This window comes from Balaenoptera physalus, assembly GCF_965194825.1.
Source record: "Balaenoptera physalus genome assembly, chromosome: 2".
NCBI classification, from domain to species: domain Eukaryota; kingdom Metazoa; phylum Chordata; class Mammalia; order Artiodactyla; family Balaenopteridae; genus Balaenoptera; species Balaenoptera physalus.
The window spans coordinates 132,898,368-133,986,330 of NC_138883.1; the positions used below are offsets into that span (position 1 = coordinate 132,898,368).

General features: G+C 38.4%; 2 protein-coding genes and 5 long non-coding RNA genes across 18 annotated transcripts; 3 read left to right on the top strand and 4 right to left on the bottom strand.

The window, feature by feature from the left end:
• Nucleotides 1–64,349: 64,349 nt before the first annotated feature.
• Nucleotides 64,350–105,871, bottom strand: LOC309654933. Of its 2 annotated transcripts, XR_014260517.1 has the most exons (5): nt 105,666–105,871; nt 74,321–74,513; nt 73,390–73,500; nt 69,917–70,064; nt 64,350–66,754 (listed from the first exon to the last, which is right to left on the bottom strand). It is a non-coding gene; the product is annotated as an uncharacterized lncRNA (long non-coding RNA). The 2 variants fall into 2 exon arrangements; XR_014260518.1 differs by lacking the exons at nt 73,390–73,500; nt 74,321–74,513 and having other exon boundaries at nt 105,666–105,848.
• A 14,220-nt stretch (nt 105,872–120,091) lies between these two features.
• Nucleotides 120,092–134,715, bottom strand: NR2F2 (nuclear receptor subfamily 2 group F member 2; the record flags this gene model as incomplete). 3 transcript variants are annotated; one of them, XM_082448455.1, is made up of 3 exons in its annotated part: nt 120,092–122,967; nt 125,695–126,222; nt 134,078–134,715. In XM_082448455.1, the coding sequence occupies 3 exons, from the start codon at nt 134,118–134,120 to the stop codon at nt 122,693–122,695; spliced, it is 846 nt and encodes a 281-aa protein (XP_082304581.1). In that variant the 3' UTR covers nt 120,092–122,692. The 3 variants fall into 3 exon arrangements, with proteins under 3 accessions (XP_082304581.1, XP_082304580.1, XP_082304582.1); XM_082448454.1 differs by lacking the exon at nt 134,078–134,715 and adding an exon at nt 127,813–128,254; XM_082448456.1 differs by lacking the exon at nt 134,078–134,715 and adding an exon at nt 126,383–126,511.
• Nucleotides 128,972–175,681, top strand: LOC309654474 (uncharacterized protein; the record flags this gene model as incomplete). Of its 8 annotated transcripts, XR_014260271.1 has the most annotated exons (5): nt 129,869–133,484; nt 154,132–154,322; nt 170,230–170,311; nt 170,683–170,867; nt 173,561–175,681. XR_014260271.1 is itself a non-coding variant. In XM_082448483.1 (2 exons), one exon carries the CDS (start codon nt 128,972–128,974, stop codon nt 129,329–129,331), a length of 360 nt encoding a protein of 119 aa, XP_082304609.1. In that variant the 3' UTR covers nt 129,332–133,484; nt 154,132–154,322. The 8 variants fall into 8 exon arrangements, 1 of the variants encoding a protein (XP_082304609.1); XR_014260270.1 differs by lacking the exons at nt 170,230–170,311; nt 170,683–170,867; nt 173,561–175,681 and adding exons at nt 154,448–154,584; nt 159,626–160,561 and having other exon boundaries at nt 129,866–133,484; XR_014260272.1 differs by lacking the exon at nt 173,561–175,681 and having other exon boundaries at nt 129,869–133,236; nt 170,683–172,364.
• Nucleotides 175,682–289,923: 114,242 nt separating this feature from the next.
• LOC309654481 lies at nt 289,924–785,026 on the top strand. Its single transcript, XR_014260284.1, has 2 exons — nt 289,924–304,225; nt 772,580–785,026. It is a non-coding gene; the product is annotated as an uncharacterized lncRNA (long non-coding RNA).
• On the bottom strand, nt 357,855–654,190 carry LOC309654485. Its single transcript, XR_014260288.1, has 2 exons — nt 653,896–654,190; nt 357,855–367,478 (listed from the first exon to the last, which is right to left on the bottom strand). It is a non-coding gene; the product is annotated as an uncharacterized lncRNA (long non-coding RNA).
• A 60,513-nt stretch (nt 785,027–845,539) lies between the features above and the next one.
• On the bottom strand, nt 845,540–872,659 carry LOC309655597. The gene is made up of 2 exons (XR_014260905.1): nt 848,422–872,659; nt 845,540–848,316 (listed from the first exon to the last, which is right to left on the bottom strand). It is a non-coding gene; the product is annotated as an uncharacterized lncRNA (long non-coding RNA).
• A 125,516-nt stretch (nt 872,660–998,175) lies between these two features.
• Nucleotides 998,176–1,050,066, top strand: LOC309650689. 2 transcript variants are annotated; one of them, XR_014257684.1, is made up of 5 exons: nt 998,176–1,009,258; nt 1,012,869–1,013,054; nt 1,014,511–1,014,637; nt 1,029,691–1,030,492; nt 1,030,600–1,050,066. It is a non-coding gene; the product is annotated as an uncharacterized lncRNA (long non-coding RNA). The 2 variants fall into 2 exon arrangements; XR_014257685.1 differs by having other exon boundaries at nt 998,183–1,009,258; nt 1,030,265–1,030,492.
• Nucleotides 1,050,067–1,087,963: the final 37,897 nt, after the last annotated feature.

The window sequence follows — 1,087,963 nt, forward strand, 5'->3', positions numbered from 1 at the left end:
TGCTCCATGAGCAATTTTAATGGCAACGGAACCTTGACTTTTGCTTATTATATAATTTCAACTAAAACTGACCTTCATCATATGAAGATTTCATTTTCACAAATAAATGGTTGGACTGATGTCTTTTAGATTCACAAACAGTAATCAGCATAGATGCTTTCAAGGCTACAATCTTTCTTTTAATTCAAACTACACATAACAGAACGGAAGTCACGGGAGGCACTAAAAGCTAAAGTAATCTTTGTTTCTTAAGAACACATAGCTATTTACTTAGGGATCTCATTCTGCCACTTTCCAACATTATCAACAGTTATCATATTTATCCTGTTAATGGGATGGATTTATTGTTTGTGTATAATAATTTGGGCCCAAGCTGCGTTGATGTGTTTTATGGCGTGTAGTCAACGCCGATATATTGTGGGTCTATAACCGCTCCATAAACTGCAGATGCCATCATTGAAATGAATGAGCCCAAGTATCTACTGAGCTGTTTTTAATTATATGTTTATCTTTCCTCATTCCTTTGACTCACATTTTGTTTATACCACATGTGGTTACATGTGGTTACATGTGGTATAGAAGCAATTTTAGAGGGTTTTGGAAACCCTAAGCAATCATCTTATTTTACTCAGCAAAGCCACATTACTTACATTGACAGCAATTATGTCTCTATATATCATAACATTCATACAATTTCTGGTCCCTTCCAACCACACTATTTCCATTTGATTTCTCATAAAGACAGAAGACTTTAAATGAAGCTTATTCATTGTTCTTGAAATTCCTAATGATTCATTCCATTGTGTTTGTAGTTATAACCATGCCATAATGCCTAAGCCTAATTAATTATTGAATTATTCTATGATATCCTACACTAAAAAAAAATTACAAAATATACTGAAAATTTTAAATTGTCAGAGGAAATAATTACTTGTAGGTCCAATTTAAACTATTTTGATTCATAGAGTTTATCTAGGCATGCATTACCTTTGTTTTGAATTAACAGTTAACAGGGTCTCAACAGACTAAAATTATCCTGCTGCCCAGAGCCCAGGTTTACCATGAGCCAGACATTTTCATTTTCTACCTGTGTAGCTTCAGCTCACACTTTCCAACCTCACCCCACACTAATTGCAGTGATATGTGAATAACTTCTGGCCTTTGACTTGCTGTCCATAAAATGAGAGTGGTGACTAGAGCCCTTCCTGACCTCTGCCCTGAAGGCCAGAACTCATGCCCTTCAGATATTTTGCATTTATGCCTATGTTCCCTACTGCCTGGTCCAAACTTCCTACTTCTCCAAGAGTACTTTGCATTCAAGTCCACTCAGATTATGACAGTGGCTTTGAAATATTAAACTGCATTTTCCTTTTTCTATGGGCTGTTAATTTCTGCATATAATTACTGTTTGAATTTTTTTTCCATGCTTCTTCTGCTGCTTAGTAGCATGAATAAAATCTCACTGGGATGACTTTATTAAGGGGAGAAGGAATGTTCTCTCACTCTATAACTCAGCTTCATCTAACTGGTCAGATTATCTGATTCAACAGAACTTTGAGACTGTGAGTTTTATCATCAGGATTGGGCTCTTAGAAAAAGTTGACAGGTTGTCTAGAGATAGCAGAGATTGGAAAAGAGTATTGAGATGTTCAGAATAATTACCATTACAAACCCACTTACATACTTGCCACTTTGGACAGGTGAAGGGTCAAGGGCTTATCAAACAACTGTATTCAGTGCATCCAGACAGCCAGTTAGAGCTAGGCTCACATGCACAATTTAATCTCCATCAGACTGACTGTCACTTACACTTACAACATTGGCTCAAGATCTGTCTACTTCAGCTAACTTGCTATAAACCAGATATACACACCCAGCAAAGCACAAGGGGAGGTAGGCTCCTCCTGGGACATATTTCATCACAAAGTAGAAGCCATACATGCCTTCTGATAAACATCCTTGACTCTTTAGAGAAGGAAGCTCAAAAGGCCAATGGTTTGTTTCAAAGCAGGGAAAGCAGCCAGTTGAAGGCATTAGTTTTGTTCCATTTTTTTTTTTAAGAGTTTAGTCTGTGCCTAAATCTGAATTTATACTTCAAGGGGGTGAGTTTTTAAACTTAGAAGCATGTGTAGGACCTTTTGCTGCCTAGAGCATTTCTGAGAGCTCATTTTAACCTTATAAAAGATTGCAATATTTAGGCTTTGAAGTTGATTAATTCATTGGTTTGTTCATTGAACAACTATCTAATTGCTGCATCAGACACTGTCCTAGGTGTTGGGGATATGCAGGGAGAAAAACATAAAATACTGTCCTCATGGACCTTCCGTTCTGGTCAGGAAGACTGACAGTAAAACAAAGAATTAACATGTGGCTGAACTCCAGGCAATAATAAGTATCATGAAGAAATAAAAAGAGAGTACAGTCTAAACACAGAAGAGGGGAGACAAATTTATAGGTGGAACAGTCAGGAAAGGTCCCCCTGAGGAGCTAAGACCCTACATGTCTGAGAAGTGAGACCCAGATCAATATCTGGCAGAGGAGTCAGAGGAGTCTTCCAGCAAAAGGAAGAGAAAGTCCAAAGTCCCTGAGGCAGAGAAAAATAGCCTTGGTCTGTTCAAGGAGCAGCAAGAGGCCAATGTGCCTGGAGCTACGGAAGCAAGGAAGACAGGTTAATATTCTCCAGCTTGGTCATTTCATATCATGTTAAATATTTTTCTCCGTAGCGTGCCAAGTAAACACTGCTTTAAATCAAGAATTTTTTTTTCCTGACCCCAACCTGACTCAGAAGTCACCTTTGTTTGAATTAATTATTTAATCACTTTCATCACACATGACTTCAAGAACCGTCTTGTGTTCAATTCAAGACAGTTGGCTTTCTCTTTGAAGATAGATTAAAAATGGAGTGGCAGAATGGAGAGGTGGTGTCTTAAGCTTAGGGTTGATTCAGAGAAGAGCCAGGCGGGGGGTGTCCATAGTACTTTTCTTTGATTCACAAGAGCCATTTAGATTCTGGCAGTAACAACCTACAAATTTATCCAAACGACAATGTTCACAGAATAGGGAGCTAATATAATAAATAAACCCAGTGTAGGAGCCACACCTGCCTGACGCCCGTCATTACGTAACCAAGGGGTTCTGAAAACAAGAGAATGGATGGGGGTTAAGCGGAGTTAGAAAGAGGGCAGAACCCCATCACGCCAAGCCTCCTACACTGGCCGGTGTGTGATCTTCTGGCAGCAACACTGTCTGCTCTATCTGATTTTTTTTTTTTTTTTTTTTAGACAGCTGTGATCTTCTCCCTTCAAACCCTTGTCACTGCCATTCGCAGGAATGTAAGTGATATGATTAGGGAACATGGCATCTTGTGTAATCGGTCATAATCACCATCTGAAGGTTTCAGGAACATGACACACACTTCTAGGGCTGCCTGAGAGCAGGCGCACAGGATGACAGGAGACACACTCGTGTCCCCACCCCATACGTGCACACTTCCTTTTGGCCAATGCATGGAACTCCTCACCCTCCCACGCATTGGGGAACCCTTTCTTGTTTTTATTTGTTAGACGAAAAATTTGTACTTCCTCTGTCAACGTGTTCTGCCTAAGAGGATTTTCCAGATAAATGAAGGATTTGCCTTTAAGTGTGCAAATAATTCATCTTTCAATGCAATTTTTAAAATTCTTTTAAAACAGGTTTTAATTCTGTTACTTAAAAATTATATGGCAAACCTCCCTCTTTTCTCTAAAATAAATATTATTTAGCAGTACCTTGAGGTCAAAGGAGCCTCATTTTTATTGTCTGAAATGATATAATGAAGTCCTTAGGATTTGTAAAAGTTTATGGCTGTTCATTCCTTATATGATGTCTTATGTGAAAAACTCCTGGTGGGGGACCCTAGCTCTGCTACTCTCTAGCTCTGTGATCTTGGGCAAGTTGCTTACTCTCTCTGAATTTGTTTCCTCATTTCTAAGAAGAGACATAAGCCTCACTGAGCTGTCCTGAGCATTTGTGCTAGTTAGGGCTCTTAGTTGCAAAAAAGAGAATGGGACTCTGGCTCATTTACATGGAAAGTAAACATTTGGAAAGATATCAGGTAACTCATGGAACTGAAGGAAAATATGGAAAACTAGGCCAAGAAAATGAGTGGGAACCAAGAAGCCAGGCAGCAGAAAACACAGGAGAAGTCATGCTCCAGGCTATACAGTTAGATGACCTCACAGGACACACCACCACACATTTTGCTACCACAACTGGGGCATCAACATAAACAGTCTCTGGTTGCCTCTCTGCCATCTCATTACTCCTTCCACAGCTGAAAACCACCTGTTGATGGAGAATGGGGAAAAGGGACCTCTTCTTCTTGGCGTTCTTAGGGGGAGGCAGGGTCCTACCACCTCAAAACCCACACCCCAGTGATCTCCCAAAGGAAGACTGGGTTCAGAAGTTGAAGTGTGCTATTAGTAAAATCTGGACATGTGAGCTATCAATTTTTATTCTTCTCTTTTATTCCCTTAAAAACAATGATTGGAGAGTCAGAGCTTGCAAAACTTCTTGCGTCCCCCCTTCTTTCAGAATCTCGATCTGGAGTTAGTGAGTCCTTCCCCCAGAGAACAGTTGTGAGTATTGCACAAGATAATATTGATACAAACCCCCCACCCAGTAATAAGCAGGTAATAGGTTAATGTTTATCAGAGGCTTCCCACTCTTCAGAGTGTATGGAGATCTTCATCTTTTCTTTGCTCTCTATACCCATGGGAGTCTAGAAATCCCCATGACCAGACTGCACCCCAGACCAATTATATCAGAACCATACAGGGAAGAAACTAAGCATCAGTATTTTCAACACTACTCAGGGGACTGTCACATGCAGCCAGGTTGGGGAGCACAGCTCTCTACTTTTACCCCTTCTTACAGCTTCACTGACATCTGCATAGAGAGACCCAAGTCCTCCCTCTCTAGCTTTCACAATCAATGGAATTAATCAGTTTCATATTTTTAGCTACTTGTAGGCAATCGATATGCCATCCATTACCTGAAATTCTGTAGTTTCACATCTAAGTTTGCTTCCTCCCCGGTCCTACCTTAGATAACATCGGTTCATCTCCAAACCTCCCCTTTCTATGCTTGCCGCCACCAATCTCCTGGCCACCAGAGCTCAGAATCATGAGTATACAGTTTCTCTCCATCATCTAAGGAGTCCTCAAGTTCTCTCTTTGTCATCTCTCTCTGATTAAACCTTGCTTTCAATACTATATCCCACCTCTAGTATATCACACTTAGAGTTTCCCTACAGCTTAATTTTTCCCTAGCTCGAATCCATGAATCCTGCCTCCAGATTAATCTTCCTAAAACTTCACTTCCTTTTTCACACCTCCTACTGTTAATCTGTCATGAGCCTTCATTTCCCATTGGATAAATTCCAAATTACCAGTCCTGGTCTTTGTAATTTACAAAAAACCCTATCTTACTCAACCTATGAGTACTCAATCAATTAATCAATCAGTGGTCATTGATTAGTAGATACTAACCAATAATCCCCAATTATGTACCAGCATAGTGAGAGGGTTCAGAGATTCTTGGCAGCCAAAATAGGAATATAATCCTACCGTGAGTGGATTGACCTGTATATGTGAGCTGCTCACCCAGCTGAGGGGAATCAGCTCTCCAGGGACACTAACTCCCTTCTAGAAATAATCTCTAGCACCCTACAATGGAATTCCAAAGTTAACTGAATGCATCTTACCCTGGTTTGCTACTGAATCAGATATCCTTTGGGGGGAAAAAAAATCATTCTTCACAGAATTTGCAAACTCACTAACTTGTTCTAGGCACCTACTATATGCCAAGGATATTTACTTTTTTCATCCTCTGTCATTCCATTGTTGTCCCCATTGTATAGATAAGTTAACTGAGAATTTCAGTGTTTAAAAAACTAGTTCTCACACTTAGTTAAAGCCAGAACTAGAACTCAGTTCTCTCTGACTCCAGACCCCAAATCAGAACCACTTAGCATCAAGGCCCACTGAGTTTTAGAGCTGGGAAGAACCTTGGTGATGCTGCTCTGATGCTCTCATTTTACTGATAAAAGAAATACATTAATTAAATGTTTCATGTTCTTGCAGGATGGCCGTGTCAGTGCCAGGACAGGAACTGGGGTCTCCTGCCTTCCATGTTATTTTGCTTACTAAGCTCATGAAATCTTGAACAAAACCAGGCCCATTGCCCCCCTTGATCTCATGTTTTCTTGCCACCTAAAATGCCCTTGTCTTCTTTCTTTTCTTACCCATATCCTACCCTTTCCTCCAAAGCCATCCTAGAGGTTCATTCCCCAAGGACATTGAGCTCCACCAATTCTTCCCAGTTTTGATCTGTAGCGTGTCTGCCTGTATTTGCCACTTCATCATTTAATCATGAGTCTTCTGGTATTGTTTCCTACTTGTTTCTCATGAAGACGTTGTATCCCTAATGAGATTTTACAGGCTTTCAGCACAAGTTATCTGATTCTTCTTGAGGTTATCCCCAACATCAGTAATCCCAGAAACCTTGTGAGGGACAGGGCAGGTGCTCAATAAATGTATGATTGAATTAAATTTCTGTAATACAAACAGCCCCTGATCATCAATAATAGATGCTTCAACCCCCTGCATTTATTTTTTGAATTGTATTTTCATCTGGGTGTTTCTCAGCATATTCAATGAAGACAGAAGACTAAAGTTAAGACTTTGTGTTCTCAGTGGTGTTGGGTGACCAGAAGGCCAGGGATAGCTGACAGGTCTGTTTTCTTAAGTCCTCTTCTTACAATTGCCTTAAATTATTAATGTTGTTTTATTTTCAAATATAAGTGAGCCAATGTTTTTGTATCAATTCCAAGATGGATGGTTTAAAATGTACTTTTCTGAATTGGGTTGATTCAGGTCAAGGCTTAAAAGAAAAATGTGTGTATGGATAAGTAGTTAGAGATTAAATCTGTAAACAGCCTTCTATTTGCTAAGGCTCTTTTGTCCTTCTTGTTTTCTATTTTGCAACAAAATAACTTGAAGAATGTGTTGACATCTAAATATACAAATGCAACCTATAAAATTGATTTAAGTGAAAAATATGTTTCAGGGTAAGAATTAGAGTAAGAGTCAACAGATAATGTAGAAAACACAAGGGAAAAGACTCAAACTTAACAGCAAAACTCTGCACATACCAGCGTCTACATTTTTTTTCTATTAGAAACTTGACATGCTTCATCTTTCTGTTTAGACAACAGCTTGTATATTCTCCCTGTGTGTGTCTCTAGCTCTTCACAAAAAGTATTAACTACCTGCCTCAAGCTTGTACTAGGAAATTAACATAAGATATTTTCATTTGACGGTGATCGCATGAAGCCCTCTCTAATCTCATTTGGCACATTAACCATCAGATTTATGGAAATTCTCAATGAACTCTGACACTGAAGTGTAACTGTTGCATAAACTGTATGTGAGATGCAGCTGTGATGTTCACAAGGTATACCCTTGACCTTGGCTACTGGCTAAGTCTTCACCTAGAATCCACAGTGAAATGTGCAATAAAACTAGGCTTCCAAATACATGACACTGGGGCTGATTAAGAGGAGTGGGGTAAGAGGAACTTATAATGAGGGGGATAAAGATAGCCAGAAACTGCAAACAGCGGGGATCCTATTTCCACAGAACTTCAAAATAAAGTAACAATAGAAAGGATAGTCATCTAATTAAATTTTTTTTTCCTCTTTAATGGTGCTTATGTTATTTAATGTCTTGATTTCTTTAATTGTTGGAACCATAATTTCAGTATAATTATCAAAAGGAAAGTTGTCAAACTTAACAAGCTCATGATCAACCATAGTGAGTAACACGTCACAGATGGAAAGAAAAAGTTTTAAGCCATTTGGCAGCAAGGTGCGCTATAAAAAGACTGATACTTGAAACAAAGTTGGTAAACTTCAAACAAGGCATGGCTTTCAAACCTTATCATCTCCCAGAGTTCTGAAGTATTAAAAAGGGGGTGGGGAGAGGAGAAATTCAGAAAAAATAATTATGTATTTCCTTCAAAATAAGCAGTATCACCTTCTGAAGGGAGCATAAGGCAGTGTCTCTAGTTATCTGTTGAATCCAATCTACAATGTCAAATGTATGTATTTTTGATGCCAAAAGATAATGTGGATCAGAGCACAGTGTCATCCTTCCTGGTTTGAATTCCCACTCTGTCACTCATTAGCATGTGTCCTTAGGAACACAGATTAACCTTACTACACCTTGGTTTTCTCATTTTATAGATCCACCTAATCTCATAGGGTCTGCATGGAGATTAAAATTAATTTAAGTAAGGTGCTTACTACTGGACCTGGCATATAGTTAGTGCTCAATACACTGTTAGCATACTCCTCTTTCTCTCCTCTTCTTCTTTCTCCTCCTTCTCCTCCTCCTCCTTCACCTCTCCCTCTTCCTTCTTCTTCTTCTTAAGGCATTTTCTCTTCAAAATTGGAACGTCTTCTTCCAATCGCCTGGGTAAATTCAGCCACTATTTTACATTTTTCCATCATTAAAAAAGTATGTTATCGTCAACCCCTAGAATCATTGTTGGTTAGTGTCAGAAGAAGACCAACCTCCTCCCAATAGATGAGGAAACTGAAACTCAGGGGAAAAAATGGCATACCCAAGCAGTAACCCGACAACTTACTGCTTTCTAAATTAACAAACAACTCATGTCACTCACACCTAGATATCATACCAAGCGTAATTTCACTGGTCACTATAAATAACTACTTTGCTATTCTGAGGATCTCTTGAAATAGATTTTCCAAGCTTCATGAAGTCCTTTGTTAAACAAATATAACCACCTAATTTTCTTATTGAACAACCTTGCTTAGATTGACTTTGTTTTTGAATTTTTTGGTGGCAAGAGGCAAGACCCAGAATTGTTGAGCCCAACTGTATATCAGAACCATCATTTTTAGAACTTTCTAAAAACATGCCCATTTCCCAATCTCATCCCATCTACTGAGTCAGGATTTCCAAGACATGTGGTGCCCGTGACTCTGAATCTTTAGAGCAGTCTCTGGTGATTCCAGATCTTGGGCAATCTTTGGAAATGTTGGTATTATAAAACATCATCTTTTAACCCTGGTGGAGTACCATTGTGTAATTCAATGGAAGGTAGGAAATCTTATAGGCTCTGAGTAGTTTTCCTTTGTTATTATTAACTCCTCTTAATAAATATTCTAAAGATGTGTCTTATTTTTTCATAGCATAAAAATATATGCATATATGTTTAAATAGTATTTTTCCACTCACAGTATTTTTAATTCCATTTCACACTTCTGAAGCCATAGTGAAACCAAACAGGTGTTTTTAGCATGAGCTACCTTCTCTCCTTACTTGGTCCTGCAATAAACCTTTCTCCGCTCCAAATTCTGACGTTTCGGTTTGTTTAACCTCACTGTGTGCCAGGCACACAAATTTGCATTCGGTAACAATAGCACCATTGAAATCTGTAATTGCCTACTGCAGTCCTGGTTTTATCACCATTTCAATAATCTCTCTATATCAGAACTACTTGTTATGCAGTTTTTATGATGCCACCATGACTTATCAGTCTTAGATGGCTTTAAAAGAACAGCTCCTTCTAGAATATGATTAAGAGCACACAGGGATATATATACATTATATAGATAATGTATTAAGGAATTTTAATTTACTTTAAGAATTTCACAACATGCTTGCAATAAAATAAAGACAATTTTTAGGATGTCACAAAGCCAGAGTCTCTGAACCAGAAATCATAGAAGCTTAAAATAATAAATGTGGCAATTTCCAAAAATGCGCTTCTACAGAGATGTTTAGAGCGTGGAAGAGTCTGTGGACATACCTCCTATGGCTTGTAACCCCTTGAACTACCATGCACCTTTTTCCCTTTTCATCTTCATTATAATCTCTTTTCTACCGAGTCTCCATATAACTTAAGAAAAACCCCCCTTATGCACCAGCGTAGCAAGATGGTTCAGAGAGTCTTGGCAGCCAAAATAGAAACCTAATCCTACTGTGAGTGAATTGACCTGTATTTGTGAGCTGCTCACCCTGCTGAGGGGAATCAGATCTCCAAGGACCCTAAGACCCTTCTAGAATTAATCTCTTGCACCTCTCAACAGAATTCCAGAGTTAACTGAATGCATCTTACCCAGGTTTGTTACTGAAGTATCAGCCCAATGTAGCTCTACAGGCAAGACAGCCTCCTCCCTACTGTTGAAATCATTGATTAGAAAAATAGTTGCACATATCAATGCTAAATATTACCCACATGGAAACAAGAAAGTTTCCTCTTTGATTGTCGAAGGGAAATATTAAATGAAGACTTTGTCCTGTACTTTGTGTTAGCCATTTACTATTACTTTTTAATACAATGAAACAAAGAAACATGGATGGAACATTGTAATGGAGTTTGAGTGAGTATCCTGGGAATGCAGGGTTTCTTTTCTGCTATAATTGCATTACTGGTGCTGCTCCATTCTGCATAAATGTGGCTACTAGTATTCATCTAAAAGATGCCCTAAGGCTTAAACCTTCCCCAAGTGGTGAGTAAGGATGGTGGGAATGTGGTTAGGGGAATTTAAAACCCACTAAAACATCATTAATTAGAAATTCCCTGATGAAATTAAACCTTTGTATTTTGTTGGGATCATTTCTCAGCATTCTGAGTGATTCTGGGGTTTTTTTGTTTGTTCGTTTATTTTAATTTCAGTATACTCAGAGCCATGTTTTAAGTGTACTGATTTTCTAAGAAAACTTGCCAAGTTTGCAATGTTTTTCCAAACATCCAAAACGAATGGATAAGTAAGTTGAAAGATTTAAGAATTTCATACTCAAGTGACTTCAGTGTATCTAGCTCCAAGGCCTGAGGCAAGATTTTCAACCTCCAAATCCAATGTCATCACTGAATACTTTTATCAGGCAAATGGGTGGAAGTGTGCGCTGTGAGCACTCACGGATGTCCGGGCCATTAGTGATCTGAAAGCATAGCAGAGTAGAGGGCCACCATGCCTAGAAAAGAAAAAGAATTATTTCAGCAACTTTAATTATAATTTAGCTTCTGTAAATTTCAAACACAAAAAAAATGGAGGGAGAGAATAGAGCCTGGAAGTTTCAGTATTCCATACCAAAAAGGGCAGCAACAACCCATTAATCCCACAGATGATAGAATCAATGGGAATTTGGTCCCTATGATCAGTTTTCAGTCTAAAACATTTTTCCACCGGTGTCTCCATAGTAAGTTGCAGTCTGGAGCTGTCTCATATATCCTAATACTTAATGGTATTAATACTAGTTATTGGCTATCCTGAGCCACCCATTGTTATTTATTAGTAGCTACTGTGAATTGAGTGAAAAATATATGGAAGGAGCTGTACTGAGCATCTTATACACCATATCTCACTTAATCTTCACCATAACTCTCTGACTTGGGTATCATTAATCTCCCACTTTGCAGGTGAGGAACCTGAGACTTAGGGAATCTGAGTAACCCTCTCAGGTCACACATCTAGTATGAGAAAAAGCTAGGAGGTCCAACCCAGGACCATCACATAGACTCATTCAGCAACTCCCGAAATAGTTTGTTCAGAACCAGGCTTAACACATTAGAGTAAAGTGATTCCTTTTGAACTGAATTTTTTATTTGAGTCTACAAATCCAGATTAATACATTATAGAATATTATAAATGACTCACTCAAATATTATGGAATTGTGGGGGGGGTGTGGTCACAGGGAAGTTGATGAGGCTAAGGTGATAAAAAGATGTTCATCTCATTGCACAACTGATAAACTACAGCTACTGATGACAAAAGTAGTCCAATCTGTTGGGTTTTGACACACACACAAAATTGTAGAATTTACTTAATAAAACGAATATCTTTTTAACAGCATTAAACTTGTCAGCCAGTTTAATCCTGTTCTCAAATGGGTTCATGAGGATACGTAGCTTGGGACCACAGCCTACGTTAGAGAACCTGATGATGGATCCAGGAATTTTCAAGGCTTAGTTAACAACCATTACCTATGCAACTAGTCCAGTGGTGGAGTCAAAAGTGCAATTGTCTGGGAGCCAGGAAAGTTGGGTCCTAATCTTGGTTGGGTGACCTTAGACAAATCACTTAGCCTCTTGAAGTTCTAGACGATTGTACGGTTTTATTTTCCAGGTAGATATTTCCTTGTGTGGCAAATTTAAAACCTTTTTTTTTTCAAGCAACTGCTCATTCAATAAAATAGTAATTAGAAAATGTTTTTCTATATTGACCTCTGACACTATAGTTTGAGAATAAGGATTGCTGTCTTTATTAGATAACTAACTAAAGAAACAAGCTAATTTTAAGTGTCAAAGTGTTATACATATGTGTTCTAGTTTGCATAACATAGAGAGATCTTCGGTATAACATCTACCACAAAAACTACTTATTTCATTTAACAAAACTAAAAAGAGAATTTATTGTACCAATATCAAATCCAAGATCCACCAAAGTGATTATATCAATTGGATTTCATATCTTTTTTAATTATTAGTTTTATTATTCAGTGTTCTTTCCAGAGAAGCACATTGATTGAAAAATAATGTTTTTTTCTTTAGTAGAAAAAGAGTATTTGTACAAATGAAATATTAGGGTCAGAAAAAGCAAGTGAGGAGCCTGAGGTTTGTGTCCAGGCCAAGCAACTGGGCCAAAAGTTTCCTAGGTGCTTTGGCAGTGATCTATTCTCTGACCCAAAAAACCTGAGATGAGATGTCGAAGCCAGTGGGTTCATGCAAAAGTCCTACTGGTGAACTTGGGTAGCCATGGCTACCCAGATGCTCAGAGCTAAAAATGTGTGGCTCTTAGGGACACCTCTTTTAGTTAGTGGAAAAAATTAAAAGAAATGAAACAAAAGCATTCACAATGATTCAGCTTTACAGGTATTTTCACCTTCTGAGTTAATATGTTTGTACTGTTTGAAATTTGGCAATCAATATACTTCAATATTACCATTAAAAAGAGGATAATAAAGATATCAACAGCACTTTACAAATGATGTTTTATTTGACTCATTCATTTCAATAAATATATATCGAGCCAGGTTTCACCTAAGTCCTGGGAATACAAAAGTGAAAATGACCAGTTGTTGCCTTAAAGAACATTGTAGATTTTTTTTTAATTTTAAAAAATATAATACATCTTATAATTTTCTCAAAAAAAAAATCTATGTCTAAAAAAAAAAAAAACCACAATCCAATAATGACTCAACAGCTTGATGAAAGGTGCTAAGAGAATCATTAGACAAAAAAAAAAAAAAATCCCAATCACGAAAAAGAATTACCTTGAGGATAGACTGTCTAATTTAACTGCCAAAGAATGTGAGTCATGATTTACTGCAGTTTTAAGCCTCATATTGTATAGCCATTTCATTAGTTTTTTTTTAATTGAAAAGATAAATAAACTACCTGTTGGAAATATTTCTGTCATTTAGCCCTTCTTCATGTCATCTCTGAGTAGGACTCATGAATTTTGCTGTACAAATGATGCTTAAACATTTCTATGTAAGGTGTGTTCTCCTTTACAGCTCAAATAATTTATATATATGTACACATATGTATATATATGTAAATATACACAACACAAAATGTCTGTAATGGCATATATAAAATGTAAATAATAATTACTATGTTGAGTGGAATTCAAGATGACTTTTATGTTTGTTTTTATAAAATATTCCAATATCTATAATGATTATGTGCAACTTTTATAACTAAAAACATGGATTTATAAGTTCTTTCACTTATTTTCCAAATTTTATATAATAATTATGTATTATTTTTATAATCAGAAAAAGTAAATGTTATTTTCTCTTCTCTTATATATGTCTCATAAGATCACAATTATGTTTCAAATACATAGCAAAAATAAGAATCAGAAATATACATCTTAATTAATAGTGATTATCTACATATAGTGAGACTAAATGGAACTAATCCTTCTATTTTCTGATTTTTGGCTTTTTTTCTAAAATGAGCATGTATTGAATTTCATAGTGAAACATGAACTTTATTTTTTAAATGCAAGTCAAAAGAGAAGTACCAAGATGAACCAACTGAAATACATTGGTCTCTGAATTTTTAAAGTCCCTGGAAAACTATGATCTTTCATTTACAATCAAAATATACTTTAATGTTTATGGACAAACTTTTAGAGTGAAAACAAGTAATAGTATATTTTATGATAGATTTAGAGCAAGAATCTGCCCAAATATGCACTAATAAAGAAAAATTGAGTGCTAAACATTGTACATGGATGCCATACCATGACTGCCTCAATCGAGGCTAACATTGGAACCCTATAAGGGAGGTTAAAAATCCAAGTGTATTTTCATATTTCTCTAACTGGATGGAAGTGAGATCCATCAATGTAAAAGTCTAACCATATGGAAACATAAAGCCAGGTAGAGAGACACACAAACAACTAAGGCTAACAAGTCTGAACTGCTCTACTGGGCTGGAGTGTGAGAAGCTGATCTGCTCAGTTCATAGAGCAAGTCTATTGCCCATCTGACCAGACAGAAAAGAGAATCCAGGTTCACAGCATCACAAATTCAAGAGGGTTTGAAATCAAGGGGCAGGAGGCAGAGCCTGAGTGGTTTTCAAGGCTGTGAAGCCAGAGTAGCTACAGGGGCTCTTTCCAGGGTATTCAGAGCCTCAGTTCCTGTGTCAGGGCTTAGATTGAGCCCATCAAGGCAGAAGAGGTAAGTGCATAGTAAGCTTTTCTGTAATACAAAAACTTCAGGGAGGTTTCAACCACTGTGTATAGTAATTTCTTCTCCTCTAACTTGGCAATCGTTCAGTTATTCATTTAACGTATATTTATTTAGCACATACTACATTCCAGACACTGTTCTAGGTACTAGAGTTGTAAGAATAGACAAAAAAGTAACATAGTGATAAATATCATAAAGAAAATGAAGCACAGTAAGAGGATGGACTAAAGAGGGAATGGTCTGGCCTTGTGCACTGTTTCTGGGAATGTAAATTGGTGCAGCCACTATGGAAAAGAGTATGAAGGTTCTTCAAAAAACTAAAAATAGAACTACTATATGTTCTGGCAATCCCACTTTTGGGTATATATCCAAAGGAAATGAAAACAAGATCTCAAAGAGTTATCTACACTCCCATGTTCATTGCAGTGTTATTCACAATAGCCAAGATATGGAAACAACTTAAGTCAGCCAGTGGATGAATGGACAAAGAAAATGGAAAACACAGATTAACCTTGAGGTCACTAAGTGAAATAAGTCAGACAGACAAAGACAAACACTATATGATTCCACTGTATCACTTACATGTGGAATCTAAAAAAATTGAACTCAGAGAACCAGAGAGTAGAGTGGTAATTACCAGAGGCTGGGGTGGGAGAAATGGGGAGATGTTGTTCAAAGTGTACAAAATTCCAGTTATAACATGAGTAAGTTCTTGGCTTCTAATGTACAACGTGATTATAGTTAATAATACTGTACCATATATTTGAAAGTTGCTAAGAGAACAGATCTTAAATGTTTTCACCACAAAAAAGAAATGGTAGGGCTTCCCTGGTGGCACAGTGGTTGAGAATCTGCCTGCCAATGCAGGGGACACGGGTTCGAGCCCTGGTCTGGGAAGATCCCACATGCCGTGGAGCAACTGGGCCTGTGAACCACAATTACTGAGCCTGAACGTCTGGAGCCTGTGCTCCGCAACAAGAGAGGCCGCGATAGTGCGAGGCCCGTGCACCGCGATGAAGAGTGGCCCCCGCTTGCCACAACTAGAGAAAGCCCTGGCACAGAAACGAAGACGCAACACAGCCATAAGTAAATAAATAAATTAATTTTTTTTAAAAAAAGCACATATATTTTTTTTTTAAAAAAAGAAATGGTAATTATATGCAGTGAGGAAGGTGTTAGCTAATGCTAAGGCGGTAATCATTTTGCAATATATCAGCATATCAAATCAATGTGTTGTACACCTTAAACTTACACAGTGTTATATGTCAATTATATCTCAATAAAGCTTGAGGTGGAGAGGAAATAGTCTGGGGACTCCCTGGGGAAATGAGCAGATTTCTGAACGGTAGGAAAGAGTGGGCAAGAAGAAAGACTACAAGAGTCGCCTGAGCAGAGGTTGGTAAGTTTGACCAACACACAGAAATAATGTCACAAAGCTAGAGTACAGCAATCACTGGGCAAGTGGTGGGAGAAATTGGAGGGGTCAAGAAGGGATGCTCCGCAGGTGATAGGAAGCCATCGGAGAAGAAGCTGAAACCTGAACTAATTTGCATCTTTAAGAGTTAATTCTTTTATATGAAGAAAAGATTATAGAATGACAAAAGTGGAAGCTGGAAATTAAGGCCAAAGAGGCACTGTAGTTGCTTGCTTCTGGTCCAGGTTGGGAAGCTAGTAGTTAGCGTGGCAAGAAGTGGTCCAATTCTGGGTGAATTTTGAAGGTAGAGGGGATAGGGCTTGCTGGACAGATCGAATATGGAGAAAAGTGAAGGAGAGGAGAGAATCAAGGATGATATAATTTTTGTCTAATCCATTCAGTGGATGGTGGTACCATTTATTAACACAGGGAAGATTGGAGAAGGATAGGGTGGGGGCTGTCAAGGATGGAGGCAGAAAGTCAAGATTTGTGTTTTAGACACATTAATTTTGAGATCCCTATTAGACAGCCGGGAGAAGATTTGTAATCCAAGCATCTAGATAATGCACCTGGAGCTCAGAAGACAGGTCAAGGCTGGAGAGAAAAACCTGGAAATAATAATGGTTTAGATAGTACCTAGTGACATGGCAGTAAATGAGATCACCTAAGGAAAGTGTATATAAAAAGAAAGAGGGCTAAGGACTGAGCCCTTACTGGGCACACCAACATTTAGAGGTGAGGAAGAGAAAAAGAGAACCAACAGAGAGTGGTGGCCTGGAAGCCAAAGAAAGTGTTTCAAGGAGAGAGAATGATTAGTTGTGTCAAACACTGCCAAGAGGTCAAGAAAAACAAAGGCAGGGAGAGACACAGAGAGTCAGACATTGTCCTGTGGAGTTCATCAGTGATCCTAAGAAGAGCAGTTGAATAGAATGGTAGGAATGGAGAGAAAAAAGAAGAGAGGAAAATTAATTAGCTAAAGTTGTTTTAGGGTGATCATTGATAGAGGCTGCCAGCAGGAAGGAAATACACTAAGGTAACCACCCGAAACTGAACTCTACAAAAGGGCAATGGACCAGATGCCCACTTTGAACCATATGCTTTCTTCTCATTCAAGCTACTCATTTTAGATTTTATAAAGTCAAATAGAAAACATTATAAGATTGGGACATAGGATTTCAGAATAGTCATTTCTCCTCTTATGATTGCAAAAAATAAATAAATAAATCCTACTTCAAAATAAATAAAATAAAAATACCTTTTGTCCTTTAGAAAAAGACATGATATGTCGCTTATGAAGTTTTACCTGTTAAGTTTAAAAGGAGTTGGTGGTTTATATCAGGACCCTCTTGAAACAGTAGTAGAAAAATCTGTATCCCGTCTTTTTTGCACCACCAATATCAACATTTTTTAAAAATTGAGATCTATACTAGGGTGCCTTTTTCTTGGGTCTTTTGAAATGTGTCCCTCCGTTGAAGCTTTCATCAATTATTGATAGTTTCTTAACCCATTTTGTGGTTTCTATATTTGTTTTTGTAAGAAATATAAATAGGTATCTTAGAGTCTGAAGACATTTTGTTCCTGCCTGAAATATTTATCATGATATTAGACATATATTTTATCCCATAAGATGTAAAAAACAATAATTTTATGTTTTAGCCAAAATATTTGGAGGAGAAAATCTCTCTTGACATAGTATACCTACCCATTTATAGTGACATAAAATTTGTACATATTTTGTGATCTTTAAGCTTCAGATTTTTAGATTTTTGATATTCATAGATCATAAATTTAGATATCTCAAATTCTTCTATTTACAGAACATATTGATTTATTGATTAGTTTTAGTTGTTATTTTCCTATTTCTTGTCATAAACTGATTTAAGAATGATGAGGTTTAAAACATGACTCATGGTTAGTTGTAGGCTATTCTGAACACTTGCTTCTGCTCAGAACATCAGTGAATTCTTTTTCTGGATGCATATGGAAAGCTGTACGTAGTGCAATGAACATGGACTTTAAAACTCAGAGCTGGGTCTAAGTGATCTCAGACACTTCACCTAAACTCCCTGAGCCTCCATTTTTGTGTGTACGGTAGTGATGCATATATTCCCTCTTCACAGGATAGCTGGCAGACTAAGGAGTTGATATGTGTGAAGTGTGAGGCACATGGCAGGCACTCAGGAAACGGACTGTATTTCTATGATGCTCATCTATGTGAATGCAGATGTTTGTGTTGTGATTAATCCGATGATGGTATTTAGGCTCTATAAAATATAGCCAGAGTTTAGAAACAGTTTCTGGACTTTATTAACACATAAAACCTTTCGTTAAATCTACACTAGGTAATATTAACTTTTACTTAATTAAAAACCTGGCTGGGTATTAAAATGTCTTACTGTTTGATTAATGGAAATAGATTAGAAGGCAATGTTTTGTCATACTAAAGGTGCATTTGATTGCACAACCAGAGAGAGAGCAAATGACATGGGACACCATCTAAACAAAAATCAGCAGCTACTAATGAGGCTTGTTAGTGATGCTAATCTATGTAAATGTTATTAATTGAGAACATCTATCTTTTATCTCCAACATTTGGTAATCAGGCAATTAAAAAACAATGACATTCCCGGTGGTTGTTCTTCCTGGGTTTTTTTCTTTTTTTCTTTTTTTAAGTGATCAAAGAGTTCAGAATAAGAAAAAAGAAAGTCCCTTATCAAGAGGTAGGCCTTGCCTTGGGCTACTAGGCCTCATTAAAGGCAGAAAAGCTCTGTTGATCACCAATTAACCTGATTTGTAGGAACTCTGATAAAGACCTCGAATAACAGGAGTTTTCTTACTATGGTAAATGACACAGTTTGTTGACAAAAATAAAAGCAATGCATTGAAGAAAATAAAAGAAGACTATAAAGGAGTCATTGGAATTGAAAATCATTCTACATACAGGGAGAGAGGAGGTTTTGCCCCTCTGGTGGCTTAATACCACATCAAGGGAATCACTCCCACTTTTAGTCAGGTAGAACCAGAGCCCAAAGTTGCCTTTCCCTTTCCACCATCTTGTAAAATCTCTGCCTGCTCCTCCAGTTATAGCAGACAACAGACTCAATTTTTTTAAGAGTGGGTGGGCACCCCATTCCTGCAACAATGGAGCTCAAATCCAGGGTTGCCTTGAGAGCCAATAGTTGAAGTTTTCAGGTATTCAGTTTTGAAATTCAACACAGTTGTAAATTACACTAGACAATTGATACTGTGTTTTTGTACATTGAAGATGTAGTTAATAGTAGAAATAGCAGTAAAGACGGCAATAATAGGAACTGTTGTCTGTTGGTCACTACATACCATGTACAGTGCTAAGCACTTTGCACTGGATTATCCCTATTGATATTGACAATATAACCTCATGATGTGTATACCATTCCAAAGACAGGTAAGTAGGGAGCTAGATAGATATCCTGCATTTGGCACTTCACTCAAAAAGTTCATAATTCATCAAATATACTTTAAAACCATTTATTTTAAGCAGCTGTATTTGGCTCTGCCTTTCTCTTTCTCCAAGGCCTTAAAGGTCTTTGAGAAACCCTTAAATAGACAGAGTTAAACTTCAGTAAATTCAGTAGCAAACTGAATTTCCCAGTTGGGTGATCAACATGCAATGTAAATGCCCAATAAGCGTGTCAGCTCTCCAGGGAGGGGTTAGGCAGCCAAAGCATAGGATGGCTGTGTCACATGTAGGCTACAGGACTCTCTAAGGGGTATAAAGCTTTAGTGAAGTCATTGACATGGTGTTAAGAGGAAATATGTGTGACTGTGGTGTTTTGGGCTTCTTTTTCTTTCCCAACTGATTCTCCCAGTGGTACCTCCACTATGTGGAATGGTCCCAGGTGGCCCAACATAGGCCAGAAAGCAAACAAGATAAGCACTGCCCCCTATGGGTATAAAGATGGTACATTTGCTCTATCATGATCCACTTAGAACAACATAAAAATGAGCATTTTATCAGAACAATCAGAATCCTTATTCTCATCCTTAATATTAATGCTTATTGTATTGTAGTTGTTGGTAGTTGTTACTTCAAATCAGTATACCTTTGAATGTATTGTCATTTATATATATTGTTTTTTAAAATATGAAGTCTCTATGAACTAAAAATTGTTTAAAATACTTGGTATTGTATGCTGTTTGATTTCTTTCACTTGATGGTCAAGGATAGGATGTCAGGATTGAAGGAGAACCAAAGATACAAGTTAGCTCACTAACAGTCTGGACCACACTGAAAATGACTCTGATTTTATTCCTGAATGTAATTACATTACATTTCTGTAATGTAATCAGTGACTCTGATTTTATTCCTATAATGTGATGAATGGTGAAGATTTAGGTACAAGATTAATTTCTCAGAGTCTTAGTAACTGCATATTATAGGATGTCGGTGGAGATGCAAAACGTAGGAAAAGGCTTTAATTAGATACCCATTTTATCTAAGTTGATAAATTATGAATACAATTTATAACAGGGTATATCTGAATATTATCCTAAAGCAGTGGTTTTCAAACATTAGTGTACATAAAAATTCCTCAGCAGATGTTAAAATTCAGTAAATCTCGTGTGAAGCCCCATAGCCTGAGCTTTAACAGATATGCCCTACACACACACACACACACACACACACACACAAACACACACACACACAAACACACACACACACAAACACACACACACACAAACACACACACACACACACAAACACACACACACAATCCTTAACCAGTGATCCTGCTACTAGTAGTCCAAGGGACAAAAAGAGTTTAAAGGATGGTTCTACTTCATCCCCAAAAAATGTATTAAATGCTTACTATGTGTAAGGAAAGATGTCCAGAGGCTACTTGACATGTAAGATGAATTTCTTTCTTCCCCTTTTATCTAAGGGACAATTTGGAAGCAAACTCAAAACAGGAGATGTGGTGACCCATTGTCAATTGCATTTGGAAACTAGAAAATCCATCTCAGGAGATTTGAATTCATGTTACAATAACAATTTGGTTCTTGGATCCCTTTTTGACATATCTTGCAACAAGAAATTAATCACATTAGACCCAAACCTAGGGCATTGGATTCTATTTCCATTTTAAAGACTTACTGAGTAGTGGTAAGGAAACATATGCAGGAGGAGAGTGAGGACAATTGATTTATTGATTAATGATTTGGGGGAACCACCAAGTGACCTGGATAGAGTTCAGAGAATACAAATGACACCATTTGTGCTTTTTAAATCCCTTTCTCTGTTTGGTCACCTCTACATGTTTTGAGTTTGACGGGTCCCTGAACAATTGCCCACTGACTTTCTGACTTTCCTCACACCAGCAAAACCCAGTCATATGATTATAAAGCACCAGTAGGTAGCTGAGGTTTTCCAGAAGAGTGAAACACTAGGATGATGGAAAGGATGGCTGAAGACAGGTGGGCATAACCTGGAGAGTTTTCTCCAATAGGCTGAAGCAAGCAGTTGTTCAGAAGAGAGAAAGTAACAAGGATTGCTTGTTGAAGATGGTTCTGACGGCCACAAAAGGAGCAGGAAGGGGAGAGATTAAAAGTAACATGCAAGGGCTTCCCTGGTGGCGCAGTGGTTGAGAATCTGCCTGCCAATGCAGGGGACATGGGTTCGAGCCCTGGTCTGGGAAGATCCCACATGCCGCGGAGCGACTAGGCCGTGAGCCACAACTACTGAGCCTGCGTGTCTGGAGCCTATGCTCCGCAACAAAAGAGGCCGCGATAGTGAGAGGCCCGCGCACCGCGATGAAGAGTGGCCCCGGCTTGCCGCAACTATAGAAAGCCCTCGCACAGAAACGAAGACCCAACACAGCCAAAAATAAATAAATTAATTAATTAATTAATTTAAAAAAAAAGAAAAGAAAAAAAAAAACTGCTCAGAAAATGCTAACTTGCAGCTAGGGTTAAAAACCAGCTTTCCAAAGGCAGCAAAAGAAACAAATGCTCTCACACCCTTGAAGGGCTCAGCATGGATGACTAATTAGAGACAGCTTCCTGGTAGCTGAGGTCCAACAGGACATGCACTGGCCAAACCGTTTTCCTTTTCTGCTAAAAGAAAGGGTAAGCATCAATTTTCAGTGGCAAAACTTCTTCTGGAAACGAAACTCGTCAGAAAGTAGTGCAGGTTCTTTTTAAATGGTCTTTGTGAAAAAGTCACTATCCATTACAGTTTTAAAAAAGCAGTACACACACTTTGTCCAAATGTTCCCCTGTAGATATGCATACATGACTAGGTTCACACCATTAATGGGCAACTCAGGGAAGGTGTGACTCTAGGAAGATGGACAAAATGGCCTGGCTAATTTTATTTTTTAATTCTAACATTCTAGAGGAATGTGAGATGTTTGAACAAACCTCTAGCGGATGCTGAATTGCCAACATCTCATGAAATAATTCTCTAACAAGAACCTAGAGTGAGGATATTTTATGATCTTATTTAAGCTAAGAACTGTATGCTTTAAACACCAGACACAAAGAAGGAAAGATTATTAATCCATTGCTTGTGTTTGAAGGGTAAGATTTTTTCTTCAAGTTCAGCAAGAGGCCAACCCTATTCGGACAAAGACCAAGGGCTCTTTCTTCAGGGAGATTCAATATTTTCATCTGCAAGTAGGTCTAGTTCTTTTTGAGAAAAGCAGATACCTGGTTGAGATCTAAAGTAGTATGTCCCACAGCATAAAGACACAACTAACTAGAAACCCAGCCAGAACCACCACTCTGCTCAGAGCTCATTCCCACAATGGTGCGTCCCATTCTGCCCCTCCCTGCCTTCCATCCCACAATTTCATAGTAGATGTTAGGATTGGAAGTGCAACACGAACACAGAGAAGAAGAAGGGGAAGAAAAACAAAGAGACTGAAAGATTGGATAACAGAGTGGAAAACAGGACAGAGGGGCAGAAGTTGGAAATTGAATGGGTTGCCTAATGCCAAACACCCTGATGAAAAATAATTGCGTTTAAGTCAGTGATCTGGATGCTTTGCCTACATGCTACTAACATCTGATCATCTGGGACGTCTGTAAGGTTGTCCAAATTCTTCATTTTCCATCTGAATGTTTGGTGTCACTTGGACACAACCAGACACCATTTATGGAGAGCATAGCTGAGAAGATGTCTAGAAAAAGGAAAGAGGAGACAGCTTCCTTTGTCAGAATCAAATTAATCTTATGAATAAGGTAGTAAAGTTGAAATCCAAATAAGGGTCTATCTGGTTAAATCTGGATCAACGGAAAATATGCCACGAAAAACCCTAAACAAAGAACAGCAGTAATTATGCCCACATGAAAGAGAGGCATGAATTAGAATTACACCAGCAGACCAGAAAGCATGGCTCGCAATATGGCGAGATTGCTATAGTTGTATTAAGACGTCTTAATTATATGATTGATGTGGGCTTCAAAAGAAAACTCAGAAGCCACATTGACTCTGAGGGCATGAGTATTATCGAAAGGATAAAGACAGCTTCCCCAGAAGAAAACCACTCTACGAGGAAGCCTGGGAGGTTTCCATGGCAGAACTAATCAATAATGTCTTGGTTTTATCTATATTAAGTTTAATAAAATTTGATGACATCCGTGATTGAAGATCACACACACAATTATGGCAACATCAAAGGTATTCAGTAGCATACGTTCAGCCTGAGAAGTATAGCAAATCAGAGCCTGAATGTATATGACACTGCACACCCCGGGGACACGCAGACAAGGGGACAAGGACTGGCTGAGTGACTTCTCTTTCCATGTTTACCAAAAGCAGCATAAGCTTTCTCACCAGCCAAAACCAAGCACACTTGCCTCTCATTCTGCAGGCTTTCTGATCTCAGGATTTTTTTAAAACAATACGTGAAAGAGCATGCCTTCCAGGGTAGTTCCTAAATCTGCCAAGTAAACAAAAGTCTACACTGGATTGGTTTTCCCTTTATCTCATTTCATGAGCCAAAGGAAACCAGAGCATTTCAAAGGAGACACAGCAGAGAGGAAAGGGGGAAATCTGGTGAAATTTCCACCTAGTCTCCTGCAAAAAAAAAAAAAAAAAGTGGGAGGGAGAGAAGACTTTCTTGTCAAATTTCAAATGCGGCTCTGCAGAACAAAAGAGGAAAATGAGACCTGCAATTACCTCAGCTTTAAGAGATCAGTACAAATCACCTTAATCCCCCAGACTCTGTACCACTGTCATATTTTATCTTCTTTTCAACAGGTGTACAAATTGTTTGGACTGGAGCTGGAAAACACTATTCAGACTCTATCGGCTGAAACAAAAGTAGAGTATTTCATCACTTTAGTTGTTGTTGGTCATCTGGTATTTCCTCCAGCAAAGAGGACTTTATTTGTGTCACCCTGATTTATTTTAATCAGATTGGCAGCAGAAAATACTCTGACTTTCCTTACAAAAGTGATTCAATTAGCTGAGCATTCCCTGAGTTTAGATCTGAGAGGTAAAGCAACTGTTGCTAGCTCTAATTTGACTTTAACAGTTCGACTGAGGAAAATAATAAAGTTCAGCACAGTCTGTCCTATACCCGTGTTGGATGCTGTTTTATACTTGAGGACCTCTTTATAAACTGGATACCTGACATGATGCATGATGGAAGCTGGGTTTTTCTTTTTTTACTTTGCTTTTTAAAAAGCAACAAGTTTCAGACAAAAAAAAAAAGTAATAGTCATAAGAAGCTATTAACAAATCAAAAAGTAACTTTGCTTCTGAAAGTAATTATTTTCCTAAAACTCTGATTTGATTCCATTTTCCTCTCCTAACTTACAGCAGATGAAAATTTTCTACACAAATGTGAAGTGGTCTGTTTTTACCAAGTACTACAGCCTCATTTCCCTATCAAATAAGTAGAAGGTCCAGAACTCTGAAAATAGGGCTTTTGACTCAAAAGCTGTGTTGTTTCTGTCATACCACACTACCTTTAGTTGAAGAAATCAACACAATATCATATTTGAAATACCTTCATTTTACTAGATTTATCTGTGGTATTTCCTACAGCTATTTAACAGAAACTTTCTGAGGTCGTTAAGAGACCAAGGGGAAAGGGGACCCTCTCCTACACCACAGCCATTGCCCACACTGAGAGCCAATATTCACAGTAGTAAAAAGAATCTGCATCAGATTCTGCATCAGATCAGGTCCTCTGAGAAGCAGAAACTGAGACGAGATTAGCCATACAAGAGACTTGAATGGTTAAGTTTGCCAAGTCAGGGGCTACTTCAGTAGAAGCAGGTCAGATCCTGAGAAGGTCACCACCAATCTGAGTGTTGCTTCACCGAGAAGACTTGCATCTCTCTGTCCCCAAAAGAAGTCGGCTGCATATTGCATTTCCTTGGCATGTTTGAAAACTATATTTTGAACTCGCTGGAGCCGCATCCCCAGTGAAGAGGGATATGATTACCTCTGATTGACCAGGTCTGACGGTAAGAGAGTGAGAGTTAGTGCTCCATGAATTACACAGAGTGTGTATCAAGATGAAAATAAAAGCTGCAATGTGCAGACAGGAGGGGTGAAGGGTCCATTGAAAATCAGAGAGATTAGCAACTCATCACATTATTTGTGGGTTATCAGGAGGCAGAGGTAATGAAAGTGAGACCTATATTCTTGATCAATAAGAGTTTGACTGCATTTTGAGTTCATTTTCCCCTGCCGAGAGAGACAGCAGGCTTTACTATCGATCACCATGTTAATCCATAACCAGACTGGGCCTTAGCCTGGTGGAGCAAGCAGGAAAAATAAGATAATAAGCAGGAACTCTTGATCTTTTATTATGGTGCGCTAGATAAAGAGAGTGTGGGAGTTCAAGGTGGAATACTTTATAGTTAACCCTTACATTCCCTCTTAATTTGGAATGCATGAGAAGAAAAATTGCAGCCCGCCTTACTCTGACTTTTATTTGACGTTATTTTGCCTGCTTCCTAACTAACAGGCACCAAGGACCCTTTTTAAAGATTGGAGGCAGATAGTAACAGGGCCAAGGGACATTTGCAACCATTTTAGGCCCTTAGTAAGGAGGATGCATGCCCAGACCCCACTCACAAAAGTCAAATCAGATGAAATGTTAATTGTACCTTTTACATTTTGGGTTATATTTTCTATATTTATCGTGATATTTCAGAGTCACTGAATCTCAGCATCCTTATATAAGTGAATTGGCAATAATATGTTTCACTCTGCTAACTCAAGAGTGAGCATAATTTAGCTTGTGTTTAAGGAAACAAGAAAAATGAAGACATTAGAGTTCTGTTGCCGTGACTCCGTGACCTCAAAGAAGTCTGCTGGGTCCCTAAAACCAGCATTATAGAGGATCTAGAACCATCTTGGAAAGATAGCAGTCCACCTTTTCTTTCAAAACCTCCGGATACACCTCCTTGATCTAACTTAAACCCCTGCTATAATTTAGGTATTTCCTGCCCTGCTTAATCTACAGCAAAAATCAACTTTTTGTCAGTGACTCAATATTTACTCACAGTTGTTTTTGCTGAAATGTAGACTAGCTCTACCACTAACCCATCTGATACCTTTGTACAAATTAGGAAAATGTGACCCCTCTCACAAGCACAGGCACAAGCAAAGGGGTAGATTTCAGCCTTCCTTCCTCTCCTCTCTTCCCAGGATCCTTGCACACAATCCTAAGAGGTGGCCTTGATATGCACACAACAGCAAAGAAAGCAGGCTGATGATGTGAATTTAACCAATCCTCTTGAACCTTACACAGACACCATTTAGTTTTCACTCTGTGTTCTTGTCCCAACTCGGCTGTTTCTCATTTTGATATTTCCTGTGCTTTTCCAACTGAGTTTCCATCTGGTTCTTAAAAGATGCTCATCCTTCCACCTAATATGCACCTATTAAGAATGGCAGCATGTCACCCTAGAGTTAAGTACGTATTCATAACAAGAGGAGGAGTGGTGTGTGTCAGCGTGTCAGTATGTGAGAAAGAGGGCAAAGGAAACAAAGTGTTCTACTTCAGAAGCATAATACTTAAGCTGCTCTAATTAAAATAACTGGGAGATCCATTTGAAAATAACAAATTTAAGTATAAAACTTTTTTAAAATGAAATGCCTTGTGATTATTTAGCCCTTTACTGTTGGATAACCAGGGAAGTTAAGCAACTTGAACAAGTTCATACCATTATTATGTGGGGAAAATGGACCCTAACCCAGGACTTCTGAAGCTGGAACCGGAGTTATCTTTATAAGAGTAAATTAGGTGGGATAGGGAGGGGGAGGAAGTTGCAAGAGGAAGGAGATATGGGGATATATGTTTATGTATAGCTGATTCACTTTGTTATACAGCAGAAACTAACATGTCATTGTAAAGCAATTATACTCCAATAAAGATGTTAAAAAAAATAGAATAAAATAAAATAGCAAGAGCTGGTCCTGGAAAGAAAAAAAAAATTTTTTTTAACTGAAACAGCATAGGTTACTAAGGAGCTCATTTTCAGAATTAAAAACACTGGCTTTGAACTACCATACTCACTGCTTATGATAAATAAGTAGGTAACTCCCTCTGAAGTGGACAAGACACTGAAAATTCTCCTCCTGTCTGAGAGTTAGTATTAATTTACATTTCGTATGAAAAAAAAGATCGTTGAGGAAAGATTTCCCTTCATCTTAAAATGACAAAAGTCAGCCACTATTTACCTGAAACCTCAACTAAACAAGTCCTTCAAGTCATGTCACATGATTTGGGGATGTAGAAATAGAGTAAATGGTTTGTGGAGTCAGTTTGGTATAACAGACGCTGGAATAGCTCAGGTAGGTCAGCTGATGACTAGTCATGAGGCCTTGGGCAACTTTTCTAAGCTTTTCTCTCTTCTGGAACGATTCACATGATCATTCTAGCTTTAATATTCCATCATCTCCCACAATAAAATAATCCTAGCCGGCTCTTCAGCACCATGTGTAACCACAGCACTGGTTCTTAGTCTTTGCAGCAACATGATCAAAATCATTTTGACTGCCACCAAAATAAGAAAATGAAGTTTGTTTTCTGATCCAATGGGATGTTCCCATGGGATTGAGTTGACTCTTGTTTTTTGGGTTTTTTAAAAAATTTGTTTATTTATTTATTTTTTGGCTGCATTGGGTCCTCGTTGCTGTGCACGGGCTTTCTCTAGTTGTGGCGAGTAGGGGCTACTCTTCATTGCAGTGCTTGGGCTTCTCACTGAGGTGGCTTCTCTTGTTGTAGAGCATGGACTCTAGGCATGCAGGTTTCAGTAGTTATGGAGCATGGGCTCAGTCATTGTGGCTCGCGGGTTCTACAGCACAGGCTCAGTAGTTGTGGCGAATGGGCTTAGCTGCTCCGCGGCATGTGGGATCTTCCCGGACCAGGGGTGGAACCCATGTCTCCTGCACTGGCAGGCAGATTCTTAACCACTGCACCACCATGGAAGTCCTGGCTCTTATTTTAAGAAATCAAGAATAATTTAACAGAGTAGATGTCACCCAAAGGAGAATTTATGAAAGCAAGGGACAACTTATAATGGCTTTATGAAAATCTTTGTTTCTAATTTAATAAAAATCAGGACCCAACTTACAATGGAAAAATAATGTGTTTGAAGATGGATGCAGAAACTGAGAGAGAAAATTCTCTTATAAACAACATTTTTCCTGGTTATAAAGAAAAAATATGTTCCTTATAGAAAATATGACAAATACAAAAAAAATTGTATTCATCAAAGCCATGTACACATTTTGTAGCACAAACTCTCAGCTTTTCCCTCTATGCTCATATGTAAATGCAGATTCTTGACAAAATTGGAATCATATTCTATATAATAATTAAGTTGATTTTTCCCTTAACTTATATGCTTACTTCTCCACATTCTTAAATATTGTTTAAAAACTAAAGAATAGAGTCCTCTAAAATATAGTCTCTCTCTCCTCTAAATCAAAGATAAAATCTACTTTCCTTATTTGTAAACAGGCTAGTGTCACTGGACCAAATTCTGAAAGACAAAGAAGATTAATTGTCATGTAGCCAGCATCACTTTAGTAATTAGAACATTCATTTCTTTAAACTTAGCAATGAAATGATAATTTCCAATTTTTTAATCTAATAATAATTTCAAGTGATTCAGAATATAAAAAATATATATTCAGGCTGGAAATATTGCTATATGCTCTACCTTTGGGTATTGTCTTTGTCCATTCAGAGTGATATAACAGAATTCCATAGACTTATAAACAACAGAAATTTATTTCACACAGTTCTGGAGGCTGAGAAGTAAAAGATCAAGGCACTGGCAAATTCAGTGTCTGGTGAGAGCCTGATTCCTGATTCATATTGTATCTTTACATGGTGGAAGGGGTGAGGGAGCTCTCTGAGGTCTCTTTTATAAGGGCACTAATCCCGTTCATGAGGATCCCACCCTCACAACCGAATTACCTCCCAAAGGCTCCACCTCCTAATACCATCACATTGGGGGTGAATATTTCAACATCTGAATTTTGGGAGGACAAAAACATTCAATCTAGTACAGGTGTAATAACACACTCTCTTATTCATTCCATGTAAATGTGCAGAGACACCTCCAGAGCAAATAAAATAACCCATCTGATGGATTTTTGGCTTCTCTTTTTACTTAGCAGTCTTTCCCGGATATATAACAACCTGATTTCAAGTGCCTAATTTATTTTATTGTTTTTCCTATACCTGTAAAAAGACAGACTCAAGATTGATTAAAATGTTCACCTTTGCATTTGATCATCCAAGCCTGGACCTGACCTTCACCTTGTGGTACTCTTCTCCACCAGGATTCCACGATTCCTATGATGAAAAGATGTTTTATTCCACTAAGCTGATTAATAAATACACATTTTCAAGAGTAGCCCAGGAATCCTGAAGTATATTTAAGGCTCATATCAATTGAGGCATCAAAATTTTGATTGGTAATTTTCTTTTTACAGTCTAGGGTAGCTTAGCAAGCAAGCAGAAACCCTTGTAGCAGGTTCATGAGCAAGCAGGTAGACCTCTGCCACAAAATTTCTCCCTTAAGGATAGTGTCAGCTACCACACGCTGTGCTAAGCGTTTTTTATTCACTCCAACTCTTTAAGCAACTCTTCACTAGCTCCATTTGACAGATGAGAAAGTGAAGCCTCAGGGATCTGGAAGTCATAACTAAAATTCATGTAACCCACAAAATGGTACAACTGACACTTAGAAGTCTCAATTGAGTCAAAGAGCAAGCCCACTGCTTAGGGTGTCAGGAGAGAGAATGGCAGCCTGGAAAGGGAAATCTGTGGTTCTCACAGAAAACTTTCACCTGACTATATTCAGGAATGTATTTTCACTGGAAGTCTTCAATCTCCACCCACAAAATGTCTTGGCATTCACGTGATGGATATTACCACAGCATTTGATGGCAGCTAGGTTGGACATCTTCTAAAAGCTCCTCCACCCTGAAATTCTAGAACCCCTAAACCATCCCACAAATGCATTTGTCACCAAGATGGCTGATCATCCCAAATACTGGGAAAACCACATACAGCCTGTGCCCTGTGATGTTCCAAACACTTTGGAGAAGGCACATTGGCTCCTGAAGAGAAAGAAAGAGTGCTGTTGGGTCTGCAGTTCATTATTTCAGTAGAAAAGTTAGCATTACTTCTGAGATCAGACTTTTCACCATGGTATTTCTAGTTCTATTTCACTTGGTTCCACAATCCAGGACAGCAACCCCAATCCCATCTATTTTTGCATATTCATATGCCATGATCAGAAGAGAGAGGATGAAAGAGAGAATGGTGTGACCTGTTCCAATGCATCACACAACCAAAACAGTACTCCTCAGGACTGGAAGAATAAAATATCGTTCTTCATAAAACCCAAGATCCCTGATTTCAGTGATGTAACAGTTCTCAAAGTTCTTTTTTCTCAACCAGAAATTGGAAAGAGGGAAATAGAACATGAGCTGAAAAGTTTATACATTTAAACGGTTTTGTTTTTTCGTTAAGAAAATAGTTTTTGAATATGCTTTTAATACTACAGTTTGAACAATAAAATATTTACAATTATAATGCAGCAAAAATCTAGCAGTAAGAAAATGAGGAATCATTCCAAATTCTTAGGTAAATCTTATCACATGAGCATATACATATACTTTCACTCACTCCCCTAACCAACCAAATGTTAGAAAAGAATTTTTTCAAGATGTAAGCCTACAAAGACAGGGAGAATGGAAGATAATATTAGAGCAGTTAAACTTTTGAACCTAGAAAGCAGGTGGAAGACTGATAACTGAATTAGCAGATCCTAGAAAACTGAATCATAAGTCAAGCATGTGAACCAAATATGAATTATATGGCAGGATCTCCAAGAATGCAAATATGGGTCACATCAAGTATTTCTGAAAGTAAAAGAGAGGAAAGGAGAGGAGATTAAAACAGTAAAATAACAGAAATTGGTTGAAAAAACGCCTTAAGAATAAGTCAGTTTTCTAGATCTTCTCCCCAGATCACATAACCAAAAATATCCCACACTAACCCTAGGAAAAAAAGGACTAGAAGTTTATTCTCTGGAGTAGTTTTCAAAAATTTTAAGGCAACTGATTTCTAACTTAGACTTCTATACCCAGCCAAACTAAATAAGTTAAAGGCTAGAATAAAGACATTTTTAGATATGTCTCTAAAACTTTCCTCCTGCACTCTTTCTCAGAAAGCTATCAGAGAATGTGTTCCATTGAAACGAAGGAGTAAACAAATGTAAAAGATGTGAGATACAGGAAGCAAGAAATACTCCAAACTGCAATGACTTAAAGAATGAAGATTTTTATTTATCTTTTCCATAACAATATTGAGTGCGGGGGAGGGCTGTTGAGCTCCATTTGGCCATTTGGAGACCCAAATTCCTTTCCCCTTTCATAGTTATTATTTCAAGTCCAAAGCTCAGTCACAGCTACATCAGTTTTTCAGCCCCTGGGAAGAGAAAAGAAAAATAAGAGGAGTGTAGGTACAGTGTTTTAAGGCCCCAGCATGGAAGTGGCATAATATCACTTCTGTCCTACTCTGTTACTCACATGGGCATATCTACCTGCAAAGGACCACTGGAAAATTAAGTCCCCTCTGGGCAGCCACATGCCTAACATGCTTACTAGCAAAGAAGAGGAAAATGAATTGGGGTCACATTTTGAGGCCAAGAGCAAATACCTAAGACTAAATATTCCAACAGAGAACACAGGAATACTACTCCAAAAGAACCAAATGGGAACAAAGACCACCAAGGATATAGAGGATGTCATGTAAAGCCCCCCTCCCATCCCTGGCCACCACAAAGTCATCCTAGATGCTATGTTGGAAAGGAGCTGAAAGAAAGGAAAGAAACTCAAAAGACTTGCCATTGGCCCAAAAGAGGCAGAGTTTTCCAGACAGTTCAAAAAAGCGGATAAGACTGTAAGTCCATTCAATGGTACATTGAAAGTCCAATCACCCACCACTAACCCCACTACTACCTTTGCCCTACAATAAGTTAGGGCCTCATGAAAACATCCAATTAGCTACCAAGAAATTAAAAGGCTGCATTTTCTTTGCCTATCAGTGGTAAGTGTATATCAGAACCAGTACCCGTTGATGGACATTCAGTATGCTTCCAATTTATTGCTGTTTTAAACAATGCTATGATAAATACACGTGTGTGTATATGTGTGTGTACCTGTGTGTGTGCATTTCTCAGGAGTTTTTTTCCCCCTTTGAATAGCATCCTAGAAATGGAGCTACTGGATTGAAGGGAATGAATTTTTTAAGATTGTTGATAACTCATACTAAACCCTCTCCAGTAAGGTTGTACCAGCTTATAATTCTGCAGCAGTATATGAGAGAACTGAGCTCTCCTCATCCTGAGTGTTGGAAATGCCTCATATATTTCATAGGATTCTTATCCTAAAAGAATCTACTAGATAATTTTGTTTTCATTATGCATTCTATACATTGAATCAGGGTCTAAATTGAGAAAGTAGTCAGGGAGTGTTAAACTCAATAATGAGTAATACTTCTTTTCTAACCATTTAATACGTTCTGTGGTAGATGCAGTAGAAGGAATACTGAACTGAGTCCCAGAGTCACTACATTCAATAGCCACTTCAAGCAGTAGCTAGCTGTGTGATATTAGTAAATGACTCAACCTCTCTGGGTTTTGATTTCTTTGTCCTTACAAAAATAGAAGATAGAGTTAAATTTATTAATTTCTTGCCCCATAAAATAACAGAAATCTTAATGAGAAAAAATTCTATACTTTTCATTTGCATCAAAGACACTTGCCTAAAGACTGAGCCATGCATGACTGAAACAGGAAACTCAAAGGAGAAGGAATATTTCATTTTGTACTGTCACCAAAATAATCTCACGAAAAACATTATTAATGATTCCCCTGTGCAAGATAGCAACTGCTGGCTAAAATTCAGATGAATGTCTACAGCTAATGTAGAATTTTCAGCATCATTTCACCTAAATTCAAAGTCAACATACATTCATTGTGCCAGGAGCTATTCCACATGAAGATTATAAAACAATGACCCTGTCCTAAAGAAGCTGACAACATAGTTAAGTCATTTTCTCCCAGTAGGTTTTCAACCTAGAATCATTTCTGCTTACACAAAAGGACCAAGACTAAGACCAAGAAATGCTAAAATAAAATAACAAACTTTCCAAACTTATCTCAAAATTGAGGCTCACTTTTAGAAGTTATTTTCAGGTTTTTCTTAATATTTAATATATTTTGCATATATTGTAAATAAATGTTTTAAGAGATATGAGCTATGTGTGTTGTGTGTATAATCTTACTAATAACCTATACTAATTTTAGTATTAAAATTAACTAATTATACATTTAATAATGCTTGAGTCAAAGTTTCAAAATTAGCAAAGAAATATGATTGACATCAGAACTGTAACATGTTATAAAATACAATTACTTAATTTTAAAAATTAACTCCATATAATTAACTAATACACCAATTAAGCAACATGTAATTAAGTAAGCTATAGTCCCTGCCACTTAGTCATTTAATCATAAAAGCGAAGCATATTTTTATAAACAAATGAAATAAATATGAAATCTATTAATTAAATGTGTGGTTGGAGCTAAGAATAAACATTAAGAATAAAATTATTTCCACAACCTGTATAATCAGAAAACAGGTCTTATGATCCAGTGCATAATTATTATATTAGTGTAGCGTAGTTGGTGTATAAAGTGTGGCTTGGTACCTTACTTTGGATGCTGGCTCCGCCACATACCAGCAACTCACTTAACCTCTCTGAGTATATTTCTTCATCAGTAAAATGAAGATAATAATAGTACTTCACTGTGTTGTTTTCAGAATTAAATGAGATAATGAACGGATAGTGTTTACCATAACACTGGTTATGACACCTGGAAAATCCTAGCTACGATTATTATCTAGACGATTTGGGAAATGGTCAGTTTCATGCATTATTTGATATTAAATCAGAATTCTGGGATATCCTGTATATATACAACCTAGTTCTTTTTTATGATTGGTAGGGAAACTTTAAGAATGGAAGTGGGGCTTCCCTGGTGGCGCCATGGTTAAGAATCCACCTGCCAATGCAGGGGACATGGGTTTGATCCCGGAAGATCCCACATACTGCAGAGCAACTAAGCCCGTGCACCACAACTACTGAGCCTGCACTCTAGAGCCCATGAGCCACAACTACTGAGCCCATGTGCCACAACTACTGAAGCCCGCACGCCTAGAGCCCATGCTCCGCAACAAGAGAAGTCACTGCAGTGAGAAGCGCGTGCACCGCAACGAAGAGTAGACCCCGCTCACCACAGCTAGAGAAAGCCCACATGCAGCAACGAAGATCCAACTCAGCCAAAAATAAATAAATAAATAAAATTTAAAAAAAAAAAAAAAGAATGGAAGTGAAAATATCATTACTTTAGTAAAAATCTTAGACTCCTCTCCTCCAACAAATTACCCCTTTCTCCTCAGGGGAATCAGGGTATTGTTATGAAAGTTCCTCTCAGTCCAACTAGCAAACTACTTCAACAAACTTGGTCTGGTGACTGTGGGTTCATGTTTCTAAAAGAGAACTTACATAGATGGGTCCTTTGAGGGAGACAACAAAAAAATTACTCTGGCTAATGTCAAGTGAAAAAAAATCTGTTGGAAGGAGATTAGGAGCACAGGATATTTTCAGGAGGGCTGTAGAACCAGGTTCGGAAGCAGACGGGAGCAGAGGTAGCTCTGGACAGTAGAAGCAGGCCCACGAGGACCACCCTCACTGTAGGAATCACCTGGCCAGAGGCAGCCTCTGGGGAGGAAGAAGTCTTACTTCTTCTTCCATCTGTCTGCAAGACTTGGGACACATGCCCAAGCCTGTCTGTCCTGGGACAGAGAAAAGGAAGATCTGTCCCTTTGGACTTCTCTGGTAGGATACCAGTTCCAGAACACTGCCTAGGATGGATACTTGAGGTCTGTGAATGGATTCTGGACAACCTCAGACATGGGGTGGTCGCAGTCAAATACATGAAGAATCCACAGAGCTTCATGAAGCTAAAGTATAATTGCATCAATGTTACTGGGGGGAAAATCAGAATAAGCTCCCACTTGGGGGGCTTTAGCAATCACAATACTTTGAAGGATTTACATGGGAAGAAGGTACATAAAACCAGAAGATAATTATAAACTAGCAGAATTCTAACATTTTTATAGGATTGAATAATGCCATGTTTGTGAAAATCCTTCATAAAACACAGCCCACCATGAGGATGCAAAGTGATAGCAGTGTCAGCAAATTCCTGTTAGAAAAGCAGATGCTATACCTACCTACCATCGGTGGGAGACAAGACATTCTCTTTCCTCACCTATTATTCCCTTATCTGCTAGCTCTCTTTCCTTTTAACATTATTATGTTTTAATCACAGCAAAGGTAGAATTTTAAGAAATTTTAAGAATTTTTTTTAATTTTAAGAAATTTTATTTGGAAAGAATATGTATCTTCTGGCTGTGCTAAATACAGGCCCCATTTCTTAAAGCTATTCATAAAGTATCCTCCTACAGGTTTAATTGGCAATGTTCAGGTATTGCAAAGAAAGAACCTAAGGACAGAAAATACTTTCCAATGAGGCCTGTCTCGGAAGCAGCAATCAAATAGGAATTCAGAGGATGTTCTGATATCAAGATTAGAAGGACTAGTTTGTTTGCATCTGTTAAATTTATGGTGCTTAACTTTTCAACACCAAGACTGTCAGATTTCCAGGAAGTGTTTTATTCTCTCAGGTTCCTTTGTCTGCAAAATGAAGCCATCACTGAAATATTTCCAAGGAAATCCCAGTGGAGATCTTTACAGACAGAGAGGTAATTGCATAGATGGAATGAACTGGCTCTGAGTCTTCTTACATGTAGAAAGGAAAATAATATTCTGATGATACTGAAGTTAGCAAATCTGGGGTTTTAGAGGTAAAAGCCACAGAGTAATGTTTATGCTTAATAGTGAAAAAGAAAGCAAAAGAGAGAAAGCAAGTTAACGTACACCTTTTTGAAGCAAGGTTCAAAAGCTTCTACATTTTGCTAAATATTAAAGAGTCCAAATTATGCCAAAGTTTTGTAAAATGGAGACCAAAAAATTCTATTCATTTTCCTAGAAATGTCTCTTGATATACAGGCCTTATATTTTGATGAAGTAATTTATTTTTTATAATTAATTTTTATCTTTTTTTAAAAGCCTTTATAGTCTAAGAAAATTTGCCTACCCCATATTCTTAAAGATAGTCTCTTTTTCTCTGGAAGTTCATACTTTTTGCTTTTACTGTAGATTTACAATCCATCTGGAATTATTGTTTGTATATGATGTATTACCATATTTTTACTTGGATATCCAATTGTTCCAGAACTATTCACGGAAAACACTTTCCTTTTTTTTTCTTTTTTTTCTACTGAATTGTTTTGTGTCCTTGTGTAAAATTTACTGACTTCATAAGTGTGGGACTCTTTCTGGACTCTACTTTGTCTCATTGGTCTATTGGTCCCATTGGTTTATCCCACACAACACTGCTTAATTATTGTGATTTTATAGTAAGTCTTGAAGACAGTAAAAATTGGTAGTATAAGCCCTCCATCTTTATTCTTCTTCCACAAAATGTTCTTGGCTATTCTAGGCTTTTTGCATTGTCATATAAATTTTAGAATCAGTATGCCAATTTCTTTTTTAAAACAATCTGGAGCAGAGCTTGCATATCAGCCCTAAACAGTCTACCTCAGGACTTTTCCATGAGGGAGAAATAAACTGTATCTTGCTGAAGCCACTATCATTTTGGATGTCTTTCACTGAAAAACAAACAATCTAACTGATAAAAGCGTTTGTTGGCTCTGATGGACCACTTGCCAAGCCCTGGACCAACTGCCATGGACAGGAATTATGATGGAGGCAGCTCCACCAGAGCCCCAAGAACCGATTGTGGAGAAGAGATGGATCTCCAGGGAAATCAGGGTGTAAGCTAGAATTAAAAGTGCCTGGAAGGGGCTTCCCTGGTGGCGCAGCGGTTGAGAATCTGCCTGCCAATGCAGGGGACACGGGTTCGAGCCCTGGTCTGGGAAGATCCCACATGCCGCAGAGAACTAGGCCCGTGAGCCACAACTACTGAGCCTGCGCGTCTGGAGCCTGTGCTCCGCAACAAGAGAGGCCGCGATAATGGGAGGCCCGCGCACCGCGATGAAGAGTGGCCCCCGTTCGTCGCAACTAGAGAGAGCCCTCTCACAGAAACGGAGACCCAACACAGCCAAAAATAAATAAATAAGTAAAATTAAAAAAAAAAAAAAAAAAGTGGCTGGAAGATTAAGGGGTGGGTACCACAGGGTATATCTACCACCCACCAAGACAGCCCCCAGACTAAACAGGCTGGAGGATACATATATGCCTTGATTGGTTTTGTGTTTGATACCATCTCTTTTTGAAAAGACTCATTTTGTTTTTGTTTTTGAAAAAACTCATTTGGTTAAAATGTGCTTCTAGTTATTGAGTTGCTTATACATTCTGAAATACAAACAATAGCACCCAGAACAAAGTATGTGGAAGAGCCCTAACTGCGTAGTGTTCCCAGAGATCCCAAAGCACGTTCTGCTGAAGAATTGGCAAGCTGCTGAGCTAGCCTATCGGAGAAGCCAGAAGTCAATCTTGTGAGAACTATGGCACCCACCAAATGAGGAAGCCTCAAAAGGTACTTCGTTTGTTTGTTTCTTTGCCTGTTTTTACTTGATTTGCACTAGCCAAACAAGTTTCAACAAAAATCTGAAGGGACATATTTTCAGATTGGGAAGTTACTCTTGCAATCTTAATTTAAAAAGCAAGTGCTGATGGGATGGCCTCTGCCAAATATTTTCTAAAACCCAGAAGAAGTTAGGAAACATGGACGTGGCAGATGTACAAAGCCCAGAGCAAAACCGAGGCCAGTCTCCTTATTAATGCCTGACAACACTGCATGAACATTATAACTGGAATGTGCTGTTGAGAGATGACTCACGTAATCCAGTTGGCAGAAGATCTAAATTCCTTGGAAATGCCTTCCAGCCTGGGTTGAACTCCTTGCTAGAAGCTAGCTGGCTGGGCTTCGCGGTGTACATCTACAGGATGAGAACGAGAGATGTCGCCAACCTATGGAATGCAAGGCTGCTGCGGAAGATGCTTGGCTACCTCGGGTGGATGCTTGGCGATAGCATTCTGAGGATCATGCCCTCCTCTTTCTCCTTTGCCCATCTCTATTCCTTCAAACACCAGTAGTACACCAAACCCCTCACTTTCAGATAAGGAAACTTGCAAATAAACCCTCTGGGAATTTTTTTAAGTGTGAGATAACTTCCTTGCCCTTGAACAAAAAAAAACTTCTTGTTTTGTGTTTATTTTGTTTCTTTCCCATGGCTCTTTTTATTTCTTCCTCTTCTGAAATCATCCACCCTAAAGCCCTCCCTATGTTTCAACCAACCAAATTTAATGAACCTTAAAACAAACGAAAAATCAAAGAAGGACTTTCAGTGTTGAAGTGTGTGATGGACGTGATCGTACATTTGATTTAAAGCAATTAACCTGAAGCACTATCATCAATTTGATGACACGGTTTTAACTAAAAATCTGTCTATAGTGCTGTGCCAGATAAATTATAAATGGAGTCAAATAGACAAGATCCCAGGCTTCAGATTATAATCCCATGCAGGTTGCTTTAGGTTACTAGCAAAAAATGTTCTTCTTAGGTATCACCCATCACTTCTCCATGTCTCAGGTGCAGATAGATCTGTTAACACCTCAGCATTCAGGAGTCACAAACCCAAAAGGACATCCTGTAGTAAGGATAGAGACAAGGTCAGAGCCTCATTTCGGAAATGAGACCGTTTCATCCACTTTGCTTCCTTTCTGCCTTCACATGGCCCATGTCACCCTGTAACATGGTACCCTTAGAGCCTAAGGGACTACCTTTCCTTTATGAGCTCAGAGTCAAGTTCATAACCCAACACTAGTAAGGGAATAGGACTTTATGGAATGCTATTTTGTACTCCATCTGCCTTTCCTTCTTGCTTTATTGTATTTGCTTCTAATTTGTTTTACTTAGCAATATAATGTGTATTTTTGCTAATCCCTTTGAATCCTTTATGGAGCAAGGTATGATTTATATTATATTATATTATATTATATTATATTATATTATATTATGTGTGTGCATATTAATTTGGGAGTATCACCAAAAGAGGCTTTGGAATCATACCTTCCTGCTTTAAATTTCTCTTCTGCCACTTAGTGCCTGTGTGACCTAGGATGAGTTATTTAACCTCTTTGAGATTCAATTTCTTTACTTGTGAATTAGGACTGAGAATATCTACCTCAGAAAAGGTTGTCAGGACTGAAGGTAGCATAGGTAAAATGCCTTGCACATTGCCTGGCACCCAGTATTCACCCATGTATCATTAGATAAACTTATTTATGAAACAAGTTATCTAAAAAATATTTAGAGATGAATCTATCTTCTAAACAGGACTGAGTACAAGCAAGAAAAGCAAAAAACAAGTGGGACTACATCAAACTAAAAAGCTTCTGCACAGCAAAAGAAACAACAAAATGAAAAGACAACCTATGGAATGGGAGAAAATATTTGCACACTACATATCTGATAAAGGGTTACTACCCAAAATATATAAAGAATTCATACAACTCAATAACCAAAAAAAAAGTCCCACAAATAATCCTATTTAAAAATGGGCAGAGGAACTGAGTTGACATTTTTCCAAATAAGATAACTAAACGGCTAACAGGTAGATGAAAAGATGCTCAATATCACTAATCATCAGGGAAATGCACACCTGTTAGAATAGCTATCATCAAGAAGACAAGAGATAACAAGTATTTGTGAGGATGTGGAGAAAGTGAAATCTTGTATACTGTTGGTAGGAATATAAATTTGTTCAGCCACTATGGAAATCAGTATGGAAGTCCCTCAAAAAATTAAAAATACAACTACCATTTAATCCAGCAATCCCACTTTTGGATATTTATCCACAGAAAATGAAAACACTAATTCAAAAAGATATATGTACTCCTATGTTCATTGCAGCCTTATGTACAATAGCCAAGATATAGAAACAACCTAAGTGTCTACCGATAGATGAATGGATAAAGATATAGTATATGTATATACAATGGAATATTACTCAACCATTAGAAAAAGTGAAATCTTGCCATTTGTGACAATGAGGATGGACCTAAAGGGTATTATACTATGTGAAATGTCAGACAGAGAAAGGCAAATAACTGTATGATTTCACTTTTTGTGAAAACTAAAACAAACAAACAAACAAAACAAACAGAATCAGACTCATAGCTACTGAGAACAAACTGGTGGTTGCCAGAGGGGAGAGGGGGTGGGGAGGATGGGCAATATAGGTAAAGGAGATTAAGAGGTGCAAACTTTCAGTTCTGAAATAAATGTCACAAGAATATAATGTACAGTGTATAGAATTTAGTCAATAATCTTGTAATAACTTTGTATGGTGACAGATGGTAACTAGACTTATTATGGTGATTATTTTACAATGAATAAAAGTACTGAATTACTATGTTGTATGCCTGAAACTAACATATTATGTCAATTATAATTTTTTAAAAAGTTAAAAACAGAACTACCATGTGACCTAGCAATCTCACTTCTAGGTGTATATACAAAGGGAATGAAATCGTGATCTCAAAGAGATGTCCACACTCCCATGTTTACTGTGGTCAATGACCAGGGTATGGAAACAACCTAAGTGTCTGCCAACAGATGAATAGATAAGACATGATATATGTATGTGTATCTGTGTGTGTTTGTGTGTGTGTATAAAATTCCATTGTGTGCATGTACATATAGACACATATATATATATTTATGAATATTATTCAGCCATGAGAAAGAAGGAAATCCTGCCATTTGTGACAACATGGATGGGTCTTGAGGACATTGCTCTGAGATAAATCAGACAGCAAAGGACAAATACTGTATGATTTCACTTATATGTGAAATCTAAAAAAGCCTAACTTGTAGAGACAGAGAGAAGAATAGTGGTTACCAGGGTCTGGGGATGGTGAGGAGTGGGGGGGTGTGAGAGAATTGAGGAGATGTTGGCAAAAGGGTACAAACTTGCAGTTAAAATATGAACAAATTCTGGAGAGTTAATCTGATTATAGTTAACAATACTGTATTCTATACTTCAAAGCCGCTGAGAGACTAGATCTTAAATGTTCTCTCCACAATAAAGAAATGATAACTATGTGCCGTGATAGAGGTGTTAGCTAATGCTATGGTGGTAACCATATTGCAACATATAAGTGTTGTACACCTTAAACTTATACAATGTTATATGTCAATTATATATCAATCTTAAAATAATTGATGATTGATCAATAGGATTGAGCATTTCCTACCAAGATAGCAAGGCTGAATCCAACAATATCAATACTGCCCTGCTTCCTCTGTCCCACTGCAGAAGTGTCAGCTACGTCCATCCCTAAGATCTCATGTTGATACAGGGAGGGAGGGAAATAAAAGAAACAGAGGAAGAGGAGTCAGGGAGACTCCTTGAATTAATCCACAAGTGAATACCCAACAATTACTAAGCCAGTGGGGGCAGCACTATGACCGGCTCCCCACTTGCACGTTCACTGGCCAAAGTCAGTCTCAGTATCAGCTGGGAACTTGTAAGAAGTGCCGATCAGAATCTCTTACTGTGGAGGCCAGAAGTCTGTGATGTAACATGTTCTCCAGGTGATTCTTAAACATGGTAAGTTTGAGAGGCACTGCTGGAGAATATAATGATAGAAGGTACCTGTAGCTATCAGCCAGTCCAAATGGAACAAGCCAGTGACCCACAGGCCAGATCTAGCCTCCAGGATTATTTGTTTGGAACTGCAAAATAATTTTTTAAATGGCTGCTTTCGCATTTTGAAATTTTGAATTTCCACGTCACCTTGAAAATCAAAAACTGTTGTAAAACTGAATCCTGCATTTCCACAAGGCCACATTTAACAAGTGTCAAATAGCGGTGCCACTCTTTAGAACCTCTCTCTCCATTTTACCATGGTCCCCACCACTCCCAATTATCGCACCTGGTCCATATTATCCATCTATAGTCCCCATCAGGTCCCTATGGGCATTTGGTTTGACCAATCCTGATCTAGTTCAACTCCTCCACCCCCTGTTCAGAAAAGTAAACTTAGTGTCAGAGAGTTTAAGCAAATTCAGTTTGCAATTTAGGAACAGAATACTGTATTATATAAATGGTAGCCATTATTACAATATCACTCGTTAAAAGAAAAAAAATAATTTGGTCCAGGATGCTAGTTTTGAGATGGTATCTGTATTATGGTTCTGCATATTTTTCTTCTGTGACTTTCCTTGATATTCACTTTTATCAGATTCCTCCCATATCAGAGTGCTATTTGGAAAAGTATACACAATGTGATTTGCTGAGTTTCACAGGGAACAATCAAAAAGGCCAACAATTTTGCTCTCATACTGACTGCATTTCATCTTGGTATTAGACAAAGTGTCTCATTTCTGACAAATACCATGAAATTACACGTGTAAATGCTGTGCTTATGTCTGTGCAAAAAGACGAGACATTTCTAATATATTTGTAACGTGGATATTTAAAGTGTCCCAGGTGATTCCATTTTATGCAACCAGTTTTAGGAAGCACTGATTTGTGCGGCCCCAACATAATCCAATTATCCTCCCTCTGCCACCCCTGATGGATGACATGGTCATTTTTTTAACGTTTTTAAACTGATGTAATTATTGGAGAGTCCTTCCTTATGAAGCCAAAATCCACTACCTGCAATGCCTGTTTTCTACCCATTTCCCTTTGAAAGCTCTTTGGGGACATTTTGCACATCCCACCCAATAGTACCTGAACTGATCTTTAAATCATTTTGTTTCTGAACTGAGATCTATTTTGGCCATCATCCTTAGGAGTCATAATGAGATTTGTCATTTATGAAAACCTTATTCTGTGTCAGGTATAGGACTAGGAACTTTGGATCCCTTCTCTCACATTCTCAACAAGACAGAAAAGTGGATTCTATCACCCATTTTTCAACTGGCAAAGCCAGAACTGGGACTGAGGCAGTCCCACTAGTAAAAACTTTACTGGCCTGGAACAATTTGGTGGCCAGATCTGGACACAATATTTTTTAAATTGGGAGATTCCTGGTCTAGAACACTGTATTTTCAGGTTTAAAGTTAATAAGCAAAGCATTGCATAATTTGGTTTAGACTCAGTCTCATATCTGACTGATTGGAAGATGAACCTTGGGAGATGTCAGGAGCAGCTTGCTAAATGCATAATCCATCGCACGCATCCACCTGAAAATGTGGGGGTTGGGAGATTAGCTTGTTAGATCCTTAAACACAAGACAAGAGTCCTGACAGAATAGGGGGAAGGACAGCTAAGTATTCATTGGTGAGAAGCCTTCATGAGGGGCTGGGTAGCAGACACTATACATGACCTTTGACCATTAAAATGTGGGCTGTATTTGGGAATGTAAAAACAAAAAACAAACAAACAAAAAAAAGTGGGGGAAGGGAAAAGAGCCTGGATTGTTTTGTTTGTTTTTTGGTTTGGGCTTTGATTTTGTTTTGTTTTTGCCAGTCCCTGTACTCCCTGCATTCCTCCTCCATCTTCATTTTAAAAATAGCTATAACTAAATGCAATTTTAATTTAAAAAAGAACATAGCCTATACTTCCAATGAGTACCCCCCAAAATAAAGAATAAGAACTACAAGGTGGTCTGGCATGTTCAACTAATCTTCATCTTCTTTTGACATCTTATCTTATATGGGAGGTGTCATGAGACCTTATACACTCCAGGTATGTGCTTGGAGTTTTATGTCTCTTTGTTAATGTAGTGACGAGTTAATCCCAGAGACCTCATAGATTTCTGCTAGAATTTTACTTTATGGTACTGCATCTTTGGGGACAGTAATTTTATTGGAAATGCAGTTCTGAGATGTGAATTTTCACTGTTTAGAGAAAAGAGTCAAGCCTGTTGAACATTTACCTTCCATCGTAGATATTATTTCAAATTCTGTCCAACGACTGTTTCAAGAGAAAATTAAATATGAACTCCAATTTATGTTTTTATTTTTAAATGGCTTACACAAATTGATTCCTTTTTAATTGAAAGTTATTTGGCTTGATTATGCAACTTCCATAACAATAACAAAGTCAGTTCGCAATCACTTGATTTAATTCATGTTTTGCCACTCTGCCATTATTAAATTAATTCATCTTCTAATAAAAATAATTCCTAATGTTGAGAAAATACAGACAAGTAGAGAGAGCTTTATTAAGATCATCTGAATTAAAACTAAATCCTTTTTTCTCATTAAAGAAGACACTGTCAATTTAATTAATTCACATTAATCCCCAGTTGACATTAAATTCATCTAAAAATCTACACTTATATAGATTATTAACACTAAGGCACAAAAATGTTTTAAATGATTAATATATAGAAGAAACACATTTCTAAAGATTCAAGTGATTATATTTTAAAATGTTCTACAGATGAACTAACCTTTTGAGGCCATTTTTTCAGTTTTTCAAATACTTTCAATTTAGAAATATAAGAAATCAGAAACATATCTTTCCTAGAGAAAAAAATTAGAAAAATTTTACTAGGATATGATTTAGAGCTTATATTTCCTCCTAAATTAACTTACAGTAATCACAGCATAAAAATTGAGCCCCAAATTATCTTTATATTCACATCATTAAAATTCTTATTTTGAGAGACAGCTCTATTTTGTGAAATTTCTTGATATTTTTTTCCTTTACTTTTCTAGAAAAGGGAAATTATTATAAGGCAGTCAATAGTTCACCTCCAGCATTCTTTAATCATTCTAGATTGTAAAGCTATTTTATTTTAAAACATCTTTATGTATGAACTTATTTTAATTGGGCTTTTAGAACTGAGCCTAATTATAAGTACTGGATGTCAGGCGGCATATTTTCATTCTGGCTTTATCAATCTGTTTTCAGGCTATAGGTCACTTCACAAAGAATGTCATCATGTATGTTAACACTAATTTCAAACTGAGTTCTCATCTCAAGTCTATGCAAATCAGCCTTCTAAAAGTTGAACTTCAATTAATCAGCTCCTTTATACAGGGCTCAAAACTTCTACCAGGGCAAGACAAGCCAAACAAAATAACTGTCCTTCCAAAGTACACTGACTTAAAGAACTGAACTTTCACATCAAATAACAGCAAGAAATAGACTTGTATTTTATCCAGCTTTTCAATTTAATGATAAGCTCTAGACCTAATTAATAGACTACAAGATGCCAATTTTCTTTATTTACCATTTTTGTCTCGATAAACATGAGTGTGCTTGAATGGACACCTCTATTTTCCTTGGGGTTTTAAAGCTTCCTTTCATGTGTGTGAAAAATAGCTAAATATGTCAGGGTTTATCAAACAGAGCCTTGCTTTTTTGGCTGGTCCCTTTCACCTTATCTAGCAAACACATTACCCTCTCCATCAAAATGTGGCAGTGCAAACACTGCAGTAGGCCCGCACACATAACCAGAGCTACCTTTAAACAGCCTCCAGACTCTTTAAACTCAGCTAGAAAGCTGATTAGGTCCCAGATCTTGGGCATTATCTTATTTTTGATAGCTGTGCTATGAAAAGGCAGTAAAGAAAAAGCTGTCTAATAGGAAGGCAAGTTAAAGTGTCTGCTTACTTAAGAGCTGCACTTGAAAGGAACGCTAAAAAAGAGAACTGTGTAAACTAGTTTAACTATTTGCAAATCTCAAAGGGAGCAATGTTTAAAAAAGAATGTATATATGAGTTAAAGGAGAGCCATGATATTCCCTTAAATGTCAGCATTCACATACAGGAAACAACAGATCACCACGTTGTGTTTTCCTTTCTGGGGACATTCTAATATCTTTGTTTGACCTTTTAGGCAACTTTGAAGCTATTATTAGTCCAAATATGAGAAATTCACAGGATCTATCTAGATCTATGGAACAATCATGAAAAGACATATAGGAAGCTGTGTTTATTTCACTAAAGTTATCTTTCTCTGATCTAAGAGTAAATTAATTAAAATGTGAAAAGATATTTAACACTGAAGCTGAGTTTAAACAACTGAGATTTACTTTTTTTTAATCAAATAGATCAATGACACATGATATTTAAGAGGAAATATTTTACGCAAATCAAAACTACAATGTGATATCATCTCACACCGGTCAGAATGGCCATCATCAAAAAATCTACAAACAATAAATGCTGGAGAGGGTGTGGAGAAAAGGGAACCCTCATACACTGTTGGTGGGAATTTAAATTGATACAGCCACTATGGAGAACAGTATGGAGGTTCCTTAAAAAACTAAAAATAGAACCACCATATGACCCAGCAATCCCACCACTGGGCATATACCCTGAGAAAACCATAATTCAAAAAGAGTCATGTACCAAAATGTTCATTGCAGCTCTATTTACAATAGTCAGGACATGGAAGCAACCTAAGTGTCCATCAACAGATGAATGGATAAAGAAGATGTGGCACATATATACAATGGAATATTACTCAGCCATAAAAAGAAACAAAATTGAGTTATTTGTAGTGAGGTGGATGGACCTAGAGTCTGTCATACAGAGTGAAGTAAGTCAGAAGGAGAAAATCAAATACTGTATGCTAACACATATATATGGAATCTAAGAAAAAAAAAACAGTCATGAAGAACGTAGGGGCAAGATGGGAATAAAGATGCAGACCTACTAGAGAATGGACTTGAGGACAGGGGAGGGGGAAGGGTAAGCTGGGACAAAGTGAGAGAGTGGTAGTGTATATATGGACATATATACACTACCAAATGTAAAATAGATAGCTAGTGGGAAGCAGTCGCATAGCACAGGGAGATCAGCTCGGTGCTTTGTGACCAGCTAGAAGGGTGGGATAGGGAGGGTGGGAGGGAGGGAGTTGCAAGAGGGAAGAGATAAGGGGATATATGTATATGTATAACTGATTCACTTTGTTATAAAGCAGAAACTAACACACCATTGTAAAGCAATTATACTCCAATAAAAATGTTAAGAAAAAAAAAAAGAGGAAATATTTTAGTGGATGAGCAAAAACATGCCTGTTCTGGGGGATCTTAACCTTACAAAAAGTTCAGCTGCCATAAGTTCATGGATTTTTGGTGTATGTACAAAGTGGAAACAGACTGTCTTACACCACGGAGCAGGTTGAAAAGAAAAGATGAGAAAGGGATATGGAATTCTGATTTAAAGAAATGAGGGGTGTGGTTCTAAGTGGCAAGGTCAATGTTAACATGTGTAAGAAAACACCAGCTCCTGTCCGGCCTTGTTTGCATGATTTAGTTTGGGGAGTGACATAAAATGAAAACTATTCATACCTGAGGTTCTGTGATCTAATTGTAACAAAAGCAAGTCGTATTCTGTATCCATGTCGGATAACCTAAAGGGAAGGGGGAAGTGCTGTTAGCAGCCTTTCAAGCGCTCTGGTTTCACTTTAGCTCTGATCTCAAGTTACTCTCTGAAGTGGCAACAGATCAGCTCAAAAACAAAAAGATATTCCAAAGTCAAGGTAAGGCTGATCCTATTCCCAATTGAAATTGGTTTTGTCTAAATTTCAAAAGTCAACATGTGGACAAATCCAACCCCCCCTCAAACTTGATTATTTAATTCCATTCATTTTCACATCAAGAGTCTAAGTTTTAATTGATATTCTAACCTATTATCAGGAAACATGGCTTTCTGTTCGGCTTCAACAGTCTAACAGAGGACAGTGCCTGGCATATAAAAAAAGCATATCATAAAACCCATAGGATGTTAACATATGCTATGAGGGACTTAGATACGTAAGACAAAAATGAGGAAGGGCGTGCTGGCATCCTTAGGAGCTGTTTGCCTTTTTACAGACTTTTGGTGGAGTCTTCCTGTGATTTGATGTACAAACACTTCAGTAGCATACCCACCATTCCCTGGAGTGGTATTTTAGCTTGGCATTTACATAGAAGGCTACTTAGTGTGTCTGGGGCCTAGGGAGACAGGGAGAAAGATAGTAATTGCTTTGCCCGTTTAGGGACAATTTTGCATTTCAGTACAATGCAGATTTGAGCACAATGCCTTAAAAGAATCACTTCAAATTTACAGTTTAAGTTTTGAGGTCTAGTCATAATATTCCAGGTGACCAGAATTAAAACTATTGTTGTCAATAGTGATATTAGTAAGACACTAATGCATACTATGGGCTATAATAATAGCAGATGCAAATCTAGATATAAGTACGTGGTGGGTACTGCTTTAAGAGCTTTGCACGTGTTAACATACTCCTTATGGCAACCCCTGAGGCAGGTACTATTATAATTTCACTAGATGAGGAAACTGAGGGAAGGAGAAATGAAGTAACTTGTCCAGGGCTGCACAGTTAAGAAGTGACTAAACTTCAAAGAAGTTCATTTGTATATGTGTCTGTGTGTGAGCATGTATTAATTATGGTAAAAAAGGGTCCCCTGGAAAGGAAATAGGACCCAATTTATTTGTCTCCTCAGAAGACAGGCAACATGTGAAAGTATTTTCTTCCTTATTAGGGGTAATGTACATTTTATTAAAGAAACCTGGTGGTGGATGGCTTTAAAAGGTTTATTTTCAATGCAAACCAGTGCAAAACTAAAACATTTTGGAAAAATGGTTGCAAGTTGATTCACAAGGTATCTCAAAACTCCTTAGCTCAAGCGATTAAAATGTGTAGATTTGTTTCATCACAAACAAATTGGCCTTTTCTTCGCCTTGCTTGATCTGCCTTACTACACCGTGCTGACCACTGAGTCACAGATAAATATTTCCTTTGTCGGCCTGCCCTTTCTCTTTCTCTCTGGGTATTGTGTCTGTACTGACTTTTGATAACGGCTGTTTTTCTCAGTAGAAAGATGCATCTTCTAGAGTTTTGCAAATATTTTGGTTTTTTATCATCGAACACCATCTAAGGGTAAATAGCAACATCTAGGGATAAAAATAAGTTGCTGAATATGATATTATTAGCAATGAAGGTTTACCATCAGGGTCTCCAAAGCTGCTCCAAATATAAGGGGCATTTGATATAAGGAAATATTAACTGGAATGGGAGGTGTTGATCACACTGGTTAATTTCTTTACCATCATTATAAAGTGCACAATCAAGCCAAAAGGTACACTTTTGTGAATAAAAATATGCAAGAATGAGGAAAAATGAATGATGGATGGATGGATGGATGGAGAAGAAAGTCTTAATTATAAATGTTGGAATCCCTGCCATCACCGGATATATAATTTTCCCCCAATATTAACCTGAGCTGAAGGGGAAAAAAACACTTTAAATGTGTTCAGTTATTGGGGGGCAACTATTCACTTAACAGCTCTTTTTTTAAATGCTGTTAATCCCCACCACCACCCCCTTAGTGTAGCATTTTATATATATATGTAATTAACCACTTTGGTAAGGATCTTCCCATCTAATTTAGAATGACAAAATGAAACTCTGATGGACAAAGAGATACATAATAGTGCTAAGATTGCCTTTCCAGGCTTCAGGAGTCATTCCAAGAGTTTCTAAAGGACAAATGTAAAAATAGCAAGCACAATAAATAGCATCTCTATTACTGGAAAATAGCACACCTGTGAAACTTCACTTTTACACACACATACATACAGAAAAACCATTGCTAACCAGAATAATAATAATCCAAGAAGATGAACAAAAAATATATCCCATTTTTATTATAGCAAAAAATATATATTATTTTTCAAGCATAGTTTAGTTAGTACACATATATGTGTACTCTCTTGTTGTTAGTTTAAAAAAAAGTCAAGGGGAAGTCTCCTTTTTTAAAGAAATCTCATAGGAAGTAATTATTCATTGGTCCTTCAGTAGGTAATTCTAATTTCAGATCACAAATTTCAGAACCACAAGGATGTTCCCAGATCATTGAGATTATTTACTTGAAAAGACACAAATATTAAGAAGTTTATTCCACACACTGAACAGTGTATCACTTATTAAAAAAAACCTTTCCTCACCCACAGGGGTACGGTGAGGGGGGTGGGACAGAGAGGTAGTAAAAGTCTAGTCTACTGCCAAAGGACATTATGAACTAATTCCCAAAGCAACCTCAGGAGAGTGCAAAAGAGCCACTTCGTCTGCCTTTCTACTGCTTCCACATTTCAAACCTGTTATTGAAGGAGAGAGAGCAAAAGAGAAGAAAAGAAAAGCCCACACTATTTGATATTTTCACCACTGCCATCCCACCCCCGTGCCATCCTCAGTTAAGGAAATGTTGGTCCAGCCACAAATTAAAATGAATAATCTAATCACATTTAGGGAATCGGGGCAAATAAAGGTCGTGTGCCCTGTAATTATACAAACTGAACCATCTCAGGAGGTATTTAAAATATTTGGGAGTTGCAGGTTTCTTGGCAGTAGTTGTTCATTGAAATCTCTTACAGGAATTTTTTTTTTTTTTTTTTGAAACCTAGTCTGTGATGCAAAACCTGCTGTGCTAAATTATGAACCAAAGGCTTTGGGGTGGGAACAATCAATCAAAATACCTGGGGTAGTGTGTAATGTGCATGCTCTTGTCAGCATGAACAGGCTGCCCCTGAACACAGTCCCCCAGCAGGTTAAATAAATATGATACTATAGACAAACCGACAGGATCACACGGCTGCATCAATCAGCTGTTGATAAAATACAATCTTCCTTTAATACACGCTGAGAAAGTTATTTAACACTTACAAAACCTATATCCATTTCTTGTCCTTTTTTTTTTTTTTTTTTTTTTAATCTTCTTTGAAAGTGCAACTCTTAAAGGGCAAGGGGGAAGAAGATGCACGATCCCAGAGGAAGGAAGAAGACTTAATGGCACCAAAGAAACAGTGAGGCACAGCTATTAACTTGGGGGGATGGGGGCTACAAGTAACAGCGGTTGGGGGTGGGAGAACTGGCCAGAGGGTCGGTGAGAATGCAAACCTCACTTGAAGCTTTTCCACGGATTTCGAAAAGGTGGATGCCTTGTTGAAACTATTCCCGCAGTGAAACCCCTGATGCAAAGCAAACCCATGTTATGGCAATTCTGTTCTTATTTCAGCTCATTTCAGCTCTGCAGTTTGCTGCATCTGGAGCACATGAGGAACTATTCTGGATTAATTGGGGAAAAAAATAACTGGGGAGGAAATCATTTAAAAGTGGGGAGCCCCCAGTGAACGGAAGAGAAAAGTGATCCCGTAGAGCTGGTGATAATGGGGAGGTGGTGGGTGACTCCACAGCGGTGACAGTTGGGGGGTCAGTCAAAGGGAAATAGACAGTTGCCCGGAGTTCGCAGCCGGGGGGGTCGCCTGCGTGCTTTGTGGCTTAACAAGCTCCCCACTCTGATCAAGTACTCCCCTCTCTCCACCTGCAAACAGGCAAAAATGACAGGGGGTGGTGCCAGGACCCAGGCTGGGCTGTCATTTCAGTCGATTTTGACTTTAACCTTCCTCGGGCGTCTCGCCCTGCCCCAGTTTAACCCCGGCTCGTCCCCTTGTCGCGAGTGGACCTGAGACACTGCGCGCCCGTGTCGGGCCAGGCGGGGAGTGGCAGGGTGCTGGGCATGGGGATGGCGTCGTCAGAGAGTGGGAAAGCCCCGGGCCCACGCTGACAAGCTATCTCTTAACAAGTGAAGATTAATGTCCCATCTAAAACTAAGCTCTCCTAAGTGCTGTCGGTACAACATAAATACTGAAAGTGAGGAAAGGCGTCGCCTGCCACTCAAAATACCGATCTTTCCCAGCCTGTTGAAATAACTCGCCCGGGCAGCTGGAGGTGTTGACTGCCACGTTTGTCAGCGCGTCGCGCCTCCCCGGACCCTCCTCGGCGGCGACCGCAGCTCGGAAGTGATCCAACCTTGGCGGCGGCGGCCCGGGTCGCGCCACTCCTCCCGCGTCCACGCGCTCCCTCCCCTCCGGTTTTCCCAAGACCCACGCCCGGGCAGGGGCTGCACTGGCGATCCAGGGCCTGGAGTCCGAGCGACCTTAGATCACTGCAAACTGCCCCCTACGCCCCCAGCCCCACCTCGTCGCTGGACCGCCCGGGCGGCCTTTGCCACTTGAGTGCACGAGGGTACAAATCCAGACCCGAAACGCGCTGGGACGCGGCCAACCCGCCTGGGCCGGCCTCCCGAGTCCCCTCCCAGACGCCCTACCCAGCCCCAGGTCCAAGGCTGAGGCCGGTCTTTTGGGCAGGGGGCGGGGAGGGATGGAGGTGAGGACGGAAGGTACGGATCCGGCCGCCCTTGACAGTGATTTCAATCCCCAAAACTTGCTTGGGGTTCCCTCTATCCCCGGGCGAAGACCCCCTCCTCCGGTGGCTGCACCGGGGCTGCGGGGACTTGAGGAGGCGCTGGAATCCTTGTAACCTTTTTGGAGACTTCGCGCTTTCAAGAGCTCTTTACCTGAAACTGACACCCGCAAGCAGTCTCCCGGGGCCTGCTGGGCAGACGGAGTGGCAGGGCCAGGCGGGGCCTGTTGGCGAGACACGGAGACATTTGTCATGGGTGACCCGAAACCTCGGCTTCTGAGCCCACGCCGGCGCGGGGAGGCCCGCGCTAATGTAATAAAGCGAGAGAGACAAGAGGAAAGGCCTTTCTCGCCCCGGGGCCGCCACTTGCCCACTCGGTTTTACTGTCAGGGTTGGTCGAGGCTGTGGCTTCATTTCATATTCCATTAATATTTACAGCAGCTATTGAATTTCCTATTACAAAGTTCACCATACGCACAGCTAATATGAAATTTTAATAGTATTGTGCCCATGATGAAAAGTCCCACCATTAAGAAGGGATGTGGGAGGGTCCTAGGGAGAAGTTGCCCTGGGAAGTTATCTGCCACTGAATGCTGGAAACGCCCCCCGAGTAGTTAAATGTATTCATTTGCAACTATTACCATAAAGATGTGAACTGGTGGGCATTTTATCAATATTGAAATCAAAAGTGAGGGAGGGAATGGAGTGGGTAAAAAAGCTCGCTGGTTAAATTGAGTTTGCAAAGTTGTGTGTGTTGGTGCTCTGCCCTCAGTTAGAGATGCTTCTCCTCTTCCGCAGCTGGCGGCCTCGGGAGAAGGGAGGCAGGAACCCGCAGAACTTTGCAGGTGGTACTGGGTTCTGGCTGCAGCCAGTCCTAGGTGGAGGCTGCCAGGGCTGCAGGGCTGGCAGGGGTGTGTCTAGAGGGCCTCTCCTCCCAGCTTTCCCAACCCCCAGCCCGAAGTCCCCGGAGTTCCCAAAGCTGCAGTCTGGGGGGGGGGGGGGGGGGGGCGGGGCGGGGAGGGAGGATGGCCCCAGGGGAACAAAGTCCGGCGAAGAGCTGTGAGAATCGCCTGTTTGAAACTTTTCAGGATTGCCATCCCTAAGGTCAGGTGGTTTTCCTGGGAGACAGATTGTCCTGGGAAACGAGGTTCCTTTTCCCTGTTAGGTGTGACCCAGCCGAGGGGGAGAAATGCTAATTTGGAGTGAAAAGGGGAGGAGGGAAAGGAAGATGGAGAGAGAGAGAGTTTGGCCTGGACAGTTGGAAGTGCTGGTGCACAAACCTGACCCCAAAGTCCAGCCGCCTAAAGTGGTCCAGAGAATAGCAAACCCAGAGGCTCCAGGGCGACCCACACTGATTCGTGGGGCCGGGTTTCTCTCACCGGCCTCTCAAGGGCCGCGCAGTGGAGCGGAGCGGCGGGGTCAGGCGTGTGACAAAAGCCGGCTTTGGCTGGAGGCGCGCCTTCCAACACCGACACAGAGGGAGAGCATCTTCCCCTGCAGCAGCTCACAGTCACGCCTCGTCGGGGGCGCGTGGGGCGGGGCGTGGCGTGGTATACATGCCCACCTACCTGCCTGTCCAGTCCAGGACCCACCCGTGGCCCTTCCACCGCAGGTACCCCAGTGACGCCCGCGGAGGTGTGTCGGGCCTTCCGCCTTCATATAACTATAAGGATAGTCAACTTCCTGGGAGAACCAACTGGTCTCCAAGCCTCTCACCTTATGCACTTAACCTTGTCCTAGGGTGGATAGTTAAAATGAAAGGAAAGGCATACTTACTTTATTAGTTGGGGAGGGGGCATGTGATGTAATTTGTCCAGTCTGCACCAGGCTTTCACACCCCCTGCCCACCCCCGTCACACCATCCCCTCCCCACACCCCTGGGGTGTAAATTAAGACACTATTTTGAGAGCCACGGTGGTGTCTTAATAAGCTTCATTTCTGCAACAAGAAGACAATTTCTGAATCTTTAGGTCACTTTTCAGCTAAAGGAAAATGACAGTGTCAGAAGGTAAAGATGGGTGACATTTCCACAGAAAGATCTGGTGTTGATTTTTCTCCCTGGTTTTTAAAAATTATGACTATTATTATTGTTCCCCCCATTTTGTCTGCATGTCTGTGTGTGTTTTTACAGCCTCTAAATGTGTCATGCTTTGTCACATCCTCTGTGTGTGTTTTTAGAGAACATTTGAATAAAAGGCTCAATGCCAGGTATTGGTGACACAGGGGGTGGAATTTTCAGCCGTTCCACAAAGCGTTGGCCGCCTCTATTTGCATAAGGTCAGAGTAGTGCTTCTGATAGAACTTTAGCAGCATCCCTGTCTCTTAGCAACACCCTTGCACTCTTGGTCCCTGCATTAAATTGACTGGTCCCTTCCTTTTCTTCCTTTCATTGGGAGGCTTACAATAAAATGTCACCCTTCCAACCTGTGCCTGTCACCCAGTAGGTCATCTGTATCTTCCCCTCCCCCTCCCCTTGCCTTCCCCTCCCCTCCTCCTCCCCTTTCTCTCCAGCTCCAATTAGACGATGAGAAGATTTATTTGGTGGATTCTCCACACTGTTTCATTTTATTGTGTTAATTAATATTAATACCATTTCTCCCTTTGTTATTAATAAAAAGCCCTCATAAACAGAGGTGCGATAAGGAGCAAATTGCCAGCACCTGTCCAACAATGGGCCTGGAGAGGGGTAATAAGGCGAGTGGAGATAGAGGGAGCAAGGTTTGGGTCAGCCTCCCCATCCATTTAGTTGATGCAGGGTTGAGCGCAGCCTGGAAGCCCTTGAAGTGCTTGGAATATGCCAGGCAGCCCTCTTGGCTCTGGGATGGGACACAGTGACAGGATCCAGATGCTGATAGGTGGTGTTAATGGAGGGTCACGTTTGGACAATAGTATCCATCACTTGCCTCCTGGCTCTTCTGTCACATGGAGTCGTTTATGACTACTCCATCACTCAGATTTGGGATAGATTCAATTATTGCCTTCACCCTGGCAACAGGATATACAAGTGTATGCCCAAAGCACTAAATAATAATAATCATTATTATTATCATTACTATTATTATTATTATTTTGACAGCAACTTTCCTCTTTTTCATTTTAAAAGAAGAAGAAACCCCTAAGTGTTCAAAAATCCCTTCCTATTTTAGCCTAACAACAGCTGCCGAGTTACTCAAGCCCCCCAGGATAATGGCTGCCCAATTAGCACAAAGAAACTTTGTTTGAATGCCTGAATGATTACTGCTGATTTTTATAATGTTATCAGTTACCTATATTAAATAGTCCCTGGATGTTTTCAAAGTTTTGAAAGAGTTCCAACTTAGAGAGGGTCTTTGAGCTATCTTTAAAAGTACATGGAAAACGTTTCTTCCCTTTTGATAAGTGTTTGCAACAGAGTAAAAACAGGAGTTGTATCAAAAAAAAAAAAAAAAGGGGAAGTGGAGGAGGAAGAGGAGGCAGAGAAGAGCCGTTTATATGATTATTGTTCATAAAGTTAAAAATCCATTTAAATCGGATTGAAGATGACAAGAATTAAAATCCTGAGACGCTCTGCCGGAAGGAACTGGGAATCAGAGGGATATAAGGAGGAGCGATGCTGAAGGTCCCTGAAATTCTGTCTGCTTTCTGGTACAGAGAAACTGACCCCCTTCTTAGACTAGGAGTGGTTTGTTTTCTGCAACATATTACTCATCCCCTTAAGTGGCACAAATAGGAAGGTAAAACATTCTGCTTTTCCCTGATATTTTCACAAAATCCCGGCTTTGCTTTCTCCTCCCTTCCTCCTCACTGGCACGCCCTGTAATTCTGGTAATATATTGCTAGATAAATTTGCAGGTAATGGGGTCTGAGAAAGGCAGTCAGGGTTAAAAGTCAACTAGCTCCTCTTTAATAAGTCACTTGTCATATTTCTTCCACTATGTCAAGTTTGCTAAAGAAGATGGACAGGAACTGACGGGCAGCCACTTGAGTTTATTATTCCAAACTTCAGAAGTGAGGAAAACCGTAAAAAGAGATGCCCCTGCGCTTCTCACAAAGGGGCTGAAGCAGCCCCAGCCTTCCTCAGAGTTCCTCATTTCCTCTTCCTCGCCTCACTTTCTAGTTCTTCTCCAAGCTGCCTGGAAGATTTGTAAAGATAGGGGCGCAAAAATATTTCTAGGGACTTTGCCGAGTTTTACTTAAACTCTCCTTACAAATTTGTCCCCCTTTCCCCGCTCATCAGTACCTTCCTTCTTATTCACTGCCAAGTGGTGATTCCTTTCGCTTTTTTTTTTTTTTTCTTCTTTTTTCTTTTCTCCTCCCCCCGTCCCCCGTCACAATACAGAACACCTCTGCAGGGCAATTTCACTTACAGGTGACGGTTCTGGTTTTAACTTTCTTAGAGATGACCTTTCTTATTTTTACAATTTTTTTTTTCTGGGGTATTGCTGGTGACAGCTTCACATACCTTCTCCTTAAATCTCTCTATTCTCTTTCTTTTCGGAAGGATGTACAGGAAAGTTTGAGATGTGCGGTTTTTCTTTGCTCTCGACAATTTGCTATTTTCACCACAGATAGAAAGGACAAGAACATGTAAAATCCATGAAGTTTTAAGCATATTTGAGTTTGATTCTGGAAGACAAATTGATATATAACCCAATTCTAGAAAGGGAGAGAGAAGAAAAAAAGAAATAAAGATTGATTCTTACCTGTTAAGACTTTGCCAAAGGCAAGAATGGGCACTGAGCTCAGTTCAGTTTGTGTTTTCCTATCACCCCAGCAGATTTGTAAGGATTCCCAATTTACACAGACCAAGCCAGGGGGGTGATTTCGTTTACAATTTCTCTCTCCCAATTTTTTCAAAAACAAAACATTAGAGGAAGGTTTTCCATCCTGAAGGCTAAAAGTTTTTTATATGTTAATATTTTATGAAAAGAGTCCTATAATTCCACAAAATTTCTAGCTGATGTCTTGCCAATGGACAGGCATTTGAAGAACAATAATTTTGCTTTTTTAAAGTTCTGAGGCAGTTTAAAACAAAAATAACACAAATAAATGGATCTCTGGGGAAATATGGTTTTATCTTCAAGGTACTATTATCACAAATGACCCATCATGACAGAAAAATAAATAACATCTCTCATTCTATTCATCTTGTGACTTCATGCCACACAAATTTTCTATTTTCCAGGGGCCTATCCCACTCATTGTCACAGCTCTTTACATTTGATGTAAGTTTTGCAGGAGTTGCTCTGCATACGGTGAGCACTCAGGACTTGCTTTTCAAGCTCAGTTGTTTTTCTGTGAACTTTCTCCAACTTCTGTCACAAATTTGCAGTAAAGGTCTGTTTATACATCTGAAACAAGTTGTTGGGGGGAGGGGAGGGTTAACTGAGAGTTCCAGAGGGAGAGCAATTAAAGTTTATAAAAATCAGGCACATTTTGACATGAGGGGATACATAGTTCTGCAAGAAACTTCTAGTAAGAGATTGGATTGAGGTTGGGAAAACAAAATTGGGTTTGCACTAGTCTGTGGCACGGGGTGGCGGTGGAGGGGAAGGGGTCATATATGTTCAAGACCGTCACTCCAAGAAACTGCCTCTCTATGAGTTTGGGGAGTTGTTACATTCATCGGATTCAACCATCAGGCAAGCACTTGAGCAACTTTTCATACACCTGGAAGGACCCAGCCCTCCTTCAAAGGATGGAAATAGTGAGTGACGAACACCAGCTATATATCTGCAGTTTATCTGCTCTGTCTACCTCCTCAGTAATAGAGGTCCAGAGAGTTGTTTGCTTTTTATTTCCATAGATTTTTTTTTTTTTTTTACCAGGAGGGGGAAGAGGGAAGAGAAAGATCTGTAGGTTTGTTTGTTTGATAGTTTTAAGTATTCGCCATAGTGTGCAAAGTATTACTGTTAGAAAGATTCTTGTTTCTGGCTTTGATTGAGCTCAAAACCTGCAAATTAATGAACTTTGTAGGGAGGCTTGCTTCTGAAACTAGTAAGGATGTCTTCTCTAGATCTGAGCGATAGGAATGGAATTTGGATAAACATCTCTCCGTTTTGGGAATCCATTGCCCCCCTCTCTTTTCCTCCTGCATTTCTCCAGATAACTGCCCCCCCCCGGAACTCAACCGGCATCCTCAGACCAAGCTCCACTTCCATTTGGGGCGCTGGTTTTGTGTCTCTTGGGGGTCCTCCATCTCACTGCGAGTTCAGAGCAGGGCAAGGCTCTGCAGGTCTGAGCACTCACGGAGACAGAACTATTTTCCACTGGCGATGGGTGATGAAAAACATCTGAAAGGCTGCCAGGGAGAAGGGGGATGTGTTCCCCACTCTGCAAAATCAGCTCGTCAGCGGGACCCTGAGCAGCTGTTAAGACTGCGGGGCTGACTTAGCAGAAACCCCAAAAGGCGCATCTCCCACCTGGTGGAAAATAGAACTCTCTGCTTGATTTCCTTTTTCTTTTCGGTTTTAACTAGGTGAGAAGATGTAAACTCAGAAAAACTGAAAGTGGGAGTGTGTATGGGGCACAACACAGATTATAGGAGGAACATCCCTATTCTCACAGAGGTCCGGAGAGGAGAGGAAGGTGCAGATTTCCTGCAGATAATCAAAAAACGCAAAGTAGCAAATTTGGGCGGAGGGGGCTGGCGCGAATCTTCTGGGACGATCGGTTGCAGCAGTGGCTTGACTCTTGGAGGAGATGGAGGGAAGGTCGGAAGTGGGCGCGGGCGGCGCGGGGGGCGGGGGCCTGGGCATCTCCATCCCCACGCGGCCGCTCCCACCCGGCCGAGCCCGCACATTCCATCCCGAGTCCGGCTAACACCTATCATTTGAAGCCGTCTTCGCTCTGTCTCCCAAACATCTCGAGCATTTTTTATTCCGCTCGCAGCTCTTTCTTATTGAGTTCTCCGTGTCTCTCGGCAACTTGTCATAACCTGTAATAAAATGCCCTTTCTGGCGGGAGTTAAAGTCCAGAGGGCAGCCGTTCTATTTCCAACTGATAGCCGAGAAAAGGAGACGCGGCCGCCTCCCTTTTGCCTGCCTCCGGGTTTAACTCCTGCGGGGCCGGCCAGGGACACGCGCGGCCTCCTCTGGCCTCGGGTTCCGGGTCTCCGGTCGGGGGATCCGCCTCCCCAGCTCCCGGGCTCGGCCCCGCGGCTCTGGGAGAAGGTTCTGGGTCTGGAGGCTGAGCGCATACGTGCTACTAAGGTGTGTTCCTCAAAATGAGAAGAGCCTCTTTGCACTTTTTGGTTATTTTTTTAATGGGTGGGGGGCTTGGCCAAGAGGAACAGAACAGGATGGGGACAGATAGAAGAAGGGTACCCAGGTCACTCCCGCCAGCATCCCATGAGCTTTTCACTAGGCTGGTTATTTAACTGGTTCAAACAATCTTTAATTAGTCAGTACCATCATATAATTGTTTTCATAAGCCTGAAATCAAAATAGGAAGATTTATTCGAGATTTCCTACCCTGCATGTGAACGTTAAGGGTTCACACGAACTGCCACTTCATCTCACCAGGAATGAGGGAGAGCAACAGGACCGGGTTCAGCATCCCACCCCCGCAAAAAGCAGGGAGTTGGCATGTCCCGTATCCGCAAGGCTACCCAGGTGGCCAGGTACAGGTCTTCCTAGCAAGAGTGAGTGCCCCTGAACATGACCTCCGGCTTCACATCCTTCTGAGGGATCCCTGATCCCCAGATCTCTGGAACACCCCTCTTTGCCACCATTATGTATTTAGAAAGAGCTGCCCCATTTCTTCTTACCTGACTACCCCCACCCAGAGAAGTCACCTTGGAATACCCCAAGGTGGCTGAGGGGAGCCAGGGTGTCTCCAGCTATTTTTCAATTTGTCTTCCTCCATTTGTGACAGAGGAGAATCAATGTCTGCGATGTCACCCAGTTGGAAAGAGGGGTTAGGAAAGAAGGTAAGGGGGAAAATGTAACTGGGAAAGGGGAACCAAAAACTCGGCAGCTGTCTCCCTGGTGTATTATTTTGTCCTGGGTTTATTTGTTTAAACAAGGAAGTAGGGAGTTCCCTCATGAAGATGGTGTCCGGTGTCCTCATGGAGATGGTCTCCTCCCTGACCTCTAGGGCCCCATGTCCAATCCCAGAACTCCTCTTCAAAGACCCACAAAGGAAGAGTGGCTGTGAGATTGTTCTCATCCAGCTGTAAGGCAGAAACATCCTATTCTTAACTTACCCTTAGGCATGCTACCCTACCTCCTCAGAGCAACCCCAAGAGACAGGTGCCCTGACTCTGGCCTGTGTGATTGAGGTTCCAGACTTCCTGCACCCTTCCCTCTCCAATTCACACACTCTCTGCTAATTTCCTTCTACACTAGGAAGTTAGTAAAACCTTAGAAACAATGTTTTTAAAACTCAAAGTACATTTTGTTCCTTAAAAGAAACCTGCAGAAATTGACCAGCTGAAATCTGTAAGTGATTTCCTTTTTTGGGGGGAGGGGGGCAGCGGTAGAGAGTTTGTGTCATAAACTGTGATAAGAGAGGGAAAGTAGAAAGATTTGATTTGAGAGTCAGGGTTATCTGATATTCCTCCACATAAAAGTCCATTCTGTTCAGTTAAGGAAGAAAATGTATTTCTGTCTTCTGCATCAGAAAGCACTGGTGGGACATAGTGGGGAGAAGTTTAATACATCTAGGAAAACGTAAGCAGTGGAGACTCTTTATCCCCCAAAGAATAAAAATTAAGAAAAAATTAGCAAGAATATAGACAAAAATGCTTGTTTGAGCAATCATTTTAGGAATACTCTACTGCATTGTTTATTGCAATCTCCCATTTCTCTTTGTTTATTTCTCAAGGTTGATCTGTGGGTCTCTAGTATAACCTTTGATGTGGGCATCTTCAAGTGATAGTTTGCCATCAGCCGTTCAGGAGCTGCTGCCTTTATGAAGGTGAAGATTATTGTCCCTTTTAATCTCTGGACAAAGCCAGAATCCTTTTCCCCGTGTGTCCTACTTTTATAGAGACTATGAGGCTGTAGATCCTAGAAACAGTATTCGTTTAAACCCCTGTTCTGAAATCCTCAGGACATATTTAAGGATCCTGACAATTATAGCCCCATTCTCCCCAGTTAGCTCATAGACTCTATTCAGAAGGAAGCTATTTGGGAGCATGTAAAAGCCAGTAAATTTCCTGATGCACAAAAGAAAATGGTGCTTTCTGCCCACTGCCTATTTCCACTCGAAAGTGAATAATGCCCCAGTTACCACCAGGCCTGACTTGATTTATCTTGGTTAATAGGATTAACGTGTCAACCCCTCTCAAGAATTTCCAAATGCAATCCGGAGTGTCACTGACTCGCTGGTGTCTTTTTTCCTCTCTGATGGGCATAATGACGCACCTACAAGCAGAGGGACTTTGTCCAGTGAGAGCAGACAGATTATCTGTCTCCAGTGAAATAAGGCATGTTGCGAGGCCACCTTTGCCAAGACTCAAAGCCAGAACCCAGTCACTATAAAATAATTGTGTCACTACCTCACCAGTGCAGTGTTCGTGTTTCATTTATCTTTTGACTGTAATTGAATGGTTGAAAAGCAAAAATGTAGACAAATTCCAGCTGTATTCAGATATGTTTCTTCCTCCACTACCTCGACCCATCATTAGATACTTTCCCTCTCTGCGCAGGAGGTCAGAGTGTATAAATATAAATTGCATTTTGCATTACTTCTAGATGAGTGAAGCTGTCAAAGCAATAATATGAGCTTTCAGTTCCACATTCTACCACTTCTTTCCCATTTTTTGGCCAAGAGGTCATGTGCAAATTGAACGTGACAACCCAGAAGACATGTCCAACAGACTCATATTGTTACCCCGCTCAGCCGCCTGGCTCATAACAACATTAAACCCACATTAGTCTCCAGCCTCTGCCAGGGAGGAGCTCTTAAACTTGGGACCCAGCCTTCTCAAAAATTTCACTTCAATGGTGACATTTCATCTGAAAGTCGTAGGCAGCACTAACCTAAAATATTTTGCACCCAGGATTCATGAGGATGTCATACTTAGAAACACCAAGCCAGTGTCTTGCAAGACAAAGGACAATGAACAAGATAAAGAGCTAAGAGCCCTCCAACACACACACACACACACACACACACACACACACAGGAAAATGTACATGCTTCTATTTGAAATTATGCAAAATTTCCAGAATCCAATAGCCATGTGGTTAAAATCATTTTTGTTGTTGTTTAAACAATGAAGATGTCATTCAGGGAGTCACCTTAAAATATGGCTTGGCCTTATACCCTTACTTGCAAGTTCTGCTTAGCATTGTTTTAAAAATCCAATTGCTCAACAAAAATTAAAGTTTTAGCAGGTTATGATCACCATGATTAAAAGATAACCCTCCTCAAACTATATTGTAATGAAAGAATCAGGAACTTTCATCAATCTGAAGGAAGCCGAATGGCTCAGAGGATTGGTAATTGGCTATCGATGTGACCCGTTCATGTCTTGCCCAGATTGCAGTTAATGGAGAGCTGTTGTTCTCTGACAGGGTGTTTGATGGTTTCTAGGAAATGAGTGGCTGTTTTCATTCCTGTTCCAAATGGACAGGTGTCTACATCAGAATTGGCAACCTGGTTGACACGCTCAAAGAGTGGCCAAAGAGGGAATTGTTTGCGGAGAATAAACTTCCCTCCCTCCTGCAATGCCTGTGCACACGTGTGCGTAGGGAGGGGGCAAAATGGAGATGCTGGAGGAAGAAAGATTGATTCAAGTCCATGAAATGTAAGCAGGCTGAAGTCCTTTGGTTCTGAGTGGTGCGCTGTGCAGCTGCATCTCTCCTGCAGCTTTTTCTTGCACTTTACCGCATTGTGCTCTAAATGCACAAATAAAAATCCATGAAGGACTCTTAAACTTATCAGTCTCAACAAATAAAATGAACCAAGAGTTTTTTTACACTTTGTTAAGTAAGCATTATTTTCATATATCTTTCTTTTCTCAATAAAATGGATCTTTTTTTGTTTTTCATCCCCTCCTCTATAGGTCAGATGAATTGCATGTGTTTAGTTCTGAATGTGAGGTAATAGAAACTCCAAGAATCATACCTGGTAATACCTGGTCCAAAGTAGGAAGTATTGCTCTTCTCCTTAGTGGATAATATTATATTTTATTATATTATACCTAAGAGAAGACCATCACACCTCTAAAAGTATTTATCTCTCCTTTCACTTTACACACAATCCCTACAACCCCAAGTTATTGTTCATGCAAATGATTTTTACTTCCTGAGTGTTATTATAAAGCAGCACATGAGTCATATTCTTAAGAAAAAAAAGTCATTGTAATACTCCAAAACTCTGATGTCCTTTTATTGTTTAACATTTTCTTTCACAAATATTAAAGTTGTTTTAAGTTTTGGAAAAAGATTTTTTTTTTTTAAAGAAAAAAAAGATAAAAGGCCTCTGACTATAAGACTAAAGCAGTCACTGTTGTTGACACTGAAGAGATTTGCATTTAATGTGGTATAACGTTTATTAGTAAGAATGTTTAATTGTTCCAAACTTTAAAATTTAAGTTTCCAGTTGCAAGATTTTTTAATTCTTCTCTTTTGTCCTAACTTTTCCCTTTTCTTCTTAATGAAATATTTCTGTAATTAATTTTTAGTTCATTTTTACTCCACTGCATAGCCAGAAATTGTAGCAATGAAAGTCAAAAGCTTTGGAGTGAAGCTAACTGTTACACTTCTATGTGATGCATTCTATGACCCTGGGCACATCAGTTAATTTCCTGAGCCTCAGTTTCTTCATCTGTGATATGGGGGTATTAACAGTCCTTAATTTACAAACTTGTTTGAGGATTCAGGAAATAACATGGCTCTCCACGTTTCTGAAAAAGAGTTCATCAGTGTAAATCACCGTTATTGCTATTTATGATGATGATGATGATGATGATGATGATGATGATGATATAACACCTCTAAGTGTTAGAATCTTCATCTGTGGAACAGAAATAATAGTACCAGTAAGATTGTAGACAAAGTTTGTAGAGCATTTGGCATGGTGGCTGAATCAGAGCAGGCCTTCAGTAAATGGATGGTGGTTTATTGTTGCTTGAGAGCTTTGGAAATGTGTGAAATATTCACTTTTGGAAAGAAATCCATTGTTCAAGAGTTCCTTGGTAGTACTTCATGTCTGGATCTAGAGGCTACGTTAGTAGAGGATGGCACGAACAAAGCCAACTCTGAGAACGATGCCCAGTTAGTTTCCTTTGTCTTGTGACCATAACTCATGCCCATTGCTCTCATGATTTCATCCCACTGGGTGGAGGTGAGAAACCCCAACAAGAGTGGGTAGGGGTAGACAGCCCAAGTCCACCTCTTCTGATGAAGAAAATGGATGAAATAAAACTCAGGGAAGGTGCTTCACTATCCAAAATGAGTCTCGAAATCTGAAGGAGACTGTAGAGAGCTGGAATGTATGGTTTCCTTCCTGATATTATTAATTCACTTCTAGAAATAGAATCAAACCTTTCTGGAGTTTGCTTTTAAGGATAGACTGAGGTGCCATTTAAAGATTCATCCTGAAAGAACCCAAAGGAACCCTGAAGCCAGCCTCAAGCAGCAACAGAAAGAGTCAAGCAGTTCTCAGAAAATTGCCTGGGAAGGAGCTGTTAAGTCCTGGTTTTCTGGGAACATCACATCGAGTCAATAATTCAACTTTATTGGAGCTTTTGGGGGTCCATATATTGAAATAAAATTTCATGTTGAAAATAATATTCCATAACTTGGGAGATTCCCTTACATATTAGAGTTAATGGGTATAACCTCCCTGGAAGATGGGGAGTCGGTAAGAACTGGAAATTTCCAGTCTTAAGTCATTTATGTGTAACACAACTAAATAAAATGCTTGTCCTAGATGATTCTGTATATAAAACCAAACATTCCTTGAATGACTATATAGAAAACTAGTTTGTTCAGATAACCCCTATTCTTGATTCATTGTATGAGGTTTGGTGTGTGTGTGTGTTTCTACTATATCAACTGCCCAGAGATATGTAAAACCTCTCATGTCCTCAGTTCAGCAAGGAAGCCAAATGGAGTTGGGTTCATTCCATTCTCTCTAAACATAACTGCCTCATTCTGCAGAGTAAATTAGAAAATTTAATGAGTAATGAAAATTAAAATGTAAGCAGGGAGAAGTAACTTCTCTACCCAGAGTCACCACTGAAGACCCACACAACCAAGAGTTTGGCATTTGCCTGTCATCTGCTTTTCTGACCACAGGGAGCAGCTCAGGTGACAGGCACACAGATGGACACATTGTATGATTAATGGCATCAACCAGGCCTGGTGGTGAATATGCAGGAAATGGCGACAGACATGAGCTAGTCCCCTTTTTGGTTTAATGCTCTTTCCAAGGTTTGAAGTTGAGAGGGATTAGGAAAAATTCCAGCCTTCTTTGCTAGAAAATCTGAAGACACCCTTCCTTCTTTCTCCAGCATCACTTGCCAAGACCAAACCTTTAGTGGGAAGCTATATCAGCCTTCGGATTGGTCCACCGAAATTATTCTCCTTCCCTCCCTCCCTCCCTCCGTCCCTCCTTCTCTTCCTTCCTTCCTTTGTCTCTTTCTTTGTTCTTTTTTCCCCCTTGCCTTCTTCTTTTCTCTTCTTTCTCCCAAGCATTGTCTCATCTCAGCAAGCTCAGGGTGCAAACTGGTCCACCAGAATGGGCTCTCCGAAGAATCTCTGAGGAAGAGATGAATGTGCAGATTTGAGCAGGGTCAGAGCAGGCAGCACGAAGACCTATAGCAATTCCCAACCTAACACCCTTTGGCTCTACTCCAGCCACCTTCTGACCAAATAGATTGTTCCTGAGCATGGCTCCTCTATTGCATCAAGAACACAGGAGATCAAGACTCCATCATTTAAAATGGACCAAACTTGGGAATTCCCTGGTGGCCTAGTGGTTAGGATTCCAGGCTTTCACTGCAGTGGCCCAAGTTCAATCCCTCGTTGGGGAACTGAGATCCCGCAAGCCACACAGCACAGCCAAAAAAATAAATTAAAAAATAAAACAGTATTTAAGAAAAAAAAAAAGAATTGGTTTACACTAAAAAAAAAAAAAAAAAAAAAGAACAAAACTTGAAGCCATAGCCTCAGGATCATGCCCAAAGTTGAGAATTCTTTCCTTTACTGGTTTTTAAATTTTAATTTATTTTAAATCGACATGTAAAAGGTAGGAAAGGGTAAAAACTCTTCCTCCAGTCCTATCTCCCAGCCCCTCCCATCCAAACTCACCAACATCCTTTCTTTAAATCAATAGACTTTTTTTTGGAGGAATTTTAGATTTATAGGAAATTTGAGTTTCTGTATATCCCCTCACACCCCTCCCCACCTTGCCCACCTAATACCATCTTGCATTGGTGTGGTACATTTGTTACAATTGATGATCCAATACTGATACATTATTATTAGCTAAAGTTCATGGTTTACATTAGGGTTCATTTGGTGTTGTATATTCTGTGGGTTTTCGCAAATATATAATGACATGTATCCACCATTAGGGTATCATATGAAATAGTTTCACTGTCCTAAAAATCCCCTGTGTTCTATCTATTCATCCCTCTCTCCCTATGAAGCCTCTGGCAACAGCTAATCTTTTTACTGTCTCTATAGTTTTGCCTTTTCCATAATGTCATATAGTTGGAATTATATGCAGTGTATGTAAGTTTCCTCCATGTCTGTTCATGGCTCACTTCTTTTTATTTTCACATAATATTCCACTGTCTGGTTGTACCAAGGTTTGTTTATCCATTCACCTACTGAAGGACATCTTGACAAGTACTAAGTTTTGCCAATTATGAATAAGGCTGCTATATACACCCATGTACAAAGTTTTGTGTGTACATAAATCTTCATGTCATATGAATACATATCAAGGAATGTGTGATTGCTAGATGATAAGGGAAGAGTGTTTAGTTTTGTAAGAAATTGCCTAACTGTCTTCTAATCCAATGTGTTTCTTGGAGTTTTAAAGTACATATTAGTTAACACAATCGGTCCCTAGCAAATATGGAGAACCAGAACAAATCCTGGGGGACACCAAGGCAAGAGCTGGGGCCATTTGGAGGAACAAAGAGTCCCTCTTAAGAACATGAACTTGATCAAGCTACAGAGGTTCACGCCTTGCCTTCGTGACTTACTTGCTCTGTGACCTCAGGCAACTTACTTAACCTTCCCATGCTTCTATTTCCTCAACTGAAATTAACTTGGTAATAGTACCCAGACTCTAGGGTTCTGAGCATTACCTGAGATATCTCATGCATGTCTTAGCACATCACTTGGTAAAAGTGCTCAGTAAAAGTTCATTATTATTATATCTTATAACAAAAACCAGCATCTCTTCCACCACCACCCCCCCCCACACACACACATATAGCCAATATATTCTTTAGGGATGAATTTGTGTAACAATTCACTCAGGTACAGAATGATTTCATACGTTGTGAAATCTGGTGAGAAAAAAATGTGCAGCAGCTAAAATAAAAAGAAACCTAAACTAGAAAGGAAATGTCTTTAAGTGCGGAGGTTTTGGTCCACAGGATAAATTCTCTCACTCTGCTCTAGCCCTTGACCCTCAACAGTGTCTTTTTGGCTCAGAATCCGCTGGGGTAAGTCCTGGATTGTGAAATGCCCTCCCTCTGGTAGCCTGCCAAAGCCTGCTCCACAGACACCCAGGCTAACCCGGCACTGCTCACAGCGAGAATTCTCCTCACCCCGAGGGCCTGACTCACGCTCCTGTATTTTCCTTTCTCAGACAGTTCCACAGGCAGGCAGGAGAGGGCCATTAAGCAATCCATATGGTAATTTTTTTTTTCTATTTCTTTGGGCAATTCTTCTAGGATGACATAATTATATGCGTTAACAATGAAAAATAAGAGCGCTGTAGCTGTATGTTTGTATTGGGTTTATTCTGGAAATTAACCAACAAACAAACAAAAATTCTCTCCTATGCTTTCCTGACTAATAATCTATGACTCCCACAGTGCCCTCACACCAGTGGAAAAGGAAACATTTGAGTGTTTCTACCAGCTGATTTACCTTCATGATATCAGATAACTATAGTTTTCCTGTTTTAACTGCATGAGCGGGGTTTAGGTGTCATAAGGTCAGAGCATATGGAATTTTTTTTAAACTAAGGGTAAACAATGAAACCCGATCAGTTATTCAGGGCATATGGCTCAAAAGCAAGCAGTCACTAATATGAGTCATATCGCATTAATAAAGCACGACATTAAGGGCACATTTGGATCAAAATATTTTGGAGTAACTGTAAAACTGAAATATGACAACAGAGCTCAGAATTCTACTTAGGAATTACAAAGAGGTAGGTTTGAAAAGTTGAACTGTAGGACATGTGGGTCTGCTGGAGTCTTCCAAAGGGATGGTGACAGCCAGGTATTAAGACTGTTTAGCCCATCAGTCCTGTGGGAAGAACAGGAAGAGGGCAGAGGGTCAGAATGAGCAGGGTCTTTCTCGTTCCGCTCTCCCACACCGACACAAGTGTCTTGCAGTTCCTGGCACAGCTTAATAGAGTTGTGAGAAAAAGAAAGGAAAGACAAAGGAAAGAAGGAAAGAATCGGCCCCAAGGGGAGGTCTCCCACTCTAAATTTGCTTTGGATGTGCTAGGGCCCAGGAAAATCTATCTAGATTTACTAGAACCTTCTGGGCTTTAAGGTCCAGACTGCTGAGTTTGGATAATGATTAACAGCACAGTATCAAGAATCAGACAATAGTAACCAACTTGGACTTCTGGCTCCACCCTTTCCTAGTCCTATGAAACTGAGCAGTTCCTCTCTAAGCCTGAGCTCCCTTGGTTGTAAAACAGAAATAATAATAGCAACATACCTCCTCCAGCTGCTGTAAGGATCACAGAAAATCAGTGCTTGGCACAGTCTCTGATGCACAGTAAGTGCTCAGTCTAGGTCGTTACTGCACTATTGTCGTCATCATTGCTATTTTGAGTTGACTACCCCAGTTATGGATATTCTTCCATCTGGAACAGGAAATAGGCAGCAAAGAAATTAGTAGTATCAGGGTTCAGGCATGGACCCTGGAGTTGAGTGTTTCAGCATCCTTAGATGCTACCAGCTGTGCTGCTCCGTTATTTAATTCAGTTCAACAAGTGTGTTTTGAGTCCCTTCTTTGTAGAAAACTCAGGAAAGGGTTCTGAGGAGTGTTCCAGGATCCAGGGGACATGGTGATATCCCTGCCTGACAAGCACTTTGCCTGCACAAAGGGATTCCACAAATGTGGCTATTCAGTTAGTGGTGTCACGTGAAGTTGGAGATAGCCTCTCAAAATATCAGATTGGCCTCTTTGAATCTGAATTAGCACACACATTATCCTGACCCCTATTCTCCTTCTCCCCCAAATATAGATGATAGATAGACAGATAGATAAATAGATAGTATTTTAATAAAACAATTTCAGTTTAGAATCTCTTTTAAGTTAAAAATTTAATTATTAATACAAACTGTGTTAAAATATGTCTAAGCAAAAGAGTTTTGTCCTATATATCCCTTGAGGAAAACACGGTTTCAAATGTTTAAGCAACATATCAACCTAAAGCATGAAGACACTGGTTCCATGCTGTTTGTCTCTGCACCCAAAGCATTTCCCTGCCTCTGTGAGAACGTGGGTGAGTCATGGCTCTGTAATGCATTGGCATATAACTTCTGCTTCAACTTTAATTTTTTCTGGTATAAAAGAATATTAAGGCCAGAAACTGAATGATGGTCTAGGACTCTACACTGACTCCCCAACCAAGCTTCAGAATACATTCTTACATTTGCAAAAGAGCACCTATATCTTAGATATCTCTTCTGACCACTTGCTTTCGTTAGGCCAAACAAAAATAAAATTAGGGGATCAAATAAGATATATAAGCAGATAGACTAGTAAACTGAGATGTTAAACTCATTCATCAAGAATATTTGGAAGAAGGATGTGGGCTCAAATTGCCTTCTTGATGTCCAGTAAATCATGACTCCATGAGGCAGAAATATGCTGGGCTCCAAGGAGCCCTATTCTAGCAAATTTTCTTCTCAACTTGAAGCTGAATGTCCCTTGGTCTCCTGTCAGTCATGGAGACATGGAGAGATGAATGGAGGGGCCCTGGGGCTTTTGTCTTCAGGTGCAGTCAGAGCCCTGCAATTATTTTTCTGTACCAGTGGGAGGATGGCCAGGGGGATCTTGACTCTGACCTTTAATTTCCACTCATTGTCAACAGTGATCCTCCCCCTGCAATGGGAAAGCTAAAACGTTGTTTAATTTTTATGATTTTCATGGTTTTGACTAAAAAAAAAAAAAAGTTTTGAGAGCTAGTATTAAAAGTACTACATATCTGGGACTTCCCTGGCAGTCCAGTGGTTAAGACTTCGCCGTCCATTGCAGGGTGGGTAGGTTCAATCAGGGAACTAAGATCCCACATGCCTTGTGGCCAAAAAAACCCCAAAATATAAAACAGAAGCAATATTGTAACAAATTCAATAAAGACTTTAGTAATGATCCACATCAAAAAAAATCCTTAAAAAATAATAGTACTACATATCAGGAAAGGAGTTTTCTATGGTATCTCTAAGTTGTATGTGCCTGATGCTGAAAGGAGTACCCTTAAAGAAAAAAATCTCTCCACACCAGGTGAGCCTCTGCCAGTTTACAGATACAGTAACCGCCATTATACCCAGTTAGTTCCCCAGGGCTGCCCATATCCCATATTCTGGTCCCCATATAGGGAGGAGGATCCAGGGATGGGGAGGTTTGGTGCATTCTTGAATTTCTTATGGTCCTCTTTTTTGAAGTTCTGAAGCTACTTCAAAGTATTTTATTGTAATGATTTCAACTCTATCTAATCTTTACTAGATTTAGGGAAAAGAACATCAAATACTGTCCTTGGTTGTGTTTTCAAAGCAATAACTGGCACTCCAAGCCCTGATGTCCTCACTAGTGAACTCTTCCCTAGAATCCTGCCCTTCAACCTTCCACCCCTCCCCTGCCTTCCAGCCCTCCACCCCTCCTGCCCTCCTGGATTTCCTTCAGCTTGTCTGCCACAAGCTCTGCTTGCTTTATGGATGACTTTTTCTCTTCCTAACTCCTTCTTCTCCTGGCTGAGTTCCACCCATCCCTCATGCATCAGTTTGAACATGGTTTCCCACAGGAAATCTTCACAGCCCCCTCAACAAAGACGTGGGCTCTTTACCCACGCTCCGCTGGTTCCTATACAATGACTTCTAAGGCACTTCATGCAATTGCTTTTTGATTGCATGTTTCTTGCTCTGAGTTCAGAGACTATTTCTGTCTTTACACATGGTAGGTGCTCGATAATCTTTGATGGAAGTAAAAGAGAGAGAAGATATGGAGAAAGAGAGAGAGGAAGGAAGGGAAGGAGGGAGGGAGGGAAGAACATGAGAAAAAGGGCAAAAAAAAATCACTGCAGAGGCATTCCTAATTTGTCATACCCCCCACCACGTGGCCTCTCCCGTCCTCTTTTTCTCTCCCTCCTCTATCATCTCCTCTTCATGGAAACACCATAATTAAACAAAATTAAAATCATCCTTGCCTCAGTGTGTACCCCAATTTGATGTGTCTTTTTTTTCTTTTTTTGGTCCTTCTGAGTCCTGCCTCCACAATTTAAATATACAATTCCAAAGCCAATTTACTCAACAAGCACAAAGCATCATATCTCTCTCACATACATCTCAATAAATAAATCACAAAATATGTTTTGTTAAAATATAATTTTTTCACTTAAGGTTTGAAAATCTTACACAAGTTTTGTCACCAAATAAGTCCAAATTGACAGTGACATTCCATAACTAAGAAAGACACTAGAAATAATATTATTTGGGGGTGCAGATGGAGATGAGGTATATCTTGGCAAAAATCTAGAGAAAAATGTGGTGTTTGTATAGTTGGACATTTTATATATAATTTGATTTCATTAGTAACTAATGCTTGAGATCTCCATTTATTTAATGAAATAGATGTCTATTCTATTAAATAAAAAGAAGGCTTCACCCCACCCCCAGGGGATGTCAAAATTAGAACAATTAATGTCAAAGCCCCTTTAGGTCATTTTCTAAAGGATAAAAAATCCCCAACTGTATAATGCTGTAAAAGGGAACATTGCACTGTATGTGAATATGAACTAGATAAAAACTTTTCAAAGCAACTTTCCATTGTCTTCCATGAATTTTCCTTTTTTTTCTTCAGAGAAATCAAGAAGATAAAAAAATAAGAGCGAGCATAGTACCATAGCATTATAGAGGAGAATAATCCCTGTTCATCTGCATTATTGTCTCCATTTTTCACTTTCTCACCTTAAAGAATGTAGTTCAGAGATTGCAGAGCTCCAGAGCAGGGCAAGAAATCGAGTAGTGTAGATTCACTCATGACGAGAGATTTCAAAAGTTAAAATTACTAAGTCAGGGCTGGAAAAAAAGAGATTTACTTAGGCATTAAAGATAGGTACTGGGCAGTTAAACTGATAGATCCTCATTACATTGTCCCATAAGAGACTGAGCCACTCGGAGAAGTTAATGTTAAGGAAATTTAAAGCAAGTTATAGGAAATACTTCATCACCTGGTAGAATTCATTCTGAGGAATTTGCTGCTACAGACAGTCATAAAATCAATCACTGAGTTGCATTTTTCAAAAGGGCAGAATAATGTATGACCCACTCTTCTGACTAGTTGGGGAAGATAAAAGCAATCAATTCACCTGCTTCTAGAAGATCACAGTTGATTACAAGTGGGATCAGCAAAAATATGTCCCCACCCTTGATCAGGATAATTAAAAAGTGTTTGCCCACACTCATATGTCCTGGAAGGAAAGTGGAAATAGGATGTAAAGCTCAAATGACCTGATCTAATATGGCAAACATTAGTTGACAGGGACAAAAAATTAAACAATACAAAAAAAAAAAAAAACTATTCCAGGAACTATAGATGTTCCTAAGATATTTTTCATAAAAACATTTTTTCTGATAATATAAATATTACATGATGTTTTTGTTTTTGAACGTGATTTTGGCCAGTATTCTTAGAGTAAATCTGCCAAACTTGAAAACAATTAACAAGCATGACTTTTTCCCAATGGAAAGTAGAGTTTAGTCAGAAGTTATGCATGCACTGGAAATGTTAGCAAGGCAATGTTAATTCGGAGGTTGTCAGGTAGAAGGTCAGTAACAAACTCCCTGGATAAAGGCATCACAGTTTAAAATAAGCTTCTTTTTATTTAATCTGCCTCACCTCTTTAACTTTTTTTCTTGAAAATGTAGTGTATTCTCTAGAATTTCACTTTATGCTACTACACGTGCATCAAAAGCCATATTGCACCTTCAACATCCTAGTGTATGAGCTTCTGAAAGAGACACTCAAAAAGGCATTTCAGGGATGGTTGGAGCCTGCATTTTCATTTGGGGACAAAAGAATGTCACACCACCTACAAAAAAGAGAAATTTTGCTTTAAAAAATTACAAAGTAAAATAAAATCCTGAATAAGTCATAATAAAACCTAGTCCTTGAAGTTCAACAAAGTGTAGCAGCACTGAAAAGGCAAAGAAAAGTCATCATTGTCACCTCCTGGAAACCAGGAAGTGTTACTGACTTTAACGGACAGTGACCTGTCTAGTTTCCTTACTCATGTTAAAGAAAAAGCAAAAGTAAAGATAAAAGGTGTCTGGAAGTTCTTTCATGGTAAACCTCCATAACTTGCAATAGTAGTTATAAGTTGAGCTTAAGGACATCTTTATTTTCATAAACACATTTTATTAAAACGTTGTCTTGCCCCAAAATTTTAAAAACAAAAGAGTAAATGTCTTATATTAATATATTAATTTCAGGAGAGTTTTCTATAGTTGCTATGGCACTGTTGGAAGCCCTACAGGCATTCCTGAATCAGCTCATGGGACACCTCACTGCTACAAGCACTCCTTGTGGAAGGGATATTCCCTGGAGCCAGGCTCCCCGGGTTTCAGTCCCGGGAAGGCATCCGCTGAGTTCATTGGGCAGATCATTTCACTCTCCTTGCCTCAATATCCTCATCTATAAAATGGGTAGAACAATAGTGCCTATACCACAGGATTGTTTAAATCAATATAAAGTAACTAAAACTGTGCCAGGTATATAGTAGTGCTCAGGCATTGTTATTTTCCTTCAATATCCAGAAAGTCTGGGTTTTAAAGGCAATCATCTTTCCTCTAGGACAGAATGGGACAGCGGATGTCATTTCCCCTTTCGTGGAGTTGGGTGTAGGAATGGGAGAAGTTTCCATTGTTACGCTCTCTCCCCATTCTCGTCCCTACCCTTTCTTCTGCCTTCTCTCCTGCCAGGTTTCTCCTTAAATTCTGTGCTCCACAATCCAGCTAAGTTTGCTCACTCCTCACCGTCCTTGCATCTGCTCTTCCCTTGGCCTGGAATAGTTGCCTCCTCTCTCCCCACACCAAACCCTGCGTGGCTAATTCACAATCATCCATCAGCCCTCTCCCTGGATGTCATCATTTCTGAGAAACCCCCACACCAAATCTGTACTAGGTGCTCCCCGTACACGTGCTCACAGCCTCCATCCTTCAGTTACCGTCTTTCATTTCCGGCTCTCTGTCTCTACCATTAGACCGCAAGCTCCTCTTGGCAGGGATTTGGATCTGCCCATGGGCCACTTCTCCCTATCGCTGAGCATCAATTCTGACACACTGAGATGAAAGAAACCCTCAAGACCAACAGGAAAGCCTGCCTTTTCTCAGGAACATGCTTTCTATTTCCATTTGCCTTTACTCTACAAAATCACCTGCTGATGAGGGTCTGTTCAAAAGAAATGGATGTTTTGGCTATTATATGCGAAGTCAGTGTTATAGAAGAACCATGCTGGGGCTGTGTGGAAATAATCGGTTTACTTTTTATAAAACAAACACTAAGAAAATCTATAATGCAGGCTGAATTGGCAAAAGTTCAAAACAAAGTAAAATGGAAGAAATACTTTCTTTGAGACTTATTTAGTCTAAAAAAAAAAAGACTCCAATAGGTGGTGGTGATATTTATATAAGTCTAAACTTAATTGTTTAATCATATTGCAGAGTTTACACTTATCTCCTAGAATATGCAAAATAGTATTAACCTTATAATCTTTTGAGTACAAATAATGTATACTTGGCTTTATGGTGGATGATCAGAAAGGAAAAAAAAAATAGATCATTGGGATTGACATATATACACTAATATGTGTAAAATAGATAACTAATAAGAACCTGCTGTATTCAAAAAATAAAATTAAATTAAAAAAATAGATCAAGCAATTAGACGCAAGCATAGTGAGGTAGAAGACTGATTCAGGCAATTCACTCTCACATTTTACTCATACCTGAAAAATGCAGTTAATAGAGGCAGAAGCATGGAACAATCCAGATGAATGATTCAGTTCTTTATTTCTCTTTGTGAATGCAGGTTAAATATACACTTAGAGATATATGATAACAACAATATCTAGACTACTGAAGCACGGTCTACATACAGAGCTTTTGCTAAGCATTGTCCATGAATTATTTCATTTAATCATCACAAGACTCCTATGAGGTACGGAATGATTAAAACAATACAGTTGAGTAATTTGAGGTTAAATGATTAAGAAATTTGCCCAAGGTCATACAACTAACAATCAGCAGTCAGTATTCAAACGCTTGTTCATTCATTCCTGAGTTTTTCCTCTTACATTCTAGCCTACACTACAGCCCTCACCCAAACTCAGATAACAGGATGTAGTTGGAAAAACCTGAGGTCTGGACTCCAAAAACTCACATTAGTTATCAGTTTGAGTAGATCGCTCCATCTCTGCTTCATCATTTTTGATAGGAGAATAATAATATTCTTATCTGCCTCGCCTGACTTCCAAAGTTCCCATGACGATCAGGTGAGATGGTTTACATGCAAGAACTTAGGAAGCAGGAATGTGCTATACAAATATCAGTTGGCAGGGTTTATTTACAATCATAATCTGTTGATGGATCTGCGTGAATTTAATTGGTATTTAGGGAATATTTTATATATGATGGTTGATATGGTAAATGGATATGATGAATGGATGAAAATGATGGACCAGATATGATAAATGGATGAAAATGATGGACTTCGCCCACACAGATAAACGGATGTGATTTGAAGAAGGAAGTGGCTGTCCCATAACTGCACTCCAGGCTTGAGGAAACAGTAATTGGCATCTATAGAAAATTAGAATATCAGAAACAAGGTTCCTCTTCTGAATGCAGTTGTGCTTAGGACCAGCACTGCTTACAAATTAAGCAAAGGTAAATCCATTTGAATAACAGGGATTTATGGGGGATTGAAAAGTGATCTTATCTAAAGAATAGACCAACATCTCCATGTTTATTTACTTGGAGAAAACTGATCACTTACAAGGTTTTAAAATCTTGTTTTATGGCTTATACACCTTCCCCCCAGTACATTTTTCTATAAGAAATGAAAATGTAAAAGATGTTTTTTACCTCTATTATGCGTGCAAAGCTCTGGGAAAAAGTAGTGTTAAAGAGAGGAAGGTAACTTGAGATCCAATTTCATCTATCAGATTTTTCCACCTGTCCTTAACATCATAAATCTCTTTGTTTTCAACATAAAATAACACCCTTGCCTATAATAATCTATTTTCTCTCCTGCATTTGTTGAGTACTCGAGGATATAGTTGAGTACTAGAATAGATATCTGTAATTTTTCTCTGCCCAGCATCCATTCCCTCTTTATGTAATAGAAGCTTGATTTTCTGTTAAGATACCACCCCCTTTCTGTATTCTCAGTCCTTAAGGTTTAAATAGAGCTGACTCCACCCATTGGGTCCAGCAGTTGGCAGGTAACTGAGGCCTGACCAATCAAAATGATGGTGATGTTTCCAAGGCTGGGCAAGTGACCCAATCAAGACCTATGGATGTTAACCCGGAAATGTTTGATGCAACTACTGAGAAAAAACCCTAAACTATGAAGCTATAATCTTTGAGGTACGAGTAGCCATCTTTGCTGTCACTTGAAGAGAATCTACTTGAGAATGAAGCCAACACAAAGAAAAGCAGAGCCAAAAGATAAAAAAATAATTTCCTAAGGGCGTCTTTACACATTTAGCTCTTCCCTGTTCTTTTCCACTGCCTGAAGCAATACATTCTTTTTTTGATCAAGCCAGCTTCTACTCAGGTTCTGTTAGTGGCAACTGAAAGCAACCTCACTAACCCGAGGAGATGTATCAGTTGTGCAAAGTTTCTGTGTATTACTTATATTGTCTATCAGTACTCTGATGGCTTCTCAGGAATAGAAAGTAGATATAGAAAGAGAATTTGTAGAGCTGGATTTACTCCTTTTGTTTCATTTTCCTCCTCTGTTCTTGATTATTCCAGAATATTGAGTAATAGTAAGAGCAAACATGCATATAGCACACGCAATATAAGAGGCACTCTTTTAAACCCATGTCTTAGTTATAATTATTATTCCTAACTAAGGAAACCAAAAGGACCAAAAATTTTTTTGTATTTCAAAAGAGCACTTGAGTTTTAAGCTGAGGCTCAATGTAACACCTTCCAGATGTCAATGTGTGTTGTATTTTTCTTAACATAAGAATCTAGCAAAAGCATCCTAGATTAAGAGTCAAATTAGGTTCCTCATTCTGCCACTGAAAAGCTGTTGAAGCTTGGAGAAAGTAACCTAATTATTTCTGTCACACCAGGAAATCCACAATGCCAGGAAAAAGATGGACGCAAACTAGCTTGTGCTCTAGTACTGGTTTTGAAAATCAAAGCTTTGAATTTCAGTCCCAAGGTCACCATTAACGGGTTATATGAGCTTGGACATATCATGTCATTGCCCTGGGTATATGTAAAATTAAGTCAGTGACACCCAACCTCCTTATTTCTGGTACATTATGTGTAAAGCACATGAGAAAAGATACTTGAAAATGATTTGTGAAGTTTGTGTCTAAGTATCAATACATGCAGGATATCGTTACTACTTCTAGTGTAAAAAATTCCCATTTGCTTGAGTAAGAGAGGGAAAACTCCCTTCATCATGGTACTAGAAGATATGGCCTGGAAATCCTCTAAGCCACAACCAGAAAATAAACTTTTCCTGAGGTAGGATAGAAAAAGATAATTTAAAATCACAGCAAGGTCATCATTCTTCATTCACACTTGACGATTTATTCTACGTGTCCTGTAGCTCTGCAATATTCTTGTGCCATTAATTCCCACAGAGGAAAGAGTTAACTACTGTCAAAATAACAGCAGAAATAATACTTGGTATCAAAAGAGCTAAGTTCTAGTATTGACTCTGCCACTAGCTTATTTTGTGACCTAGGACAAAGCCCCTTCTAGTCCTTGGTTTTCTTGAAGGGATTGAATTATGTAATGTGGTAGACATCACTGGCACTCACCAATATCTGGCTTTCCTCTCCCTTCCAAACACATAGAAGACTATATTTCCCACGTTCCTTGTAGTTATGCTTGGCCAGGTGACTAGCTCTGGTCAACAGGATATAAGAAGAAAGATTACACGTTACTTCTGGTCATGAGACCTTCCAGTACTCTGTTCCCCTGCTATGGCCACAGAAGATGCCATTAATTCAAGATTATAGATGGTAGAGCCTCCATCATCTTGGGCCTATGAGTAGGTACATGGCATAGAATCCCCTTGCCAACCTGCAACTGAAATAAGCCTTTGTTCAGTTAAACCACTAATACTTTAGTGCTAATGTGTTACAGCTGCAGAACCTAGCTTATCCTGACTAATAAATAATTTCCACATTTTCTCTCAACTCTCACTGCTACAATTGCCATGCATTTATGTTTGTTTTCTATGCCAAAATAATGGATTTAGAGCAAAAAGAAGCTATGAACCCCCCAGATCTTCTAGGATATTTTTCTTTATAAGTTGCAAGGAGAGATAGAGATAAGGAGAGGCTCAATGGAGTTTCTCTACTCCCAGGAGGGGGCATGTTACAGAATTGTCTTGACTATATCTTCCAATTCCTCCCACCAGGACTTTTTAAAAAAAAAATTAAAAGATGTGTTTTATCTTACTAAATATCAAAAACAAATGGAAGTCAAACATGAAAGACACATGTTAATGTAAAAGTGAACAGAATAGAAATGTAGGTTTAATATAATTAATGTTACATTTAATTGTTGGTCATATTTATTTGCAGATGTGTCCTAAAGGGCTTGAAAAATGAGATATTTTAATAAATCTAATAAATAATTTCATATTCTTGGCTCTGCTCATTATATTTTTACTCTCATAATAAAGGAATATGTTCAAACTGGTTGATGAATGGTAAATTTTACGTATTCATGTTTTGTTTTGTTTTGTTTTGTTTTGTTAGCCAGAAGGTCAGAAGACCCATTCAAGGAAAATACTAAAATGTTGAGAATAGGAATAATGGTGTGTTTCTAGCCAAGGAGTAAGCCAAATGAGAAAGATCATTTTGTCCACTGTCTTAAAAGTCTTAAACATGTTTAATTGACCCTCACACAGCCCTAGATTTCTATCTAAAATATAACTGGGATCTACCTAGAAACTCACTTGCTTGACAAATTCCAAAGTGCCTCTGCAGCAGAAGCACACAGCATGAATAAGGAGAAGAGAGGAAAGAAAGGAACCAGAATGACTCCAGCCTCACTCCTGGTTTTCTTCTCTCCTACCTCACTGTAAGTGGGAGGTGGATAGAAGGGAAAGAGAGAGGGGAAAAATGAGGGAGATTATGGGGGTGGGTGAGAGTAGAAGAAGAAACTGGCCAAGTGAGAAGGGTGAACAAGATAAAAAGAAAAAAGAAGAGAATATGAAGAGATATACAATTTCAAGTATGGCCAAATCAAGGTGAAGCAGCTAAGTGATGAGTGAGAGAACCACTTCTTGACTTGTCTGCCACTAAACAACCTTGAAATCTTCTGGCTGAACTACTTCTGCAATGGTCCAGGTAGCTCAAACCTCAGAATTGCAGCTTAGAGGTATGCAGGCAGGACCAACCATCAAGGCTACCTTAATGGTGCAAGAGGAGCCTCTAAATGCATTTTGTCTCTTTGAAAGACCAGTCAAAAGTTAGAACCACACCTACAGAAAGCCACATGGACTAGAAAGAACAGTAGCATGCGTGTTCAGCATCTTCTCCAGAGTCCAGCCTTAAAGACTGTAAATGTGTCCATGCTACCTTTATTTCTTCTTACCAGGCTCCTCCTAGGGCAGCAGAGAAGTCCAACCATGTTCTAATTATTCTCCTTGACTCCAGATTTTCAGACAATCTTAACATATTGCACGTGGGTACTGACAGGGAGGTTCATGTGAGCAGGAAAGTGGTCTAATCATGTAGGAAACATGACAACTCATCTTAAGAAAAGGAACTAACAATTTTTGAAGTGCTTTACTTCAAAAATTTAACCAGGGAGTAGCCTAAACCTTTTACAGGCCTTATCTGTTTAAAAATCCTATATCATACTATTTGCTTGCTTAATGTGTAGATGAAGAAAAAGAGGCTTCAAAGGATTAAATGAGTTCCTTAAGTTCTCACAGTTCATAAGTGAAAGAGGGGAGATTCTGAGCCAGATTATCTGACCCAAAAGCCAGCTCCAGTCACACGTCACACCACAGAGAGAACGAGAGAGCCACATTCCCCCACACTGTTCACATTCACTGTTGAATGTCTTGCACTATTTATATCCCTCAGTTCAGTGTTTGGTCTCATTCTCACCTATGAATACCTTGAGTATGTCAGTGTAGAGATAACTTCTGTCCTTCCACTAATCCTTCACTTTTCTTGGTCAGTTGTGTCTACCTAACCCCAAATATGGTTTTTAACTTCTTTAAACAGAGAGAGCTTCCAAAACTACTTCCTTATGAAAGCTTGGCAGATGCTCAAATGGGCTCACAAGTATTTCACAGTGGAAGAGTGGTTCATTGACAAATAATAACAGCAATAAATATTTGTTGCATGACAGAACTTTTAATAATTAAAGAGATCCTCTCCCAGAAACACTCTTCTGTGAAGCTAGTTTTTAAAAGGTTATAAAAAAATATGGAATGATATGGAAGGACATAAATTAAACTTTTCGGGGCTTCCCTGGTGGCGCAGTGGTTGAGAGTCTGCCTGCCAATGCAGGGGACACGGGTTCAAGCCCTGGTTTGGGAAGATCCCACATGCCGCGGAGCAACTGGGCCCGTGAGCCACAACTACTGAGCCTGTGCGTCTGGAGCCTGTGCTCCGCAACAAGAGAGGCCGCGATAGTGAGAAGGCCCGCACACCGCGATGAAGAGTGGCCCCCGCTCGCCGCAACTGGAGAAAGCCCTCGCACAGAAACGAAGACCCAATACAACTATAAATAAATTTTAAAAAAAGAAAAGAAAAGTAAAACCTTTAAAAAAAAAAAAACTTTTCATTTATTCATTTTAATTCATTCACTCAACAAATATTTATTAGGCTTCTAGCCAATGCCGACACTGTGCAAGTTACTTCTTAGTGATGTACAAGTTATCTATTGTTGTATAAAATTAACCCTAAACTGGGCAAGTTAAAACAACAAACACTTGTGATCTCACAGTTTCTGAGGCTCAGGAATCTGAGAACAGCTTAGTAAATGCTTTTGCTTCTGGATCTCTCGTGAGGTTGCAGTCAAGCTATTGGCTGGAGCTGAGGTCATCTTAAGACTGACTGGGCTGCAGAATCTGGTTCCAAGTTCACTCTCCTACTTGTTGGCAGACCTCCATTCCTCACTGGTTCTTGGCAGAGACTTCAGTTCCTTGCCATGTGGACCTTTCTGTAAGGCTTCCCAGAGCCAGAGGTCCAAGAGAGAGAAAAAGAGAGCCTGCACCTAAATCAGAAGCCACAATTGCTTTTTATTACCTAGTCTCCAAAGTAATTCTATGTCATTTCTGGGAATTAGACTCCACCCCTTAAAGAGAGAAGCATCAGAGAATCCATGTATACAATCTGAGAACCATGGAGGAGAGTTGATTAGAAAGGAAACTGTTAAAAGTTTTTTTCATACACTTTAATTGTTTGGCTTATTACAATTAACGTGCTATTTTGTAACTTAATTTTCTGTTAATAAACTAGATATAGCCATGTAGTTTTGACCTCCCCATAGGAGACCCAGAAAGCATCAACCCCTTATCACGATATTTTGTATCTTTAGATGAGGAATGCCATTTTCCATTCATGTGTCAGGTATTATGTCGACCCAAAGTTCTAGTTAGGTACCTTAGTAGCTTAAAGAGAATGAGGAAAACTTAAGATGACATGGAAAAGGCTATCAAAAAACATTATCAGGGAACCCAGAAGCTGCCACCTAAATGCATTTCCCAATGATTTTCCACGTTGCAATTCATTTAACTTTTAATGGTCAGACTGTATTTTGACCCATTGCACTCTTTTGAAGATTCAAATTTTCACCATTGTCCTTCACATCGAATAATGAATTCTGAAGCAGAATTTCCATCTGTCAGTTTAGAGAATGCAGCATCTCATCTCCACGTTGAAATCAAGTTCCCCTCACCTTTCAACAGCCAAAGCACCACTTCATCATCAGCAATGTGGAAAGCCGCAAATCAATTAAACTTACCTTGCATTTATGAGTACCCATGAATTGCACTTACAATGGTCGTACAAAAAAAGATGGTAGCACAAGGTTCTCAACAAAAGCATGCAAGTCGGGTAATGGCACATTTGGGGTCAGTGACACCTTCCCTGTTTGTCCTGTCTGTGACTCAAACGTAGTTCTTCATTTTTTTCCTCGGGCCCGCAATATTCCTTGTCACTTTATTTAAATCTAAGAAGCAAACCACGTGCAGGTTTCTGAAGAGCCTCGTGTGGCTAGGAATGCCTCAGGTTGGAAGGCACCCCCTGTAATCCCCTCACAGAGGTAGAGAGGAAACAACTTCAGAGAGGGTTCCAAACACAATAAATACCCCTTCAAGTTAAATTTTGCATTTTGTTTTCTGCTTTAAAATCTCTATTGGCTGCACATCTGAGAAGGCTTAAGAACATAATTTATTCTATATAAAGTTCCCAGTAATTTATGCTCACTAAATTGGCTACCATGGAAGATTATTACAGGCCATCTCGAGTGAGTAAAGATGGCACAGGCAGCCATGCTTTATTATTTTTTAAATTTATTTTATTGAAGTATAATTGATTTACAATGTTCCATTAATTTCTGCTGTACAGCAAAGTAACTCAGTTACACACATATATACTTTCTTTTTTATATTCTTTTCCATTATGGTTTATCCCAGGATATTGAATATAGTTTCCTGTGCTACAAAGTAGGACCATTCTATATGTAATAGTTTTCATCTACTAATCCCAAACCCCCAGTGCCTCTTCCCCCGACTCTCCCCTTGGCAACCACAAGTCTGCTCTCTATGTCTGTGAGCCTGTGTCTGTTTCATAGATAGGTTCATTTGAGGCAGCCGTACTTTAAACAAAAGGAAATGTACTAGCATCCCAAGTTTTAAATTCAAATAATTTTTACCTTTTTAGTCTATAAATGTATAATTTCCTTTCTTAATATTTCTCAGAAATATATGCATTGAGAATAATAAATTGATACATTAGTTGTAATAATATTTAGATTCCTAGTGAAGCAGGAGATAGATGGGCCCCTGGGGCAAACAGTTGGAGTTCATTCACTATGGGCCAATACTCCAAGACCAGAATAACAGGTTGGGCCCTGCCCAGATAGAAGATAAAAGACCACATATCCCTCATTCTCAAAGTCAGGAGACACCCCCAACTACACGTGCACAGAAAGGCTCCTTGGAAGTCAAAAGGGGAGTGATGCTAAGTGGCTAAGTCTACCCATAGGCCTCTTCAGTAGACTCCATCTTGGTTAAGAGATGCGCATGCACACATGGGAAGTTCCCAAGATATACCAAGTATGGACTTTGAAGCAGACAAATTAAAATGATTGGCTAAAGGAAACCCAGAAGAAACGCACCATATAAGTGATTTAAACTGCCATGAGGGCGCGACTCTCTCTCTGAGCCCGCCCATGTGTCTATCCACACGTACTGTACTCTTTTTTTCTCTTAATAAATAACGTTACTTGTTTCACTACTTTCTGTCTTTGTGGGAATTCTTTTTCTGCAAAGCCATAGGGCCAGGTCCTTGTCACTGACCACTGGTCTAGTGGCTAGGATTTGGTGCTCTCACCGCTGGGACCCGACCTCAATCACTGGCCGGGAACTGAAACCCTGCTTCAACATCACTAGGTGTAGGAACGTGGGCATGAGTACAATTCTCCAAGATGGGAGAGGTTACTATATTGGTTTCCTATCAGAATCCCAAAAGTGAAGTCTCTACTTTTTATAGTCTTCACAGAGCCACTGGAACGCAATAGGGCTGGCAATTGACTTAAAGCTGAATTTCCCATCTTTTGCATTTGTATCATCCAATCCCATTTGAATCTCTCATCATGGGCTCTCTGGAATCATATTTTGATATTGCTATAGAAGAGTTTGACTCTGTCCTTGCCCCAAGAGGCCCACAGCCCTCAAAGTTTTGCCTTTTTTTGAGTCATGTACTTATGGCTAGATGATACTTATACAATACCTCAGCTGTCTGGATACCAAGAAACAGTATCTCTGAGATGATTATCAAGGCTAACATGCCCTCCTCAACTCAAAGCAAACAAAAACTATAAACTTCTTTACTGAAAAATTCTACTGCTCCCTAGAGCTAGGAACAATGAACACAGGGTTCCAAAATGTATTCTATTTCACTTGTGAATTTCTTTGCAATTTGAATTCTAAAAAGAGAATTCACAAGAGAGAGAAGGTGGTGGGCAGGAATTTTTTTTTAAGGAAGAGTGTTTTTAGAAAAGAATGAGAAGTTGTCTTGCCACTAAGCCAGTGGGAATTTGAAATTACTCCAAGCCAAGGAGCCAATAGACTTGCTAAAACATAAGGTAGAATTCAGAGGGAGCTGATCATGTTTTGATCTCATTTTATGCTTTTCTTCATGCTTGTTTCCAAGATCTAATTGGTGCCTATGTTGGAAAATGTTAACACCGAGCAGCGGTGCAAAAGAAGGGCATCAAAACAGCTTAGATTAATCCCTCTTCTGACATAGATCTTGTCCTCTCCCTGGGTAAGTGGCCATAAGATATTGACTTTTTTTTTTTTTTTTTTTTTTTTTTTTTTTTTTTTTTTTTTTTTTTAGATATTGACTTTTAAGAACCCAGATTGTTGCTATTCCTTAGGTCATCCAAAAGTTATATAGAAGTCTTAGGAAGAAGAAGGTATCTTCTTAACCTCTCTTTAGCCCAACTAAGAAAGTATCTTGGCCAATGTCTAAATTATACATAAAATGACAACAACAACAGCAAAACGTATGCAAAAAGTGAGTTTTGGTTGCATGAAATTTTACTATGGTTCTGAATGGTAGGAAGACTACGACAGAGAGCACAGCTAAGCCTAACAATCATGCTGAGAATAACTAGAGCAACGAATTGGACAACATTGATTTGAAGCCTCTAGTACAATGGTTTTCAAACTTGTGGCTCTTGAGTGCCTTGGATGTGACTGCCCAAGGTCAAGGCAGCAGATACAGTTTAAAAACTATTGTGCTCATGCCTTTCACTTAAACAGGCTAGTCGCACCATGAATAAGAACTAGTTTTTATCAGAACTAGTTGTAACTGTGATTACTCTATGCCATCACAATTAAAAACCCAAAATGATAAACATAAAAAGATATTCTCTAACTATCATGAACACAAACTAAAAACCAACATTCTTACACTTGCAGCATTCATTCATTGAGAATGGACTGAGCTCTTATTATGTGCCTGGCACTGTGCCAGGAACTGGGAACATAAATGATACAGTTCTACTCCCAGCCTCTGAGGGGCTTCCAGCCCCAAGGGAGAGAGAGACACATAGCACTAACCAAAACAGCATGTTTCATCTGTTCTGAGAGAAGCATAAGCACTGAAGAGGAAGCCGATGGTACCCATACTTCTGGCACTCATGCAAAGTTAAGAATACATTCTGGCAGGATTTTTTTTGGTTTTTTTTGGCCACAGTGCTCCTTATACTAATCTCCTCTGATATTTCCATGACCTTGTCCACTTTTATGTGTTCTTCTCTCTGTCTTAAACCTTCAGGTAAATGCCCAAGACACAAGGAGCTCAATTTATTCACTCTAAAAGGAAATCCAAATGTGGCTCATCAGTTAGACTAAAAAGAAGCTCCATTCTCTTGGAAATCATTTCAAATCTACTCCTCCCCCGGCCCCATGAAAACGACAGGGAGGCAGAAGACACACTCTAATTAAGAACTATGTGAGTAACCTCTGGCTTCTTTACACAGCCCCAATAATCCAGGGAACAATGAACATGATTGTCCCCCCAGAGGAATAAGAACCTGGTCTGACCTTCCCTACCTTTACTCTGTGCCTCCCTCCAGCTGGAGTTCCCATTTCTCTCTCCTCCCCATCCTTACTCTGCCCCACCTTCCACACCTTCTGAGTCCCAGATCAAATCACCTTCACTCTGACATCTTTCCCAAGCAGTTCTCTGAGGCAGAAAGAACCACCCTCTTTCAAGCTTCCAAAGCTCCTTGTACCCGTTATCAGAGAGTATTATGTCATGTTTGCTTGCCTCTCTCCCACAAACTTAAAAACTCTTAGAGGCCAGGGCCCATGACTTACTAATCTTTGTGTCCACAAGTGCCTTGTACCATGCTGGGAACATCCTACCTACTCAATAAGTGGGTGTTAAATAAATGCATAAGTGAGAAAGTTTCCATGGAGAGCAGGAAAATAATCACTCTTCCCCCTCCTACTAGATTCCTGTATTCCCCACGCTATACCCACAGCCTCACCCACGCTTCCACCTCTTCCCAACATGCATGACCCAGCTCCCAAGCTAGGAAGCTCTAAATGCAGAATAGGCTTGGGGTGTCACCAGGTAGGCGCAGCTGATCTTGACTTATAATATTCTCCTAGGACTGGCTGACCCAAACTGACCACCTCCTTCCAAATGAGTAACACACACAGGTGGTTCCTTCCTATGAGTTGAAGACTTGAATACTATCTGCCATTCCGCTGTTTTGAACTTTTAAAAAATGGCTAACTAGGTACACTGATTTTTTTTCTACATCAGCCTTAAAACTATTAGATGCTTAGACTCATGGAGATGTAACTTGTGTATGTATATTGAAAGAGAGAGAGAGAGATTCTAAGGAGAGTATTTTCTTAAATTCACTTCACCCTCATGAGAAAATTGAAAAAAAGAAAAACTAATAAAGAAAAGAAAAAAGGTTAGGTCAAATACTACCCACACCAATTTGGTAGGAAAATTAATGATTCTCTATAATCACTATGACATAAGTCTGCTGCGGTTATGCTTAAGGCATAATCTGCTTTCCTAGTTGAAAAAAAAAGCAGTGCTAAAGTTTGAGTCCTCATGAACTCCATGAAAAGACCATGGAAATAGATTAAAAGGAAAAAGCGGGGAGATGCCCTCCTTGTGTCCCTTAGCACCTGCAAACAGGTACTTCTGGTGATGTAAATGGATGACTCTCTGCTCTACCCTGAGAACATTTTCCTAGGGTCCTGTGGGGAATGGGACTTCTTAGTAAAAGGGAAGTTCTCTTGACTGGTTTGCATCAGTGTCTTTCCCCATCAGAACAGGGAGCATGTCAGAATGTTTGAAATGGAACTGTTTATTCTGTTGTGGCAAATCTCATTGTTTGCCGCCGCCAGTCTGTGCTCATCTCCCAGGATAAATATGCCCCAGTGTCACAGGTGCTTTCTTTCCTTTCTCCCTCTCCCCCACCCCCCTTACAAATCGAAGTGCTCTTTTAATGGGCTCTTAAAAAGGAATAATTATCCCATGCTTCTTTTGTGGGCGACACATGACACAGCAAGCATCTCTGGTTCATTTCTTTTTTTTTTTTTTTGATAAATTTATTTATTATTTTTGGCTGTTGGGTCTTTGTTGCTGTGCACGGGCTTTCTCTAGATGCAGAGAGCGGGGGCTTCTCTTCGTTGCAGTGCATGGGCTTCTCATTGCGGTGGCATCTTCTGTTGCGGAGCACATGCTCTAGAGCGTGTGGGTTTCAGTAGATGCGGCACGTGGGCTCAGTAGTTGTGGCTCGCAGACTCTAGAGCACAGGCTCAGTAGTTGTGGCGCACAGGCTTGGTTGCTCTGCGGCATGTGTGATCTTCCCAGACCAGGGCTTGAACCCGTGTCCCCTGCATTGGCAGGCAGACTCCCAACCACTGCGCCACCAGGGAAGCCCTCACCTCTGGTTCATTTCTGAAATACAGAAAGTGCAGCGTCATACTGACTCCCAGCCCTGGAAGCAGCAGGCTGTGCCGTGGAGGGGAATTGCTGGCCCATTCGCTTGCTACTTCTCAGCTGAGTGGTACACTGGCTGGCGCCTGCTAGAAAACACTTTTCTGGCTCCCTACGGGCTGAGACAGATCTCCAGGGAAAAGGACCACTTTGTCCCTTTGTTCCATTTAGACCTGCAAGTGAGCAGGTTTCTCTCCTGAGTCCAGTCTGGGATGGAAGCTGGCTTCCAGAAAAGTTGGCCTGGTTCCATCCAGGCCTGGCCTGTTGCTAGCTGGCTAAACTTAGTAAGGGTTCTTAACTTCCCTGAAGCTCAGTTACTTCAGCAGCAAAAAGGAGACAAGGGTAGCACCTATGTCTGGCGGTGGGGGGGGGGGGAGGGCAGCGTTGCGAGGATGTAAAGAGATAACGCAGTAAGGTTCTTAGCCTCAAGCAGGGCTCATGGCTCACTTCAGTCTTCTTATTTCTATTTTTGTCCATGTCTTTTCCTAAAGAATCTTTCTAGCTGTTGGCAATCAACTTTGTTGCGCAAAGGTTAATACCCGGCGAAAATCACTACTGAGCAAGGTCTAGTGATGGGAACTTCAAAACTGCAAGGATACGGATTTTGTCAGGGCTGCGGGAGTACATGGAGCCCGGCAACGGAGCGGGAGACGAGTCGCTCACAAGCCCAGCCTTGGCTGCAGTCCCAAGTGAAGGGGAGTCTCATACCAGCCAGACCACCACACCCCAAGCCTCGCTACTAACACTGGGTGAGCGGAATGAGCTTTTGCCCTTGACTCCTTAACGCGCTCTATAGTCCTGTCTCCCTGGGGCGACCTCCTCGCCCTCGCCAAGAAGCTGAGCGAGGCAGGCGCGAACCTGTTCTGTCTCCAAGACTCCGAGGCGCAAACCGAAGAGCCCGCGGTTCCCGTCAAAGAAAACTGGGTCCAGATACTGGAGGATGGGACCTGCTTTTTTTCTCCTGTTCTCAACTGAGCCTTGAGGCAATTTACCCCCAACATTCCCGAGGCCTCCCCATTAAAGTCACTTTCCCGAGTTCTTGCAGATTTTATCGCCCTCCCGAACTCCACCCCTAATTGTTCAGGAGGCCATGGGAGACCAGGGGCAAGGTATCCTCCCCATCCCGTCTCCTGGCCACACCGGAAAGGCAAAGAACTTGGTTTTGCAGAAAAGCAGACGTAGGCGGCGAGGTGTTGTGCGTGGGTGGGGGAAGGGGTGAATGCACCCCAGCTCTCAGGACCGCAGAGCACATGCTTGCTCTCATTGCTGGATGCCTCCCAGAGCAATAGACTTTTTGGTTCTGAAGAAAACTTTATGTCTAGCAAGCCCCGGAGGAAGCTGAAGATTCCCCAGGAAAAGAGAAGGTCAACTGGAGTCACATTGATGTGCGTGCATGGCAAGCCACCCCTTCCCTCTCCCCCCCCAATGTGTCCCTCTCACCACCACCACCTCGCGTATGCAGTGACACACACACACACACACACACACACCGGTTAGGTGTATCCCAAACTAAGGTCATAAGGCTTCCCCACTCTGTCGCTGAGGGCCAAACCCCAGGACGTTCCTTCTCCCCTCGAGCGGTTGCTCCTTCAACCCTGTTCTGCCCTCTGGTTTCCGTCCCAATCCCCCTTGGACAGTTCTTTCTAGCCTCACTGACCCTCGCCCTGCGCACGGCACTGGGCGACTGAGGGAGCCCAGCGTGGCCACCGGTGCCTCAGCTTCTCTGGCTGACCTGCGTAGATAAGACTGAGGATGCTCAGATCCGCGGGTTATTCTCGCCGCCGAGCGCTCTGGTCCCAGAAGTTCTCTGCTCACCTCCCAGGGCCTGTGAAGCACAGTCTAGCCTCTAGTTGTCGCCTTTCTCTTTTCCTAGCCTCTCTAAACTAGCCATAGAGATCTTACTCGGGGCCATAGGGTGGGGAGATCCCCTTGCTCTCCCCTTACACACACACACTCACATACACTTCTCTCAACCTGCTACTCTCCTGGAGACCAAGCCAAAGGCTGCGCTGAAGGCTGGGAGACCTTGACTGTCCTGGGGCTGGGGTGTGGCAGGAGGGATACGCATATGAATAAAGTTTGCTCTCTGTGCCTAGAAAGCTGTGTGGAGCCCAAGAGGGGAGCCAGCGGGGCGTGAGGGGTACCAGAGAAAAGAGTTGGCTGGCCCTGAGGTCTCAGCGAGGACACTGCTGAGGGGTAGGGGAGACGAGGAAGGAAGCCAGAGGCTGTTGCCGAGAGACCGAGGTGATGAATCCTGCTGCCTTCGAGGCTTTGCCCGGGCCTGCATGGCCAAAATCCGAGGCTGGGGAGGTCTATCAGAGTCGGAGTGGGGGTGGGGGGAACACACGACAGGGCATCTCAGCACCCGGCCCCAACCTCTGGTTCCTAGCCCCGGGCAGGAAACTTTCCTCTTTCCTCAGGGCAAGCAGGTCCCCAGAGAGGCCAGGCCAAGTCTGGGGGATGGGGGAGGGGAAGGTAGTGCCGTCTAAGCACCCGGGTCAGCGCCGGAGAATCCAAATCCAATGGAAGAGTGAGGGCAGAGGCCTTGGTGGCTCGGAGATTACCCCCGACGCATACTGATTTCCCCAGTTTCTGCAATTCCAGGTCCTAGTCTCATCCCTTATTCAGTTTAGGCTTTGGGTTCCGGCCCTCTCGGGGTCCCCGGCATCCCCAGAGTCCCAGAGTATCCGCCGGACTAGGGACGCCCTGGGCTGGATTCACCAGGGGCCGGGTTCCTCCAGCTCCGCCCGGGGGCACATCGAGCCCTGTGTCCCCAGTCCCCGAGGGGCAGCTCTGCCCGGCGGGCGGGCGGCGACGGCAGGAGTAGGACAGGCAGCCGCAGGCCGCGCGCGCAACTTTTTTGAATCGCATTGCTGTCCCTCTGAAAGGTGTTATAACAGCAATTCAATTACAGTAAATGGCGCACAGCGTCCTCGCGGCTGGAAAGTCGGTAACTAACTGTGGCCGACCGGTATAAAGGAATGCTGCTAAAGGCACGCTACTTATTTCCTTCTCCTCTTTCTAATTCCCCCTCTTTCCGTCTTTTCTTCGCTCTATATTAATCGTAGCTGGACCACAGGTTAATTAACTCCAAAGAGCTTAGTCTATCTGGACAGAAACACACTGAGAAATTGGCACGAGATCCTAAAAACTGGACGTGGTGTCAAAAAGATCGCCTGAAGTCCCCCGCGTTTCCCTCCACGTCTACAGACCTTGCCTTCAAGGAGCAGAGGTTTAGTCCCAAGTGGCAAACCACCTGGGAGTGTGGTCACCTGGGCGTGCTTGGCGTAAAAATATTCATGCCTGGGCTTAGATCAAGGAACCATGGGCACCAGGAGATCGTGCCCACGAAATCCCACATGGCATGGTCTGCAGGAGCAGACCATGGAGACCCAAGGAGACGTCGGGTCTGCTCCTAGTGTGTCGCCACTTAGAGGTCATTGGAGATAACCGACACACTCGCCATTTGTGTCCTGGCACGTGCATTTCAGGCTAAACTTTAAAGAGCGTTCCATGAAATTAACAATATCAACAAAAGTGATATTAATTAATGATATCAACAAAAAAGCTGCCTGCTTTCCAGAGTGGTGCTGAATCATTACAATACTCCATATGTTAAAATCTAGAGGGAGGGCTGGAGGAGGGGGAGAACCCCTCACAAGTCAGCCTGGCAATCATTTAAATAAAGGTAAAATTAACACGTGTTCCTTTGAAGTTGGAGTATAAACGGCTTAAGAGCGGATTTTATTTAGTGGATGTCGTATCAAAACGGGAAGAAAGGAGTTGCCTCGCCTGGAGTTTTTAGTTTCATAATTTAAAAAAAAAAAAAACATCATTTTAGAAAAGGCCAAGATGGCAATGAGGGAATTCGAGTGCTTTCTCGCCGCCCCGAGAGGCCGGCCTCTCCCAGCAGCCACGGGAGGTTTCCAACGTTGGAAACGCTCAGTTTTCTGCGCCAGTGGTAACACAGCCGGAACATGTCTCTGGTCGCTCCACTTTTCCCCTCTCCAGCACTCGGCTAGGCCCGGGAATGTTTGCATGTCTCACTCCTGGAGAGGGCAGAGCGCGCGGCTTAGGGGTTGGAATGGGGCCCCGGCCGTGGGCGCCCAGCCTCCAGCGCCGCGGAGCTCTCCACCTGAGCCCCGCGCCCTCCCTGCCCTGGGCAGCGCCCCCCACAGCCACCCTGTCCGGAGGGATCCAGCAGCTGCGAAGAGGGGTGCACTCAGGGTCTCCTGACTCGAGGCCGGACAGGCAGAGGCGCGCGGGGCCCAGCCCAGCCCAGCCCTAGACATACCGAGCTCTGGTCCATGGGCTGCCAGAGGCGCTTGGGCTGTTTTTGGCTTAGTTTGCTTTAAAACCTAGAGGCGCGGGTTCCTTTCAAGCTCCCTGAAGCCTCTGACCTCCACTTTGCCATTCTCCCCTGTGCCCTCACTTTTTTTTTTTTTTTTTCCAAGGCGAGAATAAGATGGCGAGAGGAAGGTTACTCGTGTCCTCAGCTCCCAGGACTGGAGATGGTAGAACATGAGGACCGGGAGGTCACCCGCAGCCCGTCACTTGGAGTTGTCGCCCTCTTCCCCCCCCCGCTGGAGTTCCTGGTTAATAGGTTGCAGAAGGGGCATTCCTCGCGGGTCCCAGGCGGGATCCGAGTTGCATGAGTTTCACCTCCCCTTCAGTCCCGAGAAAACCCCTCTGTTGTGGGCAAAGCAGGCGGCCCTCAAGACCGCATCTTCATGGTGTTTTTTTATGGAGCCTCCTGCCAGCTCTGCATTCTGCAGGGAAGGTTACCCCAACAACTCCCACGTCCCACCGGAGGAGCCTCGAACCCTCTCCAGTCTGGTGCAGGGGTTATCGCGGGCACTCGGCGTGCCCACGGTGCCGTTGATCTCCGCCGAACCCTCGCTCCGCTGTGCCTCCTCCCCGCTGGGGCCTGCGCGCGGCTCCGGCTCGGAGGCGGCACAGTTTCCATTCGGCCAAGGATCCCCTCCTGCCTCCCCTGCTTTCTGCTCGTTATCCCGCCGGCCCTTTTTCACTCTAAGCGATTTTCCTGGAAGCCAGGACAGGCCCCACTGTATTCACTGCGCAAAACCCCGCTTTTAAAGCCCAGCTGGGGGCCTTGGTCCCTCGTAGAAGACAGAGAAAGAGCGAGATTGAGAGCCCAGTGGGTGGCCCTCTTGCAAAGAGAAGGCTCCCCTTCGTTTGCATCTCTGCTCAAGTTTTTAAAAGTTATACTTAGGACCTGCTGTCTATTCCTTTACTGTGGGTCTGGAAAATATATATATTGGAGAAGCTGATCTGAGGGTAGCGGCCGCCCTGTAGACACGCGGCCGCTCCCTCCTTAAACCTCCCGGGCGGGACGTTCTGCCCTGGCAACTTGGGTGTCTGCGAAGGCTCTAAATGTGAGATTTGAGGGGCAGTCTACTTTTCCCCACCTTCCTTCTGTAATCACTAAATCCAGGGCGCCAGAAGCCAAGTTCTCCCCCTCGGCCTGGCATAGGAGAGAAAGCTTCCGCAGCTGAGGCCTGTCCCACCGGCCCAGCGGCCACCCGGGTCCTGCCGCCGCTCCCCAACTCCAAGGCGCTGGCAGCGGCTGCTCCAATTGACAGAAACTAGAGGAATCAAGGATTTGAACTTGTAAAACCAGTTAGAGCAACTCTTACAGTTTTCCCTGTCTGCCCACCTGTTAAAGAACACACATTCTTAAGTGGTTTGACTCCATAATTCAGGGATGAGGAGACATTCTTTATTCCGGTCTCTTCCTCCACTGTGGGATCACTGCTCTTAATACAAGCACTTCAGAGAAGTTCTCAGGAATCTAATTTCTGCTCATCCTGGTCTCAGACTTAATGAAACCCAACTATAATTTAGATTATTTCCCAAAAGTACATTGTCGTTTGTCTAACATAGCTAGGTAAAAATTAAAATTGGCAAGTTGATGATTAATTAGTCCTTGTTTTTTTCTTCTCTTCTTAAAGTCTGCCAAACTAATAGAAATTGATTTTAGATGACTCCAATTTTAGCATAATTGGCATTATTTATGCTTGTTCGCAAAGTCTTCTACAGCCCTGTCAAACCAGCTTCTTTGCATCTACTCAGCCTGGTCCCATTTCAGAGTTCCTTAGAACTGTTCTCATAGAACCCACCCTCCCCAGTTCTTTTATTTTTCTCCCCCTGCCCGCCATGGATCAATTACAGAGACAATTGATTTTCCTGTGTCCTGTTTGAACCAGAAAGTGCTGACATCTTGAGGGGTGGACGAAATATGAGTGAGCACAAAATCCCACAAAATATGAAGTAGCCAGGCCAATCTCCAGGTTTAACGATTAAAGTTGTGTGTGCATATACATATGTATGTGTAAGTATATACTTTTGTTTATCCACCCGAACTTGCCTAAGATTGACAGTGGTAAGAAATTTTAATGTAACGTAGGAACACAAGCTGAATGAGATCATCTTAATACTCTGGATAAATGAAGAAGAGACCCCAGACCTAAACGTCTAGTAGTAAATCACTAATCATGAAATCCAAAACTCTTCTGAGCTAGAGTCCTACGCTTGCCAGAAAATAATCATTTTTCTCTTTTATTGGAAATAAGATCCTAAATTCCTTTGACTGAAGGGAAGTTACGAGACAAGATGCAATTTTCTCTTTCTTTTCTGACAACTCTGTCATCCAAAGGATCACAGCCATGTCAGGGTGTCTGTCTTGGAAAGAAAAAAAAAAAAAAAAAGGAGAGAGAGAGTGAGCTAGTGAGCGAAACGCTGCAGCCCATGGCCATCTTTGCATCAAAATTTTCCAGACCTCTATTTTTGATTGTGATCCCACTGATCTGAGTTTGAAATGCAAGCACAGTGAAGCCCCTAAGCCTTCAATCGTGTGAAATTTTCAAAAGATCTCTAGCAGCAATCTCAGGCTGCCTGACCCCTGACAGGCGCCGATCTCTTTATTCCTCTCTCTGCCAGCACTTCATTTGTTGGAATATCTTTCAGATTTGCACCTCCAGATGACAAACCTGAGTGTTTATTATGTGTACATGAATCGGAAATCTTCAAGCCCGCACAAAAGCACCATCTTAAACATAATATTTAATTTCCCAGCCTAAGTGCCTGCTTCTTTATTTGCTTTTCAATAGCTTAAATATTTTTTCCAGGTCTCCCCATATGTCACTTTGATATTTAGATGATTCTCTCTTTTAATCATCATTTCCCCCTTGAAAAAATCCCGTTGCCTGCCTCTGCAGGGCTCACACTGCAACGTCACTGCGCGGCGGGCAGCAAGGCTGCCGAGCTGGACGCAGAGCCGATCCGAGCGCGGGGGTTCCTCTCCAGGCAGGGTGGGGGCCCGTGGAGTTACAGAGAAACACTTGCTTTTTAGCCGGCGGCCAGGGCTGGGTCGGGACCGGTGACTACCCTCCCATCTCATTCCACCTCTGCTCCTTCAAGCCCTTTTTAATTCCTTCTATTATTAAAAAACAACAACAACAACAACAACAAAACCCCTCAGGTGGCTTGGAAAGGTTTCGCTTTAGCTGCTGGAAGTCGGTCCCCGAGCTGACGTCTCTGAGCTTGGACACCGCGTTTAGACATCTTACCCAAATCAGCCGGGCACCCCTGCCTGCCCCGGCATCCCCTCCCACCAGCCTTTCCGTGGGCCCCTAAATCCTGGGGACTTGAGGGCACTAGAGGCAAAGGGAATGTGGGGGAGGGCTTCTTGGGAGAGGACTGCTTTATTAAAATGCCCTCTGTCAAATAATTCCGCGGAAAAGATTTGGGGGTGGGGACTTTGCCCACCCCTCCCCCAGTCTCAGCCCCAGACTGAGCTTTAGATCCCAGCCAGTCGCCCAGGTGGACTGAGCTGGGACAGAGACGCACACCACCCTGCATGAGCGGGAGGTGAATCGCCACCCACAAGCCCAGTCCCAGGTTGGGGAGGTGGTGGGCTGAAGCCTGAACGACCCTCCCTCTGTGTTTGGATGGGCCGTGTTGCTATGATTAAGTTATTAAACCCCCTCGTAATTATTTTAATTTGACTCGAAAAAATACTTTGGGCGGCGTTGCGATGTGTTTGTTTTTATCCATCCCCCCCATAAAACCTGTGTTAAAACAAATGTTACTTTTCTCTCTCTGTACATAGACCCTCCCTTTTTGAAATAGACCGCAGGGACTGCCATTAGATCGAATGGCAAGTCTTTATGGAAAGTGTTTTGCATAATTACATACCAAAGCCAGAACAGTCACCTCCACATTTTATGGGTCACAAACCATCAACAATTGCCACATTATTGTCCACGAAACCTTAGTCCCTTCATTGATGGAGGGACTCCACTGCTAATCTAGAACGGGAAAGGATGGAAATTTCTTCTAATAAGAACCTGAGATTATGTCCCCACTGACAACGTGTTTACATATAGTTATAAAGTTCAGAGGACCGACGGGGAGAGGAGAGGAAATCGGACTAGGCCTGATTAAGAGCGGCGCATCGGTCTAATATAGATAGCGCATCAAAAGGAGTGGCTGAATGCCTCTCCCCTTTTCAGATCCGACCCTTTCCTACCTTTGTCATGCAGTAATTAAGATATTCTTATTTAGACTGACAGCTTCTCTAGTAACTGAATAATATTAGCTCTTTTGATGTCAAACTTTTGACAGTTATCACACCAGCACTGGGCAATTTAGCACAAATGCCCTCCTTTTAAAAAAAAAAAAAAAAAAGATAGAAAACCTCCATCGACTTTGAAGAAATCTAATAAGTGTGATCCTTATCACCAAATGATCTAAATCGCCGCCGACTGGCCGCCCAGTTATAAACTACAGTTGGTGTTACATAATGAAGCCGAATTTGGGTTTTAGCTCATTGAAGCAGTATTGGTGGGAACTGGGGCGGGGACCCCCAAATTCCTGCGTCCCCATTCCCGACCCCCAGAGCCTCTGTCCACTGTGGAAGGAAAACTTCACAAAATCTGTGGGGTCAGGGCAGGGATGGGGGATCCAGCCGAGGTACGGGCAGGTGCAGGCGCAGACCTCAGCGCCCTCGTCCCAGCTCCGGAGAGCCGGGCAGGACTAGGCACCTACTCCCGGGATGACACTTCGCCGTGGCTTTCGGAGCTTGGTCGCCAAATTTGGGATTTGCCAGATGGCAGGATTATCTTCGCGTCTGTTATATTATGTGTGTGTGTGTCGGGGTGGGGGAAAGGATGGAGAGCGAAGGCAGGGAAGTCCAGAGACTGCTCTGGTTCCTTTAAAATACACGCACGTTCCCTCTTTGCCCACTCGGGCTATCGCCGCCTGGCCCCTTACTGATGGCCTTGGCATCTCCCAGCCGCCCCGCGGCAGGCAGCAGGCAGAGACCCCGCCACCCCTGCCCGCATCTCCAGACCCGGGCCCCGTTACCCAGATGCGAGGAGCTAGGGGAGGGGGATGAGAGGGCTTCCCTCTGAGGAGAAATAGAGGGGCAGGAGAGTTGGAAGTGAAGGGGGCAGAGACGGCAGGTTGAGAGGGCTGAGACTGTGATGGTGACACCTGGAAGGCATTGTCCTTGCGAGCGACACCTGTCAATCTCCGCTCTGGGGTCCCGGGGCCGGGGGCGGGGAGGCCACGGGTCTCCGCGGTGATGTCATCGCAGAGTCCCTTCCCGGCGGAGGGCGGGGAGGACTGAGGGGAGAGGGGGGACCGGAGCCAGGCGGACTGGGAGAAGGGTAGGGGAGGAAAAGAGAGAAAATAAACAGTAATTGCTCTCACTCGCCGCGTCCTCTGCTCTGGATTTACATGGAAATCAATAATCCAACTTTACTGTTATTTCTAATCTTGAATGACCCGTCGGTTGCCTTTTCATTGGGGGAGGAGGAACAGCTTTACAACGTCCTATCCCCACACCATCCTCCATCCCTGGGAGAACCCCGTTATTCCAAAAGCCTTGAGGTGACTGACCCTCCTTCCAGACCCAGCTCCCTCTTTCCTGGCGGCCGTTCCAAGCCGGAGGCTTCAGGCTTAAGGAGGAAACATTCGGGGATGAGTTGTGAAAGTCCTGTGATATTGCAGGGGGTGAGGGGAGAGTTAATTAACGCGGGGCTGGCTCAGCGAGTGGGAGAGGGGGAATCGGCGTGGGTGGGCGGGCCGGGTCGAACATCGGGGTGCGCTCAGTGCTGGGGGCTGGTGATCTGGAGGCCCAGCTTGGAGGCCTTGGCTGGGGGGGGCGGGGCGGAGGGAGTGACCTGCCGTGGCCTCCGCGGGGGCTGCTGGCGTGCCCCAAGGACTCTCCTGTTGGTCCCCGGGAAATTCTGATCTCCCACCTACTGAGCTCCCACCCCACCCCACCGAGCGCTACTGGACTCTCCCTCTTCCTATTCTTTTCGGCCTGAGCTAATTAGCAGCCTGCCAGCAGCCTGATTTATGGAAACGCTCGGGCGGGCGGAGACGCGCTGCTCGCCGCGTCCGGCTGCCTCGGGGCGGAGTGGAGGAGGAGTCTCCACCTGCCCCCTCCGACGAGTTTCCCTCCGCCCGGCCGGAAACTGGAAGTTGCCGTCCCCGCTCTCCACCCTCCACCCCGGCGGGTCCGGACGCGCCCTGCGCCCCTCATGCCCCAGCCTGGGACACTGGGAACCCTGGCGCCAGCGGGGCGGGTGGGGGGTGGTGGCCGCGCAGCCGACGGCGGAGTCCCAGCCGCCGGGTTCCAGCCCGGCTGACCCGGAGGGCGGGCTGGGAGCGGGAAGTGCGGGAGCCCTGTGCGCCCGGGTGGGGCGCCTCCTTCCCCGCGTCGCGGTCTGTAGAGAAGGGAAATCGACCTGAAGGGGGAGAGGACGCTGCACGAGGTCGGCAGCAGGCCCCCAGGCCGCGAGGTGGCGTCGCAGGCCACGGTGGGCCGAGTGGAGCCACCAGCCCAACTTGCCCCCACGTCGCTAGTGACTGTCCCCGGGGAGGGTGTGGTCCTCTTCACTCTCTCTCCCCATCACTTTCTCCTGGGTCTCATCCTCAGAGTCCTCTGAGTCACAGCCTCCAGCCTAGAGTCAGAATTTCGAGCAGGGCTAAGGCAGGGGCAACAGAACGTCTCTAAGAGCCAACCGGCCTGGCACTTGCCCCCAAACTCGGGCGCTGTCTCCTCACTTTCCTTGGGTTGCACTCGGTGGTCCCAGGACAGAGGAAAAGAGAGTTACTCCCTCTCTTCTCAGTTGACCCAAGAAGTGAGGATGGAGAGGGAAAGGGGTGGAGGGCTCAGGGGATAAAGTGCATAGGACCTGTTGCTGGTGCTCCAGCAGAGCGGCGCCTCTCCCGGGAGGATATCGAATGCCGACTTCTCCAAGAAACAACGTCGGAGAGGGGCAAAGGAAAAGGGCGGAAACCTCTGTGCCCTTCTCGCCTGGGAGAAGTGTTGGAGGAAAGAGACCCTAGCCGACCCAGAGGGCAAGAAGCTCCGGGCATGCTCCTTCAGACTTGGGGTGGGATAGGGACCTGGGGGTGAAGTCACTGGGAAGAGGACTGTCCCCCCAAGCCTGGCTTTGACTAAAGTTGCAGTTGTGGGGAACTTAAGCTCTCCAAGAAAATGTGTCAAGTTTATTTTAAAACACCCCACCAGTTCACCTTCCTTAGAAGCCATATCTGAACCCCTTGCCTGGGGCAGGTGCAGAACTAAGACCGTTCTCCCCATCACAAGACCTCCGGATGCCTGTCCCGGTCCCTTTCTTTTCCGGGTTCCCTTGTAGATAAGGCCATTTGATGTCCCTGAGAACCCGAAGCACCTCCCTCCCCTCCCCTCCCCACCCCACACCACCCCACCCCACCCCACCCCCAGGATCCCTGGGCCCCTGGGAAATTTAGTTTCCTGATCTTCTTCCCCACCTTCCTCCCTGCCTCTGCCGCCATTTTCGAAGGGTTAGTTAAGGCAGGCCGGGGGTCGGGGGTCAGGCAGGCCCGGGTCTTTCTCCGCTCGGCTGGAGGAAGTTGGCACCCTCAGCTGGGTGAGGCATATATCATGGCATTTACCGTGGGTGGCGGCCCCTCTGAATTTCCAGCTGTTCTGAGGGCTAGGGTCGCCTGCCCAAGACACACTGCGGTGGCCCAAATCTGCCCAAGTCCAAGCGGAAATGGAGACCCACCCCTGCCAAAATATCACCTTCAGGCAGCACAAGTCCCAGGACTGCTCAGTCACCCAAGGGCCAAGCTCCAATCTCAGAGCCTTGCGGGGCCGCCGCTCCCAGGGCAATCGCAAGCAGATTTCAGGGTCTGCAGCCCGCACAGCAAATGCTGGCGGTTAGGCGCCCAAGTAATATTCTTCATTCGTCTTTTTCAAAGTTGATTTATAGCAATCGACAGGTTAAAGCCTCATCTGACTTCATTACTTTTAAAAGCTGTCTATTTCACAACTGTCACTTTTCATCGCTTAACTCAAATAAATACTTGAAGAAATGAATTGGAAGAGACTTTTAGATCATGTTTGTAATCCTTGGTCGCCACGTTAACATTCCTCGTGACCTGACCCTCTGAGTTTCTGCAGACTCCTAATGCCGAAATTTCCTGCGTTTATACCAGAAAACTTCAAGGAAGGTGAGGTGGCCAAAAGTATGGACTAAAAGAAGAAGTGCAGCTGGTGACAAGTCAGCGACCGGGTGCAGCCTCAGGAAAGCTTCCCGGTGGCGGCCAGGGCCCAGGCCAGGCACCCAAAGCCTCTGCGTAAGGGGGCAGCTCTTGGGGCAGGGCGCTCCAGTGGATCGAACTGTTGAAAAGAGGGCCCAGCCTAAACGGCTGCGCGTGTCGCCCGGGTCCCAGAGATCCGGGCGCAGAGCTACGTAGGAGGAAGTTCATGCAGGATGGAAATGCTGTTCATTGTTACTATTTATTAGTATTATTATTTCTAGCATTGTTTCCAAACTGGTCGTGATGGGCCCAACAACCGCAAGTTGAGAGTGGCAGGGTGAAAGGCATTCCCTCCCGGTCGTCTTTGACTTAGAGCTTGTGAGATACCCACGGAAGGCAATTGTGAAAACGAAATCGCATGTGTGGAAGTAGTTCAATAAATGGAAATAGTTTCTTCTTCAATTTCGCTGCCATTTGCCCAATGCTGGGTCTTCCAGGGCTGGTGTTAATCTCTCTCTCTCTCTCTTCCTCTCTCTCACCCACCCACCCACAAGGAACCAGCTCTCAGAAGTAGGTTGAAGAAAGAAAGAAAAGAAAGAAAAACGGGGGGGGGGGGGGAGCGGGGACGAAAGGGAAAAATGTAAAGAACGAGAAGGAAAGGAAAAAGAAAATCCTATCAAACTGTAAACTACCTAGTTTGGGGACAAACCAATAACGAATGCATTAGATTTTCTTTCCTTTATTTTATCTTAAAAAAAAAAAAAGGAGAAAAAGAAAAAAGAAGCGAAGTCTCCCGAGCCCGGGGAGAAGGAGCTGGGCGACTCCCTCGGTGTGTTTGGGTTCGGCCTTCCACGACTGGACCGAGGCTGACCCCGCGTGCGGTCCCCGGGCCTTGCGGGTCCCGCACCCTCGCACCGGCCCCGCCCGGGTCCCATCGCGAATACGGACGTCACAGATTCCCCGGAGCCAAGGTGCCCGGAATGTGCCCCGGCCTGGGTCCCGCCGCGTTCCCTGCCGCCGCCAGCTTCCCCGTCGTGGCCTCGGGCCTTCGCCCACCCCGAGAACTGGTCGGCCTAGCGGGTCTGAGGGCTCCCCGACTTTTGACGCCGAGGCGAAAGGAAGCCGGCGTGAACGATGCTCGGTGGCCGCCGCCTCACTGCGGGAACGCGGCCGCGGCGCTCGGCGCCGGACAGCCCGGCGCGCTGCCGTACCCTGGAGCGCCACCTCGCTGCGGAAACTGGAATTACGCGGCCATGCCGCCCAGCCTCCTGCCTAACTTGACCGTCACCAGAGTTTTTCCTTCATCTAAACCTTGAGAAGCCGAAACGCGCAGGCCTTCTTCCCACCAATTAAAACCCGTGATCTGTGACCGACATATCCCGTGATGTCTGCACTGGGATAAAGGGCAAATAACAGGAGAAAGAGGAACAAATATATAGGTACAATATCTCCAAGTCTAAATTGTGATGCTGCTTTCATAGAACAGATAAAATAAATGAGCGATGTCCTCTCGGAGGCCACGGGTTGCCACGGGTTCGGGCCGCCGTGTGTTTCGGGCCACTCAGCTGTGGCCAATGCAGATATCTCCCATGAGGCGGGTGCTTATGAAGTCATCCCTTCCCAATTACGAGTTCCACCGAAATCCACTCATTCTGATCAGACGGACATCAGAGGGGCTGCGCCATGCCAGTCGCCAGCCTACTGGGACTTGTTCCCTGCAGCCCTTGGCTCTGCTGACAAAATAACCACAAAATGCAGCCCCTAACTTGTACACCTGTGGGCCAGTGAAAACAGGAACGGCAAGAGTTACAAATCACACAGCATTTCTCTCTAAGGTGCAAGTTTGACCCTATTTTATCCAGTTGGTAACTTAAGAGTTTTGCCCTACTCTTAAGCCCACAAGACTAAAAATATACAGAAAATTTAACTCATATGTGAATTTGTTCAATTTGTTTTCAAAGTGCACTGCCCCAGAGATAGGGTTATAAGTAAAATATTTTCACACACAAAAAAGATTTTTCCTGTTAAAAATAGAGTGTATACCTTATGTTAATAAGATTTGTGTGTTTTCTTTGTTTTCAGGCAGGTACAGAAACTTTTTCTAATTTAGTTTTGACTGCAAGTTTGTTTTTGTTTAAAGGAACTCGGTGGATCCCACATGGAATGATGGCTGAACTGGGAACTATGGGGTGGGGGGAGAGTGTGCACGTGGTGGTGTGTAAGCCCCTGCATTTCCCTGCCTGAGCAAACCCAACATAGAGACCCTTTCTCTGAAACTCTGCCCTCCCTGAGTTGGCAGGGTGAGTTCCCAAAGGGCCAGCAGGCAAAGGAGGGAGTACTCCTCACTGAAGATTAGGAGGCTCTCAGAGAGCCCTTGCTCAGAAATTATAGGGCTGCACCAGGAAAATAGCCAAGTTGGCTTGCTGGGTGGTTTGCCCCTTCTCCATCAGGCTAGGAAACATTCCTGAGATACCGTACAGGAAAGAGGCCCCAATTTCTTAGCAGGATTTGAATAAGGATTCCTCACCCCAGACAGCTGAGAAGGGGTGGCCCAGCCCCTGGGAGTCCTGGGGCTTTCTCGCCCAAAGGGATGCTATGCTGGGGGAGAAGGGAGTTGCTGAGACATCCTGGGAACTAAGAGGCAATTCCTGAGAGGTTCCAGGGGTCCACTGAGGGACAGCCATGGGGACCAGGGACAAAACCAGAGAAAAGGAAAGCAGAGAAAATAATATGCTTGAATCGATGTGCCTCTAGTTTTGAGCAGTCTAAATTGGAAAGGTTTTTCTTCTCTCTCTCTCTTTCTCCCTCTCTCCTTCTCTTCCCTCCCTTCATTTCTCTCTTCTCCACCCCCTCCGCTTCTCACATTAAGATTTTCTGGGGTTTGTTTTCTCCACCGAATAATGCCTGGAGATGAAAAATGATTTTTATTGCTATTACACTTCCTACCACAAGATGCAGTGCAAGGCGACAGAGTTTGTATTACAACTATGTCACAATGTTTCACTGATGCAAAACATGTAGCCAGAGGGTGTTGCTAATGACTCCTGGATTAGAGCGAGATTGAGACTGGGAGAAGGAGAAAGAGAGAGAGAGAACAAGAGAGAGAGAGAGGAAAGGAGAAGAGAGAGGAATTTCATTAGAAGAAGGGGGGGGGTCACCGTATAATCAAGTCTAATAATCTAATCAGAATATTTTCACATTTCAAGGTTCTTTCCACGCTTGAGAGTATGAGCTAGAGAGAGAGCAATATCCTTTTAAACACCACAGAGGCTGCCCTTTTTTTTTTTTTGCATGTTAATAACTATTAATTATGTTTACAGTCAGTTAAGTGAAGAACTCTCCTTTTGGAAAGAATCTAACTTCGGAAAACGCTTACTATCAGATTAAAGGCATTTCCAGGAGCCGCCCCGCTTGGAGGGAGGTGGGGACCCGGTAATCACCCCGGGGTGTGCGGAGCGCCACGCGGCCTGCAGGGGGTCACCGCCCCCGCCCGTGGTCGTGCACACACTTGCACACCTGCCTGGGAACGCCTGCTGGGGCTCAGGGTACGCGCCGGGGCAGCCCAGGCCCAGCCTGGGCCCGGGGATCGGCCTCCGCTCGGTCTTGGCGAAAAGGTCCCTCCGGGCTCCGAACTCCCCGGCGCCCTCCCGCGGGACCAGCTCTATTTAGGGAAGCGGGAGGTTTCGCGGTTCCTACCGTGGCCCGGGCCGGTCCCACCGCCCTGCAGTCCGCTTCTGCCCCCCGGGGCACAGCGAGAAGGGCATCCCCCTCAGGGCCGGGGCCCTTTGAACCCGGGAGCCCTGGGCTCCCGGCCCGCCGCGCGGAGCTCGCTCGGGGCCCGGCTGCGGAGCGGAGTGTGGGTGGCGGGTGGGGTGGAAGGGGAGTGGGGGAGGCGGAGGGGGGCGGGGGCGGGGGCGGGAGCCGGGCGTTAAGCCTGGAAGCTTGGCTGTTTACCCAAACGATTTTCCTTTCAGGCCCGAGACACCAATGAGACAAGATCAAGCTCCCCTCTTCGCTGTGTGCTTGTGTGTGTCGCCTCCTCCAAGCGGGGCTTTGTGAATGGGGGCTCCGGGACGCCGGCTGGGAGGGATCAGAGGCCGACCCGGGCGCCAGCGCCTCCTCTCGGGGGCTGGGAGAAGCCAGGCGGAGGGCGCGGGGTCTGAGCGCACCGAAGGGCGCCCCAGACGCACAGCGGTCCCGACCGAGGGAAGCGAGCGACAGGGACACAGGCCGCGGAGAGCTAAGGGCTGCATCCCCAAAAGCCGAGCCGGGAGACGCCTGGTCCCGTGTGGGAGGGGGAGGGGGGAGAGAATAATATGAATCACATCCTCCTTCCAGTCCCTTAATTTCTGATCCTTCCAAAGCTTAAATCAGCTCCTTGGGCCACTGATTTCTTCCCGACTCCCTCGCTCGAGATCTATTAGCTGTAAATTAGGCCAAGGTTTTGGTGATTACAGGACAACGCAGGCCGCGTAACACGCGCCGCTGGGCCTGCGCCTGGGTCCCTCCTCGCTCCGAAACACGATTAGAAAGCAAGAGGGGATGGATGGTCTGTATTGACAAGACATTTGTCCTTTTAAAAGGGGTACACATCCAAGAATATCTATCAGCCTAAGGGGAGTGGGGAGGAGGGAAGGGACGATGATGGGGGCAAAGTCCCAGCCCCAGCGCTGCAGGTGATCGCCGTCCTGGGCGTGGCTCCTGCTGAGGCTCCAGGGGCTGTCCGGGACCGAAACGTCGTTTGCAAAACAATAACAACAATATTAGGAGTATTACTGATAATAAGAAGAATCTGGAAGGCGGGGTGATATTTATTTGAGGTCGTAAGATAAAATCCGGCCTCAAGGCGTCGTATGTATATTTAGTGGCCTGTCTCTGACAACTTATTCCCCTCGGCCTAGGCCGATTAAAGGCTTACCCAAGAACTTGTTTCTGGAAGGAAAAGGTGTCATTCCGATGCTTCTGACCCAGCTACTATTGCTCCCCCTGTCTCGGCCTGCCCCTGCTCCTCCCAAACCCCACACTGAAGGGTCTTTTCTTTTTTCTTGTTTGCTTTTAAAAAACAAACCACCACCCCCTTTCCCAGGAAGTTCTTATTTAACAGAAATTCCCTTCCCTTGGTGCTGACCGGGGCAGGGCGTATTAGAAACCTGCTAACACTTGCTTCAGGCCTCAGTGTCTTCCGTTCACGGTGGTCCAGGCCTGAACAAACACGCTGGGGGAGGAAGGGCAGGGGCCTCGGGTTTTCTCCCAGTATGTTGGGGGTGGAGGGCTGTGCATTTGGGGCTTAGAGGGGGCAGAAGCAGCTGGTGGACACCTAGGCACGAGTTGGGGGCTTGGGGACCGCAGCTATGCTGTGGTTGATCCCGGATCAACGTGTAGGAGAGAGGAGATGCTCACGGAGGAAACCGGACGTGCCTCATAATAATAAGAACCACAGCTAACATTTATTGAGTGCTTACTATGTACCAGACATCGTGTCCATCCCCCCAGGGAGGCCTACCCTTGGCCGAGGATACACCATGGTGGCCAAGGGTAGGCCTCAGAGCAGGGAAGCCGGGAGGGAGCAGGCAGGTAGCCAGGTAGGTGGGATCCCATGGCTGAGGATAGAGGTTTCTGCCCCGCAATGTGTTTTCTGCCCGGTGAGGAGGGGGCGCTGCGGGCAGCCAGGAGCCGGGTCATGGCATCCTTCCTCCCTGTCTGTGGTCTTTTTCCCACATCCGGCCTGCCCCGCGTGGCCACGCACGGTGTGGGCCCCAAATCTCTGGCCGGGGAAAAGGAAGACCAACAGTTTCAGTGATGTGCTCATTTCTTCCCGCTGGAACTCTGGAGGCAAGTCGACTGGGCCGTGAGGACGGCGAAGGCCAGGCGAGGGTCAGGGCGAGTGCTGGGCGCGCCGAGACCAGGCCCACAGCCAAGCCCGAGGCCCCGTGTTCCGCGCCTCCTCCGCCCTCCCAGGCCCAGGGCGCGGCGGCGCTGCTCCAGGCGAGGTGCGCCTCCCTCTCGGGGCCGGGGACACTGCACCGGCTCCGGGGCCTCCGCAGTCCTCGCGGCCCGGTGCGGGCCCCAGGGTAGGAGCGGGGCGCAGGCCGTGCCGCCCCCTGGCCGCGCTCGGGCTGCTCTCCACGCCCCACCCCGCAGGGGTGCTCCAGCCTCCGCTCCGAGGCCTCTCCGGGAACCGGACTTTGGCGCCATGCATGGCCTCTCCCTCCCATCCCCCTAAAACAGGGGCTGAGACTCGCCGATGACCCCGTGCCGTGCCCCGCGAGGGTGGAAAAAAGCAGGCGCTGCTCTCTGTCTGGAGACAAAAGGCCTCCGCGCTCAGGCTCCTTCGGGCTCAGCCGCTGCGCGTTTCGCACCCGCCTCCACCTATGCAGAGCATCCGGGAGCAGGTGGAAGTGTCGTGGTAGGGGTGGCTCGTAGTAGAGGGCCTTGATTGATCCCAGAAATTGAACACCTCCGAGTCCAAGGGCATAGGCACGACCCGGGTATCTGCCCTAGCCCACCCCGCCAGCCCCCATCCAGCCATCCTCCTATAAAGGGGCTCCCTCGTCGCTGTTTTTTTGCTTCCGGTCTCATTGCAAATCACCTGGCAGCTCGGAAATGCTCGCTCCTGATATCGACCTGCAGAGGTTATTTCTTTCCCTAAAAACGACCCTGGCTTTCCTTCTTCTACTACGCGCCCAAAGGAGAATTCACTGGTCTTCACATTAAGAAAGAAAAAAAAAATCTTAAAACTCTCCCTGGGTGAGAGAAGTGGTGGGCCGCGCGGAGTTTCCTGTCTCCCCACGCTGACTCCCCGCCGCACCTGGAAAGCTAGTCCTGCGAAGAAGAAATAGCCTTATCCTGCAGTCTATCATTTCGGTATTACAAATAACAACCGTGGAGCGAGAAATACCCCCGGCCTAAGAATATTGACAGATGATAGTAGCGATATTCATAATCGATCCTTTAATAGGCAGACGTCATAAATCATGTTCAATTCCTTGACAGAACAGTACTTTACTTAATAATATAATTAAGATTAAAACTCCAGAGGTATTGGAGGCAGCAGGTATTGATAGCTTCAAAAATTGCGTTCTGGATATGATGGTGGAAGGGGAAAAGACCTTTGGAATATATAAACCCCCTTCCCAAAAGGTGGGGTTTTCAGGGTGTTCCTGTCTCGGGAGCCCTTTTGACCTTTTCTGCCCCCCACTCCCAACATACGCCTTTTTTCCCCATCAGTAATTCCCATCTCTGATTAGGTGAGCTAGGAGTAGACCAGCTCTTTCTTAGAAATGGTATGGAGGAGAATAAGGAGAAATAGGTCTTGGCTTGGGTGAAGGTCCCGGGTTTAGGAATCCTTTAAAAACCCATTCCTTCAGCCTTGAATCTGGAGGGAAAAAAATGTTTAGGAGACCTAGGAAATGAAGTTTTTTGGCTCTTTCAATACAATTAATTTCCTCAACAATGTTTTCAAAATTACATATAAATCACTGAACATATGCAGGTACCCCATCCACTCAATTTCTGCAATTTAACTACCCGTGAGCCTTTCCAGCACTGCTTTGCAGTCAGAATCATGGACCTCAGGATGAAAACCAACACTTCACTTGAAAAGTAAAACCAGAGGGACAGGGTCCTGTGCAGGGGTGATGGTCTGCTCAGTGCTTCATGAGTAGAGCTGATTGTAAGTGCGGCTAAAATTATTTCAAAGAACAGAATATTAATCAAATCAATCAGAGCTGACAAATGAGAAATATTTGAAAGTCAGGGGTAATTTACAACTTTGTTATTAGTTAAGAATCGCCTGCCTTGTAACAGTAATTAATAACACTTAGAGAGGAACGATTTGGAAATCCCCCTCCCATGGATTTTATTTTCCTCTGTCTCTTGAGGAAGGAAAGAAAGGAAGCAAATGAGTGATCAGTAGAAACAGGAAAAACACTGAGTCGTTTGTGGGGAGAACAAAACTGGAAATATAAAAGAAAGGAAAAAAAATTAGCCTCATGGGAGGCCATCAGGAAATAAAGAAAATATAGGAGGAGGGGTAGTAAATCAGAAAATGAATTCTGTAACCATACCCCATGAGCAGGCTGGCTAAAGGTTGAATTTCAAATGGCCCAGAAACCCCATCAAAATGAACAGTGCTGCTAAAAAATCTTGAAAGTAGCTCAGCTCTGAATCAAGGCAGAGCTCAGGGCATTGTCTGTTTTGTTGTTGTTAACAATGTATTTCTTTATAGCCCAGGAGCAGACGTGTGCAGGCTCTTTCCCAAATTCCATCCCTGGAGACCGGACTGGCTTTCATGTTTCTGGTGTTAACTCTCCTCTTGGTCACAGACAATCCCCTCCCCCCAGCCTTACATTGATTATTAGATTGTCTCCGCCCCACCTAAACAGCACACCAAAATAATGACGTTGAAAAACTATAAATCATTTCAGCGTCTGAGCTTGGAAAACCACTTCAGTCAACAGGCTTGCTGTGAAAAGGTAAAGAAATCCCCAGCCTTCTGTTCACTGAGGAAAAGCTGCTACTTCCTCGAACTTTTGTTAGATGGGGGAATTTTTTAGATTAGTTAAAAAAGGATGGAGGGGAAAAAATAACTTTGGCAAACTTTATCTGGTCTTTATTATAAGCCCCAGTCTTGTCTCCTTGAGCTCAGGCTGGGTCTACACAGCGTAGCTAGAGATTGAGATTTATTGGTCTCTAAATGAAAAGATTCATTTGATATAAGAGGTTAACTCAAAGTTCCTATACTGTGACTAGCTTCGGCAAACGCCTCTGTCAAGTCAGCACAAAAGCAGTTTAAAAAAATCTTAAAAACACACACAGATATAGACACACAAACACACTCGCCCACTTAAGCTGCAAATGCAATTCTCTTTTCTTTGTTGTTTCTTCTGTCATTACAAACCTCCAGCTTCACTCTAGGTGGCTGGGATGGTTGGCTCCCCCCACGCACATGCAGCTGAACTTTGCCATTTTGTATCTTTTGCTTTTACTAGCAGTGAATGAAAGGATAAGGGGAGGGGGGGAGAGAAAGTAAAAGAGGAGAAGTGAACTAATTCAAATAAAGCAGAATACTTTGTAAATGAAGTGCATGGAGGAGAGAGAGAGAGGTGGATGGAGGAAAGTGCCTCTAGAATAAAAATAGACAAACTGTTTGAAAATTGATGAAACGGGTTTTCAGTGATTAGAGTCTATGAACCCAGTAGGAACCTGGCAGAATGTAAGGTTGTGAAGAAGGGTCCAGGAGAGAGAGAGAATATACCAGAGACTTTGAGAGGGGAGCAGGGAGGTGACACAGCGAGGACCTGAGATCCTGGGCTAGAAGCAAACTATGGACATGCTAATGAGGGAAAATTAACCTTCGGGTTGGGTCTGTGACATGGGCCCTCCGCTGAATGCCTGACCCAGGGGCTGCAAGCCGCTTCACTCTGCACCAGCGAAATGAGATAATCGCCCTGAAACTCACCAGCCTTGGTGCACACAGGCTCCGAAACACTGCTGTGGAGAGTGCAGAGTAGCTAGCAGCTCTTCCAAAGAAAAGGAAAACAGATGAGAGGCAACCAGAAGCACAACCAGGCACAGAAAGCAAACCCATAGACCCTGGGCGCATTTGCTTAACTCCCAAGCCCCTCCAGGCTGGCACGTTAAAGACAGGATCAGGGCCTGCAAAATAAAAAATATTTTCATCTCTTTTGCTCCAGTCTGTCACCAAATGCCCCGGATAACTGGGCGTTGGTGAGGCAACACAAGGGATAAATGGATTTTATCTCCAGGAACGTGGTCACTGGGCCAGGGGATTATTGCTTAGGCAAAGAAAATATATAGGGGGGGGTAAAGAACAGAGAGAGGTTGAAGAGGACAGTCACAAAAACAAACAGGCAGAAAAGAAATTTGAAGGGAAATTTTTAAAGTGGAGTGGCTATGGTTACACATCACAGACACTGAGACATTAAAACACACACACACACACACACACACACACACACACACAGGGATTTTATTAAACAAACAAGCCAACAACCAAACGCACATCAAAAACACATTGGCCCCTGCTGTCATAGGGAAAGGGGATTTGAAATGATTGTGGGGTTCTGGTAGGGACCCTTCTGGCCTTTGTTGCAGTTCTCTCTCTCTCTCTCTCAGGGTTTTCCAGAAACCCTGAAGTCCCGGATGGAGAAGGGGCCTCCCAGAAGCTGCACAGGGAGGACTCCCTGTTGGAGGCGAAGGGGTCGTGTTTCCAAGTAGAGACATCAACAAACCGCAATCTTAGTGACAGTGACAGCGCAAAATTATGTTTAATGTTGCAAGGGGGAAAGGGGAAATATAAAATTAGCAGAGAAAATGTTTCCCAGACCTTCCTTACAATTAGGGCCACAGCATAGGGATGGATGGGCACAAGACGGCGTGGAAACTCGAGGACCAGAACCTGCAAGGCCACAGCACTGGTGGAGGCAAAGTTCCTTCCCACCCGGGAGTCCTCATCCCCTGGGAGGAAAAGGAAGGCTTCTGGAGAGAGGCTAATGACATTCCGCCCAATCACTTCACTCGGTTCAGAACCTTTCTTTTGGAGAAGAGAAGAGGTTCTGGATGTTCTAACGTGGTGGAGATGACAGTTCAATGACTGGCCTGCTCAGTCCCAAAGCCACAGGGTATTAAAATCAGTGATGAAGCTGGTGAAAGGGCAACCCAGCCTGGAAAATGGAGAAGGAAGTGGGGAGACAGATATGAGACCTCAGACCCCTCCCCCTCATTTTGAAAACCTGGGTGTCTATAGGGAGAAGATGCTGAGGGGAAGTAAGAATTATGTAATAAATTAGCAAGCCCCTCTTTGGAACTTGCTAGCAACCCTGCCTCAGCGGCCCAGTACAGGCGAACTGGACCCCACCGCTTTCTCGTGATGCTCTGTGTCTCCATAGGCGCCCCCCTGCCAGCCCCTGCTCAGGCCAAGGACAGGCAGACTGCCACTAGGCAGTCAAGGGGATTGGCCCAGAGAGAGTCAGGGAGGTGGGAACGGTGACATTTTCAAGGAGGAAGCAGTTTCTGTTCAATGCAGATTATTTCCTAAACTGCTTATTGAAAGAGACAGAGATGAGAGAAAGCGGGGGTGGGGGGGATGGAGAATGAATCCCCGATTCTCGTCCTGTTGTGGTTATAAGGAATTTAATTTTGCCTTTGTCTGGAAACCACTGTATTACTGTGGTTATTAAACAACCTGGCTTCCCTTCTTACTGTCAGGCAAGGAGAGGAGGGATGAGAGAGAGGGTGAATGGAAAATTCATTTTCAAATAATACAAATTAAAAGTAAATGTATTTTTAAAAACTAAATCGGGCTGATAAAGGCAGGAGATGAGAAATTGCAGTAAGAGAGAGAAATGGGGGGAAAACATAGAAAATAGTATGATTTTTTAAAAGACTAATCTGTGCAGAATTATCAGGAAAAACAACCCGGGGTGGAAAAAAGCCACTGCCATTTCTTATGTGGTAGCTCCACGACCTTAGGAAACATGGGGAAGCAGCTCTACGTTGGGGTTGTAGTTTCACACTTTGATTTTAGCAACAAGTATCAAAAGATCTAAACTAATTGACTGTAGAGTTCCTTGGCCCTTCTCCAAAGAGCAATATAGATTTAATTGTATGTTGTTTAAAACTCCATTTCTCGAACAGTGTGAAACATGTAATAAAAGTCATAAACCGTATCGGAGATTTCCCCCCCGCCCCCGACACACACACACACACACACACACAAGCATAAATACCCAAATAACACTTGGAGATCTTAGCTAATACTTTTAATGGGTTTGAAAAAAAAAAAAAAAAGGCATCTGAGAGGGGTAGCCACATAATAAAATCTAAACTGTTAATCCATTCTAACTCATTCAAACAGAACCTGCGGTTGCAGGTAGGATGTTTTGCAGAGAAGGGGTTGGGGTGAGGAGACCCCACGTCAGACCTCTGATTTGTTCAAACTTGGTCCAACTAAACTACACTCCCCTAAAGCAAAGCAAGTTGTGGCCTTCCAGAAGACGGAGCTGAAAGTTGCAACCGAACTGCCTGGCCCGAGCTCTCCTCTCGCTCACCCAGGCTGGGAAGCCAGTTGGCGGCTGTGACTCTCCGCAGGCCTCGGCCCGGCTTCCCCGAGGGAGACAGCGGGGCTGGAGGCGGGTAGGAGCGCTCCAAAGCGGCGTGGCCAAGTCCCCCCCCCCGGCCCCTCCCTGGTAGCCTCACCCCCCCCATTGTCCACCGTTATCCCCGACCCCCAGCGGCTGTTCGGGTCTAAAAGCAGCCCCGGCGCTCCCCTTCCCGGCCCGGGGCATCTCTGAGAAGGGAAGAGTCCCAGCCACGCCTGTGATGTGGTCCGGGATCAGCCGCAGCCGCCAAGTTCGCGGCCGCCATCAAGCCGGCGGCTGCGCGCGTTGCTGGCCGTGCCCTGCCGTGGCCACGCGGGCCGACTGCAGGCGGAGATCTGTAAAAAATCCACGTGAGCCACCCCCTCCTCCTGCCGCCCGCGGCCCCTGACACCGCTGCATTGAAGCCGGCCCGGAGGTCCCCGAGGTCTCCGAGTGTGACAGTACTCAGCATAGCGGGTAGATGGCACAATTTTCTAACATTTAGAGAGAGGAACCCACGCTGGGAGCAATAAGTCCATTTAAAAGCCCTTTATTTAAAAGGAACAAAGATAACTGACAAGCGAAGTACAGAGACATCTCAATGAAATTTCCAAAGAAGAAAGAAATCAGAGGCCAAAGCAAATGCGAACTGGGCTTGATGGAACAGGCCAGCACTTTCCTCCCCCTCGCAAAGAAAGATAAAAGACAAAAAGAAAGAGGTGGTGGTCACTGGGGTTTGTGCGCGTTAATAATCACAGTCCGCACCAAATTCTATAAAATCCACAGCCACAGAAACTTTAAAATGGCCGGTGGGCCCTGCCAGGGCAGGTGGGAGAGAGGCCAGATCTGTTTAGGGGAAGAGACTTGGAAGTTTTGCCCTCTGCCTTGGGGGCTACACCCTAACCTTGGCAAATAGCAGCCTCTGGTTTGGTTTGGCCGGGTCCGGGGAGCCTGGAGAATGTGGGCACTAGAGGCACCCACTCTGGACACACTTGGGGCCCTCGGAGGGCCTGGGGGCCGAGGCCTCTGTCCTCGAGCCGTCTCACCTAGAATGCTACCCAGGGATGGGCTGGGGGCCCAGCGAGGATCCCACGACCTAAGATTTGGTCAAAGCCTGAGTGCTCAAGAGCCCACTCTCAGGAACAATTGCTACCCCTTAAAAACCAAGAGGAGCGCGAAGGCGTCCACTGATGTGAGTCGGCAACACCAAGACAGCCCACGCTTCGTCGTGTGCTCTAATATTGCTGTCACCCACTCCCCACGTCCAAACCTGCAAGCCAGGTCCCCCACTCGCCAGAAGAGGAGACCCGAAGGCCGAGAGGAGGCAGAGGAGGGGCCGAGAGGCCAGGAGAGGGGCGGTGCCCCTCTGGTCCTCGGGCCGTCGCTGGCCCCGGGCAACCCTGGCCCAGCAGGCTGGTGGCGGAAGGGGTGAGGTGGCTAACGCCCGCAGGGGGTCAAATGATTGTATTTGGGTGGGTGCTCAACGACATATTTGCTGCGTAAACCTCCCTTGCTGTGCTGAAGGCGAATCCCCGTTGATAAATCCATCATTACCGTTCGGATTCAGGGAGGCAGCCGCGCCACTAAATTCATCTTACATTTGTAGCGCTTTAATAGACATTTATTAAATGCTTTTAGAGAGAGGCATGGGGCGCGTGATTACATCCTAGTTATAGACAGAACATAAAGACCTACGTTAACACCCATTTGCAGGAAGGAAGGAAGAGGTGGGGAGGGGGCTAGTAAGGCAGAGGGATGGAGCTAGGAGAGATGGGGCGGTCGGGGGCACAGAGCCTGGGCGTTATTAGCCAGGGCTGCCTGGCGGGGAGCAAGGCGGGAGCCTCGGGAAGTCTCCGACTGCTGCGGAGAGGAGAAGTCCTGGCTCGCCTCGCAGTTCCCTGGGCTTCCCCTTTCCCTGCACCCCACCCCCCCTTCTGCGTGGGGGGCTCGTATTCTCTGCCACAGCACAAGGGATATTCGTGCTGCCTCCGCTGACTCTTTTCGGTCCCCACCCCCCAACTCCTCTTTTACTTTATTTCAGCCCTCTCCAACTGAGACTCTTTGGAGCAAACTAGGGAGAGAGGGAAGGGAAGCCCCCGCACTTCAGGACCCCTCGAGCTCCTTTAAAGCATCCTCTCCCCCACCCACCCCCAAACCAGTTAACCAGAGAGCTGAGCCAGGCCTCCCTCAACACAAAGCAGACAGACGCTTTGGCCTCGGGGTGGGATAGTCCCGCTCGCTCCAAGGGTTCTTTGACCCGACACGCTCTGCTTGTGGATCCCTCCTCCGCCCGGCGCCAGGAGGGAGCAAGCCACCTTTGCACCTCCGACGATCATCCTGCCTGGGGACCTGCCCTAGGCTAGCCCCGCGCCCCTCGACGACCTCAACCTCAGGGAGCTGGGCCTGCGGGAATGCCTGGGCCTACAAAGGGCCTAACCCCTTCCTGAGCGCCCCAGGGCCTCACCTAAAGGCCCAGTCCCCGGGCTCCGTCAGTTCTTCGCAGGTCCTCGCCGCGCCCTCGCTCCCCGGGGACGCAGTCACCAACCCCGGCCGGGGACAGCCTGAGTCAGGACTCCGGGCCCTCTCTGGCTCCTGGTAAGGAACACTTCCGCTATCTCAAAGTTGCCATAAGAAAATAAATACAAGTGACACTGTGCTGGGCCAAAGCTCATTAGTTCGTTGTCCAGGCCTAATAAAGAAACAGAGGCGCAAATTATAGAGTTCAGCTTCAACACACGCTCTGTCACCCGATATCAGCGGACGGCGAGCCTGATTCCAATTGCTCCAAACTTGCTGCGTAGTTCGCCCCCCCCCCACCCCCTCCTCGCGAGCAGGAGGTTGGGTGGAAAAATATAGTTCCAAAGGGGGTAATGATCAAGCTTTTCCTCTCGGAAGCCTGCGCCACCTCATTTCCCATCAGTAATCCCAATAAAATTAACGTCGTGGCTGCAATTGAAAAGAGGAGGGCCCGCGACACTCCTGAAATAACACCCTCTCCCCCAGCAAAAGGTAAAAAGCAAAACGGCCCTTTGTTCAGCTAATTAACGAAGGCCCAACTCCGAAAGCAGATGTGTTTGCTTAGCTAATCACAAGCATGTTTCTTTCAAGGAACGTCATTTAGAAGGGGCTGCTCCGGGGGATGGGAAAGGGGGACACAGCACCCACCCCCCTCGCCAGGCCCTCTCTGCCTCAGGGGTCTCTCACCCCAGACTAAGATCCACAGGCTAAATCCGGGTAGCCCATCTCTTACACCTCTCTCTCCCTTGGTCCTACCCCAGAGGCCCACTAGGCACCTAGGCGCTTGCTCGAATGCCAAGCCTGCAAGACGCAAGGGGGTGGGGGGATGAAAAGTTTTAATGACACAGATGCCATATTAAATGAGGCAGTTTTACAATTCACTTTGAATAAGACGCTAACTTATTACAAGTGTGTTATCAGAAGGACGATAAGATTTATAACTCCAAGAGTCAGCTTTTTCGCCTTAATGACAATGGATGTTAAGGAGAGGAAATCTGTTCTCTATTAGAAGAGATGAGAGTCCCTTCCCTGTTTTCGGGCATTTACAGATGCGTCCAAGAGGGCAGATACCAAGTCCCTTTGTGTCTCCTTATGAAAAATTATCTTTCCCCTTTGGCTATGAAACCGGGTCCCCTGTCTGGGTTAGCACCTCGCTCAGTTTTTGAGCGTGAGTTTGAGAGAGGGGGAAAAAAAAGAGAGAGAGAGAAGGGAAGGGAGATAGAAGTGGGGATGGAAATGGAGGGGGTGGGGGCCGTTCTCAGCCCTCCAGTTCACGCAGTAAAACTATTTCCACGTCTTTCTTTGCCTTACAAAAGATAACTTTCCCCTAAACCAACAGAGTAAGCAAACTTTAAAAAACTGGGGTCCTATTACAAACCAACGCCCAGCACTAACTGCTTTAAAATTACTGCATAATTAGATTTAGTTGAATTTCACCATTAATTAGGCAGCCGCACTGCAGGGAGCCTTTGAAATCTGAGAAAATGGGAAAAATCATCTGAAGCACGTTTTTTAAACCTAACTTCAATAAATCTTGACGCGGCCCAGAATTCAGAGTACCTCACTCCCCTCCCAGGCGGCTGAGGGTAAGGGTCTCCAGGCCTGGGCTGGAGTTGCAGTTGGACGTAAGGGGCGATTCCCCCGTCGGCTGAAGGCTCAGCCCGGGCCAAGCCACTGTCTCTCCAGAGGCTCTCAGAAGACCCTCTCTGGGCGGCCAGGTCTGTCCCACGGCCGACCTCGCCTCCTCTCAAACCTATTAGATAAAGGGGATACCCCGCTGTGAAGTGCTCCTGTCAGGGGCGCCGTCCACGCCGGCTCACACATTTCTAGCGCCTGCGACCGCCCGCCCGGAACCAGCCCTCGGCCCCTGCGCACCCCCAGTCAGCCCTCCGCCCAGAAAGCCAGCTTTCCTCTAAGTTTGCCATGCAAGCAGCAAGTTGTGCCCACGTCCGGCGGGGATCGCAGCCCGGTCCCCACCCCCCAGCTCGGAGGAGGCCCCGGCACAACCCCCCGGCGCAGCCCCTGCATTAATGAGCGCGAGAACTGACCGAGGTCTGTTAATACTGGCCTCTCCCCCTCCCCCTATACCATTCAAACATTTAAGATCACGGTTGAGGATACAGACTTTTTCTCATTTGGTTCTTGTTGGGAGGGGAGGCCTGAAATAAACTCTCCGGATTATAAGGGGGAGGGGGCGAACAGAGAAGGGGACACTGTGTCACCAATATGTTCCCCAGTAATTCTGCTGCTTTAATTACAGAATAATCGAGGACCGCACTCACTCCACTCACTCGCCAGAGAGTTTAAAAGAGGGTTTTCTGCCTGCAGATGGAATGGCCTTTAGCCGCCCCCCCCCCTTTTTTTTCTTTTTGGTAACCAATGTGTTTTCTATTACCCGGCCCTGCCGTGCCTGGCAGCCCGGCGCTCGCGGTGCAATGGGAGACGCCATGTTGGCTCAGCTCATAGGACCAAGTCAAAAGCGAGCTTCGAGGCAGAGTTTCACACGCTCGAGCTCCCCCTGACCGCCCCCCGCACCCGCCCCCCGCCCGTCGCCGCTTAATGCACATCCCAGGAGTGCAGCTCCGCGCGCCCGGCACCCCGGACTTTCCGGGGGCGCGGGCGGAATTCCGCCGCACGTAAGTGGGGGGCGGGGGCTGGGGGGGGCAGGCACTTCTCCGCAGCTGCTGCCAACTCCAGGCTCCCGTCCCCGCAGCCTGCCGGATGCTAACCCAGCGGTCTCCGCGGAACCAGCCCCGGACGTCGCCCGCTAACTTTGAGCCCCAGCCCCTGGCGGCCCAGAGAGAACTCTTGGTAAAAGGCCGAGGCAGGGTGACCGCGAGCCAAGCGAACAGGCTAGAATTCACCGTCCCGTACCCCCCACCCCAGCTTAGGCTTCCCCCAGGTTTGTTTCAAAGTGTCGAGAAGCAGCGACCGACCCTCTCCCTCTCTCTCTCTCTCTCCCTCTCCCTCTCTCTCCCTCCTCAGACTATTGTTGCATCTCGCCTCTAACTGGGTTCTCTCACTCCCCCGAGCACCAACAGGAGGAGGGGGAGCGGGGTTGGGAAAAAAAGCGAGCTCAGATCAGATGGAGAAAAAAAAAAAAAAAAACAGCAAGGAAAAAGAGACACTTAAAGGGAAAGAGTCGCCATGTTTAGCAGCTTTTTTAAAGATCTCGTCAATTTCACACAGAACGCACTCGCTGGGTCCCAGCCCTCGTCTTTTGTCCAATTCAGTCGCAGCAAAGATCTTTTGTTCTAACTCAGCGTGAAAAGAAAAACTTTCTTTAAATGCAATAAACTTAAACCAAACTCAAGACTCTAAACAGATCCTCCTCCGGCCACTCTAAACATATACAAGGGGTTTTGTTTTAACCGTTTGAAAAAATTTTGGTCCTGTTTTTCTGCTTCGCAGACCCCAAGCTCACTGCTGAAACTCAGAGAGAGTGAGAGAGAGATTTCCAACGTCTAGAACACATGCTTAAAGCATAATAAAACAGGGACTGTCTTTTGCTTTGAAAATCATAAATTATAATTTAATGCCAATAATAATTTACAACAAATGGCTGTTTACAATAAACTAACACAAAACAAACAAGGAAAAGGGCCTGTGTTTTACTTATTAGAGAAACTTCACACACTCACATGGATAGCACTTGCAAGAGAAAAAAAACAACCTACAAAACCTCGATCTAGAGGTCAGCGATGTTCTGCCATAAGAACATAGTTATATTTATGTATGTATATATCTACAGAAAGAAGCTGAGGGTCAGATGGAGAACTCCGCTCAAATGCACAAATCAGACAGATTTTTCTGGTCTACATGTATTGACTGGAACTGAGTATCAAAGTTTAATACACTTTACAAAATGATCCCTTTTTTTTCACATCCCCTTACCCACCACCCCCTTTTAAAATCAAACCACGGCACGGGATAGTGGTGGGGCTACTGCAAAGCCTCAATAGGAACAAAAATTGCAAAAGCTCCCACACACCGAGCTTCCTCCGAACCAGGAAAAGAGAAAGAGGAAAAGACTCCAAAACAAGATACTTCCAAATCCACACACCCTGTAAAGTTTCCTTCTTTCTTTCTCTTTTTCTTTCTTTCTCTTCCTTTTCTTAATTTGGCTTTTAAGGACAAAGGATCCCAAGAGCAGTACAGACTGCATCTACACAATCTGAAATGTCAAAATGTCGATGTGTTTTTATGTACAGAACTCCAATGGAAAAGATTCCCTTGACCTGTGGTCATGCTCTCACAGAATGAACGTACGGGGGGAGGGGGGAGGAAGGCCAACTGCAAGTTATCATATATACATTAAAAATAAACCCTTCAGCCGCTCTAAGCTATATCACTGAATTTGAAATCCTCTCAACAACCACACTAGATGAGAACCACAGAATATTTTTAAAAATCACACCTACTTAAGGAAAAACTCATTGCAAACAACTGCCTTCTATTTACAAGGCTGTGATAGCTTGCTTGAACGGTCTTCTGCGTAACTGTCAGAAATGTACAAAACAGTATTTTTTCCTGATCATAAAATAGATACTGATCTCAAGATTTCTAATACTTTTCACAATACCTTCCCTAAGCAGGCACTTAAGTGTGACAAATATAAGGGCCTTTTTTTTTTTCCTGGAAAATCCATTTTTAATTAAAAGAAGGATTAGGTGAATGGGGGTGGTTTACTATATCAGTATGGCACTTCCTAAACCATAGATAAACCATTAACTTCAGCTCCCCACACACACACACTCAAATTAAACAGGCAAATACACTAGTCTACCTTTGAACAAACTGGCTGAGGGGAGTAGACAAATAGAGCCCCCGGCCCAGCTCAGTGAGAGCTCACAGGGGCTTCTCGAAGGAAAGACAGTGAGTGGGGACAGCCAAACAGGTTTCAGATATCAAATAATATTTTAATTTCTGAATACTTTCAATTTTCCTTGGAATATAACACACAAAGACTCGACCAAACAGTTCAGTTATTATAACTTTTACAGTATACAGAAATGTTGCACTTAAAAAAAAACCTTCAGTTTTTTTAAAACACAAACTGTAAACTCTAAGATACTGAATCAATCACGTTACCTATAAGTGCCAACAGTGTTATTTTGTCATGCTGATTTCAATGGTATTTTTTAAAAAGGGAAAATATCAACAATTATAATACAAAGGGTTTGCAAATATACAAACAGATATAGGATTTTCATAACAATTCAAGAACTAAGCGGGACCCAATTCAAATTACAAAAGTTCACTTTTTATTCAAAACCTCAGCATGTGTCTTGGACACATTCCTTGGCTGCCAATAAATTCCACAGTTCATTCTCTTTCTTAAAATATTTTTAAAAAGCTAGGTTTGTCATGGTATCTTTTTTGGGGGGGGGGGCAGGGAAGGGGAAGTTAAGTGTTGTATGTGGTTCCTCCAGTTCTCAAATTAGAGTGCTCAACTTCACCTAAAATTTTTGGTCACCACTTGTAAGTGCGTTTCCATCATCTTTGAGTTGCCTTTTAAAGTTTTATGTCTTCCTATGATATTTTCATGGACTGAGTTTTAATTCTTGCAGAACATATATTTTAAGGATACACAGTTTTTAAGAAGCCAAGATTATATCAAAACTTATTATAGAACCACAGAATAAACTGGTTTGGAACCAGAAAAGTACAAAAAAGAACAGCTAGAGGTACATAGACACAGGACAATTAATAATTTGGAAAAAAAAAGACTTACTTTCTCCATTCTGCTAATTTTCTCCCAATCTCCTTAAATGCACTTTTAGCAATATTTTTCCAAAATTTACCAAAAAAAGAAAAAGACTAATTTCCTTTTTATACAAAAATGATAAGTAGCAAGTTGTTCTGACCGACACAGGAGTTTTTGTTTTTTTGTTTTTTTTTTAATGCATTCTGTAAAAGTTCATTTGACAGTCTTTTTTTTTTTGGAAATTCACAGTCCATTAAATTCTTCCCCTCTCTTCTTTTAGCAAACTTGTAACATCCTTTTATATCCTTTCTTAATAGAAAGAATTTAAGCAAACAAACCAGTCTTTTGCCTTTTCTTTCTCTCTGTTTCACTCCCCCTTCTTATCTTGATTTATTTATTTATTGAATTGCCATATACGGCCAGTTAAAACTGCTGCCGGACAGTAACATATCCCGGATGAGGGTTTCGATGGGGGTTTTACCTACCAAACGGACGAAAAACAATTGCTCTATGACTGAGGAGGAGACCGTGCGGAGGGAAGGGAGGCGAAGCAAAAGCTTTCCGAATCGCGTTGGTTGGTTGGGGTACTGGCTCCTAACGTATTCTTCCAAAGCACATTGGGACTTTTCCTGCAAGCTTTCCACATGGGCTACATCAGAGAGACCACAGGCATCTGGAAGAAAGTTTAAAAAAAAAAAAAAAGAAGAAGACGAAGAATTCAGTCATCAGATTAAGAGGTCTGAAATGGGTCACATGAGGTGTGTGTACAGTGCTCTGTCAAACTGCCCCAACCGGAGTTGGAGCAAATGCCTACATACTGAAAACTGGGGTGGGGGGGGTTTGGGGAGGCGGGGACCGCAAGAGATGGTCCTGGGGTATTTGCTTTAAAATAAAACACAGCTCAATGCGTTGCAGGCTTTCCCTGTCCGAGTCCTCAGGCTTGGTCACTGGGAGGCCCAAGCAAAGTGCATTGGGTAAATCTGGCCCAGGTCAGTAAACAGACAGACAAACAGATGAAACCAAAACTGCCAGTGCTCCTCCCCCTCCTCCTCTGTAAATAATAGTTTGGTTTATAATTATATAGTGGGGGGGGGCAACAACCTGGCCCAACCCCGGGTAATGGCGCCCACGACCCAGCCTCAGATTCTCCCCAAAGAGGGCGACTCATTTTTCTCCAGTCTTTGAAACTGATTTAAGTGGCCCTTTAAAACTGATCTTGTCAGTTTAGCCTATTGAAGGGCAGCCATGCAAACTGTGATCTCTCTGTTCATTTGAGCTGTTTCTTTTCCCTCCTTTTCTTCTCTCTCCCTTTTTCTCCTACCACCCCCCCCCCTATTTTTTTTTTTAAACCCAGGTCCCTCCAAGAAGAGACCCCTCCCCGTTATCTTCAGGAAAACACTTTTCTTTTTCGGATACGTGAAAATACAATAAGTGCCTTTGAAATGAGAGGCTTCTCAGTGAAGGCGGTGCAGGTTGTGACCTGACCTTTGGGGGCTCCCCAGGCAAGACGAGGGCTAACACATGCATACTGTGAGTTCTTAAAGCAGATATTCAAAAAGAGCTGCCACCACGTCCACCCCAAGAAACAGAACACACATACAATCTCCTCATGTGTGGATCTGGGACTTTGCATGTATACAGAATGCATTGGTGTCTGTGATCAGGAATTAACAGATCTGTTTGCATAGGACTCCTTCTTACAGCGGACTGTCTCAGAATCAGATAACAGGAACCTTTATCTCTTTGTGAGGTGATTTGCATTCTCCACACAGGCCTTTACATTTTGCAAACAGTAATACATTAAACTGTTAAGACAGTATCAGGCATTTCTTTCCTTGGAAGACCAAGGGTAAGTCTAAGAGCTAACAAGCATATCAAGAAATGAACCACCACCCAGATGGTCTGGGAACTTGGGCTGGGTTAGGGTTTTGGGAAGGGGTGAAGGTGGCTATAGGCTAGGGGAAGATCCTGCCTGTACCTCTGCATCAGGCAAATGTTCTAGTTATGACAGGTCCCCCGAGAAAAATAATCCAGATCCAAGCCTCTGCATACAGCTCTTCCTTGCCCAGACACTGTCCTTTAATTGACTACCTAAGGACTTTCAAAGGCAGAATTTGGGGTGGCAGTGGAGGCGGTGGATTTTATGTGAAGAGCAGCAATATGTAAAAGACAGTGGGTTAAGGACTCAGAACCTGCAATAGATTCAGCTAATGACTTGGGCCCCTAGAATTCCTTGGAACAGTAAGGAAGAGACTGTGGATCTTTTTGTCTGCCACAGGAATTCCACAGCTCTCCTCGTGTCCTGATTACAAGCTGCAAAACCTGCAGTGGGTGACTAGGTTCCAAGCCCTACCCAGGTCCAGATGTTTGTTATCCTGAACTGGGAACCCCTTCCCCTCTCAGCCGTGACAAAGGGATCAGCTGACAACTTAGAACAGGAATGTGGAAAGGGTGATTCCAACCCACCTGGGCTCTGCTGAACTCAGCCTGGAGGCAGCCAAAAGGCTCAGGTGTGGCCCAAAGTGGTAAGCCAGACACCTTCAACAATCGTTTGGCCTCAAGAGTTAATTAATATTAGGTCTATTACTCACACAGGTTAAACTACCTGCAAACTAATTAGATTTCATAATGCAGTCAATGATGGTTTTATAGCCCCAGCAATACTCATACCCAGCCCAAGTTGGCATACACTTTGGGTTGTTTGAAAATTGCCTTAACTGTTTGCCTGGGCAGAGGAAGCGAGAGGCCAGAGTCTTCAACCCCCTACAGGCATTCTGAAGAGTTATGATGGCCCCTTTCTTCCTCTTGCCCCTTTCTGACAGCTCTTTCCCCTCTCCTGGCAGTCTGCACTGTTTTAATAAAAATATGATTTTGAAAATTGCTGCCCTCAGGTTGGATGTGCCTGGAGCTCCAACTCCTACTGAATTAGCAGGCAAACTTTTCCCCTGCAGGGGCAAACTTTCCCCTGCAGGGATGATACCAGGACTGCTCCAGTGCCTAGGGGCATCTTCTAGAGGCTCAGCCAGGGTGACAGAGAAAGCCATGGGGTAGAGGAGATTCCACAGGCTCAGCTGGCCCAGAGGGCCTAAGCTAAGGGAGGGAGCAGAAGCATGCATCCTAGTCTGGTGGGAGGGGAACAGGCCTGAGAGGCTTCCCCATGGCCTATTTTGAGTCTGTGTCTGAAGCATCCTTCTTGCAACCCAGCCTTCCTATCCTCTCCCCTCTCCCCAGGACAGGCCTGGTGGGGCCCCAACAGCTATGCAAAGTTCCCATTCTAAGTTGCACAGACAGTTTGCCTTTTTAAGGGGGAGGCTGGGCTAGTTCTGGGGGCTCCGAAGAGTTTAGGCCCTAACTCTGAGCTAGGAGCGCTTGGGCATGAGAGGGCAGGGCTCCTTCCTACCTGAGGTGAACAGGACTATGGCCTTGAGGCAGCTGTACTCGGCGGAGTCGACGTGCAGCGCTTTGAGCTTCTCCACTTGCTCTTGGAAGATCCGTATGTGGTCCATAAAGGCGACCACCCGGTCGGCGGACATGGGCGAGGCGTGTAGGCCGGCGGCGGCCAGTAGCGGGGCGACATGGAGGGGCATGGAGCACTGTGCCGCGTTCAGCACGAACAGCTCGCTCCAGGTGAGGCGAAGCAGGGCCACCTGGTCGGTGATCTGCAGGTCAGGGAAGAAGGGGATGTTCCGGGCCCACTCGACGGCGCTGAAGAGCATCCGCGCGGCCAGTTCGCAAATGTTCTCGATGCCCATGATGTTGTTGGGCTGCATGCACTGGCTGCCGAAGCGCGACGTGGGATAGGGTTCGGCGCGCAGCAGCAGAGAAATATATCCGGACAGGTACGAGTGGCAGTTGAGGGGGTCCCCGTTGGTCAGCGCAAACTGCCCGTGGGTCGGCTGGGTGGGCGGCATCCTGCCCCTCTGCACCGCTGCAGGGAGGAAAGGAGACACTCCGCAGTTAATGACCAGCTTCGTTCCGCTGCTCCCCCGGCAGGGTCTGCCCCAGCCCGACCCCCACCTGACCCAGACCCTGCGGGGCGCAGGAACAGGCAGGCCTGCCCCTCTCACCAGCGCGCTAGGGCCACAGACCTGGGAGTCGCCGGGAGCCCGGCTGCACTCCTCTCAAATCACCACCCAGGCAAGCTCTGGCGGCCAGGGCGGCACACTGGCCTCGGAGGCCCACTCCGGGCTGGGCGGCCGAGGACCCAGAATTGGCCGCTTTGCCTCGCGGTCCCCGGCACGATGGGAGGGATGGAGCATTCTGGGGGCATCTTTCTTCCTTACTGCTAAACGGCTGATATTTTTTATTGATTGGAGGAGAGGGAGCGGGAGGGGCGAGGCGGGGGGAAGGGTGAGACGCTTTTGCAAAAGACACCAGGCTTCACCCCGGACGGCCTGTGGCCACCCCGGAACCGCTTTCCCCCCAACCCCGCAACCCCGCAACCCCAGCCCCGCGGGCCACCCCCGGTGAGAGACAAGCTGAGAGCCGAGGTCTGGCGGCAGCCTAATCGGTGTGCTCGGAGGAAGAGAGACGGAGGGAGAGGGCGGAGAGACAGGCCGGCCGAGGCGAGAGGAAGCCGGGGAGAGACGGGGAGCGGGCGGCCGGCGCAGCCCGGGGAGGGCCCGGGAGGGCCGGGGAAAGCCGGCCAGGCTCGGGCACGAGCTGTTATCTGACGCCGGACGGGGAGAGTCGCTCTCGCAGAAACACAAAGAAACCGCGGCGTTCGCTCGCCCCAACCCGGAGCCCCCGCCCGGCGCCGAGCGCGCCATTGGCCGAGCACGGCTTGCGGCGCTCGGCGAATTTCATATCACAAAGACCCAACTCGCGCAGAGCGAAAGCAGCCGCCCAGAGCCCCTCGCCCACCCTTCCCCTACTCCCTATCGCGCTCTCCTCCTTTCAAAAGTGAAAGGAAAAAAGAAAACAGAGGGTTTTTTTTTTTTTTTTCCAGCCGAATGTTAATCCACGGAGGGTCACATGAGTGCTGCCCGGGCGGCAGCGTTAATACGGCGAAGTGCGTAAAATTGCCATTTGTAATTTGAACCTCCTGTACAAAAGTACAATCTCAGGTTGTTGGGTGTTTTTTTTTTTTTTTTTTTTTGAGCGGGTGGGTGTTGGGGAGAGGGGTGGGGAGGAAGGACATGTGTTGAACATGCAGGAAAAACAAGGAGAGAGAAAAAAACTGAGAGGAAAGAGAGAGAAGTAAACCAGGCTTTAAAACAACAACAACAAACAACACCCCAGCACTTGCAGAAAGGCGAACTCGAATGAACTGGCAGTCAATGCAAAGAAAATGAAAAGAGCCCGAAGAGAGAGTAGAAGAGGAAATCAGTCGGCCAAAGCATGCGGATTTGGGGATCTGGGTTCCAATGCAGAACTTGATTCTAGTATAAAACCCCTTTCAGCTGCAATACGAAGAGAAGAGCTTGGGGCTTCCGTGTCCTTACCCAGAGCAGGCTAGCCAAACGCACCCAGGGCCCCGGGACCCCAGGCGAGGGGGGTAGAAATGAGAGGCCGATACCTTCCCGTCTCATGCCCACTTTGAGGCACTTTTTGAGGCGGCAGTACTGGCACTGGTTGCGGTGGTGCTGGTCGATGGGACAGTTCCGGTTGGCGCGGCACGTGTAGCTCAGGTTCCTCCGCACGCTGCGCTTGAAGAAGCTCTTGCAGCCCTCGCACGTGAACTGGCCGTAGTGCTTGCCGCTTGACTTGTCCCCGCACACCACGCACTCGATGTGCTGCTGCTGCTGCTGCTTGTCGCCGCCCGGACCGCCAGGGCCGCCCTGGCCGCCGGCCGCCGTCTGGGCCGGCGTGCTGGCCGGGCCCCCTTGGCCGGGCGTCTGTGGCGTGTGCGGGGCGCCGGGCGGCGGGCCGGGCACGGGCGGCGCCTGCGAGGCCTGGCTGCCCTGAGAGCCGGGCACCTCGTCCTGGGGGTCGCGCCACGTGCTGACTACCATTGCCATATCTATGGGGGCCGCGTCCGGACTTCCTGCTCCCCTGGCTGCGGGCGGCGGCGGCTCCCGGGTCTCGGGCTCCGGCGCGCCGCCTTTTGTGTGTGCAAGGGTGCGAGAGGGCGCCCCGGGTGGCTCGGGGTCTGGTTGGTTGAGGTTGGTTAGTTTTTCCTTTTTTGTTTCTGCTTTGCAAAGTTTTGTCGATTGCTTGTCTGGCCCGGTGTGTTTGTTTTGTTTGTTTCTCTCGGCTCAGCTTTGTTGCTTTCGGGGGGCTTTCCGCCGGGAGGGGAGGGGATGGGGCCGGGGGAGAGCAAGTGGGCGCAGAACGTGGAGAGAGAGGGAGGGGAGGGAGAGCTGCAAGTCGATTGTCTGGCTTCAAGACAGAAGTAGGAGGCAAAAAAAAAAAAAAAAAATCTCTCCAAAGATCTCCCTCGCTCTCACTCTCTCCCTCCCTCTCTTGTTCACTCTCTCGCTCTCAGAGCTGGTGTGCAGCCGAGGAGTTGGAGGAGGAGGAGGAAGAGGAGGAGGAGGAGGAGGAGGATAGGCGACTGTCCGGGGGCCAAGTCCAGGGCAGCCCACAGTCAGCCATTCAGGAAAGCCATCGAAATCAGGAGGACTAGGAGAGCAGAGGCGCCGGTCTCAGGCGCGCCCAGAGAGCCAGGCAGGCCGGGGCGGAGGCCGGCGGCCCGCGGAGTGGCCGGAGCGCTGCCCGGGTCCGGGGGAATCAGCATGAAAGTGGTCCGCGTCGGGCGCTGCGCGGCGTCGTCCTGGCGCTGGGCCGCCGCCGCCGCCTGCCACAGGCGCCCGGCGCGCGCCTCGCTTGCTCCGGCCGCCGCCGCCCGCTTTCGCCGGATAGAGGCCGCTCGCCGCTCCCTGCGGGCCGCCTGGGCCGCCGCCGCCGCTGGAGCCGCCGCCGCCGCCGCCGAAGCCGCCGGGTCAGGCCCGGAGCCGCCGCGTCTAGCGCCGCCGCCGCCGCTGAAGCCGCTGCTGCCGCTGCTGCCGCCGCCGGAGCCGCTGCTGCTGCTGCCGCCGCCGCCGCCTCACACACATAGGGAAAGAGTCAACTCGCCGGCGGCGGGGGAGAAATGATAAAAGAGAGAGAGGAGGGCAGATCACCACCTAGAAGCACATCCTTCGTGCGCAGAGGGGGGAGGAAAAGACGGAGAGAAAGAATGAAAGAGGGGAAAAAAGGCAGCACGGCACCCGGAGAAAGAAGACAACTCGGGGAGAGGAGGAGGAGGAGAAGAAAACACACACGCGCGCACGCACACACACACCGCGGAGAGAAAAGAACAGAGAATCAAAGTGATCAAATATGCTAAAAAGGGGGGCGCGGGAGGGAATGCGATTTATAGGCGCCGGGGCTGGCAGAAGTGGCTTCTCCGCGATCAGCTCACTGAGCTCTCTATATAGTGAACTTTGACACGACTGCTGCAACTTAGCGCACGTTGCCATGGCGACGGCGCGCCTTATAAGGCAGCAGCCGGGGTTGGCCTGGCCAGGCGCGCGCGCACCGCCCCCTCGCCGTCATTGGCCGGAGCGCGGCGGCCCCGCCATGGCGGCCGCGGGCTCAGCCCGGTCCTAGCGCGAGCGGTGTCGCGGCCCGGGCGCGGGGGGCGAAGGGGGGCGGGGAGGGGGCGACTGTGTCGCTGCCACTGCCAAGCGGGGGATGGGCCCACACCGGCCCCGGGCGCGCGGCCACGGCTCTCTCCGCACCCCGCACCCGAGGTTTCCGCCCCAGAGGGGAGAGGACCGCGGCGCGCACACACAACGCCTCTTAAAGGCTCCGCGAGAGGCTTTGGATGGAATCGAGGAGTTCGACTCTCGCAACTTGGCAATGCCACCAAATCCGTCGCTCGCGCACCACCCGGGACTCCCAGCGCATCTTTATGCCCACAGTGCCAGAGAAAGAGAAAAGTTCCCTGGTTGCTTTGCAGAGGGGTAGTGGGTGAGGATGGGAAGGTGCCTCGAGCCGAGCTTGCAGGCATTTTCCAAACGAAACATTTGGTCAAATCCGGGTGATGGTAGACCCTTCCCTTAGTCTACTCTGATCACTTGCTTGGTTTGGTGGCTATTTTTTTCTTCCTTCCTTCCTTCCTTTCTTCCTTCCTTTCTTTCTTCCTTCCTTTCTTTCTTCCTTCCTTTCTTTCTCTTTCTTTCTTTCTTTCTCTTTCTCTCTCTTTCGTTTTTTTTTAGAGAAAAGGAACCTTTCAGTGGCTGTGTTTTCCTTGTAGGGTTAACATTTCACAGGAATGTGGCCTGACATTTTAATTGCTCAAATAAAGCATCTCGGATGCTGAGAAGCAGAAATAGACTTCATCTCATTGTCATGATGCAATTAAAATCAATTTTCTTCAACTTTATCCTCTCTCGTTAGTTTCAGCTAACTCCCAATCCCACGTCCTGCCACACACCCAGTCTTGGTGAGAGGTGAAAAGACCTTTCTGCCCGCTGATGGACAAGCGGAGGCAGCCTCCCAGCGTCCTCTGTGCATACCCTCTGTACACACATGTAAGCGTACATATATCAGATGCGCATTTGTCAATGTACACAGACAAAGGCTTCAGCGACTATGCTTCTAGGTAATAGAACAGTTGAGTACGACTTCATTGTTCCTCAAGTTCCTTTTAAGCATTCATACAGTCATTAAAACACACCCAGAGATTCTGCCCCAAATTGGGAATAATAACAAGTACAACTCACAGGAATCACGCACAAGCCATATTCTTCCTCGAGAGATTCACTGCAATGAGAACAACTTCATCTCCTGTGCCATTCTGCTCAATGTGCTAAAATCATCAAGCCAGTTATGTCTCTGAATTCCAGGGCTTTTGGTTTTAAACATCAAACATCTAGAATTGCCCCCCAGAACACACTGTATTCCAAATCAGTAACCTGTCTGTTGGATTTTGACCAGTTAGTGGATTATGATTATTCAAAATTTATAGAACAGAATTGTGACTCCATCATACACTCTTTGCACCAAGAAAAAACTGTAGACTGGTAATCCAACCAGGTTTATGAACAATTAAGATATTTTACACAAAACATGTTAAGCTTCCAGAAACATGAACACACATAAAGAGTAAATTAATGACCATAGGAAAGCATCCTTGATAGTTTAAAAAATCGGAGTGATGAAGGATTAAAAAAAATAAACCATACATATAACTGACATGTGTAGATTGTACTTTGCATTCAATACCCTTTACACACATGGGGAGAATACGAGGTAGGAACTAAATGAAGATGTAGGCAGATAGGCGCTAGTTTATAGGGAAGGAAAGATTCTCCTTATGCTTCATTCTTGAAACCTCCTTAGCCCTCACCCTTCCTCCGCTGAAATCACATATTTCACTAAAGCTGCAGGTGCTGGGATTATTTGGAAGTTGTTTTAAAAAAAAAAAGAACTATAGTGGACACTGAGCTATCATAAACCTGGCATGTAATGAGATTGCCATAGAGCAAAGCCAGGCAGAAAATTTCAGGTTGATTAGAGACACAATATAACTTTCTCCTAAAGAGGACAAGAAGGATGGAAAAGAAATCATTTCGGAGAAGGCTGTGCTTTTTTTTTTTTTTTTTTTTTTTACTCTTTTTCTTTTCAACCTCTATGATTTGAGGAATTTCCTAATGCTACAAATGTCAGTAGATTAGGGGCAAACTCAGCAGAGATGTGGTAGGGCTGGGGTTGAGACAGAAAATCTAATGGGCATCCCCATCTCAATTTAATAGAAGATAAAAATAATTGATTATAAGGAAATCCTAAACTCGCCTCTTGGGTGCAGACACTTCCATGGCAAGATCACCTTTTACAAACATGCAGTCGGAAATTTTTGAGGAAGAAGAGCTTCTCCAGGACACTTTGAGATTTTTGGTATTTGAAGTACGCTCTGATGGCTTCAGATTTAAAATGAAGGATTTCCCAACCATCTCCTACAGCTCTGGATCCTGCTAGGCATACAACCACAGGGCTGCCAATAAGTCAGAGGTGTTTTACTCTGTATTTTAGGACTCATTCAGTTATGGGGGTGCTATTAAAAAGCCAAAAAACAAAAACAAAAAAAAAATGACCATTTCAATTGTAGTCAATTTATTGTATAGAAGAAGGGAGAAGACTGCAGACTGAGAAGAAAAACAAGGAGAAAATATTTAAAATGTCTTATTCTGAGATGCTTATATTCCTTGATTAAAACAGCTCTAAGGCTAAAAGATAAATATCAATATGTTGTTGCCGGTTTTTTTTTTTTTTTTAGACAATCCAGCCCAGCCTTTTATTGCAGATGTAAATTTATTTTAATGAGAAGAATGGCAAGCTTTAATTTGGCCGGAGAAAGTTGAAAAAACATTTGTTTTACTGTAGGGGGAAAAAAAGCCACCCAGGAATATGATTTTCTTCCAGAAAGTGGCTGTAATTCTCCACAAATTAAATCATAATATGAATACAGACCCCAGCAAATGTCGAGATTAACTCTGAACTCAGTAGAAACCAGTTCTGTCCACCAGGATTCATTGAATTCCTCCTTCCCCTCAATCTAGTCCGTGTGTGTTTTTCTCTTCCACCACACTGGAGCTCCATGAATAGAGAAAGGGGCTTCCATTGTGTCTCTCTGAACTTCCAAGTCAATGCAATTTTTAACCACTGGCTTGTGGTACTTTGAAAATCACCAGGGGCTGTCAGAGTTGGGTCCTCTGAAAAATTTACAGTGCTAAATCAGAGCATATGCTGGGAGGGAAAAAATTGCTTAAGATTGGAGCAAGTACAGTATCTGTCTGCCCCCTAGTGTAAGAGTCCTCGCTGCCTAAAACGCAACTTTAAAAGAAAAGAGCTCTTAAAGGGAAACGACTTTGAGCTCACGTAGGCATAGCAGAATGAAACTTCTGTACATTTTAATCTGAATAATTCTTCAGGGTTTAAAATTAATTGGCTCTGGCTTGGTTGGACCGAACTCCGATCTCGCCACCTCTGCGTTTCCTGAGTCACTGGCGGAGAGGTGATGATTTTTTTTTTTTTTTTTTTCTGAACTGGGTTTATGTGCGTCCCCCTCACCCCCTCCTCTCTTTTTTCTTTCTCTGTCTCTGTCGTCTCTCTCGCTGGCTTTTTAAAAATGAGGAACCGTTCCTTGAACGTTCTGGACAGAGAACAGAATTGCTTAAGTCAGCCCGACACGGTTGTAATAGACAGCAAAAAGGTAAACGTTTGCCTGAAATCCGCACGCCAGCTCCACCACCCCGCCCGATGGTGAGTACCCTTCTCGTTGCGATTCTCCTAGCTTAACCGAGCGCTCTCCTCCCGGAGCCGCGGCCGAGGGCGCCGGGCAGAGCTTTCCTCCCTCCCTGCCTGGCTGGATGTCAGTTGCACAAGGTTGCAAAATACAGCGCAGAGGCAGATCGAACAGTAAATTCTGACGCTTAGTGAGAGCCTAGCAGCTCCTTTGCTAGAAAACCGAGTCGTCTATTGCTTGGAAAAACACGTTTATAGGACTGGTTTTTAGTTTGCTCTAGCGAAGGAAATGAGTTTGAGGAGATGGGAGGCACCGCAGTCTTTACGCTTCGGTTTAATCATATTTTGGCAGCTTCGCAATTGTATTTTCCCCTTCTCCCCGCCCCCCACCACCTCTCCTACCGCACACATGTAATAAAATATGGCAAGGCATTGAATTGACTGTCCCCCCTTCCCCGAACACCTTAAACCACAGTCCTAGGCATTTCATACACGTTAGCAATCCGATTTTTTGAAAAACCCCAAGTCATCCCCAACCCCACACAGCACAAGGAGGAAAGTGAGAAAGGAGAGAGAGAGAGAGAGAAAAAAAATACTGTAAGTAAACATACCAAAACCATATTTGCCTTGTTCAAGGTCCCAAACCGCTTGCATCTTCCTTCTAAACTGGAATAACTCTCCTTTAGTTTGGCGGGTGAAATAAATGCTTTGTTGGCCCCCTGAAAAGATGTGTCTTTGATAATTAAAGAGAATCTCCTCCTCGGTGTTTATCTAAGCGATTGTGCAAACTGATAAAAAGTAGGCACTAGCCTGCAGGGAAAAAGAGGAAAGGTGAAGGGAGAGATCTTCCACCTCAGGGAAGTGCTTCCCCTTGTATTAGGCGCTCTCAGCCTTGGAAAGCCCTGCACAGTAACTTTAGAGAGACGAGGTTTCAGGGAGCTTTGTACATAGCTGCTGAGGAATGCAAGCCTCGCCTTTAAGAAAAAAACCCCCAAACCGTAGGTAGGAGATGTCTGGAGTGATCCTTGTCTCTCATCTCATTCCTTAGAAGGAAGAGTGCGTTGTTACACCTTGTTTGGGGCTGGAAAGACGAGACTTTAAAAACACCCGTCCAATTGAAAAAAATCTCCCAACTTAATGAGTTTAGTCGGAGGCTGGAGCTAACGGCTCAGCCTCAGCAGAAAACCGCCAACAACTATAGGCGATATTGCAGAGCAAAGACGACCCAAGGCACAGCCAAATTCCACTGTTTGGGGTCGAGAGGGATGGAGGCTAATCCTAAAGCAAGTTGGAAAAAAACAGAGGTGGGAGAGGAGGGGAAAAAAGCAGCAGCCTCACAGACTGGCAGACAGGCTCCCCTCACCCTAGATCAAAGATAGAACTTGAAACAGGAGGGCAACATTTTTCCTAGGAATCCGTTGAAATCCTCATTTTCTACTTTTAACTCAACCCCCCCCAAGTGATTTTTCCCTCTCCCCTGAAGATTCATGCCCCCCCTTCCCAGTTCCCCTTCTAGAACTTTCCTGAAGAGGAAACCTATTTCTTTTGGGGGAGGGGTTCCCCACTTTCTGTCTTCAGATAATGTATGCTTAATTCACCCCCTCCCTTCATCCACCTCCCAAAATGAATAAAGGAAGCAGGAATACAGTAACTAGCAAAAATTGAGAATAAACTATGCTTCCCCTCACAGTTTAATACAGTTTTAACTAATGGATTTTTTTTGTTTTGTTTTAAGAGAAGAATAATGGGGAAACACGGATCTTTTATTTTAGGAAACTGTTATGGTAAGATGTATGTCAGACTTGACAAATGGAACTAACCCTCTTCGGCTGCTTCTTGTCCTTGTCTTAAACAGGAATTAAGTTAAACACAGTGCTGAATGTTAATTACATGTTTACTGGCTAATGAAAATTACAAATGGTTTTGCCACCTCAAACAATGATGAAAACTCTGAAGACACTGTAATTATATACTTTGAGGGAAATAACTCAGAATATTGATCATAAGAAGTGTAAATCTTTTTTTAACTATTCATTAATACCATAAATATGGGCTACAGAAGTTTTTCCTTGTGGTTTGTCTCATTAGTTATACGAGTGGATGGATGGTGAGGCTTCTCTGGGGAGGTGATGAACTCATTCTCTTATAGAAGGAGGCCACTTGTCTAACTGGGGGTGCCCCCCTCCCTTTCACCCCCACCCCCTTTAACCCCAGCAGAAGGTCGAGGGATAGTTGAACAGGGGGGCCGGGCTCAGGGCAGGTGAAGGTGATCACAGCTCAGCCTCTTTCCTCCCCTCCCCTTGTCCTCCTCTCTCCTCCTCTCCCTCCTCCCTTTCCTGCCAGGTCTGATCGATGACTGCCTTCCCCAGCCAGGGCGCCTGTCGGATAACCTGGCGTTTGGGTTCCTAATGGAGGACAACTCACCGCAACCCAGCGATGCAGCCCTGACAACCCAAGTTCCCTCCTTTAGAGGTGGCTAGGGCAGTTCATTGCAAAAGAAGAAGAAAAAAAAAGGTTGAGTGAGGTATTACTGGGTAAGGTGGCTCAGGCGGCCGAACCAGAACTAGTTTCCCTGGGTTTGGGAGTAGAGAAATATTTTGCTGTTTTGTTTTAACTCTGGCCTGAGTTGTAGCTTTGCACTCTGCAGTGTGGCAGCCACTTCGATCTTGGGGGTCAAAGGTGAGGGCTGCACTAACCCTAAAAGCCTGGTCTGGCCTGGCCAGAAGGCCGAGCCCGCAGAGGAGTGGGGGGTTGTCAGCCACGCCGCCTGACGCTTCGGAGGGGGTGTCAGTGAAACCCGCACGCGGGGGGCACAGAACCGAGAGCGGGTTTTAAGTGCAATATTGAAGGTTTTTAAAAAGTGCCCTAGGCTTGTGGGACTGGAGTCCTCTTTTTCCCTGAGAATTCCCAAGGCGCTGGTCTTTGTCTTAGAAGGAATGGAGTTTCTGAATGGTGTGAAAGGGACAGAGAGGGTCGCTTCAAATCGATTTTACTTGTCCTTTCTGTCTTTTCGGATCAACGCCCTTCAATGGGCACAGAGGTGCTCTTTCAACCAAAAACTTGTGCTACATTTTCTGCCTGTATTGGTGCTAAATACAATAAGCACTGGGCAGATTTTTTTCTTTGCTTTCCAAAGCAAGAAAGCACCCTAATTAAATTGTTTTATATGGACAGTCAAGACGGACCAATTAAGTATGCATTAGTATAAAGATATAGTCTGCAGATAAAGCGGTTTAGAAAATCACGTGTGCGACAAAGGAGAGGGTGCTAGCGCTGGGGAGGGGTGCGTGAACCAGCGAGGTGGCTCACCTCCCTCCCTGGACCCGGGGGGAATTGCAGAAGCCCCGGCCTCAGGTGAGAGGGGATCAGGGCCACTAACAGGTGGGCGACAGTGTTGGAGTTTTTCAGGCCCGCGCCCCCGACTGGAGAGCGGTGGAGCCCAGGGGGTTAGTATCTCTCACATCCTCCTACTCTGACAAGGCAGCGGCCCGAGGTGGTGGGTCCGTAGGAGGGGGCGAGAGCGTGCCATGCCTTACTCCAGGTCGGGCCCATTGCCTGGTGTCTAGATTCAGGGCGCGGCCCTGAAGTAAGGAAGGAGTGTGCGCCTCGGGGAGGCCAGGGGTGGCGCGGACACTGTCACTGCCGCGGCCGCAACCCTCTGGCAGCCAAGATCAGGGTAGGAGGCCCCCTTCCAACTCCTCCAAGCTAAGCGCTTTTTCCGCTTCTAAGGAAACGGGAGCGTCTCTGCGAGGAAAGTAAAGTTCCCGCCCGACGCCATCCGGCCCAAGGGGCGTCGAGGACCAGCCACAGAAGTGGGGAAAAGACTGAGGGTCTGAGAAAGGGTAGCGAGGACAGTGGCTCCCCGTCCGGGCCACCGCAGCTCTCGGCTTCTCCACAACCCCTCGACCCTCTGAGGTGTGGGCGGGCAGAGTGCATTTCACCCCGAAGGCGACGACTCCCAGGGCAGTGGCCTGGGCCTCCCCGCGTCGAGGCGTAGGCTTGTGATAGGTGGTCCCCGGGCCGCGAGGGCGCGAGCGCAGCGCGCTGCCGCAGGAAGGGCGCGCGGGGCGCACTGGGCGCCCTTGGTTGGGGTGGGGAGGGGGGAGTAGGGCGAGAATTAGAGCCTGGGGAGGCAGCTGAATGTCAAAAGTAAAAAGGTTGAAAAGCCAATTTTCCCGGCGCGCTTTCGCCCCCCCTTTGCTGGTTGCAGAGGCAGTAAATCAGCGGCCAGCGGCGAGGGCGGGAGGAGCCCCCTCGGCGGGCTCGGCGCGGCCCCGCCCTGACCGTGCGCACCTCCCGGTGGGCCCCGAATCGATCAGGAGCCTAGCTGAGGATGTCACCGCACTAAATATTTACTGATCACACACAAATAGCCGGGGCTCGAACGATTTTCCTCTGTGAGGAGAGCGCAGAGAGAAGGGTAAATCATTTTATTAGTGTGGATAAAGCCCAGAGCACACTCCGGGCTGGAGTGTTTTAAGATGTGTCTTCAACTGGATGAAAAGAGTTAGGGAAATCGATACGGAGTGATTAGAAGCCCCCGGGGTGACGAAGGGGGCCGGGGCTTTCAGGGATTTGGCGAGGCTGAGAGGGGGGAGCGAGCCTCGAGGGGGGCGGCCCGACCACCGCCAGGGAACTCCCGGGGGCAGGCCTGTGTCCCTCCCGCCTCGACGGGAGACGCGAGGGCGCAGCCAGCGGCAGGGAGTCCGCCGCGTCCCGGCGCGGCTGGGCTGGCGCTGGGTGAAAGCTGCGCGGGCCGCCGCGGGACAGAGGGCTTGGGTGCCACGGGGCTCCACATCGCGAGTGCCAGTGGTCAGGTGGCCACGGAAGGGGATCGCAGGCCCGGCGTGGAGATGCTGGCAGGTTCCCGCACAGCGCGGGCTCTCCAGGCAGCTTCCTGGAGTAACGACGTGGCCCAAACGGGTTGCATTTTCCCCCGCCGCGCCACGCAGCATCCCCGAACTTTCTCCCGGATGCACCTCTGCCCCCTCGTCTCCCCTAGTGTTCCAGAGAGGACGCAGCGGCCCAGCCCAGCGGGCTGCCTCTCCATCCCACCCACCCAGTGTCAAGGGCAGCCGCCGGGTGGCGGAACCCGCTGCGGACCGCAGGGCCAGTGGATTCCAGGTTCGGGGCTCCTAGGCAGGTGGGAGGAAGTCTGAGGTGGAGCAGGAAGGCAGAGGCAGGGTGACACACACCAACGACGCCCCCAGGATGTCCCCGTCCTCTCCAGGGCGGGAAATCAGCTTTTGGGGGGTCTCAAGCGACAGTCCAGCGAGAGAAATGGTTCTGTGGCCCCAAGGCTGGGTGCAGAAGCCTAAAGTGCGAGGGCGCAAAGGCTTGCGGGGCTCGCTGAAGTTAGCAAGGCTTTGGGTGGAGTTTGCTGGGAAGGAGAAGAAAACCTTCTCCCCAAACTCAAGCAGCAAAGTCCTGGCGCGAAAATGGCTTTTCACTTCTGGAAGCGGAAGGCATCGGTCGCTGCTGTGAACAAACCTTGAGGTTCGAAACAGCTGCAAATAATCAAGAAGGCACTAATTTCGGGGGGAAAAGGGGAGACGGAAGGTGAGGAAAGGAAAGATTTTTTTTCGTTTCTTCTTCCCTTTCTCTCTCTTAACCTTTACCTAAAAATCTGCCCTTCCTGAAGAAACCGATAGCTTGCTGGCTTTATTATTTATTTATTTATTTATTTATTTATTTTCCTTCTCTCCAAATTGCTCGATTTCCTTGGCAGATTGAGGAATTCAGTTCAGGCTGCCCTACTTGGCTCCTCGGTGCAACAGGAAATATAACTGCAGATCTAATTAACCGTTTTGCAGAAGGGAGAATTTTTTTTTTTTTTTTTTAATATGAATCCCAATGGCTTGGAGTGATGTGTTCAGGTGTGAGGCGATTGGTGCCTCGAATTCATTCCTCGGTAATCTTCTAATTCCTGCGATGGAAGCTCGAGAGCATCGCTGACCTGGAGGCTGTCAGAAGCCGGGTCTCCATTAACCCTTCTTGGTCTCGGCCAGAGCGAAGGTTAACTACACTAATGTACCAAAGGGGCTGTAGCAAAAAAGGAAGGAAGGGTGAAAGGGAAGAAGGGGGAGGGAGGGAAGGTAAATTCACTCTAGTTGCAAGGATTATAGAGCTCTGTCTTTCACTGGTCCTCCCCCACCCCCACCCTTCCTACGAAAGCGGGTTTCCATTCTGAGAGACAAGAGTCTCATCCATCAAGGCAGCTCACTCCACGGAGATGGACTTCAGGGAATAAGAAAACACAATGTAGTGAAATATTTTCTTCTATTTAACTGACCACCCAGTTCACTTTAAAAACAATTCTAACATGTATGCAACAATTAATTATTGTGGGAGAGGTTTTTAAAAAAACCCCAATCCTAATACATGTTTTACCTTCTTTCATTTAAGTAAAAGCTAATTTAGAATCTTGTCAGTAGCCAAATTATAGCCATAAAATCTAGATGAGATTAGGAAAATCCATTCTGCTGGTTTCACACCTGGTGGCATTTTTAATGAGTAGTTATATAATAGTTATGTGCATGAAGGTATATGCACATGGGTGTGTATATATTCTTATGGTGGTAGAAGTTCCATGATAGATTAAAGGTTTATATACTCAAGCACTAGATAGAGGCTGTCACTCATGTGTACATGCTGGGGGTCTGGCAGAAAACAGTGCAAAAAAGAGTTTTGAATGAGTTCCTTGGAATCTCTATTGTTGAAATACAAGCTGAAGCAACTTAGTAATGGTAAAGCTGTTGTGCCTTGCAGAATCATGGAAAGATACTTCAAGGTAAAAATGTCAGTTTTCAGTTTGGTAGCTTTGGCAGGGCATTTAAACAAGAGGTGAACATCTTTTGCCTAATATATTTATTTTAAAATTCAACAATATGCTACTCTGTTTATTTTACTTTTTAATGAATTGAAGAATTAAAAGAGAATAGGCTCTAGCTATCGATGCTAGCATAAGGGATTTGTTGCCCATTTAACTAAGTCTGAGGTGGTCTGTATATGCTTTTAATATTATATTGCAAGGCAACTCCAGCTGAGAAAGTTTTAAAGACACCTAAAGCCATGTGGACATCAGTTCTTATTTAGAAGTGGACAGAGTGAGGAAAGGTTGTCTGATTCTGTATTTTTTTCTCTTAGGAGACTGGTAATGAAATCTTTAAAATGACAGTTCATTTTTGGTTTGTCAAAAAAGGCATTAATCAAATGGTTTCAAGTGCCAGTCATTTAAATGTGAAGGTGTTAGTAAGGCAAATATCCAGATAACTTTATATTGTTAATTAGCTGCATCAGTGTACTTAAAGAAAATACAAACAGAACAACAAAGGGGATTTATCTTGTTTAATTTTCTTTAGCCACAAACTCAAGGTGAATTTCAGAAGGAGAAAATAAGGGCTAATTTCCATTCTATTGGTTTTTAGAAGGCTGAAAAACCCCAGTTTCAATATAAAGCGTATAATTAGAGAAGTAAGTAAATGGACAAAGACAGATATACTGCCATAATAGAAAAGCATAATGTATGAATTTAGAAAACATAATTAATTAATTAACTATCAACTGCACTTCTCTTCTTAAATGGATGGTTTCTTGAAATGTTGAACGGACACATTAAAAATAAAGGACTTCTGTGCAAAAGTGAGAGGAGGCTAACATAATATTCAGTTTTTTTGACCATAGGAAGTATCAACTTGAGGCTTTACAAAGTATAATGTTTAAATAAAATTTACACTGATTTTTTTTTTTGAATACAGGACACAGAAAGTTACCTTTCTTATCCCTACATTACAATTTATAATAAATTAATCAACCTTATCAAAGGGATTACAGTGTGCTTGACTGAGGTAAATTGACTGAGATGATATCACTTAAAATAGTTTAAAGCAAAAGTGAAAATGTAAAAGGAAGAAAATATTGACTTCAGTGATAAATGTCACATTGGGTATTTATTGACAGGACCACATTACATCACATGTCAGGGAGAAGTTAAAAATTTAGGCAACCCTATTTCTTGCAGAATGCATGTTAATAATGTATTTACTGACTCCAAAAGTTATGGTGGAAATTTTTATTTTGCATATACTTTGTTGCCATATTGCCATCCAAATAGAAAGAAGTGAAATTTAAGCGAGGGGGGATGGGGTTTAAAAAATATTAAACAATGTTTTTCCTTATAGTCTTCAAGAATTATGCTTAGTTACACATTGACTTTTTTCATATGATTTTGATTAATTTAATAGCTTTTAAAATCATATATATTGTGTTGAAGTCTACATTGTTTATACATTGAAAACAAATTCAAAGGCATCAGATCTTTCTCAGAAAGTGCAATTGAATGTTCAGTTATTGAAGAGCTACTATTTAAATTTCCCAGGTTCCATTATAAACAAACACACTTACAAACACCTGAATCTATTCTTTCCGAACAACTTGTAAAATTGCAACTGGCATGGCTGTGGATGAATATTTTGTATAAGAGTCTTTTGTTCTCTTCTTGTTTAGCAGGGAAATGCCTCTAATTTGTCTTTTATGCTTAAATACTTTAAAAAAGCATTAGTCCATATGCAAGAATTATTCATCCTTTTTAAAAAAAAGTGAATAAAATTCTAATTATAGAGAAAAGGTGTGATGTTTACTCTGAAGTTTCAGGAACATGTAAAGTTTTCTTAATAAACTAGAAGAAACTCTATCCTAGATAAATTTAAATAGGGCAGATATTGGGTATGGTTTACATTCGTGTCCTTCTGCCTTCTTGCCTTTGGCATTAAGGTATCTGGGTTTTTGTCTTCACACACTGTCTATTGTTAGCAGATTTTGAGATTAAAAAATATTTTCAAATTGTCTTGCCTTTATAGCTTAATGCATTATTAAATTGGAAAATAATATTCACTTCTGTGTTCAAATTTCTATGTCCAGACGATAGTAAAGAGGTGAGGTTCTGCATTACCCCCCCAAAAAAACCCAATAACAAAAAAGAAAACATCATTACATACACAAGCTAAAGAGGAAAACAAAAGCAAAAACAAAAACCTTAGGCTTCAGTGTGTTGGAAATACAGAATCATTGTTTTTACAATGGAGCCCTTTACAAGGCTTTTTTCATCTTAACTATCTACCAAGATGGGACACTTGAGTTTTGTATAATTTTTGAATTTTGAGCAAGTTTTAACAACATATCACAGGCTTTTTGAAGTGAAGAAAATTTGAAAAATAAGCCTCCAGAATAAAAAAACACAGATAAGTGACAGGGCATGATGGCTTGCCTCCGTTTTTAGGGATGTTACAGAAGTTTTACTTTAAAAATTACAATAACATGCTTTTTCATTGGGTGCAAAACAAGATAATTATAGGAGAAAAGAGAAGAAAAGATTCCCTCCCACTCTTGGCCACCAAAAAACAAAACAACAGCAAAACCCCAAAGAAACCCCAATCCTAACCCCCACCCTTGCCACTTTAGGGAAGTTTCTGTGTAACTGTGGGTCCTGCAGTGGTTAGACTCTAGTCCGTAGGCTGGCAGCCTCAAGAAGGAGGCAGATTCTCTGAGCTCAACTGCAGATGACCTACCACTTCGAGGTAAAGTTTGGAAAACAACTGTTGAACGTTAACCTCTCCTTTCCAAAGAAGGTTTTCAGAGGCGGGACAGTGAGAGCTGATATAACCAATTTTATTATTTTCTAAGGCATCCCTAACTTTTATGATCCCCCCCTTTCCTTTACTATCCATCTTTGTGCCTCCAGGGCTAGTGAGAGAGCAGGGCAGATTCTAGATTGCTTTCAGAGTTTGCCTTCTCTGATGATGGATTACCACGTCAATTTAAACGGCATAGGATTAATTTGTTTCAATGATTTCTCTTTAGGCTGAATGCCAGCAGTTTTTCTATCTCTCCCCTTGCTCTTCAGAACAACAACCAAAAAAACCAAAAAACCAAAAAACCAAAAAAAAAGCCTTCTTTCCATATTCTAAGTTAGGAGACAATAATAGAAATAGACAAGTTAGGTGTAATGTTGCAACACAGTTATGGGTCTGAGTGTTTTTATCTCTGTCTAAGAGGCTGAAACATACAGTCAGTCACATTAAAATGAAATTGGACTCAACATTTATTCAATAAATACTTGTCTTGTAGATAATACAGTGCCAAGTGCTTTTGACATATAAGGACTTAATTTGTCTTGGGTAACAAGTTATTAATATGGCACATTTAAACTTGCCACCTACAATAAGGTTTTTGAGATCTATAACAAACTCAGATGATTATTGTGAAAAATAATTTGTGTGAGGGCGGGAGATCTTTCTGAGAATGAATATCTTTATTACATATATATATATATATATATACACACACACACACACACACACACACACACATACATATGCATATATACATACATACATACACCCATACTAGTAACACACATACATGTCAGATCACATGCAAACAAAAAAGTTCAATAAAGTTAAAAATATCCATTCATTATGCAGGTAGATCTAACCTTTCCAAACTAAGAATATGTAAGCCAGTTTTCTCTTTTGAATGATTTCTAAAGTGCACAAGAAAAATGCTGTTCAAATCCACTTTCCTTGCAAGACCAAATCCATTATAAGGATGAAATGGCACAAAAAAGCACTTAGGTGCAATCCAAAATCAAACACCCCCTCCAGATTTTTCACCTAGACTAACCTTGCAGCCAGATAGAGCATGTTGCTTGTAGATAAAGGCAATTTAAGTGAAATAAGCTATCCCTAAAGTGATTATTGTATTTCTTTCTTAACTGGAGGTCCTCCAGCAGATGCAAAGGAACAAGAGAGGGGTTTTATCTTATAGACTGACTATGTTGAGTACATGTGGCTGTTTTGAACACTTGGCTGCTGTTTCATTTTTTTTTTCAGTTTTCCTAATTGCTTCTCCTTTTCCCAGCATTCCCCTGCACTGAAATTAAGCATCATAGTTCAGGATAATAAATTGCATTCTGAATATGAACACAATGGATTTTCTAGCCTTCCTCTTTTCCTTAGGCTTCTCAATGCTGTTTTTGAGCAGGTTCTACTTTCTAAGGACGTATGCAATCTGAGGCCAGTGACTGCCAGAACTGGAATCTATGCAATTTTAATTTGTAAAAAAGTTGTTAGTTGTTAACCTTGGGGGAGATTGTGCATCTCTGAGAAACCAAATCTTTGAGAGCTCTCCCTGGGAAATGATGTTACACATGAGCAGAAAATCTAGGCAAGAAAGGCTAATTGAATGAGGAGAGAGAATTAGGTTAAAAAATAGAGTACAATCTAGTATCACATTTTCACGAGTGTATCTTGAAATGAAGGTGTCTTCAAGTCGCCAGTGATGCCAGAATGTTTAGATGCTGGCCACAGATGGGAACACCTATTGAAATGTGTCTGAAGAAGATTAATAGGGCTTGTCACTGTTGGGAAAGCACTGCTTTGCTGTAAATTTCTACCAGCACAAGATGAATTACCGATGAATGCTCACTTATCAACCCCATCACTATCGTTCGACACTAAATCAAATTGAGAAGTTATCTGCAATCAGAAAATTTCTTTTTAAAATAGACATACACCTTTAGGCCCCGACTCTTTACTAATCCTACTCAGAAAACAATTCCCGTCCCATGATGCTTCTTTAGCTTAAACAAAATTGTATCTCAATAATGTATATATTTTTAAGTTCACGTGCAATGGACAGCTGGTCAATGGCAAAGTCTGACAGTATTTTAACAAGGTATGAAGGCTTCTTGGAAGCTGTCATTGAATATTTCATAAAGTGTGTTTTCTTTACTTTGAGATATTTCTTTCTCTAATTACTTGGAAGGCAAAGAAGAGAGTGCTGTTTTCCTGTTCTAAACCCTGTCCCTGCAACCTAATCATCTTCTAATTCCCTGGTAAGATAAAATTATGAGAGAATTGCAAGTTTAGGTAGAGAACAGTAGAATAGGATTAAATGGATAACAGTGATAACTGAGGAAATGCATTTATTCTTTTATGATTACATGGTGTTGCATGTATCTCATTTCTAAGGTGATTTATTTGTGGCATTATCTCTTTTGTCATCAGTGGCATTATCTCTTTTGTCATCTGTTAACCAGTTCTAAGCATCCAGAGGCTTTCTGACCTAGGAATAATAATGTTTAATAAAACCATCAACCCTTGTATTTTTATAGGACTCTACCTATTTAGGAAAGTTATTCTCACATGCATAACTCATTTGGTTTTTTACCAAAATCCTGCAATGTTGATATTTTAAATTCCCATTTTGCTGATGAGTAAACTGAGGCTCAGAGACTTATCTGAGGCCATGGAACAAATAGGAGCACAGTCAGAATTCATACCTAGGTCTCCTAGGATCCTTTCAGGGTTTTTCACTATGTAAATGAAGAAGAAAAGGACGGTGATATTAACATCAGCCAACATTGACTATATACCAGAACTATGGTAAACATACACATGTATTTTATTTAATCTCTTATACAACTCTGAGGTAGATATTGGTGTTATTTTCCATTATCCAAGAGAAAAATAAAAAGCAAACCAAGGCTTATGGAGGTTAGGGACTTGCCTGAAACTCACATTGCTAGTAAGTTGGTGACATGTTATTCAAATCCAGGAAGTCTACATTCAAAGCCACTTCCCTATCCTATGTTCCCGTTTCCAATTGCAAGGAGTCTTCAACTGCATTGAGTGGTCGCAAGAAACCCACTTATCTGTGGAATATAAAAATCCCTCACACTCTGAGGCAGTGTGTCATAGCAGAATAGATCCTGGTTTGGAAATAGACCTGGATTTAAATTCTAGCTTTACCAGTTACTAAGTATGTGACCTCCACTTCTTTGGCCTTTATTTTCTTCATCTCTAAAATGGGGTGGTTGGGTCAAATGAAACTATGGGCATTGCTTTTGGGTACTTCCTTCTGTCATGGTCTCTAAGAGAGAAGAAGTAAGGAACAGAAAAATGACAGCCATGTCTGAGAAGGCGAGCAGGGACAAGTGACAAATGAGGTACTTTGAGAAGTTGTGACTGCCATCTCTCAGAGACTGGCACTGGGGACACTCAGCATTGGATGAAGTCTCTTTTCTTCCTCTCTGCTTTCAGAGAGCACGGAATGCTTAAGGACAAGGATAGTTCTTTACAAAACCATAGAATTTAAAACTTACAAGGAGAACTTTACCTCCCTTATTTCCCAGATGAAAGCAAGAAGAAAAACCTGAGGTCTGGAGAGGTTGGGTGACTTCTGTAAGTTCTCCCAGCTGATTGGTGACAGGGTTGAAATTAGACCCCTTTTCTCTTGGCCCCAAAACCAGGAATCCACCCTCCCTCCCACAATATCTTCCAAACTATGCTCCTTATTCATCAAAAAAAAAAAAAAAAAGTTTAGATGATCTCGTCGTGTCCCTATTATAACTATTTTGCTGCTTTAATTATTTTGATATGATAATTTGTGTGGGTTATTATTGGTTGTAATATGAAATCTTCCTAAATCTCTCCCACAATAATTTTTCATAAAATCTGTTAAGCTAACCAGCCGAAGAGTTTAAGCTGCAATGAAGAATCACACAATAATAAAAATATTCTGTAATCTCCATTAGGTCACTGTAATATTCCAATCTGTATTTATTACAACCCTCCTCTTATGCTTACATAACCAAAATTGCTAGATTTATATTCTCTAATGGTTCCCCAATGGGAAAAACCTGTGTTTTTTATCTCCCTTTTCCTGTCCCAAATCACCCTTCCATACGTTGGCTGCTTTGGGAAACCCCGTCTGGGTTTAATCAGAAGTTGCAAGACAAAATGTGCATTATTAAGAAATATAAATATTTTCAGAAGCAATCAAAGGGATGAAAGATTGATTCAGCATGTAGATTGGACCTAATTCGAAGCAGCTTTTTTCTAGTGAAGGCTACCGAGATACAGAGGCAGGAGTTATTGTGGCCACCAGTTGGAAATGCCCACTCATTAGAATGTCAGGCTTTCTCTTGCTAGGTATGTTGAAATACTTTTTGCAAGGTGTATTCTCTAGTCTCTGGGCTGAACCACCTTTCTTGCCACCCTTAGGGACTTGGAGTAGTTATCTTTGAGAAATTTAGACTAATTCCTTCTTCTCTTTAGAGTTTAGATCAGCGAGTACCTCCATTTTCACAACTCGGAAGTTGGCTTAGCATTAACTTCATAAGAACATTTTGGCCTGGAGGCATCTGTATTACAATTTCTTTCTTGGCTTTATAAAAGGTATCACATTATCTACCTGGTCAATCTCTATTGGCTTTCAAAATAGAGACATGGAAAAACCTAATAAGCTTCATTAAGATACCTGCTTTAAAAACAACAGGCTGCCTCATTTAGCATGTTGCTTTGAAATGTCCCAGCAAAGCTGGGTGGTCATTGCTTGAATACAGGTATTGCTAATTTGGGATCTTTGTCAGTCTGGTAGCTCTGGAAAAAAAAATAAAGTCTAATGTGTAGGTGGAATTTTAATACACAAGGGATCAAACCCTGATTGTTGTATTTTGTTTCTGTTTTCTTTCTTTCCTTTAATCCCACTTTTTGTCCACATGGCTACGTGTGAGAGATGGCTTGATTTTCTTGATATGGTTCACCCATCCACAGATGGAATCCAAAGAGGACTGAAAATGTCTTTAAAATCAACACAACTCAGGGAGTTTGAGTGAACCAGTTTTCCTTTGTTGTAGGGTATAGTATTATTGGCTGTAGGTTTTTTGATATACATTCTAAATTAGGCCTGCAAAGGCATGCTTCATCTTTAATTCATCACTCTCAGCTGAAAGAGATTAGCAATGTCTAGCACGCACCCCTCGTATGGTGCTGACCTCATCAAGTATGGCCTGAAATTAATTAGCCTCATTCATTCCAAATGGAAAAGGATAATGGAGCAGCATTTTAGAGATGACCATCACAAATTGTATGCAGCATATTTAAAAGCCTCCTATTTTCAAACCATGTAGATTAAAATTCTTTCCTGGGTTTACAATATGCCAGAGTTTTCAAGGACCCAGAGGGAAGCCTGGGCAGGTTTCGGATGTATATGTTTGTGTGTGCGCATGCGTATGCCAGAGTGCGTGCATGCCCAGTTGTTTGTTGTATGAGTCTTAGAACCTGTGTATGGATGTGTCCATATTTAGCTGACTTGCTGTCTAGGGTGATACCTGGAATACGTGACCGACAAAAATATGTTTCATGCTGATTTAAATGATCCGGTAATAGAATACGTTAAGAGTATTTTTCTTTTTTTCTTTTTTTTTTTGGTTGCCATGAATACCATGAAGCGGGCACGCTAGCACAAACTTGCTGCTATTTTCCAGTTAGACGCTATTCATCCTCTAATTTAGAAACCGAAAGCCTCTTAAAGAAATGCTTGGTGTTTCTATTTGGAGTTACTTTTGGAACTTTCTATGTCTTTTCCCAGTCCTTACCGTTTCATCATATTTCAAAACATGATTGAGGACTAACTTGGATTACAGAATCACTTAAATTTACCACCTTTCTAAGATTAGCTGATTTTTTCCCTTTTGGGAATTGACTAAGGAAGGCCACATTTGTTTTTTGTTTTTTTTTTAAACATCTTTATTGGAGTATAATTGCTCTACAATGGTGTGTTAGTTTTTGTGTTATAACAAAGTGAATCAGTTATACATATACATACATACCCATATCTCTTCCCTCTTGTGTCTCCCTCCCTCCACCCTCCCTATCCCACCCCTCTAGGTGGTCACAAAGCACCAAGCTGATCTCCCTGTGCTATGTGGCTGCTTCCCACTAGCTATCTATTTTACATTTGGTAGTGTATATATGTCCGAAGGCCAAATTTTTGAATATCAAAATTGCTTTCTTTTCTAGCCAAAATAATCTTGACTGGGGTTCTTTGGTATTCTCAAAGATGTTGTAAAGTTTATTTTTATTACCAGTCATTTGGGGACTACAGATTAGAAGAAAAAAAGTGTGACTTTTTTTGTGTGTGTTTTCAGGTTTTAATTTTTTAAATAATATAAAGTGTGGTTAACTTATGAAAAAGTATCAGTAGTATTTGGGAGAAATTTTATCTAATGCACATTTCTTAAGAGAAATTTTTTTTTTTTTAAATCCCAGAGTAACTTTGTTTAGTTCCATTTAAAAAGTAGGTATTCAAAGTAATGTAACTGCAAAGCTTCTACTTAACTATTGGAGTGAAAAATGCACTTCTAGGCAAATAATCTTTTTAATCTCATTGATATATTAGTCTCAATATATAAGTTATTTAAGATTATTTTGCCTTATAATAAAACAGAAACTGTAAGCATGTTGCTCATATCTCTGCAAATGTAGGATTTGGAAATTTCCCTAAACTCACTTTTGCCTAATCTTCTCATCCCAAAGGCCTCTTTATTTAATGGGCATATATCATTTATATGTCCAAGATCATCAGTCACAAACTGTGAACCTATCATTTTGACATAAAAGATCTATCCTTAAATCTCCTCAAACCTCTAGCATATAATTTGAGGAAATTAGCTAAAGTCTGGGCTTCTGACTTCTGGGGGTAAGAAATGTAAAAATGGAGAAAGCTTATATAATACAAATTTGATTTTAAAATCATGGTTTACCTGAGCCAGGGATTAAAAATTGATGCAGCTGCAGATCTTTAAATGTTGACAGAAATAGATAATCTTGTTAATTATTGTCTGGTCAACTTGGAATTTTGTGGCTAATAAACACAGTATGAAGTAAAGGAGAATATTTGCAAAAATAGCATGACTCATTAAAGCATATATTACCAAAACTGTATTTTCCTCATAGTTATATATTGAGACAAAGAAATGTATATGCTCTAAAATATTGCAATTTGCTGAAATATTGAACAGCATGTCTCAATTTTTATTTAAAAATGTTTTTTATCAACTGAGGTGAAAATGGCAGGAAAACCATAAATATAAGGATTAAGGCTGCATGAAATTTGAGTTCATTCAAATGACAAACCCCAAGTAAAACTCAGATGAACTTACCAAATTTCATTTGGTATCCACCTGAAACTGTAAATCCTCTTTTGGCATTTGAGAGTAAAAAGGAGGTTCACCTAAAATTCAAACCAGGTTTTCCTAAAGCTAACCCAGATTCACTCACTTTGGGTAAACTACAGTTGTGTTTTGGGTTCATAATAAAACTTTCATCCCACTTTAGCTAATGATGAAGAGATGATGGGCTGGGGAAGAGAGCTAGATGTTTTGGGAATTGCTGTTTTGTCCTGTTTTACTTCGTATTTCCTGTAACATTCTGAAGTAGGGAAGAACAGTATCTGAAGCCCATTTTCAATGATATATGTGGAAATGTGACCACATATGAGAGACCAGAGGGGAAACTGACAGTCAAATATGCATACAATTTTTTAAAAAAGGAGAATCTAAATGAAATGTCGGTAACCAACATTTCTTGAGTGCTTACTGTAACCAGGCACAATTTTAAGTACTTTGCATGTATTAACTCAACTTAGTTGACCATAACAGTACCAAACAAACACAATTATCTCCATTTTGCAGATAAGAAAGACTAGGCACAGGGAAATTACATAACTTGCCCAAGGTTACACTGCTCCTAAAAGGGATTTGAACCCCAGGATGTCTGGTTCTGGAATCTCTGTACTTAAGCACAATGCTATACTGCCTCCCTAGAGAAAATATAATTGCAATGTTGTTTGGAAAACAAACTGCTACAGACTATACATAGGAGAAGTATTTTCCCATTTTTAACTGCTAAGAACAGAAGTAAATGTAATGGCAGAAACCAAGGTCGAGAAAGCTCATTCTTGTCTAATCTTCTTAACCCAGAAGTAGGAAGGGAGTCGAAGTCCCAAATCTCCCTGAAGTCTTTGCTGAGTGTCTACTTGGAATGCTACATATGTAGACTACCTTAATGCCAAAGAGATAGAGATAAATGGACTGGAATTCAAAGAAAAAAAGTACAAAAATGACAGGGTGAGAGATTGACTTGGGAGGAAAGATCAAAAGAACTAAATAAGGAAAACTTGGAGAAGCAATAGTTAATATAGAACTCAATAGCACTCTAGAAATATTTAGAAGAAAAATGAAGGCCTACAAATGTCACCAGGGAGATTGGAAATAGGTAAAGAGGAAGGTCTAAGAGAAAAACAAATTAAGGGAACTCAGTTAGATTTTGTCATTTTCTTGCAAGAGCAGTAATGAAAGCTATATTTTCTTGGAATACTGAAGCCTAAGTCAGAGATTTCACAGGAAAACAAAAATATGTTCCCTGCCTTGTGTAGGTTGAAGCAGAAAGATAGGCATATATATATATATATATATATAATACATATACTATTACATATATTACTATATGATAGTAATATATATATATATACTATACTATTATTAATATATGTACTATTATGATGTAAAGTATTTTTTAAGCCATATGGCTTTAAAATTGCTTTACATCATAATGGTATGTGGAATGTCCCCATAACCTTTATATTCACTTTCTCATTTAATTCTCATGATGAGTTTGTGAAGTTTATATTATTAGCTCCATTTTGCAGATATGAAAACCGAGGCTCAGGGAGGTTGTTGTTACCTGCCCAGGGTCATGCAGCCTGTGGACCCCCTGCATCATCCCAAGCCTCGTCTCCTCCCAGAACACCACACACTGTCTTCTCTCCCACGGCATCCCCAGGACTTCTCCCAGAAGATGATGTCACAGAACAACTGGTTTTAGGCCAAATTCACTGCGGTGCATCACCCTTGAGGCATGTACTGATAAGAACACGTTCGGCTGGAATGGGACATAACCTGGCTTCTGATAACTGGGGGCACCCTCTAGGAGGTGGCCTGTCTGCTCAGCTCTTGCAGAAGCTGTGTATGTTAAGTAAACACTCTGAAGTTGGCTTGGATGGGGGAGCAAACGATAGATGGATGAACATTCAAACATGAACTGGAACTCTCCAAGCGGGCCCCCAGTCTCCTGTGTTTACAGGCCCCCAAATGAAATCACACGGCTGTTTATAGGCGTCTTAGTGCTGATGAAAAGACTGAGTTAACGCTCCAAACTTTTCCCTGCCAAAGGAGAAAAGTTCCAGGTTCTTTAAAAAGTATGTAAAGCATCTGATCTGAAAAGTGGCAACAGCATTTGGGACCAATTACCCAGATTAAGAGGCAACAATGCTCTGTTTACACTTTGTAGCCAAGAGCCCTTTGGCTCTGGCCCACAAGCTGGAGATTGTAAATTACGGAAATTTCAGCCTAACATTGCCTTCTCTTTTGACCTGTGTGTCTTAGGGTAGAGAAAAGCAGCTAGAAAAACCCTGTTGTTACTTGCCTTAAAATGTCAGTGAATGGGGAACTGAATGTTGTCTTCCAGGTAAGATGTTTAACACAGATCCTCTGCAAGGAAAGCGTGCATTTTCTCACTCAGGGAAGGGGCTGTGGATGCTGTGTCAGGATGTGGTTTTTCAGTTTGCCATTCCTCAAAAATGATTTTTGCAAAAGAAGTTAAAAGTAAAGGCTCTCTGACATCTTTTGCTTAATTACCATTGCATTCCACTTTAACTCCGTTTTCCAATATGCTGTGGATTAATCAGTAACAAATGGGAGTTAGTGGCATCATTACCCTGAGGACTGTACTGCTGAGAATGGAGAGACACAGATTATGGTAAATACAGCCACGTGGGCAAAAAAGAGGCATCATTTGGCCAAAACTTGGAGGCCAATACGGGTCAGAATCATTTGGGAATGAGATTTCGTTTTCTCCCTTTACTAAGGAGGCCAGCCCCCACTTTATGTAACGCTGATAATTCCAGAAGTTTGGGGAAAATATTCGTCTTTCTTTCAACATAATCCTGATGTTAAGGGCTTGACCTTGCCGGGGGAGAAAGGAACCACAGAGGTCAGAAGGCAAGAAGAATGGGAGGCATATCTATTCCTGAAGCACAGACCTGCCAAACCCAGTGGTGTGGAAAAGACGAGTCATTATTTTACCAATAGCCGTAATGCACGTGTTCAGAGGTTTAGAATTTAACCACTTTCAATACCACATTTAGACCATCAAACTGGATGTATCCAGAGGCAGAGACTGAGCTCTTTTTAAAGTTCTATAGGTTAGATAGTCATTTAGATGAAAACGTGATTGGCATTGTGATTGTGGAGTATTATGGGAATCTTAGGATCGGAAACTATTTTGTTTTGTTTTGGAAAACATTTTTTACCCCGTAATCCAGGGTCCACTTCATGGAGGGGCTGTCTTCTGAGGCAACTCATATTTGAGGGCATTCCAGTCCCCTTGGATGTCAATATACTTTTTTGATAAAAACTGATCAACAACCAAATTTATTCAATTTTGGATTCTTCTGACCCTGGTCTATCTCAATAATTTACCATTTTTGGCAGTGTCAGAGCTTCCTGACATTTACAATTAACTCACAAATTAACTTAGAAATGATAGTAAGCTCTCAGCTAAATGATACAGTGGCCACTGGGGACCAGACCAATTTTCTAGAATAAGGTTAGGGCTAAGTTGCTCTGTAACAATGCTAAGGTTGGTTGTGTAGAAGTAGTTATTCAAGTGTGAGCAGGAATCTATGTGTGAGGGGGAGATGTTATCTGCCTCTAATTCTGCTGTTTACTAAGCCCTCTGATATTTCTTCATCTATACAACAGGGATAACCGGTTTCTAAAACATTGTGGAATTCAAGGCTCCATAATGGAATCAAGAAGTCATGAACGGTTCCCTTGGAAGGAAGCTTGGAAGACACTGGTCCAACTTCCCACTGAAGCCAGAGGTCTGGAAATGGGCAGATGGTCAGGCAGACACCGATTCAGCATTTTCAAGAGTTGTAAATTCAAGACAGGTAATGTAAATATGTGAAGGTCTGGGTGAAGGTTGCCAGTTAGCCCTGGCCAACCACCTAAGACAGATGGGAGGGATAGGGTTCCCTTTCCCCCAGGCTACCACTATTGGGACCTTTGTTTTTAGAAAGTTTTGTTCCTTCTATGGGAACCAAAACCGTGTCCCTGGAGCATCTTTCTACAGAGTTGGAGTCTGTCCTCAGAAGCAATACAGTTGAACCACTGCATCCCTACACCATATGACAGACTTTCAAACCCTTGAAGGTAACTTTCATTCTCCCCCATCCCTTCAAGCCACTGCTTTTGTTTTATTGGCTAAATTCCCCAGTGCCCCATATGACATGGACTCAGAAGTTTTGTCTTCCTGAGTTGGCCTTAGTTTGCCAGAGTCTCTTAAGAAGCATCCAGAAAAAAATAAAATATTCAGAAGTCTCATGACCAGTGCTATCTATCATGTCATGTGACTTTAATCAGAGCCCTAGTCAGGAAGGAGCCCCCATACTGTGGAGTCAGACTTCAGTCATCTAGGGCTTGTATGGGGGATTTATTGCATTTAAGAATGTCTCATGTTTATCCCCATTAAACTGCATTTTGTTTTGGCTTTTGGTGGCTTTTAGAGTCTATCTCTCTCATCTTTTGTTCCTTTACAAATTGCATTAGCATGTCTCTTACAGTTTTGCCCAATCATTGATCTGAATACTGCAGAAGCCAGGGTTTCTGGGGTTTCTAGGCTCTTTGATGTCACTAGTAGTTATGCTGAAAATAGTTAAAGCTTTATTTCTTTAATTAGTTCCTAAGCAGCCATTAACAGAAGGTCTCTGGGAACTAGATTTGCCTGGATTTAAATCCTGGGTCCACTGACATACCAGGTGTGTGGCCTTGGGCCTGCTGATTTACTACCTCAGTATCCTCATCTGTAAAATGGGGGATAATAATATAACTATACCTATGGTTGTTTTGATGATTAAATGAGTTAATATATGTAAAGCACTTAGACTAGTGACAGGTACATAGCATACACTATTTATTATACAATGAAAATAAATCAAGACAGGGTCCCTAAGGACAAGGACAGTCTCTCATTTGTATCTGTGTCTCCAGAGACTAGCACTGTGCCTGGAATATATTTAGGGCTAGTAAATTGAGTATATGGATGAGTGAGTTTCCATAGTGTTCTAGACACTAGATGCAGACAGATAATATAATCAATGCTATGATTTCCAATGCTAACAGATTTTCAATACTATTATAAAAAAAGAGGTTGTCCACATTCAATCTCAGGCCATCATCAGGGTGGTTATTTTGCCCCTAATTTTTCTAGGAATGATCGTCATGGTCACCAGTGTCTTTATTGATGCTAATCTGTTATGTCTCAGTTTAGCTTGGAAGACCAGAAAAATCACACAATGAAGTTTAGTCTCAGCTCAGAAAAAGAGCAAGGATACAGCTTAGTTTGCCTGCCCCAATCTGAGAGGTGACGCTGTCTATTTTTAGCATGAAAAGTCTCTTAACCCAAGAATGCTAGTGTTCCTTAGTCAGATCTTCATGTTTAAACTTTTGTAGATTCCCCAGCCATCGGCAGACTCATGCAAAAAGACATGATAAAGAATTTAAATGTTTTAAACATCATCCACAGCGTGGAAGTTTCCGCATCTCTGTACCTTTCCATTAACACCCCAAATGAAGCGCTGACATCAGGGTAGGTCTTGATTTAAGTGCATAGCAACATAATGCCCCCCTTGGTTCAGTTTCTGTATGTGAAATCAAGTTCTCCTCGGGTTGCTAATTTAAATCTTTCAGAGATATCTTTTACATGGAATTCCCTTTGAACTTCCGTCCAGGCTCATTCAAACACGTTCCGTATTTTCCTCCTCTATTAATACAGTGGAGCTCAAAGAAGAAAATCCACCCGTGTTTTCTCCTTTGTATATGTTCAATAGGTACCCCTGCAGCAATTACCTACTGGAAGGTGGAGGAGGAGCCGGTCTGTGAGCGCAGGGCCCACCGGTAATAGGATCCGTGGTTGTTGTGTGTGTAAAGTGCTAACACTTTTGACAGCCACCATCCTAAAGGGGTGTAGCAAGTCATTGGAAATTTGTACACAGACTGCCCCATCCATTACGCATCACCCATATCATACCCATAATCTCCCAAGGCAGAGATGCTATTACACTCAGCGGGCCAAGGGCTGCCCGCGCTTGTATACACACAACTCCCACTGACTCTGTGCTACCGACGCACTTCAATGCGAGTTGTCAGCAGCATAAATTTAGCTCAGTACAGACACAACCACAGCAGGCGCAGCAAACAGAGATGTGGCTGTGTGTTAAAAAGGCTGAGGAAGAACAAAAAAGCTGCCCGTTTTCATAAGAAATCTTATCCCTAGAGCATGAAGAACTGTAGCCTGACACCTGCCACACCACCCTCATCCCACAGCCTGCGGATCCCAGCCTGGGACTTGGAAGCAGCCGAAACAGAGAGATCATGAAAAAAAAAAAAAAATGGCCTGTTACAGGGCATAAAACTGTGCTTTGCATCCAACCTGATTATGTGAGGGAAAAATTCCCCATACATAGATGATCCTCAGAACATTTATTTATCAAAATTTCGAGGAACGGCTTGGAACCAGTGACCCTCTTTAAATAGAGAATATTTAAAATACATACAACAAGGGCACATAGATGCCCACCTCTTGAAAGCCACTAGTCTGAGTCAGATGGTGTCATGGGTGTTATAATATATATATTTCATACTAATATGAGAATTTCTTTTTAGTCCTTTCATAATGTTTTTGCCATGTTAACTAATGTAATTCTTTGGGAGGTCTTTCTTGGCTTTTCAGACAACCCCAAGTCATACCTTATAAGTGATCAGGTGTCATTGACCTCAAGCCCAGCCTACAATAAACTCCAGGGTTTAATCTATCTGTACTCTGAGCCCTTGCCACTGCAGACAATGAAGTCTATTCATAATCACTGAAAGTGCCATAGTTTGGCGAGCAGGGCCTGGGTGCCAATCCATGCTTCATGTCACACTAATTGTGTGTCTTAGACATGTTGCTTAACATCTCTAGGCCCCAATTTTCTCATCTGTATACTGAGGTTAACAATTTCTTCTTCACTGTCATGCTGTGCAGACAATACCAGAAAAGATGTGTGAAACACTTAGCACAACATAAAAGCTCCATCGAATGGATGGCTGCACATGTCATACTGTACGGTACATAGTAGGCACTCAAGAAAATCTTCCTCCTCCTTCTTCTTTTTCCTCTCTTCTTCCCCAAGACAGTCTAATAAGTTACTGCTCATGCAAACCTAGGTCTATTAAGAAAAATACTGCGTTTAAAGAAAATAAATATTATCCCGTGTGTGACAAATGGCCACACATGTAACAGAGCACATTTAAAGCTATTCTCATCCTTTGATAGTTGTTAAAGAACAGATAAGAATAATCTATTCAAAAGGAAAATCAAAAACTGAAGAGTAAGCAAGGAACCAAATTAGACATTTATTCAAGTCTGATTAATGGCTACTTCCAATGGTGATTTGAACTGAGTTCAGGATCCCTGCCTGTCTGACTGTTAATGTACAGTGGTGAAGGGTGACCATATTAAGAAGCGGAATGCATAATTCATTCAAAGTTCACATAGATTGTCTTAGTTTGTGAAAGACCAAACTCAGGTGCAATTCTGGTAATGCAACAAAACTAGTATGTTTCATGATAATAAGTTTAGGTATAGAAAACTATCTTCCTTCTGGATAAATTTAGCTTCCTTGCCATTTCTTCATTTTTTTTTTCCTTCAGTTTTTTCAATATGAGGACCCTAGTTTAGAGTAGAATTAATCATGTTAATAATGTGTTAAAAAATTATATCATTCTAAAAGACTTCCATTCATTCTAAAAAGGGTAGTGTAGGTCACATTTTAAAAAGAAGGCATTCTTGAAAAGGAAAAAGTGCAATACGTAAATTTGAAAAGTATGAGTAATTCAGTAAAGAATCATACATTTCTTTTTATATGTTTTCTGGTAAAAAATTTTGCTCTATCATTGTTAAGTAACTCCCATTGGCACATTTAACTCTGAACTCTGATGGGAGATGCGATATTATGTTTATTAGAAGAAAATAACAACTGAAGTTTAATAAATTTGGAAAGAGTACCTGCAAATTTGTGTGTGTGTAGGAATTGACTTTTTTCAGTTGACAAAGGAATCTTGTCTGGTTTGAAGTTGCAGTTAGAAAATGTTGAAAGTAAAAACAAAAATAGAATTTGTACCAAATTCAGGGGCTTTGAAGAACTGGTGTGTAAAAATTTGGTAGTCGTGATGACCATGCAGCCACTTCTATTTGTGTAATAAAATCAGCAAAAATACAACAAGATTTACTCTAAATATACGCTGAGGTCATAAATCAAGCTCTAAAACGGAAAATAAAATGGGTGTACATACATCCAAATATACATGATAAATTCTTTAAATTCTTTTTGTCTCATCAAAGATAATAGAAAAAAAATAATAATAAAATTAAGCTGCCTTCTGCCTTCCAGCTCTCTTCCTTTTGTGTAGAGCTGATCGTAGTAGTGGCCTCTTAAATCTGGCTAATTCTGTGGTTGGTGAATATTGTTTAACAAAAATTATTTTTCAAAAACAAGGTCCTTCCCCTGCTCATCCACATTTGCCTCAATTTGACTTATCCCCCCATCTCCCAGGCATGTCAGATCAGAGAATCATATCAGCCCATGTCAAATCGATTTAGGACACGTAATCTTTCCTCAAAAATGAAATTCCCTATGAACACTTAACAGGACCAACAAATACATCAGAAAAGTGTTACGGTAAAAGTGCCAGAAGTCGAGCTAAAATGAAGGCCGAATCTTTGAGATCAGGGAGAAGGGGAAAAGGGTCAGACAGAAAGAGATGTGAAAGGAAAAGCAGGGCAGGAGGAGAGACAAGAAGGAGAGAAGGGACCCAAATTAGAACAAGAGGCGATGTTTATTAATAACCTTGCTGACCCACGGGCCCCTGACCCAAAATACATTAAGTATTGTTGGGACACTGCTCTGTCACTCACAGCAGGAGCATGTAAAATGGTGTTGGAAGCTGCAAACTTTCCGAGAACTGACAAAAAAGAGCAAAAAAAACCAAACAAAAAAAACACCAGGATAAGGTAAAGGCATAGACTCACGGAGTTGAGAAGTTCCCTTTATACTTCTGCAGCATCCTCTCCAGGCAGCCTACCTCACACTTCCACGCTTCCAGCCAGCTAGGGTTTAAAACAAACATGAAACAATGTTTTTCTTGATTGCAGAAATAATACACGTTCATCGCAGAGTATTTGGAAATTATGGAAAAGCACAAAGAAGTCAATACAAATTGCCTCTAGTCCCACCGCTTGTGTATAATCATTGTCAACGTGTTGATATACATTTTCTCATCTTTTTCCTCTCCTTTTTTACATGCATATATTTGTATGCTGGAAAAGTAAGACTGACGCCCTGCTGTCATCCACTATGTTGGAATCTGGTTTTCTCATCTGACAAATCCTTATATATATTTGCTCATGTTGTTAAAACTATTATAAAACATGATTTTTATGTTGGCATCATATTTCCTTATTTGAAGGTATCATAATTCATTTGACCTCTAGTTAGATATTCGTGTAACTTTGTAACTTTTTGCCTTTTGAAAATGTTTGCGTGGATCTCTGTTCCCTCTGGAAATTACTGTGAGCGAAATTCCTGGGTCAAAGGCTTTTTGGGGCTAAAATTTGCAGAGTTGCCCTCCAAAGTATTTACGCCAGTTTATATTCCCACCTGCAGTGAATGAGAATACAGAATTCACAAACCATCATTAATTCTTTCCAAACTAAAATAAGAAACTTAGAACCTACTGTGATTCGTATTTCCTTGGTTATTTGTGATGCTAACTTCTTCATGTTTCTTGGCTGTCTTGTTTTGTGTGTACGTTATTTGTCTGTTATTTTAATTTCTATTTATTTAAAGTTGTAGAAGTTCTATTAAGTTTTTCAATTGTGGTAGTTCTTTGCATATAAAGTTGTAAAAGTTCTTTGCATATTAAATTTGTTAACCCTTTCACTATTGCCCATTGCAAGCATTTCTTCATTTTGTCACTTGATTTTTAATTGTTAATGGATTTTTAATGTATATGTTTATGAATTGAAATACATGCCTATTTTCATTTAGTCTTTCTTCCTCTACTTTTATGTTCAGAAAGGCTTCTACTTTTCTTCCTCTACTTTTATGTTCAGAAAGGCACATCTCAGGGTCAGAGAAATATTAACCTATATTTTCTACTAGTGCTTTTGTGGCTCTTTTTAAAAGATTTAAATCTGTCACGTATTTGGTCTGTGTGGTAAGAATCTATTTCCTCACTGATCTAAATGTTGTATGTTATTGGGCCTATTTCTCTATTTTAAAATTTTATTCATTATCTTTCTGTCTTCATCACTTTTTTTGCCAAAACCCTCCATTTTTATTATCACAATTTAAGAATATGCTTATATTATATCCAGTAATGCAAGTTTTTTTTTTTTCTCATTACAATTAGTTTTCTGGGTTATGCCTCCTTATTTGTTATCCCATAAGAACTCATCAAGTTCAAAATGTAAGAGAAGACAATTGATACATTAATGTGTGAGGATTTGAGGTCTTTAATACTGAGTTTTCTCATTTAGAAGGAAAGCATGCCTTCTCATTTATTTTTTCACGTGAACTCCTATTAAAGTTGTAGTTTCTTCATGTATTTTTCAATGTGCATGGTGTCAAATTTATTCATTGCTATTGTGAATACAGTTTCTCTATTAAATCTTATAACTGTTTTCTGAGGGAAGTGATTTTTATTTTGTATTTTTGCTTTTTTATTTTCTATTGTCCCACTTTACTGGTTTCTTATTCAAAGAGTTTGCCAGTGGATTCTTTTGAGCCATCTAATTAAATCTTATCATCTGCAGATAATGATAATTTTGTCCCTTTCCTTCAAATTATATAATTTCTTCATTTTTTTCCCTGTCTTATTACCAAAGAGTAAACTTCCACATTATTTAAAATATTCTTTATTTGGAATGACTCCAATATTTTACTACCACGTGTGGTGGCCTGAATACAATGCATTTTTGAAGGGCTGCAGCTTTTAGAATGTGTTCAAGGCTTCAAATTTCAACCTCCCTTCCTGAACCTTCTGTTCACTGGTTCCCTTGTATACCTCCCAGCCCCTCTCTGTCCAGTATTGAACAAGTCTTCCCCTTTTAATGGAGAGTGGTCTATCTCCATACAGACAACCCCATCACTTACCTACCGACGCTTCTTTTCTAGTCTAAACACCCACATTTCACTGTGGTAAAGCTCACCTTCAATTCTCAGACCAACACATTTAAACCACTATTGTTTTACTTAGTGTATCCCACGAAACCACCAGACTATTTTCTGCCAAATTAAAAGTTAGAGTCTTGTGTAAGACTTTTTTTTTTAAGTTTGCATTTTAAGAAAATGCTAAACTATTTTTCTCACATAGAAATTATCATTTCATTTGAATTTGCTGACTTTTTGCCAGTGAAAAGTAAAAATAACCTGGGATTTTGCAAATGCCATGCAAAAAAGGATTGGCTCCATGGGTTCAGCTGGTTAGAACAATATGTGAAGACAGAGTGAGGAAAAGAGTAACAGCGACACTTAGGGATCCTGCCGGGGTTACCTATGGGAAGGAAGAAGGGTGAGTGTCTACAAGATGGGAAATGGAACTAGTCTCTGGATCACCCTGACCCTTCATTTCTTCAACTCTGATTGTGGATCATTACCTGCCTTGCAAGCGTAATACAGGAATGAGAGACAACATGTGTAAGGCATATTGGAGGACACTTGGCAACTTGCAGGCACTTACAAAGACGAACTGTTAGCTTCCGGCTAGGTTTGAAGGTAGGGATATGGGCCATGTTATAGGTAACAAAATGGAAAGAAGAGACCCTTCTCTACTATAAATTTCTACATAGAGTTAACCCCGAGCACACTCAAGGATTTTAGGATTTAGCCAACAGGCACTGCTGTACCTGGGGCGGGGGTGTGTGTGTGTGTGCAGTTCTTAAACTACACATCCCCCTGACCACCTCCCAAGGAGATGGGACCCAGAGTTTAGCATGCAGTGACTGGCACAGTACACATGGGTGCTGTGTACTTATTCCTCTTTCTTCTCCTCTGTGTGGTGTGGCCTTTGCTGTGAATGCCAAGTATCATTGGAACCGACTTTTCGTCCTACCGTGACGGACCATGAGCTCCAAATGTTTAGATTTCCTCTTCTGCTGAAGGGGACCGGAAGGGCTCCTCATTTTGATATTACAGTAAATAGTCCTTGTGGCCATGTGCCTGGCATTTAAGAACTTCCTTGTCAGCACGTCTTCATTTTTCCAATTTGTTAGCCTGGAGAACACGCTTATTAGTATCAAACTTAAGTCTTACCAAGGCAGAGTGAAAATTTCTTTCTATCTTTCCCAAAGTGAAGCTAGAGATCTGATTTTTTTATTTTTTTTAACGTGGTGGGAGGTTTCTGTATTATTATTGTTTAAAATCAATTTCCTTTACTCCATATTCTTTTCCTGTTGTTTATTTTATCTGTCCTTCTCTCCCAGAGGGGCAGCATTAAGGCCCCCATTTGGTTTTTATTAGTGTAATCTGTTAATAGCTGTTCTATAATGCTTTACTTATTGTGTTAATTTTCTGTACTTATGTCCAGAGGCAGCTTCCTGGAAGACCATATTTAAAAAAATAGAAGATCTAACTTACTTCTTCTTTAATGGGTCCAGCAGCCATTTATAGTTTCAGCTAAGATTACTGAATACTGTTGATTTACAAGGTCATTGAAAATATATATAAACTGCAGCTACTATTTTAAATATATCTATGGGAAGCCTAAAAAGCCCATTAGTCTGGTAAAGGTACAAACACTAACCCCAGGGTCTCGGTGGACATTGGCTTATCACTCCACTTCTCTGGGTTTGTCTTGAATATGTCAGAGCTATGGGTACATGCTGTTTTGTGTACTGTCCAGTTTTCACGTTTAAGCCCAGAGCTTGGCAGAACCCAAGAGCCCCTAGCTGGGAATGGAGGCTCTATTCATGATCTGCCCCTCTTTACTGAGATGTCCCCAATCTCTGCCCCTTGGGACCCATGTGTACTGTGCCAGTCACTGCATGCTAAACTCTGGGTCCCAGGAACCACTGTCCAATTGTTGGGGATTTTGATGGAATGTACCTTACATGAACTTTAGTATTCATGGGACTAGTTCTCAAATTAAAAAGGAGCTTTGGGGCTTCCCTGGTGGTGCAGTGGTTGAGAATCTGCCTGCCAATGCAGGGGACAGGGGTTCGAGCCCTGGTCTGGGAAGATCCCACATGCCGCGGAGCAACTAGGCCCGTGAGCCACAATTACTGAGCCTGTGCGTCTGGAGCCTGTGCTCCGCAACAAGAGAGGCCGCGATAGTGAGAGGCCCGCGCACCGCGATGAAGAGTGGCCCCCGCTTGCCGCAACTAGAGAAAGCCCTTGCACAGAAACGAAGACCCAACACAGCCATAAATAGATAAATAATTAATTAAAAAAAAAAAAAAAAGGAGCTTCAAAGCAGAGCACTTGACAAACTAACTTACCTGAAGGATAACAAAGGAGATATCTGTGATCCATGTGATAGGTTGGGCCCCCAAGTTAGGTTGCATTCGGAATTAGATGGATGCATGGAAGTGAAGAGAACATGGCTCAGTGATCAGCATCATGGGTTCTAGCCCTGCCTCTGGTGTGAATTAGCTCTTAAGGTTTTTGGGGGCCTCAGTTTCCTCCTCTGTAAAACAAAAGTTGGGAAGAAAGTTCTAAGGTTCCTCCTTTTACAGTCTAGGCAGTGTTCAGTCAATGATCGCTCTGTGCATCAATTCAGGGGGGACGAATCATCAGCAGGTGATTGAATCAGGATTAAGCTGCTTCCCATTCATTGTTGAGTCTCTGGCGATGGGCAGGCTCTTGGCGCAAAGCAGGAGCCCATCTGTGCTTTTATCATACATTAGTTTTTATTGTGAAGCCTAAGTAAAATTCTGTTTGAGACGAGGTTTGTACAGTACCATGGCCATGAGTGGCAGCAGGGAGAGCACTAGACGGAAGTCACTGTGGCCAGCTGTGTGACCCCAGGCAAGTCACCTCCTTTCTCTCAGTCTCTTATCCTTCATCTGTCAAATAATGGGTTTGGCGATGAATCAGCAAAGTAGCTTCAACTAAGAAAGTCAGTGACCTTGTAAAAATTGCCTGCTGTGTTAAGCAAATGAGAAGGGTCAGATGTGCCCCAACGTCCAGTACCCACAGCAGTCAGAGCATGTTACCCATGATTCAATGCTCCCTGAGAAGCCGTACATGAGCTTGCTATGGGGATGGTCTGGGAAAAAGAGAATGGGAAGGGGATCTGTATGCGAAGGGTTGACTGGGAATTCTACGCAAAGAAGGAAATGAGACCACCCGTAATTGCCTGTTTTTGAGCTGCAGTCTGTATCAAATGCTGTTTTTAAATTGGTGCAATGCCTGGCTCTTAGCCCCGCGCCCCACCTGTTTTGTCTGTTTCTATACCATGCAAGTGATGGTGATGTTTGAGGACTTTCCTTTCAGGTCGTGCCATCAAAGAGGGCAATGAAAAGCGACCCAGCAAAGTCAAGACATATTTAAAAGAAAGAGAGGAAAAAGTCCATATACATTTCAATGGAAGTACTTTAAGGCATTTCAAGTAGGAGTCTGAGAAATAATTACAGAGTTTAAGAAGAAAAAATCTTAACTTTGATCTGATTTTCTTCTGTAAAGCAATTAGGTGCATCATTTTTCAAGTGCTAAACTGAATATTCTAATGGCTGGACCCAAACACTTTCATTTGTGTCTTGGGACTTCTATAATTACCCCCCAGAAGTTAAAAAAGTTATTAAGGTGATTTTCCAGAGGGATTAATACATAAAGCATTTGCTGATCAGCTCTCGTAAAAACTACAGCAGCATAGAATAGCTAGATTCAAATCATGCAAGAGTCTAGTTAATAGCACCAAACTAAGAAATCTGTAAAGTTGATTTGATGGAGATAAACTGTCAAGGTACAAATGGAATTTTCCCTTCCAATTGCTGTTGGGGGTTTTAATGGGAATGTGCGTGACGTAGACTTTACTATTCATGGGAGTAGTCCTGAAATTAAAAGAGAGCTTCAAAGCAGAACATAGTGACAAACTAACTTACCTGAAGGATAACAAAGGAGCTATGTACAAAAAAGGAATGTGATAGATTGAGCCCCAATGTTAGATTGCTTTTCCTCTTAAGATTTTAAACCCCAAGTCCTTCATAGTTCATATACATGAAAGCTAGATTGTCAGTTCCTTGATGGCAGATACTAGGTGTTACTTTCTTTTTGCTTTCCCAGTGCCCAGCATGTAGTTCTTAGCACATAATATATTTCCATTAAATGTTTGTGAAATAGTGGAATAAAAATACTTTGTTAATTTAAAAAATGTGTGGCATATCTTCTCCCCAATAACTAGATGGATTGACCACTTGTGCACCAACTAGGAAGCAGAGCAGAGGTGGCCTACAGGCTAAATTTGGCCAGTCCTTGTCTAACCTTTAGAAACTGAGAAACTTCAACTTCACACAACAATATGGATTTCTGGATTCTTTTGAAAAATCTAAAGATGTGGGACCATTTGGGCCACAGCTGGTGACAATTAGCTGGGGCCCAGGAGCAGCTGCCCCCATTATACAGGGTTCCTTCCAAGTTGCCACTATTCCCTAACATATGACTCCAGGCCAATTTCACTTTTTTATTTACCAGCCTGGTCCACAGGACAGGCTCTCAGATCAGGAGAGAATATCTGGTCTGCATTATATCAGTGCTAATTTCGAACTGAGTTAAAGATCTGAGTGCGAGCTTAACTGTTTTCTCCAGGTCCATGAAAAGAGAAGGCAAGATTCTAAGTACTAGGCTTCAAGGGGTCATCTTTAGTATGTACATTCCTATGACTTCTCTGTGCTCCAGGGAGAATAGAGCAGGCTTGGAGCTCTGAATAATCCAAATGATATTGGGTAGGAGCCCATCAGGGACTTGTTCAAGTTTGTCAGAGCATATTAAAACACAATACCCTCACATCATCAAAAAGGGTACAGCGGTCCATCTGTCTATATCTTTCTTTCTCATGTTACATTTGTACAGGAATTTTTCAAAATTATGTCACCTACCGTATTGTCTTATAGTGAATCAAAATGGGGAAAGAATGGAGAGCAAGCCAGAATAATGCACATTGGTGAAAGTCCAATAATTGAAATAATTATTGCTTAAGATACCATTGCTTTAATCAACCCATCATAAATCAATGCTTTTCACAAATGAAGGTTTAAAATAAAGTGCTGTTAAATAAATCGGGCCTCTTAAAAGGCATGATGCAATCGGGAAGCTCTGGAAAATGGCTTAAAAAGTGGTTTCTGAATGGATCCACTGGTTCTAGCGTTTTATCTTCCACTTAATTAAAAAAAAATATTACCTGGTCCTTTCTTAGAAATTACATATCGGAGGTCTATAATGGCCAAGCCTTTAACCCATTAAAAAAATTTACTCCCAGGAACAGTTCATATTTGACGTTTAATTGCTTTTTCTTGTTGGAAAGGAAAATCTGTTTCTTTCCTTCCTTTCCTGATTGACTTTTCAAAACTCACCTTGTGAGCTATAAAAATGGAGAGGTGTAATTGATTTTCAAAAACTCAAGTGCACGCACACATATTCACATATGTGTGTGTGTGCGCTCATGTGTGTAGACATAAAAATCTCCCCTGTACTGGGAGCTGGCGCTTTCCTCACGTGACTCTGCAAGGCAGGTGTTACTATCTCCATTTAACAGAGTAGCAGCAAAGGCCCAGAGAGGTTCATTGCTTGATTAGGGTCACACAGGTAATAGCAATAGGAGGCTGAGTCTTTATCCCTTCTACCCTGTTGCCTGCTTTTAGGTGTGCTTCATACCCAGGTGTGCAGACATCCATGGAGCCAGGATAAAATGTCATGCCAATGGTCTCCATCTTTGGAGTCACTAATCATTTTAGCCTATTTAACCAACACCAGATTCTGGAATTTAATAAATAACGCTACACCATCCATAAATGTAGAAAGAGCCCAACTGTGATGTGCGCCTTTTATGTGAATACTGCATTGTAACTGAGCCAGGAGAAGCCATTGAACTAGTCTTCTAAGTGACAGCATCTTAAAAGAGATTTCTCATCGGAGAGTTTGGTGTGGAGGGTGGTCAGATGCTTTCTTATTAGAACAATGCCCACATAGATTTCAAATGAAATTCTGGGGCTTCTCAAGATTTGGTTAAAGAGAAAGAGGGGGTCAGCAGGACATTGATGTGGAAAGGGAAGAAAAAGCCTCTACTTGGTCACCTCGAGTTAGAAAATTTCCATTTTAACATTGTCAATCCCTCACCTCTCACGTGTAGTAAATTCACTACCAAAGGCCAAAGTATTCTCTTTCTTTCTTTTCTTTTCTTTCCTTTTTTTTTTTCTCTCTTGCCACAAAACCAGCTATTATTTAGGTCTCTTGCAAAGCGGCACAAACCAACTGTTCCTCCTCAGATTATCCCTTTCAGGGCTCAGGTGATATGCCTCCTTGGGTTATACCTTCCATGTTTTGTGGTCAGATGTGGGCTGTGTCATTCTACAGTATTCCACTTTGCAAGAAAATATTTATGTATGAGTCTCACTAGGTCCCATTTCCTCTGGGAATGGTCCTGCGTGCAGTGTTTTCATGCCAGTGGCAGGCAGTGAATCGCTGGTCTTCATGGGACAACTGGACAGCTGGCAGGAAACCAGGAAACTGCTCCTTCCCCTCTGTGACTTCACTCAGCCAGAAAACTACAAGGTGTGTGACTGTAGGATGAAAAGTTCCTGAGAGGTTGAATATAACACTTTGAGAAAACACTTGGACGGAAACTTGCTGATGTTGAAGGAATGGAAATTTGTACCATTCAGAGAATGTTTTTTTTCCTAGATCTGGAAACACAATGGCTTACTTGTACAGAGTCTTGTCATTATTTTAATTTTTTTTATTTTTATTACTGGTAAATAGTAATTCCCATTATTCACCAAAGAGCAGTGAAACTGATACTCTATATAGCTGAGATGAGGGTACGTTGGCAAAACCCTTTTGGAAAATCATTTGACCATGTGTATCAAGAGCCATGAGGTTTTTTATAACCCAGGACCAATTAATTTTTACTTCTAGGAATCCATTCTCAGTACCAAAAAGATTATGCTCGAAAATGTTCATCAAACTATTGCTTATAATAGTTAGAACAGGAAATGGAAGTATAAAATATTTTCTTGATATTCATTGTTATGCAGCTGCTGTAATAATATTGAAATAGGATATGCACTCTTAATGATTACAAATACACAGGCAAGATATGCAGAATTATAATAATAGATAAAATTTATTGTCTGCTTAATATATAAAAGGCAATGTGTCAAATGCTTTGTAGTCATGTCTCCTTTAATCTGCTCCCCAGATTAAGCCAAATTTATTATATCTCCATTTTACAGATGAGGAAAGAGAGTCACAGGAATTGGTTTATCTAAAGTAACACTGCTAAGGTGAAATTTGAACCCCATCCTGGTTGATGACAGACCTTATAGAACATGCAATTCCTCATGCTATGTGGTTAATTTTGAGTAAAAAACAATCATCAACCACAAAAGAAAGAAAGAAAGAAAAAAGCACCCCAACCTAAAAGAAACCCAACACCAATAAACAAAAATCTGACAAGCTCTATTCTTATGATAATCACATGAAAAAGTAAACAGGAAAGCTTAAGCCAAGAGAAAACAGCCAAACTTGAAAAGACTCATCTTCCACCAGTTAAGAAAATGACAGGTAGCTATCTGAAACAACACTTAAATGTGTAAGGTCTTTCCTCTGGATGGGCATTAGATCTTACTTTTTTTTTTTTTTTTTTTTTTAACATCTTTGTTGGAGTATGATTGCTTTACAATGGTGTGTTAGTTTCTGCTGTATAACAAAGTGAATCAGCTATTCCTATACATATATCCCCATATCCCCTCAACATGTCTGATCTTTTACTAAGAGAATCTAAGTAATATTATTCTGCCAACTTAAGGAAGCAAATCTTAATGAGAGCAATTCTTGTACGTAGATGGAAAAGACTCTGTCTAGCGTGACTTGAGAATTTTCTGGTGGACTGGGCCCTAGACCGGTGGTTCTTAACTTATTTTGTGTGAGAACATATTTGAAAATATTAATGATAACTATGGTCTGTCTCTGTTTCTCTCTCTCCAGTCGTTTCTCAGTATCCATCTGGGATTGGTTCCTGGACCTCCGAGGTTACCAAAATCCGCGGATGCTCATGTCCCTTGTATAAATGATGTAGTACAATTGGACTTCCCTAGCGGCAGGTTCCGCATCCACAGATTCATCTAACTGTGGATCAAATTTTGCTTGGTTGAACATGCAGATGAGGAATCCGCGGATAACAAGAACCCATCGTATTAATATTTATACAACATTTTATTGCATATCTATCTACTTTTATTCTACTTTGAAATCTTTTGGGTTCACTGATGGTTTGAGGATTTAAATTAAAATTCCCCTTTATGTTTTGGCTTGCATAGTGTTCTTTGTCCCACAATTTGGGGGATATTCTTTCTTAAATCGTTCAAACACTGATACAGTTTCCTTAGAGTCTTATCTACACTTGGATAACTAAGGTTTGTAAAGTAAGTTAGTATAATGAATAATTTAGTTTTGATGTTTTCTTTAATATGTTCACATGTTATTATGGATGCTTGTATTCCAATGTGCGGCTAACAACTGCCTTTTTGGTTTTCCGTGTTAGGATGAAGAAAAAAAGGAGGATATGCATTACTAAGAATCAAAGGAAGTGCCTGACTCTATAACAAAGAGAAAAGCTTCAAAATGTGAGTGGACTGCATTATGAACAGCTTTGCTTACCACACCTGCAAAAATGCACTTTCATTAAACACGTATTTGTTAAGTGCACATGCAGAAGGCATAGTGTTAGATTGACTTGAAAGATGGATGGATGATGCCCTTATATAAGCTTTTCCCAGGACTCTAGCATGCTGAGGTTTGGAATTGCACAGGTAGCTTCCTGGAACTATTGGCTATGCTGCTAATAAGATTACAGCTAGAGTATGATTTTATTCTGTGAAATACTTTCATCATCAGGAAGAAGAAAATTATTTTTACCCTTTCTGCTTTCTGCAGTTGAATAATTTTCAGGTACAAATCCCCCAAAATGTATGTGTCCTCTCTACCTTCTATTTAGGATTGTACAACACGAAGACAGAAATAACCATGTTAAGAGGTCATTGGTCCGACTTCTCCAGAAACTTCCCCTGGGCAGCGGTCTCTACCTCTGTTACAGAAGACTGCAAAAATACCAGCCATTGTGCATCTGGCCAATTATGCAATGTTCTATCACAAGGGGAAATTCCTTCCTCACTCCAGCTGGTGAGCAGTTATGCCCTGGAGCCCAGGACGGACATGGCTTGTAACTTTTTAACCTAGTTAGTGTAACTGCCAATATTATTCCTATTCATATAAATGTCTAATCCTTTCTTGAATCTTGCTAGACTATTTGCCTCAATAATATCCTGCGGCAGTGAATTCCACAGGTAGATTATATGCTGTTTTAAAAAGTATTTCCTTTTATTCATTTTAAATTTGTTACCTTTTAATGTCACAAGAGGCCCTTGTTCTTGCATTAAGTGGTACAGGGTACAGGCATTTCAAACTGAGCTTTAATTCTTCCAAGCACTTTCTCTGCCATTATTAAAACCCTATCTTCTTCACATATTTTCTATTTTGGCACGTGTAATCTTGAATAAATGGGATGATTGATGCAAACAGTCTCATACTGCTTTGGACATATAGTAGGCACTGGAAAAAGCTCTCCTTGATTTTCAATGTCATTTATTGGAGACATATTTATTGAGCATCTATTATGGGCAGGAATTGTTCAAAGCATTGGAGAGACAGCTTTGAATAAGAGAAGGTCCTTGCTCTGAAGGACCTGGTTTTCTAGAGAGAAGACAAGCAGTAAAATAGTGGATAAAGACAGGACTTACATTGTTTCAGGTGTCTTATGTATTATGGGAAAATTAGACAAGAGTCACTAGGAAAGGATGCCAGGGGCCACTTGAAGTGGCCTGGTCAACTGTCCCCCTGCAAAGGGGACAGTTGAGATTGACTATCAAGGAGTCGTTTATGTGACATAGATGGAAGGAGAACCCTTCACCCATGAAGGTGAACTCCAGCTCCTAGAACAATGCCCGGAGCTAGCTGAAACTCAATCGTTGCTGCGTGAATGAATGAATAAAGGTTAAGAAGGGAAATCTTAGTTACAGAAATCATCAGTACGTTACTCACAGACCCAGGAGGAACATTTCTTGAATCCCTGGGTTTGGTAATTCCAAAGACTATTAGAGTAGAAGGAACAGGGGATTTACTTAGATAGACTCAGCTTTCAAGACCTGCCCATGTCCCCAAATACCCAGCTGTATGACCTTGGGCAAGTCAGCGAATTTCTCTCATCCAAAGTGTTCTCATTCATAAAAATGGGAGTAAAACTTCCTTCCTTCATGGAGTGTGGAGGACTGGAGGTAAAGTTAAGTGGCAGCTCTTTAGAAACAGCCAAACAGTGTGAACATGTTGCTCATTCTTTCAGGAACCTGTCCTTCTCAGCACTCTGTTCTCTTTCCTTGCCTTTCACTCTTTTCCTTCTTCTGTTCCCTATTTGTATCCTTGCCTCTGCCTAAAGCTCATCCCTGTCAGCCATGTACTTAGCTTTCTGCTCAAGAGGTGGCTTAAGAAAGGGGGGGTGGGTTACCATTCTGACATTTTGGTCTATTTCTTAAGGACTTTAAAGATAGAATAGGATGGAGGTGGTAGTTGTTGGAACAGTGGACTGCAAGTGTATTTCCAATAGTGATTATTTGTTTTTATTTTGTTTACTGCTTACTCTTCTAGGGTAAGGTTAACCAAACTTCTCTATATAGAAACAGAGGCCTTGCCTGAATTTCTGAGGACATCTTCCCCCAGAAGTGGAGACTTTGGTTGAGGATGATCTGATTACCTGTCTGTAGCTTCCTTTTGTGTTCTAGCCTGATAGGCAGATACCATTTCCTCATGTTCCCTCTTGTTATACTTTTTAATTGCTCTTTCATTTACTCCTCCGCCACCCCACCCCCACCCCTGCTTTAGGCAATTTGAAGTAGAAGCATGTGCAACTCTGCATAATAATATATTATAAAGGCATTTCAAGGAATAAATGATTAGAGTTGTTTACATGCATGGTTCAGATTTACTGGCAAATTGCTCAGGCCTTTGTTTTATGATGTAGCTTCCAGCTAGGTTCCTTCTGGGTAAAACTCTGAAATAGGAGAAGTTTCCTTTTGGTATTCCTCACCAACACTTCCTTTGCCTTGTTCCTCTCCTTTCAACACCTCCCTTCCTTTCCCACCTCCACGTAACTCCATGGAGCTGTCAGGCGTTTTACACCTTAATGTGAAGACATATGGGTGCATGGGTCTCTGCCCTCACCCAGACTGGCCCCCAGGGAAAGTGAGGTGTGCAAAGGAATAAATCTTCAATGGTATAATTTTAGACCCAGCGGCAACTGGGAAGGGTGGCTATTTTGGGCTGTGGGTTTTCTCCTTGACCTGAGATGATATTACTTTGCCTGCTGCTAGTGTGCTGGGCCAACCCTGCACGTGGTCCTTTTAGCAGCGTGTTTGGCGTTCCTGGGGGTTGCTTCTTCATTCCTCTGCTGAACAGCTCCGTGCTCCTCCAGAATTCCATGAATTTGTGCAGGGGCATCACTCTGTCCATGTGCGCCCACCTAGGCTTGTCACAGGTGATCTCTCAAGGCAGGGGCGCAGGCTACTCCCAAGGGGCAGCACAGATGGAATGCACGCCCTTCCACATAGGGGGTGGGGGGATTTTCTGGTCTAGTTTTTGCCTATCCCTCAGCCTCCATGCTTTATCAGCTGCTGCGTGACCTCACTCCCTCTTCGTGCAAGGTGAGCCGGGCCGGTCTCCAGGTTCCAGGGTCTGAGCATCCCTCCTATGAGACCTCCTTTGAAGCTGCACTAAGCATCCTCACAGCCATTTTGACCACCCTGCTTGCTGTCTTCCCACTCAAGCTCCTGATGCAGCTGCTGCCTGCGGACCCCCTGTACTGCCTGGGGAAGTGAGTCAGGACTCCTGCAGCGGATGGGTGGGGCAGCTGCAAGATGATCTGAAGGTGGCCCAAACAACAGTGCTTTCCAGATGTGGGTGAGGTTATAGCCAAGATCATCACTGGTAGAGTATCTTGTTCTTAATTTTTACAACCTAAAAAGAACACACAAGACTCAAAGGTCATTGGGGAAGGAGGAATAAAGTCAGTAAAGAACAGGAAAATGGGAAGAGGTTTTGTTTTGTTTTGTTTTTAATAAAGAACTTGAGCTCTTTTACACCAAAAGAGAGAGAGGAAAAAAAGCAGGCTTTTATAGGTATGAAGAGAGCCCTGGCTCTCTCTCTCTCTTCTACAGGGAAAATTCTGGATTTGCAGAGAGAGAGAGAGAGAGATTGAGGATATAAGGAGAGCCTGACTAAGGAACAGAAAATAATGGAGAGTAAGACAAAAAGGGAGAAAAAGATCAAAAGACATTGTTGCCTTCCCTTATCTGCTGTTGAAGTAAATGTGATGCTTGTTGAGAACCAACCAGGCCTGCTCCAGTTATTTATTTCTGTATGACAGATTCAGCCTGACACTTAACTCACGTAAAACCACAACCAACATTTTATTATGATCCGTCATGGTTCTGAGTGTTGACTGGGCTCAGCTGGGTGGTTCTCAAGCAGCCTTTCACGAGAACGAGGTTTGATGGTGGCAGAGGCTGGAGTGACTTCTGAGGCTTCCTCACTCACACATGTGATGGTTGATGCTGGTCCTTCCTTGCTGCATCCTCAGCTGGGGCTATGAGCTGGAACACCTGGTCATTCCACGTGGCTTGAGCTTCCTTAACAGCATCTTTCTTGTACTCCTTTCCTGGCCACTCAGGGCTCCAAAGATGAGCATCCCAAGAAAACAAAGCAAAAGCTAAAGCATCCATTTTGTCCTAGCCCAGGCACACACATTATTGGTCCACCAGTCACTAAGGTCAGCTCAGATACAAGGGGAGAGCACATAGCCCCCTCCTCTGGATTTGAGGAGTGTTAGAAAACTTGTGGACACATCTTAAAACTGCTGATGTCCAATCACAATGTCAGCTGTTCCCAACCTCCCTATCTCCAAGAACTTCTTGTCTAGTTGGAGTTATAAAAAATTGATGAAGCAATTAGTGAAAAGTAATGAAATATCTATTCTTCAGCCGAGCAAGGTGATAGGGGAACTTGTACCAAGTGATATACAAGATGAACACATGCCTCCAGAGAGGCCACAGGCAGTGTGTGGTTAGGAAGGCCCACGGCAGCTTATGATTTGGGGAGAATCGGAGGCAAATAAGATGGCAGTGGGTAACATTCCCTAACTCTGGACTGGGTGTTCTTGCTAGCTTTATTCAAGTCCAAATGTTTGTCCTCAATATCTCATTTTCCTGTTACTTGTCTTTTCTTCTTCTGCCCTACCTTGGTTCCACCACCATCCTTCTTTCAGCTCCTTTACTCTTCTATGTACTATACCTTCTATGGACCTAAAAAAATCTCTCCATTCCTTCATCTCCCTTGGCATCACTTTATCTTTCTGTGCATGGAAAATCTTACCTCCCACTCCCCTTCATCACCTATCTGCAACTCCACTGCCATTTTTCAGACCAAAGCAATATCCCTGCTTTTCCTTGTCCCATTCCTCACTTGAGTGCTTGAAACACGTATTTTCATTTTGGTTTCCCCTTTTATGGTCACTGTCTCTTGCCTTCTATAACCATACGTTATATTCCGTGTAGCTCATGCCTTTCTTCTCTGCTCTGACTTGCCTTATCCTAGGAGCCATTCGTCCAGCACAGTGTCACGGGGCACTCAATGCCTAGCATCTCCATCAATACAGCTTTGACAGCCTCAAGGCGAGGTCTTGCTCCACACCTGGCGACTTTCAGGTGGGGTCTGCTGTTCAGCTGCTAACCTTTCTTTGGTAAGAGTTTCCTATACCTTAGCATCACTAAGGACACTTTTTTCTCTTCCTAGTCTCCAAATATCACCCACTCTAGACCTACATGGTTTGGCCTCTTTTCTCCCCTTAGTACAGAAATAATTTATATACACTGTAGAAAACTTAGAACACATAGAGAAACAAACATAAGAAGACAAATGTTGTACGTTTAAACACTGCTAATACCTTGTTGTGAGTCTTTCCCATCTTTTTTCTCCATATTTATGGTTTTTAGTTACAAAAAATAGAATTACTACTTAGATGGGCAGTGCTTTCCTGTAAGCCATTTGCTGTTTTGTAGAATCAGCTGTTATAGAACTCTAGCCCCTGACCCCAGCTAAGTGGACCAGGGTGAAGCTCAGGCCTCAGCTGGGTTACAGTGAAGCGGGGTTACTGAAGAAGGTGTTTTGCAAGAGACAGGTAAAAGAGACACAGGGTGAGAAGCAGAGGAATGGATGGCAGGATGCTAGAGATACTCCTTGTATCTGGCACTAATCCTGCAGTGGCTTTTGTGGGATAACATTTCTTCTCAGTTCAAACCGTTCTTTAGTGGTGGAGCAGCGTCTGAAGGGTTCTGATATTTTCCTCTAACGATGCCCCAGCAAGATGACACTTTTTTTTTGTAACCTGCTTTTTTCACTTCATAAGTTTTTTCTGTACCATCCTATATCCTCCCAGATTATAATTTTGGTGACTGCACAATGACCACAGTGGATGTCAAATATTTATGAGAGAAGTGGAAGGTCTGGCATTAAATGAGTAGTGAGTTCAAATGCCTGTGCTGACACTTGTTTGCTACGTGATTTGGACCGATTATTTAAGCACTCTGTGTCTCAGATTCCTCATCTGTAAGATGGATAGAACAATATGGTTAAGTGATATAATGAATCCAACATTCCCAGTACACAGTCTGCCTTATAAGTGTTCAGTAGATTTCATCTATTGTTATTAATAATCATAATCATAAGTCCTCTATTACTGCTCATGTAATAGCCCGTATATTTTTCAACATTATAAACAAAGCTGCAATGAACATACTTATAGCCAAATATTTATGCATGATTTTTCCTTGAAATAAGTGCCTCATCAGATCAAAGACTGTGGGCATTCAAAAAGATTAAAAAAATTTATTGTCATTGCTTTCACTGAATCTTCTATGTTGTCCACATCCCAACCTTTACCATTTTCTTCTTCTTGTTCACAGTTTCAGAGACAACATGTCTCTTTCTGATCCAGCATTTGCTCTCTGGTCACCTTCCAACAAAATTAAGACAGTGTTATATTTGACACTTGAGTTGGGGCTCTGTCAGGAAGATTTAACTCATTCATTGAATTATTCACTTACATGCCAGGTGCAGATTAAGTTTATATATAGACTATGTTTACAGACTAGGTTTATAGTTTCAGGACTGATTCCAGTGTTGCTAACCGTGAAGTGGGCTTTGGAGCTTTGTAGGAAGAGTTCCAGACACTTCTAAAGAAGTCAGATATTGACCAAGGCTTATGATATCTATGAAATCTTTCCTCTTTAGAGAGAGGGACATTTGGAATAGGGACACCTTGATTCTTTGACCTGCTTGGAATGATCTCCCACCTGCAGACCCTACCCTGGCTTTCAGGCTCAGGAAATATCAATGTAACATTCACTGAGATGCTTTTTGTGAGCCACCCACTGTGCTGGGCACTGGAAAGACAAAGAAAACCCAACATTCTCCTTATCCTTATTGGAGAAGTAGGTGTGCTAACAATTATTGGACCAAGAATGGAGGGGTGCACCTGTAAGGAAATCTCTGAGTCAGGTGACCCAAGAGCCAAGGTCTGCACACAGTTAGCCATTTGGTCCCCAGAGGGTTTTGTTCGGCTCAAAGTTATAGCATTAAAAATCTTTTTAGGTGTCAACAATTAACAACTGGAGGCTTCAGGTAAAAATGCAGATTTCTTTCTTACCTTGAAGAAATGGAAGTTTTGGCAATACTGTATGCTTATTTTGTCATGGCCACAGTGAGGAGTGGCTGACCCTTTAGCCAGGGCATGGGTTCTCCTTTTTGCCACAGTCCCCACCACTCCCTACTGCATTACCTTGTCCTCCTTCACTTAGCTATGCTATCTGTGTGGGCCATGAGTTTGCGACCGTTGACTTAGTAAAGGAAGCACTTATTTTTTTTCACAAGATATCAGGGAAGACACAGAGAGATCTGCTAGAGAGGAGACCTGCAGGGTCAGCAAGGATTTGCCATGTAGATAGGTGGAAGGTGAAGCATCCATGGCAGGCAGAATAGCACGTGCAAGGGTACAGGGGCTGGAGCCCAGAAGGCCTCCTTGGATGATGACAAGCAGACAAGGATGGTAGGAGAGTTGGGTATTTGAGGGAAGGGATTGAGAGAAAGAATTGGAGAAGCAGGCAAGCACCAGCTCCTGAGCAGCCTGGCACCCCAAAAGAAGGACATTAGATTCTGTCCTTTAAAAACTGGATCTGATGACTGATAGGAGAACAGCTAGCTAAAAGAGTCTCAACCAACAGTGCCCTGACTTCATGGCGGCATCTAGCAAAGCACATTCTGTGCAGACCTCATTAAATCCTGACACCAAGTCCACGAGACTTGGACTTTGATTATCCTCACCCTACAGATGAAAAAATTCAGGTAGAAGGAGGTTGGTTAAGTGAATTCCCCAGGTCACAACCAGTAAATGGCAAGGCAAGATGTGGACCCAGGCCTAACTAGAGAGCTTGCAACTTAACCAGCTTCCTTGATAGCACCAACAACTTCAGAACAACTACCCCAGCAGCAAAATCAGGGTTGTATTGGGAGTGGGTGGAGAGAGGCTGAGAGAGCAGAGCTGCTGGGAGACCACTGCAGTGGCCAGCAAGAGAGCAGGAGGCCTTCACCAGGGCAACACTGGTGCGTGCAGAGGAGGCTACGGGAGGCCCAGAGGAGGATGAGTCACCGGGCTCCTCCTTCATGGAACCCGCCAGCCATAGGAGTTTTCTCTCCCTCCTTTGAATTCTCGGAACACTCTGTGTCTCTTTCCCAGGACCTGCTTTGGCCACATCCCCGTAACAGCTGTATGCATCTTATCACATCTTGTATATTTTAAGTTGCTAAAGGGCAGGAAGAATTATGCTTTATTTGCCTTAATAATTTTTTTTTTTTTTTGGATTGCTGAGCACAGGGCTTTCGTAAATTCCAAAATTATCTTTTTCAGATCATTTCTCCTTATTATGTATGCATTTTAGAAGTTCGTGGCAAGTTAAACACTTTTCCTTTAAAAATGTGAAAATAATTTCTTTCCATGATCTACTTTAAAATACATGAGGAAAAGGAAGACTGGGAAGCTGTTTAAAAGCAGCAAACCCTTTAAGAGTCAATGTCACATTTATTGCTATAAAATATTTTTCTCTCTCTGTTAGACATCTGGTTCCCATTACATACAGTATTGGGTACTTGAGTTCACCAGCCATTTTGCATACCAAGCAGTGTGTCTGTGAAATCCCCGCTGACATCCACCAGTACGTATGTGCAGTGTGCAATTCTTAACTTTACATTTACAGGCAGCGCTTCTATCACCAACTTCATTCTTACCTATATGCTTTCGAGGTTATTTTGTTCACACTTAACTTAAGGACCAAATTGCCTACAACTGAGAAATGAAGAACTTCAAAACCATGGAGCCTTTGCTTTATACTCTCGTATGGTCCAACTATCTGTAATCTAGTGCTGAAGTCAGTGAAACAGCTAAATCTTAAGTCTATATTTCCTTATAACATTGACCCAGAAATGAGAAACACAATATGGAATGTTTGCTAATGAGTCATGAATTTCATGATAATTGTTTCCACATTCAGGAGAGCTCCCTTAAACCATCTAATCTTGACATATCCTGCAACAATCCCATGTGTTGTAAATGATTTTGTTTTATTTCTTAGGTTACTGTTAAGGGCTTATTTTATGGTTCATTTCATTTTCTTAAAGAAAACCACACACACGTGTACACACACACACGTTCACACACACACACACATCATAGGGGATTTTTGTCTCAATCTGTACTTTTTGAAATAAAATAATTACAAAACCAAAGGAGCCCTTATCATTTGGTTTGGAAATAAAAATAAACACAGTTAGGAAGAAAGTTGAAATATGGTCTGTTTTAGAGTTTTAATTCAGATCTCAGAATTAAAGCCAGGATAGAGCAATGCCCTGGCAAGTGGCAGTCTGTCTGTCCCTGTCCTCTCTGGACTTGAGAATCTCTAACTGACTGTATGGACACAACTAGCATTCAGTACAGTAATAATGGAAAATTAAATATGACTTTTAAAAACTGCTCATATTATAAAGTGATCTATTAGCATTATACGACTTCAGCACTTAAAGTGACTGATTCTAATTGCACGATTTGGCCTATGGCAAGCATTAAAGAGCTGCAGAATCTTGCGGGTATTTTATCTCTTTGGGGATATTTTAAAGTGAATTTTCTTTGGAATAAAGCTTTGTTCCTGCCATACAAAAGATTGTGTGGAAGAAATCTCTCAGTTCCGACAGAACCAGAGATAATTATAGTTTCTTCTTCTTTGATTCATGAATTAATAAGCCAAATATTAAAAACATTCTTGCATTTTCCCTCCCTTTCTTTTATTAAGTGAAACTCTGTCTTTACAGCTTGTGGCTGTTATCCTGAAGAAGTAAAGACGGATGCCCTTGTCTAATGAGATTTTCTAGCCATCAGAGAGGCATTCTTTTTCTGCACCTGGTTATCATACACAGTCCTTCTGCATCTTTTCTGTGCAAGCCTGTGGATTGCTAAGATGATGTCACAGTGCCATACCTGGAGCTGAACTTGATTTAAACAGGTTATCACAAAACCACAGGAACTTCCGAGAAGGTAGTCTTCTTAAATGTACCTATCCAAGGTTTTCAGTTTTCAGAAAAAAAAAAAGGATGAATATGGGGGAATGTCATTCATCTTTGAATTTGACTTTATGTTTATGATATCTACAGGGTTTTTCATGATTTTCATCATATGGCCTCCAGGAAGTTTATTAATCGAATAGTATTGGAAATTGAAGCTTTTCATGCTGAGGAAGTTCTTGTCGACCTTCCATGTTTAAGCAGTTTAAGATAAACTGCAATTTCACCTTAATCTACATACATATGCATTTCTTGTTGGTGGTTTTCAGATCTCCCAATAGTAGAAAAATTGCCTACTATGCTTCAGACTTTTGATGTCATGACACACATTGCTATCCATGTAACCACGAGTGGACACTTGCACATGTAATTTAAAAACTCCAGGAGCACCATTGGAGCGTACACAATAACCATATTGGTTTAAAACATCTTTTTTTAAAAATTGACATTTTTTTAAAAGGACGGTGCTAAGTAGAAGGAAGTTTAAAGGCACTCTGGCTTCCTGTGAGTTTTTCACTAATAGTTCCCTGTAGCCTGTAATTGCTCTCTATCTTCCAAAACCTGGGCTCTGCAGAAGAGACAGAGATATTTGTTATTGACCTGACAGGATAAAAGGAAAATAGGAGAGAAGATCATAGCCATCGGCAGTTTGTTTATGAAAATACCATTTCGAGGATATACTTGAATCAGGCAAAAGTAATGCATCTTGTTCCTCTCCCAGCGTATTTTAAATGCCAGCCTGGCTGGACCAAAAGAACAGTGCCCAGAATTATGGCATTACCTTTCCTGCATGCTGGTGTGGTGTATGACAGCATTATTTAATCATTACATTTTTCTCAGCTATTCTAAAAATAGATATGAAAATTAAAAGTACAAATATAAAAATATATAAAGATGTATAAAAACAAAAAATTAAAATTTGTTTTTAAGCCATTATAATCTTTTATTTTAAAACTGTTTTAAACTCACAAGAAGTTGTAAAAAGAATTCAGAGACATCCCCTGTTCCCTTCACTCAGTTTTCCCAAAGATAACATCTTACATAACTACAGTACCTTGTCAACATTAGGAAATTGATTCAGTACTGTTAACCTAGTTATAGACCTTATTTGGAGTTCAGCAGTTTCTACATACATTCTCTTTTTAGTTGTGTATTAATATGTAGAAATACATTAACCATCAGTGTTAAGGGATCATCTTTCACCAATGAATATTGATGGTATGCAAGATTCTCAGGTGATGTGGTTTTATATATCCTGTGGCTGCCTAAAGAGAAGGTGGAGTCATTGGCATTCATGAAGATCCTTTATATTAATTACTTTGTCCATACATTACTTAACTAAACAATTAATCAATCCTATATCAAGTGCCAACTGGAGATACAGAGATGGTGACATTGCTCTCAAAGAACTCACAGAGGGAGATTGAAAAAAAAAAAATCCACAATGACAGCACAGTGTTGCAGACCATAGTACAAATGAAACAAACCAACATTACTAGGCACCTACAAGTGTCCGGCACTGTACCAGGCATTAGCGATTAAGTGGTCACTAAGATGCATGCCTCTCCTGCTCTGTGAATCTTACTGCTGCGTGGAGGAGACAGGCCATTAAGAAGTACTGACAGCAGAGGGTTCTAACAGGGGGTTCAGAGTCGGTAGGTCCTGACCGGGTCAAAGGGTGCAGGACAATGACTCAGGAGCGTGTCATGTAGTCCAGTCAGCACTCCAAGATATTGAAACTGACTACTTGTGGGATCTTTGGACCAGCTCCTACTCCATTTCATTCAGAGCCTATGTATCATCTAGCTTTGCTGCATCATTTGAGCAGATGTCTTGGTCTCACAAGAACAGTCATTGTTTCTTAGAACTGACTCAAAAGTCAGTCTTTGGTGTCCTACCTGCTATGCCAGATCCCCCCCATCAGCACTGGTGGGCCTGGTGCTGGGCTCACACAGGAAACAGGTTGGAGAGAGCTCTGTTTTCTAGCAGTAAAGGGGAAAATGTTCCCTAGGGCATGGTTGGTAGCCAGTGCTAGAGAAACAAAACCATTCTATGTTTCTTTCTTAACAAATTGAGGCTCTTTACTCAAACTGTGACAACATTGTCACCAGAAAACTCACTGCAAATATGATCAGGGGCCCCTCCTGCTTAGAAACCCTCAGTTGCTTTGCATTAGATTGAAGGTACTGTGGTCTACAAGCCCCTACATGGACTACCTACCTATGTCCTCAGTTTCAACACATTATACTTTACTTCCAGTTCCTAGAGGTCCAGTCACACTGGCCTGTTTAATGGTCCTTTAACTTGCTAAGCTGTGTTCTACTCCTGGGCCTTTGCACATTCTGCTTCCAGAAAGGCTTTCCCCCCATTCTCTAAACATTCATCTATAACCTCATTCTTCAGGCTTCTGTTATAAGACTTTCTATATTGAAGAACTTGTCTATATCAAGATCCCACTATGAGTCCCATTTTATCCTCACTTATACTCCCCACTTGTATTATATAGTATGCAATCTTGTCTTCAATGGTGTGATTATATATGTGTCTCCCCCACTAAATTGTGAGTTCCGTGAGGGTAGCGATGATGTCTATTCAAGACTCAAAAGTATTTGTTGGGACTTCCCTGGTGGCGCAGTGGTTAAGAATCCGCCCTGCCAACGCAGGGGACATGGGTTCGATCCCTGGTCCAGGAAGATCCCACATGCCGCGGAGCAACTAAGCCCGTGCACCACAACTACTGAGCCTGCGCTCTAGAGCCCGCGAGCCACAACTACTGAGCCCGTGTGCCACAACTGCTGAAGCCCGTGCCCAACAACTGCAGAAGCCAGTGTGCCTAGAGCCCAAACTCCACAACAAGAGAAGCCACCGCAATGAGAATCCCGCGCACCGCAACAAAGAGCAACCCCTGCTCACCACAACTAGAGTAAGCCCACGTGCAGTAACGAAGACCCAATGCAGCCAAAAATAAATAAATAAAATAAAAATAAATAAATAAACTTATAAAAAAAAGTATTTGTTGAATGAATTGTTGAATGGACGGATGAGTGACTAAATGAAATAATGACATATCCCCTTATTTCTCCTATAACTTTAGGTATTGTCACATCTGGGATTTGGACATACTTTTACACTGTTTCCGGATCCTTTGTTTTGGGCTCATTTCTGGTGTCTTCTCTTTCTCCAGTTCAGGCAGGAATAGTTTTTCATAGGAAATCATGGCTGATGTGATTTTTATCTTTGATTTTTGCCTACTCCCATAGGCTTCTGCTTTGGATATTTTATTTGATAGAGTTGTCATTTCAAGGCCACTTCTACAAGTGGCATACCATGGGTCAGCTGCCTATCTCTCATCAAAGTGGTGGCCCTTCCTTTGCAAGAACAGCCCAGAACTGCTTTGCTAATCTCAGGGCTCTGAGTCATGAGCATGGCACTTTAGTATGCTGGGGATCTGCGGCAGATAGGTCCAGCACACCCTTGAAAGAGTTTGTATTTTCTGGATTCTGGATCCAAATCCTGTCTTCACTGGCTTCGGGATGGGAGAGGCCATTACTGGGATGAAGGAGGCTCATTTGTGGAGATCAAATCAAGGAGGTATTTGGAACAGGGGTAGAGATACAAGTCAGGGACTATTTCTAAAGAGAAGTGATCTTTGATCTGATTCTAGATTGATGGTCAGGGTTGAGTTAGTTCTATGGGAATGTGTGACAAGGGCTAAGAGTGGGGCAGAGGGCATGTGCAAAGGTCTTGGAGAGATGTTTGGTGAAAAGACTCAACCGAATCTCTGGAAAATTTGGATACAAACCCGTATCTCTTAAAAAGAGTGGTCCTTGCCCTATACCTCAAATTTGAATTATCTAGATAATTGCTTCAATTTTGTGGCTGATATCTCTCCAGTCTAAGCATATGTTTGTAATCAAATATAGATTATTTATCTTAAATTTAGGTAGGGAGGTAACAATGCAGTGTGAATTCTATCCCTTTCTTAGTTGGTGTTTATAAAGGGGTGTGTGTGTATGTGTGTGTGTGTCTTTACACTCATTTGTCAGTCTTGCCCAGGTACAAATAAAGATTGAAAGGACTGTTTATGGTAAGAGCTGTAGATTCTGGAGAGTTACTGCTAATGGTGACTTTGCAGCTAGTAAAGAGGCAGCATGGCCTGACAGAAGGAGCTCAGATTTTGGAGTTCAAGGCCTGGGGACAAAGATCAATTTTGCATTTACTGACTTGTGACTTTAGGCAAGTGACTTAACCTCTCTGAGCCTCAATTATCTGCCCTCTAATTTTGGGGTGATAATAAAATTATTTGCCTCATTTATCTCATAGGATTATTTATATGATGTAATTTATATGAAAGAACTGCAAAAACTATGAAGCATGGTAAATGTAAGTCATCACTGTTATAGAATAAATGCACTCAAAAAAATGTGACAAGTTTCAGCAAGGAAGTGCTGTAAGAGTGGAGGATACATTCCCAGACCTAATGTCACTTGAAAGTTTAGTATATTTCCAATACGGCAGCAATGTGGCAGCTAGACAGTCAACCATTTCAAAGAGCAATGAAAATGTACATTTATTATGTTGTAGGTTTATAATTTACACAGCAGTTTAATGTTGTAAAAGTTAAGGAGAAAGCCCCAGATAAGGACTGGTAAGAACTTTTGATTTTTAGCAAGAAAGGTATCAAGTAAATTTTCCTGAAATATTTCTGAGTAGCTCATTTTGTGGTACTATTGGAAATTACGTAACATTAGTATTGCTTTATAGGGTATAGTGATAAACTTTCCCAAAAGGTTTTATTTAACCAGGAACTGGGAGAAAATGCAAACACATTTTATATGTAACAAAAGACTATCACAAACATTAATTTTAAAATATAGCAAATCTAAACATGCATGTTCAATTCAGCATTAAGAAACTAGTGAGATCCTTTTGCTAATAAAAGTGATTTTTTGAGAAAAGCAAATAGGGTTCACAGTAAAGAAGAGAGAGTTGGATTTATTCAGATTACACAAGCCCAGGAAGTGTCTGGTGGGTCATACAAACTGGGTTATACATGAGTGGCAGGGAATTTTCGACCAAGCTAGATTTTTTTGCTTTGTTTTCTTTCTCCTTCTTTTCTATTTCCATCTTGCCAGTTGGGACACATTTCTTCCTTTACTCTTGAGACTCTCATGAATGAAACTAAAACAAATATTAAAATATTGCACATGGAGAGCAGAAATGGCTTTGGAAATGCACCAATATCAAGTGATTGCATTCATTGGCTCACTGGTCAAAACCTTAATCAGCTGGCTTGTGTAGGAAGCTGAAGAATATTTTCTTGACAACTTATGAGATCAGAGTTTTAGATCTTGAAAAGACAATAATTTTTTTGGAGGGGGGCTGCAATCCACTTAAAAGATGGCTATATAATTTATACATTGTGTAGGGCTAGCTAACTTCAGCCACCCAAGAGTAGAGACTGAATTGGTGTTCTAGAACCAACTGGGGAAATAAAACATACATTATGGTCACCTGGAGTCTCACTGGACATAAGGTCACCACAGAACATTTTGCCAAAGTGTGCCGGTGTCTTCACTGATTCTGAGTGCTGCCCAAGTATTATCACCTCATCCACCCCAGAGCCACCCAGCAGCTAGATGGCTCTTGAATATCAGAATCCTGCTCTCACCACTACCTGGGAAATTTTTCTCCTCTTTTAGTAGAGAGTCCTTTCCACGGAAGTTAACCCGCAGTTAGGGGTTGCTTACCTCAAGCCTCAGAATGCACACACTGCATCTTTAAGAAATAGTTTACTTCTGAATCAGTAAACGCACCAGACAAAACAGCCATTACTTATGCATTCCTGCATACCCAGCAAGGTGAAAATAATAGAATAAACATCATATACTTCATTATGATATCGGTTTACACTTCCAGGGTACACAAAAAGAGGCCATTTCATCAAGCTAATTGCCTGAAAGTAAAAGAGAGAGAACTTTAGCTATTAGTCTATTATGGGGCTTTTTTCTTAATCACAAATAGGGGCCATGTGTCCCTGGGGGGATGTGTATTCTAATTTACAATTGAACTACAGATCAGAGCAATCAATCTTGGGCAGCACTTTTACAGTGTAATTGCTGCAACATAACAAATAAGAAAAAAAAAAAAAAAGGGAAGAAGAAGAAGGCCTGAGCTTCAGCTTGAGGTGGAGATATTTCCAGGCACTAGTTCAGGGTGGGAGGGAGAGAAGAAACGCCTCAGACATGAATATGCAATGAGGGCTCATTAGCGGCCTAGTGTTGCCATGACGAATGGCATTATCCCCGGCCTGGTGCTGCCTAAACATGAATTTTATAACGACCCATTTATCATGACTTGTCATGGGCTTCGGTACTGTACTTTCTTCCAGCTCACACACCTTTCCCTATTCTGATGGTGGAAATCTTCCTTTTTATTATTATTGTTTCCTTTTGTATTTATTTCTGGCTCTTCACAGCAAGTGTTCACACAGAGCCACATGCTAGTGAGTGATCGTGACTTCAGAAAGTTGAGGAGCTACAACCTGGTTACTCATTCCATCTTCTCTATAGTCACATCATTGAGAAAAAAGTCAGACTCAACTTTTAAAGAAATTTCTTAATGTGGGAGCTTTTTTGTACTGTAGTGTCCCGACACTGCAGACTTTTTTTTAAACTTAAAATTAACCAGGTTTGTCTTCTGTTCGGTTATTTCCTTCCCTTTTTTTTTGTACTTCAAGGACCTTTTCATATCTTAAAAGTAGAACTCAAAAGTTTTGGGGTTTTTCTTCCCCCAAATCTTGGAGTCATGACAAAAAAGTCTAAGATGAAAATGCTTGAAAGGTTTTTAGTGCTTAGTGTTTTACAAATGCATGAGTTGATTTCTCACTTAGAAACACTCTTATCTTGTGGGAGGAAGGTTGGCCTGTTCTTTGATGAAAATTTCTCAGGACGTATGTTTTGCTAATAGCACAAAACCATAAAATCCATCTCCCTTGATAGAAACCACGAGGTCTGTTTGAATATTTATCAGCCACAAAATTCCTATATGCAAACTTTTGAGTCTTTGCCATTGGCCAGGAGGGTGGGTGAGTCCATCAAAGTGAAGTGCACCAGTGGGTCAAGAATATGGTTCTAGATTGGCAGAAGTGCCCTATTGTAATACAGACCCAATCAATGGGACCTATGATTAGTCTATTTAGTTACCAAAGAGTGTATCCCTAAAATTATTTCTCCATTCAACCAGATGAAGTGCAGGAAGGGCATAAGTGCGCAGAGGAGTATAATCTGGTGTTGTTTTGCACACGCAGGAATTATAGTCATTCCTGTATACAATTTGTAAACAGTAAATAGTTGACCAGATCTTTTTGAGTGTGGTAATCTCTATTGTGCCCCTGGATTCCATATGAACAGTAACAATACTTTTACCTATTAATACTTAAACATTAATAATACATTAAATAATTGTAAAATGTTTTATAATTAATGAAATTTTGTATCTGCAAAGCATTTTGAAGTTCCAAATTTCTTTCATTAGATCCTTAGGTTGACTGGGGACAGGATTATTAGTCCCATTTTGAAGAAGAGAAAATTGAGGCTCAGAGCTTAAGCGATGAGCTCAAGGTCACACAGTTAAAATGGAAGTGCTGGGGCTCAATGTCAAGTCTTTCAATTCCTAGGTCAGAGCTTCTACATACCCAAAGTCACCAGGGCAGAAATTGTTCCTAAAATGTCAAGTCATCTCTTTTGGGATTTAGTAAGTTGGGAAAGGAACCCATTGAAAAGGTGGCCATCATTTACACTAGAGAGCCTGTGATTCTCCTATACTATGTACTAGAATTGAAATTATCACATGCATGTCAATTAAGTTGCCATTCCAGCCATTTAAGTCAAATTATCTTTCATCATTTAAAAATGCAGATAGGAAATGTTTTGTAACAGAAAGACTTGAGCACCATTCTAGCTGGTGGTCTTGTGTTATGAGTCGGCTGGGCGTTATATTTTTTGCTTCTTTGTGTTTTCCCCCATGAATGAATTAAACAAAATTTTTAGAAAAAATTTGGTGAAGAAAGGATTCAAATATTGGCAAACGATATTAAAGAACACTGTGATTACGACTGAACAGATTAAAACTGTGTCTGTATGACACCAAACATCTGGATGAAAATGGAAAAAAATAGTAAAAAACCTTGATGTTTTGTTTACTTGACACCATACATCTGGATCTTTAAAAACATCTGGGCTTTTGACTCTTTTTCTCCCAGGTTCTATCTGGGTGTTTGACATCACGTACAGAAAGGTGAAAAATTAAAAAAAAATTAATATCGTTATTACTGAATTAGATAAAATTATTGTATTTAATTAATCTGCAAATATTAACTAATTATTCTGTTTAACATAACATATAATGACTACAATTCTCCACCGGGGCAAATAAATACAGAAAGAAAGATATAATTAGGTGATTTAAGAATAAAACTTGGCTTCAGGCATATTGAAATCTTGGTCATAGTTTACTGACAGCAATTTCCTTGGGCAGAAATCTTTTTAGGTGCTCAGACAACAATTTTCTCTCCTGGTGAGTAGTTTCCATGTGTTATGAGGATCTGTTAATTTACAATGTGTTTTGACAATAGTAAAATTTCGTAAACACTTAATAACATATGAGATACATCTAGTAATAGACGTTTGCTTTGCCAAGTGATTATCCAGCCTGATAAAATCAGTGTAAACCCACTCTCTAAGTAGCCTTCTGATATGCCCCAGGCTGAACCCCAAAGAGGAATCAACTGAAAAGAACTTCAAAGACTTCACTGCAATGAAAAGCACCTTATGTGACTGACATTTTTTTGTGATCTCATCTAAAAAAAGTTATCATAATTATTGAACATTTCCTCTGCAGCTTATTCTCAATCCAATCAGTTATAATGAAAATAGTCTGCTTGCTTTTTAGATTCTCAAGTTTTCGAAATGATTAGTGCTTCCTTGAGATATCCCATTAATTGCACACACAACCCAGATGAAAAGCCTGAAACCCAAGAGTATATAAAAAAACATAAGGTTGTTGCAATTTAAGTGCCTTCAAAAGATCTAATTTGATTTTTAAAAGCAATTCTGCAGATGTGAAAATTAAAGGCAGGCAGAAACAGATACGGTTTAATGAATGTGCAGGTTAAGAAACATTTAGAGGTTTCAGTAGCCTTCCTATGAATTTTTTCTTTTTTTTAATTTAGCTGTTAGGTTGGAAAGATTGGTCCCACAACACAATAGAAACTGCTGAATTTTATGGGTTGCTATTTCCTTACCAAATTGCTCCGTTTTTCTTGCCCAACCTATTTCTGAAGCAACACGGTATTTCTGTGTGCAGACGTTCAATCCTAATACCTGTCAATCAGATTTCAAGTTCTAATAAAGTTAAAGGGTCTCTCCACTTGATTTGTCTTAGCCGCTTCATCTGTAAGCCCATTCCCCCTCTCACCAGGAGCAAATTGTGCACTTATTCTCACTTAAAGAAAGAAAGAATGAAAGAAAAGAAAAATTTTAAAAACCCCTTCTACTGGTTCTAATGACATCTTCAGTCATTAATGAGTTAATAAAAATCTCAAAGTCATCTGGGGCTAGATAAGGAGGAAGAAAGAAAAGTATTGTACTGTAATGACAGGCTCCCTGGCTGCCCTCTGAGATGTCATGAGTCAGTCATGTTAAGAATGTGTGTGTCCAATCATCTACTGATTTTTATCAGCAAGCCCTCCAGCGGGAACTGACAAGGGGCAGTTTGGGAGTCACAATGAATAAACAATGACTTTTTGGATTGTTGGGGGCTGTGTAATAGAGTGAGGGGTTTATATATACTAAAACATGATGACATTAGCAATCAATATACCAATTACCGTACAAGTTATTGGATGAGGCATTCACGGGTCTTCAGCCTCCTTGCACTTTGAAGACACCTTGAGCATGGAAGAGACTCCCTATGCACAGAGGCAGGCAGGGGTCCAAGACCTGAGGCCCCAGTCTAAAAGGTGAGCCCTGCTCCTCTGGCTGAGGTAGTCCAGACCTGGATGTTTCGAATGGCTTGGGGAGTTTATTAAAAATAGATTCCCGAGTCTCTTTCCTAGAGACGCCATCACAGGAGTCTGGGACGGGGCTGCCACTTGGTGTTTATAACAAAGGCTCCAGGTAACTCTGATCAGGCAAGTTCAGGAGCAAATTCTCAGGCCCCTGCCCAGTCCCACTGAAACAGAAACTCTGGAGGTGTGGCTCAAGATCTGTTTTTTTTTTAACATAGCCTCTGGGTGGTTCTGATGCTCCCTACTGTTTGAGAACCAAGGCTGTAGAGCAAAGATCCTTGCCAGGGGGTTGTCACCCAACGCTATCATTCATGTCCTCTCAGGCACCTCATGGGTAATTTTCTACTCATACTAGTTAAGAGGCTGAAGTGTGCAAATGATTTACTTAAAAAATTAAATGAGGGTAGATCCAAGCTTATCTCCATAATCACGTCACTCTCATTCACTTGCACACACCACTAGGTTTTCTTGCATGACATTGATCTCTGAGTGATTTTGATTACAGAAGGGGAAGGAGAAACTTGGCTTGTGCCTTATTATTTAAAATAGAGGACTTCCCTGGTGGTGCAGTGGTTAAGAATTTGCCTGCCAATGCAGGGGACAGGGGTTCGACCCTTGGTCTGGGAAGATCCCACATGCAGCGGAGCAACTAAGCCCGTGCGCCACAACTACTGAACCTGCGCTCTAGAGCCCGAGAACCACAACTACTGAAGTCTGTGTGCCTAGAGCCCGTGCTCCGCAACAAGAGAAGCCACCGCAATGAGAAGCCTGCGCGCCGCAACGAAGGGTAACCCCTGCTTGCTGCAACTAGAAAAAGCCTGCGCACAGCGACAAAGACCCAACGCAGCCAAAAATAAATAAATAAATTTATAAATAAAATAAAATAAAATAGAAAGGGAAAGTGGGTTTGTAAGTAATCTTACACAAAAAGGAATCTGTAAGAAAAATCAAGGTATGTGAAGCATTTATTTACTAATAAATACAACTGATATTCATCTGTGCATTCAACGCCCACAGGTGCTTGTGTAGATTAGTGAAATCTACTTAAAAAAAGAAATATCTATATATATGTATATATATCTATATCCATAGAACATGCAGCTACCCCAATTAGGAGAGGAAAGTGTGCACGATTCAAGGCTGGTGTATTGCAAGGAGGAGGCCTTCTTGCAGTGAGGTTAGGGATTTCTCTTATTTTGGCAGAGTGTCTTACTGAAGGGGCAGTCCAGAGCTTGCTAGACTTTTGAAAGAGGTGGACTGGTCTGCCAGATGTGCAGTAAGTTTAAATCAGTGTTTCCCAGAGTATGTTTCAAAGAACGATTTCCAGGTTCTAAACGTTAATACAAAAAATAAAAAAAAATGTCCGGGGTCAAGCGAGAAACGCTAGGTACACTGGATTAGAGGGATTGTTTGCAGCAAGGGCCTCTAACACATTTCTATGTGCTGTGATTCTCCAAAAGAGTGTTGTTGCCTAATGGATGTGATCAGCAAAACCCTTTTATAAAGGATAATCTTGTAGAATTAGTGTTTAGGGGAGTAACCTTTAGGAAACATGCATTCACATCTTCTAAGATGGCAAACACCTGTGGGTAGAAGCTAGTTATTCTCTGTGTTGTGTAATAAGGAATCTCTTTGTTATAATTTATTAAACCCTGTATGTCTGGTGTCCACATTAATTATGTGGTGGCTTGAAGCCAACAAGCAGGTTCCTGTAGTCATCACCAAAGAGTTAAGTAAGCTGTCCAGCTGCTGATGGTCTGGTTAAATCATCCCTGAATTGTTGGCATATGTCCCAGAACAGGTACTCATTAAAAACAAAAACAAAAACAAAACAACAAACCTGGATTTTACTACTGAGATTACATTGTGTTTTCACAAATGAGGGATAATTCCATCACAGTTCCTTGCATGTACCCAGAAATGTCATACAAAAGCAGATGTGTACCTGGGCTGGTGTTGGAAAGGCCTTCTGCCCTTCCCCCTCTCCCCCCCATGCCCCATTGACAGCATCGCCCTGTTTCCACTATACTGGGGTCCAGATGGTGGCGGCTGTGGCAGCATCTTGGCTCCTACACTGGCTATTCCTGAAGGTGACAGGAGGTTGGGGATGTGTACCACGAAGGTCAGGCCAGTAGGGATCTTAAGCACATCCTTGGTTATAAACATCTCCTCTTGAAGCTCTTGCCAGAGCTGGCCGTTAATGCCAAATGTTAATTCTTGCTGGGGACATGATGTCTTATAAATGTTATGAAAGAATATCATTTTTCCTGTAGAAGTGAAGGTACTCTTAAGGCCATGTTAAGCAAAGGATTAGTTTCCCAAGTCACATCTGTAGGTCACGTGCTTGCCTATAAATCGCTTCTTTGCTAAAATCTCACCCCATCCCCCCATGGTGACACAAGAGTTGGAAGGAATTCTCACATGGAAGAAAGAAGAGAACTGACATTTGAAAGATGGGGAAAGATGAAAAATAAACAAACAAAAAACCTAAACATAAAACAATCCTATCACCCGTGCTAACATTTGTCAGCTTTTCTTCATAGTCCTACAAGTCTATGCAAGACCCAGAACCCATTAGGATGTGTCTCTGAACTAAAAATAATAGAGCAGATTCAACTTTGGGAGGTCTCAAAGCCCTTTTTTCTCATCTCCTTTGTAAATATATCCTTGTTGGCACAACATGGGCTTCCCAGCTTTGGAGCTATAAGGCGTTGGTGGGAGGGGCTTCACTTTCCACTCTTGGAGGAAAGAGCAGAAGTTCAGCAAAGTTAACCGAGGTCTACCCACCACTTGTCTGGTTTGTTATGGAGTTGAATATTTCTCCCCTCTCTATTCTTTGAAATGTTTTGAATTAAAATAGCTTACTCAAGGTCACTGAAGGCATATGGTCCTGCTCAAAACTTTAAACAAAACATTAGTTTTTACAACCTTTTGTAATTTGGTATTGTATACAACATGGTTATATGCAGAGTTTCTGTAATCTTTTCAGTGGGTGACAGAAATATGAGAAGCAAATTTATAAGCCATTTAGTGAAGCATTTAATCAATTTCATGCATAGGAAATAACTCCAACGGCTTTGCTTTATCAATCTTTCTCTCCAGGAGAACTCCAATCCATATGATCTCCAAACACTGGCTGGGGGTGGAGGTGGGGCAGTGGGGGATGATGGAGAGCAGGGACAGGGCTGGGGAGGGGTGAGAGTTTTCACAAACCTTGCAATGCTCTTCAAATATCAGGGACTTCTGAAGTCTGCCTAACTGGGTTGCCAGCAACTCTGAGCCTTCTGGAGGCTGTTAATGTATTTCAGAAAGCAAGCACGGGTCTAATGTTTAGAGGAAGTTTTCAAGGCCTTTTACTGCAAAGTTATTCATTAAACACCCTTTTTCCAGAGTGACTCTCATGTGCTCAGCATGACAGACTGTTCAACTTTTAGGTTCAAAGAAATATTCAGTGGTGATTACTTTCAAACACATGAAAAATAAAACGACTTACATGAAAACTTACTTCTGAGAATTAAGGAGTCAAAGCAAGGTGACCAAAATAACTGAAAATCCACCAAAGTGGACTGTTACAAGTAGATATATTTGAGCATTTTTCAGAATATTTGAACTGTCTTTTAGGGTTCATGTTCTGATTGTCTTTTGAATTGCTGAAAAGATAAATCCAGCTCTTGGCTACGTAGTAGGTTAATATTTTCTTTTCTGTCATGTGCTAGAATCCCTCTTATAACACTTTACCCCAACACCATCAAGTTTTTAAGTGAAAAAGTCCTAAGGGATCAAAAGAAGATCTTGCGATAATCACTACCTGCTAAGCTATATTAAAATTGCATCAGTTCTACCTTGTCCTCGAAAATTAGACCTGATAGAAAGGTACGATAGACATAGTTTCTAATTTGGAAGATAATTTGCTTCCACTTATTTCTAAACAAAGAAAAATATTTGAGTGAATAAATTCCAATCTAGATTATTTGGAGTTGATGTGAAATCAGCGCCACTGATGAATTTCATCTCAGGAGGATATAATGTTTCACGTTCCCTTTTAAATATGACATAAATGAGGATTTTCCTGCGTTGGTAATGCAGTAGCATGCGCTTGGATATTTATTTTGCCAAATTATTTAAGCTGTGAGGGCTGCACCATTATATTGAACAGAGTGGCTTTGGTAATCATACCTAAAATTGGTAGCTCTAATGGAGATTGCCAATGGAGGTTTGCTTGTCTGTCTATCATCTATTACTATTCAACCACTAACTCCTGGATTAAAGCTCACTTGACTTTAAAAAAAATGAATTATTTTAGAGGAAAGATGTCTTTGGTATAAAACATGTGTCATATTGTAAATATCATTATGCAGTTGATATTTTCACTCATCAGTGTCTTGGAGAGCTTACCTTGTTAGTGAACAGATACACATCATTCTTTCTGTTTCTAGACTGCCATGTTATGGCTAGTAACATAGCCATATTATTCCTGTACAATCAATATACAGGAAGATTCTTTTCACCTTTTTGCTATTATAAACAGCACTGCAGTGAATATCCCTGTACTTACTTCCTTATGTGCCCAAATATTTCTCATGTGCTCATATGCACAATACTCATTTGCTATGAGTATTTTTCTAGCATGGCTACTTAGAGTGAAATTGCTGGATATGCATATTTTGTGTTTTAATAGTTACTGCCAAATTATTTACCAATTTTAATTTTCAGTGAGTCCTACCAGAATCTCTGACACAACTTTTCTCAACTCTACTTAAACCCACACGTCACTCTCATTTTTTCTTTTCTTTTTTTTTTTTAACATCTTTATTAGAGTATAATTGCTTTACAATGGTGTGTTAGTTTCTGCTTTATAACAAAGTAAATCAGCTATACATATACATATATCCCCACATCTCCTCCCTCTTGTATCTTCTCATTTTTTCTTTAACATTGCCTTTGTTTCTCCAAGAAGATGGAGAACATCCATAGTGACTTTCTTGCTGAATTTTCCTTCTTCCAGGGCAGGCGGGGCCAGGCAGCCTAATCACTTGCCAGATATTGAGAAATTGGGTGGCTCATGTCCGCTGAGGTAGTCAACCATTCAGAGATTGGGCAGCATTAGTCAAAAAACCAGACCAAACCACACCTATTGGTCCTTTTCAAATGTGGTCAGAAAGTCAATGACACATTTCCATTTCAATCGCAACACTGGTGCCCAGGTGCAAACAATTGTTTCAGCCAGTTTGATACCTGAGGCCTATAGATTTTTACTATTTTAGAAGATGGCCTTGTAACAAAGTGGTGTTTGCTTAGGACTTAGGGCCTATGAAGGAGATTGTCCTGAGAACATATTGCTAAGAACAACTTTCTTGTCCCCTTCACCCAATGATTTCTGTTCCTCTCTTACACACATGTCCTCCTCTCCCTTCTTACTCCTGCCTCTTCAACCAGCCCCTTCTCACCAGCTCTTAACCATTTGTGGCTCCCTAGTTACTTAGCCTTGTCAGGCCCTTCTCTCTTCCATCCATTTCACCGAGCTAAACCTTTACAAAGCGCAATCTGGTTTTGATTTACTCTTGCTTAAAATACTTTCTTATTATCCAGACTCTTTCTCCTGTCATTCAAAGCCCTCCATGATTTGTCCCCAAACCATCTTTTAAAACTTATTTTTTCCTTCTCCTTTGTTGATCATCTACTTAGCAAAACAACAACAACAACAAAAAGTTGCTTCCCTCAACTTTTCTGCCTCTCCACCCTTCTCATGGCCTGAAATGCCAGAGGAGCGCTTGTCCTCAAAGGTGGGCTACTCCATGAGGCTTCTACTGTCATCCTCATGTTGCACCAAAATAAGTGTCACCATTACTGAGGGGACAATGACAGGTCGTAGAACAGAAAAGGGAAAACAGAAGTCAGATGTTGGGCTAGTTCGCAGTGCAATGGCTGGATTGAGTGTAATCTAAATAAAGGTTAAACAGATTCTATGTGAGGGAGAGTAAAGTGTTTTCAGTTCTACAGTCTAAAACAGAAAGTGAGAATGTAATCAAATTACAGCTGTATTAAAATGTTAGGCTATAGCACATCTCTAGTCGGCTCTACCCAAGTGCAGGCATCTAATCAGGAAATGGCCTACTATGTAACCCATGAATTGTTTGTAACTCAGAACCTTTCAGTGCAATGAAGCTAACCCCATATGTATTAATAACTAATATATTTAGTCTATTTATTTATAGTAATTCATACATGAAAATGATACTTTTGGGTCTCAATAGAACATGTACATTCAGCTGATTTTTTAAGATAAAAAGGATAAATTTTATATAGTTTTCTTTATACTTTTCTGCCTGGTCCCTCTTGTGACTAATGATATACACTTATGGGTAGGCTAATGGAAGTTAACAAAGTAATCCTGGCTACTTTGGGCCAGCTTTTTCTTTTCTTCAAGGATAATTGTTCAATATTGGGATTGAATCTCTAAAATTAGCTTTTAGAATTTATTTCTCATAATGAAAAATTGGAAGCCAACTCAATGTCCAAGAGTAGTAGATTTATTCCATACACATAGCATATCAAGATTGCAATAAAAGGCTATGAAGTCTATAGCAATATCGAAAAATGTTTGTGATGTACTCTTAAGGAAAGTTAAAAAGCAAACACATACATAAACTTAACTTTATATATATATGGACCATGAACTTGTCAGGATGGTAGACTTGCAAGTAATTTTATTTATTTAAAATTTCTTTTAATGTTACAGTAATGAGTTATACTAGCTGTACTGCCCCTAGCTGAGTAGTGAGAATTAGACCAGAGGAGGATAATTCCTTCTTCTCTTATCCCAGGATGGAGGCTGGAGGGGTTCCCCAAGCAGAGAAGAGAACAATTGCAAACAAGGAGAAACTGCCCCAGCTGCTCTCAAGGAGCCTGGTTTAAACAAACACTTGTAAGAGAAACCTGAAGCTTCAGCACAGGGTAGAATTCATCATAGCTTCCCCAGCCACTGTAAACACACCTGGGTCTCTGCATCTTGATGGATTGATTATCTTATAAGGGGGCAAAGAAAACCAGCAGATGGGATTGGAAATGCGGGAAATGGGAGAATTACTGGGAATTTAGAGATGTGCAAATGGTGATTTACTTTCCAAATATTTTAAAGGTGAATTTTGGAAATGCTTGAAACACTTGATAGCCCGTGAGTTAGATGTTGAATTTCAACAAAATTTATGAGAAAATTTTAATTGGGTATTTTGTAATCCTTGATCAGAGGGTGATGTACAGCGAGAACACTAGACTGGGAAGGAAGTTGGAGATAGAAGTCTAGCTGGCTTGGAATCCTCATGGGTTCGCTAAGAACAGTCTATGTCAAGTTGCCTGAGTTTTTCTGATAGGATTAAGGTATAATAGGAGAGGGATGTTGTAGACCAGTGCTCTTCAGACTTGAATGTGGAGAGGAAATCACTTGGGGGAATCTCCAAAGTTTCTGATTCAGTAAGCATAAGACTATTTTTTCCAAGATTCCCAGGTAATTTTCTTGTGCAATCTCATAAAAAACAACAGCTTTAGACACTGCATCACCAGTCACAAGATCATTAGAGTTTTGATTACAACACAGATATATTTGCAACTAGTTGGATCTTTATTCACTCCTAGATGAAGTTAATTACTTCCACCTCTGTACAACTTCCATACCTTGCACATACTTCTATTATTGCATTTTCTATTTTTGTGTGCCTTAGCTTCTCCTACCCATGCCCTCCTCACCCACACACCCTCGCTGGACTTTGTATGCCTAGTTACTTGCTTTTGAACTGAATTAAACACTGACTTGTTCTGAGTTTCTGAGCTTCGGGCTCTCATTTGTCCATGGACATGATAATACCTTCTCTATCTCCTTTGGCGAGGATCAAATAAGAAGCCTGAAGGAGTGTCCAGAGCCTGATGTAAACCGGTAAGCTTAGGTTCTAGGCTGTTCTCTGCTAAACCTGATGTGACCTCAGACAAGTCATCTGAAGTCTCTGACCCTCTCTCACTTTTACCAATAGCAAAAAGGTTTTAAAAATATGAAATGCAGGGGTAGTGTGGGAGGGGTAAATTAAGAGTTTGGGATTAACATATATACACTACTATATATAAAATAGGCAAACAACAAGGACCTACTTTATTGCACAGGGAACTCTACTCAATCTCTTGTAATAACCTATAAGGGTAAAGGACGTGAAAAAGAATATATATATATATATATATATATATAACTGAATCACTTTGCTGTATACTTGAAACTAATACAACATTGTAAATTAACTATACTTCAATTAAGAAAAATATGAAGTGCTAAATAAACTTGAGAGTTTCATTATTAATGATAAGAAAATACATTACCATTTAATTTTGCAAAATTAACACCCAAAATTAATTGAACAGCATTCATTAATATGTCAATAATTTTTCCATGAATTCTCCCCATTGGTCATGTTTCTTATGAATGTCTGAGAGGGGTCCAATATATAAGCATTGCTCACTGGTAGATGATTTGCACCTGGTATATATGCTAAATTTCCATCCTGTGGTATGATTCTAGTTGGGAACCATAATTCTGCAGCCTTAGTTGCTGCTGAGGTATGTGGGAATTGCTCTTTTCCATGTTGCGCAAACCCGTTGTGAAAGCAGAGTGCCATCAGTACTGCCTATTTGTCCCTCTCGAGAATTATAGTTTTTAACCCTCTTTGGCTTTGGCCAGAGAAAGAAGCCAATGAAAGAAACATGTTGACTTTGCCTGCTGCCTCCAGGGCCACCTTATCCCACTGGGCTGTGAAATCAACATTCCCGTGATGACTATCTCCTTTGTACCATTCTTTGCCTAAACATTCTTTTCAAAAGTGAATTTCAGAGAGAATAGATACAGACAACTTTTTTTTTTTTTTAGGGTTAATCTGCCTAACTGAAGACTTTTACTGAAGAAAGTCTAGCTAACAACATATAAGTATTCATGTCTCAAGGGACCCAGAGAAATGTGAGTTGGAAATAGTAAGGGCATGAGAGGGCTGGTGGGTTAAGAACATGGACTCTGACCACCTGGGCTCTTATTCTGTCTTGACTATCTTTTTGCTGAGTGACCTTAGGTAAGTTAGCTCAGCTGTCTGAGGATTGGAGGCAATCAGTTCTCTTAGAATCTATACTGGTAGGAGCAGAAATCTTTGCTTTGTCCCTCGAATGTACTCCAAATGCCTAGAGAAGTTCCCTGCACATAGTAGGTGCTCAGTTGATGTTTCTTGAATGAATAGTTTCCTCCCAGAGTGACAGAAAATGCCTAGGTTTTTCTCTAAGTTCCTTCAAAGTGTTTCTCCACATTCTCTGAAGGTGCTTCTTCGTTGGAATGTTGTTACTGTTCTCCAACTGTTAACTGACCCCAGCATTTTGTTTACGAAGCCAGACAAAAACTAGCAACCCATTTAAGAGTCTAAACACTCGGTGGACTTTCCCATCATCTGAAGTGTTTATGGACTTGAACTAAAGTAGATGCAACAATTTGAAACTTCAACCAAGTTTAGTCTTTTTTTTTTTTAATTTTACTGTTTACAAAACAAGATATTTTATGGATGTAATTTATACATCGAATAGAAGAGGGCTATTCCCAAAGAAGAGCATTATCTTTATCTTCTAGACATAAATAACAAACAACTCCAGTAATCAAAATTTACTATAATTGTAATAGATTTTGACAGAGTTTATGTATGTATTGTATGCAATGCTAACATAATGCTGCCTTCCAAGGACAGAGGCCAGGATTTCTAGTCTGGCTTTGTTAAATGGAAAAAAAAAAAAAAAATGCACTACTGTATATGTAGTTTGTACTACATTCAAGAGATTAATTTTTATAAATAAAATTGTTTATAACGGCTTCTAATCAGAAAACTGAAATTATCTGTGGCAATGTAACCACTAACAACTTATATACTATGAAAATATTTCAATAATTAATGCATGCTCCATCTAGAGTAATTGACAGGAGGTCATAAATGTAATGGGCCATCTGTGTTTGATTTGTACATGAAAATGCTTAAAGGGATAGGCAGGTAGTTCAAGCTTCTCTGACAAAAAAAATCTGTTCCAGTTTCTCCAAGTAGCACAGCCATTTACTATAGGGTGTTTTTTTCTTTCCTTCTTTTTTCTTAAAGTCTTTTCCAGATTTCTACTTGAGCTCTGCATTTCTCCCTGCTTCTCATTCTGATGCAACAATCTCTTTTAGAGTTTTGATGCGTATGTGGATCACAGCCATCCTCAGCAATCATACTTGGCTCTCCTAACCATTTCAATAACAACTTAAAAGCCACACATGTGATTAAAAAAATATCAGAGGCTCACTCCAGTGCTGTGACTTAATCATTCATTCTGCTCCCTCTGTTCACTTCAAAAATTTATTTTGCAAATTTGTCTTCTTCTGTCAGTAAACAAACAACCCTTCTTATATCTGTTAAAGAGTAATAGGACCATTAGGAATCTCAGTAAGATTTCTGTAATTCACTCCTTTTGGAGTGGACCAGAATTGTCCTATTTCTGGAACTAAAATGGTCTTGGTGGACATCAGAAGAGGTTCTAGAATTTTCTGTGTAGGGAAACCAAAGAGCATTAATAATTGCCTAGAACATTGTCCTGAGATCCAGACCCAATTCATACAAAACCACATATTCAACTGGAATTTACTAACCATTTATCATCTGCCAGATAATGTGCTAAACAATGATTACGTTGAACTAAACGAACAGGGTGGCGGGGAGGTGGTGGTGGGATGAATTGGGAGGTTGGGATTGACATATATACACTAATATGCATAAAATAGATAACTAATAAGAACCTGCTGTATAGCACAGGGAACTCCACTTCTCTGTACAGTAGAAACTAACACAACATTGCAAAACAACTATAACCCAATTTAAAAAAAAAAGAAAAAGAAAAATACATATCATTTTAACCTTTTTAAAATAAAATAATAAATAAATAAATAAATAAATAAATAAACCAACAAAGTCGCTACCCTCAGGAATCTCACATTCTAGTAAATGCAACTTCTTCCTTTGATATCTTATAGGCACCATAAACTCTATACCTAGAAAACTAAATGTGCTATCTCTCCTGACCACCCCACCCCTTTCTTTCTGTATTGCCTATTTTGGGAAAATGTGCCACCGTCTACCCAGTTACCCAAGGCAAGAACCTACGATTCTCCTAGACTCTTCCCTTCCTCTTTCTCCTTCACCAAAGCAATTCATAATTTCTGTCAGTGCCAGCTCTTGACCACTGCTTGACTCTGCTTCCGTCTCACCATCCCTACAGCCATACCCTCAATTCACTTCTTAATACTTTTTGCCTGAAACATCGCAACAGTCTCCAAAATTACATTCTTTCCATCTATATTTCATACTATTTCCAGAATGATATTTTAAACATTAAAATGCTAATACAATGATGTCATTTCCCTGTAAAAATCCTTGCGGTAAGAGCTTCAATTGTCTTGAAGACGAAACCCGAACTTCTTAACATGGCAGAAAGGAAGACTTTTGCTAACGTGCACTGGGCCTGATTCTACAGGACCACTTCTTGCCATCTGTCCTGCTCTTTAGTCACACAGAAGTGTATTCCCTGAGCACATCGTGATACCTCAGTGTCTTTGAACATGCAGTTTCCTCTCCCTGGAATCCTTGGAATTCTTTTTTTTTTAACAACTTTGTTGGAGTATAATTGCTTTACAATGTTGTGTTAGTTTCCGCTGTATAACAAAGTCAATCAACTATACATATACATATATCCCCATATCTCCTCCCTCTTGCATCTCCCTCCCACTCTCCCTATCCCACCCCTCTAGGTGGTCACAAAGCACCCAGCTGATCTCCCTGTGCTATGCAGCTGCTTCCCACTAGCTATCTATTTTACATTTGGTGGTATATATTATATAAGTCCATGTCACTCTCTCACTTCGTCCCAGCTTACCCTTCCCCCTCCCCGTGTCCTTAAGTCCATTCTCTACATCTGTGTCTTTATTCCTGTCCTGCCCCTAGGTTCTTCAGAACCATTTTTTTATTTAGATTCCATATGTGTGAGCATACAGTATTTGTTTTTCTCTTTCTGACTTATTTCACTCTGTATGACAGACTCTAGGTCCATCCACCTCACTACAAATAACAATTTTGTTTCTTTTTATGGCTGAGTAATATTTCGTTGTATATATGTGCCACATCTTCTTTATCCATTCATCTGTCCATGGACACTTAGGTTGCTTCCATGTCCTGGTTATTGTAAATAGAGCTGCAATGAACATTGTGGTACATGATTCTTTTTAAATTATGGTTTTCTCAGGGCATATGCCTAGTAGTGGGATTGCTGGGTCGTATGGTAGTTCTATTTTTAGTTTTTTAAGGAACCTCCATATTGTTCTCCATAGTGGCTGTATCAATTTACATTCCCACCAACAGTGCAAGAGGGTTCCCTTTTCTCCACACCCTCTCCAGCATTTATTGTTCGTAGATTTTTTGATTATGGCCATTCTAACTGGTGTGAGGTGATACCTCATTGTAGTTTTGATTTGCATTTCTCTAAGGATGAGCGATGTTGAACATTCTTTCATGTGTTTGTTGGCAATCTGTATATCTTCTTGGGAGAAATATGTCTATTTAGGTCTTCCACCCATTTTTGGATTGGATTGTCTGTTTTTTTGATATTGAGTTGCAATGAGCTGCTTGTAAATTTTGGAGGTTAATCCTTTGTCAGTTGCTTCATTTGCAAATATTTTCTCCCATTCTGAGGGTTGTCTTTTCATCTTGTTTATGGTTTCCTTTGCTGTGCAAAAGCTTTTAAGTTTCATTAGATCCCATTTGTTTATTTTTGTTTTTATTTCCGTTTCTCTAGCAGGTGGGTCAAAAAGGATCTTGCTGTGATTTATGTCATAGAGTGTTCTGCCTATGTTTTCCTCTAAGAATTTTATAGTGTCTGGCTTTATATTTAGGTCTTCAATCAATTTTGAGTTTATTTTTGTGTATGGTGTTAGGGAGTGTTCTAATTTCATTCTTTTATATTTGGCTGTCCAGTTTTCCCAGCACCACTTATTAAAGAGGCTGTCTTTTCTCCATTGTATATTCTTGCCTCCTTTATCAAAAATAAGATGACCATATGTGCATGGGTTTATCTCTGAGCTTTCTATCCTGTTCCATTGATCTATATTTCTGTTTTTGTGCCAGTACCATACTGTTTGTTTACGGTAGCTTTGTAGTATAGTCTGAAGTCAGGGAACCTGATTCCTCCAGCTCCGTTTTTCTTTCTCAATATTGCTTTGGCTATTCAGGGTCTTTTGTGTTTCCATACAAATTGTGAAATTTTTTGTTCTGGTTCTGTGAAAAATGCCATTGGTAGTTTGATAGGGATTGCATTGAATCTGTACATTGCTTTGGGTAGTATAGTCATTTTCACAATGTTTATGCTTCCAATCCAAGAACATGGTATATCTCTACATCTGCTTGTATCATCATTAGTTTATTTCATCAGTGTCTTATAGTTTTCTGCATACAGGTCTTTTTTGTCTCCTTAGGTAGGTTTATTCCTAGGTATATTATTCTTTTTTTTGCAGTGGTAAATGGGAGTGTTTCCTTGATTTCTCTTTCAGATTTTTCATCATTAGTGTATAGGAATGCAAGAGATTTCTGTGCATTAATTTTGTATCCTGCTACTCTACCAAATTTGTTGATTAGCTCTAGTAGTTTTTTGGTAGCATCTTTAGGATTCCCTGCAAACAGTGACAGCTTTACTTCTTCTTTTCCGATTTGGATTCCTTTTATTTCTTTTTCTTCTCTGATTACTGTAGCTAAAACTTCCAGAACTATGTTGAATAATTTTGGTGAGAGTGGACAACCTTGTCTTGTTCCTATTCTTAGTGGAGATGGTTTCAGGTTTTCACCATTGAGAATGATATTGGCTGTGGGTTTGTCATATATGGCCTTTATTATGTTGAGGTAAGTTCCCTCTATGCCTACTTTCTGGAGGGTTTTTATCATAAATGGGTGTTGTATTTTGTTGAAAGCTTTTTCTGCATCTATTGGTTTTCCTCCTTCAATTGCTTAATATGGTGTATCACATTGATTGATTTGTGTATATTGAAGAATCCTTGCATTCCTGTGATAAACCCCACTTGATCATGGTGTATGATACTTTTAATGTGCTGTCGGATTCTGTTTGCCAGTATTTTGTTGAGGATTTTTGCATCTATGTTCATCAGTGATATTGGCCTGTAGTTTTCTTTCTTTGTGACAGCTTTGTCTGGTTTTGGTATCAGGGTGATGATGGCCTTGTAGAATGAGGTTGGTAGTGTTCCTCCCTCTGCTATATTTTGGAAGAGTTTGAGAAGGATAGGTGCTAGCTCTTCTCTAAATGTTTGAAAGAATTCCCCTGTGAAGCCGTCTGGTCCTGGGCTTTTGTTTGTTGGAAGATTTTTAATCAAAGTCTCAATTTCAGTGCTTGTGATTGGTCTGTTCATATTTTCTATTTTTTCCTGGTTCAGTCTTGGAAGGTTGTGCATTTCTAAGAATTTGTCCATTTCTTCCATGTTGTCCATTTTATTGGCATATAGTTGCTTGTAGTAATCTCTCATGATTCTTTGTATGTCTGTAGTGTCAGTTGTTACTTCTCCTTTTTCATTTCTAATTCTATTGATTTGAGTCTTCTCCCTTTTTTTCTTGATGAGCCTGGCTAATTGTTTATCAATTTTGTTTATCTTCTCAAGAACCAGCTTTTAGTTTTATTGATCTTTGCTATTGTTTCCTTCATTTCTTTTTCATTTATTTCAGATCTGATCTTTATGATTTCTTTCCTTCTGCTAACTTTGGGGTTTTTTTGTTCTTCTTTCTCTATTTACTTTAGGTGTAAATTTATGTTGTTTATTTGAGATGTTTCTTGTCTCTTGAGGTAGGATTTTATTGCTATAAACTTCCCTCTTAGAACTGCTGTGCTGCATCCCATAGGTTTTGGGTCATCGTGTTTTCACTGTCATTTGTTTCTAGGTATTTTTTGATTTCCTCTTTGATTTCTTCAGTGATCTCTTGGTTATTTAGTAGTGTATTGTTTAGCCTCCATGTGTTTGTACTTTTTGCAGATTTTTTCCTGCAATTGATATCTAGTCTCATAGCGTTGTGCTCAGAAGAGATACTTGATATGATTTAAATTTTCTTAAATTTACCAAGGCTTGATTTGTGACCCAAGATATGATCTATCGTGGAGAATGTTCCATGAGCACTTGAGAAGAAAGTGTATTCAGTTGTTTTTGGATGGAATGTCCTATAAATATCAATTAAGTCCATCTTGTTTAATGTATCATTTAAAGCTTGTGTTTCCTTATTTATTTTCATTTTGGATGATCTGTCCATTGGTGAAAGTGGGGTGTTAAAGTCCCCTACTATGATTGTTACTGTCAATTTCCCCTCTTATGGCTGTTAGCATTTGCCTTTTGAATTGAGGTGCTCATATGTTGGGTGCATATATATTTACAATTGTTATATGTTCTTCTTGGATTGATCCCTTGATCATTATGTAGTGTCCTTTTTGTCTCTTGTAATAGTCTTTATTTTAAAGTCTATTTTGTCTGATGTGAGAATTGTTACTCCAGCTTTCTTTTGATTTCCATTTGCATGGAATATATTTTTCCATCCCTCACTTTCAGTCTGTATGTGTCCCTAGGTCTGAAATGGGTCTCTTGTAGACAGCATATATACAGGTCTTGTTTTTGTGTCCATTCAACCAGTCTATATCTTTTGGTTGGAGCATTTGGAATTCTTTCTTTTATTCATTTAGGTAAGCTCTCTCCATCCATCAAACTCATCTCAGACAGATGATGCCTTTTGTCTACACAGCTTCTCTTTCCTGATGCTTGCCTAGGTTATCAATGGCGTTTTTTGGGGAAAATTCCAGGTCCCTCTATGGCACCATGGCTCAGATCTGTGTCCCTGCCTCAGGTGGCCACCAGTCCCTGTATGTGGCATATGTGTTGAATAGGAGGTGTTGAAGGACATTCACCATTTGCCCAGCATGAGAAGTCTGGTCCAAGACATGACAGTTTAAAGGCAGTTCTCATGAGTCATTGTCTTTTTTTTTTTTTTTCTGTTTTAGAATTACTTTATCTTTTTTTTTCTCACACACACACACACACACACACACACACACACACACACAGTATTTTAGTTTTACAAGAGATAAATAGACTGATGAGTCATTGTCTTTAAGTGGAGTTGGCAACAATGTGGTTACTCTCTTTTTTCTTCCATCCTGTTATTTATCTAGAACCTATTCTTCTCTTTTAGACATGATTTCTTTCTTTTGGACATGATTCAATATTTCAGCAAGTAGACCGTATTCTTCTCTTTTCCAGGCTAATGTTTCTTAAATGTTTTTCATTTTTAAATACTTCTTAATATTCAGTTATGTCAGTTCTTATAACCCTTATTTACAAATATACACCTTTTAATAGCCTTCACTTGTGCTTTTCATGTTTTCCAAAAGCCTCTGATAAAGGTACAAGAAACAAATTCCTTTTGTTGTAACTTTTGTATATTTTTATCCACCCATAGTTTAATTTTTTAAAGTTTACACTTAAAACTTCTTAAGTTATCACTTAAGTGATACGAAAAGCTAGCCAAATATCTCAATGTCATCTATGTAAAAACCTATGCTTTTGACCCAGCTCCTAGAGAAATGGAAATAAAAACAAAAATAAACAAATGGGATCTAATGAAACTTAAAAGCTTTTGCCCAGCAAAGGAAACCATAAACAAGATGAAAAGACAACCCTCAGAATGGGAGAAAATATTTGCAAATGAAGCAACTGACAAAGGATTAATCTCCAAAATATACAAGCAGCTCATGCAGCTCCATATTAAAAAAACAAACAACCGAATCCAAAAATGGGTATAAGACCTAAATAGACATTTCTCCCAAGATATACAGATTGCCAACAAACACATGAAAGGGTGCTCAACTCACTAATCTTTAGAGAAATGCAAATCAAAGCCACAGTGATGTATCACCTCACACTTGTCAGAATGGCCATCATCAAAAAATCTATGAACAATAAATGCTGGAGAGGGTGTGGAGAAAAGGGAACCCTCTAGCACTGTTGGTGGGAATGTAAATTGATACAGCCACTATGGAGAACAATATGACGTTTCCTTAAAAAACTAAAAATAGAACTACCATACGACCCAGCAGTCCCACTACTGGGCATACACCTGGAGAAAACCATAATTCAAAAAGAGTCATGTACCACAATGTTCATTGCAGCTCTATTTACAATAGCCAGGACATGGAAGCAACCTAAGTGTCCATCGACAGATGAATGGATAAAGAAGATGTGGCACATATATACAATGGAATATTACTCAGCCATAAAAAGAAACGAAATTGAGTTATCTGTAGTGAGGTTGATGGACCTAGAGACTGTCATACAGAGTGAAGTAAGTCAGAAAGAGAAAAACAAATACCGTATGCTAACACGTATATATAGAATCTAAAAAAAAAAAAAATGGTTCTGAAGAATCTAAGAGCAGGACAGGAACAAAGACACAGACATAGAGAATGGACTTGAGGAATGGGGAGGGGGAATGGTAAGCTGGGATGAAGTGAGAGTGTGGCATTGACATATATACACTACCAAATGTAAAATAGATAGCTAGTGGGAAGCAGCCACATAGCACAGGGAGATCAGCTGGGTACTTTGTGACCACCGAGAGAGGAGGGTTAGGGACGGTGGGAGGGAGACGCAAGAGGGAGGGGATATGAGGATATATGTATACGTATAGCTGATTCACTTTGTTATACAGCAGAAACTATCACAACATTGTAAAGCAATTATACTCCAATAAAAATGTTAGAAGAAACCCCAAAATCTATGCCTTCTCCATGTTTAGTATACAGCACATTTATGTGTAGCTAATTCTTATCATTACACTTTTAAAAAATTAAAAAAATAGAAATAGTCTAAGTATATATATATATATATATATATTTTTTTTTTTTTGGCTGTGTTGGGTCTTCGTTTCTGTGCAAGGGCTTTCTCTAGTTGCAGCAAGCGGGGGCCACTCTTCATCGCGGTGCACGGGCCTCTCACTATCGCGGCCTCTCTTGTTGCGGAGCACAGGCTCCAGACGCGCAGGCTCAGTAGTTGCGGCTCACGGGCCCAGTTGCTCCGTGGCATGTGGGATCTTCCCAGACCAGGGCTCGAACCCGTGTTGCCTGCATTGGCAGGCGGATTCTTAACCACTGCGCCACCAGGGAAGCCCCTAAGTATATTTTTGTTGGTGTTACATTGGATTCATAGATCACTGTAGAATAATTGTTTTATCATTTAGGTCTTTCTATAGGTTTTTTAAAAATGTCTGGGATTGTTTGCTTGGTTTTGTTTAATTATGTCCGTTTGGTTTTTTTAAATTAATTTTTATTGGCTATCCTAATTTTTGAAGGAAAGTTCATCAGTTCCACTGTGGCATTCTACATAATGCCAACTGACCAAATAAAAATAAAAATAAAAAATAAAAAATAACACTACCACCCAATTATTCATGTATTTGACATTGTAAAGATATAATATGGTTTCTTAAGATAAATTTTTATTTTTTTCAGATACATTTTTGTTTCTGAAGAGGTGCGGCCCCTGTCTTTCTCTCCTGTAGAAGTGAAGGAAGCACCAGTTACCCTTCTGATTTTAATCAGAAAATATAAATGTAAAATATGAATTCGATAAAAATGTAAGCTTGGCTTTTACTATTTCCTGAACATGTGCTCATTATCTTTTAATAAATAAAGTGTACTTTAAGAGTGATAAGAAGAAGGAGAACTTTAAAAATTGTTAATGAATGTGGTTAACATATGTAGTGAAGCAAAGGCGTAGTTTAAGATAAATCCCAGTAATACCAGGAAGAAAATGCAGTCAGTGGTTAAGCAGTCTGCGTTTGTGGTTGTTTTAAAGGTGGCTGAGTGTGCCGTACTCTGCAGAAGTGACTAGAAGGGGACAGAGGACCGTGACATGGGTCACCCTTTGTTTCTCTTTATGCTCCAAGCTTAGAAGGTTGATTTTACCTTCAACATATTGGAATAGTGGTTCTTGATTCATCCTAATGATTAGAAGAATTTTAATGCATTTTTCTGTATATCCAAACACTAAAAAAACAATATTAGACAGCTAGTCCTTGCCACCCAGATGTTCAGAGTTCAAAGCAAATAACAACATGACAGGCCAGAGGCAACTGAGCCATCTATCAAACAAATGCATGGCCTGATGAGACAGCAGATTAAAAGGCTTAACTGAGGCTACTTTCAGCTGGTGGAGATAAGTGCCCAACTGTGTTTTCCACCAAAATGCAGTTTTTTCTATTGTTTTTGATACTATAAAAGCAATGTACACTCATTACAGAGAAAAATTAGAGTTTACACAGCAAAACTAAGAGCACCCCCAAAATGAATTTTCCCTTTCACCACAAATCAGCCATTGTGATTGCGCTGCTATATATTCTTGTAAGTAAATAAAATTGCATCTTATTCTACATAATACATCGTAACCAGCTTTTTCCATTTAATGTAGCATCAAATACATCCTTATCACTAGACTTATTTCCTTAGAATCATTTTTATGGCTTCAAGTTATTCCATTTCTGGATTTGCTAATGCGTATTTAAACAATTCACATTTATGACACCATCTGGTGGTTTCTAACTTTTCTCTATTTGAAGATATTGCTTTAAAATATGTAGAGTAAGATGTTGATTGGTGTAATCATCTCAAAGGTTTATGTGCTAGAATGAGAAACTATTTTTTGTCAAGAAAGCATATTACATGCTGCAAAACAGTTCCTCACCGTAAAAAAATTAAAACATATGGAAAACTGAGAATAAGATGTAAACACATCAAGTTAGCATGACTCTTTATTTTAAAAATTTGGATGTTATGTTTTATAAACAAACCAGTCCAGTGTTTGAGAGTCATGGTAAAAAAGTTTGGAAGGTGAGGTGGAGATTTTAAGGATATTAAGGTAAGAGTGGGCTTTACGTATACATATATCCCCTCTTTTTTGGATGTTCTTCTCATTTAGGTCACCACAAAGCATTGAGTAGATTTCCCTGTGTTATACAGTAAGTTCTTATTAGTTATCTATTTTATACATAGTATCAATAGTGTATATATAGCTGATTCACTTTGCTGTATGGTATAAACTAACACAATATTGTAAAGCAACTATACTCCAATTTAAAAAAAAAAAAAAAGAGTGGGCTTTAGAGGCAAATAGACAGCTGATTGAATCATAGCTTTCTGACTGGGTCTGGTCACAGACCTCTGTGTGTAGGTGAGAATACCTAACGCTATACTTGGTACCCTGTAGGCCTGGGAGAGTTGGTACTCATCTAAATGAGATGGAAGAACTAGAGTCTCAGAACATGCGGAAGGGGAATGTAGACAGTGGAGGGGGAGATGGTAAGAATGTGAAGGAAATACTCAAATGACTCTTCGCGCCTGAGAAATGGGGAGAACTTGGTGATGGAATGAGGAGAGAGAAAATGCCACCAAGTGCCGTACTGCAACAGAACAGAAAGATGTGATGATAATGAGGAGGACAGCAGCTAACATATGACATTTACAATAATAATGATAACAGCAGCTCATACATAGTAGTCACTATATGCCAAACAACAAGGTCTGAAGCACTTTAAGTACTTATACTTTTAAGTATATTCACCCTTTAATTCTCACCGCACCCTATCTGACCTACCTCCTATACTTGTTGTAAGGATTTAATAGGTTAATATTTGTAAAGCGCGTAAAATAACTCTATTTAAATGTTTGTAAATAAAGTCCTCCTTTTACTGAGGCATAGAGAGGTCAAACGTCTTGTCTGAGGCCGCACAGCTACTCAATGGCAGGAGTGGGATTAGAACCTGGCCGTCTGGCACCAGAGCCCATTCTGCCTTGGAGAGATCTCTGGCCGTGCAAGACAGTGATGAGGTACAGCTGCCTCTGCCCTGACTTTGCTTCACCCAGAAAAGAATGCAAAAGGGCTCTACCTCTCTCCACACTAATGACCCTCCAAGCTGAAGTACTCACCAAAAATGGGCACTCACTGGACAGCTACATTACTGCTGCCCCATCTTGCCTCCTCCCATCCACTCCCATCCCTGCAGCCCTCTTTGGGGTGAACTTAGGCACTCTCTTGAGAGGTTTGGTGTAACATTATTTAGCAAAGTGGAAATGAAATATAGAACCAGCTTGTAGAAATGTCACATTACAGGGAAAGGATTTAAAATTTCTTTACCTAATCAGTGTTTCCAAGATCACTGGGTCAAGAATGGGCTAAGGTTCTCCCTTTCTTGTCCTTTTCCCAGCGCCTTTTCCTCTTCCCTGGCTTCTGCCTCTCAATTATTTCCCAACCCATCACCCTGTCCCTACTGTAACAATAATGGTAATAACAATAATACTGTGAGCTCATGGCTGTGGAGCTCTTATTATGTGTCAGGCATATTCATGCATTATCTTATTTAATCCTCATAATAGCTTTGTGAAGAAAGAACTTTTTTTTTTAACCTGCTTTATATGTGAATAAATTGAGGTTTGGAAAAGGTAAATCATTTGATTGGTAAGTGGAAAAGTTGGAATTGGAGCCCAGCTCTATCTTGTTTAAATCTGATGCTCTCTTCTAATAGCATTATCCCCTGAGCATTAAGTTTTCAAGCATCACCTAATTCTTGGAGATAAATGGGTAGATGTGCATAGGCTTTGGCAAGTTTTATGCCTTCCATAATTAAAAAAAAATCCTACACGTATTTAATGAGGTTCTACATGGGCAAAAAGCTGTGCTCAGTATTTCGGGAATACAAAGAATTATTTAAAGAGGAAGAGATTCTCATTTTGTGACATAATATATACATAAAAGATTATAATACAAATATGGCAACTATGGAGGTGTGATGCTTATTCAGCTACAAGAGTGTAGTTATAATACGGTAAAGTATATACTATATGAGACATTCAAGCAAACTTTGTACTCAAAAAATTATATCCTGAGATTATCTTTACTGTTTAAAAAAATAAGGATTGAAAGTAAATTTTAAAGTACTCAAACTAAAAAGTAAAAGAAAAATTGGACTAAAGAAGGAGGTAGTTAATAAAGATAAAAACTAAAACTTATGAAGTAGAAAACAAACATGAAAAGGGATAGGTAAAATCAAAATTAGGTACTTTGCAAGATTAATGAACTAGATACATCCCTGTAAAGACTGGTTAGAAAGAAAGTGAAATAAATTCAGCATTGTAAAGGAAACATAAGCACAGATATGGAGAAGATGAGAAAACTCACTGGTAGATATTATGTGCAACTCTATAGAAATAAATTTGGAAACCTGGAGTCCGGTTTTCCTAGTAAAAATACAAACTCTTCAAATGATCATTTAAAGAACCATGAACAGATCAATTATTATTGAGACTGGAAAGTAAAAGATCTATTACTAAAAAAGGCACCAGACCTAGATAGTTTTACAGATAAATTCCTTACAGTCTTTAAAAATCAATTCCAGGGTTATAGAAAATCTATTCAACCATAAAAAGGAAAGGTACTAAAATCACTTTGTGAATATAGCTTCTAAAGATAGTACAGAATTTGAAGACCAATTTGTACCAAGAATTATAAACAAAATATTAGCAAATCCAATCCATCAGTGTATCAGAAGCATATGACACCATTACTAGAGTCTATTATCAGAATGCAAGAATGTATCTTAATCATTTCAATTTTATATAAATTGTGGGAAGGCTTCTAATCATTTATAGTGGATGTGATGGTGACCAATGAATTCTTAATGTGTAATTCTTAAACGCTGATTCTTGAATAGCTTGGGGATTGTGACGTAAGGGTGGAAAGTGAACGTTAGGGGAAAAGGAAAAGAGTCATTTAGCTTTGAGCAAATGCATTAGTTATTTGTGCTTATTTATTTAATTTGTAGGATATGCAAGTTGAAGAGAGGTGTGATAAATAAGGAATGGACCTGTGAAGAATATCTACCATGTTCCAAATCCTCCCTAGGTGCTCTGCATATAATGTCATTTAATGGTTTAATCAGGCCTGTCTTAATATGCAGAGCATACATGTGCACACTCATATCAATAAAATGCCTTCTAAAAACACTTATTAGGGAACACAAACCAACAAAGCATTTTTAAAAAGTTGGTTAGGAGAGGGGCTTATACATAGAGCATTGTTATAGAAATTGGCCACAAACACTTCAAATACTTTACTGACAGATGTCATTCATGAGGCAAGAGAGAGTAATTTTAGCTGACATGTGAGTTCATAGATCCTGACATTCCTTTACAAGCTCATTAGGATGGTTTTGCTGGTGTAGCCACAGAGACACTAATTCTCATGCTGAAAAGAAATCTCTGCTCACCGTGACTTTCTCAGGCAGTCTTAATAGGGTAAGTGTCTGCTGGTTGTAGCACCTCTGAATGGAGAAACTTACAACCTCACAATGTCAGGGCAGAAGTTTCTTTTCTATCCAGCACAGCTCCATCTGAAGCTCTATCTACCCTTGGGGTCCTGGGGAGGTGCATGGGTCTCAACAGGATGGAGATCTCTGGACATATTTTTGCCATGAAGCAGTCTCCCATTATGTCCCCTGAAGGATGTTTTCTGCTTCATGTGTCTCTGTCATAGCCTGGGAGCTGGTTTCTGTTTTCTGTTTGTCTTGAGAAAGGAGATTCTGTGCTACAGTTATCTGCCCTTGCAGACCTGGTGCCTTCCTATGGGGAGGGGAGAACTCTTTCTCTGAAGGGCAACAGAGTAGAGCTCTGGCTCAAAGATATTGCTAAGAAAATTTAAACAAAGTAAACTGTGGACACCTTAGACGCCAGACTTTGTAACTTAACAAGTTGGAGTAATAACTGTTAGGTCAGTGACTGTAAGTCTATCCTATAAACAACGATTATAAGATTTAAACAGGGCTTTGCCTCCCAACAGTTATGTCGGCAGCGGGTTGGTGATAGCTGTGGAGCTACCCTGTCTTTCTGCTTCATCACTTAAAGTGACAGTATCCAGCCTTCCACTCTGCATCTATCATAAAGACACATTGATTTCCTTTCTGGAGAAACACATATTTCTTTTCTCCTGCTAAAAAGATAAATCTGACAGATTTTAATCAAATGTAGTTGTTCACAACTACAGAAATGCATTCAGTGCCACATATGTAAACAAAATACACCAGCAACTAAAGAAAGAGTTTGGTGGCCAAATTTATTTGTAGAAAACACTTGTATTAAAACACACACACCCACAAACACACACACACACACTCTCACAAGGAATTGAAGCCTAAGAGTTGGTTATTTTAAACTTCTTCACGATAGTGTGTTTGTAGTGACATCAGTAAATGTCAGTCTCAGTGAAAATTTTCACTAAAGCTATGCTCTTCAGATTCTCTGTTTAACACTGAGATTCTAGAATATTGGGCTTTGGTCTTTAAAATGAAGTCTTTCCCAAGATGAAACTTGGCTTTTGGAGGAAACATCATTTGAGATGTGATATGGAAGCATGAAGCATCTTCAGGTCCTTATCCCATAGGCTCTCATAATAGTACTTTTTGTTCCGTATTTGGCTATGATTTGGTTAAATGTACTGTGGAGCATTTGTATTATTTCATAAATCTATATACTGATTCTGAGTAGCTCATATTATTCTTTTCAATATATCTAAGGGAGCCAAGATTTTATACATACATGTATATGTATATTTTTTTTCTTTTGAATTAAGACATTTAAACTTATTTTTCTTAATTTTTGATATAAAAAAGTCTGTGAGAGAGAGACAAAGTCTACAAGGCTTGATGCTTTTTTACATCTTATTCATTGATTAGGTCAGGCCCTCTCATTACGGGTTGCACAGAGCTGATTTTTAATGGTACTTTTCTAAATTTTTGAGTCTTTGTCATATTTTGTCTTTTCTTCTCAGTACAGGTGTGACTGATCACATTTTTATTAGAATGGAGAGATTGGATGTCTCTTGTTCACACCTAGTGGCAATTTCCTGCCCAGATATCTTGGCATAATATATCTTATTTCAACTACTTTACAGAGGTAAAGAAAAAAAAAGAATCCACATCATGAATGAAAGTGTGGAGATACAGTTTTAATTGACCATCAATCCAATCCTGCCTTAAATGGTCCATCTTTTCAATAAAGATTTTTCTCTCTGTCTTCATAATTTTGAATATTATATTAAGATACATGATTCAATAATTGTACTTGGAAAAAAAATCATTGAAAGGAAAGTTCTTTTGATAATCCTACATAGTGATTCATAGTGTATATACATATATGATTTCATTGCATTTAAATGGGTAAAAATAGAAAACTATTTCTCTTTTAAATGTGAGCTTTAAAATTTCCTTCTAGTGTGCTTTCACTGTCATTTCTAAGCTTGCAAGAAATTAAAAACATTATTATCTATAAGATAATGTGCCCTATAAGTGAATTGCCCTGCAATGCATTATTGGGTTAATTTTGACAACTACTCTGGTTTAAAAATGATCTCCAATTCTGATATTTGTTTCTGATGTGCCATTTAGAGATATTTTTTCTTAAAAGCATAGGGTGATATGGGAAAGAAGGAAGATGAAGAGTGGCCAAATCCAAAGTTACCTTGCAAGAATAATGTTAGAAGAGGTTGGCATTTAAATTGTAAGAGGAATAAATTAGCTTCTTAAAGTAGAAAGTAAAAAAAGGAAGCCAATAAAAGTGGGTGAATTCATTCACTTGAAAATCATGGTGTCCTCATTAAGTGTCAGCCAAGAAATTGGTGGTTAAAGATATGTCCCAATTTCTATCAGCTGTCACTGGAAAGTTTAACCCAAAATGAAAGGCTATCATTACACAGGAAATATGCAATTCTTTCCTGAAAGTATATTTGTGATGCTCCAAACTACAGCCACTAGAAGATATGAAGGCAAGCACAAAATATTACCTGGATCATGATTTATATATGCTGAACAAACAATAAACTCTCTACCCTCTTTTGCCCCTACAGAAAGTGCTACCAGCTAGCTATAACTCCAGCACAGTATTTCAAAACAATATTTCCCGAAGTTTTTTCTTATTTACAAAAGAAGCAATTCATTTTGTAGGACATTTCAAATGGGCAAATGGCGAAAAACAATTTTGACCAAAGCGAGTGCAAAAGGTATTGCAAAACACAAAGCGTAAGAATATTTAGGAAAGATGGAAACAAAAAGGAAGATTATTCATCCTTCCATATGGCTTTTTAAAGCCATTTACAATTATGTATCATTTATGGTAGTTTCTATAAAATTTCTTCCATTGAACAGGCAGAAGACTGAGTAAGTTTGTGAATGCATCACAAAAGAAAGAGAAGAAATTCAGAATGACAATGGAATTTAGCTGATTGTTTGAGGAACTGTACGTAATAATGACACTGTTAACCAGGAGAATGCAGAATATGATCTCATTTGTCTTTCCAGAAAGGGATTTCAAGAGTTTAACAAAAAATTAAAGTTGCTAATGATCCTGTGAAACATAAGCAATGAGTCCTACCACAATTATGCATCTGATTAAAAAGGTACAGTATATCAGAAGTCTTAGAGTCAATGATTGTTTAGCTATCTGGTGTGCATGTAAATGCACTTTAAGGGAAAAGGAAAAATGTGGGGTTTTCTCAAGATATCTTTAGATAACTTTGTACATCACACAATTTAGACCACGTGCTGTGCCACCAATTCATGTCCTTGGCCTCTTATGGAAACTGTAAGGAAGTTTACAGACATTTGTGGCTAAATGGGATTCTTGGAGGTGTCATAGTCTATTCCATAGCTGCCAAGTAAAGTCTTTGTTACAGAATTCCAGCTAAATTGAAAGACATTTTATGTGTCAAATTATTCACAGATCTTCACACACAACCCCACTTCTCCAATATACCACCACTTGATGAGTCCCAATTTTCTGTCCTAAAGGTGAAATGTTCAAAGCCTCTCTACTGGGGCTGGCTTTCCATTTGTTTTGGAAATAATTCTTGGAACCCTCTCAAAATTCTCTGTAACTCCCTAAAATTGGGATGTCAAACCATGGCATTTCCTTAAGAGGACACTCACTTTGGGCATGGAAAGACCCAAGGCTGAGTTGCAGCTTGGCCAAATACTCGATGTTTGACTTCAGCCAAGTTATTAACACTTTTAAGCCTTAACATTCTCAGAAGGAAAAAAGGAACGACAATGCCTACCTCATAGAAATGACATGCGTTAAGGTAGCTCACATATAGCTACCTTAACTAGCATAGAAAAACTTACTAGATAATAGTGAGCTAAAGACAGAAATGGAAAGAGCTTCTGCTCTGCATGAAGGCTTTTATCTCATTCAATAACACCTTTTCATTGTGCAACAAAGTATTTGTTGAGTACCTACTATGTATACTGTGCTATGTGTTAGGGATGTGGGAAGCAAAGCAGAGTCCCTGATCTCAAGAAGAACACAGTCTAGTGGAAGAATGACAGAAACAGGTTATGATGGAAATGCAAGAAGAAGAACCCAACCCAGACTACTGAGCATTTGAACTGTGGCAAGTCCTTATTACGGTGTACTAAAACTGTAAAATATACACCAAATTTCAGACTTAGTCCTGGAAAAGAATATACAATACCTCATTAATTATTATATTGAATTCATGTTGAAATGATAGCAGTTTTTGGTATACTGAGTTAAATAAAACTACTATTAAAATTTTTAAAAAAAGGAAAGCAGGAGAGACTTGTGGCTTTTACTTTCCTCTCTATCATTCCTATCCTGTTGTTTCTGCTAATTTTATCAACAATGCTGTAGACACGAACATTTGCTAGATTCTTGTGTTTGTTCCTCGTTTTTTCCTGACATACTCCCTGCTCATCTTGTTACAGACCACTCTGAATTTGAAACCTCAGAACTTCAAGAAATTAAATCTTCTCTGTAAAAGAGGGAGTTCTGAGGTGTTCCATTTAGTAAAGTACTACTTTGATGCAATAAAAAACACCCAGGAGGCAAGAAGTAGTGTCTCCTGCATCCAAAGCACCCAGCCTTCTCCAGGATTAGTCACTTGGCTGTCTCACTATGCAGCTAGTAATTCAGAGATAATCATGTTACCAAGATGCCATTTGATCTGTATTTGGCGTATCTCAAGTTTTCATCTTCATTAATAGAGCCATCAAAGTTTTATTGGCCCTGACTGGTATTGGACACACTAGTGATTCACCCACAGGGGAGGTTTGCAGTTTGCATGGAAAGACTCTGCTTGCCAGATGGCAGCTGTTAATCTGCCTGCATCAGGGGTGCGAGGCGGGGCTAAGCTTGCCTGGCCCCCAGCCAGTGGGGCTCTCCCGCACCTTTGATTACACAGTGCTGCAGGCCAGGCTGGGGAACCCAGGCCCTTGTGGCACGGTTAGCTCTCCCTGCAGGTTTGAAGGCCCCTGGGGGAATGGATGCCTGGTGAAAGGAAGGGATACTTTTTCCTGGCCTGTTTACTGTGTCCTGCTGCCTCTAGTATAGGTCATTGAATCAAAAGATCCCTGTGGAAGGCAGTGTGGTACAGTGGAAGGGAGCAAGCCTGGGAGTCAGAGAAACTTGGCTTTGAATCCTGACTCTGTAGCACTGAACCAGCTCTGTGGAGTTAGGCATATCACTTAACCTCTCTAAGCCTCAGGTTCTCCCATTTACATGATATGAACCTGGTACTGTCACCATGGTAGGTGCTCCATAGAGTAGTCAGGACAGAACAGCCAGATGGAAACCATCCCTCAGTCCCACTCCCAGATGTAGAGCCCAGAGAAGCTGTCATACAGGTCCCTGAGGGGGCTGCACCAGGATATTTATCAAAGTGTTGTTTGTGGTAGTGAGGATGGTGGTGACCTAGGGGTTCATCCCCAGGGGAATAGATAATGAGGCTTACCATGCAATACCATGCAAAACAGCTTGAAGTATCTAGATAAATCTTAAAAACTGTGCTGGGCAATCCCACTACTGGGCATATACCCTGAGAAAACCATAATTCAAAAAGAGTCATGTACCAAAATGTTCACTGCAGCTCTATTTACAATAGCCAGAACATGGAAGCAACCTAAGTGTCCATCATCAGATGAATGGATAAAGAAGATGTGGCACATATATACAATGGAATATTACTCAGCCATAAAAAGAAACGAAATGGAGGTATTTGTAGTGAGGTAGATGGAGTTAGAGTCTGTCATACAGAGTGAAGTAAGTCAGAAAGAGAAAAACAAATACAGTATGCTAACACATATATATGGAATCTAAGGGAAAAAAAAAAAAGGTCATGAAGAACCTAGAGGCAAGACAGGAATAAAGACACAGACCTACTAGAGAATGGACTTGAGGATATGGGGAGGGGGAGGGGTGAGATGTGACAGGGTGAGAGAGTGTCATGGACATATATACACTACCAAATGTAAAATAGATAGCTAGTGGGAAGCAGCCGCATAGCACAGGGAGATCAGCTCGATGCTTTGTGACCACCTAGAGGGGTGGGATAGGGAGGGTGGGAGGGAGGGAGACGCAAGAGGGAAGAGATATGGGAACATATGTATATGTATAACTGATTCACTTTGTTATAAAGCAGAAATTAACACACCATTGTAAAGCAATTATACTCCAATAAAGATGTTAAAAAACAAACAAACAAACAAAAAAAACCTGTGCTGGGTGGGCAAAAAAGAAAAATAAACAGAACTAAGTCTGTGGACATAATCTGTAAAAGTTAAGAATATATATACACACAGCACAAGGACATACCACGTGTTTCATGAGGATACATGGAAATTCAAGGAGATCATCAAATCTACTAGTGCTGTGGTGATGGGTTGGGGAGGAAAATGGGGAAGGGAAATGGGATAAAAGGCAATAAACAATGAGGGAAGGGTCTGGTACAAACTTATAATGATAGTGTGTTATCAGTAGAGGAGTATGACTTATTCAATGTTCTGCTTCTCGATCTAAAAGAAAATGGAAAGATCAAGAAAAAAGTCAAGATATTACTGACCAGAGTTCTTGGCCTCCTTAATCAATAGAAACTGATCAGAGGCCAGACGACAAATTCAGGCAAGGCTTTGTTGGAGCCCCTGCTGCAGCAGGGGGGGAGCAAGAATAGGTAACAGGTTTCTTTGCTAGCTTGCTCCCTGAGGGGGGCAGGCGAGCTGGTTCCTGATATGGGGTGAGGGTAGGGGTGTGTCCAGGGGTCGGGCCAGAGGGGTGGCTTAGGTGTTTTGCCCACCCCTTTGGTGGTGTTGTGTGCAGGGGGCATGCGCAGTACCCTGCTTTTTTTCCTGGCTCTTCAGAAGTGGCAGTTGGGCTTTTTGGTCTCTTTGTATCTTGTCCAGAATTTGCCCCAACTGCACATGCACACAGTTATTTTTAGTCCCTTATCGTTTCTTTGTATTTTGTTGCTTGAGGAGACATTTGTCCAAATGCAAGCACTGCAGCAGAGGGTCCCAGTTCCCAGCCTGTCTCAAAGGGAAGGGAGAGGGTCTAATAAGAGTCGTGCTGTGGGGGATTTAGGATCAGGGCATGAGGATGGGCACCTATGTGGTTGTGGAATGGCTCTCCATTTCTCTCTTCACTTCCCCCCACCCCCTTGGGTGAGAAGAAGTCTTAGGACAAATGCAAGACTAGAATGAAGCAGAGTAGCCTGAGATACTCATTTGCCCTTCTCGGAACTCTCAATCTCCACAGACCCTTGTTGCCTGAAGGCACTTCCCTGATTTTTCCCAATTCTCATGGTGGACCCAATTTTTGTGACTTGGTCACTGTAGAGCTTCAAGAAGGTATGGTGCCCATTCCTGTTAAACCAGTTGAAAATTTCCTGGATCCTTAACCCTTTGGCCCTGCACATCAGTGTAGCTGCCCTTCCAATCAATGAGACCTTTGTGTGCAATAGGGCAGAAGGATATGTGTGAGAAAGGATCACAGGGAAACTCCCATCATGTTCTTAGAGTCTGAGATAAAAAGATTATAAACGTGTAACAGGTCACACTCTCTAGTGTCCTCTTGTTAATTTATGAATTGGAAGACGAATGTGGATTTATTGGAATGGTATAATTAAGTGTCACCGTGGTACAGATCATAATGATCACCAAGTATAATGAAGCAGGGAAAGAAACAATTTCCCTCCTGAATGGCATCATCCATATAAGCCTTGCCCTCTTCAAAGCTCTGTGCCCATTTCCTTTAAATATAATAAATAAGACAGCACAAATACAGAATGTAATCTAACAAAGAGGATGGAATGACCTATCATTCACTTCCTTTCTTGGAAGCTAAATGTTTTAGATAATATTGAAACTAAAAATCAGCAAGATATCTCCGGACTAAGAAAGGCTACTCTTGTGCCACGCTTCAGTTTATCACCAACTTCTCCTTCTCTTATTCTTTCTCCTCCTTTCCTCTGTTCCTCCTCCTCCTTCTTGGTTAGCCAATCAGATGCCTTATTTCTCTGAAGGCAGTGATTATTTCCAGGGTGGGTGTATGATGCAGGCTATGCCAACTCAAGGCTTCCTTGGGACTTTGGTTGGTGATATAAAGAGAGAAGTGCTGACATTTCTAGAACAGCCATATATAATCCAATAACTGCTGGTGAAGAGAAGCTGACTGAGAAGGAAGCCAAGGAAGAGAAAGGCAGAGTAGAGCAAGAGCAGAAGTGAGATGGACAAGACATGCCCAAGCGCTAACATCCAGCCGCTCTGGGAACCAGAGCTCTCTAGACTCTCCACTTACATGAGCTAGTCAGTTCCTCTTTTGCTTTTAGCTGGTTTGAGTTGACTTTTTGTCATTTGCAAACCAAAGATTTCTGAATAACGTGCCAGGCAAGTAAGGCAAATACTGCCACGCTGGGGAACACATGCTTATTTATCAAACATTTAGTACATGCTTACTTTATGCTAGAAAGAGCCTTTGCAGAACAAAATCACATGACTCATTTGAATCATTGTCAAATCAAGAGAACACACCTATGTGTTAGTTCAAGGATACTTGACATCTCTCTGAATCTGAATAAGTTTGCATGTATGTGTACACGTGTATGTGTCCTTTTTCTTCAATAACTAAAAAGTAATATGACCATATGCAGGGTTACCTGGATCACATAACATAACTAGACCTAATTCATGAATTCTTTACCAACACTTGTATTTGCAAGAGGGCGTGAAGAACTACTTTAATGTCATAGGCTGATGAGCTGTGTGACCTAAGGCAATTTACTTAACTTCTCTGAGCTTTTAGTGTTCCTCTGTAAAATGGAGATAATGATAGTCTGACATTAACCAATTGTTGTGAGTAATAAATAAGCAAATACATGGAAAGTGCTTAGCATAGTTGCTGCTATATAATAAAAATCACTCAATCGGTGGTAGCTATTATTATTATTGTTACCATCACCATCATCATCATGAAGGAAGCTTCACAGGTAGTTGAATAATTTGCATGCTTGTAGTGCTTTATTTATCATTTACAAAGTACTTTCACATGCCTCATCCAATGTGATATCATGAGTCTACAGGGTGTCACAATATCCATTTCACATTTTGGCTTCTTGCAAGTTGATAAGAGCAGTGTTTTAGAAGATTTCCATATTTGGCAAGATCCACTGATTCTATTGTAGTATCACATATAGTGACTGAGAAATGCATTTGGTTTGGCAGAAGAGTTAAAAAAATAAAAAAAGGAAAACATTTTTACCACAAATGTGGCCTGGTCCAATATCTTTCATCAAAATCGGAATTTTTAACTGCGTAATAAGACTTTGGTTACAGCTGTTACACTTGTGAACAGACCTAATCAGCGGACATGAAATACTGTATTACTTTGACAAGAGTGTCTTTCTTTTTCCTTTCCTTACTATGTCACGGCTACCAAAAAGAAAGGTCTAAAGTAAACTCATTTTTTATGTCATTGGTCACTTAAAATATTCTCAAAGTTGGAGCTCCTGGAAGAGGAGCTTGTGTTTCATGTTACCAATGTAAGCATATTGTTGAATTTGACACAAGTAAATGTTTTCTTTGTTTAGGGAATTTTTTCACAAAGGCATGCTTTCAGAAATGCTAAAATATGAATCCATAGTAAATACTTTTTTTTCTTTTGCACAGGAATATACTTCTGAATTAACAACTGGATAAAAATCCTCAGTTGTATCGTTTAAGGGAATGTCACATTTTTGATCTTATACAAAGAATAAGAAAAGGCCTTGATTTACTAATTTAGCAAAGTTTGCTAGTAATTCCATCTTTTTATTTTGAATCTGGATATTGTTTTATCTAATTCAGGGAAAACACAGCTTCCTTATTAACTGCTAAGGGGAAAATGATGATGTGAAAGGGAAGATTCATACAATTTTACAAGAGTAAATTTTAACAATCTCTTGCATAAAAAAAAAACAAACCAGCAAGCTTATAAAACAAAACTTTCTATTTAGATTTAGATTATTTAGATTATTTCCCCTTTGTCAGAGCTCCTGCAAGAAGCTGGAAGAAATATTGAGTTCTGGATTTTTCTCCTTTGTTTAAGTTACTCATGCAGTTCTGTTTCTAAGTGACTTCTGACATTGCAACACTAAAAAAATTTCAAGAAGTGCTCTTTGCTTTGTATCATTGATTTACTGATCTATTCTGTACCTAGATTCTTAGAGTAGCTTATCAAGAGTACTTAATTCTATATTATCAATATTTATTGTACATCACAAAGTGAACACCAAATTCTAGACTTAGATATTGACACATAATTGTGTATGCCAATCATTATAAGAAGATGAACCATAATATTTAGGTTTTATGAAAACTGAATGTATTTTAAAAGACAGGGAGCTGGATTCTCCTAATTCTTAAGCAATTTCTTACTAGTAAATTAGACACCCTTAGAAGCTATATTAATCTAGATGTCCATCGACAGATGAATGGATATTACAATGGAATATTACTCTGCCATAAAAAAGAATGAAATAATGCCATTTGCAGCAACATGGATGGATCTAGACATTATCATACTAAGTGAAATAAGCCAGACAGAGAAAGACAAATATCATGTGATATCGCTTATGTATGGATATAAAAATAATGATACAAATGAACTTATATACAAAACAGAAATAGACACAGACATAGAAAACAAACTTATGGTTACCAAAAGAGAAAGGGGTGGGGAAAGGGATAAATTAGGAGTTTAGGATTAACATACACACACTACTATATAAAAAATAGATAACCAGCAAGGACCTACTGTATAGCACAGGGAACTATACTCAGTATTTTGTAAAGAAGGGAAAAGAAGCTGAAAAAAATAGATATATATGTATATATGTATAACTGAATCACTTTACTGTACACCTGAAACTAACACAGTATTGCAAATTAACTATACTTCTATAAAAGATAAATATTTAAAAAGATATGCAGCAGAATTATTTGGTAATACATAGAAGAGGTGTATTAGTGTTGGTGGAGAGTCTATATTAGAGAAAGAACCACAGGGACACGCTTCATATTATCAATGAACATTTTAGGTAACTTTCTGCTAAGTATTCCAGACTTAACAAATACTGCTTATAGGTTTCAGGTGGGTAATGCATGTTCAACTCAATATTCCATACAGGAAGGGAAATTGGATGTTCCTAGGTCTCAATTAACTGGCACACAGGAGGTCAAATTAACATTAATAGTTCTTGAGGCCCTCGCCTGGCCACCAGCAGGACCTCCTGTGCATGCCTGGTCCCTTCCATAGCTCCATCTGGGCTCTGCTGGGCTCAGCCGTTATCCGGGGCTGAGAGTCAGAGCTGCTGCGAGGTCTGAGGTAGGCTGTGTGTGGGAGGTTCCTCGATCTGTGTCGCACTTCATCACTTCAGCTTGGAGGCAACACATCTTGGACCTGAGTCTCACAATGGCTTTCGTCAAATCAGCCCCTTTAGCCTCATCCTGCAGTGTCTCGATAGAAGGTAAGACTGAGTTTCCGGCACTGCCTGGGAAATACACAGCATCTTGCTCCATCTACCTGGCCTCCAGTGTCATCATGGATGTCTGTGCTCCAAAGTTCTTCTCTTTCAGTTCAGACTCCCAACCAATGCTGGACATGAACTCATGCAAATAAAAAGTTCAAATAAATGGGGTAGCAAGATAGGGAGTTTGTGGTCTCATGAGTTTCAATATTTATTTTGCTACTGTTAGTGTATTTCATTTTTTAATTAAAATTATTCGATTTATTTAAACCCCCCCCCAAAAAAAACCCATTCATTCATTTCTCTTATCCCCCACCCGCCGCCTCTGGCACCACTAATCTCTTCTCTGTATCTGTGAGCTTGTTGCTGTTCTTTTTGTTGTTTAGATTCCACATATAAGAGAGATCATAACAGTATTTGTCTTTCTCTGTCTGACTTATTTCACTTAGCATAATACCTTCAAAGTCCATCCATGTTGTCATAAATGGCAATATATCTATATAGAGAGGTTGTTTCCATATTTTGGCTATTGTAAACAATGCTGCAATGAATATGGTGGTTCATCAATCTTTTTGAGTTAGTGTTTTCAGTTTCTTTGGAAAAATTCCCAGAAGTGAGATTGCTGGATCACAGGGTAGTTCTATTTATAATTTTTTTGAGGAGCCTCCATACTGTTTTCTATAGTGGTTCCACCAATTTACATTCCCACCAACAGTGCACAAGGATTCCCTTTTCTCCACATCCTTGCCAACACTTTTTATTTCTTGTCTTTTTGATGATAGCCATTCTAACAGGTGTGAGGTGACATGTCATTGTGGTTTTGATTTGCATTTCCCTGATGATTAATGATGATGAGCATCTTTTCACGTACCTGTTGGCCATCTGTATGTCTTCTTTGGAAACTCTGTTCAGATCTTCTGCCCATTTTTAAATCAAATTGTTGGGTTTTTTTTTTTTGCTATTAAATTGTATTTGCTCTTTATATATTTTGAATGTATATTTCATTTAAATAGATCATTTTAGAAGATGACTTGATCATAGAGTGAGTATTCAAAGATAAATAGCCCCAGAAGCTTTATAAAAAAGCTTTTTTTCTGATTTTGTAGTTATGCCTGTATGGGACTCTTAAGAAATGTACTATTAATAGATGATGATTGTAGGTACACAGACCATCACAGAAAGTGAATAGGAATTTAAAGAAATCTGTGAAAGATCAAAATAACAAGCTTGCCATGATGATTTTTCAGGGTGGTTCCGATATTGAAGAGATGTGCAGTTTTCAGTAGTCAGTGACTTCTGCATGATATTTGCATAGAGAGAACTTTAAAAAGGTTACATTTCTTTTCTACTTTCATATTTACTTTGTGTTAAGGTTATAGGATCTTGTTGGCAGTGTTGCTGATGCTATTTTGGTAAACTCCAACTCTGTACATGTAGTAGGACGGAAAATTTGAGCTACAGCAACAATAAATATATTTTATGTCCCTGTAACATTCAAGCTGTAGTATGAGATACAGTGCAAGTTGTTTTTTGCCTCGAACTCTGAAGGAAGAGAGAAACTTTTGTTTATAAATTTTAGAGATTTTTGTCTCTGCACTTAACACAAAGTCAGATGTAGATATAATCCACTTTAAGCACTTTTGGCAAAATATCAAATATGCCTGTTTTTTGATAAGGGAAAAAAATAAACTTTTCATCAGTACAAGTCCTCTGCTCTGTGTATAACTTCTGTCGGTCAAGCTGTGATCTTGTGGACTTATGGAATACTGATGTTGTACAGGAAGTAAGAGGCAGATATGTAATTGGACACATCTTCCTATTCCATTTTAGTTATGTCTGTTTCTGAGTTGACTTATATAGAATTTCGCATAAAGGGCCCTGTTTATATATTCTTTATTCCTCTTTCCTAAAAGTGTACAATTTTATATGCTTATTTGACTGAAATGGTCTGAGGCTATTCAAAATCAATCAAACAAAGATTATTTAATTTGTGCTTCTGTGTTCTATAATGGATTCCTTTACAGAGATATTTGATAACATAACAACTGTCTGTGTGTGTATAAATTTTTTTTAACTCACCATGCTTGCATGTGTGTACTAGACTGTAAGTGCCTTGAAGAGCAGGGCTGTGTGGTTTCATTCATTTTGTTAACCCTGTAACACCTAGTGGAAGGCTTTCGAGAAAGAAACACCAGCTTATACTTGTATAGACTTTACCTTCCTGAAGACGTCTCTCCGTGGTGCTTTAAACCATCTAGTGAGGTGGATTGGGCAAGTCTTAGAATCCTTTGTTTCACAGATGATTAAACCTCAGAGAGAGAGCGAGTGATTTTTGATTCTCTCCATGTCTAACTGCATCCATTTTTTTGTGTCCCACAGCTGGACACTTTGAGTGGAAGGAGCCTTACCATGAAAGGCAGTGGGAAAAGAGTTGCTGACAAATTTTATATTTTAATTCAGGTGTCAGGCTAGTGACAGTTGATAGAAGCTTTCCTACAAAGACACAGGACTTCTTCCTCACCTCTGTCATGTCACTTCCAGGACTAGAGGGAGTATCCAACTACATTTAAGATAGCCATGAGCAAAACCTCAGTGTGACTGGCAATGGAAATGCACTGGATGCATGGATGGCAGTGGAAATGCATCTCTGCCTACAAGTGGTCTCCAGTGTGTAGTCATTTTTCCTTAAGCTTCAGGTTCAGCCCTTGAGTTGCTGGACCATCTTTACCTTACTTTTACCTGGTCTCATTCACTATAGACTGAGTTATCTCTCAGATAGACAGGAATTTGTATTGAGAATGAGTCAGTCACAATAAGCATGGCTCATTGGGCACATGCCACCTTGTATCTTTGGGTGACAAACACTTATCTAACAAAATGTTCTTATCTCTCAGAGTCTTAGTGAGGAGGCTTAACATTTAGCTAAGTCCAGCACATAATTCTGGGATGGACAATGCAGCAATTTGGCTTGACCTTTGGCATTGTGCTACATGCTGATATGTTTCTATCCAATTCCACAAATAGTATATTGAACCTACTACCTGCCACGTGACTGTGTTGATGCTGGGAATAGTGTGGAAAATGACATATACACAGTTCTTGCCTTCATGAAACATATAACCTAGTAGGGACAGATGAGAAGAAAGGAATGACAGTTGGCTTAGTGTGATGAAAGAAGAGTCCCATAAGATGGGAACAACTTTTTCAGAGGGCTAAGTATGCTGGAAGAACTTTCTGGTTATCTCAGATCTTAGATTGCCTTAACTTCTTCATGTCCTAACAGGTATAGACTCTGGTCTTAGTAGAGGTGAAATATTTTGGAAGTTCTATGACCTATTGAGACTGTAGTTTCATTATCTGTGAACACATAGGAATTAAACTAGATGGTTTTAAAAGTCTTTTTGGTGAAACATTGAAGTCTTTCTTCTAAGACTGAGAATAAGACAAGGGTGCCCACTTTTACCACTTCTATTCAACATAGTTCTAGAAGTCCTAGCCAGAGCAGTTAGGCAAGAAAAAGAAATAAGTTAACTAAACTGGAAAGAAAAAAATAAAACTGTTTCTGTTTGCAGATGATATATAATCTTATGTACTGAAAATCTTAAAGATTCCACCAAAAAACTCATAGAACTAATAAATGTATTCAGTAAAGTTTCAGGATAAAAAATTAGCATACATAAATCAGTTGTGTTTTTATATATTAACAACAAAATATCTGAAGAAGAAATAAAGAAAACAATCCCATTTATAATAGCATCAAAAACAATAGGAATAAATGTATTCAAGGAGGTGAAAAATCTGTACACAGAAAACTGTAAGATTTGGATGAAAAAACTGAAGAAGTCACAAATAAATGGAAAGATATCTCTTATTCATGGATTGGAAGAAATAATATTGTTAAAATGTCCATACTACCCAAAGCCATTCAATGCAGTTATCAAAATTCCAATAACACTTTTCACAAAAATAGAAAAATCCTAAAATTCGTATGGAGTCACAGAAGACTTTGAATAGCCAAAGCAATTTTGAGAAAGAACAAAGTGGGAGGCATCACATTTACTTATTTCAAATTATATTACAAAGCTATAGTAATCAAAACAATATGGTACTAATATAAAAATGAACACATAGACTAATGCAACAGAATCAAGAGCCCAGAAATAAACCTTTGCATATATGGTCAACTAATATTTGACAAAGGAACCAAGAATACTCAACAGGGAAAGGCTAATCTCTTCAATAAATTGTGCTGGGAAAACTGGATAATCATGTGCAAAAGAATAAAATTAGAACCCTATCTCACACCACCCACAAAAATTAACTCAGAATAACTCAAAATGGATTAAATACTTAAACATAAGACCAAAAGCCATAACACTTAAAAGAAAACATAGGGATAAGTCTACTTGACACTGGCCTTGGCAATAAATTTTTGGAAAAGACATTAAAAGTACAAATAACAAAGGCAAAATTAAACATGTGGGGCTACATCAAACTAAAAAGCTTCTGCACAGTAAAAGAAACAATCAACAAAATGAAAATGGAATGGCAGAAAATATTTGCAAACCATATATCTGATAAGGAGTTAATATCAAAAATATTTAAGAAACTCTTGCAACTCAATAGCAAAAAACCCCAAACAATATAATTAAGAAACGGTCAGAATACCTAAATAGATATTTTCCCATGGAAAACATAAAAATGGCCAACAGGTACATGAAAAGGTGTTCAACATCACTAATCATCAAGAAAATGCAAATCAAAAACCACGATGAGTTATCACCTCACACTTGTTAGGACGGCTATTATCAAAAAGACAAGCGATAACAAATGTTGGTGAGGATGTGAAGAAAAGGGAACACTTTTGCACTGTTGGTGGAAGTGTGAATTGGTGCAACCACTATGGAAAAGAGTATGGAGTCTCTTCAAAAAATTAAAAATAGAACTACTCTATGATTTAGCAATTCCACTTCTGGGTATTTATCCAAAGGAAATGAAATCAGGATCTTGAGGAGGTGTCTGCACTCCTATGTTCCTTGCAGCATTATCCACAATAGTCAAGATACGGAAGCAACGAGGTGTCCATCAATGGATGAACGGATAAAGAAGATGTGAGATATATTATATATATAATATTCCCCAATAGAATATTATTCAGCTATGAGAAAGAAGGAAATCCTGCCATTTGCAACAACATGGATAAACCGTGAGAACTATGCTAAGTGAAATAAGTCAGACAGAGAAAGACAAATACTGTAAGGACCCCACTTATATGTGGAACCTAAAAAAGTCAAACTCAGAAACAGAGTAGAATGCTGGTGCCAGGGGCTGAGGGCTTGGAGAAATGGGGAGATGTTAGTCAAAGGATACAAACTTCCAGTTATAAGATGAATAATTTCCAAGGATCTAATGTATGGCATGGTTATTATAGCTAACAATACTGCATTATATACTTGAAAATTGCTAAGAGAGTAGATCTCAAATAATCTTACCATGCACATGTATTTTTGCTGTATACACGTGTATCAAATCATCACCAGTACACTTTAAACTTGCACAGTGTTATAGGTCAATCATATCTCAATAAAATTAGAAAAAGCAAAAAACTTTTTAACCTGAATTTTTTTTTTTTTTGTATTATTGCAATAGCTAACATTGATCAAAGGTTGAATATGTACCAAGCACTGGACAGGAGGCTCTTACAGGCATCGTTTCATTTAATAGTAAGTAATTTTTGTGGATCTGCTGTGTAAATTTATCTATAACTAACACCAAGAATAGTGTGTTGGGACTTCCCTGGTGGCGCAGTGGTTAAGAACCTGCCTGCTAATGCAGAGGACACGAGTTTGATCCCTGGTCCAGGAAGATCCCATATGCTGTGGAGCAACTAAGCCTGCAAGCCACAACTACTGAAGCCTGCATGCTTTAGGGCCCACGTGCCGCAACTACTGAGCCCGTGTGCTGCAATTACTGAAGCCCACGTGCCTAGAGCCCATGCTCCACAGCAAGAGAAGCCACCGCAATGAGAAGCCCACACACCCAACAAAGAGTAGCCGCCGCTCACTGCAACTAGAGAAAGCCCACGCGCAGCAATGAAGACCCAACGCGGCCAAAAAAAAAAAAAAAGAAAGAATAGTGTGGTGGGTGTTAGATAACCATCAAGAGAGCAGATAGATGGTCCTGCCCAGATATCTTCCTGGATTTAGATATTTGATATCCTTTTGGGAGGAATTTGCGTCACCTATACCTATAAACATCTATGTTCAATTTATATAATATTTGTACATAAACTTTTGTTCATGTGAAAGCCAATCCATTTGATTCCTTATATAATTAAAACAAAAAAAACTATCGAGACAAAAAAAGCAGTTTTCAAAGCAAAACAGGTTCCTTTCATCTGTTATAACTACTTATTTAAAAGGGGAATTACATTTAAAATGCTTCATAGCCACTCATCTCCATCAAGTATCTTCTTCTGCACAGTTAAGTCTTTTTGGAATTACTTTGTGCTGCTTTCAAATGTTCTTGGATTTATTTGATGCCTGACTTATTAGGCATTCTTGGTTTTCAGCTACCTGCCAGGGATTAGTGCACATTCCTTTCTATAATGTGAGAGCTGGAAAATGAGCAATGCACTTGCAGTAGACTAAAAAGCACACGCTAGGAGAAAGAGGTGGGGTGTTTAATGTCCCACTAACCTAGCAGGTTAGTTAAGTAACCATGATGATGATGCTATGACGATAATAATGATGATGAAGATGATGATGGCAGTGCCGGTGGTGTTAGTGACAAATGTGTATTGGGGGGTCTCAGAAAGTTAGAAAAGTGCTTTGCATAACTATTCATTTAATCCTCACAACCACCAAGTGAGCTCGGTGTTCACATATCCATTTATAGAGAATGAAACTGAGCATCTGCCTCCATGTCCCCCTGCTCTCGATCACACCATCAGGAACTGGACAAGCTGAGATTTGAACCCAAGTCAATCTAATTCCAGATCTTGGGCTTTTAGCTTCTACATGGCACAAATTTAATACCTTTGTGCCAAGATTCCTTTCTAAGGGACAAGGTAAGTCAGCTCTACTATCTTTAGTTCTCTTATGATTTAAATGGAGCTATCATCATTTGAACATTATCAATCAATAAATTGTAAATTCTCCTAAAGTGTCATAAAGTTGGAAAAAGTAATGTTACATAAATGTCACAAATGCTTAGCAGGTTAAGAGTCAGTCTGTGTGTGGGGTTGGCCTGGCCAGGACCTGGTCCCGCACTGCCAGCTGTGTGATCTGGTGTGATCTTACCCTCATTCAGCCTCAGTGTCCTCTCACCTCAAAGGAATGCTGGAACCATTGGAGATCATAAATTACAAATCTGTACAGTGCCTGGCAAGGGAAGTGCAACTTTGCCACTACTCAAAAATGGTAGTAAGGTTCTATCGTGGTAATGACCATTTCACTTTCCTGCTTACAAACCACTGGTTCCAATCAAACTTTTGGGATAAAATTCTAACTCCTTAACTCAGCCTAAAGTAGCCCTGCTTGATCTGATCCCCGCCCACGTTGTCAGTCCTGTTTTTTAGCCACTCTCGCTCTCACTGGGTTTTTGATTGCTTGGATGATTTAAACATTACCTTTCCACCCCAGGACCTTTGAACATGCTGTGCCTGGTGGCTTTCTATGAACTCACAACTCGATCTTGTCTTTGAGGTCTCAGCTTAAATGTCACTTCCCCGGGGAGTCTTCCCGGAACTCCAGAAAACATCAGTCCCCCTCTTATATATTCCCAGAGTCCTTTATTATTTGGGATACTCCTCACAGTGGTAATTAAGTACTTAACTCATCATTACTTGTTTAATGTCTGTCTCTTCACTAGGATGTAACCTCCAGGGGGCCATGTCCATGCTCTAGCTCTAGTTCCTGGCACAGGGCTCCATTCATAGCTGGTGTCTGATGAGTGTTTATGAAATGAATGAATAAAAGAATCAATGAGTTGATGAACAAAGGATTGGCTTATTTAAAAGATTCCTCTTGTCATTTCCCAACCTGTTTTGCTTAAAAGAAGACCATGGGCTGTGAGCCATGGAGACTTTTACCAAAGTCACAGATTTTTACCCAAAGTTGTGTCTTTTCACCCCTGATGAGAACAAGACTTCCTGAGGGAACATTTGTTACCTGTGGCACGGGAGGCAGCCTTGTGTACCAAATGAGCTGCATCCACTCTGACCAGAGTGATATACCGGATGATAAAAAGATACCACCTTCCCGAAACAGATGCTTCATTTTATGATGGAAGTGGAGAAGCCGAAGCCTGCAGGTGCGGGCTGGGCTGACACAGGCTCTGTGGAGGATCATTAGAGCCTCCTTAGGATTTACTCTGTGTTTAATCAGCCACAGGCAGAAGAAATGACTTCATTTCAGCTCGATGAGAGCCAGATCACAAAAGGAAGATAGATGGGCAATACGGTTCATCACTTCAAGCATATTGTCTTAATTTGAAGGAACAGCCTGGCACCCGTGCTAGTCAAGGAGGAAAGTACAATATGGCTAGCATGGAGGGCCAACCAGTTTAACTCTTACTGCGCCCCTTAAAGAAAAGCTCTCATTTGTTTCCTTAACTAATATTTTAAGGAAAGTGAGAGACATAAAACACATGACTCAATCACTTAAGAAGTTCCCCAGCTTGGAATTCAAGATGTTTAAGGAAGGACTTTTTATACCCGAAATGTCTAAACCTCTACCTATAAAGAAGTATTGCAACCAATGAAGGAAGTGCCTAAGGAAGGACAATCCATTTTCTGGCTGCTTTACATACCTGGTCATATTTGGGGAATAGCTACAAACAGAGACGATGTCCTATCTATTGTGTGGTTACCTGCTGGTCGCTTGGAGGCTCTTGTTGTCGGTGGCTCGGTCCTCTGCTCACTTTGGGGAGGCATGCGAAATGAGATTCAGCTCAGCTCAGCCGCAGTTTGCTTCTCGATTGCCTAAAAATGCCAGAAAAGGGATTTGAAGCTTGTGTGGGAGCCATAACACAGATCTGAACTCAGCGTCCTTGTCAAACTCCTCTTATTTGAAGTCAGAGCAGATAATGAGTAGTTTGGGTACTTACAAACAAGTTGATGTTTTAGAATCATTTGGTGTGTGTCACATCCGTGTTTTCCTGAGATCCCCGGAGCCCCAGCACAAAAAGCTTTTACAGCCCTCCACACCCCAATGACTATTTTCCAGATGTTCTGAAACAACATCAAGTGACCCAGTTTACCCCTGAGAGGTTTATAAAGGTGCATTTATGGAGAGACCAGCTGAGGGGAGCTGAGATATTCGCTCAGCAGCTTAGTCCTAGATAATCTCCCATGAACGTGGTATTGAATCGTACTTTACCTAAGGCACACCGAGGATGGTTTTTAGAAAACGATATGCTAAACACTCCTAAAGTGAAGAAGAAACTTAAGAAGCTTAACATTGGATGTAGAAATATTATCATCAGCTATCAGGGTAATAGTATCCAGTCATTCCCCACCTACAGGCACAGATTTAGGCTTAAGAAGATGAAGACAACATGGGAGAAGCGTGTGGTCTTAGAGTGCTTAAATATCAGCCAGTCAAGGGGAAGAACTTTGTTAACATAAAATCTGAACACGTGTCTTTTGCTTTTTGTGCTGAATATGATGAATTACAGAATCACAATTGCAGAAATGAAAATAGCATACCGAGGTGAGGAGGGAAAAATTAGGAGTTTGGGATTAACAGATACTCACTACTATGTATAAAATAGATAAATGACAAGGACCTACTCAAGAGCACAGGAAACTACATTCAATATCTTGTAATAACCTACAATGGAAAAGCATCTTAAAAAAGAATATTTTATATATATATAAAATATTATATATATATATATATATATATATATATATATATATATATGAATCACTTTGCTGGACACCTGAAAGTAACACAACATTGTAAATCCACTATACTTCAATAAAAAAATAGCATACCAAGAGGCATGCTGAGGCTTTGTACAGACCTTTATGGGGAAGCAATAACATTGAAACAGGAGAAGGCATCATTTGCAGATAGGAAATTGTTTCATTCTCTGCACATGGGCAGCATATGCCGGAGCAGTCCCTGGGATCAGAACCCAGCTCTTTGCCCACATGATGGAGGTGAGCCATTTTCTCAAGGAGAAACAGTATATTGCCTTATACTCAGTCTTATTAAAAAAGCCACCAATTCCCTCCTAACATGGACCTCAGACAATATGTCAAAATCTGGCATGAAGGTGGGATATTTCTTCCACAGTACATCTGCTACATGTAGACGACATTCAGTGGAATCGATCTCCCCAACTACCCAAAGTAAGCAACGTGCCAAAGCCTTGATGTGAAAAGTACTTAATGTTCTATAGTGTGTCAATCTCCCAGTGGCTGCTAGTGCAAAATGAACAACCTTCCTGGCACGACATCCATGATCACTGGCACTGAACTCAGGGCATTCATCCTGTGGAGGTCCTTTACACGTGAAAGGGAAAGGAAGCACGTGTGAGAGGCTCCTAGTCTCTGAAGATCTCAGAATGCCTGCTGGTGGCCCTGATGTTTAGCAACCATTTACACCGGAGGCTGTTAGGCTACAACACGTCACCAACTCAAGGATGACAGTCCTTTCCCAGAGTTCAGAAATAGATGCCCCTCATCTATTAGAAGGCTGGGAATCTTGGCGAACGTTGACATGTTTGTCTGACTCCAACTCTGGTAAAGAAGTGGAACTCCACCTTTTGTGAAGACATGGATGCCCACTTGAGATGAGATGGCTACTTGTTGCTTTGCAAACATGTGGTCTGGGACATTAAAGACTGATCCTTTTGAGTCAATTGTCACTGCTGGTGCTTTTTTGATTCCTGCAAATGACCTACCCATAGTTAGAAGCGTGACTTACATTACCTTTATCTTAACAACCTGAACGGTCAATGTTGTTATTGATCATCAAGTTAGCCACTTCCTCTCATTTAAAATCCACTGACAGTTTTGGATGGTTTGAGTTTAGTGGGTTGGGCAAGGGGAAATAGACGATTTCCTCTGCCTCTTGTAGAGTTAATCTCTCATCCACGTACTGCTAAAGCATCTCTTTCAACAGAGGTCTTTATTCCTAGTTTAGCAGCATAACTGTAGGAACAAGTTTCCTCTTTACAATGCTGCAACTCAAAGGCCAAATGATAGATGATTTCCCAGTCCTGAAGAAGACACTTAAGCACTTATATTTCTTTCAACAATTTATTCCAGTTTGAACAAGACAGTCTACTTCTCATGTAAGCATGCAGCAAGCAGGTTATGTGTGTGCAAACAAAAATGTCTGGCATTCATTCAAGTGTTGGGTGAGAAGAAGGACTTAGAAAGAATGCTGCTAACTAGAAATAGTGTTTTTTGAGTGTCCACCATTCAATATGTGGGGGCCTCTCTCCTGTCTGCATGGATTTTCTCTGTTCTTAAACATCCTGTTTAGGTCTGCTGAGAGAACAAACTTTCTTACCATGGATCTTTGGATATTTTCTTGGTTCTCTCTGGGGGCCTCAATAAAGGAAACTTCTAGTCCTTCATCTTCACATTCTTTATTATGTATCAACCCTCCCCCTCACCCCCACCCTGTCTACCCACCAAACAGCTACTTGGGCTGCTCAGATAGTCAGGCTGGCCCAGAATCTAGAGCTAGAAAGTACCCACAGCTTCATCCAGCTGGATAAGTTTTTCTTTCCCCTTAAGTAGAAATATTTGTTTCAACTAACATGTTTTGTTAGGTGTGCTAATATCACTTCTGTTGCAATTATTGCCACAAGGAAACATTTGTAAATATCTTTGAAAAGGAGTCCTCCTTTTTTACCCCAACAAAAATATAGCTAAATTAGCATATGTCTTTCTAAAGTCCTTTTTCCTTTATAAAAGTCATCCCTTTCCTTCCTTCCTGATCTGCTGGAAGAGGTACATATGCCCACGTTCTCTACCCAAGGGTGAAGCATTATATATTTTGCCATATGTACTTGGCCCACAGAGGCTCAAAGGAGCTATAACAGCTCTGAGCATAGTAGTGATTTTGGTAATCTTGTGAAAGATTTTCCAACTGGCAGGTCTTTGGGGAACTGAGACAGGCTTCTTCCATGGGTGCCTCTCAAGGGATCAATTAGGATCAGAAATGATTGCTGCTTCTCTCCTATATTCACAGTATGTAATGAGAGTCCAAGTGTCCAGGATTCTCACCCACCTGAAACCTCCCTTGAAGGCTGAGCCATCCTATTTCTAAAGAGGAATCACTGCCACTCAGAAAAACTTCATCAACTTCCTTCTGTGCTGTGTGAACCTAAGACTCATCTGAATAAAGTGTTCTGAGAAAATTCATGCCCCATCTCAGAGAAACAGCTGTGTTGCCACAGTCAATAACTTTTGAAAGATGTTAAAGGAAGGTATTTGTTTCAAGCCAGTCGTTTCAGCTACAGCTTCCCCTTCAGGTTTTCATATCATGGTGTCTCCTTCTGGTCCCATAAGTGTTACTCTCATTTCTCTGATAGGGAAACCACTCTTATTAATAGGGCTGGTAGACATGCAGACAATATGTCAATAATTATTTCTGGTGGGGCCCAAACAGCAGAGGAAATGCCTTTGTAGAATGGCTTATTTTAACAGAAGACAGATATGCCTCACCTGGGTTTTATGACAAATGTCAAATATATCGAAGTGTATTGTGAAGCAGACCACCTTATTGGCAAAGGAATGGAAGACCACCAAGAAGATGGATGGGAAGCTTTCCTCAAGGGCTTTCCTGTCTCTTTGTGCAGGTACGGTAGTGAACCTGATGGAGGGCCAATGGGCAGGGGAGAGTGGAGACTTCAGTGAGCTGTCTGAATTTCGGCCTTGTCCACCAGGCTTGGCAATGAAAGTCCCCAAACCATGGAGGGTTGATAGCAGAGTGCAGGGAGGGATGGAGGAGCAGGGTGAGGGACTAGGGAGATGGGAGAGGGGACACCCTGAGAGCAAGCACCTTTTACATGTGGCATCTTAGGAATTTCCTGGACCTGCTCAAGAAATGTTGGGTCTCCAGGTTTCCTTACTGAGTTCAGTTCAGTAAATACTTCTTGAGGGTCCACCATGTGCCAAGCATAGTGCTGGGCATTGGAGATTAGTGCTGATACCACTGGGTTTCAGCTCCAACCCCACACCAATCACAGAGCTCTCTGTCCTACTTCTTCTGGGTCCCTCTACCTTGGGAGGACATGGAGTCTTGGAGTCACTTATTAGCTGCTGAGTGGCCTGGGGTAAGTTAATTTACTTCTCCGAGCCTTGTTTTCCTCAGTTGCAAAAGGGACACTTGGACTCCTGCCTCATGGGGTTGAGAAGATTGAACATAACCGCGTGATTGTGCTTTGCTAAAAGGACCAGATAGAGAAACTATAAAAGGGGAAGTGATGATTACCTCACTGTTTACCTTTTATCTCATCAAGACTGCTTTTCAGGTAATTTATACCACCCTTCACTGAAATTATCTGCCATTAGATTACAAGCTCCTGGCTCCCCTAGACCTGAGCTCGTTTAGTCAAATACGGTTATCAGAAAACTGTACCCGTTGGGACAAATAAATTATAAAAAGGCCACCTTTCCTTAAGGTCGGTGTAGCCAGCACCCGGGTGTTCTGCTTGGTTAGAGAACAAGCTGGGTATCAGCTGCCCCTTCAGCTGGGCACCCTTGTACTGTGCACTACCCACACAACCGTCCATGGTGACCCTGCTAGCACTTCACATGGTGCTTGGCCCAACATACATACTCAGTAAATGTTTGCAAACTAAATTTATTACAGTCACTGTTGTGTCTAGAATGATGGCATTACATTTTCAATAAGATTACTTTAGTCATTGGATAGACTTAATGGATAAATTATGGATAAAATGTTAAAAGTCATCACAACAGGATTATTTTCTCCCCTTAAAGTGTTTCTTCCTCTAAGTCAATCATGGAAAGAATATATATTTCATTCCTTCTGTGTTGGCTGGACATAAACTGCTACATTTTTTTGCTTGTTTGCTTTTTAGGTTTTGTGACCATGAACTATGGGGAATCAACACTGACATGGATTAGGAGAAAAGCATGGAACAACTGAGGCGACACAAATTATTAAAGAGGGAGAGATATGTCTTTATACGTATGGGATTCCCCATGATTAGGGAATGGAGATGAAATAGAGAAGTTGAGAATAGCTTGCAGGGAAAGTTAGTTGTGATACAGAATATTTGTTGGTTTAACTATTTTCCTTTTGCTTATTCTGTAAAGATAGTTTAGTTGCTAAAAGTAAAATCCTTAAAAGATGGAAGAGCCGCACGGTTTTGCATTTATCTATCCCATTTTGTAGTAGTAACATGGGGAGAAATCTCAAGAATGCAGATCGGCATAGGTTTCATCCTCCAGACCAGCTACCAACGTGGTCAGATGCTTTCTCTATGGAGCAGAAAATGCAAGTCTCTCTAGAAGGAAAAATAAGCAGGATCTAGTTTCACGTAAACGACAAGGGAACGGGGTAAAAACAGAACTGAAAAAGGAATTGCTTTGTATGTGGGGCAGTTAACTTTAGTGAGACCCTAACGATTAGATTTTTGGCTCCTAAGGAGAGAGTGTGATGCTGTAGATGTCTGTCTCTTAGGTGGTCTTGAGATATCAAAGGAAAAATGATTTTTCGTTTGAACCTAGAAAATGTAGAATCTGTCACTGGCTGAAGGAGGAGCAAATGGCTCTTCAACCACAGGAGGATTCCTCAAATTCATATACTTTTCACTTCTTCATTCTGATCCCCCAGCCCCCACCCTGCCTGGCTTCTTTTATTTCCCTTTGAATTTGTATTAAATTCATTATAGGCTCTTAAAGGAGAAAGGTTCTCAAGGGTTTAATAGAGATGTCAGATGCTATGAATAAAAAAAGGGGGGTGGGGGAGAGGAATTCACCATTGCTTCTTTGAACTAAACTGTAGTTCATCTCAAGTGCTTTTCCCCCTTTTGGAGAAAAATATACCCTTCTCCTCCAGGAAGTTCTAAGTCTCTAAGGCCTATATTAACTTTATCTTTGGGAATAGTGTTTTAATTTTTTCCATAATCATCATGCAAATTGATCATGATAATCTCTGGGAAGGAAAATAAGTGAACCAATGGCCTCATTAACTCCAATGCTAGGGGGACCCACGTTCCTAAGAGCTGGTGCCCTTACCCCGCACTGGCCCAGGCCTTCTTTGTGTGTGACTTGGTCCAGTCCCCAGTGTAAGCTGTGGCTTCTTCCCTCCCTGGCCTATTTAAATTGGCTCATTCATTTTACTCCCCTACAAAATAATGAGGGAATAATTTGAAAGGTCCCAACCTTACAAAAGAAATGTTCGTGCTCTGCTAGGTTCCAACCAACATCTCTTAACTGCCCTATGACAGGACTGTACCATTGATGCACGTGTTTTATCTGGACCTTACCTTAAAGACATTGAGGTCTCAAAATGCTAAACTTCGGACAATAAACGGAGTCAGTGTTAAAATGTGTGGCTCAGGTGCCTAATTCTAAATGCTATTCTGCTGAATTAGGAGGGCTTTTTTAAAGAGCGTGTTTTAATTTTAATTTAACATGGAAAATGGCAGAGACAAATAGATCTGTCCAAAATATACTGAGTAACAAATTTTTGAGTTGGTTATTAATTTCATGTAAGCGGTTCCTCTATTTTTATAAACTGTAAAATTCAGGAGAAAACAGAACCAAATGTAATATACTTTTATTGATTGCCTGCTAGGTGCCAAGCAAGGTGTTAAATGCTTTCAAATGCTGCCTCATTTATCTTTGTCTTACAGATGAGGAAACGTGGGTGGTAAGAGGTGAAATAGATTGCCCAGCTGGAAAACAACACCATCATTTACAGATCTGCCTCATCGTTAAAAAATATTTGACACAACTCTTTGAAAATTAACTTCCTCAGACAAGGGTAGACCTACACTGTTTCTCAGTGGAGCTTGTCCTACCAGTGAGTAGTGAGGAAGTAACTAGAACTCTTGGAGCCACTGGGTACCATGTGTCTGGTTGAGGACAGTTACTCAATGGGTGTCCAGCACTGTACCTTGTGCACGCTAATGCCTTCCACTGATTAACTGTATCCGTGGCTGAAAAATTGATATACGATTGATATATGTATATGTATAACTAAATTACTTTGCTGTATACCTGAAACTGACAAAACATTGTGAATCAACTATCCTCCAATATAAAATAAAAATCTCAAAAAAAGAAAGAAAAACATCAAAGCTAAGGAAAAAGGAAAAAGTATAGCATTGAGCATATAGGAATACAAATAAATAATTAGCATGAAAAATAAATTTTCATAAACAATTTAAAAATATATCTCTTCCTCTTTGGGAAGATTGTCCCCTTTTAGTGAGGTACAGACACAGGAGGTGCTCATGAATTTGGGGGTGGGGAGGAATAACCAGATTGCTAGATGGATTAGCTGATTGAATCTAGCCTCTCAAGACAGAGCAGAGCTAAAGGTGCCTCTTCTTTTGGAAAATCCCTTTATCTCAGCTGCAGCCATCCAGGTGACATTTCTTTAAAGTTAATTTGACCTCTCTCAAGAAATTCTATAATAAATATTCATTGACACCTACTCTCTGTAAGGTACTGAATTAGAATAGAATAAAATACACCTTTAATCTACATTTGTTGAGTTTCTGCTACACGCTGGAAATTGTGCTACGAGCTACAGATACAAAGATAAAAGTGCCTAACGGTCTGGTAGGGAAGGTGGATTATGAACATATGCAGGCAGTGTTAGAATGATGACAAACAGCAGGGTGACTTGAGGACTTGAAGAAAGCTTTAGAGAGATAGTAACACTTGAGTTGGGTCTTGAAGTTGTTAGTAAGAGTCCTTCAGATTAAGAAGTTGGGGAAAACACTTGCTATTTTGAAGGAACTTCATGTTTCACTTGACAAAATGAGAGTACGTTATTGCATTGGGAATAGCTATAAACATGGCTGTAATTGGTGTGTCATGGAACAGGGCTGGCACTACAATTCATTTATCTGGTAGGATGGTATTTTCTCAGACTATGCTTAGAAGAACGCTGGCTCCTTGAGATGTGAATTGGTATTGTCTGGGAAAACAGGGGGTATTAAGGCCAAAGAAAATGTAGGGAACACTAGGTTAGGCTGTATCGTCGGGTTTTTTTCCTGAAAGACCTCAGAATCTTTAATATGATGCTCTGCATTATTGATTTCTAAGAACTTGCCCTATACTTCTTTGTCTTTCCCTTTTCACAGTGCTCTCAGGGTTCCATGGGTCCCATAGTGGAAAATACTGCTTTAAGGTAGAGGCAGCTGTCAGCAGTCTTTAAGAAGTGAATGGTTTCTATTTCAGAAAGGAACTTTGGGCACCTGGGAGGAAGAATGCCAATGATGAGAGACTGGATGCAAGGCAACTTATGACCAAATTGTTAAAATCATCTGGGCAAAAGAAAATAAGAGTCAGAAATAAAGCACTTAAGGACTAAAGGTGGGGATAGAATTGAAAGATACTTAGCAGGTAGAATGGATACTCTAAGACGATATGGGGGGGTGGTGAATGAGAAAAAATATTTGAGGGTGACACCCTAGTGTCTAGTTGGGACACTTGGGCAGTGAAGAGAAATGGTGAGTAGAAGGTGAAAAGATTCATTCAATTTGGGAGAGGACATAACTGAGGGTCTATAAGACCTCTCGATAGAGCTGGTCAACTCAGCCAAAAGCTGGGGACAGTAATCCACAGCTCAAGGTACACACGAACATAATTTTATCTTTCTATGCTGTTTCAGATGACTCTTTATTATCCAGCAGTGTTTTAGGGGTCACAGTAATTAACATTAAGTGTTGCTTGACCATAAATATAAAGAAATGCAGGTAATAGAGAGTTGTGTTTAATAGAAAGTGGAATGTAAATCATTCATTGACTGTATTTATTGAGCTACTAATATGTGCTTAGTCTAGCAACAGTGCATAAGGGAAAAGCAAGCAAACAAAAATTAAAAATAAGTAAATATGTAAAGAAAGAAAGAAAAGAAAAAGAAAAAGACACGACCTTTGCTCAAGGATCTAACTGTCTAAAGCCTACAGAAGATGTTACAAGTGGTTGGATTTCTCTGTTGGGATCTTTGGACCTTCCACTTGCTAGATGAGCTAGGGCAAGTTATATAACTTTTTTAAAGCCTAGGTGTTGTCATTTGTAAAATTTTATCTGTAGAATATTTGTATCTCCCTCATTAAGGAGTTGTGAGGATTAGCTAGGGTTAAACTAAAATTTATTTACCATATTTTGAATGGATAGAATAAATTTCTTTAGGAAATAATGTATGCATTGTGATCTATTAATACATTTCACTATTTTTTATTTGATTTCCAGTTAATATCAAATAATAACCTGTGTATTTGAATTGCAAAAATCAAGCTGGTTTGAATTAAAGAAGTGTGAAAAATTCTTGGGTTGGCAAGATACAGAACACTTTCGTCAATTAAAAATAAGTAAAATGTGTTAAAAATAATGAAAAGTTCATGTTTTAATTGAACTGGCCTTTTCATAAGCCTATATTTTTATGAAGCTTAATGAAACAAAAATTGAAATGGTGTCCATTATGAAATCTGTGTTAATTGTTATGATTCCCATAAAGTTCACATGATTCCAAAAAGTTTTGTAGTTATTCCAACTCAAAATGTACAGTACCTGCCTTTCATTCTCTCTGGACTTATTTTTGGTAATAAAGACCAATATTCACCTTGGCAAACAGAGCATTTGCTTAATTGAAAACTTCCTTAAAAACACTAGAAACTTTGGACATGAGATTGCCAAAACTGCAGGGTGCTTTTGTCAGTCTGACAAAACTTTCTTTGTTCTTCCTGGCTTCATCAGGAGCAAGGCTGTTTCTTCACTTTACTGTTACTCCAATACTATCATCATCTTAAATATCCTTGTGCTGGAAGGCACTGCAATATTAATTAAAAATATAGTCTAATTATTTACCCTAGTTGGTTCATACAAACCTCTACAGTATAATCAGTGCACTCCCTTATGGGGTTTCAAAGCATTTTGGAGTGAAATAGGAAGGTTTGTTACTGACTTATACTTTGCTCATAAGTGTAATTAAGTATAACCTACAATTCACCTTTAGGTCACTAGATCAAACATAACTTATCTGGGCAATGTCCAAAGGTATGTGCCGTGTTGACTGGTGGGTGGCATACATAAATGAGTAGAACTTTTAATTTTACCTCCAGGCCTCTCAGAGAACATTTCAAGTGTTTCTAAAGACAGAGGGAAAGCAGAGGGTGACCAAATCAGTCACTGACTTTAGACAATTTTCAACACAAAGCACCATAAACCAAGCCTGAGAATAGCTCAGCTGGCTGATGGTGTTCAGTGACCAATGCTAGCCTAGAGTTGCAGACAAATACTTTCTAGCAGTTAGAGGTGTGGTGTGAAGACTCTGGGTGTGCCTGGGCCTGACTCATCAGGGGAGCTTGTCCTTTGGAAGCATAGAAGAGAAATGTTGCCAGGCCCAGCAGAGTGGTCAGATCTGTCTTTAAAATCTTATATCCTTGGGCTTATCTGGCATTATTTAATAAGGGAGAAATTTCTTCCAGAAGGAGATGCAAAGGGTTCACTGGTCTCCTCCACAAATATGTCTTAGAAAGAGTGACAGTGACAAAACTGACTTAATGGCATAAAATGTCCAAATGTTACCCAGACTCCCTTAAAATTCAAATTGGTGTCTAAGAGTCCTATTCAGTTTGAAACATCGAATTGGCTGGTCTGAGGAAGAAACAACGGCACAAGCAACCACATTAAAATGTTTGGGCAGTGAGAAACAGTAGTAAAAATAAAATCATATTTGATTTTAGTTATTGAAACTCATTAGAACTCAGGGTGATTGAACTGTACATTCATTGAGAGACATGGTGGAAAATGAGATTCTTTTTTTAAAGGTTGTTTGGGCTAGATATGGAAGACTTTGAGTATCTTGACATGTAAAAAAAAAAAATGGTGTCATTTTACCTACGTAAGCAATTCAATAGGAAGATCTTCAGTCACTCAGAGTCTGAAATGGGGGCAGGAATTTACTATGACTTTCCTGATTAAATTCAACCTGACATTTTGGCTGAGGAAAGTTAAGAGTTCAGGGTAGAAATGGGCTAACTCTCTTCATCCCAACTTCCCCCCACCCCGTTCCCCCAAGTCCGTTCTCTACATCTGCGTCTTTATTCCTGTCCTGCCACTAGGTTCATCAGAACCATTTTTTTTTAGATTCCATATATATGTGTTAGCATATGGTATTTGTTTTTCTCTTTCTGACTTACTTCACTCTGTATGACAGACTCTAGGTCCACCCACCTCACTACAAATAACTCAATTTAGTTTCTTTTTATGCTGAATAATATTCCATTATATATATGTGCCACATCTTCTTTATCCATTCATCTGTCGATGGACATTTAGGCTGCTTCCATGTCCTGGCTATTGTAAATAGTGCTGCAATGAACATTTGAATTATGGTTTTCTCAGGGAATATGCCCAGTAGTGGAAACAGCTGTATAACACAGGGAGATCAGCTTGGTGCTTTGTGACCACCTAGAGGGGTGGGATAGGGAGGATGGGAGGGAGGCGCAAGAGGGAGGGGATATGGGGATATATGTATACACATATACTTTGTTGTACAGCAGAAAGTAACACAACATTGTAAAGCAATTATACTCCAGTAAAAATGTAAAAAAAAAAAAAGAAAAAAGAAAGAAAGAAATGGGCTAATTCTGTTTTACAATTCAACCGGCATTAGCATTTAGAAAGGTAATCAAGATGCCAAAGGCGTCCATGAGGAAGATAGTACATGATGCCTCTCCCGGCATGCTCTGTGAATAGGAAAAAGGACAGAGTAACCAGGGATGGCGGTATTCTCGTTCTGCCCGCAAAGAAGTGACTGCCAGCTGGAGGCTCTGACTCACAGAAACATAAGAGGTCACATGAGATATAAAGTCAAACAGAAAGAGATATATCAATATATGCACCCGAAAGATTTTATTTTATAATGAGTTGATTTTGGGGAGTTGGTCTGGAAGTTGGTTGAATCCACTGGAAAGCATTCCAAAACCCACCACTTCTGTTCCAGTAGATATGCCGTCCACCCATCCATTCACTCAACAGTATTTATGCAGCACTTACTACCAGTCGGTCACTGGGATATGCAAAAACAGAAGCCCCTGACCTCACAGAACTTAAACTCAAATGAAGTGCCTGAGAAGAGAAGGCTCTTGCTGTCCACTGGGGATGTGGGCAAAGGGGATGACCATGTGATGTGTGAAGGGGAGGTGGACAGGGCCCCATCATACAGGCCCTTGTAGGCAATATTGTATTTTTAATATTAAGAGAAATGAGGAGCCATTGAAGGTTTTTAAGTAGGGAAAGAAAATGATCAGATTAGCTTCTGTGTCCTCTTTCAGCGTCCTCAAAGTGTTCTGTAGATGTTCCATTTCTCCCTGCTGCCCATGTATACAGAGTTTTCTAACAACCTAAGAAGACAAGAAGAGCACAAGAGCTTTTGTGATGAGAAACTGGAGAAATGGAAATGGATGAAGAGATTATATTTTTCAGTTGAGTTTGGACACTCAAGACCTTACAACTGGACCACACAGTAGCTCTCCATGGTTGTCCTGGGTCTGATGCTCTCCTCTGCTGCCTGACCAGTCTTCTCAAACAATTGATCACATCATGTCCCAACATGGAAGCCTCAACCAGCTGCCTAGGACTACGACCACAGAGCCCAGTCTCTGCAGAATGGTCCCGTCAGTCTGCCCTGTGCTATTATCCATGATATTTAATTCACAGTAGCACTTCCCAAACTGGTTCCACAGAATGCAAGTTTAGTGAGATGTTAAAAGGTGTTCTGTAAAAAAATGGGGGGGGGGCATCTACGAGTCAAGTAAATTGATAAAACAAACCCAAGGTATGATAACATCCTCTCTTTGAGATTCATAAGGCAGTTAACCTTGCTAAAGTCTCTGAGAAGTCCTGCAAAACGTTGTTCAACCTACCACTTCTCAAGCACAATTAACATCAAATTCTTTCCTCTAAGGGGTGCCTTCAAGATGACAGAGGAGTAAGATGTGGAGATCACCTTCCACCCCACAAATACATCAAAACTACATCTACATATGGAACACCTCCTACAGAACACCTACTGAATGCTGGCAGAAAACGTCAGACTTCCCAAAAGACACCCTCAGGCAACCTACACACAGAGGCTGGGCCAAATCCAAAGCTGAAACACAGGAGCTGTGTGAACAAAGAAGAGAAAGGGAAATTTCTCCCAGCAGCCTCAGGAGCAGTGGATGAAATCTCCACAATCAACTTGATGTATCCTGCATCTGTGGAATACCTGAATAGACAACGAATTATACCAAAATTGAGATGGTGGACTTTGGGAGCACCTGTAGACTTGGGGTTTGCTTCTGCATCTAATTTGTTTCTGGTTTTATGTTTATCTTAGTTTAGTATTTAGAGCTGATTATCATTGGTAGATTTGTTTATTGGTTTGGTTGCTCTCTTCCTTTTTTGATTTTTTATATATATATATATCTTTCCTTTTTCTCTTTTTGTGAGTGTGTATATGTATGTTTCTTTGTGTTATTTTGTCTGTATAGCTTTGCTTTTGCCCTTTGTCATAGGGTTCTGACTGTCCTTTTTTTTTTTAGTATAGTTTTTAGCTCTTGTTATCATTGGTGGATTTGTTTATTGGTTTGTTTGCTCTCTTCTTTCTTTCTCTATTTTTTATTACTTTTTTATTTTTCATTTTGAATAATATTTTTGTATTTTAATAACTTTATTTTATTTTATTTATTTTTTCTTTCTTTCCTTCTTTCTTTCTTTCTTTCTTTTTCTTCCCTCCCTTTTCTTCTGAGCCGTGTGGCTGACAGGGTCTTGGTGCTCTGGCCGGGTGTCAGGCCTGAGCCTCTGATGTGGGAGATCCGAGTTTAGGACACTAGCCCACCAAAGACCTCCCAGCCCCATGTAATATCAACCAGCAAAAGCTCTCCCAGAGATGTCCATCTCAATGCTAAGACCCAGCTCCACTAAACGACCAGCAAGCTACAGTGCTGGACACCCTATCCCAAACAACTACCAAGACAGGAACACAAACCCACCCATTAGCAGAGAAGCTGCCTAAAATCATAATAAGTTCACAGACACCCCAAACCACACCACCAGATGTGGTCCTGCCCACCAGAAAGACAAGATCCAGCCTCATCCACTAGAATACAGGCACCAGTCCCCTCCACCAGGAAGCCTACACAACCCACTGAACCAACATTACCCACTGGGACCAGACACCAAAAGAAACGGGAACTACAAACCTGCAGCCTGTGAAACGGAGACCCCAAACACAGAAAGTTAAGCAAAATGAGAAGATAGAGAAATACACAGCAGATGAAGGAGCAAGGTAAAAACCCACCAGAACAAACAAATGGAGAGGAAACAGGCAGTCTACCTGAAAAAGAATCCAGAGTAATGATAGTAAAGATGATCCAAAATCTTAGAAATAGAATGGAGAAAATACAAGAAATGTTGAACAAGGACTTAGAGGAACTAAATAGCAAACAAACAATGATGAAAAACACAATAAGTGAAATTAAAAATTCTCTAGAAAGAATCAATAGCAGAATAACTGAAGCAGAAGAACAGATAAGTGACCTGGAAGATAAAACAGTGGAAATAACTTCCACAGAGCAGAATAAAGAAAAAAGAATGAAAAGAATTGAGGACAATCTGAGAGACATCTGGGGCAACAGTAAATGCACCAACATTCGAATTACAGGGTTCCCAAAGAAGAATAGAAAAAAAAAAAGGGACTGAGGAAATATTTCAAGAGATTATAGTTGAAAACTTCCCTAATATGGGTAAGGAAATAGTCAATCAAGATCAGGAAGATCAGAGAACCCATAAAGGATACATCCAAGGAGAAACACACCAAGACACATATTAATCAAACTATAAAAAATTAAATACAAAGAAAAAATATTAAAAGCAGCAAGGGAAAAGCAACAATGAACATACAAGGGAATCTCCATAAGGTTAACAGCTAATCTATCAGCAGAAACTCTGCAAGCCAGAAGGGAGTGGCAGGACATATTTAAAGTGATGAAAGGGAAAAACCTACAACCAAGATTACTCCCCAGCAAGGATATCATTCAGGTTTGATGGAGAAATTAAAACCTTTACAGATAAGCCAAAGCTAAGAGAATTCAGCACAACCAAACCAGCTTTACAACAAATACTAAAGGAACTTCTCTAGGCAGGAAACACAAGAGAAGGAAAAGACTTAAAATAACAAACCCAAAACAATTAAGAAAATGGTAATAGGAACATACATGTCGATAACTACTGTAAATGTAAATGGCTTAAATGCTCCAACCAAAAGACATAGACAGGCTGAATGGATACAAAAACAAGACCTATACATATGCTGTCTACAAGAGACCCATTTCAGACCTAGGGACACATACAGACTGAAAGTGAGGGGATAGAAAAAGATATTCTATGCAAATGGAAATCAAAAGAAAGCTGGAGTAACAATTCTCATATGAGACAAAATAGTCTTTAAAATAAAGACACTTACAAGAGACAAAAAAAGACACTACATAATGATCAAGGGACCAATCCAAGAAGAAGATATAACAATTGTAAATATTTATGCACCCAACATAGGAGCACCTCAATACATAAGGCAAATGTTAACAGCCATAAAAGGGGAAATTGACAGTAACACAATCTTAGTAGGAGACTTTAACACCCCACTTTCACCAATGGACAGATCATCCAAAATGAAAATAAATAAAGAAACACAAGCTTTAAGTGATACATTAAACAAGATGGACTTAATTGATATATATAGGGCATTCCATCCAAAAAGAGCAGATTACACCTTCTTCTCAAGTGCTCATGGAACATTCTCCAGGATAGATCATATCTTAGGTCACAAATCAAGCCTTGGTAAATTTAATAAAATTATATCAGATCAAGTATCTTTTCCAACCACCACACTATGAAACTAGATATCAATTACAGAAAAAAATCTGTAAAAATTACAAACACATGGAGGCTAAACAATACACTACTAAATAACCAAGAGATCACTGAAGAAATCAAAGAGGAAATCAAAAAATACCTAGAAACAAATGACAATGAAAACACGATGACCCAAAACCTCGGAAATGCAGCAAAAGCAGTTGTAAGAGGGAAGTTTATAGCAATACAACCTACTTCAAGAAACAAGAAACATCTCAAATAAACAACCTAATGTTACAGCTAAAGCAATTAGAGAAAGAAGAACAAAAAACCTCCAAAGTTAGCAGAAGGAAAGAAATCATAAAGATCAAATCAGAAATAAATGAAAAAGAAATGAAGGAAGCTATAGCAAAAATCAATAAAACTAAAAGCTTGTTCTTTGAGAAGATAAACTAAATTGATAAACCATTAGCCAGACTCATCAAGAGAAAAAGAGAGAAGACTCAAATCAATAGAATTAGAAATGAAAAAGGAGAAGTAACAACTGACACTACAGAAATACGAAGGCTACTACACGCAACTATATGCCAATAAAATGGACAACCTGGAAGAAATGGACAAATTCTTAGAAATGCACAACCTTCCAAGACTGAACCAGTAAGAAATAGAAAATATGAACGGACCAATCACAAGCACTGAAATTGAAACTGTGATTAAAAGTCTTGCAACAAACAAAAGCCCAGGACCAGATGGCTTCACAGGGGAATTCTATCAAACATTTAGAGAAGAGCTCACACCTATCCTTCTCAAACTCTTCCAAAATATAGCAGAAAGAGGAACACTCCCAAACTCATTCTACAAGGCCACCATCACCCTGATATCAAAACCAGACAAAGCTGTCACAAAGAAAAAATACTACAGGCCAATATCACTGATGAACATAGATGCAAAAATTCTTGACAAAATACTGGCAAACAGAATCCGACAGCACATTAAAAGGATCATACACCATGATCAGGTGGGGTTTATCCCAGGAATGGATTCTTCCGTATACACAAATCAATTAATGTGATACACCATATTAACAAATCGAAGGATAAAAACCATATGATCATCTCAATAGATGTAGAAAATGTTTTGACAAAATTCAACACCCATTTATGATAAAAACACTCCAGAATGTAGGCATAGAGGGAACCTACGTGAACATAATAAAGGCCATATGTGACAAACCCACAGATAACATCGTTCTCAATGGTGAAAAACTGAAACCATTTCCACTAAGATTAGGAACAAGACAAGGTTGTCCACTCCCACCACTATTATTCAACATAGTTCTGGAAGTTTTAGCCACAGCAATCAGAGAAGAAAAAGAAATAAAAGGAATCCAAATCAGAAAAGAAGAAGTAAAACTGTCACTGTTTGCAGATGACATGATACTATGCATAGAGAATCCAAAAGATGCTACCAGAAAACTATTAGAGCTGACCAATGAATTTGGTTAAGTAGCAGGATACAAACTTGATGCACAGAAATCTCTTGCATTCCTACACACTAATGATGACAAATCTGAAAGAGAAATTAAGGAAACACTCCCATTTATCACTGCAACAAAAAGAATAAAATACCTAGGAATGAACCTATCTAAGCAGACAAAAGACCTGTATGCAGAAAACTATGAGACACTGATGAAAGAAATTAAAGATGTTACAAACAGATGGAGAGATATACCATGTTCTTGGATTGGAAGAATCAACATTGTGAAAATGACTATACTACCCAAAGCAATCTACAGATTCAGTGTAATCCCTATCAAGCTACCAATGGCATTTTTCACACAACTAGAACAAAAAATGTCACAATTTCTATGGAAACACAAAATACCCCAAATAGCGAAAGCAATCTTGAGAAAGAAAAACAGAGCTGGAGGAATCAGGCTCCTGGACTTCAGACTATACTACAAAGCTACAGTAATCAAGACAGTATAGTACTGGCACAAAAACAGAAATATAGATCAATGGAATAGGATAGAAAGCCCAGAGATAACCACGCACATATGATCACCTTATCTTTGTTAAAGGAGGCAAGAATATAAATGGAGAAAAGACAGCCTCTTCAATAAGTGGTGGTGGGAAAACTGGACAACTACATATAAAAGAATGGAATTAGAACACTCCTTAACACCGTACACAAAAATAAACTCAAAATGGATCAAAGACCTAAATGTAAGGCCAGACACTATAAAACTCGTAGAGGAAAACATAGGCAGAACAGTCCATGACATAAATCACAGCAAGATCTTTTTTGACCCACCCCCTAGAGAAATGGAAATAAATACAAAAATAAACAAATGGGACCTAATGAAACTTAAAAGCTTTTGCACAGCAAAGGAAGCCATAAACAAGATGAAAAGACAACCCTCAGAATGGGAGAAAATATTTGCAAATGAAGCAACTGACAAAGGATTAATCTCCAAAATATACAAGCAGCTCATGCAGCTCAATATCAAAAAAACAAACAACCCAATCCAAAAATGGGCAGAAGACCTAAATAGACATTTCTCCCAAGAAGATATACAGATCGCCAACAAATACATGAAAGGATGCTCAACATCACTAATCATTAGAGAAATGCAAATCAAAACCACAATGAGGTATCACCTCACACAGTCAGAATGGCCATCATCAAAAAATCTACAAACAATAAATGCTGGAGAGGGTGTGGAGAAAAGGGAAACCTCTTGAACTGTTGGTGGGAATGTAAATTGATACAGCCACTATGGAGAACAGTATGGAGGTTCCTTAAAAAACTAAAACTAGAACTACCATATGACCCAGCAATCCCACTACTGGGAATATACCCTGAGAAAACCATAATTCAAAAAGAGTCATGTACCGCAATGTTCATTTCAGCTCTATTTACAATAGCAAGGACATGGAAGCAACCTAAGTGTCCATCGACAGATGAATGGATAAAGAAGATGCGGCACATACATAGAATGGAATATTACTAGGCCATAAAAATAAATGAAATTGAGTTATTTGTACTGAGGTGGATGGACCTAGAGACTGTCATACAAAGTGAAGTAAGTCAGAAAGAGAAAACCAAATACCGTATGCTAACACATATATATGGAATCTAAAAAAACGAGAAAATGGTCCAAAGAACCTAGGGGTCGGACAAGAATAAAGATGCAGACATAGAGAATGGGCTTGAGGACATGGGGAGGGGGAAGGGTAAGCTGTGACAAAGTGAGAGAGTGGCATGGACATATATACACTACCAAATATAAAATAGATAGCTAGTGGGAAGCAGTTGCATAGCACAGGGAGATCAGCTCGGTGTTTTGTGTCCACCTAGAGGGGTGGGATAGGGAGGGTGGGAGGCAGACGCAAGAGGAAGGAGATATGGGGAAGTATGTATGTATAGCTGATTCACTTTCTTATACAGCAGAAACTAACACACCAGTGTAAAGCAATTATACTCTAATAAAGATGTTAAAAAAAAAAAAATATATATATATACTAGTACAAACCATTAGAAAATTCAGGAGAACTTTTAAGTAGTAAAATATAAAATTAATAAATAATGACAAGTCTTCTGCAAAAAAAGAAAAAAAAATTATTTCCTCTACATGACAGCTATGGTCACCCCGTTGAACAGTTTGGGAAACACTGCTCAAGCTAACCCTCTACTTTTGCCACATTGGTCTATTTAACCCCAAATGAGCCTTTGAACTTCACCTGCCATGGCTTTCCTCATCTGTTCCCCTATTTTGGAAAATTCTTCATTATTCACTCTATCCTTCTAAGCTCATCCAAATCAAATGCCACCTCCTTCATGAAGCCCACCTTGATCATCTCACCTCGGAATGATGTTGCCGTTCTCCTGACTTTTAAAGCATTTTAGTTACTGCCTCATATTGTTCCTTTTACCATTTATGTTTACAATATTACTCTTTCCATCTTTAGACTTATGAAATGAGCTGATAAGTCTCTTGAAGGCATTGATCATTTTACTTTTTACACTGAAAGGCAGAATTATGAAAGAACATGAGCTTTGTAATAAGACTAGTAGTTATTCCAGTCACATTTCAGCTAACCAACTGCCTGGCTTTGGGCGAGTTACCCAGCCTCAGTAAGCCTCAGTTTTCTCATCTGTAAAATAGGGATAATAAAGTACCTCCTTGTTAGAAGTGTCATGAAAATCAAATGAGACCATGGTCAGTATCTGACATGTTGTAAGCAATTAATACATGTCAGCTGGTATTATTATTATAATTTCTGTTACTACTACTACTACAAGAAAACAATCGCCTTTTTCTGTTATAGTGACCGTACATGTCCAATATTTCAGGACATCAAAATTTCTGAATAGTTTGATATTTTGGCATCCGAAGAGACTGCTTCTCTCTTTGCAAAGAGAGGTATATTGGATAAACCCATCACCTAGCAAGAAATGGTTTTCTTTCCAGAGAGGGAAGGCCTGTGGCTGTAATAGCCATGCTTCCTGGATTTTCTGGTCCACACAGATTTTAAGAGTAAATCTCATCAGCAAACAAGAAATGAGTCCAACACATCTGATTTCTGGTTCACTGTGAATTCTGTGTGTTGTGTGAAGAGGTGCTTGGTTCCTGCTAGTGATTGACTTGCCTGGTCTACGTGGCCTGGACGTCAGGGGCCACACAGCTAGAGTCAGTGTCTGGGCAGAATCAGCATTTGATTGCTTTAGTCTATGTTTCACTTGAATCTTGACATATTGTCTGATATTAAAGTTCATCAAAAGAAAATGCCAAGTGTTCTTTTATCTCATACATAGTAGTTATATGTGAATTAAGATAAAAGAGCAACATATATGGATACATATTTTTCATGTTTCTATTCATTCAGTACTGTAAATGTTTATTGAGTACACACTATGCGCTAGGCATGGTTACAGGCATTTGTGATATAACAGTAAGCAAAAGACAGACATCTTTATTATAATGGCGTTTAATTCTGGCTGGAGAAGACAGAAAACAAACAAGTAAACAAATGAAGATATAACATACAAAGTGGTGGGAAGTGCTATGAGAAAAATCAAAGCAAGGGTATGAGGGATGCAGAGTTGGGGAGGTCAGGGAAGGTCTCTGGGTTAAGATGACATTTGAGTAAAGGTGTGAAGGAAATGTGAGAAGCAGGTAGGTTAAGGAACTCTGGAAAGGAAAAGGACCCTGTCACCTAATAGGTGAGAGAAGAAAGCTGAGATAAAGGGAAAGAATGGCTTGAAGCTAGATAAAGAAACACACCCGATTTTCAGGCCAAGTTTGTATTTTATCTGATGTAAAGGAATTGGGAAGCCATGGGTGGGTGTTAAGGGGAAGCACTGCATTTGCCTTCTTAAAAGATCCTTCTGGCAGCGTGGAGTGGAGAGTGGGCTGGAGAGAGTCAGGTGGGTATGGAGAGAGGGGTGGGGGGATATGACAGTAGCTCAGGTGGGGAGATGATGCTGGCTTGGACTGGACCAGGGTTTGTTAACCTCAGCACTAGTGGTATTTTGAGCTGTATAATCTTTGCCGTTGGGGGCTGTCCTGGGCAGTACAGGATGTTTAGAAGTTGCTCTAGTCTCTGCCAACTGTATGTCAGTAACATCCTCTCTCCCCAGTTGTGACAACTCCAGATAAATATCCCCTGAGAGGTAAAGTTGCCCCAGATTGAGAATCACTGGATTGCGCAGTTGGTAGAGATAGATGGAAGAGGATGGATGTGAGAGGTCCGAGGAGGTAGAGTCAATGAGACGTGGTGTACATGGGCTGGTGATGAAGAAAAAGAAGAAGGAGAGAGAGGAGCTGGGAGCCTGGCCTGGATGGATGGGCTGTTACTGCCATATTGGAGGAGGGGCAGGCTTGCTGCCAAAGACACACAGGTCAGTTCTGGAAGGGCAGCTCTGGGGCAGCCCACGAGACTCCTATCCCCCTCCCTTCCAGGTGGAGATGCGAGCAGCAAGGCCTGGAGTACAGCAGAGGGACCTGGGTGGAGAGGCAGGTTTTTACACTGGTGTCTGGTGGCTGGTGATGGGAGTAGATGGGACCAAATTAAGGGGCTATTTAGAGGGAGAAAGGAAAGATGAGGGCTGAGGGTAAAGCCACAGAAACCGAAAGGGCTAAGGCCTTCATGAGCAGCCAGCAAGAAGGCCAGAAAACTCCCTGGAGTTTGTGATTAACCTGGACACTGCATAGGAAATAGCGTGGTGATCAAGATAGGGGGCTCTGGAGTTCAACCACCTGGCTTTGCATCCTGATTCCACCCCTTAAATTTACACGCTCGTGGACACATTACTTAGCCTTTCCAAGCCTTGCAGTGATGCTGGGAGGGATTAGATGTAATGTTGTATTTTAAATCTTTAACTCAGTGCCTGGCTTGTAGGAGGTGCTCAGTTAATGTTAAATGTAGGAAGAGGTGTGGAGAGGAGCAAAGCTGTGGATGCTGCGTATACATGGAGATGGAGATGGAGATGGAGATGGAGATGGTGATGGAGATGGAGATGGAGATATTCTCTGCAGATGTTCAACTTGAGGCCCCTGGCAGCGTGCACAGAAGAAGCAGCAGCATCTCAGCTAGCGTGCCTGAATAGGATCTGCTGAAACCCTACACAGCCTGAAGCCGACGTGCTGGTGTGTAATGTAATGAAAGGTGTTTCCCTCCCTACAGGGCTCAACTGATACAATTTAGAGTCTCAAATTCCAGAGCTTAATTGTTTGTTCTACATGCAAGTTAGCCCAGCTCAGCACACCTGTGGACTAAGATCTTTTGATGCATCAAAGCCTGTCTTTTATTAAGCTCTTTGCAAGCAGTCAAAATAAGACCAAACGTCCATGTGTCACTAAGTATGCATGAGGACGTAAAACAAGCCAGCGCAGTGAGGACTGCACAGTAAATGTGCAAAATAGCAAGTGAATCCCGGGGCTCTGGAAAATACAGTTGCATGATTAATGTAACCAGGGTTAGATATAAAATAAAATTAAATATTTTATATGTAGAGAAGCACCTACACAGACATAAAATTCCCTATTAGTTGTATTTGAGGTTTAGCCATGTTGAATCGATAAAAAATGATTTAGAACGGATGGTTTCCAGCAGCTGGTTGTGCTTTCAGTCTTCCATAAAGAAGTTAAAATTAATTTTAATATGTTGATGGTGCTTATTGATGATAATATTCATAATAAATATCCATTGGAAAAATTCTCTGGCACATCTATGTGACTGGGAGGTCAAAAATGTTCATGACAATCACAACTACAAAATGCAATTCAGTCAATTACTTTAATTAAATCTAAAACTACTTTATGTCCTCTCATTTATATAGTAAACTAATAGTGGGGAAAGGGCATCATCTTTATCTGGCTCATTTTAGAGTCCAAAGATGTGGTCTCAGATTGTGTTTTCACATTGGTAGCTCTGACAAGTTTGTGGAACATTTAAGGTAATTATGGGTCTTACAAGTAATGCTGCTGCTTCTATAAGGGGGAAAAAGGTGGAGATTTCCTTTTGAATGCAGTTTTGTAGAAGGAGAATTTTCCCTTCACAGATGCTAATCTTGTATTTACAGACTGGGTTATGTTGGATGGAGCCAACATTCCAGGGTAAACGTAGAAACGTCTACATTTCAGTGAATCCTTTTTAATTATATTGTTTGGTATCAGAAGAAAAGGAACACAGCTGTCTGAAGTTCTCACCGCCACACAGGTTCAAGTGCTTATAACTCACTCAGTCATTAGAACCCTAAGAAATGTTTTCTTTTTTTTTTTTAATTGTGGTGTCATATGAAACTTTATATTCCTTATGCCTTAATGTTGTGGAACTTGGAAAGCAGAAAGGTGAGCATTTTAAAGAATGAGTCAATTAATCAACAGTTTATTCAGTCCTTCTACAGATATTTAATGCCTTCTATAGGCCAAGTAGTGTTGTGGGCATCTAAATACAGCTGTGAACCACACAGACGAAATCCTGACCCTCCCCTCAAGGGGCTTACCTTTAGTTTGAGTGAAATGAGAAAACAAACAAGTGAATTGAGTAATATTAGAGAGTGGCAAAGATCATGGGAAAAGTGCAGGATGATGGTAGGGTGACTGACTTTTCAAGTATGCCCAGAACTGTTCTGCTTTTAGCACAGAAAGTCCTGCATCCCAGGAAACCCCTCTGGTCAAGGCAAACTGGGATGATTGGCCACCCTTGTAATGGGAAAGAGAGTGACTAAGAGAAAGCCATCTTTTGGATGAGGGGTCAGGGAAGGCCTCCCTGGGGAAGTGACCTTTGACTTGAGACAAGAATGATACAAAAGAGCTGTCTTCACATATCTGTCGAGCCATCAGGATGAGGCTCATCCCCTCCTAGAGATGTTCCAAAAAGGAATTTGTGCTTTGAAAATATGAATAAACATTTATGGAGTATTTTCCATGGGTCAGACAATGTAAATATTTTATATTATTCAATTCTTCAACCCAAGTGACAGGCATTATTATTCCCATTTTACAAGTCAGACATAAAGTGACAGATATTATCTGAAGTCTTGAGGCTAATAAGTAGAGAGTTGGGATAAAATTTTGCTCTGCCTGAGTTCAAAGTTCACCCCAAGGAGAGTGAGTTTGACCTATTTTTAGGAGAAAGAATCACTTCCTGCTTGGAGGGGAGATATAAACAGACCTTTTATTTCATGGAGCCCAGACTATTGCTATATAGCCCATTAAAACTCCACTAAACTGGATTAGCTTGGACATTATTCTTTATTTAATCTAGACCTGACAGCATCTGCATTAAGCAGCCTCTAAAGAGTAAGCTGTCTCCTAAAGAGCTCAGGATTCCTTGGGGAAATATGTTGGGATACAAAGGTAGGACTTAGAGTTTCTGCAAATCACAGATGAGGTAAAAAGCAAAAAATATACCTTTTTTTTTTTTTAAGCATAACTGTGATCCTATTTATCTCTGGGCTAGTGTTGCCTGTGGACAAATTAGGAGGCATATATTTTTGTCTTATTATTTAGCTTCTGGCATGTGTGCATTCCTTAAGTCTTTTCAGAGCAGACCTTGTGTATTATATCTTTGGATTTTCCACTGCAACTAACATAGGTCCTTGCATGCAGTATGAAATCCATAAATATATGCTGAAATTCAAATATTTGTAGGATCAGCATTGGTATCCTAATAGAGTGAAGATTATAAATTTAAGTAACTTTCTACAAGATAACTTCTGAAGTGACTCACTTCTGGGTTTGGCTAACAACCATTTAGACCCCAAAAGGAACACTATCCCTTGCCATAGTTATATTTTAACCCAACTCATGCCATGATGACAAACTTTGAATATATACATTTATTTACATTAAAATGCAAATAAAGAAAGCAATTCTAGAATTGCTTGGTAGAATTGGTAGTGTGAGGCCATTAAAAAAAACAAACAAAAAAAAAACCCTCCACCATAAAAGCAATGAGAACACTGGCAAAAATCATCAAAAACAACTTTATCAGAACTCTGGAAATTAACCAAAGATTTACAGTAACTCAAAAAGTGTTTATTCAAGGAAGATGACTAAAGGATGGTAAGAAGAGTGAGTGCTGTGACATTTTTAACTTGCCCATGTCCCATCCCACTCTCCCCAGTTCTGTAGTAGCCTTGAACACCAACAGCCTCATAAGTATGGTAGGTATGAAAATGAGTAGCCTAGAAGCCATTGAAGGGGGTAGAATGGTATTAAAGCTCCCCACAGGCCCCATCCCCAGAAAGCTGTCACTATTTGACCTGTCTCACAACTTGTCTTTATTTGATCTGACTCAGAGCTCACTCTGTACAAAATGCCTTTTCTCTAGGGTATTGGTTAAAAACAATCAGTGGCACTGTTTAACTTAGCAGCTGTCTCAGTTGCTGATAACATTTGGAGCTACCACGAGACTAAGCAAAACATTAAAAAGGAAAAACTGGGGAGTAAGATGTCTACAGAGGGCTTTGAAAAGTTCCAACATATTCCAGGGAACCTAGAAGCCCACATGTGACTGCAGGGCTATGCACATGCCCAGGAAAGACCTGAGAAGGTTCTAATCTCTCACCTGTGGCTGATCTTGTGTAAGCAGGAAGTAAGGCTAAAGTGGAGTTCTCAACTGCCTGGCTGAGCATTGAAAGTACCTCTTCTCCCTTTCAGAGCTTCTTGGCAAATGCTGTGAGATTTATTGATTCAAATTATTTAATGAAATCTTTGACTAATCATGAGCTGACAATATCTATATTGAGATTTCAGTGGCTGCACATGACAAAGATAATAGACTTTACTGAATTAGTTCAAGCCAATAACAAAAAAAGCAGCAACAAAAATAAAAACTTCTACAGCAATGAATCCTGGGCTGGGGGGATCTTATTTACAGAGCAACCACATCATATTTTTTAAAGAGTTTAGTTTTCAAAGAAACAGGAAAGTATGGCTCACTCCCAGGGAAAAAGCAGTGAAAAGAAACTGTTCCTGAAGTAGCTCAGGTGTTGGACTTACAAGACAAATACTTTAAAAGAACAAAGGGAAAATATATCTAAATAATTAAAGGAAAATATGAGAATAATATTTCATCAAGTAGATGATATCAATAAAAAGTTAGAAATTTAAAGAAAAAGAACCAAATAGAATTTTTGGAGTTGAAAAGTACAAAAATTGAAATGAAGAATTTGCTAGAGGGGCTCAAAAGCAGATTTGAACTGACAGAGGAAAGAATCAGTGAGCTTGAAGATAGTTTATTGAGATTATCGAAGGCTGAGAAACAGAAAGAAAAAAAATGAGTTAAAATAAATGGCACCTCAGATACCTATGGAACACTATCCAATGTATACGTATAATGGGAGTCACAGAAGAAAAGGAGAGAGAAAAGAGTTGGAAAAGCATTTGAGGGAATAATAGCTGATATCTTCCAAAATTTGATGAAAAACATTAATCTGAACATTCAAGAATCTCAAAAAACTCCAATAAGATAAACTTAGAGAGATCCACACCTAGCTACATCATGAAATTATTCCCAGATAAACAAAACTGAGAGATTGTGGCTAGCACACCTGCCCTACAAGAAATACTAAAGGGAGTTCTTCAGGCTGAAATAGAATGATGCTAGACAGTAGCTCATAAATGTATGAGTATCTACATAGGTCCTACATAGGTACCTACATAGGTAAGTATAGAAGATGGTATAAATGTGTTTTTTGCTTTTAAAACTTTTCTTGTCTTATTTTATTTAAAAGTCAACTGCATGAAGCCAGAATTATAAAACTGTGTTGATGTCCTTACAATGTTTAAAGCTAATGACAATAATAATTGCACGAAAGTGGGGGCGAAAATGGAGGTATATTGGTACCTCCAATACTATACAAAGTTTTGGTATGGTATTGAAATTAAGTTGGTATTAATCCAAACTAGATTATTGTAAATTAGGATGTTGATTATAATACCCTGGGCAACTACTAAGAAAATAACAAAAAATATTAAAACAAATAGCAAGGACATTAAAATAGTATACTATAAAATATCTAGCTAACACAAAAGAAAGCAGTTGTGGATGAATAGTGAAACAAAAAAAGACATAAGCTATATAGAGAACAAATAGCAAAATGGCAGATATATATCCTATCTTATCAGTAATTACCTAATGTAGATGGACTAACCACTTCAATCAAAGGCAGAGATTGGCAAAATGGATATAAAACATGATTTAACTATATGCTGTCTATAAGAGACACACTTGAGATCAAAGACACAAGTAGGACAAAAGTAAAAGAATAGGAAAACCTATACCAGTTAAACAGTAACCAAAAGAGAGCTGGAGTGGCTATACTAAGTCATATTAAATAGGCTTTAAGACAAGTTGTTACTAGATATAAGGAATGGCATTTTATAATAGTAAAAGGATCAGTCCATCAGGAAGACTTAACAATGATATACATATATGTACCCCCAAACAGAGTACCAAAATATACTAAACAAAACCTGACATAACTGAAGTGAGACATAGAGAATCCCACAGTAATTGTTGGAGACTTCAGTACTCCACTTTCAAAAATGGATAGACCAACTAAACAGAAAATCAAAAAGAAAACAGAAAACTCAAACAACAGTGTAAACCCACAAGACCTGACAGACATCCAGAGAACTCTCCACCCAACAACTACAGAATACAAATTCTTCTCAAGTACATGTGGAACATTCTCCAGGAAAGACCAGAATAAGTTTAAAAGGATTGAAATCACACAAAGTATATAAGTATATTCTTTGACTACCATGGAATGAAATTAGAGATCAATAACAAGAATTTTTGGAAGATTTACCAATATATGGAAATTAAACTACATACTTCTAATTAATCAATGAGCCAAAGAGTAAATCACAAAGGCAAATTCTTAAATACTTTGAGATGAATGAAAAGGAAAACAAAACCTGCAAAACTTATGGGATGCAGCTAAAGCAGTGCCTATAGGAAAATTTTATGATGGTAAGCACCTATGTTAAAAGGAAGAAAGATCTCAAATCAATAGCCAAAACTTCTACCTTAAGAAACTAGAGAAAGAAGAGCCTATTAAAGCCAAAGCACGCAAGGGAATAATAAAGAATAGAGCAGCAATAAATGAGATAGAGGTTAAAAAGCAATAGAAAAAATTAACCCCCAAAGTTGGTTATTTGAAAAGATCAACAAAATTGACAAATCTTGGGAATTCTCTGGTGGTTCAGTGGTTAGGACTCAAAGCTTCCACTGCAGGGGGCACGTGTTCAATCCCTGGTCTGGGAACTAAGATCCTGCAAGCCGCACAGCACGGCCAAAAAATAAAAAAAAAGAATAAAATGGAATTCCCTGGCGGTCCAGTGGTTAAGACTTCGCCTTCCACTGCAGGGGGCACGTGTTCAATCCCTGGTCAGGGAACTAAGATCCCACATGTCTCGCAGCCAAAAAACAAAACATAAAGCAGAAGCAGTATTGTAACAAATTTAATAAAGACTTTAAAAATGGTCCACATCAAAAAAAAAAAATCTTTAAAAAAAAAGAAAAAAAAAAGAAAAATTTTTAACTAGATCGATCAAGAAAAAAAGAGAGAAGACTCAGATTACTAACAATTAGGAATAAAACAGGGGCATCTCTAGTCACCTTAATAAAATAAAAAAGGATTGTAAGGGAAAACTATGACCAATCATTGCTAACAAATTATATAACCTAGATGGAAACAAACAAATGGCTAGAAACACACAAACTACTGAAACTGATTTGAGAAGAAATACAATATGCGAATAGACCAATAAAAAGTAAAGAGATTGAATTAGAAATCAAAACAATTTCCACAACAAAAAGCCAAGGCTTGATGCCTTCACTGAGTCTTTCAAATATTTAAAAAATACACAATGAGACCAGAATTACCCAGATATTACCCTGATATCAAAAACAGACAATGACATCACAAGAAAAGAGCTACAGACTATTATCCTCTAATAACATAGCCATAAATATCCTCAACAAAATACTAACAAACCAAGTCCTGCAAACATATAAAAAGGATCATTTACCATGATTAATTTAGCACATGAAAGTTTAGCAAGATTAGTTTAGCATATAAAAATCAGTCTATTTGATACAATATACAAAAAGAATAAAAAACACATACCACATACTCATCTTAACAGAAGTAGAAAAAGCATTTGAAAATATTTAACACCCATTTATGATAAAAACACAGAACAAACCAGGAATAGAAGGGAACTTTCTTAAGCTGCACAAATCACCCATGAAAGATATATAGCTAATTGCATACTTAATGGTGAAAGATCAAGATCAAAAACAAGATCAGGAACAAGAGAAAGATGTCTGCTCTTTCCACTTCAATTCTACATTATACTGGCCATTCAAGCCAGGGCAATTGGACAAGAAAAGGAAATAAAAGTCATCTAGACTGAAAAGAAAGAAATAAAACCTCTATTTGAAGATGACTAATCCTGTTTATAGAAAATCCTAAGAAATCCACTAAAAAATTGTTAGAGCTAATAGGTTAAGTTTATCAAGGTTGCATAATACAAGATCAATATAAAAAAATCAATTGTATTTCTATACACTAGTAATGAAAAACTGGAAATAAAATTAAGAAAACAATTCCGTTTTTTCTTGTTTTATTCATTTTTCTTTCACTTTTATTGAGATATAATTGACATACAGCACTATATGAGTTTAAAGTGTACAGCATAATATTTTACTTACATACATCATGAAATGATTACCACAATAAGTTTAGTGAACATCCATCATCTAATATAGATACAAGATAAAAGAAAAAGATAAAAACTTAGTTTTTCCTTGGGATAACTCTTAGGATTTACTCTTTTAACTTTCACATATAACATCCATCAGTGTTAACTATATTAACCATGTTGTACATAACATCCCTATTATTATTTACCTTATAACTGGAAGTTTGTACTTTTGACTGCCTTCACTCAATTCCCTCTTCCCCCAATCCCACCTCCGGTAACCGCAAGTCTGATCTCTTTTTCTCCCAGTTTGTTTGTTTTTCGAAGTATAATTGACCTACGACATTATGTTAGTTCCTAGTGCTCAACATAGTGATTTGTTATTTCTGTACATTATAGAATAATCACCATGATAAGTCTAGTTATCATACCATCTGTCTCCATATAAAGATACTATATTATTACTGACTCTATCTCCTATACTGTACATTTCATCCCCATGACTCACTTATTTTGTAACTAGAAGTTTGTCACTCTTAATTTCCCTCACCTATTTCACTCATTCCCCCATAACCCTCCCCTCTGACAACCACTAATTTGTTTTCTGTATCTGTGAGTCTGTTTCTGCTTTGTTATGTCCATTTGTTTTGTTTTTTAGATTCAACATATAAGTGAAATCATACGGTATTTGTCTTTCACTGTCTGACTTATTTCAGTTAGCATAATACCCTCTAGGTCCATGCAGGTTGCTGCAAATGGCAATATTTAATTCTTTTTAATGGCTGAGTAATATTTCATTATATTATTACCACATCTTCATTGGTTCATTGGGCGTTTAGGTTGCGTCCATATCTTGGCTATTGTGAATAAGGCTGCAATAAACACAGAGCTGCATATATCTTTTCGAATTACTGTTTTTGTTTTCTTTGGAAAAATACCCAGAAATGGAATTGTTGGATTGTATGGTAGTTCTATTTTAAATTTTTTTCTTATTTTAAGTTTTTGTTTTGTTTTTTTCTTTCTATTTTTAATATTTTGAGGAACCACCATACTGTTCTCCATAGTGGCTGTACCAATTTACATTCCTACCAACAGTGCAGGAGGGATTCCTTTTCTCTACATCCCCACTAGCACTTGTTAGTTGTTGTCTTTTTGATAATAGCCATTCTGACAGGTGTGAGATGATATCTCATTGTTGTTTTGATTTACATTTCCCTAATGATTAGTGATGTTGAGAATCTTTTCATATGTCTGTTGGCCATCTGTTATGTCTTATTTGGAAAAATGTCTATTCAGCTCCTCTGCCCATTTTTCAATTGTTTGTTTGTTTGAAGTTGAGTTGTATGTGTTCTTTGTATATTTTAGATATTAATCTCTTATCAGATATATTGTTTGCAAATATTTTCTCCCATTCCATAGGTGGCCTTTTCATTCTGTTGATGATTTCCTTTGCTGTGCAAGAGCTTTTTAATTTGATGTATTCCCATTTATTTATTTTTGCTTTTGTTTCCATTGCCTGAGGAGACATCTAAAAACATACTGCTAAGACCAATGTCAAAGAGTGTACTATCTATGGTTTCCTCCAGGAGTTTTATGGTTTCAGGCCTTACATTTAAGTCTTTAATCCATTTTAAGTTTATTTTTGTAAATAGTTGAGAAAGCAGTCCAGTTTGATTCTTTTGCATGTAACTATTCAGTTTTCCCAGCATCATTTATTCAAGAGGCTATCTTTTCCTCATTGTATATTCTTGCCTCTTTTGTTTCAAATTAATTGACCATGTAAGTGTGGGTTCATTTCTGGGTTCTCTGTTCCACTGATCTATGTGTCTGGTTTTTTTTGTCCAGTGTCATACTGTTTTGATAACTGTAGCTTTTTGTAATATAGTTTGAAATCAAGGAATGTGATACCTTCAGCTTTGTTCTTCTTTATCAAGATTGTTTTGGTTATTCAGGGTCTTTTGTGTTTCCATACAAATTTTAGAATTATTTATTCTAGTTCTGTAAAACATGCCACCAGTATTTTGATAGGGGTTGCATCAAATCTGTAGATTGCCTTGGTTAGTATGGTCATTTCAACAATATTAATTCTTCCAATTCCTGAGCATGGTATATCTTTCCATGTGCTTTTGTTGTCTTCAATTTCTTTCATCAGTGTCTTATAGTTTTCTGAGTATAGGTATTTTACCTACTTAGTGAGTTTTATTCCAAGATATTTTATTCTTTTTGATGCAGTTGTTCATGGGATTGTTTTCTTAATTTCTCTTTCTGATAGTTTGTTGTTAGTGTATAGAAACAAAACAGATTTTTGTATGTTAATTTTGTATCCTGAAATTTGCTGAATTCATTTATTAGTTCTAATAGTTTTTTGGTGGTGGTGTCTTTAGGATTTTCTTTGTATAGTATCATGTCATCTGCAAACAGTGGCAGTTTTACTTCTTCCTTGCAATTTGGATTCCTTTTATTTCTTTTTCTTGTTTGATTTCTGTTGTTAGGAAAAGTGCAATACTGATGCACTAAAAACTACCAAACATCAGTGAAAGAAATTGAAGAAGACCTAAATAAAGAGAAAGATGTCTCATGTTCATGGATTGGAGGAAAATATTGTTCAAACGGCAACAATTCCCCAAATGATCTGCAGATTCAAGCCAATCCCATTCAAAATCTCACCTGATTTTTTTCTTTACATTGACAAACTGATCCTAAAATTTAAATGTAAATGAAAACAACCCAGAATAGACGATCTTGAAAAACAACAAAGTGGGAGGACTCACATTTTTCAATTTGATGCTTACTATAAACGTATAATAATCAAGACAGTATGGTTCTGACATAAGGATAGACATTTAGATCAATGGAATAGAATTAATAATCCAGAAACAAACCCACACTTGTACAATCAATTGATTTTTTGACAAGGGTGACAAGAGAATTCACTGTAGTAAAGAATAATCTTCCTAAAAATGATGCTAGGACAACAGGAAATCCACCTGCAAAATGATTAATTTGGATCCCTACCCCACAGCATATCCAACAATTAACTGAAAATGGATCATAGTCCTAAAGGTACCCAGATAAATCTACAAGAATGAATTAGGCAATGGTTTCCTAGATAACACCAAAAGCAAAAGCAGCAAAAGCAAAAATAGGTAAATTGGGCTTTATTGAAATTATATTAAAATTTTTGTGCTTCAAAAAACATCATCAAGAAAGTAAAAACACAACCCACACAATATGGGAAAATATTTTCAAATCATATATCCCATAAGGGACTTATATCCATAATACACCAAATATAATTGAACAATAAAAAGAAATGATCCAATTAAAAATGGACAAAGAATTTGAATAGACAGTTTTCTAAAGGAGATATACAAAGGGCCAATAAGCACATGAAAAGATGCTCATTATCATTAGTCGTTAGGGAAATGCAAATCAAAACCACAGTGAGATTCCACTTCACACCCGCTGGCCTGGCTAAAATAAAAAAGACAACAAAAAGTGTTGATGAGGATGTAGAGAAATTGGAACCCTTATGCATTGTTAGTAAGACTGTGAAATGATGCAGCCACCTTGGAAAACAGTTTGGCAGTTTCTTAAAATGTTAAACATAGAGTTACCATATGACCCAGCAATTCTACACTTAGATATATTCCCAGGAGAATTAAAAATATATGTCCCCACAAAACTTCTTCAGGAATGTTCTGAGCAGCATTATTTATAATGGCCCCAAAATGAAAGCAACCCAAATGTTCTTCAAGTGATGATTAGAAAAACAAAATGTGGTATAGCCATACAACGGATTTTATTTAGTCATAAAAAGGAATGAAGTGTTAATACAACACAGATGAACCTTAAAATATCATACTAAATGTAAGAAGCCAGACACAAAAGGCCACATATTATATGATTCCATTTATACAAAATATCCAAAACAAGCAAATGCATAGAGACAGGAATTAGATTAGTGGTCAGCAGGGGTTGGGAGAGGGGGATACAGGGAGTAACTGCTATAGAATGCAGGGTTTACTTTTGGAGTGATGAAAATGTTCTGAAATTAGGTAGTGGTGATGGTTGCACAACTCTGGGAACATACTAAATCCATTGAACTGTGCATTTATATAAAAAGGGTACATTGTATAGTATGTAAATTTTATTTCAATAATGCTATCATAGAAAATACTTTGTAAGTCAACTTCTATGAGAAAAAATAGACATCTTAATAGATAAATTTCTATAAGATAAAATAAGTGCGGCAAGGATTCAGAATTGTCCTCTAACATCCAACTTTCTCCTGTTTTAGGTGATTATAAGGCTATTTAGCTGGATTGTATTTCCCAGCTGCCCTTGCAGGTAGGAGTAACCATTTGACTAAATGTTGGCCTACAGTGTAAGAATAAAAGGTTTTGTGAAATTGCTCTTTTGTTCTTTTAGAGGGAAGTTGCTGGCCCTCTACTTCCTCCTTCCCATTCTAGGCAGGCTGAAGCCCGGACTTGGGGGTAGTGAGCCATCTTTGTACAGGCCGTCAAGAGCAACCCCTTAAGGCATGCCATACAGCAAGATGAAAGGAAGCTGGGTCGCTTGAGGAGGAGAACCTTGTGAATCACTCTGATGTGATGGAGGAATAAACTCTCTGCCATATATTAGCCATTGTTATTTTGGACACTTTCAAAGCAGTCAAATCAATTTTCCAACATCTTTGGGATCATGATAATTCTTATAAAAGATTGTTTTTCTTTCTATGGATTTATGCTCAGATGGTTTCAAATGAACAGCACTGTGGGTACGACGAGGATAAACGGGGCGTCGTCCTTTTCCTCTGTGAGTTCAAAGTAAAGGGGAAGCATTTGTCATGTGCATAAATAGTGAATGTAAAAAAACAACAGAAACCAGAGATTCAGGTAGAATTTTGTGGGGAGTAAAGGAGGGCTGGGGAAGATTGAGCGGATAGGGTAGGCACGAATTAGAAAAACCATTTGCTAGCAGAGGCAGGTAATATCATTTCTCATTCCATTTTATACGTTTTTGTTATATAATGTATTTTTGTGTTTTGATAATGTGGAGTTGTTATTATTGTCAAAAACTTTTTATTTTGAAATGATCTTAGAGTAACGGAAGAATTCAAAGGTAGTGCAGAAAATTCCTATATACCCTTCACCCAGTTTGCCCTAATGCTAACCTCTGATACTAAGAAATTAACTACAGTTAAGTACAGTACTATTAACGGAAGTCCAGACTATCAGATTTCACCAGTTTTTCCTTGAATGTTTTTTTACTTCTGTTCCAGGATCCAATCCAGGATCCAGAGTCGCATTTAATCTTTAACTTGTAAATTCCTCCTCAGCCAGCCTTAGAACACAGGCCATTCACAGACCATCTCTCCAGTCCATCTGAAGTCAAAAAGATTAGAATGGGAGCCCCGAAGTGCCAGTTCCAGGCCTAGATCAGTCATTAATGAAACTCTAGGCCTGTCAAGTGGATGGCTGTGGGAATCAAACCTGAAAGCGCTCTGTAAATGATGGAGAACTATCCTCCCGTGAGATCATTTATTCATTCATCAATCACCCAGAAAATTTTTCCCGAGTGCCAGCCACCTCTGAGACACTGTGTTAGGCATAGGGCCACATAGCCCATGACTCGCATTCGTTGCTTGCCAGCAGCTCTAGTCCTGTAAGGCCGATCATTAAATATTTATGGAACGCCTACCACAGGCCCTATGACACCCTTTATGAAATTTCCATTAGCGTGCACTCCATGAATATTCCATTACAGGCCTGAAAGAGTTAATGCGCTGCCAATGCCTCCCCCCACCGGGGCCTGGGGAGTCCCGCACCACTCAGGGAAGGCTATAGATGCATTAGGCTCCAAGTATGTATTTTCTTTTCCCCTCTGTTTATGTCTCTGTTTTCTGTAAAGTCTCCTAAACTGCAGCCCTATCTACCAAGTTCTCTGACAATGCTATAAATTTCATTAAGAAGATGAAGCCTTATGGGGCAATTAACTCCAAAAGTGGTACAAAGCAATAGCGAGGAGATACTGGCCTGTAGTACTTAGCACTTAGCTCTGAAATTGAGATAAGCCCTATCAACTCGGGGTTGTGTTTAATGTTCGCTGCCGCTTCCAGACCACAGCTACAACCCAGCGGTCACCGTGTTAACACTCCCCAATATCTATTACAATTAGTTTTTGATTAAGAGGCCTAACATGGCTTTTGAAGCCTTTTATGTTGTGTCAAATGGCTAGTGATGGAGTGAGATGGTCGGACACCTCCCAGTAACAAAGCATCTTGTAAAAGGTTTCAAGTGAACTATTTTATCATCCTAATGGAAACCAGATGACTCTAACTCCCCCCTTAATTTCAACTATTTACTGAAGAGTCCTTGTTTTGAATTACTTAAAGATTTATTCTTAAACGACTACCTCATGCATCAAGAATCACTAATAACAGAGCCATTTGGAATTTGGGAAAGCTTTTAAAGATGATGGAGGCGATTTCCACAGAAGGTTTATTTTATTTTATTATTTCTTTCAATTTTTAAAGGAGCAAATGCCTTTGCCCTTTTCTGGTATTTAATTATTACTTTAATGATTGTTTAGGAGGCCTCTCTCTGAGTTATGCTTTCTCTGCTGGGGTTTCAGTCGATAGTCTTGGCCTATTTTCCAAGAGAGAGGTCGCTGGCATTTTGTGAGGAAAAACAAATTTCTGTAGTTATGTAAGATTTAATTTTGTGTGAATGGAAAATATATGTCATTTTTATAAAGGTACATTGGATCAAAGTAGAATTATTTAAAAGCTTTTTATGAACTATAAAATATACTTGTAAATTTAATCAAAATAGTACATAAATAAGATGTAACATGTGAATGTGAAACATACTAGCCTTTTTGACAACCTTTTTATTCTTTTTACTGTCTTGGTAGCCTTGGCCATGTCCCTGCTTTGAACCTGTTTTGTCATCTGTGATCTGGGGGTTGGACTAGATGCGCCCTGAGTCTTTGTTTACCACTAGGAGTCATTGATTCTGTGCTATCAGATGTGCTGGAAACTATTAGCCCCTGGAGTACAAAAGCTGCATTACAAGAGGCAGTGTGGCGTATGGGTTTAAGCCTTCTTAGTAGCTGTGTGTCCTTTGGTGTGATACCTGACTCACAGAGACTCAGGGTCCTTCCATGTAAAATAAGGACGATGTTATCTATGTCACAGGGTTACAACTAATAAATAAAATCAGGTATATAGAGTGCCCAGTAAATGGTAGTCTTTCAATAATTTCTATTTCCCTTTTTTTTCTTTCATATTCTGTCCTGTTTAGTGGTGTCTGGTACAATTGGAATGAATTTTGTTCCATGATATTTGTCACCTATATCATTATATTACAAATATCTAGTGAGCACTTGCTAAGTGCTGGGTGTCCTACCAGGTCTGGGAATCCTGAGATTACAGGAAGAGGCTTTGTGCAGACATAAATTGGGTCAGTAGGCAGAGAATTTTAATAGAGTCTAACAGATAGAAATGAGCAGAGGAGGGGCGACTCCCCAGTCCAGATTGCATTTGGGGCTTTATCATTTGTAGGGTAACTCTTTTCATATATGGTCACATACATCATATGAGGGAGTCTTTCCAACCACACCCTGAGCCTAGCAGGGCAGGTACTATCACCTCCACTTTACAGATGAGGAAGCCAAAGAACTGAACTGTTACTGTGTTTAATAAGATTCATAAGATTTTTAAAAATAGGACTTGCTATCACAAATGTCATTGCAGTTGAACATATGAAAGATTTAAACCAAAAAATGCTACAACAGATTCATTCACGGGTATTTTACTTGTCAGAGTTTCTTTTCTAAGCATTATTGCTGAGAGGCCCATTCATTTTATTCATTTGGACATTCGCTCAACATTAGTGTGCTGTTTTCCAAGTACAGGGCTAGGTGATGGAGGCTCAAAGGTGAAAAGAGTAGCCTCTACCTTCAACAAGGAGTTCAAGGTCCTGTGGGCAGATAGCTATGTGCACCCATGGTCCCCATGACTGTAGAGCAGAGGTGGGGCTAAGACAGAGGTTGGCAGAGGTGCTTGAGGGAACACAGAGGAGAGGCACCCTGATCACCTGGACAGGAGTTAGGTGAGGCTTTCTGTAAAAGGAGGCACTTGAACTTAGGTGAATTTTATAGGACAAATAAGGAATTGCCCAGGTCAAGTGTAAGGGTGATGTGGAAAAGGCTTTAAGTTCAGAGAAGCCAGGAGAGATGAGAAAGCACGGCGAGCCAGGCCAGCTGCCAATGGTGAGCAGAAAGCATGGGGTGGGGATGTAACTGTGGAGAAGGGGAGATGGACCAGACAACGAGGCCATTAGACCACTCCAGCCCTCCCACACCACACTCAGAAACAAGATCTCACACATCCTCTGCAGTTTATCTTAACATCGACCCCACATTTAACTAGTAAACCAGCCCTGTACCTTGTTTTCTTTCTACTTCCTCTCTAACCCATCCCATTTACTGCCTTTGGCTAGTCTGGTTTTATAGTTCACCTTAGCAGTTGGTTAGACGCTGTTATTAGTATAACCAACCTTAAATAATTTGATTTTCAGGTTGGGTATGTCACAATATCTCCTGTGGGCTTGATAGTCAAACTACACATTTATTTAAAAATTGGTTTCCTCACATTATATTTGAAAGCATTGCTACTCACTCATCTGTAAACCATTAGGCCACATATAAAAAAGTATCTCATCTGACTTTTATTCACATGGTTCTGAAAGTAAACTTTAGGTTCTTACTGATAGTCCACTTCTCTATTAAGTCTGTTGTCTTATTTTATTAGTTTTTCTTTTTCTGAATATTCCTACAGAGAACTGCGTGTTTAAAAGAGAAGACAGTCTGTATAATACATTTTAAAGATACACTCAGACTCTCTTCCTCCTCAGTACATTTTCAGGGACTTTTGTTTGTTTGTTTATTTATTTTTAATTTAGACAAGCAATTCAACTGGGCTGATGTAGCCTGCAGTTAAATACATATCATTTGGACTGAGCAAAGTGTCAATGAGCTGTCAACATTTAAAAGTCCAGGAATCTAGTGATTTTACAAAAAATCTGGCTTCTTTAAAAAAATCAAAAGATGTGATGCCCTGGGCTTACAGGGGAACATTCTGAAAGGCTCAGGTGCATATATTCTCAGTTCCCCACGGTCCTGGGGTGGGCTAGGGGTGGGGAATGAAGGTGGTGAGAGTGAGTGGGCATCTCACTCACCAAGGTTCTTTGCCTGGAGCCCCATGCCTTTGCTTTTGTAACCACAGATCTGGCTTTGACTTTTCCCAGTGAAAAACAGGGATGAAACTACGTCCCCACAAAAACCCGCTCACGGATGTTTATAGCAGCTTTATTCATAATTGCCCAAATTTGGAAGTGATCAAGTTGTCCTTCAGTAGGTGAATGGATAAATAAACTGTGGTACATCCAGACAATGGAATAGCCTTCAGCGCTAAAAAGTAATGAGCTATCAAGCCATAGGAAGACATACAGGAGACTTAAGTACATACTACTAAGTGAAAGGAGCCAATCTGAAAAGGCTACATATTGTATGATTCTAATTATATGACATTCTGGAGAAGGCAAAACTACAGTGACAATAAAAAGATCAGTGGTTACCAGGGGCTGGGGGGTGAGGGGGTGAATGAATAGGGGGAGCACAGAGAATTTTTAGGCAGTGAAAATACTCTGTGATACTATAATGATCATTATACATTTGCCCAAACCTAGAGAAAGTGCAACACCGAGAATGTACACTAAGGTGAACTATGGACTTTGTGTGATTATGATGTGTCAATGTAGGTTCATCAGTTCTAACAAACGCACCACCCTAGTGGTGGGATGTTGATAATGGCAGAGGCTATGCATGTGTGTGATGCAGGAGATATATGGAAATCTCTACACCTTCCTCTCAATTTTGCTGTGAACCTAGTACTGCTTTAAAAAATAGTCTTTAAAAAACAACAACAACAAAAAATGGGGGTGAGTGCCAATCAGCACATGCAAAATTTAACCCTCTCAGCTCACAAGTTTTAATACAACACAGGGTCAAAATAGCAAAATGAAGGAGCTAATACTTTTAGAAAGACTTTCTAGGTTAGTAATAAAAAATTTCTTGAGCACTTTTACACACTGCCATGGAAGGAAAACAAAGACATAAGCAGTGTTCGGCTGAGTATCACTTTTCAAATAAATAGTCACCGAAAAGTTTTTCTTCCATGATCCCACTTACTTCTTATCATTTCCATCTCAAAACTGATTTTTGGTGAGTATGTGAGAAGTGTAAAAATGAACCAGTAATTTTTCACTCTCTAGCAACCAGAAATCAGCACGGCTTTCTCATCCACTTCTGGGGAATTTCCTCGGCACCTATTTTCCTGAGGTTGGTTGAAAGTGCTAAGTCTTTCCTGGTGTTAATTATTAAAGTGACCTGTTTATGTACCAGTTATCCGGCTAACCATTAATATCTGTTTACTCATTGATGACCTTTGCAATTCCGTACCTCTCTCCTGGCTGTAAATGTCAACCTTTTTTTTTTTTTTTTTTCCATATGCACAATGTTTTCGTCATATCTTCTGGCTGCCTGAAACAATTCCTTCACAAAGTAAAATAATATCAGGCAACACAAACATAATCTTTATGTATACGAAAAAGAAGACAAGTGATATTGGTTTAAAAGGATTACGACCCAGAACTTTCTGTTTTGGAGTGAGCAAGAGATATACACAAATGGCAAAAGCAAGACTCACTGGGAGGGAAACAAAACATGACCAGAAAAAAAGTTCTTTTGCTTCTGTGCTTAGGTGGAGGGGAAAGCAATGACAGGTTCTGGGGAAGGGAACCCACTTTTCCTTTGGTAAAATGTCAGAGTTAAGTGCTTGTACACTGGAGGAAGTCTGCGGGATTTATTTCTAGTTACACAGTCAGCCTACATTAACCCCCAAACTAGCAAGCATTACCATTCCGCTCACTTGTAGTGGCTAAAGCCAAGATTAAACAATGCAGCTGGATTAGGGATACAACTGGTGACCTTAATTTTACCCATCATTGGAGCCTGTGTATATTTGACTCGTCTTAATTGCATTTACCTAATTTAAACAGACAATAGCAACCCAAGACATTTTTTCCCCCCAAATAATAAAAAAAGGATGAAGAGCTATTTCTTAGAACTTAAGCACAGGACCATCTTGCTATAGCTGTTACCCAGATGACAAAAGCAGCCGTTTTTCTTTTCTTTGCTCCATTAATATACCAGCACAGGGAAGGACCCATTGAAATAGTATTATCTTTGCATAATACCATTTTAAAGTCTCATGGTGCTTCTTTATTGAAATATTTGAAAATATTAATATCATCCCGGCCATAAATAACCATTATGGCATTCATAGAGATTAAAGTTTTGAGATATGCCCTAGGTGTACATTCACATTTTCTCATTCATTGAGTTCTAACTTCAGTAAAATTAGTTTTTTTAGATACAGCTCTGAACACTTGCTGTGACTGTCACTTCGCGTTGAATTTATCATATAGAATTAAACGTGGAAGACAGCGGAGCAATCTGTCGCAAGCGATTGTATTTGTAATCTTTGAGGGTTGGGATGGGGGCTGGGGAGAAGATAAGCCTTCTAGAGCCTTGGACCACTCATTTGGCTCCAGTGGCCGCCGTGTTGAGGGGATTTGCATGGACTGTGTAATGTGTTTCCTGCCAGCCTGACTCTGTGTCGACAGTGATGCTGTACTTTATACTCATAAATGCCGCTCAGATTTTCTCGGCTAAATGATAACTCAGCTTGTCTCTCCCAGTGAGTTTGGTAAAACATAGATATATGCGTGAGCCGTGGGGTGTTCCGACTTAGTGAGATCCGCTAGTGTCCTAGAATAAAGTGGACTTAATCATTGTGCCAGCAACAGAACGCAGACTTTCCAAGGAAACACAGGGACTGGGGGTTTATGTTAAGTTTCCAACGACATGAGATGAGAAGCAATTTCAAGTCAAGGTTAGTATCACAATTTCATGTCAGTCCCATGCTTCTAAAGGGGAAAAGTGGTCAAAAACCACATCATTTTCTTTGAAAACTGAACATCTATTAGGGGAATTTGAAATTATAGGTAAGTATAACAGTCGAGTTGATTCTTGATCTCACTGAATGTGTATGTTTTGCTGTGGGAACCAAGCAGGGTATTTTCCCAAGACCGCTCTTCATGGCTGTACTTTTTTCCCTCTGATGTGCAAAGCAGGCATTCCTTCACAGCCTCTGGAGTTTGGAAGCCGAGTAAGCTTAATAGCTTGCAGATCTGTCTCTGCGTATCGAAATCAGAGGCCTTGAACTGTGCCAATCAGAATCCCACATTTACATTTCCTCTTTATGTCACGTGGTCAATGAGCTTAATTGACACATGGAAAATGTTCCTTTACACATCTTATTCAAGGCAGCTCTGGAAATTTGGGTTTATGGAATGTGCCAGCAGCTCTGAGCTGTCTTGGCTTTTCCTCTGCAGGCTTGGTCCATGGCCCAGTGTGATGCAAGTTCTGCATTGCTCAGAACACTCAAATTAACTGCTGGAGCAGTGTCAGGAGTGTGCTTAGGCCCAGGAGCCTTTCCTGAGGGCCGGAAGCGGGTGTGGGGAGGCCTCCTAGCTCACTTCCCACTGTGAGGCAGAGGTTACTGTCATTTGTAAAGACTCGGGCCATTAACTTCTGTAGGAAACCTGACATCATTCCCACCCTGCAGTCTCCTTTGGGGCCCCTGACCTGGGCCCCCATGGGATACTGGGATTATCCCATTTGTAGCCCTTACCACGTTGCACTAAAAGATGCCTCATGGGTCTCTTCTACAGCCAGAACTTGGATGCTGAGGGCTCCTTAGCACCCAGCACAGTGACTGACATACAGAGATACTCAATAAAAGCAGTCAAGGCAGCTGGGTAGGCAGTAGGACTAAGCAGGACGGACCACTGGGATAATAATGACAATGATAATAAAGATGATAATAATAATAACTTCTAATTATTGGGCAGTTATCCAATGAGTCTAACTACTGAGCTAGGTGATTTCTTTATCTTGACTTTACCGACAACCAGACTTGGCAAGGTCAAGTCGTGTAGAGAAGTTAGGAAACAGGCAAAATAAAAGGGGGAGAACTGGAATTCCAGGAACCTGTGCTTGACTCTTTACACTCTGAGCATATGCACCTCTGCTTCCTCTGAATCAAGACAGTATTTCCATCATCAAAATACAACTCAGCAGGAGTCGCAGAGCTGGTGATGTCTAGAAAGAGGCTCCTCAACGGAAAGGTAGCAGGTCTGCTAACAGTCCCCGTTTTGGTGGTACTCAGAGGGCTGGATATTTTCAGTTTCGGGGTTGCTATTGTTTGTCTCATGAAGCATTTCATTCTTTTTTTTAATATAAATTTATTTATTTTATTTATTTATTGTTGGTTGCGTTGGGTCTTTGTTGCTTGCGCAGGCTTTCTCTAGTGGTGAGCAGGGGCTACTCCTCGTTGCAGTGTGCGGGCTTCTCTTTGTGGTGGCTTCTTTTATTTCAGAGCATGGGCTCTAGGCTTGCGGGCTTCAGTAGTTGTGGCACACAGGCTCAGTAGTTGTAGCTCACGGGCTCTAGAGAACAGGCTCAGTAGTTGTTGTGCACGGGCTTAGTTGCTCCGTGGCATGTGGGATCTTCCCAGACCAGGGCTCGAACCTCTGTCGCCGGCATTGGAAGGTGGATTCTTAACCACTGCATCACCAGGGAAGACCCAGCATTTCATTCTTAATGTTCTACAATAAATTGGTGACCTCTTTTAATATTTCTACTTGAATTGGACCCCCAGCTTCACTGCGTCCTACCTGTGTGATACGGAATAAGTTGCTTGCCTTCTCTGAGCCTATTTCTTTGTCTATGTATGTGGAAATATAAGGTTGTCTTGGGAAGCAACTGTTCTTACACTTGTAAAGATCCTAGAATAGTACTTGGCACAGTCTGAGTGGGCAGCAGACGTTAGGTGTTATGATTTACTGTTTTGCTCTGTCCCTGTCTCCTCTGGTTACTGCTGTCCTGGCAGGCGTGAGTTTTACTACTTCTGTGGCTCTGCTGCCCACGGGGGCATCAGTGTAGGGAATGGCTGGTGGGATGTTTGCTGAGCCCAGTGGCCTGGGGCTAGGGGCTAGTTATTTAGACATGCTTTAAAGACATTTCTTTGTGGTCCAGCCACTAGCCAGGGGTAGCCATGGGTGGGAGCCAAGGCTTGCTGGTAGCCTGGTCTTCTGGCACTTACCCCCTTCCCATCTATCAAAATCTCCCCACCACCCCCCACCGCCGCTTTCCTTCCCTCTGTCTCTTTGCTCTCAAAGGCCCCAGCTTCTCTCTTCCTCCTGGCTGGCATTCTCTCCTCCCAGAACATGGGGCTTTGGGGAAACAAAAGCCAGGTGTCTCAGCTTTGGCCTCTTAACACAAACCTCCCCTGAGGCAGGGGAACAGAAAGGCCTGGCTTCCTTTATATAACGGAGAGCTGGCAAACCCTGAGATAAAAACACAAATTATTATATCAGTAAATTATCCTGCCACGCTGACATACGCTCTAATCAGGAAGGCAGTGAAAACATAGGGAGGACGCCAGAAAGGAATCTGTAGGAGGAGGGGGGAGTTGCCAAGATAAGAGCTGAAGGGGGAGCAGAACTTTGGGATGCTTCAAGGTCTGAACTTTTCCCCTGAGATTGCACTGGGTGTGCAGGGAGCACCAGCTACCGCTGCCCATGGGGTGACAGGAGGAGATGGGAGACAGAAGGAAAAGGAGAATGGAGGAAACTAAGAAGGAAAAGGAGGCAGGGGCAGAAAAGACAGGTAATCGCAGAGAAGTGAGAGGCAAACATTACTGAGAGCTTACCACGTGCCAGGCACTGCCTGTGCTAAGATTGAACACCCTCTGACGTCCTGTAATCATCACAACCACCTCGTGCAGTGAATGCTTCCTATTATCCCCATTTTAAAGATGAGACAACTGAGGAAGTCAAGGCTGAGTGGACATTTCCAATTTCTACATCAAGTAAGTGATGAAGCTAGGCTTTCAGCCCCCAGATTTGAGGCTGCACTTAACCACTTTCCTATCTGGCTCCCCACTGACAAGTCCATGTTCTGATAAACAGCAGTAGCGGAAATTAATTTATTCTCAGCTGGGGAATTTGGTAGCGGTATGTGGAGAATGAGCTAATCCCTGTTAGAACGAGAAGAAATTAAGAATGTAAAAGAGAATGAAGGTCTACTCCCAGGATTTCAATATGAACAAAGCTTTCAAAGTGGAGGGAGAAAGCTGTCACATCCTACAGCTGATGAAGAGCTTGCTCAAGCAGGACCCCATCAGCTCCACCCAACCCTGTAGGATAGATCAGACCCCAAGTATTTTTGCCATTTTTATAGATGTGGAAACTGAGGCTCAGAGAAGTTAAATGACCAGGCAAAATAGTGAGTAAGAGGCAGAATTCAAGATTGAACACAGATCTACCGGCTCAAAATCCAATGCTGATTAGATGACAGACATTATCTGTCAAGGTGACCCTGAGCCTCACACTTGGGCTGACCAGAGAAGGGGAATAAAGCAATATCCCTTGACCCCATGCAGGCTGGTGGGCTCCCTCAGGAAAAATGCATGTTGAAGTCAAGTGGTGAGGGCTGTACAAATGGGAAGGGAATGAGGATTTTTAGGTGGGTCTCAGCTGAAGCATTCAATTTAAGCAAAAGCAGAAAAACAGTGCAAAGCTATGAGATGAACAGGAAATGCAGGAGGGGCTTAAAAGGGATGTCTGAGCGTAGACTGATTGTCACGTTGCTTGGAGAGGAAAAAGATGGGAAAAGAAAGGCAGAAGTGAGAAGGGAGGGAAGTGAACATGTGGATGATTTGGAAGGTGTCCTCAGAAACTAGAAATGTTGCCTGGAATTTGTAAACAACAGATTGCTGTGCAGGGAATAGAAATTTGGGGGCGGGAGAGGAAACACCTGTGTAAAGGAGGGTGTGGGAGAAGTTCAGAGCCACGCCTAGACCAGAAGATTCAGGCAGACTGACGGACATCGTTATGACGAGAAAAGAAAATAGCATCAATAAACTTCAGCCAAAATAAAAGAAAAAAAGGGGAATGGGAAAAAGAAGGGTGAAAAAAACGATGTTCTTTTAGAGGTCCCTGGAGTCATAACAGATATGTTGCGGCATTAACGTTGAGACCGATATTTCCTGAGGATGTCTGATAATAGTCCTCCTCTTTTTTATTTTTAAGGACTGTCTTTAATATCTTGTGGAACTGTTCCTTCATTGGTAGTATTAAGGTGGACACATTTTTTGGCCATAAATTTGTCCTCCCAAATTATAGTGCATTTTGAGTTTTGAACGGTGGCTAATAATTCTTCCCATTCTTGCCACTTTCACTGTGCCGACCTCTGTGCAATCTTTCCTAAAGTATGAGCTGGAAATCCAGGCTTGTTAGAATTTTCCCTGTGGAAGGATGATAGGATTTTGAGTGTCAGCTTTAGAGACTCTTCCAGGAGTGACTACAGGAGCTTGGAGCCCTGATGCTCTCACAGTTAGTCTGACTGCCTTCGGGATTTTTCTTGCTTCCTTCCTTGGTTCTTAGCTTCCATTCGGAAACAGCAGAATTTTCCAGCTAATTGACCTCCAAATAGTTGAAGCATGATTGTATTATTGCTTCTAATATTGGCATTGCATAAAAGCAACAGAATCAGACTGCAGATTATACACTGCAGAGGCCCTTAAAGAAACAGTTAATCCAGAGATTAGGCTGCATCTTTTGAGAACTTTTTCAAATTTTTATCACACACACATGCTCATCTGATGTTTGTAACAGTGCTGAGCATATTGTTTGTCAAATGATAGTGAACCGTAGTATGAGAAGTACATGACAACCTACTGGTGAGGTTAAAGAGGCCAGGAATTCAACCATGATCAAACGCATTCCTCTTCTTTCTACAAGTCCATGAAGCAAGAGTGTAAACTCACTTGAGGAATTTACACTGTTTTCCACAAAAGAGTTTGATGGAAACATCTCATTGGGGCTGTTTCTGTGTCTTTCATTTTGTACATTTTCTTAAATAATAAACTACAGACCCAGAATTTAAACAGTGAAGAAATTAAAGTTGGCCTCTTGCAGTGAAGTTAGCTTCTGTCATTGAATACATCCTTATCACTAGTCCCAGTAGTTATACATAACCAAGATATCTCTTTGGGTAAGTCTAAGAAAGGGCACTTCAGGATCCAAACAGATGTATTAAAGGAAAATAAAAAGTAACAGTAAAATGGCTTCCAAGTGAAGGGAGATAACAATGTCGCTTTGTGCAACATTTAGGGTAGTTTGCTTCATACTAAGCATTACTTTATCCCTTCCTTCCCATTTTATTATGAAAATTTTATTTTGAAGAATAAAATTTTCTATGAAAAATTTCAACCATAGAAGTCAGAAGAATTAGAGAATGCCCATATACCTGAATCTAGAATCCACAATGAATATTTTACTCTTCTTCTTTCATCCTCTATCTTGCTATCTGTCCATACCGCTATCCAATCATCCAATCATGTTGATTTCTGGACTCATTTCAAAATAAGTTGCAGGTATTGACACCCTTCACTCCTAAACATTTCAGGACCCAGATCATTAACTAAAGTTCAATATTTGTTTTTGGAGGTGGATACAGTGTCATGTACAAATTGTAAGTGTATCTTTAGATTTAATTTGGCAAACGTATGCAACTACGTAACTGAAACAATTGTCAAGATTTGGAATATTTCCAAAATCTCGGAGAGTTTAATTCCCATCCTAGCTAATTCTTCCTCCATTCTCCTATAGACAACCATTGTTCTGATGTCCTTTTCACCATAGGTGAGTTCTGCCTGCTTTAGAATTTTATATACATACCATCCTACCATAAGAGTGCTTTGGGTAAGGCTTAGGCATTCAGCATAATGCTTTGGAGATTCTTCCGTGTTGTTGGGGTCTGGGTAGTTTATTCCTTTTTATTGCTGAGTAGTATTCCATAGTATGAATATGCCACTAGGCACTATTTTAAGAGGGATGGGATATGTGGTACCCAAGAAACTCCAGAGAGGAGTTTCCAGGATGATGTGAGGTTGGGAGAGGGAGGAGGATTTGAGAGAGTTACCATAAAAAAGAGCACATTTAGGAAAGGATGCGAGAACTACCCTCAACTATTAAAAGTAGGGGTCAGCAAACATTTTCTGTAATGGGCCAGCTAGTAAATGTTTTAGGGTTTGCTGGGCCAGATGGTCTTTGTCACAAGTGCTCATTTCTGACCTTGCTGTAGAGTGAATGCAGCCACAGACGTAAATGAAGAAGTGTAGTTGTGTTCCAATAAAATTTTATTTATGGACACAGAGATCTGAATTTCAGATGATTTTCATGTGTCTTGACATATTACTCTTCTTTTGATTTTTTTAACTGTCTGAAAGTTTAAAATCTACTCTTAGCTCATGACCCACACAAAAACAAACCATAGTTTCCCAACCCCTGATATAAGAAGGCATATTTGGCCTAGGAAACTAAAGATCTTTCTACTAAGTAGTGTTGAAACAAACTCTATGTTCTCACCCTGGCTGTTCCCCAGCCCCGCAACTGGTAGCATAGGGTTAAAGAGACAGGCTCCAGACCTTGTCTGTTTAGTTCAATCCCCCAGCACCTAGCTAGCTGTGTGACTTCATGCAAGTTATTTAACCCTTTCATGTTTCTATTGACTCATGGATAAAATTAGAGGCATTGTAAAGATTCAGTAAGTTAGTGCTAAGAACCATGATGATTTATAATCAGTGTTCAATATACGTGCACAGTATCTGGCAACATAGTAACTGTGGAATAAGTGCTTTCATTATTATCATTATAGTTATCATCATATTATTGTTGTTATTGTTATTATCACGGAGAAGCTAGATAGGAATTCTGACTTTTCATGGTAGGCTGAACTAATAGATGCTTAGATGCTTTCTTGTACTAACCATCAGTGTTCTCTGCTATTTAGTGCCTGAGGCTTCAACCATAAGATTTGACTGTTGCTGAAGTCTGAGAAGAAACAGCACAATATTTTAATCATTAAAGTCAGCTAGCCTACACAATAAGGTAAAAGAGTGTTTTCTTTCTACTTGATCTCTCTTGACCTTGGATCTTAGGTTTACCTCTAAGCGTACTTTATTAACTGTAACTCGTGTAGGTAATGACTGGTAGAAAGGTTACTTTAATTTTTTCCCCATATGAGAAAGTGAGAAGAGGAAAGATCTTTGCTTTGCCATGGGAAATGGGTCACACCAAAAGGATAAGCAAGGACATGATTCTTCCTGTGAGCTGTGGTCACCTATCAGGCAATGCTGGATAGCAGGATAGCTGTGAGAGTATTTTACGACTGGATCTGTGTGTGATGGGATGCTCTATGACTGTGCTCCAAGTCCATCGTGACTGCTGCTGCATGCTGAGAAAAGAGGCATGAAAGTAGACCTCCATGTGCACCTCCGCATCCCCCAGGTATAACTCTTGTCCTATATTGTTGTCTCTGACATTTGTGTTCCCAAGCCAGTTTATCTTTAGAAGTGTCTGCTTACTTCACCTTGTTTTTCTCTGCTAGCTAGCTAGAAATGATGTCTTGGAGTGCTAAGCACAATATGAAGTCACAAAAGAGCACTAGAAGAGAATTCTGGCACCATTTATGGCAACATCTTCATTCTCCAGATGAGGAAACCAAGGTTCAGATAAGATGGAACCTAATAACATCCTCACAGCTTCCAATCCAGTGCTCTTTTAATTTCACCACATTAATCTTTGCCAATAAGCAGGATCTGATATATGGATGTTTTTGGTCATGGGGGCTGGGGGCAGGAGGGTCAGAAGGACATGAGCTCCACATTCATGCCTGAAATGCAGAATTTGGGCATTAGTTCCACATAAAGCTAGACTATAACTGGAATAATATCCTCTATTCTATTGAACATTTTCAGATGACATGAATGACTATTAAATATAAAAACCAAATCCATTTTTAAACTTATTTGGAGGTGTCTTTATTATTTCATATACTGGAGTCTCAAAATGTGGCATTGGTCTCAGCCTTTCTGTAACTCCAGAAAGTCTTACTGATGAGAAAGTGAAACTAGAGTATTTAAGTGGATATGGGCATGAGAAGAGATGATTACAGAAAAAAGAGCTGGTAGAGGCACAGAGCAATATCAAAACAGACTTCACTGACATTAGATGAGGAGTTAAAAAACTGTCAACATGGAAGAGAAGGAAGAATAATAGAGAGGAAGAAATGCCAGCTAGTGGGAAAGAGGGGAGGTGGTGGACCACAGTGATTTCCAAGAAGTTAAGGTGGAGGGAGAAATGCATAGCTCCCTGGTGGAGTGAGGCTTCTAGCCTTTTGGCAAAAATAGGAATAGGGGTATCCCCATTACCTCCCTTAGTTCCACAGCACTTAATAAAAACTTTCAATCATCTGAAGCTTTTTTGGAAGCACGAAAGGATTTGAATTGACTCTTACTATTTTCCACCTTGACCCAAGATGGTTTACAGAGCATGAAGTTCCAAGGTTGCATGTAAACAATGTCATGAGAGTTATTAATTTTAGGGGTAAAGATTATTGCTTTCTGACTGACTTTCTGAGCTTTTAGGATTTAGTAACTATTGTTTGGAATGCAATCGGATTTTGCTCTCTATAGTATAATGTAAAATCATACACTGACATGAGCTAAATGAACTAAATTGATGATTGACCCAAACTCCTTTTTTAAAAAAAAAATTGTATCTATAAAATTGGAAAACTACCTTAGCTTCCCCGTTATATAACATAGTTATGCTAGTGCCTTATTCATTTAAAGTATACCTATGCTAATGACTTATTCATTAAAAAAAACCCTGTTTGAGGAAAATGAAGAATTCTTCTGCAAAAACAAGTTGAAGTTCGAAAATTTGTTTATCACAGTAGAGGCTCTGAGATCACACATGTCCATTAAAGGTATTCAGCACAGGGTCACTGAGGGTCAGCAAGAGACAGCCAATTAGACGTCTGTTTTTCCTTTCAAAGTCCTGTCTGTTTCTTTCACCCTCTTCAAACCACCCTTAAGGAGACATATATATCCTAAGGTCAAAGTAAAAGAAAAAAGAAAAAGAAAGTAAAAAAAAAAAAAAAAGAAAGGCTTAGAGGCTTAGAACAATGAGAGTTCTTCCTTTATTATCCAATAGTCATGTGTATTTTAAATACCCATCATTATCAAGAGAAAAATGAAGCCAAGTGTCTGATAAGATGTGCTGCAAAGTAGAATAAGATTCCATTTTGTCCAGACTTCTGACTTAGGCAGCAAAAGTGACTGAATGAAATCATTGAGTTTCCCACCGTGGACAAGGGCTTCAAAGTTGTAGGAGAAGTATTTGTTTAGAGTAGGGAGGATCAAGACGCTCCGGTATTTACAGAGGAAAAAACAACAACAAGCAGCCTATCTTTTGGAAAAGGAATGCATGGCTAAATTGGCTCAGCCTGTCCTTAGCAACCTGAACTCAGAGGGCACATTTTTTCCTCTCTAGGAAGCAAGTGGGAACTTGAAAAGTATGTAGCATGTCGTGAAAAGGGAGCAGTGAACTTTGCCCAGGTCTGCAGCCAGCGCTGAAATCTGAACCTTTAGAAGTTTCAGAACCGGTGGATCTCGCCCCCCACCCCCACACCACCCCCCCACCGCCCCACACCGCCAACCCCTTTTAAATCTCTGTACAGCTCGTGCCTTTACAAAGTATCTTGGTCTGGAAGCAGAGTCCCTCTCCGAAGAGAAAACCTGTTCTCTACGTGTTTCTGGTGTCATTAAAAAGGAAGTCCTCAAAACAAAAATAAAACATTAAATCCAACTTTATAATTATTATATTTAACCTAGATTTATAGAGCTGGGGAACGGGAAGATTTTGTTTTGTATTCATTTTAAAACTAGCTTTCAAAAGTTTTGAGAGTCCCTATGTAGAGATGATCACGGGCTGGAAAGATTTCCCTTATATTGTGGGGGGAGAAAAAAGAAATGACGAAAAGTCCCTGCATTCAGGCTGCTTGCAGTCTGAATCTTTTCACAACAGCCAGTTACTTGGTAACTTGAGCTGTGTTCGTTCCTGAAATTCTTTCACATAATTGAAGATTAATTTGATTCCCTAGATTGTTGAGGGTTGTTGACAGTGGGGAGCTGGGGTGGGTGGAAATAGATTATTCAAATCACAAAGAAGGAGGTGTGCCCTAAGTGACTGTTCCATTACTGCTCAGAAATGTTTGCCTTCCTAAGTGTTCATCAGACTCGGTGTGGCAGGATCCTGCCGGGAGGGAGGAGAGGGCCCTGCCCATGTTCAGAAAGCAGGTGAACCTCAGAGAAACCGAAATATTTTGTCAAGCGCGTTCTATGTATTAATGGCTCCTCCAGAATCCATTAACGCCGACTCAAGGGCCCTGGCTTTCTCAAGTGTGTAATGTAAACAATATGAAAGTCAATAGTGGGGGACATTCCAAGATAGTATTAGCACAATTGATTTATTGATGGTTGCACAATGGGAGGTTATCTTTTGTTAATTGACTCAGTAAATAAGCTGGAAGGCGTCAGGGGATGGGGAAAAAGTAGCTGGTGGAGGTAAAGGGGAGGCACCTGGATTATAATTTGTTCAACTGCTAGCCTGTCTTGGTAAATTCCAAAGACCACTTCCGCTGCCAACCTCAAACACTGTCGAGCAAAATTAATTCTGCCTGGAACTCGGCATCCGTCTCCCAGGAGGGGAAGACTCAGAGACCATGGATTCCTATCGAACAGTATATTTTTTAAACTTTTGCTTCAGGAAGGTTCAAGACCTAGTAAGTGTAAAGTGTTAAAGTAAGAGCTAGAGAGAGAGAACTCGATCTACTCGACTTCTTTACAGATCTAGAAACAGTGGGGAAGACTTGTGTACAATGCGTGTGATACTCGTAACTTCTGAGCAGTGAGCAATTGAACTAACGATGGAAAACAATCCACCTTTTCCTGTTTGCAGTCCATACGCAGCACTTCTCCACAAAAGCTACTATAAGCTGGTAGCTCCTCCTGGGAGAAAAAAGGGTGAGGGGAAAAACCCAACAACAATAAACCCTGCATAAATTCTGGGCAATTCCTAGTACTGTATCAACTGAAGTGGGACCTCTTGGATGGATATGTAACCTTTTGGACTTGTTTAAATGGATTCTTTTTGAGACTTTTAAACTTTTATCAGAGATAGTTTAAAAATTAAAATTCTTACTGTCTTAAGGAATATCAATTTCTTTTAAGCTAGTTTTTCCCTTGGTCTCCTTAAGGCCTATACTCTCTGCAGAGGAGTCCAGAGTTCAGGTCAAGGATGTATCAACACCTGTACCAACTCTACCTGTGAACCTGCCCCAGCTGCCCCTTCAACCATCTCCCTTCCTAATTTCCCTACTTCTGTACCTCCCTACCCCATCACACCCCTTCTCCCATTATCTTTGGCCCCAAAACTTGAAGTCCACTTTACTTCTCCACTTCCCTCATTGTCCTCAGTAAGTTCTTCAGTCCTATAGATCCTGTTCCTTTTATCTATTTCTTTTATGTAAGGTTCATATAATATGAATTTTGCCTCCCAACTGGAATAAATTAACCCAGGGGTTGGCACATGGTAAGTGTTCACTTAACATCTGTTAAATGAAGAACTGAATGAGTGCATATCTTTGCCTACGACTGTATTTTTCTTCATGAAAATCATCTCTGACCACAGTATTTCAGGGCTCAGAAACTATCAGTTACTAGTTAACTCTCAAATTAAGTGTAAACTATTCTTTCCAAGATACCCACAATCTATTTTTTCCCCTGTTTTCTCTTCCACCAAACTCATAAACATCCTATTCTCAATCCAAAATATTGCTCAATTTCCCAGAAACTCTTCGTATCTGTCTACCTCCATATCTTTTCTTATCTTCATTTCTTCAATCAGAATGTTCAGTCATCTTTCCAAGATCAATTTTTGCCAGTTTCTTAAAGCCCAACTCAAATGCTACCCCCTCCCTGGAGCTATTTTTGGTTCTGTATGCCTCTCTCTGTCAAGCTGGATATGCTCTCTTCCTTTTGGGGCATTTATTGTATTTAGTCCATGTTACAGATATTTCTACACTTGATTTATTCTTTCCTGGTAGAAGGTAAATGCTTGGGAGACAGTGATTAAACCTTACTTCTTTTTCTATGTCTGTATTCTCAATGCCTCATAAACAGTAAGTGCATAGTATACTGTCATTGAATTACATTGATTTTTATTTCTTCCTTATTGTTGCAAGATTTTTTCTTTCTCTTTTGACTGCATGTTGTTCAGCATTGTGTGTGTGTGTGCGTGTGTGTGTCTGTGGTTTCACTATTTGCTAGCCCAATTAACATCTTTTGTCTGGAAATACACATTTGTTAACCATTATTTTAAAGCTGTCTTCAAGATGAACAGAGGTATGGGAGAAAAACTCCTTCAGTTTGGACTCATGCAGATCACTTTGGGTTTACCCAACTTTATGCTCTTTCCCTGCCTCTTTTAACATCTGGTAATTTGTCACACTAAAGTTCCACTGCGCACAGAGCTGCCTGCGACTTGAGAGGCAAGCTCCAACTCTGTGGGCCACTTTTTAGAAGCCTGTGGTCATTCGGGAAACAAAGGCACTCCTGTTGCCTCTTCTCAATAACAATTAAGACATCAGATTAATAGAATCTTTAAATTCTTGAATGATGCTTGCAGAATAGTTTGTGTTTGTGTTAAGACAAAGGAATACTTTCCAAGCCATAAAGGTCACCCAAGAAATAAGAGCGAGACAGCTTATGCATTGGGTATGCTGGTAGATTTTTGGAGAATGGCATGTGTCCTTCTCAGTGTGTTCTGGCTTTGGAACTACTTGGCCTGTGATTTACTCTGGAGAGGGATTTCCTGGGCAAGGAGTCCCTTGTGTTGTAGGAGCCTGCCTTCAGGAGGAGGAGAGAAAATGGGGAGGGGAGGGGAGGGGGAGGGGGAGGGGGAAGTTTTTCTGTTCACATCTAGGGTTCCCTTAATGAGTGTAATGTTGTTGCTAATGGGATTTAACCACAATACCTATCCCTAACCCTGTCACCAGAACGGTAGTCTACATGCCCCTTTTTTCAATACCGTCTGCCTGGTAACTATGCAGAAGTCTGTTCTCCCAATTTTCTAAGTGGTAATCCTAGAATTATCTTGGCTCAGAAATAAATGAAGAACTCGTGTAGAGGACTCAAATTTCCCTACAGGGGTTGTAACTGAAACAAGGATTAAGTACCAGTACACAAAACCTCTCAAGCAATGGACAACGCGTCAATTGCTGAACATTCCATCCTAGAAGGCCCTCAGTGTTTCTCTTTTATAAAGCTTGAGATCAAGTTTGGGTAGGGAGTAAAAAAGCAAGGCAATTTAGCTCCTTTAAAGGCTTGCTCATTGGGAAGGACAGAGCTATATTTAGCTCTGTGAGGTCGCTCAGGGAAGCTAAAACGACAGGCAATTAAATGGTAAGTACGCGCGCGTGAGTGTGTGTGTAGGGGAGTGTGCAGGAGGAGGGACGGTTTGGGGAGATGACAATGTGGGCCGTAGGAAAGAGCCTGTTCAGGAAAAATTTCATAACAGTGCAGAGTAACATGAGGATGAAACAGACTACTGGTTGACCATGTTGCAAATGTTTATTCTGATTGTGATGCCCTCAGGGCCTGAATGATTCTGAATTAGCTAGTTTCTTATGCCCCAGCTCCCCTCCCCCATAGAGTAATAATACTTATAAACCATCTGCCATTTATTGAGTACCTATTATGTACTAAACACAGTGCTTTACTTCTAGAAATGTCATTTTGTTGTTTTATTTTTTAAATTGAAGTGTAGTTGATTTACAATGTTGTGCTAGTTTCAGGTGTACAGCACAGTGCTTCAGTTTTACTTGCATACGTACATATATATACACACATATATCAGATATATATACACATATGTACACTCTTTTTCAGATTCTTTTCCATTATGGGTTATTACAAAATAATGAATATAGTTCCCTGTGCTATACAGTAGGTCCTTGTTTTCTATCTGCTTTATATATAGTAGTGTGTATATATTAATCCCAAACTCCTAATTTATCCCTCTCCCCTCCATTTCCTTTTTGGAAATCATAAGTTTGTTTTCTATGTCTGTGAGTCTATTTCTGTTTTGTAAATAAGTTCATTTGCATCTTTTTTTTAGATTCCACATATAAGTGATATATGATATTTGTCTTTCTCTGTCTGGCTTACTTTACTTAGTATTATAATCTCTAGGTCTCTCCATGTTGCTGCAAATGGCATTATTTCATTCTTTTTTAGGGCTGAGTAATATTCCAATGTGTATATATGTACCACACCTTCTTTATCTATTTATCTGCAGATGGATATTTAGGTTGCTTCCATGTCATGGCTACTGTAAATAGTGCTGCTATGAACATAGGGGTGCATGTATTTTTTGAATTAGAATTTTCTCTAGATAGATGCCCAGGAGTGGGATTGGTGGCTCATATGGTAACTCTATTTTTAGTTTTTTAAGGAACCTCTGAACTAGTCTCCATAGTGGCTGCACCAATTTACATTTACAGTAGTTTTGACAACTGTGCTCTGAGAAGCAGATAATGGGAGGGTTTTGCCCCAAATCATATAGCTGCCAAGTGGTTGAGGTAGATTTGAATCTAGTTCTGTTTCTGGCTCTGCTTTATGGTGCTTCTATATCCTGCCTCCTCTACAATTCCCTGCTGCACTGGCATTTCATGGTTTTAAATTCATATATGAGAGCACTTTGACCTTCTTAGAGAAGGGCATTGAAACGCATATATATATATATATATGTATATAAAATTTACAGCTAAATCTACATTTTAAGGGGACTGGTATTCTTAAAAAAGGAGTCATGAGTGACTCGTATTTATATTTTAATTTACACTCAAATCTCCTGGAACTGTAAATTATACTCCTCTTAATAAAAAAAAAAAAAAAAAAAGCTCTTTTCCTTCTTTTATTTATAGTGATCCTTGGAGACTGTGCTCTGCCCTTGTTCCTAGATATGGGATCATGGGGGTGGGACAGAGATTAGCCAGATAGAAATATGCCAGGAAAGGAAACAGCAGGGTAGAACTGAGTGAACTATAACCATCTCTCTGTGGTCCTTTCTTCCATTTTGTTTGGCAACCCTCAGGCCTGTTCAGTCTGGCATCTTTGGATTCAAACCCTGGGCAAGTCAGGTCGATGACAGTGAATAATTCCAAGTGGAAAGCTGATTTACAGGAGGGTTCATATAAACAGAGGATTCTTCTTTCAAGAGTTGAGTTTAAAATCCCAGGGCATTTTAGTGCAAGAGTATTTTCTTTTTTCATACCTACCTACTCTCTTACTGAGATAGGTTAGAATCAAGGATTGTATCTTTTGGAAGATTAGTTAATGTTCTTTCATAAACAAACATCATATGAAAAAGAAGTATATTTCCTTGAGTGATATATTAGTTTTAATGTAGAAGGGATTCAATAATTATTTGGAAAATCACATTTAGAAACAAACCTTTAGCTATAGAGGGCTTATCAAGGTTCTGCTCAAAGTAGACAGAGGAATACTTTCAATCTGATAGAACCTCTTTGAGCCTCATTGGACAAGATCACCTCTCAGGCCCTGTTGAGCCCAAATAGTCTATGAATCTATAATAGCCAAACTTGCTTTCACTTCTGGGTTCATTCCTTGAGGGATGGGGATGAAGTTGCCAAGGGGGCAGAAACCAGCTGTAAGCCTAGATGTAACTGTAGATATAAAACAGAATCTTCCCCCCATTGTCCCAGATAATAGAGAAAGGGACCTTAGAGGCGCTCAAGTTTGAAGCAGATAAAGACGAAAAAGAACACTGAACATTAAAAATTGTGGTGAACATAAAAAAAAAATCTAGGCTTGTCACTGAGACCTAGGAAGCAACTCTTAGGGGTCAGTCCTGCTGCCATTTACCTGGGCCAATTTAACTACAGGCACTTGGTGATGACCTGTGAAAGAGGGAGGTGGAAGGAAAACTCAAACAGTAGATGTGGCAAAATCACATTGATGGGCTTGGGGATCTTTCCTATGATTCTCCCCTCAGAAATTTGCCTTCCTAATTATGTTTGGCTTAGCCCAATATTGAAAATTAGTTGTTCTCCCCAGAGTCGCTCTGAAGTTAAACTGCAGAGGGAGTTGGTTGAGGAGCATGCCCTTTGGAATATGGAGGATAAAACATTTTCTGGCACAAATGTAGTAAAAAAATCCCAAAGTTGTCTTAATTTTAAAGAAAAGCATAATTTGAGCACCTTACCAGCCTTCAAGTATTTATTGCATTTATAACAACTACATAAATGAGATTATTTTTACTTACGTATATATGTTTTTACCTAGAGAATGTTATGTCTTCACCCCCAGCCTTCTTGGAAGCTATAATAATGAACCAAATCTCTCAGACTCAAGCACAGTGCCCTGCATATAATATAATCAGAAATCTTTGTTGAATAAATAAATGTTCCTGATCGGGAAGGGCCTCATTCCGTAGCACTGAAGCAATAGATTAGGATGGATTTGAAATGTTCCAGCTAGGGATGGCTTGGCAATCTTGGATCCTCAGGCTACGCAGTTGTTGTCATAGGGGTTCTTGAAGGAGCTCCCTTCCTTCCTTCCTTTTCTTTCTTTAAATTGAAATTATTTCAAATTCGGATCTTACTTATATACAAATTTGAAAGTAGGTACAGTCCTTGAGTTTATTGCTTTGAAACAACTGCATATGCACAACAAATTTACAGATAGAATTTAAACAAAATGACAAAACACAACATTCAAATTAACAGCGTTGGTTTAACATGATGGATGATGGTTTGCTAACATTGAGTCTCCACTCATGGCATTAATATTGTGCCAACTAGTAAGATGAAGATGTTTTGATTTTGGCATGCTTATATTTCCATGCAGAGTATATCAGATGATTCTTCTAGCACTTTCCTCTGCTTAAACTACTGCTTTGGTAACCAGCAAAGCTTTGGTCCACACAGCATACTGGAACATCCTTTGACCTTCACTTGACATAAATCTATAATTTACTTACTGAGACAGATACAGGTTTTGTGGGGCCTGAATAGCATACAATTCTGAGGGCTTTCTTTAGTAAAAAGAATGAAAACAGAACTGCTAGTACCCCTCCCAGGGCCTTGGAATGGATCTGTATATATGAGGAGTTCTGAATCTCAAACTCCATTACCTTCTTGCTAAATCCATCTGTGTTCATGCATCAAATCCTTCTCCACTGTTTTTTCCCTTGTTGCCAATAAAACAGTACAATCCTGCAACAATTAGGAGTGGCATTTTTTTTTAATATTAAGAAAATCAACTTTAAATGACACATTAGTGCTTTTCAGATTATTCTCAAAATAAAAACAGAGAATTAAACATTATCATTGATAACACAGAGAAAGTTGAGAAATATGTTTCTATTAAATTCTCTTCCCCTGATACATTTCCCTAGAGGAGAGATACCGGGGTGAAGTTTTGGGGCTCTTGCTATACTTTGCTATGTTGGATTTACAGTGGTCAAAACTTGGGAACAGAGAGTTTAGCAGTCCCCTGGAAAATCTTTTTCCAACCTGCCTGACTTCTCAGGGTTTGAGTTTCGGGCACAGCCACTGTGCGTTGACAACCCCTGGGCTCCATATTTTGCTTGGTTTCTGACCTGATGTCAAGGTTGAGAAGACCTGTGGGCACGCAGTGCCAAAGCAAACCTTAGGCCAGTATTTCTCTGGGGACCAGAGGGACAAACAGAATGCAGACGTCAGGATCTGTTTCAGGGATGGTGTCTTAGAGTCCAACAGGTGTGATTAGGTGTGCTATGAGTCACAACTCTGGAGGCGGGCAAACAGTGGGCACAGATGGTAATGGAAGGGTCAGACAGGCAAAGGAAACCAGGGTCAGGAAGAACTTGGAGCCAAGACATTGGTTGACATGATGGAGCAGGTATTAATATCATGATCAAGCAAGTCCCATGCTTTGGGCCTGAGGTCTTCCTCCCTTCCTTCCCCTGGGGAACTCACGTCTACAGGACTGTTCTTGGGATCATAAACATTAGGTCTGAAACCACATATAAGGACAGGAAATGAATGTGTCTCTTTCTTACTGGGGAGATTCTGGAATTGAGACAGGCTGGGACCTGGAACCCTTTACTGTGGTGCTTGCACATGGACAAACGTCTGCTCAAGCAACAAAATACGAAGAAACTATATGGGACTAAAAATAACTGTGTGCCTGTGCAGTTGGGGCAAATTATGGACAACAAGATACAAAGAGACCAAAAAAACCCAACCGCCACTTCTGAAGAGCAGGGAGAACAAACAGGGTGTCGGGAGCAAAGGTAGGGTACTGCGCATGCCTCCTGCACTCAACACCACCAAAGCGGTGGGCCATCCACCTAAGCCAGCCCTCCAGCCCAACCCTGGACACACCCCTACCCTCACCCCATACAAGGAACCAGCTTGATCCCCTTGGGAAGTGAGCAAGCACGGGAACCTGCTACTTGTTTTTGCTCCCCTCTGCTGCAGCAGGGACACCAATAAAGCCTTTCCTGAATTTCTTGTCTGGCCTCTAATCAATTTCTATTGATTAAGGAGGCCTAGAACTCTGGTAGGTAACAGAATTATCCTTACTAGAGCTGATTGGAGAATGAACTATATGATAGTCAAGATCTGCCCTCCTCCCTCAGGCTCTCTTCCTTCTAAGACAGGAGAATCTTCCAAGAAACTCCCATAGAAGACAGCCTCCAGGTTGCCAGTATCCAGGATGCAAATTCTGATTTGAGCTTAGTTTCAAGAAAATGTTTATTTTGGAAAAATTTGAGGCTTGTCATCAAAGACCCTAACTTTCTATCTCCCTATCTTATGGGGTTACTGTGAAGTTCAAGTGTGAATATATATATATGTGTGTGTGTGTGTGTGTGTGTGTGTGTGTGTGTGTGTGTGTGTGTGTGTGTTGTAATTGGTGAAGATCCATGCTGTACTAGGTTATGGTAATCCCATTTCTTTCCACTGGATATGCTGATTTTTATCTCACCTGGTAATTGTTTTCAGATGAGATTATCTCACCTGATAATAATACATTTTTACTGAGATATAATTGACATAGAACACTATATTAATCTCAGATGTACAACACAATGTTTAGATATTTATATATGTTGCATAATGATAGCCACAATCAGTCTAATTAATGTCCATTACCATACATAGTTACAATTTTTTTTTCTTGTGACTCTAAATCCTTTTTTCTTTTTTCTTTTTCCTTTATGTTTTTGTTTCCTTTCTATTTCTGGTGAAAAATTATTCCATTGGAAATTTTGTATTGGAAGAAATATTTTTAGAGAAGGGAGAGTTCCTCAGATTTAAAAGAGAACTTTTTTTTTTTTTTTTTTTTTAACTCCTAGCTGTTTAAGGTACTAAATAAACCTCTTTATCTAATCAATTAGGCCTTTCACACAATACACTCAACTGATGCTGGGGTAGAATACATATTCATTCCCAGTCACATGAGGTCTTATCAGTTATAAGACAGAAAAAGAATTAGCCACTCTTGCATTGTAAGAGGATACCTGTGGGCTGGTTCATTTTTCTTGAAATATTTGCGGGGGGTGTGCGGGGGGATCTGAAAGCTTATGAAGTAAACAGGTTATTTTGTTCAGGAAACCTTCTCTGAAGTAGTTAGTAGGGTCATCTGATGACATTAACTTTGGTGGTAATTTCCATGATGTCAAGGGCATGCTGGAGATTGAAGAGGGATTAAAGCCAACTTGAACAATCAAAGCATTACAGTACATTGACTTGACTTGGCAGGCTACACCGCAAGTTGACACCTTTTCCACCTAATCCTATACAATCCAAGTCTGTGGTGGTAGGTAGACTACTTTCAAATGGCCAGAAGAGGTGAAGCAGGCGAGGTGGGAAATTTAAGATTCTGTACAAGTGTGCGTAGACCTCCTGGAGAGTACGCTCAAGACCAATTTGCCATCCAGAGCTGCCTGAGGATTAAAACCAAGGATTAAGGACCAAGTTTTTTGTTCAGTTTTTTTTTTTTTTTGAACGTTTCAAAAATAAACTTAGTTTCTATTTACCCTTCCTCCGCCCACTCCCAAAATTTTCCAGATATGCCTTTCTCCTAAAACCTTTTTAATCCCTCATGTGATTATCAACTCTTCTGTGAAAAGAGTCAGGTTTGCCCAGGAACTTTACTGAATAAAGATGAGTGTATATTTTAAAAAGGAAACAGCTGGATGGCAAAAGCCAGGGAGGGAGGCAGCTCTTGTTTCATTAGCGAAGGGAAGTTTGAGGGCTCAGAGGGAACTGGACGGCAGCCATGGCGGGGAGAAGAAAAGGAAACACACGATCATAAAGAACTAATCATGAAAAATGGAAAGTGAGGACGGCCAAGAACAACAAGCAATGAATAGATTTGGAATGGGGAAAAAGACGAAGGCGAGCGCAAAGCCATCTCAGGAAAGAGGCAGTGAGAGCATGTGCGTTTCATTGGAAAAAAATTAATAATTCTGAAAATCATTAAAGTGTCCTATGGAAAATGTTTGAAGATAACTTTTCTGACTCAGGTTTTATTTCTTTTGTGCCATTTCAGAGTCTATTTCAGTGCATGGGAAAACAAAATAGCACTAGAGGGGGAAATAATGTATACTGTACCAGAGCGTTTGGTTTCTTTCTTTCTGTTTTTTGTTTTGTTTTGTTTAATTTTTAATTTCTGCCGTATGGTAGGGAAAGAAAGCAATTAGTTTGGCTATATAAGGTCAAAGACTACATCCAAACAGATAAATCAAGGGTTTCTAAGAGTAACTCATACAAATTCTAGCTTTAATTAGAACTATCATAAATATCTTTATCTGTGCAGTAATCACCTAAGGCCTATTTGTATGTAATAGGGGAGTGATGGTTTAGGACTCACAGGTATATCTCTAAATATTTTCAGATGCAATTAGCATGGATTGAAGGAGGACCTAAGAGGAAAACCAGATCCTAGTCTGTCCTTCATCTTGAAATCTGTTCAACAAGATAAAATATACAAACTTGGCCAACAGTCCAGACAATACTAGAGAGAAGACATTTAAAAAAAAAAAAACTTTTTGAAGCTTTACATCAGTTGCAGACAAGACCATACCAATGAAATGGTGCTGGTCTTTCACTGGGATGGGGTGGTGGTGGTGCTTATCAGTTTTTTTTCTTTTTAAATTAGTTTTTAATAGCAGCATTTGTTTAAGGAGGAAAAAAAAAATGCAGGGTGGTGAGTTCTGGAATGTACATTAATCTTGTTAATGACACCACACTGCATGGTTGGCAAAACAGGACTTTTGAATCAACCTGTTTTTTTGTGGTAGCAATACTTGAGAATTAAGGCCAGGGAACTAGAGATACATGAAAAGTGTATGAAGACAGGATACAGGATTTCCTATGATTTTATGTTGTTCTTAATTAGGAAGCATATTGGCAGCAAATGCTAACATGTGTTAGGATGTTAAGTTGGAGCCAAATAAATGTTTTCTATTACAGCTCCGAATCCCATGCCTGGTCCGAATCCATGCAGTTCTGCTTACGACTTACAAAATTCCTATACAAGTCACCTTGGGGGGCAATTTTCTGTTGGCTCACAGGGCAAAACCACTTTTCACCACATGTTTTCCTGAAGGGTCATCTTCAACTCAGGATGGAAGTCAAAGATTGAAGGGTGGTGACCTCTGTTCTTGGAACTGCTTTGCTTGATGGTAACGGGTGGTCCTTAATACTCGCACTCAGTTTGACCCGAGAGTTGGAACTGGGTGTCAGGGAGCCCAAGCAACATCCTCTCAGTGGTGTTTATTTTTGTCTTGGTGGAGGAGAGAAGGGATGAAGATGGAATGTCTACCGAAAAAAGATTATGAGTTAAGGTAGCTACGTTAGAGAAATATTTGCCTGTATACACAAGGAACCATGTATAAGGAATGTTCATTAAACTCATTGTTTGCAGCAGTAAAAACTTAGAAACAATCTAAATGTCCATCACAAGGGAATGGATAAATATACCATAGTATGGAGTACTCCAGAGCAGTTAAAGGAATGAGTCAAGACTTGTAGTGAGGCCAGCTCTCAACAACATGTTAGGGAATTATATAGGGGATATAATCTTAACATATACACACTACTACATATAGATAACCAACAAGGACCTACTGTTTAGCACAGGGAACTATACTCATTATTTTGTAATAGCCTATAAGGGAAAAGAATCTGAAAAAATATATATATGTATATCTGAATCACTGTGCTGTACACCAGAAACTAACATGACACTGTAAATCAACTATACTTCAATTAAAAAAAAAAAAGCATGCTAGGGGAAATAAGGATGTTTCAGAATATTCTATGCAGTATCATGGCACTTGCATTAAAAACCCAATAAAACAATGGTATATTTTGCCTGGGCTCGTATAAATGTATGTAAGAATATCCCATAAATTCTGGAAGGATATGTATCCAGAGTAATTCTACCTCAGAGAAGATGGAGAAGATACCAAGATTGCTAATAAAGTCAAAGGAAGTCTCGTCTCGTTCCTACTATATGCTTTTTAAAAATAAAGTATTCATGTTCTATTTCTAAAGTTAAAAATTAATTGAAAAGGAAAAGAGTGAATGATTATGAAGCTGTTTCCTAAAATTGAATATCAAAGCATTTTCGCTGAGTTTGGATCTTCCATTGCAAGCTGGCTGTACAACCTCTGTGAAGCCTTTAGGGGTAATTGGTACACAGATAATTCTATCTGGGTCTTAGAAATCTTAAAAAAAAAGAAAGATTTTCTCTAAGTGGCTTTTTCACTGCTTGGTTTGAGTAATTTTATACACTTTCATATACATAGCTGAAATGACACAGGAACTCCGTTATACCTGCCTTTAGATTGCAAATCTCCCTCATTTTTTTATGTCAATGAATTTTATGTCAATGAAATTCAGGTTCTAAGGCAATCCTAAGGTCTTCACTCTCTATGCTATCAACGTATTGCCTGCAACTCTTCAGCATTTTCTCATGTGGCTTTACACACTAGTCCCTGTTTCAGAACGTTCTTCCCCCAGTTTTTTTTTTTTTTTCTCTAGAAAATAAGTTTTATTAACTAAAAAAGAAAAAAAGATTTCCTTGTATTTAATTAAAATAGAAATGCCCCTGACTGCAACTGTGTTATTTTCTTCAAAAATGAAACAAACAAACAAAAAATCCTGGTTATTCACAAACAGCGTTATTTGCCGTTTTAACTATTCTTCCCCTAATTTTTGCACAGCCTATTTCCTCACCTCACTCAGTCTCTTCTTATTTGTCCCTACTCTGCCTTCTCTGATCTCTCCATCATTCCTTCTCCCCTGTTTGTAATTATTTACTTATCTTTGCTCATACATTCATCTTCTCTCTCCTCCTCTAGCATGTACATTTCAAGAGAGAAGGGAATTCATTTTGCTTTCACTGCTGTGCCTCAGTGCCTAGAACAGTGTCAGGAACATGTGTCAAGTGTGTCAACAAGTGTCAAGGTGCTCAATCAATATTCTTCCAATGAATGAACAGGCTTGTGGTGGGGTTTTTGTTACTTGTTATTCATCCTTGTGTAACACTTTCAAAGCTTTGGAAATTATTAAATCACTTTTCTGCACTTTATATTTAAAACTCCTGTTATTCTTAATAAGATTCCGTTTAAACTGCTTTTTCTTTTTCCTTATAAACAATTCCACACAGGATATGGGTTAAAAAAAAAAAAAGAACCAAAAAAGTGAGGATGTACAAAATAGCATTCATTTAGTGAAAAGAGATTTTTTCCTGTAGTTTTAAATGAAAATCTTTTAACCAATATATCAGATCTTACATAAACCATGAAATGAAATGACTATCAGAAATAATTTTGAGAAGAAAAACTGTCATCTCCAAAGCAGTAAAATCTCCATATAACTGTGTAAACTAATTACTAGGTTAAGTAAAATTGCTGAAATATATCAGGACCTTCAAATGTCTCCAGGGCAGACATAATACAGTAATTCTCGAATAGTCAATCAAGGAAGATACTTTAATGGGCAGGATGAAGTCAGTGTAATAATCTTACTTAGTTTTGGTCCTGAGACTTATAAAGAGACTATTGGTGACAGATTACACATACAGAAGAGATGTCTGTTAGTGCAGCATGATACGAGCTGGCCTTTTGAGGCTCATGGGTCTTGAGCTCAGTGGAACGGAAATGGAGATGATGTACCCATTTATTCTGCTCAGATGCTAAAGCATACAGGCTTTTAAATCTATCCAAATGTTTCTTTTCAGCCACCCTCATCAAAAGAAGTAGAAAGGTTTTTCTATATGGTACTTTTTATTTTAGGTTATTAGATGCCTTTACATATATTACATTTTTTTAAAAAGTTTATTTATTTAGCTGCACTGGGTCTTTGTTGTGGGCTTCTCTCTAGCTGCAGTGTGTGGGCTTCTCTAGTTGTGGTGCAGGAGCTCTAGAGCACGTGAGCTCTGTAGTTGCAACGGGGTTTAGTTGCCCCGTGGCATGTGGGATCTTAGTTCCCCAGCCAGGGATCGAACCTGCATCCCCTGCATTGGAAGGCAGATTCTTAACCACTGGACCGCCAGGGAAGTCCCTGTATATTACATTTTGGTATGTGGATAGCAATTAAAATAAGAGCAAAATCCACCAGAAGCCTCAAAATAACAGATGCACAGTGGAAAACCTCAAGTTCCTTTGTTTTAGTAAAAAACTCTATGTTTTAAGAAGGTATGTTGATAATCCAGAGTAAATCACTAGGATTTGATAAACTCATTGGAATATTGAATATTTATTTTATCAGGTAATTTTATATAAATTTGTATTTATATATGCTGTATAAATATATATTTAAATATATAATATAAATCACATACAATAAATTTATATTTAATTTATTAAATATTAAATTTAATTTATTATATATTAAATATATTATATTAATATAATTTGTATATATATACTTTATATTAATTTAAATATATATATTTACATTGGTGACATTGTTTGGAAACACCCCAAAACTAATCTTATACTCAGTCCAGAAGATAATCATTCTGGATCACAGTTGACTGTTTACATATATGTCTTTCTCATACTCCTTGAAGATAAGGACTTCTACCTTTTTTGCTTTATTCGCCAGTGTTCAGTTTTTGGAATGAATGAATAACCCTTAACAGAAGCTTATTTCTGATTCCCTTCACATAATCATTTCCTAGAGGTATGATTCAAAGATAGAAATTTGTCCAGAATATTGTTGGTCCTCAGAAATACAATTTCACTAGACACAAATGTTGATTTCCTCATACTCTATCACAGTGATTTCTACCCTGGCTCAAGGCAGTGATTCGTGAAAGAAGAGTGGTAGGAAGCAGACCTCTTGAAAGTGATAAGTATCAGACCACAAGTTCAGAGGATGGCAAATGAGGAATAAAACTGAGAACACACATTACCATGTACCCAAATGGCTTGCACATTAGAACCTCTACACTCTCCCCTGCCCCAATTAAAGTGGAGGGAAATCTCCATGCTGGCTGTGTTCTTTCCTCAGTGTCTGAACCTGCCATTGCCTGGCTGGCCTCCCTGTCTCTCTGGAATTGATAATAAGGTTCAAGAGAGAGGTATAGCCCTCACTAAGCATGTCACCTCTATTTAGCACCTTTTCCAGGATGGCAGCCACTATTGTTTATTATGTCCCTGATCAGCTGTCACTATTCATAAAGTAATCACTGCCATTAACACGTCACTCCTCAAGCCATCTGCTGCTGCATGGCACACACTAAGCTGTGGGTTGCAAGCTAAGCAGGTGTCACCTAAGAATGACAGTACCACTGCAAAGGTGGGAGGTCATCATGGTGAAAGAGGATATGTCATGTCAAATAATTCTACTTTTTGATATACTATAGTGCAATGGGCAAAGATATTTCTTGCTCACCTGGCATAAGTTTAAAAGAAAAAATTCTTATTTGAGATGCTTAATTTTTTTTAACATCTTTACTGGTGTATAATTGCTTTACAATGTTGTGTTAGTTTCTGCTGTATAACAAAGTGAATCAGCTATATGTATACATATATCCCCATATTACCTCCCTCTTGCACCTCCCTCCCACCCTCCCTATCCCACCCGTCTAGGTGGTCACAAAGCACTGAGCTGACCTCCCTGTGCTATGCAGCTGCTTTCCACTAGCTATTTTACATTTGGTAGTGTATATATGTCAATGCTACTCTCTCAATTTGTCCCAGCTTCCTGTTCCCCCACCTGGTGTCCTTAAGTCCATTCTCTACGTCTGCATCTTTTTTCCTGTCCTGCCCCTAGGTTCATTAGAACCATTTTTTAGATTCCATATATATGTGTTAGCATATGGTATTTGTTTTGTTTTTGTCTTTCTGACTTACTTCATTCTGTATGACAGACTCTAGGTCCATCCATCTCACTACAAATAACTCAATTTTGTTTCCTTTTATGGCTGAGTAATATTCCATTGTATGTATGTGCCCCATCTTCTTTATCCATTCATCTGTTGATGGACACTTAGGTTGCTTCCATGTCCTGGCTATTGTAAATAGAGCTGCAGTGAATATTGTGGTACATGTCTCTTTTTGAATTATGGTTTTCTCAGGGTATATTCCCAGTAGTGGGATTGCTGGGTCATATGGTAGTTCTATTTTTAGTTTTTTAAGGAACCTCCATACTGTTCTCCATAGTGGCTGTATCAATTTACATTCCCACCAACAGTTCAAGAGGGTTCCCTTTTCTCCACACCCTCTCCAGCATTTATTGTTTGTAGATTTTTTTGGTGATGGCCATTCTGACTAGTGTGAGGTGATACCTCGTTGTGGTTTTGATTTGCATTGCTCTAATGATTAGTGATGTTGAGCATCCTTTCATGTGTTTGTTGGCAATCTGTATATCTTCTTGGGGGAAATGTCTGTTTAGGTCTTACATCCATTTTTTCATTGGGTTCCTTGTTTTTTTCATATTGAGCTGCATGAGCTGCTTGTATATTTTGGAGATTAATCTTTTGACAGTTGCTTCATTTGCAAATATTTTCTCCCATTCTGAGGGTTGTCTTTTCGTCTTGTTTATGGTTTTCTTTGCTGTGCAAAAGCCTTTAAGTTTCATTAGGTCCCATTTGTTTATTTTTGTTTTTATTTCCATTTCTCTAGGAGGTGGGTCAAAAAGGATCTTGCTGTGATTTATGTCATAGAGTGTTCTTCCTGTTTTCCTCTAAGTGTTTTATAGTGTCTGGCCTTACATTTAGGTCCTTAATCCATTTTGAGTTTATTTTTGTGTATAGTGTTAGGAAGTGTTCTAATTTCATTCTTTTACAAGTAGCTGTGCAGTTTTCCCAGCACCAATAATTGAAGAGACTGTCTTTTCTCCACTGTACATTCTTGCCTCCTTTAACAAAGATAAGGTGACCATATGTGCATGGACTTATCTCTGAGCTTTCTATACTGTTCCATTGAACTATATTTCTGTTTTTGTGCCAATACCATACTGTCTTGATTACTGTAGCTTTGTAGTACAGTCTGAAGTCTGGGAACCTGATTCCTCCAGCTCCGTTTTTCTTTCTCAAGATTGCTTTCGCTATTTGGGGTCTTTTCTGTTTCCATATAAATTGTAAAATTTTTTGTTCTAGTTCTGTGAAAAATGCCATTGGTAGTTTGGTAGGGATTGCATTGAATCTGTAGATTGCTTTGGGTAATATAGTCATTTTCACAATGTTGATGCTTCCAATCCAAGAACATGATATATCTCTCCATCTGTTTGTATCATCTTTAATTTCTTTCATCAGTGTCTTATAATTTTCTGCATACAGGTTTTTTGTCTCCTTAGGTAGGTTTATTCCTAGGTATTTTATTCTTTTTGTTGCAGTGGTAAATGGGAGGGTTTCCTTAATTTCTCTTTCAGATTTTTCATCATTAGTGTATAGGAATGCAAGAGATTTCTGTGTATTAATTTTGTATCCTGCTACTTTACCAAATTCATTGATTAGTTCTAGTAGTTCTCTGGTAGCATCTTTAGGATTCTCTATGTATAGTATCATGTCAACTGCAAAGAGTGACAATTTTACTTCATCTTTTCCTATTTGCTTTCCTTTTATTTCTTTTTCTTCTCTGATTGTCAGGGCTAAAACTTCCAAAACTATGTTGAATAATAGCAGTGAGAGTGGGCAACCTTGTCTTGTTCCTGATCTTAGAGGAAATGTTTCAGTTTTTCACCATTGAGAATGATGTTGGCTGTGGGTTTGTCACATATGGCCTTTATTATGTTGAGGTAGCTTCCCTCTATGCACACTTCCTGGAGAGTTTTATCATAAATGGGTGTTGAATTATGTCAAAAGCTTTTTCTGCATCTATTGCAATTATCATATGGTTTTTATTATTCAATTTGTTAATATGTGTATCTCATTGATGGATTTGTGTATATTGAAGAATCCTTGCATTCCTGGGATAAACCCCACTTGATCATGGTGTATGATCCTTTTAATGTGCTGTTGGATTCTGTTTGCTAGTATTTTGTTGAGGATTTTTGTATCTATGTTCATCAGTGATATTGGCTGGTAGTTTTCTTTTTTTGTGACATCTTTGTCTGGTTTTGGTATCAGAGTGATGGTGGCCTCGTAGAATGAGTTGGGGAGTGTTCCTCCGTCTGCTATATTTTGGAAGAGTTTGAGAAGGATAGGTGTTAGCTGTTCTCTAAATGTTTGATAGAATTTGCCTGTGAAGCCATCTGGTCCTGGGCTTTTGTTTGTTAGAAGATTTTTAATCACAGTTTCAATTTCAATGCTTGTGATTGGTCTGGTCATATTTTCTATTTCTTCCTGGTTCAGTCTTGGCAGGTTGTACTTTTCTAAGAATTTGTCCATTTCTTCCAGGTTGTCCATTTTATTGGCATAAAGTTGCTTGTAGTAGCCTCTCATGATCCTTTGTATTTCTGCAGTGTGTGTTGTTAATTCTCCTTTTTCATTTCTATATCTGATGATTTGATTCTTCTCCCTTCTTTTCTTGATGAGTCTGGCTAATGGTTTATCAATTTTGTTTATCTTCTCAAAGAACCAGCTTTTAGTTTTATTGATCTTTGGTATTGTTTACTTCATTTCTTTCTCATTTCTTTCTGATCTGACTTTTATGATTTCTTTCCTTCTGCTAACTTTGGGGTATTTTTGTTCTTCTTTCTCTAATTGCTTTAGGTGTAAGGTTGGGTTGTTTATTTGAGATTTTTCTTGTTTCTTGACGTAGGATTGTATTGCCATAAACTTCCCTCTTAGAACTGTTTTTGCTGCATCCCATAGGTTTTGGGTCGCCATGTTTTCATTGTCATTTGTTTCTAGGTATTTTTTGATTTCTTCTTTGATTTCTTCAGTGCTCCCCTGGTTATTTAGTAGCATATTGTGTAGCTTCCATGTGTTTGTATTTTTTCCTTTTTTTTTTCCTGTAGTTGATATCTAGTCTCATAGCGTTGTGGTCGGAAAAGATACTTAATATGATTTCAATTTTCTTAAATTTACCAAGGCTTGATTTGTGACCCAAGATATGATCCATCCTGGAGAATGTTCCATGTGCACTTGAGAAGAAAGTGTATTCTGTTGTTTTTCGGTAGAATGTCCTATAAATATCAGTTAAGTCCATTTGGTCTAATGTATCATTTAAAACTTGTGTTTCCTTATTTATCTTCATTTTGGATGATCTGTCCATTGGTGAAAGTGAGGTGTTAAAGTCCCCTAGTGTTATTGTGTTACTGTTGATTTCCCATTTTATGGCTGTTAGCATTTGTTTTATATATTGAGGTGTTCCTATGTTGGGTGCATAAATATTTATAATTTTTATATCTTCTTCTTGGATTGATCCCTTGATCATTATCTTGTATCCTTCTTTTTCTTTGGTAATAGTCTTTATTTTAAAGTCTATTTTGTCAGATATGAGTATTGCTACTCCAGCTTTCTTTGCATGTAATATATTTTGCCATCCCCCCACTTTCAGTCTGTATGTGTCCCTAGGTCTGAAGTGGGTCTCCTCTAGACAGCATATATATGGGTCTTGCTTTTGTATCCATTCAACCAGTCTGTGTCTTTTGGTTGGAGCATTTAATCCATTTACATTTAAGGTAATTATCGATATGTATGTTCCAATTACCATTTTCTTAATTGTTTTGGGTTTGTTTTTGTAGGTCTTTTCTTTTGCTTGTGTTTCCTGCCTAGAGAAGTCCCTTTAGCATTTGTTGTAAACCTGGTTTGCTGGTGCTGAATTCTCTTAACTTTTGCTTGTCTCTAAAGGTTTTCATTTTTCCCTTGAATCTGAATGAGGACCTTGTGGGGTACAGTAATTTTGGTTGTAGGTTTTTCCCTTTCATCACTTTAAATGTGTCCTGTCACTCCCTTCTGGGTTGCAGAGTTTCTGCTGAAAGATCAGCTGTTAACCTTATGGGGATTCCCTTGTATGTTATTGGTTGCTTTTCCCTTGCTGCTTTTAATACTTTTTCTTTATTTATTTTTTTGATAATTTGATTAATATGTGTCTTGGCATTTTTCTCCTTGGGTTTATCCTGTATGGGACTCTCTGTGCTTCCTGGACTTGATTGACTGTTTTCTTTCCCATGTTAGGGAAGTTTTTTACTATAATCTCTTCAAATATATTCTCAGACCCTTTTTTTTTTTGTCTTCTTCTTCTGCGACCCCTATAATTCAAATGTTGGTGTGTTTAATGTTGTCCCAGAGGTCGCTGAGACTGTCCTCAATTCTTTTCATTGTTTTTTCTTTATTCTGCTCTATGGCAATTATTTCCACTATTCTATCTTCCAGGTCACTTACTGTTCTTCTGCCTCAGTTATTCTGCTATTGATTCTTTCTAGAGTATTTTTAATTTCACTTATGTGTTGTTAATCATTTTTTGTTTGCTCTTTAGTTTTTCTACATCCTTGTTAAATGTTTGTTGTGTTTTCTCCATTCTATTTCTCAGATTTTGGATCATCTTTACTATCATTACTCTGAATTCTTTTTCAGGTAGACTGCATATTTCCTCTTCATTTGTTTGGTCTGGTGGGTTTTTACCTTGTTCCTTCATCTTCTGAATATTTCTCTGTCTTCTCATTTTTTTAAACTTACTGTATTTGGGGTCTCCTTTTCACAGCCTGCAGGTTCGTAGTTCCCATTGCTTTTGGTGTCTGCCTCTTGTGGGTGAGGTTGGTTCAGTGGCTTGTGTAGACTTCCTGGTTGGGGGGAAACCGGTGCCTGTGTTGTGGTGGGTGGGGCTGGATCTTGTCCTTCTGGTGGGCAGGGCCACATCCAGTGGTGGGTTTTGGGGGTCTGTGAACTCAGTATGACTTTAGACAGCCTCTCTGCTAATGGGTCGGATTATGTTCCTGTCTTGCTAGTTGTTTGGCATGGGTGTCCAGCACTGGAGCTTGCTGACTGTTGGGTGGAGCTGGGTCTTATTGTTGAGACGGAGATCTGAGAGAGCTCTTGCCGATTAATAATACATGGGGTGGATAAGACTCTGGTGGTCCAATGTGAGATACTTAACTTTTAATATTGGTAAGTTACCAATATTTTAGTATTGGACAAAGTATCATGGAAATTCTTGACAATAGAAGCTCAATTGTGAATGGACTATTGCATTAAACTTGTAGTCAAGTCAAAAATCTTGAACAAATCTCTGATCCATCAAATCTTCATCTGACAAGCATTTACTGAGCACGTACTGTGTGACACTGATATATGGCTGGCACAGGCAAAATGTAAAATCCCTAGTTAAAAAAACATCACCAAGTAATATACACCATGGACATCCCTGACCTCTTCTGATTGCCTGACCCTTGGTCTGTGCTTAACGCTTATCTTGATTTTGTACTGTTTTCGGTTTCTTATTACTTTCCATATTGATTGGATTTCATGTATATGTATTTGAAAATGAGTTTACATTGGAAGAATATAATGATTTAATAAAATCTATTAAGAAGGACAATATCTCTATAGAGTAATTAGTTATCTCCTCCACCACCTTCATTACTAGGGGGATTTATATTCATACAGCTGAAAAACGATTTAAAAATTTAATTGAGGATTTAAGTGTCATCAGAAAGTGTGAGATAAGTGATTGTAATTGGGCCAAATATCCTTTCTGCTATTGGTGGTTTAAGAGATTTTCAAGGGTAAATTCAGTTTTACCTTTAGAATCTAACCTCTGTGTGGGTATGTCACTTGATTACAAACTAAATTAAGGAAGGCTACATAATTATGAAGTCTACGGAAAGCAAAGATGTCCATCTTCTATATCAGGATTTCTCCACTGGTTTTGAAACCAACTTCCTTTTGAGCAACATAAAGATCTCAAGCTCTCTCCTCTACATAATCAAAAAGATACAGTCAAGATTTATTTTTGTAGTTTGTATTAGTACCAAATGTTTTCTATTTTGTAACATCTCTAATTATGATATATATGACATATACTTTTCAAGGATCCTCCTTTCTCATTGGAGATTATGATATGCCCTAATTTTCATCCCTTTCCAATACCTGGTCATGTCTTGAGTATCATGGGTATAAGTTTCAAATGGGAAACAGAATAAGTTTCATTACAAATCAGTCACTTTATTGCTTAATTGAAAATAAGCAGTGGGGCCATTTTAACTTTAGGATAAAACCAGGAATCTGAGATGCTTGTCTTTCACAATATTAGCAAAGTATCAGAATAAAAAAGCAAATTTCTTCTAAAGATTGATGGCCCTTTCTAAGGAGACTAAGTATAAATCTGTGATTACTGGTTATATTATTATTTGCCAGGAGCATGCATCCTGATGGAGTTGAACTCCACTGTGTCACACTGAGTTAATCATTTTAATAAAAAGTTAAACAATTAATTATTTGATTTTTAGATTCCATCAAAATGTTGTAGCTCAATTGCTTTATCAGATTGGCTCCTCAAAATATCACATGTCTCTGTACTGGGCTCATAAAGAAAACAAAAACTGTGATTCTTGAGTCCTGCCCCTAAGGCACTTACTGTCCACTTATGGTTTCTCCACACAGAATATGGCAAATGGCTGGTAGATATTTTGCTGAATATTTTGCCGCTTCTGTTAAAATAATATTTTTGCTGAAAACTTGGTAATACACTGTAGACTCAGAATCAGATCAAAGAATATTTCATCATATCTTCCTGCCAAAAGGAAAAGGAACTTTGAGATTTCAAGACATCCCAGAAGCAGGGTAGGGCTGGCCACAGGTTTGGGAGTTATGGAAGTAAAATCAATCCCTGGGAAAATGTTCTTCTGAAGCAGGTGTCTATATTCATGTTTTCTACGTCAGGATTGTGCTCCCACTGATGGATAATCAGGAGGGGAATGGAGTCAAAACACACCAGTAGGTTGTGAACAGCTGAGGTCAAAGACCCACCTTGATGAATGAATGAATATATATATACATATATATATATATATATATATATTCAAAAAGAAGATGCATGTATTTGCATATATTCATATATGTATATGTATATATTCATATGTGCATTTCATATGTATTCATATACATGTATTTGCATATATTCATATATATGTATATATACAAATATTCATATACATGAATATATGCATATACATATATATGAACACATATGCAAATATATATAACTACTTTTTGAAGTCTTCAGAAAAACTGAAAAGTTCCTGGTCACTTTGCTGTTTGATAACTATCAAGATGAGTCATTATCTTTAAGCATAAACCTTAAGCTTCCCTGTTATAGTCCTTCTGTTTTCTTCCCCACCCCAACCAACACCATCCTTGGCTAAGTCTACTTTTTTCTCCACTTATAGACCCTCAGAGTCTCTGCTGACTCCTTGAAGCTCCAAGCAATGCAGCAAACATTTATTTGAGCCCTGAGGTCCAATCTCTAATCTATTAAATACAGACAACCAGAAAACCTACCCCAAATGATTCTGGGGGTGATAAAATAATACTTATAATACTGTAAAATAATATAATACTTCTGATATTTACAAATACAATTTATAAAAACATAATATTTATACTTATAACAATTCTTGGAAGTATAAAATACATGTGTCTGGAACATGGTAAATAATAAATATAAGCAGTTACTATTATAGATTAGGATAAAAAGTTAATGAAAAAATGCATAATATTTGCGTGTACAAAATACTATATATAAAGGAGAAGACAGAAGACTTGGCTAGCTGAATTCAAGACTGTCTTAAGTGGAGTATTTTAAAAGTAGATAGTATTTGAGCTGGCTGTTGGAAGAGAAAACAAGAATTTGTTAGAGGAATTAGTATGAGCAAAATTTTGGACCATGAAAGAGAACCAGCTGCTTTCTTCCTGTATCCCACACACTGTAGTGTTTTCCTCAGTTTGCCCTAAATCTTGTTTTATGGACTCTTCAAACAATTTGACCATTTTAATGTTTACCTTAATATAAGATTTGTCACTTAGCTTCACTGTATGGAGACCAACACATTACAAAAAATGTTCTAATAAACAATATTAATTGTTAATTAGTGTTAGTATGATTGGATACTTTATATCTTATGTTTGTGGTATAACAATTTTAAAGTTTTGCTCATCCAAATCAACTTCTTTAGCCTCCATTGTAATTGACTCATTCTTTATATTTAATTTATTATTCAGTTCTCTATTACTTTTGACTGAGTAGACATGGGAATTGGGCAGAAGAATGGGAGAGGAAGCATACAATCAGAAAAACTTGTACAGACCTGCCTGCTATTTTATATAAAAAATAAAATATGGATCTAAAAGTTAACAGGCAAGAACTTCTTCACCTTATTAGAAGATAGAATCAGAGTGCCTCTGCTGTGCTGTCAGCGACTTGGTAGATACTTTTTGATTTTGTGTGTCATCCGTGTCTGCATTCAGGAGGGACACCAGAATTTTCCTTTGCAGAGCTTCTTCTCAGTCCATGGTGTCCATGGTGTTGGGGTGGGGCCTTTCTAAGTCTATTTCCAGTCTCCCTTCCACTCCCAGGCATGGGGAACAGCCCCAGCTGGGCCACCTGGGCTAGCTCTGCTGTGAGGCTGAATTTTGAGTGGCAAGACACAAAAATGGGAATCTGCTTAGAACAGATTCTTCCTGTGGACAGCACCTTGAAGAGGCTGTTTATTAATTACTGCTACCCAGTGCCCTGCAGTAATCTGGGTCCCATCTTTTGTCCTTTTATGTCCTAAATGACCAACTTCTGGCTCCTATGAGCCCTTTAATTCTTCCAATATTTTTCCTCCTTTCTTTTGTTTAATTTATTTAGAGTCTAACTGATAGACTGATAGAATAAATGTGCAAACACAGGAGAAATAGCCACAGATGATGGAGCTCAGACTCCTAGAAAGCATTTTTTCATTGAACACATATTTCTAAAGCTCATGTGAGATGCCAGCCCTGTTCTAGACACTAGATTCAGTGCCAAATGAAAGAAATTGTTGAGAAAAATATGTGTTCTAACAGATACTGATTGTTGGACTTTCAGAAACTAAATTAATGGACTAATGATATTCATTCAAACTTTAAGGTAATTTTATATATGATCCTTTATGAGAGCTTCCAATGGATTTTTTAAATAAAAAGGATAAGAATATTAACAACAATCCAGGTATATTTTTTAGAAAAGAGTTGTTCCTTTAGAAAAAATCATGTTAATTTAAATTCCTCAATAATCAAAGTGTTAAAAGTAATTTGCTTTGAATGGAGCCATCTATAAAACATATCTATATAAACAACAAAACCTGTGAATGTGTAATGGACAAAAAAATAATAAAACTATTGAAATAATGTATTTTCTTTATACCAACTCTATCCATTTTTTTTTTACAGTTTTCTACCATATAATATTACCTTTCATAAAAAATGATATATTAAAATGAGATGGGGTTAGCAAAAGAAACAATGGGTAGTTAATGGAAGGAAGATTGCAAAGCTGTGCTCTGCTGGATGAGGGAGAAAGGGAAACTGAATTCATCTGGGGCTTTCTCTGAGCCAGAGGTCATGGTCCATAGCCTTTAGAGGGTGAGCAATGCTCAGAGCCAAGGATTTTTATATCTTTATTTTGACTATTTGTTTCTTTTCTCTAAAGAAATCAAGCACAAGCTATTTGAAATAATGAAACTCCCTTCAATATAATACTCTATAAGAAGAGTTGTGAATCTTACACATAGTAAATATTTTTAAGTTTCACCATGGATTGTTGGATGGTTGTAGAATCTCTAAATTCAATATGATGATGTTCTTTCTTGAGGCAGCCTGATGCAGTGGGAGACACGTGGCTTCACATTTAGATGGATCTGAGCTCTGCTACACACTTGCAGGTGTGCAAATTATTTGACCTCCACATGACTAGTTTTCTTCACCTGCAAAGCTGAGAGTAATCTCCTAGCAAGTAGGATATGATGGTTGCTTTCCACCACCTCCATCCTTGATTCTGATCATCTTTCCAATTAGAAGAGGATGGCTTACTTATAACTAGAGGTCATGACAGTATTATGAAAAGAGCTTCCCCCTTAAGATGTTTAATACCCTTTGGTATTATTTGTCAATTAAGTAAAAATTTACATGCTTGCAATTCCTAAGAAAAGCGAAATTGAAAGTTTGTGTTCTTTTACTTATGTTAGGATGAGAATCCACACTACAGTCCAATTTTTGGAAAGGGAATCATCGGGGGTAAGAATGCTTTATTCTCCATTTATTCAACAAACACTGAACACCGGTTAGATGTCTGGTCCCATTTAGAAGATAAATATAAATAAGACATGATTCCTAATTCAAAGAGCTAGAGTCCAGGGTGAAGATCACATACAGAGAATTGTATGTAGTAAATGCAGGGGTGAAGCCGTGCTCCTCTAGGAGCACTGATGGGGGACCTAACTGGTGAGTGTGGGTGGAAGGTGACAGGGCAGGACTATTAGGGAAGGTGGAGGTATGGCCCTGAAGTCTCAGAGCATGATCTGGAGTTACCTAGGTGGACCAGGTGGGTGAGATTGGAGTGAGTGAAGGACATTCCAGGCAGAGGGTCAGGAAAATCAAAAGCATAGAGAGAATAATGCACATGAAATAAGGAGGGTGTGGAAGGAAATAACCAGCTAAGGTACCCAAAGCTAGAAGCTAGGGGTAAGGAGAATGACGCTATCACAGAGACAAACAGAGGCCAGATTGTGAAAGCTTTATTTTTCAGGTCAAGTAGCTTCAGCTTTATGCAGTAGACCATATAAAGGCTTGGGCAGAACTGAAATACGTCTGCCCAAACATGTGTGGAGAGTAGAAATTAGGGTGTGAAAGCCCATCAGGAAATGTGCTGGGGTCTGTGGTCCAGGGACAGGCTGAAAGGGCTTGAGCCAGGTCAGGGCAGGGGGAGGCAGAGCAGTGGGAGGTGTTGGGGTTTGGCCGCATGGGAGGGTGTGCGTGAGGACGGCATGAGGAGGAGGGCAGAGTCCAGGATGACTCCCAGGTCTGAAGCTTTGGTACCCGAGATGGTGCTACCATCCCAACACAGAGATATAAATGCCATTTAGTGTTCAATCTTAGGCATTCAATGAAATAGGATACAAAAAATATGACTACTAGATTGTGGGTTCCTTAAGAAATGGGCCATGACTGTGGGTTTTTGAATACATCAGTAATATTTTATTGATGTGAGCTGCATGTACAGCTTCTTCTGGTGTGTGGAGAAGGTTTGTCATGGAGGAATCATGGAGATGGTTAAGACGTGGATCAGCTTTAGCTCTCTTCCTTTGTAGCTTTGGGACTGTGGGCATGTCATACTAGATGCCTGGACTCCTTGTTCCTCATTGATAGAATGAGTAGATTTGACAAATAATTTTTAAGTTAAAAAAAGTTATTCTAATTTGATTATTTAGAAACTACTTAAAGTGGTACCCTCAGTTTTTGGCAGCCCCACTTGTACAAAGTGTCCCCCCAATTTATGAGGCATTTAATATGTAATGCCATAAAGGGTTCTTTTCTTAACTCTCAACGATATCCTTAGTGCCGTCTTGTCAAGAATTGCTTGCAACTCTTATATGATATGAGTAACCCCCAAAGCATTTATTTTCCCAATGTCCAAATGCTCTTAACCAGAACTTGTCTCAACATAGCATAAACTCTCATTCACAAAGCTTCATTTCCCTTCCCTAGACAAACTGCTCAATCCAAATAGCAGTAGGTTCTGATATGAAAAGAGTGCATTATAAATAAAACAATGTGTTTTCGAAATTAGCACACATACCAAAAAAAGGTATTTACTTAGTACAGCTTAATGGCTTTTCAAAGAGCCATTAGGCTCAGCAGAGTGAATATTATGGATTACTAAAATATGCACAATGTATCCTAAAATAGGCATTTGACCTGTAAGTACAATGGGACAAGGCAATTTCTCTTTGAATTCTCCCATTTTTTTTTTTGCTAAGCAATTTTCTTAGCTCATTTTAGAGTGAAGGAATACATTTTCCCAAGGTTTGTGAGTGCTTGTTCTGTTCCAAAACTCAAGGAATAACTGAGAAGTGCACTGATCTGTTGAGTAGTCTAAGTGAGGGGCATTCCACCTGGTTAAGACCTGCTACACTTTCCTTATTAACAGAGGCACAAACAAAGCATAAAGGGCCCAAGAAGATTAATGGAAAATGAAAAATGTCTACAGGATACAGCAACTACTTTAGAGAAAAAACAATATAAAAACACTCTTCCCAGCTCACATCAATTAAAGTTTGAGGCACTTTAATTTGACAAATTGGGTATTTAAATTGGGAATCTGTCCAATCGTTATCTGTCACCAGAAGAAGCAGCATCAAACAGGTTAATAATTGCTGACCATTTTTTTTAACAAGTAGTTTTATTGCAGAAATGGGAGTTGAACCAGAACATTCACAATCAGAATGAAAGAGCAGGCAAGCAGATTTGGAAACCTCACTATTGTATGTGAAAAGGGAAAGTTCTCATGGATTTTAGAGAGGTCAAAGAAAAAGGCTTATTTTATATTTGAGAAGATAGTTTAATTTAGATTTTTAAGGAGTAGCCACCAAACATTCAAAATCCATATACAATATTCAGGATAAATGGGACAATACCTCCATTTGAAAATGGAAAGGCAAACATTCATATTTGACAATACCTTATACAGTGTTTATAAGATATGTCTCTAGGTGGTTTCACAAGAAGTCAGTGTGTAATTTAATGTATTGATTTCTAATTCTAAAGAATCATGTTGTTTCCCCGGCTATCTTAGAAGTTACTGTTCTACCTTTAACCGTGACGGGGAAAGGGCACCAATCAGCCAGTGTGTACCTTCTGACAATTTCCAGATTTTTACCTGGAGACACGCAGAAGCAGAAGATCATTCATGGGTGGCATGTTATAGGAGGAAGAGCACTGGACTTGGGAGTCAGAAGATAGAGTTCACGTGGCCATAGGGAAATGGCTGATTCCAGCGGTTCTCAACCATAGCCGTACAACAAAACTATTTGTCCAGCTTTATATACACACATCCATGGGGACCACACTGCTGAAATCCTGGTTTGATAGGTCATAGACTGGTCCCTGTACTGTTTGAAAGCAGGTGGGGTCAATAATAACTGATAAATCCATTGAACTATTGAACTTCACCATTCTCATTTGTAAAAAACAATAGGATTCCCTATCCATTGTATAGGGTTGTTGTGAAGATGAAATACAATGATATATTTAAGACCCCACCAACACCATGCTTAGAAGAGGTTCACTTTTTTGTTTTCCAGTGGGTCTTGGCAGTTCTGGTTCAGAGCTCCCCAAAGTGGATTCTAAGGAGCGGTAGTCCCATGGGAAGCACTATGGGAAAACTCTGCACCTATCAGTCACATTTGGCAGTGCCCGTTATGCTCCCTTCCAGACTCTTAGTGGGACCGTTAGCACATGAAAGATTCTGAGAGGACCCGAAGTAAATGAACTGGCTGACTGTGTTGAACGCAGTGTTTCTCAAAGTTATTTAACCACCAAATTCCCTTTCAAGTGGTATTAATTGATGTTCAACCGAATATGATTTGGGGATCACTACGAAGATCTCTAACTTATGTTCTAAAGCTCTATAACCTCCCTCAGGGAATTTACTGAGTGCTTTGGTCTAAGACCCAGTCTTTCTGATTATCCTAAAGGGTATCTGCTCTTTTACTGAACTACTAGTTTAAATAAACTTTCCTATTAGAAGTGATTCTATTTAACTACCATACTTTTTACTTGAACTACCTGAGTTTATGAGTTCAAATGATTTAGAAAGAATTAAGCAATCAATTTAGAAATAAAATTAATAACTAAACAAAAGTAAAAGTTAAACTAAGTAGAAATTCACAAGGCCATGATTGTTAAATAAAGGAAAGACAGTTATATTTTCAGAGATTATATCTTACCCTTGAAACCAGTGGGATGAGATAAAATTAGAATTTCAAGTTATGATTAGAGCTAAATTAATCCAATAGTCAAAAAATAAACTTGGTAGAAATTTTATATAGGTGCACTAAAAAATAAATAAAATTGCTGTTGAAGGAGAGCACTTTTCCCCTTAAGCCAACAATTTAAGAGCATTTGGGAAACCGAATATAATTATGTAGGTTTTTTGGCAACATCATTCGCCTGGTAGGTACTCTTAACCTAAGTGGAATATTTGGCTTCTAATATGTCCACTTGGGAATAGAAAGCAAAAGTGGCAAAGTGTATCTCTGGTTGAGGTGTATTTATGAAAGAATCAAGTACTCATTCAAGCATAATACTTCTACTTGAGAGTATACATTTACATGGATACATGTTCTTGGGATGGATGAGTGTGTCAAGTTCACAGTCAGGTTGGGCAGAGTTCGCATTAAGAGTTTGCTCCAGAAAACTACTTAAAAATTTTTTTTACAAGCATCTTGATTTTGCAGGTTTGGTACGAAAATCTCAGAAGAGCAGCTTTGCTTGTGAGCTTTCCGATATTTCTACACTGGCCCTGGCCAGAAATACTGTGAGAACACCCTTTCATTTGGTATTTGAGCCCTTATGCCTCTGTTCCTGGCTGCAGACCAAAGGGAACAAACACAACTGAACATTTCAGAACCTCAAAATAGTAAACTAAAAATGGTTTGCTCTGCTTTTGGTTCTAAAAATGATTGACCCCAGAGCCTTGTTCCAAACGATCTGGTTGATCCATCTCTAATGGGGATTACTGGATTTTAGAAACCATAGGAGAACTTTCTGTTTTGATTGATTAACTAAAAGCAAAAAAAAAAAAAAAAAAAAATCAAAATGGTTGTAAAACAGGTATCCTGTCACTATAGCAGAGACTACATTTTATGAACATGCTTTATGTTCCAGTGTAAAGTAATTCAAAGAAGAAGGACATTGGAGTTTAGAGTAGGATATCTGGGTTTGAATGCTGATGTGATCTATTTTTACTAGCTGAGTAAGAAGAGTCCATTTCTGAGGCTCAGTTTCCTATGGGTAAAATTAATAAGAATAATAAAAAATCATCAACCCATTTTAACTGGGTCATTATGAGGAGTAAAGTATTTTAAAAGTACTTCTTCAAATTGTAGTGTCCATGATATTAGGAAAGGTAGTGTATCACAGTTCCTGGAAGTTTGAACTTTATGATCAAACACATCTGAGTTCAAATCCCTACCTTTCTGCTCTCTAGCTCTTGATCTGTGCCAGTCACTAAGAATCTTGATTTTTCTCATCTGTGAAATGGGGATAGTGTTGGGGGGAGAAGTAAATTAAATAATGTATGTGAAATATTTGGCACATAGTTAATGCTAGAAAAATTGGTGGCTATTAATAAATGTGTGAAGTGATGATGATGGTGATTTAAATGCTCATAATTCCAGGAGCCAATCCAAATACAGGCATGTGAAAATCTGGATAGACCCTTGAGAACACTCTGAACGCTTCTCCTATACATTTACATAACCTGTGGAATTTTTCTGGATGAGTGGGCACAGGAGGGGATGCCAGTTTGAGTCTGGGGCAGACCCAAAATATAGGTTAGGCTGAATGTAACCACCTAGGGAAGGAAGTGGAAAACTTGCTGGACTAATGCCGAGTAGGAGGCAATGCTGATCTTGGCAAATTTAGCATCTAATTTTCACCAGTAAAGAGAGGTAGGTGAAAAAGTGTAAATGTATGCAAAGGTCAAAAAAAAAAAAATTCATTGCGGAATTAAAGCTTTAAACCCACAATCTCTTAATTCCAAAATAGTCCTTATTGTTTCTAAAGGTTATTTTTATATTAGGAATTCCATAGTATGATTGTTGTCTTAAAAACCAATATTCACAGCCAAAAGCACAAAATATGACTGGTAGCTTCTTTACTTGCAATTCCTTATACATATTAAATGTAGGAAATTAGTACATTTTAGACTTGATTAAATATTAACGTGTCATATTCTTTATCCAATGAAGAAATTGTGTTTTTAATCTACTCTGGGGAAATGGCTAGCTTGCTATCACATTAAGGTATTGGTCACATAGTATTTTCTCTTTCTCCCTTCATAGTCAAAATTCTTGAAAAAATATTCTCATGGACAACACTTCCCCTTCATGGATTTTGAATCCCTAGCTCTCTCCACCCCCAAGAACCTAAGCTCCATTCTTCATAGACACTCTGCTTTCCAAGGGCCATGTCCAGTGACAATTTGTGAATGATCCGTTTTTGCCACTTTGCATCACTGACTATTTTCTTGGAAATCTCCTCACTTGCCTTCTGCTGCACTGTTCTTGTTTTCTTCCCAATTCTGATGACTCCTTTTCTGTAGCCTTAAAGCAACTGCTCAGTATCCTGTTCTTTATCGTCCTCTCTTTGCCCCAGGTACTATCTCTAGGTAAACCCATCCATTCTTGCTACTCCAGTTATCCCTTACCCGCTAAGGGCAGGACCACCATCATTTTTCTGTTATGCTTGCTATCTTCACTGGGGTTTCTTCAAACTCAGTTTATTAAATCAAAATGAATCAATTTTCTCTGTGAACCAGCTATCCTTTCCCTTCCTTATGGTTTCAGTAATTTTGTTTGCACATGAAAATAAACTTCTCCTGATGTTCAAAACTCAAAACTTCAGCATTATCTTTGTCTCTAGACTCTCATTTGACCTCCAGATCCTAGGAAATCCCCCAGTTTAGCTGTAAGCTCTGTCAATTTTATCTCACAATGTCTGTCAGACTTCTAAGACAGACCGATGCAAGGGTCTGTGTAGCATGCTATGATCCTTGCTCTCATGTTCCCAAGATAGGTGCTAGAACTTCAGCCATTACTTCTGCATTCTAGGCAGGAAGAAGGGGGAAGGTCACAGAATCGAAGGGCATCTGCCAGCTGAGGGGAGCTCTCCTGAAAGCAGCACCCAACAGTTTCTGCTTATGTCTACTGGCCAGAGCAGTGTTGCATGACCACTTGATCTACAAGGCAAGCAGAGAAAGGTAGCTTAAAACACCTGGACACAGTGCTGCTTCAATAAATTCGAGCTCTATGGGTAAGGAAGACAGTGCAAAAATGATGATCAACAGGTGATCAGCAAAAAGGTATTTGGTAGTCTCTACAAACCTGTTTTCCTTGCTTCCCTCCGTTTTCTTAAAATACACCTCCACTGACTTTGGTAAAATGAAAGAGCCTAACACTCCTTATTTCCCACCATTGTCACCTCAGTCCACATCCTCATCATGTTTTTTGCTTAGATCATTGCCAAGACGAATGGGCTCAGAGCGTCAGTACTCCACTGCTGCTGTCTTACCTGATCATCATTTTCTTGTTATTCAACAAGAAAGTATTGACGACAGGCACTGTGCTACATGCTAGGGATGAATAAAACCATGACCTTTGGCTTCAGGGGCTCACAGTTCAGTTGGGGAGACCAACATGCCGCCAGTTGATTCCAGTGCAACACAATCAGTGACATAATAGAGGCAGATGCAAAGAATTGTGGAAGCAGAGGGAAATCCGCGAGTAATTTAACCTGGGAGTGGCTGAGAAGACTTCACAGAGAAAGTGTTGCTGGGAGCTGAGCTGTGGATTATTAGGTGTTTCTCAGGACAACCCAGAGAGAAATAATAATACATTTTCTGTTTTTGTAAACTACTAAATACCAATGAAAAACAAAGTGGTTATAGATACTTGACCTCACTCTGAATTTAATTTTTAAAGAAAGTCACCATAAGCAAAAGCAATGTTAAGTATAGCATTATAGGGCACAGTATTGATAAATGAGAGGAAAACTGGTTCTTAAAGAGTGTACCACTCACTTACCATGCCCTGAAATTAACGGAGAACTCATTTGTCAAAAGTGCACCTAGCCCACAGAGAATTCTTCCAATTAACATCAAAAGCGATCATTCTTAACCTCTCATGCATTAAGAAAATCCTGTCTGCACCCAATGTTCTGTTCATAATCAATGGAGCCCTTTATGTATGTTATTTCAAATTTATCACCATGTATATTACTAAAATGAATGAATTAATAAATTAATCTGCTGTAGGTCCAGAAGCCAGATTTATTTGTTGTCTCCTGGTTCTCATGGGATATTCTTTTGGTCTCTGAGACACTTCACTCTGCAGTTTCTCATAATTTGGGGGTATTTATTGATAGCTACTGACAGGATGTGTTCGTACTCATAGATGGACAATGGCTGTATCAGAAAAGTGGTCTTTTTGGGGATTAGTTGTATTCTGAAAATGTCACGCAAGTCACTATCAGGCCATGTTAAAAAGGCAATGCAAGTTCTAACAGGATTATATTGTCCAAAAAAAAGAGTAAAAAGTATTTTACTCTTTACTGAAGAATAAAATAGTGCAACATTCCTGGAGGCCAATCTCAAGATAGGATCCCTAAAATAATTATATCATTTGACCCTTAGTTTCACTGGCAATAATCTACTGATGGAGATGACTAGAAATTTAGAATTGTGAACAGGACTTGGTGTAGAAGGATGGCTATCAGAGCACTAAGTAAACTGCAGACTATCCATGAGCTAGAATGTTATGTGGTCATTAAGATATGTATTTTTGAATAATTTTTATACACATAAAAAAGTGCCCATTATATTCAGTGATATGAAAAAGAAGAAAGACACTTGTACAGTAAGTCCCCTACATACGAACCTTCAAGTTGTGAACTTTCAAAGATTCAAAACTGTGTTCCATCAACGTCAGGTGTGAGTGAAATTGCAGCTTGTCCTCCGTCTCCTATTGCTGACGATCCTTCAGCTCTGCCATCTCCCACCTCCTCTCTCTCCTCCAGTCAGTAACTCTTCTTGCCTGTTCACTCGATGCCAGCCCCTGGATGCCAGCTGTTGTAGTGTACTACTGTACTTTTCAAGGTATTGTACTGTAAGGTTAAAAATGTTTTCTTTATTTTTTGTGTTTTTTAATGTATTATTTGTGTGAAAAGTATTATAAACCCATTACAGTACAGTACTATATAGCCAATTGTGTTAGTTGGGTACCTAGGCTAACTTTGTTGGATTTAGGAACAAATTGGACTTAATGAATGCACTCTCAGAAACAGAACTCGTTCGTATGTAGGGGACTTAATGTATTTGGATTTTATCTATCGTCTATCTATCTATCTATCTATCATCTATCTATCTATCTATCATCTATCTATCATCTATCTCTCTCTCATACATGCATACACACACACACAAGCACAACTTTCAAATGATTTGCCTCAATATTAACAATTTTCTAAGTTTAATTTCTATTGTCATCTTTAAATTTCTCTAAATTTTATAGATTTTGACGTTGAGAAGTATGAGTTTCAGATAATCATAAATAAATCACTCTTAAAGTAACATGTTATTGAGGAGGAAGGGATTATTCCTTGGTCTCTTTCATCCCTATGCCTTCTGTGCTGATAATTCTCAGACCTGCACATGGTGTAAGGTGTCAGTTCAGGCTCTGAGCAGGTCTCCCGGCCATCATCCCCTCTCTTCCCTCCCCATCCCACCCTCCACACTGCCTTCAGATTTCTCTTTCCAAACACAGCTATCGCCATGTTATTTCCTCTCTTGAAACATGGTTCAGACCTCCCTGATGGCCCACAGAATAGACTCCCAAGGTCTCTGCTTGGCTCCTGCCCATGTCTTCAGTCCGCTAACCCTCATATCTCCCCGTCTTCCTGTATCCCAGCAAAACAGAGTGTTAAATATCTCCGTGACACTCTTGACTTTGCTCCCCACCCCAACTTGAACTTCATTTTGCTTATTGAAGTCCTACCCTATCTTCAAAGCCCTTCTCAAATTCCTAGGGTGTTCATTCAGAACTCACCTCCTTCCAAATTATTTCCTCTTTGCACTTTGCTGATCTCTTTTATTATACTTATCAAGATTTTACTTGTATTATGGTCGCTCGTGCCTTTCTGTTCTTATATTGAGACTTGATTTTTAAACAACTCCCCAATTATGTCTTCTTCTATAATCTTTATGGAGTGGTTCTCCAACATTAGCCTGTATCACAATCATCTGAGGGTTGTTAAGACAGGTTGCTGGACCTCATCTTGTGTGTCTGATTCAGTCTACCTGGGGTGGGGCCTGAGAGTTCCCATTTCTAACAAGTTCACAGGTGATGCTGCTGCCTCTGCTGCTATGGGGACCACACTTTGAGAACCACTGCTTTTCAAAAAAGGGGTAAAATGAAATAACATAAATGAACTTCCACCTTGCTGTTGTAGATAGAACAAAGACGTTAAGGGCACGGGATTTAGGATCAGAGACTTGGGTTTGAATTCCAACTGGATCATTTAATACTTGAACAAGTTCTTAACCCCTCTGAATTTTCATTTTTTTAATATAATAATATTTTTTATTGAAGTATAGTTGATTTACAATGTTACGTTAGCTCCAGGTGTACAGCAAAGTGATTCAGTTATATATAAACATATATGTATTCTTTTTCAGGTTCTTTTCGATGATAGGTTATTACAAGATGAATTTTCATTTTCTTGCAAGAAAAATGGGGACATTATTACCTCTTACACAGGGTTGTTCTGCCAGTTGTATGAGACTATGTTTATAAAATGCTCAACAAATGGTGGCTATTATTATCACTAACCCATTCAGTCTATGCAATAACTTTATAAAATAGACTTTGCCATCATTTTGCAGATAAGGATGACTGAGACTGTCTGGGTTAGTCTCAGACACATAGAGGGTCAATACCTTACCTGAAATCATCTACCTTATAAATGGCAAGACTGGGATTCTAATTCAAATCATTTTGATACTTTTCACTCTCCCCTAACACAGCATATTATACATAATGCACACTCAAAACAGTTCTTAAAGTTGGACTTCACATTTCTTTGTGTGAAATCTTCCATTGGCAATACCACATCTCAAAACATCTTCCTGGACTTAAGAAGATTTCCACTGTGATGGACATAAGTGTAATTTCCATTTCATTTTATGAGGCTGTGAGAAATAACAAATCAGGTAGGTGAAAGTAACTATTAAAGAAGTTACTAGCTTAAAGAAAATTAAAACCAAGTTGACTAAGCCAAGTGTTGACTTACAGTGCTTTGTCACTTGGTGGCATTAATAATTTTAGGAACATAAAACATAGTTAATTGTCTTTATTGTTGATTTTCTTGAGGAGAGTGGAGGTATTTTTATTATAAATTTTATGGTAAATAACTTGATTTCAAAAGCACATTTGAATTTGTAAGACACTGAAACAATAGAGGGAGACCATTTTATAAACTGAAAATTCTCTTGTGTGAACACTGAATGCTAGGATTTGATTTCTTTGTTTCTATAGAAACAAAAAAATTGAGATTAAAATAAGCCTAAATGGAATCAAGTTTTATGAAACAGATAAAAGAGCTTATTTTACTTGTTCCCAGTGTAATGTGGTAAAATGAAATTTTTATTTAAAACCCAAGCTGTCTCTGGACACTTCTGCTTTTGTTTTTTTAAAAAAAATTATTTATTTATTTATTTATTTTGGGCTGCGCCATGTGGCATGCAGGATCTTAGTTCCCCGACTGTGCCCCCTGCAGTGGAAGCATGGAGTCTTAACCACTGGGCTGTCAGGGAAGTCCCCACTTCTGCTTTTTGAGGAAGTTTCAGCTGGGATGGGGGAGAGGGCCGGTTGGCATAGTGGTGAGTGGCAAGATTCATATCAATAGAAAATCCAATCTCTGCTGTTTCTTTCCAATTAGAGAAACTGCTGATGAGGGTTTGGAGGGAATGACAGGGATGAAGAGTGAAGAGGGTCTTAAGTGTAAAACCAAAGCCAGTGATCTATGTACTGTTCAGGTAGTGAGAGACGGTTTAGCAGAGATTTTTTTTTTTCCAGTTTTATTGATATGTAATCAACATACCCCACTGTATAAATTTCAGGTGTACAGCACAATGACTTGACCTACATATACTGTGAAATTATTACCACAATAAGTTTAGTTAATATCCATCATCTCATATAGATTAAAAAAAGTGTGTTCCCATGTGATGAGAGCTATTTACTCTCAACAATTTTTCACACATACCAGAGATCATGGTTAACTTAGCAGAGATTTAATGAGTCTTTGGATAGTCAAAGATAAGCCAGCAGCAGAACAGGTCAAAGAACAAACATTCTCTGTGACAATGTGAAGAAAGACAAAATGTGAGATGGTCAGGAGGGAAGGAGAACACGGAGGCAAACTCTAGCCTGAGGAGAATGGCGGCAGCGTGAGATCCCAGTGGCAGTGTGTCCAAAGAGCTTTTAACAAAGCAGATGCCTAACCCTCATCTTTAACTTGTTTGTGTTGCTGCAATGTAAGACTGAAATATTTAGTAAAATGTGACACTTGCCAGTACTTCTGTGATTGGTTTTAGGTAGATGGAGGTAAAGCAGCTGGGTTTAAATACTGGGTCAGCACAGTTCAAATAGAAAAATAATGTCTGTGGAGTTTGGAACTAGCAGATGCAAACGATTATGTATAGAATGGATCAATGACAAGGTCCTACTGTATAGCACAGGGAACTATATAATCCTGTGATAAACCATAATGGAAAAGAATATGAAAAAGGATGTATATATATATATTTATATATATATATATATGTATGTATGTATAACTATATATGAATCACTTTGCTGTACAGCAGAATTAACACAACATTGTAAATCAACTATACTTCAATAAAATAAATTAAAAAAAAATAACGTCCATGGTAGATGAGATATGGGGGGGTTGGGAGATTGTGGGTGTGGGGAGACAAACGCAGAGATAAAATGTCACCATGAGCATCTAAGTCTTTAGGAATTTACAGAAATATTGAGAAGGAAATTGGACAGGGTGACCACAGCCAACTTTTAGTTTATACTTGTGACTGTTTAGGTAATATTAAATATTATGTGGCTCTAATATGAGAGCCCTTTTCCATTTTTATTCTTAGTCTTCTTTTAGCATCTAAAGCAATAATATTTTCATGTATTACAATAGTTCTGATCTAGGCATAAAAGCATACTGCTCAGACTCTACCATGGATTTGCTACCAACATTCAATGAAATTGCACATCAGTTGAAGAAAACTTTGAGGAGGGCGTCAAGTCTAAAAATCATTACCCGAAACAAGAGGTAAGAAGACAGGTATCAGCAGTGATGTAGAGCAAAAACATCCCCTGACCTCAAGTTAAAACATTTGGGTTTGGAAATGATGGATTTTTAGAATTTGTGTATGGACTTGTTTCTCTGAACATGTTTTCTTATATGTAAAATGGAATAACTCTCTCATAGTATCATGGGCAGTAGGCTCTTGGCAAATGTTTGTTTATTGATATGCAAGCTAACTTGATAAAATTTATCACTCAAGATTTTTTTGTTTTGACCTTTTAAAGGGAAGTGTAGAAGACAAGTGAGGTCAGTTTTTTGGGCATTTGACCTGTGCATTCACACAGGGCCCTATACTCAGAAGTGCCTCAAACTATTTTTAATACTCAGTTGCTTTCGCCTTGAGTCTTAATAATTTTTGAACAAGGGGACCCACATTTTCACTGTGTACTGGGTCCTGAATATTATGCAACCAGCTGGATGGAGACAAGCATTACTTTGTAAGCTTCATCCTTTCTGACTCTCTTTCTTAAGCACTGCCCTCCTTCATTCCCACTACACAGCTACCAAAGGTGGCCATTTTGCTCTGTGACCCTACACTTTGGTGATAGATGATTGCTTTAGAAGTGGACACCTGATTCCAGATGGGCCAATCAGAGCCCCTTCCCAGGGGCAAAACTGATTGGTCCAAAGATGAGCACTTGAACCAAACTGAGCCAACCTCTAGGGATCTTGAAGGCCAGATAACTGAGCTACTAGACTGTGGATGGCAATATTTTCCACTATTTGTATTAAGAAGGAAGAAAAACCTGGTTTCAAGAGAGAATACAAGAAGCAGGTCTGAAGATAGTTGCAGAGGTGAGGATGGGAAAGAGGGTCTTGCTAGCATCCCTGGATACGTTTGTTCTGAGGCTCAATTGTCTTCCTGTAGTTGGATTCTGTTACTTATTTTCAAAAAGCTCCAACTATTACAGGAGCAAAGATAAATTCTTTCTCGTTTACTTCCATTTTGTCAATTCAGTTCAAGGTAGGGTTCTTCTTATGTTGAGAGAATAATCCTTCACCACCATGCCACCTGTGATCTTTTTCCTGAAATAACTGTTTTTCCTGAGGTGTTACCATCTTGATGCCTTGGTGACCCTACAGACAGATGTGTCGCCACTGGTAGCCTGTAAGAAGTGAGCCACATGTGTCCTAATGCTTGCATTTCTATGGGTTCTGCTATTCTTGTTATACATATGTGGCATAACTAACTTGAATTTCATAGGAGAACAAGTGTTTTTGCCACCAAAGAACACTCATCTTTACTTACCAAGAACATATGGGGGCTGGCAGAAAAGAGATGGAAAAGCCAAATCTACCTCAGAGCATTAACAGTGGTGTTATGTAAAAAAAAAAAATAGTTATTTCAGTAATAACATCTATACTGGCACATAAAACCACTCTGATGGTTTCTTTCTTTTAGACAATATGACCCAGTGGGAAAAGTTTTGGATATAAAGGATACTATTCTTTAGTTTTATGGTGTGATCCTTCCACCCTTTCTGGATCTCAATTGGAACATTTGCATAATGGAAATCATAATGTCTTCCATCAAACCTATAAGATAGTATCAGGATCTATAAACAGCATGTTGCAGAAAAAGGCAAGAACATGCATGAAAATGGAAGTGGAGCCTAACCATCTCACCTATCTTATTCCCAGAGTCGTCCAATAGAGAACTTGGAATGATTTATTTTTTTGCTTCCTCCATCAGAGAGGCATAGTTAGAGTTGGTGTACTGTCCTGTTACTGTCTCATACTAAACAATCTAATATATAACTTATAGTTTTCCTAGAAATATATTATGAAAAATTCAGAGAAAAACTCATTGATGGCATTTATGTAACAATCACTGTACTGATGGGAGGTGAGACTCCCATAGGAAGACGCAATCGAATCAGGATGACAACCAAGCAGAAGTGAAAGTGCCTCTGACAGAAACACATGTCTAACTGTATGTGAGATGTTGATTGGGATGTACTTCGCTGCCAACAGAAATACTAATTCAAATTCCTTAGGATCAGGATATTTATTATCTAATATAATGAAAAGTCTAGAGGTAAGGTGGTAGCTCTGGGTTTGACTTATCCAGCAGTTCAATGGCATCCTCAAGAATTGAAGACTTTTGATTTCTCTGCTCACCGTGTCCCCCCATGTCACTACAGAGCTGCTGCAGCTACAAGTGTTAGCCCTTCACTGCAGGACAAGGGACAGAGAGCAAAGACCTTTCCCAGAGGGCCTTGAGTTTCCTTGCTTTCATGTCACTTTGGTTAAAATTTCATCACTGCCCATTCCACAGTGAAGCCCTGCCAAGGGAATAGATTTCCCATGGTGGATCCACCCCCATAACTGTGGGATCCAGACTCCCCTGAAGGATATAGGTACCCCATATCTGAAGAAAATTGGGGTTTTGTAGGCAAGGAATAGGGGAGGATGGCTGTAGAGAGGCGACTGTAGGGAACTTGTGACAGCAAGATTTGATAAGAAGATATCTGCATTTTGGAAAATTTTAAAATGTTGTGACACTGTTGAATTCATAGATGCCCTGATTTGAGAGGCCAGAATGATTGAAAATTGGCCTTTCTTAGAGTGATATTTTTCCTATACCTATGCTCTATCAAAGAAATCAAATAAAGTTCTCAGATTTTAACAAAGAGAAAATAGAAATTTAAAATAGTAAAAGCCCTCTTGGAATCCACTTAACCTCCTTGCTGGTGGCAAAACCCAATTATCTTTCGCATCGTCTAACCTGTAGCATAAGGCTTTGCACTCACAGTATGAGCATGATAAATATTTGCTGAATGAATAAATGAAATTGTAAATGTTAATTATTTTATTATCATCATATCTGGGCATTGAGGTATATTCAATGCCAAGTAATTTGAACACAGTTGAGGCTTACCCTACAGCAAAGTGGACTCAACATGGAGCATCAATGTGGTGCTTCCCTTGATTACAAGGAAGCCTTCTCAAGGGTATGTTTACAATGGTATCTACATTTGCATGTCCAAGAAGTGGCAAGTTGGCAGCATCAAATGTTTTGTTCCTGACCATTTAGCTGAACTTACATGGAATGTCTATATAAAATTCAAGTTCTATTGTTTCACAGTAGAAAACAAAAAACAAAAAACAAAAAACTCTTCAATATAGAAAAGCCATTTTTCAGTATATCCATTGCTAGGCCAACAACCTCACCTTTCCCCTCTTGCTGACTTTTGGATCATTTCACTGTTCTTGCCATCTTTACCCTGGTGCAGGCAGCCCTAGGGCCAGACATCCATTCTGTTCCTTTTCGACAGCATCACTGGTACAATGATTTGTTAATTAAGATATTGGTGTGTGGCAAACAAGGAAAATGTAGCTCAAGGAAACCGTGTTCTTCAGGATCTGATTGGGCTGCATGTATCCTGGGCTCTGTTCTCAAGCATCAGTGTCACATGCTATGAGACACGGAGGAGTGTGCTTGTTCTGTGCAGGGTCCTGGAATCTGCATTCTCTACAAGTGCCAAGGCACTGCTCATGTGGGTGGTCCCTGGACCCCATAGAAATGCTGGTTGTGTTAGTTCAAAAACATAATTAAGCAAATGAAGCACATCTATTTGGCTGTGCTGCAGTTGAGTGATTCTGCCATATATATATATATATATATATATATATATATATATATATATGTGTTTGGTGAGATCGTGCAGCTACGTACATTGCAGAGCTGGAATGCTGGGTTCAAACTGTAGCTCCATTCCTTACTTGTATGTCCTCCCAGATATATTACCTAACCTCCTTTTGCCATTAAGTTGGGATAATAACAATTACTACCTCTTAGGATCTTGAGAGGATTTAATGTGTTACTACATGTAAAGTACGTGGAGCAATGTTTAACACATGATACATATCATGTAAGCATTAGCTCTGACCTTGTTGATTTCAAGTCTTCAACATCAGCCTCCTTTCCCTCTGTCTCGAGGTCACACTACCTTTTGTCCCACTGTTTCCTACAGAACAATATGCTCATATCTGTTCAGGAGTTCAGGTGTGAGTATTTAAAGACACCAATGACTTCTGCTCTCTCAGGGAAATCCTCTCTATTAAAAGAGCCAGAAGACTGCATTATGAATTTATAAATTCACATAAAGTAAAGACAGAGATGGAGATCGATCCCAAAGGACATATTATCAGAATCGGGCTCCAGATGGAGAATTTATGTGATTCGGTATAAGTTTAAATTTAGAGTTGTTTTACTCCAAAGCTTAAAAGAAGAGGAAGGAAAAATGTTGGCCTCGGCTTATTAAATAAATGTAAGGAGTCTTCTCTATTTCCAAAACTTAAGTGTACGTAACTATTAGATTATTCTCAGAATTTGTTATTCATCTCAACCAGGTTTCTGACTTCTCCCCTTAACTTCTCTTTTAATATTTATTTTTAAAAGTCTTTATTATGAGACAACAGTTTTTCAGTAGGATGAGAAGGAAAAGAGTTGGAGTGGGCGGAGATAAAAACTGTCATGGGAACCAGAGCCCTTGCTAAGAAGACACAGGATGTGTGTAGGGTCCATAGAGCACAGGTGTCAGGGGTCCTGTGCATCTCAGGGGTACTCCCTCCCCCGCTCTCTCTTCCTCCTTCCTCTCCCTCCTCCTTCTCTTCCCACCCATCCTTTTTCCTTTATTGTTTCTGACCATCAATTTTTAAGAGTTTTTATTGGAGTATAGTTGATTTACAATGTTATGTTAGTTTCAGTTGTACAGCGAAGTGAATCAGTTATACATATACATATATCCACTCTTTTTTAGATTCTTTCCCCATATAGTCCATTACAGAGTATTGACTGAGTTCCCTGTGCTATACAGGAGGTCCTTATTAGTTATTTATTTTATATATAGTAGTGTGTATATGTCAGTCCAAATCCCCCAATGTATCCCTCCCCCCTTTCCCCCCTGGTAACCATAAATTTGTTTTCTACATCTGTGAGTCTATTTCTATTGTGTAAATAAGTTCATTTGTTTTTAGATTCCACATATAAGCGATATCATATGATATTTGTCTGACCATCATCTTAATGTGGTGCAGCCATTCACTTTTTTAATCAGATGAGAAAAAGGTTCATAGAAGTTCTGTAATCAATGTCAATGAGGCCAGAGTAGATAAGCAACTCTAATTTTAATGAGACACTTCTACATTGGAGGCTATATTTAATCTTATTTTGTCATTTTATCTTACTGTGGCTTAAGAGTCTCACCCAAGAAACACATGCAAGGTTTAAAAATAACATGCAAAATAAATATACATGATCTTTTCAAAGAAATAGAGGTAATACGATCAGGGCTTGGTGATCTTAAATTAACTCATTTAAAGAGAGGATTCCTAATTTGGTTATGAATTTCCTTACTTCCAGTGGTGTGCTGGTAAATGTTTAACAACTGGTTCTTTGGAAATAAAGCCCTTTTTGTGGTGTTGAATGATTTCCATAATAAACCAACTATAGCCAGTTTTGAGCTCCCAATGGGACTCCACGGAATGCAGAGTTAAGAAGAGGGGTGCAAATGGGCTCTCGAAAACCTGTTCCAGCCAGCTCCTGCACAGCTCTGATGACATCCTAGAAAAGATTAGAGAGAGGCCACTAACAGGACAGTCCAGAGAACTGGCATGTAGAAAAAAGCTCCATGGCTTGTCTATGCAAAGGTGAGGTACAGAATTCAAATAGGCAAGTTGGATCAACCATGCATGTCTGCTTAACCCTCAAGAATCCAGCCCATATTCATTGTTACACTAGTTAAAAAAAAATGAATTAATCAAGTGTTTATACAATTCCATAGTGGCAACATGGGTATGTCAGAGAAAACACTTAAAAACTGTGACTATCGAAGGTATATTCTTCTTTTCTCTTTCTTCTCTAAAATTTTAAGATCATTGTGTCACTTGATCTCATTGTATGTTAGGAGATTTAGCCTAGAAGTTCAAATTCTTAGGTTTCCTCTACTTTGGAGGAGTTCATTCTATATTTATTTGCCCTGATGTCTTATTATTCCAACTGAAGTAAAAGGATGAGGTGATACAATGCCTTTTTGCGAGGGATGAAGTCTGGAACACGATATCATCAAGCCACTCTCAGGATCTGTGTACACACAGATGTAGCACACAAAAATATCAGAACATGATATGTGTGAAGCATTAAAAATGAAAAGGGGAGTAACCAAGAGGATAATGGGTGGTCCTGCTAGGGGACAGGGGAGGCTGCCCTGAGCAAGTGATGTTTACACTGAGATCTGAAGGGTGACCAGGAGCCACTCACTTAAAGAGTCGGGGATGAGGTGGGGTACCAGGTGGGGCACAGGGTACAGCTCATACTGAGTCTCATAGTTGGAGGAATCATGGTGCATTTAAGCTGTTGAAGGAAGGCCAGGCTGGAGCCCAGGAGCTTAGGGTAGCCTCCTACTAGATGGGATGCGATGGGAGTGGGAGTACAAGAGGGCAGCACCCAGGGGCTGAGATTGTGGGCTTGAGCCCTTGGTTGAGGAATGGGGGTGGCAGTAGGATGAATGGTTGGATGAGGTCTCATCGCCATGGAGAAACAGACATTCACTGAGTGTTTTCACAATGGAGTTTATGAAATTTGAGGTGTGAGCAGTACTGGGCTGATGCTTGAGTGACCTGGAGGCAAGCAAAGAAGACTCTCCCCGTTTGGGGCAGTCTACAGCATGACTGAGAGTCACACAGTCATGACTAAAGGAGTGTCCCATCTCAAGCATTTGACAGGTTTGGGAACACCAAGAGGGGGACCCCTGAGAGGGAGGAGCCCCACATTCTAAAAGCAGGGCGTTGGCTGCAAGGTGGGGTGAGGAGTGGCTTTTAGGCAGCAGACTGCCATGCACGGCTGTGAAGTTTGTGTACTTGACAAAGGAGCTCAACACAGGGGCAGCGAGAGCTCAATCCAGCCCCCTCCGTCAGTACCCAAGGCTGCACCATGACAAGGGACTGCCCAGAGATGGTGTCTCTTGGACATGTTCTTTTTTGGCCAGCAAGGCCCTGCCCAGGAATAACTTGGGGAGAGGAGTATTTGCTGTGAGGGGGTTGGGGGGAGAAATTCCTGAGGCTCTATATCAACTAGGCAGGGTTTTGAACTTGAAGTTAATATTACTTCATTTGTGTCTACAGGTTGTTGGGGCAGGAATTAGTTCATTAAGTAAGATATATATTTATCTACACATGTGTATGAGTATGTATGCATGTGATGATATTTCTTATATTTACCCACGTCCTTCCTTTGCCCTCTTCCTTAGTGCATTATTTCCTAGTTACCGTCCCACAACCATCACCACCTATCTTGTCCAAAGTACTCAGTTGCCTCAAGGAGAATTAAGATTATTCTAATGGGACTGAAAGAAGAAAGAGGGATGGACGCAAGATTCAGCTTTTAACATCAGACATTGGATTTTGTTGCATCTGCAACCAGCTGGCCTTTGTTGGAAAAAAAACTGCTAAATTCCTTTAAATTCTCGTTAATCTATTTGGAGTCAAACTTGGAAGATGAGATCACTTATTTCTTCCAGAGGAATACCTCCACTTCCATCAAAAAGGCTGAGCCATGAGGCTTAGCATTCCTTAAGAAGGGATGCCTTTGCAAGTCAGACAAGAAGAGAAAATTCCCCCTTTAGCTCAGGTAGAGTGTGGGAGTGAGGAAGGAGGAGATGTGTAAAGATTAGGCTCGATTCTGAGTGATAGGAAATCTAAACAGTTGTTGAAATAAGATAGATAGAAATGTATTTTTCTCTTGTATAGTTGCCTGGAGAAGGGCAGTTCAAGGATGGGATGGCACTCCACAATATATGGGGCTCAAGCTCCAGCTTTCTTTTTACTCTACCGTGATCCCCCTTCAAAGGCTGCCTCATTGTCCAAGAAGGATGCTCTAGCTCTATCCACCTCATCTACATCTCAGCCAGTAAAGACAAAAAGGGATAAAGAAGACCACACTCTGTAACTTTAAGGATACTTCCCCCCAGTTTGACCATTTCATTAGCCAGAACTTGGTCATTTGACAACCTGGATGCAAAGGAAAGTGGAAAATGTAATTTTTATCCAGAAAAGTCATGTGCAGAGCTAAAATTCTGCTCAACCAATAGTGGGGGAAAACGGTGGCATGAATAGATCTGGAGCTGTGTCAGAAATGACCAGAGATGATTAGGGGAGTCAAGGGCAGGGGGCCTTGCCCACTTCCCTGGCATGGTCTCACTCCTCTTAGAAAGGCCCTACTGGTGCTGGAGCCACAGAGTGGCATCTGAGTTTGAAAGATGTACCTGAGCCTGCACTGCTTCCACGTTCAGCATGAGGTCTGTGAGTCTCAGAATTTCCCACAATCCTCCATGAGGAGATGTGGATGTATTGGCTTGGGCTGTGAGCTAGCAGAGGTCCAGTTAGGATAAAGATGCAGTCGTGCATGGACCCTTTGAGACCAGAGGCGTGACAGATGAATAGGTGAAAAAGGACCGCTTGTCTCAGCATGGGGCCAGAGCTACCAATCCTCATCAGACTCCAGATGTATCCAGAGTCCCTGTGTGAATCTGAGCCCCTGCCCCCATCTTCCCACTGCCCTGAGGACCCAGAGAACCTCCTCATACACAGACACCATCTCAGCGGGGAGCAGGCAGAAGGGGCGTAAACCCCAAAACACTGAGCATTTATCTGAGAGAAGCTTAGTTACCAGAAAGCGATGACTTCAGCTGGCAATGACACTCACTCTGAAACTTGACAAGGTAAATTTTTTCCTCTTCCTATGCCACCAAGTTGTGGGTGTGTGTGGAAGGAGAGTGTGGGAGGGAGAGAAAGGCTCTTGAGGAAGATTAGAGGATTTATGGCAAATAAAGAAGGCAATTTTTCATTGAGCATCCAAGAGATAGCCTGAGTGACTTTGCTATTGTGTGTATGGACATAAAATGAAACTTGTAATACCAAATCATTCACTTTTGGGTTCACTCTCAGAAGGCTGCAAAATGAGTGAAAGTTCAAATTCAAGTTATTTGAGATTTTATATTTCAGTCTAAATGTGGAATTTAGCTGTATATCAGTCTGAAGACTTGACCTTAGGGAGAGACCATTCATACAAAAAATCTTGTTAGCAAGTGATAGCTCTTTTAAAATTGAAACTAGGGAAGATGAAGTTGAATGGTCAAGAGAATTCGCCTCCCACAGATTCAGGTGCTTTCCAGTTATTCAGGCATGTGAAATTCATGCAGGTGCTCTCAGAACCTCTTTTGAAGTACCGAATAAAAACACAGGCATGGGACATTAGACATTTCAGTTACACAAGCACCCCTTTTCATCAATCAGAGTATTCAAATGCAGTTCAGATCTGCTGATTTCTGAAGTGACTAAAAGAACTTGTTTTCTCCTTTCGGTGTTAAACCCAGACTCACTGACTCTGGACAGAGTGCAATTATATGGGGGATATTGAATCGCTATTGCCCGCAAATTAGATAAAACCAGGGTGCACGTGGCATGCACGCATGCGCACACACACGGACACGCAAAACCCAGGAAGTGCTAACGCTATGAGCACTATACTAATTCATGCACAAAAGTGTTCAGACAACTTGCTTAGGTTTTTCACTGGAACAAGGTGACAGTCTTCTCACCTAGAACACAGTGGCTAAAAAAATAGTTTGTTGATTTAGCAAAAAGTTGGGACCACGTTTTCCAGGTACTCATAGAGTTCAGGCTGACTAGCTGACATCTCTGTAGTACTTAAATATTTGAAGCCATTGCCATCAAACTACCGATTATCGTGTAGGGAAAGCTACAAAGAAGACTGCTTTCCTCTGCTTTGTTTATTACTTTTGATTAAAAAAAATATTAAAAAAAGATATGATCTTTAATTAGATAAGGATTTCTGTCCAGTGCTTCTCTTCCTGTGCTTGGCTCCACTAACCCGGCTGGTTGCCCTGCGTGGCCTGGTGTTGACACAGATTGGCAGCATGAACCTTAAACTGTTGTAAACACCTATAAAACGTGGCCTCCTCATACGGTTAGTGATGAGGCCTTGACAGCGTGACACCCATCATCTGATAAGCTAGGGTCAGGAGTCACTTGATGGCTTTGCTTTTTCTTTGGATGTCAAAGAGCCAGAAGCTTTTAATGTTTTTAATAAGTAAATTACCTAAACATGCACAGTCCTGTTGCACATATTAATTCATCAGAGGACAAAGTGAACCTGCAGGAAGGCCCTCGAAAGGTCAGGGGTTGTGCATCTGGTGTGTTGTAACTGTGAGACCAAATTTTGGTGGGAATAATCCAGGTATCTGAGATTGATTTGGGAGAGCTGACATTGGGAATGGGACCTTTTTTTAGCAAGGAGTCACAGAGCACAGTTTTTAGTGAATGGTTATATGTTTTTCCAATTCCATTTGACAATGTCTATACTCTAGGGTAGAAAGTTATCAGTAGGACTTCGATTAGGCAAGAACATATTTCCTACAGCAAAGTGAATTTTAGTGTTAGAATTTGCATTTCAGTTTATCCTCTTATTTGTATGTATGTATATATGTATGTCCATATATACATATATACACGTGTGTGTGTGTGTGTCTAATGTCTGCTTTATAATGTCTTGGAGATTGAAGTAACCAGATTTTCTTTGTGACACTATTTGGGATTCAATGAATGTGGGACCAGGTGGCTAGGCAAAAGGACATAAATTATGACAAGAGTTCCTGCCATAGTCACCATGTGGAAGATGGCTTATTCAGTGAGTCATAAACTCATGAACAGAAATGCCTGGGTAATGGGAAATTTTAATTGGTACTGATAAATCTTTATTCTCTTCCAGGTCTCTTTTATGCAACTGAAGATGAGATGGCATGTGAAACAAATATTTCAATACCTTGGATGAAAGAGTATGGGTCAACAAAGGGAGGGGTGCCTCCTGAATGTGGGAGATTTTCCTCTGCTCTCCTCCTCTGGTCTTTCCTTGTGTTTCAATCAATGTTTGAGAGAAGATGGGGAAGTATCAGCCAGGGCATGTTTAGGCCTTTTGGAAATAGCTGTCTATTTACGACCAAAAATTCTGCATTTATGGAGGACACTTCAGGTATGTAATCTTACAAGATTTCAGAGCAAATCATTGTACTTTCCATAGTATTTATGAAATTAATCTAATCATACTATTAATTCCAAATTTAGTGTTGCAAGTAAGCATCCTGCCAGAAAGGACTCAGTCCATGCAACTCCAAAGCCAGGTTTTTCTTTCCAATCACAGATTGAAATCCCACAATTTGTAATCCATGGATAATTCTAGGTTGAGCCTTGCAGAGACTTCTCAAGAAAAATGAGTGGTGAGGCAAAAGAAAACATTTACAACCCAAACAAGCCCAGGCTGTCTCTATAGGAGGGAGGTAAGTAGCTCCAAATGAATATTTGGCATTTTTTCACCTACACTGTTTGACTTCATTCTGGGCCAAGACAATTTGCAACTAAGAATAGACAAAAACAAAGTTGACTTTTAATCTATCCAGCACTGAGGGGTTGTCTCATTACCTAGAGGGGATGTGAATTTTATCCCTAATCTAATCTTTAACGTTCTGCCTTAACACTGGGGGATGGTGATGGCTCAATTTCTAGCACTGATTTCCTCTTGAAACTGTGGTTTCCTGTATTATTTATAAAAGCCTCTCCCATCCCACCCCCAACTCCAGTCAATCCAGAGTTTTTCTGACTTCAAAGCCAGTCTCCATTTGACATATGCATGAACTTGACAATAAAATCCCTTCGATAGACCTTGTGGAAGACGGGAGTAGTTTTCAAGTTTAATATCATATTCTTGTTTCTGAGTCACCAAATTATGATTTGACATGGTTCAGAGATTTACTTATTTTTGCTTATCCTTTAGGAGTTGATTTTACAAGTTTTCCCTAGCTTTATTGAGATATTATTGACATATAACATATGTAAGTTAAAGGTGTACAATGTGATGATTTAATACATGCATATATTGCAAAATGATTACCACAGTAAGATTAGTTAAGACCTCCATCCTCTCACATAATTACCTTTTTTTTGTAGTAATAACTTTTAAGATCTACTCTCTTAACAACTTTCAAGTATATAATACAGTATTGTTAATTATAATCACCATGCTCTGCATTGGATCCCCAGAAATTATTTGTTTATAGCTGGAAAACTGTAACTTTTGACCAGCATCTCCTCATTTCTCCTGTCCCCCAGCCCCTGGCAACCACCATTCTACAGATTCATTTCGACAAATAACATGGCCAACTAAAAGTATAGACTCAAAGAAATTTGTTATAATCATGAGACAGAGCAACAAATCTGAGGTTTGACCTGTAGTTTCCTATCTCATGTGACCTTCTATAATTGGCCTTGCATAAATCACACTGAAAAGATAAGTTTCTGAACATTTTTTTCCCTTAGACTTACTCATCAAATATATTTTCCCCACAGGAATATCCAGTATCATCTAAAGTGGATAATTAACATTCAAGGTGCTAAGACCATGTCCACATGATGAAAAGTGTTTTGGAAAGGAATAAATGAGTGCATTACTAATGAAATTTATTTTTGCCTTTACAAAAATTCACTGTATTATGCTATTCAGACAACCCATTGTTCAATAGTGCATTGAAAAATGGAGGAATAGACAATCACATTAAGAACATTAGAACATCATTTGCAATTCTCAAAGTCAGTATTCAGAATCAACAAAATATGAACTTTCTCTCCAAATTAGAGGTATTAACCCATCCAACAGAGCGGCCACCAAGTGCTCAGATGGAGACAGAAAAACAAAACATAACTGTTCTCAAGAGCCTTTAGATCAGGGAAGTGTTTTTCAAACTATTTTTGCTGAGAGCCACAGTAAGAAATAGATTTTACATTGCAAATCAAATGCAAAAGTTGCCAATGTAATGTTTACTTTGCTACCTGCAATGTGCACATGTTTTCTATTGTATTCCATTTCACTTTAAAAAGAAATGCTAGTTGCAAACCACAATATTGATATCTCTAATAGGAGGCTGTGACACACAATTTGCATATGAGTGATATAGTAGTTAGAGTCAGTCTATATTTTTGATGAATATAGCAGCTGGATATGGAGCTTTCATGAAAATTCATATTCATAAATTAGGTGGACAAAAGACTACACTCAGGACAGTGTGTGGCATATGATAGGGGCTTGATAAAAATTTGATGAAATAATTAATAGAGCATAGTAGAAAAGAAGATGGTGCTATGGATATGCCATTGCAGACTAGCCAAGCAATTAGAAGAGGGATGGCCTAGTTTGAGCAAAGATTTTAGGCTGATTGTTAAGGAAAATGGCAACTGGTGTGCCTATAAGTGCTAAATGTTTTCTATAAAAAATATATTGAAGAGAGTTTAAAACCTTCTGTGACGAGCAGATCCGGATTTGAATCCCAGATTCTCCATTCATCAGTTTTGTACATGTGGTCACATTCTTCAGCTCATCAGAGCCCTCATTTTCTGGTCCTTAATTTTGGGGTGATATATCTGACTAACCAGATTATGATGAGAATTTCTAATAATGAATAGAATGAACATTACAGGGCCTAATATGTAGCAAGTGCTCTATAAACATATCAATACATATTATTTTGGGTGTCAGATGTTGGTTAAGTCATTTGTTTTTAGCCACCATCTGGCTTTAGCATTCTATCATTCTAATGGATCTACCCTTCAAAACGTCTCACTGGGCACTGCCATACCTTCTCTGCCCAAACTGATAACTAGCAGGTAATCAGGATGACTCCACCTTTGTAACTGTTGAGGACCCAAGGGACCCCCATGGAAATGATGACTAAGTGACTCTGAAGATAGGAGACACTGCCCTGAGCTGTGCTGGCTATGACAGGAAGCTGTTAAACTCCAGGTCAGCCTAAAACCCGACGTTATCATGTCAGTTTTATTTTTTATTTATTTGTTCTTTTGGGGGGGTAATTTTTTTTTTAATTGAAGTATAGTTAATTTACAATGTTGTGTTAGTTTCTGGTGTACAGCAAAGTGATTCAACTTCATATATATATATATATATATATATATATATATATATATATATGTATATATATATATATACAGTAAGTTCCCTACATACGAACCTTCAAATTGCAGGCTTTCACAGATTCAAATGTGCATCTGGTTCCAGCAAGGAACCAGAACCTGTGCCATCAACATCAAGCATGAGTGAAATTACAGCTTGCCCTCCATCTCCTATTGCTGACGATCCTTCAGCTCTCCCATCTCCCACCTCCTCTCCCTCCTCCCATCAGTAACTCTTCTTGCCTTTTCACTTGATGCCAGCCCCTGTATGCCAGCTGCTGTACGGTAGTACTGTACTTTTCAGGTACTGCACTGTAAGATTAAAAATGTTATCTTTATTTTTGTTTGTTTTTTATGTATTATTTGTGTGAAAAATATCATAAACCTATTACATTACAGTACTATATAACCGATTGTGTTAGTTGGGTACCGAGGCTAACTTTGTTGGATTTGCGAACAAATTGGACTTAGGAACGTGCTCTTGGAACGGAACTCGTTCATATGTAGAGGACGTAATATATATACATATATATATAATATATATATGTTCTTTTTCATATTCTTTTCCATTATAGCTTATTACAAGATACTGAATATAGTTTCCCGTGCCTTACAGTAGGTCCTTGTTGTTTATCTATTTTATACATAATAGTTTGTATCTGCTAATACCAAACACCTAATTTATCCCTCCCACCCATCTTTCCCCTTTGGTAACCGTATGTTTGTTTGTTTTCTATGTCCATAAGTCTGTTTCTGTTTTGTAAATAAGTTCATTTGTATTATATTTTAGATTCCACATATAAGTGATATCATTTGTTTTTCTCTGTCTAACTTTCTTCACTTCGTATGATAATCTCTAATTCGAAAAGATACACGCACCACAATGTTCACTGTTTACAATAGCCAACACATGGAAGCAACATAAGTGTCCATCAACAGATGAATGGATAAAGAAGACATGATATGTATCATAAATAGACAATGGAATACTATTCGGCCATGAAAAAGAATAAAATAATGCCATTTGTTTTGGGTGCATGTGTTCAGGAAAACAGAAGACAGTTGGGATGGTATGAGGTGCCAAGCTTGCAAATGCATGGAGGTGACCAGTACCAGGTTTGCATGGACCCAGCGGGAAATTCAAAGGAAGAAAACTGTGGGTAGTTTGTGCCTTTGGTGCTTTGATTACTACTTAGTCATCAAAAATTCCAAGCTGGACACCCTCCCACTATACTTTTATTTCTTTCTTCTCTTCTTCCCTTCCTTCCCAATTATCTCTTTTTCATTATCCATAAAGTTAGAAAATATATAATACTATCAACTATAAGTGAGTACACTTATACTCAGCTATATTTTCACCTATGTGTCTAACTGGGTGGTCTCTTAAGAAGGAAAGTTAAAAGATTCAAAGTTGTCACTAGAGAATTCTTAATAAGATGGTTCTGTATTCATGTTATATATTACATGTCATATACACACTTTATATTGACTCTTGTTAAATTTTAAGTCCCACTGCATATTATTGAGGGTGTCAATGCACACAAGGATTTTATTTTTTAATTTCACTTAGTGACGTAATATAATTTAATAGGTAGAAATTTACCTAGGTTGGTATAGAAATGTTTAATATATTCTTATCAATAGATTTCTACATGTTTGCAATGATTTAATATTAAAAATGTAAAGAATAAGGGAGTTATGTTATAGGTTTCCAAAGAACATGTCTTTCCACATTTCAAGGAGAAAAAAAAAGCACAGAAGTATCTATTGGAATGCCTGCAATAGTCAGCTAAAATTTCAAGATATAAACAAGAAAAATCTATAAAATGAATAGTAGGGGGTTGGATGTCTCTGCTATAAATTCTTGATAATGCTGGTCAGGATCGGTACTTTTCAAATTTTGGTGCACCTTAAATTTACTCAGGGTGTTTGTTAAAAATACAGATTTGGGAAAACACCCTCAGAGATTCTGACTCAGAAAATTTGAGGTGGAGCCAAGGTATTATTTATAAACACTGCAGGCAGTTTTTCTGATTATACCTTGTAAAAGTGGTCTGAGATAATTCAGATGAAGTTTGGGTTTATGCCTTCACATATTTCAGATGTAACTGAAGTGGTACACGTCTTTTTAACACTCTATGTTTACTCTAACAAGCACAAAGTAGTAGAAATTTGAGGCAATGCCAATCTCTACATATTTTTGACTTTGTTTTCCATCTTCATTGTACACCGTAAACAAATACCCCAATTGTCTTTGCTGAGCTTTCTGAAGGACTTCTGACTTCCACATGCATCCGAATACCAATGTGCACATAGATTTTTTGGAGTTTCATTTCTTAAAGCAGATATTTGTCTTTAAGTGCTGGGAGAATTATTGTAATAAGGAGTATCACTAAATGGCAAGAGCAAATTTGTGATTGCAGCCAGCATATATCCTACGTGATTAAAAAGAGAATATAACCAATATTTTATAATGCCTATAAATGGAGTATAACCTTTAAAAATTGTGAATGACCATATTGTACACTTGTAACTTACATAATATTGTACAGCGACTATACTTCAATAATAAAAATAATAATTGAATCAAAAAAATAAAAAGAGCCTAGCAACTTGAACACACAACAGAGCCTAGAGTCAGTCATTCAGCAGTGGCAGCATTCTATGTGTTGAGGAAATATTTCTGGCCAACTCCAAGGAGATGTTTGCAAAATGGAGTGCAAGCTGTCCTATAATGACTTAGCACCACAAAGCACTCCATTCTATACAAAAGTTCCATATTCTTTTATATACTAAAAGGCCACCTGGACAGGGTCCATCAGCTAGGTGGTCAAGTGACCTTCTCTTCTACCTTCCTTCTTCCTATGGTCTTTCCATTAGATCTTTGATTTGGGGAAGTGTGTCCCAAGGGGAGGGAGAGGATTACTTCTAGGACTGCTCTCTGTCCTTCTTCTCCACCTTTCTTCTCACTTCCAGCCCCAGAGGCATCATTGAGGCCTCCTTGGTGTCTTTTTCTCTTCCCTTCTCCAGCCTGCTCTGCAGAGCCACACAGCCTTGGATAAAATGCCAAGGAAAGTCTGAAGATGGTTTGTCATGGAAATGAGTCATTGAAGACACAAAGGACTGAAACAAGATTTATGTTTCACATACCTGTGACTTTGTCTTTCCTAAAAGTAATAAGGACAATCAGGAAACTTACATAACTTCTGTGAGTTTCTAGGACAAATGAGTTTATAAGTTTATAACCCAGCTGTGTGCTGGGTTCAGGTTGGGAGAGCAAGAGGAAGGTACCCAGATGATGGCTCCTGTTCACTTCATGGTAAGCCTCAAGAAGTTAAGGCTTCAAGTCACCGAAGGGGCCCAGTTAGCAATCAGAATCCTTCCTAACTTTTGGTCCAGGATCAAGACATCTCCTGGAAGCCAGCTCTTAGAGCTTCTCTCTTACCTTCAGAGCCCCACCCCTGGCCTAGGGGCTCATCTCAAATGCCACTCTTCCATCAAGTCCCTTTCTTTTCACTGTGCCATCTCCAGCCCCTGCCCTGCACTGCTTGGTGAGGTTCCTGCCAGGGACCAGGAGACCACTCTTTCAAGCGCTTATTAGAAACAGGGGGAGAAAAATGGGGGAGGAAAATGTGGGAGAGAAGTCCCTCATTTCTGGACCCCCATGCCAATTCTCTGAACCCTCATCACACATTACATACGCTGTCTAAGCTTCAATTGATTGCTCACCCACTAGAACCATGATGGTCTCCAAGTACATATGGGTATGGCTCTTGGAACAGAACAAGAGTGGGTCATGGTTTTTATGGAAATATGCAGTCTGAGATTAAACCCACCAACTCAGTAACAAACATTTAGGACTTAACTCTTTCACAAATTTAGATTTACCTTTTACCTGTGTAGTGATGTAATTCCACAGGAGACATTCTGACATCCAACTAAAAACAAGCTAGAAGAAGGAGGAAAACATCCTGGGAACAACAGTAATCTTTTTAATGCTGAGAGAGAAGGTACAAACATTGAGAGGACAATACACAGTGAACTCTGCTTGGTGTATGGGGAGTTTCTCATGTATGAAACTGGCTTCCTGAGAAATATTAGAAACCACTCTTGATGATCTTTTCTTTGGCTTTGTCAAAACTTTAGGCTTTTCTACAATCATGTCCTAAGAAATGTACCTCATTAAAAATATAAAACTAATATGTACTGCTTTATTCTTGTCACAAAGCAATACATCATCAGTGAAGAAATATTACAAAAGTAAAGTGAATAAAAAGAAAATATGAACTAAAGAAATGTAATTCTAACATCCACAATGACCTCTCCTAACACTTTAGAGAACATGTATAAATACACACATGTATTTTGAAGAAATATTGAATCGTATTGAAATATGGTAGTGTAATCTGCTTTTTAAAATTTAGATTTTAGATATAGCATGAATATCTTTCCATGTCATCTATGTTATAATAATTAAATTGAATGTGTTCACTACTTTATTTTATGGCAGACTATTTTTTTTAACTAATCCTCCATTTGGAATTTAGGTTACTGTTAAATTTTCACAACTTTATCTTCTTATAATTCAGTTGTTTTACTAAGGCATATTTATTCCCTTTGGATGAGAAATTTATCAGATATTTAAATTGTTTTGAATACAATATCTAAGAGATATATGTACTCCCATGTTTGCTGCAGTGTTATTCACAACAGTCAAGATATAGAAACAACCTAGGTGTCCCTCAGTGTATGAATGGATAAAGAAGTTGTGGTACACACACACACACACAGGAATAGTATTCAGCAATGAGGAAGAAGGAAATCCCAACATTTGTGACGACATGGATAGACCTTGAGCATATTATGCTGAGATAAGCCAGACAAAGACAAATACTGTATAATATCACTTATATGTGGAATCTAAAAAAGTCAAACTCATAAAAAAAGAGAATAAAATGGTAGTTACCAAGGGATGGAGGGTGGGGGGATAGGAAAGATGATATTTAAGGGTAAAAACTTACAATGAATAAGTCCTAGAGATCTAACGCACATTCTGGTGAATATAGAGAACTATATAAATGTCAAACTTGCTAAGAGACTAGAAATTATTCCAACCACTAAAAAGAAGTGATAATTATATAATGTGAGGTATATATATATATATATATATATATATATATATATATATATAATTAGAGGTTCTAATTATTGCTACAATGGAAATCATATTACAATATACAAATATGTCAAATTAATGTATTGTGCACCTTAAATTTACCCAGTGTTACATGTCAACTATATTTAAATTAAAAAAATCCATATGTATTAATGATGAATAGTAAATTATTTTGAGCAAGGGAGGTTAGTTTTCTAAGTCTTGGTTTGACCAAGTTGCCTGGACAATTCAGATAGTAAGATGCCGAACACCTGATTATTTCAGTCAATGGGAAGAAACAACTGGTCGATCCAGGACATGATGTTATCTTTTTCCCCCCTTAAATGGGAAGACACATCAAATTCTTAGGATAGTTTACAATCTCATCCTGCCTTATGTGAGACAGAAGGTGCTAACTGCCAGAAGACATAGGTCAGCAGCAGGCTTTCATTTCTCAGATGCCGTATGAGAAAAAATTCCTTGTATTAATTTTCTCAATTAAGTTTATAGTTCTCTGATAGTTTCTCAAGTAAGTCCTGTTAGGGGCTAAACTTGTTGCCCTTCTAACATCCCCAGTGATGAACTGTTAGATGCAATGTTAGTAAAGACATAAAGCAATATAATATTGCCTATAGTAGAAGAGCAATAAGAATTCGGTGGATGGAATTGAAGACAAAATTGTATCTCATGGTCATTATGGACTCATTTCTCAGCAAGAGCAAACTAATGGAACTGCAGAGCAGAACTACTGGTCACTGTTAATTCAGTGAAATTAACATCCAAACATACTGAATTTTTCACTCTTTAGCCATCTATGCAATCATTTTTCAAGATAGATTTATTTGATAAAAAATGGTGACTGGGAATTAGGAAAAGTGAAGTGAAAAAGTTTATAACCCAAGATTGTGAGTGAATGTTTACAGATGTTCCAAAGAACAGTTTTACATAGACCTCATCTGATTAGATGTGAATCTATACAAAGCACAGATCTGTTTATAGGCACATTAAGAAAAAATAAAAACGTAGGCGCAGCACCAGCTGTTTAATTTGTGGCCACCATTATTTTCACATTAGCACCTGTTGAATTAGAGGTATTAACACCAGTTGATTTTGCCTGGGCATCTATTTAGTGAAGTGTTCTTAGATGTGAACATGGTAGGGTAAAGAGCCATATTAATAGATCATGATATATTTTAAAAATCATGGAAAGTTGTCCTCATTAAAGGTTTTTAACAAATAAATGAAACAAGCTGGGGGAAGGGGTGCCTCAGAGGACCTCAGGACAACTTTAGGATGTATGCTTTCAGGAGTTCTGATTTACCCAAGCAGCTGTTGCTGGCCACCTTCTGACTCTGTAACCATTGCGGCTGACCCCGAGCATTAGTCCTGGGTGTGACTTCACGGCTACATGGACTAATGTAAAGACAAGGCATTTCATTCAAAAGGGCTGTTATCATGCTCTTGCTTTTAAAGTACAACAACTCCAGAGAAGTTAGCCTGCTCTTTTTGGCTTTTGATTGGAGTTTGTGGGAGGTTGTTAGTTATTGAAATTTGTATTTAAGAATTTAAGGAAAATTCTATTTATCACTTGTGTTTCCATAGCCAACAAGTTTATGACTTGAGATGATTATTTACAATGTTTATGAAACAATAAAAATGAGAATACTGTTAGATTATAGGTAACTATTGAATAAAGAATGTGGAAATAATAAAGCTTATATCTTTGCTAAATCCTTTCCCTCAATTTCTGTCTCCTTATTAATAATGTTAATATGACACTTTAGATCAAAATGTTTTGTACCATCTCTAGGGGCTTCCCTGGTGGCGCAGTGGTTGAGAATCTGCCTGCCAATGCAGGGAACACGGGTTCGAGCCCTGGTCCGGGAAGATCCCACATGCCGCGGAGCAACTGGGCCCGTGAGCCACAACTACTGAGCCTGCGCGTCTGGAGCCTGTGCTCCGCAACAAGAGAGGCCGCGATAGTGAGAGGCCCGCACACCGCGATGAAGAGTGGCCCCCGCTCGCCGCAACTAGAGAAAGCCCTCTCACAGAAACGAAGACCCAACACAGCCATAAATAAATAAATAAATAATTAAAAAAAAAATGTTTTGTACCATCTCTGAATTAGGTATTAAGGAGAGATACAGAAAAGAAACTACCTTTTCAGATAGTTACTTTCCCCACGCTCATTCAGGCCCTATCAGAGTTTTTGGTACCACATTAAAGACATGTAAAGTATTATAGTTACAATAGTCTTTGATAATTAAAGTGATTTTTTTGAGATGGTGTGTAAAATTCTTCCAAATAATTATGAAAACTTTTTCTGTTACAGGATGAGGAATTAAGCCTTTTTTTTTTTTCTTTCATCCATCCTTGGGTATTTTGCTTCCTACTACGTTTGAGTTTTGCACCCTGATTCAGCTTCTTTGTTTAAAACATCTTAGCAGCATCTGACAGCTTTACAGCAGGTATATCAGAACCACATGGAGGGTTTGTTAAAACACAGGTTGCTGAGCCCACCCCCAGAATTCCCAACTCAGTAGCCTTGGGGTGGGCTGAGAATCTATATTTCTAATCAGATCTCCAGTGATACTGAAGTTGCCAGTCCAGGGACCACACTTTAAGAACTATTGCTTTGAAAAGATTCAGTTTTGTATTTCCTCTTACATGCTTTATTTCATTCAAATACATATGCATCAACTTCCTAGTTTTAAGAGTAAGCTGATACAGCAGAAGGAAATGATTACTGCCCACTAAGGTACCCACTTTCTTACTGAAGTTACAAATTCCTGATGTGTATCACTCCTGATAAGTGATTTTACTGATATCCAGGCATTGGCTCAAATTCCTCACTTGGGAGAACGTTATATGTGATGAGAAATCATTATCAAACACCAGGGAGAGATTCTGTTTAAATATTATGAGACAGGGAATTCCCTGGCAGTCCAGTGGTTAGGACTCGGCACTTCCATTGCAGGGGGCATGGGTTCAATCCCTGGTCGGGGAACTAAGACCCCGCATGTCACTCAGCGCAGCCAAAAAAGAAAATATGATATTATGGAACAGCCACTTTGGAGAACAGTATGGACCCACAGACATAGAAAACGAGCTTATGGTTACCAAAGGGGAAACTGGGAGGAGGGTTAAATTAGACGTTTGGGATTACATATACACACTACTATATATAAAACAGATAACTAACAAGGACCTACTGTATAGCACAGAGAACTATACTCAATATTTTGTAATAACCTATAAGGGAAAAGAATCTGAAAAAATAGATGTATATGTATATATAACTGAATCGCTTTGCCGTACACCTGAAACTAACACAACATTGTAAATCAGCTATACTTCAATTAAAAAAAGATATTATAGGACAGGTACATAACAAGTACTTCATAATTTGCTGAATGAATACACAAATTAATTATATCCTTTTGAATGCATATATTTAGCTATTTACCACCATCACTCTCCTTTTCATCACCATCTCCATAGTAAGAAGAAAATTAGGAGGAAAACCATTTTCTTCATTTACTCTTCTCCCTTTGCCATCGTGTTACACTTCACTTTTCTCTCAGATCTATGGGTCTTTTTATCCTCAAGAAACTTAGGTGGCAATGAAGAGCAGAAATTGTCTAGATGAAGGAATGAGGCTCAGAGAAGGGCTTTTTCTAAGGCCAGTGAACTAATAAATGATGGTATGGCATTGAACCAAGGCTTTGCAGTCTCAGGTCTTCACTGAATGGGGCCTTCACCCTTGTCGCCAAGGCGAACAAAGGGTTACATGCCAGGAGCAGCTGTCTGCTCGACACTGACCTGGGGAGTAATGAGAAGGAATCAGCTGTTAGGGCTATGAGATCTCCCCAAGGGCACTGATCTCTGTTGGCCCTGCAATCAAGAACTTTGAACACCTGTGGAGCCCCACCTCACCCTGGAGCCAGAACACCTGTTGGCCACTGTCTTTCCACACTCAGATCCAGGCAGAAAACCAGAGCATCTCAGGTAAAGCCGGTCCTAGGATCACCTGCATGTATGTCCCTTCTTTCCTCCTTCCTTGTCACGTTACTACTTTTCTTGCCTAGGATCTAATTACTCCTTCCTCTGCATCTTTGTATCTTAGAATTGAGCTTACTAACTTAAAGCCTGGACCACTTGCTCTTGCTCTGCAGTGAGAGGTTGGAAAGAGCCTGACCTGCTTCATTAGAATTCATGTGTCGTTTAACCTCATCCCACTGTTGCTGGGCCTGGCATGGAGAGGGCAACTTCATATTTGTTGAATGAATGAATATTATCCAGAAGACAGAACCAGGTCACTGGTTGACATCTGATATTCAAAAATCATTTTGTGTGCCCACCCTTTGGTGGGTACTATACTGTGTACTGGGGATGTGTTGATGAAGGGAACTGATCCATTCTCTGCCCTTAAAAGATTTTAGTAGGGAATACAGACAAGCAAGTGATTGCTACGTATGTAACGGTATGAGATCCAATAGGAAAAGCTCTTATGACCTCTCCACTCTGTCTTATACAGAATCACAGAGCCCTCAGTTCTAGCTGATACTGCAATCTGAATTTTTCTCTTCAAGGCCCAGTGTTAGCTAAGAATTCACTGCCTTTCCTGCTTCCTGCTCTACCTAGCTCTCTCCCTGACCTTATTTGGCCTTGGGTGTGGGCCTTACTTGCCTCCTGGCATAATTTCAGTCCTATGTAGTGACACCAGCATCAGTGGGTAACTATAGCAGCTGTCTAGACCTGTCTGTAAATTAAAGCTGTAACTCTAAACTTGGAAAGCCAAGGAAGCAGCAGCCAGCCTTCCCTTTCAGAAACCCACCAGTCATCCTGCTGAAGTAAACTGGATGGATTTGCAGCCTCCCTTGAATCTTCTGGATGGGGAAGTGTGAGAGAGATCTAGGGTCCAATTAAAGCTGTCCCTAAATGGAGGTCAGGATTTCAAAGGCCAATAAAAGCTGTTGAGCACAGAAGCACTGTAAAGTGTGGATTTTCACCATTGTTCTTTTCCTCAATTCTGGAAGGAAACTTGTCAGTCTAAAAAGAGCAGTGTCGAAGAAGATGCTAAATAATCTAGGTATGTTTGGCAAAAGGGAAAATGTTATAGAGCATTTTTTTTCCTAAGTAAAATCCCGCTCTTTGGAAATGGCTGAATTATAGAAACAGCTGGGGGTGCCTTTTGGCATTAATAAGAAGTTTGGCCCTTAATGAAAGGTTAATTTACTTGGGATGAAACCATAGCTATTCAACTTCCTATCACTTTCTCCAGAAAACCCTGCAGCCTGGGATCCTCTAGGCAGAGCTCATTTACATTTTTTATCTCCCTATAGTCAATTCTGAAATTCCAGTGGTCATGTTCAGACATAACTTACCAGAAGAGTTATTTCATTCAAAAACATCTTAATTTTCAGTGACATGTTGAATCTCCAAATCTGTGCTATGGAGAATTCTCTATTTTGACATGTTCATTCTGGTTGAGTAAATTTAATGTTTAAGAAACCAATTCAAAGTTAAAAACTATGTGTTTTTTTCATTGGGTTTTTCTGTCTGAGCAAGGAGGACTCTTTCTTTCATTACTCTTTCTGGCATATAGACTTTTAATTTCTATTTTTTAGTGTTTGTAAACTATAATGGAAGAAATGTGTCTTCTGCTGAGTCTAAGCTGGAAATGAAATTTCTGAGAACTCTGGGGACATTGGCAAGGATCATCCCAAGGTGCACACCAAGGGGCCTGAGAGCATTGCAAATACTCCGCTGGGGGGTGAGTTGAATTGTGGGAAGAGCCCCACTTGGGGAGCAGACGGATCTGTGTTTAGAGCCCTACTTGGCTACTTATTCACTGTGCAATTAACATCTCCACTGAAAAGGGGGAATTATATGGTCTTCTTGCTTGTTGTGTGAAGATTAGAATCTGTGAATGATCTAGCACAGTGCCTGGCCCATAGTAAATGGCGGATAAAAGGAGGTGATTATTGTTACTGCTCTCTATTGGCAAACTGGTCTAGGATACATTTGCCCTGATTCACCTGGGGTTATTCTAATCTCTATGTTGGGAAATGAGGTGCCCCATACAGATGCAACCTTTAAGTAAGTGCTTGCACAATGCTGACTGGTTCATAGTACTTGGTCGCTGTGTGAACTGTACTTTCCACTTGGAAAGTCAAGTGCTACGTAGAATTCTAAACTGTGGAGGGGAAAACAAAACCTACCTAGAAAGTAAGATCTCACAGGTAACAAAATACTTCAGAGAAAAAAAGGCTGGATCTAAAAATCAAAGATGTACTTTTTTTGTTCAGTAAATATTTAGTTACATAACATGTGCTGGACCTGTGGGAGATATATGGATAGTAGATTTAAAAGTTATAGTCACTACTAATACTTTTTATTTCCTTCTCTATAAATGAACTCAATTTAGAAGCCCTCATTTCTTCTCAGTAGCTAGAAGGTAGTATGATGGTTAAATTTTGGAACCAATTCCATGTCCTAAAACTAACTGTGTCACTTCTGCTCTGTTCAGTCACCTCTAATTCACTCAGTCTGTGTACAGAGGAGCCCCAGGGGCCATTGTCTACATTCCTGGGAAGGAACTCTAGTTCTCACAGATACCACTGAAGTCTTGCTCCACCTCATCGTTGAGTGAAGACCTCTGCCCTTATCCCACATATTGTAGATGTGTCTCTGGTTAAGGCAAAGAAGCCTTTTCCAACACAGCTAATGCATAGTCATACTCTGTTCTCACTGGCCCCTAGGGCTGGGTGTGTGTTTATTCAATCCCCACTTGGAAGGTCCAAGCACCATTCTGAGTCTGGTATATAGGAGATGTTTGATGCCACTAATAAAAGTGGAGAGAGACACTAATGGATTTGAGATGTCCATCGGGTATTTAGGTGAAAATGCCTGCCAGCCTTTTGAAATGTGGGCCTGAGGCTCCAGAGAAAAGCTAAAGGTGAGTGATGAGCATTTGGCAGTACTCTGTTCAGTGGTGGTACCCGAAGCCAGGAGACCAGGAAAGATCATCAGTGGAGTGTCAGAGTGTGGAGGGTTTAGGGTATGATCAGCCAGGCTCCACAATGGAGGGACTTGTCTCCCACCTGTAGGTTCACCACCCCCCCGCCCCAAGTCTGGCATCCCATCCTCATCAAGAGCAGTGGGAGTGATGACCTATGCTAGTGTTTTCTGCATTGTTTTGTTCTTGGTGGGTGGTATCCTGGGATTCTGATAATTTATTTCCATTCTAGCCTACTCATGTATGATGTTCTTCCCTATGAGCTCTGTCGAGGTGGTCTTTTGTATGCTTTCTCTGGCTAATTGCCTGGAGTCACCTGACTTGGAGATTCTTGCTTAAGTCCTGGCCTAACTCTTAATCAAATCCCCTAATTCCTTGACTACTCCAAGTCTGAGTTTCCTACAGGGAGGAAGATCATGAAACTCTGGTCCTGCTGGTGATTTTTTGACCCTTAATTTTCATGTCTTCCTGGCATTTACTACCCGTCAGTTTAGGCTTTGACCTTGGCCTGTTCTACCTTTCCCCTGACCCCCACTGAACCGTGCTTGGTTTCATCTGTTGGATTCCCATTGTTAATGCCTTGCCTAGGTCTAATATCTGTTTCTGGGACTTTCTTTGGGATGTCTTTCCTAGCATTGTGGGTACATCTCGTCTTCTGGTGCTTGTTGTATGAATTTAGACTCAATCTTCTGCTCGATGTTTGGAGGTCCTATTGGTTCAGTGCACCAGTCTTTTCAGGAAACTACTGTGTGTGCCTGTTATCTCTCAAACAGCTTTCAATGTAGGTTTATAATGCTTATTTTGCAGGCCACAAAAATAAGCTCAGAGAGATTCAGACATTTGCCGAAGCTCACACAACTAGGAAGTGCATAGGCAGGCACTAGGGTTAACTGTCAGATTAGTTTGGTTCCAAAGCTCATTCTCTTTCCATGACAGATGGCTTCCAAGGATGCATGAGGAAGTTAGAGAGATGAATAAGATGGTGTTCAGGAAGTTTAGGAAAGCCAGGAGTTTCAGATCTTTCCAGGGGTACAGTGCATGAGTGATTAACCTCAAGAGGGGTGGACTTGCTCATCAATGGGGTGGAGAGAAAGGTCACAAGTGTGAAGGAAGTTGAGGGATGTTCCATTCCAGGTTTCAGAGGAGTTGTCAGCATGAAACTCATCAAAATGAACTAATTCTGTTCTTTCAGATTTAAAACCAAGGCAAAATGTCATGTTTCCTTTAGAAATGGGTGTTATGAAAGAATTCTTATTGGAATGATGATTGCCGAATTTACCTGGACTCTAGGCAGGATCTTGTTATTTCCAGGACGTCAAGACACACATGCCGTGTATCTTTGTGGCATATTTGCCCACATGATTGGGCCAATAATCTTGACCACAGCTTCCAGGAAGTATGAACTGAACATTTGTGAGAAAAGCACAAATGTCGCCTCTCTTGTTAGCTATGAATAGAAATGACTCCACTTTGCTAGATGTTCCTGATGTAAAGCATCTTTATCTAAACTATAGTTTTCCCTCCCGCCCCAAGTATATGCAGAATAGCTAACATTCTTCCTTTTCCTTTTAGAAGGAGGATTAGTACCACCTGTCTCAGCTAACATTCATGGGATTCAGCAGGAAAAACAGTATTAGGAGAGGAAAGCTCCTTTGAATGCAGTATTTTAGGATTATTTCTTTGGTTGCTAAACTGCTACCTTTGTATTCAAAGGTGATGAGACATTTTCTGGCTGAGAGACAGACATCCCAGAAAGGTGTCAAGTTAAAAGAGGGCTGATGAAAAGATTTGAGCCAAAGCCTTTGCAGGAGGTGAGCAATTGATTGCAGGCGTTGCTTACATTTTCTTCTCACTGTTACAGTTGAGGGAAGGACTGTGGTCATCACCTTGCTGCCCTATCCCACCCCTTCTTCTATGGAAGGTATTAACCTGGGCTCTCATTTCAGCTGGATCTTTGCCATTGAGGCTCCTCGATGGCTTTCTCTGTACAGGGAAATGGAGGATGTTACAGTGCCTGGAGGTTCAAAGGGCTGTCTCCGAGCTGGGAGTCCTGAAATTTGGCATTCAACAGGATGGCATCATGGGCTAGGCATTTAACCTTTCCCCATCTGCAGTTTCCCCTTTTCTAAAATGGAGATAATGAAAATTTCTCACAGGAGCATTGGGAAGATTAATGAGTTAATGTTTTCTGAAGTGCTTTGAGATTCTCAGATGAAAGGTGCTACATAATAATTATAATAACACTTTGTTCTGACATAGTGCCTTTCTTCCAGGGAGCTCAAACTGCTTTACAAAAATTATTTCATTAATCCTCACAGTATCCCTCTATGGCAAGTAGCAATTAACATCCCCCTTTCTCATATCAGGAATCTGGGGCACAGAGAAATAAATGGGTCTGGCCAAGGTCACACAGCAGGTTATTGGTAAAATCATCAGCTGAGTTCAGGTCTGATTCATTCATTCATTCACTCATTTGCTCATTCATCAAATATTTACCCAAAATTATATGCTAGACATTGAACTATTTGATAGAGGATGGCATGATGCAAAGTTCAATAAAAATATATTCTTTGCCAATTGAAAAGATTGGGTTAGTCCACTTGGACAATTAGCTAAATAATTATAATAACATATAGAAAACATATCATATGATGCAATAATGTAAACAAACATGCATCCAGAGTAAGCACCACGAAAGAAACAAGTGATTTTGGCTTTACCAAAGAGATGTCATATGAGTAAGTTTTGAGTGATGAGTTTACCAGTGGAGAAAATGAAGTTGAGGAAATATGACTTAGATAAGGGAATGAAAGAGCATAATAAATCTGGGGATTGAGAACCACTTGGCAAGATGGGAGCAAAGGGTATTTTGGAAAGAGGAGTGGACTAAGAAAGTTGAACTTTATGCATGAGGCAATTGAGAAGATTTGGAGGTTGTTCAAGAGTAGAAGGAAAGAGGTCGGGTTTATATTTAGAAAATTAACTCTAATGGCTGACTATTAGAAGGTTTGGATGGGAAAGGGGTCTAAGTCCAGAGACCAGGAAAATAGGTCTCTGACTCAAAGTGCAGACCAATTACTAGGTCATTCTCAATGGTTTTATAAGCTAGAGTTCCAAAGTTCTTTTGAAATTCTGCACATGGTAATTCAAGAAAAGAGCTATAACAATGCTCTTTCATGGCTAGGATGTATTCTTGTTTCAAGAAGCAGACAAATGTCTTTAAAAAAACCCAAATCATCTAGAATGCAGCTTTTCGATGATGGTACCATGAACAACTGTCACTCTTCGGCTCTGAAATCCATCAGGCAAAATGGTTAAGTCTACATCAACTACTTATTATAATAGAAAGAAAGGCTTTGTTATACTATTTTTTAAGTACCTCTCTAAATTAGATACAAGAGAATGATCTTCAATGCAAAAGAGTGTTCATTTTTGTTTCACATGATAAACTATTCTGTGATTAGACATATTTATTTTTATTTTTACCCATCATTATAACCATACAGTCAATTTTAAGAACAGTTTCCTGATCACTTGTATTTTTTTCTTGTCAAAATCTCTTTTAAGTGTCTAACAATAAAAATAGTAAAACCACTTTGATTTTTTTAGAGGATCTTGAGTGTTTTTCAGGTATGTATAGATGCAAACCCACAGGCCGCCTGTGGGATGGAAGGGGAAGGTCCATTTGATAACACAGCTACTCTCTACCAGATTGCTTTATTTTCCCTACTCATGGATAGTAGTGAGCTGGGAAAAGTCAAAATTCAAATTATTCTATAAAATTAAAATACTGACACATTGCTGGTTAAACTATTCTGTACCTTGTGGACATGCAACGAATGCTTCTTGAGTAGCCTGCAATTAGCTCATTTAGAATTAATATATTTTTTGAGCAACACTTGTTTCATAATGAAGACATCATATTTGTCCTTAAGTTTAATGTGTATATAGTTATAATACGCAAATATATGCTGCAAAAATAAACATCCCTAAGTATCAGTGACCTTAACAACAAAGGTTTAATTCTGGCTCATGCAAAGTTCTTTGCAGATCTAAATGACTCCCCAGATGCTCTTCCAGGCAATAACTCTGAATTCTACCTTCCTAGCAACATGCCCTTCAGTGATTATCAGAGAAAAGCAAGAGAGAATTCCAGGGCTGGCAATTAAACACTTCCATTGAGAAGTTCCACTCTTCACCTCCCCTCAAATTTCACTGGGCAAAGCAAGTCACATGGTCATGCCTGATTTCAAGTGGACAGGGAATTACAATCCTTCCATGTTCTCAGAAGAGGAGAACTAAATATCAATGAACAATACAACATTTGCCACAGGCTTTTCTGATGATTTTTGAAAGTTAATATTTTGTTCTTTGAAAAAAAATCCCATACTTCCATTTAATGAACTTGTATCTTAATACTTGAAAACCAAGTAATTTATTATTTGTGTTATTCCTGGAACCCTACTGGTATTATTAATTCAATTGCTTCAATGTAGTCTCTAATATAAAACTGTTTGTTGGTTAATATCTCTCACCTGATGGTGAAATTTTTAAGTGTAGGGACTAAGTCTGATTTTTTTTCTGCATCCCCACAATCTAGAAGATTGACTGGCACAGATCAGGCACTAAACATCTTCCTATACACCGTGACATGAACAATTTGTATTTCATATACACCTGGAAGAAGGCAGAGACAGGTAAGTAGAATTTATTTTCCTCTAAGGCAAAAAAAATTTCTATTTTATCATAGTAGGAAGTATTAAACAAATTTCTATAATTGAACTTCTGATGTGTTTTCTAATTATACATAAGAAAAGCTAAAATATCCAAGAAAATGAAATTACTTTCTGAAATCATTTTTCCATTTCTGGTGAAGCAGAGTGGTGTTCAATCGTGCTTGATATAGTGAGGAGGTTACATGGATATTCTACTTTGTAAATGAACTCAGTTAGTGAATTAAAGGAAATCTTAAACTTCTTGTAGAGAAGCTTATTCTAATTCATTATAATTTAGGAATCATTAATGAAACTGTCTCTCAATATATGTTTTCCATGTTTGTTAAGTTCACCTTTAGGTATCTTAAGTCCCTGAAAAGGCTAAACTATAATAAAATTCTTGAGGTTTAACCTACTTGTTTTCTCCTTGATTTTATTCCCATTATTCTAGTAATTCCTTCCAGTATATTTAAAATAATTCCTCTTCCTCATTGGCAAGAATAGCCTTGAAGGTTTTCAGCCTATCTACCCTATTAGCTGAAATCTTTATTTGGGTTTATTATCTTCCCTCGCATGTCCATTACCCCATTCCCATGACTCTGGTCATCCACTGATATCTCTGAATTATTTTGATACAGAAGTAATAAACCCCACAGTTATGTGATAGGGGTTAGGTCCTTTTCAACACAAATAAAATATTTTTTTTTCCACTACACTAGAACCTCAGCACCTTCAATTCTTTGAATCCACCTACATTGGCATTTTAGATGATTTGCTACTGATTACTTGCTGTTTAGAAGGAGCCACTGTTGTGGGTTCAATGCTAGGTCAATTGGTTCCCTTTTGGTATATCTGGGGCATCAGAGAATTTTCCTACTTTACTTCCCTTCCTGGATCCTGAAGGCAGGTAAGGGATCATGGCAGGAATTTGAAAACAAGTAGAAGCTACCTTTTATTGAGTAGGCACCAAAGGTAGAATGGTGAAATCAAATATTGCAGGGACACCATGGTTATGTAAGATCTCCCTTTCCAGCTCCATGCTGTGCACATTCCATTGTGTGTAGTTCAACTCAGGGCTGTCCCACGAGGAATTCTAAGGGATGGGGGAAAGGGCAATAGCCCTAAAATGCAAACCATTGTTTCAGGGTGTTTGTTTAAAATTTCCTGTTAAAATAACTGGATATCTAAGAGTGACTAAGGTTGCTGTCATGGAAGAAGAAGTTGAGGTGGAAAAGGCAGAGAGAGTGATTTCAAGAAGTTATAGGCAGGGCTTCCCTGGTGGCGCAGTGGTTGAGAATCTGCCTGCCAATGCAGGGGACACGGGTTCGAGCCCTGGTCTGGGAAGATCCCACATGCCGTGGAGCAACTAGGCCGGTGAGCCACAAGTACTGAGCCTGTGCGTCTGGAGCCTGTGCTCCGCAACAAGAGAGGCCACGACAGTGAGAGGCCCACGCACCACGATGAAGCGTGGCTCCCACTCGCTGCAACTAGAGAAAGCCCTCGCACAGAAACGAAGACCCAACACAGCCATAAATAAATAAATAGAGTGTAAAAATTAAAAAAAAAAAAAAAAAAAAGTTATAGGCAGTCAGGAGATGCCTACCTGGAGACTGACAGCTTATCAGATGCTACCCCAAGGGCATCCTATTTTAGTAACAGCTTTGGCAGTGTCATATTTAAAGTGGTTTCACCTGTTTGTGGGAAATGGGAAAGCATGGAGACATAGAGGCTAAAAGGTCAGGGCTTCTAAATTGTTTCACCGTTTAAAAAAAAGACACCTTTATCTCTTTTTCCAAATTAGTATGTATTGGAAACATGGTTTCTGGGCGCAAGACTTCTGGAGCTTGTTTAATAAGCATACCATATTTTATGAAGTGTTATGTTATATTTTATCATCATGCATGTATCTTACGTTCTGCCTTTTTTTCTCTCCATGCTATTTCATGTGTTCTGATTGTCTATATTGTTCAGGCATACTAGTCATTTTTAATAGCCATCTATGTTGTATTTGGTTAAGCTACAACATTTGAGTTGGCTTGTATCTAAATTTTAGAGTTGGTGATCTTTCTGATTTAAGACTGGATAAATTTACATAATGTAAAGTGTTTACGTTGGTGTCTTAATTAGATAGTGGCTAAAGGTTGCCCTCTTTCTCTTCCTTTTAATTCCCAAACTTTGAGATTTCTGACTCCCAGTGCTCATCTCCAAAACTATCAATCCCAAGAAGGTGATTTTCATGTAATAATTTTCTGCTCATACTTTTAACCTCTTTTGGTGCACTTCTATTATTTCTTTGTCCTTATTGGTGGTTACACCAGCTCCCAGTTTAATATCATTTGCACATTTCATTAATATGTGGCTTACTCCCTCTTCGAGATCCTTAATAAAGATGTTAAATTAGATTGTATCTGACATTGACCCCTGGGGCACTGCAATGCTTTAACGAAATCCCGTTTTCCTTCTGCAGTCTATAGAGTTCTTGCAGAATGCATGAAGCATAGCTTCAACCTGGGATAAATCTACAATTTTAATTCTAAAGCAGAAGTCAAGTCATGTGGTTTGGGATAACTTGACATTGCCAGAACATACTTGTAGTTGCTAGGAAGTCATATTTTAGCAATTAAGTACAGGTTTGCCAGAATTATATGTCAGATTGCCAATCTGCTGACAATTACAAGAGATAGTCTCCCTATCCTGTTTAATGCATTTCAGTCAAACTGAGAAGGGTCTTGTTTTTTGAAATGAAATTCGGCTTTTTTATTTCAAAGCTAGCAATCACCTTTCACCAGCTTTTAAACAGCATGCCTCTTCTGTGTTTAAAAGCAGATTTATGAAAGAAATGGTCGTACCAATACACCAACATAGACAGGCTTCAGGGAAATGTACCAGGTGCCCCACTGAGAATCCGGATGTGAAATCAACTTTCAAATTTCAAGAATTTATGAAGAGTTCTTCTAAATCAGAAACATTTATTTTTTTAATAGAGAAGGTATAATACCATATGATATTCTTGGCACAAAATTTAACTCTCTCATCACATTTGGTTTAATCAGAGAAATCTATATATTTATATTAGATGCAAAATTTCTTCAAATAAGTTGTGGAGTATTATCTTAAAAAGTAGGTTGCATTACCAAGTAAACCAAAATTTCTACAAAATGAAATTGACTACATTAAATGGAATATATTCTTTAATTGTATCACCATAAAGTCCTCTAAATCACTCCAAATGATCAAATATTTTAAAAGTCCCATGTTAGACATTCTCAACAACTTCTCTCATTATACCTTAAAGTAAACTTCCTTAGTTTTGCCAAGTTTTTTGATGTCCTCTTGGGCATATACATTGTATTAGCCTGCTTGGGCTGCCATAAAAAAGAATACCATAGACTGGGTGGTTTGCACAACAGAAATTCATTTATCACAGTTCTGGAGGCTGGGAATTCTCAGATCGAGGTGTCAGGCAATTTGGTTCCTTGGTAAGGACTCTCTTTCTGGCTTACACACAGCTGCCTTCTCATTGTGTTCTCACATGGAGGAGAAAGAGTACAAGTTCTCTGGTGTCTCTTCTTATAAGGGCACTAATCCCATCATGGGAGCCTCACCCTCATGACCTCATCTAAACCAATAACTTCCCAAATGTCCTGTTTTCCATATACCACACTTGGGGGTTAGAACTTCAACATATGAATCTTTGGGGGCTAGGAACACAGTCCATAGCACAAATTAAGACACTTCTTTAGATTCAAACAAAGAGAATGATGGGAAGAACAAACATGACCAGAACTTGAAACTGACCTTGTAAATACAATTTTTTTTTTTTTTTAATATACTGAAGCACAACCGAAAGTACATTTCAGCATCAATCACAGAATGCTGCATTGTTCTATGAGGCGTTGGAGAGAAGATACTCCAATCCTGTGGGAATTCACACTTCCAAAGGGTCTTTCAAACATATGATGATTCATGGTGTCTGAGAAAAGACAATGTTCACCCAATTAGCTCATTGCATTTGGGAACCTGAATTCCAGAATGTAAAAGAGAAACTCTCTTGTCACCTGGTATCCCTCCTTCACCTCACACTACCTCATGAGGAATCACTCACCTCACCTACTTTAAGAAGTGGGCAATGATTCAGGCAGTTCAGCCAACAAAACAAAACAGAGTAATTGATTTGTGTAACGGAATATTTAAATCACTGCTGCTTTGTTGGTTGGGTTTTGGTGGTAGAATTCAGAGAGTTCCCTCAATTCCTCGTTTCTATTTTTGGTGAATAATTGGATATAAGAGCATTATGTTATACTGTCCTGACCTCAAGGATCTAACAGTTTAACCATCAAGATAAGAGTTGTCTATAAGAGGAATTAGAAACATATGAGATAATGTATAGTTTGATGCTAAATTATGCAAAACAGAAGGGCTCAATGAGTGTGACAGGAATTAATGTTCCCCAAGGCCTTGCCTTTGGCTCTTGGCTCCTCTTCTATGCTCTTTGCTGGCTTCCAAATCCCTTGACTTCTACTTTTTTTTTATACAGCTGCCTACCAAACAGTGCCACCTGAAAACCCAAGATGACAAGAGGGACCAAAGCTGATGGAAGCTTTTTCTCTTTCACTCTGTGCTGTGAGATAGGGCTTACCATACTTCTTGGGGGTAATTGAGCTTTGGTGTAAGCAAATCAGTCTGTTATGGACTGAGTGTGTTCCCCTCAAATTCATATGTTGAAACCCTAATCCCAATTATAGTTGGAGATAAGGCATTTAGGGGAAAATCAGGGTTAGGTTAGATCATGCAGGTGGAGCCCTCATAATGGGAATAATGCCTTTATAAAAAGAGAGACAGGAGATCTCTCTCTGCCATTTGAGGAAACTACAAGAAGGAAGCCTTCTGCAAGCCAGGAAGAAGGTCCTCAGCAGAACCCAACCATGCTGGCACCCTGATCTTGGACTTCCAAGCATCTAGAATTATGAGAAATTGTTTGTTGTTTAAGCCACTTAGTCTATAGTATCTTGTTATAACAGCCTAAACTGACCAAGACACCATCAGTCTGCAGATGTGGCTATAAATTCCAGCTTCTCTCTGCATTGGAATCATTAGCCAATTAATTTGCAGGCACTTTTGATTAAGTTTACAATACAAGGTGGAAGTTGCTGGTAGTTCCACAACCATTGCAGAGGTTATGATACTCTGCTGCTCTTTTTAATAACTCAGCCTTGAAAAAATGAAATATTCCTGCTGTGACATCTTCATTCTTCCTTCCTTGAAAGAAGTACTAGGTCCAAATATTTTCTTCTGGTTCCTAGAAGTGGACAAACTCTATATACCAAGTACTGGGGAAAGATTGACCAGAGCTAGTCTCTTACCTAGCATGTGGCCCGAGAACAGAGAGAGCTAAGAAAGAAAAAAACGACAGGGAGAAGCGTTCCTCTACTTTAGTATAAACCATGACGGGCTTTCTACCTTCAAGTGGTGTTTGCCCACTTGTCAGAACTAAGTAGAATATAATATACCATATTTTGCTCAGATCTTGTGTTTAGAATACTTAAATGCTGGAAAACCTACTTATAATTATTATTTAGTATGTAATAAAGGAATTATTCTATGTGGAGCTTATGATGTGTTTATAATATTCTATTTAATCTGCTTTTTAGAATGAATACTGTTGCTACTACTCAAATGCCATTCTAGTCTTTAAGCTAAAATTCTTCTAAAATTATGCAAAAAATAATGTATGTGGTAAATTCCTTAGATAACCAATAGGCACACATTAAAGAAAAATCCATTATTAAAGATAACTTTCTCTTAGACTTTTTTGGTTCACAAACTACCTAACTTATATTTTCCTATTTGGCATTAAAAAGAAATATCACCAAAAAATAATGAGAAGCATGGCCTTGATTTTGAATGTGTGCAGTAGTAGACAGAATCCTCTGATGGAAATTAAAAGAACAGAATTATACACACACAGATACACTCTGTGTGTGAGCAAATGCACATACCAACCACTCACTGCACATCCCTCCTTTATCAAGGAACTCAATCTTAAGGTCTTAGTTTCTACATTTGTTCCATGGGGTTTATCACACTTTGTCTACCTTATAGGGTGTCTATGTCAATCTTCTATAAAAAATACGAGACAGGTTGTGTCACTCTCCTTGCATTGAAGCTTTCTCTGTATCTCTTTATGGCTTTCCATAGGTCTTTGAACAAAAATCATATCCTTACGATGACCTCAGGGCTTTTCATGATCTGACCCTGTTACCTTTGCCAGCCTCATCCCTTGAGTATTACTTCCTTTTAGCCTCACTGGCTTTCTTTTAGAACCTTGAATTCACTTTAACATCCCCGAGCTAAACCCCTATATCCTCAGGCTAGGTCCAGTCCCCCTGACATCCTGCGCTAGGGAGGGGCCCCCTGACATCTTGCACTAGGTTGGGTTCCCCCTGACATTCCACACTAGAGGGGCCCCTGACATGTGCTTCCAGAGCCCCACGCGTCCTCCTTCACAGGACTCATCTCAGTTATAATTACCTTAATTCTTTATCTAATTGAGTGATATTAGATTAAGATTGATCTTTCCACCAGACCATCATCCCCATTAGGGCAGGGACACAGCAAAGTACCAGCAAATTACCTGACACAGAATATTTCTAAGCTGAATGAAGGAAGAAAATGAGCTGATGTCGGTGATTACCAGTTTGAAACTGTAAAATGCCAATTACACATAAAACATGAACTTTCTGTGTGTGAACTGAATAATTACAGATACAAAAGTATAGATATTCATTTTTGAAAACATACTTGCAAGTAGAGATTGACCCATGGGCCACATAGAAGACTCTCCCAGGCAATATGTTAAGGAATTACAGGGCATTTCTCCATGATTTTGGAATTTGGTTATCATGTTTAATGTAAGTGCCTTGGTGTTCTTTCTATTACCAAGGAAACTGATCAACACAAGTGCCAGAAATAAAAGCTATATTAATGAAAATGAAATTCAGATAATATGTTTATTTGCTATGAAAGAAGTCACCTTTCTTATTTTGAAGCCTAGGTGCTTTTTCCAACTCTGTATGTAACATTTAAAAATAATATTCATTGCATTTTACATCTCACTAGCAGTTAACATCTGAAGGATTAGAGAGGAATTGTTCTTCTAGCTGATAAGTACTGAATTAAACTTGGATAAACATTATTTTTATCTGATGACCTTCATCATAGTGAATCTGTCTAGGTTTTAGTGCAAATAAAATTTTCAAAGTACAGTAGAGAGAAGTAAGAAGATATGGCTTTTTATCTCTGTAATAATTTTTGGGTTTGCAAGACTTATTTAAAACTTATTTGTCATAAATCAGTTTAAAGCTCAGTCTTAAAATTTTCTTTAAAAATGAATTTTTAGCATGCCATATAATTCTAAAGAAGAATAAGATTTGTTTAAATTTATGGATTAAAGTTGATTTTATTAAACTGAAGCTTTTTCATTGAAGGTTTTTATTATAAGTGTATCACATTGGGAAACTGAGTTAAAAATAACCTTTTCCATCAAATCTATACACACATATGAAGTTGTTTGTTAGCATAGCATGACAATGGAAAAATAAAATGAAGCATTCTGAGCTAGAAATTTAGAGATATCACTCTTTGAGGATTAACAGCTTAAGTTTAGGGCTATTGTAAAGGAAAGCCATGAGTTTTACAGACAAAACTATTTTTTTCTTAATAGGTGGTCAGTTGGTGCAACAAGTAAAACAGCATGATTTCAGAGGTAAACAGAGAAGATAAAAAGAGGGTGTCCATGTATTTTTTTCCTCTGTAAAGTTCAGATCATGCATCTTCTCTAATGAGCTTGATAAAGCATAGCAAGGCAAATGTGCCATAATTCATCATGTTTCCCATTTCAAACGTGACAGGCAACCTAAGGGAAAAAAGTCTTTATTTTGTAACAATAAAAAAAGGAGGTGAGATAATCACATTTAAAATAATATCTGCCAAGGAACCCTTACTATCCACATCAAATATAAAAAATTGTCTTGTTACATTGGGAATTTGTTTAATGCTGTACCAAAACTTCCCATTAGTGCCTGTAAGCAAAATATTTGATTTTTATATTTAATTCAAATGTGGGAGAAAAAAAATTCTCTAGAAATCTTTTCAAATTTTGAAGAGTACTGTGCTTATAATGTGAGAAATAGGAGCAATGTTTGCAGTTATTAGAAAGGTACAATTAACTTTCATGCTATCCTGTTAAATGGTATGACACAAAATAATCTAAGAGTCTAAATGAAGTCCGTTCTGTAAAGAGCCAGTATTACTTATATTAATTTTCTGCGGATGTTTCCTCATTTCTAGAAATGGTTCAACAAAACACCATTTCTAAATATGTATCTCTTTTTGCTTCAACCATTCCTTTTGGAAATAAATCATATTTTCTTGCAGTATGGGCCTGTGCATCTTAGATGTCACACAGAGAGAAGAGTTAGGAACCAACTGAATATATGGGACGTAATCACATCTTTAATTCCTCAAATCATTCTGCCTTATCTGGCAGTAGGTGAGGGAGGATGGAACATGGTTTGATCACTGTAAGAAAAATAAAGCTACTGTTGAAAAGAAAGGCTAATTTGTATAGCGTCTCAAAACTCTAAACCCACATCTGATTATGAAATATGCCACATTTTATAATGGCTAAAGAAGGCAATTTGTCTTTATTAAGAAGTTTAAGGATCATGTTTATTTAAAGTTATTATCTGCACAGTAATGAACAAATAACAGGAATGTTATTCAAGGGTAGTAGCTATTTTTGTCTGGAATATAAGACGTATATTTACACAAAAATTTAAAATATAGAGGCACATTTTGTTCTAATTAATTACAATTAATGAAGACTCTGAATGTTCACATTGAGGTGCTGAGGGTCAAGAGCTCCAGGTTAAGTTGGAGACTGTTCTCTATAGCTTTCTTAGCATGTTAGAACATATTATATTTGGTAGATTAAGGGGGAAAAAAGTCCTGTGGGAATTATAGTAATTGATTTTATATTGTGTGAATAGATGCCTACTTGCAGAGCAAATTCCATCATTATGTCCTTATCATTGGCCTTTTGTTTAATGGCATCCTGCCCAACCTACTTGCCATTGAATAATTAATATGCCAAGGCATCTTTCAAGCAAATTTTGTTTTTCTTTTGGTACTTAAGAAGAGCTTAACTTCTCTCTGACTTTGAATTTTTAACAGGAGAGAAAATGATAAACACAATTATTAAAATATATCTGGCCAACTCAAACTTATTCTATATGATGAAATAAGTTTATCCATCTCACAAGTTTATCCATCTCTTATCACCCGAAATAGTGCTACTTTAAGGACTATGACATTTGTTTTCTTCCCTCTGCTCTCTCAAATAGAAGAAATTGAAACTCCTTAGCTGGATCCCTTTCCTGCCCATCCTGTTACTCTAGGACCAGTGCAGGGGATGAAGATGGAAACACTTCTCTAAAGCATGGACTCATTGTCGAGAATGACAGATTTTACCCAAGGGGACTGATCAGTAACATGCCATCCTTATATCAGGGTCTGGGGACATTTTCCATTTTTGCAAACCCCCTGTCTGATCCCTAGGTTTTTAGTACTCAATTCAAAGGAAGACATTTGGTGGACTGTAGTACATACACTTAAATGCACTATACTTTTTCATGTTTCTTCTTTTACTTCTGAGCCCATTTTTTTTGTCCAGAGACCATTACGTTCTTTCTTTTAGGATAGGAAGCTTTCGTATTTCAACCCATGGTTCACATTTGGATTATTAAATCTTTCTTCTAATGTCCTAAATAATTACTATTTATTGATATAAGTGCTTATTTTGTTATGCCTTTCTATTTATTCTTCAGTGAACAAAGTCTGATGGTTTTACCTTTCACATTCTTAAAGAATCAATGATTTCAACCATTACTTTTTCTTAACTTTACATTTCTTCTCAAAAGCCTCTCAATTATGCGGAACTGCAGAGGTTTTTGATGTGAACCTCTAGGTCCTCACAGAACTTGAACTACAATGTACAATTTAGGGTTTCAGAGAGAAGGGGAAAAACATTCTGAGTTTTTCACTCTATTAAATAATATTAAGATCAGAATTAATTTTAACAGACATGGTAGAGTTTAACATCCAATGACAAAAACATCCATTGGGGTACACGGTGAAAACTCTCCTGGAGACTGTAGGCTGAAGGGGGTTAGTGCTTTATATACATCTTTGTTGATGGGGCCGGATTGACACGGCTCACAGGTTCTCCACAGTTTTGATAAAGACAAGTCGGTACTCTTTTGGGCGTTGGGAGGGTTGGGGAGGTGTACTTGACAATGGTGCAATCCACTAAAGATGTTATTATCTGGTCTTTCCCTATTTCGTCATGGGCACTAGGCCTTCCTTGAGTGTTTCTGTCTTTTGTTTTTGGTTAATGCTTTCCCAGCCAGATCTGCCAAAGGGTTATTGTCAACTAGCCAAAGAAAGCTTGTGTTCCAATAAGGATGTCACTGGTGGGGGCTTGGCCATGGCTCCTCTGCTGCCCTGTTAACTTCATCACTCTCTAGGTGTGCTGTGCATGGGGAACATATGGCCCAGCCGTGGCCAAAGGGCATGTTTCTTAAACTGAAAGTCTGAGGCCTTTGAGCTGAGACTAGCAAACTCTGGAACATCGGTTGGGATTTAGCTGGAAAGGAGACTGTACTGTCTGTGTGGTTTGTGTTTGCTAATCTCTGAATTGTTCTTGAGTGGCACCTTCAAGTTTGCCTGCCTCCACTCCTGCAGTAAAAAGTCGAAAGCAAATCATCCTGGGTTTGGTCAATAAAGTCACACGCAAGAAGAAAAGGATACCTATGACCAAGCTCTAGTTCCAGCTAGAGGATTTGGGGAATTGCAAAGTATTTGAGCTTCTACTGATTCTACTAATGAAACTAATAATCTAGCAAAGTATCTCTGTTGTTTGTGAAGGCAAATGATCTAGCTGTGATGCCCTGTCAAGAATGTGCCATTTCAAATGCCAGACAATACACATTTTTTAAATGATCTTGGGAAGGAATAGAGGCCAGTCAAGGTGTTGTAAAATAAAAAAAAAATTTTTTTAATTTCCTTTTGTATTAAAAAAATTATGTTAAAGCTGAATTTAATGTTTCTAGATGAAGCACAGGAAAACCAAATGTCTTGACTTTCCTGGGTAGAACTGTGGTAGTGATGGTCAAGCAACTTTGTTTAGAGATGCTTACGAGAGGTATTTATTTCAATCAGGGCATAAAATTCTGTGAAAACCATTTTCTTCCTTGCTTCCGCTGCTGCCTGTTCTTCTACCCAGATGGGTATCAGAAAGTGGGATTCAGGTTTGGGCCTGCTGAGCGAGGGGAATACTTGGTCTATCTATTTAAAACTGGATTTTTGCTATTTGAATGTAGGAAACCTAATTACACCCTGGTAAATTCTCTTCCGTCTACCAAACACAGAAAAAAACAGTGACAGAATCTGAAAGGCCAGAAAAGAGAAAAGAGTTCCTAAGACCTAATGAATCCAAACTAAACACCTCTCCACAGAAATGTCAAACATTTCTCTTAGCACAAAACAAGGCTTAAAGAATTCCCTGCTTTTGTCTCTGGCCTAATTCCTTAAGCAGAGAGGGGGATTTTCCTCTGGGAGTGTTATTTCACAAAGAACGAAACAGCAAATAAACAAAAGACTCTCAAAGAGAGAGAGAGTATAAATAAAATTCATGACTCTTTAAAGAGTTTACAGTGAAAGAATGTGGAGGATTATTTACAATTAAAGCATAGCCTCTAGAATACAGTTATTATATATCTAAAACAAAGAATAAGAGTTCATTTCATTTGGTTCACAAGAAAATGCACCTGGTGTTTGAAACGAATTATGAAACTTCATTTTCTCAAGATCTTTTTATGGTTGTTTTGGTGATATTTATGTTTAAAACTTTTACACAATCAATAAAGCATTTTCTAATTCATTGATACCTTTTTTTTTTTAAGTGAAGGTGATGTGAATTGCTATTTGATTAAAAAAAATAAATCAGCCTGAAAGACAAAGTTCCAAAAAAAGTTTTATTGTGGATGTGTCTAAAAGGAATTTTCTACATCTAACAAGCACCATTAAGATGTGTGTTCGGTGGTAAAAATATTCTTTGGGTTGAACAAAAGAAAACTTGTAAGCTATTATGGAAAAAAAGTTTGAATTAACAGAAAAGCAGGAGAAAGAACAAGTTTAGAACTATCTAGCAAATCCTATGATAATACAATAGGATAGTTAATAACAGAAATGAGGTTAGAGAAGGGGTAAAATGAATATGAAACAAATGCATGATTTCGGTATTAATGTAATAGGCAGAGAGAAATAAGTGGTTATTAAGATAAAGATGCAAAGGCTAAAGAAACCACTTGATTATAAATTATAGAGCAATTATCCCTCTTTTCAAGTGTGTGTATGTGTGTTTACTAGGCATTTGAATTCTATCTTGAGAGTGACTTCAAAAAAAATGTCGATGATAATGTTAAAAGCTATGGTACGAGGGCCATGTAGACAAATGGAGTTTAAAGGTAGAGTCCTAGTAAAAGTAGGGTCTTCTGGAAGGCTTAAGTCATGGGCCTGTGAGATGGGGCGAGGATTTAGGCACTTGCAGAGTTTACAGCAAAGTTTAGATTGAGTCTTACCCTGACGTGCCTGTCTCAGTGATATATCTGAAGCATTTGGCCTCATGAGATTAAAAGAACATTGCTTATATTTAGCATCTGCTGCCCCCAACTCCAACTTTGCTACTAATAAAATTCAGCTCTATGGAAAAGAATTTGAATTCCAGCTGGGCAGTTTTCAAAATAAGATGAAAAGTTAAGCAGGCAATTGGTGTGTATTTAGGGCTCAAAACACCTTGCCCCCTAGAAGACTTGAAGGAGTTAATCCCTTCTCAAGATAATCCACTAAAGAGCATCCTTCATTATGATGTTAAAAGCAAGGATCAGTGCCGGGGAGTCTAACAATAGGACAGGGGGCTTTTCAGGCCCAACCACATTCTTCCCAGGTTAGAAACAGAAACTGCTGTGATTCCAGCTGAAAAATAGAGCAGGACTTTTCCCTTATGTTAAATATTCAGATGGAAGGAAGCGGAAAAAATTTACCACATTAACGAAATTCCTCATTGGATAGATTTTTTGGGAGAATAATCTTTCTGAATTTTTTTAAAAAAATGATTGTACTGTCCGAGAGGAATAACTCTACAACTCAACAGTTACACCGTTTGGAAGCACTTTTGATTTCATGCAAAAGTGAATTTTTGATTAAATTGTACTAAATTATCCGCCCCCCCGACCATAATATGTTCAACGAACACAAAACTCATTATCAACTTGTATTAAAAGCTGTATGCTAAAGTTGTTATTTGGTCAAAATTTGGTCCTGTGAGGTATTATGTTTTAAGTTTATAGCCATATTTGATTTCTCAAAGGTTCTTAATCATTTTCTGTGAGTAAGAAGACAAAGTATTTAGTGTTTATAAGCAAATGAATCTAAAATCCTGATTTAAAATCTTGTTTTTACTACACTTTAGTACATTTTATAGTATTGGTAATACAATTTACTGTTTGTTATTACTTTCAAAATATTGTATAAGAAGGTAGTTTTAAAAATTAAAAAAAAATTCCTTTGAAATTCTTTAATACAAACACATACCTTAGGTAAATCAGAATGGCAAAAGTTGGCCATTCCAAGATATAGGAAATGTTTTAAGTACATTTTTTTAAAGGCATATTTCTTTTTAAGGAACGTCATCCTTACCAAAATTGAAACAAGACAGGGAAAGATATTTTTAAAAGCATGTTTCAAGTGGAATCAACAGCATTCATGCATGTGTGTTTGTATGCTTTGCCTGACACAATCTCTTTTGTGCTCCCATGGGGTCCCAGGCATTTGGGCTCTGAAGACCCTGAGCTGTGGTTGTGGTCCTCAAGGAGCTGAAGGTGAACAAACATAGTTCTGGGGGGGGTACAGCTGGACATGTGATGGCGTGGTATTAAGTCATTGGAATTAGAAGGGCTTTTTAGAAAAGAAAGAGGCAAAGGCTGCTGTGATTTGGATTTGGATGGGCGAAAAGAGCCATCTGGAAACATTGGTAAGACAAAGAATTTGAAGAGGAGAGGCATATTTGATACATAAATAGAAGCCCTGGAAACATGGTGAAAGACCTAACATTATATGGAGAAATATCAGAAGTTACTATTTTATTTTATTTTATTTTTATTGAAGTATAGTTGATTTACAATGTTCTGGTGTAGAGCAAAGTGATTCACTTTCATATATATGTTCTTTTTCAGATTCTTTTCCCTATACGTTATTACAAAATATTGAGTATAGTTCCCTATGCTATACAGTAGGTCCTCGGGTCCTTGTTGGTTATCTATTTTATATATAGTAGTACGTATATGTTAATCCCAAACTCCTAATTTATCCCCTCCCCTCCTTTCCCTTTTGGTAACCATAAGTTTGTTTTCTATGCCTGTGGGTCTATTTCTGTTTTGTATATAAGTTCATCTGTATCATTTTTTTTAGATTCCACATGTAAGTGATATCCTATGATATTTGTCTTTGTCTGACTTACTTCACTTAGTATGATAATCTCTTGGTCCATCCCTGCTGCTGCAAATGGCATTATTTCGTTCTTTATGGCTGAGTAATATTCCAGAGCGAGTATTTTAAATAGAATTTTATTGATATTTCATTTCCCTGAGAAGCATCATGGAAAGACAAGAACCTTTAAGGTCAGAATTTTAGCACTTATCAATTATATGACTTGCTTCTGTTTCCTTATTTATATTCTCTGACAATAACTACACCTGAAGTGTAGGTTAATTATGAAGATTCTCAGAGATAGCACATCAAAAGCTATGTTATCAAGATACACTGGTGGTAAAGAACAGAGGCCTGAAATTTGGCAGGTGCTGTTATGTATTTACTATTTGAGTTTGGGTAAGACCCCTCGTCTTCCTAAACCAGAGTTTGTTTATCTATGAAGTGAGAATGATACCGGTTCACAGGTTTGCCAGGAAAATAAAAATAATATGGCCCATAAATGACCCAGTGCTTGACCTGTAATAAACCCGCAGTTAAGTTTAGAAAAAAACCCAAAAATATACATATGTTGCAACGTGTCAGACATATAGAAAATGCACAAGAAAACTTAGACTCTCTTCCTTGTAAATATCTGCTTCCTTCTTTTTTTTTTTTTTTATTTTGTCACTTAGGAAAATCTTTTGGTCTTTTTCATTTTCCTCTTATCATCAAGGCTTTTAATCTCTCTTTTTTTTTAATCAAATGAAAGAGTCTTTAAATTCTATACTGCTTTTCAATTTTCAAAAGTTTCACACACATTATTTCATATAATCCCATAATAACCTTTTTTTCCCCCTACCCCTATGTTTCCACTCCCCCCTCCCCCCTCCTCTCTTCCCACTGGTAACCACTAGTTTGTTTTCTATATCTGTGAGTCTGCTTCTTTTTTGTTTTAGTCACTAGTTTGTTGTATTTTTTAGATTCCACGTATAAGTGATATCATACAGTATTTGTCTTTCTTTTTTTTTAATTAATTAATTAATTTATTTATTTATTTATTTATGGCTGTGTTGGGTCTTCGTTTCTGTGCGAGGGCTTTCTCTAGTTGCGGCAAGCGGGGGTCACTCTTCATCGCAGTGCGCGGGGCCTCTCACTGTCGCGGCCTCTCCCGTTGCGGAGCACAGCCTCCAGACTCGCAGGCTCAGTAATTGTGGCTCACGGGCCTAGCTGCTCTGCGGCATGTGGGATCTTCCCAGACCAGGGCTCGAACCCATGTCCCCTGCATTGGCAGGCAAATTCTCAACAACTGCGCCACCAGGGAAGCCCAGTATTTGTCTTTATTTATCTGACTTATTTCACTTAGCATAATGTTCTCCAAGTCCATCCATGTTGCTACAATGGCAAAATTTCATTCTTTTTTAGGGTTGAGTAGTATTCCATTGTGTCTGTGTATATATACCACATGTTCTTTATCCATTCATCTGTTGATGGACACTTAGGTTGCTTCCAAAGGAACTTAATGTACATAAGGTTGAGTCAAGGGATGCCATCATTACTGAAGATTTTGCTCTTGTAGCCAAAGTATTTTTCCTAGCCCATATGCCTGCAGTTGAATTTTCTTAAAAAGATTTAAAAAATAAATTAATTAATATGAACTCACTGTCTCCTCATCATATATTTACTGAGCTGCCACTTATCATGAACAATGAAGCAGAATTTAGGTCCAATTTGCTTTTTTATGTATTGTTATCTTATTTAATGCTCTAAACATTTATGTAACATACTAGTTCCAAGTTTTATTTTAAAAATGGAGAAACAGATTTAAAATGTGTCCTCTGTCCAAGGCCATAGAGCTGGTGAGTAAGTAGCAGAGCCAGAATTGAAACCTCAAGGCTCCTGTTGTGGATGTCTTCTCCATGAAGCATTGAGAAAGCATTGTGGTCTTCTTCCACATGGTTCTTCAAAGGCCTGACATCTAGGAGGTGCTAGGAGATGCTTGTGGTCTTGGACCCTCTGCTAACCTTAGCTGCTTTATGTATGGAGACTCCTGGCTTCCACTGCTGTTCTATTTGACTAGCTCTACGCATACTGTACACTTATTACTTCACTGTCCGGAGGAAGGCTATTCTCCTGGTGGAGCCAAGGAATTCTGCTAAGGGCCTAAACATCCTGTATGTGAACATGCCAGAGGACAAAATGTTCTATAAGTAAATGACCTAGACTTCTGCCTTAGGGAGATCATGTGGGTTGGTTGGAAGAGTGCCTTGACATTGGTTAGGAAAACTGTGTTTCCTGGCAAGCAGGCCAAAGATTGAATCTGAGTAATTTTTTCCTTTCTAAGGTACCATGTATTGGATAAGTGTTCAATAACTACTAATTGAATTGAATTCGTTTGACAAAATAAAAGAAAGTATGGGTGAAGAAATGTTCTTAGGTTAAGAGGCGATCTTGAATTCACAGCTTAATCAATAATGATTTGCAGATTCATTATACCCCAGCTCTAAGTCGGGCTACTGGCTGCTTAGTTATTTTTAAACATTTACTGGGTACATAAATACTTTTATCTTTAATGAGAATGAAGCTGGGCAGTCTGTGCTTTGTCATTAAATTCCATTTTATTCACAAATATTTCAGTTTCTGGTTAGCCCTTTTAAAAAGTCATTAATTTATGCCCCTTTTTTCCTATCTTCTAAAAAAAAAGAAAGGGACAGTACGACGGGAAGAAGTTCTTATTTGTCAGAAAATAGAACACATTGCATTGGTTGAACCAATAATTCAAGCTGCTGATTATTGCAATTATAGGCCAATTTCGGGGAAGGCGGTAACCCTGGGCTCCATCTGCTATCCAATCACAGATTATGACCTTGTATAGATGGACTTTCAGCTGCCGGAACACAAAATAATTGGTGAAATAAGAAAAATATTGTATGGATATTAGCAAAATGAGATACTGACAGTCATCAGAAAATTTACCACCTAATATATCCTTTGTCATCTGTTCCTCTTTCTTGTGATTTGATGTTTGTACACATGCATTTGAAACACATTCATGAAAGAGATTAATAGAAATATTTTTCAAAGTGCCATTTATACCAATAATAGAACATTTATATCCCATAATTACTATTGCTCACATCTATGTTGTGAGGCAAGCAAAGTTGAAATGAAGTAAAAGCCATATTTTAATAGTTATATTTTTTTCTAAAAGAAATAAATAATGTGGTTAAAGTATGTACACACCAGCTGTCTACCAATTAAGATGTTTTAAATTCAATTATATGTTAAATTATGAAAGCCACAAGGGGCAGTTAGAGATTATTTTTGACATCTAAGAAATTTAAATGTTTTTTGATAATTATAAAATGTCCAAATCAGATTAATTTTTGTAACTAAGAAAATTAAATGATTAAAACTGAGGGTTATTAAAAAATAAACTGTTTTTTCTACAATTTTGCACAGCTGGAGAAAATATTTCCTATCATGTCCAGAAATAGCTTTCCTATGTGCATACACCCAACCAGCATATCTCAAGTTATTTTAACACCTCCAATCATAGACCCACTATGTCGGGCGAACTGTAAGATGACCCTCCAGTGATTGTTGCCTCCTGGTATACACACTCTTAGATAATCTCCTTTCCTTGAGTTTGGGTCTGTGACTTACTTCCAAACAATAAGAATACAGCAAAAGTGACAGATATTACTTCCATGATTACATTACATAAGATTGTAACCTTTGTCTTGCAAGGTAATTCTCTTCCTTCCTGGCATTGGTGAAGCAAGGTGCCATACTGGAGAGACCTATGTGGCAAAGAGCTGAAGGCAGCCTTTGGCCAATTGCCAGGTAGGAACTAAGTCTTTCAGTCCAAAAACCCAAAAGAAAATTAATGATGCCAACTGATAACCATGTAAGTGAGCCTGGAAGTAACTCCTTCCCCAGGTGAACCTGCAGAGGAGATCCCAACCCTAGCTAACATCTTGACTGCAGTTTTGAAAGAGATCCTGAGGCAGAGGACTCAGCTAAATTGCATCCTGATAACTTACCCACAGACTGTGGGATAATAAATATGTGTTATTTAAGCTGCTAAATTTGTTGTAATTTTTTTATGCAGCAATAGATAACTAATGCCAACACGCACACACAAATGCACACTATTCGGTTTTAACTCTGAGGAGAGCATCATGTGTAAGGCCATTCATATGGCTTTTGTTTCCTAACATCTTTATTGGAGTGTAACTGCTTTACAGTGTTGTGTTAGTTTCTGCTGTATAACAAAGTAAATCAGCTCTACGTATACTATATCCCCATATCCCCTCCCTCTTGCGTCTCCCTCCCACTCTCCCTATCCCACCCCTCTAGGTGGTCACAAAGCACCGAGCTGATCTCCCCGTTGCTATGCGGCTGCTCCCCACTAACTATCTATTTTACATTTAGTAGTGTATATATGTCCGTGCCACTCTCTCACTTCGTCCCAGCTTACCTTTCCCCCTCCCCATGTCCTCAAGTCCATTCTCTACATCTGCGTCTTTATTCCCTTCCTGCCCCTAGAGTAACCCAGTTTTCTTTCTTTGTCTGTGACCTCCTTTGTGTTCTTCAAGTTCTTTTCAGGTCTTTATTCTGAGTATGTAAGGAGGAGTCAGAATGTCATCATGCTATATGGATATTACTGCATATTTATATCTCTTGATTTGAAAGTAATTCTAGAATTTATCTTAAGGAAATAATCTAACAAAACAAGAGAATATCCTTTGCAATGTTGTTTATCATTGTAAAACTGGTAACAACCTGAATATCACCCCCTTAAAAAAGTAATTTGATAATATTGGTATCCCTGTGCAAAAAATACAAAGAGCCACTAAACAAAATAAAATAAGTTTTTAGATATGGAAAGATGTTTCATGTCTATTATTAAATTTTTTTAAAATTAAAAAAAACTTGTTAAAAACTCCTCTTATCCCATACTATATATGTCTAGGGTTTTTACAAAAACATTTTCACCAGCTTTATTGAGATATACTTGACATATAATAATATGTAAGTTTAAGGTATACAATGTGTTGATTTGGTACACATATATATTGCAAAACTGATTACCACCATGATGTTAACTAACACCAGCACTGCATCACATAATTAATACAGTCGTGTCTGGCAGTACCCACAGGGGATTTGTTCCAGGAACTCTCTCAGATACAAAAATCTGAGGATGCTCAAGTCCCTTATATAAAATGGTGTTTATTTGAATATAACCTAGCACATCCTCCCATATACTTTAAATTGTCTCTAGATTACCTATAATACCTAATCCAATGTAAATGCTATGTAAATATTTGTGGGTGTGCAGCAAAAATTCAAGTTTTGTTTTTTAGAAATTTCTGGAATTTTTAAAAAGTATTTTGATCTGCACTTGGTTGAATCTGAAGATGCAGAACCTGCAGATACGGGAAGCCAACTATATTTCTTTTTTGTGGTGAGAATATTTAAGATCTACTCTCTTAGCAACTTTCAAGTATGTAATACAGTATCATTAACTATAATCACTATGCTGTACAGTAGATCCCCAGAACTTATTCATCTTATAGCTAGACATTTGTACTCTTTGACCAATATCTGCCTCTTCCCACACCTCCAATCCCCTGGCAATCACCATCATTCTAGTCTCTGTTACTTTGAATTCAGCTTTTTTTTGATTCCTTATGTAAGTGATATCATACAGTAGTTGTCTTCCTCTGTCTGACATTTCATTTGGCATAATACCCTAAAGATTCATCCATATTGTCAAAATGGCAAGATTTCCTTCTTTCTTGTGGCTGAATAATATTCCATTGTGTGTGTGTGTGTGTGTGTATCACATCTTCTTTATCCATTCATCCATTGATGGACACTTAGGTTGTTTCCATATCTTGGCTATTGTGAATAATGCTGCAATGAACATGGAGGTTCATCTCTTTGAGATCCTGTTTTCATTTACTTTGGATATATACTCAAAAGTGGGATTGCTGGATCATATGGCAGTTCTATTTTTAATTTTTTGAGGAAACTCTATACTGATTTCCATGGTGGATGAATCAATTTACATTCCCACCAACACTGCACAAGGGTTCTCTTTTCTCCACATCATCACCAACACTTGTCATCTCTTGTCTTTTTGATGATTGCCATTCTAACAGGTGTGAGGTGATATCTCGTGGTTTTAATTTGCATTTCCCTGATGATTGGCGATCAGCACCTTTGCATGTATTTGTTGGCCATTTGAATGTCTTCTTTGGAAAAAATGTCTATTCAGTTTCTCTGTGTATTTTTTTAAAATAAATTTATTTATTTATTTACTTTATTTTGGCTGCATTCTGTCTTTGTTGCTGTGCATGGGCTTTCTCTAGTTGCGGCGAGTGGGGACTACTCTTTGTTGTGGTGCATGTTTTCCTATTGTGGTGGCTTCTCTTGTTGCGGAGCACAGGGTCTAGGCACACAGGCTCTGTAGTTGTGGCTTGCGTGCTCTAGAGCACCGGCTCAGTAGTTGCGGCGCACGGGCTTTGTTGCTCCATGGCATGTGGGATCTTCCCAGACCAGGGCTCGAACCCATATCCCCTGCATTGGCAGGCGGATTCTTAACTACTGTGCCACCAGGGAAGACCCTCTGTGCATTTTTTAAATAGATTGTTTGGAGTTTTTTTACTATTGAGTTGTCTGAGTTCTTTATATATTTTGCATATTAACCCCTCACCAGATATATGGTTTACAATTATTTTTTCCCATCCATAGATTGTCTTTTTATTTTGTTGATTTTTTTTGATGTGCAGAAGCTTTTTAATTTGATGTAGTCCCACTTTTTTATCTTTGCGTTTGTTGCCTTTGCTTTGGGTTCTAATTTTTTTCAGTAGAAAAATTTCTGGAAGAATATTTATTAAAGTTGTTTTTTTCCTTAGATGGACTAAAATCAGATAAGCAAAAATAAACTCTCTGGATTTTCTATATTTTTTACAATGAATATGTCCCTGAATAAATGTTTCAAGGCTTTTATTATATTCTTAGCTTGAGGTGAATTGAAATTTTTTCCTTAAAATATATTCCAATACCAACTTCCATGCCTGTGCTCATTGCCTTGCTTGAAGTATAGTTTTGTGAAATACTTCTCAGTATGGTGCCAATATTTTTTTCATAATGAATAATTCCAGTTGTATTTTTTTACCTCCCTTCATCCCATTTGAGAAGAGGAAAAGAAAGAAATATCATACCATACCCTCACACCTCAGACCTAGGTCTTACAAAACTTCTTAGGGATTCACTTTAGCTAAAGCTAAATTAAAATAAAGTTTAAATTTACTGATGGCATCAAATGATTTTGACCACTAATGAGCATTATCTCCTGTGCCTTCTCTGTCCTATGTTTATGGTCAATTTTTCTGTCATCTGGAGCTCCTGGTATTTTTCTGGATAACAATTTAACAGTTAAACAATGGAATACCCAAATATATATGATTCTTTTATATACATTAAAATATGTATATGTATGGTTACTCTATTGATTCATTAAGACCCATTTTCAGTAATGCTCATGCCATCTTGATCATGATGCTTGTCTAGAAGTTGACCTATACTAGTTAAGCAAGTTGCCTGCTGACACCCAAGGGATACATATACCTTTAAAAGCATTTAAAACACATGCTATCCAACAAACCACATAAATAGTGCCCTTTGAGAAATCCCAACTGGTAATTACTGCTTTGGGCTCTAAGATGCATTGTTCAGGAAAGTCTGGGAAATATACACACACACACACACACCTGAAATAACTTCATGACTTTTAAAAAAAAATCTTAATTTTTACTTTGTTTTCTAGAAGAATTATGTGTTACCTGTGCCAGGGTAAGGTTTATTCAGAGCCCTTGATTTTCTACTTGGCAGAAACAGCTCTATGTGTTGTCAACGCAGTAATATGTTCGTTCCTTTATGAATCTGAAAGACTCACATGAAACCAACATAATTTGAAATTTCATCATAAGGTATCTATCCAAACAAGGTTCACCTTAGAGCCTAATATATTTCTCTGAAAGGGGCTATTCCATTTATCCTGTGATCTGGCTAAGATGGCCTGTATTTTTTTACTCGATCATGCCGTCCTCTCACCCCCCAAATAGACCACCCTTGCCCCAGCCTCTCATGTTCATTCCTTAGTATCATGAAATGGGGTTTTCATATGAGGGCTCAAACACTTTAGCAGAGGAGGTGCCAGAGTACTTCATAGAAGAACCACTTGTATCAGACCACCGGGCACCAGTGCAGACTTGCCGCAGGGCCATCTCCCCCCTGACAATTTCCATTACACATTCCTGGCCGTGCACTGAATATTTTACCAAAGACAAGCATCCAGAACACTACACTAGCACAATAAAGGCTTTCCCCTGCCAGCTTCAGAAATGAGTGACGAGACTTTTTATTAGTCAGGGAAATGTCTATTGAAGAAACGCAACAGTGATTTTATTGCTGCCTAAGTGGGAAGCTTTATTGTGTATGTATTTGTCTGCTTTTAATCATTCTGTGATACCCAGATGGATGGTATAGAAATGTAAAGATTTTTTTAGAAAAGTTCAAATGATTGTCTAAAAGCATAAAGGAATATAACAACGAAAATAAGTTTTATTGGTTATGTAGCCTATCTTGAAAAGCTTGAGGGTAATACAAGAGATTTTCTTATTAATTATTAATACTAATCATTAGTTATTATATCCTTTACTCTGGAAAGGAAAACAAGAAAGCTGACATTCATCACAAACAATCGCTTTTGTTCATTTGAATTTTTATAGAGATGGTGTGTCATGGATTTGAAGGCTGTCTTGTCCCATATGAATATGCCATATTACTGAATTTTTGGACATTAAGGAAGGTCATGGTTCCTTCCTGACTTCAGAATGTCACTGCACAGCTCAGTGAGTTTTTTCATTTCAAACACGTCTGAAATGACCAATTTCTTCCTGTCTCCAAAATCCGCAATGCTTGTTAATCAACAACTTTTGAGGCTTCTCATTTTATACCAATTATCTCTAAGTCTTAACAGTGTCTCTTTGGTACCCAGCATATGTATCATTTCAAGTTTCAGTTCTCAAGTCTGATAAAACTAATAAACCCACACTGCCAGAGGTGGCACATTAAGATGGTAAAATGGTTTTCATCTTAATTGGATATGAGCACCGTTATCGCTAATAACCCCAGGATATTCTAATTGGACTCTCTCTCTCTCTTTTATTTTTAAAACATTAATCTCATTGATCAGCCTTAATTTCTCCATCCCCCACTCCCTGAACCCAAATCTTGAAATGCAATATAGAGATATTCTAACTTCAGGTGGTCATTTCAGCATTATTTTTTGGTATGAAGCCAAAAAAAGGTAAACAGTTTTGCAAAAATAAAAGCTCCCTTTTTAAGTTTTCAGAAAAAAGAAATTGTAGTAAGACTACTTATTGACATTGCAATAATGTCTCTAATGCAGTTTAGTTAGCTGCCAGCATCACCTAAGGGCACTGAATTATCAATTTTCAGTAATTTTTAAATGACAATGATCTTCTCTGTCACATTATTTATGGTAATCTTAGCGCAAGTTATATAGCAGAAGGAAACACTATTTTAAAAGTTATCACACACACAAATACTAGATTTTTGTTTCATCTTAATTTTATAAATATTGGTGAATATATATATAAAAATTATAGAACTCTGGATGTTGGCATTATAGTTAAGAAATGAAAAGATGTGATAAGACACTTCCACAGACAGATGCTATTTAGTTGCTGGTAAGTACATATTGACAAACACGAGGATATAAACACTTAATTCCATTATGCCACAATAGCAAATTTAAGCTAAGTTTTGACATACGAAATCAACTCCAATTTCCCTTTTACTAGTCTTTTTAGATTTGGTAGGCATATGTTGGCACTAAAAGAATAAAAAAATACAAAAAATCTTAGAGGGTGGGGGGTTAAAAAAGAACAGAAAAAAAACCTTTCTGATTCCACAAACCAGCAAATTTTCCCCAGTAAGTGTAAAAACTGAAGGCTGCTTATGCTTTAATTGTTGAAAAATGTCATGTGAGCCCTTCACTGGCAGAAAGAATTCACTTTTAAGAGACATAATAATTTTTTCTGGAGAGATGTATGTTTTATCAGTTGAGTGTGGGCCTTTATAATTATTATCACTGTTCCCATATAATTAAAAGCCTTTATGTAGATATCATTAAATAATTATGGATGTTCAAAAGAAATGCTTACCATTCTTCAATCCATAAAATGACAATTGAAAAAACTATTCATTAATTTATATTTACATTTCTGGCAATTAAATTAGCAATACCTGGAGCACAGATGAATGTAGATCAAAGAATTTTCAGAGTCTTTTCTAATGCCAAAGCTATAGTAACATCACATATGCCTTTTAGGTTGACTTCTTAGAAAATTATGTATCATTGTGACTCTAAAAAGATAAACAAATTTTCAGTCTTTTGTGTGTGTGTATATTATACACATATATCCTATATTGTATGTTGGAGATACCCTATATATATATGTATGTATATATATATGACATATGGGGTGTACATTGTGAAAAGAATATATATACATATGATGTCAAACATACATATACAATATATATGTACACACTTACATACACCTACGATGGTGATGAGGATGATGATTTTATGGAGTGCTAGGGGTCATACTTTAAGATGTTCTGATGGTCTCTATGGAGAATATGCCCATGTGTGAGACAAGGGTCCTACCTTTAATAAATGCATAATCTGATTGTAGAAACTTTATATATATAGTTAAAAAAGATGATTGAAATATAAAGTGGAATATGGAGTTACATGTGTCATCAAAACCAGTCATATCTAAAACTGACCAAAGACTCTGATTAGGAAGGAAAAAAAAAACCTACAGCTGCATGTAGTCTTGCTTTTGTATATGGCTTTATATGCATTTTACATGTACTACTGTAATAAAATGTTACATACGTTAAATATAGACAAAAATAGTAATAAGAAGAATGAGATAAATCAACATCAATATTCATAGGTGTTCTGATATTCTTTCTCCACCCACCCAGTGGGGCCATTTGCCCACTTTCAAGAGAACTGATACAGATAGTACATGTTTTTGGTGCTTGTTTGTTAAGTTAGGTCAGTGTGTTCCACTTAATAAATGTGATGGGCAAGGGCATTCCATCCCAATAAAAGAGGGAAGGACACAGAAAATGTTTCCAAATATCAGAGGGTAAATCCCTTCTCACACCATAACTGCAGGGTTCTGCCATTCCTTAAACAGTGGTGACTTTCATCTTCACAGGTCTTTCCCATCACCTACATACCAGACAGTTTTACTCCCAAGATATTGGACCCTAGTCTTTCCCACCTTTCTCCTTGCCAAGATCCCAATCCCCTGCTGTCTGCTATCTCTGTCATTTCTTCCATTTGAAGAGTTTGCTTTTCAACTTCATGGAAGGTGTTGGATTCAGCCTTCTTCCTTAATTCCTAGTTCACAGTCTGGAAAAGTTAAGTAACTTGCCCAAGGTCAAGCAGGCTGTGATGAGCAGGGCAAGAACTTATGTTGCCTCTGCCATTGGCATTGTCTTCATGTTAGGACCAGTGCAGTGGTGATGTGCAGAGTATTCATTTAACAGGTCACCTCTTCTGAGACAGGTATTGTGCTGGGCTGTGGTGGCACATTGTTAAATAAGATGGGCTAGACTCTCATAGAATAGAAAGCTCATATTCTAAAGGGAAATGATGTGAAATAAATGTGCCTACAAATGGAAGAGAAAGTAATCTCAGACAGTGGTAAGAGTTTGGCAACTAAAAAGTAAAACCTTGGATGATAGGCTAGAAAGTGATATCTTTGCAAGAAGGAGACAGAGCATTATTTAGGTGATAGGAAAATATCTCTGAGTATATGGCATTTGAACTCAAAACTGAAAAGAGCTGGTGTGAAAGTATTGGGACAGATAATTCCAAGCAGAGGTAGGACCCTCAGGGGGAACCTAAGACGGAAGTTAAAAACCCTAAGATGGAAATAAAATTTCCTTGTTTAAAAAACATAAAAACAACTCTGGAAGCTGGCATGTGGTGAGCACGGGGGTTGGGGGGGGGTGCTGGTTAGTGCAAGGTAAAGCACCTTGTAGGACCTGGTAAGTCAAGTTAAAGAGTTTGAATTTCATGGTAAATGCATTAGGAAGTCAAGGGAGATTTTGAAGCTGGGGAGTGATATGGTCTGATTTATTTTCTTTAGAGATCAATGACTGCCATGTGGGGAATGGATTCTAGAATAACAAAAGTAGCAGCAGGGAGACCAGTGAAGAGGCTATTTCAGGACTGGAGGCAAGAAATGAGAGTGCTGTGGACTAGGATTGTAGCCATAGAGTCAGAGCAGTCTGGTGATGGATATAGAAGGATTTTTGGATGGATTTAATGTAGGCAGTGTGGGAAGGAGAAGGATCAAGGACACGTGGGTTTTTGGCTAGAGCCATATAGTAAGTACACGGAGTACTAAGATGAGAATAGAAGTTTGGTGTGTGGGAAATTGTGAGATATGATTTGGCCTTATTATGTTAAGATCTAAGCAAAGATGTCCTGTAGGCAGTTGGATACATGAGTCTGGAGCTCAGTAGAGAAGCAAAATGTAGAGATAGAACTTTGGGTGAATAAAAATATAGTCAGAGAAGAGGAGAAAGTCAGGGTTATTCCAAAAATTGGAGATAAAATAGGGGAAGAGAATCCAGCAAAAGGAGCTGAGAAGGAAGGGCATGAATGGTATGCCATTGTGCTTTCTAAAATAAGGTCCCAGAGGGCCCCCAAGTTAAGTTTGCACAATCACTCAAACATCTAATTGAGCAAATACTATGGGGTAGTATACTATGGACTTCGATTTGAGGATATAAAAATAATTAAGGCTCACCATCTTTTGGGAAAGAGAAATAGGAACATGAGTGCTGGGAGTGCAACTTAGTAGCTTGCTTTCCTTTTCTTCTCTAGATCTGATTGCCTGATGTCTCAGCAGAGACAACTCAGATGGGTTGATTGATTTCCTGGTCTTGCTGATCCTCTTCCCCTAGGTTTCACCACATTGAGTCTCCATTCAGCTAAAGACATGTGGGGCAAATAACTTGGAAACCTTCAAGAGACCATGCAGAGTCCTAATGTGCTTAGGGCTAGAAGGAAAGATGTTACAGCAGATCCATCCTCTGGGGGTGGGAAGGTGATGGTGGGAAAGGAGTTCAAGTTGAGTCCAACTTGAGTTTTCTTCCCAGTTTCCTAAGAGAACTTAGAACTCCTTCCATCTTCCTTACCATTGTGTCACCTCTACCAGCTCCAATTTCTCCCCTCCCCCTCACATTTTCCAGTAGGATTGGTTTGGGGAATTTACCACTCTTTGGAAGAATATGAGGAACATTCACATTACATTTGGTCCTCAATCAGGCAGCCCCACTACTGAATCTTCTTTTTGTAGGAACAGTCTTTGAGGATTTACAGAATTATCACATAATTTGTGTTTTTAATTCCTGACACCTATATATTTAATAAATACTGAATATATTTATAAGTATAGATTTATTTATATATATAGAAACAATACTCATATCTGAGTGCACACCTACATTAATTTACATGTTCATTTTACAGCTTGTCTTGGGAAGTTTTAAAAAAATAGCTACATGCAGAGATAATTTTACTAGTTATAAGTTTAGACTTATTTTTTTGTTCTCTCCTTGCTTAAATCCAAAAATTATTTGAGTTGGCTGATCACATTCAAGCAGACTGATACACCCTTCTTTGCACTGTTTTACTATATTTTCTCCATAGCAGAGGCAACATTTTTGGTTACTGTTTGGATTATTGGATGGGTTGGAAATATCTTTGGCCTTAATCATTTGGCCATTGGTACTGCCAGAACTTTCCACTTGACTGCATAATTCTACTGTGGCTACACCTCTCATGGCTCCCTTGGCACCATTTTCAGGATTCAGGACAAGCCCTTAATGAATTCAGCATCTTGTTTGACATCTCCATTCGACCCAGGCCTGGGCCAAGTACTTGAAAGTTCTGGCAGTTGGACAGTCCCTGGACTTACCTCTCTCAGGAGCACAAATTCTAAGAGAATGTAAGTGGCTTCCACACCATTTCTACCATCCATATTTTTCTTTCATAAAACCTCAGGAAATGATTATTAAAAAATAACACAATGCAGTCATTCATTCTCCTCTAAAAGTTCACATATGTTCTACTTTCCTGTATTGGAAATCGACTGAACTAAACAGACCCCAGACAATATATGGTGTTTAATATGTGGGAAATGTAAATTCACAAGTGGTTTCTAAAGGATTCTAGGTGAAAAACAGGGGTTAAAACTCAAAATACCTTGCCTGGCAAGGCAAATAAATAAATGATAATATTATAGTTACCATTTATGGCACACCTACTATGTGCTAGGGACATTTTAATGTCATTTACGTATATTATTTCGTTTAATCCTCACAAAAGCAATGAGTGAAACTGCCTTGGGGAGGCAAACATGACAGTGTTTGCACATCTGCAGGAGAAGTTGTGCTTCAGTCTGCTGTTTTCATGTGAAAATGGGGGCCTTGACTTGGAACTTTATAATTTTAAAATATTAAATCTCTAGATTTAAAAAATCACATATATTATACATGCATATTATTTTATATATACATAGTATTTTATATATACACATATTATTTTATAAATACATTTTATCTTTTATGTGTATTTTATTTCATATATCATATCATACACTGAAAACCAAACAAGGCACATATGTGGGCTGGTGGCAACCTTTGGGCTTAGTGGGCAACCTCTGGGGAATAATGTCTAGAGTCTATTCAGGGTTGGTAAGAACAGCCTAGACTTGGGGGAACTGTTATATGACAGGGCATGTGGCTTTTTATTTCCTTGTCCCATGAGGTCCGGGGTTGACCTAGAAGCTAGTGCTATACTGCTAGCTAAACAAGATTCTTCTGGGCTTCAGCTACGCATCCCCAGGATTCACTGGAATATTAAGGGCTCGATCAATGCTGTTAAAACTGAACAGTAAGCTGGAACTCCTCACAGAGAAACGGGGTCCACACAGCCTCTTCCTACTTCCATCCATCATGGGAGCACCTGACCCAGAAGTAATTATTTATGTAATATCCGCAAGCTTCCCTAATTATGCCTTTATTCACATTAGGTGTAAATGCTTGATAAAACTATAAATGGGTATCTTTGAAGGGGATATTTTCTGTTTGACAGGGATCAGTCTCTTTCAGCAGCTTTTATTTTTATTTTTATTTATTTTTATTTTTTTATTGAAGTAGAGTTGATTTAAAATGTTATATTAGCACAGTGATTCAGTTTTACACATATATACATTCTTTTTCAGATTCTTTTCCCTTATAGGTTATTACAAAATACTGAGCGTAGTTAGTTCCTTGTGCTATACAGTAGGTCCTTGTTGGTTATCTATTTTATATATAGTAGTGTATGTATGTTAATCCCAATTTTAGCAGCTTTTAAAACCTGTTCTTCTGAGCCTCGGAAGGCTGTGAGAGGGAGGGTGAGGGTGTACCATCCCTCCATAAGCCGCCCTGGCTCTTTGTTTTTGCCGTATACTGAGGCTCTGACTAAGTTTTCCTTTGAAAAAGGGGTTCTTTGGTACTGAGAAAAGTTATCTGGAAAAATTAAATTCTAACATTAAAATTCTAAGCATTAATTCTTTTAAATCTCAATTTCCTGCAAAAGTTGTGTTTTTTTTTTTTTTTGCTATTCATGAATAAATCCTAGAAAAATAAAAAGATGCAAATAATTGGAGTAACCATGTTTTTGTTTTATTTATTTATTTATTTTCCAGGCATAGAACTATAGGATCCAAACTTCTCAGCTGGAATTCTGGGATGCTAAGCCACCCCCTAAACTACTGACACAATGCACATACTGTTTTCCTGGCAGGATGGTTTGGGCTCATCTGCTCGGGAGCACAATGCCAACCAAACGCGGGCCTCACAGGAGAGCCAGTGGCACTGGGGTCCCTTCCGTGCAGCAGTCCCTGAAGCAGCACATGTTGAGTGCAAGAGATCACATTTGTTGATACTGCAGATAAAGAACAATCAGCAAACATCCAGATCATGTGCCCCATTTCTCAATCCATCTCCCTTCTAGGCATCGGCAAACTGAATGCATAGATCTGGCCGACTAGGAGATGTCCGAGATTTCCTTGTTTGCATATATCCTTTTTTAAAAAAGAACAACTGGTTTCTTTTCCTTCTCCATTTGCAAGGTAGGGAAACCATTTCATCTAGCCCTATCCTAAATCTCCTTACTCTGCCACTGAATCTCCACGTCTTAGGTTAGGTCAGGTCTTATCATAAAGCTAAAGAGAAGAAAGTATGTGCCTGAATAATTCTTAGACCTTCTTTTGTTTTTCTTTCTTTGTCTGTTCTTTTTCTCTCTATCCCTTTCCTTTTATTTCCGCTGAGGTCATTGTCACCTCAGTCAAACTAATGCATTCTCCTAAAGGAAGTAGCTGCCGGCATACCAACCACAGGTTGAATGGATATTGACACCCTGCAAAGTTGGCACATACACACGTGCTTCCACTCATGTGACCACGTAAAATATGTGCATGCAAACACGTGCTCCCCCATAGCTCTTCAGAGCATGTTTTATGCTGTAGTGCAAGTGTTCCTGACTTTTCTTTTTAATCAAGGACCCCTTTAATTGTCTGCTTCTGACTCCTCAAGAATATCATTAATTGAAAAATATCCCACTGCATTTGTTAAGTACACTGTGTGGCTCAATTGAAGATAAACGTGGAGTTTCTTGGGCTTTACAAAATGTAGGAAATAATGGTAGGGCTTCCATCGCTACCTTTGGGAATTCTTAAGAGCTCTGAGGACCCCATGTCGGGGGCCACTATTATAAATGAGTGTACTGGACAAGACACCCAGAGATTTGGACTCTGGTGGAGCCACATCCAGGGATCTATTCCTAGAGCCTTTATTTCCTCTTCTGTAAAGCGAAGTACAGAGCGGTTGCAGTCCGAGGCTCCTTCTGGACCCATGGTTTTGCCTTTCCTGGATCTGAGCCCTGGGAGACAGGTGGGTTGATACCTATCTATCTTGTGGCCTTTTCTAGCTCCCTGTCCTCCCAATGCTGCTTCTGACCTGAAGACCCTCCTATGTGTACAGACCAGTGGAAAAGCCCTGGGAAATCCTGAAGGAGATCCTGGAGATGTGTAGGAGGGAACCTAGGGCCAGAAATGAGATCTTCTCCTTGGGAAGCATTAATCCAGCAACTCACATTTCTGCCTAGTAGAGCTGTTAATGATTTAATGGCTTTTAAAATGACTACATCAAAGACAAACAAATCAGGATGTGGGGCCGTGTTGTGTGTCTATGATACCTGTTGTCATTACTTAAGTATTTCTTCCAACATGGTATTGAATCTAAGAGTCTATTTCATTATTATTAAACTCAAAACACGTTACATTCCAAAGATATTTTGGAAACAGTAGATTTTGAGATTTACTGGTGGTTTCTATCATTTCAACAGACTTGTACTGAGGGAGCAGCTGGGGTCTGCAAGCCTAAACTATAAAACTGGTGTTTAGAGATAAGGCTGATAATTCTCCCACCTGTTTACAAGATTGCACTTAGGGGAGAGATTTCACCTGAGTCTGTCTCATGCCAGAAACCAGAGAAATGCACAGACTTGGAAAACTTTGTGACATGTGTACCATATACCTAATGTGCGCTGCCATTTTTATCTGGGGTAGAAATAAACAACTACTGAGTGGATACGTATATGGAGAAAATCTGATCGCAGATGGTAAGTCTGTGTATACTTTAAGAATAACCTTGGTTATATAGATCATGATAAAAATGACACAACTTATAGCTAGTGATAAAACATCTCCTAAAGGGACTAGTAAATTCTTAACCATTTGAATCACTTTTACTGGAATCAACAGAATGAATCTAAGAGCTCTTTTCCAAAACTCCAAATTCTGTGATCCCATGTAGACCAAATTAAGAAAATGTTAAACTGGAAATAGATGAGCGGTGTAATCCTTGTTACTAGCGAATCAGTTATGGCCTGAAGATACAATGTTTCATGTTCAATTCATGTCTGGAAAAAGAAGTTCTAAATATAACTACCTAAAATGAAATAAGGAGGACAGTTTTATTGCAATTACAGGTGTATCTAGTATTTGAAGCAAGATTAACATGAATAGCAGTGCATCTCTAATCCTATCCTGAATGGAAAGGAACCAGATGGCTGAGAACAGTCTGGTGACCTTTGATAGTGTGAGGTCAGGTGGAGATGGAGCCTGGAGCTTCGCTCTAGACTGCACTCCCCACAGCTGCCCTGATCATAAGCCCTCTTGGCATAATCACAGCAGTACAGCGTTTAAGGTTAGAGACACACAACCCAGGTTCAAATCCTGACCATCTCCGTGCAGCTTTAACCAATTCCTCCATCACTCTGTGTTTCAGTTCCTTTATTTGTAAGAAGGTGATTAAAATTGCCTTTCAGTGGGGATTCAATGAAATGGTATGTGTCAGGTGTCTGAGGCATAGTGAGTATTTGAGAAACATGCTAATATATTATTGTCACCTGTTTATTTTTACTTAAGTATCTTGAGACTAAATGAAAAGTCATTTGAGCACTGTATAAAAAAGTCCCTTCATGAACCTAAAATATCACTGGCGATAGAATTATTTTTCTTTCTCAAAACTTTTTCAAAACATCAAGAAGAGAGACAATCTGTAAAGACTTGAAACCTTAAGTTTTTATTTTTGGCATGTCTTAGACCTGCTTATTTTTTCTGTTTTTTTATACATTCCCTGACCATCAGGGAATTGGAAAAAGAATTAGACAGCCGAACAATAACATAGACTTTAGAAATCCACTTAGCTCTACAATGACTTTCTGAGGCAACTGGCCTTTCCAAAATAAATTTGCAAACACTATCCTTATAAAAAAATGAGAATTTGGCGAGGTAAAAGAATTCAGACCATATCAGCTTGTCATTCCAAATTCTAAAATATTTAGTCTTACTTCAAGATAAATAGCAACAATTGAACTTAAGCAGCTAAGAAAAATAAACATACAACTTCTTGAAAATGTACAAATAACTAGATGGTTTAAAAAATGTTATCAGAAATGTCTTTACTGCTAACAAGGTCTAAATTAAACAGTGACCATAGATGATGTTTGTTTCTGGTGTATGGCTGTCCTGATAGGGGGCTGTCCAGTGTTGGGGTAGATGAGGCTTAGCATTCACGACACTTGGGAACCATGGATGGTGAGATCCCAGCTGTCTGCCAACCAGAGCGTGGCAGGTCTTTGGCAATGTGGTCAACAGTATGCACTCCTCAATCAAAGCCTTGGGTAGAAGGTTAAGATTTGGGACTGAGTCTTAAAGAATGGCTGGATGGGATTATACTATACCCTCCAGCTGCAAAAATTGTCATTCCTTCCTTCTCTCCACCTTCCCCATGGCACCAGTTTCCACATGCTTCAAGGCATGAAGTTAGGAAACCGTGGAAAATGATGGGAGACAGGTGAGCATAGGAAAAGTCAGTTTGATGGCTGAAAGCATTGACATGAGAGTGAATAGTATAAAACCAGTATTGAGGGAGAGTCTGAGACTGATGATGATTCCATGAGGTGACCTTGTCTTTCTCAGGTTACTTGATTAAGGCATACACTCTGGAGTGAGCCTTGAATTCAGATTTCTCCACTGTCACCTGTTACCTATGGCCCTGGGTCATGTGTATGGTGCTCTTTGACAGGCATCTTTTACATTTGTAAAAAAAAGCATGTCAAAATTGCATTGTTGTGATGCTAGATGATTTATAATAGTTATTATTTTTTAAGTTTGCAGTATGCCAATTACATTGCCCTGGGTGATAGTTTTGTTTATGTCATAATTTACTTTGCATCTAGTTTATCAGTGAATTCAGCTAAAATCATAGGTGTCACAGACCTATGTCCTATGATTCCCTATTGAATCTAAGATATTTTTTCCAAGTCAGGAATAAAAAGAAATCTCAGGAACGTCTATTTCCAGAGTTTAATTGGGTAATCACTTCAAGGAATATCTGGGGTTGTTTTGTTTACAGGAAATGGGTTTAATAGAATGCTTTTAAGGACATATTTCTTTTCAGTTTGCTACAACTTGCCAATATCCAGCTTTTTCCATATTAAGATTTATTCTCTATAAAAGCATGAATAAGAACAGAATTAAATCATAGTGTAATAATTTAAGTAATTGCTATGAAAGGATATTTGTGATAACAATTTTTAAAATCCAAATTTCTAATAATTTCCTGTTTTCTTAAAACTCATATTTTTGGTTTATAATAATAAAACTGGAATTTTGGTTCTCAGCAGAAGTAATGATATCTCCAATAGGAATCATAGCATGCAAAATAAAAACTTTGAAAACAGTCTGAGTTTTAGTCAGAGTGGCAAAAATTTAAAAATATTAAAATCTCACTCAGCTGTTTTGACTTATATATATTTTTCCCACTGATAATATAAATATGAAGGAATTGACTGGACATTTCTGGTATCATACAATTAGTTAACATAAGAGAAGACCTACTTGCCTTAGATCAATGGACCCCTGGATTCAGCAAACAGAACTTAATCCAAAATAAGAAGAACAAGATAATACGTTATTGCCTTTTTTTTTTTTTTTCCTTTTTAATGTCTAGGTTTGTTGTCGTAATAATTGTTGTGGTTATTTTCCTTGACAAACATGAAATTTTTCTGGTAAATGGTCCAGTTCTCTGACTTCAAAGCTGAACACATGGCACAGATTGGGCTGGTCATATTCCTCATTTTATAAACAATGGTGTTCCAAGCTGGGCTTATCAGAATTCTTCCTTGTTTTTTTTTTTTGTTTTTTTTTTTTACTGCAACTAACAGGGAATAAAATTTTTCCCTCCTGGTTTGTTAAAGCTCTTCTCCATGACTCAGGATGTACAGTAAAGGACTAACCTTGGCCAAAGAAAAATTTGGCTGTTTGCCCCCAGCTCCAGGGAGGTAATCTCTAAACCCTTGCAATGTCCTGCCTGATACGAGCACGTTTCTTTACCTAGGAGTCTTCAGCCAGGCCAGATAGTCTATGCTAACAATATAATTTTTGGTGGATGGTCTTGGGTCATGTGGTACAACCTCAAGTTCTAGAGGGGCTGGAGACTAAGATTATTCATGTGGATGATCACCCTGTCTACAGATAGCCAACTCCTAATCAAAACCCTGGACAACAAAGCTTGGGTGAGCTTCCCAGGTTGGGAGTATTCTGTGCATGTTGCCGCACATGGTCACTGGGGTAATATGTGCTATACACATGATTCCATGCCTGGCATGTCTTGAACCCTGCCCTATGTGCCTCTTCCTTTTGCTGTTTCTATTCTGTATCCTTTCACTGTGGTAAATCATAACTCTGAGTATAATGGCTTTTCTCAGAATTACGAGTCTTACTAGTAAATTATTGAACTCGAGCGTGGTCTTACGGACCTCTCAAATATTATACAGGGCATCTGTGTTCTCCATTACTGGAGGAAGGCTCAGAGAGAGAAGTGGGGATGAGAGATATGATGGATGAATGGAAGACATGAGAGAGAGATAGAGAAAATAGCATCCTGTGTCTGGTTCTAATCTTTGAGACCCTTGAAGGTACGTTATTTCCTTAGTTATTTCTTTGGATAATTAAGAATCTGTGGATTATCCTGGTATATTCCAATAATTCAACCCACCCCCTCCGATCCCTTCAAATAGTTTGTGTTGCATTTCTGAAAGGTTTTATATTATTATATCATTTTTCAATTTCAGTTATATATAGTTAAAAGCATATTTCTCACCATTAAAAAAGTAAGTGTGATTAATAGTAAAGCGGGAAACAAAATAAAGCCTTGAGAGTATTTTTGGACCTATCAAGAAAATTCTCGAAAAATACACTCATTTCAAATAAATTAATCTAGAAATGTGCATATCACTTTGACAAGTCATTTGAAACCCCAAGTTATTTATGAAATACTGATAAGAATGAAATATTTGAAAACTGAGTTTAGTGTGGTCTACTAGTTTCATACTTTTTGTAAGAATTTTCTGGTAATTTTCTGTAGGTAATTTTCTACATTTTGAGCTCTCAACATTACTTTTGTGAGACAAGAGACAGAGTTCCATCACTCTAGGGATCTAAAGCTAAATACTAGTGATGCTGCTCAGAAGAGACTATTTTAAACCCAAAGAGACTGTTTTTATAGAAAATGCTACATTCTTCCACCGCTAAACCTCAAATATTAGCCCACAGAAGAGCAATTAGCAAGTATATCCTCTATAAACAGTATGAACACGTAGACGTTTATATTGTTAGTATTTATCATTGTATTGGTGGAGAAAGGACCACGTTCATTACCTGAGTGATTCCAGTCCAGGAATGGCAATTAAATTTCCACAAGTGTATCAGAATTCCTTGAGTTTTTTGGAAACAAAAGGAACTTTCTTATTTTGATAAAGAAACCTACAAACATTTAAAGGAAAAATCATGTTTGATGTAAAATATGAGGACTATTCCCTTCAAAGTGAGGAATAAGACAATGAGCTCCCCTGTTACCCTCTCTAGGTCCTAAGCAGCACATGACTTGCCTAGACCCCTGGGAAAGGAAATATGAACTTTAATTATTGGAATGAAAAAATTATCAGGATTGTAGACAGTTGACAGATACAAGGTCAATATTTAAATGTCAACATATGTAATTGTGTCCCTAACTATTAGCAATGACCAATCTGAAAATGGAATCTTTAAAGGGTTCCATGCCCAATACCCACCAGGTGTCTAAGAATAAATTCAAGAAAATAAATGGATGACCTGTATGGAGACTATTATACAATAATATTGAAAGGACCCACACAAAGACTTAAATAATGGATATGTATTTCATAGAAGGGAAAATTTGTTTTCCTAAAGATATAAATTTTCCCAAAACTAATCAAAAATTTTTATTAAAACCTCAAAAGTTTTTTCTTTTCCCACAGAGCTAGTCAATGCATATGGAACTAGTTCATGCATCTTGAAAAATCAGGGCCCAAAGTAGCTCAGGTGATTTTGAAGAGTAAGAGTAAAGAAGCAGCACATATCCATTAGATATGGAGTTATTTTAAAGCTATCACATTCAAAGTCATGTTCTGGTGATACACAGGTAGTAGAACAAAAAATCCTAGAAACAAACCCACATAGACATGGGCAGTGGATAAGAGGAGGTCTTACACACCAATGGGAAAGAATGGGCTTTCCATACGAAAGAAAATAGATACAGATATCTTATACATATACATATATAAAAACTTCAGATACTAAAATCAGGAAGCAGAGCTTTAAAATTCTTAGACAAAAATGGAAGAGAATATATTTATGACATTATGAGAGGCAATAATTTTTTTCAATACAAAAAGTGCAAATTTAAAAAAGGTTAATGAATCTGATTAAATTAAATTAAAACCCTTCTATGATAGCTCTTCTCTTTGTTTACAGATACCCCAAATATTTTTGAAATCCTACATTCAAAGATAACATTTTTAATAAGTGTTAAATAATTTTAAATAATAATAATAATAAAATAATTTAAATAATTCATATCAAGAACATAGTAAAAAGTTCTACAAGTTAATCAAAGAGAAATAGTCCATAGCAAAATGAACAAAGGATATGAAAGGTCAATCATGACAGAGGACACCTGAATCAACAAGAAACATTGAAAAAAAAAGTACTCCTCGCCTTTGCTTGGTAATCAGGGAAGCACAAACTAAAATGACAAAGACAGATTGTTCCAAACTCATTGGATTGGCAAAAATGAAAAAAAAAGAAGAATCTGGTATCACCAAATATTAGAGAAAATGTGAGGAAAAGGGAGTTTTCATATACCATTGTAGGGGCTGTAAATTAGAACAAGCCCGGTGGAGAATAATTTGACAACATGTAACAAAGCTGAAGGTGTGCGTTCATTGTGATCAGCAATTCCACTTCCCTATATATACATAAGAGAAACCTTAGCGTGGGCATAATAGCTTGTGATTATGAATAACTGGAAATGACCTGAATGTATGTCAACAGAGGAATTAATAAATATGGTTTATTTCTACAAGGAATACTGTATAGAATTAAAATTGATGATGTAGATCTCCCAGTAGTTCAACTGCCAGTTATACCCTCCTTTCTCTTCTCCACACTGGCTTCCTTCGGGGGATTTATATTAGTGGTTCCCTCTTTCTGGAGCATTCTTTCCCCCAGATATCCTTGTGGCTCATTCCTGTGCTTTATTTGGTTTTCTGCTCTCAGGTCTCCTCTTTGGAAAGGTCTTGTGTGAAGACACTATAGACCATTGCACCTCCCCGACCCATATCATCCTCTGACCTCCTATATTTGCTCCTGGATCTTCTCTTTGACCTGCAGGAATATAAGCTGCGTGGGGTCACTTTGCTTTGTTCACAACTGTGACCCCAGTTCCTAGAAGGGCATCTGTCACTCAGGTGATGGCAGATAAGTATTTGTTGAAGTGATTTGGAAGTTTATGAGCTTCTTCATGTGTTCCCCCTCCTCCCTCACTCTCATATTCTTCTGTAGCAACAGACCCAAGGGGTCTTCCTTCCTACTGCAAATCCTCTCCCAGAGCACTGAACGAACAGAGGAATGAGGGGCAAGAGGGCAGCCCATGAAACCCTCCACCTTCTTTGCTCCCTCACAGCTTACACTGCTGGGTCCTTCTACATGGCTGCAGAGCTTGTGGACAGGTGACCCATGCAGGAAAAAGACTGTGTCCAGTCCGAGGGTCCTGGCTGATGGCATGCAGGGGAGCATGAGCAAGAGAAAAAGCCTGTGCTCAGATCCCAGGGAACTCATCTGCTTCTCACTGAACATTCTGCAATATCATGTATGCTGGAAATGATCATTGAAAGCCACAGTCTAGCATGGTGTTGACATCCTGAGGGTTGGAAATAGAGAGTCATTAAGTCTTTGAGGCAAGAAAGTAAGGCTCAACGACTACTTTGCTCAGAGGGGGTGGCATTTAGGCACGCGGCAGGGTGCTGACTGGAGCCGCAGCCTGGGAACCTGAACATCTCAGTACCTCTCCTTTGACCCAAGGTTCACCTTGTCTTCTCTGGGGTAGGCTGGAAATGTGATCTCCTCATTTTCTTAAGCTAAATAGTTACATTTTCCTTGAATTACTTGTGTTAGTGGAAACAACAGAGGCTCTGGGGTCAGGTAGATGTGGGTCTGAACTGTGGCCACGTTATTTCCCAACCATGTGACCTCAAGCAAGTTGTTTAATTTCTCTTGATCGTCACCTTTTCCAACTCTGTATTGGGGTTATAAAACATCTATCTCTGGGTTTGGGAGGTGGATACAATGAGATAGCTATTGTAAGACATCATGCTGGTTCAACTCGGACAGACAAAAAGCATACTTGCTGAACCAGCTGACACCCTACTTCACTCTGTGGGGGGGTATTAATAATTCTCCTTCGTCCAAATCACATGTGACTACATTTAAATGAAAGTTCTTTTTGCAAGATTGGAGCTGTGAGGACTTTGTCTTTCCTCAACGAGATGACTTGCTCCCAGCTGCACGTGCAAGCTAAATTTACTAAGTGAAGAACTAAGAATGAAATGAGCTGGGAAGAGAGCCTGCCTCTGGATATTGAATATCCTTACCTGGGAGAGTCTTAAACAAAAGTATAAAGCTTAAGTCTTCATTTTGAGGGATTTCACCACAACCAGGATTCAGAATCATATTGTTATACTTCTATTAAACATCAGCCAGTCTAGAAACTCCTAATCCAAAATGATTGCCTAACAACTCAGTGAAATAAACCAGAGGATGATCACTTCATTTTGATGAATTAGGACACTTGCGATCATTAAAGGTTAATGTGAAGTAAAGAAGAGCAAGACTTACTACCCTCTCCCATTTTTTAGAGCTTCTGTATAAAGAATGATCATTTTTTTCTAGGCTTTGAGCTGGCTGAGTTCCTCTCAACTGGGAGTTCCTCTGCTTCCTGTCTTGCCAGCCCGTGCTGTGCGACAAGGTCAACACACACGGGCTTGGTGTCGCTGGATCTGGATTCAAATCATGGCCCGGACCCTTTTTGTGTGATGCCACCCACCTTCACTCTGCAGTTTAGGAAACTGAGCCCCAGGGAGGTGAACACTGCCTTTGCCAAGGTTTTGAGGGGATTAAATCAGATAATGTCTGAAAAAGGTCTGGGATACAGAAGGCACAAATAAACAGCAGCTGCTAGTATTACTGTTTTCATGCTCTCAGTTGTTCTTCTCTCAGGAAAAAATTGGGGGAGAGGAGGGTTATCACCCTCTGCTCCTCTATTTATATTAAAGAAGCTAAGAAATGCAACCAGACTAATTCTGGTGCACTATGTCAAGGATTGTGGACCCCCAAGAATGAAGAGATTTTAGCAACTTATTATTTTTTAAACGTTGTCGAGGGGTACATAGATATAGGTGTAGCTTGGTAAACAGGTTGGTTAACCTGTTTAATGTCCCAATCTTTGCCTTCTCTTGTACTTGTGACTCTCAACCTACTCCTTTCCATTTTCCTCCTTTTATATGCAGAATGTCCCCCTTCTTCAACCAATTCAGTTTCCTTATCTACGGATATGGAAATCTAACCTTCTTGAGATAGGTTTTCCTGGCTTAATCCTCATTCCTGTACCATACCCTCTCCTCACCTTTATGTAATCTTGGGTTAGAACAGTGGTTCTTTTGCCCCCAGGGGCATTTAGCAATGTCTGGAAACATTTTTAGTTATCAAACTGGGTGAGGGCATTGCAATTGGCATCTAGTGAGTAGAAGCCAGAGATATTGCCACGTCTGCAATGTACAGGACAGCTCTCACGACAAAGAATTATTCAGCTTAGAATGTTAATAGTGCCCAGGTTGAGAAACCCTGAGTTAGGGTGACTGCAGACTTTTTCATTAAAATCTGGACATTTTGAGGAGTGAAAGATAGCCCTCTTCATGTATCCAGACAAAACTGTAATTCAAAAAGATACATGCTCCTCTATGTTCATAGCAGCACTATTCACAATAGCCAAGACATGGAAGCAACCTAAGTGTCCATTGACAGATGAATGGGTAAAGAAGATGTGGTACATATATACAATGGAATACTACTCAGCCATAAAAAAGAATGAAATAATGCCATTTGCAGCAATATGGATGGACCTAGAGATTATCATACTAAGCAAAGTAAGTCAGACAAAGACAAATACCATATGCTATCACTTATATGTGGAATCTAAAATATGACACAAATGATCTTTTCTACAAAACAGAAACAGACTCACAGACATAGAGAACAGATTTGTGCTTGCCAAGGGGGAGGGATGAATTGGGAGTTTGGGATTAGCAGATGCAGACTATTATATATAGAAGTGGTAAACAACAAGGTCCTATGGTATAGCACAGGGAACTATATTCAATATCCTGTGATAAACCATAATGGAAAAAAATATGAAAAAGAATATATATATATGTATAACTGAATCACTTTGCTATACAGCAGAAATTAATACAGCATTGCAAATCAACTATACTTCAATAAAATAAATTTTAAAAAATAAAAAAAGAAAGCCCTTTTAACAATTAAGCTTAGACAGTAGGTATAAAGTGGGATTAGCATTGCAGGCATACAAGATCTATGGTTCCTTTTCCTGAGTTTGTTTTCTTTTAGAATGATGAGATATTATTCGTAAGCATAATTTTAATTCACTTTCTTGACATGCCTTTGGCCTTTTTCGCCAATTAGACTCTTAGTTACCCAAAGATAGGAGGTGGAGCCTCTACATTTCCCTCTCCTCCTTCTAGGACTTTATACAGAGCACTTACTTGATAAACCTGCTTGACTTACTGTGGTTATTTATAATCTCTGTTCACAACAGGGTCCTTGACAAAACCTACTATAAACTTTTCAACAATCAATTACGTTGCACATCAAAAATGTGGGTGAAGTGATGGAGAAGAATTCAACAAGTACCATTGCTCATAATGTAGAGATGATTCTACCTCCTATGATACATAATTTAATGAAATATGCTAAGCAAGGTACAATCCCCTTGATTGGTACTCAGTTAAATTACTCATGTTTACTGTAAATGTTCTTACTGCACAAAATATGCTTCTATTGAATTAGATAACATTTTATTTTGAAAGCATGGCTATACATGTAAAATGAACAAAAATATATACAAAGTTCTGCAAATCCTATCCTGGACATAGTAGATGTATAATAAATATTAGTTCTGTTTGTATTCCCATTACATAGAACAGTTTAAAAATAATTTTAAGCCATTTAAATTTGTTTTGTAGTTTTTGAAGTATTGATTCTAAGGGATATTTAAAGTTACTGAGATGGTTAAAATTAGTTGGTATATTAGTTTTCTAGGGCTCTGTAACAAAGTATCAAAGGCTAAGTGGCTTAAACAGAAGAAATTTATTGTCTCAGGGTTCTGGAGACTGGAAGTTCAAAATCAAGGTGTTGGCAGCTTTGGTTCTGTTCCAGGCCTCTCCCCTTGGCCATAGGGATGCATCTTCTCCTTATGTCTCTTCACATCTTCTTCCCTCTCTATGGATCTCTGTGTCTAAATTTCCTCTTTGTATAAGGACAGCAGTCACATTGGATTAGGCCCCATCCTGATGACCTCATTACCTTGATTACCTCTGTAAATAAAGACCCTGTCCCCAAATAAGTTCCCGTTCTGAGGTACTGGGCATTAGGACTTTAACACATGCCTTTAGGGGGGTACAACTGATAAATAAGAAAATACCATAAAGAGATTATAATCTGAATTTAAATTTTATAGAAAGAACTATTTTATAATACCTTGCTATCAAGGGAAAATTGGAATCAATACAGTTTGGAAATATGTGATAAACCTCATGTTATTGTAGGCCACTGTATTGCAGGACAGTAGTTTATCCTTAAACATATTGTAAGGAACTTTCCTGAGGAAATCACAGAGATCAAAATGTTAACATCTCTCTTCTGAACATGTCAAAATACTTTGCCTGCCTTGTATTTATTTTTTTTTCCCCTCTCAAAAATCTCGAGTTGGGTACCAGATGACCCTATAGGTGACAAAACAGACGAATGGAAGTAAGATCATTTGTTTCACACTTTCACTTTCTAAGAGCAGAAATAAATTTGTTCTCTCCATTTGCTTTATTGGAGATATGTCTGCTTGATCTGTTAGAGCATGAAAGAGATTATGAGATTCCAGGTTTGTTGATCTTTAAATGGATTTTATTCATGAAATAAGCAGGGTGAGGTGTGTCTTGAGGGAAGCCCAAGAATCTACCAGACTGGGATGTGAGCCAGGTGAAGGCTTTGGCTCCCTCTCAGGGTGGAACACACTTCATAGCTGCTGTCTGCCCACTGCATCAGATAGAACGAGGAAATTTAAAAATATATCTATATTTATATAAAGAATATGCGTATATCTTTAAATTTCCTCTTCTTAGCCTGATGTATATACATTATATTATAAAACTATATTATGTAGATATAAAGTAAGTATAATATTTTATATATCTGTCTGTCTGTCTGAAAAGAGTGGTGGATTGGGAGCTGCGTTCCAGCCCCCATCCTGCCATTAAACTTCTGAGTGACTTTAGGCAAACCCCTTAGCCTCCTCGGCATCTGCTTTCTCAGCTGTAAGATCAGAATGTTAGTTAGGGTGCCAATGTCCCCTGCAACGTTACAATCTTATAAGGGAGATTGTTCCAAGTATTAAAAGTGATTTTTCCGTGGTTAACCCCTAATGCTGAATCGGCCGTCAACGAAGAGTAATTCCGCAACCTTGTCCCTGACTTGTTAGTTTACTACGACTTTGGGGCTTGGGGAAATGTGTTTTTCAAACAAAGGGAAGAGTTCTTCAGGACACCTAGCGCTGACCTTCTCACCTGGCCAACCAGCTGCATCTCCGCCCCCTCCCCAGCTCTCCCCTCCCCCAGCCTCCACTCCTGGAATACTCATCAGCTCTGTTGAGGGCTGGCCGGGACAGCCGCTGTTTTTAGGTTGTGAGCCCCCAAAGTGGGAGAATAAAAATCTCTGCACCCGGGGTTTGCCTCTTCTGAACAGTTTCACCGATTGTTAGATGAAGGGAAGTTACAAGGAGCGGGGTCGAGGACTGGACTATTTAAACAGAGGCCCCTTTATCTGCTTCACCCCCTCCCGCAGGGCAGCCTTCGCAAGTTATCAGAGTGTCATTAACGGGGACAGCTGCTGTTGTCAACAAGGAGGATGTCGACACCAGCGCCTAGTCAACAGGCATTTCACTTGAATCTGTCCCTTGCTTAAAGAAACATCCCTCTCTTTCTCTCTCCACCGTGCATCATTTATTTATCTCCGTCAACGTGCAGATGGAAGGCTGGCATTGACTCCGGAAAGCCCGCTGGGCTAGAAAATTAATAAGGTGCTAGGGACATTCACCTTAGGTCAATTCGAGGGGACGCGGAGAGCAAAGAGAACTTGCCCGGGAGTTCTCCGCTTAACTGGAAACCGATCCTACATATTTGTAAAGGTGAAACTGGAGGGCTGCCAAGCGCCTGCATTTAAGTGATTAACAAATGTTTCTCTTTAAGTGGACACCTCTTGCTCTAAATATATTTGACAAGAATGCAACGAGTCATCTGGAGGACGGAAAGGGCACAGCTTCGGCCTTCTCTTGCGAGGCGGGCGCATCGCAGGCCCGGCCCCGGCCCGCGCGCTCCCCGCTCTGTGCCAGCGGAGTTCACGTCGCTGGTGGGCAGGCTGCCAGCGCCAGCGGCTCCCTGCTGTTTAACGACAATGGATTTACTGCTTCTCTGCATATTGGTGTTATTTTGTATAAACAAGGTTAACACTCCTTTTAAATTAAATGCATCACCTGGTGACTGAATGGGTGACCTTGCCCGCTCTTTTCACCTGGCTTGGAGAAACCCAGGCTCTCGCTCTGATTTCAACCCGGAGCTCTCGTTGGAATCTCCATCCCTCCTTTTATAAATTGGGTTCTTGCCCGTTGCGCAGGTTGGATCCAGGACCGACCCGGGGGCTGCGCGGCCGCCGCCAGCACAACTCAAGGGACCGCCCTGGTCGGCTGGGCAGTCGGTGTCACAGGAGAGTGACAGACGGCCTTGCGGGCCCTGCCAAGGCTGCCTCCAAAATAGAGATCTCCAGAGGGGGCAACACCGTGAAAAAGGTTCTTTGTGTTTTCACTCTAGCGTGGTATTGAACTAATATAGGGCCTGGCACTCTCCCCACTCTCTAGGAATTTGAACACCTGGAAAAATTCTCCTGGCTTTACATTTGAGGAAATTTAATGGTGCAAACAAACTCAGCAGGAAGCCCTCTTTGATATGAGAAGGCAGAGATCCGTGGTGCGGAGCTGAAAGGGTTTGAAACGACTTTGCCTGGAACGGCCATTCTGCCAACAGTTTAAGGATGGCTTGGGGTTGTTTAGGGAAATTTAGACAGCCAGCACTGTTTTGGAAGCATCTAGAAACTCCATCCAGAAATTTCAAACAAAATAAACTTTAGTTATTCATTGAATTAAAGGCATCTCCTCACCTCCTCCTTGCTATTTGCCATCTTCTGAATTCTGCAGAATTATTCAGTCTTTGCTGTTTCACCTTACCTTGAATTCTAGATCCCTTTGTCAGCCCTATTGCTGTGCAGAGAAGAAAATCAGACCTGGGGAGGTGCTGTGACTTTCTCAGGGTTCCCTGATCCAGAATCCAAGGTTCTAGACCTGGAAGTCCCGTAATGTCATTGCTGTGTTCCCACAGAATTCTGCTCCATGTACCTGGAATTTATGGCATGAGCTATAGACGTTGGAAATTGGTTTATATTCTTATCAGCATAGAAATAACGGGTCAAATAGCTTCCACTTAAAGTTTCTCAGTGGCTCAGATTGCAATAATGGAAATGTTTCTATAATTAGTAAGTGATAGAATTTTAATTGCTAAAATTCTAACAATTTTATAAAGATTTTTATTAAAATTAAGTCTAAATTCAGGTTTATTCATACCTGTCAATGTATGAAGTGAAAACATGTCCTTTCTAACAAATCTCCCTAAAGTGTACACTTTCTGTGTGTAGGGGGAGGGGAATACAACAACCTAACATTAATAAAATCCACTGTCCATAAATGGTAAGTGTTATAGCCTGTTTTTAATGATATTAAACATTGAGTGTGGGCGTACAGGGTGCTAGGTTTGGGGGACACAAAAATGAATAAGGCACAGCTGGGAACTTGATTAATTAAGGATGGAGGAAACAAATGTACATGTAAAGAACCACTGTGGGTGAAGGGAACACATTGCAGAGGGCACATAACTCTGGGCATCCAGAGAACTGCACAGAGCAGGCAGTGCTGCATTCTAGGCAATTTCTTTGCGTTGTTGTGAAACAAGTCAGAATAGAAATATATAGTGATTACTGTTTGCCAGGCATTCTCCAAACTGCTTGGCATAATCCTCATAACAACCCTATGAAGCAGGAACTGTACGTGTAGAGAAAACTGAGGTATGAAGAAATTAATTTGATCAATGTTTCACAAGTAAGGCATTCAAACCCAAGCAATCTGTCTTGAGCCTGCACTCTTATGCTGCCCCTCTATGATTCCATGACATTGTATTGACATTACTATATATTTTCTTCCTTTCAAGCAGTCTATCTTCTAGGAACTAGCTATCCCAATGGGACATAAACTTTTAAAAATTATTCATTGCCAGACATTGTTATGGGCTTTATATACAATCATCTCATTACCTTCTTTCCCAAAACCCTGTGAAATAGACATTTCCTCATTTTACAGATAATGAAACTGGACCATTCTTCATCAACATGATCAGGAGAATCACCAACTTTATCTTCCTCATATTAAATAAACTTATTGAAACTAAATCCAGAGAGTATTTAGAGGTATAAGATCTTCTAAGACACTAAAAATTTCAAATATTCTTTTCTATGGTAAGACCAAATTCTCAGACTTTTGGTTTGGACACACAAGGCACAGAGACTGTCATAGTAAACACACAGCAAACAAGATAGGCCCATAGACGAATGAACATCTTTACAAAACAAGGGGGGGTTTGAAAAGAGATTAGAGCAGAAATTGCAAAAGGAAATAATGGCAGAGACCTGGGCTGTCAGGAATACAAGAGGTAATTTCTAGCTCATCCTTAGGGAAAATAGATTTCCATTACCTTCTGGAAGCTAATCTCAGAATTTGAAACAAATAACTTCACAATAAAAGATTTTTTTTCTTGGACTATTCACCACTATGACCCCCATCCTCCACTTTTGTCCTACCGTAGCAAGTACCACCCTCGCACCACTCCAGTAAATACACCTTGGGTCAGAGGATCCAAACACATCTCTGAACTTCAAACCAGGTTAGGAAATGAAGAGATGTTGCCTGAGCAGTATTTGGTTTTGTTTCAGTGATTATAAGTTGTATATACTGATATTTCCAATTATATAAAAATAATATTACATAATAATAAAGAAAATTAGCAAAACTATGAAGAGAAAACAAAACCTCATGGAAAAGTTCATTGGTGCAAATAATTTGGCATTATTTCTTTCAGCCTTTTTTGAAGGCTATGAAATTCAGTTGAGAAAAAAACACACATGATTAGGATCACTGTTGTGCAGTTTGGTATGTCACTTTTTCACTTCATAAACATTTTTCCACTTTCAAATATTCTTTAAATTTTTATTTTTAATGATTACATAATATTCATTGTAAGTATTTATTGTAGTTTTACATAATACAGATTAATAACTTCCTTATTCCTGGATAGGTAGGTTATTTCTAATTGTTGCTATTATGAATAATCTTGCATATATATTTTGGCTGCCTATATGATTTTTCCTCCCTCAGATGGATTTCTTAGATGTGAAGTTATCGGATCAAAAAAATTCCTTTTTGCTGTTTCATGAACATGAGTGAGTTTGGAGGGGATAGGATAAGATTGGAAAGTAGAAGTGTTTGCAGATTTTGTTGCTATGCTTGTTAACTTCTGTAAGAATTATATTGAAATATAAAACATAAAAAATATTTTTTTCCAAAAAAATGAAAATTAGTCTGGATTGTCATCTGTATTTCATTCTGAGACTTTTATTGTATCATATGTCTTTAGGGTTGGATTTTTGCCTTTTGGGTATTAACAAAAATAAAAAAGATCATAGTGGGAGTGTTGGAGCTTAACATAGACACTGTGATTTGGAATTACCCTAAGGGCGTTTAGATATTCTAGTTTGTCAAGTATCCAGTCTCATTTGTATTTTCCAAGAACACAGGATAGGAAGAACAGAAGATTGTTATACAAAACTTTCATCAGAATTTGTAAACTTTGGAGTAATACACTATTAAGTAATACGCTCTGATGGCCAAAAAGAGACATTATGGATTTCTAAGACATTTGACTTTCTGTTGCTTTATGCCCAAATAAATTTGCATTGCTACTTTGAAGTTATGTTTGACAGTGTGCAATATAACTTCTTTAAGGTAGGGAGAAAAAGGACCTATCACCTGTTGTTAGAGTTCCTGGATTGCCCCCTCCTACCTGCTTACCTGTATTGGACTCAAGCCCTTCCTGGTTCCCCACCCATCTGCCTGGACCACAGTTTGCTGGATGTTCCCATTGAGCCTGATAGCCCATGCTATCTGCTTGTGTCTCTTCTCATCAGCTGTGCTTAGGTTCTCTTGGCTTTCTACTTGGGCTTGGTCAAGGCCACCATACACTTCACCTCCTCAGCTCTGGCCCTAATCTGCTGCTCTTAGACAAGAGTAACATTTGAGTGGAAAGTTTTTTCTGTTTAACTAAGGACAACACTGAACAAGTTTTGCTTTAATGAAATGAAATGGAGCCTGAATTTATCTGGAAGTGTGGAACCAGCAGAGAGAAATAAACACAACTCTAGGGAAGTGGAAAACCATTATGTATAATTTTGCCATTTTTCACTTCCAGGGATTTAGGCATTATTGTAAAGAACCACATTTTCAAATCTACTGATAACAGAACACATCCATATTCATCATGGATGGGGCTTCCATTGGGAATATTGAGGATCTCTTTCTTTTCTTGCCCAAATAGAGAAGCTCATCACAGCTCCAAGCTTCTGCTTTCTGACTTTATGCTATGCCGGGCGATGTTAGATCTACTTCCCACAGGCGAGAATCAGTCCCCTCTGCAGGGAGTAAGGCAGTTCCTATGGGAGTGGGGGTGGGAGTGGTCTTGGCATAAAAGGACAGCTCACCAGAGAGACAGCTACAAGTACAGGGAAGTATATGGATTCCCTCTGTCTTTCCTCTGTCTGTGTTGTTCAGGGTGATAAGTTGCAAACAACAGAATCCACTCTAGCTAGTTTAAGCAGACAATGGATTTAATAAAGGAAATTAGTAACTCACAGGATCATTGGGGGGACTGGAGAAACAGATTTGAGGCTAAGTTTCCAGAAACATATCCCACATCCGGCCACAAAGCTGCAGCATGAGGAGACAGTTGTCATTGCTGCTTCATGAGTAAAAGACTCTCAGAACTCTTCTGCAACCACAGCTGCTGCCCACGCTGATGGATGCCAAGTCTACACTGGGAACTCAGCTTTGCAACCCAGAGCTGGAGGCTTATGTTGCCACCCATTCCAAGAAAATTGGAAGCTCCACCAGGATCCTGAACCAAATTCTCATCCCAGTGTGTCTCATGCAGGTGGCATCTTGGGAGATGCAAGGGAGCCTGGGAATCTGAATCCTGGTTTCTACATTGGGTTTGGGGGTTATGTTCAGATTCCCCAGCTCTGCTGTCTAGCATACACATTTATTCAGCAGGAATATGTCTTCCCAATTCTAGACATGAACTTGCAACCTCAAACAGCGGTAGAATACATGGGCTTCAGAATGAGTCAGCCATGGATTCACACCCCTGCCCTGTCTGTTACACTCTGAGTGACTGGAAGCAAGCCCTGTTCCCTCTCTTTCTTTCTCATCTCAGCTTCTTTATCTGCAAAATACACATAATACCATGTACCTTTGATGTACGTGACAAGAATTTAAACAGGCGTATATATATATATATATATATATATATATATATATATATATATATATATATATTACCCTTAGTATAGTCCTTTGTAATGGAGTGAGCCATTCAATATATGGTGGTTCTCACTGCAATTACTAGTAGTAAGGCTGAAAGTATATGGTTTGAAAAAGAAAAAAAAAAAACACATATCAAAAGTCATAGCTTCTTCTTAATAGTAATAATAATCATCCTATTAATCACAAACCAGCCAAATTCAACTAACATTTCCACCCAAGTTCAACTTAACATTTATTATAAGATATTTCTGTTCGTACAAAGGATTCTATGGTAATAGCTGAACAATGGGAAAGTTTGAGGTCAGATGCTTCCTCAAGTGTTTCCAAAATAAACAGTTACAGGAAGCTCACTCCCCTCTGCATTAAAGCTCGGAGTGAGGGTGGGGGGGGCAGATGAGGAGTGGGTCTGTTACTCCAAGTTCCCTACAGGAGACGGGGGAGCAGATCAATGCGTGGTTAAGTGTTTTTGCTGCACTTTTATTATGTTTGACAGTGATGACAACATAGTATGCACTGCATAAAATGACAAATGCACACATTTCTCCCTCTAATACACACTGCTTCTATTTTTCTCTCCATCCTCCTGAGTGAAAGCCAGTCATACAAAAAGCATGCAGAGTGGGAGTTCAGATTGGCCAGGGCCAAAATTATCCATGAATTCCAGATTTCCAGAGTTGCAGAGGGAGACCTAACTACTCAAGGCGGAAAGAACAAGAAAGGCTACATGTTCAATAGTTAATAGATCAACTGGGAAAGACCTGCTTGGTCACACAACTACATTTCTTTATCATGAAACCAGGTCTCTTTCCCATGATGTGGGCAGTGCTCATGGGTGAAGGTGTCAGAAAGAATAAACGAGCATCTCTAAATAGACCGTAGATTTACGTAATAGAAGGCTAAAGCTTTTTTAAAAATGCTTTTACTGAAGCAACTTGGCAAAATCATATTTAGATGCCACACAGTTCTCCCTCTTGGCTGGTACCCAGATGTTTCCACTTGGATTTGAGGCCCACCAGGCAGCATCCAGATGTTTTGAGGGGGCAGAGGAAGTTCTTTCATTTGTGGCAAATTTGAGAAGTGAAGATTCATTGACTCATGTAATATTAATCTTCCTACACGAGGAATTTGGAACCAAACTGTTTGCCCACTTTCCCAGTCCTGTGTGGGGTCATTGAACTAGGGTGGGGCAGTGGGAAACCCATTTGGCTGGGATTTTGTACAGATGGCACTGAATTCCCAAATATCTACCACAGTTTCTGATTAGTTCTATGCAACTCTTTCTGTTCTTGTAAAGACTATTTCGTGGAGAAGGAGGAAACTTCATGCCTTTCTGGAGGTGTTTCATTGTAATTCTGGTTCAAATCCCCATCACCACCACCATCGCATGTTTGGTCTCCTGCAATCCTCTCCTGAGATTTGCTCTGGAATCCTGTCTCTCTTCTGAAAACCCACCTATGACTGCTCATCTCATTAGAACAACAGATCTTTACAAAACAAATCTTTTCAATAACTTCATAATCTTTTTACCTGTTCATCTCTGACTCAGTTTCATTTCAATTGCTGCCCACTTCCCCCCTGCCTCCATATCCCCTGTCCCCAACCTTCCAGCCTTGCTCACTCTGCTTCATTCATACTACTTTTCTGTTATTCATATGTGCTTTGAACACTCCTGCTGGGATGAATGGTGGATGGGTGGGAATTTTTTACCTCTATTGTTCCCTTGGTCCAAAATGTTCTTCCCTGGGTGATTCCGTGGCCCAGACACGTTTCACTCAGGTCTCTACCCAAGAGTTAAGTTTTTGGAAAAATGTTCCATTTCCACTCTCCGCAAAATATCAGTGCCCCCCACCTGACTAGTCCCTGATTTAACTTTCTCCTACTCACCATTTCATATCGCTGCCTGACACAACAAAGCATTATTTGCTTAATTGATCTGGTCTGTCCTTCTCTACCAGAATCTAAACTCTGGGAAGACAAGGTTTGTGTCTTTTATTTCTTGCTGTATGTCCAGGGCCAAGAATTGTACCTCACACAAACTGGGCACTCACTCAACAAACACTTGGGTGAATAATCACAATTATTGTGATGCTTATGTTTCCATGTGGTTTGTGAAAGATTTGCTCATACTTTATAGCCACTGATGGGTCTCTTGTATTCTCCCACTCACAATGCCTATTTTCCTGAAGAATTAGGCGAGGAATTGAGTAAACCAGCTATTTCTCAAGGTTTATCAGAGCAAACATTCAATGATCAGAATGGGATCAAGGACTTTGCTTTTTTGCTGCTTCTTTGGAATAAATCAATATAGGTCCTCATTAAAAAAAAAATTGAATATTAAGTCCTGGGGATATAATGTACAGCATGGTGACTATAGTTAATATTACTGTATTGTATTTTTGCAAGTTGCTAAGAAAGTAGATCTTAAAAGATTTCAGCACAAGAAAAAAATATATTTGGAACTATGTGTGGTGATGGATGTTAATGTGATCATTTTACAATATATGCAAATATTGAATCATTATGTCATATGCCTAAAACTAATATAATGTTCTGTGTCAATTATATCTCAATAAAAATGTAAATAATAGAGACATCACATCTCTATCATCTGAAGTGGTACTTTACTGCACTTTGTTCAGGAGCTGAGCTTACAATGATCATGAGAACATTACAGTCCCTGCCCCAACTTCATTTATTTGCCTTTCTGGACCTGGGATGACATCAGATGCATGGTCTCTACCCTGGAAATTTCCCATGAAAATGTTTTATATATATATACACACATGCACATATATATACACATATATACATATGTACATGTTATATACATACATATATGTGTATATATGTATATATATATATAAAGATCAGATTATATATTATATATATGTATATATATAAAACCTGATCTTTTTTGGATGTTTAATTTAAAAATATGTGATGAACTGAAATCTCTTTACTTTCTTCCTTCTTTGTATATTGGTCCTGGTCTGTTGGAATCCTCTGTACTCTGTACACCTCATCACTCTGCTTTGCCATGAGGCCACCAAGCCCTCAAAGCAAGTTCTCAGTCAATATTTGTAAACCAAGTGAATAATTATTGGTGTCCCAATTTCACAGCATAGTAGTGTGAACTGGCTAACATCCAGACTTCAAGCTACAGAATGGTAACGCATTGCTTTATTATGATCCAGAATTTCTTAAAAGTTGCTGGGACGTGTTTTTGATGAGTTTGATTGTTTTATTGTAGGATGAAATAACAACGATGATAGAGTAAATGTATTGCCTAAAATGAACCATATATTTCCGATTTTGAAATTCTCTTTGTCAAAATGGCTTCCCTCTCAACAATATGTTTTTTTCTGTGTAAAAAAAAAAGAGCAGAGTTCTTCAAAAACAACATGTCATGCCCTTAAGAAACTCAAGGAAGCCAAATATTATCTGTGGATAAACTTATTCATCATGACACAAGTGTTGACCTGAATTCCCTCTGATTGTATTAAGGCCCAAGGAAGGCATTTTAGACCCAAGATAGGCCCTGCAATTTTTGACCCCAAAACACACTGACTCAACACCTTCTTAGGCTGGAGATTCACATTTGAAAGTTGTCCTTCAAGAATGGGTAAAATCTTAGCAAGTCACTGTCCTTGGTTGAATGATGCCCAGAGAAAGAAAAAAAGAAAATCTAACCTCCTTTTCCTTTGAGCAGTTTTAATTCCTCAAGTTAAACAGAAAAAATAAAGATGCGTAATTGGGAGTCCAAGGCCATCCAGAGCTTTTCTGCTGAGCATTGCTTCGTTGTGTATCTGCTCAGATATCTTGAGCTCTAGCATTTCAATGGTACGATGTTCACCTATTTTTCTACTTGAGCCTTGATGAAATAAATGGAGATATTATGTAGTCTATTACAATTGGACAGATAATGAACACTTCACTTAATTTTTAAATGTATATTTTTGCTGCTAATAATTATATTAGGCTTAAAATATGCTACCTCTTCCACCAAATAGTCTTGAATGATGTTCTCATCTGCTTAATTGTGCTTTTTGTAAATCAGTTGCAAAAAAATCTTCTGATGGAACTTTAAAGATCTCTTTTGTAGAAACACTGGGGTCTTGTAATTGGTTGAGTACAACTAGCCAGTCTGAGAGGATGACCTTTCACCCCGACCCAAAAAGAGCACTCTGGAGAAAAAGGTACGATAATCTGGGTTTAAGGCTTCTTACCAACATGTTGAGAGCCTGTTCGCTGCTCTACACACAGACAGTGGCAAGAAATCCCAGCCTCAACATTAGTTTAGCTCTTGAGAAAATCTACTCAGAATGAAGAAAGGACTTATCCCACACTCCCTCTCCAGGTGGAGACGGAAAGCACGTGGATCCTCATAATTAGTTGTAGGAAATTGTCATGAGAAAGAAAGGAAAGAAGAGATTAGGACTGAAAGAGGCCAGCATGTTCAAGTCTGGATTTTAGAGTGATGGTCTTGCCACCTTGAATTCATTTGTTCTTCTCTCTGTGCAACACTTTAATGTTATACCTCTTCCATCACACACTTGACCTGTAACTTTGCTCCTTATATTCATCCCGGCGTAGATGCTAACTCCCAGCTCCAGAGCCCAGCTAGAATCTCATCAGCTCCATTTACAACCTGGGGGTCCTGTGCCTCAGTTTTCTTGACTTTTGAGTGGGTATGTCCATAGTACTTGCCTTATAGATTTTTCTGTGTTAAAAAGGGTATTGTAAATAAATGACTAAGCCTAATGTTTAAAGGCTCAGTAAGAACTACTTTACAAATATCACATCTCTCTCTCTGCATTCTGGTTTCCTTGAACTGACAACCTGGTGATCCTACCTGGATGCCTTGTTGAGGCCTGGATAATAGGTCTCTAACATCTTTAAGATACTATTGTTAGAATCATCTTTAGAGACATTGGGACTCAATATACAATTACTAAAAATCATGTGACTTAGCCGATTAAGTTTTAATTTGTTATGCTGCAATTCATTTCTGGGAATATAATATCATATTTATTACTGAGCAGGAAATTTAATAACATCACCGACTTTTTATTGAGTGCCTAACCTGTGCTGGGTACTGTACTAGGTGCTGAGGTATGTTATTTCTCATCCTAATAATGCCCCTGAAAATTGATATAATTATCTCTTTTTTACAGCTGAGGCTAAACTGAGGTTCAGAGAGGTTAAGTAACTGACCCAAGGTCTCAAGGCAGGTTCATATGTAACAAGGATAGATTTTAACACCAGGTCCACCTGATCCCAGATTTTTTTGCTCCTTCCTTGTTACCGTACTCCGGATATTAGAGTGAGTTGCTGTAGGTGCTGCCTGGAATGTTTGATATTTAAACAGAAAATTCTGAAGGTGCTGGGACCAATGACTACTGTTAATATAGTGACCTGTACTCTCTTGACAAACTTCATTCCTCTTTTCATCCTTTCCATTCTCTTTTTCTGTCACTCTTGTTCCCTCTTCTTTCTAACAAATGACTAAACAAAATAATCAAATGAGAAGCAAGTTCTACTTTCCATATGGAGGTAGAAATTGGGTGTGTGTTGTCTGTTGGAGGGATTTGGAGAAGGTTCTCCAAGAATTAAGATCGATACCTGACTGAACAGAACTTGTAGAACTCTGATTTTATGTACATTTATACCTGGTTCCTGAAAAACTATAATATAAAGCAGATATCTTGAAAATTTGTTAATGAGAAGAAGAATGTTGCACAGGATAAGAAATTCACATTTGCAATTCACAATTACATTGCAATGCTTAATGTAAAGCCAATTATAATATGAAATTAAAATAAATTCAGCCTAAAGTCATTCAGATAATTAGATAAATATAATCTATATTTAAGCAGGTCTAATTAGCATGTTTTTATATAACAATTTCTAAAGAAGAAAGAAATGTACTGCCCACTTTTTTTCCATATGGGTCTGGGATGGCAAAATAAATTTTCAATTCAGGTATCTGCTACAACTTCCCAAAGAATTGTTTCTTTAATCTTTGTTCAAAGGCAGAGATAATGTCACCCTCAGACCTTTGTGGGTAGCAATTGAGAAAATTTTGTAGTCACTTGGACTTGGACTTCAGGTTCAAGTGCATTTGCCTCGCTAACTTCCCTCTTGACTTCTTCACTTGCTCTCTTTGCCTGTTTACTGTACTTGTTATGTTGTCTCATTTTGTAACTATAGTTCATGTTAACTCCTTTTGAGACTAAAACAGAGTAAAACAAAATATACTGTAATAGGCACTGTGTAATAGACACTGTAATAGACAGGTTCTGAACAGGGTACTTGAGCTCTGGATGTTCCTGCAGTGTCAGATTTCCCATGGTAGTTAAAAAGCTGGATGAGATTTTAATCCCACTCAGAAAGGATGCTTGAGTCGAATCACCTCATCTCTTGAATTTCTGATGCAGTGGTATAGTCATGCAAATAAGTAAATATTGAAGAATGTATCTATGTTCTCAAAGCATCTACTGGTAGCTACTGCTATTTAAAATGGCTCACTGGCCCCAAGTTCAGAGGAACATTTGTGCTTATTCCAAAATTTATGCAACTTTAATCTACTGTGAAAGGTAATAATAATATATTTCAAATGTAATGTTCTTTGAACTAAGCAAAATAGAAAATTTAATCATGTTTGCCAGGATCTGGGAAGAAAAATTCCCCTGTGTAACCATCTGATGTGTCCTTGTCTTGCCTTTTCAAGCAACATCAGAAGTTTAGGTGAGAACAGCATCATTAGAACTTTTCTTTCAGAGCTTGTTGTGAGTTTATTCGATCTTGGAGGGTCCAGCTGGACATACACAAGAGAAGTTTGTTTGTTAGCAAAGGAGTATAGTTTTGGGTGTGGGCTGCTGCAAAAAGGGCTATTATGGGCGCAGGCAGTGAGTGGAGCAACCTTTGGCTAAGGTACACAGTAAGCAGGCACTAGGCAGCAGGGAGTAGTTAAAACATTGCTTGATTTGTATTGTTTCTTTTCAGATTCTGCATTTCAGTGACATCATATGATATTTCTATTTCTCTGTCTGACTTACTTCACTCAGGATGACAATCTCTAGGTCCAGCCATGTTGCTGCAAATGGCATTATTTCATTCTTCTTAACAGCTGAATAATATTCCATTGTATATGTGTACCACATCTTCTTAATCCATTCCCTATGGACATTTAGGTTATTTCCATGTCTTGGCTATTGTAAACAGGGCTACAATGACTATTGGGGTGTATGTATCCTTTCAGACCATGTTTTTCTCAGGATATATGCCCACAAGTGGGATTGCAGGATCATATGGTAGAACTCATTTACAAAACAGAAAAAGACTCACAGACTTAGAGAATGAACTTACGGTTACCAGGGGGGAAGGATGGGGGAAGGGATTGACATGTGCACACTGCTTTATTTATTTATTTAATAGATCTTTATTGGAGTATAATTTCTTCACAATACTGTGTTAGTTTCTGTTGTACACCAAAGTGAATCAGCCATATGCATATATATGTCCCCATATCCCCTCCCTCTTGAGCCTCACTCCCATCCTCCCTATCCCACCACTCTAGGTCATCGCAAAGCACTGAGCTGATCTCCCTGTGCTATGCTGCTTCCCACTAGCTAACTATTTTACTTCGGTATTGTATACATGTCGATGCTACTCTCACTTCTCCCCAGCTTCCCCTTCCCACCCCATGTCCTCAAGTCCATTCTCTATGTCTACATCTTTATTCCTACCCTGAAACTAGGTTTGTCAGTACTATTTTTTTTTTTTTTAGGTTCCATATATATGCGTTAGCATACGGTACTCGTTTTTCTCTTTCTGACTTCACTCTGTACACTGCTAAATTTAAAATGGATAACCAACAAGGAACTACTGTATAGCACAGGGAACTCTGCTCAGTATTACATAACAACTCAAATGGGAAAAGAATTTGGAAAAGAATAGATATATGTATATGTATAATACATGTATATACATGTATATGTATATGTATATGTGTCATGTATATGTATAACTGAACCACTGTGCTGTACTCCTGAAACTAACACAGCATTGTTAATCAACTATACTCCAATATAAAAAAAAGTTAAAAAAAAAGAACACGAAGGAAAAAAACTGCTGAAAAAACCACATTACTTGAAAAGTTGCAGTAAAGTCTAATCGTTTATGCCAAGACTTCAGAGGATTCTTCTTCTGTAAGAATTCACTATAGGCCCCTGTTAGGAGACGTCAAGAACAACTATTTACATGTACTTGTGAAACAAAACAAATTTATACTCACACAGAGCAGTGGTGACTCTAAAGTACTAAGCAGACTGTAATTTACACAGCTAGATACTTTGAATGCAAAACAGAAATTTAAACAGAATATTGATAAGGAAATTTCAAATATTGTTCTGCGTTGCTTCTAAACATGATTTTCAGCTCTCAAGTCTATGCATGTATCTGTCTACATCATGTACATCACTTGTCCACTTTGGAACCAGAGAGTAGTGTGGGTGGATCTGGGAGGGGCTAGCGAAAATTCTCGGAGAAGAAATCAATGGAAAAATGCATCATTCTTCTTTGTGTATTTCTAATTTTTTTTTAATGGCGTAAGTTTTAAGTTGTTACGAGTAACAGCTCCTGAATTCATTTGTTAAAGGTAGCTGTGGGGTTTGGGAAAAAACAGGTATTAACAACAGTTGACCCCTTGAGGAAAAAATGATGACCAGCTCCCCAGTGCTTGCCATTTTGTCGAAGTGTGAAGCTGTGTTTGATTTCACGTCACCAAATCTTTTTCTGAAAACCTGTGCAAGGTGAGAAAATTTTGCTTGTAGAAAAGAAGGAGGGTAATATACTTTTGAAAAATTCAACACACAGTTATGCCTAGTGGTGTTGCTGTGTTCATTACCCACTGGGAATGAGTTTCTGTTCCCAAACTATACATGGCTTGGCGTGTTACTGACTTTACAAGGTTGGAGTACACAGACCAGGTACTTGATTTTCTTTGGGTTTTCTCTGTATCCCTATACCCCACACTGCCAGCTACAGTGGTGGGTATGTTGTTGGTTGGCAGGAAATGCACATGGAATGAAACAAACTGACCAAACTTAGTGGGGAGGGGACAAATGAAATATTCACATTTTTAAAAAATCAATAAGAATTAAATTTCTAGCAAGTATACAAATAGACTAGAAGAAAGACTAGCCACCAATCAATTTAAAATAGAATACACACTATTTTTTTCCCTTCAGGGAAATGGACTTGGGGTGCTACATACATTCTCTATTCTGAAACGAATGTATTCCTCTAATCAAATTAAGTTAAACTCTACAGAAATTACATGTGGCACAGTAGGATTCAGTGTTTTCCTCATGTGTTTTTTTTTTCAAATGATTAATATTTTCCCTGCCAACCTTTGAATTCAGAGTGTTCTCATGGCTTTGGAGCTTTTATTTGCATCATTAGTCAGACATCCCTTTTAAAATCGGTGAATTAATTTGGTGGAATTAGGTTAACAGTCATATCTGAAGTGTGCTGGTTTACATTGTGGTTTGTGGTGAGTTTATGGAGGTTTGGAGAGAAAACTCCAAGTGCTGAAAGCAAACCTTTCTCAGACCGTGGAGCCTTTATGTACTAAGCACAGAATTTCCTTTTGTGGTCTGGGGTGACATGGTTTTGGATAATAAGTATCTGTAAAAAGATTTCCTGAGGTTGACTGGAAGGCATCACTGACACTTGAAGTGGTTGATTTCGCAGCTTTCCACAGTGGAATTGGAAGCTTTTTTTTTCTTCTTTTTTTACATAAAAGGAACATCCCTTTGTGATCCTGTCCTGATAGACAGTAATTATCTAATCCCCTATTAACTCTAAATACTCACACTCTTTTTCGGTGTGTGGACCAAGCTGGTAAGCATCATTATTTTGTATTTCTTTCTTGAAATATATTTCACTATCTCGTGTGTCCAACTTTTGGATGAGGAAAATACAACCTTTTGACTCCTCGGTTATCAGAGTCCTCTTAGGAGTTTGCAAGAAATACACACACACACACACACACACACGGAAACCCGCAGCATGCTCACATTAACTATGGAAACTGTTTTCTATTAATGTGTAATCAAGAAGCAGGCAGACCATTCACTTTGAAAAATAAAAGAAGAAACTCATCTCCCCCTCCCATGCCCATGACCTTCCTGACTGCTTCCCACTCTCCAGGGCCAACCTGTTTGTCCAACTTAGCTTCTCAAAGAATCCATTCCCTTTGGGTCCCAGAACCAGGACCAAATCAGGAGAGGGGGATTTTTTTGGGGGGTCATGAGTTAAAATATTCCAAAAGCTTCAGGCTTCCATGGCAGTTGACCTTTAGGGCATGTTTCAGCAAAAAAGTTAATTCACTTCACACATGTTGTGGAGCAACAGGTGGTGGGCAACCACGGGGGCTGCTTGCATTCCTCTGTGTGCAAAGTCCTGGCCCCTGGTATTCCGGGATTTACACTACCTCCCCCGGGCCCTGATGGACAAGCTAATGGGTGTGCTGGAAAGCACTGGGCTATTGATTCCACTGTAACAGAACACCACCCCGTCAATGACACTGCAATGAAATGCTTCAGCAACCCAGAAAGGGAGGCATTCGGCTGTTGAACAACTGGAAGAAATTTGCTCGCAGGTAGTGCGGCCGAAATGAAAAGCCTCTCAGGAGCAGGGCCTTGGAAAGCCAGGTTATTAAAAAAGCCACAAAGCTGGAGTCTGGCTGAGTGGAGAAAAATAGTTATGGCTCAGTTGGGCGTAGCTAAAAGGAGAAGGGAGGAGTGGGTGCAGCTTTCAAAATTGCCTTAATCCCTCGAGTACTTAATTTCTTTTCTTTTATGGCAGCTTGTAGTATAGCAACAAGTATTCAAGCAGTTAATAATTTTAAACAGTTTAGCTTTCCTTAGGCGATATATCTTTCGCCTTAATTAAAATTTTACTTTAGTCGGAAAAATATTAAAATGACATTATGATCCATCCTCTATGATGGGAAATATATGATGATATGAATATTTTATTATACAAACTATTATTAAACAGCTGCTGACGTATTCTCTCTCTAGTTTCAATTCAGTTGTTGGAATCACAGTCGCTATTTTTTAATAATGTCCCGACAGCTTTCTTCTGAAATATTTGGAAGTGCCATATTAATTAGAAACAGAGGCCAAATGCTTATGATCTTCCTAATACATGCAGGGGAGATCCATAAGGCAGGTCTAGGTGTTGGAGCATAGGATAATTCATTGAGAGGGCAGCCTGTGGACAGAAATTGTATTTGTGTAACTCCAAGTATTCATTGCAAGCCATCATTCACCACAAGTCACCCAAATTGATCTTGGTCATTCTGGTGACATATTTTACACTGAATAAAAGATCCCACCTTACAGAGTCACCAAAACTGAAGTAGAAATAAAGAAGCTAGAACCAATTTGTTTGCAACCTTTGTAACATTTTATCTACCTGTTATGGAGTTGTGTGTGTGTGTGTGTGTGTGTGTGCCTGGAAGTATTTAAAGAGTAAAGCAGTTGGGTCTCATCAGTGCATGGAATTTTAATGATAAAACAAATCTCAGAAAATTACCTCCAACCTAAAACTAGACTGAAAATAACCGTCATTGTTCATCCATCTTTCCATCTTTCATCTCTGCATCTAGAGCATATCACGATGGCACTGAAGTGTTCCTTCAGACTAATTTGATTTATTTCAATTTCCACTGTGTGCTAGAAGGACACACTTATCATCTCCCTCCCTGCTGAAGCCAATAATTGATTGGATAGTGACAGGTTGGTAAAATCCTCCTCCTGACAAGATGAAGAAAGGCCTGGATAGAGGGAGTTATTGAGGATTCATTTTTAAAGCTGGAGTTGTTTATTGTAACTGTGACTTTGAGGACAGAGCCCTTCGGTCTTCACCATCTTTGTCCTGCGAAAATATGGCTGTGCTGTGCCGTGCCTTCTAAATACAGCTCGTGTACAAATGTGTCATCAGGTGATGGGGCACAAGAAGAGGAATAAGGGTAGAGCAGAAGTGTGTGTGTTGACAGGAGGGGATGGGGCACAAAGAGGGTAGGACACTGAACCTGGAGTGGGGACATGGTGTGTTTCAGTTCCAGTTCTGCCACTAACCAGCTGTGTGCCTTGAGAGATTTACTAACCCTCAAAGGGACCCAATTTTATGATCTATAAAATGGAGAGGGAGGATTTATTCAATTAATATTTATTGAACACCTACCATATAGCTTGAACTCTGGTAGATTCTGAGGATTCAAAAGTGAGCAAAGAGATGTGACACATGTCATTCACAGGGCTTTGAGTTAATTGAGAAAGAAAGGCATTCATCAAGTGACTCTGATGCAGTAAAATTGCAATAGCCAGAAATAAATGGCAGTTCGAGTGCGTGGAAGGGATTTGACCCATTCAGGGAGGAAGCAAGTCTTGAGGTGAGATGTGATGAACTAATGTAGAGCAAACGGAATGTGCAGGGGATGAAGCAAGGCAAATGCATAAGATTGGAAGATGAACAGCAAGGGGTCAAGGGAGCAAGGGCAGTGAGATAAGGTTGCAGAGGTAGGTGAATGGTGAGAGAATGGGGCACGGTCAGATTTGAGTTGGAAAAAGATTGGTGGAGAACTTGGAGTAGAAGACCAAGAGTGGAAACAGGTCAAGCTATTGTAGTAGACCAGTCAAGAGATGATGGTTGCCTGTACTAGATAGACGGAATGAAGAGATATTTAAGAGACACTTTTGACAGCACTTGGTGATGAGTTGGTTTTAAAATTGAAAGAGATCATTTCCTCAAGAATGGGCCCTTGGTTTCTGGATGGAATGACCCAATGGATGGTGATGTTATTTATAGACTGGGAACCCTAGAAAAAGACCAGATTTGTGGAAGATGATCAAGAATTTGTTTCAGGACACAAAAATTTGAGGGGCATTTGATTCATCAAAGAGGATCATGAGATAATCCCTAAAATCTTTATCACCTGTAAAATCCTATGATTCTCAGAGATGGATGCATGCCAGGTCTTGTTTGGAAAGTGGCATGAGGTAGTGGAAACACCATCAGCTTTTCTCACAGATGGAGCCCCAATCCCAATTTGGCTATTTGCTGGCTGAGTGACATTAGTTTAGTTAATTTATTTCAACCTCAATTTCCTGTCATCAGTTAGGGCAATGCCACCCCCTTTCAAGGTTGAAATGAGTGGTTGATAAAAGTAGGCACCATTTCTAGCTTGGAGCCAGATACAAGGAAGAGCTAGACTTTTAAAATTTAACTTGATCCGAGGCTTGTTGTGATTAGTTATTCATCCATATTGTCCTGTGTCAAAAAAAAAACCCATATATTATTCCAGACTGAAGGCCCTGTATATAAAATTCACTTAATAAATGCTTGTTTGTAGATAACAGTGACTATTGTTCTAGGACCCAGCTGCACTCCATCCAAGGATAGTCTGGTCTTTGCATGGGGCTCCATGGAGTCAAGTTACAGTACAAGGTTCCCCAGAGGAAAATTCTGGGGTTGAATTCTCTCTGATGAAGCTTCTTTTTAGCACTAGCACACAAGTGAGTTACATTTTCCCATGAATTCTTAGGAAAGGTAGTTTCTGGCAGCTGGCTATGGTGCTACACTTATACCCCATCCAAGAAAACATGTCCCTGTGCAAATTGGACAGAATGAAGATTCTACAGGAAGAAACTTGCCTCTGTTCTTGTGTTTGTGTGCATGTGTGTGCAAAAGAGAGAGAGAGAAAGTTCAAAATCTTGGCATCTTTATTATTACTAAAACTTTACCTGGAGTCCACTTTCCAACAGATAAAAATCCTTCATTTTGGTTATCTAATTAAGCTTCCTGCGGCCATCCCTGTCCTGGCCTGGAGGCCGAGAAGTGAACCTGCCGTAGAAGAGTAAGGAAGCTAAGATCATGAACTCACTCTTGATCTTTCCTTTGGGAAAAAAAAAAATGCAAGGGCATTTTGAAAGGTTTGAAGATTCCTGGAAATGTATTTCCCTACCACTACTCAAAGCTGAGATGATTATTTCAGCACTTTTAAAGTCTTTTCAACTTCTGACTTTCCAATATAGAGAGAAAAGAAGTCCTGTACTCTGTCAACTCACTTATTCCCCTAAGCAGTCTAAATTACCTACATTTCAATTCTAATTTGTTATTACGTGCAAATGCCATACATAGTTCGTTCATTTAAAAAAGAAACTCTATTTAAAAAGAAACTATTTTATTCCAGGCACTTAAGAACTTATTACCTATCTCTCCTCTTCCTTCTTCGTAAGTTTGCTTACTTGTTAGCAAATTGGATTATTTTCATCAATTAACAGAGCTGTGGTCATGGGCCCAAAGCTAACCATTGCTATATATACTTGCTTAACATTGCCAAATTGCAAGGTTTCCTGCAAAAGTTTTCAAACATAGGGAGGAATTAATTTGGATGATACTTGTTGACTTTTGTTTATAAGGCTTTCAATCTAACCTTGAGTCAGCTGCCTTTGGCAACGTTAGCAGTTTAAAATACTTGAAATTTTGTGAGAATATCTAGAGTCGCAGTAGTTTTGTGAAGTGAGGAATGTAATTATTTCCCTTTCAATTTAGCAACGACTTATTGAGCACTCAAATGATCAATATGGTGGATCTATTAGGATAACCCAATCCTGCCTTCGGAGAGTTTTGCAGTTTTTTTCTGCTTTCCAGTGATGTAAAAATGTGTTTACATGAACAGCTGATGGTTGAAAATATGCCAACTTCATTCAGTGTGGAAAAATTAAATTTGACATTGAATTTAAGTTATTTAACGCATACAAATATAGTTTTCTATATATTTTAAATGGTGTTGTCATGCTTATTAAAGTCAATTCATGATTTTCTGTATTAATGGAAAACAGGGATAAGAGTGAATAAATAACTTTTTTAGCCAATCATTTCAACATACTTTCTTGCCAAAAGTTTTGAAGGGTCTGACCGATTGGTTTCCAGTTTCAACCTTTATCTGCCTGAAGAGTTGCTAGTAAAGTTGTAACCGTGACCAGCAGTTTGGAAGGCAATGGGGGACCTAGGGAAATAAGGACCTACCAGAAATTATTCCCTGAATAATTATTGGACATAAAGACACTTGCTGAGAACAAGATGGAATCTGGCTGCTAAGCCAGCAAAGTCTTTTGAGAATTCTGTTCCGATAGAGAAGAAGGGCTTGCATCAGCATTTGGAATTCTGCACTACTTGGGTAGTATATCTACCCTTCAAGTCCTATACATGTGTTCCATCAGCACCAAAAAGACAAAAGAAATATTTGATAACACTCAAGTTTATTGTAAATGCAAAATTTTCCCATTGGAATCTGCCCTAGCCTCTTTGCTATAATTGCCACTTTCTTGGCTTCCTAAAACACAGCTTCTGCTGGGTCTCTTGCTTCCTGGTTTATGTCATTTTCTCTATCGTCTTTGCTAACCTGGGATATTTATTTGTTCTCATGTGTGTTCACCTCCTTACCAACGACGCGTAAACTGGTGAATTCTCAAGCCAGGGCTAATCTACAGCCTTGTGCCAGTCAAGATTCCCTTCTTGTCATGAATAGGAACAAACTGAAGCTGGCTCAACAGAAAAGAAGAGAAGAGAAGGGGAGAAAGGTGGAGAGGGATGGTAGATCTTGGGGAAAGGGATGGACCCAAGGGCTAGGAAGGAGGACAGGACCGAAGGTGGCCTTTTTCTCAGTTTCTCTCTCTCTGGCACATGTAATTGCTCACCACTGAGGATCTACAGTTGGTCCTCTGGATCCCTGGGTTCAGCATCTGTGGATTCATCCAAACTTAGATTGAAATACCTCGAATACAGAGGGCTGACTGTACTATGCCATTTATATAAGGGACTTGAGCATCTGTGGATTTTGGTATCCCTAGGGGTCCTCGAACCAGTTCCCTAAGGATACCTAGGGATGACCGTATTTCATTTTCATATCTCTGGGTATCCTTTTTTTCTGGTGACAAGCTTTTGCTGTTTCTAAGTGTCCTTTCAAACTTCTGTGTTTACCCGTCCTCAGTTCAAGGCACTCAACAGAGATTAACTTGAATTTCTGGATCCCAAATCTGAACCCTTAGATGACTCACTTGACTGTGGCCAGTGGAATGGTATCATGTATATCACAAATACGTCTGTGGAGGAAGAGACCTTCCTTGTAGTAGAAGGGATTCCTGAGTCACCATGCATCCTAATGTGTGTGTTACAAAGTTGACCTTCTCATCTATGTTCTTGGCTAAAAATATTCTACCAAGAGTGGAATTTCCCATTTGTTTACCCTCAACTAGGCAATCCTATCTGTCTTTCCCATTGCTACAAAAAGAAACACAAAACCAGTAAGAAAACTGCACAATTGCCTCAGTTCTCAGGTTTGTCTCAGTTATGTGTAACCCATCTCAATCCATAATTCCTTGTTTTTGATCACTATATCCCATAATTCTTTTAAAATGTCACATAGATTTATGGTTTTTTTACCCATTTCCATACCCTGACTCTAATCCATGCTTTTTCCACTTCTCCTCCTCATTATTACATTTACTTCCCAGCTATATTTTCCTATTTCCATCTTCTCTTCCATTTAAGTCATTGGTTATGGACTGAATGTTTTGTGTCCCTCCAAAACTCATATGTTGGTGCCTTAATCCCCAATGTGATAGTATTAGGAAGTGGGGCCTTTGGGAGCTAATTGGGTTTAGATTAGGTCATGAGGATGGAGCCCCATGAAGGGATTAGTGCCCTTATAAGAAGAGGAAAAGACACCAGAGTTTCCTCTCTCCACCATGTGAGAAGGCAGCCACCCACAAGGCAGGAAGAGAGCTCTCACCAGAAACTGAACGGGCTGGCACCTTATCTTGGACTTGCCAGCCTCCAGAACTGTGAGAAATAAAATTTTTGTTGTTAAAGCCACCCAATCCATCATATTTTGTTATAATAACTCAACCTAAGACATCATTATTTTAAATAATTAGCTAAAAATTGTTACCACCATGATACAATAGGTATTTAGGAGTTTGCCTTTGGGGTACATTGCATAAAAATCCACCTTCCCTACTCTGAAATCCAAGCAAATTCTTCTTTCATTATCTGGTCTTCTGATCTCACAACTGTGGGCAGGATTCCTTCTCCTGGAGACTTGGCCACCTCACAGTGTTCATCTCAGTACAGAAGTCTAGGTTTTACTAAGGTGAATCCTTTGCATGGAACTATTTTCTTTAATGAAAATGTTTCCAACCATGGACTACTTCTATTAATATTTATAATATTAATAAAAAATGTTTTTGCTTTTGGTAAAATACTATCTTTGTCTCTGTTTTACTGTTTTCAGTGAAAGTAATCAGCTAAGCTCATTTTTTGTCTGACTGATACCTTGTTTAAAAATGGTAGCATTCCAGCTCTTCTGTCTGGAAACTCACCATGACATTGTCTTTCTGAAATCAACCACATCATCAGTATCCCCTTTGGAGGCAATGAGTCTTTCATGATTATGTGTGAGAAGCTAAAGGAAGGCGGACCTTAAATAGACCAGAACACTTGAAATATCCCAAAAAGTTGCCGGAGGCCTTGAACTAAATCAGGTTGTGTGCAAACAATGGAGAAAAGTGAGGACATTCAGTTGGGGATGAAAATCAATTTAGTTTATTTAAAACCATATTCAACAACAATTATTCACCATTAATGATGAAATGTTCACTCAACTACTTTTTCCTTTACTACAAACTATTTGAGCCCATAGGTACATAGGCTTTTATGTGCTTTTGAGCACATAGAGCCTATAGGTCCTTGGCTTACTGTAAACCTTAGATTAGCTGTGATATCAGAGCTGGCATGGCCCATGGCAGCTGCTAATGCAACACATGCCTATCATTTGCTGTTGACAGGCATTAATAAAAACCTAATTTGAGGAAATTATGAAAAACCTACTCATTATGCAATCTGGTTTATGTTTTGGCATGTGGCAATCATTGGCTTGATAGCCGAGAAACCTCATTTCTAGAACTTTATGGCCTATGTTTCAATTGCAGACCCAGCCAAAGCCCCTCACCTCTCCCATATGTTTGATCTTCTAATTGCCTCAAGACATAGCCATGGGTTTGTTGTATGATGCTGCAAGCCTCAGCCTGAGCTGAGGTGTGATGGACACAGGAATCTAGCCTTGCAGTCAGAAGTGGTACTTAGCTATTACAAGAAACTTAATTCTGACCTGTCTATCAAGAGCATTCACCTCAAATCCCGCCCCCCCTTTAACTTGTTCCTTATGGTCTCTTTGGGCTTTCTAGTGGTATTAGTAGAAAATTTCTCAAGTCTAGGAAAAGAGTTCCCAGGAGGCACAAAGAGCAAGTGCAGAGACCAGGCATGACTGGTAGGTACCATTGGCCTTGACTCTGGCGAATAAATAATATATAAAACATTTAATTTTTTTTTATTAAAAGAGATCTTCCTATAAATGGTGTCGTATCAAATTGTGTGAAGATACAAAAATGCCAGTGGGAAAGGGTTAAGAAAACTTTGAAATAATCTGGCTTCAGTTTTTGGGCTTCCTCTTCTCTAATGTTGTCTTTTTAAATATTAAACTTTAAAGAAAATTGTTGGCAATTTTGCATCTCCAAAGAAGAATTGGTTTTTTTCCCTGGTCTCTGACTGACATCATCAAAAAAGTTCCCAGATAAACAATGATAACAAAGGGTAGCCTTAAGCTAGTCAAACAGAATTTTTCTAGACAAAGGCTCTCCTGTTTCATCTGCCTTATCTTTTTCTGACTTATCAAATGATGCTCTTGTCCATCCCATCTGTCTTTCCTTCATCCTCTCTTCCTTCTTCCTCCCTCCCTCCCTTCCTTCCTTCTTCTCTTCTTTCTTCCTCCTTCCCTCCCTCCCTCCCTTTCCTCCTTTCTCCTTTCTTTCTCTTGGTATCTGATTCTGATTGTTCTTTATTTGTCATATACATTGACTTTTATTTCAGTTAGAAGTTTTAAGTATTAATTTAAACCTGAAAGCAGCTAAGTTGGACACAGAAAGCAGAATGTGTTTTTCTGCTAACACTACAAAGTGAGAATGGTTCGCTTGTCCCTTTAATTCAACAATAGGAAGTTCTGTCTGGAAATCACAGAGTAAACTGAAGAGCAGGAGTTGTTCTTTGCCTTTCCCGGGGCAGTGAGTGCTTCCCTATGTGATAGGATGTTATCATTCTGCTTTCCTTTTCTCAAGTGTTCCACGATTGGAGATGTGTTCGTTTGACTCAAGACTTTGTTCCTTCTAAAACTGGAGGCATTAGAGGGATCCTTCTGGGACAGGTAACATTTTTAAAACTTAGTTTATCGTAAATTATTGAACTCATGTAATAGAATATTAGGGTCAAGAAGGTTGAGATCATCTCAGTAGATGATTTCATTAAAAAATACTTTAAATAGGTATAATTTACATGTAAAAATGGATTTATTTTGTGTCCTATCAATGTATTGCTATCAATGTAAATGATCAAGATACATAACATTTCAATCTTCCCCCAAAATTTCCCTTATGTACCTTCCTGGAAGTTTCTGTTAGTGGTATCCTAAAGTATGTGTTCATTTGTGTCTGCCATCTTTGACTCAGCAGAACATTGTTGCATTTGTCAGTAGTTCATTCCTTCTTATTGCTGGGTGGTATTTGCTCATATGGTTACAGCACAATCTGTTTATCTGGATATTCACCTGTTGATGGACATTTGGATTATTTTTAGCTATCATGCATAGAGTTGCCATGACATTCCTGTACAAGTCTTTTTGTGCAATATGTTGTCATTCCTCGTGGGTAACTATATAAGAGTGGAATTGCAGAGTCATATGGTAAGTATATGTTTAACTTTACAAGAAATTACCATCTTTTTTCCAAAGTGCTTTTACCATTTTATATACCACTTCTTGCTGTTCTGCATCCTTGCAAACACTTGCTATTGTCCATCTTTTAAAGTTTTAACTATCCTAGTATGTGAATAGTGGTATATCATTGTGGTTTTATTTTGCATTTACCAAATGACTACTGCAATTGAACATTTTTTCATGTGTTTATTGTCCATGTGTTTTTGTGAGGTATTTGTTCAAATCACTGTCCATTTTTCAATTGAGTTGCCTCTTCATTATTAAGTCATAAGAGGTTTTTTCTAATATAAATTTTGGTTACATGTTCTTTATTATATATTTATATGCACAGCAAATATTTTCTCCAAGTATTTGATAGCACAAATCCTCATCATTACTTTCAAAAGTCTCTCAATTATTTTTAGATGTTTATTCTTTCAGGTGTAGTCTGCAATGATTTTGCTAAGTTTAGAAAAAGCATCACTTTGAAATTTTAATTTAACTTGTTAAATTTACCAATGAACTTGAGAGAAACTAGACAGGTTTATAATATGGTTTTCTCTTCCTGTCATATGGTATGATTTTCCATTTATTAAACTCTTATATTTTAAGTAAAGTTTTATGTTTTTTAATAGAGTCATGAATATTTTTGTTAATGCTTAAATATTTATTGTAATATTTATTATAATGTAACAGCTTTTTTCCCCCCACTGTATTGTCTAAGTGTATTTACACTGTATTGTCTAACTATTATGTAAGAAAGTTGTTATTTTTAAATATTTATTGCATTATCTGGGACAGACTATCTTTCAGTAACCACCCCCAAATCTTAGTTCAACACAATAAACATCTATTTCTTCATCATGCAAAGCCCTCTGCGGGTCTGAGCAATTCTCCAGGGAAGTTACCCTTCATATGCTGACTCAATGACCATATTGAATTTACCTTGGGGCACCCTTATGTCAAAAAATACTTTCACAATTGCACTTGCCTTAGCCAGGGAAAGGGGAGTACGAGAATTAAGCAACGATGAGCAAATGCTTTAGCCTAAAATGGACATGGGTCACTTCTGCTCACATTGCATTGGCCAATAACTAGTCATATGATCATGACTACCCTTAAGGGAGATGGGAGGTACTCAGAAGTAGAGGAAAATGGGATATTTGTGAACATTGGTATGTCCTCCTTATTTATTTTGTTGATGTAAATCTCTTATTAGTTATAAGAATCATTTGCTTTTTTGCAGGTTCTTGGTAGTTGTTCACATTACCTTTAAATAACTCTATTGCCTCCTTTTAAAATCATGTAATACTGGTGAAAACCTTTTAAGTTATATAGATTAATACTAGTGATATGGGGACATTCTAATCTCTTACTTGAACTTAAAAGGCACACCTCAAAAATTGTGTAAATAAATGTGAACTCTGCTATCTTTGACATAGAAAACTGAAAATGGAAAGAAGCTTCAAAACATGAGAAAAATAACTTGTATTAAAAAAAAATGTTGAATTTTTCAAGTGACTTTTCAAAGTCTATTGCAATAATCACATACTTTTTCTTCCTTGATCTATTGGTGTTATGAATACCAGCATATTGTTTTATGTTAAACCATCCTTATAGTCATAGACTAAATTATTCTTGATTATATTTTCTTTTACTGTAATAATATACTTGATTTAATGGGATTTTATATAATAATATTTTTAATAATATTAATTATTGAGATGCATTTGGGATTTTCCTTTTAGTGTTATCTTTGTTAGTTTTTAAGGTACAGGGATTTATTGCCTTTAAAAATGAATTGAGAAGTTTTCTATCTTTTTACAGCTTATAGTATGGGAAAAATAAAATAGAAATATACCTATAAAATCATGTAGGCATCTTACTTGGAGGTTAATCATCAAAATTTTGTCATTTCTCCTTTATCTTTTGTCTGTTTGCATGCACACATATACAAACACTTTTAGAATTGATTTTGATGATTTATACATCCTCATAAAAGTTTCTAAAATTTTTATATTTTCAAAATATCAAAAAGTTTTCTGTATTATTTTGTTTTCATTAAAAAACTTTTGTATTTATTTTTTGTATTTATTTTATTTGTGAATAGATTTGACAGTTTTTAGCATATTTTCCTCAAATATCAATTCTTATATTTATTTTTTAGTTCCATTTTGTTTCCTTATTCAATTTTATTTATACTGCTTTAGTTTTATTTTCTTTTTCTCCTACTTTCTTTGGTTTCTGTTTTGTTATTCTCTTTCTAACTTCTTTATTTGACTTTTTTTTTTTTTATTCTGTTTAATAACTTAAGTGTTTGCATCTGCAAATTTCCTTCTTAACACATCTTTGGCTACCTTCATTGCCCGATGCTATGTAATGATGTAATATATATGATTGCCTAACAAGTTTGTAATTTTATTTTCCTTTCCTCTTTGAGAGAATTTAGTGGGTAGGCTACATAAGCTTCTCAATTACGTGTTTTTTTTTATTATGTAGTGCTTTATTATTAATATATAGCTTAATTGTGTGGGTTACTAAATGGAACACACACAGTTTCTATTTACTGAGATTTTCTTTGAAGTCTAACACTTGCATAATTATTATAAATCACTGATTCTCATATTTCAAGGTGCATAAGAATCCCTGAGGTGCTTCCTGTAATGCATGCGTCTAGGCCCTTTCTAAAGATTGTGATTTATTAGGGGTGATTTATTAGGGGTGAAGGTTTTCATTTCCCACCAATACTTAATTGATCCTGGTATAACAATTTTCAGAGAAATACAACTATAAATGATGGAGTGACATTTGGATAAAATCTATATTCTCCATTTTGGGCGGACAAAGATCTGTATTCCAGGATCAGTTTTCATTATATTTTTCAAATTCTTAGAAATGACTCTAGATATTTTAAAGAAACTAGGATTTAATACAAGAAATTAGGTGTTTACAAAATCATTGGAAACATTGAAGGAGTGGGACCTAGGTTGGCAAATCAGGGAAGCTCCCAGAATACCAAAGAATGGACCTGGTAGCAAATCTACTATTTCTGAGGCCAGTGCTTCAGCTTCAACTGCCTCTCAAAACTCAGGAATTTGTAGAGAATGGAAACTACAACCCTGCCTCTACCAAGCCTCAGTTTCCACAGTCTAGTTTTCAGACAGAAACAGCCAAAAAGGAGTCAGGGATCTGACAAATGTCTTCCCTTCTGCCTTCCAAATCCTATATAAGTGCATCCAAGTGACAGAACTAATCCACATCCATAACTGAAAAAAAGTCTGGAGGTTAGAGCTTTTAGCTTTCCACTCTCTCCCACTAGAAGGATGATGGCATGGAATTTGCAAGCATCATGTATAGGTAGAAACAACTTGTATTAGGGGTGTGTCCATGGACTTGAATGGAAAGAAAGACAACCTGAGACATCTTGAAGGAGAAATCCATGCTATGTTAATGGTTTATGATGGAGAGGAATAAGTTAAAGATGGCTTCAAGATTTTGGTCATGGGTTGAGGATATCCCTGAACAAGACAGAAGTCAAGGAACAGTGTTGTGTGTATGTAAAGGAAAATAAGTTGAACTAGGGAATAAATATTTTACAAATTTTGAGTTCAAGTTAACATAGAACTATTCAGAGAACATCTAGAATCTAATAAAATATCTGAACTTACCAAAGAGAAAAAAAAATGCAAAAATTTGAGAGAGAAGCAGTTTATACATTTAATATAAAAGAAAAATTATATCCTATATTGAAGCTATCAGAAGAAGTATAAAGGGGAATTTAAATTAGATACAGTATCTTAAGTTAAAAAAAAGGAATGTATGAAAACTATTTTAGAAAGATATGTATCAGGAAAAAAAATCACTCACTGTGTTGGGACATGGAAGACATGGATTGAATTTCTGATTCTGTCTTTATATGGTATGTTACATGAGCAAGTAATTTAATCTTTAGTGAAGTTTATTTTGTTCTTTATAAAATGAGATGTAGCAGTTAGCTATTGCTGTGTAACAAAATTCCTCAAAAACTCATTGCCTTGAAACAATTAACATTTAGTGTTTCTCATGAGTCTGAAGGTCAGCTAGGTAGTTATTCTGGATAAGACTGGAATTATTCGTGTACCTATAGTTGGTTGTGGTCTGGGGAGACAGTTCTGCTTATTTAGGCTGGGCTCTCTCATGTGTGTGAGTTGACAAACTGCATGCTGGTAGGACAGCTTTGTTTAGGACAACTAGCATCTCCTCTTCATGGTAACAAGCCTTGAGCTTGTCTACTTGGCAATGACAAGTTTTAAGGAAAGAGTGGAAGTGTCTAAGGTTTCTTGAAGACAAGGTTTGGAATTGCAACCCTGTCATTTTCAGTGCTTTTAAGTCACAAGGGCAGCCACAATTTAAGGATTTGGGCAAAAGGCCTGGAAAAGTAACTAACAAACTACAAATGGTAGTTGTATTTAGAGGAAGGGATTATGGGTATTTTTCACTTTCTCCTATTTGCTAATATTAGTTTTATAAGTTTTTTACCTTGAACTTGATTACTATAACTAGAAAAAGTATACTTTAAATATATTCATTATTTAGAAATTATACTTCTTAGTATAAAATAAAGCATTAATTCATTTGCAGCCTGTATGTCAACTAAGGTAATCCTCTGGTTGGAAAGTTTAGGAAAACTGATTTGAACACCCTTTCATAGAATTATGCATACAGATTGCATAAATTGGCCCTTTTGAGATTTCTGTCAATTCCCAGGGAGTAGTTTCTTTTGATCCTATTTTCTATGCCTACAGAACACCAGATCTCAGCCACAGTGGCTATTGTTTCATTTCTGTACACATTGGCCCCCAGTCTCTTTTCCTTGCTCTTTTCACAAGCAGCATTAGCAGTAGGCTTTTAGGACTGCATAGACTTTATTGAGGGTTTGAGGTGATCAGAGTGATGTGAGAAATAACTTCACACTACGGCAGAGAAAACAACTTAAAATATAAAATGTGTTTGTTTGTCATTAAAGTCCCCTCTCCTACACTGCTCTGCCCCAGCCCTGGCCTGTAGACACTACAGGCTCTTACCCTGCAGTCCTGTTGCTTGAATGTTTCTTCCTTTACAGGCTCTTTCACATCTTGCACGCTGTATCCAATCCTAAATATTCTTGACTTTTCTCTCATGAAAATCAGTTTTGCCAATTGTCTGTCCTCTGCCTCTTTCCTAATATGCCTTTTGAAAGGTTCAACCTTTTAGCTCAAAGCATTTCAACAAAATACTTTGCTTTAAATATGAAGAAATGGGGTGGTGGCGGGAGGTTCATGCCAGGAAGAAGTATGTGATATTACTCTGCAAACATAAGAAACAGTCATACGTATTGTTATTTGAAATCATATAAAAATCCTCTCCACATGCATTTATTCAGTAAATATTTTTTTAAGCATCTACTATCTTCCAGGCACTATGGTCAGCCTTAAGAATTCAAAAGCAAGTGTATCCCTGTCCTTATGGAGCTCATCTTCTAATACCATCTCATTTCCTAAAGTTGCTGGGAGAATGAAGTATTGCTCTAAATGCCTGTCTTATAGACAATCTTTCCTCAAAGTTTTTATATGTTATTAAAAAAATAAAGTGTATACACCAGCCTCCATGGGACACAATAATAGTGGGACCTGACATCAAGGCAAAAAAAAAAATAACAGTGACAAATGTTTGCAAAAGCTCTCAGGGAAGAAAATGATTCATTAATTTACCAACTAGCAATTTCCAACCGCTTCCTTACGCCTAAGCAGCAAATTCCTAGAGGCCAGGATCGTCCAGAAGGAGCTTATCACATATTTCTCTGAACTCAAACAGCTCTCTGCCAACTGGCGAAGGCAGAATGTATGTGTAAGAAGCAATTAGAGAGCATTAAATACTAAATACTCAATCACAGCTATAATTTCCATGTCCATAATGAAAGGGAGATGTCCATGGGGGTCGATATATCCCAAGAAAACTGCAGAAGAAACAGGTCTTGATACACTTGAGCAATGTCAAAAATATCTTGGTGTACCCCAAACTGGACTCAAAATTGGGTCAACTTATGGATGAATAAGCTGGATCACATTTATGTCTCAAAATTAGACTGGCCATCCAAAAATTATACCAAAATCGTTTATTTCCTTCTTTTTTCCGGCATGGACCAGTCGCTTGTGTCTTTAGCTCTATTCAATGCTGTGTCACTAGATGCATAAGATGAAATGCCTAATCACAGTCCGTTACAAAGATTTTAACAAGTTAATAAAAAAACCCCTACAAGTTCCTTTGTGGGAGACAGTCAACCTTCAAGAAGGAAAGAGGTTGGTTGGGGGTGGTAGTGGAATTCAATAGCCCTTTCAGTGTTGAAATGTGAACACTAAGGCCACTCTTTGGATAAATTCAAGCCAGATTTGGCCTGCAGCTCTTGCTGGGCAGTTCCCAGATGAGAGCAGGCCTTCAGCCTGTGGAGAAGAAGCGAGGAATAATGCCTCTTTGAATTAGTTTCAAAATAGTGCTGCAATGCAGACTGACAACTTCTGATGCCAGATTGCAAGAAGCATGCATAATAGCAGTCTGTTAAAGAAGCTTCCTACCACTAAAGGATATGATTATTAATATAAATTAAACCCCCCCAAAAAAGAAGCCAGAATAAACTGGCGTCAGATGGCTAGCCTAATAGTGAGACACCAGAGTTTTTATCAAGCCAAGTATATATGAAACTAAAAATCATAAAAATAATAAATAGGTACTTTATAACCTGCAATCAAAATAGCTTTTCTATACAAAATTTAAATAAATAATAGCATTTTGCAATCAAATAAAATAGAGCACTAATATACCCACTCTACCATAAAAGTAGAGACTGGTGTAATTGGATGTGACTTTTACGATTACAATAATTTCTGAGCAAATCAGAAGGATGGTGGCATGCACCCATTAGAATTTTTACTGAAACACAAGTTTTAATCCAATATTACTAGGAAAATCTATGAGAACAAGTTGTTTCTGTAGTTGAGTTGTCTAGTGGATAAACAAGCATCTACCTCTCAACTTGGCTCCTTTATGAAAAATGGCCATCCAGGGATAAAGAAATTGTAGGAATAATTGAAAAGGAGGCTAGCCTGTGGTTTAAGGCTATGTACGTAAGAAACTTGAGCTGGTCCTTTGGCCTGCAGTGCACAAGACCCCAGTTTATGCATGCTTCACTCCTGCACTGAATGTCAGTTACACAAATGCTCCTGTGAGAGACCATCTCTTACCAACTTTAAGACCCTTTGTATTAGTTTGCTGGGGCTGCCATAACATAGTACCCAGAATGAGTGACTTAAACAATGGCAATGCATGTTCTCATCTTTCTGGAAGCTAGAAATCCAAGATCAAGGAGGCTGCCATACTGGTTTCTTCCGAGATCTCTCACATTGGCTTGCAGATTGTTGTTTTCTCCTTGTGTTTTCACAGGTCTTTCTTCTGTGTGTCTCCATCCTGGTCTCCTCTTTCATAAGGTCACAAGTCAGACTGGACGAGGGCCCACCCTAAGGAACTCATTTTTAACTTAATCACATCTTTAACGACCCTATTTCCAAATATAGTCATGTTCTGAGCTATGGGGGGTTAGGACTTCAACATATGAATTTGAGGGGGACACAGTTCAGTCCATAACACTCTCTCTCCACCTTTGCTTTGTTCTTCCTCACACAGGTATCACCACCTGAAAGTGTACAATGTGTTGGCTTAGCTTAATTGTCCATTTCTTTCACTAGAACATAAACTCCCTGGGGGCAGGCAGGGCTGCCTTGGCTACCAGGGCCATGGTAGCATTTCGGCATGGAGAACATTGTGTGGCTCACAGTAGGCACTCAAATATTTGTTGAATGAAGGGCTTTGGAGGGACTTGTGTTTCAATGGGGAGCCAGAAACTCAAACAACCAAGGAATGCTAGTCAGCAAACATAGGTATTTGTGAAAGTCTTGAGACATATTCTTTTTAACTGTCAAAGTCCTCTTTTCAAGCAAAGACCCTGCACTAACTAAAGTTTTATAATCTGTGGTCAAAATGTTCATGTAAGTTTGCCAACAATATTACCTTGGGAAGAACCATTCTGTTTTACTGAAAATATATACTTTTTTTTGGTACTAAAATATTTTAGAAAAAAATGATGATACTATTGAATAGACTATTAAAAAATGGAATGTCCTTACTTGGAAACAAACAAACAAAAAACAAAAAAAAGACAGAAAAGCAAAAGAAGAAAAAGAAAATACTTAACAACAAAAAAAATGTTGTCCTAGAGGGGTGGGATAAAAGGGTGGGAGGGAGACGCAAGAGGGAAGACATATGGGGATATATGTATATGTATAGCTGATTCACTTTGTTATAAAGCAGAAACTAACACACCATCGTAAAGCAAGTATACTCCAATAAAGATGTTAAAAAAAAAAAAATGTTGCTTCTCCTGAAATCCCAACATCTGGGTACCATGGTCATGGGCCTACTTTCTGTCATCAGTTAAATGACTTTCTGTATATCCTTCCCAGGCTTCTTTTGTAATGAATTTTGACATGGGAATTAATTTCAGTTTCCCTTTTTGTGCTTAAAAATGAAAAATGAAAGAAGCAAAGGAAGCATAAACATACCCACAGACCTATCTTTTGTAAACCTGTAGTTCTCCCTGATTTTACATAAAATTTTCAAAATGAAAAGGCTGGAGAGCTTAATCATAGAAAACAACCCATGAATTAGAGCCATTGTTGAATAATAGGGGTGAACTCTATGTATCAAGTTCTCAAACTTGAGTGTACATCAGCATCACATAGATTACTGGTCTTCCCTCCTAGAGTTTCTGATTCAGTTGGTATGGGGTGGGCCCGAGAACATGCATTCCTAACAACTTCTCATATGATGCTTATGATTCTCTGTGACGTTACTTTTAGAACCTCTCCCTAAGAAATCGTAATGGCATTTGGGTGGTCGCAGTTCGCTTTTCTGAAGAAATTTTCCCAAAGGCCTGGGTGATTCTGATAGTTGGCAGAAAGCTTAAAGTAGAGGGTAGTTAGCAATTAATTACACTATGCCTCACCCTCTATCCTGCCAATATTTTGAGAGTGCCTGCTTTAGAAACCAAACTACTTCCACAGCTAATTACATGACGAAAAAGAGGGCAACTCGGTAGATATTTAGTCTATAAAAAATGCATCATATGAGGAGGAATGGATTGGGAGTTTGGGATTAGCAGATGCAAACTATTATATATAGAATGGATAAACAACAAGGTCCTACTGTATAGCACAGAGAACTATATTCAATATCCTGTGATAAACCATAATGGAAAAGAATATGAAAAAGAATATATATATATATATATATAAAACTGAGTTACTTTGCTGTAGAATAGAAATTAACACAACATTGTAAATAAACTGTACGTCAATAAAATAAATTTTAAAAATGCATCATAGTCATTTTTCTTAGGATGAAGACTTCCCCTATAACTATTTTAAAATTAGAACAAATAAGACATGCTTATTGAAAAAATTAGAACACTTCAGCAGTATTTAGAATAATAGAATGAAGTTCTCTCCTATCCTCTCTCTTGATGCAAATTCATGATTGAGCATCTATCCAGGCTACTTTGTTCTTGTTTCTCTTGAAAAGTTGTAACATTTAGAAGTATCTCTCAAACCGAAGAAAATGAAATCTGACTCTGGTGGATCAATTTGTATTCATTGGAAAACAGGGTGCTGGCAGGAAGGTGCTGATGCTATAGTGATGCTCTAGTGGGCGTGGCCTCATTATCTGGAGATGAGATGAGAGGCATACTCGCCATCCAATGAATGATCCAGGGCCCTCACCTGCCTGGCTCCTTCCAAGATCTGCGAGAACCCTGAAAAATGTGTTCATGTGATCACAGACTTTTGTAAACGTTGCAAAACTGTAAGATATTTGTGTATCTTACAGATTTTGTGTATTTTCTTCATTCCCCATACTTGTCCCCTAAACTGTGGAAAATTTTATGCAGATCTAATGCCTCCTATAGGTAAAATAAATATGAAGGGGGAAAACTACATCTTTCACTCTAAATTGTACACTCTTTTTTGAAGAATTTCCTTTAATTTTATGAAGGAAAGCAAAACAAAAACAGGAAGCAGTTTTGTAGGAAGGCGTTTTATCCTCTCATAATTTATCTTTAATAGATCTATTGCTATCTATTGAGACATCAACTTAATGAAGTTATTTGTGTCTCTTAGCTTTTAATTTAATAATTCAGGGCTACTAGCAAAGTCACAGATCAAAGGTTCAAGTCTTAATTGGTCACTTGCCTTTGCATTTTAACGGCTGCTTAATCATTTGAAGGTAGTTGCATTACTGCTGTTAATATAAATTTCATGGCTTTTTTTCTTTGATTTCTGTTCAAATAAACATTTTGAGGTGTCCCTCATTTGCTGTCAGTCAGCCTGGTTTTCCAATCCAGTAATGTTGGTCTTGACAGTAACTAGCATTTCGTTAACTACTCTGAACCTCAGTGTCATCTGTGAATAGAGGCAGGGAATCGTACCTTCCTGCCACTACCTACTCCCTCACCCTGGGGATTAAATGAATTAATTGATTAAGCCCAATGTCTTGCAAATGCTGGGGTCTTCGTAAATACTCAAAGACTCTGCATGAAGGAGCAGAAGACTGGAAGCTAGTCGGACAGTTTTGTTGTTGTTATATCAGGTCAAATATGCCCGCCCCACAACTGTTTGCTGAATTAGGAAAAATTCATGCATATTGTTTTGCTTTGAAGCAACTTTGAGCAACTGCACTCAGATATAAACTAAGAAGCTAATGATGCAAATCTTGAAATCATGCCTGTACCTGTCCAATTTTAAGAATTCAGACCATATGGGGCTTCCCTGGTGGCACAGTGGTTAGGAATCCGCCTGCCAATGTGGGAGACATGGGTTCGAGCCCTGGTCTGGGAAGATCCCATATGCTGCAGAGCAACTAAGCCCGTACACCACAACTACTGAGGCTGCGCTCTAGAGTCCACATGCCACAACTACTGAGCCCGCGTGCTGCAACTACTAAAGCCCACACGCCTAGAGCCCATGCTCCGCAACAAGAGAAGCCACCACAGTGAGAAGCCTGAGCACTGCAACAAAGAGTAACCCCTGCTTGCCGCAGCTAGAGAAAGCTTGAGTGAAGCAACAATGACCCAGCTCAGCCAAAAAAAAAATAAATACAATAAAAAAAAAAGTTCAGACCACAGCATATCATTAATGCTAAAAACAGAAATACTTGTCTCATGAATGGAGTTAAGTCTATAGAGTTGATGATCGGAGCCTTACACAGCTAAATTGCTTCTTCTGGTCATCTTATCAGTAGACACAGATTATAACCTAACTCTTGAGTGTAAGGATTAGTATGAGTCAAAATATCGGTAAAAGTAACCTTGTCGACTCTGGTATAGACTGCTGTTATATACTGTTGTTTTTTGCTTAATATTCATCTTCCAAATTTTACATTAGCACAGAATCCCGGAATTTTCATTGAGCTGTCAGGAAAAATAAGAGTACATTTTTTCCTTCCCATGAAGCTAAGTGTGGCTATGTGACAAAATTCTGGTGAATGAGGTGAAAGTAGAAGTGTATGCAATTCCTGAGAAGTGTCTTTAAAGCAGGGACTGAGCCTTTCTCTACTCTCTGGTTAAAATAAAGACATCGTGGATAAAAATGGAGCCACTATCTTGAACAGGAAGTAACTTTCAGAATGGAAGTCACCTATGAAAAAGCAAAAAAGTAGAAAGGATATGAGTTCCTCTGAACTTTGTGGAAGAGGGCCACCACAGCTGCCTTGATTTGCCTGAAACAGGAGAGATCAATTTCTTACATTTACCATTTTTATTTTGAATTTCACTGCTAAGCACAATGAAACTCAGCCTTAACTTATTAGTCTTATTGCAGAAGGATCTGGAGGTCAAATATAAACATAGCATTAGAGGAACTTCCTTGTCACCTTCAAGAAACCATAAGTTTCTTGAAGAAGGTATATTCCTTTCTAAGCTTAGTTGCTCATTATTGAGAATATAAACAAATGGTTACAAAAACAGGAAAATTCTGCAGGTCATGTGTGCCTTCATAACAGTATTTTTACTGAAAGAGGTTTCTGTGAATACTAGAATATATATGAGCAAAATATATAAAAATTAGAGGTTTATGAGGCAAAGTTACGGAGTTAAAAAATAGAATATATCTGCAAAATTCTTGTATTTACAATCATGTGCATCTTTGTAAGCTACCCCGAGTCCTTTGTGAAAGAGGGCAAGAATAAAGAATAAATCAACATTAAAAAAAACCTTTTGGAATATAGTATAGGTGAAACTTCTAATTGGTGATGGCCAGATTATCCATGGAAATGTTTTTCATTAACTGATAAGAAGACTGTGCTTTTGCACAGGTGAAGATGGAGCTTCTGCAGCCAATAGTACAAGCAAAACTCCGGCTCCTGCCTGTTTAACCCTTGTCTTTCCTCTGATCAAGTGGTAATACCAATTTAAATGTCAGCTCTGTGCAGGGGGCACCAGGCATTGGCCAAAATACAAGCTGAGACCACCTGTTCATCCCATGCAAACAACTCAATGACCATAATGTGATAACCTTTGGTGTTCACAGCTTAGGAAAAGATCTTTACCAAAAATGTTCAAAGTCAAAGAACAATTTATCCCTTGAGATGTGTGCACGCATACAAATGCACACACAAACACACATACAAATATGTTTTAAGAAAATGAGGACAAGAGAACTAATCTATCCTAAAACTTTAAATCTTGATTAAAGGCATTCACATATTAATATACAAAGGAGTCACGGCATAGGCTACAAATGCATATGCCACCATGATATCATATGAATATACATTATATGGATCTGTTATTTGGCTGGGCCTAGAAAGAAAGTAATCTGAAATGAAATAAAGACAAATCAAAAACCCCAAAGCCAGCAGAAGGAAAGAAATTATAAAGATCAGGTCAGAAATAAATGAAAAAGAAATGAAGGAAACAATAGCAAAAATCAATGAAACTAAGAGCTGGTTCTTTGAGAAGATAAACAAAATTGATAAACCATTAGCCAGACTCATCAAGAGAAAAAGGGAGAAGACTCAGAGCAATAGAATTAGAAATGAAAAAGGAGAAGTAACCACTGACACTGCAGAAATACAAAAGATCATGAGAGATTACTACAAGCAACTCTATGCCAATAAAATGGACAACCTGGAAGAAATGGACAGATTCTTAGAAATGCACAAACTGCCGAGACTGAACCAGGAAGAAATAGAAAATATGAACAGACCAATCACAAGCACTGAAATTGAAACTGTGATTAAAAACCTTCCAACAAACAAAAGCCCAGGACCAGATGGCTTCACAGGTGAATTCTATCAAACATTTAGAGAAGAGCTAACACCTATCCTTCTCAAACTCTTCCAAAATATTGCAGAGGGAGGAACACTCCCAAACTCATTCTACGAGGCCACCATCACCCTGATACCAAAACCAGACAAAGATGTCACAAAGAAAGAAAACTACAGGCCAATATCACTGATGAACATAGATGCAAAAATCCTCAACAAAATACTAGCAAACAGAATCCAACAGCACATTAAAAGGATCATACACCATGATCAAGTGGGGTTTATCCCAGGAATGCAAGGATTCTTCAATATACGCAAATCAATCAATGTGATACATCATATAAACAAACTGAAGGAGAAAAACCATATGATCATCTCAATAGATGCAGAGAAAGCTTTCGACAAAATTCAACACCCATTTATGATAAAAGCCCTGCAGAAAGTAGGCATAGAGGGAACTTTCCTCAACATAATAAAGGCCATATATGACAAACTCACAGCCAACATTGTCCTCAATGGTGAAAAACTGAAACCATTTCCACTAAGATCAGGAACAAGACAAGGTTGCCCACTCTCACCACTATTATTCAACATAGTTTTGGAAGTGTTAGCCACAGCAATCAGAGAAGACAAAGAAATAAAAGGAATCCAAATCGGAAAAGAAGAAGTAAAGCTGTCACTATTTGCAGATGACATGATACTATACATAGAGAATCCTAAAGATGCTACCAGAAAACTCCTAGAGCTAATCAATGAATTTGGTAAAGTAGCAGGATACAAAATTAATGCACAGAAATCTCTTGCATTTCTATACACTAATGACGAAAAATCTGAAAGTGAAATTAAGAAAACACTCCCATTTACCATTGCAACAAAAAGAATAAAATATCTAGGAATAAACCTACCTAAGGAGACAAAAGACCTGTATGCAGAAAATTATAAGACACTGATGAAAGAAATTAAAGATGATACAAATAGATGGAGAGATATACCATGTTCCTGGATTGGAAGAATCAACATTGTGAAAATGACTCTACTACCCAAAGCAATCTACAGATTCAATGCAATCCCTATCAAACTACCACTGGCATTTTTCACAGAACTAGAACAAAAAATTTCACAATTTGTATGGAAACACAAAAGACCCCGAATAGCCAAAGCAATCTTGAGAACGAAAAATGGAGCTGGGGGAATCAGGCTCCCTGACTTCAGACTATATTACAAAGCTTCAGTAATCAAGACAGTTTGGTACTGGCACAAAAACAGAAATATAGATCAATGGAACAGGATAGAAAGCCCAGAGATAAACCCACACACATATGGGCACCTTATTTTTGATAAAGGAGGCAAGCATATACAGTGGAGAAAAGACAGCCTCTTCAATAAGTGGTGCTGGGAAAATTGGACAGGTACATGTAAAAGTATGAAAATAGAACACTCCCTGACACCATGCACAAAAATAAACTCAAAATGGATTAAAGACCTAAGTGTAAGGGCAGACACTATCAAACTCTTAGAGGAAAACATAGGCAGAACACTCTATGACATACATCACAGCAAGATTCTTTTTGACCCAGCTCCCAGAGAAATGGAAATAAGAACACAAATAAACAAATGGGACCTAATGAAACTTAAAAGCTTTTGCACAGCAAAGGAAACCATAAACAAGACCAAAAGACAACCATCAGAATGGGAGAAAATATTTGCAAATGAAGCAACTGACAAAGGATTAATCTCCAAGATTTACAAGCAGCTCATGCAGCTCAATAACAAAAAAACGAACAACCCAATCCAAAAATGGGCCGAAGACCTAAATAGACATTTCTCCAAAGAAGATATACAGATGGCCTACAGACACATGAAAGAATGCTCAACATCATTAATCATTAGAGAAATGCAAATCAAAACTACAATGAGATATCATCTCACACCGGTCAGAATGGCCATCATCAAAAAATCTAGAAACAATAAATGCTGGAGAGGGTGTGGAGGAAAGGGAACACTCTTGCACTGTTGGTGGGAATGTAAATTGATACAGCCACTATGGAGAACAGTATGGAGGTTCCTTAAAAAACTACAAATAGAACTACCATACGACCCAGCAATCCCACTACTGGGCATATACCCTGAGAAAACCATAGGTCAAAAAGAGTCATGTACCAAAATGTTCATTGCAGCTCTATTTACAATAGCCAGGACATGGAAGCAATCTAAATGTCCATCGACAGATGAATGGATAAAGAAGATGTGGCACATATATACAATGGAATATTACTCAGCCATAAAAAGAAATGAAATGGAGGTATTTGTAATGAGGTGGATGGAGTTAGAGTCTGTCATACAGAGTGAAGTAAGTCAGAAAGAGAAAAACAAATACAGTATGCTAACACATATATACGGAATCTAAGGGGAAAAAAAAAAAAAAAAAAAAAAAGGCCATGAAGAACCTAGTGGCAAGACGGGAATAAAGACACAGACCTACTAGAGAATGGACTTGAGGATATGGGGAGGGGGTGGGGTGAGATGTGACAGGGTAAGAGAGTGTCATGGACATATATACACTACCAAATGTAAAATAGATAACTAGTGGGAAGCAGCCGCATAGCACAGGGAGATCAGCTCGGTGCTTTGTGACCACCTAGAGGGATGGGATGGGGAGGGTGGGAGGGAGGGAGATGCAAGAGGGAAGAGAAATGGGAACATATTGTATATGTATAACTGATTCACTTTGTTATAAAGCAGAAGCTAACACACCATTGTAAGGCAATTATACTTCAATAAAGATGTTAAAAAAAAAAAAAAAAAAAAAAAAGACAAATCAAATTTCTAATCAGTTTATGATCCTGGGGAATTTTCAGCCAAAGTTATTGTAAGAGTAATGTAAGCAGGAAGATATAAGAAAAAAAAAAGTCAAGTAGAATTTAAGTTGTCAGGCTACAGTGTAGAACTCCATTACCATATCTTTCTTTTTTTTTTTTTAATAGTATTCTCTGAAAAGCACTAGATGTAATAAAGTCAATTTAAAATTTGTTCTACCAATCTTTTGCATCTGTAATTTTCCCATTAAACGTAAATGCCCATGAGGCAAGCTATTTGCATTACATTGCATTTGCAGTCTTTAAAACAAACTATAAATCCCCTCCTTGTTTCATGTGATTGATGCTGTGTATATAAATACCACCATAAACCTCAAAGGGGGCTAACAGTGACAGTAAATTAAAGTTTTCAAGTCTGGCAGCATCTCAGCACTCCAGCCCTTGATCTTAAGCAGCGTTGTTAACCCCCGCCTCATTGCCCTCCTGAACTCACCTTTTTTTTTCCTTCTTTCCCGCTCTGCTCCCCATTCTGATTTCCTTGGGAAACACCTTCCTGGCCATGCAAGTCACACCAGGGCAGGGAGAGGCAGTTAATTAAATCGAGGCTGCAGCAGCTTGCTGGAGAGCCGAAGGCCCTGACTTGCAGCCCTCCAGTATCTGAGATCAAGAATCTTGGGGCCCCTTCCGTCTGTAAACAATGGTCAGCCACAGAGATACTGATTAACTGGCAAAACCCCCATGATTAGCTGCTTTCATGGTGATTGTCTTCTGCTCAGCGGCCTTCCCATCAGGAGCAGGAGGAGGAGACATAAGTAGTTGATGGAGAAAGGATGCAGGGAAAAAGGAGGAAAGAAAGGCTTTTAGCTATATTTTTCAATTTCCGTGTATTAAATCACCTCTCCATCCTCATTATTTTATTCTCCATTTTAAAACTGCAAGACTGATGTAGTTACTTTTTACTAAAACTTAGAGCCTGGTAAAGAGGATCTTTACCTATATAGGATGGCTTACTTGAAACATAAACAAAGCTAATGCCTTTCTGGAACTTCAGAGGACTCAGTCTCTGTAATTAATTCATGGGTACAGCTGGTAAATTATTTCTTGTCTGTCTCACTGCAGTAGAAATATCAATAGATCTGAGGAAAACTCAAAATGGTGATCCTGGAGAAAACATAAATGTTGACCCACAGACTCTGCCCCCCCTCTTAGTGTGTGGTGAGTCTTCTCCCACTTGGAACAGTAAATTCCTTGACCGACCCGTGAGATCGCTCCAAATTTTGCGCCAAGGCTAATTGATTCAGGGTGCATAGGGGTTTCTCATTGTTATCTCAAACGCTCCCCATCATTTTTTTACATTTTTCCCCAGAATAAAAGGAACATAATTGTAAAATCCCATATCAATTTTTTTCTCTAGCTGTATATTTCATGTATGACTTCAAAATAGGAATGTAAATTAGCAGAACCTCACAGCTCATATATGCAAAATTCTTGGGGGAATGACAAATCTTCAAGGATGGATAAATTATTCCTCCAGAAGGGAAAGGAAAGACACAGAGGAAAAGCAATTGGGAGGGATGAGGGAAAGGAAGACAGAGGAAGAGAAGTGAAGGCAATGAGACAATGAAGCTAATTAATTAATTTAGGCTATTAATCTGGACCACATGTCCTCTGACAATCTCCGAATCAATGGTGGATCCCAAGTGAATATTGACAGGGACATTGAAATGTATTTGGAAAAGAATACTTATATGGTTTTTCATTTCTTCTGTGATCTTTTAAGAATCTAGGTGGAAGAATCCAAGAAATATTGACACTATGAAGAGAGTGTCTCTACCCAAGAAAGATTTCTGGAGACTTCCTTTGTCCTTTTTCTTCTGAATGATAGAGCTGCCTAACCATGGAACCTTCTCCTTCTGTTGTCCAGAAGCCCTCTTCAAGAAGGTTGCTGTGATAATCTATGCATCTTTCTCATTGTGCTTCTGCTTTTACAAGACTTTCAAATGCCTGATGTAACAAAAGTGAAAATTCATATTGACTTGGTTAAAGATACAAAGTTTATTATTATTTCTGCAAGGGACTCTTGGAACACATATATATCCAAGTAAAGGAATGCTGGAGAAGAGGGAGGAAACAGCCATTTATTGTCTCCACTATGTGTCTGTCACCCTATTTGGTGATTTTACATTTTAGCAACCTTTGCAATAATCCTGTCAGGCAGTCTCATTTTTCTTTGTCAATAAAATGGGAAAAATGATGTCTAAGAAACATGTTCAAGGTCCCCCAAATAAGTGGCAGTGTTTTTTGAGATTGTCCTTTCCCCCCCCCCCCCAAAAATTCGAATGGAGCCTGTTTTGAAATACAAAATGTGAAATCTTGAAGATGGATACTAAGGTCATAGACATAAACACCAGTGTCTTCCAGTAAATAACTGGGTCCACCTGCTTTTGAGGCTATTCACACAAGAGTTCGTAGTCTGATATAAGTTCTGACCATCTTGTCACTGCTTCATGTTTCTGCTGTTGGAAATAAACAGAATAAGGAAACTAAATTCTGTGGTGTGTGTGTCTGTGTGTGTGTGTGTGTCTGGGTTATACATGTGTATTGGGTATAGAGACATCAAGAAACAGAATGGTATAGTAGAAGGAGAGCCTGAGAGAAAAGTGCATGCTTTGGAATGGGTGGAATTTGGTGTTAACAATTAGAAACAGGGAAAGCTGAAAGCAACATCTTAAACTTTTCATCTTCTGTCTTCCCTTCCCCCCTCCCTCCCAATCATTCTTCCTCTCTCTCTTTCTTTTCCCTCTGGATGAATAATTTATCCATCCTTGAAGATTTGCTGTCCCCACCAAGAATTTTGCATAAGTGACCAGTGAGGTTCTTTTCATTTACATTCTTATTTTCAAGTCATACATGAAACATACAACTAGAAAAAAAAATTGACGTAGGATTTTGCAATTATTTTTCTTTTATTCTAGGAAAAAATACCAAAAATATTATGGGGAGTGTTTGAGATACCCCAACACACCTTGAATCAAGTAGCTTTGACACAATTTCAGGGAGCAATCACATGCAACTATGCTCAAGATCACATAAAAGCCCTTTATAAAAATAGACATTACCTCTCCATACCTTTCTGGCCCTAATATAACAGTTATCCCATCAAGATTCTCCCTTCCAGAACTCTTCTCACTTTATTCACATTCCCAACTCATAAATCAAAATGTAACCATCTTGTGTCCCCTCTCCTTGAAGGACTATTCTAGGCCAGATACAGTGACAAACTGATTCCCATTCTAGTACCATCAGAAAATAACTCTTTCAGATGTGTCTATTTGATCGGGAATATTTAAGGTCTAAAATCAAAGGAAGGACTAATGGTGTAAAGCACTAGTCTCCATTTTTCTGCCTTCATATTACAATTTAATATTTCTAGCAATAAAGGGATGTGGTGATAGGGGGTATGATCTTGAAGGAAATAGGAGTATTGTCCTGTGAATAAGCTGCCTGCCCATTTGCTCATGGCTATCAAGGTTCCTCCTTTCTGTGATTCCTTGTCCTGGGGAATCTGCAGACATTTCAGGCTGTGAGTGTGAGTCTTGGATGAATTATTGGTGATTTTAAGTGTTAATCTCAAGCAGCAGAAATTTATATTCTCATGTCCATTGAATTTGTCAATATTCTTTGAAGACTGCTTACTTTTATTAATTCAAACACATAGAAAGGTGTATTTTCCTTAAAGGTGTACCTTTAAGGAGAATACAAAGTTAAATAAGGTACAATGCCTGCCCTTGAAGAGAGTATACACTATTACTATTTAAGATGAAATAAGATGTGATAAGTGCATTGCAAGTGGTGCAAAATGTGATGAGAACTCTGAGGCAAGAGATAGGGGTTCTAGTGCTTGGCTCATAGTATTGTATCCCTTGTTCTTAAAGGGTGCCAAGAACTGGAAGATCTTTGTCCTTGACTTCAGAAATTGTCTTATGTAGCAAGACTAGGTATAGAAATAAGACTGAAATGTAGAAACACTGAAAGGGGAACATAACCAATTAGTATATATATCTGATGGCAGGGGCCAAATTCTAGCTCAAAGGGGAGTGATGAGTGCCTGTAGCATGTCTCCTGCAATGTCATTGTAAGAAATTGATGAGAAGAACTATGTAATTGAAAATACATTTACTTGTCAATATTAATTCGATTTTTGATACCATAGGCTTTTGTTGAATGGATCATGTATCAAAACGTGAAGGGGATGTGAAATAGAATCAGGGCCAGGACAGAGCTGAGAGTGATGGGAAGTGCTACATGGAAGGGAGTTTTTGTCTCAGGCAAAGGAAAAGACTGCATTGGAGCAAGGTGAGCTTTCCTGAGTAGGGGATGACCTGGCAAATCTCTAGAGGTAGAAAGCAGCAAATAAAGATGGGAGATGGTGGAGTGGTTGACATGGCCGAAAGAGAAGCATGTGGCAAAGACTAGAGAGGTGAGAGAGTCAGAGAGTTTGGCTGTTCCTGTGTTGAGCCACAGATTGGCTGTCAACTGGAAGGTCAAGGTGATCACTCTGGTAACTTAAGTGGGTGAGTGGGCTGGGTGGGGATTGTAGAAAATGGTGAGAGAGAGTATGCTTGGTTTAACTAGGCAGCCGCTCAAACCAAGGCTTTTGTTTACAGGTAGACATGAAGGTCCTGTGTTGCCAGATTTGAATTTTCAAGAACAACTTAAAAATCTATATTTTTTCTTTGAACTCTCTCAATTGTTAAATGTTGGCCACTAATTCAAATATCAGACCCTTTCCTATAGATGAATTATAAAAAAAGAACAGAGAGCATGTTCCAATCCTCCTTGGTGAGAGCTCTAATTTGATTAATTTGGCTTTATCTAAATGTATTTATTTATCTTTGGTCTGACAGTATAAAGCGATTGTGAAAAAAATCTCTGTTGCTCTTGTGAGAAACATGAACAAAATTCCCAGTTTTCCACTTTGAAAGATTTGCCAAGTTGTTCGATCTGTTTCATCACGAATTTCCTTCAGGAAGAAGACATATTACATACTGGAAATATAAGCTGCTAAGTAGTGTACACAAAGTAAGTTTGTACTTTTGATTCTACTATGGTTCTGAATTTTTGTGCTTTTTTTCAATCCTGAATATATGTATTCTTGATGCTTACTTATTTATATATTTTTAATACCCCTATTATATCATCTGCGGAAAAACAACTTCCTCTGTTTTCTTCTTTCTTTTTATGCAAAACCAGAAAAATATTGCTAACAAAATCGCAAGCCCGGAATCTTCGAATGAGTCATATAATCAAACCCTACTGTTGACACAGATTCTATAAACAGAGACTATCACGGTTGAAGCTCATACCAAAAAACAGAGTTGTAGCAGATTCTGTTGTGTATCAGGATGTTACACAACTGATTTGTCTCATTTCAGCTAAGCATCCGTGCTCTTAAAACTTTGGGATTCTGCAAGCACAGCGTTTCCACTGACTGATGTCAAAGGCATCCTCCTTTGATATTATAAAAACCCACATCTTTGGTCGTTACTGTTTTTGATTGTTAGGGATTACCTGGAGAAGCCAGAGAAAGAGCAGGTGCTTCTACCTGGCTATCACGGAGACAGTAATAATGGTAATGATGGCTTGCTGCCTGAGGATTCGCGGCACCAAGTATCCATTTCAGCCCAAACAGATTGCAAATTTATCCCTCCTCTCCAATCACCCTATTAACTTGGAAATGCTTAGATTTAAAGTTCAGCATAGGAATCTACAGATCCTACCAATTAGAATAAGCCACCTTGTCCTATTAAAACTGCCACAGTGCTGTTTGGTTTAACAGAGAATAATAATTTAACTTCAGAATAATCTTGTCATTGTAAAAAGAATTAAAATTATAACTCTTCCACAATCGTGCTGTGCAGCTTTCTATAGACTGTGGTGTGCCGAATTTCAAATAATATTCTTCTGTTGCCCCATATCCCCAGGTCCTGGATAAAAATGAAATGTGCATTTCATAAGAAGATCCCAGTGAGCAGTAATAAGAAAAAGTATTCAATCATAGTCAGTTGGTTAAAGCTTTGGGGATGGGCTCAAGTCACCATTTTTTCCTTCTTATTTTTATAAGGACACAAATTAAAAAATTAAACTAAACTATTTTTCTACCTCCACCGGATCGAGCTGGCTAGGGAAATAGATGGGGTTATATCTTTAGTAACATGAAGATAATGTCCATTGGATTGTTTTAGAATTAGTAGAAGCATCATCAATCACCTCAGCTACTATAATCAAAAATTCTAGTCAATGTCATATAAATTTCTTTAAGCATAATCTGAGGTCGCATAAAAATATATACCTGATGCCATTGTGCCACCTCCCCCAATAAAAAAAAGGGAGAGAGGAAGTATATATTTTTCCATTAAATTTATTAAAAAAACCTGGCAACGCTAAGTCTTTGCATTCTCACGATTTCTATTTTCAGACTTGTCAAAAAAACTGAAAACAGGAATTGCCCAGAGGATGTTTTAATTTTCTGAAAAATTGAGAGACATGTATAATTGCATCTCTCTAAGGTTTTTAGATAGTCCTTTGAATTAGCTTTTTTTTGGAAAGCACTTTGTTAATAAGGAATTATATCATGCTAGATGTAAATAAGTCAGTTTTCAAAAACAGCAAATAGTCCCCAGTGTGGTCAAACATATTTTCACATTGGCATCCTTTGGTCTTGCACAAAAGTAAAACATCTTCCAAAATTTTGAAATCTAGGAAACAAAACCCAGACTGCCCAAGCAGACATATTTTGTGAAAATCTCGAATAAAGTTTTCTTTTCCTTTTACCTACCAGGAAATCTTTTCTACAGCCAGTATTACAGATAGCATATTATGCCGCTCCAAAACAGTTGGGAACTTTCATTCATTCAGATTCACTGCAAAACGAATTTCGCTCTGTCTCAGCTCGTTATAAGCAGATGTTAAAGAATATATTGGGAAAAAAAATTCAATGGCACCAGAAAAGTCCAAGATCAAAAAAATAAATAAATAAATAAGAAAAAAATACGTTTAAAACAATAGTTGTTTAGAGAGACCTCAATGGATCCCAGTGCTCTGGAACCTTCTCCTGGGTTGTGAACAATCGAAGATTTATTCGAGCTCTCTGCACACTGGGAAATGAAGACCCAGAAGCTCATTATCATGTCTATTAAAAAGCAGAAACTGGGGTACATCTAAGAAAAGATGTATTACTTTTTAAACCGCACTGCAAACTGCAGACCAATAGGGACTTGAACTATATAAAAATACTCTCAGTAGTAGGGGAGTGGGGAGAGAGTGGGGGGGGTGGATATTCACTCTCCCAAACAGCAGGAAAATACCATGCCACTAACTTCCATTGTTGTCATGGCTTTGGAAAGGTGGCTCTATCCTATTTTCTTGAAAAGGGATTTTTGAAGTCCGACTTCTGGTTTGATTAGAAGACTAAATGAGACTATTCGAATAACTTTGGGGACCACACTCTAGGGGAGGTGAGGGGGGGATTTGATTAGCAATGACCAGTTATATTCTAGTTAACCCCAATTATAAACCTTCACCTTTGCTAATTGGATTAATTTGTCAGCAAGCAATATACTTATGAATTGTACTGGAGCCAAATTTGTGCCACTTTATGATGAGATAAAAATCATCAATGTGGCATGGCTCATTTCTTAAGAGTGGATCTATAACCAATTTCTGCAAAGGTAGAACAGAGTTGAATTTTACTATCAAGTTGGAAGAGACATTTGTTACAGTGATTCTCTTTGCAGCCGGAAAAAAAAAAAAAAAAAAAAAAAGCACAGTAAGCAAATTCTCTCTCAATTAAAAGCTTTCCAAACTCAGGGTTAATGAAACCTTAATTAAAGTCAATGGAAAAGTCATGTTCAGAATAAAAAAATGCAAATGTACTCAGAAGTGTCCTTTTCATTCCCTCTTGACTGATCCAAGCATACTGTTTCTGACTCTCCAATTTCTTTAGCGTTTTGTGTACAGAAAGACACAAACCAACAAAACCTGTTGCATTATAGAACATCTCACTCCCCAAAGACAAGTAATGTCTGCTTTCTCATTAAAATAGTAAAGCACATGACCATGCTGTTTCCAACAGTTCACAAAGACTGAGCGCCAAATTTGCCTGGACAATTTGTTGGGCTTGATTTTAATGATAAAAATATAATATTATGTTTCTAATCCTGTTAGGGAATCTGTGAATGGGTCCAGTTTGAGTAAAATAAAATGACAATGTCAGTCACATATTTCCCTGTGGTAGAAATAAAATCGCTCAAAATAGTCAAGCTGGAATGAACAGAAAATCTCTTATACTTGAAAATATGTTAATAAGGCTGCAAAATATTGTGTTTTCGAATTGGCTAAAGGGCAAATAGCTGTTGTCAGTACTGTCTGTCTCTTGGATGAACCAGCACCCATCCGCCTAAATGGACACAGGGCTGCCAGTGTTGTGTACATGCTTCAAAGTACAAAAGAAAGTCTGTGGCATTCGCTGCTTTTATCTACTTCACAAAGGGAGGCATGGGAAATTAGATATTCCGTAGATATTCCAAGGGAATATAGATTGTATTTAAGAAGCCAACCTTTTCTCTTTTCTTTTCTTTTTCTTTTTTCTCTTGTAATAAGGGTGCTAAGAAGAGTACCCTTAGATTTTTCCCCTTTACAAACAAAGCAATTCATAGGAAGGAGACAGTAAAAATGATTGGATTATGGAAATTAATCACAACATACAGTGCTTCCTGTGTGTGTGCATGTGTGTGTGTGTGTGTGTGTGTGTGTGATCTACTTAGGACCAGGACACTGAATGTTCCTTCTCTATAACAAGAACTAACTCTCGTTGTCACCTGTTGATAATAGAGAAGAAAGGAAGCCAAGCATCGGGATCAGGGCACAATAATGCCTGTTGACAATAAATTATCAAAACAATAATCATGTTTAGCCAATCCCTTTGTGTAAAACTGTTATTATGATTCCAGTGCCAGCTGTCTGAAACTTTAATTTAAGTGCTTGCTTGAGGCGAGACATTTGGAATGCTAGTTTAGAATGTTTTATAGCTCAAGCAATATGTTTTACTAACCTCAAATACTGTGATGATGGTTTAAATGGTGACTATAATTTGTATGTGGGGACTCTGGAGTGAGTTTTGCTTTCCCAGGGAAGTGTCTGCTACATCAAAAATTCAGACATTTCTGGGTTATCTGAGGCAGCCTATCCTTAGGGGCCCTGGGAGCTGCATCTACCTGCCCACAGGTAAGCACCACAGACATTTAACTTTGGGGAAGTTGCTTCAAGTTGCTGCAGTTGGAATGTTCCTCAGAAACAGACATGTTCGGTGGAAAGTAGGGTGCTAGCTAGAGAGGCTATGGTTTAGTGTTAGGTGGGCTAGTAAGTTTCACTCTGTTCCTTCCTCATCAACCATTCTCTTAACCTCAGACCTTGGAAAGAAGACAAAACCAGACCCTGTTATATTGTCTCCAGCACATATGCATCATTCCTTAGTAATGGATCAGCAAGATGTTGGTATATTGAGAATAAAGGATGTGATTCTACTTTAAATATAGGAGGTTCCAGGATACAACCCATCTATAAGAATTTTTGCAATTGTCCTTATCATGCATAAATGATTTGGGTTATGAATTTTGGAAAGATGATGACAGTTTAAGATTAGTTACAATTTATCTCTTTACGTTTTTTAAATTAATTGCTGCTTTAGCCTAAGTATTTTATTTTTATTTTTATTTTTTATGTATTTATTTTTGGCTGCACCATGTGGCTTGTGGGATCTTAATTCCCCAACCAGAGATCGGACCTGCAACCCCTGCAGTGGGAGTGTGGAGTCTTAACCACTGGACCACCAGGGAAGTCCCATAATTTATCTCTTTATATTAGACTATTATTAAGATAGTATAATACTAATAACTATTGTCACTTCAGAATAAATTCTAAAGCATTTCATATCCATTATCTCATTATCATAGCAGCTTTTCATGATAAAGTTTCATTTTGCAATGGAAGTTTTGGGGATTTAAAGAAGTTATATGATCAACTAGGTCTTGGATCTCCAAAGACCAAGGTCCAAACCTGGGTGCTCTGAGTCAACCAGGAAATTGTGCAATTTTCAGCTTTTCACAATTCCTTTTTGATTCTCTGAATAATCAAAAAATACTTTCAAGTAATCTTTGATAGACTTTGTCTTCTGTTTACAAACGCTAGAACCACAAGTGAGCGTCAATTACAAATTTAATGTCTAAGTTTCTGGGGAAAATCTTTTCCTACAGCAGACCCCTAATATCTAATGGCTGTTTTGAGTGTATGTTAGGTATTTAATAAAATTTGGGAATAACTTGACACCTAAAACACCACTCAGGTTGTATCTTTTCACACTATAGAAACAGTCTAACTTAAGTTCTAGAAATGTCTCCTGAAATTCTACAAGATAAAATCTGCTGGTGGAGACAGGTGGGAAAACACACTGAAGCTATGGCAAATATCTGCTGAATAAATACTTCCCTGATGACAGTATTTGTCCAGCTGATTGACTCATACAACAGCAATTGTCTCATAAATTATCCTGATAGAAGAACCGCACATATGTGCATTGGCCATATGTATGGCCAGATGCATCTCTGGAAAAAAAAAAAAACTATTTAAAAGTCATGCTCAAACACAGTTCCTGGCACAGAGGAGAGATGTAATAAATATAAAAATAAACATGAACAAATATCAATACATTTCTTTTTTACTGAAACTGGGGAGGCTTATCTCTTGAAGTAATTCCAGGGGAAATGTGATGTAAAGCAATAACTCGAGCTCTCCTCTCTGTGTGTTGGTTTTATAATTCCAGATGATTATATATGAATTTGTAGTGGGCTGCATTTGAAATTACTATGCTGAGAAACAAATGCTCTACTTAATTGGCATCTGCAATGCAACTTTTCAATCAATTTCTATTTTTTAGAAAGTTACCATTATAGAATATAGGTGATGCTTGCAACATTAATGAACATGTGAAAATGTTGATGTTTCTTAAGAAACTAGGCAGAAGGGACATATAAAGAGCTGCATAAGTAATGTTTATCTGTGTAGAATGAATGAGTTGAGAGAGTTGTTGATCAATAGAGTCAAATTAGATGATGTTTCACTGGAATGCCTCAGTGTTTGGAAGATCAGGTTTGGGAGTGCCCAACTTTTGAATCCTCAAAGTTTAGCACATAATTGATGCCTGTGATGATGGAATTGGACTCAACCTGAGTCAACTCAGTTATTTACTGGGTTATTTACTGGATTATTTACTGGGGTATTTACATCAGTGGTCAGTTTTCATACAATCAAATGGATCAGCCATTTGGCAATTCAAAGTGGATAATATAGTGTAGTATTTTGGGGCTGGAGTTTTGAGGGCAAATTACTTGGTCTAATTTTTAAAATTGATCTTCACGCAATGATTAATGTTGATAATATTTTTAAAATGTTCATTCTGTTTACTGTTAGGCAGTAAGATAATGAGTGATTTAGTCCTTTTAAATAAATGCTCATATATTTTCCATTGAGAAAATTAGATTTTTTTCATCGGAGTAATATCCATTTACATGTCTCTATATGCAGTCACCAAATTTTCCCTTTAAAATGATTCAAGTATCCAGACATCATGTTTCATTCCCATAACATCTATGCTGGCCCACATCGTTATGCCAGTGTTTTGTCTACTGTTAAGCCCTAGTGAAAAGATCGTACTCTATTGCTTTCCTTATCATCCTTAAATACCATTTTATCTTTTTTGTCAGTCACTCTCCTGCTCAATCTTCTATAGGCCACTTTTTCCACCAGCTTTCTAAGTAGAGTTCATGCATTCATTTATTTGTTCATTCACCCACTTATTCAATAAATAGTCTATGACCAACTACAGTGTCAAGAGAGTAGGCATTGTGTGAACTGCAAATAACAAGTTATGAGGTTTAAAATCTAGTTAAGGAGATAAGATCCATAAAAATAGCTTTAGCGTAGTGGCCTTAGAATCAGATTGTCCGGAGATAGAAGCCAGGCTCCCCAACTCATCAGCTGTATCTTCGGGCAATTTACTTAACCCAGTTGTGCCTCAGTTTCCACATCCGTAAACTGAGGTGAATGATATTACTTATGTCAAGGGATTATTGTAAGGATTAAATGAGATAATATATGTAAAGCCTTAGAGCATCCTGGTTTAACGAAAGCACTCAAAACAAGTTCAATGGAATGGTTAAGGGGAGGAGAATAAATAAGGTGTAATTCAAGAAAATTTGAAACAAACCAAAGTAAGGAAGGGAAGGAGGGAGTTGAGATCTTCCAAAGCTCACAGAGAAGATGCATACTTTCCACACATGAGTGCTTACAGAAGACCCCATGGCCAAACTGGTTGTTTAAACAATTTTTACTCAGAAATACACATATACACACATCCATCTCAAAAGGGTAAAAGATTATTTTGAAATGAAAAAAAAACCCATTTCTGTCTCCATTATATTTTAGAACCAAAAGGAGTTCAAGTACATTTTTCATACTTACCTTACTTTCATATAATGCATTAAGTAAGTCACTAATGCCTCTCAGAAAGAGTCAGAAATTGCATTCCTGTAACTGAGGTCAAAATCTCATTGAAAAGTTTTGATTCTTGTATTGATTTATATCATTTCTTTAGTCACTTCTTTTTCATTTATTTCTTTTCTTCCTTGACCCAGAGAAGAGGCTACCAACTAACAAAAGTCCCAGTGCCATTGAAATTCTGGATGAATAATACTGACCCACATTAGCAAGCTGAGAATGCTATCTCTTTCTAGACTGTAGAGTAAAAAATTATACAATAAAAAATACAGAGGTTATCAGTCATACAGTTTGTCTTCTCTTGTGATGCAGATTAAATGGTTGTAACTTCACTGGACTCCAATCTACTTGACATCTGTCAAAAGGTTGGGGTCATCTTTCTTCCATTAGCAAGAGTCTCCATTTCGACAATCCCCTCCATATCCATATTCATGTCAGATATAATTGTCTGCCTCTTGTCAATCTTCCATGTTAATGGGATCAACAAGTGCTGAAACTAGACATCCTTCTCTCCCCTCTGTTGCAAAGAGAAAATGCTGGCTCTTTTCAGGGACACAAGAGCAAAGAGTAAAAGGGAAAGACAGCGCCTGGACCCCTTGTCATCTAATGTTCTCTTTAATTTAGTTTCCAACTCAGAAGCTTCTTATTATGCCAAATTCTAAGCTACAGAATTGCTTTGCAACTAAAATGCTGCAAATGCTTCAACTCCAAAGTTCCACTTGTGGGCATGATCTGTCTCACCCTAAGTCATTTTGGCAGACAGTAAAACTTTTGAATGGGCAAAATGAGGCTAGGCACTGCATAAACACAATTTGTCTTTGGAAAAGATGGGTGGATTTTTGCATCTAGTTTCAGTGCTAAGAAGTGTCCAGTTATGATATACTTGACCCCATTTCTCCAGCCTCAGCTACTATGCAGATCTGTAGGCTTAAAACATGTTTGTGCTAAATCTACAAATTATGCTTCTGTTGTTACACTTCAAAATGTTGTGGAGAAGGGTTGGAAATGCATGTTCTTAATCCATACTTCTGACCGCTTCAAATTCTTATTGATGTGTGATTGATCCTGGATTCTTTCAGAAGGAACAGGAGTCATTACGTCAACCAACTGTCCCATCACTACGTATGTAGGATTGGACTCATGAGTTTATTTTAGATATCTATTCTTCCCCAAATGCATGGATCTGAGAATCTTGTTGGATAGTTACAAAATCAATAGCATATGATAAAGGGTGTGGTTAGCAGAGGAAAACCACATGTCCAGGATGCATTTTGAAACAAAAGTCCAACCTTTAACCACGAGAGCCCCCTGGGTACTTCTTACCCAGAGAATCTCTCACTAAATCATGTTCACACTATTTATGAATGTTCTGTGGCTTTTTTAAAAACATAAAAGCAAACTTAAAGTGGCTGAAGAATACTTATCTAAGCAGTTCCAGGGAGTAACTGTATAGTTTAAGCATTGTGTAAGTTTTTATTCATTTGATTTCTAGGTTCATTCCAATGTGTTTATAGTTGCATTTGTATCTTCAATTCACGAGTCAGTGGCAAGAAATGAATAAAACAGCTCGGTGGAGGCAAACACAACATGGCTAACAAATATAATGCTTTTTGCCCCATTGGCATAGGAGAGGATACCTTGATATTGACATGATATATATCATTAAATATTATATTTATTTATCATTATATATAATTAAATGTCATGTATTTTTTATGTATGCATATTATTAAATGCATATGCATATTCATATACTATATTTACATATGCTGTATTATATATATACCATATATACATAACTACATATGTGCATGTGCTATATATATATCAGTTAATTAAATACACATGTTATATAATGTGTTTAATAAAATATTTAATATATATTTAATAAAATATGAATACATATGTTATACATATTTGATAAAATAAACATCTTTGGTTAAGCATATTCCAGATATATAATGGCTGCTTGAATTGGGCAAAGGTGTCTCTTGGAGATGGATTGCACTTGCCATGACTAATTCATTTCCACAGTTCAGGATTCCCCACCACAATCCCCCTCAGTCCAAACACATATACTCTCTTTTAAAATTATTCTGCCACTTTTGTTCGATTGAATTTGTTAACTGCCAAATCACTGAGTCATGCCCCTTTTTCCTCCTCTGAAGTCTGTGCCAAGTTCTGTCTCTGAGGCAAAGCAGAAATAAACACCTTTCACTAGCACTTCAGTCTCGTGGTAAAATATGAGGGCATCCTCTCTCACTATCTGCTGAGCAGACTCAGAAAACATCCCTTTCTGGATTTTCTGCTTTTCTCATTCTATTTTCTCCCAGAATCTGTTTGCAAAACATTTTATGGAATTGGCGAGTTATTTGCACTGCTTTTGCATTGCAGTCTGCCTAATTCAATTGCAATTATTTGTAAACTGCCACCATAACTCTTTTCTGGCTAATGTCTGCAAACTGTTTACTAAACAATAAACTTAATCATGCATTCATTGTTGCAAATGTCTCCAAATGGCTTCAGAGGAGAGCTGACTTGACATTTTTGCCTATTTGCAAAGCCATGAAGGATGTTTTCTGAATAGACACTAAGTTCTATAAAATTTAGTCACTCTATTTCCTGCACCTCTTCTGATCTGTGACAAATTGGGATGGCCTCTCTTTTAGGTCAGCCAATGTGCTGTGCCAATACTGGTAGATTCAAAGCGAACTGGGCAGGAGATAATGCACTGGTAGCAGTGAAAGAAGAGAAAGTATGACAGCACAGTACAGGCAACCATCAGGTTATATAAATATTACATGAGTATCTACTTAACATATTAACCAAGGATCTCTTATATTGAAAGACCCTGTGTGAGACTCCTTGAGAGGTGTAGGCTGTGAAGACAATGGCTCTGCGCATTGGGGAGCTGATGGGATGTGAAGATGAGAGGAAGAGGAAAGATCAAAATAACTTCTAATTTACAACGTACAGATCTGAAGAACTCACGATGCTATTAATAACAGCAGACAAATCAGGATGAGAAAATGATTTGGGGAAGAAGGTGAGAAATATGGCTCAAAATATTTTGGTTTGAGCCAGCAACAGCATAATTTGGCAGAGTGGTTTATCAAAAATGTTTACCAGGTAGTTTGAAGTGGAGTGTGAGAAGGCAGGAAAGGTCTGGCTGGAGATACTGGCTTGGGAGCATTGATTATAGGGGTGTGGCTAACTCTGGGAATGAACAGGGTTTCTCCTTGAAGGAGGTTGGAGAGGACAGGCAGACTCTTGGAGTGGAGAGGAGGAAGATGAAAACTTAGTGAAGAATATGGAAAAGAGTGGTGGGAAGACATCCCAGTTGTTACATGGTCACAAAGATAATGGGAGCATTTTAAGAAGCCTGGGGTGGTCCATGGTGTGAAATGGTTTGCTGTAGGTATGTTGAGAACAATGGGAAAAGCGTGCAGAGATCATGATGAAGTGACAGAAGATCCAGCTGTAAATGCTGGGATCTAGGATGAGGGGCCCGATGAAGCCAGGGTGAGTACCAGGAGATGCCCACTGGAGAATCCTAGCTGTGAAAAGGAGGGAGTAATAGCCAGTGCAATTTCTACAATTTCCCCTTTTTTCCCTTCATCACAATCTTGGTTCATGTCATTTTACCTAAACTGTTAACATCTCCTCCACCATCCTCAATCTCTGCTTATGAACTTACTAAATTAATGAGAAAGAAATAGAGCAATCAGAGGAGAACTTCCATACATTTTACTCTGTGTCTGTATTGATTGTAGTCTCTCTATTTTTCCTTTGTTTCTATGAATGATGGGTCTAAACTCCTCCGTCAAGCCAACCTCTGGTGTTCATCGTCCCATCCCTTCCTGCCTACTCCAGAACATCGTGCTGGCAGTTTCCTCCTCTTTCCTACCACCCCATTTCACCTTGTTTGTACTTGAATGCTCTAATTTCTCGCCCTCCTGTGACTCCACATCTTTCCACAGGTCCTGCTCCATCTCTCTGCCTGTACTTGCTACCTCCAATTCATCTTGTCCTCCTCTTTCTGGAATTCAGTCAAATCAGTTTCTCACACTTTACCTCTTCAAGGAAACAGCTCTTATCGAGGTCAACAATGCCTTCCACGTGGCTAAATTCCTGAGTCATTTCAGTTCTCAGTCTACACATTTGATCATTCCCTCTTCTCAAAAAATCTTGCTTCTTTTGGCCTCCAGAACACCACTTTCTCTTGGTTCTCTCTCCCCACATCACTGGACACCACATCCATCTTGTTGCTGATACCTCCTCATACTTCTGGCTTTGAAACATTAGAATGTCCCAGGAACTGGTTTTTTGACTTCTCATCTCTATCTAATTTTAACTTCCTAAATGATTCCATCCTGACTTTGGTTTTAAATATCACCTAAGTACTGATGACTCCAAAATCATATCTCTAGCCTGGACTTTTACCCTCAACTCCAGATATCATGTATCACCAATAACATGGTGGGCTATTGACTGGGGTGCTCTCCCTGGGTGGGATGGGGCCTGGGGATTGGGTTCCTCAGGACTAGCTGATGACAGTGAGTCCCAAATCAGGGGATATCAAGAAGCTAAAGCCAGCAAATGGATCAGAGTTAGAAGATAAAAATGAGTCACCAGAACCAAAGGCTCAGAATCAGACCAAAGAAGAACCATGGCTGGCACCAGATTCCTGCGAAGGTAGCATTTGATTCAAGCATGAAGCAGACAGGGTGGTAGATTACCTTTAAAAAAAACCAATCAGCAGTACATGGAGATTTCCGATATAATGGAGAATAGATTCTAGGCCTAAAACCTACGCTCTAATTTTAGCATTTAGGTATAGAGAAATACAGAGCAGGACTATATCATGTGTCCCAGCTTGCAATCTTATTCATTCAGTCGCAGACACAAAGCTTTGCCTGGTATAACCAATTTGACCTGGTATGAGTGTCTGACTGCAAGAGAGACGTTTACGTCAGTAAAAAACTCTGCAATGCCAGAGTACTGATTGGCCAATTCTGCAAATGCCTCATCTGGGAAACCCACCATCAGGTTTCCCAAAACATTCCATTGGAATCAGATATTTTCCTCTTGTAAAACCAGCCACAAAATACAACTTATAAAGTACCCCAAACCACTTTGCCAATCCAGCCAGAAAGCACAATGCCTCTTGACTTTCTAAGAATGCCTGCTATATAATCTATATAATGAAAAACATGACACCCTCCCCGCCCCCCGCCGCCCAGCTTCTATATATGTGCTTCAGTTAGATGGGAAAGAGTACTTCTTCCTGCTGGAGCATCCCCTCCCCCATCTTCACAGCCGCACAACCACAACTTAGAAACCACCCCTCCGTGTTCACTGGTCCCCAACTCAGGGTGCAAACTTCTGCTCCAAAACTGTTAAAGTGAATAATCAAAGGTCATTTAAAAATGTGACACTTACTTGAATCAATGTCTTCTTGAGGCTTTTGAAAGGTGCAGCAGGCATAAAATTTAATATTGATTGTTGGGGCATATTCCATTCCCTCTTTCAGAGTCATTTCAGAATAACAAATAATTTGTTTTGACCTGTACTGGGCTTGTCTACTGGACACACACGCGTCCCGGGTCCTCTTAGTGCAGCTGAGCTTTCTTTTTTCTGTCCACTTCTCTCAGTTTTTTTCTCCCCTCCTTAAATTTCTTGGTTCCTGCCGTCCCCTTCTGCCCGCTCCTCTCAGCTCCTGTTCTAATTTCAGCTGTCATTTCCCTGGCTCTCCTGAGTGCTCTGAGCTCCTGTTCTAATTTTTCATGTCTTCTCCCAGGGCCACCCTCCTTTCTGTCTCTCTGACCCTCTACTGCTCGCCTTTCCCTTTTCTCTGACTCTTACTCTTCCACATCCCATCGGAGGTTTTGCCTCAGGTTTTGCTGCAGCTTCTGTCTTCTGCAGACTGTTTAATGCAGCCAGTAAGAGGGTGTCCGATCCGTGCTGTAGAAATCCCAGATTCACAAAAATAAAATCAAAGTTTTTCACGTTCTTTTAAACCCAAATTTGACTCTCTTCCCCCTAAATATTTCCTTCACCCACTTCCAGATTCTACTTGCAGATGGAATGAATCTAAGAAGATCTCTTTTTATATTCCTTGGTTGACAAGGGTAAAATATCAAGAGTTGATCTGAGAACTCTTATTCTAATACAGTTCTGGTCCAATTTTATCTTCTAAAGAAGTTTAGATGGAATTCCAATCAGTATCCAGGGAAGTGTGAGCAAAAATGTTCTTCTGTGAGCCCATCATTCATTCCAACAATACTTAAATGAACGACTTAGTTAAGGTCATGTTTCGTAAAATGATGTTTCGTAAAGTGAGGGTCCATCTCCCCTCTCACTTGCGTAAAGAAACAATCGCACTCCCGTTAATTACATGCGAATGATTTGCATTATTCACAAGCTGTTTCACCAAGGGTGTATATTGGCAAACTATCTCAGTGGAATTTTGAACACACTCGTCTGTCCTGGGAGAAAAGAGATTGTGAACGAATGCGATGTTGGGATATGGAAAGGAATTCATAGTTGCCTTGGATTTTAATATCTGAGGGCAGGGATGGTAGGGGATTCTACCTACCTGTTTGTTCTTAAGGACAAAAAGCCTCTTCATATAAAATTCTTCCAGCTTTGAGGATCTAAATAGTTCCATATTAAAGAATGCATTCATGCCCATATTAAAGATTACAGAGACTGCGTCAGGAGACATTTTGACTTCTAGGTTATTATCCGAGAGGGAGGGCATCTTCTAGACTTACATAGAATTTTCTCGTCACTTGTTGGCAAATTAAAATAATATAGTCAGCCACCTGGTTGTTTCCAGGAGTCTGTTTTCATTTTATGTCATTGGCTGGTTGTTTTGGCATAATGCCTTCTTGTCTGAAACATAACATTTTACATTTGTTGGGAATATATACATATGTAAAGGAGGAGAAAGTTTGTGTTGAAAAGGTCAGAGTTTAAAACTCTACATCTTGCCTCTTATTCTTTCAAGGAGCCATTGACAATCTTTCTGGAATTAATTTCGAAGGGCTTTAAGAAATTACGAATGACACGATTTTCTGTATTATTGCTATTATCTTTACAGATGGCAAATGAAAATTTCTGGTTATGACATCCAACCCACATTGACTCAGTAACCTTTCTCAGTGTCAACTTTGTACCCAGCGCTGTGATGATGGGTGCAGGGGCCATAAAGATGAATAAGCCTAATATCCTTCTCTGGAGGTGCTTGCAGCTAAAGGTCATGTCAGAGGTCAGCCAAAAGGCCTTAGCCTCATCTGAAAAGTCTTAATCCCAAATACCCTTCTCCACACAATAACCCCAGAGTTAAACCTCTCCGGGGCATAGGACTTCTAAAAAAAAATGAACTTAAAACACATGAATAAAAGGCAATACGTATGTAACTTTTTCACTCACTATTTACAAAAATGGACATAATATATGCAAACTTCTCAAGTACATGGTAGAGAGAAAAAAGGATGAAGTACATATTTCACCCCATGTAAGTTTCTGATTATTCCCTGCTTCTAATTAAGTTATTTTTCTTTTTGAACCATATCCAGGTTTTTTTTTTTTTTTCCTCCTTGAGAATGAGCAGAAAAACAAAAACATGGGGGAAGGGGAAGACCCACAGCTCTGTTGGGAAACAGGAAGTGATGTGAAAACTTGTTTGCCCTTTCTGCTGTGAAGAAGTTTGCAGAAGAGCTGTAACCCTGTGCTCTGCTATGTAAACCACCTCCAGAAATGGCAGAGGTCAGCGTGGGAAAAGAAGGCTCGCCCTGGGCCCAGAGTGACAACAAAAGTCAGTGCTTCCAGGCATCTCAAGATGAAAAGTAAAACCACTGAGACTGTGGAGTGGTTCAGAGTTGCTTGCTTTCTTCCTCTTTGCTTTCTTCCTTTCTCCCTCCTCCCCTTTCTTTTTTTGTTAAGTTCCAAATCTTTATGAACCTATTAAATATGTTGATCTTTTCAAACATCATCTAGTGGCCTCAACTGAGCCAAAACTAAAACAATCTCTGTTTGGCTGGTACTGAGTGTTTCAGTGCTTCAGTTCCTGTTTTCTCTCATCAGTTGTCTGTGACTATGAGAATTAAGAAGACAATACTCTCTAGGACTGGAGTGTCAATTGCTTTTTCCATAGTCGTGGGGTTTCATAGAGATGCCTATAGGGGCCTCGGGGGTCGTTGAAGAAGGCCATGGGCAGGGCTACATCAGAATCTCTTTTCTATTTTATAAATTGGAGTCAAACTTATTGTATATTTTGAACCATTGAAGATATAAAGAGATTTTCATCTTGTGACCGAATACATACAATGAACTGAAAAAGGAAACAATACCAAGGAACTGAAAGAAAATAAACAACAACAACAACAACAAACAAAAGCCTTCAATTATATGGGTATTTCAGGCTGTAGCAGCAAAGATTCCCTGGATCAATTACTTTCAAAATTTGTTTTTAGCTACACCCTGAAATATCCAGATGTAATGTAATAGAAAATTCTGATTTTAGGCCCAAATGACTATATGGCCTTTCTGAAATTTCTGTTTCTGTTGATCAGTTTAGCCTTGGCCACACTGTGGCAAAAAAGGAGGTCCTTATGAGGATGTATTTATGCTTTCAGGCAACACAGATATCATTTAATTTATCAGGCTAGCATTTAATTTTCTACTCCTAGGGACTCATTTGGAGGAGTGGATTTCATACCTGAGTATGTGGCAGCATCTCTGGGAAGGCCAGTTAAACATGGGTGGCTGGGCCTCAACCCCTCCACCTCCAGGAGTTTCTAATTCAGCAAATAGAGTGAAGCCTGAGAATGTACATTTTTTAACCCTTTCCCAGGTGATGATAGGGTCAGGGACAGGGATAGGAAGGAGAGGTATCTGTTTTTTGCTGGTTCTTTGTTCACCATCTTCCCTTCCAGAGGAGTGTCTGTACCTAGCCTGCAGTAGGAGAAGTGCATATGAAAAGCTCTTTCAACTCAGTGTAGCATGCTGGTCTGCTCCACTTCCCCTGTTTTATTCCTCAGAGGTGGTGGGCTGTGAATTCTGAAGGAAAAAGTGGAGGGTGGTCAAGATCATGTGTCCTTTGGGTGATGGAGACAGAAATCATGTCCACTTCAGTTCTGGAGGCCAGAAGTCCACGATCAGCGTGTCACTTGGTTGGGTTTTGGTGAGAGCTCTCTTCCTGGTTTGTAGACGGCCGTCTTCTTGATCTGTCCTCATAAGGCATTTGTGGAAGGTTTCCTGTTTCCTGCACTGTTAGGGGTACTTCACACATGCTGTTTTATGGATGTACAGGAAGAGTAGCAGTTATGTCAATACCTCTGTTTTACCAACTGTGGTGCAGTTGTGTCCATGTCCGTAAATCAAGTAGCCTCACTCAGCCTTGGCTTCATATTCACTGTACTGACTCTTCCATGAAGTTGTTGTGACAGTACTGTCTCATGACACTGCCAGGGAGTGTCTGCCAAAGAGAATTTTGGCCTAAAAGAGTGTTTCTCTGAGTGTGGTTCCTGGTAGATAAGCATCAGCATCACCTGGTCATCATTGGCTGGCCAGGGAGCCTCACTTTGAGGACTACTGACGCAAAATAACATTTCTCAAACTTCCCCTAGTGAACTTGTTAAATATACCCTTTATCAGGGCTTTCTCCAGGAAATTGTGATTTAGTAGGTCTGGGATAAAACCTGGGAACCAATATTTTTATTTCATTTAATTTTTTTTTTCTTTTTTTAAATGAGTGCTCCAAGTGAAACAATTTCTAGGAAATTTATTTTTTCTGCAGTATCAACTTAAGTATTTGCAGGTTGCTTGCTGAGTTAGGTAACCAGTAGTTGAACTTCCCCAGAAGCCTAAATATCTGATTTCAGGCTGAAAAAGAAGGATAAGTTGCTTGAATCAATTCAGCTGTTGGAGACTAGATTGGCTATTGAAGGACCAGGAACAGTCCTCTGGGTGTGGTAGGTGGCTAAGGAGAACTTGCAGTCAGAGAGGTGAGGTGTGTAGTCAAAACAAAACCCTAACAGCAAAAGCTTGAGAAATAGCAGTTGGTTTGAAAAGGCTCTGGATGTTCCATCTTCATCCTTACTACATGGTGCCATGACTATTTGCTCAAGGGTTTCTCTGCAAGACTTTGAACTTCTTCTCAAGGGCAGGGACTGAGTCTTCACCCCTAACTCAGTAAGTGACGTTCTCTAGTTGGCCCATAGTGAATAAACGGAGGGCAAGCAGGTTAGAGGACAGGCTGGAAAGATTTAGTTTGGTGCTAGGTTATAGGAGATTATAGAAGAATTTAAAGGCCAGGATAAATAGTGTGTACCTAAAAGCATTGTGACACCATAAAATTAGTTTAATGAAGGGAACACTCTAAATTGTGTTGTGAAATTTCACTTTGGTGAAGATGTAGCAGGTAGATAGAGTATAGAGATCAAAGGCTGAGGATTCCATATGAGGCTAATGCAATGGACCTAGAAAAGAGATGCTCTAGACCAGAGTGAGGGCTTTTCAAAGACAACCAAGTGGGGTGTGAAGAGTGGAGAGATGGCTGAAGTAGGTGTGAGAAGACTCAGCCTCTAATCAGAGGTGGGGGTGGAGGGGGCACTCAATGATGACCTGAGCTTCAAGTTCAGGTTCCTTGGGGAGAGGAGGGTATATGGTTAATTAAAAACTAGAATACAAAATTGTGTGGCACAAGATGATGAATTTTGTTTTCGATTGAAGTACCCATGGAACATCCAGGTTGACTGGAAATATAGGTTAGCAGCTCAGGAGAGAGAGAGAGATTTAAGACCATCAGCATTTACGTGTCAATGCTCTAAGAGTGGCTAGATTCATCTGTTTTTTGTTTATTTTTCCTTGCTTGCATTTATCCACCCTCTCCCAACTCCCATCCATATATACATGCTATTAGATTAGTAGATGGGTTGGACAAAAGCTGATAAAGTGAACTAAGAAAATTTGGGGGGCAAACAATTGTAATATTTTCTTTGGATAAATTGTCTATTCCTATATTCAACTTCATTGCCTTTCTATTTACTGCTTTTCAACTGGATTTTATATAAGTGGAGGTTGCCTTTACTGTGGGTCATAAACTCAGAAAACTCTGAAAAAAAGAATTTCACAGAATGACATCTAGATTGACATCTCTTTGGACAATTTTAGTTGTTCCCTCCTTCCATAAACATGTGCTAGACATTTGGGTAGTGCCAGACACTGGTCTTGACCCCGAATACTACAATGAACAAGACAGTTCCTGCTCTTGCAAAGTTTATATTTTAGTAGAGAAAGTTTTGGTCAACATACTACACATGTCTGGGAATTCTTTGTGATATAACTAATATATTTTCCACTGCCATTCACAACTCCATTATTACAAAGGGGAGTGCGATGTGTGATGGAGAGTATTTTACTAGGTGTAATCATTCTTTTCCCTTGGATGTTGATGGAGGTATATCCATTCTTTCCACTTCAGTCAAGATGAATCTCATCCGTCTATCACCAGATTCAAGGAAAGACCAGTGAACAATTTGTATGACAGCTTCAGAAGGATTATCCACTCTTTCTTTTGGTCTCCTAAAGTAACAGTGTGGATGACTTATTGGGCCAGGCTTGGGAATAGAAGCAGTCATGCTGTTTTACAAACTTTATGTTTAACTCTGGGCAAATGCACTTTTGTCCTTCTAATGATCATGTTACCCATCAGTGGAAATGCATACATTTCAGACTCCAAAAGTCTGATGAATCAAGTAGAACATAATTAAACTTAACCAAATCTCTTTTTTTCTCTTTTGCAGTGCTCAGCATCCTGCATAAGAAGGCCATGACTGGGAAAGTACATCTTGAGTAGCTGTGAGTGTAGACTGAATCCATCTGAATTTGAAGATGCTGTGGACAAATGTGGGTTTAACTCATGGCTCCACCATCTACTAATGTGTGCCCTTGGAGGCTGATTAACTTCTCTGGGTGTAGTGACCTTCTCCATAACATGGTTATAAAAGGATCCACCTCAGAGAGTTCTTGCAAAGGTTAAATAAGATTGTATAGATTAATATATATACATATATAGATATAGATTTGTATATACAGATACACACACAGAGACATGTGCAGTGTCTTCCCTTTTTCCAACTCACAACCTTTTCTGAGAAGTGTGGCCAAAGTGCATGGGTGAAACTGGAGTGGTCATATTTGTTTGTTTGTTTTAATTTTTTTTTAATTGAAATATAGTTGATTTCCAATGTTGTGTTAATTTCTGCTATGTAGCTAAGTGACAGAGTTATAAATATATACACCTTCTTTTTATATTATTTTCCATTATGGTTTATCTAAGGATATTGAATATAGTTCCCTGTGTTATACAGTAGGACCTTGTTGTTTATCCATTTTGTATGTAACAGTTTGCATCTACGAACCCCAGACTCCCAGTCCATCCTTCCCCCACTCTCCCTTTGGCAACAAGTCTGCTCTTTATGTCTGTTTGTCTATCTTTGTTTTATAAATAGGTTCTGTGAGTCACTCTCTCTTGAGTAAATAGGTTCATTTGTTTCATATTTTAGATTCCACATATAAGTGATATCATATGGTATTTGTCTTTCTCTTTCTGACTTATTTCACTTAGTATGATAATCTCTGGCTGTATCCATGTTGCGTGCGGCAAATGGCATTATTTCAGTCATCTTTATGGCTAAGTAGTATTCCATTGTATATATGTAGCACATCTTTATCCATTCATCTGTTGATGGACATTTAAGTTGTTTCCATGTCTTGGCTATTGTATATCGTGCTGCAATGAACATAGGGGTGCATGTATCTTTTTGAATTATAGTTTTGCCCAGATATATGCCCAGGAATGGGATCGCTGGATCATATGGTAATTCTATTTTTAGTTTTTGGAGGAACATCTATACTGTTTTCCATAGAGGCTGCACCATCTTACATTCCCACCAACAGTGTAGGAGGGTTCCCTTTTCTCCACTCCCTCTCCAGCATTTGTTATTTGTAGACTTTTTAAGGATGGCTATTCTGACTGGTGCGAGTGGAGTGGCCATATTTGTGATATATGGTCCTATTCTTTGATCCTTGTTGACTGGAGGAGAATGGGCCCCTGTCCTAACTTGGATCAATTAGATCCTTTCTTCCCATATTTGGCACTTGTGCCTGAGAGACACAGAGACTAGGAGTTGCTGAACTGAGTTATATCAATGTCAGAGCTTAGAAAGTCAATGAATTCCTGCTGCCTGAATCTTTGGGCTTCCCTGGTTCTCCCTTTCCTCCCTTGAATTCTTTGAGAGATCTCAGTACTCTCCCAGTAGATCTCTCTTTAGTTGGAGTTGGATTCTGATTACTCGCATTCGGAATAAACTCTTAAAATGTCTAAAACTGAGCACTTGATATTCTTTCAAATCTGCACCTTCTAGTGCTTCCTGTCTCAACAGTTGCACTCCCACCCCCAATCACTCAGCTGGACATCTTGGCATCTTTCTAGAAACTTCTCCTTCTTCAGCATCATATCTAGTCTGTCCTGAAGTCACTTTGAAATCTTTTGTTTTTCCAAGTATCTTTTCTCCAAACCCTTCATTTAGTGACTATTCTCTCTCACCTGGACCCATTTCTCTCAAGATGGTTTTCTCAACTTCTACTCCAGCTTTCCTTCCATTCATTCTCCATACCAAAGACAGAGGAAGACAAATTCTTCCAAAAGTGGATCATGTAACTTCCCTGCTGAAACCCTTTCAATGCCCTCCCACTGTTCTTGGAATAAAATCCCCCATCTCTATCATTATTTCCAAGGTCCCCTTGCTCTAGCCCTGTCTACCATTCCAGCCTCACCTCCCACTTCCTTTGCGGGGTGTGAGGTCCTCTGCTCCCCAGTGCAGTTCTTACCTTGGTTTCTCAATGGTTACAGATCCTTTCTGCCCTGGGGCCTTTTCATGTGTGATTTCCTCTCTTGATGCATTTCCTCCATGACTCTTCTTCAACCCCCCATCGCCTCATCTCAGTCAATTTTTGCATGACCTTCTATGACCCTCACATTATTGATCCTTTGATAATACATTTCCTTCATAACTCTGATGAGAAAGGTATCTATATCTATAGATGAGTTTGCATGGTTATTTATTAAATCCACTTCTATCTCATGAGACTTGATGCTACTTAAAGAGGAGACTATGGTTCATGAAGATGAGACCATATGCTCCATGAAGACAGAGCACATAGGCTTCACTCGCCTCTATCCTTAGTGCTGTAGGGTGATGGATACAGAATACCTGGTTTGTTGCCGTGGCATCATGAAGGTGAACAAAGGGATGATATATGCTCCCTAAACCAAGGCTAGGCAAGGTGAGTTGGCATCACTCAGCCCATCAATTGACCTGAAATCAAAGAATCATGGCCATAAAGCACCTTGGCACTTTCAGATGAAAATGCTGGGCAAATATTTTCTTCCACTGCTCCCTTTAACTACAGAGTTGTCCTAGGCAGGCAATGCAAAAGCATAGAAATAAACCAAGGTCGATGAAAGTGCTATTACTTTCAGAGGAGATATTTTCCATTCATTTTAAAATTAAAGTCTCATGCAAGTAGTAGAAAAATACACCACAGATTCTTTAGCTTGATTGTTTCAACTTTTAATAGTAAAGTCAATATGTGCCTCCAACTAACTGCTGGGGATTGTTCTGTGATTGCCAGGTTATTTTATATATGTGAGGCAACAAAACAATATAAGGTGACAAACAAAAGATGGAAAAATACATAAAAGAAAAAAATAGTCGGCTGTGTGCTACCTCGGGCTTTAAAACTCTTCTTGTACACTTCACCATGAAGTCTATTAAAGCAAAATATAGTGGAAATACAATATACTGCAATGAATGTCTTCAAACTAGCAATTTAGAGTAAAAGCTGAGGGCAGTTCTTATGCACCGACTTTTAATACCAAGACAATTTGTGGTCTCACAAAGTTCCTGCCCTAGGCAAAAGTTGTGCTGGGTTCTAATAGGTCTAGTTTGTTGGCTGTCAGAATAATGGAGAATTCGGTAGCAGAGGGGCTGGATGCTGTAAACAGTGGAGATAATTAGAAGGTTTGCTGGGAGGAGAGTGAAGCTGGTTTATATTCGGTCTCAGGGGAAAGTGTTTGTTCAGTAAACTCCTCGTTGACACAGAGTAGTCTGGATTCCAGAATGTTTATTTGGGGAAATTTTGTGGGTCACTGGACAGGCAAGTTTTCTTTTTGATTCTAATGCTACTGCTATTATTAATAATATTAAGTGGAAATTTATTGAACACCTACTATGTGCTTGACCTTCTTCACCTACTTCTTTTGTATTTCTATTCTACAGAGAAGGAAATCGAGGCTCAAAGGGGTAAGAGCTTTATCCAGTGTGAGGCACACACATGCTGTAGAATTTACAATTGCTTAGAAACCATGTTCTTCACAATATATAGTGCTGTCTTCCTGTGGGGCAAGGTTAATATTGCCAGTCAGAGTGTTTAAATGAGGATCCTCAGCACTAATGTCTGGTTTAAATGTGCAATAACTGTAGAGGAAGTTGGCTTCAGAAACAAGACTCAGGATCCAGAGTGAGGTCTCTCATGACTAATTATAAATGACAGTTCAGGGATGAAGTTTTCTAGTGATTTGCTTTCATTTTATGTAAACTAGTATGGAATCTAGGCTGCTCTTTATAATAAAGCTATTTTTACTCTTTGGGGAAAATTTTGTTTTCTTGCCTGGGAAGACCAGGTGGCCATGTCACTGCAGTCTTCAGGTGTGATCCCTCACCGTGCCTCCAGGTCACCTTGCCAGGTGAGTCATGGCTAAGGAGAGTAAGAAAATCCAAAGGTGATTTCTCATGAGATGTGGGAACATAGGTGATGGTTCTGCGATCACTACCATTTCGACTTTGGCTCTACTTGTAGACTTAAGCACACAAGGCAAATCACCTACCTGATAAGGGACAGGGCCCAGAATTAGGGGCAACTGCTGCCTTGGGGAGCTTCTTTACACACTGGATTGATCCTGTTTTTCTTAAATAATAAATTGTAATTAGCATTTTCAGCACTTTGTGTGGTGTCTGCATTCTTCCCCATGAAAGCTATAACAAAACTGGGGAATAGACAGAGAAAGAGAAACTGATGTTATTATACGCAGAGACTGAAGAGCTTGGGATTACTCAGGCTGGAAAAGGGAAGTTGAAAGATCACATTATTCTAAGTGTAGACAATACTGAAATATGTGATTAAGGGCTTGTTTACCAAACACTGGTTCATTCGAACAAGATGGCTTCCTCAAGAGGCCTCCTCCTTTGCTCACCTCCTGGCAAAATTGGACATCCTCTTCCTTACGTTGCATTCATACTCATAAGAATTTGTTTCTCTGTTGCACTGGCTTTTTCTTCAGTTATTTAGGGGAAGTAGCAGATGTAGAGCAAAGAGCACTAGCTGGGAGATGAGATGTGGATTCTACTCCCACCTCTGCTGATTTTCCATGGTAATTCTGAGGCTCAGTTTGCTCATCTACAAAATGGGGATGTTAAGTCTTGCTAAAGAATTAAATTAAAACCTCACAGGTCTCTATGAAGGCCAAATGGGAGAGGGTGTATACAAATGCTTCATAGTCCGTAAAGACCTTGCCTTGTCTTCTCATTTAGCTCCTGTTTGTGGGTTCCATAAGCCCTTTCTCAGACTCTGCTTTCTTGGGGTCCCCAAGGTAAGACAGGACTGTACCACGATGTATCACCATGCCTCTCCAGCCCTCTATATTTTAGGCTCTGAGATGATCACAATAATATTCCCATCAAGACAAATCATCAAACTATATGGCTCATCTTTGGATAATAAAGTTCAAGGAGACTCAGAATCTGACTGGCTCTAGTGTTCTAGGTGTTTCTTTCAAGCAGCAGGAACAATATAAGCTGAACATTCTTACTAGTCTTAGACCCACACTCTTGCTGATGGAGACGCTAATGGTATAGAAACCCTTTGCTCCAATATGCTTCCCTGTAACCAAGCTTCCCAACCCTTCTGCCACTCTATTGGCCAGGTCTCCAACAACCCTCACCTGGACGACAGGCATAGCATCCTAATTTAGCTTCTACCTTTCCAACTACAATTGCTGACCTGCAGCCTGAGAAATCTTTTAAAGTTCCAAACAAATCACATTACTCTCTTATATAATATCCGTCCAGGCTACCCATTGCTTTCAGAGTGCAACCCAATCATCTCATCACACACCTTAAAAGCCTCTTGAATCCGGTACCTGCCTACCTCTTCAGAATGGTCCCTTCCACCATCCCTTCCCTCCCTCACCACTCGAGACGCCCATGTTTCCTTTCAGCTTCTGGGCCTCTTTGCTCCTGTAATTTCCTCTGACAGGAAGGCCCTTTCTCCTTTCTGGGACTAGTTCTTTCTCTTTCTGTCCTCTGGTTAAAAGTCTTATCTGCAAAGAAATATTCCCTGACTATTCAATTTATTTAGGATTTCCCCTCTCTCCCCATCTGTCATCAGCTATTATTCTCTATTGCAGGGTCAGCAAACTTTTTTACTAAAGGGTCAGAGAGTGAACATTTCAAGTTTTGTGGGCCATACAGTCTCCGTTGCAACTACTCAACTCTGCAGTTTTATGGGAAACTCTGTAGTTTTATGGTGAAAGCAGCCATAGACAGAACATTAGTGATGGGAAGTGGCTGTGTTATAATAAAACTTTATTTAGAGAAACAGGCAGCAGGTGGGCTAGATTTGGCTTGGGGGCCATAGTTAGCTGACTCCTGTGCTATTGCTTTAAGGGGTTTAGAGTCCTTGATGGCATTTTTTGCAATCTAAAAAAAGCCTGTTCTCACTTACGTGTTTGTTGTCTGTCCTCTCCAGTTGACTGTATTTCCCATGAGGCAGGAATCATGTCCCCTTTTTTTTAACCACTGGGATCTCAGTGCCTAGAAAAGTTGCTGGCACACAGTAGACACTCAATATATATTTGTAGAATAAACAAACAATAAAATATCTTTCCTGTTATTTCTCAACTCAGCATCTTATATAGTTACAATCTGTTTTATAGTACTGATCTCAATTCTTGGTGGCTTAATCTATCTGTTTTTGCAAGCTCCATGGGCATAGACATGATGCCTGTCTTATTTACCTGATAACTTCTTTGGTACCTAGCACAGTGCTTGGCATATCAACATTCAGAGGATTGGGGTGAGTAAATAAATTAATGAATTTAGATGATTTCCATGGGTAAAAGGAAGTATTGGTCTCCAATTATGATAAATACTTATTTAAAAATATATCAATGTGAAAGTGAATGAATGAATGAAATGTGCCTACTGGATCTGCATGGCCATGATGAAAAATTTCTAAAAATTCTCCAAATTACTACATCTTGAGAATCCTATGTGGAAGAAAGCTAGTTATTAGCCACTTATAGATTTGGTAATCAGACAGATTCTCAGGCTTTTTCCAGGTGGCTTTGCAATAAATGCAAATTCTCCTGAAGCGTTGACCCAGAGGCCATGTGATACCAGAGTCACCTGAAGGCTCAGTGTGACCTATGAAAACATTTCCTCTTTGCCTTGTGGTCTATCATTATCTGCTGCTGAGAAATGATTTTGTTGACTTGTGGTCATGTCTCTGTCTCCATGGAAAAACTTAAAACTGAATTTAAGGAATGCTAAACCAGAAAAAGACATAATGCATCGTAATAGAGATGAAAAAACTAAATCATGGATAGTGTGATGATGATATGTCCCAGTGTGCATGGGGCAAGCATTGTTTCTGTCCTTTTTTTTTTCCTGCAGTCATTATTAATAGTGTCCTTTTTCTGTCTCAAAAATGCCTGATTTAGACAATAAATTATCTTGTCACAGGAAACCTAAGGAATAAGTTACTTTTCTTTCCTAAGGACAAGATGAACATGCTCTGGGTGCCTAGTGAGTCATTGGATTTGGGCTTAGGAATGACAGGCTGTCTTCTCTGGCTTGTTGTGGATAATATTCCTGCCCATGGCCATCTATGGATGCTTTGGCAGGAATGACAGTGGCAGTGCCAGCAAAGCAAATTTAAATATTTGATTTATCCTAAGGTAAACTCTCTGTGCCTCAGGTAAATGGTGGAAACCTAGTCTCTCCAGGTCTGAAATGCCTGACCCAGATATTTGGAAGTTGGTGGTGCCACTGACCGGCATATGTCTTCACAGAGGTACTCAAAATGCTCCAAGTGAAGGTGTTAGGCTGAGGGGAAGCGCTTTCTCCCCACTGACTCTCCCAAACCCTGATTTTCTAGCAGCCATTAGGAGACTCAGGCATGAATTTCCTATTGACCAGTGAATTAGGAATTATCAAGATTGATGCCAAGGGTAGTGCTTAGAATATTGACTCTGGAAGTAGGCTGCTGGGCTTCACATCCTGGCTCAGATATTTGTGACCTACATTGTCCTTAGCCTTCCTGTACCTCAATCTCCTCAACAAAATGAGAGTATAGTCCCGATTTCTTAGTGTTGTTGCGATGACTTAATGAGTTCATCTCTGTAAGACACTTAGAAGTGTGTCAGTTTGGGGTTAGCAGATACAAACTATTATGTATAGAATGGATAAACAACAAGGTCCTACTCTATAGCACAGGGAAGAACTATATTCAATATCCTGTGATAAACCATAATGGAAAAGAATATGAAGAAGAATATATATATATATATATATATATATATATATATATATATATGTATATATATATATATATGTATGTGTAACTGAATCACTTTGCTGTACAGCAGAAATGAACACACATTGTAAATCAACTATACTTCAGTTTAAAGAAAGACTATGGTAGATACTATATATAACTATAAAATTAAAATTCACTACTTTAAAAAAAGAAGAAGAGGGTCAGGCATATAGTGCTCAATGATTGTAAGTTATTTTACTATGTGCTTATACTTAATGCTCTCGAGAGGATTTTCAATGTTTAGGTAAAAACTTTTTTTTTCAAAGGATTTGAGAAATGCTTACCAGCACCTGGAATTCTGTATAACAACTTTCTCATAAATCTTCTTATTGGCATTTTTGCTTGAAAGTTCATGAAAGGGTCTCAATTTCCTTAACATTTGCCTCATTGTATAATGTCCCCAAATATTTTGCAGTTGATGTACCTCTCTGAACCCAGGACACAATAAAATAAATTAAATTAATTAGAGCAGATAATTATTCTAGCTAACTGTCATCTTGCATAATGCATCTATTCAACATTACTTCTTTGTTCCAAAACATCCAGTTTGACTGACACATAAGAGTAAAGTAATATAAGGTTCAATTCTATTTAATAGCGTCTGATTGTATTCTCTGGATAAGTCAGATAATTAAGTAATTCCTCTGTAATTATCAGTATTAATTTTGTATATCCTTTCTGGTTACCAGAATTATTATTCCTTCTTTAAGAGTGGCAATTATTGCTAGTTTAGTTCCATATTCTATATTGATTCCTGCTAAATGATTCCAAATCTTAAAACTATTGTATTTGTTTAGGTCCTAAAAACACATAGTCATATAACTTTTCCATTTCTTAGCTCATTTAATTTGTGATTTAGTTAGGTAGCTTTGCAAAGTTAATTTGGTCATATCTGAAATCTAAACTAGTTGTTATTTGCTCTGTAATACACAATTCATGAACAACAATTATTTTTTCATTGTTCTAGAATCATTTGTTTGTTAGTTTGGTTGGGGTCATCAGGAACCTTAGAATATATTTTGTAATCCTCTCATTTTCCAAACAGGAGGCCCGAAGAGGTTCTGTGACAGGCCCTGGCTCAAAACCCAGCCCACGCTCATGGCCATCTTCTGCTTCTTCATCCTTTTCATCATCTCTTCCCCTTCCCTTAAAAATACTTCTCTGTTTTTCCAGATCTCATTGTCTTGAGCCTTATCATCCTTCAAGCTAACATGGTCGGTCCTCAGCTGTAGAAGGGCAAGCAGCAGGTTCTCGAAGGTAGGGCCAGACATGCTTATATGGTATGAAGGGAGGATGGGATTTGAACTGGGGCAGTTCCTGAGGCTTTTGAGTAGGTGAATGGTAAAAGAGAGGGGAGGAAATATCCTGGAACTGACATGAGGACCCATTTAAGAGGGACTACAGTATACTAGAGAGAGGGAGAGGGAAAGCAGATTGATTCTTTCAGAACTGACCCGAGAGCCACAGTCTAGAACACAGAGTGAGAGCCGTGGGGAGCAGCCCACTTAGTCATCTTCCTTATCAGGCCATATTTCCTTGTTGCCACATTCTGTCCATCTCCACCGTGAAGCGTTTCTCAAAGCTGCCCCTTGCCCTCCAGTCTCACTGTTACATTCCCATCCAGCCACCCACTTTCACCAACCTAAGCTAATGTGCTGCTTCCACCCTGGGTTCCCTGTCTTGGCTTTTCCCCACTTGGGTCCACTCTACATACCCTTCTTTGACTGCACAAATCTGGCCTCATCAAGTACTTCATTTTAACCACAGCAGACTCCTTACTGTCTTTCAGGGTCAAGTCCAAATAAGCATCACCATGGGCTTGTCCTCATCTGTCTTTCTGGATCTACCTCCAGCTCTTGCATCCACTCACCCTGCTGACTGGCTATGTTTGCCCTCTCTGCCCATACCATGGAAGGTCCTCTCCCTTGTTTCCTTCCCCACTTATCCATCCTGAGGACACCTGTTCATGGGCTCATTTCAAATGCCATTGCCACACTGATTCCTCCTTCTCCTCTTCCAAGCAGAATGAGATGCCCCCTCTTTGGTTTTTCCATTTTACTCTGTACATGGCACCAGAATAAAGTGATGGTTACCCTGGAATGAGTCATTTATGTATGTGTCTGATTTAGCTTTGAGTGTTAAGTGCCTAAAACCAGACTTAGGCCCTAGTAACTCCTCAATAAATAGTTTTGAATGAATCTTTGGTTTATTGTACACAGTTCTGGGAAAGGCAAAGCTATAGAAACAAGAAGACAGTGGTTTAAAAACTATAGAAGTCATTCAGCGTGACGACGAGTGGTCCAGGTTGGAGGAAGATCTTTTCTTCACAGACATTCAGGGACTCAGGCTCATTCCATGAGGTATTGTGGGGTTGAAACTTGGATCACAACCCCTTCAGAGTTCCAGCTGGCAGGGTAGAATGAAAACACGAGGGAGGTGATGACTCAAGGCCCAGGCCAGGAAGTGACAAACATCACTTCTCACATTCCTTTGGTCTGAAGTCAGTCATATGGTCTTATCTAAATACAAAGAAGGTGATGAAATGTAGTTTATCCACATTCCCAGGAGGTAGAGAAAGATGGATTTTGGTGGGCAACTCAATATCCATCCGGTTGACTTCTTTTTTTTTAATTTAATTTTTATTTTATATTGGAGTATAGTTGATTTACAATGTTGTGTTAGTTTCAGGCATACAGCAAAGTGATTCCATTATACATATACATATATCCATTCTTTTTCAGATTCTTTTCCCATATAGGTTATTACAGAATATTGAGTAGAGTTCCCTGTGCTATACAGTGGGTCCTTGTTGATTGTCTATTTTATATATAGTAGATAATGTATGTGTATGTCAATCCCAAACTCCTAATTTATCCCTCTCCCCAACCTTTCCCCTTTGGTAACTATAAGTTTGTTTTCTAAAGTATCTGATTCTGTTTCTGTTATGTAAATAAGTTCATTTGTATCATTTGTTTTTAGATTCCATGTATTTGTCTTTCTCTCTCTGGCTTACTTCATTTAGTATGATAATCTCTAGTTGCGTCCATGTTGCTGCAAATGGCACTATTTCATTCTTTTTTATGGCTGAGTAGTATTCCATTATATATATATGTACCACATCTTTATCCATTCCTCTGTCAATGGATATCTAGGTTGCTTCCATATCCTGGCTATTGTAAATAGTGCTGCAATGAACATTGGGGTGCATGTCTCTTTTTGAATTATGACTTTCTTTGGATATATGTCCAGGAGTTGGATTGCTGGATCATAGGGTAGTTCTGTTTAATTTTTTAAGGAACCTCCATACTGTTCTTCATAGTGGTTGTACCAGTTTACATTCTTACCAACAGTGTAAGAGGGTTCCCTTTTCTCCACACCCTCTCCACCATTTATTGTTTGTAGATTTTTGCCTTCTTAACTTTCCTTGGAACCATATCACTGACCTCCTCCCCTGACCCCCTCAGTCATCATGGCCCTACGACCTCATGCTTTGCACTGAGAAATATCAGTCTACCTGCAAGTTTATCAACCATCTGAAATCAACCAATCTTCTGTCTTCCCTTTTTCTTTTTTTTCCTTTAAAAATTACCATAAAGTTTCCTACTTAAACTGTCAGGCTTTATTTTCCTTCTGTATGAGGAAAAGTTCCTGTACATTAATTTTGTCTTATTTTTTTCTTTAATTAGACAATCTCTCTTTGACATAACCCAGGCCTAATTTAAATTTTTTTTTCCTCATCTATTGTCTCTCTTATGGCATTTTCCAGGAACTGTACTAATTTAGGGGATCTTTTATCTCGATCAGCCTCATCAAGCAAAGAAGGTAATGTTTTTTTCTGGAAGTGTTTGTGAAAATTCTTTTGTACAGCTACTTCCTCTTATGGATTGTTCTTTTGTACTTCTTCCTTAATGCCTTTGCTGTTCTAAAAAGGATGCTCTGAGCAGCAAAGCTGGTTTAAGAGATGCAGCGTCTATTCCTTTGAAACAGCTGAATTTTAAACATCCTTGGGTAGCACCTGAATGGGCCTTGTACCTCTTTTCACAGTCCTAGGTAAGAATTCACTTTTATATTTCTGTTGCTATATCTATCAACAGTCTCAAAGTTTGACAACGGATTCAGTTTTGTTAGAAATTTCATGCTAACACTTATCTTTTTTTTCCCCTTTGGATATTCCTTAATCTTATGTCTACATTTTCTTAGAAAAAATTATAATTGGTTTTAAGTGCCCCTTTGCAAGACAGTGGTATCAGCAGTGTGCCATTCTCAGTATCACGAGTAGATCTCTGATAAGCAGCTCGAATCTTTGAGCCCAGGAAGGAAAAGGAATCCTCCGCCCCCACCCCCCCACCCCCCCGCCCCGCTGACTTCCCCTGCAGCCCCTGTGCTATTGGCCCCAAGGCTCTGGACCGAGGTGGTGCCCTAGCCCAAAGTGCAGTTTTTAGTTATCTGTCCTGCCTTCTCCTTGCTGCCTGTGTTAACCACAGCAGGGTCGCGCTTGGACAATTTACTCTGTTGTTCTCTCTTCCATGGCCTTTTACATTAGTTGGAATAAAATGCTGAGACTCCCATGGATCAGAGGGAAGGGTAAAAAAACGGGTTTCTCTATGCTTGCCCATACTGATCACATGCACACATACACAGACACACACATACACAAATACACACAATAAAAATAATAATAGTAATGCCTAGTTTTGAACACCTGTTGTGTGCCAAACACTTTGTACACATTGTCGGCAAATCTCTCCGAAGCCCTGTGAACCAGGCAATAATTATCATGGGTCATTGTGTGCATTGGACCACTGAGCTTTGGAGGACACTCAAACAGGCTCAGCTGACCTCATGGGACATCATGTGGAGGGCAGCCTTGAGGGTCCTCCACTCACCCTTCGGCTGTCTTCATGTCTTACGGCACATTTCCCCACCCTTTTTGGGACATTAGACTTTTATGTGTTCCCTTCACATTGAAAAATATGCTTCCTGAAATTTCTATCTTTTGCAAAGTCCTGAGAAACCTTGCTCACTCTTAAGCCTTCCAAATCTAGACCTACAAACCCCGAGGTCTCACCCAAGCTCATGACTGAAATATCCAGGATCTTCTAAATCCATCATCTGCTTATTGGCGGAGACTTAAGGTATTTGCCATCCTTCTTTACCTGCTTCTCTTCTCAGGTACCCAAGACAGAAACCAGGAGTCACCACCCTCAGTTCATTCCTCCCTGCAAGTCTCACACCAAGTCGATCAATGTGTCTTGTAAGACTGATGGGGGCCAAACTAGGCTCCAGTGTTCCCAGCATTCAGGGCCCAGGTGCCTCATGTTGGAACAAATGTTTGAACTTCATTCATTGACCTATCTGACCTGGGTCTCAAGGGCTCCGATTCTGCCTCTGTATGGCAATCCAAGGGACATTTCTAAGACAGAGAACTAACCTTACCACTCTCTAGAGAGAAAATTAAGAACTCCATGGAGAGCACATCTAGTGCAATCATATAGCACTGGGGTACAGTCTCCTCGCAGATGACTTTTTCCTTTTAGACTTAGCTCCCAGCCACACCTCCCTGGGCATATACTAGGAGCTCACGTGGTCTGAACCTCCAGCATCACAAGTGATGTTCTCCCCGCCTCCAGTTCCTCCATCAGGCTAATGCTTCTTAAGACAGTGCCACCCTCCCTGTCCTCACCCTGCATGGGCCCGAGACAGAGCCCCACACACCCACATACAAGCTGCCCAGGCTGCTTCTCTGGGCTACCTGGTGTGTAGCTCTGTCTCTGCATTTATCACTCATGATTGCAATGATTTATTCATCTGGCCCTTCTTTTTCTTTCTTTGAGAAAACGAGCTCCTTGAGGACAAACATTATGTCTTTCTCTCCAGTGTCTCCAGGCCCTGGCCCAGGCACCTCCAACATCTTTTTTGCTGATTGTTGGTTTGTAAAACTCCAGGGCTTGGGGAGCACATGTGTTTCTTTGCAGGACCTTCGGGCTGCCAGAGCCTGGTGTCTTGCAGAGTGACTGCTTCTTGAGACACAGTGGAGAGAAGAGAGATGGCCCTAGCCTCCCCTCTCTCCTCCTTCACAGAAGGACAGTGATAGCTTTCCAAGAGCCACTCCACTGGCAGGAAAACATTCTTCCTTAATCGCTCGGCCTCAGACTGGCATTTCTTGGCACCTGAATGGCTCTGGCTATCACCAGTCAATTGTCATTCTGGAAACACTGGGGGATTTTTGAAAACACTCTCAGAACTTGGGAGCAGCGTGAAGCAGACCGTGCGTGATTGCATGGGGACTCAAGGGCAAAACTCAGCTCCCTGCCTGTGGCCGTGCGCCAGGCCTTGGCGCTTGCGAAGACAGAACAGCCTTTTGAAGTGCTGCAGATTTAAAACAGGGAATCAGTTAACATCTCCCTAAGCAGCCAGTAGTGGGAACAAGGAGTGTGTTTGATCATGGGGAGATGCTGGGAGAATGGCCGAGTCCGCGCCTCCCCGGTGATAAAGCTTGCTGCAAAGCAGAAATTAAAATGAGAGAAACTGCAGAGTGACAAAGCAGCTCTCATTAAAAGAGCAGCAGGCATGGGGGTGTTTTGTATCAGGAAATCACGCATGAGGTTGGAGGGCCTTAGAAGGCTTGTGCTGGCATTTCCTCGTTGGTACTTGTGATGGAAATCAGATTGCTATCAGAGTCCTAATGCCAAGTGACTCTCTCTGTTCCTCCTAATGGATTTGAAGGTAACTGAGCAGGAGAGCAGGCGGCATTGGTCCTGGGATGAGTGTCTCTTTGCTTGGGCACTTCACTTCTTTTCATGCTTTCTGTTCACAGATGTCAGCATTATTCATGATACAGGCAACAATGGAAAGTGACAAGAGCAAAGACTTCAAGTTTGAGTTCAAACCTGAGTTTAAATCCAGCTCTGTCTCTTATTTGCATCCATAAGCAAATCACTTAACTTCTTTGATGGTTCAATTCCTAATGTGTTCAATGGGAAAAAACAATACGGAACTTATGGGATCATGGGGAGGATGCAAAAAAAATCTACCATAAATGCACTCAGCTCTGGTCAAATTTGTTCACTGTGAATTTAAGTTCCTCATATGATATCTGTATGCAGTGCTTAGGGATTCTTAACCATCTTTCCAGCCTTCTTTTTTAAAAATTTAATTAATTAATCTATTTATTTTACAGTAGGTCCTTGTTGGTTATCTATTTTATTAAATATAGCAGTGTGTACATGTTAATCCCAAACTCTCAATCTTCCAGCCTGCTTTTTATCTGAAAAGTAGACCCGTTTAAAAAAACTGCTGCCACATGCCCATGATTCCCAACCGCAAAAATCACCATCAAGCATTTTCCCATCAGCCCAAAGAAATCCAATCTGATGCTACCACACTGAAATAAAGTAAGACTTGTAGTTTGGCCCCATAAGCTATAAGAGTGATGGGAACACTCCTTGGATCTATTCCTTGTTGACTATTAGAATTATTAATGAACAGATTAATGCATTCCTGTATAATTAGGAACCATTTTCCCCACTTTGGAGGGAGAATTTCACAAAACCTACAAGGAGATATTCCATTACCATTTTTTAAATTGAAGTATAGTTGATTTACAATGTTGTGTTAATTTCAGGTGTACAGCAAAGTGATTCAGATATATATATATATATATATATATATATATATATATATATATATATATATACACACATATATATGTTCTTTATCAGATCCTTTTCCATCCATTATCATTTTGTACTGGTCTAGCTGAAATGCTGCAGCCTATGTCGGCTGATTAAATGAACGCCGAGCTGGAAGTAACCAGTTTTCTGCTAATAACATAGTAATCCCCCCATGAATCCACGTGTCACTGCCCAGACTGAAATTAAAGATCAAGTGACTAATTGCAGTGGGTACTGGTAGGCCAACATCAAAGCCTGGAAATGCCATGCTACCATGATTCACAGGGCCTTAAGGCAAAGCCCCAAGACAGTCACCAAAAAGACTCAGCCTCCTACAGATGAGGGGAAATACCATATTCCGGACTAATTAATTTCCCTTTTCCATAATACAGTTGTACTTAGTGTATTGTGTGCTCTTTGTAATCTAATTTCAGTTGAATTACTTTTTACAATCTGCTCAAAATGTGTTTATGACAGAGAATCATTATAGGAATAGTTTCTTTTCCATTTCAGCTTGCCTTTTTTCCCCCCCTTCTGTCTCTGTCTCTACTTTGATATTTGCTTCCCTCTGTTAAACAGATCAACTGAGTTGGGCAATCCAAATTTCTTCCTTGTTCATTTTATCATCGCCTCAATCAATCTCCTTCCTTTGCCCATCCCTTTATTAAGAAAAGTAACTTCATTTTCTTTAGGAGTTTTCCAAGTGGCTGATATACGTGAGTTAAAATCTTATGGACTTCCCTTAAATTACCTGGTCCATAAATATTTCCTGAACATTTTCTATATCAGATACCTTATTAGGTACCCAGGATAGAGAAATATAACTTGTGAGGGTTGTTACTCCCAAGGAAATCAAATACACATGATTAAAAATGATAAAGAGATCTACGTTTCAGTATGCATTCATTGATTCAATACTCGCTCAACTCTTTCTTTTAATTTTTAAATAACATTTAAAAAATAAAGACATAAGAAATCACAAAATAGCACAGAAAGTATTCATGTACTAGCTTCCCCCAATAAAACACCATACATAGTCATAATAAGGTTTAAAAAAAAACAGGAAATGGACATAATATTTCCTCCAAAACAGACCCTATTTGCTTGACTATTTTAAAGTGTTTTGAGTCTCAAAAAGAGTGTGTTGCAAAGACAAGTGTCTCAGCTTCGGGTGATTTTGTTGCCCAGGGAATATTTGGCAATGTCCAGATATATTTTTTGGTCCTCACAACTGGGAAATGAGACGGTGCTACTAGCAACTACTGAGTAAAGGCCAAGGATGCTTCTAAACATCCCACAGTATATAGGAGGACAGCCCCCACAAGAAAGAGTTTTCTCTTTGTCCAAAATATCAAGAATGCCAAGGTTGGGAAACCCCACTTTAGAGGAATAATAGATTTCACAGTGAATCACTTCTCACTTTATCTTGTCAACACCATTTAAACCTGGGGATTCAAACTCACATATCTACTGTGGGCAGCCAGGTAATGATCACGAGTGTAGCAGACTGGGCAAGATAGTGGAAAACTGGGAAGCACACACTCTGTCCAAAGGAAACAGCTATCGGTCAGCTCAGGCAAGAAACTGCCATGTGGAAGCACAGGCCAACTTTGCTGGGTCATCAGATTTTCCCTTAGAGGCCAAACATTTGGATTTTGAAATACGGTTCCTAAGTTGAATTTTCAAAAAGTAAATCCAGAGAACCACTATGTTTGTGAGGATTCTGAGTACAACCAGTACTGCCAGTGTGCACACTTGGATGGCTTGGTTAAGACTTGAGGTCACTGCTTAACTGTGTGATTTTGCAAAGCAGCCCATCCTTCAGCCTCAATTTCTCCAAGAATAAAATAGAAATAGTATGGACCTCCTAAGATTGTTTTGAGAATTACATAAAATAAAGTATGTGAAGAGCTTAGTACTCTGCTTTGCACGATAGGTATTTAATTGTTGTGCCATAATAGGGAAAACTATAGTTTATAAAGATGTTGGACTTTTATTTTTTCACCATCTTCTTCCCTGCTCATTGCTGATGAGTCACCAACAACTTGCAACAGGCTGAGCCCTTCTCAGAGAGGAGAACCCAATAGCTTATAACTACAATAAGAACTGTCACTCATGTAGCATTTCTTTTGCTGTTCCATGAGTGTGACTCCTACCTTTGGAATAGAATCTCCCGATGCTCTTTTAGAACCAACATCCCATTCTTCTTAAAGTTTGTTGAAAGGCACATTTGACTCGGTGCAAGCATCACTAATTTGACCATTTCGATTGAATTGGACAGAGGTAAAAGTGACCAGCCTATGTCAAAACTCTGCTGAATTCATAGGTGTTTTGTTCAAAATGGATGTGTAGGCCTATTTCACTAGTGGATCCCTTGGGACACTTGTTACATATCTAAGTATTGCATCCGTTTTTGCTTTACTCCAGGGGTTAGCTGTCTGTGTTCCCACAGGTACTCCAACTAAACTCAATATTCCCTGGGCTTATCTTTTGTTGACTCAAGTGTGGCATAGCTGCTATCATTAGCTCTATCCACTCTGCTCTATTTTCCACAGGTAATACTTAGAAACGTAAGATTATCGCCTATCACCCAGACCCATAGGGAATCTCTGACCCACATTGCATTGGAATAACCAGGCTCTGGGAATCGGGGGCAATTTTAGAGCCAAAGTTGTAATCTGTACCAAATGCTGCCAGTGAGTTTGGGCAATGCATGTATATTCTTCCCTTTTTAATTTCTTCCAAGATCAAATTGGACTTAGACACCTATAATAAAATAAGTTGGCTATAAGTGCCTGGGTGGGGAGAAGGATGGTTATTGCTAAATTGTTCACAACTTGTAGACATGTATTATTCACAATGGGTACACAGTTTAAGGCCCTTGGATGAAAAAAATAGCTCCCCATATTTCTTAATTTCTCTTTATAGTATCTGTCTCAATTTAGGTGAACTTGGAGGATAGACTGGTAAGGACAGTTTAGGGTATGCTACGATAACAAAGAATCCAACAGTCTCAGTGACTTAAAAACAATGAGGATTTATTTCTGTCTCATCCTTCATGTCCAAGGAATATTGGGAAAGAGGAGAGGTGCTTTTCTTATCATATTCTCAGAGACCCTGGTAGATTGATGCACCACCATCTGATGACGTCATCATCTCAATACCAGGCTTCAGGGGAAGAAAACTTGGAGAGTCACACAGTGCCTTTTAAAAGCACTCAGAAGTAACACATTTCAGCTCACCTTTTGTTGGTCAAAGCAATTACATGGTGTAAGTGACACCCTAGAAAAGAACAGCCAGAGACCTCGATGAACCCTAGTACTGTCTACTCTGAAAAGTATCTCAGAGATTTTAGTAACACGAACTACACCATGTATCACAAATGGAAGAGAAAATTAAAACAGAAAAAGATTTTCAAAAACTATATATATACATATGTAATGTTAAATATATATATTTATTATTATATGTTATTTATATTACATATAATTCATATATATAACATACTACATACATGCTACATTTGATATATTTATATATGTTACATTTTATATATTTATATATGTATAGTGTTCCATGAGTCAAATAAGTTTGGGAAATGGTCTGTAATCTATCCCTCTTTTAGAGATTTACAGTGCACATTGCTTATTTACTCTGCAAAGTAAAGCAGCAAACAAATTTAACCTCCTTAGTGTTGTTTTTTTAGGCAGTTTTACTGAGGTATATTTATACAATATAGCATTCACCAACTTTAAGTGCAGTGACCCTCACAACCCACTTTTAGAACATTTTCGTCATCCAGAATGATCCCTAATGACTGTTTGCAGTTAGTCAATCCCTGCTCCCACCTGCAGAGACAGATAACAAATAATCTGCTTTCTTTTGCTATAGATCTGCCTCTTCTAGACCCTTAATACAAATAGAATTGTACAATATGTAGTCTTTTTTTGTTGTTTGGTGTCTTTCATTTAGCCTAATGAGATTCATAAATATTTCGTGTAGCAGTAGTTCCCTTCTTGTGTTGCTGAATAATATTTAGTTGTACAAAACATTTTCATTATCCATTCATCAATGAATGAGGTTTCCAGTTTCTCCACATCCTTGCCAACAATTATCTCTGTCTGTCTTTTAATTATAGCCATCCTAATGGGTATGAGGTATGGCATGGTATCTTATTGATTTTAATTTTCATTTTCTAGACAACTAATGATATCAATCAACTTTTTGTGCCCATTAACAACTCATATTTCTTTAGCGAAATGTCTTTTTAAAAGGATTTATATTATTTCTTCAGTTATTTGATAGAATTCACCAGCAAAACCCTCTATATCAGAGATTTTTTTGTGTGTGAAAATGTTTAATTACTAATATGACTTATTTATAGGCCTATTTAGATTTTCTGTTTTTTTTTTTTTTTTCTGGAAACTGTTTTGGGAATTTGTGTCTGTCTAGGAATTTGCCCATTTCATTTATGTTGTCTAATTTTTTAATGTAACATCTTAATAGTATACACTTTTAATCTTTTTAACTTTCATAGGATTGGTACTGATGTCTCCTCTGATATTTGATACCTTGTGTTTTCCTTTTTTTTTCCCTGTTTAGTCAGGCTACAGATTTGCCAATTTTGTTGATCTTTTCAAAGAACCAAAGAACCAACTCTGTTTTTCTTCTATTTGTTGTTTTTGTTTTCTATTTGAGTTCTAATTTAATCTTTATTATTTCCTTCCTCCTGTTGATTCTGACTTTAGTATGTTAGTCTTTTTCTAGATTTTTATAATGTAAGCTTAGGTATTGATTTGTGATTTTTATCTTTTATATTATAGGCATATATATTTGATATATCATGTCTTCATTCTAACTCATTCAAAATATTTTCTAATTTCCTTTGTGATTTGTTCTTTGACCCATGAATTATTTAAAAGTGTGTGTTTAATTTCCAAATATTTGGGGATTCTTCAAATTTCTTTCTGTTTTTGACTTTTATTTGAATTCCATTGTGGTCAGAAAATATATTTTGTTGATTGTAGTCCATTTAAATTTATTGAGACTTATTTTATGCCCAGCACATGGTCTACCTTGGTGACTTAATGCAATTATTGATATGATTGAGTTTACTTCCATTTTTTTCTATTTGTTATTTCTATAAGTGTCTTATATGTTTGACTTTAAACCATTTGACTATGATATGAACAGGTGTGGATCTTTGTGCTTATTCTACTTAGAGTTTGTTGAGCTTCTTGGATGTGTACATTAAGGTTATTCATCAAATTTGGGATTTTTTTTTAAAGAGGCTTTATTTTTTAGGGCAGTTTTAGGTTCAGAGCAAAGTTGAACAGAAAGTACAGAGAGTTCCCATGTACCTCTTTCCCCTTTACACTGTCAACATCCCACCTCATAGTGGTACAATTTTACAATTGATGAACCTACACTGACACATTATTATTACCCAAATTCCATAGTTAACACTAGAGTTAACTTTTGTTGTTATACATTTTAAGGCCTTTAAGAAATATAAGATGACATATATTCACTGTCACAGTATCATATAGAATAATTTCACTGCCCCCCAAATTTTATGTGTTCTGTCTATTCACTAAATTTGGGAAGTTTTTACCCATAATTCATTTATTTTTTTTCCCTGCTATTTCTCACTCTTTTCTCATTCTGAGATTTCCATTAAATATATGTTGATATGCTTGATGGTGTCCCATAGGTCTCTGAGGCTTTGTTCATTTTTCTTCATTCTCTGTTCTTTGGATTAAATAACTTCTACTGATCTATCTTTGACTTAACTGGTTCTCTTATTTTCTGGATAAATTTGCTTTTTAATTCCTCTTGTAAATTTTTCATTTCAGTTATTGCACTTTTCAACTCCAGAATTTCCATTTGGTCTCTCTCGCTCTTTATTTATATATATGTGTGTGTATATATATATGATTCACTATATGTATTATAGATATATTAATATATATGTATTTTAGGAGTAATTTTTTTCTGTTTCTTGATACTTTCTCTTTGGTAAGTCCGTGTCTTCATACTTTCATTCTTTGAGAATTATTTCCTTTAATTATTTGAACATATTTTAAGTAACTACTTTGAAGTCTTTGTGTGCTAAGGTTAACATCTGGATCTCCTCAGAGACAGTTTATATTGACATTTTTTCCCACAAATGGATCACAGTTTAATGTTTTATTGCATGTCATATATTTTTGTAGAAAACTAGACTTGTTGGATAATGTATTTTAGCAACTCTGGATTCTGACCCTTCCCTCCCCAAACACACACACACACATACACACACACACACACGTTGCTATTTGTTTGTTTGTTTAGTGATTTTCCAGGAAGAATTCTTTGGGTTCCAATTTCCTCACAGTGTACGGCTATTGATCATTCTAAGGGTTTTGGGTTTTTTTTGAAATTTTGTTTTTATTTTTAATTCTGGATTTCTAGAGTTTGTCCTGAATCTGTAATTCTGTCCTGATTCCAGTGGTCAGCTCAGCTAGTGACTGGTCATAGGTTGTTCTCAAACACTTCAGCCAGTAAGGCTTCTACTCTTTGCTGATGGCCCTGTGTGTGGGGTTAGGATGTTCACTCAAAGTTCAGTTAATTTGAAAGTCTAGCTAGTGGGAACCTTCTGTTTAGCACAGGGAGCTCAGCTCAGTGCTCTGTGATGACCTAGATGGGTGGGATGGGGCGAAGGGAGATCCCAGAGGGAGGGGATGTATGTATGCATATAGCTGATTCACTTCATTGTACAGCAGAAACTAACACAACATTGTAAAGCAATTACACACCAATAAGAAATGTAAATAAAATAAAAGTCTTCTTTGGCTTTTATTTTTCATGTCATCTCTATGTATGCACAAGGCTTCACATTCAACCAAAGATATGTATTTGGGGTCCTCTCTGGTTGTTTTTTTTTTTTTTTCTTTTTGAGTGTGTGCAACCTTGAGCAGGTGTGTAGCCTTCCCGACTGCCAGGGTTATGTGGATGCTTCACAAGGCTCACTATGCCTATCTTATTCCCCAGACCTTACTGCTAAATTTCTAGTTAACATCTTTTTGCTTGCCCCAACCAGAATGCAATCTCAGTTTACTGTAATACTGGTCTTCTCCCTTTGTTTGTCAGTGAAATTTCTACATGGAGGGCTTTTCCATGTTCCACTCCAAGTCAGTTCTCTTTGTCAGTGAAGCTGTTGGTTTTCATGGCCTTCTGGGGCCACTGATAGAATTATGAAATTTGCAGAGTTGAGGTGGAGGGGATCCAAGCAACCTCAGGAGAAAACACTGCTCTTACCTGAGTTTTAATAGTTGTTCTTTAATAACACTTCTCAGTTTTTTGGATGCCATTGGTTGATTTCCAGAATACTGAAATGATAGTTTTTGACAATTTTGCCCAGTTTTATAATTGATTTTTAGGAAGAGGGTTTGCTGACCTTCTCACTCTGTCATTCAGAATTCCTGTCTCCTTACTGGTATTTTAATCAACATTTCCAAGACTTATTTAACAGTAAAACTTTTTTTAAGCAACATTGTTAGCAGTTGGTTTAGGTAGTACTTCTTGAAGACACTTTAGGAAACACTGACATAGAGAAAAGGGGCAGAGATTATTTCTTAATCTCTTACTCTATTGTAAAGCAATAAGTCTAAATTGCTTTACATATGGTCTACCAATGGTACTCAGTCCATGCTTGTCAACACTTTTAGTGATGGGAAGGAACAGGGAGTAAAGCGCTCTAGATCAGATTACAAACTATAGATAAGATCTAGCCTGCAGATACGGATTGTTTAAGCCATACCAAATTCCAATATTTAGTTGAAAGATTACACATAGAAATATAGATTCAGATTTTCCTTTTCAGAAAATATCATAATACTGCAACATTCCTATATAGAAAAAAATGTTACTACTGACTATTTAAAACTATACAGTCCTCCACTGACTCAGCACACTTAATTTGTTAACTACCTAGACTCAGAAGTCACTTGAGTTTATAGCATCACCTCTCAATGACATACTCAGATTAATGAAGGTTGTTTCCTCATATTCCGATACCTCGGATTTTGCCTCAGATGCAGAAGTGGCAGGATACTAGCTCGTGGCTTCTTGTTCAAAACCAGAACTATGGTGGCTACCTTCTCAAGCTTGATTTTCACCTTCTCAAGACCAATGGCATGAGTGTGCATGATGACTGGTTACTGTCATGGTTTTGTCAGTAAAGCAAAATAAAACTTTCTGACTCTCACAGTGATAACCCCCTTTACATGTTTTAGGTCTGGGTTCTGAGTCCATGGATATGTACATATATTTCTTGAGTGAATTTAAGTTACAGTCAAGCAAATTTATAAATGAAGGCAATGGGCTGGAGAAGTAACCATGGGTCTATGTAGGAAGCAGTATCTCTGGTAAGTATCGAAGTAGTGGGAAGCCCTTCCGAAGAGGTGAGATTTAAGGAGTAATTTTTAGTGTCAGGAGGGAAAGATTGGAGGTATAATGTAGGTAGAGGGTAAAAGGCACAAGGTACAATTTCAAAGAAGTCAGGCAAATGTTAAAGAAGTAAGAGAACCAAAAAGTTATTGAGAAGATAATGATTTAAAAAAGTGAAAGGAATGAGCAAACAAGGAAAAAAAATATATACTAGGTGTTCTTTTTTCAATTTTCCTGAATTCTTTGTGGTGATGAATGCTTGCAGCCTCCCAATCTGCATGCACTTTTATAGGGACCCCTTCCCACTTACCACCCCCGCCTTCCCAAGCCCCACCCCGGGGGTCTTCCACAGGGCCCCCACCCCTAATCCTGCCTTGGAGAATTCCAAAGCTTTGGAACTGTTAGTAAAGACAGCTGGCTCTCAGTGCATCTAATTTTTTCCCATGAGTTCCAAATTCACTCACCTTTATTACTTAGCAGAAATGAATTTATTTCTTTTCCCAGATTCTCTGAGGAGTGGGCTGGAAGACTCTCGTGCCTTGCATACTCACCGTTACCATGCCGAAATCAATATTAATCATATACAGCTTGATACTGTAATTGAATAGTTTTTTTACACAGATGATATTAACTGATAAAATATGGCATCCTCATGAGAAAACATTACCTTGAAATATTAGCATTATGATATGTTAATTTCTTTGGAGGATATGACTACAGATATACGAGCAGAGGTAAATTTTCCAGCACTTCGGCTGACAAATTTCATGTCAACATAACTCTCGAGAATTTGTATTACTACTTGGCGATGACTTATATGATGATGTATAACAACTTAAGGGGTTTTAAAATGCAGTATTTTGACTAACATGGTTTGGTAAATAGCATTTGTGATTAGTCCCTTTTCTTTTTCTCCCACCAATTTCTGTAATATTGACAAAAGCCTGTAATAATAATAACAATCACCTCTCCAAATAGAAAATGCCCTATTCCATTAACAGCAGCTCCTGGGAACACTCCAAGTTTTGTGCAGAACAGAGATCTGGGAGGCTTGCAATGTCAGATACATGCTGTACTCATGGCCACATTAGCACCTCCTGTTTCTATCAGGGCATTTGTCCTCAAGTTCTTGTTTCTAGGAACTTCTGTCTTGGTGATTCATTCTATATGGACCATGTGACACCTAGAGAGGCTCTGAGCCCTCTGTGTTGTCTCCGAGGAAGGACTTAAGAGTAAGTCTGTCCTTCTGATGCCCTTAAATATAGGACTTGTGAAACTGTCCCTAGAGAGCTTGGTTCAGGAATAGTGAGCATAATCCTTAGGGTTCAGCATAATTTCATAGATGTGTCTACATTCCGTCGCTTTGAGATGCAGCTGAAGCCAAAATGGTGGTCATTTATAACCATTTCATTAGCCCCAATGAATAAAGCCCCAGAACCCCCTTCTCCTGGTCATTGAGAACAGGAGTGTCCTCTTGGGGTGTTCTTGGATACCCACCACCTGTTCTCAAGAGAGGCTGGTGGTCACTTCCTAATCATCTGCTGGCCCATGTCATTTGGAAGCCATTAACTTTGTACTTAGAATTCTCTCTTTTTCTGTTCATATGCCTCAGCCTGGCTCCCTGATGGACTCCTCAGAAAGGTAGAGTCTTCTCAAGAACAGTGCAGCCCAGGTAGAATGGGTGACCTTTTGTAGTTAGGACAAGGTTGTCTATAGACAGTAAACACATGTGTACTACCTTCGAGAAAAAGTCTCCCAGCCTCTTCTGTCTGACCCTCCATGTTGAAAGTGATCGACACAAAGCACAACAGGGCTCGATCATAAATTCTTTGCAGAGGAGATTTCCCACTGAGGCTCCTGGACACTTCCCATGTGTTTCGTTCTAATACTGCCTTTCCTCAATCTCAACTGGAACAATGAACTTGATATGAATCTGTCTTAAGGAGAAGCATGTGGAGGCTGGCTAATAAAACTGCAATTTGATGGAGGACAAATGCTCTCAATTAAGCTCTGCTTACATAGGCCCTTCAGAGCTGCTCCTTGCTGCTTGCCTTTGTCCCAGGGTCCCCAAACCTCCGTCCATGTACTGGGCATAATGAGCAGAACTTCCTGAGCACTGAAGATTGAGACACAGTACTTTTGACTACTGATACTTAGTAAAACTCCAAACCTCAGAAAAATCTTCTCTTCTCCTCCCCAACTTCCTTCATCCTCTTGGACCTTTCCTCATCCTCCCCTCCTCTCCTTTACCTTACTTTTGGCCTTCTATTGGGCTCTGACCAGATGTTTGGCCCCTTGATGTGATGTTAAACAGCCAACGCCCTTGATCTGGGCAGCCAGATGTTCCAGAAGCAGCTTCTGGAAAGCCTCCCTGTCACTAGACTTCTGACACAGACCAGCTGAAGAGGCCTGGCAATGCAAGAGAGCACGACAGAAGGCCTGTGTGACAGATTGGCAGCATATACCCTGACTCAGGGGACTACATTGGAGGCTTATAAGCCACTCCCTGTCCAGGAAAGAGGCCACAAAACAGAGTGGGCATTAGGCAATGGGAGAGTTCCCCATCACCAAAGTTGTCTCCTTTCACTGTTAAGTAATTCCTTCACTTTTATTTTTAGTATCACTGACTAGTTATTAAAATGAGGAAAAGAAAACTTGAATTTTTAATTCATCAACTTTATTTTACAGCAGGTTCACAGCAAAATTGGGAGAAAAGTTCCGAGAGTTCCCATATACCCCCCCGTTCCCCCACAGGTACAACCTTTCCCACTATCAACATCCCCCACCAGAGGGGTACATTTGTTATAACTGATGAGCCCACATTGACACATCGTAATCACTCACCCACACTGACACATCGCAATCACTCAGAGTCCATCATTTACATTACGGTTCACTCTTTTTTTTTTTTTTTTTTTTTAAAGATTTATTGATTGATTGATTGATTGATTGCTATGTTGGGTCTTCGTTTCTGTACGAGGACTTTCTCTAGTTGCGGCAAGCGGGGGCCACTCTTCATCGCGGTGCGCGGGCCTCTCACTATCGTGGCCTCTCTTGTTGCGGAGCACAGGCTCCAGACGCGCAGGCTCAGTAATTGTGACTCACGGGCCTAGCTGCTCTGCGGCATGTGGGATCTTCCCAGACCAGGGCTCGAACCCGTGTCCCCTGCATTGGCAGGCAGACTCTCAACCACTGCGCCACCAGGGAAGCCCCCGGTTCACTCTTAATGTTGTATATTCTATGGGTTTTGACAAGTGTATAATGACACATATCCACCATTATAGTATCATACGGACTAGTTTCATTGCTCTAAAACCCTTCGGTGTTTCTCCTAGTCATCCCTCCCTCCCCATAACTCCTGGCAACCACTGATATTTTTACTCTCCCCACAGTTTTACCTTTTCTAGAATGTCATATACTTGGAATCATACAGGATGTAGCTTTTTCAGATTGACTTCTTTCACTTAGTGACGTGCATTTAAGATTCTTCCATGTCTTCTCATGGCTGGATAGTTCTTTCTTTTTAGTGCTGAATAATGCTCTTTTTCTGGATGTACTACAGTTTATTATCCATTCACCTGCTGAAGGACAACTTGGCTCCTTCCAAGTTTTGACAATTCTGAATAAAGCTGCTGTTAACATTGTATGCAGGTTTTTGAGTAGACACAATTCTTCAACTCGCTTGGGTAAATATCCAGTAGCACTATCATGGGATCATATGGTAAGAATATGTAATAGCCTCTGACATCCTCAGCCATCCTTGTTGCCTCTTTATTTCATATTCTTTTATTATAGTCTGGTTTATTTTTCACAATCTTGTTGCACCACATTAGTAAGACATTTCTGAATTAGAAGCTACCTCTTTCCAGCAAAAAATATGGCACTCTTTTGTTATTTTGTTAAGCAACATCTATGTAAAATGAGAAAAATGAGGCCATCTGAAATATTTTAATCCAAGTAAACTGTTTTTAGTATTCTTGTGAATTTGATGTGATATGTGATCTCCAATAGGCCTTTTTGCATGGTATAGGCTGGTCTTGGCTGAGTCAGGGATAGTGCCAGCGAGGGGATGATATCAAGTAGTGATGGGCAAGTGAGCTTATCACTTTTGTAACTCATTGATGTGTCTTTTCTGAAGTATATCTAACTGCTGGAATGAAGGCAGAGGTAAACCAATAATTTCTCTTTGGGGCTAGCGCATTGATATGGCTGAAGTTTTCTAGCTTCCTTCCAAAAGTGAAGCTTGAGGGACTATGCAGAGGAGGGAGATGCACATCCACCCCCATAGTTCAGGAGATTACTGGGAGCAATGAAGTTTGGTGATAGAAAGAGCACAGGTTTTTTCTTTTTTTTAACATCTTTATTGGAGTATAATTGCTTTACAAAGGTGTGTTAGTTTCTACTGTACCACAAAGTGAATCAGCTATACATACACATATATCCCCATATCTCCTCCCTCTTGTGTCTTCCTTCCACCCTCCCTATCCCACCCCTCTAGGTGGACACAAAGCACCAAGCTGATCTCCCTGTGCTATGTGGCTGCTCCCCACTAGCTATCTATTTTACATTTGGTAGTGTATATATGTCCATGCCACTCTCTCACTTCATCCCAGCTTATCTTTCAAGAGTACAGGTTTTAAAACCACTGAGATAAAGAGTTTGAAGTTCAGCTTTACTGCAGCCTAATTGTGATACATTGGAAAAATTACAAAACTTTTCTGTATTAAATGTTCTCTGCTACAAATGGGTGGAATAACTCCTACTCTACAGCTTCATTGGGAGAATTTATCTGAGATCATTAATGCAAAATGCTTGATATCTAACAAGGATTCAATGTTAGCCACTTTATGTGAGATATTGAAATTCACAGAGGCCTTCATGAGTCAAGCAGGTCCTGCTAAGGTAGAGCAGGTGTTAGATAGTACATCCCAGGTTTTGACTTCACACTGTCCTGTTGTTTCTGTGGAACTCTATTGTTGTTCAAAGTCTTCCTAAATTAAAACAAACATAATTAGAAATGATCAGTGAAATGAAATTCTATCCATACCCAAACAATTCACTGACAGATATTTTTCTTTATCCTAAAAGTATCAAATAAAAGGAGAGGTGAAAGGAGGCAAAAGTTTTGCAATCTGTGAGCACTGTGAAATGTCAGGGCATTACTGGAGCTACATCATGTCAATGTGAAACACATGAACCTAAATAAATGAGTAAATGAATGGGTACACACACACACACACACACAACCACACACAAACCATAACACAACCACATGTACACAACTACACACACACAATCATACACACAACCACACACACATGCAACCACACACATGAACTCCACACATGCACACAGAACCACACAGACAACCACACACAACCACACATACAACCACAACCACACACGCACACACACACACACACACACACACACACACACACACCCCTAGGCCTGAAAGAGAATGGTCTCTTTGATATTTATATTTTCTAGCTAAAATTTTCTGTGCAACACATAAAATTAATTGTGTTGGAATCTAAATATTTTAGTTATAGCACAAATGCTTCACCCCTTCCCAGAGCAATCCATTTAAAAGCATTTCATTTCTCTAAGTCTGTTAGCATTAACATAAACATCACAACTCTAGATACAACCTCAGAATCAGTGTGTCAAGATTGTGTCCCACCTGTGATTCTAGAAGGATAGGAAGGCTCTTGCTCCCTGGGTCTCAAAGGAATTTTTACATTCTGAAGGCAAGGTGGGAACTTTGAAAAGAGCTCCAGGGCTTCCCTGGTGGCGCAGTGGTTGGGAGTCCGCCTGCCAATGTTGGGGATGTGGGTTTGGGCCCTGGTCCAGGAGCATTACACATGGCTGGGCCATGTGCTACGGCTGCTGAGCCTGCGCTCTGGAGCCTGCGAGCCACAACTACTGAGCCCACATGCCACAACTGCTGAGGCCCATGTGCCTGGAGCCCGTGCTCCGCAGCAGGGTGGGGGGGTAGGTGCTGCCGCGGTGGGGAGTGGCCCCCGCTCGCTGAAGCTGGGGAGGGCCTGCGCACGCCAGTGAAGACCCAACGCAGCCAAAAATAAAATAAATACAATTAAAATAAATAAAAGAAATAAATAAATGACCTTTTAAAAAAAAGAAAGCAAAAGAGCTCCATATTTGTCTACTCACTCTGAAGAAAAGCGTTTACCAAACAGCTGGGATATTGCTGAGGAGTTGCTGACTGTGTTTGAACCTCCCCTTCCCCACCAGAAACACACACACATACAGTCAAAATTAACTTCAAAAGTATATTAGTTATAAAGTGTTTCACATTTTTTCCTGATTCCTCATTCCTAAACTCTGTATTTCATTGAACATTTGTTTTTTTTCATGTTTTAGTATCTGTGAAAAAGATGCATCTTACTTATAGCATACCAAAATTTAATTGGCAATTTTTTTTTTAGCATATAAAGTAAGAGTATCTTTTTTTCATATAAAATTATAGTGTATCTTAAAATCAAAGTTATTTTAAATTCAATAAATATAGGAATTCAAATATTTTATTATTCAGAAATCAGTAATTCAGATATTAGTGAAAATAGTCCCTTTTTGTTTTTTCGTGATTTTCTCAAGATCCAATTTTACTTTCCCAACCTGAGACCAAGGACTTCACTGTTTAGTATCATAGTTGGTTTCTTTGAAAACTATTATGATTTCACAAGGTAGGAAATATTTATGACTTTGTGTGGGGGATTTATCAAAGACTTTGGTCTCCACAAGCACATATTCAACTGTCTTTTGTGACCACAGATGGCATTTTGTCTGGCTTTGTTATGCAGGTTTCTATTGCCCATGTCCTACTTGTGTGTGCATCAATTATCCATGCTTCCCTTAAAAGCAATAATAATGTTAAAGCCCTTCTTCCTGTTAAGCTCATTACTTGTCTTAACTTATTCCTTCTTATAACAGCCTTGGAAAACACATCTTACAGTTCCCAGTTTATAGATTTAAAAAACCAGAAGATGAAGGAGGTTAAGCTCAAGGTCACATGTGATGCACTAGAGTGAGGGAGTTGGGTTGGAATCATGTCTGCCTGCATCCAAAACCTTGCCTGGTTTGCTCTACTGTATGTGTCTTTTCCCAGCTTAAATTTTCAGACCTGCATCTTTGGGCCACGTATGCAAGTACCTTTATGCAAACCGACCCACGCATGGTAGGATAACCAGATGCTGCATTGATCTTCTCCCTGTCATTGCATCCCGTTTGTCAACTGTTCCTCAGAAGGTGTTACATAATATTCTTCTTACCCTGCCTCTGTGCATTTCATTTCATCTGTCCTTTTTTTAAAAAATCACAATAGCCTAACTGGATATTTACTGAGCTTCTGTGCTATGATCTACAGTGTGCTAGGTGAACAGATAAAGCATTCAACTTTTGGAGTTCACATTCTAAGGATAAGAAATAGACAGGCTTTCTCCAGGTTCTCAGGAACATTCATTCACTTAAAAAATGCATTCAACATTTACTGGGCAACTGCTATGTTTCAGACCCTTGGGGAGGCAGCAACAAATCAGATATGGCCTCAGTTCTTCCAGAACTCTCAGTTTGGTGCAGAAGAGAACTGAACAGGCAATGAGAGCCCCTGTGTGATCAAAATAGAAGGTGCATTCATGGCTCAGAGAAGAAATGTGTTGACCAGATTGGGGAATGATAGAGGGAGACCAGAGATGATGATGTTCAAACTCACTGCTGCCAGAGTTAACAGTGAGACTGATGCATGAGCTCTGATCAAGAAAGTTCTTCTCGGGCTTCCCTGGTGGCGCAGTGGTTGAGAGTCTGCCTGCCAATGCAGGGGACATGGGTTCGAGCCCTGGTCTGGGAAAATCCCACAGGCCGCGGAGCGACTAGGCCCGTGAGCCACAATTGCTGAGCCTGCGCGTCTGGAGCCTGTGCTCCGCAACAAGAGAGGCCGCGATAGTGAGAGGCCCGCGCACCGCGATGAAGAGTGGCCCCCGCTTGCTGCAACTAGATAAAGCCCTCGCACAGAAACGAAGACCCAACACAGCCATAAATAAATAAATTAATTAAATTAAAAAAAAAAGTTCTTCTCATTGGAAAGCTTCTATTACTGTTCTGATCTGAAGTTGACACATGATGTCCAGTGGATATTTTCAAGATATTTGCATTATCTGTGGTGGTCCCACATCTGAAGCCATAAGTAGGTTTGGCATGGTTACCATAACTAATTTTTGGCTTGATTTATATTATTTTATCATTGTGACTTCATACTGGTTTATCCAATCACTCAAAGGAAGTGATCTCCTTCCTTAAATAACTTCAACTTTGAGAATGTTCATGCCAATGAATTGGAAGATAAGCAGTCACTGAACAAGTATAGAATTATAGCCCAAAAGGAATCTATGATTTCCCAGACTCTTTGCCTGGATCTATTGACATAGTGTACAGTTTTCTCCAACCATAAAGAAAACTTCATCATTTCTAGGCTGAAAAACTAGTAAAATTATACTTCAAGTTTTGGACAAAACATTTAGTTCCTTATTTCTAAAATCTATGTTTGACTTAAGAGAAATTGGGCTCATCTGTTATAGATTCCTTTCGTTCGGTTAAAAGCTCATCTGAAAAATTCTACTTTATATACCAAAGGAATCTGGAGGCTAGACAAAGTCTTTAAAACCAACAGAGATATGTGCCAGAGGAAGTAAGTAGGGAACACAAGTGTATGGTTGATTCCAATTCAGAAATGGTAGGTTTTGTGCTTTTAATTGTGTAATGTGGACAGTGGGCAGTCAACTCTGACCATGTCAGGCCATGTCCAAGGGACAGCATGATACTGATTATCTTTTTGACTGCCCCAAGTTACAGATTGACTGTGCTCTTCCTGGATGCAGTGAGCTACCAGACTTTGATGTATTTTAGGCTGAATTAATGCAAAGTTCCCTATTAAATATCCCTTTCTCTGTTAGTTAACCCACTGTTGAAAATGATGTCCACTTCTTTGAGAAAGATATTAGAAAATTGGTGGAAACCCTGAGGAGACCTAGGTATTGAGGGAATATGAGACAGTCAAAACAACATAGTGTTTAACCTGGCAAAATAGCCCATGCCTGCCAATAGTTAGTTGGGTGTTACATGGGAAAAGAAGATAGGAGTAAAACCACACATTAGTGTGTGTGTGTGTGTGTGTGTGTGTGTGTGTGTGTGTGTAAGAGAGAGAAGATTGGGGGGGATATTTATTACTATATACCTGTTACATACACCATTTATCCATAATTTATGCTACCTCATGTAATCCTTATTGACAACCTTGCAAGATTCATTTTATTATCCTCATTTTACAGGTGAGGAAAATGATGATCAGAGAGTTTTAAGTCAGCCTATTCAGGTTTGCTCAGGTGGATTTTGGACCCAGAGATATTTTCACTGAAACGTTACATTCATGACACCATACAGCCAGACTCGAAGTCCCAAAGAGATGCGTTTGGATAATAAATACTTTTTGAAAAAAATGAGCTGTTAAAACCAGAATGAAAAGTAAAAATTGTTTTTAAAAAAGTAACAATAGCAAAAAAAAAAAAAATGAAATTTAGTGGCTGCCTAGAATAAAAGCTTTTAAGTCCCTTTCCAATGGAATTATCCATGCTGAGCCTGAATGAAGACGATTCAATGGGTAAACATAGATGATATTCAAGGGCCACAGGATTCCATTATTTCATTCATTTGTGGGTGAGCACCCTCCAAAGCAGCAAAACACACAGGTTACACTTTTCGACCCATCATTTTTGACTGTCATCTGTCATGCCTGGTCCTTTAAGTGGGACCATTAGGGTTCCCTTCAAAGACCTTTTTATTAAATAATTTCAGGGCTGATTTACATAAGGCTAAGCCTTTTAATCAATTTTTTAAAATTTATGTTGAAATTTCCTTTCTGGCATTCATTGTTTTAGACCTTTCAATTCCTCACTCTAGGTTCTTACATAGATCAAACTTAGATGATGAGGAAAATATTGACTTTAATTCAGGGGACCTTTTTTCCTAAGCTTGTTTCAAATTTTCTGTTTTATTTAGTTCATCAGCCATTGAAACAATAAAAATGTCACCTTCACATAGATTCTTTTCTTTTTATGTTTATCCGATTCCAGGTTAGTTAAGGGTGGAATTGGAAGTGATGAAATGTGATAACCCAGTCTCAACATACTGGCAGGAGGATTCTTGAAAAGAAAAGTTGGTAGTTAAGAGAGCTCCACTTAGAAAGCACTTACCAGGGGAGACCTTCAAGATGGCAGAGGAGTAAGATGTGGAGATCACTTTCCTCCCCCAAAATAGATCAGAAATACATCTACATGTGGAACAACCCCTACAGAACACCTACTGAATGCTAGCAGAAGACCTCAGACTTCCCAAAAGGCAAGAAACTCCCCAAGTACCTGGGTAGGGCAAAAGAAAAAAGAAAAAACAGAGACAAAAGAATAGGGACAGGACCTGCACCTCTGGGAGGGAGCTGTGAAGGAGGAAAAATTTCCACACACTAGGAAGCCCCTTCACTGGCGGAGACGGGGGTGGTGGGGGGGGAAGCTTTGGAGCCACAGAGGAGAACACAGCAACAGGGGTGCAGAGGGCAAAGCGGAGAGATTCTCACACAGAGGATAGGTGCTGACCAGCACTCACCAGCTCGAGAGGCTTGTCTGCTCACCCACTGGATCAGGAGAAGACTGGGAGCTGAGGCTTGGGCTTCAGAGGTCAGACCCAAGGGAGAGGACTGGGGTTGGCTGTGTGAACACAGCCTGAAGGGGGCTAGTGTGCCACAGCTAGCCAGGAGGGAGTCCAGGAAAAAGCCTGGAACTGCTTAAGAGGCGAGAGACCATTGTTTCAGGATGCACGAGGAGAGGGGGTTCAGAGCAGCACCTAAACGAGCTCCAGAGAAGGGTGCGAGCCACGGCTATCAGCACGGACACGAGAGACAGGCAAGAAACACAAAGGCTGCTGCTGCAGCCACCAAGAATTCTGTGCACAAACACAGGTCACTATCCACACCTCCCCTCCTGGGAGCCTGTGCAGCCTGCCACTGCCAGGGTCCTGTTATCCAGGGACAACTTCCCTGGGAGAACCCACGGTGTGCTTCAGGCTGTTGCAACGTCATGCCAGACTCTGCCACTGCAGGCTCACCCCGCATTCCGTACCCCTCCTTCCTCCCAGCCTGAGTGAGCCAGAGCCTCCTAATCAGCTGCTACTTTAACCCTGTCCTGTCTGAGCGAAGAACAGATGCCTTTAGGTGACCTACATGCAGAGGCGGAGCCAAATCCAAAGCTGAACCCCAGGTGCTGTGCAAACAAAGACTGGAAATAGAAATTTCTCCCAGCAGCCTCAGGAGCAGCAGATTAAATCTCTACAATCAACTTGACATACCCTGCATTTGTGGAATAACTGAATAGACAACAAATCATCCCAAAATTGAGGCAGTGGGCTTTGGGAGCAACTGTAGACTTGGGGTTTGCTTTCTGCATCTAATTTGTTTCTGGTTTTATGTTTATCTTAGTTTAGTACTTAGAGTTTATTATCACTGGGAGATTTGTTTATTGATTTGGTTGCTCTCTTCCTTTTTATTTGTACATATATATATATATATATATATATATTTTTTTTTTCCTTTTTCTCTTTCTGTGAGTGTGTATGTGTATGATTCATTGTGTGATTTGTCTGTATAACTTTGCTTTTAGCATTTGTGTTAGGGTTCTGACAGGTTTTTTTTTCATTACTTTTTATTTTTTTAATTTAATTATTTTATTTTATTTACTTCATTTCTTTCTCTTTTTTCTCCCTTTTCTTCTGAGCCATGTGGCTGACAGGGTCTTGGTGCTCTGGCTGGGTGTCAAGCCTGTGCCTCTGAGGTGGGAGAGCCAAGTTCAGGACATTGGTCCACCAGAGACCTCCCGGCTCCACGTAATATCAAATGGTGAAAGCTCTCCCAGAGATATCCATCTCAACGCTAAGACCCAACTCCACTCAGCAACCAGCAAGATAGAGTGCTGGGCACCCGATGCCAAACAACGAGCAAGACAGGAACACAAACCCACCCATCAATGGAGAGGCTGCCTAAAATCATTATAAGGTCACAGGCACCCCAAAACACACCACCAGATGCAGTCCTGCCCACCAGAAAGACAAGAGCTAGCCTCATCCACCAGAACACAGGAACCAGTCCCCTCCACCAGGAAGCCTAGACAACACACTAAAACAACCTTGGCACTGGGGGCAGACACCAAAAATAACAGGAACTGTGAACCTGCAGCTTGCAAAAAGGAGACCATAAACACAGTAAGTTAAGCAAAATGAGGAGACAGAGAAACACACAGCAGATGAAGGAGCAAGGTAAAAACCCATCAGACCAAACAAATGAAGAGGAAATAAGCAGTATACCTGAAAAAGAATTCACAGTAATGAGAGTAAAGATGATACAAAATCTTAGAAATATATTGGAGAAAATACAGGAAACGTTTAACTAGGACCTAGAAGAACTAAAGAGCAAACAAACAATGATGAACAACACAATAAATGAAATTAAAAATTCTCTAGAAGGAATCAATAGCAGAATAACTGAGGCAGAAAAACAGATAAGTGAGCTGGAAGATAAAATAGTGGAAATAACTACTGCAGAGCACAATAAAGAAAAAAGAATGAAAAGAATTGAGGACAGTCTCAGAGACCTCTGGGACAACATTAAATGCACCAACATTCAAATTATAGGGGTCCCAGAAGAAGAAGAGAAAAAAAAAGGGACTGAGAAAATATTTGAAGAGATTCTAGTTGAAAACTTCCCTAATATAGGAAAGGAAATAGTCAATCAAGTCCAGGAAGTGCAGAGAGTCCCATACAAGATAAATCCAAGGAGAAACACGCCAAGACACATATTAATCAAACTATCAAAAATTAAATACAAAGAAAAAATATTAAATGCAGCAAGGGAAAAACAACAAATAACATACAAGGGAATCCCCATAAGGTTAACAGCTGATCTTTCAGCAGAAACTCTGCAAGACAGAAGGGAGTGGCAGGACATATTAAAAGTGATGAAAGGGAAAAACCTACAACCAAGATTACTCTAATCAGCAAGGATCTCATTCAGATTCGATGGAGAAATTAAAACCTTTACAGACAAGCAAAAGCTAAGAGAATTCAACACCACCAAACCAGCTTTACAACAAATGCTAAAGGAACTTCTCTAGGCAGGAAACACAAGAAAAGGAAAAGACCTACAATAGCAAACCCAAAACAATTAAGAAAATGGTAATAGGGACATATATATCGATAATTACCTTAAATGTAAATGAATTAAATGGTCCAACCAAAAGACATAGACTGGTTGAATGGATACATGAAAAAGATGAATACATATGCTGTCTACAAGAGACCAACTTCAGACCTAAGGACACATACAGACTGAAAGTGAGGGGATGGAAAAAGATATTCCATTCAAATGGAAATCAAAAGAAGCTGGAGTAGCAATTCTCATACCAGACAAAATAGGTTCTAAAATAAAGACTATTACAAGAGACAAAGAAGGACACTACATAATGATCAAGGGATCAATCCAAGAAGAAGATATAACAATTGTAAATATTTATGCACCCAACATAGGAGCACCTCAGTACATTTGGCAGATACTAACAGCCATAAAAGGGGAAATCGACAGTAACACAATCATAGTAGGGGATTTTAACACCCCACTTTCACCAATGGACAGATCATCCAAAATGAAAATAAATAAGGAAACACAAACTTTAAATGATACATTAAACAAGATGGACTTAATGGATATTTATAGGACATTCCATCCTGAAACAACAGAATACACTTTCTTCTCAAGTGCTCATGGACATTCTCCAGAATAAATCATATCTTAGGTCACATATCAAGTCTCAGTTAATTAAAGAAAATTAAAATTGTATCAAGTATCTTTTCCGACCACAGTGCTATGAGACTAGATATCAATTACAAGAAAAAATCTGTAAAAAATACAAACACATGGAGGTTAAACAATACACTACTAAATGACAAAGAGATCACTGAAGAACTCAAAACATACCTAGAAACAAATGACAATGAAAACACGATGACCCAAAACTTATGGGATGCAGCAAAAGCAGTTCTAATAGGGAAGTTTATAGCAATACAATCCTACCTCAAGAAACAAGAAACATCTCAAATAAACAACCTAAAGCAATTAGAGAAAGAAGAACAAAGAAATCCCAAATTTAGGAGAAGGAAAGAAATCATAAAGATCAGATCTGAAATAAATGAAGGAAACGATAGCAAAGATCAATAAAACTAAAAGCTGGTTCTTCGAGAAGATAAAAAAAAAATTGAAAAACCAGTAGCCAGACTCATCAAGAAACAAAGGGAGAAGACTCAAATCAATAGAATTAGAAATGAAAAAGGAGAAGTAACAACTGACACTGCAGAAATACAAAGGATCATGAGACATTACTACAAGCAACTAAATGCCAATAAAATGGACAACCTGGAAGAAATGGACAAATTCTTAGAAAAGCACAAACTTCCGAGACTGAACCAGGAAGAAATAGAAAATATAAACAGACCAATCACAAGCACTGAATTTAAGACTGTGATTAAAAATCTTCCAACAAACAAAAGCCCAGGACCAGATGGCTTCACAGGTGAATTCTATCAAACATTTAGAGAAGAGCTAACACCTATCCTTCTCAAAATCTTCCAAAATATAACAGAGGGAGGAATACTCCCAAACTCATTCTACAAGGCCACCATCACCCTGAAACCAAAACCAGACAAAGATGTCACAAAGAAAGGAAACTACAGGTCAATATCACTGATGAACATAGAGGCAAAAATCCTCAACAAAATTCTAGTAAACAGAAACCAACAGCACATTAAAAGGATCATACATAAATCCTGGGGTTTATCAAGGATTATCCTGGGGTTTATCCCAGGAATGCAAGGTTCTTCAATATATGCAAATCAATCAATGTGATAAACCATATTAAAAAACTGAAGGAGAAAAACCGTATGATCATCTCAATAGATGCAGGAAAAGCTTTCAACAAAATTCAACACCCATTTATGATAAAAACACTCCAGAAAGTAGGCATAGAGGGAACTTACCTCAGCATAATAAAGGCCATATATGACAAGCCCACAGCCGACATAGTTCTCAGTGGTGAAAAACTAAAACCATTTCCTCTAAGATCAGGAACAAGACAAAGTTGTCCACTCTCACCACTATTTTTCAACATAGTTCTGGAAGTTTTAGCCTCAGCAATCAGAGGAGAAAAAGAAATAAAAGGAATTCAAATCAGAAAAGAAGAAGTAAAGCTGTAACTGTTTGCAGATGACATGATACTATACATAGAGAATCCTAAAGATGCTACCAGAAAACTATTAGAGCTAATCAATGAGTTTGGTAGAGTAGCAGGATACAAAAGTAATGCTCAGAAATCTTGTGCATTCCTGTACACTAATGATGAAAAATCTGAAAGAGAAATTAAGGAAACACTCCCATTTACCATTGCAACAAAAAGAATAAAATACCTAGGAATAAACCTACCGAAGGAGACAAAAGACCTCTATGCAAAAAACTATAAGACACTGATGAAAGAAATTAAAGAAGATACACACAGATGGAGAGATATACCATGATCTTGGATTGGAAGAATCAACATTGTGAAAATGACTATACTACCCAAAGCAATCTACAGATTCAGTGCAATCCCTATCAAACTACCAATGGCATTTTTCACAGAACTAGAACAAAACATTTCACAATTTGGATGGAAACACAAAAGACCCCGAATAGCCAAAGCAATCTTGAGAAAGAAAAATGGAGCAGGAGGAATCAGACTCCCTGACTTCAGACTATACTACAAAGCTACAGTCATCAAGACAGTATGGTACTGGCACAAAACAGAAATATAGATCAATGGAACAGGATAGAAAGCCCAGAGATAAACCCATGCACATATGGTCACCTTATTTTTGATAAAGGAGGCAAGAATATACAATGGAGAAAACACAGCCTCTTCAATGAGTGGTGCTGGGAAAACTGGACAGCTACACATAAAAGAATGAGATTAGAACACTCCCTAACACCATACACAAAAATAAACTCAAAATGGAATAAAGACCTAAATGTAAGGCCAGACACTATAAACTCTTAGAGGAAAACATAGGCAGAACACTCTATGACATAAGTCACAGCAAGATCCTTTTTGACCCACCACCTAGAGAAATGGAAATAAAAACAAAAATAAACAAATGTGACCTAATGAAAATTAAAAGCTTTTGCACAGCAAAGGAAAACATAAACAAGACGAAAATATAGCACTCAGAATTGGAGCAAATATTTGCAAATGAAGCAGCTAACGAAGGATTAATCTCCAAAATTTACAAGCAGCTCATGCAGCTCAATATCAAAACAACAAACAACCCATCCAAAAATGGGCAGAAGATGTAAATAGACAGTTCTCCAAAGAAGATATACAGATTGCCAATAAACACATGAAAGGTTGCTCAACATCATTAATCATTAGAGAAATGCAAATCAAAACTACAATGAGGTATCACCTCACACCAGTCAGAATGGCTATCATCAAAAAATCTACAAACAGTACATGCTGGAGAGGGTGTGGAGAAAAGGGGACCCTCTTGCACTGTTCGTGGGGATGTAAATTGATTCAGCCACTATGGAGAACAGTATGGAGGTTCCTTAAAAAACTAAAAATAGAACCACCATATGACCCATCAATCCCACTACTGGGCATATACCCTGAGAAAACCATAATTCAAAAAGAGTCATGTACCAAAATGTTCATTGCAGCTCTATTTACAATAGCCAGGATATGGAAGCAACCTAAGTGTCCATCAACAGATGAATGGATAAAGATAATGTGGCACATATATACAACGGAATATTACTCAGCCATAGAAAGAAATGAAATTGAATTATTTGTAGTGAAGTGGATGGGCCTACAGTCTGCCATACAGAGTGAAGTAAGTCAGAAAGAGAAAAACAAATACCGTAAGCTAACACATATATATGGAATCTAAAAAAAAAAAAGGTTATGAAGAACCTAGGGGCAGGATAGGAATAAAGACACAGCCATAGAGAATGGACTTGAGGACACGGGGAGTGGGAAGGTTAAGCTGAGACGAAGTGAGAGAGTGGCATGGACATATATACAATACCATGTGTAAAATAGATAGCTAGTGGGAAGCAGCCGCATAGCACAGGGAGATCAGCTCAGTGCTTTGTGAGCACCAGAAGGGTGGGATACGGAGGGTGGGAGGGAGATGTAAGAGGGAGAAGATATGGGGATATGTGTATATGTATAGCTGATTCACTTTGTTATAAAGCGGAAACTAACACACCATTGTAAAGCAATTATACTCCATTAAAGATGTTAAAAAAATAAAATATGTTAGAAATAAAGGATATAATGGATTTAAAAAAGGAAAAAAAAGAAGGAAAGAAAGCACTTACCATAGTGCCAATTCCAAGTAAAAGTTGAATACAAGGTGGTTGTGGAATATGGTCAACCAGCCCTTCCACTAACTGATTTTATGGCTTTGGACAATGTATCTCTTGCTTAGGACCTATTTCCTCAGGTTTCCTTTATTCCTGCCAAATGAAGGAGGTCAAAACCAAATGAACTCCAGGACTACTTCCTGTTCCAGCATTCTACAGGTTTATGAAACACTATAGAATTTTTAGATAAATATATTTTCAGATTTCATTTTTAGGTTTCCTTTCTTATACATTCCTTGTATTTTCTGGAGGTAAAAATGATGAAGAGGAAGAGGCATATAAAAGAAAAGGGAATAAAAGTTAAAAATAGGAAAGAAAAGGTGCAAAACTGAGACAAAATGGAAGTGTGTCCCATGTGATGGGACTGGGGTCCAGAATGGGGAGAGTGATTAGGGAACCCAAATAGCTGATGGATGGAAAGGACTAAAATTTGTTTTTTGTTTGTTTCTTTGTTTTTTAATTTTACTGGAGTATAGTTGATTTACAGTGTTGTGTTAGTTTCAGGTGTACAGAAAAGTGATTCAGTTATATATACACCTATACATATATGCATGTATATTCTTTTTCAGATTCTTTTCCTTTATAAGTTATTACAAAATATTGAGTAGGGTTGCCTATGCTATACAGTAGGTTCCTGTTGCTTATCTATTTTATATATAGTAGCGTGTATCTGTTAATCCCAAACTCCTAATTTATCCTTGCCTCCTGAAAGTTCTTATTTAAATTTTCCCCTCCCCCACAATATAATATTTTTCAGTATGAATCACATTTGTTTTCTAGTCAAATTCTGTGACCCTCGCCTTCCCCAGTAGATGGTGGACACTTGGACAAATGGGAATTGTGTTTTATTTAGGTCTGAATCACGGCTAACACAAAGAAATTACACAGTAAATAAATGTGTGGCATGAAACTGAACTTCTCTGGTGAATGAAAATAAACATGCCTCCTGTTGCTGCATCCCGTTCTGTTGGTTTCTCCTGCAGTTCAGGGGCTAGTGGTGGCAAGAAGATATGTCAAGTCACAGTTTTTCAGGACCTTCTTCTTCCATCCCTCTCTGCTTCTCACAGTTCCTCCGATACTCATTCTTTCTTCCTCTCCTAGTCTTCCAAAGATGATAAGCCTATCAGACATCACAGTTTTCTATTGCTGTGCTTCCAAATGCCTACACAAATAACCCAACAGGGAATTTCTTCAGCTGTCTCCAAACACAACCACCCTCGTCTCCAGTGAGGACTTTGTAATACTTTTCCCGCTTCGTATAGATATGCAGCAGCTGGAGGTGAGGCCATCAAATAAAACCCAACTCGATCTCTGTGGTTTGGAAATAAGGATATGTTGCTCCTTTCAGACATCCTGGCACGTGGAATCATGTTTTGTTTTTGGCCATCTGGGGAATAATGGGGTTGATACCTGTCGTATGACTCTAGAGCATTGTCACTTGGCTGGTTAAAAAGGTGGGAGGGAAGGGTGGTGGGCGGGAGGAAGCTGTACTTTATCCTTATGGAAGCCAGTTAAAATTAATTGGAAAAAGCTTTTAAAGACCGAAGATGCCGACCAAATGCATCGCCAACCCGTGGCCTCATCCCGCGTGGAACACGAAGGTCACCGCGAAGCTGCAGATTTATGCGGAAGGGCTGGGTGATGGAAAATGAGACAAAAGCATTTGGATTTTATTATTCCATTTACTCTGACCCCGGGCCATAAAGGGTTTGGAGAGCCTGTTTTATGTATTCAGCTGGTTGCCACACTGACAGGCATTTGGAGACACTTAAATAAACCACCCTGGTCCCACAGCTGCATCAACACCATGTCGAATACAGGTTAGGCTGGAAATGCGGCGCCTGCAACACAGCATCTCCAGCAGGTGCACAGGGACGACTTTCTGTTTGTTTTCTGTAGGCCCTTGTTTTTGGAATAGCTTCTTTATCCATCAATTACTTTTGATTTAAAGTTGACTTGGATACTGAAACTGATTTGGTTTTTGCATAAAGGGTGTGCACATTTGAGGTCAATCCCTTCTCTCCAGGAATCCTCTGTCTTTTCATTGAGTTTGAGTTGGGTTTCAGAGAGGTTGTCTAGTGGTAGAAAGCTGGTGAGGTTTATTTATTTTTTTCTGGAGATTTGTACTGATCCCTATCTTTAAAAAAAAAAAAAAAAGTTTTCTTCTTTTAAGTTGGATTATTTGAACCTGGTTGGTTGTGAAATGTCCTGGTACAAGTGGAAAGCAGACAGAGGGAAGGATTCAACATGGAGGACAGTGAAATTGAATCTGCAAGTGAGCCTTTGTAATAGACAAAACATATGTCCTGGGTTTTTTGTTTAGCTGTGGGCACATAAGAACTAAACAGAGCAGAGAGAGAAACCTGGAATAATAACAATTCCATCCATGCAGATAATGCCTTACAGGCTGCAATAGCTTCACATGCTGATCCTCATCCTAGAGCAAGATACAGTTTCCATTTTACAGATGTGAGAACTGAGGCTAGGAAAGGTTAAATGACTTGGCCAGCATTCACAGGACTAGAAAGGAATACTCTTTCAGCTACATGGCATGGCCCTCATACACCCTTCTTTTTATAACAATGTATCTGCTTGCTGCTCAGAGAAAGATGCAATTACCAAACAGAATCCAGGTGCTCTGATTCTAGAAACCAGAGACATCCAAACGGGAGGTGTGTACCGAGAGTTTGGAGTTTGAAATGCCCTTCCACCTTGAGAGCGTACTCCTTCAGAACCCCAGAGAGTGTGGACAAGCTAATTGAGGATATCTGTTTTATTTCATACTGTTCCCCTTGGGTCTGCTTTTTATAGAAAAGCCATCAGGACTTTGAACTATTAATCACTTGTCACAAAGACTGATTTTAGCACTCTTTTTCCTCACCTCTCCACCCCAGACACTCATCCAAAAAACACCCTCAGAGTTCTGCAATAGTATTTCCATTCTTTGATGTTTCTTCCCATGTCTGAAAATCGGGGAAATTACCAACATGAACCTCATGAGGATTAAAATTACACTATTTTTTATTTCAGATTTTGTGAGCAAGTGTTAAAATATCAGTAGATCTCAACTGGGCTTCCAAACATAGCATTCTGTAAAAAGACTCAAGTGTCTGCACAAAAATAAGGGAGTCACTTAATATATTTTATGTTTTAAAGTAATTAATTTTTTTTGATAAAAAAGGCATATCCCTACATTTATCTTCTGTTTTAATTTGAAAACACACACCTGAATAAAATATAAGTAATATGGTACTCTTCAGGGTATGATATTAAATCAAGAAAATTTTCAGCCCTATTTTTTGTTGTTTTTTTTGTTGTTGTTGTTCATTTTGTAGAGATGAGAACAGGACTCAGCTTTTCAAAAGAAAATGATAAAATTGCGAACTTTGCTTCTTTAGAATTTCCTCAGGATTCAGCACTGGTTTACCACATTCATGGCAAGCTTGCCAAAGATCGCATATGGCCTGACTTTCTGGGGAATCTTTTTGAGACATGTCTACCCTTCCATCTTTTCCAGAAACACCTCCTGGCCAATTTACATGCAGCCTACCACATTTCTGATGCTAACATAATCAAATGAATGTCTTTGCATATTAGGGTTGGAAATTTGTCAAGTTTTATTTATTTATTTTTTTTAAAGAGAGTAGTCATCTTTTCTTTTTTAAATTTATTTATTTATTTATTTATTATTTATTTTTGGCTGTGTTGAGTCTTCGTTTCTGTGCGAGGGCTTTCTCTAGTTGTGGCAAGCGGGGGTCACTCTTCATCGCGGTGCGTGGTCCTCTCACTATCGCGGCCTCTCTTGTTGTGGAGCACAGGCTCCAGACGCACAGGCTCAGTAGTTGTGGCTCACGGACCCAGTTGCTCCACGGCATGTGGGATCTTCCCAGACCAGGGCTTGAACCCGGGTCCCCTGAATTGGCAGGTAGATTCTCAACCACTGCACCACCAGGGAAGCCCTGTCAAGTTCTTTGACAAATCTGTAGTCCTGTGGTGAAATGAAATGATGACTATTATGTGCTAAATCCCACATAAATGGCTGAAAATTAAAATGTTAGTATGTTGATCAGGTTTTTATATTTGTTTCAAACTCTGCAATTAGAAGTATGTATGACTTAATCAACAAAATGTTAGATTATTTTTGGTGGAACCAAATCTTAGACCAATTTTCAGTCTAGAGAAAGTAGTCCTAAATATTCTCCTAGCCCCCTTTCTGCCCATGTTTCTCCCCTCCTGTTGCCCCTTTCCTACCCCTCAGCCACTGAGGCATGTAAAGCCCCCTATTGCTACACCTTACCCACGCCTCCTCTCTCCTGAAATACTCTTGCCCCCATGTTAACATCTCCCCCCCAACTCCTAATCATAACTTTCTTTTCTTTAGTGTGTTAATCCCATCTGGCTGTTCTGTAGAAAAATTCATGCTAATTGCATGAAAGGACTAGAAAGCATACCAAAATGTGAAGAAATGATGAACTCATCTTAGGTCAAAAACAGAAGACTTTTGATTAAAAAGATAACCAGTGACTATGTTTGTCCACACTGGACTCCAGCTGGTAGAGTAGATGAAATCATATTTTTGATGGGGGAAGACTTTTTTTTTCCTTCGTATTATTATTATTATTATTTTTTTGATTGAAGTGTAGTTGATTTACAAACTTGTGTTTGTTGCAGGTGTACAGCAAAGTGATTCAGTTATACATACATATATGTATAACTTTTTCAGATTCTTACAAAATATTGAGTATAATTCCCTGTGCTATACAGTAGGTACTTGTTGGTTATCTATTTTATATATAGTAGTGTGTATATGTTAATCCCAACCTCCTAATTGATTCCCTCCCACACCCCCCTTTTCCCTTGGGTAATCTAAAAGCCTCTCCTGGAGGGCAGCCACTCCCCTCTTTCCTTCCTCCCAATTTCTGTGCTTTAGATGAATATGGGTCCGTCCCTGGGTGCTCCTCTTTTAAATGGTCTCTGACCGTTGACCTAACTTATGCCAAAATAGGTTTAATGTGTATTTTTCGACGGATTGAGCAGGTATCTAGTTAGAACTAGTTGGTTTTTGGTTATTATATAGTGATGTCCTATATCCTCATTCATAGCAGTTTTGATAATTTATTGTTTTTCTTTTTTCTGCTTGCAGGGCATAGTCACTCAGAAGAAAGTTATAGAGTAGCTGTGGATTCTGTTAGACTATATTCTGAGACTTTCTTCTGGGTGCATCATCTAAAGATGGCCTGAGATCTGTGATTAGGGTCTCAAAAAACAGGGTGGAAAAGTCACCTCTTATTCTAATTTCTGAAAATTCAGAAACTCTTTACGTTGTTGGCTGTGCCGCTACGCTGATTAAAAAGCCGTGTGAGCCTGTGTTGTGTATTTAAATGCACGTATCATATGATAAAAGCTAATGGTGATTCTTGATGACTTTTGTTGAAATTGGGGCACCTGTACTTTAATTGATATTTCTCTCCCTGAAGCACAGCTTCGGAAGGTCTTGCACCCACTTGCAACAGGGTGCAAAATTGCTGGGTTTGCGTTTAACTTCTCCGGGCATCAGCTGGTATTCATTTGTGATGGCATGAGGTGGCTTCACTTCAGCCTGGATTCTGAAACTAACAGGGAAAGTCGGCCGAGAAAGGTGGGGATTTAATCCTGTCTAAAGTTAGAAATGCTCTGAACTCGATACACAGCTTCCCTTACCCCGTATTTTGGCATTTCTAGGAAATGTTACATAAAGAGAGACCAAAAAAATAAAATTTGACTCTACATTACAACTCTGGCAAATATATGTTATTGTGGTAAAACTACATGGAAACTATCAGCAGCACAAATTGCTACCATGTGAATAGAATTCTTGGTTGGGTTGTACCCTCCTTGCAGACAAAGAGAGACCAAAAAATATGCAAATTTCAAGTGAAAACAAATTCACACTTTTCTTAAAGCCAAAAGCCTTCATATAATTTGGAACAAGCAGTCTGCTTGAGTAACGTTCTTATATGTAAGTGGAAATCCTTTTGATATTTACACTACTGATTTCTTTAATCTCCTCTTTGGAATTAATAGACAATAACATCGGATTGCTTCCTCGGCTGCCCCAGCACTTGTGCATATTTACCCAAGTGTCTAGAGTAGGGATTGTACACATATCTCTAATCCACCTGCCTGTGTTAGTTAAAAGCCCAGATAAAATCAGCAGCCCTTAGATCTTAACCTTTTAAGTCTGAAATGTTTTTAAAGTCTGGCCATGGCAACTGAAGCCAGGGTGTGCGCAGGAGGGAGGAGGGGACAGAGGAGAGGGAAACTGTGGGGCGACTGGAATATAAAAATGTTCTCAGCTTCAACAATGTTGCATTCAAATAAACCCAAAGTGTTATAATAATAGTGACAATATCCACACAAACTGGGAGAGTGAACTTCAGTAGAGAGAATCTATGATGCAATAACCTGAGACTGTGCCTGGCTACCTGACTGTTTATCCAAACAACTTGAACTCACTTTCAACTTTCTCTATGTGTGTACATTGGGGAACGGGTAGTGGGAACAGAGGGCCAAAGTATTTTCTGGATCCAGATACCCTAATGACAAATACTGAATGCACTAAAAATACTAAAAGTATCATCTCCTTGTTTCAGCATCGAAGTCTCAAAGTATTTTCTAGATCCAGATACCCTAATGACAAATGCTGAATGCTTTAAAATTACTAAAAAATTGACCTCATTGTTTCAGCATTTAAGTCTCTGGAGCAATCATTGACCACAATTACATGCCATATTTCCCCAAATTTAACCTGTAGATCTAAAAGAACAGACTAAAACCAAACTAGAGATACTTTACAATTTTATTGAACACAACTCATGTGCTAGTCAATTGACATTTCTTTTTTCTGTTAATTCCATAGCCCCAATTTATCCCTTCTCTGCCCTTCTTCTTTGGTAACCATAAGTTTGTTTTCTATGTTGTAAATCAACTCTTTTTAACTCAGTATTTTCTTATACCCCTTGGACCAACCTGTTCCTCTAAATAAATTAAATGGTGGTTGATATCATTTCTAAATTGGGAGGCTACTGTTTTAATCATTTACTTTATATTCCTTAACTAGAGAAAACAAATCAAATTCAAACAAGAAAGTGATTATAGTGTCTTGATACCGCTCTTATGATAGATTAATAAAGTTAAAACACCACATGTGTTCAAACCACAGATCCAAAGCAAAACTGGCAACTTTTTGTTAAGAAAATGATCAAAAGATTGTTTTCTGCAACTGTTTAACATATGAAGGCAGACGGGTCGATATTGTCAACCTAACATTTCTCTACCTGAAGAGTTCTCTATTAATGACTATGTAAACTCAGCCTATTACGGGGCTGATGTCTCTAGCACAGCAACAGGAAGGCTCATCTTTCCCCATTCATCGTGGCATCTCCATTTCTCCTTGAGGGCAGGCACTATATTGTCTTTATATCTGCATCCTTGGCATAGAGTAGATGCTTAATACGTATTTAGCAACTGACCTCTTGAATTGCTTAAGAGTAGAAGCCTATAAACTTTGGGCTAAAATGCTCCCCCCAAATCCCACTTCGAGTTTAGTTTTTTTGCTTGTTTGTTTGTTCATTTGTTTTGTTTTGAGTTGGCTCTTGCCGCTGCTCCTTGTATGTAAGTAACATGGGGCAGTGGGATAGATTCTCCAGGTTTTTCCACTGAGAGGTGAGCAGAAAGAATCATTCTGTCAAGAACGTGTTTGATCCTGGGCGGCTGCTACTTAGCACTGAATCCTTAGTTTCCCTTTTTTCCCCTGGTCGAGTCACAATGGCAAGTTGAATAGCCAAGCCATGTGTCTGCTTGCAAGCAACTGCGCTATGCCAGGCACTGTACCAGTAGCTTTATGTATACTATCTCATTTAATTTTCATATTAACCTCCCCAACATGAGTCATAGTATTGCCATTCTACAGACAATAACATTGAGACTCGGTGATGGTAAGAACTTGCCTACGCTCACGCAGCCCTTGAGTGACAGAGCAAGGATTCAATCCAGGTTGTATGCCACGGCTTACAATGAAAACTGTCTCATTTCTGCTCTTTGCTACTTCTGTCCTACAGTGTTGGTCTTCTGAAGTGTTTATCACTGTTCTGTCAAAATGCTTTAACTCAACAACAGAAAGGCGACTCAATTTAAAAAATGAGCAAAGGGCTTAAAAAGACACTCCTCCAAAAAAAGTATACAAATGGCTCATAAGCACATGAAAAGACAATCAACATTATCAGTCATTAGGGAAATGCAAATCATAACCACATGGAGGTATCATTTCATACCTACTAGGATGGCTATTAAAAAATAAAACAAATAACAAATGTTGATGAGAGTGTAGAGAAATTGGAGCCCTCATTACTTTGCTGGTAGAAATGCAAAATGGTACAGCCACTGTGGAAAGCAGTTTGGTGATTCCTCAAAAAGTTAAATGTAGAATTACCATATGACTCAGCAATTTTACTCCTTGGTATATACATCCCCAAACTGAAAACATATGTTCACACAAAAACTTGTACACATATGTTCGTAGCAGCATTATTCCTAGTGGTCAAAAAGCAGAAACAACCCACGTGTCTATCAATTGATGAATGCATACACAAAATATGATATATCCATACAATGGAATATTATTTAGCCATAAAAAGGAGTGGAATACTGATACATGTTATAATGTAGATGAATTTTGAAAACATTACTCTAAATGAAAGAAGCTAGACACAAAAGGAAACATATTATATGATTCTTTCTATATGACATGTCCAGAATAGGCATCTCCATAGAGACAGAAAGCAGATGAGTGATTGCCAGGGCCTGGGGGAAGGGGAAAATGGGATTGATTGCTTCCTGGGTATGGGGTTTCATTTTGGAGTGATAAAAAGGGTTCTAGAATTATACAGTGGTCATGGCTGCACAATGTTGTGACCTAAAAGCCACTGAACTGTATACTTTAAAATGCTTAAAATGGTGAATTTTATGTTATGTGAATTTTGCCACAATAAAGAATGCTTTACAAATGTGATTCATGTCCAACACTCAGCTTCCATCACCTTAACTCACTCCCTTCCTGACACCAATACCTTTCGAGGGAGTGCCCATAGATGGGGAGATATGTCAGGCCTCCTCCCTGTCCATGCCTTGGGTGAGCAGCTCTTCTGATTTTGTGAAGTGAGCTGAGGTGGGTACTCGGGGGGAGTTTCAAAAGGTGAGATTCATGACAAAGCGCCCAGCAATTTCTCTCTGCTCTGAGTTCAGTGAGGCCTAGAAATCTGGATCCACATTATCAGGCGTTTGTGATCAGCAGAAACACAGATTAACAATTCTGCTCAGGGTCCTGCAATAAGCCATAAAGTGGAAAGAGGGTTCTGGATGAACCAGGCTCATGATAAGTCTAGAAAAACAAGGGCCTGAGTGCTTATGTAGATTTGTTTTTTTAACCAGGATTCTAATACAATTCCTTAGAATTTTGAGGATGGAGACATTGGATGTGAGAAAAAAAATGTGGCTTTGCATCCTATACTTGGGGTTACCATTAAAATTACTAGTGAGACACAAAGAGTGTCCTCAACTCTTACAAAAGTGCTTAGGGATGTTAATACATCAATGGCATATCTAGATATGTGTTATAGTGCCATTTTGTTGAGGAAAGTAAATCCGATGAATGTGGAAAAAAATATGCTTTTGACTGCGTGAATGCATCTTTCTTATTCTCTTCTTCTGACTTTCTCTCTCAATCCAGGCCCAACAAGGGTCCCCATAGACATAGAAGAAAGCAGTATTGTTTGGAGGGGGATTTAATTTCACTCCATCACAAGCAACCATCGCAGCCCTGTCATAGCAATTTGTCACACTTTTTTGTGTGCTCTATCTTTCTGAAGTTCCATCTCCTCTGCAGTCCACTGCATAATCTCCTTCTCTGGGACAAAGCTCCCCAACAGAATGAAAGAGGTGAAACAGGGAATGGAAAGTCAACTGACACAGTTATCAACTTGAGCCCCGCACCCCCTGACTCCTAGCATTCTGTCCCAGTAGCCGAAGAGGCACTAGTGGGGCCTGCTGTGTAGCAAAAAAAAGGCACCACCGCAAAGTTTGCTGAGGCCAAAGGAAGAGCTGGTGGCTGCTGGGTGATGTAAATCAACACCCTTCTGAAGAGACCACCGCCTGGAGGAATGCCAGCAGCCCCCCATCGGCAGTCTGGGACTCAGCTACTAGTAGTTTTAAGGTGCAGCTGATAGTTAGAGCTGCCGCTAAATTCATTCTGAAAGGACAAATTGGGAAGGGCATCCCAGCAAGCAATGAATAATATCCCAACCCTTGGTTTTAGTTTCTACACAGGTCTTATGGCTATTAACCTAAACCCGAATATAGGTGGAGATGAATTCTAGCATATGAACGTATCTAAATCAAACCAAACCTTCTTTCACTAGTGGAAACTCAAGCTCCAATCTTTGACTGAATGTTTCAGATAGAATCTCTTTAACAATCCCTTCTTAGCGGAGGAATAGGATTTATGTTGAGCATTTACAGGATATCTCATGTGACCTTTTTCCTCTTTATTTCTTGCTACCATGATCAGGGTGGAATGTCCTTTTTTGACATTGTTTTTGTTGTTGTTCTAGACATTTCCAAAAGGTCACCATTGAGGAGTCAGTGAGCTCCTAATTTTTTATTTGAAGGTAAGGGTGTTCCCACATTTCAAGCCATTTGTACCAAGAAGCCTGCCCTTCACAACCACAGAGAAGAAAGTTGCTATTGGAGGTATAATAACACACTTCTATATCACAAAGTGTGTGATTAACTGGAGTTACAGCAAATGCATGAATCCTGAGTCACCTGTGAATCTACTAGGCAATTCGTAGTCAGCTATTCTACTTTATTTATTTATTTTAAATGTAACAAATAGATCTACTAAAACAATAAGGAAACTGTTATGTCTTGGAAAGAAAGAAACTATCTGTTTTTATTTTCTTAATAATTTTTATCAATGTATAGGGTGGGGCAGATGTGTATTTGACACTAGGCTCTGTCACTCATTAATTGTATGATCTTGGAGAAATCACTTAATTTTATGTTCAGGTTAGTCTCCTACTTGAAAAAAAAAAAGGAAAATAATAATTCTCATCTTTTAGAGGCATCTTGGGATTCAATAAGATAAGTTGCAAAGCCAGAACTCTATAAACTACAACTTATAATATTATTATATTCATGGGCCTAAGGATTATGATTTTCATTTTACACACACACACACACACACACACACACACATATATATGTGTGTGTGTGTGTGTGTGTGTGTGTGTGTAGCTTGAGCTCCTTGCTGGTTCCCCTTCTACTACTATTCAAAAGTATTTATAATCAATCTCATTTTTCTACCTTAATTCCCATCTTTCGTGTGTTCTAGAATATTGGCCTCTTTTCTCTTTTTTAATGAAGATGAACCATTTCCCGCTTCATGAACTTCTCAGTTTTCCTCTCCTAGGAATGTTTTCAACCCAACTCTTAACATGGCTGAACCCTTCTTACCTACGAAGATTCAGCTCAAAAGTCACCTTCTCAAAGAAGCTTCCCTGGACCACCGTATCTAACCTAGTTCCACCCTGTCACTCTTCATCACATCACCATGACTATCAACATTATTACGATATGAAATTTATGTTAAAATGTATATCATCTGTCCTCTCCTCACTTAGACTATAAGTGCTAGAATGGCAATGATCAATTTTGTGAACAGTGTCCTGTCCACAGAGGCTAGCACAATGCCAGCATATAATAGTTGCTCAATAAATATTGGTTGACTGACTGTTTTTTTCTTTTGTTTGTTTGTATTTGCTTTTTTTACTTACAGAGATTATTGATTTCTTTTGAACCATATTTGCCTCTGCCTCTCTTTCTTTCAAAGAACACTCATATTAAGCCTACTATTTTCAGAACAGGATGTCATCTACTTGGGTTTCAAAGATCAACAGGATACATAGTTACAGCTCTGCAGTTCATCTAGGAGAAGACAGACAGGCATTAAGGACCAACATAACAAGTGCCAGAGGAGGAAACACAGGCTTGGGGGTTGTGCAAAACTTCACTGAGGAATTGCTCTCTGGGCTCAGGTTTGGCCTTAAAAGATGATAGAGCCCTTCATAGTATCTAAGGAATGGAATGGAGTTTTGAACTGAAGGAAGTATGTGTGTAGCTAATCACATGGCTGCATGAAAAAAGAAGGTGTGTTGCTGCAGCAGTGATTTGTTTGGTGTGGCTGGAGTGTGAGCTGTGAGGAGGGGCAGAAGTACAAGATGAATTTGAATAGATAGGGTGGGGTCCATCACAAAATACCTTGAATGCAGGCCTAAGGAGGTTGTGTTTATGCAGTAGGCATTGGGAGGCCTTGAACTCTTGTTCTTCTGATTCTCTTGCCAGAAGTGTGTTTTGTTCTTTTTTTTCCTGCCGCAGATTTTACGTTTTTTTTAAATCACTTTAAGTCTTCCTCATTTCTCTTAGTCTATAGCGTTGGTTCACAGCTAGGGATGATCCTGCCTCTCAGGGGATATTAAGAATGCCTAGAGACATTTTTGATTGTTACAACTAAAGGAGTACCACTTTTAGTACTCACTCTTGTGAGTAGAGCTGCTAAATATACCATGATACACAGGATGGTCCCCACCACAAAGAATTATCCAGTCCAAAATATCGGTAGTGTCAAGCTTGAGAAACCCTGATCTATAGGGATTCACGCTCTCCTGCCTTGTGTAATCACTTAATAGCAGATCAGGGACCATGCTTTATCCCTTTGAGTCCTCAGTTCAGAGAACTGTCTCTGTGTTGATGTACACTGTGCACTTACAGACTAGGGGTGATAGAGCACCTGCTTCTGTCTCAGTGGTGTCTTCTGAGGATGGGGAACCTCTCTCTACGTGACTCGTAATTTGCCCTTAGTAAGTCCTGAGGGAGCGGTCACTGTGTATTTGAATATTTTGTTAAAGAACCAAACCCGAAGCTGAAAAGCAGAGATTCTGCTACCAAGTATATACTGTGTATCTGGAACAGCAGTTTTTTAAGAGCGAGAGAGTCTTCCCTCTCTCTCTTACTGTTCTTCTTACCCACAACAACAAAAGCATGCCTGTCATCATGGTTAAGAGATAAACCGCTGGTGAAACCTGTATCGCATTCTCTATATAGCTTGGTTTGACCAAAGAATAGCACAATGATGTTTGATATCAGAGAGTTGAGAGGTGGCTCTGAATGTCACTTAGGAAACTTCACTGTGGCCACGTACACCTGAAGAAAGTCTGCAGAGAGAGTAAGCCATCCACAAAGTGAGTATGGCAGACTGGTAGGGTGCAGGCTGTCCTCCCGTAACTTTGGAAACTCACTGAAACAGCCCCAAGACAAAATTGTGAAGGTCTTTCCTTTCAATGAAACATGGTAGTAGGGGGGAAAAAAAAAAAAATCACCAGCAAGGAAACTACAGAGAGACACAATCCTGCTTACCAAAGAAGCATCTGGATTATCGGTTAGTTACCAGGAATCTCCTTGCAAGAGCAGGTAAAGAGTTTGGTGATGCAAAGAGGAAATCTTATGGGAGTTGGAAGCCAGGGTGACATACAAGGGGTGGATCAATGAGAAAAGCTCATTGTGACCAGTTCCCACCCTAGTGAAGTTTCAGTATTGAAAGGTAAGTATCAGTTGTCTTAACGAATCTCCTTTGGGGCTATAGAAGCAACGGGTGTTCTTTATAGAATGAATGACTGGCAGGAAATTATTATGCTGAATTTGGCATCAAAACTTTGGTAATGAAGAATTAGTATAGCAAGGAACATTTACAAGATAAATGGTTTATCGACATAAATTACTAAAAATCCACCTAGTCGTGGAGCTGAATAATGGGGACACAGAGATGTGTCTGGCGAGATATGACATTCTGTCTTATTTGGTAAACTCTGTCCAAGCTAATCCTTTTCACTCTCCTCGCCTGGACTGTTCATCAGCTTCACTGTGTAACCTGGGCTAGTTTCTGTGCTACAGACCCGAGAGCTGGTGTAATATTTCTCCAGGCAAACCTCTGGGTGGTCTTGTCTTGTGCAGAGAGAAAAGAAGATAGCAGGAGGCTTTCCAGATTGCTCTTGCAAGCATCAGTCTTCAAAGGAAAATGACCCACCTGGGAGGACAAGACATTTCCAAGAGGCAGAGGGAGGCAGAATCCTGAGGTCAGGCGAGCCCAGAACGGAGGTCTTGCCCCGTAACAGCTGCGCCGCTGAGCCGGCTTCCACTTTTGGCTGGGAAGATAATTTTTTGTATGCTAATTTCTTGGCATTTTTTCACATGAAATATATCAATGGAGAAAAGTGAAAAAAAAAATCATTGTGTTTAAAATGCAAACCTCTTAGAGTTCGGATGCCCTGAACCATAAATGATTTTTAGCTTTTAAAGGTTGCTTTTGTTCCTTTTCAAAAGTATTTTTGGCCTGATGTCAGAGGAGAGATGCTAATTGTGTAAACTGTTGAATCCAGAAAAAGATTTCCAAGTCTCTTCAGGCGTTTCAAATACAGAGGCACACACTGCCTGTAATAAAATAATTATGATCATCTTTAAGCTGAATCAAATTATCAGTCACTCTACACTGATAAATTCCTATATTCACTTTTGAAATATAAAGTATTAGTAGCATTTTCTTAGCGTTCAGGAACAGTAATATGGAGACAGTGAAACTCTTAGCACCAGGGTAGGTTAACAGTCTCACGCTGTGGCTTTCTTTAGTCATTCAGTAAATGTGGAGCACTGTTTATATCAGGCAGCATGCCACACGGTAACTACCATGGACTAACTTTTCACAACTGAGTAAAGGCATGTGGGGATAGGAAAAAATGGGAACGATTGCACTGACAATAGAGCATGATCCTCTAGTAACTTCTGTTCTCATTTATAGTTATTCCCAATACACAAGTCAGTACAAAAATCCCTTTGTTTAAAAGAAATTCAAATGAGAGTGGGTAAGTGGCTCAGTTAAGGGCCTGTCCTTGGCAGAGAGAAGATTCAAACTCCTAACTCTAAGTTTGTAGTTTTGTGCCCCATTTCCATACTTTTTTTTTTTAATTTATTTTTTTAACATCTTTATTGGAGTATAATTGCTTTACAATGCTGTGTTAGTTTCTGCTTTATAACAAAGTGAATCAGTTATACATATACATATGTTCCCATACCTCTTCCCTCTTGAGTCTCCCTCCCTCCCACCCACCATATCCTACCCTTCTAGGTGGTCACAAAGCACCGAGCTGATCTCCCTGTGCTATGCGGCTGCTTCCCACTAGCTGTCTATATTACATTTGGTAGTGTATATATGTCCATGCCACTCTCTCACTTTGTCCCAGCTTACCCTTCCCCCTTGGACTCAACAGCAGGCTTTTACTGACATTGTTTGGAAAAAGCAGCTCTGTCTTGGAGGAAATGGCCCTGAATTTTTCCTTGCTGCTGGCTTTTAATTGCTGACTCTCACCTGTATCCTCAGACTTTTACACCAGTGTCCTGGGTATGGTGGTGGGTGGTGACGCTGGTGCTGGTGGTGTAGGGCATGTTAGAAGGAACTTGAGGCACGAAATGGAAAAAAAATTACTTTCATTAGGTTTATTGGAAGGATTGAACTGAGGTAACCCACGTAACGTGCTCAGTGTCTGGTAGGTAGTGTACCTTACAATCGTTATCTATTAGTATCTGTTAACAGATCAAGAGCGCTAGAGATTTGAGAATCAAGATTTTCTAATCAAAGTACTCACAAGTCTGATCATTTTAGGTGGCTTGGGAAAGGAGTTTTCTCAGATCAAAGTATAAGAGGTGATGACTCTGGCTTAGGACAGACACTGGGAAAGAGAAAACATAAGTGGACAGAGACCTTCTCCAGGCTTGAGATAATGATCGTATTTCACCTGAGGAGGATGGTTTCCTGAGCTATAAATTGATGTTCAGTCCAAGAGTCACTCAAAATATCATTTAGCTCTTTAGAAGGATTTCACCCTTTAAAGAAAACGAGGGTGACAAACAGACAGAGCTGGTCTTGTGAAGAGTCTAAAAATGATGTGTCTGCAGCTCACGAGAAGTGTCAAAATGATAGCGTGAGTGTGTCCTCCTCTCTGTCACCTGGCCAGGTGACTTGTGGGATGATGCTATCAGACACGTCGGAGATAGGCAGAAGGGGGAAAATAACTATCCACTAAAAGAGATTGGAGGGGTCTTGTTTATCAAATGCTCTTTGTGGGAACAAGCTGGCTCTACAAATATAGTTCCTCAGCCGTGTCCTTTGTTAGAGACATTATGCATTGGAAAATAATCTGGCTTTCATTTGGGGAGTGTGTGGCTACACTGATATATGTTTTTAAGAACATTTAGCCTTAATGTCAGTGAAGGGTGCTAACTCTGGGGTTCTAATCAAGAGCATCCTAGAATTACCATATGCTCCATTTCTAATCACTTGGTGGTCACTTCCCCTTCTCCACCCACCCATCCAGATTGAACTGCCTGAGAATGGTATGTGTTCTTTATTAAAGTTTGTGGAATTCTTCTAAGGAGCATGGATCATTAGCAGTGAATACTGCTGTTTCATTCTTAGTTCTGGTGCTTGTTTCTCCTTGTCCACTATTTGTAAAGTCCTGTGTGTGTGGTTGGCCTAGTATGGACTACACTAAGGCAGTATCCGTATTCTGGATATTCATAGTCTAGGAAAAAAATAAAACAACACCATAAATGTAATGCAGAGTAAGCTAACTCATTCAAGTTAAGTAAATGGAAAGTGCTTAGAAAGTTGAGAGGAGAATGAAGTCCCAGAACAAACTTCCCTGACCTAACCCATTACAATGAGCATTGCTGGTCCTGAAATCTCCAAGCACCATGGCCAAGGGGCTAGATGTAATGTACTAGTTCTAGGCATTTGGAAATCATCAGGGAATAAAATAGATGAAGATTTTTGCTCTCATGGTTTTAAATTCCCGTGGGAGGTGAGGGTTGGGGATAGGCAATGACCAACATTCATAATAAATTATTTCTGACCTTGGTAAGACTTACAGGGAAAAAATAAAAGACAAACTTTCTCCAGAAGCTACTCTACATGAACTGGAATCATTTGGCTGGCCTGTTAAGCAATAATGGTCCTGCCCTTGCCACATGCTGTATATTATGGCTAGAAATATAAAGGACTAGTGGAATAAATAGATAGGTGACTAAATTATTTTATTTGGAAATACAGCTACATGGATGGATGCTCTATGCTATACCATTTGTGAATTACAAATAGAAAGACCGTTCATTGGCAGAGATACATATATATGCATATATGAATATATGTATAAATCGTGATGTTTCTGCATCTAGATCCAGAAAAATGAGAAAATAAGTATGTTAACAATATACATAGAGGAATACCAATAAGGGTATAGATTCTGGCTTTCTCCAATCATAAAAGCTGGTTTGACAATTTTTGATGAAATTGACCAGTGGGTTTAGTCTAACACCTGGCCAATTCAGTCAAAAACGTCAAAAATTCTGTGACTGAGCTGACAGCTGTTAGACTGACCGACTGGTCACTTCCATCAAAGCAGTAGAACCATTTGTGCTTGTAGATACATTTCAGACCCAATATAGAAAAAGAGAATTTGGGGAATTAGCACAAGACTGGTCTCCTTGAGTACATTCTGACTCAGAGACTGGGTAATAAGTCACCAGCTTCTAACACCATTTCATTCAGTGGCAAATTTAAGTCAAAGCACTACCTGAAAAACAGTCCATAATCATGACTGGAAATAAATCAATGCTACCTGCCCTGACCCCCTTGCACAACTGACTATTATGACTTAGTTTACACTCTCCTAATAAAGCCCAAGTATTCAGGGAGCCACTTTCAATGCTTCTGTTTTACAACAGATCAATTCCCATGAGGGTAATATTGAGGCATATGGGTGAAAGAAATATACATTTTAATAAAAATGATAATAATCATGGCACATCATGCTCACAGATTAAGCAGAAAAATGTCCATTTTCAGTATTTGCAACTCAGCACTTTCTCTCCTCACCATGGTAATCTCTTAATGACAAAAAGAAGGCTTTTAGAATAAAACCTTGGGACTTAAAAGAAGCTAAATATGCTTAAGTTCATCCTTTGTTTTATGTTTACTACGAAGACACACAAGTGCGGAGGAATTCCCTCCCAATTTCTGGTCCGTTGTCCCGTGCATGGTATTTAGCCTATGGGGACAAGTATGAATCTTAAACCATCGTGATAGCCCAGAAAATCCTCCCGGGACCCCCGTGGCCAGGAGACACGTGCATCTGCATAAAGTCTGCTCCATTAGAGACCAAAAGAGCCGGCCAGCCTCTCCCACGGTTTTGAGTTAACACTTGCCTTTGTGTCGCCCACTTTTTTTCTGAACTTGAAATCCAATTGGCCAACAATTAAAGCCAATTAGCACGTGAGGAAAATAAACCAAAGACGCTCCCCTTGTGTTTTCCATGGCCACTGGAAAGCTGGTTAACTCAAGGCATTAGCATAGTTGTGTATCAGGCCAGGCATATAACAGAGACTCGTTGGCTTAAAGTATTAGAAGACTGGGGTAGCGGCTGCCGCAGCAGAACCGTGTTATTCTGAGCTAACAGCTGCCAAACATTCTTAACAGGAGATGGGGCAGATGTCCAAGGACAATCAAAGAGAGAAGAAAGTTTAAGCCAACGTTTGCCTATCTCATATTCTCTGCTTGATCCTCAGCCTCAAAGACGATGCACAGCTGCTGCACCTCAAGGTCTGGAGGGCTGCTCCAACCCCCACTCCCCGACTCCCCCCCACCATGTTTATTCTCTGAGACCGGGGCCCCAGCTTTCCAGTCAAGCCCCGCCTCGTGGGTCATCTTGCTGGAACGAGTGGGTCTTCTCAGGGACTTTTCGATTTTCTGAACACTCAAAATATTTGGGTCAAAATTCCACAGCGTGTGGTAATCATAGGACGGGGGCTGAAAAAACCTCTACAGGTCAACCCTAAACAGGGCAGCTTATCAGGAGACAAGATGTGTTTGGCCAAAGCAGGACGTTCTTAGAGGTAAGAAATCATTGGTTCAAATACAAAGTGAAGAAAAGAGGAACAATCCATGTGAAATCTAAATGTTGCGGATTTACTCTCAAAGCTGTAGACATTTTCTTTCAGTGTTTCAATAATATAAGGAATATGGGGGTGAAAAGTTAGAGTACAGAAGTCCATTATGGATAAACAGACATCATACGCATCTGGATGGAAAGCATTTACTAAAACATTGGCGTGTTGTCTCTCTTGGGGGAAGCGGGGGAGCTTCATGTTTCATCAGTGCTAAGAGGCATTTCATATCCCATAATACGGCAATATGTTTATTTGTTGAAATCCTGTATTGTTCTGCTTTATGCAGCATGTCAAAAATAGACAACTCTTTCATGTCATTAAACAACATCTGAGGTGAATTAAATAGTAGAATCTGCTCGAATGAAGAACCTGTGTAATTGTCAAAATTGTGACACACCCCATGTTGTTCCATAGATGAGGAACAACTCAAATTTTATGTTTAAAAATTTTTAAAAATGTCCCTTGGAGGAATTTGTTGAGAGAACTAAGTGCTACATGGCATTTTGCATGTACCATCACTTCTGATAAGTGATATGCACTCATCATATTGAATTATAATTATGTGATCAAAACATCAACCCTAGTTCCTTCCCATGCCATGAGTCTCTAGGCAGATGTGCTGTCTTACATATACATTCGTATCCCAAGAACCAGGGCATAATACATGCTCAGTGTGTTTATTGAACAAATAAGTAAAATGACATAAATGAAAAATGAATGAAAAATTGAGTAGACTGAATCACACACCAAACCCATTGAAAATACATGCCAATAATACTCCTGTAATTGAGCTACATATAGAAACAGAATGCTCTATTTTTCATGGATTACCTGAAAAGTACTCAATATGAAATTGTTTCTTTTAAAAGCATGAATTAGTTTGGAGTTCTTTTAGTTCAACAAAAATATCTATTTAAAAATAACTATTGGAATTAGAGAGGGTTTTAAAAATTACATCTATTTCTACCCAACAACTAATTACAGGGATAACTTTCACGCATACTACCACTGCAGGTGCCAATATTTAATTGTGTGTGCAAGCCAGGTGGTGGGGTGGCTCCTTTACTATGTGTTCAATTGTGCCTGTTCTAGTTGCCCCTTCAATTAGCCGTGGGTACAAAAAACAGAGACCTAGCTGAGGCCCCATTAAAATGAGGTCTATATATTCCACAGCCTTTTATCTGTGTTGTGCCTTTTGCATTTTATTTTAGTTGCTCCTAGCTGGGGCTCGGGGGAGTCACTTCGGCGAGCTAGTTAGCCAACAGCAGCTGGACTTTGCCTGATAAGAATTGCACACAGTTGCCTAGAAAATGGTCAGCTCCCCTCCATAAGTTTGGGCATTAAACGGGGATCTCTATTAAGAGCTACATGTCTGGCTTCTTCTGAATGTACTTGAAAATCATGTGAAGTTTTCCCCTGTGAGATCAGAACAGAAAAGTTTGAACAAAACACTTGAAACAGGTGGGCCTTCCTGATTGAACAGTCTTCATTATTTTCACAGTTTCCATCACCCTTTGAGATTTTAAGTAACCGACTGGGTGACTGTTTGAGGGAAAGGACAATATTTGAGCTCTTGATTCTTTTTTTTAGCATAAAGAATTCGAAAGTCTATTTTGGGAGATAGAACAATTGTACATAATAGTGTCTGAGAATCTACAGGGTTAAAATTTGATCAAAGCTGAGATTATGGAATAATCAACTTGACGTTGAGTCCAGTACATTGGGGAAAGGATTGGAGTGCTGAAAACAGCAGAAATTTGGAGTTGATGACTCTGAGTTCCAGTTTCCTTTCCCTTGCTGTGTGACTTCAGACATGTTACTTAACATCTCTGATTGTCCATTTCTTCCCCTGTAAAATGAGGCCACTGTGGAGCCTTACCTCACAGGGCTGTATGAGGGCTAAAGAAGATGACGTAAAGGACCTTATATAGTTCTAAGTCCAGGTTGCATGTTCCACAGAGAGAACTCCTTTGCCTCTCTCAGGAGGAAAATAATGTCGAGGAAATTTCTGTTCAGCTATAAGAGGGAGAACTCAGGGGAGGAACAGACAGACATCCTGGACATATATCCAATTTTTACCCTTCAAGAGTTGATGACCATGCTCACGTCTTCAGTTGATGTATTATTGGATTTTTAGCTAGAGCAATAAATCACAGCCCTCTAAATCTTAACGTTTATATTTTTAGGGAACTTAAATATGTTTCAATAATCTATTTAAAAATTTTTCCTCTGTCACCCCGGGCTGTTCATTCTTTGGGGAATGTAGATTCTAAAATATTGGGTTTAAATTTTTCTTCATCATTCTTCTATTTTTGCCTAGTTTTGAATCTTGTTGTTTATTTATAGTTGCTGATTTCTTCTGTTGCTTATAGGGCGTCATGTATCAAAGGTGATTTGAAGCTGTGTCTTCAAGTCCAAGGTCCCTAGTCATAGTAACACGCACACCCACACATCACACCACACCACACACACGACACACCATCAAGGCTTTCCTGGGCTTTTCAGTAATCCATCGTGATATCTTGGATGCATGAATGTGGCTCTTGTTGTAGGGGAGATGCTTGACCTGGGCACAGAGATTGTGGGAATGCTAACATATGGTTGCTAAAGGAATATGACATAATTAATAATGATGTGTTCCCTGTGATATGCTGGGATGACCAAAGAAGTGAGTCCGGCATCTAGGAAATTAACAATGACTCCTCCATTTGAAATCTGGGTAGTTATTTCTCCTGCCTGACTTGGATATCCTGGGGAGGGCTGTATATATCCCGTCTCTTAGCTCTTTGCTTTTTATCTGTCTAGAGATGATTTCAATGAGAGAGACTCAAATTCAGAAGAAAAAATAATTTGCTCACAGGACACTTTCAGATTGGTGGTAAAACTTAAGGTAGAGATCATTCTCTTCAGGATGAATTCCAATTCCTCTTGAGCTTCTTGTCTTCTCTCTGGGATGGGGAAGCGTAGGTGTAAGTCCTGCTATAACAAAAACCCTGACGCCATGTCCCGAGCTAAGACACCACCCAGAACCTCCCACTCACTGTGAAGTGAGAGGAGCCAGCTATTCACCAAACAATAGCAACAATTCCCATCCATTTTCCCAACTGCTGTCCTTCGGAGTTTGAGAATGACTTCTTTCTGGTGCTGGGGGGTGACAAGTGTTAAGCCCATTTAGAAAAGGTTTGGGAGTTTGTGATGAGGCTTACAGGGAGGGGAAAACTTAATTGGTGCTCAACACTATTTTTGTGATATTTGTGTACCATTGCCAGAACTTCCTAATGATAAAGACAGAAAATAGAAAAACCTCTGTCACTTTGAATGTAAAAGCATAATAAATAATAATAGTATTATTGTTATTATTAACCATTTATTATGGATTACCATGGGCCAGGCACTGGGCTAATTGTTTGCATATATCTTTTAATTTATGTGTGAATTAAAAGTCCTATTCTTGGACATTTAAAGTCAATTGGCCCCAAACCTCCATCTTACTTATGGTGGGAAATCTGATGTCTCCCCCCAAAATCTGAGAGACTCTTCTGATCACTTCAGCTCTGGGCTGCTTCCGGCTTTTCCTGAACTCTTGCTCTCACTAGCATCTCACCCCCGTGGCTCTTTCCTCTGCTCCACAGTGACGTAAGCATGGACCTTCTCTTTGCATGACTTTTCCAGAAACACACTTGCATTGGCATACACGGCAAACTTTAAGACGTTAGAAGCAAAGGACAGCTTCACAGCAGAGCAAACAACTCAAAACTTAATGTTGGGCATTCCTTATGTCTGAGGGATCTCTGGCCACCCCAGCTGACTAATTCCTCCCTTCACACCCCAGCTTTGAGACAGAGCAGGGCTCCCATCAAAATGACACGGGGCGCTAGGGTAAACAGAGCTGTCTCTTCTGACCGAGTAGGAATGGGTGCGAGGTGGTTTCTGAAGGGCTCACCTATAAGTTGGAGACTGCAGAAAGGGAAGAATTGGCAGAGACAAACAGAGTTGTCCTTTATCAAACAGACTAGACATAATAAAGGGAAAATGAAAAACCAGGATTTCTCCTTCTAGAAATCTGCTGTCAACATTTTATTTGGAGTGAACAATACTATACTGTACACTTAAATATTTGTTAAAAGTGCAGATCTCATACTATATGTTCTTACAACAATCAAATCAAAACAAAACAAAACAAAATGACCCAACTTGCTCTAAACAGTCCAATGAAAAGAAACAAAAGGACAATTGTACTGACTTAAAAACAAAGCCACAAACAAAACAACCTATCTATTGGAATGCTGGCTCGTCCAAAGAATTCAGTGCTAGGTCTATGACTATTTCTTAGTTTGTGTAATGTGTTTTTTTAAATCAAAATAGGCATAGACAAGTGAATATCTGAATCATAACCTTTTTTTCCCATATAATCCATTAGGTTGCATGTATATAAGGAAATGATTCCAAATTCTATTTCTTGGCACATGACATTTTCCCTTTTCCTGTATTGATTCCTTGCAATGCCTCATGTGTTTGGCACAGGGATGACCCTTCATGACACAGGTAGATGGAAATGTCTTTCTATGGCAGATCTGAAAATGGGGTGACACCTTTTGTAGGGCTGGACTCATTCACTCATCAGAAGGATTCATGCCCACATATTTTTGCAAATTCCTTTCTTAGGCATTTCTCTTGTTGTGTAAATACGAGAATCAACTTTATTTAAGAAGAAGAAAGCAGATCTGCAGCCCACGTGATCATCCCATAGTTCCCAGGATGAGGTTGCTACAGCCCAGGATGTATCCAGCAAGAGTAAATCAGTGAGTTCCCACAAGGAAGTGAAGAGGGGCAAAAAACGAAAAAAGGAAATTGGAAAGAATCAAATTTCAAATGTGAGTTTCCAGAGGATTATTAATATAAAGTCATGAAGAAAAATGATGTTCACATGCACGCACACACACACATACACACACACACACACACACACACACAAAGTCACCTTAAAATGCTTTTCCTCAATTCACAGGATGGCATTTATCTTTTTGGGGTGGGAAATGCCTTGGAGTGGTTTTGATTATTATTATTATCCTACAGTTTGGCTCCAAACTTAATAATCAATACTAGAAATAAAAAGGAGCTGAGGAAGGCTGAGATGCTGCCTCTCTGAGCACCCCTCCTTCTTGACCCTTCAGGTCAAGATCAGAATTGAATCCTGCCCACGGGGAGCTGGGTGGCAGGTGCCCCACCTTCCCTAGGACTGCTGCTTGCCCCTTGTTCTGAGAAGTGTGAGTTTTCAGTAGCTCATGGGCTGCAAGAATGCTGTGAGACATCAGACTTCATTCATCATGAATCTAAGTAGCTCTTCCCAGGCCCTTGAGAGCCTAACAGATGAACTACCAAGAATAAGGCGAGGGAGAGGTCTGAACTGGTAAGGGTGGTGACTTCTGTGTTGCAGTGTTTCTTGTTTCTACAGGAGGTGGCAGAGAGATCATTCTGTGTGTGTGTGTGTGTGTGTGTGTGTGTGTATGTTTGTGTGTGTGTGTGATTTAAAATATCTTAAAATCAAATGGCTAATCAGGTCCTGAGGTGAACTTCTAAAAATACAGTCATACACCCTGGCTCTCACAGCCACCATTCCCCACCTCGGTGACGAGGAGGGTCCGAAGTCATTTGTTATTAATGCAAAAAAGTGCTATGGTCTGTGGATCTCATACTGATATTACAGATGAGATTGCCTTTTCCTGTAATAACAGCATTCACACCTACTTGCTTTCTGATATGCTTTTTAAAACGCGCTTTAGCTCACACCAATAAGCAAGTCTGTCCCATATGAAGTTCATGTACCACATATGGAAACTGACTTTGATAACTGTAGATGGATACTTAGGCATCAATGTCACCTTCATTATCAGACATTTCCTAAAACTTTCAAATGATTCAGACTTTCCTTATTGTAAATATCTGAATCTTATGATATTTTATGCAACACCAGCTTTTGTACATGGCTAATCATCAACAAAACATACTTTGTACTTGGAATAGAGCTATGGAAATGGATTTGGAGGTCTTTGTGAGGGAGGACTGTTTTATTTTCTCAGGATTTAGAGCATCTGGCACAGAATCTACCACGTAATAGGTGCTCAATATATATTTATAAAAATATTTTTTTACTTCTTCAAATTCCAGAAGATATGTTTCAGTTGGTATAGCAGATATGCTCATAAAATATGAGCAAAGTAAGATTATTTTTTTTCCTTAATGAGACAAAATTTGAGGAGAGGTGACTGTTTAGAGAAAGGCAGTGGTGGTTTGGAGCTGGGGTTCCTTTGCAGTCCAAAACAAAGGCTTTCAAATGTATCTGCTTTGTAAGTGCATGCCTTTATATGAAGTATTACCTCCTATAGTAGTTGCTTTGCTCAAAAGCACATTCTAGAATAATTGTTAATTAGAAGAGGAAACTTCATCTTCCATTTTATTGAACTCACACACTATTGAAATCACTCGTCTAAAGTGAATAGGTTGAAGGTCAGAACTTGAATCAGTTGCACATCTGGAGTTCCAAATCTGAGCCTCACTTTCCGCATTTGTCAAAGCCGTTCTGAAGATTTTTTAAAATGAGATAATAGAAAGTGCAGGGTAAACCCCAAAGGGCTAGACAAATACAAACAATAGCCAAGGTTCTCAGGTCAGACAACGGCTGCACAGTTGTGTAGAGACCATTGTGCTCAAGTTCAGAATTAGAGGAAGGTCCTGGAATTGTATGTCACCTTGGACCTCTTCTGCAGCTTGCAGTGACAGACTGTCAAGTTGTGGGCACACCCAAGGGAAGGTCTTGTCTGTAGAGAACTCAGCTGATTGAAACATTCCTGTCCCATATATGTGGCTTTAATGGGCTGCTCCTGTAATTGGTCTCATCTGAAAATTCAAGTTTTCTTACAGATCTGAGCTGAGATGCTAACTTTGAAGGTGCCCCCTGCCCTGCCCAGAGAGCCTCCAGGCAGTATTCCCTCCTCCCCCCACAGTCTTTGTGTGCTAGCTTGCATGCAGAAAGTTCTGGTTGGAAGCCACTGCCCTGGGTTTGAGTTCCAACCTTATCATCTCTCCTGACTTGATTTTAGCTTCTCCATCTGCAAAATGGGAGTTTGAAGTCAGGTGAATTCCAAGGGTTCACTGATTCACATTAATATCAGCCCAAATGAAACCCAGCTGAAGACACATTGACAGACACAGGATGATCACATGTATCCCAAAATTACATCAAAATTCTTTTCTTTTCTTTTTTTAAATTCTATTTTTATTTTATTTATTTATTTATTTTTGGCCACATGGGGGATTAGTTCCCAGACCAGAGATTGAACCTGTGTCCACTGCTTTGGAAGTGTGGAGTCTTAACCACTGGACCACCAGGGAAGTCCCCAAATGACTTTCTTTTCTATTTGGAATCATGCCTATCATCATTTTCTCCTTTCAACTGCAAAAATTCAGAGTAAATAGCCAACACATAAAAGGATCTTCCTCTTCCTCTCTCTCTCTTTCTCTCTGTCTCCTACTCAAGTCTCCTTTATTTGAATCCCCCTTCCCCAAACGTAGCACTTTTAACTGTGAAATCACTTTTACTTGAATTTAAAGAAGGATGGTGTCTTCTAACTAGATTTACAAAGTAAAGCCAAAGACTGATATAAACGATTTCAATGGGGAATATTCGGCATTTCATCGCCTTGGCTGAGATGCAGTCAGTGGAGTCTGCTGTTTCAACACTAGCTAACTATACGCACATGCAGCCTGATGTTTCCCACAAAGTGGAGTTAGGGAAAGAGAAAGTGAACAACTTCTTTCTGTTGCGATGCTTTCCAGCCCCAGTGAGGTTATGTCCCCACCTTTCTCCTTATCCAGAAATGTCACAGGAAGGAGAGAGGCAGACAGATGTTTGACCTCCAGAGCAAGGCCTTATCTTGGAGAGGGAGGGTGTATGTGTGGGGGAAGGTGGATCCTAAAAAGCTCTCCATGTTCTCCTTTAACATGCCTGCCTCCCCAAACAAATCCTGATGGTAAAAACATAGGAGAGAGAGAGAGCATTGAAACCTGTTTTAAATGTGTAACAGACCAGGAAGAAATAGTCTAATCACTTTGTTATCCAAAGTAGGGATTGGAAACATGGTTTGGAAAACCAAAATTATGGTGCATGGAACCCCGCATCCCAACAAGTCACTGGCGGCATTAACCCTGGTATTTATTGCCCATTTTAACTACAGTGCCTCGCAAGCACTTTCTCAGTCTACATGGCAAAAAATATAATTCATATGCCTAATATTTTGCCCCAGCTCACCTTGCCTATTTTACAGTGTTTGAGACTATTTGTGTGTTTGCTATATATCAGTTGACACCTCCGTAAAATCTTTATATCGAATGCCTTTGGCAACTACATGCCAAATAATAGCATTACCATTTGTAATTTTTGTAACTCGGTTTTCCTATAAGCTTTGCTCTGTGCATTACAAGTAGGAAGGATTTAAACAGCCTAATTGATGCTTCTTCCTAAATGACCTTCCTCAGTGTAGGAGTTGTAATAACTATTCCACCCTGAGTTTCCTGTTCTTCCCTTCCATTAAAAACACTCATCAATTAAAGAAATGTGGGGTTTTAGTTTTAATTTATTTTTTTAATTTTTTAAGATGCCATGGCCAACAACACCATTCTTCTCCAGAATCCTCTTCGTAATTTATACTTAGGTTTCAGGCTTGTAGATATATGCATTGCTCTTTATAGTGGTCAAAGTTAGCATTTATTTTTATTTAAGATCCTTCCTGCTTTCCTAAAAACGAATTTGAGGTTGTTGACAACAAAGATAATTAAATGAAGAAATAGATGAAATTACATAGAGTTCCAGAGTCATGTGGGAGATGGATATTCACTTTATTCCTAAGATGTAGATAGAGATATTTCCATGAATCATCTAGAACATAAGCTCCACGAGAGTAGGGACTTTGGCTGTGGAGTTTAGTGTCTAGACACCGACTTGTGCTCATATAAAATTGTTATTTGTTGAATCAACGTTAAATTCAGTTTGGGTTTTCCCAGAAGCCAATGCATGAAGGAAATGTGATGGGATGTATAAATCACTGTAGAGAGTACATTTAAAGGAACTTAGAACTCTGCCAGTAGTTAAAGCCCTCGTGTTATAGATGGGAAAACAGACGGAGAGGTGGGAGGACTTGCCAAAGGAAAGTTCTAAAACTCATAGCTTCTGTCTCCCAGGCCAGGGGTTTTCTAATGTATCAATGTAGACGCGCCTAATGACATTCACTCTATGAATAATAAGCCATTGATGTGGCTTCTATGAGGGGCCACAGCATGTGTTTGTGTGTCCATGGAGGGAAAATCCTTTGGTTCTGATTCATCTTTGCTTTGGATTTCCTGGTCAGCTTGCCTCTCGTGGGCACGTATTATTCCCTAAAACCTGCTGCTGAGGTCTAAAGGATGAGTCGGAGGGGAAAGGTGGCCAGCAACAGGAGAAGCAAAATAACTAAGAATACATGTTTTCGATCAAGAAGACCCAGGAAAATATGATGGAGTTACATTATTTTAGAAAATGTAGTCATTTCTTTAGAAAATAGCCAAAGGCCCATAAGAAAAATTCCACAATATGGTCAACAGTCTGTGTCAACTGACAAAACGCCCATTTAGACCCCTGATTTCAGATGGCAATTGCGTGCTCACTCATATGAGTAAGTCCTGGAGGAGGGGGGCTGCATATCAGATTATGCATCATAATGTAATCATTTCAGCATTCAAACTCCAGATTAGGAATTTGACATTTAAAAAATTCCACTGAAATTGGACTACAAAATATAATAGGTTTAGGCACCTGCTCTAATAAGATTGCATAAAAATATCCCAATAGCCTTACCATAAACATATTTTACAATATCAGAGTCAAATTTTATTACATCATTATGAGAATGTTCCATTGGGCCACGTGATTGGCTGTTGAAACAGTGCCGGATGCTGATCCTGTAGCACAAACATGCCATCACACTTCCCTAATAAATGTTTTATTGTATCCCCATGCACATTAAAAACAACACTAACTGCATTAATACATTGTAATTTACTTTTTTGTTGTAGAACAAATAACAAACCTGGTGCTAATGAGATCATATTTTCCATTATCCCAAAGCAACCTGTTAGTATATCCAGTCCTCTGAGATTTTGCCTTAAAAAATGAAACTCCCTCTTTATTATACAATAGTGCATATTAGTCTAGAATGTTTTCATTTCCTAACCCACTCACAGACGTCACATCATGTTCTAAACATCTGTGTTTGTTTGAAATACACAGTTATAAAATATATTATTTGATTTTCGTGGTATTATACTTTTCTTCAAAAGGCAATATACAAGATTCTTTTGTTAAAATTGTCTTTTTCTTTGATAGCTTTTTCATGTTCTGATAAATGTAGGTGTATTTGCAGCTAAAATACAGATTCAACTACTCACTTTCATCACTTCTCCCTTTGGCTGTCATCTGAGCAGTTGTAAGTTTTTTAGTACATAGTTTCAATTTGCCATGTATGCAGTACCAGAAAGAAATAAATTTCTCATGAGATGTGGATGATTGTTTTTATAACATCTTCTCGTGTTGTTTCAATGAAGCTATTAAATGATTAAGCTTTTTACTTTGATAAATTAAATCACTAACAAGGGACATGGTGATTTTCTTGGTTTTATTCAGTTCAGCGTAAAGTCACTTATCACCCAGCCTCTCACCAATGCAAACATTCTCTTACTATCAAAGTTCCTGGGCGTTTGTTTGGAATAGTGGTGATGGGGAGGTAGGTGGAAGGAGCAAAATGTAGATTACATTTGAGGGGAAAAGGTTTCAGAAATCCGAGAAGAAAAATAAGAGTACCCAGAGACTCTGCTTATCCAGAGATAGGATGTTTCTCTATTGTAAACTTCAAACTGTGGTTATCTCAGGCCACTTTTGTTTGTGTGGGTGTCTCTTTTGCCTTCTGAATGTGCGGTCTGCACTCTGTGTGTGCTGGGCAGCCGAGGTTCTATGGGATAAGATAGGGGAAAGCATTTCTGGATGAATGATCCCAGGAATTCTCTCCATAAAGTCTCCTGTGCTTAAACATATGACTGTTATACTGCCTCTTCTGTCACTGTCTGCTTTTCCAACATTAGATAACTTAAGATTGTGTCTACACTGTACACATACACACACACATGCACGCTAACTTTTCAGAGAATTAGGTTTAGAGACTCATAATGATGTTGAATAAACAGTTCCTTAAGTTTTACTTCCCAATAAAATGTAGATACTGCCAAGCCCGTCAGGTGTCTTTATTATAAAACTGTTCCAAATTCAAAACGTGATCATCTTTATGATGCAATCTTGACAAGTACAGAAATCACTACCTTTTATACATGAACTATGCTGTGGCTAGTGATTTTATGAAATTTAAATGTAACTCACTTAACCTCAGTTAAGTAATAATCCTGTGTGTCCCAAAAGATTGAATTCTTAAGAGTAATCATAGTCCGTTTAGGTAGTTCTCTGTTCTTACATTCTTTTTTCCCCTGGGAGTATGTAGGGCCACATTACTGAAAGGAAAATCCCTTTACAATTTTCTCACTGTTTATGAAACAGTGGCTCTTACAAATCACATATAACTATATTAAGGAAGAAAATGATAATGATAATAATTAGTAACATTTATTAATCACTTATTGAATACCAGGTACTATTTAGAGGGATTTGTATTTATTAATTCATTGGTCTGGGGAAAAAATATTCCCTGTTTTTATCCCCAGTGACTGTTTTTATCCCCATTTTACAAGTGATGAAACTGAGACACAGAGAGGTTTAGTAACTTACTTGCCTGATGTCACAGAGATAGGAAGCTGAGACTCAAACTTGGACAATCAGCCTTATGATCATTTGCTCTTAACCACTACAAAACATCCAATTAAAATGTTCATTTGCAGACTGACTTTGGCATAAAAGGATTAATTGTTGGTCTCAGGAAGTATGGACTCTCTCATCCATGCCAGTTACTTTGACCCTATCACCCTCTTGAGTCTCCCAGAATGATACAGCCTCATCTGAAGGCTCAAGATTGTGAAATGACTATAGGCTAAACCAGACTAATGGTCTACCAAGCAGAGAAAGCCATTTTTGTCAGGCTGATAAGTTGCCCTTTTAGACTTTTAATTCATCCATCCATTCATCCATCAATCCACTCTTCTAGCTTTTCTTGAGCCATACACCTCCTCCTACTCCTATCACTTCCTAATGATAAAGATACTAGACAATTTTATGATTCTAAGCCCCATCTTCTTCTTACTTTCATATACATAAGCACATATGAATTTGAATCACAACTCAGGCAACTGATGTTTATTAGACTCAGAGCAAGTCCAGTTCTTCATCTATGAAAAGGATATATTAACAGCTGCCTTACTGGGTTTTTATTCTAAGAATTAAATGAGATAATGTGTGTACATCCTCAAAAGCATAGTATTAGGTAGGTCTTACGTCAATATTTTCCTTAAAAGGGAAACAAAACTCAAGTACAAGTAACCATTGAAATAAAGTCATAAAAAATTGGGAGAAAATATAGATGACTATATTCTATCTCTTTTAAGTACAAATGCAAAGTGAGAAAGTATAAAAGTAGACATATTTAATTACATTAATGTTGAAATTGCATATGATATACATATGTATAATTAAAAGGAAATTAAAATGAAAAAACATAGTTTATTAACAAGTCCTAAAAAATCAAGTAGATAAACCAACGGAAGTTGGGAAAATGACATATATTGTTAACTTATAAATTTTAGGCAATTAGACAATGGAAATATAAAAACATTTTCACTGACACTGGTAATCAAAGAAATAAAAACTATGTTCATTTGGAAAAGAAAACTAAGTATCAAAGAGACTTTTTAAACACATTATACTGGCAATTTTTTATTGACCAAGGCAAAATGTTCTTTCGATTGTATTTACAGGAAGCCTTAAAAATGTGCATTCATTTTTTAAGTCAATGATTTTTAGTCTGAGAAAAAAATGCAGAAGGTGCTCCATGATACATGTATGAAGGTACATTGAAATAGTATTCAAAATGGCAAAAAAATTAAAATGAATTAAATGCACAACAATAAGAGAATCATTAAATTAAATTAATTATGGTGAAACTGCAAGAAAAAAGTATATATTGCTGTTAAAAGAATACTAGCTGAAATGAGAAATGTTTAGAATAAAACAATGTTAAATTTAAAAAGACATGCTAGAGAATGAATGTATATAGGGTGCATTCTTATTTTGTAATAGATGTGTGTAGGTAGTATGTATGGTATGTCTGTGTAGTGAGTTCTCCCATGTTTTAGCAGTTATGTTATTGTGCTAAATGGTTTTTGTACATTTTTTTCATTGAATCCTCATATCAACTGTGAGTTGAATGCCCTATTACAGATTATGAAAGAGAGGACAAGGAGGGTAAATAACTTAATATTATAGTCTGAATATTTGTGTCCCTCCCAAAATATGTATGTTGAAATCCTAACCCCCAATGGTGATGGTATTAGGAAGTGGGGCCTTTGGAAGGTAATCAGGTCATGAGGGTGGGGCCCTCATGAATGAGATTAGTGTCCTTAAAAAAGAGACCTCATAGAGGTCCTGAGCCCCTTCTACCATACGAGAATACAAAGATAAGTCAGCTTCTTGGAAAAGGATCCTCACATGACCTTGCTGGCACCCAGATTTCGGACTTCAAGCCTTCAGAACTGTGAGCAATACATTTCTGCCTTTTATAAGTTACCCCGTCTGTTGTATTTTGTTATAGCAGCCTGAATGAACTAAGACACTCAAAGGCTTATCCCTTAATGAGTGGTAAGAGCAGGATTGCAACATTTACATGTTTGACATAAAACTTATGCTATCAACCGGCATGACCCAAATACATCCTCCAATAAATTGCACTTTAGAAGGAAAGATTCCCTCAACCAGTTGATAACAGAGAATTTGTTGCTTTTGTTTTTCCTCTTTGTATAACTGCGTGCCTCTTGCCTGTCTACCTACCTATCACAGATAATATCACAGGTAGGGATAAAAACCATACCCTTTAGAGAAAGACAGATCCGCGTTCACTTCTTGACTCTTTCACCTCTTAATTCTGTGGTCTTGGGTAGGTCACTTGTTTCACAGAATCGTTATGAAGATTAAGTGGGTAAGCCTGCAAGGCATAAGCTTTACAAGGGTCTTGCAAATAATAAGTGCTCAATAAAAGGTAGAAATACATGTATTTTTTTTTCTTTGCCAAACTTTCTTTAACGAACGTATTACTCTTATACTCAGAAAAAGTGCAATAAATATTATTGTCAAAAACGAAGTAAACCAATGACCTGGTGTAAGCCTCCAAGAGCTGTTAAAAAAAAAAAAAAAAAAGGAAGGAGAAAGAAGCAAAGCCACCTTTGTCTGGATGCTATATCCCAATGGTGTCTGCTAACCACAGGTGGATATCGAAGCCCGGAGGGAAACCAATTATGTGCAAATCCTTTGACTTAATGAAAAATAAAATTAAGCCGACTAATACCCAGCAGGTACTTAAACATCACCTAATATTATAAAAGCCAGTGTTTCTTAAAGAGGAAAAATGTTTCTGGAGAAACTAGAGAAAAAAGAAACCCCTGACCCAGGAAAAAAATTTCCTCTCTGCAGGGCTATTTTTCACAGCACTCCTGAAAATTTCCAAGCAGTTCCTCCTATAAACTATTCATTTGTTTGCTGTGGCAAAGGTGTTTACCCAGTCCTCAAAGCAAATGTTTTTATTCTATGGCTAAATTAAATTCAGGTTCTGGTGTGCTCTGGGGGGTGGGGGGTTAAAAATTAACATGCATTGAAAAGCTTCATTTTATACTTTTTAATGTGAAAGACAGTCTTTCATATTTTATCAACATTAACTTGTCTAATTTTTGCGATAGTTCAGGGGGAAGATGTTACTATTTCGCCATTTTACAGATCCTCAGAGGTTACACAGCTGAAACAGAGTCCATGACTTTTCCACTCAAAAATGCTGGCACAAGGAAATCCATGTATTTTCCCAGCATCTTCTTTAGGAGCCAGGCAAACTCAGAGCTTACCCTTCCTGTGTTGTATCACCACTTTTGGTGATCAAAATCCCCTACTAATTGAAGAGAAAATCACCCATTAAACCTCATTGTCCTATTTTTTTAACCAAATTAGCCAAGAAATTTTGGGGAGTCAGAGGACAGGGGAAATCAGATTGGGAAGACCTGAAGAGGGAAAGAGTGGGTTTGAAAATGTCTGCTGCGTGGGCTTTGCTGGAGTCTGGGCAAGCCCTCCAAAGAGAATTTTCACTCTCCTCTCCAGGCTACAAGACTGTCTCTGGCTGTAGACTTTCTTAGAATCCCTCCTGAGGGTCTGCAATGCCCTGGGTCTATCTCTTCACTGACTTCAAAACAAACAAGTCAAACAGTTCATCAGGGGGCTCCGAGCTGGGGTTCACTAGGCATCTCATTAGTAATTGCTCCTTGCTCATCAGTGTCTGGGGACATTTACAGAATGTCCCTTTCATGGCATGCAAGAACATTCTTTTTTTTTTTTAACAAACAAAATTTTTATTTATTTATTTATTTATATTTTTGGCTGCCTTGGGTCTTTGTTGCTGCGCGCGGGCTATTCTTCGTTGCGGTTCCCGGGCTTCTCATTGTGGTGGCTTCTCTTGTTGCAGAGCACGGGCTCTAGGCGCACGGGCTTCAGTAGTCGTGGCACTCAGGCTCAGTAGTTGTGGCTCGCGGGCTCTAGAGCGCAGGCTCAGTAGTTGTGGCGCATGGGCTGAGTTGCTCCGCGGCATGTGGGATCTTCCTGGACCAGGACTCGAACCTGTGTCCCCTGCACTGGCAGGCGGATTCTTAACCACTGCGCCACCATCGAAGTCCCAAGAACATTCTTGAAGAGAAAGTCACACAGTGATATTTTGAAATGGCTGGGAAGGTAATCTGATCCATTTTCTCTCTGGAATGTTTTTGCACGTTAGCAAAGTGAAAAAGACAGCAAAGGGGTTTGTTGGTTGCATTGACAAGTTGCTGGGTCAAACATTTTCCCCAGCTTCCTCACTCTTTTTTCACACCCATTGAGTCTCTTTACCTCTCTTTTCTCCTTCTTTCCCTTTCTGGGCCTGGATCTCACTGTCTCTCGTTGTGTCTCCCTGTCTCTGAATGTCTCTGTTCGGTGGTCCCTCTCTGTGTCTCTTCTCCGCATCCCTATCCCAAGCAGCCCCTCCCCCACCGTGCCCAGGGGAATGGGGCGCTGAGGATGGGGAGGCGGGCAGGCTTGGGTCCTCCTGGAAGCAACAGCATTTGTCACCCAGACCTCTGTCTTGCCTTTTCGAAACTCTAACTACACGACACATACTGCTTTCAAAGGTTTCCGTGGAGCTTTTCATGTAGGATGTAGTTATTAACTCTCCTTCAATGTTTAAAGACTGAGCCAGTAGGAGTGAACCGCGTCCTATCGGCCTGCGCTGAAGAGCTGATGAAATCTCGGCCTGATCTGTTATCTCCCAACGCTTTAAAGGTCTTGGACTGGGAGATTAGAACAAGGTTACAGTGACAATTTGTTTACACACAGGGAGAGATTAAGATCTCGTTGAAAAGGAATAAAAATAACATCATCTTGAGCTGTCACAGCATGAGCCCTATTGTAATCAACACTGGTCTGATTTCAGGGATAATTTAAGACCAATTTATTATCTTAATTAAAAAAAAAAGGCAGAATTCAATGTTTCAGATGCCAGTTAGATTGTTGGGCAAGGATGCCCCTGGAGGTTCCACTTACAGAATAGAACCCTCACAAGATTCCAAACGGGCATCTCCTGGTGGATAAAAATGTAAAACTTTTTCTTTTGTTTGTATTTTGCAAGTGTGAAACAATTTCGCAGATTGAAAGGCAAAACAGTAACAGATTAAAAGGCAAAACAGTTAACTCTTCGTTTGTACTGATGTTTTAAAAAGACAAATGGATGAAAGGGTAAAGAAAGTCATTCCCAGGCACGCTTGCCTTTGAAGTCTTTGGTATTTAAGGTGAAATCTCCCAAAGTTTTTTTTTTTTTTTTCCCCTTTCCATCTTAATGAAGCCTACTAGAAAATAAACTTTGCTATCGGCAGGCCTAATTTTCTAATTCCTTTTGTAAGACTTCTTCGACTTTTGAAGGCAGAGAAACTAGGAACAACCCGGCCCCAAATAGGAAGAAGGGTGGGAAACCGGGGAACAGTGTGATTTGTAATCACACCACCCACTGGCCAGTCCCTTTCAAAGCTCTCCTGCCCAGCGTAAACCTCACTTCGCGCTTTCTCTACAAAAGCAACCACGATGAGCGCCCAACGCACAGAATGAATCAGGCCACAAAGAGCCCTTTGAGAGCACTAAAGGAAATGCCCCACTGAGAAGCCAGGTGGACAGCAAACATTCCCTATCCATTACAAATGAGTTCAGGGACAGGGCCCCCCATGGTGGGACCCCTAGCTCCACCAAAAGCCAAAACCCAACCAGCCCACTCATTTGAAAACCAAACATGTTGCCTTCTGCCTCCACCCCCCTCCCTGTTTACAAACACGTTTACAAGTGCTTGATAGGTGACCTTATTTACTTAGGAACCTGTGGATTCATTTATCTTGAAATTAGTAGGTAATGAAGTGGAAAACCTCAACAGCCCTCCCACTAATTAACATGATAATAAGATTGTTTTGCTACAGAGGTACAATTAGCATGTATGAGGCAAAGGGGAAGAATGATCAATAAAATGTCTGAAGGGTACTACTCCCAGGTCTCCAGGATAGAACAAAGAAAGCAGACCCCAGATTTTAAGATCCATCCATTTAAATGTATCTAACGCTGAGATGTGACCCTCCTGAAATGATTTGATACCTCCTGGAGAAAGAGGTGTGGGCCAGATTGAAAGGAATTAATTACAAAGCACACTTTTTGGTGCAGTCGAAGTTGCTTTGAAAAGAAAAGGGAAAAACTGTGGAAAGTTTCAGATGCCGATCTTAAATAGGCTTTGATGGGTGTTGGTTGGGAGGTGGAGGTGTCAAGAATGTGGCCAGGTAATTACATCCATAAAAAACGGTTCCATTTGTTCCTTTTTTTCTATTCCCCCCAAAGTCAAACAGCTCAGATATAAAACTTAGAAGAGAGATTCTTTTTGCACACGCAGTGTCAACATACATTTTCATGAGGTGCTTTAACACACAGTGCGCAGCTCAAATATTTATTTATTCCACAGACCGAGGTGTGTAGAGTAAATAAATATGACTTTAAAAATTGCCTCAATATGTATTTACCCAGTAGACTCATTTCTTGGGTAAATTACATGGATTTGGTAACCTTCCATGACATTTTTCCTTGATTTTAAACATACACAAACAAAGAATTTAAATGTCCGAAGTGTCTAAATAACCTAATTGAACTTGTAACACAAACCAGGAAGAGCCAGGAGACCTGGTTGTGGAGGGGAAAATGCGAGAGTTTTTTAATGGGTAAAAATGAGAACTTTCAGACAATCCCCAGCAACCCACAGAGACTGAGCACCCCCAGGACTTGGTGGGAGACTCCTTCTATCTACAGCATTCTTCATAAATATAAAAATGTTATTTATCACACTTCACCATCGACAGTCTCCTGTCCTCTCTCAGAAATGGATTTTCTTATGAATTTCCACAATCTATTGCCCCCCAAAACTAAAGCTATCATTGTGCCAACCATTGTCTTGCATTTAATTTTGACAATAATCATTTCTTAAAAATTCCTTCGTTGTCCACTCCCTTTAAAGCTGGAGGGTGTGAGTGTATCAGAAAAGAGTTTCTATCACTGACAAAGAAGCATTCTCACCACATTTTCAAATGGGAAATCTACTCAGCTCTTACCAGTCAGAAAAGGGAAGATCCTAGGTAGATTTTTCAACCAAACCAAGTTAGTAACGTTTTGATTTTGGAAATCATTTAAAATGATGCAAGTCATTGTTTTGCATATGCCATTAAAGAAGAGCTTTGGAGGAAAGTAGTTTTTGGTTTCTTTGTTTTGTTTTTCCACCCTTCCTTCCTTCCTTCCTTCCTTCCTTCCCTCCCTCCCTCCCTCTCTCCTTTCTCTCTCTCTCTTTCCTCAACATCTATAGGTTCTGAAAAACTTACCGTAATCTCTATGCTGTGCAATGATTTTACTTTTATGCAGAGTATCATTGTTTAAAACTAACATTTTTGGAGTGAGGGGGAGAACCCATTCTCATTTCTGAGAGGCATTTGAATGATTTTCTTAATTGTCCTGGATTTAATTAGGAAAATGGATGTCTCTAGTATTTGGGGGCAATGAATGCCAAGAGGCTAAGCATTACTCAGAGAAGCTTGAGGTTGCTGCCCGAGCAGTGATTCCACGAGATGTTGGAGGACCACTGGTAAGCAGGGCTGGGGCCTGTCTGTGTTGGTAGACTACCAAGGTGAGCTGTGAACAGAGGACTCCAGGAGGAGGGAGCCGTACACACTGTATCTACTGGCTTCCACCAGCTACACTGGTTTGTGACAGACTAATGTAGGAATCACCCTGATGATTATCCACTACTTAAGTGAGAAAAATTAACATTTCTAGATTTTAAATATACACTCAGATACCAGCACAGGTCCCTGTTTTTTTCTGATGTTTTCAGCCCCATAATACATCCTGCTTTTGATTTGCCAGGTTGAAAAATGTGGACATCCTTACAGTGAGCAATTAAGAAAACCAGAAAAGCTATATGTTAAAAGGATTCCCAATCTTTTGGGACTTTGACACCCAGCTTTTTTTTTTCTATGCTTTATAGCATTGTCACGCAACCAAATAGTCAGGTCCATATAGGGCACAGACTAATTCTAAAACCCAAGTGAACTTATTAAAAAATAATTTTTATTTGAGGATAACTTGAGAATTTTCCAATATCTCTAGAGATCATTTGAAACACCCCAGGGTGTCATGTAACCTCATCTGGGGATAGCTGTTCTAAGAGGAAAAGAAGTATTTTTAATAACTGGAGCCAATTCCTCCTAGGGAGAATTCCCTTTGGGTTCTGTAGCTTAGCTTCAAATCCAAATTCCTCATCTGTGAACAGTTAGAACAATATAATGTAGCCCAGGAGAGTCAGAACTTGAATTCAATTCAGAGAAATGTACAATTGAGAGAAATGACAACTATCCTGCCTTTATACTGGGTAACTTTCCACTCTTAGGTGCAACACACACCCTCTGAACTTCATAAGCTCATAAAGTAGGGATTAATGTCTCCATCTTACAGATGGTGAAACTAAGGCTTAGAGAGCCATATAGCTATCTTAAGTTCAAACAGCTAGTAGGAGGAGAGCTGGGATTTGAACTCAAATTCTTCTGATTCTAGCAAATCTCTTACCAATATCTTATCTCCTCTTTTGGCATGACACACTACCTTACTGGAGGTTTCCCAAGAGGCAGTGTTGAAATTGGTCTGAAGGCCCCCTGACCTCTGTGTGCAGAAAGCATTTATTTTTTGGAGTTACATACTACAGTATCCTCAAATTTTTGTGAATAATATTTAAAACCGTGACTCATCATGAAGTGCTAAACATTTCTTCTCTGGGCTAAGAGTTCTACAGTGTACATAAAAGTTCTCACAATTTAAGAGCAAGCCTCCTTCATTTGGTTTTAATGACTTTGTAAAATAAATACCTAAGATTGTTCCTAAAAAATAAAATAAATTGCTTCAGTGGGAGAATATGGAAGATATAAATTGAACTGAATATGATTCCCTCCTTCCCTGTTACGGGTGAACATGTGACTAGACATTTTTAGATGGGCTCCAATGAGCTGGTTGTAATGAGTAGTCGTTTGGGCCTAGATCTGTATCTTCCTTGAGAATAGTAATAATTTCAGAGTTTCTTCCCAGACTGTTTTCTTCCTTGCATATCCACGGTAAAATCGGGCTCTTATCTCAAGGTGAGAAGCCCTTGCAAATTTATAAATCATGTCTTCCGCCTCGTATCCTTGGAAAGTTCCTGACCTGAAGCAGAGGAAAGGCACAGACAGTCCCCAAGATCCCAGCCGCCTCTCTCATCACTGGGCAAGGGAAGCTCTGGCCACTCTGGCCTGACTCCTTGTTTGGACAGCCCTGGGGAAGTGCAGGTCACCCAGCGCTATATTTCATCCACACATTTTCCCAGCAACATTCCTCTGCCATTTGACAGGCAAGCAGGGAAGCCCAGGTCTCCTGTTTCCCAGCAGGGGCTCCATGTCTCCCTGGAGCAACGGACTGGAGGCTGGGGCGGGGGGGGCGGGGGGAGGCGGCAGCAGTACACTCGGAGAGGGTGGGGTCCAGAGACTAGTGAGGAGGCAAGCCAGCCCCGGCTAGGAGGGAGGGCTTGTGTGGGTGGGAGCAGTTGGAACACGTGTGATCTTCCCGTCTCAAGAAGGAGCACAGTGACGGGTTCTCCTTATCTTGGATTCAGGGATGCTTTAAAGGAACAGTTTCCAGGGGCCTCTATGAGTCAAAGTTCTCATGTGTTCCTGCTCCTGGCCCTTGCAGGTGGCTTCCAGGCACTCTGCCTGTCTTCCCCAGCTGCACATTCACAGGCAGGCAGTGAAGGGGCCCAAGGGATGTGTAAGCAGGAGCTCTCTGCCGGCAGACCCATTAGCATCCTAAGACGGGTCACCATGGGATGGTGATGACATAGATTTTGGCTCTCAGGCAGCCCTTTGGAAAGGGAAAATCTACTTTTGTATTCATTTAATTGGGTGAATGACAGTAAGATATTACTGAAAAGTGAATCATTGGTGATTTTAACTTGGTTATGTTCAAATGATGAAATTTGTGAACCTGGTCCACAGGGTCTTTTGTGTATGCCTAGCATTTCCAGGCTAGTCGGTGCAGTTTGTTTTCTGTTCTGAATGGTGACTAGATGGCATGGAGTGAGGGGTGGGGCATGCAGTTTGAAGTTAGGCTACTTCCCAGGTGTTGCTGATCCTTGCTGAGGCCCTATTCCCTCATCTGCAGGATGGGGTCAGGGGATTTCTTGAGGGTTGTCAGGAGGACCTGAAAAGTGTCTGTCACAATCCTGGCACATCGGTGCCTTCTGGCAAAAGTTAGCTTCTGTGTTCTTTGTTATGAGTACTGGTGAAGCAGGATTGTCCATCCAAGCAGTGAAAGAAAGTGTGAAAGTGAAAAGTGAAAAGTGAAAGAAAGCATGAAAATGGACAACCACATCCTCAGAGATCCTTTTGCAGAAGAGAGAACACAACTTCCTGATGTTTGTGCTAAGTAGAAAGTCCATGGGTTGACATTCCTCAGGGCTTTGCCAAAGAAGGAGAGTCAGTCTCCTTGCTACTGGTTAGCAAGTTACAGTATCTTTTAGAGCCATTGGTGCTCCTTCCTCAACACCTCTATGAGCAAGTGAATAAAGAATGAACCCCCCAAAAACACCATTTCGGAGCATAACTTTTCCAAAAGTCATTCATTCATTCACTCATTCATGCAGCTGTGGTGCTGGGAGGAGGTGGGAATTGGATGGTTCGCAAGACAGACACGATGCTGCCCTTGGACAGGGGAGGGTAGGATGAGATGTCAAGCAAATACAGTAAGCACTGAACATTGAATCGTGTTCATGGCAGTGGACACAACCTAACTAGGGGATAACGTGACGGCCAAATGAGAGAGGAAAGGATGGACTCCGATGGGGACACCAAACAAGCCATTTCTGGGAAGAGGACATTTAAGTTGAAACCAGAAGGGTGCAAAGGCACCAGCAGAGCTGTGTGAGGGAAAGAACTTTCCAGGTAGAGGGGACAGCAAGGGATAAGACCCTGGGGAGACAAGCTTGATACCTCTTAGGAACAGAAAGTGGACCAGCAGGGCTTGACCCTGGGAGAGTGGAATGGGTTTTAAGGGCTGCTGTTCCAGCTGAAAAAATAAACTAGGTGGGATATGGAGGAGTGCTATTCCCCTCTTTCTTGTTCTGGGTGGTGAGTTATACTTAGAAAAATGGAGGGGATGCTCTGGCTCATTCTTTTTATGTTTCATCTCCACACAAACTTTTTTTTGAAAATTGCTTTTTTTACAATTTTTTGAAAATGAATTTTATATAAGGATAGATGCCACAGATGCTGTACATTATAAAAGGAGCTGGACGTGGTGGGAACAAGTTAGTTTGAAGACAAACTGGCTTAGATCTGAACACCTCTTCAGCCATGTACAAATGTATGTTCTTGGTTAAGGTATTTAATCTCTCCAGGCCTCCATTTCCTCATCCTGAAAATAGATTCAAGACTTAGAAGGCAAGATGAGTATTATAGGGTCTTCAAGTATCTACTGGTTTGGAAGAAGCAAATACATTGTCCAAGCTGCCCCGTCCACAGGTCTATGTGACAGTATTTACCATATTGAAGAACCTCCCAGCAAATGTCTGGGGCACACTGGGATGATCAAATTCAGTAAAATATATGTTTACTGCGATAGTGTGGAAAGTACTTGTTCCAAGAATAGGAAAGTAAAATAAAACAAAACAGAAATGAACAAAAAATTGTTTGTAATGGATAGAACTTTCTATCCAGGATTGAGGTACATGATTACAAAGGACATGGCTTTCCTATCGGGATCAGTTTCTCAGGTGACCCTAGTTAGAGTTCTATCAATGCTTTGACAGACATTCATTCTGAAATTGATTACCATCATTTTCCTTTGAAATATGTGACCAGGGATACTGATCTATTTGCTCTTTTCAAAGCATAGATGATAAGTCAACGTGTTGTGCCTTTCCTTGGTTTTTAATGTTTTCACACTCTGAAATGATGCTATGATAGAAATACGTTTCTAAGCACATGAAAGATGCCAATTCCACTTTAAGATATTTTGAGGCCCTTGGAAACACCATCAGCCTCTGAAGATGTAAGAAGTAATTGGTGTGAGGCATACAATCCAAAAGACCATGGTTCATGCTTCTCTGTTTTCTGCAAATGGACACCTATGCGTATCCCATCAGGGTGATTACATTAGTACAGAGAGCAAGCTCTCCCTTTATACACATGTAAAACTACCCCCAAAAAATTCTCTGAGTGACAGCTAATTCTCTGAGTGACAGTTTTAATTCTTCTGTTTTTCCTACTCTCTGACTGCACATGTGAATATGGATTCAAACACCAGGCAGGCTTCATCTTCTAAGTACTAGATATATGAAGAAAGGTCAACAGACACATAACCAGTTCGCTCACATAACAAACATCTCATTTACTACTCTTCTCGTGAGGGGGAAACAGGCCCCTCCACAAATCTCTCTTCTTCCTCTTCAGTTTGATAAACCCTTGGCTCTTTTGTCAGATCAGACCAACTCTCGCCAACTTGTGACTAAAAAAGCCTTACAAATGGATTTTCAGTCACCACTCAATGAAGCTGGTTGACAGAGCTCCACAGAATCCTTCTGGAGGGAGGCAGGCTTTTAACTTGATTGATGAAATTATATCTAAATCTCATAGATTTGGTACTTCAAAGGCATTTTTCCCTACTTAGGGCATCCTGGATGAAGGGCGTATGCTATTTGTACCAAACTCCCAGGCTCAAGTGGTTTGCAAATTGACCCCTTTGTAATAGGTTAAAGGTTTCTTGCTAGATAACGGTGGTTCATTTTGATTAATTATGTCAGGGAATTAATGTATGATTACTAACTTTTAGCAGACCCTGCTCTTTCTGACCCTGAGCTGCTTGTTTGTGTGGCTGGTTGTAATTTTCGACCGATGGGTTAGGAGGGGTCACTGCGTGGTCAGCATATTTTAAACAAAGGGAAAAAAAGAGAAGCAGAGGCTTCCAAATAGAGTGGACACTGCAGTTCAAGGCCTAGACAGAGGAGATCTGTTAAGTGTTTTAACAGTAGGCTTTTCTATATTTACTCTTGCTAATAAAAGAGGGTTCGCTGGAGTGGAGAGTAACCTGGGAAGATTTGGAGAATAATTTAACAGTTAAATGTTAGCCCATAAATTTCACTTCATACTGGTTTCAATGGCCTAGGACCTTGTTAAAGATTAAATGGCAAAGTGTTGCATTTCAGCTTTTGATAGATTGAGAATCAGAATGAAGGAATCTTGTTAATAATGAGATTTCCTAGTAGTTTCAACAGTTTTTCTCAGATGAAGAATTGCATACTTAGAAGAAAGTTAACAGAGAATAAGCTGATGACACCTCACGTCAAGTTAATTTTATACCAGTTATTTATGTCATTTATGGGATGACATTCCTCCTAGCTGGAAGGATTCCATGCTTTGGCATGAACTAGGAACATCATGGCTCATGTTTCACTCTACATGGTCAGTTCAACATTCCCAGTGACCACAAAATGAGACTAGCTTTCTTGGTATTTTTAGCTCCTGGAAAGTAAGCACATTTACCGCAAGAATTAGATCTTCAGGATTTTGAGAAAGTCACTAAGCATCTGTTCTAAAAATGAGAACCCTCCTCTTTAAACCTTGAGGAGTTCTCTCTGCAAATTGCTATAGATGTTATGTTGTCAGTTGTTTTCCAACTGTGATCTTGGTGAAACACAATTATTAGGCTGAGAAGCAGAAAGGCAGGCCAAGGAGAAAGAGGAGATCTTTACAGGGAAAGCAGAAGAGCCCAGGGAGAAATGATGAAGGAAAGGCAAGGAAGCATAATTAAAAAGAGGGTTGAACACAGCATTAGGATGAAGGAGGGCCAGACTTTTTGATTTTGGAGCAAATCTGTATGTTAAAGGACTTGAAAGCAGAAATTTTTAAAAAATTCAGAAAAAAAGGAGAAATTGTTACAAATGGAAGGTATTGTCACCCAGTTCCCCTGCTGAGGCATAATTGCCCGCATATTATGCAGAGATCTCAGAAAAAAAATTATTCCTTGGATACATCTTGAAGTATTTTTTAAAGATTTTAAAACACAAATCTACTTAAATAATTATCTTCTCTCAGTTCAATCTCTCACTTTCCTACGTATTAGTCACATATACTATATGATATGTATCTCTGTCCAAATGTCTCCAAATTTTACATGTATGTATAAATTTTATATATACATATATAGAAATATGTATGTATGTATGTATCTTTGAAATAGCCTAAATAGGTATGTTATAAATATATAAACATAGAGATCCTAAATATCCTAAAATCTCCAAATGATTTTCTTCTTGATTCCCAGATCACATGCCTTTGTACTAATTTGACTTTTATTGTACTGTAGAAGTGATAATTGGTTTAATCATATATTAATTTTTAAATAATAAGACATAACATGGCATCGTTTATCCACACACAACCGGAAAAGAGTGTTATCTAAGGTAAGGACTCTATCAGAACAAGTGTCTGTAAAACTATGTGCTGGTTTTCAGTTCAGGTTTTCTGGAGAAAATAAATGTTTTGCCAAAAATGCAGACCTTTAGGAGCTCTGTCTAAGCATATCCTTTCCTTATCCAGATAAGTCCCATAACTGCTCCCTACTGCCTAGATTTTAAGGGAAACCTAATGATACTTGTGCCACGGTTTGAGGTCCTCATGAAGAATCCAGGGTTTCAAAATCAGAATCAAAAGTAGGACAGAAAAACATTAAGAAATAACCTAACAAGCAGAAAATATTTATGATGATTTTTACCCAGGTTAACTAATTTCATGATTGTGAAATGAAACAAAATGAACAATTTACTGTTGATGTCTGTTTCAGCATGTTAAGCTGAAGCTCCATTCATTTTCATTCTGATGAACAGGCTGATTAATTTATTTAGGTTTTGATTAGAGTCTCTGCCCAGTAACCTTCAAGACAATGTTTCTATTTAACAGGTACCTGTATCAAACTAAAGAAAAAAGACCCAGAAACTTCTCCAGTTAGACATGTGACAGTAGAATAACTCATTATCTCAGTTTGCCTGTACCCAAGGGGGTTCCTGGAATATGGAGCTTTCTATTTTAAAACTAGGAAAGTCCCTGGCAAACCAGATCAAATCAGGTCACCCTAGATATGGGAGTCCTCTCCAGTAGCCAATTTCTGACAATATGGAAGTTGAGTTCTTACCCTGAAAGACCTGAAATAATTGCCACAGATTAGATATATTCACTCTTCAAAGTAGCTTCCAGAAATGAATGACGATATGGAACTTGGCACATGAAAGATAACCCTCACTTGCTCTGCTGTTTTATATCTTATTGTTGGGCGAACAAAATATTTACTTGCATATTAATTGAACTATGTTTCAATTTTTCTAAACCAGAGGCTGCTAAATGAACTTCAATATTTCTCACAACCAAAATTAAACTATTTATCAAGTTATTAACCATTTGGAAACCTATTATTTAGCTTGGCTTTACAAGATCACATGAATCTTTTAGAACAGTCACAAATAAGGCAACATTCTAAAACATAAAGTACAATAACGGTCTGCAATAAAATTTAAAAGAGAATATTTTAAATATCCAATATTTTCCGTTTTTTTTTTTTTTTTTAAGTTCAGAGGTGACTTTCAACAGAACTTCAAAACCAAATTGGGGAACAATGAACATAGAACTGTTCTTTTTAATCATGAGCAAAATCTATCACACATGTTCTTTCAAGTAAAGTTTATTAGAAAGAAACTGCTACCAGAGAACCACATGTTAACTCTGACTTGGCAAGGTCAGGCCAGGGCAATAAACCCTTGAACCTTACAAATATGCAAAGCTGACATAAATAACAAATTAAACCCAGCCAGGTATAACACTTTGGCCGGTTGGATGTGAGGCAGATACCAATTCCAGGGAACAAGAGCCTGTTGATTTGTAAGAAAAACCCGGTCTTACCCTCTTTGTTTGCTGTCCATTAGTTTTTCATCTGGGGGTCACTCTGCTCCTTCCTGCTGAGGCAAAACCTAATAAAAATGATTCTGTTGTGTTCTCTGCCAGTGCCTCCATGTTACAGCTCATGGGTTGTTGGTATGGTACATTGGACTAATAATGTAGCGTGTTTTTATGAAGGAATGAAGGGCCTTGAGTGGGATTAACATAGGTATTTTGGGATTTTAAAGCCATTTCTAAATAAAGGAGGCTGGGATATTCTCCAGGAAGGCCTGGGCTCTGGGATAATGGTGTAATCAACACTTGGGATAGTGGGGTGATCTTTGATTCAACCCAATATAGGAAAAGGGATAAGCAGCTGTGAAGAAGAAAGCCAAAGAAAAACCATACATTTTGTGTTTATCTTTTTTTTTTTAATATGAAGGGTATTAAAGGAAATCAGAAGTTAGGGATTTGGAAGAGCTAAAGAGAAAACAATTTTGAGTACTGTACATAATTCAGACTAGGAAGTATCAATGGTGTGACAACCATTGGTGTGAAAGACCAGCAGTTTTGTTGGTTGAATGCGTACATTTGCTTAATGAGTAATGTAGGAGTTTCCAGGAACATTATTAAACTCCAATGTTGTTATCCGGAATTGTTCTTCTTAAGGATTATAAATCTTGACAGATCTAATCTGTAATGTATTTAATTAAGCAAACATGGTCTATCAAACTCAGCAAGCTGGAGGTTGGATTCAGGGCTTTTTCTCTGAGATTTTTGCTGTGGGGTGTGACTCTGTCCTTTCTACAACCACTGTCGGTGTGATACCAAGTCCTATTAATGTAAAATAGTCCTATTGAACATTATCGTTGGAAGAGAAAAATGTTCTTTGGCTGCCATACTAGAAATGGCTCATGGCAATGATTCTCTTCTGAAGTCAACTTTGTTCTTGCCAGCAGGGAACAGTATAAGGATGACACTGGATTCTTTCTTCAGGGAGAAGCCATTTGACTACATGATGGAGGAGGGAAGAATGGATTCAGTTGACATATCAATATCATATCAAATTTTTGAATTTTGAGAATTACCTATAGTATAGGAAGCAAGTTTGTAGGTCAATAATGAAATTCTCATTTGTTTAAATAAACGTACAATTTAGATTTGATCTATTTTTTCTAATTTATAATTTGTTGAATCTGGATAATAATCTCTTTGCCTTTTTGAATGCAAATTTACTTAACATCATGACTACCGAAATGAAATCTTATCCAATATCTCAGATAAATTCTGAAAAATATTTTCCCTGAAATTCAGAGGACTGCAGAGATCATTGTGGAAACTCAGGCAATAGATGGAGTGAGTACTTTTTCTGCTGTGCCAACTGAGCTGTTATGAGGTGGTGTCTTCACTCTTTTAAATTTAGGAGAGAGAAGAAAGAGGTGTTTTTTTGCAATTAGCCCAAAATAAGGACAAGAAGTTTGTCAAAGGCCTTTAGGAGAGTTAAAAAATTGTAATACCATAAAATTGAAATACCAATAATGAGCAGTAACCAGTGAAACCTACAGAGATTTTTTAGACATCTGGATGACAACAAATGATATTCCATTGTCACTCTCTCTGATTCATATATTTTCCTTTTATTTTAAAAAGTGCTTTATGTGTCCTCTGGTGATGTCAGTGGCATATATTTTTTTAATTGCAAAAGCAACTATTAGGCAGCTCAACTTTTGAACTAGACAAAAGTCTAAAAATCTAAATCTGCTCTACTTTTTGAATTCTATAAAGGGATTCCTAAATAGCACAGAAAAACAGTGAATCAGTTATATGAAATGATGCCCCATCCCATTCTCTATACAGCTCATCTTTAATATCTATTATGTTTCTTGGTTGGGTCAGGTGGATTGCATTTTATAGTCGTTGGTCTAGCTCACATTCATCATGAAGACCAGGGTTTCATACTGGCATCTTCTGTTCTCTTCACTTGATTAGCACAGTTATTTCAAAATTGGAAATTGAAACATATTAGGTGGTAGGAGTATGAGTATCCCAATTTGCCATTAGTCTTTCCCCTTCTGTATGATCACATTCCTGCCCAGCTCACACATGAATGTTACCACACCCACCTCATTCATTTGAGATTCTATGATTTGATATACACTATCAAGCTGGCCTCCTGTTCTCAGGTCTGGTGCGGACTTTGACCACCCCAACCTTGACCCAAGTGAGATTCTTGCTTCTGGGAAAACTGGATACCTGACAAGTTTTCACGTTTCAACATCAAGTTAATCTCAAATTATTTCAGCAAAAAATCGAATAACCTTGGTTCTTGCTTCTTTGTTGATTCTGTGGGCAGGAGCTGACTAGAGAGAGTGGAGAGAGACAATTAAGAGGCTCTTGTACAGGAAGGTGAATCACGTATATCACTACCTTATTTATTTTTGGATTCTTGTGGATCCAAGGCTGTTGCCTATAAGTCTCAAGGACTAAAGGATTAAGATGTGTAGAAATATATATATATTACTAAAGACGAAGGCTTGTAACGTTTGTCTATTCATCTTTGGCCTCAGGGCATGTACCCTTGAATTGTATTAAATATTATATGAAAATGTTTATTTAAAGTCCTTTCAACTGACAGGTTATTAAATGTTAGCTCAAATGACAAGAAAGTTCAATATCCAACTTGTCAGTGGGTGAGTAAGGGTGGAATATGTTGATTCCTGTATAAACAAACAGACATGGAAATATCCTCAATTTCATTTAACCTGTTGAACAGTGGTTCCAAAGAAGGAAAACTGAAGGAAATGATTTTTTTCAGACGCCATCCAAGGGCAATCAGAGTTGGCAGAAGTTCACATACTTATGAATATACTGAGAAGGTGAAAATAATAAACTTAATTTTTACAACAGATGTTTGGCAACTAATTATGAGTAGATGCTCTAGTGTATAACCTGAATCACTCAACTCAGATCCCAGAATCTCATAATAGCCTGGGCTTTTAAAACACAATGGCAATAAAAATATAAACAGCAAATAATGACAGAAAATGATCCTTTTAATTGTTTCTTCCTGTAGAGCAGCTAGTAGACTGTACACATTTGGGTTACTATTCTTTATCTGTTAATCATCAAATAATTTGGGTTTTTGAAAATGTTTCCCCCTTTAGTTCAATACTAGATCAGCAGAAGTGACATTAATGCCAACAAGCAGTCTCCTAGCGGAAGGTCAGTAGATAAGTGTAATCAGTTTAGAACTGGATGTTGTAACTTACTTGAATCAAAGACTTTTCATAAGGTGACATTAAGATGAAATATTTGAGATAAACTGGAAGATTTGACTGGAAATTCACAATGGCTCTCTGAAGTAGTCTGCCCTGATTTACAGATCCTCAATTTTCAATTTATGAGCTGAGACCAGAGTATACCACTAGAGGATGAGAAGAGAGTAGTCATATTAGAGGCAGCTCATATATCCTAAAGACAGACTTTGGAAGAATTAGAAAGTATAATAAAGTGCCTGTCCCTTTAAGACAGGACCTGGCTCACTGCCAATTTCAAACCTAAAGCATTCGATATTTTTAAAGCCCTTAAAACTGTCACTTTTTCCCCAGACTTTTTGTCATCTCTAAATGAAAAAACAGTACCAGAAAGGTTTGCCCATATTGTTTCAAGTCTCCTCAGGATATTTTTGAAAAGTAAATATTTATTGCTGACAATAATTTTTTTGCTAAGGTTAACTAGCACTCCAAGTACAAAGCAGGGCATCTGAAAGACAGAGAAACTGCTCAGCCACTCTCAAGTTACATATATTTACAGGAAACTTACAAACAAGATCAGTCAAAGGGCATATTATTAACATTTCTTTTACCCTTCTTCAAAGAAGACACTAGAAATGATTTTGGAGACATCAGCTAGATGTTTGGGGCTCAAAATAGGTTAAACTTAGGCTAGAGGCCACAGGAGCATCAAATAAAGAATCAGCACCACCGATGGCCCTTTCCCAACCCTTGTCCTTGAGCTCCTAGAGGTAGATTTTGATAATATGATCACCTATGTCATCTGTGGGGACATGACCAGAACACAATTACTTAGTGACCGTTCACTGTGTGCTTTCCTGTCAGATATTCAAAGAGGTCTAAGCACCTCCCCCAACCAGTTTACTGTCAACTTGCGCTAAGGGATATTTGGGGTTACATGGGAAAAAGAAGTGTTTTATAACCACATAACTTCGGAAAACTCAAAGTTAAGCAAGTTTCTCTATTGCAGACTTCCTTAAAGATTTTTAATATATACCATGACTCTCAAATTCTAGAGAACCCATTTAGGTTTTGAGGAACTTTCAGCAAGACAAAACTAGTAATCAGTTGATCATATTTTGTTAAATGCTGGCTAACAGTATCAAGAAAATGAAACTCCTAAGGTCCCTTTGGGTTATAGTGTTTCTATTAATGGATTAATTAAATAAATAAACATTAAGTAACACTATACAAGTCTTTGGAGAAGACCTCATATTAGGGTCTACATTTTTTCGGATAAATATAAAAGACATTTAGAGAGACAGAATAGACTTTGCCTACAATAAGACTTTATCTATCTATCTATGTATCTATTTATCTATCTATCAATAAATGCATGCCATGGATATACATTCATATGTGATGTCACACACACAGAACATACACATATTAGGATTTGTTAGAATCAGTTAGGATTTGTACTTGGCTTTAAAAACAGACCTCAAAAACTCAGTGGTTTAAACAATTTGATACATTTTTCCTTCACAACATGGCACTTCCAGAAACTTGAAAGGGAGCTCCAGATCTTTAGCACAGAGTTATCTCATGGTTGCAAAATGATTTATTGCAGCTACAGCCATCATATTGTATCTGCATTACAGGCAGGAAGAATGGAAAGGGAGACACAGACAAAGGTGTATACTCATTGAGTTAGACCCCACTACCAAGCCCTACACAAAAATTTATGTTGATATTTTATTGGCAAGAACTTGGTCCCATGGCTATCTCTGTTTACCAGGAGGGCTGAGAAATGTAGTTTCTTTACCAGGGAACCTGCGTTCTGTTAGTAAGAAAGAAAGGGAGAATGAATATAAGGTAAACAACCAGAGTTATTGCTATATCACGTTCTTTAGTTTGCCATGGGCCTTGAAGAAGTCTGTCTCATGTCTCAGATAAAGGTATTTGAATGAGCATCCAATTAACTTAATGTCTGAGAATGCAACTGGAGCCATTGATTTTCAGTAGAGATTGTCAAGGACCACAGAAATATATTTCCAGATTTCCAAGCACAATAAAACTCTAGGGTCAACTGTTAGGAAAGTTAAAAATGAAAACAAGAGTAAAAAAGAATGAATACAAAAGAAATTGAGAGCGAGAGAGCAATGGGAAGTGAATAAGAAGCAGGAATAGGAAAAGTAGCTGAATAAGACTAAAAATCTGATGGAAGATTTGAATTGGGTCAACCTAGTTTAGACTGGGAGTCACTAACTTAACTAATATGCATCTATTTTATGCCCTGAGAAGTTTAATAACTCGAACTGGCTGTCTGATGTGTGGGTTGTGGTGACAGGATGGTAAGAGTTCAATAAACCTTTGTTGAATAAATGAACAGGCATTTCAGACCACAATCAAATTCAATCATTCTGAACTCAGCAATGTGCACCCAAAAGGTGGTTAATATCACACTTTAAAGACAGCAATAATTGAAGAGTGAATTGTCAGTAAAATAAAATGATTATACCCACTGAGAAATGGTTTGCGAATGGAAAACTGAGAAATAACAACAGAAAGATTTTATCAGGTTACGAAAATCATAAAAATTGGGGAGGTTTAAAAGAATGCAACTTGCTTCTTGTATGAGCTTTAGAGGGCTTTGACTGCTCTAAGAATGACCAGGGGATCATTTCTGTGGAGAATCTTTTAAAAATTGCCAAGGCACATTTATATAGTACTTCATGGTTCCATCTTACTTTCCTCTTAAAATCAGGACAGAACTGAGTTATATGCAGGTTAGCATCTTACTCAATGTGATTGCTCAGTAAATACTTAAAATCACGTTTTATAAGAATTGGAAGGGAACTTGGAGATCAGCTAGTCCCACCTTCCATCTCCTCATTATTTTAAAGATGAGAAAATTGAAATTGAAGAAATAGTGAGACATTGGCAGATTGGTGTAAGGATCTGTCCATTAGACAATACTCTCTCAGAATAGGTCCACTGACCATTTCTCTTAGACTTAAATAACTCAGAACATTTATCAAAAGTTAATTGTTTCCATAAAACATGTCAATAAAGTTACAATCCACACGATTGTAAGAACCATGAGTACAGGAATCATGACTAGAAAATGCTGGCTTTCAATAAGTTCTTGTTGAATGAATGAACACTCTTTTTTTTCCTTTATAGATGAAAAGACTGCAGTGCAGTCATGGTAAAAATTATTCAGAAAGTAGACCACTGAATCTTGGCTGTTTGAAAACTATTTGCACACATATTACATTCTCTTTTAAATGGAAAATCACTTTCATAATTGATTACTCTGTTTATTTTCTTAAATACCTGATTATTCCAATGATTAAACTAATTAGATTTAAATATTACATGTACATTCCCTAAGCTCTTGTCAGAAGCCATACTCTTTGGGGTTATCAAACCAAAAACATTCCCTTGCCTTTGGAATTTAAAATTATTTATCATTTTTCTTCCAGTGCAATGAATTCCATTTTTTAATAATTCAAGGATGAATCATATTTAGAATGACTGTCTTTACTTTGCAGCATTTTAAGAATTTGAGAGGAACTCTGATTCTTGCCCTGACATGGGAGGTAGGTGAACGTTTTCCTTCCCAGGCAGAGTGGGGATTAGACATGGCTATGCCTGTTCTTTCAGGGAAGGTCTTTCCATGTCCCTTCCCGTTGAATGAGCCTCTTCCTGAAGATCAGGAGATAATGCATCTGGAATAACATGAGCTCATCCAAGTTTGTGGTTTATCTGAAAATCAAATTCCAATAATCTCATAGTCAATCTGGCTGCACATATATTTGGGTAAAGTTTAAATATCACAGGGCAAACAACTTGAAAACAGGAGAAGAAAAGAAAGTTCCATTTTTTGAGTTCGGACTACACATTCCTTTGCCTTCAGTGGTATGTTTTTCTTTCAGCAGTCCAGAGAGTGTTGTTGGCAGAAGCCTCTTCAGTGTGTTTGTTGTTCCTGTAGAAGGACGTGCTCAGCAGGTCCTTGGAAGTGTGATCAGAACCCAGACGTAGCTCGTGCCCTGGCCAAAGCAAAAGTTTAAAAGGTGTGAAAACGCGAATCTAGAGATGGAGTCGATTCACCTTTTGACATTCAGTTTAGAGAGAGCATCTCTATCCCGGGTTATGAACCAGTTAGTGGCAAAGCCAAAGAGTGTGACAGAGCAAAATATTTGGCCTTTGGTTAATAGGTAGCTATCAGTATAAGACAGAAGCAGGCAGTTTAGTACTAGTTCAGGGCCTGGAGTTAGAAATAAAACAGATCACAGTTGGAGGCCAGGCTTTGATACCTGGTAGACCTGTGACTAGCAGGCTGTACCCTCTTTCATGTCTGCAAGCAGGAGGATGAGGACAGAGCATATGTCTTGGGATTCTTGTAAGCATCACATTGAATAATGAATGTGAAGTAAATGAACAACACAGTCTACCAAAGAGTAAGCATGCAATAAATAATGGTTGATCAAACAGAATTGATAGGCTATCCTGTTGAAAATGTATTTTTGAAGTTTTCATAGATTTCTTACCAAACATACATATTAAAAAAAAAACAAACAAACCAGCAACCTCTGTGGGCCAACATACTCTCCCTGACACTGCTGATGAGTGCAAAAATTGGCGCAGTACAACATTTCTGGAGGACAATTTGCCAATATAAGTCAAAAGCCCTAAGCAAGTGCAGATACTTTACCTAAAAATTCAAATTTTTATATTTGAAAATTCCCCAAGGAAATAATCAGAAGTATAAGCAAAGAGTAAATGTAAAATATCCATTACAATGTATTTTTCCATTATGTGGTATTATTTATAACAGTGAACGTCCAAAAACCAAACAGTAGGATGGAATTTATACATATAATGGAATAGCTTTATAGTTATCAGAAATCTGGGTTCAGAAAAGTCTTTCATGATAAGGTAAAGTGTTCATCATATACTGTTAAATTTAGAAAAGCAAAACAGTTATGAAGCAGCATAGATGCAATGAGAACAATAGTTCTAAAATCTAGAAAAATATATGGTGAAATGGCAGTTCTCTGGGTTGTGAGATTACAAATTATTTTTATTCTTCTTAGAGTTTGTGTCTATTTTAAAAAGTTAACAAATTCTGTATAAAGGCACTTTAAAATGGAACATAAAAGAGAAATACTGTTAGTTTTTCATTTCAAGGGTTCATTCACTGTCCTAATTCCCCCCTCCTACTGCCCTACGTACCCCTACTCCCAGAAACCTGTTACCACCTGGATAGCTTTTGACATAGATATGTTCAAAAGTAAAAATACAAATTTCCTAACAGCAGAGTTACCAAATTTAAAGTACAATTGTTGAAATGACTAAGAAAATAATAAAAATAATTATTATAAAACTCTTGATTTTTTTTTTTTTTGTAATGAACAGTTTGGGTTTAAATTTCAGCTAAATAAAATATCATAAAGAAACATCATGTTCAACATGAATAAAGTCTTGGCAAGTATTTTAAAGATGTTTCCAAAAATATGAATAATCAAAAACTATTCCACAGAAGTGGACATCTGATGATTTTTCTCAAGTTAATGGTATTCTTCATGTCATGTGGAGTAGGTAATGATAACCTCAAAATTCACTATCTAGAATTCTTTTCACTAAAAGTCCTGAACTTTTATGGGCAAATATGAAAATCACAATGACCTGATTCTTTGATGAGTTAGAAGTCAGATTTTCATGACTTTTTGAAAGATAAGGACTCATTACTTTTATGCAATTAGAAACAAATTCTTTGGTTTTAGCATAGAATTGGAGAAACCAAATAATGAAAAACTTTTAACTTTGCTCTCTCCCCAATATAATCTGAAACAAAACAAAACAAATAATTCTCAGTTATGAATTATAGAAAGTGGTTTTGTACCTTCAATGGCCTATCTAGATATGTATTAAATATTTATTTCTTCTAGTATTGGCTCTCAAGATTCAAGTTTCAGAAAATGAGGCTCTGAGGTTTTGTGACCCTGGAAGACGTTCTCAGTTGGTTGTTTATCATTGGTTGTTTTTGGCTAATTACCAAAGAAGTACTTGATTCATGTGCAGAACAATCTTTAATTAAGTTTCAACCACAGTATAGAATCCCGTGGAGCTAAAATATAAACAAAGACAAGCGTTAAGATTCTCTATATCACTGTCTTTATTAACCTCCACCAGCAGGGACAAACAGATAAAAGGGAATGATCAAGTGTGGATGATAAGGACACACTTGGATATTTGCAGGACACTGAAGGACTGCTAGATGCATTCCTGAGTTCTTTTTTTAAAAAATTTATTTATTTATTTGTTTCTATTCTTTTTCAAATTATTTTCCCATTTAGGTTATTACAGAATATTGAGCAGAGTTCCCTGTGCTATACAGTAGGTCCTTGTTGTTTATCTATTTTAAATACAGCAGTGTGTACCTGTCAATCCTGAACTCCCAGTCTATCCCTCCCTCCCTCCCTTCCCCCATGGTAACCATAAGATCATTCCCTAAGTCTGTGAGTCTGCTTCTGTTTTGGAGACAAGTTCATTTGTATCATTCTTTTTTTTTCTTCTTGTTTTTAGATTCCGCATTTAAGTGATATATGATATTTGTCTTTCTGTCTGACTTACTTCACTTAGTATGATAATCTCTAGGTCCATCCATGTTGCTGCAAATGGCACTATTTCATTCTGTTTTATGTCTGAGTAATATTCCATTGCATATACGTACCACATCTTCTTTATCCATTCATCTGTCGATGGACGTTTAGGTTGCTTCCATGTCCTGGCTATTGTAAACAGTGCTGAAATGAACATTGGGGTGCATGTATACTTTCGAACCAAGTTTTTCTCCAGATATACGCCCAAGAGTGGGATTGTTGGATCGCATGGTAGCTCTATTTTTAGTTTTTTAAAGAACCTTTTTGTTTTGTTGTTTTGTTTTAGGTACAACATGGAAAATATGATCCGACAAACGGATTGTCAACTTTTTCTAACATTATGGCCAAGTTTAACAAGTGCTCACTAAGTGAATTACAACCCTGCAAATTTCAGGCTACTTTCTACAGTTGCAGAGATTCTGTGACTGTAGAAGTATTCAGGGGCTTGATCTCGGCCAACTATTCTGGTTAACATTGTGTTAACTTCTGCAAGTTTCACTTCTAATGCTTTAAAGATACCAGCCTTCAATCCCAAGATATTCAAGATCTAAACCGGTCTAGACCTGCTTGGTCTGTTTTCTGGGTTACATAAAAAAGCTCTTTAGGATTCCCCGAGAGACTGCTCTCTCCTCTTCAAGAGATGAGCTTGGTTTGGGATGATTTCATACAATTTCTCACCTTGTTGAGGTTAGAGCAGGTTGAGACGATAAGCAGAACTTGAACTCCTGACCTTGCCACATTGCTTTCCAGCCCTGACAAATCACAATAAAAATTCATAGACTGTCCAGGTGCAACACATGAGGGGGAGACCACAGAAATTCTGACTCCACCAGGAATATGAAAGCCATGGAACATTAGAAAATTATTTATCTTGCACAGCCAGCAATCCTGATTGTCCAAGGAAACAAGGTTAGACATCATTTTATAGTCGCAGATTAGAAGCGAATCTATCACTGGTTTATGCAAACAAATAACATTCCTGGAGTACCACATGGACATCTCCTGACACACCACGGCTGCTAGCACAGCACCGAGGGACCACACGTTCCCAAACTGCGGGTGAGCTGCGTATAAGAAGTCGGTTCCCTGTGACCATCTCCTTCAGGGAGACCATGATGTGATCATCTCCAGTACACAGAGCCTGAGCTCCATTTCCTAGTCGTGCTGGCCTTTAAAACCCTTTCAGTTCGGCATCTCTGCCATAAAGTGGGAGAGCTGGCATTCTTTAGGACCTGGGGGAGTTGTTGTGTTCCACTGGAATGTGTTGAATGGCTTGTAAATTAGAGTCCCTAATGAAAACTCGCTGGTGTCCAACTGCAGCAATCATCTGGTTAAAATCAGGCAGTAATTCCACTAATTTTACTGCCCTTCTCCCAGCCCTCAACGCCTCATTTAGGAAAAAATGTTTATGTTCCCCTCAAAACACCTGTGTTTTAACTTCAGTCACCAAAGCAATTATAGTATTTTTATTTTATTTTATTTCATTTCTTTTTCTTTTCTTTTCTTTCTTTCTTCTTTTTCTTTTTTTGGTCTTTCTGTTGTGAATGAAGCATTCCTTCCTTTGGTAAAATAAAATGTAAAGCATAAAAAAATGTAAAATGTAAGCATAAAAACCAACCCTGAAACCTTTAACTGTGGACAGTCTACATAGTCATTTTTTTTTTTTTTTTTTTGTACTGAGAGCCTAGTTTCCCAGCTGTTGCCCAGAATCCTTTAGATATTTTTCAGAAAACAATAGAGAAGTTTACATTGTGACTAAGTGAGCTCAGATTTGAAGTGAAGAATGGTGTGGCTTCCATTTATCCAAGTAAAATCCTTCCTGACTGTGGCTTTTATCAAAATTTAGTCCCACAGAGGCCCTCCATTTTTATCAATTTAACATCACTTTAAAAAAAAAAGTTTTGATCCCCAAGGAAAAAGAAAGTTCTTTGGCAAATGTTGGAAATAATGTATGGAAGTTTGTTACTCTCTCTTTTATCTGCCTAAATAAATAGAGCATTACCTGGTGGTTTAGTTTTTCTGGTCTCCATTTGTTTAAATTTCCTGAAAATAAGGTGAAAATTTTCTCTCAGGTAAGAATTCGTAATTTTGTATTACATTTTCTTTCTTAATAGAAAACAGAGGGAAAAGAATTTTGAGTAACATATACACACATCTCTCTGTTTCCAAAGCATCACCTCTCCCCCACCATCTCCCCACTCAGTGTCTGGGAGATAGCTGTGAGCTGGGTAGGCATTCTGGGTAATAATATGCAAATGAGCCCACCAGTTAACAGCATTTCCTTGTCCAATAATGGAATTGGACCAACATGTAGGTTTTAAATTGGAGCCAGGCTTGCCCAGGCCAGATGTGCAAACAAGAGCACGTGGTCCTGGTTTTAGAGCTTGGAGGCAATGCCCTGTGGGAAGGGTTAGAAGAGAAAACCACGTGACAGGCTATTGACTGAAGAACCAGAAATGGCTGGAAAGGCTCTCTTGGGTTGCATATTAGTCATGTTTAGGTATTCATAAATTTCTGCTCACTTGGGGAGAGCGGCCCACAATGTCCCCCAGGCCTGGCAGTGTAGCCCACGGAGGGTGGCTGCCTTGGTCTGGCTGTGAGAAAGCTCATTCTAAGCTTATCAGTCTCGGGGTCCTGAGTGATGCACTCACTTTCAGAGGCAATCTGAGGGGCTCTGGTTATCCCGCATCTAGAGAGGTTCTCTTTTCCTTCATTTATCCTGAGTATTAATCCTCCTGAAATGCAGAATGAGGAACAAAAACTGATGTCCCATGCCCTATGCTATCCACTGGGCATCCTTAGAAAAATGTGGTTGTCACTACTAACAGCGAGAACCTGAATTCACAACTTCAATCCCTACCACGTGAGAGCAAAGTCAGTACCTGGTGCTTCCTACTTAGAAAACGCAACTGATGCTATTACTTCTGTAACAGCAAAAGATAATTAAAGTGGCTGTTGAGAAAATCTAAAGGAACCAAAGAGAAATCAAATGAGCTTAAATAAAAATTTGGAAAACGGCTCAAAGTAGGATTGAAAACATTTCTTTTTTTGAAGTGAACTGATACCTTACCAATTCTTTTTAAAACTGAAAGCCAAAAAAGTATTACATTATAGATGTCACAATTAATGATCATCATGTGACCAAGGCTCATTGAGGATCAGAAAATGAGCAAACATTTGGATGTACTTCTTGAGGATGATGGATATATTTAACTGATGGCTATTGAATTTATCAGGGTCAGTTAGCATAATGAAAACATATTTTATTAGGCTGTTAAAGGGATAAATTGTTTTCATATTTATTCATCTGTTCCCAAGGCTAATTTGGGGGTTTTTTAAACATGCTTTTCATGTTTCTAAAATGAACAGCTAAATAAATAAAGCATTAGTTTGAGAACAGAAGTATCCACCATAGATGTAACATAGTATTTGTCCTCAGTACAGACTAAATAATGATTTTCTGATTTAATGTTCATCAGTCACAGTAAATGGTCCCCAGAATTCCAAGCTAATAACAAATAAATAAAAGTAGAAATATACATCAGTAAGAAGAAAACAAAACCACAAAAAAACAAACAGACAAAAACACTTAGGTCAGGTTGATGTTTGTTAAATGAAACACAAAAACCAATTATCATTTTATTCGTTATTTAAGCTGAGAACACTTTTGCTTCAATTCGCTGCTGAGTGCATTCTTAAGGACTGAATAACATGAATAATCTGGAAAATCCCCACTCTACTTTGCTGGTTTCAAAAACAACAACATTCCCATTCAAATGGAAAATTTTAGATACTGACTCCCAAAGCCTCTTTGGGATTGTAACAGCTTTCAGTGAGGAAAAACTCAGACCAGGTAATGCCCACTCTGCCACTTTGCAGTGGAGTCTACACACTCCCTTGTAGCCTGTATTCCAGTCCCTCAGCTGGCAAGTTTACTCTCTGGATGCTATAGCAAGAATCCTGCCCTGATTTTTTTTGCTTATGGATTTTATTTTATTTTTTTAATTTATTTTTTAATAGAAATATAATTGATTTACAATGTTGTATTAATTTCTGCAGTAAGCAAAAATTAATACAACAGTTAGGGCTTCCCTGGTGGTGCAGTGGTTAAGAGTCCGCCTGCCAATGCAGGGGACACGGGTTCGTGCCCCGGTCCGGGAAGATCCCACATGCCGCGGAGCGGCTAGGCCCGTGAGCCACAACTGCTGAGCCTGCGCGTCTGGAGACTGTGCTCCGCAACGGGAGAGGCCCGCGCACCGCGATGAAGAGTGGCCCCCGCTCGCCGCAACTGGAGAAAGCCCTCGCACAGAAACGAAGACCCACCACAGCTTAAATAAATTAATTAATTAAAAAAAAATACAACAGTTATACATACATATATATGCAGCAGTTATATATATATATATTTATTTATTTATACATACATTTTTTTATATTCTTTTCCATTATGTTTTATCCCAGGATATTGAATAGAGTTCCCTGTGCTATATAGTAGGACCTTGTTGTTTATCTGTTCTATATGTAACAGTTTGCATCTACTGACCCCAAACTCCTGCCCTGAATTTCTCTTCAACTAATTTCTTCTCAGATTCAATCATTGGCTTTTTTTCCACTGGTACCTCCTTGAACGCTGGTAGTCTTGATGGTTCTGTTTCCAGTTCTGCTCATCTTCCACTCTCTTTGTAGGCAATTCCAAGAACTCTTGTGGCTTTGATGATCACCTATCTCTTTCTTCAGCCCTGACTACTCCAAACCGGGCTATGTTTTCAACTATCTACAGGCATCTTGTCTTGGAGGCTCGTTAAGTACCTCAGATTCACTGTAACTAAAAATTTGGATATTATTGGGCAACATCCGTTCTTTCTCCTGCCCTCTTTTAGTTAAGTCATTACCTATCCACGTTGAACCCTCCTCTCTCACCCATCACATCAATAGAACACTAAGTACCATCCATCGCTTTGCCTCAGAAATGTGCCCAAGCACACCCTCCTCTCTATTCACACACTCCCACTGCCTCAAACTAGGTCACATCATCTCTTGTCCTGATGGTGGCAACAGATTTTCTCTCACTCATTTTTCTCTTCCCCAGTTAATTCTCTGTAACAACCATCAGTACTTTTTTTTTTCCTTCTAAAAAATGAAGTGGGTACTGTCTCTGGATAAAAATGTCCACTGATTTCCTCCTGCTGCTTACTGGATGAAATCCAAATTCTTGGTGCCTAAGCGCCATCATGATTGGAACATAATCTTTCTTTTCAGCTCATCTCCTGCTATACCTTATCCTGCACCATCATTTACCACCATCACCTGATCACCATCCTCCAAGCACACTGGGCCGGCGCATCTATGCCTTGGCCTGTGTTCTCTCTTTTTTGACTTGACAGTAGCCTTAGAGTTCAGAATTACTAAACCACTTCTTTGATAAAAAGCTCTTAGAGGGCAGGGATGGAAGTTAGGTTAGTACACCACCATGGTCAATCATACCTTAACAACTGGGGGATGACACAGTTAGATAGATAATTATTGCTGGAGGGAAATGTTGGCTAAATCATCCTTCAGGCTTTATAATGAGGAAGAAAAATAAAGAAGGGAAATTCAATGCAAAGTAAGTTGGCATGGAGGTCTCAAATGTAGATGTGTTCTCTTCTATGCCAAGAAAAACACATGTAAATAGGCATGGGAAATCCACATGATTGGCCAAAGAATGAAACTGGTTAGTAAACCAGAGAGGAAAGTGATGGATAAGAGAAAAGGCTCTCAATCAGCAAGGACATGGAAGTTGATCCTAGGCACATCTAGGCTCTTACAGAATCTGGCATCTCTCTCCACACCCTACTAGCAGCAATCTAGGCCACAATTTACATTTCACATTTGTGTTAGCACTTAGAATTGGGTAGTGGAAGTGGTCAGGGCGGTAGATTAGAGAGAAACAGACCGAGCAGCCGCAGTAGAGGAACAGGCAGGCATGCAAAATGGGCAACAAAGGGCAGATAGAAGTATTTGCTTCAGCTTTAAACCAACCTGTGTGTAATTAACAGCTCCAATTCATGATTTAATTTCCCCAGCATATTACTCTTTATTGCAAACCCTTCATGGAACATTGTGAATTGGCTATGAATCAGAAAGATGCTTCAAGACGGGCCTGACATAGTTTACTTTGGTTTCTTGGGACTAAATCTGGTGCTGGTGACAGACAGCACCCCAATTGCAAAGCTTGAATCCCCTTCTCCCTTCAGCAGTAAGTGGTGTATTGAGGAATTAGCAGAACAACCTGGTACATTCTTGTTACTATGACATTGCCTGGGGATTAACAAGTCCACTTTGGGAATTGTGACTCCTTTCCCGTTCAGTTATTAGTCTCTCTACCAAGACCACCTACAACTGCCAATTAACACGATTGTAAAGGGATTCATGCTAAATGGATACCTTGATTTGGCTTCGCTCTCCCCTCCCTAGTTCAGACTTTCAGATGGTAACAGCTTCCAGGCCCTTCTAAGGAAACTAGATGTGAAACAGAAACAAAAACTAAATTTTCCATTTCTCTGAGAGAAAACAAGAAGCACACACATACACACACAGCAAACCCCTCCCCCCAAAAAACCCTGAATTTCTTCAAATTCTGTCAGTTTGATGGTATAGAATGTGATATAGACTGAGAGAGAACGTACCTTGTAGAGAGAGGGAAGAATAAAAATATTGGGATATTATGAAATTCATTGAATATTCTTAAATTTTCATGGTAAAGTGTTGTAGGTTCAGATTCTATAATCATCTCTAAAGTACATATGAGCAAAGGAAGAACTTGGTCACAAGGGAACATGAATTATTTAAAAGATGACTCTACTCACACAAAAAGGAAATTAACAGCATACAATTCTCTTAATAATTCAAACAGAATCCTCTACTTTTTGTTAATCAATTGTATGTTTTAAATAAAGTATTTTTCTGCTGGAAATATTCCAGTGATTTCTTCAACTGTCCACTCTGTGTACACACGGGCAGAGGGTACACATTCGAGAATGTTCTATAATTAATTTTAAGTGAAAGAACAATGTGCTGACAAGTAAAGTAGGGAGCCCATTATCTGAACAATTGGAACCTTCTTTACAAATGTGGGTAAACTCTTTTTTCCCTCTTCTTAAACACACACATATCATGCAAATAGAAAAAGATATTTCCATTTGCAAAAGAGTTTTTTCGTTTTGTACATCTGCGGACACAAAAGAAACCATACTCAACCATAAATTAGATCAGGGAGCTGAAACAAGCTCAGATTATAACAGGCCACAGGTCTGTGAAAAATATACTGTCATTTGGGGTTGGATTTTTTTTTTTTTTTTACAGTAAAGCAAAGGAAAAGTCATTTTATGATAAAATATCATACCATCTGTTCTTGTATGTAAGAAAATTTGGCTGAACTGATCCAATTTACAACAAGTTAAAATGGGTAGGTCTGGAATCCTTTCACCCTCAACTTTTGGTGGTTCAGTGTGTGTAAGAAAAATACAGTTAGGAGGAGAAGAGAAAACATAGTAATTCTATTTTAAATTCTTGGCCCTGTTCCTACCACTTTGTGGCATGTACCTGGTATGTTCTGGGGAAAACCTCATATACTTGCATGCTTCTAGAAGGAATCACCTTTCATCTCAAGTTAAGTGGATACTTCAGCCAAATGGTACACGGATGTCTTAATTTTAATCTAGGAAAGAGGTGTAAACTGGAAATACTCAAACCCACAAATTTGAAATGGCATAGGGTGGTCTAAAGTTCTACATTCCTGTGGTTCTAAAATTGAGTAATGCTTTTAAGATTGTATGAAATTAGTTTTATTTTTCATAAGACATATGTTTATTGTTGAATCTCCCAGCTTTAATTTTAGTTCTACTTAGTTCTTGAAGTTCTTAGTTCTTAGTTCTTTCATTTCATACATGTGAAATCTGTCCTGTATTTATCAATGTATTTCGATCTTTTGCTGAATAGTTTTCAGTTCAAAGAAGTATTAATATCCATGTACATATTACTTTTATATTAAATCCAGTATATATCAAGAAGGGAAAAAAATATCTAAACAGATAATTAAAGGACTTGATGGAGGAGAATAAAATAATGATGATGAGTCTATAGGGAATTTTAAAAATTTTTACAACTTTAGCTCTATCTTGTTTTTTCTCTTTGAGAATTGTATTACAATACTTAGCTTTGAAAGAAACCTCAACTTTGAAAAGTCATCTAAAATAGAAGATTCGGCTTATATTTTAGGTGGATACCCCTTCATCCTCACATGAACCCACATCTACCCTAACTTTTCAGTATAACTGCCTGCCAAATTTCACTAAAGTTTTTAGTTTCTTAAGATCTTAGAATAATCCTGTATCTAAACCTACAGAAAGTCCTTTGGCTCAAGGGCCTAAAATAGTTGATAATGTGTATCACTCTTACAAGGCCAATGATCTAATTTTTAAAACTAGAAAAATTTGTTTTATCCTCCTCCAGCCACAAGATGGGACAAACCAGACAGAACATATGCTCACAATTTTATGGTAGGTGGGTTGTCATGTTGTAGATGAAACCCCATGCAAAAAAAACAAGGGGAAGTGGGAATATCCTTTTAATGTTGGGATAATTTGAAAGACAATGTGAATAATTTAGATCTGAATTATCTGGTTCGGCCTTAGTGCCAATTAAGTTAACAGAATAAATTATCGTAGGGCTGAAAATTTACAGTGAACAAAGAGAAGAAGAGAGTTAAGATAAATACCTGAAGGATTCATTTACAAACTCAGTTAATAATGTTTTCACTACTAATTACTGAGTTTGGCTATATAAATAGTTGATCTATTTGCTGTACAATTATATAACTGCTCAAGTCTCTGCTCCAGGTTGTTGAGAAGATTCAACGAAATAGTATATTTAAAGAATTTAGTAGTATCTGCTCCGTGTATTTACCTCTTTCCCACTTCACTCAATCCTTACCACAACCCATCAGTGAGTGGGCAGTTCTCCTGTAGGAAAAAAAAACAAAATCTGCATCACAGAATTCTCCAACTCTCTGCCATTTTATTTTGTGCAAATTACACTATAACTAATTTGGTCACAAGACAGTTCAACTGCTATAGCTACAAGCCAGGACTACATCTGGAAAACCAAAGCTGAAGAATGAGCTCCTGAAGCATCAGTGAGTTAAAATATTTGGAACAAAATTCGACAAAGGGGCTAAAATTGTGGGGATGCAAGATATGTGCTGTCTAATTTAATCCTCACAAGAATCCTGTCAGATTAAAGGAACAGTTTTATCGGAGACACTAAGTTTCAGTGAGGTGAAATAACATGCCCAAAGTCCCGTAACTGTTAAATGGGAGAAATAGGATACTAACCCAGGTTTTTCTTGCCCCAAGCCTTTCTTTTCCAGTCCGCTGTTCCTCCTTCAGATGCACTGCTATTCACCTGATAGGCATAGCACACATTTCACCTGATACAATGTATAACACGGAAGAAGACATCTATTTAGCTAAATTTTATAGATTGGCCTGCTTACTTGGGATTTTAATGATAGCAGCAAAAGATGCCATTAGCCTGAATTTTTCACATGGGTTTTTAAATCAGATGATTTGCTTTGGTGTTTTTAAACAAATATTGATCAGTGATCGAGAGCTATAATTTCTGTGGTTAGGTGGGTCAGCCTCAGGTGAATCGTTTGCTGTGGTATATCCAGTGGAGTTCCACATTCTTCCAGTGGTACTCTTGGGGAGACACACAGAGCCCTGTGTGATTGTGGGGAAGGTCAGTGGAAGCCTTATAGAGAAGCAGAGAAAGAGGGCAACAAAGACGATTTGGGGTAGTTATTCCACATTTGAATCTTGATGAAAAATTCTTTGGTCTAAGGGTCAGAAAAGTGGATTGAAATTTCTACAGTCATCTTTATCAACTATGTAGCCTTGACAAGTCCCCCATCTTTCTTAATCTTGGTTTCATCATCAGGGAAATAAAAACAATCTTGGTCTACCAGGCTTGTGATGAGAACTAAATGAGAGGATCTATATGAAGTTCCTTGAAACATCAAATAAGACAGTCCTGTACAAACGTGAGGATTATTAGTGCTTGTCTGTTCCATTCCTGTTGCCAGGCAAAATTCTTGGCCACTTGCCCTAACCACAACATCCTCAAGACAGGCATGGTGCAGGGTAGAAACCGGAAACAGGACACTTTCACATTATTTTAAAATTTGTTATGAAATTTTGCCAAAACTTTATAAATACCAGCTAGGGCAATGCGGGTGTTGTACCACATTCTTTCCACCTCATGAACCATTGTTTTTTGTTCTGAACTCGTAAGTTAAAACGCATTGAGTTGCAGTTGCTTAGCTGGGTCAGCTTGTGAAATGCCTGCTATGTAATGCTTGATTCTAGCCAATTATCTTTAGTTCCTCCCTTTTATTAGTGTTAAATTTGAATTACAAGGGGAAGGGTGGGAGTGGAGAGTGGACCAGGCTCTAAAACCTTTAAGACAGTGAATTCATTTGTATTATTTTATGATTCCTCTTTATAAATATCATTGGTTTTAGACCATTGCTGACAATTTTCGACTACTCCAAACCCATCCTTCCCTTTCTTTATGCTTTAAATTTGTTTCCTAAAAGCAGAAGATGAACTTTTCCGTTGTAAAGTTTGAAGAAAAAAAAAAACAACTCACAACAATCTAAAACTTGTAGTTAACAAAATAAACTGCAGATAAAGCCCCTGAAGGTCTTGGCAGCAAACGTTTCCCACTAAAATGGGACTCTGCACTCCTCGTCTGAAACAAATTAGGAAAGAGGGGGAAAAATCAACAGCTCTGGGGTGAAACTGGGGTTGGTGCTGCCTCATCATTTTTTAACCAAAAATAAAACAAGCAAATTGTGTTTAACGGCAGGTCAAAAAAAAAAAAAAAATTAAAAAGTCCCTCATCTGTTCAGTGTAATTACTAACAGAGTGCAGTCTTACCAGCTGTAGGGTTCATGGATAAATGGAGAGAACCATAATTTTCTCTCCCTGGGGTTAAACCTCCAAACTTTGAGTCTGTGCCTCTATAGTATGTTTTAATATACCATGAGAAGCCAAGTCAGAATGTTTTTAGAATATGTCTCTATCCTTTTCTTACCAGAATGAAATAATTGTGTGTACATATAAGAGTTTAAGTTCTGGAAGAAAAAGAAACAGTATTTATTTCTCCAACATCCTCCATCCTGATCCTCCACGCTTTCGTCAATGATAACAGTATGGTACCCATGGTTTTGTCACCAAGAGATGGGTGAAACTGGCTATACCTTAGATTTGTCAGTTGTTGCCAGTTTTTGCCCAAATGTTCTTATTTTGGCACAACCAGGGAAAGTTTTTTCTTAGTACTTTTCCCTTAATTTTTAAGCCCAAGTGTGCATTAAGGAAAATTTGACCCATATTTTCAGATTTGTTTAAACTTAACTCATTGCATTTTTTTTTTAAATAAAACATTTTTGGTGTCCAAAAACCCCAATGAATGTTTTTAAAAAGCATCTTTAAGCCCTTATTTTATTTGTATAAAGATGTCAGATTTGGGCTGAAAGGAAATAGAATCTGAGCTTAAAAGTCTCAATTTGGGCTTGAGATTGAACTCATCAGGTTCATGTGGGGTCTAAAAGAGAAGTAGAAAAACTTTGTTTTTTCACCTCTAGCTAGGTTTTTCTTAATGGGTAATTTCACCTTGTCATCAGGATGAAACATAGATTAAATGAAGGGTGTAAGTATTCATTTCATTGTAATGTGAATGGTAGGCTGGAACTACGGAGTAACAGAAGCTGTCAAAAACTCTTATGAGTGCATACAGGATCTGTTTAACCCTCTCACTATCTTTACACTTGACCCAGAAGTGTATGTTCAGGAAAAGGACAGCTCACTAGGAGCCTGGGCACACTATGTTCAGCAATGAGAAGAATATTTCTAGTTCTCCAATTTTGCATCATCATTGCAATGAATCCTACTGAAAAAAACAACCATGTTTTACCTGTTCAACTTCTCCATTTAGGAAATGTTTAAAATCCAGGCCTCGAATATTGGTGGCGATTATATAAAAACAGAGATTTGGATTGTACCTATGCAGCCCAATTAAAAAATATTGGACAGTATTCTCAGTTTTGCCAATTAGAGTAAGCAAAATCATTCAATAGCCTTGAGTTTTGCTTGGCCACCAGTAGATGGCTTGCAATAATTTCTCCCTTCAGCCATGTATTGCAATATTTGAGAGCTGAATGTATCAGGGTGAAAGATCACAGTTCTGCACCAAGATCCATGATTTGGACAAGGTGTTAAAAGAATTTCTCATTTTTAAAAAAAAATTATTTATTTATTTATTTATTTATTTATTTATGGCTGTGTTGGGTCTTTGTTTCTGTGCGAGGGCTTTCTCTAGTTGTGGCAAGCGGGGGCCACTCTTCATTGCGGTGCGCGGGCCTCTCATTATCGCCGCTTCTCTTGTTGCGGAGCACAAGCTCCAGACGCGCAGGCTCAGTAGTTGTGGCTCAGGGACCCAGTTGCTCCGCGGCATGTGGGATCCTCCCAGACCAGGGCTCGAACCCGTGTCCCCTGAATTGGCAGGCAGACTCTCAACCACTGCACCACCAGGGAAGTCCCCAAGAATTTCTCATTTTTGCCGAGTGGAGATAGAAATAACACCTACCTGGGCTTGTTACAAAGATTAAATGAGTTAATAGATGGTGTTGAATTCGATATCTGGCACAAGTGAGGACATAATAAACACTACTACCATATTTATTCAATTCCAAGATCTTCCCACATTCTTGAAATTGGACCTTGTCTTACAATAGACAGTATCTCATAATTGCTGTTGTCCAGATGGCAGTTGTGATATAATTGATACACATGTGTAAACATCAAAGACTCTAGCATCAAAACTAGCAGAATGGTTGTTAATGACTTTTAATAAAATCTAGAAACAATAGTGAGCAGTCTTTTTAATCATTAGGAACCAAATAGGTATGAGGAGGGCGGGTGGTGAAGTAACAAATCAGACATGTTTAGTTACATTCCTGAATTGGGAGTCAAGAGTAGGCTAACTCTTCATAATTGCAGAGCTGGCCTAGAGGTCCAGCACCAATGGCTTTTAGTTATTTTGTTAGAAGATACTTCACCATCTGTCTTGATAGCATCGTAGACAATGCTGGAAATGAAAACTCAGATATGGACATCAATGATTTGGAGAAAAAAATGATTCAGCAGAGTCATGCTCTGAAAATAAGAAGTATCGGTATTCCTCAATTCATTTATCTTGCATAAACACACACACACACAAACACACACTCACAGTCCAGAACAATAGATGATAAAATGGGTATACTTGGATCTAAAAGTACTCTCTCAATAAATATAAAATAAATATTCTAAGTGATAAGAAATCTTATGCTATAATTTTCTTGGTAGCGGCTTTTCCACTTTTATTTTCTTTTGTAACAATACACAAGCTAAAGATTTGACTTACAGTTGATGGTGTCTTAGATATAATAAATGTGGAATTAGTTTGGTGAAGATCCAGTGTGGAATAAGTGACTAGAATGAGACCTGGCACACTTGGATATTTTGAATACTTGCTAAATGTGGTAAACATGGTAGGATGGACTCTGAATGGTCTAACTCCTTCCTGCCACACCAAACTGATTTTCTGCAATTTTTTACAATATACAGGCTCCATCCCCACACCAGAGTCTCTGCACACGATGACACCTATGTCAAAATTGTTCTTCCACTCCTGGGCATATATCCAAAGAAAACCATAATTTGAAAAGATACATGCACCCCAATCTTCACTGCAGCACTACTTACAATAGCCAAGACAGGGAAGTAACCTAAATGTCTGTTGACAGATGAATGGATAAAGAAGATGTGGTGTGTATATATATATATATATATATATATATATATGGAATATTGGAATATAATAATGGAATATTACTCAGCTGTAAAAAAGAATGAAATAATGCCATTTGCAGCAACATGGATGGACCTAGAGATGATCATACTAAGTGATCAGATAGAGAATGACAAATATAAGATGATATAATTTATATGTAGAATCTAAAATAATGATACAGATGAGCTTAATTACAAAACAGAAATAGACTAACAGACATAGAAAACAAACTTATGGTTACCAAAGGGGAAGGGGGAGGAGTGATAAATTAGGAGTTTGGGATTAACATATACACACTACTATATAAAAATATATAAACAACAAGACCTACTGTATAGCACACGGAATTATATTCACTATTTTGTAATAACCTATAAAAGAAAAGAATCTGAAATATATATAAAATAATATATATTACATACATATATATAACTGAATATATATATATATATATATATATATATATATATATATATATATATATAATAGGATCACTTTGCTTTACACCTGAAACTAACATGACATTGCAAATCAACTATACTTCAATAAAAGAAAAATTATTGTCCTTCCCTCCTGCACTTGGCCTATAGTGCTAGATGGTGCTGGTACCTGCTAATGTTTCTGCTTCTCCTCTATTCCTTGGCCACACAAAAGGATTTCACTAGAAGGTAGCCATGGCCATGTGATTGGCTTTGGCCAATGAAATACAGGGATAAGCCACATGTTTCCCTCCCTGGTGAAAACATTTAAGAATCAGCATTCTGTTCTCTATTCTTTCTCCCCCTACTGCAGCAAACCAGGGTGCATCGTGTTGAGATAAGGATTTTGAGATAGATGGAAGTATCCTGGAATGCCAAATCATCAGATGGAGGACAGTTGCCCTAGAGAAGGATCTGGACCTGCCTGCCACAAAGTGTTCCCATTCAAGGAACACACATTTGTATTTTGAGGATGATTGGTAGCACAGCCTTGCCTGTCTTGGTTTAGTCCACTCAAAGTTTAGTTCTCTACTTGAGAGTCTCTGCCTCGGCTTTCTCAGCTCTGCAGTGGGAATAACAATAATAGTATCATCTCATATGGCTGAATGAAAAAATACATCTAAGTGCTTTGAACTATAGTTTATAGTAAGTTTCAATAAATATTAGCTCTTATGATTTTCAAGAAAGCTTTCTTTGGCTAAGTCATATACCCTATTTTATACATGCATAACCCCCTGAACCACTTCGCAGCACCTGCATCAGTTAGAATTTTATGCTTTTCTGGGAGCTGATGTGATGAATGTGTGTCTCCCTGGTTTACTGAACTCCATGAGGGCAGGCACCATGCTCATGTTTACTCAGTATTTTATCCCCAGAAGCCAATTCAATGACTACAGATAAAAGATGCTCAGTACCTGTTTGCTGAGGGAATGCTATTGAACATTCAAACACAGTTTTCAATTACCAGAGTGTTTTGAATCTGAATTATCCAGAAAAATGGATCTGGACACACCATATAGATATTTGAAAAGATGTGGTAAAAAAAGCATCCCCAAAGCAACATTTCCATGGACTGGATCAAAGTTAGAAAGAATTAAGGACTAGAATTAGGAACAAGATATTTGCTCTGTTGGTTAATAAATTCATCTTTCTTTGATTATTCTGAGGATGATGTATGTTTTTATGCTTTTCAGTTCAGTCAAATTATAACCTCTCTGGAACAAAGAAAAGCTGATATGGAGTCCCTATTTGCAGCACCTCGAATAGCTATATCTTGTAAAATTGTTGACGGAAAGACTTTAAAACAAAAATTAAAACAACAACAAAACCCTCCTACAAAAACCCTCCCGGATTCTCTTACTCGTCAGTCCCTGTGCTTTTGCAGCCAGCTGAAACTTTGCTATTAATAGCTTTGCTGTGTCCTTTTAACAATAATATCAAACTTTTATAGTGCCTTGTAGCTAAGCATCTCTAGACATTTTACAATAGCATTAAAACGAAAGCCAGTTCTCTCAGAATCGCCACAGGATTCACACTAAAAGCCAGCAGTTTGCTACTTTATCCTGAAAAGCAGAAGCTGGTGGGCTGATGGAATAGAGGACAACCCTTCTCTCCCATCCCAGGCTGGAGCTTGCCCTTCACCTCATGATGGTGAGAGGCAGGCGAGGAATGAGTATTCATAGCCTTGGAAGTTTTGTGACCCGTGGATATGATGAGCAATACTTAGTGAAGGCACAAAATCAGGGCTTTCTCAGAGTCCGCATCCCTTAGCCTTAGCTTTTTTTAAAATTCTTTTAAACTCATTTATGTTGGAACGCTAGATTACTTGTAAGCACAAATATTTACATGGCAGAAAACTAATTTCCTTATTTAAGCCATTTCAAAATTTGTGCTTGGAAATATGAGAGTATTTCTCCCTTGGAAATCTGTTTTTACCTTGTGTATATGATTGAATATATATAATTATATATTTAATATAAATTTAATGTAACCTTACATATAGTCTCTGTACATATATTCTCTCTCTCTCCCAAAGATACACACACACACACACACATACATATATATATAAAATCTTCCCTCTCTTCACAACATTGTTTAAAAAAGGCTAGATTAGTATTCTTTGAGTCATAATCCAGTTTTTTTTTTTTTTCCCAATTACAGTGATCTAACGGTTAAGATTCAAAGCCAGAACTACGTTAGCAAAGTGAAGAGAGAATTAAGACAATTATCTCAGTAATTAAGGGCACTGGCCAAACCTTTTTTGGCTGAGATGTCTAAGGAAGTTGAGGAAAATGTGGTCTGGGGGAGGCAGACACAACTGCATTTTCTGAATAAAAGCCTCCTTTGGGCAACTCACTTTGGACATTGAACCAGAATTACACACTGTGACTTTTTCCTCTTAGCTCAAGTGAGGTAGAGGCTTTTGGTCATTAATAATTGATTATTTATTTATTTATTTATTTTAATTTTTTAAATTTTTTTAACATCTTTATTGGAGTATAATTGCTTTACAATGGTGTGTTAGTTTCTGCTTTATAACAAAGTGAATCAGTTATACATATACATATGTTCCCATATCTCTTCCCTCTTGCATCTCCCTCCCTCCCACCCTCCCTATCCCACCCCTCTAGGTGATCACAAAGCACTGAGCTGATCTCCCTGTGCTATGAGGCTGCTTCCCACTAGCTATCTATTTTACATTTGGTAGTGTATATATGTCCATGCCACTCTCTCACTTTGTCCCAGCTTACCCTTCCCCTCCCCATATCCTCAAGTCCATTCTCTAGTAGGACTGTGTCTTTATTCCCGTCTTACCACTAGGTTCTTCATGACTTTTTTTTTTTTCTCCCTTAGATTCCATATATATGTGTTAGCATACTGTATTTGTTTTATTTAGGCAAAGCTCTCTCTGCGCAGCTGTAGAAGAGAGCAGGGAATAAAGTTGTTTAACAACCCGGGTTTTCTCGAACACGGTAGCACAGTCCTTGAAGGCTGGTCATCTGCAATAATAAAGCGAACCTTTCTGGTGGGGCTGCAGCCAATCCCCGCGCAGGGCGTGCTAGCAGCGCTGTGTAATAGAGATGCGCGCTGTAGCACCCCTGCCTTAGGAAACCATCCAACGGGATTTCTTAAATCCCCTTTACGAGGACTCTTCGCCCAGGCCCCTCTGTGTAAACCCAGACTCTTGTTGGCTGACAGTTCTCCTTCCTGGCTGATGCCACACTCGGAGAGGGCAGGCGTGGGGCACAACTGTTTTCTTTGCCTCCGTTTTTACTGCTGCGCTCAAGTTCAGTTGTGGCTGCCTTTAAAAATGGCAAATGTGTTCTAATTTTAGAGCAACAGAGAAATAATTGTTTTTATTTCGGTGGTGAGGAAAAGTGAAGGAAAAACATCTTGAGACTTAATAACCACCTAGCCTGCAGCCATCGACTTTATTCATGAGATTTTTTATCTTCCCTCTCTCTCTCCGTGCACTTTTAATATCTTCTTTAAGGCGCATCCTTAAATTACCTTGCACAGGTTATATGTTTATTTACAACGAGCTGGCTATGAATGGGCAAGAAGGGTGGCTGCTGGCAGTAAACATCTTCTGCTCTCAACCACGAGGCCGACTGAATAAAGTGATGTTTAGAACTTCAGACATAGTGTAGTTTATGGCTGCATTAACTACCTGACCTGTATTATGTGAAAATTTCAAGAAAGTATGATGCATATTTATTCCCTGAGGTGTGCTGCTTGGTGGTATTTTATTCTTACAGGGAAATTGTAATAATTATCCTTCAAGGTAAGAGTTTTCATTTTGATGTAACAAATTAGAAATTCAGTCACATACATGCAGTGTATATAGTAGCGCACACCTATGCCCTAATTATATACATAGTAAGGTGGGGAATCTCAACCCCATGCCAGCTCATAGAGACATTTAAGAGAAATTAAAAAAAAAAAAAAATGACATGACAAGCTGACTTGCAAAATAAACATTTTTTATGGGGGCCTCAAATATCTGGCCATTTCAAGAAACTGGACATATATTTTTAAATCCAAGATTTTTAGACAAGTACTTGAGTTCATTTTGCTAAAAATAAAGGGAAAACAGCCAATGATCTGATTACTTTTCTCTTTATAAATAGCCAAATGTGGGAAACAGAAAAATCCCTGGATTTTTTTTTTTGTTGTCAAAATTAGTCAACATATCACTGACAAGTAATATTTTTAATATGGTGAATTGTGTGTGCATGTGTGTGTGTGTGTGTGTGAAATGAAAAAAATGAAAAGTTGAAAGTTAGGTCTGGGTTTTGTTTATGTAAATAAATATATGTGAAAATGGTCATCATAATGATAAGCACTAGCCTTTCCCCTCTGTTCTGATATTGCATAATGATTTCAGCCCTCTGGGGGAAGCACACCCCCCCAACTGAATGCTCTACTTGCACTCCTTCCTAAGTTCTCAAATGTGGAAGGTTCTCTAGACTGGTCAGCCCGTCCTTTCAGATCACCCCTCTGCCTCCTGTCAATCATTATCACTCAATGTCATATTAATTTGTACTTTCTACGTGTGTGCCTGCACATTTATTTCCCCACTTATGCCGACAAGCTTTGGGAGAGCTGAAAAATTATCTTTATTGTATTCCCTTGCAGCATTTGGCTTTTATCTACTTCCCCCAAAGAAGGTTCTTGATAAATATTGTTCATCTGAATGACTGATATTAAATAATTACATTAGATAATGATGACCATGTGCTCAGGGCATTGTCTGGCACTTAGTAAGTGTTCAATAAATGCTAACAATTTAGTCAGCTAGTTAAGGAAGCTGAAGAAAAAGAAATATTTCAGTATCTTACTTGCTTAACCCATGTAAATGAGAATTTGATGGAAAGCCTTATTTGTCCTCTTTAAATAAAATGATCATTTAATCTTTCTCATGCATTTACTTTTTCCTTTGTTATGAATCACTGCATATTTCTTTGCCTAGTGGAAACCTCACGATCCATCCATTTCTCACTAGTGATCTCTGAGGACGGATCATAAGTTTTCCAGATTGCTGATGAGAAGCCTGTCACTTTTGCAGTCTCCCACAGCTGTGCATGGTGCTGGAGCATCTCCGTTGGAGCTGCTGTTCCCTGATGTTTTCCAGCTGCAGGAGGCTCCGTCTGATGAGTCTTTTTGAGACTATTATGGCTCATACGTTCACTTAGTGGGGTTCTATTTAACTACACCTTCCTAATCATTGCAATTAAAAAAAAATCATTAGAACCTTTCAACTTATGTTGGAATGTGTAAAATGCTTGCTTATGTAATGCCTAAAACAAAATGCTAAGCTGACAGATTTTATTTTTTCTATGTAGGTGGATTTTTTTCCCCCACTTAATTCTCAGTTCATGTAGGAGAAACCTGCAAAGGGGCATGGCCATAATGCCCTGAGGATAATTATGACCAATGAGAAGTTTTCCAGACATTTTGTAATGGGCTTGGTCTGCACAAGACAACTGGAAAGTCAGTTGCCTGAGAACTTGAGGTGATGTTATACAGATAAATCAGGCCTCGGCTTGTTTTTCTCATTCTTTGATAATTTAATGGAGACAAGTTTGCTTCTAAAAAATTCTTTGGTATTAAAATATATACACTATTCTATATAAAATAGATAACCAACAAGGACCTACTGTATAGCATGAGGAACTATACTCCGTATCTTGTAATAACCTACAATGGAAAAGAACCTAAAAAAGAATATATATATATATTCTTTATATAACTTTATATATATATATAACTGAATCATTTTGCTATACACCTGAAACTAACACAACATTGTAAATCAACTATATTCCAATAAAAATTTTAAAAGAAATAGCTTGAAATTTCACTCAATAAAAAAGATAAATAAAAAATAAGATCATATAAAAATAAATTTTGTGCTTTCTCCCTGCTTGTTCTACAGTTTTTATCTAACAGATCATTATTAGGTGATATCTGAGTTATTGATAAACCCCTTAATGAAATCTTTGCTTTTGAGAAACAGAAAAATAATTTTATGGCTGGAAAAATTTCCCATTTCCCAGTGAATTACAGGCTTTTTTAATGGCAACTAAGAGCTGATCTAGCAATCCAGTGGTAAATAGTCTCCATGACGGGAAGAGAATTGTGCCACAACCTTCCCAAGGAGTGAAAAATTTCAGGAAGGAAAAAGCAGAGAAATAGTGCCAGGAACTGAAGATTGAAAAGATATCATGAAGGAAGAATAGATTTCCTCTTGATACCACCTATCAAGTTACATTTGGTTTGTGTGGGTTGCACACTGAGCAAATTTAGAGGGCATTATGCATACATGAACCTATGTGAATCATGTCTCCTATAGATTTACAGTGCACAGCCCTTAACCTTTCTTCAGCTTATCTCACTGATCTGAAAATGACAATCATGAGGATACTGGGAAGATTATGAAAGTTCCTGGAATAGAGCAGAGACTTTAAAAAGTTATTTCCCTTCATGCAATACCTATGTGACAGGTATCAGACATCAAAGTGAGTACCTGACAGTGCCGATGACATGGGTGAGGCTTCTCAGAGTTCTTTAGATCCAGATGTTCCTGGGACTCAAGCCCTCAGATGGTATAAAAATAAGAAAGGGTAAAGAAAATGGTGGGATAGCTGTTTTGGTCAAGGTGATGATGGCTGCTGCAGATAATGATTCTCCCCCATGTCAGTGGCTTAATACAATATAATTTATTTCTAGACCACATAAATTCCAAGGAGGTGTCCACCAAGAAGTAAGTCAGAGGCCCAGTTTATTTCCATCTTGTGGCTCTAGCTTCATCAGTGTGTCGCTACCACGACTGCTCCAGAAGGGTGCAATGAGGAAAAGAGCATGAGGATTGTTGCTGGGGTCTTTCTCTTGGCCAGCCTGGCAGTGGTTCATATCCCTGTGCTGACATTCCTTTGGTGTCATCCCAGCCATATGTCCACAGGCACCTTCAAGGGAGGTAGCAAAACATAGATGACCTGTGTGTCCAGGAGGAAGAAGAAATCAGACTTTTCCATTAGTTTTACTGGAAGCACCTGGATTTCATCTTTTTATGCTAGTAGATGTGTCATCCACAGAGTGGGTCTTCTGGATTCAGAAACCGAACTGCATTCACACAGGAATCTTCGCTTCTTCTTAAATGACTAGGAAAAAAGTAGTGAAAGAGAGAGCTCCGACACACAGACGCACATAGGCACACACACGCACATACGCGTGTGCACACAGTTTAAAGGTAAAGGGGAAATGCTTTTTTAAAACTTAAATAATTTAAAATCATAGTATTTGTATCCATTTTTGAGTGTTCACCCCTCGATGTAATTTAGATTTTGTGATTCTACTTCTTTAATGGGAAAAAATCATCGATTTCAAAGAATTTTGACAAAAACCGGTTTGTTTTTCAATCAGACTATAAGAAAGAATTCTATTTTCCTGGCTTTTCTGATTCCTGATTCAGTTGGAATTTATGGGAAATATCCATTGGATTCTCTGTCACTCTTTTAACTCTTTTAAAACCACATTGGGGTTAAAGGGGGATGTGAGATACCTCTCAATTGTCTTCTCCACACTTGCAAAGAATTTCTTTTACTTTTTCTTTAGTTTTGTTTACTAGTAACTAAGTCTTTTCTGTCTCATCCTACCCACCACATTAAATCTAATACTCTGAAAATACACACAGCATTACAGAAACTTATCTGACACGTCTCTGTTCTGCCCACACTTCATTTACAACTTACTTTTGAAATACTAGTTATCTTTGCTAGAAAATAGTCAATCTGGTATGTTTAGCCAGAGGGTCTTTTAATCAATCAATCTTCCTTCCTTCCCTGCCTCCCTTCTATTCCTTCCTTCCTTCCTTTCTGTCTCTCTTTCTTGCTTACTTTTTCTTTCCTTTTCTCCCTGTCTCCCTCCTTCTTTCTTTCTCTCACTTGCTCTTGCTTTGAACTTGAGATCTTGGGAAGCTAGATGTCTTGCTCATGGGCTGTTTTATTTTTTATTTATGTCCTACTTAAACTTAAGACTGAGATTCTCCTGTGCGATACTCTTCGTCCAGCCACGTCATGCCACCACTTGTGGTCCTTTCCGCAGGCACAGTGCCTATCGTGTTGCTGGGTTTTTTCTGCATGATGACATACTTTCTGCCTGTCTTGTGTATCATCTTTCCCAATGTCAGCTTTGAACATTTTAAATTCCACATTTTCCGTTATCCTCTTTAGGAATTGTCTTAAAGAAATACCATTTCATAAAAGTTAAAGAACTCGTCATCATACTCCCAGTTTAAATGCCTTCCCTACACCTTTGAAAGCTTTACACCTTATAGCACTCAAATATGTTGTGTATTTAATTAAAGGTGGTATTTGCTGTCATTTCTGTCAGTCATCAAGTAATAGGCTCTTAGACACAGAATCCCGTGTTATAACATCGCTTCAATGGGAAAATCAGATTCTCCTTATATCATTGTGAATTACAATACCTTTACCAGGAACATAACTCATGGTAACTACAAGAACTGCTTGTAAACTTAGTGAGCTGCTCCTTCCTTTTCAGCAATGAAGGGTAAAACACTGGGCATGGTTCTTGGAGAATAAGTGCTGATGCCTCCTGTTGGAAGTTCCTGTTAGGCAGGTCTCTGGCCACTCTGAAGAGATATTGCTGGAAAAACTGCATTCTTTCTTGCCCTGCTTCTTTGTGATCTGATCCTGGATTGGCCTGTCTGAAAAGTGTTTTACCAACACCATGTACACATGTCCTGGCTGAAGTAATAGCCTGCAAATGTCAGCCAAGCACAAGTTGAGCATGAACTTTCTGGGGACTGATAAATTCTAGAATAACTTGGTAAATGTAGACTTTTGGCTGATTCAGTTTGAAAGGCATGGACCATGCTCCATTTCTGCTCTAAAAATATTCGTAAGACCAACTCCAGTCTGAAGCTATCATAGATGGCCACGTCAGTTATAAAATCGTGGTCCACTTCCTCTGGGGCATATTCAGGTAAAACTATTGAACTGTTCACACTAATATGTGCTAAGATTCAAGAATCTAAAAGCCAGTAAGACAGTTTCTGCTTTCAACCAGCTCATATACTAAATGGGACTTATTAAAGGGGACAAAGACATAAGCAAAAATATTTATAATAAAGTGAGAAAATTGACTAAGAATGGATGTGTAAAGTATAACCTAGAAAGTTCTTTAAAAGTCTGGATACACTAGAGATATCTCCTGGATGGACAAAACAAGCCCCACCCTCATTTTCCTGTATCTCTAGATTACTCAAGGGAAAAATTCAACCTGTAGGGTAGAATAAACTTTTCCCACTATTACACTGGATTATGAAAATGTATCCAGTGGGTGAAAATGACTTAGGTGTGTAACTTAGCTTTAATTCCATGAATTACCACAAGGCTAGGGAGTAGCCACAGGCTGTTCTTAGTTTAACCGCAAGTAAAAGTTAGCACAGCTGATGAACATGCTGTGTTCAAACCTATATATGTACACAACTAGGCCACAGATGAACCTGAGAAATCTCTTTCTACATCTTTTTAAACCAAGACAGTGTAGTACTTCTTACAGCCCAGTTTTATGCAACTTAAAAGGGGAAACGTTCTTTGAACTTGAGGGTCTATTTCCATTCGACCATCTGAAATAAATCCTCTCCTTTTATTCATTCAGTCTCAAAGGGCTCTTTTATCAGTGAATGTCACATTTTGTACCTGGCACTGTGTCTTACATATTTGGGGACCTCACTTAGTAGAGGATGAAGGAAAGTTGAGTGAAAGGGGTGAATGAATTCATCAGCACCGAATTTTCATGTTCTCATCTCTGCAAGAACCCATCAGCTCCCCCTTCCTTTAGTTAGTCTGTGGCTCCCTGTGAGGAACTATTATTATTACCAGTTAGTTATTCTTCCTTTGAAGTCATGGGTAAGCTATCTAGTCTTTGAAAACAGATTTTGGGACTTCCCTGGTGGTCCAGTGGTTAAGACTTCGCTTTCTAATGCAGGGGGTGCAGGTTCGATCCTTGGTCAGGGAGCTAAGATCCCACATGCCTCGGGGCCATAAAATCAAAACATAAAGCAGAAACAATATTGTAACAAATTTAATAAAGACTTTAAAAATGGTCCACATCAAAAAAAAAATCTTTAAAAAATAAAAAAAAAAAAAGAAAACAGATTTTGCAAAATTTTCTTTCTCCTCTTTGCCAAAATCTCAAGGAGGGAAATAAGGGGAAAGGAAAAACTTAAATATGATAGTAATACTCTTTGTATATGCCTTTGGTCTCACTGGGATATGCTTGGTTGCCTTCTTTCTCCTTCTGAGTGGATAGACACATAGAGAATTACATTTGAGGTTTTTACATGGATGAGTAACATCTGTTTAAACCTGAATGGCTCAATGTGTTCCTTAAGAATCATGTTTACAGAATTAATTTGGTTATAAATATGAGAACAAATTTAGGCTACAAACTTAACTTGGTTTTTCCCTAAGGCAAGCTAATTCATAAAATCTGAAATATTGTTTTGGCCATGAAGTAATGTTTCCTCTAACTTAATAAGTAAATGGAAGGAGAAAACATAATAAAGCTCAAATCCCAGCAGCTAAAAAGTTAACACCTTAGTGGTGAAGAGCCAAAATAAGAAAGAATGGGCTGTCGCCAGCAGGCAAAAGGTCCCAAACCTGTTAAACCTCTTTCTTAGAGCTGTAACACTTTTCTTTCAAGTTATTCAACCTTTCACCCAATAGGTTTCTTTCTCTGAACTTTGAACTCTAGTTATTTGTTTAGCATTGTGGTAATAGAGTTTGGAAATCTGAAAAACATTAAGTTAAATGCAAGGGTGTTGAGAAGGTGGAATTCTTTAAGTGAGCTGCAGAAATTCTATCTGGAAGATTTAAACATTTTTTCCTCATAAGAGTGAGGGAAAAGAAAAATATTGTGAGTCTTTGGAAACATTATCGAAGTTCTTGGGTTTTTTTTTTAGTAAAGGGAAAGAAAGAATGTTATTGGTGACATGTATGGTGAAAAGTGAAGGAGTAATGTTCTCTTTAGCAGCTAATTTAAAAAATTATAAAAGTAAAAATTTAACAGGCCAATCAAAATTTTAATTGAAGTTGGATATATTACCAATAACACCCAGTCTGGAAAATATACTTTAATATTCATGTGACGGTAATTTCTGATCTGCAAGATTACTAAGTGAGGAAGGCATAAGATTCTTACAGAAGTTTTTCTTTCTTTGTTGTGCTTAGTTTGATGAATTTGTTTCGTTATTCCTTCAAATGTACTAAATAGGTAAAAATTAGGACCTGATATTGTGACTCCTTTGAAATAATATTAACAGTATGTGAGACTGTTGTGTCTAATTTAATAATATTTTGATGTAGTTATGTTAAAAGTACATGCCGACTACCCCAAAATGTCATGATTAAAAAGTGCAAAACTTGAGTCAATCTCAGTAACTTTTTCTTCATAATAATTATTATCATTTAGAATAGTGCCCTTTCATTCACATTTTTGGCTTTATGCATCTGTGGCCTTTCTTCTGCCAAAGAGTTTTGGTGCTAAGACTTCTCTGAATTATTCTTAATAATTTGAAATTTAATAGCTAGATGACAAGAGAGGAGCTTCTAATTTTTTAGTTAGGCAATGGGGATTGACAACAATGGTCATAATTGATTAGTATGTTATAATCTTGAGTAAAATAATAAAATAAAATATTCTACAATACTTTTAGTAGTGTCAGCTTTAGAACTGTTTTTTTTTTTTTTCCTGGAATAATTTGAGAGATACAAAAAGTGTTTCTGATATCTATCATCTATCTATCTATCTATCTATCTATCTATCTATCTATCTATCTATCTATCATCAACTTACCTTCTTATACCCTTGCTTTGTACATACATTACTCAGTCCATTCATTTACTTATTTATTCAGAAAAATTTATGGAACATATATTTTATGACCGGTACTATGCAAAGCGCTAGAAATAAATATAGAAAGGCAAATCTCAAAGAATTCTGGATTAAAGCACCAAAGACCATGGTTAAGTATGAAATCAGATAGATTAAAAACTTAGGCCCTCTAAGTAGCTGTGAATCTATATAGTATAGTGGCAATGACACTAGACCTAAAATAATGATACCTGGGTTTTAGGCCTATGTTCTAGTCACAGTTTGTCACTAACTATCCTATGAAATACCTAGGATAGGTCTTTTTACTTCCCACCCTCCACTCCAGTCGTTAACTCTGTGTCCATAAAATCGTAGCTCTAAAAGGACCCCTGGGAACACAAAGGCATCCGGGCATTCCCTGGCACTGACATTCTCTTCCTTACAGTCCCACATTGTCATCTGTGAACCTCCACTATAATATGTAGCATAATGGTTAGATATTTGTGTGGGTGTCATTTTTCTCCCATGTTCTTCTCATCTCTGTATCCCCAGCTCCTCATGCAATGCCAGGAATGCAGTATGTGTCAATACATATTTAAGTAAATAACTGAAAGGAACAACTATAATAGAAAGGAACGGTGGAAACAGAAACAATATGAGTCTGGCAGTGATTATGATCTTACCTAAAAATATGTATTGTGTATTTTCCATATTTTATTCTGTAATAGAAATCTTCTGTGTTGATGCCTTTATTACTGAAGGCAGCTTTCACTGGCCATATGGCAGTGTAAGTCTACTAGAGCAGGGGTCCCCATCCCCCGGGCTGTGGACCAGTACCGGTCTGCGGCCTGTTAGGAACTGGGCCGCACAACAGGAGGTGAGCGGCCGGCAAGTGAGCAAAGCTTCATCTGCTGCTCCCCTTCGCTCCCCATCGCTTGCATTACTGCCTGAACCATCCCTCCCAGTCCCTGGTGCCAAAAAGATGGGGACCGCTGTATTAGAGTATGTTGTACAAATGGTTGCAGGACACGTCAAAACAGAGAACTAATGCATGCCCACCCAGTCTCCCATGGCACATATAAAAGCAAATGTCTCCTTTCCAGGTCCCCACTCCACAGCTGATTTATTGACAGATGGCATCAGTTGTCTTCAGGACAACAAATAATCTGAAACTTGTTTGATCATCAGGATAAAACTCCTAGATCATTATGCCCCCTGACATTAAACATCTAGGTCTTTTCATGTATTGATTACATGGCTGTTTCTACACACATAATTAGTTTCACCATTTTTACAAATCCCTCCAGTGAGTTTGGTCAAACAACCAGATAAGTCATCTAAGAGATTAATTTGTCTGATGTGCTTTACGTAACTTGTGCCTAATAAATATTTGTTGAGTTAGTGTTTTTATTGAGTTAATGAATTTGAATAAACTAGTGACTCTCTGAATATCACAAATTCTGTGAGGTAGAGTGACGGGGCTGTCAACTGGCTACTTTCAACTGGGTTGTCTTCAGAAAACAATACTATGCATAAGCATGGTATAAATGATCATAAGTTGAACAAATGTGCGTGTCAATTTTGCAATCCATGAATGCAGATATTAATAAAAATATAGAAATAGAATCCATCAACATTTTTGAGGTGTATGCCGTGCTTATGCAGATCTTTGCCTCCCTCAGGAAGATAAGTTTTCAAGTTTTCATTTGTTTTAGGAGCTTCTTTTCGAGTTGAACTATTTTTGGTCTGATAGAATAGAGCGATAGATTTTTATGAACTCCACACCAACTTCAGGAGTTAATGCTTTTGAAAAGGAGACAATGTTATATATTCCTATGCTATTGGTCACCACAATCTGTACAACAAAGCTTCTCAGTATATCATATTGACTGACTACAAAGTTTTTATGTATTTCTGTATTTCTGTTTAAGAAAAATATGTACACAGGCACATAGAGTTGTTGGGTGAACATGCTTCGTTGTTATGGAAAAATAAAACTTTACAAACTGAGTTATTTCTTATACGTTTTGTTCAAATCAATTAGGTAACAATTTCAAATAGATTGATGTGTTTGCTGTATTAAGATGATATTCAAAGTTTAAACATTACCATGTTATTTTTAGTAAAGGACAAGTCTATTTATGGATTTACTGAGAGTAAATTAAGGGCAAGTGTGGATTTTCTTTCTTAGATAAAAAAACACTCATCCTAGCTTTAAAGAACCATCTGTCTATCTCTTTCCTCGTGGGGTTTTAAGAATGTAGTACCAAGGAATTTCATTGATCCTATTTTGCATCCCCAAGGATTTGTTTTTCAAAGTCCTTTCCCAACTATTTGCCATTTCCCATGAAACTATATCCAACTTTTTAGTACATAGTGTTCCATTCTTGCTTAATACCACCATGAGTCTAGAACTATTCTCAGCCATAGTTAGGTTTTCTTACAATGACTGATGTTATACTTCCCCTTATAAATCATCATCATTATAGAACATGACCAAGATTATATCAAAGGAATCTACAGCTCACTGATCTTTAGAAGGTTAGTTCTTTGTTGTAATTTTTTAAAGTGTTCAGTTCCAGTCTCAAATAGAATTATGACCTCTTCACTGAAACATCTTAGTTTTCTTATCTCATAATATTTTTACCCTCATTTTGGTTTCATGGGTATGTGGCCTCAGAGATCCCCTTTGTTTCCTGCATATATCCTACCAATATTTACTTTGTCATTGATTCCTCAATAACACCTTGGTAATTTGTTTTCATTTGTCACATGCATTTCCTTTTCACCGAGATGGCTTGGGTTCGGATCTGCATGACCACTCTACTATTTAGGCAAATCTCTTAATTGAGTCTTCAAATCTCTACCTTCTCTAAGCAATTCTCCACACAGTTACCTAAGATACAGCTCCCGAAACTCTCATTTTTCCAGACATGATTTGAGAAATCTTTTGGATTCTGCAACATACATAATGAAAGCCACATCTTACCTCTAGACTTCCCCATGCAGTTTGACCCTGTGGATGCCTCCAACTGTACCACATCCTTCCCCTTGTTCCTCACCCAGCAGCACCCAAGTTATGTTTCCTCTCCTCCCCTGTGGATAGAGCCTGCTTAAGTGTTGAGAATTGGAGATGGTCATCAATTACCATTCCCCCCTACACAGAAGATGGCTTCAGTAGGAAGCTCAGGTACATAGGAAATATTAAAAGGCTTTGGGAGTCAGACAAACCTGGGTATGAGTCTTACTGCTCATCATCTCCAAGTTGTGTCAGTTCAAACATTTTAACTGGAAAATGGAGATAATCCAGCCCTTGACAGATGAAATAAATGTCCATGTGAAGGTATATTCTGGAAGAATGGAAACATTTATTAATGAGTGTCCTTTATATAATGATCAGGTTGAAAAAAAAAATTACCAGTTCTGTTATTGACCCTGATGTGACAGTCTGGCCAAAAGTGTTCAGTGAACTGGGTCTGGTAGACATTAAGGCCAGTGCTGCAGAGAGAGTCTAAGCCCGAGTCTGCTGCCCTAAGGACTCCTGATTAACAAGAATCTTGGCTTTTGGGTGAGGTTTCCATGCCCTGGAAATTGTTTTCGCCGCCAAATAGCTTCTCATTAGTTTTTTTCTTCTAAATAACATTTCACTTCAGATTTGCTCAAAAGAGCAGATCAAAGAAAGTGTGTGAACATTGGCCAGGGTATGAGGCAAAAGAAGGAAGGGTGGTGACAAAGTGAAATGTGTTTTCCAAAGCGATTTTGTCAGGGCTGAAGACTGTGAAGAAAGATCATGCCCATCCTTTTATTTCCATTCCATTCATTAAAGTCTGCTCCTACCTGCAAAAAAACTAATCAAAAACAGAAACAGGATAACTTTTAATCATTCGTATGAATACAGGTTTTGAAATTAGAGTGTTCCTATGAAACCTTTCGTAATCAGAAATGGTGTAAAGCAAAGAAGCAATTACCTTAGGACACAACTTGCTAATGGATGCATAAAATAAATCGAGATTAAAGCACAGATGTTCGCAGACACAATGCAAAGCTATGGTGGCTTGATGTTGAGATGCTGAGTGTTGTTCCTGGGGAAGGATCTTGACGGTGCTACTCTCACTGCTTGGGGTGCGTGAAGTCTCTATAATGGCTCACTGAAAAATACATACTGAACACCATTGTTGCTTTTTGTCTTTTTTTTGTAAAAGCTAAATTCCTCTTCGAGTTTCTTTTGGTTAGCGAAAATAGGTATTAATGAAGATCTTTCGTAAACCAGAAGTGGTGTAAAGCAAACTTTCAAAAAGCCAGGGATACCTGTAAAGCAAAATCTATTGGAATCAATCAAAGTGAGGTGAGTAGTTTAATCAAAATGCATGATAAATATGCAAGTCTCATTGGTTAAAACCACATGGAGAAATGCGTTAGAGTATCCACTTACAGAGAGTATATAATAATAGTAACATAATAAATTAACTGTTTATAATATAATAAATTAACTGTTTTAATTTTCCAAAGGACTGACTAGTTCACCACATTTGGTCTTCATAATCGATCCTATCCATGAAATGGAACAGGAATCATATTTTTAAAAAAGAAAATGGTATTTTCCCCAAACATCAGTCTCTCTATTGTGGTTTGACTAAGCAATTTTTGCCAACAGCAAGTACATAAGAAAGTCCTAATTTTGAATAATTACTTTCTTTTGAGTAAATGTGATTTTAAAAAACACAATAAATATGATTTTTTAGGTGTATATAAAATTCTTATTATGGGGGAAATTTAAGGCTGTTCCTCTTCACGAGAAAAGGTTTAGGAAATACAAGATCACTATGAAAATATGAACTAAAATTTTTCTCATTTCATTTTGTTCAATTATTGGTGCATTCTTTCTGCTATATATATATTATGTGTGTGTGTGTGTGAAATCAAAGTAGCCATGGTTCCCCTCTTTCCATTTAACATCATGTCTTGAAATATCATCATGTCTTACATATTCTTTGAAAACAAGATTTTTGAAGATTTCCTGATTTAGCATGATAATAATATAATTAACTATTCTCTTCATGTTGCAAATTCAGATTTTTTAAAAAAACATTTTTACTATTATCAAGTCTTCTGGTTATTTTAAATGTTTACGTTTGACTCCAGAGGATATTTTTTTGTAAGAAAAACCTTTGTATCAGAGGGTATAAACTTATTTAAAAAATTGTACATATAACCTGTAAAAACATTTTTATTTAACAAATTCACTATTGGCAAACAATCCATCAGATAGTGTTTCGAACAGATTTACATTTTTCATCCAGAAGATATACATGTAGAAAAAAATACAACATAATTTAAAAAGTAAATGTATCTATTTGATCATCACTGCTGTGTGAGAACAAGAAACTCCTTTAGGGGACTCTGAACATTACCATTATAACCTAGACCAGGAGAGGAAAAGCCAGACCAGTTCCGGGAGGAGTAGTGGTCACACATGCACAGGAGTTACTGCTAAGGAGGAACTCAGCACCCCATGAATTAGGAGTGACATAATACAATCTAAGGCCTCTCTTCTGTTCTCACCGCTTTCTTGGCTCCCTGATGGCCAAAGACTCCCTCATCCTCCAAGCTCCTTGCTTTCTTTGGACCTGGGTTTGGTCTCCTTTTCTGCAAATATTGTAGCATTATCAGTGAATACTCAGGAACTCTTTGAGAACATTTGTTGGGCTCAATTTTTTCATACCAAGATCAAACTACAGTACCTGTGTTATAATGCATGATCAGGAAACTGTGTTGAATGAATGAATGCATTTTCTGAGTTATTAGCCACTGGGAGATTTTCAATGACCAGAACAAGATGATGAAAATGTCTCACCTCCACTTGAGTTCCTGATTGTACTTCAAGTTATTCCTGAAAAGGAGTAATGGGACAAAAAAACACTAGATCCATTGCAATAATGTTTTTTTATTTGTCTATAGCATTTCTCTTTTCTTTTTATATTCTTAATATAGTAATTGAGTTTTTTTGTTAATAAAGATAGGGTGTTTGGCACCAACTTTTTATTATAATAAAAATAGAATCTATTGAAAAGGTTTTATGCCAGATTTTCTGGGTGGAAATAAGAAACTACAACTTACTTTTATATTTGTGTGCTAAATATATTGTTTAGAGAACTGGTTGCCTGTTCAGAAAGGCCCCCTCATGAACAATATCTTGGTTGGGTCACCATGGTAAAGGTTACAGTCATCAGTTAATTTTTTTCAAAATTCAAATTTTCTCTTAAAGCATTTATTTATTCAATTATTCACTTGTTTATTCGTTCAGTGTAGAAAAAAATAAATTGAGTACTTCATAAGATTGGCTAAGGGAAAAGCAAAAATAATTTAATCATTTGCTTGAAAGAAGTGAGTCTTCATCACAATTTTCTTTTGATATTTGGAACAGAAATTTATAGAAAATTGAAAAGATGAGGGAGAGAGTTCCTATGAACCCCATACCCAGTTTTCCCTATGAGTCCCATCTTACCTTAGTATGATAAATTTGTCACAATTAATGAATCAATATTGATACATTATAATTAACTGAAATTATGCTTTATCAGAATTTAAAAATTTTTTACCTAAAGCCCTTTTTATACCAGGCTGTGACATTTTCTCTCATAAAGCAGATTTTCATCTTTTTAATGACCTTACAAGTTTGAGGAGTACTGGTCAGGTATTTTAGAGAATGCTGCTCAATTAGGATTTGCCTAATGTTTTTCTTGTGGTTAAACTGGAATTACAGGTTTTGGGCAAGAAGACAACAGAGAAAGAGTGCCCTTCTCACCACATCTTATCAAGGGTATCTACTATCGACATGACTCATTAGATTTCTCTACTGTAAAGTTATTAGTTTTCCCCTCTTTCCATGCTGCCGTCTTTGGGAGAAAATCACTATGCATGGTATACACTAAAGGAGTGGAGAGTTATGATTCACCTCATTGAGAAGTGGAGTATCACATAAATTATTTAGAGAGATTTGTCTATTCTTTTTAATGTATTTCCTTATTTACTTATTTATCATTTTGCATATGGACAGCCAATTATTCTTATACCATCTGTGGAAAAAATTTCCCTTGAACCATTGGATTTCCTTTGCATCATTGTCAAAAAAAAAAGTAGTTGACTATATTTGTATGGGTTTATTTCTGGGCTCTCTATTCTTCCCATTGATCTAGGTATCTATTCCTTTCACAAATATCATGCTTTCGTGAACACTATAGCATTATATTAAGCTTTAGATCAGATAGTGTGAGTCCTCTAACTTTGCTTTTCTTCTTCAGAATTGTGTTGACTATTATAGGTCTTTTGCCTTTTCATATAAACTTCAGAAGCAGTTTATCAATATATACAAAACAGTTTGCTAGGATTTTGATTCTTGATTGGGATTGTCCAGAATCTCTAAATCACATTGGGTAGATTTGAAAGGCTAACATTACTGAATCTTTCAATTCATGAACAGGTAATATCGCTCCACTTTTTTTAGATCTTTGTTGATTTTTTTCATTGTGTTTTGTCATTCTCCATATATAGATCCTGTGCATATTTTGTTAGCCAAATACTTCTATTTTTGTTTTGGTATTTAAAAAATTCATATCTGATTATTCATTGTTGGTATGTAGGAAATAAATTGACTTTTATATATTCACCTTGTATCCCAAGACCTTGCTATCCTCACTTATCAGCTCTAGGAGTTTTTGTTTTTTTGTTTGTTTTTAGATTCTTTGCAATTTATATACATAGATGATCCTGTCATCTGCAAATAAAAATAGTTTTATTTCTTCCTTTCTTATTTAAGTACTGTTTATTTCTTTTCCTTGTCTTATTGCACTAGCTAGAACTTCTGGTTGTGATGTTGAATAGGAGTGATGAGGGGATATCCTTGCCTTATTCTGATCTTGAGGGGAAGCATCTAGTCTCTCACCAGTAAATATGATTTTAACGTAAGCTTTGTGTAATTTTTCTATTAAGTGAGGAAGATCCCTTCTAATCCTAGTTTAATGAATGTTTCTGTCATGAATGATGTTAGATTTTGTTAAATATTTTTCTGCATCAATTGATATGATTATATGATTTTACCAACATATCCTCTTGATGTCAGTGATTGATTTTTTGATGTTGAATCAGCCTTGCGTACCTAGGATAAATCCCACTTGGTTGTGATGTATAATTATTTTTTAAAAAGTATTGTACTTGATTTGCTAATGTATTGTTGAGACTTCTGCACCTATGTTCATGAAAGATACTGGTCCATAGTTTTCCTATGTTGTAATGTCTTTGTTTGGTTTTGGTATTAGGATAGTGATAATTACCTGATTAGGGTAATGCAGACATCATAGAATGAGGTGGAAAGGGCTCCTTCTTCTTCTATTTTCTGGAAAGGATTGTAGAGAATTGGTATTATTTTCTTTTTAAATATGTAGCAGATCTCACCAGTAAAACCATCTGGGCATGGGTGCTTTTTTTTTTTTGAAGGCTATAAATTACTGATATAATTTCCTTAATAGATTTAGGGATTTTCAGGTTACCTATTTATTTTCTTGATTAAGTACTGATAGTTTTTGTCTTTTAAGAAGTCAGTCCATTTCATTTAGGTTAGGAAATTTGTGGACATAAATTTTCTCATTGTATTTCTTTCTTAGTCTTTTAGTGCCCATAGAAACCATAGTAATGGCCCCTCTTTCATTTCTGATATTGATAATTTGTGTTGTTTCTTCTTTTATTCTTGGTTAGCCTGGGAAGAGGTATTTTATTTTTTCTTAAAATTTCAAAAAAACAGATGATTTTTCTGTATTGTTTTCCTCTTTTCAATTTTTTGATTTTTGTTCTTATTTATATTCCTTTCCTACTGATTATTTAAATTACTCTTCTTTCTCTAGGTTCCTAAAATAGAAGCTAAGGTTATTAATTATAGATATTTCTCCTCTTCTAGTATACCTATTTAATGCTATAAATCTCCCTCTCTGCTCTGCTTTCACTATATTCTACAAGTTTTGATAAGATGTATTTTTATTTTCATACAGTTCAAAAAATTTTTTAAGTTTCTCTTGTGACTTCTTTTTGACCTATGGGTTTCTAAAAATCCATGGATTTTGTTTAATTTTTATTGTTTAATTTCTAATTATATTCTTATTAATTTTACTTTAATTCCATTGTCTGAGAATGTATTTTGTATGATTTCTATGCTTCTAAATTTGTTAATATGGGTCATCAGTTTTTTAAGCCACAATTTCTACTTTATTGATATATTCAGTTTCAATTTCTCGGGTTTGAATAACTCTAAACATACTTTAAAAAATAGTATGTTAAACATGATGTCCATGAATAAAGTTAATAAAAACCATAATAGCCAAGCAGATCATTATGCTAGCATTTGCTGTGGAGAAGCATTATAGAAAGTCAAAGTTGCTTGCTTGGTAGGAATCAGAGCCCAGAGACATGGCAGGACACGTTCTTTGAATTAACGCTCTAACATCGGAAGAGGGAAGCCAGGATTGGATCTTCATTTTCTTTTAATTTATAAATGGGAAATCTCATAGGATTAGATAACCAAAAATCCTGTATAAGGACTTTAATTTTTTTGACCTATAAATAATGATTTGCTTCTCAGTCTATGAGGCTGGAATGCTCTTCATCTTAAGAAAAAACATCTCAGTGATACTAGGATGCTTGTAGGAACTGGAGGATACCCATTCCAGGTGATCATGTCATTTTTGTCTTTTCTCCCTGGCCATTCTCCTCTGTGCCCCTTCTTGTAATTGTCAGATCAAATATGCTGGCATTCCTTGCACATATTTTGTTCCTTCAGTCTTTTGTTTTCTATATTCTACTGGAACATTATACAGATATCTTTGTGGGTTCCATTCTTAACTCTTATTTAATACATCATTCAAATGATATCATCCTTCAAGCTGTCATAGAAGTTGGTAAGCACCTTGGTTATGACACTCTGCATTTGTTATCTTATTTTATATTTGTTTGCTGCCTGATCTACTCTAGTAGGATGCAAACTCTTGTCGGTTTATGTTATATCTATCTTGGTGTCCCCTACAGCAACCAAAAGGCATTGTGTGCTTTTTCTATTGAGTGGAAAAGTAAATGAATGACTATATAATGAAGTTAAACACAAAATTTAAAGTGTGATAGTCCTCTGTCTTCCAGATGGGGTCAATAATAGCAGGGTCAGTGTTGTGTCCAAATTAGGAGATTTTAGAGAAAACTGTGGTGCAGAAGAGACAAGAGAAAAAGAACCAGAGAGAGCAGGGAGAGTGTTGGCATGTGCTAATGAAGAATTAAACTTCAAGTAAGGACACCTGAATAGGATGCTATTTACCTAAGAGAAAGAAAGGTGAAACAGTGATGATCTTTCAGCAAAATGCAGTGGAGAATATGTCTAAACATAGTGAACTTTAAAAAGTTTGTATTAAATTAATCAATCTGGGAAAATCAGGGGCATGGGCCTTTAGGGAATAGATTTTTGGTGAACTTGTCTAAAACAGTTGTCCTTTTAGTGATCCGTGTCATTTGGACCATCTTGGTGGCAATAGCTTGCTTATCAGGCTAGGGAGAAATTATTTCCTGGGTTTTTTTTCTTCTCCAGAGGGAAGAGCCATAAAAAAGAATAGAAAGTTGGGCCCAATTGGCTCTTTAGAACCAAGAAGAAGGGATGTATGATTGAATCTTTATTTTTCTATATTGAAACATGGAAACCTCTTGGAGTTAGAGGAATATAAATCTTGTGTATGGATTGAGGTAATTGTAGAACTCTTAATTGGTAATTCTGTCCTCACACTGTGGCTCTGGAAAGTTCAGCCAAGTATAATGGGATAACTTATGTATAGATTTCACCCTGAGAAAGAATGTATCAGCCTAGTCATGATTGTGCAATTTAATTATGTGTTATTTAAGGGAGTGGATTTCAAGCTTAACTGATTATAAGGATCTCCTCGATAATGTATTAAACACAACTATTTCCTAGAAAAATCCACAGACGTTCTTATTCAGCCAAAATGGGATCTGGCCCAGGAATCTGCATATTTTAAAGACATTCATGTGTTTCTGATGATTGGCCAAGTTTGAGAACTCCTGAGTTATTCAAGACTCCTGAGCAAAGCACGTTCAGAGAAGCAAAGGAACAATCTTTAGTGGTTCTGTATTTAAAGGTGAGCTCCTAGGAACTTGGATGGAGGCGGTAAAAAATTATAAAAGGAACAAAGATGAAGTGTCATCTGTGGGCTGCCTTGTCCAGTAACAGAGATTCTAAGCATAACTGGTTCCCCCACTGTCTCAGTTTATGTTTTTATATAATAAGATCTGGGAAACCATATCTCCAGCATTTTGTCAGTTCTCCCCATTTCCCTGTCAAAAAAGAGGAAAACAGATATAAGGAAAGAATAAAATAGGAAAGGAAAGAGAAAGCAAGCCAGCAAGTATTTATGTACATTAATATATTTCTAAGCAAAGATGGAAACATAATTTCTATGTTTTATTTTGCATCTTAGTGTACACAATTTAATATGAGAAATTTGAAGTTAGCAAAGGCTGCTTTGAGGCCATTTTTAAGAAGCTTTGATAAAGACAGATTGAACCAAAATTTTTTTCTAAATTCCTATTAGGTTGAGTCCTATAGCTTATTCCATTGTTACTCTCTAAATTTCTTAAAATGCTGAAAGATAATCACAACGGTTAATTCTTTGAAGACCTATAAATTTGTGGACTCCATACTGAGAAATCAAGTTCTAGCCGAAGGCGTGCTGTTTCCATAGAGCTCCTCTTAGGAGCATCTTATACTTCCTTTCATTCTGGGGCCCTAAACAGTCAGCTGGGTCCATGCTACCTCCCTTCTAAGGTCCAAACCTTAACCATCCTGTAAGGCTACTGAAGACACCCCAAATGACCTCAGAGTAAACATACACTGCTCACAGATTCAAAGTGTAAACTAGAACTAGAACTTTGTAGGATGAATCGGGCAGTGAAAAACAAAATACCTTCTAAGGTGTTTTAGCCAGCTATCCTAGATTCCAACCCCATCCCTCCCTCTTGATTCTACTCACGGGGGGTTGTCTTAAAGGAGACATATATAGAGTTTCTTTTTTCAAAGTTAGATGATTGCTACCTTTCTAAATAATAAGCAAGAGAATTCTGAGTCATTCAACAAAGTCCTGATGACCAAACTCTCATGGCAGTGGGGAAAAGCACATGCACGCTATCTTTTTCTCTCACTTTGTAAAAAGTGACTCTGATCCAACTGAAATCTGGGTGAGGATTTGTGTATGTGTGTGTGTGTGTGTGTGTGTGTGTGTGCTCGTGTGTGTGTGTGTGTGTGCCTACATTTCTCTCTGCTCTCTCTTTCTTTTCCTGGACAGCCTCCCGTTACACAATCCTGAAGACTGGTATCATGTTCTTTTTCTTTCCTTCTTATTTATTCCATCCTGGCCAGTGAGACCTTTCTGTCCCCCCTTATTTCTGTGGTTCCCAGAGAGGAACGTGAGTTTTGAAAGTGTCAGAACAGTGTAAATGCTGATGTATAGGCCACAGTTGTTTCCCTCAAAAGGCCTTCAGAGCCCTCCCTTCTCCTCTGTTCCCTTCAAGTTGCGAATGATTCATCAGCTGGCCTTTAGCAAGAAAAGAGGCCGGCCTGAGGTCTCAGGCCTTTGACCTCCCTGAAGAGAAAGGTCACACCGAGTGCAACTGTGCAAGGGCCAGGGCAGCAGCCACGGGCATAGAAACCCGAGACAGGGGCGCCAGGCCCAGTGGAGGGGGATGGTGGGAAAGAGGGGGAATTTAGCAAAGTGAAGAGTCTATTTCTAAGAGACTCAGTGGATCAGCTGACAGCTGGGGTCAGGGGTCATATTTATGCTTGATTCCCTGAGCATGTTACAGTAACATCTGCTTGTTATCGGTCTTCAGGGAGCAGGCGTGAGGACCAGGCACTTCTGACCTCCTTCTACAAAAGGGGGCAGGAGAAGAGATTAGGGGTTCCTATTAATGTTTGTGTTAGACTTAACGGCCCCCCTCTCCTGGGCCTGATTTGTCAGCTTCACCCCATTTCTTTTTATCATCTTGCTAAATATTTAAATGAGCCGCATGGTTGTCAGTGGGAGAGTATTGGAAACTGCAGAAAAGAAAGTTAGCTTTCAAGCAGGGGAAATCTTGGTGAAAAATATACAGTGAGAACGATAAAGAGAGTAAAAATCAACAACCCAGGAAATTCTTCCCAAACTAGAATCAAATCTTTTCACAGAACGGTCTCGGTTTTGGACATCATACATAGAATAAAAAATCGGTTGTAATTGTGTTCTGTCACCTTCTGCAAAAACAATTCCTAACAGGAGAGATGGTTTGGTCATTCAGTTACAAGGGAATTATAACTTCATGTGGGATTCGTCTCAGAGGTTGTGGTCCTCAACTCAAAATGAGGACAGAACTCACAACTGAGGGGAGGTTGAGGATGTAATATTAATTCTACTCTTTGATTAATCTTTTTCGTTTGAGTCACTTTTGTGACTTTTCCACAAATTTCCCTTAAAAATGTTTCCTTCTGTCACCAATGAATTAGAGCTTTTATGTGCAAATATTCCCCCACCTCCAATTTCTCTGGCCAAAGTAATAATCAATGGAAACATAAAGCAATTTCTGGAAATTGGGCTGAAGAAAGAAGAAAATGCTCTGAGCTGCAAAGTTCTTTTTCTTCATTTGCTGGAAAAAAAAAAACAAAAAAACAACACTTGCTGTGTGTCTGCCGGCTTCTAGAGGACACATTTTGCATTAGTTACAATTATCCAGACTCTTGTGATCCCATTTGCCATGATTTTTGTTTAGAAGTTTCTGGAAGGACTTGGCCTGGTTTTGTAAAACTCTCTTGGTGCCACTGCAGACACGAGCATACATAATTGATACCTAGTTGATGCCTTAAACACTTACATGACATTTTGTTTTAGCCTCAAGACTTGAATGGAGGAATAAAATTTGGGAGTGAGGGAAGAGTTTGGAGATTGAGGATATTATTTTCAGCTAAAAAAGAGAGTTAAAATAAGCGAATATGATTTCACGGAACGTGGTCTCCTTTGGGGTCCAAGTCCATGGCAAAGTTCACACAGTCCAACCTTCCATGTTACTGTATGAAAACAACATGCTTGCTATTTATAAAGAATTACCTTGGGGAAACCAGCTCTAAAGAAGAGTATAGATTGTTCTGAGGAAAACTGGATGTGAGTGCATGGGGCCTCTTCAAAATTAAGGGCTTGGATGTGTGTGTGTGTGTGTGTGTGTGTGTGTGTGTGTGTGTGTTTAGTCGGTGGTGGGATGGATGATGGGAGTCGTTGTTCAAAACCACTCCGTGATTATAAATAATAAAAAAATTCAATCGGAAGTGCGTTCTGCCAAACTGGACAATAAACCTCCTAGCAGGCCATTGAGATTTTCTTAATCAGGGTCAGACCCACATGCATAAGGCCAATGAGTTCAGTGGGAAAAACCGACTCTTATTCCCTGTTTTTTTTTTTTCCTTTCCTTTTTTCTTTCATTTGGAAGGGACCCCCTCATAAACATGCAGAGCAATTTTCCAGTACATTAACCCAGGAGGGATCCTCTCTCTGTCGGCTCAAGAGACAGAAAAGTTGAGAACCAGGGTGAGAGGAAGATAGATGAGCCTGGTACATAAGAGAGGGCAGTTTTTCCACTGTCCTGCCCTGTACACCTAGGACAAAGACTTCATTGACTGCCATGCTTGACATCAGCCTCATAAACTAGTAGTCAGGCACAAAAGGTCTGACACTTGAAAGTACAAGTCCCTGCCTTCTTTCTGTTGCAGCTGTGCAGGGGGGTTGGGCCTAACAGTGGTGTCCTTTTGTCAGCCCATAGGACAAGAGGTGAAGATAAATAGTATTGACTTTAAGGTAGTCACACAATTTTGCTATTTCCCCAAAGACAACACTTCCTCCCAGGTCTCACATCATGGCCCCAGGAGATATAACCATCTTCCCTTTGGCTAGGGAGCCAGGGTAGAGCTGGCCTGGGTAGCAATGAGGGTGCAGAGTGGACGTGTAGCTGGAGGGAAAGGGAGAAGATAAGGGGCAGGTACAGAGTCATGGGATCCGTTCCTTGTCCTCTGTGAGGAGGTGGTATGGTTTTCATGCATTCTAGCTTGGTCACAATGGTTTCTTTCATTTTCTTGAGATCCCTGGAAATGGTCCTAGAGGGGAAAAACGGATGCAGGAAGCAAGTCTGAAAACCATGTACAATGATATGATCTAAAAGATTAAAAAAAAAACACGTTGGTATCTTTCTGGGTATTCCAAGGCCAGACAATACAATGCTTTCCTGGGAACATTTTGGTAATAAGACTTTAAAACAAGCACATAAGTAGAATGCAATCATTTAAGAATTCTATGTGCTGAAGGCAGGGACACATCAGCTGTGTGGTCTGTTGGCATTTGATTGTTGTAACCATTAGGTTTTTTTCTTATTTTCTTAATCATTAGCTTTTATTTGACTGGGCATCAGCAAAGATAAACCTTTTGTAGTATTTCTTTTTGTGTTAGCGGAGAAGGAATTTGAAATACAGAACACAGAACCCATTTGGACTTGATGGCTTATGGCCAAGTTCAATTAGCTAGAGAGGATCACTTTTCCTGAATGTCATTCTAGATATGCTGAGTGCACAGTGCCATTTCAGATCTGTCCTTTCACCCTCTAAAAAGGCTCATTGGACGATGATGTCTGAGCATCCCCAATGACAAGCATCTCGCTCAAGTTAGACCTCTCCGTCTTCAGAGTAGACTTAAGGGTCTCAGAGCAGAGAGTTTCTAAAAAGCTATCCAAGAGTATTTTATATATGGACAGAGAAGGGTGTGGTAGCTCAAATCCCTACAGGTCCCTTGTTCCCTACATGTCCCTTGTTTTCAAGCTGAACAAAAGTTACAGTTGGGATATGAATGCCAGAGGGAGTTCCACTTAAACCCCTACAGTGGAACTCAGATCAATTGTACATTAGCCAGTTTATAACATCTATCTGAGTTTCCTTTGCCATTCCCCTCTCAAGTTTGTGAGTTTAGAGTCTCCTTCTATTGATGACACCTCTTTGCATCATTTGAGAATATATTCTTCATCCAAGTTATTTCAAAAACTCTATTCTCTACAGCTCTGCTCCAATGTCCTTTCAGAGAACATTGCTCAAGGCTAAGATTTAAAGATATCACATTGATGGGAAACTATTTGAGATTAGTTCCTTTCTATGAATCTTTTAAGTAAACATATTTACTCTAAAAACTAATAGTTGCAAGTTGGGAACCTAGTTTTTTGAAAATAGAGGACATACCGACTAGCTTCCCATTCACACTGGTTTAACCTCCCCTTTAGGGAAATCCTGTAGCTGATGCATATCATGAACTTAGAGTAGCTGTTCTGAACTTACCATGATTTGCTTTTGAATAGTTATGTGGCAATAATTTTGTCTTACTGATGAATGCATTATGTCTTGAAGAAGATGGATTTCATTCATTGCCTTTTGTTTTTGCTTTGGAGTTCCCAAATTCATTATTTCCAAGATAGAGTTATGTTCACTTATACTTCAGTAGAGCCTTGATTGTTTCCAGAAACCTGCAAGTTATCTCAGAATGCCACTTCCATTTTCATATCTCAGGGTTGGTTTCAGGGGAACACAGCAAAGTGAGCCTAACTTTGTCCCTCTGCCCCTGCCTAATCAATTGCCTCCTTTCTCTTCTCAGAGCCTTTGGGTCTTCATTCCTCTAGGCTCTCAGACATTCCTCTGGGTTCTCTTCATCCTTCATCCTCCCGACTCTCTGACGATCTACGTAGTCTGTCATTTGGCAGCTCTCATATGTGAAGTGCTAAGCTTCCTTGTAGCAGGAAAAAAGTTGAATATGAGCAAACAGAAACCCAGTCTGAAGTTGTGGGAAAGAGAAAAGTGTAGGTTATATCTGGGGGATTTTTATGGGATGATGAGATGTGAGCTACTGGAACATTTGTTCTACTTTTCTATGTCCAGATTTGCCTCTTCTAGCCCATTCTTTTCCAGAGGACACATGTTTCCACAGGTTTTCATTGCCAAAGTCTAAAATAGAGACTGAACATTTTAAGCAGATCTTCTCAAATGCAGCAAAGTGACTGGTCTTGATTCTCCTCTTTCTCTACTCTATCCATTTCATTCCTATCCCCTGACTCAAAACACAGAAAGAACTTTCCATTAAGGGTTATCTGGCAAACCTTGGTGTGGGGAATGTCTCTCAATGTTTCCTTCTGAGGCACTTCTACCTGAGAGGCAACAATTTGGTTGAGAAAACTCATGGGTTGGGTGCTGGGAAGACTTCTGTTCTAGTCTAATCTAGTCTAGTCTAGTGCTCTCTTAATTGAACTTGGACAATCATTTCATCTCCCTTAGTTTTCTTATCTGCAAGATGGACAAACTACACATATCTAAATGAGTGTTTTCTTTCTCTCTTGTCCCCTATATTTTAACAGTGAGCTGCATTATAAGTAAACACGGGAAAAAATAAGATAATGTTTAATCGAATAATTGAACGTTAAAGAATATAATCTCAATTTAAGATATTGTTGGTATCACATCTGGAAAGGTCCGTGAATTTGATGTGTGTACAGGACCAAGCATTTCCTCTACTCTTTATTTAGACCTGTGTCATGGACTTGGAATTGATATGTCTTTGGGGTTTTCTTAGTTCTGGTTGAGGACACATGGTTTTGTAAATACACCGTTAAAAACGGACTTTCCAGGCAGAGACCCCTGCATGGGGCTGCCCCACGGGATTCAGTGACTGGCTTGGCTTTCCTAGTCTGAATCAGAGTTTAAAAATTCTTTTAAATAAATATTTGTGTTCTGGCTTGTCCAAGGTCTTACTTTCTGATGAAAAAAATAATCTATTTTTATTTGCATGCTATTAAACCTTTCTTTTAGGTAAAAAGAGATATTTCAATCCATTTGTATTTATGCTGATACAGGCTGTGGGCGACGTTGTCCCTCCGGTGTGTGTACTGCGAGCTGGACTGAGCCAGCAAGGCCTTCCTTTGTCTCTCACTCACTTTGTCTCCTAGAGCTAGACTATGGTTGCGGAGAAAAGAAAGGATGTTGTTTTTTGATCCAAAGACTGAAGAACTCCCTCTGTGTAAAGTACAGCAGCAGCCCCCATACCCTGCAACCCTGTAGAACCAAGGCCAAGGGAACATGATCAGGAAAAGAATGGCTGCCTTGGTTTTGTCCCTCTTGTCATTGATGCTGGCCCCAAGAGACCTCTGTTGAGGGCCTGTGACTAACTATGCATCTTGATACCAAATTTACAAAGACATGCATCACTTGAATTAAGGCGCTAACTGTTGTTTCTAATTCTCTAACTTTGTTTTCCCCTCAGTGATTCAACCTCATATGATACTAACTTAGTAAACATGTCCAATGTGTTGACCTGTGAACCTCAAACTCGACATATCTTAAACTCAATTCCGGTCTCCCCTTAGAAAATTGGGCTCTGCTTTCTCTTTCATTTTCCTGTTTGTATGATTATCATTGCTTTTGTTGTCCACACTCAGAAATTTAGCTGCAACTCTGAATTTTTTCTTCTCTTTTTTTCTGTTGCTCCCTGTATGCTAGCAGCAATCTAGTCCTACTGAGTTTTTCTTGCTTCTACATCCTGATTCTTTCCTATTTCTGTTGCCCTGTTTAGTTGAGGCTCTCAGATTTCATGCCTGAATTACTGCAATAACACCCTAGGTGAGTTCCCTTTTTCATCACTTACCTAATATAATTCTCTCTTCCAGCCACCTCTCTTTTATTTATGTTCCCGTGGCTTGTGCCTCAATCTTGTTTTTCCACCCAGAAGGAGATAGTTTTTGTTCCCTCATATATTTCAACTCACATTCCTCAGAAAGCCTGCATTGATTTCTCTAGAGACCAGTGAACACTTTCCCTCAGGATACTAATTGCACCATTAGCATTTATCATATACTTCATTATTCTCCTTTGAAAAAACACATAAAATACTTAATGCAGTCTTCTAGAAGCTGTTAGAATTGTGAACAAGTCTGTGTGAAGCTTATACATCTGGTCAGGAAGTTAGGTATAGAAGTAGGTAGTAATAATAATACTATGACGCTAGTTATTGACGGAGTGCCTCTTATGTGCCGGGAAATATTCTGAGTTTTTATTGTCATTGACTCATGTAATACTGACAATAATCCTGTAAGGCTGCTACTTAGTATCCCATTTCACAGATGTGAAAATGGAGGTGCAGACAGGCTCAGTCCAAAGAAGAACAAGTTTTAAAAGAATGACAAAGGATTATGAAAATCCTGGTAGGAGAGATGACTCCCGTCCAATTGGGATAAAGGTTATGAAGGAAGTTTAAAAGGAAGAAGAAAGTGTTTTGGTATTTTCTATTTAATTAACTAGAAATGCTCCATCTTTCAGTCTTATATTGTTGTAGTTCTCTGAGTTCATCTTTGTACTCCTAATTGGATGGGAAGCTCGTGAAGATGGATATTAATTCTCTTCATCTCCACCACAGCATCTAACCCAGTGTTTTTCACATAGCAGCTGTACGTTGATAGAAGCTTAATTACCTTTTGTTGTCTTAAGCACAGAGATGCTGCATTTCAGGGCTTTTTGGTTGTTGTTTTGTTTTCACTGTTTCTGGATTTATATGCTGACTTAGTCATTTATTTTGATTTTGAGGAAATAAGTTACTTAGTATATATATTGTGTATATGTTTATATAGTTCAGATAACAATAATATTAAAAAATTTTAATTAATTTCAAAATACTTTTGAACCTGTTTTCCTCCAATTACCCTAATCACAAGTATTTGCCAAGCAAGAATGGTTTTACAATGTAAGGAATTAGGGCTGGTATAGGTGAGCTGATATAAGTTGCTAAAGATTTTCACAGAACCAGTGCTATTCCCTAGAGTTTCTCATTCTGGTAGTGTGTCCTTTTTAATGTGCCAGTGACTTTCTCACAGGGTTGTTGAGAGAATTAAATGTAACAAAAGTCAATTAGAAAAGAGCTTAACACGTGGTCTTTTTTTTTTTTTTAATTTATTTATTTATTTATTTTTATTTTTGGCTGTGTTGGGTCTTCGTTTCTGCGCAAGGGCTTTCTCTAGTTGTGCAAGCGGGGGCCACTCTTCATCGCGGTGCACGGGCCTCTCACTATCGTGGCCTCTCTTGTTGCGGAGCACAGACTCCAGACGCGCAGGCTCAGTAGTTGTGGCTCACGGGCCTAGTTGCTCCGCGGCATGTGGGATCTTCCTAGAACAGGGCTCGAACCTGAGTCCCCTGCATTGGCAGGCAGACTCTCAACCACTGCGCCACCAGGGAAGCCCAACACATGGTCGTTTTATATGTGTTAAATGTTACCATCATCATATTCTGCAGCATCACATTCATCATCATTATCACCTTCATCAGCATCATCAGCATCATCCTCATCATCCCCATTACCATCATCAGCATCATCTATCATTCATCATCACCACTCATATCCATACCTCCTTAAATGTCATTGGCTATCTGTGACCAAAATGACGACCATGGTTCCAGTATTAACATGATACTACATTTGGTTGTGTGGTCTTAGTAAAGGACTTATAATACTAGACTCAGTTAATCTTCCCAGAGCAAAGACTTTGTTGTACTTCATTAATATACAACTAGGAATCATTGCTTCTCATGTATCACATGAGACACTCTTCTGGGGAGGGGGATCCGTAGTGGGGAAAGTATCTGTGACCACCTCTCACCTCCAATTTGGGCCTTACTTAGCATCCTTGATGCAAAAATGGATTCACTTACAGGCCATTCAATAAATACACTTATTTTTAAGCTCATTTTAAAGTTTACTAGCAATTGATTCCTCTGAAATGTCTGAGTTGAAGCTGAATTTATGGTTGACCAGTAACAACTTTTTTCACAAATCACACATCCTTTAAACTAAATGCAATTTAAAACTGTGCAAAAAAAAAGAGAAATTATTTGTGATTTAATTGAAAAATACAGTTAAGGTAAGACATATTTTGCTGATGATTCATTTGTCCTTTCCAAGGGCAACTAACACATATTTAAGTAAAAGAACTGATCATTTGAATAACAACTATTGAGGCAATCTGTCCAGAAATCAGCATGTTCAGAAATATTAATTTGACAATTTTTTTCTGAAATCTTCTGAAGTAAAAATAATGTAAAGGGTTTTAGGTGTAGACACTATTATCAAGGACATGATTCCTTTCATTTGGACTTTCCTGAAATCCACTTTTTTTCTAGTAAAATTTATTGGCTATCAAAAAGAATCTAAAAAATAAAAGAAAAAATTTAAATGTATGTCTGAACACATGGGTTGTTAACACCAGATTTGTTGTTTTTTTATATTTGATCCATCCTAATGTTCTACAGTTACAGAGTTACTCAGTTATAACCTGGATTTAAAAGATATGTCCACATAGCTGGTTAACTGAGAAAAGTAAAAAAGATGTTTAACAGATTTTTTTTAACCTTCCAAATTTCCCCTGCTCACCTCCTCTCAAACTATAGTTTAAAAATTCCCAAACAGACTTTGAAGTTTACAAAGAAATAAAAATTAGTGTGAGGGGCAGCAGAAGTTTTCCTATTCCATCATTTATTACAAATTTTTAATTAAATTAGGAATTTGGTGTTAAAATATACTCACTACTATATATAAAATAGATAACCAACAAGGACTTACTGTATAGCACAGGGAAATATACTCAATATCTTGTAATAACCTATAATGGAAAAGAATGTAAAACAAGAATATATATATTTATATGTATATGTATAACTAAATCACTTTGCTGTACACCTGAGACTAACACAACACTGTAAACTAACTATATTTCAATAAAAATAAAAAATTAACATAAAAATACCAAAAGATTACAAAAAGATAGAAGAAATATAAGCTCAGAATAAGTTTAAAATTATTAAATACATTTTATTTTTTAATTAATTGTCTTTACATCTTTCATATTATTGCTACCTGAGGTTTGGGAATCCCTGCAATAAGGAAGCATCCCTTTAGTACTTTCTAAAAGAGAGTGTCATTGAAACATGAAAGAATATTCAGGTGAATTTGATGGAAATTTCTGATTGCATGCTATTTTTTACAAAAAAAATGGTGATAACGTTTTATGAATAATGGTAATTACCAAGCTATTTTATGAATTAATTGATATAATGAATTGATTGGTTATTTCTAATTCAATGTGTGATCAAGTTTTATATGACATGCAGAGGAATTACAAAGTCTATACCAAACTAGGACAGAGTCTCATAAAAACATGAATTCAGTAGTAGGTTAGAAAATGGATTAGAGTAACACTCAAATTCGTTTTTGTTTGGGGTTTTAAAATATACTTTTCCTGAGTATTTAAAAGATTATAAGTACTAAATTACAAAAATTTTAGAATTTGGAAAGACCATATAAAGAGGATTACTATCTTATAATCTTTCAGGAGCAACCCTGGTTAGCATTATATTTTAATTCTTATAAATGGCATGTAAAGGTGGCATGAAAAATATTTAACAATCAATTTTACACAGGCATTGACCAATGGGAAGCAATGTGATGTAAAGAATAGATCTGGGTGAATCATCTTGTTTTGCTGAATATAATCTCTGTTGTATGTACATAAATGTATGTCCATAAATAATGTAACATTTATTTGTCTGTATATTAGTTCTAATGCATGCACATACAATATGCAATCTTTTAAATTTATACATTCTGAAAACAATAATTGCAGTGTTGATGTTTAGATTATCTAACTATTGTTTATCTCATTAATCTGTAAAAAATTAGTTGTTCGGTAAATTAGAAATATAAATTTTATTTTGGAGAGAAGATGGATTTTTAAACTACTTAACAAACATCTTCAAAGCACCTGTTTATTAGCAATGACTATAGAAGTGTAAATCATTCTTAGTAGAAACACAGAGAATCTGAAGCACAAAGTTTTGCAGGACAAAATTTTCCAATCCCTGATAGGGTTACAGCAAGGAATTTTAAATAATGTGCTTGGCTTTTTAAGCTATTTGCACTCTTCTCCAATTAATTCCATTTATTTTTAGCACCATTACCCCAGTAGTTAGTTCTAAAATGAAATATTTTACATTATTAACATTTCATTTAACTATCCAGCTTCATAGATTGAAAACAAATTGAGCATCTCTAGAATAAATTTAACAAATTTTGTCTTTAAGAAGCAAAACTGGGGACTTCCCTGGTGGCCCAGAGGTAAAGAATGCCTTGCATTGCAGGGGACACAGGTTCGATCCCTGGTCAAGGAACTAAGATCCCATGTGTTGTGGGGCAACTAAGCCCACGCACCACAACTACTGAGCTCGCGAGCCTCAACAAGAGCCCATGTGTCTCAGACTACAGAGCCTATGCGCCCTGGAATCTGAGCGCCACAAGTATAGAGTCCACCTGCCCTGGAGTCTGCGCACCACAACTAGAGAAGAGAAAACCCGCAACTAAAGATCTCGCATGCCTCAATGAAGATCTCACGTACCTCAACTAAGACCCGATGCAGCCAATAATAAATAAAATAAGTAAATAAATAATAAATAAATCTTAAAATAAAATAAAATAAAAAAGTGTCCACCTGCCAGCTCCACAACTACTGAGCCCACGTGCCACAACTACTGAAGCCCGTGCACCTAGAACCCGTGCTCTGCAACAAGAGAAGCCACCACAATGAGAAGCCCATGCACCACAACGAAGAGTAGCCCTGCTTGATGCAGCTAGAGGAAGCCCATGCACAGCAACGAAGACCCAATGAGGCCAAAAAATTAAAAAGGAGAAGAAGCAAAATTGTATTCTGGATACATTGTGATTGTGTCAGCACTAAATTACATTGGAAGTTTTACAGATTCTCAATGAGGAAGTAAATTCACCTTCAAGCTTGTATATTAAGATATCCAAATAAGTAATCATTAACTTGTAAATCCATGAGGGAATCTTGAAGTATTTTTGAAACATCAGAGAAAAGGGAAGCAGCTCCATCTTTCTGCTTATAACTCCAAAGAGTTAGTCTTGAAAAATCAAAAATGATTCAAGTAAGATATACGTAGGCTTATGCCAAGAGTTGCCTCTTTGATATTGGGGTAACCAGTGTACTCACCTTACTCTGAAGGAGGATTTCTTTGTTATAACACATCAACCTGTAGCCAACTGTTTGGTTATTACAAAAGTACACGTACATGAGCAGTCATCGAGATGAGAAAGCCTAATAAAGAATCAACCAAAAATTAGATTTTAACAGAAACATGCCCTCCATCACACATGGTAACAGATCACAGAGTGCATTACACAATAGCCTCGCCTCTCATGTGACAGGAAGGTGCTAGAAGAGGAAACACTTTTGCATTTATTCACACCCCACAATATCCTGTATCAGGGAATTCACTCCATCAGAGAAGAAAGATTTCTATCCTCATTTGTGTTTAAAACATGAAAACAACATAACAGCTGCATGCTGCATTGAATAAGGAAGATCCACATGCATTTAAATCACTTATATCTTACTTTTTTATGATGCAATTGTGAATTATGTTCCTTTTGCATCTGTAATTAGAGGGCAGAACAGATGGCGAAGGCTTCGCTAAAAGTGATGTGTCCATTAAAATAACCTATGCTGCCAAATGATTGTTCACTATAACAGGGTATTCATTCACTATGGCAGGCACTTTGCAGTACTGAAATATGTTGCAAAGGCCCCTGGACTATACATGACGCTTATTATTTTTAAGGGCTTTCCAATAAAAGGGTTCACTGTAGCACAGCTAGCTTTGTACCTCATTTATCTTCTGAGCATATGTTTTACTATATTGTTCTAATTAAAAAGTGACCTTGTATATAATGATCAGAACTCAGTGCTGAAAAAGATTCATATAGGAGCTGGGGATGTTAGAAGACAGTTCAAGCCATATTAAACCAGGCAGTGAGGCAGGGGACTGGGGCAGCCTCTTATTGTGCATTATTTGGAGAAGGTTTTTAAGGAGAAAAAAATAAAAACAAGGAAAACAAAAGGGTAAAAAGTCATCATAAGATTTGGTTCAAAGATGCTCATATAAAATTTAATTATTTTACATCTGGCCAAAGCATACTGGCTACTGCGTTGTTCAAAGCTATGAAAGATGCATTTTGTTTTGCTTTGATTGGTTAAGATATATTGGAACTTTTCAGCATATCATATTCTGTCAGCTATAATAATAAAATTATTGAAATTTCATTTTTGTCAGCTTCTGAGGACAAAGAGCTTTCAAATATCACTCATAGAATGCCCAGAACTTTGCAAGATAGTTATAATTTCCACACTATGAAGGAGAAAACAGTTTCAGAGAGATTAGCAGAGCAGCCTTACTCATCCAGCTGGTAAAGGCATTTAAAAGAAAAACACTGAAAACAATAGAAGAAAACATAAATGACTTCTTTATGTAATTTATGGAGAAAAAGTTTTCTAAGTAAAAATTGGTGAAAAAACAATAAACACGTTAAAAATTTAACAAACAAAATTAAAGTGCACACATCTAACTAGAAAAATCATTTGTAACCAATGTGAAAGGAAGTGTCATCCCTGATATGTGAAGAACTCATACAAATCAATAAGGAAAGTACTGAGACCCTCAGCAGGAAAATGCTACAAGGGCAAAAGCAGATAGTTTACAGAAGAAAATACAAATCACTAATTAAAATAATAAATGTGTTCAACTTTATTTGTAATCAAACTCTTTTAAAATAAATAGCAAAAAGTACCATTTTCAACTAAAATATTACGAACCCTTTCACAATGTTCATGCCCACTTCTAGGGAAGATTCGGTAAGAAGGCCATTGTGGTGAAGCGAACATATGTCAGAATGATATTTCTGAAAAGTATTTGAAAAATTTACATCAGGAACATTAAAAAAAGTGTGCATTTTATCCATAACTTCTACAAGTCAATACTAAGGGATCAAGCAAAATGTGGGCAAATGTGGGCAAAACTTTGTACACTTGTATATTAATTATAATGTTATTTATTGAATTTTAAAAACTGTGAAAATCACCTAATTATCGATACCCAGTTGATAGTTTGACAAATTTTAATATTCTCATTCCCAAATACTTTAGCATTAAAAATAATGTTCTTAAAATTTGGGTTCTGTTTGCGTTCAAGGAAGAAATCTTGCCATCATAGACATATTCCAAAATTCATTATGAAAAATTCATTTCTGGCAAACTGAATTGCATCTTTCAGTCATCCTCCTCTTAATTTTGGTTAATCAATGGGAGATTCTCATACTTTGGCAGTTTTTCTGCATCAGCATTTTTTGTGAGTAGTTAATGGTCTGTAAATACCATTTAAATGCACCAGGGGAGTTCATCATTTAGAGGAAATCTATAGGGAACCCTTTTGTAGAGGAAAAAGTCTTTGGATAAAACAGATATTCACCCTTAAATAATTTTTTACTGGTTTTAAAATTTATTTTGAAATCCTCTAGGTAGAGCTTCCAGTCCTCATAAGAGTTTTTTTTTTATTTCTGAAAAAATATGACTCCCATTTTTTCAGAGTACATGTTTCCCCGCCTTCTTTAGTAAACTTGAATTTGGCATTGTAATAAGAGGATGGGCTGAGCATGTGGAGAAATTCTGAATGACAGTGCTTGGTCTTCAGATTCTTTGAATTGGTATTTATGGAATCCCATAAATATTCTTCCAACCTTTTGATGGGCATTGCCAACCTCGTGTGGGGCTGAGAGGTGAAGTAACCAGCAGAAGTGAAATTAAGCAGCTTTGCCTGGGCTTTGCATTCTTCTGGGAGGAACTGAGAAATAGCCAGAGGCTCTGTACTCCTGTAGAAACGCTGTGGAAAATCACAACCACCCCCTGATGCTAGGAGTGGGGAAACTGAGGTCCATGTCTAGACTTCCTACCTAAATCTAAGTCATCTCTCAATGTCTCAAAATGTCCCAGTGAACTAAGATAATAATTAACACCAGGTTCATAGGAAAATCATGAAGATTAAGGTGATGGTGATATTGAAATGATTTTCAGTCTTGCACAGGCAAATCAAGCACATATCACATTATATGTGTTTTGATTGTTTTCTTGTCAGACTCCATTCCAGGCTGTAAAATTCTACAGAGCAGGTGCAAAGTCTCATTCCCTTTTCCTTCCCCGGGGCTTACTCCAGACACTGGCATAGAGTCCTTGTTTTATAAATATGTGTTTTTTTCTTCCTTTCATTGGACCTACACATAAAGGACTAGTTTCTGAGTGGAATGTGTTATATTTTAAACTCTTTGGAGGATGCCCCTATATTCCAAGGATCAATAGTTCTGCCAAAAAAAAAAAAAAAATAGTTCTGCCAGAGCTTCTGTTATTTTTATTTATCAGCATCTCTTCCATCATCATTAATTACTTCACACAAGGCTCTGAACACAATTTAAAGATACTTTACCTGTCCATTAGAATTTTAGAATCTAGTTTCTTCATAACACAATGTGATTAATCAGTAATAAAAACATTAAGAATTGGGCATTCAAGACTCAGACTTTTCACAATGTCAAAATATTCCAGACCTATTCTTTATTGATTTGAAATGGAATCAAGACATAGAAAGAGCACAGGACTAATATAAAATAAGTAATAGCTGAATATACATTAAAATATGATTGCCAAACATACCAAGAGAAAACAGTTCTTTCATGTTCTTTATTATGAAAACTCAATTTTAAAATATCAATATTTTATGCATTAATTTTTGATCTCTGACCAAGCTATTTGTCATTGTTGGAACAGTGTTCTGCAGCAACTACTTATATGCTTTTTCATTGTGAAATGAGTCTTTGGTGATCATTCTTTTTCACGGAGTGCATCTATCTTTCTCGGTTAAGACTTTTGGTTTTTACTTCCCCAAAGGTTACATCTATAATAATTGTGTTACCCTACCTGCCAGTGGCCATTTCTCAATTATTCTAACTCAACTATTTGTGGTTTCCAGCAGGAGTACGCTTCCGATTTCTTCTCATACACAGTTGCTTGTTTCATGAATGTCTGTGGTTTGTTTCCTCTGCCCTGGAAAATTAAGAGGCCATAGATCAGAGGAGAAAATGCTAATTCAAAGGCCGGGCAGGGATTGATCAGAAGCTTCAGCCTGGTAAGTTGGTTTAGAATGCTATGATTCCTTCAAGGGATTTCTTGAGTCTATGCAGGTTTCAATTCATTAAGGTCAGCCCAAGAATCTTTGCAGTTTGATCTATCTGCCCACCCAGGCAAGCTGCATGCATGTGTGTGCATGCGTTTGTGTGTGTTTGTGTGTGTGTGCTCGCTCACTGAGGCTCGGTGAGACTTTGAGCATTGTTAATCCTTTTTTTAAAATTTTTTATCGGAGTATAGTTGATTTACAATGTTGTATTATTTTCAGGTGTACAGCAAAGTGAATCAGTTATACGTATACATATATCCATTCTTTTTCAGTTTCTTTTCCCATATAGGTTATTACAGAATATTGAGTAGAGTTCCTTGTGCTATAGGGAACTTATTAGTTATCTATAACTAATAAGGTCCTTATTAGTTATCTATTTTATATACAGTAGTGAGCATTGTTAATTCTGACTGTGAACGAAGGTGATCACTGACATGTTCTCACAGAAGACAGTTTTCAGGTTTCGAGAGACCTGTTGGGATAAACACATTCAAGATAATAGCATCGGAGCAGGACAAAAGCCACATCATTGTAAAAATGCCTTCAACCTGAAACATTCTGATGGAACTTTGCATGAACAATGGACACATACTGCCTAATGTGGTATGTAAAGATAGCAATAACCCTTAATGGAGACTGTAAAATGAAGCATTATGTTAGCCAGCAGAAAGGAAAATGCAAATTGATTCCCTTTTTGTTTAGATGTAAGTGCTTATCAAGGTTAGCAGGTATTCAAGGTCTGTGACACCAGAATAATTTGTTTTATTATAATACATGGACAAGAAGGGTGCTTAGGGCTTTCTGAGGGACTCAGATGGCCAGAGAAAATTCTACAGTCTGGACTCTTAATCTCATTTGAACCTATCTCGGACTCCATCTGATAGAGAGAAAGGAGGTTCAGAACTGAAACCTTTTCAAACGTGAGTTGATGATATTAATAGTTATAATGGATGAGAGCTGGTAATATTTTGTTCCTTGGTGAGAGTATAGAATTGAAACTTGCATTTTGACTTGAAGGGTTTTAGAGTTGCCTATTAGACAAAGGCTTTCCAAGTTCATTTTCTCAGGCTCCTGGACACTAGCAAGACGTCCCCTGTGGACTCTTCCCAATCACAGGGACTCATTGGACAGCAGAGATTGTGATACATATGTCAGTTTGGCTGGAATACAAACCACACCCAACCAAACCAGCAGGTCTCTCTCTATACTAAATCTAAGTCTATGGGACCCTTTTATTCTGGTCTTGTCACCGAGGTAACAGCTTAATCTTTGGATGCTGTCACATAGTGACACCTATTGTTCGATAAAACATTTTTTGGCAATGCTTTCATTCATCTCTACCCAGATGGTAGCTCAGGAAGGTGAGAGGGCAGAAGGAATCATACTGATGGGCAAAGCTTTTCATTTGAAATATTGAGCCACAGTGAGAGCTACTGAATGTCTTCCCCGGGTACAAGTGATCTCTAATGGCAAAGCTAATTTACGGAGGTCTTGACAATGGTAAATATGGCTGCTCAGAATTTACTTTCAGCTGTTAAGTAGATGCAAAATGCAACTGGTCATTCTTAAACATGTGAATGAACAGATAAAGCCAGCTCCATATAAATGGACTTAAACACAGAAATAGATATATCTCTCTAATTCTTAAGTAGGATTTTGGTATTTGGATCTCCCTTCTAGTAGGTTACCTAGTGATATAATCTTAATGAAAAAATTGAGGCTTTGATTGAGTGGGTTGTTGAATGATGAGCATAACTAGTTAGTTACTGCTCTGGGGAACTGTGTGAGTGCAATACCTGGAATATTTTTTTTTTCCTTGGGAAGAGATCATTATCTGTCAAGGGAGAATCACCCAGAAGAATAATAAAACAGTAAAAATAAAATCAACTGTATTAGTGGTTTCTTTGCTTAGCAAATCAGCAGAAAGTAACTTGAGCTAGCTTATTCAAAAAAGGATATTCATTGGAAGGATACTGAAGTTGTCATGAAAGGGCTGAATCAAGCAGCCTCAGAAAGCATGGAAACACATCAATATGGAGGTCCTGGGAACTCAGATTGCAGTTGCTCTCGGTCTTCCTTCTTGAGACCTACCTTTAGTTAACTCAGTTCCCAGGAATTCTTTGTTATGATGAAGAAACTCATGTAAGAAAGAACCTGATTGGCCCACCTTGGGTCAGGGGTCTGATAACTCCACATATGGTAGGTAGTCAGAGGAGCAGGGTTGTAAAACTCACACATGACTGACCTCTAAGTGGCCTGCTGTGGAGTAGGGGGAGGGTCAAAAGAAAGGGAAAAGCGTGAGTTGGATAGACACTCCCCAAATATGTCAATTACAATGGTAAAATAAGAAAGGTTCTTGTTTTCAGCAAATGCTGATCCCACTTAAGAGGAAGCAATCTTGAGTCTAAAATAAACTCCAAATACCATAGCATGGTCCTTGAGCCTTTCGTAGTCTGTCTTTCTTCAGTATTTTTAGTCCCATCTCAGGCCACACTATTCCCTTGATATGTACAGTAAGTCCTCTACATACGAATGAGTTCCGTTCTGAGAGTGTGTTCGTAAGTCCAATTTGTTCCTGAGTCCAACAATATTAGCCAACTAACAGTCAGCTATATAGTACCGTACTGTAATAGGTTTATAATACTTTTCACACAAATATTACGTAAAAAACAAAAACAAAGAAAAGATTTTTAATCTTATAGTTCAGTACCTTGAAAAGTACCAGCTACATCACCGCTGCTTTTACACTTGCTTCTGGACATCCTGGGCTTGAAATAACGATACTGTACTACTGTACCCTATACAGTACTGTACAGTGAAGGACACAAAAACACAAGCACTTGTAGAGGATGCACGCATGTGACAATGTACGCCAGACACATGAACTAACTTACGTGACTGAACATGCCAAAGCACATTTGCATCTTTGAAAGTTCGCAACTTGAAGGTTCATATTCAGGGGACTGTAGTGTAAACAAATTCACACATAATACTTCTGGTATTAAAAGGTTGCTGTATACATGCATATGCTTGTATAATTTGTGCAACCTTAAACGTGAAGCATATCCCCTGTGCTGCTGTCCCTTTACTTATACCATGCTCCTTGACGCAGAATGCAACCCCTCTCCTCTACCTGGCCTTTTAGAGCATTTAGCAGGGTTCAAATATCACCTCCTCCAGGAAGACCTCTCTGTCCCCAGCATCAATCAAGTCCTCGGCTCACTGTGGTCTCTCTCCAGTGTCTAGAACATGAGGAATAGATTTATTTTTCACCTTTGTATCCAAAGATGAGGAATATATTTTTTTCACCTTTGTATCCTCTACTGCATCTAGACCAAACGTTGGCACCAGAAATGTTGTTTGAAAGAAGAAGTGAGGCAAAGTAAATGTGAGCACAAACTTGAGGGGTCCAGAACATCTCTTTCTCTCTGCTGCTTCCCAGAGCAACGTGGCTGTCACTTGGACCTTCCTCTTGCAGCCTATAGGTGGCAATGAGAGGTTTCTCTCTCCAGCTTTTCTTTTCTTCAGGTCTGATGGTAATGACAGATCATTCAGGAGCATGCTGTGTTTGGAATGAAACCAACACAACAACAGTGTTATACACACTTCAGTCCCTATCAATCTTGACAGGATTTTTATATGGGGATTTTATGACAAAAGGCTTCATATCCCATCACACCTTTCCTGAGCCATCCACTCCCAGGGGAATATTTGTCTACAATCGTAAAAAACAAAAACAAAAACAAAAAAATTTACCCAATGTTAGCAGCCTCCATTGTTCCTGTTATTGGCTACACAGACCCACATTTTTTTATATTTACATATTCACTTGCACAAATTATACAAGCATCTGCATGCATATAGCAACCTTTCCTGGACATAGGGTGGTAAGTCACACACACACAGAAAATGAAAGGAAAGGAAAGAATAGTACTGTTTTCATTCCACAGATAAGCATCATTTGTATGTCAGAAGTGGGGGAGGGAGGGGCACAGAATTTTAAATGAGGTGAGATATGGGCCTTTCTAAATATTTTACATCTTTCACCTTTTTCACTGGGTCCATTTTGCTAAATCTGCTCCCAATAATCAAGGTCAGCGTGCTAATTTGCCTAATTTGGAATTACAGAGGATGTGGATTGATTTTTCAACTTCTCTCAGAATATAGGGGAAGGACCATCCGTTAGGATGAAATGTGTGTGTAAATCCCTTTTGACTCATCTTCTCTGACAGCAGGAGTGGAAGAGTAAGTGCGGCATTCTCTGGATTTGCAGTAAGAAATATACTTTCCCTCTGAGAAGTCCATCAGTTAATGTTAACCAACAGAAAGAGAAAGAACCACTTGGCAGGATGCTCTGAATTTCCCCCAGACTCCGAGTCAAGAGATCATCAAGGAAGGAGTCTTACTGTAAAGTACACCTCTCTTCCTCTGATGAGAGTGACAACCAGGGTGACTGGAATCAGAGGGCAGTCGGCCCTCCTTTGGCAAACAAACACCCACTCTGGTAAGTGCCTTTTAATGTGCATCAAGTCTGTGTCTAGGAAAAGGATGCACAGTTGGCAAGTACAGAGCTGTAAGGGGATCGCTTTGACATGCTGATAAAGCTTCCTGGTTTACTTTGGACTTGGCTTTATCATTTACTGAAGGATATTATTAGTGTGGAGATGATAGCCGTTTTCTGACTTCTAGAACAAAAGCCAGTGAAACGTATATGAACAAAAGGTCTGTTATGGAGAATCCTACCCTGTTTGTTCAGTGACTTTGGGATCCTAATCATACAACTTAACAGAGATAAGACTTGGAACAGAGAAAAAGAGCCCACCCAGTTCGGGGCCCCCAGGAAGACGAATGAAAGTCAGTAGTGTTAAAAATGGAAGCTCATCCAACTCTGAGCATGTGTGTAGTTTTCCCTTATTGCAAATATGATATTATAAAAATAGATTTGCTCTTTGGAGCCAGATGGCACGCAATACGTCTGAAGCTAAATCCAGTCTTGTGACAATGGTCATCGCCAACAAGGAATCACTTGGACTGAGATGCCAAACTATTCAGTTCTTTGTGAGTCCTCTTCATCAAGCAAGCACTTCTGAACCTCTTTGAGTGTAAAGAAACATACATGCCCCTTGACAACAGTGTGACTATCATTTTGGGGAGGTATCGTTTCTGTTTGTTTTGTGTTTGTGTTTCATCTGGGTCACTCTTGTTTGAAAACAATAATTAAGAACACATAAATAATAACCTTGGTACTTATCATCAATTAGCTGGTTGCTTCACAACATGATTTTACTGCTCACTTTCTAATGACTTCACTGATTGATTGATTGATTGATGCATCCATTCATTAAGCAAAGTCTTCAATCGCATACAAGCAAGACTGTAGTAGCTCAAGTCAAAAGATGTAAGTTGGGCTTGTCAAGACACAGATTTTTAAAAGCCATGTCATCTTGGGAAACTCTTTACATTTATCTCAGCTCTAGTTTCTATGGCTTATATTGGACATAGCCCTCCTAATTGTACCTAAACCTATCATTTATAAAAGTGATTTATAATGTGAAACACTATGCAAATACTTTTGATTCTCAGAAGCTAAAACTAGGACAGGAATATTCTATACGTTAAGTGAATAAACATATTTTAAGCATGTATTCTCTGCTCAGAAATGTGTGAGGAGTTTTGTAGATAAAAAGACTAATCTGACAGAGATTCAATACTCAAGAAAATTAGAGTCTATGAGAAGAAAATAATTTAGTCATGGAGAAGATATAAATTTAGCTATAGAGTTGCCCTAAAATTTTCTATAAAGTAGTTTATTTGCCAGACAAGGCCATCAGCATTGTGATTCTCTGTGATCCTTAGTCTGATTTTGCAATAACCCATGTAACAGACAATATCTCTTATTTTAAGATAAGCTCTCTCTAAACTTATGTTTAAATTATTCATTTTTATTTAAAAAGCAATATTCTGCTCATTAAGTAATTTCCTAATTTCAGGGCATTTTGGAAATTTAATGATAGACACTGAATCCAGGCTGCTTTTCTCTCTATTTTTCTAGAAACCCAAATGATTTTCAAATAATAATTGGAAATATTTTTTATAATTAAGAGCAAATATTCAATTGTTCAAGGCAAAATTTCCAAATGTAGTCTTGTCAAGAAAAGGGTACTTAAACATTGGTTGGCTAGTTTATTTAATAGTTATGTGATTTAAGAAAGGAACTGAACCTTTGGAAATTCAGTTTTCTGACGTGTAAATGGGAAAACAATGCCCTATTTTAAAGGTGAAACATAAAATTATTTGTAGAACAGCTTAGGTTTTGGCAACAAAGAGACCATGAAAGACTAGTTTGAAGGAACAGAAGTTTCTTTCTCCCTCACGGAGCCACTTGGGTGACTGGTCATGGCTTCATCATGGTTTGTAATAACTCCACTTCCATCATGGATGCCAGCAGGACAGATAGACTAGAGAGATGAAGGACACTGCTTAGTGACTTGAGGGTCTGATCAAGGGCATCAGTGTATCCAGGGACCTCCATCTGCCCCACGGCCAGAGGATCCTCAGAGAAATGATCACCTCAGAGAAACGGGCAACATGTCATCGCCTTGCAGGTCTCTTCATATAGCATCCCTCAGGGTACCTATAGCATTGTCCTTACAGGACCAAGCATAATTTGGATGATTGCTAGTGATTTTCCTTCCATGAGGGCACTTTCTCTGCTAAAGGTCACCTTATAATAGTGTGAAACTCATCCCTGAAGATGTAAAAACATCACTTGTGGGGTGTGTACCGATGCAGGTGTAAGTGTTGATGTGGATGTGTAAAGCAATTCATTCAACCAGGCAGCAGGAGACAGTTGTATGGGAGGCCAATTACACAGGCATTGGGATCAGAACCTGCTGGAAGATTCTAAAGGACATCTTTATCTCGGTGGATTTTTATGAACCAAGAGTTGCCACTGCTATTTCAGTGCAGGCATCCATCAACTCGGGGTCTACAAGATTGCAGTGGAGGGCCCTCTTTTCCCCCAGAGGCCATGAAACTTCCCGGCTCTGAGTAGGTGCTACAGATGGTACTGCAGGTAAGTGTCAGATGGGGAAGCAGCATGTGTCCCTGTCACCTTCCCTTCCCCAGAAGCCACTTGCCTGAGTCACTCTGTGCTGCCAGCCAAGGATCAGGTGCCTGGCTCTCTGCCCTGCTCCTAGAGTTCTCTTTGACATTGCAGCTTGTGCACCCTGCCCCATGGAGGATGAGAAATCACAGGCAGCAGAAGCCGTTGGAAGTGCCACCAAACAAGGATTCTGGCCTTGACTCTCATTTACATCTCTCCTCTCCTCTGCTTCCCATGTAGCTCAAAAGTCGCTAAGTGTCACACTATGATATCTTGGGAAACTGTTGGACCCAAATACAGTGGAACCAGGCGCAGTCACCGAATGTTCCCTAGCATAGTCAAGTGAAGATGAACCTGCCTTAGGGGAGTTTGGTTTTCCCTGTACTGAATTTGAGAAAACACTGAGCTGAGAATGTCCAGCTAGTTTAAACTGCACTGACAGAACCAGGGGAAAGGTCAAGTCTAAGGGTGTGCCTAGAGCCTCTCTGAGGTTCAGAGAGTTCTGAACCACTTCCGATTATTTTTTTTTGACATAACTGGCATATTTAAAAAAATAAAGAGAACAAGCTTAGAAACTTGGTGGCATATTTAACATTTTTACATTTATCAAAATAACACTTTCAGTAAACACAATCCAACTGCCTTTTAAAAAAAAAAAATTAAGATGTAGTTCCTAAAATATATGTAAGCATGGAGGATTAAGTAGGATGGTTTTATTTTTATTTTTTTTTCTAAGAAAATGGTTTTATTCCTAATTTTAGTTCCCATACAGTTTACCAATACACTTTTACTCTGATAATACGGCTTTGCAACTAGCAAAGCAGTTGAACTAACACCCATAAACACAGGTGGGGAGACAATTAACATCCACTAATGTTTCTCTAAGTAGGACGGTTTTATATTGGGGTATATATGGGGAGATCCTTCCTCTCACTGCGCCTGGGACAGTCCTGGTGTAAACCCTTTGTCTCAGCATAATTATTAATAGCATTCAAAGAGTCTCCCAGTTTGGATGATAAATTGTTTAATCAACTTAGCAATATGCTTAAACCTCTACGCTGAATGTCTTCTTATCACGGTCCCCAAGTTGCTCAGTAACTCTCTATAAAGCCAATTTATAGAAACATCAAAATTCTCAATTGGAGGCGCTTTGGGAATAATAGTCTTTGGAAATGAATTTGGGAGTCATCTCCATAGAGGTGACACCAGAAGCTGAGGTGGTGAACAGGTGCGAGAATCTGGACTAGCCTGTTCCCAGGGATGGGTGGATGATGGGATCCACAGAAGCCCTACATCAACTTTGGACGTGGCATTTTCCTACACAATGACCCCATATACCATCTCAGCCAATCCTTTGACACTACTATGAGATTGGCAGTACCTGTAATATTATTCCTGGTTTATCCTTGATGAAAAAAATAAATCAGAGGAATGTGAAATATGCAAGTACCTCAATAGTCAGAGGAAGAAGAGTGTCCAGACCAAAGAATCCTTCAGACTTGAATCCAGAGTGTTTCTCCACTGCTGTGCAGGAAGGGAAAGCTAGCCAAGGCTTGATTTGTTCAAGTTGTTAATGCTTGGAGAATGCTGTGATCTACAGGGCCCCATGTGACAATTGACATTACCAGAGATGCACTTAACTGCTGGACCCTTTTGAACCAGGTTTCCATGCAGATCCTGCCATTTCCTATGATCACGTGCAACTTATCTCTCTGAACCCTTTTTTTTTTTTTTTTTTTTCATCACTTGCATCATGTGGAAGGATAATAATTGCTACTTCAGCAGTCTGGTTGCATTAAGTGAGATTTGTATAACGTGCCTGAGGCATGATACACAGGAAGCACCAAACAACCCATTTCTTCTTTAAAGTATGTGTAAAATACTTAGGTTTTTAGTACATCTTTAAGTTCCAGTTGTGATTTCTAGGATGGAGACAAGACACTTGAGGCTATTTCACATTTTGGTGAGTTAAGCCCCTTCTAACTTTAGGGATCCAGTGAAACCAGCAGCTGAATTTGCTCGCAGATAATAATGCATGGGTTCCATCGCTGCTCCTTATAAACACAGAATAAATCTGAAATTTTCTACCACTGGAAATAAATTTAATATTTAAAGGCAATTTGACCTGTACATGTGTGCACCATGAATATTTAATGAAACCTATGGCAAATGTATTTATATAGCATTAATCTGAGGATATTTATTTCTTACTCATTTTCTAGGATATTATTTCCTCAGCAAATGGAAAGTTGCCCTCTGTAAAAATGCTCAGTTCCAAAGGTGAGCTTAAAAATTGTAGAGTGGTGCTCTTCTTTTTCCTGTTCCAACTATGGTCGCTAACTTTGTCCCCTTAAAAAGAAGAAGGGTCATTTTAAAAGGACAAGATGTGTCTCAAAGACATTATGGCTATAGGGTTACTCCCAAGTACCACTCTTTTGACTCTTCGTTCTATTGTGCATAATGTTTACAAATATAGACAGCAGAGCCCAATGTTTTACTTACCTTTGACATAGATCATTACGCTCCTTTATAATATTTCAACTTGTTAGTGCTTTAAATTAAAAGGGTATGCACGATTCAATTTAGTTGATATAATACCTAATTCAGAGATTTTTTTTTTTAATTTATTTTTTGGATTGGATAGGATACCACATGGAATGAAGGTATTTTTCTCTGATGCAGCTTCAACTTTGGGATTAAAAAAAGCAAAAGTAAACAAACAAATAACATCAATAATAAAAGAACAAATATAAGGTACTGTGCCCAGATGCAATTTGGTATTTTTTTTTATGTTTTCACTAAATCAGATGTGGTAGATTTGGGGGAAAAAAACGTAAGTTGCGATCTGATCACTTGTTATAACTAGAAAACCTCAACTTAGTTGAGAGGAAAAAAATTACAGAAAAGTAAGTATCAACTCCTTTCTAATCCTGCTGGGTAACTGTGTGAGCTGGAAAAAGCAGTCTTACCCACAGGTCAAGGGTACTGGACAGAGTCAAGCTTCCAAGGAAGGTTGTGCCGGCTAAGTCATGACTGCAAACTTTTTCTATGTCTTGATTGTTTCCATTTTATAAATAATCATATTCCTCTTGAAAATGCCACTCCCGTAAAGAAAACAAAACTAATATTTATAATCAGCATACTCTTTTAACATGTCATTAGCAAGATGTCATGTTTTGCTATCTCATGGAAGGAAAATAAAACTTATTTTAAAACTTAAACCACTTTTAACTATATAAAAGCACAGAATTCCAAAGGAGCTTTTTCAAAGACTGCATGTTTAAAAATTGTAGCCAGAAGAATTGATAATGTGTTCGCACTGGAAGAAATGCTTGTAGTTAACATGGTAGTTTGGTGCACACATGACTTCATTATAATAGTTGCCAAGGTCTCCCTTGACTTTCATAGTCCAATGGCTCTTAACCATTATTCTTGGGGATGCATTGCCCGCTGTTTAAGAGTGTTTTAAAACCTCATGGCTATGTCTACTTGTCATAAACCTCTTTGTGCCTGTAGATAGAGCCCTTTTTCTTCTCTGATGGGGATGGACAATGGGATGTAGTGTGTTGCTGTATCTGTTAGAATGACCCTAGGCTTTGAGACCCTGTGGAAATGGATTTGCGAGGAAAGAGCAAGGGTCAGTTCTTGTGGCTGATTTCAGATGAACTTTCTGTTGCCAGCACTCAGTGGGCCTAGCACAGTGTGATCCAGTACACACACAAAAATAGGTAATGGAAACAAAATTTTCACAAAATATTTAGCCTTTCTATGTAAAATTACATGATGATATTTTCTGTTCCAGTCTATCTCATTCTACTAAAAAAAAGTAATGCTGGTCACAACCCACTGAATTGATTTCTCAGTCCACTGATAAATCATGACCTAGAGTGGTAGAAGTACAGGCCTGGCACCCAGCAAGGCACATCCCATAGAGTATTTGATCAGTGTGTGTTTTTTTAATAACACAGTTTTTAAAATGTACTTTCGTTTTTCTTACAAAGGCCATGCGTAGCCTTGTTCCACTGTCTCTTCTTTACCAATCTCTTCTCTGCAGTCTAGCACATGACATCTTTTAGTTTCAGTGCACAACAGAAATTTGCAACACCCTCAGAGAATTTTAGAGTTGCAGCTGTAAATGATGCGGGGACATAGTGATTTTGAAGCATGGATAGAGTTGCCAGATAACATTCAGGACACCCACTTAAATTTGAATTTCAGATACATACTGAATAACTTTTTAGTATAAGTTTGTCTCAAATATTGCATGGATATACATATACCACAAAAGTATTTGTTGCTTATCTGGGTTGAAAATATAAGTGGGCATCCTGTATTTTTATTTGGTAAATACAGCAACCCTCAGTCCCAGAAACTGTGTTTTCCACTTATAGCTGGTTAATTGAGTTGAATTTCATTTCTCTCATTTATAAGATGTGAAGGTTGACTTGATGAGCATCAAAGTCTCATCTAGGTGTAATTTTCTATGATTTACGATATAGAGATTTGGAATATATCGTACAGACATACCTTAGAGATATTGCAGGTTTGGTTTCAGACCATGGCAATAAAGCAAATGTGTCAATAGGGTCACACAAATTTTCTTGGTTTCCCAGTGCATATAAAAGTTATGTTTACACTTTACTGTAGTCTGTTAAGTGTGCAATAGCATTATGTATAAAAAAGTACCCACCTTAATTAAAAATGCTTTATTGCTAGAAAATGCTAACCATCATCTGAGCCTTCAGTGAATCACAGTAGTAACACCAAAGATCACTGATCACAGATCACCATAAAAATACAATAATAATGAAATAGTTTGAAATATTGAGACAATTGCCAACATGTGACACAGAGGCATGAAGAGAACAAATGCTGTTGGAAAAATGGAGCCGACAGACTTGCTAGATGCAGAATTGTCACCAACTTCAAAATGTAATATCTGCAAATTGCAATAAAGCAAAGCACAATAAAACAAGTTATGCCTGTAGTAAAAAAATAGATGGTGAATGAATAATATTAAAGAAAATAATTTTAGTTTTTGTATTTATGCTGCGGTTGAATCCTGTGAGCATATATTTAACTTGCGAAAAATTAGACAATAGATTCCTGAGAGAGAACAATGTGTGGTGTTGGGCTATTTTGCTCAGTGTGTCTCTCCATGAGCACATGTCTTGAAGAAAATGGGAGATGAAACCTACAAAATTGATAACTTCTCACTAAGTTCTCATCGTGGGAAGACCTTGTTGACTGCGGCAGCCATGGACTGTGCCTCTGAGATCTTTCTTCCATAAAGACCTTGACATTCAAAGGCAAGGAACACAGTTAGCTGACAACCTGCCATTACTGCCCCTCCAAGGTCCACCTCAGCTTTCCAGCTGAGATCACACTTCTCCCAGGCAGCCCCAGCCAATGCCCAAGCATGGCAGAAGGTACCAGGGTCCTTCTAATAGGCAATCTTTGCACTGGATCTCCTTGTTGGCTTGGCTGTTCTTTGTCAGATCTTTACCGCAGTCAGAGGCTCTCCTGCCAAATTCTTCCTTTTTTCTCTTAATCTTTCATATGCCTCAGCCCCCAGTAAACCTCATGCACCCTGAGTATTTGATTCCCCCCTAAGTCCTCAGAGCCTGAAGAGGTGGCTTATCACTCCCTATTAAGAGCTAGTATTCTCCCTGTATGGGAAGGTACCATGAGTTGTCACCTCTGTAAGGCCACCAGGTACACCATCTCCTTTGCTGGCTGCCAAGCCAAAAACTGAAGTTAAGTCATAGTTTACTGAAGGCGTGCTGGGCTTGGTGAGGACTTTATGCCAAAGGAGTAGTAAGAAATCCAGTATATACAGGCGAAAATGATGGGAGTACTTACGGACTGGATTTTGAGGGTGCTTGATCAAGGTGTTTGGAACATAGCAAGGGGTGAAGAGAGTGGGTCGCTCTATCAGGATGCAGGATTTAACACCAGGGGTTGATGCAAACTTGTTGGGAGACTGGTTCCTAGAAGCCTGGAAAACAAGATGACCCCACTGAGTGAAGTTGCAAAGCTGAATGGCTACAGCAGGTGGTCGAAGAAGGAAGTAAAAGGCTCAACAAAGCGGCCATGCTGGAGGGGATGGAAGATTATGTTCCAAGGCAAGGCCCAGAGGAGACTCAGTATTCACAAGGCTGCTGTGAATGTGCCAGTGAGAAAGGCATCTGATCATTAACTCTCCTCTGCGGCCTGACACAGAGCTTGTTCATTGAAAGCAGTGGGGGTGACAGAGTCCCAAAGCAATAGATACAAGGTGGTAGTACTAACTACCAGCATTCAGGGACAACTGTGTAATGAGTGAGATCAGAGTGGTACCCAAGGGGCCTTGACTCAAAGAGAATTGAGGGGATTATTAATTGGATGAAATAGGGACAATTTTCCTAGAGACAAAATAAATGGGCAATCAATGAGGGTACTGCCTAATACATATAATCATTTTAATAAATTCCACACAACTAGAAACATTAATTTGACCCATATTCTATCATCTTTGAGTGATACCCGGAGTAGGAAAAGGATCTATCCCAGGTGCAGGCTACAGTGCCTGCATTCCAGACACTTGGGTCATGCAATCACATGCCAGTGGTGAAAAGTGATGCAGAGAGGAGTTCATGACAAATGCCAGTGGGAGAGTCACAGTGCAAGACCCCGGTGTTCTGCAACAAGGAAATGTCATTTGCAATGAAAAATTGTATATCATCATCCTTCTGTACCCTGAAAGAGATGGAATGTTTCAGAACAAGTGACCATGGATCCAGGACTTTCATCAAAAGCTGGGCTCTTTCAGAGTCATATATTGATCAGGCAGGGAGCACAGGAATCTATCATAACACGGCAAAGGAACATCTAAGATGGAGCCCAAGCAGAACCAGATGGTGCTTTGACGCACAGAGAACTGTGAATATTGTTAACCGTGTGAAATAGGGACAGTTTTCCTAGCGACAAATATGCTGCAGGAGAGCCAGTGCCCCCATCTCAACTCTCATAAATGGCCATATGGGGACTCCTGTAAGACAAGCTGATGGAGGACCAAAATCTCAAAGATCATTACCAGATGGGCTATCTTACAAGGTGCAAGCCATAAAAGGATGGTTGGCTGCATCAAAGCCATAGTCAAGGTTGGCTTGAAAGCCATTGGTAAGCTCTTCCCAGGGAGCAGAGTTTTGAGTGATTTACCTGGTCAGCTACTTTTTGTGGCAGGAAAAGTAGTCTGAGCTGAGAATATGTGTAGATTTATGGGCAGTGCCAAATTTCTGGGCTCAGCTGTTCAGGGCAGTTAAGAAAAAAGACTGGAGGATCAGAGGAAAAGAGGTAAGAAAACTGAAGGAATTCCAAGGCAGCCCTTACAGCCACACTCTGGAATCATCTACGAGAAGGTAAAGGGTGAAACTAATCCAATAAATGCTAATGAAGGCAGGACCCAGTGTCGGGGTAGATGAAGCTGCAAAATTCCAGATATTAGAATCCAAAAGGCATCATTCTTTGGAGAAGACCCAGACATAGGCAAGAACATACACACAAAATCTCTCACTGTAAACATGTCTATTAGTGAAAAACAAATCAAAAACAAGCACTTTACAAATACTTGGAGCATCAGTGGGAGATTCTAAAATACTTCTGGAGTGTTTGGAATAATAAATGGAAATTAAAAGCTTAGTATATATTATTATAAATTTAAGGCTTGGATATCATCAACTGTCATTATTACTGTGCTGTCATTATTATTTTATTGCAACTAAATATATTTTTGAGGGATTTCAGGGATTTATTCTAGTTTTATTTCTCACACTGAATCATAAATTCCTTAAATGCCAAGTTTTCCACTGTGGGAGTTTCCTAAAATCAACTCCTCATTGTTGGGGAAAAAACTATAGTATCTTAAACTTTCCATTGGGGGTTGGTATCATAGGTTGGAAATATATGACCTCAGTATGAAAGCCCCTCATACTCTGAAAAAATTTTCTTTAAGCTCATCTTAATGTTACCTCTTCAGGCAATGTAATCTCTCATCTTCTCTAATTTTACACACGTTTGTTATCTGGTATTATAACCATAATTATTAGCATCACTAAATCATTTATTGGATCTTATATCTCTATCAGATTGTAAAACACAAGAATCCATAATAGTGTGGCCAGAGTTGGTCACCAATCATTGCAATGAAAGGCCATCCCTGTAATTTTTACATGCTTCCTCTTCAAATGATTTCTTTATTTTTGAAAACAGTTTTTCTTAATATTACAAAAGTAGTATATATTCTTTGTTGATATTTTTAAAACTTGGACACATGAAATTTAAAATATTTACAAATTTTACATTACCTTTAATCCTACCACTAAAAGATCACTGACTATAAACCCATTATACCCCTATATTCCCTCACTGTTTTCTCTTCCAGTTAAAGAGGGAGGGAAGAAGAGCCAAACTGGTCTACAAATAGGTCATTTCAGTATGCGAGTACAAGCTGAAAAAGGCAAGGAATTACAGACAGAAAAAGAATAGAGCAGATGGAGAAACAATAAGAAGAAACAATAGAAGAAAATTTCCCTGACGTGAAGAAAGAGTGACTCTTCAGATTAATACTCACCAAGTGCCTACAAAAAATATCAAAGGAAAGAGAATTATAGCCAATCTTACTCTAATGAAAAGTCAGCATTTGAAAATAATGTTATGAACCATAGCATAGAAAACACAAGGTTACAGAGAAAGGGAGGAGAAGAAAATTTAGCATAAATTTCTTCTCATCATAAATGCTTCACACCGAGGAAACCACATCTACATATGCTTTGAGTGTGAAAAATTGTAATTCAAAGTTTCTAAATAAAGAGAAGCTATGAGGTCATTAACAAGTGAGATAGAAAAAATGTTCTCAGACCCAAAGGGTCCCAGAAAAACAGACCATTGAAACTTTTGTGAAAAAATTACTGGAGGACATGTTCTAACCAAATGAGAAATGAGTCAAAATAACAGACAGAAGAACAAAAGAATATGAGATAAAAGAAGAGTGGTGAGCAATGAAATCTATAAACCTTAGAGCTTTTTTTCAAACACTCATTACAAAATATAGTTAAGGAATATAATGAAAACATTAAAATTATTCTTGAAAGGGGAGATTAATAAAGTAAAAGTAATTTATCAATAATAATCTGTTTCAAATTTGAAATTATTATAAAGTATAAAGGAAGAAGGAAACTGGAAGTGAGAGAGTTGAGTCAACATACTTTGGGGTTTAAATGAATATTATTTCATGATTGATATTAATAGAGGAGTAGACAGAATATATAATTTTCTAATCACTGGAGAGTAAAGGAAAGAGTAAAATGTGTAAAGCATTCATTTAAAAAACTTATTTTTTCTTTAACGAATTTTAATGATTTTTCCATGTTTAAATATTTTCTTCGATAACACCACAGAACAGTCTATTGAATATCCTCACAGTATTTTAACCAACATCCTATATTTAATGTATTGAATGTGTCGCCAAATTTTATTCCAACCAGTTTATATCATTTTACAGTCCCACCAACAATGAATGAAAAGGCCTATCACATTACACCCTAGCTAACATGCTGTTACAATAAAAGTATATCAGGGCTGTCTCATTTTAGCTCAGCCACTAAATATTTCATTCATACAGGAGGTTTTTTCCTGCCCTGAAATAAAATATTTAATTTTGCTTAAAAATGAGTTAGTGCGTTTTTCCCCACAAATAATTTAAAATCTCTCTTTCAAAAATAGGACCAACTGCTAAACGCTTTCTGGTTTTAGCAAATATTTTGTTTCCAGCCAAAATTACAGTCAAGTACCTTTAAAATATTTGGCAATAGTTATCATCATTTTATTTGATAAGACAAGAGCCCTTTGGTGAAAATACTTACAAAAATTAATTGTGAATATGCTTAGGTTTGGAGAATTACTTTGCAAGTGAGATTTCTGATTTTAGTATGAAGTCTATTAATATGAAATCAAAGTAGAGTATCTTAGGTTGCAGGTTTTTCAGAAGTCTATTTTTATTTGTACCTCCCTAGAGGAAGGAATATAATAATGAATTACTATATTTCCAAGAGATGCTTTTTCTTTTGAAGTGTCTGCTACCATTCTACCACCATGTTTTCTTTCTTAGGGAAAATGTATAAAATATCACATGACACATCAAAGAATGTAAAGAAAAAATTAAGAATCTCAAATAAAAATAAAATCAATCCTTAGCATGGGTAGTGGAATAAAGTATTTTAATTTAAAAATCTTTAATACCACAATAGAATGTCAGATAACATTTTAAATTAAAGTATAGTTGATTTACAAAGTTTCAGGTATACAGCATAGTAATTCAGTATTTTTATAGATTATATTCCATTAAAAGCTATTGCAAGATAATGGCTATAATTTTCTGTGCTATACAATATATCTTTGTTGCTTATCTTTTATACATAGTAGTTTATATCTCTTAATCTTATACCCCTATATTGCCTCTGCCTCCTTCTCTCTCCCTGCTGTAACCACTAGCTTGTTTTCTATACCTGGGAGTCTGTTTATATTTTGCTTTATATATTTGTTTGTTTTATTTTTTAAATTCCACATATAAGTGATAATATACAGTATTTGTCTTTCTCTGTCTGACATTTCACTAAGCATAATATTCTCTAGGTGCATTCACATTGCTGTAAATGGCAGTATTTCATTCTTTTTTTTTATAGCTGAGTAATATTCCATTGTATATGTATATATACCACATATTCTTCAGCCAATCATCTGTTGATGGACACTTAGGTATTTTCTGTATCTTGGCTATTGTGAATAGTGGTGCTATGAATATTGGAGTGCATGTATCTTTTTGAATTAGTGTTTTCATTTTTTTGGATGTATACAAAGAAGTGGAATTGTTGGATCGTATGATAGGTCTACTTTTAGTTTTTTGAGGAACCTCCATACTGTTTTCCACAGAGGCTGCATCAAATTACATTCCCACCAACAGTGTAGGAGGGTTCCCTTTTCTCTACATCCCTCTGGCATTTATTATTTGTAAACTTTTTTGATGATAGTCATTCTGACAGGTGTGAGGTGATACCTCATTGTGGTTTTGATGTTCATTTCTCTAATAATTAGCAATGTTGAGCATCTTTTCATGTGCCTGTTAGTCTTTTGTACATCTTCTTTGGAAAATTTCTGTTTAGGTCTTCTGCCCATTTTTCTGATTGGGCTGTTTTTTCTTTTTTTTTTTTTTTTTTGATACTGAGTTGTATGAGCTATTTATATATTTTGGATATTAACTCCTTGTAGATCATATCATTTGCAAATATTTTCTTTAGTAGTATGCTTGTGTTCCTTTGTTTTTGTGTAACTACTGTAGGTTTTTGATTTGTGGTCACCATGGGGTCTATATACATTGACCTATAACTATATCTATGAAATACTTGTTTTAAACTGATAGTCATTTAAGTTCAAACACATTCTAAAAGACCTACACTTTACACTCCCCTTCCTTCCCCTCTGTTCTGTGTTTTTGAAGTCATATTTTACAACTTCATGTTTATCCCTTAACTGTTTATTGTAGTTATAGTTGTTTTTACAATTGTTTGTCTTTTAATTTTCATACTGCCTTATTTAAGTGGTTGATCCTCAATCTTTACTATATATTGGCCTTTCCTAGTGGGATTTTTCCTTTCTTATAAATTCTTACTTCTTTTCCACTTAAAGAAGACCCTTTAGCATTTCTCTTAGGGTAGGTATAGTATTTATGAATTCTTTTAGTTTTTGATTGTCTGAGAAGTCCTTTATCTCTCTTTGTATTCTAAGTGGTAATCTTTCTAGGCAGAGTATCTTAGGTTACAGGTTTTTCCCTTTCAGCACTTTGAAAATAACATGACACTCCCTTCGGGCCTGCAAAGTTTCTGCAGAGAAATCAGCTGATAGCCTTATGGTAATTCCCTTATATATAACTCTTTATTTTTCTCTTACTGCCTTTAGAATTCTCTTTATCTTTAACCATTTTAATTATATGTCTTGGTGTGGGTCTGTTTGGGTTCATTCTGTTTGGGACCTTCTGTGCTTCCTATACCTGGATATCTATTTCCTTTTTTAGGTTTGGAAAATTTTCAACCATAATTTCTTCAAATACATTTTTGATCCCCCTCTGTCTCTCTTCTCCTTCTGGGACCCCCATAATGTGAATGTTGGTACGCTTAACACTATCCCAGAGATCTCTTAGACTGTTTCCATTTTTAAAAATTTGCTTTGCTTTTTGCTGTTCTGATGGGGTGATTTCCTTTATTCTATCTCCCAGATCACTTTTTCATTTTTCTGTATCACTTAGTCTATTATTTATTCTTTCTGATGTGTTTTTTTTCCAAAAGTTAGTTTAATAAAATAAGTCCATTTACAAACTTGCTAATCCTTCTGATGTGTTTTTATTCTAGTTATTGACTTCTTCATTTCTGATTGGGTCTTTTGTATATTTTCTAATTCCTTGTTAAAATTATCCACGTGTAGGGGACTTCCCTGGTGGCGCAGCGGATAAGACTCTGCGCTCCCAATGCAGGGGGCCCAGGTTCCAACTCTGGTCAGGCAACTAGATCCCACATGCAGCAACTAAGAGTTTGCATGCCACAACTAAGGAAGCCGTGTGCCACAAGTATGGAGCTGGTGAGCCACAACTAAGAAGCCAGTGAGCCACAACAAAGGAGCCCAGGAGCTACAACTAAGGAGCCCACGCAACCAAATAATTAATTAATTAATTAAAAGAAAATTATCCATGTGTAAATCTAATCTTTTCCCTAATTCATTTAACATTTTTATAACCAATGCTTTGAATTCTTTATCTGGTAAATTATTTCTATTTCCTTATTTATTTTTTCCAGGGGGTTTCTCTTGCTCTTTCATTTTGCTTAACTTTCTCCTCCTCTATGAATTTAGGAGCATCTTTTCAGGTGAATTTAGGTGAAAGTTACCTATTGTGGTCTTGAAAGGGTGTCCTTATGTGGGAGCTTCCCTATACAGACTGCATATGCCCAGTGCCTTTGGTGGGAGAGCTGGATTTTATGTGAACTCAAGTCATGCCTTTCCCCAGGGTGTGCTGGCATTTGTCACCTTGGTAGGGTGTGGAGCTGAAGATGGAGGGGCTAAGGTCAGAGACAGGTGTGAGGCAGGACTTCCCCTCTGTTCTGTAGCCATCACCACCCTATGGAGAGTGAGGTCTGATCCCAAATTGCCTGAGCAGAATACCTGAGGGTTGGGCCTGAGCTGACTCTGTTCCCTTTAAGTGCATGTTTTCTTTTCTCCCTGTTCTGTGTCACTTGCCTTAGAGTGGGGGAGTCCTGAAGCAACTGGGGCCCATATGGGCTCTCGGCTTGTGCTGACCACAGACAGAGGTCTGACCTGTCTCCACTGCCCATGCATGTGCCTGTATTAGTTTCCCTTGCTCCACGCAATTGCAGCCTCAGGTGCAAGTCCCCTTTGTCCCTCAAAGCCTATCACTGCCCGCAGCCTCCACACTCACACCCTGTTGTGGAGCCACACTGTAGTGTGGGTGGGGCTCAAGTGGTCCCTTGGCATGTATCAGGAGGTGAGCTGTGGTGGAATGGCTGCTGCCAGAAACCTGGGCTGCTCCTGATGTGCTGCTTGAGTAAAGCACAAAAAATGACTGCCACCTACCACCCAGGCTCTAGCCCAGGACCGGGTGACCTCTGTGTCCTAGGGTTGACTCTTCTCTCTGGTAGTGGCTACCCCAGATTCAGTGCCACGCTGTGATATGCAGTGAGGCTGGAACAATTGCACGGAGGTAGTTGCAGGAAACCTGGCAGCTATTAGAATAGAACTCTCTCCACTCTGCCTTGTGGGCAAGCCAGAGCATGCTCCTAGTGAGTGTAATCCAGGCTTCCCACAGCTCTCCTGTTAGTCCCAGTCTCTCCAACCACCCAAGGGGGCTTGTCTCCCCTGGGTAGGGCCCCAGGACTGGGGCACCCAACCTGTGGCTCTCACTGCTTGCTCCCCAGGACAGGTGTCCACCGGTGTAATCTCCCTTTTCCTCTGAGTCCTCACTCCAGGGGCACAGATCCTGACCTGATTGCTTTCTTTCCTTCCTACTGTATTACGTGTTTATCGTTCTTATAGCTTTTGTTGTACAGGAATCCTTCCGCCAGTTTCCAGTTAGTTTTCAGTGAGAAGTATTCCACACGTAGGTATATTTTTGATGTGTTCATGGGGGAAGTGAGCTCCAGGTCCTTTTACTCCACCATCTTGATCGATCTCTTCCAATCGTAGATAACTTTTGATTGTCTATAAATTTATATGCATGAAATATGAAGGGTACTTTTATTGGACATCACAGAACAGTAGTTTAGAGGGCAGTTTGACAATAAATCAAAACAAGCAACACTAAAAACATATATACACAATGACCTAGCAGCTCCACAAAGATACTCCTTACATCACTGAGTATAATAGCAAAGCCTAAAAAAGTCATCTGAATAGTCATTAATTGCATACTGGTTAAATACACTGAAATGTAGTCATAATGTGATATTATGTAGCCATTGAGAAGAATAAGGGATGACCAACTGAAAATTATTATATTTTTACACCACATAGACTCCATATAGGTTAATGTGAAAAGGTAAAAACATGTGGAAAACATGTGAAAGGCAAAACTAAAATTAATGAAAGAAAATATGAGATAATCTTTGTGACTTAGGAGCATGGAAACACTAAAAAAAATTCAAATGACAAAACTATAAGAAACAATGGATTTGATTACACTAAAAATAAGAAATTAATATTAAGAAACAATAATATGCATAAAGTTAACTGATAGATAAGAGAGTATGAAAGAAGAGATTTGCAACGTCAAAAATTCTCAAGAAACTAGTATCTTGAAAATATGGTACAAGGAGCTCCTTTAAATCAACAAGAAAAGCTACTTCAACCCCAAGAGGAAAACAGACAAAGATGTAGATAGGCAATGTACTTAAGTGGAAATCCAAAAATTTACAAGTTGATGAAATTCAAATTAAAACAACAATTAAATACCAATTTACCTATAAATTGACCAAAGTCTAGAAAGCTTGGTGGTATTCAAGTACAAATGGCAATGTGGAGGTGTGGTACCCCTCTGCCCTGCTAGTGGGAATACAGATTGATGTAGCCATTCTGGAGAGCAACTTGGTGGTACTTAGGTAAATTAAATATGTGCATACTAGATAAATAGCAGTTCTGCTTTATACTGGAGAAAATTCTCATTCAGGTCCATATGTGGGCATGTGTGAACTTTTTTGTTTTCCCCCAGTGTTATCTGTGGCGTGAGAAGTTGGAGGCAGCATCTGGATATCTGGATGCATATCACTGGGATTCTGAGTGGCTAAAATGTGGCTGTACACTGTGAAGTGCCATGTGGCAGGGAGACAAAAACAGAAGAGATAGCATGCAGAAATATGGATATAAAACGTCCATACTGAGGAGGAAAAAGTAAGCAGTTGAATAGCATGTATAGTAATAGTATTATACCATTGTACAATTGTTATACAATACTATTATACTGAATTTGATCACTGGTAGTAGTATGCTAGGGACTTAGGAAGTTAAAAGTCCCATTGCCACAGATAAATAAATAAATCAGTGAAAGTGAAAATGAAGGGGAACTCAGTTGACATAAAGAATGTTTAAGAGTTTTTCAGTGAAAATTGCAAGTTTCAGAAAAGAGTAAGACATGTTTCTGTACCATATGTATAACCATTTGTGAATGTTGTATGTGTGTATATACACCCACATAGACATACATATATATATCTGTCCATGTATACATATGCATACACACATCTATCACATGTACGCATATACAAATACACAAACATGTAATGTGTATATACAGATATACACATATACACAAATATTACACCTATCTAAAATTTTGGATAATGTAAATTATTTGCCATCACTATATATTTTTCCTTTAAAAATAATAAAATGGCAAATATGAGAGTTTCATATTTTGAGAGCACAGTTTTCTATAATAGTCACTGTGATGATATTTTAGCAGAATTTAAAATCATGCTTACTTATAATGCTGTTTAGAAATAATAGGAATGATAGTTTAGGATGTGAATCAGAAGTGGAATTTTGCCAAATAAGTTTTATATGCTTTTTCTTATTTTTATAACTAAATGCGATTTCACACTGTTAAAAGAAGACTAATACTCTGGAAAAGTTTTTATTTCTTAAAGGTGTTTTGTTTGTGTACCTTAAATTCAGGAAAGTCCTTAACTCATAAGTGATCACATCAATAAATTTTCACAAGAGTTTCACAGGTAACTGTCACCCAGATTGAGAAATAGAATTTCCCCAGCATCAAAAAAGTGTTCTTCTTGTCTCTACTACAAAGATAATCAAACTCTAAAACTGTATATTAGTTTTTCCTTTGTACAAAATGTATGTAACTACAGTCATAAGTAGTTATTCTTCAATTTCTGCTTTTTTTTTAACCCATTATTTTGTGACTATGCTATTTGTCATATTCCAGATATTTAAAATTCCGGAAATAAAGGGAATTTTTTTAGATTAAAATAAAATTTTATTTAAAAATCCTCAAAAGATATATGTCTATGTAGTATTGGTTAAAAAGATTCTGAGTATGTGTCTGGATAGAAGTAGATAGTTTGTTCAGGCTAATTGTTCTGAAAAAAACACAAAAATCTGGAATATACATAAAGATATACAAATAGATATAAATATACACATGGCATCATCTATAAATATATATAACATTTGAATATAACATTATAAATATATATTTACAGACACGCACACACACACACACACACACACACACACCATGCACAATCCAAGCATCCGAGGGCTATTTAGGTGATGAAGATAAAGAGGCCAAGATTGAATTTAACCACATAACAAATTGTAGTTTTTCAATCTCATTCCTGTATAGTATTCCACTGTAGGGATATTCCATAATTTATTTACTTTCCCATTGATGGACTTTTGGACGGTTTCAAAGTTTGGGGCTTTTATGAAAAATGTCTTGATGATCCTGTGAAACATGCCCTTTAGTACACATATGTATGCATTTTCCATTTTTACTTCTCATATAGATTCTTGTGTCTTCTCTCTTTTATTCTTGATCAATCTTGTAACGATTTTAACAGTTTAAATACTGCTTTCAGATATGCAACAGTTGGCTGATTTGATTCTCTCTGTTGTACGTTTATTTTTTTATTTCTTTAATTAATGCTCTTGTTATTATTCCTTATGCTCTACTGCCCTTAGGTTCAGTATTCTAACTTCTTGGGGTATATATAAAGATATTTAAAATTTTCAGCCTTTCTTCCTTTCTAAAGTCTATATACAAGGCTAAAATTTTTCTTCTCAGCATGACATTAGCATCATCACTCAAATTAGGAAATGTCATATATTCACTGCCATTTGGTTCAAAATATTTTAAAATTATATTGTGATTTTTTTTTGTCCCATATGTTATTTAGAAGTGCATTGTTTTATTTACAAATAAATGGCATCATTTAGAGTTATCACTTTACAAAATCAACTTCTAGTTTAATTACAACATTGTCAGAGGTGCACTCTAAATTATTTCAAAACTTCCAAATTTTTTAGATTTGTCCATGATATGGGCAATTTTGGTAAAAGTTCAGCATAAACTTGAAAAGAGTATTTTAAAAAACACAATTGTTATATACAATGCTCTCTGTATATCTCAATTAGGTCAAGTCAGCTAATCATGTACAGATTTCCTGTATCTTAACTGAATTTTTGTCATATGGTTCTATTAGATTTTGGGAGAGATGTGTTAAAATCTATTTCTCCTTTTGGTGCTGTCAATTTTAGATTTATGTACTTAGAAGTCATGCTATTTGTTACATTCACGGTTATAAATGTCAATCTTTTTGATAGAATTGCCTTCTTAACATTATGAAATAGCTTTATTTATCTTAGATAAATACTCTATTTCATGCCTTAAAAATTTACTTCTAACATTATTAGCACCTTTTTTTTTTTTGGTTTCTTATGTATTCTTATTTTAATGTGTTTTGGTGCACAGTATATAGAACTTTTCTTTATACAGTTTGAGAAAATTATCTTTTAATTAAAATATTTATTGTACTTACAATTAATGTAGCTGTTATTATGCTATGCCTTTTATTTCTCATCTTATTATTTGTTTTCTCTTATTTTAATTTCACTCTTTCTCTATTTTTATTTTTGCCTTTTTTTTTTCTAAAGAATTCCCTGTTCCTTCTCTTAGCTTATTTCCTATATGTCATTTTATTTTTTCATGGCTACCTAGACCTACCAAACATTCATTCTTATTAAAAATAGTACTTTTAACAATTTTTGGACCACTCAAGAACTGTAGAATTCTTCAACTTATTGTACATGTTATTTGTGTTACAGGTGACATGTTAAACCTATATTTAAAATTCAGTAAGATATTATTTTAATTATTTATGCAGTCCATAATCATATCTATTTACCCACACATTATCCTTTTTTTCATTCCTTTCCTTTCTGAATCTCAGTCCTCCAGCCTGGACTCATCTGTCTTCTGTCTGAAGAACTCCCTTTTATGTTTTCCTTAATGCAGAACTGCTGGAAATAAATTTTCTGTTTTCATCTGAGATTTTCGTTATTTTGTTTTCAATCTTGAAGTACACTTTCACTGGGCATAACATTCTATGTTGGTGCTAGAAATTTTGTTGTAGCACTCTAAGGATCATAGTCTGCTGTTTTCTGGATGCCTATTTCCATTGAGAAGTTTATTCTCAAGTTTATTGTTGCTTTTTAAAGATGCATATCCTTTCTCTAGATTCCTTTAAGATGATTTATTTGCTCTTGATTTTCAGAAATTTTGATCTGATATACCAAAATGTCATGTTTTTTGTATTTATTGTTTGGGGATTGATGTATTAAACACATTTGAAAAATTCTTAGTTATTATCTCTTCATTTATGGTTTTGTCCCATTTTCTCTTGCTTCTTAAATTCTGGCTTTCAATTACAAATGTGTTAGATTTTTTATTATACTCCGTAGCTTTCTCACACTATTTTTTGTTTTTGTACTGTCCATGTTTCTCCCTCTTTGGGTTCCAGTCTGGATATTTTCTTCTAACCTACCTTCCAGTTCATTAATCTTCTTTTAAATGGTATTTAATTTGTTGATAAACCCATTATTTGGGTTCTTAATTTCAGCTATCTTACTCTTCGCTTATAGAATTTCTATTTATTCTTTCTTCATCTTCTTCATTTAATTTTAAAATCTTGTACATATTAATATTAATCTTGAACAGTACTAATATTTACATATAGTTATTTTATTTTATTTTTTAATTGATGTATAGTTGATTTACAGTATTGTATTTGTTTCAGGTATACAGCATAGTGATTCAGTTTTTTTTTTTTTTCCTGATTATATTCCATTATAGGTTATTACAAGATACTGAATATAATTCCCTGTGCTGTATAATAAATCCTTGTTGCTTATCTACTGTATATGTAGTAGATATACATACATATATGTATATCTGTTAATCCTATACTCCTAATTTGTCCCTCCCCAACCTTTCCTCTCCTTTTTGGTAACCATAAGTTTGTTTTCTACATCTGTGAGTCTGTTTCTGTTTTGTATATAGATTCATTTGTATTATTTTTTAGATACCACATAATAGTGATATTACATAGTATTCATCTTTCTCTGTCTGATTTACTTCCTTAAGCACAATATTCTCTAGGTCCATCTATGTTGCTGCAAATGGCAGTATTTCATTCTTTCTTATGGTTGAGTAATATTCCATTGTATTCATATACCACATCTTCTTAAAAACCAATCACTTGTTGATGGACACTTGGGTTGTTTCCATGCCTTGCTATTATAAATGGTACTACTATGAACACTGGGGTGCATATATCTTTTCAAATTAGAGTTTTTGTTTGTCCAGATATATACCCAGGAATGGGGTTGCTGGATCATATGGTAACTCTATTTTTAGTATTTTAAGGAACCTCCATAGTTTTCCATAGTGGCTACACCAATTCACATTCCCACCAACAGTGTATGTGGGTTCCTTTTTCTTCACACCCTCTCCAGCACTTATTATTTGTAGACTTTTATGATGATAGCCATTCTGACCAGTGTGTGGTGATACTTCATTGTGGTTTTGATTTGTATTTCTCTAATAATTAGCAATGTCAAACATCTTTTCATGTGCCTGTTGGCCATCTGTATGTTTTATTTGGAAAAAATGTCTACTTAGGTCTTCTGCCCAATTTTTGATTAGGTTGTTTTGTAATAGGGAAGAATCTTTGTACACTATTACAAGTTAATCACTAAAGGGATGTTGCCTATAAGCTTAAATTATACATAATGGCCCATCTCTGGGAACCCTGCCTCCCAGGTAATGAGCATTAAGCTAAAATAACTTTGTTTAGCTCACAAGAAACATCCTGACCAGGCCCACCTGTCAATGACTGCAGGGAGGAAGAAATTAACACATCCCCTCCAGAGTCTGACCAGAACCAGGAAATGTTTGACTTTCCTCCCTTCCCTTTTAGTATAAAAGAAGTCTGAATTCTAACTCAGATAAGTTGGCTCTTTGGGGCATGAGTCCACCATCTTCTCGGTTTGCTGGCTTTCCAAATAAGTCACTATTCCTTGCCCCAACTACTCATCTCTCAATTATTGGCCTGTTGTACAGTGAGAAGTATGAGCCTGGACTTGGTAACAGCTTTTCGATATTAAATTCTATGAGCTGTTTGTATATTTTGGATATTAACCCCCTGTTGGTTGCTACCTATAATTATTTTAAAATTCATGACTGATAATTCCAATATCTGGATCGCCTATGGTTTGTATTGTATATTTTTTCTGTTGGCTTTTGTTAAGTTGGTTTTCTCTCTTTGTGGACCTAATAAATTCTTTTACTGAATTCTTGATCTTGCATATGAAAAAAAATTTAGAAACAATTTGAGGCTTTGGAAGATGCTATCTTCGTCCAGTGAGAATTTACTTTTGCTTTAGCAAGCTGTCTGCGAAGTGGCATATTACCTTCATTTAATCCAATCATCAGTTAAGTTGATTCGAAGCTGGGCTTAGGCCTTTTTAAGAATTAGTTTTTTTCTACTTCATCTGTAATACTACGGCTTGTTTATTTTGAGTTCCCAATTCAGCACCCTGGCTGTTTATGAGAGCCCCTAGACTTTATGGGCTCTGAACTCCAATATTGTTAACCCAGCTACAGAAGACTGCTGGAAGTTTTGCTCAGTTTTTCAGGTTCTCAGTCTCTCAGTGGACCTTTCGGCTCTGCATATCAATTTGTCTTGGGAATCAGAAATTGCCTCAAGGAGAAAAGTATTGTTAAATGAGAGGTTAATTTCTTTGTGCTTCCCTTATCTCTGGAATCTTGGCTTCCTCATCTTTGTTGCCTGACTAGCCTTTGGATACTCGGATTGGATTGTGTGATGTGTGTGTGTGTGTGTGTGTGTTTCATTTGATTGTTATGTATATATTTATATATGATGCCATGTGTGTATCTATATCTATGCTGATATCTATATATCTTCCAGATTTTTGAATTGTTCTCATCAAGAGAGTTAGCCTGCTACACACTCTTCCCTGATATCCAGAAGTATACTCTGGCTCTTTTTAGTCAGCACCATTGATACTATATTTTCATTGACAATTTTAAAGTAAAATTTTGTTTTCATCTAAAATAAGTGAATATATGGGATATGATAAATAATGTATTGCACTCAGAAACTACATTGTATGATTTGTTGGCTCTGGTAATATTTAGACTTAATTTCTACTTTAAATTTCTAAATCATGACTCTGAAAATGTCCTTGCTATAGGATATTTCAAGCAAAATTCTGAGGGATTTTACCTCTGGCAATAATATTAATAAGCAATAATTATTAATATTAAATATGTGCTACCATTTTTCTAAGTGCTTTATACATTTAGTTCAAATATACATCATTAAAACACTATGATATACTTATAAGATGCATTTTACAGAGAAAGATACTAAAGTCCTGATAGGTAGGGTCACTTTCCCAGTATTATTCATGTTATAAGTGAGGAACTGTGATTCACATTCAAGTAGTTTGGTTTGGGCACACAAGTTCTTCACATAGAGTTAAATAAATATTTGACTTGATATATGGGCATTCTTTTTCTTTTATATGGGCATTTTTTATTTTTCTATTGGCTCCAGTTAAAAATCTAAGTTTGAATTTCATTTCATAGCCAGCTGAATTGAAATATACCTATTCTAATTTTTGAGGGCTACAGGTAGTTTTAAATTTTGCCCCAAAAGAACACTTCAAAACTATTTCTTTCAAAAATGTAATTCCCAAAGTGAGAAGTATTAGCAAGGAGAGTTTTAAAAATGTTTAACAATTATCTATTTTAGGAAATAATTGTCTGATTTATACTGTACCTAATGATTAACTTAAATACTCTATTAAGCTGGAAAATAAGTAGATATTATCTATGTAACTTGATAGTACATCTATAGAATTATCAGTTGCTGCTATTTTAAAATGGCACTTTTTACTTAAATATTAACTTTTTTTCAAATTTTAAAGAGATTGTCCAAATGATGAGGATATTAGCGATACATAGGTTTACTACATAAAGGATTGCTAAACCAAATTGTGTTATTAAAATGTCTATGGAATTCCACTCTAAATTTGCTATCACTCTTTTTGAGTATAAGATTTTTAATTTTGAGAGTTCATAAGAAAACAGCCTTAAATCTGAATTTGATTGACTTAGACTGATAAGTTTTTTGCAAAACTACTTTTAAAATAAATAAAACTAAAAATAAATAGAAAGTAATTGGGCTTTCTGAAAGTGCATTTGTTATTTTCTACAATGTAGTTTTCTTATGGGTGATGGTGGTGTTTTTGGCTGTGTCACTAAACTTGAATAGCAAGAAAAGTGAATGAGCAGATAATTCAGACTTAAAAACAAAGTGTTTTAGCTATTGGCAGATGTCAAGACAACTTGAGACTTAATGATTACTAAGCTGCATACCTGCCATCCTTATCTGTCTCCAGCTCAGTTGACAAAACAAGGTAATCTTGATGTCAAAACAGATTTGGAAGGAAGAAAGCAAGACAGAAACTTGGGCAGAGTTAAGAAGTCTTGCTTTTCCATTTCAAGTTTCTTTTTTTTATTCTAAATTATCTCCTAAACAAACTCTTATGTGAACCAAAATAAAGCATTTACTAAACCACAGAAAATTAATCAGAAAGCATTCTGCACCACTAAATAATCTGGCAGATAAAATCCTATTAATCGATTTTTCCCCCCTTCAGTTAAAACCATGGATCTTCATAGTCCTTATTTGAGAGACAACTATTTGTGTATGGAAATGGTGACCTCTTTCTCTCTCCTTACTGAAGCTCTCTTACAATGATTCTCAGCACATTACTACCTCCTGGTTCTCCTTAGACTTTTCTTAGCTTTGTTTTGTTTTTTCCCAGTTTTATAAAGTTATAAATGACATATAACATTGTACAAGTTTCAGATGTACAACATAATGATTTGATATATGTATAATTGGGAAATGATTACCACAATAAATTTAATTAACATCCAACACCCCACATAGTTACAAAATGTTTTTTCCTTGTGATGAGAACTTTTAAGATATACTCTCTTAGCAACTTCCAAATATACAAAACAGTATTGATATCCATAGTCACCATGCTATTCATTACATCCTCAGGACTTATTTATTTTATAACTGGACGTTTGACCACCTTCACCCAATTCCCCCAATCCCTACCCCCTGCCTTTGGCAACCACAAATTTGATCTTTGTTTCCATGAGTATTGTTGTTTTAGATTTTGCTTGTGTGATCATACAGTATTTGTCTTGCTTTACCTGACTTGTTTCACTTAGCATAACCCCCTTAAGGTCCATCCATGTTGTCACAAATGGCAGGGTTTCTTTATTTTTATGGCTGAATAATATTTTACTATATATATATATATATATATATATATATATATATAGAGAGAGAGAGAGAGAGAGAGAGAGAGAGAGAGTAAATATATATATAAACATATATATGCATTTTCTTTATTTATTTCTTGATGGACAAAGGTTGTTTCCATGTCTCGACTTTTATAAGTAATGCTGCAATGAACATAGGGTGCAGGTATCTCTTGCAGATAGTGATTTCATTTCATTCAGATGTATACCCAAAAGGGAGATTGTTAGAGCAAATGGTAGCTCTATTTTTAATTTCTTCTGGAACCTCCAAACTGTTCTCCATAGTGGTTGTGCCAATTTACATTCCCACCAACAGTGCACAAGGGCTGCCTTTTCCCCACATCCTCGCCAACACTGGTTATCTCTTGTCTTTTTTTTTTTTAAATTGAACTATAGTTGATTTACAATGTTGTGTTAGTTTCAGGTGTACAGCAGAGTGATTCAGCTATACATATATATATATATACATACTCTTTTTCAAATTCTTTTCCATTATGGTTTATTACAGAATATTGAGTAGAGTTCCCTGTGCTATACAATAGGACCTTGTTGTTTATCTATTATATATATAGTAGTGTGTGTGTATGTTAATCCCAAACTCTTAATTTATCTCCACTCCCCACTATCCTCTTTGGCAACCATAAGTTTGTTCTTTATGTCTGTGAGTCTATTTCTGCTTTGTAAATAAGTTCATTTGTATCACTTTTTTATATTCCACATATAAGTGATAGCATATGATATTTGTCTTTCTCTGTCTGACTTATTTCACTTAACATGATAATTTCTAGGTCCATCCATGTTGCTGCAAATGGCATTATTTCATTTTTTTATGGCTGAGTAATATTCCATTGTTTATATGTACCATATCTTCTTTTTTTTTTTTTTTTTAAACTTTGGGTTTATTATTTATTTATTTATTTATTTATTTATTTATTTATTTATGGCTGTGTTGGCTCTTCGTTTCTGTGTGAGGGCTTTCTCCAGTTGTGGCAAGTGGAGGCCACTCTTCATCGCGGTGCGCGGGCCTCTCACTATCGCGGCCTCTCTTGTTGTGGAGCACAGGCTCCAGACGTGCAGGCTCAGCAATTGTGGCTCACGGGCCTAGTCGCCCCGTGGCATGTGGGATCTTCCCAGACCAGGGCTCGAACCCGTGTACCCTGCATTGGCAGGCTGACTCTCAACCACTGTGCCACCAGGGAAGCCCTGTACCACATCTTCTTTATCTATTCATCTGTTGATGAACATTTAGGTAGCTTCTCTTGTCTTTTTGATGATAGCTATTGTAATGGGTTCGAGGTGACATCTCATTGTGGTTTTGATTTACATTTCCCTAATGATTAGTGATGTTGAGCATCTTTTCATGTACCTGTTGGTCATTTGAATATCTTGTTTGGAAAATTGTCTGTTCAGGTCCTTTGCCTTCTTTTTAATTGGATTATTTGTTTTTTGCTATTGAGTTATATGAGTTCCTTATATATTTTGGACTTTAACAGCTTATCAGATGTGTGGTTTACAAATATTTTTTCCCATTCCGTCAGGTGCCTTTTCATTCTGTTGATTGTTTCTTTTGCTGTGCAGAAGCTTTTTAGTTTGATGTAGTCCTACTTGTTTACTTTTTTATTTTGTTGCTTACACTTTCGATTTCACATCCAAAAAATCATTGCCAAGATTCATGTCATAGTGTTTTTTTCTCCTATGTTACTCTCTCATGGTTCTTCTTAGACTTTTCTTGGCTTGCCCTCTTTCATTCTTTCTTACAATTCTTGGTACACATTACATATTGGGATTACCCAGCATTCCAACTTCTTTCGTTTATTCACCTATACTCTCTTTCTCTCAAGGTTTTTATGATAATCTATAGGTTACTTATGCTATCTATATACAGTCCAAACTCAGACTCACATACTCAAATGTACAATAATCATTTTCTTGTTTTGATGAGTAGCTTATATCTGCCTAAGCAAGCTAGAAAACTGAAGACATCTTAGTTTTTCTTGAATTTAAACTCTTCTCTCAGTGCTTACCTCTTAAGTAGGTTTTTCTGCTTCTAACTTTTACTTCTTTAAATACTTTCTAAGTGCTCTCCATTACTTGTTGTATAAAGTACATATTCTTGCAAAAGATGCCCAAGGTCCTTCTATGATCTCATTCATCTCTACCTCTCCAATCTTCTGTTTCCATTTTCTTCTTTCTTCATTCATTCAATAAATATTTACTGATGCGAATGAAAGCACAATTATAAACTGAGATCAATAAAATGCAAAAATATAGCATGCAGAAATCTGACCTAGTCTGAAGAGTTAGGGAAGGTTTTGCTGAGCAAATGGTATCTGATTTGACATCTAAATGAGGGGTAGGCTTTATTAAGGAGGCAAAGAAACAGCAAAGGTGGGGGAAGCAGTCAAGGTTTGGGAATAGCATTTAAAAAGACTATCTTGTGGGAATGCATTATGTTTAAAGGACTGAAGGGAGACTGCTATGGCTGGAGTAGAGAGGAAGGGGATGTGAAGGCATAAAGAGGTGACATAAAGTGGTGACCAATGACCAGACCTCTACCTTGACCTCATGGGCTCTGTTAAGAATTTGGTCCTTTACTCTGAGAACAGCTAGAAACCATTGAAAATTTTCACAGCTGTAAAATAACATGACATAAGAATTTTGAAAGGAACCTTCTGGCAAAAGTATGGAGAAAAAACTGGAGAAGGGGATATTGTTCCCATTGCTGATGGGAATATAAAATAATACAGTCACTGTTGAAGATTTTAGCAGTTTCTTAAATTTACCATATGACCCAGAAATTCCACTCTTAGTTATCTAAACAAAAGAAATGAAAACATATGTCTACACAAAAAATTTGTACATGTATGTCTATGGTACCATTATTAATAATAACCAAAAGTAGAAACAGTCCAAATGTCCATCAACTGATGAATGGGTAAACAAAATATGATATATCCACTCAATGGAATACTATTCTGCAATAAAAAAACAAAGTAGTTATACATGCCCCAACATGGATGAACCTCAAAAACACTATGCTAAGTCAAAGAAACCAGGCACAAAATATCACTTATTGCATGATGTCATTTACATAAAGTGTCTCAGTAAAACAAACCTATGGAGACAGAAAGTGGATTAGCATTTGACAGGGGATTGGGGGGAAATAGGGAGTGATTGCAAATAGTCACAAAAGATCTTTGGGTTAATGAAAGTGCTCTAAAACTGGAATATGATGATGGTTACAACATTTTGAATTTGCTAAAAATTACTGAATTGTGCACTCAAAAAAAATGAGTTTTATGATATGCAAATGGTCCTTCAATAAAGTTGTTGAATGATGAATAAATAGATAAATAACTTATGGATATGCAAAACTGGTTGTCACTTGGATAGCTTAGATAAAAGATGACAATGGTTGAGACAAGGGTGATGGCCTACATAAGGAGAGTGAAATAGGTTTGAGAAATAATTAGGACTTATAATCAAGACAAGTTGGGGAAGACTGGGCATGGCAAATTTGGCTTATACTCTGTCCCGTAGAAATGTCAAACTGCTTGTAAATACTTGAACAATCCATTCCCCTTCTCATCTATCTCTCTGTGTGCTTAATAGTTCCAGGTTCCTCATGAGTGCCTTTGCAACATCATCTACCTATTTATCCTATATTGTGCTGCTATAAGAAATCACCATACACTGGGTGACTTAAACAACAAGCATTTATTTCTCACAATTCTGGAGGCAGGGAAGTCCAAGAACAAGGAGCTGGCATATCCAGTGTGCAGTGGGGACACTCTTCCTAGTTGCAGGTGGCTGGTTTCTTGCTGCATCCTCCCATGGCTAAGAGAGAGAGAGAGCAAGTTAGCCCTCAGGTCACCTCTTCTAAGGTCCCAATCTCATCATGGGGGCCCCACCCTCTTGACCTCATCTACACCTAATTATCTCCCCAAAGTCCTATCTCCTAATACTATCACATTAAGGACTGGGATTTCAACACATGAATTTTGGGGGAACACAAACATTCAGTCCATAACACTGGCATATACCTAATCATCCTTTAAGACTCAAACCGAATGTAATCTCCCCTTTAGAACTTTCCCTGACCCACTTCACCTCTCTTATGCCCCCATAGCACTTCCTTTAGAATTTCATTGAACATCTTTTTCTACCCCTCCCACTTGATCACTGTTGTCAAACATCTGATACTTGAGTCTTCACTTCCATTACACCATCCCTGCCAGACCTGATTAATTGATCACAATACTCTCTCCTGCTGAGTCAGCACTCCTCTCAAAACAGTGCCAGATGTAGCCTCTTCTAACCACTGGCACTGATACATCCCTAAAATCCATTTACCATACCTGCTCCTAGCTGTGTACTTGATGACAAGCATATCAAATGTCTATGGGTCCTGTGCACCAGAAACACAGAATGGGTACAATAAATGAATAAAAATATCTTCAAGAAGATGCTTCCAGACAGATCAATACCTGATATGCAAAGCAATTTATTCCTACCTACCATATCTCTTTCACAGCAATGGCTTCTAATTTTCACCTTTAGGGAACAAGAAATTTAGCTGAAAATCATAATAGTTTCTTTCCATTTTTTTTCTTCTAAATCCTGCGTTTTGCTAAGTGTATGCCTACCCATAGTTTTCTATCATAAACTACCAAACTGCAGTCCATCATGGGGCTTTACACAATGGTCTTTATATTTTAGACATTATGGCTTTGAGAGCTAAAGCTTTCTAAGTCAGGCATCAAGATAATGATTTAGTTATTTATTCCTTTGAACCAGCTACTTTGGTGACTCATTTTTCTCCCTAACCCATACTATTATATGCTAATCCATACATTACTTCCCTTCAATACAGATGACACAGACTGTTTACTTAGGATGATTTTGCAATATGCACATTAACAAAGACTTTGTGAGCAGGAAGAATACCAGTTTTTCAACCAACTTTAAGAAAACAGCTGAGTGCTAGACCAGCTTAACAGGGTGTTAAACATCCATTAATAATGGCATGGTGACAAACTGGAAGGTTTGATTTTAGCTCAGGTAAGCACTCCAGATTCAGGACTTGGCTCAGTGTATTTCTGGGTTTCTCTTAGGGAAAATGTGGCCTATTCCTACAGGGGAGTTTATCTGCTCGAATGTTGGAAGGCAGATATTGTTTCATATTACCGTGTGTAATCATTATTACGATGTGATACACATTAAAATTATTATCAATGTTGAACTTCGTAGGATAGTCCAGATTTCAAATATTTGGTTCTGTTTTTCCCCATGACTATGTTTCTCAGGTCACATGTATTGATTTTTGGTTCACAAAATACCATCACTATAGTCTAAAGCTTTTATTCCTATTTAGAAAACTTAGTCAAACTAATTCCATTCTCAGTGGAAAAAAATCACTATTGTTGTTCAATTCTCATTCACTCTCACGTTATATTTTGCACACATCTGTCTCCTCCACTATGTTGTATGTTCTTTGAAAATGGGGACCATGCTGTTTATTTTTATATTCCATTAACACCTCTCCATTATAGGTGTTCCACTTAGTGTTACTAAGAATCTGTTTTGCAAAAAAAATAAATGATTTACATGCTAATATTAGGACAATTTCTTCATGGTTTATGGGAAATTTCATCACCTTTGAAATGGTTAGTTTCTCTAGTTTCACAGAAAAACAGTTTGTTTTTCTGAGAAGTGCTGAGCGATGACTATGAGTCAGTCACTCTGATGTCACATTACGCAGATTTTCTTATTTTGTACTCACAACTCTTCTGTGAAGTGTGTGCTATTATTATCACTCCTTTATGCATAAGAACATTGAACACAGTTCAGTAACTCTTCCATGATTATGTGCCATGAGTCCGTTGAATAGTCCTGATTCAAAACAAGATTCTGAACTCTGAAGCCCAGAAGTTCCATTTCTTTGTACTTTTGTGAAGAAATCTGTTTTCTCCCTTATTCTCCAAGATGAGATAACAAAAGTTTTGTTTTGATTTGGTTTGGTTTCTTATGCCTCTTTTTTTCCCAAGAAAAATTAAGTGTTTTGATGGTTTGCTGAAATAAAAATCCCAGTGTTTTCTTTGTGTCTTTTCTTCTGTTGATGTCCAAATTCTAGTCCATCAGCAAATCCTGTCATCTTTCAAAATCTGTCCAGAATCTCACCACCTCTCATCACTTCGACTGTTGGCGCTCCGGTCCCCGCCACCATCAGTTCTCACTGGCTTGTTGCAATGCCCTTCCTCCTTAACACCCTTACCCCCACCAACCCCACCTACCATTCTTGTGCACCGACAGACAATTCTCAAAACAGAAGTCAAATCATGTCACTCATTGCCTTCAATTCCAGCGACTTCCCATCTCACTCATAATAAAAAACCAAGTCTCTCCAACAGCTCTGCACAATTTACCTCTTCTGTCTACACCCACTCTCTGATAGATGTCATTCCCTATTCCTCTGCCATGCACTAACTCTGTCTCAGCCATGCAGTCTCCCTTCTGTCCAACTCATGGAATGTTTTTGCCTCAGGGCCTTTGCACTTGTCATTTCTTCTGACAGGAATACTTTTCCCCAGAACAGCTGCAGGGCTTTTTCCCTCACTTCCTTCAGGTCTTTGATTAAATCTCCCTTTTTCAGTGAGGATTCCTCTGACTGTGATATTTAAAATACTACACGCATATTTATTTTTCTCTGTAGCACTTATCACCAGCTAATGTATGCAGACTTTAATTATTTACTTGTTAGATGTCTGTTTCCATCCAGGAGAATGTGAGTTCCCTGAGGGCAGGAATTTGTGTCTGTTTCATTTACAACAGTATCTCTAGCACTTGTATCATTGCTTTGCACATAGTAGGCATTTGCTAAATATTGGTGGAATCAACAAATTTTATATACCTCCACATCCAAGAGTTTTCTACTTATGTCTTTCACACCAGATAAAGAAGAAATTTGTATTATTTTGAGATTGTTAACTATAGTTTTAGGTACTCAAAATAACAAGGATAATTTACTATGGTTGACTGGCTTACCATCCGCTGGTGTTAAGAAATTCAAATTTTCGTGTAACCCACTTAAGAGAATTTGTGAAATTTCCCCTTGTCCACCAATTGCTTTTAACATTCCAAACTATAGATTTGAGCTGAATCAACTTTAGTCTAGACTTAGACTCCAATTATGGCTTTCTCAGAGATATTCACACTCAGTGGTAAGCAAACTCAATTTTACAATTGCAAATATAAACTGCACATTAAGGAGAAAACAGACATCAGTTTTCCATGAATTTCTACCAATACCGGGATGCAAATGTATTGAAAAGAAAGTAACAAAAAAGTATATTTTTGCAGTGCGTTACATCATAATAATTCAGACGCTGAATTACTTCACTGTGAATTTCACACAAAATTTTTCTAACTTGCAAACTTCTAATAGATTCCAAAGTATGTATTTCAAAAAGCATAAATGGGAGTTAACTCAGAATCATCTATTAAAATGACTAATTAAATAATTAAGCCAAATACTAAAGGAATGCAAAATATAAACCTTATAGTCATGTTTCTTTAAGTTAAGCTGTTGTGCAGATCAATTTTTCCTATTTTTTGTTATTTTTAATTTCACATATTCATGTGTACATTCCTTCAAGCTTATTCATCCCACAAATATAAATTGAGCACATGATATGAGCTAAGAGTATAGAAAGCATAAAAAATAAGATACAGAATTTCAAAGATCTTAAAAACTAGATAGGAAGATAAGTCACTTTCATAATTATTTCTCATTTCTTTCACTAGACAAATACAGAAAAGTTACCGGAGGTTGTTCCCTGTTTGGGAAGACAAGGGATGAGGTGGTGCCTTTAAGATGGATGGATGTCTATGGCTGAAACAAGAATAAAGTAATAAACTTTGGACCCTTAAATAGTGTAAGCTTCAGATACTCAGAAAATTGACATCCTCAGTGGCACAGTGAATGAAGTTGGAGGTATATGCATTGGAACATAGCAACCCTTACTTTAAATTCCTTTCTTAAATATCTTTCAAAATCCTTCCTAGTCTTTCTCTATTAAGCATAGCTGATCCTGCCACATGAAAGTGGTCCATTTTTCCTCTAAAACATATTGTATCCCTTAAGCGAGAACATAGGTGTTATTTCCTGCAGGAAGCTTTCATAGCTTTTCTATGAGATGGGTCTCTGAAGGGACCTTGAGATTTTACTTCACAGCTTCTTTCCTTCTCCTGTTATAGCACATATCTTAAATTATAAGTATTAAATGCTTACTTGTCCCCATGTTTCCCCATGAAGATTGTAAACTCAGAAAAGGTTGATATTATGGCCACGTTTCCTCCTTTGAGATATCAGGTTTAGCACAGTACCTGCATTTAAGTATCTGTTTCATAAATATTAATTGAATAAATAAGTTGCTTTATATCAAATTGTACTTTAAATATTTGATTTAGAGTGTTCGTCTGTAATGATTAAGGAAGTAGTTAAGAAAGTAGTTAATTTTTAATAATTCACCAATGCTTTAGGTGAATAGGTTTAGACAGTTTCAAAATATCTTAGTTGAGTGGAAGGGGTGAGGGGCAGGTTAAAGCCTGCCCAAGACACCTATGGTTTCCAAGGGACTTTGCAGAAATAAGTAATGTGTTTATAATTATTGCTTGTATTTCTGCTCTCCAAATCTCCAGCAAGGTGGGCTGAAGGAATCTTGAAGAGAGTTCAAATTAAGAAGCATTCAAAACATGAACCAAGAAAGACAGAAGAAGGAAAGTAGGTAAAAATATATTAGTTCAGTCTTGCTACTATTTCTTGGAGTCAATCTCGGTTTAAAACATAATAAGCAGAACCCAGCTTGTCATACCTACTTTCTCCCGGGGGTTTGAAACTGTAATGAAAGCATTTTAACTCAGTGGTAACTGGATTAGAGTAATGCAAGAACCTGCCACCTTGGGACCTCCTGCTTGTGGCTCGGCCTGAATAAATGTGCATGGAAATTGTTTTCAGCTGATGGCTGTGCGAGAGCACAAGTTATAGTAATGCTGACAGTCTCAGCTTGGAACCTGGCAAAACAGCAAAAAAAAATGTGGAACAGGGATTGAAAACAGCTCATTTGCTCACATGAAAGCGGCGCTCAGAGGTGGAGATGTACCACCTCTGCGGGTCAACAGTGACAATATTTGCAAAGTGCCACCAGCGTCTCTGCTGCAAATGGAAGCAACTTAGTATGAATCTTTGCCGTCAATCTCAAGCAACTTTATTTCTTTCCCAGCCTCCAGGGTTCATCAGAAGCCATAAGGAGAAGTTTCTCAGACTTAAAGTGTGCAAAAGGATAGTAAATCTTCCATCTCCTGGAAGCTGGATGGGAAATGAAAAGGTATAGTTGTCACATTCTGTCACAGTAGAAGATCGTGGAAATAATCCAATCGGTTTGCTCCCTGCAAAAGCACCCAGTGTTTCAGTGCGAGTTCCACTTTCCTTATTTCGCAGGTTTATTGTACTGTGTCGCGGAGGCAAAACATCTGTTGGGACAGACAAGAAGGAGGAGACGCTCCATCTTTCCTATGCACATTCACAGAGAAGTTTCGGTGAATTTACTGCCAGTGAAAAGTGGCAGCTTGTCCGTTTCCAAGATCGCAGCTTTGGGGCAGCACCAAATAGTTCCTGCCTGGGAGCAAACAAATTGTGCTTTCTACACTGTGTAACTGCACCTTGGGCCAAGTGGACACAGACAGGATGCTTTAGAGGGGACCTAAAATTAGAGTATTTTGAGTCCCCATAATTCAGAACAATCATGGAATCCAACTTTGCTTCCTGGACAGCAGAGCTGTTTCCTCAAGGAGATTCAATGGGAGTCCATTTTTCATAGAAGATTATAGGGATCCAGAGAACCAATGAAATAATTCAAGTCATATACATTTCAGCAAGAACTCCAAAATATCATGAGTTCTTCTTTTCTTAGAGGTAGTAGGATCTCCATTTTACAGATGAAGTAAGTGAGGTTCATAGGCCGTACGAGTTTATATATATTTGTATATATATGTGTGTGTATAGACATGTATATATATATGTATATACATATATAAAATATATGGCATAGCAATTCTAAATTGTAGATCAGGATTATACCTTACTGATCGAGGTAAGAGCCAGTAGTACTGAGGACTGGGTCCAGCACATAGTAGGTGTTTAGCAAACTGCCTGTTGGATTAGATCTTTCTAGACCAGTAAGCAGCATGAAAAACTCATTTTCCCAAATACTTTGAGAAAGAATGTCATTGTCTACAACTACTTCAAGCAGTGTATTCATTTGTTTATGAATTTATGTCTCATCTCCTTGCATGAGGACAGTGAGACTTTTAGAATCTACACCTTATCACAACTTTAGACAGTTTGGATTCCGAATTAACGTTTTCACATTTTGTTGTAAGTTGGTTTTGAATTTTTGTTAAATTTTACCTTTTGAATGGGGATTAAAATAATTAAAGTAGTTAATATCAAATTAGGTTGGTGTGCCAGAAGTTATCCAGGTTTTCCTTCAATTTTGGAATAGAGATAATAGCTTGCTTTGGACTGATCCTCTTTTTTTTTCACCTTTAATCTCCTTTATTTTATTTTAATTTTTAAATTTTTACTTGAGTATAGTTGATTTGCAATGTTGTGTTAGTTTTAGGTGTACAGCAAAGTGCATCAGTTATATGTATATATATCCATTCTTTTTGGCCTGATCCTCTTTATATTTCTGTTTTGCCATTTGCGGGGGTATGTGTGTGTGTGTGTGTGTGTGTCTACATATTTTTTCTTCCCTTTTTACATCTTGTACACCATATTCATCTCCTGTTCTATAAATCAGAGGCTATAACACTGGGCACAGTGTACACCTCTAAATTGGATGCATGGAACTAACCCCCAAAGCTTCCCAAACAAGCCAAGAACAGGCAACTATTTCAAAGGCATATAATGGACGCAGGCTGCTGGTATATTTAGTATCTAAGGAGCAGCTTTTCCTTTTCTTTCTTTTTTTTTTTTTTTCTCTTTTCCCTGAGTAGAAGCTAAAACTTTATTATAAAACCACAGATAAGTATATCAACTACTAGGAGGCTGGCACAGCAGAATACAAGGAAATAAGAGATAAGGGAATTTGGTCAAATACAAAAAGTACTGTGGAATTTAAACCAAATGACAGCAGATAAGGCTTTCCCTGCGTTTCTATTAAAAATGTAATAAATAAGAAATCCAAAAATATTTCTTTCCAGGCCCAGTACTTTTGTCCCTATATTACTCATCATAAATGTATAGAATCTTCATCAGTGCTGGAATTCTATTCACAGTTGCAAAAATAAACTTTGCCGGAATCATGTTAAAGATGTGACAGCTTCAGATTGAAGCCTTGTGAATCCTTCAGTAAAGTTTGTCATTTGAATAAATAGACCTTATTTACACACTTAAGGAAGTAATCCCATAAACTCGCATGGAAGCCTAGTGATAAAAGCAGGAGTGACTCAATAGAAATCACCAGGAATCAAAACACAGATTTAAAAAAAAAAAAAGTAGTGTCAGGAACCCTGCTTATGATGCTCTTTAGGGAAAATTCATAGTGTTTTTATCTTATCACTTTATTATTATTTTAAATGTATAGAACTCTCTAAGGATTCAAAGGTTCCGTAAGTAATGGATACTTACTGATATTTCATGTTCCACCGTGGAATTTAAATTGACCTAAAGTAGATAGGTTTTACTAAAGTGAATCCCATCCCCAAAGTGAATTTGCATAGATCTATGTAGACCACCTCAGTGACTTTGGTTCTATTGACCCCAGGGAAAGGAAAGGGATTGAGATCTTGACAAAAATGGACTTTAGTGGTTCCCTGGGATGATAAGGCCTCTGGGGCCTGCAACTTGAGTGTAATCTGTGGTCTCAGGTGAAGTGGTCCATGGTGTCTGCTCCATCTCTAGAGGGCAATAGCCTTAAGTCATAAAATGTCTCCCTGCATAATATGGCACATCTGTCAGCCTTAGCATCCCACACACTCAGTTTATATCTGTCTTGGGATGGTTCATGGAAGGAAAAGCTTACCCTATTTGGATAGTAGATATTCAAGCCATTTTATTTGATTCTATCCTTTGTTCTTATGTGATATGCATATATATACCTGTATCTAGTTGAATTTCTGTTTTAAAGCATTTATTTACAGATAATCTCAGAGCACATTGTGTATATATCTCAATATTGAAGAATAGAGCAAACCTTACATAATTCTTTATAGCTGGAGTTTTTGCCACATTGGGAGGGGGAACTAGTATTATCGAATTTCAGTAATAATTTCTATTGACTGTGACAATAATCCTTCCTAGGCATAGTAGATTCAGTGCAATAAATGGGTCACATATTACACATATAGCTCTGGGTATCAAATCGTTAGTGAGTATAAACATCACAAGCAAAATCAGAAATCCATTAGGAATAGGTTGACAGTTGTGACAGTTACAATGTCATAATCCAATACCTATTTTTAAAGAAAAGTTTAAGTTTTGAATATCCTGCTATTTTACATTATTAAGTATAAAATTTTATGGCCATAGGATGCTGTTGGTGTTCAGAAGGTACTGAGGAATCCAGGCATATATGGAACATGGAAAATGAAGATCAGATCTCCCCAGATTAATTATTAAGATGCTGAGAGAATCCTTACAACTAGAACATCTAATGCTGGTCACATTGTTTTTCTTTTTTTCTTTTCTTCTTGTTTTTTTTTGCCATTCAAACTATCTAGTTTTCTTACTGAAAATAATTTAAGATGTGGTATCAAAAAATATTTCCATTTATTTTAAAACTGAATTCTCATAAATCTTGGTGGCTTCTGGGCTATGATCCAGAATAAGAAATTAATGTGAGGTTGGATAAAGGTTGAACACCTTATTCTCCATGTTTCCTACTATTTATGTGAAAAATCTGCTTCAACATTATCTCTGAATAGTCAGGTAAAATTCCTTCCTAGCACAAGCAAGAACATTTGATTAATGAGTAACTACAATCAATGAATTACTATGTACAAGGTGTTTAGAATAGCGTCTGGCACATAATGCTGTGTAAGGGCTGATAATCATACTTAACATTATTTTTATTTATCAATTCAGGTTTTTCAGTTAGAACACAATCATTAGGGCAGTCTAATTTGTCTGTGTCTCTTAGCAAAACAAAATCTACCGATACTGGAACTCGTGGCAGAATGTAGATATAAGTTCTTAATCTTTTCTTACTTAAATTGGTTTGATCATTGATTTTAGTTTTTAAAAATTATTGATATGTTTAATATATTCATAACTTTATATTTTATGAGAAATAATTGGCAACCAAAGGAAGTCTTGTCCCTTTGAGAACTAATTTTAAAATAATTTCATTTAATGTTTTGATTAATGAAGCTATGCTGTGATTTGGTGACATCTTGAATTTCAGTTACAGCTATAAACCTCGTTTGTGGGTGAGTTTATATGGGTGCATATGGGCGTAATTATCTGTCCAGCTTCTATGCGTGTGAATTTAGAATGCCCTGTGGCTAAACTTGAGTTCCTCCTTTGTGTTTCACAAATTCCGAGCACTGCTCATATCTATGAGATTATCTGTAGGGAAAAAATATAAATATTTAAAAATTATATATGTGTAAATATATACATTTTTTGAAAGAGAATTTTTTCTTAGATATTTAGTTATTAAAAAGCATGTTCTCTAGAGGTCTTTTCATATATATGTGTGTTATGCTATGTATAATAAATATATATTATATGTATGAAACTATCGTATATTGATCCATTTAACCTTATTCTGTAGTTATCTCAAGATAACTTTTGGGACTAGTTTTAGTTGTGTTGGATGAAACAAAAATTTGGTTTTGTACTTCTTTAAAGTGGAAATATTTTGTTAAATATTTTTGGCCTTTAGCATGCTGTTTACTAATTATCTAGGATATGTAATAATACCCCTGAAAATAACAGGGTAATTATTTAATTAATTAGATAAATGTACCATCAATAACACTGCCTACTTTAATTTTCAGATTTACCTGCAACAACATCTGTACTAAAATAGTTCAAAACCTACTATTAGTAAAATGATAATTAGGGAATATATAGCTAGGAGTGCAATGGATTACAAATCTAGTTAATTAATAAACAAAAAATTAACTTAATATTTTCTTCTCAATAGCAATATCTTTGGTTTCATGTACAAATCAGATCTAAAGTCTTTGTCATAATCTTATTAAACATAATAGACCATTTTTTGATATCTGACCATTTAAGATATCTTCAAAAAATTTAAATGATTATCTAAAATAAATCAATTAGTAAAATTTTTGTTTGCTTTTATGTTATTAAATTATCTTAATGACATAGTGGAAAGGTCAGCATTTATTAATCACTCAAACTGTTACTAAAATAGTTAAGAAATATTTCACAGAATAGTTATGCCTTGAATTAGTTACAACTGTCTATGCTTTTCTCTCACCTTAATAGCTTCCATATTTAAGTAATTCTGCATTTCTTTAACCAATAAACTCTGTTTTGATTATAGAAGAATGTAGGTATATTTTATTATTTCATAAGAATTCTTCCCAGTAAAAATTACATTTCAGCAGAGCTAAAGACACACACACACATCAACTCATCAGACTGTTCCATCGTCAATGTGTGTGTGTCTTTGTGTATGTCACACCCTCTAAATTCAGGTGGCCTCAAGCTGTGCCATATAATTCCAGCCTCAATTAAACTTTCTAAGGTCAGCAGTGCTGTACCAGGTCAGACATAAATAAGGCAGAGGATAGTCCTAGGATATGGAAAAGCCATGTTTATTCTTTATCCACAGTTCATGGCTATCAAATGAAGCCTAGCAGAGAGGAAAGACAGAGGAAGAAAGGAGAACTCTCAAAAAGGTACTTAACAAACACTTGAGTATAACTTTTGTTGAAAAAAATCAGCATATGAGTAATTCAAGACACATTGAATTAGTAGTGGATGTGGGTGTGGGTGTACCTGTGTGTATCTTATTTTTTTCCTCTAAGAATACAACTTTAACCAGAGCCCAGTGAAGAATATGTTGGTATGATTCCAATATATTAACCTAGAAATCAAGAGATCTAATTTCTTTTTTTTTTTTTTTTGTACCACTAGCCAGTAGGGTAATCTTAGATACATATTTTCTCACCCTCGGTTTTCTCTTCCATAAAATGAGAAGTTTAAAGTAGATAAGTCTATTGAATCTTCAGGTTTTAAATTCTATACTTTAGTCTGAGTTCCACTTGGATAATCTTAGTAAACAAAGATCCAATAAACTAAGTTAAAGAGAAGGACTTGACTGAGAGAATATATTTGTTTGTATATAATGTACAGGGATTACTTTGTAGAATATATAAAGAACTCTTATAACAAAAATAAGATAAACTTCCAAAAAATGTACAAAAAGAATTAACAGGTAATTCAATCGAGCAGGAAATTAGGTTGGCCAAGAAACACTTGAAAAGATACTAAATCTCCTTAATATTTTGGGAAGTGTAAATTAAACAATCTTATACCATTTGACATCCACTAGTTTGGCAAAATTAATGTCCAATCACATTAGGGATGAGTTAAGAGTGAGATTCCCAAACCATCATGAGGTGTGTCAGTGCACTGCAGACAAATCATAAGCGCTCAGCAGCATATTTAAAAATTTGTGTGGAGCAGTGTGTGCTCTTCTAGCTTTCAGTAGCTCACAGTCTCAACTTTGGAGTGTGCTATGTTCTCTTCAATGACGTCAGATCTTTGCAAAGCAAGGTTTTCAGTGCTTGCTGTATGAAAAAGAAGGAACTGTGTGACCAAGGGGCAATTATGGACACTGCTGGGGAGAAATCGAGTTTGCTGCTGTCCTCTCCTGCCTGGCACAGTACTCCCTCAGTTGAGATGAGTGGAGTTTGACCCTTGATTTAAGACTGGGCAAATGGACTCATTAGTAGCCTGTGCAAGCACATTACTTTTGTAATTTCTTATGAGTTAAATATTAAATGCTAAATGGACTACCTAAATTGGGAGAGAAATCAAAGAAGAAAAAGAGAGGAAAAATGGTAGATTTCCAGGTAGATGGCACAGTTTGTAACTCCTCATCTCCCACTCAGATTTCCACTGTAAATAATATTGCCAGATTTAGCAGAACAACAACAGAAAACAATCATGGGACATACTTATTCCAAAAACTTGTTTGTTGTTTATCTGAAATACAAATTAACTAGGTGTCCTGTATTTTATTGGCAGTCCTACATTGAAATAATCAATAAGATACAGAGAAAGCAGCTAGAAGTACTCAAAATTAGGGAACTGATAGCTCCATAACAGGACTTTTGAAGAATTTCTGTAAGCAAAGGGCAAACGATACAAGAAAGAAGGACTTAAGAGAATCAAAGAGGTGTGAGTCACAATTCTTCTCGCATGAGAAAGCAGGATACCTAAGAAGGTAATGCTACAGACCCTGCGGGAAAACAAGGAAACAAATAAGATTTCTTGACCCAGAGAGGTGAGTAGTGTTTGTGAGGCAGAGGCCAATAAGAAACAGACAGCTGAGTGTGGAGGAAGGGTGAGCTACTAAAGAAGAATCCCTCTATAAAAAGATAATGTAAGTGGAAGAAGGGTATTGACTTGATGAATTCAGCAGACAGTAAATTCAGGGGAGAAGAAGGTAAACTTGAGATGTAGCTCAGATAATTCAGAGGTGAATCAAGATAAAGATTGCTACAATGGAAAGTTTGAGGTATTCAATGATTTTCTTTGAATGAACATGTACATCAGAAAACATTTGAAAAAAATTAAGCGTAAATCATGTAAAAGTAATGATTTCTTAATTATAGTTTGGGAAAATCCCAGATTATGCAAATAAAAACTGATAATTGGAGAGAGAAGTGGGAAAAAGATGCAAAAGCATGCTAAATTTCTGAATATGTACTCCATCAATCTTGATGCGCATAATTAGAGAAAAATAGATTCCAATAGATTTAGGGTAATCATAATGGCAACCACTAAAAATACAGTGACATTACTTAGAACCAACTAATTGGGACATAAAAAAGTCCAAAAAGAGAAAAGAGAAAAGAAACAGAAAAATCGGAAAGTTTAATAGAGAAATATTTTCCAAAACCAGAGAGTACCTTTTCTTTTCAGGTTCCTTGGAAAATGTACCAAAATGTATATAACATTGGTGATAAAATACCTCAAAATTCTAAAAAGGAGAAGTTTCAGAGATCATAGATTTTGACGTTTTTGCTGTAAAAGGCTCTCTAGAAATTGTAATTTAATAAATGAAAGGTGAAAATATGTAAAATTATATATGGAAAAGGGACAATAAACACATAGTGGGGAAATTTTTGAAAAGAAAAAATACACATTTTAAATTTTATTAATCAATATTAATAAATTTGAAAACCTCAATATAACAGAGAATTTTATAAGAAAATAAAAGTTACCGAAATTGCAGTTATAAATATTAATATATCAACAACTTTAGAACAATGTAACAAACAATGACTAAAAAAATGCATAGTCAAGATTGTTTGAAGGGTAGCTTCTTTCAAATTTATCAAGAAATATGAAAAATCATGGTCTATAAGAAAGTAAAGGAATTAGATAAAAAGATGGAAAAATTCTCAATTCATTTCAGAATATACATAATCCTGATGATGCTAAATTTAGCACATGCACACACACACACACACTGGATATTAACCCTGTTGTAAACTTGGTTACTTTATGAATGTTTAAAATCTCTGATAATTAAGGAATAAATTTAATAAATGAAAATGTCCCAGCCATTACAGTGCTTGATAATTTGAAAGCAATTAATAAAAAAAAGAAAGCCTCTAATGTTAACTTTTATGAAGAAAACATACAATAACTTGCTTATATTAACAATCATCCCAGAGAAAATCATTTAATGACATGGAGAAATGTTTATGACATAGTAAGTGAAAATAGCTCATTTAAAAGAGAAAGTATAATGTAAACTAGTTTTGTGTTTAAAAACACATATATGTAAAATATAGTTAAAGCATATACAAGAAAATTAAAATAATGTATTTTGGAGTCAGAATTACACTGTTTCTTCCTATTTAAGTTTTTTTTTAATTTATGAAAATTTGTATGCATATTTATAATCCATATTTTAAGGTAGATAGAAGATAGATGAAATTGTGAAGGATGTACATCATAATTCAATAAAACTTGCTATCTGTCTACTATACTCCAGACACATTAGTGTATAATTTGGACACTCCATATATAGTCCAAGGTGTAAGTCCATTTAAATGAAATGCCTATAAAGAATTAGGAATCGCATCCTGTATCTCCATACTGCTCCATACTGTTGGATCTTACTGTAGGATCATTTCTTGAGACTGTTGATAATCACAGTCAAGGACACAGCTGTGACTGGAGCTAAATGAGGAAACTGAGAAGGAGGGAGGTTGGCTGAATTGTGCTGGACCACGTATCAAAATAATGGGACTTTGTTGTTGTTTTTTTGATTGGTTTCCCTACCAGGGCTTCAGTCTTTCATCTCTAACCCAAGAATAATCATTTCTGTTGCATAGGTTTCTTCTAAAGTTTACACCAGAAATCATTAACAAAAACTTTTAGCTCATGATAAATGTTAATTTAATCTGATACTATAAACATGCCTTTAAAGCAGAAATTTTCTTTTAAAATACAGCTTCCACTGTTTGTTTTTCACTTGCTAGTGCATTTTTTTCTTTTCTCAATCACAGCCAAATCAAGCCTATTTAAAAGGAATTTATATCAAGCAACATTTTTCCTCCCCTTGTTTCTCAAAGAAATTTAGCAACATACCTTGTAGACCCAGCCTAACACCATTAAGATTTACCACTAAGTCTTGTGGACATTACTCACCCTCTCCTAAATAATTGATCTTTAATATCGGGAGGTAGCAGGACACAATAAGACCCCTTCACTGGTCCCCCCATCCTGTTAAATTCACTTTGCTAATTTGCAATCATCTCAAATTGAGTAAAGACTAATTTAGGGATAGAAGCCCAGTACTTTCACAAGTCCAAGTTAGGTTAATTACATTTACTGAGTTATTAATTAACTTATAAGAAACAGACGAAGGTGTGTTTTGCACTTTGTTTTGTGAGGTAGTTCCAGTCTTTATCTAGAACTTTATTATGTCTGAGAGAGAACCCAACAGCAGGTATGTCAAGGCTCCTTTTCCAAAGGCTGGTGAAAGACTCTGCAAAACAGAAACATCCCAAATTCTCTTTGGCAAATCTACTTGAAGCATGAAGATTGACACAAATTTCACAACAATCAAGCTCAACAGAAGCAAAAAGATGCAAGCAGGAAAGGGGGTAAATTCCAACAATGGTTAAGACATTATCAGGAACAGACAGGACTTTACCATTGATAAAATTCTCTCATATACTTAATTTGATGATTATTTTTAAATTTTATTGGCGTACAGTTGATTTACAATGTTGTGTTAGTTTCAGGTGTATAGCATAATGATTCAGTTATCCATGTACATATATTCATTCTTTTTCAGATTCTTTTCCCATATAGGTTATTACAGAATATTGAGTAGAGTTCCCTGTGCTTTACATAGGTCATTGTTGGTTATCTATTTTATATATAGCAGTGTATGTATGTTAATCCCAAACTCCTATTATTATATTAACTCAGTGAATTCAGGGATAGGATGGCTAAAACTTTATTATGGCTGTGCCATTGCCAGATATTCTGCTGGGCACTTTACATGTATTATGTTAACCCATTTAAAACCTTGTGTGGGGTCCTCGGGAAGATGGCGGAAGAGTAAGACGCGGAGATCACCTTCCTTCCCACAGATACAGTAGAAATACATCTACACGTGGAACTGCTCCTACAGAACACCCACTGAACGCTGGCAGAAAACGTCAGACCTCCAAAAAGGCAAGAAACTCCCCCCGTACTTGGGTAGGGCAAAAGAAAAAAGAAATAACAGAGACAAAAGAATAGGGACGGCACCTGCACTAGTGGGAGGGAGCCGTGAAGGAGGAAAGATTTCCACGCACTAGGAAGCCCCTTCGCGGGCGGAGACTGCGGGTGGCGGAGGGGGGAAGCTTCGGAGCCACGGAGGAGAGCGCAGCCACAGGGGTGCGGAGGGCAAAGCGGAGAGGTTCCCGCACGGAGGCTCGGCGCCGAGCAGCACTCTCCAGCCCGAAAGGCTTGTCTGCTCAGCCGCCGGGGCGGGCGGGGCTGGGAGCTGAGGTTCGGGCTTCGGTCGGATCGCAGGGAGAGGACTGGGGCTGGCGGCGTGAACACAGCCTGAAGGGGTTAGTGCGCCACGGCGAGGCGGGAGGGAGTCCGGGAAAAGTCTGCAGCTGCCGAAGAGGCAAGAGACTTTTTCTTCCCTCTTTGTTTCCTGGTGCGAGAGGAGAGGGGATTCAGAGCGCTGCCTAAACGAACTTCAGAGACGGGCGCGAGCCGCAGCTACCAGCGCGGATCCCACAGCAACAGGGGCGCAGAGGGAAAAACGGAGAGATTCCCGCACAGAGGCTCGGCGCCGAGCAGCACTCTCCAGCCCGAGAGGCTTGTCTGCTCCCCCGCCGGGGCGGGCGGGGCTGGGAGCTGAGGCTCCGGTTTCGGTTTCGTTGGATCGCAGGGAGAGGACTGGGGCTGGCAGCGTGAACACAGCCTGAAGGGATTAGCGCACAACAGCTGGCTGGGAGGGAGACCGGGAAAAAGTCTGCAGCTGCCGAAGAGGCAAGAGACTTTTTCTTGCCTCTTTGTTTCGCGGCGCGCAAGGAGAGGGGATTCAGAGCGCCGCCTAAACGAACTCCAGAGAAGGGCGCGAGCCGCGGCGATCACCGCAGACCCCACAGCAACAGGGGCGCAGAGGAAAAAAACGGAGAGACTCCCGCACAGAGGCTCGGCGCGGAGCAGCACTCACCAGCCCGAGAGGCTTGTCTGCTCGGCGGGCGGGGCTGGGAGCTGAGGCTCGAGTTTCGGTTTCGGTTGGATCGCAGGGAGAGGACTGGGGCTGGCGGCGTGAACACAGCCTGAAGGGGCTAGTGCGCCACAGCTGGCTGGTAGGGAGTCCGGGAAAAAGTCTGCAGCTGCCGAAGAGGCAAGAGACTTTTTCTTGCCTCTTTGTTTCGCGGCGCGCAAGGAGAGGGGATTCAGAGTGCCGCCTAAACGAACTCCAGAGAAAGGCGTGAGCCGCGGCGATCAGCACGGACCCCAGAGACGGGCGTGAGACGCTGGGGCTGCTGCTGCCGCCTCCAAAAAGCCTGTGTGTGAGCACAAGTCACTCTCCACATCGCCCCTCCCGGGAGCCTGTGCAGCCCGCCACTGCCAGGGTCCCGTGATCCGGGGACAAGTTCCCCGGGAGAACGCACTGCCCGCCTCAGGCTGGTGCAACGTCACGCCGGCCTCGGCCGCCGCAGGCTCACCCCGCCTCCTCTGTACACCTCCCTCCCCGCGGCCTGAGTGAGCCAGAGCCCCCGAAGCAGCTGCTCCTTTAACCCCGTCCTGTCTGTGCGGGGAATAGACGCCCTCAGGCGACCTACACGCAGAGGCGGGTCCAAATCCAAAGCTGAACCCCAGGAACTGTGCGAACAGGGAAGATAAGGGGAAATCTCTCCCAACAGCCTTAGAAGCAGCGGATTAAAACTCCACAAACAACTTGATGTGCCTGCATCTGGTGAATACCTGAATAGACAACGAATCATCCCAAATTCAGGAGGTGGACTTTGGGAGCAGGATATATTAATTTTTCCCCTTTTCCTTTATTTGTGAGTGTATATGTATATGCTTCTGGGTGCGATTTTGTCTGTATAGCTTTGCTTTACAATAGCTTTATTTTACTTCACTATATTATAGCCTCTTTCTTTCTTTCTTTCTTTCTATTTTTTCTCCCTTTTACTCTGAGCCGTGTGGACGAAAGGCTCTTGGTACTCCAGCCAGGCATCAGGGCCGTGCCTCTGAAGTGGGAGAGCCAACTTCAGGACACTGGTCCACAAGAGACCTCCCAGCTTCACGTAATACCAAACAGCAAAAATCTCTCAGAGATCTCCATCTCAACATCAAGACCCAGCTTCACTCAACGACCAACAAGCTACAGTGCTGGACACCATATGCCAAACAACTAGCAAGACAGGAACACAGCCCCATCCATTAGCAGAGAGGCTGCCTAAAATCATAATAAGGCCACAGACACCCCAAAATACACCACCAGACGTGGACGTGCCCACCAGAAAGACAAGAGCCAACCTCATCCACCAGAGCTCAGGCACTAGTTCCCTCCACCAGGAAGCCTACACAACCCACTGAACCAACCTTAGCCACTGGGGACAGATACCAAAAACAACAGGAACTACGAACCTGCAGCCTGTGAAAAGGAGACCCCAAACACAGTAAGATAAGCAAAATGAGACGACAGAAAAACACACAGCAGATGAAGGAGCAGGGTCAGAACATACCAGACTTAACAAATGAAGAGGAAATAGGTAGTCTACCTGAAAAAGAATTCAGAATAATGATAGTAAGGATGATCCAAAATCTTGGAAATAGAATAGACAAAATGCAAGAAACATTTAACAAGGACGTAGAAGAACTAAAGAGGAACCAAGCAATGATGAAAACCACAATAAATGAAATTAAAAATACTCTAGATGGGATCAATAGCAGAATAACTGAGGCAGAAGAAAGGATAAGTGACCTGGAAGATAAAATGGTGGAAATAACTACTGCAGAGCAGGATAAAGAAAAAAGAATGAAAAGAACTGAGGACAGTCTCAGAGACCTCTGGGACAACATTAAACGCGCCAACATTCGAATTATAGGGATCCCAGAAGAAGAAGAGAAAAAGAAAGGGACTGAGAAGATATTTGAAGAGATTATAGTTGAAAACTTCCCTAATATGGGAAAGGAAATAGTTAATCAAGTCCTGGAAGCACAGAGAGTCCCATACAGGATAAACCCAAGGAGAAACACACCAAGACACATATTAATCAAACTGTCAAAAATTAAATATAAGGAAAACATATTAAAGGCAGCAAGGGAAAAAAAACAAATAACACACAAGGGAATCCCCATAAGGTTAACATCTGATCTTTCAGCAGAAACTCTGCAAGCCAGAAGGGAGTGGCAGGATATACTTAAAGTGATGAAGGAGAAAAACCTGCAACCAAGATTACACTACCCAGCAAGGATCTCATTCAGATTCGATGGAGAAATTAAAACCTTTACAGACAAGCAAAAGCTGAGAGAGTTCAGCACCACCAAACCAGCTTTACAACAAATGCTAAAGGAACTTCTCTAGGCAAGAAACACAAGAGAAGGAAAACACCTACAATAACAAACCCAAAACATTTAAGAAAATGGGAATAGGAACATACATATCGATAATTACCTTGAATGTAAATGGATTAAATGCTCCCACCAAAAGACACAGGCTGGCTGAATGGATACAAAAACAAGACCCATATATATGCTGTCTACAAGAGACCCACTTCAGACCTAGAGACACATATAGACTGAAAGTGAGGGGATGGAAAAAGATATTCCATGCAAATGGAAATCAAAAGAAAGCTGGAGTAGCAATTCTCATATCAGACAAAATAGACTTTAAAATAAAGACTATTACAAGAGACAAAGAAGGACACTATATAATGATCAAGGGATCGATGCAAGAGGAAGGTATAACAATTGTAAATATTTATGCACCCAACATAGGAGCACCTCAATACATAAGGCAAATACTAACAGCCATAAAAGGGGAAATCGACAGCAACACAATCATAGTAGGGGACTTTAACACCCCACTCTCACCAATGGACAGATCATCCAAAATGAAAATAAATAAGGAAACACAAGCTTTAAATGATACATTAAACAAGATAGACTTAATTGATATTTATAGGACATTCCATCCAAAAACAACAGAATACACATTTTTCTCAAGTGCTCATGGAACATTCTCCAGGATAGATCATATCTTGGGTCACAAATCAAGCCTTGGTAAATTTAAGAAAATTGAAATCGTATCAAGTATCTTTTCCGACCACAACGCTATGAGACTAGATATCAATTACAGGAAAAGACCTGTAAAAAATACAAACACATGGAGGCTACACAATACATTACTTAATAACGAAGTGATCACTGAAGAAATCAAAGGGGAAATCAAAAAATACCTAGAAACAAATGACAATGGAGATACGACGACCCAAAACCTATGGGACGCAGCAAAAGCAGTGCTAAGAGGGAAGTTTATAGCAATACAAGCCTACCTCAAGAAACAGGAAACATCTCGAATAAACAACCTAACCTTGCACCTAAAGCAATTAGAGAAAGAAGAACAAAAAAACCCCAAAGCCAGCAGAAGGAAAGAAATTATAAAGATCAGGTCAGAAATAAATGAAAAAGAAATGAAGGAAACAATAGCAAAAATCAATGAAACTAAAAGCTGGTTCTTTGAGAAGATAAACAAAATTGATAAACCATTAGCCAGACTCATCAAGAGAAAAAGGGAGAAGACTCAGATCAATAGAATTAGAAATGAAAAAGGAGAAGTAACCACTGACACTGCAGAAATACAAAAGATCATGAGAGATTACTACAAGCAACTCTATGCCAATAAAATGGACAACCTGGAAGAAATGGACAGATTCTTAGAAAGGCACAAACTGCCGAGACTGAACCAGGAAGAAATAGAAAATATGAACAGACCAATCACAAGCACTGAAATTGAAACTGTGATTAAAAACCTTCCAACAAACAAAAGCCCAGGACCAGATGGCTTCACAGGTGAATTCTATCAAACATTTAGAGAAGAGCTAACACCTATCCTTCTCAAACTCTTCCAAAATATTGCAGAGGGAGGAACACTCCCAAACTCATTCTACGAGGCCACCATCACCCTGATACCAAAACCAGACAAAGATGTCACAAAGAAAGAAAACTACAGGCCAATATCACTGATGAACATAGATGCAAAAATCCTCAACAAAATACTAGCAAACAGAATCCAACAGCACATTAAAAGGATCATACACCATGATCAAGTGGGGTTTATCCCAGGAATGCAAGGATTCTTCAATATACGCAAATCAATCAATGTGATACATCATATTAACAAACTGAAGGAGAAAAACCATATGATCATCTCAATAGATGCAGAGAAAGCTTTCGACAAAATTCAACACCCATTTATGATAAAAGCCCTGCAGAAAGTAGGCATAGAGGGAACTTTCCTCAACATAATAAAGGCCATATATGACAAACCCACAGCCAACATTGTCCTCAATGGTGAAAAACTGAAACCATTTCCACTAAGATCAGGAACAAGACAAGGTTGCCCACTCTCACCACTATTATTCAACATAGTTTTGGAAGTGTTAGCCACAGCAATCAGAGAAGACAAAGAAATAAAAGGAATCCAAATCGGAAAAGAAGAAGTAAAGCTGTCACTATTTGCAGATGACATGATACTATACATAGAGAATCCTAAAGATGCTACCAGAAAACTCCTAGAGCTAATCAATGAATTTGGTAAAGTAGCAGGATACAAAATTAATGCACAGAAATCTCTTGCATTTCTATACACTAATGACGAAAAATCTGAAAGTGAAATTAAGAAAACACTCCCATTTACCATTGCAACAAAAAGAATAAAATATCTAGGAATAAACCTACCTAAGGAGACAAAAGACCTGTATGCAGAAAATTATAAGACACTGAGGAAAGAAATTAAAGATGATACAAATAGATGGAGAGATATACCATGTTCCTGGATTGGAAGAATCAACATTGTGAAAATGACTCTACTACCCAAAGCAATCTACAGATTCAATGCAATCCCTATCAAACTACCACTGGCATTTTTCACAGAACTAGAACAAAAAATTTCACAATTTGTATGGAAACACAAAAGACCCCGAATAGCCAAAGCAATCTTGAGAACGAAAAATGGAGCTGGGGGAATCAGGCTCCCTGACTTCAGACTATATTACAAAGCTTCAGTAATCAAGACAGTTTGGTACTGGCACAAAAACAGAAATATAGATCAATGGAACAGGATAGAAAGCCCAGAGATAAACCCACACACATATGGGCACCTTATTTTTGATAAAGGAGGCAAGCATATACAGTGGAGAAAAGACAGCCTCTTCAATAAGTGGTGCTGGGAAAATTGGACAGGTACATGTAAAAGTATGAAAATAGAACACTCCCTGACACCATGCACAAAAATAAACTCAAAATGGATTAAAGACCTAAGTGTAAGGGCAGACACTATCAAACTCTTAGAGGAAAACATAGGCAGAACACTCTATGACATACATCACAGCAAGATTCTTTTTGACCCAGCTCCCAGAGAAATGGAAATAAGAACACAAATAAACAAATGGGACCTAATGAAACTTAAAAGCTTTTGCACAGCAAAGGAAACCATAAACAAGACCAAAAGACAACCATCAGAATGGGAGAAAATATTTGCAAATGAAGCAACTGACAAAGGATTAATCTCCAAGATTTACAAGCAGCTCATGCAGCTCAATAACAAAAAAACGAACAACCCAATCCAAAAATGGGCCGAAGACCTAAATAGACATTTCTCCAAAGAAGATATACAGATGGCCTACAGACACATGAAAGAATGCTCAACATCATTAATCATTAGAGAAATGCAAATCAAAACTACAATGAGATATCATCTCACACCGGTCAGAATGGCCATCATCAAAAAATCTAGAAACAATAAATGCTGGAGAGGGTGTGGAGGAAAGGGAACACTCTTGCACTGTTGGTGGGAATGTAAATTGATACAGCCACTATGGAGAACAGTATGGAGGTTCCTTAAAAAACTACAAATAGAACTACCATACGACCCAGCAATCCCACTACTGGGCATATACCCTGAGAAAACCATAGGTCAAAAAGAGTCATGTACCAAAATGTTCATTGCAGCTCTATTTACAATAGCCAGGACATGGAAGCAATCTAAATGTCCATCGACAGATGAATGGATAAAGAAGATGTGGCACATATATACAATGGAATATTACTCAGCCATAAAAAGAAATGAAATGGAGGTATTTGTAATGAGGTGGATGGAGTTAGAGTCTGTCATACAGAGTGAAGTAAGTCAGAAAGAGAAAAACAAATACAGTATGCTAACACATATATACGGAATCTAAGGGGAAAAAAAAAAAAAAAAAAGAGGCCATGAAGAACCTAGTGGCAAGACGGGAATAAAGACACAGACCTACTAGAGAATGGACTTGAGGATATGGGGAGGGGGTGGGGTGAGATGTGACAGGGTAAGAGAGTGTCATGGACATATATACACCACCAAATGTAAAATAGATAACTAGTGGGAAGCAGCCGCATAGCACAGGGAGATCAGCTCGGTGCTTTGTGACCATCTAGAGGGATGGGATGGGGAGGGTGGGAGGGAGGGAGATGCAAGAGGGAAGAGAAATGGGAACATATTGTATATGTATAACTGATTCACTTTGTTATAAAGCAGAAGCTAACACACCATTGTAAGGCAATTATACTTTAATAAAGATGTTAAAAAAAAAAAAAAAAAAAAAAAAAAAAACCTTGTGTGTTATAATTCTTGCTTTCCAGGTCAAGATATCAATACTAATGTCTAGAGAGGAGAAATGATGTGACCAGAGCCACAAAGCCACAGAGAGGCTGAGCCAGGGCTCAAACCTAAAGTAATGAGGTAGAGACAGCATTATTATTTTAATATCTGGCACTGAAATTCTCCCAGGGAGAGAAATATAGTAACGATTATGTTTGGTTAAAGTCTTGATGAAATAAGACTTCTTGATGTCAAGGGGCAGATGATGTAGTTGATAGTGATGGGACAGAGAAGAGAGAATAAATGAGGTAAACTTGAAAATTTGTTCAATATGTGATGGACATCCTGATCATAAATAACCACAGTCTATGAATATAGTTTTTTGTTTGTTTTTAGTGGTGGACACAGGAAAGAAAATTTTATAATGGGGTAGAGGTGGTAAGAATAGAGAACATTGCTTAGAAAAGATATGGGAACTCAGGATGGCGGATTATGATCCCAGAGCCATGATGATGGGAAATGGGTTCTACTATGAATTCAATTTGACAATTAAAGAAACAAAGTCACAGACAGAACTTTCTTAAGGCCACCAGACCACTCAGTGTTCCAGTCAGGATTTTAACTCATGGAGTCCGAGTCCAGAGTCTGTATGGTAAATAGTTATGAAATGGAGCCTTTCTAAATTGGTGGGATAATTACTGCTTTTAAGAACTTAAAGAATTATAGTGCAGAAATAGAACAATTTTTGACCCACTAAAGAGGAGAAGTCATAGATCTCTGTCAAAAAGATTGTTTTCCCTGTGGCAAGGCAGTTGTGGATAAGATTAGAGAGCTTAGATAATTCTAAGGATTAAAAATAAGGAAAATAAGAAATGATCCCAAGAGAGTAATTTTCATAAAAGTACATTTTATAATTACTTTAAAAAAATTATACCATATAAGAAAATTACCTAGTTGGTGTATTTTTTCCTATCATAAGATCTCCAAAAAATTTCATTGGTGGAATATACATTTAAGCAGCTGGCTGAATATGCTGATTAGACTGGATAAAACAGAAGAGAGATGGTGGGGAAATAGAATAATATTAAGTAGAATTTTTTGTTCTTGGGATCTTGGCATGCAAAGGCACCCAACCATCCAGGTAAAAGGAGTAGGGATTGAAGACCAAATATTTTTGGGGGGACTAGCTTGGTATCCATTGTGAGAATACCTCATAGCAGCGTTAGGTGTCTGCAGCACTGATACATTAATCAGAGGCTATAATTACTGAGAATAGATACTGGATCCTCTGGAAAATAAGCAGTGTCCTGAAGAAAGGGATAATGGAACCACTCACTTAAAATCAACATACGGCAACACATATCCCCTTTAGCAAGGTGGGAAACACTTGAGTATTACATACCCCTCAAATGTTTCCTGGTTGACTGTTTCTCAGAACACTATCCCAGAGGTATGTCATCATAGGATCTTTTTTTTTTTTTTTTAAACATCTTTATTGGAGTATAATTGCTTTACAATGGTGTGTTAGTTTCTGCTTTATAACAAAGTGAATCAGTTATACATATACATATGTTCCCATACCTCTTCCCTCTTGCATCTCCCTCCCTCCCACCCTCCCTATCCCACCCCTCTAGGTGGTCACAAAGCACCGAGCTGATCTCCCTGTGCTATGCGGCTGCTTACCACTAGCTATCTATTTTACATTTGGTAGTGTATATAAGTCCATGACACTCTCTCACCCTGTCACATCTCACCCCTCCCCCTCCCCATATCCTCAAGTCCATTCTCTAGTAGGTCTGTGACTTTATTCCCGTCTTGCCACTAGGTTCTTCATGACTTTTTTTTTTTTTCCTTAGATTCCATATATATGTGTTAGCATACTGTATTTGTTTTTCTCTTTCTGACTTACTTCACTCTGTATGACACACTCTAACTCCATCCACCTCACTACAAATACCTCCATTTCATTTCTTTTTAGGCTGAGTAATATTCCATTGTATATATGTGCCACATCTTCTTTATCCATTCATCCGATGATGGACACGTAGGTTGCTTCCATGTCCTGGCTATTGTAAATAGAGCTGCAATGAACATTTTGGTACATGACTCTTTTTGAATTATGGTTTTCTCAGGATATATGCCCAGTAGTGGGATTGCTGGGTCGTATGGTAGTTCTATTTGTAGTTTTTTAAGGAACCTCCATACTGTTCTCCATAGTGGCTGTATCAATTTACATTCCCACGAACAGTGCAAGAGTGTTCCCTTTTCTCCACACCCACTCCAGCATTTATTGTTTCTAGATTTTTTGATGATGGCCATTCTGACCGGTGTGAGATGATATCTCATTGTAGTTTTGATTTGCATTTCTCTAATGATTAACGATGTTGAGCATTCTTTCATGTGTTTGTTGGCAATCTGTATATCTTCTTTGGAGAAATGTCTATTTAGGTCTTCTGCCCATTTTTGGATTGGGTTTTTTGTTTTTTTGTTATTGAGCTGCATGAGCTGCTTATAAATATTGGAGATTAATCCTTTGTCAGTTGCTTCATTTGCAAATATTTTCTCCCATTCTGAAGGTTGTCTTTTGGTCTTGTTTATGGTTTCCTTTGCTGTGCAAAAGCTTTTAAGTTTCATTAGGTCCCATTTGTTTATTTGTGTTTTTATTCCCATTTCTCTAGGAGCTGGGTCAAAAAGGGTCTTGCTGTGATTTATGTCATAGAGTGTTCTGCCTATGTTTTCCTCTAAGAGTTTGATAGTGTCTGGCCTTACACTTAGGTCTTTAATCCATTTTGAGTTTATTTTTGTGTATGGTGTCAGGGAGTGTTCTAATTTCATACTTTTACATGTACCTGTCCAGTTTTCCCAGCACCACTTATTACTGTAGCTTTGTAATATAGTCTGAAGTCAGGGAGCCTGATTCCTCCAGCTCCATTTTTCGTTCTCAAGATTGCTTTGGCTATTCGGGGTCTTCTGTGTTTCCATACAGACTGTGAAATTTTTTGTTTTAGTTCTGTGAAAAATGCCAGTTGTAGTTTGATAGGGATTGCATTGAATCTGTAGATTGCTTTGGGTAGTAGAGTCATTTTCACAATGTTGATTCTTCCAATCCAAGAACATGGTATATCTCTCCATCTATTTGTATCACCTTTAATTTCTTTCATCAGTGTCTTATAATTTTCTGCATACAGGTCTTTTTTCTCCTTAGGTAGGTTTATTCCTAGATATTTTATTCTTTTTGTTGCAATGGTAAACGGGAGTGTTTTCTTAATTTCACTTTCAGATTTTTCATCAGTAGTGTATAGGAATGCAAGAGATTTCTGTGCATTAATTTTATATCCTGCTACTTTACCAAATTCATTGATTAGCTCTAGTAGTTTTCTGGTAGCATCTTTATGATTCTCTATGTATAGTATCATGTCATCTGCAAACAGTGACAGCTTTACTTCTTCTTTTCCAATTTGGATTCCTTTTATTTCTTTGTCTTCTCTGATTGCTGTGGCTAACACTTCCAAAACTATGTTGAATAATAGTGGTGAGAGTGGGCAACCTTGTCTTGTTCCTGATCTTAGTGGAAATGGTTTCAGTTTTTCACCATTGAGGACAATGTTGGCTGTGGGTTTGTCATATATGGCCTTTATTATGTTGAGGGAATTTCCCTCTATGCCTACTTTCTGCAGGGCTTTTATCATACATGGGTGCTGAATTTTGTCGAAAGCTTTCTCTGCATCTATTGAGATGATCATATGGTTTTTCTCCTTCAGTTTGTTAATATAATGTATCACGTTGATTGATTTGCGTATATTGAAGAATCCTTGCATTCCTGGAATAAACCCCACTTGATCATGGTGTATGATCCTTTTAATGTGCTGCTGGATTCTGTTTGCTAGTATTTTGTTGAGGATTTTTGCATCTATGTTCATCAGTGATATTGGCCTGTAGTTTTCTTTCTTTGTGACATCTTTGTCTGGTTTTGGTATCAGGGTGATGGTGGCCTCGTAGAATGAGTTGGGGAGTGTTCCTCCCTCTGCAATATTTTGGAAGAGTTTGAGAAGGATAGGTGTTAGCTCTTCTCTAAATGTTTGATAGAATTCGCCTGTGAAGCCATCTGGACCTGGGCTTTTTTCTGTTGGAAGATTTTTAATCACAGTTTCAATTTCAGTGCTTGTGATTGGTCTGTTCATATTTTCTATTTCTTCCTGATTCAGTCTCGGCAGGTTGTGCATTTCTAAGAATCTGTCCATTTCTTCCAGGTTGTCCATTTTATTGGCATAGAATTGCTTGTAGTAATCTCTTATGATCGTTTCTATTTCTGCAGTGTCAGTGGTTACTTCTCCTTTTTCATTTCTAATTCTATTGATTTGAGTCTTCTCCCTTTTTCTCTTGATGAGTCTGGCTAATGGTTTATCAATTTTGTTTATCTTCTCAAAGAACCAGATTTTAGTTTTATTGATCTTTGCTATTGTCTTCTTCATTTCTTTTTCATTTATTTCTGTTTTGATCTTTATGATTTCTTTCCTTGTGCTAGATTTGGGGTTTTTTTTTTTTTTTTTTCTTCTTTCTCTAATTGCTTTAGGTGCAAGGTTAGGTTGTTTATTTGAGATGTATCCTGTTTCTTGATGTAGGCTTGTATTGCTATAAACTTCCCTCTTAGAACTGCTTTTGCTGCATCCCATTGGTTTTGGGTCATCGTGTCTCCATTGTCATTTGTTTCTAGGTATTTTTTGATTTCCCCTTTGATTTCTTCAGTGATCACTTAAGTAGTGTATTGTGTAGCCTCCATGTGTTTGTATTTTTTACAGATCTTTTCCTGTAATTGATATCTAGTCTCATAGCGTTGTGATCGGAAAAGATACTTGATATGATTTCAATTTTTTTAAATTTACCAAGGCTTGATTTGTGACCCAAGATATGATCTATCCTGGAGAAGGTTCCATGAGCACTTGAGAAAAATGTGTATTCTGTTGTTTTTGGGTGGAATGTCTTATAAATATCAATTAAGTCCATCTTGTTTAATGTATCATTTAAAGCTTGTGTTTCCTTATTTATTTTCATTTTGGATGATCTGTCCGTTGGTGAAAGTAGGGTGTTAAAGTCCTCTACTATGATTGTGTTACTGTCGATTTCCCCTTTTATGGCTGTTAGTATTTGCCTTATGTATTGAGGTGCTCCTATGTTGGGTGCATAAATATTTACAATTGTTATACCTTCCTCTTGGATCAATCCCTTGATCATTATATAGTGTCCTTCTTTGTCTCTTGTAATAGTCTATATTTTAAAGTCTATTTTGTCTGATATGAGAATTGCTACTCCAGCTTTCTTTTGATTTCCATTTGTATGGAATATCTTTTTCCATCCCCTCACTTTCAGTCTGTATGTGTCTCTACGTCTGAAGTGGGTCTCTTGTAGACAGCATAGATACGGGTCTTGTTTTTGTATCCATTCAGCCAGTCTGTGTCTTTTGGTGGGAGCATTTAATCCATTTACATTTAAGGTAATTATCGATATGTATGTTCCTATTACCATTTTCTTAAATGTTTTGGGTTTGTTACTGTAGGTGTTTTCCTTCTCTTGTGTTTCTTGCCTAGAGAAGTTCCTTTAGCATTTGTTTTAAAGCTGGTTTGGTGGTGCTGAACTCTCTCAGCTTTTGCTTGTCTGTAAAGGTTTTAATTTCTCCATCAAATCTGAATGAGATCCTTGCTGGGTATAGTAATCTTGGTTGTAGGTTTTTCTCCTTCATCACTTTAAATATATCCTGCCACTCCCTTCTGGTTTACAGAGTTTCTGCTGAAAGATAAGCTGTTAACCTTATGGGGATTCCCTTGTGTGTTATTTGTTGTTTTTCCCTTGCTGCTTTTAATATGTTTTCTTTATATTTAATTTATGATAGTTTGATTAATATGTGTCTTGACGTGTTTCTCCTTGGATTTATCCTGTATGGGACTCTCTGTGCTTCCAGGACTTGATTATTTCCTTTCCCATATTAGGGAAGTTTTCAACTATAAACTCTTCAAATATTTTCTCAGTCCCTTTCTTTTTCTCTTCTTCTTCTGGGACCCCTATAATTCAAATGTTGGTGTGTTTAAGGTTGTCCCAGAGGTCTCCGAGATTGTCATCAGTTGTTTTCATTCTTTTTTCTTTATTCTGCTCTGTAGTAGTTATTTCCACTATTTTATCTTCCAGGTCACTTATTCGTTCTTCTGCCTCAGTTATTCTGCTATTGATCCCGTCTAGAGTATTTTTAATTTCATTTATTGTGTTTTTCATTGTTGCTTGGTTCCTCTTTAGTTCTTCTATGTCTTTGTTAAATGTTTCTTGCATTTTGTCTATTCTATTTCCAAGATTTTGGATCATCTTTACTTTCATTATTCTGAATTCTTTTTCAGGTAGACTGCCTATTTCCTCTTCATTTGTTAGGTCTGGTAGGTTTTGACCATGCTCCTTCACCTGCTGTGTGTTTTTCTGTCATCTCATTTTGCTTATCTTACTGTGTTTGGGGTCTCCTTTTCACAGGCTGCAGGTTCATAGTTCCCGTTGTTTTTGGTGTCTGTCCCCAGTGGTTAAAGTTGGTTCAGTGGGTTGTGCAGGCTTCCTGGTGAAGGGGACTAGTGCCTGTGTTCTGGTGGATGAGGCTGGATCTTGTCTTTCTGGTGGGCATGTCCACGTCTGGTGGTGTGTTTTGGGGTGTCTGTGGCCTTATTATGATTTTAGGCAGCCTCTCTGCTAATGGATGGGGCTGTGTTCCTGTCTTGCTAGTTGTTTGGCATAGGGTGTCCAGCACTGTAGCTTGCTGGTCGTTGAGTGAAGCTGGGTCTTGATGTTGAGATGGAGATCTCTGAGAGATTTTCACTGTTTGGTATTACGTGGAGCTGGGAGGTCTCTTGTGGACCAGTGTCCTGAAGTTGGCTCTCCCACCTCAGAGGCACAGCCCTGATGCCTGGCTGGAGCACCAAGAGCCTTTCATCCACACAGCTCAGAATAAAAGGGAGAAAAAAATAGAAAGAAAGAAAGAAAGAGGATAAAATAAAATAAAATAAAGCTATTATAATAAAAAATAAGAAAAAAATTATTAAGAAAAAATTTAAGAAACTTTTTTTTTAATTTTTAAAAATAGAAAATAAGGAAAAAATTATTAAGAAATCATTTATTAAGAAAAAAATTTTTTTAAATTAATTAATTAATTAATTTTTGGCTGTGTTGGGTCTTCGTTTCTGTGTGAGGGCTTTCTCTAGTTGCGGCAAGCGGGGGCCACTCTTCATTGTGGTGCATGGGCCTCCACTATCGTGGCCTCTCTTGTTGCAGAGCATAGGCTCCAGATGCACAGGCTCAGTAGTTGTGGCTCATGGGCCTAGTTGCTCTGTGGCATGTGGGATCTTCCCAGACCAGGGCCCGAACCCGTGTCCCCTGCATTGGCAGGCAGATTCTCAACCACTGCACCACCAGGGAAGCCCAAAAATTTTTTTAAGTAAAAAAAAATATGCATGGACCGAACCCTAGGACAAATGGTGAAAGCAAAGCTATACAGACAAAATCTCACCCAGAAATATATACATATACACTCACAAAAAAAGGAAAAGGGGAAAAATTAATATATCCTGCTCCCAAAGTTCACCCCCTGAATTTGGGATGATTCGTTGTCTATTCAGGTATTCAACAGATGCAGGTACATCAAGTTGTTTGTGGAGCTTTAATCTGCTGCTTCTGAGGCTGCTGGGAGAGATTTCCCTTTCTCTGTTCGTACAGCTCCCGGGGTTCAGCTTTGGATTTGGACCCGCCTCTGCGTGTAGGTCGCCTGAGGGCATCTGTTCCCCACCCAGACAGAACGGGGTTAAAGGAGCAGCTGCTTTGGGGGCTCTGGCTCACTCAGGCGCAGGGGAGGGAAGGGTACAGATGCGGGGCGAACCTGCGGCAGCAGAGGCCGGCGTGATGTTGCACCAGCCCGAGGCGCGCCGTGCATTCTCCCGGGAAAGTTGTCGCGGATCACGGGAGCCTGGCCGTGGCAGGCTGCACTGGCTCCCAGGAGGGGTGGTGTGGAGAGTGACCTGTGCTTGCACACAGGCTTCTCGGTGGCGGCAGCAGCAGCCTTAGCGTCTCATGCCCATCTCTGGGGTCCGCGATGATAGCCACAGCTTGCACCTGCCTCTGGGGTCCGTGCTGATAGCCGCAGCTTGTGCCCGTCTCTGGAGTTCGTTTAGGCGGCGCTCTGAATCCCCTCTCTTTGCGCGCCACGAAACAAAGAGGCAAGAAAAAGTCTCTTGCCTGTTCGGCAGCTCCAGACCTTTTCCTGGACTCCCTCCCGGCTAGCTGTGGTGCACTAACCCCTTCAGGCTGTGTTCACGCCTCCAACCCCAGTCCTCTCCCTGCAATCAGACCGAAGCCTGAGCCTCAGCTCCCAGCCCCCGCCCGCCCCGGCGGGTGAGCAGACAAGCCTCTCTTGGGCTGGTGAGTGCTACTCAGCACCTATCCTCCGTGCGGGAATCTCTCCGCTTTGCCCTCCGCACCCCTGTGGCTGCGCTCTCCTCCGTGGCTCCGAAGCTTTCCCCCTCTGCCACCCGCAGTCTCCGCCCGCGAAGGGGCTTCCTAGTGTGTGGAAACCTTTCCTCCCTCACAGCTCCCTCCCACTGGTGCAGGTCCCGTCCCTATTTTTTTGTCTCTGTTATTTCTTTTTTCTTTTGACCTACCCAGGTACGTGGGGAGTTTCTTGCCTTTTGGGAGGTCTGATGTTTTCTGCCAGTGTTCAGTGGGTGTTCTGTAGGAGCAGTTCCACGTGTAGATGTATTTCTAATGTATCTGTGCGGAGGAAGGTGATCTCCACGTCTTACTCTTCCGCCATCTTGCCCAGACCAGCCATCATAGGATCTTTATGCCCACCCTAATCACAAGTTAAACCCATTTTTGCATGTTCTACTACAAAATAGAAGAAACCTAGAAACATTCATTCTTGTGATAATTCTGTACATTCTTTAAGAACATTATAAAGCTACCCCTCAGTTTTTGGTTTTCTTTTCTGAAGAAAAAATAATCTCATCCCCTTTTTTTCTTTCCTCAGAGGTTCCATTTTCCCACCCTTTAATCATTGTCATTGTTTACATCTGTACATACTTTAATTTTTCCTATCTCTTTTAAAATATGTATCTGCAAATTAGATACAGTACTACCAAAATTGGAATAGGTCTAAAATACCTGTTGATCTATTACTGGAATAACTATCTCTATTCAATAAGGCAATGTATCGAAAATGTTGGTAAGGGCAAGGGAAGAATATGGAAAAATTTAACTGCTACTATGGATGGATATTTTCAGTTCCAGAAAGTAATTCTGAGTAGTAGAACTTGCCTTAAAGAGAAATGAGAAAATGCAGAACAATGTAAGAAAATGACTCTCATGGAAGTTAAATTTAAAAAGATGAACACAAAAATTATATCTATAAAATGATTACAAATGCAAATGTATGCCTGCATACAAATGGGCAAGCACAGAAAAAGAACATATAAGGGGAAACTTTTTCTCAGAGTAACATAACTGCATTTTTTTTCAATTTTAATTTTCCTGATTTTAGCAGCACTGTGCATTAGTAAGACTGGATTTTTCACGGTAATATATCAATAGAGAAACACAGAATACAGAACTGTTCTGTTGCAAGGCACGTCTAGATATTTGTAAGTCACAATCTATTAAATTCTGCACATGACCCAAGAGTAATGGAATCTCATTAAATGAGAGTTTGGGGACTTTATAATTTCTCTGTTGGTAGAGACCATGTTTCCTATCAGTTGATGTCTTCCTCAAATGTGTCCAAGGCAGGGACTAATGAGTGCTTAGTCTTGTCTTGGCTCACAAGTAAAAAAGAGAATATCATAAATCCATCATTAATCATGATTTAATGAAATTCCACAGAATTTTGAAACTAAAATGGAATTTTATTGTGTTTTAAAAGATTTGCTTCCTTTACACTCCTGATAACAGATAGATAAGATAGATAGGTAAATGGATGATATATAGATAGATAGATAGATAGATAGATAGATAGATAGATAGATAGATAGTTGATAGATTGATCCAGACAGAGATAGAGATTCTTACCTGGTTAATTTTAATCACCCGTATTTTTGTTTAATTTTTAGTTGATAGCTCAAAATTCTGCTTGAAATTTTCTAAAACAGTAGTGTCTGGTTTCTTATTTTCCATCTTGGATCTGTAGAATAGTTTTTCATCTTAACTTTTGATATTCATCATAAACTCAAGTATCATTTTTCTGACCTTATCTGAATTAACAATACCAGCGCATTGTTTCCATCAACAAAATAACTGTCCCGTGTAAAATAAGAAAATTGCCTGAAGTCATGAACACGGCAAAAGTTATTTTCCATACCTCTAATAAACAATGATGTAGAAGTCCAAAAGAGCTACACAAGTAAGATTTTTAAATATCCTCCCTCTTTCTACCGTATTCCAGGGGAGTGTTTGTGTGTGTGTGTGTATATGATTGAAGGCTTATTTTTGAGGATCTTAAGGTCATGGAATGCAGCATTTACAAGTCTGAACTTAAGATGGTATCATCATGAAGCTTCTGATTTAGTAACTACACCAACCTTGAAAAGGCTGAATTAATAATATGTACTGAAATACCGTACTGTCAATCAATTACTTAAAGAAAGCTTATGGGTTTCCTGGATCTCAGGGTAATGAGGATGATTAAGCAGCTGTGGAGAATAAGTCTATTCTCTAATTTGAGAAAATCGGATTGTACATTGGCAAGTGATATTCTCTAGTCTAGTAGAAATTAAGATAGAAATTGGTGGAGATTCATACTCAGCAATAATTACAATAGTATGATCAGATAAGGGACTGTTGAAACGATGTCTGCCTCAGAATCAGTCAAGTTTTTACACAAGTCAAGTAATCTATCAGATCAAATAATCATGTTATTGGATAAAATAATAGATTGTTTGAGAATTTTGTAAAAATGTCCTTAGAGGGAGTAAAATAGTGTTAAGACACTTGAAGCAATGAGGAAACATCTTGATTACAAGTAACAGCAGATATGTCTATAGTGGCTTCCAAATTAGGGGATTTTTTTTTTTTTTTCTTATACAATGAGTAATACAAATAGCTCAACCTCTCGATGATTTCAATGCTGAGGTCATGGCTATTCCCCTGATGGGTAGTGGATGACCGCTGAAACTCTAACCCTCAACTCTGGATTATAGCAGGAATAAGGAGGAATGAGAAATGGTGGTCCCTGTATTCAGAAAGCAAAAGATTTCTGGGCAAACACAGAGTGAATTCCTGCCTGCAGTTCACTGGCTAAAACTCTGCATTGAGGCCACCTCAAATAGGAAAATGACCAAGGAGCAGGGGATTTGGAATCAGGGTTTGGTCAGCCCATAGTGTCTGCCACACACTATTTGGGGAGACACGTTAAGAAATAAGGAGAGGGAAGAGATATGGGAACATATGTATATGTATAACTGATTCACTTTGTTATAAAGCAGAAACTAACACACCATTGTAAAGCAATTATACTCCAATAAAGATGTTAAAAAAAAAAAAGAAAGAAGGAAACAAGCTATTTAGTTACTATAAGGATAAACTTCAGCTCATTAGTTTATGATGATCTGTAGGCTTAGAACACTGCTTTAATCTGAAGAGGGTTTCTACCAAAGCAGCAGGGGGCTGTGTCTGAGGCTGCCTGCACAGTTTACATATCAAATCGCTGGGGGAAATAAATACATTTTTGATTGCCCTTGGAACTATATTCTTCCCAAATTAATTTCTGTAATAGATTTGTTTTTATATAAAGCTATTTCTATTATTTACCTATATTTTTAGTTTATTTTCTTGAAATCAGTGCTTGTTTCAAGTTTTATTTAACACTTCAGGTTGCTTCATATTTATATTATTTTTAAAAAGGCATTTCCATTTCAAATCTTTAACCAATTCTGCTAATCTAGTTAAATTGTTGACGATTTTTGATTCCAGATTGTGTTATCAGTAAAAGACAGATATAGATGGAACACTTTTATATTATTTTACACATTTAGGATTATCTATCTTTTCATTTCAATATGGCTTAGGCATATACCACAATACAGTTTCCTTTTTTCATTCAATTTCACTGCTACATTTTCAGAATAAAAGGCTGGATCACATCAGGCAGTTTCCCTGTCAAACAGAGAGAATAAGGTGGCATCAACTATGTGATAATTCAGCAGATACCTGGCATTGGAAAAATCTGAGGAATGGGTGGCTAAATAAACAAGGTTTAAAAGACTGCAATTTAGAGAGCTATGGACAGATAAACTTGGCATTGAAATCTGAGAGTCTGGCAACGAATGGCCATTCTAGCCGCAGTATGAGACTATTCCAATAGTCCTGCAAAAAGAAAAGCAAGGATCCAAACTGAGAAATCCTATGGAAAAAGACAGAATATCAGCAAAGAGAATGAAGTAAATGATCAGTTCTTAGTAAAGAAGAAGCCATGTCTCTCCTCTGTAGGATAGAGAAAGTGTTGTATGACCTTTCTTTTAAGGTAAAGGTGTTGAGGTATAATGGCAAGAACATGGGCTCTGGATTTTTGTTTCCTCTGGATCTATTGTTTAATAATTGCGTTAAGTTCCTGAGTTTAGGTATTCTCTCCAGGAGGCCTGAGAATTTGGTAAATGGATCACAAGTTTTGGTCAATGCTAAGATGAAAATAAAACCTGTATCAAAAGGACACTTCAGTATCAAGTGTCTTTTCTTATCATTCCCTTTACTCCTAATGTTTTGTAAGTTTTAAAATATATCTACTATTAATTTTTACCATAACAACAAATCTTTTGAGGTCAAAGTTCCAATACATCGCAACGGTAAAACCAAGCTGATATTGAATTGACACAGTCATTTCAGCTCTCTGAATTCTTTCTATTGATTGACATGTTTTTTTCCAGTTTGCCTTTTAGAGGGAAGGCAAGTGGCTTCTGGGCAGAGTAGAAGGGGGAGCAGGGAGAAGAGGAAGGGAACAAGGGGCTTTGGTCTTTTTTCTTTTTTTTTTTTTAATCTAAACATCAGTACAAATACTAACAAAGCAAGGGAAACTTACAATTATTTTTATGTAATTTCTTTACCATGTCTCTGTCTATCTCTCTGTGAGCACAGGCTACGTTAGGCTGCAGTAACAAACAATTTCAGGATATCATTAGTATCATATAATCAAAGTTTATTTTTCATTGAAAGTTGGCCAGGGAGTCCAGGAAATTTCTAGGCAGTTTGTTCTCCACATGCTGGCTCAGCCATCCAGTTCAATTTGTTCTGTGGCACCTCCATATCATCACTTGCTTCCACAATGACTGCCGCAGTAAATGAAGGGTTCAACACCAAGAATCAGAAAGTGTTATTACTCCCAAGGGAGCACACATGGCTTTCACTTTTATTTCATTGGTGGAGGGTAATCACAGAGCCTAACCTAACTTCCTGTGATCAGGGAAGTCCAATGGGCTGTGCTGAAGAAGAGCTTAGTATTTGTCAACAATAGTGAATTATACCATATATAAATATAAGCACTCAAAGAATTAGAAAATAATATCACTTTGCCTTTAAGTAATTTGAGGATTGACTTTTCACAGTTGTAGAAACTAAAGGTCATTAGTTCTATTAGTGCTGCTGATGTTTACCTACCCATCTTTTACCTACTGAGCATTTACTGTGGGCTAGATATCATGCTAACTGCTTTATACACATTATCTTATTTAATTCTCACTACAACTCTGGAAGGCAGGCATTCATATTTCCATCTTACAGATGAGGAAGCTGAGACTGAGAGAGGCTAAGAAAGGTGCTTATGGTCACATATGCAGTATGATACAAAGCAGGAATTTGAATAGATTTCAATATGATTGAAAGGTTGTAATTTGGTCCCTGGGATGAAGAGAAAAATTATCCAGATACTAACATTTTTCTAATCTAGGACTAACAGTTTAAGAAAGTGTTAAGGAATGATGAGAAGGCTACTGAACATTTCTGAAAGTGTATTTCTTTAAAAAAAAAAAAGAGTGTTTGTAAAACAATAATTTTTCAAATTATTTTGGGGACACAAATGCAACAATCTGAAAAATGTTATCTCCTCATAAAACATATTCATGAAAATTACACCCAGAATATAACGATACTGCATTAAATATATTGATAACTGCATTTTTTACTCAATTTTTCATGCAAAAGACTTGATGGCTACATTTTTAGAAAAATTTTATTCAAATAAAATAAATCTTATGCTAAAAGTTAAATTAATTGAAGACGCTGCTGCTGTTGGGCTACCAATAACAGGTTGACATGCTGGACTGTTTGGGACATGATAACATGATTGACATTTTTAACATTTTGTCCATCTTGATAGCAGCAAATACCAAAAATCATGTCCACAACGTTGGTAATAGCAACAGACAGGCCGAGATCCTATGGCTTGCTTTGCCTAGGAAAGTAGGCTTGTTTCAAGGGACACAGGAATTTCCAAGAGTTTTTGAATAAATCAATAGTTTGAATGATTAATGATGCAAAAATGAACTAATGGATATACATCCTTATACCCATTGGATAATTATCATAAATCTGCTTTTCATTCTTATCTGAGTAGATGTGAACTTCAAGTGGATTCTGCAGATTTCTCCTGTCCGGTATTGAAAAGAACCAAGCATTGTACCTGGCACGTAGCTGAATTTCAATAAAAATTAGACGAATAAAAGAAAGGAATTGGCGCTTATTTCTGCTTAGCAGAAATCTATGTCCTAGGCAAGGTGACATTGACATCCTTGTTTCCTTTCACTCCTAGAGTGGCAACTTGCCTAACAAGCCTTTGGAAGACATGTTTTCCAAATAAATATTTAACCATATTAAAGTTATTTATGTTTATTTAAGTTTTCAAAAGGTGCTCAAAAATAAGAATGCTTCTTTGGTGTCATCAGAGTAGAGACATCCCTGGGCATCCACGGGAATAGGGTCCAGTACCCCCACAGATACCCAAATCCACAGATGCTCAAATTCTTTATACAAAATGGCATAGTGCAGTCGGCCTCAGTATCCCCGAATTCCACATCCACAGATGCAACCAACCGCAGAGGGAATTGTTACACCCATTGAACTAATAGGATGCATGAACCTCAGATACCAAGTGCCAACTGTACCCATAGCAGATGGAAACCTGCAGCTTGCCATTTAGAGATAGAAGTTATTTCATTTTATTGTGTTCTGCAGAGGAATAACTCAGCTACCAGATTCTCCATGTTTGGTTCCATATATTAAAAGAAATGTCCTCAGTGCAGAGGTGATAAGACCTACTTGAAAAATGTGCTACTTTAGTGCTTTTGTGTTCTAAGCCACACAGAGTTCAGCCATATACCATGTATGTGGGGTTTCCCAGTCCTATGTGGCAAAATGAAAAATCATTTTGTGGAATGTTTTGAAAAAGGCTTGGCATTGAAGAAAATCTAAGAAAACTTCTTGTCTGTCTCTCTCTTTCTCTCCCTCTCATTCTTGCTTTCACTCTCTCTCACACACCAACACACACTTACACACAAAGATTCAGACCATTCAATGTCTTTTTAGAAATAACACACACACAAAACACGAAAAACAGTGCTTTTCTTTTCCTTCCATTAAGAGAAAATTAAACTAAGGGTATATAAACTTTATCAAACTCCTTTTTACATCTATAGCCTAAAATGGAAATCATATAATCAGTAAGCTTATGTTTTATTGTATATAATATAAATCTATAATCTTTATATCCAGCCTTTTTTTTTTTTTTTTAAGTCCAGTTAATGGAATTAGCTGAAATATGATGATGGTGGTCCATAGCTTGGCGTTAGAAGGTAACTTTCTATGCTACAAACAGTTTATTGGGAGTAAGCAATCTTCTATTAATGGTAATTAAAATGAAAAATATTTGGAACAAAATCTTCAAATATTATAAAGGAAATTTGGTTTGTTTTTATTTTTGCACTTATTCACCGTGCTGCAAGGTTTCATACGCTAAAAACTGTGGCTGAAAATATCATCTCTCAAAGTGTGGTTTGTTAAAGTTGTTTGCATTTAACTGTTCTAACAGAAAATTCTGTTTTCAACTCTGTTAATCTATAAAACTATAGCTTTCTTCCCAGCCCATTTTACTACCTTCCTAAGTGAAGTGTGCATTCTCAGTGGTCTGGCTGTGAATCCAAACACACCAGAAATAGGAATAGACTGAGATTTGAGTAGAGAAGGGAGGTTCTTGTTAACACTATCTTAGATATGAAAAAAAAAGTAGAACTTGCAATTTGAAAAATGGAGTTTGTTTGTTTTTAGTTCAGTTGTATTTTAATCCCACTTAAGTGAATTTCCTAGTTTTGTCATTAAGGAAATTTGGGGAGGAAGTTTTTTAGTCCAAAGATTTTTTAAAAAATTAAATGAAAGTGCCTTTGTTCTGGAGCACCAGAGTCTAATGGTAACTCTGACCATGATATGAGTGCTTCAGGCGAATAATTCAAGAATACTATGAGCATTCTTGCTCTTTTATCTGTGATTACTGGTATTTTTATTGTAGTCTCTTGGTAATAGATTGCCCTTTATATATGGTTACTTTTAGTTTGAATGAATCTTTCTGATAGTGTTAGAAAGACATCTTTTTTTTTTGAACTAGAAAAGCACGCATTTTGGAGTAAATGAGACCATATGCTTTGACATCTCTTTTTCTTCCAGGTATGATCATTTATTGTACTGCTATAGAATACGAAAATGAGTGTATTAAGTTTACTTAGAAATGATTCAAAGATATCTGTGTGAGCTCCTTGAGCTATGTCAACATTTTCTTGAAAGATACCTGAGATTATTTGATGTTTACTTTTTTAAGTATAGTATTTGTAAGTTAAAGTGCAAGGGGACATTTTATTACATTTTAAATGTAATTCCTGATCCCCAGATGCTGTCTATATAAATCTGAACAAACCCAAGACATCGCTATCTATATTAGATCAACAAATCCGCTCAGTCCCTGGGCTAGTGTTAAGAATAAGCAGCAAAAGTGAAATTCCTTGGTAATAAAACTTCTGTTTCTTGACAAGTGTGATGTAAGGACATTTTTTGCTATGTTGCCTACACCTTTCAAAGTAGGTTATACACTGTACGGTCCGATTATGTCTTCCTGTAACCTCTATTTCAAAAGTGCATGCCGCGTAAATAATACACTTTTCTAATAACTGTTTTAATGGTCACTGTTTTTAAGGTCATCTTCATGTGAAATTCAAAACTGCAAAATGCTGAAAATCCAATTTTGTTTCCAAGGAAGGGATGTTTCCTTTTTCCTTTTTTTTTTTTTTTTTCTCCTTTTGGGTTTTTATTCCTATTTCTTAAAATGGCAGTCTCGATGGGAATTGGCATACTCTTACATCAAACTTCATTTGTGCCAGCATCAGGTTAAATAATTTTTCTAAGCTTTAAGTGCAACATGAAATTGGGCATACCTATGTTAGCGATTGCTACGGACTTCTCAAATTATTTTATTGTACTTTTCTTCTTGAAACCAGACAAATAAGATATTTTCAGGGCTAGAAGACACAAATTTGTCTCTTTCTATTACCCCCAAATGACATTATAAGATGCTGTGTCTTCTGGTTTGTAGGGAAAAAAACCCACCCAGTTACTGCCAGCTAGTGCACCCCAAAAGTAATTTCTAGAGCTATCCCCCCAATTAACCACAAGTCTATATATATATATGTTCTTTCATAGCATTCATTATTTTTTCTGATTGTGAGATGTTATTATAGAAATTTGAAAAATTACATAAAATTACAGTGGGAAAAAAAATCTTTATAATTCTGCCCAGAAAATCGTGATTTATATTTTGAGATGTCATAATTCTTTGCCAACTTCAGCTTTTCCAACCAAAGGTTTGAGTTGATACTGTTTTGTATTATTATGCCAAATTTAAAAATCCACAACCTATTTACATATATGGCATTCAGTTCAATTTCCTTGAATATGTGTAAAATGATGAGATCTCTTTAAATTCCACCCCTTTTATGTATAAAATAAAGGAAGAGACATGCAAAATGTGATTGTGTACAAAAGCCAGGGGGGTATTTAAATTGCTGATATCTGTTGAAACAATACAAAAGGAAAACACAGGGTAGAAAACAAAACACTAATAAAGGTTAAAAAAATCCAAATCAGAATAGTGTGTGGGTAACACAAAGTTAGTGGAACACATTGCCTTTAGCTGATGAACGGTGTTAAAAATAACATTTCACAGGAAGATTGAAGAAGGCAAATCAGTAGTATGATTAATTACCAAAGCAGATTTTTTTTAACTCTACATAGGTTACTTTCTATGCTTTAAGTGTAATGCATTTTATTGTTTTCCAGTAAAACCCTTATTTCCCATTAACTCTTAATATAATTACAGTTTTCTCATTCATTAGAGTCCTGGAAATTTAACTTCCATATAGATAAAAGATACATGCATATATCCTTACAGACTTCTGGATGTATATAGTTATACTTTTTTAAATGAGATCATTGTATCTTGTAACTTGCTTTTTCTTTGACATCAGACTATAGGTTTGTCTTCTATGCTGTTATATTTTCTTTTAAATTATTTTGTATGGCTGCATAGATTCCCATGAGTAAATCAAAACGTAACTTCTTAAAGCTTCTTAATTCTTTATGAATGGACTTTCACAATATTGGATATATCATTAAAACATTTTTACCATTTTTATAAATAAAATAGCTTATCTTATTGTTATATTACTTTGCATTATTTTGACTACCAGGCATTTTTAAACACGCTTGATATGTTTATTTTCTATGTGGTCTTCTTTTGTGAAGGACTTTTTTTTTTAATGCTTTCTCTTGTTTTTAAAAGAGGTATTCTTTCCTAAGAGCTTTTTGAATATAATGGCTATTATTTGGGGTTTTGGTTTTTCTTGAGTTGATCATTTTCCTTTTAGTTAATTTCCAAGTTTTAATTAGAACTTAGAAGTTTACATTAGTGTTCAGCCAAATCCAACACTCTTTTCTTCAGGGTTTCTGTCTTTATCTTTACATAATCCAAATAGCTCTAGTGTTATGAGCATAAAAATACAAATATCACACTCAGAATAATATTCTTATGAGCACATATCCCTAAATTTCTTATGAGCATCCTTAGAGATTTTCCTTGTATATTCATGAAAAAATTCATGACTCAGAGTGATCATCCTTTCTCCTGGAAAAATTGAGGGAATGAGCTCTCTTATTGGCTAATGATGTTTGTGCTTAGTTTATTCTTTTTTCCAGGTAAATTATTTTCCAGGAAGTCTTTAATTTCCTATGCAAATATGTCCCTGCTGGGCACAGACCAATAGTTGGCCAGACATCCTCTAACACTTTTGATGTCTCTTATGTCTAACTGAGACCTCAGTGGCATTTAGGTATTTGCCACCCAAAAGTTAGATACCCAAATGCCAGAGGGATTCCTACATGCCTGGAGGGTGGGTATTCTCCTGGTGTCCGAAATATCATTGATTAATATTCATTGTTCTGAGTCATGGTGATATGGAGCACTTTTTCTGAGTCTTCAAATGGAAGGGTAGAGGAAAATATAGTAATCCACATTATCCTTCTGTATTCTAAACCTAGAAGTTTTCTCCAAAAAAAATTTAAAATATTTTTCAGCTGGAATTAAATCTCAAGCAATTGAAACATAAAATCTAACACTATAATGTATGCTAAAATAAGGTGTGTTTTTTAGCCAAAGGAAAATTATAACAGCAGATGAAACTGAGGATCTTCTTTAGGAAAGATTAAAGAATACCAGAAAGGGTAAGATCTTGGTAAACATAAAAGACTTATTTTTATAGAGCCTTCATTTTATATATACATACAGCTTTGAAAGACTAATGTCTTTTTAAAGCAAAAAATTATAATAATATATTGTGTGATATATAACACATATAACAATAAAATGTAAGAAAACAAGAGAACAAAGGGTGAGAGGAAGGTAAATTGAATTACATAGTTTTAAGATTCTTGCATTTTTTAAAAAAATGTATAATATTATTTGAAGGTAGACCATGATTACTTAAAGATAAATAATGTAATCACTAGAACAGTCATCAAAAATACCACAAAAATATAGCTAAGGGCTTAATACATAAGACAATGGAAAACAAAAGAATACAACACAAAGTAGTAAAGAAATGGGATAAAGATGAAAAAATTCAAGATGGAAGAGCTCAATTGAATCATATTGATAATTACTTTAACTGTAACTTGATTAGAAAATCAATTAAAAGACATACATTTTCCGACTAAATTAAAGAAAAAAGAACCCAACTATATTTTTAAAAATTATAAGCAAACATAAAATTTGAAATTAAAAGTATGGAAAAAAGTGTACTATGGTGTGCCTACCTGTAAAAATATCACACGAAGTAGACTTTGAAAAATAGTACTAAATTTGTTTTTCATAATGTTGAAAAGATCAAGTTCATCAAGAACTATAACAATATTAAATGTGTATGCACCTTTAAAACTTTTATATACATGAGGGAAAATTTGGCAGAAGTAAAGAGGGAAATAAATGCAAAACATAGTCTGAGATTTTAACAACCTTTTCTCAGTATCTGATAAAACAGGCAAACCAAAAAACAAACAAACACGCAAACAGTAAAAATATAGATGATTTGAAAAGCATTTTCATCCAATGTGATCTAGTTGATGTTTATTGAATATTATTCAACAAATATACATAGAGCCTTTATTAAAATAGAATATAGACTGGATACTGAAACATGTTTAATAAATACTGAAAATTTGAAATCATTCAGTTTTAATCATCTGACCACATTGGTTCTTAATTAGAAATTAATAGTGATAAGATATAAGATAGCGCTGCTAGGTATTTCTTAAAAATTCCTAAGTATTTGGAAATTTATCAGCAAACCTCTACATAAACCATGGATCCAAAATAAAAAATCACAAGCAAAAATTACAAAATATTTTAGGTTAAATAATAATGAAACAGAATATGTTAAATTTGTTGGTTATAGTGAAAGTAGTGCTTGCAGAAAAATTTATAATTTTAAATGTTTATAGCACAAATTAAAGAAGATGTAAGATCAATAATTTAAACTTCTTCATTAAGAAAATGAAAAGACAAAAGCAAATTAAACCCAAAGTAAGTAAAGGAAAGAATTAATCAAAACAAGATCCGAAATCAATGATATAGTAGACAAATAATATAGAAAATCAGTAAGGTCAAATGCTAGTTTTTTGAGAAGATTTACAAAGTTGATATCAATTATCCCCAAACTAATCCATAGATACAACATGATCCCAGTCAAAGTCCCAGAAAGTTGATTTGTACACATTTACAAGCTAATTTAAAGGTGTAGATGTACATTCAAAGGACCTAGGTAGTCAAAACAATTTTGTAAAAGACGATAAAGCAGGAGGAATTATACTATCTGATTTAACGATTTATAAAGCTATGATAATCAAGGTATTGTAGTTTTGTCTTAAGAATGGACATGTAGGTAACAAACTGAATAAGCTACACACAATTAGATTTAGATATATACAGACAATTGATTTTTGACCAGTTTCAATGAGGGATGGGAAAACCTTTTAAACAAATATTCCTAGAAAATCTTGATACCTATAAGAAAAAGTTAACTTCAATCCCTATCTTACTCTACACACAAAAATCAACTTGAGTTAAGCCCATAATGTGAACTCCGAACCATAGAGCTTCTGGAAGAACATAAAGGAGTATATTTTTTTCACAACCTTGGAATGAAAAACAATTTCTTACACAGACACATAAAGCACTAACCATGAAATTAACAAATATAGAATTTTTCAAAATTAGTCATTTTGGGTCTTCAAAAGACACCGTTATATACTGGAGATATATGATACACCACATACTTGACAAAAATTTGTATCCAGGACTTTTACAGAACTCGTACAAATCAACTGTAAAAAGACAAAGCACCCAATTGAAAATGGGTAAAGAATTTTAACAGACACTCCACCAAAGAAGATAAGAAAATGACTAATAAACGTATGAGAAAGTGCTCAATATATTTAATCACGAGGCAAAAATTTAAAACGTAATGAGGTATCATTTTATACTCACTAGAATGGCTAAAAATAAAATGCTTTGAATTTATATATATATTTTAATATATGTAATATATATAAATATATATATTAAGTATATATATATTTACTTACCAAGAGAAATGACCATGTCTGAATCATAGAGAGATACCAAATAGCTTATTAGGAATGTTACTGTGAGCTGTGCCTTCTGCAATTTGGGCTGAAAGAGTAAATTAAGCATTCCAATACCAAGTACCTAGGAGGTACTTGAAGCCACAGGAGCCCCAAACCATCCTGCCTAAGATCGAGTAAGTGAGACATTAATCAGTGATATATTTTTATGCAATATCAAGAATTTTGGTCTAACTATATGCAACACACACACATAGCTAGCTATCATTCAACTATTACATATAATGGTGTTTGTGTGTATTTATATCTGCATACATATATATGCCGTGTGTGTGTATGTTTGCATGTATGTGTGGGAAAGATCAGTCATTAGTTGTTGGCTATGATGAGTGAGACAGGACAAATATTTGTTAAATAATTTAATTTAATTCTCCCAATAGGTTTTTGAAGTTAGTAATGTTGTCTAATTTTACAGATCAGAAAACAGAGTCGTACATGGTTAAATAGTGGTATAAAATGTATAGTGTCATTTTTCCTTTATTTTAATTACTACTTTTATTATTCACTTTTATAGAAATTAAAATGGCTAGCGGATGATGGATCTGGGTCTAAATCTAAAGTGTGTTACTTGATCACTGTACTTTGCCATCTCTTATTAGATGGTTCAAAAATGGATCACAGAACCAGAATTGAAGCCCAGAAGAAAAGCTCATATTTAGGGGTTGGTCTCAGGACCCCACTGGGACTCAAGTTAGAAGCCAATAAATCTGAGTCATAAATTCAAGAAGGAACTGAACATATACATGATATTTGAGTTGTTTTTGGTTTTAAGTACATTTTAGTATACTTTCTTTCTTTTTTTTTTTTTTTTTTTAATCTCCAAGTGTCAGTGAAACAGAAGCCAGAGGAAGATCCTGAAAATTTACAGCAAGTAAAGGATGGCAAATGGAAGTTAAAATATACGGTACTCATTATCACTAATTTAAAATGTATAAAATGCCACTGATATTTTATTTCATTCTTGATTCTTTTGATTCTTGATTCTTTTATTTCATTTTGATTCTTTTTTACAAGACGTAAAAATATTTTAAAGGCTTTTAGTTATAGGTTCATTTGCAACCTCTGTCTCTTAAATCTCATTTTTCCTGTGAATTGTTAATTTTTCCACGAGGACAGATCCCCCCACCGTCACTGGGATTAGTTGCGTGGTGACCATCTGGAGTGGCCGTACTGATCCCCACCCCTGGAAGCCCCCTGCTGCAGGCAGGGGCTGCTGTCAACTGGAGCCAGTGACAACACTGCCCTGCTGCTCACACTGTAGGCCTCCTTGGCCTCTGCCCCTCCACTCCATCAGTCCTGAATCATGTTGGATGGAAAAGAGGAGAGAAGGCAGACAGAAGGTAAGGCTGGCCTCCTTCGGGAGGACTACAGAGACAAAATATCCCAGAATGTTTTACAAAGAAAGAAATGGAAGAAACATTGAGAAATCCTTAGTTCATCCTTTTTCCCTACAACATGCAGCCAGATTTGTCCTCTACCATTAGAAAAGCTGCGGATTGTGGGCTATAAATTTAGGTGTGGAGCTCAGGCTACCAGGAAGGCACTAAACAGTATAAGAGTCTCTCTATTGAGAAGCTGTGGCCCAGGGAACAAAAATTCCATTTACTCATATTCAAGTATGTGAAGTTATAGTTTTAGCAACATTATTATGGGCCCAAAATAATTCTCAGGAGTCAAGATGGAGCAGCCTCCAAATGGTCCATTATCTCATTGGCTTCCTGCACCACTATTACTATGATTACAAGTCTGCAGATGGTGATTTTGGCTTGAGCTGACATGATCAATAAAGATAGATGATTCACGTACACTGGATTTTAATCTGACTTACATCAGAAAGGTGAGAAAATCACTCCTGGAAAGCCAGTGCTTGGAAGATCCCTGGTAAAAATGTTTCAACCAAAAGATATGAGTGTGGCTCAGGTTTGTCAGAAAGGAGCCACCGATAAAACATTTCTTTGTTATAAAGCAAGCCTTAAAAGATTTGCTTACATCTTTGTTGTATGTGTTAAAAGCAGATTTGTAAAAATTCCACTACAAAACAATCTTACCTTATGAGAGACCCTCATGATGACTTAGGATAAATTATAATGCCACATTCCAAATAACTCTGGGATCCTGAGTCTGGTGAAGAAAGCAGGAGAATGTGGGGTAGTTAGAAACCGTGACTCCAAAATAAAAGAGGTGATTCTTACATAAGCAACATGTGATATTTGCTGTGTGTGGTAGGAAAGGTGCAGATTTAGTGAAAAACTAAATACTAGAAACAACATTGTGTGGAGTTCCAGTTACGTAGAGGTAGGGGTGACAACAGAATTACTGAGTTTGCAACTCGATGTACCTTTAAGATCTGTATGAGATAGAGAGACACCTGTTATATTAATTATACATACTGGAATTTTCTACCAGAACTAAAAACATAATGATCAGATGGGAACTATTCATGTTTTTATTTAGGAAAGGGATGTGTGTGCGTGTGTGTGTGTGTATTTTATATGCTAGTAAGAGAGATGCAGGGTGGGGCAGAGTTTTAATTTTGGGGTGATGTAGAGGTCAAAGATATTTGTGCAACGTATACAGTAGAATAGATGGTGTACATCTGTTTATAAACTGGTGGAGATATTTTCTAGCTGCTTCCAACCAGTTGCTACTGATTTGTTGGTGATATAAAATTAAGAAATAGCCTTATTGTTTAAAAACCTAATAAAAGAGAAAGATCATTCATTGTAAAGATGAGAGGTGGAGATGAAATAACTCCTCTGTAGTGCAAATTTATTAATAGTCATTCACTGATTTTCAGTAAAATACTCTTCGCGTAACCTTGACTTTATTAAGGAGTCCTTAAGGTGCATTTGGAAGACAGATAATGAGTTTGGGGAATAGTCTTATCTACATCAAGCTAATCTTTAACAGCTTGGAAAGGGACTAGCATAAAGTTTTCCAATTTGAGTGACAGAAGCATGTTAAGATGAAACCATTTAAAACGTCCTTTTAGTATGAAGACTTTACGGTACATGACAATGTTTTTAGAAGCATGCTTCATGAAGCAGTGGGAGCATAAAATAAATAAGAAATATAAAACACGATGGAGCTTTAATACTATTCTTGAGGGTCAAACGAATTGCTAGTTAAGGGAATAAAGAATTCGACTGTCCGAGGCCTCTGAGTGGCACTTTGTATCTGGGTTAATAAAAGCAAGTCAGACGTCCCCGGGGGGAAAAAAAGTGTTTCATTCACGTTGGCTGTCTCCTTTAAAGGGAGGGACAATCTGAAGGGAGGGATTTTGAGTGGCATGTCATTGTCGACACTGCACATGCCACATTGTCAGGACTTCTATGGAGAGAAATGGGCAGGAACCTTTCTGACCCTTGGCTAGTGCAGAACTCTGTGTGTGTGTGGGTTGTGCATAAGAGGGCTGAGAGCCGAAAGTAAGAAGGATGAAAAGAAAACTAATTGAGCAGTATCTTTCTAATGAGACAGCTCATATTTACCCATTCGCAGATTTCCAAGTTCAGATTTTTCTCCTTTAGTGAAAATGTGAGTTCCCTTCTTTAGCATAAGAGTAGCCATGTCAGGAGAGGCTTATTTCTCCCCAGCTTCTATGCACCAGTTACATCACGCTCTGAGCTGAAATAGGCTACAGTTTTCAAAGCTTTAAACGTGTTCATTAGCTAAGCTTTTCATTCCTGTGAGTTCTGGTCACCGTATTTGAAATCTTTTTGTTTGTTTGTTTGTTGATTGGTTTTCTTTTGCTTTTCCTCCACTTGCCTCCACGTCCTAGAATCCTTCCTTTCTTCTGGCTTCAATCCTTATAAATTTAGAATTTCACCCAAAATATCTGCAGCCTAAAGGCCATGACACAGGTTCAAACCAGAAAATGTCAGCAGTTTTTTGAGAATTCTCCTTCCCCGGCAATAAGGCACTCCCAAGACTTGCTCAAGAGATTTAAATACTTTCTTGATATTCACTTCGTTTTTTTTTAATTCCTGCATAAAATCAATTCTTCATCTCAATAAAACTCAAATGGATAATTTATAGGCATTGCTGAAGGCTAAAAGGTGTCACTGCAGATTTCTCTGAAGTTGGTAAGGTATGAATGTAACACTGGGAAAAACAAGAGAATTTAGTCCTGGGGTAAGAAGGCTGGGATTTAGTGATTTGGTTGAGCTTTTCTTTTCTTTTCCTTTAAGAAGCAAGTGATAATTCATCTGCAAACACACCTTTCTTTGCTCTGTTGTCAATAGAAAAGTTGTTTTGCTAATGGTTATCTGTCTACAAGTCCTTGACCTGCTTGTAAACACGTTTCTGCAGGAAAACCCTGGGCCATGGCCTCAGGACTTTGCGTCAACAACAAGAGATAAAGTGACCACAACTTAACCTGATGTGGCCTGGAGTGCCCTCTGCTGCCCCTGGACCAAGAGCTTCCCTAATCTCTCTGCTGAAGGGATAGACTGCTCGGCGGTTTACAGGGCTTGACCTGAACTGCTAAGTGGTTCTCGTTCTTATTCTATTTTTTAATAATTTTATATATCCCTGCCAGGAGCCATTTTAAACCATCTTTCCATTAACTGGGCAGAGGGGAGTTCTCTTGGCTGATAAAATTTGGCCAGATCTGCATCTTTATGATTCTGAAAAAATTGGTATAAAGGCAAAAAAAGAGGGTCATACTGATGGAATGTCATATTCGTGCCATGTCTGCTCACCTCCTCCACAAGACATTTGACTGAATTGAAGACAACTTTTAAAAACACCAAACATTTGTCCTGAGTGAAGTAAGTCAGACAGAGAAAGACAAAAATCATATGATATTCTTATATGTGGAATCTAAAAAAATGGTACAAATGAACTTATTTACAAAACAGAAATAGAGTCACAGATGTAGAAAACAAACTTATGGTTACCAAGGGGGGAAGGAGGGTAGGGATATAAACAGGGAGATTGGGATTGGCATATACACACTACAATATATAAAATAGATAACTAATAAAGACCCACTGTGTAGCGCAGGGAACTCTTCTCAATACTCTGTAATGATCTATATGGGAAAAGAATCTAAAAAGGAGTGGAGAAAAATGCCAAACATTAAAATCACTATGTATGTGTGTGGAATGAGTTATGTTTGGCTTTGCGCACAATAATTTTCTATCTCAGTATCTATTCCTCTGTGTACCTGCCCTCTGCAGTGAATCTCACAAAAACTGTGTCTCTTTCCAGAGCCTCCCAATTTTCTCCTTTCCTGTTCTTTTCCTGTCAGTTTTACTTTCTCTTCTTCTTTCTAACTACACCCACTTCAACTTTCTTAGAGTTAACTCTACACAGTTAAAGCATGGCTTATATGTTTCCAAAATGTTTGGTTTCTGGTGGAATTCTATGTTGGTCCTATCTACCAGCAGAGTCTGTTTGTTTAGTGCCTCTCCAGAACCAGCATTTTTTTTTTTTTTTCCTTCAAATTTAGAGTTTTCTTAGGATGGGACCTTCCTTCCACACTAGCCTTTTCAACTATGACTTTCATAACTCATGCCATCCTTGCCTAAATATTCTTTCTTACCTCAGATTTTGCATCAGATTTGGTTTGTTCAAAATTAAGTGAAACCATTAACAAGAATCTATTGATGGGTGCTTTTAGAAGTAATAAAAGAAAAATAATGCCCAGGTTCTTTCCTTGAGGAGCATCTTGGTTTTGATAGATCCAAAGTGACAATCTAACTAATGAATGGATTAATTGCTAAAGTATTTGCACAACAAAGTAGATGAAAAGTATGCAATTGGTACAGTTAATTTTTTAAATTACATGGGTAAACTAAGTTATTTATTACACTAATTTAACTATGAATTATCTGCTATGGTTATATGTTTATGCTTCATGTTTTAAGCACAGTTGTTAAAGTTAAGGCATGAACAAAATCTTTTGCTGTATTTTCAGTGGCTAAGGTCATTTTTCTCTAAATTGTGAAGTATTCAGAATGCCAAAATGATATTAAATAACGATTTCCCTTTATATGGGATATAGCTTTTACTTTTTGTATGTCCTTACACTGAATTTGTCCTTACCTGAGGTATAAGTAAGAAGGAAGGCCAAATAAGTGATGTTTTGTATTTGTTAACATGAGCCATTAGAATAATGATTCTTTTTTTTTTTTTTTTTTTTAACATCTTTATTGAAGTATAATTGCCTTACAATGGTGTGTTAGCTTCTGCTTTATAACAAAGTGAATCAGTTATACATATACAATATGTTCCCATTTCTCTTCCCTCTTGCATCTCCCTCCCTCCCACCCTCCCCATCCCATCCCTCTAGATGGTCACAAAGCACCGAGCTGATCTCCCTGTGCTATGCGGCTGCTTCCCACTAGTTATCTATTTTACATTTGGTAGTGTATATATGTCCATGACACTCTCTTACCCTGTCACATCTCACCCCACCCCCTCCCCATATCCTCAAGTCCATTCTCTAGTAGGTCTGTGTCTTTATTCCCGTCTTGCCACTAGGTTCTTCATGGCCTTTTTTTTTTTTTTTTTCCCCTTAGAGTCCGTATATATGTGTTAGCATACTGTATTTGTTTTTCTCTTTCTGACTTACTTCACTCTGTATGACAGACTCTAACTCCATCCACCTCATTACAAATACCTCCATTTCATTTCTTTTTATGGCTGAGTAATATTCCATTGTATATATGTGCCACATCTTCTTTATCCATTCATCTGTCGATGGACATTTAGATTGCTTCCATGTCCTGGCTATTGTAAATAGAGCTGCAATGAACATTTTGGTACATGACTCTTTTTGACCTATGGTTTTCTCAGGGTATATGCCCAGTAGTGGGATTGCTGGGTCGTATGGTAGTTCTATTTGTAGTTTTTTAAGGAACCTCCATACTGTTCTCCATAGTGGCTGTATCAATTTACATTCCCACCAACAGTGCAAGAGTGTTCCCTTTCCTCCACACCCTCTCCAGCATTTATTGTTTCTAGATTTTTTGATGATGGCCATTCTGACCGGTGTGAGATGATATCTCATTGTAGTTTTGATTTGCATTTCTCTAATGATTAATGATGTTGAGCATTCTTTCATGTGTCTGTAGGCCATCTGTATATCTTCTTTGGAGAAATGTCTATTTAGGTCTTCGGCCCATTTTTGGATTGGGTTGTTCGTTTTTTTGTTATTGAGCTGCATGAGCTGCTTGTAAATCTTGGAGATTAATCCTTTGTCAGTTGCTTCATTTGCAAATATTTTCTCCCATTCTGATGGTTGTCTTTTGGTCTTGTTTATGGTTTCCTTTGCTGTGCAAAAGCTTTTAAGTTTCATTAGGTCCCATTTGTTTATTTGTGTTCTTATTTCCATTTCTCTGGGAGCTGGGTCAAAAAGAATCTTGCTGTGATGTATGTCATAGAGTGTTCTGCCTATGTTTTCCTCTAAGAGTTTGATAGTGTCTGCCCTTACACTTAGGTCTTTAATCCATTTTGAGTTTATTTTTGTGCATGGTGTCAGGGAGTGTTCTATTTTCATACTTTTACATGTACCTGTCCAATTTTCCCAGCACCACTTATTGAAGAGGCTGTCTTTTCTCCACTGTATATGCTTGCCTCCTTTATCAAAAATAAGGTGCCCATATGTGTGTGGGTTTATCTCTGGGCTTTCTATCCTGTTCCATTGATCTATATTTCTGTTTTTGTGCCAGTACCAAACTGTCTTGATTACTGAAGCTTTGTAATATAGTCTGAAGTCAGGGAGCCTGATTCCCCCAGCTCCATTTTTCGTTCTCAAGATTGCTTTGGCTATTCGGGGTCTTTTGTGTTTCCATACAAATTGTGAAATTTTTTGTTCTAGTTCTGTGAAAAATGCCAGTGGTAGTTTGATAGGGATTGCATTGAATCTGTAGATTGCTTTGGGTAGTAGAGTCATTTTCACAATGTTGATTCTTCCAATCCAGGAACATGGTATATCTCTCCATCTATTTGTATCATCTTTAATTTCTTTCCTCAGTGTCTTATAATTTTCTGCATACAGGTCTTTTGTCTCCTTAGGTAGGTTTATTCCTAGATATTTTATTCTTTTTGTTGCAATGGTAAATGGGAGTGTTTTCTTAATTTCACTTTCAGATTTTTCGTCATTAGTGTATAGAAATGCAAGAGATTTCTGTGCATTAATTTTGTATCCTGCTACTTTACCAAATTCATTGATTAGCTCTAGGAGTTTTCTGGTAGCATCTTTAGGATTCTCTATGTATAGTATCATGTCATCTGCAAATAGTGACAGCTTTACTTCTTCTTTTCCGATTTGGATTCCTTTTATTTCTTTGTCTTCTCTGATTGCTGTGGCTAACACTTCCAAAACTATGTTGAATAATAGTGGTGAGAGTGGGCAACCTTGTCTTGTTCCTGATCTTAGTGGAAATGGTTTCAGTTTTTCACCATTGAGGACAATGTTGGCTGTGGGTTTGTCATATATGGCCTTTATTATGTTGAGGAAAGTTCCCTCTATGCCTACTTTCTGCAGGGCTTTTATCATAAATGGGTGTTGAATTTTGTCGAAAGCTTTCTCTGCATCTATTGAGATGATCATATGGTTTTTCTCCTTCAGTTTGTTAATATGATGTATCACATTGATTGATTTGCGTATATTGAAGAATCCTTGCATTCCTGGGATAAACCCCACTTGATCATGGTGTATGATCCTTTTAATGTGCTGTTGGATTCTGTTTGCTAGTATTTTGTTGAGGATTTTTGCATCTATGTTCATCAGTGATATTGGCCTGTAGTTTTCTTTCTTTGTGACATCTTTGTCTGGTTTTGGTATCAGGGTGATGGTGGCCTCGTAGAATGAGTTTGGGAGTGTTCCTCCCTCTGCAATATTTTGGAAGAGTTTGAGAAGGATAGGTGTTAGCTCTTCTCTAAATGTTTGATAGAATTCACCTGTGAAGCCATCTGGTCCTGGGCTTTTGTTTGTTGGAAGGTTTTTAATCACAGTTTCAATTTCAGTGCTTGTGATTGGTCTGTTCATATTTTCTATTTCTTCCTGGTTCAGTCTCGGCAGTTTGTGCCTTTCTAAGAATCTGTCCATTTCTTCCAGGTTGTCCATTTTATTGGCATAGAGTTGCTTGTAGTAATCTCTCATGATCTTTTGTATTTCTGCAGTGTCAGTGGTTACTTCTCCTTTTTCATTTCTAATTCTATTGATCTGAGTCTTCTCCCTTTTTCTCTTGATGAGTCTGGCTAATGGTTTATCAATTTTGTTTATCTTCTCAAAGAACCAGCTTTTAGTTTCATTGATTTTTGCTATTGTTTCCTTCATTTCTTTTTCATTTATTTCTGACCTGATCTTTATAATTTCTTTCCTTCTGCTGGCTTTGGGGTTTTTTTGTTCTTCTTTCTCTAATTGCTTTAGGTGCAAGGTTAGGTTGTTTATTCGAGATGTTTCCTGTTTCTTGAGGTAGGCTTGTATTGCTATAAACTTCCCTCTTAGCACTGCTTTTGCTGCGTCCCATAGGTTTTGGGTCGTCGTATCTCCATTGTCATTTGTTTCTAGGTATTTTTTGATTTCCCCTTTGATTTCTTCAGTGATCACTTCGTTATTAAGTAATGTATTGTGTAGCCTCCATGTGTTTGTATTTTTTACAGGTCTTTTCCTGTAATTGATATCTAGTCTCATAGCGTTGTGGTCGGAAAAGATACTTGATACGATTTCAATTTTCTTAAATTTACCAAGGCTTGATTTGTGACCCAAGATATGATCTATCCTGGAGAATGTTCCATGAGCACTTGAGAAAAATGTGTATTCTGTTGTTTTTGGATGGAATGTCCTATAAATATCAATTAAGTCTATCTTGTTTAATGTATCATTTAAAGCTTGTGTTTCCTTATTTATTTTCATTTTGGATGATCTGTCCATTGGTGAGAGTGGGGTGTTAAAGTCCCCTACTATGATTGTGTTGCTGTCGATTTCCCCTTTTATGGCTGTTAGTATTTGCCTTATGTATTGAGGTGCTCCTATGTTGGGTGCATAAATATTTACAATTGTTATACCTTCCTCTTGCATCGATCCCTTGATCATTATATAGTGTCCTTCTTTGTCTCTTGTAATAGTCTTTATTTTAAAGTCTATTTTGTCTGATATGAGAATTGCTACTCCAGCTTTCTTTTGATTTCCATTTGCATGGAATATCTTTTTCCATCCCCTCACTTTCAGTCTATATGTGTCTCTAGGTCTGAAGTGGGTCTCTTGTAGACAGCATATATATGGGTCTTGTTTTTGTATCCATTCAGCCAGCCTGTGTCTTTTGGTGGGAGCATTTAATCCATTTACATTCAAGGTAATTATCGATATGTATGTTCCTATTCCCATTTTCTTAAATGTTTTGGGTTTGTTATTGTAGGTGTTTTCCTTCTCTTGTGTTTCTTGCCTAGAGAAGTTCCTTTAGCATTTGTTGTAAAGCTGGTTTGGTGGTGCTGAACTCTCTCAGCTTTTGCTTGTCTGTAAAGGTTTTAATTTCTCCATCGAATCTGAATGAGATCCTTGCTGGGTAGTGTAATCTTGGTTGCAGGTTTTTCTCCTTCATCACTTTAAGTATATCCTGCCACTCCCTTCTGGCTTGCAGAGTTTCTGCTGAAAGATCAGATGTTAACCTTATGGGGATTCCCTTGTGTGTTATTTGTTTTTTTTCCCTTGCTGCCTTTAATATGTTTTCCTTATATTTAATTTTTGACAGTTTGATTAATATGTGTCTTGGTGTGTTTCTCCTTGGGTTTATCCTGTATGGGACTCTCTGTGCTTCCAGGACTTGATTAACTATTTCCTTTCCCATATTAGGGAAGTTTTCAACTATAATCTCTTCAAATATCTTCTCAGTCTCTTTCTTTTTCTCTTCTTCTTCTGGGACCCCTATAATTCGAATGTTGGCGCGTTTAATGTTGTCCCAGAGGTCTCTGAGACTGTCCTCAGTTCTTTTCATTCTTTTTTCTTTATCCTGCTCTGCAGTAGTTATTTCCACCATTTTATCTTCCAGGTCACTTATCCTTTCTTCTGCCTCAGTTATTCTGCTATTGATCCCATCTAGAGTATTTTTAATTTCATTTATTGTGGTTTTCATCATTGCTTGGTTCCTCTTTAGTTCTTCTACGTCCTTGTTAAATGTTTCTTGCATTTTGTCTATTCTATTTCCAAGATTTTGGATCATCCTTACTATCATTATTCTGAATTCTTTTTCAGGTAGACTACCTATTTCCTCTTCATTTGTTAAGTCTGGTATGTTCTGACCCTGCTCCTTCATCTGCTGTGTGTTTTTCTGTCGTCTCATTTTGCTTATCTTACTGTGTTTGGGGTCTCCTTTTCACAGGCTGCAGGTTTGTAGTTCCTGTTGTTTTTGGTATCTGTCCCCAGTGGCTAAGGTTGGTTCAGTGGGTTGTGTAGGCTTCCTGGTGGAGGGAACTAGTGCCTGAGCTCTGGTGGATGAGGTTGGCTCTTGTCTTTCTGGTGGGCACGTCCACGTCTGGTGGTGTATTTTGGGGTGTCTGTGGCCTTATTATGATTTTAGGCAGCCTCTCTGCTAATGGATGGGGCTGTGTTCCTGTCTTGCTAGTTGTTTGGCATAGGGTGTCCAGCACTGTAGCTTGTTGGTCGTTGAGTGAAGCTGGGTCTTGATGTTGAGATGGAGATCTCTGAGAGATTTTTGCCTTTTGGTATTACGTGAAGCTGGGAGGTCTCTTGTGGACCAGTGTCCTGAAGTTGGCTCTCCCACCTCAGAGACACGGCCCTGATGCCTGGCTGGAGCACCAAGAGCCTTTCGTCCACACGGCTCAGAGTAGAAGGGAGAAAAAATAGAAAGAAAGAAAGAAAGAAAGAAAGAGGCTATAATATAGTGAAGTAAAATAAAGCTATTGTAAAGCAAAGCTATACAGACAAAATCGCACCCAGAAGCATATACATATACACTCACAAATAAAGGAAAAGGGGAAAAATTAATATATCCTGCTCCCAAAGTCCACCTCCTGAATTTGGGATGATTCGTTGTCTATTCAGGTATTCACCAGATGCAGGCACATCAAGTTGTTTGTGGAGTTTTAATCCGCTGCTTCTAAGGTTGCTGGGAGAGATTTCCCCTTATCTTCCCTGTTCGCACAGTTCCTGGGGTTCAGCTTTGGATTTGGACCCGCCTCTGCGTGTAGGTCGCCTGAGGGCGTCTATTCCCCGCACAGACAGGACGGGGTTAAAGGAGCAGCTGCTTCGGGGGCTCTGGCTCACTCAGGCCGCGGGGAGGGAGGTGTACAGAGGAGGCGGGGTGAGCCTGCGGCGGCCGAGGCCGGCGTGACGTTGCACCAGCCTGAGGCGGGCAGTGCGTTCTCCCGGGGAACTTGTCCCCGGATCACGGGACCCTGGCAGTGGCGGGCTGCACAGGCTCCCGGGAGGGGCGATGTGGAGAGTGACTTGTGCTCACACACAGGCTTTTTGGAGGCGGCAGCAGCAGCCCCAGCGTCTCACGCCCGTCTCTGGGGTCCGTGCTGATCGCCGCGGCTCACGCCTTTCTCTGGAGTTCGTTTAGGCGGCACCCTGAATCCCTTCTCCTTGCGCGCCGCGAAACAAAGAGGCAAGAAAAAGTCTCTTGCCTCTTCGGCAGCTGCAGACTTTTTCCCGGACTCCCTACCAGGCAGCTGTGGTGCGCTAACCCCTTCAGGCTGTGTTCACGCCGCCAGCCCCAGTCCTCTCCCTGCGATCCAACCGAAACCGAAACCCGAGCCTCAGCTCCCAGCCCCGCCCGCCGAGCAGACAAGCCTCTCGGGCTGGTGAGTGCTGCTCCGCGCCGAGCCTCTGTGCGGGAGTCTCTCCGTTTTTTTTTCTCTGCGCCCCTGTTGCTGTGGGGTCTGCGGTGATCGCCGCGGCTCGCGCCCTTCTCTGGAGTTCGTTTAGGCGGCGCTCTGAATCCCCTCTCCTTGCGCGCCGCGAAACAAAGAGGCAAGAAAAAGTCCCTTGCCTCTTCGGCAGCTGCAGACTTTTTCCCGGTCTCCCTCCCAGCCAGCTGTTGTGCGCTAATCCCTTCAGGCTGTGTTCACGCTGCCAGCCCCAGTCCTCTCCCTGCGATCCAACCGAAACCGAAACCGGAGCCTCAGCTCCCAGCCCCGCCCGCCCCGGCGGGTGAGCAGACAAGCCTCTCGGGCTGGAGAGTGCTGCTCGGCGCCGAGCCTCTGTGCGGGAATCTCTCCGTTTTTCCCTCTGCGCCCCTGTTGCTGTGGGATCCGCGCTGGTAGCTGCGGCTCGCGCCCGTCTCTGAAGTTCGTTTAGGCAGCGCTCTGAATCCCCTCTCCTCGCGCACCAGGAAACAAAGAGGGAAGAAAAAGTCTCTTGCCTCTTCGGCAGCTGCAGACTTTTTCCCGGACTCCCTCTTGGCTAGCTGTGGTGCACTAACGCCTTCAGGCTGTGTTCACGCCGCCAACCCCAGTCCTCTCCCTGCGATCCGACCGAAGCCCGAACCTCAGCTCCCAGCCCCGCCCGCCCCGGCGGGTTAGCAGACAAGCCTCTCGGGCTGGAGAGTGCTGCTCGGCGCCGAGCCTCCGTGCGGGAACCTCTCCGCTGTGCCCTCCGCACCCCTGTGGCTGCGCTCTCCTCCGTGGCTCCGAAGCTTCCCCCCTCTGCCACCCGCAGTCTCCGCCCGCTAAGGGGCTTCCTAGTGCGTGGAAATCTTTCCTCCTTCACGGCTCCCTCCCACTAGTGCAGGTGCCATCCCTATTCTTTTGTCTCTGTTATTTCTTTTTTCTTTTGCCCTACCCAAGTACGGGGGGAGTTTCTTGCCTTTTTGGAGATCGGACGTTTTCTGCCAGCGTTCAGTGGGTGTTCTGTGGGAGCAGTTCCACGTGTAGATGTATTTCTACTGTATCTGTGGGAAGGAAGGTGATCTCCGCGTCTTACTCTTCCGCCATCTTCCCGAGGACCCCCAGAATAATGATTCTTTAAATATCAGTTTTTCACATTTGTGATATAGACCTCTGATACTATAATCTACGTCTATTTTTTGTGAGTGGGATATGGTTGGTAAAGACTTTCTATGAAACATAGCCAAAAATTGTGCAGAAAACTGTACAAGACAAAGATAAGCAGCTCAATGATTTATCACAAAATACACATCCATATAATCCTGGCCCAGGTCAAGAAATAGAACATGATCAACATCTCAGAAGCTGCTCCCTCTCAGTTATACCTCCTATAGCTCTTACCAAAAGCAGTCATTATCCTGGTACTTATATAACCACCTTCTCCTTTCTTTATACCACCTAAGCATGTATCCTAAACACTGGTTTAACATTTTTTTTCCACTTTATATAAATGGAATTAAACAACATTTATTCTGTGTCTGGTTTCCTTTGATCAGCATTATCTTTGTACAACTCATTCTTGTGTGTATGTAGCTCTAGTTTCTTCATTTTTATTGTTGAATTGTATTCTGTTGTGTTAACATACCACAATGCACTTACCATTGATACATATTTAAGTGGTTTCTGGATGCTCTCTATGCATCCATTGAAATGTACATAAAATTTTTCTCTTTCATTTGATTAATGTTGTGAATCCAATGATTACTTTAAATATTAAACCTACTTTGAACCAACACAAATTAGTTATCATGGATTATTATGTTTATATTTTGCTGTATTTCAGTTTCTAAAATTTTAGCATTTAGGTACTATAATTTTACTTTCTTGTAATCTGATTTTAGTAATGAGGTTATGCTATCCTCAAGAAAAGATTTGGAGAGTAAGTTTCTCTTTTACTCCCTGTGATAAGATTGGCACTTCTTTCCTGAAATTTTGATGGAATTCAACAGTGAAGCCATTTGGACCTTGGCCTGCTTTTCTTACTTCCTTTCCTCCTCCTTCTCTTCTTTCCTTCATTCCTCCCTCCCTCCCTTCCTCCCTTCCTTCCTTCATTTTTCTTCCCCTTCCCATCCTTTCATTTTTTGGGTGCACAATGACATTTAATTATAGATTTATTTTTTTCTATTTCTTCTTGTGTCAGTTTTGCTATTTTAAGGTATGTATTCACTTTATTTAAATTTTAAAAATTACTAAACATGCTTATAACATTTCTTGTGTTCTGTTTAATGTGTATAACCTCTGCAGTGATATTGATATTTTCCTTTCTAACATTATTTTTGCACTCTTTCTCTCATTTTAATTGGTTTTACTATAGGTCTTTTTATTTATTTTTTTTTAGTGTATCCAGGCAACAGACTCTGACTTTATTGGTCATTTTATATTAGTTTTACATTATTTAATAATTTTGTAAATTATTTCCATCTTTTTCTTTCTTTGGGCTTAATTTGCCATTTTTTTCTAAAATTATTAGATAAATGGCTAAATGATTGACTTCTAGCTTCTTTCTTTTCTAATATATGTGACCAAACTTATAAATATCCCATTTGGCAAAAGCTTTACATGCATGTTCATATATGCAGGGGTTTTTTGGTTGAAAATATTTAAAAATTTCTATTTCTAGTTATTCTTTGACCTATGGGTTAGTTACAAGAGATTATTTTTAAATTTTCACACATAAGAGTATTTTCTAGCTTTTTGTTACTTATTTTTTTAATAATTATATTGCAATCAGAGCATATTCTCCATATAATTTTGATCCTTTGAAATTTGTGATGACTGTCTTTATGGCTCATTATTCAGTCAATTTTAAGAAATGTTCCATGTATGTTTCAAAAAAAAATATGTGTTCTGCAGCTATTAGGTGTAGTGGTCTACATATTTCTACAAGGTTAATTTTGTGGGTATTGTTATTGAAATTTTTCACATCCTTACAACTTTTCAATTTGCTTGTTTTATGTTTTTTGATTTTTGTTGACAAGTGAGAGTTATATTTCAAAATATCCCACTAGGATTGTGGATTTGTCTTTTTCTCCTTTTAATTGTGTCCACATTTTTCTATATATTTTGAGGCTATGCTCTTAGGTGCATTCTAACTTGAATTCTTGGTGAATTGAAACTGTTATTTTTATGACATTTGAACTTTTCTTGCCTTCAAGTCTACTGTGTCTTCTATTAATACAGGCAAACAAAATTGTTTTTTTCTTTTTGATCAATATTTACATGTTATATCCTTCTCCATTCTTTATTTTCAATGTTTCCAAATTTATTATAATATTTTTATTATATTTTAGATATCACTTACTATAGAATATAGTTGGATTTTTTAATACAGTAGGAATTTTTTTCTTTTATTTAGAACACTACATTTATATATTATATACTAGCTGATATATTTGAGTGTAAAATATTTTATAAAATGCTTTCTATTTTTTTCTGATGATCTGTTTCTTATTTCTTTATATACATGTAGTGTTTTGAAATATATATTTTTTAATTTTATCATTTCATCTTCTATTAGCTTGAAAGTCATACATTCTTTCACTGTTTTGTTAGTGGCTAACCTAGAGATTAGAACATGCATTTCTCAGGTTATCAAGGACATATTGATTGGTGTTCTTACTTTCTTTTCAGACAGTGCAAGACATTTAGGGCACTTTAAATCAATTTCACTCTCCTTATTCATATGTTATTGCTAAAATTTAATTCTAAATATATAAACACAGGACACTATTTTTTACAGTTAATATTAATTTTCATCTATTTATGCTTTTCATTTCTTCCTGGATCTCTGATCTTCCATCTGGTGTTAGTTTCCTTCTCTCTGAAAATCTCTTTTAGCTCTTCTTTTGTACAGGAATGCTGATGATAAATCTCTTAAATTCTTAATGTTTGTCTTAAAATTGCTATAATTCTCTTTTAATTTGAAAGGACAATTTTACTGGATATAAAATTCTCAGGTGGATGTTATTTCATTTTAACATTTAATATTTTTTTAACAACAACAAAAAATATCCCATTACTCTTTGCCTTCTATTCTTTCTATTAAGAAGTTAGGAAATTTGTATTTTCCTTCTTTGGAATTATGTTTTTAAAGATTTTCTCTTAATCTCCTGTTTTCACCAGTTGGAATATGATATCTCTGGGTGCAAATTTATTTTTATTTATTCTAATTATAATTATAGACTATCTTGAATTTGTTTGAGATCTTTCACTGGTGTTGCAATTATTAGCCATTATCTCCTCAAAACATTCGTTCTGTACTATTCTCTCTCTCTTTCGTTCTTCCTCCCTCCTCCTCTCCCTCCTTCCTTTTTTCTTCTGGAAATCTAATTTTACATGGATTATGCTTTGTTGCTCTGCTCTATTTCAATTTTTCTATTTGGCACCGTTCTGAAAGTTTTTGTCTAATGTATTTTTCAATTCACTAATTATCTCTTCCATTTTGTCATTTCCTGCCATTAATCTCATCCAATAATTGTTAATTCTGTTTATTTATTGTTCAAATCTAGACTTTCAATTTGACGCTTTTTTCTTTTCTTTCTCATCTCCTTTCTCTTTCTTATCTTCCTCCTTCTCTTCTTCCTCTGTCTCCTCCTCTTCCTGTTCCTTCTTTCTTCTGCTCCTTCTCTTTATCCCCTTCTTCCTCTTCCTCTCCTTTTTCTTCTGTGTGTCCATCTTTGTCTTATAGATGTCTTCCAAGATTCTCAAATATTTTAGATTTTTATTTTGTGGAACAAAGTAAACATAGCTGCCACTTTCAAATCTGTTTCTGATGATTCCAGATTCTAGAATCCCTATTAAACTATTTCTCCGGGGTTTGTTCATACAGTCTTGAGTTCTTCATGGGCCTGGCCATGTTTTTGCCTGATATTTTATTTGAAAATTGTTTGCAGAAATACTTTGAAACATGCATGATTTCATCTTCCTCCAAAATAATTTATATTTTTCTTTGACAGGTACTGGGGTTTTATGGCACTCTAGTACAATCTTAATGATATTTCTAAAATTAAGACGATTTGAAGTTGATTTGAAGAATCTTCAAGTAGATAGATTTTTATATTTTACCTAGCTTTTCTAGTTATCTTCAGCAGGAAATTTTAACCAAATAAACTAGTGCACTATAACCAGAAGCCTGGACAATAACATTTCTTCCACATTAATACCTAATGATTATGAGATAACTTTATTATCCTTAGTCCTTCCCTTTGAAAAGAGGAAACTTACTGTCTTTATTCCAGTTAAGAATTTATACTTATTAAAACCCTCTATATTGTGAAGGACTTTAATTAACTGCTTTAACAATTTATATATATCTCTCTGTTCGGTCAAACATAAATTATTTCCAATTTTGTGGGTGTCAGTTAAAAGAGTCTTGCATTTCCCCATGGATCTGAGCTACCCATTAGGGAAGTTAGCGCATTTCTTAAAAAACAGAAAACATATGATTGGAAATTGGGGGTACTTGGGATTATCTCTTTCCTGAAATTTATTTAGAAAATATAGAGTTAGTCAGGAAAATGTTTATGCCTAATAGAGAAAAGAGTTTTTTTTAAATCCTCTTTTAGAAATGGTTTTAAAATAATTTAAGAATGACTTTCAACATTCTACAGGATTTGCCTCCTACTCATTTATTATAGTGTGAGTTGGTGGTGAGCACATCTCAGAAAAACCTATTTAACCCCAAAACAAATTTAGAATATTGTATACTGGACATATATTGCATACTGAAATGTTGTATAAAGAATAAATGTATACAGAAACTTTAAATGACCTTTTATTTTTATATTTTGGGAATTGTTTGGTTATAAGGAAGAGAAACCATTCAAACTCACATATACAAAGGAAAAAGGTAATTTATTAAAAGAGGTCATAGAATCAAAGGTTAGATATGAAATCATATTTTATTTCCATATTGGAACAAGGAAGGATAGTCAGGAACCAATATAAACTTACTATTTCTGTGGGATCCATGAAATTTCACCATTACTTCATTTTTCTCTTTCTATTTTGTAGAATAACTCCCTCAGTTTAGGTAAACAAATGGGTAATCTGTACCACCACCACATGTTCAGTCAGTTAACAGTAAGTTATTAGCATTTCACTGTATTATTTCCATATTTCTAAGAGAAAAAAATCCTATTGAATTAGGTTCAGCCAGGTTGTCATCCATACCTCAATGATCTATGGCTAGAGGGCCAGGATGATAATCTACACATGGACCAGGACCTTGGGATAAAGAGAAGCTCAGAGAGTAAGGTGTGAGAACTAAAATTGTATATTAGTTTTCCATGTCACTATTGCTAATTCTACAAAAATTTTTAAAGAAAATAATAATAATAGTATTTTTAAAGAAATCAAATTTGTTCTGAATTAGTTCCTAAGACTATGTTTTTATCTTTTTATTCCAAAATTCTTTCTTTTTGTCTGCCTGAGTCAGTCATTGGTCTGTATTTGACTACCTTTTCCTCTATAAATAATGCATGCTCTCCTGGACCCTCTACTCAAAACTACCAACATCTCCATTCTTTTCTGTGGATTCATCTAAGCTACATTCATTTCAAGGCCACTCCAGTGCCCAACTATATTTCACTCCATCTTTATGGATTCTCTTAAAGAAAGAACATTTTTTTCCAATTAACACTTTCCTCTGGTTAGTTCCTCTATGTGCCAAAAGTAGCCAAAGATGGATTCTCCAGTGTAATGAATGAGCCACAGCAGGGGAAAAAAAAAAAGGAGATTAGAGATTGCACAACAAGTTGACCATCCTGATGACCCCATTTGAAATGAGGAGTTGTCTTTTTCGCTACTCTTCATTAGTCAGTTTAAGAAAAACTCTAGGGAATCTAAGAAGTAGATTGGGGCCAGCCAAAGCATGAATATGGCAGGATAGGGTGGTCACAGCAGAAATTTTTAGGTTTTAGTGGTAGTGATTGTTGGAGGACATGGTCCCTCTGTAGCGACGGTACTGTGTTTCACTGAGGTCTATGTTGGGAGAAAAAGAACACAACCAGTTTATCAGCTTAAGATAGGGCTTCTCCACAAACTTCTACCAGGATTATTCCTTGCTGGAAACTTGGCAAAAATGGCATCATGATGAGTTAACACTTTCATTAAATCTTGGCAGCTCCTTCACAACGTCTAATGTTGACCACCTTCTCTTATATTTCACAGAGGCAGAGTTATGGTCTCAAGTGGGATTTATCCCTAAATTATGAACAGGTATTCTTAAGTGGGTATTCATAACTCAGGCACTGCCAAGTATACATAGAATCTGCATATAAGGATATTCAGAGCATCTACTTTGTATATATTTAAGCAATCTGTGCCTTTATTTTGGCTTACAAATCAATTCATAAGCTAATTTACATTTAGGAAGCAAATGAATAAGTTAACAAATATTATATTTGATTATAATATGCATACATTAAATTAGAAAATCTTATCAGAATCTTTTGTTTCTTTAATTTTTATTATTGTTTGTCATTCTTAGCAAAATAAGATTTTATACAGTGTTGGTTGTTGGTTTATATTATTTCTTTTCCATGTTGTTTTCTCTCCTTGACCAAACATCCTCAAAATATTTATTAACATCCTCATTAACTGATTCCTGAATCTATCTCTTATTTCCACATCTGTAACCCAGAGACTGTCATGACTTGAATGGTGATAAAAAAACTTCCAGCTTTGATATTTCCTACCAGATTCTATATTCAATTTTATATATTTAGTTTCTTTGAATGCTAAGTTTCTGGGTCATTTGAAGGAAGTTGTGGAGTGAAAAATATATTTTTTCCATGTTGGCCAACCTTGTAATTCCTGAGCTGACTGCACCAGCTTATCATACTCTATCTTCTTACACTAGACACTCCTCTGGACTTCCAAATGGTGTCATTCTCTCTGTTTTCAATGCTTGAAAACTTAGATTTGTGAAGCTTCTGGCTCAGCTGAATGTCTTAACACTCAATGAAGCAGGGTTTTTTTTTTTTTTTTTTTTTTAATTCATGTGAGTCCTCTGTAAAGTCTAGAGAGCATGGTTTGAAGGGGCAAAGGAACTGAAGAGATGCCAAACTGCTTGAAACACAGAGTGAATGGAAAATGTGCCGGCAGGAAGGAGAGAGAATAGAGGAGAGCCAAGTAAATATCTTTGTCGGTAAGAATCTGAAAAGGCACTGTGCTTCCCCCAGAGAAGCACTTCCTAGAGTACTCAGTCCAGTTTTATTCAAATCTCAAAGGAAAGAACGCTCTTTCATCTAACCTCATTCCCTAGCAGTTAGTACCATAAACTGTGACTTACTAAATTAGGAAGTCTATTATTTGAAATTACAGCAGAACCCAAATTTGGATCTATCTAAAATCAAAGCCAGAATATTTAATTTTACAAAAGTGGACATAGTCGCATAGTCATAAGAAAATTTTAGCAACCCTGACTAACCTCTTCTAGGTTTGATTGCCTTAAAACTACATGACAGATACATAAACTACAATTATACAATTAACAAGGTGGCTAAATAAACCTGGAGTGCTTGTTTGGCACTTCTAGGAAGGGATGACTTTTACTTGTGTGCCATTAACTAAAGAATTAATTTTTTCTCTCTTTGGGAAGGGCATCCAACTTAAACACAAGATATAGGGTAGGATGTGAAGAAGAGAAGGTACCTTATTTATCAGCCTGATAAACAAAATCCACCATCAATCTTGGGGGGTCAGTCTAATCCTGAACCTAGGAGACCTTCACATGTATAACATTTACACAGAACCAAGCCATTTAAAACTATATACAAGTATTTGTTTTCAGAATACATATCCTATTTTAAGCCCCAGCTAACCATTCCAACATTGCTATATAGTTGTGACAAGATGACCCCTTCCTCTTTCCTTAAATCCTCTGTTTAATACTCTCTTTCCCCCATAGCAAAAAATAGGAAATCAGCATATGTTGAAGTGCTTTGTGGACTTAAGTGCAATATTCAAAAAAAAAAAAAAAGATTAACTTAGCTTTCTAGCCTTGGAAGTTAATAGAAGAAGCAATGTTTTTTTCCTCTGTCAACTATAATCAAGTAGTCTCTCCAGTGGAGGACACAGAAAATTATTTTGTGAGCATTGTTTCCCACCATTCAACCATTAATAATACTCAATGACAACAGTCACTTGTAACATCACAATTAGGTGACCCTTTCTAGAAAGTGGAATTGTTGATAAACACACATGGCATTTAATACAAATCCTTCAGAGGTTTCTAAGTGTCATATCTCTAAAAGATCTCTTATGTTCTTTCCATAGACTTTACATTGTGAGAAGATTGTACCATTGCCTAGTTCTTAAAGGTGAGTATTTCCTGTTTTCTCATTTCAAATTTTCAAAGCTCTGACAAGAGCTAAGCTCTTTTAGATTATGACTTACATAAATTAGACATCATTGGGCCACCACAATCAAACATATGAAGATTTTGACCAGCAATAGTGTTGGTTGATGTGATGAATAGTCTTATGTGTTAACTTGACTGGGCCGATAGGGTGCTCAGACTTTTTGGTCAAACATTATTCTGGGTGTTTTTGTGAGGAAGTTTTTGGATGAGATTAACATTTAAATCAATAAACTGAGTAAAGTAGATTGTGCTCTCTAATGTGAGTGGGCCTCATCCAATCAGTTGAAGGCCTGAATAGAATAAAAATCTGACCCTCCTGCAGGTAAGAAAGAACCCTTCCTACCTGATGGCCTTCAAGCTGAGACATTGTTTTGTTTTGTTTTGTTTTGTTTTGTTTTCTCCTGCCTTCAGACTTGAACTGAAACATTGGCTCTTCCTGGGTTTTTAGCCTGCTGGCCTTTGGACTGGAACTACATCATTGGTTCTCCTGGGTCACCGACTGTAAATCTTGGAATTGTTAGCCTCCATAATTACATAAGCAAATTCCTGAGTCAGGAAGAATCAATCTCTTCCTTTTTTTCTCTCTCTCTCTACCAGATAAATAAAGTTGGAAAAGTGAAGCCGTTTTAAAAAATAGGTCTATTTAACATATTAAGGCAAAACCCGGATGAATTTTTTGGCCAACCCGATGCATAAACAATGTGCCAATAGTTCTCTGAAACACATCAAAAAAGACTACCCACTTCAGGCTGGTATCCAAACCAAGTTCTCAATAAATACACTCAACTGTTGCTGTCATTTTGCAAGGACAAAATACTGTTATGGATGGAATTAGACAAGAAACATAGTTTTCAGATGAAAGAGCATGATCTTATTTACTGATTAAATAGCATCCTTTGTTTTTGACATGTACATATATGTATATTTATGCATTTATTTTTAAGCTACAGATAAGCCATAGGCATTTAAGTGCAGTTATACTTGTAAATTAAACTGAGAAGAGCAAACATATCATTAGCTCTTCAACTATGTGATTATATGGTCTTAGCATGACTCATGGTGAAACATGACAGCTTATGTGAACACTAAATATTCACAGAGAGTAATGTGTAAAAGACACTTTTCTATAATTGGTCCCAGAGCAAAGGGCTGATCGCTTGTATAAAAGCCTCCAGATATGCATTTGGTCTGGCTTCTAATTAGTGAAGCAAAAAGAGCTGAACTTTGGAAATTGTGATGAGTCCGTGATCTTTATTTTTTTCCTTTAAGGAAATAATCACTTTGCCCTTGAACTCCAAAAGGCCTTGAAATCAAGTGATTCTCCTCTTAAGCTTCTTAACAAGAGTGGGGATTAGAGGCAAGCAGTGTAGAATGGTTCATATTAGATATAAATGATAATGGACAATAGAAATTCACCTAGGAATAAAGTACAGGCACTCTGAGCAAGTTCCTTTCACTGAGTTTATTATTTTTTTACAAGATATTGTTATTCTCCTGTTGCAAAACTGTGCATAATGCAGATAAATGATAAGACCACTAGAGAGAGTAAAGTTGAATGCAGAGTCCTGCTTAAGAGCAGTTCTTTATAAAATGTCATACTGTAAGCGGTAATAGTGTTAAATTAATTAAATCAAGTATGTCATGAAAGTAAAATATAATTAAAAAATTACAGCTTTTTATATCTATTTCTTTTTCATTAAAATAAATCAGTGCAACTCCATCATTTCTTTACTGTCGTAAAGACATAAAATTGTAAATGAAAAAACATTGTGCACGTCTGAAAGTCTGTTCTTAAGTTTATCAAGAAGTAAATAAATATTACAGCCAAGTGATTCTTCATACCTTATCTGTTTGGATTGAGATTCTGCTGATCTGTGGGTATAATTCTTTTGCTGACTGCGGATTCTATGTTCACCTTTTAAATGAAGAGTTTGACTTACTGTTGTTCACCTTGAAGGGAGACGACATTCTGCACACAGTCTGAAGATGCAGCATGAATTACTTCTCACCCCGTCACCTGTCCCCCAAGAAGAGAATAAAGTGTAATGGAGCAAGGAAAAGGGTGGAGAGAGGGAAGGATGGAGAAGTGAAATACAACAGGTTTGGGAAAAGGATATAGCCTTTGTGATTAATATTAAAGTTCTGGGTTCACAGACATCAACTTTTATTCTCTCTTCCTGAGATTTGGATGAACCTTACCACACCTGGCTTGGAGCAAGAGTCTCATATTAAGTGATACTAAATATCAGGGATGAACATGTCCTTAAATTTTCTGCTTTTTAAAAAACCTTAGAAGTTCAACTGAATTTTGGACAACATACTGTAGGCTTCAGAACTTACCAATATCATACATTCCTTTGACCGCTCCAGTCTCTGTTCTTTTCCTCCTACTTTGGATATAGACTCTCTTTAATACTTGCTTGGATTTAATGAATATTTAGATGGATTGATACACTCATTGCTTCAAAGCGAATCTGAAGCCTAGTTGATTGTTAAGTTTTTAACTCTGCGGAAGCTTCTAGTACAGAAGTTCAATTGCAGTTGTGTGTTCAGCCAACATGTACTGAGCACATACTATATTCCAAGCACTGTGCAAAGATGAGATCCAAGGATGCAAAGATGAAAAAGGCACAGTCATTGGTCTCAATAATCTCACTGACTAAGGGTATAGACGGAGTGTCTGGCAGGTACAAAGCCTGAAATGGTGGATGGGAAGAGCAGGCCCAGGGGAAGTTGGTGAAGGGCATTTGTATTTGTTACGTGAGAGGGAAGGGCTGTGGCAAACTGGAGAGGGGGTGCCATGTTTAGAGAGAGCAGTCGGAAATCGGCTCCAGTCCATCATTGCTATGTACGAATGCTAGGTAATCACCCAGATCTTCTGAGATTTTAGAAAGTTGGCAATTTTATGAGAAACTGTAAAATCATTTTATGTTGATTTCGTTTTTTAAATGCATTTTCACAAAATGTGTTTTTTGCCCTTTGTTATGTAGCTTGTCCATCAATTCAGTTTAACTTCATTGAGCTATTGCTGACTGCAACTAGGATCCTTATCACATCAATGTAGAATATAGTTATTCCTTATTAACAGTGGCTTTTCCAACAATGATGTTCTATGTTTGGGTGAGAGGTTTCCAGTTTATTCATCATGATGGCCTAAGATATGATGCAGTAACAATTGACCTCATGATTTCAACGGCTTAAAACAACAAAAAATGTACTTCCATTATGTACTCATTGTAGGCTGCAGTTGTGTTCCAGGCTGTCTTCTCTTTGAGTCCAGGCTCATAGACCAGTTTCTATCTAGAACATTAGAGACCATTGAGTCTGAGAGAAAAGAAGCACAACCTGACTGAAAATTTCTGCTTGGAATTGACACCCAACACTTCAAAACTTATTTCACTGGCCAAAGCAAGTCGTTTGGCCACAGAGTGGGGAATATAATCTTCAACCATTGATGTGAGAGGAAGTGGGCATTCATGAACAATTCTATTACTGAAAAATTATTTTCAATCGGTTTAGTATAACTGAGGAGCTGTCATTTGGGGTAGCTGCTAGCTTAAGTTCCTGGAAGTAAAATCCACTCTGCCCTCAATGTTAACTTCCTTTGCTTTAGGAAACCAAGTATGGCCATTTAGTGAGGTGAGTAAAGGCAAACTGTAGCCTTTGTTCTAGGAGAAAACTGTGAGATTCTGTGAAATTGGCATACAGTTGTTATAAAGATGGACATGTTAAATGTACTATTTAGTAAAGTGAATTGGAGAAATCGTTAACCCTTACCAAAGGTTGAAAAGTGATCAAAAAGAAAGATGCAATGCCCTTTACATGGAGTTCTTTAAAACTTGACACCCTAGATCAGGGGTCAGCAAAGTAAGCCCTTGGACCAAAACCAGACTGCAGCCTGTTTTTGTTGATAAATTTTTGGGGGACAGAGCTATGCCCGTTGATACATGGCTGCTTTTACGCTACAGTGGTAGGATGAATTGTTACCACAGAGACTGCAGGGTTGCAAAGCCTAAAATATTTATTATGTGGTCTTTACAGAAAAAGTTTGTTGACCTTTGACCAAATTTAAAGGTTATTATGATTTTCTGGGTCACAAATTTATTCATCAATTAAATAAATATATGTCTATATTTACCATTAAGTGTCCAGTTCTATGCAAGATGCTGGGTGTGATAATGAGCAAAATAGAGTTCTGCCCTCATGCAAATTATAGCCTAGTGGAGAAGACAGATATTAAATAAATGATCTCTTAAATGAATCAAAAATTTCATAGTTATGTGAGGCAAAGAACACACATAATGAGGAGAACTAATTTAGAATGGGAGGTCAACTGGGTCTTTCATAAAGATATGATTCTAGAGCTGAGGTTTGAATTATGAGTTAACCCAGTAATGAGAGTCTCATGTGCAAAGGCCCGGGGAAGAAGGAAGCATGTTACATATAAAGAAATCAAAGACTTTCAGTCGTCCTAGTGAGAGAGAACATAGACTGTCAAGTTAGCAGTGAAGATGAAAATGAATGATTTTAAGAGAGATTTAGGAGGTAAAATCAAGAGGACTTGGTAATAGATAAGAGACTGATGTAAGCAAGAGAGGGGAATTAAGGACACCTAGGTTCTTGACTTGCCCAGCTAGATGGATGGTTGATGAAGTAGGTACATGAAGAGAATAATGTTTGGACAAAAGGATCATAAAGAGCCTAAGTTCATTTAAAGACATGGTGAACATCTCAGTGAAGATTAGAGTCTGAATCTCAGAGGGAGGTTTGAGCTGAAGTATCATTTGAGTAATCAGCATAGATAAGAGTATGTACAAAGAAAATATACAGAGAGAAGAGTCTTGGGACTGAGTCTTGAGGACTCCCAATATGTAATAGTTGGGATGGAGAGGATGAGAGGGCCAACGCAAACTAGAAGAACATTATTTCACAAAAACCAATGGAAGAGAGTGTTGGAAGGAGAAAGACATTCTCCGATATGCTTTTAAGGCATTGTACAAGAGACCCATCACAATGATTAAACATCTCCAGGCCCATTGCCCTCGGAAACTACTGTGGGAAATGGTAACAATGATCTCAAGTGGATTTTTAGTGGCAACCCCATGAGTCAAGTTACAGCAGAGGAGAAAAGGAGAGTAGATTCTTTGGGGAGATTGACTATGCTTCCTGAAAAGGTCTCCAGTGCCTTCCTTTCTGGACTGAGTAAATATTTCTGGAGTGAGTCTTTGAGAATATCTGGAGAAGAATTGATTTCCCTAGATTTATGGGAAGAGGCTCAGAGTTGCAACAATTTAAATATTGCATCAATATTATTTTATTTTGTTGTCCAAACACATTTTATACCCTACTCACCACTTCTCTTACTAAAAATTAACAAATTAACCAACAATAGAAAACTTCAGCAAAGTTTTTTACACACTTAAGCCCCAAGGGGCTTGTGGAGCATACACAGAAAAGTGACATAATCTCTAAACTAAACTAATTCATCTAAGAAAGGAAGTCGAAGCCAAAGGTAACCAGGCAAATGTCGTCTCTCCAGAAAGTGTAGCAGTCTTGTAGAAGATGGCAGACTTTCCATAGAAAGCATAATAAATCTTAAAATAATTTTATCTATATTTTGAGAACAAGGGTAACTTAACATTTGGGATAGAAAAACATGTCTTTCTTTTTTTTCTTTCTTCAAGACTTATATAAATAACATAAGAGAGGAGGCAAATGTAAAAGACTTTAACTTTCATGTCAGTAAAAGGGAACTTAGATACTTTAAGAAAGAGATGAGTCTGCATAATTAAAACCCTTGCGAGAATCAATGCCAGAATAACTAAGTTGAAGGATAACCTACCACGACAAGAGTTTGTTTGTTTGTTTGTTTGTTTGTTTGTTTTTAAAAGACTTAACACTGCTGATTCTTATTTATTTTAGTGTTTCTTCAAGAATTGACTTTGCTTTAAAATTAATGCTATTTGAACACTTTATTTCAATTCCCTAGGTTATATATGTCCCTGCCTTGCTAACCATGATTTTTAAAAACCTATTTCTGTTCAGAGATTCCTCACCCTAGATGGGGTGGCTTGTGGTCTAACAAGATTGAGATAAGACGGAGTGTGAAGGGTACAATTCTCCTTAGGGCATCAGACTCCTTCTCCCATTTTGATTCTCTAAACGTATCCTGGGATCTGATGCCCTGTCTTTCTCTTGGTACGTACTGTGCATAATTTTCCTTCTTCCTTCTTCCTTCTTCCTCTTCTTTTCATGCTTCATGACAACCAGTTCTCCACTCTGGAGTCACAAACATCTTTAAAAATGCAAGTCAGGTATAACCAGAAATCTTATAGTGGTCTATGATTTAACCGAACTATGTACAAAAATTCAAATATATATATTTGAATTTATATATGTATAAATTGCAAATTGAACCTTGGCTCCTCACTGTGCTTAGGATACCTACCAAAGTCCTTGACATGGTCTCCCAGTCTTTCCCTGTGTGATTAGTACTCTTTGTTTCTCTTTGGCTTCTTTCATGCCACTCTCTTCCCAATTTTCTCCATTTGACTTCCCTCAATTGCTCAAATGAACCATGCCCCAGACTACCCCAGTGCCTTTGCACAGGCTGCTCCCTCTACTCAGAATGCCCCCATCCACACCCTAATCTCTGGAACTTGTGAATATGTTATCTTACAAGGTAAAAGGCACTTTGCAGATGTGATTAATTAAAAGGTTTTGAGATAAATAAGGAGATCATCCTGGATTTTCCAAGTAGACCCAATGTAATCCTAAGGGTCCTTATGAGAGGGAAGCAGGAGGATCAGAGTAAAAGACAGAAGAAGTCAGATTGGAGGCAGAAGTCAGAGAGAAGGTGCTACACTGTTGGCTGGAGCCATGAGCCATGGAGTCCAAGTAGCCTCTGGAAGGTGGCAAAGGCAAGGAAACAGATTATCCCCTGGAGTCTCAAGAAGAAACTAGCCCTGCTGATATCTTGATTTTTAGTCCACTGAAATTCATTTCAGACTTCTGACCTCCAGAACTGTAAGAAATATGTGTTAAGTCACGAAGTTTGTAGTAATTTGTTCAGCAGCAACCAACACACCGCCCCCTCCTACATCCTTACCTAACCAATCCCAATATTCTTATGCCATGTCTTATCAGGTCAGATCCTGACTCCCATCTTACATTCTCAAACTACCCAGGACCCTTCCTTAAGAGCAACTGTCACCTTTACAAATTGTGAATTTCTGTGATTATTTGATGACTGCTCCCCCATTGCCTGTGTAGCTGTCCTGCAGCAAGGTCATGGTTCATCCAAGACAATGAATTAGCGAATGAAGGAATGCATGAGTATTGTAGAGGTAGTGGTGTTGATTATTTTTGCACTAAGGAAAGGTGAGAGTTGAGAAAAAAAAGAAGAAGGAGGCAGTTTGTTTTTTGTATTATCCAGCTTCATTTTTGTTTTAACCCTCTCTGCCTTGAGCAATGATCCCAGGAGAGAACGAACAAGGATGACAATGCAGGCCTCCCTCCCTCCCTCCTGACAGAGGGTGTGCAGCCTTGGATGCAGTGGGCTTAGCCTACTGGCCTTTATCCATGCATGTGTTGAGCTAGATTGACAGTAGTGAGGTACAGTCCAGAAATAATAAAACATTAAATGTCACTCTCCAAAGACATAATGTGAAATTCACCTAGTGCTGCAAAATATAACAAGCTCAATTACTTTGCTGAATGCTTAAATACATGGAAACAGCAACTTATCATCAAGTGCTTAGTAGAGCGCTCAGTTGCAAGCAACAACCAATTCTGACAAGTTTAAAGAGGAAACATACTTTTGAAGCCACCAGAGAAGTGGGAAGTAAGGAGAAGCAGGCTCAGCAAAAGGAAGCTGAAAGAAGGCAGGCAGCAGCCAGGACCTGGCCAGTAATTACATAGCTCTTGTCCTGATGAGCACAGACGCGACAAAACACATTGCCAGGCCCCACTCGGCACTGTCCCCTATCCCCAGACACCACTGCTGACACCACAATTCCCTCCACTCAGGGAAATTAGATGTCGCTGCCAGTGTACCTGCTGCAGCCAAAATGAATGACGCCTCACCCTGCTCCCCTTCCTGGGCATTGCTGGCTCCCAGTTCAAGTCTCAGGATGCTACCAGCTGTCCTGGGACACATGGTCATGCCCTTGCTGCAGGAGAAGCTGGGGCAATGAGTAGCCTGTCTCTTTAGCCTCTACAGTAAGAGGAGGATTCTGTCTCCCAGCAAGGTTTAATTTTGGAAGGAAGGTCAGCCAAGAATAATTTTTTTTAGTTTAAAAATAGTAAAAGGCAAATGTCCACGCAAGCAGCATCCTTCTTTGCTTAAGCTGAGAACGGTTAGAATTTGGGATTTAAGTGTTGATGTTGTGAAACAAAACCCCCTTGATTTGAATTCTTGATCTGTGACCTTGGACAACTTATTTAACCTTTATATTCAAGGAAAGTGCAGAGCCCGTGCCTGTCTTTCAGGGCATATAATTATTATTGTAGAATATAAGACGTGTCCACCCCTTTTGTCATAGTTAATGTGAAGCAGGAATATCTCGTGTTTTTGGAGACTCAGTTTTTCTTGGAGGAAGGGATTATGTTTCACCCATTCTGTTGGCCTTGTAGGGAAGTGGCCACTTTTAGCATACAGGACCCCCATTTATTTTTAATTCTACCTGGATTTTTTTTTGTAAGCAGCATATAAAGGAGATCTACCGAGTTGCCCGATCAATGTAGGTTTATTATTGCTTACCCGAGTGTTTAATAAACCCAGCCCTGTCTTGGGCATAGCTTTAAATACTTCATTCACTGTAACAAAGCTGCTCTTTTCTTCTTGGCCAAAGTGGCCATATAAACTATAATTAAGCACTAATTATGGGCTTTGCTGGTCAGATAGGAGAAAGCAGAGTTCATTATACCACCTCCAGAACAGAACTTGGAAGGAGATATTTGTTGTTGAAAAATATTATAAAATAAACAAAATAAAACATAAGAATGAGAAAAGGTGGAAGTGTGAGTTTCCTTTTTCTCTACCTCTCCCCAGCCCCCAATTTCTAGGATGTGGTCATTGACCTCATATATTACTTTTCTGTTTTGTGAAAAATAATGATAACAGGAAAATATTTTTAAGAGATGACTCAGTTTTTCAGAGTCAGTAAAATTATGAGACCCTATGGATCATGCTCTACCTTATGGATAATGATAAAATAGAATGATTTTTTTTAAGGTCTTACTATTTGAGAAAACTCAATGTTAAATTAATCCAATGGATGAAAGGTTAGCTTGAAAATCACTCTTTGGTTTGTAGATATCATTGGAAAATACAACGTGATTTCCATGAGAAGTTTTCATCGGAGGGAAGTATATGATTTGAGAAGCAGAGAAGTATGGCTTATTTGGAACACACACACACACACACACACACACACACACACACACACTCTTAACGGGGCCACCTGCACGGACTTGCAGGCAGCTTGCAAACATCTCTGTGATCTCACCCTGCTACTTGTCAGGAAGAGTGTCCCAGCCATGGCCATGTGCATACTTTACAGGAGCTTAGCATAGAAAGGACATATTTAACAGTTTATAACTGTCTCAGTGACAGCAAGTTCTAATTTAAAACTCCTGTGTAATACTTGTTAGGAAGTTTTAATATCAAAAGGCCAGCCAAGGTCTTCTATGAAAAATTTCTAGACAGCGAAAGTAACTAATCCTTTTTAGTGATGTTTGTCTTCTCCTAGGCAGTAGACGATCTTGATTTCATATTTTATATCCATGGTTTGTTAATGAAATTTTCTCCGTTAAAGAACAACCAGGAAAATGAAAAATAACAATACTCTATAATAAATATTTGAGTGAAATGTTTATGTAGAATGCAAAACCTACTTTAGAGTGCTTTTTAAAAAATTGTATTGTGCTTTCTTAGGAGACTTCTGCTGATTGTGTTCTTTTATACAAGGAGTGAGCGGTCTGGTTGGCGTTGGGAGGTTTTGTGGATTTACATCCCTTGTAAAAGCATGGTCCCCAAGCTCCTGCCTCCTCTTCCCAGATGACATGGGTAACCTCACCTTTATACCTTTATGCATAAGGAATCCCATTGCTTGTTACAATTACCTTGGAGGTGTGGTCACAGGTGAGGACAAGTATCTCCTAGTGATCAAATCCTGCTTGGCAAATGGCTATTCATCTAGTTGTCTTGGGGAAGTACTGGCTTGCACACCACAAGAACTAAGAAATGTGATAGCCTCCTTCGGCAGTTGCCTTCTGGGAATATCTTTGTCTCTCTCTACAAAGCAAGTATACATATATTTACATGCACTGAAACAAAAGCATATGTATATGTGTGAATAAATACGAAGATGTGTGAGTAAAACTGGGTTGACATGCACAGACAATATTCCAGTGAGGTTTTCTTGTTAAAGAATTATTATTACAATTCTTCCATGAACCTGTGAAAATGGCCTAAAAGATGGAAAACAGTTTTCTAGAATATTCATTGTTTCTACAGGAATCTCAAATTTCTTGATATCTTGTTGAATATTAATCTTCTCTAAAATGGATTACCTGTGCAAACATAGTGCATAACAGGACTATGCATAGGTTGATATCTATAGAGTCCTTTTAGATTATAGGATGAAAGGCAACCACTGTTATAGAACATGATGTATTCATTGTTCATTTTATCATTTGTATGACATGCTATTTTTAATAGTAATATATGGCTCTCTGATATCTTGATCTATTTTTGTCTTAATGAATTATATGCATTTTTGGTAATCTGTCTCAAATATTCTTTGGTAGGAATTTTGTGTTGAGGGGGTGAAAGGATTGCTGGGAAGAAGGGTAGTAAATAAATAAATAATATCTGATCTGTATGGGACATTTCAATTTTTTAGGCAATGCATTTGACATCATGTTAGTTCAATGGATGACGCACATTGATATGATTATCATTTTCCTTCTTTCTCAATATAATGAAAAATGGGAATAATCTTTAATACTAATGAGCTTCTATTTAAAAGCATTATTGATTTCTTTGAGCTAAGACATTACATTTCTTTATAATTCATGCTTTACTAAGATTTATTAACAAATATAATATAAAATGGATTTTCCAGACACCTAATAGGAGGTGGATGTCATTCCAGAGTACATAGCATCTTGAAGTTTGTGTTAGAAGAAACCATGTTGATGTTTTTGGCCTAGTGATGGGTAATGTGCATCTGAGAAATTAAACCTGGGATCTTTGGCTATTCTCTTCACCGTGGACATTTCATAAGTGGTGACCACTTCCTTTGTTGAAATCTACAATGTGTCCTCCTGACTATGCTTTCCCCATTGTGGTAGATTATATAGGGGGTTCTGAGGCCAGGCAGTGCCTTCTCCTCCTTCATTTACATGCTCTTCTACCCTCTTCCTTCTCTCCCTAGCTTTCCCTGGCCACACAACCTCCTGTGTGTGACTCCACTGTGTGTAACTAAAAGACATCAGAATCAGAGACATGTTTCTTCAGATAAAGACATCACTAGTGATAGAATTCCCTCACATTGTGGCACTTGAGGGCAATGGTTACATTTTCTCAGCTGGGCAAAATATAGATTTCTCCACATGTGGACAAAAGGTCACCCTTAGCTACCCTTTCCTCATCAACTGCTCTGACGTTTGGTGGGTCTCTGATGTCATCCCTAACAACTCCAGCATGGTCACTCCCCTTCCACTGAGCTTCTCCAGAGTTCACTGCAGGCATCATTTAGCAGTTAGCAATTACTATGGTCTGTCCTGCTACTTTTCCATGTTACTCACCCCCTTCTCAGGGTGGGAGTAAGAGTCCCTGCACTCTGTGATGACTGCAGCACCTGGCCTGTGGTAAAGGCTAACTAGGCTTAACTAACTGAATAAGTGAGGTGAGGTGCAAGGGGGGGTTAACATTTTTGAGCACTTATTATTTTCCAGTGACATCATTAAACATTTCACATATGCCCTTTATTACATTCTCAGAACAGCCTTGTGGGTGGGTGGTCTTCTTCCCAATTTATGGATGGGAGCATTGAGGCTCAAAATTTGGTAACTTATAATTTGAAAAGATACATGCACCCCAATGTTCATTGCAGCACTATTTACAATAGCCAGGATAGGTAAGCAAACAAAATGTCCATCGGGGGATGAATGGATAAAGAAGATGTGGTACAATTATACAATGGAATATTACTCAGCCATAAAAAAGAACGAAATAATGCCATTTGCAGCGACATAGATGGACCTAGAGATTGTCATACTGAGTGAAGTAAGTCAGACAGAGAAAGACAAATATCATACGATATTGCTTATATGTGGACTCTAAAAAAGTGGTACAAATGAACTTATTTACAAAACAGAAATAGAGTCACAGGTGTAGAAAACAAACTTATGGTTACCAAAGGGGGAAAGAGGGTAGGGATAAATTGGGAGATTGGGATTGACATACACACATTACTATATGTAAAATAGATAGCTAATAAGGACCTATTGTATAGCACAGGGAATTCTACTCAGTACTCTGTAATGACCTATATGGGAAAAGAATCTAAAAAAGAGTGGATATATGTATATTTATAACTGATTCACTTTGCTGTACAGCAGAAGATAATACAACATTGTAAATCAACTATGCTCCAATAAAATTAATTTTTAAAAAAGTTTGGTAACTTGATTAGAGTTGGCCCTCTAGTAAGGAGTGGGCTGCGCAATCCACTCTGTGTCACTGTCATGCTCACCATGGAATCACATTGCCTTGATTAAACAATGCTTAAAATAGTAATTTACCCATCATTACCCACTTACTGTCAATTGTACATGGACTACCCAGAATAATTTTGGCAAAATATAAAATAGGTAACAGCATTCTTAGGTTCAAAACCCATCAATGGCTTCATATCATACTCAGAAAAAAACCCAAACTCCTTAATCCAGCCTACAAGACTGGGCTTCCCCTGGCTCCTGACTACCTCTCTGACCCACATCCTGTCTGATCTCCCTTGTCTGACACAGGCTGTCTCCAGCCCCAGCCACAGCATTATTCTTCTAACACATCAGATTGGCTTCTTTCTTCCTCCAGATCATTGCCTGGATTTCTCCTTCACTTCATTAAGAACTCTGCTCAGAAACATAACCTCTTCAAAGAGGATTTCTTTGAACTTTCCTGTCTATATTAGGACCTTCCATCTTTTAGTCTCTATCCCATTACCCTGCCTTGATTTGCTTCTGAGAATTTTATCACTACCAGATGCCACTTCATGTGTATGTTTGATAATTTTCTTTTCTTCCATCACTGATATACGAGGTCTGAAGTTCAGGAACTTTGTACATCTTATTTCCCACTGTACCCAGCATCTAGAACAGTGCCTGGCACTTAGTCAGTTCTCAATGAATTAATGAATGAATTAAATGAATATTCAATAAACTAACATTCTATTCGGGCCATGTGGTCAATTGAGGGCTAACTTTGGTCTTGATGCTGAATTGGGTTGCTTGTTGTTATATACACAAGGAAGAGAGTCAGGTGACATTCACAGAACCACTATATAGTTGAACATTCAATCAGGACATATGGTCTAAGGAAGTGTAGTTCCATTTAATGGGAGAGGTTTGAAATGGATTAAGGTCTAAGGTGGCTCTTGCATTGCTCAACTCTTTTGCATGGGGAATAGATATCACATTGTGAGTCCCCAGGTGCAGATGTCTCAGCATATAAGTAAGGTAAGAAGCCACATGATAAAAGGAAACTAATATGTGTTGAATAATGAATAGTCATTGCTCTATATACTCTATACATATTTCCTCATTTGTCTTCCCTTAGATATATGTTTGCCTTCCCCCTCTACCGATAAATCAAGCGACTTAAGGCTAAAAAACTTGCCTGAAGACAGACCTGCTGAGGTTGGTAGATGGGACATTTTGCACAAGACCGTCAACTGGGGCACAGAAGTCAGGATCTGATCCAGACCCACACACCTCTTCATCAGATGTCCACACTCCATTTACTTTCCCCAAAGTCACACCCCCTTCCTAGGCCTCCCTCCACCCCAACACCAACACACAAGGGTACACACACAACAAAGCAACCTCAAATCTATGTAGGACAGCCAAGGATTTGAGGCTGAGGTTTCCTGTGCCAAGAACTCCCCCGCTAAGCCGGGAATGTAACACCTCCTTTGGGCTTCCGTAAAGCTTCAAGACAAATCTTAAACCAGATACACTCCTTTTAATCCTATTGTTACTGTCTTGCGTGGTGCCAAAGTAAAGAAAGGACATGCTTTTAAAATGGGGACTCTAAGAAGATATAAGTAGGATACACAAAACACACACTTAGAGCAACTCCCAGTGGGGTTAAGGCATGATCTCTCCTAACCACACTTCCTCCTTCCCATCACCCACTTCCTGTGCAGTAATAAGTAAATAAATGAACCAACAAGCAACACTCTACTCTGTGTTCTTTCAAGAGCATAATATAACCCAAAAGTTTAGATGTTTCTTTTTTTTTTTTTTTTCAAAGGAAGCAAGTACACCTACTGTGAGTCAGACCCAGGGGCAGTCCCTTTACATATATTACTTCATTTATCTTTATCACAGCCCCTTAAAGGTAGGCATTAATGACAAATGAACTGCAGCTCAGAGCGATGAGTTTATTTAATAGCAAACAGCTAGTAAGTATCTCAACTGGGATTTGGATTCAAACCAAATGATTCTAACACCCCAAATCTTTTCACTTTCTTCCATATGCAATACAGAATAAATAAAGATGTGTGCGTGGGTTGGGCAGAGAAAGGTGACTGCAGTTGATTATTATTATAACAAGAGCTCAGACTGAAGGGTTTTTTTTAAAGGAAGGGAGTAATAAAGATGGCTGTGCTAAGCATGCACGGTATTAATATGACCCGTGTTAAGATGTGCTTGTTGGAAGGTGGATATCTTTGTGTTTTACCTGCTGCCTGATCCACACGTGCAGGTCAGCAAGAGTTGACACAATCAAGCAATAAAGTGCCTGACAGGAAGTGGCTTGTGTGCAGTTCTGTGCTCTCTGGCTGGGAGAGGAGACTTCCTGGTGAGCAAAGCTAACAGCAGATGAATTAATGCTTTTTACCAGCAGGAGTTCCAGACCCCTTCGTTTCTGAGGTGAAACCACCAAATACCAACTCAATCATGTCAGTGTTATGACAGCCTTTTGTCTACACAGGGACAAGGGATTTCCGGGGAGAAAGCTGGAAAGAAGCGGATATGAAATAAATGTTTATCAAAGCACATAGGAGAATAAAATAGTTAATTCTTTTTCAAAATTACTTGAGGTGAGCAACTGGAACGTAAACTGTGCAGAAAGCTGAGAATTTGGTTAACTCTGTTGCAGGATTTCTCAAACCTATATGCCTCCCGGAACCAAGTGGCCATCAGCAATGCAATTCTCCTTCCAAAAGGCCACTGTGGAGTATCAGGTACCTTGATGACATGGACAATCAGGACCCAATGTCCACCCCTGAATGCACCTACATTCAGAATGACAACTTGAGGATGTAAGTTACAGATTCACTTCGACTTTGATTTTTCAGTGTGGGCTATCTGAGGCATTAAAAAAAAACCCACCCATTTTCTATTCCCATATTTCTTATGAAATGAACGCTCTTAGGTATGCGTTTGATTCTCATTCTGGTGTAGAGAACCCAGTGCAAATGTCTCGTGGGGTAAACTTAAGAGCCTAGTCTTTTTTTTTCCCCTCAACTTCTTGCAATATGCTTCATAAGCTAGAACTTTAAAACACGATTTGATACCATCATTTGCCATAACTACTGAATCTGAGTGATTTCTTAGATTGAAGTCTGCACACTTCTTAATACCAAGTGTAGAGATGCTAAAATGATAACCCTGGGGTCAGATATTAAAATGTACAACCTCTTCTCCTCTTGTAATGCTTGGTTGATAAGCAGTTATTGTTCTGAAAGCCAGTCATTGGAGTTGAAAGATAAATATTATTCCATAGTTTATTGAATAAAATATATTATATCACAGGTGATGGAGACAGATTGACTCAATAAATTCTAATAGTGTATGCTGAGAAATAGTGGCAATAAAAATGCTGATGTCTTGACACAGGGAGAATATTGAATGCCATTAACATGTTATTTCCTCTATTCTGATCTCCCTGTCATGTTCTTTACACTGTTATAATCTCTATCAGTGAATTTTTCTTTGCTTTATTGGTGTGAGAAAAAATGGCATTGTTAGTACTTTAAATTATCCACTACTCCACTGATTGCAGAAATGAAGCAGTAGCCTAAATACAGAAAATTAATATAGGATTTTATATTTAACAATATCATCAGCCTGTATTTGAGCATGCTGCAAAAATGTGAGATGCCACTGAGCACGGCCATGTGATCCTTCCACGAAGTTTTGTCCAAACTCTCATTTGTGCTAATACTTTTCATTACCTGAATCAGTTTAGAATAACGAGTCAGAATTTACTTTTCGGATTTTATTTTGAAAGAGTTTAGTGACATGGATCTTATTTCATGAGATGCAGTAAGGTACAAGTCATGGAAATTTTAAAGCTTGTTTTAATCCCAATTGTTTTTGTATATTGCTTGGGATAGATAATAAGCACACATACCATATGTTAATAGAGTTTAACTTTTGAGTCACAACCCCTAACTTGATATAAAAGATGAGTATTATGCTAGAAGAGTGGTGACTCACAATTAATGAGAGAGTCCCCTCTTTGGGGACATTTCACGGGGTTCTACCCTATGATTTCCTACTCCAATTACTCCCAGTCTTCTCTCCAGGGTTCCGGATGAAATGTTCTTAGGATGCATGTTTCCTTAAATTGTCCACAAATACCCCCAACTCAAAATATCTTGAGCTGAAATAGTCTTTTTCCAGAAAAGCCTTTTCCTCTCCCTGTCCTATTTCAGTGAGTGACACCACTCCCTAATCTGTACCCCAAACCAGACTTTCACATCCTCTTTGTCCTCTTCTTTGTCCATATCCTCCATAAGCAAGCAATTACCAACGATGCAGGTGTTCCCTTCTGACTGTTTAGAATCTACCTAATTCTCCAAATCCTGTTGCTATCCTCCTTCAGGTCAATATCATCTCCTCCTCAGATTGCTACAGTAGTCTCTCAGCTCTTCTTCCATCTTCTAAACTTTTCCCACCCCAACCCCCAAACTTTTATTCATTCTCCATCTTGTGGCAAATCTGATCATGCCTTATCTTAGTGCAAATCCCTACCCTATCTTAGTTCCTCTCCATCAGAAGCAGCTTATCCCCAGGGGCTCTGATACGTCTTGCATTTAAAGGCAGTAATGGAGTCTATTTTAATTAGTACTTTATGTCAATAACTAAACTACCAAAATATTCCCTCTTCAAAATTGAAATGCTTTGAGAGCTTCCAATGGTGACTTTAATGTCGTGCATGTCTGGTACCGGTGGGTTTCCAACAACCCTGCTCATGCTGTCACAATCACCTCCATCACTTAGAAGGAGAACACCCTGGGATGCTTTGGTAGTCATAATGGGCAGGTGAATTGCTTTTTATTCTTAAACTTATGTATTTATGTTCATAGTGGACTATTGTTTAAAGAAATGAAGCCTAGAAGAATGATGTTAGAATATGAGTTAATAAGCAGTATGAAAATTGTGCAATAAGCATCAATGGATCTATAATGCTTAATTCATCCAATCACAATATGTATAAACTACAGCAAGATACCTGCAGTAATCAAAAGATATCTCCAGCAATCTTGATGTCTCTAGTAATCTAGTAATCAAAATCAAAGGTTAGAAAAACATACAATAACATTTTCTTGTGTCTTTTTAAAATTTTGTCTTTTAGTTTACCAGTAATAAAATAGTCTATGCACCCATGATGGAATAACATCTGCCAGTAGCATCCTGAAGTTCATAGTTTAGAAGAAAATTATAATATTCATAAAACAAGTTAACCAGTTGTGTGTTTGAGTGTGTGTTGGGGGGGGCGGTGTGTATAAGAGGGACAGAGAGACAGAGACTTCAAAACCTTAAATGCCAATTAGTCCAGGAAAGCAGTTTTATCTACTACTTATGTTGTAAGAAATAATTCACTTTCGATCTACATTGTATTTCACATTCAGTACAAAAAATTATGTGATGTATATCATCTTAAAAATTATTTGTTCACAATTTTTCACATAATTAATTTTCCAGTAAATAATGAGTGGCATTTGTTCTGGGAAATAGTAAGCATTAGTCTTTACATATAATTATTATTTATAATAATTATAACAGGATGTTAGAGAGAAATTTTTCCCATCTCTTTTTTGGTCCCCCAGTGGTTGAGAAAAAATATAATGTTCCAAGAAATGTCCCAGCCTAAGGAGAAGAGCTGGGTCTACCATGGCAGGATGTGTCAAAAGTTGATCTGCCAGAATTATTGATAACCCATCTCCAGGTCATAAGAGTAGAGGTTGGTGAGACAAAGAAGGAGCACATCTTCTGGGAGTGCAGAGAGGTGTTTTTCTTATCTTTGACTGAGTGAGAGAAAAAAACCTTCAAGTGACCTACTTCTTAGAATTTCTTGGTGTGTTACCATTACCTGGAGATGTCTGAAGGCAAATTCAGGGACATTCTGAAGCTTCTGCAGATGACTATGATGGTGTGGGTTCCCCAAGTATTAAATATGGACCCTTTGAGAGGGAGTTTGCTGGAGCCTTCCAAAAGAAACACCACTTGGAAAAGAAAAAAAAAAAGGTGAGGGGGTGGAATTCCCTGGTGGTCCAGTGGTTAGGGCTCCACACTTCCACTTCAAAGGGCATGGTTCGATCCTTAGTTGGGGAACTAAGATCCCATGAGCCGCACAACATGGTCAAAAAAAAAATAAAGAAACACCACACACCACTTGGGAGGGCTACCTGGACAGGTGAAGAGCTGCAGAGGAGCATGGTCATTTTACTTCCTGAAATAAGATTACTCTTATGACTAAAGAGGATTAGAAATCTTAAAGACCTCTCTGATAATATCATCTAGGAGTGGGGAGTGACTAGTCTTCAGAACAAGTGGTGAGAGAGAATAAAATTATTTTCCACTTGATCCTAATCAAGTCCTGTTTGATCAATTATGTAATGATAACTATTAAGAATTTTGTGCTTATTCAAGTTTGATATCACAAGTCAGGTTCCCCAGGAAGCAATGAACCAGAGATTTGTGGATTGGAAGTTTACTGGGACATTCTCTCATGATCCATACTTGTGGGGAATTAAAGGAATCAGGATTTGACAGAAGGAGAAATTAGACTGCGATGCATACATAGAATAAGTCTTAGCTGCGTTGGGATCATCCTGCAGAGTTGTCCCAAATTAAAGCAAGGGATTGAGCTTCTTGTATAGACCCTACGTTGCATGTGATTTACTCCAGGGAAGGGCATATGAGCTTGGATGAGGCAACACTCTTTGGTCTAGGAAACTCACCACGTCAAAATGGGGGTAGTGAGCTGCAAGTGAGTCATTGACACTGCCAATGACTGGGAAAATATGTGATTCAATCCTGAAGGGTGTGGTTGGCACCTCACAACATCCGTTAGGGTCTGTGTCTTGTACTACTAAGATCTACATGCTTCATATAACTTTAGGGATCTCCTTTCCCAGAATTACAGTGGGCTCCTTTCCTGAAGAAACTGATGGGAGGACATATACAACCCTCACATTGACACTGTTCATGAGGCTGTATCACCAATATTTATTATTTCATTTTTTATTATCCATTCTAGGTTTCCTTCATCTTAGAATGACCTTTTTGTTTGTTTAGGTAGCTTACCTGGGGAGTAGGGTAAAATATTCTCATTTATGAAGAGTGTGAGTGTCTGGTGACCATGCTCTGCTCAGGCTATGGTTGCTGCACTTGCCCATTTGCTATCAAAATGAGGCACAAGAATAGTAAGATATATCCAAGTGGTGACTAAACTTATTCTTCTCTGCCCCCATTGTGTAAATGAATGTCAATTACACCAGCCAGGATGGCATATTTTCCAACCACTGGTCCCATATTGTCTGCCAGGTCTCATGGCCCAAGTGGCAGGGCTGCTTGCACCACAGCCTGGGTCTGCTGCAAAGCTCTTTCCTTCTCTGGGCTCTTCACAAATGTGACAGCCTTTTTATCACCTGGTAGGTGAAATGGGACTTCATTTATTACCTGTTTCCCATATATAACCATACTAATAGAGGATTCCATGATGATTCTTTGGAATTCTTAATATCTATGTCAGCTCAGATACTGTCTCCAAAAGCTCTCATAATATTTAGATATTTTCTTTGTTTTACCCATGTAAGTGGCTCAATTTGTAAAGAGACCGAGAAAACCATTAATACATACACTTACTCTGGTGTTGCTATAGTCTTTCCCCCTGGAAATCTGATTTTTTTTTTTTTTTTTCCAGTCAGTGGGTTCTGGACTATAAACTGGGTCAGGCTCAGTATCTGAACAAGGAATTGTGATTTTCGATTGAGGTGGTTGCCCTGAACTATATACAGTTTTTATTTCTTTTCATCATATAGATTGTACTCTTGTTAACTGTTCTACAATCCTTTTCCTAGGGAGGTGGGGATCCATTATCTATCTTCACAATTCTCTGCAAGTCAGTTAACCCCAGCTATCATTTTAAACTTCTTACTTATGATGATCTTTGCATAGAACTTGCTGTGGTGGTTAAGTGCCACTACCTATCCTCTAATATTTCTGAATTCCATGATTCCATTTTATCATTGAGCCCATTTCTATAATAGCATCTCCTACTGTCAATGCTGGTCCACACCACTCAGCCACCACTGAACTTCTCAGTGATATTGGTGTTCCTCTCATCAGTCTGCTTGCCAGTTTGATAAGCAGGGTGACCTCTGATCCCTTCTGCAGAATATAGTCAGTTGGTGGGTTTTCCAGTCTTATATACAACACCAACTCTAGCATGTCCATTCTCTGAGTTATTTGATCCCTTTTTACATAATCTGCAGTGGCAGTTCTGTCATTTCTACTTAACCTACTGAGGGTAATTGATTTCCCCAAGCTTCTAAGGGACACCCTAACAATGTGTTAAAATCATCATCTGAGGTCTTTGCCAGATTGTTGTATCCAGTTTTTCTAGGAACAATCCCATTCTGGTAAACTCTCTCTGTCCAAAATTGTATTCTGTCCCACTTATTTCAGTAGCCTTTGAATCCTGTCCTCTACATAGTCACCTGGCTTCTGACAGTACATGTTGACTACATCTTATAGCAAATTCCTTTCCTCCATTGGTAAGCTCAGCAATTCCCTGGCTAGATATCATTGTGTATTATCCCTAATTATTGGCCTAATTGTCAGGAGTGAATAGGGAGCAGATCCTGAACCGGCCACACTTTGTTTTATAAGGCAGAAGAACCTGCATAGTTTTCATGAAAAAAAGAGAGGTCTAGCTTTTAACAGGGAGGAATAGGCTATTTCCTTTGGCCTAGATGGTTCAGTGGATTTGGAGGTTCAAGGTTTTTGATGCAAAACATCAGATGTCCCTGTCCTAATCCTTATTAAACATACTATAGCATTATGCCTTAAAATTTTTACATACCTTAATTAAAACATACTTTATTGATAAAAAATGCTAACCATCATCTGAGCCTTCAGTGAGTCAATCTTTTTGGTGGTGGAGGGTCTTGCCTCAATGTTCATGGCTGCTGACTGATCAGGGCGGTGGTTGCTTAAGGTTGGGGTGGCTGTAGCAATTTCTTAAAAGAAGACAAGAGTGAAGTTGACTCCTCCTTTCATGAACTATTTTTCTGTAGCATGCAATGTTATTTGATAGCACTTTACCCACAGTAGGACTTTGTTCAAAATTGGAGTCAATTCTCTCAAACCCTTCCAACTGCTTTATGAACTAAGTCGATGTAATATTCTAAATCCTTTGTTGTCATTTCAACAATATTCACAGCATCTTCACCAGGAGTAGATTCCATCTCAAGAAATCACTTTCTTTACTTATCCATTAGAAGCAACTCCTCATCCATTCAAGTTTTACCATGAGATTGCAGCAATTCAGTCCCATCCATGAGGGTTGTAATCAATTTCTCCTTAACTCCTGTTAATGTTGATATTTTGACCTCTTCCCATGAATCTCAAATGTTCTTAAAGGCATCTAAAATGGTGAATCCTTTCCATAAAGTTTTCAATTTACTTCTCCCAGATCTGTCAGTGGAATCACTATGGCAGCTATAGCCTTACAAATTGTATTTCATAAATAATAAGACTTGGAAGTTGAAATGACTCCTTGATCCATGGGCTGCAGAATGGATGTTGTGACAGCAGGCATAAAAACAACATTAATCTCACTGTACATCTTCACCAGAGCTCTTGAGTAGCCGCATGCATTGTCAATGAGCAGTAAAGTTTCAAGAGGAATCTTTTTTTCTGAGCAGTAGTTCTCAACAATGGGCTTAAAATATTTAGTTAAAGCATCATGTAAACAGATGTGCTCTCATCCAGGCTTTGTTGTTCCATTTATAGAGCACAGACAGAGTAGATTTGGGGTCCACAATTCTTAAAAGTCCTAGGATTTTCAGAATGGTAAATGAGAATTGGCTTTAACTTAAAGTTGCCAGAGGCAGTAACCCCTAACAAGAGAGTCAGCTTGTCTTTTGAAGCTTTGAAACCAGGTATTGATTTCTCCTCTCTAGCTATGAAAGACCTAAATGGTATCTTCTTCCAATGTAAGGCTGCTTCTTCTACATTGAAAATCTGTTGTTTGGTGTAGCCACATTCATTAATGGTCTTAGCTAGATTTTCTGAATAACTCGCTGCAGATTCTACATCTGCACTTGCCGCTTCACCTTGTACTTTCATTTTATAGAGATTATGTCTTTCTTGACACCTTATGAACCAAACTCTGCAAGCATCACACTTTTCTTCTGTAGCTTCCTCACCTCTCTCAGCCTTCATAGAATTGCAGAGAGTTAGGGCCTTGCTGTGGATTAGGCTTTGACTTAAGGGACTGTTGTGACTGGTTTGATCTTCTTTCCAGAGCACTCAAACTTTCTCCCTATCAGCAATAAAGCTTTTTTTGCTTTCTTATCATCTGTGTGTTCACTGGAGCAGCACTTCTAATTCCTTCAAGAACTTTTCCTTTACATTCACAACTTGACTAATTCTTTAGCTCTCATACTATCTCAGTTCAACATGCCTTCCTCACTAGGTTTAATTATTTCTAGCTTTTGATTTAAAGTGAGAGATGTGTGACTCTTCCTTTAACTTGAAAACTTAGAGGCCATTTTAAGGTTATTAATTGGCCTAATTTCAATATTTTTATGTCTCAGGGTATAGGAAGGCCCGAGGCAAGGGAGAGAGACGGGAACAGCTGGTTGGTAGAGTAGTTGGAACTCACACATCATTTATGTATTAAGTTCACTGTCTTATTTGGGCACAGTTCATGGCACCTCAAAACAATTACAATCATAACATCAAAGCTCACTGATCACAGATCACCATACCAAATACAATAATAGAGAAAAAATTTGACATATTGCGAGAATTACCAACATGTGATGCAGAGACACAAAGTGAACAAATGCTGTTGGACAAATGACTCCCATAGTCTTACTCCATGCAGGGTTGCCACAAACCTTCAATTTGTAAACAACAACAACAACAACAAAGCAATTATTTTCAAAGCACAATATAGCGAAGGGCAATAGAAGGATCTATGCTTGTATTCATCCTTCAGAACTGAGGCACTCATTCCCACCTGCTGGAAATATTACTCTGTTGACTCCATATTCAGGAATTGCCCTCAGCTGAGGAGAACTACCGAGCCCAAATTTGCACTTTTTCCTAGAGTGTTGGCATAGACCCAATGATTGGTAATATAGAGGCTAAAGGTGCAGGCTTCTTGCTTCAAGGCAGGCACTTTTGAAGTGATGATCCATCTCCAAAACTCTCCAGGGGGTTTTGGGATGAGGTTGATACCCTTTAAATTGCATTTCTTCCTCTGCTATAGTCCCCTTTTCCCTCCACCACAGGAGTTGATCCTGCAGGCACTTCTCAATAAACTTTCTGTGTAAAATCTCTGTGTTTCTTTCCAAGAACTTGATCGAAGATATCCACCGTACTCTGTAGTTACTGAATTTATATTATGAATATCATTAGAAATTGTTTCAAATAAAATTGACCATAAATTTCAAAAATACCCTTCTCCAAAATGAAGTATTTATTTTACTTGGAAATGTTATAATATACTATGTAAAATGACAAAAAGATTGGAAAAACTTTTCCTGAGAGTTTGTGAGATTATGCTACTGTAAATCTAAGGTTAGTTAATGCTAGACTACAGGATCACTTCTTATCACTTGGCCCTCACATTCTATCCTTCTCACATCTCAAGTTATTTATTTTCCCCTAAATGTACCACACATGGTTCCTCTTTAGGGTCTTTTACTGTACTATTTGTTGTTCTCTCTTCCTTCACATAGCTAAGTGGAGTGACACCAGAAAGACAGCTTTTCTAATAGTTATGTTGAAGTATTTTGCTGTGAGGGGACCATCTCCAGAACTAATTAATATGGTGATATCATGCTGGTATAACTCTTATTATCATAGGCTTATCCTCTTCATTTATAACAGCAGAGGCTCAGGTCAGCCAGATCCAGAGCTTCAACTTTGATAGAAAAAATATGACAGTGGTGTGAGAATCAATAGAGTAATGTCCAGAACACTCTCTTGTTGGTTTATAAATGTTCTGATAAGTATGAGTGAAGTTCAAAGCCAGACTTGAGATGTCAACCCAACTCAACCTCAGCTGTTCAGGGTTTATTAGGGAAGCTCTGTCAGCCATAGGCTTCAGAACATCCATAGCAGCTGAATAACTAGCTCAGGTTTGTGAGACACAAGGATAATAACATGAATAAAAATCTCTTTCCTCTTTCTTTTATCAAGAATACATGTCTTCACATGTCTAAATTAATAGCATTGCACAATCCTATAATTGATTCAGGATTATAGCTGGTGCAGCAGAATTCAGAAAAAGACTGGAAGTGCTCTGAGCCATCCTAAGGAGTAAGATTCTTCTCTTGAAATGGTTCTGTAATAACAATGGATTTTTGAGTAGAGGGAAATGTGGGATTTCTATTGAAAAAAATCAGAAGCTCTAATGGAATAAGTTTATAGCTTTGTTTGTACTACTACTACATGCAGATTTTTCAATATCAGATTTAGTTCCGGAGAATGAGGCACAGCTTCTATCTAGTGATTTCAAGGGAACGAATTCCAGATGTGCTATATGTAATGTTGTCAAGACAATTTGACAAATGTCTTCTGGAAGAACAATATAATCTCTCCACAATAGATATTCTTTATCAGAAGACAATTGGTGGACTTGTTATTTCTATTGTCAATATCCCTTCTTTAGGTATATCACTTCTCTCTACCCAATATGGTCCTTGTTGCCCTTCACTCATCATGTTGCACTACCTCTGACCACTTTCTCTGACACAGGTGTTGGTTTGTGACACAGACTGGGCCAATAATAAAACTATATCTCCTTAGATCCAAACATTTGCTCAGAAATTGTGTATATTACCTTAGTCAGTGCGAGCAGAATCTTCCCCAAGATTGCTTCATGCTTATTGGAAGAGACAATACCTATTTATGACTGTATTTTGTAGCTAAAAAGAGGTAAACCAGAAATGGCCAGTTGTGGTCAGTGGTTATCTTACTGACACAATGAAAGAAACCTTCATCTCAATGAAATGAGAGTTTAGAGGTAGAAGCAAAGAAAGATCCCTGACAATATTCCTTGGGTCCATGGGTCTGATTGAACATTTAGCTGGCTGTTCTCTTGGACATCTGTTAGTGAGCCAATGAAATTCTGTTCCTGCCTGAGATTGTTTGAATTATGTTTTACCACATTAAAAATATTCAGTCTATTTTAACAAATTATTTGGATGAATTGTGCATGAGTTGGATCTACTACTGCATAATTCCTCCAGTCCACATTCTCCACACCTAATTTGTCAGACTGATCTAGGATTGCTGCATATAATTGTATTCGTTTTCTATTTAATTGGAGATATAAACCAGGAAGTTTTTCCTACATCAGTGTCTTTAAGTGAAGAATCTGTTGTGGCCAATAGCTCAGAAAATACCCATTGAATCCAGGTATACTGGCTTAACGAAAATATGAAAGTACTAAGTAAATAATTCCAATGTCACATAAGTGGTGACAAAACTAAGAATGCAGGTTTCTACTCAGTAAAAAAAAATCCCAAAGAGAGATGTGATGAACACAGAATACAAAAATATGACTATAGATGTGGCTGTGGAGCTTCATTCTCATGAAAATAGAAAGGATTCCCTTATTTATTAGTGCTCCATCTTTCTTTCTAAGTAATATGCAATTGTTGCCTCTCTGCCACTGGGCAGAGCTAAACACTGATGAAATCACATAAGGTGGAATATCAGTAATTAGGAGGCAACACTTTATATTTATTATACTATACTTCTTCAGAGTCAGAAATCAGTAATACCCTGGAGTTTCAGAATTTCTCTTCTCAGTTGTGGGCATAAGAGCATAAAAATGAATGAAGGGGGAGGGGGTTAGGGGAGGGATGGGGTGGGAGGTTGGGGTTAGCAGATGTAAGCTATTATATATAGAAAGGACAAACAACAATGTCCTACTGTACAGTCCAGGGAACTATATTCAGTATCTCATGATAAACCATAATGGAAAAGAACATTAAAAAATGTATATATATGTATAACTGAATCACTTTGCTGTACAGCAGAAATTAACACAACTTTGTAAATCAACAATACTTCAATAAAAAAAAAGAAAATGAATGCAGTTAACTGTAAGAAATTGCTTGTATTTTACCTGATATTCATCTAAAAGATGTTTATTTCATATGGTTCAACATAAAAGTATTCTAATGATTTTAATTCTAATATTATTACTAATGTAACACTAGCATTACTAATAAAAGAACACTTTACCAAAAAACAGGCACTGGGATAAGTAATTTATTTACTTAAAAACTTTTTTTTTTTTAAAGGACAGGGATAAAGACGCAGACCTACTAGAGAATGGACTTGAGGACACAGGGAGGTGGAAGCGTAAGCTGGGACAAAGTGAGAGAGTGGCATGGACATATATACAATACCAAATGTAAAATAGATAGCTAGTGGGAAGCAGCTGCATAGCACAGGGAGATCAGCTCAGTGCTTTGTGACCACCTAGAGGGGTGGGATAGGGAGGGTGGGAGGGAGGGAGATGCCAGAGGGAAGAGATATGGGGATATATGTATATGTATAGCTGATTCACTTTGTTATAAAGCAGAAACTGACACACCATTGTAAAGCAATTATACTCCAATAAAGATGTTAAAAAAAATCAATAAGTAAAAATAAAAAATAAATAAACAAACAAAACAAAACAAAACAAAACATATGATCTTCACAACATTTACAGTTGTAAAGCACCAATAGGTGTAATTATTTTTGTACTATACAGATAAGGAAAATGAGTCGCAGAAATGTTAACTTGCCGATGTCATGGAGATTGCATATATGGGAGCCAGGACTTGAACCCAATTTATCTGATTCCTGAGTCTGCAACATTAGCCACTGTGCTATATTATTCCACAAGGTAACACTTCAGATTCCAGGCTTATATTTCTCCCTTTCCAGTCATAAGGCAGGTACAATAAAACAAGGTAAGACTTCTTGAAGTTTTTTATTCCTCTTCCTCTGATTTCTTATTCAGGACATCAGTGAAATAAGAGACCACTTTTTGTGTCAGAAGCTTCAGGGCTTCTCGGAAACTCTGGATGGCTCCCGGGTCAATGGAATTACAAATAAAAATCCTTATTTAATAAAAATAATTCCTTGATGCCGTTGTTGTTTCAGTCACCTCCTATTCACCTCATTAATGAGGGAGGGATTCCCACTCTTGGCTTATTAGAATGGCCAACAAAAGTCACCTGACACCGGGCAGATGAGATTGACGGCAGTTTATGTCACATATACTCACAGCCTGGGGGAGAAAGATAGTACATGCTCTACAGGGCCACATGGAAGTTTCATTCAGGAACAGAGTGCAAAAGTAAGTCTGTGGGAGTCAGCCTTTGTAGTATCAAGAGGGTGAGGTGACCCATGGTTCCTACAGGAAGATGTGATTGGCTTGGTTGAATAACTCAACAGACTAGCAGGGAACTAAAATCTGCTACTCAGAGATAGGTAAGAACTATGCCTGGTCCTCTTGATAGGGAGGGTTGTTTGGCTAAGGGAATTTATACCTCTGAGAACAATGGGGAGGAAAACCTACAGTTAGGTCATTCAAGGCCCTCTCAGTTTCCCTAGATGTCAAGCCAGCACAGAATGTAGGGACTTAATTTTAGCCTTTAAATGCAATTATCTGGCTTGATGTTTTTAGTAGAATCAAAATCTAAAACAAATAAATCAAAATAGTCCTTAATATGTTTGGACAAAATGGAGTGTGAGAAAACTTTTCCTCCAGCCAAAAAAGCTGTGAGGCTGACTAATCATAAATAGTGGTTAGAGGCATTGCTTCAATACTTTGTAATCTTAAGGTCCTAACTTGTCCCTAGATTTTTATGAAAGCACAGATGAGATAATAAATGGTTTGAGAATTTCCAAATCATTTATGCAGATGTTCACATTTTTAGGCTAACATAGGCAGAACAAGGATATCTTCAAATATTTTAAAATATCTCCTTCGAAGGTAGGATAAGTTTCAGTTTAGACTCTGCTGATTACTAGCTATGTGATCTTGGGCAAGTGGTTCCATTTTCTTAGTCTCAATTGCTTTACTTTCTAATTAGATCTAATAATATCAATTTCAAGGGATTACATGAAGCTTGAATATAATAACAGATATGAATGAGCTGCCACTTCAAAAGACTCAATAAATATTAGTCCTTTCTTTCTGCCCCTTCCATTTACCAAACTATTTTTTGTCTCTCTATATTACTGACAATTATTAGATGCTACTAACTTTCTATGGTGTGCAGATGCAGTTTTAATTGCTAGATCCTTTTATCAGACCATTGTAAATGTAATATTTGAGTTAATCAAAAGGCATCATCTTAGTATTTAGTACACAACTACAAGTACATAATACTGCTATACCGTGTCATCCATGAAATCCCCAAAGTCTCAATGTTGAGAACAAGAAGCCACTAGAGTAGAACAAAAATAGTGGATTCCATTTGTAATGTTTAAATCCTAAACAATGACTGATGGTGCTGGTGGGAAGTGAAATGTCAATACCTCCAGTAGTTAATCAAATGTTTCATTGCTAGGTAAAGCAGAGGAAAAATGAAACATATGATAATGGCCTACATTTAGAAGCCAAGATAGTCCCATAAGACCTTTCTGTTAAAGGTAAATTTCAATTTAATTTGTTCATCATATGTATGGGGTACCTGTTTTATGCCAGTGATTCTATCAATTTCTTACTAAACCTCTCCAATATGATGGCCCATGGACACCCCAAACTTAACATGTCCACATTGAGATTTCCATCTTGTACCCATCCCTCAAATTCTTTCTTTTCTCCCCATTTTAATGAAGAGAACTGCCAATGTATGTCAAACTGAATCAGAACCAGGGCTTCATGCCTGATTCCTCCTCTCTTCCATCCCTCATAGCCAATCATTTCTATTGTCCTGTAAATTCTTACTTTTAATCCGTTTTTGTTTTCTATCCCATTGCCACCTTTAGCTTTTATCTAGATTAAAACATTCGACAACAGCTCTGTTGACATGTACATGTTTCACATAGCAACCAACTACCTTTTCTTATTTAAAAAAACTTCTATAGGGTAGGAGATAGGAAGGTATCAGCATGATGCTGAAGATCCACCCTAGCCTATTCCTTCTGCTAATTACAATTAAAATCTTTGGACGAAATACAAAAATGGCTACTTGAGTACTCTGAAAAGTTAACAAAGAATGTGAACTAGAGCCAAAACTTGGAGAAGTATCTGTATAGAGATGAGTTTCCTGATTTTTTTTTTTCTATCTTATCATACATTATCTCTCAGCATGGCAGCAGTGGTGGAGTCTTCAGCTAAAACTTTGAATGAAACCCTGGCCAAAAGAACCAGGAAAAGAGGATTCTCAAGGTAAGACATTATTGAGAAATGGATGCTGAAAGGAAGAGAAGAGGAACCTTTAATTCTATGTATAAGACATGCAAGTGTTGGCCTACACCTTGACCTACGTCTTTGTGGAACAGACCTACAGTAGCTTAGCTAAGGCTTAGATAAATGAGGAGAATTGAATGACACACACAACTCTTTCAGTGCAGTCCTTGAAGAGTACACATATGGAATAAATACAAACCAAAAGTGGTGAATGATTGTAGTACTCAACTGAACTATCTGCACAAGTATCTCTCTAACTTCTGAGCTGTTCATGCATTGGGCAGACTCAAATCTGCATATCAAAGACTTAGAGAATTTAATCTAATAATTGAACCACTTCCCACATAAGAGAAGACACAACTTACAATTGAAACCTAAATAGATTGAATGCTTGCTGAAATCAAAACATTAATATTCTCCAGAGGATTTTAACAAAGTACAGTGTAACATTCACAATATCCAGGGTGCAATCCAAAATTAATTGATATAAAAACAAAACAAATAACAACAATAACAAAAAATAGTAAAATGTGACAAAATCTCAAAGGTAAAAATTAACATATGCCAAGCCTGAGGTTAGCCCAAATGCTGGAAATATCAGACACATACTTTAAAACAGCCTTTATTCATATGTATGTAAAGAAAAACACACTTGAAATGAATAATAAAAATGAGAAGTTGTCAACAATAATAGGAATTATACAAAGAACTAAATGTGAATTTTAGAACTGAAAAATACAATATAAGACATTTAAAAATTACTAGTTGGACCCAGTTATAGAATAGTGACCACAGAAGAAAGAGTAAGCAAGCTTGAGGGTATGTCAGTAGAAATTATCCTAAAAATGAGAAAGAAAAGATTGAAAAAAAAATAAAATAAACAGAGCTTCAGTTTGTTTGAACAGTATCAGAGGTCGATCATACATGTAATTGAAGTTCAGAAGGAGAGTGGAAGGATATTGGGGCTGAAAAAAATATTTAAAGCAATAATAGTAGGAAACTTCTTAAATTCTGTGAAAGACATGCATTTACAGATTGAAGATTGGCAAATTTCAACCTGGATAAAATCAAAGATGATTATGGGTAAGTATATTATAATCAGCTCACAATCAAAGATAAAGAAAAATCTAGAAAAATGACATTACATACAGTGGAAGAACAAATTGAATGATGGTGGATTTCTCTTTTAATATCCTTAAAGCACTGAAAGAAAGAACTGTCAACTCAGAACTGTCAACTCTTATTCCAATAGAATATTCTTCATAAATGGAGGTGAAAAACAAAGAAATTTAAAAATAAATGAGAACTAAAAAATAACCTTAAACTCAGCAAACCTGCATTACATGAAATGCTGAAGGAATTTCTTCAAGGTGAAGAAAAATAATATAGAGATTTGAATTTGGGGGAATAAAGGAAAAGTAGGAGAAATAACAGATAACAGGATAAATATAAAAGATTACATTTACTCACTAAAACAAAAAAATGTATACTTGATTATTAAAGAAAAAAATATTATATTGTTGAAGTACTTGATGTATGTAGAAGTAATATGTATGATAATTATAAGATGAAGATGAGTGTGGTGGAGAAAGGAACTAATGCAGTTGCAAAGATTTTCATCTTACATAAAGTGATACAATATCACTATAGGTAAAAGTGACAGGTAAAAGATTAAGTATGTATACTGAAATCTCTAGAGCAATCACTAAAAGTAACACAAGGAGATATAGACAAATATTCAATAAATAAAATAAAATATTTTTAAATCTCCAAGTAATTCAAAAGAAACAGAAAATGAGGAATTGAAAAAATAGATGAAATAAAAAGAAAGTAATAACATCATAGATATAAATCCAACCCAATCAATGATTGTATTAAAGGTTAATGGTTTAAAAACTCTGATTTAAGAAAAAGGCAGAAAAATTGGTCGGAGTAGCTTAAAAAAAGACTCCACTCTGTGCTGCCTACAAGAAACATATTTTAAACATAAAAATAACATACTGAAAGTAAATGAGTGGAAAAAAAATTGTCAAGAAAAAAGTAAGCATTGCTGTTTATAAAATAAAGCCAAGGAAAAAGAGTACTACTAGAAATAAAAAGAAATATTTCAATAAACTTTTTTAAAAAATCAAAATGATAAAAGGGACAATTCAGAAGAAGACAGAAAAATTATCAATATCCATGTACTCAGTAATATAGCTTCAAATTACAATAAGTGAAAAGTGAGAAAGACATAGATATTAACAACTGTTGGTTCTCATGAATTAATAAAACGAGACAAAATCAGTAAGAAAACAGAAGTCAGAAAGAGAAAAACAAATATCGTATATTAACGCATATATGTGGAATCTAGAAAAATGGTACAGATGAACAAGTTTGCAAGGCAGAAATAGAGACAGAGATGAAGAGAACAAACGTATGGACACCAAGGGGGGAAAGCTGTGGGGGGGGGTTGGGATGAATTGGGAGATTGGGATTGACATATATATGCTAATATGTATAAAATAGATAACTAATAAGAATCTGCTGTATAAAAATAAAATAAAATAAAATTCAAAAAGATAGTGTATTAACATTGAAAAAAAAAAGAAAATAGAAGACCTAAAAATCTCTATCAAGCACCTTGATCTAATTAACATTTCTCAGCATTATGTCCAACAACTGCACCTTACATATTCTTTTCAAGTACACACGGTACAGTCACTAAAACAGATCATATATTAGGATATAAAACAATTCTCATTAAATTTAAAAGGATCAAAACCATGTAGAGTATATTACCCGATCACAAAAGGATTAAATTTGAAATCAATAAAAAAATATGTAGGAAAACCCAAATACCTTAAAATTAGACAGCACACTTCTAAATAATTCATGGGTCAAGGACAGATTCATGAGGGAAATTAGAAAGTATTTTTAATAAATATACAACATATCAAAATTTGTGTGGTGTAACTAAAAGATATTAGTTATATCTAATTATATTAGCAAAAAAGATCCACCTTAATAGCTAAAATAAGCCAGGTAAACAAAGACCTATTTTACAAGAAATACAAAAGGAAGTTCTTCAGGCTAAAAGTAATGACATCAGACATTAACTCAAATCCACAGAAATAAATTAAGAGAATTTGAAATGATAAATGTGTGGATAAATATACAAGACTGTAATTTTTTTTCTGTTTTCATTTCCTCCTTTCAAAGGCACAAGATTGCATAAAGCAATCATTATAGACCAGTATGGTTGAATTTATAAGATATATCAATACAATACATGTTACAGTAACAGTAAAAATAAAGGTGGAGGAAATGAAGCTATATTGCAACAAAGTTTCTATATCTTACAAGAATTAATCTAATTTGTGAAAATGATTATGTGATCCATAGAAAATAACTAATAGTATGTATGCAATCACTAGAGAAACTAAAAATGATGATACACAGTTATAGGTACATATCTGTCATATTGCTACTTATGATTTTTATTACTTTATCTGTTTCTCCTTTACTATGATCTTAGTTTTTGGAAATATATATATGTATACATAATATATATATATTTATATATATTATATATACATATATATATATATATATACACACACACACACATACATACATATATACCAAACACATATAATACTATATATAATACTAAACATACATATATATAATACCATGTACATATATATATATAATATCACATGTATTATACTGTTTTGTACTTCATATCAAATATATATATCAAAATTATCTATATATATAATAACAAAGCAGGACAGGAGAATCAGAGTAACAAAAAGTGAAAGAGTAACAAAGAGAGACACAAGACATATTAAACCGAATAGCAACGTGGCAGATATAAATTCAATCACATCAATAATTATATTACATATAAATGGACTAATCCTCCAATAAAAAAAATCAGCAATTGTCAGACTGAATAAAAAAGTAAGGTTCAACTACATGCTGTCTACAAGAAACACATTTTAGATTCAATGACACAAACATGTAGAAGTAAAAGGAAATGACACAAACATGTAGAAGTAAAAGGATAGATAAAGACATACCATGGAAACACTAACCATGAGAGACATGAAGTAGCTATATATAAATATTAGAAAACATGGACTTTATAAAAAGAAATACTGTTAGAGGTCAGTATACCTGGAAGATACAATAAATATGATGTATATGCATCTAACAACAAGATAGCCCCAGAAAACATGAACAGAAACCTGATAGAAGTGAAAAGAAAAATATAATTCAACAATAATATTTTGATACCCTGCTCTCAAAAAAGAGAAATCTCCAGTGATATAAATGACTTAGGGACTTCCCTGGTGGTGCCGTGGTTAAGAATCCACCTGCCAACGTAGGGACATGGGTTCAGTCCCTGGCCCAGGAAGATCCCACATGCCACGGAGCAACTAAGCCCGTGCACAACAACCACTGAGCCTGTGCTCTATAGCCCGCAAGCCACAACTACTGAGCCAGCATGCCACAACTACCGAAGCCCATGCACCTAGAGCCCGTGCTCTGCAACAAGAGAAGCCACCTCAATGAGAAGCCCGCGCACTGCAGCGAAGAGTAGCCCCCACTCGCCACAACTAGAGAAAGCCTGCATGCAGCAACAAAGAACCAGCGCAGCCAAAAATAAATAAATTAATTAAAATAAATAAATAAAAGACTTGAATCACACTATCAACCATTTTGACCTCACTGACAGTTATGTTATGCTTCATCTCATGACAGCACAATATACTTTCTTTTCAAGGTCGCATGAAACATTCTTTAGGATAGACCATACATTAGACCATAAAGGACTCTGTAAATTTAAAAGGACTGAAATAATACAAAGTGTTCTCTTTGATCACAAAGAAATTAAATTAGAAGTTAACAACAGAAAGATATTTGGGAAACCCTCAAATATCTTGAGATTAGATAATGCACTTCTACTAAATAATCCATGGGTTAAAAAAGAAATCACAGGGGTAATTATAAAATATTTTTAAGTGAATGAAAAAGAAAATATCAAAATTTATGAAATGAAGCTAAAGCAATGCTTAGAGATATATTTATAGTTTTAAAACACATATTTATTTAAATATATATATATTATAACTCAATAAGTCAAACAGCCCAATTAAAAATGGGCAAAATACTTGAATATACTTCACCAAATAATATATGAGTGGTCAGTAAGCATATGAAAAGAAGCTCAATACCATTAGTCACCAGGGAAATACAAATTCATACTATAATGAAATACAATTACAAACCTATTTATTTTACTGTAATCTAAAAGATTGACTGTATCAAGTATTGGTAAGGATGTGTAGAACTGATATTTCCATATGCTGCTGTTGAGAATGTAATGTGGTACAACTACTTTGGAAAACAGTTTAACATATTCTTAAAAAGTTAACCAATACCAACCACACAACACAGCCATTTCACACTTAAATATTTACCTAATTGATACAAAAACCTTTGTCCATGCACAAACTTGTGCTTGAATGCATGAATGCTCATGATAGCTTTATTTGTAATAGCCAATAATTGGGGGAAAGAAAACCCTCAATATCATCAACATGTGAATGAATAAACACATTATGTTATAACCATACAGTAAAATACTTATTATTAAGAAAAAAAAAAAAAAAAGAACTATGAAATACACCAGAACATGAGACCAAGGATAAGTCTCAATCATTATGCTGTGTGAATAAAGCCAGGTCAAAAAAGGGAACATACTGTATGACTCTATAAATGCATAACACCTACGATTTATAAAAAAAACTAGAACATACAAACAGGGAGAAGTTTTATGGCTGTTTGGGATGGCAGTGACAGGAATGACAGATTACAAAGGGTGATGAGAAAATTTTGGGTGGTGCTGCATATGTTCATTATCTGTGGTGATAGTTTCCACAGGAGTGTACTTGTATCAAATTGATCAAATTTTCCTCCTTAAATATAAATAATTACACCCTAATAAAACCTACCAAAAATAAATAAATAAAACTTCTATGGTACCCTATTGTAATCTGGAAAAATTTTCAATTTTTTAGCATGGCATATATCAAAGCCCTCTCTATTAGCTTGAATTAGTTCTAGCTTTGAGTGGCAGAAAATCTAAATGAATGGTGGTTTAAACCCAGGGTCAGCAAGCGTTTTCTGTAAAGTGTCAGATAGTGAATATTTTAGGCTTTGCAGGCCACATGCTGGCAACTACACAACTCTGCCTTTGTGACATCAAATCAGTCATAGATGCTGTCTAAATGAATGGCGTTAGTGTGATCCAATGAAACTTAATTTACAAAAACAGATGGTGAACTGGATTTGGAAGGGTGGGATGTAATTTGCCTATCCCTGGTTTAAAAAACAGCTTCTGTAAACTTAGGCAATCCAGGAATAGGATGATGACTCCATCTATCTCCTGGCTTCTTTGTCATCCTTCATATGTGGCCTCTACCTCACGGCACAAGATGGCTGCTCCATCATCAACCACATCCATATTTCAGCCAACAGGAAGAAGGAAAGAAACAAAAAGCATGCCCTTCTCTTTGTATACTCCTAGAAAGTTATACACACTTTTATTTACATTTGTTTGTCTGTAAATTAATCACATGGCCGTACTTAGATACAAGGGAAGCTGATAAATGTAGTCTTCATTCAGCATGACCAAGTGTCCAGATAACTGTCAGGGTTCTACTACCAAGAAGGGAGGACTAGGTAAAAGTTCTCTTCTGCATTCTTCTAAATATAATATATACAAAATCCATAATGATATGAAGGAAGCAAAAAGGAAAATACATTTTCAGTTAGAAATTATAAGCTAGGGTTTATTTTGTGTTGTTTTTAAATGAAAGAAACATGTTTAGTCTTAAAAGAATATTTGGTTATGTAAAGAAATTTAGGATTTCCCTAATGACATAGGTCAGACAAGCTTGTGTGTTGGATTCATATAAAGCTGGATTAGAAATCTGGCTTTCACTTATTGTTTATGTGGAGGTTAATAAGCATCCTCTGACTCCTAGTTTACTAACCTGTGTACCCGGGCAGACAGATTTTATTTAACATATTGACATTTATGTATTGGGACAGGGAGAGTGCTGTTTATCCTTTTAACATATAGATACGATATTACATAATTTTGTTTTGCTCTGCTCCTCAAAGACTGTATCACGTTAGGATGATTTCCAGTATCTACATTTTATTAAATCTTCATATGCAAAGCACAGAAGAATTTGAGGGCCTGAGGAACTTAGGTGTGCCATAGACATTTTTAAAATTCACATTGGGTGTGCATCAATCTAAGTAACTGATAATATCTCACTTGCATATAAACTGAGCCATTCATCACAAAGCCATTCCTGAAACCGGCATGCCAACAAATCTCCAGAAAAATACTGAGACTGGGGTCTGAATTTTTAGCCATTCTTACATTTGTTGCCAAGAAAGGCACTGCTATTACATATTTAAATGAGATTAGTACCAGCTTGTGTTTTGAAAATAATTTGCAACTATCATTATATCTTATTTTAAGACAGCTTAGTTTGGTAATCCCTGCTTGACAGGTGAGAAAGCCAAGACATAGAACAGGTACCTGCCTCATAATGACAAGCAGACGTTTATTGCTGAAGCATATTGCCACTGAGGGAGTATAAGGTATGTAAGAAATAACGGGTTGATTCGCCTTCAAGAAATTTATAATCACGATGGTACTCCCTTGATACTGGCTAGTCCCACCCTTACCTCTGTGATGCAGTGGTCCTGGATGCTGGGTGTCTTAGCGGCTTCAACCGTGGGTGTAGCACTGAAACATATTTGCCTTCAAATTCCATACCACCCTCATCCCCTCACACGTTTAGTAGCTATAGGACCTATAGGAACTATCTGCCTCATGTGTAATTTTGTGGAGTAAATATACTAATGGGTAAAATCTGAAAGAGCAGCTCGTTATTCCTGTAACCATCCCTCCCCCCAAGCTGGAGGATGTAGGTTGCAGACTAGGTACAAAGTAAACACTGAGGCTGGTTGCCCACCACCTCCAGCCTGACCACAAGCTCCATGGAGATGTGTGACCCTTCTCTGCAGCCATCCCAACAACCTGCTCACCCTCACCCAGCAATAGGCTAGCCCCCAATTTAAATTTTGGAACTTTAAAAAGTATCACTTCCTGGTCTTGGACCTCCAGAGTTTCTGATTTAATTGGACTGGAGTGGGGCTTCAGTTTAGTAGGTTTTAAGAGCTCCCCAGGTGTTTTTAATATGCAGCCAAGGTTAACAATTGCAACTGAGGGGCTCCCTGGCTGGGGCCATGGGCTGCCTCAACTTTCCCATCTGTTGCTTGATAACGCAGACTTGGCCTTCACTGCTGCTGTCTGGCTTGCTCTGCCTGATCCTCAGTTCAGAACTCCTGCCTGGTTCCAAGCACTCAGGTATCTGTGTCTTCTTCATTCTCTGGTACCTACCCAACTTCAGGCTAAATGCCTGACTTTACCTCACAGGCATGTCTGAGTTAGATCCAGGCTTTGCCCCAGCCTCTCCGGCTGGCTGGTTCCTGAGTCTGCTCCTGAAAGCCATGGTCCAAAAATTAGCACAGCCTCCAAAATTTTGTTCCTTAGGGATGCTTCCCTGAGGTTCCCCCCAACCAGGGGCACGCTCAGCACAGAACCAGCTTCTCAGGACAGCAGGAGAATAAGGGTGGCAGAATTGGTCTCTTAGAGCTTCTCTGAAGTCCTCTTTCTTTTCTTCCTTTACTTCCCCCAAGGCTTTTAGCAATGCATAGTGAGATTGCATAATCTTCTCTGTTGCTCCTTTTTCCTGAGAGAGAGACAGAGAGAGAGAGAGAAAGAGAGAGAGAGGTGAGAGGTGGGAAGGGGAGCAAAATTCCAGGACATATTTCCCTATTATTGTTAGACACAAACATTTAAAGTTAATAAATTTTATGTTAAGCCTAATACATTTTTCACATTCTATAAAACCTAATGTAATTTTAGTATTCTATTAAAAACATTTAATATTTATTAATAAAGGTATAATATAAACCATTTAATATAATTTAACTAGCTACAGTACCCATATTTTTTATGAAATTTAAAGGAAAAACTATTAACTATACAAAACTCTCTAAACTTTGACCTCAGGTTGATTAAAATTTGGGTCCCTGCAACTCATATCATTGTTTGAAAGAAACATATATGTTTGACATATGGCATAAATAAGAAAAAGAAGGGGAAAAGCAGTCACTTTTCATATCTACAAAAAACTGAAAATCATATGTCTTCTGTCAATGTTTTAATACTACTCAGAGTTAGTTGAGAAGGGAAGTTGGGGTCAAATTTTCATTTATCTATATAAAGCTACAAATTAATAATGATCACTTGCTTGGCATCCCCTTCCACTCATTCAATATTTCCCAAATGGAGTTAACTGGGAACAAGAAACTGGAGGTATGGGGAAGAGTGGCTCATTGACTCAAATTACTTGTCATCTATTTTATCATTTTATGGGAGATAGTAAATGGGTAGATGCATATTTATTATTTTATCTCAATATGCAATATCATGAATATATACCATGAGTCTCATTACTCCAATGACTGACATTTACTCAAAATTTCTGAAATAATATGCTATTTACATAATTCCAAGAGATATAGTCTTAAAATAGTATCCTGCCTTGTTTCCTGTCAAAAATTGATCAGAATATGAAAATATCAATTGATTGCTTCCAGTTGATGAATCATCATTTACTTAATCATTTGTCTGTGGTTTAACATTGGACACATTTTTTTCATTCTATTTCTTTTCTTTTCTATGCTGATATCAATAACATTGCAGTGAATAACTTTGTGTCTGTTATTTTATATTTTGAATTTAGTTTTTGGTATAGATTTAAACATGGGTCAAATGTCATTAAACATTTTAGTCTAATTGATAAGCCTACCCAATACATCCAATTCTCTAAGATTTCTAAGGGGGATGAGAACAATTTTAAGACAGGCACACGTGTTGGTAAAGAGTGCTCAGATTGAGGAGGGGAAAGAAAGCAGTCTAGAGTATGTCTGCCCCTACTCCATGGTGGGTTGGTCCAATTTTGGAGAACAGTGTTTTTAAATCCAACCATTATTACTGTTTTTATGGTGTCAACAACTTGAGGTGAAGCTGCATGAGAGTTCCTCACTATATAGAGTACCCAGTATGAACTTTAAGGTGATTCATAAATTGGGAAGGGGAAATATCTGATACAACAACCTTTATTGTTTGGGGACATCTGCTCTTTGGCTTCTTCCAACTGGTCACTGCACCCTGTGGCTGTTGGGCTAGGTTGCGTGGCCAAGTGAAGAGGTTCCCAACAGTTACTCTTATACAAGTGCTAGTATGGCCTCTTGAGGACTTTCTTTTTTTCCATTTGGATGTCCAACAGACTTTGTGATTCACGTTCTTCACTGGTCAGTCTCTCAGCTATGATCACCAGGCTCTGCGATACTCTGTGGAGCTCCCAAAGTGGTACCGTGGTGCACTCAACAGCTTCTTCATGTGCCTGTGCTACAAAAAGAACACAAATGCTTTCCTGGCTATTATTTTATTGGATCTGAAAGAAGATTTGATCCTGGTTCTGGTAACCAACTAGAATTCTCTCTCTTCAAATTTTACATTGTTTAATTCATAACTAATCATAATTGTTCTTCTACTGTGAGCCTATTCCATGTTTTAGTGGCCATGATGAACTTCTTTCTGTTCATTGATTTCTTCTTCTTCTTTTTCTGTTTTTTTGGTTTTTTGGATTTTTTGGCTTTTTGGATTTTTTTGTCTCATCATATTTACTTCTTTTGTTGACACCATTTGCAAAGGTTGTCCTTTTGTTGCTTCTACCAGGAGAGCTTCCAGGTAGGTGATTTTAGGTATGAGGTTCTACATCAGAATTGAGTTCCTGAGTTTGGCCAGAGTACACAAAGCTTGTTATGTTGCTATTGTTGTTGTTTCTGCAAATTCTATCCCCCTCTTTTCAAAATAAAGGGTACAGTCACTTAAACTTTTCCAGGCAGGCTCCTCATCTTCACAATGACATTCTTCATGCCTGGGGTGAGGGGTAGAGTATTCTTTATTTTCCCTCTCCACAGCGCATGGTCCCAGCTGTGTGGCTCCCTTCATGAATATGCATGAAATCAGATATGACATTGCCCTGCTCCCATTAATAATCTTGTCATCTGACTTGTGCTCCAGAAAGCTCCCGTCCATAACTTCTCAGAGCAAATGTAGCCTGAAGAAAAACAAGACAAATCAAAACCAAAAGATCCTATCTTTTTATCTTTTTTATTTGATTGGGATTAGGTATTCCAACATTTTGGGCAAGGGCTCGTGAGAGGAGCAGAGGAGGCATGGAAGGGAGAGAGAGTGAGCCGGCTCAGAAGAGAAGTCAGGCCCTGTGTGAATGGCGTGGCTTGTTTGGGAGCCGAAAGCGGTGGGTGTAATGGTATGTGAAGTGACCTTGAATATAGGCACTGTGGGTAGCCCCAGCTTTTTTGTAAAAGAAGCATTTGCAGTGGAGGTTTGGGTTTCAGGCCTCCCAGTCATCAATCATCTCAGCCCATTCTTCTCTTTGACAGCTCAGTACAAGGCCTGACATTTGACACCCAAGACCCCAGGACTTACACACAGACACAAGCTGAGACCCTAAGGGAGGGGAAGAGGAAAAAAAAAACAAGACAAAAAAAGGCTGCTTTTTTTTTTTTTTGAAGCAGCAAACTGAGGAATATAGCAAACAAATTCTATCACGGGAACTAATTCTGCAGGAGAGCATCACATTGAGTTTTGCTGCTGCTTTGTGATTTTTCATACTGTTCAGGGTTCTTAGAATAGCTCTGTGTGGACAGTTTGGGGTAAAAATCTCAGCCTGGCTGGCCACTTTCCATTTGGCCAGATTGAATCCAACCTCAACATTCAAGGATGGATTGGTGGGCAAGGGGGTTATCACTTTCTGGACAATGGCTCATGACATTGTGACCCGAGTGTCATTATATCATACTGTCACCTTGGGGGGCGGGGAAGGCCACCCTCACAGTACTTTCCCTTTGGAACATTGAAAAAATAAAAAAGAAGGATAATAGCTCAGGTTCAGATATGAGCTCACTGAAGTCCAGGGTCAACTAATGCAAGTGTTTCAGGGATCAAATAATGGTAATTGATGTTAAGAATTAGGTAATTTATGGTTCTAACATTGAAAGAGTCTAAAAGGTTTATAACATGCAAGTCCCAGGATTTCATGGGTGAAGGTCGAGGTGGCTCTTCCTCAAATCCCTGTTCATCTACGGCCAGTTAAACTGAGTGCCAAACCCCGAGCATGTGAGGCCAAGGGTGTGTGGTTAAATTCTTACCCAAGTCTGAGACCTGACAGATCAATCTTTCAAGTATTTTTGACAATGACTATATGCCCAGCACTATACTCAAATCATAGAAAATGCAAATACTCTAAGAGATGATCCCAGCCTACACAACTACTACTGTCTATTTGGAGAGATAAAGCGTATGTTGATAAGATAGTGCATAACAGGGTGGTAAAAACAAATGTATTCTGATATATCAACTAGGTTGTCTCTGGGATTACTCAGCACATCTTTCATTCTGGAAGCATTGGCATCCCACACACAGACTTGAGAAACCCCATGATTCTTCTCAGTGTAAATGTAGAAAAATATTTTGGGGGTTGCTTAGGAAATATAAAAAGCTTCCTAAGAATAGTTAGCAGTATAGGTTTAGAAATGCAGAGGTCAATATTAGGTATGGTTCAGAAAAATTGAGCAGAGACTATTATAATATCAGCAGTGAATGGGGTGGCTGAATTAGAAGTGGGTTTTCTTTTTATTTTTAATTCATTTCCTCATAATTTATAATGAACATGTATAACTTTTTATTGATAAATAAATGTTATGAACATTGAAAAAATAGGGCTATTCAGTGACTGCCTGGAATCATATACCAGTTTCATTTCATTCTATGGTTTTTCTCTCAGTGTGGAAAGTCTGTTAAGATCCTCATTTCACTACCATCCTGGAAATAGTTAATAATGTTCATGTTCTACAAGAGCAAAGGTAAATCAGCCTCTGAACTTGAGTGAAGCTCTTTATAGTAGATGGGGGCTCCTCTTCTGTGTTCCCACAATGCCCTGTGCACTAGAATAGCACTAACAAGTTGTATTAATTTGGGAGTAACTTTTCAATCTTGCTCATTCAACTGTGAGCTTCTTGAGGGCCAGGCCCTGTCTTTGTCAGGCAGCTTATACATTTTTATACCTCCAGAGGGTAGGTCCTCGCCTTGCCAAAGGAGACACTTAATATCCTATTGAAGGCTTAATAAGTATATGAATAAAGATCTGCTTCAATTTCTCCTTAGACAAGCTTCATCACTATAGTTTTAGGGCACTAATTTGTGCACCTCTAGGCAGGCACACATTTATTAGTCTTTGAGCTTTGCTTTGTTATCACGCTTAGTAAATACATTTACTTCTCTGACTTTTTGTAAAATTCTTGTCAAGAATGGACAGATAAAAACTTACCAGACTCTCATCTTCTTCCATTGAAAATTGCCTGATTTTTTGGTTGCTCCATAAAATTTGCTCCTCCTTTACCTTTCTCTCTTTGTTCTTTATTTTTTAATATGCCTTTCTTAAAAAAAAAAAAGCCTTTAAATTCTCTAAGAAAAGATAATGTATTTTTTACTTTTTAAATTCTTCAACATACAGTGCCACTTATAATGATGTACATGTAAGTTTCAGATAGTTAATTCCTGTCCAAAATAGTTCTTTTCTTTTTCAAGTTATTTATTTACTTTTTCATGTATTTTGCTATTCCAACAGTGTACTCATCTATGTTTGGAGAAATCTGTGGTACTTTTACTTGGTGTGTTTCTTTTTCCCCTGGAAAGCTTTACCCACTGCTGTCAAGAATTTGAAGTCCAAATCACGACTTTTTCCCTCACTTTGTTAAAGAAGTACAGAATCTGCAATATCTTGAGGGAAATTCTTTGATCTATAAAATAAGAGTTATGCTTAGCCGTGAGCTTTTTGAAACAGAGTGTTCTTCATTTTGTTCGAAAGATCCAGAGTAGAAGTCTGAAAATGTCACACAGTGGAGATGATTAGTTCTAGTATAAATTGAATGGTACCATTGAAGACAAACTCAGGATAAGTTCTTGGTTTCGTTTTTTTTTTTTTTATAGCTACTTTATTTATTTATTTATTTATTTTTAGCTGTGTTGGGTCTTCGGTTCGTGCGAGGGCTTTCTCTAGTTACGGCAAGTGGGGGCCACTCTTCATCGCGGTGCGCGGGCCTTTCACTATCGCGGCCCCTCCCGTTGCAGGGCACAGGCTCCAGACGCGCAGGCTCAGTAGTTGTGGCTCACGGGCCCAGCTGCTCCGTGGCATGTGGGATCCTCCCACACCAGGGCTCGAACCCGTGTCCCCTGCATTAGCAGGCAGACTTTCAACCACTGCGCCACCAGGGAAGCCCTTGGTTTCGTTTTAAAAGTTAGATATTTCCTAGTATGGGCAAAAAAAAAAAAAAGTTAAACATTTGTAATTAACAATACTGAATACCATCATTTTGACACTTTCAAACTATGGTATCAGCTGACTTTCAGCGCAATCAGGATGAAGACTGCATTGTTGGGTGGAGAAATTCTGTGGTTGTTTTCCTCCTCTAGGCTCTCTGTGTGTCACCACAGAATTGGAATTCAAGAGATGAGCTTGTATTTCTAATCACGTTGCTATTTCCCATGTAGCTTCTTAGTCAGCTCCTTGGATTCTTCACACAAAACTATAAAAAGGTCATCCATTATAGGGACCTTATGTAAATACTGGGCAGTTTTGTGATCCTATTCTGAGTAACATTTATATACATCTGCTCAAATAAATTAATTTTCTTGTCCCAAATGACTCATTTAGTGTAAATAGAAGTTCTCATGCCAATGCAAACAGAGAAGGGGAAAGAGGGCACGGGGAAATTAGGAGGATGGGAATTCACTTTGTAATCTACCAATTTATGAGTGTTGGCACATACTTTTTAAATGAAAAAGCATTAAGGAAATATTTATATGGGGAAGGAAAAGAGAGAGAGAGGATTAGGAATCTGATCTTCTCACTTGGAATATAACCATCTTGAGGGTTTGATATGCGTTCAGACATGCCTTCATTCTAGTACAATTTGCACTATTTTCCTGTCTTGAGGATCTGATTCACTTCAGTTAACTTCTCAGAGCCTTATTTCTACATATGCAAAATCATAATGTAGTTTTTCAAACTGTGATAACTGGCAGCTAAATTACACAACGTTTTTATCTTCTCTAAGTGCTAGTGCCATTTCCACATGTATTGAGCATCACACAGCGGATGAAGAAAGAGCTGCAGACTTTGCTCAGTCATGTTACAGGTTAAGGTGAGCCTGACAAATCCTTGAAACTCCACCTGAGGCCTGGAGTCATGGCCCTATGGATTTTAATAGCAGTTCCTTTCCTGACAAGAAATGAAGTTTCTTTACAAAGCTTCCACCATGTTTCCATCAACCTATTGTAACGTGTCATATAGATTGCTCCAGAATCTATATTTTCTTCCTATCACTTGTTTGATTGCAATGAGCTTCCTCTCTTGGTATTTATACCCTCTCCCCATCCTCTAGCATCAACTATCCTATTTTTGTGGTATTCACTGATAGTGTCATTTTATGAATCCACCATTCCAAAACTTATTGCCTGCCCTTTGACATTGCTTGGGATATCTCCTCCTTTATACATGACCTTTTTAGAGCATTGGCATCATATTTTTTCCTCCAGCTTATGCCCATAATTTTTTTCAAAATTCAATTCATCTTTCTTCTTCCAAGAATTCTTCCTGAACAAAACTCACCTTCTTTGAATTGCTGCTTTATTGTGTGTTCCTTAACTTTTCAGAATGGATGCATTCATGTTTCTGAAACTTCTTTCCTGAGACATTTCTTTTTTTTTTAATTTAATTTCATTTTTTTTATACAGCGGGTTCTTATTAGTTATCTATTTTATATATAGTTGTGTATATATGTCAATCCCAATCTCCCAATTCATCCCACCACCACCCCTTCCCCACCGCTTTCCCCCCTTGGTGTCCATACGTTTGTTCTCTACATCTGTGTCTCTATTTCTGTCTTGCAAACTGGTTCATCTGTACCATTTTTCTACATTCCACATATATGTGGAATACGATATTTGTTTTTCTCTTTCTGACTTACTTCACTCTGTATGACAGTCTCTAGGTCCATCCACATCTCTACAAATGACCCAATTTCGTTCTTTTTTATGGCTGAGTAGTATTCCATTGTATATATGTACCACATCTTCTTTATCCATTCATTTGTTGATGGGCATTTAGGTTGCTTCCATGACCTGGCTATTGTAAATAGTGCTGCAATGAACATTGGGGCACATGTGTCTTTTTGAATTATGGTTTTCTCTGGGTATATGCCCAGTAGTGGGATTACTGGCTCATATGGTAATTCTGCTTTTAGTTTTTTTTTTTTTTTTTTGCAGGGGCTCCAGGACCAACAATCACCAGCTGCCTGATTACCAAAAAATTATGCTTCCGAAATCTCTTGATGTCGATTCCGCATGAAGAACAAACGAGCTGTCCCACCTGTGTCACTCATGACAGAAGCCCTTTTTTTACTTTTAGTTTTTTAAGGAATCTCCATGCTGTTCTCCCATAGTGGCTGTATCAATTTACCTTCCCACCAGCAGTGCAAGAGGGTTCCCTTTTCTCCACACCCTCTCCAGCATTTGTTGTTTGTAGATTTTCTAATGATGCCCATTCTAACCAGTGTGAGATGATAACTCATTGTAGTTTTGATGTGCATTTCTTTAATAATTAGTGATGATGAGCAGCTTTTCATGTGCTTCTTGGCCATCTGCATGTCTTCTTTGGAGAAATGTCTATTTAAGTCTTCTTCCCATTTTTTAATTCGGTTGTGTGTTTTTTTAATAGAGTTGTGTGAGCTGTTTATATATTTTGGAGATTAATCCTTTGTCCATTGATTTGTTTGCAAATATTTTCTCCCATTCTGAGGGTTGTCTTTTTGTCTTGTTTATAGTTTCTTTTGCTGTGCAAAAGCTTTTAAGTTTCTTTAGGTCCTGTTTATTTTTGTTTTTATTTCCATTACTCTAGGAGGTGGGTCAAAAAGGATCTTGCTGTGATTTATGTCAAAGAGTGTTCTTCCTATGTTTTCCTCTAAGAGTTTTATAGTGTCTGGCCTTACATTTAGGTCTTTAATCCATTTTGAGTTTATTTTTGTGTATGGTGTTAGGGAGTGTTCTAATTTCATTCTTTTACATGTAGCTGTCCAGTTTTCCCAGCACCACTTATTGAAGACTGTCTTTTCTCCATTGTATGTCCTTGCCTCCTTTGTGATAGATTAGTTGACCATAGATGCGTGGGTTTATCTCTGTGCTTTCTATCCTGTCCCCTTGATCTATATTTCTGTTTTTGTGCCAGTACCATGTTGTCTTGATTACTGTAGCTTTGTAGTATACTCTGAAGTCAGGGAGCCTGATTCCTCCAGCTCCATTTTTTTCCCTCAAGACTGCTTTGGCTATTGAGGGTCTTTTGTGTCTCCATACAAATTTTAATATTTTTTGTTCTAGTTCTGTAAAAAATGCCATTGGTAATTTGATAGGGATTGCATTGAATCTGTAGATTGCTTTGGGTAGTATAGTCATTTTCACAATATTGATTCTTCCAATCCAAGAACATGGTATATCTCTCCATCTGTTTGTGTCATCTTTGATCTCTTTCATCAGTGTCTTTTAGTATTCTGAGTACGGGTCTTTTACCTCGTTAGGTAGGTTTATTCCTAGGTATTTTATTCTTTTTGTTGCAATGGTGAATGGGAGTGTTTCTTTAATTTCTCTTTCTGATCTTTCATTGTTAGTGTATAGGAATGCAGGAGATTTCTGTGCATTAATTTTGTATCCTGCAACTTTACTAAATTCATTGATTAGCTCTAGTAGTTTTCTGGTGGCATCTTTAGGATTCTCTATGTATAGTATCATGTCATCTGCAAATAATGACAGTTTTACTTCCTCTTTTCCAATTTGTATTCCTTTTATTTCTTTTTCTTCTCTGATTGCCATGGCTAGCACTTCAAGAACTATGCTGAATAATAGTGGTGAGAGTAGACATCCTTGTCTTGTTCTTGATCCTAGAGGAAATGGTTTCAGTTTTTCACCATTGAGAATGATGTTTGCTGTGGGTTTTTCGTACATGGCCTTTATTATATTGAGGTAGGTTCTCTCTATGCCCGCTTTCTGGAGAGTTTTTATCATAAATCAGTGTTGAATTTTGTCAAAAGCTTTTTCTGCATCTATTGAGATGATCGTATGGTTTTGATTCTTCAGTTTGTTAATATGGTTTATCACATTGATTGAGTTGTGTATATTGAAAAATGCTTGCATCCCTGGAATAAATCCCACTTGATCATGGTGTATGATCCTTTAAATGTGCTGCTGGATTCTGTTTGCTAGTATTTTGTTGAGGATTTTTGTGTCTATGATCATCAGTGTTATTTGTCTGTAATTTTCTTTTTTTGTGGTATCTTTTTCTGGTTTTGGTATCAAGGTGATGGTGGCCTCGTACAATGAGTTTGGGAGTATTCCTTCCTTTGCGATTTTTTGGAAGAGTTTGAGAAGGATGGGTGTTAGCTCTTCTCTAAATGTTTGATAAAATTCACCTGTGAAGCCATCTGGTCCTAGACTTTAGTTTGTTGGAAAATTTTTATTCACAGTTTCTATTTCATTACCTGTGATTAGTCTGTTCATATTTTCTATTTCTTCCTGGTTCAGTCTTGGAAGGTTATACCTTTCTAAGAATTTGTCCATTTCTTCCAGGTTGTCTGTTTTATTGGCATAGAGTTGCCTGTAGTAGTCTCTTATGATGCTTTGTATTTCTGCGGTATCCATTATAACTTCTTTTTCATTTCTAATTTAATTTATTTGAATCCTCTCCCTCTTTTTCTTGATGAGTCTGGCTAAAGGTTTATCAATTTCGTTTATCTTCTCAAAGAACCAGCTTTTAGTTTTATTGATCTTTGCTATTGTTTTCTTTGTTTCTATTTCATTTATTTCTGCTCTGATCTTTATGATTTCTTTCCTTCTACTAACTTTGGGTTTTGTTTCTTCTTCTTTCTCTAGTTCCTTTAGCTGTAAGGTTAGATTGTTTATGTGAGATTTTTCTTGTTTCTTGAGGTAGTATTGTATTGCTATAAACTTCCCTCTTAGAACTGCTTTTGCTGCATCCCATAGGTTTTGGATTGTCGTGTTTTCATTGTCATTTGTCTCTAGGTATTTTTTGATTTCCTCTTTGATTTCTTCAGTGATCTCTTGGTTATTTAGTAATGCATTGTTTAGTCTCCATCTGTTTGTGTTTTTTACATTTTTCCCATGTAATTTATTTCTAATTTCATAGCGTTGTGGTCAGAAAATATCCTTGTTATGATTTCAGGTTTCTTAAATTTACCAAGGCTTGATTTGTGACCCAAGATGTGATCTATCCTGGAGAATATTCTGTGTGCCCTTGAGAAGAAAGTGTAATCTGCTCTTTTTAGACGGAATGTCTTATAAATATCAATTAAATCTATCTGGTCTAATGCATCATTTAAAGCTTGTGTTTCCTTATTAATTTTCTTTCTGGATGATCTGTCCACTGGTGTAAGTGAGGTGTTAAAGTCCCCACTATTATTATGTTACTGTCAATTTCCTCTTTTATAGCTGTTAACAGTTGCCTTATGTGTTGAGGTGCTCCTATATTAGGTGCATATATATTTATAATTGTTATATCTTATTCTTGGATTGATCCCTTCATCATTATGTAGTGTCTTTCCTTGTCTCTTGTAACATTCTTTATTTTAAAGTCTATTTTATCTGATATGAAGATTGCTACTCCAGCATTTTTTTGATTTCCGTTTGCTTGGAATATCTTTTTCCATCCCCTCACTTTCAGCCTGTATGTGTCCCTGGGTCTGAAGTGGGTCTCTTGTAGACACCATATATATGGGTCTTTTTTTTGTATCCATTCAGTGAGCCTCTGTCTTTTGGTTGGAGCATTTAATCTATTCACATTTAAGGTAATTATCTATAAGTATGTTCCTATTACCATTTTCTTTATTGTTTTGGGTTTGTTTTTGTAGGTCCTTTTCTTTTCTTGTTTTTCCCACTTAGAGAAGTTCCTTTAGTTTTGTTGTAGGGCTGGTTTGGTGGTGCTGATTTCTCTTAGCTTTTGCTTGTCTGTAAATCTTTTGATTTCTCCATCGAATCTGAATGAGATCCTTGCTGGGTAGAGCAATCTTGGTTGTAAGTTCTTCCCTTTCATCTCTTTAAATATTTCATGCCACTCCCTTCTGGCTTGTAGTGTTTCTGCTCAGAAATCAGCTGTTAACCTTATGGGAGTTCCCTTGTATATTATTTGTTGCTTTTCCCTTGTTGCTTTTAATAATTTTTCTTTATCTTTAATTTTTGTCAATTTGATTACTGTGTGACTCGGTGTGTTTCTCCTTGGGTTTATCCTGCCTGGGACTCTCTATGCTTCCTGGACTTAGGTGGCTATTTCCTTTCCCATGTTAGGGAAGTTTTCGACTATAATCTCTTCAAACATTTTCTCGGGTCCTTTCTCTGTCTCTTCTCCTTCTGAGACCCCTATAGTGTGAATGTTGGTGCATTTAATGTTGTCCCAGATGTCTCTTAGGCTGTCTTCATTTCTTTTCGTTCTTTTTTCTTTATTCTGTTCCATGACAGTGAATTCCAGCATTCTGTCTTCCTGCCCACTTATCCGTTCTTCTGCCTCAGTTTTCTGCTATTGATTCCTTCTAGTGTAATTTTCATTTTAGTTATTGTATTGTTCCTCTCTGTTTGTTTTTTCTTTAATTCTTCTAGGTGTTTGTTCTTTAATTCTTCTAGGTCTTTGTTAAACATTTCTTGCGTCTTCTCAATCTTTGCCTCCATTCTTTTTCCGAAGTCTTGGATCATCTTCACTATCATTATTCTGAATTATTTTTCTAGAAGGTTGCCTATCTCCACTTCATTTAGTTGTTTTTCTGGGGGTTTATCTTGTTTCTTCATCTGGTACATAGTCCTCTGCCTTTTCATTTTGTCTATCTTTCTGTGAATGTCGTTTTCGTTCCCCAGGCTGCAGAATTGTAGTTCTTCTTGTGTCTGCTGTCTACCCTCTTCCCCTAGACATTTCTTATAGCTTTTCTTTCTTTTCTACTGAGAATGCAAACCCTTCAAGAGATAGCGTTCAAAGTTTTAAAATGTTATATGCATTCTATTGCCTAGCAGAGCTCCTTATATAGGATAAAAATTTTAATAATTGCTTCCTGAATAAAATTACAGTTAGTTAAATGCTACTACAGATTCTCATTAGTTATTACTATTATATTTGCATACATCCTGCTTTCTCTATATCCCTTCCCTAAATAGGTAGAAAAATTGATTTATTGATTTGGATATTAGTACTGATTGTCGTCTCTCTGTATTTTTAATTATACCATGGCAATCTCCCTTGAAATAAAGGTTCATTTTTAATTGTGACATTTCTTGGCCTTAGAATGGGTCCTTGTACATACTGACCCAAAGTAACACATTTCTAATGGAAATTAATTTGAGCAATTTACTGGCAGAACTTCAAGTTTCACCCTTTGTTATTTTCCAATTCCAGTGCTACAGTCCTAACTGTATCATGTGCTTCTATGTACTTGTTTAGTAAGACCTCAATCCAGGTTCAAGAAATAAAATGAAGCTGCATCATTTCAGTTATATTCTTAAAATTCTTAAAATTGTATTGTTATTGTATAGATGAGTGAGTGACTTGATTTTCACCTCACTAAATAAAATACGGGGTTGACTAGTTCACTCAGGATCATCTGTTCTTTGAGTCCTGCTACACAGTTTTGTGCACTCAAGTATAAAGACAACAAAACCTGGATAATGAGGAAGAAAGAATGTACTATAAACTTAAAAAAGAAGGAGGGAGATAAACAGTAGAACAGAGGATTAGAAATATTGGCTCTGGAGCCACAATATTTGGTTTAAATACCAACTCACCATCCCCTAGTTGTACAGGCTGTCTTTGCCTCAATTACCTAATGTGTAAAATGGAAATAAAATGCAGCTTTACCTGGTTATTGAGAGAAACCAATGGCATATGGAAGTAATGTGCTTATACAGCATCTGGGAGTCTGTGGCTTTTACTCCACCCATTCTAGCTATTATTTTTATGATTGTAATGGTGAATTAATCAGGTGGACAGTCTCTCTGCTTTGGCTGTGAGTCAGTCCACTTGGATCAAGCCACAGTCAAGTGCATGTTTATTTGACCAGCACAACTGCCCAGCTTCCAGCCGCCATGTTTCTTAGTTCCATCTGTGTGGGCTGAGTGTAAAGGAGGATGGCAAAACTGAAGAGGAAAAAAGACAAGTCCCCTGAGCATTAAACAGAATATATTCCCCACGCCTACTCCAAGAGATTAAAGAGATGGATTCTCGAGGTTCTTCAGACTGACTAATTTATATGTATATCGAGGATTCAGCTGGAGAATTTTTTAAAAAGGAGCTGGGGGAAAATATGATGCTCTCAGAGTCCCAGTGGTATTGCCACATTCATTTTACTAGAGCATTCATCCTTTAGTACTTTCATGGATTGACATGAGGGAGGAATTCGCATGTCATGGAAGATAACATCTCACTGTTGCCAAAGGAGTCTATTCAGACAAGCATGTTAGTGGGTTGATAACTTATTCGGTATTGCAGAGGACTCAAAGATAGACATTTCGCCTTTTATCTCCATCTCTGTGCTCCCTGCATACTAAAGATAGTGCAAAACAGCCAGATACATCTTAACTAACCCACGTAGAAAAGAGGGACTTTTGCTAGCCTGCTGCCAAGGCTGCGAAGTTAAAGGAACAAGGTGTCACGAGGCCTAATGACAAATGAATTAAACATGTTTATGCCCCAACTTGAGTGATATGTGAATGTATTCTTAAAGCTTAAACCTAGTGATAATTTAGCAAGAAGAGGTGTAAAATAAATGGGATGTAGACATTTTGCAGCAGTCTGTGGTGGAGGGGTGGGTGAATAAAAAGCAAATAGTGAGGTTGTGATAAAAAAAAAGTAGGTTAACTAATATGAATATTTATATTAGTTGACAAATATTTTGAGGAGAAGGAAGGAAAAATGAAAACTAAACAATGGCTCTAAATATGTATTAAAAGAGAGAACATTCTAATTCTCTCTGCATTCTCAGAAAGGTAAAGAGGCAGGATTCTTTGTTAGACACTGTACAAAAGGAACATCTATATTTTTGTCAGCACCAATCATTGAGTATTTATCCTTTACTCAAATAGTATATTTCCTCTCTCAATTACCTATGGGTGGTAGTGAAGTGGGATCATTTAAGATTGTGTTCAAGATAAATTTCAAATATGCAAGGTGAAGTTGACCGTGAAGATAGCAATTAAATTATTTTAGATCAGGAAGATCACAGTAAATGATGAGATCAGAAAACTGAAACCCAAAAGTGACATTTTGGTCAAAATTTCTAACTCACCTTTTGTATTTAGCTAGAATTTGTAGCTATGTTAATAATATAAATATAATTATCTAAATGAAAAATTAATATTTTAGAGAAAAGTGAAACTCTTAATGGTTACTGTTGCTCTGTTTAAAGGGCTTGAAAAGTGATTAAAATAATATGAACCAAGATGGTAAAAATTGGTTCATTCAGTTGGAAGATTTCAAGTGCTTTTTATCTTTTGCTTTCCAGCTTTTTCCTAGATTTTCTAAATATTCTAAACTTAGTATGTATTTTTATAACCAAGAGAAAATAATGTGTAAGTGCTTCTCAAAAAAATTTTCTGTATTAAAACCCATTGTTTGATGATCCATATGGTTTCCAATTATATATATATTAAAAATTTTTATTTTATTGAAGTACAGTTGATTTACAATGTTGTATTAATTTCTAATCCAACATTCTACTTAACACGCTTACATGTTCCTTTTAAACATCTTTGAAACAACGAAATACTATACTTGAAAAAGTTTGTCTCATACAGACACCATTCAGGAAAACATATGTTTCATGGCCAAGTAAATGAAAAGACTATTTTGAGACTTTACCAGGTCCTCAACAGAGTAAACAGAACACTCAAAAATGGGTTCAATTTTTTTCAAATGAAATTTATAATTCAGTAGCTTTAAGTAGAGTATTATGGACCACAAATACACATAACTTAAAATATTATACACCTAACAGCATGCAATCTGTTCACACTCTTTAAAGTGTTTGTGCTGGTATTAGGAAGTGTATGAGCCATGCCTCCTCTGCCTAACTCCCTCTTCTGCCTTCAGTTGATTTTTATAAATATGTTTGTACCTGTCTACAGGTGAAGTGGAAAACAAGTGTTTTGTTTATTTGATCAATATAGGGAACTAAACTGAAAAGTTCAGGTACCTGTAAAATTGTGTAATCTCGTTTAGCTACACGTACTAAGATAGAAATGTTCCCTCTTCAACTTGTGTCATGTAGAACTAGCCATCCTTTAATGGAAAGTTCCTTTGTCTCAGCTCTAGTACCTTCTATCATTTTCCAGGTGGGCATAAGATTTCTTTCTTTCATTTTCCTGTCTAACAGTGAGTGAGTTCTGATTGGTCAGGAGCTTCATCGAAATCCTTGAGTGCACAGGGTACTTTACTAACTCAAGAACTATTTAAAAATAAATTATAACTGTAAATGCAATTTTATAGTAAGGCCATCAGCTTGGAAAATATAAATCTGTAATATTTATATATGGGCTGCCATTGCACAGAAGTCATAACCTCCCATGAGAATGCGTAAGGGGCTAAGCCTTTGCATCCCACCTCGAATGATTTTAACTTTTAACTTTTCTTCAAGAGTACCCAGATTAGCACCTGTGACTTATGGCTGCATCAATTCATACAGAAATGTGTCATACCACTGCAAGGGAAGTAGTTCATCTTCTACATGATGACACCTGCACATCTCCAAAACCTGAAAGGACTCTGGACATGCAAAGTCAAAATGGCTTTAGAAAGAATCCAGGGTCTAATTATAAACCTGATGAGCAAGAATTTACAGAAATAGAACAGAGCCATGCTGGGTGATATGTCTTTGCTGATTTGTCTATTTATAAATTGACATCGGGCTAAAATCCTAGGTACTTTGACCCACTCAAATACATGAGAGTACAATACTGATTTGAAAAGATTTGGTTAATAATCACTGATCCTCTAAATTTTTCTTTGATTTTTCAAATTAATTAGTTTGAACACAATAGCATCAATATGTTCAGTATTTTAGTTTCTCATTTAGAACTGGACATATAACATTAGAAATTATTTCTCTATATACTTACTTATTTCCTAGTCACTATCATTTGGAGTTTGTTTATATTTATAAACACATAGAATTTGAATGTACCAAAATATACTAATTCAAAAGAAATCCCCTTTCTTGGATATTTATGAATATCAATCATGTGAGAATTTCTTTGATGTTTCTGGTAAAATCCAAGTACACTTCAGTTGTATCATTAGTGGTGTCATGATGAAAATAGCCATGTGTTATGGTCAACTTCACATCCAATGAATTGTGTCCATAAATTTATACTTCCTTAATACCTCTGGATATAGATTTGAGCCTGATAAATGTGACACCATTGGAGGTCCATTAAAAATGTGGCCACATTAGAAAACATCCATTAGATAATATTTTATTCATTGACAGCTAATTGTATCTTGGTTTAAATCGCTTTTGCTTATGATTGAGCAAGAAAGAGAGTAAACAATACTTGCACAGACACTAATTTTCAGTACATGATTAGTAAATATTGTTCAATGAAATATTTTTAAATGTCATTTTCCACTGAGACATTAAGCCACATGACTTCAACTAGAGTCTTTATGTAGCTAACTCCCAAATATAAATCTCCAGCTGCCATATTTTTAATGAGTTGTTTGAATTTAACTGCATGATGAGCTTTCTAAATGGGTGTTTCCCTAGCCTGGCAATATCATCATGTCCCTTTCAAGCTTCTGCCTTCTCTTCTGTGCTTTATATCTGTGAAAGTCATGACCACTGCCTTCAAATCTTTAAACATCATGTTGCTTTCTCTTTCTTCTCTCTCCACATACCATGAGTTGCACACTAAGCTTGTTTGCCTGTCTTTTCAGTTCTTCCCATGCCCACCTTTTCTCTTCTATTTCCACTCTTGCTACATGTGCTCAGACTCTCAACATTTACTGCACAGACCTCAATAACTTTCCAGTTGTTTTTCCCTCCCACCATCTCCTTTGACCTTAGCCCACATTAGCACAACGGCAAATTAATATTTCTTTAGCATATACTTGGGACGTTAAGGAGTGTTTTTTCAAACCTTCAGTGGTTCTCAAATCCAAACTTCCACAGTAAACCCTTCCAAGTTTGGCTCCAAACTTCTTTTCTTTTCTTCTTTTTAAAATATATTTATTTATTTATTTATTTATTTATTTATTTATTTATTTATTTATAGTTGCATTGGGTCTTTGTTGCTGTGTGCAGGCTTTCTCTAGTTGCAGCAAGAGGGGACTACTCTTTGTTGTGGTGCACGGGCTTCTCATTGTGGTGCCTTCTCTTGTTGCAGAACATGGGCTCTAAGTGCATGGGCTTCAGTAGTTGTAGCACAGGGGCTTCGGTAGTTGTGGCGTGTGAGCTCAGTAGTTGCAGTGCACTGGCTCTAGAGCACAGGCTCAGTAGTTGTGGTTCACAGGCCTAGATGCTCCACGGCCTGTGGGATCTTCCCGGACCAGGGATCAAACCTGTGTCCCCTGTATTGGCAGGCAGATTCTTAACCACTGTGCCACAAGGGAAGACCAAAACTTATTTTCTAAGGAATTCTGCTTTTAGCTTTGACATGAAAAGAGCTTGGAAATAGTCATGCCCATCCTTCCAACAAGAAGCTGGACATCAACAACTTTTCTTAGACCCACCAGAGAACTGATGCGACAAGGCAAAGTGCCATACTGAAATCTGAAGACAATGTGACATCTTAAGAGTTATATCAATGCAGATCTGTTTACCAGGAGCAGAAGCCTCTGGGTCCATAAGATGATAGGAACACTAAAATAGTAATGCTGATGAATTACTGGAGTGAGAATGTGGATAAGTATGAGAGGGAAAAAATCTTAGAGGGCACCCACACTTTTATTGGGCTTTCTTTCCAGGAATTCTATGAAGATACAAGAAAGGCCCTGACCCTCCAGTGGTTCTGGCAGGGGAAGGGGAAGAGAAAACCTTATGAAACATGTCCAGAGCCCTTTCCATAACAAAGTTTTGCTCTTTAGGGAAAAGAACTTTGTCAGAGTACAGTTCTGAAACCTTACTCCAGCTGGAAAAAGGGAATTCCTCTCTACCCCAGCCTCATACAGCCTTCCTGTTTGACCTAACATGGGGGGGATTACAATCAATTGGGACTTAATCAGAAAATTATAGAGCATTTCTGCCCTCTGTACCCTACCACCACACCAATAAGGATTTAGGATAATAACAGTGGATTACAGCTTAAAGAGCTGTAAGACACAAGCTCTCTCTAAGGAGCAGTACTTAGGAAAGTCCCAAAGTCAAGAAAAAAGACAAAAACAAGGACTAGAGGATTTTGAAACCTCTGGTACCTATAGCTACAGCAAACATGAAACACAGCCCACCTCTTAGCAGATTAATGTAAATCCTTACACTAAAAGCCTACTTACCTCAGTTCACATTCCTTGATACTACATCTATAGATTTAAAGTGAAAATAATAAAGCATGGAGAGAGGCAAGGGAAAACAGTATGAAAAAGAATCATCAGCACACAGACTCAGTTATGACACAGATGTTGGAATTTTCAAACAGGGAATTTAAAATAACTGTTTCATATGTTAAGGGCTCTAATGAAAAATGTAGACAACATGTAAAGAAAAAAATTGAAAACAAAACCAAATAAAACAAAAACAGAGAGATAGACACTCTAAAAAATATATAAAGGAAATGCTAGAAATCAGAAACTCTGTGATAGAAGTGAAGAATGCCTTCAACAGGCTCATTAGTAGACTTGACATAGCCAAGGAAAGAAATAATGCACTTGAAGATATGGCAATAGGAACTTCTCCAACAGAAAAGTAAAAAAAATAATAATAAATAAAAAGAACAGAAGATTTAAGAACTGAAAGACAGTATCAAAATATGCATAGTGGAATAACAGAGCATGAAACAGCAGTATTTTAAGTAATAATAGCTGAGAACCTTCTAAAACAAATGACAGACACCAAACCACAGATTCAGGTGCTCAATAAACACCTAGAGGGATAAATACCAAACACACACACACACACACACACACATTATATTCAAATTTCCAATAATTAGATACACAGAGAATTGAAGGAAGCCAGAGTGGGGAAAAACATCTTAACTCTAGAGAAATAAGGATAAGAATTACATCAGACTTCCTTTCAGGAAGCTTGCAATCAAGGAGAGAGTGAAGTGATATATTAAAGTGTTGAAAGGAGAACACTACCAACCTGGAATTACACATCAAGCCAAATTATCCTTCAAATATGAAGGAGAAATAAAGACTTTCTCAATAAACAAAAACAAGCAGTTCGTTGTGAGCACACCTCCTCCATAAGAAATGTTAAAAGAAATTTTTAGACAGAGAAAAAACTACATAGGTCAGAAAGTTGTATCAACATAAAGAAAGGAAGCGGGTAGAAGAAAAAATTGTTATTATTTTAATTGATCAAAATGATCAATTAAATACTAAATAGGAGGTACCTAGAAGAATCAAATTCATAGAGTCAGAAAGTACATTGGTAGATGCCAGGGGCCATGGGGTGAGGGTGGGTTAAGGAGGGAGAATGGGGAGTTAATGTTCAAAGGAGACAGAGTTTCAGTTTAGGAAGGTGAAAAATTTGGGAGATGGATGAGAGTTGCACAACAATGTGAATGTACTTAGTGTCACTGAACTGTACAGTTAAATATGGTTAAAATAGTATGTTTTATATTATGTGACTTTTACCACAGTAAAAAAATTTTTTTTAATGCTAAATCAATAAGAGTAACACTGCATTGAGTTATTCTAGCATATATATGTACACATTTATACATACATATGTATATGTGTGTACATGTATATATATAATGAATGGCATCAATAGTCTAAGGGATAGGAATTGGGAATATTCTGTTATAAGGTATCCATGCAACATGTGAAGTATGCAACCTGTTATTTGAAGGTGGACATAGATTATTCCAAAATTTATATTATAAACTCTAGGGTAATCACTAATTTTAAAAGAAAATTGTAAGTGACATGATAAAAGAGTAGATAAAATGAAATCTTGTAAAATGCTCAGTTAAGCCCAGAGAAGGCAGAGTGGATGGGGGGGGGGGCAAAAAACAAATTCAACAAGAAACAAGTAGAAAGATGGTAGATATTATTCCAACCATATCAGTAGTTACTCTCAATGTGAATGGTCCAAACACACTTAATTGTCAGAGTGGATTTAAAAAATCAAATAAATCCTCATTTTCATCTTTTGGACTTACTCCATTCCTATTTTAAATATAGTATACTATGATGTTAAAAAAAAAACAAAATCACAAATGGTAATCTCCTAAACTCTATCCGCAAATCAATTTAAACATATGGATTCAATTGAACTGGTTGAAGTGAGTAGATATTTTACATTTGTAAGCACTTAGGAGTAATGTTTTCTAAGATTAAGAATTAGGTCAGTAGAAAATTAAAACCTAATCTATTACATTCTGCTCATTAAAGATTTTAAAAATGTATTTATAAAGGTGTGCTGAGATGTGTTTACTGTAATGATAACTAAAATAAAATATCTAAAAATACATTTCATCTCCATACTGAATTTTATCTTTTTAATTGATATGAGCAATGACTTCTCTTATTGCATCTAAGTAATTGGCAGGTATAATTATTTTGCCATTTGTTACAGCTCTTCCACAAAATGTAAGTTAATAGTGGTATAATCCTTGAAAACTTCCTTCCAGACAGAGTCCATAGAGCTCTGGGTCTTTAGCCCTCAAAAGACACATATGGTGCATGTTCAGGTGAACTCATAAAGATTTTGAGAAAACAGAGATGGAGAATAAAGAATCCTATTGATGTGCTTCTGCTATAGGTTTTGTCTGTTAACCTGGGGGAGAATTTATTTATAGTTAAGCTACCAAAATCTTTCTCGGCCAATGTATTATTTATTTTGAAAGATAAACAAAAATGGTCAAATCATAGGTGTTTCAAATGCAAAAAAAGTACTGTTTTTTATAACTCTATTCAATACACTTTTTCCATTTTAAATAGGTCATTACATTTTAAGCATTTCTTTTAGCAAAAGTTGCTTTCTTCTTTTTTTTTTTTAAATCTCAGCATAATCAGTAGGACTTTAAATAACTTTATTATTTGCATTTCAAATTACAGCTGAAGAGAGAAACTGAAGTTGGTTTCCGAATGTACAGTAAGGAAAAGGAATTAACAAGGAAACAAGTTTTACCTGAAGCATTTTTTTTACTATTAATTTGTAATATCCTAAACTCAATGTAGTCCAAAAAATGTACATTTCTGTTCTCCTTTAAATTTAAAAAAGAATGAATAAATTCTGAAGTCAAATTGGAGCATATGGACTCATGCACATTCTTCCACAGGAAAAATAAATAAATACTAGGTGATTATTTCATCACAAATAGATTGATATAGCTACTCATTTCAAAATGTTAACTTTATTTGTGAACAGCAGATGCAGACAAGTGTGGGTGCCTGATACCAGGGATACAAGATGGATACAAATGCTATCAGCAATCTTGTGCATTAGGAACATGTGCCACTGCTGCTGAGTTGACACTACCAGGGTAAATACAAAAATTTTTTCGTCTTCAGAGAATTTTAGTCAAACTCTGGTATTCTTCTTGATATCCTAGATATTTTTTACAGTAGAGTTTTGTTGTTGTTTTTTTTTCAAATTTGAATGTGTGTATAATCACCTAGTGATTCTGTTAAATGCATGTTCTGAATCAGTAGGTCCTGGGTGGAGTCCAAGAATTTGCATTTCTAACAAGCTCCTAAGTAATGCTGATATTGCACTTCCTAGGACCATACTTTAAGATGTAGTGTTTTAGAGGATTACTCTATACATTTAAAAGGAGCTTAGCAATATACACATTATTATAAATAACATTTTTTCCTATTTAAATACATAATAAAATTCACAATGACATCCTCATTTATATTTTGGTAGCTTTTGATATTGTAGATAATAAAAAAGAAATGGCTTTGCTTTGGTGGCTTGGGATTTTTTTTTTTTTTTTTCTTTGCAAGGATTTAGATTGAACCCCTTTGTAGTGAATTAGATTTGGATTCCCAAAAGCTAAGTTCTGTGTTTGTCAGTAGAATGATAATCCTTTTCCATATGGGCAAAAATCACTTTGGGCTTTGTTTCTTCACTTTGCCTTAGCTCATATGTCATCATCCACCATTATATGTGGAGAACACAAGGTGCTTTAGCAAGTAGGCATGTGCTGATTTCGGAGTTAACACCTCACTTTATTAGATGCTAATGGTACAAAAACAAATAAGACATTACCCCTGACTTTGGGGCTGGAAAATATAGCCAAATAATTTCAAGATAGTTACTGAAATAACTAAATATGTAGACTACTACTCTAAGAGATCCTCTAGCTATCATCTAATTAGGGGAGAGTCATGGAAAGGTTAATGAAAGAGGTTGAGCAAAGCTTAGAGAGCTGAGAAGGACTTGGCCATCTAGAAAAGGCCATCAATGACATTGAAATGGAAATCCATGCAGTGTTGTAGAAGTCTGTGAAAGTCTGGCTTGTTTGAGGCAGTGCAAGTCATTTGGTACTGATGGAACAATCAGTGGAAAAGAAGGCAAATGGTAGAAATGGACCAAGTTACGGAAGGATGCTCAATGTTGTGTATTTTTTCCTGGCAATATGGAATCACTCATGATTTTAAGTAGGGTAATGATGTGATAAGATTATTTTACCGTAGGTCTTTTATCAACCTTCTCTTCAATGTTATGCAGAACAGATTACTTCCACAAAATGTAAGTTTCTACCATAGCCTTTTCAGAGTTTAATGTTTGTTAAACAAAAAAAGAAAGAAAGAAAGAAAAAAGGAAAATAAAAAGAAATAGTTATTAAAATAAATTTTTTTAAAAAATTATTAAAAAGTAATAAAAAAAGAAAAAAGTAAGAAAGAAGAGAGCAACCAAACCAAAAAACAAATCCACCAATGATAACATGTGCTACAAACTATACAAAAAAAAAAAAAAAAAAGACAGACGGAACCCTATGACAAATGTAAAAGCAAAGCTATACAGACAAAATCATATAAAGAAGCATATATATACATACTCACAAAAAGAGAAAAAGGAAAAAAATATATATATATATAAAAAGGAGGACGAGCCAATCAAATCAATAAACAAATCTACCAGTGATAATAAAGTCTAAATACTGAACTGAGATAAACATAAAACCAGAAACAAATTAAATGCAGAAAGCAAACCCCAAGTCTACAGTTATTCCCAAAGTCCACCGTCTCAATTTTGGGAAGATTCGTTGTCTATTCAGGTATTCCACAGATGCAGGTACATCAAGTTGATTGTGGTGATTTAATCTGCTGCTCCTGAGGCTGCTGGGAGAGATTTCCTTTTCTCTTCTTTTTTCGCACAGCTCCTGGGGCTCAGCTTTGGATTTGGCCCCGCCTCTGCGTGTAGGTCACCTGAGGGCGTCTGTTCTTTGCTCAGACAGGACAGGGTTAAAATAGCAGCTGATTAGGGGGCTCTGGCTCACTCAGGCCGGGGGAGAGGGAGGGGTATGGAATGCGGGGAGAGCCTGCAGTGGCAGAGGCCAGCATGACACTGCAACAGCCTGAAGCATGAGGTGTGTTCTCCCAGGGAAGTTGTCCCTGGATCACGGGACCCTGGCAGTGGTGGGCTGCACAGGCTCCCCAGAGGGGAGGTGTGGATAGTGACCTGTGCTTGTACACAGGCTTCTTGGTGGCTGCAGCAGCAGCCTTAGTGTTTCATGCCGGTCTCTGGTGTCTACGCTGATAGCCGCAGCTCGTGCCCATCTCTGGAGCTCATTTCAGCGTGCTCTGAATCCCCTCTCCTCGTGTACCCCAAAACAATGGTCTCTTGACTCTTAGGCAGGTCCAGACTTTTTCCTGGACTCCCTCTTGGCTAGCTGTGGCGCAGCAGCCCCCTTCAGGCTGTGTTCACACAGCCAACCCCAGTCCTCTCCCTGGGATCTGACCTCCGAAGAAGCCAGAGCCTCAGGTCCCAGCGCCCACCCATCCCAGCTGGTAGGTGAGCAGATAGGCTTCTTGGGCTGGTGAGTGCTGGTTGGCACAGATCCTCTGTGTGGGAATCTCTCTGCTTTGCCCTCTGCACCACTGTTGCTGTGCTCTCCTCCTTGGCTCTGAAGCTTCCCCTCCACCACCTCCCATCTCTGCCAGTGAAGGGACTTCCTAGTGTGTGGAAACATTCCCTCCTTCACAGCTCCCTCCCAGTGGTGCAGGTCCCATCCCCATTCTTTTGCCTCTGAGTTTTCTTTTTTCTTTTGCCCTACCCAGGTACATGGGGAGTTTCTTGCCTTTTGGGAAGTCTGAGGTCTTCTGCCAGACTTCAGTAGGTGTTCTGTAGGAGTTGTTCCACATATAGATGTATTTCTGATATATCTGTGAGGAGGAAGTTGATCTCCATGTCTTACTCTTCTGCCATCTTGAAGGTCTCTTCCCCACTATGTATTTTTATATGACTAAAATTAACACTTATTAATAATTACTAACCTGATACCTGTTCAAAGGATTTCATAAAATATATTATGTCACCACACCCCATCTAATTGCTCATTCTCTGGTCCCATTGAGTTGACATGTAATAACTTCGTTATAAAGTTTTTGCTCAGGATTATCACAAAGCTGATCAGAATCCACTTTCTTCCTTTTGGAAACTGGAACAACTTCTTTTCATTAAAAGTAATTATAGATATGTTAGGGCTTAAGTCTGCCATTTTGTTTTTAGTATTCTGTTTGTTCCTTTGTTTTCTGGCATTACTCAAAAAAGATTTAGAATTCTATTTTGATTTCTTTATACTATTTTTGTGTTTTCTGTTTTTTTTTTAAACAACTTTATTGGAGTATAATTGCTATACAATGGTGTGTTAGTTTCTGCTTTATAAAAAAATGAATCAGCTATACATATACATATATCCCCATATCTCCTCCCTCTTGCGTCTCCCTCCCATCCTCCCTATCCCACCCCTCTAGGTGGTCACAAAGCACCAAGCTGATCTCCCTATGCTATGCGGCTGCTTCCCACTAGCTATCTATTTTATATTTGGTAGTGTATATATGTCAATGCCATTCTCTTACTTCGTCTCCGCTTACCATCCCCCTCCCCATGTCCTCAAGTCCATTCTCTATGGCTGTGTCTTTATTCCTGTCCTGCCACTAGGTTCTTCAGAACAATTTTTTTTTCTAGATTCCATATATATGTGTTAGCATATGGTATTTGTTTTTCTCTTTCTGACTTACTTCACTCTGTATGACAGTGTCTAGGTCTATTCACCTCACTACAAATAACTCAATTTCGTTTCTTTTTATGGCGAGTAATATTCCACTGTATATATGTGCCACATCTTCTTTAGCCATTCATCTGTTGATGGACCCTTAGGTTGCATCCATGTCCTGGCTATTGTTAAATAGTGATGCAAAGAACATTGTGGTACATGACTCTTTGAATTATGGTTTTCTCCAGGTGTATGCCCAGTAGTGGGATTGCTAGGTCGTATGGTAGTTCTATTTTTAGTTATTTAAGGAACCTCCATACTGTTCTCCATAGTGGCTGTATCAAATTACATTCCCACCAACAGTGCAAGAGGATTCCCTTTTCTCCACACCCTCTCCAGCATTTATTGTTTGTAGGTTTTTTGATGATGGCCATTCTGACCAGTGTGAGGAGATACCTCACTGTGGTTTTTATTTGCATTTCTCTAATGATTAGTGATGATGAGTATCCCTTCATGTGTTTGTTGGCAATCTCTATATCTTCTTTGGAAAAATGTCTGTTTAGTTCTTCTGCCCATTTTTGGATTGGGTTGTTTGTTTTTTTTGACATTGAGCTGCATGAACTGCTTTTATATTTTGGAGACTAATCCTTTGTCAGTTGCTTCGTTTGCAGATATTTTCTCCCATTCTGAGGGTTGACTTTTCATCTTGTTTATGTTTTCCTTTGCTGTGCAAAAGCTTTTAAGTTTCATTACATCGCATTTTTTTTTTGTTGTTTCTTTTTCCATTTCTCTAGGAGGTGGGTCAAAAAGGATCTTGCTGTGATTTATATCATAGAGTGTTCTGTCTATGTTTTCCTCTAAGAGTTTTATAGTGTTTGGCCTTACATTTAGGTCTTTAATCCATTTTGAGTTTATTTTTGTGTACGGTGTTAGAGAGTGTTCTAATTTCATTCTTTTATATTTGGCTGTCCAGTTTTCCCAGCAGCACTTATTGATCAGACTGTCTTTTCTCCATTGTATGTTCTTGCCTCCTTTATCAAAGATAAGGTGACCATATGTGTGTAGGTTTATCTCTGGGCTTTCTATCATGTTCCATTGATCTGCATTTCTGTTTTTGTGCTAGTACCATACTGTCTTGACTACCGTAGCTTTGTAGTATAGTCTGAAGTCAGGGAGCCTGATTCCTCCAGCTCCTTTGTTCTTTCTCAAGACTGCTTGGCTATGCAAGGTCTTTTGTGTTTCCACACAAATGGTGAAATTTTTTGTTCTAGTTCTGTAAAAAATTCCATTGGTAGTTTGAGAGGGATTGCATTGAATCTGTAGATTCCTTTGGGTAGTATAGTCATTTTCACAATGTTGATTCTTCCAATCCAAGAACATGGTATGTCTCTCCATCTGTTGGTATCATCTTTAATTTCTTTCATCAGTGACTTATAGTTTTCTGCATACAGGTCTTTTGTCTCCTTAGGCAGGTTTATTCCTAGGTAATTTATTCTTTTGGTTGCAATGGTAAATGGGAGTGTTTCCTTAATTTCTCTTTCAGACTTTTCATCATTAGTGTATAAGAATGCAAGAGATTTCTCTGCATTAATTTTGTATCCTTCTACTCTACCAAATTCATTGATTACTTCTAGTAGTTTTCTGGTAGCATCTTTGGCATTCTCTATGTATGGTATCATGTCATCTGCAAACAGTGACAGTTTTACTTCTTCTTTTCTGATTTGGATTCCTTTTATTTCTTTTTAGTTTCTGATTGCTGGGGCTAAAGCTTCCAAAACTATGTTGAATGATAGTGGTGAGAGTGGGCAACCTGGTCTTGTTCCCGATCTTAGTGGAAATGGTTTCAGCTTTTCACCATTGAGAATGATGTTGGCTGTGTGTTTGTCATATCTGGCCATTATTATGTTGAGGTAAGTCACCTCTATGCCTTCTGTCTGGACAGTTTTTATCATATATGGGTGTTGAATTTTGTTGAACGCTTTTTCTGCATCTATTGAGATTATCATATAGTTTTTATCCTTAAATTTTAAATATAGTGTATCACAATGATTGATTTGTGTATATTGAAGAATCCTTGCATTCCTGGGATAAACCCACTTGATCATGGTGTATGATCCTTTTAATGTGCTGCTGGATTCTGTTTGTTGTATTTTGTTGAGGCTTTTGCATCTATGTTCATCAGTTGATATTGGCCTGTAGTATTCTTTTTTTGTAACATCTTTGTCTGTTTTTGGTATCAGGGTGATAGTGGCCTCGTAGAATGAGTTTGGGAGTGTTCCTCCCTCTACTATATTTTGGAAGAGTTTAGAAAGATATGTGTTAGCTCTTCTGTAAATGTTTGATAGAATTCGCCTGTGAATCCATCTGGTCCTGAGCTTTTGTTTGTTGGAATATTTTTAATCACAGTTTCAATTTCAGTGCTTGTGGTTGGTCTGTTTATATTTTCTATTTCTTCCTGGTTCAGTCATGGAAGGTTGTGCTTTTCTAAGAATTTGTCCATTTCTTCCAAGTTGTCCATTTGATTGACATATAGTTGCTTGTAGTAATCTCTCCTGATCCTTTGTATTTCTGTAGTGTCAGTTGTTACTTCTCCTTTTTCATTTCCAATTCTGTTGATTTGAGTCTTCCCCCTTTTTTTCTTGATGAGTCTGACTATTGGATTATCAATTTTGTTTATCTTCTCAAAGAACCAGCTTTTAATTTTATTGATCTCTGTTATTGTTTCCTTCATTTATTTTTTATTTATTTCTGATCTAATCTTTATTATTTCTTTCCTTCTGCTAAGTTTGGGGGGTTTTGTTCTTCTTTCTCTAATTACTTTAGGTGTAAGGTTATGTTGTTTATCTGAGATTTTTCTTGTTTCTTGAGGTAAGATTGTATTGCTATAAACTTCCCTCTTAGAAATGCTTTTGCTGCATCGCATAATTTTTGGGCCGTCGTGTTTTAATTGTCATTTGTTTGTAGGTATTTTTTGATTTCCTCTTTGATTTCTTCAGTGATGTCTTGATTATTTAGTAGCATATTGTTTACTCTCCATTTGTTTGTATGTTTTACAGATTTTTTCCTGTAATTGACTTCTAGTCTCATAGCGTTGTGGTTGGAAAAGATGCTTGAAACGATTTCAGTTTTCTTAAATTTACCAAGGCTTGATTTGTGACCCACGATATGATCTATCCTGAAGAATGTTCCATAAGATCTTGAGAAGAAAGTGTATTCTGTTGTTTTTGGATGGAATGTCCTATAAATATAAATTAAGTCCATCTTGTTTAATATATCATTTAAAGCTTGTGTTTCCTCATTTATTTTCATTTTGGATGATCTGTCTATTGGTGAAAATGGGGCGTTAAAGTCCCCTACTATGATTGCGTTACTATTGATTTCCCCTTTTACCCTTTTATGGCTGTTAGCATTTGCTTTATGAATTGAGGTGCTCCTATGTTGGGTGCATAAATATTTACAATTGTTCACACAGCTCCTGGGGTTCACCTTTGGATTTGGCCCTGCCTTTGCATGTAGGTCACCCTCTGGCATCTGTTCTTCACCAAGACAGGAGGGGGTTAAAGGAGCGGCTGATTAGGAGGCTCTGACTCACTCAGGCCTGTGGGAGGGATGGTTATGGAATGTGGCACAAGCCTGCGGCAACAGAGGCTGGCAAATCTTTGCAATAGCCTGAGGCATGCCTTGTGTTCCCCCCCGGGGGAAACTGTCCCTAGATCATGGGACCCTTGCAGTGGCTGGCTGCACAGGCTCCAGGGAGGGGAGGTGTGGATAGTGACCTGTGTTTGCACAGAGGATTCTTGGTGGCTGCACCAGCAGCGTTAGTGTTTCATGCCCATCTCTGGTGTCTGCGCTGATAGCCGCGGCTCACGCCCATCTCTGAGGCTCGTTTAGGTGGTGCTCTGAATCCCTTCTCCTCACCAACCCAAAACAATGGTCTCTTGCCTCTTAGGCAGGTCTAGATTTTTCCTGGATTTCCTCTCAGTTAGCTGTGGTGCACTAGCCTCCTTCAGGCTGTGTTCACGCAGCCAACCCGTCCTCTCCCTGGGATCTGACCTCCGACACCCAAGCCTCAGCTCCCAGCTCCCACCCGCTGCAACAGGTGAGCAGACAAGCCTCTCAGGCTGGTGAGTGCTGGTTGGCACTGATCCTCTGTGCAGGAATCTCTCCACTTTGCCCTCTGCACCCCTGTTGCTGCACTCTCCTCTGTGGCTCCAAAGCTTCCCCCCACCCTGCCACCCCCGTCTCTGCCAGTGAAGGGGCTTCCTAGTGTGTGGAAACTTTTTCTCCTTCACAGCTCCCTCTCAGAGGTGCAGGTCCTGTCCCTATTCTTTTGTCTCTGTTTTTTCTTTTTTGTTTTGCCCTACCCAGGTATGTGGGGTTTCTTGCCTTTTGGGAAGTCTGAGGTCTTCTGCCAGCATTCAGTAGATGTTCTGTAGGAGTTGTTACACATGTAGATGTATTTCTGATGTATTTCTTGGGAGGAAGGTGATCTCCACATCTTATTCCTCTACCATCTTAAAGTTCCATCAATGAGAGATTTTGAGCAGAGAAAATATTAGAAAATATAATAGCTGATAATATTCCAAAATTAAAGAAGGAATACTAATCATAGATTGAAAAATCCCAGAGAACCCAAACAGTATAAATACAGAATGTAGAAAAAAGTAGATAATTTCTAATCAAATTGCTGAAACCAAAAATAAAGTGAAAATTTTAGACAACTAGAAGTCATATATATTTTAGATCTTAAGAGGAGAAAAATAATTTATTATATTTACCATTTGTGTTGCTCCTCCTTCATTCTTGATGTTACAAGTTTCCTTCTGGTATTATTTCTCCTCAGTGTGAAGAACTTCCTTTATTACTTCTTTTAGGGCAGATCTGCTATTAATTAATTCCCTCTGTTTTCTTCATATGAGATTTTTTTGCTACTGTTCCTGATGGATATTTTCACTGGATATAAGATTCTGCTTTAGAAGTTGCCTTCTTTTTTTTCTTTTTGGTGGGGATGGGAGGCAAATTAAAGGTATTCCACTGTCTTCTGGCTTTCATAATTTCTGATAAGTCCAGAGCCATTGCTCCCCAATATATAATGTATCCTTTTCTTGGCCTGTTTTCATGATTTTCTCCTTCATCTTTGATTTTCAGAAGTTTTATTATGATATTTGTAGGCATGCTCTTTGACTATTTTCTGTTTGGATTTCTCTAATTTTCTTGAATTTTTAATTTATGTCATTCACTAAATTTGGAAAGATTTTCTGCTATTATTTTGTCATATATTTTATCTTCACCAATCCCTCCCTTCTTTCCTTCTGGGGTTCCAATTTTGCAAATGTTAGGCCTTTGGATACTATCCAATAGAACCCTGAAGTTTGATTTAAAATACATTTTTGTTGTTGTTTTTCTCAGTTATTTGGTTTGGATCATTTATATTGATCCACGTTCAAGTTCACTGAATCTTTCACCTGTCATTTCCATTCTGCTATAAGCCTATACAGCATTTTTAAATTTTTAGGTATTGTATTGTATTTTATAATTCTATTTCCTTTTGGTTATTTTTAATAGTTCTTCCTTCTCTGCTGAGAATTTATACCTTTTCAGTTACTTTAAACTGCTTACCTTTTTCTTATGGAGAATAGTCACATTGCTTCTTGTTCTGTAATTCAACATCTGTGTCATTCAGAGACTGGCATCTGTGGGTTATCTTTTCTTTTGAGGATCGTTCAAATTTTCCTGGTTCTTTGTATGCTGAAGAACTTTGATTGCCTCCTGGGAATTCTGAATATTATGTTGTGAGGCTTTTGGACTCATTAAAATCCTCTGGAGAATTTTGATTTTTTTTTTATCAGTCAGTCAACCCAGTCAGCTTCAGATCACAAATTCTGTTTCACCTTCTGTGGGCAGTTGTTCCAATATTCAAATAGTTTTGAAGGGCTTTGCTATGCTGTTTGTGTCTGTCCCCTTGGATGTACCACCAAAGATTCAGGTAAGACTTGGTCAGTACTTTGCATCATAGTTCAGCTCTTAAAATATTTGCTATGCTTCTTGGGTGTGTTCTGTGCATATACAACTTGGAGGGAGAAGGGGGACTCCTGCCAGTTCATACACATAATTAGAGTATTTCTTCTCTCATTCTTAGTATTTTCCCAACACTCTCTAGCTTCGAGTCCCCTTTTCTCAGTTTTCTGGCTAGGAAACCAGTGTTTCTCTCAGAATTTTAGCCTCTGCACTGCTATTCATGGGGGGAAAAAAACAATAAAGAAAAAAAAGTATTGAGTATCTCCCCCATGTTCTTCAGATAACATGAGTCTCTTTTCCTGGTTCCTCTATACATATTGATAAGTTTTTCCTCAGGATTTTAGGTTTCCTATGAATCAGCTATTTCATCGAAGTTAGCATGAAGTGATTAGGGTAATTTATATGAATATTTACTCTCTTTTCATTAGGAAATCAAAATACAAGAGGAATCTTATTTACCTATCTTAAAAAATAGTTGACTTCAAAGCCACTTATAGGAGTATATTCTCTAATCATGGAATTTTGTCTAGGCATACCCATGAATTTCTTACCCAACCTATCAGGATTTGCCTTAATGTTTAGTAAGTTCTTCCTACTTAGACTGTCTAAAATATGTATGAAATAGTGAGAATTTTATCTAGAGAAATATATAGAATTTCTTAATACATTTATTTTAGGTGACTTAAAGATCAATATACCATTTTGAATTAATGTTTCATTTAGTACTAAAGATTCTCCACCATATATTTCTTATGTTAATATTTATTTCTGCTAATGTAGTCCAAAGGTTGTGCTAAAAACCTAATTTGGTTGCTCTTATCCATCATGCTACAGTGATACAAGAGCACGATGCTTTTGCTACTGAAATTAAAATGTCTTATTATAGGGTATTTATGCTATGGATGTTCTTAGTAAAGTGGAATTTTTATATTATGTCATTAAAGTGAATATTAAAATGATACAATAGAAAAATACAGATTTTCATATTTCTTTGGCATAGAGAAATTCTAATGTAGAGTACAAGTGGCACATTGTAGAAAGATCTGAATTGGAGTCTTTGATTTAAAAGGAGGGCTATATGATTTTTAAAAGATTTACTTTAAATTTTCCTTAACTATTTCACTAATTAAAGTGATTATAGAATAGAATAGAGTTTCTATATACTATTACCATCTTATTTTTTCCCAAATATTGTATTCATGAATACAACTGAACTGCTGACTGCTGAGCTTGGATACAAAAGAGTACCAGTCTAGGTATTACACCTTACTTTTGGTAATCCTAGGTTTTTGGGTTTTTTTTAATCCTAGGTATTTTTGACATATCTTGTTGACTGGCCATTTTCTATTCCTGTCTTTCTGGTAAGAATATTCCAGATCACTTTTGGGAAACCAAGCTCACTGATACGGTGTGATCTGGTTCCTATCGAGGGAAATTGTTCTCAAACTTTAAGTGTACCCGATACACCTGGGGTACTTGGTAAAGCACAGATTCCTGGGCCCACTCCCAGAGTTTCTGAGTCAGTAGGTCTGAAGTGGGGCTTGATAATTTGCATTTCTAACAAGTTCTTAGGTACTGACAATGTTGCAAACCCAGGGACAACACTTGGAGAAGCACTAATCTAGGATAAATCACACTCTTTTCTCAGCCCTGGGCAGTGGTTCCTCCTATATCAGCTGAACGATCACAGCCTAGGTCATTGTAACACTCTCCATGCTGTGTCAGAAACACTAAACTATAAACTTCGTATATGGTGGTGTTAAAATACGAGTAGGCTGTTTGTTAGAAGTCAAAGCTTAGTCAGCTGTGTGCTGTAGTAAGAATCACAGTGAGAGCAAATGATATAAGCCAATGTCCAGTGAGATAAGTGATGTATTCCCATCTTTGTTAGGAGGGTAAATCAGAAGGCCGTCTGTTTGCCTGGCTAACATCACTTCATTGAAGTCTTCCCTGATCTATCCATTCTCCAAGCTGGGTTATAGATAATTTCTTATACTGCTCTCAAGACATTCTATGAACATATCTATCGTTGAACTTTACTATTTTAAAAAATTATCTTTTAATGTATCTGTTGTCTTCATTAGACATTTGGTCTTTGAGGGCAAGGGTCATTTCTTATTAATCTTATTACTCTTTTAACAACAATGCTTGGGACAAAATCTTGTGGGTGGTGGCACCCAATAAATTTTTGTTGAATAGAAGAAGAAATTCATGACGGATGATGAGTGAAAGGCAAAGTCAAAGAATAACCTGTCCGAATGATTTCCCGGGACAGCGATTTTTACATTTCTTCATATACTCATGCAAGTCTGCACATGAGAAGTTATTGTCACCACAACAGTCCTTTACTCTTTTCCAGAAAGTATCCATGTTTGTGACTTGTACAGAGAATGACAAATAAAATGCTCAAGGGGATAAGAGGTGATAGACTGGAAAATTTAAATTCTAGCTGGAAAGGCACAAGCTGAAGGGAAACATGTCTTAAGTTTAAAATTCATTGAAGGCATGGGTGGGGAAGGTGGATTTAATAGTCACAGTAAAATAAGCTAGAATTGGGTGTTTCCATTGGGATTTTAAAAATTACATTAGCACACATTTTAAAAAAATACTACTTTGCATTTTGATAAAGGCAGAGCACATTCATCCTCTACCTACATTTTTGTGCTTTTAGAACATTCTCTCCCTTTATTTATTTATTTTTAAATTAATTAATTAATTTATTTTTGGCTGCGTTGGGTCTTCATTGCTGCATGCTGGCTTTCTCTAGTTGCAGTGAGCAGGGGCTACCCTTCATTGTGCTGCGTGGGTTTCTCATTGCTGTAGCTTCTCTTGTGGAGCATGGGATCTAGGTTCACGGGCTTCAGTAGTTGTGGCACGCAGACACTAGAGCACAGGCTCAGTAGCTGTGGTGCACTGGCTTAGTTGCTCTACAGCATGTGGGATCTTCCTGGACCAGACCTCAAACCCATTTCCCCTGCATTGGCAGGCGGATTCTTAACCACTGCACCACCAGGGAAGTCCCCATTCTCTCCCTTTAAATTTTAAGCCATATTTCAAGACCCAGTGGAAGTTCCCAGAATTCACCTCTGTTCCTGTTCCCACCTACTGTGATCTCTCCCTCCATTGAACTAATATAGCACACACTTCACTTATCAAAATTCTGCCTTAATATACATAAGCATCCATGGATTATGAACTATCTTCATCTAGATTGAGTTCTTTGATGTCATATATCAGGAATGGCAAATTGGATGCAACCTGCCTGCTGTTTCTCACCAAATGGCAATGGCTCCCTGAAGTCCTGGGATCAGAATAATGCTGAAGTTATATAATCTTCTCCCAATTGTACTTAGAAGGAGAAAATGTCATTACTTATGCCAGATATGGTATGGTCATTAATTTTTGTATCCCCAAAATTTGTAGGACAAAGTTCAGCACAGAGAAGGACCAATATGTTAAATGAAGAAATTAAAAAGAATATAACTGTTACTGAATTACTTATATAAAAATATATGTTGAGATTGAAAGCTATTTTTTAAAAGTTCAACAAAGTTAATGTTATTCCTAAATAATAGATATATAAGAAATATTAATGGGCTCATGGGTGCATATGATTAATTTTTGGAGAATATAATCTCCACCAAAATACTCTTTGTTTGTAATACCCAAAATAAGAAGTATGGTGTCCTTAAATATGTACTTAAGGTAAGCAGATATGGCTCCAAATAAATATTAAACTTTAATCTGGAATCTCTGGTCTACATCTTTCTGTAATTGTTATTTTTCTATTATGTATCATATATTATACAACTGTTTTCAAAATGAGGAATTTATGCTCTAATTGTAGAACATTAGGGTTTAAAATGGGAATGAATTTAATAGTCTATCTCATGTATTTATTTCTGTATTCACACAGGACTTCACAGCATGCACATGAAAATTTGAATCTACTTTAGTGATCTTAAAAACTGGACAGTATTAACTAGTAACCTAATTGTTGATTTTTTTTCAATAAAATTAACCTATTGCTCTTGCAGCAGAAATAAGAATTCTTACTCATTTTCAATGATGAAAAATTGTTTCTTCTTATAGATCTCAATGACAACTGATTAAAACATGAATGAGCAATGCTGTTAAATTCATTTTCTCCCAGAAGTGAGAATGCCATGCCTACTCATGGGCTTTTAGACTTTTAAACCCGGAAAGTTTCAAGTCTCTAGTATATACATAAAATATAACTCAATTGTTTCACTTCTGAATGACGTGTTTTTACTTCTTTATCTTTCTTTAGTTCTTATTCATAAATGTGTGTTCTCAACTTATGTTTATTACATTTTTTCCTTTGTGCCAGACATTTTGCTCAGTGGGGAGCTATAAAGATGAAGGTGACATAGATCATGCATTCAAGAGATCATAGACTATTGAAAAGACAGATAAATAAACAGGCAGTTAGACTAAAATTTAAGCGTCATTGTAGAAGTGTTTTCCAACCCTTTAATCTTTTATCGTTTGTGTCTCTCAGGATTTATGGCCCCCAATATCAATACAATCTGCATACCTAATTAGACTTTTTTTTTTTTTTTTAGTTTTTGTAGCTCAATTTTTTTCACTACCATCTATTTCATAGCAATCTCTCATTCTTGCTGAGCATCAGTGAGTTTAAAACCTTTAATTATCCCTCATATACAGTACCTACTTCTTTGATGTAGTGATAATAGCTGTAATGAGGCATGAGAGCAAATCTAAACAAACGATATATGTCCCTTTCCAGGGTCTGGATTAATTGATATATTTAAAGCACAAATTACCTGTGGAGGAGAGGTGCATAGGTGGAGTACAGTAACTGGCTCCGATTTAAGACTATTCTAAGCAAAATTGTACTGAGTCAGTCTCATCCTCAGTGTCTCACCCTGGATATGCTCTGGCTCAGATTAGGAAATAGCCTCCTTTTCCTTGCTTTTGCTATATAGCTTTTCATTACTCAGTACCTGCTTTGTCCTTGTAACAATCCAGACTGTGGGGCAGATAAGGTTCAAAGGGATGGAAATTAGGTGAATATTTGTACTCCTCACCTCCTAATCCTGAAAAGTGCACCAAACTCATTTTAAAATCTCTGACTTCTGTAGAAAATGGGGGAAGAAAACTATTCAGTGCTATTTTGTTCTGAAAAACATGTATTGATTGAATACTGATCACTTTGGGCAGGCTAAAAGGGTAGACATTTTGTAAGGATAATATACAATGTGTGCTGCCATATATTCTACCTATAAATATAGGCATTCTATTTCTAGGTAAAAGTGCAAGGTTGAGAGCATATTGTACTTGCTCTTTTGTAAATATTTTGTTCATTCAACAATATTTTGTGTTTTCTAATGTCAATACATTCTATATGATGAATATTTTTACCTACAGAATAATTAGTGCATCTATCCCATATCTATATACATGTTAATGATTTAATCCATTCCTTGTTGTTAGACCTTGAATTTGCTTACATTTATAATATTAGTTTTGAAAAAGGACAATTATTTTGCACATCTCTGGTTACCTCTTTTGGGTAAATGCCTTTAAAAGGAATTATCTTTTAAAGTAAATTTTCTTCAGTTTTTTAAAAATTTATTGTCATATTTCCCTTTAGAAACATTATTTCCATTCCCAGTAACTGTCTCTGAGATTTTCCTAAAAAGTCAGTTAGTCATTTATAAAATATTTATTGGGCATTTAGAATAATTGGAGGTCTACTTTAGGTTCTGGGGGTATTTCAATAAGGCATAAGTCTGGGCAATATTTTCAATTGCATATTCAAGTTCCCCAGTAGTTAAAGGACTATGCCCACTGTCTATTTCATCTTGTGTCAGTTCAAATTTATTAACAAAAACATATTTATAATATCATTGTATAATCATTTTAAAGTCTCAGGATCTATAGTAATGTTCTTATTTTTTATTCCTAATATTTGTAATTTTTGTCTTCTCTATTTTTATTGTCTTTTCCAAGAATTATTTTTTGGCTTTGTTGGTCTTCTCTATTGTATGGCAACTTTCAATATTATTAATTTATTATTACCTACTTTCTTTGGGTTCATTTTTTGTATTTTTCTTATGTACTTGGCACATTGATTTTCACCCTTCTTGTGAATTGTAGACCTTAATGTGAAAGATTAAACAATAAAACTTTTAAAAGATAATATAGGAATATAGGAGTAATGGAAAAGGATTCTTAAACAGAAGGCAAAAAACCTTAACCCCAAATTAAAAATTGATAAGGAAAAGTTAATACATTAGCTTAATTGTGTTTATGTTCTTTAAAAAACTAAAACATTGAGAGTGAAAAAGGAAGGTGCAGAAAGGACAAAGCTGTTTAAAGTACACATAACTAACAAAAGAATCTTATTTGAAATATATTGAGGACCACTACAAATTAATCTTAAAAAGCCAAACAATAGGAAATACAGACAGAGAACTCAAACAGGAACATCAAAGAAGAAGCTACTGAAATATCTAATAATCATATAAAAATGCCTGCTTATGGTTAGTAATCTGAAAAATGTCAATTAAAATTATAATGAAATGAATAGTACACATTCACCAGAAAGGCTAACAGGATTGACAATTTTACAATAACCATGGTGTTTGTAAAAGGAATTATGGATGGTATAATTATTGAATGGAAGATAACAGGGGACAGGATATTTTCTGGCTCTTTTACCTCCTTGGCACAGGATACTGAGTCAAACTTACGGTGTTTTGCAAGGAGTGACATGAACCATGAGGGCTTTAATTCCAATGATCTAATAGTTCATCAGCAATCCTGTGTCCTTTTCTGCTGTTTATTTGGAATTCTCTGAAAGAAATGCAGAAAGACTGATGAGGAAATGTACTCTGGTAGCCTCAAAAAGTATCATTTGTACAGAAAAGGGATAGTTATTCAGCGTTCTTCATGGAACAAAAACTGGGTGTCTGAGATGGGAAGTAGATGGTATGGCATCAGAAAAAAAGGCTTTGACTGATTTTAGGATCATGATCATGAGACAAAGCATGAAACAGTCACTTGCTATTTTTCCCATTTCAATTCAATTGATTTTATAGCCAATAGAAATTCTTCCAAAGATATTGTAATGGGTTCTTGTGGGGTTGTTTTAGTTTTATGTCATTCACATTTTGACATGTGTTGGTGTATATTTTGAAGCATCTATTTTTCACCTATTGTAATAATCATAATATATTATTGTAATTATTTATCTTTTCCACTTAACTTTAAGTTCCATGAAGGTAGAAGCTATGTTTATTTTCTTGCTTATCATAATTTCTTAGCACAGTGTAGATGCTTGATTTAATTTTTGAAGGAATAAATGGATCAACCATACGTTCATGATTTTATAATGAATGAATTATTTTATCATGAAGTTTTAAGAGAATTAATCCATATTGACATTAAATTCTAGAAATTATACTATTAATATTCTTGGCATTCAAAGGAAGCACTCACATAGAGCTGCATATATTAGTTATACACTTATAGTTGAATAATGGATAATAGTGCATAGAGTAGTTTGGAGCAGAAACATTCTGGGTTTAGTGGAAATGGGAAAAGGTGCACTGTGTTAGGTGAATGATAAATTAGTTATCTTGGCTGAACAAGTAAAAAGACTCAGAAGATATCTTATAAAAGCTTATAGAGCATCTTGAATTTGAGGCTACAAAATTTGGCTTATTAAGCATGATAGAGTAGTCAAATTTGTTTTAATAGGCAATGTTATGACTTAAATAATATTTCAGGGAGAATTAATTCCATAGCCATGTACATGATGGATTATGGTTAGGCAGGAAGATGGGGTAAAAAGCTTGTAAGAAAGTAAAGAATTGGCCAAATGTCAGAGAGGTTCTTAGTGATTGGTCAGATGTAGAGGAAAAGGAAAGAAAAGGAGTTAAATGTGGTTCTTGGCAAGTATATCATTGAGACTTAGGGAATGCACTCTGCTTGGGGGTTCTCTTTTAAATTTTCTGCTACCACATGTATTCTCTAACTATGGGGCTTTCTCTTCAGGTCTCTTTTACCCCGTCCTCATCTGCTCCTCTCTCCCTCCTTCTTCATCTTCTTCTTTTTTTTAATTCTCTAACACTTTCTTCATCTCTTTTCCTTATATTTCTTTATTTATTTTATTGTATATTTTTCTCCCTCACTTTCCTCTATAATGAACCAATTTAAGATTGAAATTCATCCTTTTTTCCTGCATTTATTCAAAAAATCAAGAAAAATGAATTACCTGTACACTATAATATGCCAAGGTTCTAGTTGATAAGAATGCAAAGATTAATAAGACATAATATCTTGTCTCAAGAAATTTTACCATCAAACATTGGTAAACATTCGTTCGTTCCTCTATTTATTCAATCATTATTTATTTACTGAGGATATATGGTTGAATAATACATGATTTATATTAGCAAGAAATTCCAAGTTTGGTCTAAGAATATTTAAAATACTTTTAGTCTTTATCATGATAAGATGTGGAAGGACACAATCCACAGGGCAGCACTGATTTCAAAGGGATAGGCTTAGAGGTGGGGAAAGGTATAACATTATTTTTCTCCTATTTACAACTTCTATCTCAATGAGAAGATATCATTTTACCATTTCACAAATCTTATCAATAAAAAGTCTCAAATACAATGTTATGTTTCTGAATAAGTTTGAGTCTTTCCATTTCTCTGGATCTCTTTATCTTCACAATCACCCTCAGTTACTATAAATTTTATTTCTATGTACTTCAATTTACCCTTTCACTCTTTGATTCAGGGTCTATTAAAATGGGAAAAATAGTTTTCCCAGGCATTTTAAGCATTACCATATTACTGCTCTCACTTAAAAAATTGTATTGTTTACACAAAATTGTCATACATCTATTTTTTTTTTTTTACTAATGGCTTTAATATTTAAAATTTTCTCCAAAATTATTGCTTTGGTGATAAAATTAACCTTATTTATTTGTTATGTCTTTGAAATTCTTTGAAATACAATGCCCTTTTCCACAAACATTTTAGTCAATAGTTAATAAGTCTCTTTTCCATTTCTCTAAATGCTGGGCAGCCTGAAACAGTAAGCTTCATTCAAGAACTCTGTACATCCTCTTCTCACCTAATTACTTTTCATCTTTAAAAGAGACAGAAGTTTATCTTGACATACTTAAGCTCTTGACAAGAAGCCTGTCTCGGCCGAATGTGCAATTACTTCCATCGCATCTTTCCTTTTCTTTTTAAAGCAGTTGTCCCCGAATTTCAAAATAGAAATAAAAACCCATCGTATTAAAGACATAGGTTTCCAGGTTTCAGTGGAACTTCATGGCAAAGAATGTGTCTTCATAAACGTGTCTGAGCAAGAGAAAGTATTGTGCTCCAATTGGCAAAGCATTGCCCTCTTTGTCAGATCTGTACGTTTCTCTGGCTCTTTCACCTCTCCAGTAATAGATGCTGAGTCAAGCATATGGTTTGCTGCTGTAAGTGACACTGCACTGGTTTTCTTTACTCCTCAGGAGGATCTTCCCATGCCAAGTCAATTTGCAATGGCTTGGATCTTTCAACAGTCCTCTGGTCTGACTCCAGAGTCCTTCTCAAATATCAGATGATAGTGACATCTTCATGTAAACTTCAGTATCTCAGAAACCTAACCTAAAATCCAAGAAGGTTTTTCAATTTTTGAACTTTAATCTTTGGACTCTACGTACTGTCCTTTGAATCCACAGAGGGATTACTTGGTAACTTGCTAATATGCGATCCAATTTGTCTGGAAGATTTGGCTTATAGCCCCGTGGAAGGATAGACACAAAGACTTGGAAGATGAGAGGCAGATGAAAGCTGGCAGTGCTACTGCATCCAATTAAGATTTATAAGTGAGGAGGCAGGAAAAAGGTGAACACAAGAGAGGTACGATGCCAGGAATGAAAACCAACAAACAAACTGGACAAAACAATAATATGGCACTTTACTTGTAGGTAGAGAATCTCAAATGTGAAGTGAATGTGGAAGAGTTTGCTACAAATGTGGGTGGTGGGAAGCAAAATGGGGAGACCATGATAACCAAGTGTTTCTAGAAACAAAGAAAATAGAAATTCATTATACAAATTCATGAATTATAAAAGACACATTTTTGTATTTTTTAACATTTAAATTCTCTTTAGGGTAAAAATATCTTAGTGTTAATATTATCTACTGCTATTTTCTGGCCCACTTTTGGTTTATTCTATCTATGTAAAAATTAAACTGGTCAGAGTTGTAATATTCATTTAGATAATAACTTAACATCAATATTTCTCTGCTTAGGGTGACTGAAAAGGAGTAAGATGTAAGAAAAACCTTTCATCTCTCAAACAACTTACTCTCTAATGGGAGAAAAGGCACTTCTACATTTTAAAATAAAAGACGAGAAAGATGCAAACAAGACATACTCACTACCACCACTGTTTATAGGTTAAACACACTCATGTGCACCCTCCCTCACACACACCCTCCTTTCATCTTTATTGTCAGAATTGTCATCGTTAACACCACCGTATCTCCAAAAACATTAAAAGCTCCCCATTTTCTTCTTTTTCTTTTAATTAATAAACTTAATTTTTAAGAGCAATATTTTAGGTTTACAGAAAAATGGAGCAAGAAGGACAGAGAGTTCCCATATATTATCTCCCAACCCCCAGGAGTCCCCCATTACTACCGTCTTGAATTAGTGGGGTACATTTATTACAGTTGATGAACCAATATTGATATATTGTTACCAAATAAAATCCAGAGTTTACATTAAGGCTCAGTCTTTGTGTTGCAAGTTCTGTGGGCTTTAACAAATGAGTAATATCATGTACCTACGATTACAATTTTATGCAGGGCAGTTTCACAGCCTTAAATAGCTCTTTAAAAGCATTGTTACACATAGCTCTTGTGTGCAGTATGTAAGTGTATTTCTTATGATAGGTGGTCAACGAGATGTGGAATGGCTAGGGCACTGGATATGCACTTTAAGAAACAATGTTAATAAAGACTGAAAGTTTTCTGAAAAATAGACACCTGAACATACACTCCAACCAGCTGTTTGAGAGTTTCTATTTCCTTTTGCTGTTTCCAATATATTACCAAATTTTAAAATTTTTGCCAGAGGGCTATCTTTTTCCAATCGGCATTTCCCCCAGTTACTGGTAATATTGAGCATCTTTTCATATGTGTAATTGACTACTTATGTTTATTTTTATGATAATTACATTTTCATGTAATTTGTCCATGAATTGGGGGTGGTTATTTTGTAATTTTCTTATTAATCTTTAGGGTTTCTATATACTCTGGATATTTATCCTTGACTGCTAGGTAAGTTGAAATACTGCATTTCAGTTTGCTGCTTGCTTCTTAACTTCACTTATGATGTCTTTTATTGTACATAAATTTGAGTGAAAAAAATAAAGATAAAAAGGAAGTCTAGAACCTAACATAGTAAAATGGCGTAGTAGTTGGGAGTGGGGGATAGAAGCCAGGAGAATAAAAACATATGCTATGGTCCTAGTTTGGCATGGAGCCCATCCTTGTTCTGGTGATGAGTTTTCTCTTGCTTTTCTGAAGAGCATAAGCCATACTTTCCCCCTTTTTCTTCTTTAACTTTCTGCAAACAAATTTCATTTTGTTTTTCTGCCGCCCAACCATGTCATTCCATGAGAAATCCCCCAGCTGTTCAGATTTCCTCATCCAGAGACCTTGTCTTCTGTGTTTAATGCTCTATAAAGAACTGTGTACACTCATAGCTCCCTATAAATAATTGAAAGAGTAATAATTTGCATATACAGTGGCCTGTAATTGGTTGTGATATACTCACTAGTAATTTTGCATGAGAGATACTCCAGTAAAATAAATTGTGCTTGTCTGTGTTTACTTTGGACAGGTAAAGTACTATATGGCATGCTGAATTTTTATATCAAGTTTTAATTAGGTCATCCCACTTGAGTTACCAAAATAACCTGCTCTCCCCAATAATGAGAATGGGATTTATTTAGAAATGAATATCAATGACTCATCTCTATATTTCACAATAGGAGAGAACTCTTCTCAGTAATAGATTCAAGTTAAATATTTTGCATCCTAATCTAGTCAGGCTTACTGATTGAGTCTCTGCCAAGAAGAGCTCCTGCCAAGCCAGAGAAGGGAGATACCGAGGTCAGGGCTCCACTGCACACCCAAGAGAGCACTTGGAACCCACTCTGCAGGGATGCAGGGAGAGATCAACCTCCTCCTTTTCTGTAAACCTCCCTCCAGCCAGAAGCAGGTAAGACTGGAAGGGAACATATCCCCAACACCATTTCACTTTTGGCAGAGTACATTCACACTAAAAGAGTCCTCTATTTCAAAATGAGGGGCCAGAGACTTTGTTTTCCTTTTGTTCACAGAGGAGAAATTTTCTAGTTTCCAATTTCAGTTTTCACAAAGCAGAATGGATTCTTTGAAACTTGTTATTTTCAGTTTGAAATTCAAAGCATGGAGGATGACAGGAAGAAGTAGTTTTAAGTTATTCTAATACTTTTTTATTATTGTGATTATGATTTTTAACCTCACACAGGGCTTTAAAAAAAAATTCCTACCCCAACTAACCAAGGCAAGCTCCTCCAAAGAAGCAATGCTCACAATATTGTTCAAAAGGCTAAGGTACAGTTTGCACGTGATTTGAGGTCTAACCTACTCATTTAATCTACACAAACTGGCATTTGTGTCTCTAAAAGATGTGCAAGGCACAGCCCATACACAAAGGAATAAGGGAATGTGTTCTCAATGGTTTACAATCTAGTTAGATTCTCTGAGATGAGAGACATTCTTTCATAGATATAAGACAGGAAGGTGGTATCCAAATTAAGAAGGCATTTGTACCCAACAACTCAGACTTAATTTTGCCTTGAAGAATGTGTTTTCTCAAGGAGACAACAGTGGGTATCAAGAGTTCCTAAGCTTTGTTGAAGCTATGACTTTGCCCTTGAAACACAGCCATCAGGTAAGGAAGGTGATGGGATTAAAGTTCTATAATGTCAGGCAGACATGTTTTTGTGGATGTTTGTACCGGGAGTTCTGACAAATACTGGTCAGATAGAATGAGGGCTGTAGGATGAGAGAAAGATGGGGTGGGAGCAGGAGGCTTGTAAGTAAGTCAAAATGTGAGAAGGAACAATGGTAATGGCCAGATTGGAGATCACCTTCCAAGGATTCATGGAGGTCTCAGTTTCTTGACTGAGATTCTCTGCTAATGAGTTGGTTAGGTTGCCTGGATAAGCCAAAGAATACTATTTCACTCTCAAAATATTTTTTAATTCCTCCCCTTGCTCCAAATGCAATTCAGTTCTTTTTGGTGAAAGAACATGAAACTTCATGTTCTCATGAAATTCAAAACATGATTGTGATTTCCCCTCTTTCTCAAACTAGTGCAGGTATTTCCTTCTATCTATTTCCCCAACAAAACACAGATTACCTTAGAGCAGGTGTCCCCAACTCCCAGGCCACGGACTGGTACCAGTCTGTGACCTGTTACGAACCGGGCTGCACAGCAGGAGGTGAGTGGCGGGTGAGCGAGCAAGCGAAGCTTCATCTGTATTTATAGTCGCTCCCCATCACTCGTATTACCGCCGGAGCTCCACCTCCTGTCAGATCAGTGGCGGCAATTAGATTCTCATAGGAGCACGAACCCTCCTGTGAACTGTGCATGCGAGGGATCTAGGTTGTGCACTCCTTATGAGAATCTAATGCCTGATGATCTGAGGTGGAGCTGAGGAGGTGATGCAAGCGCTGGGGAGTGGCTGCAAATACAGATTATCATTAGCAGAGAGGTTTGACTGCACAGAGACCATAATAAGTCAATTGTTTGCAAACTCATATCAAAACCCTATCAGTGAGTGTCAAATGACAATTAAGCTGCATCTTATGGAGTATACTGGACATAAGCAACACACTTCAAGTGTCACTGTCTCCCATCATCCTCAGATGGGACCATCTAGTTGCAGGAAAACAAGCTCAGGGTTCCCATTGATGTTGCATTATGGTGAGTTGTATAATTATTTCATTATATATTACAATCTAATAATAATAGAAATAAAGTTTACAATAAAAAATCATCCCAAAACCATCCCTCCCCCTGGTCTGTGGAAAAATTGTCTTCCATGAAACCAGTCGCTGGTGTCAATATGGTTGAGGACTGCTGCCTTAGAGGACTTAAAATCATGTACACGTTAGAGGAACAACACTTGCTTAAACCATCAAGTATGACAGTCAGTAGTACACACTCACGCTCTTTAATTGTTTCAAGTAGATGCTTGTTAATCTAATGATTCTGTAGATAATGGAATTTCTAAGTACATTTAAGAAATGGGTTGCGTAGAAGAATTTTTTTGAAAGGGGAATAAAAGTGTCACTACTAGATTAACTTTTACTAGAAATGGGCTCTTTGTACTCCTTTGAGAAATTTTACTTTACATTGTTGGTTTTACTCCTGTGTTTCTAAATTCACAGTTTTCATTAAGATATGAAGTTCCTTTTTGCTGTTGTTGTTTTTGTTATCTTTTTACCTCTGTCATCATCCCTCAGCATACTTATCCCATCTGGCACCCTTAGAGACTGCTCTCCCCACCACAGACCTGAAAGCCCATGCCGGGCTCTACACAAAAGCAGCATCATACATGATACCTAGTGTTCAGAGTCTCTCCTGTTCTGAGCCACCCTGTCTCATGTGCATTATTCCTGTGGTTTACAGCCCTCCTTAGCTACTTTTTCTGTCTCTTTTCCTTCACTTGTGACCTCACCCAAGCCCGTCGATTTTGTGAAATGTTAGCCTCACTAGTTTTCAGTCCTCAGCTCCACAAACATTTTTCCTTCTTTTCTTGACTCCACTCACCTTTGAGAGTTCTTGGGGGAACATCATACTCAGTACCTGTCCCAACGCAGCCCTGAGTTCTTTCCTTTGTATAAATTGGTCTGCAAGAAAGACCCAGAGAGATGTCAGCTTCAGGACCTTCACCAGAAGGCATTTCATCAAGCTCATGTCTTGTAGGAGTACATCATTGGAAGGTGGGCATTGCTCATCTGGCAACAATGATGGGAACTCCAGTGAGGGGCTGAGAGAGGGGAGTGTAAACGGTGGTGGTCTTTCATAAATGTAGGTAATTACAAAGAAAAGTGTTTGTTTATAGGGGTTCACAAACCATAATATTCATTAAGGCAGTGGTGTCACAAAACAGTTAATATCCAATGCTAAAGTGGTGATTTATGAATAAAGGAGTAAGGGGAGCACAGATGAGCAGTTTGCTTATGGGAATGAGAATATAGCTGAGTCCTGAAGTTGTCTCAATGGATGGGAATTGAAGACAGCATTTCAGATGGTGAGACTGGGTTGGAAACTAGCATTGTGAAAGGATGAATGTATTTTCGTTAGATATCTAAATTGAACCAAATGAAATGACCAACTTTCATAGATCAAAAGTGCTCAAATATCAGCAATTTCATATGGTTCAACATGTAGTTGAGTAATGCTGCTGAGGGCAGGGGTGGGTGGGGATGGAAGGTTGAGAAGATGGATTGGTGTCGTTGTGGCAAGATTTTTTATCCTAGGCTTGGCTTTAGGAGGCTTCTTTATGTGTATGTATTTGGGAAAAGACCGAAGATTTTTGAGAAAGTCCAGAGCATGATAAAATGGTATTTTTGGAAAATGTCCCTGGAAGGGAATTCAATGAAGGGATATGAAAACTGACAGCTTTAGTGATATGATTAACTTAAGGCAATAAAATTATTTCCAAGTCCTAATGGATGACCTTCCAATATTCAGTGACACCCTCTTCCTTATGGGTGACCTTTTCTGTGAGTTTTGCATATATGTTCTTACCCATTTTTCTTATAAAGGAAAAATGAGTAAATAATCTGATAGAAAATTAAAATTAAGATACAGATTAAAATTATAAAAGAAAAATAAAGCAGATAAACACAGGAAATTATTCTACTCAGTAATAAAAATAGAACAAATTAAACTTCAATGACGGGTTATTTTTGCCCATTTAATTAAAAACATTTTAGAGCTAATATTCAATGTTAGGGAGTCCTCATTAAGGTGACTCTCCACATATCACCACTCTGAGGACAAAGTTGGGAGAGTCTTTCAAGAATTTAATAAGTTCTATCAAAAACCTTTAAAATGTTCACATCAGTTGACTCAGAAATTCTTCAAGGAATTTGAAAAATGAAAGAATCAGAGAATTGGTAGAATACTGGCACATGAAGATATTCATCCCAGCCAAACATGAAAGACAACTTTGGATCTTTAGGGTTCTTAGATCAAAGAAACAACAACAGAACCCACCTTGACTGGTTTAAACAGAAAGGAATTCATTACAAGAAACACACAGAATTCTGGGGAGTGCTGAAGTCTGACTTAAGGACTATATGGTCACAGTAGGTGGTCACTCCAGTGAAGACCCCCAAAATGCCATTGTTTGTCATCGAACACACAGCTCACACCAGAGGCTCAGTTATACATGCCAGAACCTGAACCATTATTACTCCCTAAAGTCAGATACAGCATCACTGCTGTCAACATATATAGATCTGCCCATTTTCTTCTCATTGTTTTCTTCCTAAGTGAAGGGTCCTATGTGTGTATCTGATTGGTAGAGCATGGGTCACATGCCTCCATTTACTTTGCAAGGGAGGCTAGGAGGATGAATTTAGGTTTCTTATGGTGCAGAGACAGGACATATGCCAGAAAAATTCCTCATACATAGGAAGGAGGTTCAAAAGCTACTGGGCAGTCAAAGAATAACAAATGTCCTCCATGAACCTAAATATCCCCAAATAGAAAAATAGTTAAATAAGTTATATATATATATATTATATATAATATATTTACATATATAGCATATGTACAAATAAATTATATACAGGTTATAAGTATAAATTATATATACAGATATTACATGAATTATATATATATATTGAATTATATATATATGAGAGAGAGATGGATTGATATAGATGTATTTCCATAATACGGGGTCAACCAAAACATCCTATTTTAAAAACATTTAATAGCATGATGCATGAAAACAATATGACAACATATAGATATAAAACTACAGATACAGAATGGTTCCTTTTTTAAATATACATAGGTAAAAATATTATAAAACAACAAAATATTAAACATGGATAAAAAGGCAAAGTTTTTATTTTCTTTCATTTTTTTGTATTTTATATAATTAATATACATCACTTTATTAAAAAAGTACCTATTAAAATCCTAGTTCCTTGTGTGTTTAACTATAGGTATAAATAAGTTATTACATTTACCTGGGCGAAGCAAAGCAAGCCTGCCTAAGATGCTCAGCTCTGACCATAGCCAATAAATACTTGAAAAGGGAGAAAAGCATCTGTTGCAAATCTACCCACATGCCTGGCTGCCAAGACTTTTTTTTTTTTTTTTTTTTTTACATTTTTACTCTCTCCCTTCCCTTTTTTTTTTTTTTAATTAATTAATTTATTTATTTTTAGCTGTGTTGGGTCTTCATCTCTGTGCGAGGGCTTTCCCTAGTTGTGGCGAGCGGGGGCCACTCTTCATTGTGGTGCACGGGCCCCTCACTATCAGGGCCTCTCTTGCTGCGGAGCACAGGCTCCAGATGCGCAGGCTCAGTAGTTGTGGCTCACGGGCCCAGTCGCTCCACGGCACGTGGGATCCTCCCAGACCAGGGCTCGAACCCGTATCCCCTGCATTGGAATGCAGACTCTCAACCACTGCACAACCAGGGAAGCCCCTGCCAAGACTTTTTTATCCAAACATTTCTTGAAAAGAAATTCAGCAGCCTATATGTTGCTGCCTTCTTTCATTTTTCAGCATTCAATCCAGTTTCTCCTCTCACTGCTCTGTTGAAAGAGCCCTCAACCAATTACCAATTGGCAAATCCAATGTCTTTTTTCCTAGTTTGTCAACTGCACATTCTCTCAGTGTTCCATTTTTCAAATCCTTCTAAGGATATAAGACATAAGCTCTACTTCTGTGTTCCTGTGATACCACATTCTCCAGGTCTTCCTTTTACCCATCCATTAATTTTTATTTGTAAACACATATTTATTTGGGGTTCTATTACATTCCAGATATATCTGTGAGCAAGTCCTTGCCCTAAGAGAACTTACATGATGGGGGAGGTGGAGAGGAATGTTAAAGAAATAAATAAACATAAAAACAAAGCAATTTCATTCTATACTTCTCAACCTTTCTTGTGCTGCATACGTAGTTTTCTCGTTTACACTTGGTGTTTTCCAGGTTTCTCTCTTTATGTCTCTTCTCATTCTTCACACTTTTCTATCTCTTCTCATGGTTTCTACTAATCTGTTTAGTCTTGATCTCACCCCAGTGTTCATGTATACAACTGTCCATCCACAGATAGCTCCACCTGCACGTCTGGCATGCATCAAAATCAAGAAATGTCAAGATAAATTCATCATCTTCCACTTTAAACCTGCCTCTTCAAGGGTATCTCCACTGCCAAACAGTCTACTCTAGTCTAAGGACTATGGGATAAACATGGAGGAGGCGGTGATGATCATTCCTAGTGTCTCCAATCTCCCAGGCTACCAAATGAAAGGTCCCTGCGTAGAATAATCCATAGCATAAGCACAGTGACTTCTTTTTTCTAAAAATATATATGAATACATGCAACATGAACTACACAAATGCACACTAAATTCTTGGAGGTCAGGTCAAAGTCACCTGTTCCAATCTAATTCTTTTCATTTGGGGACATAGGTGTTCAAAATAAGATGTTAACATCAGAAATCTTGATTTTAGATCCCCCCGCTCCATCTATAATTCAAGTTTCCAGTTTATATCAGGTTCTGAGCACCATGGCCTCTCGCTCAGGACCAGGTACATACTAAGCACTCAATAAAGGTATGCAGATTAATTCTTGTGTTTCCCAAGAGACCCATTGTTGTGAGGCTGCCGGTCACTCACTCAAGAAAGAAAAAAAAAGAAAAACTGGTAACTTGCTTTCTGTTTCAACATAAGGTTTTGCATATTTTTACTGGGAAGTAGAGGATGGATGGATGCCTTTGATTAAACATTATGTGATATATTGTCTGCACTTACCTCTTGGCTTTGTTATTGTCAAAGATTATTTAAGATCTCTTTTTTTGTTGTTGTCGTTTGTTTCTTTGATTTTTTCTTTAATGGATATTTGGCCATGAAGTGAATGTATTGTATTTTCCAGGGTATACTCTTTTTTTTCCCTTTCTTAAAAAAAATTCTAATTCAGTACAGCAGCCTAATGTGAGCTGGGCTGACACTGACACCCCAGTCCAACTGAGCACAGATTTCCATCCTGCTCCCTGGCAGCTGGGGATGCAAGTGGTCTAGCTGGATAGGCTGATAGTCCCTCATCCAGCTGAGATGCCGGCTGAGGGAGATGCTGTCCATTTTCAAGAAAGAAAAGGCAGCTGTCATAGGTCATGGTCCCAGCACTGGCCAGGGGCACTCTGTGCCCTGTTAGTGAGACCCGCTCTATACTGACCTCTAAAACCTCTTCTTTACTGGCTGGAAAATGCTTGCAAGGTGAAGGGTGAAGTCCATGCATATTTTATAGAACAGGTTTATTACAGCTATTAGAATCCAATTCCAGTCTATATCATCACCTTCCCAAAGCACTTACGCTCTTCTTCCCTGCAAACTTCTGTATGCCGTTTTCACTCTGACCAAGGTGAAACAAATGCCCCATTCTTCCCACAAACCTGTCTGCTCTCTCTTCCCACCGTCTGTATGTTTTCATCCCCGGCTCTCTTTTTCTCTCTCCTCTCTCCCTCTTTCTCTCTGCTGCAGCCAGGAGAAAAGAGGGTCGGGAAGGAAGGTGGGAAACAGGTTTCATCTCCTTTTACTACTTCCAGAACAATAAAAACTCTCATAACAACAATACCCACCAATAATGAAGAAACCAGGCAAGACAACCTCTAACTTACATTAGAGGGGTATTTTAAACCCCAGCACTGATCAGAGCTCATTAAGAGAGATGGTGCATGACAGTCATACACACAGATGAGGATAAGAACTTTTTAAAGGATTTCTTCAAAAAAAAAAAAAAAAAGAACAAGAAAGAAAAAGAAATTCACTGTGTTTTGACACAAATGCACAGACATGGGAAGTGGAGCAATGATTTGCTAAAGGTGTTTTATTTTCCCATCACCCCCCTTTTGGGGATCGCTGTATACCCATGGCAGCCCCAGACAAAAGGAATGGGGCAGGTTTTAGAGGCTTCAGAACTGGGGGCGGAGGAGGCGAGGGAAGAGAGGAGCATGATTGATGGAGTTCTGGTTGGCTTATAAAGGGCAGCCGGGAGTGCAGAGAAATAATCAGGGAAAAGGGCGTCCCGTGCTGGCTCTCTCAGAGGGGCGAAATGAATCCTGCTCCTCTGCATTATTAAGTTGTCAGGCGGGCTGATGATGAAAATCTGAAGGTCAGGCATAACAAGAAGCACCTTATGGGGGGGTCACGACCTTTCTGGAAGTGCTACACTCATGTTTATCTGCACCTAACCCTTATCCACAATTCTTCATTTGATAAGAACATTGGGAGAGGGGGAGGCTGGGAGGGGTGTCTCCTCATATGTATAAGCAGTGAACGAAATTAGGCTCCCGTGAAACTGATGGTAGAGGCTCAATTCACAGTGAAAGATAATAAACCAAAAGGACACACGAGGGATGCAGGCAGAAATTGTTCGCTACAGTGGAACTCAATAAAGGGAACAAGAGCTTCCCTAAATGACAAATTTGGTACAGTGGTGCTAAAATCAGGATTCTCCCTGGAATTGAAGCAGCAATTCACTCTCGGCAGTACCACTTTTTATTTACTTTGGAGATCCTAATGGCCTAGGGGGGGTGGTGCTTTGGGGGAATGTTTATTTCTTTATCTGCTTGTTTTAAATTAAAGACGCGAGGTGAAAGACGATCAGACAGAAATATTCGATTTGATTTGTATTTTTGTTTGTTTCCGAACTGACAACAGAGCAGCAGCCCTAGTGCATCTTGTCTGCATGTGTTTGGGGTGAGAGTTTGTAGTTTTCATTGAGCGAGTCCTCTCCCAGGTGTTCTCCATTTCTTGGGAACTGAGGAAGTGCTTGGGATTCTCAGCTGGGACTCATAGACCAAACCTCTCACTGATCACAAAAATAAACATATCACTTGTAAAAATAACGCTGGAACGATTCACAACCTACAATGCAGGCTTCTATTGACACTTCCAAATGGAGTTGTTTATCCCTGTCTGTAAAAGGAGCATTCTTCAGATTTAGAGTCTTTGGCAGTCGTGTGTAAAACACGGCATTTACAAAATCATTTACTTCTAAAATGGAGATATGTTTGAAATTGTGCAGAAAGGGGAACATTTGGTAAAACAAGGACAGAAACAGATTACCTGTGGAATAAAAAGTGAATCACTCTGAAAGTCAGTTAAGGACTTTAACCTTCCTGGAAAAGAATTCTCTAAAATGTGGAAGGAAGGAACATTTTATCTACTGCCCGTGTATATTTTTCACTTATATCTCTTTAAGGGGTAAAGCCTGATTTTCAACAAGGTACTTTGAGATAGTTCATTGACAAAATAAGTAGATTGTGACTTGAGTGGATGATACTCAATTTTGATTTACATTCTTTTATTTACTAGGACATTTAAAAAATATTTTGGTCAGGTTCCTTAAGTTATTTCCATAAGCTACTTGCCATCCCTTCTGCCAACTCATATGTACAGAAACATTATCCCAATAGATAAGCCATAGATAAACTAGGAAAAAAAATCCATTTTAGTTTCTCAGTTCTATGTAGGAATAAAAATACAAGATGCATATGTAACTTGACCTAGCCATCACTCATACCCTTATATTTGAAGACCACATCTGTGCTTTTTCCTCACTAGTACCTCCCGCGTGGCTGAGATGAAATCACTACCTTTCTATAAGTGTCCATATCTGGAATGTTTGTTTAAAAATTGTATTCCCACTATAAAAATAACATTGCAACATAAAGGGAAATAGGACTATTCAGCAGCAATATTACGCTCAAACATTTTTTCTTTTTTCTTTTCTTTTCCATCCTTTTTTTTTTTTTTTTTTTTGGCCAGAAGAAAAAAAGAGTTTTACAATTGACGAGATTCTCTGGTTTAGGCAACATTGACTCAGAAGCCAAGATTACAGAAAGAGTGAGCTCATTATTGCTAATGTGGCTGCCACGTCCGGTTACACCAAGGCATGAGTTTACCTGCGGAGTGGAACACGTGCTGAGAGATGAACCCACAAGAATAGTCCTTGTGCAGTAGTTTTAAACACAGAATAATCCTTTTTGTCCTTTTGTAGGCTAAAGTAAGTGTGTCATCTGGAATGTATTTTCTATCATATCAATCAGAAAATATTAACATTACTTGTTTCCAGTTCAATCAAATCTTTAAAAAGTCACAGTTCAGCTTGCCGTGAGCTCCATTTGTCAGAATGCATCCGTATAATGAGCCAAGATGTCTTTAGGACTAAGGGTGAATTCTCCAATACCTTTGTCAATGATCAACCACCCAGCCACTACTTGACTACACAGAATGTCACAAATAATAACTACCCTTTTGTTACACAATGAGGGAGAATGAAATTTTATTTTGTGTGTTTTTTTAAATTTTTTTTTTTGAATCTGTGGATTTCTTCTGTAACAAGTGGATTTGAGCCTGCTTGCAATAATAAAAAAAAACATATATACACATTAAACAGAATTAGATCAAAACACTGACAAATAAAACTGAAGATATGGAAAGTGATGCCCTTATCAGCTGATGACTTTGAGCATGGAAGAAGTGCCTCTGGATCTCCTCTTCCTGGACACTGATTTTCTTTATGAGTCTCAGCTCTTTACTTTCTTGCTTTCACTGCGTCGTGTTTGGAGTATGTTGTCTGACCTCAAGAAATGCTTTTGATAAGATTGTGTCTGTGGTTCTGGGGCCATGACTTTCCAGTTTCCTAGGCTTGGGCCCAGTTTTCTATGACATTTAGAAGTTTGTTTTAGAGTGGGTGACTCTTGAGTGAAAGGAAGGGACCCAATCTATCGAACCATGATACCCAGGGTATGGTCCATGGAAGAGCAGCATCCGTCCTTTGGTTGACCATCGGCGCCCAAGCTTGTTAGATATGCAGAACCTCAGATCCACTCACTCAAGACAGGCATTTTTAACAAGATCTGAAGTGATTCATAAGCACATTTCAGTTTGACTGATGTAGGCGCTGTTTGGCATTTGGGGGCTTCATTTGGCTGAGTCGAGAGCCCGTCTGCCTTTGATGACCTGGCAGTTTCAGATGCCTGCTGCCTCCGTGGTACAGTTCTCACTAGGGACCAAAATTGACAAACGTATAAACTTTCCCTGCTTGTCTTCCTCCTGGCCGAGCAGAAAGCACCAGCGTTGAGAAGATGCTGGGGAGAGTTCTCGTGGAATCACAAATCCCTAGAGAAAAGGAGGGCTCCATTTCTCACTAAAGTGTTTACCCAAAAGGTAACTAATAACACATTGTCAAACAGCAAATACCTGTGCATCAGGTTAATTGTAAGTTGTAATAACAATAAAAAAACATAAACTCTTTCTTTGCATCAGCGATGCCCAAAGAAAAATTCATTCTATTCTCATGACACCTTTTATTAACTGCTTTCTCTTTCCTCACCTTTGCATAGGGCAAAAAATACTGCCTGTGTTTTTAAAGATACTGAGAAGTGAATGCTACCTCTCAGGATATCCTTTATTTTATTTTCACTTCTGTAAGAAAACGCTACTGTGACTTTTTACTGCTGCCTTTTTTTATCCATTTGAAATTTCATAGGCCAATCGATTCAAATCCATTTTAAATCTCAATGGGCTGGATCTTGGCATGCAAGTTGGTTGGCCAGGTGCAAGTTTCTCTTCAAAATATGACAAAAGTCATGGCTGAAATATAGAGCGGCAAAAATGTTTGAGAGTTTTGCCAAGCTGCAGCCAAACAAGGCTGACTGTTATTAGCAAGGGGCAGAGGGGCAAATGGGGGAGGGGGAATGTGGGCAGTGTGCCATTTGCATAATGATCAACCTAGCTTTTTTTTTTTCTTTAAAAAGAACATGCTGCTACCATTCATTCTTTGAGCTTTTAAAATTTTTCAATTAAAAAAAAGAAAGGATAATTCAGAGAACAATACATTAAACAAATGAAATAAGAGAGGTGAGAATGGAAACATTTTAATAATCTTCAGCCCAATATTCAGTCCCCTAGAACTTCTATCCCAAAGACACCCCCAAATTCAGTTTCAACCTCCCAAACATGAAGCCTTACTATGGCACACGCAGTTTATGTACCACTGAGCAGATGCTGCAAAATAAGGATGAAACAGTTGCTGGTTCGTCTTAGATAATCACGGCAGATTAAGCAGTAGTTTCATTACAGTGTTTTTACTATGCATTATTTTTACTATGCAGCGTCCTTTGAAATAATGGGAATTGATTTCACAGATCTTTTGCATATTACTGATACTCAGTAATGTTGCCGAGTAAAACCTTTTCCATCCTGCCGCTGTGAAAAGGCACTAATTGGGGAAGAAGAAGGTTCCCCCCATGGAAGACTCTCTCTTCTGCAGATTTGAGGCTGGGAAGCAATTGAGCCAGGGAAACTATATGTGGGGCTTTGTGGTTTAGCAGCTGGAGCTTTGTGTCCTGATTTAGCTGACCTAAAATTCACACGCTCCCAGATCACAGAGCGTCGGCTGCACTGCCCTTGGTTTCCCCTTCTTGGCCCTCAGCTCCACCCCTCACCACTATATTTCTCCTGCTGGATTAAAAAAAAAATTTAGAGGTGGGCTGCTAGTGAATGGGAAGGCCAGAGAATGAATGCAGAGACAAAGATCACCCGTGTCTTCTGCAGTCAGACACCAATATTAAAATGTATTGAATTGTTTACCTTGACTGGGTTACTTGGTGTACATTTCATCTCTACCTGGCCCTTTGGCTCATTTCCCTGAAGAGGATACCTGCAAACATGTTCTCTAACATACATGTGGAGAGAAGATAGAATTTCTTACTCTGTCTCCAAAGTTTCCTCTATCACTTGTTGACTTGGCAATAACTGCTTCATTCCTCCTACAAATAATTTTTATCGGAAGCCTCTATGTTTTTTTGGTTTTTTTTCTCAAGCCTTCATCCCTAAGTCAATGGAAATTTCCTCTTGCTGGGAGTGTGAGATCTTCTGTGTTGGGGAAAGAGTAGTGAGAGGAAACAGACCATCTGGTTCCACTGTAGTGTCTTGTCACAAATTAGCTACGGGACTCAGGCAAGACACTGAACTTTGCTAGTACCTCACTTCCTTCCTATATAACTTTCTCTTTGGAGCGATTAATGCTGCCTTCACCTTCACCACTCTTACCTTTGAGGAGTTTGGCTATAAAAGTTAAACTCCCACATAATAATTTATTTGCATCACAATATCAACATTGCATGCAGGCCAGGCTTTACTGAGCTGAAGGCATTAGGTAGAGGCTGGAAGGTTTACTCATTTTATCTGTCAGTTTCTGAAAACAGGACGTAGAAAGGTTTTTTCCTTCCATTTAGTATGTGGAAATACTTGGGCAGGGAAAGTATATAGCACATTCAAATGTTTTAAATGATAAAGTTGGATGGATTCAGTAGCAACATTCTAAAATGATTTTAAGTATAATTTGGGTGAGGGGAATCTGTTTCTGTACACTTCAAGGATAAAATGATTAGCAAAGACCCGGAAGTATCTGTTGTCCCAGAAGGCTTTGGGGGGAGTTCAAAGCGACTGGTTCCATCCAAAGTTACAAATGCAACAGCTCAGTAATAGCTCTGGACATTTCCCAAAATATGTTTCCTAAAATACTAAGTCAGTGAGATGTTAATGGTTATTCTAGACACACATGTGCGCTTACGCACACACACACACACACAGAGTAAATTTTCATGGTGAAAAACAGTCTGCAAGAGTGGAGATGAAATATACGTAAGCTGGTTTTTTGATTGCAGTACATTCAGAGCTTTTTATCTACAGATGTGCATTGTGAATCTCCTCAAGAAAGATGGCCCTCGCAGCATCTTTACAATGCATATGACCATTAAGTCTTTGTGGAGAAACACCAGTTAATACCTTACTATGCACCTCAGAACACCATTTTTTAAACACGGATATAAATTCAATCTGTTGGAATTAAATGGAAGTACAGATCCAAGGGGACCCCTAGACTTTGCTTTAAATATGTGAAATTCAAATTTGTTGGACAATGCTTTGTAGGCAAACTCTTAGTTACTATTTTATATTGATACCACTGTCTCTCTTGGTAAGGAAAGACTGTCTATAGATAACGGCTTTGTGATGGGCAGTTTTAAGAGGTAAATCAAGATGGTGCATGCATTAACTTTTTGGCATAACTTCTTTTGAGTTATTACGGTATTATAGCCTGCCATGAGGAAACCTTAATATATTATTTCAACCAGATCACCCATTACACATAGATCAATCGAAATTTTAGTAACATCAAACTCTTCTCCTTTCTCCAAACCCACTATGTGCTTCCCTGTTGTCCTGCCTTGGCTCACTACAAGCTTTCTTCTAAAAATTGCTTTACCCTTATGGCCACTTTTTCAAATCCTCTTCTTCTTCCAAGAACCACACCAAATGCTAGGACGATTCCTTTTATCTTCTGATATAATCTTTTCCCCGGTTCTTAGCAGTTTGTACTGCCACTGGTATTGGACACACATTTCCTCTTCTTATACTTAGCTCTTAGTATTATTTTAATTCCCATTTCTTAAGCATTTTTCTAAGCTTGTCACAGTGCTAAATTTGCATACGGGATCTCATTAATGTGTAATCTATGCAATGGTGAGTACCTATCTGTCTCCCTTGCAGCACGCTACCCTCATCCCCCTGTAATCACTCTTTAATAAAGAAGGGGATTTAGTGAAGTTTTTTGACATCAGTGGGCTGTACTAAAATTGATTTCAAACTTTGGGACAAAATATCTGAGTTGAAAGCCTGCCATCTTTCCAAGTTTCTTTTGCCTTGGTTAATGTCCTGAAGATGTCCTGCATAAACCCCTTGCTATGCTCATTGATTTTTGTTTGTTTGTTTGTTTGTTTTGTTGCTGTTGCTCTGGACACTCTTTTAGCTCTGAGAAACCATGAGAAGTTGATGAAGGATATTCCTCTCCAGCATGACACATTCCTTTTGAGGACCAAAGGTTTATTCCTAGGTTTTCATGAACCATTTTTGGAAAAGCAGCATTCTCTGTGTGATCCCAAAGTTGTAGAGATGCCATCCCTTGGTTTATATGAACTGAGTTAAAATTACCACTCCTCTTCAGCTCACTTTTGTTGAGCACCTATAATGTGCCAAGACTTGTGTGAAGCATCATGGGTACAAAGTTAACTGAGACATCTCAGTGGAGTCTAATGGTGAAGACCTATAAAGACATTATTTTGACAAAATGTAATAAATTCTAAGGTTGAAGTACGTACCGGGTGCTACCTAAGTTCAAAAAGAGGCATTTGCCCAAACATGAAGGTTTAAAAACCCAAAGTAATCCTAGTTTCTACCACCCTTGGACTTCTAAGTTTTGTCTATGTTTATACCTAAAATTAGGAGAATTAAGTTTTTGATTTCCCACATCTCTTGTTGGAAAACTCCTACACTGGTAAAACTCAATAATATAATCCTAGTCCTGGAAGTTTGTCCTAAGTAGTTTCTGTGTTACCCACTTCAGGATCTCCAATTGAAGAGGGCAGGGAGCTGGTTTTCCTTCAGCTGGAATCAATTTTTTCTACCCAAGTCCATTTACTAGAATTAATCGTTTTGAAAGAAGCTCAATTTTGCTGGAAAATCCAGAAAAGATTTTAGTTACAGCTCCACATAATAAAGCAATTGTGTAATTAGTAATACATTTGTCACTCCTTTACCGAGTGGAAAAAAAAAGAGTAACACATGTGTGGCTTTAGTGTAAATCCTGACAGTGGAGATTTTTTTTCCAGGGAATTATACCATTATAACCATAAAAAATGTCAAGGCACAAGTTTACTGTTCCTACTAATATTCTAAAATATTCTCTTAGGCTGACATCTCTGGCAATTAAAATTAAACAAAATTACATTCTGCCATCTACACCTCAAGGAGGAAGCTTTTGAGTTTATGGCTGCTCTTTGAATTGCTTTTTAAGATGGCATCTGTAAAACTTGGCTGGAACAAGATGAGGTGGGATGTATTTAAAGACCAGTCAATTTAAAAAATGTTTTTAACGATCATAAATTGACAGCAAGAATAGACTGCACATGTCTCCAGGTTTCTCAGCTATTAAAATAAATCCAGCGATTCTTTTGAATGGAATGTTTGTCCTGACATAATTCAGTGCCAACACGCTTCTGACTTGTTTTGGGTTTTCAATATTTTTACAGAGAATAACATAAACAAGGAAACTGGTGAGTGTTGCTTCCAGTTACTCAGTTCGCACAGATTTGGGAAGAGTCCTCCTCCTGGTGTTTCCCACAGAGCAGCACTGCGAACGTGCTTTCTCACGGGACTGTGGTTCTCTGGGAGGAGAGGCAAGAGCCCTGTGGACAGTGGATGCTTTTGGCAGGATGAGGCTGCCAATAAAGTCTTCAGGGAGATCACCCTCTGTGATAGGAAGAGGAGCAAAGTAAAATCTCCATTCCAATTCCTCTAAAAGGAATTGAAGAAGCCATCTTTGGGCTCAGCCCTCTGATTGCCAAACCTTAATGTGCAATGTTTTATGGGTGCATTTAAGGCAAATATTATTTAATGATCCAGAGTTTCTTAGGGCCAAAGTACCTCCTTCATTCTTGGTTAAGAACCTTTTGGAAGCTCAGTGAGCCTTTTCGGGTCACCTGGTTACCACTTAAGGGAAAGAGATAATATCCTAAGCAGCCTAAAAGGGTTTGTGCCCTTTCAAGCAGGTTCAAAATGGTGTTCTGGCTCTTCTGCTGTCTTGAGTAATTCGTGGGGTGGGAGAAGGGTAAAGGATGGTTTGCAAGATGGGTGTTCTTAATGGGCAGACGCTTTGTCTAGACACAGAGGAAATGGTACCCAGGAAAAAGTAATAAGGATCGGGGGAAACTTTCTTCCTTGCTTTCAACTGAAGAGACTGCGCCATTTAGGGACTATCAGGTAAGGATCATTTGGGTCTTGTCAAAAAGGGTGACATCTTTCTCAGTGGTTATGTGTAAACTTCCATGAATTCTAAGGGAGCAGCATCATGTCCAGTTTTTTTGTTTGTTTTGTTTCATTTTTTGTTTTTTTCTGCTGAACTCCGCATAACCTGGCATACAGCAGCACATAGTATGGGCTTCATAAATATTTTTGAATATAAATACTATTTAATTTATAAGTGAATGAATGAATGGATTGGACCCCTGTGCCCCAGTTTCTTAAATATCTCTGTCATAGAAGTAGAGTAGCTGAAAATGCCTCAGGAGAGAAATATGTGGGGGAAAACTACCATATTAGGTCTCATGGAGACTCATGGTGATGACAGGGATACTTGACACTCTGGAGGAAAAACCAGGAGACAGACAGAGGCTGCTTTCAGCCCTCTGGATTTCTGGATTTCATTCTCCTTCTTCTCCCTTTCAGTCTTGAACACTCAGTAGCCATGGTCCCTGCGTCTTCTCTCTTTTTTCTCTAATTCTCTTTTTGTTGGGTTAAGGTGTTTTTAAAGGATGTCTACTACATGCTACATGTCCAAATTACATTTGTAGGTAGTGGTCAGTAGAGAGACTGAGCTCAGGAGAGGGATGGAGATGCAAGGTGCCACCCAAATTCATATGTTGAATCCTAATCCCCAATATAATGGCATATGGATGTGGAGGTCTCTGGGAGGTGATTAGGTCATGAGGGTGGAGCCCTCATGAATAAGATTAGTGCCTTTATAAAAGAAATCTCATTGAGCTTCCTTACTCCTTTTGCCATGTGAAGATACAATGAGAATATAACCATCACTGAACCAGGAGCAGGTCCTTACCAGACACCAAATCTGCTGGCCCCTTGATCCCAAACTTCTCAGCCTCCAAAACTGTGAGAAATTAATGCTTGTTGTTTAAGCCACCCTGACTACAGTATTTTTCTTACAGCAGCTTGAACCGACTAAATGTCCAGACACAGGCAGGGTTGGCAAGGTGGACAGATCGAAGTTCTCCTCTTGAACCAAGTGTCCAAGGACCTCTCTAAAGTATCTGAGTACCCACAGCAAAGGCAAAAGGACTGTCTTAGAAAATCTAGCATCTGTTCTTAGCCACACTGCATGGTTGACCTGAAAGTTTGATTTATAGCAACTTCCCCGGTCTGACCTTCAATCTGGAAATAATAACAGGCTCATTTTTAACATAAAGCCATGTTACACAAATACCTGGAATATCTGACATGGTAACACAGCGTCTGTTTTAGTTGATTATTGAATCGTTCCACTTTTTTATTTGATAAATATTTATTTGGCTCCTACTATATGCAGAGGCACATTTCTAAGCACCCAGATACAGACATGGGGAATGACTAAAGCCTTTCTTGTGGAAGTGATATTCCAGTGGGGAATATGGAGAATAAGCAAGATAAATAAATAAAACCAGTCAATATCTATGTATGTATATGTACATACAAGAGCATGTGAGTGTGTAAAGCATGTGTTGTGTAAAATGTGCTAGATGGTAAAAGTATTGAAGGAAAAAATAAAACAGAGAAAGGGGTAAAGAATGTGGGAGAGTGAGGGTGGGAGTGGCTGGGGGAGGTAGAAATATTTTCAAATAATGTCAGGGGAAGATGCCCTAAAAAGGTGACCTTTGCATAAAGACCTGGAGAAGATGAGGGAGCAAAGCCTGCAGATTCCTGGGAGAAGTGCCTGCCGAGTAGAGGGAACGAAGACAGGAGCATCACTGACATCTGGGAGGAAAACAAGTAGGCTAATATGCTGGTACATGAATTAGCAAGTAGGAAAGGAAAGAAAGATGAGGCCAGAGGGATTAAAGCTTTGTGAGTCATTGGAAGGACTCTGGGACTCACTGGGTGTGAGATGAGAAATCACTGAAGTATTCTGAACAGAAGAGTTTCACAATGAAACTTTTTATTTCAAAGGGCATTGTGTTGCTGTCTTGAGAAGAGACTGAAGGTGAGCCAGAGTGAAAGCAGGCAGACCAGTGAGTGGACTCTTGCACTAATCCAGACAAACATTTATAATTTGGGAAGAAATATGCTTTATATCTTCATAAGGGATGATGATGATGATTGGAGAGTTCAGGGAATTAGAAGAAGATCCAGGAATAGGAACACTAAACTCTCTTCTCTTCTATGGGCAATTTTGTCAAGGTCCAATACTTAGTTATCATCTTTGCATGGATAATTCTTCAATTAAATCTACAGGCTGTGTCTTTTCTCTGAGTTCAGATCTGTATATTCTATTGAGATGTTGTGGTGAATAGTTTATGTGTCAACTTGACTGGGCCGTGGGTGCCCACATATTTGGTCAAACGTTATTCTAGATATTCCTGTGAGGGTGTTTTTGGATGAGATTAACATTTAAAAATTTATTTGTAGACTGAATAAAGCAGATTGCCCTCCCTAATGTGGGTGGGCCTCACTTAATCAGTTGAAGAACTGAGTAGAACAAAGAGGCTGACCCTCCTTCAAGTAAGAGGGAACTCCTCCTGACTTCCTGAATTTGAACTGACATATCAGGGTTTTTTTTTTTCCTTCCTTTGGACTTAGACTGCAACATTAGGTCTTCTTGACTCTCAAGGCTACAGGCCTTGGGACCAAAACTATACCATTGGCTCTCCTGGGTCTCCAGTTTGTCAACTCACCCTGCAGATCTTTGAGCTCATCAGCCTTCATAATTGCATGATCAGTTCCTTATAATAAATTTTTTTTTATAATAAATTTTATATATATATTCTGTTTCTCTGGAGAACCATGTATAATACAAATTTCATCTTGAGTATCTCTAAGCCTTTAACATATATATATGTCTAATATTAAACTCATGATCTCCACTCCTCACTACCCCATCCACCATCTCAGCCCTCTGCCACTTCCCAACAAGTGGCTTCACCATCGATCTGGTTAGATAAATAATAAAGGAGTCATCCTTGGCTCTTCCCTCTTCCTCCTCTGCTAACCTCATCTAAACCATCTGCACGTTCAGTTGTTTGATAACCTCAATAGACCTCTTAAATCTGAATGCTTCCATCTATTTCTATTGCCTCACTATAATCTTGGCTACTATAATATTTTTTGGACTACTTTTTTAACCTACAGTCACTTTTGGCTCCTCCACAGTGTACTGATCTGTGAGATCTTGTCTTTCAAAACATACATTTGATTATTCTACTTTATTTGAAAATTCCAGGGTCTTCCCATTGCTCTGAGGATAAGGAAAATAATCCCTAACTGGACCCACAAGACTCATAGTTCCCTTTGCCTGTGACAAGTATATGCTTGTTACCCCAGAGTAATTCTTATTAGCACCTCCTTTCAATCTCAAAGGTATCTAAGTTTGGACAATAAATTATATGGTCACTCTTCCCATGACCAAGATTAAAGTGGGCCAGTTTATATTCTCAACTGATGAGCACCAAAATCATTCTCAACTTCTTAAAGAAATATTTTCTGAACAAGCAGACCCGTCTTGATTGAGACAAAGTACAGGTGCTAGCAGCTCAGGAGCTATGTTTTCAAAAAAGTATTTCCCAAAGTTCCCCAGAGAGGAAAGAGGAGGCCATGGGGCCCTTGACCCATTGAGTAGGGAAAAAAGAGGTTGGTGACAGAAAGCCATTAATTCATGCCCTGTGAGTTTGAATGATGTGTTTTCTTTACACCTTCAAGTAGTTAAGATCAACTGGAAGTCTAAAGCCCAGTTTAACCTTCCTGGAACAGTTATAAACCATGGAAGTTAGTCCAAGCCTCAGGATTTCTTTCAGAAATTCAATGTTTTATATTGCATGAAACCCAAATGTATTGTCATTTCATGATAAATTGAAAAAGATGGTACAAGCCTCTATTTTCAGATGTGAAAATAGAAAAAAATTCTAAATAAATAGATATTATTTATAATGCTATTGAGTGTTACTTGAATGTTGGCCTTTTCACACATTTATATTATTTACTTATCACTTGTGTTTGAAGACTGCTAAAGTTTCAAGAGAATGGTAAACCATCCATGGAGACAGTGCTGTATGGAATTTCCCTTACCTACAGTAGGGGGATAATATATCTTTTATCTCCTAACATAATTGTGAGGACTAAATGAGATAACTTGTGAAAAAGGTATAAAATGTTCTGTGTCAGGTGACAGACTCAGTACATTCCAAGGTTGTAGGTTGTCTTTATTACTATTTATTGAGTGCCTAATATGTAACAACTATACATACACTTACTCTAATCTTCATAACTATGTGTTTCATATTTTATGGAAAATCTTCCCACCTAATTATCAAACAAGACCTCAGTTGGTGGCTATTTAAGAAATAGTGAGCACAAATAACAATATATTTAGAGTTCTGAAATGACAAACCTTTTCTGCCGCACACAATCTTCTAAGTCATGTCCACCTCACTTCTGAGATGTTGCTTCACTCACTGGCAACCATGAATTGTAAATAGAGCTTAAATCTCCAAAGAGCTTATCAGATAGTTACGTGGAGAAAACATATACATGAAACCATAAGTAAACAAACAAAATAAATGGATACAACATTGTTTTCTGTATTTTAAAAGAATTAGACATTTATGTATATTCCTTATTCAATTTGCCTCTTGTATGGACATTTTGATTGGCGGTTCCTATTTTTCCAAGTTCCTTAGCCTAACTGATTTTTACTTCCTTCACATTTAGATTTTGTTAATAGCTCTGCATATTCTGGAAATGATTTCCTGATTTTTTTGTCCATAAATCTGAATTATTTGGTGAACGTCCAATTCTTGATGTTCTGCATATGCTAGGTTGAGAACATAAATATCAGTATGTTTATATCAACTTAAGATCCCTAAGAATTGACTTGGACCATCATAGAATTCTGAAAGGCACTTTGAGACGAAAGTATGTCTGTCTAGTTTGTTATTGTGAAAAAAGATCCCCAGAGAAGTCTGGCCTGACCCCAGAATATTTTCCTTCCTTGCTGGAGGAGGACATGCTTGGTCCACTCTTAAGCCTGCCCCCCTGCTCACTATCTAATTGTTTATTATGATTCCCAGGCAGACCTCTATGATAAATAATGAAGATTTGCTTTACATGTAGATATTTATATTTTATAAATGTAGTCCAGGTTTCCCAGCTCACACCATCCTGGAGGGGATGTAACCAAATGGGTGAGGATAACAATAAAAACAGCCATGAAAACCTCCCACAAGCAAAATGGCTGGATTTCTCATCCTTAATTGAAGTACTTCCCTGATTCTTGCAGAGCCCCGGCCAAAGTCAACATCCTTAACCATGGTGATTTAAATCATTTTTCTATTACAAGTTAGTTCAGCTCTTTCTTCTGTCATTTCCAGCAGACACTTTGTCCTCAACAGTCTCCATTTTTACTCTCCCACTTTCTGTCCCATTGGCTCCTGGTTTCTCCTGAAGACATGGTTGAATCTAAGTTTTGTCATAGTTTCATAGTATCATTCTCTTCATCAGGGTTATTTTCATGTACCTGGTCACCCATGTTGCCATCACTGTTGTAGTAGGGAAGAATGCTAACCAAAATTCAGCCATTACTATTAGGCAGAAAAACTAGGGACTTCATCTCTCAGTTTCTTTACGACAGTTTTATTTGACTATTTTTTCAGTTGATGCTGCCAATTTGCCCCAGAACTTGGCAGAATCTGTTAGAAAGACAGGGCAGAAGATAATATGAGCATCAGTGAAGAATTGACAGTCAAATCTATCCATCCTCACTGTCATTTGAGCATCCTGATACCAGGTGGAGTGCCTCTTCTCTTTCTTTGCTCAAATGTGTTGCTTCCCCATCGATTCTAGCTACCAAGGAAGATAGGGGGCAGCCGTTGGCATGTCACCTGAGAGCTACTGTTTTAAGGGACAGCTGATGATGTCAATGTATCCAGTTGCTTTAGGTAACATAGAGTATTGTGCCTGGAGCCATGGGTCATAACACATGTCACAGATGCTCTATAAACTCTACAGAAGTTCCATCAAATTTCTATTGAATTGTCAAGTTTCTCTTTGTTATAACTACATATACTTATCTGCATTAGTTGGTACAGAGACTAAACTTTGATAATAAAGGGAAGCAAAAATACAATGACTCAAAGATAAAAATTAGTATCTTTCATAGTGTAGTGCAGAGGCAGGCAGGAAGGCTGGGTGGGTGCTGGGTGATTCTGCTACATGGTTGAAGAATGTAGCAGAGGTTGAAGAGGTTGAAGAATCCCAGCCTCCTCTAGGGTAATAAATTCTGCTGCTCAAGAGTTCCTTAATACAAAGCCCTTAACTATGTGGTCAAACCTGGCTAACAAGTTCCATGACCTTGTTACAACCCACAGGAAGGAGAAAAGTCAAGTAGTAGAGGGCAAGGAAGGAAAGAAGGAATTGTCCACATGATAGTTTGCTTACGTTCCATTGGTAAGAACGTGCACGTGGCTACAGAAGGTTCAAGTAAATCTGAGAGATGTATCTTTTACATGCGTGGCCTCTTGCTACCTAAAACTCAGGATAGAGCGTGGATTATATTATTAAAAAAAGAATGGCAGAAGAGTGACTGGATGGCAATTAGCAGCCTTCATCACAGTACTGTATGGAGATGCCTCTTGGTTGGACTACTAAGCTAAACAGCTCATGTGATATAAGATGCAGTGAGCACAACTACCTCGAGTTAGAAGCAATGCCTCAGGCTGATTATAGAACGTGGCTTGCAGAATCCCTAAGTACGGTGAGCTGTAACTGAACACAGGTTTAGCCTCTCACCACTCAACAGCCAATAAATCGAGGGGTAAGCTTCAGTAGGGAAGAAAGGTACTTTATTCAGAAAAACCGGCAATCTGGGGAGATGGTGGACTTATGTATAGAAACCAACTCCAAAGATTCTGCTCAGTGATGACAATTTTTAACAGGAAAAAGGAGAAACAATCTCAGTTAATCATTAAGGCAGGAGGTCACATTCTTTGTCATCTTTCCATTGCGTGCAGATCTGCTGACTTCTCCCCATCTTCCTTGGGATGCTGTCTTGCTCACGTGGTCCATCTGCAATTGGATGTTCTTTTGCCTGTGTGGTCCACCTGTGCCTGCGAGGTCCACCTGCAAATTTACTAAGTGGAAACTAGAGGTAGAGGGTCAATCATTCTTTAACTACTTCATTCTTCATTCTTACTCCTTCTAATCCAGGAAAGGAATCAACAGGGTAGGTAAGGTGTTGCGTATATTTAGTAAAGCAGAAATTAGGAGCTAAGTTAAATGTTGCCTAATGATCTCATATTTATGATTAAGGTCTAGAGAAAACAGGGATGATCAAACAGAAAAGAGGCAAAGGAGCTGCTTACAGAGCTATGGTGACCTCCTGGAACAGCTAGATAGGCAGTGTGGAGGGATAAACAAGCAACCAGAGGAATAATGGTAGATGCTTCGTGGAAGTGATTAGACTCTCTCAAGATTGTTTGAGTCTTCTAATTTCCTTTTCACGTGCTGTGAAAAGTTCTAGACTTCCAAACAGTGCTGAGGACACAAAGACATTGTGAATGACTAGTGTCATAAGTGAGGCAGGGGGCCAAACCTTATGGCTACAATGACAAACAGGATGGACAAGGTGACTCCTCCCAAGACACAGGAGGGGAAAAGAGGAAAATAATTACAAGCCATTAAATGATTGCAAATGTGTGAAAGGCTGCGAAGGAGATGTCCAGGCTGCTAATAGTGTGTGTGTCACAAGTAATCTAATCTAGCCTGGGGTCATGAAAGGCTTTTACAAGGAAGTGATGTTTCAGCTCAGTCCTGCAGGATGGGTAAGGATTAGTGGGGCTGACATGAAAAAGGTTAAGGGGTGAAAGAGCATATGTGAATTCAGGAGGGTAAGCTGGGAAAGTTGTTTTTGTTTTGGTTTTTGTTTTTTAAATCTCAGGTTTCTCATCTATAAAATGGGGATAAAAATGTCTCCCTCTAAAGGCTATTATTAGGATTAAGTTAAACAATGCAGGTAAAGGCTTAATAACAAGCCTGGCAAGAAAGAAAGGGCAATAACTGGTAGCTTTTATTGTTATATTACCATTAACATTATTTCTACTCACTTAGGAAGCTGAAGATATATTTATGCAAATGCAGTTTCTCATCTGACACTGGAAACATCTTGGCATGTCTTAATGCCATATATATCTTCATAACACATCACTTAGCAAGCATAAACAAGAAATCAAAGAATAAAATTGAGCAAATAAGAGTTTTAGAGATCTATCAGCTGAAAGTAACAGCATATCCAGTTAATGATGGCTAAAATAATAAAGGTATTTAATTATCTTCCCATCCAGAAAGACCAGAGATAGGTGGTTCCCTGGTCAGTGTAAGAGCTCCAGGATGTCATTAAGGGCTTTTCAATACTCTGTTCCAACTTCCTTAGCATTGTCTCTTGATTACAAAATGGCTGCTACAGATCCGGGCAGCTCAACCTTCCCCAAATGCATTCAAGACAGAAAGTGAAAGCCACGTGCAAAAGGAGCCTTTTGTTTGATCAGTAAGCAAAGTCTTTCCCTGGAGCATCCTAACAGATTTTTCCTTTGTGTAATTGTCCAGCTCTGGCTGCAAGTTAACACTGGAGAAGTCACCAATGTTGTTGTGATACAGTTAGGCTCTCATTAGTGGCTGGGGTTGGGCATATTACTGCAGCAGAAAAAACTGAGCCAGACAGGAAGTGAGCTTTGGGTGTTGAATGTGCCACTAGCAATGTCTATCACAATGATTTGGAGATGATTTGAGAAGGCAGTGCTTGGTTGATTTTGTAGGCTAACACAAGAAGAACAGTCCTGAAAAAAAGTGGGTATGTAAACAGTCAGGACAACATTCCAACTTTACACATGTGGGGAAGGATAAAGCAGATTTTGATTCAAGTCGACATTTTTTTAAGTGCTAGGAACTTTTCATATATCTTCTCATTTAATTCTCACAAAATCCTGGAGAGGAAGGCATTAGGCTTTACCACAGATAAGAAAACCTCAGCTTGGAGAGCTAAGTTCCTGGGTTCAAGGTCACATGTTGGGTAAAGGACAGAATTGAGATCCCAATTCAAGTAAGTCTAACAACAATTTCAGGTTATTATTATCTAAAGGAGTTTATTTCTCCAAATGATGGAAGAACCTGTATTAAAAATGTACAAATGTGGCTCAGAGAATTAGACCAGTATGACCTTGAGGTACAAAAATTAATATGAGCTAGAATTTTTTGAGCACCACCCTACAGGTCAGGCACAATTCTAAGTTCTTTGAATATAGATAAATATCTTAATAATATATGTTACTATCTATTATCCCCATTTTATAGACCAAGGCACAGACAATTAAACCACGTGCCCAAGCCCACTTAGCTGGTACATTGAATGCTAAAGGTTTACCTTGAAGCTATCTGACTCTAGAGCCCAATCCCACTAACCACTATGCAAAACTACCTCTAAAGATTTCCCAGTCAATGCTGTGAGCTCTGGAGTGTTCTCTTCAATCATCAGTGCTCCTGGGAACCCCTTTAGAGTATACCCCAGGCAAGTCTACGGTGCCTGCATGGCACCTGCACGTGAGCGGGACCGCCTCCCTCCATCAGGACAGAACCCATATTAGAAAATGAGAACTCATATTAGGATGAGCTATGGAGTTCAAAAGCTGTTGATAAAAGGAAACAAAGGAAACCCTAATAATTTAATTGTTCATTAGAACAAAAAAACAAGCCAACAGAGAATTCTTCCAAATCAGTTATTACATAGTTAATATAATGAGAAATATAATCACTCTTATGTTTTAAAAATTCATCATGGATAACCAAACATTTTGGGAGAGGAGAATGACAAATCCTTTTATCAATAGTTTTGAGATATTGAAGGTTCCCATTAGAGTTGAGTTTCAAGAGTTTCTAACTAGAACTGTGTCCTTAGATTACTGTTTGGGGGGTCTGTGTGAAGCTGATCTATTTCCTAGGTGTATTAGGATAAGATTAAGCTGTTGGAACAAAGGACACAACATAATTCAGAAACTTAAGAAAGATAGCTTAGCTAAATTTGCGGGAAGAAGAGGAAAACAGTTTCTCTGTCACTGGGAGATAGAAGAAGTCTATTCAATTGACACAACCCTTGACAGTAGCAACAAACCACAACAACTGGTTGGTGTGAGTTTATACTTGTAATCCCAAAGTTGTCAAAAGGCCAGATCAAGGTTTAGATGATGATGAGTGTTAATAGATCTGTTTGTCCCTATGATCTCTAATACTAATCCAAATTTTCTATTTAATTTTCTTAAATGGCAATAGTGGACAGAAATAGACCACAGACATAGAAAACAAACTTACTGTAACCAAAGGGGGAGGGAGGCATAAATTAGGAGTTTGGGATTAGCATATACACACTACTATATATAAAATAGATAAACAATGAGGACCCTGTATAGAACAAAGAATATATATATATATATATATATATATATATATATATATATATATATATATTCACTTTGCTGTGCACCTGAAACTAACACAACATTGTAAATCAACTATACTTCAATAAAAAACTAAACATAAAAAAAATTGTGGACAAAGCGGGTAATCCCCATCATCAAAGGAAATGGAATAGCAAAATAAGTCAAGAAATATACAAACAAACAAGTGTGTAATAAAGTAAAATTGCCCTGCAAACTGGGTCTATGTCTTTATGGTATTAAGAAAAAAAAAGAAAAAGGAAAAGACAATTCAGAGGGCCTCTGGAATTGATTTTGGCAATCACATAATAAGTGAGATGAAGAAGAGGATGAGTTATGTTGGGATCGAGAGATGTTTTTCTCCCATCTTTAGGCATGGATTCACAAATTTAAGGGGCAAAGAGACAGCAAATGATTATAAAAGCCCAAATTAAAAGCCTTTTGTCTGACTGTATTCACATCTGCATTGTATTTTCTTTGTGAATATTTTGGCCTTGATCTTTCTCTCACTAGAACAGCAATTTGCAACTGAAGCATTCAAAATAATCCACACTGAAGTAAGACACAGGGTGTCACTCCCCAGGTCACCAAAAGCCAGCACTCAGTGACTTAGCCAGAGGAGCCCTGCCTTTGCAGGCATGTTCTCAGGTGATTATACTGATTCAGGGCTGGGATGCTGGAACAAAAACAGAAATGTAACCTCCTGTCTTCTGCCCCAGTTTTTTTCTTTTTTGAGCAAGCAAGCAGATATAGAACAGTAGAAACATATCTACTCTAACAGCAAAGAAAGGAAATAGGAAGAAGATAAATCATGTGTACATACCTGTAATATATACTTGTGTGTGTGTGTGTGTGTCTGTGTGCATGTAAGAGATTGCATTTATTAATTAACATTATTGAGGCAATAAAAGAAAGTAAATGGCTAAATGTTTTACAACTTGAAGTTAATAATATAGCATGTAAATACAAATAATGTTAACATTTAGTTTCAAAAACACATGGCTTTCTTTCTCTTTCCTAAACTAAATTGCAGCATGGAAAATATAATAATTCAATTTAAAGAGTTTTACAATAATTATCAGGGTAGGTAAACAAATATTGATGGGAAATAAATTGACCCAATAGTTACCATAATTTTCGCCTCTGCTTGATATGCCAGGAGTTTTTATAGGAGTAGTTCATTTTTCCTGTTTAAAATGAGGCTGGAATTAATTTAAAATTAATTTGAAAAAATTTCCACTTATAAAAAATATACCATAATATTAACTGCAGTTATTTCTGGAATTGGAGATCATGTAGAAAACTTTTCTTCTTGATAGTCTTCCGTATTTTCCAAGTTTTGTATAATAAGCTTGTATTACTTAAATAATCAAATAATTATGAAAAGTTACTTTAAGGGAATAAACTGTTCAACATCATATTTTCTTTGTATTGAGAAAAAAACAGTTGTATTGAATCAAAAGATTAAAGAAAATTAGAGTTCATTTTCACTCAGTAAACTACCTAAATTCAGAAAATAGCCAACTGAATCAGGTAGTATATCACAGTTGAGGCTGTTTAAATAGTTGTTTTGGGGGAAGGATACGCATATAACATATTATGAGGGGGCCTGCTCATAACGTATTGAAATTCTTTATGAACTGTTTAATTCTTCAAATGTTTTCTACCTTTACCTAGCAAATTTAAGAACATTTTTTTTTCTGAGTAATAATATATTTCATTTGCATGTAAAAATATTTTTTACCTGTTTCTGAACTTCATAACTTTTTTCACAGAAAAAGCTTACATTTTTCTTCTCTCTGTGCGTATACAAAATTTGTTTCCACTTCATAGGCATTTAGTATATTTGGATTTGAACATGTATGTATTCTCCTGGTTTAGTACTTACAGGGATTTTGGAAGATTCTCACATACTGACTTCTTATAAATCGCAGAAACTCGTTCTGTCTTGGATGTGTCCCCCTCCCCCACCAATCTGTTTTGTTATTTTACCATCATTTAAAATCTCCTTATCTTGTTAGCACTTACAGAGACTCTCTCAACTATAACTTCAGGAACAGATTAAGTTGGCTTTTCAAAACCATTCCTCATCAGAGATATGTCTTTGTTAGTGTTTTCTTTTGTAAATCATTTTATTCTTGTAAGGTGCCTCTGGATGCTGGCATGATAATAGGCTATATAAATGATTTTGTCCTATATTTGTGTTGTGTATACTTTATTGTAATAGCACTCTCGGGTCAAAAGCAGCCAATATTATTCCGATTAATTCCTGTCTGGACACTCATAAATTGTCCTTTAATTTGCAGAGAGAAAACGATGTCATATGAAGCATAACCTTTCCAGGCTGTAGGAATTGCACCTGGTTTTTCTGGGCGAGAGGAGGCCCGCCTCCCTGCGTCCTTCAAAGCAGCAGGCTCGCTGCTACAAGGGTGAGCGTTGGGTTTTCCATGCTTGGCCCAGGTAGCCAGCCAAAGCTTGCCAGTTGGCTGGAAAACACAAAGCCTAATCCCCCCAACACAGCTTCAAACACTCATTTTATTTACTCATATTCATTTCCCCAGAAGAAAAACAAAAGGAGGAGAAAATAGCTTGCTTAATCCCAATACTAACACAATGTTGATTCACATTTATGTTCTGTATTTATTGACGTGCATTGCATACAATGGGGGCTCTCATTTAGGCGACTGTGTTGGGGGGAAGTCGCGATCACATTAGAGAAAGAGATGAAGCACACAGTTTATACAGCCCTAATTTTATGTAATGTAAACCTTTCAAACACTGCACATAGGAGTGAAAATGCATGTCCTAATGAAAAACCAAATGCATACCAAATGGATTTATCTTAAAGCTAATTATAGCTGCAGAATATCTGTCCTGCAAAGTCCACCATTATTTCCTAAACTTGTATAATGAAATTAACTTCTTTGGCTTTGCAACAGCTTTCTGTATATCTCATTAACCAATTGTAAATGCTCTTGTGCTTGAGAGCAGAGCATGGGGTTTTGTTTTGTCACATCTAGTGTTCAGTGTTTTGAAATTATGCAGGTGGTGTGTAACGCTGTAGGCTAACTATATACAGAGCTGGAGTATATATTGAACACCAGACAGCATATACGTATTACTAGCATATGGCTTCTGCAAGAAGAAAGCAGATATGAAAAACACCACACTCTTTTTTTTTTTTTTTGCCACTTGGAAATTTTTATTGCCTAGTGGCAGCTGTATTTAATAAAGTATTAGTAGCCACTTGAGGTTTAAAGGTGTAACACAATTCCATTTCAATATAACGATTCCATAAATTCAAATATGAAAACTTCATAGAAGCATGATCTGGCTATAATTAGAAAAAAAACAAAAAAAACTTGGTATATGCTTTCAAAAAACAAATTTAGAGCACATTGTACCTGTAGTCAATCTATAAAGTGGAGTTCGGGTGATCATTCACATGTTTGAAAGTTAGAAGTGATTCTAGAGACCTCTATAACAGAGACTGATGGTTTAAATGGTTGTTTTTTTAAAAATTGCTATACCAGCAACACAGTCATGTGCCCACTGCCTGCAAATAAGTTTCTTCCCTTCCCTATTGCTTTCTTCATACCTCTTTAAGTCTTCTTTCTTTTGAGACTATCAAGTATGAAAGTGCTGAAGAAGCTGTCAAGCATCACACCAATCTTAAGCTTTATTGTTGTTATTTGCAAGTTCATAAAGAAATAATACACCCCCTTAACTACCCTGTCCAATCTATTCTGGTACAGTCAGGGCCCCAGAGAGACAGAGACATAGATTGACTTAGAGGCTTAGGGTTTGAAAGGCTTTATGTGCCCCCCTTTATCTATGAAATTATCCAGAGAAAATGGAAAGAGAAAGAGTGCTTTTCAGGAGGGAGGCTGTCCCTTTATAGGATATCCGGCAAAGAATCTAGAGGAAATAGTACATGAAAAGGCTCAGAGCTTTAAGAGAAACTAGTTCATTCACAGAGTGTGAGTCTTTGAGTGTGGCCAGAGCAGAAGCAGAGGTGGCAATGCCTTCCAAAGGGGTCATCTGGCCCACAGAGGAGTTTTGATTGCATAGCACAGTGTAAAAGAGTATTTAATTGCTTCAGGTTGTACACACTCTTTCTAGTTTATTACAGTCCCCATGACTCCCTATCAGCTTATACCTGCTGGAGCACCTAGGAGACATTCTAGGTCAAGACTCCTGATCTAAGATGTGGGGAAAATGAAGGACAGGAGAGGGGCACATGTGCAAGAGTGGAGATTTAAGTGAACGGGTGAAACGGCATCAGATCAAGACAATAGCCCTCCTGGTGCATGCTAAGGGAAGGTCATGGAAGGATTCTAAGCATGGTTCAACTTTTATTCTAAAGATTATTTGGGGCAGTAAAACGGATGGTATGGAAGAGGCAGCAGGGAATGCAGTTCAAGAATCTTTGGAAATGGCCCCAGAAAGAGATGATGAGGGACAAACTAAAGGCTGCATCAAGGCACATGGAGAAGGTAAGAATTCTGGACGTGTTAGAGAAGTAGGACAAATAAAAGTTGATAATGCCTGAAAGGAACCTGGAGGTTAAGGGAAAGTTTCATATAACTTCAAATATACAAGTTTAAGTACAAAAAAGAATGAGGAGCAACTAACAGAGATGGAGATGAATTTGAGGTAGGTGATAGTGAGTTTTAGGTATAGGTAAGATGTCAAGTGGAGATAATCAGCTCAGAACCAGAGTGGAATTGTGGAGAGCAGTCTTGGCTGGAGATACACACTTGATGGTGAATTGTAGGAATTTCAGTAACTAATCTCACTTGGGAAAATAACACCTGATGAGGAGGGAAAAGGGTGAGGTATGGCACTCCTGGGAATACCAGTGTTTGAACATTGAACCAATGAGGAAGTAAAAAGAGACTGAGAAAGAATAATTATTAAAAAGGTAGAGAATCAAGAGAGAGGATCTAAGGTGATACTGAAATACAGTGATTAATACTGCCTGCCATCCTGTATGATGTCAGGGAGATGGATTTCCAGAGGAAATAATACTCTAATCCATAGCTTCTTCCTTTCTTTCCATAAGATTCTTTTATTTTTTGTCCATAAATTGATTTAATGTTTAGCCAAATGAACAGAGCCCATTTTGAACTCATTGAGAACAGTTCTTTCTAAATAAGCTAACCCAAAAAAACAGGTTTGCTGGAACAGCCTGTTTGTTTTGAGATGCATTTCATTCCTGTTGTGTGTTGACTGGATTACAATGTTCTAAGTGATCCTATAGCTGATTTATTTTTTTCAAAATGCTATGGTAAGGCTGGAGTTCAGGAAACAGGACTTGAGAAATTCAGGATTTAAATCAAGATGAACTTTAAAATGGAGAATTTAAACCAAATTCCTATCTCTAATCCCAGGAAAGAAGAATCACATGACCCAATCAGGTTGGACTTTGTTTTGCAGTAAAATTCTCCAAACATGGGTCAGGAGCTGATATTACTGTTGCTATGGTAACTTCTGAGCTTTTAGTTTGTGTGTGTGTGCGCGTTTGTGTTTTCTATATTGCTTCTGCAGTTCCAAAGTAAGATAAAAGTTGTTAAAAATTCAGTGTTTTCTTCTAGTAGCTAGAAGGAAAATGCATATCAAATTTTACTTTGAGGTCAGTGCTTTTTTTCATATATATTAAGACATGATGGAATTATTTAATTACCTTTGCTAGCAAGTTTACAGACAAGCATACCCCTCTCGTATTGCATATCCGCAAATAGGATTTTTTACATCCAATCTAAGGAGTGCTGACTGGTGTCACTGGAAGCTGAAGCTGTATCGTCATTTAAATTCCCACTTTTCTGGGCAAAAACCCAACTGAATGATTCAATTAAACTCTTTATGTTATATATTATCCAGAAGTTTACAATATAAAATGATTCTCCCAGTCTAAACCCCTGCCTTTATGATTGCAATTTGGTAGCAAGACGATTTCCAAGGACTATTTTACTTGAACTGCAATGAAAACGTCAGACCATAACACACTTTTTGATGCAGGTTTTATGAATGGCACTCCAAAATCAACCATTATTTCAAGCACATGCAATAAATAATCTTCATTGTTCATCAGAGTGTAAATATGCCCTTGTGTTTGCAAATATGGTGGTTTCCTGAGCAAAGCAGCCGGTAAGCAACAGATCCTTCAGCCATTTAAGGAGGTAACAAAAGGACATCAGCCTCTCTAATTGGGAAAGACCATCTCCTGAGAGACAAACAGCTCAGCCTTCAGCATAAACCTTGTTTATTTCTTGTACCTAGTACCTAGGAGCGTGTCACATTGTAGACACTCAAGTAATATGTATTGAATAAATGAGACAACCCAGATCCCTTAGTGGCTTTGGATATGTGATTTTTCCAATGATTTTAAAGGAATTTTTCTGTTTCTTTTGAAATTATCAACCCCCCCAAAACTCTTTTAACAGAATTAACCAGTTAGATAGACTTAGCATATTGTAATCCTGAGACTGAAACGCTAAAGAATTTCTTTGAAGATGCTGCTGCCAGCTGCCTAATATCATTTTTCTTTTTAAGAGAGGGAAAGCCAAAAATATTTATACTGCAATTCCAAAAGTATATAAACACAAAAATAATATACCAACCACACTGGATGGATAAATCCAAGATGCCCGGTAAAGCCATTTGGTGTCTTTTGCTTCCGGCATTTAGGAGAGACACTTTTCTTCTCTAATTCCTTCTGCTCCAGACCCCATCAGATGGGTTTCTTTGCCAGCTTAATATTTCTTGCTCCTGCCTCCTGAGCTGATGGAGACATCTCAGTCTCCTCTGTGTGACTCTGCAAGTTTACCACTCCAGCTTCTTCACTAGAATTATGTTGGGTGGTTGGTTTGTCCATGCATTTACCCAGAAAATGTACTAAGTGTCTATCATGTGTCGTCTGCTATGCTATGTGTTACACACTTGGGATACACAGATGAGTAACTGTTATGGACTAAATATTTGCCCACTCCCCCCAAAAAAATCATACATTGAAACCCTAACACCCAATGCAATGGTATTTGGAGATGGGGCCTTTGGGAGGTACTTAGGTTTAGACAAGGCCATGGGTGGAGCCCTCATGATGGGATTAGTGCCCTTATAAGAAGAGGAAGAGAAACCAGAGCTTCTTCTCTCCACTATGTAAGGACACAGAGAGAAGTTGGTGGTCTGCAAGCCAGGAAGAAGGATATCACTAAGAATCCAACCATGCTGGCACCCTGATCTGGGACTTCTAGCCCCCAGAACTGTGAGAAAACACATTTCTGTCATTTAAGCCACCCCATCTATGGCATTTTGTTCTAGCAGCCTGAGCAGACTAAGGCAAACTCTAAAGTGACTCTACATCTCAATGCCAAGGGTTGATATATAACATCAGCCATATTCAATGTAGTACTGTAATAACTTCAGAGAAGAAAGAAGTTAACTGCCTGGAGCAGTCACAGATGAGTGAATATTTATGATTGGTTTTGAAGGCATGTACTAAAAAGAGAAATTTGGTGGAGTGAATTCTGGGCAGAAGATGCAGCATGTGCAGAGGTCTGGAATTGTGGAAAGGTGTGACACTTTTAGGGAACAGTTGAATGCTTAGTGTAGGTAAGATATAGGAGTGGTCAGACCAGAGATGAAAATGGAAAAGATAGGTTAGTCAGATTGAGTAAGGTCAGGACTTCTTTGCTAAGGAATTTAGGCTTCATCTCATCCTATTAAAAAAGGGGTGGGGGTGAATCATTGTGGATTCTTAAGCAAGTGACAAGAACAATTTTCTTTTTATCATGATAACAACACTCAACATGAGATCTACCCCTAACAAATGTTAAGTATATATACTGTATTGTTCACTGAAAGTTCAAAGGTGTGCCGCAGATTTCTAGAACTTAATCATCTTGCGTAACTGAAATTTCATACCCGTTGAATAGGAGCTCCCCATATCCCCTTCCCCTCAGCCACCAGTTCCCATCATTCCATTTCTGCTTTTGTGTGTTTGACTATTTTGCAGACCTCATATAAGTGGAATCATGCAGTATTTGTCCTTCTGTGATTGGCTTATTTCACTTAGCATAAAGTCCTCAAGATTCACCCATGTTGTCACAAATAGCAGGACTTTCTTCTTTTCTAAATTTGAATAATATTCTATTGTTACATATACACCACATTTTATTTATCCATTCATCTGTTGATGGACATTTAGGTTGTTTCCACAAGGCTATTGTTAACAATGCTGCAATGAGCATGAGAATGAAAATATCTCTCCAGGATTCTAATTCCAATTCTTTTAGATAAAGAGTCAGATGTGGGATTGCTGGGTCATAGGTAAGCGTCTCTTTTTGAAGGATGGTATGCAGCAGACAAGGGTAAGACAGATAACACAGAAACTGGTTAGAAGCCTGTTAAACTAGTGTGTGGGGGAGAATGAGAGCCTGAACTGCACTGAGGGGAAGGAAAGGAGCCAACAGACTTGTGTTGGCCTCTGCAGGACTAGCCTTTCATGCAAGACAAGGCATCAGCTGTCTACTTTCTTCAGTTGCCAGAAGCTTCTCTGTTCCCAAACTTCTGCCTTTGCCAAAGTACCTGATAATCCCACTGCATCCCACTCCTTCTTGAAATCAGTTCCAGAAGGAAAGGTCCCTTGAAACAAAATAAAACAAAACAAAAACTGGTTTCTGGGAGGCATGACACATTATCAATAATATTACCTTACATTGGCTTGGAGAAGTATTTCCCAAAGTGTTCTGTGGGACACTAGTGTCTGGCAGATGTTAATATATATTACATTAAGGAAACAAACAGACAAAAAAAGATTTGTGATGAAATTTCTTGGGGGACTCTCTGGGTCAAGTAGATTTATTTGCTGCAAGATTTTTAAGCCTCTAATTCCTAATGTGCACTATAAATATCAAAAAGAGGGATACAGTGTATTTTTTCTCGAGCATATTGGACCCCTTTTTACATAGAGCTTCTCCTATGAATACAGTTTTAAGGGACAAATTTGAAAACCTCTCATATACAGAGGGCTTTGTAGTTATCAAAGCACTTTCCCTCAAGAGTTTCATAATTGGGGCAAGGCAAACATTACTGTGGATATTTTAGGAGAAAAAAACAGATGCTCAGAGTTGCCACAAAGCTTCTAAGAGGAAGATCTGGGACTCAAACTCAAATTTTCTGACCGCAGGATTAGAGAGCTTCCTGCTCTACCACAGATATCATTGCCACCATAGCTAAAAGCAGTGGATGGAAGGAGACTCCAGGTACAATAAGTGAATGGAGCTCAGGGGAATGGTTAATCCATCCCAATTGGATGAGGAAGGTTATGCCATAATTAGGCTAATTTGGAGGGGAAGCTGGGCATAACAAAGACCTTGCTTGCAAACTCTCACCAGAATACCATAGGTCAGGTAGTCATTCAACATTTTACAGCATCTAACTCAGTGCCAGATGCATGCTAAATGCTAGGAAGAGTAGTAGGCAAAAGAGGCACGGCCTCTGCCTTCACAGGAAATTGGAGTTCATCAGGGAAGGCAAATGTGGAATACATCATTTTAAGTGATTGAGTAAATAATTTAAAGTGAAAACATGATCCAAGGCGCAAATACTAGGAGTGATGAGAAGCCATAAAAAGGAGCTCAACAATTTTCTCTAATAGGTTGGAAAGGAAAGACTATGTTGAGTTTCTTAAGCTTACCTTGCCTGAGGATATCTGCAAAATGAGGTGATGGGACTCAAGCAATATTTTCCAAAGAGTCCTCTACAGACTGTGGTCCTACATATTTGGGAGTCACCTTGATTATACAAAGTTCAGCTGGCTACTTGACTGAAGAACTTATTGGTCTTTTGTGTGAGAATGTGCTTTTGAATCTCAAAGGGAAGCTCTGGAGTCAGGCAGCTCCCAAACTTTATGGGGAACATGTTTGTGCAGAATATTTATTGCAGTGGTGTTCCAAGGAAAACCATTTAAAAACATAAGAATAGATGTCCAAGGTCTCACCCAGCTTTACAATTCAATTATTTTGTCTTCAAACATGTCTTTCATTTTATAATGTCCAGCCATTTTCAACTAAGATTGTCCCCAGACTGTAGACCACTTGGCAGGTTGATGTTACTTTATATTACCTGCTCCCTGGTCCAGAAGTCTGGAAGGAATGTGTCGAAAGCCAGAACTCTGGGAAATCCTAGAATTTCTTCTTGGTAAAATGGCATCTGGGTAGCAAAATCACATCTATCTTTCTTATAAACCTACTCTCTATACCAACTACACAATGTGGATTTGAGGGCTTTCTCCCTTGTACTGCTTCCCATAGCACCTGGAGGGAGTCATAAACCATAACTAAGTGCAGGCCGTGAATCTCACCTGTTCTCCTTCTGTAGTAACAGAATGACATCTAGAGCCTCTTGCTACAGCATCAGTGTTGAAAGGGATTCCTGGGTGGACACAACCTGCTGGCAGCCCTATTGGCCCACCTCCTACAGTTTATAAATGTTAGTGGATTCTGTCAGAGCTTCTCTACTTATTATGATGCTGTGCTGCTCTCACAGGAAGGAGAATCATGACTCTCAAAGTCTTCCTTCAGTCTGTTTTTATATGTGTCACATAGAGCAGATCACTCAAAACTTCTGTCATGTCAGTCTCTTCTTGCATGGATGATAAAGGCTTTTCCCTAGTTAACAAAACTTTGATAATTTTACTGATAATGTTGGGGGGCAGCCGGAATAGGGAAAAATTAGATGCTCATCATCCAGTGGCCATTCTAACCAGAAATATACCCATGGGTTTGAGTTCCATCCTTTGGGACCAAAGTCTATTCTTTATCTTTGTTCCAAAGTGAACACATTTATTCTTTCCTCTACATGGTGATTCTGTCAGTAATGGAAGACAGTTTTCAGTAATATCCACCCTGACCTGGAGATTCTCTTCTCTGAGTGATACCTACCTGTGTTCTTCATATGGGATGGACTGGTATTTTCTCACCGTTAGTGTTTTGTCTTAGTGTTTCTATGTGTTTCTTAGGATGTAGCACAATAAATAAACACAGCACTCTGACTGTTTACCTGACCTTTTGAGTAGGATGATCCCTCCTTATATACAGTACCTCTATTTCTATAACCAAAGCAGCATTGTATTAGCTTACTGGGTATCACATCATATAGCTGACACCTATGGCTCTATTTCACAATTGAAGCCATCAATCTTTTTCAGAGAGGCTTTGATTAAGCCATAATTTTCTCATCCAATAATTTCAGGCCTTTTGTTTCTTTGGATAAAAGTGCAAGACTGTACATTTGTCCCACTGACATGACTGTATATTTTGGTTCAACATTCACACCCATTCACATTCTTTCATTCAGTGTGCCCAAGATCCTTTCTGGGTTTGTGTAAGAAAATTTGATGAGCATGCCTTCTATATCATCTTTCTGATCCTGGATAAAAATAAACCAAAAATAAGATGAGGCTAAGTGCAGGGTGGTCATGACATTCTCCTAGAAACATCACCCCTCGGTGACATCAGTTCACTTAATCACCCACCTCTGGGAATAGATGTTCAGCTAAATCCAGGACTCTCTCATGAGCTCAAATTTTACCATTCTGACTACTAGTATACAAGGAAAGGCTTTGTATACTCAAAGGGACTTTTCAGAAGCATTGTTAATTTTCTCTGCATGTGTGTGTTTGTGTGTGTGAATGTGTACAAAAAGATTTAGAAGCTCCCAAATATCATAAGAAGAAAAAAATACTTCTTTTTAAATAAGAAGCATTATGAAATAGCTTATATTACAGGAGTGAATTCCCAGAAAGTCATCTTTGTGATCAGTGTCTGCATCGTCTCTGGGATTTGTCACAAACTGATTTGACTCAAAAGTTATCTGGAAAAATTAAGCTCTCAAAGAAATCTTGGCAGTCCTCTACCTTTTCCTGGATTTCAGGGAACGATTTTGATTTGTGATCTCTTAAGTCTGTAACAATTTGCTATTTCTAATTTATTGCTTCATTTGTGACTGCTGCTACGGCAAGGTAAATTTATTCTGATTTGCACAACCTAAGTCCTTCCTCTGACAGTGACTAATTATTACCTGAGTTAAAATAATGAAGGTGTCGGAAAGTGTCCGAATGTAATTTGTTAGGAACACATGTGGCATGCTGTGTTACTCCAGTCCAGGAAAGCCTAAGTGATCAGAAACCATGGAGAATTAAGAAATGCTTTTTTCCCTCAAAGGTTATAAATCAATGTAGAAAAGTTTAAGAACTTTCATGGCAAAGAACTGAATTTGGTGACATAAAGAGTGCTTGTCGATTCTTAAATGTCTTATATCTTAATAAAAGTAACTCTTTATGGGAATCCACCGTAAAATGACACAATAGCACCATAAAAGGAGTAAAGAGAACCAATATATGGTGAACGCCTACTATGTTCTTGATTTCACCATCCTACACATGCCAGGTGCTTCTTCGCATTTAATTCTCACAAGAATTCTTTATGGACTCATTTAAAATTTTCTATGTAACTGTCTCAAGGACAAGCTGATAAGTATTAGAGTTGTATTTTCAATGCCAGTTTCTCTGATTCAAGAGCTGCCATACCAAGGTTCCACTTAAAGTTGTGTTCGGTGACACTCTGAACTATCTTTACAACTTTACTGTAAATCTAAATTTATTCCAAAATAAAAAGTTTCTTTAAAAAATGCAAAAAAAAAAAAAAAAAGTTGATTCCATTCAACATGTGCAGTAATTTAAAATATAAAATTACCCAATAGAGATCCTATTCAAGAAACTAGATGTATGGAACCACATGTCTATATAATAGAATTAATTATTAAAACAAGGAGTGATAAATGCAGACCTGAAATGAGTAACAGAATTTGACGGAGAAACAGGAGAATCAAAGAATTCCTCATTTGTATCATTTCCAAAACAATGTCTGGCCCAAAGTTAGATACTTTGTGACTTCCAACTGCTCTGTAACTTAGTTATTCAGTCTCCAAATATATATTTTTTTAATTTCAAGACTCTCTTTAAAGATTTATGACCCAAGTATGTTAGACGTGTCAGGATTACTCCAGGTAAAATATGTATAATCACAACAATAATTATGATAATGATGAAACTAAGTTTCCAAAAGGGGCTTCATTTTAAATTAATGGTATAATTTTTATGTACACAGTACATTTATAAAAAGCACTAACTAAATTTTGGCAATTTTAAACCACAATGTAACAAAAATGTGTTTATCCTGGAAGCTCAGCTTTTTCATGTAAAAAAACTCTGTTATGTTATTAAGATGAATACTTAAGTATCTCTCAGTTAATATACTTCTGCTTACAAGGCCCTTGAAGATACTTGTATTGTTAATTTAAGGCACTGCTTCAACTGTATTCTGTATTTTGTGTTAAGCAATATTAACCAAATATTTTAAAAATATTGTAGGTAATGTTCATACAGAGGAAGAATTTCTTAATTTGGTCATGTTTTTAATTGTAAATCAGTTAAAAAATATATTTCCAGAGTATTCACCCACAGGTGCTAATATATGTTGTAGACGTGGCTGGGAGGGAGCCTCACCAGTGCAACATATCGATGGCATCTGGCTATCACCACCTTCAAAATTTTTTAAAGGGAGTCTCCTATCAACATGGTTAATCAAAAATGATTCTCTATGGCAAAATTAATTTTCAACCCAAATATTCACTAATGCATTGGATGTGGTATGCACATACAATGGAATATTATTCATCCCTGAAAAAGGAATGCATGCTGATACATACTACAGCATGGATGAACTTTGATGACATTATGCTAAGTGAAATAAACCAGATACAAAAAGACAAATATTGTATGATTCCACACATATGAGGTCCCTAGAAGAGTTAAATTCATAGAGATAGAAAGTAGAGTGGTAATTTCCAGGAGCTGGAAGGATGGGGAAGGGGAAGTTACTATTTAATGGGTAGAGTTTCAGTTAGAGCAGGTGAAGCATTTCTGGAGATGGATGGTGGTGATGGTTGCACAACATGCGAATGGACATAATGCCATTGAACTGTACACTTAAAAGTGTTAAAGTGGTAAATTTTAGGTTATGTATGCTTTATCACAATGAAATATAACTGATTTTCAGTTTAAGAAATGTATGGTCTTGTAACTTCCTTCCTAAAATATATTTTCTGGTAGGGAACAAGTTAGGATAGGGTCAAAGCAGAGACAATTTTCAAAGCTAGACAAAGTTTCTTTTTTAAAACACTATATTGTTGAAAAGATAATATACGCATATGATAAAGATGTGAATTTTTTAACAGAGTTCATGGTAAAACATAAGTCTCTCTTGTCATTGGAGCCAGCCATTATTATCACTTTTTGGTATAGTCTTCCAAGAGAAGACATAAATATATAAGCATTTATGCAAGTTTTTTTTAACTCCTTGCTTTCTTCACATAAGAAATCTTAGAAATTCTCCATTTGTAATACTGCCTCATTCTTTTGAATTGCTGCAGTAGTTCATTGTATGAATGTATCTTAATTGATTTAACAGTCTCCTAGGGATGAATATTAAGATTTGTTTCTAATATTTTAGAATCATAAGTAATTCTTCAGTGGCTACCATTGTATGAATACTATTTCCCTCTGTGGGACATTCTTCAGCTTTCTAAACCTCGGTTCCCTTGCTTGTAAAATACATATAATATAACTTATTTTGTGGACAAATGAAACAAGCATATAGAGCGCTGAGCACGGTGTCAAGTTTGTGGTGTATATTCAGTAAATGCAACTTCCTGTCAACTTCTTCCCCTGTAGTTCCAAGTACTTTTTCCAGTATAAAATAATCATAATTGGAAGTTAATAGAAGATGAAGATCTAAGATTTTTGATGGTATAGGGAGGTTAAGAGCATATACTAATGGAACCAAACTGCATGGATCCTATCCAAGCCTTGCTATTCATCAAGCATGTAACTATAACCTCATGCTTTCATTGTTATTACCCACAGCCCCTGCCCCGCCCAGTTCCATGGAGATAACTAAGATACCAGTTCATACAGTTGCATGGTTGGCGGAAAGCCTGCACGTGCAGTGTTTTTTATAATGTAAGCTCTCAGAAAATGATAGTTGATGAAAGAATTTATTGGCCTGGGAAGGAGGCTGCTCTTATTCATTTGCTCTAAGTAAGCTGGGTTGTTATTCTGCATTTAATTACCTGAAAAACTGCAAAGAGCTCTGTAAATGAGGGCCTATTTAATTATTGTCTAAAAGTATGTCTAAAGAGAGTGCAAATCATAGGCTCATAGACTTGTGGAATGTTAGCATAGGGAGAAAAATATTATCACATCCTTCCTTTTTGAGTGGTAAATAGAAGCTAAGTGGACAGTTCTGTTATATTTAATGTGTTTGAGCACTCTGCCTAAAATCTGCTTTAACACTAAATATCTATTGAATATTTCCTCTGAGAACAGGTCTTATTATTAGATTATATTATACAAGATGAGTCAATAAAGAATTTTTTTTCCAACCCAGCTTGCCAATGGAAATACCTGTTTTAAAATTACTCCAAGACCTTCTTTGTAGGACGCTACGAAAAATATGACCATGTATCATAAAAATGACAAGCCCTGGGGCTGAGTGGGCCTGGTGTAAGAGATGCAAAGAACAAACATAAAGGTGCACTACAGGTATGAAGAAACAGGGGGAATTAAAGATAAACAAAAGAAGTAGCTATTGGAGGAGATGGGTAAGGCAGAATAGTACACTCAGAATGCAAAAACAAAAACACAAGATGAACTTAAAAAGCACTTGACCTGGAGAGAATAAGAGGACAACCTTTACTACAAATGTTAGGAGAGAAAAAAACAAAAAAAACCAGATGATTTCGTTGCATAATTGAGATTTAATTAGGCCAAATTATGCTGTATTTTTACTACTGTTGCTTTTATTTTTCAGTTTAATCCATTTTCAATCACAAAGGGTTTTTTTTTTTTCATTTTTCTTAATATTCTATCAGCAGCAGTAACAGCTCACCTGTTTTAAAAATATCTTGACCCGAATAAGAAAAGCCCCTTTTGAATTAATTACTCCTCTCTGGGAAAGTGAAAGTACTTTCCTTAATTCAAAGTTAAACTTGCAAAGTAAAAGAAGAAAAACACACGCACACACAAAAACCCAAGACTCACAGCTTTCCCTTGCTGGTCAAACAATCTAACAGGAGAGGGAAATGGGTTGCATTTACATACTCGTTTTACCTATAAAGATTTCTCATATATCACAAAACCAAATTCTTCTGTAAGATTGACATTTCAGAAGAGGAGGGAAGGCAGACAGGTGAACTCAGATCAAAATGGATTTTGCCAACCTTCCATTTTAAAGGTCAAGGTTGTTGCAGACTCATGTTGTTTTTTAGTCTAAAGCTGTCGCCTTCATTTCCAGCATTCAGGAAATGCCCATGAACAAAAGGAAGAGAATTCTTTCCTTGTTTTGGCTGGTATTTCAGATGCCTGCAGAACGCCTACTTTAGAAGAGCAGAATGACTTCCTGTCACGTGTGCTATTCTTCTAGAGGAGGAGGGAGGATGTTTAATTTGTTCATTTTCAAATTCTGGACAATTCTGGAAAAACGACACGTTAGATAACCTTACCTTGCATTCTACACTGCCCCAGGCTGCAGTAGTTCATTGTGGTCAACGTTTGTGCCGTCGTCTTCTGGGATGATTGGGCCTCTGCGTTCTTGCTTTCACCTGTAAGACCACTTACTCACTCTGGAATTCATTCCTGGAAACTGTAAATATCAGTCAAAAAGTACACACATTCTCTTGTGAACCAAGACACCCAACTTAAACTAATGTGCATTTATCTGCCCTGGCTTTCTGTTCACATGGAACCCTGGCCACACAACAAGAATTTCACACAGCTCTTGCCCACAGCCAATTAGGGAATACTAGTAAAAAGAGGAAGTTGGGAATCCCTATCTTTAAAGGAGATGAAACCTTTGTGTAAAAAGTTCCTAAAAGTGCCACTTTTGTAAAAAGAGAGTCATTCACTTGAGGGTGGTTTTAAAGTTTGGCCTAATTGTTTTATAGATGCTCTCTTTAAACTAGCATAGCATGTGAGTTTAACTCCTAGGATGTTTTAAATATTATTGGAAAATATTATATATTGTCGTGATATATTTTGTGGTAGTATTTTGTGATATATTATAATTATTTGTAAGGTAAGAGAGGAAGAAATTTTCCTAGACTCTCTTAGGGTCCCTGGCTAGGTCCAAAAATTAAACTGATCAAGACAGATTAACAGGAAAAGAGATACAAATTTATGTAATACAAGTTTTATGAGACACGAGAGCCTTCATAAGGAGATGAAGACTTGAAGAAAAGGTTAAACTTGAGTATTTATATGCTAGGTTTCATGGAGAGTGGACAGTTGTGGAAAATTACTATAGGTCAGAGTATGAGGCAAGTGTAGGAAACTGGCAGAAACTTAGCAAGATCTGTCCATTCAGAGTCTTCTTGGTGTCCCTTTTTCTTCCAAGATAAAGCTGTTCCTTTCCTCCATATAAGGAGGGCACCTCTCACTTGACTCACCTGAGGATTTTATGACCTGTTTCAGGGGAGAAGAGCCAGGGGAAGGTCAAAGTGACTTCATCCTTCTGCTGATTTCTCAAACTACTTCAGTTTAAAATATTCAATATGCCCAAGTGCCATATTTTGAGGGAGCATGTCCTGATCCTCATCATTCATATTTTAAAATGTTACAAAATTCCAATACACAAGCTTCTGTGCTATATTACAAATATTTGGTATACCATATTCCACCTTGGACACTCTTATTACACACTCATACACCCACACTCAAGGAGGAAAAGATGCTGTTCACTGAACTCAAGTAAGATATAAGCTAATGCAATGCTAAAAGGGTCCTCAGAAATGATCAATAATAGCCCTCTATTTTAAAAATGACTTAACAGGGACCTAGCATATTCAGAAAGGTGGTCCAATGGCAGACGGCTGGTTAACGGCACGGCAGAAAATGGACCCTGGTACCCCTGGGTCCTGGCCCTGCCAGCCCTCAGCTCCTGGTTTTCAACAACCACTCAAATTCTCTGTAGGCTTGAGATGCTCAGCAAATGTCTTCAACACCATCAGACTGCACCAAATAAGCACGTGCAACTGAACCACTTAGGTTCCTAATATTTGACATTTAACACCCCATACCGAGGAATATCTTTGACCCATCAGTGCTACATCTGAACCTGAAAGAAAAATGTTTATGTTGGTTATTAGACATCTATATGCCTGTCTCCCTTCCCAGCTCTTGGAGACATATGCCTCTATTGTCAGCTCCGTTTCCTGTGTTTAACCCATGCTCTGTCTCCTCTGATTGCCCCTAATGGAGCTTGACAGTTGTAGAGTTAATCTAAGCTCTGGTTTCCAGGTCTCAGTTCAGGAAACAATCGCTCCCCAGAGCGTTGGGACTTCTTGCAAGGCTATATTCCCCCAGGGCCTTTCCCAGCCCAGCTGGGGAGGCTTCCCCATTGTCTACCAAATGGACACCAATTAAGTCAACTGTTCCCCAATTAGAATTTTGCAGAATTCCTCTTGTTCTCTGGTACTCCTGCTCCCAAACAGGGGTCTGTTTTTGGAATTAGTTACACAGGGAGGAAAATAAATAAATAAATGGCAGCCCTTTCCTGTAACCCGATCCTCCTGGGTTTTTCCTGTCAGCCATTCACACAACACGATCCCAGGATAGATGGCAACTGTTTGGTAGCGCTGAGGTTTATTATCTGCATAATGCTTCCACCAGGGCTGTTCTTAGAGTAGGGCTCAGAGCTAACCGCCGCTGCTCCCCTGGAAGGGGCACTCAAGTCGCTGGGAAGAGGCGGGGAAACTTCTCTGGGTACCAAAAACGTGGGTGTGCTTTGAAGAGATGAAAGCGTGGTGTTTTGCCTTCTGGAGGAAGTGCCCCACCGTTTGGACAGCCGACTCTCAGGCAGATGTATTCTTGTGATGAAGGATTTTGCAGAGCGCGGCATTTCCAGGCAACGTTTAAGATGTCAATCAGCGGTGTTTGAAATCACTCAGGCTGTCACAGCTGGGTGACACCGAGGCTGAGTCTGGGAGTCTTTAGAGAATGGGAACGTTGTTGACATCAGAATGCACTTGTTTGTGAAACACAGTCAATCACAAATAAGATCTTCTGCAAAGAATCCTATTTATTATCATATATTTTTAAGCATTTACTCAGCATGTTCATTTGGTATGCTTACAGAGAACAAAGAAAGGCATGTGGTTTAGAACCACACTTCTCCGAGACTATAACATGTACACATGGCCACCTGGGCTCTTATTAAAATGCAGATTCTGATTCAGGAGTTCTGGGATGGGACCTGAGAGGCTGCACTTTTCATAAGTTCCCCGGTGATGTTGAGGCTTCATATCCTTCATCACAGTTCAAGTCGCAAGAGTTCAGATTGATAGGAACATTACTGATAAGTAATGAAGTCGATAGGAAAAAGATACATCTTCCTCATTGGATTGGGTCCACAGCGACTAAATAAAATTAAAACTTGAATTATGTGCTCAGATATTTCAGATAAAACATCTTGTCAATCTGTGGTTGATTTTTCTTTCTAGTAGTACCAGATCATCTATCTGCTCATTCATTCATTCATTCATTCATTTGACCTTATTAATTGACAATGTATCATGTGGGTAGCATTCAGCTATGTGCTAAGGTACAAAATAAACAGACTGTAAAGGTCTCTGACTTCCAGACAAAAAGTAAGGAAATGAAAGTTCAGTATTTCCAGATGTAGCAATTGCCGCACGAGGGACAATCCCCAAACGGTAGTGGTTTTTAGATGGTGGCTAAAGTCTCCCTAGAGTGCCAAGTACTGGCCTTATCCACTTTAGACTCAGAATGAGTAGCACAGCAGTCTACTGGCTAACACCAGTCACAGGCCCAGCCTTGATCTGACGAGGGAGGAGACTACACAAGGTCACGGATCCTGGGAAGCAGGGTCCATTGGGGGCCATACCTGGAGACTGACTGGCAGCCCCAGTATAAAATGGGCAAAAGGAAGAGCACAAAATTAAGTGCTGTAAAGGTTCAGAGAAGAACTGAATCAGTGTGAGCTAATTTTTAGGAGAAGGCTTCAGCCATAAGCTAGGGGAAAAAAGATTCATTTACGATAGTTATATATTTATTACTTCCATTATTAAAGTTAAATAAACCTTTACTGAAATCAATTAGAAAATAATGAAAAACAAAAAAGTCATCTATAAGCAAATTAATAAATGGATAACTATTTTAAATGGCCCTTTATCTTGATAAAAGCAACATAACATCAAAGAGTAAGATCTGAAACAAAAAAGCTAAAGGCCATACAAAAAATTGTATGTTAAGGGGAAAGGGGCCCTCTTAAGAGCACACGATGACAATATATCAATGATCTAGGTAGTTTTTAAGTAATGTGCTTCATGCTTACAGCAGGCAGCCAAAGGAATTCCTTAGCTTGTCACAAATCACCCACAATCCCACCAGACTTCACTCAACAGTCACATACAATAATGTGAAAATTCCTACCTCTGCATGCTTTGCAGCTATATGCCACAGCCTCAAAGAAAATACCAACTATTAGCGAAACAAGGCTGACTCAATTTTCTCTGAATTATATTTGTTTGGAAAGTAATCAATAAACCTTGTATAAAAGGAAAATTGACCTCTACATTTTAAAAGAAGAATGACAGCCTAAGGAGCCACTTCTCTCTCTCTGTGGTTAAACCCCAATAAAACAAAGAAAAAAATACAGTGAGTGTATCTTAGGCCTGTGTTCATAATAGTCAAACACCAATCATTCATCAAGCTTCGAATATTAAGAAATAATGACTTCACAGTGTGAAATACACAGAGCTGTTCATTTTCTCCTTTCTTTACGTTCGATGTATTTCTTTGCCTTCTCTTTCTATGGCTCTTCTGTCTCCAGCCACCTCATGCTATATTCTGGGCAGTTTTCCAGGCCTGATGTCCCTTGCTATCTTCTTTCTGGTTGTTGTCCTAAGAAAGTAATGGCATAGTATTATTAAAATATCATTACTGGGCTTCCCTGGTGGCACAGTGGTTGAGAATCTGCCTGCCAATGCAGGGGACACGGGTTCGAGCCCTGGTCTGGGAAGATCCCACATGCCGCAGAGCAACTGGGCCCGTGAGCCACAACTACTGAGCCTGAGCATCTGGAGCCTGTGCTCCACAACAAGAGAGGCCGCGATAGTGAGAGGCCCGCGCACCGCAATGAAGAGTGGCCCCCGCTTGCCACAACTAGAGAGAGCCCTCGCACAGAAACAAAGACCCAACACAGCCAAAAGTAAATAAATAAATAAATTTATTAAAAAATATATATATATCATTACTTTCTATGGGGAAAAATAAAAGGATGCTTTTATTTAATTTTCCACTAATGAGGTCACCTGGAGAGGTGCCCAAAGGATCTGTTTAAAATGATAGGAAAACATCCAGATCTTGGTGGGATGTGGCAACAAACTTTTGGGGTGTGCTGGGGGACTTCAGACTACCCTGTCATTCTTAACCAAGAACTTACTCCTACTGTCTTAATTCACATCCTCAGCAGAGGTGCAGAAATCAGGACAGAGGGATATAGAAGGGATATTTCTTCCCTGACCCAAAGCTGCCCAGCCTAAAACAGTTACAAGAAAGTTTGTTTTTAGGAAATTTCCAGTCCAATTATGCTCTCCCCAGAGACATGAATAGTTCAGATAGCATTCAGATAAGCATCCACAATTTTGGGAACTTCATAAAAAAACAGAACTAGCAACTTTTTGAGGCTTGGCCTTCCCTGACTAAAATAGCTCTTTCAGGGAGAGGCAGCCTCGCCTGGTGGTCCCAGGATCAAGGTTAGAATCAGGAGATTCCAAGTGTTTTGATTCCAGCTTCCTTTCTCACGTGATGGGTGGCTTGAGGAGTAAAAGGAGAGTCAATCTCTCGATTTGAGACAAAGGGACAAATAACAATCAATTTCGCTTTCTTTTTGAATTGATTAATCAGGCTGATGAATGGAGCTAAAAGAGTAATTACTTTTCAGCTTGAAGAGGACACGTGGAATTCACGGGAAAGTCACCTGAGGTGGGCTCCGATTCTCCTGGCAGAATCCCCCTCGCCTCATTCACCTGTACAATTATCTAAGATTCCAAAAGCAGTGGAGGTTTGGTTCTTCATGGCCTCTGGTCAGTTGCACTTTGACTTTGGGAGGGTATTTTTAGACAGATCAACATGGTGACCTAATATTGGCTGATGGACATGGCACATATATCAGGCAAGTTTTGGCAGAGAAGACAATGGTACTTTTGATGGGAAGAATCACAAGAGAGATCTACTTCCCAGAGACACAATGGAGATATAATATAATTTGAGGGCAAAACTCATGTATTGAGTTCTTCCTATTTCCTTTAATAGGTAACCTCCCATGCCTACATCAACTCTATGGGTAAGCATATAATGTTTGATGATCTAGGCTGCAAGTGAGAAAAATCCAAATCAACCTAGTTTAAACAGGAAGCAGAATGTGCAACTAGAAAGTCCCCAGATACAGGAGGGAGAGGTTTGATTACAGGCTCATCTCCATTTCTTGGTGAATCTCCGTACTCTCCCCCCTCTGCCTGTTGGCCTTGCCCATAGGTCAGCTCCCCTAATGGTGGAAAAGTGACCGTGAAGTTTCAGAATCCGCATCTATTCACAGTATATCCACTAAAAGAGAGGAATTCTTGTTCCATTTTCATTCAATGACCTGGCTTCATTCAGATTGGATCAATATCCCATTCCTGAATCCATCATGGTGGCAAATGGACAAGATTAGGCTGACTGTCTTGGGCTAATTGAGACTTGAATGAGGCTGAACCTTAGTCAATCCCACCCTACTGATGGCTGCTACTGGTGGGGAAGAGGTACGATGAAAACTGGAGGAACCAACAGTGTCATTTACCATAGGAATGATCACCTTCTTTTCAAGGTAAATTAATTGTGTGTGTAGTTAAATGATTCATTGGAGATCGCAGTCAGTCTGTGCGGAAGCCAAGGTCTTAATCAAGACCTAAGGTTGAATAATACCTAATATCTCTCCATGATAAAGTGATCTTTCAAAATGCAAACGTGCTCCCATTATTCCCACCTTCACCAACAGCTCCCATGAACTTCAGGAGAAAACCCAAATGCCCTGGCTTGACTTTCAACTGCCTTTGTGTCCTGGTTTCTGTCTACCATCCCAAACTGATCTCATACCACATATTAAACCATTTGACATTCCCTGTGCATCTTTTTAGATTCCACTTCCATGCTTACCCATCTGACACCCTCATACACTTCACTATTACCTTAATGTAGCATATGATCAGTTTCTAATTGTTTGACAATTATCCATTTGTCCATAGTATAGAATCAGGATGGAAATCAAGATATTTGAAGTCAGCCAGGCTAGGGTGTAAACGATGAACTTCCAGGTGGCCCAAAGGACTTGCTCAAACACTGAGCTAAGATTTGACCATGCTGCATCTTTGCTCCAGAAAACGCTATGTTACCAAAAGACAAAATGTACATTGTCCCAACCCACTTTGCCAACTCTTCTTCAGTATTTCTCTACTTACTCCACTTCTGTAATTTTCCACTAAATCCCTCACTTATTTCCTCCTTTTCACCTCCCCATAATCCTTTTATGTTCCCTCTCTGTTGTCTCTTTAAAAATGTCAGTCACCTTTGTGTTAGTTGAACTCGAGCTCAGTTTATGCTGGATTCTCCCTCCCCTATTGCAGCAGTATAAATAAAATCTGCCTTGCCACCTTTGGCAAGTGTCCAGGGCTGATTCTTTTTAACAAGGGTTAGACTCCCAGGTCTGCTGCTTAGTAGTAAAGTGATCCTTAGAAAATCAGCTTCCCTAAGCCTTCATTTTGTCCACCCATAAAATGAGAACAATCATGCTTACCTCACAAGGATAAATACATTTAGAACAGGCCCTAGCACTTAGTAAGACCATAATAAATAAGTCCATAATAAATACTACCAATTATTACTGTTCTATTTCCATGTTTGAGAAACTTCCAAGTCTGAAGGTCAGGGCTATGTTTTCACCTAGCTTATCTCTTCACTGCTGAGCTTCTGATCTGCCAAGATACATAGCGTGTCTTCATGGTTTTCTGTAAATTGTATATGTCCAAACCACACCCAAAAATTTCTCCAAAATGTCCTCAAGACTTTATTTCTTTGCTTGCTTATCTGTTGCTCTCCCAGACCTTTCTCTTTCAACACTATGGTTGCTACTTGGTGACTTTTGAATTTCACTGAAGAAGCCACAACTCTGATACAATCTTTGCCCTGAGGTTCTTTAATGCACTGAGAGGGTTCCAATAAAGATTTCATGCCCTTAATCTGACCTTTGCCTTGGCAGTCTTTAATCAGCTGAAAGGTTTACTTGGCATTTGTCCCTTGAAGTCTTGTTAATTCTATCTCCAGAAGCCATCCTATTTTCCAACCTCACAAGTTTTGGAATATCTGCAAACAACCTGTTTCTTTTCATTGCTGCCTGCAAACTGGAAAATTCTTTCTAGAGCTCATCTAATTCTTTTAATATCTTGCCAAATTCTGTTAACAACAGCTAAGCATTCTGTTTTCCAACTTCTTCTCTTAGTGCAATACATGGAGTCCATCTTCCAAATGAACCAAAGTGGCAGTTTTCCCATATATTTTCCCTTTGCATAATGAACATCTTCCTATCTCTAACCTATGATACTCGTTTCCACACCTCACTGCCCCATTGCTAAACTAATGTCACCTACGCTTAGTTTATGTGATGATAGAACCTCACTTTCGGTACCAATTCCTATATTGATCAGAATAGGAAAGGCTACCCATGGTAATAAACTCCAAATTTCCATAGCTTATCATATAGAAGATGATTTCTTGCTTTCTCAGAGTCCTTGACTCAGAGACTGATGCCACTTACATTTGGTAGGTCTAGCTTCTAGAACACACATCTTTCTAGGTCTCTGTAGGAGGGAAGGAAAGAGCATGAAGAACTCACACACTCACTTAAAAACATCTAACTAGAAGTTACACTGGTTATTTTTACTCAGCTTATTGACCAAATTCTAGTGGTCCCAACTGGACATGAAGAGATTCTTGGGAAATGAAAGGAGCAAATGGAATATCCATATGAGCAATTCTGCTTTGCCTCATCTCCTATTTTACCGCTTTCCTATTCTTCATGATTTGGAGTTGAGAGAGCATTCTTTTTACATACCTTTGTCTTTGACTTCAAGAGAACAGGGTGGCATCAGAGATGAAAAACCCATAATTTATGAAAGAGGGAAAAATGGTGTCTTCACAATTCCAACCTGGCAGGGAAGAACAGCATGAGAGATATTTTTCTAAGGGTAACATAAATACCTTTAACTGGAGTGGGTTACTGTTCTTGAGTACTGAGTCTATGTCACCAGGGGAGGTTGTTTCAGGAGGGAGGGGGATTGTGTGTGGTTTCATTCATTTATTTGTTTTGTTTTTGTTTTTGTTTTTTAACTAATACCTATCTGGGCCCAATCCTGGAAATCTAGCAATCTCAGGTGAGGCTCAAATTTCAATATTTCTCCAGGTAGTTTGGATGATCAGTATGAGTGAGGGACCACTGGACACAAGTCAACCAAGAATGTGTGAAGTTACCAATAGGGGACCCAGGATAAGGGGTGAGAGTTTGAAAATGCTGTCAGGAAAGTAGCAAGATGTTTAAGGAGGCAGAGGATATAACACTTTGTCAGTGAGCAAGCCTAGTCATGAGAAGAAGGAAGATTTCCCTTCACCTGCAGTAGAAGAGAAGGTGGTAAAGAGAAGACATTGTGAAATTCACAGCCCCAGCAGCTTCAGATTCTCCATTTACTGTTCATTTACGTAGTCAACATTTATCTATAGCTCCAGTCATCAACCAGGGACTCTGCTAAGGTGCCACAGATACAGTGCTGGAGAAGGTAGCCATGGCCACTGTCCTCAGGACACTCCTGTATGGTGGACATAGAGGTAAGAACACAGTGTGATGTGTGCAGTGATTTGGGAAGAACAAGGAAGGGGCCTGAGTGGATCAAAGGAAGCCTCCTGGGAGAAAGAAAATTCTTTCCAGAGCTTTACATGTGAAATAAGTATCACGGGCCACACTTTTGAATCTTTTCTGCGATGGGAGAGGTATGCGAAACAAACAAATAAACAAAAAAGCTGGACTTGGACCTCTTTGCCCACAAGGTGCTGGAAAGAACACACACATGGAAGCAGCAGACCTGGAGGCAACACCCCAGTGTTAGCTGTGGGACCTGAGCAGGTGACCCTCTTGGCCCCCCTTCCTCAGTTATACAATCACCCTTTTAACACCTGTTTATCTGGCTAGAGCAGCTGGACTCAGGTCTGGCTTAATGACCATCTCTTCCTTCCTCCTCCCACCATTCTTCACCTTCAAAATAAAAAGCAATACTACTACTGATAGAAATAGTAATAATGCTATCAATAGATAGCACTACTAATACTAATAGAGTAAGTCCCCTACATACGAACAAGTTCCATTCTGAGAGCAAGTTCGTAAGTCCACTTTGCAAGACCAACAAAGTTAGCCTAGGTACCCAACTAATACCATTGGCTATATGGTACCGTACTGTAATTGGTTTATAATACTTTTCGCACAAATAATACACAAAAAGCAAACAAACACAAAATAGGTTTATAACACTTTTCACACAAATAATACATAAAAAACAAACAAACACAAAAAATAAAACATGTTTAGTCTTACAGTACAGTACCTTGAAAAGTACAGTAGTACAGTACAACAGCTGGCATACTGGGGCTGGCATCGAGTGAACAGGCAAGAAGAGTTACTGACCAGAGGTGGGAGAGGAGGTGGGAGATGGTAGAGCTGAAGGATCGTCAGCAATAGGAGACAGAGGGCAAGCTGCAATTTCACTCATGCCTGAAGTTGATGGCACAGGTGCTGGTTCCTTGCTGGAACCAGATGCACCTTTGCATGTGTGAAAGCTCACAGCTTGAAGGTTTGTATGTAGGAGACTCACTGTAGTGTAAATTCATCATATTTATATAGCAATCTACAATTTACACTATACTCTCACACCCATTATCATCTGAAGTTACCACTGCCTGTTCTCTCTCCTCCTTCGTTCCTTCTTTCCTCCCTCCTTCCTTCCATCCTTCTTTCCTGCTTTCCTTTCTTCCTTCCTTCCCTTAATGTCTTCTCCCACATAGCATTTTGACTGGAGTGAAGGGTACTTAAAATAATAGAGTAAATGAATTAAAATCAAAGAGATAAAATATACAGTGACAAAGTGATACCAATAACAAGATTGGCCCTGATGCCCTTATTTATACTCTGGGCAGATTCAAGAATTGGATTTTGGTTTTCTAGAAGCCAAAGTAAAAGGATACATATTTTCAGATCTATAGTTAATAGAATCCACAAAATGAATAATTATCAGTGCTTTGGAGATTTACAACTAGTACTGGCACAAATTTCAGACCTGCATTTCCTCCTGGAGGGGGTCTCATAAATGGGACACTGTGCACTGGAGTGAAGAATGTTCAAGGCAACCTCCCAGCAACTTCCACTTGCAAGAGCAATGCTGGGCTATTTCCTCCAAGATTCCTAGTGTAGGCTATGGTTAACAGAAATTCTTTTGGGGAGGAGAGAAAGATAGTGTGACTTGCCTACCAAGCCTTCCTTGATTTGGGTTGACCTACGGACAGATACAATTTAGAGCTTGGGGAGAGCTGGATAAGCCATGCATTCTGTAAGCATTCCTCATGGGTTCTCTGTAAGTGTCAAACAGCAATGAGCTCGAGATACTCTTGCCTAGTAGCTCACACAAAATTGTTTCTCAAATTTAGTTTCTCCACCTCAAAACCTTGGAATCTTTTCATTAGGAAACATAAATTATGTTGAAGTGTCATGAGGTAGTCCCTTTCTGTATCCTTACTCCCATTCTTCCTCATTGGCCTTGAGTCTTGCTGCAGGGGAAGCACCGAGTGTCACCCTCCTCCCTTGCAGCAAGGCTAAAGCTTTGCCTGGGAAACGAATCCAAGGTATTTTACACAGGATGGTGCCTCTGAACTCCGTCAACTATTCTCTGTATATTGATTTGATGTTCTTGCAGTTTAGGTAGTTTAATGGTGTTTTTAAATAAACATTATTTTCTAATAGTGTAAAGAAGAGGCCTCACTGAAATCAATTTGGGTTCAAGGAGGCCCTTTAGACCCCTACTGCTCAGTTAAGCAGCTGATCATTGGCATGCAGATGGCAACTGTTCCTTCACAGTGCAGCCTTTGGCACAGCTCTGGCTTATTGAGCCAGCGCCCACCTGGAAACATTCTCCACGCCTGAGGATGTTCTCAGAAGAGGAAGAAGCAACTTGAGCACAGATGTTTGGGTGGGAGGTGCTGCAAAGCACTGCTGGTGTCACAGTATCCATCATCACCCATAACCTTCCAGGTCTACAGATAACTTTCCCTGGCACAACCTATATTCAGTTCCTCAACCAGAAAATAGATCCCCTGGCAACCACTCCAGAGGGCTGTACAAGGAAGCTTTAGTCTTTATCGTCTTTGGTCAGTTCTAAAATAGTACCTTCTTGACCATCCTTTTTGTAACCGTTATCTTCAGGTGCTGTGGAAGCAGCAAATGCCAGACCACCATGGAACCCCACAGACAGTCCGACCCAGAGGAAGAACCCAGAGCTTGTGCCCTGGACCCAGACTGCCTGGGTTCTGTATAGTGAGCCAGTCACTTAGCCATTTTGTGCCTCAGCTTCCCAGTTTATCAAACAGAGGGTGGTAACTTTATAGGGCTGTTGAGAGGATTAAATGATTCCATACATATCACTGTTTAAAACAGTGCCTACCACAGTGTACACATGCTTTCTGTTTTTAAGAGCTGTGGTTTGAGCTGCTACAAAGGTTTATAGAGTATGCCAGAGACAACTTTGAGTAGCAGCTGGCTCTCCTTTCCCTTCCCTATGGATATCAAATTAGGGACAGTTCTAGGGAGGCTTAGACTTTCAAACTCAGTAAACAAATGGGAACTAATCATTTCCATTTTTGTGCTAACCCCCCACCATATACTAGGTGCTTTACATATACAATCACCTATAGCCTGCCTGGTTCCTTATGAAGTAGGTACTGTTCCATGTATTATACAGAGGAAGCTGCCTTTCTCTCGATGGAGTATGATTACCATCCAACACTTAATGACTTTAATATTCATCTCACCCAGGTAACGTTACTGGTAAAATACTGGATGCCCAATTAAATTTGAATTTTGGATTAAAAAAAAAGACATTTTAATACAAGTATATCCCAAGTATCGTGTGGGACATACTTATACTAACAAGGCATTCATTTCTTTACCTGAAATTCAAATTTAATTGGATGTCCTGTGCTACATCTGGGAACCTAACTACAGGGAACTAATTATCTTCTGGGTGCCAAGCACTGATATTAGCCCTTTATATAGTTTATAACATTGAAATCATTGGACATGAGGCAGGTCATGGAAAAGGACAGCTATGGATCAACTTATATACCTCTCTGCCAGCTAGTCTGATCTTTCACCCAGTATTCTGATTGCCAGCATCACTTCTGGCATTAGAGAATTTTGTCATATCACAGCCCATTTTCCACATAATTAGCCTTCAACTGTGCTAGTAAGATTCTTCAATGATGAGCTATAGGCAGGGCTATTTTTTAAAAAATCACTAAAAACAATAACAGGCAGTTTGAAGGAAAGACAAGAGCCTTGAATTTAGACAAACGTAAGATTCGAGTTCAGAGTCTCCCACTGGCTGTCTCTGAGCATTAGTTTCATCATCTGTAAATTTCACATCCTCCCCAAGGGGTGCTGAGGGATTAAAGAGGGATGTCTGTATAAGCACCTGCCTCAGTGCAGCACAGGGTGAGTGCCCATCAAGGGTCTGTTCCCTACTCTTTGTCTTTCCATTTTCTAGTAATAGGTAACAAGTGTGAAGATGTTAAATTCTTCACATAAGTCAATATCTCTAGAAATAAAACTACTTAGATTATTTCCTATAGTGAAGGCCCCATCAATAACCAGAACTTGGGAAATTTTGTCAGGAACCATCCCAACTGGGCAGAAGCTTCAACAGTGGGAGGAGAAGAGGGCAGTTCTCAGAGCAGGCTCACCTTTCATTTGGTGTGTCCGTGGGAATTCTTCTCTGGAGTGGAGAAAGCAAAGGAACTGGAAGATTGAGGGTTTATTCAGGTGTCTGAAGGAGGGTCGATATGAAAAATGCAACTTGAAGCCTCTTCCGAAGGAAACGCTGAAACTCAAATTACCTCCTTTGAGATGGGAAAAATGGGTATGCCAAGTTCTGGCCAAACTGGTTGGTCCAAGATTTCCCCTTTGTGTGTTATTTACAGAATTCATTGATATACCAAAGGATGGCTTGGTGATGAAATTTGCATGAAAATAGCAAGTAATCCTAGTGATCATCCAACCAAACCCTCTGGTGGAGCCACGCTGCTAGGACAACCATGCTGTGCAAGCAGGAAGAAAGCTCTGGTTAAGCCCAAGTTTGTTTATCCAGAGCCTGTCTGTATGATGTACCCCCTTCAGCAGAGCCAGCCTCGTTTTCTAAGGCCAGATGCACGACTGCACACATATCAGCTGGTGCCCTCTTTTTTCTAGGGGCAGCATGAAGGAAATGAATATGAACTTCAGTTTAACTTCCCCCTACAACAGCTGCAAAGGCTAAAATTCATTTCTCTACCTCAGCCAGGCTTTGCAGCATCTCCAGCATTATATGAAATTTGCTTGTGAAATAAAGACAAACACAGTCTTGACAGAAATGGCATAAATAATCAATCCTTCGTATATTTATATAGAAGTCAGGTGCAGCTCATGGATGATTGCTTTCTACTTTATTTCTTTACTTTTCCAAGCAATTCAGATAGATGTAGTGGGGCAGTTTGGGAATGTCCCCTCACAGATATCTTGAAAAATAATCAACCCTCAATTAGGTCTGGTTAATGTGGAAGGAAAACAGAATGGAAATCTAAGAAGAATCGTTTTCAGAGCAAGTAACAATTGGCATTTTCTCATCCTCATTTGATCAATTTCCCAAACATCATAATGTGTACGTATCACATGACAGTTTCACCACTGAAAGTCTTGTAAGAGGAACTGGAAACTGGAAACGTATTATAAGATGAGCTTCTTGGGGAGGTTTTCAGCCTCCGTATGCAATCCCCAGACAGCAAAATCACTTGGGACCCATTCAAAAAATTTTAACATGTGAGGAGTGCCAAGTTCCAGAGAGAACGGTGTGCATCCCATGCTTGTTGAATACACATCTTCACAGCAATATGGTATTCCACTTATTAATTCTGTTTGCCACAGATGGCTTCATTATGTGTATTTAATTTTAGTGCTTAAGTAAACATACATTAACGGTGTGTGAGAAATACTCAAGATATCCTTAAGCAAAAAACAGAGACTGTGTAATGGTGTAGGAGAGCCTGCTGGGAGTAAATCTAAATTTAAATTTAGACCGGTTTGTGGAGAATCTCTTTAAAGGCCTTGAGTGTGTGTGTCTCCTTATTTGTGATGAAGTGGAGAGTTTGAGGGGGAAGTAAGATACTAATCAATGAGGCCATAATTTACAACAGCAGTTACAGTGATCCTATTTTTTGCACAACAATTGCCACATGTTGACTGTACAGATGTCTGAACACATGGGAGCACTTCTCTTTCTGAAGACAAATGAAGATTTTCACTTTGTTTGGTAAATGTGTCAAGCTTTATCACTTAGTCATGTGCCATACATTAGGGTGTTTATAAAACTTGGTTTTCTGCACTCTGATTATGTCGTTTTATGATTTCAACAACATGGCGGTGATGAAATCAATATTTTCTGGATTCAAGTGTGTCTCAAGTCTCAGGGTAGAGTTTGGGCAGTGCTTCAGAGGTTAAACACAGGAGAGCAAGAAATCCCATCTATGGACATGACGGCCAGAAAAACATGCCAGTGTTCTTGCCTTCTGTGTTCAGGAAAACAGGGACCAGGTAAAATAGTCTTGTCCAATAAGCTTGGAATAAAAGAGGCCCTGGCCAATCGGATGTCCCAGCTTTTGATCGTAGATCAAGACATAATGCAGCTTCCAAATGCGACAGAATTAAACAGAATATAACTTCCTCTTGTGAGAGGCACAGATGAAGAGACAGGTTCTGAGGAGACAGTGAACACTAGCCAAAGATGAACTCAGAAATAGGATAAAATCTAAGGACAAAATAAATCAAAGGGCAAAATAAAACATTTCAGAAACACACAAATCTTGCCCCTGTTTCAATGTCAAGCCAATGCTCATGCAGGTGGAACAGAACCCATTGTGTTTGAGATGACTTCCTTCTGAGCCAGAAACTAAACTTAATCTGAGTTTCAATGGCTTCTCCAAAACATGTTCAATTCACAAAAACGCTGCTTTTAAAAAGAATTAAAATACTATCATTGGTTATGAAGATGTTGACTTATAGCTTAGGCTTAATATTTAGGAAAACTCAAAATAGCCAGAGTAATAGCAGGCTTTCTGCTCTCTCAGCCACTCAAGGAAGGGCAGGGTTCATGGAAATGAGAATGTTCTGAAAATTGCTCTGGATCGTGGATACTTTCATTATCTTCATTGTCCCAGAAGCATTTAGTTTCATAGAAATTGAATACAATTTTTGTTTAACTTATGGGAAGGAAGTAAAATTCTGTAGAATGGAGAAAAGAATGCTGTCCTGTATTTCATAAGTTTTCAATATGAATATCTTTTTCTTCAACCAGATGAAAATCCACAAAGGCAGAGGAATCCTTTTGATTTTCTTATATCCCCTTATATTAGTGCTAGGCATACAGTTGATACTCTTTGATTATCTATTGGTGGAATAAGTATACCAATTTTGTTAAGCACCGTAGGTGCATTATTTAATACAGTACCTAGAACGATGTAGGAACGCAATGTGTTTTTTGAGTGGCTGAATAGCTGAGCTCAGTCCAGGTCAAAGAGTTGTGGCACCTTGGAAACTCTGGTGATGGAGGCATATGAGCACTTGTGAGCGTACCCCCAGAAACATCTAGGCTCTTGCTCAAAAGCACTTTATTACTAGACCAGAATTTTCTTTAGGTGGCAAAATATGTAGCATCTGATGACTCCCCGGTTCTAGTTGGTCTCAGTTCAAGGTGATGGTTCAGTCCCTGACACTCAGTTTACCTTAAGTAATCAGATAGAAAGTCTACTGAGCACTACTGTTAATGGCAAATAGAAAGTATTTGTGGGAGCTGCAGAAAGTTTGCACCATCCTCTGGAGCCCATTCTTGAAGAGCTCGTTTTACCCTACCAATGTCTCTCTTGCTCAGCAATAATTACCTGGAAAATGCTACCTAATAGCATGGGCACCTTGGTAAGCCTCTGCAAAACTTCAAAAACATTCTTATAAGTTTATGCTTACTGGAAGGTTGATAAGTGGTTCTGGCTTTAGAAAACAGCATTTCCCATTACCTTATAAAAAAGTCAATTTGGAGAAATGGAATTCAAAAACCAAACCAAAAGAATAAGATACAAAGAATGGCTGCATGCTGGAGCATTGTTTAATGCAATGAGGCAAGGATTTTAGGACAATTAACAGTAATGGATTATTCTCAAATATTTGAAAAACGTGTCATTACTACTAAAGAGAAATTTAATTTTCTTATATATGCACCCCCATGATGTCAAAGGAAATATCTTAAGGGTGGTGTAGGTAGCAATCAGTAATTTCCAGGGAAAGAGTCCCAAAAGAAAATAAAAAACAATTTCACTAAAAGACATTTCAAATAGTGTACGGTAGAAATGGCTGGAACTGAAATGAAAAGACTTTTTAAAATTTTTATTCATTTTTTTACCCCCATCCTACATCTATTCTCTATATAGAGAATTTATTTTTTCAAAAGCCACATACTCAAATACTCAAACAGATGGGCGAAGGCTGCCTTGAGGAGGACTTGAAGAAAACACCTGCCCTTCTTTTCTGTGGTTCTTCCACAATTTATGGGTGTCTCAGATGATAACAGGGAATTCTTGTTTGGGAGATACAAATACTCTTGTTCTTAGGTAGTTGCAGGATTTTTTTGTAGACTCTACTACCATTGCAGAACCCTAGGGAGGATGATGAGACCCCCTGATGTTGGAGAAAAAACAATGATTTATTCTGTTGGATTTTTCTAATCAGAGGCATTCTTTATGAAAGTTTTGAGGAAGGATGGGTTGGTGGAGACAAATAATTCAGAACTTCCTATGAATATATACAAGAATAATAAATATTTCTTAGACAGGTATCATATGATATTACTTATATGTGAAATCTAAAAAAAAATGACACGAACTTATTTACAAAACAGAAATAGACTCATAGACATAGAAAACAAACTTATGGTTACCAAGGTGGAAAGGGGGAGGAGGAATAAATTAGGAGTTTGGGATTAACAGATATACACACTACTATATATAAAATAGATAACCAACAAGGACCTACTGTATAGCACAGGGAACTATACTCAATATCTTGTAATAATCTATAATGGAAAAGAATATATATATATATATATATATATTTATATATGTAATATATAACTGAATCACTTTGCTGTATACTTGAAACTAACACAACATTGTAAATCAAGTATACTTAAATTAAAAAAAAAAGAATAATAAATATTTCTTTTTTGTGAACTAAACAGACATCACAAACAAATGAATACACAAACTGTTAAACAATGAAAACCCACTGCCATCCTAACCTTGCCCGTCTAGATACTAGCAGTTTTTCCTGTTAGTGTCTATCATACCAATTCAAGAGATTTATGTGGATCTTATTATTAAAAAGTTACGTAAGTTGTTCTACCTAAGAGTTTTATCAACCGAGAGGCTCGACTTTTATGCTTCAGCACATGCATGGTTCTCACATTGGGACTTTGCTGCAAAGAACTAAAACCCTTGCATTATATTCTTTGCACAATTTGCTTTTTGGTTTCTTAAATTCAGGATAACCATATAAAATCTCCATGGAAGCCATAAAGATGTCCCTTTTGGAAGGTGCGCCTTTGTGCCTACAGTTGGGGGTGGATTGTGGATGGTGCAGAGCCATCACTATCTTTTATCAGACAAAGAATGTAAAAAAGTCCAGGAAACATCTCAACACAAAAGCCTGACCTCTCTGGCCTCTGGGGCCTGAGGCCTAGACAGTCATCCAAGGCTGGATTTTTCCTGAGAACTGCTGCAGGGCAGATTTGAGAGAGGACAGATATTACATCTTTTAGAAGCAAACTCTGAGATCTGAGGATCTAACGGGTTCTAGCTGTACAAAGAGCAGGGTTCAGAGCTCATTGTCAAGGTAGCTGAATAAAGGAAGAGAATCAGCAGTCCAGATCTTAATTCTTTAAAATTTAAAAGCTAATTTTGTGTCTTTTAGTCAATTTCCTGCACAGGAAGGAAGAATTTATTAACTGCCTTCTGGTATTAAATGGAGTACTAATGGGTAAGTACAACAATTCAACAGGTGCCAAGGAGATCTATGGAGGCATTATATCAATTTTAATCGTAATGTCCTACAAATGCATTTGTACACTGATAACTGCTTCTCCCCAACCCTCCCCTTCCCACTGAATTTATTTTGGGAATCTATCTGACTCCAAACAGTAAAATGGCTGTTATATCATTCTAGAGAACAGAATGCTATAGGATCTTATTTATGAATTCCTTCTATGGAAATGTTATTGCACAGTTTAAGTAACTAACTTGAAGTAGCTGAAGACAATTGTTCATCGTTTAAAAAAATAAGAGTGACCAGTGCAATTGAGGGTTTGAATCAGGCTTAGGGAGAAATTCGCTGATCCAGAGCCCAAGATTACCACGCTACACCATGAGTATTTATATAAAATGCACTACAAAATCTTAAAAGAAATGGCTTCTCTACAGCAAAAAGATGAATGTTCACTGTTTTACAGACTGCATTCTATTTTTGTTCTTCATCTTTTTGGGTAGAAATTTAGCTGAATTCAGGGGTCAATAAGAACCAAACACATAAAGCCACAAGTTTCATATAAGTTGTTGAAAACACGAAGGCCAACAATTAGTGCCACGCTCAATAAACTTGTTTAGATTAAGGCGTTCTCTTACATGGATCAGATGCCACTTAGAAGAACAAAAGAGAGATTTTCTTCAAGAATGAATTATTTTTTATACCACACAGCAGGGCTATTTATTATTTCTGCAAAAGGTATTGCTTTACTGCTGTCCCCACCCTGTACCCCACTCTTGGTCATTTTCCTGTACAAGCCATGTAACCTCATTTCCTCCTTCCTAATGGAAAGAAGGATGATCTCAGATGGGAATCACTGGACCTTTGAGTAATCCTATTTTCTTAGAGATTTAGGATGGGAGGAAGTGGATAAGACTTTTATTATTTTTGGTTGTTCTCCCCAAATTTCTTTGAATATTAGGATTTACCTCAACTTCCCCTTTTGAACAGTGAACCTTTACTCTTTGTTTATTTTAATGAACAAGAAAAATAACACTGATGATGGAAACTTCATCATTGGGTGAACCTGGAATCTTAAGCATGAGCAGAGAAGAACCTGGGGAAACAGAGGGTCATGGAATTTTTAAATTATGGAAATATTAGGAGTTTGAAAAATAAAGAAATAAAGGCCTATTTTGATTAATGGTCACACCTCCTCTACCAGACCACTATGTAGAGACAGAAATTCATGATGTGGGGAGGACAGAAATGTGGAACAGTTTTCAGGCCACACTGTGCATCCCTGAAGACTTAAAGGCTCATTTAAAATTTTTCCTCAAACAAGCATGTTGTATGATCACAGAGGGAAAGCACTTAAAAACATCTTTCATGGCTACGCACATCAGCTCACCGGAAATGACACACAATTTTGCCTGGACCCATTTAGATAGAGTGCAATGATCTCAGTAAACATTCTATCACCTACATCCCTTTTCTCAAATATAGCATCCGGGGATCTTTAATGATCTTATGTTTAGAGATACGAGTCTAAGCATGAGGTTTTAACTACTGAGAGAAAATTTCTCCTTGTTCTATAATATGGTAGACCAAAATTCTAGAGCTCAAGGTTCTGGAATTAATATTACTATGAAGGGCTTCTAATTTGTACTAAAGATGTGAAGCACTAATCTGAATTATAAATCTGCCTTATTGACTAAAACTGTACTTTTTTAAAGGAATATTTTGCCTGTGATATCCTCCATAATAATATTTTTGGTGTAAATTTGTAAAATAATATTTAAGTAGACTCATTAAAGCCATATCTAACAACAAAATACTCACTGTGGATTGTTCATTTCCCATCTAAGAAAAGCTAAGTTCCAAACACTAAAATGCTAAAAACCAAACCAAACCAAACAAAAAATATGCCCCAAAACAAGCACACACACACACAAAAACAGTTAGTCCTCAGTTAGAAAACTTAAAATTTTTTTTTCAAATTTCTAACTAATCAAAGTGAAGAATAGCAAGCTTACAATGGTAATAAATTCAACCAAGTGGGAGGAATTTGAGAAGTAATAGCAGTAGAGTATAAATTACATGCAAGCACACAGACATTGCCACACAGATGTAAATAATCTTGCTTCAAATGGACCATGAAGTTTAAATTACTTTCCACACCAACAATATAAGGCCAAGAAACAACAACAACAACAACAAAAACCCCCCGCTAACCTTGGTTAAAATAATACCGTGACCCTCTAAAGAAAAACACAAAAGAAGTGTAGCTGATAATTTAATGGTTGCCCTGGGTTTTCATAAACATGTCACTTGCACCATTAAGAATATCATTTGCTTCTATTTTCCCAGTGCTCGGAAACAAGAGAAGAGTCGATTCTTGGCCGTTCACCTGCATATGTCTCAAATTGTCATCCTTAGGATATAAAATTGTTGTAAGACTTTTACAGTGAGGGCATTAAAATATCAGTGTGTAGCACCCAGTGAAGGCCTTACTATTTTTTTGAATTTTGATCAAAAGATGTGACCAAAACTTTTTACACGTATTGAACTTTCATGGTATGTAGGTACTCATTTCCAGAAAAGAGTAAAAAATTACATTAAAATCTTTTTTTAGTTACAAAGGCAATATATAATGATATGAGGAAAATAGAAAATAAAAAAGTGAAAGAAAGAAGAGAGAAAAGCATTCAGCATATAACTTTGTTTCTCATATCAATTTGTGTGTGTGGGGATGATCTCCTTATACAAACATATACTCAAAAATATGTAATCATGTTGTTCATATTGTTTTGCAACTAGATCTTTAAATTCACATTATAACATGGGTAACTTTTCATGTCATTTAAGATACTTTTTCAATAGTATTTTTTATGTTTGGAAATAGTTCATTATGTGAGTCTATATTGTCTTCAAATAATCTAATATTTCTGTAAATCTAAGTTGTTTTCAAACTTTAGTGTCATATATATTATTGCAGTTATTGTCTTTGAACTTATTTCTTATTGGATATCCCTAATTTTTCCCCATATAAGAAATTCCCCAAAGTGAAATATCTAGATTCAAGAATATTGTCCTCCAGAGGGTCTGTATCTCTTTCTACCACCACACACAAGTTATCACTCACTACACTAGTTAATGCCAATCTCAAAAGTGAAAATTGTAGCAAATTACTGTAATTCACATTTTTTTAACCTGCAAAATTATATCTATACCAGTAAATGTACTGACCAATTTTCTATCAAGGTGCTAGTGATCTTACTGATTGTAAGATCATTTCATTTATAAAGGATGTTTATCTTTTGTTGAGTTAAATATTTTGAATATTATACTCAGGTTTTTATTTGCTTTATGTTTGCTTATGGTGATCTTTTAATGCAAAACATTTTTTTCTGATGTAATGATATCTATCAATCATTATTCCTTTGGTGTCCTGCTCAGAAAGCCCTTTCCCTTGCAGTAATCATAACTGAACCATTTATTGAAGGCTTACATTGTTAACTGAATGAAAATAATTATCCATTTGTTTCTTCTTTACTTTTTCTTCTCTTCATTTAAATTTTAATATATCTGGGATTTATTTTGGTAAATGATATAAAAGAGGAATCTAACTTTATTTTTTGCCCAATGATAGTCCCTCAGTCCAAAAGGATTTACTGAATAATTTAATCTTTCTCATTTGACTTGAAATGCCACCTTTTTCATGTGTATTTTAACAGCCACATGCAAAGCAATCAAGTGTCATACATCAAATTCTTCCGTGACTGTAGAAGATATCACTGTTAATTTCACCTTTTAAAAATGTAAGTACATGCTTTATACTTCCGTGAATGGTATGGTCCCTAGAGAAATTCCATGATATCAATTAGAAAGTTCAACTTTCTTTTATAAACTTAAAGTGGCATCCTCAACTCTCGTATAAAATAATACTGACTAGTATTTTTACTATAAAAATTATAAGCAGACTCAATGGCATAAACTTTCTTCTAGTCATTCCAGGGAGACTCTACCCAGTGAAAATATTGTATGTTTATGTTGCATATCAAGGTATTAAAAAAGCCATAGTACAAATAATACCAGCTTGAATGCAATTTAGAGACCTTATTTTATGTGTGTGAAAATACCGAAATACTTTATCTCAGATGAAGAATTAGCGTTCCTGTCAGGAAAAATTTAAATTAAGACTTCTTGGTTTACAACTTGGCAAAATCGCATCTGAAATCCATTTTTTGAAGCTCTATAAATCAAAGGAGCTTAGCAGAGCACAGTTTTGTTGTTGTAGTTGTATGTGAAAATATTTAGATCTCGACTGGCAGTGTTTCTCAATAGTGCCAAGTAAAAGCAATCACTTAGATATTAAATTCTGAAAAAAATCAAGGAATATAAATGCAGGGGGAAAAAAAAGAACCTGACTTGCTATTTTTTTCCATAAGGGTATGAATGCTAAAAATAAATGATGGTCAGAATTTCTAGAACATAATCGATCACTCTTTTTTAAAAATATAAATATTAAGACAGTGGAAAAAAATTTGGTTGAAGTAGAAAACAATTTAGCTGAAGGAAAATATTTAGAATTTTCCTTTTATTACCACCTTTCTTTTCTAGACAGTAAATCATCTAGGTTTATTTGTGGGGAGAATAGGGGTTGGTTTTTTGTTTGTTTGTTTACTTAGATAAGAACTGTCTCTAGATATAAGCCTGGTTATATCTGATGTTTCTGCCCAAGTGTCCTTTTGAAGAGGAGAACAAGAATAGGCACACGCTTTGGGTGGATGATTACAAGATAACTTTCACATCTGTTTTATCACCAATGGAAAAGCAAAGCTTTCATTTTCCCATTCCCTATTGAATGCAAAGCGGGTTCTGTCATATCAAATTAGAACCACGTTAATTTGTGCTACAGTCTAATAAAACCTCTTGGTAAAAGAATTCATGGAATATACTTTCTCAGAAGCCGCATAAGAGGTAAAAAGCAAAAACTGGACCTGCCCACCTGCATTCCTACCCCAGCTTTTCCCCTTAGAATCTGTGTGATGTGGGGAAGTTATTTAATCTCCCTGGGCCTCAGTTTCCACATCTGTAAAAGGAGAATTTAAAAAAAAATTTTTAAGATGCCTATTGATAAGTTTGTTGTGAGACTTGAACGTATAAAAGCCTTTGTAACTGTGCCTGGCACCCCCTAGGTGCTAGAAGAGGTAGTATCATTATATTTTAAAACTATACATTCCAATGGTTTTAAGGTTGGTTTTTTTAGTCCTTTGCAGTTTTGAAATTGACAGCAACAATGTAACCAGATTTTGCTGCTTGATTGGAACAGAAAATAAAAGAGCTTTAAGAAAATGGCAGAAGATAAGAAGCCAACCGAAGCCAGAGAGTCATCATGCTCTTGGATAACTGAAATCAAGTCCTGAATGTGACTTTATGAGTAACATAAAAATGGAAAATTTTTATTTTTTTTTCTTTTCTTAAAATAATACTAAAGAAAAATAAAGCAATCAGGCCATACTTTATTCTTATTTAACCAAAAGATTAGCACAGTGGGTTGCTGGTTTTCTTCTACTTTTTTTTTTTTTTTTTTTTTTTAATTTTCCATTAAGCAAGTTCTTTTAAAACAAATTTGAACTTTTCCCATCCCAGTGATTCCCACGGACAGTTGGCAAAGAATCTTGGATTACTTGCAAAACTGGGATTTTTTCCAGACATGAGTAACTTGTTAAAAAGGCACTATTTCCTTAATACTAACAGTAAATAGAGTTCACATCCACATAAATCCTCGGTGGCCCATTGGGGAAAGTTTTATGTGTGTGTGTGTGTGTGTGTGTGTGTGTGTGTGTGTGTATGGAATCTTTTTTTATTCATAAAACTCTTGGCTCTCAGCATGTCTGTTTATATTCCACTTCTTAAAAATAAATACTCACGTTTATGCCAGTTGAGGTTAAAAGGTATCATTTTTCCAGTTGCCTGCTGTGTGCCAATGATTTTATGATGGATACATTCAGGATACCGGGCTAGAATTCCTGAAGAGTGTTTCTCTTCTATTTATTCTAATTTACAAAAAAAAAAAATAGGATAAAACTTAATCACCATGTAATTAAAATACGTTTCCATGAAATTTAGTTTTATTGCAAAAGCTCAAATAAATATTTTCAAGACTTACAAGGAAAATTAAATGTTGAGTTTTAAATTCAAATAGCAAATTTGGTTTCCTTTTGTACATCAGGATGGCATAAGTTACTGTGGTAATCTTTAGCAGTTACTATTCTGGATATAAATTATCTCTTATTTATCAGTGGGCGATAATTATAGGACTCTTCCCATTTACAAGATTTTTTGAAGGATATGTACCTTAAAGTTATCCTTTATTAAGATTTGTTTTGTAAATGTTTTTCATGAGACTGGCAGCCATTCAGTGAGATTTTACAAGGCCACACAGTGACACAGCAGTGGGTCAGGGACTAAAACATATGAGGGGCATTTCTCCCCACCCTCCTTTCACAGTGATGTGTGTATACCAGAATTCTCTCTGATTCTCTTTATCTGGGTGTCAAACTCCCTCTGTCTTTGCAGTGCAGGACTGGGTATATTTTGATAATAGGCAGTCCCATGAGATATCTTGCATTTCCTGCTTCCGGTCAGATGTTCCACAAGAATAACTTCTCTACATATGTTTTTGCATTTTTGATCACAATCCCAGCTGGAATCAGGAAGTTTGGAGGCAGCATGGAAATGGAAAATAATTGAAAGTCACAGCAGCACTTTTTTGACTTTCAAAAATATTTAATTTTCTGGCATTCCTGAAGGGGAAAAAAAAAAAAAACCTGTATCATCTATTATCTACTTAAATGTATGCTACCATCTCAGTTCTTGATTCAAGATACATTTTTATTTAAAAGAATAAGAGAACAGTTATAAGGGGATAGGAGATTTCCCAAGGTCAGACAGTCGGTCACAGGGAGTTACGGGGCTGGAACTTTTAAAATTGTTAATTGAGGGCTTAATTGAAGCAATATTAGTCATTATCACTAGCCTAGGTTACTTCTCATGCCGATAAAACACATGCCATCATATAACTTCTCTAATGAATGTATTTAAATAATTTAAATAGAGAAATAGAACAGAAATAAATAGTCTTCTCAAAAGGCTTAAAGATGAATTCTAAACATGGTTTTGCTATGTCATTCTAAAAAACTGTCCTCTGAGCTTCATTTTACTTCTCTGCCAAATGGTATCATAACTTTGCACAGGATGTCTATTAGAATTAATTTAAAATGTGGATCAAGTGCTTAGATGGTGTGTGGCCTCTAAAATGGGCTAAAAAATATGAACCCCTTTGCTGATCCTCTTCCTTTTTTCTGTCCTCCTTTCAGAATGTAAACCTGACAATCCTTAACAAGATGGGATCTTCAGAGACACAACTGCATCCTTGGATCATGCCCTTCACCTAGGCTAGAGTCTATTCCATTGGCCAGTAAGATTCAGACTGAAACAGAAATAGGCAAAATGCCAGTTTTACTGTTAATTTGTACCACCACTATTTATATCACTAACGTTTTATTAAATTTAAACAAACTGCTTAAGTAAAATAAACAGTAATCCATATATTTACTCCTAAAATTCTGAACAATTCTCCAGCTAAAAACCCTGCCCCATAGCTGTCATGGTGATTCAGGTGGTTGAGCAAACATAATGGAGATGTCCCGAGTCTTCTCTCTTTCTGGCTGTTTCCTGGGCTCCATTTGAAACCCCAGGAAGAGTTTACTTTTATTGTTTGTTGTGTTCTGTTTTGCTTTTGGTTTGGGGGTTTCTTGTAGAGATTTTTTTTCTATGAAAATTCCAAGGTGGTTTTTTTTTTTTTTTTTTTTTTCCATCTTTCTTTTTTTCTTTGGTATGGAAGATGTAGAATGAAAACCAAAATTTACTGGGGATCAAGTATAGTTCAGTCTCTTTGCATACCTTACCTTTTAAAAAGAACCCAATGACATAGGTATTCTTATCTTCTTTTATAATGTGGAAAGGGGGCTTAGTGGCAGTTTAGTTGGGTCAATTTCATGATTGGGAAAATGGCAGAGCTTAGATTCAAATCCAAGCTGTGTGCCTCCAAAGACTCTTCTTTGTTCTTAACTCTCTGTCCTTCTGTGTCCATTAAGGGATGGGATTCTGAGCACCTATCATTAGAGTTTATAGAGCAGAGTTCTCCAAGAGTAAAATCTCTCAAGTAGAGCACACTTAGGAATCTGGTTTTAAAATGCAGATCAAATGGTGCTTTAATCAATGCTAAGTTTCTTGAGTGGGATAACCATTTTTGTGATGATGTAGGAGAATGCCCTCTTGCTTGGAGATGCCTGATCAAGTGTTAGGTACTCAGGATCTTGCTATATGCAGCTTACTCTCAGATGATTCAGCAAAATAACTGACCAATCCAGCTGTAGGGGTATGTAGGTGTTCATTGTATTAGTCAACATTTCCTTGACTTGAATGTTTTCCAAAATAAAAAGTTGGAGAGTGTTACTTTTGTGCATTTGGGATACTAGAGAATTCTTAATCCACCATGTGACCTAGGGAATAAACTTTCCTATCTCCTGATTTTCCTATATCTTCATTTGCAATCAATGTGACAATAATGGTTTTTTTTTTTTTTAATTCTAATTTACAGAAGACAGACTAGGTAAACAGATATTCCTCTGTTGGTTTTATAAGTTTTAGTGGTTCCGTATATTGACAAAATGGTGTATATTAAAAAATGTTGTGACAGGTTTGGGGAGTCCCTTGAGCAGTAGTGAAGTAAATGAATGGGGTCCATAGGTATCATTTAAAATGTAGTGACTTGAGACTGGGGTTCTTCATTCATCATACCCAGGTCCGTATCTGAGCTTAATACATGCTGAATGTTAATTAACTGGGGGACTTCATGGGTCTCTAGGGATTTGGGAGGGGGGTAATCATTCATACTTATGAATGAAAGAGCAGAAAGGAAAAAAGGAGATAGTTTAACACAGAGACAAGGTGTTGGAGAGATGTTGAAAATGTGAACCACACTTAGTTGAGCACCTATGTACCAACTACTATGGGAGATTTTCTTAATTATTCCTTCCAATGACCCCATGAGACAAGAATTTGTAATACTCCTTTTATAGAATGAGCAGTTGAGATTTAGAGTTTTAGTAAAGACTAGCAGGTGGTGGATTAAAACTCAAGTTATTGGGGTTCATAACCATGGATTGTCTGCTATATACCAGGTAACTGATCCTTGCCAACAAGGAGCATGTTCATTAAGTGTGGGAGACTTTAGTTTCAGAACCCATGCTTTGGGAAGAAGGGAGAACAAGAGAAAGGAGGCAAATATTTATTTGGCACCAACTGTCTGCAAAGCATTAGATAAGCATTTATTCTTTCATTATGTTAGGTCAAGCTCATCAGGATATGATTCCAGAAGTAGAAGACTTGGTCACATGGAGTTCATCATTTGGTTGAGGAAAGGTACCTCCAATGTTATTCGGATAAAGAACAATGGCACTGGACTGGGAGTCTGGATACACTAAATCTAGTAGCGTTGTATTCATAAATGACACGGCACTTCTATGTTTTATAGTCCTTATTCAACCATTTTACAGACCTAAGGAGCTTAGCAATCAGATAGTCATGCCAGGGACATTTTATCAGTAGAGCATGCCCAGTTAAATTGTATGGAGAATATAATTTTGTGCAGAGCTAATGTGCATCTGAAGCCACTAGGTAGGTCAAAGAGTTCTTATCTTAAAAACAGGTTAGTGAAATATGGCGTCAAGGCAAGACTAGGCAGGGAAGTAGCAGATCATCTGGTCTTGGGAAACTAGGATGCACATAGTGTGTCCTTGAGTTGTCTTTTGACCCAATCTCTTTGGATTGAGTGGACAAAACTGGACACTAAATGGGAGAATTGTGGAATCATGGCCACTGTTCGGGAAACTCCAGGCAGCTCCTAGAAGAAGAATCATCCACACTGATACTGAAGCCAGAGTAGACAACTGCTATCAGGTGGTACCAAACTGTACCCAGACATGTCACAAGTATATAACACCACATTTTTTGTTATTGAATTTCTTGGCTCCTACTTTTACTATGGCAGGACTTTGCCTTAATTTTCTTAAGAGTGTGTAGCTGAGGTCTATTCTATTTTTTGTAGAAAAAGGGTACTAGAACAGTGGTACCCTGTTTTCATGAAATGAAAAGCCATTTCATAAATACTGACCCCATGCCGAAACTTCCTCCTCTATATTGGATTGAAAGAGAACTGGGTGGAATATTATGTGGCTAAATAAAAGAATAAGAAAACTCTTTATTACTGATATGAAATTATTTAAAATAGATATTGCTAAAAGTAAAACAATGAGTATAGCATATTTGTTTCGATGTAAATATATATGTATGTTATATACACATATACACGTATATATTTATTATATATATACACATATATTTATATTATCTGAATAAAACATCTTTTGAAAGATACATAAGAAACTTACAGGATGAGAAATGAATGGCTGGAACACAGGGGTGAAAGAGAGATTTTTCATAATATAAACTGCTGAATTCTGAAGCAAATAAATGTGCTACTTATTCAAAGGATAAATACAATATGTTTGGAGGTGAAATAATGGAAAATGAAATGACTTTATAACTACATGTTCTAAGATATTCACTACCCTGTCTTGTGCCACTCGAAATTAACTTATGCTCTGCTTTGGAAAGCACTTGAAATAATAAATACAAAATAGTTGACACAGATTCTGGTACTTTCAAAATACTCATTAAATTATGGTACTTAGCATTACATATAGGTTTGTTTTTTTAAATCTTTCTTTTGAGATACTATGTCCCACACACTCACAAATATTGGGAAGAGGTTTGATAAAGGGGGAGACTGAATATAAACTTAAAAGGATACTTTAACAAAACATGGATGTATCTACTAGGTTTCAAGGGCTAGAGCTCAACTGTAATTAATGAAAGAACTATTTTTGTCAAATTAGTGCAGCCACTGTGCATTTTTATCCTCTTGTGCTATCATGATATCCTTTATGCCATCTCAAAACTATTTTTAAACCATGTATTATTAAAAAAAAGGGATCCAACTTGGGCGTTCATTAGGTTAAGATGGATGAGAATAAAGCTTTATCCTCAACAGATGCCCCACTTTGGCATAACGGTCTAATTCTATTTAATTTAGTCACTGGCATCCTCGCCTCCTCCTGTCAAAGTGAATCAACCTGAGTGCTAATTTTTGAAGCAAAACCTCTGTGATCATTTCACTCGTGATTTAATCCAGATCTAACCTCAGGCCTTTCGAGGTTCGAGGTCAATGACCCAGTTTATTCTGCCATCAGCCTCTGTATCAGTAACCATTGTTATTCCTCTAAAGGTTTTTACTACATGCATTATTCCCCGGGTGTGTATTCCCACAGGATTATGCAGGCAGTTAAAGGTGATTTCAGACTGCAACTTGGAGAAACTTGGCAAGAGGTTTTGAAGTCTTTGGTAAACAGAGGGAAAAGCATATTGAGTATAATCTTTGCCTCCATGAGCAGAAACCAACAACTAAGGAACTATTTGACTTTCTCAAATAAGAAGAAACTCAATCACTGGCATCCATGCTGGTCGCCAAAGAGTTTTACAAAGAAATGCTGGAGCTTCTATACTCAATATAAAATCTATAAAGAAAATAAAGTTATGGGTAGTATGCTAAATGTTCTTAGAGATGAATGAACATACATGACCTCAAATCTGGGGACCTTATTTCACTTTTTTTTTTTTTAACAACTAGTACATTTTAGTCTCCTTCATCCATAGCAGTTAATACATTTTGTGAATTTCCCTTTATGTTTTAAATAATTTTCCCTTCCCTAGTGTCCCACCAGCGCGTCTGCAGGGAGCAGCATGCGCATTGGAGAAGCTCTCCTTAAGTAAAGGAGAAATCCCAGGGATGTGCGGCTCCACACAGGAATCGCTGCTCAAGGGCTTCACCTGTCCCAGGAGGAGTTAAACTGGGTTTCTGTGTCAAAGATGCTGAATGAAATCGGGGGTGGAATTGTTAAAATTGGAAATGACCTATTTAACGATATGCGCATTCCCATGATTGGTATAAATCGGTCCAACCTTCTAATTCTCTCATCAGAATTAATTTATCACACACTTTGATGCAGGCAGGCTTCTTAGCGATTTGTTAAAGGAAAAAGAATCTGTATCATTACTCTTTATAATTCTTTATAATCTTTATGATTTCTCATTCTCACTCTTAATAACAACAGCACAAAGATGGCTTAAATCCCCCTGAAGCTTGGGGGAAGAAAAAATAATGGAATGGGAGTTGCTAAGAGAAATCATAGAAAAGAGCTTGCACACTGAAACAATTTATTTTGGCTCCATCACAGATCAGAAATAGAATGCATAGTTACCTGATAATTACAGTATTATGTCGGACTGTACTTTATTTCCCAAATTTCATTGCTGTGTGTGCATAATTTGATTTTTCATAAAATTAAATACTTGGAAAAATCACCTAACAACTTCTATTTCACCCTTCCTAAATCATTCAGTCATCAGCTATAAATCTAAGGAAAATTCCAGAAGTTATTACTAAGGAAGGTTAAACAGTATTCCCCACATGTAATGAATATGCTTTTATTAATGAGACATAAGTATATTTTGGTATCCACTTATTTATTCTGTAAAGAGAATATTTTGAACTGCCCTGAAAACTAAAATGTATAGTTTAGGCAGAGCTTAACTGAGCAAAATCAGATTGGAAGGACTGTAATGTATCCCAGTCAGTGATATTACCACGAGATGTAGATTTTTCAATTAGAGGCCCCTAACATCTATTCAGATGGATTTTGCATTTAGAACTTTAAAAAATATATCTTAAATTTTGCATTTGGCTATGGACAAATAAGTGTTTTAGGTAACATTTCATCACAGTTGGCATGAACTTCACATAGTTCTGCTTTTCTTTTTTTTTTAACCAAATAATATTTTGTTTTTAGAAAATTGCATTACTTTCTTTTTCTTTTTTTTTTCTTTTTTTGGATATGTGACCTTTAAGAAAAGGTTGTGCTGTATATTTCAGCCATCAAGCATTGAGAAAATTGCATTAACAGTAAAATAATATTCTTACTGCCAAATGTACAAGTATTCACTAACAGTAATCTTGGTCTCCAAGGCCCAGAGCAGTGCTTCATCATGCTAGCATGGCGGCCTTGACAGAAATCTTCCCTGAAATCCATCCTCCTCTCTGTCATTCACAGCTCTCTGATTCAAACCAGCTTGGCGCCCACATAGGCTGGCTGACCCGTTGCCCCAAAGCCTGACGTCCCCAGAGTTGGCAAGTGATTTCTTCAGGGACCTTCTGTCCTGGGCTGACTGGCAGCTCTGACCACTGGGGCTGGTCTCCATGACATTTTTGGACAAAAAGTGGGGGACTTACAGAAATGTAATCCTGTGTCTTAGTGTATAAATAATACTAATATGCTTAATATACATTTACATTGTTTTACAAAGAGTTTATAGCTAATACATGAAATAAAAATGTATTTCTCTAAAAGATGTATTGTTTGGGAAAACAATATTATTGTTATTTTTTATGGATTTTTTTTATCAAGTTACTGAGAAACTCATGTAAATGTTGATGATCCCAATATGCCTAAAATTAGACTTGTTTTACAAAACTAATGTTCAATGGCTTAAATGAAGATATAAATAGATTATTTCTGAGTCCTAAATAGAATTATTCTATCTAAATCAATGAAGAAAAGAATGATGAACAATCATGCTATTTTATATGATTTTCACTGGTAACCAAAGAATTCAAGTAAAAACGTTTAAGGTGGTAACTTTGATATTTTTCTCAAAATTCAGACAGATGCAATGCTCGTGTATGTGTGTGTGTGTGTGTGTGTCTGTGTCTGTGTGTCTGTGCATGTATGCTCTTATTTCCCTTCGCTGTATGGCCCCATCTATGACCAGGAGGGTCAAATCCATGGCAAGTTCATTTCTGGGCGAGTTCTGCCAAATTATATGATGTGAATTGATGTCCACTAGGATTTAGAACAGACCCTGATTTAAGTTCTTAGACTGAACTGGTCTACAATTGTTAGGATAAAAGGCCAGTTCAAACCAATTAATTAGTCTAATTCATCTCAATCTACTTAATTTTATACCTTTTAGGGCATATAGCTATGTGGGATAAGTTTGGAAAAAGTAATGCTGTGGAAATACAGAAATACAACCATTCCCTGGAAAACAATTACTACCAAGCTATGTTCTATTTTTTTTTTTTTTAAGATTTAGAATTTTAGACAGTTTTGTAAATGAGTTCTTGGTGGTGACAGAATAATTTTATGTGAAACAGCATTGGGTAGAGTATCCTGTGGGCACTGAACAAAAAAATTAAAACAGTTAGAGGAGTCACATGATTTTGTTAAAACCTATGGCAGGCTGGGATTCTGGAAAATAATTTGTGTTCCATAAAGGCTTTCTTCCCAGTAGAGTAGTTCCATACAAGTACTAAATCTCAAAACAAATTAGTTCATGCCTATCACTTGAAATTTTTACAATTTAGACATTTAAATATCAGAGTTCGACTTAATGGTATGAACAGGTTGTAGAGATTTGTTAATTTGAAATTCCATTTGGTAACAGATGCAGTAACTTGTCTGGCATTAAAACTGTGTTTAAGGTAATCACTGCACTTGCTCTTTTGTTCTAAGTGCTTTACAATCCTTAATTCACATAAAACATCTGTGAAATTTAGTTAGGAGTGTGGTGAGTAAAATTTAATCCCTGTTTTATACCAGCATGTTCTGAAACATGCTTACATATATTTCAATCTTCCTGTGTGAAAAATCCATGTGGGAATCAACAGGAAATTGTTTTACTGATATTCTAAACCTTTTGGGCAATAGAAGATTAATGCACTAACAGAATTAAGACTATGCCAAGCTGAAGACTCTTTCCTCCTTTGATTTTGACACCAATTAGAGGAACAACTGTAGAAGCAAATGAAGATTCGAGGATCATTTTGGTGGCCAGATATGTCTTTGTTAAAGTGAAAGCAGTTGGTTTCTTTTTTATGTCATTGATTAAATAGAGGCAAAGTGGAGTAAATTATTTTGCTGAGGACATCACTGTTAGGTAGAAATGGTGCATGTGTGCCACATATGCTACCACTGGCACCTCCTACATCCAATGCAGACAACACTAACCAACCTTGTTCTTTTCTGAGAGCCTGGGAGTAGCCTCAGACCCCTTATCAGAGCTGTGTTTCTGGCACCCATTAGCAGATGAGCAGAGTTACATACCAGCAGGAACTTTTCTAAGTTACTAAGAAGTAAGAGGTAAAGTGTAAGCCTTGGAAACGCTTTCCAGTGTGGATATAACATAAAGAATACCGCTAATAAAGCCACCAAAGAATTTAACATGGAAGATATTTCCTGTAAATCTCATCTCCCCAGGTACTAATCTGGAAATATTTATCTAGCACCTTCTATGTGGAAAGTACCATGCTATATAGACACTATGACACACACACATGCACACACAAACACTGTATCTTTATTTCTGTGCCACCTCATTTCACAAAGGATTTGTGATTGTTCATAAGTATTTTACATATAGGTCTATGTTTATGTGTACATATATACATGTGTGTGTGTAAATACAGGATATAAACAAATGATGGAGGGACTCCTGTTAAAGGAAAAAGTAGATAATGGAAAAAGTTAGGGCAGGATAAAATTACCAAACAAGGTATACCTTCTACAGGGTGTTGTAAAGTTGATGGAAGTAAATCAAACTTTTGCCTTCCGGCTTACTTCTCAGTGATGAAAGCAAAGAAGGAAACACATTCAGTTATAAAGACTTACTGGGTAATAGATCATATGTTAAAATCAAACAAGAGAGGTTTTCCAGATATTGAGATGAGAGGAAAATTTTTCCCATGGATTTTCACTTAGAGAACCTTGTACTGTTTGATGAATGGGAAGCTTGCCAACATCCATCCAATAATTAAAATATTCAGTTGGATGTGAAAATTCTTCTAACAGTCCTTGAAGTAGACCAGTGACCTAACACCTATATAAAATACAGTAAAAGGAAGTCTATGAAGAGGTAAAATATCGCAGGAAAAAATGTAGCCCTCTTATGATCCTTCATTTACGAAGAGTAGAATTTAGGAAACTGACGTTCAGATCAAACTACATAGAGGTGATCATTCTGGTGGGCAGGAGGAGGTGGTGGTGATTGAAATCCAGAGGGTGGGGAATACATGCTCCCATTCCCAACACAGAGAACTGTCGTCTTTGATCTGTGTTACACATGAGCCTTGTGAGTATTGCATCTCACATTTAGATATCTGATATGGATAAAAGAGCAGAAAGCCTGAAGGTAGTAATCTTTAGCAAGAATCTGGGGTGCAGATATATGTGGAGCTAATTAAAAGAGCTTAATAATGCTTTGATAACTGATTCTGGGCAGCAAGATGTGAAAGCCCTTTTGTCATATGGCAGATGTTTTTCCCCACCTCAACCCAGAGGAACCAGAGTCTTCCTTAGGAACTGTTCCGAGTCTGTTCTAGATGGGAAATTGGTGTGCAATGCCTCCAAGTTCTTCTCTGCATAATAGTGTTTTCCAGGAAGCATTAATTTTAAAGGATGATATAAAAACTTCATGATCAAATAAGTTTGGGAATCAATGGAAAAAACAAAGTTCAACAAGTTATCTTCTTGTAGGACTTCTCAAAGCCTTTACTAGGCTCGTGTAAACTGCAAATTTCCAAGAACAGTCAGGTTTTCTGATGCTGATTAAATTATGGGCCACTCTTTTCACAAAATGTTTCAGTGACATAACTTTCTAGAACAGTCATAGCACAACTCAAAAAGTATTTTAACCTAGAACATTATTTTAGTAGACATTGCCAACTTTAGCACAACTTTTGCAAGGTTTATCCACATTGTAGCATGTATCAGTACATCATTCCTTTTTTATGGTCAAATAATATTCCATTGTTTAAATATATCACATTCGTTTGTCTAGTCATCAACTGAAGGACTTCTGGGTTGTTTCTACCTTTTGGTAATTAAGAATAATTCTTTTATGGACATTCATGTACAAATGTTCATGTGAACATATGTTTTCATTTTTCTTGGGTATATACCTAGTTGTGGATTTCTGAGTCAAGGGTAACTCATGTTTAACCTTTTAAGAAACTGCCAGATTGTTTTCCAAATTGGGGACACCATTTTACATTCCCATCAGGAACGTGTGTGTATTTTCTAATTTGTCCACATCCTGAACAAGTCTTGTTACTCTCTGACTTTTTGATTATACCATCTTAGTGGGTGTGAAATAGTATCTTATTTGTGTTTTGATTTGCATTTCCTTAATCACTAACTATGTTAAGCATCTTTTCATGTGTTTATTGGCCATTTGTATAAATGACGATAGTATAAATTGGAGAGTGGGGCTGCTCGCATTTTTGACAATATCAATTTCCATGTTCCTTCAAATTAAAATTTAGTTCTATTTTAAAAGGGAAAATCAAACTTACTGTTTCTAAATCAGAATATCTACATTTTACTTGAAAAGAGGAATGTATTCTATGGAAATAATCTAATAGAAAAATGACCACATAATAGGGTTTGAACTTGTTCCTAACATAAAGAAAACTAATAAGATTTTACTTAAGCCCTGCCTTATATTTTGGCTTTAAGCAAAACTTGACACCAAGTAAAGATTCACAGAGTGTTTGATTAGCTTTTCCTTCTCAAAGTAACATAATTCGTTTCAGGAAAAAATAATATAATAAAGACAAGTACTGTCTGACCAATCTTTCCATTTCATTTTTCTCTGCTTCTCATCTTCTGCCAGCCGTAGGGATAGAAGTTGTTTTTTGGAATCTTGAGCAGGAAGAAACTAAGGAGATGATAAGAGGATAAATGAATGTTAGATTCAGTGTCTCATGCCTCAAAAATGTCTTCTTTTATTTAAAAATGGTAGAAGAAGTGAAAAGATCTCAGTCAGGATATGTGATCCTCTGAAGAACTTTTCAATTCCTAGATCATATGCTTGACTCTAGATTATAAAACTTACAGCACAGGCTAGAACAATACACAAGATCAATAGGAAAACTTCATTTGAACCATAGTTTTGCTATCCCAGTTTTCATGGGAAATGATGCCTTATATTTCAGCTTGTTCACAGTATCAAACTAGGCTTACTGTTCTCATTAGAACAAGACAATCACATACAAAGAGATAGGGTAAGGGGAAGGTGGGCTTCAGAGATTCAGTCAATGAGCATGAAATCTACAAAATTGAATTCCCAAGATCATGGGAAGGAGTCCTAGGGAAATTTAAAGACACCTTGTAAAAACTAGGTTTGCTCTCTTTACATCCTTAATTATATCCTTCATTAGGGCATTGTCAGCTCATCAAATAGAGATGTACAGATAACAGTGATATTATAATTGTAAAATCGTGGCCTTTCTAATATCATATAGTAGAGAGAGAAAGTCAGAGCCACTAACTAACCAAGTACATGGGCAAGTGATCTAAATTTCATTCTCTGTTTCCTCATCTTTAAAGAGGGAGAAGAGCACACACTTTCTATCTCCACCACAGAGAGTTTATGAAAACCAAATGAGATGATGAATGTGAAAACACTTTGAAAGCCATAAAGTCATATTATTAATATTAATACTATTATTACACAGTTCAATCACATTTTAGACTTCTAGCTACTCACTGGTAATCATTCTGAAGAAGAGAAGGCTGAAACCACGGCCAAATTAAGATTCAAGATCAACCTGTGAATCCTTCTCTTCTACCAGATATCCCTGGTAATTGAAAGTTGATATATGATTCCATTTGTAAAAATGGAAGAGACACTCTGACACTGACTTACTGAGTCTTCAGTAAAATAAATGTACCTTTGACAGGTGTAAAATAATGCGACCTGAGAATGGGGCTGAGTGAGGAAAGTTCTTTCCAACTTAGGTGGCTGAAGTTTATATACAGGCAAAGTGGTGATACTGTCGTGTGACAAATAAACACAGAGTGCAGTAAAACATTTCCTTCCCCAAACTTCTCGATTTCCCCCTCCTCTAACCCTTTGTTTTTACCCACATATTCCTGAGACTTGCCAAATCCCACTGGTATAAAAGGAGGCTGCTGTAAAGAGTAGAGACTACTCACTCTATATTTTCTCCTGGTGTCAAGGTCTCAACTAAAAGGGCAAAAGAGAAACTCCAAGAGAGGTCGAAGAAATGTCACTGCTGGTAAACAGTCTTAATGAATGCATGGATTTAAAACCTTATTTATGCTGAGATTTATTTAGTATGTGCACTGCACTTGGAGTCTAAACCCTGGAACAAACTGTTTCCTCATTGGTTTAATAACTTCAAGGCCCTTGCTACTTTTAAAAGGTAAAGAGTGGCTTCATTCACTTACAATTCAGAGTCACGCTCCTCAGGCTTGAATAAAGTGGTAATAATAAAACACCAACACAAACACAGGCAGATCATTGAGTAAGTGGCTTTTCGCTTTGCTTTAGCCCAGTGAGGTTGAAAAATCGTCCCCAGTGAAGCCTGGCCAAAACAAAATCTCTCTCCCAGTGGCCCATTAGATGCCTTCTTTCTTAAAATAACATATCTTAGGTTATATACCTTCAGGGAATTTACACACCTAGCCAACCATATTAAGATGTTTTACACTGGTATTCTATCTGCCAACAGATATTATTTTTTTTCCAAGGATGGCCCCAGAAGGACTCTTTTACCAAATCCAGGCCATGAGTATTTTCTGCATAGTAAACCATTGAACAGCCAAACGAATTCCTTAGATTGCCAAACAGGAAGAGAGAGAAAAAAAATAAAACAGAACAAAAACTTTTCTTTAGATGACATACATGCTGAAGTAAACTATGCTGACCTTTAACCCAGAAAGTGGCAAAAGAGGCTCAAACATCGGGAATATGACTCTTCCCTTTTCGTTTGTCTTCAGTGTTTTCTATTGTTAGCAGCATTATGCTGAAGATGGTGGATTTCAGCAGTGGATTTATGCTGTATGGGTTGGAGACCTAGATGTTCCTCTAGGTCACTGGAGACTGCCAGTCTTCAACAAAGTGCAGTCAAGTCTGCTCTCCATCACAGCAGTTCTGGTTTTATATACTGTATGTAGCGCACCTCAATTTTAAGCTTTCCTTGAGAAAAATAAATCCCCATTGCTTGAAAATAAAGATTGACATTCTTTTTTGTAGTCCAAAACACTGCTTTGTTTTTTTTTTGTTTTTTTTTTTGTCTTTTTTTTTTTAATTTTTTTAACATCTTTATTGAAGTATAATTGCTTTACAATGGTGTGTCAGTTTCTGCTTTATAACAAAGTGAATCAGTTATACATGCACATATGTTCCCATATCTCTTCCCTCTTGCATCTCCCTCCCTCCCACCCTCCCTATCCCACCCCTCTAGGTGGTGACAAAGCACAGAGCTGATTTCCCTGTGCTATGCGGCTGCTTCCCACTAGCTATCTATTTTACATTTGGTAGTGTATATATGTCCATGCCACTCTCTCATCCTGTCACATCTCACCCCTCCCCCTCCCCATATCCTCAAGTCCATTCTCTAGTAGGTCTGTGACTTTATTCCCGTCTTGCCACTAGGTTCTTCATGACTTTTTTTTTTTTTTCCTTAGATTCCATATATATGTGTTAGCATACTGTATTTGTTTTTCTCTTTCTAACTTACTTCACTCTGTATGACAGACTCCAACTCCATCCACCTCATTACAAATACCTCCATTTCATTTCTTTTTATGGCTGAGTAATATTCCATTGTATATATGTGCCACATCTTCTTTATCCATTCATCTAATGATGGACACTTAGGTTGCTTCCATGTCTTGGCTATTGTAAATAGAGCTGCAATGAACATTTTGGTACATGACTCTTTTTGAATTATGGTTTTCTCAGGGTATATGCCCAGTAGTGGGATTGCTGGGTCGTATGGTAGTTCTATTTTTAGTTTTTTAAGGAACCTCCATACTGTTCTCCATAGTGGCTGTATCAATTTACATTCCCACCAACAGTGCAAGACGGTTCCCTTTTCTCCACACCCTCTCCAGCATTTATTGTTTCTAGATTTTTTTTTTTTTTTTTTTTTTATTTATGGCTGTGTTGGGTCTTTCATCTCTGAGCGAGGGCCTTCTCCAGTTGCGGCAAGTGGGGGCCACTCTTCATCGTGGTGCGTGGGCCTCTCACCATCGCGGCCTCTCCTGTTGCGGACCACAGGCTCCAGACGCGCAGGCTCAGCAATTGTGGCTCATGGGCCCAGTTGCTCCGCGGCATGTGGGATCCTCCCAGGCCAGGGCTCGAACCCGTGTGCCCTGCACCGGCAGGCAGACTCTCAACCACTGCGCCACCAGGGAAGCCCTAGATTTTTTGATGATGGCCATTCTGACCGGTGTGAGATGATATCTCATTGTAGTTTTGATTCTCATTTCTCTAATGATTAAGGATGTTGAGCATTCTTTCATGTGTCTGTTGGCCATCTGTATATCTTCTTTGGAGAAATGTCTATTTAGGTCTTCTGCCCATTTTTGGATTGGGTTGTTTGGTTTTTTGTTATTGAGCTGCATGAGCTGCTTGTAAATCTTGGAGATTAATCCTTTGTCAGTTGCTTCATTTGCAAATATTTTCTCCCATTCTGAGGGCTGTCTTTTGGTCTTGTTTATGGTTTCCTTTGCTGTGCAAAAGCTTTTAAGTTTCATTAGGTCCCATTTGTTTATTTGTGTTTTTCTTTCCATTTCTCTAGGAGCTGGGTCAAAAAGGATCTTGCTGTGATTTATGTCGTAGAGTGTTCTGCCTATGTTTTCCTCTAAGAGTTTGATAGTGTCTGGCTTTACACTTAGGTCTTTAATCCATTTTGAGTTTATTTTTGTGTATGGTGTCAGGGAGTGTTCCAATTTCATACTTTTACATGTACCTGTCCAATTTTCCCAGCACCACTTATTGAAGAGACTGTCTTTTCTCCACTGTATATGCTTGCCTCCTTTATCAAAGATAAGGTGACCATATGTGCGTGGGTTTATCTCTGGGCTTTCTATCCTGTTCCATTGATCTATATTTCTGTTTTTGTGCCAGTACCAAACTGTCTTGATTACTGTAGCTTTGTAATATAGTCTGAAGTCAGGGAGCCTGATTCCTCCAGCTCCATTTTTCGTTCTCAAGGTTGCTTTGGCTATTCGGGGTCTTTTGCAAAACACTGCTTTGTTAATTTTGCTGTGCCCAGCCCCTAGCCCAGTGCCAAGCATTTACTGAGCCCATAGATGGTGTTCCACCAGTTTGTTTAGAAATATTGGTTGTCTCCAAAGTCACCAGGTAAAGCAGACGGGAGTCCAGGTTCTATGTCATGTTCATGGTCTTCAAGGTCATTGTCTGGTCATGTCATTGGGTGGGATAGTCAGAAGGACCAGCAGCAGATACTTTCAGGTGTGAGGTGGCAGGGTTGCCAGATTTAGCAAATATTTGGCGTGCCCTTATGCTAAAAAGGTATTTGTTGTTTATCTGAAATTCAAATTCAACTGGATCTCGTATATTTTATCTGGCAACCCTCTATGGTGGGGAAGTTGTAAGGCAGCGGTCCCCAACATTTTTGGCACCAGTGTCTCATGGAAGGCAATTTTTCCACAGACAGGGCGCAGGGATGGCTCAGGCAATAATGCGAGTGAGGGGGAGCGATGAGGAATGGCAGATGGAGCTTCCCTCACTCACCCGCCACTCACCTCCTGCTGTGCGGCCCAGTTCCTAACAGGCCTCAGAGCAGTACTGGTCTGCAGCCCGAGGGTTGGGGACCTCTGTTGTAGGGGATGAAGTTTGTTTGAAAAGAGTGAATTTGTGAATTTGCTTGAATATTTGGTGAAGAAATGGGTTTGTTTTTTATAGACTACATTTTAAAGAACATGCAAAGTAAAGAAGACTAAAATGGTAATTGGAAGGCCTAACAAATTGTCAGGAAAACTTGTTTAAGGTTTTACTTGTGAAGACTGGAAACAATAATATGTTTGTACACAGAGTTGGCCAAAGCATATGCTTTGAGCACTAGCAAAACAGGGACGAGAGAAAAGTCAGCTTTACAAATCTTACCAAGAATTTTGCAATCAGAAAATCTATCAAGGTAGGAGCTTTTTGAATTTTAGGAGATTATATGCATCTAATCATTATATATTAATATGTATAATCTTTTAAATGCAATATATAACTAATATAATTATATTAACTATAATAATAAAACTAGTATTATATATAATACATTTTGTCATATATTAATATATAATTTCCAAAATATAATACATAACTAGTATAATTATACTAATTATAATAATATATAAATAATAGTATATTTATATACCTACATACATAAAATAATATTTTACTTTGAATTTCATTTGAAAATACAGGGAAGTTTAATTTGGACACACACCACCACCACCACCACTACCATCACCACTTCACTTTTGTTTCTTTTCCTGGGAAGCCTGCAACTGCCGATTCCAAGGTGTAAACATGCACCAGTGCCTGTTCTCAGATCTTCTTTGCTATTCTTATGCTTTGAAACTATTCCAAGCCTCTCACTGCAGTGCACATTGGGTGGGACTCCTTACTTCTAAAGCGTCATGGCCTTCCAATACCACTCCATCCAAAACTTCATCTTTCCCAGACCTCCCTATCTCATCTAAACTGGGCAGAAATACATCTTAGATTAAACTCATCAATTTAAGGATGAATGTATCAACACATAACTCTCTCGGGTACATTTGCATTTTTAGTTTGGAGTTTGAACTCATCAAACCAAGAATTCTAGATCTAGTTATTTGAGTACTTGTGGATTGGAGAGCTTCTTCCTCTTCTCAATTTAAACAGGAAAAGACCTTTACACACCAAAGTGTACATAAAAGCAGTTCAAGAGTACCTACTTGCTACAGAATTAGATGTTCTGGTTAAAATTGGCCCTTTTGTTATTATCTACATGTGTCAAGAATTGAAATATGGGTAATTTTGGTGGTGGATTCCACTATTAAACTTGAAAATAGCCAATTTGACATCTCTGTCTCTTGTTAATAAGGCCAAAGAAAAATCTTGAAACTTCCCAAGCTTCAATTTAAATTTTTTTGGCACTTTCTTTTTGTTCTAAGGAGAAAAAATAGAATGAGGTCAAGTTGAACATTTCAGTATCAACATTTCAGGGATCAAATCACTGATCTTACTGTGCTTTTCACACAGAGACACGTAATGATTATTATACACACACAAACACAGGCCATTTAATCCATTTGTTGCATTTTAAAATTGTATCCATTGTGGAGGCCTCCAAGTTATAATTAAATCATTATTCATTACAATATACTCTTAAAATATAAAAGCAACAACATTTACAAATAAAAGCAAGCCCCCAAACCAATGCGTTTTATTTTATTTTTTCATTTGGCAGGCTCTATCTTGTACAACTTCCCTACAGTTTAAGTTTTACCTCCTGACCTATGATATAATGAAGGGTGTCTATCTGAACCTTTTAGAAGAGTGAGAAGGGGAGCAGTGTGGGAAGGGGTTATTTTCAAGACAATGCATCTGATTTGTTTATATACAAACTGCAGGAATATGTGACTTTGGTTAAAATATATGCAGATTAAAAAAAAAAGACCTACCAAAACTGTTTGGCTTGTTTTTTAAGCTGCTTTTAGGAAAAACAAACATGCATCTCAACCTTCAGAGTGTTTTACTAATATTTCACATTTTTCCTAAACTTGACCAAGCTTCATCTTTCTTGTTTAATACTACTAATATTTACAGATTTTAAGTTGTTTTAATCGAAACTTAACTTTGTCCATTTCTCTATTTTACCATAAACCTGTGTTTTTTAGCATCCATGGTGACTCATACCGGTTCAAGTTTCCTAATGAGTGTTTTCTGATAATCTGTAAACCTCTATTTCTCTATATAAATTATGGATAAATTCTAAAACTGTTGAGTTCAAACTAGAATATATATATATATGTATATAGGAAGGTTTATATACAGATATGTAAAAGCTAAGCAATCTTAACACTAACTAGAATGGTATATTAGTTATCTATTATCATGTAACAAATTATCACAAACTTAATGATTTCAAACAACCTTGATTGTGGTCATGGTTTCACTGGTGTATGCATAGTAAATATATTTGTATGATAACAACAACAAATTGACTCACATAAAAATATATAAATAACACATATTTTTATCCCACAACTTCGGTGAGTCAGGTGCTTAGATATGGCTTACCTGGGTGGGGCCTCTATTTCAGTGTATCTCACTAAGCTGTAATCAAGGGTCAGCTGGGGCTGACATCTCATCTGAAAGCCCTACTTCAGAGAAATGAGTACTTTCTTAGTTCACTCAGATTATTGGCAGATATATATACTAATATGTATAAAATAGATAACCAATAAGAACCTGCTGTATAAAAAATAAATAAAATAAAATTCAAAAATTCAAAAAAAAAAAAAAGATTATTGGCATCATTCAGATTCTGGAGAGCTGTTTGACCAAGGTCCTCACTTCCTTGCCACAGGGGATTAGGGGCTTCTACAATATGACTGCTTAGTTTATTAAAGCACTCAAATCCAGAAGGCAATAGAGTCTGATAGCAAAAAGTATGTTCCATCTTTTGTAATCTAAGCACAGACATGAAATCCTATCACATTTGTGGTATTGGATTTGTTAGAAACCATCACTAGCCCAGGACACGCTTGAGGGGAGAGAATTATGCAAGGAGGAGGTGAATCTCAGGAGGTAAGAATGAATTATTGGGGACCATCTTGCTGTCAGCCCACTACAAATGGGGAGGCACAAAATGGTAGAGTGAAGTTGTGTCTCATCTCTGATCATGTCAGTAAATTTCATTTTAATTTAATTGTTTACCAAATATTAATTAAAATATTACTCATATATATTATCTTGAGATTTGCTTAGTTGGAATTTTTACTTTAGAATCAACACAGATCCTATGGCAAGGTTTGAATTACTAATCTCATTTCCTCACTCAGCACAAAACAATGATATTTTTCAGACTACCTTGCAGTTATATGACTGATTCCAGCCAATGGAATGTTGGCAGAAGTGATGTATGACTCTTATTCCTGACCATACAGCTCCTCTTTGCCTTCCATGAAAGCACAAGATGGAAGGACCCGGGGTTCCTGGGTTATTGCTCAAAGGAGAGCTCTCAAGAGGCCTGTAACTTGGCAGAATCAGAATATGACTTGAGTTACAATTAATCTTTACTGTGTTAAGCCATCCTTGTTTACCCCGATTCATATAGGTCCCAGAAGCAACAGTAGTGATTGTCATGCACCAATAGCAGACCAAACAGGGCACCCATATCTCTACATTAATGATACTGATATCCAATGTTTATTGAGTGCTTAGATGTGATAGGTTCTGTCCGAATCATTTACATACATTGAACCATTATATACTCACAAAATGTGAGGTCAGTGATATTATCCCATGTTTATGATGGGAAGAACGCACTAAATGAGAATCACTCTTGGTTGAGCAATACATATGTTTGGAAAATGCACTTCTATAAACTGTTTGAAGTTATGAGTGAACTTCCAAGTAAATTATGGTTACTAATTCACTCTGCATAAAGAAGAAGACAAAGAATTTGAAACACAGAGTGAAAACTCAGAACAGAATAAATAAGAGAGCAGAGACACGTGAGTGGACAGTGATAGAAATGAAAGTGGTAGGACATTTCCTTCACCTTCCCTAAGAAATATTCAATAATTTTTACATTTCTCATCAATGTTGTATGTGTATGTGTGGATGTGTATGTGTGTTTGTGAAGAAGTAGATTTTATTAGAAGACATCTTAGAACACAAAAAAGGTAACTGCTAAGGTCAGGCCCCAACTGTATATATGATTAAAGTGAAGTCCAGAAATCCTAACTGATTAGTCAAAAGGCATGTAGCCATTACTGTACTGCAGAGCCATATTTCCAAATGCAAACCCTGATCTGTTGAGCTCCAAGACCCATCTCTTAACCAATATAGTACACTGTGTCTCTGTCTCTCTCTCCAGAAAAACTGTCCTTTATGACTAGGAGGAAAATTTTAAGAGAGAAGTACAGATAAGATAGAGAAGAAACCAAGAAATATGATTTAATTCTAGAATCAGTATAGAAGTTGGAATAGTCAGAGATTAAAATGAGAAAGATAGGTAAGAGAGATAAGGGGCTGAAGTAGTGGTCCGGAAAAGAGAAGAGAGATTTTGGAGACAGAGTGAAAATGGCATGATAGACCTTGGTAGCCATTTGGCTCTTTGTGTTGAGGAAGAGGGAGAAATCGAAGATGACCTTGAGGTTTTTAATTCTTGTGTTTAGAAAGATATAGTGCAAATTAATCAAGGTTAAAAAAAACAGAAATTACATTTTCATTCAGTGAAAGTCAAACATTTATTGAGCGCTAATACAAAGAATTGTGTTTGACATTGTGGAGGGTGTGATAAGGAATAAGGCAGGGCCCCCAGAAGGAGAGAGTGATGTTGTGATTTTGTGTTTGAATTTAAGATACTTCAAGAAATTTAGGAAAAATACTGAGAGGTGCTAGTTTCATTGTCTTCTACATAAAAGTGCAGATTAAAGTAGTAGAAAGATAATATTTCCAAGGATAGAAATACCAGCTACTAATACTTCCTCTTAAAATACAGGCTATCTGCTATACAAAGAGCTTTGGCCTAGGAAACAAATACCTGAGTTATTTTTTATTCTCTGTCCCTAGAAAGTTTTTATGACCTTGAAAAATTGGATTAACATGTATAAAAAGTGATACACCCTGATCACAGTAACTCAGCGATATAAACCCTAATCTATGCATTTAAAATATGTCCTCACAAGTCACCATGATAGAAGAAGAGGAAGCTGGTGGTTCAAACAGCGTAATTAAATGGTGCAGTTTGCAAGTGACAAACGGTTCTACTCAATTTTACTCACATTTCATTGGTTAGAACTAGCTATATGGCCGCTTCACTTCAAGGGGGCTGGAAAACATTTACTTTCATGTAGCTGGCCTTAGGGGAAAACTGAATGGTTGTGAACATAAATAGAACAGGATGCCATACTTACTTAAGAGTTAAAAAGTAGAATAAGTCTTCCCCCCCTGTTTGAATGTTTTCTTGGTTCTAAATGAAGTTTTATTGATATCTCTGAAACAATTCACTTCTATCTCCTAAAAGTCTCACCCTTTCCCCCATCTGATCCATTAGAACATACCTTGGAAAGCAAAGCCTGCATCAGAATATGGTATTACATGACATTGTAACCTTTTTCCCCTCCAGAAAACCACCCTTTATGAATAAAACATGGGTGACCTTTAAAAACTTAGCAGTTGTACTAGGTGATTGCATATTAACAAGCTTTTTGAAGAAATAGGACAGGCACTGTATGTTTCAGTTAAGGATAGGTAATAGAACATTCAAATAGTGTATTATTTTATTCAATACAAGGAAAGGCAACAACTATTTTACAAAGTCTGCTTACACTTCCGTGAGTGTAATTGTATGCGACTTCCCACTTATCTTAACTGTACTTTTACTTTTACATTGAAGATGCACATGGAAGTAATAAGTCTTCCTGTCTACTTGATTTTCTCAATTTTTGGTTAAATATCTTTGAAAATTTTGAGGTTTGTTAAGTAGAGAGCAAAGTAAGGCAGAATTCCTTACAATGGAATTGAATCTTCTGACATCCAGACACAAATCCTCAGGTTTCCCAGTACCTGGCATATAGAAGGTACTCAATACATAATTACTGAATGGGAAGGGTATTCTTAAAGGATGAAGTAGATGAAGGTAAAAGGAGCTTGCTAGAGAATTCTATCGATGTTATGAGGAAATATTTAATCAAATCATAAGAAAGAGTTTTAGGTTGGATTCACAGGGAGAAATATCTGGAAGGGAGTGAATGAAACAAGGAAGATGGAATCAACTCACAATTAACATACAGTTAGGAAGAGGCCTCTGCTCAACGATTTGTGTTTCTAATTCAGTTGTTTAGGAAAATTATATTCAAACTAAGTTCTCCAGGGTTCTAGGGTTCTGAGGGAGTACCTCAACAGGCACTAAAATGGCACAAGAAGGAATTTTCATTCAGGGAAGCTCAGCATTTGTCTGTTAATAAAAGAGGCACTCAATGTAAGATTTCAATTATGAAAAGTTCCATTGCTAAGAAAAAAAATCTGACAACTGTCTTTCAGCATATGATGATTCAGGCACAACTGGGTGCACCGGTTTCAATCAACAGAATGAGATGGAGGTACAAAGATATGTTCCTTTTTCCCCATTAGTCATCTTCCCACCTTCCCTCAAAAACCTTCAAAGGTGTGTTTGGTTAACAGCAGTGACACCCTGGGAGCCAGAGGCTTAATGCTTTATTCTGGCACTAAGAGATACACCAGCAAGCTTGGAGGTTCCGTGTGACCCCCCAACTTCCCATAAGGAGCAAAGCATGGAAGTTGAGAAATGTCCTGACACTGTCAGAATTACTTGAAAACAGCTCTGTGTAAATTGTATTACATAGGTCACAGTTTTACTTGTTCTGCTACAGTGTCAGGTTGTAAAGCTCTCTTGGCGACACTGGTTGCACCACAGCCAAATTTCCCGCCTCTCCATCCCTCACATTTCAGTCTAGTTGTACTTGGCCAGACACAGTTACCAGTCACTTTCGACAAGTTGTTTGAGCTCTCGCCATTTCAGTGACTTTATATAGGGAATGTACTAGTCTGTTTACCTTGAGAAGATCAACTGGGATCCTATTTGAAGAACTAGTTTGAAAAGCAAAATATATAGAATTAACCACGTTCCTGTTGTTTTTGTTAAGCTAATCAAATATCTGATATATAATCTCTGACAATAATCAATACTTTTACATTTGGGGAGATTTTGTCTGTTTAATTGGGGCTTTTAAAACTTGCAGATCCCCTATATGAGAGACATTAACAGTGTAGCTTTAAAAAATTACCAACTCAAGCAGTGATTTCTTTAAATGGTGAGGAATAAGGCCGGGAAAAGCTTTAAAACCACTTTACTTAATAAGAGACTACCCCTACTTTGCAATCAACTCGTGATTTTGCCAACACATAGTTCAAGATTTTCTTTGGGAAATATACATATTTCTCGATCACTTGTTTATGTGGACATCAATAGGGTAAATACTGTACAACATTTGCAGTAGGAATAAGGGATGCTTCTGGTCCAGCTGGGCGAGAAGATGGTGTCATCAGGACACTGACCATTTCACCTAGTCTCACACTCAGGAATGTTCTGAGGACTGTTTCTCACAGCAGGTGAGCAGGAAGTGACAGAACTAGTGCTAAGAAAATTTGGGGAAAATGCCAAGAGAGGAAAGGCCCTTTCTGAGAATGAGAGCTCTGAGTGTCTCCAGGAGAAAAACAGGTTCCTATTGGAGAGAGTGTTCTCTTGGTAGCAGAGCATCCTTGATAGGGGCTTGAGGGCTTTTGTACTCCTTTGGGGAGTAAGCTATATGCTTTATCTGTATAAAAATGAACTGGTACCATTGCCTGCATCTATTGGTCATTATAGTGTCCTGTATTGACTACAGTCCTTTTGTGGCAACTGCTCAATGTTTAAGAAATACCAAGTGAAAATGAGCTTTAGATTCTATAGAACCCTAAAAAAATAAGTAATACAGATTCAGAATTATTTAGCATATAAAATTATTCAATGTAGATACAGATTATTAAGCCAATAGAAAATGAACGTATGAATAACTCATAAAATATTTGTTCAATTTTTTCAGTGCTCCGTAGATCCAGTTACATACCTAAGCATTGATATCTGGGTCTCCTTTCAAAGCTGTAAAATCCTCAAATGATAAAACATTACTTTTCAATTTTATCCTGTACTTATAACAATTATTATAGTAACTGGGAATTAATATTTATTGAAAACTGTGGAATATATATATATATATATATATATATATATTTCTGAATATTTTTGACATTTCTTAGATCATCAGCTATCCTCAACAACTGCAATGGAATGGAACTGATTACATTTCAGCAGTTATCAATATATCCCATGAGGAATTTTGCCATAAAGAGATTTCTTAAATTATTTAAAACTGAAGAATTGATTGAAATGATTCCATCTTGTGGAGTACTCCTTTAATTCAAGTATATTGGTAACTTGTTCCTTTTAATCTCCGGGAGTAAGCTAGGCAGTTTCATTTAATCTACAATTATGGCAATAAGGCTCATAACGTTGCTTTGCTTTGCTGGGCAGGCTTGGATAAGATTGCCTCTAGGTGGCTTGATGCTGTTTCATCTTTTTACTACTATATGTGCTGCCTCTCCAGAGAGCTGGGGATAGATATATCCAAGCAACAAAAAGACAAAATCACTTACATTTGTCATTTTAGCATTTAGGCTCCTAGGATTGTCTAAAGGATTCCTGATATATAAAATAAAGACATCTCCATGCAGGAGGGAGTCAAGGGATGTTTGCATGGCACTTCTCCTAATGTATGCAGCATTCACAGCAGTTCACTCCCAGAGCCAGTGTGGGGAGGAAGGGAAAGAACACTGCACAAGGCCCACTTGAGAAGTTTTCTCCAATGTGTCATTAAGGTGTTTCAGAGCATCTGTGTGGCTGCCATATGAACTGGATGGGAACACAAAGTAATCAATTTCAGTTGAGAGCACTAATTTATCACCTTGCCATCTTTTATTGCAAGGTAGAGAATCTCAATCCCTTATTCTCTTGCTTTCTCTCTCTCTTTCACACACACGCACACACACACACACACACACACACACCTATCTCCCATACATACTCACAAACTCTTACACTCAACCCAACCTTTTATTTTTTGGTTTCATATCAAGCTGTCAAATCAAAAGTTTATAATCCTTTTTGCCTTTAGTTAGCTTGGATTTGGGGTTGCGAGGATAGGTGCTTCATTGCCATTTTTATTTCATTTATTGGAGGTCTTTTACATTATCTTCTTTTGACTCCTAAATTAAGTTCAAGTATTTACAATATTAAGGTAAGGCTGCTTCCAAAATTCATTCTCTGTCAATAAGTAAGCAAAATATTTAGCTTCTTAGAGCTAAAATCCCAATCTGAGGGAACAATTTAATACAGTGGCTCAAATCTTAATTCCCAGAGTTAATCTGGCTATAAAAGTCAAATTATCAAAACGGAAATTCAAGCCCTCCAAGCACTTAGGAGGAAGCACAGCCTGAAAGGTGGCAAGACCATCATCCTTTTGCTGTTACTAACCCAGCCAGAGGGTTAGCAAGTTCTGCAGGGTGTCTGGCATGGCACGTCCAAGGCAAGATCCCTTAACGGACATAGAACAGAATAGCCCAGGGAAGAGCACGAGGAGATGGCAATCATCCTCCAAAAATAGATTTTACAGGTCTTAAAAGTCCTCAAAGCAATGTTGAATTATTTTTCTCAACATTGGAAGTTCAGATTTCTAAGGAGACTAGAAAAATACCTGGGATGTTTTATCCAGCCCTTATTTTAACATTTTTAGCCAAATCTAGATTCAGCTTTGCTATTCTGGCCACCTAATTTTTTCATTAAACCATTAAGTCTCATTATTTGTAATAAATATCTTCAGAGCGTATTTTTTTCTGGAAGTCTGGCATTTGTGTGTGTTATTTATATTATGATATGTGGTACCTCCCCCCACCAAAAAAAATAAATCTCGTTTGGTCACTGGGGCCAAAGTTCATCTGTCCACCACAGATGTGTTTTCCTTCAGAATCCTTACAAGTTCTCAGTGTTTATTTCATAAACTCTAAAATCCCACCACAAACATTTTTTTCCCCCTTTTAACTCCTAATATATTTTTTCGGCAAGCCCTGATGTTCTCTGTTACTCCCAATATTTCTCCCCAGACCCCAATTTCCTAACCAAAGCACATTACTGATCTGATGCTTTCAACAGCCTGGTAGCACATCAATAAACTAAAGATTATTGTGCTTTGTCAGGTTTTATTTTGTAACATTATGGGAATTTCTCTGTTGTCTTGGATGAGTGCATAAACTCTGATTGCTTGACAATTAACAGAGATAGTAATAGAAAAGGCAATGCAATTTACCTTCGTACAAGGGATCTCAGTTAACAAAAATTAAACTATTGAACTCTCCTCTCCAAGGAAAGAGATGTTGCCTCATTATATTAAAAAGAAAAACAGATTCCAGTGGCAAGTGGGCCTTCAGTCTGGCTGGGGGAATTTATTGTTAAGATTATGTGCTTTTCTGACATGCATACAAAATTATGGCTTTTAAACTGGACCAAACTCTCTCTTCATTAAATGAGTATTTCCCCCCTTTGGTACTATAACTCAAAGAGAGCCTTCTAGATAAATAATGTCAAGGGGGAGTATCTAAGTGTGCTCCGTGGTTTGGATGTTGAGGATGTGTCCCTTATCTACAGGGCTGGAGCACAGCTTTTCTCTCTCATCTCTTCCTCTCTCTGCATCTCTGTCTTTCTGTATCACAGCACTAAAGAAGAAAATATACAGTGTAATTAAATACAGAGCCATCACGCTAAAAGGGAGGAACTCCCACAGAGCAGAGCGCTGGGTTTTACAGACTCCCACGGAGACCATATGAAGCTTGCATTCAAAATGGCATCTGCAGCTTTGAGCCTGCCTTCTGCCCTTTCTGAGAGTCTGCTTAGTTCAAAGAAATACTGTGTTTGAACACAGACATCCAGATAACTCCGTAAAGTCACAAGGGAAGTTGAGGCTTTGCTTCCGTCTTCCTTGGGAATTTCAACCTCTAAAATCCCTCCTTCTCTCTTTATGAGTTCTTACATGCCCTTCTAATGTTCCCAAATTGGATGTCTAAAATTGTGAGTGAATGGTGAACAACTTAAGCTTTAAGCTATGTGAAAGATGAGCAACTGTTGGGCTCTAGAAGACTGTTACCATTATTGTTACCATGGAAGACACACAAAATTACAAGACCTGTTTCTGCCTCCAAGAAGTTTATGGTCCTGGGGTCAGTAAATGATAGTCTGTGGGCCAAATTCAGCCTACCACCTGTTTTTGCGTGGTCTGAGAGCTAAGAATAGTTTTATATTTTTACATGGTTGAAAAAAATTCAAAACAAGACTGTTTTATGTCATGTGAAAATTGCATAACGTTCGAATGTCAGTGTTAGTAAAGTTTTATTGGAACACACCCATTCCCATTCATTTACATAGGGTTGCTTTCACCCTACAATAACAGTGTTCAATAGTTGCAACAGAGACAACTACCACGTCTAAAATATTTACGGAAAGCGTCTGCAACCTCTGTTATGAGCTCATTGGAGAGCCACTTTGAATAACCAGCAAATAATGAGTGAGCCAAGAAATAGAGCCTATCAACAATTGGTAAATGGGAACCTTGTGTAAAATTGCATATTAACCTAGGAAGACATATATTACTGATGATGGTTTTTCTTGAAGAAGCTCTCAAGAAGTAAAAAAGGACAAGATCAGACACTAAAAGGCAGTAAGCTTTGAAGGGATATAGGGTAGTGAGTAGGCTATTTCAGGTTGGGAAGTCGCAGGGAGCAGAGGCAGGATCTGACTTGGCAAGAGGGAGGCTGCAAAAAGAGATGTTTGTGAAATACAATGAGGGTGATGAGTCTAGGTTGTTTAAAATATCACAGGTAAATGAATTGTCTTCTATTCTGATTTAAATATTTAGGAATCAAAGAAGAACGTCGAGAAGAGAAAATGTGAAATTTAAAAGTAAAATCAAGACCAAGGTAAGAAAGGCTAAGAAATGAAAGATCAGCGCTCCATGTCGTTGAAACAATTAATTCTGCTTCAAAAGATGGGAAATGACTGACAAATAAAGAAGTATTATGAAACAAGAATATTATTTATTGACAATATAAGGTAAGAAGGTGATAATATTCTAAAGTAAAAACCATAGACTCATACCCACCATGTTTCATATTTCATTTGGGTCACTTTTTGTAACTGTTCTTTAATAGAATGAGATGCCTGCTGTAACCTTAATTACATGGTTAATTCCAAATGATTATCGCCTAAAATCACAGTGTGTGAGAAAAATTCAATGTGTGGTTTTACATATGGTCATTTCAACCTTAAATTAAAACACAGGATGCAAGAGGTTAATAACATTATGAGCTGTTTGCTAATGCCGGCTTCCATACTATGGAACATGGGTGGAAGATTATTTAAAATGTGATAGGCTTTGGGATTTAATTAGAAAGTAATGTAAAAGAAAATGCTTAATTATGAAATTATAATACAGTTACATTAAATTTGACTTGTCATGTAATTCAAATATATTTGTCTTGTTTTCTTTCTGTATTGGGGCTTGGACAACTTCAGTGGCTACCTTGCTTTTTATTTACCATCCATTTAGTCCACAGGATGCAGTTTGACCTTATTGATGATATTATTGCATTATTTTGAAATAGTTTCCTCTTTCCTTTATGGCTCTAGTATAAGGGGTGCAAAAAAGAATATAAAGATTTTATTTCCAGGTGTTTAAGATGGCTTGCATAATTCAGGAGAAGTAACAGAAGTTATAAAAGCAGTGTCAGGCAGCACTCAACCATGACACAGTTGATGGACTGGAGAGTTTTGTCTAAAAGACAACACAACTAGTTAAATATGTGAAATTCAGTTGTATGGACACTGAATATTATATATTTGTAAATGTGTGTAGCATGGTGAAGGGTTCATCTTTCTACATCAGTAGAAATGTAGGTGTGACTTCAGTGCTCATTTTATTACTTGTTAAATATTTATTGAGCACATACTCTGTTCTCAAAACTGTGTCAAGCTTTAGGGACACAGAGGCAAATGAGACAGAAGTTGACTACAGCCTAGAAAGGAATACAGGCAAAGAAACAGATGATTAAATATAGAGTGATAAGTGCTCTGTTAAAAAATATGCAGTGGATATTGAGAAGAAGTCTCCTAACCAAGACAGGGAGACAGGGGTAGAGGTCAATGCAAAGGCTTATGGATGAGGAAAGGGGACATCTCGCCACCCTTTTCCCATCTCCCATTCCACTTTCTTCTTCTTCTTCTTCTTCTTCTTCTTCTTCTTCTTCTTCTTCTTCTTCTTCTTCTTCTTCTTCTTCTTCCTCTTCTTCTTCTTCTTCTTCTTCTTCTCCTTCTCCTTCTCCTTCTCCTTCTCCTTCTTCTTCTTCTTCTTCTTCTTCTTCTTCTTCTTCTTCTTCTTCTTCTTCTTCTTCTTCTTCTTTCTCTCTCTCTGCTGAAATACACTTGTGAAAACAATGATGTCATTAAGGTAGTTGGAACTTTTAGTACCATTCTTGGAGTTTTATAAAAGTACTTGAAACTGGGATCTACTCCCATAAACAAAGAGTAATGTGTTTAAAGAATGAACATTCATCTGTGAAAAAATATTCATTGCAGAATTTTTTTAAAGAATAGAGAGTAAATACAGCTTTTAAATATCTAAAACTACCCTTTTGTTTCACTTTCACAAATATTTAGCTGTGATAATTTCTGTATAAAAAAAGAAAGTCTTCACTTGGTTTCTAATCCACTAATACAATCCAGTGTGACCTGGTCAATGTCAATGCAATGGCCATATATGAACAGTGAGCTTTGAGGCCATTTAATAGTTCCCAAAGATAGATAATGATGAATGTTATGGATTTGTGCATTGGGGTTTAAAATTGCACTGTGCTGCCCTGAGCCTTCTTACACATACAAATAGTACAAAGAGTTTAAGATGGGGGGTGTTGGGCTCGACTATTGAAAGGCTTTTCTCTTCTCATGAAGAACAAACCTCTATTAGATGTGTTGAAATCTCCTACTTGACCCTTGTCTAACCTTCAGCCCAAAATGCACAAAGTAAGATAGAGCTAATCCCAGAAAGCAGGTTTAAACAAACAAGCCAACAGTTGACAATGCCTGTGAGAGGCTGATTTTCTTACTTTCTTCACATGCAAGTTGTTTAGGAAAACAAGAAGACTATGACTCTAAGGTACCTTACAAAGCTCTTGTTGAGAAGTTTTAAGACTCACAGCAGCTGTTTGAACACTGGTGTCCAAAATATCTGGTTTCCTGCTGTGTAACTTTTCCAGAGTGAGACTGCATGATTCTGCAGACTTCGTGGATTTTCATAATATACTGATATAAGAGTTTTAAAATTCCTGCAACAATATCTTACTTAATTAAAACTTAAAGTATCCCCATTTATTTAATTGGATTTTTTTTAATGGTTTGATATTTTAAAAAATAACAGTGGCTGTTATTCTGTGAAGCTAACCAACAGCTCCTCTTCATTTAAAGCTCCTTTTTTATTAAAGCTGGAGATTTCTAGGGTAGGTAAAGAAAGAAAAATGTGAAACATTTCCTGCTCAGGATGAGCTTTTCATTAATACTAAAATTTAGATGATATTTATACTGTAACAAAATATGTAGGAAACTGGATATTCTGATTACATTTGAGAGATAGTAAATAAAAATTGTAAAAATTAATTGCAAAATTATCCATTAGCTGTACAAGTAGAGATACTTTAGATACTGTATATATTTGGATATAAACCAATATATTGCCTTGACTGGCTGATGAAATCTATAGATGCTTTCACCAGAAAAAATTCCATAAATTAATAATGCATTCATACACACTTATATCAAGTTTTGAACACACCAAATCCTTTGGCTTTAGAATTAGTTTTATCTGTATGTGTTTATCTATGTGTGTGTGGTTCATTTTTTTCCCCCATGGCCCAGACATGGAAAAGACACAGCAAAGAGCCTGGAGCTTTTTGAGGATGTGAATGGAAGACATGAGACCATTAAGGTGCATTTGATAAATATCAGGGAGGCTGAGGGTGTGAAGTGAGAAAGACACACGCCAAAGGAAGAGTCCAGGAAACTACCAAATTGCAGGATCCATGACTCCCAACATCTCATTCATATTCTCTAGAAAACAAACATAGAAACAGGACTGGGAGTGCTGATCTCAATTAGGGGCTGAATTGAAACTAGACCACAGGGTCTCTAACTCCTAATATAACCCTTCTATTGCATGAAGAAGCTATATTCCCACTTAACAAAAATCTGACCCACAGTGACTTTAGCCCACCTTAACAACTAAGGACATACTCAAAGTTTGCTGTTGATCTGATTGTCATGCCTTTGTAAGTGATCTGCCTTTTTCTCCACCGTTGAGATTTTGCAAAGTTTATATAAAATGCATGGGTGTGGACTTCATTAAATTTATCCTAATTAGTACTTAGAAGGACTTTTTAATACTTGAATTCTTTCTCTTTTCTGGAAATTTCTCATCTTTTATCTCTTTGAATATTGAGTTTCCACTCTTCTCTCTAGTTTCTACTGCTGGGACTCCTCTTAAATGTACATTAGACTTTCTGTTTCTATCCTCAAAGCCTCTTAGTCTCTCATCCATAATTTCTATCACTTTATGTCTCTGTGATATTTTTCTTTCTACCCTCCAATTTAAAATTTTTCTTTTCTACAGTATCTAATCTCCTGTCCCAACCATCTTTTGAGGTTTCTCCTCTTATAAGGGCTTGATAAGAACATCAACTCTTATAAGAATGTGTGTGTGTGTGTGTGTGTGTGTGTGTCTGTGTGTGTTGTGTGTGTATTTGATTGTGTGCTAAGCATTTGAAACAGTCTTTGTGGTATACTAGACTTTTTTGGTTTGCATTCTCTTCACCTTTGTCCATTCACTTTGTTTCCTTTCTGCACTTATTCACATAACCCTTAAAAATTATTTTTACTTATATAAATTGACTCTCTCCAACTAAGTTACAGGCATACCTTATTTTATTGAACTTTGCTTTATTATGCTTGCAAATAATTGCATTTTTTACAAATTGAAGGTTTGTGGCAACCATACATCCAGCAAGTTTATCAGCACCAGTTTTCCAATAGCATTTGCTCACTTTGTGTCTCTGTGTCACATTTTAGGAATTCTTACAATAGTCCAAACTTTTTCTTTATTGTTATATTTGTTATGATGATCTGTAATCAGGGATCTTTGATATTACTATTGTAATTGTATTGGGGCACCATGAACTGCACCCATGTAAGACTTCAAACTTAATTAATAAATGTTGTGTGTGTTCTGACTGCTCCATCAACTAGACATTCCTCCATCTCTCCCTGTACCTTGAAACACAACAGTATTGAAATTAGGCCAATTAATAACCCTACAATGGCATCTAAGTGTTCAAATGAAAGGAAAATTTGCATGCCTCTTACTTTAAATCAAAAGTTAGAAATCATTAAGTTTAGTGAGGGAGGCATGTTGAAAGCTGGGATACACCAAAAGCAAGATTTCTTGCACCAAACTGTTAGCCAAGTTGTGAATGTAAAGGAAAAGTTCTTGAAGAAAATTAAGAGTGCTACTCCAGTGAAAACACTAATGATAAGAAAGCAAAATAGCCTTATTGTTGATATGGAGACAATTAGAGTGGCCTGGATAAAAGAACAAACCAGCCACAACATCCCCTTAAGCCAAAGCCTAATCCAGAGCAAGGCTGTAATTCTCCTCAATTCTTTGAAGGCTGAGAGAGGTGAGGAAGCTACAGGAGAAAAGTGTGAAGCTCGCAGAGGTTTGTTCATAAGGTGTCAGGAAAGATACTGTCACTATAACATGAAAGTGCAAGGTGAAGCGGCAACTGCTGATATAGAAGCTGCAGCAACTTATCTAGAAGTTCTAACTAAGATCATTAATGAAGGTGGCTTCTCTAAACAACAGATTTTCAATGTAGAAGAAACAACCTTACTTTGAAAGAAGATGTGATTTAGGGCTTTCATAGCTAGAGAGGAGAAGTCTATGCCTGGCTTTAAAGCTTCAAAGGACAGGCTGACTCTTGTCAGTCACTCTGGTGACTTTAAATTGAAGCCAAGTCTCATTTACTATTCTGAAAATCCTAGGGCCCTTAAGTATTATGTTAAATTTACTCTGCCTATGCTCCATAAGTGGAAACTTGGACACTAGCACGTATGTTTACAATATGGTTTACTGAACATTTTAAGCCCATTCCTGAGATATACTGCTAAGAAAAAAGATTCCTTTCAAAATATTACTGCTCATTGATGATGCACTCTTAGTCACCCAAGGTCTCTGATGGAGATGTAGAGTGAGATTAATGTTGTCGTTTCATGCCTGTTAACACAAGATCCATTTGCAACCTATGGATCAAGGAGTGATTTTGACTTTCAAGTCTTATTATTTAAGAAATACAGTTTGTAAGGCTGTGACAGCCACAGTGATTCCTCTGATGGATCTGGGCAAAGTAAATCGAAAACTTTCTGAGAAGGACTCACCATCCTAGATGCCATTAAGAACATTCATGATTCATGGGAAGAGGTCAAAATATCAACATTCACAGGAATTTGGGAGAAGTTGATTCCAACCCTCATAGATAATGTTGAAAGTTTCCAGACATCAATGGAGGAAATAACTGCAGATGTGGTGGAAATAGCAAGAGAACTGGGAGTAGGAGAAGTGACTGAATTGCTAAAATCTTACGATAAAATGTTAACAGATGAGGAGTTGCTTCTTACTGGATGAGCAAAGGAAGTGGTTTCTTGAGATGGAAACTACTCCTAGTGAATATGCTGTGAAGATTGTTGAAATGACAAAAAATGATTTAGAATATTACATAAACTTAGTTGATAAAGCAGCAGCATGGTTGAGAGGATTGACTCCAATTTTGAAAGAAGTTACACTGCGGGGGAAATATTATTAAACAGCATTGCATGCTGCAGAGAAATAATTCATGAAAGGAAGAGTCAGTTTATGTGGCAAACTTCATTTTCCTCTTATTTTAAGGAATTTCCAAGCCACCCCAACCTTTAGCAACCACCACCCTGATCAGTCTGCAGCCATCAACAATGAGGCAAAATCCTCCACCACAAAATGATTATGACTTGCTCAGGCTCAGATGATGGTTAATATTTTTATCAATAAAATATTTTAAGTAAGGTACGTATATTTTTTAGACATGCTAATATTACACACTTAATAGACTACAATATAGTGTAAACCTAACTTTTATATGCACTGGGAAAACAAAAAATATGTGACTCACTTTGTTTTTGTAGTCTGAACCTACAATATCTCTGAAGTATGTCTGTAAACAGTACTTTTTTTGAAGTATTCCAATGAATTGTGGAATGTTGAATCTGAAAGGAACCAGTGTCATCTTCTTATCTGATATTTCCCGGTAAAGATCTACAGATTGGTGAGGTCAATTTGTAATGCTTTGTAACCATTCTCTCATCTGACTACTCCTCTTGGAAATTTATAGCTCAGTCACTCTTATTCTGTGTTTTTCCCCTTCTCACCCCAGACTTGGGATTTTGGTAGTGCATTTAGTTCATAAGTACACAGTATAGTTGGGTTTCTCGATTTGTAGGTGAGGACACCACATTTCAAAATATTCTGTTGATTTTTAAGTTCATGCTGGTAGCAGGTTGACATGGGACTAAAACTTGGTTATTTGTCTCCCAGCCCCTTCTCTTGCCAATAACTTCTCTCTATCATATGTGTGATATCCAAGTGTTATGCTAAATAGCACTTCAAGCCTTTTGGGAAAATATCAGAGGGAGTTCAGAGTAAACTACTTTTGCTGTGTAAATCACCAGTGGAGAAAACACTATTTGTAGCTATATGGTACTCACATGAAATGTAGTTCTAACAATTATAGATTTGATGTTAGCTAACTCTAAGTCTGAATTGGTTTTCTCCCAATATGTATAAGATTCTGAACTGGCAGAAAATATTTAAGAGTGCATGTCTTTAACATTTTTTATTCCAAAAGTTCTTACTAATTTAATTATTTATTAAACAACTATTATGTGTTAGTGTCTGTCTTACTCTGGGTTCACCAGGAGGAAAAGCCTTAGACAACAGCTTGTGTGCTACTTCTCTGTTAGGGAGTACAATCCCAGGAAAGCAAAAGGGAGGGAAAAAGGGAACAGGGAAGGGAAAAAGGAAGAGCCCATCTGAGGTTTCTTACTGAGCCGGTTACCACATTATAACAGATCTTGCATAACCACTTTCCAAGCGATCATATAAATGGCTGTGCCTCGTGACAGTCCATTCTGAAGGAGGAAGGAATAAGACGTTATCCACTTGCTCTGGTCTCCTATTCGTCCAAGGCTTGCCACACAGAGGACTAATTCACTTGCCTTCTGGACTGCACATGCCTCAGCCTCAATCACGAAGCCTTGGAAAAGAATGAGTAAAAAAACAGGTGCTGTAGCGCTGTGCCTCTGTAATCCTGAGTGGAGTCCTCATAGAACTGGTCTTTCCAGTGTTAGCTGGGATGAATAAGTAGTCAAAGGCCCTGGACATAGGGGAGACTGATAGGAGCTGTTACATGTGCTAAGAAAACCATGATAAGGGTTTTCTCCTTCCAAGAAGGGTAATGATTCAATATGAGTACCACAACCAACAACAAAAAACTACAATTGCTGTGCAAGTTCCACAACAGTGATGTTGTGAGACCAAATATGAGGGCAAATTAATGCAGTCTATTGAAAGGAGAGAAAGTAATATCTCAGCTAATGTCTAAAGATAGAATAAGAGTTATCTAGCCAAAAAGAAATAGATAGAAGGAAGAGTGTTTTAGGGTGAGGGAACAGAATGTACAAAATTACAGGGAAGAGGGGTCATAATTTGGGGGAAATGTAAAGAATACAATAAATTTGTCCAAAATGTGTGGACTGTGTGTATAGTAATGACAAATTTTCTACTTGTAAGCAAATTTATTGATTGCAAAAGAGGTATACAAAAGCCTTTTGTACAGCTAACCTCTATGGATGTTATCTGTGGGAGAAAGAAAGCAGCTGTATTTGAATGAGGGAAAGAGTACAGCTTACTGTCTAACCATCTAGGCCCCATCAAATATTCTTATTATAATATAATAACCATAATTAATAAGGATGATAGACAACCAATTGTATTTGCAATAAAAGAGTAATTGTTACTCATTTTATTTTGGTATTGCCACTATTGAATTAATCATACCCTTGATGAATTACTGAAACACAGTGTTATACTATTTTAGGTATCCCCATTTGTTGCAACTGCTTAAGATTGTTTTTATTATGAAGTGTTATAGTCTTGTAATGGTAAAATTAAACAACTGATAGAGATGGGGAAAAGATAATTTGTCTGGCTATTTCTTTAAAAATGTGTCTTTTCTTGTGCGTGTATGTATGTGTACACGTAAAGTATGTGTACATGTATTATTGTGTTTCTTGATAGAAGACCAATTGATTTTTTTCAGAAATCCCCAAGCAAAGCAGGCAGAAAAATGGAATAGAATTTTTTCTCCCCAATTTTGGTGGATTGAAGCCAGGAACGTAATGACTGACAACTTAATGTGCCTCATCATGTCACTTAGAAATAAAAAACCCATTGATGTGATAAAAGAAGGAATCTCTCATGTAAGGTTAGGAAATTAGAAAGTGCCTGTTCCTTAGTCATTGAAATCTTACTGGTTGGTTTGGTTGTTTGCTGTTTAGCATAGAAATTCAATGTGACAGCTTCAAATAGTTTAGAAATTTGGTGTAAGTATCCTGTTCTAGAAGTGATTTGTTCAGTTCATTTATTCCTACAATGCTGCTAAATGAATTTTACACAACAAACTCATTTCAGTGATTTTCAATTCTCTAAATGACCCCTAAATTCCTTATTATGAGGATTGCAACATAACTTCATGAAATGGACATCACCTTCATCTATGGGTGAAATGCGATATGGTTGAAAAAATATTAAGAACTAATGTCATGCTTTGCCGATCAACTTTGGTAACCATCTCAAAATAGTGGTAACTTTTTCATTGTTGATTACGAATTTGGCAAAGTAACTTGATCTTTTGTTCATCCACTGGGTATTAATTCATAGCAAGCAGCATAATTATATTAGTGAAAATTCCATAAGCCCCAGCATATCTTTCTGCAGCAGCAAACACACTGTGGCCATTATGGCCAAAATTGTGAGTTTCCTTGGCTGACGCTAGCATACTGTCTGATGACATCAGGGTCTTTTAGCATTCCTGTGGTTACAAATTGACAGCATGTTATTTTTAATTTTTTATTATTTTATTTATTTATAAATTTATTTATTTATATTTGGCTGCGTTGGGTCTTCGTTGCTGCGTGCAGGCTCTCTCTAGTTGCGGCTAGCAGGGGCTACTCTTCGTTGCAGTGCGTGGGCTTCTCACTGCGGTGGCTTCTCTTGTTGCGGAACACAGGCTCTAGGCACACGGGCTTCAGTAGTTGTGGCACTTGGGCTCAGTGGTTATGGCTCATGAGTTTAGTTGCTCTGCAGCATGTGGAATCTTCCTGGACCAGGGCTTGAACCCGTGTTCCCTGTATTGGTAGGCAGATTCTTAACCACTGAGCCACCAGGGAAGTCCACAAATTGACAGCATTTTAATGGCATGCAGGAACAAGATAGCTCTGCCCACTGTTATTTTCCTATATTCAGAAGAACCGTATGTTAGCACAGCTCATCATTGTATGGATTTAGATGGAAAATGAATTCTATCTTGTCCATTGAAATACAATGACATAATTCTGAGCTAGCTGAAAAAGATAGGAATTTTGTGTAATTGGAGATCAAAATATGATGGTTATTAGGTTGGGCTGGGGAGTATTGCTTTAGGTCTGGTAGCCAAGTAGTTTTTCCCATGTAGTACTCTTGAATTCAATTTATCACCCTGTGACAGACAGCCCTAGAAACCAGGGAATTCCCGGTAAGGGGCAAGTTGGCTTCTTTGCTAAGCCAACTGCAAGATTAAGAGACTACATCCTTTGAGGACAGGCAGAAAAGCAGCTAAACCATGTGGGCTCAGTTCCTCCTTCCAAATCCATCCACCATATATCTGCTCCACCCCTGGGGAGGAGGGATTGAGGGAGAGGACTGGATATTTTTGTCACTGGGGCCGCTCTCCTCAGGAAACCTTAAGCCAGGGATAGAACCCTTCTCCCCTCCCACCAACACCCAGGAGGTCAGACAAGGCTGCCTTGAAGACTTTCTGTACCTTTTATAAACCATCCCATGCTATGCTACTATGACTGAGGACAAGATGCATGAGTTACTGTCCATTCAGGCAGTGCAGTTCTGAACACCCTGTCCTGGAATTCCAGAAATGTTAAAAAGCTTATCCCTTTTCACCCCCTTCAGTCAATGGCTCCCTATTGCCCTCAGGATAAAGTCAAAACCTGTAGGCATGAAATCCAATGCTTTCTGGCACCTGGAGTACTGAACCTCACCTACCTGTGTCTTCTGTTCCCACCTGTACCCTAACCTCCAGACTCACTGGATAATTCACAGGTTGATGTACAGGCCACACTGTGTTTCTAAGGAAGCTTTGCAAAAATGGCTTCCTCTGTTTGTAGGACATATATTGTTAACCTTAAAAATGCATTCCAATACACAGTAGGTGCAGACAAATACTGTTTGATTCCACTTATACAAGGTACGTAGAATAGTCAAATTCATAAAGTCAGAAAGTAAATTGGTAGATGACAGGGGCTGGGGGGCAGCGGGGAGGGAGATTGGGGACTTAGTGTTTAATGGGGACAGAGTTTCATTTTAGAAAGGTGAAAAATTCGGGAGATGGATGATGGTGAGAGTTGTACAACAATGTGAATGTACTTAGTGCCACTGAAATGTACAGTTAAATGTGGTTAAAATAGTATGTTTTATATTATGTGACTTTTATCACAATAAAAAAAATTTCTTTTTAATTTTAAAAAATGGCTTCCTCAGTCTCAAATGCTATCCCTGCCATTATTATGCCCATTTTGTAGATGAGGAATCTGATATTTGGATACATGTATTGGATACATGCACCATCTTATGGAAAAACCTGAGAGAACTTTTCGGCCAACCCAATATTACCCAAGGTCATACTGTAAGTACTAATGAGAATTAAACCCATCTGTATCACTCCAGAAACTGCACTCTTTATCTCTGGGCTACAGTCTCTAAATTTAAATCAGCTCTAACATGTTCTGGAACATCAGGCACTTAATAAATATTTGCTTCCCCCAATCACTGAAATAGAAATTTGTGTTCATTTCAGTGATTTACAAATAGATGATTAATCCATCCTCATGTTCCATATTTCAAATTTGATGCAAACATAAATAATAGTTCATTTTAATTTTCTACTAGTATTGAAGTTTGGGTAACTTTGGTAATATTCTAGATTGTCTGAATAGTAATGGAAACATCCCACATTTTCTAGGAATTAGATGCCAACTATGAGAAACTGGTATTAGCTTAAATATTCACAAGATTTAAATATACTTGATCTACTTTCTCCTAACATCTAGACTTTTTAGGAAATATGTTTTTTTTAAGTGTATCAAGAGCACCTGTATTGTCTCAGAGAATTCCACTCCATATAATTTAAATCATAAAACCACTAGGAAAATGGAAACTGATAAAGCTAATTAAATACAGCTAATCAGTGACATTACATTTTTAAAACAAAACATTATTTCATTTATTTTTATTATAAAATCACATTTTTATTGTGAAAAATTTGGAAACTTAAAAGTACCCAAGAAAAATGATCCACAACCATATTACTTACAGATGATTTTTGTATCAATCTTTAAAATTTATTAACTTTATTTATTTATTTAGCTTTTGTTTCATCATTGTTATCATTCAGTATAGAATTTTGAATTCTGCCTTATCATTTGCCAATATATCATGTATAGTTTCCCTAAAAACTAAAAACAATTCATTAACAAATTTAATTTATCATTCTACTATGAGATTGTTTCATAATTTACTAACCATTTCCTTGTGAGATAATTTTTCATACCCAGATTTTTGCCGCTATAAATAACATGACGTTGATCACTATGGGACTTCAGGCATGAAACTATTTCTTTGCTTTAGGTAACTTGTTTGGTTTAAAGGAAGTATTTTAAAAGTGTTCTAAAACTAGAATTACTGGTACAGTGGGCATGATACTTTAGACACTTCTGATACAGGTTATCAATTTGCTTTATAAAATAAAGCATGTGTCAGTTGACACTCATACTAGTTATCCGTCTCCTTTAGTCTCTATGTTTTTTAAGTCTAGAATTAACAACAACGACAACAACAAAACACTCATTAGGGAAGCTCCAATGTGCCATCTTGTAGAGAAGTTACAATTAAATTGGTTTCTACACATGGTCCTTAGTCTATGCATCCTCTCCTCTCCTCATCATATTACCTTTGCTTTGGTTTCAAAGCTGGGCTAAGGGAGTGCTTGACATGAATCTCTCTGTGGATATGTTCCTAAGTCAGATAAAACTTTGCTGGCCTTTGTGAAAGCATCAAGCCTGGAAGGAAAGGAAGGAGAGTTACATGACACATGTTGTCCATAATTTCATTCTTCATCTTCTCTCTCTTTCTTTCATGATTTCCTGCTCTACATACTTCCAAGTTCCAAACTCTATCTATAGCCATTGCCATAATCCTTCAGGAGCAGAGAAACTAATAAAAAATAAGTAAAAAAGATAGGGGTGGTAAGGTGTGTTATAGAGTGGTGTGGATGTTAGTTTGTGTTTGTATATATGTGTGTGGAATGGTGTGTGTATGTGTGTGTGTGTGTGTGTGTGTGTGTGTGTGTCTGAAGGAGTGAGTGTGGGAGATATGGAATTTCCGGGAAAGAGGTGGAAATGGGGGAGAAAGAAAAAAAAAAGACAAGAGATAAGGCACATACATTATTTAACCTGAAGATAAATTGTGTGATCACTTGGAAACTAGTTTAAATGTAGAATTTGACTGCAGTAGGTCTAATCAACAACACTAGTTATTCCATTTGCCTTTCCATAAAGTCTTCTCTCCAAATAGATTCTATTTTTGAGGAGAGTCATTTAACCAAGTTTGCATAATTATCTGTGCAGTAAAAACAGAAAGATATGGCTGTTTGAAGATTTTGGCAGAAAAGTTATAAAAGTAGAGCTGTAAGATTATGAAACTGCAGCTTAGGAGATTTCTGTTACCTTGAACTATAAAATAAACTTAAGGTCCCCTTGAATTTAGGGTCTCAAAGGACAGCCTGTCATCACTAACTTTTTGTTGTAAATTTTAAAAGAATTGTATTTCTAGTTGACTGTACATTTTTATTTTTCTTAATCTCACTTAGAATCATAATACTTTGCAAGTTAGCTGCATTCATAACACATGTGAACAACTTCATGTCACCAAAGCATTTCTGTGGCTTTCAGGCATGGCTGAAATCTATCTGATATTTCAAAACCTGGATGTTCATGCCCTGAGCTGTTTTTCTTCAGAACCCCTGTCTCAGTGCACTACATTCTGCATTGTTTTCTGAGTCTTAAGTTGCTTCTGTATTATAGTTTGCTTTCATACCACCTAAAATATTACATTTTATTTTTAACCCCTAAAATAAATGATAATTAGAGTGTGGGTCCACCTGTGGTTTCAAAGGAAAATTACTGTTTAAATATATAAAATAAATACAAAAAAATCACATGTTGTAAGATCACACACACATACACAGCAACTTATGAGGCAAATTGTTTCTGTTTCTTAACAGGGACAAGAACTTTACTATAGGTTGGGTAACCTTAAATGTACCACACTTTTTAGAGGATTTTGTGGGTTATATTTCTTGGAACAAGTGGGTATTCTTATAAAGCTGTAGAATTAGCTTTAAAGACTTATACATAAATACATCTCTGATCCTATTTATGTATTCTTATTTCCTGCCACTGGTAAATCTCAGTGATGTAGAGATGGTAGATCTCATCTCTCATTTCTGAAATAGAAAATTAGACCTTAATGATCTGTTCACTATGTCATCTTTGTTTTTATTGTTGTTTTTGTTTTCTCATGAGTTTAGAGTAAATTATTGTTCCAAGAAGTGAATATTTTAAAACCTTGCCAGAATATCTGTGTCCGGGACATAAGGTTAATGTGATCTTTATAACTGGTTGTAGAAGTGGAATGCTCACTGTATAATTCTTATAATACAGATGAATGGTTTGACAAAATAGTCACAGGTAAAATGGACATTATAATGTCTCTGCTGAACTCACAAAAAACACTAAAATGTTTGCAGTTAATAAGGCTAATACTACTTAAGCTAGGACTAATAAGGCTAATTGACCACATATTGTCTGAAAATTAATTTTCTTTCCATTAAGGATCAGGCAGGGTATGGGCAGACATCACAAAGCTCCTTAGTATGGCACAGAAGGCTTTCATCAGTAAATCCTATTCTAGCTTTGAATATCAACTCCAATCACTCCCTCCTATGTGCCCCTAGACAAGGGATGGTGTTTTCCTCCAGGTGATATAGGTTTATGCTCTTTTCTTTGTCCTTGCTTGACACTTCTCTCCCTACATTAAAAATCCATCCTCCAAATTCATCCTTTTCCTTAGGGATCTAACTCAGAATTTGGCTGGATCTCCTCCAAGCAATCAGTGGTTCTGTCCTTTGTGATGCCAATAGCACTTATCTACTATATCATAAATATTTGTTTACAGTTCAATGAAACTCAAAAGACATTCAAGGAGGGGCTTATAACAACAACAAAAAAAATCATAATGTTTAATTCTTCCTTCCTCTAATACCTAACATCATGAGGTCTGGAAGATAATTGCTAATTAATATATAAATGTTAACTGAATGAATGATGAATGAATGAATGACCTTGTATCAACCATAGTTACTCTGAAAGATTATTATTATGGCATCAACAATGAGATAACTAATATAATTTCACTAGTTTTAGAAAGCCCAGAAGCTTAGGCTTTGTAGAGACCAGTAGTCCTAATGCCTGTTTCATTGTATCATATTAGCAATTATGTGTTACATTCCACAGAAGACCAGGCTTTTATTTATAATTATATTTTTTCCGTAAAATCAATTATGAAGGTGAAAACTATGATGATGTTGAAGAAATAAGGGAAATCCTAAATAGTTGGAATACTCAAACCATAGAAAATCATACAAAAGAAGTCTGAGTATGTGATTAGTCAACAGACTGAGTGCCTCAAATTTGAGTTGGAATGAAAAGTGAATTGAGAAAAAAAAATTAAGTAGACTCAGTTGAAAAGTGGACATAAGTCTTCATGATACAATTCCAAACATCTTTCATCGCTATTCATTTTTATCTTAAAAAACATGTTAGTAGCATTTAGTCCCAAGTTTCCAGGCCTTGAGCTCCTCCTTCGCTATGATGTTATCAGCTGGAAGGGAAAACTGGCCACGAAACTGTTATGTTAAGCACTTTTCCACAGGAACTTATTGCTTTAATAAGTTGGGAAAATGCTCTTAAGGAAAGAAAAAAAAATAGTCATTGAAGATTCATTAGAAAGAAAAAAAAAACCAACAACCTACTTGATTCTCCATAGAATTTACACTTTCCTTACCATGGAATGCAGCACATACCCTGAAGTCTCACCAAAGGGTATGAATAAAATAGCTAGTTATCTCTGGAAAGAGAATTTTTTGTTCACAGGCACAGCAAGGTGAGATGAGAATACGTATAATCACCGTGTGTGCACCCGGCAGTTATTCCAATGTCCCATTGGATGAGGGATTCCAAGATAAACAATGCCTCATGCAGGTAAGCACACAATAAATATTTTTTGAAAGGGTGGATGAACATTAGAAAACACATGAATGCTCTTTGATGACTGTATTTCCACCCCTCTGCTGCCACCACCCCGGTGTTGATCAAATTCTCACCTAATATGAGTGTATGGGAAAGAAATAAAAGTCCATCTCCAAGATAATTTGCATATCAGTGTAATCTGCTGCCTTAGACCCTCTTTAGAAGCCAATGTTTTATTCTAATAGTCTTACAGATTTTAACCAATTCTGAAAGCCATATGCAAAAATACAGTAAACATGCTTTATGACCTCAATGAAAAGATATGGATCTTTTCTCTGCCAAGATTTTTTTTTTTCTAGTTAACCTTATTAATTAAAGCTTGTATTTTCAAAAAACAAAAAACAAACTAACAAAAAAACATGTGACAAGACAGATCAACTTATGGTTAAAAAAATAATACTATGAGCATCATTTTAAAAAAATACTCTGAGTCATGTGGGTACTCCATGAAAGGGAAAGGGGATGATTCACTTTCCCAACAGTGAGCCTTTCTCTGGGTTTCCTGCTTTCCCGCCACCTCCCTCCACTGTCCCATAAAACCCCACCCTTGGCAAAAGCTGAAAGCTGGGCAATTTTTCCTACTTAGACTACAAAGTTTAGATACTTTCACATGAGGTTGTTTTAAAGTCTCAGTTCGATGTGGACAGAAAGGGCAGGAACAGGAGAGAGATGGACCTCCATCCAGATTCCATCTGTGACTAAAACCCAATAACATTCTTAGGTTCAAAGCAATCACCCACTCACCCAATGGTCTCTCTGGATGATTGAAAATGGTTTAAGCAAGCACATAGGGGTTTAAAGAGCCACTCAAAATGACAGAGAAGCAGGCTGTCCACAGAGGAGCTGTGTCATTCCGTTGACAAATAAGCATGGGCCGAGCAGGCAACGGGTTTCCCAGGGGCTCACAGTCTGGGAGAGAGGAAACACGGGTGAGTGTGGGAATAATAAGAGCATGGAACATCCTCCTTACTACTACTATTATATAAATGTTGTATTTGTTAGGCTAGCTCCCTCCCTGACCACCCTCCAAGCAGTTCATAGACAATAAAACACCAGGAATCCCTGAAGAGTGGTAAAATGCTGACATGATTTAAGAAGGAAGACTCTGATAAGAAGATAAAAATCTAATAAACAGAGTCTAGAGAACCTTGGTGCGTCTCAGGCGCTCGGCCAGGGTAAGCAAAACCCTCCCAAGGAAAACAAAAGGAGCCTTAATGGTAAGGACATTCCACTCACAGACCATCTGAAGGAGAAAGTTAAGGCCATGACCTCTGCAGGCTGCAGTTATGAGCACTCTGACAAGAAAATATTTGATTTGGTTCAAGAGGCAAAGTCAGTCACTGGATTTTTTAATATCTTTTTTTCTTCAAGAAAACAAAAAATCATGTATTTTGTATGTGCTTGAGAGAGATTTCTGTATATGTGGTAAATATTTCTCCCACCTCTGTAGTTTTTCTGTTTAAGTTGGTCTTAATTTCTTCTTGGATTTTAATCAACCCCAGGAAAAGGTGGATTCACAGACCCATTGATTTCCCTTTTTTAATTAACACAAAGCTCCCGAAGTCTAATCTTAAGTTTCGCAAGTGAATCTGCAAATATGTAAAGACGTACATTCTCTACCAGAACCAGGATGAAAGTGTCATAAAGCTGTGAGTTTATTGCTGAAGATTTAGGAAGTCCTCAAACAATTCATCTGCGTCTTTGAAATCTAGAACAGAGAATTGCATAGAAAAATGCTGAAATGCTACCTAGCTCCCAGCGTAACTCAAAACAAGACCTTTAAACTGGTTAAAAATCTGAGCAATTTTGCTGCACCATTCATAAAACATGTATAATAAGAAATATTTATGTAGTGATGTATGTACTTGGTATTTAGAGAAAATAAGTAGAATTAGAAAGGAGAAATGTTTTATGGAGATTTTGAAGGGCTCTTTCAGGATATTTATAAGCGCTTCGATGCTTGCAGACACTCGTTCAGGATTAGCTTAATTTTAAGATTCATGGCTTTCTTTTTCACTGATACAGAAGAGAACTGTATTTGTGCTCATCAGACATAGCAAGTTTATTTTTTAATACTTACTTTTTCTCCCCAAGAGGAAGAAAAATGGGACAGAGGTGTAAATGGGCATGATCTAGAGAGGAATAGGGAAGAAATGAGATGAGGAGGGCAGAAGTGAGAACAAATAACCTACAGTGGAATGAACTGACTGTGAGAAATGAAAGAAAGACAAAAGAACAGGCTGAGTTCCTTTTTCCCATCCACCAGGCAGGTACTTGGGAAGCAAGACTGGGTCAAAGCCTTGAGAATTATCCAAAACACTTAGGGCTCAGGAGATTTTCATGGACATTTGTTGATCAAAGTTTCAGCAAAGAGATGGGTGAGCAGGGACACTGGTTAGGGAAGGGAGCATGTAAGAGCAAAGCCTTGGGTTATGTAGCAGATGACAGCCTGATTTGCAATTATTCCCTGTTCTATTTTTCTTAGAACCCTAGATGGTGGAGTAAATTTTCTTGTGGGCATATTTAATTTTAGAAATTTAGAGCTCTAAGAGTTGCTGCCACGAGGAAACAGCAGGCCTACTGGCTCATGCAGTTATTTTCCTATATGGCAAAACTTTGTTCTTTAAACCAATCTTTTTTTTTCATAAGAGCAAACATATTTAAATCAGGTAATTTTTTTTTTTTCTTTCATGACCCTACAGATTTCAAACTGAAGATACAACAACTGAGATACAACAACTATGTAATCAGCTTAGGACATTAGCTAAGAAATTGTTTCCTTTGGACTTCTGGAATATTTAGTTTATCTACATTGATCTATTAAACCAGAACTCTTTATTTGGTAAAGTATAGACATAACTGCAAGAGGCCAGGCTTTAATATCATGCCCTCATTGAGCATGAAAACAGAAGGTCAAAACTGCCTATGAAACTTGTTACAAACTCTACAATTAGAATAAAGAAAATTCAATTATATGCAGTTAAACAACTCTGAACCCTGACATCAGCAATATGTTAGTGTGCTTGTTGTTATTCAGATTTAGATATTTTATACTTGGGTTTGCCTTAGTTAATGCTATCCTCCTGGATAATAACAATTAGGTTAAAGAACTATGTAACCACAAATTGCTGTTTGGACAACCTGTTTTATTAAGAAAGTGTATTAAAAGCATGGACTTTGGAGTCAAGCAGCCAGGGATCAAATCCTGGCACCATCATGTAGCAGCTCTATGACCTTGAGCAAATGACTTAACCTCTGTGAGAATTAATTATCTCATTTATAAAATGGGGTAAAAATGATATTTATCTCAAAGGGTAGTTATAAGAATTAAATGGGTTAATGTAAAGAATTTAAAACACTATCTAGTACAGCATAAAAATTAGCTTTTTTTTTTAATTTATAAAAGTAGTAGGTGCGTGCCAAAATTTTGTAGGATGCAGAAATATATTTCAAAAAGAAAAACATGATATCTTAACCCTAACAGCTGGGGATGATTACTCTCTTTTTAGTTCTTATTCTCTGTGTTTGTTTTTTACAAGATTGAAATTAAGTACATGTATGCTTTTATTTATCTCTTTTATTCTCTTTCTTATTAAATATCATAGATAGATATAGATAGATATCTAATATTCTCTCATATGGACATAACAAAGTTTAGTTGATCAAATCCTCTGGATTTGGATGTTTTACCAATGCCATGATAAATAATGCTATCTTGAACATCTTTTTGTACAATCTCCTTCCTCTTTTTCCTATATACTTTGGGTAATTAAAAATAAATACTGCATTACTATGTGGAGAATGCCAACATAAAAGAAAATAGTCATTAAATAGTTTCAAGTTTGAAAGCAGGAACACAGCAGAAATTGAACCCCTTGAGGTCTCCATTCAAATTTAGGAGGACCAAGATATCTGTCCCTTCTTCCCCATCTCTCCCTCAAAACTCAACCCTCTGGATTTCCTGAAATTCACCAAATAAATTTTTGAAAATCTAGTTTAGAAAGATTTGTACACATCAAGAAATAGATGCTTAATTAAAAGCTAATATGAACAGTTCAATTTGATAACAAAAAATGAAGAAAGTATTTATCTCAATTGAATAAGCAATTTTAGGCTTATTTAGATGTTCCATTAGTGCCTCCTAAGAGTATGAACTAAATGGATGGAGTCTACCCCTCAACCTACTTTTGATGTATAGTATGGATGTACATAAGTGTTGTGTAATGACTTCTGGGCTGAGATGGGTTCCATACTGTTCAATGTCATGAAACATTATGGATCATAAAAAATTCTACCATCTCTACTTGAGATTAGGCATATTTGTAATATTGCATCTCAATCTGAAGATTTCAAACCTTTTAACTTAAGACTTCTTCCTAACTCCTGGCATGAAACCCTGATTTCTCAAATAGGGTAGCTATCATTATAGTTTCAAGGAAGCTGAACACTAAACATTTCAGGCCAATATGAGTGAATTTTAATTTCAAAAAATATACAAAATATTCATGAATGCATCCTTAGCAGTCATTTTAGTTACAAGAGTCACTTCCTGTTGAACGTATTTAGTATTTTAAGTGAAATTTGTTTTTCTGGGTTTTTTTTCAAATTCAGGAAGTATGGATTTTATCTACAAAATAATAAAGTTTATTAAAAACCCTTTTTGGTAAAGAAAAATATTAAGAATAAAAATCTCAAATAATATTTTTATAGAGATGAACAAAAAAATAAAATGCAATAATAGATATAAAAAGCAAAATAGAGTGTTTGATGGATTATCCCATTCCTAACGTTTAGATCAAATACATTTCGTAACCACAATGTGTTTGTATTATCATTTTAATGAACCACTTATTATTACTTGACAATCTTTGAATATCAAGAAATGCTTTGGGAAGGAAAATTTTATAAACTGGTCTGAAAAAGTAAGCACTTTTCAAACACTGTTTAAAAGGTTCTTTTTTTTTTTATTGTTCACTTTTGTAAAGCAATGAGAGACAAGATGTAGATAGTTTTCTATTTTATTTTAAAAGTTATGATTGCTTATTATGACATAAAAATTTACCAAAATATCTCTAATCTTTCCCTTATTTCAATTTCTAATATTTCACGTCTTTGAAGGTGACAAAAGTTAAACATTTGGTCATTCACTTATTCATAGTGTGATAAAACATAAACATATATATATACATATATAATTATATGTAAATTTATATATAAACTTATAAATACAAAACAGAATCATGTCATATATTTTTTATGATTTGTTTTTCAAAATTATAAATATATTAACTGTATATTATTTACAGTTTTAATTTTTGTTATTATTTTTAATTTATAAGTGAATGAGGACTTTGTTTTCACATCTTGTTATGATAACAGGTTGAAAAGTAAAAATTTCAATGAAATAATTTGGAGAATTCTTTGGAGGAAGTTTGATATTAAAGTGTCAATAAATAATTGTCTATGTTTGATGAATGATAGTCTCTTAATTGTGTTCTACATAGGTAAACAAAATTTGCCCAACCATTTGCCATCAAAGATTATGTGTTGGTGCTGTCTTATTCCACAATTGTCTATTTTGCTTTGGCCAAAACCAGATAGAAAATATTGTATTGCCATGAAGAACACCTAGAAGCAACTACTTAAGACTGTGCAAGACAAATTCTTGAGAAATCAATTTGTACAGAATTTGGAAAGAATCTGAGAGAAAGATGGGTTGCCTCAGTTATGTAGGCCACTTTTATCCCAAGCAGCATGAATACATTTCTCAGGCTGCTGTCCAAATGATATGTGGCCTGTGATGTGGAAAAAATGCCTGGAAGGTAATGGTCCTTATTCAAGTGGAAGCTGAAGGCTCTTATTCCTTTCTCTAGATCCCCTTATTTCTTCTTCTCATCCTATCCCAAGGATCATGAGTCTTCCCTAATAGCACTGTGATCCCCCCGTGATCCACCATCATTTGCAAGTAGAATGAGCCTCCTGGGACAGAACAAAGGATCGTAACTTGTTGCTACTTTTTTCCTTCCAAAGTGGTAATGCCATTGTGTCAGTTGATAATTAATCAAAATTCTCCTCCTTTCCTTTTCTTTACAAATAGTCTCAAAGGACTACTCTGTGAAAAACTGAGACATGCGTTTGTTTTTTTTCTGGTAACTAGTGAGAAGATATAGGTCTTGGCAGAGATATAGAAGAAAACAAAACTCCTTGGCTCAAGGGGAAAAAAAAATGGAAGAGGGAAAAGGGGAAATGAGATGATTTAAAAGTAAATCTAAAGACAGAATAGGCTTGATTCCAAGTAAATAATCAGATTGACCTATAACACATCAGATGCCAAAGACATTCATGCTCTATATGAAGTCTTTACACCAGAACCCCATGGAAAAGAAATTTACATGAATGCCCTCCTTCCCCTCCACGTGGCACACACAGAAGTCTAGAAACCAATTTATGCCTTTGCTTCCTTCTCCTTTTCCCCCCACCTTACAAGTATGTATTTTAGCCCAGGAAGAAGTCAGAGCCAGTTATTGTACACAAATCATCTCCTGGCTGAAGTTTTTGGTGGCAGCCAAGAGAGGAGAAGGAAAAAAAAAATTAGAAAAATTTCAATTTCAGGACCATTATTATTTTCATTAATCATAAGAGGCGCTGTCACCCCTGTCCTTATTCTTTAGAAGGAGATCTATTATACGGTCCATTTAGTCCAAGCCATATTACCTCATATGTTTTCCTGGCTGACCAAATAAGACTTAAGAGATAAAACAATTTACTGTTCATTATGATCCGTGTCACTGGAATCAATCTATTAACCTACATTAACTGGATATGTGACGATATCTCACATACATGCTTCCTCAGTTTCAAGAAAAGGCAAGGAAATGGGGAGGGGGCAGCAAGAGTGAGGGAAAAGGAGAGGAAAGGAAATCAGAGCCCATAAAGTGCAGCAGACGTATAATTTGCCAAGCGAATACAGCTTCATTTTCCAGTGCCCACTGCTGTGCCCTCCACATCTTCATGCAGCCCCTGACCTGTAAAGAAGTCTAACAAATTGGCTTCTATTGTGGAGCCAAAAGGTGCCATCAAAGAATGGACGGTTCGCTGGTCCTAAAGTATGATGGGAAATCTCAGGCTTGAATAAAGAGCTGCTGCTTTATGAAGTTAACCCACTGAGGTTAAAAGCAAGCAGGAAGCCCCAGCCCATGGGGCAGTAACACCCAGAGGAGAGAATCCCTCCAGCCTTCTTATTCAAACACAGGGAAGGCAGCACCAGGTGAAACGAGAGCCACACAAAGTTAAAATAAAAATCAGCATCATCTCCCTATTTTAAGCAATAAAAAATTCCCCTGCTGCGTCTCTGGGTAGCCCCTCTGTTTCATTCTCTCTCTGTCTCTGTTTCTTTCTCTCTCTCCACAGTTGAGGGATCATAAACATCTCAAGGACAGGAAATGAATCAATGGGTGGTCTTGATGCATCCCTGCAAAGAAATATGGCTTTAGAGTAGGCAGTAGAGAAGTTCAGATAGGAGATCCCTAGAACGTGCATCCAGCCTCCCATTTATCCTGTATTTGCAACTGCTTGTTAAGGGTTCATCTGGGCATTGGCCTGTATGGTGTAAATTTCCCTCTGAGACTCTAGAGCCCAGTCCTTGGCTACCCAGCCCATGGGCAGATTCCTCCCTGCCCAGTGCACTAATCCAAATCATCCAAGTCACCAAGGAGTTGAGCATTGTTAACTCACAGCCAGCATAGGTGGTGCCCAATGTGGGTGAAATAAACACCTGTTTCCATTGTGGGATAGAGGGGAAAAAACTGCAGACTGTATTCATTCCCATTTCATGGGTGATTTTCCCACTAATTACCATAAGAAGGTGAGGGATAGAAGTACAGAACTCTGTTCCTCATTCAACCTTTTCAGTCCCAGGAAGAAGGAAAAACACCTGTTCAATCACTGCCTGTTCCCTAGCTCAGGGTACAAGTGGGGGTGGGGCTGTAGGTGAGGGGTTAGGAGTGGGATGCATTTCTTGGCAGCTGCAGCTGAGTCATTGCTTACTGATCTATCCTGTTCTCAAGAGCAGGAAGTGGAAGGCAGTGGGCATTATTGGTAAACCATGTCATTTCTAACTAGTAAAATAACTAGGATCACAGAGACATTACTCACACACATGAAGAATGCTGAAGAGCTGTGGAGTTACTTTGTGTGCTGGTGACATCATTATACTGCTCATGGGTTTTCATGGGTGTAACCCAGGCCAAGCCAGTGAAATCATATTTCTTTTGGTTCATATCAACAGAACTGTTTTTATAAAGACCATGAGGTCATTCTTTTGCTTAAAGATACACATGCAGTCCCTTCCTCCTTTCTCCAAAAGTACCAAGAGAAAAAAAGTAAACAAAGCTAATAGCAGAAGCATCTTTATAATCTTCATTTCTCCACAAAGGTGTTGAAATGAGAAAAGATAGCATGAACTATATTTCAACACAAATGAAACTTCTCGCTTTCAAACTTTTCAATGACTTTAAACATTTTATATCAAAGTTTAGAGTGTTTTTCTTCATTATCTTCATTTTCTCTCGCTCTCTTCATTCTCCCTGCACTGAAAGTAGGGGATACAACCTTGAGTCTCTGTACTTGCAATGCAAGAGAGAGAGAGAGCCCAAGAGAGAGCAGGCATTCTACAAGTGTTTATGGAACGCACGGGGATGTCAAGCCCTTCCAGAAATGAGTGAAGGGAAAGGTGGTTACCATTTTGTCTCCTGACAAGAACTCCTCATCAGGGTTTGACTTGATTTTGATAACCATCTCCTTTTGGGTTTTGTCTGGAGCTTTGATTGACTCCTCTTCTTTCTAGTACCTTTCCCTCTGAGTCAGTATGTATTAAGACCAAAGCTTATGAGAAGGGGAAGACTGAAGCATTTGAGTCCACTTCAGATGTTGTGTCCATAAGATGGGAGTCCATAGTCATGAGAGTACTTTAAATAATTTCAGTCCTTTCATTTTATGGGCTTGTTATACCTAGAAAAAACAAACTTAGAAAAATAGATTAAAATAAATATATTCATTCATTCAACACATATTTATTGAGTGCCTAGTTTATGACATGTTCCAGGCATGAGAGATATAGTAGTGAACAAGGCAAAGTTCCTGCCTTCCCAGAGTTTTTATTTAGGGGGGTAAGGAGACAATAACAAAGAGATAAGTGCACAGTAAGCCAGATGGTGATGAGAGAGCTATAGAAGAAAATAAAGCAAGGGAAGGAGGATCTAGAGTGCCACTAGGTATATAGGAGCAAAGGAGAGGTGCAACTTACATTGATTTCCTTTACTAATATCTACTGCTGTACAATGGAACATCATAAAACCTATTGGCTAAAAAAATAGGTTATTTCTCATGATTCTGTAACTTGACTGGCCTCAGCTAGGCAGTTCTCAATTGGGATCTTCACGCAGTTGTATTCATTTGGCAACCAGAATTGGAGTCATCCAAAGCATTCGATGAGCTCCATGTTGTTCAAGATATCTTCTTCACTTCTTTACATCCCTGGGCTGTTAGAGGGTTCACCCAGGCGTCTCTCTGCCTCCATATGACTTTTCCATGTGGCTCTCCTGGGCTTCCTCACAGAATAGTGGGCTCAGATAATCAGGCTTCCTATATGTTAGCCAGCTTCCTTACAGCAATTATTGTAAGAAATCTAGATGAAAGCTGCCAAGCTTCTTATGATCTTGTCTTGAAAGACATGAAGCATCACTTCCCCCACATTCTATTGGTCAAAAGCAAGTCACGGGGCCCCTCAGATAAAAGGGAAGAGGAATATACAAAGCATGAATAATAGAAGGTATTGTTCCTTGGGGGCCCATCTTTGGAGACCAGCTGGCACAATTAATAAAGGGATGGCTTCACTGAGGAAGTGATATCTGAGCAAAGTTCTAAGGGAAATGAGGGAGCAAGCCATGTGATGTCTTCAGGAAGAGATTTCCAAGCTGGGTGAACAACATGTATTCATGATGGTAGGAGTATTCATGATGTATCTGAGTAAATCAAGGAGGCCGGTGTGGCTGGAGTAAAGTAAGATTTGTGGAGAGAATTAAGAATTAAGTCAGAAAAAAAAAAAAAAGAATTAAGTCAGAGAGGGAGTGAGAGGAGAGATAATGGGAAGCCTTAGAGGCTATCGTAAGGACTTTGGATTTTATTTTGAGTTATGTAAGAAGCCAATTGATGATTTTAAGCAGAAGAATGATGTGATCAGCTTCCTAGCTAAGGCACTGTTCATTCATGAGGGCTTCTGATTGAGGAATTGAACGACCATTCTATCAAAAGCATCACGGGGTAACACAATGAAAGCAGAAGGGATAACCAAAGGGCTTGGGTCTCAGTTTTAAGCTCACCAAAATCTTATTTCCTGAAAATTGTTTACCTTCTCTTGGCTTTAGATTCTCCCTCTGCAAATTGAAGGGCGGAGCCAGATAAATGATTTCAAACAGAGATCAATAGCCCATCCCAAGGGGGAGGGGGAGGGTCCCACAGGCCCTCCTTGTTTCAACCTGAGAAGCATGGTTTACTTCTGCTTCGTCTATTGGACTTCTGTGTAAGGTTTTGTTTAAAGAGGGATTTTTGCCATTAAAATACATTTGAAAAATCCGCTAGGCTAGATGAACTCTAAATTCCTTTCGGCTTGAAACTTCTCTGAGTCTGTTACTAAGCACTCCAAATATGGGCACATTGAACAGAAGAGAAAATGTACATCAAATGGTGGGGGCGGAGGCTTTGACTTATGTTCAAAAGTAGAAGTAATAGTTAAAGTTTCTCCTGAGAACCCCCAGGCTGTCTTACCCCTGGACACCCTCCCTCTGTGTATTTTTGTTTACCTCTCACTGTGAAGAGTGGAAAAAATGGAGGGGGAAAGGTTGGCAAGTGGAAGGGAAAAGATAAAATGCTAGTGTAATCAAGACCAAACCTTAATTTTTGGAAGCTGGGAAAAGTGCACCCTGGGAGGTTTCAAGCAGTTTCTGTCTTCTGGTGGAGACTGGAATTTGCCTTTCAGACAGATCCTCTATTTGTAATGGGAGGGGCCCCTTTGATGAGAGTTTTCAATTTACCTTTTGTTCCTTGGGGAAGCTTCAGTGCTTCAAAACTGGTTAGTAAATAAATCAAAGGTTCTGATAAAGCTGTGTCCCAGCAGAAGCCCAAGTGCATTATCACCTCCAGCAATAGTTGTGATTTCTAGGGTGTGGGGATCTCCATACCCTCAGGATTTTAGCAAAATGCTCGAAAAAGTCTAATCAAGTCTCCAACATGATGTGGGAAATTCAGGAAAAGAGTATGCGTACCTTCTCAGAGGCCAGAGAGGAGATAAGCTGTACTCTGAACTCTAAGGGGTCATCAGTAGAGAGTAAGCTCCATGAGTGAAAGAAAGGGCCGCCATGTTCACAGTTGCATCCTCAGCCCTAGCGGGTTCCAGAGAGCACACACTACCTGTCTGCTTACCAAAAACTGGAAAGTGGTGGAAAGGGGAGGAGGGGGGAGTGGAAAGGTCTCAGGACATGGGGAGGCAGTCAGTCACAGGGGAGCCTGCAGAAGGAGGAAGGAACAAATGGAGGGGAGTTAACATCCAGCAATTACGTAGGTAGTTTTGTGCAATCAAATGTTGAGCACAATGGGTGGGCAATCTTATTCTGTAGTCATTGGCTGATAAGACCAATGATACGTCTGTTCCAGGAGATTGCCTGAGAAAAGATTCAATCTTGGATGCAAAGCTACAAAAACATCCAGCCAACAGAACTCCAAATGGACAATGTAACTGCCCTTAGATCCGAGCCTGACGTCGTATGTTCTAGCCTAGGAGAGAGGGAAAAAGCTCTAGTAGTGATATCTTACTGGCTTATCTCCCTTACGTGTTGACATGTTCTTTGAGTTCCATCAATGGTTCTCTTGCATTAGAGTCCATCTAGTTCCTCAAATGAAGTCTTTTGTTGGAGAAAAAACTCTTCCTCTTGCTTCTGTTTCCCTGTTCTTCTTCCTTGTCCCTTCACCGCACCAAAATCCTCCCTAGACTCAAACACAGTAATTAAACAATAATTTGGCAATCTGTAAGGAAAAAAGAGAAATCACTTGATGTCTTAGCTCAATGCCTGGAAAATAGTAATCAGTTAACATATGAGAATTGTTATTTTGTTACTATTGTTGTTGTTATTATTAATTGTTATTAATATTAATATCTGTCTCCCTCTAGTCCAAAATCTAGATCAGCACTGTCCAGGATAATTTTCTGCAAATGATGGAAATGTTCTGTATCCGTGCTATCCCTTATGTGGCCACTGGCCACCTGTGGCTCTCAAGTGCTTAAAACATGGCTAGTTCAAATGAGAAACACAATTTTTAATTTTATTTAATTTACACAAATTTAAATGAAACAAACCACAACAGTACATGTCTAGATCCATCTTTCAGGGATGAGGGTTATGACATCCTTATTCTTTAAACCTGTAGTTATAGAACTTGCATCAGAACAACCTGGAGGACTTGTCCATACACAGACTTCTGGGCTCCAATCTTAGAGTTTCTGCTTTAGAATGTCTAGGATATAGCCTGAGAATTCGCATTTTAACAAGTAATACTGGGGTTGCTGCTCCAGGGACCCGACTTTGAGAACCACTGCTTTAGAGCCATCCATGCTTCTCCATTCTGGGTGCACATGGGAACCACATGGGGGGCTGATGCCCAGGCTCTGCCCCAGAAACACAGAACCAGAATTTTTAAAACTCCAGGTAATTTCTTTGTCTAGAATAAATAAATTAATTCTTAAATCATTTACATTTTAAATAATTAATAAAAATTCTTAAATCAGGAGACATGTGGAATTAGGTCAGTGCTTCTCAAACTATTATGTGCTTATGAATCACCTGGAGATGTTGAGAAAAAGCAGAGAGTAATTTCCTAGGTCTGGGATGAGACCCAAGTGTAAGCATTTCTAACAAGCTCCCAGATCTTGCTGATGCTGTTGGTCCAAGGCCCACACTTTAGCAAGGGATTAGGTGATCCCTGTGGTTGATTCTAATCTTTAAATTCTGCGATTTCTAGAACTGGGCAGGATATCTGAATCCTGACATGCCCACCGGCGTCTAGCGCTGCTGGAGGAACACTGGGAAAGCAGCAAACAGTGATGACAAGACCTGTGAGTCCAGGGAAGGAGGAGAGAAAAGTGGCTTACTCAAGACAGCTGGGTCCTGGCTGTGAGGCTGCCAACTGTGAATGATGCTGGCGAGCTCCTTCCTCCAAGCAGGAGGGGGGCACACAGAGTCAGACTATTGCTATCAATATCCTATTAGACCCCATGCAGAGTTCAAAGTCTATAAAACATCTCTACTGGTTTCCAGCCACAGGAGAAGAGAGCTGGGGACCAGACCACCCTATGGTTAAACAGGACAGTTCCAAGCTCAGAACTGTCAAGTTGTCCAGTGTTCAGATCCTTTAAATGAAGAAAGAAAACCAGACATTGAAGGCTCTATTACATGATTGGATAATAACCAAGGGGCAGTACAGTACTTGTAACGTCAAATAAAAAGAACACTTAATGTTTCTTTTTCTCATTTCAGGTCAAAGGTGAGTTACAATTGAGGCTTCAGACTTAAGCAGTTAGATAGTGAGGTAAAGAGAAAAAGAGAAAGTGCCAATTCACCAAGGAGGGTCCCAGGAAAGCCTTTTCGTCAACCTTTGGTGTTTTTTCATGGGAAGGGATGAACATAAGAATAATTCAAAAAAAATTTTTTTTTCCTTTGCAAATCTGAATTTTCTTTGTAAAGTACTTGCCACTGGGTGGCCTGAAATCATATCAAACAAAAAGTGTTTATTTCCATACAATTTTGGTATATTGCCATGAATGGAAATATATTTAATAAGGATGATTGCCTGGTTGTCCCTATACCTTTTCTTTCTGCAAATGATGGAAGTGTTCTGTATCCATGCTATCCCTTATGTGGCCACTAGCCACCCATGGCTCTCAAGTACTTAAAACGTGGCTAATTCAAATGAGAAACACAATTTTTCATTTTATTTAATTTATGTGAATTTAAATTAAAACAACAAAAGAAGAAGATGAGAAAAAGTAAAGTCATCCAAATCAAACCACTTCTTTTGAATTTTAAGTAGACAACCAACTAGGCTGAACCAGGAGCTATTATAAATAAGTATTCAGCGGTGTAAAACCTTTTAATTCTCTTTTCTCTGTCTCTCTCTGTCTCTGTCTCTCTGTTTCTCTCTCTCTCTCTCTCTCTCTCACACACACACACACACACACACACACAGAGTTACCTACAGAGTTGATTTTATAATCTGTAGGTAGACCTACAAATCTAGGAAGTCCAAACAGAAGGGAAGACCAGGAGACCAAATAGATCCAAGAGACCAAATAGAAGGGAAAAAGTGCAGGAATGCAAAGAGTGTTTTAAAGAGTGAACCTGACTAGTTTTACAGCAATGTTGTTTTTCGCTGAATTTGGAATTTCAGATGAGAACATTTCTCTCTTGTCTCCAGTAAAAATGACTCTATTTGTTCTTTTTCAGGGACCCCCCCCCCCACAAGGGTCCTGTCCCAGAAAATGCATAATGATGCTTTATTTTTCATAGTACCTTTTCCCAAGGAGTTCATAATACTTGAGAAAACTGATCTCATAAATCTTTAAAATGCTCTTGAGAAGTAGAAGACAACATTCTCACCCCCATTATACAGGTGAGGAAACTGAGGTGTACTGAGTGAACTTATAATGATAGAGCTTGAAAAAAAACTGATCTTATCTTTCCTAAATAAATCCGCCGAGTGCACACATGTCTTCTTTGTTAATGTGTCATATGTGCCAATATCTACAGGCATAAAGTCCTCATTTCAAGAGTTCCAGAAAATGTCTCCACTTTTCTTAAGTGCATTATACTAACCAAAACTAAAGTATCTCCATAGTGGAGATGCAGATTGCACTAAATAATTGCATATCAATGTGTATGTAGGCATGCTGCTGCTGTATGTATAATGGGTATTGTTTTGGATTATGAAATTTACCTGAAAACAGTTTTAATGCATTTTAAAAGATAAGAACCTACTCAAATCTGTTGGTCTTAGGAGTGAGCTGAATTTTCTCTTGCCAGATCTCTCTTTGGATACCCTGACATAACAAGTCGCAGATGCTAGCATATTCAGGGCCATACAGTGATGGAACTGAGACCTCAGTGACTGATCAGTGGTTTCTAGTCTTACATCTGTCACTCTGACCTTCAACTCCAACTGCTGCTGCATTTAAATGCATGCTGGAAACAGGTGCAAGCCTTGCTGAAAAGTGGGAGCTCTTAGCAGGAATACCATGGGCATGTCCCCCAACATTATCCCCCCTCTTTCTTTGGTGACAGCATTTTAAATAGTAGAGAACTTAACACTTGGACTTGGACTTCTGATGGTTGGGCTTAAAGCATGGCGATTGTCTTGAACATGAATATCAATGATTAACTTATGACACTCCATGGGTCAACCCTTCAACATTTTAAAGCAATGTAATTAATAAACTCTTCTTACTGCTGGAGGGAAGAAGAATTAAGCTCCTGGTGACTACTACCTTGTCAGGAGAAAGGTAGCTTAGGATGCCTTAGTGTAGTGACACCACAGATCATTAGGAAGAATTTGAAGGACACTGGATAAACAGAGGTGAATTTCAATGGTATAGATTTCTCAGATGCTTGAGCATTTAAAGATTCATCTTTTCTCCCACATCCACTACAAAAACATTGAGAAGATACCTACACAATCAGCCAGCAAAATATTATTTATTCCTTCATGCATCTTTTACTCTTTTTACCAGATGAATACTATCTAGTTGTATCCATTTTACTTTGACATAGTTTGTTAGGGGAAAACATCTCTGCGCTATACAAAGAAGGAAACTTACCTTCCCCCTTCCCTCTCAGTTTGGGTGTCCCTCACCTCAGGGTGAACACTTCTAACTCAGGAACTCACCACTTCATAAGGAAACCCACTCCACTTCAACTGCTGAAAAATTCTATGTTGTTTGGAGCCCAAATCTCCTTCCCTGTCATTTCTACTCACTTGTCCCAGTTTACTTCCTCTAGATCAATCAAGTCTCTTCTCTCTTTCAAGTATTTAAAAGAAGCAATGATGCTTCCCCCACAACCCATCTCTTTTCAAATGTTTCAATGGCCATTCTTTTATTACTTTTCTTTGAGTCAATTCTATGGTATGTTAAGCATTAATATAAGGGGAAAAAAGGGCAGCCCTTTTTAATTAAATATAGAGTTAACTCAACAACTTAGACTCACACACTGTTCTTCAGGAAGATCACAGAGCAATAACATGGCTGTTGGAAAAGGACATCTAAACTCTTTATAGCTAAGGAAGATGAAAGGAATATTTCCAGCAGGGTTGGGGCTAGAGATGGCTCAGGCTTAAAAGGACATGGGATAACCAAGACTGAATTTAAACAACACTGGAGAATAAAACGAATGAGGAAAAAAAGAGATAATTATGTCCTAAAACAATGACCCTGGCTATGAAGCAAAATTAGCATAGTCCTTTCTAATTTAAATGTGTTGAAAGTGGTTGAGCATGACAGCAGAAAATTACAAGGTTTACGACACAGGCTTTGGTTAAAGTGATGGCAATGGGATTATTGTAGCTTTTTTCTGCTGATAGCAATGATTATAAAGTTACCTATAAATATTAACTGTTTAATGCTAGTTGAGGTTTTACTTTGCTGGCAAGTACAGAGCCATTCCATACTTCAAGTGGGTTTTGTATATCTTGTTTTTACTTAGTTTAATTTTGGTTAGTTTTAATTCATCACTTATAGGTTCAGCTGCTTTTTGGTGCCCAGTACTTGTTTCTTTCCTGCCTTCCACTCTTTCTAGTTCCCTTCTTTTCTTCCTTCCTTCCTTCCTTCCCTCTTTTCTTCTTTCCTTGTTTTCATCTTTGGATCCAAGATGAAAATGAGGAAGTCTTAGAAACGGAGATTCTTACAAAGACTTTTTTCAATTTTGCCCACTTTCTCATAGAAAGGATCTTATACCAATGTCTCAATTTCCAACTTAACTATACCTTTATTTCCAAACAAAAGTCCACCGAGCTGCATAACCATCTTTAGTTCACTCTGCAGCACAGTTTTCTTAACTGTTGTGTCTATCACATTGACCCATTTAATTACTTGCCACTTTCTCATGCTTCATCACATTACTTTTATGTAGGAGAATTCATCAGGTCAATACTTTGTACATTACCCACTCCCCCATCTAATCAAATAGAATATACCTTTATTTAATTAACTTTACTTCCTGATTTGAGGAAAAATGACCATTTTATGTGCAGGTAAAGTCAACAAATAGGCTCACGTTAAAAAAAAATAACACTAATCAACAGTTAATGGTTAGGTGTCTGTCTAAACAACTTAATTAATAAAAGATTTAACCCAGGGTTTCTTAACCTCGGCACTATTAACGTTTTGGTCCAGATAATTTTCAGTCTTGGGGTTCTGTCCTAGGCACTGCAGTAGCATGCCTGGCCCTTACCCAGTGGATACCAGGACAAACACCCCCCTGTCCCCAGTTGTGGCAACCACAATGTCTCCAGACATTGTCAGATATCCTGGGGAGACAGAATCACCTTCAGTGGAAAACCACTTATTTAACCCAATCAAAAAATCTTCAATTGTGAGGAAAAGAAATAACATACTAGTCTTAATGGGATTAGCTTGTCTGCCACATAATGCCAATTACTGGCAATAGAAACTTATAATGGTCTAAACCAAGTAGAAAACTTGTGTTAGGCTACTAGCACCAGAGGTAGGAAATAGCAGTAATTTAAATAAGATAGAAGTTTATTTTTCTATTATGCTAAAGAAGTCTGGAAGGTGGCCCTTCAGTTGCTGGTTTGGGGTACCACGTTACTGTCAGAAGCCTGGGCTCCATACCTGTCTTTTTGCTTGATCATCCCTAAAGACTGTCTTTCATCATACAGCTTCCAGGTTGGTGGGTTATCAAGCCAGCCTGGCTGCTCTAGTTCTAAACTGGAAGCAAGAGCAGGAACTGGTAGGGTAAAAAAGGAGCAAAGAAACTTTCCAAGAAGCCCCACACCTACCTGGAGGCTGAAACAGGAAGGAAGGAAGGAAGGCTGAAACAGGTATTTTTCAGATGAATTACTATCATTACTTTGATAATAAGAAAGAAGAAAGGAGATTGTATTTTGTGTTCACAGCTAGCAATGTTTCCCATTTATTTATTCTTTTATATTCAGACAAATACTTCTTAAACATTTACTATGTGCCAGAAACTCTGCTAGGCATTGGAAATAAAATAGAGTGAACTTCGCTCTCTGGGAGCATATAATTTATAGGGATAGGCAAGTATTCTATGAAAAATTAAGCAATTATTGAAAAAATTTCAACTGTTATAAATGCTACAAAAACACAGAAGATGCTCTGAGCCTCTTAAAGGCAAAACGGGTTTTTCTGTTTCTTCAGATCATACAAGTGGTTTGGCATGTAGTATGTGCTCAATAAACTTTTGGGGCCAGATGTAGAGCCTGATTTGGATCAAACACATGTAAATTCATGTGAATTTATAAAATCAAAATAATAGTGTAGCTATACAAGTCAAAATCAATCAATGTCCATTATACTTTAGTTTCACAGATTGTTACTTTAAACCCAGGTTGCAAAATATACCATCTTAAGTAAAGTCCCACAGAAATTCTATCCCCCTATTAAGTGAATTCACCTCCATTGATATTTGCACCAGAAGGTCAACTATTCAAACATTTTATTTATTAAGTTATTTCTGCAGTAAATTTACATGATTTTTTCCCCAAAATCTACAACTTGGGTGGCTCCAAAAACAAACTAGTCTCAACTCTTCCTCCAGAATCTTGGTTTTATAACTGTTTTTTTTTTGCATGTATATCCTGCTTCATATGTAAATAAGCTCTCTATGGTGGGTGTACAATCTAAAGTTGTTTTAGAGGAATCTAGAAATCAATGCATTTAGGGAGTAAACAAATTCATTTCAACCATATTAACCTTAAATATTACTCTGATTTGTGCAGCACTGAAGCTTACCCACATTCATACACAAACTCATCCAGAGACACATAAATAAGAGACTGTCAAAAATATCTCCATTATTATCCAGTATCATCCACTCAGTTCAGAAAACAATAACAATTGAAATATGTCTGCACTAGAAGACACCTTCCTTTTATTGCCTTAAAAGATATTTCTCTGTGGCTTTATTTTGCTACAAGAGAGCAATGGGCAATCTCAGAAATTTTCTATTTCTTTTGTGAAACTAAACTAACCAGCTCTCTTACAGGGATTGTATAAGTAAACCTCCACTCTCAGATTTTGTTATTCTACCACTACTCAAACACCATTAAAAGAAAAGTCTTAAAGACTGTTACGTTTCCTAACATCACGGTCATTTTGTGATTTAATCTGTAGATTTTAAATTGGTAACAAAGCTCATCTCCTTCCAATAAACAAAAACAGCCAAATGTATTTTAGCTCCAAATCACAGCATAACTTAAAGACCCAATATATCTGCTTACTATTTATAGAGTTAGAAATAAATTTGTCTTATGGACATTAAAATTTATTCACATTTGGCCAGTATGAACAATCAACAACCTGAAGATATTTAGAAAATTACATGTGCAGTTCATCAAAAATACATAATTAGTAGTTAGGCAAGTGTAGCAATTGGAAGCACAATTTTTAATAATGAAATGAGAAATAACTGGTTGAAGTTTGATATGAAAGTTATGTATATCCTTGAGGGGCTAAAGCATTGATATAAATATTCACATCCACTGAATCTAATATGTTTCTGCCTGTACTATTTAGATAATCGAGGCAAAATCTGGTGGAATGTTTTATTGTTATGTTATTTGCATTATCTGAATGGTCTCCTGGCAGAATGTAATCTATACTATTAGTGCCAATAGTGGAATAAGCTGGAAAAGGGTTATCAGCCAGCATTGAACAGGTAATGTTTGTATTTCTATTAACTCTTTCTGCATTTCCTAGGGTTTGCCACTGAAGACCATGGAGGTCAAAATTCAGGTCCAAATCCAGAGCGGAAAGGGAGAGAAAGCCAATTCATGGGAGCAGGGTAAGAGTGGGCCATATTAGTTAGAATGGTCATTTTTGAAGAAAAACATTATTTGGACTTTGAGTGAGTTTGCCTAAAAAGGGGTTTAAGATTTATGGGTTGATCTTTTAAAAGCATTGTCATATTTCCATCTTTGAATTCTTGAGATTGCTCACCAACCCTCCATTTTTCTTTCAAGGACACTTTTAAGCCATTTCATCCCAATGCAATTTGAACATTTTAGTATTTTGAAAATACTGAAAAAATTAAACATTTGATATGATTTGAGTTTATTTTTCAAGATGTTAACCTAGGTTTTGTTTAATACACTTTATATTTTAGTAAGGTTTAGCTTTACAGAATTATGATGAAGGTAGTATAGAGAGTTCTCATTATCTCACATTCAGTTTTTCCTATTTTTAACACCTTACATTTGTATGGTACCTTTGTCACAATTAATGAACCAATATTAATCCATTTTTATTAACTAAAATCTACACTTTATTCGTATTTCCCCATTTTTTTCCTTAATGTCCTTGTTCTGCTGTAGGACCCCATCCAAGACACCACATGACATTAGGTTGTCATGTCTCTACCTGTTTCTTCTGGCTGGGACAGCTTTTCAGATTTTCCTTGCTTTTGATGACCTTGAAAGTTTTGGAGACTACAAGTCAGGTATTTTGTAGAATTTTCCTCAGTTAGGATTTGTTTCGTGCTTTTTTTTCTCATAACTAAACTGGGGTTATGTGGTTTTTCGAGGAAGGACACAGAGGTTACGTGCCATTCTCATAACATCATATCCAGGGTACATACTATCAACATGACTTATCACTGTTGATATTGACCTTGATCACACGGCTGACATAGTGTTTGTCAAGCCTGTCTACTGTAAAGTTACTCATTTTCTACCCTTTCCATACTGTGCTTACAGAAGTAAGTCACTATGTATAGCCCACACCTACGGATGAGGAGTTAAGTTCCCGCACTTGAGGGCAAAGTAGCTACATAAATTTTGTGAAATTCTTCTTCATGGGAGATTTGTCTAATTCTCTCCCATCTGTTTCTTTATTCAATAACTTATTTATATCAGTTAGTATAGGCTCATGGATATTCATTTTATACTTTGAGTTATAATTCAGTATTACTTTATCTATCTTGTTGGTCAAATTGTTCCAGCTTTGGCCGCTGGGTGCTCTTTCCACTGACTCTTGTGTCCCTTTGACACAATGTGGTTTTTTTTTTTTATTTTTATTTTTTGAATACTTCCTTTCTAGCACTTGAGGCTCACTGTGGAATCAATAATTTCTCCAAGGAGCCCTGGTTCCTTTTATTGGAAAATGGTATTAAAAACCAAGATCTGGGTGCTAGGTCCTAGTGTTTCTGAAATGTTTCCTTGTATATTACTATAGAATAAATGCTTAATGCAGCCTAACTAGAGCAGATATTCTTAAAAGAAATTAATCATTATTAATGATTGCCCTCTGCATCTTATCCTAATATTTGTTTAAGCAACTATGTTGTGTAATATTGTAGTAAATTTTCTAGATAAGAGACTCCGTTTTACCTATCATTTTTGTCTTCTTGTTAAAAATATCTTTACTTTCATAAAAACAATGGGAGGAGTTGGGACAAGGGTGAATTAAACCCCCACAGTATGGAAGCAGCATAATGAAAACAGGTTCATGTTTGCAGCAAGGCAAGGGTTTCCTCACAATATATTTATTCGTCTTTTATAACAAATTCTTCAGAAGATGAGTGTTCCAGCATCTCACATGGATTGTATTCTAAAATGAGAAAGTAACTACATTTTGAGAGGCTTATAGAAGTAGTACCACATATTTCTCCTAATACACACATATTCATACAAGAATATATTAAATAATACATTCAGTAAATATCCATGGGCCTCCTGTGGATAATTTACAGATTGTTTGTGTGTGTGCGTGTGCACGCATATGCACATATACACATACACATGCAGTTCGGAGAATCACAAGTCCATGATCTTTGTTTTTCTTACTGTTCATTTTGTCACTGATTTTATGCATGTGCTCATTTACGTTGCTTAAGGGGAGAAAAAGCTGTACATAAAAACAGATTATCTTTTAGAGCACCCCAGGGTTAGTTTCATTTTCCCCTCTTCTTTTTATGAAGAAAAAGATAGGAAACGTAAACCAGCACTCTTAAAGAAGAAAATGCATGAAATGAAACAAGTAAGCTTTCAAAAAATACGCAAAACACAACAGGCAGACCTCCAGCTTAGTGGGAGGTCTGGGGGTAAAATATGTGCTGTGTACTCGCGCCCAGTATATCTTCAGCACTTAAAAAAAGATAAAAGTGGTCTTGAAAGTGAATGAAGTTGACTCTTAAAAAGTGGGTTTTAGATGTTGAATATTTAATTCACTGATAAAAGGGACCTGATTTCCTGCACACGGCTGCCATAAATAAAAAAAAGCACATCTTAAAAGAGAAGCAATGAGCAGAAACTGACCTTTCTGTGAGCAAGCAGATGAGAGAAGGTATTTGGCTAATCCCAGCTCTCTCTGATTGGTCAGACAGCACCGTGTTGAAAATGTCTCCATCTGGGCTAATCTGCTCTCAGTTGGATGAGCTGAGGCCTTCAGAGTTAACCTGACATTTAACAATAATTACCCTTTCGAATGACCCCGGCCCAATCGCCTGCTCTCTTAGAAATCTCTTTTTTTGTGCATGCTCCCAAACCCCTTGACTTTTGTGTTAGAGATATGGAAAAAAAAAAAAAAAAAAAAAAGATGAGACGATAGAGCTTGTGTGTGTAAACATCCAGAAGTGTGTGGTCATGTGTATTTATATACCTATACATTATATATAAAGACATATAATACCATAGATGGTAACTATACAATACCAACTGGTAATGGGGCCTCATTTAATGGCTCCATTTTACTGCTCTGAATTCTATAATTTATCAGTGCCTTGTGGTATTAAAAAGAAAACACAGGAATAACATCAATTAAAGTGGGACAGGATTTGTTTACTGGCTATTTTATGAAAGTCAAAGTTCCAATCTGGCCTTGCTCAAGCATTTGTGTGTCCCTTATCAGACACCAGGAGAAATGGTGCATGAAAAGAGGTTCAGATGAAAAACCAAGTTCAAGGATTATGAAGGCTAACTGTGGATGAAATGTGGCCATTTCTTTTTACCTGAGGCTGGCTTCATCTTTTCTTAGAAAGGTCATTGTGATAAAACAAAAACACATCTTGGAAAGAAAATCCATTCTGGGGTTTTATTTGCTTAAAAAAAGAAAAAAGCCTTTCCCAGTTTAGACCTGCATTTTCCCAGAGCTTTCTTAACGAAGGCCATTGTAAGATAAGCAGTTTCTAACACTAACATCTGGTAAGGAGCTTCCCTCAGGCTGAAGGTTTGAATTGGATAGCCATCCAAAAGTTCAAGTACTTCTAACCTTGTCCAAAGTATCAGACCTGGATGGCTTGGCAAAAGTGGTCTGAAACTCCTATAAGCACAATTTCTTTAAACCTGTATGTTGTTTGCTTTTTTGAGCCCACTTTAAATACCAAAAGAATTGTTTACAAATATTTCTTCCCACCTCTTCTATAACTAACACAGAAGAAATCAAATGTGGAAATACACATAGGCATAATATATGTACATAAGGAGCCGTATCAGTGTATTTCATTCTGAGCTGGTCCTTCAGGTGTATACAAGACGGTTGGGGAGAGCAGGTACACAGCTTGGTCTAATGCACACTTGCCAGTTCCATATATATCCTCCAAGTCTCTCAAGCTCACTTCTTTATAATTTGGAGGATTCTTTCCTTGAAATAATCCTCAGACCCTCTTATCACCCTGCCTACTTACTTTCCAGGGTTTGAATTCACTTGCTGGATTTTTTTCATTCATAGCTCAAATCTTAACTATGGTCACTACCAGCCAACCTCATGGGGCTGTTGCCATGGCCTTAGCTTCATTAGAAGCACCGCTGACTGGATAAACAGAGGATATGTCAGGATTCTGAAGGCTACAGAATATGCCACCCCAAAATATGTCCTTTGATATATTGATTAGTTTAAGCTGTAGGCACCTGAAAAAAGCCAATGCAAAGAGAGGCTTTCTCTTAACTCCCTTCTCTACTTATGGACAGATTCTCCAAAAGGAACTCAATTGTCATAAATCCCATCCCTGACGTTTCACCACCCAGGGAGAATTGACTTCTTACAGGGGAAGAGACTGGAAATCCATGTCACACCCAGACACTCTTTGTCACAAACTATCATACCTCCCATCTATTCTTCTAAGGGCCCATCCATCTTTCCTAAAAGGCATTTACTCTCCCCTAAGAGAGCCCCCTCCTCTTTCCCGAGAAGATAATGTTTAATTCTGAATTCAAAGCCACTTCTTTGTGTTATTTTTCCTGGGTATCTCCCATGTGTACATGAAGTATACATGCTACTAAACTTCTGTTTGCTTTTCTCTTGTTAATCTGTCTTTTATAACAGGGGTCTCAGCTGAGAACTCAAAAGGGTAAAGGGAAAATTATTTTTCTCCCCTACAATTCCATTCTTAGCAATAATCTGACGCTGTAGCATTAGAATCAAGAAGATTGAAAGACTTTTTCTCTATGTCTCTTCCCTCATCTCTCTTCAAAATATATAGACAGACAGACAGATAGATAGATAGGTAAAATAATAATGATAAGCACTACTTACTTTTTTCCCAAATCTGGCCTCCCCAAACATTGCAAGCCCTCAGTAAAGTGGACTATATCTTTTTTCAACTATTAACCAATCACTAATCTTGTAACAGGAATGCTTTTGCGTAAAATTGTACCTAACAGTGTTTCTTTGGCATGCTCAGAACCTTCATTATCTCAAAGTTTGACTTGAAAACAAATCCTGTTAGTTGAGTATGAGATGCTGGCAGACTTCACTGCCTATACTGTAACAACTGGATGATTTCCAAAATGAAAAAGATATTTGATAAGTTTGCTTTATCATACAAGTCCTCAAATTCCCCACCTCCTTAATAATAATAAAACGTACATATGGTTATTATCTTTACAATAAAGTCCTCTTTTGAGAACATTTTAAATATTTTGCCATTTATAAAAATTAATTATATTAATAAATTCATTAATTAAAATTAATTAATTACAAGAATTTAATTGCATTTTATTAAAACTTTAAAAATTAATTAAAACTAATTTCTCTCTGCTCATTGGAGTAAGTTTGGAAAAATTGAAAAGTTGAAGGAAGGACAAAATTCATTTAGTTGCTACATTCCTTTTTCTTTTCCTAAAAATGGCAATGAGTAGTAATAGATAAACCATATCAACTTGCACTAGAAATTGACAAAAAAGCCAGACCAGATTTTCTTCATAGATCATCTCATTTAATTCCCCAAACAATCCTATTCAGTAGGTATTATTGGTTTTGATTCTTAGATTTAAATATAAAAACACATTTAGAGAAGTTATGGAACTTGTTTAAGGCAGAGTTTCTCAACCTCAGCCCTATTGACCTTTTGAGCTAAATAATTCTTTGTTGAAGGGGCTGTCCTGCGCATGCGGATGTGTAGCAGCATCTCAAGCCCACTAAATGCCAGTAGCACTCCCTCCCCAGTTGCGACCATCAAAATGTCTCTAGGCTTTGCCAAAGGTCCCTGTGCAGCAAAATCATCTCCAGTTAAGAACAACTGACTCAAGATCCTACTCCTAGTCAGTGATAAAAGCCTAGGAATAAAAGCCAATTCTTCTATCTCTCTTCATAGTTGTGATCTTATTCCAAATGTAGTTTACATTTTGTTTTTCTTACTTAACATGTGTTGTACTTGGATTAACCATCTCTCTTTCATTCAGCATTCTTTTTTGGGTAATACTAAAAATGTCTTAATGATTACCTTTACATGTAATCTTGTTTTCTTCTATGTTTATGATTTCCCTTATGCTGTATTTCTCAAGCTGAAATCTCTGAGTCATAATGTGTGAATTTTGTAAGACTTCTGACATAAATTGCCATATTAGTTGAGCCAACTTATAATCCAAACAGCATTGGATCAAAGCATCTTGTCTTGTCCCTGCCCTACCATGTTTATTTGAGGTTTGTAACTGCTGATCTTAAAATCATGTGGCTCTTAAACATCCAAAATAGGTTAAAATTCCCCTTGAGAAATAAAAGCACATGTGTTATCATTAATGTCATCAATGTAGTAAGTATTTTAAGTAGAACACAGCCATTATTCTTAACTATATTTAGCCTACTAATTCTTATTGGAGTTCCTTACCCTTCTGAATCCCTCTGGCCACCCACAATTTCCCAGGAGAAGCTCTAGCCAATGGAATAATTTTTATTAACACTTCTGAAATGAGTCATTTTCTTCTGTATTGTGATGGAAACCATGAATATCAGTTCTTTCCCTTGGACTCCAGTTCCTCCCTAAGAGCTAGACACCTGCAATTCAATCAAAGAAAGAATAGTAAAGGAAGTATATCTTATACATTTGCTAGATTCAAGGTACAGTGCTTTACCTAAATTATCTCATTTAATTTGCATGGAAAGTATTTGAATTTTGCAGATGAGGACACAGATTTAATATTAGTTACTTATACAAGTTCACAAGCTAGAAAGTGGTAACACTGATATTTTAAAGCAAACCTCTGCTGTTTGGACATCTACCAGATTGATAGACCTCAAAGACATTTCCCCTGAGAAAAGTATTAATGCTCACGGATACCCCAAAGATATTTATACAACCAGCAGTATTGGTCCCATCTGAGACCTTGATAGAAATGCAAATCTAAACATCTGGGAATGGGATCCAGCAATCCCTTTAACTAGCCCTGCAAAGGAAGGTGATACATGCTCCAGTTTGAGAACGACTGCTCTTCCAAAAACCTTTCCCCCTCTACAGTAATGGCCGCACCTGAATGCATTACAAGTAAGGACAAGGTACGTTTACCTTTTTGGTGCATTATACAAAAAAAAAAAAAAAAAAAAAATGGCAAATGTGAGAAGGGTTTTCTGCTTTTACCCTGACCTTACAAATTATCTATGTTTTTTATTTCTCCAGTTTTCCTCTTTACTCCTTACCCTATTTGGAGTTTATCATCTGACTTCTTATACCTCATTTTACATTTTTCCCTATTGTTAAGCCTGATTTCTACAAGACTCTTACCTGGGAGAGGCTGAAAAGAATGATGTGTGAGGGCCAACAATTCTAATTTTACTATTTTCATTGAGGCATTCAATCCTTTCATTGAAATTATCATCGTCAATTGTGGTGACCTGTCATTTCCTTTGCGAGGTATTCTACATGGTTTTAGAACCACCATATGGGCTGATAGCATGGTTGAACTTGTTTTGCCTCAGTTGACTACCTTTCCCAAACTGGACTGGAGTTTCCAAAAAGAGATCTCTTCACACCACTGCATTTTCCACTTTCACAGTCAATTAGCAATGGCTGCCAATGTTGGGCAGGGCAAAAGATTTGGAGCACTGCCCTTGAGAAAATGCCATGATGAGATATTGCCATACGTCATCAAAGGTCATAAGATAACAGAGGCATTCTTATTTAGGCAAAAGCATATGCTCAAAGGTATAAAAATTGCTTACATATCCTTACCATGGACTTGAGCAACTAGGCAAAGGAAAATGCAACAAATAATAAAACCTGGAAATATTTGCAATGAGGAAATTAATTCAGCATAAGCCATGAAATCAGCATTCATAAATTCATTTCATTCTTGTCCCACATTTCAAGCCAGGTCTCTTAATCATTCATCACAAACCATCTATGAGGTTATTGACAGGTCAGAAGTGTGGCCTTTCTCTCAGAGTATTTTAGGGTCTTACCTCACTCTTCGGGGCTCCTTGGAGATTCCCCAACAGGCCAATAAGCGATTCTTTCTGCACAATACCCAGCCACAATCTATACAGCAAAAACATGTCTGTTAGTGACTCATCTCTACCATGCTATTTTCTCCATGTTAATTAGATCACACTAGAATGCCTATCAGTAAACTGCAGAAGTAGAAATGGCCCCTTTTAAAGCTATGGAGCAGAGAAAGAACTCCTTGTTAAATTCTTCTGAAATTAACACTCATCTATTCAGAAGAAACTTACCTGCATTCATTCCTTTTATCTACACCCCTCCCGCTGCTTTATTTTTTAAGTCACCCAGACCTTGTCTTTCCAGTAATGTCATAATCAGCAGGCTGAAAGCAAGGTTGCTGATAATTGTTCTTTATGTTGCTCTTTGTTTAGTATCTGATTCAATACATCTGTGTGGACACCATTTCATCACCTTAGTAACAGAGGTGAAAAAAATCAATGGCAATCAGATTACCTTGTTAACAGAAAGGCTAAAGGGCCAGTGTGTTAAGTTCATGGTGCATCACCTTTCATTTAAAACATTTCACTTTTTTTATTATTTATCTTTATTATTATTTATAGCACCGAGTCCAGAACGTTTCCAAACACAGAGTGTGGCCTTGCATTTGTCTTCTGCAGAGTCAAGCATTTCTGCCACGTCACCGACTGGGTCGGGGACCCCTCGTGCAGGCCCAGTGGAAAGCCTGCAGAGAGTCCATTGTTGCCATTTCTCACAAAGTGTTTTGGAACAGTCCCAAAGGGCTATGATTGCCAAGCTGATTTGGCGATCTGCATTGTCGTACAATATTGTATCTATTGTTGTGTTTGCTATTTACTGTTGGTTCTTATTAAGATCACTGTTATTCTCCACAGAAGCAATGTGCCCCAAGCTACGTAAGGGGCATTATAATGTGCCCAAAGAACAAAATCTCTCAACAGGGAACTTCCAGATGAAAGACGTGATATGGGACGGCACAGGCCAGAACAATAGAGATGGATGCAGGGTAGTTGTACACAGAGGGTTAGGTGATTATTGCACGAGGAAGTGCTTTGAAGAACAGGTGGGTATGGAGGAGGGTTTTGAAAGTGGAGAAGGATGATGTGTTATTGCAAACATGTTATTGTTTGAGTTTAGTGGATGATTCAACAATATTTTTGAAAAACCAACGTGCTATTGGACCTAAAATTCTAAGACTCACTGAAAGACATAAAAGGCATGTAGGCAAGAGGACAGTTTTATTGCCCTTGATTTCAAGACCAAATGTTATGGGAAGTGACCACTGCTTACCCTCCATTATAACGCAATGGCCAAATGTCAGCTGCCTGTGCTCAATTAAGAGACTTGCAAGTGTTCACATGGGTTCCTTAAACTAGAACTTGTGTCTCTGCATTTTGGGGGAATACTTGGAGGATTTTTAGAAACCCCTGGAAACATGAACTTGGCCTGAGTTTCAGGAGGTGAGGCCTTGGAGTGAGTGACCCTGGAAGTTGGTATGGATGAGGATTTGACTCCACTTCTGGGCTATCTGTTTTTAGAAAAGCAAATTAAACTCAGATTATAATGTAAGGTCATCATAAATGTTCCAATTTCAGACTGAATTCAGCAGATCATGTCCACTGTAGCCGCAGGTTGGCTGCAAGGTCAACAGGCAGGCAGAAGTATTAATCGCTCTCAGACAGCCATGAGATTTAGAAACTTCATTCCATTGACTCTTCATAAGATTCTCAACAAAGTTTGCACCCCTTTGCACTTGGAAATTGGAAGCTCAGATCATGTAAATTGTAAGTGGTGGAGTATGAGTGTGAACTCAAGTTTGTTTGACTTAGGCTATTTGTTCCACTCCATGGTTGGTGCTTAGAGTATGGTCCCAGGACTGACAGCATCCCCTGGGAACTTGTTAGAAATGCACACTCCTATATGGGAGGATTTGCACAAGTATGCACAAATTAGCCTCACCTTGTCAGGGTGCTACACTCTCCCCAACAGGCTTTCTAGGTCACCCCATTTCTACTGAACCAGAATCTCTGGGCATGAGGTCTAACACTCTGTGTTCTAATAAGACCTCTAGCTGATTCTGATCACACTGAAGTTTGAGCACCACACATGCCAGCTCAGCAGGTTCTACAGTCTTCAGCATCTCTCTGAGATTCTGGTGAACAAACCAGGAGTACAGCACAGAGAGGAGGACCTGGCAAGAATACTCTCCAGTGTCACTAGGACAAGTCCAGAGCAAGTTGGATTCCCTAGGAGAAGATACTGATATCATGCTGCTAAGCATAGTTCTTTATTATACGATGCAACATAATAAAGTCCTGGGCAAATCAGATTAACCAGGAGAGACAATCTAAGGCAACCAATGGTGTTTATCTCAGATGATAAAAAGCTATTCCTTCTCAAGACAACTATTGCCCGGCCCTACATTTTCAAATTTCTAAAGGGACTTTTGTGTACCAAATTCTAAGTTCTCAAAAGATCTTTTAATCAATTTATTTATTTTTATTTTAAAGATAAGTCTTGCAATCACTGGCCAGGGCACATGGAAAGTGTCAGAGGTCAAAAGGAGACATGATAAAGAAATGAAGTGGGTGACCCTCTGACCATATCTTGATCCAGGGAAAGACCTGAAAAAAATTGCACTTTCTTTTTTTAATTTTTTTTTAAATTTAATTTTTACTTTATATTAAAGTATAGTTGATTTACAGTGTTCTGTTAGTTTTAGGTGTACAGCAAAGTGACTCAGTTATACATATACATATATCCATCTTTTTCAGATTCTTTTCCCATATAGGTTATTACAGAATATTGAGTCAAGTTCCCTGTGCTTTACAGTAGGTCCTTGTTGATTATCTATTTTATATATAGTAGTGTGTATATGTTAATCCCAAACTCCTAATCTATCCCTCCCCCCAACTTTTCCCCTTTGGTAACCATAGGTTTGTTTTCGAAGTCTGTGAGTCTGTTTCTGTTTTGTAAATAAATTCATTTGCATCTTGTTTTTAGATTCTACATATAAGTGATATCATATGATATTTGTCTTTCTCTGTTTGACCTACTTCACTTATTATGATAATCTCTCAAATTGTCCCATCGTTACCCTCTTCAGGATAGATCTTTGTGTGCTTTTGACCTAACAACAGCAGTCATTGATCATTTTCTTGCTTTCTGGTAAACCAACTTTGTTTTATTTTGTCGCATATTTATTTCTTCTCTATCTTTGCTACTTTTGTAAGTTAGCTTTGAGAATGGTTTTAATTTCCATTTTTCTGGAATTTTGCTGTGAAACATTTGTACTATAAGTAAACAACACACATAAAAATACGTTCTAAACCAACAACTCTTTTCAGGCATCGTTTTGGCAATATATATTTAAAAAGTTTGTAAAACATTCAGACCCTTTGGCAGAAAACATATATTTCTGAGAGTCTATCCTGAGGAGCTACCCACGAATTTGAATAAAACCTGTGTGAACAATACAATGGTATTATTTTAAAAAAAACAGTGACAAAAACAAAAACTGATGCCTGCAATCCTAAATCCAACAAAATGGGATGAATAAAGTAAATATCATGCAGCATTTAAATATGTAATTAGGAAAACAATTTATCATTTTTCAAAACGTGCTTGTATAATTAAATATGAAAAAAAGTACAACATGAAGTTGTATATACACTAAGATTGCAATTATAAAATACATATGCTTATGATAAAACATATTTCAGATGATAAACACAAATGAATAGTGATTGTGTTGGTGAGTTAATGGTCCAATAAAAAAAAAATCTTGGCTTCTCAAAGTTTCTGTAATGCTGTCATATTAATTTTATAATACTAAAAATTACTTAAACCATTCAAAATGGCCCTTGTATCAGAATGGTTGGAATATATTGATCATCTCTTAATTATAATTGTTTACCACTTCATTTGGTATAATATGTGAACATTATTTGAATTAAAAACAAAACAAATCAACTCTAAGCTCTTTGAGAAGCACTTTTGCTTTGCTCTGCTAGTTCCCTCTCATAGTTGCCTTTCTTCTGAGCAGCTCAGTCACTGAAAGGCACTTACATGGCTCTCAACGAGCACCATTATTTGACTCCATTGTCTGGGACAACTGTTGCCGGAAAGCAAGGGCTATTATTGGCTTCAGATTCTGTGTCTTGGTTTAATACAACCGCATATTAGAGACCGAATAAAATGGAACACAGTTGTACTTTGCATTGATGTTTGTTAAATATATACAGATAGAGATAAATGCAGAGCTAGATCTAAAACCCATTGAGACCATCAATCTTGATATTCCAAACTTCTTTCCAGGCAACTGAATCTATGTCTCAAATCCAGACCACATTAATTATATAAATTTAGTCAGTCACAAAAATTTGGATTCTAAGTCCCACGTGCCTTTTATTTTGCATCTCAAATATGGGTTGAACTTTATGTTAATGAAAGTATGACCACTGAATCTTGGAACTTTATAGCTACACTGTCCAATCTAGCCTCTCCAATCATACCTGTAGATGCAAGAGAAAAATACTGGGTCCCTGACAGGAAAATTTGAGTGTGAAGCTTGTTTGGATACTCATGTTGGTTGCCCTTGACCATGTCTGATTACCTTATTTCTTCATATAAAAAAAATGGGTCATAAAGCCTTGCCCATTTTGTGTGCTCATTTGAAATCATAGTGCGGAAAGCACTCTAAAAAATATGAGCGACAGATATAAGGAGACACTTTCCTTACTGATTTCAGGAAGATGGAATTTTTTAATTTTTTCACTGCTTTTTCTCCCCTGGCTGCTTTTTCTCCATTTTTTTTCTTTTGTTATTTTTTTAGTACTATGCCACTCTTTTTAGGGTTTCTGAGGGCAGGAAGGGGAATCCATAGGAATTCTATGACCCTGATTTACCTTCTAGATTCAACAAAATACTCACTATTAGAAGAGAACACAAAAAGGCTGTGTTTCATGTTTATGAGTTTACAAACTATGATGTCTTCTACATGCCTGAAGAGTCAAATTTGCCTTCAGAGCCAAGAGTTTACACCCATCTTCATGTATGTGTTATAACATACATCTTTCATTAATCAAGAAAAATGACAAAATCGTGTCAGATTTTATATGTACTGCCACAGCCAATATCTCACTTATTTGTCCCTTTTCTGAGCTTTGACAGTGTGCTGCATTCATTCTTCACCCAGAGAACTTACCAACTGTGCTGAAACAATCCACTGTTTTACTTCTTATCTTTTTGAGTTCCTTGAAGGCAAGGAGTTTTATTTATTTATTTATTTTCAAGTATACAGTTCCAGGACCAGCATGATTTCCAACTACTTTTAAGCACTTGAGGAATATTTTTGCCAAGGAGACAGTTTACCAAATTGATTGGAATGAGAAGTGTTGGATACAAATTAAAGATTGGGGGAGAGGAGAGAAGGCCTTAACTGGTTGGTTAAGTTCTTCAGAATTTATCCCAAAGAAATAAATATTTACTGAGGTTTGTGTGAAGTGTGTTTTAGGAAAACTAATCAGGAGGAAAGCAGTACAAGTCCTGGAAAAGGAAAGAAGTCAGGAGATACTGTGCAATTAATAGGGGCCTCAACTGCAGCTATCGATACAGAAATAAAAATTCAGGGGAAGAGAAAAGAGACGTTACCAAAAATATATAAAAATACCACTGTGGTTCCATCTTTAGTCATTTTTTCTTCAGGTGCTATGGTAAGATTTCAAAGGCTAAGACTATTTTGCTAACTTTTGTTGCACTAGATCTAGTCTAAGTTCTAGGGGTCTTGATGAACTAGATAAAAATATGTGGTAAATGGGTTTATTCTTTAGTCGACAGAGCTAGTTAAATGAGAAATCCATATCAGTGATATGGATGTCCCCTCAATAGCCATATGTATCAGACCTGTTTGGTGTTGATCCAAATGATACCATTTTAATGAAATGAATTGGATATGCATTTTGGTATTTTTTTAACTGAAAATGTATTATCTTATAGCAAAGATTCATCAACATTTGGTACTTTATGTATACTAACCAAAAGTATTTAGAATGTTCATTTAGCAAAATAAGTAAATAAATAGCTAGATTAATTAATTAATTAAAATCTCAAAGGAAAAACAAGCTACAGTAGAAGAAGAAAAAAGGAGACAAATGACTGACTAAATTCAACAGGGTCTTCATTTTTCATTCATTGATGTATATTTAAGTATCCTTCTGTTTTAACTAAATTTAAGATTGAATCACATGTAACTACCAGGAACCTCTTCATCACAGAATCCCACCACTGGAGTCATTTCAGTTAATTAAGTGTTGCGGAGGTTAGTAACGCTTTTAGGCTGCAGAATGAAATTGTTGCATGAAGCAGCAAGTTCCTCATGTGTTATCCCTCTCTTCATCTGGATTATGGCAGGCAGAAATTAAATTCTGTCAATAGATTAAAAAAAAGCCTTATCCCTGGAATGACTTCAAACACAAATCCAATGACTTGTGAAAAAAAGGAAGAAAAAATAAATAAATAATCACATATAATCAAAAGTAACTCACTCCCAATTGGGAGGTTTTCACAACTTTCTGAAATGTGGTTAAATTCAAAAAGTATCATTATAAATTTTCCCATCTTTCTAAAGTTATAGAATACTGAAGAAATTCAGTTTCTTGTTTGATCCACAGTACCTAATATGAAAGAGAATTAAAGACAAAATAAGAAAAACAACCCCAAATAATCAATAAATATATATTTTATTCATATGAGAAGTCCAGCACTGTATTAGTTGAAGTCAAGAATAGTAGGAAGACTATGACCTTGTGCTCAAGTAGTTTATAATCTTCTTCATTATTCAAGATATGTACATAGCCAACGCTTAAAAATAAAGGCAGCATGTAATAAAGCAACAACTAACATAGTGGAAGAGAGGAGGATATTAAAGAGATGAGACAAGACAATTAAAATTATTCAATGCTTACTTTGTAGCAGACCTGTACTAACAATCTTAGTTAAATTTTTATCATTATTTTTTCTACCAAAGAAGTAATAATAAAAATATTTTTTGTTTTATTTGTTAAAGTTGAAAAAACACATATGAGAATAACAGAAAAGAAAATCTCCTATAAATTTACTTTCTATTACCCATCATTAAAATTTTAACTTTTAGCATTTCCTCCAGAATTTTCTATGACAATGACATATCAATATGTATCAATAATATCATATAAGCAATTTAACCACATTTTTTGCTCAACAATATCATGGGCACTTTTCCACGTCATTAAAATTTTTTATCTAATATTATTATAAATCTCTAAACCATTCCACTTTATGGATATGTCATGATTTAACTAATCTACTAGGTACTCTTAAATTATATCATTTAATTCTAGCAATTTCTAATTTTAAAAGTAACTTTCCTACCTCGTGCATCTATACTATAATACTATATTTATTTGCTATATTAAATTACTATTTTGTATATATATTACTATAGGAATTATAAAAAATTAACATCGTGTCAGAAATATGAAGAAACATGAAGGGTTGTCATGTCTCACATGACTAAATTCCTAAAAGATGGCACCTGCATGCTAGTCATCCTCTTAGGTAGTATGATGCATGTAATAGAAACAGCAGGTATTTATGCTGAATCACATAACTTTATATCAAGTACATATATGCTCTCCTTTGTGCATGCACACAGAGAATAAATGCAGAAGGGACTGTCTTAATCGATGCATTAACTTGTCAACTGGGTAAGTAATAAGAAAAGTAGGGAATTGGAACTAGATAAGTAAGAATTTTACTCTTGAAGGTAAAGGAAGCAAATGACAAGGAAAGAAAAGATAAATTGGTTTAAACACATGGAAATTAAAGACAAAACATTGTACAGGAAGTCCCCTACATACGAACCTTCAAGTTGCAAATTTTCAAAGATACGAATGTGCATTCGCATGTCCAATCACGTAAAGTTAGTTCACATGTCTGGAGTACATTGTCACATGTGTGCATCTTCTACAAGTGGTTGTGATTTTGTGTACTTTATTGTACAGTACTGTATAGAGTACAATAGTACAGTGTCTTTATTTCAAGCCCAGGATGTCCGGAAGAAAGTGTAAAAGCAGCAGTGATGAGAAAAAAGCAGAGGCCCAGAGAAAGCACAAAGAGCAACAAGAGGAAGAAGTAACTGAAGAACCGCAGAGGTTCATGTTGCAGGAAATGGCAAGGGGAATTTCTTTATTTGAAGAGGCACTGTTAGTTTTTGAGGCACAGGACCCGAACATAGAACGGTACACAAAGGTTGCAGCAGCAGTTCAGAACCCGATCCAGTGCTACCGTGTCATTTATGATGAGAAAAAAAGAGCTACTACCCAGACGTCATTGGATGGTTTTGTCAAGAGGGTAGATAGAATTGAATCTAGCAAGGAACCCGAACCTGTGCCATCAATGTCAGGCGTGAGTGGATTTGCAGCTTGCCCTCCATCTCCTATTGCTGATGATCCTTCAGCTCTCCCATCTCCCACTTCCTCTCCCTCCTCCAGTCAGTAACTCTTCTTGCCTGTTCACTTGATGCCAGCCCTGGTATGCCAGCTGTTGTAGTGTACTACTGAAATTTTCAAGGTACTGTACTGTAAGATTAAAAATGTTTTCTTTATTTTTTTTGTTCATTTGTTTTTTTATTTATTATTTGTGTGAAAAGTATAAACCTATTATAGTACAGTACTATATAGCTGATTGTGTTAGTTGGGTACCTAGGCTAAATTTTGTTGGACTTACTAATAAATTGGACTTATGAATGCACTCTTGGAATGCAGCTCATTCATATGTACAGGGCTTACAGTATTTGATGGAATTCCATAAAAGAAGGTGGTGGTATAATTAAAGCAAGAGAAAAGAAGAGAGATAACGGGGCAATTGTATCTAAAGAGGATCATTAGTATGAGTTATGCTAGCAGGAAGGTAAGAAAAGACTTTTGCTTCTAACCAAGAGAAAGTAACAGGAAACAGATTTACTTTCTAGCCTGAAACACCCCAAAAATCCAGACAAAAGAGAAAAAAACAATGGTTTCCATCATATCAGATGTCAGAAAGAAGAACAATAATGACTAAGAGATAGGAAACAAAACAGTGCATCCTTCTACTAACTCAGCTTACTGCATTGAGGGAGTTTCCAGGCTGTGGTACACTAGTGGGTAGACAGGCAGAGCATGGCTGACTTCCTGAGCTGAGGACAAAGTGATGAAGGTCTGGAGGGACTAATGTGTAGAGAGTTCACAGTATAGGAACTATAATGTAGAGAGCTAATCAAAGAGAATTCCAGGGATCTGTGGAGGGCTCCAGTTGAGCATTTAGCAGAATACTGATCAGCATATATGTGAGGAAACTACCCAATGCTAGGGAAAGAACCACCTGAAAAGATTAGAGGAAACAGTATCCAACATCACACAGTGTTGGAAATAGTTCTTGCTTCATATTGTCAGGCTGGAAAACTTCCTAATTCATTAATTATTAGATAGAGTACTTAGAAGAGTCTTGCCTCAGTAGTCAGGAATAATTGGCCCTAGACCATTCTCTGGCCTTGGCTGACAAATATGAAAAGGAAGACATAAAAAGGTCAAACTGTTTTCAAGTAACTTAACTGCGTCCTAGAACAGAGCTCAAGAATATTTACAGGAATACAAAATTACCCAGCACCGAACAAGGTAAAATGTCTGGCATTTAATCAAAGATTAAAAGGAATGCAAGCAAGCTGGAAAATAGGAACCATTTTCATGAGAAAAATCAGTCAATTAAAACCAATCCAGAACTGACATGGATTTTAAAATTTTCAGACATACACATTAAAACAATTATTCTTAAATTATAATTAAATATACTATAATATAAATTAAATATAACAATTTTAATGAAAACAATTACACATATTCTATATGTTCAAAGCATAAGTATTAACATGGAGATATTAAGAAAAAAAAACCAAATCTAAATTCTAAAGAATAATTCTGCAATGTCTGAGATAAAATACACATTGGATGGGTGTCTTAATTCGGACTGCTATAACAAATTACCATAGATTAGGTGGCTTATACAGTATATATTTATTTCTCACAGTTCTAGAGGCTGGCAAGACTGAAATCAAAGTGCCAGCAGATTCAGTGCCTGGTGAGGACCCTCTTTCTGGTTTGCAGACATCAATCTTCTGGCTGTATCCTCACATGATGGAGAGAGAGAACTAGATCTCTGGTCTCTTCTTATAAGGGCACTAATCCCATTGTGAGATTATTGCCACCAGCATGACCTTATTTAAATCAAATTACCTCCCAAAGACCCCACTTCCTAATACCATCACTTTGGGGGTGAGGGTTTCAACTTATAAATGTTGGACATCATTCAGTCCATAGCGGTGAAATTAACTGCATATTAGACATTGTAGAGGAAAAAAAATAGCAAATTTTAATATTTGCAATAGAAACACTCCAAAATAAAACACACAGAGAAAAAAGATTTTCAAAATTAAAAAAGAAATGCTTTTATTTGATAGACCTAGAGTACTTTCTGTCTGCTTGCTAAGACTTTCACCACAGATGCAAGAAAAAAGTGTCCTTGAGCTTTCTGTCTCTGAGTGTAACAGCAAAAATTGAATAGGGTAATACAGAAATTACAAAAACATTGTGAGGTGGGGGAAAATTTTGCAACGAGGAAATAACTGAAAAGATCCTGTTTATACCAGAAAAGGAATCTAAAATTTTCATTTAAAAAAAGGGCCAGTGAGCTGAATGACAACTTCAAGTGGCCCAATGTACATGTGATTAGAGTCCCTGAAGGAGATGAGTAAATAAAATTAAAAATATTTCAGTAAATAATGACCAGCAATTTTCCAAATTTGATGAAAACTGTAAACTCACAAATCCAAAACATTCAATAAAACCCATAGACAAGAAACATGAAGAAAAGTACATCAAGGCACTTAGTAATAATCAAATTTTTCAAAACCAATGATATAAGGAAAGTCTTAAAAGCAGCCAGAGGTTTAAAAAAAAAATAGAAAGAAAGAAAGAAAAAGAAAATGTTATGTAGTTACATACAAAGGAGCAAAGATAAGGTTGACAACAGAGTTCTTTGGTAATAATGCAAGTAAGGGTATGGCTGTGGCAGGGGGTTGGAACCTATCAATATTAAATTGTATACACATGGAAATTATATTTGCAAAAAAAAAATGTGAACAAAAGACAATCAAGAGCAGAAAAGCTGAAACACTTAAAGGAAGTCCTTCAGTGATTATGCCTGGGTCAAATTTATAAAGGTGATTAAGTCATAACAGAGAGCTCAACAATATTGAAAGAAAAGTTTAGTGCTACAGCTCTCTTAGAAATGAGGGGCACAATGTGCCATGCAGGGCCACAGGGGGAAGCACCACTGTCAGTCAGGAGGTAGAAAGGAGCAACTGAAAAGCCTAGGGTCAGACCCTTTATTGTGTTTTTATAGGAAAGGCGAGGCAGAACAGGGCAAACATCTTAGGATTCACTAGTTTGAACAATTCTGCCAGGCTTTGGGGGCATAGGGGCTGTTGCTGGTGATCTGGTGCCTGGCCCTGGTTTGATTTAGGAGAGGAGAAATAGCTGTTTGGTATGTGCATTAGAAAAGGAGATGAATGGGGATATATGGACTCAAGATTTGTTGGTTTGCATATGAAAGGCAGACTCACCACCTCTAGTAATTAGCAAGGCCTGGGAGCAGCAGGCTTTTCCCTGCCAGCAAGCCCCCTGAAACAATGATGTCAAAACATCATGAAATATAGAAAATTTTAAAATATAATTAACACTGTTGGTCCTCTGATATTTTTATATCATGATAAGGGCTCTTTGGGTTGATAATAATGGAGATGTTTAGAGACTAGGGCAATAAGTGTTGCCCTAAACAGCATAGAAAGCATTTTATTATGAGCATAGAAAGGAGAAACACAAGTGGAAGAATAAAAAGTCCTTATAGGCCATCCCATAACTAAGCTTTCCATTTATCAGGCCTTAGCCAGGAAAATAGATTTGGAATTTTTACCTCTAAAAATATTTTGGTGGATTTGGGAAGTGTGTTAGAAATATACTTAGGTTAAGGTGGCAGGTCTGGCAAGTTATGTTCTTGAAGGGTATGAATTGATAAATTAGTGAAATATGTGTAAAGATTAGTGAGGTTTGCATGTAACAAAGGGGAAGGAGGGGGTTATGGTTGGAAATGCAGGACAGGAGGTCACGGTGGAGAACAGTAGGAAAGGGCACTGGGGAATGAGTGGACCTCTCCCAGGAGATTGAGGGTTTGTCTGATATGAGGCAGATACCTCTTAGGGAAAGCAATAATCTCCATTAATTTTTAGAATAGTACAGACAGTAGTAACCTCTACCAGATGTTCCTTTAGACTTGGGAGTGTAGGGTGTACATTTTCGCAGAGAACAAGGCGTACCCAGGATTATCGGCTCAGGAAGTAGCAAGCTCGGAAATATAACAGAATCCTAAAATATCAAAGGAAGAAAAGCAAAAATGTCCTGTGTCCAATTTGTGCCTTAGAAGAGGCAGCTGATGAGTATCTCTGAGACAGCTGTTTTAGCATCCAGGATGAAGTGCAGAGGACAGAGTCATCCCCAGTGGTGAGATCTTGGGTTGGGATGATGTCATCTGAAGCAATGTCATCGCCAGTGGTGAGCTTTTAGTCCAGGGAGATTCTATTTGGAATGTGGGACTAAAGTATTCATTTTTAAGTAGATTCTCACTTGGGTTGATGTGGGTCACAGCCTTCGCCATGCTTATTTGAAACAATAGCTTATTTGGAAAGTTTGGGACTCCAGATGTAAACCAATGAAACACCCACACCAGGAGTAAGAAGACCAGCAGCCATACCAGAATCGTATGCAGCAGCACTTGACAGGGGTTTTGTTTTAGTTTTTTGGTGGAAGTTTCATTGCAAATGGTTCCTATATCAAATGAGCAGCTGCTTGGCCCATGGGACAGTCTATGGCTAATGGGTCCCAGCAGAGTATGTGCTGGAATTTGAAAAGGAGTTTTTGAGGAGTCTCTCCGTTAAACCAGCTATTTGAGACCTATTAGGGATATAAAAGTTTTGAATGCTTTTTCTAAGAACCCAGCATTGTGTATTTTGTAAAGTGAAATGTGGGTCTTGGTTATGACCAGTAATGTCAATAACCCTGAAGGGAATAAGAAGTGTCCTGACAAGGCCTTGTATTGTGACCTTAGAATACGTAGAGACATGTGTGGATTTGCTTTATATTTTGGGAATCTGTGAGGCAAGATTCACAGAGTCCTTTCCCTTGAAAGGGACAATTTTTAGGTAATGGCCCAATAGTTTCTAATAAATGAGAAGATGGGGTCATTTTTTGGCCAGCGCATCAGGTATGAAAATGACAGCCTGAACCTGATCAAGTGTGTTGACCTCTGGGTCCCACCCTTTATCAGGGATATCTGGGCTAAGTAAGGGAAAACAACAACATTTCACTGTCCTCCATCACAAGCAATGGCTAATAGTGCCAATTGCATAGTCTAAGAACTCCTACTGCTCTTAGCTCCATTAATCCCAAGGGGTTTCTCTGGCAGCCAGGGAGTCTGGTGGAGGGGTGAGCTCCTCCAGCACCATGACATCTGGCAAGGGACTGAGGACAGTGGAAGCCACCTGCTCCTACAAGTGGAATATGCCAGGGGACCCACAAGTCACTCCATCCTGAGGGGGCCTTGATAGCCATGCCAAGTTTGTGGGGTGCAGTTTCCATGATCCAAGTCATAATGGGCAACTGAATATGGAGGGTCATAGGCTCAGAGTCTGTGAGGGCTTCCATATCCAGGAGAACCCAGTGTGAAGCCAGCAATTGTTATTTTAATGGTGCATAGCATGAAGCCAAGAGGGGTAGTTTCTTGTATCAGAAGCCCTTCAGCAACTAATGGCCATCATAGGTGGTTCAGAGACTTCAGGAGGCCTGAGAAGAGAAGAGAGAGAAAACCTTTGTGACCTTGGGTTAGAAATGATTTCTTAGGAATGACAAAAAAAGCATGATCCATAAAGAAGACAAAAAAGATAATTTAACTTCATCAAAATTTAAAACTTCTGTTCTTACAAATACACTTTTAAGAAATTAAAAAGATGAGCCACAGACTAGTAAAAGACTTATTTCTAAAATATAAAAAGAATTTTCAAGGTTCGAAATATAAACAACTGGTTAAAAAATGAGCAAAAGAGGTGAACCAACACTTCAAAGAAAATATACAGATGGCAAATGAGCATATTAAGTATTTGACATCATTAGTCATTAAGAATATAAAATTAAAACAATGAAATACCACTACATACCAATTCAAATGCCTAAAATCAGGGGGCAAAGGCATTTGATCCTATGAAGTGTTTGTGGGGATATGGAGGAACTGCAACGCTTATACATTCCTGGTGGGAGTATAAAATGGTACAACCACTTTGGAAAACAGTTACGTTTTCTTCAAAAGTTGAATATTCATCTACCATATGATCTAGCCATTCCATTCCTAGGTGTTTACCCAAGAGAAATAAAGGTAAAAGTCCATAAAAAGGCCTCTTTACAAATGCTCATAGCATCTTTATTTGTATTAGGCCAAATGTGGAAACAACCCAAATGCCTATAGATATGGAATTACATAAATAAATTTTAGTGTGTCCATAAAATGGATTAGTACTCAGCAATAAAAAGGAATGAACTATTGACACATGCAACAACCTCAAAGTAATTGTTCTGAGTGAACTAATCCAGAGAAAAGGGGACACATATTGAATGATTTTATTGATATAATTCCCTAGAAAATGTAAATTAACCTATAATGACAGAAAACAAATCAGTGGTTGCTTGAGGATGGGGGTACAAGTAAACTTTTGGGGATGATTAGATATATTTACTACCTTGACTGTGGTGATGGTTTCACAGATATATATGTATATCAAAATGTATCAAAATTTGCATTTCATTATGGGCATTTTATATCTCAATAAAGCAGTTTTTAAAATGATAATTTTAGAAATATGTATGAAGCAATAACTTTATTGGTCTTAGGATGAAATCCAAAGTCTGACAATCTGCCCCCCATCAAAAAAAGAGTGGAGAGATTACCAATTAAGTATTTTAAGTCAGGAAAAAAATGTGTTGCTATCGATGGTAGATAAATAGATAGGTAGATAGATAGATAGGAAACTGTATAGTTACAACAAATGAGCAGTCTTCCTTCTTAGTTGCAGTATTTAGCCATCACAGTAAACTCCATCATATGGAAAGGTCCTCATTTTACATAGGAGTCAATGCCAAGGTGGAGAGGGTCAATAGCCCTCCCCAAGGCTGTGAGGCTGAAGAAAGGTCAGTATCTGAGACCTTTTGTGTTATTCCTTCTGTCTGTGATACAACTGGAAAGGGCTGGAAAGGGCTGAGAGGGAATTCCTCCTCTCCCACCCTGTTATACCCAGAGCTTTGTCACTCCCCAAAGACACTTCACAGCAGACCCATATTTCTCATTTAACCCTCGTACAGACTTAACCACGGCTACCTAAGACCGTAACACAAATGTGTGGAAAGTTCAGAATATGATGAACTTTGATGCAGTTCTCAGCATATGATGCAGCAACTCTGCGGGGAGATTTTAGTTCATTTTGAGGCACTTCTGCTGCTCTAACAAGATATACAATAGCACTGAACTACTCATCGGATGATTTCCAGGAAAAAGCACTTTGTGGATCTATTAGGAAGCCACGGGGTCAATGCCTAATGCTTCTGTATGCGGGGATTTGGGCCTGGCAGTTTCCCATTCTGGCCAGGCTCTAAGGGAAAGAATAAGGCTTTTAGTTTGGGAAAGAAGTAGGAAGAAACAGTTATAAAACTTCATAATGGGAAATAGTGTTACTCTTATCTTATTAAACTCCCAAAACTTTTATCACTGAACATCACTCTTGACTTTGAAAAGCAAGACTAAGACTTTAAGTCAAAGATTAAACCAAAAAAAAAAAAAAAAGTTGTAGAGCAGAGAAAACGTCTCTGAAAATTTAAACTGTTGGATACTAAAAAGAAGGAAGAGCAAAATTATGAGTTCACTGTGGTTAATTGTATTGATTTGGTGTGTCTGAATAGAATAGTTAACTGTAAGAAAAACTGTCTGTAAGCTCAAGAAATATTTTTGGTTGAATTTCTCTCTCTCTCCCCTTGCCTCCATCCATTTTTTTTTACAGCTAAAACAGTGACTATTAGAGGTAATCTAAAAGAGAAAGTGGTAGCCTAACAGAATTCTAGAGGAGTCAGATGAATAACAATAAAAAATTTGGAATATATTTAATTTTTAACAAGCAGGGTATCACTTACATTATCAAAATTTGAAAATACCAGAAATTTTACCCACACTCTTAATATTATTAAATTGTCAAGTTAAAAGACAGAGAAAATATTTTTGTCCATTTACAATAAGAAGAGAGTTTTGGAGACACTTAGCATTCTTAGTACAGAGGTGAGGGCACGAAGGATATTTTGCATATATAAACAAATTACATACTCATCAAATGCAATTTTGATGAATAAATATTTCTACAAGTAGCTAAGACAGGTCCTTCTGGATGATATTAATGGGTCTTCAAGTACATTGTTCATCTCAGGTTGTAGTACCAAGAGGCATTTTCTTGGCCATTCCAGTAACTTCCATGATTATATCACTAAAATCTAGAAATACATATTTGACTCCATTTTAGTAAAACAATGAGGATCTACCATTATCTATGATTTTATCTAACTCCTCTTGAATATTTATATATTCATTATCTTATACCATTATTATAGTCCCTAGGGTTCAAAAAATGCACTTGCTTATAAATGATTAAACTAATATGGTAAGCTCTTTAATTTAGGATCTCATTTAATTCTCACAGTAGCTGTGTGGTAAGTACTCTTACCATTCTCTTCCTACAGATAAATCTGAGGCATTGGCAAGATAAGTACATTTCTCAGGGTTACAAAGCTAGTTGGTGCTAGAATCATGTCATGAATTCAGATGTTATGACTGTAATAGTCTGCATGCTTAATTACTACCCTGTGTTTCAGAGTTGATCTCTCAGGACTGGTTTTCTGAGATTTGAGGAAAAGTTATATATTGATCTTATATATCATTATAATGTTATGGAAAAAAAGATCCTCACTGTAAATAATCAAAAATGATTCACATATTGACGCTACCAATAAATACATTTGTTTTCAAGCATGGATCTGGTTTTGAAAAAAATCCAGTTATTTTTTTCTACTTTCATCTCCACAAAAACATAATTATAAATTATCATCATCATCATCACCCTCATGACTTTGTTTAGAACTTTGAAATTTATTTATGATGAACCCTGTAGAATGAAATGTAACTATGCTCCTTTGTCCAGTGGTGGGCTTTAAATTTAAATAAAACTTTCAATAGAACAAATTTATATATAATGCTGTTGCTGAAATTAACAGAGATGAACACAAAGAAATAGTTGGAAGGTGTCATTGGTCGGGTAACTTTGTTGATAAAGATGTCACTATTATATAAATAAAAAAGACTTCTCTTTGTCTTCAGGTCTTACCTTTTACTCGTTACACAAGGATATCCTCTTACTGGTGGAATGTTGGAACTCAGCAATGCTATGTGTGTGGTTCAACAGCTCATAAAACTATTTACTTAAAGTAACAATACTTTCCACTGTGCATTGTAAATGAAGGACTGAAATGAATGTAGTACCATTGCATTTAATTGGAAGATTTAGTCAGGCAGGCAAGAAAATCCCCTAACCAGAAATAGTGACATGTGGGCTAGTGTTCTAGCCACTAGTAATTGCTTAATGGTATAGAGAATCCCAGTGAAAAGCCCACGAGATAGTCTTACTATTAGTGTAAACCAAATTCAAAGCTTTGGTTTGCTTGCTTGGGTATTATGTGCACTTATGAGATTAGATTAATAATAGGCCCAACAGGTTCTGTTATGGCAAGTAGAATCTTAATGCTTCATGGCTTTAACCATATTATTTCAGCAAGACCCAGGTCTTAAATGAACCTCATTATTACAATCTAAGTGACTTTGAATGAATTCAGTCCCTTAGCAGAGAATGTCTCTCTCTCCTTCCAATTCCCCCATTTTGTCTGTGGTCCTATAACCCTACCCCCACCCTCAGAACTTTGAATCACCCTGTATTCTGCTCTTCCCTGGAAAGGCTAGGGCTTGTCCAGTTCTCAGCACTCCCATGGCTCTGTTTATATCAACTCTTCCATCCATTTCCACAGTTTTGGACGTGCTCTAAGCCTAGTCATTTTACTCCTGATGGAGACTAGAAGCCTGCTGGTTGGCATCTAAGACCCTCTAGAGTCTTCCGTCACAAATTGTCGTATTTCTTCAACTTTGGGACTTAAAAATCTTGGAGACTCAAGACCTCTTACATTAGATTGTAACTCATCAACTTCTCTGAACAGTTAACGTCGTGTTTGCCGTCACATGCTTCGTTAATCCATCTTCCCTTTCCCATTGATCCGTACCTGTTATGATTACATTATAAACTTACCCAGACCTGAAATCCAAGTGTCCCTTTTGAAGTTTCCCTTCATGCCCCAGCCAGTCACTGTGTCCCACGTGATGTTCCTTCACACCCATCTGCCTTTTTATGCCCACTGTGTTCATATCACATCAAGCCTGCACCACTTTACGCCTATATGGTGATAGTCATTTCTGGAAAGCCCTTTCAGACTCATCTCTTTTTTTTTTTTTTTTGAATTTTATTTTATTTATTTTTTTCTTATACAGCAGGTTCTTAATTAGTTATCTATTTTATCAGATGCATCTCTTATCTCTTAATTGCATACTGCTGCCAGTCCAAACTTCCTCAATAAAAAAAAGAAAAGAAAACTATGATTTTAAAGCATTCAGGTTTAACAACACTTTCTCACATTATTTTTATAATGCATGTTTTCCCACCTGCAAAATATGCATAAGAGAATCTGAGAGCCACAAGTGGAGCAAGCTTGTTTGGAAAGTCAAGGGGAAGCATATGAACCAGACCTTGGGGCCGGTGCAGACTCTCTCAGTTCTACCATTAGCCACCTCCATCTCTTGAGTTCCCTTCTTAGAAGCAGAACAGCCACATTAAAGAGTCACTATGTAAGATTTCTTTAACTATCTTGTTGTAAGCCACAGCTAAAAAAAGTCTCATGCATGTAAAAAGATAAAGTTCAAAACGACTGTCTAGCAACCAGGAGCTGTTCAAATAAGTTATATTCTATTACTGAATCATGTGTAGTATGCTTTCAAGGATGATTTACTGCTATGAGGAAATGTTCATGATATAATGTGTTAAAAATGAAATTAATTGTAGTTGTCATATTAGTACTGAGCCTTTACTGATCGCTCAGCCCTTTACCTACATTCCTTTTTTTTAAAGATTCACAGCAAAAGCAAGATATAAAACTGTTTAAAACTGAACATTTTTTGAATTGTGTGCTTTCAAAATTTTGTAAATGAGAACTATATTACTTTATTTATTGGAAAACTATTATTTCAAAAAGCTAAATATTAATCCAAGTCCAAACATGATTAGGCATCTCATTTATATCTTGTCATTGTAACCTTGCAAGTACCCTTAATGGATTATTAATTGCACCCTGTTATCACGTGTGCCATCTCCTAGAATATATATCCCTTATTAAAACGTAAGTTTCTTGAGGGAAGAGCTGTGTGTGTGTTTCATTGCAGTGTTGGGCACATCAGGTCTTCAAGGAACATCCATAGGGACAAATGATATTGGGTTTTGATGGTAGGAAAAGGCTGTGTTTTCTAAATTTTCTCTGATGTATAAACACATAGGTAGCAAGAAAAAAAAGCTATTTTTTTTTTTTTAAAAGCAGCCTTGATAGTTTCTAGTAAGAAATATAAAGAAGAAAACAGTCAAATAAGCCAAATGTCCCCATAAGGTTATTACTCTCATTAACAGTAAATTGCCAGAAAATTTCTATTTTTTAATCGATTTGTTTGAGTTTTATTAATGAAAAAATAGACCTTTGTCCAATGATGAAACACATTATTTCCTAGGTTGGCTTTGATATATAGCCTTTTAAAAATTGTGGTATTTGTTTTTGCTGTTGTTATCCAGAATACTTTTAGTCAAGTGTATCTACCTTATCTCATAATATCGTTTTGTTTATTAGAAAGACTTACACACTCCAAGATGAAAACCAAATTTACCCATGCTTTCTTCTAAATGGTTTATTTAATGATTGATGAATCCTAATTTAGAAACTTTTAAATCTTATTTATATATATATGTATATATGTGTGTGTGTGTGTATATATATATATATATATATATATATTTGGTATAGAGAAAGTAAGTTCCAGAATCCTAGTTCTGTTTATCTTTTTGTTTTTGCTTTTCCATGTAATTATGCAGTCTCTTCCTTCCCACTCCCTCCACCCACACCCTCTACCCTCAACGCTCCACATATCCTCCCCTGAGAGATTTAGTTTGAGGGCTGGATTTTCTGTAGCCGGAGAATTGGAGATGGAATCTCTACGTAACCTTGGTTGCGGCACCTGGTATCTGCCCTCTCTGCTTGTTAAAGGTCCAATATCAAGGTTGGTGTCTCAATGATGTATCTTCCTCTAGTAGGAGAGACACAGTATGGGGTCCTGAAGAATTATTTGCATCAGAGAAAACATGGATTATTCACTTTCTTCTGAAGTTTTCACTCCTCATAAATCCAAGAGATGAAATTTGGCTTCTCCCTTAACCGTGAAGAGGGCTGGAAGGAACAGCCCCTGAGTCTCCTACAGTGCTTCTCTGTATGAAGCTCTATAGGGCATCCTGGCTCCAGAGGATGTTGAGCAGCCTGGGAAGCTTTGATGCTTCCTAAAATGTCTCCTGCCCCCTTCACTTACTGATGTGGATTTTTGGGTGCTTCTGGCCACCAGCCCTTTCCACAGTGTGAGTGCTGCTGATGGAATTTTGTCATTGCTTGTTTGTTTTCATTCTTCTCCTGTGGCGACGTTGGAGGGTGGGAGTGGGAAGCATTTGAGATCTGGTTTTACTCCTCTATCTTAAATAACAGGAAGTTCAAACTATTGTAATCATTTTAAAATCATCCACTGTCATGGGAAAATGGCTAAAATAAATAGCCCACAGCGATCACTTCTGTAAAGAAAATGGTGTCTTTTGAGAAAAGATCATTAAAATCCAAGAAAAAGTTCAAAAGGAAATTTCGATCCATGTTATTAATTGATCCAGACTAATATAGAAGAACCATTTCTTATTTAAATCTTCTTTGGAAGCAACAATTCTTATCAGGTTCTTCAAAAGGCACTTAAACTTGAAAGGATATAACATTAATCCTTTTTGTTCCTGCTTCCTATCACTGCAGAAACAAAATTAAAAAATTATGAATCTAGAATATTAATATAACAATGGAATCCATGTATTTTCCCCCCATGGCAATTCAACAGCTGTTCTATGGGAACCAAAAACCTTTACCATTGAAACAATATGGGAAATTAATAATTCTGAGCACAATTCAGATCACTGCTTTGCCTATGAGTTTTCAGGCTCAAATCTGATTTCAAATGTAGGTGAAAAGGCTTTAAACAAATGTCACAGTATTGTATTGCTCTAGGAATGATTGCCAACATTAAATATCCAAGCCTTACATTTTTCATAACCCAGTGAGATTCAACTAATCATTGTTGGAATTCTCTTCTTTCCCCATTTTTCAAAATCCTTGATTTTTCTTCACATTTAGAACAGTTACATTTTCACAAAGTTGATATAATCTGGTTCTTAAAAAACAAAACAAACAAACAAAAACACCAGAACCAGATACATGAATCTCTGTCCAACATTTGGGTTACGACTCTTAATTGAAGCTTCATGTTTTTCACTCATACAAGGTCTATGGAAGATTCCCTACAGGACAAATTTTCTTTTGCACCTCCAAAGATAAAAGCCTCCTACCAGAGGGATAAAATTTGCCTCAAGCTTTCAAAATGTGATATCCAAGTTCATTACTTGTGCACCATTCCAGTTAACTAGAGTCAAATCCACCAAGCAGAATCACCGCCAGCGACCTAGTCTGCCATTTAGAAAATCACTTCCCAAACCACAGTGGGTTAATTTGGAGCACACCTTTCCATACAAGGGTTTGTTTCTATTTCTGAAGAGTCCAAGGTGGTGATAACCAGGGCAATATCTTTTCTGACACCGACACTTCTGCTATAAAAAAAAAAATAACAAAAAAACAAAAAACAGGGTTGTTTTCCCCCCCAAACCTCCATATAACGTCCCAAACTACAGCCCTGGGCCTGTGGGTTCCTTGGAAGCTACCAGATTGTGCAATGTACTATCACAGAATGTCACATGAGAGCCCTGCTCCAGTCACATCAAATAAGTAATCTGGCATGAAGAAAAGTTAACTGAATTAGTGGCCATTTGGGACACTTGGTGACCTATTCTTTAGGAACTAAGTCCTCTGAACTTTCCCATTCGGCTTTGCCTTCATACTTTAATAGGGACTGAATCCCCATTAACAATTGAGCGGCGACAATAAGTGCCATCAGGAAAAGGAAATTCAATTTTCGTGGGGGATGACAGCCTTACCTTTTCGCGCTTAATTGGCCGTATTGTCTCCAAAAGTTAATTGGTTACTTAGTCCAGGTAGTTAGTAAAATGTTTAGCTGCGTCAAAAAGCTCAGGCTCCCACTGTTAATGGGGCATGAAATGGAATGTTTGATACTGCAAATAAAATCAGTGATATTCAAGGATGTTATGGTAGGTAATGCGTTGAAACTGCCATTTAATGGGTCCTGGAAGATTAGGGTAGTGTCAGCCGGAACCGCCCGGTCTCTTTTCTGACATTGTTAGTTGCCTCTTCATTTACTTAACGGCTGTCTGCACTGATTACATAGGCATAAAACTCCCTACAAAAAAACAACAGAGACACGCTCTATTAGCAGTCCAATTAGAACTATTTGCATATTACAGTTCATTTCTGCTTAAGTGAATCCCTAATACAACTTTAGGAAAAAAAAATTCTATTGTGTCATTTGAAAGAAAGAGAAAAGAAAAGACTTAAAGGTGATCTCTCTCTTCCTTTCTTTTTCTCACTTTATCTTTTTTCCTTTTCTCTCTCTCTCTGTTTCTCTCTCTCTCTCTCCCCTCCACATCATATATTTATTATCTACCTTGGGTAGAAAAGGAGAAAATAAAAACTTTAAATGAGATAATTTTGTGGATATTTGTGAAGATGAGGGCATCCTTGTGATCATTTACTCCTACAAAAATACAGAGTGGTGTCATGCCACTGCTATGCTTCATTTAGAGAAATAAGTCTACTTTTGAGAGATGTTTCTAGTCTGTTTTAGATCAGCTATTTCTTTGAATTTTCAAGCAAAGTAGTCAACATCTGTAACAACGTCTCTGGTGAGTCAGAGCCCTCTATGTGGTGTTGGGATCACTTACCTACACAATCACGGAGAGCAGAAACGGGGTTCTGGTGTCTGCCTCTGCACCTCTAAAGGCGCTGACCATATACATTTGGTGGATGTTCAACTGTGCATGATATTAACACATGAAACTGAGTCCTTTTTACACAGGCAAAGGTAGTGATTAGTCTGGCTGAAGCAAGACTATAGAGACTTTACTTTGTCAGACGTGTCTCTGATTCTCCAAAACATAATCCTTAGAAATAACATCCCTTGATGGCTATTTATAAAGGCATTAGGAATATTTTATTTACATCATTATTAATATGAATAATGATGGTAAGATAGAAATCAGAGGGTTTTTATTAAGGCTGGAAAGGAATACATCACTAGCATAGGTTGTGATAAACACTAATGAATTAAAAGTGGCATGCTTTCTTAAGCTGATGCTGTAAGAATGCATGAAGTGCTTTAAAGAGAGCAAGTGCAGTTTACATCAAATGTTTTCAAGATGCTCCATAGACATTCACATCATTCCCAAGTATCCTTGAGTCCTGTGAGTTAACAGGAGACAGAGGGATTGTAGAGATAATTCTCAGGTGGCCAAGGCAACTGTTTATTGGAAAGGGGAAATGGGCCTACTGCACCTGGGGAGAAAGAGGACAGTGAGTGGGGACTGGGTGTGACAGTAGGTCCAGTGATTGTGGGAAAAGGCCGCCTGGACAGGGGGAAAAATGAAGATGCCAGGTTAGGAAGTTTCAAGGCACTCAGTCACCACCATTGATCCCCACTGATGGCTTTGCAACCTCCTGCTGAACATTTTATTTGGGATGAATAAATAGGTCCTTCAAGTAAATAAATGCAGGCAACACAGGACTGGAAACCACCCCCAAAGCATCTGGACTCGACAGCAGAGGAGCAAAGAGCCCGAGAGGGACAGAACATTTTCATTTGGGGTAATTATTGTAACCGTGAACTTCATGAGGCTGGCGTACCCCTCTTTAAATAAAGCCCTGGGTCCCATCCCTGGCTTCAATGCATGCCCTTGAATTTTCCCAGGCCTAAGACCAATGAAGACCCCAACATCTGATCACTGATTGGTCCCCTCATCCTGAACAGATTCAAAGAGGACACGTGTGAATGGGGATGAATTGCAGCCATTTGATTGATACTGGGAGTAGTTTCCTAAAAGAGCTCAGGGATACCGTCGATGTCCACACACCAACATAAATACCGTCAGAGTGTTTTCAAAGCCTCCACCATTCAATTCTCTTTTTACCTGCAGCCCTAATTTCACAGGTCATCCCACCCACCTCCGCAATTATCCGGATTTGCCCATCGATGAAGTTCAGGGCTTGATCACAACAAACAGGGGAACAGGGAGGGGGAATATTGAAGGTGATGAAAACCTATTCAAGAAATACCAGCAATTTCTAAGGGACCTTCTTTCTTTTTCATGTCTCATCCATTATTTTAAGTGTAACACATCCACAATTGTACGAAAACGCCGAAAGGAAAGACAGCAACAACAACAAGAGCCACGCAACCCCAGAGCAGTGTAAACAAACCAAACAAAAAAGCCTTTCAGAGGGGAAGGTAAAATCCTCGATCTGTCATTTTCAATTCTTTTCACCCCATGAGTGGAGACGCAGTGTGAAATGTGTTGGTGCTGGCTGCCATAGGTACTGTTTTGATGCCCTGTTGGGTCTTTTGTGCCCTCCCTTCTGCTTTTCTCCAGCTCTCATTAACACCGCCACCAGATGAGCACCGTCAGAAGCAGAGGCTGACATGCCAGCCCATTGCCTTGGTGCAAGGCCCTGCCAGTGGTGGCAGGACCGTGCCAGGGATGGTGAGCGAGGTAGCATGGAGACACGCCCTTTTCCCCCCGAAAGCAGTCTTGCACCCCGCCAGGAAAACAGCTCTCAGGAAAAGCACTGCCTGCTAGTAAAATGGACTAAATCAGTAAACAGTGATTAAGGCTCTGGCTCCGCTGACTGTTGTCGCTACCTCAGACACATGGCTGCTACACGCACACACACACACATGCGCACACAAACACACACAAAGAAACCAAGGGGAAAAAAACTCAGTATGGCCAAAGCTGAGATCTAGTGGGAGTGGAGTGAGAAGTTAGGGAGAGAGAAGGATTCATGTTCCTTGAAGGTGATGTGCTTTCTTTTCCTGAAAAAGAAAATGAGTATTTTAGGATCTTAATTTCCCTCACTTTTTTCTTTTTGGACGTGTGATGAGAATTGCTTTCCTAAATAAAATATCAAGCCATGAATATAAGCAGGAGTTTGTTCAATTCAATATCCACACCTTATTTGTCTGGTTCAATAATACGCATAATGTAATCTCAATTCCTCAAATAGGTGGGATAAATCAGAAGCAGCATAACAAACGTTGAGGTGTGCTGTGTAGCAGAAGTATGTCACTTCATCGAGTTGCCTTCTTAAGCCAGAGGAATAAATTCCACATGCACAAGTATACATTCATATCAACCCATCTATTTACAGATACAGATAGATACCATACATATATATATATATATATATATATATACTATATATAAGATCTATCTATCCTGTTTTTTAATCTTTTTACAACACTGTAACCAAAATAGTTGAAAATATATTTGGTTTTCATTAAAAAAAACATCAAAATGTTTTTACATGGGGAATACTCATTGTACCTGTGCTTTGAACCAAAGAGAGTAAGCTAACTGGAACTCTAGAATACAGGAGTATAATTCAAAAACACTCTTGACAACTTGGAGAAATGGTCAGAAACAAGCAGAATGAAGTCTTCTGAGTACAGGGTCACACATCACAGAAGAAAAAGCGATGAACTCCACAAATATGGAATCTAGGGCTCATAGTCACTGACAAGCTGACCATGAATCAGAAATGTGAATCTGGATAGGCTGAAGGATTCATGAGGAGTTACTGCGCTCTGGCCAGCCTTTGGAGGAGACTGTAACTAGCCCTAGACCACCAGCTGGGGGTGTCACTCTTAACCTGGTTCAGAGTGGGATGGTTCAAGTTTACTTGTGAAGAGTCAAGGAAGTAGGAGTTTTTAATCCAAAGGGAAAAAAAAAAAACACCTCAAAGACTTAATGTTTTCACATAGGTATATGATAATCCTCAAAGGAAATTACCAAATATTTGCATAGATTCTCTCCCAAATGTCTCTAAAAACAGGAGTTTTATTAATAACAACTCAAATTCTTTTTGGAGGAATTGTCAAAATCAGTGGTTCATAGTATCCTCACATTTGTGGCCCTTACAGAAATGCTAACATTGTTCAGAGATGGCTCTGAGTGCTGGAAACCAGACAGGCTAGGGGAAGAGGAAGTAAAGAGGTAAAAAAGCCCAAAATGGGAAAAAAAGAGAAAAAGAAGAGTTTAAGTGTATTTATGGATAGTCGACCCTATTATACTCAGGAGGTGATGTAGGCAGTGGTGATATGAGTGAATGCAGGGATCTTGATTTATTTGATCAAGAATTGTTAGTGTGATGCAATGATAATAGTAATAGCAATAATAATAATAGGAAGAAGAAGAAGGAGGACGGAGTGGAGAAGGGGGAGGGAGGGAGGAGGAGGGGAAATAATATTTATAAAAATGTTAAATATTTTCTCAGTCATTAACAATCATTGGTATCCATTTTGGTCAAGGAGGAAACTGAGTCCTAGGAAAGTGTTTAATGACCTTACTAACTCACTGTCTCTAGGGATTTTTTTTTTTTTTATAAATTTATTTATTTAGTTAGTTAGTTATTTTTGGCTGTGTTGGGCCTTCGTTTCTGTGCAAGGGCTCTCTCCAGTTGCGGCGAGTGGGGGCCACTCCTCATCGCAGTGCACGGGCCTCTCACCGCCGCGGCCTCTCCCATTGCGGAGCACAGGCTCCAGACGCGCAGGCCCAGCAGCTGTGGCTCACGGGCCCGGCCGCTCCGCGGCATGTGGGATCCTCCCGGACCGGGGCACGAACCCGTGTCCCCTGCATTGGCAGGCGGACTCCCAACCACTGCGCCACCAGGGAAGCCCCTCTAGGGATTTTTGACAAGCATTTAATCACTTCCCTGTTAACAACAGAAGTATTAAGAAAATTCTGTAAACGTAGGCAAATCTCTGAACCATTATAAAGTTTATTGTTTAAGTCAAAAGTTTGTTTGTGGCTGTTGGAAGCGATGGTTAGAGCATCAATAATTATGGAAGCACTTGGAGCTGGTGAGGCCAACGTCTGATGGCAGCAATTGCTTTGAGCTTTTATGTGAGCATGTATGTGTGGGACTGGCTATGGTGTTGGCTGGACCCAGTGAAAATTGAAACTACAGGGCTTGACTGAGGACCTGGAAGTCCCCTGTCTGAGGTCACAGTAACCTAATACATGAAGAAGGCCCCACTCCCACCCCTACCTCCAATGGATTGCAACCTTCATGCGGGGGGTGGGGGGGGGCACTCAGTGTCTGGAGGGTTCCCTGATGATCTGCCCACTGAATGAACTCTCCTGTGGCTAGAACAGGGGTGAGCACCTATCCTGACCCTCCCCAAACCTGAACCAAGGCACTGTGGGGGGGCAAGGCCGAATGCTATGCTGCGGAAGGGAGCTGCTCTGGTCACAGCTCAGGAAACTGGCTGTGTGTATGTCTGTGTGTGTGTGTGTGTGTGTGTGTGTGTGTGTGTATACACGTGCATGGCGGGGGAGGGCGGGGGCAGAGAGAGAGAGAGGGAGATGGTATGACGACATTTCTAGAGAATGTTAAGAATATTTTTATATTTACATAAAATAAACATTGCAGAATTGTCTCAAGTAAATACTACCCTGAAAATTAGCCGCCTTTTTGAACTATGAACTATTTCCCACAATACTCACAATAGTTCAAGGCTGCCTCTTATCTGCCTTAGGAAGCCAGTTTACAGTCTCATTACTGAAAGTCATTGCTTTCCTTTACATACAATAATAGTATTATGTGTAGTATATTATATGTATATAGTATACATTTGTCATATTTTGCATAGTGTATATTATATATATTTATAAATGTGTATATGTATGTATTTATTTTATTCAAGAAAATAAAGTAGATTATATCAGTTCTGGCTTCTAATTCCCCAAAAACTGCCTTTCTAGGAAGTGACATCTCCATTGGTCTCTGTATTAATATACAAACCCACTCCACAGCCGTTATTAGGGAGAATGTATCTCATTAAGATTATATTTTTCAGAAACTGGTAAATAAGTTTGAAACTATCATAAGGTGATAACATAATGGAGTAAAATAGACTCCAACACCTCTTTACCCCCATTTGCTTTTGAATTTATTCATGGATAATTGCTGATGTAACTCATTGTTTATAAGGTTTTAAAAATATTTTAGGAAGCATTTTGTTTTTGAGAATTCCTTTTGGAGATCTAGAATTCTATCACAAATTTAGTGAAGACACCATTGGCAAATATGTTTATCTTAATGCTGTTTACAACCAAATAGGATAATCTCAGTTCTGCAAATGGTCAATGGAAGTAGATTGAGAAGACTTTTTCCATCTTGCTAAACTTCCTCCTCTCTCAAAGTGTAGGTATGATCAGGGGTGGGGATGGCATTACTCTGCCATGTAATTTTCATAGGTCCCCAATCCAAGTAAAAGCAGGGTGCTTGCTATGTAAACTTAGCTTCAAAACAAGACTCCTTCTAATGATTTCTACTCTAATTCCCTCCCATATAGACATTTGGAGTTGTCACTGTTCGGCAACCCTATCAACAACTTCTGATGTTAAGAGAGTCACCGTTACTAATACAGAATGAAAAGGGCACCAGGCCATTTACTAAGCTTTCTAAGTAACACCTTTCCCCCCACATATCAAAAGAACCCACTTGGGATGATCCCTTCTCTAAATGCCCCTTTACCCTCAAACTCAATCTAACACACCAGCCACTTAATATCAGCCTATCTTCCCCACCCCCCACCCCAAATTAACCCAGTCTGAGTTCTTCTTTTGGATTAAGGAGCTATCTTCAAAAAGTACTTGCCGACTGTCAACATCATTAAGGAGACAGTATATTTTAGTGGAAATGAAACAGAGGGGAAGGGGACAGGGGACAACCTTTAAAAGAATGACATAGCCATTGAAGATATGGCATAACTGGTTAAAACTGATTAGGTCCAAGATAGTGCAAGGTTTGACTTCCAGTAGACATTGAGCCTCATTATACGCTCATTGTAATGTATTAGCTAAATGACACACCCACAGATGCCATGACAGTTCTGAAACTGACCATAAAATTGGGTGGTGGCCCAATTCTTGGAAATCCTCACCTCTTCTCCAAAATAGTTGAAATAATCTTCCCACTCATTAGCCTATGAAATTACCCAGCCCATAAAAACTAAACACTCAGTATTTTGGGTCCTCTTGCCTTCTGAGATGGCCCACGCTCTGTCTGTGGAGTGTGTTTCTCCCATAGCCGCTTTCACCTTCCAAGATGACCCCATGCCCTGGGGCTGCTCTCACCTTTTGAGTCGGACTGCATTCTGTCTATGGAATGTGTATCTCTAAATAAATTCACTTCTTATCTATCACTTTGCACCTCACTGAATTATTTCTGCAACGTGACATAAAGAGCCTGAGCTTCATTAAGTCCGGAGACCAGGTGTGTGATTTCATTTAAAAGACAGTGGATTCAAGTCCCAGTCTGAGTTGTGTGGTTTCCTCAAGAGCGTGAAGATTGAAATGATTCAGAGGCTGATTCTAATCCTATTAGCTGAGTGAATTTAGAGAACTAGACTGATCTTCCCAATGTTCAGATTCTTTAACCAAATATAGAAGTGATAGCAGTAAATGAGATAACCTTGTAAATTACAGAGTGACATATACATTTGGTTACTATGTATTAATATGTATGTAACTTCAAATGAAACAGTGTTATGTTTTTTGTGTGATCAAAAACCTAAGGAAATGGAGAAGGCCAGTATATTTTTTTTTAATTTAAGATGTGATTCAGAGAAAGAGGAAGGCAAAACCAAGTGGAGCATTCCAGGTTCAGTTGTGGACAACTAAGATGTAATCCAAGGGCACCTTAAACCCAGAGAAGACAGAAAGTAAATAGAAATGGAAATGGTAAAGAAAGATCGGCTACTTCCCAATTGGTCTAACACCAACTTAATTAATGCTCCTAAATTCTCCCACTCTACAGATTGTCGTATAGGGGCTCATTGTTCCTTGATAGGCAAAGTTAGTGTTGTTTGAACCCAAGATGAATCAGCTCCAATAGAGAAAAATGATCAGAAATAATTTGATTTCCTATACGGCTGTACCTCTGTTTATAAGAAGATGTAATTCCTAGGAGAAAGCATTGGTGAACAAGAATTCTTCTAGTGTGGTTGTGGCCTTTAATCAGAATAGCAGTTTGAAACTGAAGCAGATAGTTTCAGAGTGAAATGCAAATCAAATACATGAATATACCCACATACATTCACATACTATTTTCATCATTGTTTAATCAGCCACGTGACCTTTTCAGTAAGAGAAATAATTGGCAGTTTTAGCAAACAAAAAATTGATCCCATTACTCAGGATAGAATTTTCCACCTTTTTCAAAAGAGACGCTTATTAAAGAGGTCAGTTCCTTCTTTTTCTTTCAGGGTCATGCATATGCAAGTAAGCATGGCTATTATGTGCCATCTATGAGAATGGACGGGTGAGCCATAAACACAAACATTCAGATGCAACCAGGTCTCCAGCATTCCTGTTCGCCAATTACAGTAATGCTGATGACATATCTAGTTTAATGCACATGGCATTAAAGTAGTCCCCCCTTTTCTAGGAAAATCTAATTACACCAAACCCAAGCACTCAATCAAACCTGTTATTCTGTGGCTAAACAGCTTGGCATTAATGCAATTTGAGGAGATCCAGGCCGTGACTGGAAACGTCATGTATTAACAATATCTAATGGGGGTTCCCGTAGGTAAATGAATATGCTAACAAGCAAGATCACTGCTAAATCTAATATTTTTAAGCTGTTTAATTCCAAACAGTCCCTTAATAAATCAATTGACCGGGAGAGCTGATGCCCCTATCAATTATTCAAGAAGGCAAATAAATATTTTAGATGATTTGATAGGAAGGCTAGTCCTGTTCTTATAGAAAGCTTTGCATTTCATTAGCCACTTGCTAAAAGTTTTATAATGAGCAGAACACAGGTGGCATCCCACTGCAGAAATGGGAATGGTAGAAGTAAGAGATTGGAGATCAAGACTTCCTTCATCTTTGCATTATTCCATTATCCAGACTTTTCTTTTGTAATGTGAAAATTGGAGTCAAGTCCCCCAAAGAATTATCATTCTCTGCAATCACAAAGGAAATTAAAATGATCAAAAGTATGTCATATTGCAAGGGTCTTAATTGTAATTCCTATTGGAAATGCAATTATCAGATACCAATATCACAGATATAATTTATGCAGTTCCACATCCAAATAGCCCTTCACCAAATATTTAATATTATCAATTCCATTTTCCAGAAGAAGAAACTGAGCTCCCCTAATCATTTATAAAGTGCTGATTGGGTCACCTGTGTTTGAAAGCAGGCACTTTTTTTTTTTTCAGCTTTAGAGACCATTATTCATATTGAAAGCATACATTCCTATTTAACATGATATCTGTCTCATGAATAATCTTTATTCTGGCTTCTGATCTTTTTTTACCAGAAGAAAAAAAAGAAAGAAAAGAAAATGGCATTAAGTGATTGACATCATTTTCCTCAATGTGCATGTGAATGTAAGTGTGCTTAAAATGAACTTATTAGAGAAAGATTAGAGGGAAAAAAATGAATGAAACCAAGTTACCGACCCCTGGGATAGTGGACAGGAAGAGGGTCACACTATAGCCTCTTGTTTTATATTGTGGGTGTGGTGACCCAGATGTTACTGAAAATGTTTGAAAACTGCTTATGTCTTAAATAAGTATTTCTATATTATCTGTGAAAGGAAAGAATTTGCCTATTTTTTCTTAAGCATTGGAAATGATCAAAGAACTATTTGATCAAATTTTGTATGTGGGCTATAAAACTAAAATGGCGTGTCATTTCTTAACAGCATTTTACAGTTTACAAATGTAAAATCCTGGTTAAATTACTGTAAGCCTTATTGTTATGAGAAGTACTGTAAAAGAGAAAAAGAATTCAGATTATCTAAAAAATAAAACTTAATTGTCAGGTTTGAATATAAAGACATTTGATGACTATTTTTCTAAATGGAAAGATCCATATAAAAATCACTGAATGAGGATTTTCTGTGCAGGCAGCTATACTCTACAAAATACTCAATGAGCTATGAAAGAGACATCTCAGCAATGGAAAATCATAATTTAAATGTTAGGTTTGTTCATTTTCAGCTTCGTGGATCAATAGAGTAAATCCTTTATATTATTCTGTAAGCAAAAGCTGGTCATGTTTAAAATCAGATTTTGGTATTTCCATTTATAAGGAATATCTTCTCAGGGAGCTATTTAATTAAGTGTTTATTTGTTTAGTATTCTAAACCCCACCGGAATCATGAGGGATTTGAATAACATGGCAGACTGAGCACATGAGGAAATATTCCCATCCTGTTCTGTCCCCAATAACTATTAATTGCAGAAAATAAATATTAAAAAAAATTAACTCCGCCTAAAAAAAGGGAAACATATTACATCAGAAATTAAAAGGAAATCTCAAAGATGAAAGGCATGTGAAATCGGAATAAGGAAGGAGGTGAGAACCAGAAATCTATCAGGAAACGACTATAGAAGGTGGCATATCTCCTGGGTTACTCCAAAAAGAGATGGCAGAAGGGACATCCCATGGAGTAGCGCTTTGGTTACCACATCAGGAGGATTCAGGGAACCAAGCCTACTCTAATCTTTCTGAAGCCATCGAGAAACAGAGTATGAGGACACCCAGACTGAAAGAAGACCCATACTCAGAAGACGAAGCCTTCAATACTAGTGTTTTCTCCTCATCAGGCAACTCATGGTATGTGTGTCTACACCATTACTGGAGGAAAGCCTCTGTAATTAGATATATAAGTGTGTGCATATGTCCAAGAAACACACACAACTGAGCAAAGACATGAAGGATACCTACCACCACAAAGTATACTTTGGGAAACAGAGAGTTAATAGAGCAACTAGATCAACATATTAAAATAAGCACAATTAAAATCCTAAAAGATATGTAAGAAGCTATGTAATACACTAAAGGAAAATTAAAGATTTTGGAAATGAAAATTCCAATCATAAAATTATTATTATTACCAATAATACTAATAATTATAGTAATACATTTTTGATTCAATGAGCAAATAGCAGAATAAGCACAAATGAAGATCACATTTAGTGACCTGGAAGGTTGTCTAATATTTACATAGGCCCCCATCAGAATATTCAACTAGGAATTGATCTTACACTAACTCTTGTTGAAGACTAGCTTGAGACACGTGGTGCTTCAGAGTAGCTGTTGAAGACACAAATAAATCATCCCTCCGCTCCTCTAGAATCCACAAATTTTATTCTCAGATTAAAGAAAATCATCAGATCACAAGAACAAAACCATCTTAATTTTCCAGAGCAATGCCTTCTCTGAGTTGAGATTTAACATTATGCTCTCAGCTTTCACTGAAGGATATTATAGGAAACGTCGTTTTAAAGAATGTTCCATGCTTTTGGAAGTTCAAAGTTGAAGATATTGCCCACTATATTACTTAATGTCCTTTAGATGAAAATTTATATGATACTTTTTGTGCTAGACATTTAGCACCAAAAAAATAAATGTTTTCTTAGGTGATTTCCTTTACAAGGGTAATAAGAAATCTGTATGTCAACATGCATCCCTTTTACTTTGTGTGCCAGGAAACCCCTAGCTAAATTTATTATTAACTAAATGATTCCAGATATATGAACATATATTTTTTATGTTCTTAATAATGTTTAAATCTGTTTTGTGATCTTTGGACTTTTAGAGAAATAGGATAATTAAATTTTTTAAAATGCTTGATATTTTAAGGTACTAAAATTTTGTCAAAGTTTATGATAGTATAAAATAAGTTGGATAGAGTGCCATAATTCATCTAGGAGAATCTCCTCTAAGTGATTTATTAGAGGCCTACAGGACATTAGATTGCATTCTGGTATATTAGAATCAAGGCAACACATCCTAACTTCCAATTACTCTCAACACTGGTCAAATCTTACTCTCACACTCCACAGCTCTTGCAGACTTTTTCCTCTCTCCTCTAGCATCTGTACCACCCCAACTTCTTTCTCACCTTCAGAAGATATCTTCACATCCTCTTCAGGAAAATGAGCTTTACAAAGAAATGTCTTCTTTTCCTCATTACCAATTACATAAACTCACTTATATTTTGTATTCCTATCTTTTCATAGATTGGATTTAAAGGGAAGGAAATCTGGAGGAGGATGTGAAATTTGATTGGATTTTTACTTTATTATATTTTTCCAACAGAAATCTGTAAGGAAATAAAGGCCTTGAACAATGTTATAAACCAATTAGACTTAACAGACATATATAGTACACTTGATCCAAAGAGAGCAGAATACATCGTTTTCTCAAGTGCACATGGAACATTCTACACTATAGACCATAGTTTAGGTCACAAAACAAATCTTAATAAATTTAAAGAGATTGCTATCATACAATGTATCTTTTTTAATCACAATGGAATGAAACTAGAAAGCAATAGAAAAGGAAAACTGGACACTTCACAAATATGTGATAAGAGAAGGGAACATTTCTCAGTGATAACAAAAGGAAAGTGGGAAGGATAGGGATGGAAAATGTAGGTGAGTTTACATAATCAGCAATTGGGAAAAGAGGATACCTGTTGAACATAGAGTGTAGAATTCTCAAACTATTATTGTAGAATTGTCTGTTTCTCTCTTCAATTCTGCCAGTGTTTGCTTCATAGCTTTTGGGGCTCTATGCATATATGCTTATACTTGATATACCTTCATAATGACTTGACCCTTTTATCATTATGTAATTTTCCTCTTTGTCTCTTAGAATAGTTTTTGGTTTAGAGGCTATTTTGTTTGATATTAGTATAGCCACCACAGCTCTCTTTTTGTTACTATTTGCCTGGAAATTCTTTTCCACCCTTTCACTTTTATCCCTTTTGTGTCTTTAGATCTAAAATGAGTCATTTTTAAACCACATGTCATTGGATCTTGTTTTGTCTTTTAATCCATTCTACCAATTTCTGCCTTTTGAGTGGAGAGTTTAATCCATTTACATTTAAATTATATAAGAGAGGACTTACTTCTGCCTCTTTATTTGTTTTCTGCATGTTTTATAGCTTTTTATGGTCCCTTTTACTCCATTACTACTTTCTTTTGTGTTTAGTTGTTTTTTTGTAATGGCTTGTATATATTCTATAGATATTTTCTTTGTGGTTTTGTCTTTTATTTTCTATATTAAATAAAAAGAGGAGTTACAAACCAGAGTTATAATAATACTTGTTTTTATATTGACCCATATAACTATTTTTTCAGAGATTTTTATATCTTCATAAAGCTTTGAGTTACTGTTTGGACTCATTTCATTTTGACCTGAAGAACTCCGTTTAGAATTTCTTTTTTTTTTTTTTTTGGCTTTAATGAAAACATCTTTAATATCAAAATCTAGTGACAGAATATATTTCACCCATCCTGCTATGTACTTGAAGCAGCACACAAGTGTAATTTTACTGGCCTGTTCCATTTCTTTTTATCTTATTAATTAATTTTTATTGGAATATAATTGCTTTACAGTATTATGTTAGCTTCTAGTGCACAGCAAAATGAATCAGCCATACCTATACGTATATCCCCTCCCTTTTGGATTCCCCTCCCATTTAGGACACCACAGTGCATTAAGTAGAGTTCCCTGTGCTATACAGTAGATTCCCATCAGTTGTCTATTTTATACATAGTATCGATAGTGTATATGTGTCAATCCCAATCTCCCAATTCCTCCTACCCCACCCCTTTCCCCCTTGGTATCCATACATTTGTTCTCTATGTCTGTGTCTCATTTCTGCTTTGCAAATAAGGTCATCTATACCATTTTTCTAGATTCCACATATATGCATTAATATACAACATTTGTTTTTCTCTTTCTGACTTACTTCATTCTGTAGGGCAGATTTAAGTGGTAGTAAACTCCCTGTGATTTTTGTTTATCACAAAATATCTTAGGTTTCCTCTCATTTTTGCAAGCCTATTTTGTTGGATATAGTATGTGATGAGTCACTCTTTTCTTGTTGCTTTCAATATATATATACATTTTTTGTCTTTGTCTTTTGACAGTTTGACTATGTTTCTCTGTGTCTAGTAAGTTGATCCTACATGGAGTTCATTGAGCTTCTTAGATTTGTAGATTCATGCATTTCATCAAGTTTGGTAAGTTTTCAAACATTATTTTTTCAAATAATATTTCTGTCAATTCCTCTTCTATTCCTGGGACTTCCATAGTGCCTATGTTGGCCTACTTGATGATGCCTCAAAATCATATTGATGATGATTCTTTTACTTTCTGATCCTCAGACTTGATAATTTCAGTTCTGTCTTCAAGCTCACTGATTCTCTCTTCTGACTGCTCAAATCTGCTGTTGAAACTGTAGTAAATTTTTCATTTTAGTTATTGTCTTCTTCAGCTCCAGAATTTTTACTTGGTTATTTTTTAATAATTTCTAACTCCTTATTGATATTCTAATTTCATTTGTGTATTGTTTTTTTCTCATTTCCTTTAGTTCCTTGACTATATTTTTCATTAACTATTTGAGCATATTTTAACAGTTATTTTAAAATCTTTGTCTAGTCATTCTAATATCTGAACTTCTTTGGAGACAGGCTCTGTCAATTAATTTTGTTCCTTTGAATGGGCCATGTTTTCCTGTTTCTTTGTATGCCTGTGATTTTTGTTGAAAATTGAACATTTGACAAGTATAATGTGGTAACTCTGGAAATCAGATCTCTGCCTTCCTCAGAAATTGCTGTTTTTGTTTTGTGTGTGTATGTTTGTGTGTGTATGTTTGATTGTTGAAGGCTGTAGTAGTCTATTTGTTTGGCACTTTTCTAAATTATTTTTTCAAAGACTATTTCATGTCCTATATGATCACTAAAGTCTCTGTTTTATTGTCTTATGTTCAGCTAATGTTTTGATAGAAATTTCCTTGAATGCCAGGATCTCTTCCAGTCTTTGCAGATTGACTGTTCTGGGGCACTCCATCAACACTTTCTTAGGCCTGCTCTAAATCTAGGGATCAGCCTGAGGTGAAAGCTTAGGTCTTCACAGGACTTTTTTGAGTAAGCATCTTGCCTGGATATGTGCTCAGCCTTCTAAATTCCTTTTTTAAACATGGTTGCTTTTGAACGTTTTAATTTTCCTAATTTCACTCCAGCTTCTCCTTCCAGCTTTAGATAGATGGTTATTGTATAGTCCATTCATAATCCCTTGCTCCAGGGGTCTGTGGGTCTGTTGTCACTTTGTAGTTTTTACAAATAATGCCTGCTGTTTTCCTGCCTGAATTCTGAATTAGGCAAATTAGAGATGAGCACCTCATGTTAGTCTTTTGGCTATCCCCCAAACAGATTAGAGCAGATGTCCACAATTACTTGCAGATAAGATCTATGTTGCTTCCTCTGGTTCAAGGGAGGGAACTGGGAACCAGGTTGCTACCACTTCAAAACCAGGACTACTGCTGTGTCAGGGAGAGAATAGGGGCAAGGATGAATTAGAATGCCACAAAGTTTTCCTACCATTTAAAGATGACTTTTTCTTGATTGGCTGTTCACTTGGTTGTTCTAAGCCTGTGATTGTTTTATAGAGTTTTGACAAAGTTGGTTCAGACAGTTTCTGCTTTTTTTTAATGTTTCTTTTGGGGGAACAAAAGCTTGGAGATTCCTAGGGTACCATTTTGTTTCCTATATGCATTTTTAAGCTGGCACATTGCTGAAAGCCTTAGACAATTGGGTGAATAAAACAGAATACTAAATTAAATGAAATAAAAAGCAAGTTATAATAGCTTAAAAGTGTTATCAGATTTAAAAACAAAACCACTAAACTAAATGATTTTTCTCATGCTAAAACTAAACAATGTAGAGACTGGCAGTCTTTCTCACTGACATGGCCTGCATGTTTTTATACAGGGAGATTTTTCCATTTCTGTAATAAAAAAATATTAGGAATAGAAAGAAACATGGACAACTAAGAGTATATGAAGTTTGTTGAAAAGTAAAGGTTTACTCAGTCATAATATTTTTCAATTATTTCTAAGACTCTAATCAGCAACTTATGCTTAGAGACTATTTTCAGTAGATGCTCCAAGCAGATTATATGAAAGTTAAGTGAAAATGGTCCATTTCAAGAAATTAGGTTTATCTTCAGAAAAGACAAGGAGGACTTAATACCAGTTCATTCCTCAGCAGAATTTAGAGGTAATATCCATATCTGAAAACTGTGCTGGTCATGAACATGTTATGCCATGAAACTGCAGATTAATTTCTGTTAAATATGAAGTGGCCAGTCACAGGAGAGAGAGAGTGAGAGAGAGAAAGGGAGGGAGAGAGGGAAAAGTTGCATGGGGAAGATACAGCATCAGGTCTGCAGCATAACTTAAAGACTGGGCTTTCTCATCAAATGACTCACAATAACTACAGTATTATAATTTACTAGCCTTGTGATCTTGGTTAAGAGATTTTAAGTCTTTAAACCCATTTTTTTCTTTTTTAAAATTAAGTTAAATACTATATGTCTGAGATAATGCACACATAAAAATTCCCCCCAAATTATGAAATGTTCAATAAGTGTTGACCCAACAATAGCATTCGGATTCAAGAGTCCATAACAAGTGCAAGATTTTATTGTACCTCATAAGCAATGGCAGAGTGTCTCCTTTCAATAAAATTAATTCAGTTAAACAAGATGAATGTAAAAGTTTGATTCTCCTCAGCTGCACTGAGAAGGTTGCAGTGTTGTCCTGGTGTGGCTGAGGGACTGAAGAGAATGGATGCCTTGGTGCTTCTGAATGAGTCATTTGTTTATTGTCGTGTGTTTAGATGCACTAGGAAGCTTCTCTACAAGCCCTACATGTTTGTAAGTTTCATCTTCTTAATTTAAGTTCATTTTGGGTATCAGTACAGCTATCTAACTTCTGATATCCTTATGTTTATGTCATCAGTAGATTATATTCATGTGTCCTTTACCTTCTTACAAGTTATCAATAAAAACATGACAAAATAGCTATGTATAGAGAGTCCTATGGCATGCCACAAGTACACCCACTCCCCAATGAATATGTCATTTTACGTATATTTACAATGACATCATGGCATATTAATAAAAGTTATATTTATTAAAGTTTATGTAATTTGGTTTATAACAATTAACCTTTTTAAGCATTACAAAGAGCTTGAAAAATAAGTATCTGTCCCCATTTTGCTAATAAGGAAACTGTGTCATAGAGAGGTTCACAAATTTCCCTAAGATCACTCAGGGGTCTCCCTCTTCGATAACCCAACAGGATGTGCTGTCAGCAGCAGATTATTACTAATCATCAGGAAGGTTGAATCAGATGATAATTTACAGAACAAATGAAGCTTCATGCCCTTTAGAGAATTACTTTCCTTTTCTTACACTCTACACTTTTGATCGATCATTGTATTGGAAATTATTTAAAAATCCAAAGAAGTTTGATATAACAGTCAAAAATCAAAGTATGGAGAATATCCTTATCTATTGACATGAGTTCAGTTTTCCACCATTTACCATTTAAGATGACTTTCTGACACTGAGAGATTTGTGCAGTGGATTCTGGAAACATTGTACAAAATCATTAAATATTCCTTTGATATTTCATTGTAGATACATAGAGGCTCACTAAGCCCCATTGAATTTAAAACCTGATAATAATTTTTTCATAAGTGTTAGAGGTGCCATACAGATATTATTTTTATTAATAGTATTTTAGAAATAATTTCCAAGTGAAATCTGAAGAAGATGGGAAAGAGATGTGCAAAAGTGAATATATTTTAACTGGTGCCTCATTTCAGACATTGATTGGGCCTCAGAGGGGATGAGTTATTTGTTTATCTACACATGCTTTTCTTCCCTTTTCATTAATTTAATTTCATTTCATTTATATGTAACATGAGAGTAGCATTGCCCTGCAGTATGCCCACTCCATTTGTAAGCTGAATTGAACTCATCATCCTTTCTTTAATGGCTGTGAAAGACTGAGAAATTAATAGCTTTCTCTCGAATTAGTAAATTATATTTTTCCAAAGAGAGAAAAGTACCTCATAAAAATAAGTGACTAGAGTCACTTTTATTTTTATAACAAGTCTTTTTATGCTATAGTTTTAAACATCCTTTTACAATAACATCTTACATTTATATAGTGCTTTATAATTTTCAAGGCACTAGCATGCACATTATCCTATTTTAGCTTCACAACAATATTCAGACTTAAGTAGGGAAGAGCTAAGAGGAGACCTGTGTTGCAGACTCAAGTGGGCTGATGGGCCAGGCCTAGATCTCCTGGCTGCTAGTCTGGAATGTTCTGTGATGTTCCCACTTGTGAGGAAAAGGCAGATAGAAGAAGCACTAATGGAAAATGAGTTTTTTACTAGAATGTGTATCCAATAATGAAATATATTATCTATATAATATTTTTACTTTATTATTATATATTATTTTATTATGTTTATTTATATTTTATCATATATTATGTATTATATATGTTATAATACAATTATAAATATAACTATAACTATATAAAAAATTATCGAATACACTGTGTTCATTATAATAAAATATGTAAAAGTAAGTCCTTAAGAATATTTTTGCTTGAACTGAGGAAAATAATGTACACTTTTTATTTTAAAACCTTAGTACACACACACACACACACAAATATGCACATTTCTTAATAGTAAGAAGAATGAACCCATCTTCTGATTTGAATGTCTAGTTCAAAATTCTAGTTCAAAATGTTAAACTTTTATGCTGTTTATTTTAAATTAATATTTTACTTTTATAATGAAAAAGGAAAGAAAACACTAGTCTGCCTTTAGTTTTTCTTTTTATTTATTTAAAAAAAAAATTAACATCTTTATTAGAGTATAATTGCTTTACAATGGTGTGTTAGTTTCTACTTTATAACAAAGTGAATCAGCTATACATATACATATATCTCCATATGTCTTCCCTCTTGCGTCTCCCTCCCACACTCCCTATCTCACCCCTCTAGGTGGTCACAAAGCACTGAGCTGATCTCCCTGTGCTATGTGGCTGCTTCCCGCTAGCTATCTATTTACATTTGGTAATGTATATATGTCCATGCCACTTTCTCACTTCGTCCCACCTTATACTTCCCCCTCCCCCGTCCATAAGTCCATTCTCTACATCTGCGTCTTTATTCCTGTCCGGCCCCTAGGTTCTTCAGAACCATTTTTCTTTTCTTTTTTTAGATTCCATATACACGTGTTAGCATACGGTATTTGTTTTTCTCTTTCTGACTTACTTTACTTTGTATGACAGTCTCTAGGTCCATCCACCTCAAGACAAGAACTCAATATGGTTTCTTTTTATGGTTGAATAATATTCCATTGTATATATGTGCCACATCTTCTTTATCCATTCCTCTGTCAATGGACACTTAGGTTGCTTCCATGTCCTGGCTATTGTAAATAGAGCTGTAATGAACATTGTGGTACATGACTCTTTTTGAATTATGGTTTTCTCAGGGTATATGCCCAGTAGTGGGATTGCTGGGTCGTATGATAGTTCTCTTTTTAGTTTTTTAAGGATCCTCCACACTGTTCTCCATAATATCAATTTACATTCCCACCAACAGTGCAGGAGGGTTCCCTTTTCTCCACACTCTCTCCAGCATTTATTGTTTGTAGAGTTATTGATGATGGACATTCTGATCGGTGTGAGTTGATACCTCATTGTATGTTTGATTTGCATTTCTCTAATGATTAGAGATGTTGAGCACCCTTTCATGTGTTTGTTGGCAATCTGTATATCTTCTTTGAAGAAATGTCTATTTAGATCTTCTGCCCATTTTTGGATTAGGTAGTTTCATTTTTGATATTGAGCTGCATGAGCTGCCTGTATATTTTGGAGATTAATCCTTTGCCAGTTGCTTCGTTTGCAAATATTTTCTCCCATTCTGAGTGTTGTCTTTTTGCCTTGTTTATGGTTTCCTTTGCTGTGTAAAACTTTTAACTTTCATTAGGTCCCATTTGTATATTTTTGTTTTTATTTCCATTTCTCTAGGAGGTGGGTCAAAACGGATCATGCTGTGATGTATGTCACAGAGTGTTCTATGTTTTCCTCTAAGAGTTTTATAGTGTCTGGCCTTACATTTAGGTCTCTAATCCATTTTGAGTTTATTTTTCTGTATGGTGTTAGGGAGTGTTCTAATTTCATTCTTTTACATGTAGCTGTCCAGTTTTCTCAGCACCACTTATTGAAGAGGCTGTCTTTTCTCCATTCTATATTCTTGTCTCCTTTATTAAAGATAAGGTGACCATATGTGTGTGGGTTTATCTCTGGGCTTTCTATCCTGTTCCATTGATCTATATTTCTGTTTTTGTGCCAGTACCATACTGTCTTTATTACTGTAGATTTGTAGTATAGTCTGAAGTCAGGGAGGCTGATTCCTCCAGCTCTGTTTTTGTTTCTCAAGATTGCTTTGGCTATTCAGAGTCTTTTGTTTTTCCATCCAAATTGTGAATTTTTTTATTCTAGTTCTGTGATCAATGCCATTGGTAGTTTGATAGGTATTGCATTCAATCTGTAGATTGCTTTGGGTAGAATAGTCATTTGCACAATGTTGATTCTTCCAATACAAGAACATGGTATATCTCTCCATCTGTTTGTACCATCTTTAATTTCTTTCATCAGTGTCTTATACTTTTATGCTTACAGCTCTTTTGTCTCCTTAAGTAGTTTTTTTCCTAGGTATTTTATTATTTTTGTTGCAATGGTAAATGGGAGTGTTTCCTTAATTTCTCTTTCAGATTTTTCGTCAATAGTGTATAGGAACACAAGGATTTTGGTGCATTAATTTTGTATCCTGCTACCTTACCAAATCCATTGATTAGCTCTTGTAGTTTTCTGGTGGCATCTTTAGGATTTTCTACATAGAGTATCATGTCATCTGCAAACAGTGACAGTTTTACTTCTTCTTTTCCAATTTAGATTCCTTTTATTTCTTCTTCTTCTCTGATTGCTGTGGCTAAAACTTCCAAAACTATGTTGAATAATATTGGTGAGAGTGGGCAGCCTTGTCTTGTACCTGATCTTAGTGGAAATGGTTTCAGTTTTTCACCATTGAGAGTGATGTTGGCTGTGGGTTTGTCATGTATGGCCTTTATTATGTTGAGGTAAGTTCCCTCTATGCCTACTTTCTGGAGTGTTTTTACCATAAATGGGTGTTGAATTTTGTCAAAAACTTTTTCTGCATCTATTGAGATGATCATATGGTGTTTCTTCTTCAATTTGTTAATATGGTGTATCACATTGATTGATTTGCATATATTGAAGAATACTTGCATTCCTGGGATAAACTCCACTTGATAATGGTGCATGATCCTTTTAATGTCCTGTTGGATTCTGTTTGTTAGTATTTTGTTGAGGATTTTTACATCTATATTCATCAGTGATATTGGTCTATAGTTTTCTTTTTTGTGACATCTTTGTCTGGTTTTGGTATCAGGGTGATGGTGGCCTCGTAGAATGAGTTTGGGAGTGTTCCTCCCTCTGCTATATTTTGGAAGAGTTTGAGAAGGCTAGGTGTCAGTGCTTCTGTAAATGTTTGTGAGAATTCACCTGTGAAGCCATCTGGTCCTGGGCTTTTGTTTGCTGGAAGACTTTCAATCACAGTCTCAATTTCAGTGCCTGTGATTGGTCTGTTTATATTTTCTATTTCTTCCTGGTTCAGTCTTGGAAGGTTGTGCTTTTCTAAGAATTTGTCCATTTCTTCCAGGTTGTCCATTTTATTGACATATAGTTGCTTGTAGTAGTCTCTCATGATCCTTTGTATTTCTGCAGTGTCACTTGTTACTTCTCCTTTTCCATTTCTAACTCTATTGTTTTGAGTCTTCTCCCTTTTTTTTTATTGATGAGTCTGGCCAATGGTTTATCAATTTTGTTTATCTTCTCAAAGAACCAGCTTTTAGTTTTATTGATCTTTGTTATTGTTTTCTTCATTTCATTTTCATTTATTTCTTATCTGATCTTTATGATTTCTTTCCTTCTGCTAACTTTGGGGATTTTTTGTTCTTCTTTCTCTAATTGCTTTCGGTGTAAGGTTAGGTTATTTGAGATGTTTCTTGTTTCTTGAGGGAGGATTGTATTGCTATAAACTTCCCTCTTACAACTGCTTTTGCTGCATCCCATAGGTTTTGGGTCATCGTGTTTTCATTGTCATTTCTTTCTAGGTATGTTTTGATCCCCTCTTTGATTTCTTCAGTGATCTCTTGGTTATCTAGTGGTGATTGTGTTACTGTCGATTTCCCCTTTTATGGCTGCTAGCATTTGCCTTACGTTTTGAGGTGCTCCTACATTGGATGCATAAATATTTACAATTGTTATATCTTCTTCTTGGATTGACCCCTTGATCATTATGTAGTGTCCTTCTTTGTCTCTTTTAATAGCCTTTATTTTAAAGTCTGTTTTGTCTGACATGAGACTTGCTACTCCAGCTTTCTTTTGATTTCCATTTGAATGGAATATCTTTTTCTATTCCCTCGCTTTTAGTCTGTATGTGTCCCTAGGTCTGAAGTGGGTCTCTTGTAGACAGCATATATATAGGTCTTGTTTTTGTAACCGTTCAGGCAGTCTATGTCTTTTGGTTGGAACATTTAATCCATTTACATTTAACATAGTTGTCAATATGTATGTTCCTATTACCATTTTCTTAATTGTTTTGGGTTTGTTATTGTAGGTCTTTTCCTTCTCTTGTGTTCTCTGCCTAGAGAAGTTCCTTTAGCATTTGTTGTAAAGCTGTTTTGGTGGTGCTGAATTCTCTTAACTTTTGCTTGTCTGTAAAGGTTTTAATTTCTCCATCGAATCTGAATGAGATCCTCACTGGGTAGAGTAATCTTGGTTGTAGGTTTTTCCCTTTGATCACTTTAAATATGTCCTGCCACTCCCTTCTGGCTTGTAGAGTTTCTGCTGAAAGATCAGCTTTTAACCTTATGGGAATTCCCTTGTATGTTATTTGTTGTTTTTCCATTGCTGCTTTTAATATTTTTTCTTTGTATTTAATATTTGATAGTTTGATTAATATGTGTCTTGGCATGTTTCTCCTTTGATTTATCCTGTATGCGACTCTCTGTGCTTCCTGAACTTGATTGACTATTTCATTTCCCATATTAGGGAAGTTTTCAACTATAATCTCTTCAAATATTTTCTCAGTTCCCTTCTTTTTCTCTTCTTCTTCTGGGACCCCTATAATTCGAATGTTCGTACTTTTAACTTTGTCCCAGTGGTCTCTGAGACTGTCCTCAATTCTTTTCATTCTTATTTCTTTATTCTGCTCTGCAGTAGTTATTTCCACTATTTTATCTTCCTGGCCACTTATCCATTCTTCTGCCTCAGTTATTCTGCTATTGATTCCTTCTAGAGAATTTTTAATTTCATTTATTGTGTTATTCATCGTTTGTTTGCTCTTTAGTTCTTCTAGGTCCTCGTTAAATGTTTCTTGTAATTTCTCCATTCTATTTCCAAGATGTTGGATCATCTTTACTATCATTACTCTGAATTCTTTTTCAGGTAGACTGCCTATTTCCTCTTCATTTGTTTGGTCTGGTGGGTTTTTACCTTGCTCCTTCATCTGCTGTGTGTTTCTCTGTCTTCTCATTTTACTTAAATTACTGTGTTTGGGGTCTCCTTTTTGCAGGCTGCAGGTTCGTAGTTCCCATTGTTTTTGGTGTTTGCCCGCATTGGCTAAGGTTGGTTCAGTGGGTTGTGTAGGCTTCCTGGTGGAGGGGACTGGTGCCTGTGTTCTGGTGGATGAGGCTGGATCTTGTCTTTCTGGTGGCTAGGACTGCATCTGGTCGTGTGTTTTGGGGTGTCTGTGAACTTATTATGATTTAAGAAGTCTCTCTGTTAATGGGTGGGGCTGTGCTCCTGTCTTGCTAGTTGTTTGGCATAGGGTGTCCAGCACTGTAGCTTGCTGGTCTTAACATTGAGATGGAGATCTCTGAGAGACCTTTTGGTGTTTGGTATTACATGGGGCAGTTGGTCTTTGGTGGATCAATGTCTTGAACTCGGCTCTCCCACCTCAGAGGCTCAGGGCAGACACCCGGCCAGAGCACCAAGACCCTGTCAGCCACACGGCTCAGAAGAAAAGGGAGGGAAAAAAAGGAAAGAAAGAAAGAAAAACTAAATAAATAAAATAAAATAAAGTTAATAAAATAGAAAAAAATTATCAAAAATAAAAATTTATTAAAAAAAAGAAAGAGAGAAAGAAGAGAGCAACCAATCCAAAATACAAATCCACCAATGATAATAAGTGCTAAAAACTATACAAAACAAAACAAAACAAAACAAATATAAAACAGAGAGTCAGAACCCTTGTACAAATGGCAAAAGCAAAGCTATACAAACAAAATCACACAAAGAAGCATACGCATACACACTCACAAAAAGAGAAAAAGGAAAAAAATATTATATATTAAAAAAAAAGGAAGAGAGCAACCAAATCAGTAAACAAATCTACCAATGATAATAAGCTCTAAATACTAAACTAAGATAAACATAAAACCAGAAACAAATTAGATGCAGAAAGCAAACCCCAAGTCTACAGTTGATCCCAAAGTCCACCACCTCAATTTTGGGATGATTCGTTGTCTATTCAGGTATTCTACAGTTGCAGGGTACATCAGTTTGATTGTGGAGATTTAATCCGCTGCTTCTGAGGCTGCATGGAGAGATTTCCCTTTATCCTCTTTGTTCGCACAGCTCCTGGGGTTCAGCTTTGGTTTTGACGCCCCCCTCTGCTTGTAGGTCGCCTGAGGGCATCTGTTCCCCACCCAGACAGGACGGAGTTAAAGTAGCAGCTGATTAGGGGGCTCTGGCTGACTCAGACCGGGGGGAGAGAGGGGTACGGAATGCGGGGTGAGCCTGCAGCAGCAGAAGCCAGCATGACGTTTCAACAACCTGAGGTGCGCCGTGTGTTCTCCCGGGGAAGCTGTCCCTGGATCACAGGACCCTGGCAGTGGCGGGCTGCACCGGCTACCTAGAGGGGAGGTGTAGATAGTTACCTGTGCTTGCACACAGGCTTCTTGGGGACTGCAGTAGCAGCCTAAGTGTCTCATGCCCGTCTCTGGTGTCTGTGCTGATAGTCGCGGCTCATGCCCATCTCTGAAGCTCGTTTAGGTGGTGCTCTGAATGCCCTCTCCTTGCGCACCCTGAAACAATGGTCTTTTGCCTCTTAGGCAGTTCTAGACATTTTCCTGGTCTCCCTCCCAGCTAGCTGTGGTGCACTAGCCACCTTCAGGCTGTGTTCACGCAGCCAACCCCACTCCTCTCCCTGGGATCAGAGCCTCAGCTCCCAGCCCCCACCCACCCTAGCAGGTGAGCAGACAAGCCTCTCAGGCTGGTGGGTGCTGGTCAGCACCAATCCTCTCTGCGGGAATCTCTGTGCTTTGCCCTCTGCATCCCTGTTGCTGCACTCTCCTCTGTGACTCCGAAGCTTCCCCCCTCCGCCACCCCATCTCCACCAGTGAAGGGGCTTCCTAGTATGCGGAAGCTTTTCCTCCTTCACAGCTCCCTCCCAGAGGTGCAGGTCCCATCCCTATTCTTTTGTCTCTGTTTTTTCTTATTTCTTTTGCTCTGCCCAGGTATGTGGGGAGTTTCTTGCCTTTTGGGAAGTCTGAGGTCTTCTGCCAGCATTCAGTAGGTATTCTGTAGGAGCTGTTCCTCGTGTAGATGTATTTTTGATGTATTTGTGGGGAGGAAGGTGATCTCCATGTCTTACTCCTCCACCATCTTGAAGCTATCCCCCTGCCTTTTAGTTTTTAAGAAACTTCATTTTAATATATTTCTCCATTTTCATTAACCACTATATTTGCTGATTATTGTAAGTACCATATGCTATATAGATTTCATATAATATATGTATTTATACTACTTCTGGATGACGTACTTTGTAGAATTCACAAAATTTCATATATACATAAATAAGTGTCCTATGATGTTTGCCAAGTTCAGTTGCACTAAAAGAGATTTTGTTTCTTTTGAGCATCTACTTTGCCCCAGGCACCATCTTAAGTGATAGCGTTAAAAAGATATGTCCCTGCCCTTGGAAGGGAAACACTTTAACCTCTAATGATAACATCGTATATTATATTAAAATACAAATAAAATATTGTGAGAATAAGAACAAGAAATGATTAATCCTTCCCAAATTGTTTAGAAAGACATTGCAGAGGAGGGGATATTTTGTTGAATTTTGAGTTGAGTAGGAGATGGCCTAGAAAATCTAGGAACAGGGAATGGAGGTCGAAGAAACAGCTGAGCAGAGGCAAAGGTGCTGGAGCCCCAAAAGGAGGAAGAGTGGCAGGAAATGGGGCCATGGTTGTTTTGGGGCCACGTAATAATGAACCTGAAAGAAGAGGCTAGAAAATGTTAAGTTAATGCCATGTGCATTGGGAAACCATAAAAAAAATAATAAATACCAAAATTCAATTAAAATAGCAAAGTATATTACTAATATGCTTTAAGAATTTTATGTGTATGAAGAATAAAAACTCTCTCAAACTGGCTTAAATCTCATGACCTTTCCCAAAACACACACACACACACACACACACACACACACACAGACCTGCCAAATGTTCTTGCTGACCAAGGGCATGATAATGCCTGGAAGGCTCTCAGGAAGCCAGGACACTCTTGTTCCATTCGTAGGAGGCTTATGTGTCTCTATGTTTGCAGATCTCTCCATCTGTTCTGTTCTCTTTCTCCACAGATTGTCTTCTTGACTATGGCAGAGTATGGATTCTCTACATTCCTGAGTTTGCATGTCCTCTTAATTTGAGTTCTGTAGAATCCAGTTTGTGATAAGACACTTTGACTAAGCTAGGTTGGACCCACTGAAAAAAATAACATTAGGGTGGCAGGACAGGACACAAGATTGTCTTCTGAAGTTCCTTCCTGTAGTTGAAGAAATATAGGGCATGCTAGATTTTGGTTAAGAGCATAGATGCTGAATCTAAATTGTCTATGTTCAAATCCCAGCTTCAGCCTTCTTATTATATAATCTTGGGCAATTTACTTAAGAGCAGAGACTATAAACAACAATACCACCATTTTACTTGTGCAGGAGCACTGAGGCACAGGGAAGTTAAATGACCAGTTCAGTGCATGCATGGATCAGAACACGGATTTGCAGTCTGGCCCTTGAGGATAGGCTCTTAACCACTAAGATATTCTGATTGTTAAGGAAACACATTAAAATACCTTATTTTCTATGCTAACACATTTAAAAATATTTCTTTGCTCTATTGAGGAGTTTAATCAAGCCAGTAACTATCAAAGACAGAGCAGGGAAGGGAGAAAAAAATTGAAAAAGAAGGTACTTAGCATTTACCTATAAAAAATATAATTTCTTTGAAAGAAAATAGTATTTTGAAAGAAAATAGTATAATGAAATTTTTTGTATCACTTTCTATTAAAACGTTTTTTTCCCAATTCATATATTTCTGATTTCAGATGTATCTTTTCTGTGAAAATAGCCTTTAATATATTTCTAGTAAATGACTTGGATAACAAATTCTTTCCTTTACTCTCTTCACCTCTGGAAGACTCGCTCACTATCATATTTCTGGATAATTGTGAAAATATCTAGGCTAGCTTTATAATATTATTTGTCTTTCTTCCTGAAAACCCAGCAGGTGAAGAAAAATGAAGACAATTTGGTAAATAATGGATGCAGACATGACTTATTGTTTTTCTGCAATGAGAAATAAGCACAGTTTATTATGTGACCTTTCTTCAAGTGCCTGTCAAGAACTCAAAAGTAATAAAGCTTTACTTGCAAAGAGAGACTGATTTTAAAAAGCTATACACTTAAAATGTTGTATCTCTTTATTAAAAGCTAATCTTCCATTTGTGTGTCCACAGAAATAATGGTAGGTATATTTACCCCCCAAAATACTCATGATTGTCTCCCACATAATGCATGTCATCCACACTTTCTGATTGCATTTTTGGATATACTTCAGTTTAAAATGCATTAAAAAATAACATGTTCTGTAACATATGTGGTTTTTCTCCCTTCTGAAAGGCCATCTTTGATTCTGCTCTTTTTTCTCTGTGTGGGGCTTGAAGGTAGAAAGATCTTCCGACTTTTAAGGTTGCCGAGTGTCCAGCTTCAGGCTTTTATTTCTATTAATTGGCAAAGCCTTACCAGTTTCTTTTCAAATATCGATACTAGGATTCACCTAATTAGAACTTTTTGGAACCACATGTATATAATGCAAGATGTTAAGCGACCATACATATCATAAAATATTGTTGTAGATAAGCTTCAGTAATGCTGCATTAAACAATTTGGTGTACTGAAAAGATTTTGTTTTGTTTAACCCTCTTGGTGTTCTAAATTTTTAAGATTTTCACAAACAAGACAATTTTTTTTAAAGGCATAAACATTTAACACATGTTCCCTTTGTCAGGCCAAGTTTTTATTAAGATCTTAAATAAACACTTTTTTTTTTTTAACATGGAACGTTCTTATAAAATATAAAAGCAGAAATGCTTTATGAAATAAATACAAAATTAATAAGATTAATGAAAAGACAAAAATTGTGACCCAAAGAGCAGCAGAGTTTCATTATTATGGCATGTGGAAGCAAGCTATTTCTATTTTAATTTCTATAAAGAAAATCTCCATCTATTTTATAGAGTACACTATTTTAAATGTGTATTTTTGATCTTGGCTCTGTAATTAGCAGAATATTGAATTATCTTACTACACAAGAAAGAATGCACTAGGTTCCAGGGATCAGAATTATTGCCGGTCTAAACACACGCACACATACACACACATTTACGCACATAAAATAAACACACAATAGTAAAATCTTTTAGTTTCAAAAACGTCAGAAAGAAGAGGAAGTTTGCTTTGAATTTTACAAACAGTAATCACATAACTTTTAAGTTTACCTGTAAATCTCATAATCTAAAAGAGAGGAAAAATTAAGAAAATATGCATAATCCTTTAATAAAATATGTTCTATGCCAGGTGCAGTTTTGTTTTGCTTTCATATTTTGATGCGACTCTTTGGCTTTGGGTTTAGATAGGTTTTCTTAGAAGCTGCATTTTAATTCCGTTCATTTGAGACAAACTGGGGGAAACAAAAAGGAAAGAAAAGAAAGAATAAGGAAAAAAAAATCCTAAATAATGAAAACTTCTAGGGATAAGTTACAAAACTTTTAAAAAATTTTAAGAGAATCTGTTTCCTAGCTCTTTTTTTTCCTTCCTTAAAATGATCAGCGTTTGCAAACCCTTCTCAGTTTCTTTAATAAGAGATAAATTGGCTTATTTTCACTCAGAAGAAAGCTTACATTGCACTTTATTTGTAAACTGACTCAAAACATTTGAAATAAATAATTCTTCTAGGACATCCTAGCAGCAACTGAAAAACAAAATAACAACAAATGTTGTTGTGTGCTCATTTGTTTTAGCAATTTTAAGTTGTCTGCTCAGGGTTTTTTTTTTTTTCTTTCAGAAGAGATAACCAAAAATCACATTGTGTGTGTGTGTGTGTGTGTGTGTGTGTGTGTCTGAGAGAGGGGAGATAGAATGCATGTATGCATGTTTTCTCTTTACACACTAATAACTTACTTGGTTAGTCTGATGACTAACATCGTAGGAAAGTCATATCAAACATAAATGAAGAACAAAGGAATTTACTAAAGCAAGTTGGAAATCAGGCATAAGAAGTCTCTTACAATCTACAGCCATCTAATCACAGAGTAGGTGGCTTTGTGATACAATTTTAGACCAGATATTTTAGGATATTAAAGATTCAAAGATTGATAAAAATTATGAGTCTGCTTTTGTCAATCTTCTCAAGCATATCAATCATTAAGTCTATCACTTCCTTTTTTTTTTGACCACTTTCCCCAGCAATGGTGGAAAGGGGTAAAATTGAAATTATAGGAACATTTTAAAATGTATTATCAATTTATATTGTAGCTCTCTGTATTTTCTTTAGTCTATTTTTCTACACCACTTTGTTAACACAGACACACACATTCTGACATCATATAAATAATGGTAACACATAGCCGTACAAATTATTCTTAAATCTTTTCTCGATTTTCTTCTTTACAACTAAAAGACAGTGAATGAGATAGATACATAATTGCATTTGTGTCATTACTCATCCGTGCATTCAGTCTACAGTCAGGACCACTTTAGAAAAAAATACACCTTAGAATTTAGAAACTTACGCCTTTGATATTAGAGCAAATGAAATGTGGCCTGTCCCTTTAATATGTAAATTGATTGAAATCCAGCCCTCCACATTGAGAGGGGCTCCCTGCTTATTACTTTATGACATTTCCAGACTGAAGGTGCAGGAGGGGCGCACATTAATTTGCTTTATGTTTGACTAGAGAGGCTTCCCATACCTATTAGAGCCCACTTTGGGCCTACTTCATTTCAGAGTTGTTGTCAGTCATTTGAGAGTGATATGGCCTGTGGCCTGGGAAGAATAAACACATCATATATTAGTTAAAGCTGTGAGGTATGGGGGTTGCAGAACGCCAACACCTCTTTCTGAGGATAAGGAAGATCAGAACGTGGGAGTGAGATTAAGGTAGGAAGGAGTATTACAGACCAGAACCCAGCCAGTTCTCTTGGAACACCCTCTAGATCCAAATAAACTGAGCAGTCAAAGCCGGTATTTGCTTCACTTTTGTTTTGGTGTATTTTGTGGTGGTTCCTCAGAAAAAGGGAACAGGTTAGGGCTCACATTGTTTGTTTCTCTTTCCAATTATTACACACTGAAATGAAACAAAACACTGAAGAACTGATATCACAGGCGAACCTGGAACATTTCAATCTTAGCCAGTTTAAACAAATGGTCATGAATTGACTAATTTCCCTGAGTCAGCATTTGAATCCACACATTTTGCCTTTTACACTCCCCAATGCTCCATTTTACACGTTTTTGAAAGTCAATTTTTTTTTTAAATCAAAATTTAGTTTTAGAGGATGGAAGGTACTTTTTTGTTGTTGTTCCAGAAATTACAAGTATGTTTTTCTCCACCCCCTTAGCTACAGAATGAATTAGTGACTACTACATTTTCCAGTCGGGAAGTCCATGAATTACAGCATTTTATCTACTGAGAAGTTTCAAAATTTCAGAAAAAGGAAGTTTCACCCAGAGGGATGTGTTTTACTTTTCCGTATGTTCAACATCAATTTATTCTAGCTTCTCTGTACTTCATCTTGAAGCGATTGCCGGTGAATCCGATTTGAACACAAGCATTTTCACTAATATTGCAGCTGGTTCTCATGTGAGGCTGCAGGATTTGTACTGAGAAGTAATTATTTCCTACAGCTTTAATACTGTGTGGCGTCTTGAGAATCTCAACAGATGTTGACGGACATCTATTATTATCTCACATGTTGTATGAAGCATCCGTGGCTTACATGTTAACTGTGTTGCCGCCCTGCATGCCTTCCTGGCATTGGGTTCCCTATGTCCAGGAATGGACTCCTCTCTATTCTGCCCATCATCTTGGTTAAGGAAACAACACATGGCCTGCTTTTATTCCTTGTGAAGGAATCAAGGGAGATCCATTTTTTAAAAGAAAGAAACTTTATGAAATTACAAATTAAAATCTCATATTTCTTCCCCTAAGGCTACAAATCTGAGCCTTTGGGAGGGAGTGAGCTATACTGGAGGGCTATTCCTCTCTTCTGCTGTTTGCCTTAAAAAACCCAAGAGCACATTTTTATTTAGTTAAAAGAAGTGAGGAAAAAAGGGTAAGTTGAATTTAATGGAAATGATTTTAGGTCATATATACATATAATATATATAAATATATATATTTGCTTGATATACACATATGTATATAATATAATGTGTATAAATGTACATATTTGCTTGATATACACATATTATAATGTTATATAATGTTATATAACATTATAATATGTGTATATCAAGCAAATATATATATATTTATACATATTTATATATATACATAAAGCAAAAGGATATGCAAATGTTTCTATGCATTTAAATAACCCCAAAATAACAGTGACCCACAATGATGAAAACTATTTAGCACTTACAATAACTAAAGAGTAAAACAAAACAGGTTCTCCTAGAAGAATGGAAAAACATAACAGTAGAGAATCCACATTTAAGTTTCATTTTTTTTTTTTTCAGATGTACCGAGAATAATTGTTAGAAGCCTAGAATCTTGATTCATCATAGTTAATAAATAAATATAATCAGCCTTAATTTCTTTCTATGGATCGCTCCATGTTGGTTGGCTAGGGTTATCTGGAAATAACTAAAAGGGATAGGAGTAAACTGAGTACTTTAAAATATATAACATGCATGCCTGTGTTTGTAGCATTTATAACCATGGTTAACATTTACTTACTGCTTAGATTATGCCAAGCGCTGTGTTAAGGACTTTTCCTGCACCTTAGGGTCCCTGCACCTTAGGGTCCCAGCACCTAGATCTAGTTACGTTTAGCAATATCCACTGAGTCATTTAGTTTTGGAAAATTAGAAAAATAAAATAAGATGAAGATGTCCATGAGTGCCTCTCCGTACTGACATAGTCTTATCAACATTGCCAATAAGGTTTTATCAGCTTCAGGCATGAGGCAAATCTATCTTATTAGTGTGAAAACTAATGAAAGATCATCCTGACAATGATAATTAATTGCAGTTGTTGACAAGGACTCAGTTCCTTTGCACTCCCTTTTCTGTTGCTCTTTCTTGGTCTTTCAGCTCTCCTCTCTCAATCAGACATATGAAGAGTGCCGCCCTCCCTCCCCTTTGAGAAAGAAGCTTTTAGATTAATCATATTATCTTAAGGTTCCAAATCTCCATGCCTGCATGACCTTTCTTCCGTTAGAATCCATTATCTTAAACTATCACAATAATCCTGGCTTTAGGGAGGGAGAGAGGGAAGAGGAATCAAACCTAATAGATGGCAAATAAGATTAATCTATGATCTAAGTGCCGATTACACTTGGCCCTGCCCTTGAACACCCAGGTGTAACCTTGAAATTCACATCCGCTAAGACATGGCAATTGGATTGAGTGTCCCTGAAGGCCTTAAGGGCAGCTGGCCAAACTTCACCCATTACTCCCCAGCGAGATCCTGAGCTGTCTCAACCTTCAACTCTTTTTTACTTGTGGAATTTGGCAGCTGTGCTTTTTCATGTTTGTTTTGGGATAGCTCACATTTTTTAGATAAAATACTTATTTGGGGTCCTTGATTTTTGTTTGTCAGAAGCACCCGGCCATGGAGGGAATGAAGTTTTACCTGGACCTCACAAGAGGAAAACAAATGATCCAGCTCCTCAAAATCTGATAACTGCACCAAAATAAATTCAAGTCCTTGCTTCTTTCAAAACAGTGACATACTGATCCCTAAAACTACATATGTTTAAGAACAACCAAGAGGAGGGAAAAAAAATCCCCCTTGTAACATTTGTCTTCTGAACTTGGAGCTGATTATTTTTCTTCCACATGGTCTGAGGTCTTAGAAAGGACACCCTTTTGGGAAGATGGGACATAACATTGGGAAGTTCGAGCTACTGGTAACATGGACAGGAAAAGGGCTTGTGCTTCGAGAAAACAGTTTCAGCCAAAGAGAAATATCACTGGGTCACATAGAGAAAAGGGAAGCAAAATCGTAATGTGTTCTCATTAAAAGTTGGCCCTGTCTCTTGAAATGCAAGTTGACCAGATAGAATGTTCTTTCATCATGAACCTATGCAGTACACAGAACATTCTGAAACTATGGAAGATAGGATAAAATTAAACCCAAAATGAGAGTGAGAAGGAAAGATAGGTCTAAGCAAAGAGTAACAAGTAGTCTTCAAAAATATTAGATGCAAAACTTGGTGGACAGAAAATAGGACCATTTCTTCTGAAAAAGATACAAAAAAAAAAAAAAATGCTGGGGATACCCATTAGGCAGCCCATCCCCAAGCCATTCTCATGAGTGTCAACCTTATCTCAATATTTTTTCTCTGGCATATTCTCAACCACACTGTATCTCTCAAAACAGAACAATTCTGGCAGGATTTGTTTTGTAAAAGCTTTCTTGACTACTTTAAGAAAAATGGACATGGATTTACGCTGGTTCATATGGAAACCTGTAGGATAAGGACCTCAGCCCATAGTTCCTGAGTAGTTATTCTGTATTTTCTTAAACTTTTATAACTTGATTCCTAAGCTATTAAGAATAAATTCAATCTTATAAGTAATGGTTCCTTTATTTTCTTTCAAGATTAAATTAGTATATACTTTTTTCCTTCACAGGTTCAATAAAGCAGGTCTAGAAATAAATTTTTCCAGGTCTCACCTTTTGGAAACTTAATTTTGAAGCTCAGTTGTTCTGAAGACACGGCTGGGATGAGCTCCTGGATAGAGATGCAATGCAGGATCTTGGGGCTGTTGTGTAACATATGATTCTCAGTTTGCACAAAAGTAAAAAGAGATATGGGAATAATTCTGAGTCTGTCCAGGGTTGATAGCTGTATGTGCAAAAGTGTGTGATGTCTGCTGCACAATTGGGTTGAATCTCAGTTCTGCTGCTTGTTAGCTCTGTGACCCCAGGTCAGTTGCTTAACCGCTCTGGACATTCATTTCCTCAATTTAGAGTGGGAATATTAATAGTTTCGGTATTCCCCGAGTTTTGAAAGTTTGCTTTACACCATTTCACTTTTATGAAAGACTTCACGAGTTATCTGTTTTCGCTAACTGAAAGAAATCTGAAGAGAATTTTTGCTTTTAGGAAAAAAAAGACAAAGAGTGAAATTAGTATTCAGCATTTGTTTTGCAGAGAGAGCCCTTCTAGAGGCAGCCCACACCCTGGTTAGAGAGAACAGCTCCCCCAAGCTCCTTCCCCAGGAACTACACTCAGCATCTCAGCATCCAGGCTCCGTAGCTTTGAACTGTGTCTGTAAGCATCTGGGCTTTATCTCGATGTATTTTGTACATCCGTTAGCAAGTCGTGTCCTAAGGTAATTGCGTCTTCAGTTTACACTATTTCAGTCTACAAAAGTTTTCATAGGAATGCTCTACTTTCAGATAGTGGGTTAAACCAGTATTTACCTTATATTTTTGTGAGGGCTTATGAGTTAAAAGAGGTAAATTGCTTGGAAGGTATTTAATAAATAATCTGTAACTGTTTGCTATTGTTATTGCCCTTGATATGGCCATCGTGGGGTCTCAGTTGATGATATTATTTTTATTTTAATTTTTTAATTTTTTTGCTGTGAACTTGAGGAGACTGGGAAACAGCAATATTATGTTTTTTTAGATTTTTGTAAGTCTCACAGCTGAAAAAACATCGAAGAGATGAAGGATTCTGGATGCTCTGCTGAAAACACAAAGGATTCTTCGGGGCCTTCTTTCTCTTGTGTGTTAGGACACTGGCGTTTTGACTGAATGGAAGCTCCCTTGTCAGCTGTCCAGGGAGGGTTAACTCACACCTCGGCAGGAGCCTCATGCCATTAAGTCAGGGAGAGTAATGAAATTTCATTTAATTTGTCAGGAAGAAAGTGCTAATGTTAAAAGGCATTTAATAAAAAAGGGAGAGATTCTTTGAAAGGGAGTCCTTAAGTAATTACTTCAAGTGTCTTAGGCCTCCTCACCAGAATATTTACATTAGTGTCTTACAGAGCCAGTGTGTAATTAAATTAGTGCAGCATTTACATTCCCTGTCTTTTTTTTTTTTTTTTTAAGGAAGGATGATTTTATGAGTAATCCTCCTTAAAAGAGAGAGAGAGAAAATGACTCGATCTAATAAAATTAGATGTTAGTGTGTTTTTGAAATGTTTTAACTGAAAGAATTGCTGAATGAAAGTTTCGTGTGTGTGTGTGTGTGTGTGTGTGTGTGTGTGTGTGTGTGTGTGACGGGAAGAAGGTGGTTTCAGCCTGGGAAGGCTGTGCTCCTTCCTCATTTCCACTTGGAAGGGTGCCATCTTTTATCTTCGCAGACCTGACATGGAGAGTCAGGTCAGCATGGGCTGTCAGCATATGGCCTTGGCTAGCCTTGTCTAGGCCGGGTTCTCTTTTCAACTTGTCTGGGAGGAGAGGATGGAGATGGATGTGTGAGTGAAAGGAAATGCTCGTGAAGCAAGGCGAGGCTGCTCCATCATCACCACGGCTCCTGTGTGCACGGGAAAGCTCAGCCCTCTCACCACCAACAGCTGGAGGAGATAATTCATGTTCCAGGAGTGGTGGGCAGCCCGTGGGCCCACGGGCAGATGATGGATTTGCACCTCCAAAGCAGGTCACATTTAGGAAAAAGATTCTTAAATATTTCTTTGGAAGTAAACTGGTGCCATTTCCAAATTGATGCATCAAACATTCTCATGCCTGAATTCGTGCACAAATATCATGTGAATGTTTTACTTTTATCAAGTCTGTCTTCTGGGAGGGAGTCGTGGTATGAACATAAGTTGCTAAGCTGAAGACAGGTAAGTAAAGATGTATAAAAGGAGATGTTATAGATCTATCTCATATAGTTTATTGGAAGATTAAATGAGGTCGGGTTATAAGAAAAGTTTAACTATAAAATGTTAATTGTTCTAGCTATTATACTAACAGCAGCTGAAGTGGTTTTACTAAAATGCCAATCTGATCACATCTCTGTCCTTCTTACTGTCATTTCAATGGCTTTCCATGGCCCTCAGTGGAAGCTTGAACTTTTCAGTAAGCCATGCATTGCCTCTGCTAATTTCCAAAGATCTCATCCTTCATGAATCTGCTCTTCAAAACATCAGGTCTTCAATGTTTAAGAACTCCCTCACCTCTGGACCTTCACATGTGTTTTCCCCTCTGTCTAGAGCTATGCTGCCCAGTACTTTAGCCACTAGGCACAAGTGACTATTGAAATTAAAAAAATTAAAATTAAATGACAGTGAAAATGGAGTGTGCACTTGGCACATTTCTAGCACTCAATCATTTTATGTGGCTAGTGGCCACCATCTTGGATGGTGCCACTATTGATCATTCCATCCTTGCAGAGATCTCCCTTGGACATCACAGGTCTACAGTGATCAGAAGATCACTACCTTACGATTTCATTAACTTTTCAGCTTAGATATCACCTCCGCAAGGAAGTCTTTCCTACCCCCACCCAGAGCCTTAAAGAACAGTTAGGTTGTCCTCTCCAATATCCTACCATATGGAAGTTGTCTGGGTGCTTATCTGAATTTCCTGATCAACCATGAACTCAGTGAGGTCAGGGACTTATCAGAGTATTGACCAGCATCCTATTGCCCCCTTAGAGAACAAATCGTAACAAAAGTATTCATTGAGTATTTACTAGGTGCCACTCTATGTAATCTACATGTATGACCTCACTTAATACAAGAGTAAGTACTATTTTTCTCAGTACGTAAGTGGGGACTAGTTGTTATCTCAACAGGGTAAATGAAGAGCCTGAGGCACAGAGAGGTAAATCACTAGCTCAGGTCTTGCAGATCTTGAAGAAGAGTGGATGCTAGGCCAGGCAGCCTCATTGCAGAACTTACACTGTGCACCTCCTGTTGTTAATGCCCATACAATTTTGTTGAAAGAATGTGGAGTACCCAGGGACAGGCATGAAAGTAGACAATAGTTACTCTTTCATAACAGCACTGTGTTTTAAAATTGTACCAATTTTCCCACCAGGCTGACTATAGAAAGTGTTGTTTTCTTTTAATAAGTGCTTTCCGCTCTCTTCCTTCAGCTCTCCACTGGAGTGAGAAGAAAGAAGGCAGAGTATACCCGCTGTACAATTAAGAAACCTAAAGTTCAGAGGGGAAGCAAGATGAAAGGCTAGTGGGTTAACTCTGTAAAGTCAAAGTAAAGCAGTCTTGGCAAGTGTTCAAGTGACATGATGAACAGGAGCAAGGGATCCGAGTCATTGACTTTGATTTTTCTTGGCTCCAATGTTTTCGTTTTCTGACTGCCCAAGTCATATTAATTAGAGGTATCAGTTCTTTCTCATAGCTGCATGTGTTACTGATGTTAATTGTTAGATAATGAAATAACCAGACATTGTTTTCAACAAATTAAGACAGTATCTATAAGTAGGTCCCCACTCAGACAGTAAGCCTCATGATTACTGTATCACTACAGCTACCAGTAAATCAGGTATTTTAGTTATCCTCATTGACTATTACCATTATCATTGTTATTATTTCAGATTGAATGTTGATACCACCAAAAAAGCTTCTTTTAAAGCAAATGTATTTAATACAAAATTTTGGTTAAGTGGGCTTCTCATTATGACTGAAACTTAAGACTTTGTATCTTTCTGCAGAGTCCAAATACATGGGTAAATAGTAAAATGGAGGATTCATTGAGTCCCCAGTGAGACTACATTCTATTTTGTTAAAAAACTAAAGTATTAAAGTGGGAAACTTTATGTTCTGGATTTTGTACATTCAGAAGATTTAATATTAGGCAAGTAATACTCCATGAAGTTTGTATATATTGACCCATTTATTCCTGGTTAGAAATGTATAAGATTATTATGTTCATTATACAGATGAGAAAATTGAGGTACAAGTCTATAACAACTTGCCCAAATCATATGGCCAGTGAATGACAGAGATGGGATTTGAACTTATGCAATGTAGTTCTCAAGCCCACTTCTTAACCACATTGCTCTGTATTGACTCCCCATCAACAGGTCCAGACACATACACATAAATACATACAGACATTTATATGCACAGGAAAAGTTAAGCATGACCCCTCTAAAGAAACAGGGAAAGTAGAAAGACCCTCCCATGTTTTTATTTGAGGATAGCATCTATGTTGCAAATGCCGTTTGGCTTGTTGGCACATTTAAAAAGAGAAAAACCGGTGCCCATGTCTAAATAGGAAAATACAAGAAGGGATTTCTAGTAAAAATTGATGAATTCACCTGGTTCGATAAAGAAGGAGATCAGTAAAAACAAATATCTCTTAATCCTTTTTTATACTTCTATTTTTTTTTTTTTTTTTTTTTTTTTTTACTCTGTAATATAACATCACTTTTGTTCAACAGGAGCAGAAAGCTTTAGTTGATGTTTAGAGAATTATTCTAAGTTGATGTCACTTAAGTGCATTTTGATCTTTAAGTAACCACCTGTATTTGGCTACTGTCTAATATTGGTCTACATAGAGCTAAATTTGCAGTCTCTTTTCCCAAACATAAAGAAAAAAAAAAAAAAGAGTAAAACTAAGGAGGCTTAAAAATATGTTCACAAGTTCCTATTAGCAACTGCTTCAATCAAAACCCAGATATCAGTTTTTCCTCCTCATCATCGTGCCACTAATGACACTTTACAAATACATGGATTATATTCTTTCTTCCGAGCAATTTATAAAGAGAGTACAGTGGTTCACCCTGGCATTTGGCCAGCTTAGTTACTTAGCAAGACTGACAGAAGATCCAACCTGATCAGGTTGGCTATAAACTGGCTTTTAAATGAGAAGGAATCGAAAACCCAGAGGCTATCGAAAAAATCCATTCAAGTGAAAGGAAAACACATCCCTGCTTTTGAAGACCCTGAAATAGTTTGAAAAAAAAAGTGATCAGTGTTTTTGACTCTAAAGCTTATTCTAAGGCGGGGGAAGAAAAGAATAAGAGCAGACCCACTTTGCTTTTCCAAAGCATGCTTTTTGAAAAAGTAGCATTCCACCAAAGGACATAAACCTGCTAAACCTTTTAAACACGACTCAAACAATTGCTAGCATTATTTAAACTCCTGTCAAAGAAAACATCAAATGACCAACAATCATGTTTGCGGTATTTAAACACACACACATACACACATATTGAAATGGGGGGAATAGATTCAGAAGAAATGATTTGTAAGGATGTGGTTAAAACTATTTATATACCGGGTTCTATTTGTTTTACAGCTAGTGGTGCGCGGACAGCATGAAAGGTTATCTTTGACAAGGTTTTAGCTATTATTTTCTTCCAGTGAAATGGTATTTCTTGAGAAAAAAAGGTCTTTGGAACAAAATAACAATAAATCCTGATTTAGATACATAAACCTGCCATTGATATCACATAATATCAGTGTTCTTTCTCACTCGATACAGGCGTTTTAAAGATAAATGGTAAACCTGAACTGGAAATCCATCTGGCCGGCTGCCTGCTCTAATGAATAACCCCACTTTGGCGCGTGCAATGTAAGCAGAAAGTTCTCTCCCGGCCTCTTTCGTCTGTCATGAATCTACGAGACAGCCGACATAATATCTGGGCGACAACGGTGCGCTAACAGCGCAGTGAGTTCCATTTTCTTTGCTTTCTATTGATTTTCACTTAATAACTGGCGAAATACTAAACGTCCGCCCTGAGTACCTAATAAATCCTGCCTGAGCTTTTTATTGAGGAGAATTTAATAAAAACAACCATTGCAGCTGAGGGATTTTTCTTCTGGACAGAACATAGGGGTAGGGGACATCGGGGTTGGGGCAAGAGGAAGCCTTCTGATTTTTTTAAGGGACCTTCTCCCCTTTGGAAAAGCGGTACCCATATCAAGGATGCCTGTGTGTTTGAACTGGGTTCCTTAGAGAAGATGCTGTTAAGTTCTGTAGGCAGGCTGTCAAGTGAACAGGAGGAAAAGGGATGCAAGGCTTGGCAAAACCCATCCTTCTGGTACCCTGGTGTCCTTTGATACTGGCCTTCAAGCTTCACCCAAGGACTTCTTCACTGTTACCAGTGGCTGTCAAAAATTTATAGGAATATGCATTTTACTATACTTAGTAATCATTATTTGGAATTTGATACTGAAAATCCAAAGCAAGACATTCTTGCTGAATCCTCAGATACCTTTAACAGAATTCTAGATATTAAAAAACATGGTAAACATCTGAAGGGAGAGGGTACATGCAAATTATTCCATTTAATGCTAATTTGAGCCTCACAAATTCACTTTTGGGGCAAAGAGCTCTATTAGAGGTTTTTTAAAACTCAAAGAGAATTGGAAAGCATGGGCTTTACACTCCTTACCATCTTCCTCTGTGTACACTTCTAGAACAATTTCCATTGTTGATGCTTAAGGAAAACCTCTTTATTCTGTTATGTGGTCTTTTAGAGGCATTTCACAGCTATGGCTCCCCCTGCCCCAAACCGTACCCTTTATGTTTTAATTGACTTTGAGGCTAGGCTATTTTCAAATCACCAGGCTTAGTGAATAAGTATTTTAGAATCTCTTCCTATGTATACACTCATTCCATTCCATCCTCAATAAAATTTCTAACCAAAAATCCACATATTTAGAAAAATTAAAAATAGAAATCTACTTTGAAGTTTTTTTTTTTTTTTTTTAATAAAATCTGTGGATTTCTGGTTTGGGTATCAACGTTATAAAAACCACAGTCACTCCAGCAAAGCAAGCCATGACTCAATTATTTGTCAGCAGCTCCATGGCAGCTTTTCCTGCAGAATCCCCGGGACAGAGGCAGTATGACATAGTGCAGGTTCATGTCAAAGCACCTTGATTGAAATCCTGGCTTCCTCTCCTCTGAGGTTTGGTTACTTTGTCTATGAAAGGCAGATACTGTTGCCCAACAAGCGTGGTTGACATCACCTTGGCAAAAATCAATAAATGTATGGGTGCTGGACAAATGATGTCCATTTATTTCACTGTTACCTCAATAATGAGCAGTGGTTAATCAATTTTGGGGTAGGATTTGAAATTGGCAAAATCTCAGAAATCCCCCTTTTTTCCCTCCACAGTTTACAGCTGACTTTACTCTTCTGTGCCTCTGTGTCCTCGTTTCTAAAATGGAGCTCATCTCAAAGTTTTTGCTTAAAAGAAGTCCTGACGCAAGCGGTGTCCTCTGGGTGATGATTATATGTCAATGTAGGTTCATTAATTGTAACAAATGTGGAGGCTATTGATAGTGGGGAGAGGCTGTGCACGTGTGAGGTGCGGGTGTATGGGGACTCTCTGTACCTTCCCCTCAATTTCACTGGGAGCCTAAAACTACTGTAAAAAAATCAAGTCTTCTTAAAAAAGAGAGAGAGAAGAAGGAATAGCAGCAACAAAACCGAGAGTTCCTGCAGGTAGAAATACTCAATAATATTTGCTTTCATTATTTACAAATATTGTTTAACAATAACTGAAATCAAGTTGTGACTCTTTACAAAACAGAGCCTAATCATTTTTTTTTTTTTTTTTTTTTTAAACTGTGTGCCCCACCCCAGAGCGGGTAGTGAGGAGTTTGGTTTTTTTTTTGTTTTTTGTTTTTTTGTTTTTTGTTTTTTAATTTTTTTTTTTTTAATTAATTAATTTATTTATTTATGGCTGTGTTGGGCCTTCGTTTCTGTGCGAGGGCTTTCTCTAGTTGTGGCAAGCGGGGGCCACTCTTCATCGCGGTGCGCGGGCCTCTCACTATCGTGGCCTCTCTTATTGCGGAGCACAGGCTCCAGACGCGCAGGCTCAGTAATTGTGGCTCACGGGCCCAGTTGCTCCACGGCATGTGGGATCTTCCCAGACCAGGGCTCGAACCCGTGTTCCCTGCATTGGCAGGCAGATTCTCAACCACTGCGCCACCAGGGAAGCCCGAGCCTAATCATTTTTATGATGTGACTTTCACTTAATTTAGATATTGATGCCTTCTTGTTAATTCTAATTTTTGGGGGGGGGGGTGGATGGGGCAGGGTGGGATATTGGAAGCTTTCTTTGTCCAGCTCTTCCTAAAAATAGAGTTTAGTAAAATCTTTAACATTTTCCCCTTTCTGATCATTTCGCTTTGCCACTTTTTCAGAGGAGAGTTTTTTTTTTTTTTAGATTCTTTTGGAACCTAGCCTATTCCGTCCTCAGCAGAATGTTTTGGTTCCATCTAATCAGATAGGCTGACACTGCAGGAAATTCAGCAGGGAATGTGCACATCCCCAAGCTGAGATTTTTGGGGAGGTCATTTCAGACTTGAAACTCAGGGATTTGCAGGGCACTGGGTGTTAGCTTTCTCTAATGGGTCCACATAAAGGTATATTGCTATTGGGATAATGTCTTCCACTGCTCAACAAAAGGTTGTTGTACTGAGCTGTGATTGTGACAAATGATTTACTATTAGGAACATTCTGTAATTATTGTTCGGTGGGACTGCAGACCAATACATCATTAACATGATAGACGGCCTTTTATATCAGCAAAAATAACTAAATTAATAAAAATGGCTTCATTCCAAACCCTGTCAGAAAGCCAATACTCAGAACAATCAAGTAGCAGTGATACCTGAGAAAGCCATAGTTTATATCCCCCAACAAATCATGTTTTATGCATAAGTAATAAAATATTTGTATATATAGTCTCTATAATATAGATCTGTGTAACAGAACTGATTTTTATAGATATCAGCGCTAAACAAAAATAGAGAATATTTAAATACTTTGTCCCAAATGATTTAGATTTAAATTTATGCTTTTATGCAATTGGATTGCAGTTTTAGAATATTAGAATCTGCCTGTGATGTCTTTTTTTCAATTCTCAAGCATCGGGAAAAAATTTAATGAGGATCTTGGAGACTGGAATGTCTTTCCTTGATCTTCCTTCCTTCCTTTCTTCCTTCCCTCCTTCCTTTTCAACAACAAACTCCTAATTTATGCTTTCAGTCCTAAGCCTCACGTTTTTTACTCTTTCACACAGAATTAGGCATTCAACATTTTATGAGGAAGACAATTTTCCTACACCCAAACACTTCAAAGCCTTCAACATTGCTTTATTCAGAACTGTCTCCCTAGCACCTGATTTAGGCCCTCTGAAAGGACTAACCTGTCAGTAATAATGTTTGTAAAGAAAATTAACATAGTAACATTTGATGAAATTAACTGATGGTGGAGAATTTTGCCCTCTGCTAACCTTGCAATTTCTATTGTGCAGAGGCTACCAGAGATGGAGATCTCCAGGAAATTTGCCTGATAAATTTCCTATCATCTTCCCATTAGTTCTGTTAGGGAGCTATTGTTACTACCACCTTACAGAGAAGGACACTGAGGTTCAGGATGGCTGGGAGGGAACTTGTCTAAATTCTTTCTCCCATCATGTTCCCACCACATAAACACTCGGGTTTATGTCAAAAACCACAACACACGGAAGTTATCATGGATGGAGAAGGCTATCTCTCAGTTTTGCCATCTCAAACAACCACCGATTCAAAGAAATAAAATCTACCACTTCATCTTTCAATATCTTTGCTCATATTGCTGTGTTTCTTATGTTCAAAAAAAGTACTAATTGCATTATTCAGTATGATTAGGTAAATAAAAAATTAAATTTCTTTAAAAATCTAGATTGGTAAGAAAAATCTAGTGTCTTTAAAAATATTATATATTTTTTCAGCACGTTGTTAAATGCAAAATGCCCTTTGTCTTGCATTGGATAAGATTGGATAATTAAGAAAACTCCCTCACCCCTCAAGCATTGTTCAGTGTGTATGGAGTGTATGCAAGTATATGGAAGAATCCAATAGTTGGCAAAGAAAAACAGGAGATATTTAAACTGAAGACTGGGGCAAAGGAACCAAAAGGAGAGAAAAGAAACTATTTCTAAAAGTTAAACTTAACCAGTCGCACTTCATGTTTGAATGACTACTTATCTAGGACATTCTTTCAGAGTTAAAGGTGTAATGTTACTTGGACCTCCATCTATTGGCCGGCAGTATGGCTTGGAAACCTTCAACACACAGTTAAGTGTCTGGCTTCTTTATTTTAATGGGATCTTAACATGTTGAGGTACATGCATAGGAACATAAGTTCAATGTTTAAAATTTAAACCCAGAAGACATGATTAGTTGGGCTATTTCCTTGGGCCTAAGTTTGCTAAAATTGAATGTACACTTTGCTTTCAGACATATTTGTTGTCCTTTTATTCTAAAACAATGAACCATACAATAAATTTCAATAAAAAGTGACCATTATAATAAGGGAGATCTGCATGGACACCTAGGACTCAAATCTCCCAAAAAATCAGGGAAGGGATAAAATAGAACTCAACTGTTCCCTTTTCTGCTCTTTTCTTCCTTTCCTACTTTCTGTCTTTCAATGTATTTTGTCCACAATCTCCTGTTCAAAAGTCTTAGGGTAAAATGTGTTTCATAAGTCAGAACTGTTAGGATTTTTGGAAGTAACATGGTGCATATATCCATACATTACCCCCCCATCACCAGTGGGGTCTGGAGTGGCATACATGAATATGTCTGCAAAAACACATATGAACATTCACACGAAATGGACATGAAGACTACATAGACCTTATTCAGCCCAGGTTACATTTTGCAACATATGAGTTCAAGTCAGTACCAGTTGGCTCCCATAGAGAGGCAGCCAACAAAACACACACACACACACACAAATAAATAAATGTTGATTTCCTAGAGACTCTTAAATTAAGAAATCACAAACGGGATTGTATAGGAGATCTATACAAATCAACACAGAGCATTCTGTTAATATAATTTGAATTTAATTTTGGATATTTTTTTAAAGATTTTAATATTTTTAGAGTAGTTTTAAGTTTACAGAAACATTGAGTGGGATGTACAGAGATTTTCCACACATGCCTAGCCTCCCTCATTACCAAAATCCCCACCAGAGTGATACATTAGTCACAATCGATGAACCTATGTTGACACATCATTATCACCCAAAGTCTATAGTTTACATTAGGGTTCACATGAGTATACCTTGTCATTGCACATTTGTCCTTTTGCATATTTTTATAGAGCTTTTCCATTCTCTATAGTAGCTTAAAAAATTAGAAGTTGCTGTTTAGTATATGATCAATAAAATATAGTTTATTCACTGAGTAACTGATATTGCAATACTATTGATACTGCAATACAATTGATATTGCCTTTTAGAAATATGCTCTTGTTACTTCATTCTTGTACAGAAATTTTGAATGATCTCATGCTTCAATCCCTGTTCAAATCTACCCAGTGCCAACACTATTTTCAGAAGTGTTCATGCATTTTGGGAAAAGGTGCAAACATAGTCTATATTTGCCTACATACAAGATATTTTATTAAATAAAGACATGGTTTTAAAAGCAAGATTTCTGTCTAAAAATACTCGGAAAAAGCTTCTTATGATAGCTCATTTCTTCAAATTCTTACAGCGTAAGTGAAATCAGTTTTGGAGGCTGGTTGTAATGGACAACATGGTCCAGAATTATAACTCAAAGACTCTTAGATGATATTAGAAATCATCTTAATTCTGAAAGCAAAATAAGTGTAAAAGCAATCCAGTCAAGTACTGTGCAAGGTGAGGGGCGGCATGCAGGTAAAGGATGCAGAGAGACCTTCTCTGGACAGACATGGGGAGAATCAGGCAATTGTTTTTATGGCTAAAGCTTGATTGAGACCTATTTTAAACCTTGTCTTTTCTGTGTTGGCCTTCTCTTAAAGGAAGGCAAATGCCCTTGAAAAGGCGTCTTAAAAGTATGATTCACGGACTTGGGAAGAATTACAGGATGCAGACAGCCTAGAGTGTGGTGCCTCCCCCGAGAGGAGTTCACATTTCCTTCCTCTTAATCTGAGTGAACCATTAAAAAGTTACTCAGTTCCCTGGAGGCCCTCCCCAAGGAATCTCCTAAAAGGAAATACCCTGCACTGGAAAGGTAATTTACCTAGACAGGATTTAAAAAACCAGTTTCCAGCTCAGAGATAACCCATGACTTCACATGGGCTGGTGTATCGTGCCTTTTAAGGATTCTCCGTGAAGTTGGTTTACAAATCAGAGGTAGGCAGAACAATAAAACACACACACACACACACACACACACAACTACTCTTGTACACTTTATTTATTGATTCCTCTAAGCCATTAAATCCCACATATAATAGTTTCACAGCTGTTGGAATACCAAACTGTAAATATGCAATAAATTGATTATGCCTGAAAATAGGCTCATGTCCAAGCCATACATGTTTTGTTTTCTATTCTGAGAATGCTTTTAATTATTTTATCTAGTGGGAAAACTCTTTTCTTAGGGATAGGCATGTGGGAGGGGAGGAAAATTCTGTACTCTGGACCTTAGGGAGTGCTGTGGTAATTTCGTGTCTGAGGTCTTTGGGAAGCTGGACTTAAGAACTGATTCCCTTTTATGGCAAAATAACATGAATTTGTCTTTTTAAAGTCCACTGGAAAATGGAGCGTGGCTACAGAAAGCTGCAGCTGTGAATATTTGTAAAGCAGCATGGTTTCCCATTTCTGGCAATTCCCTGTCCCCTGCCCACATTTTCAACGAGTGTCTTACCCAGCATTAGAGTAAATGATAGAACAGAAAAGAATGAATGAGAACGTTGTATCATATCAATTCCTAGCAACAAACTCATTTCTTTTCTAACATTTCGTAGACAACAGATAAGAAGTTGAGCCCTGTCTGACATTTATTAGGGATTTTTGCATTTCCTAGGTGCAGGCTCACATTGGACAGAATTTTACTGATGGCCATGAGAACTCTGTCACAGTTCCTTTGCTCAAATGGTATCAGGATTTGACATTTACACTCTCTCTCAGCTGATTACTTAAAAGTTCTCTCAGCAGAAAATGGAGAGGAATTATAAGCAGAAATGTGGAGAAATTAAAACGCTGGAGCTGCTCCCATGTAAAGAAGACTCTACATACTGAAACACACAGACAAATCCAGGAGACTGGGCAGGGCAAAGCAAGAAAGCACATTCTCTTCTTTCATTCATCTTTTCTGAAACGGAAGGACTAGATTCTGAAATGTTGGTGGGTTTAAAAAACAACAACCATAAGAATCGTGTTTCCTCCAGGAACTTCATGTTTCTCAGCTATAGGGCAGGGTTCTGATACCATACATTTTTACAAACTAAAGTCAAGCAAGAAAGAAATGCTGGGAATATTTGGATCTGCATACCTTTAATAAATACAAACTCTTCAGCATAGGAAATGAAATGCAAAATCGTGGGAAAATGTATAATTCTATTTATCAAATAGTCACATTTAAATGATCTGATTATAGGGGAAAATGAGGAGAGACATTTTAAAGCTGTCCTTGTAGTGTCATTAAAAACAGTAAAGCTATTATATTTGATAAGCCATTTGTCCCATTATTTCTTGTCCAATGAACTTTGAAAAAGAGCTAAGAAAAATTCCCCTCCTTATTTTTTCTTTTCATAAAACTCAATCCACAGGCCTGTATATTATTTTCACTTTTTTTTTTTTTCTTGTGTGCTTCCTTTTGTATTTTTTGGCTGCTCTGGTGGAATTTTCTATGATAAGAGGACCACCAATCCAGTGTGCATGGTGTGGGGTTGGCCCAGTTGAGTGGGCCCCACTGGGCCTTCAAGGAAAAGGGCCAGGAATTCACAGGGCTTGATTACTGCCAGGGCTTTTTCTGCTTTTAAGTGAACTATGCTCTTCCTAGTAAATCAACGCCTGAACATTAGAGGTTTAACACCAACGCAGTGAATTGAGCAGAAACTCTCTAAAGAAGAAGCCCCAGCAATGCCTACAAGATATTTCTCCAAGCTTGTTTAAAAGTGAAAAGAAGGTTATTGTGTGAGCTACTATTAGGGTTTTGAACGTTTTTAAACCAACTTCCATAGTGAAATATGGTGTAAAAGTGTCTTCATTCATAAAGGACAAACATCTTGTGCTTAAAGCTTTTTGTTTTGTATTCATAACACATCTGACCACCATACCTATTTTCTTTAATTAAAAAAAAAATATTAGGGGGCTTCCCTGGTGGCGCAGTGGTTGAGAATCTGCCTGCTAATACAGGGGACACGGGTTCGAGCCCTGGTCTGGGAAGATCCCACATGCTGCGGAGCAACTAGGCCCGTGAGCCACAACTACTGAGCCTGCGCGTCTGGAGCCTGTGCTCCGCAACAAGAGAGGCCGCGACAGTGAGAGGCCTGCGCACAGCGATGAAGAGTGGCCCCCGCTCGCCGCAACTAGAGAAAGCCCTCGCACAGAAACGAAGACCCAACACAGCCAAAAATAAATTAAAAAATAAATAAATAAATTAAAAAAAAAAATTAAAAATGAAGATATCAGGATTCTTCCAATTCTGATTATTCTATTTACTATCTATGATCCAATCTAATTTGGTTAACATTTATGGACCACATAGGTCATTAAATGGTTGGGCTATGGGCTGGTGATATGAGAATAAAGGAGATGACACTGGAGTTTGGCCAAATAGCTTTAACGATGAGTAACCAATTTTCTATTCCTATCTTAATATGGTTGTCAGTATTTCCTTCTTAATGGGTTTGGATTCATGACTGAGACTGATTTTTCATCTCTCTTTGTACCCATACCCTTTAATATGTGACTTTGCCATGTGACTAAAGGAGAAGGGTATATTGACTTGTCCTTTGACTTAGGTTCCCCATGTGGCTTGCTGTGGCCAAAAGAACAAGGTGGAAATGATATTATGCCTCAACAGGCTTTGGGAGTTTCTGCTTTCCTTCTTGTGCTTCTGCTGTGGCCTTGAGGAGCACATACCAGGTTCCAGGAGGAAACTGAAAAACATAGATAATGGAGTCATCCCAGCTGAGTCATCCCAGCCAAGCTCGGCTTTGATCAACCAAGTGCCAGGTGACCTACAGCTTCACAAGTGATAATAAACAATGGCTGTCTAAAGCCACTGCCTTTTAGAGTGGTTTGTTTTACAGCAATAGTTATCTGATACAGTAGGACTCATTCGTTCCCTCACTTATCCATCCTCCAGCATCAGTTGGACACCTAATAAGACCCAACTTCTGTGACTACAGCCTGAGACACAAAGGGTGAACTTTTAGGGGAATGAGACAAAGGAGTAGCAAATCATATAGATTTGCAAAGTGCTGAGATGGAAGTATATTCTCAGTGCTATGATGAATCCCATAGTGTGTTATGGAAGGCATTCTGGCAGAGGAGAGATAAGCCTAGAAAAATTTTAAAGAGTAAGTAGGGATTAGGAAGCCCCTAGGTTTGGATTTTGAAGGGTAGAAGTATGGAAAGGCATTCTATGTTGAGAAAGCACACAGCATTTGCAAATATCCTATTGCTGAGAAAGATCCTGGTGCTTCGAGGGCAGAGCAAGGAATCTGACATGGTCAGGAACCATATCTCGCATTTTCTTATACTCCATGAGGTTCTTAACATGGCAAACTCAGGTATAGCTCGAGAATGGCTCAGTGATTTTATTGGTCACTGTCTTGAGGAGACAATGTTTAAGGAAAGTCACCTTAAAAATCACCCAGTTCTCTATCTAAATTCAGACCTCACTTCTTGAGAATGTCAGACTTAGGCAGGAAGCCTTTTGATTATTTGTGGTGTTTTTCTCTTTGCTTCCTGCTTTAATCTTATAGCACAGGGACCAAACTATTCTAAGGAGAACTACTTCCTTGGTATTTTTGGCTTGTCTCTTACCAGGAAACTGGTGGAAGTGTCAGGGGTACCCTTTTCAAGAGATTTCCACCTAAACCAAGGGGGGTTGCATCCACTTCCTAACCATTCAAGGCTTTAGCCATTTGTGGTTTACTCATGTTCACTATTACGAAGTTTTGTTGACAGAAGCTCAGGAAGTCCTTAAAGGAGCCACAAACATGTTTTCTTAACTGCCAAGTTACAACTTTGCTATTTACATGAAAGAGTTTTTTGTTTTTTTTCTTTTTTTTTTTTTAAGTAGAGATATCTTGAAAATTAGTATGTTTCAATTGAAAAGAAGCTCTGAGGTCACTGGGCCCTGTCCTCCGCATTTACCAAGTTGGATGAGCATGCTCTGGGGGTAAAAAACAAAAAAGGCTGATTCAAAGTCTCATTAATTAAGGACAAAAATGGAACTGGATCTCTTGGCTCCCAGGCTAGTGAGCTTAGGACTACACCCTCTTGCATTCTTTTTTTCTTTTTCTTTTTTTTTTTTTTTTAAGTTTTCAGCTTTTGACAGGTCTTTTTTTTTTTTTTAATTATTTATTTATTTATTTATTGTTGTGTTGGGTCTTCATTTCTGTGTGAGGGCTTTCTCTAGTTGCGGCAAGTGGGGGCCACTCTTCACCACAGTGCGCGGGCCTCTCACTATCGTGGCCTCTCTTGTTGCGGAGCACAGGCTCCAGATGCGCAGGCTCAGCAATTGTGGCTCACGGGCATAGTCGCTGACGGGCATAGTCGCTCCGCGGCATGTGGGATCTTCCCAGACCAGGGTTCGAACCTGTGTCCCCTCATTGGCAGGCAGATTCTCAACCACTGCGCCCCCAGGGAAGCCCCTTTTTTTCTTTTTCTTAAATGAGAATGTTTCTAAATATTTATTTGAGCAACAATTTTCTTGGTTTTCTTAGAATTATTACCCAGCATCACTATTCATTCATTCTGTTTTTTCCTTTGATTATATATATCCTTATTGTCATTTACCACAGCTCAAAATTTCCTTACCTATGAGAGTTCAGATTTTGTGTATTAAAGGCATTCATCTTTACCAATTCTCTACCTTTGAATTTTTTTAAAAGATTTTTATTGGAGTATAGTTGATTTACAGTGTTGTTTTAGTTTCAAGTGTATAGCAAAGTGATTCATTTATACATATACATATATCCATTCTTTTTCAGATTATTTTCCCATATAGGTTATTACAGAATATTGAGTAGAGTTCCGTGCTATACAGTATACAGGTTTGATGTTCTAGATAATATGCATTTTTGATTTCTTATACAGCTCATATTATCTAGAACACCAAACCTGATCCACAAAAATGAACTTACACAGAGACAGAAACAAAATGTTCTAGCGTCTTAAGAAAGAACAAGTAAAAAGAGAAAATGGCATCCAGATTCCAAAAAGAGCTGAAGGAATGGGTTTCACAAGTAAAGTGGTTATTCTGCAGTGGCAAAACAATTCAGAAACTTGGGATGGAGGTGTTTGAAATGGGGAAGTGGACAGGAAAGGAAGGAGAGGAAAGAAGACACTACGTCTTTAAATTGAATTGAATGTTCTGTGACTTTAAATGAAAGCTCTTCTGTTGTTGGGCAAATAAATTTAAACCACTTAACATGGCAGAGAAGGTCAGGCAAGCTTATTATAGTGATCATAGCGTTACAGCTATTGCCATTGACCGCTGCTCTCTGGAATCACCAATAATCAGAGACCGCAAGCTGTGTTTGCAGAGAAAGGTCATCATTCATTTTTTTCAAAGCATTAATATCTTTTGTTTGTTTGGCTCAACATGAAACAGGAATCGATAGAGGTAATTCACAGAGCAATTAGCCCCTCATCTGTCAAACGGCATCTGGGTGTATTTAACAAAAAGACCTTTGGAAAGGTTTAAAAAGGAAGAAAGTGCCTATACCATCAACGATTTATATTTTCTACATGACATGTTGTGTATGTATCTGTGAAAAGGGGGGCCCTGGGACTAAGAAAATATACATAAAGCATGCTATAAATCTACACTTCAATGTTATGATGTCTCAGTGTTGAGGTAGACCAAGAATATCTCGGATTACTTTCTCTCCTGGTTCCCGTGAAGAGGGCAAGTGACATTGGGGTTTTGTATCATGGACACACACAGCCCTAGTACAGAGATTTCACAAAAAGAAGACCTCAAGGAAAAACTTGTTTTGGGCAGTGTAAGGAATTGGAGAGTAAGTAAGTAATTGGAGTGTAAGGAATTGGAGTGTAAGGAATTCTGCCTTCTGGCATCAGATCCTATGACTTTTGTGCTGCTCCTGAGACCGGCCACAGCCACGCTGTGTGACCCACTGCAAGGAGACGGCTCCCCGCCAGGTCAATACCAGCCATGCCAGTCTGGCATGGCCTTGTTTCCATATCTAATTTGCCTATATTGAAATAAGAAGGGAAAACGTGAAATACAAAATTAACTTAAAAGACTTAAGTATTTTAAAAAATGAATTCTGTTCTGGGTCCATTTTTCTTTATTGAATGTCAATTGTGTGGATCATGGGATTAATGCAATAAGTATCAAAGAGGTAGGCTTTTGAAAAATTCAGCTTAGGGAGTTGTCTACACATTTACACAAACACTATTACTCTCAGCAGGACCAGATGTATTTCGGGAATGGCATATTTTCTTTTCAATTCTCTGGCTCTTCCTTCTCATTTTTTCTTGACTTTTTTTTTTTTTTTTTTTTTGGTTTCTCCCCATCCTATTCCTCCCCCACTTTTTTTTTGTTTTGTTTTGGTCTTCACCCAGACTGTAAGATCTTGGCCAAAAAAGAATTCATGAGATAAAAAGAAAGTTACAAAAGTTTTGCTTCTTCTGTGATTACAGAAAATGTGCATTTTGGGTATTGAATTTAATTTTATTCTTAATATCCAAACATTCTAATAGGTTACCTATCCATCCCTAAGGTTTTTTCAAGATAACTGTAAATGTCTTATATGGAAATTATGTTATGCAGTTAAGTGAAAAAGCAAGTGACTACACTGAACTTTGAGTATAATTAGAACTGTGAAAAAATATCACAGCAAAAGACTGAAAGGAAGCACTCCTTAAGTAACGTTGTCTTTGGGTAGAGAGATGATGGAGGTTTCATTTAAAATTTCTTTTTTTTTTTAAATTTTTTATAATAAATATACTACTTTTTTAATTGGAAAAACTAAAATGTCACTTAAATTTAATGTAGTAACACATACAAGGCAATTGTGTCTTTGCAAAGTCATTACATTTCATACTGACCTCAGATACCCAGAATTTTACTTATTGTAAACACTGTCAAACACTCTTGTAGAATTTGTTTTCATGGCCAGAACGAAAATCAGTTCTTAGAGCCTCATGAATTTGTACAGAGCATGTACAATTCCAATCTGACTGTAAAACTGAAGTTGAGGACAGTTGGGGTAGCAGGAAGTAACTCATGGTACATCCAGATTTCTGAAATAATAAAATCCTATTATAAGAGAATTTAATTATCAAATATTTGGGCTCATCTTATTTTTCTGAATGTGGAATTTTATCCTGGAGGCATTTTGACACAGTGTTCCCTTCCTCTCAGCCTCCCAACATTTTTGTTATTTTTTTTTCTGTTTATGTCAGCTGTGCTGGAAGTTTCCATACATTCAACATATGGCTTCCTTTATGTAGAAAGTTTCTCTGTAACCTATAGACATTGGCTAATAATTATTTCCCATACTTCCTGTTACTAAAGCAAACATCACAGTCAGCAGTTACCTAGGGTCTATTTTGCTCTCGCGAAAGTCTTATAATACACTTCAACAACAATCCAAATCATCCCACCTTCCAAACGGTTATTCAACAAGCAGGGGTTATTGCCCCCTTGTTAGACTGTCTCAGGGGTGGGTCTGGCTTCCATGGACCTTGCACATTCTTCTGATTTGTAAGTCAAACCTGAGTTAGAAAGATGGACTGCCACCTCCTCCAGGCTCTGCTTAGTGTCACAGGGGTACAGTTCATCAGACAAACACCTCATAAGCATCAGTTCTGGCTGCTTTCCAGGGAAAACCATGTCATGCCATTGAATAACACTTAGGACCCAATCTTTCATTCTTCTCCTCCATAACTAAATAAATTGGGTAAAGGTCTTGCCCTGTCTCAAGATAACAAGAAGTTTAAAGAACTTACTTGTGTTTCATGTGGCAGACACTAAGCTTTAGAGAAGTGAACAAAAACAAGATGGCGGCTTTCCTGAAGTTCAAAGGCAACTCTGATAGCAAATGAATACTGGCAATCCTTATTTCCCTGATGGGAGCAAATAATACTGCTAAGTAAAAGGAAAGGGATTCAGAGTGAGGGCGGAAAGAAAATGAGCCTAGACTTTTCTAATGCTACTTTACTCAAAACCTGATGATCATTTAGAGCAGGACTCTTTTTTCTGAAAACTTTTTCTGTAAAAGACCAGATAGTAAATAGTTTTGTGCTTTGTTCAGAAGCTACTGATCTTTGCTGTTAATAGTGTGAAACAGCCAATGAAATATTTAAACAAATGAGTGTTGACTATATGTCAATAAAACTTTATTATGAACATGAAAATATGAATTTCATATAATTTTCATGCCTCCCAAAATATCATTCTTCTTTAGATTTTTTTCAACCATTTACAAATGTGAAAACTATTCTTGTCTTATGGGTAATGCAAAAGCAGCCATGGGCCTGGATTTGGCCCTTGGGCCATAGTTTGCCACAGAACCCCCTGTTCTAGAGTTCAGAAGTTCTAGTTCAAGTTTGTGAATCATCTGATAGAAAGACAGACCCTTCCTAGCTGCTCTCAGTTTAGTGACAGCTGTTGTTTACCATTTAACTATCATCTCCTTTGAATAAGGTGCTTTTCTTTAACTTGAATCTTATGTTTTGTTATTTCAGAAAAGGCTCATTAAACTTTTTAAACTCATTGAATTTAGAAGAGAATCTTAATTATGTGTGACTCAGGCATGGGGTGGGGGAAGGAGAATTTGTGTAACCAGACCAAATTAAACTGCATAAAATCATGTCTCTCTATTTTCCTATGTTAGGCTTTTTTTTCAGGTAAAAACCCAAAATAGTCTAAAAGTCAATATCAATTTAAATTATAGTTTATTCAGACAATGATATAAAAGTAATTCTTAAATAATTTTGAAAACTCTTTGGTGACAAAGGAAAATATTCTCTTTCTGATGTAAGTGAAAATAAATCAGAGTACAAAACTCTACATTTGTGCATGTTAGCATATATAACAGAAAGATATAAATTAAAATGTTAAAAATATTTATGAGGTTAATTACTTTTTTCCGCTTTTTTTTCTACTTTCTAAATATTTCACAATATGTGTACTGCTTTTATAATTAGAAAAACAATGTTATAAGAACGCTCTTTGCTCCCAACTTTTAAAAGTATTTCTACGGACTGATCTATGCTTCTGCAGCAATCCTGCATGAGGAATCATGAAATATTCTGTATGATTCATTGACCACTGGAAGGCTTTGTGATGGCACTGAAGATAACCTGCAGTGAGCTCATAAAAATAATTACCTGAAAGTTGTACAAATTCAGCATTTTTATGACATGCAAAATAAAAAAAAGCAAAGAAGAAACAGGCAATAATACAAGTAAGGGACAGGGATAACTATATGTAAAAAGAAATAATAGATGTTACTAAATTCTATAAAATTTTGGCAGGTCAATAGAATTGAATGAGAGAGAGCCAAAAAACCTTCCCTCCCTTGCTATTCAAAAGAGGAACAAAGCACTAATTACTCTCTGGCATCAAAATCTTATGTTTATGACCAAAAGTTTCTTAAAAGCTTGACTTCCTCTTCATTTGCAAGTTTCCTAAAAAATTAACTGAGGCCAAACAATTCAACTTTCATTCATGGGGACAATGTAATAAAAAGGGATTCTTCCAATGCACCGCTTAGTGCATTTTTATTTCAATTTTTGAAGAAAAAAAATCAGACTCAACTGACAGCACAACACATGATTCCTACCTATATATTTATTCCTATTTACATTCTAGACGCCACCAGGAAGAGGTAAATATAGTTTGTTTTCTCCTGAATATAAAAAATAAGACTTTGAAAGGATCTCTGAGAAGAATGTTATATTAAAGATATATTATTAAGTGATGGCTTTAAATTATCAAATATAAAAATAACTTTATTTATGTTGTTCACTGCTTGGAAGACAAGTAAGTGTATGAGAATAAAAGAACTAGTAACTTCTTAGAAGTAAAATAAGGGCATTTCAGGCATTTGGACCTAAAGCTTGGGATTTAATCATTAGATTTGGCATGTCAATAATTTTAGACAGAAAAGTACTAACAGAAACACACCTTAGACAGATATTATTGTGTGCCTCTGTTCTTCTCTCTCTTTTTTCTGCTTCCTTACCATAGAAACCAAGCTCCCAAGTAATCTACTTGACTGGCGGACTTGTAAGAGAAGAAATTATGGCTGTAGGACCCAAGTACTTCACTTTACCTTATCAAATGCTCTCACCAATTTATGTTCTTAGCACTTTTCCACAGTCTGACAAGAATCAGGACTATTCCTGGGTGTTTTGAGGCCTCTTGCCTCTCTGGATGGTGATATCCTATCTTGACAACTCAGATCCAGCCACCAGGTACCACCCATGGGCCACTGATAGCTTTTCAGCCTGTTCCAGGTGAAACAAGAAGAAACATGACTGCAGACTGCAGTTTTTACTATTCTATTACATATTATGACTCATAAGTTTACTTTAGCATTCAAAACTCAACTTGATAAGATTCAGCTCTGCATCGTAAGCTGCTGATTGAAAGCTTATAATAAATGAGAGCCTTAGATGCGATGAGTGGGTTGCTTCTTCTATTTGGGTGGTGAGACCTGCCATGTACTCACTAAGTGCATGAATCTGTGTATAGGTGCTAAGTGAGTTGTCCAGAAAACATAATTAGAAATTGACACCATGCTGCCCAGGGAGGGTCATGAAGGATTTTGAACTAGAATGGGAGATGGAACTTGAAAAATCAGTAAGTTTGGAGAGGTGCAGAGAGGAGAGGCAGAAGGAAGTAATGACCTGTGTTAGTGACTAATGTATTGTATTCCAGGGCCTGTGTTGGTTGCTCTGCATATGCAACCCTATTTAATTCTCACCAAATCCTGGAGCTGAAACTCAGAGAAAGTAGAGTTTTCTGAAGATTACACAGCTAAGAAATATGGGAAAATGGATTCAGACTCAGATCTGCCTCGTTCTGAAGCTTACTTTCTTCTCAATGCACTGAACTGTATCAAGGATGTTTTTTGGAAGGCAGACTGATGGGTGCAAGAGTGAAGAGGTATGAATAAACACTAGCTACAGGATGACAGAGATTCCTTCCTGGAAACAGTGTTTGGGATGAAGCAATAAATGCCAAAAAAATATTAAAAATTTTTTTTTTTCTAGGAGGAATTGCAAGATGAAATTCCATGCGCTTGACAAGCATTTATCAAACCTGAATTTATTTCCTGATTACAAAAGAATTCCATGTTACTGGTAGAATTAGGAAACTGTAAAGGAATCACCAGTTATACAGTCAGACAGAGCTAGCTACTGTTAATGTTTTTCTAATTATCTTTTTCTTCAAATATATACATATATATATAGTGTTTATCTAATTAAAATTAGATATTTTTTGTAATCTGATGTCTGAGTTAATAACATATCACAACATTTTATCTCATGTTCTCTTTGTAAACATATTTTGAATAAGTATAGAATATTCCATATGTATAGATTTTATTAATTTATTAAACTCTTATCATTGAACATTGAATTTTTTCTAGTTCTTTAGTTTTTCTAGTTTTAAAAATTATAAACGATGTCTAATTTTGCACATAAATCATTTTGTTCATTTCTAATTTTTCCTTATAGAAACAATTTTTAAACAAAATAGTCAGCTTGTTTTATTTCCTATGATATCAAAAAATTGAAATTAAATTTCAATCTTGTACCATCCTAGGAACCAAAGCCCAGGGCAGACCCTTTAGGGAATAAACCAATATCCTAGCATAAGCTTGACCCAATCACCATCATCATCATCATCATCATCATCATCATCATCATCATCATCATCATTCTCATCACCACCATCTTCACCTGAGGGAGTTAATCTCTCTCTCAGGGAGAGAGAGAGAGAGGGAGAGAGAGATATAGAAACTGAAGAAGAGATGGAGGAAAAGGGCAAGAAAAAAAAAAAAAACCCTGATTTCCCTTTCTCAGGAACAGATGCATTTATTCCAGGTAGGCAAAAGTTTTTTAAAGAGCAAACTCCATGGTGGTTTGGGGGGTGGTAGGAAGCACCCATTTTAGAGTTTGTCAAAGTGACTATTGACTTTTTCATATCGAGTAACCCTCAGAGGTGGTGCATCTATGTCACTCTGCTGATGTATCTCCTCATTCAAGAACATCACACAGTGAAGGAAACCACCTGGGTTCGAATCCCAGCTACTCAGTTTAACAGCTCTGTGACTTCGGATAAGTCCTTGAATTTCTCTGAACCTCAGTTTCCACAAGAGCCAAAGGAGATAATGATGTTAACTGGGAATATTTGGATCATGACGATTAAATCAAATCATGTATCATCAGGCAATCACACACCAGGAGCTCCTTTCTTCCATGCTTTTCCTTTTCATAGATGGCAGGAAGCTTCATTTTCTTCAGGAAGTTTCTTCATTATAAAAACTAAAGTTCAATCATTCCACAAAGTTTTGTATCCCTGGGCACTGAGGATTGAAAGACTGGAAGTGTAGCAGAGTAATGAGTTAAAATGTCAAAGGAAGAAAAGTGGACACAAAGTTGTGTGTGTTCCCAAATAAGGGAGGGCCAAATCTATTTGGAGAGGTGCATCAGAGGAATAAACCTTGAGGTGGGTCTTATAAGATGAGTACATGCTTGCCAGGCAGAGAAAGGAAAAGGGACATTCAGGGCATGGGTTAATGCTTGGTCCATTGGTGGTGGGGTAGGGGTTGGTGGATGGCATAAGAGTCCTTAACAGAACCTAAAAGTTATTCAAATGTCACTTCTGATGCAGAGGTCTGTCCGGTCCCTTATACAGGAAGCCCTCTCTACTGCCTTAGCACTTTAATTGCGCCACATCTGTGGATTTCTTTGACATTTACTACTTCCTGCTTTGCATTAGAGATGTTTGTGTACTTATTTTACTTTCATTACACACTAGAGAAACCAGAGACTGCTTTAGCCTGGTATTCTCCACAGTGCCTTCAACTTAAAACTATATATATATATGTATGTTTTCTTTTTTTTTATTTTTTGAAGAATGAAAGCCAGTGTATTTCACATTCACTCTCTCCATCATGGTGGGGTTCTTGGTCATTTTATCTATGGACTTCACATGGGTGAAAAGAGGCTTGTCTTTTTTCTTATACAGCTTGATGTGTAGTAAGCATTGGTAGATGTGCTACACCTTCCCCATCCCCCAGGAAACTTGGCTGAACTGGTTTTGCTCCTTCTATTAAAGCAACGGATTTCTTCTAATACCACTGATGCTTCTAGAATAGAAAAAAAGAGGTATCTCCTCTTTACTACTCACCCAACTTAGAGCTCCTCAGGCAGAGGCTGGGGCCCGACAAGAAACCCCCATAAGATGTGATTTGCTAAGTTCCCAGCAGAGATGGAAAGTGGCTGGGATCTTGAGTGGTTATGGGGACAATTTAGGGACATTTTGTTTCTCAGTCTTTTGGTTTTACATCCCCTTCAGTAAACTAATGACTTTTGGTTGGCTCCAAGTCAAGCCTGCTAAGAAGATTCTTAATATTCACCTCATTATTTTGATTATTATGGGTAGTGATACAAGTAATAGTATATTACAATAATATCATTCATAATGGCTTACACTTATTGAGCATTAACCATGGCCAGGCACTTTCTAAACACTTTGTCAATAGTAACTAAATTCATATCCAAAGCATTTCAATGACTTGGTTACTGTTAGCATCCTCATTAAATAGATGATGAAACTGAAATATAGAGAACTCAATGCCCGTGGATCACACCTGATTAGTGGTGACCCTGGACATGAATTGAGAGCAGTTTGCTATCTAACCTGGGCTTTTATCCTCTATGTCACCTCATTAATCCACTTGATTGAGGAAATATTATTTTTTCCATTTTACAAAGAAGGTACAGAGACTTTAAGTGACTTGCCTAAGTCTACACATTGGAAAAAGGTAGAGCCAGGATTTGGAGCCCAGTCTATCCAGCTCTAAAGTCTGAGTCTGGGACTCTATGGTTCTCACTCTTGGTCAAGGTTAATAACACTTTTGGTTATAACTACATGGTATCTTCTCCAACCTATGGGCTCTATCAGGTGATGGCTTCCTAGGAGGAAGGAGAGGTGAACAAGGTGTCTTCCTGACATTAGTCTAGTTGTCACTGAGGTCAACTGAAAGAGGATGGAATGACTCTGCAAGTGAATTAACTTCAGGATATTTGAGCTATTAGGAATGTTTCCTATAGGATCTGTTGAAGATGACTTACCGTGCTATGCTGTGCAGTGAAAACTACAGTCACTTTACTCTGTTTTGTTATGGTCCAGTCTTGAGGCTGTGATTTAGGACAAAAGAAGTCAAGCATCCAGGTCAAAGAGTGAGAAAAAGATGACTCAAAGGATAAGATACAGGGCACAGTACATCAAAATCATGTTCATCTTTCGAAATACTAAATGAATACAAGCCAAAGACTAGGGAAGCCACGGATGCCTTCATTTCAGGAATCCAGGCTGGTCTAGGTGCCTGAGCCCACGAGCCAAAGTAAGTAGAGCCCTCTACACAGAAATGGAAATGAAAGCTGCTCTGGACTGTGAGCTTAGGGTTGAGTTCAGTAAGAAATAGATGGAAAATAAAAGTGGTTGGTTGATGGCTACCAGTATAACCAATTGTTCTGGAATATTAAACGGACAGCCCCTTGTTCTTTCATTATAGTTGCTGTGTTTATACCCACCAAATTTGTGGAGTCTTGAAAATGAAATGATGAATCACCATAGGAAACTTCTGCTAATTAACCTGCAGTATCTATTTTATATGTTTATTCCTTCAATAATATAAGATGAAATCACTATGTTGTCTTTTCATTCCCTGAGGTACCAAAAGCGACGGTGGGATGCATAAAGTAAGGTATTTCTTATCTATTCTGAGGGTGAAATCAGTGGTATGTGTTTATTTATAAATGGTTCTTACAATTGTCTCTCTTAAATGAAACCTTACGATTGGAAGTGGCTGCCAGAAATGGCAGTGAATGCTCCCAAATAAATAAGGTTCTAGGGAAGCAAGGAACTTTCTTCCTACGTATGTAATTAAATTTGACAAAGCAGTCATGGTTTGCTTTGGAATCATCAACAGCTACTTATATGACAGATAACCCCTTAACAATCTCTTTAGGTGTTCCTGTTGCTTATGTTAAATTATTAAGCAGGTCAGAAGGTGATTATTTTGGTCAGATAGACAGAGAGTATAATGAACGCCTTAGCAGTAAAACTGGTTTATCAAATAACCTTAAATTGGGTAAGAAATAAAATGGGTCCTTTTTGTTGTTGTTTTACTTTGTTTTCTAATCCTGATCTTCAACCATGCTATGCCAAAACATCCCTTTTCCATTCTTTAAAAATAACTTGGCAGGCCTCTATAACTTTCCTTCTCAGATATTAAAACTCCGTTTAGCCTATTTTAAAACTAAAATCTCATATTGGATTCAAATTTCTTCTCCTCTTTCCCCCAGCTGACCCCATGACAGACTTGATCATGGCTGCTTGGATTGGAAAACGGAGGCAAGCATTTTCCTTGACACTCTCATTATTCTCCCTCTTCTTAGTCAAGCTCTTCTGGCCTTCCTGATCTGACCTGATCAAGAAGAATGAAATGCATATTTCACTTCCCCTGTCCTTGATTGACTTTCTGGTGTTAGATGAAGGATAGTGGGGAAGAAGTTAAAGGAGGAAGGATTTATCTAAATTGGTAGAAAAGTCAGATTGGGGCAGGGTCCTTGGCTTCAGTGATTCTCTTTGCAACTAGTAACCACCACTCATGATGCACTCTTTCTCCCTGAGCTGTGTAGTTTAACCTCAGAGCATCTTTCTGAAGAACTTACCTGTTCCCTTGATGTCCCCAGAAGTTCTTAGCCTGCTTCTCCATTGGCCAATTAGCCTCCTGGGCAGCCCTAAGTCTCCTGACCCCTCTTTAGTTTCAGTGCTTGCTCACTTGGAGATGGAACCACTGAGTCCTCTTTTCACCCTCTGGGGGCAGGAAGGCCACTTAGGGTGGGGGCAGTGGCTCTGTCTTCTTCCCAGGCACACTGCATCACAGTTCCAGCAAGCCCCACTCTCCTAGCCTCTTTAATCTCCTTCCTAGTAGACTTCCTCCCTTTGAAGACCTCTTTTGACCAATTTTGAGTCCAGTCTCTATGGGTATTTTGCCCTAAAACACAAGTAGGCACTTGTTTAGGTCACACAGAATCTCCTTCACCGTATTCTTCCACCTGGTCACGGCAGCATTAGGATATGCTATGGTTTCTTGGTTCCAGCAAACACCCAGCTAAAGCATAATAAGTCAGTTCCCTTTCTCACAGGCACCTCCAGATTCTACAAGTTATCCCCTTGAATCTCCCATCCTGCAACCAGTTATTTTAGGAATGGGGAGAAAATAGCCTCTCCCTATGAGCCTGCACTCTTCACAGAGCTGAGAGATTTTCTGCTCCATGATTTCCTCCATCAGTAGACGGGGAATGAGGTGTGAGGTTGAGTTGAATGAGGTATGGTTGATGGTAGCAGATTCCACTCACATCACCTGGGGGAAATGTCTGGTCCCAACTGTAGTTGGCTCACTGTTGACTTGAGAGTGTGGGGTACCCATGAGTCTCATTTTCAGTTGTATACCATGCTTACTGATTTCAGGAAAATATAAAAATTTAAGTTTTATAGAGTTAGATTAGTCATAAAGTAAAGTCTACACCCACCCATATGTATATGAAAGCCAGGAAGGATTTATTTGCAAGGGTAAAATGGATGCCATGTCACTTCCACTTTTCCTGTCCACTGCATCCTCTACTACCTGAAAAGCCAATGCCTCTATGCCTCTAGGATCTCCAAAATCAGAATGCTAGTCCTAGGAAGGAGTTGCCAAGGTCCTCCACCCATTAACAGTGACAGTGTAACACTTGTCCTCCTCTTCATCTGAGTTCTTTTCAGAAGCAGTCATGCTTTTGACCACGATGTCCACTTGTGATCACTGATTTGTCCTTGTTCCTAATATTTTGAAGAGAAAGTCATGAAAAGAAGCACTGTGGTAACCAGGGTGGATTTTGTTTTTGAGAGTCAAGTGGGTACCGTGTCACTGCTACTCCTCCCGTCCACAGCATCCCCTGCCTCCTGAAGAGGCAATATACTTCCTCCCTCTTCCCCTCCAGTGTCCTTTAGATATGTCCACACTGCTTCTTAACAAGCACAATTCCGCTCCTTGCTTCTTACTGGAAATAGGCTCAGTGCTGACGGGATCTGATCTCTTGGTGGGTGGAGGGGAATGAGGGGTCAAAGCTGCATCTGACCCTTTGTTCCACAGCCTTACTTCATAGCTGAGCTGTCAAATTCTGATTTAAACTTCTTTTTTCCTAGGCCCTAGATCAGTTCCTTACCTTGGAGCATGTCCCCTTTGCTGATCTCATACATTTTTATTTTATTTGATACTTGATGTTATGCTTGGATTATAAAACTTCCATTCAGTAAAGGTTCTGTAACAAATTGTTCTTTTGTACAATTGCCAACTCTCCCAGACTAAAAACATATTGGGGGAAAAAGCCAGATAAAAAATTAAGTGGAGTCCAAATTAGGGGCCAACTAATAAAATCAGATTTTCTTGACACTTTTAGTCAATGCAAAAATAATTGTGGGAATATGAAAGGTTTTTTATGGTCAATTATTCTTGTCTTAGCAAGTATCTATAATCATAGCCCCCTCAGAGTAGGTAATAATCCTCCACTGAGAAAAATGAGACTTCCCTACATATCCATAAGAATGGTAAAACATTATCACGTGCATGCATAAAATATATTAATATTGAAATGTGCTGGCTTTAAGGTCAGGTAGGTAGACATCTTTTTTTCTATGCTGAAAAAATATATATACTATCTAACTTTATTGGACTGCTAACATCCAATTGATCTGCATTATTCTTAGCTGGCAAGAGCCTATATACCTAAATGCCTCAGATAATAGGTATTACAGTATTAGGTAAAAAGCCTCCATGCAGTCTATAGCAATATCAAAAAGGTAGAAAGTGTAAAATAAGGGAGATTAAGATGACACCAGAGAGCTTTGAATGAGGTGTCATTTTGCATTTAGAGAGACAACCAGGAAAGTTAAGACAGAAGAAAAAAATGCCCCTTTCTCACCAGCTGCCCTTAAAGGTTTACAAATGATCTGTTAACAGAAATGAGTTTCTCTTAGGCTTCAGACACCATTTATTATGCTGGGAGAGAGACAAAAAAGGAGATGGAAAAGACTGGAAAATTATGCTTATTTGAAGGCAAAATGCTTCCCATCAGCAACATGATGAAAATGTACCAAAGGTGTCAGCCAGATGTTGACATGTTAATATTTTTCATGAGGCCTTTCACTGAAAATGAGTACAAAGAACTTTCGGGGTGTTCTTTAGAATATGGATGGAAATACACTGCTAAGCTAGAAACCTTGCCTGGGAAATTGCAATGGTATTTGATGACGAAGAGGAAGAGGAAGTGTGTCCTAAATAGGGGGCTGGAACCTCGATTCCCTGGCTGCATCTCGGATGGTTACAAATGGGCTCATCTGATCTCTCCTAGTCAATTTCATTCTGGAAAGTAGCCAGTGGGCCTAGTTCACGACCCAGTGATGTCATTATAATTCATTCTCCCTCACCACAAAGACTTCGGAACTTTCCAATTTACAATGGGTCTTTTTAATAAAGAAGAGTGTCATGCATAGAATTTTTAAGTGTTTCTAATAATTTATCTTTTTTTTCTGTTTTAGCCTCAAAATGGCCTATGGTATTTCTATGAAGACTGAACTCTCAAAGCCATTCAAAGAATTTATATCTTTGTTAAACTACATGGTAGGTTTTATAAGCTGAACGAAGGTAATTGAAGGTTTTTACAAGAGAGCATCTTGTCCAAATAAACAAACAGACAAAAACTAACTTTATATCTTATGCATAAATCAGAACAGGGTCCCTAAAATGTAATAAGACTTAACTGATGTTGCATCTTGAACACTGATATACAAACTCTAAATAGGATAAATGCCATTTTTAACAATGTTCTCTGTGTTTTGAGCCTGGCTTTCCAAGCCGAGGGAGGGGCTGGGGACTGATAGAGACACATGTAAGCCATTTAAGAGGAGGGGCTATGGCATCATCCGTGTGTTCTCTCAACACCCCTCCTGAGCCGGAAGGAAATATTCACTGATGAAGATCACACATAAATCGAACTCAGCATTGGGGAGTTAGGAACCCCTCCCAGTCCTTCACCTCTTTGAACTTGGTTAACCCTCCTTGCTAAAATAAACCTGGCTGAGATGATTTCACTTATCCTCGGCATGGTTCTTTAAAACCCTGGGTAGTACAAGCCGAGTGGATGATCAATGTATTTGTGGCCTGCGCTGTAATTTAACTTGCTCTGTCTGACAGGAGATGTAGAATAGCTAAAAAGAGGCTTTACTTGTAATCTTCTTATCACCTTATCCTGGAGTGTTTGTGAAGAGCAAGGCCTTGCCTGAACTAACTCCCAGCTGAGGGTTAATACTAAGAAAGAGAAATTGCCCTTTAGTGGGTCTGACCGAGCCCCCTGATAAAACCTTCTCAGGACAGGTCGGGAACCCTGGCCTCTCAAGGCTGTATGGACACTGGCTTTCCCAAGCTATAACATGCTTGTTTTTCTTCTCTATGCTTCGTGGAAATGACTTGCAGTAATTGTCATGCGCCAGGGATAAAAATCCATGCATTTATTTTTTCATGCCTTTTCTAATGTATGGATTCTAAGTCAGATCTTCACTGCTGGACTATTATCAGGCAGAGAATGAGTGAGAAGAGAGAGGTGGTCTGACTACCAGTGCAGGATGAGGAGGAGACGGGGACCCCCTGAGTGCTGAGATGACGATATAGAAAAGGTCAAAACTGACAGAAGTGAGGGGGGAGGGGGAAAAGAGAGAAAAACTGGAGAGAGACAGAGGCAGGAAGAGAAACAGAGAGACAAAGAGGGGCAGGGAGAGAGGTTTTCAATGAGAAATAAACACAGTTTGGGAGAGTTTAGAAGAAAGAAACCTTTGGATATGGCAAAATTAGGGAGGTTTGCATGCAGAGGGAGGGTTGCACAAAGAAGGGGCATCGACCTTTTCAGGAGTCAGTTTTCCTGTTTTTACAGAAAGCTGAGCCACAGCAGAAAGCCTGTCAGTGTCAGGTTCTCCAGTGTCAGGTAATTCACACTCTTCCTGATGACCCTGAGGTGTATACAATTCTTTGAAGTGAGCACTTGGTGAATCTGATCAAGGAACTATTTTCTTTCCAAGGAGCAGATCCTGGATGGGATGTACTCTCAAAATGATCCTATGTTAGTGGAATGGTGGTTATAAAACACAGCGGTCACAACCCAGGGGACAAAAAGTTATCATAGCCATAGATACGAAGGGTTGGGGGACCCAGAAAATAAGTAGAAGGGGACACAGAACAAGCTTTACAGAGGAGCTACAATAATGACATTACTAGTAATAAGAATAAAAGCAACAATATTGATGACAAAATTCAAAGCAGCTACTGATATTTTTTCAGCCCATATCATGGGTATATGTCTCCTGTAAACGTATCTGGATATGTTTCTGTAAATATTTATGTATGTATATAAATGTGTATGGATCTGTAAATACATCTAATGCTTACAGAATCTCTCAAGGTAAGTATTATTATTATTCTAATTTTATAGCTGAGGATATTAAAGCTTAGAAAGCTTGCAAAACATATCCAAGGAAACATGCCCACATATTTCAAGTTTGATCAGTGTATACTGGATAAAAACATGAAGCTATATCTATGGAATCCATAATATACGTGACCAGAGTGAGAAAGAAGGAAAAGGGGGAAAGCGTTAAGTGAAGGAAGATACAATAGGAAGATTTGTTGGAAACCAGCTCAGTGAATGGTTTATATGCTGCTCATAGAAAATTATATTGTATGTTACAGGCAATAGTAAGGTAGGGGAATTTTAGTAAGGAAGTCACATGATTAGATTTGTATTTGTGAAAGATAACTGAAAGGTAGTTGACTAGAGGAGGGGTGAGAATTCTGATAGGGTGTCAATGAGAGGTTTATAACTATCATGCAAGCAAAGCATAATATGGGCGATAACCCAGAGAAACAAACATGGTGGCTCACTGAATCCTAACACTGAGAGGTACCACTCACTCCTAGTACCTTCTCCACCTCATGGCAAAGAGAGTTTAAATAATCTTCCCATGGCAACACGATTAATAATGACAGAGCTGGGACTCCAACCCAGGTTCCAGAACCTGTTATTATATTCATCACACTATGTTTTTGAGAATGATAATAAAATTAGGGCTGGAAAGAAAAACTATTAGATTCCAAAATCTTTATGAATTAGAGGACAAGATAAAGACATCTGTAGATAAAAGAGGAGAGGATACAGAATCAGTGCAAGAATTTTTATAAAAGCACAAGGAAATTATTGTCAAAAGAGATAATGGGGATCAAGAATAGTGACCACAGTTCTGACCCTGAAGAATTTGGGAAATAAGTATAAATCATCCTCTTCTTTTGGGGGCTGCAGAGGGAGCAGTATCCTCAAGGACCAGTTCCTTTCTACAAATTGATTCAATTGGATTGAGGTGGATTACAGGATGTCGAGTTTTCCCTAGCTCTCTCTATGATTTTAACATGAACTCTCAGTTGAAAACCACTGAGTAAAGTCAAGGAAGGAGAAAATTTTCTGACAAGCAGAGATAGAGGAAAATTTTCTGGACAGAGTGGGAATTCTCGTAGGATAAGTGGAAGTGTTTGAAGAAGAAGGAAAAACAGCCATTGATGTTATTAATGCAATTGTACGTGTATCTTTGAACAACATCCTTCCCCATCACTTGATTTTATATTGATTCTGTGACAATGGTTCAGTCAGATTGCATAATTCTTTTAGTGTAAGCATCTAAAAGTATTTTTGTTAGAAGAGGAATGGTATGTGAATACTAAAAAACTAACAATGATAATAAGATATAGGGATGCATGACTGACTATTGACTTGTAAATACTTAGAAGATACAGTTTATTAAGTAGTACCAGGAGGGTGAGTTTTTCATTATTCATGCTGTGGGATGATGACTTGGGTTGAATTATCTACCATGTCATGCGCCAGCACCTTCCTCTACGTTTTCCTCTCTCACATATTAATTGCCCCATATAACAAAAAAAGTCTCTGACCTCATTTAAACCAAGAGTTATGGAAAAAAAAAGAAAGGATGGAAGGAAGGAAGGAAGGAAGAAAAGAAGGAAGGAAAGAAGGAAGGAAGGGAGAAAGGGAAGGAAGTAGAAACAGGAATCAGGCAACTCCTTACATAGCAAGGTCAAGTAGAATGAATTTTATGGCACATGTAAGGCATAGGGAGAATGAGGAAGGAGGAGGAGGAGGAGGAGGAAGGACTGTTCATGATTATTTATTAGGCTAATGGGAAGAAATAAGAAATGAAATCAAGCAGTTTCTAGAAACATGGCAGTATGTAGATATAATCAAATGATATTGCAGTTTCATATGTAGTGTGTGCACAGGTGACAATTCTAAAGAAGTAGATGGAATTAATGAAAATCTTTTTTTAAAAAGCTATTAAGGAATAGTTCCATGGTTTTTGTTATTAAGCACCAGTTTAAACAATTGATTTATATTATATTTGAGAAATTAATTATACTATAAGAATTGGGAAACAATATCTCGGAAACAGCCACTTACTCCAGGTACTTGAGTTTTTCAGTCAAATATAAACTCTACATTTGAGTCTAAAACCTCAGTTAAATCAAGATAGTATGAGTCCAAGTAGCATATGTGTCAGCTGTACAATATGGCTGCATAAGTAAGCAAAGTGGGCATGGCCACATAATAGAGGACTCAAAGCAGGGAAGAAAATAATCCTGCTTAACTGTGGCTGTCTCAGTCACACCTATAGAAGAGGGTTCTGTTCAGAAGTTTAAGAGGAACATTGATGACTTTTTTCTTGGTTAGTAGACAACTTACAGAGACATAATAATAATGATCTTCAAAAGTTTAGTTTTCTGTTGTATGTAATTCTAGAAAGTCTTGTTAAAACAATTTCAAGAAGGGCAAGTTTCATCTGATTATAAGAAAGAACATTCTAATAACTAGAACTTTCCAAAAATAGAACAGACCTCTATAAGAGGTGATGAGTTAACTTTAGCAGGAGAGATTGATCTCTCAGGACTGGGTAATCATTTGTTGGACCTATTGACAAAGAGATTTGGGTGTCCGGTGGGGAGAAAAAGTAATAATAATCATAGTAATAATAATAATAGGTGATAGTTACTGAGTTCTTACTGTATGCCAATGCTTCTTTATCATCAAATATATCCCAATAACTACAGTAAGAGATTGATGATATTCTTCTTTTCATACAGATAAGAAAAATGAAGTCCCAGAAAATTGCTACTAAAAGGCATAGCCAAGATTCAGCTCCACACTTTTAACATCCACCCTATACTGCCTCTTCAGGTAGTTGTGTTAAGAGATCTTCAAGGTCAATTTAAATTCTAATGATCATTGATTTTGGAAGTTACCTTAAAAGGTTTAGAATAGTGATTTGGAGTCAGACCTGGGTTCAAATTTGGACTCTTTCCTGTCAATAATGTGTAACCTTAGGTGATGAACTTAAACACTCTGAAGCTCAATTTTTCATCAGTGAAATACAAATTACCGTATTTAATTCATAGGATTATGAAAATTACATAAGGTCACGTATGCAACTTTTAAGCACAGTGCCTGGTGTTAGTGATACCCTTAACAAATAGTGGCTAGTATTTTAGTGTTCTAATATTTAAGATATTTGAATGGTGTTCTGCAAAGTTTTAGTATCATAATGTTTAAAATATATTATAAATTCTAGACCAGGTTTGAATCCTCTCAGAGGATAACCATTTGATTTCATTCTTGAACCTCTTCTGCAGTAACATACCAGTTTAAAATTGTGACAGTTTTGGGGAAATATTTGCAATATATGTAGAAAAAAAGACTTAGAATCAAGAATATGTGAAGACATATAACCTAATAAAATAGGCAAAGAACAAGTACATCACAGAAAAAGAGATACAAATGGTGAGTAAACATGGAAAAACATGCTCAAACAGTTATTTTTGGCCCAACCTTCTGGAAAAATCATCACCACCATCATCATAATTTTAATATCCCACCCACTCTCTTATTCCCCCTTTACTCCACATCTCCCTCCAATTATCACTCTATTACTCTGTTCCCTTTAGAGAAAACTCTTCAAAAGTTTTGTCCATACTTACTCTTTCAACTTCCTAACTTCTCTCTTGTTTTTGAATCAACTCAAATCCAGATTTCTCTCTCTCTCTCTCTCACTGTAGAAGAAAAAGTATGTTTCTCTAAGAGTTCTTGACTGCCATCTTGAAATCATGGAGGAAGCTGATTCTACATAAATCAGATCAAACAGATAAGAGGTTCTGTAGTGCCATCACTGAGATTTCTAACTAACTTTAAAGCCTACTCTACTTTTGGACATTTCTGTTATCATTTAACCAGTTTGGATGAGGTTTCTGTTTCCTAGAATAAACATGGATGAGTAAGACCAACTACCTGGGAGAGTCCCTGGATGAAGATGGACTCCCTGAGAGGAGGGAATATGTGGGGAGGCAATGATTGGCAGCTTCTAAGGAGAAACAAATGCCAGTCAGTATTCAATCCATACAATGTTTGTAGATTTGTACCTAAAGAGTACAGGAAAATTCACATATGAGACAAGTCAAATAAGTGAGAGATTCAACCAAGATCTGAAAGGGTTTGTAAAAGGGTGAGTGATAAATTGAAAAAAAAATCAATAAACATTTTAAATTAAATATATGATTGTTTTGTCCTAGGATTCAGACTAAAATGATTTTAAAATCCAAGTTGTTTAATATATCATTAAATTAAATTAACTTTGCCTCCTTCCTTCCCTTTTTGTTTTGTTTTGTTTTGTTTTAGTTAATTTAGCCAGTATTTAGCCATGACCTTGGTGAGCTGCTGGAGATGCAAGAATGAGTAAGATATTCCTCATGTCCTTAAGTAACATTGCACAATGTAATGTGAAAGAAATAAATGAAAGATTTTACTTTTACTTATTTTCAGTGTGGTGAGTGAATTTCTTGGGTTTGTTTTTCAAACTCTAATTAAAATTCTTTAACTTTCTTTAGGAGCAGACTCTTTAAGCCCAATGTTTAACCAATAAATTTGCCTTTTTGAGTCTTTTATAAGTCTCACAACTTTCTGTTCTTTTTTACCTTAAAGAACCAAATAGGGAGACATGAGAGAAAGAGAATGATGAAGGAGGACACTCTCTACAGGGGAACAGATCCAGGGACACTCTAGAGTACAAGGGAAATGAACAAGAAGTAGGGCCTGGTGAATCTCTGAAGTAAAAGTAAGCCAATTAGCTACCCCACCTTAAGGTGACTTATTCAAAGTTTTAATCATGACATGGAAAATGACCACCAGAAACTTGGATTATAAATCTTGACTGTCAAAAATTTGCCAGGATGCAAATCCCAGTTAATGGCCTTTGATTATGGATCCACTCAAGTAATTTTCTCTGTATTTTGCCCCCTCTATTGCACTAAGTAATTTTTATATAGCATCTGTAGATAATTTTGCTATATAAAATACTATCTCTTAACTCAAAATTCTACTCTACATTTCTCAAGTAATGCCTGTGTAACTATCTATATTAAGAATGTAACATAATGTTCTAATTTATGTCCATCATTCATGAACATCATTCTCATAAACAATGTTTTCATAATACTTCTGAATTTGAAGAAGAATCATTACAAGTATGCTGGATACCAAAAGGAGGGACATCTGAGAAGTAGAGATTTGCTTTCAAAGAAAGACACACTGAATTGTGTTCTGAATTTTTAAACAATATTTTCATCACTAAAATTTTTCTTAATATGTTTATAATGAGGATTTAATTTCCTAAATTAATTTAATTTCCTAAATTTCCTAAATTTAATTTCCTAAATATATTTTTCACCATAATTTTATGTTTTTTTTCATAATCTGTAAATTCTTAAAGCCTATATTAAACACTTGTACCCAGAATAAAATAAATGGTCACAGCATATAAGGTTATCTACACATTTGAGTATATTTATATTTGTCAGAGTCAGACATCCTGACTTTATGTTTAAAGATACTCATGTTTATGTTATAATAATGTATACACAGTAAGCATATGTGTATTTGGAGAGTGCTTCATTACATCTTTTATTGTGCCAACGAAGATTTATTATGTGGAAAAGACAACTTCATATCTCTTATTTCCTGCAATCTCAGACAAGAGAATTGTTGTCATAATTATGGGTACTGTTATCGTCAAACAAATTCATGGTTACTCTGCTGGCTCTTGAGCTGCAATGAATTAAAAAAATAACAACAATAACAAACGAACAAACAAAAAACATGGCCCCTACGTTCAAGGAAGTAGAAATCTGTTGGGACAGGAACACTTCTTGACTAAGAACTCTTAATTTAAAAACTCTTAAAAAATAATTAACCATGAAAAACAGTCTACATAAATGCCAAAAGAATGATGACGCTGCTAAATAAGATTCTGTCAGAACATGTATGTGTATATTTGCAAAAGATTTTCACGGAGAAGGGAACCTTAAACTGAGCTTTAAAGCATTGGTTAATCTTGAATTGTGAATCATGGGGTGCAGAGAAATCTATTTTATATATTAAGAAGGAAAGGAAGGGGGGAAGGAATCAAAGAACGAACGAAGGAAGAAAAGAGTGAGACAATCTAGAATCTCCCACTTTTGCTTAGGATATAGAAAGAAATGAGAGACTTTAACTCCCAAGAAAATAACAAGAAATCACCAAATGAACAACAATTAAAAGACAACAACAAACAACACATACTTTTTAAAAATATCATCAAAGATCTGTGGACACAATGAAATTCAAAAGAACTAAACTCTGGAAAGACAAAACTTTTCTAAGTAAATGAAAAATATAGGACAAACTCAAACCTTGGGTCAATTGCTGAAGGTGTTGGGCTGGTGGTCTGAGGAACAAATCTTTCAGAAAGGACAGTATTTACTTAGACAAGAAGAAACAAACCAGATTTTTTGATGAAACTATGGGATGCCATGACAGACTGATCTGGAGAAGCCCAAAGGCAGAGAGAATCCTCTCAGTCAAGGTTTCCCTTACAGGGGAATGTAGACAATTAAGCAGAGGCTGGGAGTAAAAGCAGAAAGATTTCACCAACTCACAGTGTCACATTTGTCAGGATCTGTTTCCTGATATTTAACTGGGGTCTTACCATCATGTAGCCTCATGTCTGTGGTCTCACAGTCCTCTGGACCTTAGAGAAATGGTAAATATAAAGACTACTTCCTTTACTTTCTTAAATTCTTTAAAAGTCAAAAACTCTTTAAAAGACTAGTTTAAGAAAAAAATCATAACAATGTATTATGAGGTTTTAATATTTAAAATTACAGTATGATAAAAATATCACAAAAGGTAGGAGAAAGTATAAATAAAGTTACACAGTTATATGGTTACTTCATTATACACAGAATGGTACAAAGCTAACTCAAGATTGAATGTGATAAATTAAGAAAGCATACTGTAAAACTCAAATGCAACCACAAAAACAATAATACAAAGAAGTATAGCTAAAAAATCGATAGAAGAGATAGAATGGGATATTTTAAATTTCTATATTAATCTAAAGTGAAAACAAGAACAGAGAAACAAAGAAACAACAAAAAATGGAACAAATAGGAAAACAGAAGAAAAATGTTTGACTTAAATTTAGACATATAGTTAAGTATATTAAATGTAAATAGGTGTAATACAGTCCATGTAAAAAATTTTAAATTCAGAATGGATACAAACTAAGACTCAATGAGATGCTCCTTACAAGAGATGCACTTTACATATAAAATCACAGATAGATTGAAAGTAAAAGAATGGGGAAAAATATACCATGGGAAGAGTAATTATGAGAAAGCTTGTATAATTTTATTAATATCAAACATAGTAGATTGAAAACAAGGAATATTATTACCAGAAATAAATTGGGTCATTTAATAATGAAAAAATCATCAATGCTTATCTAGAAAAATGGTACAGATGAACATATTTGCAAGGTAGGAATAGAAATGCAAACATAGAGAATGGACATGTGGACATGGGGGGAAGGGGAGGGTGGGATGAATTGGGAGATTAGGTTTGACATAAATACACTACCATGTGTAAAATAGATAGCGAGTGGGAACCTGCTGTATAGAACAGTGAGCTCAGCTTCATGCTCTGTAATGACCTGAATGGGTGGGATGGTGGAGAGGAGGTCCAAGAGGGAGGCGATATATGTATACATACAGCTGATTTACTTTACTGTACAGCAGAAACTAACACAACATTGTAAAACAATTATACTCCAATTAAAAAAAAAAAGGTATTCACAAAGGTAAAACATACACTCATGTTTCATGTCTGAAACATATACTCATGTAATCACAGTTTCAAAGTAAATGAAGAAAAAAAAATAGACCTAAAAGGAGAACTAGATAAATTCAGAGTCATATTTGGAGATTTCAATATATCTCTATCAGTAATTGATAGAAAAACTGAACAAAAAAATCATTACATATATACAAGATTTGAACAATGCTATCAAAAACTTGACCTAATTGACATTTATAGAACATTACACCAGTAACTGTAAATACATGTTGATATTTTTTTCGATTATACAGAGAGTGTTCAACAAGTTACATCACATGCTGGGCTATAAAGTAAATTTCAATAGATTAAAAAAGTTGAAATCTTGTAAACTATTTTCTCTGACATCAATGAAATTACATTAGAAGTCAGAAACAATAAAATAGATAAGAAAACCTAAAACATATGGAAGTTAAATAGTAGACTTCTAAATAACTCAGGGGTCAAGTAAAATACCGCAAGTGTAATTAGAAATTATTCTAACTGAATGATAAATAAAAATATAACATATCAAAATTTGTGGGATGTAGCTAAAGCAGCTCTTAGGGGAAATTTATACTTTTAAATGCTTAAAAGTAAAAAGAGTAAATTAAAAATATTTATAATCTAAACTTCCACTTTGGGCTTTCCTGATGGTGCAGTGGTTAAGAATCCGCCTGCCAATGCAGGGGACACAGGCTTGAGTCCTGGTCCAGGAAGATCCCACATGCCATGGAGCAACTAAGCCCATACGCCACAACTACTGAGCCTGCGCTCTAGAGCCCACAAGCCACAACTACGGAGCCTGCACTACTGAAGCCCGCACACCTAGAGACCATGCTCCACAACAAGAGAAGCCAGCAAAATGAGAAGCCCATGCGCCACAGCGAAGAGTAGCCCCCGCTTGCCACGACTAGGGGAAAGCCTGCATGCAGTAACGAAGAACCAACACAGCCAAAAATAAAATAAATAAATTTATTAAAAAAATAAAATAAAATTCCACTTTAAGAAACTAGAGAGAGAATAAAGTAAATCCCAAGGGAGTAGAAGTAAAGCAATAAAAGATCAAATCAGAAATCAATGAAATAGAAAACAGAAACAATAAAGAAAATCATCAAAATTATAAGTAGCTCTTCAAGAAGAATAAAATTGATAAACAGCTTGCTAGATTGATCAAGTAAAAAGAGAGACAATTCTAATTATCAATATCAAGAAAAATAAAGAAGGGCATCACTATGGACCTTCTAGAAATTAAAAGGAAAATAATAGGATATTTTAAAATTTTTTGCCAATAAATTTAATAGCCTAGGCAAAATTGACAATTTACTTTAAAAAATACAAATTTCCAAATGGTCAACAGGAAGAAAATGAAAATTTGCATATTCCTATGTGTTAGCCAGCTCATGCTGCCATAACAAAATACTGCTGATGGCTGGAGTAAAAAATAGAAATTTATTTTCTTACAGTTCTGGAGGCTAAAAGTCCATAACCAAAGTGTCAGCTAGCTTAGTTTCTGGTAAGGGTTCCCTTCCTAGCTTGCAGATGGCTGTCTTCCTGCTATGGCATCACATGGACTTTATTAGGCACTTGGGTGTCTCTCATAAAGGCACTAATGCTATCAGATCAGGACCCCATCTTTATGACCTCATTTAACCTTAATTACTTCCTAGAGGCACCATGTTTAAATATAGACACAATAAGGGTTAGGATTTCAACATATATTTTAAAGAACAAAAATAGTCCATAAAACTCTATATTTATTAAAATGTTAAATATAAAATTTAAAAGTTTCTCATTCCCCTACCCCCAAAACAAAGAAACAAGCAAAAAATATCTCCAGACCCAGATGCCTTCAATTTTAACTTCTTTCAAACATTTAAAGAAAAATTAATACCAATGTCACCAATTAATACAATGTCACCAATTAATACAATGTCTTTCTTAAAATAAGAAGGAAGGAAGCCATCTTAATTTGGTTTATGAGTTCAGCATAACCCTGACTCCAAAGTATTGAGAAATAGCATACAATAATACTTAAAAATATATTCTGTCTAAACATGATTTTCCCCAGGAAGGCAAGGTTGGTTCAACATTCAGAAGTTAAATTCACCTCATTAGTAACACAAAGGAGAAAAATCACATGATTATCTAATAAATGCAGAAAAAATCACTTGTCAAAATTCAACAGTCATTCATGATAAAAACTCACAGAAAACTAGGAATATTCTCAATCTAATAAAGGGATATCTATGAAAAGTTTTTATTTAATTGTGGTACATTTAATATTTTCAACTGAGATCAAGACATCAGTAAGAAGTCCTATTTTATTTCATTTTTCCTAAAGGTTGAGCAAGTGCAATGAAAAGGAAAAATGGCATACATATTTAAAAGAACATTATTCATAGGAAACAAAATTATTACATAGAAAATCCTAAGGACACCACAAAAAATAAAACACAAATCCTTGAATTAATTACAGAATATTACAGGATGCCAGGTCAATATATAAAAATTAATGGTATTTCTGTATAATAGCAATATTTTCTGAATAACAGGAAAATAAATTTTAAGATGCTGCTATGTACAAAAATGTCAAAGTAAACTATAGTATTGATTAAAACCTAAGTAAAGAGGTCAGATTGACAGACCTAAATGATAGAGTTTAATTTTTCCTAAAACAGAAAGCAGCATGTAGAAATAAACATGTCTTACATCCTCTTATATAAACTCCCTTGGTTTGTTTGAGTCTTTATTTCTATCAAAGAAAGTTTTAGGGCAGACAGAAATATCATCTCCTCTATATAGCTTATTCCACATCCCTCAAATTTCCTTCCTTTCCATTTCTATAACATGGATTTTGATTCTGCTTTATCTAGGACTTCCTTCTTTCTCAGTTTTATCAAGGGACCAAACTTGAAGATTCTGCTTATTTTTGTCCCCTTGTATTTCATCACAGTGTCCACTTGCACCAGAGCATTGGTGAGCCACATTTATTTTTATTTTAATGAAGAATTGCAGGGACTTCTCTGGTGGTGCAGTGGTTAAGAATATGCCTGCCAATGTAGAGGACGCAGTTGGAGCCCTGGTCCAGGAAGATCCCATATGCCGTGGAGCAACTAAGCCCGTGCACCACAACTACTGAGCCCGTGCGCCACAACTACTGAGCCTGCGTGTCACAACTACTGAAGCCCGCATGCCTAGAACCCGTGCTCCGCAACAAGAGAAGCCACTGCAATGAGAAGCCCGTGCACCACAATGAAGAGTAGCCCCTGCTCACCACAACTAGAGAAAGCCCACACACAGCAACGAAGACCCAACACAGCCAAAAATTTAAATAAATAATTAATTAATTAATTAATTAATTTTTAGAAAAAGAATTGCAAGAAAGATGGAGAAGAGGTTTATACTGAGCAAGGCACAGCAGTGTAGTCTCTAGAGACCTTCACAATATGTCTTCCTGAATTTTTTTTTTTTTCTCAGGCTCTCAGAACTCAGGTCTTCCCCATCTCACTTTAGCTCAGTCTTACAGGTTTCGGTCTTCTCTTCTCCACATATTGTCTTCCATCTCTTATCTTCATAGAATGAAATTTATTACTGCCCCAAATCCTCCAAACTTGCAAATCCTCATCCTGCTCTGTAGCTATCGAAGGCCCTGAGAGTCACATTCTGACTTGTAATTATACCCATAGTGGACCAGTTTTATTAACCTTGAAGCTTACACAATGTTGACTGTCCTTTTTAAGAAAAAATATTAATAATATACAGCATCAGGTATTAAGTGCAACATTTATTTAAAACCAAAAAGAAGCACAACAAATTGCAAATTTAAAAAGCTTAACAAATGCCACAAATATCACAAAATCCAGATTATTACCATAATAAATTTTCAAGTTAACAGTCTGGCATCTCTGTAATATTTTCCCTTACATTTTTTTCTACATACTCTTTGAGTGCCTCTTCACATAACTAATTTCATAATATCTCATTCTATAGAGAAATTTGGAAAAAAATGTAGTTTTTCTTTTTAACATGGTGAAAATTAAACTATAGGTTTTAAACTATTGAACGTTTGGAAAAATATTTAAAAGTTCACAACTCATTAATGGCAATTTTCATGTAAAATGTAGAATTATTGTCAAACATGGGAAAATCTTTCTCAAGTCTTTTCATATATGAGCTTTAAGATTTCAGGGCATTTCAATTTTTCCTGAGGAGTGAAATACTCTTCAACATCACTCATTAACCAGTTTGCTTCCTTCTAGGTAAGTGATATTTGTAGCTCTTTCAATATGAATGGTTTATGTCAAATCACCTAATACTGATTTTTTTCCCCCAGTGTATTGATGTTATTCATTACTTTTGATTATTTGTAAAAGTGTACTTGTCAGAGTGTACTTGAAGGCATTCCTACGCCAGAATTGCTAATAATAAATTGTGCATAGAAATAACAGTGAACCATGTAAATAGATCTTCATAAATCCAGACTAAATAGATTCTCAATTCATCCTCTAAGGTAGGTCCCCAAAAAGACTGGGGCCACTGCAGTGTTCTACCCAAAAATGTGAAAAAGATGAAGCCAAAAAGAAAGAGACAGAAATCTTAACCCATTAAGTTTAAAATATCTTCTGCACAAAATCAGATGACCATGTCATGCAGCGCTGGGACCCTTCCTTGGGCTTTCGAAGGCTGAAGCAAGTAAGAGGTCCTGAGACTTAAGCTTCCTCAGCTTCCCCAAGAATCAACCTCTGATTTTGCCTGTATCTATGTTTTCATCCACATTGCCATCTATAGACGTACTAAAAAGATATAGCATGTCTATATTTCCATTCACATTTCTGTTCCATAAATCCTCTCATAGCCAGCACAGTGCTTTATGCCTAAAATAGTTTCTTACTTATGGTGAGAGCAAGATATGAGCTTTTAGAATTAGTTGGATTGGACTGAATTTAATTGGCAGTGTAAAAAATTTAATTGGGTTGGTTTTATCCTTTTTATGCCTTATGGCAAAATGAGAAGAATGCAGGCTCTAAAATTGCTTACTAGCTTTTTTTTTTTTTTTTTTAATTTAGGGAAAGTTATTTTACCTTCCTTAGATTCTGTTTTCTAACCTGTAAAACAGGGAAAAACAATATTATGCCAGAGATTGTTCATTGTCTCCCTCTATTCATTTTTGTCTTCTTCTATAATCAGAGGAACCCTGGTTTTCGCTGGGTGCATGGCTGCCCAGAATAAAAGCTACAATTCCCACACTCTCTTGCAGTTAACTTCAGATGAATGAGATATAAATGTCATGAAACTACTTGCCAGAAGCTTTCTGAAGAGAGCTGACACACGTCCTTGCCTTTCTTCATCTTTTGCTCATCTTGGCACCCAGAATGCACATGAGATGCTAGACCTGCCATCTTGGACCGTGAAGGAGAGAGGACCACACCCTCACGGGAGTGAGGTTCACATGGGTGGAAAGGCTGCTCATCTGGTGGGATTTTGAGGAGCAGAGTCTCAGTGGCAACACCGAGCTGCTTGCCTTTTACATATTTTTATTTCAAAGAAATACCATCCTGTCTTATTTAAATCACTATTATTTTGAGCTTCTGTTGCTTGCACTGAATTTAATACTAATTACTGCCTTGCAGGGTTTGTGAAGACTAAATAGGAAAGGTGCCTAGTACAGTGTTTGGCATAGAATTGATGTCTAATCTTAGTAGCTGCTCAGCATTTTTTTAATATGGATAATTTTTGCTTGTCCAATAAAGTGGCCCTCAGAAGTGTTATGTTCCTGATGCTAGCTAGTAAATATCTTCATTCCTTAATTTTCTAAAAATATGCCTTCTTAACTACATCTACGGATTAAATTCACTAGCCTGATCTCTTTTATGAACTGTTAGGAGGGGAACCTTCCAGGATGGGATTAAAATTTTGCTACGTGTAGACTTCCCAGAATGAACTGGTATATAATTTTTCCCAGTGTATAATTTTCATCTTATTTTCTATTTTTTCATCTTGCTGCTGTCAGCTATAAGTTAGAAAACATCTTTAAATAGATATCTGGAATTTTTCTAAAAGCAGTGCAATTTTTTTGTTGTTGTTGTTAATTTACAGAACAAGCATCTGTGTAGACAGTTTACGAAATGACCAAATTTTGTCCTTTTAATGAAGGTCCATGAAGTTGGGTTGGAGGGGGCTTATGCTTGAATCCCCATGAAACTGAAATAGAAGGGGAAAAAACGGCATTATCCTTTTTTTCCCAAGGCATTATTCACATTTCCAAGATGTGAATTTAATTCATACTATTATTTTTGAATGGAGGAAATTGTATACATGTCCAACCTTCCCAAGTCCCCATTTTTCATGCAACTCTTTCTTCAGTTATCATGCAGTGGATTATTTCTTTCCTTTTGGACACGTTGTTTGGTTTCATTATCCTGCCAAGTTCTTTGGATCATGACTTACAGCTCTTTCCCACTAAAGATGCAAAATGCAAATATAGTGTAAGGCAGAAGAGTGATTTTTCCAGAAAGAGGGTGATACTGCAGAATTGGAGCTCCCTGCCTTCCAAGACTTGGCTCCTTCTTCTGTTACAACCCCACCACTCCCCTCCTTCAGAGCCCCGAGAGGTGTCTTGTTAGAGAGCACACAACACACCATCAGCTCAGGAAGGGCCCCCAAATTAATCTCGCCTGGTACATTAGGAAACACTTCGCTGACATTTGCTGTCCCTGTCAGCCCTAATAAAGAGATTTTTACCTGTATTTGCCTATTCAACACTTCAGCCCCTCAGCCAATTTTGGGAATTATTTCTGATTTATGGCTCTCTCTCAGGCGGGTGTCACCCTGCTTGTCAATTATGCCTCAAAGCAAATGCTAAGTGAATGCTGGCTGGTAAAATTAATAAGGGGAACCTTTACTCGAAAACCTAGAAAGAGGCTTGTAAAGGGGATCATTCAACCAGGCAGTAACTCGCTGGCTGCCTGCGATATTTATAAGCCAGACAGAGATACGTGGAGAATTTAGTCACACGCAGAAGGGAGAAGCATTTTTCTCCCTCCGTATTTGGAGCTCAGCCACTCTGAAGACCACAAAACCATCATGATGGAAGTTCAGTGGTTCCAGTCTCCTCAGGTGGGGACCTGGGTCATGCCCAGGCTTTGAGAAAGGAAAAGAGTTTTGTTTTGTTTTTCAGTTTGTAATTACAAACTGTTCATTTCAGCATAAACCCCCGAACTGGAAAGACACCACCTTGTTCTCTTCTTCTTTTTTTAAATTGAAGTATAGTTGATTTACAGTGTTGTGTTAGTTTCAGGTGTACAGCAAAGTGATTTAAATATACATATATATGTATATATCTATATATTTTTTTTGATTCTTTTCCATTATAGTTTACTACAAGATATTGAATATAGTTCCCTGTACTATACACTAAATCCTTGTTGTTTATCTATTTTTTATATGGTAGTTTACATCTGTTAATCCTATACTTCCAATTTATCCCTCCTCCCCTCCCCTTTAGTACCCATTAGTTTGTTTTCTATGTCTGTGAGTCTGTTTCTGTTTTGTAAATAAGTTCATTTGTACTATTTTTCAAATTCCACATATAAGTGATGTCATATAATATTTCTCTTTCTCTGTCTGACTTACTTCACTTAGTATGATAATATTTAGGTGCATCCATGTTGCTGCAAATGGCATTATTTCACTCTTTTTTATGGCTGAGTAATATTCCATTGTATATATATACCACATCTTCTTTACGTATTCATCTATTGATGGACACCTAGGTTGCTTCCATGTCTTGGCTATTGTAAATTGTGTCACTGTGAAAATTGGGGTGCATGTATCTCTTTGAATTAGAGCTTTTGTCTTTTCTGGATATATGCCCAGGAGTGGGATTGTTGGCTCATATGGTAAGTCTATTTTTAGTATTTTGAGAAACTTCCGTACTGTTTTCCATAGTGGCTGTACCAATTTACATTCCCAACAAATATGTAAGAGAGTTCCCTTTTCTCTAAGATTACTAATATAAATAATATATCCCTCTGGCTTATATGGTTTTCAGATATTTGACACTAGAAAAATTACTGGTATTAAGTACATTCACGAGTGAATGAATGAATGAAACAAGTCCACTTAATCGCTGAGCTCCCCTATTTCTGTCCACATTTACACAATCTGGACCACTTGCCTCATCTCTTTGTACATTCCTGCCTCCTGCTCTTCTTTCTGGTCCTCAAATTTGCTTAGCTCTTTTCCACTCAGGACCTTTGCACATTCTGCTGCTTTTTCCAGGAATTATTTCTCTCCATATTTCTACCCCTGGAGAGCTTGAATGTACTCTCCTGGCCCTAGCTCTGACAACAGGCACCCAGGGAAACTTCCTCTCCCACTTATATGAGTTTTTATCCTTTATCTGCTATTCCATCCTTTTCTTTTGTTTTATGGCCCCTATTGCAATTAGTAATTATGCAATTTTTTGTAATATTATTGGCTCAATACATCACTAAACTTTAAGGAAGAAGAAGGCAGGCACTGTGGTTCTGGTTCAGTTCTGTCTGAACCTCTAGAATATAGCACAGTCCTGGCTTCTAATAGAATCTCAACAGATACTGTTGAATACATGAATGATGAAGGAAAGATGAATTTTTAAATATTAGGCTATATCTGTATGATGCTTAGTCACTTGGAATCTGAAAGCACATACTCCTATATTCCTGTTTTTATTTTCTGCATACATAATATGTTTATAAAATACATTCTAATATTATTGCCTAAATAATTCTTGCTATCTATATATGCTATTGACAGTAGGTTGATTATCACATATATATATATCTAGCACTGTTTTTTCTGCTTTCATACATATCCATGAACGTATAATGTCCCCCAAGTTAGAGAACCACATCAGACTCACCCATGGTTCCTCCCTGGTGGTGTCCATACAAAGATGCTCAATATCTCTTAAAGCCCAGCATCATTTTCTTCTGCAGAGCTGAGTTGCAATGCTCTTTGTCATACATTTGACAAGCATCACTTGGGCATGTACTAGGTGCTAAGCATTTAGCATGACCATGGGTTACCAGAAGTGAACGGTGTGCTGTATACCCTCAGGAAGCCAGCAATGAGCAAGACTACCATGAGAACATATACCAATACTTCACTGACTACATTTATTTTTATGCCTAAGGTATAGTTATTACTTCAGGAAAAGATCCCAGTGTATCATAGGAATCTATAGTAAGCTCAGACCCTTCATCCAACATGACAAGATTCAATAATACCATGATTGCACTCATTTTTTGTCTAGTCCAACAGTCTCTTACACTTGGAGATAATCTTATAGTGACAGACCTCCATGCCAGGAATGCTTGTCTTCCAATAAGTGCTGAATAACTGTGTATTCAATGAGTGAATGAATAATTAGAATATGTCACTGAATTATCAAAGTTATCCTCCAGACTGAACCTGAAAAATCTTAATGGACATGAAGGAGGTCATGGTTTTAGAGCTTCTTCAAGGAGATAGAGAGCAACTCCATGTTGAGGTTTATTTACCGAATCTAACTTAAGTCTCTTTAGTTGACTCCTATAGACCATTTTTGAACACTGTATAGTTTTTCAAGTGTCAGCTTTAGAACACATCTCTTTCCTATTTTAATAGGAAGGCTCTGCTAACTTTCCCCAGTTCAGAGAGGAATACATTGGAAAAGGGTATTGGACTTGAAGTTGTGACACCCACCACTTCCTAACTAGATGAGGCACTTTGGCTGCTATATCTTAATTTTCTCATCTTTAAAATCATGGGTGATTATGAGAATCAAATAAGTTTTGAAAAAGTGTTACAAAGTACTATATAAATATAAGGCGTTGTTACTATTAGTAATGTTTAGTGATTTTGGTTACTACATTTCTCACCCTAAACTGAGTATGGTGTTCTACCCTTTCTCTCTCACTCTCTCATCCATGAGGATACTTTCAATAGATTGTTTCAATAATCCCTAGGGGTCAAGGAAAGAAAGAACTAAAAGAGAGAAATTTTAGCAAGTGGATTAAACTGAGGAGGAAAGGATGGAATAATGCTTTATTAATTCATCCGATGCTTATTTTAGTCATTGATCACCTACTTTGTACAAGAGGTTGTTATAGATACTGAGGATACCAAAGAGAACAAAATAGAATCTCTCTGTGCTCATTTGCACATTATTAGTGGACACTGCAGAATGCAAATTCTGAATTAATTTGTTTCCTCCAGCCCCTTGCTTTTCTCCTGGTTCACATAACCACATCTTTAGGTTGAAGATTCATCCCCTAAAATTGAGAAAATTGCTGCTATTGAACAGGCCAGGTTGAAACTAAGACAATGATATGCATGTAGACTAATGAAACATTAGTGATGAAAGGGAACCTAGAGGTAATTTTATTCCAACTCTTCATAGTAGAATTGAGGTCCTTGTTCCCTAATGTTTCCATATGAACAGGTTCATCCATATGAACAGTTAGGGTATTTCTATTTATTAATGATTACTACTAATTAGCATCTTAGCATTTCTTATAATGTCTTGGAGAATATAGCACATTATGATTTTACTTTTTTCCCACCAAGTCAAATCATTGTGATTATGATCTCTCAGAATTAATAAGTAGATCTGTAAAGTATATGTTTATCTACAGAATGACTCCAAAATATGTAATGTCTGTAAGTTCTAATCAAAAGGATTTATGAGCCAACTTGTGTTATATGACTCCATGAGACCAAGAGCTCCTTTGTTGACTTTTGTTATAGAAGAAGCCACGGGATTTGATGTTGGGTAATTCTGACATCAAATCCAGGTTTCACTGTTGTATTATGTGATTTTGAGAGAGAATCACATCTGACACTGCTGGGGGGAGAAACACAGTACTGTTCAAGCACACAGGTTTTAGAGTCAAATACCTGGGTTTGAAGGCTTTCTCTACCATTTTCTATCATCTTGGTGACCATTCAAGTTACTCAGCATTGCTGAGGTCTAAATTCCTCATCTGCCAAGGAAGCAATAATGATGCCTTCTTGTAAGGTTGTCATGAAGGTTATCTGAGATGATATTTGTCAAGCACTTGGAACAGAGTCTGGAAAATGGTAAGTCCCCAATATTTATGTAGCTATGTAACTTCTAGTCAGGGTTCTTGAATTCAAATAACAGAAATTTACTTTAGTTAACTCAAGCAGAATTAAATCTACTGAAAAGGTATTGTTCTTTCAAAAATTTGAAAGGAAGTCTGATGAACTTCAGATCAGAAAGGAATAAAAGGAGCAGAAGCCTAGTCAAGTTATTGCCATGGGAGAGATCCCTGAGGAAACCATCCAAGTGCCATCTTCAGCAGAACCTACCAGCTCTGCTTATGAGTTGTGTATGCTTTACTCAGCTGCAGCTTCCCCTGATAATCTCTAAGGGACTGGGCTTGCTCATGTCCTAAGATTTCTGACAATTCCAGAGAGAAGTGTCTTTTGGTGAGGAGCTTCAGTCACATGGCCCGTGCCAGGTGACAGGGACCTACAGACATCTCTTATGAGCCACTCTTCAATAGTGTTGGATTGTCATCCTTCCATTTTGAAGATAAGACCACTAAGGCATAGAGACACATTGTAACTTAGCTTTCAAATGGCAGAGCAATCCATCAGGATCTAAACGCAGGACTAAGTATTCCAATACCCTATTGTTTTCACTGGACTGTGTCTCCAAACTTGGGATCTACTTCCTACATTTCATGTCCTACATGCCTTAGTCTTTACCAGGGGCCTGGGTATACTCATTCAGTGTAAGCAGAATTAAATTGGAACCTATTCACCTTTCCTACTAGAGCCAACCTCCCAACCCAAGCAGATCTGGATTTATATAGTTTTGCCTGTGGCAGATACATTTCTGAAGGGAAAGTGTTTTCAGTATACATGTATAGAAACAGGTAAAGATATGTAGATGGCTATCTAATTTGTGTGGAAAACAACAGGAAGTTCCTGTGAACAAGAAGAGAAATGACTGGTTAAAGTGAGAATCCCCTTTGTTCTTTTTTTTTTTTTAAATCCCCTTCTGAATCCTTGCATCACAAACTTCTCATACTGGGTCAATGAGGTTCCAAAGATAAGTTTTGAACATTTGGAACAGATTTCCTTGCCTGAATATGAATGCTAATCTCTCCTCCCTAGCAAAGAATGTTTATACTGGGACCCTGTGGGTTATAAGATTTGCCTTTGGGATCCATCTCTGTCATGATTGCACCTTCTAAACCAGAACAATTATAATTGGGTATGAAAACCATATAATTAAGATGCAAATTTTTTGAATGACACAGAGCACTAGAATGTCCTATTTTTGTATATTCCTGGAATGCCAGATTTAATTTTACCTTTGGAAGCCTTATTTGTCTACAAAATCCAAAGCTCTGGGAAAGTGTACCTAAGGAACACAATTTTCCATTCTTCTGGCACTGGGAGGCTTTGATGTCTCAACAGTTTTGTGGATGTTTGATCCCAAAGAAAACAAAAATTAAAGTAAGATAAAACTCCAGATTTATGTAAAATTTTAGATTACACATCTCCTTTAATTGTCAAATTAAACAATATAACTAAAGCCTTAGATTATTTTGCCTTGTTCTTGAGTTTTGGTCCATGTTAGTCCCTTTAAATTGATAATTTCTCTGCTTCCCAAAAAGCTTTGGAAAGAATATTATTTTCACTCTTTTATTTGAGAGGAAACTGTCAGTCATAAAAGCTCAGTCCTTACCCAAATTCTAATACTCATCTTGTGGCTGAGCCTGGATTTGAACCTGTCTCTCTGACATCTAAGTTCCTGTGCACACACACAGGCACACTCATGCACGCATACACACAGGAAGCAAGAACAGGACTGTTTAGGACTTAATGATGTTATCCCTCCCTGCAAATTAGTAGTAGGGGAGGATCAAAGGAAATGCAAAAAGGAAAAGATCAGATATTAATGGCAAATTATGAAGAGGCTGTGGGAAGAAGAGGAATTTGGGAAAAAACTTTCCACTGAATTGTGTGTGTGAAGTGTATCACTCCAAGATGAGGTTTTGTCACATGCACATTTTAAACTATTTCTATACTCCTCATGTTGCTTGTCAGTAGGGACTTGAAAGGGATAAAAACCCCTTTGGGGTTTTACAGCTTTGTACTTTGAAGAAACCAGCAATCCTTCTCCAGTTATCAAAAACTCAGCATTTCTCTTAGTGATGGATGTAGCATCCTTTGGAATTACACAAGTGGATGTAGCAAACGCTGGGATAAACTGAGGGCTCTTAGCTGCATAGCACAGGGAGACCAGCTCAGTTGTTTGTGACCACCTAGAAGGGTGGGATAGGGAGGGTGGGAGGGAGGGAGACGCAAGAGGGAAGAGATATGGGAACATATGTATATGTATAACTGATTCACTTTGTTATAAAGCAGAAACTAACACACCATTGTAAAGCAATTATACTCCAATAAAGATGTTAAAAAAAAAATTGAATGCCTGATTTTATGTGGTTCAAAAGCTGCTGACATGAAATTCCCTCTACTCCTCTCCTCTTATTCCTCAGAGAACCTTCATTGGCACATTCACCTTCAGTCAGTTAGCTTATTCTGCCCTTGGTTGGCAGTATGCTTTCATTGGATTTGTTCTCCTTGGGAAGTGATGGTTTCTAAATACTCTTGTTGTGACTTCCTCCTGATCAAACTAGACATGACATCCAGGCTAGACATGATGTTGTTCCAGAGATGCCTCTTCCAACTGGTCAGAACAGCTTTCAGTTTGGGATGCTTTTCTTGGCTCTCTGACTCTCTGAAAATAAAGCCAGTTGATCACTCACTTATAGGTTCGATTTTGACCTCACTCATGGATCAGTCATATTCTTTGTTCCTGGGAGTTGATGGAGCCCCAGGCTGGTGGATGCTGTCCCGCCAGCATTGGTGTCTCTACCTCCCTCATCTTTTGTCTTTCCTCCAAACCTAGGAAAGAAAGGGTAGAGGTGAAGGGAACAAATGGTACAGAGAAGAGATATAGATCACTTAGATATCTATTCTACAAGCCAAGATTGTTCCTACCTTAGGGATGTTGTAGTCAATTGCAATTGCTCTGCTTGGAACCTTCTCCCCCTAACACTTTAGCACCTCAGTCCGTCTTATCTCTTAGGTCTCAGGTCAAATGTGACTTCCTTAGAGAGACCTTCCTTGATCTCCTGATTCCAAGCAGCTTTGACTCTCCAGGTCCATTCACCAATATCACCTTGTTTATGTTCTTCAGAGCACTTATCACAATTGAGAGTCATAGTGCTTGTTTGTTTCTTGTCTAACTCACTATGAGGTAAGCTTCCTTAGAAGAGGAAATGCATCTTTGTTTTCAATGCTGAAATATATTTAATTTGTTGAATACATGATCAATGTTGGGTTCTTCTAAATAGTTCTTGTGGTCTTTATTTGTTTTGTATATTTCCTCTCTCTCTCTCTCTCTGTCTCTCTCTTTCACACATATCGCAATTATTATGTAATCACAGAATGTATGGTACCATGACTTAGAGTCACATTTTTTTGCAGCTGGTGTCATACTATTTCACAAATTCCGTGACATTAAAATGCTGATGTAGGGTTATGAAGTCCCAGCACCCTTCCCCAACAAAAAGTTATGGGCCAGTTTTCTTTATTACATGTCCTTACAGAATTAGTTCACTTCATCCTCAGTTTATTTGTATAAATAGTTTATTAATTCCTGAGTTTCCTGTAAGAAGTAAACTCTGAGATAGGAGGAAATGTGTTCATTTTTGCTCCCCACACTATGCATACCAAGCTAGATTCCTGGAACAAGGAAGCACTAAACATATTTCAACATGTAGGAATGATGGATATAGGTAAGAATGCTAATATTTTGCCTGTTCTCCACTTCCAGTTGGGTTTTCATTTTTGGCCAGAGCCTCTGCCTTAGTGTTCTGGATCTTCCTTCCTTCCAAAATAGACATTGGCTTTCTAACTTGACTTTTGGAGAAGTACTGTTGCATGGATGAATCCCCAGGATCTGCAGCCCAAATTCTATGCTTGTCATTGTACCTTTAGGAGCTCTGCTTCCCAATTCTGGCGATAACAAGCTCCATTTGCTCCCTTGGACATCCACATGTTGGCCGTTGCTGGATTTTTCTAAAGTAGACTGTTGGCACATTAGTTGAGTTGGCACAGTGTTGCTGCTCACAGGTGTGCTCTGTTCTATCAGCTCTCCTGCCTGGAAAAATGGATCCTGACCACAGTAGGTACGAACAATGTTTCTTCTAAGAAAAGACAATCTGAGGCTACTGGCTTGTGTCAGCTACAATGCTGTTTCTCAGCTTGACACAGGGAGAAGAAATGCTCATTTGAAAACATTCAGTTACACTCAGTTAATTAAAAAATATTCAGTTTACATTCAGTTAATAAAATTAAGAAATATAATTCCCTGACATTGATAGTCAATAAATATAGATTGAGATAGGAAAATGAAACCATTTCAAATCACAGACCATATTATCTAAACTTTTATTATTGAGATCCCATCAGTAAATTTTTTTTAAAGATTACCCATAATATGTATTTATTTGTAAATTATATACATGTATATTATAAAACATACATAAATATATACATTTTAAAAGGATGAGCTAAAAATAAGTAGGAAAAAGAATTTTATCCAGCAAAAGATCATCTTACACACTTGTGCATGCTCAGAGATGAACCAGCCATGCTCTAGAGAGCCCTACTCTCAGAGGGACGATCACTCAAGAAAGTTCAAGATGCATTTCTGCTGCTCCTTGAAGTCACTATTCAAACTTGTATCACACCACAGTTTCTGATCTGGTCATCACTCCAACTTAACTATGGTGAGAGATTACAGAGGCATTCAGAGAAATTGACAAGTTCTATGAATACATATTTTAACAGAGTAAAATAAAATAAATTTTGTGATTGTTTCTATTTGACACATAGGGGAACCCAAACAAAGTCTGGCTAAAAGACAGAGAGAGAGAGAGAGAGAGAGAAAGATTTCTTGATCTGTAAGATCATTTTCAGAAGGAATGCACAAAGTCAAGGGAGGAATATAAAACATGGCTGCCTGGTCCTGAGTAAGCAAGGCATGTTCCATTGGCAATAGGTGTTAATAAAACCTTTGTACACATGCCAAAATCCAGCCTGCCAGTGATGTTCATGGATTGTATCATCCAATGTTATTAGCAAATTGTGTAGTTAACCTAATGCAAGAATTTTATTACAACCGTATATTTGGTACTTATATATCAGAAATTTTTTGATACGCAACCTCTATAGCCTTTTGAACAGAGAAATTGGATTTTCAAATGTGTTTTTACAATTAACTGGGATTATCATTACCCTGTAAATTCAATGTGGGAGAGCAGCCCATTGGGTTCATTTTTAGCTAGTTGTGGCAATTGGTTGGGATTTATATTTTTTTTTTTTCCTCCCAGAAAAGAGTTATGAACAAAGATCAGCAAGCTCCCAATCTATCATTCTGGTTCAGAAACATGTCATTTTTCTCCTTGACCAAAATACTTCCCAGCTGTCTACTGATGTCCTCAACCCATAGAAATCTCAAATAGTTTTGTTCAGTGATAGGAAGACATCCCTCATCTGACACTCTGGTATTGGTGTTAGACTAAATGCTCAGGATGGCATGAAATAGCCAGTGAGAAATGAAAACATCCCAGTGACAACGCAAGGGAATATTCTATTATCTGAGGTACCAACTGCAAAGGGATAAAATACTAGTTCCAAAGAATGTGTGCTTCGTCAGGCCATGTCTTTGCAATTGCCCTCTATGGTATAATCAACAAGGCAGGAATTCATTTCCCCTTAAATACTGCATATATAATAATGGCTTTCAAAATTTCACAGCAGGAACCTATGATGTTCAAAGACCAGTGAGTTAGTTACTATTGAAAATTCAAGAGAGCTGGAGTTTCATTAAGAGCAACTTAAAGGATTTTGAGTTTGAACATGACTCAGATGAGGTCACAAGATTGACTGTGGCTTTTCTCTATCTGCAAGATCACCACTGTCCCACAAGACTGCAAAATTGGGCCAGCATATTTGTGGACACTTTTGCCTTTCCAGATCTCATGAGGTTAAGTAAATGCATTTGTATCTCCCTCCTCAAAGATATACACTTAAAATCATGTGGAATATACAGTCTATATGACCAAAATAAGCAATGCTGGAACTTTATGTCACCTAAGAAGCAAAAGGAAAAGAAGAAAAAGAGTTGTGTCATCAAGTAAGCTTAGAACTTAGCCAGGAGAACCAATTATAAACTTACTTGAAAATGTATCCTTCATTTCAAAATCACTTAAACATACAGGAAAACTGAAAATTGGAGAGACTGAAATGTATATTTTATCTACACATTTCTGTACTTAGGTACAGAATAATATAATAACATATATATGTTACATGATCATTGTAAAATTGTGTGATATATTAGCATTGTAAAGGTTCAAGAAAAAACTTACAAATTTATATTTATAGTAATGTATAATCATTGTAAAAATGGATAAAAATAGAAAATTATAGGGAAGATAATAAATTATTCTTTATTCCAGTACCTGATTATAACCTCTATTGTCAGCTTTTCTGGTACAGACTATAAAATTTTGTTTCCTAATTTTTACAATCACTATCACAATATAAGCTCTGAAACATACAATAAATCCCCTACATACGAACTTTCAAGTAGCGAACTTTCAAAGATGCGAACGTGAATCCACCAAGGAACCAGAATCTGTGCCATCAACATCAGGTGTGAGTGACATTGCAGCTTGCCCTCCGTCTCCTATTGCTGATGATCCTTCAGCTCTACCATCTCCCACCTCCTCTCCCTCCTCCAGTCAGTAACTCTTCTTGCCTGTTCACTCAATGCCAGCCCCTGTATGCCAGATGTTGTACTGTACTACTTACTTTTCAAGGTACTGTACTTTAAGATGAAAAACGTCTTTATTTTTTGTGTTTGTTTTTTATGTATTTTTTTGTGTGAAAAAAACGTTGTCTTTATTTTTTGTGTTTATTTTTTATGTATATTTTTGTGTGAAAAGTATTATAAGCCTATTACAGTACAGTACTATATAGCCGATTGTGTTAATTGGGCATCTAGGCGAACTTTGTTGGACTTAGGAACAAATTGGACTTACGAATGTGCTCTCAGAATGGAACTCATTCATATGTGGGGGACTTACTGTACTTAATTTTAATCACTGCATAATACAGCATTAGGTGGAAATACCATAATTTATTTACTCAATACTTTACATTCCAATATATTTCTTTATCTGATTTAATAAATTATGTTACAAGGAAAACTTTAAAAAATAACATCTCTTCTACCTATATTTTAGATTATTCCTTAGGATAGACACCTAAGAATGTAATTACTTGGCCGAAGGCTATAGATATTTTAAGGCTCCTGATTATTAATACTAAATTGTTTTCAACAACAGCAAAGTAATTTTAGTTGTAAGAATAATTGTTTCAGGGGGAGAAACAGTATATAAAATATTCAGAATGTTTGAATCAATGACCCTACTCTTTAGGGCTCTGACTGACGAATAAGGGGAAAATGGGAGGATAAAAGAAAGAAGGAGGGAAGCTGGAGGTATTTGAATTTCTTAAGCATTTATATTTGTCAGCTCACCTTACAGAGAATGTCTCAGTTCCTGAGATGCAGCCTATCTGCCTACCAGTTAAAATAACCAATCAAGTAGCAATGGTCAAAATGATTTCTTGTTACCTGATCACCCAAGTGAAAATATTTGGGGTAAATTCCAATCGCTAAATCAGTGGTTGTTCCCCTTTTTACGACAGAGGATACAGGAATATGATGAAAGCTATTGATTCTCCTAGAAAGTGCTCATACACACACACACACACACACACACACACACACACACACACAGAAATTTACATCTATTATCAGGGATCCACAGATCCCAAGATGGTCTTTCCACAGTTCCTTCAATTATGTAGGGTCTTTTGATTAAGAAAGCTTAAAAAAATAATTAGCTCATCTTCAAATCACTTGAAATTTCGGGAAACAAGTAGTGGCAATATTTTAATGCTATATCCAAATATCTTATTACTTAGCGTTCAAGAACCATCAAATTCTATTAGTAGAAAAAGAAATTGTAGAGACATTTAGTTAAGTGGTGTACACATTTGGGGGGACAGAGATTCCTTTTAGAACTCAGTGAAAACAGTGGACCTTTTTCCCAGGGAGAAGTGCTCAGAACCACAGTCAGCCACAGCTTTGACATAGCACTGCTGGGTTCAAGTAGCGGGTTCAAAGGTCTTCTAAATTCTCTCCTCAAAGTTCAAAGAGTCCAGGCTGAGAGCCCTTGAGTTCCAACCCCACCATCCCCTCAATTGTACAGATGAGAAAATAAAGGCTAGAGGAGTTAAAAGAATTGTCTCTACTCATAAAAGGAGTTGCAAGCAATGCTGAAACTATACATTTTATGACCTCCCGACTGGTACCATTTTAGACCTATTTTACAGATCAGAAAATTGAAATTATTCAAAGAGGGAAAATTACTTACCATAATCATGTATTATATGATAAACAGAAAATAAAGAAGAGACTACATTTCCAGGCTCTTGAGTTTATACCCAAGTTTATGTTTCTTCTTCTCACCGTGGAGAAAATAAATTTGTTTTGGGGGAATATACATCTTGGGAATAGATCAGTTAACTGTAGGTGGTCAAGTTATTTATCTTGATCAAATAATGCATTTTCACTGAGATGCTTTGTGATTAACTATAGAATCTCCATGTATAAAAGCTACCTGGGTGTATTTGCATACCTGTGCAATTCCCAGTGCAGGTGTTAGATTCTCCGTGTGCTTATCCAACTTGCATCAGCAAATATGAACAGACTTCTTACTGAGCTTTCCCTTCTGCCCCTTCAAGTTTGACCCTTCCAGTTCTGAAGTTGAGAGTAATTATCTGGTCTGAGTTTTGCATGTGCAATGTCTACAACTAGTAAAGTTCTTCAAGAAAATTGAATATTTTTCCCTCAGGCCCACTAATTTGCAAAACATACGGAAGGAAGATATAAAAATGTCCTGGTTTTGATAAGGTCTTTTATAGATCCTAGTTTCCAATTTTGTGGCACAGAATCAAGATGCCACAAATTGTCAGGAAGCCCACCTTCTTGAAGTCAATATATCAATAAATATGTAGACAACCAGGTCCACAGGGCCTCACTGCCCATCACCCACTAGCTGTTTAATCATATCTCCACTCTCAGAATCATTAGAGGCAATTTAATCAAATGGTAGCTAGCCACTGGGTAATTGTTTTCTAGGCCTGTTAGAAAAATAAAGGTTGGCATTTATTAAATGAGTACCCTCTTGCCTGTTGATTGCTCTGCTAATTTCTTGTGTGTAATCCCTTGATCTAGCTTTCAAGAGAAGGCTGAATTCCGGCCTAGTGAATCAGTATCCAGAGGGACAAATTAAAACACAGAACTATGTTAGGAGCCTCCAGGGTTAAGACTGCAGAAAACTCAGGACATAAGGCAGAGGTGTCATCCACAAGTGAGCCAGAGTTCCTTTTTCTTTGCACATTTTCTACTTTTCTGCTAGATATATTTAAGAGGTCTATTCTCAAATGGCTACTTTCTGTCACTCATACTATGAAAACTGGGACAGTCCACACACCAGAAGATAAGTTTTGTGTCCATTTCAGAACTAACTTGAAACAGTGGAGAAAGACTGTATCCATAGTCAGCTACTGGAGAAGAAAAATAAAGTTTTAACAACAAAGAATGACTCCTTAATTCAGTTTAAAATCAGCTCATCTTGCTATGAATTAACTAAACTGGCCACGAGTATTTTTCAGCAACTATATGCTTCTTTCTACAGAGATCATTGACATACACCATCCAACCCTACCTTGAACTGACACTAATTAAGTGGGCAGATCATCAGACCATTGATTAGGAGAAACACCATTTTAGCTATCATATCTTGTTTGACCAAATTGTGTGGTCTTTGGTAAATTTTTGTTTAGAAAGGAGTAAAAGAAAAGAATCTTCCTTTTCCACATGTATGTACTTGCCACAGTGTGTCAGACTTCTAGTTATCTGGACTCAGAGACATGGATGGGCAAAATTAGGTGGTCAGATCTTCCAAGGTTTGAATCCTTGCTAAATGATGATCCCAAGTGAATTGTTTTTCCTTACTGAGCTTAAGCTAATTCATTTGTAAAATGGAGACAGTGAGATTTCTCTCGTGCTCTGTTCCGAGGCTTTAGTGAGGAAACGCATAGAACGTTTAGTATGGGGTCCTGCACAGAGTAGAAGCTCAATAAACAATAGCTATTATCAGTAATAGGATATGAATAATATTATGAGGCTTTTTCCATTTGTATATAAACTTATGATATACCGCAGCCTGAAACTTGACAGAACTGAGATAAACAACTTAAGTTCCAAGTGAAAGAGAGAATCTAAGTTCTTCCAGAAGATCTGAGAGCTGCCACTACTCTTTATCCCCATCAGCCTCCACTCATTACTGCAAGTCGGCAAGCTGCTATGGAACCCCAGGAAATCTCTACAATGATGTTCAGAAAAAGCAGTCCTGGGAGCTTTTTTAGTTCAAGTAAGTTCTGAAATGAACACAAATGGCAACTCTGGTGTAGAGACAGTCCCGGTTTTCATAGCATTGGTGACAGAATTAATTTGGAATAATGAGAATAAGATGTCATCTAATTTCTCTGAGGTGAGAGAGAAATCAAATATTCATTTATTTAATTTCTGAAAAAAAATGCACTGATTTCTTTTTCAATTAAAAAAATGAAAGTGTAAGTTTTAGAGAGAATATTTTCCACCAGGTAGCAGTAGCAGAGGCTAGTTCAAGCCAGCATCAAGTACAATGATTTATTTGAGCTGAGGAACTTTCCATACAATCATGCTTAACATACATTTTCTAGTTGTTGAGATACTACTGTGTGAATACGCATGTATTTCCAAATTCAAATAAAAGAACTGTAAAATATGATTCAAGCCATATGCTTTCTCTCTTTTATTTAAAAAAAATGACATGCAGAAAATAAATTGGGGTATGGATTCATAAAGGACTGTATAGTTAAAAAAAATTAAATAGCCAGGTGACACCTGAAACAGAGTCTTTGTAACACCCCCAAAAGATCCAGGTTACCTTAGCATCTGGCCTCACCAGTCCTGAGGCTGGAAACCTTGGGCAATCCAGCTGGTTCCAGTAAGATTTCAGAGCTGGTAAACCCAATTAGCTGTATTTCTCTACACAGCTGGTGAGTTTTCTGTTCTAGGCACCATGGACTATAAAGTACATGGTGCATGTGGAGTGAAGAATAGAAATGATGATCTGACTAATTCAACAGCAACAAAAAATAGTGAAAACTTTGCCTGTGACACCACCCACTTTTAATTTATCAATTCATTGTGTAAAGCATGTCAAAAAGTTGACATAGTCAACTAAGAGGTCAATAGACCTCTTAAATACATCTAGTCAGAACTATAGAAGCCACTTCTATGCCAACAAGTGTTCATACCATCATCATGGTTGTCATCGTCAATAACACCGTCATGCTTATCATCTGCCTACAGTGTACCAGGAACTGTGCTGGGTCTTACATACATTATACCAATTAGGGTTCCAAGCCACATTGGGAATTAAGTATCCCCATTACAGCTAAGAAAAAAGTGGCATTCAGAAAGAGCCTTTTTGTTTTTGATAGTCTGGAATAAGATGGAAATACCATTGTCCTTTTCATGCAAATTCACTTTGCTTCATTTTGCCACTTGTCTCATTAACATGCCTTCCACATACCACTCACAGCATGGGCAGGTGGAAAAAGGACTCATCTACAATCCACCGACCTGGGTTTAAATCCCAGCCTACTACCTACCTACTGAGAGATTGACTTTGGGTGTGTAGCTGCTAACCTGAGTGTCTTATCTCCCATTAAAGATGAGGAAACTAGCATCTAGTTTATAATAAACATATGGTACCTAAAATAGGGTAGGCATTAGTAAAACAGCTTTGTTATTATTTGACTCCCTTGTGGCAGAGCAGCTACAGTTATCTCTAAAAAGGAAGAGACATGGTTGTTGATTACCTTGAGAACTTTTAGAAAGTACAGCTAATTTTTATTCACTTGCTTAAAAACAATAGACAGGCGCCCTATGGTAACTTTAAAGGAGCTTGTCGAAAAATCAATCAACCCAGTACCATTAGGATGTCCCAGTTCAAAGGAGGCCAAAAGTCACTGCTCTAACTCGTCCTCTCGGTTAGAGTGGCAATTCAGGCTCTCAGTGTCCCACGCATTCCCTGGGGCCTCTTTACAACACCCTGAGCCTGTTCCTGCTACTTCCCTAGAAGTCTTAACATTTCTGACAAATGGGGATGGATATCATCAAAATTTTCCTCCCCAGAGGGAAGTTCAGTTGTCGGTCTTTCGCCTTTTAAAGTGCAAAAACATGCACATTTTTGTTTTTTGAGAATACGTTTTTTGCCAATTTGGACTTGGAAAGGCATAAATATATAAAAAGGGAATTTCCTTTTCTCTGAATAATTAGGAGAGAAAAATGTAACTTTTGGTCAGGGCACGTCGGCTTTAGTTTTTCAGTTATGTATTTAAAGGGAAAGGCTGTCAAAAGGAACCACTCCTTTTTGTGCACCCACAATATGCTGGACTCCTAAAGTTTATATATTTATAAAATTTAAACTGATCTTGTATAAAAGGTATTATTATCATTTCCATGTGATAACAACAATTTTATTTACATATATTTGTATTGCATTTATAATTATTTTATTTGCAAATAAATGTATTTGTATTTATTTGTAATTCAGACTTGTACTAAGAAAGCTTTTCATATGGCTGATCCCTTATATTAAAGATGAGGAAACTTAAAGAGGTTAAATGCCTTGCCTTGTCAGAAGGTAAATGCCCAGGGTGGCACAGTGATAAATATTACAGCCAGTGCTTTTGGGGTCCAAGCCTCACCTTCCTTCCCACTGTGCAATACTTCCTTTTCAATCCGGCTTGTTCAAATTTCTGTCTCCTTAACTCAGAAAGTGTTAAGTGCTAAATAAAATTGGTTGATTTACTTGAACAAATTAATTTGGTTGATGTTACTTGAACATTAATAGTATATCTGGCAAGCAGGATTTGTTTTTATCACTGGACTCACTGAGACTTTTGAGCATGACAGGTTGGGTCCAATGTGGATTAAGGAGGGTCACCATAGAATCTGGTACTTCAGCACTGGATGGGGCTTTGAGGATTGAGAGGTCCAATGCATTTCATCTTTGGTTATTTCTAACTTAAAAGTTCTTTATGATTTTAAACATAGTTAAATATTATCCTATCTTATTATCTTGTATTAGAGAAAATGTTATCAAATATTTCTTTGCTGAGCTAGCATCTATTAGTAACTCACTATTTGTTTCTGGGACAGATTGAAGGATTAACCCCAATCCCCTTGCCCTCCTTCTGTCCATACCCTTCGGCAAGTAAGTGTGCAGTCCCTTCCACAGAGGTAGGGTGTGCTTCTCCACCCCTGACTTTGAATGTGACCACATGACTTCCTTACAAATTACTAGGTTAGACACAAGCAGGGGATTGAATTGCGTTCCTGTCCTTGGGCTCACCTGCTTGCATTTTTGCTACACACCGTAAGAAGAGCTTCCTCCAGGCAGTTTCTACCTCTTCCTCTTGGGCCCCAGAAGGTTTATATATGGAGCTGAGTAGAGCCCAAGCCATAGCAGGATGGGAAGCCAAGCCCAGCTGGATCTGCTGCTTGAAGCAGAGTGGCCCAACTGACCCCCAACTGACCCTCAGCAGAATTACAGACACAAAAGAAAATAAATACTTATTGTATCCTCCACAATTTTGTGGTCATTGTTGCATAGCAATCAATGATCAATATAGCCTCTGATTATATTTTTTGATGGTAAAGTAATATAACTACAGAAGGCCTAAATAGACATTTCACCAAAGAAGATATACAGATTGCCAACAAACACATGAAAGGATGCTCAACATCACTAATCATCAGACAAATGCAAATCAAAATTACAATGAAGTATCACCTCACACCGGTCAGAATGGCCATCATCAAAAAATCTACAAACAATAAATGCCAGAGAAGGTGTAGAAAAAGGGAACCCTCTTGTACTGTTGGTGGAAATGTAAATTGATACAGCCACTATGGAGAACAGTATGGAGGTTCCCTAAAAAACTAAAAATAGAGTTACCATATGACCCAGCAATCCCACTACTGGGCATATACCCTGAGAAAACAATAATTCAAAGAGAGTCATGTAACACAATGTTCATTGCAGCACTATTTACAATAGCCAGGGCATGGAAGCAACCTAAATGCCCATCGACAGATGGATGGATAAAGAAGATGTGGCACATATACACAATGGACTATTACTCAGCCATAAAAAGAAATGAAATTGAGTTATTTGTAGTGAGGTGGATGGACTTAGAGTCTATCATACGGAGTGAAGTAAGTTAGAAAGAGAAAAACAAATACCATATGCTAACATATATGTATGGAATCTAAAAAAAAAAAAAACAAAACATGGTTCTGACAAACCTAGGGGTAAGACAGGAATAAAGATGCAGAATTAGAGACTGGACTTGAGGACACAGGGAGGGGGAAGGGTAAACTGGGACAAAGTGAGAGAGTAGCATTGACATATATACACTACCAAATGTAAAATAGATAGCTAATGAGAAGCAGCTGAATAGCACAGGGAGATCAGCTCGGTGCTTTGTGACCACCTAGAGGAGTGGGATAGGGAGGGTGGGAGGGAGATACAAGAGGGAGGGGATATGGTGATATATGTATACATACAGCTGATTCACTTTGTTTTACAGCAGAAACTAACACAACATTGTAAAGCAATTATACTCCAAAAAAGATGTTTAAAAAAATGTATAGCCAACGCTGAGTCTAATGTTTATAAATCTAAGGATTTTTAAAAATGAACAATTTCCAGAATATATGTTTGTTACTGTTCTCTTGTAGAAATTAGACCCCATTTAAAATAAGGCTTAGAAAATATGACTCTTGGTTGAAGGAGTGGACCGAGAAAGCTAAGAATCACTTTCCCCAACATTATTATGTCATTCATGCAAGTACTGAAAAAAATCTCTCATTTGTTCATTAATTTATTCCCCAAACTACCCTACTATGCAGCAGGTAGTAGCTTTATCCAGATGAGCAGTCCAGGTGCCCAAATGAGCTCCCAGCTTAAAAGAGAGACAGAGGTTCAAACAAACAATTGGCCTACAATGTGATAAGGGGCTAAAATGGATGATGAATGGTGTAAAATTTGAAGAAGGCTTTTAAATAACAATAGCTAAAATAGATTGTGTACCTATTGCAAACTCAGTGCTGATCTGTATGCTTTATATCAGTCATCTTATTTAATCTTCAAAACCTTTTGAAATAAAATAGAAATGACTAATACTGCTTCCGTTTTACAGACAAGGAAATGGAGGTCCACAAAGGTCAAGTAACTTGTCCTGGGTCAGATAACCTATAATGATAGTGGCCGTATTTGAACTTGCATAGTCTAATTCCAGAGCCTAAGCTCCTCACCAGTATACCACAGGCTGGAGATGAGGTTATACCTAACCCAATTCTTAAATTCTTAAAGGGCTGCAGTAAATGGCCACATCATTGGGGTGGTCCCTGAAAGAGACAACGGGCTGGCCAAACTCAACATCCGAGGAGCTGGGCCTACTCTTTATTCACCCTGATGTTCATATTTACAGGGACCCAAAGTTCTCTTTTTCGAGGCTCATGCTAAATAGTTAACTACCAACCTTGTCTCTCCTTCCTTTTCACAGAGAATTCTGACACACATTTTCCACCCCTCGTCTCACTTTTATCCTAGAAACCTTCAATGTCCATGGGAATGACACAGTTCATATCTTGACTCATAGCTCTTGATTTCAATGCCAGTCACCCTCACCTCTATTATATAATATGATGACCTTAACTTTGACTTATCACTATCAGGAACTATGCTACCCATTAAAACATAACTATCCCATTCCCTGACCACAAACTCTGGTAATTACAGCTTTCTAGATCTTCCATTCCTATTCAATCTGCACACAATACTGAGTTCCTTAGAACCTCACTTTTTTGAATTTCTTTTGGTCTCTTCCATCTTTCTTCACTTGCTTTCATAGCTAGCCTGACTTAAGAAGTGCATTTCCTCAATCCTTTGGCTCTTTTAACACATTGTCTCACCACCACACCCACTTAACATACCCACATCGGTGGACCAGTTATGGATGCTTGTGTCCCGCTGCAAATTTGTGACTTTTCAATACAACTAGATTCTGTAGCACTCGATTATCTATATAAGTGTACTGAGTCCTCTCTCCCTTCTTAACAGCAATTATTCCAAAGTTTTATCTGTATCATGGACTGAATTGTGTCCCCTCAAAATTCATATGTTGAAGTCCTACCCCCCAGTGCCTCAAAATGCAACTATATTTAACTGTATTCTAAGATAGGGCCTTTAAGGAGGTAATTAAGCTAAAATGAGGTCATGAGGGTAAGCGCAAATCAAATATGACCAGTGTTTTTGTCAATAGAGAAAATTTAGACACAGATCCACACAGAGGGTAGGCCATGTGGGGACCTAGGGAGAAGGTATCCATCTACAAGTCAAGGGGAAAGACCTTAGAAGAAACCAACACTTCCAATACTTTGGTCTCAGACTTCTAGCATCGAGAACTGTAAGAAAATTAATTTCTGCTTTTTCAACCACCCAGTCTGTGGTACTTTGTTAGGGCAGCCCTAGAAAATTTATACAATTGTTGTCGAACCCAAGTTCATGTACCCAATGCACAATGATACTGAACAAACCAAAATCTCGAAGTTTGGAGCAGAGAAAGGTTTATTGCAAAGGCCAAGCAAGGAGAATGGGCAGCTCATGCTCAAAAAGCCCAAACCCCCTGATGGTTTTCAGGGAAGAGTTTTTATAGGCAAAACGTGGGGAGAGGGCTGCAGGGTGTGTGACTTTCCTCTGATTGGTTGGTTGTAGGTAAGAGAGTGGTGTTCCTGGAATCTCAATCATCAGCTTTATAGTTCCAGCCAGTCTGGGGTCCACATGCTTGTGCTCAGCCTGAAGTTACCATCCTCCACCTGGGTGGGGGCTTTAGTTCCTGTAGAAAAACTCAGAGATCTGTATCAGACTTTTATGTATATCTCTTGAGGAGGAACGAGGACACTGGTCCATCACTGTACTCTTGTTTCTTGACTACTTTTCCTTTGTTTCTGCATTCCCTCAATCCTTTAATTAGTAACTGTTTGAATCTGCCCTTTGGAGCTCAGGGAAGGTCTCAGAGGCTGAGAGTCTTTTTCCTACAAACAAGAAATGGGGGACATGGAAAAGCTTGTGTACCCAGGAAAGGCCCACAGGGTGCTGCCTGGTTTTGCAGTCAGCCTCTTCAAATCTCCCTTTTCTTCTTGTCTTTCTTGTAGCAAGTAGCCTCATCTCCTACTTTTGGGAGACTATAGGATATTTCAAGCTTGAACTTTAATTGCCTGCTGTTATACCTACAAAGCCCATTCCTCTCACTTTCCATCCTAAAGAAACAGGAACTATCACCTCTTCTCAAAGCTGATCTTCCATTTTTCACTTTGGAGCCTATGGCCTCTGTTCTTTTTGAAAACTCATTCTGTTAGGGAACCATTGACCAAAACCACCTGCCTTGGCCAGGCACAATAATAACCACTTAAATGAGTTGTCTCACAACAAGAGGTCCTGATAAGGAATGTGGTGTTGCCACTGAAAACTAACGGAAAGAATTCTGGAGGGGCCAAAAGGAGGGAGGAGACTCCAGCCCATACTATTGTCCTACCAATGTCCCAGAATCTTTTGTGCTGGAAGCCATCTTGGCTGAGAGATGTGCATGCCACCAAGAAGGACCCCGTGTCAGACTGTGGGCCAAGCAAAGTGATTGGCCAGAGACAACTCAGAAACTAACCCCATTACCATAAAACCTGAGACTGTGAGCCATGCGGCAGAGCAGTTCTCCTGGGTTCCCTTACCCTGCTGCTCTCCGCACAGGTGCCCCTTCCCAATAAAGTCTTTTGCTTTGTCAGTGCATGTGTGTTGGGCTGCACCCCAAAGGCCTACAAGTCCTGTGCTTGCCCAGCTTCAAGACCAAAGAAAGAGCCCAGAGTCAGCAACAGAGATGTCAATCGTTTAATGGCTGGGGAAGCTTATGCATCTGAAGCATGGTCCTGGAGAGACATTCCACCGTGTGCTACAGACAGCAGGCAGGACATGGTGGCAGTCTTCGCTCCTGGGGAAGGGGAGATTACCAGTTATAGAGGAATTGATGTCAGGTGGGCTCATTAGTTACCAGGGAAATGAGTATAGGTGCATGCTCGCCACCACCCCTCTGATAAGCTATCATTGGTTGAGTCCTAGGGCAAGTACATCGGAAGGTCAGTCTGGTGAGTAGGGTGTAGGTGAAGCAGGCACTGGTTGGTCAGGGGATGTACAGAGAGAAAGAGAACAACCATCTTGAGTGGCCTGACCATACAGTGTGTCTTCTGGCACAATTTATTTCCAAGTGTTAGACAAGAGCCCACACTTGGACCCTGGAAAGTGTTCCCTTTCTTGCAGCAATTCCATAAATGAATGTTTCCCTCTCCCTTATCCTAAACATTCTCTTTCTTTCCAACCTAGAGTTATGCTAACATTATGGTTATACTTTAAACAATGATGTAAATAAAATCTTATTCCACCCCATGATACCCTAAAGAAATGATTACACATTCTCTTTCACTTCCTAGTCACACTTTTTAAAAAAGGAGTCAACATTTCCTCCTAAGTCCATGACCCACTAAATCTAACCAAGCATCCTGTCACTACACTGAAACTGCTCTGACAAGTCAACCTAGACTTCAAATACATGGAGTAAGTTTCCACTCCTGTTTTTTTTGACTTCTCTTGTTCTCAAAATGTCATCCACTTTTTCTCCTCTTAGGCTTTCATGATGTGGTACCTCTTTGTTTCTCCTCCCAACTTCCAGACTGTTCTTTCTCCATCTACTTCTTGAATTCCTCTTATTTGTTCTCATTTTTAAATTTGCTGATGTTCCTGTGAATTCTGTATTTCTCCTTCTTCTTTTTAAGTTTTTCTTTTTCTTTTCCTCTACTAATGTCTATTTTATATTCTACCAGAATTTCAGCTCCTTGGAGTCATCCTGCTGATAACTCTAATTTTCTTTTTCCTCCAGCAACAATACTGTAGTGGTTAAAAATGCAGCTTCAAGAGCCAAATTATTGGATTTACCATATGGCTTCACTACTTCCTAGACTTGCAACCATCAGGAAGTCTTTTGACCTCTCTGTTTGACTTTTTAATCATCTTAAAATGGGTTTAATTCAATTGTTTTGGAGATGAATTGAGTTAAAATATGTAAAACACTTAGAAATTTCTGGAACTTAACATCTAATAAGCGTTATCTATTATTAAATAACTGTCCAGAAATCCAATTCTATATTTAAAACCACTACTGCCCCCAGAAGTCCCATGAGTACCTAAAAATCTTATCCAAAGCTGAAGTCATCATCTCCTCACCACAAAATCTTTTCCCGTGGCTGCTTTCTTTGAAAGATTTGTATCACTGTTTCCAGATATGAAGCCAGAGCCTGGCTATTGGCTGAGATTTTTTTTCCATCTCCTTCCTCTCCATCTTCCAATAGTTACCAAATCCTATTATTTCTATTGCCAACTTTCTCTCCGGCCCGTCTCCTACCTTTCCTCCTTACTACTGTTGTGATGCAGGTCTACATCTTTGATGTGCATGGCGATGTTGGAGGAGTGGGAGTCTAAACCTTTACAACTAATATCCCTTGACTAGGTCCATTCTTCTAGTGCGTTATTCACTTGGCACTCAGGGTATGCTTTTAACAACAAACATGCATGTCAGTCCTCCACTTGAATCCCTTCAACATCTCTTCATCAGCTTCAACATAGTGTCTGTACTTTAAGCATAATTTACAAGCTCCCCCTGGATTTAAACACAGCTCTCTACCTTTCCAGTTTAAACTCCCACCAGTTCCCCAAAATGCCCTACAATTCAGTCAGATTCAGCCACTTGCACTTGATGATTCCTGTTATCTTTCAAATGCCTTTTTTCCACCTGCAATGTAGGCTCCAATTAGAGGCTAAGTAGAGAACTCAAACAAAAGTTCTAAATATGTAAGACAAAAATAAATTCAGATATAAGGAAAACTTAGATGTATTAAAACTCTCTTGAAGATTTAAATAATCTAATTATATAAAGCCAAAAATCTTGGTGGCTTCTTGTAATCTTTTCACTAATTTTTCTTCATTTAACAGATAACTTCTTTTGAAAATACATTCTCCCTTTCCTCCTCTTTTTAATGCTTGATTCACATTCATTACTCCATTCAGCAATCCCTCTCCCAAAGCTAGGCTTAAAATACTTTGAGTTTGGATATAGCAAAAATGAATCAAATTAAAAAAAAAAGCGATTGATTAAAGAAAAAACAAAAATAATGAATAATACCATTGGAGTCTCCTTCATATTTCTCTATGTATGTGTGTTTGTGTGTGTGTGCATTTGCGTTTTCTAAATTTTCAAACTTGTACATTTATCACATCGGTAATAAGAAAAATATGCCTAAAATTGAAATAATTACCAGGCAGTCAAAAATTTATTATATGTACTAGGATCCACATACATGTTCTCTTAGCATAAAACACTTGGAGTTAAGTGTTACTGAATGCAAATGTGGAGACACCTGCTAGTCAAATGTGTACCCAAACACAGACTCCCTGGGGATTTCCTATATTCTTGCCAGATGTAATTTTTAGATTTTTCCTCTGGTCTAGATAGCATAACCATTGATGAAACACCTAGTAGAATCAGTCATATGACTTTGGGATTCTCTCAGTATCAGTGTTGATAGAATTACATTTAAACTTAACTCTCTTTAACAAGATTTGACCAATCTTCCCACATCTCAGAGTACATGATTGTAAGTGTTTCATTCTTGGCTTCAAGCACCCAGGCTTTCTCTGTCTTTTCTTTTCCCAACAAGTTCCCTGGCTTTGTCCCCACACATCTCTCTATTTATCTCTATGAATGCTACTGCTTTGTTTATAGTATAGGTGACAAGACACAAACCAGGATTTGGAAAGAGTGAGTGGGATGGAACTGACTTTAAGTTGCCTTTTAGGAAATGTGCTATAATTGTAACATTTGATTCTGGCATTTTGTAGCTTGAAAAGACAGATAGCCCCCTCATCTTATGTGATGTGTGAATTCCAGTCGGGTGATTCATCTTGACATGGGAGTTCTTTGCTTCTTCTACTGCAAAAATGTGAGAGAATGAGCGGAGAAGTGTCTCATTCCTTCTCATTTTTCTAAGTAATCTTTATTTTTTTCCCATAGCTGGGAAAGAGATTTTCCGATGAGAAATCTTGAAGTTATGACATAACAAGTCCACGTTTCACAACCCGACTCACTTTTCTGATTGCTCTTTTCTCCCCTACTTCTCACAATTCAAAGTAAATGGTGAGATTACAAGTACAATTAAGGCTCAGGAAAGAGGAAAACTGCATATTATGGCCTTGATAACCCTTCATGGAGGACAAGTCTCAACTTTGCCACAAATTCCAATTTTAGAGTTGGATTCAACAATAATGTGAATAGAAGAAACACAGGAAAGCAGATATGTGTTTTAAAATCATCCTGACCAGAAATGTTTACCTAGAAACATTAGGCTCCAGCGAGATGTCTATCATCTCCTCCTTTGCATATATTCCAGTTTGGGCAGAATAGTCCTTATCTATTATCTAAGTATTTTACAACCTTTTTTTGGAAAGGTCTCCCTGGTCTCACGTACATTAAACTAGAGAGGAAGGCAGTTGATTGCATATTTTTTTAAACTGAAATAGTTTCTGTAGAACAATGCAAATTATATTTATACCATCACTTGCAAAGACGAAGATAAATGGAATTGTCACATCTCCTGGGATTGGCATTGAAAGTCTCTTTGTTTCATGGGCAATACACATATTTTATAACCCAGATAAAGCAATGTGCAAAAGGTAAAACTAAAATTGCTAAAGCAAGTAATGTATCCAGAGGTTAAATATTTTGAATTAAGATAGTATATTTGTACACAGTTTGATTTCAAACAAGTATATAAAAGTCATAAGAATGTGCTGTCCTTCACTTCCAGAGATTCTGTAATAGATAAAATATCACAAGGAAGTTTTCACATCCAACATGTCACTTCTCTACACTTACTAGTATATATCTTTCCAATCTATACCCCATTTCTACCTCCATTTCCATTGCCATTGGTATAGAATTTCACTATTTTTATATTAATAGTCTTCTATCTTGTCTTCTTGCCTTCAGTCAAACTTCTCCAGCTCTTTTTTACAACCACCAAGCCTCCCCTTATGTCTGAATTAATTCAACAAATTAGTGAGATAATTTTTTTAATTGGAAGTGACAAAAACCCAATATAAAAGTATCTAAACTGAAAATGGAATTTATTGAGCCATGCAAATGGGAATGTGAATGGTTGATACAGATCTGGCTCTCAAGCTATTGTTTAACAGGATATGATCAGGACTGTATGAGTCTCTTAATTTCATGAACTTGATTATTTATGCTTGCCTCATTTCTCAGATAGAATCTCTTGATGTGGTAACAAGATGTTTTCAAGAATCCTGGCGCAAAATTCCACTCTACTAAACAACCCCATTAGAAAAGAAGAGGTCTTCCTTAATATATTTTGGGGAAAAAAACACTTGGGAAAAATTATGGTTAGTTCTACTTGGTTTATGTTTCATTGTTAAATAATCAAATGCTATGTCCAGGGGCAGGGGATCATTCAAATGGCTAAATCTGGATTGAGAGCCCAGAACCAGAACTCTATCAAATGTCCAATACACTATAAAAAATGTAGTAAATTAACAGATACATAGAGGAACAATGAAATATGAGAAAAAAGTCAAAAACAACTGGCAATTAAAACCACGTTACAGGTATTCCAGGTATTGATATTATGAAGCATACAGTTTAAACTAACTATATTTACTATGTTCAAGGAGATAAAAGACATAATGGAACACGTAAGCAAAGAACTGAAAATTATAAAAAGAACCAAATGAAAAATATAAATTAGATTAATAACATGATTGGTTTAAGAGGAAATGGGACACAGCTAAAGAAAGAATTTATGAACTGGATATTTCTTTGAAAGGGCATATACAGATTAAGAACAGAGAAAGAAAAAGTTATAAACTAAGGAATAGTGAGATATTTAGAGAATACAGTAAAAAAAAGTTATAGAATATGTGAGATTAGAATGGGTCATAACAACGAGTTGAAGAAATAATGAAGGAGAATTTTTAATACTCAGAAAGGATAATATAATACAGAATTTTAATATAATATTTGCTATAATATTAGTATAAACAGATAATATGTAAAAGATACTATTTGCTATAATATTAGTATAATCAGATAAATGGTATAGGATATTCTTAATGTAGAAAGAAAAAGATTACATATGCAATTGCAGAAATGCAGAAAGAAACAAAAAGCAGTAGCAAAATGGTAAGGTGGTAGGCAAATAAAAATAATTATAGTATATATTTAACAACAATAATTGTAATAGCTTAAGGTTTTAAAAATATAAATTATTAAAATACACAAAAATATATAAAGGCCATATATGACAAACTCACAGCAAACATCATTCTCAATGGTGAAAAAATGAAGGCATTTCCTCTAAGGTCAGGAACAAGACAAGGATGTCATACTCTCACCACTATTATTCAACATAGTTTTGGAAGTCTTAGCAACAGCAATCAGAGAAGAAAAAGAAATAAAAGGAATCCAAATTGGAAAAGAAGTAAAACTGTCACTGTTTGCAGATGGATGACAGGATACTGTACATAGAAAATCCTAAAGACACCACCAGAAAACTACTAGAACTAATCAATGAATTTGGTAAAGTTGCAGGATACAAAATTAATGCACAGAAATCTCGTGCATTCCTATACACTAAAAACGAAAGGTCAGAAAGAGGAATTAAGGAAACAATCCCATTTACCATTGCAACAAAAAGAATAAAATACCTAGAAGTAAACCTACCTCAGGAGGCAAAAGACCTGTACACAGAAAACTATAAGATACTGATGAAAGAAAGCAAAGATGACACAAACAGATGGAGAGATACACCATATTCTTGGATTGGATCAATATCGTGAAAATGAATGTACTACACAAAGCAATCTACAGATTTAATGCAATCCCTATCAAATTACAATAGCATTTTTCAGAGAATTAGAACAAAAAATTTTACAATTTGTATGGAAACACAAAAGACCCTGAATAGCCAAAGCAATATTGAGGAAAAAATGAAGCTGAAGGAATCAGGCTCCCTGACTTCAGACTATACTACAAACCTACAGTAATCAAGACAGTATGGCACTAGCACAAAAATAGAAATATAGATCAATGGAACAGGATAGAAAGCCCAGAGATAAACCCATGCACCTATGGTCACCTAATCTATGACAAAGGAGGCAAAGATATACAATGGAGCAAAGACAGTCTCTTCAATAAGTGGTACTGGGAAAACTGGACAGCTATATGTAAAAGAATGCAATTCGAACACTCCCTAACACCATACACAAAAATAAACTCAAAATGGATTAAAGACCTAAATGTAAGGCCTGACACTATAAAACTCTTAGAGCAAAACATAGGCAGAGCACTCTTTGACATAAGTTGCAGCAAGATCTTTTTTGACCCACCTTCTAGAGTAATGAAAATAAAACCAAAAATAAATCAGACCTAATTAAACTTAAAAGCTTTTGCACAACAAAGGAAACCATAAACAAGAAGAAAAGACAACCCTCAGAATGGGAGAAAATATTTGCAAATTAAATAACTGATACAGGATTAATCTCAAAAATATACAAGCAGCTCATGCAGCTCAATATCTAAAAAACAAATAACCTAATCAAAAAATGAGCAGAAGACCTAAATAGACATTTCTCTGAAGAATACATACAGGTGGCCAAGAGACATGTGAAAAGATGCTCAACATCACTAATTACTAGAAAAGCACAAAACAAAACTACTATGAGTTATCACTTCACACTGGTCAGAATGTCCATCATCAAAAAATCTAGAAATGATAAATGCTGGAGGTGGTGTGGTGAAATGGGAACTCTCTTACACTGTTGTTGGGAATGTAAATTGATACAGGAACTATGGAGAACAGTATGGAGGTTCCTTAAAAAACTAAAAGTAGAACCACCATATGACCCAGCAAACCCATTCCTGGGCCTATACTCAGAGAAAACCATAATTCAAAAAGATACATGCACCCCAATGTTCATTGCAGCGTTATTTACAGTAGCCAAGACATGGAAGCAAACATTAAATGCCGATCAACCAAGGAATGGATAAAGAAGAAGTGGTACATATATATGATGGAATATTACTCAGCCATAAAAAGGAATAAAATTGTGCCATTTGCAGAGATGTGGTTGGGCCTAGAGACTGTCATACAGAGTGAAGTAAGTCAGAAAGAGAAAAACAAATATCATATAATATTGTTTATATGCGGAATCTAGAAAAATGATACAGATGAGTTTTTGCAATGCAGAAACAGAGACACAGATGTAGAAAACAAATGTATGGACACAAGGGGGGAAAGGGGGGTTGGATGAACAGGGATACTGGGATTGACATATACACACTACTAATAGATAGCTAATGAGAACAAATTGTATAGCACAGGGATCTCTACTCAGTGCATTGTGGTGACCTAAATGGGAAGGAAATCCAAAAAAGAGGGGATATATGTATACGTATAGCTGATTCACTTTGCTATACAGCAGAAACAAACACAACATTGTAAAACAACTATATTCCAATAAAAATTAATTAAAAATAGATCTTTCAATGTGGGAAAAAATACACAAAAATAGTGACATAAAAATTAGGAGGTACAATGATGTAAGTTCCTTGTATTGCCCTGTAAGTGGGTAATAAGAACTCACATTTGATTTTGAAAACTCAAACAATCATAGTGTGATTTCCATGGCGACTATAAAAAAATAGTAAAAGGTATAATTTGCAAGGTAATGAGAAAAAATTTGGATTAATAAAAAATAACTAATCAAAATAAAAACATGAGAGTAGAGAAAAAGGAACATGGAATTATTAAGATGATACATTTAATCTCAAATATATCAGAAAATATATAATATATAAATTGACTAAATTATTTGATTGAAATACAAAAGTTGTTGGACTGCCAAAAAAACTAAAAAACAAATTCTGTGCTGTGTGGAAAAGACATCTAAAGCATAAGGATATAGAAATATTTAAAGGAAAAGGATGGAAAAAAGATGTACAATGCAAAAACTAACTAAAAGAAAATTGTCATGCCATATTTATATTAGACAAAGTAGACTTTACAAAAAAGTACTAATGCAGATTAAGAAGGATAAGTTATGATAATAAAAGTGTCGATTAAATGGGTTATCATTTAAATGGGATGATATAACAATCTAAAGCAAAAACTGTCAGAACCACAGTGAGAAATTTTAAAAATCCAGAATCATAGTAAGTGAATTTAATAAATATCTTTTATTAACTAATAACAGAAGTAGGCAACAAAAAGAATCAGTGAGAATGTAGAAAGTGTTACATTATTGAAAAATTTGCCAAAATTTTGACAAAATTTGTCCATATTGCGCACTGTAATGTAAGCTTCAACAAAATTAAAAAAAAATTAATTATGGAATATAGTCTCTGGACATAGTGTTATTACGCTGAAGTCAATAACAACAACAACAAAGAAAAACTTTGAAACTCCCATATGTTTAACACCAGGAAATACACTTCTATGCCATGAGTAAACACAAAATGGCAATTAGAAAATATAAGCTGAGTAATAATTAAAATTCTACATGTAACAAATGTTGTATTTCATTTGTTATGCAACAAATTGTTCCAGCTTCAGCCATTGGAAACTCTCAGGTTGGCGTCTGTGTCCCTATGACATCTCTCAGTCCCATCCTTTTGCTTCTTAAGCATTTCCTTATTTTCTGACATTGGAAGATGCTCCAGGCTCAACTGTACTTTTCCTGTCCCCTCTGTAGAAACATCAATTTTCACCAAGCTGCTCTATATCTATTTCAACTGAGACACACATTTCATTGAGTAAAGTCAAAAGATCTTAATTGCATAACTCAATTATTTGTTGCCAATATATGCACTTGTAACTACTTCCTAGTTCAAGATATAGACCAATTTCTTCACTCTGGAAAGTTCTCTCAAACCCTTTCTCAGGCATGAACTTCCCCTATTCTAATTTCTGTCACCCTATTTGGTTGTGTTGGTTCTTGAATTTCATCTAAATGGAATCATACAGTTTGTACTCTTTTGTTTCTGGCTTCTTTCACTTAACATGATGTTTTTAACATTCACATATATTATTGTATATATCAGTATTTTTATTCCCATATAATAATTCATCATGTAAGTATAACACAATTTGTTATCCTTTCTCCTGCTGATAAGTCTATCAGGCTATCTTTAGGCTTTAGGCCTTTTTTGTTTTGTTTTGTTTTTTGCTGTTATGAATTAATATGACTAGTGTCTTGGTAAACATATTCTCTCACTTAGTATAATGCTTTTGAGATTCATTCATATTGTTGAATGTATCAGTAGTTTATTTCTTATTATTATTGACTACTATTTTATACTATGAATTTACCAGAATTTGTTACTTCATTCACTAGTAGATGGATTGTTTCAGTTTTGAGTAATTATCATTGAAATTTTTATATACATTCATGTACAGCCATTTGTGTGGATATATGTTTTAGTTTTTCATGGGTAAAAACCTAGTTGGAGAGATTTCTGGGTCACATGGTAAGAAATTGCAGAAGTGTTTGCCAAAATAGCAGATTTATTTTGCATTCCCACAATGTATGAGAGTCTCAATTGCCACATATTCTTGTCAGTACATAGTATTGTCATTTTTTTAAACCATTATAATGAATGTGTACCAATATCTCATTGTGGATTTAATTTTCATTTTCCTAATGATTAACGATGTTGAATAGTTTTTCTGGTGCTTGTTGCTACCTTTATCTCCTTCCACAAAGTGTTTGCTCAAATCTTTGACCCATTTTTATATTGGATGATTTTCTTATTAAGTGTGAGAGTTCTTTATAAATTTTGGATACTAGTTATTTATCACATCTGTGTTTTGTAAATATTTTATGTTAGAGTATTGCTTATCTTTTCATTTTAATAACAGTATCTTTAAAAAGCAAAACTTTCTAATTTTGAAGTACAATTATCAATGTTTTCTTGTTTCCTGCTTTTTTGTGTTCTAGGAATGCTTTGCCTATCTCAAAGCCACAAAAATTATCTCTTATAATTTCTTATGTAAGTTTTATAGTTTTTGGTTTTATAGTCAGGTCTGTGGTACATATTTTTCCAGCTTTACTGATATATAATTGACAAATAACATTGTGTAAGTTTAAAGGTGTACAAGGTGATAATTTTATGTACATATATTTTGTGAAATTATGACCACAATAAGTTTAGTTACCATATGTATCACCTCACATAGTTACTTTAGTGTGTGTGTTTGTGTGTGTTTGTGTATGTGTTGAGAACGTTTAAGATCTATTTTCTTAGCAACTTTCAAGTACACAAGGCAGTATTGTTAACTCTAGTCACCATGCTGTACATTAGATTCACCAGAACTTATTTTGTACCCTTTTTAAAATTTATTTATTTATTTATTTTAAATTTTTATTTTATATTGGAGTATAGTTAATTAACATTGCTGTGTTAGTTTCATGTGTACAGTAATGTGATTCAGTTATAC